We start from the raw sequence: 1,033,469 nt of genomic DNA, 5'->3' as shown, positions 1-1,033,469 counted from the left end.
TAAAACTCCTTCCCCAAATCCCCGCCCCAGCCCCGCCTCTTCCCCACCTCCTCCTCTGAGTGTGCCGCGTTCCCACTTCTCTCCCGGAGCATGCTAATGCTGCCAAACAGCTGTTTGGTGGTGGCCGGGCGGGAAATGCTGGGAGGTAGGTGGAGGAGCGGTGACGTGGCGTGCTCGGGGGCGGGGGAAGCGGGGGAGTTGGGGCAGGGGGGAAGGGGAGCTTGGCTGTCTGTGGGTGCAGACAGCCAAGCTGGAAAGCAGCCAAGCAGCTTTTTTAGAAAAGCTGGATGTGCACAAGTCCATGGGGCCAGATGCGTTGCATCCAAGAGTGCTGAAGGAATTGGCGGATGTGATTGCAGAGCCGTTGGCCACTAATTTTTCCCCCTGGGTGCTCCAGCTCTAGCACACACGGAGTCAGCGCCTATGCTACAAGGCAGCACAAATGGAGGGAGGAAACCCAATAAACGCATGGCAGTGGCTGCAAACATTCCCTGCAGAAACTGAACGTGATGATGAACCCATGCTATCCCACTGGCGCGCAGCATTCCCTCCACTTTCCAAAGTGCTGGGGGGTGCGTGTGTGTGTGTGAGAGAGAGAGAGATGCGCATTGCCCCTTTAAGTATGCTGACCCCACTCTAAGTACACTGCCTTTTTAAGTAGATCAAAAAGATGAGACAGCAGATGCTGCCAGCAAGATCCCTCCATCCTGAGCCCTGTTGTGTCCCCACCCCTGCTCTGTGGAGAGGGGTAGAGGAACAGGGGGGAGACACCCTGCAATCAGCACCCTTCTTCTCCCCTCCCCCCTGCACAGCAAGTAGGAGCCTCCCAGAAGCAGCACACGGCAGTGGGGGGAGGGACACCTGAACTGCCGGGCAATTGCTGGGCGGCTGGTGCACAGGGAATGCTGTGGGGAAGCTGATGGGGGGCTGCCGTCCCACCCTGGTTCCAAGCCCCCACCAGCTGCCTCCAATGGGCTGCTCTTCCTGCAAGCAGTGGACAAAGCAGGTGGCTGCCAAACAATGTTATGAGGGAGTGTGGTGGGGCAAGTGCCCCACACCCCCCCGTGAGAGGGGTCAAAGACAGGCCAGAGAGGCTGCACAAAGTGGCAGCCAATCAGGGAGGGCCTGTTAGAGAGCCAATCAGGGTTGGGCAAGAGGTGGCCAGTCAGGGCTGGGCTCAGCCCTATAGAAAGGCTGCCCATGAGCGGAGCGGTCAGCCTCCTGACCAAGGAGACCAGCACCTGGACGTGCAGTGCTGGGCAGACTCAGGAGAGCATAGGAGAGCTCCAGCCAGTTACCTGCCAGGCTGCGGGCTCTGACCAGAAGGGCCAAGAGGGTGCAAAGGGGTCAGAGGGGAAGTGACCCAGGGAGAGCGGACAGATGACAGGAGAGAAGGAGGGTAGGGAGGCTGTCGCTAGAGGGTCACTGGTTTGGAACCCAGAGTAGTGGGTGGGCCTGGGTCGTCCCCCCCCATATCTTCCACCTGGCTGTGGGAAGTGGCCATAACGGACTGCACCAGACCCCTGGGGTTAGACTTTGGGCTTAGACTTTGGGGTGTGGTTGGCCACTGCAGCACGGGTAAACCAGGAGACTGTTGTTAAATTCCCCCGGAAGGGGGTGAGCATGGACTAAGGGTCACCGCTGGAGGGCAGTGTCCTGAAGAGGACGCCGCCGAGCGGGGAGCAACATGGGTCCAGAGACCAACTGAGGGCAAGAAATGGACGGGATACCACCGGCAGAGGGCGCTCCACATGGACTGAGCTAATTCCCAGAGTCACCAGCGGGAGGTGCCATGGTGGTAAGTCCCAACCCCGTCACAGGGAGCATTGCACAAGTTTAAATGAGCATGTTCTCTAATAGATCAGCCACGAAACAACATTAACTGGGATGACCTTAAGTGAGGAGTTACTGTATCTGTATTAAATGCATAAATACAATATATATAAATAAATAAATATAAATGCATAAACATCCATTTTGCTGTCAGCACTCAAGTTGCCTGGTTAAGAACTCTCTCTCTCAAAAAAAAGAGGACAAGGTTAAATATGCAGCCTTAACTTTGTGCATGTGTGTTACAACACTGGGTCAGATCCTCAGCTGGTGTAGATGGGCCAGTTTGCACCAGCTGAGGACCTCTCTCATTGTGTTCCATTTGTAAAGACAGTAAGGATATGTTTATGATGCAACTGCTGCAGTTAGACTGTTGTAAGGTAGACATTTACTACAGCGATGGAAGAATTCTTCCATCAACCTACCTGCGTCTGCAGTGGGAGTTAGGTTGATCTATGTTGCACAGGGTATAAAATGTTTGACACCCCTGAGTAATGTAGGTAGGTCTACCTGAGTTTTAGCTGTAGCCTAGGCCTAAGAAACTTCCCCCACCAGCAGTCTTTCCTCTCCTGGGCCAGCGTCAGGCCCTTGCTTCCTTGGCCGTTGGAATTCTCATCAATGTCAAAACATGCATCAGTCTTTGCAGAAAAGTTAATATTTAATTAAATTCAAATGGTTTTTCTCTGTCATAAATGCTGTTTCCTGAGGCCAAAGTGTAGGTACGCTATATCGAATGGAGGATTCCTGTTCTGACAAAGCCCTGTTCCTTTGTCTTTCCTTCAACTCTTCTTTCCTGTTGGTGTGATGTCTGTCCTTCAAGTGGAAAAAATGACAGAATGGCCTTCCTAAGTTTTAAAAGTATTAGTGCTTAACGTTCATCCCATCCATGATGTGGCCTTTTAAGTTTTTGAAAGGTCTGATGTGTATATACAAGAACCTAGAGGCATTGGTAAAATATGTTGTAGATCTCAGCAGTTTCTGAGGAGAAGATTCAGTTGTGTCGCATGCTTTCTTTCTCTCACCAGAAGGGGTTTTCTATTTCCCAACTAGTCTGACAGAGAAGAGTGACACAGCTGCAACCATCTTGAGGTACCTGAGCTCTCTGTAGTTTGCCGCATGTATGTCTTTAGGGGCAGACCTTAACTTAGGTCCTACCTACTCTGTATGGACACTGAAAAATCCTAGGGCACTCTCACGAATGTATGAATGTACCGCAACTTGCTTGGTCAAATTTCCCCTTCCACCACTGATGTGTGGGCTGCCTCCCCATACCTCACAGGTTGCTGTATTTCAGTAACCGCTGTAGTTTGCTGAGCCCACTGGCATCCGTCAGGATGAAAGCTAATGTACTCAATGCTTTTTTTACCTCTGTCTTCACGAACAAGGTCAGCTTCCAGACTACTGCACTGGGCAGCACAGCATGGGGAGGAGGTGGCCAGCCCTCTGTGAACAAAGAAGTGATTCAGGACTATTTAGAAAAGCTGGACGTGCACAAGTCCATGGGGCCAGATGCACTGCATCCGAGAGTGCTAAAGGAATTGGTGGATGTGATTGCAGAGCCATTGGCCATTATCTTTGAAAACTCATGGCGATCAGGGGAAGTCCAGGAAGACTGGAAAAAGACCCGGAAAAATCATGGAGTAGGTCCTCAAGGAATCAATTCTGAAGCACTTAGAGGAGAGGAAAGTGATCAGGAACAGTCAGCATGGATTCACCAAGGGCAAGTAACGCTTGACTAATCTAATTGCCTTCTATGATGAGATACCTTGTTCTGTGGATGAAGGGAAAGCAGTGGACGTGATATTCCTTGACTTTAGCAAAGCTTTTGACACAGTCTCCCACAGTATTCTTGTCAGCAAGTTAAAGAAGTATAGGCTGGATGGATGCACTACAAGGTGGGTAGAAAGTTGGCTAGGTTGTCGGGCTCAATGGGTAGTGATCAATAGCTCCATGTCTAGTTGGCAGCCGGTATCCAGTGGAGTGCCCAAAGGGTCGGTCCTGGGGCCGGTTTTGTTCAATATTTTCATTAATGATCTGGAGGATGGTGTGGATTGCACCCTCAGCAAGTTTGCGGATGACACTAAACTGGAAGGAGTGGTAGATACGCTGGAGGGTAGGGATAGGATACAGAGGGACCTAGACAAATTGGAGGATTGGGCCAAAAGAAATCTGATGAGGTTCAACAAGGACAAGTGCAGAGTACTGCACTTAGGACGGAAGAATCCCATGCTCCGATACAGCCTAGGGACCGAATGGTTAGGCAGTAGTTCTGCAGAAAAGGACCTAGGGGTGACAGTGGACAAGAAGCTGGATATGAGTCAACAGTGTGCCGTTGTTGCCAAGAAGGCCAATGGCATTTTGGGGTGTATAAGTAGGGGCATTGCCAGCAAATCGAGGGACGTGATCGTTCCCCTCTATTCGACATTGGTGAGGCCTCATCTGGAGTACTGTGTCCAGTTTTGGGCCCCACACTACAAGAAGGATGTGGAAAAATTGGAGAGAGTCCAGCGAAGGCCAACAAAAATGATAAGGGGTCTGGAACACGTGACTTATGAGGAGAGGCTGAGGGAACTGGGATTGTTTAGTCTGCAGAAGAGAAGAATGAGGGGGGATTTGATAGCTGCTTTTAACTACCTGAAAGGTGGATCCAAAGAGGATGGATATAGACTATTCTCAGTGATAGCAGATGACAGGACAAGGAATAATGGTCTCAAGTTGCAGTGGGGGAGATTTAGGTTGGAGATTAGGAAAAACTTTTTCACTAGGAGGGTGGTGAAACACTGGAATGGGTTACCTAGGGAGGTGGTGGAATCCCCTTCCTTAGAAGTTTTTAAGGTCAGGCTTGACAAAGCCCTGCCTGGGATGATTTAGTTGGGGATTGGTCCTGCTCTGGGCAGGGGGTTGGACTAGATGACCTCCAGAGGTCCCTTCCAACCCTGATATTCTATGATTCTATGTTTCTAAGCTGCTGTATAAATGTAGGGTGTGAATTGTGTGTCTTTACAAGAAGTCTGCTGGCTTGAGATGACAAATGGGATAATCGTATAAAGCTAATGAAAAAGGTAGAATAAATACTACTTATTGATTTCTATGCTTCTAGATGACAAGCATTTGACCTTTTAGCTTTTCAACACACGGAAAGGGAAATATTTGACTTTTTTATTTTTAAACTACTATAAAAATATTTTCATAGCTTTAAAATAATAGTTATGCCTGGGAGTTCAACTCCTCTATCCGTTCAATAGCTGCCAGGAGATACCTTTCCCGCTGGTCACTATTGTTGAAGTGTATTATACAGCATATAGTATTTCATATTTCAATTAGGTGAAATAAGGACAGGTTGCAGCTAATGAAACCAGTACAAGACACCATCCTTATTAAGCAATTTCCTCTCAAGAGACTGTTCCTAATCCAAATTTACAATTTTACTTTTCCTTTATTATAAGACTACCTCAGTTAATCATTTTTGTCAATGCCTTGTGCAGCTGTGTAAGGCCGTGATCCTGCAAATGCTTACAAATGTGCAGTGTTGTTGTAGCCATGTTGGTCCCAGGATATTAGAGAGACAAGGTGGGTGAGGTAGTGTCTCTTCTTGGACCAACTTTTGTTGGTGAGAGACAAGTTTCCGAGCTTATACACAGCTCTTCTTCAGGCCTGGGAAACTAAGGCCAGGTCTACACTACAACTTACAACTGATACGATTGTGCTGCTGTAGCGCTTCTGGTGAAGATGCTCTAAGCCGGGGTGGGCAAACTACGGCCCATGGGCCGCATCCAGCCCGCGGGACCCTCCTGCTCAGCCCCTGAGCCCCTGGCTTGGGAGGCTCGCCTCCGGCCCCTCCCCTGCTGTTCCCCCTCCCCCGCAGCCTCAGCTCACTGCGTCGCCGGCGCAACGCCCTGGGCAGCGGGGCTGCGAGCTCCTGGGGCAGCGCAGCTGCAGAGCCCGGCCTGACCCGGTGCTCTGAGCTGCCCGGGGGCATGGCTGGCTCCAGCCGGGTGGTGCGGCTGTCGTGTCGCCAGCCACTGGTGCTCCAGGCAGTGCGGTGGGGGGGCGGTGAGGTTGGATAGAGGGCAGGGGAGTTTGGGGGGTGGTGGTCAGGGGGTAGGGGTGTGGATAGGGGTCGGGGCGGTCAGAGGGTGGGGAACGGGGGGGTTGAATGGGAGCAGGGGTCCCGGGGGGGCAGTCAAGAAGGAGGGGGGTTGGAGGGGATGGTCAGGGGACAGGGAGAAGGGGTGGTTGGATGGGGCAGGAGTCCTGTGGGGGAGTCATCAGGGGACAAGAAGCTGGGGGCGGGCCACGTCTGGCTGTTTGGGGAGGCACAGCCTCCCCTAACCGGCCCTCCATACAATTTCGGAAACCCGATGCAGCCCTCAGGCCAAAAAGTTTGCCCACCACTGCTCTACGCCGACGGGATAGAGCTCTCCCCTCGGCTAATAACTCGACCTCCGTGAGCAGCGGTAGCTATGTTGACAGGAGAAGCTCTCCCACCGACATAGCACTATCTACACCCGCACTTAGGTCAGTATAACTGTGTCGCTCAGGGATGTGGATTATTCACACGCCAAGAGACATAGTTATACCGAAGTAAATCGGTAGTGTAGACCAGGGCTAACTCAGTGTCACTGCTAAATACAAAGTTTGAACAGATGGTTTAGCTTAAGTAGTTAACATATATTTCAAGGGACCGTTCAGGTGAAGTGATCCGTTAACACCCAAAAATCATGCACTGAATAGAGACACTGAATTTATGGCTTATTACAATACTCTGTAACCGGCTAACAACCCCCTCCTCCGCCACAGCTAGTTTTCCCCCTCCTTCCCTCCCTATGACTGGAGGGGTGTTAACAGGCTGTTTCACTTTGAATGGTCCCTTGAAATATACATTTGTTTAGCAAAGTTCTCTTCAACCTTCAAGTGTATTTAGCAGGGACACTGAAAAATCTACTCCCCCGAGTGATGTCGTTATACCGACCTACCCTCCAGTGTAAACAGCACTATGTTGGCTGGAGAAGTTCTTCCACTGACATAGAGACCACCTCCTGGGGAGGTGGATTAACTCTACCAATTGGAGAGATCTCTCCCGTCGGCGTAGCGCATCTTCCTTCAAGCGCTACAGCTGCGCTGATGCAGTGTTTTAAGCGTAGACCCACCCTTTGTTTCCCAAATCAGAAGAAGAGCTCAAAACCATGTCTCTCACCACCAGAAGTTGGTCCAATAAAAGATATTAGCTCACCCACGTTGTCCCTCTAGCTTTACCTGGAGCAGTCACACTGAAGTCATGAGACTGCTCATGGTAGTAGAGTTAAACACATGTGCAAGTGTATGCAAGATTGGGGCCTAAAACAGGTGTTTCTGGATTATAGACAAGAAACGGTGCAATGGTAAAAAGTCAGTCTTGCACATGAGTTAATATGTTAAATGAAGAAGAATTCCATGTACTTTTATTTCACAGGGATGAAATTCTAAATGCATAATATTTCAGTGATCGTTGAACTGAAAAACTGCTCATTTTGCTTCTTTCTCTGCAGACCACCAGATGTCAGTATAAGAAAAAGGATAAGCAAAGGACCACAGAATCTCTGTGATTTATATAAATGAAAAAACAAAATAAAATTATCGTGTCATTCAAAGGAAAATATTTGTTATAGACTGAGGTTGTTTAAATAAATCCTTCTGATAAGCACCTTTCAGGAATAAAATGTTCATTCTCTGTTTGTTGGGGTGGGTTGAATCTGACTTCAGAAAATGGAGAACGATCTTCAAATCGGACTGCATCATGTTCTGCCTTCCATAACCCTCACCCCCAAACTACAAGTTGAAGATCACAATATAATTTTTAAATTCCATCTAAAGCAAGAAAAATCCAAATTAGTTTACCAAAAAGCTTTGAAAGAGTGGGAGTTTTCTGCATTTTTATGAAATCCTGTTAGAGTTTGTGTTTTATCTTGTGGAGCCAGGTATAACCATGCAGGTGTCGTAAGAAGGGTTTACAACTGTGAGGTATTGTGCACGCTCTGGAAGCCTGTGGGATTTGCAGTTGCTCAGCACCACAGTATGCCTATAAAAAGATCAACAGTATTTATTACAATAGATGATTCCTTTCATTTATTTAAATTGGGATTTGGATTGCATAGTAAATAGAACTGCTTATTTAAGACATTTACAAATCACTCTTCCATTTTGAAACAAGTTAAATCTTCCTTTTTTAACCAGCTAAACCACCTTAACTGAATTTAAAATAACCTTCCAGGACTATATGCAACGAGACAGAGCAGTTTCCCATTGCCTCTGGACTCCTGTAATCTATTGTAATTTAAGAAACAACTATAATGATTTTGCTGTTATTAGTCTAGTCTGTAATGGATACTTATCAGCATCTCAATCACCACACAGTTTGGGATGATCAGCATTTTCTGCTAGTGAGGTTAGTAGTTTAATTGTAGGCTGAGGTGATGGCAGTATGCTTGCTTCCCAGCTGATAACATGCCTTATTCTAGCCCAGGGGTGGGCAAACATTTTGGCCTGAGGGCCACATCAGGTTTCCAAAATTGTATGGAGGGCCAGTTAGGGGAGGCTGTCTCTCCCCAAACAGCCAGGCGTGGCCCGGCCCCCGCTTCTCACCCCCTGACGGCTCCCCAGGACTCCTGCCCCATCCACCACCGCCTGCTCCTTGTCCCCGGGCCTCCCACCCCTGGCTGCCCCATCCAACCCCCCTTCTCCTTCCTGACTGGCCCTCCCAGGACCCCTGCCCCTTCCACACCCTCTGACCACCCTGACCCCTATCCACACTCTGCTCCTGACCACCACCCCCAACTCCCCTGCCCTCTATCCAACACCCCCCCACCCCCAGCTCCCTGCCCCCTTACCGTGCTGTCTGGAGCACCAGTGGCTGGCGGCCCTACAGCTGCGTCACTCAGAGCACCGGATCAGGCTGCAGCTCTGCAACTGCGCTGCCTGGCCGCCCAGAGCATTGCGCCAGAGGCTCAGTGTGCTGAGGCTGCGGGGCAAGGGCTAGCCTCCTGGGCCAGGAGCTCAGGGGCCAGGCAGGAGGGTCCCGTGGGCCAGATGTGGCCCACAGACCATAGTTTGCCCACCTCTGTTCTAGCCTGTGCTGGCAGTCTTCTTACAAATTCAGGGATCGATCAAAGAACAGTGTGGAAAAGTACATTTATTGCCTCAGCGGAGGAAAGAGAGGCCAGAGGCCTTGGTCCACAAGGGGACTTAGGCATTGCAATGCTCAGCATTGTGGTGTCTAGAGAAAAACAGGATTCCTGTGACCCACAAAGCCAAGTTAGGCACCTAGGCTCCCTATGCAATGGATGGGGTGGGGCGGGAGAGGCGCCGTAGAACGCAATCCACAAAAGCCAGCCTGCTAGGTGGGAAGCTGCCTAAACTAGCCAATGGGAGATTCTGACAAATGGGGTGTGTCCTAAGCTCTGTCCCTCTCCTAGAGATAGGTTTCTAAGTCCAGGCTGTAGAGAGAAGCCTGTGTCTGTTCACAGTCCACGAATGGGAACCCACCACCTGCAATCAGGTGGCTTAGGTGCTGAAGTCCTTTCCTGCAGGAATGGGTGAGGCACCTGTCTCACTCCACACAAAGCAGCAGCAGGAGGTGCTAGGGGTGCCTAAGCCCCGGGGGTAGAGTACTTGCCTGAGATGTGGGAGGCCCATATTCAATTCCCCTTTCTGCTAGAGGGGGAGAAAGACTTTGCAAAGGGGTCTTCCACCTCTTCAGAGAGGCCTGTAACCCCTGGGCTATGGGACAGCCTATGTGGGGCTCCCTCTGTCTCTCCTGGTGAAGCTATTCCACTGTGGATAAATAGTAATGGGAACTGAACCCTAGGTGTCCCCTTCCCAGGTGCTTTCCCTGACTACCAGGCTACAGCATCATTCTCACTAATTTTCTCTGACCTAATGAATGACTATTGAAGTATTTCTCCACAGTGGAGCAAGCTGGCACCAAGGAAAGGAGTTTCCAGAATTTAACAGAAAACAAAACCAGAATGGATTTAAGGCCAAAAGGACCCTCTGTGCTGTGTCTTCCTGCATAACCTAGGCTGCAGAAGGAATTCTTCCCTCTTATGCAATTGAACATTATTGAGCCAAATAACTCATGATTAGGGCCCTACCAAATTCATGGTCCATTTCATAAGGGGTGGGGTCGCAAGGCTATTGTAGGGAGATTGTGGGATTGCCACCCTTACGTCAGTGCCGCTGCTGCCAGGGGCGCTGCCTTCAGAGCTGGGCAGCTGGAGAGCAGCCGCTGCTAGCCGGGTGCCAAGCTCTAAGACCAGCACCACCGCCAGCAGCAGCACAGAAGTAAGAGTTGCAGGGCCTGGGGCGGGGGGTGTTACTATATGTCCAGGTTTTCCAGCCAGCCTCCCTCAGGTTGGGGGCTGACAGCTGGAGCCGCAGCCTCTCTGTGTGGGAGACTGACACCTGAAGTCATAGGTGCCAACTCCATGGGTGCTCAGGGGCTGGAGCACCCATGGGGAAAAATAAGTGGGTGCTGTGCACCCACCGACAGCCAAGTTCCCCCACACCTCCTCCTCCCCTGAGCATGCCGTGTCCCTGCTCCTCCACCTACCTCCCAGTGCTTGCCGCTGCAAAACAGCTGTTTCACAGCATAACAAGCTCTGGGAGGGAGGGAGGAGGAGCGGAAACATGGCGCACTCAGGGGAGGAGGCGGGGCCGGGGCAGGGATTTGGGGAAGGAACTGAACAGGGGCAGGGAGGGAGTGGAGTTGGGGTGGGGACTTTGGGGCAGGGGTGGAATTGGGGGTGGGGCAGAGGGGAGTCAAGCACCCACTGGCGCCAGCAGAAGTTGGCGCCTATGGCTGAAGACTCAGCCTACCGCCCCAGTCAGGGGCTAACAGCTCAGGCTGCAGCCTCCTCATGCAGGTCAGGGGCTGTCCCATCCAGCAGCCAGAGAGCTTCCTGTAGTTGTGGGTGGTTGCCAGAGGTGGTTCTGGGCAGGACTAGCAGCTGAAGCCTGGACCATGGCAGGAGCCCCTGTCTTGGGTGCCCCCAGCCCTGCTCCTCCCCTACGATAGCCAGATTTCACGGTTCATGATGTATTTTTCACAGCCATGAATTTGCTAGGGCCCTACTCATAGTTGATCAGAGTTGAGGTTCTTCTTCGAGTGCTTGCTCATGTCCATTCAACTTAGAGGCGTGTGCTCACCACATGCACCAGTGCCAGAAGTTTTTCCCTCAGCAGTATCCGTCGGGGACTGGCTCCGGCACTCCTGGGAGTGACACGTACGTGCCACGGTATACAGGGCACTGCTGGTTCCTCACACCCTCAGTTCCTTCTTGCCGCCACTGACGGTGCTGGAACTGTTGCTGCTTTAGCTAGTGCTGTTGCAGCTCATTCGTGCAAACGAGTTATGGCTTGTGTTACAGTGTATATAATTTTCTGTTGGTGTTTATAAATCCCCTAGCTATAGTTAGAGACTTCATCGGTCCCCAACAGGACTTTGCCTCAGGATAGGGCATGCCCCAGTCCCCAGGCTTTAAGCCCTGCAATCACTGCAAGAGGCCTGTGGCTGTTAGTGATCCACACGACAGTTGTCTGCGCTGCTTGGGCGAGGGACACGTTAGTGAGAAGTGCAAAATTTGCCAGTCCTTCGAGACAAGGACTAAGAAGGAGCGCGATATTCATTTCAGAGCACTCCTTATGGAGTTGGCCCTCACCCTGGCACTGGAGCAACATGCCGACTCGGCACCGAGTACCGTGACCTCGGTACGCAGCACCCCACCAGTACCATCCATTGGCCGGCACTGGTCCCCATCCGTGGCTCCGACCAAGAAGCCCAAGAAGGTGGCGTGAGGCTGATCTCCAACCTCCCACAAGGGAAAGGATAAGACTGGGTGCAAGCAAGGTCCCACAACAGGCAACCCTTCAGCCACGTCAGGATCTCAGGCCCAAGCTCTGATGGAGTGATGTAGCTCAATCCACTCCATACCGGCTACCCAAGATAGCGACAGAGGCCTCCATCAGCTCCGGGTGCCGTCCATGCCAGAGGCCCTGCGGGAGGCACAGGAGATCATGTCCCTTCTGGTGCCACCCACACCAGCTCCCATGGTTCCCCAGGCGCAGGGTGAACCCATGTTCGGACCACTTAGGTCCCCACCTCAGCGGCACCATTCCCTGTCATGGGGAACGTCCTGCCAGCACTCGCCCTTCAGTAGCCATCGGGAAAGGCAGACACAGCGCAGGCCTATTCAGTCCCTGGACCTTAGGTATGGGCAGAGAGGCTCGAGGAGCAGCTCGCCGGCCACCGGGCACAGACCTTTGGAGGCTTGTGTCCCCCGGCAGGAATACTGGCCCTCACACCCTACTCCAGGGACCCGTTGAGGGATCGATGTTACCATTCCTTGGACCATTGCTGATCCCCGAGGAGGGCATCACCACATGCGGGAGCTTCCCAGCCCTGGACCCATTTCAACTCCCAATCCCTCTCCTCATCCCGGTATGTCTCGTCAAGCGTGATATGTACATCAGCGGCTCTAGGCCGTCATGGATCCGTCAAGCTCCACTGGTCAACAAGACCCCATTCCAGATCAGATTCCAGGCGCAGTGACTGGCACCGGTCAGGACAGAGCCACTGTTCTGCTCTCTCCTGGTCTCCTGGGAGCAACCACTCAGAATCCAGCCCTGGTTCAGAGCTAGGTTCCCTGATGGCGGGACAAGCTGTGGTACCAGCAATATTGTCTACATTGTCGGCACTGAAACCAGCCCCATGGCTTCAGACACAGTGGCCGGCGCTGTGGTACCCATAGAATCCATGGGGGTTCACCCAGCCCTCCCAGCCCACCCGCTCGGTGTCTGGAGCCTCGGAGAGACCAGCTGCCTCTCTCTCCTGTCCTCCTGTGGTGCAGAAAGCCTCAGGCGCAAGGACCCCACAGGTTGAAGAGGGAGCAGGGGAACAAGCCACTGGGCCACTAATGGTTGTGAAGGACCCTACAGCACCGGCATCTTCCTCGTCATTGCCAGGCAAGGCTATAATGTGGCTCCTTCCCCCAGTTCCTCTGGATGATGCTAAAGCACACCAGGAGTTACTGAAGACAGTCACTGCCAACCTGGGTCTTCAGGCGGAGGAGATAGAGGAGCCCTTGGACTCTCTCTTCGATGTCCTTTGCTCCACAGCACTGGCCAGGGTGGCTCTGCCCCTTCCTGATGGGGTCTCTAAGATCCCTAATGCCCTGTGGCAAACTCCCTCCTCCCTGCTGCCCATCTCCAAGAGGGCTGAGCGCAAAAGTACTTTGTGCCAGCCAAACGCCACGAGTACCTGTACACCCACCCTGCCCCCAACTCCCTAGTGGTAGAAGCTGTTAACCGCTACCTCTAAGAACAAGGACTCCAAGAGACTAGACTTGTTTGGGCGTAAGGTTTATTTGTTCTCTAGTCTCCAGTTGAGGGTGGCCAACCATCAAACCCTTCTGGGACGCTATGATTTTAACGTGTGCCAATCCATGGCCAAGTTTAAGGGCTCTCTTCCTGAGGCTTCCAGGAAGGAGTTCCAGGCTATTATGGAGGAGGGGACAACTGCGGCCAGGGCGATGCTTCAAGTGGAGTCGGATGCAGCAGACACTGCCACCCGAAGCAAGGCCTCAGCTGTCACCATGCGCCAGGCATCCTGACTGCTGCTCTCTGGCTTGTCCATGGAGGCTTCAGTGGGCAAGCCCCGTTTGCGGAACAGACAGACAATAAGCTCCATGGCCTAAAGGACTCCTGCACGATCCTGAAAATGCTGGGCCTGTATGTTCCTGGCCCTGCCCATGAGTGGTTTAAGACGCAGCAGCCTCAGGGCCAGGGGAGCCACCCTCGCCAGGAGCCTCCCCATAAGAAATCCAGAGGCTACAAGAGGTGTCCTAGCCAACAGCCCTTGCAGGCCTCTCAATTGACTCAACCCACAGTAAGCAAGCATGCAAGCTCTCATTTTGAGGGTATGCCCCACGTTGACCTACCCGACTGTTCCCAGGATCCTCCCTCCCCTATTCTTGCCAACCACTTTTGTCCTTTCCTCCCTTCGTGGGCACCTATTACATCGGACCAATGGGGCCTCAGTATGGTGGTGCGGGGCTACACCCATCAGTTACTTTCTACTCCTCCTTCCCACCCCCCTCCCTGTCCCTCTTCAGGGACCCTTCTCATGAGAGTCTGCTTGCGCAGGAGGTAGAGGGGTTACTGAAGCTAGGTGCAGTGGCGGTCTTTCCCTCAGAGTACAGGATGATTTAGTTGGGGATTAGGTCCTGCTTTGAGCAGGGGGTTGGACTAGATGACCTCCTGAGGTCCCTTCCAACCCTATGATAAGGGATTCTATTCCCACTACTCTTTAATCCTAAAGGCCAATGGCGATCTGCGACCTATCCTGGACCTGCGAGACCTGAACTGCTTCTTAGCGAAGCTGAAGTTCCGCATGGTCACCCTGGCCTCCATCATCCCCTCCCTGGATCCGGGAGACTGGTACACTGCCCTCGATCTGAAAGGTGCATACTTTCACATCATCATCTTCAAGGGACACAGACACTTCCTCCGGTTTATGGTAGGTCCCAACCACTATCAATTTGTAGTCCTCCTGTTTGGCCTAGCGACTATTTACCAAGTGCATGTTGGTGGTGGCTGCTTACCTCAGATGTTGGGGTGTCCAGATCTACCTGTACCTCAATGACTGGCTAGTCAAGGGCAGCTCCAGGTCCAAAGGGATGTTGCGAGGCTGTTAGCTACCTGCTGTTGCCTCTGCCTGTTGATAAATGACAAAAAATCAACATTAGTTCCAGTACAGAAGATAGAGTTCATTGAAGCGGCTCTTGGCTCTAGCTGCGCCAGGGTGTTCCTGCCGCTGGAGAGATTCAGGGCACTGACGCATACTAGGTCATATGGCGGCATGTACGTATGTGGTGTGTCATACCAGGCTCCAGATGCGACCCCTGCAGCAATGGCTGATGACGGTCTACTCCCAGTCCAGGGACCACCTGGAAAAGGTCATTACCATCCCTGTGACTGTACTTACCTCGCTGCAATGGTGGACCGACCCCGAGAAAGTCCTGGATGGAGTACCCTTTGTCAGCACTCCTCACTCAGTCGAGTTGATTTTGGACACCTCAGACCTCGGCTGGCGGAGCGCACCTCAGCACCCTCCAGACACAAGGTATGTGGTCTCCACAGGGGACGACGCTACACATAAATGTCAAAGAGCTAAGGGTGGTGTGCAGTCTTCCTACCTCACCTGTCGGGCAGAGTGGTCAGAGTCCTGACGGATGACACAGCCTCGATGTTCTACATTGACAGACAAGGGGGAGTGCGATCCTTGGCCCTCTGCAAAGAGGCACTCTGTTTCTGGGACTTCTGCTTCGGCCACGGAATGCATCTAGAAGCATATCACATTCCAGGTGCGAGGAACACACTAGGAGATCACCTCAGCAGGGACTTCTCCTCTCACCACGAGTGGGTGCTCCACCTGGAGATAGCCGGCATGATCTTCCAGACGTGGGGAACTCCCCAAGTGGATTTGTTCTCCACCAGGCAGAACAGGAGATGCCACAGGTTTCGATCCAGATGGGGTCTTGGCAAGGGCTCCCTCTCCGATGCCTTCCTCTTGCCGTGGGCGGGAAGCCTGATGTACGCATTCCCTCTGATTCCACTCATCAGCAAGGTCCTAGCGAAAATCAAGAGAGACAAGGCTCAAGTTCTCATGATCGCCCCAGCATGGCCTCGCCAGCACTGGTTCGGGATGCTGTCAAGCTTGTCAGTGATCCCTCCATGGCCCCTGCTGAACCGACCAGACCTGCTGCCACAGGATCACAGTCGACTCTTGCACCCCAATCTTGCATCCCTCCACCTCATGGCATGGATGTGTGGCTGAACCCTGAGGAATGGGCATGTTCGGAAGGGGTCCAGAAGGTCCTTCTCGAAAGTAGAAAGCCCTCGACTAGACAGACCTATCTGGCAAAGTGGACGAGGTTCTCCCGCTGGGTGGCTGAACGGGGCATCTCCCCTTCGCATTCTTCGGTGCAGTCGATCTTCGACTACCTGCTTCATTTGAGGAACTGGGCCCTGGCACACTCCTCTACCAGGGTGCATCTGGTGACCATTTCTGCCTTTCATCCGCCCATCCAGGGGCAGATGGTGTTCTCCCATGACATGACCGTCAGGTTCCTCAGAGGCCTCGAGAGACTTTTTCCTCAAGTTTGGTCCCCAGCCCCTCAGTGGGATCTCAACTTGGTTCTGTCCAGGCTCACGGGCCCACCCTTTGAGCCTTTGGACTCATGCTCCCTGTCTCACCTGTCATGGAAGGTAGCTTTCCTGGCGGCAGTGATGTTGGAGAGGCGAGTCTCCGAACTGTGACCCCTGACCTCAGTACATGGTCATCTATAAGGACAAGGTCCAGCTCTGGTCCCACCCGACCTTCCTTCCCAAAGTGGTTTCTATTTTCCACATGAGCCAAAACATCTTCCTTCCGGTCTTCTGCCCTAAACCCCATGAGACTCGGGAAGGGAGGTGCCTTCACGCTTTGGACATAAGAAGGGCCCTGGCTTTCTACTTAGATCAGACAAAGCCTTTCCATAAGTCAACTCTACAGCTGATAGGATGAAGGGCCTTTTGGTGTCCACACAGAAGATTTCTAATTGGATCACCTCTTGCATTCAGACCTGCTATGAGTTGGCAGGAGTCCCTCAGCTGCTGATCATCAGAGCCCACTTGACCAGAGCACAAGCACCTTTGGCAACCTTCCTGGCACCCTTCCCAATTCAGGACATCTGTCGAGCTGTGACGAGGTCCTCTGTGCACAATTTCATGGCCCACTACGCCATCACTCAGTAGGCCAGGGACAACGCTGGGTTCGGCAGAGCTGTGTTGCAATCTACACATCCGTGAACTCCTACCCTCTCCAAGGGGTACTGCTTGGGAGTCACCTAAGTTGAATGGACATGAGCAAGAACTCAAAGAAGAAAAGACAGTTACCTTTTCTATAACTGGTGTTCTTCAAGATGCGTTGCTCATGTCTATTCCACAAGCCCCCGTCCATCCCACTGTCAGAATTTCGGCAAGAAGGAACTGAGGTGGGGGAGTGGGGAACTGGCAGCGCTCTATATACCCCAGCATGTGCATGCCACTCCAGAGGGCGCCAGAGCCAGTCCCCTAAGGATACTGCTGAGGGAAAAACTTCCGGCACTGGTGCATGTGGCGAGCACACACACCTAAGTTGAATGGACATGAGGAACACATCTCGAAGAACACCAGTTACGGAAAAGGAAACTGTCTTTTCTCAAACTGGGGGTTGTGACCCCGCAAGGGATCGCAAGGTGGTTACATGGAGGTTGTGAGCTGTCAGCTGAAAGGGGCTGATAGCCCCAAGCCCCCTTTAAATTAATTAACCCGCTTGTTTTTAATTTATAAGGGGGGTCACACAAAGCGGCTTGCTGTGTGAAAGGGTCACCAATACAAAAAGTTTGAAAACCACTGATCTGGAGCATATTTTTTTAAGACAGATATTCAGTCTAAACTTGGCAGATTTCTGTGATTTCCACCCATACCTGGCAGCTCTTACACTTCTGTTTTCTGTAAGAGGTGCAAGGTGCTCTTCACCTCCTGCCAGGCTTCAGCCAACACCTGGTTCCATGGAGTGAGGGGGAGGTCTTTCTGGGTCAAGCCCCTGCCTGCCATGACCTGTATGGAGGTGCCACTAGCCTGACAGCTTTGCTCATGGAGTAGGAGAAATGACATTTTGGTTGCTCCTGCTGTGTGTGCACAAGGAGCAGAGAAGGGCTTCAGGTGGCCTCTTCACTCCAGCCCTATCTGCCCCCGCCCTCTGCTGGGGTAGCCAGCATCTATCACACTGTGTTAGTCACACAGTCAAGCTCTTCACCAATATTTTACTAACGTTCTCCTTGTTGTAGCTTATTTCATGCATTCAAGACAGTCAGTGCTGCTTTTCACAGGAAAATATTTGCCTGAGTTATATTTATTCCAAAGATTTTAATTTTACATGAGCAGGAGTTAGGTTTAAAGTGTATAAAACATTGGACCTGCTCTTAATCCAATTTCTAACAATGCATGCAACTATTCCAACATCAGGACTACTGTTTTCATAGACCGAATGCCAAAGTCTGCCTTCATTTACACCTGCCCAACCCTCAATGCTTCAGTGGGGTTGAATGGGTTTAACTGATTACAGATTTAGGCCCAACACCTTTCTGTGGCTGAGCTGTTTTGATTGTTATAAAATAAATCTGACCCAAAACATTTCTCATGTTTAAAAAGCAAATTTTATTTTTAAAAAAAGTGGCAGTGCACCAGCCAGACTATTCAGTCTCCCATTAGAAAGGCAGAAGTGCAGTTTTTCTTCATGTAGTGACTCCAGCACATAAATTAACCAAGATCCTCCAAGGCTTATACTTTTTCATGCACTCTGCGTCACGTTAGGAACATTAAAATATTAACCAGCTTTCATCCCAGAGCAATTTAACGGCTCTGTCTGTCCTGTTTTCTGGCTAGAATACACTCAGTCTTTTGAATCAGTGGTCAAGTTTCGAAACAGTCTTGTTATTCTGGCTTTCAGTCTAACTTCAGGCATCTAAACACCTTCATAATTTTTTTTAAAACCATTCTTAGCTCCTCTTTGGGGTTGTATTTTATAGATGTTCTGTGATTAGTCTCTAAGGTGCCACTATTACTCCTTTTCGTTCTGTGATATAAAATTATTCGAAAGAAAGACATATCCCATGCTCTCTAATCAGTCTTTTCCTTTATAATTTGGGGTGCTGCAATCCCTATACAGCAAACGCAGTATCTTGTGCTTCTTGATTACCTTGAATCTATCAGTCTCCTTCCCATGTTTATTTTATAAGGATGTGACCTAAATTGTTTAGATGCATTATTGTGTAGACACTGGTACACAGAAATTGGAAATATTAAGATTGGGTTTGGGGAAAATAAGGGAGAAAAGCGGTGACGAGGAAGCATGCCTTCTTCCTTCCCTGTGTATTTCAGCAGCAACACAGGGGTATTATGAAGGCCAGCCAGCAGAAATTCTCCTTCTTTTTCTCCCCTCCCCTTCCCCCTGGCTGTGACCTCCGCCTCAGGACCTGAGAGTCTTGGTGGTGGCAACAGCAGACAGCCTGTGGGAGAAAGGCAAGTGACATTAAATCACTGTCAGCTCTGACTACCATGCTAAGCTGCCAGTTCAGCATTCATTCGCTTCCCTTCACAGGCTCTGTGCTGCACTGCCCTGCAGCTGCTGAGGTTCTGGGTAAGCCAGGTGATAAGGAGTCCGCTCTGCTAGCCAAACTCTAACTCGTGCAGGAGCAAGAGTTAGCCAACTGTTGGTAATAGCGTAGCACTGACTGGGGCATGGGTGGGGAAGCATAGGATTGGAAGAGACAAAGGGGGGACAGTGCCCAGCATGCCCTCCTCTTTGTTTCAAGCTCTCAGTCTGAGTTAGTGATTTAGCTGTATCTGCTCAAATTTGGTGCATTTCTCTCATGCACTTCATTTAGGTTAGGTCTATTGAAAATATCCTTTTGAAAATATCCTGGTTTGGGTCACATGAAGCTGCAAGTCAGAAACACATTCCAGTCTGGCAAAATGATATGCCTGTGCATTTCTAGCTCTAAATCTCCTGTACCGTTTCCCCTCTTTCTTTACTGTGTCCCTGTCATCCAGTTCTAATTGGTACGACTCTTTGATCTTTATACAGCAAATATTTTTCAGACGGGTCTGCCAGAGAAATGTGAAATATTTGTGCTGTGAGAGACATAAGAGGCTGAGGGGGAGTATGTGTGTGTGTATCTGTGGAAATGGAGGTATGATGAAATAGCTACTAGTCGCATCTACCCACAGCTATACCTGCAATGTTTGGTGACCTGCCGCGATTTGGCATCATAGTTGGCGTTTTACTTTTACTGACTGTCAGGTATTTTAATGCTTGCACATCATTAAAGGATATTTCTTTTGTTCTGCTCCTCAGTCTGAAAGTTCAATTGGTAAGAAGCACTTTTCACTATTAATTAGCTGTGAATGGAATGTAAAATGAAAGCTTAATTAAAATTGGCATTTCTGAGCCTTTTGTGGGTGGCAGTCAAGTTGGTGACAGGTGACGTTAGTGGTGACACTGAGTGTGGAAACTCAGTGTGAAATGTATGATAATTAATAGGGAACTAGTTGATAACATGCATGACTGCAAGTCTGTATAGCGCCAAACTGTGGGGCGCGCCCAATTCAGGGGTGGGGGCAGGGGGCACCACCCAGCCCCCACCCTGCCCCCAGCTCTGCTCTGGCCCTGCCACCAGCCATGGTCCCGATCCCCAGCCTTGGAGTGGCTCCACACCCAGCCAGGGGCTTGGCTGCTGTCCCCCACCATGTCCCAGCTGCAACTCTGCCCCCCCACCCCCAGCCTTGGCCACTGGCCATGGCCCAGCTCACAGCCCCAGACCCTCCCCTCGCTGTGGCCCCAGTCTTGGCCCCCTTACCCGTGTCTGTGGCCCCCTCCCTCCCCCTGAGCCGCAGCCCTGTTTCTGGCCCCAGCTCGGGGGGATGGGGGGTCACAACCCTCAAAAGTTTGGGAAGCACTGCTGTATAGGCTGAGATCTAATTCTAGCTCTGCCACTGGCTCCTCTCTGATTTTAGGCATGTCATTTCACCTCAGTGCCTCATTTTCCATGACGTTATACCCAGTAAAATAAGTATAAAACCTACCTCACAGGGTCATTGTGAAGACTAACTGGGCTACAGTTTTCAAAGTGCTTTCCGCACTGATTTATTAAGTTCATACAAAAATTTTAATTGATGGGTCTTCCTCAGTACTGGTTTTGCAATCAGACTCACCTTTATTTACAAAGTGCACCCCTGCCCCACGGTAAACATTCATTAAAAGATCAAAGAGATTGCAGTGATTAGCTTAAAAAAGAAAATACCTTGGGGGGGGGGGGGAGAGTGTTTACAAATTAAGCAAATACTTTCCAAGCACAAATGTTAACAGAGGAAGCAGATGTAGCTTGCACCCTGCTCTGACCACTACCCACACTGTATGTGTCCAATTTACACCCTTTCTCAGGTTTGGTGTTGCTGGTAACACAAGTAACAGCAACAAAACATAGATTTTGGCCTCAGCTTCCTCCCCCTGCCTGGCTGTTCACAGTGGTTTCCCCACAGGCCTTTTGTTTCCCAGTCCCATTTCCCTCTACTTCCCTGAGAGACTCCAATCCCTCTGTGTTTTGGTTAGAGTTAATGAACTGCATCTGCTACTCCAGCTCAGCTGTAAATATCCTGCAGTTTCTTGCAGTGTTCTAGTACCTGAAGTCAAAGTGGCTCAGTGGAGTATTGCATTTATAGGAGGAATCTAGAAACTGTCACTGCTAGATAACATAGGACATCTAGGTAATGGTGTCAGAAGGCAGCAAAAAGCCATCTCTCTCTCTCTCTCTCTCTCTCTGTTAGGACTATGCAACAAGCACAGGATGAAATGCTGCTAGAATTTCTAAGAATAGCAGGGTTATGGAAGATTTAGAATATTTTAAGCACTGAATGAAGATACTTGATGTCTGAAAACTATCATTCCAACAATAATTATCATACAGCTCAGAAATTCGGTGGAAACTTCAAAACAGGATTTTGAACAGGAGTCTGGGCTCTGAATTCAGACAAATTTATGCAGCAATTTTTACAATGGCACATGAATTTTCAAAATTCATGTGTATTTACATTAAAGAAACAAGATGGATTGGACCAACTCCTGTTGGTGAGAGAGACAAGCTTTTGAGCCACGCAGAGGTCAGCATCAACGTGGCTACGATTACACTGCATATTACAATTTCGTTTCTTTACTTGAGTTGGGATTAAGATTAATTTTTTGATTCCTTCTTACTTTAGAAGAATATACACAATGAAGATAGAGGTAGCTATTGTGATGCTCAGGAAACAGTTTTCAAAACAACACATTGAATCTTTTATTTTTTAAAGCATCTTTCTTACAAGATGTTTGACAGAATTAAATAATACAGCTCCAAAGTTAAATAAGAAACAGCTGTGAATGTATGTATAAGATATTGGTGAGGGAGGGGAAAAATAGGGTTTCAGATGAGATTTGAAAAGAGATGGAGTCACAAAACAGAAAGGAAGGTTACTGTAGATGGTAGGAGCTGGAAATGAGAAGGCTATTACATCAAGAGAGGCCAGATACTGGGAAAGACTAAAGTGAGCAAGTGAAAAGAGAAAGCAACCAGAACCCGTGGTCACTTTGCTTCTACCAGCTCCTTTAAAACAACTGTATTTTGGAGTCAGGCAGTCAGGCAGTTCCTTTCTTCACTTCGATGCAACCCAAATGCCTTTCCCTTGGCACTTTTAGTTTTCATATGGAAGAGTCTTGCTTATATAACAGGGAAAGTTTAGTCATATGGGAGGATCCACTATAATACTGGTCTTTCAAATAAAAATATGGTGTGCCTTGATTATAACTACTGTCAAGTATCTAAATTGTTTGCCTTTGAACACTTCTTCAGGAGGCCTTTAAGAGCAGTTGGAAATGTTGTTACTAACTGATGAGCAAGTCTAAATACTGAGAATGTGAAACAAGTAACATTCTTAAAGGTAAACATAGAAACTTTTTGTCTAGAGGCTGCTGTTGGCAGGTGCCGATCCAGTAGCTTTTGTCTGACACTATCTGCACTATTGGACCTGATATAAAACACTTCCAGTGAAGTCTAAAATAGTGGCAATAAAACCTCTGAACATGAAACCGGTAGCACCACTTCAGCGCTAAACAAAACACTTCACTTTCAGCCCTGGTCTACACTATGAGTTTAGGTCGGATTTAGCGGTGTTAGATTGGTTTAGCCCTGCACCCGTCTACACTATGAAGCCATTTTTTCCGACTTTAAGGGCTCTTAAAACCGGTTTCTGTACTCCTCCCCGACGGGGGGATTAGCGCTGAAATCGACCTTGCTGGGTCCAATGTGGGGCAGTGTGGACACAATTCGACGGTATTGGCCTCCGGGAGCTATCCCAGAGTGCTCCATTGTGACCGCTCTGGACAGCACTCTCAACTCAGATGCACTGGCAGGCCCTCGATATAAGAGGCAAAATGCGACCTTGTAAAGAAAGCACACGTGCTATGTAATGTTAACAGCTTGGTTCACTGTGAAAGAGTCTAACCATTGTTCTCCAAAATGTCTCTTTTTAAAGACTAATCTCCCTTTTTTCCCTCCAACAGCTGCAAATGTTTCATCGTTCCACATATCATCTCCGTCCCAGAGGCTATCCAAGATTAGAAGCCCAAAAAACCACACTCGAGATGAAATGTTCTCTGAGCTCATGCAGGCCTCCCACGCTGAAAGGGCCCAGCACAATGTGTTGAAGGAGACAATGTCAGAGTCCAGGAAAGCACAAACTGAATGCGAGGAGAGGAGGGACGAGTGAGAGGACAGGAGGGATGAGCAAGAGGAGAGGTGGCGTCAGCGTGATGAGAGGAGGCAGGATGCAATGCTGAGGCTACTGGAGGATCAAACTGATATGTTCTGGCGTATGGTTGAGGTACAGAAAAGGCAGCAGGAGCACAGACCGCCACTGCAGCCCCTGTGTAATCAACCACCCTCCTCCCAAGTTCCATAGCCTCCTCACCCAGACACCCAAGAATGAGGTGGGGGGACCTCTGGGCACCCAACCACTCCACCCCAGAGGACTGCCCAAGCAGCAGAAGGCTGGCATTCAATAAGTTTTGAAGTGAAGTGTGGCCTTGTCCTTCCGTCCTCCACTCCTCCACCACCCCACCCCTCCCAGGCTACCTTGGCAGTTATCCCCCCATTTGTGTGACGAATTAATAAAGAATGCATCAATTTGAAACAACAATGACTTTATTGCCTCTGCAAGCAGTGATCGAAAGGGGGAGGGGAGGGCGGTTGACTTACAGGGAAGTAGAGTGAACCGAGGGGGCCGATTTTCATCAAGGAGAAACAAACAGAACTGTCACACCATAGCCTGGTCAGCCATGAAACTGGTTTTCAAAGTTTCTCTGATGCGCACCTCACCCTGCTGTGCTCTTCTAACCGCCCTGGTGTCTGGCTGTGCGTAACCAGCAGCCAGGCGATTTATCTCAACCTCCCACCCCGCCATAAATGTCTCCCCCTTACTCTCTCAGATATTGTGGAGTGCACAGCAAGCAGTAATAACAGTGGGAATTTTGGTTTCGCTGAGGTCTAACCGATTCAGTAAACTGCGCCAGCGCACCTTTAAACGTCCAAATGCACATTCTACCACCATTCTCCACTTGCTCAGCCTATAGTTGAACAGCTCCTGACTACTGTCCAGGCTGCCTGTGTATGGCTTCATGAGCCATGGCATTAAGGGGTAGGCTGGGTCCCCAAGGATACATATAGGCATTTCAACATCCCCAATGGTTATTTTCCAGACCGGAAAATAAGTCCCTTGCTTCAGCCGTTCCCACAGACCAGAGTTCCTAAAGATGCGAGTGTCATGAACCTTTCCCGGCCATCCCACACTGATGTTGGTGAAACGTTCCTTATGCTCCACCAGTGCTTGCAGCACCATTGAAAAATACTCCTTTCGTTTTACGTACTGGCTGCCTTGGTGGTCCGGTCTCATGATAGGGATATGCGTTCCATCTATCGCCCCACCATAGTTAGGGAATCCCATTGCAGCAAAGCCATCCACTATGACCTGCACATTTCCCAGAGTCACTACCCTTGATAGCAGCAGCTCAGTGATCACACTGGCTACTTGGATCACAGCAGTCCCCACAGTAGATTTGCCCACTCCAAATTGATTCCCGACTAACCGGTAGCTGTCTGTGTTGCAAACTTCCAGAGGGCTATCGCCACTCGCTTGTGAACTGTGAGGGCTGCTCTCATCTTGGTATTCTTGCACTTCAGGGCAGGGGAAAGCAAGTCACAAAGTTCCATGAAAGTGCCCTTACGCATGCGAAAGTTTCGCAGCCATTGGGAATTGCCCCAGACCCGCAACACTATGCAGTCCCACCAGTCTGTGCTTGTTTCCCGGGCCCAGAATCGGCATTTCATGTCATGAGCCTGCCTCATTGCCACCAGGATGGCCAAACTGCTGGGGCCCGTGCTTTGAGAGAAGTCTGTGTCCATGTCCTCATCACTCTTCTCACTGCGTCACCTACTCACCTGCTTTTGCAGGTTCTGGTTCTGCATATACTGCTGGATAATGCGTACGGTGTTTAGAATGGTCACAATTGCCGCAGTGATCTGAGCAGGCTCCATGCTTGCTGTGGTACGGTGTCAGCAGGAGAGTAGAGTGGCAGCAGAAGCGGCAGGTGGATGATGATGCTGACAGCAATATGGCGGCTGCACGGAAAAAGGCGCAAAACAATTGTGTGCTGTTGCTTTCATGGAGGGAGGGGGAGAAAGGGGTAGGCTGGTAGCAGACAGTGCAGTACGACTGCTATCTGTCATCGTCTCCTGGGTGCTCATGGTGCTGCTGGTTGGGAGAGCAGCCTTAGGCAGAATGGCCCCCTCAAGGATTGAGCTCACAACACTGGGTTTAGCAGGACCATGCTCAAACCACTGAGCTATCCCTCTGCCAATATTCCAGGCAGGACTGAATCTCCATTAGACAAAACTTAAAGAAGAGAATGACCTGAGTCACTCCCATTTATGTCCAGGGGCCCCTGAGAGACCTCACCGAGATCTGCCAGGAGCACCCATGTCTGCCCAGGTGCCCAGACCGATCTTACCGAGGCCGGCCAAGAGCACTCAGGAGATGACGAGGACAGCTACCAGTCATAATGCACCATCTGCTGCCACAAGGCAATGAGCTGCTGCTGTGTAGCAATGCAGTCCCACGTCTGTCAGCACCCAGGAGACGTACAGTGATGCTGAGCTGAGAGGGCTCCATGCTTGCCGTGGTATGGCATCTGCACGGGTAACCCAGGAAAAAAAGCGCAAAACAATTGTCTGCCTTTGCTTTCATGGAGGGAAGGAGGGAGTGGGAGCCTGATGACATGTACCCAGAACCACCCACGACAATGTTTTTTGCCCCATCAGGCATTGGGATCTCAACCCAATGGGCGGCAGAGACTGTGGGAACTGTGGGATAGCTACCCACAGTGCAACGCTCCGGTTGTTGACACTAGCCTCAGTACTGTGGACGCACTCAACCGACTTAATGGTCTGAATGGTCTTAAGTGGGGACACACACAATCGACTGTATAAAATCACTTTCTAAAAAATCTACTTCTATAAATTTGACCTAATTTCGTAGTGTAGACTCTGACCTAGTGGTCTTGACAAGATTATGTCCAAGTGTGGTAATTGCAGCTTATGTTGTTTCCTAAATAAAAGCGTTACTGAACACAGTTTTGCTCTGTGTGAATTTAAATAATTTCCTATGGAGTAGATGATGATGATTGCTGGATGACAGATTGATTTCCACTCTATGCTTAACCACAACTAAACCTTGGGGGACAAGGGTATTACTATTGTGCATTCCTACCTATAATATTCAGCAGCAAGTAATCAATCACAAACATGCACTCTGCGTCTATTTGCTTTGCTTCCAGAGGCTGGATGACTGGAACACCACGCTTTTTCAGGGCATAAAATTGCTTGTGCCATTACACATGACATTTGCTAGTTTCCTCTGGGTTCTCCTGAACTGCTTTCGATTTACTAGATGCTATTTAACATTTTAAAAATCTTGCTGCTCTGTTCTTTTTTCTGAAGCACTTAAATAACATTAGAAGCAATGTAAAATTGCACCAAGTTATGATCTAACCAGTGGTTTTACAGCCACCTAGGATAAAGCACGCATTTTTTCTACATGATTTTAGAAATGTGCATTATAAGCTTTTCTAGACAAGCTCACACAAATAGCTAAGCCCCTGTACACCATACCAGCTGTGGCTGCTGTTAACAAAAATAGCTGAAGTACCCCAGGAAGCTAGCCCCCGTAATTCATTGGCAGGGATCTGTGCTGGTGGTACTAAGTTGTTACTTAGTAGTGAAGGAATGAGAAGATTAATAGTTAAATTTTATTTGGGTCTCCAGTGAGATTTCATTTTCACAGCTAGTTTGGTTGACAGAAAATTTGATTCTTCAACTAGATCTAGCTAGACACATATTCCACGTAGGTGTGTGCTTATCTAGCATGCCGCTGCTGGAGACATTTGCCTAGCTGTACCCGTAGAGGCGTGGCGCTCATGGCTGTGGCCCCTCCCCTGGCTATATGAGGTGATGCTGCCTCCCCTGCTCCCCTAGTTTCTTCTGCCCGCCCATGGCTGGAGTCGGAGTTCTGTGTGGTTGTAACCTCACAAACTCACAAGCAGTCTTAGGGTATATAGTTAGTATTTAGTGTTAGGTTAGCTCTAGTAGTTTTGTCCCCTGGTGCTGCGCTCATCTGGGGGAGCGATCCCTAATAGTGTTCCTCACATGCGGTGCCTGCTATGTCTTGGCAAGATCAAAGAGCATTGTTCTGTCGGCAGATTGTTCAAGAAAAGGACTCGGGTGGCCCAAGACCTTTGCCTCACCAGCACCTGGTTGAACAAGCCATGTGGTCTGATCTGGTACCGAGGCCTGCATCAGGCCAATGATCACCCTTGGGCTCTGAGAGTATGGCTGCTTTACGCTCAGGAGCAGGTGCTTCTCTGAAGAAGCAGAGGAGCCTTTCTGCATTGACTGTGCCAAAAAAAGATCACATAAGACCAATTGAGACCACTCCAGGTCTCGGGGTGACTCTCCAGGAAGAGCCTGGACAGGCACGAAGCTGGTGCTCGCACTGTGTGGGTACTGCTGATCCTTCCCTGGTAACAAGTGGGATGGTCAGAAATGCTGCATCATTGACTATGGTTCCAGACTCTGGGCATCTGTGGAGTCCATTACCACTGAGAGAGCTGCTGGTATTGACTGTCCACAGCATTGGCGTACCAGGCAGCTGCAGACCACCTCTGCCTTTTGGTCCCAACTTCACTGTTGGTTCAGGACTTTTCCAGGCCTCTCTGATGGAGCGAGATGCTGAACCCTTGTGTCTGTCTGCACTGCGTCCCAGTGCTCCCCTTCCAGTAATTGGGGTGGGGCTGGTATCAGAATCAGTACATGTTTCCCTGGCAGCTTTCACCACCCCACAGCACCAATACAATCGGCGTGCCACTATTCACTTCGGGACTGACACCGCCTTTGCATTGATATTTTTGGTACCAATGGTACTGCCTCCATCTGAGGCACTGTTTTCTGCCTCGTTTTGGGTGATGGATCATCTATTTTCTCCCTTTGGTCTCACTCCATTCTTGTCAGCAGGGTCCCAAGACTCCTCTGCATCTGAATCAAGGTCATCATCCTCCCGCTTTGCCACCCAGTTCATCTCCCCATCTTCCCTCCCCGTCCGTTTTCAGGGACCCTTCTCATATGAGTCTGCTCATTGAGCAGCTTAGTTCCTCGCTGGCCCTGGGAGCAGTGAAGGAAGTTCCACTGGAACTCCATTGGGTTAAGCTTCTACTCCAGGCATTTCCTGATATCCAAATCCAAGGGTGGGATGAGACCCATCCTTGACCTTCACAGCCTCAAACATATCAGATATATGAGGGTCTCTTTGACTAGCCTCCCTGTGTTATTTCAGAACAACTGGTGCACTGCTCTGGACCTCCAGGATGCCTTCTTTGATGTAGCGATTCTGCTGAGCCCCAAGAAGTTCCTTTGCTTCATTGTAAGAGAACACCATTTTCTGTACATGGTGTTGCCATTCGGCCTCTCTTCCTCTCCCCAAATCTTCACCCTATGCTTGGTTGTTGTTACTGCATATGTCAGGAGACAGGGACTCAACATCTTCCTGTACCTCAATGACTGGTTACTGAGGGGCAGATCCAGTGAGGAAGTTCTCATCCCATCAGCACCACATTGCACTTGCTTGGCCTCATTTTGAACACCGTAAAATCAACCTTGGCTCACACTCAAAATATCAAGTTTCAGAGTAACAGCCCTGTTAGCCTGTATTCGCAAAAAGAAAAGGAGTACTTGTGGCACCTTAGAGACTAACCAATTTATTTGAGCATAAGCTTTCGTGAGCTCAAGTACTCCTTTTCTTTTTTCAAAATATCAAGTTCATTGTGGCCCTGTTAGATTGCATGAGGTCAAAAGCGTTCCTATTGAACAGCCACTTTCAGGCAATTCAACATCTCTGTCCCAGTCTGCAATCCCAGTCCTCCATGACAGACCAGGTGTGCCTGAGCCTCTTGGGCCACATGTCTGCTTGCATGCAGGTGGTCAAATTTGTGAGGCTACACCTCTGCCCCCTTCAAATGTGGCTCAAGACGGTCTATCACCCCACCCTTCATTCGGTGGTTGGGCTGGGTCATTTTCCTCACTAGTCCTCGACTCCTTGCAGTGGTAGATTTACCCACAGATTGTTTGTCTGGAAGTTCCCTTCATCAACCAAGTCAGCTGTTACCAACACTGCAGTGCTGGTTGTGTGTGGGGTGCACTTGGGCTTGCTGAAGGTACAGGAACTCTGGTCAGAGCCAGAGACCTTGCTCCATATCAATATGCTGGAGCTTTGGGACATCCACAATGCTTGCCATACGGTCCCAGAAGATATGAGACGCTCAGTGGTCCACATACTCACTGACAAGACCACTGTGAAGTACTGTGAGAACAAACAAAAGGGAGCACACTCTAGGTTGCTCTGCCTAGAGGTGATCAATCTGTGGCAATTTTGCACTGAGGAGGCAATTTTGCACTCCGTCCGGGGTGCTGGGTCGGGGTTGCACCACGTGGTTCAGCTCCGCTCTGGCTGGGGTGCTGGGTCAGGGCCACACCAGGCCAAGAGCACCCTGTCCATGGGCTCCCTCTGCTGGCAGGCTCTGATCAAGGCCTGCGCAGAGAACATGGATGCCATGCTGAAGAGCTTGCTGACAGCAACTCCCAGCACAAACTCCAGCACATCTTGGAGGTAAGCACAATGGGGAGGGGCAGCAGGAATTTTACCTTAATCCTGGAGAGGCCTGGAAATGAGAGACTGGATGATCCACATTTCCATTGTGTCCTGCTACCTGAGAGCCCATTGGGCCAGCCTTGGTGAGGGCAGTCAGTGCAGTGCAGTGTTGGGGCCCTTCCTCTTTCAGGGATGGAGGGAAGGTGCTGGTGCTCGATGACAGGGCTCTGCCTGGTTCTGTTGAGCACTAACTCCAAGCCCCAGGCCAGCTTGGGGAGTGAGAGCATTAGACCCAGGAGACGGTCCTCAGAGAAGAGCCCTGGTTCCTTCCTAGGAAGCTGCTGAGATTCACAAGGAGGGAATCACCCCTTCTCTCCCATGGACACAGATGACTGTAAGGAGCAGGGGGTTGTCCTTTGTCCAACAGAGACCTGTCCTAGGTCTCACCCACAAACCTGGGAGAGAGCTGGGAACTGAACTTGGTCCCACCCCAGCACTTCTCCAAGTACACTCTCTTCTCCCCCCGCCTACTTGGCTATTTTGCTATGGGTCTATGAACATGAAACAAACAGGAACTTCTTCATCTTTGAGGTTCTGCTCAGGACACCCAGAACCGTCAGCCACTGTTACCTTGCTGCCTCAGCAAGTGAGAGCTTTGCTGCTGCCAAGCTGTGTCAGCTGCCAGACACGCCAGCCTTTCTGCCTTGCCAGCAAACTCTTCAAGATTCTGCCAGACTGAAACTTGCCTTGCAGGTAACAAACAGTGAATCCCAGTTCCTCAGAGACATCACCCTGCAGTGTCCAGTCCCCTTACTGGACACTCAGAGAAATTATTAGGTTTGCTGCCTCTAAAGGGACAGGGCACACCTCAGCCTGTTAGGTAGGCTGGAGACTCACACTTCACTTGAACACACAGCACTGAGGTGGTTTAGGAAGCGTAGTAACAACAAACAGATTTAAGTGATACTAAGCAAGAGAAAGAGACAAGTTTGGTTACAAACAAAACAAAACACGCTTTGTAGTGACTAAAACTGATAACAAGTCACAATCTTTGCCTCAGGAGTTTTCAGACTAACATCAAGTTACCAGCATCTCCAGCCATCTGGGCCAAGAGACCCAATGTTCCTGCAATCAAAGGGTGTTGTTCCCTCTGTTCCATACGTGATGGAGAACTCAAATGTCTTTTGCTCCCCTTCTGTTACCCAAAGTCCATTGTTGGTGCTTCCAGAGCCAGGAAAGCTTCCTGGGGTGCAGACTCCGTCCCATGGTGTGCTCCCTAAGCTGCCACTTCTTAGCTTGGTTGCTTTGTTTACCTTCAATGTCAATGTACTTTTATTGCCTATGGCTTATAAAGCTTGACCCAGACAGATGAATCCACGTTCCTGTCTCTAAGCCAAACTTGTTTATCAATTCTGACCCCAAAACACAGTTTAAGAACCTATTTCCAGCATACGTACACAACTCATTATATCCCACCCGGACCTACATCACACAAGGATATTCTTGACCAGTGTGTTCTCAGCTTTCCTAACAGACTTTATTTGATGTTCCCATATGGTACAATAATTCTCTATTGAATCAGTTGATTTAATTGCTTAGTCTTTTGGTTTCAGACCCTCTGATCTCCCCCGGGGTACCTGTATCCTGATTGTCACATCTGTCTTCCAGGTTCTGTCCCAGCCTCTCGCACACATGTATCCTGCAGCCAGCCCAGCTCAGGGAGCAGTGGGGACAGGTGATCTTATTCTGTCAAACCAAGCAACATGGATCTCATTGAGGCTTAGATGGAAGATCCCGTGCATCTCCTGGAGGTAAGGACCGTTCACTTTTCTGGGCACTTGGGGCTTTTGCAACAAAGAGGGGGCTCCTGCTCCTGCTCCATAGCCTGGCTGGGAGCTTTCCGCATCCCTGGATCCCAGCCCTGTACAGAGACCTATTTGTCATCATGACATCATTATTTTATTCTTAGAGGATGTATCTGGGATTCTGGAGATGGTTTCCTGCAGGAGGTTTGAGTGGGGAGAGATCACTCACTGTCATAACTCACAGGTTTTAACCTGGGTCTGCTGGGTTCATAGGAGCAGCCCCACTCCAGCCCTCCACCTAGAAGTCTGCACACAACTGCTTACCTAGGACCTATGAAGTCCAGCCCCTCTTTGAGGCTCCACCCCTGAGGTTTATTGGCAGAATCCCAGAGCAGTTAATTGCCCCCAGGCCCTCCTTAAGCCAGCAGCACGGACAGGAAGCTGTCTGAACACCTGAGCTCCTCCCTCTTCTGGACCGGGTGCTACCTGTTCCTGCTCCCACTCCCCCGGCTTGATTTCCTGGCACCTGGACTCGGTGAGACTCGTGGGATCTCATTTGTGATTCTGATCACAAGTTTGTCTTTTGCTTCTGATCTTCCAGTATCCTGATCCAGCTGACTCTCCACTCCTGTCTTGTAAGTGTGGATTCTGGCTCTGAACCCCAGGTCTGGCTGCCCCTGACCTGGCCATGACACTGACTTTTGTACAATTTCTCCAATGCCCTTTTCTGCTCTCCAGCTCTGCTCCCTCCAGCAGGCTGATAGATTGTCCTTGGTGGGCCATGTCCTGGTGTGTGATGGAGCTGTGTGCCAGAGAGGGCCAGGAGCAGATGCACCACACATGGCCAGGAATGGGCTAAACAGCCTGTAATGCTAGATGACTACAGTCATGGCCACATACAGACACCCTGGACATACAGCACAACTCACTCCAACTTGAGCCATGACAGTGGTGACCCCTGCCAGCCCCTCTGAAGTGGGTCAGTATTATCCCTGTTTGCTGGGGCACAGGGATGGAAAGCAACTGGCTGCAAGGTCACCCACAACATCACTGACAGAGGCGGGACTGAAGCACGGTACTGATACCACTCCAACTCCAACCACAAGACCACACCCACTTCCAAAGCCAGAGAACCCAGGAGCCCTGACTCTGACAACCGGTCCTTAAATGACAAGAGCTAATTCCCTCCCTTTCAGGAAGCCATAGAAGGGACCGTGTGCTGAGTCCCCCTCTGCATTGCCACTGTCCGAGACCATTGCTAGTGGGTGCCAAGTGACTGCGCAGGGAACTCCTGGAGAGACTCCTGGGGCAGCCCAGTCGTGTTCCATTGTGACCCTCTGGGAGCCATGCAAAGAGAGCAGCATTGAAGAGACTCTCCTGCTCTAACAAAGGGTTTCTGTTCTCCTAGATTGTCAGCCAGTGAGGCCAGCTTGCAGAATGTGGAAGAGTCATTTGGTGATGGGGTGGAGGATTCACGATATAGGTGGCAGCAGCTGCAGTGTCTGGAGTCCCCATGGGCCAAGCCTCCACTCCTGACAGTCCAGGCTAATCTCCCACTGCTCTCAGTTCAGCTTTGGCTTTAGCTGCTGGGTCTGCATGGCCAGACAGGGGACTCAGGTATTTCCATCAGGCTGCTCAATGGCAAATGCAGCCATCCGAAGAAGTGAAGAATGGAAGCGAAATCTGGACCATCCGCTGAGCTGCTGCAATCAAGTGACCACATCTGGGGAGAGAAGGGGGAGAACTCGAAGGTGGCTGGTGGCAGTAGGGAGGAAAAGCAGTTTGGGAGCCAGGAGAATAGAAATAAATAGTTAATGATGAATACTGTGGGCTTTGTCTTGTGTGGTGAAGGGTTTACAATGGGTCTCTTTACTATCACACTAAACTTTAAAATAGCTGTGTATGAAAGGTAAGAGATCACTCTTGGAGCTTGAAGTCTCAGATTCTGTCGCTACTGCATCCTTCTTTGTTGGGTTGATCTCAACCCAACAAATACCTCAGGTGATAGCAGTAGCGAGCTCTTGTCCTCTATTTTTGGTCTAGCTGCCAGAAAAAGACACAGTACACGTGGCCAAGGAAATAGAGAGGCATGGGGGTCACTTGCAGAGTTGCCTGTTAATGCGGCTCTTGTGTGGGAGCACAACAGGGTACTCACAAAAAGAAAAGGAGTACTTGTGGCACCTTAGAGACTAACCAATTTATTTGAGCATAAGCTTTCGTGAGCTACAGCTCACTTCATCGGATGCATACTGTGGAAAGTGTAGAAGATCTTTTTATACACACAAAGCATGAAAAAATACCTCCTCCCACCCCACTCTCCTGCTGGTAATAGCTTATCTAAAGTGATCACTCTCCTTACAATGTGTATGATAATCAAGTTGGGCCATTTCCAGCACAAATCTACATACCACACAGACTATGCTGACAGCTTGTGCCACACGCTCTCAAAGAAACTGCGGAACCACCTGATCAACATCCTCTACAACAAACAGGGAAAGATTAAGAATGAGCTCTCAAAACTGGATACTCTCATAAAAAACCAACCTTCCACACAAACTTCCTCGTGGCTGGACTTTACTAAAACTAGACAGGCCATTTACAACACATACTTTGCTTCTCTACAAAAGAAAAAGGACACTAAACTTTCTGAACTACTACATGCCACAAGGGGCCACAGCAATGGTTCCCTCAACCCACCCAGCAATATTGTTAACCTATCCAACTATACTCTCAGCCCAGCAGAAGCAGCTGTCCTATCTTGGGGCCTCTCCTTCTGCCCCTCCACCCCCATGAACATGATACAGTTCTGTGGTGACCTAGAATCCTATTTTCGACATCTCCGACTCAAGGAATATTTCCAACACACCTCTGAACAACATACTAATCCACAGAGACCTCCCTACAAACACTACAAAAAGAAGGATTATAGGTGGACTCCTCCTGAAGGTCGAAACAGCAGACTGGACTTCTACATAGAGTGCTTCCGCCGACGTGCACGGGCTGAAATTGTGGAAAAACAGCATCACTTGCCCCATAACCTCAGCCGTGCGGAACACAATGCCATCCACAGCCTCAGAAACAACTCTGACATCATAATCGAAAAGGCTGACAAAGGAGGTGCTGTTGTCATCATGAATAGGTCAGAATATGAACAAGAGGCTGCTTGGCAGCTTTCCAACACCACTTTCTACAAGCCATTACCTCTGATCCCACTGAGAATTACCAAAAGAAACTACAGCATTTGCTCAAGAAACTCCCTGAAAAAGCACAAGATCAAATCCACACAGACACACCACTGGAACTCCAACCTGGGATATTCTATCTACTACCCAAGGTCCATAAACCTGGAAATCCTGGGCGCCCCATCATCTCAGGCATTGGCACCCTGACAGCAGGATTGTCTGGCTATGTAGACTCTCTCCTCAGGCCCTACGCTACCAGCACTCCTAGCTACCTTCGAGACACCACTGACTTCCTGAGGAAACTACAATCCATCGGTGATCTTCCTGATAACACGATCCTGGCCACTATGGATGTAGAAGCCCTCTACACCAACATTCCACACAAAGATGGACTACAAGCCGTCAAGAACACTATCCCCGATTAATGTCACGGCTAACCTGGTGGCTCAACTTTGTGACTTTGTCCTTACCCATAACTATTTTACATTTGGGGACAATGTATACCTTCAGATCAGCGGCACTGCTATGGGTACCCGCATGGCCCCATAGTATGCCAACATTTTTATGGCTGACTTAGAACAACTCTTCCTCAGCTCTCGTCCCCTAACGCTCCTACTCTACTTGCGCTATATTGATGACATCTTCATCATCTGGACCCATGGAAAAGAAGCCCTTGAGGAATTCCACCATGATTTCAACAATTTCTATCCCACCATCAACCTCAGCCTGGTCCAGTCCACACAAGAGATCCACTTCCTGGACACTACAGTGCTAATAAATGATGGTCACATACACGCCACCCTATACCGGAAACCTACTGACCACTATTCCTACCTACATGCCTCCAGCTTTCACCCTGACCATACCACACGATCCATCGTCTACAGCCAAGCTCTGCGATACAACCGTATTTGCTCCAACCCCTCAGACAGAGACAGACACCTACAAGATCTCTATTAAGCATTCCTACAACTACAATACCCACCTGCGGAAGTGAAGAAACAGATTGATAGATCCAGAAGAGTTCCCAGAAGTCACCTACTACAGGACAGGCCTAACAAAGAAAATAACAGAACGCCACTAGCCGTCACCTTCAGCCCCCAACTAAAACCCCTCCAATGCATTATTAAGGATCTACAACCTATCCTGAAGGATGACCCAACACTCTCACAAATCTTGGGAGACAGGCCAGTCCTTGCCTACAGACAGCCCCCCAACCTGAAGCAAATACTCACCAGCAACCACATACCACACAACAGAACCACTAATCCAGGAACCTATCCTTGCAACAAAGCCCGTTGCCAACTGTGCCCACATATCTATTCAGGGGACACCATCACAGGGCCTAATAACATCAGCCACACTATCAGAGGCTCGTTCACCTGCACATCCACCAATGTGATATATGCCATCATGTGCCAGCAATGCCCCTCTGCAATGTACATTGGTCAAACTGGACAGTCTCTACGTAAAAGAATAAATGGACACAAATCAGATGTCAAGAATTATAACATTCATAAACCAGTCGGAGAACACTTCAATCTCTCTGGTCACGCGATTACAGCCATGAAAGTTGCGATATTACAACAGAAAAACTTCAAATCCAGACTCCAGCGAGAGACTGTTGAATTGGAATTCATTTGCAAATTGGATACAATTAACTTAGGCTTGAATAGAGACTGGGAGTGGCTAAGTCATTATGCAAGGTAACCTATTTCCCCTTGTTTTTTCCTACCCCCTCCCAGACGTTCTTGTTAAACCCTGGATTTGTGCTGGAAATGGCTCACCTTGATTATCATACACATTGTAAGGAGAGTGGTCACTTTAGATAAGCTATTACCAGCAGGAGAGTGGGTTTGTGTGTGGGGGGGGGGGAAGGGGGGGGGCTTGAGAAATCCTGGATTTGTGCTGGAAATGATCCAACTTGATTATCATACACATTGTAAGGAGAGTGATCACTTTAGATAAGCTATTACCAGCAGGAGAGTGGGGTGGGAGGAGGTATTTTTTCATGCTTTGTGTGTATAAAAAGATCTTCTACACTTTCCACAGTATGCATCTGATGAAGTGAGCTGTAGCTCACGAAAGCTTATGCTCAAATAAATTGGTTATTCTCTAAGGTGCCACAAGTACTCCTTTTCTTTTTGCGAATACAGACTAACATGGCTGTTACTCTGAAACAGGGTACTGTGGGCTCAGGGGTGCCATTTCAGATTTTGGTAGGGGGATGGTGGCAATTTATTCAGGATTCCAGGGGCTACTTAGTCACCTGAAAACTCTAGTTTTTTGGCTGATAACTTAGCAATTAGCTGATAAGAGCACTGTATCTAATTCCTATATAAAAGAAAGAAAATTAAATATTAGATCCATTGAGCTCTAATACTAATGTGTTCTGACATCTTGTGACAAGTCACTGGTTAAAATTTTAATATATATTCTTACTTTGTTACTAACTCTGCGGAGAGAGAGACTCCATCAGGACTCCTGGGTTCTAGCCCAGCTCTGGGAGGGAAGTGGGGTCTAGTGGGTTACAGTGGGGAACACATACATCTGGGTTATATATAAGAACATCAGAATGACCATACTGGGTCAGACCAATGGTCCATCGAGCTCAGTACACTGTCTTCCGACAGTGGCAGGGGGACTGGACATGAGGACCTGGTTGTAATTGCAGCAGTGGTTAGTGAAGGGGCCTGGAAATAAGGACTGCTGGGTCCCATCCATGGCTCTCACACCTGGTGTGACCCTGAGCCGGTAGCTTCCCCTCCCCAGGTCCATTTCCCATCGGTAGGGTTGGGGTCCCGTCCCTTCAGCCCAGGGGGGTAGGAGGTTTCATGAAGGTGTGTAAAGTGCGGGGATGTCAGGAGCTGGGAGGCGCTGTCAGCCTTGCACTAGGGCAGTGTTCTGCACCCCCTGCTGCTGGCTGAGTTTCTCCGTCCCTTGGCAATAAGACAGACTCTTGTTTTCACAGCCAGTCGATTGCCCAGTGTCATCACCCTGCCTGCTGGCTGGGCAGGGTAACTCCTCAGGTCACCACCCTCTCCAGCCTGCCTTGGGCTTGGGGAGTGAGGTGACACTCCTCTGTATATACTGATAGCTCATTCTCCAAAGAAGAAAACTAGCTAGATAAATGCACTTTCTACATATACTACTTCTTTCTTGACTAACCGACGTATTGGAGCATAAGCTTTCGTGGGTGAATACTCACTTCGTCGGATGCATGTAGTGGAAATTTCCAGAGGAGGTATAAATATTCAAGCAAGAATTGCATATTTATACCTCCCTCTGGAAATTTCCACTATATGCATCCGACAAAGTGGGTATTCACCCACAAAAGCTTATGCTCCAATACGTCTGTTAGTCTATAAGGTGCCATAGGACTCTTTACCACTTTTACAGATCCAGACTAACACGGCTACCCCCTGATACTTCTTTCTTGTTAGTTAGACCCTTTGACCTACTTCCCCATCAGATACCTGACCTTTTGTCTTCTATGAATTAGATCACTTTTTCTAGCTAACTTAATACTCTCCCCCCTCTTATATTAGCATGGTAGGTATCAGTCTCTTCTGCTAGGTGAAACTCTTGACTGAGTGAGAACTAGATTATTGGGAAATGCTTTGAAAATGAAGAGTGCTTTGCCAGTGCTCGGGTTCATCAATACCTGGTTCTGTCTTTCATTATGCGTCTCTTTCTCAATAGTTTTATCAGTGTGTCTCATCACTAACAAACTAGCTAGTTAATTTTGTGTTCCTCACTGACCAGTTGGCTTTAGAATATATAAATTGCTGTATACATGGTCATACAAGTCATTATTAAGTGAGACCAGGGCCTTGAAATATGTTGGGGGAAAGCATCTGGACTCAAATATCCCTCAATTAACATGACTGAAAATTTGGGAAGAACTATTTAAACAAACTATTCAGCTTCCATTATCCAGTCAGCCTGTTTTGTACAATCCAGAATAGCATGGAGGCCATCACATCTAATTCAATCTGGCATTCAGCCTAGAATATAGACCTCTTGTGTACTCCCGTTTTTCTCACCTCCAAGTATATCTGGAAACTGCAGCTGAAACAAGTAGTTTCATCTGGCCCCACAACACCCTATTATCCAAGAGGTTGTTACGAAGAGGTGTTATAATTTATTTTTCTTTATACTATTCTATATCAGTACTATATATACATATATCCAACATCTGTTTTCTTCTCTTATTTGATGACCACATAAGAATGTGCTGTTAAAAATGTTGGCTTCTGTAGAAAATGAATATTTGAGACAGAAAGGCAGCTAAGACATTCTCACCCTTTATTTTCTGGACTCAAAAGATTTACTGCTGGGAACAGTGAAGCTAGTGATAACTACAGGAGACATCTGGATGTTTATTCCACAATAAGTTGTTTTTTAACATGCCTCTAGTAAGAACACAGGCACCAAGTGAGATCCAAAACCAGCACGAGACTTTCTTCTTTTAAAAGCAATTGATATTTACTGCAGTATTAGGAAGTGAGCTGATGCTCTGGAGATTGGTCAAGTTGCAGAGGGTTTGGTGTTCATTGGGGGAGCATCTTGTACCCTGGAAGAGGAAGGGTTTTTGGTTCTTCCAGGTGGCACAAGTCAGGATTCGTTGGAAGAGCTCAACATGCCATACATCACTGCCCTCTTTTGGGAGCTCCCCTCCTTTGGCCTGTGCTCCTGATGTGCACCATCCTACTTGCTGCTGTTTTCTGGCCTCTTCCTGAGGTTAGAAATCAGTGTGTGCGTGTGTCACAATGGAGACGGAAGGGGAAGGAAGAACCCAAATACAGGTGGCAGCAGAGAATACGTAGGTGCAGAGCATGTGATGCTTTTCTCATTCAGGTGGTGGGATATCTCCTTGAGCTGTGTGTGTTGTGGGGAAGGAGGCTAGAGGACGGCCGTGCAGTTGATAGGGGGCTCCGTTGGCTGAGGTGACTGAGGTAACAGGACTAGTTAGGAAAGCTGGGATCCTGTTGTTGGGATAGAAAAGGAGGAATGAAATTAGAGTTGAAATTATTTGGATCCCATCCCTCAGGAAATTGCCTGGGGACGAGTATTCACATCCTTAGGAACAAGATCGGGGCCTAAGCAATTTCCCTCCTAAACTTTAGAATCTGACAAGTCAATAACAAAATGCCACTTGCCTTCAGTGGTATAGAATCGACACTGATAAAACAATTTGAAAAGGGTCTATTCCTTCGAGAGGCTGCACACCCACAGTTCCTACTGAAGTTAACAAGAGTTGGGGCTAATCAAAACTTCTTAGGATCATAGCTAGCAAAATTACATTGCAGTATCATATTTATAGAACTCAAGAATCTATGCACTATAAACTGGACTGCACAATTACACTACTATAAATCATAATGCATAAAGAAAATATTAAGAAATGACCTAATTCTCCTCTCACCCTGACTTTAAAGTGGTGTAATCCGCTTGACTTCAATGGCGCTATTTCTGATTTGTATGGTTTGAAGTCAGACGAGAATCAGGCCCATAAACCTCAAATGGAATTTAACCATTAAAAATAATTAAAAATAGAAGAAGGAGAATACGCAAAGCAGCGTATAAAGACAAGACAATGAAAACTCTTGATGACTTTAACCACCGTTTTCAGCATGCTGCACAGCAACAACACAGCAGTGAATAAATGCTGACATTAATCACCCTACATCTATGCTTCACTAAAATAGCAAGAGTTTATAAAAAATGTATGAGCCCCAGAACAGCCTGTCAAAAATTCCTTATATGATCAATCAGTATAATCTTTATGTAATGTTTCTTATATTGGCTCATGAATATGGGCTTTATTTAACTGCAGATATAGGACTGTTTCCTATTTTACAGTATCTAATACTGCATTGCTCCTTTGTTCAGTATTTGGAAGGGATGGATTTTTCTACAGTGTGAAAACCAACCTATGGACTTATGCTAGAATTAATTTAACATAATATCAATAGAGCTGGTTGACAATTTTCTGACAGAAAGCTTTTATCAGAAAACAGGATTTGATTGAAAGCATTTGCATGTGAAAATGTCATTGTTTGATATTTTTCAAAAAGGCAAAGTTTGGGAAAACCTCTCAAATTTTAAAATGTTGGGGTTTTTTTCTTTCAGAAGTGTTTCATTTTGAAATTGTGAGTTTTTGCCAAAACTCTCATTGTTTGCTAAATGGAGTTGGGAAAGAATAAGAAAGTATGAGATGAGAAATCCTGTTAAGTATTGTTACTTGCATTCAGACTAGATTAAAAAATAAACTCACTGGCTATGTCAGCTCCTCCTTGAGCAAGGTTAGTCAAAAATACTTTTGCTGGATACAGAGAATAACTGACGGGTCATTTGCAAACGGTTTTTAACCCAGATAACACATTTTCCTACAATATAAAAACCAGCTGAGTGCTGCCAAAGGCTTCCTGGGCATTAGCAAATGCCTGTTACATGGCTTCATTACCACTTTAATGGCCCTTTAACAATTTCAGTGATCTGCTACTAGGTCTCTGGAAGGCTTTTTCACTTGTGTAAAGTTACTCAGGGATCCCCTCCCTGACTGCTGCTGGCTTGCTGCTCGCATTCTCTCACACACACGCCCCATGTCCCGGGTGCGGGGTGGTGGTGGTGAGGAGGAGGGATGCGGCTGGCAGCTGCGAGGACCTCTGAAGAGGGAGGGGGATTGAGAGGAGGGGAAGAGAGGAGGAAGACTCACCAGGCAGCACGCAGCAGCAGGCCGTGGGAGCCTCGGCGAAGGTCAGAGCAGGGAGGGGAAGAGGCGTCGGGTGGGTGGGTGAAGGGGGCACCATGGCCCAGATGTTGGGCTGCACGGACGGCTGTACTAGGGGGTACACAGCCTCCCCATGCCTATTATACTCGCCGTCCATGGCCTCAGATCATTTTCAGGGGCCATCTTGCCCTGTTTTCCACAATTGGACCAAGAGCACCATCAGAGGCTGGGTGCTGGATGTTGCTCACCAGGGGTACCTGATAGGGTTCCTCTCATTCCCTCCATGTCGTCCGCCCTATGGTGACCCTGGGGATCCTCCCCAATGCAATCTCCTCCAAGAGGAAGCGGACACCTCCTCCAGAAGGGTGCCATAGAACGCGTCCCACAGTGCTACCAGGGCCGTGGTTTCTACTCCCCTTATTTCCTTGTGCCGAAGAAGTGGGGTGGCTGCCACCCCATTCTGGATCTCTGGTTGCTGAACAAATTCACATACAAGTTCTGCTTCTGGATGGTCACACTCCCCCTCATCATCCCATCTCTCCCCTCAAGGAGTCTGGTTCACAGCTCTCGATATGAAGGATGCATTTTTTCATATAGACATCCAGCCTGCTCAGCGCAAATTCCTCCAGTTCACGGTGGGACACTCCCACTACCAGTTCCAGGTGCTCCCCTTTGGGATCGCCACCACTCCCTGTGTCTTCACAAAGGTCTTTGCGGTCGTTGCAGCCTACATGTGCAGTCTAGGCCACTCCCTATTCCCCTGCCTAGATAACTGGCTCATTGCACCATCTTGCGACTCTCTCCTCCCCACTACCCAGATCTCTGTGACCTCCTCCCCCGCCTGTGGATCTGCATCAATGACAACAAGTTGGTTCTCATCCCTGCCCACATACTCACCTTCATAGAGGCATGCCTGGACTCTCACGATGCAAGCGCATAGTGATTTGCCACCCTCACCTTGCTCATCAGGCAACTACATCGCCATCTGCGTACGCATATTCGGCAGTGCCTCTCCCTCCGTGGCCACGTGGCAGCCTGTGTCTTGGCCCCACGGTATGGCCTGGCTGCATATGCACTGCCTCCAGCTGTGGCTCCGGTCAGCCTACAGTCGGCCCTCGTGGGCAAGCGCCCTGCCTCTGTCATGACTTCCCTCACATCCAAGGTCCTGGCTGGCACCCCGTTCACTCCCACCACTTTGACCACAGACACCTCGCTCATGGGGTGGGATGCCCATTTGTAGGCCCACATTGCTCAGGGCCTCTGGTCTCCCAGAAAAGCACGGATGCAGATCAACATCCTGGAACTGCAGGATGCCCACCTTGCTTGCCAGGTGTTCCTGCCCCTTATCAGAGTCCGATACATCCAACTGCTCTCCGACAATACGATGGCAGTTTGTGTATATATAAACAAACAAGGCAGCACCAGGTCCCCTCCCTCTGCGAGGAGGCCATTCACCTCTGGAACTAGTGCCCTGAGTAACCATCCATGTTGTGAACCTCCTAGGCACCAGCAACTCCCTAATGAACACGCTCAGCCACTCCTTCTATGCCAATCACAAATGGGAGCTTTAGAACCCCATGTGCAGCTTGGTCTTTCGCCAGTGCGGCACTCCACATTGGAACCTTTTTGCGACTGCCTCAAAAACTCCCCCTCTTCTGCTCCAGAGGAGCCCTTGGGCCAGGCTCTCAGGGCAAAGCATTTCTCCTACCCTGGACCACCGAACTCCGCTATGCTTTCCCATGCATCCTGCTACTCCCACAAGTCATCCACCAGGTGCAGTGGGACCGAGCGACTATTATGCTCCTAGCCCCTTTTTGGCCCCACCAATACTGGTTCACCGACTTCCTTCACTTTTCCACCTGCCCCCCCAATCCGCCTCCCCCACTCCTGGATCTCCTCACACAAGCGCATGGTCATCTCCAGCACCCTAACCCAAGCCCATTTCACCTCATGGCCTGGTATCTGGATGGGACGCATGTGTAGACAGGGCATGCTCCACACCAGTGCATGACATCCTTACGAACAGCAGGCAACCGTCTACCAGGGCCTGCTACCGGACAAAATGGCGACACTTCACCACTTGGGCAAATCACCATCACTATCCCTTATCTCCATTCCTGCCCTCTTCAACTACTTTCTCCACCTTAGGTTCTCGAGCCTTGCCCATTCCTCTGTCTGCATCCATCTGGTGACCCTTAGTGCCTTCCTCTCTCCTGTAGATGGTTTCTCTGCCTTTAGTCACCAAACCATCATCCACTTCCTTCATGGCCTCCTCAAAGCCTTCCCATCAATACTGAAGCCTACCCTGTCTTGGACCTGAACCTCATCCTCTCTGCCCTCACAAAGCCACCGTTTGGGCCCCTTGTGATCTACTTTCTTGCCCACCTTTCTGTGAAGGTATTCTTCTTGTAGCCATCACCTTGGTGAGGTGGGTAAGCGAGTGGGTGGCTATGATAGCTGACCTGCCCTTTACTGTCTTCCACAACGACAAAGTCTCCCTGTGACTCCACCCTAAATTTCTCCCCAAGGTGGCCTCTCTGTTTCAATCTATCCACCTTCCAATTTTCTACCCCAGACTGCACATCTCTCCCAGGGCACACTATTGTGTTGTCTGTAAAGACTGACACTTACTTGCCCACCACATGGGGTTGGGATGCCTGGCAAGCCAGATGAACTGCCCTGAGCTCTCTGACATCGATGTGTAGCAAGAGCTCTTCTGGAGACTAGAGGCCTTGAGTTTTGAGGCATTTTTGGCTTTGGGGGTTGGACCTTGCTGACCCTGTCACTCCTGCTTGTTGGCTGCTGACACTACCAACAAACTTGTTGGTGGATGGGTATACGGGAATTAGAACCCTTAAGTTGGAACAAAGTACTTCATCTTTTTTGCTATCAGTTGAATGGACACTGAGGTCTGCCATAAGGCCTTGATGGGGTCCATTATAGCCTAATTTAAGGGCAGAGCTACTCTTGAGAGGCCTGATGCAGGTAAAATGTCCACAGGGGCTTGGGAGGACTCCTTATCTCCTCTACCTGCATCCCCAGGTTTTGGGCCATTCTTCTGAGGAGCTCCTGATGTGCCCTGTAATTGTCCTGGGAGGGTGCTGTGTCTTCTCCTGGGAAGTCGTCTGTAAGTAAAGCCTACAAACACAGGCAAAATGATTGTGGGACTTTGGGATTATTTCACCATTTAATCTGCAATACCAAATTTGAGAAGAATAGTGTGAAATGTTATCTAATTTTTTTCACTGTTAATGATAGTACAGAAAAAAGATAAGAAGAAACATATCCTACTCACTAGTGTAGGGGCCAATACTTACAGTTTAATGAGCCACCTGTTAACCCTTGAATAGCCTGATGACAAAACTTTTGATGAGCTAGTAAATCTGTTTTTAAAAACCAAACAGCCAGTGAAATGGCAGAATGATTTAAATGTAACTCTTGGTCAAGGAAAGCAGGGGAGACAAGGGGAATTTGTGGCAGAACTGAGGAAGCTCACTCATGATTGTGATTATTGTGTGACCCCTGACGCAAGTGCTGACAGATTAGTTGTGACATTAATGATGACAAAATGCAAGGAGATTACTCTCTGAACCACAAGTAGCATTTGAAACAGCTCTGAAATTGGCTCAGGCATGGAATCTGCAAATAAAATTGTACAGGATTTATGAATGCAAGACACAGGACCTGGGGAGATGGAAATAGCATACAGAAAACACAAAATTGCAAGGCAACTTGGGAAACACATCCAATCAGCTAGCAGAGATTCTTATCTTTGTGGTGGCAAACACAACTCAATGGACTTTAGATTGAAAAAATGAAATACATCATATTTGTGGGTTGACAAGACACAAAACTGAACCAGGAAAGCTGACACACAAAGCCATGATAAAAAGCAGCCTCATATCCATGGTACTTTTCATGTATTTTAGGAGGAAAGTAGTGAAAAAGAAGATGAGGTGGTAGATATTATCTATAGTATAACTGAAACAAATATTCCTAAAGTGTAGGTCTCATAGACTCATAGATATTAAGGTCAGAAGGGACAATTACGATTATCTAGTCTGACCTCCTGCACAATGCAGGTCACAGAATCTCACCCACCCGCTCCTGCAATAAACCTCTCACCTATGTCTGAGCTATTGAAGTCCTCAAATCATGGTTTAAAGACTTCAAGGTGCAGAGAATCCTCCAGCAAGTGACCCGTGCCCCATGCTACAGAGGAAGGGGAAAAACCCCAAGGGCCTCTTCCAATCTGCCCTGGAGGAAAATTCCTTCCTGACCCCAAATATGGTGATCAGCTGAACCCTGAGCATATGAACAAGATTCACCAGTCAGATACCCAGGAAAGAATTCTCTGTAGTAACTCAGATCCCACCCAATCTAACATCCCATCACAGGCCATTGGGCCTATTTACCATGAATAGTTAAAGATCAGTTAATTGCCAAAATCATGTTATCCCATCATACCATCTCCTCCATAAACTTATCGAGTTTAATCTTGAAGCCAGATAGGTCTTTTGCCCCCATTGCTTCCCTTGGAAGGCTATTCCAGAACTTCACTCCTCTGATGGTTAGAAACCTTCATCTAATTTCAAGTCTAAACTTCCTGATAGCCAGTTTATATCCATTTGTTCTTGTGTCCACATTGGTACTGAGCTTAAATAATTCCTTTCTCTCCCTGGTATTTATCCCTCTGATATATTTATAGAGAGCAATCATATCTCCCCTCAACCTTCTTTCGGTTAGGCTAAACAAGCCAAGCTCCTTGAGTCTCCTTTCAGAAGACAGGTTTTCCATTCCTCAGATCATCCTAGTAGCCCTTCTCTGTACCTGTTCAAGTTTGAATTCATCCTTCTTAAACATGGGAGACCAGAACTGCACAGAGTATTCCATATGAGGTCTCACCAGTGCCTTGTATAAACGGTACTAACACCTCCTTATCTCTACTGGAAATACCTCGCCTGATGCATCCCAATACCGCATTAGATTTTTTCACAGCGATATCACATTGGTGGCTCATAGTCATCCTGTGGTCAACCAGTACTCCAAGGTCCTTCTCCTCCTCTGTTACTTCTAATGGATGCGTCCCCAGTTTATAACTAAAATTCTTGTTATTAATCTCTAAATGCATGACCTTACACTTCTCACTATTAAATTTCATCCTATTACTCCAGTTTACAAGGTCATCCAGATCCTCCTGTATGATATCCCGGTCCTTCTCTGAATTGGCAATACCTCCCAGCTTTATATCATCCGCAAAATGTATTAGCACACTCCCACTTTTTGTGCCGAGGTCAGTAATAAAAAGATTAAATAAGATTGGTCCCAAAACCGATCCCTGAGGAACTCCACTGGTAACCTCCCTCCAGTCTGACAGTTCACCTTTCAGTATGACCCGCTGTAGTCTCCCTTTTAACCAATTCCTTTTCCACCTTTCAATTTTCAAATTGATCCCCATCTTTTCCAATTTAACAATTCCCCATGTGGCACGGTATCAAACGCCTTACTGAAATCTAGGTAAATTAGATCCACTGCGTTTCCTTTGTCTAAAAAATCTGTTACTTTCTCAAAGAAGGAGATCAGGTTGGTTTGGCACGATCTACCTTTTGTAAAACCATGTTGTATTTTGTCCCATTTACCATTGACCTCAATGTCCTTAACTACTTTCTCCTTCAAAATTTTTTCCAAGACTTTGCATACTACAGATGTCAAACTAACAGGCCTGTAGTTACTCGGATTGCTTTTTTTCCCTTTCTTAAAAATCGGAACTATGTTAGCAATTCTCCAATCATACGGTACAACCCCTGAGTTTACAGATTTATTAAAAATTCTTGGTAATGGGTCCCATTATATTGGGCTCCCTATCAATAAAAAAAATATACAATTTGAGCATGACACAGAATATAGAGTTACTATTATGAGCCAAGAAGTGTATGAGACCTTGTGGAAAGATAGTGAACCTCCTCCGTTGCACAAATGTAGGATTAAAATGAAAAACATACACTGAAGAAGCAGTAAAGACGGTGCTTCATTTGTAATGAAAGAGATGCCAAGGCTCGGCCCCAGCAAGGCCTGGCACAAACTAACTAAGCACTGGCTGGGTGGCCGGAGTGTGGCAGCTGCTGGCCAGACACTCAGCGCAGAAGGCAGCACAGCCGCCAGCAGCAGCGTAGAAGTCTGGGTGGCACGGTCTGGTATTACCACCCTTGTTTCTGCGCTGCAGCTGGTGAGAGCGCTACCTTCAGAGCTGGACGACTGCAGAGTGGCAGCTGTTGACCGGAAGCCCAGAGGTGCCAGGGCTATGAATTGCCAAGGCTAGAGTTGTCGGGGCTGAGCTCTGGCAAGCCCCAGCACAAATTAAGCACTGAGTCAAGATACTGGGAGCCACCGATGTGAAGGCTTGCCACCAGAGCCAAGTAAGACAGCTATTTTTGCTCGGGTTTGCAGGCACTGGTCCTGACTTGCTTGGTAGATGGTGATCGGTTGACCTTTCACTGGACTGGATAGGAAAAGGACATAACTTGAAATTGGAAGATAATCTAGAAATAATCTAGTTCTAGAAACTGTTTTAAATACCCATAGGGGAGTATTTAAAGATGAGCACTTTAAAAGGCACTCCTGCTAACATGTATGTAAACCCAAATGTCATGTCTTGTTATTTCAGACTCAGATCTGTACTCTTTGCCATGGAACAAATTTGAAATTGAGTTAAAAAGACTACAGGCAACTGGTATTATTGAACCTGTGAAGTTTCTGAATGGGCTGCACCAACAGTTCCAGTGCTGAAGCTGGATAACTTTGTATGCATATGTGGTTATTATAAGCTGACTGTAAATAGGATCACAATTAGAATAGTATTCAATTCCAAAAACTGAGGATCAGTTTGTAGTTTTAGCAGCAGGGCAATTGTTTGCAAATTTAGACATGAGCCACACCTACCAACAGATCATGCTGGAAGATGATTCCAAGCAATATGTCACTGTAAATACTCACAAAGGATTGCTTAAATATAATCAGTTACCTTTTGGTGTGTCCTCGGCCCCTGTTACTCTCCAAAGTACCACAGAGAGAGAGTAATTCAAAGAATTGCACATGTGGCAGTACCGTAGAACCTCAGAGTTACAAACACCTCGGGAATGGGGGTTGTTCATAACTCTGAAATATTCATAATGCTGAACAAAACATTGTGGTTGGTCTTTCAAAAGTTTACAACTGAACGCTGACTTAATTCAGCTTTGAAACTTTACTATGCAGAAGAAAAATGCTACTTTCTCTTTATTTTTTTTTAGTAGTTTACATTTAACACAGTACTGTACTGTATTAGCTTTTTATGGGGAGGGGGTTGGGGTGTTTCTGCTGCTGCCTGATGGCATACTTTCGGTTCCAAATGAGGTGTGTGGTTGACTGGTCAGTTCATAACTCTGGTGTTCGTAACTCTGAGATTCTACTGTATATCTGGATGATGTACTAATCACAGGTACCACTGACACAGAACATTTACAAAATTTAGCAGATGTGTTAAACAGGCTAAAGGAAGCAGGTTTGCGCCTAAAAAGGAATGTGTTCCTTCCTGGAGCATTAAGTGATATACTTGAGCTAAAAAGTGGATACTCAGTGAGGATGTGAGTGAGAGATAGAGTAAAAGCAATTGTGGATGCCCCAGCACTTAGGAATATTTCAGAGCTGAAGATTTACTTAGGCTTGCTTAATTACTACTGTAAAAGTTTTGCCAAACTTATCAATGTTTCTAATGACTCTGTATATGTTACTTTTAAAGGGGGTTAAATAGTACTGAAAAGCAGATCAGGAACAAATGCTGCAGGATTCTAAACTATTGCTAAAACTGCTGACAAAGAACTAATATTGACTTGTGATGGATCGCCTTATGCATTTGGAGCCGCTTTAGCTCACCAAATGGAAGATGAGTCAGAGAAACCAACTGGATTTCTATGCAAGACTCTGTCTTGTGCTGAACATAATTATTCACAGCTAGATTGAGAAGGATTAGCTTTGGGGTTCAGAAGTTTACATATATATATATATATATATATGTATAGGTTTACAATTTGTACTCATCATAAACCCCATATCTCATTGTTTAATGAGATGAAAGCCACGCCACAGATAACATCACCCAGGATCCAGAGATGGGCAGTGACATTAAGAGCCTGTGACTATTCCATTGTATACAAAGCTGGTAAGAAGTTGAGAAACAAGTGGGCTGCCTTTACTGGAGACACATGAAAAAGACAAAAGTGAACAGAGAGTATTATTAATGGCCTATCTCAATACATCTCTAGTGACAGGGTTCCCGGTAAAATCATGGACTGTAAAGATTTAGTACTCACAAAAGTTAGAGACCTTGTGCTAAGGGCATGGCCAAAGCTGGTCAGGAGCTCAGATGATGCAGTGAATTTAGTGTGTAAGATGGACGTATCCTATAGGAGCCTGACTCATGATTCCAAAACCAGGATGTGAAGTAATAATGGATGAACTCCATAAGACACACCCAGGTAACACTGAAGGAAAGGGTTAGCCTGGAGCTGCATGTGGTGGCAAAGATGGGTACTGATAATGAAAACAACCCTATTCTTCTTGTCAAGAAAGTCAAAAAGCTCCTACCGTGGCACCACTCCATCCCTGGTAGTGGCCAGATAAGCCTGGGAGGAGAGCACATATTGATTATGCTGGGCCATTTCTGGGGAAAATGTTTTTTACTACTTGTGGATGCACATTCCAAATGGGTAGACATCTACCCTGTGAATACAGCCGTTAGCGAAGCCAACATAGAAAAACTAAGGACCAATTTTAGAATCTGTGTTTTACCTGAAATGCTTGTATCAGATATCGGAAGTTCTTTTACTAGCATTGAGTTCCAAAGATTTATGACTCAAAACACCATTCAACCTGTTACATCAGCATCTTACCATCCATCATCAAATGGGTTATGTTTACTTCCTGCTTAATATAATTACTGTGTTGCGTATATTGTATATGTCTGTTATTTCCTGGGTGTCTCCAACTATCTCCCAAGTAAATGGGGGATTACCTTGTGCTTAGAATGTTCCTTCCACACTGGCCTGGCAACCCTACCAGGAAGGAGGAAGGGGTGTGTGTGTGTGTGTGTAGGCACTCATTTAAAGAGGGTATTAAAAGAAAACATGGAGTTACTATAGAAACAAAAGTTACCTGTTTAATTGTCAGGTAACACTGCAGTCAACCACATGCCTGTCCCCAGCAGCGAGGTTAATGGGAAGGAAATGAAGGTGAAGGATAGACCTTATGCATACATACTTACTGGGAAAAATACAGCAGAAACAATGGAAGCAAAAGCAACAACATGACAAACATGCTAAAGAATAACGAGGAGTCCTTGTGGCACTTAGTAACAGTAGGGGAAAATTAGTATGGGGAAATTAGTTTAAATGTGACATCAGGAATTATAACATTCAAAAACCAGTAGGAGAGCACTTCAATCTTCCTGGTCACTCAATAACAGACTTAAAAGTGGCAATTCTTCAACAAAAAAACTACAAAAACAGTCTCCAATGTGAAACTGCAGAACTGGAATTAATTTGCAAACTGGACACCATCAAATTAGGCCTGAATAAAGACTGGGAGTGGATGGGTCATTACAAAAACTAATTTCCCCATACTAATTTCCCCCTACTGTTACTCAGATCTTCTTGTCAACTGTTTGAAATGGGCCACCCTCATTATCACTACAAAAGTGATTTTTCCTCCCTTGGTATTCTACTGTTAATTGAATTGTCTCGTTAGTCTGATCCCCAACTTGGTAAGGCAACTCCCATCTTTTCTGGTACTATGTATATACACCTGCTACTGTATTGTCCACTCCATGCATCTGATGAAGTGGGTTCTAGCCCACGAAAGCTTACGCCCAAATAAAGTTGTTAGTCTGTAAGATGCCACAAGGACTCCTCATTGTTTTTGCTGATACAGACGAACACGGCTACCACTCTGAAACATGCTCAAGAATGTAGTTTTACTGTTGGCAAAGTTCAATACTAAAAACTCTGGTCCTGGTCTCAGTTGGATGCCAGCTGTCATCCAATATATTACAGGACCAGTCTCCTACACGGTAATTCTAGGGATAGCAGAGTTGTGCACCAACATATGGATCAGCTTAGAAAAGGGATTGCGGTAAACTCTGGAGATGTTAGTACGGCAAGAATGGAATTGCCTCTAGAAAACGCCCAGTTAGGTACCGCATTAGTTTCTGGAAGTCTGAAGGGGCATCAGCCTGCAACAAGATCAGCTGCTACAGACAGCCCTCATGGACAGACTGTGCAAGTCCCCATCACAGAGTGGCAGATTTGAACCAAAAGCTGATCCTGAAAATGCGGCAATGATCGTGGTATTACCGTTTTCATGGCTTGAATTGAGGCATTCTATACATGAGAAATGTCCATCTACATACTGGAAATATTATACAGTGTAATAGTGATTGAGTGCCTATTTCTTTATTATTATTTGCCATTTGAAATGCATTACTAATGATTATTTATTGGTTTTATAAGTAGTATAGTAAATACTTAAAAGGGGTAGGGGGAACACAATGTTATGAATGAGTCTTATGAACCAGCCCCTGCGGGGGTCCAGGGAGGGGAGATAGTTGAACAAGGAAATGTGTGCCTGTCTAATGTTGGTTGGTTTGTTGTCGGCAATTGCTGGAAGTGGGAGGCCTGGAGAACCACTGCAGACATATATATGCGTGTTGCCTGAATAAACCCTGTAAACAGGTAAAGAAGCTACCACACACAATTTTATGATACAACAGCTAGATTTCTTTCTTTTTGAACTTGATGATTTCCCTAATGTCCCAGTAAATTCCTAGTGGTTGATCTGAGAATGTCATAAATTTAAGTGTTAGAACATACTGCTCTTGTTTGTATAACTAGATGATGCTGGGAACAATGAACAACATTTCCCACTGTGCTGCATTTCGGTCTGATCAAAAGTGCCTGTCTCTCCAGTTCAATTGTATGTTTTGATTCTTAGACAAACAACTTGTTGGATTTTACACCCACAGAGAATAATAAATCAGAGACATCAGCTTCTGAAAAATGATACCTAAAGCTAAGACTCTCGGGCATTGTCTACTACAATATTCTGCATATCTAGATTAGAGTGTCAGCCTTTCCATTAAAAACCACAAGTTATGAGGGTTTGTAGCTGAACTGCAAAATTCCTCTAAACTTAAAAAACGAAAACTAAAAGGTGTCTGATGAGCAGGAAATGGTCTATATTATTTGCTATCTTGGAAAAACAAAACAAAAAAGGCCTCCCAGGATATTTCAGTTTAAAAAAAATATTTCTGTGCATATTCCTGTTTCAATAAACGTTTTCACAAAGTTGTGACTTGCTGCACATGGATTCATCCAATACTAACAAAAGTCTGATGGATGGCTTTGGAGTCTTAAAGCACCAGACTAAATGCCAAACTCAGAAGCTGCTTGACTAGAGGAACAGTGTTTCAAGTAGGGAAGCTTAAGTGTGATGGATGCTCAGGCTTTTAATGAAGTGGCCAGATTAAAATTTTAACATTGTGAAATTGGCTTTTGGGGTTGCCCAAGTACTCTGAGTTCAGTGGATGCTCTGTGTTAGGTGTGCTTCCACTTGATACTGACAATGGAACATTTGTTTTACCGAAATTAATTCTGTCTGATGCCATGTGCATTGGGTCTCCAGCCAGCCATGTGACTGCAGTTCATTTTCCATTAGAGAACCTGGATTTGTGCTGGAAATGGCCCACCTGATGATCACTTTAGATAAGCTATTACCAGCAGGACAGTGGGGTGGGAGGAGGTATTGTTTCATGGTCTCTGTGTGTATACAATGTCTTCTGCAGTTTCCACGGTATGCATCCAATGAAGTGAGCTGTAGCTCACGAAAGCTCATGCTCAAATAAATTGGTTAGTCTCTAAGGTGCCACAAGTACTCCTTTTCTTTTTTCTTTGGTGAAATAGTAATTCCCAGTCTTCTCACTATGGGCATAGCCAACCATAAATTAAGGATATTGTACCTGTAGCCAGAAAGTCTTGGAGGGCAGGGCATACTTAACTTGATCCCTTTCACCCCACTCTTTTCTGTGTCCATATTAGGGCTAACTGCCTTCTGAGAGCTTTTGAACTAAAAGTTGTAATCATGAGCCATAGAAATTCTCTGACCATAGTGAAATACCTGGCCTTTTGTCCATGCTATCTGGAGCATTTCTTTTCTCTTCCTTCAAAGTCAAACAATTTTTAATACAGTGGATCGCTGGATCGAGGCTGTTATCAAGTTTCTGGGTGAGTGCTTGTGAACTCTTTCTATGTGCAGAGATTTGTAAGGACAGTTTGTTTGTTTGTTCTTAAGCATAGTGTTTTTAAAACCCGGTGTGTGATTTTGCTCTTTTTCAGAAAGGCTATAAGTTCTGTTTTCTGGATCATCACATTTTTTTCATCGCTTCTTTTCTCTACAGATCAGGAATGTGATGGCTTTGACCGCAACTATACACTTATCCTCCCCTGCATATAGGTCTGCTTCTCCTATTCAGGGTTTAAAAGACATGACCAACTCTTTAAGACAAAAGATGATGTTTTTAGGAGATGTGACTGTGTCTTTAAGATAAGACACTGATCTTGTCTACACTGCCACTTTACAGCGCTGAAACTTTCTCGCTCAGGGTTGGAAAAAACAGTTTCTGCTCTGTAAAGTGGCAATGTAGACAGTGCTACAGTGCTGGGAGCCGGGCTCCCAGTGCTAGTAGCTACTCCCCTCGAGGGGGTGGGTTTTTTTACAGTGCTGGGAGAGCTCTCGTCCAGTGCTGGCGCTTACAGGTGTCAGCGCTTTAGCGTTAGAAGTGAAGACATACCCACTGTCGTTTTGATCACTGTCAGCTCCCTTGCTGGTTTTTGCTTGAAGAGAAGTATTGTCTAATGCAGGAGCTTTTTGGTTTGAAGGAGTACTGCTTGCTCAGGCAGAGACACTAAGTGCATTTCTGCAAAGTGAAGAGGCAGTTGCCAAGTTGTTTTTGCTGTTCCCTGCTTTCATCCATTTTCAGAGTTGCTGGAGAGACTGCTGTCAGCTCTGCCTGGCTGCTGCTCCTGCTGGATGACATATTATTTGATGAGCTACAGAGTCTGTTTTGGGGGCAAACTAAAGGATTTCTCAGGCTGAAGGAGCAGTTTTCACCTCCTTGCCAGGAAGAGCTTTTCTCCTGTACAGTCATGTTATAAGTAACAGGAACAGTAGGTCTCACAAGACAGGTGATAGTTTGGAAAGGCCCACTTTCCTTTTACAGAAGCTGTGCTGGGTTCCTCCGAGCAGTTCGTGTTCATTTAATCGTCTTAAACTAAAGCCAGGTCTATGCTAGTGAGCTGACAGTGGCACAGCTGTACCGATGCAGCTGCGCTGCTGTAAGATAGCTCAGGTAGTCGTTCTATGCCGATGGGAGAGACCCCTCCCGTCCACCTAGTAAGATCACCTCCATGGCAGTAGCTATGTCGGCAGGAGAAACTCTCACACCAGCATAGCACTGTGCACACTACCACTTGTGCCAGCAAAAGGCATGTCGCTTGGGGGCGGTGTTTTTGCACACCCCTGAGTGACATACATTTTGCTGGCATAAGTGGCAGTGTAAACATGGCCTAAGTAATATGTCAACTAATTTACCTGGCAAGGAGGAAAGACTCACTCCCCATCTTAGAACAGATGGTTCCTGTCTCCCCTGTGTGCTGTGATGCCTTTGCTACAATTTAAGTAAATGAAGGTCAAATACCAACATTATACCAGAGGCTACTTATTAGGAGGGACTAACGGGTCTAGCTCCCAACAGTAATGTCAGAAGGGCTGTAAATGCTGTGGAGTGTGGCTAAATGTGCTGCAGGGTGTGGTACCAACTACTGTCACTGAGGGTTTCCTAGCCTCCAGCACACAGACCGTGGGCCTTCTGAGGGAGGAGGCGCCTGCCTGGGACATACATGTTTCTGCAGCATTAATTCAGCTCAGCAGCCGACAGACACGTGCACAGTTCCTGCTCCTTGCACCCACAGTCTTTCCCTTCTGTTTCTCTAGATCCAACAACGATTAGTAGAGATTTTTGTCCTGAGGGTTAAGGGAGGGTGCTGAGCTTGGCGGGGGTGGGGGTGAGGAAGGAGAAGGACGTTTTCTGAGCCTGGGGATGGGCTTTCTGAGCGCTCTGTGGGGAGGGGAGGCTGATATTGGCTTTGGATGGGAAAGGCATCTAGAGCTCCAGAGTGGCTCTGAGCTGTGTATACAGGCTAAGTAGGAAGAGGCAGGGTTCTCAGCCTGGGGCTCAGGGCTTGTGCGTGTGTGCGTGGCGTGGCGGGGCAGAGGGGCAGTTTATGAGCAAGTGGGATTGATGGGTGCTCAGAGGCCTTGGGGAGGTTGAGGGAGAGGGGTTGGGTTTCGAACAGGAGAGAATGGTGTCAAATGGTGAATGAGGCTATAGGTGAACTGGTGATGTGTATGTTGGGGGGTGAGGAGGTTGGGCCTGGGGGGTGAACAGTGAAGGGCTAACAGGGATAATCAGTTTGCTCCTGGCCTGGCCTTCACTATATAGTGTCCCTGTCTTTCAGCCAGAAAAGGGGTGGGAGAAGGCAGCTCTTGTTCCTCCTGCTTCCTCTCCAACATGTCTTATTCCCACCAGTACAGTTCCAAGCGGCATCTTGCCTAGTTTCCCAGTTTGAAAATGTAATTTGCCAGAAGGTGCCGGGGTGCAGCAGGGTGTTACCTGCAGCCTCACTGCAGGGTGTATTTTGGGCACCGGCCACCACTGGCCGCAAGGAGGCCGTGTCACATTCTGGCAGTCACGCCATGTGAGTCCTGGACCTGGAAGCTGTTTGGGTGTGCTGAATCATTGCATGCCTAGCTCCCTGTCTCATCTCACAGCCCAGCCGGTGGTGCCCCCTTTGGGGACTCTATTGGGGACTGCCACCTTGCAGTATGGACTGTAGACTCAGCTGTGCCCCTTGCCTTTGAGTAAATTTGACTCAGTATTAGTTTCCTTACAGAATCACAAATGGGGAACTGGTGCTGGTGCAACACACTGGAATTGCTCCTTCATCCCTGTAGTGTCTTCCAGGCCACTATCCTGGGTCGCTTGTCCTGCGCGTGCCCTTCTGCTGCTTCCTATCTTTGCAATTATTGCTCCTGGGCTCTGCAGCTGCATGCCCATCCATTTCAAGACGAACTGACGCAGCTGAATGGCATACTTCAAATTTTACATCAGTAACAACTTCATCCTTTGTGGACACTGAGCTGCCAAGCCTCTTTCTGTCTAATCCATTAATCCTGTTTTTGGGGGGCAGCATTTCTCTGGGTTCTGCAAGTGGGACTGACTAGTTGTTAAGCTGTCAAAGCCGAGGCAATTGTGCTGCAACCCTTAGGCCCCTGTTAAGAGGGATCTTTTTCTTTTATCAATGTAGTCCTACCCCCTTCTGTTGCTCTCAAAGCTCTTAGTTTTCAAAGGAAGTCTATTGGTGCCACAGCAGAATTCTGATATTCTTAGGAGGCCATGTGCACTTTATATGATGGTAACGAAATAATAAATATGAGTATTTAGAATCTCAACAGATGGAAAAGGCAGTCAGTAAATGGAAGAAGCTGAACTGAACTGAACTGAGTTCAAATCACGACATTTAAACTAAAGAATGAATTTGTCAGTTTTCTCAGGTAGCGAGGGATTAAACAAGTCAGGGGTCGTCAGGTCTCAGTTACAGAATAAAAAAACTAAAGCCCCCATCCTGCAGTTCGATCCATGTGTGCAAGCCCCAACTCCTGCAGGAAATCCCACTGACGCTGATGAAGATTTGTAGAGGTTAAGTATGTGTGTGTGTGCGTGGGGGTGTCTGCCTACAGGACAAGAGCTACCTTGGTATAAAAAGCCTAATAGTCAAACACTTGCGGGAGGTGATTGATTGTTAGGACAAAATATGTTTTACTGTGATGAACAAATGCTACATAGAACGTTACATGGCACAAAATAATCACAGTTGATTCCCAAGCTGCTTTGATTATAAAATACTGGGAAATGGGGACACTATCTTTTAAATGTAAAAGTGAAGGGGTGTATGTGTGGGGGAAATCTCTTTCCCAACTTTGAGCATATTGTTGAGCATTTTGCAAGAAATGCCAGTTTTTTTATCGAATGTCTATGAACTCAGTGCCAAATTTGGAATGGTGTCCACTTTACTGGAACTATTTTATGCAGCAGCTGTGAATACATGTTAACAAACCTCAGTAAACTACAGCTCTATAGGTTTTCCTGCATCTCCCCTCTGGTAGGGTTACCTTACATCTGGGTTTTCCCAGCCATAGCCTCTTTTTCAAGCTTCCTTCCTCTGTCTGGGTGGATTCTTTAAATAACAGGAAATGACCGGGTGTTTTGTAGAGCAGACAAACTGGAGCTCAGAAAGAGTCCCGATTGCCCCGCCCCCCGCATCTGCAGCTGATTGGTCCATTCCGCCGCAAGCCACAGCTCCTATCCAGGCCCCAGCTCCCAGCCCAGGGAGGCGTTGACTGACGGCTGTCACTGAGTCCTGGCCTTGGCCAGCTGCCCTCCTATCATGACACTGCCCCCACCACCTCCAGTGAGTATCCCCACCACAGGTACCCCCTCCTACACCCACAACTGTTCCTCCCCCCCCACTCCTTCACCCTTCGGCAGTGTCCTCTATTTGGGAACCAGAAATATGGTAACCCCCCTGTCAGGTCAGTGTTTTTTTTTCCAGTAGTGAACGCAAAGACATAGGTTTCCCACATTCTGCTTCCTAATTAAATCTGGATTGTGCAGTAAATTTTTGTATGAGATTTGAAGTATTACCTGCCGGAGTTTCTCATAGCAGCAGTGCTTTGGCTGTATTCTACACGGAGTTCCCACTTAACCAGAATGCTTTACCCCTTTCTGTGCTCGTTCTTTTTTTACCATTTGGTCTATAGGACCCAAGTTCAATCAGAATGGTATTTGCTGGGAAACCTTTTTTTTTGCTGATCTCAGGCTCCTATCATCTTGGTTTATAAATCACTCAGTGCACTGGCTTGAAGAGTCTCCCCATTTCCATATAAATATGCTCTCTTGGTTACTCCCTGCCCCCCCAACCCCTGACCTGGCTTACTATGCTCCCTGAAAACACATGGGGTAGTCCAGCCAACAGAAGAACCCAATTTCGAACATGAACCCTATTGCCTGTGCAAGAGGGGGCAGAGAGGTTTAGCACATGCTTTCATGAAACCACGATAGTTTCTGCTTAAAACCAGCTTGTTCACTGAAGCAGAAATTGCCACAATTTTATTACATAGGTAGGTTTGCTTACCTTCTAGTTGTAGGAAAAGGTGAAGCAGGGCTGGGGCCTTGCGGGGAAGAGGTGAAGCCAGGGTGTGGGGAGGTTCCAGCGCTTCTACTGTAGTGTCTGGTTTTCAGAAATTAGGCAGTTGGCACCCCTAGTCACTTTGAAGAGGGAAAGGGCCAAGCTGAGGGATCCTGCTTCCAGGTTCCCAGAGGCCAATTCTCAGAGGGACCCTGCATGCCGGCCTGGGACTCACTAGCTCCCCACAGTCAGTCCTGCCCTTTCTGTGGCTGGCTCCAGACTGCTCCAAAATGGCTTTCCCCCCCTCCAGGGCTCCCAGGAGATGGCATCTCACTTAGTGTTAGTCAGGTTAGCTCTTCTTTCTAGGCTTTCCCTTGTCAGTCATTTGACTCTACCCGCTTCTTTCTCTCAGCCATGGCCCCTCTTCTGAGCAGGTGCCCTGCCAGCCTCCTTGGCTCTAACAGTGACTCTCCTCTCTCCTCCTTGGTTGCCTAGCAGACTCTGAGTCTGTCCTTGGTCCCCCTTCCTCCCAGGGACAGTGCTTCCCCTTGCGTTTCATGCATACCGAGCCCCAGGAACCCAGATAAACTCCTTGGGGGTCACAGAGGTAAATGTTTAGAACATTTGTTAAATTGGTGCCTCACAGTCTCTAGTCTCTTTGGTGGCTATTCCAAAGAAAGGTTTGTGAGAGGGGTATAGACAAGGTTCTAAAATTCATGCATAGTCATAACCAGGGCTAAAGCAAGCAGGTCTACTGCATCTTGGTACATATGCACTCAATCAGACTATTAGCGCGCATTTTTACTTTTCTGTGTTATTACAAAGATATAATTATAACAATATAAGTGTTGTGATCCCTCCTTCTCCACAGTTTGGTTTGCTGCTCCTTGCGAGATGGACTCATCAAGCTACACAAAGTTAGATTTTCTATATTTTATTCATAAAAACAGATTTGCAACAATTTTTTAAAAATTGATCTCATGCAGTATAAGGGTATACAAGAAATTTTTCATTTACATTTTCTTCTGGCAGTCCCAGTCTAGTTTAAAGCATTTGTGCACTAACATCATTGGAAAATGCCATTGGGGCACAGCCTCTTCATAAATTTACAGTACTGTTTTGCTGCAGTATAAAAGAACAGAAACATTAAATAGCTATATTCACTTGGTGGGTCTTGTTATGCTGCAGGAAATTAAAAAAATGTCATGGGAGAAACTACGGTATCATTGAGACAAAGAATGTACTGCATGGTTTAAACCTAATAAACGGCACACAGTCAGTATTCACAAAGTTACAGACACACACACACTCACCTCCATCAGGCCAATACTTTTGAGTTTTTCCTGCTATGTTGGATTAATATTTCTACAGCAATGTTTGTGTATACATTATGTACAGTTTTGTCCTTTTCTCTTTTACAAATTAACAGATTCCTTTTAAAATAAACCAGGCCCTGATTAAATCAATAAAGCAAGAGAATACTGTCAACACACATTGAGTGACAACATCAATGCTTAAACAGAGTAATGAATTCTATTTTACCTGTGTTATACTTACATGTTTTTGTTCTAAAAGCTACAGGTACCTCCATAATCTCTCTTACTGTATGTGCCAAGTGAAATATTTTGTGATGCTCCCATTGGAAGATTTATATTTATGCTTATTTTGGCTACGTGGTGAAGATTTTTGCTTGTTTGTCAAAGCTGCAATTAAGTCCCTCTGTTAATAAGCCTCTTCCACTGTGCAGCTACTGAAAGCAGCTCGTTAAAGTCATCGCTGATCTGGGAGTGTTTGTGGAATAGTCACTTCAGAATGTGTGAGGTGGGCAGGCATTGGTTAAAGACACCAAGTGCATTCTGGGGCACCACTGCTATTTTTAGCAAGACAATATTTTTATTTCGTTTAAGAAAATCACGGGTCTTAACAACTGACAAGGCCATGATACATCACATTGCCAATATACTGGAGGATAGACTGGAATCAGGCCTCCCTTACAGTTTGTGAGAATGTCGCTAAGATTGGTTCAGCTAGAACCTCTTACAACAACCTTAGAATAACTTTGCCTAGGGGAGTAGAGCTAAGGTATGAGCTCAAATATGAAATGCGATAAGCCCCGATCAACAGAGAGATTAAAATTCATGCTTTTTCCACACCTTTATTTATCATAGTCAAACCAAATATTCTATGGTCAAACTTGGTTTATACCACCTATTACCAGTTACAACTGTCACACATACAGGTACCAAGCAAAGGTAGTGTATATTATTGTCTATGTACTCTGCAGAAATTGCCTGCAGCCGCAAAGTGCTGTGCCCTGTTCCCCCCACCCACCCCGTCTACTAAATTAGTATGATTGTAATTATGTGTGGCATAATTCAAACAAACTGTGAAAATCAATCCATCCTGTGACATTAAGACTTTACTACCCATCCATCCTCAGCTTATTGAGTTAGCAGCCCGAGGACTTTTTCTGCCGGCTTTGTATATTACGGTTGGTTGTGTTTATTTTGAAAGAGAGGCAGAAACTCTGTCAAAATAAGTCCCTTATGGTCAGCATGGGAACCTGGCAATCACCACATCTAATCCCTGGAGAACTGTAAAGAGCTCTGACTTGGAACAGCAGCTCTGTAGGTGGTAATGCCTCAGGGCTGTTGCTACAACCTCTGCTTTTGCCCTATGTAGAGTTTTTAGTTACAGGGGGACCCTGCTATTAGCAACACAGAGTCTCAATCACACTTCAGGAATCATTTCTCAAAATCCCCCTTTCCCACTGAAAATCCTCTCTGAAATGAAAACAAGCAAGACTAACCAGTGCAGAATGCTTCCAACAATTTAACACAACTTTTGTAAAATGAAGTGTATCTATTTCAATAAATGTTATAGCGCTATCATTTTATTTTTCTTACATGGACAGCATATAGTTCCATGTTTTCAGCAGCCATGTAACAGTGACAGTTGAGTGGGTTTTTTTTTTTAATAGTCTCATTTTTTGCAAGATTCGTATTTCCCAGCCTCCTTCTTGCTAGTAGAAATTTGGGAAGAAATATTTTCAACGACTTCTTTGTGAAGAAATAAAAGATCCATGAATAAGGCTACAGATCAAACTCCAGGTATCTCTTGCTCTCGCCTTTCCACATGAGTTACACTGGTACTCCCATGATGATGGCCTTAGCACTAGTTCCTCCATGTGGTAAGAGCAAATAGTATGTTTATAGCAGAGTTCTACGTCTGATGTTCAGTCCAGTCACTGAGTACGTAAAAGCAGTTCAGGAAGCTCTGATCTCCCATTTCTACAGGCCAGAAACCATCACTCGAAAAGATGGCGGCACATGCCTGTGCCGAGGACTGGCACTGGGGCTTACACATGGACTGGCGCAGCTAGCGTCAACTCCGCCTATGGATGGCAGATAGGCATGGTGAAGAATGGGCAGTTGTAAAGACAATCGGCGTTGGATACTGCAGAGAGAGGGAAAAAGAGACGTTAGCAGAAGAGGAAAATTGAATAGATCAAATGCTTGATGTCTCTGCAGGTTTCTGTGAGAATGTTTTCTCTGACTTCTGCTATTATAGAGAGGGTTAATGCCAAGAACATTACATTTGCTGCTGTTGAGATATACCACGGCTGTTACCAACGTCCCTTTTGGGAGTTTTTTTTGACAGACTAGACTAGACAAGACAAGAGAATCTAATGGCTTGTTTCAAGTACACTGCAACTGTTTAAAATTCCCAGCTATTTTGAGATTAAACGTTAGACTGCTGATGTTTGGAAAAAACCTTTAGCTTGCAATGAGGATGAACTAGCTAACAGAGCACACTCACAGGCTGATTTACAACCATTCTGAGCGCTGGATAACTAGACAGAACAGAAACTGAATGAATGAGTTCCAATCTATGTGTATTTTTAGCTCAAACACATTAGAATTAAAGAAGTCAGTTTTGTAAATCCATCTAAAGCAAATAAGTGCGTATGGAGGTGTGGAAGGAACCCATGGGTAACTTTGCATCTTTTTGTAGAGTTTGTCTACCTTTGCAGTTTGGGTCCAATCCAGGGACAGGCTGAGCATCCCTCAAAGCCCAATGAAGTCAATGGGAGCTGTGGCGGCTCAGCCCTCATGAAAAAAAAATCACTTATGCCTAAATGTCTATTTGGAGCTTAACTTTAGGCACTCAGTTTTCCTAGTGGGCTGGTTTTCACATCACAAGATCCCACCATCATAAGTGCTAGTCTTAAGAGAGATGCGGAAGAGTGAGGACATGGAGTTTGAACTAATCTCTCCTCCCGGAAGGAGGAGGTCCTTCCAGAACAGAGTCGAGGCATACCAGCAGACTGCTTTGTGGAAACCTCTATTATCTCTGTGCATGGCTGGCGGATATAATAGGCAAGGGGAGGCGTTGCCTCCCCTAGCACAAAAGTCTCTGTCACCTGACTCCTGGGTGGTGGTGCCCCACTCCCACCTCTTTCCCAAGGCTCTCACTTGCTTGCTGCTGCTTCCTGGGGTGAATCTTCCTCCTCTCCTCTATCTCATCTCCTTCCACCCTTGGAGGGCCCGGCAGTTGCTGGCTGTGTCTCGCCTCACCCCCCCCCCCGCTCCCTGTGGGGCATGGGTGTGTGAATGCGGGCGGGGAGTCAGTGGCAGACAGAAGGCATGAGGAGGGGATCCCTGAGTAACTTTACACAAGTGAAAAAGCCTTCCAGAGACCTAGTAGCAGATCACTGAAACAGTTAAAGAGCAATTAAAGTGGTAATGAAGCCATGTAACGGGCATTTGTCAATGCCCAGGAAGCTTTTGGCCCCATCCAGCTGGCTTTTATATTGTAGGAAAATGTGTTATTGGGGTTAAAAACTGTTTCTGATTGAGGACCCTTCAGTTATTCTCTGTACCCAGAAGAAGTAACTGCTAACCTGGCTCAAGGAGGAGCTGACATAGCTAGTGAGTTTATTTTTTTGATCTAGTCGTTTTATTCAAACCCAATTTAAGTAAATGAGTCTGGCAGGGAATTCTGTGTAAGAAAGGTGATTAAACTACTGCCTTCATGCAGGCTGTCAATGACAAGCACTTTTTCAAAAGGAGAGATTGTGCTTCAGGTTGGTGCAGGTAGCCTGGCTTTTCATCTTTCTCTATACAGCATACACTGAATTCCCTACCACGCAGAGAAGAATCTATCTGGTAACTGAGCTATACCTGTTGCTTGTTCAGTTCCCTTGGGGAACGTTATTTGTGCTTTAAGGTGAAATGGGGAGAGAGTGTCACCGGGCGTGGGGGGGGGCAGCAGCAGGGTGAGGAGGTAAGCAGTGAACCAGCTGCAGAAGGGGGTCTAGTGGCAGATGGGGAAAGGGTCTGGTAGGGGGTGAGGAGGTGACCGGGGGGGGGCGGTCTCTGGGGGGTGAAGAGGTGAGTGGCGAGTCAGCTATGGGTGGGGGCGGGGCCTGGGGCAGAGCAGGGGTGGAGTTGTGGGCAGGGCTGTGGGCGGAAGAGGCAGGACAAGGAGCTCGCCTCCCCCAGGTGAAGTTTCAGCCACCTCCCATGTCTCTGCCTGTGCTCTTTCTGTACTGTGGATAAATTGAGGTCTTCAATTTCCAGGGCTGTCAATTTAGCACCTTTCACAAGAACCAGAATTTAATTAGGGGTTGTTTACATGGGAGATTTTCCCACTTATACTGGTATAATTATTCTGGTATTGCTAAACTGCTATAGTTATATTGGTATAAGTCCCATGTGGACATTCTTGGTCCAAACTAAGAGTGCTTTTTTTTTGTTTTAGCTTAAACCGATTGCAAAGCGACATAAACTAAACTGGAAAAAAGCACCGTTGTACCAGAATATGAGTGTCTACATGGGGGATTATAACAGTACAACTATAGCACTTCTCATTCGCGCCCTATAGCCTTCCCAAGTGGACAAGTCGTTAGAAAAAAATGTATGCCTGAATGCTTGCTTGTTGATGATCTTTCTTATTCTAATAGATCTGCATTTATTGTTTGTACATTATGCTCTCAAATGGAGATAGATTACTAGTCACCCATTGCTCTGCTCATGAACCAAAAATTAGTTACTATGGAGAACTTAAAATTGTTGGCTTTATTCAGATTCTGCATTACTATGCTGCAATACATCAGACAAACATAGGGGGTGTAAGTGATTGCAAACTGCAACATCATGGACAGATAGACTCAACTTTACATTTCAGGGCTCTGCTGATTTCCTTTAAATGTTTTAAATGTTTGGTGAAATACACACTAACACTGTTTATCATGCTACTGACGGCATTACATCTAGTGGATTAAATTAAATCCGCTTATTGTTACTTTGCTACTCTGTCACACTATTTTGGTGGTATCAATTGAATCATGCCCGTTTGCAGAGGTAGCGTGTTTGCTGCTTCTGCGTGCTGAATCCTTATTAGTTTGATGTTGTACTTTTTAGTTGTGTTTATGGTGCCAGGGTCAAACAGAGAATTGCCAAAGCTTATTTTCCCACCAGTGAAACTGCTTACTTTGACGATTACAAACTGTTCTTTAAAGAGCTATTTGAAGCTACTCCAAGAGAATTCAGTTGCATAATAGACTGAATGGGATTTTTCATCCATTTAAATGTCAGCCATGCCATAGTCAAAGCATGCTGACTACATCAAGGTTGGTTGCAGTGGGTGGCTATTTTGCTTTAACTGTACTTAAAATTTACTTTAACTCGAAAACTTTGTTTCCAGAGGGGTAGCCTCTGGTAAGAGGATTGGAATAAACATAACAGTTTATGCAAAAACTCTGTCTTAAAAAAATATCTAGCTCATAGTTTGCAAGGGCAGGGGGTAAAATGTCTAAAGAGAAGGTGAAAGTTTAACTTCTACAGTTAGTTAAGCTGTATGGAATTGTATTCAACATGCATTGCTTTTCCCTACCTACATCTTGTGGCCATAGCCTTAAATGATGACTGCTCATGAGGTGTCTCAAGATGGCTACATAAAAATTGAGATTCCAAAATTAGTGGACATTCTGAAAATGTATGGCTAACCAGGTATTGGTGTAGGAGAGTTTAGTATTTTATTATCTATAGATTATATTGCAAATCCCTGTCATTGCTAAAGATAGCCAAGATGGACGATAATGTAAGCTGCTTCAGGAGTACAATTCAAACTGAAGTCAACTGGAGTTTGGCAAACAGAGCAGCTACAGGTCAGGGCACTGTACCGGGCAGGAGTGATGGAAACACCCTAAAAGTGTGTGTGGGGGGCCCACAGGTGCCCAAACCGTGGCCCTGCCCCCTGTGCCACATCATCCCCCGAGGCCCTGCCCCCGCACTCCCGCTCCCACACCACCTCTTCCCCCCAAGACCCTGCCCCCCCCATCGTTGCTCTCTGCCCCCTCCCCTGTTGCTTGCCCTTATGGCCAGTAAAAAGTGGGAGGACATAGCTCTGGCCCCCCCAGCCTCCCTGTTCAGGCGCCCCTGGTACGGGGAATGGAACATCGATGGTTTTTCACTTCTGTATGGAAACAGATTGTTTAAATTGATCAGGAACAAGTGAAATCTTAGCACTAGTGTAGGTCCAATACTAGATAAGGATGGTAAAACTATCAATCATGATGTGGGGAAGGAAAAGCATCTATATAAAAATATTCCAGGATTCTTATTCTGTGTGTCACGCTGACGCCTAGAATGTCTGAGTCAGTGTGAACCAATGGAAACAGCTACAAGCATGGCTGAGATCTCTGTATGTTCATACTATCACCAGGTTGAATCACCAGTGGGTTTCACAGTCTGTTCCCATCCAATTTTTAAGTTCTCAGCTATTTTGACTTTAAGAATTATAGTACAGAGTAGAAAGAACAGGAGTACTTGTGGCACCTTAGAGACTAACAAATTTATTTGAGCATAAGCTTTCGTGACCTACAGCTCACTTCATCGGATGCATGCAGTGGAAAATACAGTGGGGAGATTTTATACACAGAGAACAAGAAACAATGAGTGTTACCATACACACTGTAACAAGAGTGATCAAGTAAGGTGAGCTATTACCAGCAGGAGAGCGGGGCGGGGGCGGGCGGGACCTTTTGTAGTGATAATCAAGGTGGGCTATTTCCAGCAGTTGACAAGAACGTGTGAGGAACAGTGTGTGTGTGTGTGTGGGGGGGGAATAAACATGGGGAAATAGTTTTACTTTGTGTAATGACCCATCCACTCCCAGTCTTTATTCAAGCCTAAGTTAATTGTATCCAGGTTGCAAATTAATTCCAATTCAGCAGTCTCTCGTTGGAGTCTGTTTTTGAGGTTTTTTTGTGGAAGAATTGCCACTTTTAGGTCTGGAATCGAGTGACCAAAGAGATTGAAGTGTTCTCTGACTGGTTTTTGAATGCTATAATTCTTGACGTCTGATTTGTGTCCATTTATTCTTTTAAGTAGAGACTGACCGGTTTGGCCAATGTACATGGCAGAGGGGCATTGCTGGCACATATCACATTGGTAGATGTGCAGGTGAACGAGCCTCTGATACTGTGGCTGATGTGATTAGGCCCTATGATGGTGTCCCCTGAATAGCTACAGTACGACATCTAACTGTGACATGCCAAGAGTCCACCAAACCATTGTGATATTGGAGGTAACTCAGCCAATCATTTCCCTTGCTCTACAGGTAATTTGCATGCAGCAGTCTCATAAGTTGTGTAAAGGAGACTGCACAGATGGGGGATTACGTGGCTGAACTGCCCCACCTGTGTGACCAGTTGCCACTGTTCTTCAAACCATGCATAAAACAGCACAACTCCTCCCCCCCCCAGCCGCCATAACCCCAAACTCCCACAACCCCTTACGGCAGCACACATCCCTCATTTGCCATCCACACCACACAACCCACACACACAATAACCCCAAATGCACATAGCATCTCACAGCATCACACAACCCTCATCAACTGCACAAATTAACACAAATCTCCCAGCACAAACCTTCCCTCGCTCCAACACAAATCAACACAACCAGCACACACATACTAATAACTCCAAACATCACTCTGAAGACTAGAATATTTAAGTCAATGTGAAGTGGTGGACAGAGCTACAAGCATGGTTTGGAGCTTTTTTTGTTTAGAGTAGCACCAGGTTCAAACATCACGAGGACTCATGGTATGTTAGCAACAGATTAAGTTCTTAGTCATTTGTGGCTTCTCCCATCCCCCATGACTTTATGAATTAAATTGGTGTGACAGCACTGATTTCAGTTACTACTTCAATAAATATTTCTGTTCTGTATTTGAAAGGACGAGGTATTCACATCTTACAGTGATGATGAAATACTTTTCCATCAGTAACTAGAGTGAGTGGGTGTTAATCAACAACTGTTACCCAGTCCAGCAGATTTTAAAATGTTTAACATGCACCCAAGATTATTAAAAGAACTGGATGAGGTGCTCTCTGAACCATTAATGTTGGTCCTTGGGACGCTGGGGAAGTTCCAGAGGACTGGGGGAAAATGCAAATGCTGTGCCAATATTTAAAAAGGGAATTAAAATGGGATGGACCCAGGTAACTACAGGCTGGTTAGCCTGATATCTCCTTTGGTAGGACTTATGGGGACAAACAACCTAAGTAGCTTTAAGATGGAACTTGGTACATTTATGAACAGGATTATATGACATGGTTACCTGTGACTGCAGGGGACTGGAGTCTGGCCTATGCCCTTCCAGTCCTATGTAAATGAACGACTAGTCAGATCAATGATCTAAAGCGGTGTTCATAGAGATAAGCTTTCCTCTAGAAACACTGACTTAACTCCTAGTAACTCATGAAAAATACAATTTGAATATTCTGATTGAAAGTGACCTAATCTAAACAGCACTCATGAGTTTGAAGTGGAAGAACTTTCTGCAGTGATCAGTTTCATACATGCCTACAACTTGTATTCAATTAATACCTTCAGTTAGTATTCAGCTTTATGATAAAGGGTCAGATTTTTAATTATTCAAATATATTGGTAATGCTGAGAGGCAATTTAAACTAAAACTCCTCTTTTTACATTGCAAAGCTTCAGAACTTGAAGAGCTGTAAGTGTTGTACGCTGATAATAAAAGGAAGTGAATTGATTTTTGGTTAGTACAGAAAGAATGAGTTGACATTTTCCAAAGTAAATGGTCACGCTGTCTCTTATATTTGCATGAAGAGGAAATAGTTCTCTGGAGTTAATTATTCTAGGCACACATTCCTGAGGTCTATTTGCTGAACTTTACTGGGTGCCGCTAAAGCTGTGAATTATTAAACTGCTTCACCAACAAGTGGTTCAGAGCAACCCTAACTATTTCAACCTTCAATTCCTTTTGACCAAATTACCGAGTGTTAACAACCTTAAAGACACATACTCCACAACTCACGCTGGAAAAGTGAGCATGGACACATTAGAAGTGCAATTCTATTTGTGGAGAGCACAAAGGTTAGGTAAGAAATGGTCTCTTCTTAAAAGGTAAATAAAAAATTGTAGATCCCTAATCCCAGAGGCTAAAAAGTGTCCTGGTTCTCCCTATAGGTACACATTCAGTGGTATGAAACCTAGTTAGCAAAACCTGTTTTACAAGTACAAATAAATAATAGCATCTCCCTAAAATAGGTGCAATATAGTGATACAGAATCACTAACACAAACATTTATTTAAAAATGAAAATAAAAGACCCTTCAGACAGCACAGTGCGTGAGTTTGGAAAGGGAAAACAGAGAGAAATTTTAGACCAGTTCCTTGCCTCCATTCTAGCTGCTGTAGTGCCCCAAAGCTTCTGGAAACCAGTGAATTTGCACAGGGAAATTCCCATATGGCAAAGAGCTCAAGGCTCTGTGCCACCCCATCTGTGCATTCCCCAGCATGTGGAAAAGGGATGTGGCTGGTCAGTGTGTGTTACACGTAGCCCTCTGTGTACGATCTGCAGAGGAGGTGTGTCTGCTACAGCTCAGCTTCAGAGCCTGCTCTTTAACTTAAGCTAGAGAGACTCCTTTTCACCTCTGGAGGTCTGTAGTATCAGCCATGGTGTTGGCTAACTCACAAGTGTAGCATGTGCCTTCACCTCTTGACACACATGGTTTGTAAGGTTTCAGAGTAGCAGCCGTGTTAGTCTGTATTCGCAAAAAGAAAAGGAGTACTTGTGGCACCTTAGAGACTAACCAATTAAGGTGACAGCAGCTGCAAGCAAAGGGTGGAGCTTGTTATATCTGTGCAAAGTGCATGTAGAATGCTACCATTTTGATTTAGAAGCACTTAATAAAGTGCTTTGTATAGGTATAAATGACTGTATAAAATGCAAGGCAATGAAGATTCAAGACCATTACCTTCGTGGAACCTCATTTTCCCCTCACCTATCGTTAGCCTGAAGGAAGGCTGCTGTATCCAACAAAATGGTGATTTCTTTTGTGCTTAATATGCATTAGGAGTGCTGGAGTATTTGTGTTTGGATATCTTTTCATGCTATAACTCTATCTTTAATATAACAGTACTGCGTTAATCGGTTGTGTATTAATCTATGCACACTACAGCATGTCTTGTAAATGGGGTTGAAATGGAAAAGGCACCTAATATCCATACATTAAGGGAGACTGCTCAATCTCACCAAACTGTGCATGCATCCTCTTTTAATGTGGGCCTTGCTTTTGTGAATTGACCAAATATTTTCTTGGTATATTTTTCCAACAACAAAATGCATTGGCAATTCAGTCCCTGTGGATTTTCCTGCATCAGGGCACTACAGGTATAGTAAAATCCATGTTTCTGTGGATTCAGTCACAGCTGGCATCATATAACATAAGTTACATAAAGTATTGCTATATGCACAGTCTGATCCACAAATCTCTCCAATAACTTTATACACCAATGCACGTGCACTTTTGACAACAGAAACTATATATGCTACGTCAAATCCTGTAGTGAGCCAGGCAAATGCCTGGCATAACTGTGGGGCACAGTGGTGTCTTGCTGCTACCTTTCTGTCCCCCTTAGCTCCCAATCTTGGGGGCTACTGGAGGCTGAACTGGGCTGCTCTAACTTATGCTGGTGGATAGAGGCTCCCAAGGAACCATTCTGATGGCCAGGTCCACTCCCTATCACATGGAAACCTCATCTGCTTTCTTAAGGAAATTTTGCATCTCCATTGCAGCAGTGCAAAGGGGATTTACAAAAGGGCAAGGATCTGCCCACCTGTCAAAGATCTGTGATCTCTGTAGAAATCTAGACCTAAATTCTATGACAGAGTCCCCTGGTTTCTGAATGACTCCAGCACGTCAGACTGGAAACTCTGCAGCAGCTTCAGGTAAATTTTTTTTTTAAAAAGGAGGCCGTTTAATTGCACGTTAAAACAAATATTACGATCAACTCAAAATCTGTTGTTTTATTTATGTTGATACTAGATTCAATTTATTTTATATTAAACATATTTTACTCTGCCCTTACAATTTTCAATATGATCCAGTTTTTTGTATAAGCAACATACAGCCTTAAGGGAGCCAATGTGGTCCAGTGCGCAGGGTACAGCAATGAGACCCGGGTTCTATCCCTGACTCTGCCACGAGGCTGCTGGGTGACCTTGGGCAAGTCACTTAACCTCTCTCTGCCTCTACCAGGCAGGTGGAGCTTGTCAGCTGTAGTAGGCAGTGCACCTAGGAGAAGGAAAACTCTGATTCCAAACCAAGAACATTAGGCCTGACCAGCCAGTTTGTATAAGGTATGCCAATGCTCTGTGGGTCTGCACTGCCAACCCTGGCTACTGGAACAAGGCAAAGAACCACACAACCTTTCTGTAAAAAGATGAAAGCTGGAGATTTGGGCAGCTAGGCAGAAGATTTTGGGGAATTCTGGCATTACACGAGGCATGGGCAATGGTTGAGGAATGCAGGATAGTCACATTAGGTGGATATTTCTGCTTAAGTCATCAGCAGTGAAATAGCTACCAATACTGAAATTTAAGCAGACATTATTAGGATTCAGTGTTAACAGTGGTTTGGGGTGAATGCAGTAGTTCACATCTTTTATAACTACTAGTTCGGCTGTCTGCATAATTGATGATAATGCTGCTAAAAATATTTTCTACAAAACTTTTTTCCATTGAAAAATGCCATTTCGTCGAAACGGAAATGTTTAGTGGAAAGGTAGTATTTGAGGGAAATTTAGTTGGGGGGAGCAGGAGTTGTGCGGATTAGTTACTGCTTATAAAGTGCTTTGAACATATGGAGTGTTCTGAAAAATCAGGCCCTAGGTGTCCCAAGTTGGGCACAATCACTGAGGCACCCCAAATTAGTGGAAAGTTCTGCAAATATTGACATTAAATGTGTAAGTGATTGACATTAAAGAGTATCAAAATCCATATGAACAATTGGCCTACATTAAGGTTGCACAGGCAAACTCAAAAACTGTTATTTTCTCATTTTTGTGTGCTTTAAATAATGTTTAACAATTTTTGTGTAATTTGTATATAGATCAACACGGTAAAACATGGCCAAAATTTAACTCTCCGGTTAAAAACATGTTCTCAGTGCCTCTCTGCATTTACCACTAGCCTGTTCTCAGCAATATGCTACTTACTGTTCTGGAGAGTTGATGTCTTCTATAGGATCTTTGCTTGTTCTGGAGGGCTCTGTTGTGCTCCACTGTGCTTGTGGATTTTGATCAAGGTGATTTTTCAAAACAGCTTTCTCACCATCTGGATGGGGGGAAAATGTTTAAATTATATTTACTATGATGAAATGAAAATGTATTTTTTAAACAATTTACTTTTAAAATGTTTGATATGTTCTTAGAGGCATGAAGTGACCCTTCCATGCTCTCCAGTCCAACAACATCTCTAATTTCACTGCAACTCTCAGTCTTTTTCTTCTTTCCCTCACCTCCATTGGTTGGTGTCTACCTCCAACTTCACCCTCTCTTCCACACTTGATTCCTTCAGTACTTTCTCCCTTTGTTATGTCTGACTCACCAATTCCAACACTGGCTTAATCCTCACACCTTTCTCTTTCATCCCCTGCTCTCAATGGCTCTGAGCATCTTTGGAGAAAATTAAGGACTATATTGACTTCCCTCAGTCTCTCGTCTTTCAGATCTGCCACAGGCCTTGACAAATACCGTGCTTACTTACTAATGTGCCAGTAACCAATAGAAACTCCATCTCCAGTTTCCATGCCCCTCCTCCAACACTTGCCAGATTCGGCAAAAAAAAGTTGACACAATCTGGCAATACCTTTCATTCTCTCAATCTTTTCCCTCCTTTCTATGCTTTTCCCAAGCCACCCAATTAATCACCTTTTTATTTCTTTTCCCTTTTATTGTTTTTGTGCATCTTTCCATGTAGCCCTTGATAGATGACACCTGGAAGAGACTGAGAGGGAACATGTTCCTCTCAATTTTGTTTACTGTCTTGTTGTCCATCTACATGCAGTTGCAGGAGGAATGTATTCTCACTCCTGGTCCCAGACTTTATTTCTTTCAATGTGATTTCACCACCATATTGCCCTACACTTAGACCTCCCTATTTTTACATGCAAAAAGCTGCCCTCTCCTCAGTTAAATCTTTCCTTAAAATATTCAGTGGTAATTCTCCAGTGGAATAAGTATGCAGCATTTCCAGGGCTGGATTAAGGCAATTTGGGGCAGTAGTCATAGCCTAATAAGTGGAACCCCAGTACTCCTACTCACCCTGACTCCCCTGAGGTCACTTACATAAGAAATTTTAAAAATATATAGGAGACTTATCTGTTTGGTATAATTTGGAATTAACGGGCCTTTGAAAGTATTAATGTGTAGCTGTTATCACATAGCACTTAGACCACATACTGCCCTTAGCAAAGATGGCCACTGACTCTTCACTTACTTCTTGCAGGCTGCCATCTTTGAGGGCAACATGGCTTCACACCCTTTGGAATCTTTGGGAGATAGTGGCCATCTTTGCTAAGGGCAGCATGCATCTAAGTCCCACTGAGAATAAGGGGAGATGACAGTCATTTTGAGACAGTTGTCTTAACAGTGGGGTTGTTTGTGACTTCAGTCCCATTGAGAACAATGCCATTTTGAAAGAGGACAGTTCTTGATGAATTTCTTTGAAGGAGATGATTTTATGTGCCAGCCACTGTTGAAGGAGAAATTTAGTCATGAAGAGCAATGGCAAAAAATTACCCTTAATCCTAAAAATTTCTTTAAAAAAAACCTACTTGTGCCAGATTTACTCAACAAAGAAGGAGAAAGGGGAAACTGGAATGTGTACATACATGTGTACTCAGGGACCGTGGAAGGAAGGAAATTTGGCATGTGTGTACATGAGAATGTGGAGGTCAGAAATTTGGGGTGTATGGACAGAGGAATGTGGCGGGCAGGCAGGATGGGGTCACTGGGGTGTAGACTCTAGCTGGTTTGTGCTGCTCTGACAATACAAAGGAGCTGTAAATGTAGATTAACAAGTTTGCTTGGGCTGTTTTGTGCTCCAGAACAGTGTAAAGGAGCCACAGCATACCAGTGAACCTGACCCAAAAATTTAAAATAAAATGTAAGGTTGATATATGTTTCTTCAAATCTTTAGAAATATCACATGGTTACATTCTCTTTCAGTTCCTCATTTACTGTTAATATATGAGAAGTTTAAAAATTGAAAAAGGAAATTCCCAGACAAAAAACTACATTAAGATGGAGTTCACGTTGAGAGTATACATCAGTAATTTAGGATAAAACATATTTATATTATAATTTAGGATGAAACATATTTATTTTATAAACCCAAGAAATTCAGTCAAGAATAAACTTGAAAGAATCCAAAAATCTGAACAGGCAAGAAATGCAAATAACTATGCCTGTAGTAGAGCCATAAGGAAAAAAATGTGACAAATTCTAATTTGTCTTTAATCTAATTTGGAAACACAAACACTGATATATATCAATCATAATTGCCAGGTCATTGTGTTGGGGGTTACGGGGCAGAAGTAAGCGTGTTTGAGTGCCTTTATTGTGGATTTTTATAATGGAATTGGTTTATATAAGTGGCCCGTGGTCTAAATCTCACTCTTATGGAAGTGTACCAGTTGCGTAAGGCCTTTTGGAATGGACAAAAGCATCCACACATTTCGTGACCTTTAAGACATAGTGTCAAATGGCCTAGCTCCACTGACTATCGCACAGCTACTTTAGTTCTACCAGCTGAGGATCTTTTGAATTAATTAGGTTTAAGATTAGCCTAAATAAAACAGATTTTTGCTGTGGCTTGCAGCTTCCTATGGAGTCTTTAAATCTATTTTTAGAAGATGGTGGTAGAAATTTAATTCCTTGGAAATCTGGAAATAAGGGACTGATCATTGCTATATGTATGAGACACTATTTTACTTTTAAGACTCATATTCACTGGGAGCAAGAACTTGTAGATTGGAACAACATTTGTGAAGGGACATTTAAAAAAATCCAGAGTACTGAAATTTTAAATTGACTAATTATAAAATTCACAGAAATTATCGGATCCAAACATTACTAACATGATTTTCCTTCAGCCACACCAACAGGCACTGGAAATGCAATTTGCAGGTGGAGTCTTTAAAACATCTACAATCAGACAGTGCAAATGTAAGGGAGCTTTGTGTCTATGCTTTCTGAACCTTACTGGATCTTCTTAGTCTCAAGATAACTTCAAGACCAGTGATTGCCCTATTAGTGTGGAAACTGAGAGATGATCAAAAACAAAAACAAAAATTGGGACTGAAAGGTTGTAATAGAATATGTATAAATCTATTAAAGGTATTTGTTTCTAATACCCTGGAAGCGTAATCAGTGTTCTCTAGAGCAGAATAGTTGATGCACTTTGCAATCATGCTAGTTAATGCAAAATGGCTGTATGCTGAATACCACAAAGTCACACAGAAAGATTATAATGACATGTGATGGACTATGATGATGAGTCTAAAAATATTATCTCTCTTCCTGAAAAATGAGTGGAGGTTGGATTAGAGTTCATGTCCAGTGTCATGTTTTAAAATGTACATGACAGAATGTCAGCCTGTTTCTCAATAGAGCTCTTAAAATTAACAGACAATGCCCATTCTTGCATTTTAGCTAACTGGCATACTTATGAAGAGAGACCTATGTGGCTAGATAGTCAAATGGACCAAATTCTGCTTAGTTATGCCAATGTAAATCCATTGTAATCCCAGAGTCAGTGAAGACACTCTTGGGATTAGACTGGTGTAGCAGAGCAGAATATGGCCCAGTGTATCTGTTCTCTCTACATTTATAGAGCTTCTGCATTACTAATGTGTTCCAAATCCTTTGTGACCATTCCCTCTTGGAAAGGGATATTTTAGTAGAATTGTATTTTCATGAGGGAACTGAACAAGGAGAGGTCAGTGTCACAGTTACATATCTAGCTGCTTCTGTCCTCTTTCTGGTCTCTGAGGCACCCCCCCAGGTGCCAGGCTACAAGCTTTTACTGCTTCTGGTGTGGAATTCCAAAATTCTCCCACTATCAGATGGGCCTGGTGTTAGAGTACCCTGTGGTTCTTCCTTTTGGGAGTCTGTGATCAACGGGGTATACATTGTTCAGACAGCCTTCTTAAAAACAAAGTATTGTTTATTTTAAACAATACAAACAAAGAATTTTAGACAAAATGCATTAAAAATAAACAGTCTACTGCATGTCTGTCTTATCATCCCCTGAGGACAGCTAGGCAGGCTCAACTCCTTCAGATGTCCCACTGTAGTGTGTCTTAGTCTGTTTTCCCTGAACAGCTGGATAGGAAGCAAAATCTTCAAAGCTAATAGTCCTGACATTGTCCCTTTTTACAATTCTCAAGTGTTTGCAAGGAGGTGGCTTATTCCTTATTCCATTCTGTCCCTTCCTGACTGTTTTTTAGACACACAGTCTCCTCTTGTGTTAAGCCAATACAGTCACACAGAGAACATCTCAACCAGGTCAATAGACAGTATTAATAAATCATTACAGAGCAGTTCCAAATCCATCAAGGTAGTTGTTTGCTACATATGAAAAGTGTGACTGATGCAAGCATAAAGGCAACACAGAAAAAGGCATGAAGGTGAAAATGGGAGAAGGACACAAAGGGTGATATTAGGGAGGAGGCTAGGACAGCGTGAAGGGAATGAGATGATGAGTAGAAATACACTAGAGAAAAGACAACAGCAGAGAAAAGCAGCAACAGAGCTGCAAAAAGCTTTACAAAGGCTGACCCTTGGTTTTTATGTATTATTTCTACTGCAGTAGGACCTAGCATATGGAAACCTCAATCAGAGGCCCTTTTGTGTTAGGTTCTGTAATACCTGTAAAAATATTCCCAAAGAGCTTATAATCAAGATTAATAATGAGACAAAACAGATGGTGAAACAAGGCAGTGGGTTGGGTGTCAGGGAAGGAAAATGGGGTAACAGTATTATGAGTGTTTTTGTGCAAACTAGCTATTCTCCACGTGTTATTCTGTAGTCATTACAGCACAAGCGAGTCTTAAGGAGTGATTTGAAGGAAAAATAGGATTAACATAGGAGAGGATGCAGAAGTGAGAAGAGTAGGGGAATGCTATGGTCCAAAGGGGTAGGAGCAAAGATTTTCAGTGCAGTATATTGGATGGACTGGTAGTGAACTTGGTGAGAAAGAAGGAGGAGGCTAGAGTAGAGGAGTTACTTTAGCTGTGGCAAGAAATGACCACACAACAGTTGCAGGAATGGAGAGGGAAGGACAAAATTTAGAGATGTTATAAAGAAAGAAATGATGGGATTTGATGGCCTGGATGTGAGGGGAGAAGAACAGAAAGGAGTCAAATCTGACACCAGTTTACATAAGAAGTTTAACATTTTGGACAGAGGCGAGGGTGGGGTAGGGAGCAAAGAGAGCTGAAGTGTGCTGTGTTTGCTGCGGCAGCTACTGTCATGTGGGTTCAGCTTTTATTTTCTATACATCACATTTTCATGTATATTGTTCTTGGCATTTGCATAAAAGCCTTGTGTGTCTATAAGCAGAGGCATTAGACAGGAATGCTTTTGTCTTTCAGAGATTAAAACAAGGTTTGATGCAGAGCTGATTAAGGTGACAGTGTAACACACCGATTTTACAATACAGACCAATTAAATTAAGAAACAAAATTACATTTGGCAAATCTTAGAAATTAGGGATTGAACAGACCTGTGGTTTATTCAGTCCACTCCTTTTTTAGAGCATTATTGTTACCTATACTACATTTTCTAGCTGATTGTCCAGTCTGGTTTTAAATGTCCCAGATGAGGTCCCACCATTTCCTGTGGGAAACTCTTCCACAATTGAACAGAGCTCAGTGCCAGGAAGATTTTTACTAGTGCTCATGGCTGACTGGTGCTCAAAATAAGTATTGGTACTGGGGAGAGCAATTACATACCTGGTCTCCTTCCCCTCAACCTCCCCCCCGCCAACAACCATTTTTTTGTCTCCCAAATTAGAAAAAAGAACAACTGAAATATCTGGGGGCTCTTCCCCTTCCACCAATACATAAATCCAGTCCCCTCCCTCAATAGCTCCTCTGCTGTGCCTCCCGCTGCTGTTTCCCTACCCCAGCTCCATTCACCAGGTTACAGGCTCCCCATTTCACCCTTCTTACTGATTCACAGACACCTATGCTCCCCCTTTCCTCCTCAGTTGCAGGCTGCTCCTAGAAGCCATTGATTTGCCAAGCTCCTCTCTCCTTCTGCCCCAGTTTCCCCCATTAGGTCGCTGGACTGCTCCTGATGTGGGGTGGAGCTCTGCACTCAGACTCTGGGACTACCTCAATTCTGCCTCAAAAACCAGTCAATGAAGTTATGGAGCGCTCAATTCTGTTCTGTACTTTAATGGTGGGAGGAGCACTCTTAGGAGTTGGAGACTCACCAGTCCCTTCCTTCCTGAACTGCCTTCGCTGGTACTGCACTGAGAATGCTACAATCTGCCAGCCCCTACTCCCAGTCCACCTCCCCCTTGCTCTTTCCAGGTTGCTGTAGGAGAGAAGGTAGTGATCAATGGCTCCATGTCTAGTTGGCAGCCGGTATCAAGCGGAGTGCCCCAAGGGTCGGTCCTGGGGCCAGTTTTGTTCAGTATCTTCATCAATGATCTGGAGGATAGTGTGGATTGCAGCCTCAGCAAGTCTGCAGATGATACTAAACTGGGAGGAGTGGTAGATAGGGTAGAGATAAGATACAGAGGGACCTAGACAAATGAGAGGATTGGGCCAAAGGAAATCTGATGAGGTTCAACAAGGACAAGTGCAGAGTCCTGCACTTAGGATGGAAGACTCCCATGCACTGCTACAGACTAGGGACTGAATGGCTAGGCAGCAATTCTGCAGAAAAGGACCTAAGGGTTACAGTGGACGAGAAGCTGGATATGAGTCAACAGTCTGGGACACTGATATTTAAAATTTGAATACCTTCAGCATGCTGTGGAAAAGATAATTGAGCACAAACAGAATATGAGATACATTGAAAATTATTCCAATAAACTGTTAGGAATAAGAGCGAGGTCAAATACTCTTTACCGAGGGAATCATATTTATTCAAGCCACATATTCAAGCATCCATTTGGCACAATTTAATGGCTCTTTTTTGCATGAACTATTGTTTGTGTTTTGCTATTTTTTTCTGGAGTGCCTGTCACTGGTGAAATATTCCATGTTCCTTTCGAACACATTATAAAAGTGCTTAATTCCACTCCCTGGGGTGAGTTCTTGTTGCTGATCTCAGCCCAGTAATTGCATGACTCCAGCAGCTATATATGCTTTTTTAGGACATTGGAAACTTTCCGGAGCCAGAAGTAGTAACTATGAGTACAGCCACAGTTGAAAATATGGATATTCTCTGACAGGAGGGCAAAAGGCTGCTCTGATCCAAGACAAAACTTAATATGTTCAAAAGCAAACTATTTTGACCTATTGCAACAATAGTACAACATTTTAATGACTGAAAGACCGTAACAAATATTTTCATTGAAGTGGCTTCTGTCTAGCTTAACCTGAGTTTGTGCCGCCGCAGAAATACGGTACCTGTGCCCATCTGTTTGTTAACATTTAAGGAATACATGCTGTCTTATCGTGACAGACTCAAGGAACATGGATAGGGCAATTTTTGGACCCTCATCTCTAAATAAGTCTAGCAGTCTGCTTCAGTCTCTGTTCATGGAGGTAGCCTGGTGCAGGGGTGTTTCCCTTTTGCTGTCCCAGACCTTTCTATCCCCCTTTGCTTCTCTGTACTCTCCCCTTTATAGCAGGCCTTGTTTCCCCTACTGGCTGCTGCAGCTGTGGGTGCCTGTCTCCATGCTCTGGCAGCTGTTTGGGAGTGTGGTCAAGCTGCTTGCTTGTAAACAGGAGAGGCTCTCCTCGCTTTTCTGTCTATGCTCAGTTTAGGGTTTGTAGACCCCATTACAGACCTACTAAATGTTCTCTTCTGGGCAGGCCTGTAGCTCCACAGATATCATAAAGTGGCCCTGGGATCTTTTAATGTGTGCAGAGATTCATCCATGTTGCCAGTGAACACCTTAATGCCGTCAAAAGGGAGGTCTTTATCGTATTCTGGACCTAATTTGGGAATCCAGGGAGCTGAAGCCTCATAAATATTGTTGTGGAAATAGAATGAGCGGCAGTATTAGCAAAGTTGAGAGAAGCCTGCAGAGCTGCCCTGGAGAGGAGTTGGCCTTCCGCAACAACTGCCTGGAACTACTCTCTGTTCTCTGCCAGCAGATGCTCAATAAACGACTTCAGCATAGTATAGTTAGTGTGGTTATACTTCACCATTAAGGCCTGGTAATTGGTGATTCTAAACTGTAAAGTAGCTGAAGAATAAGGTTTTCTACCAAGGCAGTTGAGACATTTCAGATTTTTATCATAGGCCATAGCTTTAGCGTGGTGCTGTCTTCCACATTTGTTAACTGCCTCGACCCCCAAGGAGAAAAATTCTGACTCCTGAGAAGCAACACAATATTTTTTGTTTGCCCTCTTGTACATGGGAGGAATTGAGGCTGATGTATGGCAGATGACATTTGCAGGATCATTTACTGGCAGGGCAATGTGGGCAGAGGAGGTAGTAGGGAGGCTGTCAAACAGCTTATGATGCAGTTCTTCCATCTCCTTGACAGGGATCTGTAAAGAATCTGTGACACTCCTGATGAGATCCTGAAACTGCTTAAAATGGTCAGCCAGGGATGGTGAGGTGGCATTGACAGCTTCATCTGGGGATAAAGAAGAGATGTTCACAGTTGAAAAAATCTGCTTGTCAACCCTGGCCTCCTGTTCCTCAAAAGTCTCTTCCTGAGGCTCTAGTCTCCTGGAAAGGGAGGATGAGGAGGGTTGTCTGTCTCTACGAAGGACAGAGCTTGAGCCCTAGAGAACTCATGGCAATAAGCCACCCAGGGGTTCCAGTATGGTCCATGGGTGGTGCATATGGCACGGGTGGCGGATTCCACAAGTGGTCACCCCAGTGGGATGGTAGCTGTGGACTCATGAGTGAGCTCAGACTCCTCAGGGATCTCAGGAAAATAGCCTTCATGGGGGTGGAGTGAAGAGCTTTGCACAGATATTTGGGAGGCTGAGGAAGAGTGTTCACCAGAATCCCCTTTCTCTGAGTCACTTGGTAATGGTGTGGCTGCAGAAGGAACTTGAGGTACAACCATTAACATTGGACGGGTGTATGGGGATCTGGAGCTCTTGGTACTGAGGAACTGTGAGATACCACCATCGGTACCTGGTAGGCATTTGGAGATCTGGAAGTTCTCGGTATCAGGAAAGATCAGAGCTGAGCAATAGTAAATCAGGAGTCTCCGACACTCTGAGATCTTGGGGAAATTGGAATTCTGGCCGTACCAAGATTGTTGTTGTACTGTGTCCATGGCTTAAGCTGAAGTAATGGTAGCTGAAGAAGTAGAGGGTAGCATAAGTTTTGAAAACTCCCAGGGAAATCCAGATGGAGTGCAAGCACTCTTTTTCTGTACTGCGGTAGAGCTATTCTTGCCACCGTAGTCTCTTGTCACTACCAATGGCCTCTCAGAGCCTGATACATTAGAGTGTCTAGGCTTGGTGGAGCTCTCTGTACCCGAGGAACCATCAGACTTGTGGATACCATGTTGGAGACCAATGGGATCTGGGGGAGCTAATGCCTTTGACTTCTTTGAGGTAGATTCTCTATCTAGAGAACTTGGGGCATGGTCTTTGGAATATTTACGAGAGGAATCTAGGGTCTTCCTCTCACATGTCCTTGAGGAGTGCATTGCTGAGATAGAAGAGGCAGCTGACTTACTCAGAAACCATCATATGAGGGGGCTCCTGACCTGGGCCAGAGGCTGGATGCAGCAAGATCTCCATTATAAGGAGTTGAAGTTTTATCTCCAGGTTGTTCTGGCTCTTGATTTTAACACCAGACAGAAGTTTCAATTTTGGGAAATATGAGAGATTCCCCAAAGCAATGAATGCAGCAGGAGTGTCTGTCGCTCCCCAGGATTCCCTCTTGACATGACAAGCAACACTTGAAGCCAGGAGAACATGCCTTGGAAAGGGTGAAAAACTCCCCGGGGGTGGAATTGGGGAACTATCTAAAAGCTATATATATTTTTTAGATATATTTTTATAAAAAAATCTGACGATAACTAAACTATTACTAAGTACTAACTACTGTAATACACTAAGTACAAAAGCTAAAAGAACACAGTTGAGGCAAAAAAATCAACTTGGACAACTAGCTGAGGCTCCGTCTCAAGCTTGAGCAGTTGAGAAGGAACTGAGGAAGGTTAGCTCGAGTAGTGCTATACAGCAATGGCATGGAGTATGAGGTGGAATAACACATGTGCACGGGCCAAATGGACATTGCTATGAAAAATCTCTGATCAAAGGCGCAGGGGGTACCAGAGCACCTAGAGTGGAGCACCCAGAGGGACACTACTCAAAGAAGAACAAATAACAAAAAAGGGAAGGAGGAGGATCCTGGGAACTACAGGCCAGTGAGCCTCACCTCAGTCCCCGGAAAAATCATGGAGCAGGTCCTCAAGGAATCAATCCTGAAGCACTTACACAAGAGGAAAGTGATCAGGAACAGCCAGCATGGATTCACCAAGGGAAGGTCATGCCTGACTAATCTAATTGCCTTCTATGATGAGATTACTGGTTCTGTGGATGAAGGGAAAGCAGTGGATGTATTGTTTCTTGACTTTAGCAAAGCTTTTGACACGGTCTCCCACAGTATTCTTGCAAGCAAGTTCAAGAAGTGTGGGCTGGATGAATGCACTATAAGGTGGGTAGAAAGTTGGCTAGATTGTCGGGCTCAACGGGTAGTGATCAATTGCTCCATGTCTAGTTGGCAGCCGGTATTAAGTGGAGTGCCCCAAGGGTTGGTCCCGGGGCCGGTTTTGTTCAATATCTTCATAAATGATCTGGAGGATGGTGTGGATTGCACTCTCAGCAAATTTGCGGATGATACTAAACTAGGAGGAGTGGTAGATACGCTGGAGGGCAGGGATAGGACACAGAGGGACCTAGACAAATTGGAGGATTGGGCCAAAAGAAATCTGATGAGGTTCAACAAGGATAAGTGCAGGGTCCTGCACTGAGGACAGAAGAACCCAATACACCGCTACAGACTAGGGACCGAATGGCTAGGCAGCAGTTCTGCAGAAAAGGACGTAGGGGTGACAGTGGATGAGAAGCTGGATATGAGTCAACAGTGTGCCCTTGTTGCCAAGAAGGCCAATGGCATTTTGGGATGTATAAGTAGGGGCATAGCCAGCAGATCGAGGGACGTGATCGTTCCCCTCTCTTCGACATTGGTGAGGCCTCATCTGGAGTACTGTGTCCAGTTTTGGGCCCCACACTACAAGAAGGATGTGGATAAATTGGAGAGAGTCCAGCGAAGGGCAACAAAAATGATTAGGGGTCTGGAACACATGACTTATGAGGAGAGGCTGAGGGAACTGGGATTGTTTAGTCTGCAGAAGAGAAGAATGAGGGGGAATTTGATAGCTGCTTTCAACTACCTGAGAGGTGGTTCCAAAGAGGATGGCTCTAGACTATTCTCAGTGGTAGAAGAGGACAGGACAAGGAGTAATGGTCTCAAGTTGTAGTGGGGGAGGTTTAGGTTGGATATTAGGAAAAACTTTTTCACTAGGAGGGTGGTGAAACACTGGAATGCGTTACCTAGGGAGGTGGTAGAATCTCCTTCCTTAGAAGTTTTTAAGGTCAGGCTTGACAAAGCCCTGGCTGGGATGATTTAATTGGGGATTGGTCCTGCTTTGAGCAGGGGGTTGGACTAGATGACCTCCTGAGGTCCCTTCCAACCCTGATATTCTATGATTCTATGAAATATTTAATAATGGTCTCTTCAATCTAGCAGAGAAAGCTATAACATGATCCAATGGCTGGAAATTGAAGCTAGACAAATTCATACCGGAAATAAGGCATACATTTTCAATGGTGAGAGTAGGGTTGTCAAGCAATTTAAAAAATTTGCCATTAATCGCGAGATTAAAAAAAATAATCATGATTAATCGCAGTTAATAATATATTATTAATAAAATATTATTCTAGAATAATAGAATACCATTTATTTAAATTTTTGGATGTTTTCTAGATTTTAAATATATTGATTACAATTACAACACAGAATACTCACTTTATATTATTTATATACAGTGCTCACTTTATATTATTTTTTATTACAAATATTTGCAATGGAATAAAGATTTACAAAAAAAAGAAATTCACCTCATACAAATACCATGCATCCGATGAAGTGAGCTGTCGCTCACGAAAGCTTATGCTCAAATAAATTTGTTAGTCTCTAAGGTGCCACAAGTCCTCCTTTTCTTTTTGCAAGTACCATGGTATAGTCTCTTTATCGTGAAAGTGCAATTTACAAATGTAGATTTTTTTTTACATAACTGCACTGAAAAATAAAACAATGTAAAACTTTAGAGCGGTGTATCTCAAACTTTTTGTGCTGGCGACCCCATTTAGACTTAAAAAAAATTGTGACCCCCCCACTAGAAAAAATTATGATCCCCTACCTTTAGCCCCCCTTGGGGTGTGGGGTTCTGGCCTTCAGCCCCCACGAATTAACACATTACTTGTGCTGTGAATTAATCCTTAATTGACAGCCCTAGTGCAAAGCGAAAGGCCATGGGGACTTATCAGTTGGAAGTGACAGAGAAGGAATAAGACCTGGGTATATTGATTGATGACTATGAGCTGCCAACGTGATGCAGCAGTGAAAAAGGTTAATTCGATCCTAGGATGCATCAGGCAAGGTATTTTCTGCAGAGATAGGGAAGCGTTATTACCACTTGTACTATTATAAAGTACTGGTGAGACCTCATCTGGAATATTGGATGCAATTCTGATCTCCTGTGTTTAACAAAGGTGACTTCAAACTGCAACAGGTTCAGAGAAGGGCTGCTAGGAGGATCGGAGGAATGGAGAAACTACCTTACAAGAGGAGACTTAAGGATCTTGGCTTGTTTTAGCCTAACAAAACAAAGGGTGAGGGGAGGTATGATCGCTTTCAATAAATACATCAGAGGGATAAGCATCAGGGAGAGAGAGGTGCTATTTAAGTTAAGGGCCAGGGGTAGTACAAGAACAAATGGATATAAACTGACCATCAACAAATTTAGGCTTGAAGTTAGATGAAAGTTTAAGTTCTGGCGCAGCCTTCCAAGGGGAGCAGTGTGGGAAAATAAACTAACTTGTTTCAAGACTGAGCTTTATAAGTAGGACTATCAAGAGATTAAAAAAATTAGTCGCGATTAATCATAGTTTTGATCACACTGCATAAAAAGACAGTTACCTGTAGCTTTTGCAAGGCTAAGTTCCAATACCATCGAAGTACTTCAAGTCTGTAGTACCACCTACACGCTAAACATGCTTTCGCCTCCAGTTCTTGTGCTACAGATAACCCACCGACAGCAAATGAATCCCGCGAGCCGTGACAGAGTAACCTTACAGAGTTTCAGGATCACTACAAGCTGATGGATCAAAGGAAGTGCAACAGCTTAACTAATGTTATTGCAAAGTGAATAGCTATGGACTGCAGACCACTCAACATTGTAAGTGACAGAGAACCAAGAGAGGTTATTCAAATTGCATTTTCCAATCAGTCACACCACCCGAGGAACCATTGCATCATGAATACATGACCTATATCACAATGAGAAGACTACAAAGTCAGAGCTCCTGAAAAATGCACTGCTTGCTTTGACTGGTGATCCTTGGACATCTTTGAGCAATCACAACTATCTTGGAGTCACAGCACATCTGATTGATGCTGCATGGACACTGCAGTCATTTGCTTTAGCAGTAATGCCTACTGAAGAGAGATATTATGCTGAAAAATGTGTAGAGCATTTCTTAGATGTTGCGAAAGAATGGAATATTCAAGAAAAGGTAACAATAATTAGTACTAACAGTGCAATCAAAACTGCCATTAACCACAATTACTTTTTTTAAATCACAATTAATTTGTTTTGAGTTAATCACTGAGTTAATTGCGATTAATAGACAGCCATAGGTGAGAGCAATTAACCACTGGAACAACTTAAACTGTGGTGGATTCTCCATCACTGACAATTTATATATCAAGAATGGATGTTTTTTGGAAGATACGCTCTAAGAATTATTTTGGGGAAGTTCTACAGTATGTGTTATATAGGAGATCAGACCAGATGATCATCATAGTCCCTTTTGACCTGGGAATCTATTAAGCAATTCTGTGATGTCTCACTGTGACATCCCAATGAACAGCAAGTAGTTTTTCTAATAATAATATATATTGTGACTCTGGCAGACCAGGTGCCAGCTCATGCCAAGGCATGTAGGCCTCAACTGAACACTAACAAATAAATAGCTGAAACCAGTCGGGCTCACCTGTGTGTAAATATTGTTAAAATAGATATTAGAGTTATAAGAATGTGTTTAGTTTTTAGACTTTATGAAATGCTTGTAGGATACTGCATGTATTAATCTCGCTTACAACATCTGTACTCCATGATATAAAGTGGTATTAAATGTTTGCCTTGTAATCCTCTGCATTTGTGGAAGTCACCAAACAGGAAAGAAGCATTAATTAATGTAAAATGCTGGTTTCCTACAGAAGGTGTTAGTTCCTGTCCATCAAGACGGTCCATTGAAACCAAATGAGCCATTGTGAAACATCAAAGACTTAGTAAATTGCATTCCTCCCCTTCTTCCCCTCAGGAAGAGGGGACATTGCATGAACTCATCCCATCACCCTGAACTCTGAAAAATCCCTCACAAGAAGAAACTGTATCTCTTTGCTGCTTGGATTTTGGGACAGAAAGATTTCTAAGCATAAGCAAGGGATCCCCAGCTGCCTAGCCTAGGTTAGCCCTAAAGGAGATATAGAACCTGAATATTACAGCAGCTTCTATCATCTTTGGAACCTAAAACTAACTCATTCATGAGTGGTGTGATACAGGAGGGCCAGGGAGCAGTGGTAGAGGGGAAATATATAAACCCTAGGCTAATTAAGGTGTGGTTCCCTGTAGACTAGGGAGGGTTGCTACAGGTTAATTGGAGCACCTGCAGTCAATTAAGGCCCTGTCAGGAACCTAATAAAAGCCCCTGCTTCAGGCAGACAGAAAAAAGGAGGAAGGAGAGAGGACTAGAGCTTGGAGGCATGCTGTGAGACTTGAAAGATCATAGAACTGCAGTAAGGGAGACTCTACCCCAGTGTCTAAGGACTGAAGGTACCCCACCCAAGGGGGAAGAGGGTAAGAACCTGCAGGAGTTGAGAGGGGCTGGGGGCTCAGAGTGAGGAGCAAACCCAGACCACTCTCCCGCTTCCCTCCTTTACCACCTTCCCAGGCCACTGGCCAAGAGAAGTACAGGACCCACCGTACTAACATTGGCTATTTTGTCAGTGTATATTTATCTGCTTTAACCTTGTAAATAACTCTCATTTTTTTTCTTAGTTAAATCTTTAGATTGTTTGTTTATTATAGGATTGGCTACAAGCATTGTCTTTGGTATAAGAACTAGAATGCAATTGACCTGGGGTAAGTGATCTGCCCTTTGGGATTGGGAGTAACCTGAATATCACTGTGATTTTTGGTGTCTGGGATCATCTATCACAAAGGTAAGCTTGCTTAGGTGGCAGAATAGATTGGAATACCCCCAGGCAATGACTCCTGACTCCTGTTTTAGTGCCTGAGGAGCTTATATTTGGTTAGTGAAATGTACGTATAGAACTCTCAGCCAGTTTGGGCTTTATGTTGTTTCCTGACAGCCTGCCCTGAAATTGGTACTCATGCTTTTGAGCCACTGGAGGACAGCTTGACATATATAACACTTAACTCTTACATAGAGATTTTCATTTGTAGATTTACAGTGAATAATATGTATCATTATTGTCATACTCCCTAGTCAGGCTGCCCCTTTTGAGACCCTTTTACAGACTCCTGAGTGCACCCCTCTTGAGTCGGAGCACTGTGCCTCTATTTCTCGTTGGGACGGGACCCTGTAACCCAACCACACACCTCCATGGGTGCCAGCTGTGTTGCCTACCAGCCCAACAGAGCTTGGGGCCCTCCTCCTGTGATCAGTAATAACATGCAATAACACAGAAGCAGATTCTCCAAAAGAAAGTATGATTTATTTTGTCCAATTGGTACATAAGAGTATGAAGAGACCTATATTATTTTACTTATGCCTGGCATTCTCCTATCCCCTTTGTGGACTTGACTTGGTGTCCCTGTGCTCTCTGGGCACCAAGTTACAGTTCACTTGCTGCAGACTGTAACTCCCCAGTCAGTGTGTGTCCGCCTTCCTACAGGCTGACTCTTACTGTCAGCTTCCAGCTGAGCAGACCACTCCCACTCATACCCCATTTTCTGCCAGGGGCATCTTTTTAACTCCTCAGGATATTTTGATCTCAGCCCTTGCCTTGGGAAGAGAATATCACTTCCTTGATTTTACTTTTACAGCTCCCTTTGATTTGATTATGCATTCAGGCAGGTAACAATACGAAACCGAACCGGGAAACAGGGTCACACATAAGATTAATAAGAATAATAAGCCATTTTCCTGACTTGTCACATCATTATCCCCATTTTAGTCACAAAGCAGATCAATGTCTGAGTCAGAAATAGAACTCAGGTGTCCTGACTATGACCCAAGTGGATCATGCTCCTTCTCAATAGTGGAACATCTTTAATGGCAGTAATTGTTTTGCCTGTATTTCTTTGGGGAGTGATGCAAAACACATGGTGAAAGCAACTGCGGGGTAGCTATAGTAGTAATGAAAATTCCTTTTTAGCACAGCCTATTTCTAGGTAAAAGGTTTCAAACACAAATGTCTCCAATCTGACATTTGGAAGCTCAAATCAGCACTTAGTATATAAGTAAATACATTTTTTTTGGCTTTTGGCCAAAAGCAAAATTTGGACACCCTAATAAGACCATCATGTTTGAAAACTGGGTTTCCCGCATTTAATACTGACAACATGGATGAGTAATGTCTTCTATTGGACCAGCTTCTGTTGGTGAGAGAGACAAGCTTTTGAGCTTACATGGAACTCTTCTTCAGGTCAGGTCATGTTTAATACTGACAGTTTGTCACAACATCCAAAATAAAACAAGTCTTTTTAATCATCCCTCTATGATGCTCTAATCCTGCTTGCAACATAGAAAATCCTTGATTCTGAACATCTTTTAAAATGTCTTTCTCTGATATTTTTCTGTATATGATATGCTCTTAGAGGGCACAATAGGAGAAGGCCATTTTATACAGAGAGGTAACTAAGCAGTGAACACAGTATAGCTTAGTATTTGATTCTGCATATTTGCGAAATGAAACCTTACAATTTAACACTCAATCCTGTAAAATGCTGAGCCCTCTGGAGCCAGTCCACTGGGCCAGACTACTTAACACCTTGCAGGACCAAGCCCTTAGCAGGCATCACTGATTCTTACCTTTGCTGTCTGTAAAGTTCCGTATACTGAGGATGTCATTAAGATCCTGATAGTGGTTCTGCTTAATGTATGTTGTCTTCTCAGGTGTGTCCTGGAGCTGCATAGTAACCTCTTCTAAATCTTTGTCCAGCTGTAAAACAAAAACACAGTACAAGAAATCTAATGAGTGGGAACTAGGGCTGTCAAGTGATTAAAAAAATAAAATAATCACGATTAATCACACAATTAAAAAAATCATGATTGTGCAATTAATCGCAGAGTTAAACAATAATAGAATACCATTTATTTAATTTTTTTTGGTGTTTTCTACATTTTCAAATATATTGATTTCAATTACAACACAAAATAAAAAGTGTACATTGCTCACGTTATATATTTTTGATTACCAATATTTGCACTGTAAAAACCAAAAAAGATAGCATTTTCATTTCACCTAATACAAGTACTGTAGTGCAATCTCTTTATCATGAAAGTTGAACTTACAAATGTAGAATTATGTACAAAAAAACTGCATTCAAAAATAAAACAATGTAAAACTTTAGAGCCTGCAAGTCTACTCAGTCCTATTTCTTGTTCAGCCAATCGCTCAGATAAACAGGCTTGTCTACATTTGCTGGAGATAATGCTGTCTGCTTCTTGTTCGCAATGTCACCTGAAAGTGATAACAGGTGTTTGCATAGCACTATTGTAGCTGGTTTTGCAAGATATTTACATGCCAGATGTGCTAAAGATTCATATGTCCCTTCATGCTTCAACCACCATTCCAAAGGTAGTCCAGGCTGATGACTGGTTCTGCTCGATAACAATCCAAAGCAGTGTGGACTGACGCATGTTCATTTTCATCATCTGAGTCAGATTTCGCCAGCAGAAGGTTGATTTTCTTTTTTGGTGATTTGGGTTCTGTAGTTTTCGCATCAGAGCGTTGCTCTTTGAAGACTTTTGAAAGCATGCTCAACACCTCATCCCTCTCAGATTTTAGAAGGCACTTCAGATTCTTAAATCTTGGGCCGACTGCTGTAGCTATCTTTAGAAATCTCACATGGTACCTTCTTTGCGTTTTGTCAAATCTGCAGTGAAAGTGTTCTTAAAATGAACATGTGCTGAGTCATCTGAGATTATTATAACATGAAATATATTATGTGAACGCCTGGTCTCACTTTCTGATGACATTGTAAATAAGAAGAGGGCACCATTATCTCCCTGTAAATGTAAACAAACTTGTTTGTCTTAGCGATTAGCTGAATGAGAAGTAGGACTTGTAGGCTCTAAAGTTTTGCATTGTTTTGTTTTTTAAGTGCAATTATGTAACAAAAAATCTACATTTGTAACTTACACTTTCATGATAAAGAGGTTGCATTATAGTACTTGTATGAGGTGAATTGAAAAATACTGTCTGTTTTGTTCAGTTTTACAATACAAATATTTGTAATAAAAAATAATGTAAAGCTAGCAGTGTACACTTTGTATTCTGTGTTGCAATTGAAATCAATATATTTGAAAATGTAGAAAAAACATCAAAAATATTTAATAAATTTCAATTGGTATTCTATTGTTTAACAGTGCGATTAAAAATGCAATTAATTGCAATTAAGTTTTTTAATAGTGATTAATTTTTGAGTTCATCACATGAGTTAACTGTTAATCAACAGCCCTAGTGGGAGCCATTAAAAACTCAAGTCACTGCTTCCAGTATCTGCAGTAAATGCATAGCTTTCATAATTAGAATAGCAGACAGCTTGGCATTGCAATTACTGCAGTGTGTCAAATAGTGAGTTTTAATAGAACGCCTATAGTACCTCCAAAAGTCATGCTAAAGGTACCAAAATGAGTTAAAGTGGAAAGCTGTTCAGATAGGACTCTAAATAGCCAATAATTATGGTTATTTGCTAGAGATAACATACACATGAAAAGAACAAGCTGCTGTGTCATTTAGTACTTTTCATTTTAGTTAAGCAAATTTTACTTCACATGACATTGTCGTCTTGCTGAATAAGAGAGTGAGTCCCTTGACACTGGCATGCCTTGTATGGAAACCTCTTAATTTCATTCACTGCATGTGCATTACAGATGTACTATAGGTGGCTACTACATTGATTTCTACAGCAAGCTGAACGCAGCCCTTTGTAGGAATTCTCAGTTATTTTTACATTTGACCTTGTCTGAGTCAGTGCAGCAGTAATGCACAAATATTCAGTCATTTAGCAGATTCAGTAATCAAATAATATATGAAATGTCAAAATATGTAAAGAGAAAGCATTTAAACAAGAGAATGATATTATCATGTTGTACAGCAGTTAAGACTAGGAGATCATAATGCTGCGTCTGGCTTTCATATTTATGGGAGGGATTCTCTGTGCTGCTCCTGACCCTGTATGCCACTGGGCCAGCGTATGAGACCCTAATGGCACCACAAGGAGCTCGGAGAGAATTCCCCAGTGTAGGGTCTATTCACAAGATGTGTGTTGGGGTGGAATGAGGCATGTTAGAAGAAGCTGAGTGATCTCCATAGTGTACATTGCTATACCAGTTATGGACACTGCAGGGTGCACAGCCCAGGCAGGAAATGCCAGAGCTTAGGTCAGCCCTGGCCTATTTTAAGTTGTGTTGGAAGCAACACTTGCCCATAACCAGCCAGAATCCTGAGAGTGCAAATGTGACCCTTTTCTCCCTGAGCTGCTTTTGTGTCCTGCGCCTCCTGGAGTCATGTCTCACACTCACCCTATGAAAACATTTTCTTATAATAATAACAAAGTAGCACGGACACAATTAACTCATTTGTTTAGTTTTGGCAATTAAAAAAGGAACTTATCCAAACTGTTGCATCATGGATGTGACTATAAAGTCAAGACTACAGGAAGCATTTCATTCTTTTAAATGAGACGATGGGTGAGATAATCTCTTATTGGACCAACTTCTGTTGGTGAAAGACAAGCTTTTGAGCTTACGCAGGATCTGAAGAAGAGCTCTGTGTATGCTCAAATGCTTGTCTCTTTCACAAAGAAGTTGGTTCAATAAAAGATATTACCTCACCCACCTTGCTTCTCTAATATCCTGGGACAAACTACATTTTTTTAAATGCTATCTTCACTCCCTTTTAACCTTCTCAGAGAAACTCCTTTTATGAGGATGTTTTTCTGTAATTCAGCTCAGAGGTGGCATTTTTGGAAGGTTTGAAGAAAATCAAGCTCATCATTTTGGAATGAGAGTTGAGAAAGTTCCATGCTTTCTGTGATTTAAAAATTATTTTCTAACTTTTTAGATCCTTCATAACTCAAACTGACCAACCTGCCAGTCAGCAGGTGGCCATTCAGTGGCTGTTTTTGGTTGACATTGCCCTTGGTACCAGCCTCCAGGCAAGGGGGAAAACATCCTGAACTCTTTGAAAGCATCCTTCAGACTGTAGGAAGAGAGAAGCAAAGACCTCTCCCCAGCAACATGCCTGGAAGATCAAGAGAGAACACTGGCCTGCTGCACTTGCACCATACAGGAATGTATAGAAACAAAGAATGACCTCCCCGAGGGCTAGACTGTGCTAGTAGGTACAGCCCTGAGTAGGGAGTAGAGGAGGGTCTGGATTGTGATTACTCAGGATACTTACAAGGACTCCTTGTACCACTCTCTTTATACAATTTTAGGGACAATCTGTCCCCAGAATTTGATCTGGTTCTAGAACTGAGACTGTAATAATGAATTAAGGTGTGCATTTAACTTTACATTGCTTCTTTAGAAATCTCAGATCCGGAACATGATGAAGGTAAGACGTAGAGGTAGTCACAGGCTTTAATAGAATGAGCCCTCAGTTCTTCTGACACTGGAACTCTTGATTGCTCTTAGCAGGTTTTGGTATCTAGTTTAATCCATATAGACAAAGTCTGAACACTCTTGGACCCCTCTGCAAATGCTATGAAGAACCAGTATGATTTCCAACACGGTTTGTTCCTATTCTGGTAATAGCTAAGTTCTTTTTACATCTAATTTACATAGTCTGGCCTCTCTAGATATACTCAAAGGCTCTGACTGGCAGACTCTGAGCTCGATGCTATAATTCAGATGGAATTCTGACACCATCTTGGGCAACAATTTTAGGATGAATATTTCTTTGTGGAAAAAATGTAACAGGAGAATTTCTTTCCCTCTCTCATTGACCTAACTGCATTAGGAGGGTTATGAATTGGTAGGTACAAATGCAATAACCCTTTTAAGAAAATGTTTTACACGAGGGTGAGTAAAACAGATGTCAATGTCACATGAGAGTGGTAAGCAGAAACTACCACCAGGTGTAATTTAATCATGCAGTAGACAAGCCAGTCTTCATTAAAAATGGCAAGAATTCTAAGATGAAAGGGACGGAGCAGGTGAGTGATGGGAGAAAGCAGAGTTGGGTGGCCAGGATAAGGAGGAACTGCCCTAGGCTGGGCAGGGAGTGGAGCACTGAGCAGGGGAGGTGTCAGTGAGTGACCAGGATGGTTCTGGGGGTGAGGGGCTCAGGGAGAGTTGTGGGCTATTAGATGAGTGGGAGGTGTTGGGGAGGGGTTCAGGGTGAGATATTGGGGATAAGTGGGGGAGATGGGGTGAGTTGTGGGGGCTGTGGGGGAATAGGGGATGTTGGGAAGTGTGGTCAGTGGGGCTGAGGGGTTGGAGTTGTGGTGAGTGGGGTATATATCAGGACTGCTGGGATGTGTGTAGGGCCTGTCACAACAAGCAAGGACTGGTGGAGGATTGTTGGGGCATACGTGGGGTGGAAGGAGAATTCTGGTGTCTGTGTGTGGGGTGGGACACTTTAGGAAGGAGGGGCCCTCCAATTACCATAGTGCACAGTCCCAAAATTCTTTAATCTGACCCTGCTCCTGGCCTTAAACTTCTGTGAATAATTTGTAGTACTAGCTGTGGAATTAGCTTAACTAACAAATGTAAAAGCCGTTTATTCTTCTAAATAAACATTGACACAGCGTTGAGAGATGGTGGTGAAAATGGTTCTGTAGGAAGGTGGGAAGAGAAGATGTGAGGGCAGCTGGCGCTGCACGCCTTTTATAACAGGGAGCAGAATGCCTGGAACTATCACCACTGACTAATTGCTTTAAAGTGGGTCAGGGACTCAGGAGGCTCAGTGGTTAATTCCTACAATGTGGATTTGCTAAGGCAACCAGATAGAGGAGAACCTTGGCTTTCCCTAGTGAGTGCACACTGTGCCATCTGGGTTGAATCAGGCTCCAGGATCAGCTGCAGAAGGGTGACAATGGGAGCAAGAAGAAAAGGAGGACTTGTGGCACCTTAGAGACTAACCAATGTATTTGAGCATAAGCTTTCGTGAGCTACAGCTCACTTCAATACCCTCTTGCTGAATGGGGAGGTAGGGCAGGATACCCACTGCCCTAAAAACCTTACCAAGGACCTTAGGTGGCAGCAGGTCCCCTTGCCAGCTCTCTGAAGACAAAGCTGCTGTGTTTCCCTTAACGTGTTTCCAAGTCAGAAGGGAGACCCACACTTGTTGAATTTTGATATTTGCATTCAGAGACTAGAACACCACACAAGTATTAGGCTATGCTAATAGGAATTTTACAGTATGGAAGTGGCAACCAGGATCAGAGTCACATTTTGCTAGGCACTGTACAGACACAGAGGCACAGAGAGGTGAAGTGACATGCCCAAGGTCATACAACATTTAAGCAGCAGAAATGGGAACAGAATCCAGATGTCCTGATCCACAGCATAGTATCCACTAGACCACCCTACCTCTGCTACCTCAAAATTGGGGTATTGGACCAACTCAGTAAAAGTGGAACTATTACTGGGATGCTGCAAGGGACAATAAAAAATGTCAATATACCATACCTACTCTGAGTCCCATGGTGGTCATGATATAAGGTTTGCACTTACAACTACATCTGTACAACTAGAGGTGTTCAGTCTGTCTACAGGTAGCATAGGAGTTAATGTACCTGTTGTGAATTCTCAGAAATGAGGGAAGTTGCACGTAAAGCTGATACAGGTGTCATCTGTGATATGAAGTGTCTCATCTATATTAGTTTATAAGTATGACAATACTTATGATTTTAATTTTTTCCCCACTTGTTAACCATCTTTCTTTAGAAACACAGGATAAAATTATGAGGTTTTAGTTGAAAAAAATGAGTAAGGTTAAGCTTTGTATGGCTTTACAGCTATGCAAATAAAGTATTTCATCCACAGGACAGATTTATCTGGTTTAGTGTATATAATAAGTGATACCTCTGTGATTTTCATTCTCAAGCGGTGGTTTTCTGACTGCAGTCCTTCTAGCCGAGATGTACTGGCTTGATTGACACTGGTGACTGATGTTGATGTTTTTGAGTCTTCTTTCTTTTGATTTTGAGTGAATTGGAAACGTCTGTTCTGAGTGGCCGCATCAGGATTTGTCCTCAGTGTGATTAACTGAAAGGTTTAAAAGCTGTGAGAAATTCTGCAGAGGATTTTATTTTTATATCAGTTTCTTCTGGGCCCCCAAATAAAAATAATAGAAGGTACACTTTACTTTCCACATGGAGTACAGTTTCTCTGACCATGCAGACTATTTGTCGAGCAATAACCACCTTGCAAGATGAATTGTTCTATTTTTTCCAATTATTGGGAAATGTTTCTTTAAGTTCCAGTTAAATATATTATTTTTAAACTTTACTGCATCATCCCTTGTTAGTTCTTTCATTAATATTTTCATCCTTCAAAGGGAAACATTCAACTTAAAAATCACACTTCTGTCTGAATTTCTTATACCCTATAGTTCCAAGGAATGGGGTGAGCAGAGAGAAGCCCCAGACAGAATGAGAGAGAGAGAGGGGTACCGACAAAGTGAGCACAAGGAATTTAGACAGGGTGGGAGTTTAGCAGCAGGGGAGGAGACTAGGCTCCTTAATTAGCCATTAGTAGACTAAAAAAATGAATAGCCATTCAAATAAATTAAATGCACCACATTTTTTATAAAAGATTAATCTCAAACCTAAAGATAAACCCTAGCAGCCAGTGACAGAGAACCCCACATTTTAAATACAAAGGTAGAAGGTCAGCAGCAGTTTAACAAGGGTGGGGGCTACCCAGTTTACTTCAGAGAGTGCAAACCTATGACTATTTACCAAGTGACATATGTATAAACCCACTTCAAGCCTCTCACGGCCCTCAAGCACAGTATAGCCTGTTAAGGACCAAGCTGATGAACCGGTGGGGCCTACACAGATAGCGAATTAGTTGAAGAGACAACATATAAAGACATGGTAGTGCTGTCCCACCTCAGAGCTGGCTCCCCTCATCCTGCAGTGCAGTTAGGGAAGTCGGTTTCATGAGCCAAAGGACTGGAGGGAAAAACGCCCCTCTTTGGGACCTCCACTTCCGATACAGGTGGAAGAGGCTGATTAGGCACTGAAGTGATCATTCCAGAAGATGGGGTTATAAATAAGAGATGTAGACAGGCTATGGTAATGGGCTACATTTGAAGACAGCAGGTTGTAATTAAGTTAAGCTATTAATGACTATTGTATCCAGCTTTTATAGTTATATTCCCAGACACAAAAACTGCATTAAGATGGAGTTAAAGTAGAGTCTGAGTAACTTTTTCATGAAGCAGAAAAAATATCACAAAGTTTGAAGTGAACTAAATTCAAATTGGAAATCTTACAGAAAGAGTAATTAATTATCAGAAGAGCTGACCAAGGAATGTGGTGAATTCTGCATCACTTAGGAGTCTTTAATTCAAGATTTGGATGTCTTGCTACAAAGATGTGTTCCACTTCATCCATATGTTAGATTAAATGCAAAAATCAGAAGGTGAAATCTATGGCCAGTGTTATACAAGATGCCAGACTAAAGTATCACAATGGTCCCTTCCAGTCATAAAATTTAACCAATCCTCTGTTGCTCTGTACAGTCATTTTCAGCCATCCAAAGTGGGTGTCAGATGCTACTGACTTAGAAAGATAGTTTTACATCAACTTTGTTCTCACTTTGCACTGGTGTAAAATATTAGGATGCATAAGAAATTGGATTAAAAATACCACAGAAAATGTTTTAGTACCATTATATCAATCAATCAATGCTATGCTGTCATACAGAATGCTATGCTCATTTCTGGTCACCCTATCTCAGAAAGGATATAGCAGAGGAGGGGTTCAGAAATGGGTGATAAAAATAAACAGGCATGGGAAAATTTCTATATGAAGAGAGATTAAAACTATTAGGACTCTTTACTTTAGAAAGGAGATGAGTAAGTGGGGACATGTTAAAGGTATACATGGCAAGAAAAAAGGGACTTTAAAGGCAGCAGATTTAAAACTTGTAATAGGAACAATTTTTGACCCAATTATATTTAACCTATGAAGCTCATTTCCGTGAGATATTAATGGGGCTAACAATGTAATATTAAGAATGATTGGACTTTTATATGGATAAGATGATCTTCCAAAGTTAGGTAGGCAACAATATATTGGATATGAATCTGCGTACTTTGGGGTATAAGGCAACCTATAGGTGAAGAAAAGTTAGGACTAAACTTCCCTCTGATCTAGTTATTCCATTATGAGCTTTCTTGCACTTTCTTCTGAAGCATCTAGTGCTGGCAACAAGTTACTTGACTAGATGGACTGCTGGACTAGTATGGCAATTGCTATGTCCTATATCCTGAGCTAAGATAGTTGAACTGAAAGAAAGTAAAGAGAAAATGGTTTTTCTTTGTTCAGTCGTTTACTTCGTGTATTTGACCATCATCTGTGTAGTCACTGTTTCTCCTGGGCAGTCAGTTACTGCCTTCCAGAAATCACTTACAGATATCAACATAATGACTTTTTAAAATAAGAATTATTTTTTCAAAAATAAATAAATTAAAAAGCCACTTTCAGGGAGACCATCTTTACCTGGTATGCCATAAAGCTGGAATTTTAAAAAGTCGTTAAAGTCACGTGATCGATGTCCCTTTAATTAATGCTCAGTTAAGAAAGGTTGTGATACCCCCATCTACAGGTGCCACAACTTGCCAATGCAGCATGCAGTATCAATACAGCCTCTCTAGTCATACAATTAACTAGCCTGTAATTATATTCTAGAACTGATTTGACTGATTTATTATTTATTTAATTTTAGGGTAGCACAAAAAGGCCACTACCAGGTTGGGCCCCATTTTGTTAGGCACAGTGCAAACACTGTAAATAATAGTCCTTGCCCCCAAAGAGCTTAGCATCTAAAAGACAAGACATAACAGGGGGCAGAGACAAACAAGTGGGCCAGGATGGAGGGAAGGGGAAGCAGGACAACAAACCTAAGACGGTATGCACAGTTTTTAGCCCTTCAGGAGCAGTGATGACAGCACTCTCCCTGACTAGCCACAATTGGGCTTCAGTATTCTGTATATATTATGGCAGAGAGTTCTGAGGAGGGATGTGAAAAAGGACAATTTGGTGGCTTTATGGATTTTCCCTGGGAGCTTGGCAATAAGATAATAGATTGATGGGGTGGGGTTGAGATTTTTTTATGCTCTGAGACATCAGTGCATGTTTGCATTGTGAGTGGAAGGAACCTGAGGAGAGTGAGAAGCTGAGGAGAAGGGGTGAGTCAGCCTAAGAGATGGGAAGGGATGGGAGGGCAGGGGCAGGTGGAGGGGTTAGAAGAAAGCAGGGAAGCTGTCTCAGCCTCTGTGATAGGGGAGAGGGAGGAGCATGTGACAGAGTGGTGTGATAGGGATGGTTTCGTCAGATTTTGTCAAGTTGTTTTCCTTTGAAGAAATCAAGAAGATTCTATGGGGAGATATGCATTCATATTCAATTTGTCATTCACCAGCACTCCTAAGTCTCTTGCTTAATGGCTGTGTTTATGAATAGACTCTCAATTTTATGGCTATGTTGTAAGTAATTCTTCTGTAGGATCCAGTATAAAAAAGTCAGATTATACAGCCTTAGAGACTGAATTACTCTAACCGCAGAACGCATAAAGTACTACTGGTAAGCTATATGTGACATTCCACCCATGTGTCTCAACCCTCACCTACAGGGACCACTTCTGGAGGAGAATTAGTAGTTCAGTTCCTGCTCCTATTTGTACTTGGTTTATCTGCTGAAAATGCCAATCACTGCCAGATGTGTTGGCAGTTTTGCGGTTTGGACACCTGTTCACTAAGAACTGTTTTTTCTTCTGGCTAGGAACAGATGCCACAAACTTACTTTACATAAGCCACTAAAGAATCATTGACATTTGGTTGTTATTAACCTTAGTTGGATTGGACCTGGTGCCCTAGAAAGGCTCCCATTTCTGAGGCATCCAGTCTCCAACTAACTCTATGAAAGTCCTCCAGGATACACATTTCATTTGTTTGTTTTACTTCAAAATATCAAGTAGATTTCCAAAACTTGAGGTCTTTACTAAGTCAAACTCCCATAGGAATCAATTTCCCTTTGACTCAGATTCTGTTGGACTCACCTTGACTAGCACCTCACTTCACAAGTACCCCACAAGTGAATGGGACTATTTGTGGAGTGACATAAGACTCTGGCTCTTTGTGAATACATTCTGATTCATTCCACCAGTGTGGAATATATTATATATAATAATAAATATACCAGAAGATCTCAAAGATAATAAAAGGCACTTAAATCTTGTGTTTCAGGGCACATCTACATGGGTCAGGAAAGAATTCCTCTCTCCTTCCATCATCAAACTGCACAGTTGGTGAGATGTGTTAGGCTTTTTTGGGAGGGCCCCCCCTTGGACACATCAGATATTGGCCACTAACGTAGGCAGCATCCCAGACTTGATGGACCAATAGTCTGTTTTTATATTATAAATCCTGTGTTCCTATGAGAGTCTATTATGTGGCAAAAAGAACAGGAGTACTTGTGGCACCTTAAAGACTAACAAATGTATTGGAGCATAAGCTTTCGTGGACTACAGCCCACTTCATCAGATGCATAGAATGGAACATATAGATAGATAGATACACTTTGTATGGCAACTTCCAACTTATCTGTATGTATATACGTATCTTCTTACTCTATGTTCCATTCTATGCATCTGATGAAGTGGGCTGTAGTCCCCGAAAGCTTATGCTCTAATACATTTGTTCTTTTTGCGGATACAGACTAACACGGCTGCTACTCTGAAACCTGTTATGTGGCAACCATTCCTGCTGTCTGAGTGCCTCACAGTCCTTAACATATTTATCCTCACAGTACCCCTGAGATGTAGACCAACACTCTTATGGCTGTTTTACCGACAAGGAGCTGAGGCATAGAGGGTATGTCTACACAGCTCGTGGCAGTGAGCCTCCCAGGCTGGGTCGACAGATTTGGGCTTGAAGGGCTCATGCTATTGCACTAAAAGTAGCTGTGTAGGTGTTGTGGCTCAGGCTCTGGGAGCCTAAGGAGAGCAGTGGACTCCACAGCCCAAGCTGCAGCCTGAGCTGGAACTTCAAAGCACTGTGTACACATCTGTTTAAAATGGCAGCACAAACCCCGTGAGGCTGAGTCTGTTGGCCCAAGCTGCTGTGGGCTGCGTAGACATATCCAGAGAGATCGAGTAACTTGCCTTAGGTCACATAGCATGTCTGAGGCTCAGCAGAAAATTGAACCCAGGTCTCCTAAGCCTCTGAATAGCACCCTTCCCCTCTTACATTTCTTAAAAGAAGGAACCAGAGACCTATTCAAATTACAGATGCAAATCATTATTTCCCACCGACTTAGTGAGATAGTGAAAGTGTATGCATTAGAAATGTATGTATTCAAGTTCTTGTACATTTTGCTTTATGCATTCATCTCTCTCCAAAATCTCACGGACGTTCACTCCCTCTCCCACTAGGGCTCAGAGATAATTTAATGCATAACAGATTGGCTTGATTTAGAAATCTCACATATTCCTCTTGCTTGTAGGAGAAATGAAATTAATATAGAATTACCATACAAACATCAAGTAACAATGTAAGTACTAGCATAAATGAATTCACTTACCTTAGGTACAAAAACAAGGCAGAGTGTAATGGTACTGCAGAATATAATGACTAAAGCAACAATGCAGAATTGAACATTGGGCTGGTCCCGAGTGAGGAATGAAACTGCAGCTCCAATAATACACATGATCCCCACGTTGTATACGCTCATCCCGATGTATTTGCTGTCATTCAAAGCAGGAATGCTGACATTTCGAGTCTCCCATGCTAAAAAACAACCAAATAACTGAAATGGCAAAAAGAAAAGGAAAAAAGGTCACTGTTATAACACAATACCACTAGTTTACATGAATCAAAAAAGTAGTTTTTATTACAAACTGTTATATATTTGGGTATGGTATTTCTCTATGAGCAGTTTATGGATTGTTGACAGATCAATACAGCATTAGGAACCAGAGATACGAATGTGCACAGCACACGATATCTAATTCAAAATACACTAACTCCTATCAGTAACTACAAAAATTAGATTTATACTGCTAATCCAACTCTCAAGAGATAAATGTGAAAACTATATTAGCAATCAGAAGAGATGGGACTGAACTTCCCCAAAGTTCAGGGTAGTTTGAATCTAGGCCCATCTTTAGCCATCAGTAAAGAAATATCATTACTGCTTTCATTCAAGGATTTCATTAAAACCCAAAGGCTGAAATTCTGCAGCCTTCCCCTGTTGCTAGTTAACGTAGCTAATCTGGTAGCTCAAGTAGTAGCAGTCTGTGCTGCAATCTCCTTGATGATGATGGGCTGTGGAGGGTGGAGGCTTACAGTTACAGTTCTGACCATGTAATTAAAAAGTGTCTTATAATGCATATGCATAAGGGGGCTGAATGAAGGTTGCAGAGAAAACCTTAATATGAAGATTGATTACCTGTATCCAGTTCTTCAAAATGGACTCTGAATATTCATACTCTTGAATATGTGCTGACTGGTGTCACTGAATGGTGCAATCTTCCACTAGCAGTGCCTAGTCAAACACTCGCATGCCCCTTTCTGCCCCTACCCTCAGCCACCGAGCATTATTCTGAGAACGAGGCTATCAAAAGGAGGGAGGCAGCGGTTACCACCTCAGTTCCTTCCACTACTAATGCTGAGCCAGTAGAAAACAGGACCCCACAAAACAGAGGGAGGGCAGGGCATGTGAATATGCTGAATCCATCTCAAAGAATCTCAGCTACTGGTAAGTAACGTTAATTTCTTCTTTGACTGTCCTCTGCATAGTCCCTCTCCTGGTATAGTTTAGTCCATAGTATGCATTTTAAATTTAATGGTGGGTATGCAGCCCTAACTAAACAAGGACTGAAGCACAGATTTGCCAACTGTGCATCTGACCATATATAACCAATAATGTTTAATGAATGTGTTTTGACTCCACATGGCTGCTGTACAGACTTCTAGTAGTAGAACATGTCTCCAACACTCCACTAGGGTGATGGCAGCATTGGTGGGGTGTGCTTACAGCAGAAGAGTGAGAGATTGTGATGCACTCTCATAACTTTCTATTATGCCCTGTCTGACCCATCTTGATTATGTTTGTGCTGATGCAAGATTTCCTATATAGTTACCAGCATACGAAACAAGCAATTTATGCAAAGACCTAAAGTCCTTGTTCCTATTGAAACAGAATGATAAAACTCTTTTTGCATCTAAACAATGCAGCTTTGATTTGCTTTTACTCAAATGAGGTCTGGGAAGAAACACTGGCAGACTAATGGACTGACTGACATGGAACTCAAGTGATTTTTTTTGGTATGAATCTAGGATATGGATGAAGGTCATAAATAGAGTGCCAGCCATTAAGGCATGAAGTTTACTAATCTTCCAACCTGATATTATTTCTATAATAAAAGCAGCCTTAATAGACAAAATAAGGAACATGAAGAAAAAGCCTCGAAGGATGGAGACATAAGCTGTGATTGTAAAGTCCAATGGTGCAATAGAACCTCTTACTGGGGGGTACAAATTTAGTAATCCTTTAAAAAACTTTTAACATCATCATGTGAAAATATTGCTTTGAATATGAGAAGTTGCTGTTGCAGCTACACATACTTTTAAATACTTTAAATATGTTTTAAATATAACAATTACTCTAATACAGTTTGAATAGGGGCTGACACAGGATTTATATCCCTATCAGATAGCCACGGCAAAAATCTTTTCCATTTTAACTTATAATAACTTGTCTCTTGAGAAACGTTGCTACTATGGACAGACATTTGGTAAAGAGATGGGATCCTGAGGAAAGGCCAAAAGGGGAGAACGCTGAACTGGAAATGGTCCTACCCTATGGCAAAATGAAGGTACTTCTGGTGTGATGGTCTTATTGAAATATGAAAAGAAGCTTCTTTGAGATGGAGAGCAGTAAAGCAATCTAGAGAAGACAGGGAAGGAATAATGGAAACTAGAGTCAACATTCTGAAATGCATCCATCAAAAACACTTGTTTAGTTTCCTTAGATCCAAGATGGGATGAAGTCCTCCATTTTTCTTTGGAAATGGGAAATAGCAGGAATAGAACCCTTGATTCCTGAAATTTATTGGAACCTCCTCTATTGCTCCCTTTGTTTACAGAGAATTGATTTCCTATCTTAACACAGTCATGAGAAGCGTACCCGAAAAAGGAGGGTGTGGGAAGTTGGTTTGGGGTGAGTGTGTTGAACTGGATGGAGAAACTGTTCTTTATAATGTAAGAACCCATCTTTCTGTGATGCTCTTTAGCCAGTTGCTCTAACATTGGCTTAAACAGTCTCCAATTGTAAGGGAAATAGAAGCCAAGAATGGTTTGCTGCCCTGAATACCACTCCAAACCTGCATCAGCAGGCAAAGAAATGGTTGTGGACAAAGTCTTCTGCTTCATTCTGGCTTTAAATAGTAATCTCTTATATGACTGAGACGTAGCAGTTATTGCTGCTGTTGGTAGTGATGTCTACCTTTGTTGAAATAAGAAGGTAGGTAGTTAGCTATTCAGATGTTTAGAGAGGAAGAAGAGATTAGCTTTCTTCCTAGAGAATCTAGTCTTTTCCCTTCTCTATTGCTAGGAGTAGAATGTACCTCCTGATCTTGATCTTTGCATTGTTGCCACCACTACTAGAGAATTTGGTGAAGGATGTCCATGAAAAAAAGAAAATTCTACATTTGGAATCTGGTAAAGCTTATCTATCTTGTTTGCAATTGGCTGTCAAGACAATGGGTATTCCATATTAATTTTGCCGGTTGCCATACTCTCTCCAACAGTGGCAGAGAAACTTTATTTGTAGAAGTATTTCCAGATATATCAAAAATGGGATGCACAGTTTCTTTTAGTGAAAATGAAGGTTATTTCAATGTAGAAACCATTCTGCTGATTAATTCCTGGGAATGAATGGCATCCTCTGAAGGAGAAGGAGTTGAGGCTACTCCCACATTTTTGTCTGGAGAGGATTCACCCACAGGTTCCTGGTCATGGGAAAGATGTCTGTAGAGAAACCTCTACCTTCTCCTCTTCATCATATAATTCATCATTAATTAGAGTAGGGGACTTGTATCCCATCACTGGATCCATTAGTGTAGGATCCAAATGTCTTGGATTGGAATGTGCTCAAGCGGATGTGTCCGATCCATATAACTTGGATCTGGATGTCACAGATGCAGAAAGACCTCACCAGATTGATGGTGAACAGAAGGCCTGGCCCTGGATGGAAGTTGATATGGAAGGTCTGGAGCTGACCAGTAAGGTCAAGGAATTCATGGAGGCACTTGCCAGTCCTGCCAATTTTGAAAGTTTGGTATCATGGCAGAACCAGGGGGATACCTGGGATTGTAGTAGTCTGTGTCCAATGGAGGTCTCTGAGATTGTGGTTCCGGATTATCCATTGGATCCAGTTGTTCGTCTGAATGTGGATCTGAGCCTAGATCTGACAACAAAATGATTTGGGTGGGGGGACTACTGAGAGCAGTATTCTTAACATGGACATTGGAGAAATCATCTGAGGAGAGTCCGAAGGTGTCTTGGGTGGTGGAGGTAACATCGTCAATGGGACATCTGATTTCTTTTTCTTGTGAGAGTGTGGGGATGGATTCCTGTCCAATCTTCTTTTCACTGTTGCTATCATAGAATCCACTGGAACTGATTAGTGTGGTTCTGCAGACACTTGTATGTCTGCTGCATTTGATTTGGTGAGTCTCCAGACAGGTGTTTAGTCTTTGCTTTTTTCTTCCTTGGAACCGAGGGCTCTGGCTCCATGGAAGTTTTTGGCATCAATTGTTTACCTTCCATGTCTGATTTCCTTGATACTGGTACCTTCTTTGGTATGGGGGGGAGGGGTGTGGTCAGATGACTTTGTTACCAAGTGTTCAGTTTCTTTAGAACTGGAGTTTGTTGCTGAGAAGGATGGCTTATGTTCAAAATTCTTCCTGGAAACAGAAGGGCTCAGAGCTCACCCAGGCCTCATGTTTTTATCTTCCAGAGCCTTAGGAACTAAAGATCTGGAGGTTCTTGCTGACAAGACTTCTTGTAGAAGGAAGGCTTGGAGTCTCTTCTGCTTCTCCTTTCTGGCTTGCAGTGTGAAAGTGCTGCAGATTGAACAACAGGAAGGAGAATATCCTTCTGCTAAGCACTTCAGGCAGCAAGCATGGGAGTCCACATCTAGGTAAACTGCCAGACACATCTCTTAAATCTATGCTTCCTGCTCTTCACATCCACCACAAGAACAACGGAAACTAATACTAACAATAAACATATATTATCTATAAAACAACCACCAAGGCACTGTAACTATCTGTCTAAAGAATCTTGATTTGTAGAAGGCTCATGACTGTGTTAGCAGTGGAAGGAAGTGAGGTGGTAACCACTGCTGTGCCCCCTTTTATAGTCACACCCTCAGAATGTGCTCAGAGGTTGAGGGTGGGTGCAAAGAGGAGGATACAAGTGATTGACTAAGCACTACTAGTAGAAGGCTGCACCATTCAATGGCACTGGTTGGTGCATATCCAAGAATGGGAATATTCAGAGGACACGCCAAGAAGAAACTGGCATTTCCTAACTTTTGAGTGCTTAACTTTGCATCCCTAATTATGTCCTTTTAACACTGTTCTTGTTTGTATTTAAAAATAGAATAATAAACACCTGCATGTTCATAATCAGAGAGAGTTGGTATTGTTACGATGACAATGTTCAATACCACTGTTACTACACGAATACAATTACAATATCGAGTTACTATATTAGTTCCAAGCCAGAATCCTGTAACTTTAATGAAGAGAGTTAGTGGACAGTACATGCTTTGCAACCTGTGACACGTCAGGATTTCTAACATCTCCTGCTACAATCATTACTAACTACATATTTAGAATTTTTATTGAAATATGAAAAGATTCCTTTCTAAAAAGCATTAGTCTGGGAATACAGCCAACAAACAAAAAATGATGCCAGCATTTACTACAAAGGCAGTTATAAAGAAATCAAAAACATCAATTATCTCTGAAAAATTGATTTGAATAGGGTTGTGGGAGTTGTGGTTTGACCCATCCTCACTTATAACTGAGCACAGCATGTAAAGCAGTTAAATATCCTCTAGCTCAATAGAAAAATACTTAATTTCTATGAAAACCAAAGAAAGGGAAAAGGTTTGGGTGCAAATGTTTCTTTCACAATTGTATGTTATAATTTGGGGAGTTTATTCCTACTTCTCATTGGCATTTATGACAAAATACTTCTCTCTGGGAGAAATCCTTTTTTTTAAAAGAACCACAACTAATTATGGCCAGGGCGGTATTGAAACGGGCAAAGCAAAGAGAGTTGCCTTTGGCCTCCTGAGAGGACAGTAATGGTTGTTGCAACGGTTCTTGTTTGCCAATAAAAGTGACTGTACTGAGTCCAGCAAAGAATCTACCGGGTTCTACACCCAGGCTACCGAACTGGTGATCTGGTGAGAACACATTGCTCTTCTTTTTTCCCATTTGCCCTCACCATGCTGCCTCCTTCCTTCCCAAGTGAAGAAGCCAAATTGGGGAAGGGTAGTAAAGACTGTGGGAAGCCTGCCACACTCTAAAATGCCATTTTTGAAGTTAAGATTGGGATCACGAGCTGCTAGTGAAAGATAAAGTCTGCAATTTACTGACAATTCCCATGAAAATTATGTGCCTAGCCACTTTTGAAAATCCCTCTTAATGCTTATCTGCATAGTTAGGCACCTAAATACCTTTAAAAATCTGCCCTCTTTGGTTCAATAGGTCCAGAGCTTGTTGATCTTCAGAACATGTTGCAAGGTCTACTTTGGATCTTCTCTGATGATGCGGGTGGGGTGTAAAAGGCTGGTTTTCCCTTCTTGGTTTGTGGGTTGGAACGTTCTGTAATTCCTCTTTTTGACATTATATTGATTTGGGCTATTATCTTTATCTGTGTTTTTAAATTATAGTGTCAGTGTACTTAGAGAAACTGTGACTGTACAAATTGGAAAATAAAATAAAAAAAACCTCTGAAGGAAATGGGGTTACAGCACTATACCTGAAAGGAGAATCTGGGCCATTAACAGAAATTCACTGCAAACTGCTGGAGGATAACAGGACTGTGAGCAATACACAACATGGATTTATAAGGTTTAACTGACAAACTTGATTTTTTTTTTTATAGAATTACAAAATTTGTGGATGACGGAGATCCAGTAGAGGCACTATAGCTTCAGTGTAGCAAAGCATTTAATGCTGCCTCTCAAACCTACACTTGCAAAATCATTTCCATTACCTTATCACAAGTACTGTCACACAGAGTCCAGTGTGTTGTGATAAATGTTAATGTACGGAATTGTAAAGGGCATCTGCTGGGGTACTGCAAGAACTAGTGTTAGGTACAGACTTATTTAACATAACATCTTATTTAACAGTGATCTTGAAGAGGAAGTAGAGAACTTCTGTCTTATCTGTCCGTTTCTTTTCCTTAAGAACAGAATGCCTGCAGAGCTATTATGTAGCCATGTTAGTCTCAGGATATAAGAGAGACAAGGCAGGTGAGATAATATCTTTTATTGGACCAAGTTGTGTTGGGGGAAGGGACAAGCTTTTGAGCTTTGCAGAGTTGTTCTTCAGGTCTGGAGAAGGTAACCAGAGTGTCTGAGCTAAACATGAGGTGGGACAGATTGTTAAGCATAAGGAGTTCCTACATGTTGTAGGAGACCTCTTAAACTGAAGTGGACAATTAAAGGTTGGCAGGTAGGGGTGTTCTTAACTGTTGTAATGAGCCATAAAATCAGTGTCGCTAATAAGTCCATGCAGATCTATTACCCTCTCACTGATTTGTTGGAGGGAGCTGAAACTGTTAATCACAGTGAGCCCTGGGCTGTGGGGCCTGCTGACCTACTTCCAGCAGCAAGAATTCTTCCATAGCCATTATATTTAATAATGTAATAACACTTATAATGAACATAGGTACTATGTGCACATAGGAATTTTTTTTCCTGAATGAATCCCTGAGTATGATCTGAACAATTCTTTGCTTAAATACCCGTTTGATTGTCCCACATGTTTCCTTTGAGAGGCATGTCTGCTTATCCTCTGCACAAGGGATATGAGTAGGAGTGAGGAAAAAATATAACAAAGGAAGGTCACAATGAGGATATCAGAAGCATAGAAAAACAGAAAAGCTGGCTACTATCCCGCCAAAAGTCAGGCCTGTCAATAATTGGAGGTCTGTGTTGTCACAGCTTTGGAAACTCTGCATATTAGACCAGGCTGCCGCTTTGCAGATTTCACTAGCTGTTTACAATTTGTATTGTAATAGACCCTGGAGGCCACTCTCAGGGATCAGGGCCCTATTGTGCTATTTAGAGACAGAGCAAAAAGTTGCTCTCTACCTCAAAGACCCTACGGCTCTTTTCCTTCGGCTGGGATGCTTGGTTAGTTTTTTCTTTCCTAAAATCAAGACACTGGGAGTTTTTGACCTGCGGACATTTCACAGTCTTAAGTCACTGTAAAAATGGAACTGTAGTATTCCACATTTATTGTCTCTTGGTGACTCAAAATTAAAAATTATTTTACAAATAACACCAAAGAACTGGTTGAAATTTTTTCACTATTTTTTTTTCAACAAAAATAGTGTTTTGAGCAAAACAAAAAAAATTGAAATTTATTTTGTTTGAAATTTTCATTCTTTGAAATAAAATATTTTTTGGAAAATCAAAAGGGTTTGTTTTCAGTTCTTCATTGAAAAAAGAACATTTTCATTGGAGAATTAGGAAAAAACAAATACAAAATTTCCTGTGAAAAACAATTTGCAGTTTTCAACCAGATCTATAAAAGATGGTTTTTCTAAATACCACCACCTCAAACTGTCATGAAATTGAAGGACAAGCTGTGTTCTTTCAGGCTTCACGTCATCACCAATAACAGATTCTGTAGTCAGAACTTTGTTAACTCTTCTGTTGCTGATGTCTGAGCCAGAAATGTATCCAGCTCACTCTCCCAGATTTGTGTTTATGTTCAGTTCTAAACCAAAGTATTGCTTAGTTCTTGCAGGCATGTAGCCAAATATGAGTTGGAATACACAATGTAGGTGAAATTCACCCATTGGGGGAGGCACGCACATAAAGCCCAAAACTCCCACTACTGTCTTGCATAGGGGGTGCTGGTAGAGCAGCTGCATAGGCCTGTGGACAGGAGGCTACATTAACCCTGAAAGTTATTTAAATAAAACTTCCCACTTCATACCCTAGACTTCCAGCCCGCATAGATTGTAACAGCTTTTCCTTCCTTGTTACTGTGCAGACTGGGTCTTTCATCCCTGGATCCTTACTGCTCTTCCCTAACAGCTTTATAACAACTGAACTAAACCTGTGGCAAGCAAACACCCTTTAGACAACCGCTACCTCCTACAACTTCACATTATTTCTAGTATGGTTTCCAAAGGTTAGATTACAAGATTTTTAAAGTGATCTTTAAAGCACTTCTGGCACACACATACTATCAGTTTAAAATGTTAACAAATATATAGTTTATTTTATTGTAATAGATTATATATTTTTGCTAAATGAAATTAATGCCACAATGGAAAACAAATATGTGAGACCCTATTACAACCTTCTGCAGCTTCCCAAACTTGTTTTGACAGTTTTCCTGTGGTTCAGGTTGTAGGGGATTTATCCTACAAATCCATATACCCTAATGTATTTTTTTCACATCCTAAAATACCACCATTTGTATACTATTAAAGAAATGTGTAGATCTGGTACCAGTTGATGTAAAAATCCCACAATCCATAAAAAGCAAAATAAAAAAAAAAGTTGTAAGGTGGAACATCCAGGATGGTGCTGTATTCACTGCATGCACAAGTTTAAATAGGGTAAAGGATAAATAAGCCGTTTTCCTCTTGTGGGTATTTTCTTTGGCTACCAAAGCACTGGGGAAATAAGGAAAGCAAATCCATTCAAAATCACAGGTATTAAGAAAGGTTAACTAGGACTCAGGTTGTTTACCTTATTCTTTTACAGTACAAATTGATTCCTCAATGTACAGGTTAATCAAAAGTATCCAGATTACTCATTTATGAATTAAGTTTGAAGAGTAAAAATGAATGGGCCAGATTCTGAACAGTACTGCAGGGGTAGGAAAGCAGGCCACATGTGCAAAAGCAGTGATAGAGAGCTGTGCAATGGGCATGTATATCAGACGCATTCTCAGCCAGTGCAGTCTGCACAGGGAAATTTATGTGGCTATTATCAGGGAGGCATGCTGGCTGTGAGAAAAATAGTGTGTATGGGGATACAGATCTTATATAAACTTTAAACCTTTTATTTCTAAAATGGGTTTCATCTGGATAGGTTTTAAAGTAACTTTTTTTCTATCAAGATATAGATTCCAGAAGACACGCTGTTGATTTACAGCATAATTCCAAAATAGACAGGTTACTGTAATCTCCAAGAATAAGCAGCACGGGTCATGAATTTATTGTTAATGTTGTTGATGACTGAATGTTGAGTGACTAGTTTTGTTGCTAGTGTTTTTCCAATCAGCTATTTTTAGAGGATTTTTGTGTCAAACTTTGACCTTTTCATCCAGATAAGACCATGGCAACTTTTACAAAAGTGGTATCATGCTTTGGATTTTTGATACTTTGCGGGTCACAGATCTCTTTGGTATGCAAAAATCTGAATATTTCTAAATTTGCTGATTTAAATGCAGTCTTCCAAACAGGGCTGTCCTTAGGATTTATGGGGCCCTACGCAGTATTATTAAACTGGCGCCCCTATGCCCAAGGGCAGCCTGGGGGGGGTAGGGAGGCAAAAGGCAGCAAAGGATACTGAGCCGCCCAGCCTGCCTCATTGCGGTGGAGAGTCAGTTCCCCGCAGAGAGCCCTGTACCCTCTCCCTCACACAGAATAGGTGGTGGCTTCGGCTCTGTGAATATGGACCCTGCCTAAGGAGACTGCAGCTAGCTGTGGGAGCCTGCAGGAAGGGTTAGAACAGGGATAAGAAGAGGCAGAAGGGTGGACATTAAGACCCAGGGGTGCCCCAAATTTTTGGGTGCCTTACGCAGCCGCATATGCTGCGTATGCCTAAGGACAGCCCTGCTTCCAAACTGATGCTAGATAAGCATGACCAAAGTACGAGTGGATTAAGTTGCATGGCTCCAACATAGCCCTCACACTTGATTTGTCCAAAGGCCCTAGTGAAAGGTGCCACAAGGCAGTGTAAACAATATTTGAAAGCCATACCAATCAAGGACAAGAAGCCTCACATTTTGGGTCAACTGGCCAATTGAGGGAAGACTAACATTCCAAAATTCCAAAGACTAATCACCTTGGGAAGAGGCAATCATGACAACCACAACCAGGCCACTCCAGTCTCTGAGCAATTTCTCTGTCCACCCAAAGGAGGCCTGCTAGTGAGAAGAGCTGTGCCAGCAGAACATCGCCATCTGGCTCTTTGACTGCAGTTCCTGCTCCTACCCTCTGACAGTCCAGAAGACTGTAAGAGCTGAAGAGTTTGCATCCCCCTGCCACCATTATCTAAAGGATGTTGTTTTTTTTCTATTTTGTTTTTATTTGGTCAGAGGCATCCCAGCCCCTTTGTTATCAGGGTGTGGAAGTGAAAATGTGGCTGTATGCGCACATTTGTGTGTGAGCATCCGTAAAGTCCAGATAGGAAAGGTACCAGAAGGAAAAGTTTCCCTAGGTTGCCTAATGAAATTATTCATAAGAGTGTGTTCTCTGTTCTATGTCTAAAATTCCTATGAGTCTTGAAGTTATCTTGTGTAAATTTTGCTATGAGAGTTTAATCTTTTTAATTAGGTATTAAAAGGTTTTATAATATCTGTTGGGGAGGAGGAAAAGGTTAGATATCAAACAGCAATTGAATTCTAAGGAGGAAGCTTTATATTTTGCTCTGAGGTTGTAGTTCAAATATTAGATAATAATTTGGTTTCAGTATTAAGATATATAATAGGACTGATTTTTTTTAGTCGTGATTAATTTTGAGTTAATCGCATGAGTTAACTGATTAATCAATCACAATTAATCAGTTTTAATTGCACTGTTAATACCAATTGAAATTTATTAAATATTTTGGATTTTTTCTACATTTTCATATATATTGGATTCTGTGTTGTAATTGAAATCAAAGTGTAAATTTATTTTTGATTACAAATATTTGTACTGTAAAAATGACACAAGAAATAGTATTTTTCAATTCCCCTCATACAAGTCCTGTAGTACAATCTCTTTGTTGTGAAAGTGCAATTTACAAATGTAGAGTTTTTTTGTTACATAACTGCACTCAAAAACAAAACAATGTAAAGCTTCAGAGTCTACAAGTCCACTCAGTCCTACTTCTTGTTCAGCTAATCGCGAAGACAAACAAGTTTGTTTCCATGGCACTTCTGTAGTTGGCGTTGCAAGGTATTTACGTGCCAGATATGCTAAACATTCGTATGCCCTTTCATACTTCAGCCACCATTCCAAAGGACATGCTTCCATGCTGATGATGCTCGTTAAAAAATAATGCATAAATTAAATTTGTGACTGAACTCCTTGGGGGAAAATTGTATGTGCCCTGCTCTGTTTTACCCACATTCTGCCATATATTTCATGTTATAGCAGTGTCGAATGATGACCCAGCACATGTTGTTCATTTTAAGAACACTTTCACTGCAGATTTCACAAAACGCAAAGAAGGTACCAATGTGAGATTTCTAAAGACAGCTATGGCACTCAACTCGAGGTTTAAGAATCTGAAGTGCCTTCCAAAATCTGAGAGGGATGAGGTGTGCAGCATGCTTTCAGACATCTTAAAAGAGCAACACTTCAATGCGGAAGCAACAGAACCCGAACCACCAAAAGAGAAAATCAACCTTGTGGCATCTGATTCAGATAATGAAAATGAACATGTGTTGGTCCAAACCACTTTGGATTCTTATCAAGCAGAACCGGTAATCGGCATGGACACACATCCCCTGGAATGGTGGTTGAAGCATGAATGGACATATGAATCTTTAGTGCATCTGGCATGTAAATGTCTTGTGATTCCGGCTACAACAGTGCCATGAAAATTCCTGTTCGCGCTGTCGAGTGACATTGCAATCAAGAACCGGGCAGTATTATCTCCTGCAAATGTAAACAAACATGTTTGTCTGAGCGATTGGCTTAACAGGAAGTAGGACTGAGTGGACTTGCAGGCTCAAAATTTTATATTGTTTTATTTTTGAATGTAATTATTTTGTAGATAATTCTACATTTGTAAGTTCAACTTTCATGATAGAGATTGCACTACAGTACTTGTATTAGGTGAATTGAAAACTACTGTTTGTTGTTTGTTTATAGTGCAAATACTTGTAATAAATTAATATTAAGTGAGCACTGTACACTTTGTATTCTGTTATAATTGAAATAAATATATTTGAACATGTAGAAAATATCCAAAAATATTTAAATAGTATTCTATTCTTTACCTGTGCAATTAATGGAGCAATTAATTTTTTTATCACACAATTAATCACAATTTTTTAATCACCCTAATTTAACCAACAAATAATTTTATTGACTTCAATAAAATTCTTTACGTGGGAATTCTAACCAACAGACAGGCACCCTCTAAGAATCTTTTCTTTGAATTTTTGAGGACTATTTTTTGTATTAATTTAATGATTTAACTAATTTGATTTAATTCCACTCCAATATTGAGACTAACTTGTTGATTTTGCTTTGATTTTATACAGTTGAGAGCTGTATTGCTTTATTCTTACTCTAGTTTAATTTTATTAATAGTAGCTTAGCTTTGGGGATACATTTTCTTGATTTTTATGTTTAGTGTTTTAAGTAAATGCTAAAAACAGATACTGAGTCACATTTTAGTAAACAACATGGGTCCAGAACCTTTGAGAACAAGAATGGATATCAAGTGGGTGACATAGAAGCTTGACTCTTAATTGGTGTTTGATTCTTACAACACATCCCCAAGATGAGATGTGATTATCATAAAAACGTTTGAAGTATTTACAGCAGCATTGCTTCAGCTATGCAAATGTTGCAAAAGGTTGCATCACTAGTGCATACAGACAGGATAAAGCTGCACCCTGTTAGACTTTGAAGTGAGTGCCAGAAGCATAGGACTCCCACATCGACACAAACAGGATAATTCAGGGTTCATAGAACTAAAAAACATCATATTTGACCCCCAACCAACAGATCATAAAAATGAAACAGGCCAAGGTCAGAAGACTTTCACATGATTACCAAAGCAACCTGATGACTGTTTAGTAAGAGAGAATCTTACTTTTTCAGCAGCAAAAATTTGTCTGTTAGAAAGACGTCAAAATAATAAAAGGTGCATATTTGGCCAATCGCTCTGAGCACAATGTACCTGAAGTAAGTGTAATTAGTAATGAAGAGTAGCATTTGCAATCCTCAACAAATTCAGTCACATATCCTTTTGAAAACCATCTGGTTGTAAGCAGAGGAACATAACAGTTGATATGTGCATATCCAGGCTGAGTGTTTGCTGGGTCTTTGAGGTCTATGTGACTGGCTGTTAGGCCCTTTGATTTGTGTGTTTGAGCCCTCCCTGTTAATAAAGGTGGTGACCATCTAGGCTAGGTCTACAAGCCAGCTGCACATTGAACCTTTGACTTGGGAAACAGGATCATGCTAATGGGGAATTCTGGAGGCAGTTGGTAGGAGGGAGTTTGAACACTGTACTTTCTCTCTTGGAGCACTGCTATATCAGTAATGATGATGACCAGTTATTATGGCCTGCAGGGGATGTGACATGTTTCCAAACTACCTGAACACAGAAGGGACTTCCTGTTATGAAATGCAAGCTGGTGCCTGTAGTGGAAGAAAAGATTTGTGGACCTGAAGTAAGAGCTATCAAGCCTGCATAGCATCAGAGATGAAGAGTTCTTGGCCAAACTGATTTGGGCAGCATCATTGCAGAGCCCACAGAGAAAGGACCTAGCAATAAAGGAACTAGAAAGCACAGAAATTAAAGAGAAGATTGGCAGCTTGTCACTAGAGGAAAAAAAGGAGGAATTTTACATGGCTTGAAGCAGAAGAATATGGACAATCTATGAGCCTCCAGATGGAAGATAACCAGCAGGAACGCTACCCAATCAATGTTGGTATTGAGCATGGCAGCTGAAGAGAATGCTTCGGAAGATTTTACAGGGGGATGGTACAGAGAACTTCAGGGGTGGGCAGGCATACCTGAAGATGGTTCCTCAGCCCAACTCACAAGGATGTAAGGTATGCACAAGAGCTCTCCAACTGTCCAAAGATAGCAAACTGTTTTCACTAAGACTCCATGTTGAGAATATTCTGCAAGGGAAATAAGAACAGCAGGATGCTGTGCTGTCTTCCTGGAGCTAAGACAAGATGGGACTGCAAAACTGCATGGGATTCTGATGGCATCGGGCAAAACTGCACTACTGATGACACAGATTTGCACCTGTCCAGCTGGTCTTTTCAGATATTTTCCTGTCTCATGAGCAAGGCAACACAATATTTTGGAAGCAAGCGACATGAAGAGAGTGATTGGCTTTGTGGAACATTAGGCCATCTTCTATGGTGAGAGGAAGCTGTGTGGCCTGGATGGCCCCTAACCTGCCACCCAGAAGACAGATACAGAGATATCTAGACTAAGCACATGGGTGTTAACCTAGGAACAAAAAGCGAGGTTGTTAAGCAGGTAAACACACTGCATAAGTACTGAGGCATTTAATTCACACAAGTGTTCATGAATATAATAAATCAAGGTGTCAAGAGATGTAAAGAGATTAAATTTTTAAGTTGCCTGTACATTGAGTAATAAATACAAGAAACTGGAAATGATCATTCATGAGAAGAAGTTTGACCTAGTTGGTATTACTGACACCTGTGGGAGGATTCATGTCATTGGAATGTTAAAATCACTGGATACACACTATTTAAGAAGGGCAGAGTGGACGGAATGGGAAGTTGGGGTGGCACTCTACATTGAAGATTCTGTTGTAGAGTTATTCACAGCTCAGAAGCACAGGATCTGCAATTCTTATGGATCAATTTACTAACTACTAAAGCATAAAAAGGAGTCCTAGTGGAGGCGTGTTTGTGAACAATAATTGAAAGCTGCTTGAGAACACTTTATTAACTGCCCCAAATTGTACAATCACATAATATGGCTACATTGGTTAAAAAGTGGTCCTGGTTCAGAGGGAATTTTAAACAACTATAAATAAATGAAATAAAGACAATATATGACAAATGGGGAAAAAAAGGGGGAAGTTAATAGCAATGATTATAAATGAGAAGTTATGAAATACAGAGTGTTGATAAGGGAAGCTAAGGATATCAGTAAAAATTCTATGGACAGCAGTGTTAAGGACAATACAAAAGAATCTTGAAAAATATATCAGGAACAAAAGGAATCCTAGCAATGGGACATTACCAAAGGGAGATGGTGCATTTGGCAGTAATGATGTAACACAGGGGTGGGGAACCTACGGATCACAGGCCAGATCTGGTCCGCTGCTTCCATGGTGGCCCATGGTGCTGGAGCCGTAAGCGCTGACTCAACGGGTTGCCAGAAGTCTGGTTGGTTCCGCACAGCCCCCAGAAATTGACCAGCATATCCCTGCGGCCCATAGGAGCAGGGGCGACCAGAGAAGCTCCGTGCTCTGCTCCCACCCCCAGTGCCACTCTGCAGCTCCCATTGGCCGGGAACCTGTGGGTACAAGCAACATGAACCTCACAGAGCCCCCTGGCCCCTCTGCCTGGGGGCAAGACATGGCGGCTGCTTCTTGGAGCAGTGCGGACCCTGGCAGGTGGAGAACCTGCCTTAGTCCGCTGTGCCACCAACCAGGAGCCACCTGAGGTAAGTGTCGCACGGCTGGAGTCTGCACCCTAAACCCCCTGCCCCAGGTCAGAATGCCCTCCTGCACCCTAACTCCCTCCCAGACCCTGCCCCTCCACCCCAACTCCTGGCACCAGCCTGCATCCTGAACCCCTAATTTCTGGCCCCACTCTGGAGCCTAGGGGAAGCCCCGAACCTCCACACCCTCCACGGGGCTGGAGCCACGAGCGCCAGTTCACCCTGCTGTGGGAGGAAGCCCTGAGCCTCTGTGCCTCTCTGCCCCTGTAGGGCCCACAACTGATTTTTTCTTTGGGTTAGTGGCCCCTGATAGAAAAAAGGTTCCCCACCCCGATGTAACAGGTCAAAACATTAAACAAATATTTCTTTGGAAAGAAGCCAGGTGAAATATTCACATTTTACATTAAAAATGAAATATTTTCTACTCCAACAGTGATTAAGGAGGATGTTAAAAATATCTACTAAAATCAACAAGTCCAGATAACTTGTGCCCAAAAGAGTTGACTCATGAGTTCTCTGGATTGCTGATGTTAGCTGTTAATACATATTGAAATAGTGGGGAAGATCCAAATGCTTATATAGAAAAATGCTTATGTAGTTCTATCATTGAAAAAAGGTAAGTGGCATGTTCTGAGTAATTATAGCTCTGTTAGCCTGCTGCTTTTCATGGGCAAAATAATGGAATGAGTGATACAGGAATCAGTCAATAAAAAAAAAACCAAAAAAAAAAAACCAAAAGGTGGGCATATAATTAATGCCAATCAGCATGGTTTTATGGGAAATAGGTTTTGTCATCCAAAGACATGTTGCAAGTTTGATCAATAAAATGCAACTGCATTTATATAATACTTGGATTTCTGTAAGGCATTTAACTTAGTACTGCATGATGCTGAGATACAAAAATCAGTAGAGCACATTGTGACCGGATAGACAAACCCCACGCTAGGCCTGAAGGGTTTAAAGAGCAATACTGGGCCTAGGTAGCCCTGCCCCTCCGGGCCTGCCACGTATGCGCTGGCCGGAGGAACAGTTTAAAAAGGAGCTCAGAAGCCCAGGTAAAATGTGGTGGACAGCAGGCTCAGACTGCAGGAGGGACAATTCTTCTCTGGGAATCCATGCAGAAGGCGGAGCCTGAGACAAACCAATGAACGGGTAAAGCCCATAGGCAGTGCCTTCTCCAGCCACCACCCCCTAGGAGAACAAGCAGGTCTGACAGGACTCTGCTCATGTGGACTTTTTTTTTTTTTTTAAATTATGTTACTGACTGTTTGGACTGTAGTAGCCACTCCCCAAACTGAAGAAGCACATAGATAGAAAGTAGCACAGTGTGGCAGATTTAGACACCCTGCAAGAAGGAACCTGTTGTTATTTCTCACAGGGCCCTAGGCTAGGACCTGGTGAAGAGGGAGGGCCTAGGTCCCTCTCCCAAGCCCCATTTAAGGGTAAAGGCCCAGATGCAGGATGAGACCAAGACACTTCTAGCCTAGGGGAAGGAAGCAGGCACCACACCCAACAGAGATAAATAGCTGGAGGACAGGTGTGTTAACCACTTGGACACCTGGCCCACCACACCTTTATCACACACACATGAAATAAATTACAGTCTAGTTGATAGATCTCAAAAAATGTAATTGAGAATGGAGAACAATCAGGAAAACGGTGGGGGGAGGAGGGAAGGGCACAAAGGGATCAGTTTTTGACCCAATGCTATTTCATATTTGTATCAATGATCTGAAAGAAAGAACAACATTATTGCTTGTAAAGTTAGCAGATGACACAAAGATTGATGGAGTTGTAATGAAGAGGACAGGTAACTATTACAGAGTGATCTGGGTCACATAGGAATGTGGGTATGATTAAAAACAGTGCTTTAATATGGCCAAATCAAAAAGGTACATCTAGGAGAGAAGACAGTGTGCCATGCTGTACTTTACAGGAGGATATTATATCTATATACCTATACCAAACAAGATCCTATGGGTGGCAGTCAAAGAGAAACAACTTCAAACTGGAAATAAGGGGCAAATTTTTAACAGTGAGGGTAATCAATTACTGGGACTTTAAGGGATGTGGTATATTCTCCATTACTTGAAATCTTTAAATCAAGGTGTCAAGGTTCCTCCCCCACTCTGAACTCTAGGGTACAGATGTGGGGACCTGCATGAAAACCTCCTAAACTTACTTTTACCAGCTTAGGTTAAAACTTCCCCAAGGTACAAATTAATTTTATTCTTTGTTCTTGGAATAACCACTGCCACCACCAAACTCTAACTGGGTTTACTGGGAAACGTAGTTTGGACACGTCTTTCCCCCCAAAATCCTCCCAACCCTTGCACCCCACTTCCTGGGAAAGGTTTGGTAAAAATCCTCACCAATTTGCATAGGTGACCACAGACTTGGATCTGAGAACAATGAAAAAGCATTCAGTTTTCTTACAAGAAGACTTTTAATAGAAATAGAAGTAAATAGGAGTAAAGGAATCGCCCCTGTAAAATCAGGATGGTAGGTACCTTACAGGGTAATTAGATTCAAAACATAGAGAATCCCTCTAGGCAAAACCTTAAGTTACAAAAAAGACACACAGACAGAAATAGTCATTCTATTCAGCACAATTCTTTTCTCAGCCATTTAAAGAAATCATAATCTAACGCATACCTAGCTAGGTTACTTACTAAAAGTTCTAAGACTCCATTCCTGTTCTATCCCCGGCAAAGCAGCATACCAACAGACACAGACCCTTTGTTTCTCTCCCTCCTCCCAGCTTTTGAAAGTATCTTGTCTCCTTATTGGTCATTTTGGTCAGGTGCCAGCGAGGTTACCTTTAGCTTCTTAACCCTTTACAGGTGAGAGGATTTTTCCTCTGGCCAGGAAGGATTTTAAAGGGGTTTACCCTTCCCTTTACATTTATGACACAAGGTTAGAGGTCTTCCTATAACCACAAGTTATTGGACTTCATGCAGGAATTACAGGGTCAAATTCTGTGGCCAGTTATGCAATGGGTCAGACTAGATGACCATAATAGAACACCAGACTGGGACTTACAAAACCTGAGATCTATTCCTAGCTCTGACGTCGTCCTTCTGGATGACCATGGCCAAAGTAATTTCACCAATGTTTTTCAGTTTCCCCATATGTAACATGGGGATAATATGGGGCAGCTTTGCCTGAATTCTAGGTACCAAGATACAGATCCTCACCAGTATTTAGCCAGCTAACTCTCATGGGCCTAATTCTTCAAGCCTACGCTGGTATGATTTTTCAGAGATGGTTGTGCATGCAATATATTGTGCTTATAATATATCAGTTTTTGAAACATGGCTCCACATAGATTTATGCCTGCTTTGTGTCCACTCATTCACTGCACTGTTTCTGTATTGCTAACATGGATTTTGTATTTGTTAAATGAACACTGCCCCAGATTAATTTTCTGTGTGACCACATTTGTTTGCCATGCTGCATATTTACATCACTGCTCTCTAAGACTGCTCTTGAGTATGGTATTCTGCCATCCCTTCGTAAATGTCTCAACCACAGAAGTTGAGTAGACTAATTCCTGATGTTGTGCCTTTCTGTGTTTGCCAGGTAACCTTCACTTCCACATCTAGCCTTGGATTCCTGGTGGTGATGATATGGTTCACTTTACATATAGCAAGGGATGGTAGATGCTGATAGATGGGTGTCCATTACACTTTCAGGTGTGACTTCTGATTTTGGGAACCTCAATTTTTGTATTCTCAGTTGAGACACCAGAGACACTTTAAATAATTTTTGCCCAAGTAAATGAATAAGCCACATCATATAGTGCCCCCTGCCCCAATATTTTATTGATGGGTACATAATCATGTCAGCTGCTTAAAGCTAGATCCACAATGGGGACTCAGACTCAGTGTTGCAATACCTAATGTTTAGGTGCCCTTTTGCCTAGGGAATGAACAGACCAGGCTCCGTGTACAATGGTGGGCCAAGTCGGGTGCCTAAGAATGGGATTTGCAAAAGCCATCGAGATGAGTGGGGAGCCTTCTAAGCTAGCCAGTAGGAAATGTTGAGGAGAAGGGAGGGGCTTAGGCACCACCTCCTCCTCATACTGTGTTTTATATAGGACCTGGTGAGATAGGTGGGAGAACACCTAGCTTGCGAAACCAGCTGGGGCTTAGACATGAGTTAGGATCGGGGCGTCAGGACTTGTGACTTTGTGCATGTCCACTAGCAGAAATAAAACCACTTAAGGGACTTTGAGAGAAGTAATGTAGGTAGTGTGGACTTTAGACTACAGAGTTAGGTGGCAGCTGAGTAGAAGTTTTGTGAATCTAAATTTTGGACTTGTGCACCTAAAGTGGCAGTTGGGTCCCTAAATTCCTTTTGTGTATCTATCCCTTAGCGAATTATGTGAAATAAATCTTTGTCTTCTTATAGATTGTTGAGTTTTGTATCTCAAACCCTTCCAATATTTTTCATAATGATATAATTGGCTTCTATTTTCTGTAACTACTGGAAAAGTATCCATCTTGCATACAGAAATATTAAACTTCTGTATGTGAGATGAAAAATGTAATTGCCTAAGGTGCTCAAACATCTGGCTATGCAAAAAACAAAACCAAAACCCATACAATAAGACAAAGGTGCAATGATGACAAAAGTAGCCTGATTAGTAAGAGCATCTTCCTTTTTCAGTGGCAGATGTGTGATGGTAAGGCATCAAAATAGTTAAAAGGTGTGTATTTGGCTAATGGCTATGGAACACAGTATACCTGAAGTAACTAATTAGTAAAGCAGAACAGCCTATGGAAACTTAAAAAAGTTAGTCACATATCCTTTTGAAAGCCATTTAATATGGCTGCCAGTAAATGAGGGACAACATGTGCCTGACCCAGAGCGTCTAATTGACCATAATAACGAGTAGCTAATGATACATATGCTCTAGTTTGCTTTTACTACTACAAATTACGACAGTAAGCACAGAAGGTTACACAATGTTCATCAGGCTTGATGCTATCTCAGAGTATGTCTCTACTGTAAGTGGAAGTGCAATTTCCAGGTTGGGTAGGTTTACACGCCTTAGTTCTGCTCGAGCTAGTGGGCTACAAATAGCAGTGCAGCTATCGCAGTCCAGGTGGCGGCTTTAGCGAGCCGCCCGGGTACTTAGCGGGGTCTCGGGCTAGGTTGTACATGCGTGGATTGCCTGCGCTGCCACCCACATTGTCACAGCCACGCTGCTATTGTTAGCGCGCTAGCTCGATCAAAGCTAGCAGGGGGGCTTCCGTCCCAGAGGGAAATTACACCTCCAGTTGCAGCTGAGACATACCCTAAGGCCTTGCTCCTGGAACAATTAACACACATACTTCTCTTTACACATAGTGAGTAGTCCCTTTGACGTGCATGGGACTATTCACACTGTGTAAAGCTAACCATCTGTGTAAATCTTTGCTGGATTGGGGCCTAAATCTGTGGAGACCTAAATGGTATTTGCATAATTTATCTGCAACAACCCAGAACATATATTTAAACCATATGCTACCGTTGAAGTTGTATGTGTTTGTAATTAAGTATAAAAGCAGATTGGCAATTTAGTGTTAGTTGCTTTAATTGTCTATCCCACAAGTTATTTGTGGATGAATGTATTCGTGGTGTTCAGTCGTCCACATGTAACACGTATGGACTTTTGCTCAGCGTCCAAGGTAGTGTTTGTGATAGGCAAGAAAAGATTTAGCTACATTCTCAGTAGCCAAATCATCAAGTTCATCCTAACCTGTAATTTTTAGTTTATGCTTCCGCTTCTTGTTGCCAAGAAGGCCAAGGGCATTTTGGGATGTATAAGTAGGGGCACTGCCAGCAGATCGAGGGACGTGATCGTCCCCCTCTATTCGACATTGGTGAGGCCTCATCTGGAGTACTGTGTCCAGTTTTGGGCCCCACACTACAAGAAGGATGTGGAAAAATTGGAAAACGTCCAGTGGAGGGCAACAAAAATGATTAGGGGACTGGAACACATGAGTTATGAGGAGAGGCTGAGGGAGCTGGGATTGTTTAGCCTGCAGAAGAGAAGAATGAGGGGGGATTTGATAGCTGCTTTCAACTACCTGAAAGGGGGTTCCAAAGAGGATGGATCTAGACTGTTCTCAGTGGTAGCAGATGACAGAACGAGGAGTAATGGTCTCAAGTTGCAGTGGGGGAGGTTTAGGTTGGATATTAGCAGTGGTGAGCTGGAGCTGGTTCGCACTGGTTCGCTAGAACCGGTTGCTAAATTTAGAAGCCCTTTTAGAATTGGTTGTTCCACGAGGGACAACCAGTTCTAAAAGGGCTTTAAATTTAACCGGCCAAAAGTGGCGCCTTAGGCGCCGACTCCATGGGTGCTCCAGCCCTGGACCACCCAAGGGGAAAATTTGGTGGGTGCAGAGCACCCACCGGCAGCTCCCCGCCCCATCCCCAGCCCTAGCTCACCTCTGCTCCGCCTCCTCCCCTGAAGGCGCCGCCCTGCCCTGCTTCTCCGCCCCCCCCAGGCTTCCCACGAATCAGCTGTTCATGCAGGAAGCTGGGGCAGGCTGAGAAGCAGGCCGCGGCTACCTGCTCAGGCCCAGGGAGGCGGAGGCGGAATGGAGGTGAGCTGGGGCGGGGGGCATGAGGAGGGCCTCCCACACTGCAGCAGGTAACCCCGGGGCAGGGGGGTGCAAGGGAACCACTCCTCGCCTCAGCTCACCTCCGCCACCCTCGGCCTGATTGTGAAGCCGCCACCTGCTTCTCAGCCCTCCCAGGCTTCCTGCCAAACAGCTGATTCACAGGAAGCGGGGCGGGGGTCGCGGAGAAGCAGAGCGGGGCGGTGTGTTCAACGGAGGAGGCGGAGCGGAGGTGAGGTGAGCTGGGCACAGGGTGGGGAGCAGCCGGTGGGTGCTCTGCACCCACCAAAATTTCCCTGTGGGTGCTCCAGCCCCGGAGCACCCAGGGAGTGGCCTAAGGCGCCACTTTTCATGTGATCAGTGGGGGAGCGGCCGCTCTCCCTGCTCCCCCCAGCTACGCTCCCCTGCCCCTAGAAGCCAGAGGGACCTGCCAGATGCTTCCTGGGAGCTGCCCCAGGTAAGCACTGCTGGGACTCCCCACCTCGCCCCCCGGCAGGTCCTGCTGGCTCTTAGGGGTGGGGTAGGCACCCACTACGAGACCCTTCTGCCCGGTTCTGGGGGCAGTCAGGGGACAGGGGAGGGGGGTGGATGGGGCATCAAGGAACGTGGGGGGGGGTTGGATGGGGCGGGAGTCCAGGGGGGTGGGGGTGGGCAACGACCCCCTTGTGGGGTGAGGAGGGAGATTTTGGCAGCTCATCACTGGATATTAGGAAAAATGTTTTCCACTAGGAGGGTGGTGAAGCACTGGAATGCATTACCTAGAGAGGTGGTGGAATCTCCTTCCTTAGAGGTTTTTAAGGTCAGGCTTGACAAAGCCCTGGCTGGGATGATTTAGTTGGGGATTGGTCCTGCTTTGAGCAGGGAATTGGGCTAGATGATCTCCTGAGGTCCCTTCCAACCCTGATATTCTATGATTCTTACATTATTTTTATTTAAATAGTAATGAATTTCTCACCGGGCTATGCAAAAACCTATATTAGGACAAAGGAGCAATGATCAAAGCAGCACGTACTATTTAGCTGAACTCAAATATGTAAGAGAGCATCTTCCTTACAAAGACACCATTAGAATCTAGAGCACAAAAAATAAATACTTTCATGTTGTCCTACATGTTACACTGATGGCCAAAACGTTTCAAAGAAAATGTTTAGTTGAAAAATGGTTTTATCCAAAATGAAATTTAACAAAACTTGTTGACTTTTTTTTTTAAAGTACCGTGTGAAAATTTTCTTGGAATTTTTTAAAATAAAATAGAAAACTGTATTGGAAATATTCTTGAATAATTATTTCTGCAATTTTTTTAAAAGAAAAATCAGTTAACTTTGAACACTTCAGAATTGTTCAGAATTTTAATTTTTGACCAGCTCTATTATAGATGAACCAGACAAAACACTTTTGACATATTAACTCTTATGAGCAGAATTACAGAGAAAAATGTAGCAAACACCAATGCCTATGAAAATGCAGAGTGAACATTTTACAATTTCATAAGCTGATTTTGGCACTTGAGGTTTGTCCAATGCTGTCCTTGCATACCAGTTATGCTCCATTTGACCTACCACACTATGAAACTGTTATTACAAAACTAAACATGCAAAAAGTGTAAAATCTGGTTACAATTCAAGAATGAGAGTTTCCTGCTAGCAGTGACAAATTGGGAAGACACAGTAGATATAACTGAAAATGATTAAAAAAAAAAAAAATCAAAGAAACCCATCATTCATTAAGACAAATGACGAACCAACCATCAAGGTGAGTGAGGTAATATCTTTTACTGGGCCAAGTGCTGTTCGTGAGAGAGACAAGCTTTTTAAGCTTACGCTTGTCTCTCTCACCAACAGAAATTGATCCAATAAAATGTTACCTCACTCACCTAACTCTCAAATATCCTGGGACTAACAGGACTACAACACTGTATGTATAAACCATCATGCAGCCTTTACATTGTACAGAATATATGTATTATGATAAAGTTAATGACTTGTCAGCAATTGAGTACTAAAGACATGAACTTAGTCCTCTTTCTAGTTACAGGTATGCACTGATTTTAAATGGGAATTGTCTGCATGTACCTGAAGGCAGAATGTGTCCCATATTTATTGACTGAAAAAAATACAGTGTGTGTCTCCTAAAATCCTTTCTAATTTTTCAGAAGTAATTTGCTTTCCCCCATTAGCTAGATCTTAGGTAGGTTTGGTTTAACAGAACGTTTACTAGTCACATAGAATTAGTCATTAGCATTATGAAATTCAGAAAGAACCAAAACAGTATTGGTAGAATTTTCAAGAAGTGCCTCAGTGATTTAGGAGTGACTTTCAATTGGATTGAGGCCCCTAAGGATATGTCTACACTGCAATTAGACACCTGTGGCTGGCCCATGCCAGCTGGCAGGCTCACAGGGCTCAGGCTGTGGGGCTGTTTAATTGTGGTGTAGAGGCTCCGGCTTTGGTTGCAGCAGAGCTCTGAGACCCTCCCATCTGACAGGGTACTAGAGCCCTGGCTCCACCCTGAGCCTGATTGTCTTCACTGCAATTAAACAGTTCCTTAGCCTGAGTTCCACAAGAGATTTAAAGACTATTCAGATTCTCACTCATATTCCCATTCTTTGATTGCCAAATTCTTTTGTTTGCATTATATCTATTAGGGTAAGCTTTAGTGTTGTATTTAATGCCATTGTTACTTAACATACTATCATATCTGCTTTAAAAAGATTTATTCAAGGATTTTTTAACTTACGTTTATCCATCAGGAAAGCAGTTTTTAACAAAAGAGGAGCAACTAGACAGCACTGCTATGTAAACCACGCAATACTTACCATGAGCAGCCCTTTGTAGGCATAGACAATGCCAAGCCAAATGGTCATGTGAGTGTTTTCACAGTGCTCTAAAATTGGACGAATGGAAATATCTCTGCCTGCAGGGTCCGGCTACAAAGGGAAGAAAAAGTAAAGAGTAAAATATTTGACATGTACTTATGCCTCAGAAGCCATTTCATTCTGTTCCCAGTAGGTTGGGGATACATGTATTTGTGTATAAAAGAAAAGCCAACTTTAGTAAGACTTTTGATGGTGTGGTTCCATAAGGCTGCAAAGGAGCTTAGTAAAGAATAGTAATTAGAGAATGGAAGGAGACAGGTGGATTCATGCTTACCCTGCTACAGCAAAATGGAAAGCAAGAAGGAATGTTTGTCATATGCTCAATAACTCCCTTTCTTTAATACTGTCAATCACATTAATCTGTTATAGTTTAAACAAATACATAACTACCATGAAAAAATATGCTGGAAGGCATTCTGTGTAACTGAAGGGAAAGGAAACAACTTGTATCTTTTTAATTTGGACAGCTAATTTGGTAAAAATAGTAAAAAAAAGCTAATGGATATAGCTCAAACATGCAGCCATGAAAATATATATAGTTAAAATCTCTCTTCACTTCACCCTATGTTTTTTGTCATTGATCAAGGGCAGACTATGCAATGAGACACACTGTGGTATGTTCCAGACTATTTTTTGTTTTGTTTTATTGCCCTGAGACAAACCAAGTGCTTGGATTATGCTATTGCGATTGCACTATAGAAACTGCAGCAAAAGCTCAGTATAGAATATAACTCATCCCAAAATTTCTGCAGCAAGCTCCCCTTGAGACCAAGTGAAACTCTCTGTACAAATCAATGCTGCTAGAACCCTCGTAGCTTCCACTCACCCTGAGAAAAGAGGCTAGTGCAGCAATGCCTGCCCTTTGTACCTGGACATAATACCTGTTCTTTTGCAAATTAGACTAGTGATTAACGGATTTGATGTGTTACTTTGATAGGAATGTTCTATTGTGCCACTCTATCCAAAGTTGTTGTGAACTCTTATCTTATTTTCCTTTTGAGAAGAACCTGAAATAGGGGCACAAATGTTCAAAGCAACTCACTATTTCCAGTTTAAACTGATGGTCCAGATCTTCAGCTGATGTGAATCACCATGTGCTTCACTTTATGCACATGTGCAGTACCAGTGGAAGTCACTACAGCCAGTTGCTTTTGTACCTGGCTATATATATAAAATCTTTGAGGCAGAAGAATATGGATTTATCAGAGCAAGGGAAAAAAATCAGATTTTCTTTGACTCAGATATAGAAGTGATTTTTTCATAGAAGGATTTCAGAGAAAAACTGACCGTTATTCTAGGGTTCAGTCTTGCTCCCACTAGTGTCACTGGTAATTTTGCCATAGATTTCAATAAGTGCAGAATCAAGCCCCTACTCCATTTCCCTCATCAGCCCTTCCATATGTAAAGCATGATTGCCCGGCTACCACTGACCTCAGAGGGCAACAAAGAATACAAAATAAAAGGAAAGAGGATTGTGGGGCAAGTTTCTCACAATCCATAGTTATTTCCTTGCATTCTTGGCAACAGAATGACAGTTACGTTCACTCCTTCCCAGTTATAACCCTGAATAGGATAATCTAATCCTAAAAATCTTTCAAATCAGAGAGGACCCAGAGAAGGATTTTACCTTTTTATAAGTAGTGTATGGCCCCACTCTGACGGCCTCTGCGCACCTGCAACTCCCATTACCATCAAAATGAGCTACAGGGTGCTCATCACCTCTCAGGGTAAGGCTGCCAGGTGGCAGAAAAATATATTACAATGCTACTAATGTGTGTTTGGGATCCTTAAAAATGTCTCCTTCTCCCTGATCAGGTCTCATAATACCAAAGTCTTTATGTACAATGTAATTTGACATTCTAAACTGAGGATAAAGCTTTCTGGATTTTCTATCATTTATGATTGAAATGGAAAAAAGTTCAGCTGAGAGTTGCTATCTTAAATTCAGTAGTGTCAACATTTTCACATGAACAAGACTGTCCTAAAGATACATTTTGTCTAAGTTTCTAAACTTTGTCTTAACTCATTACAAGGCCAAAGAGTTTTGTTTTGTTTTGTTTTTAATAAATACAGGACTGATCTCCCCTACATCTTTTAGTTCTAGCGTGCCATTAATTGCATCCTTTTTTGAGTTGTGAGATAATTATTTCAGTTCCATTCCAGATCTACCGTATTCCCAAAAATGTTTACTTTTCAGCAGTGGGGAGCTACACCAGTTTACACCCACTCAGGATCTTTGCTTATGTCTTTTCAGCTACGTCCATCCTCTGCCCACACCCATTCTCCTTTTTACCTCACATTCTTGGAGTGGGTTTGGGACGTGCACTCAATGAACACCTGATGCTTCACCATACTTGTGCCTGCACAGAAGCTCAGCCTTGTGCTGTTTTCTGAGCAGATAATGATTTACCGGGTCAAGGTGCTATCCAGTATTTTGACATGTATGCACAAAGAGTCACTGAAGGCCTGCCGTACTATGCAGCCATAGGCAGTGAAGAACAGAGTGAGCATTTCACTAAGGTATTTCTCTCCTAAAAGAATGTAGTTATGTTCAAATTAGGGCTGTCTATTAATTGCAGTTAACTCACATGATTAACTAAAAAAATTGCAATTAAAAATTGCAGTTTTAAATGATAATTTTTTATATTTATATATAATTTATTATAATTTTGATTTTAATTAACTGCAGTTAAACAATACCAACTGAAATTAATTTTGGATGTTTTTCTACATTTTTATATATTGTATTCTGTAACTGAAATCTAAGTGTATATTTTTTATTACAAATATTTGCACTGTAAAAATGAACAAAAGAAACAGTATTTTTCAATTCACCTCATACAAGTTCTGTAGTGCAATCTTTGTCATGAAAGTACAATTTATAAACGTAGATTGGTTTTTTTTGAGTGCAGTTATGTAACAAATAACTTCAGAGCCTACAATTCCACTCAGTCCTACTTCTTGTTCAGTCAATTGCTAAGACAAACAAGTTTGTTTACATTAATAGGAGATAATGCTGCCCTCTTCTTTTTTTACAATGTCACCAGAAAGTGAGAACAGGCACATTTGTAGCCGGCATTGCAAGGTATTTATGTGCCAGATATGCTAAACAATCGTATGGCCCTTCATGCTTTGGCCATAATTCCGGAGGACATGCTTCCATGCTGATGACGCTCATTACAAAAATAATGTGTACATTAAATTTGTGACTGAACTCCTTGGGTGAGAATTGTACGTGCCCTGCTCTGTTTTACCCACATTCTGCCATATATTTCATGTTATAACAGTCTCGGATGATGACCCAGCACATGTTGTTCATTTTAAGAACACTTTCACTCCAGATCTAACAAAACGCAAAGAAGGTACCAATGTGAGATTTCTAAAAATAGCTACAGCACTCGACCCAAGGTTTAGGTACCTGAAGTGTTTTCCAAAATCTGAGAGGGATGAGGTGTGGAGCATGCTTTCAGAAGTCTTAAAAGATGTGGAAACTACAGCACCTGAACCATCAAAAAAGAAAAATCAACATTCTGCTCATGGCATCTGACTCAGATGAAGAAAATGAACATGTGTCAGTCCGCACTGCTTTGGATTGTTATTGAGCAGAACCTGTCATCAGCATGGATGCATGTCCCATGGAATGGTGGTTGAAGTATGAAGGGACATGAATCTTTAGCACATCTGGTACGTAAATATCTTGCGACCCCGGCTACAGCAGTGCCACGTGAACACCTGTTCTCACTTTCAGGGGACATTGTAAACAAGAAGTGGGCAGCATTATCTCCTGCAAATGTAAACAAACTTGTTTGTCTTAGCGATTGGCTTAACAAGAAGTAGGACTGGGTGGACTTGCAAGCTCTAAAATTTTACATTGTTTTATTTCTGAATGCAGTGTTTTTGTAGATAATTCTACATTTGAGTGCGGAACTTTCATGATAAAGAGATTGCACTACAGTACTTGTATGAGGTGAATTGAAAAATACTATTTCTTTTGTTTTTTTACAGTGCAAATACTTTTAATCAAAAATAGTGAGCACCGTACACTTTTTATTCTGTGTTGTAATTGAAAATATATTTGAAAATGTAGAAAACATCCAAAAATATTTAAGATATTCTATTGTTTAACAGTATGATTAAGTGATTAATCAATTTTTTTAATCATATGATTTATTGCATTTTTTTAATCGCTTGACAGCCATAATTCAAATGTATTTGAAATGCAAGTTCTGTTCTGTTATTAGAGCTAGAGAGAATGCATGAGCTCAGTACTCAAAAGAGGGGGAAAAAAGGGCAAAAAATGATGGTATATAAAAAAGTACCAAAATATTTTAAAAATTCTACCAGAGTAGTAGATACTGTTCCCATTAAGGAAATGATGTACCAGAATTACATTAGGACGAGTCTGTAATGGACATTATGTACTCAGAAATAAATTTGGGCTTTTCTGGGATTCTGAGCTTGATTCTTCAAGAATAGGCAAAGCTCCCAATGAAAACAAGAAGGGCCCAATCCTGTGAGGTGTTTCAATGGGAGCAGAGGATACTCAACACCTTGCATGATCGGTCCCGATATCAGTACCAAAATTCGGAAAGCTTCTGTATTTGACAGCACTCTTTTAAACCAGGCTTCAGATCCATAAAGTCTTAATATTTTAATGACATTGTTGAATTCTCATAAATTATGAGTTGTGTGTGTTCCTAAACAGGTAGGAAGTATTTTGCTGTATGTGGATTTTTGTGTTTTATTTTTCAGTACAATGATATTTCTGCTTCACTGTTTCTATTTGTTTTTTGGTTAATGTATTCATTTTGCATGAATTTACTGATCCTGGCTAAGTGCTAGATAAATAAAATATGGTCTTTTCTGATGTCCAAACAAGGTTTTAAAAATCCATAATTATAACAGAATGCATCACTTCACTAATCCAACACCATTTGTGCACTTTGCTATTGTCAGAGAGCTTGGCTGTAGAGAAGATGACAGCTTAAAACCTACCAAGGATTGTATATGTACTGGAATTCTGCCCTTTCCTTTTATAGAAAGCAATTGAAATGGCCTTCAGATGTCATCAGCAAAAGCCTGAAGACCTCCTGTCTGTGATTAGGCTGAAGCTTTCCTACTTCCTTTGAAACCTAATAAGGTTTCTTATACTGCATCAGTTTTTGCAATGCTTTCAGCAGCTCAGCATAAACAGTTTATTCTGTTAACTTCACATTAGAATTGCACATCGTCCCCTATAAAATGCTTACTCTATTCTATGCCAAAACTGCTGAGTATAGAGAAGGGCTTTCCGACACCAATAAACAATTTATCTTTAAAATCATCATAACCCTCTTGGATGTATGCATTACTATTAATAGGGGAGCAGCAACAACCCCTATCTTTAGGATGCCTAACACTGCTCATTATAAACATCCTCCAGACTTTAGACCTCTATTGCCTGCAGTGTTTGCAGCAGGATTTTGAAATTTGGTGGGGCCCCTCCCTGAGGCAGAACAGGCACCAAATATGAGAGTCTGTAATGGACACTGTGCCAATCCAGGAGAGGCATATTTTGAACACTGTGGATTTTTCTTAGCTATGGCTAAAGAGGTTCACAACACTCAGAACCCAAAGTACATCCAAAATGACCAATGGGCAAAAAATTGGCAAAAGAGCTTAACACTAACTTTGCTACTTCTAACTACAGCAATAATAACTCCACATGGAAACTTACAAATATTTCCCAAAAGGGACCGATGGATGGCAGTGTTGGACACTCAGACTCTGGGGGTTTTTCACCTTCCTCTGCAGCATGGGGTTTGAAGGTGTTAACTAGTGTAAATGGTGGATTCTCTGTAACCTGAAGTCTTTAAATCATGATTTGAGGACTTCAGTAACTCAGCCAGAGGTTAGGCGTTTATTATAGGAGGGGGTGGTGAGGTTCTGTGGCCTCCAATGTGCAGGAGGTCAGACTAGAGGATCATGATGGTTCCTTCTGGCCTTGGAGTCCATGAAGCAGCATCACATAATGTCTGCAAAGTCAGTATTATCACACACTCCAATCTCCTCATGAGACTGAGATGGGGTGGTGCTTCCTTGCCCAACCTTAACTCCTCCCAGTCAATGAAGCCTGTAAGAGATGTCCCTGGAGTTGCAGTATGCCAGGGAGCCAATGCTCACTCCTGACATGATTGGACTTTAGAGCCACCACCTTATCCAGTGGGCTGGAAGGCAGCAGTCACTTTTCCATAGTTAATTTTCCCAGACGACTTTGTTTTTTCCTTCCGTTATACTGAACTTCAGCTTGCCAAGACATGAACTTTTGGCTTCCAAGTTATCTTGCTTCAATAGAGCCTTAAAAAATTAAGCTCTTTGGGAAACTGACAATTCAGTAGAACTCCCATACACTTCTCAATTTCCAAATCCTCATTGCTAGAAGTATCTTTAGATTCTAGCACACATATATGACAGTAATACTATAATGCTCAGCTAGCTGAGATCACCATGCAGTGATGTCTGTTAGAATGCCAGCATATATAGCTAAATTGATATTAATGCCACATTTTAGAACTATATAATTTTATTTTATATAAAATATATAAACCTCCTTCCTTAGAGGTTTTTAAGGTCAGGCTTGACAAAGCCCTGGCTGGGATGATTTAACTGGGAATTGGTCCTGCTTTGAGCAGGGGGTTGGACTAGATGACCTTCTGGGGTCCCTTCCAACCCTGATATTCTATGATTCTATGATTTTTATGTGAATTCTTGTAAGATATAGAAAAGTGTACTGTCTCATCACAACAACATTACTAAAGTAAAAAGGCACCTGCATCTTTCATGGATTTCAGGTAGCCTAATGTAGCTATTTAATATCAGAACTTGCTACGAAGACAGATGGGATAAAACAAACTGGGGTTATGATTAAAGGGGGAAAAAAAGAAAGAAAGAAAATGCCACGTCATAGATAACCACTGAAATTTCTACCACAATAAAAAGAGCACTGGTGATTCAGCCTCAGAGATGTTCACACATTATTATCTTTGAAATAAATCTGCTTTCTTGCTCTCCATCTGTCTCTATACAAATAATTCCATAAAATAGTAATCATACATACTGTAGTTTACTGGGATTTAGAGATGAGAAAATACTCTTAGATCTATTCATAGGCTCATCTATTGTGAATGCTCTCATATTTTTACTTGCAAATGGCATGAATTCATAATTTATCATTTTATCCAGTGTGGGTCGATTTGTGTATTTTAAATAAACTGATTTTTGAGAGCCACATGTTTCCCAGAGAGGAGTGACTTGTTTATTCCACAGCCTAATCCAGATAGCTCCATTTTAATTTTTATCTATTGATCTAATTGTTTTTAGCTAGATGACATTAACTTAAAAAAAAAAAAAAAGAATTGCAACCAAATATGGAATTACAAGCACTGAGAGAAAGGAATATTCTGGTATATTAATGTCAAGAGTTCTCTGAACACAATTAGTTTCCTTAATATATAAATGCACTTAAAGGTCCAGTCCTGATCCTGATGCAGTCAGTGGGAGTTTTGTTTTATATTATTTCCTTAAGGAACTCTAATACAGATAGGATTGCTGTCCAAGTATATTATCTTGGACTTCCCTTCTTGTCTTCCTTTGATCACAGAATCATAGAAGTGTAGGGATGGAAGGGACCTTGAGGTATCATGAAATCCAGCCCCTTTGCTGGGGCAGGGCCAAGTATTCCTAGACCATCCCAGACAGGTGTTTGTTTAACCTGCTCTTAAAAACCTCCGGCGATGGAGATTCCACAACCTCCCTTGGAAACCTATTCCAGAGCTTAAGTATTCTTACAGTTAGAAAGTTTTTCCAAATATCAAACTTAAATCTGCCTTGTTTTAGATTAAGCCCATTACTTCTTGTCCTACCTTCAGTGGACATGGAGAACAACAGATCACTGTCCTCTTTAGAAGAGCCCTGAACACATTTGATTACTTTTGTCAGGTCGCCTCTCAGTCTTTTCTGAAGATTAAACATGCCCCATTTTTTAACCTTTCCTGATAGATCAGATTTGATAAATCTTTTAACAGTTTTGTTGCTCTCCTCTGGACTCTCCAATTTGTTCATAGATTTCTTAGAGTATGGTACTGTTGCGGGGCGTTGACTCACTGCTGCGGCGCCTCCTGCTGGTTATCCAGGGAATTAGCTTTTTTCAGCCAGAAGCACCCTCTGCCAGTCGGTATCTCACTTGCCACTGGTCCCGTGCCCCTCCCAGACCCCAGTGCCCTTTTATCTTAGGGTTCTGCTCCCTGGCAGTACCCCCTCAGTCTGGGTCTCCCCTTGCCAGGGGAACTCCCAACCCACTATCCCTCCCTTGCCTCAGTGGCTACTGTCAGTCATCATCTAGCCCCCGCTCCCTGGGGCAGACTGTACCACTCATCATCGGCAAGAGGGTTGGACCACCTGCCTCTGTCTAGGTCTGGGCTGCTCCTCTGCAGCCTTAGTACCCTTTTGTGGGCCTTTACCTCAGCCTGAAGCTCTGCTAGGCTGGCACGCCCCAGCGCCCTCTACCCTTCCCCAGCACTGCTCTGCCCTAGGTACCCTCTTCAGCTTCCCAGGCAGCCAGCTCCTTCTCTCTCCATGTAGCTAGAGAAAGTGTCTCCCTCCTTCTAGCCCACTGCCCTTTTATAAGGACCCACTGGGCCCTAATTACACAGGCTACACCTGTGGCTGTTTTCCCAAACAGCCCAGCTTTTTCCCTCTCAGCCCTCTCCCAGGGCTCTTTTAAGCCCTTCAATGCATGACGGGGGTGGGGGAGGCACCACGCCACAGGCATCCAGAATTGGATACAGTACTCCAGCTGAGCAATCACCAATGCCAAGTAGAGTGTGACAATTACCTCACATATCTTGCACACGATAATACACCCCAGAATGATATTAGCCTTTTTTGCAACTGCATCATACTGTTGACTCATAGTCAATTTGAGATCCATTATAATCCCCAGATCCATTTCAAGCAGTGTTACCACCTAGCCAGATATTCCCCATTTTGTATTTGTGCATCTGATTTTGTCCTTCCTAAGTGTAGTTCTTTGCACTTGTCTTTATTGAATTTCATCTTGTGGATTTCTGACCAATTCTCCAATTTGTCAAGATCATTTTGAATTCTAGTCCTGTCCTGTCCTGATATATGTCTGAGGAATAGAGACTGAAACCTGCCTAAATATGTGCTTGCAGCCACTTGGACAAATACTACAAGATATAGTAGAGTGTCCTCAGCACTGGGACAGGAGTGATTACTTTGTGACGTGAGGCAAGAGGCCAGGATTTAAGGGCTATGGCTGTGCCATTGGTGAGACACAGTAATGTCAGGAGAGAATGGGGCCAGAAGCTTTGTTACTATGCAGCTCCTCTAGAACTCCATAAACTACTCATTTGGCTTCAGTAGCTGCTGTGGTGTTCTCCACAGACCTTCTATAAATCGGGTGAAGGATTCTTCCTCTCTCCCTATGAACCTGTCCTGAACCCAGCCTAGCTACTCAGGCTGGGTGCAAGGATTAGGATTTTCCCCTTACTGCTTAGCTGGGGTTCTGGAACAATTTTTATAGTGGGGCTGCTGAGAGCCATTGAACCAAACTGTAAACCCTGTATATAATGGAAACCACTTCAACCCAGGGGGTGCGGCAGCACCCCTAGTTCCAGCACCTATGTACCTTGGTAAAATGGAACCAGTGATAAAATTCTCCTAGAATTGAGGGAGGCTCAGCATTGCTGCTAGCTGGGAGACTCAATTTTCAGTCAGACAGAGAAGGCTATGGCTAGAGTGTACTAGGTGCTATGAAGCCTGCCCCAGACTTGCAAGAGTCGGTCTAGCTTGGGATTTTAGGTTAGGCAGAGGCCTGCTTCATCTTTGGAAGATTTAATTAGCCTGGGATTAACATTATGTTTGGAGTTTGGCTTTGATAGAGGCCTGTTCCAGCCTTGAAAGATTGAGTTTAGTGTGGCAGAGCCTAGAACCAGCCTGGAAAGATTTTGGTTCAACCTAGGCAAAGGCTAACTCTGTTTTTTGTTTGTTTGTTACATTAGTTGGGAGATATAGTGTTATGAAGTTGCTAGGAGAATGTTTTTGTAACTTATTTCAGTTCACTTCTCATTACATTGAGAAGACAAATAACCAGGGCTGCAATCTCAAGAAGAAAATATATAGAGACATTTTATTGTGTGTGTATATATACTCAAATATCAAAGTTATTTTAGATTTTACAGAATAGAAAGTTATTGAAAGAATAAGGGAAGGTTCATTTAATATAAAAACTTACAGAGCATAGAGGAAAGGACTCAATCCTTAGTCAGATGGGTAGTCTCATTGATTTCACTGAGATTGTTGACATGAGTAAGGACTGATGTTTTTTATGTTTATATAGTAAATTATATGCCTCCCCAGGAGATAAAAGTATGAAAGTTATGGAGATTTTTAGAGTCATAGAGTTTAAGGCCAAAAGGGACCACCAGGGCATCTAGTCTAGCCTCCTGTGTATCATAGGATCTCCACACTACCCAGTGCTCAGATTCTAAACCCAACAACTGACACTAGACCAAAGTTTTATAGCTCACAGGAGACTAGACTGTTATAGGAGGGATCAAGGTGCACCAGTGCCGAAGGTCCCTACAGTGGCAGGGAAATGATTTCTTATTCTTCTTTCTTCAATAAATAGATACTCAAGCAGCGTTGCCACTTCTGTGACATTATTGAGAGCAAACCAGGTAGCCATGAGAAAGTGTTCTTGTCTGAATTCAGTAAAGCTTTTATGCAACATTTCCCTTAAATAATTTATCTTCTTTCAGCAGCTGTCAAACCAGATTCCCTTTAACACAATTCTACCAAATACTTTTTCATGTTGCTGGTATAGAACAGAAAAGTGGTTAATTTGGTAACAGGTCAAAACAATAATCAGGTGCCCTTTTATATATTCCTTGGACCTGTTCTTTGTTATGTTACCATGCTCCATATGACTGAAATCCACATTTGCCTATGCAACAGTGTATGTTTAATGCATATATGGTACAAATGGGCAATTCTGAACCTACTGTTACCCTCTATGTTAGGTAACATAGTTCCTATATATTCTTAAATAGCTCTCTGTTCAAAATCTATTTATTTATACAATCATGCCTCAGTGACTTATAATAGTGAATGACCTGGGCAAGGCTATATGGCTTATTTTCAAATAAGAATTAATTTTGGAAACTAACATATCATACAGGGGATGATCCATATACCATTTTCTGTCACATTTTCATATATTTTATTTGGTGATTAAGTGTAGGTCTGTATCTGTATGCTTTTCCTCTGCATTTTAGGCCCATCTGGACTTTCAATTATTTAGATAGCCACAGGCCTTTCTTGCCCACGGAAATCTCTGTGTGGTATAGGGATGCGGGGAGTCCATTTGAAGCAATGTAGTCTCCCAAACTAGGTGTGTTTGATGTGTAGCACCACTACCCTCTGCCCTATTTATTCTTTCTCTGCTTTTAGACAGTTCTACATATTAGTGAGCTGAATTCTATTCCCAGCTCTCCTTGAAGTGACCTTGTGAAACCTCTGTTAGTTTATTTATAAAACTGCAGGAGTAGCAGGCCCAGGCAGCAGCAGAGATGAATATTTGACTTCTTCTAGAGTTGGGGTATGAGGCCTTGCTTAATAATGGTGGCTGTGAAGTGTATAGCAATCAGAAAAGACAAGAGTTGAACTCATATTCCCTGGCTCTTCCTGCTGTACACGTTCCCCTAGGCTACAGGGTATTTAGAAGGACTTGCTCTCTCTTGCATGTCTGTGGATCTTTGCCTGAGCTACAGTATGGGTGGGACAGGGAGCCTGATCGAGGCAAAATGTGGAACATACTATAAAATCTACTACACTTGAGAGGTCTGGTTTTAACAGTGCTTTCCAGGGTCTCTCACTTCAGAAAAATTCCGTTGGAAGGGAACAATATTGAATAACATTACTTCAGCCTGTGGCTTTTCATATACAATTTAGTATATTCACACATCCCACCTTCAGAGTAAAAAGTTTAAAAGGAACTCAGGGGCAGAGGAGTTGAAAAACAATGAAGACAAAGGAGTAACAAAATATAGACACTAGAAGTAAATTACAGAGGTGGAGTGGACAGCAGGAGGATGTCAGCCAGCCTGAGGCAAACCTATGGGTGCGGTAGCAGCTGTATTTCATGCATCAAAAAAAGATACATTTAGTGCAAAATAATAATTAAATAAAACCTGGAGTAGAGAGTACAGCACCTGATTTACCACAGGGTACTTATACAATAGTTCTCCTTGAATCACAGATAGTATAATAAGCAACACTATTCGTCACTGAATTTTTTAATATTTGTTTTATCCATGTCAAAAATTAACATTTTGCGACAAGAAAAAGTCTAGGACTTGCCTTTAATGGATGAAAGGTGGATTCAGATAATGTATAGTTGGATATTAGGCTCAATACATTTATCACTCATTCTTTGCTTATGCCCTGAAGGATGTGTCCTCTCACATGCCTGCTACATTACAAAAGATCTAATTTATGTAGATAAATTGTAGGTATAAAAGAATAAGATACTGTTGTAAGCCTGGTTTGTGACATTTATTTTTACAATACATACCAGTCATATAAGAAAGGTCAGGGAATATGATGCTTCCGAGGAAAAGGTTTTAAAATATATGCAATACCTTTTTAAGGGGACAGTGTCAACTTGAACATCACACTTCCCTGGGGAAATTTTCTGAAGGATACCTATTTATAATTGTCTAAAAATAATAATATATTTGGCTCAAAAACTTCATGAGCTGTTCCATATAATCAAATGATTCCCCTCTGCCCAGTTTTCCCATTTCATTTCTTTTTTAGGGGGTAGGCATGCCTTCTCTGATGTTGTTACAACATGCTTAAGTAACTTCCAAATGGGTGGGGGTGGGTGAGATCAATGGCTGTGTGCACAATGGAGCTCATCTACATTCCAGGGATTATTAACTGGCAGTGTTCTGTAGGCATCATAGCAGAAGTCTTAAGGAGGGACTTGAAAAAGGATAAGATAGTGAATTAACGGGATAGTTTAGCAGTTTGTGCTGGCAAGAAATTTGGCATAGGTTACAGCAATCAAGACTTAAGGAAGAAGTGGACTGACAAGGGACAAAAGATGGAAATGTTGGCTGAGTAAAAATGGGGATCATTGGTGCAATAAGCCAATAGATAAGGCAGGGGTGAGTCTAGCTATGCATTTTTGATGTGGTGGTGAAAAGGGATCCATCAACAGGGCTTAAAAAAGTGAGAAGACATTATTAAAGTAACAAGCAAGAAAGATGATTTTGATAGAGAGTACTGAATGAAATTGAGGGGAGCAAGGCTGGAGTTGCCAAGTCCAGAGGAGAAAACGTTACAGTAGCTGAGAGACAAGACAAAAGTCTGGATGAAAGATATGGCTCTGGTACAGGGAGGACACTCAGCAGATCAGAAGTGACTCGAGGGCTCTGGGAGTAAGGGTGAAGGAGTTGGGAGCGCAGGTGGTTCTCTTCAGTCCTTCCAGTCAAGGGCAGGGGCCCTTGGCAGAGACAGATGCATCCTGGAGGTGAATGCCTGGCTGCGAGGATGGTGTCACCAGGAGGGCTTCGGCTTCCTTGACCACAGGATGATGTTCCAGGAATAAGGACTGCTAAACAGAGATTGGGTCAACCTATTGAGGAAGGGGAAGAGCTTATTTGGCTACAGACTGGCTAACCTAGTGAGGAGAGCTTTAAACTAGGTTTGATGGGGGGCAGGTGACCAAAGCCCACATGTAAGTCAAAAACATGGAGACCTGGGAGAAGGTCAGAATCTGGGGGGAGCATGGGCTGTAAAAGGGATAAAGGAGAGACAAGACAGAACTGGGGGGGGGGGCGGGGAGGGAAATCAAATCAGTATCTTAGATGTCTGCGAGTAGTATGGGGAATAAGCAGGAAGAACTTGAAATGCTAGTAAATAAACACAACTATGACATAGTTGGCATCACGGAGACTTGGTGGCATAATACGCATGACTGGAATATTGGTATAGAAGGGTACAGCTTTTTTATGAAGGACAGGCACAGGAAAAAGAGAAGAGGTGTTGCCTTATATATTAAAATTGTATACACTTGGACTGAGATTGAGATAGAAATAAGAGACAGACTTGTTGAAAGTCTCTGGGTAAGGATAAAAGGGGTAAAAAACAAGGGAGATGTCATGGTAGGGGTCTACTACAGACCATCAAACCAGGAAGAAGAGGTGGATGAGGCTTTTTTTAAACAACTAACAAAATCATCCAAAGCACAGGACTTGGTGGTGATGGGGGACTTCAACTACCCAGACATCTGTTGGGAAAATAACACAGTAGGGCACAGATTATCCAACAAGTTTTTGGAATGTATTGGAGACAATTTTTTATTTCCGATGGTGGAGAAAGCTACTGGGGGAGGCTCTTCTAGATTTGATTTTAACAAATAGGGAGGAACTGGTTGAGAATTTGAAAGTGGAAGGCAACATGGGTGAAAGTGATCATGAAATAGTAGAGTTCATGATTCTAAAGAATGGTAGGAGGGAGAACAGCACAATAAAGACAATGGATTTCAAGAAGGCAGACTTTAGCAAACTCAGGGAGTTGGTAGGTAAAATCCCATGGGAAGCAAGTCTAAGGGGAAAAACAATTGAAGACAGTTGGCAGTTTTTCAAAGAGACATTGTTAAGGGCACAAGAGCAAACTATTCCACTGCGTAGGAAAGATAGGAAATATGGCAAGAGACCACCCTGGCTTAGCCAGGAGATCTTCCATGATCTAAAACTCAAAAAAGAGTCCTCCAAAAAGTGGAAACTTGCTCAAATTACAAAGGATGAATATAAACAAATAACACAAGTATGTAGGGACAAAATTAGAAAGGCCAAGGCACAAAATGAGATCAAACTAGCTAGGGACATAAAGGGTAAGAAGAAAACATTTCACAGATACATTAGAAGCAAGAAGACGACCAAGGACAGAGTAGGCCCATTACTCAATGAGGGGGGAAAGACAATAACAGGAAATGTGGAAATGGCAGAGGTGCTTAATGACTTCTTTGTTTCAATTTTCACCAAGAAGGTTGATGGCGATTGGACGTCTAACATAGTGAATGCCTGTGAAAATGAGGTAGGATCAGTCTAAAATAGGGAAAGAACAAGTCAAAAATTACTTAGACAAGTTAGATGTCTTCACATCACCAGGGCCTAATGAAATGCATCCTAGATACTCAAGGAGCTAACTGAGGAGATATCTGAGCCATTAGCAATTATATTCAAAAAGTCATGGAAGACGGGAGACATTCCAGAAGACTGGAAAAGGGCAAATGTAATGCTCATCTATCAAAAGGGAAATAAGGACAACCTGGGGAATTACAGACCAGTCAGCTTAACTTCTGTACCCAGAAAGACAATGGAGCAAATAATGAAGAAATCAATTTGCAAGCTAGAAGATAATGAGGTGATAAGCAACAGTCAGCATGAATTTGTCAAAAACAAATCATGTCAAACCAACCTGATAGCTTTCTTTGACAGGGTAACAAGCCTTGTGGATAGACGGGAAGCGGTAGATGTGGTATATCTTGACTTTAGTAAGTCTTTTGATACTGTCTCGCATGACCTTCTCATAAACAAACTAGGGAAATACAACCTAGATGGAGCTACTATAAGGTGGATTGGAAAATTGTTCCCAGAGAGTAGTTATCAGTGGTTCACGGTCATTCTTGAACGGCATAACAAGTGGGGTCCTGCAGGGATCGGTTCTGGGGCCAGTTCTGTTCAATATCTTCATCAGTGATTTAGATAATGACATAGAGAGAACACATGTAAAGTTTGCAGACGATACCAAGCTGGGAGGGGCTGCAAGTGTTTTGGAGTATAGGATTAAAATTCAAAATGATCTGGACAAACTGGAGAAATGGTCTGAAGTAAATAGGATGAAATTCAATAAGGACAAATGCAAAGTACTCCACTTAGGAAGGAACAATCAGTTGTACACATACAAAATGGGAAATGACTGCCTAGGAAGGAGTACTGTGGAAAGGGATCTGGGGGTCATAATGGATCACAAGCTAAATATGAGTCAACAGTGTAACACTGTTCCAAAAAAAAAAGCAAACGTCATTCTGGGATATATTATGAGTATTGTAAGCAAGACACGAGAAGTAATTCTTCTGATCTACTCCGCTCTGATTAGGCCTCAACTAGAGTATTGTGTCCAGTTCTAGGTGCCACATTTCAGGAAAGATGGGGACAAATTGGAGAAAGTCCAGAGAAGAGCAACAAAAATGATTAAAGGTCTAGAAAACATGATCTATGAGGGAAGATTGAAAAAATTGGGTTTGTTTAGTCTGGAGAAGAGAAGACTGAGAAGGGACATGATAACAGTTTTCAAGTACATAAAACTTGAAGGAGGGAGAAAAATTGTTCTTCTTAACCTCTGAGGACAGGACAAGAAGCAATATGCTTAAATTGCAGCAAGGGCAGTTTAGGTTGGACATTAGGAAAAACTTCCTAGCTGTCAGAGTGGTTAAGCACTGGAATAAATTGCTTAGGGAGATTGTGTAATCTCCATCATTGGGGATTTTTAAGAGCAGGTTGGATAAACACCTGTCAGGGATGGTCTAGATCAGCGGTGTCCAATACGTTTGCCACTAGTGACATGTGTCTAATAGGCTATTGAATTGTGGCTAATGCATGTGGCTTTTTAATAATGTGGCTAAAAAGAAAAATTCAAAACCACAAGTGTGGCTAGCATCAAATTTCTATTGGACACCGCTGGTCTAGATAATAGTTAGTCCTGCTTTGAGTGCAGGAACCGGACTAGATGACCTCTCGAGGTCCCTTCGAGTTCTATGATTCTATGATATGGCAGTCTGGACAAAGAAAAGGCCAAGTCTTCAAGATTCTAGGAGGGAAACATGGAAAGATTTGGTAACTGCCTGGATGTGAGGGTCTACAGACAAAAAAGTTGCCCAGATTCTCCAGATTGTTGTTTGAATTTTTCCTAATTGAATCTTATTCTATTATGTTCAGCTTATGATTCTTATCTTTCTAGGTATCTTGTATTGTTTCCCTGTCTTCATTTGTGTTCACACTATCTTTCAATTTAGTACTATTGGTAATTTTCATTACTTTGCAATTTAGTCCCTCTTCTAGAGTTTTAATAATGATATTTAGTAAGAACAGACCTAACACAGCTGGGTGGGCAACTCCACTGTACTCCTTTTCAACTCAATACTTTTCCTGTATAGAAACCATGACTGTGGTTTGATTTACAAATCTTTATGTTAGATTTTCAGGAACATTCATACGAGTGATTTCTGCTTGCAGAATGTTTGCAGAAAGCAAAAGTCTTGTTCAAATACATATTTGCATGATGGTTTGTGCCGTAAGTGTTCTCAAAGCCACTTTGAAATTTTTTGATTTCCTTTCTCCTGTTTATAAATGTTTAAGTCATTCAGATGGGAAGAGAAACAACACTTAAGTATGAAGCTTGTTTGTGCTGAGAACGCACTTTCTTGGACACTGTCCAAGGCAATGGAATTCATTCCTGCAGGAATTAAGAACAGCTTTAAACCTAGGGTTGCCAACTTTCTACTTGCACAAAACCGAACACCCTTGCCCTGCCCCGCCCCTCTTCTGAGACCCTGTCCGTGCCCTACCCCTTCTCAGAGTCCCCACCACTGCTCACTCCATCGCCCCTCCCTCTGTCACTTGCTCTCCCCACCCTGACTCACTCACTCAGTTTCACCAGGCTAGCTCAGGGGTCTGGGGTGCGGGAGGGGGTGAGGGCTCCAACAGAGGGTGTGGGCTCTGGGGTGGGGCCAGAAATGAGAAGTTCAGAGTGTGGGAGGGGGCTCCAGGCTGAGGCAATGGGTTGGGATGCAAGAGGGGATGAGGGCTCCAGCTGGTTGTGTGAAGCCAGGGATGAGGAGTTTGAGGTGCAGGAAGGGGCTCTCAGCTGCAGGGTGGAGCTGAGGGATTCAGAGTATGGGAGGGGGCTCTGGGCAGAGGCAGGGTATTGGGGTATGGGAGGAGGTGTGGGCTGTGGGGGCAGGTTCTGGGGTGGGTCCAGAAATGAGGGGTTCATGGTGTGGGAGGGGGTTGGGGTGTGGGGTTGTGGGAGGGCTCTGGCTGGGGGTGCAGAGTGTGGGGTGGAGCTGGGGCTCAGGAGCAGGAGTTTGGGGCCCAGGAGGGGGTCGGGGTGCAGATTCTAGGTGGCGCTTACCTTAAGCGGCTCTCGGAAGCAGCAGCATGTCCCCCCTCCAGCTCCTATGTGGGGGTGTGGCCAGGTGGCTCTGTGTGCTGCCGCTGCCCCATCCACAGGCACTGCCCCTGCAGCTCTCATTGGCCGCAGTTCCCAGCCAATTGGAACTCAGGGGGCGGTGCTTGGTGTGGGGGTAGTGGGGGGAGCTCCCTGGCTGCCCCTATGTGTAGGTGCTGGAGGGGGGATATGCCGCTGCTTCCTGGGAGCTGCACGGCACAGAGGCTACAGGGAGCCTGCCAGCCCCACTGTGCGGCGTTGCCAACTGGACAGTCAATGGCCTGGTCAGCATTGCTGACTGGAGCTGCCAGGATTCCTTTTCGACACGGTGTTCTAGTCAAAAACTGGACGCCTGATCACCCTATTCAAACCTCACTTCTATATGGTCCAAATGCAAAGCGCACTTCCTTTGACCTTGCCTTCACAAATAATAGTACATCAGGTGGGGTTTTTTTGGTCTTTTTAAAAATTATAAATCCCACACAATGTTCCTCACAGGGAGAAGAAACACATGTGACAATTAGTCACTTATTTATTTCTCTCTGAACAGTGCTCAGATACCACAGTGATGAAAAGATGGAAGAACCTGAATATGCTGTGAATTACATAACCTATTACTCTCCACGAATAATGTATTACAAATAGTGAATAACTCAAGTGATTATTTTGTCTACAATCCAGAGACTAGAATTTTTTTACATCAAATGTTCTTCTAACAATTTTGAACACACACACCCGCAAGAATCAATGTTTATGCATAATTTGTGAACAGAAGAGAGGGTTAAAATCACTCTTATTACTGTTTTCCAAATAAGTAAGTTATTTGCTTTTCTCCAGACTTCTGGTACTCTATAATTTTCAAACATTGCTCAAATGATTGTCAGTTGTAAACCATGTTCATGGTGCTATTACTAATCCCTTAAAGATGACTGTGATGCCCTTATGCATGCTGAGTAGCACGTTACTCCACAAAGAGTCCCACTGAAGTCAGTGGAGCTATCTGTGGAAAAAAACAATAAAGGGTTACCTGACATGAATAAAGATATTAGAATCCGGCCCTTAGGAAGCATACAGTCCACATCAGCCAATTTGTATGGTCCCAATTTGTATGGTCCCATTCACGTGTAATAGTACCTTACCCTGGCCATGTGAGTGAAGGTATCAATCACACTTTGGTCTTACATGCTTGTCTACACATACAGCACCGCAGTGGCTCAGCTGTGCCACTCCAGCATGTTGGGTGAGGACACTTTATATCAACAGGAGAGAGCTCTCCTGTCAGCATAATAAAACCACCTCCGCAAGAGAAGCTCTCCATCGACATAGGGCTGTCCACACTGGCGCTTATGTTGGTGTAATTTATATCACTCAGGGGAGTGCTTTATTCAGACATAGGCAGCTTTTGGCGACAAAACAGTGGAGGTGTACACACTGCAATGCCACTTTTGGCAACAAAACTTGCCCGTTTCAACGACAAAATAGAACCACCTTGATGAGAGGCATAAAGCTTTATGCGGTAAAGTTGAAGTGACAAAGTGTCAGTGTAGACTCTGCTCTGGACAACAAACAGCAAATCATTGATGTGGAATGCTCCTGCTCTCTCCCACTCTAGGAACACAGAGGCAGACAGGCAGAGGGAGGGTGTGTGTGTGTGTGTGTGTGTGTGTGACTGCTGTGCCAGGGAGGGAGGCAGGGACTGATGTTGGGGGTTCCCCTGCCTCAGCACTGGTTGCTTCCAGTGGCTGTCTGAATTTATGAGACAGCATGCGGACACACTCATGCCCCTCCCCGCCACACACACTATCCATCACATTCTATCCCACCTCCAGACATGCCAAACCCATGAAAAAAATGCAGAAATTGGGCTTGTTTTTGGCTTAATTGGCTTGTGGGTTGCTTGTTGGCTAGTTTTTGGCTTGTAGCTTGTTGCTTGTTTGGTTTGTAGCTTGTTGTAGTTTATTGCTTCTTTTTTTTGATTGGCTCCCAGCAAGCAGGGGCAAGGGCGGGAGAGAGTCAGGGGTGCACAGTGGGCCCACCACAGACCCAGACTGCACGCCAGGGGGAATCTAGTCACAGAGTGTTGGGGTTCTTAGGGATTGTCTTGTTTTGAAATGGGATTAGCTTGATTTTTGACTTACTGTGAAAGCCAGGGTGCTAATTTACCACATGAAAGTTGGCAACTGTGCCCACCTCCCTGCCCATGCACTTCAGTTGAAAAGCATTTATCTACTAGGATGCCCCTGGAACAATGGGATTGAGAAACCTGAATCATGTGATGCTGTACCTGTCCCATGACGCATTACACACCCTTCCCAAAACACCCTGAGGTCACTTGCACAGTGGCATAGCTACTCCATCAACACAAGAAGCATAGTGTGGACATGCAACAGTGGTTTAATTAAAGCGCTTTAATTAAAGTGGCATAACTTTTGGTGACTTTAAACTCTGCAGTGTAGACATAGCCATAGCCTAAATTTCCTATAAAGCCATTTTGGCTTCTTATGGTTCTTTGGATTCTTTGTTTTCAGAAGAATTATAGCCTTTTGTGCCTTAATTAGGGTTTGCCTTAATTATATTTAATTAAAGGGATTTAATTTAATTTATAATTTGATTTGAATTTGTAATTTGATGTACATAAATAGACTGCTTTTAATGACTGTACCAAGTACAGTATTCATTATTCAGTTTTGATTGAATCAAGTCAGTGAAGCTAAACACTTTCTGTATGAATGGATTTATGTACAAATCAAATCAAATTTGGGAATCAGCATCTCTTGTCACTGGCAAGAGTAGATTTCTCCAATATGATCATATCCTTGCTGACTATCAGGGCTGGCCTTACCATGAGGCGAACTGAGGCAGCCGCCTCAGGTGCCTGACTGTGGGGGGGCAGCACTAGGACCCAGAGTTTCAAAGTTTTGGCCCAAGTGAGGGAGCTCATTTGAGCTCCCTGCCTCAGGTACCAAAATGTTGTGGGCTGGCCCTGCTGACAATGCAAAATGCATCTGATTTTTTTAAAATTGGAAAATGTATTCCCTAATACACATGATATAGTTGAATTCCTATTCATGATACACTCTCATGTACCATCCTGTGATTTCTGCGCCTGTATGTGTCAAGTCCTGTGCCCTTCCTGTTTATCAAAATAGTCTCAAAAGGATTCAGTCATATTTCAACTTTCCTGCTAAATGCATTTGATCATGCCACTAGATAGACATAACAATGTAGCTTAAATATTACAGACTGAAATCAAATCCACCAGATGCTGCTTGCTGCTTCTGGATTGCTTGCTGTGCACCTTACTTGGTGGAGGGGTAAAATGGATACAGACATCATCAGGGGGTTGGACTAGATGACCTCCTGAGGTCCCTTCCAACCCTGATATTCCATGATTCTATGATCATGATACTTTCACTTTTATTTATAGACATTGTCATATCTATATGGCAATGTTTACCATAGTATCCTAGCATCTGCATGATTCTATGGTGATTTTGACTCTTATTATTGTGATATCATTTAAACTAAAAATAAGAAAAGATAGCAACGATAAATATCTTGTTTGGGGACATGACTGAGTGCTTCCCCATCAGCATACCATCTGCCAGCTGATAAGGTCCCATCTAAAATAAAAAAAAATACATTTAAACATAGTTGTGAAACATAACTGTGGTCAAACCCACGTTGTTATATGAATTACTCTTGCCCACCTAGACAGAAAAACATGTTATACCCATGTTAAAAACAGTGTTTTAATGTAGGTATCTACTCGGGTTAGCTGGACTTCTGTAACATGGCTATTCATTTTTTTCTGTACATACAGGCAAGAATAATTCATAGTACAACATGGTTTGGCCACAGTGGTCTTGTCTACACTATGAAAAGTGTTACCCATTTTTCAGCACTGTCACAGTTGTTCATTGTGTCATCTAACCTTGAGGATAGGAAAACTGCCTGTACCTGAAGTGAAATCCTGGCCCCACTGATGTCAATGGGATTTTGCCATTTACTTCAATAGAGCCAAGATTTCACCCATACTCTCTATTCAAGCTCACATCCTTACAATAGGTACAGCTGTATCTATGTTGAATAACGAGACACACCTAACTGTGTTACACTGCCATGATTAAATCCAACTATTTTTCTAGCATCAACCATAGAAAAGAGTAGATATACACAGATGCAGTGTTGGTAATGAAACCTATTTTATGAACCTGGGTCAGTATGTTCCATCTGGTGGTGTCCTAGGACCAGGAGTATGTGGCAAGTGTCACATGGGGGAGAGTCCATGACATTCAAAGTTACAGTAATTATTCTTGTAAACGTATCTGATTTTTAAAGTGTTTACTCTATGTTTGATTCATCTCTGTGATGCAGAGAAATGGAACTTGCCCTCCAGTTTTCATACTACCTCCCTGCCCCACATATTCCACCTGGGCAGACAGCTTAAAAATGCAGTTGTTCTCCACGGGAATGAAATGGGTGGAAGTTGCCTGGGGAGTGAGCTGATTCATACAGTAAATCAAGACCTCAAGGTTCATCAGATACTTTGCATTTACCAGCACCATATCGATATGTAATTTTTGTGTTGCCATTTCTTCTTTATGGCTTTTCTTTAAAAGAGAACATTTAGAATCTACAAATTGTGTATAGAAGAATCACAATGAGCCCCTTTCTATTTACTTCATAAAATGCTGAACTGTCATTTAACAACATGATTCCAAATCAGAAGAGTAAGGCTGTGTCTATACTACAGAGACTATAGTGCTAGTTATGTTGGCGTAGCTATGCTAGCATAATCTCGTAGTGTAGATACAGCCTCCACTGATGGAAAGGGTTTTTCCATCAGTGTAGGAATGTCCATCTCCTCAAACTCTGCTCTGCTGATGGAAGCATTCTTCCATTGATAGAGCTGCATGTACACTGGGGATTAGGTTGACATAGCCATGTCAGTCAGGAGTGTAGTTTTTTTTCCACACCCATGGCCGAGGTAGCTATGCTGACTGAACTTTTAAATGGTGTAGAGTGAACCCTAGTCTCACCAGCTTCCTAAAGCTGTCCTTTACATGTGCAAACATTCACAGGGCTTCTGTACAGTTCGGTCTCCAGACTAATTAAGTGCTCACTGTGGACAACACCTGTCGCTCAGCCAGTCATCTGTGTGTTTTCTCTGACTTAGCCCTCTCTCTAGAACCAGGTCAAGTCTAAACCTTGCAGATGCTTCCAGCATAACATCTCTAAGACCCAACCTTTCCATTCACACAGCTAAAACTCTCATTAGATCTTCATCATCCATCATCAATTACTGCAATCTCCACATATCTGGCCTTGACAAATCCCATCTTTCCACACTTATATCTATTCAGAATGCTGCTGCAAAGACCATTTTCATGCTCATAACTTCAACCACATCATCCCTCTGTTTGCATCTGTCCACTGACTCCACCTTCTTCACTGCATCAAACACAAACTACTTGTCTTTGCTTTTAAGGCCCTTCACAGCTTATCCCCACCCTACTTATCTCTGACACACTAGTGAGAGATCAAATCCTGCATCCACTCTGCCAGCCTTTTTCATCCACTTGTAACATTTTCAAATGAGTGTCTTTGCACTCTCTCCCTTATTTATGGGAGAAGCTCCCTGTAAACATCTGTAAAACCACCTCATTGTTCTCCTTCAAAGGCCACCTAAAAACTCTCCCTGCCATGATGCCTACAAAATCCCGACACTACTTTGGCAGCTGGTGGGCTGCGTCTGCTGCTTATCACAGCTACCAGTATTATGTCATTGTTTTCCTGTGTTCGCCCCATTGGTGATGTATTCACCTATTGTTCTATGTCTTGGATTGCCACTTACACATCTTTTGGTAAGGGACCATCTTTGGTATGTCTGTGTTGTATATAGCAAAATGGAGCCCTGAGTCGTGAGTAGGGACTCCACGTGCTACCATAATACAGATAGTTGATAAATAATAATAACAAAAATCTCAATGGCACTTCAGACTAGAATATCAGAGGCCACAATGTATCACTTTTTATTAAAATTAAAAGACTCCATCTTAGCCCATGTGATATTATCTCTTTACTTTTGGAGTAATGCATGTGCAAAGCACATATCTAACAAACCTTGATTCACAAAGAATTCTCTGTAAAAGGATTTATAAACAAAAAACCAATTCTTAAGTACAGATATGACTAAAAACAGTCCAGGTGGATGAGATAATGTCTTTTATTGGACCAACTTCTCTTGGTGAAAGTGACAAGCAATTGAGCTTCACAAACCCTTTTTTTTCAGGTCTGGGAAAGTCAAAAGCTCAAAAAAAAAATCCCAGTGTATTAATTACATACAATGCCAAGCCTGACTGAATGACTTTTGTTCTGATGGCATACAATGATACTGTCTGTTTTGGTAAAGAATTCTGTATAATTTCTAGACAAACAGGAAACTCATTAAGAGTATTTAGAAAATTGTTGTAAGTATTTGTTAAAGGTGGAAAAAGAAAAAGTTTTAAATCCCTTTTACAGTATCTTCTGTTTAGTCCTCAGGTATATTTCACAGCTTTTCACTCACACTATGTCCCTAGGTGCTGGTATTAGTGGGTATGTTGAACATTTATGCAATGCTTTACATGGCTACCTAATTTGCCATTCAATAGAGATGTTGCCATAGCAACTGCTAGATCTCATGATGCTTAACACTGTCTCCAGGATACCAAACACATTCTCAAAGCAATATACCAGACTGTGTTTAGCCACATTCATCCAACTTTCTACAATTCAGCGTTTTCCATTAAATTAATACATTGTCCCCCTGAAGGACGATTTTTAACAAATTGACTGATTCCAATGAAATCCTTTCCTCTGTAACTTCTCCTTCCATCCTAAACTGTACTAAAATAATGTTTGTATAAGGATGGCATGGTGAGGAGATGAAATTTGAGGAAGGAATTAAAATGCAGTTCCAGGGACAGCTGTGGAATTAGTGAGATCATACAATGTATGTGGCATCTGTTAGTGACATTTTTTGGGATCACTATTACCTGTAAATATTTGTGGCCTAGTGTAGCGGGGTGGTCACCCCACTTCTGCCTGGAGGGGTTAAAAGCAGCCCCGGGGGAGGGCTGTGGCTGGGGAAGGCTGAATGGAGAAGCAGTCTCAGCTGTGGCTATGCCCCAATCAGGGCCCAGCTGGCCCTTATAAGAGGGCAGTGGGCCACAAGCAGACAGTCTCTGTCTCTAGAGGGAGAAGGGCCTGGCTGCTGGGAAACTGAACAGAGTACCTGACGGGAGCAGAGCTAGGGAGCTTTCGTCCAGAAAAGCCCCAGGCTGCGGCCTTGTCAAAGACAAGAAAGGTGCAAGGGTGCAGCCCAGGGTATGCAGAGGCAGCCGGTCCAAACCCTCCTTGCCTGTGATGATTAGCTTATACAGACTGCAGTTGGCCCCAGTAAAGGGGGCTAGATGGTGACTGGCAGTAGCCGGTGAGGTGAGGTGGGGATAGTGGGTGGGGGTTCCCCTGGGTAGGGAGACCCAGAGAGCGGGTGTACTGCCAGGGGGCAGTGCCCGAGGACAAGGGGCACTGGGTCCGGGAGGGACACGGGGGCCAGCAGCAGCGAGGCACCAACCTGCAGAGGGCTCTTTGGGTCAAAAAGAGCTAATTCCCAGGATGACTGACAGGAGGTGCTGCAGGGGTGAGTCTTGCCCCGTTACACCTAGCCTCTGTGATCACTAAAGCGGAGAAAGGTCCTGTATAGTGAACAAGTAAATACTTCCCTCCCCTCCACCAAATCATTGCTATTTTATTTAACATTAGGTGGCTCTTGGTATGCAGAATTAATCTGATATCTACTGCAATAGATCTACAGACCCCACAGGGGACCTACTGAGACAAATTTATCATGCATGTCAGGAGTGATCTTCTAGAAGTAAAATGTACATGAAAGCAGAGTCTAAGTGGAACACAAGATTGTGAGAAGCCCTGTATGCAACCCAGTCTTGAAAAATACCATCAAGCTGGATAAAAGAGACTACATGATCAAATCTTAAAAAAAAACCAAAAAAAAAAAAACCCCAAACTTTTAAAAAGGGGCTTCAGAGTCTGAATATGAGGATACAGGGCACCAAGCCGTTGCAAGTCAATATTCTTCTCTTAAAATACTTGTTATTCTAGAGGCTTTGGCCATGTTCTGCTGTTTAAACAAAGAAAGAAAGAGAAAACCAACTAGGGTTAAAAACTGAAGGCAAGAGTGGGGAAAAAACACACACAGACAAAAGGAAAATAGGAAAGGGTTATGAAAGAAACAGCTCTCTGTTGCGCCCTGCCCCTCCTGTCTTGTCTGTATATTGTCTATTTAGGCTCCAGTGCCTAAATATGGGCCTAATTCTCCACTCCCTGGCATCTGGTATTGCAATTTCCAGCTGTGCAAAGTAAGTGCAAAGCACTAATCTTGGTGTAAGGGATAGAAAATCCAGTTTTGATGACATTTTACATCCAATTTACCCTGACTTTGCACAGGTGTAAGCCACTTCACAAGTTTCAAGCCAGTGAAGAATCAGGCTTGATTTGATTTTGTTAGGCAAGAATCTGTCTTCTTACCTGTCTGACTTACCATGCAAACTTAATGGTGCTCTATAAATAACAATAATAAATAATAGCTGGCTTTTCTGTCTTTGCTACTTGTACATCCCTTTCAGTCACATCAGTTTCACTCTGGGAAGCATAATGGGCAGCAGCATCAGAGGTGCTGTCGTGATCCTAACAGCCTCCATTGTAGTCATCCAATAAATCAGTTCATTTACCTTTAATGCAATTATCATCTTTAAATGAAGAGTGATGTTAACTTGCTGCATTAAGTTATAAGATCAACCAGTTCTCCTAATATGTTTACACTGCTCTAAAAAAGACAGGCCAGGTTCTGTTCTCAGTTACTCTGATTTTTCACTGGTGTAACTTCAGTAGTTACTATACTTTTACACAAGTGTGACTGAGAGTAGCATTTGGCCTGACAATGCAGCAGCCAGCTGTGTACTCACTTCATTTACTGACATAAAAGCATGTTCTAAGGCTATGGTATCTAGCACACACACACAAAAAAATCTTCAAAAAATAACCCCCACCCTCATGATTAATCAGTAGTGGAATCTGTGAAGAGTATTTCAGTGGCACTGTACATATGTTTAGTCAATTGAATAGAGAGATTTCTATAATAAACAAAACAAAATTTGAAGCCAATCCCTCTCATTTTCCTGTGCATTTCTCTGATCTGTGCCTGTATTTTAGATCGCAAAGCCCTTGTAGCAGGGACTATTTTTCTTTGTACCCTGTGCGGTACCATGCTCTTTGCTGGCACTAACCAAATAAGAAATAAACAAAAATCTACTGTAATGATAAGTATTAATTCTATATTTCTAATGTACTGTATGTCATGACCAGGATGTGGGCAGTCCGAGCTAGTGGTCAGAGCAGGAATCATGCCAGGTCTCATACCTGGACATCAGAGTCTGAGCTATACCAGAGGGTATCAGGAGGCAGGCAGCATCAGGCAGTAGGAGCAAATAGAACAAGGGAAGCTGTTCTACGCACTTGCATGGAGAGTTTCCTGTTTCTGTGCTTGGTTTAAATAGAAACAGGGCACCAATCAGGATCCCCTGAGTTCTGCCAATCAGATCCCAGCACTGGAGGCCTGTGTCAGATTTGAGCTTCTAATTCTAAGCCCTGCAACCTGAAGCAAATACTCACCAACAACCACATACCACACAACAGAACCACTAACCCAGGAACCTATCCTTGCAACAAAGCCCGTTGCCAACTGTGCCCACATATCTATTCGGGGGACACCATCAAAGGACCTAATAACATCAGCCACACTATCAGAGACTCGTTCACCTGCACATCCACCAATGTGATATGTGCCATCAAGTGCCAGCAATGCCCCTCTGCCATGTACATTGGTCAAACTGGACAGTCTCTACGTAAAAGAATAAATGGACAAAAATCAGATGTCAAGAATTATAACATTCATAAACCAGTCGGAGAACACTTCAATCTCTCTGGTCACGCAATCACAGACATGAAGGTCGCTATCTTACAACAAAAAAACTTCAAATCCAGACTCCAGCGAGAAACTGCTGAATTGGAATTCATTTGCAAATTGGATACTATTAATTTAGGCTTAAATAGAGACTGGTAGTGGCTAAGTCATTATGCAAGGTAGCCTATTTCCCCTTGTTTTTTCCTCCCCCCCGCCCCCAGACGTTCTGGTTAAACTTGGATTTAAATTTGGAGAGTGGTCAGTTTGGATGAGCTATTGCCAGCAGGAGAGTGAGTTTGTGTGTGTGTGTGTGTGTTTCCCCGGGGGGGGGAGAAAGCCTGGATTTGTGCTGGAAATGGCCCACCTTGATTACCATGCACATTGTAGGGAGAGTGGTCACTTTGGATGAACTATTACCAGCAGGAGAGTGAGTTTGTGTGTGTATGGGGGTGGGGTGAGAAAGCCTGGATTTGTGCTGGAAATGGCCCACCTTGATTATCATGCACATTGTAGGGAGAGTGGTCACTTTGGATAAGCTATTACCAGCAGGAGAGTGAGTTTGTGTGTGTGGTTTTTGGAGAGGGGTGAGGGGGTGAGAGAACCTGGATTTGTGCAGGAAATGGCCCACCTTGATTATCATACACATTGTGAAGAGAGTGGTCACTTTGGATGGGCTATTTCCAGCAGGAGAGTAAGTTTGTGGGGGGGGGGCGGAGGGTGAGAAAACCTGGATTTGTGCAGGAAATAGCCCACCTTGATTATCATACACATTGTGAAGAGAGTGGTCACTTTGGATGGGCTATTACCAGCAGGAGAGTGAGTTTAGGGGGGAGGGGGTAGAGGGTGAGAAAACCTGGATTTGTGCTGGAAATGGCCCAACTTGATGATCACTTTAGATAAGCTATTACCAGCAGGACAGTGGGGTGGGAGGAGGTATTGTTTCATGGTCTCTGTGTGTATATAATGTCTTCTGCAGTTTCCACGGTATGCATCCGATGAAGTGAGCTGTAGCTCACGAAAGCTCATGCTCAAATAAATTGGTTAGTCTCTAAGGTGTCACAAGTACTCCTTTTCTTTCTTCTAATTCTGGTAAGTCTTAACAGGTCACTAGGTGGCAGGCTGGAATTTACTGGCTCCAAAGTGTCCTGCAGATGAGGACTGGAGACCCCTGGTCAACGGGGTGCCCTCTGGGTGACATTAGACCTGGCTTTTCAGGGTGGTTCCTATGGAATGCAGGTGCCTATACCTATTCTACTGGCTCCTAGATGTGCTCCTCAGGACCAAACCCCTCCCAGTCAGTAAAATACCAGAGCCTGCCACATTTACATTTAGAGTCCAGGATCTTGTGAACCACATATTCCTTGTTGCCCGGAACTAGTGGAGGAGGTGGCAGGGGCCAGTGAGGGACAGAGTTTTCCGTTTAAGGTTTCAAAAGTGATGCATGAAACACCAGGTGAATCTTCAGAGAGCAGGGTAGTTGAGGTTCAAAAGTGACTGGATTAACATGACGCAGGATCCAAGGGCCAAGGAACAAAAAAAAACAAGCTTGTGAGCAGGTCTGTCTGTGTGGAGATGCTCTATGGAGAGCCATATCTTTTGTCCCACTGAGTAGTTGGGGCCTTTCTGGTTCATATCCATTTATAGTCTGCTCTGGCTTTTTCCAGGTGTCCCTTCACTTCTTCCTGGGTCTGATAAATATGCTGAACTAGGTCTGAAGCAGCCATTTTGGGAAAGGATGCAGGTAATTGGAGGTGGAATCAGAGTGATACCCATAGTAGGTAAAAGAGGGGCTTTGACCTGTAGACGCATGGGCTGCATTGATGTATGAATACACTGCATTAAGGGAGAAGTGAGGACCAATCCACCCTAGTGATGTTTGATGTAACGTCACAGATACTGCTTGAGGATTTGGTTGGCACTTTCTATTTGGCCATCAGACTTGGGATGCTAAATGGAGGAAAGACATGTGGGACCCCAAGCAAGCACAGGGCCTTGTTCCAGAACCAGGCTGAGGACTCAGACTCTTGACTGGAGGTGATGTGCTCCAGAGGGTCATGGAGGTAGACTACATGACTAATCCATAGCTGGGCTGTCTCTTCACTGAGGGGGAGGCCTATGCAGGGAATTTAGTGGGTCATTTTGGTAAAGTGATCCACTGCTGTCAAAACTCTTGTAGATTTGGTGGACTCCTGTAAGTCTATAAAAAATTCTGTCAGTAGTCACCCATGGTTGAGATGAGTTGTCCAAGGGCTGGAGGAGACCGTAGGGCTTGTGGCATGGTGTCTTGGTGTGAGCACAGACATCATAGAAGGCAATAAATTACTACTGTGAGATGCATCTGGGGCCACCAAAAAGAGTGGGAAATTAATTGTTGGGACTTAAAGTGCTCCAAGTGTCCTGCTAGGGGAAAGCTGTGGCATAGTTGCAGGAGCACCATGCTTGTGGATCCTGGGGGAACACATGCATTGGTCCCTTATGTATGTAATCCTTTCCCAGGAGCCTTGCAGTTGCTTGTTGATGATGGCTTATTCATCAGGTGGAATTCCTGAGGCAGAGTTAAAGGCAGAGTGTATCTATGAGTATATCCTGGTGAATATCTCTGATGAGAAAGTTACAGGATTTGAAAATGAGGTTGGTTCCTGGCTGAGGCTCGTGGGTTGGTACTGTATCTAAAGGACATGGTGTCAGTCTTGCCTTTTTTGTTTTCAGAGTGATATGTGAGAACAGAATCAAATTATGAGAAAAATAGGGCCCACCAAAACTGCCATTGGTCTAATGCTTTCACTTTATGTATATGACACATTACCCAGGATATAATCTGGACAGATTAACAGTTGTGTCATCTCAGTTCTCCAAACTGGGGTGCCTTTTACACTGCTTTGCTGTGAGAGCAACCACTCTTCCATAGGCGGTGGGTGAAACCCCGCTTTGGGGAGGCTAGACCCCGGCTCCACCCCTTCTGCCTGCACCCACCCTTGATGGCCTGAGCCCAGAGACCTCCTCCACCCAGAGGAGCCCCAAGTACCCACCCTTGGCCAGAGGAGCCCCAGTCTGGCCAGAGCGCCCGCCCGCCCGTCCCCCTGCCCCCCGGCTGGAGGAGCCTTGAGCCAGCCAGAGCCCCCCTCCACACCTGCCCGGAGGAGCTCTGGGCCAGCTGCAGACTCCAAGCCACCCCAAGGGAAAAGATTCTCACTCTCATCTGGAAGAAGCTTTTGATATGCCCCATGCAGGTTCCAGGGTGGCTGAGGATGTGGTATTTGCTACTCAGCTTCCTGGGTTAAATCACTAATCTCTCTGGAGTCCAGGGAGATTACTGATGAACCTGGAAAGCTGAATAGCACATCCCACCTCCTCAGCCACCCCAGAACCTCCATGGGGCATAATAAAGCAAAAACTTCCTCTGCAAACCCTGCAACCACGGGTTCAGCAGCAGTGCCAGTGCCAGGGGAGGCTGAGCCTCCCCTGGCCTATTATATCTGCTTCTCATGCACTCCGCGTTTGCTCGCACCCAACCTCCAGCATGAAAGATACTCCCAGTTATGGTATATGAATGTTGCAGCCAGGCACTGCAGAGCAACACCAGCAAACTCCCAGTCCCAGACTTTTCCCAGAAATGTACTTCTTGTACTGCCCAACTCTCTCCTGGACAATGCAAGCTCATATAAAGTCCACAATTGTATTAGTAGAAAATGACATACACAAATCCTGTTATCTCAAATAGTTTCTCAAACACTTCAAATCAAACACACTAGTTCAGATAAAAAAACAAATTTATTAATTACAAAAGAGAGATCTTAAGTTACTACAAGTAAAGAAAAGTAAATGACAACGAATGCCTAAGTTAACAAGCTAAGTGAATTCAAAGGAATGTCTCTCTTACCACGTTTCAGCAGTTCCTGGCTGAATTTCTTTCAGTCAGGAACCCTCCCCCAGTTCCTTTGTTCTTCAAGTGTTGTCAGTGCCATGGGTAGGGAGACAGGGAGAAATAATTTGGGGTGTCTACTCTCCCTTCTTATAGTTCCTTCTCTTCTTCGAGAATCATCTCTAGCTGAGGTTCAGGAGGCAGAAAGTCTGTGTGGATGAGAACCCCAAGCTGTTTCTTTGTCAAGATGTAGATTTGTTTTCACCCACATCTTCTTGCCTGACAAAGAATGGCTACTTAACCAGGTGATGGTCCATTTGATTTTGTTGATACCTGGCTGAGGCATCGGCTAGCATCTTGTCTCTGGGGAACTGGTTCTGACTGCTCCCCAGGCTTAGAACATGTCTTAGTAATATCATACAGTAGAATCTTATAACATTACATACAATGTTGCCATATATATTTTACCAGGACAATAATATTTAGCAAATTATGAGTTTTCTAATGATGCCTCACAAGGCATACTTTGTACAAAATTTATCATAGTCCTGTAAAAGGGGTAAACATAGTGGGACAGACTGTCACAGTAGGTACTCCAGATTTTTATGATCAGTGAAGATCTGAATTAGGTGGCGAGCTCCTTCCAGGTAGTGCTGCCATTCTACAAGGCAGTTTTTATTGTCATGGGGTCCTTATCCAGTATTTCAGAGTGTAGGTCTCTAGAGCTTCCTTAAGTAGTAAACAAACTGGTGTAATATTTTCTCAGGACCAAGTCATTGAGAGAGGACAGCCATGATCACTGGAACTGTCAGCTTCTATAAAGAAGGCTTGCATGACATCTGGATGAGTCAATAAGGGTGCAGTAGTGAAGGCAAGTTTCAGCAGATTGAATGCATGCTGGACTTGGGAGACCAATGGAATTGGGCATTCATCCAGAGGCGAGCGGTGAGGGGCTCAATTTGTTTTTTAAAAATTTGGGATGAATTGATGATAAAAATCAGTGAACTCCAGGAAGCTTTGCCGATCATGTACCATGAGGGGAATCAGCCAGTCTTGAATGGCTTGGACCTTGCATGGCTCCATCTGGAGCTCTTCTAGGGTTAAGATGAAGCCCAAGAACTCTGTGGAGGCCTGATTGAAAGCACACTTCTCGACCTTGGTGTAAAGGCCATGCTGCCATAAGCATTCCAAGACTTCAGACACAAGTGGTATTTTGTTCAGGGTACTCAGAGAAGACCAATATGTCATCAAGGTAAACTACTAAATTCTGGTTCAATATGTCTTGGAATACATTATTTATAAAATGTGGAAAGATGGCCAGGACTTTGGTCAGCCCGAAGGGCATTACAAGATATTCATAGTGGCTATATTGGGTTCAGAAAGTGGTCTTCCACTCATTCCCTCCCCTGATTCGTACAAGGTTGTACACCCCCAGAGGTCCAACTTAGTGAATATATGGACAGCCCGTAAATGATCCAGCAACTCAGGAAACAGGGGTAATAGGTAACAATTCCTGAAAGTTATCTGACTCAATGCATAGTCGACACAGAGTCAGAGACTGCCATCTTTCTTCTTGATGAAAAGAAGTGCACCAGCCAACAAAACTGCCAACTACTCTTAGGCCAGGTTTTACAGGGGGTATGCTTGGAGTGCTGTCAGATCAGGTTCTGACATGGCATAAATTCATCCTAATGGTATTTTTATTCCTGGCTGCAACTCCATTGGGCAGTCCCAGTCCCAGCATGAAAGCATGATTCCTCTTTTCAAAAACATTGGTGTAGTCTTGCTGTTGTAAGAGGAGTTCCAATGTAGCTTCAACAGAAGGTTCTGCCTGGATAGCCACCCCAACCTGAGCCTCGAGACATTGGGACAGGATCCACCAGTCCCAGACAGGGCTGGCAACAAAACAGCAATGGAAAACAGACTTCCTATAATTGCCACCAAACAAGTGGATTGTGGAGGCTCAGTAAGGAGATCCCAAGGATCAGAAGAAAGTGTGGAGAATGGATCACACCAATTTGTAACATATCTTGATTACCCTGAATCATAGCGTCCAAGGGAGTGGTTTCCTGTTACTGGACCAGAAGACAAAGGGGAACCATCTATAAGGTTGAGAGTGGCTTTGCGTTGCCGGGGAGTCTGCAGGATCCGGACTGCCACTGCCTTTATGAAGCAGTCAGCTACACCGAGTCAATGAGAGCCAGTAGGATGGGAGTTCACAGGAGCTTCCCAGGTATGTGCAACTGGACCAGCACCTGCAAATGGGGAGCCCTTGGGCAGAGTCCAGAGTGTGTTTCAGTTAAGACCAAGGCATAAGGGATCTCTTTTCCCTGATTTTTTTTTTGAGTTCATACAGGACAGACAGAAATGGAATGACCTGATTAATCGCAGTAGAAGCAGAGATGGTGCTGGCAGCAGCATTTCTTTTCTACAGTGGCAAGCCATCGACAGCCCCCGTCGACAGCTCGGTGGGAAGCAGTAATGAAGAGTTATGTACATGGATAGGAGAGATGCAAGACCCTTCTTTTTTCCTCCCTTAATTCCCATAACCAATTATCTATATTGATGGTGAGATCCATGAGGGCATCCAGACTCATGGGTGTCTCCACCCACGTGAACTTATCTTTAATTTCTTCTCTCAGGCCCACCGGAACTAATACAGTTCACACCTTGTTCCAATCTGTACTGGCCATGAGGTGGTGGAATTGCATGGTATAGGAGGCTACAGTGCCCTGCACCTCTCAGAGCTTTCTTAGGGCAACCTCCACCACTCAAGCATCAAATAGCACTGATCCAGCTTGGAGGAAGACCTCCCAGTTTGTCAGTACCAGGCTGTCACATTCCAAGAACGGGGAGGCCCAGTCTAATGCTTCCCCTGACAACAGGTTGATAACTAGGCTCACCTTTGAACCATCAGTAGTGTAGGGCTGTGCATGGATTGTGAAAAGCAGGTGGTACTGGTTTATGAAACCCTAGAATCACTGGTGACTACTATTAAACCATTCTGGCAGATGTGTTGGGGAACATGGTTCTGTGAGCCATATCTGGAGTGTGGTGTTTTTTGCATGCAATTGCCTGACTTGGTTCTGCAATAGCTGGTTCTCCAAGGTCAACTGCATGACCCAGGCCTGCAGAGTTTGGTAGCCCATGCAAACTGTCATGACTGGGACATGGCATGGGTGGTCTGATCTAGTCATCAGAGAGGAGTCAAGAACCAGGCTGGGTCAGTTACCAGGAGTTCAGAGTCTGAGGTATGCCAGAGGGCAAAACTAGAGTCAGGTGTCAGGGGGCAGGCAGGCCCGTCAGGTTGCCAGGAAATCAGGCAGTAGGAGCAGGTAGCACCAGGGAAGCAGTCTTAAGCAGGAGAAACCCACTTGCATGGACAACTTCCTCTGCTTGGTTTAAATAGAAGCAGGGAACCAATCAAGACCCCCAGAGTTCTGCCAAATAGAACCCAGGACTGGAGTCCTCTGTCAAAGTTGAGCTTCTAGTTCTGGCAACTGTTAGTAAGTCACTGGTTGACAAGTCAGAATTTACTGGCTCCTTGGAGACAGGGGTTTGAGACCTGCAATCCCTGACACTGTAACGGTTAGAAAACAATGATGAATGTATTTACAGTGAACACACTTTCTATCACTATCTCATCTCTCCTGTTTTTTCTCAACAAACACTCCTATCCCCTTCCCACTATCCACACTTCTCTTTCCAAGACATGAGTTCCCAGCACTTCCTTAGATAATAAGACAAGTCTCTCTCCAGAACTGTCTCCTGCTCTGTCATTCCCTCCCTGGTACCTGCCCCACCAGTTGTCATCCTGACACTTGTAGACACAGAGGGCTGGATCCAAAAAAGGATTTGGGTATTGTGACACTGAGCACTACAAGCCTAACTTTTAGGTGCTTAGAAAATCACAGGAACAACACTGAGATCCACAAAGCCTAAGTTAAGTGCATAGACTCCCTATACATGGGAGGAGATAGGCATCTTAGAATATGATCCACAAAAGACAGCACCTATGCTGGCCAATGGCAGAGGGCTGTGTGCTAAACCCCTCCCCTCTCATGGAGATAGGTGCCTAAGTCTGGAGCGCAGAGAGGAGCCTGTCTCTGCTTGTGACCCTCACTTGGGAAGCCCTCTCCTCGAGTCAGGTGGCTGAGGAGCCTAAAATGTTTCTTGTGAGAATGTGTTAGGCACCTGCCTCACTCTACACAAAATAGCCCAGTGATTAAAGCACTCACCTGGGATATAGGAGACCCAGGTTTAATTTCTTCATCTACTTGGGGAGGGAAGGATTTGAAAAGACATCTCCCCACCTCTTCTGAGAGTACTATAACCCCTGAGCTATGGGACAGTCTGATGCAGAGTTGCTTCTTCTTCTTCTTCTTCCCTGTTAAATCTGTTCCACTGTGGATAAATAATGAAAGAGTGATGGGAGCAGAGGACTGGACCCTGAGTCACCCACTCGGAGGTTGGTGCCCTAGCCACCAGGCTACAGAATCATTCTCTCTCTCTCTCTTTGGCCCAATGACTCTTTGGATTAAATAATGAAAGTGGAACAGCTTCAACAGGAGAGATGGAGGGAGCCCCACAACAGAATAACCCATAGCTCAGTGGTTAGAGCACTCTCCTGAGAGGTGGGAGACCCCTCTTCAAATCCTTTCTGCCCTGCAGGTAGAATGTGGGGGAACTGAACTGAAATCTACCACATTGCAGAAAAGTGCTCTCACCACTGGGCTAAAAGTTATAAGGTGGGCTGCAGTACCACCATCACTCCTCCTCTGGCCAGATTTTGAATGGGACCTGTCCAGTAGGCAGCCCAGCCTCTGAGCATACCTACTGGATTGGGTGCTGCAGGCAAGAAAAGCACAGGAAGGCCTCTCTTTCCTGGTTTGTGGATCACTCTGGGGCTTAGATGTCCAGGTGTCTAGAGTAAGGCAGGAACAGGCATGCCCAGAGGCAGAACTTTAGGAAACTTTTGGGAAACATCTGGGAAACTTTTACTTCAAAAATTTAGGAGCTAAGTGAGTTTAGGTGCCTATAGACTTAGATGGTAGCCAAATGGGAGTTTTGTGCATTGCAGTGGAATCTAAATTTGGGATTTAGGCACCTATATCTGGAGTTAGTTACCTAAGCGCTTTTGTGGATCTGAACGATAGTGCTGCCCATCCTAATCCTCCAAAATCAATGCTCAGCACAGTGGTTGAGCTGAGAAGAGAATTGTCAGGTGGCTCAGAACACATAACAAGAATGGGACATGCTGAGAACCAGCAATGATGACCTGGACATGTTGAGACTTGCGCTAAACAAGGTACCATTTCAGTACTACGTGGGACTAATTAAATTGGTATTCTTTAAGCATGAAAAGTTGAAAATCAAAATGAGATGCCTGTAGATGTAGATCAGCACGTAGACCAGAACTTAGTCCTAAAGTAACACACAGGAGTTGGTTCAAGAAGTAACTATAGTTGATCCATAAAGCAATAGAGACTGAAAAATAATTAAGAATGATATCAAGAGAGAAGGGAATGTGATAGAACCAAGAAATGTGATACAAAACTTAAGCATTTAAAAATATAATACATGAAAAGCTAGTCAAAATGACCAAAATCAAAATGGAAGAAATTAAAATCCTTACCGATGTCACTGAGACTATTTAAACAGCTATAACAGAGTAAAAGACGGCATGCTTATCCCTACACAATACAGAAGCAAGAAGGCAAGAAAAAAACCAGTATGGCCGGAAGGCAAGACTGGTGGGTTTGAATAACCCCTTGAGAGATCCTTCAGAAAAACAGAAATCCACCCAAGTAAAGCCAAGAAAAAGGGAGCACAAACTATGGCAGATCAAATATAAAAAGTTAGAGGTGAAGAGCTACTAGTTATAAAAAAAAAAGAGCAAACAATTCTTTAAATATATCAGATATAAGCAGCTTATGAGAGAACCAGTGTGTCCCCAGGACATAAAAGAGTGAAGAAAATAATTACATTGGGCAAGGAGCATCTTTTTTGTTCTGTGTTTGTACTGAGCTAAGCACAATGGGGTCCTGGTCCATGAGACTGGGACTTCTAGGTGCTACAGTAATATAAATAATAACAATTAAGGAAGATAAGAGCATTACAGATATACTAAGGCTCTAATTTACTATGTAACTTCAGTTTTATAGTACACAGGTATAAACTAGTTTAATGGACTGGAAAATCAGTGGGAAGCTGGAAATGACTCCTCTGAGTCCTTAGCACCATTTTTATATTAAAATAGTCAGTTAACTTGGGATTGCCTCAAATTATTACTGACCATCTACAAAACCCATTGACCATCTACAAAACCCGAAGGCTGATCCTGTATAATGGAGGATAGGTGTCAATTATGTTTTGAGAGGAGGTGTTTGCTGGACAACCCAAAAATGCAAAGGTGAGCTCCTTGCTCTCATGAATAACAGAAAATTTGTCCCTTAGTATTCTGGAATAGTTGTAGGGAAAGGAGAAAGGAAGTAGGTTGATTGGCTGGGGTTGGGAAGTGGCCATCAGGAAGGAAGGAGGGAAATTTTGATTTAGTGTTCTGTAATACCAATAAGCATTGGCTAGTAAGTGCCTCTAATCCTCTTCTAATTTTGTTCTAACATTTTATGATGTGTGTGGCACATCTGTCTTGCCAGCTGTTTTGCTTGCTTTAGGGAACTAAAACGAGCTGACAGCAGAACACAACTAGCTCAAAGTGTGTAAGAGAGAAAGTAGACATAAAATTAAATCTCTCATGTGCCACAGTATGTCTCCAATGACCAACAAAATAATAAAAATGCACTATGGTCATCATCGCTTTAAAATACAATCAAAGGTTGCATCTTCAAATAGTTTAATAAAATGGTCTAGTGAACAAATCACTCTTCCTAAACAGGAATGATTTTAGTATGGCTCCAATGCACCTGAAATGCTATATTCATACAAAAGCCACTTGGTTTGAATGATGTGACAATTTAAAGAAAAGAATATACCTATGCAAATGTACTCTATATTGTAGCTTTTGAAGCCTTTTGTTCAATCAACGGCCAGTCTCTTTAATGTGTTCCCACAGGATGAAGAAAGCTTCTATAACTAATCTTGACTTTAAATACTTAGTATTCTAATCTCCCTCATACGTGGGCAACACTGTTGATTAGAAGTAGGCTACATATGGTAGAATATGAAACTGCTCAATTATCTGTGTCATTGCTTCATTCCCAATCTGTGGGAGGGGAAGGAAGGGAAGCCCCGTGTGAAATGTTTTTTAAATAAGAATTTTATGAGGATGCCAAAAATTAATATGAAGACATTTTGTTGTTAATCTTCCTTGGTACAATGTAAGGAAAACAATTTTACAGTATTTCTTCTTTAATCCTCTTGGAAAGTAAAGAAATGGTATTTTAAAAAATTGTTTCTTTATAAAAATGAATATCTTTATCTAGTTACTGAAATAGCCTCTCTGCCCAGTCATTGTATCTGATCACATCAAAATGCATCTGTGATGTAAGAAATGATCATTCCCACTTTGAAACAAGGGAACTTACAAACAGAGAGATTAAGTGATTGTCCAAGGTCACACAGGAAGTCTGTGGCAGAGTGTGGAATTAAACTTATATTTCTTGAGTCCTTTTCCAGTGCCTTAACTACAAGACCATCCTTCCTCTTCACTACCCCAACTAACAATACCTCTGATTATGTTTTATAATAATGAACACAAGGCTCCATATGAACCTTGAACACATATATTGGACCCACTAACCTCTTATTCACAGTACAATTGGCAACTGTTTACCCAATATGTCCTGAGACCAGAGAAGTGGGAATTGAACTTGGCACTTCTCTTCTTAATTTATAAAGTATTTCTTTAAAGAAAGAACAAGAATTGCATAGTAGAGGTGCAGCAACTATATGCAAGCCGCCTTGACTTCCGCTTTGGAAGCAGCAGTTCCTTATTTACATGTAGAGCCATTTGTATGATAGCCAGTGAAATGTATCTCCTTTGATTTAAGTGGACTTTAAATAGGACATTGCAGAAATACTCTAGCCTTTTTGAATGCTGCTGCAGTTTTGAAATATTGCTCCACTTGCAGAAACAGGAAGGTGGAAATCTGTGTGAAGAAGTCACCTCTTTGTTTTGTGTAGCTGATGTGTCTGCATTGCATCATAGCAATCAAAGAATTGTCATCCTGGATCAGCCCAGCAGTCCATCTAGTCCAGTATTCTGTTTCCAAAAGTGACTAATATGTTTCACATTCAAAGGAATGTCGAAAATCCCTTTAATGGATTATAACATGTATGAAGGAAATTTCTTCCTACCCCAAGCAGTTAGTAGCTGGGTTGTTCCCTGAAGCATGATTAATTCCTATTATTTGTATACACTTATTTTTTTTCATTATTTCCATATCACTGTTATTTTTACTGTGCCTTGTATGAGAAAGGGTAAATACACATCATGTCACTCACCTTTACTGTGCCATTAATTGTTTTATATACCTCTTCCATGTCTACTCTTGTCTCTTCTCTAAACTAAATTGAAGACTTTCTATGTCTCATCATTTTTGTTGTCCTTCTTGGGATCTTTTTGATTTCTTGCCTATGCTTTGCTGAAACAGGGTTTCCAAACCTGTACATAGTATTCAGGCGGGGACATAAAAATTACGTTTATAACAGCATTGTAAAATTGCCAGCATTATTTTCTGTTCCTTTCTCAATAGAGTCGAACACATTTTTGAAAGCTGATGCAAATTGAGCAGATATTTTGACTGAACTATCCAAAATAACACCAAGGTTTTTCCTGAGTGGTTACAGTAAATTCAGAAGCCATTACTGTGTATGAGTATTTAAAATTACTGTTTCGAAGACTGACTGTCACATTGTGTTTTCCAATGCTTATCTTTGTTAAGTCTCTTTGAAGTTCCTCACACTAAGGAGGAACTAACTTAAATAAGTTTAACTAACTTTAGCCTTAACTAACCTAAATAAGTTTGTCAGCAAATTTTGCTATCAGATTATCTGAAAGGAGATATGAACAATTAATAAATATATTAAACAACATTGGTCTTCATACAGATCTTTGGGGCACTTCACCAACACACTAAGTTCATGCAGGCGTGTGGAACTAGGAGTGCTGGGGGTCCTACAGCACCCCCTGGCTTGAAGTGGTTTCCATCATCTACAGGGTTTACAGTTTTGTTCTACAGCTTTCAGCACCCCCACTCTAAAATTTGTTCCAATGCCACTGATTCCATGTTGAAAATTTACAATTTATTTTGAATTCACAGCAGTATGAAGTTATCATTTTCTGATCTGCAAGCTACAGTTAAACCATACTGATAAAACAGAAACATAAATCTTCCCCGGATCATTTGACCAGTATTCTTATTTACTTGCAATGTATTGTGATCTGTTTCAAGTGACGCTATCAGAAAAAAATTGTATCTCAGAGATATATGTGATCTTTATTCATGTTCTAAACTTCAACATAATCAATTATTCAAAATGGGTATAAGTTCATACTTTGCTGTGATATGCTTTTCTCCTTCTTGGGAAAGAAATATTTTGCCAATTTAAAAAATATGTATATAGCTATGTCAGGAAAAGGTGAAGTACAGGCATATTTTTGTTACGATTCTGGGATATCCTGAAAGGAAAGGAGTTTGTGTGACACATTTGATTGGTTCATGCTGTCATTTTTGTGTTTATCTGGTGCAATTTATTTTCCCTGTTCCTTAAAATGCCTAGAAGAAACCAAGCACTTACAGTATCCAAGATATTTTTTATTCCTTTTTGACCACTAGATGTCATGACTTACATTTTTGTGAATGTCCCCCATGTTTTTGAAAGAATTAAAGAAAGAATTAAAAGGTTCATGTACTTTTAGACTGCACTTAACAAAATGATGCCTGAAGAGGACATAAATCTTGACAAAAACAGTGCACGTCCGTGTTCTATTTCAATTTGATTGTACTCTTTGGTTGAACCATAGCTGTTAAATTAATGAAATAGGAAACAAAAGACCAAATTCAACCTTGGTATAAGCAGAGATTGAACTCACTTACAGTACTGAATTTGGCTCCAAAAATAGAAAAATAAAGACTTTATCAAGTCATCTGTTGAAATTAGTGTCACCATGAGGCATAAAAGAATACAGGAAAAGTATACATTCAGATTTTGTCTTCTCATTTAGAGGTAAATTACAGATGAGCTGTACTTTAAATATAATGATTAGAGCCAGAGGAATAATTGATTTTTTTGTTCAGCGAGCAAACCAAAAATTAAAAAAAAGTGAAAATATTTGGTTTGGATTTAAAAATGTTTGGAATTTCTCATCAAATCAGAAAAGGCTGATTCCAACAGGAAAGAGAGGGTCTCTCTTGTAGCATTTAGCCCAGTGATTAGGGCATGTAAGTGGTGGCCACAGCAAATCTCCATTTCATCCTTCTGTTTTAAAAAGAGTTTAGGATGACAGCTTGTCATAAATATAAAGGGAAGGACAAACACCTTTAAATCCCTCCTGGCCAGAGGAAAAACCCTTTCACCTGTAAAGGGTTAAGAAGCTAGGATAACCTCGCTGGCACCTGACCAAAATGACCAATGAGGAGACAAGATACTTTCAAAAGCTGGAGGGAGGGAGAAACAAAGAGTCTGTCTGTGTGATGCTTTTGCCGGGGACAGAATAGGAATGGAGTCTTAGAGCTTAGTAAGTAATCTAGCTAGATATGCATTAGATTATGATTTCTTTAAATGGCTGAGAAAATAAACTGTGCTGAATAGGATGGATATTCCTGTCTTTGTGTCTTTTTTGTAACTTAAGGTTTTGCCTAGAGGGATTCTCTATGTTTTGAATCTAATTACCCTGTAAGGTATTTACCATCCTGATTTTATAGAGGTGATTCTTTTTTACTGTTTCTTCTATTAAAATTCTTCTTGTAAGGACACTGAATGCTTTTTTCATTGTTCTTAAGATCCAAGGGTTTGGGTCTGTGGTCACCTATGCAAATTGGTGAGGATTTTTACCAAACCTTCCCCAGGAAGTGGGGTGCAAGGGTTGGGAGGATTTTGGGGGGAAAGATGTTTCCAAACAACGCTTTCTCAAAAATAAACCTGGTCAGACGTTTGGTAGTGGCAGTGGAAGTCCAAGGGCAAAAGGTAAAATAGTTTGTACCTTGGGGAAGTTTTAACCTAAGCTGGTAAAAGTAAGCTTAGGTGGTTTTCATGCAGGTCCCCACATCGATACCCTAGAGTTCAGAGTGGGGAAGGAACCTTGACACAGCTGTAGATAGAATTTAAGGGGATACAAAAAGGAAGAAGAAAAAGAAGCAGTTCCAAGTTTAACTGTAGGTCTTTCCTTGTCCTTAGTACTGTGTAAATTATTGGAGAAACAGCCCCCTCCTAACTTCCTGTAAGTAAAGAAAGCAAAATAAATAAACATCACTTTGAAACAAATCCCATTAGGGCTGCATGGGCGTAGGAGAGAGCAGTGCAGTGGCTCTGCACTGGAGCCTTTGCATAGGTCTTTGTAGAAGGCAGTGATATAGATGGGGCAGAGAAGTGGCTATGGGAGCTACATTAGTTGGATGCAAGGGGTCCAGCACCCCAAACAACTGAGGTGCTCTCATTGCTACTCCAGCCTTCTGTAAGATTCACTGCATTTCTGGGTGGCTGGATTTCACCTTTCCAGGCTGCATACTGAACTTCTGTGGCAGCTGAGGAATGATCAGACTGGGTTTTTTTTTGGTTTGTTTTGTTTCTTCCCTGAAGATTTTCATTCTGAGCTCGTCTAATAACTTTTGCTCAACTTGGAGCTTAAAACATGAATAAAATTTTAATATTCAAACAAGGAATAAGAGAATCTTCCAGAAACATGATATGAACCTTAAACAGGCTTAGCAAGAGTATAAACAGGGATTTTAAAGAAAATGGTACAAGCAGAGATGATATATTCCAGTATATATACCTGATATAACATTGAGAGTCCTCACAGCTTCTCAGCCCAGAACTTCTCTGCTAATACTCAGAGCTTTCCAGGGCTGGCTTTCAGTGCTTCCCAGAGCAAAATCCCATGACTAATTTGTATAGTCCCTCCCATGTGTATCCCATAGAAAGGAAACAAGCATCCTCCTCCTGTGTTAGCCTGTATATCTGGGATCGATTGCCTAACTTTTCCAATACAGCAAACCTCTCCTACGGTAAGATTCTTGGAGAACTCCCAAATCTCATTTTAGAGTATTAAACCTAATCCTCACTGTTCCAATACAACTTCTAATCTCTAGGCCCTCCTCAGATCAGTGCTGAATGTTTCAGTGTAAAATTGTAATTTTCAGAATATTTTTCAGTGGCAGTATGTGCAGTACATATTGCACTGGACTGTAATATCCCTTTATTTGTCTCTACTACACAGATACCCTCACTACAAGACCATGAAACATTACTCCAAACAAAACTGCCTTTTGTTGAATCATCTATGACTTCTGTGTATTGAAATGATGGTAGGTCAATTGAAATGGGACTCACAGATCTTCAGAGTATATGAATTAACAAAAGGGATTTTAGGGCTCGATTAAAAGTGGGTTCTTCCCTAGTTTTTTCTTTCAGGAGACTACAGATCAAATCTGGCCTAGCTCACACATGAATATTAATTTTATCATCTCAGTTTAGTGGGAATCCTGCTCTTGACAGATGGATCTGTGTTGTTGCATAGCTTGTAAAATCAACTAATATATTTGCACATTCATGGCCAGTAGCTGATTTTACAAAATACTCAATGAAGCCCTGCCATGACAACTAAGTCAGCTGAAAAGTACAAAACATTCCTACAGAAGATAACAAATTGCAATGAAGGTTTACTTCAAATAAATTCGTGCCACATTTGCATTCCTGCTGAAGGAATATTTCACTTTTCTGCAGTCCCCACTTTATCGGAGGACAGGATTGAAATAAAATGTGTGTCCAACATGCAGACTGAGCTACTTTAACTTAGCAACTGTAAGTTTTATCAATTTAACTCAATTTTTTGATGTGTTTGAAAATATTAAAATGGTTCAGAAAGGGGCCATAAGAGTGATTTGAGCTTTATTTAGCTTATCAAAGAGACGGTTAAGAGGTTACTAGATCATGGATTATAAATACCTATGCTGCAATAAGATTTCTGATAACAAAGGTCTCTTCACTCCAGAAGCAAAAAACATAATGAGATCCAACAGCTAGAAGGTGAAACTAGAAGTCAGATTGGATGTAAGTTACAAATTTTGAGCAGTAAGAGTAATTAGTTATTGGGAAAAATGACCAAGAGATGTGGTGGCTTTTACATCACTTGAAGTTTTAAAATCAAGATTGGATGTCTTTCTAAAAGATACACTGTAGCCAAACCAGTAGTTATTGGGCCAGGAATTACTAGGTGAAATTCTATGGCATTGTGTTATGCAGGAGATCAGACCACACACACACACACACTCTACTAATTTATTTTAAAAAGAAAAGAAAAATAGACAACTACCTGGCAATATAAAACAGTGAGGGGGGAAGATTAAACTGTGGAATGATTATTATCCTAAATGGCTGAGCTATGGAACAGTTTTTCTTAAAAAACAAAAAAACAAACAAAAAAAAACCCTCCCAAGTTCACCTCTGTCATAAACAATTCATTTATTTATTAAGTTGGAAAGCTTTAAAAAATTGTAAAGAAAAACTGAGAATAATAAACATAGACTGGCCATTGCTTCCTGGAAAGGGAATGTTTCCTATATATTTTCACACATTGCAGGAAAGTAGAAATTGTGAGAGAATGGTTATCTGCTTAGATTTGCAGAACCTCTTCTTTGAAATCGCACACACAATATCACTAAAGCAACTGATTAACTTTCTTGTTTTATATGTCAATGGGATTAGTAATACTTAACATAACATCTATTATTGTAATTATAGGCCTCTTTTCCTTTCTGGTTGTTAATGTGTGTGCAAAAATTAAATAAAACCGCACGCTTTGGAAAAAATCTCTGTAAACCACAAAATAATAAAAAGTATGAGAAATTTGAACATAATGAAGACTTTGCAAATAGAGATCTCAAGAAAAATACATCCTAGAATAACTGCAACAGCAGCCTTTTAAGCCTTGTGCACTAACATAAGCAAGCACGGCGCATAATGGCCACCAGATGGCTCCCAACATTGGAATGTTGTAAACTTGTAAAATTCCCTTTTTTCTAAGAACAAATGGCTTGTGCATAACCAGAGCTACTTGGATTTTCTCTGGATCTAAACACCCTCCTTCCCCGTGCACACAGCTACTGAGCAGACACGCAGCCAAGAAACCAGTTTGAAAGCCTCATGCATATATCTTTTCCTGTTCAGGTTTCAGAGTAACAGCCGTGTTAGTCTGTATTCGCAAAAAAGAAAAGGAGTACTTGTGGCACCTTAGAGACTAACCAATTTATTTGAGCATAAGCTTTCATGAGCTACAGCTCACTTCATCGGATGCATAACGTGGAAAGTGTAGAAGATCTTTTTATACACACAAAGCATGAAAAAATACCTCCCCCCACCCCACTCTCCTGCTGGTAATAGCTTATCTAAAGTGATCACTCTCCTTACAATGTGTATGATAATCAAGTTGGGCCATTTCCAGCACAAATCCAGGTTTTCTCAATCCCCCACCCCCACACAAACCCACTCTCCTGTTGGTAATAGCTTATCTAAAGTGACCACTCTCCTTACAATGTGTATGATAATCAAGGTGGACCATTTCCAGCACAAATCCAGGGTTTAACAAGAACGTCTGGGGGAGGGGGGTAGGAAAAAACAAGGGGAAATAGGTTACCTTGCATAATGACTCAGTCACTCCCAGTCTCTATTCAAGCCTAAGTTAATTGTATCCAATTTGCAAATGAATTCCAATTCAGCAGTCTCTCGCTGGAGTCTGGATTTGAAGTTTTTCTGTTGTAATATCGCAACTTTCATGTCTGTAATCGCGTGACCAGAGAGTTGAAGTGTTCTCCGACTGGTTTATGAATGTTATAATTCTTGACATCTGATTTGTGTCCATTTATTCTTTTACGTAGAGACTGTCCAGTTTGACCAATGTACATGGCAGAGGGGCATTGCTGGCACATGATGGCATATATCACATTGGTGGATGTGCAGGTGAACGAGCCTCTGATAGTGTGGCTGATGTTATTAGGCCCTGTGATGGTGTCCCCTGAATAGATATGTGGGCACAGTTGGCAACGGGCTTTGTTGCAAGGATAGGTTCCTGGGTTAGTGGTTCTGTTATGTGGTATGTGGTTGCTGGTGAGTATTTGCTTCAGGTTGGGGGGCTGTCTGTAGGCAAGGACTGGCCTGTCTCCCAGGATTTGTGAGAGTGTTGGGTCATCCTTCAGGATAGGTTGTAGATCCTTAATAATGCGTTGGAGGGGTTTTAGTTGGGGGCTGAAGGTGACGGCTAGTGGCGTTCTGTTATTTTCTTTGTTAGGCCTGTCCTGTAGTAGGTGACTTCTGGGAACTCTTCTGGCTCTATCAATCTGTTTCTTCACTTCCACAGGTGGGTACTGTAGTTGTAAGAATGCTTGATAGAGATCTTGTCGGTGTTTGTCTCTGTCTGAGGGGTTGGAGCAAATGCGGCTGTATCGCAGAGCTTGGCTGTAGACAATGGATCGTGTGGTGTGGGCAGGGTGAAAGCTGGAGGCATGTAGGTAGGAAAAGCGGTCAGTAGGTTTCCGGTATAGGGTGGTGTTTATGTGACCATCGTTTATTAGCACTGTAGTGTCCAAAGGAAGTGGATCTCTTGTGTGGACTGGACCTGGCTGAGGTTGATGGTGGGATTGAAATTGTTGAAATCATGGTGGAATTCCTCAAGTGCTTCTTTTCCGTGGGTCCAGATGATGAAGATGTCATCAATATAGCGCAAGTAGAGTAGGGGCGTTAGGGGACGAGAGCTGAGGAAGCGTTGTTCTAAGTTAGGCACTGCATTTAGCCGTATGGAGTGGAAATCTATCAACTGCATGAAAAAACTTGTACAGATACAGACAGACATCATCTTCCTTTCCAAATGCAAACAGATGGACATCGTACCAAAAGGACTGAAGGTAAAAAATCCATTACAATCTACATACCACACAGACTATGCTGACAGCTTGTACCACACGCTCTCAAAGAAACTGCGGAACCACCTGATCAACATCCTCTACAGCAAACAGGGAAAGATAAAGAATGAGCTCTCAAAAATGGATACTCTCATAAAAAAACAACCTTCCACACAAACTTCCTCCTAGCTGGACTTTACTAAAACTAGACAAGCCATTTACAACACACACTTTGCTTCTCTACAAAAGAAAAAGGACACTAAACTTTCTAAACTACTACATGCCACAAGGGGCCACAGCAATGGTTCCCTCAACCCACCCAGCAATATTGTTAACCTATCCAACTATACTCTTAGCTAAGCAGAAGCAGCTGTCCTGTCTCGCGGCCTCTCCTTCTGCCCCTCCACCCCCACGAACATGATACAGTTCTGTGGTGACCTAGAATCCTATTTTCGACGTCTCTGACTCAAGGAATATTTCCAACATACCTCTGAACAACACACTAATCCACAGAGACCTCCCGACCAACACTACAAAAAGAAGGATTCTAGGTGGACTCCTTCTGAAGGTTGAGACAGCAGACTGGACTTCTACATAGAGTGCTTCCGCCGACGTGCACGGGCTGAAATTGTGGAAAAGCAGCATCACTTGCCCCATAACCTCAGCCACGTGGAACACAATGCCATCCACAGCCTCAGAAACAACTCTGACATCATAATCAAAAAGGCTGACAAAGGAGGTGCTGTTGTCATCATGAATAGGTCAGAATATGAACAAGAGGCTGCTCGGCAGCTCTCCAACACCACTTTCTACAAGCCATTACCCGCTGATCCCACTGAGAGTTACCAAAAGAAACTACAGCATTTGCTCAAGAAACTCCCTGAAAAAGCACAAGATCAAATCTGCACAGACACACCCCTGGAACCCTGACCTGGGATATTCTATCTACTACCCAAGATCCATAAACCAGGAAATCCTGGGCGCCCTATCATCTCAGGCATTGGCACCCTGACAGCAGGATTGTCTGGCTATGTAGACTCCCTCCTCAGGCCCTACGCAACCAGCACTCCCAGCTACCTTCGAGACACCGCTGACTTCCTAAGGAAACTACAATCCATCGGTGATCTTCCTGATAACACCATCCTGGCCACTATGGATGTAGAAGCCCTCTACACCAACATTCCACACAAAGATGGACTACAAGCCGTCAGGAACAGTATCTCCGATAATGTCATGGCTAACCTGGTGGCTGAACTTTGTGACTTTGTCCTTACCCATAACTATTTTACATTTGGGGACAATGTATACCTTCAGATCAGCGGCACTGCTATGGGTACCCGCATGGCCGCACAGTATGCCAACATTTTTATGGCTGACTTAGAACAACGCTTCCTCAGCTCTCGTCCCCTAACGCCCCTACTCTACTTGCACTATATTGATGACATCTTCATCATCTGGACCCATGGAAAAGAAGCTCTTGAGGAATTCCACAATGAAGGGATGCATCAGGAGAGGTATTTCCAGTAGGGATAAGGAGGTTTTAGTACCGTTATATAAGGCACTGGTGAGACCTCACCTGGAATACTGTGTGCAGTTCTGGTCTCCCATGTTTAAGAAGGATGAATTCAAACTGGAACAGGTACAGAGAAGGGATACTAGGATGATCCGAGGAATGGAAAACTTGTCTTATGAAAGGAGACTCAGGGAGCTTGGCTTGTTTAGCCTAACTAAAAGAAGGTTGAGGGGAGATATGATTGCTCTCTATAAATATATCAGAGGGATAAATACCAGAGAGGGAGAGGAATTATTTAAACTCAGTACCAATGTGGACACAAGAACAAATGGATATAAACTGGCCACTAGGAAATTTAGATTAGAAATTAGACAAAGGTTTCTAACCATCAGAGGAGTGAAGTTTTGGAATAGCCTTCCGAGGGAAGTAGTGGGGGCAAAAGATCTATCTTGCTTTAAGATTAAACTCGATAAGTTTATGGAGGAGATGGTATGATGGGATAACATGGTTTTGGTAATTAAATATTCATGGTAAATAGGCCCAATGGACTGTGATGGGTTTTTAGATGGGGTAAGATCCAAGTTACCCAGGAAAGAATTTTCTGTAGTATCTGGCTGATGAATCTTGCCCATATGCTCAGGGTTTAGCTGATCGCCATATTTGGGGTCGGGAAGGAATTTTCCTCCAGGGCAGATTGGAAGGCCCTGGAGGTTTTTCGCCTTCCTCTGTAGCATGGGGCATGGGTCACTTGCTGGAGGATTCTCTGCTCCTTGAGGTCTTCAAACTACAATTTGAGGACTTCAATAGCACAGATATAGGTGTGAGGTCTTTTTTAGGAGTGGTGGGTGAAATTCTGTGGCCTGCATTGTGCAGGAGGTCAGACTAGATGATCATAATGGTCCCTTCTGACCTAAATAAATAAAATAAAAAATTTCAACAATTTCCAATTTCCATCCCAACCTCAGCCTGGTCCAGTCCACACAAGAGATCCACTTCCTTTGGACACTACAGTGCTAATAAACGATGGTCACATAAACACCACCCTATACCGGAAACCTACTGACCGCTATTCCTACCTACATGCCTCCAGCTTTGCCCACACCACACAATCCATTGTCTACAGCCAAGCTCTGCGATACAACCGCATTTGCTCCAACCCCTCAGACAGAGACAAACACCTACAAGATCTCTATCAAGCATTCTTACAACTACAATACTCACCTGCGGAAGTGAAGAAACAGATTGATAGAGCCAGAAGAGTTCCCAGAAGTCACCTACTACAGGACAGGCCTAACAAAGAAAATAACAGAACGCCACTAGCCGTCACCTTCAGCCCCCAACTAAAACCCCTCCAATGCATTATTAAGGATCTACAACCTATCCTGAAGGATGACCCAACACTCTCACAAATCCTGGGAGACAGGCCAGTCCTTGCCTACAGACAGCCCCGCAACCTGAAGCAAATACTCACCAGCAACCACATACCACACAACAGAACCACTAACCCAGGAACCTATCCTTGCAACAAAGCCCGTTGCCAACTGTGCCCACATATCTATTCAGGGGACACCATCACAGGGCCTAACAACATCAGCCACACTATCAGAGGCTCGTTCACCTGCACATCCACCAATGTGATATATGCCATCATGTGCCAGCAATGCCCCTCTGCCATGTACATTGGTCAAACTGGACAGTCTCTACGTAAAAGAATAAATGGACACAAATCAGATGTCAAGAATTATAACATTCATAAACCAGTCGGAGAACACTTCAACTCTCTGGTCACGCGATTACAGACATGAAAGTTGCGATATTACAACAGAAAAACTTCAAATCCAGACTCCAGCGAGAGACTGCTGAATTGGAATTCATTTGCAAATTGGATACAATTAACTTAAGCTTGAATAGAGACTGGGAGTGGCTAAGTCATTATGCAAGGTAACCTATTTCCCCTTGTTTTTTCCTACCCCTCCCCTCCAGACGTTCTTGTTAAACCCTGGATTTGTGCTGGAAATGGTCCACCTTGATTATCATACACATTGTAAGGAGAGTGGTCACTTTAGATAAGCTATTACCAACAGGAGAGTGGGTTTGTGTGGGGGTGGGGGGGTGGGGTGGGAGGGGGAGAGAAAACATGGATTTGCGCTGGAAATGGCCCAACTTGATTATCATACACATTGTAAGGAGAGTGATCACTTTAGATAAGCTATTACCAGCAGGAGAGTAGGGTGTGGGGAGGTATTTTTTCATGCTTTGTGTGTATAAAAAGATCTTCTACACTTTCCACGTTATGCATCCGATGAAGTGAGCTGTAGCTCATGAAAGCTTATGCTCAAATAAATTGGTTAGTCTCTAAGGTGCCACAAGTACTCCTTTTCTTTTTTCCTGTTCAGTTTGAGGTGGTTCTTTACAAAAGGCTCTATGACTGCTTCCCATTCTGAAGAGGAGTGCCCTGGTGTTTATTTAGCGCTCTGTTCCTCACTGAAATAAAACATGCTTGGGCAGTGGAAGGCTCTGTCTTCCCTGGCCGCAGCTGGGTTGGGGTTGCTCCAGCCACAGGAGGGAGGAGTTGGGGGGAGATGTGGGGCTCAGGGCTCTGGCCGTGGGGGTGGGACCTCGTGCGGAAGGGGCAGGGCCACGGGGCTGGTCTCCCCAAAGGGGAGGTCAACCCACCGCCAATGGAAACATATATCACAGGCTGCTGGGCAGTTCTCTGTAATAAAAGGGTTATGTGCCTGTGCACATGCAATGTTGCAAATAAATGAAACTGCCAGCAAATCACTGAGCTGTGTTTTTGTTTGCTGGTCGAAACAGTTACATTTCCCTTAATAGTCTTTCAGTCTTTCCCCATGGCTGCCTACATTGTTCCCTTGATTGATCCGCAGCAAAGACCCTCTTCCTTTGGTATGGAACGTCAGAAGTACCTCCAATATATTGTGCTTTCTGGGTTTTCTCTTTTTCTTTTTATACCTGGATAGCATTAGAAGACAAAGTTATCTTTCTGAAATAACCTTTCTGTACTGGATAAGAGTCTGAGGAGGACTCAGGGGAGGAAATTTCTCCATCCTCACTTGCAGCCGATCCTGCTTTTATTCAAGTCAATAGCAAAACTCCCACTAACTCCAGCGGGAACGATCAGGCTTCCTTGGCAAAAGAATCATTGGCACAGATGGGGCCCAGCGAGCTCCACCCCTCCTTTGTTAAACACTCCAGACCTAGAACTATGCAGAGGAGACCCGCTCCTGTGCACTAGGATCCATGCGGCATCTCCTTCTCTCTCCCCTCCTCCCCCCCGCCCCCCGCAACCATATGGAATCAAGGGAAATAACAGGGCAAGTAGAAACTCCTGCCTGTAGGAGAAGCTGCAGCAACAGCCAAAGCAGAGACCTACAGGCTTCTATGATGGCAGAGAATTTTCTACAGTTTTGACTGGACTTTTGTCAGCCCTGTGCTGATTGGCTGCTTGCTCCAACCTTCTCCCTCCCTCACAGTCTCTTTGCCTCAGCCTCACTCCATACCTGCCCCCTTTGCCCCTTTCTCCCCTGCCCTGTGCCCCTCGCCTCCCTTCCCTTCAGTGTGCCCTCTCCATTCCCTTTGCTTTCTGTTTAGTTTGCTCCCCCCACTACACCCCACGAAACATAAAAAACAAGAGCACAAACACAACATGCCATCACACTGTTCACTCTGCTTGTTTGTTAGATCTTTCCCCCACCCTGCATCTGTCTTTTTCATTTAGATTGTAAAGCCTTCAAGGCAGGGACCATCTACTACTCTGAGTTTGTACAGTGCCTAGCACAGTGCGCCCAATCCCAGTTGATCCTTAGAAACTACTGTGATAAATAATATTATTATTATTCCTTTAGGACTCTTGGAAAGCAGGGGTGCTGGGACTAGGGGTGCTAGGGGTGTGGTAGCACCCCCTGGCTTGAAGTGGTTTCCATCCTATATAGGGTTTACAGTTTTGTTCAATGGCTTTCAGCACCCCCACTATAAAACCTGTTCCAACACCACTGCTTGGAAGGATTCTTGGTTTCTGATTAGTTTGGTCTTTTTTTAATTGCTACACCCAGCTGCATTTCTGCCTGACATGTATACTCATTAAAGACTATGGCAGTTAAAGCTGTACCAGATTCCTCAAAACTTGTGCAGAAGGCTGTAGACAGCTCCTTGTCAATAAGCTTTGTGTTTGTGCTAACCTTTTTTCTCTAAAATTTCCCACCACTGCTACTTCTTGTATGGCTGCACTTGTGGGAGAAGTGAGGGAAACACGTGTAGAGAGCGCTCTAGGCAGCCCCTAGTGTTTTGAGCACAGTGTCATCTATCACAACTGAGAACTACGTAAAACAGTGTTTAAGATGCAGGTTCATCCATCTACACTTGCAAAAACACAAAGCTTACTGACAAAGAGCTGTGGTAAAACATTTTAGGGACGGAAATCCTAGTGTACACAAAGTCTGAAGTTCTCTGTGCTGACAAATGGAAAAAGTGTTTTGTTGCTTATTTAGGTAATAGGAGCAATCCCTTTCAGAACTATTGCCCTTTCAGAATGCACACCACTATAGCTATGACTTCAGGTCCAAATTACTTTTCCCCGGAAATGTCCACTTTTGCTATACAATATCATTTGGAGCAGTGTGTACTGGAAAAAAAGGCACAGAGACTTTTGTAGACCGCACAAATGATATCATACTGAAGTAGGATCTGCTCTCATTTACCTCTCGTCCAAATACAGAGCCAGATCCTCAGCTAAATGTCAATGTAAATGCTAAATGTAGCATAAATTGGCACAGCTCCACTGACTTCGGTGGTGCTAAATCGATTTACACCCGCTGAGCTGAGGACCAACCATTAGAAGCCTGGACGTCTGTTGAGTTAATGAAGATAAATGCTCATGTTTCAGCAACTTTGATTAGCTTCATCTTCTCCTTCCTCCAGGCTCATCTTACAAGAACAAACTCTTTCTTAAATCCCTAGTACTTCATTTTTTGTGTACTTCCGAGTGCTACTTCATTTCTGTTTCTTCTACCTGTTTCACAATAAATTAACTAGTGAATTTCTATTTTATTTTGGTTGAATAGTTTATTAACAGAATCTGAATCTATCAGCTTTCTTCTTTTATCCCTAAGGGAAGACAAATGCCACAAATGCTGTGTTTTAAAGTAATCATCACTGACTTTAATTATTGTGCACTTGACCTAGGGGAATGTGAGCCTGCCTGTGAGGAGGCTGACCTGTGTGGGTTCAGCTAGGAGTGTGTTGCTTTGTAATGTAGTCCCTATGTGCTGCTGTGCTCATGTGTTTTAGCAAGGATTCTTTTTAAGAGGTGGTTGCTGAAAAGCTCAAGCCTTGTTTGAGAATAAGAGCAATAGAAATAAATTTTTGTTGTTTTTTGTCTTAATCTTGCTTTTTCCTTTGTATTGATTCTTCATAATGCCCGCACTCTGACAATGAAAGAGCACTTCACAGTGTGGCATAGTTTCTTTGTTAGGTTATCACTTTCTCCTCTTGTATCTATCTTTTCAGGCCAGCTGCTTGCAACATGAAATGTTATTGCCAAAGAGAGTGATGAAGAAGAAGAGGTTTAATTTACTGAGAAACAAGTTATTTTTATGGAAGAAGGGATATTTACTGATATCACAGGATCATTGTAAAATAAATGGAAGTGCTTGAGAGCCTCAAATGAAGAGAAGGTTCCTTAACTAAATCCCCAGGCACAGCGACCTTCTAACACTTTGAACCCAAATTTTATAGCTGAGGACCATCTCTACTAAGAAGTAAACTATTCTCTATGTGCAAATTGTTTTTAATTATAATTTTATTAATAACAACCCACAAAATTCTAGTGTTTGAATAGGGAGTGTAACCTAGTTGTTAATTGGAGACCAGGAGCAGGGTCTGCTAGGTTCTACCCCTAAATCTCCCACCAGCTTGCTATGTTTTACTGGGCAAGTGATTGAGATTAGAATACCAGCCTTGGCTGTGTTGCACAAGAAAGAAGACACAGAAAGCCTCCTAAATAAGCAACATGACAGAGTTTTTCTTTACTATTCAAGGAAGTTAGAAGGGAGAACCTCACTGTGGCAACCATAAAGGAGTGTGGCCTGCTACCCAGGAGACAAAAGCAAATATTTTGTCAGCGTATAAGTACCTCCATAGAGAGAAAAATTCTGGGTATTAAGGGGCTCTTTAATGTAGTGGTAAAAAGCATAACAAGAATCAATGGCTGGAACCCAAAACCAGACAAATTCATACTGGAAATAAGGCACAAATTTTTAACAGTGAGGGTGATGAACCATTGAAACAAACTACCAAGGGAAATGGTGGATTCTCCATTTCTTGAAGTCTTCAGATCAAGACTGAATACTTTTCTGGAAGATGACAGGTTTCAGAGTAACAGCCATGTTAGTCTGTATTTGCAAAAAGAAAAGGAGTACTTGTGGCACCTTAGAGACTAACCAATTTATTTGAGCATCCGATGAAGTGAGCTGTAGCTCACGAAAGCTTATGCTCAAATAAATTGGTTAGTCGCTAAGATGCCACAAGTACTCCTTTTCTTTTTCTGGAAGATACGCTTTCATAGAACCATAGAATGGTAGGACTGGAAGGGACCTTGAGAGGTCTTCTAGTCCAGTCCTCTGCACTTAAGGCAGGACTAAGTATTATCTAGACCAGCCCTCACAAGTGTTTGTCTAACCTGCTCTTAAAAATCTCTAATGATGGAGATTCCACAACCTCCCTAGGCAATTTATTCCTGTGCTGACAGGAAGTTTTTCCTAATATCCAACCTAAACTGCCCTTTGCTATAATTTAAGCCCATTGCTTCTTGTCCTATCCTCAGAGGTTAAAGAGAACAATTTTTCTCCCTCCTCCTCGTAACAACCTTTTATGTACTTGAAAACTGTTATCATGTCCCCTCTCAGTCTTCTCTTCTCCAGACTAAACAAACCCATTTTTTTCAATCTTCCCTTATAGGTCATGTTTTCTAGACCTTTAATCATTTTTGTTGCTCTTCTGTGGACTTTCTCCAATTTGTCCACATCTTTGCTGAAATGTAGAGCCCAGAACTGGACACAATTCTCCAGTTGAGGCCTAATCAGTGTAGAGTGGAGGAATTACTTCTTGTGTCTTGCTTACAACACTCCTACTAATACATACCAGAATGGTGTTTTCTTTTTTTTCAACAGTGTTACACTATTGATTCATATTTAGCTTGTGATCCACTATACCCCCCAGATCCGTTTCTGCAGCACTCCTTCCTAGGCAGTCGTTTCCCATTTTGTATGTGTGCAACTCATTGTTCATTCCTAAGTGGAGGACTTTGCATTTGTCCTTATTGAATTTCATCCTATTTACTTCAGACCATTTCTCCAGTTTGTCCAAATCATTTTGAATTTTATTCCTATCCCACAAAGTACTTGCAACCCCTCCCAGCTTGGTATCATCCACAAACTTTATAAATGTACTCACTACGCCATTATCTAAATAATTGAAGATATTGAACAGAACCGGACCCAATCCCTGCGGGACCTCACTCGTTATGCCCTTCCACCTTGACTGTGAACCACTGATAACGACTCTCTGGGAATGTTTTTCCAACCAGCTATGCACCCACCTTATAGTAGCTGTATCTAGGTTGTATTTCCCTAGTTTATTTATAAGATGGTCATGCAAGACAGTATCAAAAGCCTTACTAAAGTCAAGATTTACCAGGGCTACTGCTTCTCTCTAATCCACAAGGCTTGTTACCCTGTCAAAGAAAGCTATCAGGTTGGTTTGACATGATAGTCAAACAAAAGTTACTGGGCTCAATGAAGGGGTGACATTTAAGGGCCTGTGATAAACAGGAGTTCAGACTAGATGAGCTAATTGTCCCTTCTGACCTTCAAGTCTATGAATCTATGCAGCACATATGTTCCAGATGGCAGCATACCCTAATTGGCAACACACTCTGTCAGCAGCAGGTGTGCTCCACCACACATACCCCAGCTCACTCCATGAAATCCTGGCTGGTAGGATTCATGGAACACAGAATTATCTCCCAGTGTTTTTGTTCCACCTTGCAGCACTGGCCAAGGCAAAATGTAGAATTTAATGTCTTTGTCCCTCAGGTTACATAATTATAAAATGGCTATAATACATACCTGACAGGTATTGAAGTTTAATGAATTAATGTTTTAAAATGCTTTTAAATCTTTGGATGAGAGGTGGTGTATAAGACCTAAGTACTATTATTGTTATGATTAACAAAGCAGTCTCCCCACTCTTCGTAACATATGTAATGGGGAGTTTCTGTGTGATCAACTGGGTAGCGCAGGAAGTTGAGGGAGGAAGGGAAATGGCAGACACCTTAACTGAGTGCTGCTGGACAACAAAAAATCATGAGAAACGCTTTTAAAAGATCTGAAGTTGTGAAATTCATGATCCTATTGTGAGAGCTGTAAGGTACTGACTAAAACCCACAACCTCAAAATCAGAAATCTTCCTATGTGAGATTTTTGATAGAGGCAGAGCTGTCTAGCCAGTGATTACAAGTTCTACATACTCTTCAAAGTCTCTCTTTTAAAGTAAGTTATCATTTCCTTACTCCATGAAAAGAAAAAGGGACGTGGAGTATGGAAGAAAGGAAGTGAAGTGAGGGATCAGGATGTGTGCCTTGATAGATTTGAAACACACACAGAGAAAAATATTTATATATATACACACATTACCAAAATAAAATATCATTGTAACGTAAGGTTAACAATTTAAATGCAAAAAAGTTAGGAAATGATGAAATGAGAGCATTAAAATTCTCCTAGTAGTAACATTAACTCTGCCACTTAGCACATATTTCAGGCTGCAGACTGAAATATACCTACCTAAATATATACAATGTGCAGTGTAGTTAATTTTGATACAATACTTTTTTCCATTTTCTGGCTTTAGTGCATTTAAAATTGTGACCTTAATGTATTAATATTCACTTTTCTTGTATATTTTCTTTTTAAAGAAAAACAAAACAAAAAACAAACCAACAAAATTACTGCTTAAGTAATAAATATAAGCAATTAAACAGCCCATGAAGGCTCAGAAGTTTGAAGTTCACAAATAACTTTGGATGGGGGTCATGTTCAGACCTTTGCTGTGGCTTTTTATTTTATTTATTTATTTATTTGCAAGGAGATCATTTTCTTCAGGGCTAAGTTAACAGGGTAGCAGCACACAGGTTCATACTGTGACAGCCAAATCATTCCAACAGAAAAGGACAGATTTTTTAAAAAATAAAAGCTTACAGTTTGCAGAAAATTATGCAGATAACTTAGAGATTCTAGAACAGCAGGAATGGCAGCTCTTGAATGCCTGTGATTTTATTCTATCCTCGAGGATGACAGGGATGTGGGGTTTTTTGTTTTTGGATTCTGTGTGTGTTTCAGTGAGACATTTGCAACATCCTTAATGCAAACTGTCCCAGCAGCAGCCTAACAGTAGATGTAGTCAGGTCAGGCACAAAGTATATGATAAAAAAAAAGGAGTACTTGTGGCACGTTAGAGACTAACCAATTTATTTGAGCATGAGCTTTCGTGAGCTACAGCTCACTTCATCGGATGCATACTGTGGAAACTGCAGAAGACATTATATATACACAGAGACCATGAAACAATACCTCCTTCCACCCCACTCTCCTGCTGGTAATAGCTTACCTAAAGTGAATTACCAGCAGGAGAGTGGGGTGGAAGGAGGTATTGTTTCATGGTCTCTGTGTATATATAATGTCTTCTGCAGTTTCCACAGTATGCATCCGATGAAGTGAGCTGTAGCTCACGAAAGCTCATGCTCAAATAAATTGGTTAGTCTCTAAGGTGCCACAAGTACTCCTTTTCTTTTTGCAAATACAGACTAACACGGCTGTTACTCTGAAAGTATATGATGTCATGTAAAGGTCAGGGCTTTGTTAGGCAACTAAATTCTTAGCAAATAACAACTAAGCAAAATTATAGGAAAAACTGAGTTACAGATGTGTATAAATTACTTTTAAAATCCCAAACAAGATACGTGGAATGGAATTCTACTAGAAGACAAGCTGAGCCAGGAAGTCAAACATTTGAAAGGAAGCTATTTAACATCATTAATGGACCACTTTCCCCTCCCACAAGAATTTTCTTCAGGATGTGAGAATGCAAATATTTATCCTTAGCATTTACTTTGTAAAAGAGGCACTCTACTCATTGCCTTGCTCAGGAAGCAGAAAAGAAGTGGAAACGGGCTGCATCTCACCAGCTATGGATTCCTTTGGTGCAAGGGAGTCCCGTAGCCACAGCAAAGGGAATGTGGTGGGGCGGGAGTGTGGCTAAAGTGTGCTGTGCTCAGGCTATCCCTAGCTTGCAAACTATCTCCTTGACACAGTCCATTAACCATTAAGGCTATGGCCAATGCAGAACCAGAAAGAGAATCAGGGAATTGAGCGGATCTCAGTCATGGCAGAGCATCTGGATTTATGTATTTTTCCACTCAGTAACAGGTGGAAAGATTTCCTCAAGCTTTCAAAAAGTAAAAATTCCTCTAATATAACTTTTGTGGTGAGAGGAAAAATGGAAAATTTTAGCCTGAATGGACACGTTTTCAGAAAATTATGAGCAAGGGAAAATAGTTTTATGATGGAGATTTGTATTTAATTTAATGTATAGACATAATACTGTACAATTTAACTACAAACATTGTATAATTTTAGTTTTAATATAGAGTAGACCTGGTTGGGAATTTTTTCATTTAAATGATTTTTTAACAGGAAAGCAGTTGTAACCCACACACCTCCTGTGTGTGATGCTCTGCCCCGGTAGTGGCACTGAGACCACTTAGAGATTAATGAGTCTGCTACAGCCTTAGCTAAGAGCCATGTGGCTTTTAGTTCATGCAGTAGAGGTTCATGTACTTAGCTCCAGAGGTCCCAGGTTCAATCCTGCCCCCTGACAACCAGCATCTGTCAGTGTTACACAGTATCTTCAAAATTATATGTTCCATGGGAAAATTTAGATTTTTCCCAGACACTTCAATTTTGGGGGAAAAACTGAAATTAAATACTTTGCTTCAAGTCTATTCAACCCAAACAGAAACATTTCAGTTTGTGAAACGGAACCCGCAAATTTAGTTTTGAGACTGTTCAACATTAAACCTCATCTGTCTAGAGTGCTGTAGTGCCTCATGGAAGTTGTAGTTCACGCAACTAAAGCCCCAATTGTCCCCGATAAATCAGGCTCCTTGGCCAGACTACATCTCCCACAATACACCACGGCCTCAATTCTGACAGCATTGAGCGGTGAATCATAGGGACCTCACATGCCTGTGGGTGCATCATGGGAGATGTAGTCTGGTCAGGGAACCTGATGCATTGGGGAAAATGAGATCAATCAGCATGTCCAGTGAGACATTGTGGCACCATTGGCAGATGCAATTTAATATCAAACTGACTCAAAAGTTTAACACACTGAAAAAGTTTCAATTCAGGGATGTCAAAATGTTTCATTTTGATTGAAAGTGTGGAAAGAAAACATTTCTGATATTTCCAAATTGAAAAATTTCAGAACCTTTCATAATGGGAAAAAATTTGATTTTTAACTTTTTTATTCTGATTTGGGATAAAAACAAACATTGAAATATCTGAATTTCCTGCATGATGGAAATTCCGCCTTTTGCTCATCCCTAACACAGGGGCATGGTAGTATATCTGCTAATAAGATTGTGTTCCAGTTGTCTACTTTATCTTCCCCTAAGACACAACACATAACCTGTGGGTAAGAATCAATTTTTGGGTGATTTTCAACTAATTCTTACATCATTTATAAGTTAAAAATAATTTAAATAAAGGAAGTTTAAGAAAATGTTCTCCAGTGTGACTCTTTTCCATAATCCTTTCGCTAATAATGAATAGCTGATCTGTTGTTAACATTTACAATATTTCGGAAAACTGACTGTCAGCTACCTTTGAACGTACATTTGAAAAAATTAGGTTGTAATTAAGCACAATTATTAGCAACTTTTTGTTTTTGTTTTTCCATTATATTCACAATTTTCACTTACTCAAAATGGCAGCTATTTCTCCTAATTTACAGTTGGACTGAAGCTGACCAGTGGGGTTGAAGCTGTTCATGCCCACTGTAAATCTTCTCACTCTGTGAATTAAACAAACTATTTAATTATTTTTTAAAGATGACACACAAAACAGGAATTCTATCATGTGCAATCATAAGAACCGCCTACAAGGATCTTCAGCAGCATTTGAACTCTGGACTTTAGGCGGTTGATCATGACAACAGAACACATTTCCCCATCTATGAAAGTGGTGCTTAAAAAGTGTTAATTGAAATGTTTTTAAATGTGTTCACAAACACACCACCTGTTTTTCTACTTTAGAATAGGCCTCTGTGGTAGAGCCATTAGAGCAGGAAGCAAAACACACAAATTCTCAGGGAGTTACACAATGATTTGCTAAACAGCAGTAGAATATTGGAAATCAGGACTTCTGTATTCTACCACTAGCTCTGGGAAGGGAGTGGCATCTGCCATGTAAGAGTCCTGGGTTCCTGCTCTACTAGAAATGACCAATACTACCTGTTGTTGTTTTTGGCGTCGTTGTAGCCAGATTGGTCCAAGGATATGAGGGGAACAAGGTAGATAACAATAAAAAAATCAGATTAAAAATAAGAAGATTTATTTTGTTATTTAAATTACAATAACGTTTTTTTAAAATAAAACTTTTTAAAAGTAAAATTTAATCTGAATTTAATACAAAATATGTTAAGGCCTAAACTACTTATAATCTCTGAAAACATTTAAATAAAAAAGAAATATGTTGAATCCATGACCCTCCATGAAAAACTTTGTGTCAAGGGCTGCTTTGCTATATAAAGAAAGAACAAGGGGGAAAATATCTAACTTTTCAGGTCATGCTTTTTAAAAATGGCACAATAGGTCATATACTGTATTAAGGTCTTGGTGTGGAGTGGGACTCAGGGGCTGTACTATTAGGTGCAAGAGAGTGTCAAAGTCATCACAGGCATTGGGACCGAGCTTCTGACTCCAGGATACATGGTCTCATCAGGATCATCCATGGAGACCATCTGAGTGGTCTCATACCCCTATTTTATAGCTTCTCCCTGCCTGAGCTGTGATTGGCTCAGCTCTCAAATTATAAATATTGATGACTGCACCCACCATGGAACTTACTCTCCAGATCATGAAAAAACACTGACCTGCCCAGTAACTACCAGCCCTTGATTTTGGATCATTCTGGGCACTTTCAGTAAATGGCTTTGCCCTGTCTCCACGTGTGGTACACAGAGATACAAACAAAAATCTATTCATTTCTCAGTTGCCTCCCTTTATTGCTAAACAAACAAGCACTGCTGTGCAAAGGCACATGGGTTACAGGAGCAGAAGTCTTGGACGGTTGTTAGTTCTTTTGTTTTTCTGGGGGTGGGTGCGGAGGGTAGGGGAGGTCTGTAACAAGGGAGAAGGAGCAGTGTGTGCAACAAGAAAAGAGCAACACTGATGTTAAAGCAGGATATTGTGAAAAAAGGGACCACATTTTTCAGAGTGCAGCCTCTAGTGTTGATTTCAATACATGGGAACTGCTGGAAAAAACCTGCCATGGCTGCAGATTGTAAAAAAGATCCTATTTGGGAATATTTTCAAGAAATTCTTATACCTGTGGGTAAAAAAGGAACACGTGCCAAATGTAAACGGTGCAACAAAAAGATGCAAGACCTGTTATCAGAATGAAACAACATTTAGAAAAATGCCCCTCAGAAGGCAATGACTTCAAAGATGATGACATAGACATGTTTGAACAATCAGGAGCGACTGGTTAGTAAACTTACTTTTGCACCATTCTTAAGGAATGCCTACCATGTCTTACTTTGCTGGTAAAGGATAAATTAGATTATTGTCATAAATTTGTGTTTTCGTGGATTACTTACTTATGAGTTTCAAAATGTTTGTGCTCGAAATACAACTGGTATGTTAATTTCAGAGTAGCAGCCATGTTAGTCTGTATTCGCAAAAAGAAAAGGAGTACTTGTGGCACCTCAGAGACTAACCAATTTATTTGAGCATAAGCTTTCGTGAGCTACAGCTCACTTCATCGGATTGCAATGCTCAAATAAATTGGTTAGTCTCTGAGGTGCCACAAGTACTCCTTTTCTTTTTGGTATGTTAATGTATCATGGGAGTACTTTTCAATTACATTGTTACTATTACTACTGTGTTTCTGAAATGATTTTTTTTTTGCTCAGTATAATCAAACATCCTAGGTGAAGATTTCTTGTTTAAAAGTAAAGTTTTAATAGACATTTATGAATTTTAACATTTTAAAATGTTTTTATCAAGCTGTTTTGTATATTACTACAGAAAAGGGTTTGAGGTTTAAGGGCTTAAGGATATATTTAGATCATCCTTGTGATTTATTAATTAGTTTTCCAATAAAACTGGGTTTACAATAAATAATATCACATAACCTGTGCTACAAACAGCTGTAGCAGGAAGACTGTTACTTTTTCAATCTCATTTTTTTAAAGCTGAGTAATACTCATTGAGTGAGAGTGACCTTTTTTTTTTTTTACCAGTTTGTTTCAGGATCCAGCTTAGACATAAGGGGGATTATGAACGACCATCTTCCGCAATGTCTACAATTTCAGAGTCATCTGCTGATACCACCACCTGTGCTGTAACTAAACATACATCAGCTGGTAAATTAGCCGTATAAGTAAAGATTTTTTTCACCATCCAGTAAATCTGTGGAGGAGTTCATAACCAGAACCAGCGAATTCCAGCAAGACTCCATAGATGAAAAGATTGCTCAGTTCATTTATGCAACAAATTCTCCCTTTTGTCTTGTTCAGAACAAATATTTAATTGACATAGTTCAATCCTTACAACTAGGCTACTCTCCACGTGACAGAGCAGACCGTGCTGGGAGGTTGCTGGATACAGTATACAAGAAAGAAATTGAACAGTGTGCAAAAAACATTGATGGTAAATTCATTAATCCGAGTCTTAATGGCTGGAGCAATGTACACAGTGTACACAATGATCCAGCAATGTATGCTTGTGTGACAATAGGAGATGTCTATTTTACAGAAACAATTGTTACATCAGGAAATGCCCATAGAGCAGAATACTTAAAAGATGTGGCAGTACTATTACAAACTGTGAACAAAAATTCAAATGTTAAGTAAGTAGCTTTGTCACAGACAATGCTGCAAATGTAGCAAAGATGAGAAGAAATCTAGAAGAAGATAACAAAGGGAACCTGAACCTTATATGGGTGCAGTACTCATTAGATGCATCTTTTAGTCAAAGACTTAAGTACAACTCCAGGAATAAAGGAAAATGTTGTTGAAATTGCAAAATAATTTCATAACAACCATTGTGCTTAAGCTTCATTGACAAGAGCAGGGGAATCCAAGCTAATTCGCCCCCAAGATGTGCAATGGAATTCTGTGGTTGACTGTTTTGAGCAATTTATTAAGAACTGACCTATTCTGATGAAAATTTGTGAAGAAAATCGTGACAAAATAGATGGAACTATCATAGCCAAAGTAGTCAACATCAGACTAAAGAGAAATGGAGAAGATCTGAATATACTGAAATCTATTTACCTAGCACTGTACCAACTGCAGAAAGTTTGCTGCTGTATTGCTGATGCTGCTGAAATTTGCAAAGAACTCAATAGATATTGAAGAAAGTAATACTCAACAATAAAGTAAAATGGCAGGTAGTAAAGAAGCAGATGGAGCAAGCATGTATTCTACCTCACTTTCTTGCCAAATATTCTCAACCCAAAGTATGAGAGTAGATGCCTAACTGCTGAAGATGCTGCTGCTATGGTATGGGCATTTGATAACCACCCATCCATCATGCCAACCACATAAATTTCAGGGCTGGAAGTGAACCATTCTAGCAGTACATGTTTGCTGATGATGTTTAAAGTCATACCACTGAACTGGTGAAAGTCACTAGCTAAGCACCTAGGACCAGAGTTTGTTGATGTGCTAAACCAGCTTTTGACAGCAAAAGCTTCTGTTGCGGGCGTAGAGAGAGAATATTTTCTTCATTTGCACTAATTCATTCAAAATTGAGAAAATGATTGGGAGTTGAAAAAGCAGGAAAACTGGTTCTTCTCTTCCAGTCTATGAATAAAAATGAGGAGAGCAGGGATGAGATCTACTAGTTTTAAAAGTCTGAAGGTCTGCTTAAGTAACTTACGAGACTTGTCTCATTTTCAAGGGACTTAGGTGAGTAGGAATTTAGGCTCCAGTCACTATAATTTAGGAATATTTGAAAATATTCCCAGGTTGACACAAAATAATCAGTTGATTACAGTTGATCCCTCTGTTCCTTTACTAAATCATATAGTTGTAAATATGAAACATGTTTTGATAAGAGAAGTTTATGTATCCAAAACATTTAAGGATGTTTTGTTTGATAAAAATAATTGTATATGCTGTTGTGTATTTAATTAAATTCCAGTTACCATCCTAACGGAGCATGACACAAATCAGAAGCAAAACGCTAATTATCTAGTAAATAAGCAATTTATAATTCCCCATGTTCTAACATATTAAAACTATACAACTAATAAGACTCAGAAAATATTCAGCTATATAATTGCTTAAATAAATGTATATAGTTATAGTGTACCCTTCCAGGTAGCAAAATGATGTACCAAATCTAGTGTAAAAGCTCTATTCAGTTATACAACAACATGTTTTAATTAGGGCTGTCAAGCGATTAAAAAAATAATCGCAACTAATCGTGCGAATAAAAAAATTAAGCAAGATTAATCGCTCGATTAATCGCACTGTTAAACAATAATAGAATACCATTTATTTAAATATTTTTGGATGTTTTCTACATTTTCAAGTATATTGATTCCAATTACAACACAGAATAAAAAGTGTACAGTGCTCACTTTATATTTATTTTTGATTACAGGTATTTGCATGGTAAAAAAAACAAAAGAAATAGTATTTTTCAATTCACCTAATACAAGTACTGTAGTGTAATCTCTTTATCATGAAAGATGAACTTACAAATGTAGAATTATGTACAAAAAAACTGCATTCAAATATAAAACAATGTAAAATTTTAGAGCCTGCAAGTCCACTCAGTCCTACTTCTTGTTCAACGAATCGCTAAGACAAACAAGTTTGTTTACATTTGCAGGAGACAATGCTGCCCGCTTCTTGCTTACAATGTCACCTGAAAGCGAGAACAGGCATTTGCATGGCACTGTTGTAGCCAGCGTCGCAAGATAATTACATGCGAGATGTGCTCAAGATTAATATGTCCTTTCATGCTTCAACCACCATTCCAGGGGACGTGTCCATGCTGATGACGGGTTCTCTTTGATAACAACCCATAGCAGTGCGGACCAACACATGTTCATTTTCATTATCTGAGTCAGATGCCACCAGCAGAAGGTTGATTTTCTTTTTTGGTGTTCTGTATTGGAGTGTTGGTCTTTTAAGACTTCTGAAAACATGCTCCACACCTCATCCCGCTCAGATTTTGGAAGGTACTTCAGATTTTTACACCTTGGGTCGAGTGCTGTAGCTATCTTTAGAAATCTCACATTGGTACCTTCTTTGCGTTTTGTCAAATCTGCAGAGAAAGTGTTCTTAATATGATGTGCTGGGTCATCCTCCAAGACTGCTATTACATGAAATATATGTCAGAATGCAAGTAAAACAGATCGGGGACATACAATACTGCCCCAAGGAGTTCAGTCACAAATTTAATTAACACACTATTTTTTTAACGAGCCTCTTCAGCATGGAAACATGTCCTCTGGAATGGCGGCTGAAGCATGATGGCGCATACGAATGTTTAGCATATCTGGCACATAAATACCTTGCAATGCCAGCTACAGAAGTACCATGCAAATGCCTTTTCTCACTTTCTGGTGACATTGTAAGCAAGAAGAGGGCAGCAGTATCTCCTGGAAATGTAAAATTGTTTGTCTTAGTGATTGGCTGAACAAGAAGTAGGACTAAGTGGACTTGTAGGCTCTGAAGTTTTACATTGTTTTATTTTTGAGTGCAGTTATGTAACAAAAAATCTGCATTTGTAAGTTGCACTTTCACAACAAAGAGAATGCACTACAGTACTTGTATGAGGTGAATTGAAAAATATTTCCTTTATCATTTTTACAAGTGCAAATATTTATAATGAAAAATAATATACACTTTGACTTCAATTACAACACAACATACAATATATCTGAAAGAAAAGAAAAGTATCCAAAATATTTAATAAATTTGAATTGGTATTCTACTGTTTAACAGTGCGATTAAAACTACGATTAATTGCGACTGATTTTTTTAATAGTGATTAATTTTTTTTGAGTGAATCGAGTAAGTTAATTGCGATTAATCGACACCCTAGTTTTAATGATTATATCAGCCACTAAGACTGCACCTTTCTTTAGAAAATAACTGAAGTACAAATGAAAAAGTTGATTAAAATCAATTATTTAAATCAAGGCTCTCCATTTGATGATTTTAATCATGATTTAAATAGCTGATTTAAATCCTATTGATTTAAATCAATCCACCCTGGAGAGAGACAAGGTACCTGAGGGTAATATCTTTTATTGAACCAACTTCCTATGATGGAAGGGACAAGCTTTTGATCTTCCTGAGGAAGAGATTCAAGAAGATCAACAGCTTGTCCCTTCCACCAATAGAAGTTGGTCTAATAAAAGATATTATCTCACCTATCTTGTCTCTTTTGTACTCATAGACTTTCAGGGCAGAAGGGACCATCATGAACATCTAGACCAGTGGTTCCCAAACTTGTTCTGCCGCTTGTGCAGGGAAAGCCCCTGCCAGGCCGGGCCAGTCCCTTGGTCCGCGCTGCTTCCAGCAGCTCCCATTGGCCTGGAGCAGCGAACTGTGGCTACTGGGAGCTGCGATCGACCAAACCTGCGGACGCGGCAGGTAAACAAACCGGCCCGACCCGCCAGGTGATTTCCCTGCACAAGCGGCGGAACAAATTTGGGAACCACTGATCTAGTCTGACCTCCTGCACACTGCAGGCCACAGAACCTTGCCCACCCACTCCTCTAATAGACCTCTAGCCTTTGTCTGAGTTTCTGAATTCCTCAAATCATGATTTAAAGGCTTCAAGTTACAGAGAATCCAACATTTCCACTAGTTTAAACCTGCATGTGACCTGTGCCCCATGCTGCAGAGGAAGGCAACCCCCCCACCCCCCGGCCCCGCCAATCTGACCTGAGGGAAAATTCCTTCGCAACCCCAAATATGGTGGTTAGTTGGACACTGAGCATTTCAGCCAGACCTAACAACCAGACACTAGGTGGCGGCACAGAAGAAATTTTTTGCGCACACGGCCTATTAAAAATTAGAGGGAGCATTGGTGGGAGGATGCCATACTTAACTAATATTATATTCTTTTACATTAAGTTGTTTGTGGGATTATACTAAATTTACACAAATATAGGCAAATATTTTCAAAAGTGTCAGCTACTTCTGGATGTCTCCATTTTTGTATGCCCAATTTAAGAAACCTAGGTATTAAGATGTGCACCGAAAAATGGATGTGCTCAAAATAAATGGACACTTTTGAAATCTTGAGCCACAGTACTTCAATCTGAGGATTTAAAATGCTGTAATAATGAAAATGATTAATTTCGATAAACCTCACAATGTCCTTGAGAGGTAGGATTTATAGTCAGGTTACCAACGTACAGCAAGGTTAAGTGACTTGCACTATTATCAAGCAAGGTCACTGAATTCAGTGAACCTTAAGCTTCATAGGAAACAGAATCCCTTTAGATGTTGGCAGTGCCATAATACAAATAACACATAATATTTAGTATCTGTATTTAGGTGGCTGGGTAATTCACAGAAAGTGCCTTGAACACAATATAAGCAAAGGTTAATCTCCTTCAAGAAATCCTGAATTCTGCTTCAGGATTCTATTCTGAGCCAAATATTTTTTATCAGGAGCCAAATACATCTGTGAGCACTGTGCAGAACAGCAGCTGCTAGTATTTTGATATATACATGCAAAATGGCTCTAGTCCAACATTATGTTAAAATATCAGCCAAAACTACTATACTTTGTATGATGATGAGCCGGTAGACTGTGACAGAGTGTAAATATCATTATTCCTCCTGTCTTAATCAAGGTACTCTCAATAACCAAGCTGAGAAGATGAACAGACATAGGTTTCCTAAAAGATCAGATCCTTTTTCATCACCCTGATAGTACTAATTAAGTGGAGGTTCCATCACCCAATCAGCTATATTAATTGAAAGAGGGCAAACAATTAAATCCTGTCCTATCTGACTTGTTTTAGAACCTTATAGGAGAGAAATGAAGTAAAAAAGATAGATCTAAATCTGTGTTTCTTAACCTTTTTGATACCAGGGACCAGCTTGCTGCCTTCCTAAACTGTCAGGGAGATCTCAGGGTCCAGCGCCAGTCCATGGACCAGTCATTGAAAAACACTGGTCTAAAAGATAAAGGTGCTCTGCAGAATTTTTCCTGTTAAAAAAAAAGCAGAATAACTCATACAGTGGAAACAACTGTAGATAAAATGCAATTACCCAATCTGGAATTTGACTTGGACTTTGGAGTTAACATTCATCCTATTGCAAATGGCAACAGCTTCATTTGAATTGTATCTGGATTTTACATTTCTTCTGAAAGTTGGCACCTCCAATAACACAGTTCTTTCAGCAACTTGCTAATGCACTGGTTCAATACCAATACACATTAAAGAGTACTTGTGGCACCTTAGAGACTAACCAATTTATTTGAGCATGAGCTTTCGTGAGCTACAGCTCACTTCATCGGATGCATACCACGGTATGCATACCACGGTATGCATCCGATGAAGTGAGCTGTAGCTCACGAAAGCTCATGCTCAAATAAATTGGTTAGTCTCTAAGGTGCCACAAGTACTCCTTTTCTTTTTGCGAATACAGACTAACACGGCTGTTACTCTGAAACCTGACATTAAAGAGTGCCTCTTACAAAACTATCAGCACCTTATCTCTAGAGCCCTGTGCAGATACAAATTTATATTTGCGGATGCTGACATCTGCAGATATAAATCGTTATCTGTGGAACCAGAGGGATTTCCCGGGAACCGCAGTGGTGAAAGGAGCAGAAGGTGGGGCTGCCGCGCCCAGGAGCCAGTGCCCCATGCTGGCACCCCCTCCGGTGTAGCTGTACTGCCCCCAGCCCCGCCCACTGGGGCAGGCACCAGGCTCAACAGCAGCTGTCCCATGTCACACTCTTGTGTTCAAGTGGCACGCATGCCCCTAGACAGGAGCTGCAGACAGCTGTGTGGAAGGGATGGGGGAAGGGCTGGGGGTGGGACTGCAAGCTGCACAGCTGCACTGGAGGAGCTGCTGGCATTGGGCCCCGGCTCCTGGGAGCGGTGGTCCCAGCTCCGGGGAGCAGTGGCCCCACGTTCTGCTCCTTTCACCTCTGTGGTTCCCAGGAGAGCCCTGCAGTTCTGCGGATACCAATTCATATCCACGGATATCCGCATCTGCAGATATCAATTTGTATCTGCGCAGGGCTCTACTTATCTCACAGCACTTGGATTTTCCTCGGAGATCTGTTAGACAAGTACTGACCAGGCCCAACTTCATTAGATTGTGAGATCTGACTGCTTCAAGTAGCACATTAAGCTGAGCTATTTTTAACTTGATTTCTGAAGAAAGCAGGCTGCATTCTTAATTCAGATATTAAATGGAAAATGAAAAATAAAAGTGTTCCAGCCAGCAGAGAAGCACTGCTAAAGCCTGGCAGCCAGGAATGGATTTCAAAGGTAAAACTGCTGCCTGCTGCCAGCCTCCAGGCTCCTGCTGATGCTGCTTCCAAATGATTAGCTTAAAATGTTGAATCAGGAAGTTAAAGGTGTCTGGCAGTCGGGGACACCACTTGGAAGCAATAAAAGGGATGGGAAAAAAATCTAGGGGCTGGGAAAAATCTACAGGCTAACTGACGGGTAAGCCTATATTATGCTGTTTAAATTATAATTCAAAATAGAGGAATTGGTCTTCGCATGTAGAAATAGTAGAAGAAATACTCTGAATTGAAAGAAAGTACACAGGGTAAATAAAAGTGCTGTAAGGATCTGTTTTTGGTTTAAAGCAATGAAATTCACATAACTATTAATTTCAAGTACTTATTGTAGTAAGCAATTTGTATTTTGTGATTTGTCAATATTTTTAAAAATAACCCAGAAGATTCCAACTGTAGTCAATGAGATTTTTCTATGAAAAAAGTCTCAATGACAACAATTTGCAATGCAATGGAGGTTTTCAAGAACAAACCGGATTACAAATCTTGTGCTCACTCTCAAGAACTTTCATATTTCTGCCCTTGCTTTCTCATTTGCTCATGTCACCCTCCCCACATCCCTTCTGCTATGACAATGATCTGAGACTCAAACCCACCTGTCTGCTTCTGCTATGTGTAAGGAACAGCACTGAAGAATGTACAAAGGCAGTTTGAATCCCCTACTGAACTAGTCCACAAGCCCCCTACTCTCTCCTCCTTTAAAATCCTCCTCAAGACCATCTTCTCCTGTGATGCCTACACAGAATTAGATAAACAGTAGCTTAGTAGAGGGCCTGCTGGAGATAGCTAATCATTAGCATTATTATTACTATTAAAACAAAACCCAAAAACACTGATTGTACATTTTATCCTTCATTTGTGACTTGTCATCTCAGACTGGGAGTTCTCTGGGAAGGGAGTGCTTTACATAAAAGACTCAATAAATCCAATTTCTATTTGAAATGTACTCAATGTCTGACACAGCTAAAGAAAGGTATGTAAGAAATATAGGATTTCCAAAAGACAAATACTTATATTTAACTCACAGCACAGTACTTTCCAGTACTCAAATGCTGTTTCCAATGGGCTTTTCAAATACTTTTGAGAAAAGATATACTAGAAAATCAGTGCTTTAACCTTGTCCTTGGAATAATCTTTTCATTTTCATCTATGATTGTAAGAACTGCCTATAGATATGAGGACACAATGGTAAATTGTTGTTTTCAAGCTCGTTTTATTGCAAACTTAGATTGTTAAACAGAAAATGAAAGTGTGTAAAATGCTGGTCTGCTTTGAAGACGTTCTACATGCAAACCAACCAAACAGCAACAAATCGAAAAAAAACCCCAATCAAATAAAGGATGCTTATAACTGAAATGATCCACTAACTAATGGACGCAATAAAAATGCTTTTTGTAGAAGTGCAGGAAAGGCAAGATAAACACTATAAATGAATCTTGTTTGTAGGGTCCCTATATATACGGCCATAAAATGCATTCCTTGAACATACAAATCTTTTACTGACCTTCAGGAGTTTTGCATATGCATGCTTTGAAATGCAGAGCTTCATCCTAACAAGATGCTTATAACTCCCAGCTCACATTCATGCTAATGGGAGGTGGCAGAGGGTCACCAACTCTTTGCAACTCAGCATCTTCCGAAATGAGGCTCAATTGGAAAAATCTGTTAATGTTACTTCTGATTCAATAATTAATCATACTGGATAAAGATGGAAAAGTTTACCTCCTTTCCAATGCAAGACTGTTCCCTACTGTATCCCTAGTATGCTAACGACTCTTTAGTACAGTTGAGTTTTGTTTCAGCCCAGTCACAAAATGTCAGTATAAGAGAGTGAAGGTTGATGTGTACTTCTGTGGAGTCCAGTTAACACATAAAAACATGGTATGTTTTCTTTACAAAAATTCTACAGCTTAACAAAATAAAATCAAACATTTCAAAATTAAGAAAGTTAACAGTTAAGTTATGCATCCAGTTCCTTACTACCATATACAAAGAAAGAAGAGAAAGAAAACCAGGGTTACTGGGCTTCCCCTAGCTGCACTCTAGTGCACAGGACCAAAATTTAACTGATTAAAATCTAATTTTAAAAGTTATTATATCAGCTTTGGAATTTAGCTCATCAAAAGCAACACAAGAGGTCACCCAGTCCATCTCTTTGTGGATGGTGTGAAGTCTGTAGGAAGTGAGCCCTGCTCCTCCAGATAGGAATTGCCATATCAGATTAGATCATTTGTCCATCTAGGATAATGGACGTACAGAAAGCATCTTCCTAATGTAACCAATTGATCACCATCCTCTTTATAACAGCCCTTAACATATTTTAACACAATTTTCAGGTCCTCCCTCAGTCTTCCTTTTTCAAGACTAAACATACCCAGTTTTTTTAACCTTTCCTTGTAGGTCAGGATTTCTAATCCTTTTATCATTTTTGTTGCTGTTCTCTGGATTCTCTCCAATTTATCCATATATTTTGTAAAATGTGGTGCCCAGAATTGGACACACTACTCCAGCTGAGGCCGCCTCAGTGCTGCGTAGAATGAGATAATTACCTCCTGTGTCTTACACACAACACTCCTGTTAATACACCCCAAAAGAATAGTAGCCTTTTTTGCAACTTCATCACACTGTTGACTCATATTCAATCTGTGATCCACTAGAACCGCCAGATTCCTCTCCCTATCACCTAGCCAGTTATTCCCCATTTTGTAGTTATGCATTTGATTTTTTCCTTCCTAAGTACTTTGCACTTGTCTTTATTGAACTTTATCTTGTTGATTTCAGATCAATTCCCTAATTTGTAAAGTCATTTTTAATTCTAACCCTGTCTTCCAAAGTGCTTGCAACCCCTCACAGCTTGGTGTCATCTACAAATGTAATAGTGTCCACTCCATTATCCAAGTCATTAATGAAAATATTGAACAGTACCAGGCCCAGAACTGACTCTTATGGGAACCCACTATATACACCCTCCCAGTCTGACAGAGAACTATTGTTAACTACTCTTTAAGTATGGTCTTTCAACCAGTTGTGCACCCACATTTTAGTAATTTAATCTAGACCACATTTCCCAAGGGTCCTTATGAGAATGTTATGCAGAACTGTGTCAGAAGCCTTACTTATATCAAGATACCTCACATCTACTGCTTCCCCCAGCCACTAGGACATTTGATTTGTCAAAGAAGTAAAATAGGTTGGTTCAGCATGATTTATTCTTGATCATCCATGCTACTATTCCTTATAACCCTATTATCCTCTAGATGCTTACAACATGATTGTTTAATAGTTTGTTCTGTGTCTTTCCAGGTATCAAAGTTCTATAATTCCCTGGATATTCTTTGTTCCCCTTTTTAAAGATAGGGACTATGTTTGCTCTTCTTCAGCTCTCTGGGATATCACCCATCCTCTAGGAATTCTCAGAGATGACTGCTAACAGTTCTCAGATTGCTTCAGCTAGTTCATTAAGTAACCTAGGACAAATTTCATCAGCCCCTGCCAACTTTAATACACCCCTCTTATGTAAATATTCTTTATCCTTTCCCTATTTTGGCTTGGGTTCCTTTCCCCTTGTTAATATTAATTGTACTGAGTACCTGGTCACCATTATCTTTTTAGTGAAGACTGAAACAAAACAGGCATTAAATATCTCAGGCTTCTTAATGTCATTAGTTATTAGCTCTCCTTCCCTGCTAAATAGAAGACCTACAGTTTCTCTTGCTCCTAATGTATTTAAAGAACCACTTCTTATTACCTTTTATGTCCCTTGCTAGAAGTAACGTATTCTGATTTTATCCCCACATACTTGTGCTATTTTTTTGTACTCCTCCTTAGCAATTTGTCTATGTTTCCTCTATTTGTAGGATTCCTTTTTTATTTTCAGGGTCATTAAATAGCTCCTGATGGAGCCATATTGGTTTCTTACTATTCTTCCTGTTTTTCCTTTGCACTGAGGTTATTGGCAGTTGTGTATGCAATATTTTCTCATCCAGAAACTACCAGGTCTCCTGAACTGCTTTATCTCTTCACATGGGAGCTCACCTACCAGTTGTTAAAGTCCATTGTCCTTGTTCTGCTGCTCTCACTCCTTTCTTTCCTTAGAATAATGAAATCTATCATTTCATGAGCACTTTCACCCAAACTGCCTTCCACCTTCAATTAGCAAACAATTCCTCCCTGTTGGTCAGAATCTAGTCTAAAATGGCTGTCCCCTGGGTTACTTCCTCCATTTTCTCAAATAAAAAGTTGTCCCCAATACATACCAAGAACTTTTTGGACTTAGATCACTAAATGTTTACATTATTCGTATAAACATGTAATCCTTTTTTAATCCTGCAAAAGTCTTGATCTCAAGAATATGTTCCACAGGCTAACTGTGCCTTGCATGAAAAGTATTTCTTCCTATTATTTGTAAATTTGCTGCCTTTCATTGAATGCCCTTTAGTTCTGGTATTATAAGAAAGGGTGAGTAGTTGTTCCCAATCAATCTTCTCTCTATGCTTGTACACTTCTTTGCCTGTATCATGTCCTCTAATTCAACTGCTTTCTAAAGTAAACAGCACTAATCTTTGCAAACTCCCTTCATATAGAATTTTTTCCAGGCTTCTAATTAGATAGTTGCCCATGTGGAACCTCCCTCTTCCTGCAAGATTTTTTTGAGATGGGATGCCCAGAGTGGAATTCAGTATTGCAGGTGAGGGTGTACTTGATTTATATGAGGCCATTATAATATTTTCAGTACTATTTTCCATCCTTCCAACATTTGTGAGACGAATTGGTACACTGCCTATGATGGCAAATTCTGCTGGTGACAGCAGGATAGGGAGCAGTGCCATATGCACAAGCTGTGGGTTGAAGGGAAGGAGGCAGTGATTTACAGGGAAGAGTCAGACTTCCTAATTTCATTTGAATGCATTAGCAGTTGGAAAGGGGAAAATCGGGAGCACTGTGGCAGCAATCCTTCCCCTCCATTTCCTTCAAGCAAATCAGAGACAGGGCAGGTGGTATTTTTTGTGCCTGGCACAACTCAAGCAAAGATGAACACTGACTCAGTTGGATGATCAGCAAAACTATTCTGATAAATGCAGAAAGTTTAGTTCCAAAAGCACTCTCAACTAAATTGCCTATAGTCTCTTAAGGTCACTGTGAGACATAGAATATCAGGGTTGGAAGGGACCTCAGGAGGCCATCTAGTCCAACCCCCTGCTCAAAGCATGACCAATCCCCAATTTTTTCCCCAGATCCCTAAATAGCCGCCTTAAGGATTGAACTCACAACCCTGGGTTTAGCAGGCCAATGCTCAAACCACTGAGCTATCCCTCCCCTATCCAGCTTATTTTGCATTTATTTTAAACAAATAATTAAAGAAAGAAAAGACGGTGACAGGAACAACAAAAAAAAAAAAAGTAAGATCCTTACTAAAATTCTCCCTTTGTCCAGGTGAAAATTTTGGCACAAATATTTACCATACAGGGTACAAATGTTACACCATGACTCTCATTAGAAAATCGTATTTTCAGATGCTCACAATAGGGAAAAACAGTGCATTTCAGCAGAATTTGATACTGTCAATTAAAAGGTTGTTGACTCACTTGCAGACCTCTGTGGAGTGAATTGATCTGTTCTTGACTAGCTCTGTTCCTATCTTTCTGAGATAACCCAAAGGGTAGTGGTGGGCAATTGCTCCTCTGCCCTACGACAGTTGCTTCTCTCTCCTCTGAGATAACACAGGGGGCTACACAGTCATTTCTCCTGTTGTACATGTATGTGAGGGTTATGGGCAGATGAATGAGGAGACCCAAGCTGAGATGCTTTCAGTTTGCTGATGATACCCATCTCTACAACTTCATCAAGTTTGACTGATTGGAAAAATTGAATGAACTATCCAACATTTAGATGAACTTGGTGCTTGGATGACAGGTAGCTGGCAAAGGCAGAGAAAGTATTGGTAGAATTTATATTAGCACATAATTGAAGGAGCATGACTGCCTTTTGTAATACACGTGCATAATCTGTGAGTATTGTTAGATACAGGGCTGCTTCTGATTGCCTAAGTCACTTCTGCACTCTATTGCTAAGAGCAATTTTTCACATCTGAGCTCAGTGAGAAGACTGTGATGCTTTCTCTCCAGTGCAGGTCATGCCACATTTAGACTGCTATAATGCACTCTCCAGGGAGTATATCTTGGGATCACATGGAGACTGCGTTGGTGCAAATGCCATGTTCCATTGAGATCTGCACTGGCTTCCAAAAAGCTTCTGGGTAGAATACAAGGTGTTAGTTTTAAACTTATAAAAACCTAAATGATTTAGAGTCTTATTACCAGAAGGACTGCCTCTCTCGCCATGCCATACTGCCACACAATTGAGATCACTGAGAAGGCTCCAGCCTAAGTGCTTCCAAATTGAATGACAGGGAGTTGGTATTTGCCATGAAGGGTCCTCAGCTTTAGATCTTGTTTTTCTCCTTTGTCCACCCAGCTGGCATTTGTTAACCTTCTGGGTATGCTGCAAAAACCAGTATTTTTCTCAGGTTTGTGGGAAGGAAGCAAGCCAAAAGCTGGAAGGGTAGGGGAATATTTATTTAGGTATGGTTTCAGAGTAACAGCCGTGTTAGTCTGTATTCGCAAAAAGAAAAGGAGGACTTGTGGCACCTTAGAGACTAACCAATTTATTTGAGCATGAGCTTTCGTGAGCTACAGCTCACTTCATCGGATGCTCACGAAAGCTTATGCTCAAATAAATTGGTTAGTCTCTAAGGTGCCACAAGTCCTCCTTTTCTATTTAGGTATGGGCCACCTTGTATATTGTATTATAAATTATAATTTATGTGATAGGTGCCCAGAGCATAGGATGGGCACCTATAAATATTTTTACAAATCTAATTAAATAAAGAAAGACAATGGGCCAAATCCATCTAGTCTATGGCATCCCGTCTCACCAGAGATGAAATTGATATCAGTAACCTGAAATCCAAACCCCACAGGTAGCCAGTGAGACCAAACAAATACGAAAATGGATTTTTCATTTAAAATACCTAAATTACCTCAATAGCAGCAACATATCCCCTGGCTTGTTTTGGTGCCTTTAAATCACAGAGTAGTGATAGAACAACAGATTAGCTGTCATAAGATGGTTGAAGTCAGTTCATTTTGAACTTCAGTGGCTGAGACTAGAAGCAAAAGTAATTACAAAATGATAGAAGGCCCTCTTAGCACACATGCACACAAACTTGTCTGTAATTGAAACCCTACAGACCTGGCAAGTTGGGAAAGCTCACATTAAATTCATTGTTCATTGCTCAACACTCAGGGGGACAGAAATGCCTGGAGCTACAACAATTAAGTGTTCAAAAGGCTTTTTTGTAACTGGAATGTAATGATTCAATTGCTATTGTAATCATTATTGTTAGTAGATAGGAATCCCTGCAAAGCGGACTGTCATGCAAGTGGCTCATTTTCAATACTGTTTGCATTCCTGTCAGAATGAAAGTGGGCTAATTCTCTTTGTCAGTCTTCTGGTTTTGCCTTCTTCAGTCAGATGCATCCCCCCTCTACAGCTATTATGTTCAGAACCAGAAAAGGGACTATGCTGATCATATGTTACTGCTCATCATTTTTCACAGACAACACAATCAGTGTGATTATGAAAAATATGCTATGCCCATGGAGGACAATATCATCTAGTAATATCTCTAATGCACTTGAAAATGTGTTTACCATGTGCTAATGATATCACTGAACAGATGCGCTATTTGTCATTCCAAAAGGAGCAGTAGACTTTCTTATATAGGGCATCAGTGAAGTTGTTTCTGTGTAGAAAAGGAGTGTCATCTGATTCTGGTTGGTCACCCCTATCATATACTGGGCCTCTCTCTCTCTCTCAATCTCTGTCTCGCTCTCAAAAAAAATAACAATTCTCAATCCTTCTGGGGCTTCCTAAATAAGTTATTATTAACTTACATATAGTGCTCATTGTTAGCATAAGGCAAAAATTTGCCAGGATGATTTGAGTCACTATGTTTAATTTTACCATTGTAAAATCACGCTGGGAAACACGTCTGTAGTGTTTTTCATCTGTAGGTCGCAAGCCAATTTAAAAAAGGTGAGTGAGCATTATTAACCTCATTTTAGAGACTGGAAAATCAGGGCACAGGAACATGTAGGCCAGGCGCAAAGAAGGAGGCTGCTGGCATGGAGAGGCTGCAGCCTCTTTCAAGAGTCAACACCTATGATAGGATTATGATGGAGAGGGGAAATTTTGAAAATAAGTTATACAAGTGACCCAGATCCATTTTATTAGCAGGTGAAAATCATTCATTAGTACCTGAGGGCATGAACAGCAAAGGGTATCTTCTGGATGCATATGCAATGACAACTTGGAGCAGTACACACACAGCCATTGCCAGAGGGGATGTCAGATGGGTGTTGGGTTTGCTTCAGAATAGTATTGCCCCTTGCTGAGGTGTATCCTCCTGCACCCCTTTTTCCACATTATACCACACCCTCTATTGCTTCTTTACACTCCTAGCATCCCACTCTTGGATACTGGGGCACTTTCTGTGGCTTAGTTCCCCTTCCCATCACTACTCTGCTCTGCTCCTGCTCTAGTTGCCTATCACCAAGGGTCTGTATGATACATACATTTGCAGTTTTGGTTTCTCCCACCATTTGCCATGAATGGCCCACTCCTACAAGAGGAATCGTACCTAAGCCGTGAGGGACCCTGGCTCTCCCCTGCCCTTCCCTGCTACATCCTCAGAGAAGAGGGCATGCCAAAGAGAATTGAGTATTCCCCCATCGAGCCTTTTTACCTCTAGCTATGGTGCCTGGGAGTGACAAGCGCTTTTTGTTGGTGGTGCTCAAGCAGGTTAGACCCAAAACACCGTCATTTAAAAAAAAAATAGCGCTGTTTGTTACCCTGGTTTCTATGTTACCTTTCAATGTTGTGTATTGTTACTAATCTAATGACTCCCTCCCTTGGTGGTCCCCTCTAAGTGCCACTCTGGGGCATGACCAGAGTCGTGTTTCATTGGCAGGCGAGGCCACGGAGCCCTGAATAGAGCCTCATGGCTTTGCCTCTTCTCCTTTTGCTTTAAATAGAGACCCACGGGCTGTATAATTTCTTGGAAGGAGGGCCGAGTGATGGAGGTTGGGGGCAGCGAGGCCAGTGGCTGTTGATAGAAGAAGGGGATGTAAAGTTACTTTGGGAAAGTTTCTGAAGGGGCATGTTTTGTGTCCTCACTGAGGTACCTGTTCCGTGTTCCCTACTCCAGTACTGTGAATGAATGGATCTGCTCTTCTGGTTGAGGCAGGACCATGTAGACAGACACAGTAATGAAAGGGTTTTCTGGGGTGGTGAGGGTGGCCTGCATGTGGGTTTATCTTTTAGTTTGTATAGGCAGCAATGGGTTTTGGGTTTTTTTTTAAATATTATTTTCCATATTGAACCCTGTGAGACCATTATGGGTATGACTGGCATTCTCCCTGCATGGCTGCTTGCGGGAATGGGGTTCACAGTGAGTCAATGGCAGATTCAAAATATAACTCAAGTCTCCTGACTCCCCCTTAGATGCATTACAACTAGAACATGCCACCTTCAATGTTGATAGTTAATCATCAGTGACTTTTTGAAGGGACTTGTCACTGCTCTTGAGTTGTATTGTGTTGTAATAGTCATTACATTCATTTAAGTGATCCAGCAAAACTGCTAGCCTGGGATTGCAAATTTCTAATTGTCCATAGTGACTAATATTTTTGAAGGGTGAATAAGATGTGCCTTTTTATCATCATCATACATACTAAAACTTGGGCAAGTAGATTTTCTGCCTGGGCTAGTAATTTTGTTATAATTTTGCATAGCTGTGCTGGAATTTTAAACTGTCCTCTTTAGGCCACTGTAAACTCAATGTCCTCAGACAGCTTTCATGCAGCTGGTTGTGCATTGCATACATCTGTTTGCAATATCACAGGAATTCTTAAATCCTAATTATGTCCATTTTTTTGGTAAAATAGCGCTCTGACTACTAAGCTGCCCCATTGCGATAATATAGGTGGGTCTTTGTATGCACCATTTTAAATGAGTTTACAACTTCTCAATGAATTTCTAAAGGTGTAAAACACTTAATTGGGGCTTTCTATCTCTGAACTCCAGAAAAATCTACTCATATGCAATCCTGGGCAGCCAAAATATTTTACAGGTGTCTAGCGCAATGCTGAAAGACCTCAAATCCAGAATTATTACATAGTAGATGGGTAATTTAGAACTGCATGCATCTGGATTGGAGCATGCTTATTTTTATTTCATTCTCTTGAAAGTCACCTGATGAGAAACCAAGGTTGTTATTTTAATAAGTTCTTAAATATAAAATCAATCCATCTCTGTGAAATAATGCATACTTTCAATCTGGTTTACCATAATGAAACCTGGGGTCCTAGTTTAAGAGCGTAGTGCTCCAACATGTCCCTATATATGGAGACTCAACTACTAGCAAGTTATAATGTGATATGTAGGAATATGAATAAACAAATCACCAACTGGACTTGTACAATTAAATAGTAATGTTAATCTCAAAGGAAAGCAGCTATATATCCTAATCTGACCCTGTAAATATTAGACAGTTCCAAATTGCCTACAATACATGATTTACAATGTTCTATTGAACCACTGGATGGCATCAACCTATAATGTAACCAGTTTCTGCTGCTTTTACTGTTTTAAAATCCTACTGTCAATGCTATTGCTTGCAAAAACTTTTATGCATATTACCAGATTTTTGGTTCTTTGGCTAAACTAAAATCTAGAAGGACACTGGCCATACAGTTGGAAAGCTTTAGCTCTGCTACACAACAATTTATAATATTTAGTACATTCTACAATTGACTAATACATTCAATGGATTTTTTCTAATAAAAGGATGTGTGTGTTTCAACGGTTAAAGTATGCATTTCTTTTAAAAAATATATCTCATTTTATGTCTAGAAATATCTGCTGGCATATTTAAATTAAAATGTAGTCAACCATCTTCTAAGTTTGCACTGAACAGACCATTTTCTTCTGAATTTAGGGTATTGTAGTATAGTTCTGGATAGTCATCCCAGCTAGTTGGTGAAAGGACTTCCCTTTTATCACACATCCTAATCCTGCACAGGATTACAGCTGGTCATGCAGTTAAACTGTCAATGAAAATCATGTGCTCAGTTCTGCCTTCAAGTATGTCTGTACAAATCTCATTTAAGCCAATGCAAACTGTGAATGCAAACCTGAAAGCAGAGTTGAGTGCTGGTTATACAGTTTGGTGTAACTGACTGGAGTAGCAGGACTGTTGTAAGTAAATACTGAAAGGCGTTGGCAGTGTGGTGAGGAAATACCGTCAAATCTGCACAGTGGATCTGTGAAAATTAGTACTCTTTATGCTATGTACATCCAAACAATCTCAGAAGAGATTAGATACTACAATGCAGAAAATACTAAATTGACTGATGATATAACTGCACCTAGCTGGAGCCGATCCTTCAGTTCTTTACGCTTTTTCCTCCCATATGCACTTGTCTATGTCAGCTTCCCTACAATACCCTTTGAGGATGAACTCTGCAGTCCTGGTGCCTGTCAATGCTTACTCCCTTGTGATGTTTCTGCCTCCCTTGAGGGCACAAATCAGCTTCTTTTATCTCTGGAGAATCCAGCAAAGAGCTTCCACTAACAGTCACCATAATCCATTTTTAGTTGTCTTAATTAAAATGAGATTTATTAGAAAGACAGAGAATCAAATTAAAACTTAAGCATACTACAAACATAGCTAGACTAATGCCACAATAAATGTAACTTTCTAGGCTAGACTCTTTAAGTCACCACCTATTAGATAAGAAAGAATGTAAAAGTATACATGTTTTTTAGAAAGTTAATATGCTTCTGTTCTGACAGCAATAAGATCAGTCTTTTAACCTCCATTTCCTATATTGTATCTCAGATCTGCAATTTCAGGGCAAAACGTAATACTTAGTAACATTGTGTTATGGGCCCAAACTTCTTTCCAGAGTGTCACAGAACCTCAAATACGGCCAAACCATTCCTACTATAGTTCCATTCAGGTCAATGGAGTTAGTCAAGGATGAATTTGGACCTTTACAAGGCTCTGAGAGACTCTGGAGAAAAGTTTGGGCTTATAAAGCAACGAACAGACAGAGCATGAGGAGTCTGGAGACCTTAATCTGCATGTTAGCAGCAGTGCTGTGAAGGTTGATAAGGGGGTCGGCAGAAGAAACTGGCTTTTCTGCCCCCTGAGGGCTCTGATTCATTAGAGAGCTGGGAGGAAATGTGAACATGGGTCATGGGTAAATGCCCCATTCAGGGAGGCTCACCCCTGCCCCGCCCCCGCCTGAGGCCCTGTTCCTATCCCACCTCCAGCCCCACCCCTGCCCTGCCCCCCCTCACCCGCTGGATCCAGAGTAGCCCTGAGACCCCACTGGGGCCCTGAACTGCCAGCCAGCCCGAGCCACCCCTAGCAGCTGGCTGGCCTGAGCTGAGACCCTACTGTCTTCGGGGGAGAGGCTGAGCGAAGACTGAGGCGGGGCCTCAGTGCAGAGTGTGGACAGGGCTACTGCCTGGGTTTGTGGAGGCTTAGACTCTCCTAACTTATTATATCCACCACCCATGACTGCCAGCCTGTGTTACACTCCCAGATGGTTTTCACACTGGGGTTTTATTAAAGTTAATATCCAAACAAAACAAAACAAAAACACCCCACAGGCAGCTTGCACAAGCTCCACACTAGCTCAGTCCCACCACACAACCACCAACCTCCTGGGACTACTTCATCCTTCCCCACTGTGTTCCCTTTGACCTCTTCAGCACAGCTCCAAACCCTTAAAAGGACAGAGCACAACTTAAACAGACATAGTGCAGATAAATCTAACCATGACATTCCCTTATCAGTGCTACATCAACTTCCCCTTGGAGGATGGAACTGCCACTGCAAAGGAAGAGCTCAGCCCTGCCCAAGTGGGGATGGGTAACTGGTAGGTGAGGAGTAAACAATTAGCTGGCCCAGGTACCACTGAAAAGAGACAGCTGAAGCTGGAAGAAGATTGCACAGGGTGGACTGCAGGTAAGATCATGTGTTCTGATTGCATGGCCACAGCCAGGGTTCATGATTGAATATAGGTCCATGGAGCAGGTTCAGTGCATGTCCACATGGAGGCCCCGAGTGGGCTAAGGGATAGAGGTCAAAGGAGCAGTCTGAACTAGACCCAACTGACAGCTGGTATAGAGCAGGTCTAGCTATCTAGGATTTAGCTTTCCTTGTCCTCCTTTCAGATCAGCTTCTGAAATTTCAAAAGAGCCTCTGAAGAAGAAGAATTTAAGTATTTTATACAACTGACATAATTTTGACCACATCATACTTCATAGACAACCAGAACAGTATACTTTTCTGTTAGATATTTACAATAGTAGGAGAGCCTTTGTTTTTCATGCAGTAGCTATTGTCTCCCATTTCCACTAACGTTGCCATCTAGCTCTGGAAATATTTCCTAATTTCCTCAAAACTTAGTATTTCAAATGCATCTCTCATCCTGCCTACACCTTAGTCAGCATGAAGAGGTCAAGGAGCATGGAATCTGGATGACATCTCAATTATCCCTGGTTGAAGACAGATCATTGTCCGCCTTGCCTCTGTGCCTTCAGAGAAGGGGCTCATAATTCTTAGATTTATCCTAACATTAATTCTGCTCTCTATTAAATATGAATTATTTATATATTTTATAGGTTTCAATCTGTCACATTGCCTAGCACTTTAATGTAAAATATTCCACTCTAATGCTTGCTGAACAAATCCAGCTAAATGCTAATACCATTCATTCATACCAACAAAAACTGAAAACAAATAAATAGCAACCCTTTCATCAAAAAATCCCATTTATGTGGTTTGTCATTTGTTATATGGTATTGTTTGTGCCCCCTGACTGGATAATTAAAACATTTCTAACAGGAGAACCAATGGTGAACAACAAATAACAGTTCCAAAAGAAATCTGCAGACAAATAACATGTACTAACCCTCAGAAGGCTTTTAGATTTGTGAACATTTCTGCTGGGTGTTACTAATGAACAAAAAATGATGCCACAAATCAAAGAAAAATGAACCCGTGCTTCTATTCAAGAAAATATTTGTGAAACAGTTCACTATCCAATCAATTCTGCCAGTAACTACTACATTGTTAAGAGCAGGGGTCTCAAACATGTGGTCTGCAGGGTTATTTCCTGCGGCCCGCCAAGCTCCCTGCGCCCCTGCTCCCCCTCCCCACAGTGTGCCATGTCCCCACTACTCTGCCTACCTCCAGGCGCTTAGCGCTTTCCAGGAGGGATGGGGGAGGAGCAGGGAGCCGTGTGCTCAGGGGAGGAGGCGGAGAAGAGGTGGGGCAGGGATTTGGGGAAGGGGTTGGAATAGGGGCAGGGAGGGGGCGGAGTTGGTGTGGGGACTTTGGGGAAGGGGTTGGAATGGGGGCGGGGAAGGGTCGGAAGAGGCGGGACAGGGGTGAGGCCTCATGGAAGGGATGGAGTGGGCGGAGGGTCAGGGGGGCGGAGGGTGTCAGTGATGCAGGCCCTTGGGCCAATGCACTAGTCCTCATGTGGCCCTCCTGGTGATTCGAGTTTAAGATTCCTGGTTAGGAGTATAACTGTTTTTAGAGCAGGGGTTCTCAAACATCACTGTACTGTGACACCCCCATCTGACGACAAAAATTACTACATGACCCCAGAAGGGGGGAGCAAAGTCTGATCCCTCCCTGTGACCCACCTCCCTGGGCGGGGGGGGGGGGGGCCAAAGCCAAAACCCAAGGGCTTCAAACTCGCCCAGGGCTGAAGCCGAAGCCCGAGCCCCGCTGCCCAGGGCTGAAGCCTGTGGGCTTTGGCCCTGGGTTGTGGGGCTCAGACTGCAGCTCCAGGCCTCAGAAAGTCTAATGCAAGGCCTGTGTTAAAACGGGGTTGTGACCCATTTTGGGGTCGCGACCCACAGTTTGAGAACTGCTGCTGTACAGCAATGCTAAATGCTTAAAACTGGAAATGGACCCAAAATTATAAAGGTGAGATCCAAAACTGCACTCTCCCAGAGTTTGCAGGGTACAGAGGAATTTGGTGCCATGGTTGTTGTTTGATTGTCTCTCTGTTTAAAATCCCAAAATGGGGGAGTTGGAATCGTTAGACTGGCAAATGGGGTTTGACATTAGAACTGGTTGCTTACTTTACAACAACTGTGGTTCTTCAAAATGTTTGCATGGATTCCTCATGTGCACAGGTTCAGAACTTTTTGGCTAACTGTGTCTGGGGCTGCACATGCTCCCTGAATGTCCTGGCACTCAAACCCGAGGGCATCTATGCCATGTAGTTACAACTGCTACTTAGTTCCTTCACAATCCTGAATCCTCAGAGCATAGGGGAACTCTGAATTAGAGAGGAAGGAGGTCAGGTCATACGGTCCACGTATACAAAGCAGCTTGAAGAAGCACAGTTTCTATAAAGTAAATAACCTGCTTTTCTTCGAGTATTGTTCATGTGGATGCCACTCATGGTGAGTAACAAGCAGTGTCCAGTCAGATTGTGGTGGGTCTGAGGAGTTCTCGCTAAAAAAAAAATTGCAGAATTGCTCTGCCAAACTTGGCATCAGTTCCAGGTGCCAGATCCAATGAATAAAATTTTGGGCCCTGGAATTATCCACATGTGCTACAAATGGATGGGGTGATATTCTTAAGTAATTTTTCTCTGTAAATAGTAACAAACATCTCTTATGACCTCTAAAATATGTAGCCTAGTTTCCCCTGGATTAGAATGGGGTTTGGGGAAAAAATGGAAGGTTAAAAGACCAGTTTAAATGAAAATGAGAAACCACTTGATAAAGGTATTTGGGTAAAAACTAAGTACTGGTCACTCCAACGAAGTACTGTATAGAGTACGGTTGCCCGTTTTGGTTGGACATATTCCTGGAGATTTAATCACGACATAATATTTAATTAAAAATTAATCTTTAATTCCTGGCGACTCCTGGCCAATCCTGGAGGGTGGCAACTCTAATACAGAGTGAGCCCACCATCAGAAGTTGAATTTTACGGGCTCTCCTAGCTGAGGTGATGAAAATGAAAAAGGCAGTCTTAACTGAGATTGGGAAGAGTGAACAGTTTACTCATATAGGTTTGAAGAGATGTCACATTGGGCTAGTTAAAACTACATTAACATATTAAGGGGGTTGTTGGATTAGTGGGTAAATATAGTTTAGGCCCTTGAGGAATTTGATAATTGCTGAGTGAGAGAATACTGTGGAGTTCTGGATGGGGATGATGACTGGCAAAAACAGCAGCCAAGTGGACTCGCTCTGAACTGACAGAGAGTCCTCTCTTTGCTATAGTGTAGAATTTTAGGAATAGGAACATAGTAGTTGCCATATTCAAATGCAAGATTCTATCTAGTTCAGTATCCTGTTTCTGACAAGCCAGTACGAGATTCTTTAGAGGCAGTTGGAAGAACTCTGCAGAAGGAAGATGTGGAACAATCTGCCTCCACATTAAGTCTTATCCAATCTCTAATAGCTAGAGATTGGCTTCAATCCTGGAGCATGAAGTTTAATATCCCTTCCAAAATTGATATTTGTTATGATAGCTCTGGATATTTTTGCTACCCATCTAAATGTCCAATTCCATTTTAAATCTTTTCTTTGCCTCAGTGCCTTTCTGTGGCAACAAGTTCCAGTCTAATTATACGTTGTGTGAAAAGGTATTTCTTTTTCTCAGTTGTCAATTTGCCATCGTTTAATTTAATTGCATCTCCCCACATTCTCGTGTTATAAGACAGAGAGAACAGAAATCCCAAATCTACCTTCTCTTTATCATTTGTTGTTTGATATACTTATCATACCCTCTCTTATTTATCTTCTTTTAAAGATAAAAAAATTCCATTCTTTTCAATCTCTCTTCCTGGGAGAGATTTCCCAAACCCGTGATCATTCTCGTCGCCCTTCTCTGAATCTCCTCTTATTCTGCAATATCCTTTTTGAGACACAGTGACCAGTCCTGTACACAATATTGCAGATGAGGTCAAACCATTGAGCTGTATAATTTACAATTTACACGTTATTTTCTATCCCATTTTTTATACAGCCTAATATCTTATTTAGTTTTGATTGCAGCTGCACATTGAGCAGAGGTTTGGGAGACAACCTAAAGTGCTACCCACCTCTGGAACAAAATTGGGCAAATAAGTCTTTTATTGGGGATGTCCCATCTGAAGACAGAGTCATTTAGAGCCCACATGTATTGTGGTGAGCATTCTCTGCTGCGGTATTCCACCAGCTGTTCACATCTGATAAGTGCAGTGTTATGGGTCTTATTTCATACTGAATATGCCAGATCCAAATTTGCGTCCTGCCTGTTGGTATGATACAAGTCAGTGGTGTCATCTGTCAGGATCTGGAGGGGAACCCCCTTTATTAGGGAAAGAAAGATATTGCAGGCAAGACAGATTATCCTGAGTTTCCATATATGAACATGAAGAGTAGACTCTTCAAAGTCCAAGTACCTCCTGTGTTCAGGGAATAGAGGCAGTCACCCACCCATCAGAGTGGAAACATCAATTAAGGGATGGGAAGTGTGACACTCCTTAGCATACCGTCTTTGGGTTTGCCATTCAGCTGATGATAGCACCAGGGGAGGGACAGTCCATATGGAGATTCTTTGTGGGTTAGATGTTTTTCTATGTGAAAGTCTGCACAGAAAGAGCTGAGAATCTAGACAGAGGGCGAAGGGGGCTAGTGTTACCATCCTGAATTTGAGGCATCTGACAAATCTGGCTATCTCAAGTCCAAGATTGGTCACATAATCTCTTTTCTCTTGAGAAAGAAATGGGAATAGAAATTAACCTTGAAAATTTTGGAGGTACTACTTCCATAGCTACCAGACAGAGGGAGAATATTTTCTCTCCTCAGGGCCTGAAATTGATTAGAATAACCTCTGACAACTATGCCTGGGATCCAGCAGTCCAAGGTGATTCCAGTCCAGGCCTGGAGAGAAGAGGGAATGGCACTGAAAAATGGTGGGAACAAGGGGCGGAGCTCTCTCATCAGGAACAGTCGAGAGCTCTTGCCAGTTCTGTGCACTTGCTGCTTTTTCTCAGGTGCAGATTGGACAGAGGAGGAGGATGAAGGTAAGCCTTTCTTGTGAGAGAATTTTGTCTTTTTCTTAGATTTTTTTTTGAGGGGGGATAGGCTGTTGGAAAGACTTGAGCTGCTGTATCTGATAAGACTCTAGGGTAGGAAGAGCTTCCTTTTAGCAGATAGTGTGTATAGCCCCTATGACTGGAGTGTTGCATTGGAGTCTTTCAGTGAACAAAAGGCTTCATTGGTTTTCACTGTGAAGCGGTCTGGACCTTCAAATGGTAGTCCTCAATCACTGACTGGCACTCTTTAGGGATGCCTGAAGATTGTAGCCATGAGGCATGGTGCATTGCCACTTCTCTGGCTATTCATCTAGTAGTTCTGCCTGAACATTAAGTGTTGGTTGAAGGGAGTAGTTTGCCATGAACTGCCCCTTTTTTATGATTTCCTTTAGCTCTGCTCTGGAGCCTGGAGGAAGTATGTCAAGGAAATTTGACATTTTGTCCCAAGTGAGGAAATCATACTTGAAGAGTAGGACCTGATAGTTAGCAATACTCATACGTAAAGTTGTAGAGGAATAGATTTTTCTTCCCAGTAAGTCCTAATGCAGACACTGCATTAGGAATAACAGCCTCATCAGCCGATGAAGAGAATAAATGGTGAGGGGCAGAAGGAGGGTTGAGATCTCGGTACTTCAAGGATGTGGTTAGTATGTGTATCACTACGGGTGGAATCAGTGCTGAAGACCCTGGTGTCAAGGCAGCTGGTGCAGATACTGAGGTTGCTGGAATCTCAGTAGGGCACTACTTTACTTTTCTGGTTCCAGAGTTTTGGTGCTGAGGGGAGGCACAGGATTTGACTCTTTTTCTTCTTTTTCTTCCTCCCTGGCTCAGAGAGGGAAGATCAGTGCCAGTCATACTTAAAGGAGCAGAGCTCCTTGCTATTCCTGGGATCTGAGGTGATGCCAGAAGGGGAAGCAGGGCTTAGTTGTAGCCACAGTGCTTGGTCCTGAAGACATGGAGCTGACTCCATCCCTGTACTGTAGATTTGGAATCAAAATTTTGCAATGACAAATCTGTATTTGTCATTGCACCTAAGAATTTAGGTGCTCTGGTGCCCGTCTGGACATGCCTTGAGGAACTCTGAGTTGGAAACTACTCCAAGGACAGTTCCAACCAGTGAAGCATGAGCTGGCTGTCCCTTTTGCATCAAGTCCTGTATGGAAAGTCTTGACAGACTCAACATTTACTGGAGAGATACACCTCTAAAACATAATAGGCAAGGAGTGTGACAATCTGGAAAACATGAGGCAACTGGAGATTTTGTTTGGCTGTGAGGTGGTAGAAAGAGTCCCAGTGCTGATCCAGTCAACTGACAAATCAAAGTTAGTTATAACCGCCAACTGGGCAGAACCACTTTTAAAACTCTAAAATCTAATCCTACACTATTTAGGGAACAGAAATTGAAAAAGAGAGGTAGAATTGTTTAAACTAAATCCACTATGGGGTAGCAGGGTGGACAGTAGTGAGTTCAAACTCTCTGTCCTGGAAACAGAGTGGCAGTTGGGTCACACAGCTTTGTGGGCCCTCGGGTAGGGGACACAAGGGCTCGTAGGGCACATGCGCAGAACCAACAGACACTGCTGGCCAAAAGGTTCTGAGCTTGTGCACACAAGGACAAGGCGTGGGACCCAAGTAGACAATACTTAAAGAGCAACTGGTATTTCAGAGATGTACTGGGAAATCAGATCAATTGGATACAGTGGTTTGTGGCCACAAACTGCAGCTGTGATAGCCTGAGACACAGGTAGAGAGACCTGATACATAAGAGAGCATTGCATGGTAGATATGACTATGAGGTGGAAGCTTGCTGTGGCACAAAGCGCAGAGGGGAACAGAGCTTTTACTGTGTCAGAACTTTCTGTGGGTTGGGGATTTGCCATTCCATGTCCTTAGTCTATCCATCTGATTTGGACACCAACTAATGAGTTATTCAACAAGGAAAGCTCTACTTAACCATAGCAGAACTTCTGACAGGCCTGAAAACCACTACTTTATTGCAGCAACTATATTTCCACCCAATCTGGACACAGCCTTACGGAGAAGGGCACGAGCCCCATATGTGACAATTGAATTGCTATTTCAAAGGCACTGTTAATGATAAATCAGAGTGTGGCTTTCACAGAAATTGAAGTCTAAGGAGGAAGTTGTAGGGCAATTAGAAACTCAATTACAGTAAGTCATCAGGACCAGATGGTACTTCATTCAAGGATTCAAAAGGAATAAACTGTTACAGAGTGTAGAAACTGATGAGGACATTTTATTTATTCTGAAATTCATTAAAAATTAGGCTCCCCAAACATTCCCTCAGTAAAATTTACAGTACAACACTGTTCCTTGACAGTTGTACACTCAGTGACTCCTGACCCATACTACAGCTCAATCTATTCCCCAAAAATCATCCTCTTCAAACAAAAGCCTGAGAAAAGGAATGACCTTGAAGTTCAGACTTGGGCTCTGGTAGGCAAAGCGAGCTTCAGAGCCACAGCTCTCCACTGAGAATGCTGTGCCCAAGAGATCAAATGCATTGACTGTTAGCAGAATTTCTCCAGCCCCACCACAATCTCAGAAAGCAAAATGGTTTGAAATTCAATAAGAGATAATATTGCATTTGTACTTTCCTAAAATGGATATGCTAGCATGGCAGTGGTCCATCTGGTTCAAACTGAATCAATCGTATCAGTGAACTAGATATAGAACTCCTGCTAGGAAGAAATATTTTATTCTGTTTCCAAGAAAAGGCAGCAGAGGTTCACCTGGCTGTCCAGCACTTAGTACAGACCTACTGGTGGGGACTTCATGTATGCTATGATGGAGAAAACTTTGGCTGCCAGCACAAATGTTAATACTTAAAAAAAAAAAAACAGACCCATGCAACTATTTGAGAAATGCGTACTGCCCCCCTCCAAATGTCTTCCCATATATTTTGTGTGTCACAGCTCATCTGTATACCTGGGTGATCTGTGAGGATGAAGTTTAGGACAAGGACATTTTAGCAGCCACTCTAGCAATGACTGAGGTCAAAAGAATCACTGTCCTACTGGGCCAGTAATGGAGTGGGTCACTGACTGCACAGAATTATCTCTTAGGACAATTTGCAACACTGACAGTTCATTAACCTCTGTGGGGGAGGAGGAGGGACCCCAGTGTTTCTACCTCATTACAGCACCTTGGAGAAAATAATGGTTTGACCGGATGACGCGTGATCCTTACAATCCAATACAGAATTTAAATTTAAAACAACATCTAAACTATGCCCCCTCTTCCCCCTCTCCCTCCCCCGTATGTGACAGAATAGTATTTGCTGACTACAAAATTCAGGGAATTTTGATTAGAAAATATTGAAAGAATACCACTGGCTAAAAATGGTAGTCTATAGAGTATGTGAAATATTGATATTGGTATTCAAGCTTCAAAACTGGTCATCTAACTATTCTAGTGGGTAGAATTCATAGAATTTTTACTTTGAAGGCATATATGTTTTCAGCCAGAATATACTGAAAGCGTTGAAGCTTCATGAATTCACAAATACTGAAGGTTAAATGAAACCCAAGGCCAAGTGTTTAGAAAATACTCACAATTCCTTCCCCCTCCCCCACTTTTCAACTACTCTATTGCAGCACCGGAAACTACTTTGCCTAATCTAATGCAATATGTATTTAACATACTGTTCATGAAGATAGCCTTAAAAACTTCAAGTGTTCGTAAACATAGTAAAGCTGCTTATGTAGGGCCTATTTAAGAAGATATTGGGAATTGCAGGAGTGAACCTCATTTTAGAACCAGAAAAACTCACTGAGAATCTAGTGAAGGGTAGGCTAGTAAATATTGAGACATATAATCTGAAGAGGTAAAATCAACATGAATTTGGTCTATTAAATAATATCAGCAAAACCACACCGGATGGTACAGATAATACACACTTACATTTTAAAAGCACTGTGCTAACATTACCTGAAACCACAGAACACCTGGGGGATAAGGAAGGAAAGGCATGTAAGTAATTATTCCCAACATACAGATGGGAAACTCAAGACTGACAAGTGATGTGGTTTGCTCAGGGCTGCACAGTGAACCAGAGTGAGAAATGGGATTTGGTCAGAGGAATCAGGGAGTTGTATCTGCTTATGCCAGTGCTGAATTTCATCCTCGCAGTCAGCCCTATGCTTAGTCTACAAAAAACATAACTCTAGATAGTGTACAGGTGTAAGGTTAAGCACACTGGCAAAAACAGCCTACTCTTCTCATACGCTAATGGGGTCTGAAATTGAGGAAGGAAACTTTGAGGAGGAAACTTTGGAGTATTTTTGGTTGTGCAACTGATTCCAAATACATGACATACCACAAGTCATACCTGTGTAACTAGTTTAAAAATGGCAACCCTTAACTGTAGAATAGGATGTCAAAAATAATAATACAGTATATGCCTGCTGTAGACAGATTTCAGAGGCATCTGGGATGGAAGTTCAGTTAGATAGAAAATGAGTATTTAAAAATGGAAGACAGACTATCTGTTGATGGACAAAACACATAAAGTGGGGCTGCTCCAAAGCCCATTGAAGTCAATGACAGTCTTTCCATTGACTTCAGTCAACTTTGGATCAGGCCCATTATGTGCTCTGTTCCATTTAACATCAGCCTCCTTGTTGCCCTTCATACAGGTTTGTCACTGAGGATGTGTAAATCGTCTCCTCTGCAGCTCATGTGGTCCGAAAAATTCCTCTTGTGTTTTGCTCCTTCGCTAACATAATTTTACCTCAATTCTGCTCTTTTGCTTCTGTTTATGAGCTTCTCTGTTAAAAGGGATGACCTGATATTTTGCTAGAAAATGAGGAGGGAGAACCTTTTCTTACACCAGAATACCCAAACTACAAACAACAGACGAGGAACACTAGCAAACTCTGATTCTAATCTGATTTTTCAGATCTGGTAGATGTTCAAAATGCATCTGTGTATTTGAGGACTGAAAAATCATAGCCCTTAACTGCAGAAAAGGTGGCTCATATTTAAAGATAGAACATCCTGAATATGGCTGGTGCATTTTTGAAAGGCAGGATTAATATTTAATAATATTTGGGTGGTGAAAATGCTGGAAGAACGTCTATGTACCTAAGGTGGAGGAGGGCAGTGTTACTGACTGACCAAATTTATACAACAGCAAGTTCTGGAAAATTTTGCTGTCAGTTGACTGAATGTTACAAATGAAACTGTAATAGCGTAATTGCAGTACCACAGATGTTGTCCTGGAGGTGCTGCCATTGGATGATTCCTGGGAACTTACAGAATGCTCTGCTACTCTGTCTGCCACGGCTGAAAAATGAGGCACTTCTCTGGATGCAGTAACTGCTAGACACATCACCATTTTTAAAAACAGACCTTGAATCTGTCCCTATTTTCATTCTCCTCCCTCTGGGTTTTCTTGTACTAGCTGCCAAGTTAGGATCCTTTGTGCATGATCATACAGGAGAGCAGGATACTTCCCCCTCTGCATCCACATTCTGTGCTTCAGTCATGGGAGGCGCTTAGATGTTTTGCTCTGTTCAGACTGAGAAGAACCACTTGAAAAATCTGGTACTGGCACCATTTTAGAATGTCAGGTTTCAGACTGTGGGGGTGCTCTGGGTCCTGGTGATGGTTTGATAGGAGTCATATGTTCACACATCTCCTGGACTAGCTATTGTGATTAGTTTTTCTATTGTTGGGCTTTCCTGATATTAATATGGCTTTGAACATATATATAAAGCAAAGGCCACAGAGTAGCTTTGTTTACTAAATCTTTACAGTCAATGTCATTTAACCTGAATTACTGTCATGGTCAGCTCACATCTGAGAGAGAGAGAGATTTTCTTGTATGGTGTTGCTAGGATGGGCTAGATTCAACCTTATGGCTGCAGAGCGGTGCAGTTTGCATACCTTTGTGTCAATAGGGGCAATTATACTGCAAAAAGAGGAGATGAATCCTAAAGGAGGGCAGGCAGTGGTACTGCTGCTTCCTCTCCCCAGGCTTCTGATATCTAGAGTATAGATCGGCACTGAATTAGCACACCTCTTCACTGGCCTAGCCCTGCCCACTCCCGGCCCGGCCTGGCCCTATCAACTTTTTGACTTGGCCAGACTGTTCTGAGAGGTGGTCAGTAGTGTTTTGTTTTACCACTCACATTGACACAGAAATTCAAACCTTCCATAAATATATATTACAGACAAGAAGTGTTTAAATCCATTAAAGTTGTCTTTAAACCTATTAAAGTTAAACTGAACATTCAGCAACTCAAATGCTCTTTGGTTCTAGAAGTGTGCAGGTTTGGCAGAGGAGGATGTTACCTTTCCTAAACGATTTCACCCATGCAATGAGCTATAATATCTACAAACACCACATTAAATAGCAGGGCACATTCTGCACTCGTTTACGTGGGCGCAGAAACGTTGTGCTCAGTGGGGCTGCAATAGTGCAAGTGAGAGTAGAATTTGAGCTACTGATGACATCAAAACGGCTGCTATAAAATAGGCTGTAAGTAAGTTTCTCCCTGATTTTGATTGTTCATATATGTCACTGGCTTGAAAAGTAACAATATTTATCTTCTTTTCTTTCAGGGGCACTAGGAAACAAACACAGCAATTATAATTATTTCTTCTTTTTTCCATAAGTTAAAAGAGTTAATTAGTTCACAGATGGTAGAATGGTGAAAGGGATGGATGTAGTCTGCTTGCCTAGAAAGCTGGATTTCAGAACATATGCAGTGAAATGAGACCGAAAACAGGCTGGCAAAAATAAATCTTAGTTCCCTCATAGACTTAAATAGACAAAAAGGTCAGGAAAAAAAGCTATGGCCTGCATATATCCAGATGTATACCAATTGCATCATTGGGAAGAGTTGTCATAATGGCCAACAACCAATTTCAGACAGAGGATGAGAGTAAATCTTCTGGTGAGAAAAATAGCCCCACATGATTTGTCTCTCTCTCTCATCCTCTCTAATCAGAATAGATCAGTCTAAACATGCTGTAGGGCTTGCTGATATCATTCTGCTTTATTGCTGATAATGAAGCAGGACACCATTTTTATATTGCACGTTCAAAGGATTTAAATCAAAATATTTTCATGGTTTCTCCACTTACTGTATATATGAATAAGTTATAAAATTATTAATGTGCAATATATTCCGTATGTGTTTTATTTGCATACATATCCTCATGATTTGACTCTATGTATTTTACACTTCTATAGTTCAGAAATCCATCTACAACAAAACACGATTTACAATTGGCATCATATTAATAAATAACCCTTATAATAAGAGCAGCTGTGGCCATGGCTTACACTGTGTTGTTGGCTGAATTCTGGATTTCTTATTCATTTTTTATAGTTGGGCAAACTCCTATTGAAATCAAATGAGTAAACACCTCAGAATTTGCTGAATTAAATCATCATAAAACAGTTAAAACATTAAGGTGTTTGCATCTGGCAAAGGTTCTAAACCCACAGAAGCATGATGTCACGTAGGCAAACTTGGCAGTTGCATGCATGCAACTTCATTGAAACCAATGAGACTTTACATGTTTCAATGACAGCACAATTTGCCTTAGTCCTTAACCTAGTCTGTTACACTTAGTTATTGTAAGAGTACCATAACAACTGCATAATTTTATATATCATGGCCATCTTTCTGATTTCAGATACACCCATGCAGCTCCATGAAGTCAATGGGCCTGACACTCTTTTCATACTAGCCTAAGGGAGGAGTACTTTCAGTGAAGTCAGTTGCATTACACTAGCTAGTACAATACTTAACATTGATGTGAAAGGAGAATCAGGTCCCATGTATATTGTAATACCTCCTAATGGCAACTTGAATTCTGTCTAGGTTTTTTGCTCTGTTCACTGCCATGTTATACGAGTACCTTAGCTAAAGGCAAACTACTGGCCTAAGTTCTGAATTCACTTTATTTAAATTAGGTCCTTAGGGTATGCGTATAAAGGAATTTAGGCATCTAATTGCTACTTTACTCACCTTAATCCAAAATTTAGATTCTCAAAACCCCTGCTCAGTTGCTTCCTGTAAGTGCCAAAATAATCTGTGCACCTAGGGGTATGTTTACATAGCACAAAAGCAAGCAAGCAAACAAACAAAACCCATGGCAGCAAATCTCAAAGCCTGAGTCTACAGACTCGGGCTTGTAGATCTCATGCTATGGCACTAAAAATAGCCATAGAGACATTCCCGCTTGGGTCTGAAAGCCAGAGAGAGGGGCGGGTTTCAGAACCTAAGCTCCAGATGAAGCCAGAGTGTCTACACAGCTATTTTTAGCACTGTAGCACAAACCTGAGTATGTTGACCCAGACTATGAGACTCTCTGTTGCGGATTGTTTTTATCATATAGATATAACCTAGGTTTCCACTGTTGGGTATGCACAAAGCTGCCCCAGTCCTGATGCCCAGCACCTAGCTCATGCCTAAGCCTGTTGGAATCCTCAAGTCTCCCAAGCGAGTTCGCTAACTGCTGGGCTACAGAGTCATTGCTAGCCCAATGTCAATAAAGTAGTGGATAAAGGAGAACAGGTGGACATAATTCATTTAAACTTCCAAAAAGCCTTTCACAAGGTCCCATACAAAAGACTACTATAAAAGCTATGTAGTCATGGAGTGAGAGGCAAAGTATTGTCATAGTTCAAAAGCTAGCCAGGAGATAGAAGGCAAAGAGTAGGATTAAATAGTCAGTTTTCATCATGGTTAATAACAGGGTGCCTCAAGATTCCATAATAGATCACGTGTTGTTTAATACATTCATTCGTGATCTGGAAAGGGCGGGGAATAGTGAGGCAGTAAAATTTGCAGATGACAAAGAATAATTTAGGTTAGTCAGGACCTGAGAAGACTGAGAAAGTTCCAAGAGACCTAAAGAAGCTAGAGCAACAGGCAACATGATGGCAAATGAAATTCATTGTGCAAGCAAAGTAATGTACATCTGAGGGAAAATTTAAACTATTCATGCACCAAATTGGGTTCTAAATTAACAGTATCAACCGAGGAAAGGGATCTAGGCACCAGTGTAGACAACTGGAGAAGACTTCTGCTCAATGAGCAGCTGTGATCAAAGAAGGTAACAAGAGATTTGGATGCATATGGAATGGGATGGAGAATATTATAATGCCTTTATACAACTCAATGGTGTGGCCTCATCTGGAATACTGTGTGCAGTATTGGTCACCCTATCTCAAAATGCATATTGTAGAATTAGAGGAGGTTCAGAGAAAGGAGACAAATAGGAGGCATGATAAAAGTATATAAAATACTGAACTGTATAAATAAGGTAGATTGGGAACTTTTGTTCTCTCTGTTTTATATCACAAGAACAAGAGAACATTAAATTAAATTAAAATGTGGCAAATTCACAATCGTTAAAAGGAAATGCTTTTTCAGACGTGATTAAACTGTTGAATTGATGGCATAGGAAGTTGTTGAGGCTAAGAACTTAACAAGATTTTAAAAAGGGAGTGGACATTTATACGGGTATTCAGTATCCAGAGTTATCATAACTAATGACAACAAAAATGTTGGAAAGGATACTAAACCTCGTACTTCAGCATTTACAACAATCTATTAGAGATCATGATGAGACCGCACTTTGGGGGCAGATTATCCCACATCTACCTAATGTGGGGTTTTTACAGCGTCCTCTGAAGCACCTACTAATGCCACTGTCAGATACAAGATAGTGGACTAGACGGACCTGAGGTCTACGCAGTATCGCAATTCCTATGCTCCTAGAATTAAAAAGAATCTCAATCTTCTTAAAAAATCCTGTTTTTTGAGAGCTTTAGAATTAAAAATTGTTTTAAATGCATTAGGGTTAATAATTAACATTGGACTAGCTTGTGGCAGTTTGCCACGTCCCTGCACTGAGGGCAGTGCAGAGCTGTACAACTGGAGCAGGTGGCCTTCTGCTTCAGAGCCACGCACAATGCCTCTTGGCAGGCCATAGCTACACTGAGGAGAGAGCAATCTGACACTCCTTTGAGGAGCGCAGCATAGGCTCTCTCCAGTCACTCCTCCCCTCCATACCTAGGGACCAACTGGGTAGCAGTCCTTGTGCTTCCACAAGCACAGGCACTACCTTTCTGGCCATCCCTGCGGACTATGAAAGGTGGGGTCAAAAGAGGGAAAGGGAAGGTTATTACACCCTACTCACTGAAGCTGCATGAGAGCTGACCATAATCTTGCCCACAGCGGGACTAAATTCACCACCTACATATGGAGGCACAATGCCTGTGATGACAGTGCAGTTGTGCCTACTTTTACCAGCAAAAAAATTGGCCATTTGAGTTTGCTGTTTAGTAAAACACTGGAAATGTAGGGTTTCACTGGCGAAAAGTATCAAGAATAAAACTGTCTTAGGTAACCATTGTTATCATGCTGTCACTCACATTCTCGTTTTCACATGTACCATGTTATGCTTTAATCAGGCCTGTTGGCAAAGAGAACTTGATTCTCAGGTAACACTGCAGTTCTCAAATGCATAATTTTCTAATTGCAGTATGAAGAACAGGTGGTGTAACAAAGAATTAGGACCAATAAAAGATTAAACAAAATATCTATTCATGTGACAATGAAAGAATTACAGAAAGCATAAACAAACGCTTGGGGCTGAATCCTGCTTATTTTTCTCATACAAGTAATCCCACTGATTTATAAGGGGAAATTATGTATCTGATAATTTTGTGTCTCATAGTTTCCTTTTCTCCTATCCTACCATATGGAAAGCAGGGACAGGTAGTATTATGATGCCATCAACTGGAAGCAGGGAGGTAAAAAACTGTGAGACCTTGCCCATAGATATATAATCCTCCCCCATCCTGAATCTCTTTAGAGATACTTCCAGTGCAACCGTGAAAGGCAAAAGCTGAATAAAAGATTGTGTCAAACTTAGGAGAGGACAATATATAGATATCACCAGCATATCACCAAGAGGAGACAAAGGTGATATATAAGATGCAAGAAGAGGAGGTTATGACAAAAAGAATGACCAGGTTTGTAATGTTCCTTTGTCATATGTCTTCCCTCCTCTCCCATGTAACTAGGGCCCTACCAAATTCATGGTCCATTTTGGTAAATTGCAAGATCATTAGAATTTTAAAAATCTTAACTTTCATGGTTTCAGATAATTTAAATCTGAAATTCCATGGTCCTGGGGGTCCTGACTCAAAAGAGGGCTGGTGGGAGGAGGGGCGCGGTCAGAAGGCTAGTGTAGTGGGGGACATGGTATTGCCACAATTACTTCTGTGCGGCTGCTGGCGGTGGTGCTGCCTTCAGAGCTGGGCCACCAGAGAGCAGCAGCTGCTGGCTGGGCGCCCGGCTCTGAAGCACTGTTCCCTCTAAGCGCTGTGCGTGTGTGCGCGCACACAGATCCTAAACCCCGCACACAGTGCGAAACATCGCGCACACAAAAATTTGCAAAGACGCACAACAATTTGCACAAAAGAAATTTTCTGCGTACACGGCCTGTCAAAAATTAGAGGGAACATTGCTCTGAAGGCAGAGCCACCCCCAGAAGCAGCGCAGAAGTAAGGGTGGCAATAGAATACCATGCCACCCTCTCTTCAGTGCTGCTGCTGGTGATAACACTTCCTCTAGAGCTGGGCTCCCAGCCAGCAGCCCCAGAGCTTCCTGCAGCCAGGGGAGGTTCCTGGAGGTGGGTCTGATCCGGCCCCAGGAGTGGCTTGCGCAGGGAAAGAGGAAGTCCCGTCCCTCCCCAGCCCAGCCGAGAATAGCAGCTAGGTAGGAGCCCCCAGCTGGGGTGCCCCCAGCCCTGCCCCTCCCTGGTTCCAGGCCCAGCACTTGGGGGCTAAAGGAGCCTTGGGCTGGCTCTGGGTGTGAAGGGAGGGTGACCATGGTGCTCCCCTGACCACAGCACCCTGGACAGTGGTCCACATCACCCACCTGTAAGACTGGCCCTCCCCCCCCCCGACCAAAACAGTGATAACCCCCCCACACACCAGGCCACCCTCACTTCTGTACTGCTTCTGGCGGTGGCGCTGCCTTCAGAGCTGGGTGCCTGGCCAGCAGCCGCCGCTCTCTGGCTGCCCAACTCTGAAGCCAGTGCAGAAGTCAGGGTGGCAATCTTGTGACTCCCCCCCCCCACCATAGCCATATTTCACCGGGGAGACCAGATTTCACGGTCCGTGACACATTTTTCATGGCCATGAATTTGGTAGAGCCCTATGTATAAGGTAAGAAATATCTTTGTTGCAAGACTCCTTGACACCAGAGGAGGCAAAGCATTGAATGAAGATAAAGGATCATTAAGGTAACGTGAATCCCTTCCAAAAATGATCAGCAATCAGGATCTTGGTAAAGACACTGGGAGGCAAAAGACAGACCAAAGTGTGGGGTAATAAGCTGATACCAGTTGTTGCCAACGGTGAAACAGAAAGCACCAGTGCTCTGGTAGAACTGGGATACATAAACAGACATCTTTCAGGTCTGTACCAGAGAGAGAGAAGCCCTAGAGCAGGAAAAAAAGGTCGGACCTGGTGGTTTTGATCCTGCACCTTCTCTTGTGCAGACACCTTTTCAATGTATGAAGCTTGAGAATGGGCTTGAAGCCTTCCATCTTTTTGTGCATAAGACAGTACTGAAAAGAGAAACTCTGTCTGGGTTTTTCAGGAGGAACAGGAAGAATAGCCCTGTTGCAGAGCAGATTCTGGATCTCTGAGAGAAGAGCCAGGGACCTATCCTTTTCCAAAGGCCAGGGAGTTAAACTGAACCAGGAGAGTCAGGGTCCTGAGCTGCACTCCATTGAGTACCCCTGAAAAATCACCTCCTTCACCCAGGTATCTGAGGAGGTGGTAGCCCACACTCTTGCAAACATCAGCAAGCCGCATCCCCCAGTGGAGGGGATAATATTCCTGGGCGGTAGCTTGATTTCAGTAGGGCTGCTTTGGGAAAACAGGGAAAGAGCAGGAAGAATCTAGTCCCATAGCTGCATTCCACCCCTTAAGCCAAATATATCTACGCCACTATGCCCACCCCTTATAATACAAACAATACAAACCTCATAAGCCCTATGCAGGGCCAAGCCCACCTGCTTATCTGTGGGAGAACTCATAGTCTCAGTGTGAAAGGTTGATTTAGAAGGTAGGACCAGAGCATCCACCCTCAGGAAAACAAAACTTTTGTCTGGTTCCTCAAGGGAAACAGGATGGTGTAAGAGTCCAGGGAGTGTCAGTTCATGTGACTCTATTCCTCAGAGATAACACATAGAATTATTAATAGCAAATGCACAAGTGGTACAATAAAGATGGAAAAAAGTTCAAAACACAATAAAGTAGAGAGATAAACCAGAGATGTAGAAGTAAAAAAAATTAAAATGTCAAATATGTCAGAAGGACTTAGGCCGGCATCATTCATTTTAGCCTTTCAGCAAATAGCTTGGGGGTCAGCAGTGTGAAGTCTGGAAAGTTATTCTGATAGACCAGCACCACATGAGCAGCCATTTAACAGATGTGCTGATTCTTCAACTGTACAGCAGGTACACACAGAGGGTTGATCCCGAGTCCCCAGGTGTGGTCCTTTGCCACACACCTGTGCATCTGAAATGGTGAGCTTGCACCAGAGATAGTGTGGCAGCTCAAAACCAGGCAGGCTCTCATCAGGCTGAATGATGAGGAAGGAACTTCATAAGAGGGAATGGCTAGAATGGTTGAGTGGAAGGGAAAAGCCACTTAGCCCCGCTCAGGACCCTTACTCGGGCAGGTAGCCTGTCCTGCCATCCATACCACTGTGGTGACACTGTTATTTTTAGCACTATAGGTTGATCAAATCTAGCACCCATACATTGACCTGAACTGGCAATTACACCTCCACTTGAAATGTAGATGTACCCACAGATGCAGCTCCCGTAAGTTGTGCTCCGGCACCCAGGGAATGTGGAGTCATGCTGTGTGGCCTGCTCTCCTAGACAGTGGAATAACAGTAGTTCTGTCATGTTTGAGGCCTTCCAGCGTGCTCCTAAACCTCAATCCAGCAAAACACTTAAGCATAAAGTAGCCCAACTGAGTTCAAGAGGACTAGTCACGTGCTGTAGATTAAGCATGTATTTAAGTGCTTTCTTGGGTTCTGCTCATAGTGGAAAACAGGATTTGCCCTTCCTTTAGTGACTTGAAATAGGGTAAGCTTTGCAGTGTGAAAATTTTTAGATGATATCAAGATAGTGGGGAACAGCAAATAATATCAAGACAGTAGAATAGATGATAGTGGGGGAAGATTACAAAATATTAAGATTTAGATGTTTAGGAATGACTTCTAGGGGACTACTCAATGCTAGATAATACAAAGTGATGACTGAACCTAACGACAGCGTCTTCTGTGGTTTGAATGCCTCGGAGCTATTTATAATTTCATGCTTATCACTCTTTGCCTTTAGTCAATAAATAATTCTCTCTGAATTAAAGACTCATTATAGGACTATTTTTTGCTGACAAAAAGAGGAGAGGTAGTGGTACAGGGAGGTAACAGATTTAACAGTTAATTGCATACAAAACCCCCTACATTAAAAGAATGTTATTTAGGTTGCAAAGTCAAGTGCTCAAAAGTTAGGAAATGCCAGATTTAGAGTTGCAACATTAATTCTTATGCCTTGTATGTTCACCGTGAATGAGGCAGGCGTCCTGCGGAAAAATAGTACAAAATCATGTAATTAAAGATGTATCATAATGAACATGAGGAAAGGGACTGAATTAAAATTGTGCAGGCAACAGTAAATTTGGCATTTCCTAACTTTTGCATGCTTGACTTTGTGACCTAAATAATGTTCTTTTAACATATTTTTTAAAATATAATTTCCTAGGTTTTTTAAAGAATAAAGATAAAAACAAATTATATTATACTATTATATTATGAGAATTTAGGTTGTTCTGAAGCAGTCAAGCAACATGAAGGTGTGGTGTAAGCAAGTTTCCTTCCCAACCTTCTCAGAAACAGAGTCCACCCACTGCATAGTGGAGAGTACCCCTCTACCATGGGTCTGACTTTATTAATGTAATGAACATTTAACAATGATAAATTCTTTAATATCTGTAAAGGCTTGAAGATGGAAAACACTACAGTCTAGGAACCCATGAGTTCTAATTCCAGGTCTTTCACCAAAAATGGGCGGTAGCAGTGGGCATGAAGATTTTAGATTCCTGGTAGCTCTGGGATGCAATACCACGCCACACTGCCCGATTATTGTGGGCAATGCCCAAATGACACAATCTAGGCTTAAATAATTAGTTTTACGATCTAATGTTTGTGTTTTTAACATGTGATTGATTTAAATTAACCATGAAATGGGATATTAATTACTGTTGTCATTTCATTTTAGACAGCCAAATCAATTTCAAAATGAACATCAATGAATGTTACTTAAAATGCATTTCAAAATCAAACACATGACATAAGCAAAAGCCTTTCAAAATAAGCAACATTCAAAGTCTGTCTTTGAAGAAGGTAGAAGAATAACTTTGGTTTGCAGCTTGGATCCTGTATGTCATGTCAGCATGTAAGGGGACTGTTGCCCCCTCACTAACATTCAGTGGGGATGTTTTAGTTTGCTAGCTCCCAGTACTAAAAAGGGGGAAGGGTCGATGGGGAATCAGGACCCTGAGACTGACAGCCCCCAGGAACAATGGGGAGAGGCCAATGCTCCAGGTCAGCCTGAATGACAGGGCAGGCAGGCTAATCAGGGAGTCAGGAGGCCAGGGAGGTCCCGTCCCCCGTGTGAGCTGGATTTGCCTGGGTCAGACAGAGTGAGGCCCAGCTAAGCAGAAAGCAGGGGCCCAAGCTGAGCTGGGCGCAGAGCTGGGCCAGATCCAGAGAGAGCAGACCCTGTCCTGGGAGCAGAGCTGCAGCCCCAAAGCCAGAGGCACAGCCCAGAGAGAGCAGACTTGCCCTGGGAGCAGAGCTGCAGCAACCAGAGCCAGAGGGGCCAGAAAAGCAGCCCAGGAAGCAGGTCAGTGCTGGGAGCAGAGTCACAGAAGCAGCCTGCAGAGCAGAGCTGTCCTGGGAGCAGAGCTGTAGCAACCAGAGCCAGAGGGGCCAAAGAAGCAACCCAGGGAGCTGGAGGCAGAGCAGCAGAGACAGAGTGGTGCAGCTGGGGCTGGAGCAGTCTGGAGTTGGGTGTGGTGAGCAGCTGGGGAGAGCGAGGGGGACCCTGGGCAGCAGGCCCAGCACAGGGAGACGCCTCAGCCAAGAGGCTCTGCAGGCCAGGCTTGGATCGTAACCCCGACAGGGCGGGGGCGACACTGGGAAGAAGGGTCCTACCACTTAGAGCCTGAGAGCGTGTGACCACCACCAGAGCAAGTGTCCACCCACAGCATCCCTGCAGCAAAGCCAGGGCCTGAGAAGGCGGCCTGGGACTTACAAGGAACAGACTGAACTGCCCTGGCATTCCAGAGACGCTGTTTGTGATGTTCCCTGCCACGGAGCGGGGTGATGTGTTTCCTTTAACCTTTCCCATTTTTCCTTATTCTTTTTAAAATTAATTGTTGATTAAATAACTTGCATTTGCTTTAACTTGTATGTAATGGTCAGTGGGTCAGAGAAGTGCCCAGTGCAGAGAGAGTACCCCAGAGTGGGGACACCCTAGCCCCTGTCCTAGGTGCCACAGCAGGGTTGGGGGGTTGAGCTCCCCAGGAATCCTGGGCCCTGCCTTGTTGGGGTTACGAGGACTCTGCCAGAGAGGAGAGTGGAAGGGGAGTCCTCAAGGGCAGGGAGGCCACTGGGTAAAGGAAGTGGGAGCGAGGACTCAGATCCTTTCGCTAGCCCACTTCACCAGGGTAGTGCAGAAGCGAGGAAAGTTCCCCACAATAGCTGGACTATTCCCCCGCTTACAAGTATAAGGAAAAGCCTTGTGGCAGGGAGGTTAACATGCATACAGTTCTTTAATTTTCCACTTAACTAGTGTTCTTGCAGTAGATATAGGCTACATGGAGAGAAATGGCAAGAAAAAGAGGGGCAATTCTAGGCAGGAATAGATTCCCTCAAGATTTTTTGAATATTTTCTTGTACCAGCACATGCACTTTCTTATCTGCATTTTGCAGCAGGCTAGCAGACACTAATGAGAGATTTCATGTTCATACCAATTACTTGAAATATTTAACATCCCTCTTAAGGTGCATTTACACTTCAAAGAAATGACTCACTACATGCATTCCACTGTACTGCAAAGGAAAAAAAATGTGTCCCCACTTGGTATTATTATAGAAATGTCTTGGAGTTCTAAAATGGTTAAGGTCCTATTGTCAATTTTATGTTAAATCCTTACTTTCACAGGTTTATATTTTGGTGTAAAACATTGTTTCCAGATTCTAACTTGCTATATAAGCAGGGCCCGGCACACTCTGCAGTGCTCCTTTCCACTGTAGCCAGCTTTGATCTCTCTCAGAGGGCCAAGGCACTTCTCATCCACACCCATAAATCTGACAGGTGCCTCTGAGGGGCAGCCACTCCCAGCAGCAGCATACAGAACTTTGGAAACTGCTACGATGGAAGTGAGCAGCCTCTTTTCCCATCAGCCAGTGCCTCTCTTACTGGTTATGGCTGTTCCTTACAATTAGAGCTAGTAAGACTTTTTCCCACTGACAAAATTTCCCACCAGGAATGGAGTTTCACAGAAAATGTTTTGTTGTTGTTGTTGTTGTTGTTGTTGGAAAGTGTCATCTTTGGGTACACTTTTTTGTATTTTTGACAGGTAATTTCCAAATGAAATGAAACAAAAATGGCTGTTTCTTTTAAATTCACATGGAATTTTTTGTTTCAACACAATACAGGAAAAGAAAGATGATGGGGTTGGAGGCACTTCTCTCCAATTCACGAAGGCATCAATGACTAATAGACACCCCAGATACTACAGTGACGAAGGCATATCAGAACAGTGATAGATGTCCTTCATTTCAACAGACATCTCATTTTAGTCCCCAAATTATTTACATTCCACACAAATTTGGTATCCTTTCCCTATTATTATTATTATTATTATTAATAAGAATATAGACATCAGAAATAAAGAACTGTGAAACTGAAGTAACAAAATGTAGACTCATTCTTTTGTGTAAATAACTTGCTAAGTTTTAGGTTTCCTGCATGGATAATATTCCCCTCCCCCCCCCCCCATTTTGTATCTTTATCACACATGGTGTCCCATGTTTGGGTCTTGTCAAGGTTGAGGGTTAAAAGGGAAAAAGACAAGAGGGAAAGGAGAAACAATTACTACATCATGTACGGCTTATCTAGCTGAATTGTTAATGCATGACAGGCTAGACTGTGAAGCTACATCACATTAACGTGCTGCATACCTACTGGCAATGTGGACTCTGCTACCGCGCACTGAACGTTTCCTTCTGAGCTTTGACTACTCCACTTTGAAACAGGAGTAGATTAAAGTGCACTAGGACACTTTTAGTGTGTGGCAGCATGGCCCACACAGACATGCATGGCTTGCTAGTGTGCTGTAGATTGACACCTCAGTTTGCTGTGTACTAACTGTTCATCTAGGCAAGCCCACAGAAAGAACATACTGAGGAAAAATGGATTGAAAAAGACAAAGGAAAAGATAAGATAAATAGTAATAGAAAAGAAATAGCATAAAGGAAGTGAAAAGAACAAATGGAAAGGCAGACAAAGCAATTTTTAAAAAGTTTGTACTTAATAGAAAATGTCATTGTTAAAATGGTACAACAAATAAACAAGGACAGGACAAAATGTGTTGTGGGGTGAGGGACAGAAATTTGCTCAAGGCCAGCTCTGGCTTGCTAGAATTCTCCCTATTTCCCCTCCACATTTTCCTGTGGTTACTTCTCTCTGGGGATATCGAAACTCCCATACACTCTTGTGGTTAGACTGAATATACTCTACTAGGTAGAGCACAACAAACACGGTATAAGATGTCTACAGCTACAGCTGAAATGACAGTATTTAAGAGGTCTCCCACTGCCAGGATATTGGGCCAAACCATAAAGATATATAGGATTAAAATGTGATACTGGTCATAGACCAACGTGCACAGTGTGGTAATGTTAACTGTTTTTATTAACAAAATTATTTTTCTAGGAATATTATTATTACTACTACTGCGGACAGAGTTGCTAGCGGGGTTTGTTGCAGGGATAGGTTCCTGGGTTAGTGTTTTTGTTGTGTGGTTGCTGGTGAGTATTTCCTTCAGGTTGGGGGACTGTCTGTAAGTGAGGACTGGCCTGTCTCCCAAGGTCTGTGAGAATGAGGGATCATCCTTCAGGACCTACATGCTCCAGCTTTCATGCAGACCACATCACACAATCCATTGTCTACAGCCAAGCTCTAAGATACAACTGCATTTGCTCCAATCCCTCAGACAGAGACAAACACCTACAGGATCTCTATCGAGTGTTCTTAAAACTACAATACCCCGCTGCTGAAGTGAAGAAACAGATTGACAGAGCCAGAAGGGTACCCAGAAGTCACCTACTACAGGACAGGCCCAACAAAGAAAGTAACAGAACGCCACTAGCCGTCACCTTCAGCCCCCAACTAAAACATCTCTAGCACATCATCAAGGATCTACAACCTATCCTGAAGGGTGATCCCTCACTCTCACAGACATTGGGAGACAGACCAGTCCTCGCTTACAGACAGAACCTATCCCTGCAACAAACCCTGTTGCCAAATCTGTCCACATATCTATTCAAGGGACACCATCATAGGACCTAACCACATCAGCCACACCATCAGGGGCTCGTTCACCTGCACATCTACTAATGTGATATATGCCATCATGTGCCAGCAATGCTCCTCTTCCACGTGCATTGGCTAAACCAGACAGTCTCTATGCAAAAGAATAAATGGACACAAATCAGATGTCAAGAATTATAACATTCAAAAACCAGTCGGAGAACGCTTCGACACTCAATAACAGACTTAAAAGTGGCAATTCCTCCACAAAAAAACTTCAAAACCAGACTCAACGAGAAACTGCAGAACTGGAATTAATTTGCAAACTGGACACCATCAAATTAGGCCTGAATAAAGACTGGGAGTGGATGGGTGACTACAAAAACTAATTTCCCCCTACTGTTACTCACACCTTCTTGTCAACTCTTTGAAATGGGCCACCCTGATTACATTGGCCTCATTACCACTACAAAGTGATTTTTCCTCCCTTGGTATTCTACTGTTGAGAATAGCCCACTTCCACTTTAATTGAATTGTCTCGTTAGCACTGACCCCCCACTTGGTCAGTCAACTCCCATCTTTTCATGTACTGTGTATTGTGACAGGGTCAGGCCAGATGGCTACAGGAGAGTGTTCGAAGAAAGATATATTAGTCCCAGAGTAAGCAGATCCCTTTAGCCTGGGTAAGGTAATAGGGGCAGTTTTTTTTTTTTTTTATGAGCTAGTCTTTAATTAGGTGACCATAGACTATTTTTTCCACAGGACCTCTTTTAACATATATATATTGTGACAGGGTCAGGCCAGATGGCTACAGGAGAGTGTTCGAAGAAAGATATATTAGTCCCAGAGTAAGCAGATCCCTTTAGCCTGGGTAAGGTAATAGGGGCAGTTTTTTTTTTTTTTTATGAGCTAGTCTTTAATTAGGTGACCATAGACTATTTTTTCCACAGGACCTCTTTTAACATATATATATTGTGACAGGGTCAGGCCAGATGGCTACAGGAGAGTGTTCGAAGAAAGATATATTAGTCCCAGAGTAAGCAGATCCCTTTAGCCTGGGTAAGGTAATAGGGGCAGTTTTGTTTTTTTTTTATGAGCTAGTCTTTAATTAGGTGACCATAGACTATTTTTTCCACAGGACCTCTTTTAACATATATATATTGTGACAGGGTCAGGCCAGATGGCTACAGGAGAGTGTTCGAAGAAAGATATATTAGTCCCAGAGTAAGCAGATCCCTTTAGCCTGGGTAAGGTAATAGGGGCAGTTTTTTTTTTTTTTTATGAGCTAGTCTTTAATTAGGTGACCATAGACTATTTTTTCCACAGGACCTCTTTTAACATATATATATTGTGACAGGGTCAGGCCAGATGGCTACAGGAGAGTGTTCGAAGAAAGATATATTAGTCCCAGAGTAAGCAGATCCCTTTAGCCTGGGTAAGGTAATAGGGGCAGTTTTTTTTTTTTTTATGAGCTAGTCTTTAATTAGGTGACCATAGACTATTTTTTCCACAGGACCTCTTTTAACATATATATATTGTGACAGGGTCAGGCCAGATGGCTACAGGAGAGTGTTCGAAGAAAGATATATTAGTCCCAGAGTAAGCAGATCCCTTTAGCCTGGGTAAGGTAATAGGGGCAGTTTTTTTTTTTTTTTATGAGCTAGTCTTTAATTAGGTGACCATAGACTATTTTTTCCACAGGACCTCTTTTAACATATATATATTGTGACAGGGTCAGGCCAGATGGCTACAGGAGAGTGTTCGAAGAAAGATATATTAGTCCCAGAGTAAGCAGATCCCTTTAGCCTGGGTAAGGTAATAGGGGCAGTTCCACAACAAGCAGGAACTTGCTGGAACCAATTAAGGCAGGCAGGCTAAGTAGGACACCTGGAACCAATTAAGAAGAAACTGCTAGAATCAATTAGGACAGGCTGGCTAATCAGCCTGAGTTTAAAAAGGAGCTCACTTCAGTTTGTGGTGTGTGTGCAAGGAGCTGGGAGCAAGAGGCACTAGGAGCGGAGAGTGAAAAGGTGCACTGCTGGAGGACTGAAGTGTACAAGCAGTATCAGACACCAGGAGAAAGGTCCTGTGGTGAGGATAAAGAAGGTTTTGGGAGGAGGCCATGGGGAAGTAGCCCAGGGAGTTGTAGCGGTCACGCAGCTGTTCCAGGAGGCACTCTAGACAGCTACAGTCCACAGGGCCCTGGGCTGGGACCCGGAGTAGAGGGCGGGCCCAGGTTCCCCCCCAAACCTCCCAGCTCCTGATCAGACACAGGAGGAGTTGACCTGGATTGTGGGGTCCACCAGAGGGGAAGATCTCTGGGCTGTTGCCCGACCCAGATGGTGGATCAGCATCAGAATTGTTCTCCTTCCTTTTCCCCATGCTGGTCAGTGATGAGGTTATCTGAGTAAAACAGCAGATTTGAGCCACAAAAGTGGCCAAACTGAGGGCTGCCATGAATCTGTGAGGCGAGCATATCTGCCAATAAGTGCAGGATCCACCAAGGTAGAGGAGAAACTTTGTCACAGTATATATAGCTGCCTACTGTATTTTACACTCCGTGCATCTGATGAAGTGTGTTTTAGCCCATGAAAGCTTATGCCAAAATAAATGTGTTAGTCTCTAAGGTGCCACAAGTACCCCTCATTGTTTTTGCTGATACAGACTAACAAGGCTACCACTCTGAAACCTTTATCCTATTTGTATACTTGTTGATATTTCTTTCTGAAAATCTGAGCATAGAGCTCAAACTTACTTATTAGAATAGCCACTATTGGCTGGATGTGCATAATTCCTATTAAACCTGTCTAAGACTAGCAACTACTGTAGTATTTGTAGCCAGCAAGAGGTGATCTGATCCATATAGAAAGCAACATATTAGTCAGACATTAAATGAACCCAGCATTGAAATACCATACAGAGCAGCACTCTCTCTGCATTGCACCAGTTGGCCACCTCCATCCTGCTGTTCTCAATCTATATAAATTGTTGTTGTTGTCATGTGTTGTTTCTCCCAAAGACATCTTACCCTCAGTACATAAACATTAGACAAATTTAGTTTCATGTCCTTTAAAGTCCTATTAGATCTATTTCTTCTAAGGAAGCTTCTTTATCTGTTAACTCAGATAGCATCTTGCTAGTAAACACATTTCAATGATCAAGTTCATTTGAGATTCTACTTCTTAGGCTTTTCTTATAAGTATGAAGTCTGGAATAGCTTTTCAGTGTTAAAATATTTGGAATTTTATTTTTTCATTCCAATTCTCAAAATTTTAATGCAATTAACCAACACAATCACACAGATGAAGTATACCTGTGTATGGAAGTTTTAGAAATGGTATCAGCTTTTAGGAACCAGTGGCTATTGTTCCATATTGTTAATGAGAATATTAAATTTTCATCTATGAAAATTAAAACTAGAATGGATATTCTTTGGAGAATTATATAATGCCTGACTCCTAAAAACATTTCCAGACTGATTAATATGATTATTCCTCTTTATGATGAGAGATTTAATATTCAAAATAACCCAAGCATATGTTCTTTATTCTAAAGCAGCCGGTTTCATTTTTAGTGAAACACATAATAGCAAATCAGAAGAGAATAGCATCTGTTATAATTGCCTTCATGGGATTCGTAGATCATATCTGGAAAACTGTCCCTTAAGGACACCTTCTAGTTGTTCGTGCAAATCAGGGTAATGATTAAACTAATTCTTCCATCAGGTAATGCTACTTAAGGTCAAAAAACACTTGAGCTTTTTGACTAGTCATTTCTGGATTAAACTAGCCATTAGTTGATATTTCTGCCTTATTTTGAGAGAGAGAGAGAGTTATTTTTAAATAATGAAATACAGCTTAGAGGATGTATGGGGCAATGTTTTAATTTGTATAAATACTGTGTGCTGCTACTACTACTACTGTATTGTGAATATGGCCTTGGTATTTTTCTCCAGGGGAGTAATGTAAACAAGTTTTGAAGAACACATGCTAGTATTCTGGTTCAAAACCTAAGAACAACATTTTCAAAATATTATTGAAATCTGTGCATGACTGTGCATATGCAAAAGGAGTCATTATGCACACAGTTTAAATGAATGACACTAGCATGGCGAAATCTGTTGCATGAATAAATGGGAAGACAAAGATAACTGGGCAGTCCAGGGCCATGGCCATGTATTTAAATTCATAAATTAATTTCCATGCTTAAAATGACAAAGAGATATGTATGAATCAAGGATAGCACCTTACAAAATAGGCTAGGTTCATGGACTAAAAACTGACCAAACGACAATAGGCAGATGGTGATGCTAAAGTGTAATATATCAAATTAGGGAGAGGTATCTACTTGGATCAATATTAGGATCAGTTTTACTTAAGAAGATTAAGGGTGAAATTCACCCTTTTTGCACAGGGCCAGCACCAGGCTTCTGCACAACATAAATCCCATTTCAATTCTCAAAACAGTGCCTAAATGGACTGCGTGTGATGCACAGGCCTTGGGCTGGCCCTGCTCTTAAAGGGTGAGTTTCATGTTCTATAAATACTAAGAATATCAGTTCCATAAACCAAACACTTGTAGACTAGGATTTTCAAATTGCCTAAGGAAGTTAGGCATTTGATCTGGGTAATTACTTCCCTTAGGACCTTTTTAAAATTCCATCCATAAGGAATATAGGCCATTCTTCAGGCCATGAGCCAACCATAAACTGCTATGTGTTAGGAAGAAACTTCCCTTATAGGCATGTTACTGCCTAATTTTTTAAATTGGGTTTTACACCTTCCTCTGAACCATCTGGTACTGTCTGAGACAGGAAACTGGGATGGATGAAATACTCCTATGTTCCTAATATCTTTATTATTTATCTGGAAGAAGAATTAAACCACACATTAATTAAATATGCAGATGACACATTGTGAGGTGTTTCTAATCTCAGAGAAGATGGAGAAGTAATTCAAAGAAATTTAGGATAGAAGTATGGGAAGGAAATGTGAGCTCACGTCAATATGACACTGGCAGACCAGGTACCAACTCATGGCAAAGTCCGAGGCCAATTCACTTGTGTATTAGTAAAGATGAAAGTGATTATGAAAATGTATTTGGTGTTTAAACTTCATAGAAAACTAATGGGATGTAAATGGTCTCAAGTTGCAGTGGGGGAGGTTTAAGTTGGATATTAGGAAAAACTTTTTCACTAGGAGGGTGGTGAAACACTGGAATGCGTTACGTAGGGAGGTGGTAGAATCTTCTTCCTTAGAAGTTTAAGGTCAGGTTTGACAAAGCCCTGGCTGGGATGATTTAATTGGGGATTGGTCCTGCTTTGAGCAGGGGGTTGGACTAGATGACCTCCTGAGGTCCCTTCCAACCCTGATATTCTATGACTCTATGCATTCTTTTCACTTATCCTGTTGTAATGTAGTGGCAAACATTTATTCTGTATATACCCCTGTAACAAAATAACCCATCAAAAGAAAAAGACGACTTATGCAATGCAAATGAAGATCTTTGAGAGGAAAACACTAATTTCAAAGCAAGCGGTCATTGTGTTGATGATCAGAGATCAAAGACTCTAAATGTGGTCCTCTCCCTCTGCTAATCAAAGAAAGAGCCCACTTCGGTGGTGATCCCGTGAGCTTGTTTTCTATAAGAAAAAGCTGTAAGTATAGATTCAGGGAAAGATTTTGCATCTCTGGACTGTTTGGATTCTAACAGGGCAGAAAAACTGAATGAGAAGACAGTGCCCTGAGAGACTTGTGGGAAACTGGCAGATTAATGCATCTCTACTACCATTTTGAATTACAGACTGTGACTCACTTGTACATATATTTTACCTACTTTAACCTCTCAGTATTTCTGCTTTCTTTTTCTTAGCTAATAAACCTTTAGTTAGGTTACTATAGAATTGGCTACCAGCGTTGTCTTTGGTGTGAGATCTAGGATGCAACTTGACCTGGGTGAGTGACTGGTCTCTTGGGACTAGGAATAACCTGGAATATTTGTGTGTAAGTGACCATTTATCACATAGTCCATAGCCTAGGTGGCAAGATAGACAGTGATGTCTAAGGGGACTTTCTGTGACTCCACTGTAAGACTAATATAATATTTGGAAGTCCACATTTAGTACTGGGTTGGTGAAATCTAATTATAGAACATAGTATCAGTTTGGGGTGCCTGACCTGCTTCTCAACAGTCTGCCTTGAAGTAGGCACTCATGATCATGAGCCACTCCAGACACCATGACAATCAGGACATTTGAAATATAGATATTAATAGGAAGGAGATACATAGGAAACCCATAATACTGAAAAAGAACTTGTGGAGAAAGTGAACAAACAACATAAGCATCCACAATGAAATACGGCGTAATCTCTACCATTCTGCAATTTAAAACAGTTTATTGAGAGGCATCCCTTCACAGGCCAGATATATAGTATAGCATCTCAACATAGTCCTCATGAGCTCACACTATATAGTTCTTGCATTTCAGTACCAGAAGGATATTGAAAAAATAGAAGGAATTCAGATAACAGCAAGAACAGTGATCAAGAGGTTGAAATGGCTTATAAATTTAAATTAGAAGGAAATAATAATAGCATTGTTACATGATGAATACATGTGGCTGTGATACACACCTACTAATATTTGAAAGGAATAAAACCAAGAAAGGAAATGAGTTGCTTAGATGAGGATAAGCAGTATAACTATAAAAGTTATGCAATGAATGTAAGTGAAGAAAAATTTAGGCAAGTACGAAAAGTTTCCTGAGAAGTGAGATCTGTTAGTCTCTGGAACAGGCTCGTAAGAGAATTGATTACTTGCGGCATTTTAAATGAGATTGGACAGATAATTTAAATAAAAAATAGAGTAAGAGACAATCTTGCTTTGCAAAGAGATTAAAATTTAAAACAAGCCAACAACCAATAAGTTCTAAACCAAAAGTACCAGAACTTGCAAGTTACAGTCCCCCATTCCACCACCTGTCAATCTGCATTGTTATTATTCACCCAAAGTACACTCCCTGAATGTACTTCCTCAGTCTGGGTGGAGAAAAATAAAACCAAAGTGTCTGAAGGCCTGCTCCTGGCTGCTTCTCTCCCTGCTGGGGTTGGGGGAAGGACCCCTCATGGAAGGGGGAAAGGTAGCCCCTATGTTAGGTTACTTGTTGGTGGCAGGCTCCAGAGTGCTGTTTTCCCTCACAGCAGAAACAATCTTTATAAGGGGATTTGGGTACTTTGTGTCAAGCTCTGCTCTAGGTGCTGGTGAAAGTGAAGATATTGGGAACAGTCAGATTTAGGTCATGGGAGCAAGCTTTGGAGCCTCTGTGGCACTCTTGTAGTAACAGCAGAATTTCAGAATGTTTAAGTAGGGAGAAGAAACATTTGCTAGTGAGAGAATTCTGGGTTCTTTGACTGATCTGCCATACATTGTCTCATTCCCTCCTATGGCAGAAGAAACTGAGGCCAAATGGTTCACCTATCTTAGTAACAGATTCCCTTGAATTGTAGACATTACTATTAATTTATATTATAGTAGCATCCAATATGTACTAGGTGTTGTACAAACAAATGGGAAGACACAATCCATGTCTCAAATAGCCCAACACACACAGAAGAAAAGGACTCAATATACAAGTAAAGTGATGAGTGGTGTTTGATATACACCCTGTTTTAGGATGTGTACCCACTACACTATGCATACATTACACACAAAATAAATGTTAAGAGAACATTATTAAGGTTGCAAAGTCAAGCACTCAAAAGTTAGGAAATGTCAGTATTAAGGTTGCATGAGTAACTTTAATACAGCCCCCTTGTGCATATGCATGATCCCATACCATTACATGATCACATTATTTATATATATAATTACATATACAATTTATATATAATTACATGATCACATACCATTTTTAATGGAGCCTCTTCCTCATTCAGTGCACTAGAAGGGTAATGTTCATTTAATGAGCAGCTATTCAATATTTTGTAATATCCTTATTGTTCAATGTCGGACCATAGACCTTATTTCCTGAACAATATTCAAACCCTGCTATGAAGACAGAAAAGTCTCTCAGGATATTACTAATACTATGAGACTTATTATTATGATATCCAAGTGTTTCACAAACATTAATTTATCATCACAAAACCCCTGTGCAGTGAGGGTGGCATTATCCCCATCTTACAGATGGGGAGCTGAGGCACAGAGAGATTAAGGTCAAAAGTATCCACTAATTTTGGATGCCCAATTGAGACATCGAGGACCAGATTTTTCAAAGTCTTTAGCATTATATTGCATTTCACATAGTCAAGCACAGCTCCCATTGACTTCAATTACAGCTGTGAACACTCAGCACTTCTGAAAATCAGGCCCCAGGGTCTCAAGTCAGGCACTCAGAAAATGAGGAACACACAATTATTGACTGGATTTGAAAATGTTTGATTTAAAGGATTTGACCAGCATCACATAGGACCTCTGTGAACATAAGAATGGCCATACAGGGTCAGACCAAAGGTCCATGCAGCCCAGTATCCTGTCTTCCAACAGTGGCCAATGCCAGGTGCCCCAGAGGAAGTGAACCTAACAGCTAATGAGCAAGTGATCTCTCTCCTGCCATCCATCTCCACCCTCGGACAAACAGAGGCTAGGGACATCATTCCTTACCCATCCTGGCTAATAGCCATTAATGGACTTAACCTCCATGAATTTATCCAGTTCTCTTTTAAACCCTGTTATAGTCCTAGCCTTCACAACCTCCTCAGGCAAGGAATTCCACAGGTTGACTGTGTGCTGTGTGAAGAACTACTTCCTTTTATTTGTTTTAAACCTGCTGCCCATTAATTTCATTTGGTGGCCCCTCATTCTTATATTATGGGAACAAGTAAAGAAACTTTTCCTTATTCACTTTCTCCACACCACTCATGATTTTATATACCTCTATCATATCCCCCCCTTAGTCTCCTCTTTTCCAAGCTGAAAAGTCCTAACCTCTTTAATCTCTCCTCATATGGGACCCCGGCCAAACCCCTAATCCTTTTAGTTGCCATTCTCTGAACCTTTTCTAATGCCAGTATATCCTTTTTGAGATGAGGGACCACATCCGTATGCAGTATTCAAGATGTGGGCGTTCCATGGATTTATATAAGGGCAATAAGATATTCTCCATCTTATTCTCTATCCCTTTTTTAATGATTCCTAACATCCTGTTCGCTTTTTTGACTGCTGCTGCACACTGCGTGGACGACTTCAGAGAACTATCCACAACGACACCAAGATCTTCCTCCTGATTAGTTGTAGCTAATTTAGCCCCCATCATATTGTATGTATAGTTGGGGTTATATTTTTCCAATGTGCATTACTTTACATTTATCCACATTAAATTTCATTTGACATTTTGTTGCCCAATCACTTAGTTTTGTGAGATCTTTTTGAAGTTCTTCACAGTCTGCTTTGGTCTTAACTATCTTGAGCAGTTTAGTATCATCTGCAAACTTTGCCACCTCACTGTTTACCCCTTTCTCCAGATCGTTTATGAATAAGTTGAATAGGATTGGTCCCAGGACTGACCCTTGGGGAACACCACTAGTTACCCCTCTACATTCTGAAAATTTACCATTTATTCCTACCCTTTGTTCCCTGTCTTTTAACCAGTTCTCAGTCCATGAAAGGATCTTCCCTCTTATCCCAGGACACCTTAATTTACGTAAGAGCCTTTGGTGAGGGACCTTGTCAAAGGCTTTCTGGAAATCTAAGTACACTATGTCTATTGGATCCCCCTTGTCCATATGTTTGTTAACCCCCTCAAAGAACTCTAATAGATTAGTAAGACATGATCTCTCTTTACAGAAACCATGCTGACTTTTGCGCAACAATTTATGTTCTTCTGTGTGTCTGACAATTTTATTCTTTACTATTGTTTCAACTAATTTGCCCGGTACTGACGTTAGACTTACCGGTCTGTAATTGCTGGGATCACCTCTAGAGCCCTTTTTAAATATTGGTGTTACATTAACTATCTTCCAGTCATTGGGTACAGAAGCTGATTTAAAGGACAGGTTACAAATCATAGTTAATAGTTCCGCAATTTCACATTTGAGTTCTTTCAGAACTCTTGGGTGAATGCCATCTGGTCCCGGTGACTTGTTGCTGTTAAGTTTATCAATTAATTACAAAACCTCCTCTAATGACACTTCAGTCTGTGACAATTCCTCAAATTTGTCACCTACAAAAGATGGCTCAGGTTTGGGAATCTCCCTAACATCTTCAGCCATGGAGACTGAAGCAAAGAATTTATTGAGTTTCTTCGCAATGACTTGGTCTTCTTTAAGTGCTCCTTTTGTATCTCGATCGTCCAGCGGCCCCACTGGTTGTTTAGCAGGCTTCCTGCTTCTGATGTACTTACAAAACATTTTGTTATTACCTTTTGAGTTTTTGGCTAGCTGCTGTTCAAACTCCTTTTTGGCTTTTCTTATTACATTTTTACACTTAATTTGGCAGTGTTTATGCTCTTTTCTATTTACCTCACTAGGATTTGACTTCCACTTTTTAAAAGATGCCTTTTTATGCCTCTTTTACATGGTCACTAAGCCACGGTGGCTCTTTTTTAATTCTTTTACTGTGTTTTTTAATTTGGGGTATACATTTAAGTTGGGCCTCTATTATGAGTCTTTGAAAAGTGTCCATGCAGCTTGCAGGGATTTCACTCTAGTCACTGTACCTTTTAATTTCTGTTTAACTAACCTCCTCATTTTTGTATGGTTCTCCTTTCTGAAATTAAATGCCAGTGTTGGGCTAACACTGTGGCAGACACAGGGATATTATCCAATTCTCCAGGGCAGCAGTTAATTGTTTTAACCATAAGACCCCCTTTCTCTTCCTGCAATCCCCTGCCTCATTCATTGTATGTTTTCCAGCACCTGCAAGGAACCTGGGAGGGACCCTACAGAATCTGCGGGTTCAAATCAAGTCTCTTGAGGACATCCACAGCTGGGATGGGTCATCAGTCCTTTGTTCAAAGCTTCAGTGTAGCAAAGTTCCTCTAGAGGTAAGAAGCAGGATTGAAGACAAGATGGAGGAGCTGCAGCAGCTTTTTATAGTCTCTTGCCATGTGGTTTCTTTCTTTCTTTCTTTGTTCCAAAGACAAGCTGTCCACCACATGGCCTGGAAAAACCTCAGAGTTCTGTCCATAGGCATGTCGCTGCATACCTTGCTGAGTCACAAGGCGTGTCTGCCTTCTCTCAGTGGGTCACTTGTATAGCTGATGGTCCTTAACAGGCCATCAAGCAGGCTAGGCAGAGCTTGTCTGGAGTTTTATCCAGAAGCATAGCATAAGTTTTTGGAATACAGACAGTGTAGAGCCAAGACTTATATCTTTAAATACAAAAATGATACATGCAAACAGATAGCATAATCCTAACCAGCAAACCATAACCTCCTCTTAGACACCTTATTTGACCCCCTTTATACAAGATTTGGTGCCACTACAGGACCGTGGTTGCAACAATGTTCTATATGGTCCCAGTTCAAGTCAATAACATCACACCTGCCTCACCTAATCACTCCACAAGGTAATTAGTATCTCAAAAGGGCTTCTTCCCAACAACTGACCATGAAGGGGGAAGCTTGCAAAGGGGGGCTGGAAATTCCCGGCAGTGAGAATTGCCTTCAAGAAAGATGCTCCCTCACTTTCAGATCTCCAAAGATGGTTCCTGTCTCCAGTTCTACCACCATTGGGATCTTACTGGTTGAAGGGAAGGGACTCAGCAGTCCATCAGACCATCCATCTTTGACAAGTCCACAAAGCTGTAGCAACTGACCACTAGCTGGACTGAGAGTTGTCTCTCTTTCAAGGTCAATTACAATTAGAGGTGGGAAAAAATTTTCAGACAAATAACTTATTCAACACAAAATATTTTGGTTGACCCAAAATGATTTGAGAACTTGACACAAATAGTTCTGGCCATTTACAGAACAGACTGAAAAAGAAAAGGAGGAAAAAGGTGGTGATGGTGGTGTGCTACTGTGACCCCTTCACCTCTCCTCCCCACCATCCCCTTCATACCGTTAGCCCAGGAGCTAGGGAACTCACTTGGGATGTGGGAGATCCAGGCTTAAATCTCTGCTCTGGAGCAGACCCAATCCAGATTTTTTGAATTAAAAAAAAAATTCAGTTTCAGTTTGACCCAAACAAAATTTTGTTTTCAAGTTTTCAGAACTGGTATCAAATCAAAAAAATAATTATACACCCTATTCTAATTACAGTGTGAAAGGAGTTATAAAGAATATGACCAGAGGGAACGAGACAGAGTTCACCAGGTCCTGGGATACAGATCCTAGAGGGTGGGATTAGGAAATGCTGCTTGGCAAATGAATGGGGACAGAATGGAAGAGAAAAGAAAGCTCCCTCTAGGAAAATATGAAGTCTCTTATATTCACAGTTACTAAGCCTAGTATATGTAGTTAGCTCAGCTTTTCAGAAGATAAGATGTTATGCAAAACCAACTTTTGTTTTAAAATGTTCTCTATTTTTAGGATTTTTTAATTAGACCATTTAATTAGACTGTAGTTTTGCAAAATTTCACACAGACCATCCCAAAGAGAGGAAACACACCTCAGAGGGGAGGTGTGGGATTTTCTCTCATAAGGTGTGGTGCAGTCAAGGCTGGGGGCAGGCATATTTATGGGAAATGCCCAAGGACCATGGAGAAGAACTGAATTACGGGGAGAAGGTAACAGTGTCACAATCTATCATGTCTTAAATGTGTCACTAGTCCAGAACTGGCACTAGTTCCACTATGGGTGGGAAGGACTGAGGACAGCAAATGGCAAAAATTCCATATTTGTGGGACAGCAAATTTTAAATGATCGTCTTTGTGAAGCTGCTCAGGGGGTTGGAATGTTAGAATTAATACAGGTAGAGCAGATTAATGGACAGAGTGCAGGTGAATGGTCAAAGTTTGGTTAATCTGCAGTTGATCACCTGGATATCAGCTCCAGAAATGTTGCATATTGTTCAGCACTGGCGGAACAGTCTTATCCTCACTGCTGAGGGAAGGGCTCTAACGAGAGGCAGAGCCTCAAGTGAATTATGATGCCCTCCAAGTCAGCAATGAGGATGAAATCACTGTTCTATTGCTCAGTGTCAATAACAATCTTTAAAACAGTGATTCTGAAAAAAAACCTGACAAGAATATTTGTGAAAAAAATCTGATTTACAGCACATCGGGAATAGGCTCCGTCTGCAGAAGCCATCTGTCTGTACACTTCATCGCTGTTTTCTATAGGAGACAGGCTGCCATCTGAAGGGTTTATTTCTGCTGTTTATTCTGTTCTTTCATTTATCTTGGGGTTCTCATTTGAAAATAAATGAAGTAGTTTGTATATTTCTTCATCACAAGAAGTCATTTTTGAAGGCTAAAACATGAATAAAAAAATGTAGGAAAGGGATTAAGTTTCGGTGAAAATACAGGCGCCGATGGAGTCAGATGACTGTGAATGATATCAACAGGCTTTACGCAAAACGCTTTAGGGACACCAAATCTAACGGGCAAGTTTGAATGCGCTAATATAATGAGTACATGTATTTGAAAAAACAAGCAAGTTGTTTGCTGTATTGTCAATATGTCTAACTGACCTTTGTATATGGCTCTTTTTACATTAAGGTTAGTGGTGTGTTGTTATGATCACATTCATAGAAACACATTTATATACTCTTGGATGTCTGTAAGTATGTGTGTCTATATAATGGAGTTCTACCAATGACTAATATAAACCACTATATTAAGACAAAGATGGATTAAAGGCAGATCCTTCAAAAAACAGACTTGGACCCAGTGCTAGGAGGGGATCCAGAGTCAGGTAAAAATGAAATCTGCAGAGTCCAGAAGGGCCCACTTTCCAATATATTCTGCAGCTGCTTCGCACCTTACAAACTGCAGCAATAAGTGAGCAGTAGCAAGGCTGACTACTGCCACATAGCTGACTGCAGCAGTGGCACTGATGTTTCTACCAGGGGAGAGTAGCATACTGCACTTCACTGCTGCAGATTCAGTAGGGCACTCCCCAGGCATATGCCCTTCCTACAAGGTGTGGCGTATGGTGCTTCCTGCCCTGCCTGCTTTCTCAGTGTGGGCATAAGAGAGAGAACCCTAATGGCCCAAACACAGAGTTCACTTCTGGAAGCCCCCACCCTGCAGGGCTCCTACCCCCTCTACAGAGGGGAGAAAGACAGGAATCCCATCCAAAAGGAGGAGAAAATGGAAGCTCCCTCCCCCTCATCTCTCTGCTATAAGGGACAAAGAAGTGTGAGGGTGAATGAGGAAGGGGGAGAGAAAGATCAGAAAGGAGGAAAGAGAGCAATCTAGGAAGAGGGAGACTAGACGAGTGAAGTCTACAGAACAGGCTACAGAAATTATGGGAATGTAGAGGGGAATTAGAAAGAATACGGTGAGTGAAAGAGAAAATGGGGAGGAAGAAAGGAAGGTGAAAGAGGAGCCTGGAAGGAGAGTCTACAAAGGAGAGAGAATTTTGACATAGGTAAGAGAGAAGGTGTGATAAATGAAGGGGGGGGGGGTTGGGGTAGCTCCCTTTTATGGACACCCATCCAGCCAGTTAGCTATAAAATTCCTCTTAGCAGCTGTTCTCTACTTGCTTTACCTGTAAAGGGTTAACAAGCCCACAGGTAAAAGGAAAGGAGTGGGCACCTGACCAAAAGAACCAATGGGAAGGCTAGAACTTTTTAAAATGGGGGAAAAAACACTTCCCTTGTCTGTGTTGTGGTTCTCTGGGAAAGAGGGGAACAGGGGGCAGTTATGTTGTGAGATGCTTTAAGCCAGATATGAAAAACCATTAGATCATACCTAAAGATTGCTTATCTAAAACTCCAGAAATGTAAGTAAATTAGGGAATGTCTAGGAAGACATAATTAGGGTTATTTCTTTTATTGGTTTGTGGACTTGTCACTGCTAACCCCAGATGCTTTTATTTTGCTTGTAACCTTTAAATTGAACCTTAAGAGAGCTATCTTTATGCTTAATTTTTGTAATTGTTTCTTTTAAGATCTAGCAAAAAGCCTAAGTTCCAAATGTATTTCCTTTCTTTTGGGGTTTAATAAAATTTACCTCTTAAAAGAACAGAATTGGATTTTTGTGTCCCTAAGAGGTTTGTGCATATGTTGTTTAATTAGCTGGTAGCAACAGCTGATTTCCTTTGTTTTCTTTCTCAGCTCTTTCCCAGAGCGGGCATGAAAGGGCTTGAGGGTACCCCACAGGAAGGAATTCTGAATTGAGCCTTCCTGGGTCCAAAGGGTGGCTTTTTTGCACTTGGGTGGTGGCAGCATCTAGCCATCCAAGGTCAGAGAGAAACTGTGACTTTGGAAGTTTAATACCAGCGTGGAGTGGCCAGTATTAATTTTTAGAATCCTTGCGGGCCCCCATCTTCTGCACTTCAAGTGCAAGAGTGGGAAATCAGCCTTGACAGAAGGAAATCAGAATAAAGAAAAAAATGCTGACTGAGGGAAAAATAGTGAGCTTGAGAGAGAGAAAAAATTACAAAAGAAAAAAGTGTTTTGAAGAGGAAGGAGAAATGAAGAATATTCTTAAAATAATAAATAAACAGATGGAAATGATGCAGAAAATGTTGATATAAAGATACATGTACAGAAAAAGAGAAAAATGAAGAAACAAAAAGAAAAGGGGAAGAAGAAATACATTGGATACAGAGGGGCTGACTTGACTTGAATGGGAATTGTCTCAGGCCAATTGTATTTCCCTTTAAAAAACTGGCTGCTAAAATATTATACAAAGTGTTCCTAGTTGTTTAATTTTGTAAGTCAGGAAACACCAGAGAATGTGGCTGTGCAGGAGGAATGGAGTTTGGAGGAGCTGGTTGTGGCTGCGAGATGTGCAGGGACACTGGGCTTCTGTGCCCCATAGGGAGAGACAGTGTTGGCAACTCATAAAATATATATATATATATAATTTGCTTTGCCAATGACATGATTGTGGTTGGGACTACAGCTCATTTGGCAATGGGTTGAGAAGCTCCAGCCCTCTAGAAAATTTGAGCCCTCTGACTGGGTGCCAGCTCCACTTGCCACCCTCTCCTGAATAACCCATCAGAGCTGTTGCAGCACAGCTCTCTCCCCAACTTCCCCTTCCCCTCGCCAGGGCAATCTGAAGCCATTCTCACAAGAGGGGGTGGGGGAAGAGGGAGCCAAAGAGCTCTGTAGGTTAGGGAAGCTCTGCTCCCTTCTTCTTCTGAGCAAAGGGGACAGGGCAGTTCCTTCCTCTTCCCCTTCCCGCCTTGCAGCACCTGGCCTGGCAAGGGGCAGAGGGGGTGTGAAAAGCCCCTGGAGCTGCCCCCCACCCTGGAATGGGGAGAAGGGAGCCTGCTGCAGCTCTCCCAGGCCTGGAAGAGGGGGATGAGAAACCTCCAGAGACAAAGGGAGGAAGAGGGCTGAACTGAGAGGCAATGAACTCATTATTGCCAATCCCAAGAGATTAAAAATCATCAGAATGGCCCCAAAATAATGTGATTAAGACAGATTATACTGTGGTTTTGAAGTCTGTCATTGATTTTTGAACTCTACCTGCCCAACCCCAGTGCTGTGTGTGTGTGACAATTAATGTTCCTCACTCTCCCAAATGTACTGGGTAAGGTGATTTCCACCCCGCTGCAGGAGCTCTCACTTCCACATCTGCCCATCCCCTACCCAGCAATTAATCCTGCTCCCTTTCTGTCATCAGTTCTGTCCTCACCCAGCCCTCCCATTGTTCCCCACCCAGCCGTCTCAGTCCCATTAGCCCCTTCCCAATAAGTTCAGTCCCCCCAACCCACTTGTCCCCATCCCCTTCAGTTCAGGCCCCCACAGCCTCCATCAGTACAGCCCGCCAGCCGCCACTTCATTAAGTTCACCCACTTGTCCCCACTCCCATCAGTTCAGTCACCCCAACTCCCACTCAGGTATCATCAGAAACAAAGCTCCTCACAGATCAGGACACACCAAGTAAAAGCAGTACCAAACCCTCCCACAACAATAGATGCAAAACCTGCAGTCATATCACCACTGCTATGATGATCAATACCTCCCACAGCCTTTTAAGATCCATTGGTCCTACACATGTCTATCTCATCCAGTGCATCAAGCGCTCCAACCGTAACTATGTGGGTGAAACTAGACAATCACTATGCTCTTGCATGAACTCACACAGAAAACAGGTTTCAGAGTAACAGCCGTGTTAGTCTGTATTCGCAAAAAGAAAAGGAGTACTTGTGGCACCTTAGAGACTAACCAATTTATTAGAGCATAAGCACGAGTTTCTACAAGCCATTACCCTCTGATCCCACTGAGAGTTACCAAAAGCAACTACAGCATTTGCTCAAGAAACTTCCTGAAAAAGCACAAGATCAAATCCGCACAGACACACCCCTGGAACCCCGACCTGGGATATTCTATCTACTACCCAAGATCCATAAACCTGGAAATCCTGGGCGCCCCATCATCTCAGGCATTGGCACCCTGACAGCAGGATTGTCTGGCTATGTAGACTCCCTCCTCAGGCCCTACGCTACCAGCACTCCCAGCTACCTTCGAGACACCACTGACTTCCTGAGGAAACTTCAATCCATCGGTGATCTTCCTGATAACACCATCCTGGCCACTATGGATGTAGAAGCCCTCTACACCAACATTCCACACAAAGATGGACTACAAGCCATCAGGAACACTATCCGCGATAATGTCACGGCTAAGCTGGTGGCTGAACTTTGTGACTTTGTCCTTACCCATAACTACTTCACATTTGGGGACAATGTATACCTTCAGATCAGCGGCACTGCTATGGGTACCCGCATGGCCCCACAGTATGCCAACATTTTTATGGCTGATTTAGAACAACGCTTCCTCAGCTCTCGTCCCCTAAAGCCCCTACTCTACTTGCGCTATATTGATGACATCTTCATCATCTGGACCCATGGAAAAGAAGCCCTTGAGGAATTCCACCATGATTTCAACAATTTCCATCCCACCACCAACCTCAGCCTGGTCCAGTCCACACAAGAGATCCACTTCCTGGACACTACAGTGCTAATAAACAATGGTCACATAAACACCACCCTATACCGGAAACCTACTGACCGCTATTCCTACCTGCATGCCTCCAGCTTTCACCCTGACCACACCACACGATCCATCGTCTACAGCCAAGCTCTGCGATACAACCGCATTTGCTCCAACCCCTCAGACAGAGACAAACACCTACAAGATCTCTGTCAAGCTTTCTTACAACTACAATACCCACCTGCAGAAGTAAAGAAACAGATTGATAGAGCCAGAAGAGTTCCCAGAAGTTACCTACTACAGGACAGGCCTAACAAAGAAAATAACAGAACGCCACTAGCCGTCACCTTTAGCCCCCAACTAAAACCCCTCCAACGCATTATTAAGGATCTACAACCTATCCTAAAGGATGACCCAACACTCTCACAAATCTTGGGAGACAGGCCAATCCTTGCCTACAGACAGCCCCGCAACTTGAAGCAAATACTCACCAACAACCACATACCACACAACAGAACCACTAACCCAGGAACTTATCCTTGCAACAAAGCCCGTTGCCAATTGTGCCCACATATCTATTCAGGGGACACCATCACAGGGCCTAATAACATCAGCCACACTATCAGAGGCTCGTTCACCTGCACATCCACCAATGTGATATATGCCATCATGTGCCAGCAATGCCCCTCTGCCATGTACATTGGTCAAACTGGACAGTCTCTACGTAAAAGAATAAATGGACACAAATCAGATGTCAAGAATTATAACATTCATAAACCAGTCGGAGAACACTTCAATCTCTCTGGTCACGCAATCACAGACATGAAGGTCGCTATCTTAAAACAAAAAAACTTCAAATCCAGACTCCAGCGAGAAACTGCTGAATTGGAATTCATTTGCAAATTGGATACTATTAATTTAGGCTTAAATAGAGACTTGGAGTGGCTAAGTCATTATGCAGGGTAGCCTGTTTCCTCTTGTTTTTTCCTACCCCCCCACCCCCCCGATGTTCTGGTTTAACTTGGATTTAAACTTGAAGAGTGGTCAGTTTGGATGAGCTATTACCAGCAGGAGAGTGAGTTTGTGTGTGTATGGGGGTGGGGGGTGTGTGAGAAAACCTGGATTTGTGCAGGAAATAGCCCAACTTGATTGTCATGCACATTGTGTAAAGAGTTGTCACTTTGGATGGGCTATCACCAGCAGGAGAGTGAATTTGTGTGGGGGGGTGGAGGGTGAGAAAACCTGGATTTGTGCTGGAAATGGCCCACCTGATGATCACTTTAGATAAGCTATTACCAGCAGGACAGTGGGGTGGGAGGAGGTATTGTTTCATATTCTCTGTGTATATATAAAGTCTGCTGCAGTTTCCACGATATGCATCTGATGAAGTGAGCTGTAGCTCACGAAAGCTTATGCTCAAATAAATTGGTTAGTCTCTAAGGTGCCACAAGTACTCCTTTTCTTTTTGCGAATCCTCTATGTGTAAGCTCCAAAATGATTAAAACTTGACTAAATCAACTTATCTTTCTAGTTAACAAGCCTGTTCTTTAAGGTGTTTTAGGGGAGTGGATGCTTCAGGGTGTTGCTAATGCACTACCAAGCTTTCACTTATAGGCCACCAGTTTGAAACCAGCCATCTATATGAGATGAATTTGATGGGTTGCGGTTCGATGCTACAGGCTCACCATCATGCTTTGCAATGTCTGGACTAGGGCCCAGGTATTTAGGCACCTAACTCCTATTAAAATCAAGCAGCTGGTGACCATCTTATCCTGAGAAACATTGTTATTATTCGCAAAAAGAAAAGGAGTACTTGTGGCACCTTAGAGACTAACCAATTTATTTGAGCATAAGCTTTTGTGAGCTACAGCTCACTTCAGTATGCATCCGATGAAGTGAGCTGTAGCTCACGAAAGCTCATGCTCAAATAAATTGGTTAGTCTCTAAGGTGCCACAAGTACTCCCTTTCTTTTTGCGAATACAGACTAACACGGCTGCTACTCTGAAAATTGTTATTATTGAATAACCTAAGTAAGTTTTTTCCTACCTAGTATAACTGCATCAGTAGCTATTATTCATGTAAATATCTGCTTAAAATCTCCTGAGGTGCTTTTTGCAGTGCTGTTGTAGCCATGTTGGTCCCAGGATATTAGAGAGACAAAGTGGGTGAGGTAATATCTTTTATTGGACCAGTTTCTGTTGGTGAGAGACAAACTTGATCTACCCAGAAAGCTGCACCAATTTAACTAAATATGTGTTTTTAAACTGATTTACTCAAGCCTGTGCAACTTTGTGTGCTGGCACTCTTAGATTAGTTTTAATTTGTCTTATAGCAATTTAGCTTGCCTAAGTAATCTTACAGGTGAAAACTAAACTTATATAACTAGTTTTAAATTTATGTAAGTGTGTCTACATGGGATCACTCCAGTTTAACTGAACAGATTTTTTAATTTATTTAAATTAAACCAATAGAGCTTCTCTTCTAGACAAGCTTAGAAGCACCAACCTTGCAAGTTGTTTGGCACCAGTGGGTCACCCGTTCCACGGGGAACAATTTGCAGGATTGGAGCCTAATGCTGTAAATATTACCCAGCCTTAAGTCTAGAGAAATTAGATGTTTGAACAGTTGGATTATGTGCTAGTGCTGGGGGGAAGGCAAGGAAGAGTTTGGGGAAATAATTTTATTTTGACTGAGTTTCATTTCTTCTACATATGCTCAGCTGAATTATTCCCAATAGACAATCTGTGGGATTTGTAAGTGAGAGTTCATAATAGATATACTGGAGCTGTTAAACTCTGTTTATACCAGCAATGGCCTATGTTTTGCCTGTTTGACTAACGATTTCAATGAACAGAAACTGTAGCTTCTCTCTTTGATGTGAATCTCTTTTTGATTAGAATATCATCAATTATTTAGATTGTTCCAAACCCTCACAACCCAATACTTTGAGCATAGCAGCATAAATAAAGCAGTTTGATGATCACTGTTTAAAATAGTTATGGTTTCAAAAAGCCAATATTGTCAAATGGTTGAAATCTGGGAAATCCTCAACAATTAGTCATTAGTATTTGTTAACATAAAAACAGGGACTTGTTTTGATAATAGTAGCCATATTATTTTTCTTCATTTATAAGTTATCTTGTACGTGTATGATCCTGCTGAATTAGTAAGAGTATCTGCTATAACCCAAGACTAATGATTGTTAGATGATTTTACCTGAGAAAAGACAGTATTTGCCTACATTCTCTTTAACTCCCTTCTTTTTACATACATTCTGAAAATTTAATAAATAATAATACATATTTTGCACTTCTAAAGCACCTTTCATCTGAAGAGCTCAGATCCTTTTAGAAACAGCTAAATAAGACTTCAAAACATGGTAAGTGGTTTTATACCCATTTTACTAGAGAACCTATAAGAAGGCAAACTGAGACAAAAGTTAAATGACTTGCTTAAGGTCCCACTTAGTCAGTGCCAGAGCTGAGCCTATCACCCAAGAGTTCTGACTCTTAGTCCTCTTTAACCACTAAACCCACACTTTCCTTTTAAGCAAGTAGTGTTGTCTTATGGATACAGGGACATTTCAGCAGCCATCATCCTAGCTACAAATCTCAGCTGAGTCCTCCACCCACGTAACATTTCTGCCAAGTCACTTGACTTCATTGTACTTTTGTCAAACTGGCTACTGTGCTTGTACTGAGTTACCCTGAGTAAGATCGCAACTACAGTGAAACCTCTTCTAAGTAATTTCTCGATGTTTAACAGTTAGTTTTCTAAGGGAGCAAAATTGTACTTAGCCCAGGTAGTAACCCAATAGTACTATCTCTTCAGATAGGTTCCTAATAAAATGGTCTTTTATGCAGGTTTCACTTCACTTCATTACTCTACCCTCAGCTAGCTTTTTCCATTCCTATTAGATTTTTTTGATTTGACTCAAAATATTATACTTCACTTGTGACCTAGATCATCCAATACAATGACTCAGCAATAGAAATCCTACAACATTATGGAATTGAATCTCAACACAAAAGGAAATTATAATTCATTCTAAGTGTATGAGTGATACTTCTACCCTGACAGTCCATTTGGTAATAACTTACTAACTTCAGCCTCATATGTAAAAAAGGCTGGCTATTATACTATCTTTGGTTTATCAATATAGATGTATCATTTTATTACTAAAATTTATTTTACACCTACAACGTATCACCAAGCTCCATTGTTCAGCAATAGGATTTGGGATTACTGGAGAAAGCTTTTTTCGAAAAGTGGGATTACTATAATTATTTATTTTCATTAAGCTTCTTTTCACATCAAATACAACATGCAGTTCATTCAAAATTCATCAGTGCACACACTTACAGTCATGAGCATACTCCTTCTGTTTTAAAATATTTGTACTGTCTTCCTGTAAAGTTTCACACAAATTTCAGACTTTCTCTGTGCATTCAAGGCTACAAATGGGTTTGGTCCATCTTTTCTCCCTCTCTCCTTCTCTGTTCATTCATTATGATCTGAATTGGCAGATCATTTGGTTTGTCCCAGTTAGTGTCCATGGGAGCTAGTATATTTTGTAGCTATATTTTATTCAACAACTGTGACTTTCCTTTGGTCTCAGTATTTAAGGCAAGGATGAAGCAACCTATGTACAGTGTAACTTTTAACTATTCCAAAGAACTGACCATTTCTTTGCCTTTAATTGTACCATTCATGTCCTAGGATATTTTTGTGGAGGATGCTATATGTAGCAATTTGTTATGGCAATGATTGAAGGTTTCAGAAATGTTGTTGTGGATCGGCATTGGAAGATGTATGAGGTGGACAGAAACTCCTGAAAAGGCCAGACCGAACATTCTGGCCTGATGCTCAGGAGAGATGATCAAGAGAAGATGTGGGGCCAACTACTGCTAAATTATTTTTCCAATCAGGGAACATGCCCAATAATAACCTAATCCTGTAGTTCTTTTTAGGGAAAAGATTTCCATGGAAGTTTTTCCTAAAAAGGAGTGTGGTGGGATCTGGACTAGGCATGCAACAAGATACATTCTGTTGGGAGACAGGTTTCAGAGTGGTAGCCATATTAGTCTATATCAGCAAAAACAACGAGGAGTCCTTGTGGCACCTTAGAGACTAACACATTTTTTGGGGCATAAGCTTTCGTGGGGTAAAACCCACTTCATCAGATGCATGGAGTGAAAAATACAATAAGCAGTATATATATATGATGCTTTTCATGTGCTGTAATATATATACTGCTTACTGTATTTTTCACTCCATGCATCTGATGAAGTAGGTTTTAGCCTACAAAAGCTTGTGCCCGAATAAATTTGTTAGTTTCTAAGGTGCCACAAGGACTCCTCGTTGTTTCTGTTGGGAGAGTTAATTGCACCTCTGGTGCACAGGGCTGACTCAAGACCTTCCACACCACTTAACCCTTGTCCAGGAGTTGGGCACTTGTGCATGCCCTGTGCTGTGGAAATGGTCTCTATACCACTTTATGCAGGGCTGATGTGAAAGGTCTTTTTTGGGGTAGGAGTGGGGTGATCCAGTGATGCATGTATATGCATCTACTTCCCTGTACAACTGACATGGGGAGGCTGCAGCTGCGATTCCAGGCCATGGGAAGCCACAGGGTGGCTTTGCAGCAGCCCAACATCCTGGTCCTGGAATGGGGGAGTGTATTTCACCTTCCTGCACTCCACCTTTATAGAGCCTAAATACTCATCATCTGTGTGGGTGGACTGAATTTCACCTGAAATGATTGGGCATGTGTTCAATATATGACATAACTATAAAAGCTATGAAATAGCTGTATGTGTGCACAAGAACCTTCCTTTTATCACTAGTAATGTTAGGTCAGACCTAGGGCAGATTTGTTTTAGTGATTCATAAATACAAGATAATCCATATTGAAAGGTACAATCCAAACTATTCATATGTGCTGAATTATGAATTAGTTTTAACCTGCCAGGGGAAAGACCTAGGCATCATGTGCAGTGGAGGTTAAAAAAGTGACTAGTGAAAAATGTGTGAGTTGCATTAAGAAAAAGATATATTAATATAGAAAAGATTATTGCTATTATAGAAATTTATGGTACATCCTCACCTCGAATATTGTGGCCTTTGTTATCTCATTTGAAAAAAAACACAAATAAAAATAGGTAAACTCCAGAGAAGAGCAATAAGCAATATTTTAGGCATCATGTGTAGAAAGAGAGGGGAAGACAGAAGGAATTTCATAAAAGCAGAAATTAAGGACTAAGTGCCAGATTCTAGAAGTGAGCTGTAGCTCACGAAAGCTTATGCTCAAATAAATTTGTTAGCCTCTAAGGTGCCACAAGTACTCCTTTTCTTTTTGCGAATACAGACTAACACGGCTGCTACTCTGAAATTTCTCATGTGAGTGTCAATCTGGAATAACTCCAGAAAGTTCAATTGCATCACACATATTGTCTAACACAGGTGTAAAAGTGGAGAATCTTTCCCCGTCATTTCAGTTACACCAGTGTAAATGCTCAACAACTCAACTGACTTCAAAGAGATGCTCCTGATTTATACCATTGTAGCTGAGATCAAAATCTGGCCCTGGGACTATATAGTTTTTAAGGAGAGAATAATATGCCATAGTAAATGTATTATGAGTGGCTAGATTTTCAAATGCTCAACACCCACACTCGGAGCTGGAATTGCAAAAGGGATCAGTACCCAGTAGCTCCCATTGCAACACTTACTGCCAGATGTTCAAAAGTGAGCTCTGTGTATAATTCCACTGTGGAACTCACTACCACTTGGTATTGAGGCAACTCAGATTAAAAAGTTTATAGTGGTGTATAGTTACAGGAAAAACAATCCCAACTCTTCATTCACCGGGCCATAAACTAATTGGTTGGAGTAAGGAAAGAAATTTCCCCTAGTGCATATTAATGCAGAATGGCCATGTGCTTTATGGTGGTTCTTATCCATTCTTTAGAGCATTTAGGACTGCCCACTGAAAGAGGCAGTATACTGACCTAGATAGACTATTTATATGTTTTGTTCATTATAAATCCTAAATTATCAAAGAAATATGCCAAAATCAGAGCACAATCTCCTCTATGCAGAGCTGTAGGACCATTTGCCTTGTTGGTAAATCGGAAACATGTAATAACCTAACACACTGTATAGTATTCGGTTTCCTAAATGGATAATTGAATTTAAAACTAGTAGTTTAACACTAGAAATAATGCTTGTATTTATTTGTATAAAAAAGAATTCAAATAATGGGAAAGAGGGGGATGGAGCTCTATTGTTGCTAGCTTCCTGCCCAATTAAATCTGAGAGTTTGGTGGGAGGGTTTTTAGTATTATTATGTGGGGTGGCGGGGATGGGTTTTTGTTTTACCTCTTCCTTGGACTTCTCTCTCTGTTTAAATGTTTTTGGTTTTGTTTCATAATCTTTCTTGTTACAGATCATTATGGTCATCTGATGGTTGTTAGAGTCTTTCTAGTTAAGGTATATTTTCCACAATAACCTTTTTCACAAGTGAAATCAGCCTTTGAATATTCTGGTCTCTGTTTTATGTGCTTGCTATTCTAATGTTGCTTACCCAGATTTTATTAAATGATTAAATTGTTTTTTCAGTATACTAGGGTCCCTGATTATATCAAAATGCTTTCACCAATTACTAGCCGAAAGCTGTTGCTTCTGCTACTGTGAGAGCTTTGGTTGCCATCCAAGCACTGTAGAGTTAGAGAATGATTGGACTGTTACTTACCAGCATATCAGAAAGTTTTGCTCCAAATAACAAATCATAATGCATAAGTGATTATTTCATCAAGCCACACATTCAGTTTAACATCCTCGCCTGTAAATAAAAAGGTGAATTTCCCAAGATTCTAGCTCTGTGCTGCTCAGAATTTCCTCTCTGATGCTAATTTTACTTTGGTTGCTATGGCACAATTGGCAGAGAAACAGGAAACAAAATAAAGTAAAGAAGCCTACAAGTAGTTCCTTGAGGGAGTGATGAGCTGAATAAGGTAAATGGATAATAAATCAAGCATGGATTTTTGCTGACTTCACTGAGGGGAGAAAAAGAATGACAGGCATGTAATAGAGAGAAAGAGAACACATAATTGTATCTGGGTTGATATTTCATAGCATTGTCTTTTTAATATTTTGTAGTCCTTCTCCAAAGTATCTTTATATAACATATTTAATGCTTTCAAAGTGAAATTCACATCTATGCATAGAGTCAATACAAAGCCTATCCATTACTTAAGTCCTGGTTTTGTGGTGGCCCTCTGCACAGAGATAAATTTCACATTCAATTTTTACTTAGGTTTTTAAAAAAAATCCAAAGTTTACAAGCAATCTTACTGGAGACCAGGAAGAAAAATAATATTAAAACTAAATATATTTTCAGCAGGATCAGAAAGTTATTGTAAAATTTACTGCATGTATTGGTTTATGTTTGGGGGGGAAGTGGGGAGGAATCAGTACTGGCAAGACATTTTGGCATTCTGAATGCTATACACTGCTTATACATACTGGTTATATATATCCTGTAGCCTACATTTAATAAAACAAATAATTCCTAGCACACTTTTATAGGTTTTTTTTTTTTTTGTAATTGCTCATTTAGCTCTTGTTCCAGCAAGCCATTCTGCACAAGCACAGGGGTCTGCTCACATGGAGTAACTCTCAGAAATGGCCATAATAATATGTTCCCAAAGGCTGAATTTCTGTTTTCCTGGACACATCAGTTCTTGCAATAACCTCTTTGGCAATAGGCTATGTTAAAAAATTCTACATGCCCAAAGGATGCTTCCTGTGTCTTTGTCATTCTTGTTGACCCTTGTCCAGCAAAAGGAATAGATATTTGCACACTGGATTCATTTGAGACAATGCACGTGAGAGAGTGGAGCACTTAGGATGCAGAAATACTTCCACTGAATGCATCCGATGAAGTGAGCTGTAGCTCACAAAAGCTTCTGCTCAAATAAATTTGTTAGTCTCTAAGGTGCCACAAGTACTCCTTTTCTTTTTGCGGATACAGACTAACACGGCTGCTACTCTGAAACCTCCCACGGGATAGAAACCCTAAGGTGATAAGTTGCTAGTCAATACCTATTGGGCAAAACTTTAATGAGAGGTTGTTTACTAGGAATCTTAACATTATGAAGAGAAATACCAGGAAATTGTCAGATACGCTGAAATCCTTTTAGTTTGATATTCCTTTTTCCTTAAATACACTTCCATTGAACAGAAGTCATTCCTGAGCACAAAATCTCAAAACATACTGCTAAATGCTCTTTTATATGAATGATCAAAATACAAATTATAGACCTCAAATGGGTCTTATCCTGGTACTATATGAAAGACCCAGGTAAACAAAATTAAGTGCATGGGAAATACAAGCGATCCTTCCAGCAAATCAGAGTGCAGTCATATTAGTGCAGCCCCTACACAGATGCTACTGTAGCCTTGGAGCTACAATATAGCTGTTGCCTGCTACATGACTAATTCATGTATTTTGGCCAAAGGAATTGAATAACTGCATAGCCATTAACTGTTCTCCTTCCCCATTGGTACTGCAGAATACATATCCAGAATGTGCAGGGGGTCACTGTTTTTTTAGGCAGCCATGGGCCAGAGGATTTTGACTGAATAAAGACCACAGAAACAGGCCCAATAATTTGCTTAAAGAGCAAGCTGCAAATACAGAACTAGGACGAGACAAGCAGTGTTTAAACAGTCGGCAAACCCATCTTTTGTTCTTCCTGCTTGTCACTGTAACATAATAGATGATTGTTATCAGGCTGTGCTCCCCACATCTGACACTAGAGAAAACAATCAAAGCCATTTAAAATAATTAAGACATTGTAAAACTAAAAACATTTAAAGCATCTTTGTTTTTGGCTGTAAGAATATGATTTTTTTTCTATCATTATAACAACATCCATGTCTAGGCCACTTAATTTTCAGATTATCCCTCACTTCACTATAGAGGACAAATATTTCCCTGCCACATCTTTTTACGGGTTTGATTTCGTGCAGGTGATCTGCTATCATACAGAAAAGTTTCTTTCTACTGGTTTTCACTTGCCTATTTCATTCTGTATGGTGGGAAGGAGGGGAAGGGTGTGTGTGTGTGTTTTATGTACTATATTTAGGGGTCCTATGACCAGTGTTCCCTCTAATTTTTCCTACCCATGTGAGGAATGTGTGACATATCACCTCTATAGTGGTGTACATAACAAAATTCATGTGGTGTGTGTGTGGGGGGGGCTCAGGGCTGGGGCAGAGGATTAGGGTATGGAGAGTGAGGGGTGGGGCTGGGCATAAGGGGTTTGGGGTACAGGCTGCCCCAGGACTGCAACAGGGAAATCAGACTCCCACCAGCTCTCTCTCCCTGCAGCAGCATCTGGGCTGGGGGGGAGGGGTGCCTCTCCCCAATGCGGGAGCTCTGGGGTTGGGGCCGTGGGAAGAGGCGCCTCTCCCACAGCCGCGGCAGGACCAGGCTGGGGTTGCGATAGGACCAGGGGAGGGGCGCCTGCCTCTTCCACGGCCATGGCAGGCCCAGACCAGGTTGGGTTGGGGCTGGGGAAGGGGCACATTTCCTCTGGCCATGGCAGGTCTGGGCCAGGCTGGGTTGGGTCAGGAGCTGGGGGAGGGCACCTCTCCCCGCCATAGCCGTGACCCCCTGCGCGGCACTTAATAGGCTGCTGCATGGCCATGTGGCTGCACAGCTTAGAAGGAACTTAGCCTACGACTATGTATATTACTCATGTGGGGTTTGGAGTTAACAGCAAGCAGGCCAAGTCAGGAAGCCCCATAGTCTGGGCTAGGACACTGTGTTGGGAGCCAGAAGTTAGTGAACAGGGACCAGGGGTAGCTGGAGTCCATTAGCCTTCCAGGAAATCATCCTGGAGCATACAGAAGGAGGAAGATACTGGTTGCTTGGAATGCCAAGCAGCAATGTTGAGAAATCAGAAAATGTATTTGTGCTTACCTGAAAATTTCCTTTCTTCAAGAAATAAAGTCCACAAATCCATTACAATGACTACTTCAGCCTGTTTGCAGCTTAGGGTAGACCAGGCCATTCAGTCACTGCCAGCAGGGGGATGCCCCTTCCCCTGACGTTCCCTCCAGTTCAGACAACTTCTACAACCAGGATAATTTAGTCCTACTTTCCTAAATTATCCTACAGCAGAGCCTGGAAAATTATCTCTAAAGAAACAAACGCAAACCTTTGGATGTTAATTTCCATCTCTATTCTGCATGATCCATTTATCTCCTGGTGCACTGTATCTGTGGGGCTTATTTCATGAATTGAGTAAATTTTGAGGTAAATGTAAGTAAATTTTCCTAGTTCTCATTGTGCTAAGGTCCACAGATTCATTGCAATAGGATTTTCATAACAATATTCTTCAAGGCTGGGAAGCAGGATTATCCTTTAAATATGGACATGGAAATGAGGTATTTTCAATATTCTCTGTGATGGGCTGGACCCCCTGGGATGTCACCTGGTATGTTGGGATGCCACTGAGTCAGACTATTCTGCCAGCCTGGGCCCCCTTTTACCTGGTCTTGGTGGGCTAGGCTTCCCAGCCTTTTCCAGCCAAGCACATAGGAAGGGCCACACCCAGCTTCACAGAGAGACAGAAATCCACTCCGGGAAGGTTCAGCTTGAGGGGCTTGCCACAGCACCCACGTGTCCAACCCCACTTGGAGTACAAACCCAAAATTATGTGAAATAAATTTATTAACTATAATAGGTGTATTTTAAATAGTTAAGGATGTAGCAGACAGAATAATGCAGATTACTAAGAAAATAAAACAGAGCACGCAAACTAAGCTTAATATACTAAAGAAACTGGTTACATGTAAGTTCTCACCTGAAATGTGGTTCTAAGAATCTTCTTCACAGGCCAGACACCAGGGCTGGCCTTACCATGAGGCGAACTGAGGTGGCCGCCTCAAGTGCCAGACAGTGGGGGCGTGCCACTAGGACGCAGAGTGTAGAAAATTGTCTGCTGCTGGTGCATATGTATTCTCTCTGCTCTAGATGCACCGAGATGGTGGAGTGCTGTGCTGGAGGAAGGAGGGCACAAGAGACATAATGGGCAGGCAGGAGAAAAGGTGAGAGGGAATAACAGAAAGCAGCAGGAGCTGCAGGGAAAGAGAGGAGGAGGAGCCTCTTATGTACCTCTCTAGCAACCCCAGGAGCCTGGACTGATTAACACCAGCTTTTCAGGGAGCTTCCTGTTTCCGCTGCTTCCCTGAACCCACTTGAGAACAGGCAGTCAATTGAAGTAGTAGGAGCCAGTTAGGCCCTTAAGATGCTGATATCTTCCCTCACTCAGGCCCTGCTACTGTTGGATCATATTAAAGAAGTTCTGTATTAAAATCACAAATGAGTTTGGTTCCCCAGAGTTTAAATTCCAGGGTATTACTAATTAAGAGGTCTCTTGGTTTTTGGTACTCTTTCTCTCCCTCTATGTGTGAAACTTGCAAGCTGCTAACTGTGTTAGTACATTCTAAGACAGAGTCTGTTCTCAAAGCAATTCACAGAGAGAGAGAGACTCAAAGCAATACTCTAACAACAGAAACAGCACCCAGAGACTCCCCACCCTTTTGTTGTATTAACAATTGTGATTAAAATAGAGATAGAGGATGTATGTGGATGGATGCTTGGTGTGGATAATAACTGAATGATCAGGGAGGTGCCAGCCTAAGAATCCAGTGTCCATCGGCTGAAGAAGGCGTCAAGTGGAAATAACCAGAGGACCGCCCCCCCCCCCCCGGAGGGCAGACTGGAATCCACCCAACAGCCTCAAGAATGGGAGAACCAAAGAACAAGATAACATCTTGGAGCCGTCAGGAATGTGCTATCTGCTGATTGATTCAGCAACAGCATGATGAAGCAATTCCCATAGACTGGCATAGGAAGAAATTCCTATAAAAATAGACTCTAAAAAGTGAGAACTTTGGGGTCTGATTCTGCAAACCAACTTCCAGGAGCATCAGATGAGCATCTGACAAGGCCCTGCTCCCTCCTCATGTCCAGGCCACCTGGCCAGTGGCTTGGCATGAGCAACTCTAAGGCTGGTAACTATGATAACAACCTTGCAGAACCTGTGTGTGTGTGTGTGTGTGTATGAATGAATGAATGAATGTGAGAATAAATTTGAGATTGAATGGAATGTTATAACTATAACTAACTGCTTACTATGATTCTTTCTGTATTCACAATAAATGTGGTATTTTGCCTTTTTCCCTTTAATAAGATCCTGCTGGTTTTTATTTTATTGGTACAACACTACCAGCCTGCTTATTTGTCCCCTTCAACTGAGTGTTGAGAGCCACTATAGCTGGCACAGAACAGCAGTCATGAGTGAAAGAAGAAAACACCCCTCTGGGGCAGCATTCAGAAAAAGCAAGCAAGCAAAGGAAGCTTTTCTATCTAAGCAGGAAGGCGCTCTCCTAAGATACATAGACACAAATGTTCACGGTGAGCCTTCTGGCCCCAGTGAGGATGTGAGTGGTGAGGAGATGCCTGATCTTCCAGTTAGTCAGAGTGGAGGTGACCTGGCAGCTACTGCAGCATTCATATCTCCATCTCAAATAGATGTAACCATGCACATTCCTGAAGAAAAGTGTGGTGGAGGCGAAAGAATCAGCTGCTGCTGAGTTTAGTTCCTTAAGTCTAGATGATCCAAGACTGTGGACCCACTTGAGCAGTAGCCTGAGGGATTTCCTTGTACTGCATGGGCCACAGCAAGTGAAAAACTTCATGTTCCCCAAAGACAACGAAAATAGACGTTTCCATCCAACACATTACTAGTGTGAAATCCCCAATGGTGACAAAGCGGAGAGGCCATGGATTATGTACTCAAAAACCCAGAATGCTGCATACTGGTTTTGTTGCAAACTCTTCCAGTCTAATGTTCCAGTCACATTGGGTTCTACAGGAACAGAGGAGTGGAAAAATTTGGCTAGAAATCTGGCATACCATGAGAAGGCAGCAAATCACCAGAGAGCATTCCATAGGTGGAAAGAGCTTGAGATGAGACTAAGCTTAGAGGCAACCATAGATGATCAGCATCAAGAGAAGATTGCATCAGAGTCTCTTTACTGGCAAAATGTTCTGAAAAGGCTCATTGCCATTGTGAGAGTGCTTGCTACCCAAAACCTAGCACTGTGTGGCACTTCAGATCAGCTGTATGTGCCAAACAATGGAAACTTCCTTAAAATTGTGGAGCTGATCGCTGAGTTTGATGCTGTACCCCAGGAGCATCTAAGAAGAGTCACCACCCAAGAAATGTACACACACCACTACCTTGGAAAAACAATTCAAAATGAGATCATACAGTTACTGTCAACAAAAGTCTATCAGAAGATTGTGGCAGATGTCAAGTCAGCAAGATATTACTCTGTTATTCTGGACTGCACACCTGACATCAGCCATACGGAATAAATGACTTTAATGGTATGTTTTGTTACAACAACAGAACCTAATGAAAATGTACCTGCAATGGTGACTGTCAGAGAGCATTTTCTAGAATTAATTGACATTGATGATACTACAGGAGCTGGTACGACAAATGTGCTTCTTAAAAAGCTGGAAGATACGAGAATTGCGATAGCTGACATGAGAGGTCAGGGCTACGATAATGGTGCCAACGTGAGAGGAAAGAACAGAGGAGTGCAGACACGGATCCGAGAGTTAAACCCTCAAGCTTTTTTTGTCCCAAGCAGTTCTCATTCTTGAACTTGGTGGTCAGTGATGCAGCATCAGCTTCTACTGAGGTTACTGAATGTTTTAATGTAATTCAAAGCACCTATGTATTTTTCTCTGCATCAACTCATCAATGGCAAATTTTGAAACAACATCTGGTAACATCCTCCCTGACACTGAAACCACTGAGTGCCACACGATGGAAAAGTCAAGTGGAGGCAATAAAGCCCATCAAACACCAAATTGGGAAGATAGATGATGCCATAGTTGCCATTATGGAGGATAATGCTCTGACAGGAACTGTTCGTGGGAGAACAGTGGCAGAGGGAAATGGAATCACTGGAAACTTACATAACTTCACATTTCTGTGTGGCTTAGTGTTGTGGGATGACCTCCTGTTTGAAATAAATGTTGTAAGCAAGAGACTCCAAGGTGTTGACCTTGATATATCTGGAGCAATGGAACAACTGGACAAAGCAAAGTCATACCTACAGTCTTACCAGTCAGATGAGGGATTTCAAAACGTTCTGAAGAGTGCACAGAAGTTGGCAGAGGAACTTCACACTGAAGCTATTTTCCTACCAATTCAAGAATACAAGAGTCACCGAAGAAGAAGATTACAAGGCCACGGGATAATCCCATAAGAGACCCCACACAACAATTCAAAGTTGAATTCTTTAACTGGGTGCTAGATTGTGCAATACAGTCAGTTGAAGAATGTTTCATGCAGCTCAAGGAACACAGCAGTATATTTGGGATGTTGTGTGATATTCCAAAACTCCTCACTATACCTGAAGAAGGCCTACACCAGCAATGCAGGGCACTGGAGACAGTATTGACACATAATGACATGCGTGATATTGATGCGAGTGATTTAGGTGATGAACTGAAAACCCCTTCAAGATATGTTTCAGCAGGATCAACTCCAAAGGCTGTTCTGGAATATATGTGCACAAATAAGATGACCACCCTCTTTGCAAATGCTTTTGTTGTTCTGCGCATACATCTAACACTTCCTGTAACAGTTGCCAATGGAGAACACAGCTTCTCCAACCTGAAGTTAATGAAAACACATCTACATTCCCCACAATGACACAGGAGAGGCTGGTTGGCCTTACAACCATCTCAAAAGAGCATGAGCTGACCCAGACTGTGGACATTCAGGAGGCAGTTCAAATCTTTGCAAACAAGAAGGCACGGAAAGCACCACTTTGATTATTCAAACAGATAAAAATGCCAGTGTTTACTATAAAAAGAAAAGGAGTACTTGTGGCACCTTAGAGACTAACCAATTTATTAGAGCATAAGCTTTCGTGAGCTACAGCTCACTTCATGAAAGCTTATGCTCTAATAAATTGGTTAGTCTCTAAGGTGCCACAAGTACTCCTTTTCTTTTTGCGAATACAGACTAACACGGCTGTTACTCTGAAACCAGTGTTTACTATGCAGACAAGAAAAGTTACATTTGCTGTTCAGGCATTTGAAAGTTAAGTGTTACTTAAAATTTTGGAAAAAGGCATTTTAAGTTATTAGTTCTCCTTTATTGGGGTAGGTAGCAGAGCAGTATCATGAGAGGAGTAGAACAGGAAGAAGGCAGAATTGAGACCTTTCAAAGTTTTGGCCCAAGAGAGGGGGCATGGGGGCGTCATTTGAACTCCCCGCCTCAGGTGTTGTGGGCCAGCCCTGCCAGACACCCTTCCAGCCTGGGTCCAGTTCTTCCCCCTCAGTTCAGTCTTAGTTGTTTCCAGCAGTCATCTTGGGTGAGGAAGCAGGGGAGAACTGACAACCTGGCAAACCTCACTCCCCACCCTTAAATAGGATTTGCATAAGGAAAGAGTCCTTTGTTTCCTCCCCCCCAGCTTCTCATGGAAAAGTACAGAATTCAAGATGGATTCCAGTATCCGGTGACATGGTCACATGCCTCTGTAGGGCCCCAGTAGCCATTCTTCACAGGCTGACCCACACATTCATAGGAAGACTAAGCTCTTTTACCATCCATTGTCTCTTGCTGATGGGCCATCAGCATTGTCAGGCTTTTTCATTATTGTCCCTGAAGTGATAGCAGGGGGCGTTACCCAAAGTAACATAGTTGAAATGCAGATACATAGTCAATATACCTAATTTCAGATACAGAAATTATACATGCAGACAAATAGGATAATCATATTCAGTAAATTATAACCTTTCCAATGATACCTTACAAGAGTTATCTTGCATGAAGCATATCTTAGTTATGTCATATTCTTACCACAAGCATATTTTCATAAAGAATATGGAGTATAATGTCACATTCTCCATCTTGCCCTGAACACTGAGGCCTGGAGAAGACTTCTGCCAGAAGATGGCATTTGCTAAAGCCTGAATGGCCAATATATAGAATGTTGGTGACTGTATGTATAGATGGCCATGTGGCTGCTTAGCATCTCAGCACAGAGGACATGACTTCTCTGCCCTGAGTGAGCCCTCCTAAGTACCGGACTTTGATGCATAACAGAAGGAAGAATATTTCTTGAATTTACTTTGGGATGGACTGCTATGACAACTGGGCTGAGGAAATATTTTTTATTGAACCAATAAAAGAGAGACAAGCTTTTGAGCTACACAGAGCTATTCAGGTCTGGGAAAAGTACTCAAGAGTGTCCCAGCTAAATACAAGATAGCACAGATAATTTAGCATAAGTAATTAGTACATACTCTATGGGCTCATTCAAGGTGAAGTGGCCCATTAACACTGCTGTAGTCTGAGGATAAAAAGGGGGGTTAGTGGGTTACAAATTGTTGTAATTAGCTGTGAATCCAATGTCTTTATTAAAACCATGATTTTCTGGCAGAGTTCTGAATTTAAGCTCCAGGCTCTGCTTTTGAAGGTGTTGTGCAGGCTTCCTTTGAGGACAAGGACTGAAAGGTCATATATGGAGTTATTGTTTTGTCAAAAGTGTTAGCCCATGAGTGATAGGGTGTTTTTGTCTTTTATCACTTTTCTGTGTGAAAAGAAAAGGAGGACTTGTGGCACCTTAGAGACTAACCAATTTATTTGAGCATAAGCTTTCGTGAGCTACAGCTCACTTCATCAGATGCATATCGTGGAAACTGCAGCAGACTTTATATATACAGAGAGAATATGAACCAATACCTCCTCCCACCCCACTGTCCTGCTGGTAATAGCTTATCTAAAGTGATCATCAGGTGGGCCATTTCCAGCACAAATCCAGGTTTTCTCACCCTCCACCCCCGCACACAAATTCACTCTCCTGCTGGTGATAGCCCATCCAAAGTGACAACTCTTTACACAATGTGCATGACAATCAAGTTGGGCTATTTCCTGCACAAATCCAGGTTTTCTCACATCCCCCCCACCCCCATACACACACAAACTCACTCTCCTGCTGGTAATAGCTCATCCAAACTGACCACTCTTCAAGTTTAAATCCAAGTTAAACCAGAACATCGGGGGGGTAGGGGGTAGGAAAAAACAAGAGGAAACAGGCTACCCTGCATAATGACTTAGCCACTCCAAGTCTCTATTTAAGCCTAAATTAATAGTATCCAATTTGCAAATGAATTCCAATTCAGCAGTTTCTCGCTGGAGTCTGGATTTGAAGTTTTTTTGTTTTAAGATAGCGACCTTCATGTCTGTGATTGCGTGACCAGAGAGATTGAAGTGTTCTCCGACTGGTTTATGAATGTTACAATTCTTGACATCTGATTTGTGTCCATTTATTCTTTTACGTAGAGACTGTCCAGTTTGACCAATGTACATGGCAGAGGGGCATTGCTGGCACATGATGGCATATATCACATTGGTGGATGTGCAGGTGAACGAGCCTCTGATAGTGTGGCTGATGCTATTAGGCCCTGTGATGGTGTCCCCTGAATAGATATGTGGGCACAATTGGCAACGGGCTTTGTTGCAAGGATAAGTTCCTGGGTTAGTGGTTCTGTTGTGTGGTATGTGGTTGTTGGTGAGTATTTGCTTCAGGTTGCGGGGCTGTCTGTAGGCAAGGACTGGCCTGTCTCCCAAGATTTGTGAGAGTGTTGGGTCATCCTTTAGGATAGGTTGTAGATCCTTAATAATGCGTTGGAGGGGTTTTAGTTGGGGGCTGAAGGTGACGGCTAGTGGCGTTCTGTTATTTTCTTTGTTAGGCCTGTCCTGTAGTAGGTAACTTCTGGGAACTCTTCTGGCTCTATCAATCTGTTTCTTTACTTCTGCAGGTGGGTATTGTAGTTGTAAGAAAGCTTGACAGAGATCTTGTAGGTGTTTGTCTCTGTCTGAGGGGTTGGAGCAAATGCGGTTGTATCGCAGAGCTTGGCTGTAGACGATGGATCGTGTGGTGTGGTCAGGGTGAAAGCTGGAGGCATGCAGGTAGGAATAGCGGTCAGTAGGTTTCCGGTATAGGGTGGTGTTTATGTGACCATTGTTTATTAGCACTGTAGTGTCCAGGAAGTGGATCTCTTGTGTGGACTGGACCAGGCTGAGGTTGGTGGTGGGATGGAAATTGTTGAAATCATGGTGGAATTCCTCAAGGGCTTCTTTTCCATGGGTCCAGATGATGAAGATGTCATCAATATAGCGCAAGTAGAGTAGGGGCTTTAGGGGACGAGAGCTGAGGAAGCGTTGTTCTAAGTCAGCCATAAAAATGTTGGCATACTGTGGGGCCATGCGGGTACCCATAGCAGTGCCGCTGATCTGAAGGTATACATTGTCCCCAAATGTGAAGTAGTTATGGGTAAGGACAAAGTCACAAAGTTCAGCCACCAGCTTAGCCGTGACATTATCGCGGATAGTGTTCTTGACGGCTTGTAGTCCATCTTTGTGTGGAATGTTGGTGTAGAGGGCTTCCACATCCATAGTGGCCAGGATGGTGTTATCAGGAAGATCACCGATGGATTGAAGTTTCCTCAGGAAGTCAGTGGTGTCTCGAAGGTAGCTGGGAGTGCTGGTAGCGTAGGGCCTGAGGAGGGAGTCTACACAGCCAGACAATCCTGCTGTCAGGGTGCCAATGCCTGAGATGATGGGGCGCCCAGGATTTCCAGGTTTATGGATCTTGGGTAGTAGATAGAATATCCCAGGTCGGGGTTCCAGGGGTGTGTCTGTGCGGATTTGATCTTGTGCTTTTTCAGGAAGTTTCTTGAGCAAATGCTGTAGTTGCTTTTGGTAACTCTCAGTGGGATCAGAGGGTAATGGCTTGTAGAAACTCGTGTTGGAGAGCTGCCGAGCAGCCTCTTGTTCATATTCCGACCTATTCATGATGACAACAGCACCTCCTTTGTCAGCCTTTTTGATTATGATGTCAGAGTTGTTTCTGAGGCTGTGGATGGCATTGCGTTCCGCATGGCTGAGGTTATGGGGCAAGTGATGCTGCTTTTCCACAATTTCAGCCCGTGCACGTCGGCGGAAGCACTCTATGTAGAAGTCCAGTCTGCTGTTTCGACCTTCAGGAGGAGGACCTTCGAAACAGATGTTCTGTTCTGGATGTTCTGGTTTAACTTGGATTTAAACTTGAAGAGTGGTCAGTTTGGATGAGCTATTACCAGCAGGAGAGTGAGTTTGTGTGTGTATGGGGGTGGGGGGGATGTGAGAAAACCTGGATTTGTGCAGGAAATAGCCCAACTTGATTGTCATGCACATTGTGTAAAGAGTTGTCACTTTGGATGGGCTATCACCAGCAGGAGAGTGAATTTGTGTGCGGGGGTGGAGGGTGAGAAAACCTGGATTTGTGCTGGAAATGGCCCACCTGATGATCACTTTAGATAAGCTATTACCAGCAGGACAGTGGGGTGGGAGGAGGTATTGTTTCATATTCTCTGTGTATATATAAAGTCTGCTGCAGTTTCCACGATATGCATCTGATGAAGTGAGCTGTAGCTCACGAAAACTTATGCTCAAATAAATTGGTTAGTCTCTAAGGTGCCACAAGTACTCCTTTTCTTTTTGCGAATACAGACTAACACGGCTGTTACTCTGAAACCTGACATAGAGGATTTTCCACCTTCTTGATGCAAAGACAGAATCTCCTACACACTGCTCTGAAACGAAACACACTCTTAAAAAATACCCTGTACTATTCTTAAAGGGTCGGCTCCTAGTAACAAAAATCTGAACACTAAAGTAGAACAGTAATACAAATACCAAAATAAATCCAAATATGCTTCTAAATGCAATGATTTATAAACATTCCAATGATTACTCCAAGGTTCTTAAACTCACATACGTCCCATTTCCCCCACCCATGGATTATTAATAAGGTTTGAATATGCAACCTTCAGAGTCACCGCATACATTTCATTATTTCACCTATACGTTACTCTCTATGGACCAGCCAATAAAGGAAGACACAACAGAGACTTCACTAGAGGGTCACTCAGCTCTTTCTGAGACAGCAGTTGAAAATTGGACATCAAGATTATTGGTTTCCATTACTGGGCCAGGAAACAGAGTGTTGTTAAGTGGCTACTGACAGTATAGCCAAGTGTTATATCACCCATCTGAATCATCGGCAGGTCTGAATCCAGAAGTTCTAGATGTAAAAGCATGAGTCACTACCATTTGTGCTAAAACATCTAGCCAGTAACAGACTCATAAATCCACGTATGTGGTCTAGCCACTATGGAGAGACAAAGAGCCATACTGAGTTAGTGTGGGATACACAAGCAACATTTGGCTTTTTTTCCTTCTTCCAAAAGGTGTTATGGCAAAGTGCATGAGAATTGGAGCTATTATGAGTTAGAGTTTAGTTCCAGCTCTCCTTGAAATGACCTTAGGCAATTTCTCAGTTATTTTATCTGTCAAATGGGTGAATGACCGATACTTCTTTTAAGGTAGCAGTCTGAGGGCTTGGTTAATTATAATAAGGGTTGTGAAAGATGCAGAAATATAAACAGTTATTGGAGGAGGGGGGGATTAGAACTCAATCTCAGTCTTGTAATTTCCCTTTAAATTACAGGGCAATGTATGTAGGGGACTTTTTTCTCCCTCTATTGCCTCCAAAACTGTGTGAAAGGAGGAGCTAATTGTGTTTTAATGAGAACTCCTGAAGTAGGTTCAAGATCGTTTTGCTTGCTATACATTCAAGAGAGTTGGAACTGCTGCCTATTGGAATCTGCAGCAATATAATCTATGGAATTCTCTGGATTTGTAAATAATTATAATGTACTAGTTGGGTCCCAGACACAAGAATGCTAGCAAGAAGCTAGAATTGATTTGCTGGCCCCAATCATATGATCCATATCTGGGTGACCTCACCCTTGGCAAATGGCAGGCGTTAGTTTCCACTGATTCTGGTGGGTATCATTAAACTGAAGACGCAACACTTTGGAGAATCATCATTTATTACTAGCAACTAAGCACTGTTATTTAAAGATGTTGTATGTATTTTCTGAAGCAGCCAGCATTGGCTGGTGTCAGGGATAGTATACTGTATTAGATGGAATGTGGGTCTATTCCAGCATGTCAGTTATGATGTTCTTAAATTAAATATTTATGAAATTATTTAAGTCCTCAGTAAGAAATCCTCATGTCCTTAATTATCTATACTGTGTCTCTGTATAAAATCAATGTAAAACATTCAGGAAGCTAAAATTTTCTAATTGTATCTTGCGTACTTCATAATTAAACAGTAAAAATAAATCAGCTACTTCTTGACAAAATTCTTCCAAAAAGTGGTGAATATGGAATATTTTAGTTCCTCAGGAGGAAAGATAGGGAGGCAGGGCTGGAATGGCTTTAACAACACAGATCTCATGTATCAAAAACTAAAACAAATCTCAGCCAAATGTATTTTTGAAAGTATTTACACAACACTTTCATAATTTAAATAATCTACTTCCGCAATTCAGTATTTCTGGTTTCTCCTACTACGTCTACAATGAGGTCTGATGGGCTGGCATATTATGAGGGTGAAAACCTTTATGACAACATGAACTTTCCTACATTAAATAAGGCTAACTATTTTAAGCAGACAAAAATGAAAGCTATTTTGAGATTCCCACCTGTGAATTAGTCTTTGCTGATATACGGAAAACTGACTTATCTAAGAGAGGCTTTACTTAACCATGCTTTTATTTCTCTGTAGTTAGTACAGTCTTTTACTTGAATAGTCAGCAATAAGCCACCTGCTCTTTCATTTCTTCAAAGTAGGTCAGCAGTCAGTCATCAATCTTTCATCTTCATTACGGCTAACTCCTAAAGCTTGAGGCAAAGGAACTGGTTTTAAAAAGATGCAGTGATAGCAGCGGCACTCTCTTCTCTGTGTTAGCCATTTGTGGCCGAAAGACTCCACAGTTCAGATAACGCTAGCTAGGCATTTCAGTGGGAAATGACGGGCATTCTATCACTTTGCATGGGCTGCTGAAAAGAACGTAGGCACAGTCCCTAAAGCATCATTTATTCAAGGTTTATAAACAAAAATGTTTTATATTTTTAATCTAGATTTTTAAAATAATAAATAAAAATGTTTCTTGGCCTCTCCTTAAAAACACTTTTGTCAGCGCACAGTGGGTCAGCTCCCCTGTTGTATAAAGAAGCTATGATGCCCACTGTATACACTGAATATTTTTGACTTTGGGCATCTAGTACTTTTTCAAGTATCTGTAGGAATCAGGAGCATAGGCTATGGCTCACTTATTTATTTTTAAATAGATATATTTTACTTTTAAAAGAGATGTATTTCAAATCCTGCCCTTTAGTGAGTTCTCTTTTCCCAGGAGTCACTATAGTGCTAAATAAACATGAGCTAACACTGGACCCATCTACCTACTACTAGAACAGTGGTTCTCAAACTTTTGCATTGGTGACCCCTTTCACACAGCAAGCTTCAGAGTGCAACCCCCCTTACAAATTAAAAAAAACATTTTTTAAAATATTTAGCACTATTATAAATGCTGGAGGTGAAGCGGGGTTTGGGGTAGAGGCTGACAGTTCACGACCCCCACATGTAATAACCTTGTGACCCCGAGGGGTCCTGACCCCCAGTTTCAGAACCACTGTACTAAAGAAACTTAAATGAACTTGCCTTATCACAGTATCCACAAGAAAACCACTCTTTGAAACAGGCTTGATGGTGCCTATAGAAAATCAAGTAACACAAAGTACTTGGGGAAAAAATTGCAGGCCAAGTGGTGCCAAAAGTGACTACTGAAAAATGTCTCTTAGTTACTTGCTCTGCAGCATTCAGACCTGCCATCAGAGTATGAAAAAGCACCCCCTTGATCCTACAGAAACATGAAAATGAGAAGAAATAGAAAGGAATTAAGTCAGTCTAAAAATGGCATTGAATATTCCCTTCTGTGTACGTGAAGAAGAAGAAGAAAAGTAGGTAGAACGGATGCAGTATGCCAGGAAATGGAGAGAGCAGTGGATTTGCAGCATGGTCTATATAGGGCCATGGAAGGCCTTCTGTAGGACAGCATGCTGAAGCAGGGAGAAGGAAGAACCAAATCTTCACTAGCGTAGGTGGTATACTTCTCATACACTAAGAGTAGAACTCTGGCAAATAGCACTACACTTAATGCCAGCACATGCAGCTTTAGCTTCCCTGCTGCAGTACTAACTTCCATAGAAGAGGGTCATTATTTGCAGCTGTGGTGGTGAAGCCAAAGATAGCATGGCTCAAGGGTCAGTAACAATGCTGGGGGAAAGCATGCAAATATGTTGCAAAGAGGGGAATCAACTGAGTTTGAAGTTGTATGTCCTGTGGGACTATGAGCTGAGTAGTCTCATCCCGTTCCAATTCTATAAGGTCACAAACTCTGACCTATTGAAAGGGTGATGAGACAGGGTAACAATGAAAACTTATTTGTATATTTGGAATACAAAGTCTTCGGAAGTCAAGGAAAGTGTGGGCCCCTTACTGAATGAGGGAGGCAACCTAGTGACAGAGGATGTGGAAAAAGCTAAATGTACTCAGTGCTTATTTTGCCTCTGTCTTCACAAACAAGGTCAGCTCCCAGACTACTGCACTAGGCAGCACAGCATGGGGAGGAGGTGACCAGCCCTCTGTGGAGAAAGAAGTGGTTCGGGACTATTTAGAAAAGCTGGACGAGCACAAGTCCATGGGCCCGGATGCGCTGCATCCGAGAGTGCTAAAGGAGTTGGCAGATGTGATTGCAGAGCCATTGGCCCTTATCTTTGAAAACTCATGGAGATCAGGGGAAGTCCCGGACGACTGGAAAAAGGCTAATGTAGTGCCCATCTTTAAAAAAGGGAAGGAAGAGGATCCTGGGAACTACAGGCCAGTCAGCCTCACCTAAGTCCCTGGAAAAATCATGGAGCAGGTCCTCAAGGAATCAATTCTGACGCACTTAGAGGAGAGGAAAGTGATCAGGAACAGTAAGCATGGATTCACCAAGGACAAGCCATGCCTGACTAATCTAATTGCCTTCTATGATGAGATAACTGGCTCTGTGGATGAAGGGAAAGTGGTGGACGTGTTGTTCCTTGACTTTAGCAAAGCTTTTGACACTGTCTCCCACAGTATTCTTGCCAGCAAGTTAAACAAGTATGGGCTGGATGAATGGACTATAAGGTGGATAGAAAGTTGGCTAGATTGTCGGGCTCAATGGGTAGTGATCAATGGCTCCATGTCTAGTTGGCAGCCGGTATCAAGTGGAGTGTCCTAAGGGTTGGTCCTCAGGCTGGTTTTGTTCAATATCTTCATAAATGATCTGGAGGATGGTGTGGATTGCACCCTCAGCAAGTTTGCAGATGACACTAAACTGGGAGGAGAGGTAGATACGCTGGAGGGTAGGGATAGGATACAGAGGGCCCTAGACAAATTAGAGGATTGGGCCAAAAGAAATCTGATGAGGTTCAACAAGGACAAATGCAGAGTCCTACACTTAGGACGGAAGAATCCCATGCACCGCTACAGACTAGGGACCAAATGGCTTGGCAGCAGTTCTGCAGAAAAGGACCTAGGGGTTACAGTGGACGAGAAGATGGATATGAGTCAACAGTGTGCCCTTTTTGCCAAGAAGGCCAATGGCATTTTGGGATTTATATGTAGGGACATTGCCAGCAGATCGAGGGATGTGATCGTTCCCCTCTATTCGACACTGGTGAGGCCTCATCTGGAGTACCATGTCCAGTTTTGGACCCCATACTACAAGAAGGATGTGGAAAAATTGGAAAGAGTCCAGCGGAGGGCAACAAAAATTATTAGGAGACTGGAACACATGATTTATGAGGGAACTGGGATTGTTTAGTCAGCGGAAGAGAAGAATGAGAGGGGATTTGATAGCTGCTTTCAACTACCTGAAAGCGGGTTCCAAAGAGGATGGATCTAGACTGTTCTCAGTGGTAGCTGATGACAGAACAAGGAGTAATGGTCTCAAGTTACAGTGAGGGAGGTTTAGGTTGGATATTAGGAAAAACTTTTTCACTAGGAGGGTGGTGAAACACTGGAATGGGTTACCTAGGGAGGTGGTGGAATCTCCTTCCTTAGATATTTTTAAGATCAGGCTTGACAAAGCCCTGGCTGGGATGATTTAGTTGGGGATCAGTCCTGCTTTGAGCAGGGGGTTGGACTAGATGCCCACCCCGATCTTCCTTCTGCAAGGAAGTGATCTTCCTGTGGGTTTGTTCATTCTGCTGTCCTTGGTTGGTACTCATCCTGAAGGTGTCTCTGCAGTGCTCTTAATAGGCTCTCTGTTTTTCCATACTAGTACACTTGACAGGAACAAACAACACTTTCACTCCCAAAGGACTTTACAAATTTTAAAGAATTGAGTTTTTTGACACACTTGAGAGATAAATAAGGGTCCGAAGGCAATGAAGAGACATACCTACAGCCAACAGAGCAAGAGCTGAAGAGAAAGCACCTCCAAGTAGGATAAACATGTGAGATCACCAGTGCTTAATTTGTAATGAAAGAGGTGCTGGGGCTCAAGCAATTTTTTTAAACTTTCATAACTGACATGGCAAGTCCAGATGTTCCGGGGCTCAGTTCTGGCAAGCATGGTAGCTAGAAATTCTTCTCTCTTCCATCTACCTCATGAAGTTAGGTGATAATGCACTGGTCTTACAGAGGATAGAAAATTCAGCTAGTACACCATTTCCTATTTATACACTAAGACTCTATGGGACAGGGTCTCTGCTTTACTTTTATTTGTACCACTCAGATGGCACAAAGGGGGCAAGGTGTAACAACATCTCCTTAGCTCAAGATTCTCCTGCCATGGGAATGTGTTCAGCAGGTAGATAGCTCCTAGGCCACTCACTTCACATCCCCAGGCATGCTCCAGCTATACTCATCTGGTAGGCAATCCCTGCTGTAATCTACACTGTAGCCAGTCAGAAAATCGGAGAGCCATTTCCAGTGTATTTTCTCTATTTCTTCCTGGAGAAGTGTACATAAAATAAAATTCAGAAAAAGTACAATGAAAAGGAAATAAAAAGACTCCCTTAATTGTAATTACAGTTACCGAGCCCAGCAGCAAAGCATCAGAATTTTTTAAGTATCAGAGACCAAAAGAACAGCAGAGTCTAACAAAATGATAATAATGGGGGTCTTCAACTATGTAAACTATGTATACAAACTGGTCATAGAGAAGCAATGAAAGTTTGGAGAAGCAATAGAAAAGCTTGTTCTAGCATGCAAGAGAAGAGGCTGTTCTCAATTTAGCCTTAAGTAATATGCATGAGTTGATTCAAGAAGCAGGAATGATACCAAAAACAGACACAATTCACACTAAAAATGTAAAAAGGAAGATTTTAATAAAATGAGGATGCTAGTCAAATAGGCCCCAAAGACAAAAGTAAGAGATGTAAAATCTATAGCTGTGTCATGAATGCTACTTACAGAAGCAATGGCATTTTCTCAGAAGCCTGGGTACTGCTGAACCAAGAAGGAACTAGGAAAGAAAGAAGTAATCGCCTAAGGCTAAATGGCAAAGTTCAAGAGATTATTTGAGCCAAACTGAAATCCCATAACCCTAACCATGGCGAAACTAATAAAAAGGTTATTTAAATTACAGCAGGCAATGTGTAAAAGGGAAATTGGGAGGACTAAAAGAGCAAATAGCTGAAGATATGAAACACAACAAGAAATTCTTTAAGTATATCATAAAAGAATCAGTGGATCAAGTGGATTACCTAAGCTAAAAGGAGAAATTGCTGAGAAACCAAATGATCACTTTGAAATCTTTACCACAGAGGATGTTGGGGAGATATCTCCCCCAGATCCACTCTTTTCTGGTAACAAAAATGAGGTACTATACAGCGATTAAGGTGTGAATAAGTAGTCCTGGAATAAACTTCCAAATTAAAAAGCAATACATCACTAGGGCCACATGTATCATCCAGGAGTTCTGAAGAAGCTAAAGAAAGAAATGGCTGAGCTACTTTCAAATATGTACAATCTCTCATGAAAAACAGCTACTAAGCAGAGAATCGAAGGGTTGGAAACGTGTGCTATATTTTAAAAAGGCTACAAGGGTGATCCAGGACTTACAGCAGTATGACTTCTATTTTGGATTTCTGTCCTATATAGATTCTTATACTGCATTCATCACCACAGTATCTGAGCACCTTCCAGTAGTGCATTAAGCAATGTGACTAACATCTGTCATGTCTTTATTCTCTCATCTTCTCCCAAGGTTTGTGAATCCTTCCTGACAGGAAGCAAGTAAGTGTGTAAGTGTGTGCAATGGAGTGGGTTTTTTTTTTTTTTAGTTTTATATAATAAACAAACACACTCCCCTATGTTTATGTTAGGGAAAATAAAGTCAAAGAAATAAGCCTTGCAGTTGCAATACGTGGAAGGCAGCGAGGTTTATGATGGTCTTCAGTTCCTGGGGGAGTTAATTCTGATCTCGGACCAGCCCTGAGAAACTTCTGTCTCCTGCACAGATGAGCTTTACTGTTATTATAGAGAGAGTTCCAACATGACAGAAGAGTAAAGTTGTCAACCAGGGTCTTCATCCCAGAGCTTTAGGTGATCTTCCAGATACCATGAACCCAGGCCATTGAGCACCTTGAAGAGAAGGACCAAAACCTTGAACACGATTCAGTATTCTATGGAAAGCCAGAGTGTGGAGGACAAGTATATGTTGCTGAGGAGATGCACTGTTCTGCAGCATTCTGCAGTAGCTGCAGTTTCCTAAGTGCTGAAGTCTTCATGCCCAGGTATACTGCATTGCTGTAGTCCAGCTGAAAGGTTACTGATGCCAGGAAGGGACTCAAAGAGCACGCCTAAACTAAGGACTGACTTGACCACAGACAACGCGTAACCGTTAATAGCGTGTGTGAGTGCGCGTGCGCGGGGGGGGGGAGAGGAGGGGTTTACAATGTAAAGGTTCTGGTGGTATGCAGTGCGGTTCAGGGCAGGGCATATAAACCCTGGCAGAAATCAGGGAGGGGAGCAGGGGAAGCTTCTGACCCTATATGCCTGCCCCCACGTGTTGCCTCTGGAACTGACAGAATGTGGATGTGCACCTTCAACCAAAGAGATGGCACCATGGCTACAAACTCTTCAGAACGGCTTCCTCTGACCACCAGCATAATCTGTCTTGCTGGTTCAACTTCAACCAGCTGCTGTTCATCAAAGAGCAGATTTCATCTAAGCAGAGGCTACCTTGGTGGTAGTGTTGTGGTCATATGAAGGGCTGAAGGTTAGGTAAAGCTGTGTGTTATCTGCATATTGTTTGTGTCTGAGTCCATGTCATCTAACCATTCACCTAGTGGCTGCATGTATATGTTGAATAGGACCAGAGAGAGAATTGTGGGACTTGACAAATGAGAGGTCTGGTAGGGGAGGTGAAGTTTCCCCATTACTATTCCTAGGGTGTGAACCTCCAGGAAGGACTCAAACTATTTAGTGCATTACTCTGGACCCATGCTACCTCTCTCTGGTGAGACTAGCAGTATCTTATGGTCAATGTGTTGAATGCTGCAGAAAGGTCAGGGAGGATGACAATGGATGTCTGTCCTCTATCCATCGACGGCAGGAGATGATCCGCCAGTGCTGCTAAAGCAGTTTTAGTTCCACGTCTTGGTTTGACTCGATTGTGCTGGGCCTCGGACTTTAGCTTCAATTAGGTAAGCTTGATATTGGCCCTTGGTTAGCTTCTCTATGAGCATGCTCAGGAATGGAAACTTTCCCAGACTTGAAGAAGAGCTCTGTGGAGCTTGAAAGCTTGTCTCTTTCACAAACAGAAGTTGGTCTAATAAAAGATATTACTTCACCCATCTTGTGTCTTTAAGTTTCATACTAGGCAGTAGTTGGCTAAAAGCATGTATTTAGGGTGGGTTTATTCAGAGTTGGTAAAACTATTGGGTGTTTGATAGTGGGAAGGGATGATTCCTTTCTAGAATGAGAAATTGGCTACTTTGGTCATCAGTGGCACCAGTTGCTCATGACTTTCTTTCACCTGTCAGGAAGGATTCACAAACCTTGGGTTGAGACGCCTTTATGGTGTCCAGAACTTCTTAGTAAATGAACGCACTGAAATCTGGGAATTCAGGTGAAATATTGGTTGGTGGGAATAGGTACAGTTGATCCAGGCTGTTTGGAGCTTTCCTGAATATGCACGATCATGTTGGGGAAGTAGGAGGATGGTTCTTCACAGTGCTTATGTGCTCGGTTCTGATGCAAGATGCCGACACTCAGGATTGATTAAGTGGTTTATCACTGTGGATAGCTTCTTGGGGCAGAATTTGGCAGCTTCAGTAGAGGCTGATAGGAAGGTTCTTTTACCCTGCAATATAGCCTGCCAATATAGAATGCCATTATACAGATCAAAGGTTTGCCCTCATCTAGGATACTGTGTCACCCCATCTCAAAAAGGATATTGAAAAATTTGAGAAGGTTCAGAGAAAGGTGACAAGAATGATTAGAAGCATGGGGGGAAATCTCATGTGAAAAGATATTTAAAAGATTGGGATTGTTTACCTTAGAAAGGAGACAAAAAAGAGGGAGCCACGGCAAAAGTGTGCTAAATAATGAATAGTACAGAGAAGGTTTGCTTGGGACCTTCTGTTTTTCTTGTGTCATAACACAAGAACAAGGGCACACTCAATGAAACTAAAAGGTAGCAAATTCAAAACTGATAAAAAGAAATACCTTTACACATAATGCCTTATTCACCTGTAGAATTCATTGCCACAGGACATCACGGAAGCCAACCAGACAGCAAGATTCAAAGATGCACTGGATATGTACAAGGATAACATTATAAGAGTTAATGCTTTAAAAAAAGAGTTTTGAAGGGATATAAAACCTCGTTTCAGGATTTAAGCCAATCTCTAATGATTAGAGATGGAATTTTCACAGTGAGCAGATTATCTCATAGCTATCCATGGCAGAGTAACTTGCAACTTCCTTGGAAGACATCTGGTGCTGGCCACTATTGGAGATTATGGGTCTGATGCAGTATAGCAGTTCCTATGATTTAGAAAGTAGAGTCAAGCAGCTGAAGTGAACAATGGAGCCAGAACCAAAAAAGGAATGCTCCTCAAAGCAATAAATACCAGCAAAACCCTCATTTTAACTGAGTAACTGAGAAAGGAGCCGTTCCTACTGCCATCTTGGAACGGACCCTGCCCTGTTTGTTTTTTTTATATTTGCCAATTTCATATCAGTTCCCATGGAAACAGAAACAGAACTAGCCACCAGCTGAGTCAATTTCAGCTGCTGGCTTCCAGATCTCATGTCTTCTGTTTCCCTGGAAACTGATGTCAAATCAGCAAAAATAAGGTAAAAAAGTTTCTTTTTAAAAACATATTCTCTCATTCAATACTTACTTTTACTTTGGGCCTGGTCCAGTTCCCACTGAAGCTAATGAGAGGTTTGCAACTGACTTTAATGGAAGAAGGCTTGGGCTCTTTATTTTCACCCTCCTTGGAAGGGCTGCCAGTAGCCAGCAGGCAGTAGCAGCTGAGAGTAAGAGTTCTCAGTTTCACCTGCTGGCTGGCTGACTGCCTGCTGAGATCTACAATGGCTGGTTTTGAAAGCAAGCTACAGATTTTAGAAGACATTTGGCTCCCACGGTCTGTAATATTTCAAATTGGAAGGAAAGAAATTAAATTTATTTAAAAAATAGCAGGGGAAACAGATGGGTGTAATGATATTTAGAGAACAAATTGACTAACAAGCCCTGACCTGTTGTAGGCTGAACACCCCCAGAATCTACTTCAGCCAATTACATGCTTCATTTCATAATGTACCTTTGAACTAGTTCTCTCTAATCCAGCTGTTAGCTGATTGAATAGCCCAACAAGCATAATTTAAAGTATATATATATATATAGACACACACACAGACACACAGAGAAAGAGAGAGAGAGAGAGATGAATGTGATCTGATTGTCTGAAGAACGTTTTGAATCTGCATAACCCTTTCCACCTGAACACACATATCAGAATTATAAAACTGCTTCACCAATTATTACCCTAAAATACTCTCATATTTTTCAATTTATTTTTTTCATCTGCATTAATCTGTGTCAGATTATTACTATTTCTTATGGCAGTTTGTGGTGGTGGTGGTGAAGGCCAGGTAGAAGGAATTTTTTTAATGAAATTATTCACAGATTTGAAACAGAGTAGCTCTCCACACATGCCTTCTGCCTTTTAATGAAGTCAGACTAGATGATCATAATGGCCCCCTTTAACTATCCCCTGCTGCTCCCCAAAGCTTTCAGGGCTCTCCAAAACTTGACCTATGCAAGTTCTGAAAAGCTCAAACTACTGCCACTTCAAAGGTGGCATTGTAAATGTACCTCCACACATAGGAAATAGTCATGGAAGTACAAGATCTAATTTTCTGCTGAAACATATATCCCCATGCATGCCAACTGCCATCAGTGAAACAGCAGGTGAACTCTGTGTATAATTTGATCCAAGATTTCTCATGCTCAACAAAATCTTGCTTTTTTGATCCAGCATGTGTTGCTACTTGCACACACTTTGGGCCAAATTCCGATCTCAGTTACTGACCAATATGATTTCAGTGGCACTGCAAACATTGTAAATGACTGCACAATTTGGCTCAAAGCGATTGCACAGATGTAACTAAAAGCTAGTCCTAAGACTGCAGCAATTACCATTAAAAAGTCAGTTTATTCACAGGTAATATATAATTGTTTCTGAGATACACATTACTTATTCCAAGCAGAGAGAAGCATCTGTTGTATTTTAGCTACCACTGTATGATAAACCAGATACTAATAATACCTGGCAATAAATATTTAATGGCATCCATCCTATATGTAGCAGAGTAGACATGCACGGTGAGGTGGCAGTGACCTGGAAGAGGGATTTAACAGCACTACCTTTTTTGTTACAGTGAACAGTTGGGGAAAAAAGATTAGTTATAAATAGAGTTGTTTCCAAAACTTTACAGACAGTGAATTAAAAGGTGAGGAACTGCTTACTGTAGTTGTAGCTTTATTGATCTGTAATACAAGAAATTGTTCTTTTATTTACTTGAATTGTGTCAATTGTTAATGGATACCAACATCAAATAATATTTCCTCTTGGAATAAACCATTTTCTGTAATTGGGCATGTGAGATTAGTCATCCACAAAAAATTTATAGATACTGAAAAGTGTGAACAGAAAAGAAAAGAAAAGAAAAGAAAAGAGAGAAATGAAAAAATGAACAATAGTTTAAAGCGACTGGTTGTATGTGTTTTTCAGTCATCCAGATTTATTACTTAGCACTTTAAATTGAGAAAGACAGGATATTCATGGATCAAAAGTGAGCGGGGAGCTCATGATCATAATATCACCTACTTTTCAAAAAGGCATATTGTAAGAAAAATAAATCAATAATTTCTGGTGTCTAAACAGATCCTGGAAACTATAATAAACCAAACAGGTATATTGGCCAAGCAGAGGTAGAAGAGCTACCATGCTAATTAGAAGTAGGATGAAAAGAGAAACCCTAGAAAGAAGTAAAGAAAACTGTAGATGTGGAGATTGGGATGGTGCAAAAGTATTTAAGGAATATAATAGTGAAAGTGGCATTTTTCTCATGAATTAAAATGTCCAATTTGATGATGCAACATTGTGTCCTAAACACATATTTGAATGCCCAGTCTCAACTACACACTGTTTTATAAGGTGCATACATGTTTCCACAAAATGGTGAAGAAACAAAGAATGTTCACTGGAGGTGAAAATGGTCACATATGGAATGAATCCAGACTAAGTCATTGTTGAATCTGTGTTGAAAATGAAGGAAGGCAAATGACCACCCTCATTTCAGGTCCACTAATAGACCATTATCTGTACGTCATTAATAACCCTGTACTACTGTCTTGAGCCACTGCCTTCCAGAATTGCATTCTTAGTCAAGTTCATCCACTGTGGTGGAGAAAGGTATAGAAAGTCTCTCTCCAGTATTCATTTTGTGAGCCACTAACTCAGGGATAGCCTTACATGAAGATATAGAATCAGCTGTTTGTACAAATTCTGTGTGTCAGATTCACTGAGATATTAGGAATAACAAAGATGAAAGCAGAGTCTGAATGAGCTTTCCCCTGACATCTATTGGTGAGCTGTGGAAAAAGACTTCAGGAGCTGATCTCGTTTGCATGGACACATCCACCCTGTGTAGGTACTCAGCATGATGGGATTGCTTGCCCAAATGATCACTTGTGGCTGGCGTTGGATCCCTAGTCTCCTCGTTATCAGGGCAGGAGTAATAAAGTGTTGTTATCCTTGTTGCATGAACCGAGGGCAGCAGAAACGTACCTGGCATACCCCCGATGGAAAGACTCACCCTCAACTGAACAGCACTCGCTAGGCAGGGGACATGGGTTCCAAAGCCCAATGAGTTGGGGAGGGGAGAGGAGAAAAGAAAAGAAAAGAAAAGAAAAGAAAAGAAAAGAAAAGAAAAGAGGTGAGGGACCTGGACCTGGACCTGGACCTGGACGTGCTTTTTAAGGGTCCTAGACACTGTTCGGCTCTTCTTCTCCTCTCCGTAGTATAATAAAAGAGCTAATTTAGGTTCAACTGAGAGTCTTGTTACCTGCTGCAGAGCTGAAATCACTGATACCTGGGTCTAAGTATTAGACCTACTTTGGGACAGTGTCTCTATTGCAAGAAGAAAAGGAGTACTTGTGGCATAATCTTTCGTGAGCTACAGCTCGCTTCATCGGATGCACCACTGAATGCATCCGATGAAGTGAGCTGTAGCTCACGAAAGATTATGCTCAAATAAATTTGTTAGTCTCTAAGGTGCCACAAGTCCTCCTTTTCTTTTTGCGAATACAGACTAACACGGCTGCTACTCTGAAACCTGTCTATTGCAAGAGACTTCCCAGTGTGCACCAGCAGTGACGTTCCCCCACTAACAGCTGAAATCACTGACAGCTGTGTTAAGTGGGGTGCCCTGAAGACATCATGGCAAGTGGCCAGCCAGGTCGCTGGTGGAGAGGGCCGGAGCAGAGCCCCACAGATAAGTGTGGCAATTGGTCGTTGGGGTGATGAGCGAGTGCTCAAGTGGTGTAGTGTGTAAGGTGCTTCCTTACACACACCCCCCACCAACAAGGTGGGAGGTGAACTCTGCGGATGAACCTCTGAACTCTGGGGTTGCACTAGCCCAGGACAGCAACCGTGAGTGGGGTACAGAGAAGGGACAGACACATTAAAAGGGCTTTTGGATTGCTGGACTTAAGAACTTGAGGGGAAAAGGACACTGCCCAACTTACTTGGGGGTGGGTCTTTTGCTCATGGTTTATGTTTACAAACCCTAGTTGCTGTGTTTTCTCAAATGAATGCTGAATTACTTTCCTCCTTTTATTAAAAAGGTTTTGCTACATTCAGGCTCTGTGCTTGCAAGAGGGGAAGTATTGCCTCTTAGAGGCACCCAGGGGTGGTATGTAATTGTCCCAGGTCACTGGGTGGGGTCTCAAGCCGGTTTTCTGTTGTATTGTTGAAAAGGAACCCCTAGATAATGAACCCGGCCGTTGTTGCTGCTGGCACCGCCTGGCAGCAAGGTTACAAACACATTCTGTGGAAGTGAGCAATATTAACACCTGGCTTACTGCCAGAGAACCTACTGAGGACATACTGTAAGGGATTTTCTATGCACAGAATTGCACCACTTTACCTAAGGGTACTGTTTTCAGCAGATTTGGTTAGTCAGGTGCAAAACCCAAGATAATTTTAGTTTAAACCAGGCTTATTTTGGTGTAGTGTAAGTCAATTATGAATAGGTTTAAACTAATGTGAAATTAGTCACTGTCAAACCAAAATAAGGCTATGTATACAGTGCACACCTCTTGTGGCAGAGTGTAGGGTACACGTAGCTATATATACAGCAGTAAAAAAACAGGCTGCATCCACCCTGTGGTGTGTAGCTACAGGTGTTAGTGAAAGGTGTTAGTGAAAGGTTAGTAAGGTGGGTAGAAAGCTGGCTAGATTGTCGGGCTCAACGGGTAGTGATCAATGGCTCCATGTCTAGTTGGCAGCCGGTATCAAGTGGAGTGCCCCAAGGGTCGGTCCTGGGGCCGGTTTTGTTCAATATCTTCATAAATGATCTGGAGGATGGTGTGGATTGCACTCTCCGCAAATTTGCGGATGATACTAAACTGGAAGGAGTGGTAGATACGCTGGAGGGGAGGGATAGGATACAGAAGGACCTAGACAAATTGGAGGATTGGGCCAAAAGAAATCTGATGAGGTTCAATAAGGATAAGTGCAGGGTCTTGCACTTAGGACGGAAGAACCCAATGCACAGCTACAGACTAGGGACCGAATGGCTAGGCAGCAGTTCTGCGGAAAAGGACCTAGGGGTGACAGTGGACGAGAAGCTGGATATGAGTCAGCAGTGTGCCCTTGTTGCCAAGAAGGCCAATGGCATTTTGGGATGTATAAGTAGGGGCATAGCGAGCAGATCGAGGGACGTGATCGTTCCCCTCTATTCGACATTGGTGAGGCCTCATCTGGAGTACTGTGTCCAGTTTTGGGCCCCACACTACAAGAAGGATGTGGATAAATTGGAGAGAGTCCAGCGAAGGGCAACAAAAATGATTAGGGGTCTAGAACACATGACTTATGAGGAGAGGCTGAGGGAGCTGGGATTGTTTAGCCTGCAGAAGAGAAGAATGAGGGGGGATTTGATAGCTGCTTTCAACTACCTGAAAGGGGGTTCCAAAGAGGATGGCTCTAGACTGTTCTCAATGGTAGCAGATGACAGAACGAGGAGTAATGGTCTCAAGTTGCAGTGGGGGAGGTTTAGATTGGATATTAGGAAAAACTTTTTCATTAAGAGGGTGGTGAAACACTGGAATGCGTTACCTAGGGAGGTGGTAGAATCTCCTTCCTTAGAGGTTTTTAAGGTCAGGCTTGACAAAGCCCTGGCTGGGATGATTTAACTAGGAATTGGTCCTGCTTCGAACAGGGGGTTGGACTAGATGACCTTCAGGGGTCCCTTCCAACCCTGATATTCTATGATTCTATGAAAGGATTTGGAAGTAGGGAGGTGACAGGGAAAGGTTCAGCAACTGGGAACTGATGGAGATTTTCTCTGCTACTGGAGCCTTTCCCTGGCCCAGTGACAGAGTGTCACTCCCCTGTCCCTTTGATCCTTCCTAAATAGGTTATAATAATTGATTTTAACATTCACGTATTGCAAAAGATCCCCACAGATTTCAATAATATACTAGGTCAAAAAATTCAGTTCCTCAGTTCAGTAGGAAAAAAAAGTTCAGTTGTTACCCAGGCTCCTAGCACTGACATGTAGGGAACCGAAGAATTTCTTCTCTTTATGTCCTTTGGCTACTTGATTAATTTTATTCTCAACATTTCAATTTTGTGCTGAATGGTAATATCTTCCCTATTTTTACCCTCGCCTTTTGCTAGTAGTTTAATGCCTAAATACTCTAGCCAGCCTGTCCCTGAGGAAATTGATTCCTTTTCTCCTAAGATGTAAGCCATGCAAACTATACAGGCCTATATCCCCACTAAAGATGGATTAGTGTTCCACAAAGCCAAAACCCTACACCCTATGTCATTTACCTAGCCAGCATAGTGCCACAAGAAATGGTGGAAATCTAAGCAACTGATTCAAGTCTAAGTTTTGCATAAGACAAGAGGACATGGAATCACCATTGCCTTTCATCATGTTCTTAATCTGGACATTGAGAATGGTAGATGAGTTGGAGGACATGATATTGGGTGATCTAGAGTTAAGCTCTTTAGTTTATGCAGATGACATAGTACAACTGGGAGACACACTTGAATTAATGATGATACTCCTTGCTACCCTGAAAAATTGGTGCAGTTGACATGGACTTACAGCAAATGCCATGAAGACAAAGCAGTTGCATCTTGGAAAAGGGACAATAGATAAAGTGTTGAAAACAGCAGCAGTGATTCACACAAGTAATATCTTGTGTGCTTAGGAAGCTTGGTCTGTGCCTATGGTTCCATCAAAGATGAGGTTAAAAGAAACATGCTTTAGCTACAATGCTGCACAGAAATTGATGAAATTATGGACTGTTAAAAATGTTTCACTTGATACCAAAGTGAAAATGTATCAAACCAGTGTACTATTGGCACTCCTCTATGGTCTGGAAGAAGCTGCATTAAATTAAACATCAGATGCCTGGAGGCAGTAGATATGACAGTTCTTCAGAAGACAGCAGATGTAAAGTAGGATTTTAAGAGAAATGAAGAAGTTAGGAGAGTAGGATGTGAAACCAGGGTATGGGATTGGCTGCAATCAAAAAGATTACGATGGGGATACTGTAGCAAACATACAGATGACAGCATGACAAAGAAAATAACGCAAAGGCAACTAAGGCCAGTCAGACCTAGAGACCAACCACTGATCAGATGGCATGACATTATACACAAGGACATGACTATGCTGGGCTTAATGGAGGAACAAACCCTAGACAGGAATGAATGGTGACACTCTAATGCTCCTCCTGTCTGTAAAGATGCTTTGAAATGAGAAAAAAGTTTGAAGATGAAAGAATAGGTGCTGTGGGTTCTTGCCAAGACTGAACTCAGTTTTAATTGGAACTACTTACACTGCCCTTCTCACCCTGCATATTCTGAACTCTGGTCAGACATTATCTATATGACTCCAGGACTTGGCCTTTTTACTCCAAATTGTAGTTCTAAAGCTGTCTTGAAACCCTAAATTCTTTTAAATATATATTGCACGTACGTGTGTGTGTGTATGTGTATATATATATATATATATATATATATATATGTAATGACTTACTGAACTATATTAACTATATACTTGAATTCTGAAGAAGGTCATTCTGTTTTGCAGAGGATACAGTTATTTCAAATTTGGTTTTGTTCGGATTTGGAATGAAAAAAAAATTCTCCGTGAAAGGGGATGAATCCCTGGCTTCAGGAAACTCTGTTAGTGGGCTGCCGCAGACCTGTGGATCCTGGAAGCCCTGGTACCCCTGATTTTGAAATCTCTACCTGGAAAGCTGGGAAACCAGGGGTCTCCTGTAGCCCACCAATTTGGTTGCTGAGGAGCTGGGAGAGTGAGCTGGCAGAAAATTGTCTAAATGGAACATTTTGATTTTGACAACTTGGCAAATGCTGATGAAAAGCTACGGTGTCAGAATTTTTATGACCAGCTCTAATAAGGACCCAAAAGACTTGTATGAAGTCAGCCCTAGAGAGGAAATCATCAAGTTTTTCATTCTGGATCATTACATCTTGAAAGTCTTAGACTGCTGAGAGGTAAAGACAGTTAGTAGGGATGGATCAATAAGTAGGACAAAAGAATAATATCTGTGTTTATTTAAAATTAACTAACATTTTCAGACCACTGCTTGGTGCACTTTCATGCTAACAGATACCCCTACATTTAAAAGAAGATAAAGCCTTTTTGTGACAGTTTTACAAAGTAAAAATGAGATGTAATGGTACAAAAACTTAAGCCTAAATCTAGGCGATCCCATAAAAAAAAAGGCAAAAGAGCTGAAAACCTAGAATTTTTAGGCTGAATTTTGTGTCTTTGTTCATACTTGTGTTTACACCTTCTTGACCACTTTGGGATAATGAGAATTATCATTGTTTCCTCCTTTATCTTCTGAATCACACTTTCTCAAAGTGAAATTGGGGCCTAAAGCACAAAGCATCCTTTTAGGCCACCAGTGAGCTAGTGTCAGTTTGCAATAGCCCTTGGCCTGCTTCTCTGGTGAAGAAGCGCTTTTCCTTTGTATTTAGAGTGGATAAAACCAGGTTCATTTGGGGGTGGGTTAACCTCCTGATATCAGGAAAACATTGATTTAAATTGTCTATTTACTGATGGCTTAGTCAGTCTGCCTTTGTGTTCACTGTGAATTACATTGATGGAGATTAGGTGAATTTCCCCCTCCCCCATGATCACATTTGCATCATTTTAACACTGAGACTTGTATTTCTTGAGCCCCGTTGTCTATTTATATATACCACAATCACTGTTACATAACTGAATCTCCTTTTTCAAGTTATCCTAGAAATCAAAGACCACCAACATAACACCCCTTACCTTTAGGGGAGGCTAATGTTCAGGATTCTGTCTCTGAACCACATGTTCCATGGGCACTGTAGGCCCTGTGTGTGTTACCCATACAGAAAGGCTAGCATCTGTGGTCAAGATTTTGGGGTCCAGACTGTAAAGGGATGCATGTAACATAAGATGGACTTCTTATTTCCACCAACAGAGAGTCTCAATAACTCAGATGTCTGAGGAAGTGAGCTGTAGCTCACGAAAGCTTATGCTCTAATAAATTGGTTAGTCTCTAAGGTGCCACAAGTACTCCTTTTCTTTTTGCGAATACAGACTAACACGGCTGTTACTCTGAAACCTGTCATTATACTAAGTTGTAGTTTTCCACAAGTAAGCCAGAGAAATTGTCAGTGACAGAGTCTGATGGCTATGTGCATATAATATTCTGTCAAGCCCACAGAAGGAAGTCTGGAGATATTGTAGTGACAGCAGAAGCTAAAATCTCCATAACCAGTTTATCTTCTTATTTAAACTACTCAGACTTTTGAGGTAAAGGAGAACTTGACTCCTGATATTTTTGTTACTGTGGAGAAGCATTAGAGCACTGAGCACCTTTCTTCTGGGGAAAAAAACTAGCCCTAGTTCTGGTAGTTACAAGATCTCCTTCAGGAGAATTTGATATTTCTCATCATCCATCAAGGCCAGAGAGAGAATAAAGAGAGGATGTGGTGGTGCCTGAAGTTCTAGAAAGTATCATATCACACAATCTTGGTTACCTACTTGTCAGAGGTCAACTGGAACCATGTATCTGAGAACTGGGATATTTTGGCCCCAGGCCTATTTCTGGGTGGAGTCAGGCATGATTCCTGTCCAATCAGTGGCTTGGACTGGAAAAGAGTAATCTGAATTGTCAGCCACCGCTATCAAGCTTTTCCCCAAGCAGGCTTTCACAGGAGAATTTTGAGGAAAGAGGATTTGTTTCGAGTAACTATCCACAGTCCAGAGTTTAAGCCACAGAGCTTGCTGTCATGAGCCTCATGGCCAGTCTCATGAAATCCATGTCTCTCTACCATGAAAACAGTAGGCAGATATTTTCTTTAGCACCAGAGTAAAATTATGATTCAGAGGATCTAGTCTAAATCATTGCATTTGGATATGGTGTCCCGGGTGAAAACTGTTACTGACAGAAAAGCTGTGAGCTCTGCTGACAAACTTTCAGTCCCCTCCTACAGGTGACCTCTGTTTTACTTTTTGCAAGGTCTCTGGGAAAGTTGGCATGGGAATGGTAAATTCTCACAGCCTTGAAAGTGAGATATTTGCCCTTGGAATTCACTCACTGATCCTCTCTTTTCTGCGATTGCAAAGGTGACCACCATCTTGCTCCCAATGGTGTCACATCTCTGAGAGAAAGCATTTCTCCTGCTTCTCTGGCTTGAGACTACCATGGTTCAAACTTAAGAGTTCCCCTTCCTCACAGAAGGAGCTAGAGCTAGTGGAAGAGGATGAGCCTTTGGAGTATTTCCTGGCTTTTTTCTTACATTATCTGCCCTTTGAGGATTTTTTGGTTCTCTTTTGTTCTGATCTGGAAACTGATCCATCATTATAGATGGTGTTTTCTGTGGGACTCAGCTCACAAAGGAAGGCTTTGACCCCTGGACCACCAGTTGTCATCCAATATGTAACTGGAGGTCAAATGCAGGGAAATATTCCGGAGGGAGCCCAAATGATTATTACTCTGTTTGCCTAATCACTGACTCTAGAATGAAAGTGGAAGGCCAGGGAGTCTGATGGACAAGACTAAGCTGTCTCTGGCATTTGCCAAATGAGAGGTGCAACCCACATGTCTCAGACTTGGAGAGGGCAGTGCTCTCTTTTCCATGAAAGCTGGCTCTCTCTTCTGTGGTTACCAGCTGAAGAAGAGAATCTCGTTCACTGGAAAGTCCAGAGGCTTGCCCTGGGTGTTTGGTCAGATAACCATTATTTAAGCCACAGCAATCTTTTAGTTATAGTTAATTCAACCATCACCTGAGCTGAGGTCTGGATAACATCACATACACAATTGGCCATGAAAGACACTACATATCCTAGGGAAAGTAATATAAAGGCCAGTTCCAAATACTCATCTTTGGCTCTTTCAATAGTACTGCTCTGCATACAAGGCTATTCATATGGCTGTTCTGATGATTTTAAGGCAAATTAAATGCACAATGGAGATCCTGATACTCTATGCTGCTCTGGATATGCCACATCTATCCAGGAATTTCTTTTAAAAAATGTCTTTCCCAGAGAAAGGGTAAAAGATTCTCAGTGTGTTAGAAATGGGATTACTATTAGGAAAATACCAGTCATGATCTTGCAAGTTGCTTTGATGACAGTGCTCTGACAACCCCCAGAGGCTTCATTTGAGCTACACAATATGAGGTCACCTTGAAGTGGGTTTGCTAGTTTTGCCTCCAAAAAGGGCAGGCGTTCTTTTTTTAAGCTTTGTTTAGAAGAGCCTCAATTTCTTGTAGGAGCTTGCACCACCTTTGTACATCCACAAGCTCTTTAGCTCTAGAATAAGGAACCTACAAACAGTTTACAGTATTATTTCTTATATTAATGCATATAATGAAATATATAGGATACGCAACGTGTGAGTTAATGTGGAAAAGAATGTTTAGACTTCCTGATCTCTAAGTGATTGATTTCACAGCCTTAAAATTACACTAACTCTAGCCACTTCTATTTAATATGAAAGCTCCATGGGGAACTAAAAATACTCAGCAGAATGACTGATAACAGATGCACTAAAAAAAAAAAATGAATTTCTGTATGACCGCCCAAAAGTCAGGTTCTCATTAATTATTTTCTATATAATCTACTTAAGTTATTACATTTTAGTATCTTAAAATATCGAACAAACATGGAGAGAACATACTAAAGAGCAACAGTAAGGTACCACAGTTAATCAATGTCAACGTTGGTCTGTAAACAATTAGGGATATGCCTCTGTGTATGAGTACACATCCATGACCCAAACACACATACACACCCCTATTTTTAAATATGCATTTTTCAAAAGGCTGGCCCACAAATGCTTTAGGAAATAGGAACAAATCATGGAAACAATAAGTGATCAAACAGAGTTTGATTAATTGAAGGTGATACAACAGAAGAACAGGATACTGGGTCAGACCAAGGTCCATCTAGCCCAGTATCCAGTCTTCTGACAGTGCCCAATGCCAAGTGCCCCAGAGGGAATGAACAGAACAGGTAATCAAATGATCCATCCCCTGTTGCCCATTCCCAGCTTTATGCTTGAAAAAAGTAATTATCGGTCAGTCACTTTTCTGATATTTTCCTGTACTCTGCTTCTTTCAGGCAAGAGAAAGAGTGAGAGAGGCTGCAGGTGTTCGTGCTCAAGAGCCACCACCTGCTTACGTTAACTGGGACTGAATTACACAGACCGGGTTGCAGATGATTTACTAATCTTTTCCCTAGAGGGAGGAAAACTCTCTAACATCACTAATGTCTGCGAGTTATTAGTCTGCACACCTAATCCGTTACTGCCTGCTATGCTAGGACATGAACTCAGCAGAGGTCAAAAGGCACAAATACCCACTGTAAGGACATCAGTTATTCTCATTTCATAATAAAGTATGTATTTATGTGATACAAAGACTTTGTACACATGGAACTGAATGATGTATGAAACCTTGGTAGTTACACCAGCACTTACAGGTGGACTGACTGACCCACACCAATACCCTTTTCTTTGGCTAAAGTGACATTTACTTATTCTGAGCCTACTTTCTGGGGGAGAAAATCCTACTAAAACTATATTTTGTGAAATAAGCAAGACAGTGAAAAGCTTGAGTACATGTTAATTGTTTGTGAGCATTTTTCAGTAAAGTTATGCTATACCACAAGGTGAAACTATTGCTGAATGGATATATGCATTTCCAGAAGTAGCCACTACAACATGGGCACTTTTCAAACACTTAATAAAGGGCGATCCCTATCCCCCAAAAGCTCACAATCTAAGGAAGACTCCACTGCAGAAAGCAATAAGTATTATTTATATTTCCTTTAGCACAGCATTTTCCAAACATTTGAAAGCCGAGACCTCTTTCAGAAATTATTAAACCAATTGGGACCCATTTCAGTTCCAGCTTGTATTGTTCAAAGGCCTACTCATGTTAGGATCTTAATTAAATTAAATGAAATTATATTTCAAAAACATGTCCCTAAATTTATACTTTATTAACTGATTTTTTATTTTATACACACACACACACACACACACACATATACACACTTGGATGTTAAGTATTGCTCAAATACAAGTTGTTATTTAAAACTGACCTAAACATTACTTTTCATTTTTACAATATTACTCAACAGTGACACTGACCTATTGTTTCAGGCTCTCTTCAAATTCAGGCAGATATCGCCACATCAGTTAATTTCAATCACACTTTCAAGTTCTTCTCCACAACCATAACAGCTGGAGACTAACTTTAAAAAAACAAACCTCAAAACACTGAACAATTTTGCACCCTCTGGCGTGTCTCTTGGAAGGCACATTTTGCTGTTTAGGAGACACTGCTATGACATATGTTTTGAAAATGTCTTTGCCTAAAAATACCCAAATCAAATAAATCATTCCCAAAATAATCCCAAATCCTTTTCCAAAAATGCTGGTGCAATATAGAAATCATGGAATAAAAGGTTATAGTATAGAACAGAATGACAGACTTTTTGAAGATACTAAGCAGCACTGGTGATAAAATTGTTTTTCCTCACTGATGACCATAAAAATCAAGTCTGGATTAATTGACATCTCCAGTCTCCATGATGGAAGTACGTAGTATGCCATGTGAAGGTACAGGGCTGATGTGCATATAGATAGGGTATTTCATTAACTTTGTGATCATTCCTTTTACTTTCAAAATGTTCTAATTCTAGGAACAATATCACAAAGTGGTATTATGCAGTTATCTCCAGACAATCACAAATCTTCAACATGACCTTTCCAGGAATGGCATCAAAATAGGAGCAATGAGCATGGGTGTGTGGCGGTGGTGGTCTTACAAGTCAGAAAAATAGAAATGGTAATATAATTCCTGAACATCTACAATAATAATGCAGTCGAAGCAATGACCTCGCCACAGATGTCTTGAATTGTTTACTGAAATTGACTAATGGATTCTGTAATCTATTATTTATTGCAAGAGTATCTGTTATAGATTCTTATTAGAGAACTCTCCTGTGTTTACAGCATTATTGCATCTAAAAATCTTTAAAAGTGACAGATGCAGCACCTTATTTAGAACGCAGCTAGGATTTCCTCTGTAGTTTCATTTTTACTTTAACAAAAACCCTCTACTTGGCCTGTTTTAATATATCATCATGTATCCTTACCTAGGCTCAATGAAAGCTACAGAAGCAGACATGGTACTATAGATATTGATACTTAGTCTTCGTGACATACCTCCATGTTGTACTTTTCCACAGTCCTTCTCAAGGGGTCCACAACCTGCCAGCAAATCAAGATGCAAAGATCAATCAGCAGCATCCCTCCAACTATCACCATCAGCTTCTGATCCTTAATGATCTGGAAGGACAAAGAGCAGAGGAGGGCATTCCCATGAGTCAGATTCCTGTGGAGCCTTCCTCACATGCAGTGAATAAACATGCACTGTTGCTAAACAGGCTTTTTAATAATATATAGAGAATTATTTCAGAAATAGCAGGTGCAAGAAAGGTTTCAGAGTAGCAGCTGTGTTAGTCTGTATCCGCAAAAAGAAAAGGACTTGTGGCACCTTATGCTCATATAAATTTGTTAGTCTAGGGTGAAAGAAAGATACTGTAGTTTTGTCTCCTGTTTAATGTCAGTGTCTAACGATTATATAAAACATCTCAAAAGGAGATTAGTGAGGACTGGTAAATATTTATTAACAAATTCAGAATTCTGGAAAAATCTAGAAGATTCAATCTCAAAGATCAATTGCTATGTATATGCATATAGAAGTCCATTAATTATTACAGCTCTCACCATAGCAAAAGCTAGAGATACATTTTCAATTTAAGTTTGTTTGAAATCCTGTTTTCTAGTAAGGGGAATATCTATTTCCTTTTTTTACAGAAAAAAGAGGTTTTTTGCACATGTAACTCAGAACAGTTACCTTTAATATTTTGCATATGCCCAGATTTCAATAGGGAATAGTTGCTTTACTAGTTAAAATAAATCCTACACTTACAGCCTTACAGGGGTAAAGAAATGATATATAGATGCTGCTATTACATAGAAAAACCTTCAACTTTAATGTTCTTTTAATGTAAAGTCAAACACTTCAAAGTTAAGAAATGCCACAATTAAGGTTGACTCTTAATTCAGCCCCTTTGTACATATGCATGCTGATAGTGTCTTTAATTATACAACCACAGAGCATTTTTTCTACAGGGCCCCCGTTTCAGTGTTCAATGCAAAGGCCACCAGAATGGGCAAAACAATGCCTTTTCCCCAAGTCTCATTCACGGAAATGGGTGAATTGTTTTAGTGATTTTTTTAAAACAAATTCAACTTGAGAGGGACACCTAGCATGGAAAATTTCAGCCCAAATGATTACATTTTGGCAAAGTCATAAGCAATTGAAACCACAGTCTTATAATGGGAAGAGTGAGGCAACCTACCAGCCCTGTCTCTATTTTATATTGAGTTTCTATAAAGTTGCAGGAAAGGGTACATATTGTATCACTTCATTTTTTTCTTCCATTTGAAAATTAAAAGCTTTCCCCTACTTACCCTTATAGCATATATTTTTAATTTTATTTAAACTATGTAAACTTTCAGATCGTGTCTGTAATCCCTTTCCATTGAAATTTTAGGCATAAAAAGATCTCTAAATCAGTTACTCCACAAGTTACTAATTAAAAAATGTGACAATTATAACTAAAAATATAAGTATGAATGAAACACATGAAAGTGCTTCCTGATTATTTAGTGTAAACTCTCCATTCTCAGAGAAGCTACTGCAATATTGTATGCCATTCTCTACTAAGCTGCTTCCCCAATTATTTAAACTATTTGGAGTAAAAATACTAAGTTCAGCAACCATTTTCTTCCTTACTAAAGTCCATATATCTAATAATGTCATAATTAAGGGCTAGAGTATGACCCTTGCTTCCCTGAGTAAGCCTGAGTAAGGCAGTAAGATAGTGTGGTTGGCACTGCAGGGTGGGGGTAGGGGTGAAAGCAGCTGCTGTCGCCGTGTTGCTACTCTCTCTTCTGCACAGCTGGGCAAGGAGTGGGTGGAAGAGAAGGGAAGTTGAATCAGGAAAAGAGCTAGCACTGCATACTTCCCCTGCAGACTAAAAAGGAAACAGGCACTCAACTGTGACTCTCAGTCCCAGTTTGGTTCCTGCTCTACTCTTGGCATAGCACAATTACACCCTGCCCTTTACTCATGACCAGCTGTAAGATTACACTCTAACCCAAAGGGATGTTGTGTCAGGGGGAAGTTTACCCTGTGTACAGGGACAGCCCAAAGCCTATGCATCACTTAAGTCCCACTTAAGGCCTCAAAGGAGGGCTTAGGTAAATAAGTAATGCTGTTCTTGTGCTGTCCCTGGGCACAAGGGTGAATTTCACATTGAGCTAATAGGGAGGGAAAAAATAGTCAGTAAGGGCTAGAGATACATAAAAGGACTTAAGTCCAATAGTTAGGCACCACTGAGATCCTCAAAACCCCTGGTCTGGTGTCACCTAATTCTGTAGGCACCTACACTTCCACTATTAAAGTTCCCTAGGTGCCAAAGTTTCTGCCAGTGAGCATGTGCACACACACCTCAGTTCAGGCACCTATCACACCCCTAACCCCCAGTGGGATCCTCCAACTAGGTGTTCCCTCACGCATCTCGCCTGTGGGGCATGATCCAGTAGGTTTTCTCTGAGCAAACCTAAACAGATGCAAAATGGCTAGGAGGAGGTGGTGATGGACCCCCCTCATAACTACCAGGTTCAATTAACCTGATATGGAGATCATATTTGAATTTGGGTACCCTACCTCTCATTGGAGTACCCTAACCACATGCAGAGTCACTCTAACACTCTTCCTGACCTAACACAAGAGACTGAGAGAACTCCTAGAATGCACCAAAGTCCAGGGGTTAGGGCACTCTCCTGCAAGTTGGAGACCCAAGTTTGAATCCTTCACATCAGGCGGAGGGGAAAATTGAACTTGGGTCTCTCACATGCCAGGTGGGTGCTCTAACCATTGGGATAAAAGTTAAGGGCAAAGCTATAGACAATTGAAACCAGGGTCTTATAATGGGAAGCGTTAAGCAACCTGCCAGCCCCACCTATAATGGTATTTTATATTGAGTTTCTATAAACTTGCGGGAAGAGGTGCATATTATTTCACTTCATTTTTTTCTTCCATTTGGAAATTAAAAGCTTTCCCCTACTTATCCTTATAGTATATATTTTTAATTGCATTCAAACTATGTAAACTTTCAGATATCAGGAATAAAATTATCAGTTGCTCCACAAGTTGTCACTTTTTAAAAACAGTAACTAGAAACTTCCTCCTCCTCAGTTATTGCTCAACAAAAAATGGCTTAGGCGCCTCACTCCAGGAGATGGTTCACAGCTGAGACTCCCAAGTGGCTATTGGGCCAGCAGGAGGCACTGGTCTTAGGTGCCTACATCCTGACTTGGGGTGAAGCTTAGGCCACACCCCTTCACCTTGGCATTTTCTCCAGGCTAACTTTTTAAAACAATTTTTATAACAGACAGGGCAAAAACTGCTACAACAGTCTCTTGGAGAAGAAAAATACAGTAACCGCAGTTCTTTAAGATGCGTCTCCCTATGGGTGCTTCTGCACTTATGCCCCCTGCACCTTCAATAGGAGATTTTCATAGACATGTCTCTTCAGCCTGTGCATGCATGTTACTTCACCTCATGCCCTATGTCATTGCTATATAGCACTGTGTGGGCTAACCATCCTCAGTTCCTTCTCTATTGTGAAACCTCATGACTGGAAACTCTGAAGAAGAGGGAAAGGGCGGGTACCCGTAGTAGAACACATCTCAAAGAACTGCAATTACTGCATAGAAGATGTGGTTACTCATACTTCGAGTAGTGTCCATATGGGTGCTTCACTCTAGGGGACTCCCAAGTAGTTCCCCTTTAAGAAGGTCGGGGCATTGGAGTCTACTGCAGTATGGAAGAAAGCATAGCTGAGCCAAACACACACTGTCGGAAGTAGAGTTATGAATTATTGCACAGTGCTCGGCAAATGTATGCAGAGAAACCCAAGTTGTAGCTTTACATATTTCAAATGATAGGAACGTTCTTAAGAAAAGGCTGTGGAGGTGGAAATATATCTCAGAGAGTGAGCACATGTGTCAGCAGGTGCTTTGAGATTACAAGATGGGCAGCAGTTGCTAATAGAGTCAGTTTTCCACCTAGAGAGCCTCTGTTTAGAGATTGGAGTTCCTTTTGTTCTTTCTGCAAATCAAGAAGAATCTGGAAATCTTCCTGAAAGGTTTAGTCTTATCAAGGTAGAAGGCCATGGCTCTGACATCAGCCATGCAGACCAAGGCCTCCCCCTTATCCTGGTGAGGATTATGGGCTGATTAATATGAAAATGAGAAGGTACTTTTGGCAAAAATATGGGGGGTGGTTGTAACAAAACCTTGTCTCTGAAAAATATTGGGAACAGTTAGTATGCCATAGGAGACCATATTTCCCCCACTTGTCAAGCCGATGAGATGGCAACCAGAAATGCCATTTTCATTGATAAAAGGAGGAGTGAGCAAGCAGCCACAGGTTCAAACTGTGGTCATGTAAGGGATTTGAGAACCAAGTTAAGGTCCCAAAAGCAGAGTAAGGCGTTTAACTGGTGGAAAAAGGTTGCCCAGGCCTTTAAGGAATCTTGTTGTCACTGGGTGGGCAAATACAGAGTAACCCTCTATTGGAAAAATGGAAGGCCATGATGGCAGCCAGATGAAAAAGCGAGCTCAGCGATAACCCCAGGGTCTGTAGTATAGAATATAGGATAGTATGTCTGGCAGCAATAAGGTTGTTGCAATGTGTTTGAGATTGCACCAATGGGCAAATAGTGATAATTTTAGTAATTAAGTGCAGCATGTAGACTGTTTTCTGTTGTGCAGTAACATCCTTTTTACTTGCTGTGAACAGGCCATTTCTATGCCCATGAGCCATCAATCAGGCATACTCTGGGGTGAAGGATTCTGAGATGGGGTAAAGAATCTTCCCATTCTCCTGAGAGAGCAGATAAGGGGCAGCACGAGGAGTGATCAGGGAGAACACTGCCAGCTATATCAGGTAAGGAAACCATGTTTGTCTGGGCCATATCAAAACAATCACAATAATTCTGGCCTTGTCTTTTCTTATTTTGAGTAGGACTTTGGATATCAGACGTCAGGGGGAATGCATACAGAAGACCCGGTGTCTATTAGAGGTGAAAGGCATTCCTAAGGGACTGGTGACACAGACCAGCTCTGGAGCAAAACTGAGGACATTTCCTGATTATTGTTGTGGCAAAAAGGTCTGAGGAGTGCCCCATTGCTGGAATACATAGGGAAGTATGGTGGAATCTATCTCCCACTTGTGGTCTTGACAGAAGTGCCTGTTGAGTCTATCCATGGTCATTTCTGGAAGGTAAGCTGCTGCGATAACAATCTGATTGCATATACTTCAATTCCAAAGCTTTATAGCTTCAGCACAGAAGGAAGGGTGATCTTGCTCCCCCTTGCCAGTTTATATAAAACATGCATGACATGTCTGTTATGACCTTTATGTTTTTGCCTCTGATCAGTGGCAGACACTGGAGACAGATGTATCCGAATGCTCTGAGTGCTGGGAGGTTGACGTGCAGAGTGGTTTCTTGGGGAATCCTCCTGCCCAGAGCTGTACAATAGGGAAACATCTGTTATTATGACAGTCATTGGGAGAGGGCAGGTGAAGGAGACTCCCTCACACACATTGTGAGTGTCTAACAACTGAGAGATTTCTTTACAAAAGTGGGTGTGGAAAGTAGTATGTTTAGACTGTCCACTCGGTGAAGAAATTGTCCTGAGCCACCCTTGAAGTTCTTTGCATGTGCAGTTGTGCATGCTCTATAAACGCAAGTGCTGGCAGTAGTTGGAGACAGTTCCTGACTGGGGTCCGAGGACTGATCTGCATCATACTGACTAAGTTGGATAGGGACTTCAATCTGTGCATTGGCAGGAAGGCTCCCACTACTGCTGAGTTGAGATGAGCCCCTATGAATGCCAGTTTTTGCTCAGGGGTCAAGGTGGACTTCTGAATGTTCAGTTGCAGGGCCAGTATGACCTTGTACATTACCTGGAAATGACTTCACAAGCAGTGTCCTTTCAGAAGCCAATCATCTAGGTAAGGGAATACCAAAATAGCATTCCTGTGGAGATGTGCCACTACTACCAACATGAAACTTTGAAAAGACCCTCAGGATGGATGATAGGCCAAAAAGTTACTACAATAAAGTGTAGGGATCGTTTGTGGAATGAGTGGATCGCAATGTGGAAATATGCATTCAAGGTCAAGGGCCGAGAACCAATCCCCTTGATCCAGTGACAAGATTATGGCTACAGGTGTCACCATTCTCAATTTTTGTGCCTTCACAAAGTAGTCTTATGGGATGGGTCCCCAACCACTTTTTGGGGAATCAGGAAATACCTGGAGTAAACCCCCTTCCTTCTGTACTGTGTGGGAACTGATTTGATAGCACTCAGGTGCAGGAGAGTCTATTTCCTGCCATAGCAGGTTCTTGTGGAAGAGGACCCGGAAGAGGGATGGAGAAGGGGAGTTGGTGGGTGGAACTGAACTGAAGTGGATGGAGTACCCTGTGGAAATGTTCTCCAAAACCCACTTGCCCATAGTGATGGATTCCCACACCTGCCAGAAGCAGTAAAGGCAGTTGCCAAAGGGAGGAAAGTGGTGAAATGTTGTAGCTGGTATGTAAGGGGATGGGAACTCAGGGCCTTGATCTTCTGATCAAAATTGATGTTTCAAGGTGGAAAGTTGTGAAGTTGAAGGCTGGGAGGTGGGTGGTTTTCTCCTCTGGAACCTCTACCTTTTACAGTGAAGTTCATATGGCCTCTGTAAGCTTGGGAACAGGGTGGGATGAAACCTCTGTGCTGTCTGGGACCTACTAAATTTTTCTCTTCTGGTGTGTAGATCCCCAAAGATCATAAAGTGGCCCTGGAATCTTAATATGTGCAGAGATTTGTCTGTGTTGTCAAACAACTTTATGCTGTCAAAAGGAAGGTCTTCTATAGTATTCTGGTCCTCCTTTGATATTCCAGAGAGCTGAAGCCAGGAGGCCATCCTCATAACTACGGTCATGGAAAAGTGAACAAGCAGCAGTATCAACAGAGTTGAGAGAATACTGCAGAGGTGCTCTGGAAAGAAGTTGGCCTTCTGCAACAATTGCCAGGAACTGCTCTCTGTGCTCTGCCAGCAGACGTTCAATAAAGGAGTTCAGCTTAGCATAGTTTGTGGTTATACTTTGCCATTAAGGCCTGGTAATTGGTGATTCTAAACTGTAAAGTGGCTGAAAATAAGATTTTCTACCACGGAGATGGAGACACTTACGAATTTTATCTTAGGGCATAGATTTAATGTGGCGCTGCCTTCCTCATTTATTAACTGCCTCAACCACCAAGGAGTTGAGAGATGGGTGAGAAAAATAAAAATTCTAACTCCTTAGAAGCAATGTAATATTTTTGGTTTGCCCTCTTGCACATGGGCGGAATTGAGGCTGATGTATGGCAGGATCCAGGAATGCCTCATTGACTGTCAGGGCAATGTGGACAGAGAAGGCAGTAGAGAGGATGTTGAGCAGTTTATGATGCAGCTCCTCAATCTGCTCGAGGGGGAAATGTAAAGAATCAACCACCCTTCTGATGAGATCCATGAAACGGCTTAAAATTATGAGCCAGGGATGGTGGTAGCAGGAGGTTCCTGGAAAGGGAAGGTGAGGATTGTTGCTGGTCTCTATGAAGGGCAGAGCTTGAGGCCCTAGAGAATTTATAGTGATAAGCTGCCCAGGTATGGCCAAGGGGCTGGTGCATATGACATAGGTGGTGGAATCCATGGGTGTTCACCCCAGTAGTGTGGTAGCTGTGGATGTTTATCACAGGTGACCTCAGGCAGCTCAGGGATCTCAGGAAAACAGCCTTCATGGAGCAGAGTGAAGAGCCTTGCACAGATATTTGGGAGACTGAGGCAGAGTGTTCATCAGAATCCTCCTCCTTTAAGTCACTCAGTAATGGTGGGACAGCAGAAGGAGCTTGCGGTACCACCATGGGTACTGGCTGGGTATCTGGGGAGCTGAATGCTCTCGGTAACAAGGAAGTGTGAAGTACTGCCATCGGTACTGGATGTCCAGAGATCTAGATGTTTTCAGTACCAAGAAGAGATTGGAGACAATCAAGAGTGATTCAGGAGTCTGACACTTGAAGGGAATTTGGGGAAATTGGAATTCTTGTGGTACCAAGAATGTTGTTAGTACCGTGTCCCTGGCTTGAGCTGAAGTAATGGTACCAAAGGAGTGGGTGATCCTGTGAGTTTTGAACTCTCTGGGGAGAAATCTGGATGGAGTCAGAGCTTTTTTTCAGTACCATGGTAGAGCTCTTCTTGCCACCACAGCCTGCTGTTGGTGCTGATGGCTTCTTGAAGCCCAATACCTTAGAGTCTCTAGGCTTGGCAGAGCTCTCAGCACCTGAGGAATCAGCAGCCTTATGGGTACCATGTTAGAGACTGATGGGATCCAAGGGAGCTAAAGATTTCAACTTCTTTGAGGTAGATTCTCCACATGGAGAACTTGAGGCATGGTCTTTGAAAGACTTATAAGTGGAATCTTAGGTCTTCTCAGATGCCCCCAAAGAATGCCACTCAGCTAGAAGAGGCAGATGACATACTCAGAGACCCTCATATGGGGAGCTCCTGACCTCAGACAGCAGCCGGATGCAGTGAACTCTCTATCATAAAGAGCAGACAGAGAAAACTTTGAATCTTTCTGGCTCTAGAGCTTAATGCCAGACAGAAGTTTCACTTCTGGGAAATTTGAGATTTCCCCAAAACAATGGATGCAACCAGAGTATGTGCTGCTCACCACTTGGACAACTCGCTAAGGCTCGGTCTCAAGCTGGGACGGTTGAGAAGGAACAGAGGACGGTCAGCCCACAGAGTGCTAAATAGCGATGGCATGGAGCACAAGGTGGAATAACATGCATGCATGGGCTGAATGGACACTGCTATGAAAAACCTCTGATTGAAGGCACAGGGGGTGCGAGAGCACCTAGAGAGGAGCATCCATAGGAACACTACTTGAAGATAATCAGGTTGCAATAGATATGTTGTCTTATCTAAATAGATGCATGTTTGCTCTGTGGTTTTGGTAATCTACATTTTAGTTTAGTTTTGGTTCCTATGATTTTCATTTTAGTTCTTGCTGCTCTGGCTAGCAGCTCTGTTGCTAAAGCAAGTTAAAGTGGTGACCATGGACCTTCTTTTAAGAAGAATTTCTTCAGGACAAGATTTCGATCAACCTTTGTCTGGGTAGGGGAGGAGAGGTGCATCACAAGAGCTGTCACTATGGGCAGATAATAGTGCCCCATGAGTCTTTCAAAGAGCAAATAGCTACAAAAGAGGCAAGGAGGAGGGAGGATCATGTAGCACTGAAGGAAGTAATCTGTCTCAGAAAGCATAATTTTTCCTGGGCTGCTTGGTGTTACACAGAGGGTTTATGCTCCATTCCTTCTGCTGACTGGCACAATCTTTCCCAGTACTCCCACCTGAGGATGTGGCTCCATTCTGCCTCTGACTTTGCACAGATAACACAATCTAGCTCTTAGCAAGGAAGCCATTTATCAGAATGCTAGCTCTTGAGATTAAGTAGAAAGCATTCACTTATTTTCTAAACATAAGGTCAAATCCACAGACACTGAACCCAATCAGATGACTTGCCAGCATCAAATTATAGCAAATTTCCTTTCTTCTTCATTGGGACAAAGACGATACAATTCAATTTTCTTCACAGATTTGGAGATTGCCTTACAGTAATAAATCTTGCATGATTGTATGTATCAATTGTATGATTACAGCCTGCATTCAATTTGCCAATATTTAGCATAATTTTTAATGTCTACTTTTAAAACAGAAATTGGTCAACAGGTTCAGTGGTCATCTGTGGTTTAGAACTCCTTTTATATCAATGGAAAGGATGTGGCAAGCTACCATATTAGCAGGCTATCCTATTCTGGAATTGCAGCAAAAATGATACCTAATAAAGGAATAATTTTTGTCTACAAGTTTTAAAGAATTTGACTAGAGAGCCATATGGTCTTGGGCTTTTTCCAAGCTTTAAACTGTTAATGGCCTTTTTAAGTCTCCACTTGACATACTGATTCTTCTAAACAGCATCTTCTGTTAGAATTGGCAGTTTCATTTTCTAAAAATGCTGTTTTATCGGCTCTGAAGGATTTTTATATTGTGATGTGTAGAAATCCAGAAAGGCAGACTTAATAGATCTAGGATCACTTATTGTATCTTTTTCAGTTTTTATTAGACAAAATTGCTTTCTCATGATCTCTCCTTCTTTGGAGATAAGCCAGTTTGTTGTGGTTTTCATAAATGGTTCTTTTAGGGCTTGTTTACATGAACAGTTAAGTCCACAGCAAGCTGGCATGTGAATCTACCCTTCACTAGCCTGCTGCACATTAAGTGTTCATGTGGATTCTGCTGCTGCACAAAAGAAGTTCACTAGTGTGCTTTGACTTAGTCCCATTTCAAAGTGGAGTAGGTCAAAGCACTCTAGGGAACTTTTGGTGCATGGCAGTGGGGTTCATATGAACAGTGCACAGCAAGCTAGGGTCAGGGTAGAGTTATACCCCAGCTTGCTGCCGACTAACTGTTCATGTAGACAAGCCCACACTTTGTTTTATTTGCTACTGTTTTTTTTACCCAATAGCATATTAAGTTCACTGATGGAATGTATACATTCCCTATATTTTTTTTGGCTTCCTGTACTCTTAGGAAGAGGTTCCCATCTGCATTTTTTATGGAAAGTAATTCTATGTATCCTTTTTTTCCTGTAAATTGTGTACCATACCAAGCCATCACCCTCAAATTACAAATCTGAATACTTCCTATAGAGGTAGCCTTACTCCAAAATCATCCAATTTTGTACATACAAGAATATTTGTAAAGTTTTGTGCCTATCTGTACATTCTATAATAAAGTATTGTTTAACATCCAATGCTTTCCTTTTCCTAACTTTTATTTGTACAATAGGTTACACAGACACATGGTTTGTGTGAAGTATACAGGCCCATATTTGATTTGGGCCTTTAAAAACTAATTTTTTCAATAGTAAATGAAAAGTAGTTTGATAGAAATGTAAAAGCAGTTTAAAGGTTAAAGAGCAGTAAGGTAAGCTATGAATTTATATCTAGGCTGCCCCCCCCCGCAAAGAAACTTCCTTAATTTCTTCTTTAGTAACAGTCATAAGTTAAGGAGCGCGTGTAAGAGAGAATGGCTGACAAGTTAGAACTGGCCCACTGTCCAGACAAGGAAACCATGTACAATCCTTTATTGGAATGGCAGACTATTACTGGAGGTTTGTCCCTCACTTTAGTACTCGGACTGCCTACATCACTGATCAATGTAACAGGTAAGCCAGACAAGATCAACAGGCCTTCTTGAAACTGAAGGAAGCCCTGTGCACATACCCAGTTCTGTTAAGTCCTGACTTTGACAAACCTTTTATAGTGTTCACAGATGGCTCTCACACAAGACTTGGGGCCGTGCTGACGCAAACTGAGGAATTAGGGGAGACACGACTCATAGTATACCTGAGTAAGGAACTGCTTCCCCAAGAGTTAAAAAATATACAACCATAGGGAAAGACCATTGAGATGCAAGTCCTCAGCAATCTAGTTTGTGTTTTGAGTGACATTTCACAGTGTACACAGACCACTCACCTGAATATATCAAATGAAGGGCCTAATGCCAAGTTGCTAAAATGGAGTGTGGTGCTCTAAGCTTAGGATATGGAAGTGATACATGTTAAAGGGAATGCCCATTTAGTTGCTGATGCTCTAACCAGGAAATTAATTGGTTTCCCTTGGAGGCAGGTCAGCATTCTAGTTACTTCCACTTCTTGAAGGGGGAGATTTGACAGATATGACAATAGCTTGCAATATCCTGGACAAACCTTATGCAATTAAGTGAAACTACTGTATTAAGTTTGAGTATCTGGGGAGTCCATTGTACTGAAAATGCAAAAATTTTATGTACTATTGTGGGATTGTATGGAACTTCTTTAGGAGGAAGGACGTTATTAATATAATCTCTGGAAGATACTAGGAAGTTCAAAGGACTTTTTGGGCAATATTTGTGAACTGGTTTTCCTAGGGAAATACAAATATTCCATCTCAAATCCATTCCTTTGAAACAGCACTTTGAGCGGAGACCCACTGTCTGGCTGATTACCTATTCCAGGTCTCTTCAAAGCACCAAAGCGGTTCAATGAGTGACTCATTATCATAGGTTGAGTCATGGGTTTCTCTCATTCTGAGCAAAGAGTGTGGTGAACTTGAAACCATGGGAAATCCCCTGCGTGGGATTCTGAAGGACTGCTCCTGTTGGAGGGGGTGATCTCTGTTAAGCTTATTAGCAGGTGTGTAGGTTCTTTTGTTTTTAATATATTTTCTCTGTAGTGCTATTACCTTAAGAATAAAATATGCTTACTTAGCTTACCTGTGGGACGTTACACTGTTAGGCTCCCAAGAGAAAGCAAGCAGGTCTGCTTAGGCACTCTACCTTTTTTTTCCTGGGAACAACACATAGAAGGCAGGGAACTGTTCAGCTGGGAGATATCCCTGTCAGAAGAAAGATGTGGGGCTGCATCCAAGAGAGGTGATGGCTGGGGAGCTAGAAGCCTGAGAGGGAAATGCAGGTGGAATTACCTTGAACTGAGACACAAGTTACTGATTATTTTTAATGAGTTGAAGTGTGTTCATTAGCCTAGAGGGAAGCCTCCTAATAGTCCTGCTTTTGAATTTTTGAAAGAGCATTTGTCTGCAGTTACCACAGCAAATCTTGCAAGATAATGGCCTTATTGTGATTTGCCATAATGACCAAAGGCCTAAAGACAGTCCATTGCAAAAGGATTGGGCCACATTAACCATATCAGGCATGCAGGGACCATCTAATTGGCCTTTGAAAAAACAAAGGTAGCCCACGAAGTGGAGTAATGGGGAAAATAACCTGCATAAAAGTTAAAACCAGGCTGAAGAGAACCGTTTTCTCTTGACATCACCATCATCTGAAGCTTGGCACCCCTTTCTTCCCTGGACTTGCCAGCCAGAGGGAGAAGAGGTAAAAGATTCAGGTCAATAGCTATGAAAGCCTGATCAATCTGAAACTAACTGAGAGATCCTGAATGTGTCACATTAAGCTACTTTATGAGCTCTGGCCACCTGTTCCATTGACTGGTTCCAGTTAACAGTCACATGAATCAAAGATCCCAAGAAACAAGGGAGAAGAGAGAATATGTCCTTGTTTTTATTTGGCATGAGGGGATGACTCAATGCTGCGGGGGGGGGGGGGGCGTGGGAGAAGAGAGAGAGTGCGTGCGTGCCCTCAATAGTTCCCCAGAAGTGAATATTAAATCCCTGATATGTTACCTAGTTAGAGATTCTCCTGGGTTAGAAAGGGGCATTGTTAAATCATACAAACTAGCAGCTTCTTGAATAATCACCTCTGTGTTAAATCCTGTAGAAAGATTACGTGTTGTTATCTGAAGAGGGAGGAAATAGAATAGGGAAACAATAGCATGTAACCTTAATGAGCATTAAGAAAGAAGAGTTAAGGGGAATTACAAAGACATAGTTCTAATAGCTGTACTTTCTTTAAATGAAGTACAGGATTATGTCCTGATCACAGGTTGTGGTCTTAGATCGAAGGCGAACTGGTTCCTTCTTGAATCTCCCATACAGGGTTAATAGAGTAACTCTTCCTTATGTCAACCTCATAATTTCATTTGACTGCCTGTGTATTCATTTGAAAAATGGAACCATCGATCCATTGATTTCATTTGTGATCTTGATTTGATCATTGTATTGTTTTATGTTTTATTAGTTTATGGAAGTTAGCTTGTCAGCAACATGCTTGATTAGTTTTATGTTTGCTTTCTCATTCTTTTAATAAAAGTATACTGACCTGATTTCTCTCTCAAAACTGCAACATGGGTCAAACTATCCTGAGGGCAAAAGTACTATAGTTAAGACATTGATGAACCACTTGGTTCTGCCCTTAATTAATATCTACATCCCTTGCATCTGACATAATCATATTGTTAATACCAACATTTTATGCATCTTCTTATGATTAGAATTGGTAGCAATGAATGTGATTAAGGTTGCCTTACACTTTCATTTTTTTCCCCTCCTACTGCATGCATCCGATGAAGTGAGCTGTAGCTCACGAAAGCTTATGCTCAAATAAATTTGTTAGTCTCCAAAGTGCCACAAGTACTCCTTTTCTTTTTACTTCCCATTATAAGCCCTCTGTTTTCAGTTCTGTATAATTTTGCCAAACTATCTATTGAGGCTGAGATTTCTCATGCTTGTTCTCTGCCTCATGCTGAATTGTTTTGCAAGATTTTTTTTAAATGGTTCAGCTGTGTCACAGACCAAAGTTGGGGAAAAAGCCACAGGTTTACTAATGTTAACATTTCCCCCCTTTTTTGCAGAGACTTAGAATCGCTATATTTTGGAGTAGGAACTTGACATTTGGCAGGAAGATAATTCTGTGGTCAGTGATTTGCCTTATGTCCTCATGAAAATCCATTCAGAGTTGGCTGAATTTTTAGCCTCTGAAAAATGCCATTTGTACATGATCAACAGAGCTTGTTAAAGGCTTGCTGATATCTATTTTCCCCCTCCCTTGCCCCCCACAGCCATAAAGAACAGCCCACCTACATTCTCAGATGTCAGCACATTCACTCCTCAAGAAATACTGGATACTCTGAAAGAGGCTGACTGAAGACCCGTAAATCTGATCCATGCCCTTCCTGGCAACTGGTACCACTCATGACCAAAATAGCCAGTGCCTCATTCAGGAAAGGAATCATGCAATAGTCTGACTAACACTGAAGCAAACTACCTAGGAGACATCAGTTTTAGCCAACTATTGTCCTGAATCAATCCTTCAGTTCCCAAGAAAGCTCACAGAAAAGCTAGCCAAAAGACAGGGAGGGATTCTCTCCGGTGCTATTATGCCACAAGGTCACCTGGTAAGATGACATGGACTCAAATGTCAGCAATATGCAGGTGACACAGGTCTATCGGTCCTTCAAAAAACACAGCCTAGTACTTGGACAAGATCAGCTCATAGGTGAAGAATCTAAGCAAGATGGAGATTATACTGGTGGGTAGAGGAAAGCACTTTGAGGCGTCTGCAGCAATTGTGCAGTCTCTGTTGGTTGACTCTACATACCCACACTCAGTCAATGCAGTCCTTAGTGTAGGAGTGCTCCTGGATTCTTCCCTGGTGCTAACCACTCGTATATCAGCATCTCTACATTTTCCCATTGACTAGGAGACTAACGCCCATCCTGACAGACCAATGACCTGCCCCATTATACACACTTTCATCATCTCCAGTATGGAAGGCAGCAATGCCACATACCTGAGCATGGAGCCATCAGTCCTTAGGAAACTTCAACTAGCACAGAAAATGGCAGTGCATCTCCTCAGTAACATGGGCTACCGCAAGCACATCGAACCTGTCCTCTGCTGTCTACCCTGGCTTCCCATAGAAATCAAGTCAAGTTCAAGATTTTGGTCTATATCTTAAAGATACTCAATGGCCTCAGCTAAAAACTAAAACTAAAACTCTGGTATGAAGACTGGTGAACTACACTTTTCCTCAGGCACAATAGAACGTTGTACAACAAAGATAAAGCTCACCGGTGTGGGACACAGAACTTTCTCAGAGGCCAGTCTGGGACTGAACTCCCCCAAAAATATAGGGCTATCACAACCTCACCATTCCACACAAAGGACAAGGCACATGTCTTCTCTCTTGTATTCTCTCATATAAACATGTAGCAGTGTGTAAACAAATAAACAAACCCCACCAACAACAACAACAAAAAATCTTACCAAATAAACCACTACACTGTACTTCAATTCTCCCCCAGAGAGGATGAGAGAAAGAACAAACATCACATGACAGATGTTAGTCATGCCATTGAATGCATTACTGGAAGGTGCTCAGATATTACGGTGATGCTGTAAGAACCTAGATAGAATGGACTAGAATAGAAAGCCCACAGAGCTTTCTACATGCCAACTGCACTGACCATGCTCCCAGGCCTCACAGAGCTTCCTGCTTGGAAGACTCAGAGCTAGTGTTCTATTCAGGAACCAGGCAAGTAGCCACCACTTCTTCACCGGTCTAAGTGACAGCGGGCAGGAGGACCCTGAGTTCTAGTCCCAGCTCACCCACTGACTACTGTTACTAATTCTCTGCACTTCATGAACCTTATTATTGAGGAAGAATTCATATTCACTCAATTTTATGGATGAGTAATTAAGAGGTGTACAAAGTTACTTCAAACAGAACTGGAAACAGAACCTAGATTTCTAATATCGTAGAGTCAAGTCTTATCGACATTGTCTTTCAAAATGACCATGCCATATCTATGTGATTGGTTACAGACAGCACAACCTTTTGACCATACTTCCCCTGCAGCCAGGAATAGAACCCAGGAAGACAGATTAACAGCATTCCTTTATCTAGCAAGTAGTTAAAGCCACTGGCAATGTGGGTAATACTCTTGCCCTAGGGGGTGGTCCATATAAAGGATAAAATATGTTTCTAGCTCCTTTATTAAGTTTGCAACTCAAAATAAGAGGGGGTTACTTACCTGTACAATAACTGATGTTCTTTGAGAGAACTTATATATATGCCACAGCTGGTGATTGCATGTTCAACGCATATGTCAGAACTTCCTAGTCAGCAGGATCTGCAAGGGTGCTACATGCGTCCTTCACTCCCTTTTCTGTTTCAGAAAGGGTAGAAAGAGCAGCATTGCCCCACTACACCCAGCTCCTTTTCCATGGTTTGTGGGACTGCAAAGTAGTGGGGAAGAAGGGTGGAATATGTATATGGGTTCACATCTCAAACATCAATTACCGCATAGGTAAGCAAAAACTGCAAATGACAAAGTTTGGAGGTATTCCCGGTACAGAGGACAACAGGAATATCATACAAGATTTGGAGGACCTTGAAAACTAGAGTAATAAAATGGGATTAAATTTAATAGTGCAAAGTGCAAGGTCATGCACTTAGGGACTAACAACAAAATGTTGCTATAAGCTGGGGATGTAGCATTTCAGAGGAGGAGAAATATATGGGTGTACTGGTGAATCACAGGATGACTGAGCTGCCAATGTGATACGGCCGTGAAAAAAGCTAATGCATGAGGTGAGGTATTTCCAGTAGAGACAGGGAAAAGTTAGTACCATTACACAAAGCACTGGTGAGACCTCATCTGGAATACTGTGTGCAATTCTGGATGCCCATATTTAAGAAAGATGAATTCAAACTGGAGCAGATATAGAGAAGAGCTACTAGGATAATCAGAGGAATGGAGAACCTGCCATATGAGAGGAGACTTAAGGAGATTAGCTTGTTTAGCCTAACAAAATGAAGGCTGCAAGGAAATATGATTGCTCTCTATAAATAGAGCAGAGGGATAAACACCAGGGAGGGAGAGGAGTTATTTAAGGACCAAGGCTGGCACAAGTACAAATGGATATAAACTAGTCATGAACAAATTTAAGCTTGAAATTAGAAGAAGCTTTCTAACCATCAGAGCACAGAAGTTCTGGAACAGCCTTCCAAGGGGAATAGGGGGTGGGGGCGGGCAGGGAGAACCTAACTTCTTTCAAGACTGAGCTTGATCCATTTATGGAGGGGATGGTATGATGAGATTACTGACAATAGCATGTGGCCCATCTGCTTTAGCAAATGCCTTCAATGGCCAGAGATGGGACACTAGATGGGGAAGCCTCCGCGTTAGCATAGAGAATTGTTTTCAAGGAGTGAGACTGGTGATCTCTAACTAAGTGATTGCCATATTTGGGGTTGGGATGGAATTTTCCCCCCAGGTCAGACTGGCAGAGACCCTGGGTTTATTTTTGGGTTGCCAAAAGGGGAGAGATTTCTAGGGCTGGGGGGAAAAAAAGTGATATGCTGTCCTTGGGCATGGAGTTAAATCTGCTGCCCTGTTGCAGAAAGGGAAGGGTGGTGTGAGGAACTGGTGACTCCTCCTGAGGGCTTCCTCTTTGAAACCCTTTGCCCCTTCCTAGAAGGCACGGGTGCTCTGTATTGATAGAAAAGGAGCTCCTGTGGTATGTCTAAGGCCTGAAATGCTGTCACTTGAAGGTTGGAGTGTAGACCCGCAAGGACCTGAGAATGGCCGTAAAGTGACCCCATGGCTGCTTAGATCTTGTGGAACAAGGAGCATCCTTCAAAAGAAGGACCTACCATTGTGGTTTGTAGCTCCTTAAGAATTCTTGACAAGAACAGCCACGAAGAGCGGTGCATTGTTACTGCTATTGCCATTGTTCTGGAGGCTGGGTCCATGGCATCCAATGCTTCCTGGAGGTATTGCTTAGCAACCAGCTGTTCTTCTGACATGACAGTCTAGAATTCACTCCTGAATTCCGGTGGGAACTTTCAGTTGAAGCACAGAACGACACACCGCTTGACATGGTTATACTTCACCAGGATTGATTGATATCATTTGGAGACTTGAGGTAGACGATGACTTCCTACCAAGCATGTCTATGCGCTCCTGCTCCTTATCTTTCGGTGTCAATATCTAAAGGTGTTGGTGCATTTTTTCATTCACCACCATCACTACCAGTGACCCCTAGCATCAGGAGTGAGGAGAACTGCTTGTCACCTGTAGCCAGTACCCAGTACCACCAATTGTTCCACTTTGAAGCCAGTGCTATGGAAGCAGGCATCTGCCACAGGTGATTCATTGGCTCCAGCAGCCCCTCATTTATAGGAATGACTACACAGACCAGAACCGATAAGTGTAATCTGCTGCACAAGGTACTCAGTGTATCCCCACACCTCTTCAGTCGGGATCTATGGGATTGCTGCTACCCATCTCATGAGATCCTAGAAGATTTTATGATTATACAGAGTGTCTGATGCCTTATCCAATGCCAGAGCCTTGTCTGGTGATGGGGAGGAGGTGTTTTCCAGTACTGGCTTTGGATGGTCCAGCTCTGGAGGCTGCTGCTACAGCTTGCTGAGTACAGGTGACCCCTCACCCTCAGGCACAGAGAAGCCAACATGTGTTTGGAGTGTATGGGGGAGGTCAGATGTTCTGCAGTGTCCACAGGGCCCACATGGCCACCCAGGTTAGTACGAGCAGTCCTGCTAAGGGTTAGTACCAAGCTTGTGTCTCGGCTGAGACTAGGTTTCTCTTCCCCATACAGGGGAAGATAAGATCACGAAGTATGGGATCTGGCTGGGGATAGGGGTAAGCTCCACTCCAAGTCTCTTCCAGGAGCAGGAATGCCCTCCCTGCTATCAGCAGGACAGATGTTATTGGCCCTCAGGGGTACCGTGGCAGCCCTGCAGGCAACATCAGGTCCAAGAACCTGGACAGCAGCATCAGCAGTATAAGACTTTCAGGTAAGTCTTTGGTCAAGAGATTCCATGTTTGAGCTCCTGAGGTGGGGGGATACTGGTCCCAAGATCGCTGTTGTGTGGAAGGGCTGAGCCATTAAAGCTGCCTGTACCACTGTTGATGCTGGCACTGCATAAGGAGGCAATGCTGGGGCTGGTACCAGCAGGTGTTCTGTCTCTCTTGGTACCGACAAAGTGAGTATGGCTCAGCAGGTGCTGGCAAAAACCTCAAAACCTGTGGCATATCCAGCTCCACACAGCTAATGCCAGCAGTGGTGCTCAGGGAACTTGTTCTAAGTTTTGATGCATCCTTGATGTCAAACAGCCTTGTAGTCTTATGCAACATAGAGTCTGAGCCTCGAGACAGTATTTTATGCCTCTCCTCACACAAGGACTTGCGCTCAGTGTCTGTCTGATCCTGCTGCTACAGTGCACCTCAAAAGGTTTTGAAAATACCACCAGCTTGGACTTTGATAACCTTTGGTCCCTGAAAGATCTGGAAGTCTGGAGCCATGGGTCTAAGTCCGGACGAATGGACTGCTCTAACAGGAAAGCCCTCAGGCAGGACTCCCTGGAGTGCTGGGTCCACTTAGATAATGACCTGCAGTGCTCATACCAGTGCAGAACACACCCCTTACAGAGGCAGAATAAGCAGCTTGTATGGCTCTTGTTGAGAGGCCTTATAGCCTCAGATGAAGGGCACTGCTTAAAATTTAGGAATTATGGTCCAGCACGTAAGCCCCTCTGGTACTGGGTCTGTAGGCAGAGAACTTCTGTCACCAATGACCTCAGGTCTGGTATGCTAACACTAGTCTAAGAGTCAACTGCTGACTTCATTGTATTGATAAAAAAGGGAGGCTGGAGGGAAAAGGAAGTAGGTGGCAGCTAGGAAAGGGGAATAGGTAGGGACTCACTCTATTGATTTTGTTGGACATGGTGCAATAAAACTTCACTTAGGCACCTGTATATCCAGGGCTAGAGCTCAGTAACAGTTAAAAGTTCAGAGGGAAACTAAAAAGATGACTGCTTTATTAACAGTTATTAATCATGACCAGACAGAATGGAGAAGCGGTAGTTCAGCTATAAAATATCTACACTCACATAACTCTTGCAAGTATATTAGAGTTACATCATTAAAATAACCTACTCATTGGTTGATCAGTGACCAAAGGCAGAACATTGTTGCTTAGCAACTTTTCCAAGCAGAATATTACAAATCAACCCTTTCACATGTGTCATGCATCATACAGTAGACAAGTAGTGTGACTATAGTGTGATATGCACACAGTTCCTTCTTTGGAAAGCTCACCGTCTCTCCAACACTGTAGGCCAAAATCATCCTTCAGATTAGCACACCTGCTTAGCCTAGGGCTAAACTGGGTCCTATGTGTGGAGGATTTTCTACAAGAAATGTGTAATTGTCATTGCCTGTGCTAAAAGGGATCCCAATCTTTGGAAAGAACACTTCAAAGGGCTTGAATGGGTTGGAAGAAATGTTCTGATTTTGTTTGAAATGACATTCAAATATCTAGTCTATATTTTCTTTAATGAACAATTCTGTAGCAAAGTATGATGCATCATTACTAAATAGCTGGGGACATCAATGCACTTGATTACATTTATGATCCTGTTCCAAGCTATTCAGAAATGAATTGTCTCATACTGTAGAGCAACGTGTTCTTTGTTCTGTCACCCATTATTCTCATAATGCATGGAGATTATGATTGTGGCACCATTTGTGGGCAGTTAAGACTCCAAAAGAAATGTCATTGTTTTCCACAGCTATGGAGGTTTAGTCTTATCAAATCACATCAGACTGAAACTTGTTTATACAAATTATCAGTTCAACTAAAATTGGGTATTTTTTTCCCAAAATCGGAAACTTCTAGGGAGTGAGATATTCTACTTAAATCAGGCTAGGCCCTCATAATGTTTGAAAAAGTGCCATATATGGAATATTTTTGCTCAAAATGCAATGTGGGTTATTAGCTTTGAAATAAAGGTCCCTTTCTAAGTTTGGTATTACCAAGCATGAAATACAAGAGGGTCTATCTAACTATGACAATACTTACTACATTCCAAGTGTCACCAAAGGGATTACAGCAAGGGTTTCACTTATTGATATCTGTAACTTTTATGTCAAGATTTTCAAAAATAGGAGTCTAAATTCATATTTAGGCAATTAAATAAGTGAACTGTTTTTTCAGAAGTGCTGAGTCTCTAGCAGCTCCCAGTCACCATCATTTGAGTTCTTGGGTGCTCAGCATTTTGGAAAAAATTACACCACTTACTTAAGGTCCTAAATATGGATTTAGGAGCCTCACTTTAGGCTGCTATTTTGGAGGCTTTGGACTGAATCTTTATTGATTTTTTTCCCCATGATATACATAAAGTACCTCTGTCTCTGCTCGGATCTTCTTGAAATATGCTCTATTCACATTTGAATAATCTCTAAAAACATGCCATGAAATTACACCTGAAAAATTCACCATGTATTGGATATACTATGGGCCATTTGGTCAAGATGCTAAACAGTCACAGTGAAAAAACAAATTTCAAACAGAAGGTTTGTCTTATTTCCTATTTTAAAGAATTTAGCAATAAGACTGAAAACATTAAAATTTTAAGTCTCCATATGTTGGTTCTTTAGAACAGATGGTCTCTAATATTGCATTTTAGTGGTGCGAATCTGATTAGCTAAAATAATAATCTGGGTCTTATTCTTTCTCCCCCAAGATTTATGAACTTTCAGATTTACTTAGTCAAACACAGAGACACCCCCTGGGAAATCCATTACAGTTTTTTACTGTAAGTACAAAAAGCTCTAGCTAAATTTGTATTACAAAAATGTTTTGAAAAGGTGTAAATATTTTAAAATTACCTACTGAACAAGTATCTTAATAGAAATTAGACATGGAGAGAACTAATTCGGTCATCTAGTCTAATATTATGCTAATGCAGAAAGGACCAGATTTACAAAGTTATGTAGGCACTTAAGATAGGTGCTTAGTGCAATTTACTGAACTGCCTGTTAATACATTATTAGTGCATTGTTCAATCTAGTTTTAGATAACTGAAATAATGAGACAGCTGTTGCATCATTTTAAGACTTGTATGGGAAAAGTGTGGAAAATTATAACCTTTCTATGGGTTTTTTAAACCAACCACAGTATTTAATAGAAATTATATCCCAGCTATAAACTCTATGGGATGGTTAAAAAAAATTGATAGAAAGGATATATTTCTCTAATAAATTCTACCAATGTAGAGAGATATATTTAGGATATTCTTAAGGGTCATACTGTTTGTGCTGGCACAGCAGAGCGGGGTTCAACAAGAATGGCTTCCTGGTTCTTTGCTTAGTCATAAGCACAGATAAGAGCAGTTTGTGGGCTGCTTTAACATGCATCAGCTGGCAATGCTCCCCAAAGGACAGTTTGCCATCTGAGGATAGCTTGAATGTTGTGTGTTCTGCCCGGGCCTCTTCCCTTCCCTGCTCCGCGCAAATATGCCCATTGAGCTGGTAACTGTGTGAGGGTGGCAGGGTCAAATTATGACACAGGTATGATAGGTTTGTGCCTAGGGCTTTGCCTACTGGAATCAAGTGTTTACATCATACTCGGAGCTTTCATTGAACAAAACAGTAAATTTCTGGATCTCATAGTTGTGAAAAGAAGTTTGAAAATGTGACCAGAGAGTACCTAAAACAGCACATGCCTGCAAATACTCTGGAATAATAGCTATGAACGGTGCCAATTCTAAAAGCCATTATTCTGGGGCATCCACCAACATCACAGAGTCCTCTGCTGTGGGGTACGGTTTAAGAAATTAAGGCAGTGGACCAGGCTCATCTATCCAAACAGATGCACACCCTAACTGATGGGGTAAGTACTGCAAGGACCTGTGCTGTCACCCTGCCTCTCTCGAGGGAGAAAAGTCCCATATTTTTTCTGAGGGGAGGGAAGGATAGTTCCTGCTCCATGGGAGGTGGAAGGGAAAGGTTTCCTGCCATTTTCTGCCCCTGCCTCTGAGAGAGGAGTGGGCCCTCCACCACTGCTATTCCAAATGTGATGCAGGATGAGGAGACATGGCTCAGCTGTTACTGAGAATGAGGTCAAGGAAAAACAGGTATTTTTAATAGTGGGTGTTTTTTACCCCAACCAGCTATTTGAAGAGCTCTAGCATTTCCAGGTTTTGTAGCAGGAAGTTGAAATATGACAGAATCAGAGGTACAGTTCTGGTTAGGGGAAAGATGCTGCAGCCATAGAGTTGTTGCAAGAGAAGGTCCCCATACTATTTTAACCTGGGCAAAATAATGTATTGTTGCACAGCTTTGTTATTAGAAGCAGCTGAACTCTTTTGGCTGAAATTTTCCAGATACATTCAGCCTGAGGTAGAGACCTGGCCTGTATAAATTCAAGCAGTGAAAGTTTGGCAAAGTTATAAGCAACTGAAAACAGACCTTATAATGAAAAGTGTTGGGTAACCTTAATAGGTAGTGCTGCCTGCCCACCTATAATGATTACAAGCTATTTGTTACAAAGGACCCCTGCCTCATTCAGTACACAGGATGGAAAATGAACGAGGCAAAGGGTTCTAAGAGATAAAAGGATGTTATCATGTGTTTAAAGCACTGGACTGGGACTCAGGAGAGCTGGTTTCTATCCTTGGCTCTGCCACAGATTTTCTACAGGATGCGGGCCAAAATGCTCAGTGGGGCCAAATTAAGACAAACTTGACTCTAGCATTTTCTAGCTTTTGAATGTTTGATTCACTTTACTTTCACATCTTTTTAATGTCCTTATATTCAACTTGAATAGAGTACTACTTTGCTATATTTCATAGTACTACACATAGCTTTACCAGCTTGGACCTCTGTAAATAATTCTTCTCGCTCCTTGATGTTTACAGCTTTTATCTACTTAGAAGTGATTTTCATATCCCTTCTCCCATCATCATTGGATTATACAATACAGGTTTAGTTTTTACTCTTTCCCCATATATGAGTGAGGACTTCAGGTTTGCAGTATGATCACAAATACACAGGGACTCTGATGTAGTGGCATTACAGAGTGGAATAATGATAGCAAAACAGCATAAATGCCAGTCTTTGAAGATAATACTTTTCGTTTCCACTGCCTTCATTCACGTTGCCTTTACCATGTAACATTTTGACATCAAGATAAAACAAGGCCAGCAGAAGTCTAGGATGGTGATGGTGAGCAATTAGATACTCAACAATATCAATAAAAGATGTACTATCATTTACACATAAAAAATCCCTACCCAGATGTCAGGTGCAAGTACAGATACCAATGGACAAAGCTAGGAAGTTTTGAATGAAGTTGAGTCAAGGATATCATAGCACCAGCAACACTGTGCTTCGAGTGTGGATGGCAACAAACTGTATTCTGGTCCAGAGATGGTGATCGCCAATGCTTCATTTTATTTGTCTGCCAATGGACAAAATTTTACTGGAACAGGACAAATACTGATTATGGAAACTAAGAAATTATTGTTTAAAATGTGTTAGCCTTCAGGCTCAATCCTCAGGGTGCCCGAGCTGTGTTTAATGCATCTGACGGGGGAGGGAGCAGAGGGGATATTCAGGACCCAGCGTATAATAGAGCAGCTTCACTACTGTTCTAATTTATGCCAGCAGGACTGGTTTCCTTTAGCAGTTCTGCCTGCTGAGGCTATGCTAGAACACACAATGACTTCCTGCCATTAGCAGGCCTCCTCCTACTCTTCACTACCAGCACATTCTCTGTCAGTGCAGAAAGGGGGCAACTTCCCCCTCCTCCCACTGGGCAGAATCCTCAGCTGCCGGGAGCAGAACAGAGGGGATTTACCAAGGCAGGATTGAGCCCCCATTAAAAGTGGTTTTCTGGTAAATATTAATTCTAGTCTACTTTCATTATCTCTAATGAGCTCTTTTAAAACTTTTCTCTACTGGCTTTGTCCTTTTTCATTTGACAAAAACTGATTCCCCTGTACTTCTGTGTTTCTAATGTAGCTGAAATTAATGTGATTCTTTTAAATTACTTCTTTTTAGCACTAGATTGATCAAAGATGTTAGCAGTGCTCTGGGAATACTGTATCATTTGACAGTTAATGGCTTGGCAGCAGGAGAAGCTCATTCTGGCTTTTGTTGGTCATTTTAAAAACAAGAACAATTGCAGCAAAGAAGTAGAGGATTAAGTAAAACAAACAAAATTGAATGTGGAGCATTGTTTAAACCAATTATAATATTACAAATCATATTCTCAGCCAAGTTTATAGTGTCTTCAAATATTTGTTTTTATCTCCACTGGACTTGAGTTGTACATTTTAAATGAAAAAACTTCTGTTTGAACAGAATCTTCACTCCAGTTTAAGCTTCTTCACCCAACCAACAAAAACAAGTATCCCCCCTGCCCCCAAAAAATACTTCTCTTAATGAAAACTAAAACATATCAATTCTTTAATTGAGACAATTACTGGATTACTATGACTGGGTACAGAGGATAGCTGAATGTTGTAGGCAGGGACAAATTCCACTAGCCTCACCAGCTACAGAGAGTTCAGCCACAGTGTGGAAGCTATTGTATTGCTCTAGCACTACATGAAAGTGGTGGGGGAAAACCAGACAGTCCTTTGGCAAAGCACCGCACTCCATCTCTGTCCCCTCTTCTCAGTCGTACATAGAGCCCTGTAGCTGGGCACGGACTCACCGGCGGCACCGCCTGCTAGTCATCTCAGGGAATTAGCATTCCAGCCTCTGGAGCGCCCTCTGTCAGCCAGTGTCTCGCCTTGCAGCTAGCTCCCATGTCCCTCCCAGGAGCCCAGTGCCCCTTTAACTGGGTGCTGCCCCCTGGCAGTACCCCCACAGTTCTGGGTCTCCCCCTCCCAAGGGAACCCCCCACCCACTATCCCCACCTCACCTCAGTCGTGAGCTCCTGCCAGTCACCAGCTAGCCCCTGCTCCCTGGGGCAGACTGCAGTATGAACCACTCATTACAGGCAAGGTTGGGTTTGGACCTGCTGCCTCTGCCTACCCGTGGCTGCCCCTGAAACCCCCGTACCTAATAGGCCTTCCCAGGCCAGAGCTCCCCAGGCCTTTCCACAACCCTGCTCCAAACTAGATCCTCTATTTAGGTCTCTGCAGCCAGGCCTCTCCCTCTCAGAGCAACAAACAGAGTGTTCTTCTGCACCTCGCTTCCCTGGCTTTTATAAGGCCTGCTGGGTCTGTTTGGGGCGTGGCCCCCAGCTGCAGCTGCTCTGCCAATCAGCCCAGCTTTTCCCCTGCCCCAGACCTCTCCCAGGGCTATTTTAAACCCCTCTGGGCCTGAGCAGGTGTCCACTCTGCTACAAGCTCCCACAGGGTAAAAAACCATCAGGAAGTGAAACCACACCAATCCTGCTGCAAGAGGATTATCTGAACCCATGGAGTTAGGTTAGGAATTGGGTGGGTCCCAGACAGCAGCCACATCAAGGGATGGGAGATTCCAAGGGCCACACCATCTATCTCAAGGCTCTGAAGAAGGGGACAGGGCTAGCATCTTTACCCTTCCCTGGCCTGAAGTGGGCAGGAGGTGTCAGAAAGCAGGCATGGAGCTGCAGAATAAGCAGGGAGCATCTGGTTCTCATCTGCTTCTCAGATCAAAGGAATGTCTTTAGCAAATCAGAAAGTGCCTTAGAATTTCATAAAAATGAAAGAATTTTAAAAATATAAGTTAAAATATGTTCTGCTGTTGAATGACGCCCCTACGGTTTAGCTATTGGTTGTTAGATTCAATGGCCAGAAGGGACCATTGTGTGCAAGCTGGTTTTGTCATACAATACGTGATGGTGGTACCCCACATAACTTCCAAACCAGCAGGACAAAAAGTGTCATTACTATAAGAGGTATATTTGAGTATACGAGTTCATATTCTATACAGTTTTTTAGAAGGAGAAAGAAATCTGTCAATATATAAACAGATCAAAAAGTTATTTATAGACTGCACCATATATATTAAAGGTAGAAATAAAATTATTAGGTAAACTTGTCCTCCTTACTAATGCAAAATGGTTCCTTTCATTATATTCTCTTTTCTGCTGTTTTATTCGGTCTTCCTTTAAATGAATCAAGTGATGAGTTCTAGAACTATGCAGAGCCTATTTCACAATCTAATAGATTTCACTGTTAATAATATTGTCCTGATATTCAGCCTAAATTATCCATGACGACTGACAAGGTAATGTACCTAAAAGCAACATTTTATTGAAGCTGGACATTTATGAATAGATAGACCCAGAACTATCCATGAAGTATTAAACAAAAAGGTATTCAAATCATTTAAAATTTTGTGCTCCTTGATTGATCTGTTCTAACATGGCATAACAACAACAAAAATGTTAAACCATTCTTCAGATATATCCGTTATTTGTCAAGTTAAAAATATTAGAGTTTCAATTTGTTTGGTTTGCTATAATGTGTATGACCTAGGCTTGGATAATTTATTTTAATTTATTTCCTGTCTGTAAACTAAACCTGATCGAAAATGGCAATAGTGTATTTTCTGTCAGTTCAGTGGTTACTGCTACTGTTACTCTATTTTGGGGACAACTCCCACTCTCAAATCTGAAGTAGAATTACAATGCCGGTCATTGTACTGTCCCTGCTGGAAAACATGTGGTACAAGAAAAGAACTTCATGTTTCTGAGTCATCTCTCCTGTCTTAAATAGAGCTTATCGATCTTGGTAAACCAAACATGGAAACCACAGTACAATTAAACATTTTGTGTTGACAACTAATTAGCTAATTTACATTTTCTTGTCAGTAAATAGTCCTCTTTTTAAGGATTATACTTCTCAAATACTGAAATGGAAAACCAAAATAAGAAAGGACAAGGGAAGGGAATTGAAGTGATTAATATTGTGAAACAGACATCATTTCAATTCACAGGGTAGGTAAATTATGTTGCAATCCAATGTTTTGACTGAGATGCCCTTCATATTTCCAGCATCTCTCAAGATAAAGCAGTTTATTGGGCAGCATTTAGGTATTTGAAGACATTATCCAACACCCACTACTGTGCTTTTATTAAAAAAAAAAACTTAAATGTTTAATGCACAATTGTCAATAAATGACTGGATTAACCAAGTTATTCACTTCAGGTCAGATCCTGCCAACCTTATGCTCTCTGAGCAGGGCCGGCTCTACAGTTTTTGCTGCCCCAAGCAGTGAAAAAAACTGCTGCCGCGGACAGCAAAAGGGAGAAGCTGCTGCCGATTTGCCGCCACGGCGGGCGGGACAGAGGGGCTGCTGCCGAATTGTTGCTGCCGCAGAAACACTGCCGCCCCAAGCACCTGCTTGGAACGCTGGTGCCTGAAGCCGGCCCTGTCCCTGAGTGGTGCCTTGCTGTGCAAATACTCCCACTAAAGCTGATGGGACTAGCTGAGGAAAAAGATACTAGTTAGTGGGTGAGTAAGGGCTGCAGAATGCAGCATTTAATAACTAACAGACAAGAGTCACTGAATGTCAGAGGTGAGGAGCCATTTGACTGTCTAAAGGCAAATGGCATGTCAGAGTGCAAAGTGAATTCTTAATGAAAGCCCAGTAGACTGAATTATTCATTCCTGTTAGAGACCTTTTGAAATGACATATTTTGGTGCAAATGATAAAATCTACAATATAAACACAATATTAGAAATAAAGATGATAAACCAAATTCTGTTTCCAGTTATACCAGCAGAACCTGGAGCAGTGGAATTCAGTGGGCAGAACATTTGTTCAGATGTTGAAGAAACATTGTTTTGTGCAGCAAGAGTTTGATTCTGGGAAAGTGGATACTTGGACTCAGCTAGAATAAGCGTGCACATTATGGTGGCCCTCTGCATGGAAGTGTTAAGGAGGGAAGGGGCTCTCATCCCAGCCAGTGCACCTATAATTTGGCTCTTAATTGTTTTTGTCATTCAAAATATTCTGCACTGAATAAAAATACATATAGACAACTCTGGTTAAGAACCAAAATATAAGAAGTAACAAAGTGTTTTTGGGGTTAAGGCACCAGACTGGATTTCAGGAGTTCTGGATTCAATTCCTGGCCAAGTCAACAGACTTCCTGTGTACCTAAGAGAAGTCACTTCATCTTTTTGTGCCTTGGTTTCCCCATCTGTAAAATGAAGATAACTGTCCCTCTGCCTATCTAGATTGCAAGCTCTTTGGAGTACAGTCAGACTCTTACTAGCTATGTGTACAATACGTAGAACAATTGGACCACCAGGTGCTCCTATAGTACAAATAATAAGGTATTGTTATTAACTCTTAAAATGCAGGTCTTTGAAAAGGGCATACAGAGGAAAATCTTTAAGGTGAACCTGTGCATTTTCCAGCATAACTTTCCCCTTTCTCAGGTTTATGTGGCTCTATTTTTTTCTTTGTTAGCAAAAATATTATAATTGCATTTATAGAATTGTGTATGGTTGCTGATTTTAGCTCGACAATCGCCAATAGTTTGTCAGCTTTGTTTTTTCATTCTGATTTCCATTCATACTTTCCCAACAAAATGAGTAACTTAATAGAGTCTCATAGACTGTAAGGCCAGAAGGGACCATCACGATCATCTAGTCTGACCTCCTGCACATTGCAGGCCACAGAACCTCACCACCCACTCCTGTAATCGACTCCTAACCTCTGGCTGAGTTACTGAAGTCCTCAAATGATGATTTAAAGACTTAAAGTTACAGAAAAGCCACCATTTACACAAGTTTAAACCTGCAAGTGACCCATGCCCCATGCTACAGAGGAAGTAAAAATACATCCCAGGTCTTTGACAGTCTGACCTGGGAGAAAATTCCTTCCCAGCCCCAGATAAGTCGGTCAGTTGGACTCTGAGCATGTGGACAACTCCCAGCAGCCAGACACATGGAAAAGAATTCTCTGTAGTACCTCAGAGCCCTCCCTAGCTAGTGTCCCTAGTCTTCTGTTTTTAAAGAAAACCATCTAACATTTTATATGTGTAAAGAAACCATATTAGAAAAAACAACAATATAGCAATCCAAACATGAGATACCACATACTAGATAAAGGTCTGAACTACTGTAATTCTAGCTTGGCTTTTCTATATCTACAAAATGTTTTGGATCAAAAAGATGGTTACAATATTACTTTTTCTAATCTGGCTCTAACCACTACTGTGGCTCAATTCTGATTGATCTTGGTCACTGCCTGCCTTTCCAATCAAGACTAGAAGAACAAAATCCTACAAGTACTCTATCTCGTCCCCTCCTAGCAAGCTATGAGAAACTTTTGTTTGCAACATTTATATTCCAGGTGATGCAAACTGACTTAATATGACCATAAGAATGGTCATACTGGGTCAGACCAAAGGTCCATCTAGCCCAATATCCTATCTTCCGATAGTGGCCAATGCCAGATGCTTCCAAGGGAATGAACAGAACAAGTAATCATCAAAGGATCCATCCCGTCATCCAGTCCCAACATCTGGCCGTCAGAGACTTAGGGACACCAGCGGATGATCTGCTCCCTGGAGATTTATGGATGCTGGAGGAACTTCATAAACTATAGGATATAAACCAGTGAGGAGCAGGGTTTCCCCAGCCTTTGCATTTTGTGAACCAGTTTGTAGATATATGTCCCTCTCTTGGACTCATGGATCCTTTCAAAGCCCACAGCTTGACTGTCAAAACAGTTCATTCCATTGAACACCATGGAGGGCTCTGTAGATCTATTTGAGAACCTCTGATATAGAGGCTATGAAGGGGATATATAAAAAGGGACACAAATGTTGACTATTCAGTGTATTTCAATATGATATTTTTCTGAAAGAGAGGACAGTGTTCCACAGCATCAGTGGAAGTATGGGTATTCAGGGGGTATAACAATAGCAGATAACAGCTTCATCATATCTGTGACAGGAACAGTTGTTTCCTCACCTTTTTCTTCATTTTTACATTTTTGAAAATTGCATGAACTCTCCAGGTTTTTGCAAACATTGCTCCAAATGCAGTTGTATAGCCCACTGTAAGAATCCATGTCCGGACCTAAGATATAATCAAAGACACAGCCTTTTAGTTTTTCACAGGTAATTTTAATGTCTTAAATTTCTCAAAATAGTCTAAAATACCTATTGTATCTAGAGATAGTAAAAAAGTTTAGCATTTTTTTGAAAATTTTAAATTATGTTTCTCAGGGTAATGGCACAGTTGTCTTCAATTTTTTACAGAATATTTTATTGGATTTTTTTAATTTTCAAAATTTCTAATTTGTTCCCTCCTTTCTTTCCTATTTTTCTTTTTCCCATTGCAATAAAATGAAGACTGAATTCTTTCTCCCCTCCACGTTTTCCTTTGCAGTTTTCCTGCTTTTCTACTCTAACTTTTCATAATGTCTTCAACTTTGGAAAAACTACAGAATAGCAAAAGGAGAAAGGAAAGTGTGACTCTGCTGGTCTGTAACTCTGCTTGAGGAAGAAACAAACAAGAGGGCTATCAAGGCCTGCATCTTTGGGAGAGCTATAGAAGCAGCCAATAGCTCAACAAGTTAGTAAATTTGATAGATAGTGTGGAACTAAAGGGTGAAGGACCTTTATGCCAAGGAAAGTGTGTTTGGTGCAGTGAAGGAGGGACACAAAGGAGAAGGAGATATGGTTGGAGCAACAACCAGAAAGATGATCCTAACAGCAACCTTTTGAATGGACTTAAGGGACCAATGTGGATAGCATCAAAGTTAGATAGGTGGAGATTACAGTAGTCAAGATGTGAGATAATGAGGGACGGAACAAGAGCCTGGGTAGTCTGGAAAAAACAGAAAAGATTTGATCTTAAAAAAATATCATATAGATAAAAGTTGGGAGACATGGACATGGCCTGAATGTATAGGTCTTAGAGAGAGAGGACCGAATCACAGATATCATCTAGATTGTGGCCTTGAGTGATTGAGAAGATAGTGGTCTTATAAACAGTAATGGGAAAATAGAGGAAAGAGGAAGCTTAGAACGAGAACCAGGATAGAACAATGCCTCAAAAGCAATGGAGGCAGAATTTTAAGTAGGAAGTCATCAATGACACCAAAGACCACTGAGAAGTCAAGGAGGATGTGGCTGGAGTACAGCCCTCTGAAAGCAGCTAACAAACAAATGTACTTAATGTTATTGTAGATAATGGCTTCCTACAGATTTCCATGGAGAAAGAATTACTGTACACATATGACAGGTTTCAGAGTAACAGCCGTGTTAGTCTGTATTCGCAAAAAGAAAAGGAGTACTTGTGGCACCTTAGAGACTAACCAATTTATTTGAGCATAAGCTTTCGTGAGCTACAGCTCACTTCATCAGATGCATACTGTGGAAAGTATAGAAGATCTTTTTATACACACAAAGCATGAAAAAATGGGTGTTTACCACTACAAAAGGTTTTCTCTCCCCCCACCCCACTCTCCTGCTGGTAATAGCTTATCTAAAGTGATCACTCTCCTTACAATGTGTATGATAATCAAGGTGGGCCATTTCCAGCACAAATCCAGGGTTTAACAAGAATGTCTGAGGGGGAGGGGTAGGAAAAAACAAGGGGAAATAGGTTACCTTGCATAATGACTTAGCCATTCCCAGTCTCTATTCAAGCCTAAGTTAATTGAATCCAATTTGCAAATGAATTCCAATTCAACAGTCTCTCGCTGGAGTCTGGTTTTGAAGTTTTTTTGTTGTAATATCACAACTTTCATGTCTGTAATTGTGTGACCAGAGAGATTGAAGTGTTCTCCGACTGGTTTATGAATGTTATAATTCTTGACATCTGATTTGTGTCCATTTATTCTTTGACGTAGAGACTGTCCAGTTTGACCAATGTACATGGCAGAGGGGCATTGCTGGCACATGATGGCATATATCACATTGGTGGATGTGCAGGTGAATGAGCCTCTGATAGTGTGGCTGATGTTATTAGGCCCTGTGATGGTGTCCCCTGAATAGATATGTGGGCACAGTTGGCAATGGGCTTTGTTGCAAGGATAGGTTCCTGTGTTAGTGGTTCTGTTGTGTGGTATGTGGTTGCTGGTGAGCATTTGCTTCAGGTTGGGAGGCTGTCTGTAGGCAAGGACTGGCCTGTCTCCCAAGATTTGTGAGAGTGAAGGAGACTGTGCTGACAGCTTGTGCCACACGCTCTCAAAGAAACTGCGGAACCACCTGATCAACATCCTCTACAGCAAACAGGGAAAGATAAAGAATGAGCTCTCAAAAATGGATACTCTCATAAAAAAACAACCTTCCACACAAACTTCCTCCTGGCTGGACTTTACTAAAACTAGACAAGCCATTTACAACACACACTTTGCTTCTCTACAAAAGAAAAAGGACACTAAACTTTCTAAACTACTACATGCCACAAGGGGCCACAGCAATGGTTCCCTCAACCCACCCAGCAATATTGTTAACCTATCCAACTATACTCTTAGCTAAGCAGAAGCAGCTGTCCTATCTCGCGGCCTCTCCTTCTGCCCCTCCACCCCCACGAACATGATACAGTTCTGTGATGACCTAGAATCCTATTTTCAACGTCTCCGACTCAAGGAATATTTCCAACACACCTCTGAACAACATACTAATCCACAGAGACCTCCCTACCAACACTACAAAAAGAAGGATTCTAGGTGGACTCCTCCTGAAGGTTGAGACAGCAGACTGGACTTCTACATAGAGTGCATCCGCGACGTGCACGGGCTGAAATTGTGGAAAAGCAGCATCACTTGCCCCACAACCTCAGCTGTGCAGAACACAATGCCATCCACAGCCTCAGAAACAACTCTGACATCATAATCAAAAAGGCTGACAAAGGAGGTGCTGTTGTCATCATGAATAGGTCGGAATATGAACAAGAGGCTTCTCAGCAGCTCTCCAACACTTTCTAGAAGCCATTACACTCTGATCCCACTGAGAGTTACCAAAAGAAACTACAGCATTTGCTCAAGAAACTCTCTGAAAAAGCACAAGATCAAATCTGCACAGACACACCCCTGGAACCCCGACCTGGGATATTCTATCTACTACCCAAGATCCATAAACCTGGAAATCCTGGACGCCCCATCATCTCAGGCATTGGCACCCTGACAGCAGGATTGTCTGGCTATGTAGACTCCCTCCTCAGGCCCTACGCTACCAGCACTCCCAGCTACCTTCGAGACACCACTGACTTCCTGAGGAAACTACAATCCATCGGTGATCTTCCTGATAACACCATCCTGGCCACTATGGATGTGGAAGCCCTCTACACCAACATTCCACACAAGGATGGACTACAAGCCGTCAAGAACACTATCCCTGATAATGTCACGGCTAACCTGGTGGTTGAACTTTGTGACTTTGTCCCTACCCATAACTATTTTACATTTGGGGACAATGTATACCTTCAAATCAGTGGCACTGCTATGGGTACCCGCATGGCCCCACAGTATGCTAACATTTTTATGGCTGACTTAGGGGATGAGAGCTGAGGAAGCGTTGTTCTAATGCCCCTACTCTACTTGCACTATATTGATGACATCTTCATCATCTGGACCCATGGAAAAGAAGCCCTTGAGGAATTCCACCATGATTTCAACAATTTCCATCCCACCATCAACCTCAGCCTGTTCCAGTCCACACAAGAGATCCACTTCCTGGACACTACAGTGCTAATAAACAATGGTCACATAAACACCACCCTATACTGGAAACCTACTGACCGCTATTCCTACCTACATGCCTCCAGCTTTCACCCTGACCACACCACACAATCCATTGTCTACAGCCAAGTTCTGCGATACAACCGCATTTGCTCCAACCCCTCAGACAGAGACAAACACCTACAAGATCTCTATTAAGCATTCTTACAACTACAATACCCACCTGTGGAAGTGAAGAAACAGATTGATAGAGCCAGAAGAGTTCCCAGAAGTCACCTACCACAGGACAGGCCTAACAAAGAAAATAAGAGAATGCCACTAGCCATCACCTTCAGCCCCCAACTAAAACCCCTCCAAGGCATTATTAAGGATCTACAACCTATCCTGAAGGATGACCCAACACTCTCACAAATCTTGGGAGACAGGCCAGTCCTTGCCTACAGACAGCCTCCCAACCTGAAGCAAATACTCACCAGCAACCACATACCACACAACAGAACCACTAACATAGGAACCTATCCTTGCAACAAAGCCCGTTGCCAACTGTGCCCACATATCTATTCAGGGGACACCATCACAGGGCCTAATAACATCAGCCACACTATCAGAGGCTCATTCACCTGCACATCCACCAATGTGATATATGCCATCATGTGCCAGCAATGCCCCTCTGCCATGTACATTGGTCAAACTGGACAGTCTCTACGTCAAAGAATAAATGGACACAAATCAGATGTCAAGAATTATAACATTCATAAACCAGTAGGAGAACACTTCAATCTCTCTGGTCACACAATTACAGACATGAAAGTTGTGATATTACAACAAAAAAACTTCAAAACCAGACTCCAGCGAGAGACTGTTGAATTGGAATTCATTTGCAAATTGGATTCAATTAACTTAGGCTTGAATAGAGACTGGGAATGGCTAAGTCATTATGCAAGGTAACCTATTTCCCCTTGTTTTTTCCTACCCCTCCCCCTCAGACATTCTTGTTAAACCCTGGATTTGTGCTGGAAATGGCCCACCTTGATTATCATACACATTGTAAGGAGAGTGATCACTTTAGATAAGCTATTACCAGCAGGAGAGTGGGGTGGGGGGAGAGAAAACCTTTTGTAGTGGTAAACACCCATTTTTTCATGCTTTGTGTGTATAAAAAGATCTTCTATACTTTCCACAGTATGCATCCGATGAAGTGAGCTGTAGCTCACAAAAGCTTATGCTCAAATAAATTGGTTAGTCTCTAAGGTGCCACAAGTACTCCTTTTCTCTTTGTACACATATGACCAGGCAGAGACCAAAATGTATAAGGTGAATGAGACATTGAGAGTAGAAATCATTGGAGAAAGGTATCCAGGATGGCAAAAAAAAAAAAAAATTAAAAAATCAAAGTTTACAAAGAATGTAAAATCTTTAGGTGTATCTTATAGATAGCAGTTTTGCTATTCACCTCAATATAGCAGAGTTAAGTCAACTCCAATTGGTTTCGAAAATCCACGTTATACCACAGTTTTTAGGCTACTGGTTTGTGATTTCTCTTCTAGTCAGCATGCAACGGGTTCTTTTCCTAAAATGTGTGTGTAGCGAGGTGGTGTGGCTCCCTGCTGCCCGAAGAGGGTCGAGCCCCTCCAGACACCACAGTGGGCAGAGCCAGGATGCTCTGAGCCCACCCCTCAGAGGGACAGGCAGCGACCCAGAAGTAGAAAGGCGGGCCCTCAGAGCTCACTAGAGAACCAGCCGCTGGGGAGGCCAGATGTAGCCAGCCTAGTCCACAACTCGGAAAACCCCACGGCCCCAGGTCCATGCCAAGACTGGCCAGACCTGCCCTGCGCCAGCTACCCAGGGGAGTGGCTGGACCTCCCACTGGTCCACTGCCCCGAGGAGCCCATGGTGCTGGACTCCCCCAGGGAACACCGCCGTGACCCAGGTACCGGAAGGAGGGGACTCAGGAAGTAGCCGGGGGCAGCCGACCCTCGTCTGGCTGTAACTCTGCCAGAACGCATGTCAGTGTGTTGCGGTCAGGATCCCCACTGACTCAGCAGCAGGTCGTTTGCTGCTGCTAGGGCCCCGGATTGGGACGCAGTGGAGTGGGTGGGCCTGCGTCCCTCCAGTCTCCCCCTCTTCCAGGTCCTTGGAGGCCTGGGCTAATTCACACATGCTGTGTTGCTCAGCCCCTGCCTGAGCTACTGACTATTTGGTGCCTCGCTATGACTCAGGGCCCAGGCCTACGGTGCTCATTCTAGTTAGCACAAGGGCTGCCGAGGGAGACTCCGGTGGCTGGACAAATTCCCCCAAAGTTAACTGTGTGTAGCGAGCCGGTGTGGCTCCCTACCGCCCCGGAGAGGGTTGAGCCCCGGCCTAGCCCCTTTACAGTGTGATAATTGTATGTGATGTTCAAATGTGTTAATAAATATTCAATACGTTTGAGTACACAATAGTGATATTTTGTCAGACAGATACTTGATATTTTAATATCTCTAGTAAAGCTCTTTTTTGTCCTTACTCAAGTAGCAGTTATCCTTGGGGATACTAATAAATTCAATTATGTTCATAATTCAGAAAAAAATGTTATTTTTACTATGCTCAGTACAAAAAGGTTATGATTTGGATTAATTTATATTATAATTATATAGCCTATTGGCTGTAGTGGAAACCCTCCTAGTTAAAAATAATTTTCTCAGAATGAGATCTCTGCAGCCAAGCATGTGAGGATGATTTTAAAATGAAAATAGGTTTTAATTTAAAAGAAATAACCTTCCATTTTTCTGCCATCATTCATAAAACACAGAGTAAAACAAGGTATTTACTGTACATTGAGTACAGTAACATCATGATCAGTTTCTATCTTATCTGATTTTTAGAGAAATGATCATCATTTGTGTTGGATCTAGATACAAAGCTAAAAGAACCTGACAAAACTAATAATGACTCATGATCCTATTTCTCAATTATTTTTGCTTAATATAGTTAAGATATTGCTTTGATTTATAGTGGAGAGGGTAGAAAGGTGCCATGACGTGAACAGTGAAATTGGTTCACCCAAGACAACAGTGTGCTAAATTCTGCCCTCTGCTAGCATACAGGACTCCCATCAAAGCCAGTACTTTTGTTTCTCCAGACTTGGAGAAAAATCACAATATAGAATTCTTTGAAAATAAGGAGTTTCCCTCGCTGACAATAACATTTCCATTTATTTGAGCTATTCTCTGGAAAAATACAGCAGTGTATAAGTGTTATTACTGTTGCAATCCCCCTCTAAAGCTGGATCCAGCTGGATACTAACACAGGTATTTAAACAGGTGAGCAATCCCATGGATTTCAGTAGGGTTACTCGGATGCCTGAAGTTAAGCACCTGTATAAGTGCTTTGTGGGACTGGTATCATTACAAGAAACATTAGAATGAATAGAAATGGTCACATTTATAGAAACATCTGTTCACCTTGGGTTTGATCCTGCTGCCACTGAAGTCAACAGCAAAACTCCATTAGATTCCAGTGGGAGGAGAAGAAAACGCAGGCCACAAACATTTGAGTATGTGCACTTACAGTTCAACATGATTTTTTTAAAAAAATCAAGCTCTTTTATGACATACCTAAGTCTTTCAATGCATTCCTTAGAGTCTGTGGTATCTGCACAGTACTGTCAAAAAGTGTGCAGGAATAATGTTAGAAAATTCAAAACTGCTGTTTCCACACAAATCAACTATTGTGCTCTCACTCTCTCTCACATACTGTAGACTTCCCTCTTGACCTTTGTAATAAACTTTAGGCCATTTTCAATTGCCCCAGTAATAATGTTAGATTATATACTAATTGTTCATGATTCTACAAGTGGCTTTAACATCTAGACATTCTGCTACTGAAGGAGAGGTAAAATGTACTAAATATTTCATTAATAAATTTGAATCGCAAATTACTGCCTTACATTCTCTGGTGACCCAATGTGTACTTGGTTCAGCATGTGGACCATCCATTTAGCTTTAAAACTTTTGTCCCTATAATTTGTTTGAAGGAAATTTGACTTATCAAGATAGAAGCTGAACCTACTCTCATTACAGTCAATTGGAGAACTCTCTCTGACTTTAACAGGAGCAAGATGAGGCTCTGAGCGAGCAGCACAGATTGTGGCGGTCATGGAAATGGTTACACAAAACACATAGATTAAAATTAAAATGTAGAAAAGAAAAACAAGAGAGCAAGCAAAACACAGGAAGGCTGGCTGAAAACCCCAGCTGTCATTTTTAAAAAGAAGCCTAAGAAAATTAGATGCCCAAATGCCATTGAAATGCAGTGGGAATTTGGTACATGTTATAGGGCCTCCCCAACTGCAGTGGCCTCCCATGGCATGACAGGCACAACTGCCTTCGTTTCCTTTTTCAGAGTTCCCAGTAACTCCATCAAGCCCTCTTGACACAATACTACCCTCCTTATAAAATATTGGGCAAGTTGTCCACAACTGAGTCCCAAGCACATATAATGTGTCATGCCACTGGAAACAGTGTTAAGCTCACTCAGCCCACAACACCCCACATATAACACACCAGCACCTTTGACCACAGCCAGAGTGTCTGGCTGTCCTCCCTTGTGCTTGTAGCAGTACAACCACCCCAGTTCTTCCTATTGGAGTATAAGCCTAGTCTTGCCAGCAGGAACCCCACCAGACTCTCTGCTGGGAAATCTTTTTACCAAAGGAGCATGCCTTACTCCCCCTAGCCATCTAATGGTTCTTCTATTTCCAGTTCTTCAGCCCTGGCTCTTTGGCCTGGAGACAGAAAACTTCTCTTACTGCTCTCCTGCCTTCAGCCTTCTCCCAAGTTCCAAACATATAGTCTCTAGAAGCTCTCCCCTATCCATGACTCCTACTCAGGCAGCTCTGATTCACCAAGTCTCTTCCAACTCACTAAGTCTCTCCCAGCTTCTGATAGCCCCCAATTGGAGCCCCACTCTCTTAATTGGCCAAATGTGCACATCTGTCCTGGCACAGGGGTACTTGACCTACTATTCACCTACCTATTCACAGGGGCCAGTCACTCTGACAGTGCCATACAGTCTTTGGCTCTACTGAAAATCCCCGTCAAAATAACTGAACTTGAGGGAAAGAAAATGAAGCACATATAAAAGCTGAAAGAATAAAGAAATAACTGGAAAGCATAAGAGGCGAGAGCATAAGAAATACAGTAACCAGACAGAGGTATGTGTGCTCTTACGTCCCAATGGTTTTGAATGTGGGACGGATTGTTCAGCAGGTAATGTCAAGAGTCAATAAAATGTACAACTGGTTCAGATGCTGCAGTACTTATATTTAATTTTTTTACCAGGCACATTTTCCAAATTTTAATAGCCTATATCTAGGTTTCTTTGTGCCAGAGTACATGATGACACATTAGATTTTGTAAAGAAAAATGTAAATTATATCATAGACATAGTTATCTTGTAAAGTATAGCACATTCGTTTCTCTCTGACTGGAGTATTTCACTCAAAAAAACTTCCTCATATGGAGGCTAGGTGACCTTTATTGTCCCCTGTAATAACTGAACTGAATCCAAGGAATACAGGGCCTGATTTTCAGAAGTGCTCGATGTGTCACTGGCAGACCTGGTGCCAGCTGTTGCCGACGCTGTAGGCGTTAGCCGAGTACTGACAAATTCATATCTGGAAACCAGACCAGCTCCCCTGTAGGTTAGTATTGTTCAAGAGAGGTGTTAAAGTTGTGTTTAGATGTGTTTAGTGTTTAGACTCTATGAAAGACTTACAAGTTGCTGCATGTATTAATCCTACTTGTAACATCTGGATCCCATGCTACAAAGGTAATATGCAAGTTTTGCTTATAATTGTAAAAAAGGCCTGCTCTAAACTTGTTCTCCCTGCCTATCAAGGAGGACTATCAAGACTAAGTGGACCATTGTGAAGCATCATGATAAAGTCTTCGCTAATTGCTCCTACACAGGCTACGTGCAGAAGGTCTTATCCCATCAGTTTGAAAAGAGAGCAGGTCTACTTTAGAGCAGCCCCAAAACTGCTGCAAACTATGCCAAGGCTGGTATAGAATGGCTAGATCAGACAGTCACAACTGGCTCCTTTACAGCCCCCTCCCCATTCATATGTTCCCAGATGATATTAATGGCGGTTGTGTATCTATTGCACAGGTTGAGGGACATACAGCTGCTCATTTTGAGGGAAGCTGGGATCAGACCCACCCTTAGGGACACATTAGCCTTCTCAGCCCACAATGAGCCCAGTACCAAGCTCACAGGGCATTGCTAAGCTTAACTAATTGTTTGTAAGGCACTTTGAAATATCCTCCAATTGAAGGTGGTACGAAAGTCCATATATTATTAGATTTAGTATTCTATCTTAATTATTTCCAATGTGCGCATTAGTTTAGTATCTAGGCACCACACACTTTCATGGCATTTCTGCTTTCCAAAACTCTCTTGACCATTTGATAGCTGTTTTCTCAATTATTTTTCCACTGGCTTGCATTTTTTCAGTTTGCATCACATTTGATTTCAGTCCATATTTCCAGCTTCTCTTGTGCTCAGATACCATAGTGACTGTAAGATTAAAAATAAAAGGTAGCCTCTTTGAAGTATTTCTCCTTATCCTCTGGAACACTTCCTAGTTGATTGTATCTGCAAATTTAACTGAAGTAGTGTTTTGCTATTTTCCAGATTATCATTAATAAAGATGCTATAAATCTATGCAGTACTGCCCTGGACACCTCCTCACAATTCAGTACTCAGTGCTATTTATGATTTCCCTTTGCTTAGCCTTCAGCTAATTTTCAGTCCATGCATATTGGACATTTATTGCAGGACATTTGGCCTGTTCTATTCTAGATAGGACATTAAATCACACCGCAGCTGACATTATGGAATGCAGTTTGCCACCTATTGTAAATACACAGAAATTGAGTACAGTATATAGTGAATGTACTTAATTAACTTTGCATACAAAAGAGGAAATAGCAAGATGGAAGCAGTAACTGAGTTTAGGAACACTGGCCCTAATTCATGAAAGCACTTGATCATATACTCATCGTAAACTCATGTATAATTGCATCCCTATTCAGCAAAGTAGTTGATCATACACTTTAAGTGCTTTGCTGAACTGGGGCTCTTGTTAATGTTCAGTTTTGAATTTCAACATAGCAAATGCAATATACCATATCCTCCTGTGACAAGCACATTGCAGAATAAAAATGGTATTGTAATGAATCCAAAAATTGCCTGAAAACATTCAGTGCTAGCAAAAGTTTATCGGGTATGATGTCATACCACGTCACACCCACCCACCTCCAAAAACAATTACAGGATTCTACATTTGCCACATATCTGTAAACAGAATAAATGAAGATGTAGGTTATGGGCAGGTGGTAGAAGAATTCAGCAAATCCATCAAGCACAGCACCCTCTGAAAACAATAAAATCTGTACTACAGAGAAACACTGCTCCTTAGGATTGCCCTAACCAGGAATAATTTGCACTAGGGAGCCAAATCACCTGAACTTTGTGAGCAGCTTTAGGAGCACACAAGGACCATCCCTACCTAACTGGCAAGGACTCCTCATCAATGCAAGAAGTTCAAAAGCTTCTGCTGTGTGCTTGTATATCCCAGCATACACCACTTTCCCATCTGCCCCAAGAAAAGAACTAGTGGTTAGGCTCTGTACAAGTTAATTTTTAGCCACATCTCTGCATTATAATGCTTTGAAATTGATTTTTTTTTAAGGAGAATACTACAGAATTAGTTTCTATACTAGTTTTTATGTAGTTTTTCACAAATTTCAGCACCTTCCATTGCATTATCCCCAAGTCACATCTTTTGGCTCCACAAAAGCTTGAAATGCTTTAAATGTCTGTTCTTTAGTTTCTTTTTTAAATAATCTATTCTTATATGGTATTCCACTTTTCTTTCAAGGTATTGTGGCATTTCCATAGAGAGTGCAAATATTTACACATTGTGATAATGTTGTATTTTCTTTTCTTTACACAAACGTAATATGAAGGAAGCACATGGACACAGTGGGGTGCAAAAAATGTTTACTGATTGCATATAACATGTGAGTCCTAGGTACAGATAGACACTGCTGGTCTGGCAGGGTTCTGGTGACTTCTGCAACACACACAGTTGGGTTTGCAAGGCTTACGCTATGGTGCTAAAAATAGCCATGTGGATGTTCCTGCTTAGGCTGGAGCTCCAGGTCTGAAACCTGAGGAGGAGGGTGGGTCTCGGGGCATCCCACAGGAGCCTAACTTAATCCCTGTGGTTTTCTCCAGCCTGCCTTCACCTGCCCCAGCCCAGAGAGTGGGAACTTGCTTTGCTCTGCTTTCTTGGGTCTCCTCTCTCACTGAGTTCTCTTCCCAATCTGTATGGGTCTCCTGGACTATTTCCCAGCTGGGAACACTAATTGTAACTGAGTCACCAAATCAGAATTACCTGGGGGTTGACTGCTAGGTCACAGGCCAGGATGAGCCTGACTCCCCTTAAAGGGCCTGGCAGTCTGTGACAATGGACCACCTGGCTGATCCAGTAGGGCAATTCCAATGTTTCTGCGTGGTTTTGGAAACCCCTAGAAACAGTCATGTTTTTGGGGAAATGGTAAGCTGATCTTTATATATCGTGAATATGTAAGAAAACAATAAAGCCAAACCCCAAGAAGGGGATAAATGCCTTTTATTTATGGTCTAGCTTGAAGATTTTTTCCTTCTCCTTTTATTATTCAGTGAAATAAGATATTTAAACTACTTAAATATTTTCTTTGGTAGTCTCTACAGATCTTTTTTCCATATGTAATACATCAGTTTTGCTTGTCATTTTGTCTTATAAATGAAAACTGTCTTTAGTTAAGATCGTGTATAACAGACACAGCAATATCTTTGAAAATTAAAAAAATTAAAGCTGCTAATGAGTCACCAGTGCAGTAAATTGCAACTAATTTCTTGCTGTGTTTAGAATAATAGTGTAAAGTCTGGCCAGGAATTTGAAAAACAGGAAGTAGAGCAATTACACAAGGATATTAGGCAACTGAAATATTTTAGCATTGAGGCACTGCTGGCAATTCCATTGTGCACATGAGAGTTGTGACTCCATTGTTAAAACTCAGTTCTGTTTTACAAAGAACACAGGGATTGAACCTCTTTGTTTTCTGTGGAAAAAATAGAGGATGTTCTCTCCAAATTTACAGCACTTTGAGTACTGAATATATTTTCTGAGATTTTACAAATAAATCCATTTAGTAGCTTACAATTAAATTAATTAAAAATATGCTCTTTAACAAATGTAGTATTCATTAATTCATCTTCACTGATTTTAAGGCTAGATTATGATGATCTAGTCTGACCTCCTGCACAACACAGGGCACAGAATTTTTACTCAATGACTCCTGCATCAAGCCTATAAATTAAGCCCACAGTTTTAACTTTACAGGTCAGTGATACCACAAGAGGAAAAAATATGAAAAAACTGAAAGTGTCTTGAAACAGTTTAATCTAATCTGGGACCGTGGATGCTAAAATGCCTTAATTATAATCAGATGATTATTGCATGGCGTCACTGTCACTACTGGCCACAATAAAGATTGTCTGTAGGACTGGACAAAGGATAGAAATTCCATTTCACAAAAGATTTTGAGATTTTGGCTTCATTTTGAATTGGAGAAAAAAAACCTGAATACTTTTAAGTTGTCTGCAATGGAAAATGCTGAAAAAAATTGTTTTGCAATCTACTGAAACATTGAGTTTCGACAACATTGAAATGTTTCACTATTGGTTTTTATTTTTTATTTTGCACTGGAATATACAATATAAAATTTTAAAAAATCAAATTGAAAAGTTGTTTCAAAGCCAAAAAATCGAACTATTTTGTTCCAAAAAGGTCAAAATAGGATGTTTTCACATTACTGGAACTTTTTTTTTTTCCCTTTTGAAACAAAATTTCAGTGAAATTAACTTGATTACTGAAGTATTTAAATTTCAGTCTCTGTTTTTCCAACAAGCAATAGTTGTCTGAATGCCTTAAATGTGCATTTTTTAACTTAACATGTTCACATATATTTTTAATGTAAACTTAACACTGAATTTTCTGGGTTTATAATGCTTGGTCTGGAGATAATTGCACCATCACTGTCATATTTTTTTAACCTTTAATCTTAAATTAAGGTTACATACTCTTATCCATAACTCCATTTTAACATCATTTTTTGCCTTGAAATTTTAAACTAAAGAGACTGATTCCACCTATTTTAACAGAGCTCCTGGTTTAAGGATATTAAGTTGCCAGCATTACACCATCAGAACAAACTCAGTAGATGATCAGTGCACTTTAGGGCAGGACTTGTTCAGAAACTTCTAAGAGGTGATAAGCCTTTCTGTGAATATTACATACACTAAACACCTTCCTAATACTCTGCAAATGTTCACTAACCAAAGAACAATGAAAAATAAAGTCACATAATATTTAATTTCTTCTATAGATTTATCTGGAAGCATCTTAATTCAAACATTAGATGTAATATTCTCAGGCACCGGTGGCTGAGTACAATCTTACGGTTTTGTTCAATGACAATGATTTTGTATAATTTAAGTATCATTTGTGTTATTTTTGGAAAGAATGTCCTTTATCCTTTCTTGTAAGTATGTTCCTCTTATCTCCTGCCCTATCTTCTTTGAAGAGTACAGCTTATTCCTGAAGAAAGGACATTTTCTGAATTTTGCTTGGGGTGCCTCTGTGTCTACAGGAAAACTGGAAAGATCATCTGCCCTCCCATGTTCTAAAGAGGATTAATATTGAATGTCATAAAGATATCTGACCAATATAAAATATCATCACAGCAGTATAGCAGCTGCAAAAGAAAGTACCTCAGTTTTGTTCCTTGTATTTTAAATAAAGGTTTATGGTCAATTGTTAAAATAATATTTCTACCGTATATGTCATGACAAGCTATAATCAAAATGTCGCACTGTAATCGTGGTTGCCATAAGTGTACATATGTTCTTACCTTATGCAACTCATTCTACCTGAGGCTGACAAAGTAACTTACTTGGAAACTCCATAATTTTGCAGCATGCAGTAGACCTCTTTCTTGGCAATACTGACCAATAAGCTCCATTGGTTCCCTGTTTAATTGTAGACTCAAGCCTGGTCTATACATGGACTTCCATCAGTTTAATTAAATTAGATTAGTTAATTGGTTACAAACCCCTGTGTGGATGATTTTATTTTGGTTTTAGAGTGGCTAACTTTGGCTTAACTAAAACCTGTTCCTACCTGACTATAAGTAAACCAAAATGAGTGTCCACATGGCCTTTTGCACTGGTTTAACTAGATCAATTTAAAATCACACCTTACTTAACTTGTGAAACTCTGCATAAAGACAAGTCCTCAGTTTAAAATCCTAGTCCTACTCTAAAGTGGACTAGCTATCTTAGAGATCATCTTTCCACTGAAGTCAATGGACTATCACTTGTGTAAAGTTAAACATGTGTGACAGTATTTGCTGGATTGGTGCCTGCAATAGTTTACAACCAAGCTTGAAAATAGTTCTAGAATACTTGCGTAAAATGAACTTCTTTTGGGTCTAGAGAGGACTGGAAGAAAATTCTGTAGTAGGCTACAATCAGGAAATGTATAATAATGTTTAATTGATGACAAAGAAAACATGTATGCTCAGAAAATCATAATAGACCACAGTTCTGATTAGATGCTGCTCTACACAGGCAGCTTTCAATAAATATATAATTTCGAAATTTAGAAGTGCAGTTACACTTAAGACTGGAACCATGGACCAAACCCTGAGAAGTTCTGAGCACCTGCAAGTTCCACTGGCTTCAACAGCAGATGCAGGTGCTCTGGACTGCTCAGAATTTGGATCCAGATTTGTGAAAATCCTGGCAAAAGAAGTAAAAGAATCAGTGTTAAAACGTACAGAATAATTCACGGAGAACATACATATGATGTGCTAAAAATTATCCCTTTTGCACAAAACATAAACCTGTTTGCAAGAGCTTCTTAAGCTAGAGAATTTGAAGTTACTTACTGTGCAAAGTGTCTCAAATGTCTTTTCAGAGACAAAGGATCCATCAAGGCCAAAAAGAAAAATAGAGGCATAGGAAAGCATCCCCCCAAGGATAATAAGGTTGTTCATGTAGGGACTGGACATCTTTATTAGCCTACAGACAGACGCAGACGGTGCATTAAATAGAAAAAGACAACAGTTAGATGACTCAAAGCATAATGAACAGTTTCCTATAAAATTAATTAAACAGATGGCCGACCCCACTTGTGGAATTCCACTGGAAATCTAGAAACATGCAAATTAATTGTGCTTTCAAAAAAGTCTGGGTAAGCATATTGATTGTTAAGGGTTTTGATCTTCTCTGCTAAAGCTACTCCCTAATTTACACATTGGTTAATTAGCTAGGGTTTATGCTAATAACACAGTGGAAAAGATTAATTTTTCAAACAGAATAAAAGGATTTGATCGAATGGATAGTTAACATCTTTCAATACAAAGCTGTTGTATAGTAACTTCAATTAAAACAAATAACATTTTAAAAATATGGTCTTCCCGATGTGATGTTCTCTTCATATGATTTTAGTGTCCACAAATGTGATACTTAAATATGAAAAAAAAGAAAAGGAAAAAGATAATGTACATTTCTTACTTCTGATTTCTGTTTTTGATGTTAAAGAACAAAAAAGCACTGGCCATGATCATTCCTAGGATAGTAAGTGCTGAAAGAATACTGTAGAGAGGCAAGGAGATCTTGCGCAGCTGTTCTTGTATAATCGTTTTGTCCTTTGGAGGCTCCAATCCTAAAATTTCAAGAATAAAAACTGGCTAAAGCCCACATAAAGACTGAATTCTTGTGAAAAAATATATCCCTTCTATTACCCCCAGAAGATCTAAAGACAGTGGGCCATATTCATCCCTGAGGTAAAGCCATTTACTTCAACGGAGATATACCAGATAGTGAAGAAAAGTTTGGACTTCTGAAATGATATAATACCCTGTTGGAAGGAGAAAGTCCCAATTCAAGAAAGCTTTAAGCATGTGCTTAAGTCCATCCTTATTCAGGAAAACAAATAAGCACTGCAACACACATGCTTAAATGCTTTTCTGAATTGGAGATGACGCAAGTAGTCACAGGCTAAGAATATTCTTTCCTAGTCTACTTTTATTTACAGCTAGTCAAACCCTAAAATCCTTATTAGGGTTCCAGTAAGTCCTTATTCAACTGAAATCACTAACAATTTGCCCAAGTTAAAACGAAGTGAGTACTTCAAAATTTGGCCCAATATTTTGTCATCAAGCAAGGATTGACCAAAGAGCAAAAACAGCAGCAAGCCGTTACAGCCCCTTTGTGCTACCTTATGTTTGGGGAAGAATATGACCTTAGGTGTGTTAACTCTACTGCAAACAAATTCAAATCTATGTTTTAGAACATACAATTGGGTTGTCAGTCAAAGTCATTACACCCAACCCCAGCCAGCTTCCATGCCATTTGGGGGCTACCTGGCTTAAGAAAAAGAGTAATTTTGAGACTGTAACAGTTCTCTATATTTCCACTTCAGCTGATATTCATCTGTGTGCAGAGGGATTGTGAAAGGCTCTCCACATTACTTAAGCCACACAGAAGGGGTTCGTGCCTGATTATCTCTTCACAATGGAAAAGGTTTCAATGTCAATTTCATAGAGGGCAGTGTGAAAGGTTAACTTGACTTTGCCTCCTGACTCAGACCTGGAAACCTAATCTGGACTCTGATCCTTGGTTTCAACCCTGGTCTGGACCTGACTATGAATTCCTCAGCTATTCTTAGCCTCAAGTTTGCCCCTGCTCTGTCCTTGTGGGGATTGTGATAGTAAGTTTCATTCTTGGATATGTTCCTGATACCTGGAGGTGAATTGGTAACAAGGTGGCATGGTTCCAACATGCAGCTTTGGTCACTAAAAAATTCTTCCTGCAAAAATGAAAATGGTTGATCCAGACCAAATATTGATGCCTGGCTCAGTGATGTGGCTGACCTTGCAGCTAATGGATGACTGGCATTCCACAGAAGGGGAATGCCCAAAAAATTCAAAGCAATTTGGGTTGACTTTTTAAAGCCCATTGATTAATGCAGCCCCTGAAGATAGATATGTTGCTTCACTTCATAGAATCATAGAATCATAGAATATCAGGGTTGGAAGGGACCCCAGAAGGTCATCTAGTCCAACCCCCTGCTCAAAGCAGGACCAATTCCCAGTTAAATCATCCCAGCCAGGGCTTTGTCAAGCCTGACCTTAAAAACCTCTAAGGAAGGAGATTCTACCACCTCCCTAGGTAACTCATTCCAGTGTTTCACCACCCTCTTAGTGAAAAAGTTTTTCCTAATATCCAATCTAAACCTCCCCCACTGCAACTTGCACTTGCTTCCTTCCCTTTATCTTAACCTTCCTTTAACCCTTTATCTTAACACTTCCTTCCCTTTATCTTAACCTTTTCTTTCTTTCTTTGTGTATTATGATGAATCCTGTATATTTGTATTTGAAAAAAAACAATAAAAATGTGAAAAAGCCCATTGCATGTAAATAAGGCTGTGTGTAAATAAGGCTGTGTGTCTGTCACGGAAGTCATGGATTTCGTGACTTTCCGTGACCATTGCAGTGGCCAGTGCTGCTGGCTCAGGGGCTGTCCAAACACTCAAGCAGCCACATGGTCAGCAGCAGTTTGGGTGTGGGAGGTGCCTGAGGGCTGAGTCGGGGGTTGGGATGCAGAGCGGTGCTTACCCAGGAAGTGGCCGGCGTGACCGTGCAACTCCTGACCTCCCATTGGCTGCAGTTCCCAGCTAACGGGAGGTGCGGAGCCGGAGCTCGAGGCGGAGGCAGCGCGCGGAGCCACCCTGGCCTTCCCTCCCTCTAGGAGCTGCAGGGACATGTGGAGCTGGGTAGGGAGCCTGAAAGCCCCGCCAACCCCCCTCCCCCGCACTAGCAGGGGTCCCAGGCCGCACACTGCCACCTCCCCCGGCCCACAGCACCAGCGGGGGTCCCAGGCCACCCCCCAGCACCCACGACACCCCCAGACCACTCCCACCCAGAGCACCTGCAGCCCCCTGGCCCAAGATTTAGCCAGGGGTATAGTAAAAGTCATGGACAGGTCACAGACCCTGAATTTGTGTTTACTGCCTGTGACCTGTCCATGATTTTTACTAAAAATACCCATGACTAAAACATAGCCTTACATATAAACACAATGTCAGGGACAATCCCTGCCCTACATACTTATCTAAATCTAAATAGTCAAGACAGAGGAAGGATGGGCAAAATGAATTTTAATACCCTTATTTTACAGATGGGGAAATGAGATTCAGATACACTGAGCTCCTTGTCTAATATCTAGGCTGACCAGATAGCAAGTATGAAAAATCGGGACAGGGAGTGCGGGGTAAAAGGAGCCTATATAAGAAAAAGCCCCAAATATTGGGACTGTCCCTATAAAATCGGGACATCTGGTCACCCTATCTAATATCACACCACAACTCCAAAACACAACCAAGAGTTGAACCCAACTTTCCTGAGTCCCAGTCACAAGACTATTCTTCCTCCCATAGGTCTTCATCTTTTAAAACAGTCTCAATGGTTGAAACCTGCCCACGCAGGGTGCAGCAAACTCTTAATCCTGTTTAGCCACAACTGAGTTTGTCAACTTTTGTGAAACGTGGTTGTTTTCATTTAGTAGATAGGGTTAGAGATGGATTAACACACTATTCTACCATAACCACACTTCTAACTGCTGACTTAAAAAAGAAGGGCATAAGGGGGGAGGGGGTTGAAACCCTCCCCCCCCCCAAAGACACAGTTGGCACATCCCATCAAATTTCTTACAGGATAAACCATCATTACTCCCTAAACCGTTTCAAGACAGTTTAAAAAAAACAAGCATGAAGCATACAGATATATTTCTATGATTTCATAAGAAAATTAACTTGGAAAAATATTTTAAAACACTGAATACATTTCCCAATGGGCCACCAGTATTGAGCTGATCAAGTGGTGTAGATATTATATGAGAGCTTTTATAGAAGCAGCTGGTTGGTCTTGTATCCTGTGATGCTATGCCTAACCCATCAGGGAGTGGATCCTGGGAGCACTCCCTTGGCAGAATCATCCTTGCACCAGTGCTGAGCCTGGCTCAGGAGCTGAAGGGGGGCGCAGCCCATGTCTCCCCTTTCCCAGGGCTTCTAGGATCCCACCTCAACTCAGGTGAGAACAGCCCTGAAGGTTACCCTAACTTGTGTCCTATGTGAAATGGCCCCAGTAGGCTGCTGCACCATTGTAGAATACCTGGGGCACAGTAATGATCAGTTCATGCTCTATCTCTTGCCAACTCACCCCTGGAACACACCTGTGCGGGCAACTGCTGCAAAGGTCTATGCCTGCTCTGCACTACCTCTGAGTACTACCTCTGAGACCCTATACTGGGGATATGCCCTGTAGGGGCCTTATGACTACTTTGCAGCCATTTTATACTAGCTGGGCTGGAGCAACACACCTGAGAATTCCCCCCTCAGACTGCAAATCTTTTGCAGAACTTTAATTCAGGAGTTATATATTTACCCGAAGGGCGATGTTCTTCACAAAACTAAGCAGGCAATAAGACAAAAATACAATAAAGAACATATCTGAATGAGAGAGGCTTACATTAAAGGACACCATCCTCAAAATCTACAGTAACTAAATGACTGCATAGAGCACATTGGGTATTTGTATCAGTATTAAACTGAAACAACCAATGGTCCTATAAGATTTATTTTTCACATTTGCAGAATGGAAATGCAATTTAATAGCTGTTAACTTTATGATTGTTTATACTGTATGCATTCTATACAAAAGCTTTGGGCCAGATCCTGTACTCCTGATTTTCTGAGACAGAAAGTAGCACCAGCTTCCCAAAAGCCATAAAGGGCCATTCCAGTAGCCAGGGATTGCACGGATATAGGGACACCTTGGCCACACAGCTTCTGCTGGGGTGCTGGGAAAAGAAGGGTGTGGCAGTTCTGTATCACCCAAGCAATCCCTCATGCTGGGGGAATCTTTAATGGATCCTTTAAAACGAGTTTAATGCTGCTTTGTGCTGCCAGACCAGCATAAAGAAATTTTAGCAGGGCCCGAGATCTGGCCCTTTATCTGTACCTATCAGGGGGTAGCCGTGTTAGTCTGTGTCCACAAAAACAACAAGGAGTCCAGTGGCACCTTAGTCTTTAAGGTGCCACCAGACTACTTGTTGTATCTGTACCTAGTTATACATGCACACAACTATTATCTGTGTGAAAAAAGAGACCCCTTATTCATTTCTGTAAGTTTACTGAAGACAATAAAATGACAACTGGCATCTTCATGAAGTTACAAAGACTAAGAGAAATGTAACCTCCTCTTTCTATACTCACACATCATGTTAGTGAGACTGATTGTTGGAGGTGACATAGGAATGAAATTAAAGCATTTTGGATTTGTGAACATGAAAGAGAAAACATATTCTGAAACCCACTGAAATAATGAAGAATATCCATTTTCACAGATCATTTATGATTAGCACAAGATGTCGAAATGAGAAATACTAACACAATATAATCATTCAGAATGTTGCTACTTTCTATTTAGAACTCTCCTTTTGTAGCTTTTAAGAGCTTGCGTGACATAATAAAATATCAAGCATGATAGACTGGCCCTAATCCCCTCATCATATGATTTTATAACCATTTTTTTCAGTAACAGAATAATAAAACGTGTCTGTATAAAGCATGAAGTCTGAACTATATAGCAATCCATATAACTGTTGTGCATTTTTTCCATTTCCTGTCCTACCTTGGAACCTGATGGTGTTGTTGATTATTTCCAGTGTATCAGCTACAGCATTATACTCTCCCACCTTCACTTCCTTTCTATCTGCAGAGAAACAAACAAGTAGGGTTGTTTATGTCAGTTCACATCTTCTCAATAATGTAACTGTTTTCCTTTCTTGTTGTTGCTATATTTATATTCAAGATACCACAGAAAATGATTCAAAGAAAATAAATACACATAAGGAGTATGAATTATTAAAGCAGAGTGCCAGATTTGATCTATATTCGTATAAAAAGAAACATTTTTGAACTTTTAGAGAAATACAAAGTTACATTGGACAATGTGTCTATTAAGTCATCATTCAATACTAATTTTCATAAGTAGCAAACTATTCTACTTTAGAATGAACATCTTTTCTAATCCCAGATTGGTAAAATTAAATACTGGTTTGGAGTCAAATTACCACCTTTACTCATGCTGAATAGTACCCTTCTGCTCAAGTAGTCCATTTAAACAAATAGGATTGCTTGTTGAATGAGGTATTTCTCAGAGGGAGTAAGGATGGCAGATTCACACCCTTGATGAGCAGAGTAGTTAAAAGAGCAACTGGGAATTTGATATCTGAATCTTATTGTGAATTAATAACTCATCAATACTCTTATTTGAAAACATAACCCATGAATTTATTGCCAAATTCTATAGGAGCTAGAATATTTGGGTCCCACCTTTCGATAGGTAACCTGGGTTTACACTTACATACACAGACCTCTTGTTTCTCACATAAATAATTTGATACAGTACCTTAATATCTCTGGCTATCTATTCTTCATATCATCCCTATTGCCACAGTATTTTGAACTTGTACCTTATATGGTGTATGTTTGTTTCAGTCTACTGTTAGTGTTTGACAGGAACTTTCTATTTGACATAAGCTTTCTTGCTATTAATAAACTTGTGCACTTCTCCACTTAAACTTACCATTTTACTCTCTTCCTTTTACTTTTTGATCATAAGCATTCAAACCATCAATATCTGAAATACAGAATTCTCAAATAGCCTTGAGGCAGAGTCTATGGTTTTAAAAATTCTTACTTTTCCCTATAACTTGTGGTTATCCATTTTCCTATTTTTTTAATATTAGACCTTATCATATAGTGGTCAGCATCACTCAGTTGAGATTCTAGGCTTGCCTTCTTTATTAACTCCTGCATCTGACTTAAGACTCAATCAAAAACTAACAAGATTCAAAGGTTTTCAAATCTTTATAGCAGGAAATGAATGACAAAATTAAGAGCATCAACGCAAGCAGCACATCATAGAATAGCAAGACTGATCTATTAACATCAAAGGTGCAAAAGGTGGCACAGAAACTAGGAGAATTTGAGTGGGTTGTTTCTACATTTTCCTACAGTCTGTAAGAACACAAGCAAAAATTATCCATGGTAAAAAACTTACCTCTGCACACTACTAAGAAAACAAATAAAACTATTAGAAACTAAAAGAAAATAATTAGCTGTACCACAAAAATTGTACCCTACACTGTTTTGAGCACTTGATCCCTGAGTTACTCAAACTAAATACTCATGTTGATCCTATACATGATTGACGAGGGTCACCCTTCTTCTCATGTCCTTGCACCAGAATCGTAGTTTTTACCCACGTTGGATACATGATATGTCCTGGTCTGTAGCCCTGGCAAGATTTTCCACGGTGCATAGCTTCTTCAGGAGCTGTTAGATCAACAGACGTTCCATAGTTTGTATTTCACTGCAGTCAAATGTACCTGGGTCATTTGAATAGTCGCACTTCTGCATGTTGACTTTTAACCTGCCAACTCTTGTGTGGTGGCAATTTAAACATCTTCAGGTCGAACAATCCTCCTTTGTGCCTGCTGGAAGGTGTTCAGCAATGTGAATGTGCAATTTGGTGTCCTCATCAAGTATTTCAAGCTATGTGCACCACATTTCCAGTCGTGTAGCCGTCGGTGATTTTTTACATGGTTTCCTTGCATGGGAGCTTTTCTGAGATTTCAGGCGGCTAATTGCTGTGGCATGGCAATGTAACAGCTGTCTGAAATCTTCGACCTGTCGTAATCGTTCTGTTTATGATACAATACTCCCTGAGCATGGTATTGCCTGGCGTTCCACACCGGGTGATTATTGTAAGAATATATTATCTCACTCAAGTCCATCAAGGCCACTGTAGCCTAGAGTGGGAAAGTGGCCTCTTTCCTCTGAAATTATTTAAGAGACACATTTTTCCCGGTAGCCAGTCCATTAGCCATATATTTACATTAAAAATAAATCATCCACTCCTCAACCTTCTATGGAAGAAGTGGCACAGGTACAGATGTTGGAAAAGGATTCCTTCCTGTATTGCAGCTGTGGATAGGAATGTTTGAAAGAGCTCTGATCATATAGAGCCATAGCTAGTTGTTTTTATTGTATTTATAGAGAGCAATCATATCCCTCTCAACCTTCATTTTGGTAGGCTAAACAAGCCAAGCTCTTCCAGTCTCCTCTTATAAGATAGGTCCTCTATACCCCTGATCATCCTTGTAGCTCTTCTCTGCACCTGTTCCAACTTAAATTAATATCCGTCTTGAACATGAGTGACCAGAATTGTTCACAGTATTTCAAATGAGGTCTTACTATTGCCTTGTACAATGGCATTAATACTTCTCTATCTCTACTGGAAATGTCTTGCCTAAAACATCCTAGGATTGCATTTGCTTTTTTCACACCTGTATCACACTAGTGGTTCATAGTCATCCTGTGATCGACCCACACACCCAGGTCTCTCTCTTCCTTTGTCAATTCCTACTGACAAGCCCCCAGCTTGTAGCAGAAATTTTCATTATTAGACTGTAAGTGCATGACGCTGTACTTTGTACTATTGAATTTCATCGCATTTCTGTTACTCCAGTCTTCATGATAAACCAGATCTTTCTGTATAATATCATGATCCTCCTCAGAATTGATAGAATCATAGAATCATAGAATATCAGGGTTGGAAGGGACCTCAGGAGATCATCTAGTCCAACCCCCTGCTCAAAGCAGGACTGATCCCCAACTAAATCATCCCAGCCAGGGCTTTGTCAAGCCTGACCTTAAAAACCTCTAAGGAAGGAGACTCCACCACCTTCCTAGGTAACCCATTCCAGTGCTTCACCACCCTACTAGTGAAAAAGTTTTTCCTACTTTCCAGCCTAAACCTCCCCCACTGCAACTTGAGACCATTACTCCTTGTTCTGTCATCTGCTACCACTGAGAATAATCTAGATCCATCCTCTTTGGAACCCCCTTTCAGGTAGTTGAAAGCAGCTAACAAATCCCCCCTCATTCTTCTCTTCTACAGACTGAACAATCCCAGTTCCCTCAGCCTCTCCTCATAAGTCATGTGTTCCAGTCCCCTAACTATTTTTGTTGCCCTCCACTTTTTCCTCATCCTTCTTGTAGTGTGGGGCCCAGTACTCCAGATGCAGCCTCACCAATGTCGAATAGAGGGGAACAATCACAACCCTCGATCTGCTGGCAATGCCCCTACTTATACAGCTCAAAATGCCGTTAGCCTTCTTAGCAACAACGGCACACTGTCGACTCATATCCAGCTTCTCGTTCATAGTAACCCCTACGTCCTTTTCTGCAGAACTGCTGCCTAGCCATTCAGTCCCTAGTCTGTAGCAGTGCATGGGAGTCTTCCATCCTAAGTGCAGGACTCTGCACTTATCCTTGTTGAACCTCATCAGATTTCTTTTGGCCCAATCCTCCAATTTGTCTAGGTCCCTCTGTATCCTATCCCTACCCTCCAGCGTATCTACCACTCCTCCCAGTTTAGTATCATCTGAAAACTTGCTGAGGGTGCAGTCCACGCCATCCTGCAGAGCATTAATGAAGATATTGAACAAAACCAGCCCCAGGACCTACCCTTGGGGCATTCCGCTTGATACCAGCTGCCAACTAGACATGGAGCCATTGATCACTACCCATTGAGCCCAATGATCTAGCCAGCTTTCTATCCACCTTATAGTCCATTCATCTAGCCCATACTTCTTTGACTTGCTGCAAGAATACTGTGGGAGACCGTATCAAAAGCTTTGCTAAAGTCAAGGAATAACATGTCCACTGCTTTCCCCTCATCCACAGAGGCAGTTATCTCGTCATAGAAGGCAATTACATTAGTCAGGCATGACTTGCCCATGATGAATCCATGCTGACTGTTCCTGATCACTTTCCTCTCCCCTAAGTGCTTCAGAATTGATTCCCTGGGGACCTGCTCCATGATTTTTCCAGGGATTGAGGTGAGACTGACTGGCCTGTAGTTCCCCAGATCCTCCTTCTGCCCTTTTTTAAAGATGGGCACTACATTAGCCTTTTTCCAGTCATCCGGGACCTCCCCCGATCGCCATGAATTTTCAAAGATAATGGCCAATGGCTCTGCAATCACATCCACCAACTCCTTTAGCACTCTCGGATGCAGCGCATCTGGCCCCATGGACTAGTGCTCGTCCAGCTTTTCTAAATAGTCCCAAAGCACTTCTTCCTCCATAGAGGGCTGGTCGCCTCCTCCCCATGCTCTGCTGCCCAGTGCAGTAGTCTGGGAGCTGACCTTGTTCGTGAGAACAGAGGCAAAAAAAGCATTGAGTTCATTAGCTTTTTCCACATCCTCTGTCACTAGGTTGCCTCCCTTATTCAGTAAGGGGCTCACACTTTCCTTGACTTTCTTCTTGTTGCTAACATACCTGAAGAAACCCTTCTTGTTACTCTTAACATCTCTTGCTAGCTGCAACTCCAAGTGTGATTTGGCCTTCCTGATTTCACTCCTGCATGCCTGAGCAATATTTTTATACTCCTCCCTGGTCATCTGTCCAATCTTCCACTTCTTGTAAGCTTCTTTTTTGTGTTTAAGATCAGCAAGGATTTCACTGTTAAGCCAAGCTGGTCACCTGCCATATTTACCATTCTTTCTACACATTCGGATGGTTTGTCCCTGTAACCTCAATAAGGATTCTTTAAAATACAACCAGCTCTCCTAGACTGCTTTCCCCCTCATGTTATTCTCCCAGTTTCTTATCCACTTCACAATTCTTGTACTAATCCCCATCTTTTCTAATGTAACTAATAATTTTCCATGTGTTATCGCATCAAACGCTTTACTAAAGTTCAAATATATTAGATCTACTGCACCTCCCTTAAATAAATATCAGTTATTTTCACAAAGAAGGAAAATAGGTTAGTCTGGCATGATCTACCTTGATAAACCCATATTGCACTACATAATGTTTTCTTCTATTAATTTAATTATTCTTTCCTTACCAATTTCTTCTAAAGCCTTGCATGTTATTGAGGTCAGAATAATAGGTCTGTAATTGCCTGGATCATTTTTTCCCCTTTTTAAATATAGGATGACGTTAGCTATTCTTCAGTCATATGGTATTACCCCAAAACAGATAGATTTATTAAAAATCCTTGCTACCGGACCAGCAGTCTCATGTGCCAGCTCTTTCAGTATTCTGGGATGGAAATTATCCCATCATCCCCAATTTTACCACATTAAGCTCTTTAAGTTTTATTCATCAGGAAACTGTTCCTGACCATGAGTGTGTGGAAGCATTTTTTAGTGGAGTTACTGGAAAGCCAGCTGAAGCAGTATGACAGCAAAGTCCCTTTCCACACCATAGAAATTGCCCTATTTTCAAATAATTTTTAAAGGGACGTCAAGATGTCATCCAGTCCAGGCTGACGTACTGAGGCAGGACCAAATAAACCTAGGCCATCCCTGACAGGTGTTCATCCACCTGGTCTTATAAACCTCCCTTGGAAGATTCCACAGCCTCCCTTGGAAGCCTAATCCAGATCTTAATTACCCTTAGAATTAGAAATGTTTTCCTTATATCTAACCTAAATTTCCCTTGCTGCAGATTAAGCTTATTACTTCTTATTCTACTTTCAGTGGACATGGAGAACTGATCACCACCCTCTTTATAACAGCCCTTAACCTATTTGAAAACTGTTAACAGGTTCCCCCCTCCCCCTCTGTTATTGTCTCTCAAGACTAAACATGTCAAATTTTTTTAATCCTTCCTCATAGATCAGGTTTTCTACACCTTTTATACTTTTTGTTTCTCTCCTCTGGACTCCCTCCAATTTGGCCTCATCTTTCCTAAAGCGTGGTGCCCAGAATTGGACAAAATACTCCAGCTGAGGCCTCACCAGTGCTGAGCAGACAGGACAATTATCTCCCATGTCTTACATGCAACACTCCTGTTAATACACCCAGAAGTTTTTGCAAATGCATCACATTGTTGACTCATGTTCAATGTGTGACTCATTACAATTATCAGGTCCTTTTCAGCAGTATGACCATCTAGCCAGTTATTCCCCATTTCATAGTTGTGTATTTGATTTTACCTTCCTAAGTGAAGTATTTTGTACTTGTCTTTATTGAATTTCATCTTGCTGATTTCAGACCCTTTCTGCAAATTGTCAAGGTCATTTTAAATTTATAATCCTGTCCTTCAAATTGCTTGTAACCCTTCCCAGCTTGGTGTCACCTGCAAATTTTATAAGCATACTCTCCACTCCATTATCCAAGTCATTAATGAAGCTATTCAATAGTACTGGACCCAGGACTGACCCCTGTGGTACCCCACTAGTTAGTCCCTCCCCGTTAGACAGCAAGCCCTTGATAACCAATTTTTGAGCACAGTCTTTCAACCAGGTGTGGACCCACCTTATAGAAATTTCATCTAGACTACATTTTCCTAGTTTGCTTATGAGAATGTCATGTGGGTCTGTGTCAAAAGACTTACTAAAATTGATACATTACACTTGATGCTCTCCCCTCCCCACCATCTGCTAGGCCAGTAACCTATCACAGATGAAAATTCACTGAACGTTTAAAAATTTAAAAATGTTATAAAATGGTTAAAAATAAAGAAAACAGAAACGTGACCAAAGCACAACATGGTAATTATCACTAGGACTGCTCATTTAAAATTAAGAAAGATTTAAATAATAAATAGGATTGTCTTTATTCATTATAATTCTAAAAACAAAAACCAGCTACTCATTATAACTTGTCATGAAAACCCCATTCTTGTCTTTCTTCACTATTCTTTATTTTACCGTGATTTCAAGGGATTAATGGGATTTATAGTACAGAACACATCTCTGCAGCGGGATGGATGCAGGTAACATGGCTGCAAAGATGGGATATCTGGGAATCCTGTGCACTGAAGGGAGGTTCTGTGCTGACTTTGAAGGGCCTTGTCCAGTAGGAACCACTAGGATGGACTGGAAAAAGGTTACTGAATCTTGACTTATCAGGATCCAGTGGTTGGGAATCTCCATGTAGAAGGTGCAGAGAGGCTAGGATAACAGTTACATAGAGGCTTCACTGTGGACTTCTGGCTCCTTGAAGATAAGAGTGTGAACTCCACCCTCAACACCCCCTTTCTGCCTTTACGCTGGGAGAACAAAGAAAAGATTTAGTGCCAGATCTGAATTTTAGGTGCTTGAGAAGACTTGCTAATATGACTGGACAGACATGTACAATTGCAAATATTTTGAGATATGCAGCCACCTGCTCCACATATCTATGGTCTGCTACTTGTCATCTCTGAAGCAATGTCACAGGCATATAGGCTAATAAAATCACATTCAGATATTGGAATCCTAATATCCTGTGATTTTAAATATCAACCTATTTAGCTCCCTCCCTTCTCAGAGATTTCTCACCTTTTCTCTCTTTTCCAGAGACCCTTCTCTTCCCAACATCCCCCAGGTTCTCCTTCCTGTTTACTTGGTGGTGTCTTTGGGGAGCATCTAGCTGGCCCTCTTGCCTTTCCTTTGAGGAACAGCTGGCTGGTCTAACTCCCGCCATCAGGCTCTTCAGGTTGGGGTGACAGAGGGGCTCTCTTTCTTCTAAATTATCTGGTGCACTACTTGCACTTGGGGGTGCGCTACTAGCTTGAGGCAACCCAGATTACATCAGACAGCTGACCAGGGACCTGGGTTATTTTTTAGTTTGTTTGCTGTCTTTGCTTAAAGCATTTTCCCAGTCTTGGGATGTCCTGAAGAGCCAGCACTCTCTTTGGGAACAGAGAACACATCATTTTAAATATTTATAGGCATGTTCTGGAGCAATTCCATAAAGTCTGAAGAGTTGTCCCATTCTTGGACACCTTTATGTCATCCACAAAGGTATCTGGGAACAGAGGCCCAAAAGGACTTAGATGTCTAGATGTCACTTTAGGTTCCTAAATCCAACATATAAGCTCCACTGAGATCCTCAAAAACCCTTCTCAGCTGCCGCCTAACTCTTTAGGCACCTAAAGTCCCTACATGCTTAAATTTCCACCATTAAAGTTCCCTAGGCACCTAAGTTTGTGTTGTTGGGCATGGGCACAGCTGCCTCAGCACGGGCACCTGGGCACCTATCTCAAACCTAAGCCCCCCTTTTCACCTTAGGACATTCTAGTCAAAACTGTAGAAAGTTCTCTGACTTTCTCTGCCCTGTGCTGATTTGGCTGTTGGCTCCAACCCTACTCTTCTCTTACAATTTCTTTGCCTTAGTGTCACTCCACACCTGTGCTTCTCAGCCTATTCCCCCCGATCCTGTCCCCTTTGCCCCTCCTTGCCTTTTCTTTCCATTTACCAATTTAGCTGATCCACTACTAAGTAAACTCCCCCAGCCCAAAGTGGAACAAACATGCTATTTGCTACCATCACATGGCTCACTCGGCTTGTTTGTCTGGCCCTAGCCTGTGTCTGTTGTGTCTATTTAGATTGTAAGTTCTTTGGGGCACAGACCATCCTCTACTTTATGTTTATACAGTGCATAGCACAAGTAGGCCCTATTCTTGGTTGACCCTTAAGCACGACTGTAATAATCTTGGCTATTAATAATAAATAATCCTCCTCCTTCTTCTCAAACTAGGTGCAATCCGGTAGGTGGTCTCAGAGCATACCTAAGCCTACCCAAAATGGCTGGAGTAAAAAGAAGTGGTGAGTCCCCTGCCCCATTGTAACTTTTAGCCCAGTCATCAGGGCACTTCATGCAGGATGTGAGAGCCCTAGGTTCAATTCCTCTCTCTGCTTGATGTGGAGAGATGCTCCTGGGGAATTCTGCACCAAAAAATCCAAAATTCTGCATATTTTATTTGTCAAAATAATTCAATATAATCATACCAGTTTCACTTATTTTAGTAATTGATTTAAACTACCATACAGGAAAAAAAAATCACAATAACTGTTCAGCATTTCCTAAACACATCAAAGTTAAGTTACAAATACTTGGTAACCAAGACCCTGCATTCCAGTTATAATCCTGGATTTTCACTTAAATTACATTACTTTTATTTTGGTGTTTGGTGTTCTGTAAAGTAGAATGTTGCTTTAAATTGCTCAGACTTTCAGACATGAAAGTCAAACATTTTTAAAATGGATAAGTAAAATAGATCCTGAGCTGTAATCTAACCCCAATGTGGCTCTCGGGCACAGGAAAAAAGCGAGACAGCAGACAGACCTTCCTAGCTGAGGAGTCCTGTCCTGTCATTTACAATAAGGCTCCTTTACACCATTCTGGCAAAGTAAAGGAGCCTTAATTGACTTAGAATGGGAACAGTTAACTAACAATGGGAACATTAGCAGCCGGCCTGCTTAGTTGTTACATTCCTGCTCTGCCTCAGGGACAGCGCCTGCTTCAGGCAGCCCTACGCCTCCCAGCGCGGGATGCAGCACCAGCGAGCGAGAGGGAGGGAAGGAGTCTCTCTCACTCCTTCACACGCAGACATGCGCCCAACCCCACCCCCTTAATGTCTCTCCACGGACGCCCGCCCAGCCTCCCTCCTTCCGCCCGCAATGATCTACTCTCTGCTGCCAGCTGCTCCCAGCAGACGTGGGGAAGGGGCATGTGTTCCCCACAGATTTCTTGGCTCCCCCATTTTTCTGCAGGGGAGCCAAGAAATCTGCAGAAGGTATGAATTCTGCACCCCTGTAGGGGTGCAGAATTCTTCCAGGAGTAGAGAGAGAATTTCAATTTTCCTCTCCCACTTCCTAAGAGAGGGCTATGGGGTATTCTGAGGAGGGCTCTCTTAGTCTCTCCTGTTGAAGCTGTTCTATTACATATAAATAATTAAATATGCATTGGTCCAGAGAGAGACTGATGTTCTAGCCTAGTGGTTAAAGGCACTCCCTTCACAGGTGAGAGACCCAAGTTCCAGTATCCCTGCTCTAGTGATTATTTATAAAAAGTTGAATGGTTTCAACCCCAGGAGAGGCTGAGGAAAAACCTGCCCCAGAATGCCCTATAGCCCAGTGGCTGGGACACTCGCTGTTGGATAGCTTAGGGGGCTCCCTAAAAAAGCATGTTGACTTTGTGGATCTCATTCTTTGGCATGTAATACTTCCCGTGGATTTTACGGGGAGCCAAGGCCCCTAACTCCCAGCTGTCAATTCCACTGAGTGGCTAAGTGCCTACAAGTTCAGTGTTACAATACTGAGAATTGCACTGCCTAAGTTCCAGAGTGAATCCAGCCTCAGGTGTTTCCATCAACTTGACACTGCTATTGCCTATATGGTACTTTGCTCAGCTCCATGCTGGCCTTGAGGCAATTCATTGGTGAAGCAAGGAGATTTCAGATAAATCATTTATTTGCATATAGAAAGGTTTGAGAAGCCATTTGACATGTCATACATCTGCATAAGAACATAAGAACAGCTACATTGGGTCAGAACAATGGTCCATCTAGCCCAGTACCCTGTCTTCTGACAGGTTTCAGAGTAGTAGCCGTGTTAGTCTGTATCCGCAAAAAGAAAAGGAGTACTTGTGGCACCTTAGAGACGAACAAATTTATTTAAGCATAAGCTTCTGTGAGCTACAGTTCACTTAGCTGTAGCTCACAAAAGCTTATGCTCAAATAAATTTGTTCGTCTCTAAGGTGCCACAAGTACTCCTTTTCTTTTTGTCTTCTGACAGTGGTCAATACCAAGTGCTTCAGAGGGAATGAACAGAACAAGTAATCATCAAGTGATCCATCCCCCGTCGCCCATAACCAGCTTCTAGCAAACAAAGGCTAGGGACACTTCAGAGCATGGTTTTGTATCCTTGCCCAACCAGGCTAATAGCCATTGATGGACCTATCCTCCATGAACTCATCTAGTTCTTTTCTGAACCCTGTTATAGTCTTGGCCTTCACAACGTCCTCTGGCAAAGAGTTCCACAGGTTGACTGTGCATTGTGTGAAGAAATACTTCCTTTTGTTTGTTTTAAACCTGCTGCCTATTAATTTCATTTGGTGACCCCTAGTTCTTGTGTTATGACAAGGAGTAAATAACACTTCCTTATTTACTTTCTCCATACCCGGTCATGATTTTATAGACCTCTACCATATCCTCCTTTAGTCGTCTCTTTTCCAAGCTTTAAAGTCCCGGTCTTATGAATCTCTCCTCATATGGAAGCCATTCCATACCCCTAATAATTTTTGTTGCCCTTTTCTGAACCTTTTCCAATTCCAATATATCTTTTTTGGGATGGGGCGACCAGATCTGCCTGCAGTATTCAAGATGTGGGTGTACCATGGATTTATATAGAGGCAATATTTTATTTTCGGTCTTACTATCTATACTTTTCCTCATGGGCGGAAGCTAATTCCCCCCTTTTGTGGAGGCTAGCCTGCCAGCTCTGCCCCTTCCACAATGATTCCAAGATCTCTTTCTTGAGTAGCAACAGCTAATTTAAACCCCATCGTTTTGTATGTATAATTAGGATTGTGTTTTCCAATGTGCACTATTTTGCATTTATAAACACTGAATTTCATCTGCCATTTTGTTGCCCAGTCACCCAGTTTTGTGAGATCCCTTGGTAACTGTTTACCCCTTTTTCCAGATCATTTATGAATATGTTGAATAGGATTGGTCCCAGTATAGACCTTTGTTTCCTATCTTTTAACCGGTTACCGATCCATGGGAGGACCTTCCCTCTTATCCCACGATAGTTTAATTTGCTTAAGAGACTTTGGCGTGGGTCCTTATGAAAGGCTTTCTGAAAGTCCAAGTACACTATATCTACTGGATCCCCTTTGTCCACATGCTTTTTGACCCCCCTCAAAGAATTCTAGTAGATTGGTGAAGCATAATATCGCTTTTCAAAAACCATGTTCACTTTTCCCCCAATAAATTGTGTTCATCTATGTGTCTTATAATTCTGTTCTTTACCATAGTTTCAATCAGTTTTCCCGGTACTGAAGTCAGGTGCATCAGCCTGTATTTGCCGGGATCACCAGTGGAGCCTTTTTTAAAAATTGGCATCACATTTGCTATCCTACAGTCATCTGGTACATAAGCTGATTTAAATGGTAGGTTACATACCACAGTTAGTAGTTTTGTAATTTCACATTTGAGTTCCTTCAGAACTCTTGGGTAAAGACCATCTGGTCATGGTGACTTATTACTGTTTAATTTATCAATTTGTTCCAAAACCTCCTCTAATGACACATCAATCTGGGGCAGTTCCTCAGATTTGTCACCAAAAAAGAATGGCTCAGGTATGAAAAGCTTTTTTGATTGCTGTACATTGAAAAGCCTGGAGCAAGATGTGCCCCAGAACACAGACACTGCCATAAAATCATTTGTCTGCAGCCATTGCATGCTGCAGTGAATGGGTTTAAGAAGGCAGCATGCTTTATCTCAAAATTATGGATAAGCAATTAGCCAATACACTAAGGAGAAGCTTCACTTGTAAAAGTCCCAAAGGAGTTTCAAGATGCTCATAGAGTTCTCTGCCATTAATGATGTTGCTATAACGATGCTAGGCTGCTATATTGCAATAAGTTTCTATTTTGCTATATCTAGAGTAACCTTTAGACATGTCTACTGCAATCAGACTGAGGTATCTCTGGGATTATTGTGGGATATAGTGCATTTTTCTCAATGCTGAAATTCACTTCATGACAGGCTTTTGCAGCTAGTATGCCTCTTGGTGCTCCTTACCGTATAAACAGGATACATTGCCACATCCTTGTATAATGTAAATTGGGATTTTTGCCATTGCATATAGCTGAGGTATATTGCTATATAACTGGTATGCTTGTGGTATAATTGGTATATTTTCCCTAACATGACATTGGCATGGAAATAGTTTATTAACTTAATGGTTAATTGAACTCCAACAGAATTCCAAAATCGATTTATCGAGTTAATTGACTGAATAAAAGGAGTATGTTATTCTCATCTCTACTTCTTGCAAATGAAAAATACCATGAAAACAGATTTCTTTCTTTTATCAGACTACTGTAGTTTACTTGACTCAGTTTACTCTACTCAGACCACTCTAGCCTCACCACAGGCTCTCAAGCAAAGTAAGCTGTCATGGGATAAGAGGGAAGGTCCTCTCATGGATCGGTAACTAGTTAAAAGATGGGAAACTAAGGGTAGGAATAAATGGTTAATTTTTCAGAATGGAGAGAAGTAAATAGTGGTGTGTCCCAGGGGTCTGGAGTGGGATCAATACTATTCAACATATTCATAAATGATCTGGAAAAAGAGGTAAACAGAGAGGTGGCAAAATTTGCAGATGATACAAAACTATTCAAGATAGTTAAGTCCAAAGCAGACTGCGAAAAGCTACAAAGGGATCTCACAAAACTGGGTGACTGGGCAAAAAAATGGCAGATGAACTTCAGTGTTGATAAACACAAAGTAATACATATTGGAAAACATAACCCCAACTACATATATAAAATGATGGGATCTGAATTAGCTGTTACCACTCACAAAATAAATCTTGGCATCATCATGAATAGTTCTCTGAAAACATCTGCTCAAAGTGCAGTGGCAGTCAAAAAAGCTAACGGAATGTTAGGAACCATTAGGGAAAGGTTAGATAATAAGACAGAAAATATCATATTGCCTCTCTAAAAATCCATGGTACACCCACATCTTGAATACTGCATGTGGATGTGGTTGCCTCATCTCAAAAAAGATGAGGAATTGGAAAAGGTTCAGAAAAGGGCAACAAAAATGATTAGGGGTATGGAATGGCTTCCATATGAGGACAGATAAATAAGATTGGGACTTTTCAGCTTGCAAAAGAGATGACTAAGGGTGGATATGATAGAGGACTATAAAATCATGACTGAGCATGTAGAAAGTAAATAAGGAAGTGTTTCAAATAAGGAAAGAACTAGATAAATTCATGGAGGATAGGTCCATCCATGACTATTAGCCAGGGTGGGCAGCAATGTTGTCCCTAGCCTCTGTTTGGCAGAAGCTGGGAGTGAGTGACCAGGGATGGATCACTTGATGATTACCTACTCTGTTTATTCCTTCTGAGGCACCCGGTATTGGCCACTGTCAGAAGACAGGATACTGGGCTAGATGAACCTTTGGTCTGATCTAGTATGGCCATTCTTATGTCATGTTCTTCTGTCCTTATAGATGATTTTACAATTAAATCACAAATTTAAATTTCTGGGAGTGCATCCATTGCTAAATCTTTCATTGATGTTTTATCATTCTCCACTATTATATGGCTCAGACTCAAGCAGATGTCATCCCTTCATTATTAGTTATCGGATTCAAGTCCTTTTGGTCTTGAAGGAGTTGACCAGATGAATATATTTAAAGGTGTATGCCTGGGGTTGACTGACCTAATGCGAAGTTTTTGCATGCTGTATAAGCAGTTTGTTTGATTATCTCCAGCTCAGATCTGTATTAACTTTTCTTCTTTAGAGTTTTCAGCTATGTTTCCTTTCTATGGGCAGATCAAAATCCAACCAATTTAATGTGGGTCTTATTAAACAGACTCTGATGCATTTATTAAGTTAAAAGCCATCCACTGAGAATCCAGTTATCAAGGATTGTCATTGTGGTGGCTGTTAGGTGTAGGGCATCATGCTGGATCTCTGCACAGGTGTAAATTTCATCCTTTGATCTCTCATCAACTCTTTACTAAATGGGCAGGATAACACTGTATTCATATGCCTTTTGCTATTGTAGTTCCTCACATTGTGAAATATGAAAAAAAAGAACCCTGCAAGAGTAAAAATAATGCAGGTGGAAGTCCAGCAGAAGACTGAGGGCTACCGAGATTGTTGCCCTGAATGCAGCATGTACTATTACCTGCTTTGTGAGCAACTGACATGTATGCATACAGTTCAAGAAGTTCATGGCCTTCAGAGACACACTGCAAGCTCTTGAGGCCAGAGTTACAGAACTGGAGGAGTTAAGGTAGACAGCGAGGTACATAGAGATGTCCCAAGTCCAGTCTGACAGTCTCTATGCTGTTAAGGAGGATGAAATTGTTCAGGAAGGAGAACATCAAGCTGGAGAAAAGGGAAACAATCTCCATAATTGGGAACCTCTTTCTGGATGACATCACGGTATCCTCTCACACTGAGGATGCCCTCCTGGGGAGGGAACCCCAGTTAACAGAAGGAGCCAGCTAATAGCAGGTGGATGATTCCATTATTAGAAATATAGATAGCTGCATTTGTGATGACTGGGAAAGCTGTATGGTAAATTGCCTGTTGGTTGTGAAGGTTGTGGACCTCTCGAGACATCTAGACAGGCTTATGTGCAGTGCTGGAGAGGGGCCGATGGTCATGGTATATGTAGGTACCAGTGACATAGGAAAAGGTAGGAGAAATTCCTGGAGGCCAAATTTAGACTACTAAGTAAGAGATTAAGGTCCTGAACCTCCCTGGGTAGCATTCTCTGAAATGCTTCCAGTTCTATACACAGTGCCAGCCAAACTGGCAGACAGGCAGGTCTCAATGAGTGGATAAAATGATGGTATAGGGAGGAGGGTTTGAGTTTTATTAGGAATTGGGGAAGTTTCTGGCAAAGCAGAAGCCTGTACAGGAAGGATGGGCTCCACCTAAACCAAAATGGAACCAGCCTGCTGGCATGTAAAATTAAAAAGGTTGTAGAGGTTTGTTTTTTCTTAAAACTAAGTACGGGAGGAGAGCTGACAGGTATGAAGGAGCACATGGTTCAGGCAGAGACATCCCTTAGGGATGAATTTATTAAAGGGGGAAACTCTATATCCTAGTAAAATGGATAGGAAAGAAGTTGGTAAAGTACAGTTGCTAAAGTACAGGTAGTCAAATATAAAAGAGTTCCATTTAAATGTAACACATGAAGGCAAGCAACTGAACATTGATAAAATGTACACGTGATTATATATAAATACTAGAAGTCTAAATACTTAGATGGGTGAATTAGAGTGTCTAGCATTGAATGAGTATATTTCTATAACAGACATCATGGAAAATTGGTGGAATGAGGATAATCAATGGGGCACAGTAATACCAGGATACAAAATGTATAGGAATGACAGAGTAGGTTGCTCTGGTGGAGAAGTGGCACTATATGTGAAAGCATAGAATCAAATAAAGTAAAAACCTTAAATGAATCAAACAGTACCATAGAATCTCTATAGATAGAAACTCCATGCTTGAACAATAAGAGTATAGCAGTAGGAATGTACTACTGATCACCTGACTGGCATGGTGTTGATGACTGTGAAGTGGCTGACTGGCATGACATGTGATGACATGGTGTCTGATGCTCAGAGGGATTAGAGAGCTATAAAAGCAGAAAACACAATAATAACGGGGAATTTCAACTATCCTCATATTCATTGGGTATTTGTCCCCTCAGGGGATGCAGAGATAAAATTTCTAGATACCATGAATAACTGCTTCTTGGAGCAGCGTGTCCTGGTACCCACAAGGAGAGAGGCAATTCTTGATTTAGTCCTAAGTGGAACACAAGATCTGGTTCAAGAGGTGAATATACCTGACCTTCTTGTTAATGGTGACCATAATGTAATTAAATTTAACACACCTGTGGGGGAAAAAATGGCAAAGAAACCCACAAGAGTAGCATTTAACTTCAAAAATGATGAAGCTAGTTAAATGGAAATTAAAAGGATCAGTCACAAGTGTTAAATCCCTGCAAACTGTATGGAGATTATTTTCAAACACCACAATAGAGGCTCAAACTAAATGTATACACCAAATAAAAAAGAACAGTAAGAGGGACAAAAAAAATGCCACCAAGGCTAAACAGCAAAGTAAAAAAGGCAGCTAGAAGTAAAAAAGCACCCGTGAAAAATTAGAAGTCAGATCCTAGTGAGGAAAATAGAAGGGAGTATAAACTCTGGCAAGTCAAATGTAAAAGTATAATTAGGCAGGCTAAAAAAGAATTTGAAGAGCAACTAGCAAAAGACACAAAGCTAACAGCTATTTTTTTTTAAGTACATCAGAAGCAGGAAGCCTGCCAGACAATCAGTGGGGTCACTGGATGGATCAAGGTGTTAAAGGAGCACTCAAGGAAGTCAAGGCCATTGCGGAGAAGCTAAAGGAATGCTTTATATCAATCTTCACTTCAGAGGATGTGAGGGAGATTCCCCCACCTGAGCCATTCTTTTTAGATAACAAATCTGAGGAACTGTCCAAGACGGAGGTGTCGATAAAAGAGGTTTTGGAACAAATTGATAAATTACACAATAATAAGTCACCAGAACCAGCTGGTAGTCACCCAAGATTTCTGAAGGAACTCAAATGTGAAATTGCAGAACTACTAACTGGTATGTAACCTATTGCTTGGATCAACCTCTGTACCAGATGACTAGAGGATAACTAATGTAACGTTGCTTTTTTTTAAAAGGGCCCCAAGGGCAATTCTGGCAATTACAGGCTAGTAAACCTAACTTCAGTATAAATTGTTTGAAACTACAGTAAAAAAAAAACCAGAATTATCAGACACATTGATGAACGTGATTTGTCGGGGAAGAAATATGTAAAGGGAGATCATGCCTCACCAATCTGTCAGAATTCTCTGAGGGAGTCAACAAGCTTGTGGACAAGGCATATCCAATCTATATACTGTACTTGGACTTCCAGAAAGCCTTTGACAAGGCCCTCACCAAAGATTCTTAAGCAAAGTAAGCTGTCATGGGATAAGAGGGGAGATCCTCTCAGGGATCAGTAACTGATAAAAGACAGGAAACAAAGGGTAGGAATAAATGGTCACTTTTCACAATGAAGAGAGGTAAATAGTGGGGTTCCCCACGGATCTGCACTCAGACCAGTGCTGTTCAACATTTTCATAAATGGTTTAGAAAAAGGGGTAAACTGTGAGGTGGAAAAATTTGCAGATAATACAAAACTACTCAAGACAGTTAAGTCCAAAGCAGATTGCGAAGAGTTACAAAGGGATCTCACAAAACTGGGTGACTGGGCAACAAAATGGCAGATGAAATTCAGTGTTTAGAAATGCAAAGTAATGCACATTGGAAAACATAATCCCAACTATACATACAAAATGATGGGGTTTAAATTAGCTGTTGCTACACAGGAAAGAAATCTTGGAGTCATCATGGATAGTTCTCTGAAAATATCTGCTCCATGTGGAGTGGCAGTCAAAAAAGCTAACAGAATGTTCAGAACTATTAGGAAAAGTTTAGATAATAACACAGAAAATATCATAATGCCACTGTATAAATGTTGGGTTTGCCCACAGCTTGAATAACACTAGCAGTTCTAACCAGACAGCCTCTACGTAAAAGAATAAATGGACACAGATCAGACATCAGGAATGGTACCATAAAAAAGCCAGTAGGAGAACACTTCAATCTCCCTGGACATTCTATAACAGATTTGAAAGTAGCTATACTACAACAAAAAAACTTCAAAAACGGACTTCAAAGAGAAACTGCAGAACTAAAATTCATTTGCAAATTTAACACCATTAATTTGGGCTTGAATAGGGACTGGGATTGGCTGGCTCACTACAAAAGCAACTTTCCCTCTCTTGGTACTGACACCTTCTCATCAATTATTGGGAGTGGACCAAATCCACCCTGATTGAATTGGTCTTGTGAGCACTGGTTCTCCACTTGTATGGTAACTCCCTTCTCTTCATGTGTCAGTATAATAATGCCTGCATCTGTAATTTTCACTCCCTGCATCTGAAGAAGTGGGTTTTTTCCCTACAAAAGCTTATGCCCAAATAGATCTGTTCGTCTTTAAGGTGCCACTGGACTCCTCATTGTTTCTGTGAATACAGACTAACACAGCTCCCCCATGATACCTCTCTGATACTAGCAGTTCTGGTCACCCATCTCAAAAACATATATTAGAATTGGAGAAGGTAAAGAGAAGGGCAACCAAAATAATTAGGGGTATAGAACAGCTTCCATATGAAGAGAGATTTAAAAAATTGGGACTGTTCATCCTACAAAAGAGATGAATAAGGGGAAATATGATAAAAGTCAATACAATCATGAATGGACTGGAGAAACTGAATAGGGAAATGTTATTTACCCATTCACATAACACAAGAACTAGGGGTCAGCCCATGAAATTAATAGGCAGCAAGTTAAAAACAAATATAAGGAAGTAGTTCTTCACACACACACACACAGTCAACCTTTTGAACTCATTGCCAGGGGATGTTGTGAAGGCCAAAAGTATAACAGGGTTCAAAAAAGAATTAGATAAGTTCATGGAGGACAGGTCTATCAATGGCTTTCAGCCAAGATGGTGAAGGGTACAACCACATGCTCCAGGTGTCCCTAAATCTCCAGCTGCCTGAAGCTTGGATAGGATGACTGCAGAGGGATCACTTGAAACTACCCTCTTGTATTTATTCCCTATGAAGCATATGGCACTGGCCCAGTATGGCTGTTCTTATAAGCTTATGCTTCTTTTTTATGGCCAAACTTGTAGCAGAATTTTCTTTGGCATTTAGTCCTGAAGATTATATGGCCAAATACTTGTCATAATTATTTTTCGAAATAATGACAGCAGAGACAAGTTAATAAAATAAGTAGTTTAGGATTTTATTTTCCTCAGTTTAATCTTTTTCTATCAGTCTTCCTTAATTTAACTTTCTGTTGAATATTTTACTTATGGAAGTGACAGTGCCAATTGCATAGATGAAGATGCATTGAGATTTGCACAGAAAGGAACGCTGAAATCCCTGTTGCATAGTTTAATGGCTGCATTTATTTTCCAGATTTGACACAATTCTTTATAGGACAATTGAATTTTCCATTTAGTTTTATAGTAAAACGTTATTAACTTTTGCAGAGGAAACGTTTAACAATGTTCCTTTAAAAATATATATCCTGTTTTCCTCCCCATTGGTTCCTCTAGCTCTCACAATCCCCACAAATTCCAGACTTCCCTCTCCCTCAAACATATGCATATTATGACGTTATCTTGAACATAATGAAACTTCTGAGCATTTAAATTAAACACTAAGTTATTCCTCTGATTCAGAATAATTTAACTGAGTTTTTCCTAGATTATCTGGAGTAACTGTCAAATTCTGTCAACTAGCTCCTTTGCTCAGCACAAAGTCCCTGCTGAGGCCAGCTTGCCAGCACTGGGTATGGGAAGGCTCTGAGGGAGCACAGAGGAGGGATAGGTAGGAGGAAATGTGTGAAGGGTTGAGGGAGAAAAGGGATTTGAATAATGAAGGTAAGTGGAGGCTGGAGTGGGGGGAAAAGGTGCTAGTGTGGGGGGAACCCCTGTGTAAGTAACTCTTACACTGGTGAGCACTTACTTACAGGAGTAGTCCCCCTGACTTCAGTAGGAATATTTGTGTAAGCAAGTGCTTACCAATGCAATAATTGCTCAGTCTAGTGCTTCGTATGCATCTCTGCCCCAGTGCTTTTGCCTGGTATGCCAGGGTAGCCAGGGCATGGGGTCATCCTGAATATGTCTATTGCAGAACTTAAGGCAACAGTGCCATGGGCAAATCTGGAAATACCAGTGTTTCAGCTCTGCTGCCTTAATGATCTGCAGCACAAAGCACCAGTGCTGTGGAAAGACAAGGGTTAGAGGGACAGAGCCAATAACTTAGTGGGGAGAGGAGAACTAGCGGATTAAGACATAGATTTGCCAGGGAGAAGGAAAACTGGGGATTTGTGGGTGGAGCAAGAAGTTTCACTGTATGGGTATGCTGCCCTCAGACTCCCACCATCCAGGATCCCACTTCCATGCTGTCCCCTTTGATGCCTCCATAAGCCATAAGGCCTTCACCCTTCCCAGCTGTAGTCCTGGTGTGATGGATTTGCACCCTTAACTCAAGGTTAACTAAGATTTGTGTGGGGAATGTTTTTATGCTTTCGAGTGGTATCATATCACATGGTATGTCTGTGTAGGAAAAATTGCCTCTTCTCAACTAATTGAATATACCTTGACAACAAATTACTGGCATTCAGTAAGGGACTGATTCTGATACCTTTAGTCACATTTAATAGCTCCTTATTCCATAACTGAATATAATTAAGAATCTTGTTGCTATTACAGGTTTGAGAATCTGGAATTAATGATTTTTACATTTGAATAAACGTTCAGCAGTAGAATGCTGACAATAAACTTGGTTACAGTAAAACTCTGCCGATACTAAAGGGGGGCAGAAGTCACACATGGTTTCAGAACATTGTAATGTGCTGTTATACAATTCTAGTTACAGTGGAATTATACTGAGATTATTTTTTATATGCCATCTCCAAAATTTTATCTTTTTCAGTCTTGCACAGCTATATAGGTTTCCAATAGAACCTCAGAGTTATGAACACCAGAGTAACGAACTGACCAGTCGACCACACACCTCATTTGGAACTGGAAGGCAGCAGCAGAGACCAAAAAAAAAAAAAAGAAGAAGAAAAGGCAAATACAATACAGTACTGTGTTAAATATAATCTACTAAAAAATAAAGCAAAAGCAGCATTTTTCTTCTGCATAGTAAAGTTTCAATGTTCAGTTGTAAACTTTTGAAAGACCAACCATAATATTTTGTCCAGAGTTACAAACATTTCAGTGTTATGAACAACCTCCATTCCCGAGGTGTTTGTAACTCTGAGGTTCTACTATACTCATTCTCATTTTTTATATCCAGCTGATTATAAAATCTCTACTGCACCTCACTTTCATTTAATGCATGATAGTGATATGCATGATGAAATGCACACTTCTGCTTTTCAAATTTGAATCAGGTTTTCAAAGATTCTCTGCCTTACATTATATATTTCCTTTCAGTGGAAATATAGGCCTCAATGCTGCAAACTCTCTTACATGCATGCTTGACTTTATGCACGTGAGTTAGACAGTTACACTCTGTAATTGATTTACACTCATTATAAAATCCTTCATTATTTAGAGCAATTGTAATTTAATAGTTGTAGCTTTCCGTAAGATAATTTTACTTTAAATGCACCTCTGTTTTTCTAGTTGTTCTGTCTCGTAAGAAGAAATAAAAAAATATATGCTATTCAAAATTAAAAGTATGTAGCTTACAGAGTCCCAGAAAAATGCTTGAAAAGTCTTTGGAAATAAAGGATAGGGGGTGTCATTTTAAAACATAACTATTCATAACATAAACCACAACATTCTCCTGTGCCATAGAACAGCATATATTGTTCCTAATTAATACGGGAAAGAGACTACAGCTTGTTCTTTTTTCTCCTTGCAGTTATGTTTAAATTAATAATTCACTAAAGAAACTGCCAGAAGCAGGAGTTAAAGCAAGCGGAGATTCACTGGAAAATGGCTGGAAAATAGAGTTTTTTGCATGGTGACCTTGTTTTTCAGCAGGTTCTAGTTGGAATAGCTCTCATTCCTAACAAATACAAAGCAACTTAGATCTTTCTTTTATAAGCAAAGGGTTTCCTGATTGAAGTTGCCTTTGAAAATATGCTCCTAGTTCCTTACAGTAGCTTTAGAACCATTAGAATGCATATATTTTAGTTAGTAGTTGTGAGAAGTAGTTGTTGTGGAACAAACAAAGCTGCCATCTCGTAAATATAAAGCTTTTCTTTAAAAGTCATATTGAATGTAGGAAACCAAACAGCAGTCATAACAGGAAAATCTTAAATCATTATATGTTAAATTCTGATTGTAGTGACTTTAACACTGATGAAAATGTTTGGGCACATTCTAACACTGATTCTCACTTGCTTACCCCCAAAAAGCGTCTTAAGTAGAAATTATTGTGGGGTGAAATATTATACCTGGGACTGGGTTATATGCCAAAAAAATCCAAATGCTCATTGTCACAACCTTACTCAATCCCCTCTGTTTGAACACCAGTTTGTTGTCAGTGTACCTAACCAGTGGATCCCACATGCTTCTAAGCAGAGTAGAGTCGGATCACTATTCCTAGCTCTGAGTTTCTAAAACACACTTTCAGGTTCAGACCTCATGTCTGCTCCCCTTCCTTGGGACATGGGACTCCACAGCCCCATGGCCTTAAGCTTTGAAATCGGTGCCTTCATCCCCCTGAGCTCCCAGTTTCTTATACATGCTTCCTCAGAGATCTACCTAGCCTGGGTGCTCTAATCTTCTTGATTAACCCCTTCCAGGACAAAGTGGCAGGCATGCAAAGAACACAGAGTTAGCAAAAAGAAAAGGAGTACTTGTGGCACATTAGAGACTAACAAATTTATTTGAGCATAAGCTTTCGTGAGCTACAGTTCAATTCATCGGATGCATTCAGTGGAAAATACAGTGGGGAGATTTATATACACAGAGAACATGAAACAATGGGTATTACCATACACACTGTAACCAGAGTGATCACTTAAGGTGAGCTATTACCAGCAGGGGATGGGGGGGGGGGGGGGGGCTTTTGTAGTGATAATCAAGGTGGGCCATTTCCAGCAGTTGACAAGAACGTCTGAGGAACAGTGGGGCCGGGGGTGGGGGGGGGGGAGCTGGTGAGTATTTGCTTCAGATTGGGGGGCTGTCTGTAAGCAAGGACTGGCCTGTCTCCCAAGATCTGTGAGAGTGATGGGTCGTCCTTCAGGATAGGTTGTAGACCTCCTACCCCCCACTGTTCCTCAGATGTTCTTTGTCAACTGCTGGAAATGGCCCACCTTGATTATCACTACAAAAGGTTCTGCGCCCCCCCCCCCCCGCTCGTAGTAGCTCACATTAAGTGATCACTCTGGTTACAGTGTGTATGGTAACACCCACTGTTTCATGTTCTCTATGTATATAAATCTCCCCACTGTATTTTCCACTGAATGCATCTGATGAAGTGAGCTGTAGCTCACGAAAGCTTATGCTCAAATAAATTTGTTAATCTCTCAGGCGCCACAAGTACTCCTTTTCTTTTTACTACTATGACTACTAGTAGTAGTATACAGTAAATGCTATAGGAATGGGAGAAACAAAACATTTTCAGCTAAGGTTTAAGAAGATGACATTTTTGAAGAGATGAGACACAGAGTGTAACAGGGGACCTGAGGAAGTAAGCAAGCAAGACTTGAACAAAAGGACTCTCTGTATATGAAACTCTGAGGGAGCCAGGGGAAGAACAAAGGAGAAGAAACCACTCACCCAGGGTATCTACATGACTGGCTCATGTCCAGCTGTTGCTAGATATGTAGGAAAATAGCAAATACATTCCCTTGCTTTCCTCCTATGCCTATTTTGACCCCTATGTGTGGAACTACCATCTAGGCCATGTCCCTGCACACCCACTTTTGCCCTTTACAAGTTCAGTTGTGAAGGGTCACCATAATTTTATCTGTAACATACATGGGGCTGTGGAGTCTCTCTGGGTCTTTACTTTTTAGGTGAAATCAAAAGGCAGAACCTTGACTATGTATGGCCCTGAGCCCCCAACATAAGATACCTCAGGGTCAGCTCTATGGGTAAGACTTCCATAAGAATGTTCAGTCTAATCTGAAATGAGTGTAACAATGTGATATAACAAACAGACAATAGGGTGGAGGGGGACTCAAGTGTAATAATAAAAATACGTGGCTACATAGGTCACCTTATATCTATGAAATATCAACTGTCTCTCAACTATTGGCTCATCCGAAAGAACAGGGAACTCTCTACACAGAAGCCTGGCTGGGGAAAGGGACTGGAGTTCCTCAGCCTGGACACATAGCCAAAGGGATTGGAGACTACATCTAAGGGGGAATGCTCTCTGGGAAGGGAGGTCAGACCTCCGCAACATACAAGAAGACCAGGATAAGGAGAAAGAAGGCAGGAAGGGTTGCCTAGCCTGAGGATGCTAACCAAACCAAGGGCTCATGAAAGGGTTAAGATCAGGCTAAGGGGGCTGTTGGTTATTTTTCAAAGATATATAACTCTCTTGTGCTTCCAAGAGTAAAAGTGACTGTGGTTAAGAAATTCCTTTGCTAATAGCAGGTAAGTATTATTGCAGTTTTACAGAAGAAAAAACTTGACACACACAGCAGCAGCTTTGAAAAGTATTTTGTTTAGGCACGTAAATGTGCTTTAAGGAACATAACTTTCACCTATGTTTTGGCCTAAAATGACTTACTGAAGGTCACAAAACAATCAGTAGCAGAGCTGGGAACAGAAACTTACTACAGTCTACAGTCATCTATCCTCAAGCCTTTGGCCTGGGACTCAGGCCATCAGTACTGCCCCTATGGAAGTGATATTGAAAGGCATACAGGAACAATAGAGAGATGAGTTCTGTTTATTTGGGCTGCCAAGAAAACAATTCTTAAACTCTTGAGACCCATTTGTTATCCAGACTCACTAACGGTCAGGAAATATATAATTTTCCTTATAGTATTTATTTTATGCTATTTTTTTCTCTCTCACTCATGCACTCTCTCTTGTCATGTGGGAATAAGCCAAGATGAAAATCTCAGATTTTCCATTTCCCTCTGTAGTCAGGCATGCTATACTCCTCTACTCTAAATACTAACCAATGCCCTCTTCTCTATATAAAGTGTTTAGGGATACAGTTTGTAAGAAAGCTGTCATACAAACTAGGTGCCAGCTTCTGTAAACAGTTATGTATGTGCAGTGTTATATTGGAAAAGAAAGGGCCTCCAGGGAGGTGAGAGAACCAGCTTCCAAGAGAGGTCTTGGCTGTGGAAGTTCATGTTATGAATACCCATTACTGCTGCCACTAGGGCTCTGGGAGACCGTGATGGTATTTTGTTCCTTCAGATAAGAGGGTTGCAAACACCACTGCTATTGTTTCATGTTGATATTCTCTGTAGGCCTAGCTGCCCCATTGGTTGACATGATGCATATGCTGCCCTCCTGGAAATTTGTTGCCTCTTATGTTTGGATTTAGTACAGTATTATGGCATTTCTTAGATCACGCCTCAGTGTATAATACCACAGCACACAAAAATCAAATTCAAGAGGCAACAGAAGGCATCCAGGGGCTGCTCCTCTGCCACCAGCATCCCCACCTCCTGAACATCCTGGCTTCAATTTTAACTAGCAGAGGGACTCCAACAGATGAATCTGTTGATCTAAGCTACTGGGCCGTAGGCTCTCTGCCAACCATGACTCACATCCTCAGAGCAATGGCATCTGTTTTCAAACCTGCTACTGCTTGCATGGGCTTCTAGAATCTCCAAACACTAGGGCCTCCTGGGATACTTCCCTGGAGATCAGTCCAAGCCTGTGTAAGGGAGTAATTTGACCATTGGACTTCTTACTATATGTTCCATTCTATGCATCCAATGAAGTGGGCTGTAGCCCACGAAAGCTTATGCTCTAATAAATTTGTTAGTCTCTAAGGTGCCACAAGTCCTCCTGTTCTTTTTACAAACATGAATAAAGATATTTAAGCACATACAGCAAAAATTTGCAGGATGGGGGTCTAATGTTGTACTGTTGTTGAACAACATCTCGTGTTCTTATGAGCTGCAGCTGGAAAATGGACTGGATCTCTATTGTTTTACACACAGTGCTTAATATCTGCTTAATATATAGGTTCCAAAGTGCATTTTACAACTGAGAAACAGCATATTGATTTGGGACTTTACCAGGAGGATTTTGGTTCAATGCAGTAAATGAAGAAAAACATTTTGACAGTTAGGAGTTAAATCCAGATTGTTATGGTGTCTTTAGACCTATATCAATATTAAAAATGATAAATACATTTTACAATGTATAAACTCAGAAATAATGTCTATACTAAAACTAACTTGATTTTTGAATATTTCAAGATTTCAGAGTAAACAAAACCAGCAGAGTTTTCAATTAAAGAGTTTACCAAATTATATGTGAGTGAATACAAGAGAATGGAAATGGCTTAATCAAACTGAGATTGCAGTATAATGCCACATATTACACACACGTATATTTTATAATATAATTACACCATGACCAATCCTTCAATATAATTTCTAATCCCATTACTACCTTAATTGAGTTGAATGTAGTTCAAATTAATAGCTGATCTTTTAGTGGTTACACATTTTAATTGTGATTATCAATTAACATTCTGTGATATACTGTGTTCTTCAGAAAATCAGGGATAAAATTTATAATCCCATACCGAGCTTCATTTTAAGATACTAAGGACTTGATTAAATGAGCTAGGAAATTAGGAGCAAGATTTAGAAGTATTCATGGAACATTCAAATCCTTCATTCATCTTTCATTAAAGTATGCAATAGGTGGATACTTTCGAGTGCTGAATGAAATGATATTTGTGTATGATTTATATATCAGTTTAATGCCTGATTCTGAGCTCTGTCCTTCAGAATGAAAGGCACTATATACATGTAAAATGATCATATTATTACTAGTCAGGAGTCTCAGGATTAAGTGTTTTAATTCTAATGGCTGATATTGTTTCTCCAAACTGGTGTCAGTGACAATGATACCTTGTCCTTGAGGCTCAGCCCTGCTCCCCACCCTTAGAATCATAGAATATCAGGGTTGGAAGAGACATCAGGAGGTCATCTAGTCCAACCCCCTTCTCAAAGCAGGACCAACCCCAACTATATCATGCCTGCAATCTATCTCTGGCTGCCTCCTGCCAATGGAGTGGCTGTGCTCCTCCACCGCTGCGCTGTGTGTGCAGCAAACTGAGAGGTGCTGCGACTCATCAGCACACTCACTCCGCAGCACACATAGCACAGTGAGATAGCAATGGCTGGCAAGAGTGGGGCGCACAGCCACTACTGTGCCAACTGCATGCAGGAAGAGGTGATCAGATACTACCTGACACAACCTGAGCCCAAGAAAATTGGTTGTTTTCAGACCCAACCAGAACCCAGTACTTGTAATCAGGTGTCATTGGGTTCTGGTTGGGTTGCAAGGCTCTAGTGCTTTATATTTGTATGAAACAGATTTCTGCACACACTGAGAGGAAGTATAATGGCTAAAATAGGAAACATCCAGAAATGAACACACTTACCATATTATGTGAATCTTTTGAATTTGTGAAACTGGACTGGAAATTTCATTAGATCAGTTTTTCTTGTGACATGTCACATACTTACTTACCAGGGGGTAGCCGTGTTAGTCTGTATCCACAAAAACAACAAGGAGTCCAGTGGCACCTTAAAGACTAACAGATTTATTTGAGCATAAGCTTTTGTGGGTAAAAACCCCACTTCTTCAGATGCGAAGTGGGGTTTTTACCCACAAAAGCTTATGCTCAAATAAATCTGTTAGTCTTTAAGGTGCCACTGGACTCCTTGTTATACTTACTTACTACTTCCTGTCATGCTAAATGCCATTAATAGTACAGCAGAATGAGCACAGAGTTGGAAGTCAAGGACTTCTGAATTCTCATCCTGACTCTGCCATAAATGCACATTCTTTGGCCTTCAGCACTTAACCTTTCTGCCTTTTTTCCCTCATCTTTAAAATGGAATAATAATGCATAGGGGAGATGCTATGAGGATTAATTATCAGTAAATTTTATATACAGTGCTAAGTTTTATTATTATGACCCTTCTGCATTTCGTCTGAGCAAGAATCAAGAATTGCAGACGTATATGAAAATGAAAAATTGGGGGGGGGGGAGGGGAGGATGAAAATGTATCCAGTCTCTCTTGCATGTCAAAAACGTTCAGTTTAACTTGTGGACGAAGGGTCGGGGATGCTCTTATACTAGCAAAACTAGTTTGTCACCTCTAATTATAATGAATACAGAACACTACAGTAATTCAAATCCTTCCTTTGCACTCTGGCTCTCTCTCTCACTGGCACTTTTCTCCCTCTCCTTTTTCTCCTCCCGTCTCCTTGTCTTCTCTTCCTTCCTGACAGCTACTGTGAAGAATAATTGTTTACCCAACATGACATTTTACTCCTCATTTGAACTGCAATTCTTAATCTCAGCACTATTGTCTTTAAACAAAGAAACTGTTGGAACTGTTTAAAAGTGGATAGAAATACATAAAGAAAGGCTCACTGACTCGTTATTTATAAGCTTGCAGTCGTGACTTCTCTGAGCTAGAAATGTGGGACATAGACTTAATTGTTGATTTGTGGTGAGGACAACTGATCTGGTCTATCAGAACAATAATGCATTGTAAATGAGGATAATGTTGATGTGCTACAAGCTTCTGCGAGATACCACAACAAGAAAATGTCTCTGTGGTTATTTTGTACTAAATTAGTTTCTATAACTCTTAGATTACATTACTGAGTTAATGTAAGGTATTTAAAATGGCATTTTTAGCTTTTGCAGTTCAGTGTATTTATTTTAGTAAACAGATTAAAAAGTAAGCAGCACAAAAGATTCTATGATTCTAAGGATGGGGAGCAGAGCTGAGCCTCAAGGACAAGGTATCATTGTCACTGACACAAGTTTGGAGAAACATTATCAGCCATTAGAATTAAAACACTTAATCCTGAGACTCCTGACTAGTAATAATATGATCATTTTACATGTATATAGTGCCTTTCATTCTGAAGGACAGAGCTCAGAATCAGGCATTAAACTGATATATAAATCATACACAAATATCATTTCATCCAGCACAAAAGCAGGACTGGTTAAAGCAGAGCTGTACAAACAACAGTTTTCATAGAACCCATACAAATTTAGAGTGGGTTCTTGGATTCTCCTAATGTTTGTGACTATCAGCTCAGGCTCCGTGCTGATACTGTTCAACCAGACTTCTCCCCAGTTACTTCTTCCCCAACCCTCTTAGGCATGGGCCCACCACCAGTCACAGAGAGGATTTAGCCCTCCCTAAATCCCTTCACTGGCTGATGATTTGGTTCTAAAAGAACTAAATACGTGTATCATGACCTAACAATGAATTAGGATACGCAAGAAAACAGTTAATAAGTACCTGAAGGGTGTAAATGCCAAGGAAGGAGAGGATTATTTAAAAATGAATTTAATCAGGAGCTGAGCTGGGTTAAGGCAATCCAAGGACCCAGGCATGTCCTGACAAGCCGAAGTTGGGCCTCCCCCTTTCTCAGTGCCATGGCTATGCTTCTGCATAGCAGCACTACCTCTCAGTGGGATGGAAATGGCTTGTGAATGATGAATTTTCAGCTACATTGGAAGTAGCTTTGAGTAAATGGATAATTTGGGTTAGTGGGATATCTGTATCACCGACAGCCACATAACCTCTGGCTCATCCATAAAAGCTTAACTGTTAAATTAATAGCGAGGTGCTGCATTCATTGTAGGAATAAAAATCTTTCCAAACTTTGGATGTATTCAAGTAGCATTCCTCTCTTATAGAAAAGGAGTACTTGTGGCACCTTAGAGACTAACCAATTTATTAGAGCATAAGCTTTCGTGAGCTACAGCTCACTTCCTCAGATGCCTCAGATACAGTGAGCTGTAGCTCACGAAAGCTTATGCTCTAATAAATTGGTTAGTCTCTAAGGTGCCACAAGTACTCCTTTTCTTTTTGCGAATACAGACTAACACGGCTGTTACTCTGATTCCTCTCTTATGTGGCTTCTCATGTATTTAGTTCTGTATCTGGTGTCTCTTACTGATCCTGCCCTTTGGCTCCTCCTCTGGCATTTTCCAAATCTCCTCTGAAATTGATGGTTAAATATTTTCATTGCTGCCAGCAGTGCTGATCTGGCTGAGATCCAGGTATGAAAAGCAATATATAAGTGCTAAAGATTGTTATTAGGAGCCAAGATTTTTAAAAATGGGTGCCTAATATAGGCGACTAAATCCTGAGTAAGTGGCATGATTTTCAAAAGTGCTAAGCATTTAGCTACTTCTATTGGATTATTATTGTGAGAGAGGGGGACAGCTGGCAAAGAGTGAGGGAATGGACTGCTGAGAAGCTGGCAGGAAAAGGGCCTGCACAGGACACAGTGGTCTGTTCCTGGGGGAAGCACCATGACGGGTTATATAAAGGTAAATAGGGGGTGGGGGAAGCAATGGACTTCTAAGGGAGGTTGTGCAATCCCCATCACTGGAGGTTTTTAACTCATACCAGTCAGGGATGGTCATACCAGGTTGAACTCATACCAGTCAGGGATGGTCTAGGTTTACTTAGCCCTGCCCCAGTGCAAGGTCCGGGACTTGTTGACCTCTCAAGGTCCTTTGCAGCTTAACATTTCCATGATTCTATATATTGTGCCAGGCTTGAAGAGTATCTTGGGGGAGAAGGAGAGTCCAAGTGTCAGGCTACCTGATAAAGGTCCAGCTAGTGGGGATGGAATGAGGAGCGAAGGAGCCTCTTGAAATACTGCCTAAGTAACCAGCTGATTTTACTCCAGGCCTGCATTTCGTCAATGACAATACATAGTAGCAAAGCAAAAAGAATAAATAATAATAAACATAGTATTTTTCTATTTATAAAATCATACATCACTGATGAGGCAAAGGACACAGTAGCTAACTACAGAGACCCCCCAGGGCCTTATGAAGCAGCTATGCAGATCTGTAATCTCTGTTCTTGATGAGATGAAATATTATTTTCAGGGCTTTTTCTATCACCAAATTCTTAATCCGCTCAAATCTGTAGAAGTTATCAGCATCTAAGCAACTGTTTAGAGTGCACCACCTTTCTGAAAGAGTTCAGAGACTTAGAGGCCCTACTTGATTGTGTCCAGTTCAAAGACAATAATTCACCAATTGCATAAAGAAGACATGCCAACACAATTTGTGGTTGCCTCATTAACTTGTCATGTTAACTGACGAGAGTTTCTAAATTTTGCAAAGGAAAATTAACAGCCACAGACTTGCAAACAGAAATAAAGAAAATATTAAATTATATTGAATTTATTCATAATATATAGAAGGCCACAGGGTTTATTCACATGTTTTCCTCCAAACATGAGGTCTGATTCACCCACATGATAAATTCACCCCTAAATTACTGCTGACTTCAATGAGTCTTCACAAAAGAACCTTTGATAGCTTTTATGGACACTGGCTGTATTCAGCTGAACACCTATATAAAATGTAGCATATGATCCAGCCTATATGTTCTATACTACTCTCAGTACCGAATGCTGCTTTTGTGAAACTTTATCCATCAATTCTGTGAAAGAAATGTAATAGCTCTTGTCATAAATATAAAGGGAAGGGTAAACCCCTTTGAAATCCTTCCTGGCCAGGGGAAAGCTCCTCTCACCTGTAAAGGGTTAAGAAGCTAAAGGTAACCTCCCTGGCACCTGACCAAAATGACCAATGAGGAGACAAGATACTTTCAAAAGCTGGGAGGAGGGAGAGAAACAAAGGGTCTGTGTGTCTGTCTATAGTCTGTCTATATGCTGGTCTTTGTCAGGGATAGACCAGGAATAGAGCCTTAGAACTTTTAGTAAGTAATCTAGCTAGGTATGTGTTAGATTAGGATTTCTTTAAATGGCTGAGAAAAGGATTGTGCTGAATAGAATAACTATTTCTGTCTGTATCTTTTTTGTAACTTAAGGTTTTGCCTAGAGGGGTTCTCTATGTTTTTGAATCTAATTACCCTGTAAGATATCTACCATCCTGATTTTACAGGGGGGATTTCTTTATTTCTATTTACTTCCATTTTTATTAAAAGTCTTCTTGTAAGAAAACTGAATGCTTTTTCATTGTTCTCAGATCCAAGGGTTTGGGTCTGTGGTCACCTATGCAAATTGGTGAGGCTTTTTATCCAACATTTCCCAGGAAAGGGGGGGTGCAAGTGTTGGGAGGATTGTTCATTGTTCTTAAGATCCAAGGGTCTGGGTCTGTAGTCACCTAGGCAAATTGGTGAGGCTTTTTACCAAACCTTGTCCAGGAAGTGGGGTGCAAGGCTTTGGGAAGTATTTTGGGGGGAAGGACGCGTCCAAACAGCTCTTCCCCAGTAACCAGTATTAATTTGGTGGTGGTAGCGGCCAGTCCAAAGACAACGGGTGGAATATTTTGTACCTTGGGGAAGTTTTGACCTAAGCTGGTAAAGATAAGCTTAGGAGGTTTTTCATGCAGGTCCCCACATCTGTACCCTAGAGGTTCAGAGTGGGGGAGGAACCTTGACAGCTCTGTTCTGAAGTAGCTCAATTTCCTGCCTCTCCTTTCTTAATAGAAGACTTTTCTTACACTCCCCACGCAGCTCTTTCTTTGAGTTAAAACACAAAAATTACCTGCTATCTGAAGCCCAATAACATGCTTCTTACTTCTCGAATTCTCACTTACTTCAAACTAATGTTAATAATTTATTCTATATCTTGACTTAGCACAAACGTAATTTAATAAGCCACAGAGAATTATGCAAGTAAATTAGTGAAAATCCCGTCTGAAGAATCTTGAATTTCTGTGCTTCTTGCAAGAAAGGTTTTTTTGGAGGGATCCATGTTTTATTAATTCAGTTCTACAGCAGAAAGCGCAGAAATCCTGTGAAGATCATGTTACATAGTATTACCACAACTCATTGCTGCTGAGAGCACATCATGCTTACATTATATTATTACAGAATTTATAGCATTCACTGATAAAAACTATACTTAAAGTTGAGAAGGCCATATTGGTTTAAGTCCATTCAATCATAACTTTCTCAAAATGTTTGGTTTTGGACTGAAGCTTCAAACTTTTCATAGAATATCAGGGTTGGAAGGGACCTCAGAAGATCATCTAGTCCGACCCGCTACTGAAAGCAGGACCAATCCTGAATTTTTGCCCCAGATCCCTAAATGGCCCACTCAAGGATTGAATGCATAACCCTGGATTTAGTAGGCCAATGCTCAAACCACTGAGCTATCCCTCCCTCCAACAAAGGAGAAAATCCATTATTGCATTGACTGGGAATCAAACCCAGGTCAACTGCTTGGAAGGCAGCTATGCTCACCACTATACCACCAATGCATTTTCATGTCAGCCAAAGCTTAAGTGACATCAGTTTAGCCATTTTTGAGTTAAGGAATTGTGAATGAAATACACATTTCTCTGCTTATTAAAAAAATCTTGCAACTTTATCTATCAAACAAAACACATAGTAGAATATAAAAGTTCGAGATGTTTGTATTCCACATTGAGGAATGAGATCCTTCCTAAACTGCGGTGGGGGCGGGGGAGGGGGAGGTGGTGTGAATCATTCTAAAAGTTAAAGCTTTACAATTATTTATTTGCACATGCACAGTATTAACTCAGTTCACGATTAAGTACTGATATAGTGTGTTTACTGTACATATGCTAAGACGACCATAGAGTGTCTGGCATACACAGCTGATTGGATTTTTCACTTTACCTCTTCAATACTGATACTTATGTAAGAGTGTGACAAAGCAAAATCTTCCTTGTCAACATGGAGAGCTCAGCATGCAGCATAAATATATCTTTCTTGTTTTCTTTTAAGCTATTAGATTAAAACAAATGCTAAAATGACTTTATGATTGAGAAATTAAAAGCCAGGATATTCAAAAGTTTGGATTCTTAGAGTATCATACAAAGGTGTCAGCCAAATTCTGCATTCAGTCATTTTGGAGTACATCCAGAGAACTTCATCTGAAGTCAATGGAGATTGAACACAGAGTTCTAAGGATGAGTACTGGGAGGAGTTTGCATCACCTGTACTGTAGTAACTCCAAAATAAAATAAGTTCTCCATAAAATCCCTTTTGGGTGATACTTCCTGCAGTGTCTACTCTCCACAGTAGTCTCCAGCTATAGCACCGATGGCCTCCCGGTAACACTGTGGGAATGTCAGCCATCCCAGGATGTCTAACCAGGTATCAAGCTTTGAGAATGTCAACCGAGTCTTACCAGGTATCAAGGTTTGTCTTTTAGTTAAAAAGTGGATGTAAATTGTGGGAAGCGTTACTGAAAGGAATGCTTTAAGAGACCAATCCTCTAATCCTGGTTTACTCCAGACTCCTTGGGTCTCTAAGATCATCTCGACTGAACACCAGTTGGCATATCCCCACTACTAACAATTTTTCCTTTCTGTTTTTTTCTCAGTTAGGATGTTTATTTTGGAAAGTTCCAGAACCTTATTTATTAGGATTACAGATATTTCTCCTTCAGCAGCAGAATAAATTTGTGATTGCTAAAGCAATAATGTAAAATATGGGTATGTGCTCTGAGTTGTTTAAACCTGAGTACAGTGACTTCTCAGACAGACTTCAAACATACAGTACAAGAGGCCAAATTGTTTCATTTACATGCTGTACAATTTCATTAACTTCAGCGAGGTTCCATGGGTTGTAACGCAAATCAGTATTTGGTCCAAAAACCTTCAAAAATTCCATGGCATATCTCTGGAAGAAGATATCCAAATGGTGAAAACTCTTTCCTCAGAGGACTTGGAAATGTTGAGGACCTTTTAGTTTTGCTTTTCGTTGTTGTTTGCTTTTGTACCTAAAATATACTGACTTTTTTAAAATGTGAGCTATAGTACATTCGACTGGATCTCAGGGGTGTGATAGTTTTCATCTCCTGAGGTGGGTGTAATTTGTTTTAGGAGAGAAAAATGAATGGTCAGAAACACAGGTATAATAAATTAGTCCCCTTTACTTACAAATTTACTATTCCTGCTAATATAGCTTTGAACAGTGTTATGAATTAATAAGAAAACCAACAACAGTATCCTCACTTGCACATGTTCTCAGAACAACAGGCCAGTTTCTGCTGTCAGTTATACTTGTATATCTCCAGCTGAGTACATGAGTAAAACTATGAGTAGAATTTAGCCCTGATTCTCTACCGTTATCAACTCAATGGTCTCCATTGTCTCTCTGTCAAATATCAGTGATTTAAACTAAGCTTGCTTTAGTGGAGTCTTCTTTATGTTTTAACTCTTGACTGAAAGACTCACCTATGGATGCAAAATGGAAGACAGTGTTCAAGCTGGACTTTAATTTTTTAAAATAATAACAAGAAAAGAAACAAGAATACACTTATAATATCCAAGCACGCCCTTTGAACATCAATATATATATATTATAGGAAGGCTTGTTAGCTTTACAGTAAGTATGGTGCAGGAATTTGTATTGCTATATCAGTATTTTAGGGTCCTGTGATGGGACAGCTGCCCCTCACTTGCAAAAAATAGGGGTTAAAAGCAGCCCTAGGGAGACTGCACCAGAAGTAGACAATCAGAGGAGGGCTGAGAGGAGCAGCCAATCAGGGCCAAGTAGACCCATATAAAAACGGGAGCTGCAAGGCAGAGGAGGGCAGTTCTCTGCTGGGAGTCCAGAAAGGACGGTCGGGGTGGGTGTGTGTGTGTGTGTGTGTGTGTGTGTGTGTGTGTGTGTGTGTGTGTGTGTGTGTGTGTGTGTGTGTGTGTGTGTGTGTGTGTGTGTGTGTGTGTTCCTGATGGGTTGAGAGAACCGCCAGCACCCTGGACAGTGCAGTGCTGCAAACAGAGGACCTGATACAAGGGTGGGGGTTGCAGATGGAGGCCCTGATATAAGGGTAAGGAGGGTTGCCAGAGACACTTGGGAAGTGGCTAGACTGTAAATGGCAGTTTGCTACTGAGGGGAGGTGGCTGAACAGCAGACAGCAGGTCCCCCTGAAATGGTGTGGGTGTGGTGGCGGGGGAAGGAGCTCAGAGTGGGGCATGGCTGGAGGGCTGTGTTGCTGAAGATGACACACTGGCTCTTAGAGAGATGTGGGCCCAAGAGTGGGAGTCATGGCAGCAATATATCACCCAAATGGGGTGCACTCAACCACAGAGCTAATTCTCAGGACAGGCTGAGGGCATCCCAGAGTGGTAAGTGAACCATGTTACAGGCCCTGATCCTCTTTTGTAGCTGAAAAGTACAACTGATTGGAAAAGCTTAAGCAAAACCATTTTCCATCACAGCATGCAGTTCAATCAAAATTGAAAAACTTCACATAATTATGTGAATTTCACTTAAATTTCATTTCAGGGAAAAAATGTGGTAAAGTTATGACAGTGTCAAAATGTTCCATTTCCATTTTTGGGGAACAAAACATTTCAATTTTTCCTTTCAAAATGACTTTGACTTTTTGTATTATATTATAATGTATTTTATTTAAAAAATTGAAACTGAACTGAAATACTTAAATTTTGTCCAAATGAAGCATTTCAATCAAATGGAAACTTTCAGAATTTTCTTTCACAGGGAAATTATATATTTTCAGGTTCATTCCTAATTGGAATGAAAACAAATCTTGAAACCTTCAGCAGAATGGAAATTCCATTCTCCATACAGCTTTGCTGAAGTGTGCATCCCAGGGATTCAAAGGTGGATTTAAGCCATCTTTTGCACACCACTGATGCTGGCCCAGCTGTGTACTGGGTCAGACCCTAGAGTAAATTAGTACACACTGTGGGATTTTCTGACTTGTGATGACAGTCAGTGGCCTTGAGCAGATGATATAGCAGCTGGAGATTGCTGGGGCATTTGGAAGCCCCAACCACACCTCTTTTTCCTCAGCTTTGACCTTATGCTGGCTGCATGAGGGATGGAGATGGCCTATGAACTCTTATGCTCTGTGCTATCAAAGGCTCCACCTAAATGTGGAGATCCTCCAGTTGAACCTCTGACTTTTAAACAACAGTTCAACCAGTGATTTAACTAATCAAATAAAATCTCAGTGAAAGAGACCAAATAAACTTGTTCTAGACAGTATAGTCCACTATTTTGCAAATTCAAGTCTAGTTCTGGCAATCCCACTGATTCTTGTTGTGGTTTTTTTTGTTTCACCATAGTACCTAGAAGCCCCAGCCATGATCAGGCCTGTTGTGCTAGATGCTACACAAATATATATTGAGCAACAGTTGCTTCCCCAGAGTTTATACTCTATGTAGATGAGACAGAGAAGGGGTGGGAGGAGAAATAGAGGACAAAAACATAAAGTGACATGCCTAATGTGACACTGAAGGTAAGTGGCAGAGTTGGGACTAGAAACCAGGCCTTGTGGGTGTTGGCCCAGCACCCTATTCACTGGAGCATGGTGCCTTTACTAACATTGAGATAAGTCTAGTGATGCTGTCCCAATGAGCTTTCAAATCCAGGGCAGTAGCTGTTTTAATGACTACATATTTTCCTTAGCAGTTCAGGCACTTTATTCTTGAATATATACTTTTTCTGTTCTGCTGTGCATTTTGTAGCCATCTTTTTAAAATGAGACTTTGTGCTCTTTACATGTTCTACACAGTTATCATGAACCACCAACCAGTCTTAATTTTCTAACAGAAGTTCACTGATGCATCAAGCAAAGAATAAAGCTTAATTGAGACATGTTTCGTGTAGTCTGTGCAGTTACTCTGTTTAGCTCTACTTTCTGTTTTAAACACCAGTGTTTATGTGCAGCTCTCTCAGAAGCTAAATACTGCACCATCATTTATCACTGGAACTGTCACCTGTGACTGATCCTGCTCATGTTGCAAAACTGACTGAGTTTCTTTGCAGTGGTTATGTCTTTACCTTTACATGTTTATGCATTATTCAAAGCAATAGGAGCTATAATGAAGGGGAGAGAGAATGAAATCTCAGTTAAAGATTTCTGGTAAACATAAAATATAAGCGGTTTTTGTTTTTGTTAGAGGGTCAAATTTCACCACTCTCAAGGTAGTAATTGGGATAACTGGCATGATTTGTGGCCAAATTGTGTGTAATCACAGCTATGCAATCTGTAATATCTAAAGTGCAAACACAGTTTCCAGGTCGTGGATTTGTTTTTATTTTATAACAGATCTTTGTTGTAAAACAATTATTATGAAAGGCTTCTCATTATTTTGTTACATTATGGCTCAAAACCTTGGTTGGTGTAACTCCATTTTCCTCTGACATTCCCTCCACCACACTCCCCCTTGTTCCCATGAAGCTCTGCAAGCCAGAGAATTGCAGCATGCATATTAGTTGAAGAATATTGAGGATTGAGTTACCTCTAATATGCAATGACACTCTTTAAGAATGACCTTGCATATTGCTCTGGCCTTGAGTACGATCATAATAATTAGATACGAGCAACTAACTGCTTAGTTAAAACCTAATTTTAAAAAAAGTTAGTGGTAGTGATGATACAGATTTTTGTGAATTTTCTAGTTCTCCAGTGAACTATGATACTTTTAGCGACAGGGGCTCCAAGAAGGTTATGGGCTCAACAAAAGCTTCAAGGGCTAACTTTGAATGATTTTTAACTCAAACAAATTAACAGTTGTAAATCTTCATAATCATGCTTTACTCAGATTGTGCTGTAAATTTGGGGCGGATAGTCATATTGTTTCATAAAGCTGAGTTTGCTTTACATGCAAATATTAACACAAACTTAACTGTGGAATTTGTTATGCTTCCATTACATACATAGAATATAATTTTGTTGTCCTGCTATACCTCTAGCTACTGGTAGCAGACTTCCAGGGTTTTTTAGGTCAGTTTCCATTTGGATCTGAAATTGGTGATACTGTGTCAGGTATTTTCTCAGCATAAATTGTTTATTTACAAAATGTAAGTAAGTCCTGTTCCTCTGGGCAAAGGTGGTACCAAATGGTACTCGGGCAACTCCTTCATGCAAACATATCTGGTAAGATACCATTGCCCTGTCCCCAGAAGCCACTGTCTTGCCTCTAATTCTATTCAGGCTCTCACCATTTAACACAACTTCTTTCTGTCCCAGGCCCTTGGTTTTACACCTGGGAAACACTCAGTCAAGGTGGCTGACTGAGACCTCCTGGGCTGACCTGGTGGGTCTGGGCACCTGCCCTCCCTTTTGTGCAACTACTCTGCAACACCGAGGAGCCTCAGAGCTTCATCTTCCAGACACAGGAGAGTGGTCTAACCCACATCATACCTTTAACTCTCTAGGTGCAGTTACCACAGAGGGTCTTCACTGTTTTTATAGGGAGATTCAGTCTAAATTTATAAATCAATTACTTCTAATGGGCAAGCCATACCAGTGTGTTATGGTTCATACTACTTACTATGACCAAACTGAAAAATGCAGGAATTTGAAATGTCTGAAACATTTGTTTATCATAGGTTCATTGTTTCACAGGCCAGTACTTTCATAGATTCATAGGCCAGAAAGGACCATTGTGATTCTTAAGTTTGACCCTTGCATAATACAGGCCATAGAATATCACCCAGTAATTTTTACATCAGCACATATTAATCTTTCGTTTGAAGTGGAGTGTTTTATTGGCATTCTGACACTATGGATTATGCTGCCACAGGATGTTGTCTTTTTTAAAAAAGACAGAAAATCATAAAGCACAAATGTCATTTCTACTAGTAATATTTAGCACTTATATAGCAGTTTTCATTTTCTCAGTATTTTACAAGCACACTAACTATTTGCACTTCTACAGCCTTTTCCATTTGGGGCACTCAAAACATATATCTAATTTTCACAACTTCTTAGTGAGGAAGGTACAACAATTGAAATATTTCCTATGATGCGCACTGCAAAAATCAGATTGAATAAGATTTTTTTATTTGAACTTAAGACATAAAAATCTTTGCAAGTGCAGTCATATGATGATTAAAATGAATCAGACAGCCTAATTTTTAAAACTGCACATACTAAATTATACAAGCATTTTGTATATATTGCACATGCTTTTGCATGTGCCTTGTCGTAAGCACACAAATTTCAACATGCATTCACAAACATGATTTGCAAATACATACGTACAGTATTTGTGTATATAAATCAGAATTTGTACTTTGTATACCTGAAAGCAGTGCTTGTTCAAAAGTGCCTTTTCTAGTATAACAAACCTTTTTATTAAAAAATGCTTCATAAAATCTTTGACTGTATGGTGTATGTATGCAATAAGTGTAATCCAGAGCCTCCCGAAATTAATGGAAAGACACCCTTTAATTTCACAAAAAGAAAAGGAGGACTTGTGGCACCTTAGATACTAACAAATTTAGCTTTTGTGAGCTACAGCCACAAGTCCTCCTTTTCTTTTTGCGGATACAAACTAACACGGCAGCTACTCTGAAACCTTTAATTTCAGTGGGCTTTGGATCTGTAACCAAAAGAACAAGAGAAATTAATACCTTTGGTGTGGTGACATTTAAAATATGTACAAAAGCAGGTCTTTCATATTATCAGTCAGGTTACAGGATTGATCCTACATGTCCTGAATGTCTTCAGCTCCCATTCAAATCAGTCTTTTGGGATCTGCTCAGCACTTCTCTGGATTAGGCTCATAGAGTAGAATGGTAAAACTCACTATTAAATAGCCTAATGACAATTTTCATGTACACTTCTGTAATTCATCATACCACAAGCTGTCACCAATTAAAACCAGCTTACTGGTTTTAAAACCTTGTGTACTCATTAAAATGAATGTCAGAGCTGTATTCTCAGATGGTTGACCCGCTTCTGACTCAATTTGACCCAATTTACTGTGATTCTTTCTTTTAGTACCATTGATAGTATATCCGCTGATAGATTTTTATCCATCTAACAGATCAGCTATTGATTTTTTTCAATGGAAGATTACTTTTCATACAATCACTTGTATTGAAAGAGATCTACTTCTTTGGTGCCTGGGGATGAAAGAGATACCCACTGTCTTGATAGGTGGGTAGCTAGCTAGCCAATTCTTAAATCCCTCCAGTGACAGGGACTGTACAATCTTCTTTGGCAGCTTGGTCTATTGCTTGACTATACTATATAGTTGTATAATTTATGCTGATACTTAGCATAAATATTTTACTTCTTGCTGTCCTTATATAATTGTAGACTGAGGCAAAAAATCCTGTCCTTGAGAGTAGGAGTTAAGCTGTGGTACAGGAAGAGAAACCTACCACAAGTATGGTCCAAGAGCCACCCCCCTTCAATTTCAGAACTGTGTGGGATACCCTCCTCATTTTTGGAGTGTCTCTGCTTCCCTATCAGCCTCCAATAACAGTAGTTCAGAAATATCAGATGAGAACGATCCCCACTACACAGTCATATCATCTAAAGCAGTTGCTCTCAACCTTTCCAGGCTACTGGACCCCTTTCAGGAGTCTGATTTGTCTTGCATACCACAAGTTTCACCTCACTTAAACTACTTGCTTACAAAAATCAGACATCAAAAATACAAAATGTTAAAGCACACTATTACTGAGGAATTGCTTGCTTCCTCATTTTTACCATTTATAATAAAATAAATCAATTGGAATATAAATATTGTACTTACATTTCAGTGACTATTATGTAGAACATTACAAACAAGTCATTGTCTGTATGAAATTTTAGTTTGTACTGACTTTGCTAGTGCTTTTTATGTAGCCTGTTGTAAAACTAGGCAAATATCTAGATGAGTTGATGTATCCCCTGGAAGACCTTTGCGTGCCCCCAGGGATACACATACTCTGGCTGAGAACCACTGATCTAAAACAAAGGGGTTACCTGAAGAAATGCTTTAACAAAAAGCACAGCTATTTGCCAGTTTTGCAGGGAGTGTGATTGTTTTTGACCCTTTTATGGATGTGGGAGAGGAGTCTTTGTGCCCTCCCCTGCCCAACATTGGGATAATTTAGCACCAAACTGGGTGTTTATGTTGGATTTACACTGAAGGGTGGATTTATTAAGTTAATTAAACATTCCATGAACATCAACTAAAGAACTGTACAGATATTTTCTGCCTGGCATCATTGCTAAAGAAAGTCAATGTCAATGGACATTGACTTTATTCAGCAATAATATTAATGGACCTGAAGAGTTAATTGAATTATCTATTTCTGTCCACTCCTATGAGAGCTGCTCCTTAGATATATCCCAAAAGATACAGGAAGAAGGAATTGGAATTACAGAGATAAAACTCATCTACTTAATTTCTGCTTATTTCCTCCCCTCCTTTTTTCCACATTAGTCTGTCTGTTTCTATCTTAGTCCCAAAAATTATTGTAAACGGTTTGACTAAAGGAGGGTAATGCTAATTAAATTATGAAACCTAGCAAATTTGTGTTTCTCTCTTTCTGCACAGACTCAGGGTGAAATCTTGGCCCCATTGGACTCAGTGGTAAAATGAGGCCAAGATTTTACTCTCCAGGTTTTATCATAACAAGCAGCTGACTAAAAGCAACTATGTGACCAAATTTTTTTTATTTAGTTGAAACTAAAACACAAGACAACAGTGTTAGAGGATACCTAACTAGCTAAGTTAATTAAAGATGCATTTGCTGATTTCAGATGTTCATAACTTCAAAACTACTGATCTAGATTTCTTCAAACCTCACTTGTTCTGAAGACCATAGTAGGATTTAAAAAAACACAAATCTGAGAACTGTATGTGCTGTAGCTCTCTGCATGCAAGAATGGGTATGAAATTCCAATTTATGCATTCTATATCATATAATTTGACAAGGAATATATAATGCTATAAAAGGGGCCATGATGTAAGCACAGGAGGGCAGAATTAATGTGGAGTTCTTAACTTTAACCCTATTTTAATGACTTTTGAGTGCTTGAAGGTTGCATTAACACCAGCTTTCGGCATGAATATAAAATATAATGTAACTATGAGCAAAAAGGAAGATGGGTTTACAAAGACCACCTGACGAATGATTGTGATTGCTTTTTTAGTGACAATTACAAACCAAGGGATGAAAGGAAGGCAGTAGATGGAATATAGCTGGATTTTAGTAAAGCAGTTGACACAATGTCTCACTATCTTACTCTGCAAATTCATTCAAATTGGCTTGGCTTGGGGGGGAGGGATAGCTCAGTAGTTTGTGCAGGGTTGTGAGTTCAATCCTTGAGGGGGGCCATTTAGGGATTTGGGACAAAAATTAGGGATTGGTCCTGCTTTGAGCAGGGGATTGGACTAGTTGTCTTCCTGAGGTCCCTTCCAACCCTGATATTCTATGATAAACAATACCACATGGATTGAAAGCTGTCTGAATAACTAAATCAAAGATAATGATGCAATGAGCAATATCAAGTTGTAGGGTGCCACAAAGAATCAGTTTTAAATCTGTTTTTTTAAATAAACTTCTGTCATAAATATAAAGGGAAGGGTAAACCCCTTTAAAATCCCTCCTGGCCAGAGGAAAACTCCTCTCACTTGTAAAGGGTTAAGAAGCTAAAGGTAACCTCGCTGGCACCTGACCAAAATGACCAATGAGGAGACAAGATACTTTCAAAAGCTGGGAGGAGGGAGAGAAACAAAGGGTCTGTGTGTCTGTCTATATGCTGCTTTTGTCAGGGATAGACCAGGAATGGAGTATTAGAACTTTTAGTAAGTAATCTAGCTAGGTATGTGTTAGATTATGATTTCTTTAAATGGCTGAGAAAAGAATAGAATAACTGAATAGAATGATGTGCTGAATAGAATAACTATTTCTGTCTGTGTATCTTTTTTGTAACTTAAGGTTTTGCCTAGAGGGATTCTCTGTTTTGAATCTAATTAACCCGTAAGGTATCTACCATCTTGATTTTACAGAGGGGATTTCTTTACTTCTATTTACTCCTATTTCTATTAAAAGTCTTCTTGTAAGAAAACTGAATGCTTTTTCATTGTTCTCAGATCCAAGGGTCTGGGTCTGTAGTCACCTAGGCAAATTGGTGAGGCTTTTTACCAAACCTTGTCCAGGAAGTGGGGTGCAAGGTTTTGGGAAGTATTTTGGGGGGAAAGACACTTCCAAACAGCTCTTCCCCAGTAACCAGTATTTGTTTGGTGGTAGCGGCCAATCCAAGGACAAAGGGTGGAATATTTTGTACCTTGGGGAAGTTTTTGGTAAAGATAAGCTTAGGAGGTTTTCATGCAGGTCCCCATACCTGTACCCTAGCGTTCAGAGTGGAGGAGGAACCTTGACAACTTCATTACTATCCTGGCAGAGGGGATAAAATAACAGATGCCACTGAAGACTAGATTGTGTTTGTAATGTGTAGTGTGGATATGCCTTTCCTCAGGAGGAGCATTGAGAAGTTTGTGATTTAGGCAGGCACAATCTCTCCAAGTGCAGCTCTGTGCCCAGCAAGGGTGCACACTTGGGACAAGCCATTAGTATGGAAGAGACTCCTTCGGTTGGTTAGCTGGCTCCACTCGTGGCTGGTGGTAGAATGTTCATGAGTCAACATAGATAAACTCAAGACAATACAGTATATCTAGAAAAAAAAATTAAAATCTAATAGGCCAAAAAGAGTACCCTGCCTTTTTCCAGTGTGCTGGGAAAACTGTCTCCTCTTCTTGTGATGTCTAAATGCGGCTGAGATATTCTGAAAGCAAGAGCTGCAGATGCAGACAGTCTGTCTCTGGGAGTGTTGAATGAGAGAAATGTGCTGTATAGAGCACCCATGCCTACTTTGAAAGGAGACGGATGCACTTCTGCCAGTATCTGACAGACACTAGCAAGTGCACATGGGGGCCCCCATTCTTTCCAAGTTATTCTTCCAATATAACTATCTATGCCCTCATGGATGTGAAGTGCTGCCAGGCACACTAGTGGAACTGTGCTGCATTGGTGCTTTGTGGGTGGCAGGAAGGAGTTTTCTCAGCCCTCTTCCCACATCCAAGCAGGACCACCAAAATTTTGCTTGCTGTAAGGGCCCCAGGCCAGTTCTCATGGATAAATTCAATCTTGCAGACCATTTCAGATATATAGTCCAGCTGGACACTTATACTCCCGGACAAAATTCTATGAGATAGCGTTGGGGAACTTCTAGCCTCACAGGGCTGCCCCCCAGACTAAATCCTTCCCGTAAGTGATTATATAGCTTGAAAAATCATACCGTAATTCTGGTAACAAGATCCCCCTAGCAGATCATAATGTCCAAGGGAAGGAGAAAATTGGAAAACAGTAATGCCTAGAGACACATGTTGGCACATTGCAGCCACAAGGCCCACGTGGGCTGCCCAATTTTGGCTAGTTCAGCCCCACAGAAGAGCCAGGAGTTTGGGTTTGCTCCGTTCTAAGCCATCTAATTTTGGGGGGTAGGGGGGTGGAATTTTCAAAAGCATTTAACTGACTTAAGGGAAGAAGCCTCATTGACTCACATAGGCTCTTTTGCAAATTCTACACTATTGTTTTCTATAGGACTTTCCCCATACACATTGTAGACAGCTGACAGGTAATTCAAAGAAGTAAAACCCAGGTAACATAATAGACAGACACAATAGATATAGAAAAATTCTGAAGGTGTTTGAAGAATTATTATTAATACAGCAATAGTGTCCAGTGGTCCCCAGTCGGGATTGGGGCCCTATTTTGGTAGGTGCTGCACAAACGCATGTAGTCATGGTAGTGCCTTCAAAAGTTTATGACCTAATGTAACATGAGGTGTAATAAGTGTGTGTGACAGCAGTAGGAGGGTGAGGAGAAAGGAGACAGTGATAAGACCACATGATTACATAGGATATCTGTACAAATCATATATAATATATATATTTAAAATCATAATTTAAAAAATTCTGTAAAAACCTTAATTGCTCATACTCCTTTGACATTTGCCTCCAAGTTAAAATAAGTGATTCTGGGGTTGCTACTCTTATTTTTATTTCGTATTTGTTTCTTTTCCCCCCTTCCATTTATAACCAACCCTCTACCTAGCACTATTCATTCTTTACAAAAAATCAATATCTATCTTTAAATCACCTTAACAATTCACACGAATTGGAGCTCCTCTGTCTTTTTGCAGAGTGCCCGCTCCATTGCGGGGAGGGCACACACCAGGATTCTCCCTGCTGCTGTCCAAGAGCTGGGAGAGGGGCCATGTGGTGTCAAGTGCAAGAGAACAAGGATGAGCTGAGACCTTATATACTATGTTTCAACATGCATGAATTTCAATAGTTGAAGACTTGATTTTCTTGTGGAACTAGACATTATACATTGCACAATTATACATCTTTAACAACTATAGCAGTTGTTACTATGATAATGCTCCAGCATATAATATCTATAATTTACAAACTGTGGGTGGAGTGAAAGTCACTCCATAATTAAGGCTGCAAATGAATTTGCATTGGCAGGTAATTTTGGCCTCCCTTTATAATATTTACCTCAAAATTGCCAGATTACATCTGGGGGCTAGGTAAAATATTTTTTACAAAATATTTCTACAAAACTGGAGGTGATTTGGACAATGTGTTCCAGAATTATAACACTCTAAAAATAGGTGTTTAACAGTTCCAAAGGTCTACTTTCCTCGTAAAACAAATAATTAGAAGACCAGAGTGATAAAAGCTACTTTACTAACTATCTGAAATTTTGTGCCCAAAATAGAAATGTAGTTGATTAAACTTTGATTTCAGGAGCTATTAAATACGATTAAGAAAGGTATGGTTGCCAGGGAATGTGAGCTATCACATGGCCAGCAGAATATTATACTCACAAACGGAGACTGGATGTTATGCACAAATGCTGAATTTTGCAGGACACTAATAGAGCACTACGTATACATGGGCTCACAGCCTTGCAAATAAGGCCTAATCCAAAATCCACTGAATTCAATGGGAATCTTTCCAAAGACTTCAATGGACTTTGGACCAGGCCCATAGTTTGGGGAGCACAGGCCAGTCATTGCTATCACAAAACCCTCCCAACAGGCTTAGAGCAATTTGAGCCTTGATCAGCTTCCTGAGAGTTAAATGTTCTTATTTCGCAGCACCACAGGCCCATTACAACTATGCACCAATACAATCTTTGTTCTGCAAGTTATAATCCTCACTTGGGTTGGCACTCAAATGCATTATGAACTAACCCTAACACATTGGTTTCCACAAGCCACACAGTGGTCAGCTGCATTCATTGAACCTGCACAACAAACCAATAGTGGTTCAACTATTTATGGTAATCCACAGTTAGGTCATCAGGGATTTGATGTATCTGCAACCTTAATGGACCTCGACATTTTTTTGTTTGTGGGTATCCTGCCAGTTTCAAAGCTTCTAGTGTATTCTTGATCCCGCCTAGAAACTCAGAAAAATTAAGTACAGTTAATGCATTTTGATACACTTATAGCAGTTTGTAATTCATACTTTGTGGGCTTTTTATTTCCTTTGACATTTGCATGGCAAAGCATGAAATGATAAATCAGTGAACAACTTCCTCCTTACAGTCAGACCCCATGCCATTTGCCAATAAATCCCAATGTTTGCCTGCTGTCATATCACACTGTTAAAACCATGCTCCAAATGTCACATTAGCAAAGTCAGGTTAAAATCACTTTGTATTATAACATTTTTTACACTGACCTTTTGAAGGGCCAGAATGACAGGAAAGGCTTAGTGTCTAGTGCTCTGTGCAGGGAGCCTCTATTTATTCTTATGAAGAAAAGAAGCACAGGCCTCATGTTCAGGAGCCTATTAGAATGATCAATATTTGAATGAGACATTGTCCCAACAGAGCTAGTTCACTTAGGGCCTGATCATGCAAGCAAAGGTTGCAGAAGCAGCCCCTGAAGCTAATGGAGTTACTCGCCTGAATAAGGACTCCTGAATTTGGTCTTTCATGTGGCTAACGCTTCCAGTTCTTTTAAAAATATGCCGATAAAATAGGCTGCATTGTATGTGCTCCGTAATCTCCTCCCTTTGGCCATCTCAGGTTTCCACTTTAACAAGCTACATGGCAGACTACATGACTGTTTCACCAGGCTTACTGACCTTTTTAAATAGCAAGGACTTTTGTTAATAAATAGGCAGCTATTATACTCTGATTTACAATTGCTGTTTCATGCAAACCACTCAGGTGCCTTGGTGATAGGTGGCAAAATATAGTTCTAAGGGACAGATTACCCAGTCTTCCCTGTGTAAGAGGTGGTGTGCGGCCATGCTGTCTCAAGAGCACCCTAGGGAAGGTTACAATTCCCTTTCTGCTCCCAGAGATGGCAGTCAACTACTAATCCATAGTAGTAGCAGATTTCTACCTTCATGTCCCATGCTGGCTGGTGCACTGGGGGAGCAATTAAGGCCCCACCTATTTCCCCCTGTTTTCACTGGAGATGCAGGGAGGCTGTTCTGGTGTTGTAGGAAGGATTTATAACCCAGCACAGTTGTGCATATCCAGCCCCAATCTGCCCCAATATAAAGACATTAACATTATAAATCACATATGCTCCTAAATCCAGGCTTATCCAGACAAAACTATGCAACGCCCTTTGAGTCAACTAAGACCTGGAGGACTCAGGTGTCATGGATTTGCAGAAAGTTTACCTATCCAGGAGAAGGCTAACTCACTGCACAAAGAGGTAATAGCTTGCCCACCCTCCAAAAAAAACTGAACCCCAAAACAACAAACCTTTGTGCCAGGAGTTTTGTCTCTGTGTACTTCCTGTGACCTGCTATTCCTATGTCTGACCCTATCTCTGACAGCTGTAATACAATAAATGCAATATTTATTTGGTGCATTCTTCTTTTTGGCAATAATTTTAACAGTAAATGTGCTATTAAGTCATCTTTGGTCAAATCAGTTCTCTGGAGATAGAGATACTAAACTTGTATCACTTAAAAAAAATTCCCTTGTATTAAGACTGACAATATTGTAAACAAACATCTTTCCTAATCAGCTCTAAAAACAGCCCACGTACTGTGTGAAGTCCAAACTCCTCTCCTGCAATTTGGCTTTATTAATCAATAGTCAACAAATCAGTTAAAGAGTTTAAGTTTTCTCCTCAGATTTCCTTCAGACACTTAGAGCCCTTCTGCCTGAGAGAGTCAGTCCTAACTCCTCCCACCAACCCCAGTCCAAGTGGGGTAAGGAATCCTCTGTTACTGAGTCAGTAAACCCATTTAATTGTTCCCCCTTTAAGATTAACACTTGTGACTAGGGTGAGGTGTTTCAGGTAACACTGCCAGCCTGTTACATTACACTGCTTAAGATAATTGCAAGTCATACATTGACATCTAGGAGAATTACTTAAGGCTAAAAAAACAGCAGCTTAATTTGAGAAACAAAACTTTTTTTTTCTTGCTTCTAACATGGTTAGTTATTACATATGCTCATTTTCCACCAAACATGTTTACAGACTCAATCTTCTGTAACTTCTGTACAAGACTTTAGTGGTGATGTACTCAAACAGATTGTTTTTATGGGAACTAAAATGTCATCTTAGTGAATTAGGTGCCAATACGCTACTGACTGTGTGGTTAGCTCTGGTTTGAAGTGAAAATTGCATTTTACAATGACAGAACAAATGCAAACTGTGACATGGTGGCAAAAATAAGGAGCGGTAAAACTGGAGAGCAATTGAGTCTGCTCATGTACTTTATAAGTAATCCATCCCTACAATAACAGTATCTTTGCTGCTAAACTGGAAACAGTGCACTGAAGCAGTGCATCCGATGAAGTGGGTTTTATCCCACAAAAGCTTATGCCCAAATAAATGTTAGTTTTTTAAGGTGCCACAAGTACTCCTTGTCGTTTTTACTGATACACAGCTACCACTCTGAAACCTGTCACCATAAATGAAAAGTGTTTCCAGAATTCCAGGATTAGTACCCGCATGGATCCTTACAGTACAAAACAGCATTTTAGTGAACCGTCTTAGATTTCTTGAGCAGTGAACAATACATCTTTACCACATTTGTCTTCAGTTTTACCATCAGTCCTTTTGCCTGTAATAGGCCTCCCTCTTACAACACAGAGGTACTGAAACACCACCCTCATTGTGTGTTCCTGTATGCTTGTAGTGTCAGCTATTATCCCACAACTGACTAGGACGATAAAGGAAAGAAATGTTATCGATCACCTCCTTGTAAGACTCCATTCCGTTAGGTCTTCAGAGTGGTTCTCTAACAGTATGTCTATACTGCAGCTGGGAGCACAGGCTGGCTGCCTGAGTACAAACCATCAATACCCCCCTAACTACATACTTGGATGGTAGCCCCAACCACCACCCATGCCACCACTGGCGTCACTATTTTTCTGCATGGTAGCCAAGCCGAATTAGTGCGTATCTATCTTCCCAGGCTGAGAAGCATGTTCCCATCCTAACCCCTCCTTAGCATCTCCGCTCCTAACTATACAAAGAGGTTTACATGCTAGCATTTTTTATTGAGCTGTCCTCTACGTTTACTGGGTCAAAGTGCTGTATCTCCAAAAAATAAATCCACAGTCCTCCAGTGAACTAGAAAGTTTCTCTCTGTAAAACTACTTCTCCCCTTCTTTTCTTAAACGAGTTTCAGTTATTTTTAGTTTATTTTAACTAAAAATTAAGCCTCGCATCATTACAATAGATTATCTTAATATTTAACTACATCAAACAAGTATATATCTTTCCATGACCATATAACTGGAGAAATAATATACTTGTCATGAGCATTTTTTTACCCACCCTCATAATTTTACTAGTGACAGTTTCTTCCATACCACATTACTAAATATAGGCCAAATGCTCCCATCCTAAATTCTAAAGGCATGGAATTGCCATGGCACTGTTCATGGAAGGAGCAGGTTAGGGAGAGACAGAGTAGAGAGATTCTGTAGCCCTTGTGCTTTCCTTTACACTGCCTCTCTCCTAACAACAAAAAGAAACCAAACAAATAGGGACTGAGTTGTATCTCGCTGTTGTGTGAAAATATGGCAGCATTATGGCACCATGTAAGAGGAAGCATCCCTTAAAATAACTAATTCTGAAATAGGGAAAATTTTGAGTGAAAGTATAGAAAATGTGCATCCACTATTTCTCAAACAGGCAGTTTCCAAGTCACACAGACAAAGTTCTTTTCAGATGTTTCTTGTACATTTGATTAGTGGGGAAAATAAATTGTTAATTATTTGGAACTGAATACTTACCAATCTTGTTGGACAGTAGCTTTTGTGGAATTCCTATTAATCATTTTCCATGTTTCCTTAATTATTGCCTTTAACTTTACTTGATTTCTTTGCCTTTGTATTTAAAAAAATCCTTTAGTAAAGTATATAATTTCAGTGCAAAAGGGTGAAATTGGTTTCTATAAAGCTTAGCACCTTAGAATTTACGGTGAACAAAAAAGTGAGTCTTGAAAAGGTAGCTAGGAATGTTTTTTAGAGTCTGCCTTAGATACTGTAAATCAGCAATTTCTTTCATGCCTGTGCTTGCTACATTAGGGATTTATGCACAACCCAAACAATCCTAAATTCACATAGGTTTTCTTCCTCTATAAAAATTCTCACATGCACATAAACAGGTCTCCCCTACTTTGCACACAGGTAGCTCCCCTCCTGCTCCTTACACACCCCTCTCATCCCATTCCTCCGAGTTACTGTATATTGCTTAGTACCACTGAGTAATTCCTCTCTGTCATCGGGGTTTATATCCTTAAAATGCCTCATGTTAAAATTTGGTCATAACTTTGTCAAATGATCCATTTTTAATCCTACTAATCTTTCTACATAAAGAAATTCTGATGGATTCCTAAGCATTTTTGGCGCTCATCTCTGCATTTCCTTCATTTTGTCAGGTTTTTTAACTGCTTAGTGCTCATATCTGAATACAATAGTCCATGTGTGCATAAAGAATTATCAATAAATACACCAATACATAATTCCAGTGGAGCAGATTACAACAGGAACAACAGACTGAGAGAAGAATATTGTTGCTAGCAGATACAGCGTATAGTAAACTTACGTTTAAATGATGTACATTTCTTAAAAGAAAATCTTGGTGGATTTGAAAACAAAGCCACCAAGTTGATAGCTTCCAGAAGGTAGTGAAGGGGGCATATATAATATATCCAATTTCTTTGTGCTATTAACTGTGATGTGGACAAAAGCAAATCAGTTAACTCCTAAACCATATGTAAACAGTTTACCTCAAGGAATTGTAGGTGTATCCCCATGTCAAGCAAATTTCAAAGGCTGTCTAGAGGTGACAAAAGCATTGGAATTAAAAGTGGTCACATATTAAAGAAATTTGCCAAAATTGGTATTATTGAAACATGATAGAATGAGTCACATAATTTGAATATTAAAATCAGAGGATACACCCTATTTAGGAAGGAAAGCCTGGTCTGCATAGAGTAACTGACATTTCAGAAAAGCAGGCCCTGTTCTAAATTAGTTTTCAACCTTTTTTTCGTTTGCGGACCTCTAAAAATTTTAGAATGGAGGTGCCTTTGGAAATTTTAGAAATAGTCTGCTGACCCCCAGAGATCTGTAGACCATAGCTTGAAAATCACTGTTCTAAATGATAAACAGAAAGATGGGGTGTTACTGAAGGTTTTGTACACCCACCAAACTAGACTGGAGATTAGAATGAACAGCTCCCTAAACATTTGTCTATAATATGGAGAAAGGAAAAATTGTTATCAAAAGGGATTTCAATCTGGGGGATATATGCTGGAGGTCACATGCTACCACTAATAACACTTAGAATTTCTAAAAGGTATAGATTTCCTAACACAAAGTATTACACTTGGGCTAATTCTATATAGGACCTTATTCTTACAAATACAGATGAATTATTTGCTAAACTAAAAATTATTTGCCTAGGTGCCAGTGATCACAAACTAATTACATGTTTAACCAGAATGGAGTTCTGATAAATTGCACATGTCACACACAAACTACATTAAAATAACTTTATCAAGGCTGCAATGTCAAGTACTGAAAGCTGGGAAATGACAGAAATAAGGTGGCCTCTACAACTTTATTTCAGCCCTCTTGCGCATATGCACATAATCTTTTTTTCCCACAGGAATCCTACCTCATTCAGTGCACAGTATGGATGATCCTTAATTAATGAACAGCTATTCAATATTTTATTTTAACCTCATTGTTAAATGCCTTATTTACTTCACACTATTCAAACTGTTTTTAAGACCATTTTTAATTTCCTCATAGGCTTTTGTATGGTGTTCATAACTATGGTATCTGAGTGCTTCACAAATATTAATTAATATCTTCACATGACTACTACAAATATATAACTAGGCAAGATGTTGTCTTAAGACCAGAATATGCCCATTAAGGGTGATGTCTTACAGGTTTCACTATATTCAAATGGCTATGGACCTGTTCTTAGTGACCGTAGAGCCTGTATCATATGATTCTGAAGTCTGAAATAGAATTGTTGAATGATAACAGCAGGTACACCATAGATTCAACTATGCTGGTAAAGTTACAGTGGAGATCGACTTGGCTAAGTGGCAGCTCAGAGGATCAAAAATATTTTACGTTCCTGATTTTAGAAGCGCTAATAGCTTAGTGACTGTGGTAGCTATGCCTGTCACTGATCAAAGTGGAGCTTAAGGGCAAGAACAAAGCAATAGGAACCTGCCTGCACTGAGAAAATGAAGTATGTTTAGGAAATGTGTTAGCTAAACAAATGTTAATTAACATGTTTTTAAATACAACTTACCACCTATGTGTAGACATAGACAATGAAGAGTGAACATATTTTTAAACATCCCCGGTTTTGTCTTCCACAGGTGCTTGTGCTGTTTTAAAACATTAATTACCATGTGTTAACACATTTACTAAACACACCTCCTTTCCTCGGGGTAGGTAAGGCTGATGAAAAAACTGCACAGCAAGAGGACTGTAAAGAGACACAATTTGTTTGATATACACTCTATATGTTCATGAGAAGGAAAAAATTAATTATACATTAAATACTGGATACCTAGAAAAACATTTCTCACTTATTTAAGGTTAGCTGGCATCATTTATTGTGACCCTTGTACAGATATGAAGGTCAGGCATAATTAGAGCCCAATATGTGCCTAATTTAAAATAAAGCTCTCCTAAAAATGTTTTTTTGTATAGTCCCTAAACAGATATCCCAAGCTCTCCCATCTGCTGGTGACTTGTGAGAGCAGCCCAGGCCTCCCTCATGGAAACAACAGGGGACAGGGAACAGGAATCAGCCAGGCTATAACCAGCCAGAAAGTCAGGGGAGAAGCACCAGAAGTTCTTTGAGCAATTCTGCTATGGTAGAGGTGGGATAAAGTACCCCAAACCCTCAGAACCCAGGAGTGATGGGGGAAGCACAGAAATCCATAACTCTCATCCCCCTGTAGATACCAGCAGCTGGGATGGGTGGAGGGAACAGACACCTCCTCTTCCTCAGAGGAAACCAGTTGGTCTGGGGGATAATCACATCCCACCCAGAAGAGTCAAGGCAATGAGATCAGAGCATCTGATTTCATTGTCAGTGTACACTACCTGCATATGGTCTAATCCCCATATAGATTTCTGCATGTGGTACAAGAACAGCCCCATCACCTAGTACTCATAGGCTTTGTCTACATTGGAACTTTATCAGCAAAACTTTTGTTGTTCAGGGGTGTTGTTAAACACACACGAACAACAAAAGTTTTACTGATGAAAAGCGCTGACATGAACAGTTGCTTTGTCAGCAGGAGCGCTCTCCTGCCAACAAAGCTGCTGCTGCTCATTGGGGATGGAAATTTTTTGTCACCAGGAGAGCTCTCTCCTGCCAACAAACAGCAGCTACTCTGCGCCTTTTAGCAGCATGGTTGTAGAGGCACAGCTGTATCGCTAAAAGGTGCATAGTATAGACAAAGCCATAGGGGAAAGGAATTAGGGCCTTGCACCTGAGGTGGAATCTTGTTTCCTCCGTTATAGAATCCTAATGTCGCAATTATCAGAACTGTTGAATGTAATGGGCCACTTGATTAACAGTCTGTCTCCTCAAAACACCTGTAGTAAATGTCTCCAGCTCTGAGGAATTCTCTTTCTACATCATGGAGATGACCAGTTGGATTTGTAGAAATTTTATGGGATGCACAGCAGCAATACCAGTCCAGGAGGAAACAGGTGTCCTGTCTTGACTCTACTTAATCTAGTTTCACAGTCCTGGGATTCAAATGTGCATGCAATTAACAGTGAGATAGATCCTCCCCTTTTTGGCTAGTTGAATCCAGAGAGATTGTTTGGGCCTTTTAGGGTATGTCTAGAGTGCAACAAAACACCCACCACTGGCCCAGGTCAGCCGAGTTTGGCTCGGGATCCTATAGCCCAGGTACATTGAAATTTTAGAGTCTCATGAACTTGAATTCGATCACACAGCATGGGAAGACAGATACACACTAATTCTGATGACAGACTCCAGCTGCAGGTGTTTTATTGCAGTGTAGCCATACTCTTAGTGATCAAAGTCATGAATCCCTTTCTGTGGGAGGCCAAGATGCTGGAAACTTATCAACAAGCCTTGTTCTGATCCTTGCTTAACCTTTACAGTAACCTTCAATATCAAACTCAAGGTATTTACATGACTATGGGACCAAGCTGAGGTAGATGGAGTCATTTAAGTGGCTCTACTCTTTGTTCTCATAGACAGGTTTCAGAGTAGGTGCCACAAGTATTCCTTTTCTTTTTTGTTCTCATAGAGATCACATATGGCCAATGGCTCATTCTCCTCAAAGGCACTCAGCTGTGGAATCCCACAAGGCTCTGCTCTTGCCTGTAGGAGATGTGGCCTACAATTTCAACAATATTCTGATAACATTCAGTTTTACATCTCCTTTTCAACCTACCTTAGCACGGCAGTTTCCCTGCTTGTCTGGTGCCTGGCAGAAACAGGAAGCTGCATGAAAGTAAGATGGCTGAGGCTTCATCTAGATAAGATAGTACTAACGCTGGTGGACAGAAGACTAGCAGATATCTTCTCCCACAGTCTGCTGTGTCAAAGTGATCTGCAACTTCTAAGTGTTATTGCAAGCTTGACTGCTCCTTGACATCCACGTAGCAGTAGTTGCCAGGAATACCATTTTCATCTCTGGCTGGCCAGAAGTCTTCAACCATTCACCTCAGCTGCAGACCTGACCAAGGCAATCCCTCCTTAGTCACCCTGAGGCTGAACTATTGCAATATTGCATTAACTGGGACTAACTTCAAATGCCACTCGGAAATTCAAGCTAGAGCAACATGCTTTCCAATAGTATATATTTTGGTATATAATGGACAACATGAAGCAGCTGTGTAATATGCTCTTGTTGGCCTACCCTATTGGAAAGTAGGCCAACGAGCATATTACACAGGTGTGACAGGATCCCCCCCTGGGGGTGCAGCCAGGGACTGGAATGCAGCCTGGGACTGTGCCCCCTGAACTCTCCCCAGCCTGGGCTGTCTCTCACAATGCCTTGCTAGTGACCAGCAGCAACCCCTCCAGGAGCTGTGATAACTCAGCACAACTGCATGTAGAGCCACACACCCAGCTAGATTGCATGAATGCTCCCAGAGCCACTCATAAATCACAGGAGGCACCAGCCAAATCCCTCCATTTCCCAGCACCGTGCCCCAGGAATATACTGTCTTGCCCCGCTCAAGATGGGCAGTGCAAATGTATTAATTGGTTCACCACCTCAACAATGGGAAGTGGACAAATGGCAACCTTTGCCAACCTGAGCAGATTTGCCCCACACTTCATACAAACTCACTAGTAAAGATAAAAAATTAAACAAATTTATTGACTATAAAAGGCACATTTTAAGTGATAAGCAAAAAGTGGCTACCAAAGTGGCTACCAAAAAAAATATAAGCATGCAATCTAAACTCTCAGCCCTATTAGACGGGGCAACATCTACATTAAGCAGTTTTTCTCACCCCACTGGATATTGCAGACCTTAATATACAGGTTTGGCCCAGGTTTAAGGAACAATCTCCTCTGTTGGGGTCTTGTTGTCTTATCAGTGTCTTAGTTGCTTGTTGTCTTCCCAGTATGTGTCCACTCTGTCTGTTTTATACCCTCGGTCCATATGCTTGGGGAGCACAAGTCCAGGCATGTCTGGGGGGCATTGCTGAGTCTCTCCAAGCAAGGTTGAGCAATTCCCCTGGTGTGGCCTCATGCAGGTGAGTCATTGCATTGTAGCTCCCTTGCTGGACAATGGCTATTGTTTGGTTGTTTGACACCCCGCCCGGGTGTTGGTTACTTTCCTTGCTGTTGCCTCTGGGGAGCTAATATCTGGCTGAGTCCACAACTTACAGCATATTTTAGTGACCACCATACAACACAATTCTCATAATTTCATATGCATTAATGATACACATATATGGATAGAGAAATGACTTTCAGCAGACCATAACCTTTCCCCTGATGATACCTTACAAGGCATGCTTTATATGTAAGATCACAATTATATGAAAATGAGGAATATGGGGGTTACAGTACACAACCCCAAGGTATAGAATGTCACAACAGGTACTTCATATTGTCCATTATATACCAAATTTCTGGATGAGAATTCAAGATGTTTTCCACGATCTGCAAAAGCACTACATTTGAGTCCCAGCTATGGCTGACTACACCTCCTTCTTTTTTCACTGCAGCAGCTAAGGTTGGAGGGAATTGGCAGAAGACCAAACAAGCTGCAGCTGAAGATGGAGATGACTCCAGGATGAGTTTGGGAAAAATAATACTACTTTGATTAAATTCAAAATTAAACCAGTTTAACTATTGTTCATTGTTACAAGTCAGAGATGGGCTGTGGTTAGTCCCTGAAACCACCTTGCTCATACTTAGCCCCTCTCTTTCCTCAGGGTGACGTGATTAGCTTTGCACCCAGTGGTCAAACAGTTTTGTAGGCTGATTTATTGAAAAAACATTAAATTGACCCTAAGGAGATCTGGAGACTGTCTCCTAATTACCAAATGTTAAGGCAGTTTGTAAAATAAGCGTTCCTTTCTCCAGAAAAATGTCTCCTCTCCCCAGTTGGCTTCACTTCTTAGGCCTGGAAAGGCAGTTCTCTCTGACATTGGAAAACTCTTTACCTTAGATGGACAGTCCTCCTTCTCATTGTCTACCTCCTTCCCTTCATATTCTGCTATCTTCCTCCTTACTATAGGTGGAGGGCATATTCTGGCAAATATTAATGGGGAACAAAGAATTTCAGTCTCTGACTCTAGTGCAGACCAATAATCACTTCCTCCCTTGGTCCAGTGTGGGGTTTATATACTACATCACAGAACTATCTGGATAAATAGCCCTTAGGTTTAAACACAAGGGAGTTGAGAGAAGAGCAATGTTGGTCAAGGACCCTCACTTCTGGAATTTGATCCCATAGGAAATCCATTTGAGCCCCAAAGATGAGGGTAAGATGTATCTCTTTGCTGAGGCTTTGCAATAACAGCACACTTGCTTCTGCTGCTATTTTATATCTTCTGGATGCTATTCATGATCTTATGTCTCCTCAGAATGAAGAGCTGGTTGCTGGAAAAGGGTTGTGTGATACGTGCTCCCCATTCTTGTGGTGATGAGTATTTTTTAATCTGATATAGAATATACCTAGATACCACTGTGACAAGTGCCGTATAAATATTTTATAAGTTATAATAGTAATTTTAACTTGTATGCTTTCATAGATTTTAACGCCAGAAGGAACCATTAGGATCATCTAGCCTGATAACACAGGCCATAGAATTTCACACAGTAATTCTTGCATCAAGTCCACAACTTCTGGTTCAGCCATTTACAAAAGTAGTACAGCCTCTCTATTCTTTCTTATTTCTCTTTATATACATCAGGGATCACATTTATCCCCCTTAGCCACTGCATTGCACTAGGAACTTATGTTCAGTTTATCTACCAGGCCCCCTAAGACCCTTTAAGAGTTACTGCATCTTGGAAGCATAGCCTATATTCTTGGTTCCTAGATGTATTACCTTGGATTTGCTATTCTAAAACATATGTTGTCTGAATGTGTTCCTGTGATGCAGTGACTCCCATCACCTGCTAAAAGCAGAAAAAAATTCCAGTCATGCTCTGCCCCTTATGGTGATAACTAATTACCTCCTAGAGGAGTAGGGGTGGAGCTAGCTAAGGACTCATTAGGCACTTGGACCTTATGGGGAGATGAGTAAACTCTCCCAAGATGAGAAGATTGGAGTAGGAGAGTTCTATCTCTCTAGGAAGAGTCTAGAGAAGACAGGACTCTCTTACAGAGAGAAATATAGGGAGATGGTGGAAACCCAAAGATAGGGTAGGAGGACACACAAGGAGCATCACAGGGCTTCCCCACAGGAGCCTGAACTAGAGCTGACAAGAAGCAGAGAGATCCCTAAGGAAGCTGTCAAGAGTTCCTAGGGCAAGGAGGCAGTGAGGGAAAACCTGCAAAGACCAGAAGCAACAGAGGAAGAACTCTGCAGCAGCAGGTTAGGTTCCTGGGGGGAGACTTTGAGGTAGGGTTATTGAAAGCATTTCAGTGGAGTCCAAGAGAGGCGGAAGATGAATTAGTCCACTAGAAAAAAGAGAAGCCAGAGGCTGAGAAACAGATGGAGGCTGTACTAAGCAAAGGTTGTGGAAAAGCCGTATAAGGGGGCACAGAAGTAGGGAGCAGCCTTGGGGAAACAGCAGCATGTCTGAAGCTTCACATCTAGCTACTTAATACAGGGGTGTGAGTTGTTTTGTGAATTTTCAGTTGGACTTTCGGGATACCCCTGAAGGGATTTAAGCATGTATGTGACTTGGTAGATGACCCACAATAGGCATGGGAGCTGAGAATAATGGCAATATCATGCACTGATGCAAGAGAGTGCTATAACAGTAAGTGTGCCCCCAACAGTCCCATATATCAAGTGACCCAGATCACTGGGTATAAGTGACCTGCCCTTACCGCTCCACAAGTCTTTGTGTCTTCTACAAACTACACCTGCAAACACTGTGTATTTTCTCCCAGGTCAGTAATAAAAAGCAGAGGCCAAGAAACAATCCATGTGGCATCTCATAAAAGTGTACCAATTAACTGATGATTCCACTCTAACTATGTTTTGTGATCTATAAGTTAGCTAACTACTAATCCATTAATATGTGCTATATTGAGTTTGTATGGTGCTAATTTTAATACGAATGTTCTGTGGTACCGAGTCCAATGCCCTACAGAAGTTCAAGTATATAACATCAAAATTGAATTTATCAACCAAATTTCAGAGTAACAGCTGTGTTAGTCTGTATTCGCAAAAAGAAAAGGAGTACTTGTGGCACCTTAGAGACTAACCAATTTATTTGAGCATGAGCTTTCGTGAGCTACAGCTGTAGCTCACGAAAGCTCATGCTCAAATAAATTGGTTAGTCTCTAAGGTGCCACAAGTACTCCTTTTCTTCTTTCAACCAAATTTGTAATCCCACTTTAAAAAAATATTCAGTTAGATCAATTTTCCATACAGTCATGGTGATTGGCATTAATTACATTCACAAAATTTAATTCTCTAATGATTGAGTCTCAGTGGATCAATTTTATTTTGCCCAGGATCTGTGTCAAGTTAACAGGTGTATAATTACCCAGGATAACCCATTTACCATTTTTAAACACTGACACTAAAATTAACCTCCTTTTGGTCCTCTGGAACTTCCCTAGTATTCCAAGATCTGTTTAAAAATTAGTATCAATGTTTCAGAGAGCTTCTTTACCAACTTTTTAATATCTTTAGTAGAAGATATCTAATCCTGTAGATTTGTATTGATATTACGCTGTAATTAGCGTATAATAAAGAGAAACAAATATGTTTGCTGCTGATTTTGGGGTCATTTATAGCAAGCTAGCCAGCCTCTTCTCAGTTAAAATAACACATTTTTTCTTTATTTAAATTCTCTACACTGCCTCCTGCACTCCATTTGCAAAGTTACTAAGGAAGAGATACAAGCAATTGAGAATTGAATATAAATGTGTTAAATAAATAGCATTTGCATTTAATTTAATCTAGCCTTTTTTTCCTAAAGCAGTAAACAAACTGCATATCTACATGGGCTTATGTTACAGTGAAATGAGGTGTGCTACAAAATTGGTTAATGACCACCCAAGGACGTAGATTTGAATGATCTCTGAGACAGAAATCTAGTGCTTGCCAAGAATTGTAAAATGGTCACCTTTGACTCCTGGGTCCTGACTGGCTACAGAGAATTTGAATACAGAGCATCTGAGTATACTACAGAACTGTTGCATATTAAATATATTTATGGTGAAAAAGGAAGGAAATTGCTTAAGTTTACCTTTAAAAATCCACAAAAAGAACAGGAGTACTTATGGCACCTTAGAGACTAACACATTTATTAGAGCATAAGCTTTCATGGGCTACAGCCCACTTCATTGTATGCATAGAATGGAACATATATGAGATGTTCCATTCTATGCATCCGATAAAGTGGGCTGTAGCCCATGAAAGCTTATGCTCTAATAAACATTAGTCTCTAAGGTACCACAAGTACTCCTGTTATTTTTGCAGATACCAACTAACACGGCTGCTACTCTGAAACCTTTAAAAATCCAGGAATTCTTAAGATAAAACAGTTTTATTAAAATAAATAAATCTCCAGAACTTCTTCAGAACTGGTTTAGACAAGCTGGTGAAATACCCGTTTCCTTCTCCTTGGACTTCATACTCTTAAGGTTTCCATACGGAGAGGATCCTTCACATATCCTTCTTTTCTGCATGCTGTTGGGGCTCAGCTGCCTCCAAGCATAATTCATACAGAACCCTCCAAGCTTCTGATGATTAACCAACTCTAATCAAAATCCATTGGTGCTTCTTTCATATTTATTTTTCTCTTGACTGTCAACCCAGAAATCAAGAGGGAAAAAAATCGGCATTTCTTTATCATTAATGTTGAGGAAAAAACTTTGTCATGTCACTGGGGGGTGATCCTTGTTGGCAGGTTTTAACATGGTGGAAATGTTTTAACATGGTGGAAACAGTGTCAGTCCAAAGTGTGATGGCATGACCAGTCTGAAAAAATGGTTGCCCTGATGCAAAGGTGCTAATGGTTATTATGGGTAACAGACCCATTCAAAGGTAGAAATGAGAATTAATGCCTATATTGCATAGACCTACTGCTTGAAGGACAAACTGTGATAAATATAAAGGAAAGGGTAACCACCTTTAAATCCCTCCTGACCAGAGGCAAAACCCTTTCACCTGTAAAGGGTTAAGAAGCTAGGATAACCTCACTAGCACCTGACCAAAATGACCAATGAGGAGACAAAGCTGGAAGAGGGGGGACAAAGGGTCTGTCTGTCTGTGTGATGGTTTTGCTGGGAACAGATCAGAACTCCTGTAAAAAGTTAGCAAGTAATCTAGCTAGAAATGCGTTGGATTTCCTTTTGTTATATGGCTGGTAAAATAGGCTGTGCTGAATGGAATGTATATTTTTGTAACTTAAGGTTTTGCCTAGAGGGATTCTCTATTTTGAATCTGATTACCCTGTAAGGTATTTACCATCTTGATTTTACAGAGGGGATTCTTTTACTTTTTCTTTAATTAAAATTCTTCTTTTAAAAACTTGATTGCTTTTTCATTGTTCTTAAGATCCAAGGGTTTGGGTCTGTGTTCACCTGTACAAATTGGTGAGGATTTTTATTAAGCCTTCCCCAGGAAAGTGGGTGTAGGGCTTGGGGGGATATCTTGGGGGAAAGACGTTTCCAAGTAGGCTCTTTCCCTGTTCTTTGTTTAACACGCTTTGGTAGTGGTGGCAGCATAGGGTTCAAGGAGAAGGCAAAGTTTGTACCTTGAGGAAGTTTTTAACCTAAGCTGGTAAGAATAAGCTTAGGGGGTCTTTCATGCAGGTCCCAACATCTGTACCCTAGAGTTCAGAGTGGGGAAGGACCTTTGACAAGCCTTTGCCACTTTGACCAGCAGAATTACATTTGGAATAGTCTGCTAAATGTGAGACTGTCACTCTTTCCTAAGCATTACTTGAAAGGGATTTGCCAGATATCATCTCACCACGAACCTCAGAAAACCATCTTATGCAGTCATGGCCAACCTGAGCCTCAATCTCACTATAAACTAGGTGTATCAGAATATTCATTGCACTATATACCATAGATCAAAAGTATGACCTGTTATTTATACATAGACAGTGTTGCAGCTAGCTCTACTATGATGATATAGTTCCATATCATAGCTAGTTCCCTTACACAGCTTTGCACTCATGGGGTGGGGAGGAGGGAGTGAGGGTGGGGCTAGCTTTGCAGCCCCTATGCTACTGAGATGCTTCTCCCCATGAGGCCTTCAGCTTGAAAGGAGACAGCAGAATTGGCCAGTCACATTGGGGAATATGCTGCACTCCATGAAGGGTATCGTGTCAGAAAATGAGATGTGGAGGATCAGATCTGGTGGTTGGAGCAGTCGCAGTTGAGTGGTCAGTGTGGTAGCAGCCCGGCCAAGAGCTAGAACCAAAGATCAGCAGTGGAATCAACAGCAGGTTCTCAAAAAAGCAAGAGTAGGGCTGGAAGCTAGAGCAGGAGCAGGGCTGGAAACAAGACTAGAGTGGGAGCAAGGCAGGGTTGGAAACAAGGCTAAGGAGTGGGTCACCCCTATGAGGCAAGGGAGGGGTCCAAGCCATGAAGTGACATTAGACAGACTCAGTTGCTGTTTCACCTGTGAGACGTATATACCTGTTTGGAGAGTCATCAGACCAGCTCCTGGCTTGGGGATTGGCTGGAGCCCAGCACTGCAATGACTCATTGCCTCACATATAGCAGCATGTATGCCTGTACGCTGAGGGCTAGATTCACAAAGGAACTTGGGTATGATGATGAGCAGCGTTGTTGTGCATAACTTTTAGGTGCCTAGAAAATCACTTGAGTTCAGTGCCTAGGCTCCCTGAACAATGAATGTGGAGAACAGCAATCACAAAAGCCAGGCTGCTAAACAATGCTTTGGCTAAAATAGACAATGGGAGATGCCAAGCTGACAGGTGTGTACTAACTAAGTCCCACTCCTCTCAGAGACAGGCACCTAACTCTGCTTGGATTCTCAGCTTCAAATCCCTTCTTGCAGTTAAGTGTAACACCGACAGACCTTGGTCGGTGGCAGGCGGGATCAAACCGGGGACCTCTGGAGGTTAAAGCATGAGCCTCTACCACATGAGCTAAAAGGCATCTCACTGTTAGCTAAGGCTGTACAGCAGATTCATTTTATCTTTTTTTCTCTAAGTGGTCTCGGTGCCACTAGATGGGACAGAACACCACACCCAGAAGGTGTGTGGGTTACATAAGCACCTGTGCTGTTTTAGCAAGAAGCAGCTGTGGGGTGGATAAGGAGCCGGAGAATGACTAGGTTCCTCATAACTTTTAGCTCATCATTCAGGGATGTGGGAGACACCCTGGTCAAATCCCTCTGCCACCGGAGGAAAATAAGGAATTTGAGCTGAGAATTTAACACCTCTCAGGTGAGTGTCCTAACCACAGAGTTAGGGATAATTTTGATATGTAGCTCCCTCAGTCTCTCCTGGTGAAGCTGTTTCACTGTGGATAAATAACGAAGGAATCACTGGGCCAGAGAGAAACGGAGCAAGGATGAGAATTACACTGTAGCCTGGTGATTGTGCCATAGGATGTGGGAGAGCCAGGATCCCTGCTCCAATGACTTTGTTTTTTTTATTATCCACAATGAAACAGCTTCAACAGGAGAGAGCAAGGAAGCAACATACAAGGCTATCTCATAGCCCAGTGCTTAGGGCACTCACTTAAGAAGTTGCAGGTCCCACTTCAAACCCCCTTTTCCCTCTCAGGTGCGGGCGGGGGGCTCCTATATCCCAGGTGAGTATCCTAACCCTTGGGCTAGAAATTAGAAGGACCTCCTCAGGCTGTTTTTTTGTGAATTCAACTATAGGGGCCTGCTCTGGTAAATGAGGTGTAAACACACTTACTGGATTGGGTTCTGCAGGTAAGTTTGGCAGAGGAATGCCTATGTTCCCCTGGTTTGTGCACTGCTCTTGGGCTTTGGTGTCCAGAGCCCTGTCATGGGGCTGCAGTTTGCATGCTCAGAGGCAGGAATGTAGGTGTCTAGGGAACTTTTGGAATCCCTTGGAACAATTTACCTAGGGTCGTGGTGGATTCTCTATCACTGACAAATTTTAAATCAAGTTTGGATTTTTTTAAAAAGACATGCTTTAGCAATTATTTTGGGGAAGTTCTATGCCCCGTGTTATACAGGAACTCAAACTAGATGATCATAATGGTCCCTTCTGGCCTTGGAATCTATAACAAAAAGCTTTTATGCAAAAATTCAGGGGCTGAAGCTGAGCTATTGTAGGTGCCTACAGGGGCAGCTAAGTGGGGTTTTTGTGAATCCTAGTGGGACCTGATTCTAGGATTTAGGTGCCTAAAGTGGCAGCTAGGTGCCCAAGTTCTTTTGTGAATCTGTCCCAGAGAATCTCCAACAAGTGTTCTGCCTCCCTAGGGGAGATTGTCTCCTGAAGTGGCCTCCCAGTGCAGGGCTGTAGCTAAATCTCACTGGTTAGCCTGTAGAGAATGCCAGCACTGAGTTAAGAGCTGAGATACAAGGTGAGTGAGATAATATCTTTTACTTGGCCAACTTCTGTTGGTGAGAGAGACAAATGATGAAAGTTGGTCCAATACAAATTATTACCTCATTCAGCTTGTCTCTCTAATATCCTAGAACCAACACAGCTATAACAAACTGCACTAAAAAAACTGGTGAGAACAACTGTTCCATCTTTCTAAGTTCTAAACCTGTCTTATTTTTCAGACAGGACTGCATTTAACACTCAGTATTTCTGCTCTTTAGCATAGCTTTTCAATAGCTCTTTGCTTGTTTTAAATCTCTGGTTGATAATATTAGATGCTTAGTGCAAGCAGAGTATAACAATACAATTTTTCTCAAAGAGAGAAGTCCATTATTTCTGGGCACCTTGTTACTTCATATTTCTTGTAGTTTGTTTTCAAATGGTTGTATGTCTTCAGGCTACTCTGAGGCAAATACAACTCTGAGTCACACAAGTTTGCAGTATCAGACATGATCATAGTGTAAATTAAAGGCAATAAACATCTGTAGCCTACCTTGAAACTGTGTAAATTTGATGGTTCCCATTCTCTCTCCATTTCTGAACACAACTTGACCCTAAATAAAGTAAATAAAATACCTTAAGTTTTTATAAATTTATAATTGATTTGAACTCAAACTACAATTCATTCCAGTTCACAGTTAAAACATCTAATATGGACTTTTATTACTCAAAGATCAAACAGCTGGTATTCAAATAAATCAATAACTAGCCCTTATATAGAACTTTTCATCCATAGATCTCAAAGTGCTTTACAAAGGAGGTCAGTATCATTACCCCCATTTTACAGCTTGGGAAACTGAGACACAGGGAAGTTAAGATCATCTGGCAAAGCAGTGGCAGAGCTGGGAATTTTAAACTCAGGTCTCTTCATTCCCAGACTAGTGCTCTTAAGGATAATTTTAGGGGCTTGAGGACCATGTGTTCAGAGTATTAAGGGTGCAATTCTGCTACCCTTACTCATCTTGGGCAATGACTTAATACATGATCAGTTCTGCTGAGATCAGTGGAACTACTTCTATAGTAAGATATTACTTTAATGTGAGTCACTGTTGTAGAATTGGACCCTAACTGACAAAGGACCTGCACTAGGTAACTCTGGCTGCCAGAGATACCACCATAGAAGTTTACTTACTGTATTGATTTGGACTACAGACTACCTAGCTCTCATGACAGTGCATAGTGGATGTGGGGGAAGGGAGTAAGGACCTTCCCCTGCTCTGCCCACCTTGCCTTGCACAGCATGTATAGAGAAGTAATCTAACCCTTGTGATTGCCATTAAACACTGTGGGAGCCTAATTATCTTCTCATATCAGTGCAAATCAGCACTTACTCCTTTTGAAGTCTGGGGACTCCCACCAATGTAATACAAGTGTAAAAGAGAGGAGAATCAGTCTGTGTGTCTTTGAATGTAAGAGAGACACACATAAGCTGTTGGTCCATCAAATCCAGTAATCTGATTCTGGAAGTGGCCTATGACAGATGCTTCAAAGAAAAATGAATATCCCCACAGTACACCAGGACATTTGTGGAACTGTTTGTGAGGAATTCATTCCCAACATCCTGTAGTTGACTTGGTCATAAGAAAACGCATGGAAAATTGAGGTTTTATATCCATTGTATCATTGTTTTTTATCTAGGCTTACAGTAAGTGTTATCAAATCATATGCAAGTATCTGGTATTTTAAAATATTCTATTAAATTTATCTCATGAACTTTGAGGCAACAAATTTAACATGCTGACTATATGCTTCATAAACAAGTATCTCTTTTTATTAGTTTAATACGTCTGCATCCCTTTGCTCTATTCCATAAAACAAGAGCAAGAAGGAGCATCTAACAGAGGCCTTATGACCTTCATTAGTTAGAGTTTATAAATTAAGACACTCCTTTCTCTTCTGTCCATGCTAAATTATTCCAGTCTTCATAGCCTCTTTACACTTGTAAGTCCCGCCATGTTTCACTTCAGCTATTTTCACTTTCAGGTACAGATAGCCTCCTGAATGAGCTGTTGGCCACCATTCCAGTGTGTGATCAGGAAAGAGGCTCTGCAACAACTGCACGTCCAGCATTGTCTTTCCTTCTCTCCAGGGACTAAGCACAGTCTCATTCAAGATCTGTTGTATCCAGCTGTCACCATGCTACCCTAAACACCTGGACTAAAATTTCTAAAGAGTTTTTCAGCCACATCAAATATACAGTTCCCACCAATGTGGGTCTGAAAATAAAGATAGTTGAGATGGAGATGCAGAATGAAGTTAACAATTAACATATGCCTAGGCCTAGGAGGTACAGTGGTTTAATCATTTGCCCGGCCTACACCACTGTAGATCTAGGTGTAAAACCTGACTTAAGTCACAAATAGAATGAGTTTGGTAGCTCAAGATCTAGAGGCACTGGCAGGGTTGTTGTTGTTTGTTTATCTTGCACCCAAAAGTATGCCAGATGTCTCAGACTACAGAGAAGACGTGTTCGCTGCCTGGAAGAGCTTAAAATAAAAGTACCCTTACTCAAGTCCAGTAATACCTTACTGTGTGAATAGTCCAATTGACCTCAATCGGACTATTTGCAGACTAATCAATTTAAGTAAGGGTGTTAGAATTGGGCCCTAAATAGCCAAGCCAGATAAAGGATGTGGGAAGCCATACCAACAAAGGCATCATCAGAGCCATGAGCCTTAACTCCCTTTGTAAGGCTAGACAGAACTGCAGACCCTGCACTCATGGAAGGGAAGCACAGTGATTGCTTCCTAACTACTCCTCCGGGCATGAAAGATGCTCTAAAAGGACTGGGGAGATGTGCAGGGCCAGCCTTAGGGGTGGGTGAGCAGTGCAGTTGCCTTGGGGTGCTGTCTTCTGGGGGTGCCACACCACTCAGTCACTGGCTTTGGGTCTCTTTTTTGTTTTTGCTTAGCTGGCTCGTGAGAGCAGAGTGGAAATCAAAAATATTCTCTGCCCTGGGTCGCCAAAACAGTGAAACACCTAGGGTTGGCCCTGGAGATGTTTTTGCTGCACTCCTTAAAAGAGAGTAGGGGCATGTGTGCTCCTGCTGCAGATCAGAGAGCTCTGCAAAGTATTCTATCTCTCTGTGAGAATACTGTAGCTTTGGATTGCCCTCAGAAGCACAGTGGAGCACTGAGGCACAATCAAGACCAAGCTGTTTGAGGTTATGTTAGGTGTGTATCTTGCTAGTTCCAATGTATGCAGTGTTGTTGTAGCCATGTTGGTCCCAGGATATTAGAGACACAAGGTGAGTGAGGTAATATCTTTTATTGGATCCACTTCTGTTGGTGAGAGACAACAGCTTATACAGAGCTCTGCTTATGAGCTTATACAGAGTCTGCTTCATGTCTGGGAAACCTACTCCGAGTGTCACAGCTAAATACAAGATGGAACAGATTGTTTAGCATAATTAGTTAACGCATTTCAAGGGACCATTCAAGGTGTAGTGGCCTTTAACACCCCACCAGTCATAGAAGAGAGAGGAAGTGAGGTGGAGAAAAGAAAGCTGGGGGTGGGGGCATTGTTAGTGGGTTATAAGATTGTTTGTAATGAGCCATAAATCCAGTGTCTCTAACAATCATGGACTGGGTAGTGTCTAGTAAAATTGTGAACTTAAGCTCCCAGGCTCATCTTCTGAAAGCGTTGTGCAGGTTTCCTTTGTGGATGAGCACTGATAGGTCAGGTATAGAGCCATAGGTGCTGACTCTGTGGGTGCTCTGGGGCTGAATCACCCATGGGGAAAAATGGTGGATGCTGAGCACCCACCATCAGCCCCCTATTAGCTCCCCCCACCCCCTCAGTGCCGGCAGGCCCTATGGATCAGTGCATCCCCCTCCCTCACAGCTGTTTCGCAGTGTGCAGGAGTTTGGGAGGGAGGAACGAGGATGCGGCGCACTGAGGAGGGGGCGGAACTGGGTGGGAAGAGGCAGGGCAGAGGTGGAGTGGGGGCAGGAAGAGGTGGGGTGGAGCCTGGAGGGGGGACAGAGCCTGGGGCAGAGCTGGGGGTTGAGCACCCCATGGCACTTTGGAAAGTTGGTGCCTGTGTATAGAGCGATCACTTTGTGATATGGTGTTTTTGTCTTTTATCATTTTCTTGTGTGAGTTCATTTGAGAGCGTAGTGATTGTCTGGTTTCACCCACATAGTTGCTATTGGGGCATTTAGTGCCCTGGATGAAGTATATCCTGTGTTTTGATAGGCATGTGTAGGACTTATGGATTCTGAAAGGTGTGTGGTGGCGGGGTACTGATCATTATAGCAGTGGAGATAGGTCTGCAGGTTTTGCATCTGTTGTTCCAGCAGAGTCTGATGCCACTTTGAGTTGGTGTGTCCTGGTCTGTGGGGAGCTTGTTTCTGATGCTGAGCTTGCTCTGGCCCTGGAGCATCCATGGGGAAAAAAACGGTGAGTGCTTAGCACCCACCAGCAGCCCCCATCAGCACCTCCCACTTCCCATACTTGTCACAAAATGCAGAAACCCCTCACATAACTTTTGTAAACAGTTTCTATCGTTACTTCAACAGTTTAATAAAAAAAGACTGTACTAAAAAAAAAAATCATCTCAGAATCCTGTTATTTCAGCTCAATTTTCAGACTTTACTTATGCTAAGAAGAATTTTTAATCTTTAGAAATTTCAGCATGCTGTCATGAGCAGCATGGATGGAATTTCCCTTTGAGTGGCATCATATGTAGGAAGGGTATCATACAAGTCTCTCTCAACTAACTGTTTTCAATAGAACTAAAATCTTCTGTGGATTAATCCAAACCCACATTAATTCTTAAATTCCAATGTTCGTGTTGGGGGACACATGGAACAGATGTACTTATCCAAAATCTTCATGGTGACTGCATTTTTGAGGAGGCTGCTGAGCATCAGGTAATCTTCCTGAGTCTGTCTGAATTAGCCTTTGCTTCAGTAAGTATCTGGATAAGAACATCTGAACGGTGGCTATTTAAGCATAAATACTCTTTTTCTAAACAATCCATTCCCCCTTTTGATGACCCCCTTCTTGCCAATATGGCTGTGGAAACATAGTTGGAGCTGGCAGAAATCCATATTCTATTAATGGAAGAATGCAAAAATAAACCTCCACATTTATGGCTTATAAATTGTTTCAAACTGATATAGACAAATGATGCTATCCTTCTGGTGTAATGCTAATGAAAATTCTAAAAAAACCACAGGATCATAGGAATTGCCATACTGTATTGCCCAAGGTTGATTCATCTGTGGACTTTGTCACTGGCCAGCAGCACACGTTTTACAGGAAGGCCCCTTAGTAGGCAGTGCGGGATAACCTGCCCCCATGCATCTGGCCCCATCATCTGTCTCTAACAGTCAGAGATTGGCTTAAACCCTGAAGCGTGAGGTTTAATAGGACTTCCAACATCTTTGTTGCCATTAATGATAACAACTCTGGATATTTGGGGAGGTAGTGTGGTCTAGTGGATAGAGCATTGATCTCCTATTCAGGAGATCTCTTCTTCTCTCTGCCACTGGCCTTCTGGGTACCCTTGGGCAAGTCTCTTCACCTCTCTATATTTCCATTTTCCCATCTGTAGAATGGGAATAAATGATACTGACCTATTTTTTTATAAAATGCTTCGAGATCAAGTGATGGAAAGCACAATATGGTATTCTTACCATATTAGCCATATAGATATGCAATCCCTTGTTGAGTCTTGTTAAATTATTGCCCTCAATGATTTCATGTGGCAGTGAGTTCCACAGTCTAATTATGCATTGTGAGTAAAAAGTAGTTCCTTTTGTCAGTTTTACATTTGCCACCTCTTAATTTAATTGAATGTCCCCTTGTTCTTCTCACATGAGAGAGGGAGAACAAAATTCTAAGTTATTATATGAGCTCATATTATTCACAGATAATTGATTTCTTGTGGTAGTTTGTCTTTAAATATTGTCAGAAGCTCTGAGTTAATGCAGTTTTCCAAATTCTACAAAAAATAGCTTGCGTATCTTTACTCATTAATTTATTTTGGGGGGAGAAGGGAGGTCATTGTCTCCCCCAAACTGCAAGCCTCAGGAACACACGTCCCTGTTGGCTTGACTGGAGCTGCCCCACAAATAAAGAAGTCAAACTGCGCCTAGGCCTTTACTATTCTTTGTAATATCAGCAATATTTTGACAAATCCATAAGATGAGAGCATTTACACTACTCATCTGCTGATTAAAGGAAAAGCCATCCTCACTTATATACTATGAAATTATCCACTGGTATGGATCAGCTCTGATTCATCTGACTATACATAAACTTGCAGATAAATTATGTATTAGAAATAACATCTGTACATTTTTAAAGCTTTTATTTTGAATTCTCCATTAAGAATTGCTGAATTGTTATAATTTAAGCAATATATAAAGAAATTGCCAAATTTATTCAATGTATGTTTTCTCCCGCATTTTATCAGGGTAGCATGATTTTTATTATGTGTATATTCAAAATACAGTATTTTACCTGCAATAAGGCATGCTGGATAATGCAAAAATAGTAATAATGATATCAAATGTTATTAAATGGAAAACTTTTGCTGAATATTTTATCAGCTCTAATATTTGATTAAATTATTGTTACAAACTCATGAGTTTAGTTTGAGAAACTTATTATACATAGATACATAAAGCAAAAAACTCCATCAGAGAAATGTAACCTTCCTACCCACCCTATAAGTAAACCCATCCACACAAATGTTAGGAAACAGGAAAATCAAAAGTGGAAATGCTATAACCAACAACAGAAATGCTATCACTGTTCCAGGATTACATACTGACTGCCCTGGTCTCAGGCAGGTTTATCATCTTTCTTTCTGTCTTTCTCTCTTTCAAGAGGACATGCATACATGCATGCATGCATACCTACATACTGAGTCATTAATATTTAATTTTTACATATATTGTAACTTAAAGCAGTAACAGGAAATCATAGTAAAGTAGCTAGTGGGGGAAAAAAATCTACTAACTCAAACTTTGGCTATTTTATCTAAACATGAGAGAGAATCCCACTTTTTGGTTTAACAAAAAGGTAATAATCTAAAAAATGTATTAATACCTTTATTTCATAAACTGAGAAATGGAATTTATAAATAAGCTTATCAATGTTTAATGCCTATGATTTATGTGAATAAAGTATTGATTTTTGCTGTTATTATACAAGAGATGACATTTGTAGATGACAGATTACTTACAATGATTTCTTTCAGAGTAACAGCCGTGTTAGTCTGTATTCGCCAAAAGAAAAGGAGTACTTGTGGCACCTTAGAGACTAACCAATTTATTTGAGCATAAGTTTTTGTGAGCTACAGCTCACTTCATCGGATGCATACTGTGGAAACTGCAGAAGACATTATATACACAGAGACCATGAAACATTGTAGGGAGAGTGGTCACTTTGAATGAGCTATTACATGCAGGAGAGTGAGTTTGTGTGTGTGGTTTTTGGAAGGGGGGGTGGAGGGTGAGAAAACCTGGATTTGTGCTGGAAATGGCCCACCTTGATTATCATACACATTGTAAAGAGAGTGGTCACTTTGGATGGGCTATTACCAGCAGGAGAGTGGGATGGGAGGAGGTATTGTTTCATGGTCTCTGTGTATATAATGTCTTCTGTAGTTTCCACAGTATGCATCCGATGAAGTGAGCTGTAGCTCACGAAAGCTTATGCTCAAATAAATTGGTTAGTCTCTAAGGTGCCACAAGTACTCCTTTTCTTTTTACAATGATTTAACACGTATGTTCTTTGGCCCCAATCAACTCATTACTTTTTTGAGGTCAAGGTAGTAAATCTCAAGATTTATCAAGAGGATTGTCTTCCATACATTCCAGACTCATAAATTACTAACAATATTTTTCTTTGTCTAAGTGAATGGAATGTTTAAATAATGGATATGTCTAATGCATGCATTAGGCCCTGAGCTTTCAATAGCATATGCCAGTGCAGACCCATACAAATGCAAAGAGACCCATAAAAGTCAATAGGGAAACACTTGGGTTTAAGGCCCCTTTGTAAGATCTAGAACTTGTTCAATATACGTACCACCTATGACTAGTTATATCAACAAATGGTACTCTGTAGAATCTCAAGACAAATAACTAAATAAATGTAATATTTAGATACATTAGTAGCAGTCTTTGGTGGTTTGATATGTCATCAGTTGTACAGACAGATTTTTAAATAAGTATTGCCATGTTGAGAACCAAGACTCATGCAGTTACCCATGTTTTTAGTCAAAGCCAAGTTATTGGACTCAAGCTAGGGTGTGAATTTAAAGCACAATACCTATTCCATCATCATTCCCTGTGAATACTCTCATTCCCCCTAAAATATAACTTTTTGCAGTTTAGCTTACTCAAGCTACCAAAGTAGATTAAGCTAAACAGCACAATAGCAAATCATTCCAGGCTTTTTCCTCAGGTAGACAAGCCCTTAGACTTTGTAACACATTTGATGTGGTATATTCTGACTAAAGAATTAATACTTTATCAAATCAAAGCAGCACATATTAAATGTTTTTAAAACTGGTCAACTGATAAGAAACAGTCATTGTGAATGGGGAATCATCCTCCAGTTCGGGTGAGTCCTTGTGGGCCTCACTAGGATCTGATCTTGGCCCAATACAATGCAGTATCTTTTATCAATGATCTGGATGTAAATTTTCTGTATCTGCTGATTCTTTTTTCAATGTCCAGCTTTAATTAAAACAAAAGCTTTCAACATTTCCAAATTGAAATTTTTTCAGAATTTCCATTCCACAAAATGATTCAGAATTTCATCCTATTGTCCCAATTTGGGACAAAAATAAATGTTGAAATTTTGGAAATTTCAGTAGGATGGAAATACTACATTTCACTCAGATACAGTGGCTAACATCAGTGGGTCACACGCACAGCAGGCAAACTACAGTATATAGAGATGTCATTTGCACAGGGTCTGCCTGGCAGCTTGTGACACTGCTGATGGGGAAAGGGGTGCCTGAACAAATGTGGGGAGGCCTGTTCTGGTGTCCACTAACAGAACACAGGGTGAGGAAGGCTGAGAAGGTGATGGGAGTGCTACATGTTGTCTCACAAGTGGTGGTGGGGTTACTATTGTTGGGTAGTAGTAGTTACCGAAGTTGCTGTATAATCAGCTACGACCTGCTGTCATCTCACTATGAAGGATCAATGTCTGCTTTTGCATCCTGTTCCTTCTAGTCTGGCCTAAATGTGACCCATCCAGTTGCTAGCCAGTACATAGGTTAGGTGTAGTATACAGCATGATAACACGTATTATACTCATGGTCGTAATTGGTATATTAACTGTATGTTCGGTAATTATGCTAAATTGAATTATGCTCACTCTTGTTCTTCTACTATAAGTATCCCACAATACCTTGTAAGAGTACAACTCAGCATTTGGCGGCCGCAGATAGGGAAACTGTTAAAAACGAGATGCAGAAGTATTCTACTTAGGTACGGGGGTATGTTCTTTGCTCAACTAGTTTGGAATTCTGGGTTCAAAAACAATAGGTAACATGGTACCAGGAAAACAAATTGAAACTGGTGGGTGGAATCTTAAATGATGTTTAGAGGGTTTGGATGGTTTAAAAAAAAACATTATAAATAAAAGTAGTTTTGGGGAGGGTGATGGGTCGCGGGGAGGGAGAACACCTCTATGTAGGTGCAGTGAACACACTGTGAGACCTGCTTCCCATCTTTTCCATACTGTACTCCTTTTGTCTTTAGAGAGTAAGTCAGATGAGCTTGGTTATTTGGTTTCAAACATTTTTAATATTGGGTAATCAACCAATTGGCTGTACAATTAAGCAATACAGTTTTCTTTCAGTAATGTCAACATATCCATGAAATCATTTTGCAGAATCTTCCTGGAAGACTTCCTCAGTGTTCTTAAATCCAAGTAACGCTCCCTTCATTTTCCCTGTGACTCTGTAAACTCCTCAAGATAAGTCTCTTCCTCACCACTTACTCTAGTATTGCTCAGTGTGAGAGGGTGTCATGGTAGTCTAACTGTCTGACCTTGAAAAGAACCCTTGTGCTGAAAAAATCAGCATCAGTCACAATGGTGACAGATTTGCCAGTGGATGCATCTTTCAAATGCAGGATTTAAGACAAGTCTGAAGAGATGAACACTCATCCCTTCTGTACCAACTGAGCAGCAGCTTTACACTGTGGTGGGCTAAGCAGATTGACATTAGTATCTAAGCAACAAGCATGTATAGATCAGTGCACGCAAATTCTGGACAACTGTTCTGGGAGGGCTAATTAACTGAAACTCTGGAGGAAATAAGCCTTCCACATTGTGTGGCAGGCAACACTGGTTACAGCTAGTGGCAAACTCAGCCTTCCTTACTCTGCGTGCCTATGCTAGTGTCGGATAACTGTAGTATGTGGGAAAAGATAATACTCGTTAGCACTAGCATCAGACATGGTAAGGATGTCAAGATCTCCTATCCCTCTGTTACTGACCATAGCGACATGCTGGAGGATTGCCAAATTCTGAGGAGTTAATTCTGGTGCAGCTGCCCTTTAGCTTTCAGTCCCCTGTTTTGCCAGACACTCACAACATTTCTATTTGCCTAGATTGTCATGTTATCCCATTCTTTCTCCATATATTATGCTCTTTGCTTGAATCTCCAACAACAATTGTGTAAAATGTCAGTCCACATAGAGACAGAGCCAGACTGGAACAAATAATTTGTCCGCTGAGTCAGTTATACTGTCACCAACAATGGACAACACCAGATAGTTCAAATGAGGTGTGAGAAAATTGGTAGCTGGAGGATAACTTATTTCCAGAAAAACTTTTCTCCCAACCTTCAAGAGCTAGAGGTTGGCTTATACCCTGAAGCATGAGGTTTTCTATCCTGTCCAAATCTTTAATTTCCACTATTGAGTCTTACAACACTGGAGGTTCTAGTTCTCTTATGTACTTTTTGGAATCCTGCTTAGCTCTTGGCCTCATTGGTATATCATGACAATGGGTTCCACTGGCTAAATGTGCACTGTGTGAAAAATTTATTTCCTTTAATTGGTTTTAAATTTTCTACCTTTCAATTTTTTAAAATGTCCCCTTGTTCTTGCATTATGGGACAGGGAGAATAGAAGTTGTCCATTTATCTTCTCTACACCCTTTATTTTGTTTACTTTTATCATGCTCCCTCTTACTCATCTCCTTTCTAAGATAGAGTCCCAGTCATACAATCATAGATATGTAGGGCTAGATGGGACTTCGAGAGTTCTTCTAGTACACTCCCCCATGCTGAAGTAGGAGCAAGTATATCTAAACTATCCCTGACAGGTGTTTTGGAGGTTTTAAAGAATGGATTTGATAATGACGGGGATTCCATAGCCTCCATAAGTAACCTGTTCCAGTGCTTAACTATCCATATTTGAAAAGTCCTCCCTTACATCTAACCTGAATTTCCCTGTGTCAAGGTTCCTCCCCCACTCTGAACTCTAGGGTACAGATGTGGAACCTGCATGAAAAACCTCCTAAGCTTATCTTTACCAGCTTAGGTCAAAACTTCCCCAAGGTACAAAATATTACACCCGTTATCCTTGGACTGGCCGCTACCACCACCAAACTAATACTGGTTACTGGGGAAGAGCTGTTTGGACGCGTCCTTCTCCCCAAAATACTTCCCAAAACCTTGCACCCCACTTCCTGGACAAGGTTTGGTAAAAAGCCTCACCAATTTGCCTAGGTGACTACAGACCCAGACCCTTGGATCTTAAGAACAATGAACAATCCTCCCAACACTTGCACCCCCCCTTTCCTGGGAAATGTTGGATAAAAAGCCTCACCAATTTGCATAGGTGACCACAGACCCAAACCCTTGGATCTGAGAACAATGAAAAAGCATTCAGTGTTTTACAAGAAGACTTTTAATAAAAATAGAAGTAAATAGAAATAAAGAAATTCCCCCTGTAAAATCAGGATGGTAGATATCTTACAGGGTAATTAGATTAAAAAAACATAGAGAACCCCTCTAGGCAAAACCTTAAGTTACAAAAAGGATACACAGACAGAAATAGTTATTCTATTCAGCACAATTCTTTTCTCAGCCATTTAAAGAAATCATAATCTAACACATACCTAACTAGATTACTTACTAAAAGTTCTAAGGCTCCATTCCTGGTCTATCTCTGGCAGAAACCAGCATACAGACAGACACAGACCCTTTGTTTCTCTCCCTCCTCCCAGCTTTTGAAAGTATCTTGTCTCCTCATTGGTCATTTTGGTCAGGTGCCAGCGAGGTTGCCTTTAGCTTCTTAACCCTTTACAGGTGAGAGGAGCTTTCCCCTGGCCAGGAGGAATTTCAAAGGGGTTTACCCTTCCCTTTATATTTATGACACCCTGGCTGCAACCTAAAGGTATGTCTATTCTTGTGGCAATGTGTACAGTACAGACATTGCGCACGCAGCTAGCATGGGTATAAACAGCAGTCCTGACACAGCTCTGGTGAGTAGAGTACACTACATGCTTGAACCGTAGGGTATTTACGCTACACGGCTCGCTACGCACCCACACAGTGTCTTCCATGTCTACATTGCTATTTTTAGCAGTGTAGTGTCCCAGAGCCTTTCCCCATTGTAGTGAAAGACTGGCAGCAGGGAAAGGTTCTGGCAGCAGGGAGGTACCGGGGAAAGGCTCCAGGAGCTCCCCTCTGCTCGGAGCATTTCCCTGCTGCCTCCCCCCATGACAAAGCCTTTCACTACTGCGTATACCAACACACTGTCTTTTCAGTCTCTTCATATGAGTTTTTCCAGACAATCATCTCCAATAATTCTGGTCACCCATTTCTGAACCCCTTCTAATTCTCCTGAATTCTTTTTCAGATATAGTAACCATAAATGACCATGGTAGTCCTAGGGAGGGTGCTGCATTGATTTATATAACGACACCATAATATTTTCAACGTAGTCTGCATTTCATTCCATGTCATTGCTAACATTTTGCTGTATTTGGGATTTTTTGACTCCAGTATATGTTAAGCAGAAGACCTTATTCATCTGTTACAGCAGAACAATTGTTCATAAGGTCTTTCCCCAGAAAAATATTGTATGCTGGTACAATTTTATCTACCTCAGCATCTGAGAAATTACCCTCCCCCCGCCTTTTTTTCTTTTTTTTGAGGGATGGGTGTGGAGGAGTTATTTCTGCTTTGTCTCCGCTCTGCCCTTTGTCATTAATTTGCCCTTGCATAAAACCAGCACTGTTGCCAGCACCAGATAAAGCCAAACTGAGCCACTCTAGGACTGCTGGGATAACTATTCAATGATCCACATACCTTTGTAAACAGCTCTGCAGCAAGGAGGCAGTGCTATCGTTTTATTCTAGAGCATGGCAAGCAAAAATACTATTAGCAAACTCCTGAGCACTGCTACACACAGCAGCAAGTCTGAGACTGAATTATTCCTACAAGAAATAATTATTGCAGCCATGAACAAAGAGCTGAGAGTCTCAGCTGGTGGAAGTGGGGAAGGGGGGGGGGGGAGTTAAATTTAAGAAACCAAAAATAATGGCATTACATTTGTCAGTCATTAGTGGTGAAGAATGAAAGGAAACCCAACACCACTCCCCCTCCTCACTTCTTACTGTAATGTGATTCTTGTGCATCCCAGCATGCATTCAGCTGATCTTACTATAAGAAAAATTCAGAGTCTCCAATAACTGCCATTCCTTAGATTTATCCAGTAAAAGAACCCTACCGCTGTGTGAGCCATCTCTTCTGGTGCTTATGTGAACATGTGACGTCTTTAGTGCTTTCCTTTTTCTGTTACCGTGGACAGTCACTGATATTGTTAATAGTTTTGCTCATTTATGAGTAAGTAAATAAAAAAGATGCATCTTTGACTAGAACTTTTAAAAAATAAATTAAAAGCAACGTGACAGGCACTGTAATAATCACCCCTAAAATGTGGTGCAATTGCTGAGTGCTGGGCACTGATACTGAGGGACAGCACAGTCACACTCCTCCTGAGCTGTCTTTTGGATCATTTGAAGAGTTCAAATCCTTGCTAATTCTTCTTTTAATCTTGGCTCCATCTCTTCTAGACACATACATATTGATATAACCAGCCTAATAAGATGTCTTTTTGGAGTGGTGATAGAGGAAGCCTGCCTCTGTCTTTGCTGAATCTGAAATTCTGTATGCTCCTCCATAGCAGCATTGTTTTGGAATAGAATCAAGACATTTTCAGCAGATGTCAGAGTAAATCTGCACTGCTGGGTGGAGTTCATAATTGTCCTGTTGGGGATCAGTTCCCCACTTGTTTCAGTTTTGATCTGTGTGCCTGTATAGAGTTTGGATATTTCAGCATTTCCTTACCTCATCGCTCCCCCTTTTCCTTTCTACATGCTTGTTAATGACTCAGGAGAGCAACTTACCATGTTGCCTTTGCAAGTTTTGTGCCTGAGGGTGCTGTATGTTTAAGGACACAGGTTCAACATTAAAGATCTGAAGTTATTTCTTACATGTTTTACTTATTCTGTATCAATATTTGCAGAAAAAATGCCACGGTAGGCTATGTGCATTGCATTCCACATTTACATTTCTCCTGCAGATGATCTGAGAAATTATAATATATGATTGGGCAGCCATTGCACACTCCACTTGTCCAGCAGAAGTTCCTAACACAGTTGATGAGTCTGATAGACTACTCCATTTCATCAGTTGTTTCTCCTGTTCATCCTGCATAAGTTCTTGGTGAGCAGTGTGTGTCCAAAGCAGCATATTCATTGGGCATAGCATTTTTTGGATAGTGTATACAAGTCTGTCTAGGCAGCAGAATGCTTGGAGGAAATATGAACTATTCTTTCACTTCATGGGTACCTATGGCTGCACTTCATACTACCATATTTGTAGTCAGTGAAGGTGGCTGAATTAAAACCGCATCAGTATGGAGGGAGTGGAGGGTGAGGGGGGGACAACTGGCAGGGCATTGTTCATTAGGGCCCTCAGCCTTTGGAATTCACTTCAGAATTCACTGGGAATTCTCCAGATCCATAACAAGGCAAGTTTTTATCACTTGGGGCATGTTGCACGGCCCACATTTTCTCCCTTCTTCACCAGTAGAAGGTGAGTGGATCAGGCTGGTCGTGGTGATGTCGGACTCTAACAATTGGGCATGAGGTCAATTAATTTATTTTATGTTACTGAATTATTTGATCTGGGGAAACTGATGGGTCTGATTATCTTAGTGCATTTTAAAAGATTGTCAAATACAGACAGAGCATTACATGGGCACTGGTATTATTGTCTGTAAAAATCCAAATGAAGAAATGAATACCAGTTTGAGAGAGATTCTCTATTCTTAAAATGCAAAATACTACTGGAATTGGCAATAACTATAAAAATAGAAGAAATTTTCTAAGTTACCACTATATAAGCTCAAAGATTTATTATTAGCCAGATTTTTTAGATTGGGTACTTAAGGCAGAGAGGGTCAGTAACTCGGGTGGGAGGTAGCCTAATGTATTAGACAGAGCCCACAGACTTGGAGTGTTATCATTTTTTTTACTAATATTTAGTGTAAACACAGTCTGAACGGTAGATGGATGCCTGGCAAACTTAGCTATGTCATGAACATTCATATCTTGTCAATTGCCCTTTGAGTGAGCTGGGGCACTAATAATTCAGCCAAACAATTCATTCCTTCAATGTAATAATCAAGTGACCTTTCCATCCCCTACGTTTAACGTTCAAGCCCTATGTTTTTATTTAGTGACACAAAAGGAAAAATGAAATATGTAAAAATAAACACATAGCAAAACTCAAAAAAACTGTTTCAAAGGGGTCTTAAAAATTCCTTGATGACAACAACATACTTACCTAAAACAGCATTCACCAGACCTAAGAACTTTAAAAGGGAAACAAGCAGCTAAGACTATTATAAATCTTATGCTGCCCACATAAACACATTCCTATGAAGTATAAAGAAAATATATAGTTTGTCATAAGGCAAAACTTATCTCTAACCCAAAATAAATATGGTTCTTTTCACCCATTTTTTATATTTGATAAAAATAATGTTTATATGCGCAGTTTAAGGATGTAATGGCTTTTAAATTCTTAGGTTTATAACTGTTAGGTATGCACACTCTTGTTGTTTAGCCAGCTTGACGGGTTTTTAAACCAAGCTTCTTGCTTCTGGAATAAAGGAATCAAATTTCTTTGTTCTAAGTATTAAGTAAGATAAATTCATGATTCTATTACAAAATTTGAAACTAAAAAGTGTAATCCCTGGGAAACATTTATTCATGTTTCTGTGATTCCTCAGATTAGATATAATACCTGGAAAAAAACTATCTATCTATAATCTGTCTAGGCAGCTTCTTTTCAAAACTCCCACAGTGGCGCAATGAATTTTCAAACCTCACTGCCTGTCCAGCTTCCTCGCGGAGCTAAAATTTATAATTTCATTTACAAATTGCCAAAATCTTGATGTATAGTGATTTGAAACAAGAAAGAGATATAGTGATTACAAAGCCAGAAAGTCTTAATTTTTTGAATTCATGCCAATATTCAACACTAAAATTTATTGTGGCTGCCTGACATTTTCCATTATGTATGTGAACTATGGCAAACAAAACTGCTGCATTTTATTTAATAACACAGATATTTATGGTCAAATAATAGGCATGCATGTTCATGAACTGGATCCTACAAACCTTACTCATGCAAGTCCTCCCACTGAAATCAATGGGACTACTCTCCTGAGTAATATTTGAAGGATTATATCCTGTGTGTGTTATGCAGACCAAACTTATTTTGTTTAGCAAGATGATCTACACAGAAAAAAGAAAATAGAGATGATCTTTTGAGCTACTGTATTTTTGTTTTTTCCTAGAAAACACTCAAACACTTCAGGTTCTATAAAAACATCTTGAGTTTAACTTCAGGTGGACTGTGTCTAGCTTGCACTGTTCTAATTATAGTGTTCATGTATCAGATTCTTAGTTTCTTACAGAAGGACCACATCAAGGTTGACAGCAATAATAATGAAACACTTTGAAGAAAGGCAAGTAACAGATTCCATTATTTTCCGCAGGGTATCTTTGGTGTCCTAGCCTTTCCTTATCTTAATCAACACCATTCATATTAAATAAAATGAAATTCAATTTGTAGATACGTTTGTAAGTTATTTGATAAGCTGCAGTATTCTGTACATCAGCAACCTCTTTATTCACTAATGCCCTTAAATCAAATGCTTTTATTTGTATAGCAGTCATCAAAGCCAATCAGCAATTAGATTTTTCAGTATAACTAATAAGATGCCTTTTATTTGCTTTATCGGTCTCAAGTGAAAGTGCTGTTAGAAACAAAAGTATTTTCTTCTCCGTCACCAATATTCCATGAATATTTATGGTCTTCATTATGCAGCAGTGATCTGACAATGTTAAATTCCAGATAGAATGAGGATACCAGACTTTCAAAGTGATTCTGTTTTTTCCTTCAGCCACTCGCAAAAGGAATTCATAATTGCAAAACATCTGATACAAATAATTGCATCTCATTTAGAACACATTATATCTCCATTTTCTAAACTGGCCAAAGGAATCACTTGTTCCCCGCTAAAGAATGTCTTCAAAAACACTAATAAAGTGAATTTGTCTGTTTAACATTTTAACAAGTTATTTTGTGCGCAATATTAAAGCTGACTAATCAAAATGTATTGAATTAAGTGGACAAAAAGAAATAATGCAATAATGAAAACCTTATTAGCATATACATGATCTTATTTTCACAGGTGGAGAATAAACATTTAGGGAAGATATCTTTAGATCAGAGATCGTTCTTCAAAAGCCAATACACTAAGTGAACTACCCTGAGAGTCCCAGCACTAGGGTTCCTAGCAACAGAAACAACAATTATCTGGTGAACTGTAGATACTGCTCCTTACCCCGTGGACTGCTGCACAACCTTTACAAACTGTCTCTAGGATGGGAGATCTTGGAAAATGATTGAAGAGTTCATGGGATGGGAGGCATTTCAGTTAAGTTCTGGGTATGGCTAGCAATGTTGTTATAAGTAGGAATTTTGGCAGTTTTAACCCTTTCCATTTTTAACCCTTTGTTGATGTGTACTGATATGCATGGAGGGAAGGGCTCTGTCTTTGAGTCTGTCTTCTTCCTCAATAGATTTCCTCCCCATGCCATGTAGGTCACCAGCCTGGCATCAGGGTCAAGAGTGGCTAAATGAACAGCATAGGTAAGACATTTATTGATGTGGATGTGGATGTGACTTTTTGTGACTCTTGGTACAAGTAGTTGTGGAGAGAGGAGTACCCCCTGTACACACTTACAGTAGCTCCTGAGGGTTGATCTGAGAACTGAAACTATCTCAAGTGTTCTTTGACTCATGCTGAGAGTGGACATACTCTGAACTCAACATGAGATGTGGTCCTCAAACTCTTGCCATGGTCAGATCATTAGCTCCTTCATGCTAAAGTCAAGGATGATTCTTGATGATATTCACTGGTTTGCCCACAGAGAGTGATGGACTCACGAGACTTCCAGAATTCTCTGGGTAAAAAAGATGGACCAGTTCAATAGACTTACAAAACACCAAGATTACATTTTGTCCATGAAGAAAGTGATAAAATTGTTCCTGGATGTAACTCTCCGTATGTATCATCCCCACAGATCATCATGGTACTTTGATAGAGGAAATGATTGCGGGAAGATACTGGAGTGAACCTGGTCTGTATTTGATCAATTGCAGTACAGTGAATATCCGAGACCTTTTGCTGTGGCTGTGGTAGCATAAATAAGACACGTTTCTGTTCTGCCACAGCATTCCTGAAATCTCGTACAGTAAAACCATTCTAAATGGTGGATATTGTACAGAGTACATCTATTACTTGTTACTTGGGGTCACAATTTGGAGGTTATGTTAGATTCTTAGAATTCTTGGATTCTAAAAGCCAGATTGTGAAACCCTTACTCATCTCGGATCTCTTGCTCATGTGAGCAGTCCCAGTGAAGACAATAGGCAAAATAATCTAGGTCTCAGTGAGTAGCTGGGAACAAGAATGCTTTTTATCTATGCTTAGTGAGACAAATGAAACCTCAGATTTGGGTGCGGAGCTCACTACAATTATCTTTAACTTGAAGTTGACAAAGACATAATGAAGGCTACATGGGGCTACACCTTAAGATCATTTAATAACTTAAGTTAGGGCAGAATCCAACTGCCATCTTATTATAGAGTGCTTCACTCCTCTCACACATTACACAAGTACTCTGTACTGTCTACCTGAGGACCTGAGAAACTGATTCTTTCCTTGTTGTGATGCCACTGTAGTTGCAATCAGAACCAGTACCTAAGATCAAGTTTAAATGGGAAGGGGCAGGTGTCAAGCCATTGTATATAAGGCATCCTCAACTCATGATCCTCACTTCTGACTTTGGTCCATCAGAACCCAGATCTGTTGAACTTCTAAGCACAAAATAGGCTCATTTTTTCTCTTGGCCTAACCCTCAACCAAAACCTGAGAGTTTGTGTTGGAAGGATGATGGAAGGTTTTCACTGGTTGGGTGATTTATATATTTAGAGTTTGGATTGGTGAGCACATTCCCATTTTGAATTTCATCCATGCTCTGGAAAACTTAAATACTTTCAGGAGTGTCCAGAAATGTTTGAAATAAAAATAAATAAACAAATACTTGGAAGCTACAAGTGCTGCTCAGTGTTCATTTGGTAGTTAAGGCATATAGCACAACTTATACCTGTGGCTTGTGTATTGTAATGGCCTCTTATTTGCTTTTGGGTGCAATCCATTGTGTTGATTTTAATCTACTCAACCTTATGTAGTTTGGATCCTGGCTGCCTAAATGGCAGACTCTCTCCCAGTGTATCAACTTCTGCAGCCTGATAGAAACTGAAGTTGAGAGCAGTCACATCTGGAGTACGATCATCCTTATGGTCTAACAGCGCCCAAGTGTAGAGACTCTTAAAGCTTGGAGAAAACCGCATTTGTTTACCCTATTTTTATTTTGTTTACTCAGGCCTTTTGCCCAAGGTTAGTTGGTTAGAAATAAGGGCATGCATACATTGGGGCACTCCGGAAAATTAATTCAAATGATTTTTTAAAGTAGATTAGTTAAACCTCATTAAACCTATGTGAACACTCTTACTCAAAATTAATTCTTTTGGGAAGAGCATACATACAGGGATTTAAAGCGTTTTAACTAATTCACTTTAAATGTACACCTTTAGTTCAGTCAGATTAACTTTCTTGTGTGTCCCTGTGAAATAACTCATAAATCACTCTTTATATATAGATAAAGATAATCTAATAGTATATATAGTGTATATACTATTAGATTCCAGGAGAAATTTGTAAATGCCTTGTATTTTAGTCTGCTACTATGCCCAAAGGTTTTGTAATGTGATTTCAATGAGAAAGAGATACTTAGGAAGTGGTAATATGAAAACAAAGCTTAAGGTGAATAGGGATAAAAAAAACAGATGAGATATATGGCAGCAGAAATACTCAAGGGGCCAAATTCTGCCCTTAGTTACATGTAAATGTGGAGTAACTCCATCAAAGTTAATAAAACTACACTGGTGTAACAGAGCAGAATTTGGTTCAATATGATATGAAATTGTGTAAACAGAAGCATTGTGTCATAGATATAGAGGTGGTGGCCCATCCCTGTATAGTACTGGTGGGACTGCACCTCGAGTACAACACACACTTCTGTTTATCTTGAGACCAAACATATGTTAAATTAGGAGAGAATTCAAAGAGGGCTGGAAGGATTCCTTTATAAAGAGGAAGAAAAAAATCCCTAAACAGATACAGCCTGGCTAACTGGCAACCTACACTGTAGATCCATCTTCAGACTCCTGAAGGGTGTAAATACAATGCAGAAGGCTGAATTATTAGTATGACTAGAAGTAAGGACCACTTCACCTTAGTATTTTTTAATTGTGAGATCTGCTAGATCAGTGGTTCTTAACCAGTGGTACGCAGACGTCTTCCAGGGGGTACTCAACTCATCTAGATTAGTCTTTAACCTGAGGATTGCAGCCCCCTGGGGGTTCATGGGACAGGTTTAGGAGGATCACAAGGGTAGGGCCCATTTTAGGGGGTGGCAAGCATATTCCTTTTAGTCAGATTACACAGTACAGTATATCTCTGTAAGTGTTAGGAAAAACTGGGATCCACTGACCATCATGAATGGTCAATAATTAAAATGTGATGTGTCTTGAATGGCAGTTGATCACCATTGTTGAACATCTTTAGGACACGTTTTGTAATGTTACTGTAAATTTGCATGAGGCTTTTATGAATCCTTAGTGTATTGTCTCTTCACTGTTACTTCATTAACATAATTATGCATAACAAACTTCATAATACAAATTGAAAAATATGAATTATTTAGCAAACTGTAATAGCTCCTGTAAAACAACATTGTAGGATTACCTTGAATGTAATGCTAACACTTTGGGCCTGTTTCTCCACTCCATGACACCTGTTTTAGTTGCCTGTCTATCCACTGCAGCCCTCTCATATGTACTGAATTTTTCAGGATATTTCACATTTTGTCAAATTAGGGTGCAGTAGAACAGAATGGGCAAAGGTGCAGTGTTTTGTGCACAGGGAGACTCCATCGACATCCATCTGGCATTCTAGGGGAAGTGCATTCAGCTAGGACACCATGCATGCAAATCTCACCTCTGTTGGCTGCTGATTATGTTTCATGCACTACATAGTGCTTGGGTATAAGCTTTCATGGGCTAAAACCCACTTCATCAGATGCATGCAGTGGAAAATACAGTAGGAAGATACACACACACACACACAAAACACGAAAAAATGGGGGTTGCCATACCAACTCTAATGAGACTAATCAATTAAGGTGGGCTATTATTAGCAGGAGGAAAAAAAATTTGTAGTGATAATCAGGATGGCCCATTTCAAACAGTGGACAAGAAGGTGTGAGTAACAGTAGGGGAAAAATTAGCATGGGGAAATAGTTTTTAGTTTGTGTAATGACTCATCCACTCTCAGTCTTTATTCAAGCCTAATTCAACGGGGTCCAGTTTGCAAATTAATTCCAGTTCTGCAGTTTCTCATTGGAGTCTGTTTTTGAAGTTTTTTTGTTGAATTGCAACTTTTAGGTCTGTAATTGAGTGTCCAGGGAGGTTGAAGTGTTCTCCGACTAGTTTTTGAATGTTATAGTTCTTGACATCTGATTTGTGTCCATTTATTATTTTGTGTAGAGATCGTCTGGTTTGGCCAACGTACATGGCAGAGGGGCACATGATGGCATATATCACATTGGTAGATGTGCCTGTGAACGAACCTCTGATAGTGTGATTGATGTGATTGGGCCCTATGATGGTGTCCCTTGAATAGATATGTGGACACAGTTGGCAACGGGCTTTTTTGCAAGGATAGGTTCCTGGGTTAGTGTTTTTGTTGTGTGGTGTGTGGTTGCTGGTGAGTATTTGCTTCAGGTTGGGGGGCTGTCTGTAAGCGAGGACTGGCCTGTCTCCCAAGATCTGTGAGAGTGAGGAATTGTCCTTCAGGATAGGTTGTAGATCCTTGATGATGCGCTGGAGAGGTTTTAGTTGGCATTCTTTTCAGAGTAACAGCCGTGTTAGTCTGTATTCGCAAAAAGAAAAGGAGGACTTGTGGCACCTTAGAGACTAACCAATTTATTAGAGCATAAGCTTTCGTGAGCTACAGCTCACTTCCTCAGATGCATATCGTGGAAACTGCAGCAGGCTTTATATATACACAGAGAATATGAAACAATACCTATTCCCACCCCACTGTCCTGCTGGTAATAGCTTATCTAAAGTGATTTCCAGCACAAATCCAGGTTTTCTCACCCTCCACCCCCCACACAAATTCACTCTCCTGCTGGTGATAGCCCATCCAAAGTGACAACTCTTTACACAATGTGCATGACAATCAAGCTGGGCTATTTCCTGCATAAATCCAGGTTCTCACATCCCCCCCACCCCCATACACACACAAACTCACTCTCCTGCTGGTAATAGCTCATCCAAACTGACCACTCTTCAAGTTAAAATCCAAGTTAAACCAGAACATCTGGGTGGGGGGGTAGGAAAAAACAAGAGGAAACAGGCTACCTTGCATAATGACTTAGCCACTCCAAGTCTCTATTTAAGCCTAAATTAATAGTATCCAATTTGCAAATGAATTCCAATTCAGCAGTTTCTCGCTGGAGTCTGGATTTGAAGTTTTTTTGTTTTAAGATAGCGACCTTCATGTCTGTGATCGCGTGACCAGAGAGATTGAAGTGTTCTCCGACTGGTTTATGAATGTTATAATTCTTGACATCTGATTTGTGTCCATTTATTCTTTTACGTAGAGACTGTCCAGTTTGACCAATGTACATGGCAGAGGGGCATTGCTGGCACATGATGGCATATATCACATTGGTGGATGTGCAGGTGAACGAGCCTCTGATAGTGTGGCTGATGTTATTAGGTCGCTATCTTAAAACAAAAAAACTTCAAATCCAGACTCCAGCGAGAAACTGCTGAATTGGAATTCATTTGCAAATTGGATACTATTAATTTAGGCTTAAATAGAGACTTGGAGTGGCTAAGTCATTATGCAAGGTAGCCTGTTTCCTCTTGTTTTTTCCTACCCCCCCCCCCCCCAGATGTTCTGGTTTAACTTGGATTTTAACTTGAAGAGTGGTCAGTTTGGATGAGCTATTACCAGCAGGAGAGTGAGTTTGTGTGTGTATGGGGGTGGGGGGGATGTGAGAACCTGGATTTATGCAGGAAATAGCCCAGCTTGATTGTCATGCACATTGTGTAAAGAGCTGTCACTTTGGATGGGCTATCACCAGCAGGAGAGTGAATTTGTGGGGGGGGGGTGGAGGGTGAGAAAACCTGGATTTGTGCTGGAAATCACTTTAGATAAGCTATTACCAGCAGGACAGTGGGGTGGGAATAGGTATTGTTTCATATTCTCTGTGTATATATAAAGCCTGCTGCAGTTTCCACGATATGCATCTGAGGAAGTGAGCTGTAGCTCACGAAAGCTTATGCTCTAATAAATTGGTTAGTCTCTAAGGTGCCACAAGTCCTCCTTTTCAGTTGGCATTCTGTTACTTTCTTTGTTGGGGCTGTCCTGTAGTAGGTGACTTCTGGATACTCTTCTGGCTCTGTCAATCTGTTTCTTCACTTCAGCAGGTGGGTATTGTAGTTTTAAGAACGCTTGATAGAGATCTTGTAGGTGTTTGCCTCTGTCTGAGAGATTGGAGCAAATGCGGTTGTATCTTAGAGCTTGGCTGTAGACAATGGATAGTGTGATGTGGTTTGGATGAAAACTGGAGGCATGTAGATAAGTATAGCAGTCAGTAGGTTTCTGGTATAGGGTGATGTTTATGTGACCATTGCTTATCAGCACTGTAGTGTCCAGGAAGTGGATCTCTTGTGTGGACTGGTCCAGGCTGAGGTTGATGGTGGGATGGAAATTGTTGAAATCCTGGTGGAATTCCTCAAGGGCTTCTTTTCCATGGGTCCAGATGATGAAGATGTCATCAATGTAGCACAAGTAGAGTAGGGGCGTTAGGGGATGAGAGCTGAGGAAGCATTTTTCCAAGTCAGCCATAAAAATGTTGGCATACTGTGGGGCTATGTGGGTACCCATAGCAGTGCCGCTGACTTGAAGGTATACATTGTCCCCAAATGTGAAATAGTTGTGGGTGAAGACAAAGTCACAAAGTTCAGCCACCAGGTTTGCCGTGACATTATCAGGGGTAATGTTCCTGACGGCTTGTAGTGGAATGTTTCATGTTCTCTGTGTGTGTGTGTATATACATGTGTATGTGTATATATATATCTTCCTACTGTATTTTCCACTGCATGCATCTGATGAAGTGGGTTTTAGCCCATGAAAGCTTATGCCCAAATAAATTTGTTAGTCTCTAAGGTGCCACAAGTACTCCTCGTTCTTTTTGCTGATACAGACTAACATGGCTACCATTCTGAAACCTGTTCATAGTGCTTATTACTGACCAGGACTTATTACTGACAAGGACCTCAAAAGCCAGTAAATTATTAACTTATTTGTAAAATGACAAGGTGCTAACAGAGCTGTTGTACAAGGTTACTTCAAGAGGAGTTAAGAATAGAACCCCGATCTCTGAGTAGATTCAGTTTCCCATTCAGCTACTGTATATTGCCTTGTAGAAAAAGTGTGCCAAATATGTGTGTTCTGGTTCTCCTATTTCTAACTTCATCACATTCCCTGCCCAGAGACAAGGACAAGAATCTACAGTTCCTTATATCCAACATTCTACTGCTGTCTAGAAAATAGTTATGTTACCCTTCTGCACCATGTGTGCTAAGTTCCCCATTAACAGCTGGACCACAAAGGATCAAAAATACTCAAGTTCAAGTGTGGCTGGAGATTTCAAAGTCTGGGGCTCAAACCCTTTTAATGACCCTTGTAGCAGTACTTTATGGGTGGATGTGATGGAATCTGCTTTTCCTTTTTTTTTTTTTTTAAAAAAAAACTGTCTTATTTAATTCATGTGAGGAAAGCCTCTTTTAAAAGGGTAGGGTAGCAGTTATATTCAGCTTCCCGATTTATAATTTGGTGCAAATTCCTGGATATCTTCCAGCTGTGTAAGGTGACTGCTTGTATCACAAAAGGAGGAGGGAAGTAAGGGAGAAGAGGGAAGAAGATGGCCTAAATAAGTAAGTTATGGACACTTACATTTCATTTTAGAGAAGAAAGAGGCAGTCTACCATTTAGGGCCCAGTCCTTCACCATTAATCAGTGGGAATTTTGCTGTCTTTCAATTAGTCACCATTACTGACAGTCTTCCAAATATGATTGTCTACCTATTTTACTCTTCTCAGTATTATGAGTTTTCTTGCTTCTATGAGTTATCAAATAATAGTGGCGGTTTAGTACATGTGTAATTGCCCTTCATAATGACTAGCTGCTGTGGAATGATGGCTGCTAGAGTAGAGCTAGGGTTAAAAAAAACTGCAAAATTTTCTCAAAAAAAAAAGTGGAGATTCAAGCCAACTGTAACACTCTGAGAATAGATGTCAATTTGGAAAGTTGTTCTGGTAAAAAAAAAAAAAAATCAGCAATATGAAAATGAACCATTTCAACATTTCTGACTTGAGCCCAGGTGTTTCCTGGCCCAGGTGCATGGCTAATCACCAGATCATAGAATCACTCACTCTCTGCTCTGGCCAAATATAGATTTAATTAGGTATACAAAGTGGAACAGCGTTAGTAGGAGAGACTGATAGAGACCCATCAGAGAATAACAAAATAGTCTGGTAGACTACACTCATCCAGGAGGAGGGACACTCTGGTTCCAGTCCCTAGGTCTCCTACACTTCAAATGAGAGCCCTAGCTACTGGTTATAAGGGGGGGCACCAGCTCCACCTTCTCCTCTATTTTGTGAATAGCACTTAAGTCTCCTTGTGAATCTAGCCCTTTGTTCCCAAATTTCCTGTTTTAATAAAAAAGGTTAAAAAGGTTTGAACATGTTTAACATGGCTTTAACCTGTTGAACAATCCAAAACAAAATTATGACTTTTCAATTGGCTGGAAACTCAAAGAGATTTCAGTTTTGGGTAGGCCTGAAACCATTTTTTCTTCTTTTTTTGTGGGGGAGGGGAGGAGTGAACTGCCAGCTAATAAAAAAATCAATTACTTACACAGCTCTAATCCCAACAAGTATCCTGTAAGCTTTAATGAAGACCTAATCCAAACCATCTTTACTACCTTGTAGTGTAGGTGAGTCTGCAGGCAGCAATATTAGAAGGTGGGAGAAAGAATAGAAACCAAGAGAAATAAAAAATTGACAGATTCAAAATAAATTCAAATGCATTAGAACGTTATTTTAAAATATATTTTGTAAATTCTAGAAAAAATACTACATTATACATGCTATTATGGCACTTTAATTTTCTTGCATTTCACTAAAATGCTTCCAGGATCCCAGAACCCTATTTGCAACTAGAGCACCTCTCCGAGGAAGAAAACTAGTTCATCACAGAAATCATGTCTGCCAAAAGAGAGGAGCAGTGATGTATGAAAATATAATCCACTGAACATCAGACCTGACAACCTCAGTGCATCTCCAGGCTAAGCCAGCTAACAGCAGCGTTTTTAATATTACAGGTAGATTTACACTCAGTGAAACATTTCATTTTAACATATAGAATATTGTTGTCTAGAACTCTCTCAGAGATTAACAACACTGGAGAGTACATTACTAACTGAAGCCAAAATATCTGAAGATTTTCTGCATGAGCAGAGAACTAAGATACACAATTAGATGAGGTTTTAGCTAGCAAAAAAAAAAAAAGGACAGTACAACAGGGATTTACATATATTGTCCATGGGATCAGTTTTGCCCTCAGACACAGGCATGAAAATCTCCTACACTGTAAATTGATAAATACTTTGCATTCATGACACCAAATACATTTTATGATTGATTTTATTTTGCTTATTTGTATTTATAGAGCACCCAATTCAATGCTGTACGTGATATAAAAAACAAACCAACCGTAATTCAGTAAAATAGGTCAGAACTCCTTATACTCCTTGTCATGCCAATAAAGTTATTGAAATTGAAAACTGTTTACTCAAACAGTTATGATTTGAACATAGTCAAAAGTCAGTTATCTGCATTGACTGTCCTCTAAGCTCTGTATACTACCTGCCTCAAAACTAAATAGATGTTGAGCTGTTATTTAGAGAAGTATAGTAGCAGCTCTTCACAGAAAAAATAAGTAGCTATTCTTTAAGGATTTACAGTAACAGGTCTCTAAAAAGTGATTTATGAATAGTCCATTTATCCTTTTCACCATTTACAACACTGTCTTGTGTCCCCTTGAAGCCTCCTTCTGTATTTTTCTTTTGTATCATTCTTCTGAATACAAATTTCATGTACAGTATTTCAGAATATTGTGGTGCCCAGTTAAGAAGTCCACCACTGTGCTCCTTCAAAAGAGTATGCAAACTGTGGACAATTTCAAAAATAGATTGCTCTGTATTTTTTGTGATTTACAAAATCTACATTTGAAGTTGCAACCTTTTATAGGCATGAGTAGTACTTTAACCACTTTAACTCAACCACATTGCAGTCTCTCAAATGTATTTGACATCTGAGGCATTTCATTCTGTACAGTACAGTATAGTATCTACAGGCATTCTCCAAACGTGCTTGATCAAGCTTTTGTGTCTAATCATTCATCACTAACTACAGCACTAAATCTGATAAGCATTCTTACTGATATTCTGAAAATCATTTCACAAATGATTTTTTTTATTTCTATGTGAGGATTTTAGGAGTAACATTTTATCTTACATTCACAACTTATTTATTAAAGCATTTTACTAACATAAGGTCTACTTCTAGTTCAGTGAAGTCACTGGGAGATTTTCCATTGAATATAATGGGGGCAGGATAAGATTTGTAATATTAACTGTAGGGCCAAAAAAGTGATAATATAATACCTAATAAAATAAATTAATCACAATAACAATACAATATTTTACATCAATATAGCACTTTTCATCCCAGAAAAATCTTAATGAAAAGCAAATGAATAAGTACCTTATCCAACTGAAATCACAAAGAGAATTTTAGGTATACCGAATATAATTACCAGAATTGGAATAAACCTAAGGCAGGTTTATTCTATTCTATCTAACATCTATTCTAGTGAAAAGTTAAATAGAACCGTAATACCCTTAAGACCTCAGCACGCCAGTTGTATATCTCTTCTGAGTATGGCATCTCTAAAATAATAGTGGCTGCATGGGTCAGATCATATGCCATAAAGGGAAACTTCCACATGCAGATTTGAAACCAGCTGCATGGACAGAGCCTAACATGCTTTTGCAGTACTCTCTTCTATACCCACTTCTCTGCAGGGTCTGGGGTCCAGATCAGAGTTGGATCTCTGTGGGAGAAGAGGGCAGGACAGGCGTGGGGTCAGGTCAGCCAATAGTGTTCCTGCAACCACCTGTGGAACTTATCTGGAAAATATAAAACAGGCTGGGGTTGTATTACCTTTCCTTTGGGTCACCCCCAAACCTAGAAGGCATCCCTGGAAAAATGTCTTCATTGCAATTACAAATGCAAATGGTACAACAGAGGGTGGAAATACAATGATCCTAAAATTGCCACATAGTTTTTCCATTGAATTATACCAAGAGCAATAGTAACTTTACTCGCGAAAAGTCTAGTTACTACTAAAGGACCATACTTTACCATTTACTTTGTGCCACTTTCATACTGATCAGCAGTAAATCCACTATGAATCATTGGTAGCACATAATTATAACTCTTCCACATAAGGTCTTTAAAGCCAGGAATGTCTCTTACACTATGCACAATAGGGCCCGATATTGATTGTGGCCCCTGGATGCTACCCTAATACAAATAATAATTTAGCTCTTTCAACAGAATGATTTTTGACACACCTGACATGGTCTGGAACACCCTTGATATAGTAACTAAGATTATGGCCATCTTCCCCTAAACACTGCACCTGCTTCTGAACCCATGCATTTTCCTGGTGATCTGTTTGCCCAGGACAAGAATACGCAACAACAACAAATAGTTCTAAGAAAGCCATGGTCAGGGAGAAAATCTTCAGGTACCTAACACTCTCTTGGCTGTATCCTGCCTACCTAGTCTGCTCTTAGGTAGAACTATGTGAACAGATGATTTCAGTTCACTGGCTGTTCTGAAAAATTTAAAAATAAATTCAGGTCCAACCCCAAATCAAAATTTTCGGCAAATCAAAAAGTCAGATGATTTTTTTTTGTCAACAAAGTTTCATTTTGATTTTGAACATTTTGACTGAAAGCACAACCTACACATTATTGTAATAATCTTTGTGCAAAATATGCTTTGTGAGGTATAATTTAAAAACAATAACACACTAATCAATAATATTATTGTGCAATGTATGTACAAATGTGTATTAAGAGTTATGAACATAAGCTGAAATTGTGACTAAAACCTGTTTATCAGACAAGTCTGGGAAGGAGATAAACTGGTTTCTCAAAGACAAAAGACAAGCTGATGCCCCTAGCCAGGTGTCCTCAAAGCGGATTGACAAATCAAATGGTTAAGAGGCCATTCTTTGACAATGAAGAGGGGCAGGAACAGATTGGTCTGCATTTTAGCAAACAAAAACATGGAATCACTGTCACCATTAAACCCTCTGTCTCCATCCTCACAGCTAGAATGAACTTTATCTAGGGGTAACCCTCAGGAAAATGCATTTCAAAGGGTGACTAGACTATAAAAGTGAGGGGCAAAATCACTCCAGGTTACCTCTCTTTACCTAAGACAACAAGGGAACCAGCCGTTTGACTTTGAGGGAGATCCTGACCTGCACATTTGGATATCCCTGTTGTTGGGAACATGTGGTACGGATTTTACTTTGAACTAAGTCTAGCTTGTTAAGTTTTAGCTACTAGAAAGTATTTTATATTTATTTTTCTTGTAATCGTTTCTGACTTTAATACCTGATACTTGTACTGACTTAAAATCTTTCTCTTTGTAGTTAAATAAACTTGTTTAAATTTTTAATCTAAACCAATTCAGTGTTGTGTTTAAACTGAACAGTTTAGTAACTCCAATTAAAGTAGCAAATTTTTGAAAAATTGTTGAATATTGACCCTTTACAGGGGCAACAGATCTTTAATATCTGAACTGCCCAGAAGTGGGCTGGACAGTTCAGAAACACTTGCGGGGGAGGGGGTGGGGGGTGGAGGTGGGAGGGTAAATTCAGGACTGGGAGTGTAATGGGGCCACCCTGTAAGTAGTAACCAAGGCTGAAGCCAAACTGTGATTCGAGTGCTGCTGACAGGCTGCTGGGATCTGAGCTGCTGGGCCAGGGCTGTAGCTATAGACAGACACCCGGTATGACCTGCATGCGGTAGGCTGGTTGTGAGCAGCCCAGCTTGGGAGCTATAACAGCAAGGCATTGTAAGGCACCCAGGGCTATGAGGCCAGCGGTGACACAACTTCTCACTGGTCTGGATTTAACTTTTGTTTTTTTAATAAATGCAAAGGAAACAAAGGGTTAGATTCACAGGGGGACTCAGGTGCCATTCACAAAACTGACGGGGTTGCTCCCTTTATATCCAGCAGCACAGGGGCTAGGGCACTCAGCTGGCACGTGAGAGACCCAGAGACTGGAATCTGGGTATCCCTGGTCACGGGTGAGTTCCCTAACCTCATGGGACTGTAGAGTCAACCACTATCAAGGTTTTGTAGGCTGAGAAGGGAATATGGTGCTAACTGCAACATTCATTCAAATTCATCAATGTGAAACATACCACCAATGCAGGAGATTTATAAGAAGACACTTCTTAGAAGTGTAACAATTTCCTTCAACCATGTCTCCTCCATGTGGACTGTATTTCATACAGATGCAGTTGCAATTCAGGGTATTTCTGTGAATTAAGGTGATGATGGTTCCAGGTTCTTGTTGTGTACATCTCAAACTAACAGGAATTTACTGCAGAGGCAAACACTGCACCTTGGACCATGGAACCAAGACCTGATATGAAACCATAACCTCTGAGGTAGAATGAAGATCCAGTTAAGGAATGACTGTGTGAGAGTGTACTATTCCACCGGCTCTGCTGTTCAGAGGTCAGAGCTTTCTGTGACTATGGCCACAGTTGGTCTCAGAGAGAGTTGGGTTCCACCATAATTTTTTCATGCTCATATGCTTTCTCAACTTCTAGGAGTCTCAGCCGAACCAGTTCTGCTGCAGCAGTTGGATCCTTGGGTGCTTGGTCATGGCTTATGAGCAAAGCTCTCAGTTCCTGATCTGGGATTTTCTTCTTAAAGGATAACCCCTCTTCCAAGCATAAATGCTCAAGGTCTTTTCTGTCAAGACCCGCATATGACGGTGATTCACCCATTGTGATTAATCTCTCAATATCAAATTTAAGCTTTTAATACTGTTGGGATATGATTTTTAAACCCAACTGATCTGTGGCATTTGAATCCTACCAACTACACCAATTGTCATGCTGTCTGGAGTGGTTTAGGACAATGAGTGCCTACCTCAGGGCAGACTGTCAGAAAACAATGGCAGACAACCCAAACTGGTGGTATATTTCTTAATTAGATTTCACCGAGCCAGTAATGAATGTGAACTCCTGGATCACTATACCAGTCTTACTATGGAGTCACAGACAGTCCTCTTAGCCTTTTCAGTCTATCTTGTCATCCAGACAAACTGAACTTTGTGATAAAAAGTTACTTAAATCTAAAATCATACCACATCAAGTTTGTACTAATCCCAAGAGATCAGTCCCTTGCACAAAATCAATTGGTACTCCAGATCTTACACCAAAGACAATGCTGGCAGCCAATTCTGTAGTAAACTAACTAAAGGTTTATTAGCTGAGAACAAAGAATGGAAGTTATTGGGAGGTTAAAGCAGGTGAAATATAACAACTGATAAATCACAATTTGTAACTCCAAATTGTGGCTATGATGTAACAAACTGCCAGTTTCCCAAAAGTCTTTCAGGGCTACCCAGAATGACTCTGAGGATTCCCGTCTTCTTGTTTAGTCATTCTACCATGTTAGAGTCCAAACAGTCCAGAGATACAGGATCTCTCTTTTAATCCCTATTTATATCTTATCACAGAAGACAAGCTGACAGTCTCTCTAACCACATGGGCTTTTCTTTTGATGACAGAGAGTGAGGAATGTATTTAGACTTTTGACCTCCTACAATATACATAATAGCCTCTTGCTTTGAAATTAGCATCTTCTGTTAAAGTCTTTCATTAGCATTTCACAAGATTTCTTTGATGAGTGATTTAACTGCAAGGGTATATACCATGTAAATGTTTGCTATAACATTATGACAGGAATAGATAAGCGAAAACAATACAAGTAAGTTTCCATTAGTTTTATGAAGTTCGAACACCCAAAATAATTATCCATTTACAATCTCTTTGATCTAATAGACAAGTGAACAGACCTGAATACGCTCTAACATGACTTGCTCAGCCAGTATCAAGGCCTCCTTGAGGGAAAAGAGGCTGCCTGCTTCACTTAAAACATGTATGTTCTGTACTCAAGAAATCATTTGATGCTGACAATCCTTGACAACTTCACCCTGCATCAAATCTTCCATTTTGGGGTACAATTATGGAAAAGTTTGCAGTGAGACAACTCTCATGGTATCTAGTGCTCTCAGATACAACTTGGGTATTGAAGAGATATATTTGTGCCAGATTATAATTTAGAGAGGCTCCCTCATAAGGGACAGTATTATGTATATAGGTATTTTGAAATATGCCCTGGAAGCAGGGATGCAGAACACAGTGTAACTGTGTACAACAGTTCACCACAGAAAGATTTATTCCTTTCTCATTCACTGGTTTGTTGTTTTAATGAACCCCAAGATTATTACATGGTGTCAGAATTGCTGAATGAGAAGGAGACTGCAGTCATTGTGATGTTAAATCCTGTATTTGAAACTGAAAGTAGAGGAAAGGGGAGCATGTGGAGTAGCAATCAGAGAAGAACAAAGGCTTTTGTGTGTATTTAATGAGCACAATAATAGCTAGACTAGCTTAAGAAGGAAAGAAAGCCAAACATGCATCTGTTGCAACCACCACCCAGTTGGCAATTGACACGCAATGTTGCAGAGAACTGGAAACAATTCTGACAGAGATTTGAATTGTATTTAGCAGCCATATGGGCAGAGGAGAAAAATTGTAAAGTGAAATTGTCAATCTTTTTGCATATTGTTTGGGGGGAAGCATTGGATATCTATAACAATTTTAAATTTGAAGAAGATGAAAGCATGAAGTTAAGTAAAATACTGACTAAATTAGAGGAACATTGCATGCCAAAAAGGAATAAGACCTTTGAGAAAGACACATTTTTACATGCATGCAAAAAACTGATGACACCAGAGAGCAATATGTCACAGAATTAAGGAGACGCCATAAATCCTGTGACTTTGGTGAGTTGAAAGAGGCTCTGGTTAGAGACAGAATAATTTGTGGTATTAAAGACAATGTGTAAAGAGAGAGACTGCTCCGTGAAGGAGATTTAGCTTTAGAAATAGCTCTCCAGATATGCAAGGCAGCAGAAACTGTGAAAGCACAAGTCACACAGCTGAAGTCACCAGAAGGGGTTATTCACATACTAAATACAAAAAAAGGTCTAGTCTAAAAGTGGAACCACTTGCTACGAAAAGCACTTCCAGGGGGAGACTGAGTTCAGACAGTCATGTGGAAGACATGGATCACAACATGGCCCCAACCAGTGTTTTGCCTTTGGGAAATTCTGTCATAAATGTGGGAAAAATAATCAGTTTGCAAAATGCTGCAGATCCCACATGGAGAAAAGTCAAGTACATTCAGTTCAAGACAACCTGGTTGAGGAGTTTTATACAGACATGTTGGGATCAAGCAAGCCTGATAAGAGGGACTGGATAATGCCTGAGAAAGTGGATGAAACAATTATTCCCCTCAAACAGGACACAGGAGATCAGGTTACTATTTTCTCTGAACAAGATTATGACAGCCCGAAAATAAAACCAAAACTGGGACCAACAAAAGTAAAAGTAACTGAGTATTCTGGAACAAATGTAAACAGTGAAGGGGAGGTGCATTGCTAGCATCAACTATAAAAACAGACTCCTGTTTGTTGGAATGCCAAAGAAGGTGAGATACATGTAGGCCTGGCCACCTGTGAGAAAAACTCAATTAGGTAAGACAGGTGATCTCACTACAAGATCATACTGAGCCTGGCTATGAGGTACTCATTTGGGAATATCATGATCTGTTTCAAGGGCTGAGTTGCTTGCAGAATGAATGTACAATCCAGATAAACAAACAGGTCCCTCCATTTTCCACCCACGTAAAAATATGCCATTTGCACTCCGGGATAAACTCAAGACTGAGCTTGCAAGGATGGAAGTAATACAAAAAATTTAGGAGCCAACAGACTAGCTGAGCTCCTTAGTCATTTGGAGAAAAATAACAGACAACTACAAATATGCTTAGATCAGAGAAACCTCAACAAGGCTATAGAAAGAGAACATTTCAAACTGCCAACCAGAGAAGACATGATGGCTCAATGTGCAAATGCTCAATATTTCAGTAAATTGGATACATCCTCAGAATTTTGGCAGCTAAAATTATCTGAAGAAAGCTCAAAACTATGCTTATTTAATCCTCCATTTGGAAGATACAGACTCTTACACCTACACTTCGGCATAGCTCCATCACCAGAAGTGTACCACAAACCATACATATGATCTATTAATATATTAGTGGTGTTGACACTTCATCTGAGGCTCAACTAAAAAGGAGCATGATTGGAGACTTCAGGAAGACCTGGATATGACTAGAGTTGCAAACTTGAAACTAAATAGGGAAGGCATATTTACACTACAAGCTTAAATAGACCTATGTTAGGTCAACTTACGGCCACCACTGTAATTACTGTGGTGGTTCATGTCCACACTGCCCTCCTTCTGTCAGTGGTGTGCATCCTGACCAGGAGCACTTCCATTGACTTAAGATGGGCAGCGTGGGAGGCTGAGAGCCTGGGCTCTCAGCTCCTTGCAGCTCCCCACCAGGAGCCTAGCTACCCCTGGGCTCCTAGCTCTGCACTCCCCACTCGGCTCCCCAATGGGAACAAGGCAGCTGCCCAGGCTCTCACCTCCCTGTTCCCTGCTGGGAGATTGGCTCCTTACTCACTGCTGGGAGTGGAGCAGCTGTCTGGGTTCCCAGCAGGGAGCATGGAGCCAGGTGAGTACAGCCCAGTTCAGAGCAGGGAGCTGGGACCCCAGGAGCAGCCCGACTCTGAGCGGGGAGCCTGGGCAGCAGCGCAGGTGGGACCGGAGAGCCAGGGGAAGCCTGGCTCTGAGCAGGGTGCCCAGGCAGTGGGCAGCAGCTCGGCTGGGAGGACCCAGTGCCATGAAACTGACAAAAATGACAGCCAACAGCCAATGTAAGTAATGTAGTGTCTACATAGACATTACATCACCCTAACTGCACACACTGCTGATATGTATCTCCGCCACCATTTTGGTTCTGGTGCACTGAAGACCATGGGTTCCTAACCATACCATTTCCCAACATTTTTGAACGTTCAATCTTGTGGACATTGCGTAGGTGCTTCCAGACGTCAGCTGTACGGATGAACCCCTTGTCACACTCCGGACACTTGTGTGGTCTGTCACTAGAATGAATGAGCTTGTGCATTCGCAAGTTCGCAGCACGGAAGAACTCTTTGCCACAGATGGGGCATCGGTATGAATGCTCTGTCAGGTGGATCTGTTTGTGTTCCTGTAATTCAAGTGGAAGTGCAGATATTATGTCGGTGTAGTAAGGCACTTACATTGGTGGTAGCAAGGCTGTAGTAGGTACATAGTTAGGTCGACATAAGCTGCCTTATGTTGACCTAATTGGGTAGTGTAGATCAGGGTGGAGAAATGTGTTTTAGGGGTTACAGAACTGACTTTTGTTCCAGCTGGTATTTCCAGTGAAGGTGTAAAACCTGACAAGAGGAAGGTTTCAGTCACTGAAATGACACCAAATCCCCAGTCAAAGAAAGATGTCTTACGGTTCCTGGGAATGGCTAACTATCTTGGAAAATCCATACCTAATCTATCTACAAAAGTAATGGCTTTGAGGAAACTCCTAGGAAATAAAAATGAGTGGTGTTGGGGTGCAGAACAGGAGGAGTCATGGGAAGGTTTGAACCAACTGATACAACAGCTAGTATTGAAGTTCTAGGCACCAGACAGGCCTATTAAAATTTCAGCAAATATCATGGGGTTAGGTGCGGTGATTTCACAAAAACATGATGATTGTTGGCAAGCAGAAGCATATGCATCAGATTCAATGACTGATGCAGAAACCAGATATGCAAAGATTGAGAAGGAGCTATTAGGAATATGGGTTGCCTATGAGAGATTCAATCCATATATTTATGGCCTGACAGTGCATGTTGAAACGGACCACAAGACTGATAGCAAAGTGCTAAATGACTGTACCTTAAGGATTTAAAGCATGATGACAAAGTATGATTTGGTTGTAACCTACACACCCAGTAAATTCATATTTACTACAGATGCACTTTACAGAATCGTGACTCCCACTGTGAAACCAGAGAAGACCTTAGAGATAGAGATGCAAGCCTATGTAGATCTGATTGGAAAGTCAATTCTTGTAGCTAGCAAGAAACTGCAACAAATAAGAGGGGGAACGGAGAAAGATGAATCATTGGGGATCCTTAAAGAAGTGGTAATTAAAGGTTGGCCTGAAGAAATAAGCAGTTACTGTCCAAGTATAAGACACTATTGGAACTTCAGACATGAACTTACTGTGATAGATGGGGTGATTTTCAGGGGCAGCAATGTTGCAATACTAATGAGCCTCAGAAAAGAAATGCTACAGGAGATCCATGAGGGTCATTTAGGAATTGAGAAGAGCAAACAGCATGTACAAGAGGTGATGTATCAGCTGCAGATTAATCATGACATTACTAAGACAGTAGGAAACTACTTTTCATGCTTGAAATACAAGCCTTGCCAACAGGCAGATCTGCTGAGACCTCACCCAGTTCCACAAAGGCTATTTGAGAAGGTCAGCACTGGTTTACTTACCTGGAAATCAAATGATTATTTAATAGTCACAGATTATTTTTCTCTGTATCCTGAAATCTGCACACTGCACAGTACTAATAGTAAGTCAGTGATAGATAGCATGAAGGGAATCTTTTCCAAACACAGAATTTCAGATGAAAGTCAATCACAATAATGAGAAGCAATTTTCCAGTGCAGATTTCAGGCAATTTGCCAAAAAATGGTATTTCATCACAAACATCAAACATCTCCTTCTCAATTGAGCCAGCAGGAGCTGTCAATTGTATTACTCAGGGTGTAGGGGAGACTGGGGCATGGATAATGGCTAGTTGACTAAAACTCAATCCAGATAAGTCAAAGGTGTTCGCTTGGCTGGGAGGAGCAATTGTTAGTGTTAGCATGGGTAATTTCTGCTCCATTGATCTAGGTGTGCGCACATCCATCTTTTGTTGACTTCATTTGCAATTTAATCCCTGGTCTACACTATGGGGTTATGTTGAATTTAGCCACGTTAGCTCGACTTAAAAATGACTGCGTCCCCACAAGCAACCCCATTCTGTCGACCTAAAGGGATCTTAAAATCAACTTCTGTACTCCCCCGATGAGGGGAGTAGTGCTAAAATCGACCTTGCTGGGTCAAATTTGGAGTAGTGTGGACACAATTCAACAGTATTGGCCTCCGGAAGCTATCCCACAGTACTCCATTGTGACCGCTCAGGACAGCACTTTGAACTCCAATGCACTAGCAGGTACACAGGAAAAGCCCTGAGAACTTTTGAATTTCATTTCCTGTTTGGTCTGCGTGGCGAACTCAGCAGCACTCAGCAGCACAGGTGACCATGCAGTCCCCCCAGAATCGCAAATGAGCTCCAGCATGGACCAAAAGGGAGACATTGGATCTGACTACTGTATGGGGAGAAGCATCTGTGCAGACCAAACTCTGATCAAAAAGAAGAAATGCTAATATATATGCCAAAAACGCACAAGGCATGGTGGACAGAGGCTACAACAGGGACACAAAGCAGGGCCACGTGAAAGTTAAGGAGCTCAGGCAAGCCTACCAAAAGACAAAGGAAGCAAACGGTCGCTCTGGGTCAGAGCCCCATACATGCCGCTTCTATGATCAGCTGCATGGCATTCAAGGGGGGGACCCTACCACTATCCCACCACTGTCTGTGGACACCTGCAAGGAGGGAGTCTCACGCAACAGGGAGGAGGATTTTGTGGATGAGGAAGAAGAGGAGGAGGAGAATGTGCAGCAGGCAAGCAGTGAATCCGTTCTCCCCGGCAGCCAGGATCTTTTCATCACCCTGGAGCCAATACCCTCCCTAGGCATGATCCCTGACCCTGAAGCCAGAGAAGGCACCTCTGATGAGTGCACATTTGTAACTACAGTACAGGGTTTAAAAGCAATTCTGTTTAATGTTTGATTTGCCCTGAAAAATTGGGATGCATTCGCAGCCAGTACAGCTACTGGAAAAGTCTGTTCACATGCCTGGGGATGGAGCGGGAATTCTCCAGGGACATCTCCATGAAGTTCTCCTGGAGGTACCCTGAAAGCCTTTGCAGAGGGTTTCTGGGGAGGGCTGCCTTATTTTGTTCTCCACGGTAGCACACTTTACCACGCCAAGCCAGTAGCAAGTATTCTGGAATCATTGCAGCACAAAGCATGGCAGCGAATGGTCCTGGGTTTTGGTCGCATTCAAGCAACATTCAGTCTATATCTTTCTGCGTTAGCCTCAGTAGAGTGATATCATTCATGGTCACCTGGTTGAAATACAGGAAATTTTGTAAGGGAACAGTAAAAGGACCCTGTTCATCCTGGGCTGTTTGCACTTGGCTAAAAGGGATCACCCCGGAGAATAGCCACGTGGCAGGGGGTAGGGTGTGTATGAAGGGATCATCCCGGAGAATAGCCACATAGCAGGGGGAGGGGAGAAGGGATCATCCCAGAGAATAGCCACGTGGAGGGGGGGAGGTGAGTGGGGAGGTGTGTGCTGCACATCCATCTGAAAACCGCAGCCCCTCCTTTTAAATGTGAAACCCAACCCATTGTTTGCTACGGGAAAGGATGGCACTGCAGTTTAAAAACTTTCCCACATGTTATGAAGGCGTAAGAAGCCAACCCCACGTACCAAAAGGCTTACCATGGCTGCCTGGAAACCAAATTCTGTTGCCCAGCCGTGTGTGTGTGATGTATCACCATACCTGCAGGTGCTCAATAGAAAAGGCAAAATGTGACCTTGTACCTAAAGCACATGTGCTGTCTGCTGTGAATTGCTTGATTCACCGTGAAAGAGTCTTCCTTTTGTTCTCAGAAATGTATCATCTTAAATTTTACTCTCCCTTTTTATCTCCCCCCAGGTGCAAATGTTTCTATGCTCCCCCTATCATCTCCGTCCCTGAGGTTATTGCAGATTAGAAAGCGAAAAAAAATCACTCATGATGACATGTTTGCCAGGCTCATGCAGTCCTCCTTCACTGATAGGGCACAGCTTAATGCATGGAGGCATTCAGTGGCAGAGGCCAGGAAAGAATTAAGTGAGCGCAAAGAGCGAAGGCAGGACGCGATGCTGAGGCTAATGGGGGAGCAAACAGACATGATGAAGCACCTGTTGGAGCTGCAGGAAAGCCAACAAGAGCACAGACCACCGCTGCACCCACTGTATAACCACATGCCCCCCTCCCCAAGGTGGGAAGAAGAACGCCGGGGGGAGGCTCCGGGCACCCAACCACTCCACTCCAGAGGATGGCCCAAGCAACAGAAGGCTGTCATTCAAACAGTTTGATTGGTAAACAATGTGGTCTTGTCCTTCCCTCCTCCCCCACCCCACCCAGGCTACCTTGTCCGTTATCTCTCTCTTTTTTTAAATTAATAAAGAAAGAATGTATGGTTTCAAAACAATAGTTACTTTATTTCGAAGGGGGGAGGGTGGTTAGCTTACAGGGAATTAAAATCAACAAAGGGAGCAAGCTTGCATCAAGGAGAAACACATACAACTGTCACACTGTAGCCTGGCCAGTCATGAAACTGTTTTCAAAGCCTCTCTGATGCACAGCGTGCCTAGCTGTGCTCTTCTAATTGCCCTGGTGTCTGACTGCTCAAAATCGGACACCAGGTGATTTGCCTCAACTTCCCACCCTGCCATAAACATCTCCCCCTTACTCTCACAGATATTATGGAGCACACCGCAAGCAGCAATAACAATGGGAATGTTGGTTGCGCTGAGGTCTGACCTAGTCAGAAAACAGCACCAGCGAGCTTTTAAACTTCCGAAGGTACATTCTACCACCATTCTGCACTTGCTCAGCCTATAGTTGAACTGCTCCTTACTACTGTCCAGGCTGCCTGTGTCCAGCTTCATGAACCATGGGAGACAGGGGTAGGCTGGGTCCCCAAGGATAACTATTGGCGTTTCAACATCCCCAATGGTAATTTTCTGGTCTGGGCAGTAAGTCCCTTCTTGCAGCTGCTCGAACGGCCCAGAGTTCCTAAATATGCAAGCGTCATGCACCTTTCCTGGCCATCCCACGTTGATGTTGGTGAAACGTCCCTTGTGATCCACCAGTGCTTGCAGCACCATTGAGAAGTACCCCTTGTGATTTATGTACTGGTTGGCAACGTGGTCCAGTGCCAAGTTGGGGATATGCGTTCCATCTATCACCCACCACAGTTAGGGAACCCTATTGCAGCAAAGCCATCCACTATGACCTGCACATTTTCCAGGCTCACTACCCTTGACAACAGAAAGTCAATGATTGCATTGGCTACTTGGATCACAGCAACCCCCACAGTAGACTTACCCACTCCAAATTGATTCCCAGCTGACCGGTAGCAGTCAGGCATTGCAAGCTTCCACACGGCTATCACCACTCGCTTCTCAACTATCTGGGCAGCTCTCATCTTGGTATTCCTGTGCTTCAGGATGGGGGAAAGCAACTCACAGAGTTCCAGGAAAGTGGCCTTACGCATGCGAAAGTTTTGCAGCCACTGTGAATCATCCCATACCTGCAACGCTATGCAGTCCCACCAGTCTGTGCTTGTTTGCCTGGCTCAGAATTGGCATTCCACTGTATCAACCAGCCCCACTGCCACCATGATGTCCCAATTGCCACAGCCCAGGCTTTCAGGAACATCTGTGTCCATGTCCTCATCAAAATCCTCCTTGTGCTGGCATCTCTTAGCCCAGTTCTGCATATACTCCAGGGTAATGAGCGAGGTGTTTACAATGCTCACAACAGCAGCGGTGATGGTGAGCTGAGCGGGTTCCATGCTTGCGGTGGTATGGTGTCTGCACGGGTAACCCAGGAAAACAGGTACAAAACAATTGTCTGCCGTTGCTTTCACGGAGGGAGGAGCGACTGACGACATGTACCCAAAACCACCTACAACAATGTTTTTGCTCCATCAGGCATTGGGTACTTAACCCAGAATTTCAATGGCAGCAGAGACTGCGGGGAACTGTAGCTACCCACAGTGCACCGCTCTGTAAGTTGATGCTAGTCATGGTAGTGAGGGCGCACTCCGCTGACTTAATGCACTTTGTGGGGACATACACAATCAATTGTATAAAACTGATTTCTAAAAATCGACTTCTATAAAATGGACCTAATTTTGTAGTGTAGACATACCCTAAAATCTGGTTGGACTCCCAGCTGCTACTAGAAGATCAGGTAGCAGCCACCAACAAATCTGCTTTTTCCATCTACTAATGACTAAGGGGTGCATCTGTTTCTTTCAGATGTGGACCTTGCAACTACCATCTGTGCCTTTGTCGCCCTGAATTTAACTACTGCAATATGGTATACATGGAGCTCGATCTTAAATTCAGAATTCAGTGGCCTGTTTCTTTTTGTGAGCATAATCAAACCTATGTTCTACAAGCTGTACTGGCTGCCTACTGGTATCTGGATTGATTTTAAGACAGTCTTTTATTTATTTTATTACAAACATTTCTAGCCTATGTGGCTGTGAAGAAAAGCTCCAGAATATGAGCTGAGCGTGAAGCAATGTAATGGCCTTGCCAGTGGGTGTGCTTACACTTGTAAATTTGTTACCATTTTTAGGGAAGGGTGGAGCTGCACCAGTAATAGCAATAGTGTAAGCTCTAGCATAGCAAATTACTGTCCCACCCCATCACTCCCAGTGGGGCACCTGTGTGAGCTGGTGCATTGTGGGAGGCAAAGCAAAGGTTCCACTCACCTGTTTGGAGAGGGAAGATAAGTAGCAGACCCACAGCACATTTTTTCTGCCTCGTACTGAGGTTTAGGAAGGCCACACTGGGACTGTGCAGGGATGTAAGGAGTCTTTCACACAGTCTAGCCCAAGATATTTTTCTTCGTGATTGCATTATGTGAAAGGTACTATTATAATAGTGAGAACCGGTTTCAAAAAGTCAAAGCTATTAAAAGTCATATTGACTCCACTGTGGTTTAGACAGATACTGAACAAATTTGTAGTGCTACAAAATTGTAAAGAAAGTAACCACCACCAACTATTGGTCACTGGCCAATAGAGGAACATCAATTTAATGAATCCAGATTAACCAAAAGTTTATCTAGAAAACAAATAACAAACTAGAAAGAAGAGTTTTAAAATACCCATGAGGATAGGGCATTTCAACGGCAGGTAACTGTAAAAGGGTTAGTGAGATTGAGTCAAATTCTATGTCCTTCACTTCGCATTCAATGTCCTGGGCCCAGCATCTCTAGATGATTACCTAAAGCTGCAGAATGAAGACAGTGGTTGACAACTCTGCTCTTCAGGCACAAGGAACTTTCTACTACATGGGTAAGCTTGACAGTGCAGAAGACAGAGCTTTCTCAGGGGCTGGTCCAAGACTGTGAAACACACTCGCACAGGAAGCAAAGACCATAATAAACCACACCACCTTCAGCTTCAAGTGCAAGAAGCACTTCTTTGATTGGGTATTCTCTAGTAAATACCTAGTAGCATGTAAATGAAAAAAATAAAAATACCCTATCAAACCAAAACACTCCCATTCACAGACAGTTCTCCCCCTGGGGAGAGGGTGAGTGAAAGAGAGAACAAGTCACAAGTGGTAGATGTTAGTCATGTCACTAAATATACTAACAGAAGGCATTCAGAGACTATGATGATGAGGAGCAGTATAATAATTTATAAAGAAAAGAATGATATTACAAATGAGTGATATTTTCCTCTGGAAAATTGTTTTCTTGTGTTCTTGGGCAGCACTATGAACTGAAGAATAGCAGCTTTCTGAAAGGAGAATCTCTTCAAGGACATTAACTGATATTTCTTTAAGAAAATTGTCCTGGCAGTTTAATTGTATTAAAGCCATTGTTATCTATCTTCCTATGAAATTCCATACAGAAATATGTTGAGAGAAAATTAAGGTCATAGTGGTAAGCATTCACAAATTAAAAAAAAAAACCAAACACATGTCACCTGAACTCTGCTCCCTTGTGTGTTTGCACTGTGATACACTATTCAATTAAACTTTTACATACTACTTTAGAAATAAAACAATAGCAAAAGAAATTCTATAACTTTATATATAGTTGTAGGGTTTATTCATTCTTTTTACATTGCATTTCACTGTTGTTTTAGTCCAAAATATCTTTAGTGATATTGACTCAGTTCCTGAGGTCCTGCAGGACCCAAGGAGAGGGAAGATATGGCTTAAACCCACCTTTTCACTTTCCCTATCCTGGGGCAGATTCAGGGCTGCACAGACAAACATCAGCTGCAACACAACCTATAGGCCATTCACCAGCCCAGGACAGCTAAAGTGAATGAGAAGAGAAGAGAAGAGAAGAGAAGAGAAGAGAAGAGAAGAGAAGAGAAGAGAAGAGAAGAGTGAGGGGGGATTTGATAGCAGCCTTCAACTACCTGAAGGGGGGTCCCAAAGAGGATGGAGCCTGGCTGTTCTCAGTGGTGGCAGATGACAGAACAAGGAGCAATGGTCTCAATTTGCAGTGGGGAAGGTCTAGGTTGGATATTAGGAAACACTATTTCACTAGGAGGGTGATGAAGCACTGGAATGGATTACCTAGGGTGCTGGTGGGAGCTCCATCCTTAAAGGTTTTTAAGGCCCGCTTTGACAAAGCCTTGGCTGGGATGATTTAGTTGGTGTTGGTCCTGCTTTGAGCAGGGGTTTGAACTAGATGACCTCCTGAGGTCTCTTCCAACCCTAATCTTCTATGATTCTATGAATGATGCTATAGCTGCCCCTGCCCCCTCCGCCCCAAGTGTTCTCACTAAGAGAAAGGGAATCGCCAGTTATCCTGTTAGCAGCAGCAGCGGCTAAGGATCCGGCCTACAATCTCTATATTCCAGTTATCTTTTCTCTAAGGTCTGATTTGTAATAACTTAGCCTGTAGCTATGTACAACCAAAAATGTTCTGCTAGCAGCAGAGCCTTACTTAAATGCAATTTAGGGGCTGAGATATTTCAGTACAAAGCTAACTTAACTGTGAACTTAAATGGTGTCTATATGCCAGCACATAGTCACTGCTTCTCTACATCCTCTACTTAACTTGTAACATTCCGTACAAATACAGTTTACTGCTTTTAATTTAAGTGACTTTCATGGATTGTGTGTGCCATACCCATCGTAGTACAGCACTGCAAACTGTACATGTGTCTCTAAGGTCATAGAAAAACTGTACATTATACAAACATCTGTATTATGGAAATGCCATTTGTTGTTCCATAGGTAATACTGAGCTGCATTTTGCACTTAAAGCAGGGTTTCATTCACTTGGTCACATATGAAAATACAGTGCATCTTTCCCTCAAAATTATGGCACCTACTATTTGAGTATAGAATGGGGTTTCTCAGAATTTACCAGTACATTTGTTAATTAGTTTAAGTTAAAATTAACTTTAAAAATGGGATCTTTAAGATTTTTAACTGTTGGTATCAGACCATTTCTTTGTCCTCTATTATCTCAATAACACAAAAACACAGATGTTTCAAACTTCCCAGATAATTAAAACTCAAGAAAATCTTGCTTATTTACTACATTTGAAGATATTGGGTTTTTAAAAATATTTAATAATATCTTGTTATGAAGAACATCAAAAATTTCTCCTTCAGCAGGGGCTGACAAATAACATTCAACTATATAGAATTCCATGTTCAACTGCCTTCTTTCAAGAGGGCTGCATCACCCATTGTTCCTAATGGGACTGAAGTCATACCTTACCCACAGTCGGGTGGGCATTTTGAGAAAACATGTATTCCCCCATTGTTGTCAAGGGCATGCATGACAGTCGCAATCTGTTTTTAACAAAGAGTTGCTGGCTTCATCCTCACTGGAAAGAGCGGAAGATGGTGGCACAGTGAATGGGTATTAAATGAAACTAGCACTGAAATTAGGGCCCCACCAAATTCACTGTCTATTTTTTTCAATTTCACGGTCATAGGATTTAAAAAATAATAAATGTCATGATTTCAGCTATTTAAATCTAAAATTTCATGGTGTTGTAACTGTAGAGGTCCTGACCCAAAAAAGGAGGGGTGGGGTGGGGAGGGGTCACAAGGTTATTGTAGGGAGCGTTGTGGTACTGCTACCCTTACTTCTGGGCTGCTGTTGGCGGTGGCACTGCCTTTAGAGCTGGCGAGTGGCATCTCCTGGGTTTGTGCTCAGCTCTGAAGGAAGGATGGCATGGTATGGTATTGCCACCCTTCTGCGCTGCTGCATGCAGAGCTGGGCTCCCAGTCAGCAGCCACCACTCTCCAGGCACCTAGCTCTGAAGGCAGCAGCACAGAAGTAAGGGTGGCATGGTATGGTATTGCCACCCTTACTTCTGCACTGCTGCTGGCAGGGCACTACCTTCAGAGCTGGATGCCTGGCCATCAGTTGCTGCTCTCTGGCCACCCAGCTCTGAAGGCAGCGCAGAAGTGAGGGTGGCAAGACTACAACCCCCCTAAAATAACCTTGTGACTCCCTGTAACTCCCTTTTGGGTCAGGACCCTCAATTTGAGAAAAGGTGGTCAGTCTCCCCTGTGAAATCTGTATATTATAGGGTAAAAGCACACAAAACAACAGATTTCACAGTCTGTGATGCGTTTTTCATGGCCGTGAATTTGGTAGGGCCCTAATTATAACCATATGGTTATTTCATAGCATCACTATAGGGCAAAGTCATGATTGTGTGCGTGTCCTAATTATACATTTCCAAACCTTAAGATGTTTAGACTTCTTTTTAGTTTAATCTTTACTTTTATTTTCCAGGGTCAATAATGTTTGGTTGGGGGGTAATTGTAACATCCCTAAATTAACATTAACACCTAGTTTTCGCCTGGGAATATTACATGAGAAATTAAGAACAGCATCCCTCCCTCATCACTTATGTTACTTATGTTACAAGGTCCCCAGAGACTCCTTGCCCCCCTTCAATAACTTTGCCTTCTCCTCAGTTCATCTGGATCTTTAGTACAACTGTACGACTACATTAGTGATGCATGGATGTACAGTGAAGCTGTCCACAGCAGTGCACTTTGCAAATTTACCAAAAAAACCCCCTCAAAATCACCAAAACCTGCATAATGAGCACCATATGTTCAAATGCCAATTTTCATATGCCCCAAATTAAAAATCTAATTAAATTAAATGGACCAAATCAAAATCAAATTTACCAGAACACTCAAAAGTACTTCTCACTAAGAGTTAGTTTTATACAACTAGCCATTTTCACTGTTGTCAAAAAAAATGCCAAACAATTTTTTTAACAACTTATTTTAACGATTGTTGTAGCATGTAAAAAACTGAACCCCTTTTGTACAAAACTTTCCAATAAATCAAACAACATTTAGACAGAGAACACACCTCAAAAATTTCAGGCCAAAAGGGAAAATCTGGGAAAGATATGAGTGACTGAAAACGGGCTCAGAATAGAATTGTTCATACAACCTTACCTGTAGTGGTTGCTGTCACTCATAAAATAATACTTACTAGACAGCATCATCAGCTTAAGTTCTTCACATCACCTCAGACCTAATTACTTCCATCTGCTGCTGTGGTAGGGTGTTATGTATTTTGTAATTCTACAGATGAATAATACTGTATATTTCAAGATGCTGTGGAATTCAGCATTTGTCTCACACCATTTGTGATTTTGCTGCATCAGGCAGCAGAAATTTTGGTTTTGGATAGCATCATGGGATCTGGAGCCTGGAAATAAACAGGGTTGCCAGGAGAGCCTAGTCAAAACCTATCTTCAGAAATAATCAGTGTTGAAGTAATCAGTGAATTTTATGTCAACAAGTATTTTCAGTTACAAACCCCAGTTGTGTGAGTTTGTGAGCAGGCTGGAGAGAGGGGGGAGTAAAGGCTATTTCATGGCAATGGTTTAAATTAATGATGGTACAGAATTTAGGAGCTAATATGGTGGAATTAGGTACCATTGTGCTGCAGAATAGTCAGCACCTTGCTCTCTGCCTGACATAAAAAAAGAAACGCCAGATCTCTCATTTTCTCGCCTCTCAACTATAATTCTTTGTCAACTTGCATTACAGTAAATAAAATAAAGACGTGCCCACCAGAAATAAACACTCACATCTTTGCAGGATGAGTAGGATTATAATCAAGATAATTACAATATTTAGGATTGCACAGTGCCCTCCCTGCTACTGTCCATAAGTGTTCCAGACATGGATTAAGGACAGAACATGGCCAGAGTGAGAACATTTACAGTATCACATAAACCAGATAAATAAACAAAAGAGTAAGAAACATTAGAAACATTTTTTAAAATGAACAAGTCAGAACTGTCATATGAAAAGATACTTATCCCCTACAGTGTCGGCATTAATTCCACCATTTGGATAGTCTGGCTTCTTCATGGAACCAAGACAGACACTCTCCAAGCTGCCAAAATTAATTCTCAGCCTGGCAGGTTAAGTCACTATGTATTTCAAGTCTACATTCATTCTTCTTCTAAACATGTTAATGGAATACAATATACAGACACAAAATTAGACTAAAATTAGCCACATTCCACATTTAGTAAACTTATAACTGTGCACTCCACATTTAAATGGCTGAATAGACAGTAGATAGCTATCATATTGGGTGTTTCAGAAATGACCTTTCCACTGATACAATGTGTCATAATAAATTGTAGAGGGAGTTCAAATTCTCTTCCTTCAATACATATTAAGAACACAATTGACCCATGTAACCCTATTAACTGTAGTAGGGTTGCATGGATATATATAAGAACACACATTGCCCTAATCTCTCTGTTTTCAGGTATAATTCCTTAATGGAGGCTTATCTTGATTATTTAAAATATCTTGCATATAGAGAGATCCAAATCAGTTTGCTCAAAAAACAACCTTTGAGAATTCTATTTCATACCTCCCATCCAATGGAGTGAAACTGGATGTGCACCTCAGCTCCGAGTTGATGGAAGCCTGACAGAAAACAACCAAAATCTTAAATTCACTGATTATATTTTGGGTTCTTAATTTTGATTCTTTAAGTAGCTTAGTAACATCTCTTTTTTGATGCTCTCCTCCAATTCTTCAAGCCAAATTCATGGTCTAGAATAAATTCTTGTGATTCAGTATATGAATTGTCACTTAAACTGATTTTGCTGCTACTCCTTCTTCCCCCACCATTACACATGATACCTGCCACAATTTATTTAGTTTGGCTTCCCTTACTGTCCCTGTGCTGTTCTTTTGATGGTATTTGGCTGGAAAGGACACAAGTGAAAGAGGCAGAGGTGACATAGGACTGGCTCATTGACTCCTTGAGCTTTGTCTATGATAGTGTATCTCTGCACTTTCCCAGTGTAAGGCTGTGCCTTAAATGCACGATTGAACACTAAATTGTTAATATTAAATAGATCTCAATTTAGAGTTTTTAGACAAGAAAGGGATAGCTGAAAGTGGCTAGAGGGTGGCCAACTGCTTCCTGAAGTGGATGAGCTCCTGGAAATAGGAGCATTGCAAAACTGCGACTTTTCCCTTCCAGCCTGATCACCTTGGAGCTGCAAACTCCCACTGGGCCTGAAACAGAAGTTGTGTCCTTTCCTTCTCACACTACATCACCAGTAATAAAGATTTTTCAGGATTATATTACTCTCTTAGTTACATCTGTGTCTCTCAATTAGGCCTCAGTAATAATTTAAGTGCATAATTCAAAGACACTGGAGATTCAATGGTCATCTGGGCTGGATGGGAAAGTGGGCATTATACCCTTTGGCTGTTTTTTCAGCTAGATAAATTCAAACTGGATATAAGGCACAAATTGTAACAGTAAATCTAATTAAGCAATAGAAGAGCTTATCAAGTGATATGGGTAGATTCTTCATCATTTAAATCAAGACAATATATTTCTAAAAAGTATACACTAGTTAATTCAGAAGCTGTAGGTCTTGATTCAGGAATTACTATGTAAAATTCTACGGCCTATGTAATACAAGAGGTCAGATTAGATGATCATAATGGTCCCTTTAGGCCTGGAAAAAAAATCTATGAATTTACTAGAAAAAAGGTTATTTGCAGCACTGTTATATCCATGTCTGTCTCAGGATATGAGAGAGACAGGGCAGGTGAAGCAATATCTTTTAATGGACCGACTTATGTTGGTGAGAGATACAAGCTTTTAAGCTGCACAGAACTCTTCTCTAGGTCTCCAGAGACCTAGAGAAGAGTTCTGTGTGAGCTCAAAAGCTTGTATCTCTCACCCACAGAAGTCGGTCCATTAAAAAATATTATTTCACCCCTGCTGTCTCTCTTAGAAAAAAGTTAATTATTCAGCCATGGATTATTTTATTTTCAGGGAACGGTAGCGGTATTACTGCAGTCTTTTAATCTTTATAAATTAACTGAAAACCATTTAGAATATTTTAAACACACTACTCTGCTGTTTTTCTTCCTTTTACTTGGTGTTTGAACTGTTAATACTACCTGTTTTGGGGGGCTGAGAAAGGCAGATCTTATTAGTTAATTGGCAGGATGCTTTCAATCTCTGATTATACTTCTTGCTACATTTTGCTTGACATTAATATTTCTACATTTTCAGGTTTTTTTCTTTTAATGAGGTTATGAATGGTGCACTATGCATTTTGGTTTGTTTAGTTCTGAACATACTTGTACCCATGAAATTCTACGTTCCATTGTTTTATGAAGTGTAAATTGGATTGTCAGCCTCAATTATAGAATCATAGAATCATAAACAATTAGGGTTGGAAGAGACCTTAGGAGGTTATCTAGTCCAACACCCTGCTCAAAGCATGACCAACACCAACTAAATCATCCCAGCCAGGGCTTTGTCAAGCCGGGCCTTAAAAACCTCTAAAGATGGAGATTCCACCACTTCCCTAGGTAGCCCATTCCAGTGCTTCATCCTCCTCCTAGTGAAATAGTGTTTCCTAATATCCAACCTAGACCTCCCCCACTGCAAATTGAGACCATTACTCCTTGTTCTGTCACCTGCCACCACTGAAAACAGCTGAGCTCCATTCTCTTTGGGACCTCCCTTCAGGAAGTTGAAGGCTGCTATCAAATCCCCCCTCACTCTTCTCTTCTGCAGACTAAACAAGCCAACTTCGCTCAGCCTCTACTCATAAGTCATGTGCCCCAGCCCCCTGATCATTTTTGTTTCCCTTTGCTGGACTCTCTCCAATTTGTCCACATCCTTTCTGTAGTCAGGGGCTCAAAACTGGACACAATACTCCAGATGTGGCCTCACCAGTGTGGAATGGAGGGGAATGATCACTTTCCTCGATCTCTTGGCAATGCTCCTACTAATGCAGCCCAGTATGCCGTTAGCCTTATTGGCAACAAGGGCACACTGCTGACTCATATCCATTTTATCATCCACTGTAATCCCAGGTCCATTTCTGCAGAACTGCTGCCTAGCCCTTCGGTCCCTAGTCTGTAGCAGTGCATGGGATTCTTCAGTCCTAAGTGCAGGACTCTGCACTTGTCCTTGTTGAACCTCATCAGATTTCTTTTGGCCCAATCCTCCAATTTGTCTAGGTCACTCTGGACCTTATTCCTACCCTCCAGCATGTCTACCTCTCCCCACATCTGAGTGTCATCCGTGAACTTGCTGAAGGTGCAATCTATCCCATCATCCAGATCATTAATAAAGATGTTGAACAAAACCGGCCCCACAACTGACCCCTGGGGCACTCTGCTTGATACTGGCTGCCAACTAAACATTGAGCTGTTGATCACTACCCATTGAGCCCGACAATCTAGCCAGCTTTCTATCCACCTTTTTGTCCATTCATCCAATCCATACTTTTTTAACTTGCTGGCAAGAATACTGTGGGAGACTATATCAAAAGCTTTGCTAAAGTCAAGTTATATCATGTCCACCGCTTTCCCGATATCCACAGAATCAGTTATCTCATCATATAAGGCAATCAGGTTGGTCAGGCATGACTTGCTCTTGGTGAATCTATGTTGACTGTTCCTGATCACCTTCCTCTCCTCCAAGTGCTTCAAAATGGTTTCCTTGAGGACCTGCTTCATGATTTTTCCAGGGACTGAAGTGAGGCTGACCGGTCTGTAGTCCCCTGGGTTCTCCTTTTTTCTTTTTTTAAAGATGGGCACTATATTTGCCTTTTTCCAATTGTCCAGGACCTCCCCTGATCACCATGAGTTTTCAAAGATAATGGCCAATAGCTCTACAATCACATCAGCCAATTCTCTCAGCACCCTCGGATGCATTAGATCTGGACCCATGGACTTGTGCATGTCCAGCTTTTCTAAATAGTCCTTAACCTGTTCTTTCACCACTGAGGGCTACTCGCCTCCTCCCCATCCTGTGTTGCCCAGGACAGCAGTGTGGGAGCTGACCTTGTCTGTGAAGACCGAGGCAAAAAAAGCATTGAGTACTTCAGCTTTTTCCACATCATCTGCCACTAGGTTGCCTCCCCCACTCAGTAACGGTCCCACACGTTCCCTGACCTTTTTCTTGTTGCTATCATACCTGTAGAAACCCTTCTTGTTAGCCTTCATATCCCTTGCTAGCTGCAACGCCAGTTTTGTTTTGGCCTTCCTGATTACATCCTTGCATGCTTGAGCAATAATTTTATACTCCTCCCTAGATATCTGACCAAGTTTCTACTTCTTGTAAGTTTCCTTTTTGTGTTTAAGCTCACCGAAGATTTCATTGTTAAAGCAAGCTGGTCACCTGCAATATTTGCTATTCTTTCTGCACATCGGGATGGTTTGTTCCTGCACCCTCAATAAGGCTTCTTTAAAATACAGCCTGGACTCCTTTCACCTTCATATTAGCCTCCCAGGGAATCCTGCCCATCAGTTCCCTAAGGGAGTCAAAGTCTGTTTTTCTGAAATCCAGGGTTTGTATTTTGCTACTCTCCTTTCTTCCTTTTGTGAGGATCCTGAACTCAACCATCTCATGGTCACTGCTGCCCAGGTTGCCACCCACTTCTACTTCCCCTACCAATTCTTCCCTGTTTGTAAGCAGCAGATCAAGAGGAGAACGGCCCTTGGTTGGTTCCTCCAGTAGCTGCACCAGGAAGTTGTCCCAACACGCTCCAAAAACTTCCTGGATTGTCTGTGCACTGCTCTCCCAGCAGATGTCAGGGTGATTGAAGTCCCGCATTAGAACCAGGGCCTGTGTTCTGGAAATGTCAGTTAATTGTCCGAAGAAAGCCTCATCTATCTCATCCTCCTGGTCTGGTGGTCTATAGCACATGCCCACCATGACATCACCCTTGTTGCTCTCGCTTCTAAACAGGTTTTTCTCCAGTTTCATACTGGAGCTCTGAGCAATCATACTGCTCTCTTACATACAGTGCAACTCACTCACCTTTCCTCTCTCGCTTGTCCTTGCTGAACAGTTTATACCCATCCATGACAGTGCTCCAGTCATGTGAGCTACCCCACCAAATCTCTTTTACTCCAGTCACATCATTTGCTCAGTTTTCTTTTCTACCACCACTGATCCATTGTGTGTATGCTCAGTGCCCATCTTTTCATAAAGGAAAACAGTTATTTGGTTGTATTAATAAATCTTGTGTCTTCTCGTATACACATGACATTTCAATTTTTCCATTGAAGTTGGTTTACAAATAAGTATCTTTTTACAGGTATCTCAAATAATTGTGTAATTGTACAGATTCCTTTAAAGAATCCATCATGTTTCTCAGTAGTGAGCCTCTTGCCAAGAAAGCAGAAAACTGAAATTCAGATGCTTCAGTTTTCAAAGGACAGTTTCCTTAGAGATCATTTGGTCTTGCTTCAGAAATGGTCTCTGCATCAACAGTGTCACACTCCTAGAATCACATTATTAAATAGCTGGGGATGAATGCCCACCCATATAACGTACATTCACATTATGCATTCCCATATGGACTTCAACCTCGATGTCTTTTCAAATATGGGTTTTCTAATCATCTTGCGATATGGTATTTTCCATCATCTACATATACAGCTGAATTCACTTCTGAGGAAGACCAACACAAATAAAATGGCATTGGAAATAGCAAGCAGAAACTGGGAATGCGAAGTCTTTTCAGCCTGTGCTGAGCAAAAAGAATTTTATCTGTACTGCATATACACATGGTTTGGAAGTGCACAGAACTGTCCAATGCCCTGAATTGTGTTATTCATAAAATTAATACACTGAAGGGATGTGTAAAATTCGCATTGTGAGTTTGTATATCAGTGACTTCAGATTAGATTTGCTCAGTTTACAAACTCTTCTCAAATGGGCCAATCCCTGCAACCTCAGCCTGAGTTCTGAAAGTCAGGCTGGGTCCTTTGTTCTTAAGTATAAGCATAAGTAACACAGATTCTGCAGGGCCATATTAAGCACTCATTTAAATCTGTGAAATGCTTGCGTCTTCAAAGTATGCACTTACATTATCACTGAGTACTGAAGGACACAGTTGTAACTGAGGGCATCACTTTCCCCAGAAAATCTTTTTTTACTGGTGATGTTGGGTGAGAAGGAAAGGGCCCAGCTTACGTTTCAGACCAAGGAGGAGTTTGCAGAGATGGCAATTAGAAAAAGCATTTTTTTACTTGTACATTTAGCATATTTATTATGGAAATTATTGAGCCATAAACATTGGGCCTGATCATGACAACTGTATCGTCACTTTCAGAGTAGAATTGCACTTATGGCCTCCAGAGGCAAATAAGGATTATAGCTATTTCAGTCAGCAGCTCAGTCTAACAATACAACCAGGACAAAGCTATTTGAAACTACTCAAGCACAAGATGAAGTCTTCTACAGCAGGGTATTGAATGACACTGACACAAAGTATACAAGCATTACACCTTCAGAATAGTCATTGGCAGATCATTGATCCTGAGGGCAGGACTTTGTTACCAAACAGTTTCTCAAAGCTAGGTGATCCTCTAGGGTTTCCACCCATCCTGGTTTTACCTGGACACTCCATTTTTTTGCTTCTGTGTCCAAGTGCCATAGGGTTGCCATGTGCCCAGTTTTCAACTGGAAAGTCCGGTTGAAAGTCCTGGCAACCCTAAGTGGCACCCGAACAAAATGTTCAGTTACTGTGTGGTGGGGAGAGGCGCTGGAGCATTAATCCACACCAGGCCCAGCTCAGCCAGGGTTGCCTCCTACATGCAGGCAGGCTCCTTGAGACTTGAGAGGAGTGAGACATGGGGTCAGGCCTTTGGGGAAGAGGCAGGGCAGGGGCAGGGCCTTGGGGTCTAGTTACCAGCAATTAGAAAGGTGGTAACCCAACCCTCTGGTTATCACCTACACCACAAGTAGTACCATTTCAGTGGCATCTAGAGAATGTTTCAAACACGTATGACCTATAATAGCAGATCAAGAGGGAAGCAGAAGAGACTGCCCCATTTCCTGCTCACCACCAATACATGAAGTCATGGAAACTGCATTTGGAATTGCAGGAAAGCAAGAAAGATCACACTGCAGCCTCCACATCCTCAAATATCTCCCAGTTTATTGGAAAAGATGCCAGAGCCCCAAAAACTCTGCTATAGCCCTGAAGTAGGGTCCTGCTCCAACACTGCTCCTTCATTTGCCAACTGCATCTATAGGCTGCAATGTGCAGCACTAACAGGTCCCTGGCTGAGCATTGCTTAGTAAATATAATATACTGCTTGGCGTTGCTATTGAACACTGTCAAAAACTGAGTACAGCTGATCAGGAACTGGAATTTTTGTTCCATGGAAATCCTGACATTAAAAAAAAATTAAATCAGAACAAAAAAATCAAAAATTTCCCACAAAAGAAAAATTTAGAAAAATTCCAATTCAGGATCATCAAAAACGTTTTGTTTCAGCAGTATCAAAATGTTTCCTTTAGACATTTGTAGCAAAATATTAATACAATTTATATTAATATACATTATATTTGTCTAAAATGTTAATTTTATTATACAAATTTAAATGCATTCATATGATAGTCAAAATGGAACAGTACAAGTTTTTCCCCTCAGAAACTTTTGTCAATATCAATATATTCCCATACAACTTTTTAATTTTGACTAAACTGAATTTTTGGGTGGAATAGTGTTCAGTTGGGGAAAAAAAATTGACCATTTCTAACATTGGGTATCTTTCTCAGTAAAATAAATATTCATGTGCTACCCTGTGAAGCCATTTGTGTATTGCTTAGGCTGAAATATAACCTTCCAGTCTTCTATAGGCATAATTATACTTTCTAAAAAACATGTATGTAACCTCTGTGATACAGGAAAGCCAGAGAGCAGTAGTAGAGTGCTAGAGGGGAAATATATAAGCCCAAGGCTAATTAAAGTGTGGTTCCCTGTAGACTAGGGAGGGTGGCTACAGGTTAATTGGAGCACCTGCAGTCAATTAAGGCCCTGTCAGGAACCTAATAAAACCCCCCTGCTTCAGTCAGGGGGAAGGAGAGAGAGGACTGAAGTTTGGAGGTGTACTGTGAGACTTGAAATATCAGAGCACCAAAGTAAGGGAGACCCTGACTTAACAGGAGAGGGAGACTCCCTTCTCCAGTGTCTAAGGACTAAAGGTACCCCACCTAAGGGGGAAGAGGGTAAGATTGAGAGGGGCTGGTGCTCCGAGTAAGGAGCAAACCCAGACCCCTCCCCTGCTACCCTCTTCTACCACCTTCCTGGGCCACTAGTGGGGACCTCAGTGGCCCAAGAGCAGGGGCAAGGAGTGGCATCTAAGCCTCCCTGCCAAGAAAAGCACAGGACCCACCATACTAACATTGGCCATCTTGTCACACCTCTCATTCACTAGAAGGCTGTTCATTTAATGCACATAAAATATGACTCAGCCCACTGAGAATTACAGCTGCTTTATAGAAGGCATTCATAATTATCAGGTTTCCAGTGTTATATTTTGGACCAATTATATGCTATTTTCAGCATGTGTGAGAGTACAGTTAGCAATTTTATTTAAATTCCCTTGGATATAAATAATTTTTGCTCCAGTAGAATTCATCCAGTGCAACTTCCATGGATATGCAAAAGAAATGCTGTTGGGATGGCATGTTCTTAACCATCATGCAGTTTCCATTGCCTTGTATTTTGTTCTCCATTGCATTAGGGCCCCCAAAATTGCTCCTAATAATAAGGATCTATATAGATTTCCATACAGATCCCCTAACTGCTATTAACTCAATTTCATGATATTTCCTGTACTCCTTGCAGTAGGAAACCTTATTCAGTTGAGAACTGATCTTTCCTTTCTCTGCAAAGGATTGAAAAGCTACCTCACCACAAAATCTGTCCAGCGGTTTATTGCATCTCTACTGCTACATTGGTGAAGACAGTCTTAAATTCTCTCTGCAATGTCTTTAGAGGACTAATGTGTACAAAATAAAATTGTCCCAATCTCCACATAGTAGTCTCAATAAATTATTGCCATCAGCAAGATCTAATGATTCCTGGTATTTCATATATAACATATTAAATAATAACCACAGAATGTTATAGTATAAGTAGTATGATCAATGCCCAAACATACAGCTAATCTATATATATATATATGCCTGACTTTGGCCAAGAAATGCCACCAGGGGCTGATGACTGATAAGAGGTAAATTTTAGACTGTATAAGAACACATGGAAATTTTGCAGCCCAAAAGTCAATAGTCAGGGTCCGTTTTTGAATAGGTCTTCAGGATTAAGTGATAAAGTTTGGGATAAACTATTCAATTTTTCAAGGAGTTAGGCAAGTGTGCTTCTCTAAAGAAGATATTTGCCAGTTTCATTTAGTAGTAGGAATAGATGTTCTTCTTTGGCATTAACCTGCTACTACATCTGTTTCACAGGCTGAGACTTCAATATTGTTTAGGGCTTCTTGAGCTGTGGTAAGTAATTGGGCAAATTAACTCAGGTGTGGTAGAGTGGATTATATGATTTGGTCAGGAATGAAGTTTTTTCTTTCTTTTTGTTCCATAGGTATTTGGCTAAACTTATCAGCAAAGTACACTGACAACTCTTCCCAGCAACTGATATCTGGGTCCGTTGTCTGGGCTATGCAGGTTCACTTAATACACCAGTTCACTAAGCAGAATGGTTCTGCTGGCCATGATTCTGCTGTCTTGATTTAAGATAAATAGAAGGCTCTTATTGTGTCAATTATTGTACATAGACTCCTGTACATGAAGCTCAAGTTGGTGGCTGTGCTGGAGGAAGAGATTCTTGGATAGGAGGGGTAAATTGAGACCCTACTAAGAATTAGAGACGCTAAGGAGTTCCCAGACAACCAGGTTTGGGAAACACCAGTATCCCAGGTTCAAGGAAGAATGGAGCCAACAATAAAAGAATCATGAGAAGAAATTAGAAAGGAAGCTTGGCAGTTCATAACCACCAGACACAAGAGGTCACGGTGGCATTCTACACAGCTGGAGACAGATGAGAATAGGCAGACTGTGGCCATCAGAGAAAAGAGAAGCAGGAAGAATTCACACAGCTAGAAGTTTCAAATAGATACCAGGTCCTCAACATGGAAACTATGGAAGATCTCCCGCAAGATCCAGCAGGTCCAAGGGAATTGAGAGATTACAGGACCCGTCTAGATGGCAGCTTGGCCCAACCTGTAAGAAAATCAGGCTTACCTGCAAAGAGTTCTCCAACCATCCCAGGAAGACAGACAGTCCCTGTTGGAGATTCAGTACTCAGAAGAACATCCTACAAGGGACAGGCAGACTGCAGAATGGTGTGCTGCCTTTCCAGAGCCAAGACATGAGATGTCACTCTAAGATTGGACAGGCTTCTGAAGTAGACAGGTGAGGATCCATTGGTGATGGTTCATACCAACACAAATGACACAGCATTGCAGGATATCTCACAGATAGTAGCTGACTTCAGGGAACTCTGAAGTGTGCTGAAGAAGAAGAATGTCCAAGTCATCTTCTCTGAGATCCTTCCTGTCCCTCAAGCAAAAAGACAGAAGATTCTGGAGTGAATTGCTGGCTAGGTAAGTGATGTAGAGTGGAGGGCTTGGTATTGTGGAACATTGTTCCACCTTCTATGTGGAGTGGGGGCTGTATAGTTTGGATGGCTTCCATTCAGTAGAAGAGGGACCAATCTCCTCAGGGACAGGCTGGCTAGAGTAGTCAGAAGGGGGTTAAACTAATAGCAAAAAGGGAGTGTGAAGAGAGGGAAAATGAGTATTCAATTAGCACAACATTGAGATTTGAGAAAAAAATTAGTCAAGGATCCAGAGGAAGAAATTCTTGGATTGCCTAGACACCAATCCTAGGAGCCTGGGTAATAAACAAGAGGAACTGAAATTGCTCATTTAAGAATGTAAATTGAATTTAGTTGGTATTGCTGAAACCTGGTGGGATGATTTGCATGACTGGAATGTTAAAATCAATGGTAACCTATTTAGGAAGGATTGGTGGGCAAAAGGGGAGGGTAGTGGCACTTTATGTCAAAAGTGGCATTACCTGTTTCTGAGTCATTGATTACTCAGAAGGCAATGATTCTAAATGCTTATGGATCCTAACATATACAGCTCAAAATGGGGTATTAATTGGTGTCTGCCACAGACCACTAAACACCACTAGGGAACAGGATGAGTGCTTCCTTACACTTCTACAATGTGTAGGAAAAAAGCTGGTGATCATGGGTGATGCATCCTGGAGGTCTCATGCTGCCACTACTAAAACATTCTTGGAATTTCTAAACATCATAGATGACAATTTCCTAACTCAAAAATAGTTGCAACCAACAAGGGAGAATTTTATATTAGACCTTGTCCCAACAGATAAAGAGGAACTGATCACAGAACTAAAAATAGATGGTAGCTTAGGTACAAGTGATCATTACTTGAACACATTTATAATGTGCAAGCAGAATAAAATCAAGACCAGTAATGTATAGATGTGGTACTGTAATAGGGCCAATTTCACAAAGCTGAAAACAATTATGAGCTAAATCAGCTGGAAGGAAGAATTTAATTAGAAAGTGTGAATGATCATTTGGAATCAGTTAAGAACACCTTAGCAGAAGCCCCAAAAGCCACAGTCCCACAATTGAGGAAGAAGGCTGTAGCGGTTAAAAAAAACTGACTTGGTTCAGAGGGAAATGAAGGCAGCTGTAAAAAATAAAATAAAATATATAACTAATGGAAGAAAGAGAAAATTGATAGTAATGAATTATAGGAAATTGATCTGGGAAGCCAACAGACACCAGGAGAATTCTATGGCCAGCGGAGTTAAGGACAATGAAGCATTTTAAAAAATATATATTTAGGAAAAAAAAGAATCCCGACACTGGTATTAGTCCATTACAAGATGGAAATGGTAGAATTATCAATAATAATGTATAAAAGGCAGATGTGTTCAATAAATATTTCCATTCTGTATTTAGGAAAAAAACCAGATGATACAGCCTCATCATATGGTTACAATACTATTTCCATGCTAGTACTATCTCTGGAAAATGTTAAGCTGAACCCACGAAAGGTGGACATTTTTAAGTCAGCAGGTCCAGTTAGCTTGCATCCAAGCATTTTAAAAGGCCTGGCTGAGGAGATCACTGGACTGTTCATGCTGATTTTCAATAAATCTTAGAGCACTGAGGAAACTCCAGAAGAAAACTAATATTGTGCTATTTTTTTTAAAGAGTAGACAGAATGACCGAGGTAATTATAGGCCTGTCAGCCTGACGTCTATCTCAAGCAAGATAATGGAGTGGCTGATATGGGACTTGATTGATCAAGAACTAAAGGAGGGTAATGTAATGCAAATAAACATGGCTTTGAGGAAAATAGATCCTGTCAACTAACTTGATATCTGTTTTAAAAATATTTTTTTAAAATGAGATTACAGTGTTGACGTAATGTATTGTACTTCTGTAGGGCATCTGACACGATATTATACGACATTTTGCTTAAACTCGGACGATATCAAATTAAGATGGCACACATTAAACAGATTAAAAACTGATTAACTGGTTGACTGATAGGTCTCAAATTGTAACTGTAAACAGGGAATCCTAATTGTTTCCAAGTGGGGCCCTGCAGAGGGTCTTGGCCCTATGCTATTTAACATTTTTATTAATGACCTGGAAAAAAACAATTATCACTTATAACATTTTCAGATGACACAAAAATTGGGGAGTGGTAAATAATGAAGAAGACTGGTCATGGATTCAGAGAGAGCTGGGTTGCTTGGTAAACTGGGGTCAAGCAGACAATACGAGTTTTAATAAGGCTAAATGTATACTTCTAGGAAGAAAGAAAGTAGGCCGTACTTAGAGGATGAGGGGCTCTATCCTGGGAAACAATGACTCTGAAAAAGATTTGAGCATCATGGTGGATAATCAGCTGACATGAGCTCCCAGCATGATGATGTGGCAAAAACAGCTAATACGATCCTGGGATGCATAAACAGGGAAATTTTGAGTAGGAGAGGTTATTTTACCTCTATTTGGCATTGGTGTGACCTCTGCTGAAATAATCTGTCCAGTTCTGTGGCCCACAGTTCAAGAAGGATGTTGATACATTGGGGAGGATTCATAGAAGAAACACGAGAACAATCAAAGGATTAGAAAACTTGCCTTATAGTAAATAATTCAAGGAGTTCAGTCTATTTATCCTGAAAAAGAGAAGGTTAATAGGTGACTTGATTACAGTCTGTAGGTACCTACATGGGGAACAAATAAGTAACAATGGGCTCTTCAATCTATCATTGAAAGGTATAACACAATCCAATGGCTAGAAGTTTAAGCTATATAAATTCTGGCTGGAGATAAGCGTACATTTTTAATGGAGAGAGTAGTTTATAATTGGAATAATTTACCAAGCATTGTGGTGGATTCTCCATCACTGCCAATTTTTAAATAAAGAATGGATGTTTTTCTAAAAGAATGGTCTAGGAATTATTTGGGGCAAGTTCTGTGGCCTGTGTTATACAGGATGTCAGATTAGATGATCATAATGATCCCTTCTGGCATTAAAATCTAGGGATTTATTAATCCAGATGTCATAGGGCAATCCCACCTGCTGCCCTCAGATGGCAGGCCGCAGCATAACAATCACTGCTGCCTCAGTTTTCCCTTTTGGAATCCCCATAACTCCATGCGAGTTTATCTTCTGGTCCATCAACAGGATGCATTACCAGAACATAGTTCAAAATAGTCCATAACAAAAATCTCACACATGTAGTCCATTGTTTACTGCAGTGCAAGCTGTCATTAAAATTCAAGACATATTGTCCCTTAATGCTCCACATATCTCACACACACCAGTGCTTTCAACTGCATCGGGACTCTGTCAGTCCTCTCCTCTCCTTGTATGAGGACTGCTACCCCAACCCTTCCAGCTGAAGTGTAATGCCACTCATCCCAGCAAGAAACTTCACAGCCTCTCTGCTGGGAGCATCCCTGCCAAGGGAGCATCCCTCTCTTCCCCAGCCCACTCATGTTTTCTCTGGATCCAGGTGTCTGGCCCTGAAGATATCAGCTGGTAAGCTCCACCACTGCTCCCCTGCCTCCAGACCTCTCCAGCCCTTGGCTCTGGCTCTCTGGTTTAGAGCCAGGGGACAGCTCTCCCTGCTGCTGCTCCTCCTGCGTTCAGCCCTCTGTCTCGCTGTCCTGTTGACACTAGCCAGCAAACCTCTCTTGCTGCTCTCCTGCCTTCTCCGAGGAACCACTGGTTCTGCTTCTTTCTGGGACTCCTCCAATCCCCTGGTCTCTATCACCTCTAATTTACCATCCCTTCCTGACTGAACCAATCTGCTCTGACTCACTCAGACTCCCTGTCACTCTAGTCTCCACTGATTACTTACTGGCTCTATCTGTATCTCACTGAAGTGTCTCCCCAGAGATTCTCCCGAGTCCTTCATAGCTCCCAATAACTTGGTCCGTCTCTTTCTCCTACTGAGACTCTACATAGAGTCTCCCTGGTCCTTTATAGCTCACAGGTGCTGTCCTGCCCTCTTAACTGGCCACACAGGAGCACCTGTTCTGGCACAGGGGACCTGGACTGGCTTCATTTACAGGGGCCAGCTATCCTGACACAACAGGACAGTTACAATGTCAAAGAAATTGGAAGAGAAATATCTACTTGGGAAATATAGGAAAACAGTGCTAAAGCTCTTTCAAGAGAATAAAGTATATCTCTAATTTACATAGAAACATAATAGCTCCCTGTTATAAACATACAGCTAAGGGTAGCCTAGAATTCCTCCTTACCTGTAAGGGGTTAAGAAGCTCAGATAACCAGGTTAGCACCTGACCAACAGGACCAATGGGGAAAGAAGATACTTTCAAATCTTGCGGGGGGGGGGGGGGAGGTGGTTTTTTTGTGCTCTTTGTTTGTGTGTATGTTCTCTCTTGGGACTGAGAGGGGCCAGACAAAAATCCATCTTCTCCAACCCATCCTAATCCAAGTCTCCAATACTGCAACCAGAATAAGTAAACCAGGCAAGGCGGATTAATTTCTTTTGTTTTGCTTGTGAATTTTCCCTGTGCTAAAAGGGAGGTTTATTCCTGTTTTCTGTAACTTGAATTTTCCCTGTGCTAAGAGGGAGGTTTATTCCTGTTTTCTGTAACTTTAAGGTTTTGCCCAGAGGGAAATCCTCTGTGTTTTGAATCTAAATACCCTGTAAAGTATTACCATCCTGATTTTACAGAGGTGATTCTTTTACGTTTTCTTTAGATAAAATCCTTCTTTTAAGAACCTGACTGATTTTTCCATTGTTCCAAAACCCAGGGGTTTGGGTCTTTGATCATTTTGTAACCAATTGGTTAGGATATTATTCTCAAGCCTCCCCAGGAAAGGGGGTGTAAGGGCTTGGGGGGGATTGCTGGGGGAAGAGGAACTCCAAGTGGTCCTTTTCCCTGGTTCTTTGTCAAATTACTTGGTGGTGGCAGCATTACTTAAACCCAAGGTGCAAGGGAAAATTTGTGCCTGGGGAGTTTTTAACCTAAGCTGGTAGAAATAAGCTTAGGGGGTCTTTCATGCAGGTCCCCATGTCTGTACCCTAGAGTTCAGAGTGGGGAGGGAACCCTGACATGGTGGCAGAGTGGTGGGGTAATTTTTGAACCAAAAGCACAGCAGGATTTTAAAAGGACAAATTTTTCTTTCCTTTTGGCTGCTTGGAAACAGGTTTTTGCTGAGAGCAGTTAGAGGGTTTTTTTTCTCTGCCTGAAGGCAGAGGGGTCAAGTTACAGTAGCAAAGGAATTCACAAGCTGGGTTGTTTTTTTAATTTCTAACTCTCAGGTAGAGCTAGGTTAAACACTGAAAGGCTAGGATGACAAAGTGGCGTCCAAAAAAACCTGGATTTAGCCAAACTGAGAGCACAAGAGAAAGAAAAGGAACATAAGAAACTGATCAAATTAAAACAACTCGAAAAAAAAGCTGCTAAAAGAAAACACCAAAAATCTGCCCACAAGAGAGCTGTGAAGGCAAAGAAAGCTGCCCACAAAAAAGCAGCTATGGAGGACCAGAAGCATGAACTGGCTGTTATGAAGTTAAAAAGACAAAATCTTTCAGCTGCTGGCTCCACTTCCCCAAAAATCCACAAATGGGAGCAACTATGTCCACAGTATGATAAATCCAGTGATATTGCTGAATATTTCCTCACCTTTAAAAGATTATGCACACTCCATGCAATTCCTAATGATCACAAAATGACCACATTGGTAGCAAAATTGACTGGCAGAGCTCTGGACATATTCAATAATATGCCCATTAGAATAATGTGTCAGATTCGAGGTCTTGTTCCTTATCTACAAGACACTCAATAGTCTTCCTCCAGGACACCTGAAGGTGAAAGATGAGAACTGCATTTGACAGCTCTGCTCTTCTAGCAAAATGGAACTGTCCACTGCAAAGGTAAGGCTTGTCTGTGGAGGTGACAAAGTTTTTGCAGGGGCCAGGAAAAGATTTTGGTATGAAAATGAAAAACCATCGTAGACCCCACCATCTTCTGTTCCAAGTGTAGTGTGCACTTCTTCAATCATTTTTATTTTTTGCTATGTAAACACACATCATTGTTCATACCATATATTGTATTAAAATAATTCCCTACATAATTTTCCCCTGGGGAGAGGAAGAAAGAACAAGCAGATGTTAGTCATGTTGCTTAATGCATTACTGGAGGACATTCAGATACTACAGAGATCAACACTACATAAGAGCCTGAGTAGAACAGAGTAGTCTCCTTACATAGAAAAGATGTAAACTCTCAGGTATCAATTTTCCACTCAGCTCAGACAGAGTGGGAAAGTTGGACTGTAGAGAGCCAGTAGCAGCTCCCTACTCCAAAACTGCCAAGCCCCAGTGCAAGTTAGCAATGCAAAGGTTTATCATTACAAAATTTACTAGTAGACATTCATACTGTTATGTCCTCATATTACTACTTTACATTTGCAGAAGGAACACAGGCTTTTCAAATACCAAATGCAATCCTTTGTTCCATGTAGCATGGCATTCTTGTCATACCTGATGCTTCATTAGAAGATTAACTTCACTGCCTTTGTATGGGACACATGTGTAGTGTATATGAATTGGGTAGCATCCCTTTAAATACTTTGTGAGCCTCTGATGGCGCTCACTGTCCTGTGTTTCAAAAATCCCCAGTACCCTGCCAGAGCAGCAATGTATATACCTAACTCAGTCTCACATTTTGTATATTAGTTAGAAAACACATTTTTTTTTACCCTACTATGCCCATGTAGTTCTTTTATATTATGATTGTTGTGTAAAGAACAAAAGACACAACTACAGAGAAGTCCTCAGCAGGCACAGAACTACCATTGCTAAGTCCTTCATCCCCCTCCCCCCCCACTCCCCTGCCAGCCTCCTCCAAAATGCAGGCCAACTCTGGATCAGAGCTGGCTGGAAAACAACAATTCTGTTTAGTGAAAAAGTTTGAGATTTCAGAATTTGTTTTCATTCTGCATCAGAACAAAATTGAGACCTTTCAAAAAATGTTCACAAAACCCTTAAGAGAAGAATAGCATGGTAAGGCAAGGTAAGGGCATGAAGTTGGGAAATGAAAGACACAGGTTTACATCTGTTCTCCGAATCAGACAGAGTAGGAACCTGAAGCTGCGTGTCCCATCTCCAAGGTGAGACTAGTGCCCTCACCACCAGGCTAAAGAGTCAGTCTCTTTGTCTCTCAGAATATTTATTTATACAAAGTGAAATAGCTGCAAGAGGTGGGATTCCCTCAATCTCTCCTGAGGGAGCTGTTCTGCTATGTATAAATAAACACATATTCATTGGGCTAGACAGAGAAAGAGAGAGTCTATAGCTTGGTGGTTAGGGCACTCAGTTGGGTCACCCACATCCCAGGTGAGTGCCCTAACCCCTGGGTATTGGCTATTCTGGGGTCAGCAGGGATCTCTCTCACACACACACCCACACCACACAAGAAACCTTCCTGAAGAAACAGCAATTTTTCAAGGGGGGCCCCCAGGAGGTATCAAAAGTTTTTCAACCAGCTTTAGAAATGATAGAGAGGAGGAGTGGCCAAAGTATGCTATGCTGTGGCTTTGCTCAGCAGGTGAATGGTGCTTTGGGGGCCATGAACAGCTGACTCAGCTTAGAGGAGCCCCTAGACATACTCTAACCTATGCTTGGGCTGAGCCAGGCAGAGATGAAGAGAGTTGTAACTATTTCCCTGATGGTCTCCCACTTTGCATCACCAAGTATAAATTCAATGAAGCAGAGAATCTGCCCCAAAGATCCACAAACTGCTAACAGGGTCTTCTTCTTCCAATGTATTGAGAACCAGATCACCTGTGGGAAGGACATGTTAAACTCAGAGTTTATATTTCAGAGAGGAAACAAGCATCATAGTTCTTGGTTTTGCTCTTTTTGCAAGACCCCTTCTACCATGTCCCTCTTTCACTGTCACTCATGACCTAAGGCTATGTCTACACTGCGGACCTTACAGTGGCCCAGCTGTACCAATGCAGCTGCATTGCTGTAAGGTCTCCTGTGTAGCTGCTCTGTGTAAACCACCCCCAATGAGCAGCAGTAGCTATGTTGGCAGGAGAATGTCTTCAACTGACATAGCGCTGTCCACATCACCGCTTTTGTAGGTGAAACTTTACGTCAGTCAGGGGTGTCTTTTTCACACCACTGACCGACAAAAGCCTAACATTGGTCAGTTAGTATAATGGGATATCATTAGCACTCTATTTAATAGATAGATCAAGTTATTTTCTTCCATTTCAAGATCTAGAATCCCACGATTACTGCTATATTGGAATCTTTTTCTATGGCAGTTTGATATACTACTGATAAAAACCTGGATTAAACAAAAATGTACATTTTATATGTAACAAAAGATAACATTAAGGTTGTTGATCAAAATATCAGACTAAAAAGTACCTTGGCCTCTAACTGATAGTTTTAGTTGGTATTGCCTTAGGGAATAGGTGCTGTTTTGATAAAAATAATAACTTAATTATACTATACAAATTGCCCTGACCAAGGTACTCATCACATTGAACAATAATTTAACATATTACAAAAACATTAGAAAACAACAATATTAATCATAGGGGCATAAGACATAATTAATACAAAAATCACATCAATACTCAACCTGGCTGATGATGAAACATTGTCCCTTTCCCCTCTCAAAGAAACGTAGTTCATAGATGAGTTTTCACTTTCTCATGTCTCCTCTGAGAATAGTTTAAAAATTAAAATGTCATGCTTCTTCATCTCAGATTAAATACTTTCCCTTCACAGCCAAGACTGTGGTAATAAAATCTATCGTTTTTACCATGATGGGCTGTCAAGATTAAACGAGAGGTGGACATAGAAAAGAGGGAAAGAAAAAACAAAGGACCTGATATTTGCTTTGTGATCTAACCCTTAGTAAGGAGCACTGCCCTAGGAGCATCCCAGGAGGGAAAATGCAACTCAGGGAACCACAGTCTCATTCCAGGTCACCTTGCTGCTCTGGAGAGGTGCAGGGTGACCAGGTGAAACAGGGCTACATTGCAGGATCCCTGACACGACAGCGTAGCTATGCCACCAGGTGTTTTGGGGGGAGATAGAGCTCCACCCACTCAAAGGGGAGAGCTATTGAGTATCAGTTATGCAGAGTTGAAGTCTACTCCCTTGTGCTGGTGACAGGATGGGTCCTGATCTGCTCCTGAGGTATTGAGAAAATGCTCAGTTACGAGAACTTTTATATTTGTGTCATAGGCTCATAGAATTGAGACATCTCTGTGCATCGCACATGTTGATCTGTCTCTCTGACATATCCTCCCAGATGTCTTTACCATCACCATCATGATTGCACCCCAACACCTGGCTGTTGCCTTGGACTCTCACTTCACTTCTGGACTCAGTATTGCCAACCCCAAGCATTCAAAAATTATGCCTGGCCTCCAAAATATCATGAGATTGACTTAAAATCATGAGATTTTAACATATAATAAATGTTGGGTTCTTTGCATTCATTTTCTGGCTTTTGAGCTTTTTAGTGATCATGTTTACAAGTTTTTCTCTATGAGTGCTAGAAACGTACCTACATTTTAAACAAAAATTGAGATAATTTAAAATTATAACTGGGTTCAAAAAAGGATTGGATAAGTTTATGGAGGATAGATCAATCAATGGCTATTGGCCAAGCTGGTCCAGAAAAGCAACCCCATATTCTGGGTGTTCCTGAGCCTCTGACAGCCAGATGCTGGGTCTGGACGATAAAATCACAAGAGTCAACAACAATGTGTGCCACACATCTAAGTCATGTCCACATCTTGCTGTTTTTTTCCGTTGTAACAACTCTGAGATCTGGCCTTTTCTATCAACTAAAATTCCCATCTAGGCTCTCGTGATTTCTTGTCTAGGCTCCTGCAATATTCTCTTCTCTGGTCTCCCTGACCCACATTGTCTATTAAAAATACAGCTGCTATGATCACCTTCCCGTACCAATTAAATCAACTTCCTCTTTGGATGCCTTGAATTCACCACATTAAATTCAAGCTTCTTGTCCTCATCTTTAAGGATGGTCCCTAGTCTGCCCCTCTCTATTTATTTCCCCCGTAAGTGCTCTTGTGCCATCTTCCTTGCTAACTCTTGTGCTTGAAGCACTTCCCCAAACTAATCCATGAAGCCATTACCCTCTTCTGCTTTAAATCCGTCATGCAACCGAACAGAGCCAGAGCTCCCACAACACTTTTGCAGGGGAGGGACAGGAAGTGAGACAACATGACCCCACAACCACCTCCCAATGGCAACACGTGGCCCCAGGAGCCTTTCATCTTTCAGGGAGTGAAACAGCAGCTTCCCCAACTCTGGGCTAAGTTGGGGAAGAGAGATCTAGGCTCTCCTCCAGATACCCCCTGGAAGCAGTACTTGTACCTTGTGGTCAATCGCTTTGCTGGATTAGCAGCTTTCTCCTACTATCACTTACCATTCCTAGTTCTACAGCTTAAGTGATAATAATCTGTGTTCCAATACAAGAGGTGCAGCATTCAAACCCTGCTAGTGATAGTTACAGTTGAATATCAAAGAATTTTTTTTTTAAAGTAAGGAATTATGTACAAAAACCTTTGTTAAAAAGCACTATTTACATTTCAAAATCAAATTCTGGAAAGTTAAGAAATCCAGTTTACAGTTTTCTGTACAACATTCATTCAGTCCTTTTCTGCACATGTATTATGATACAATCTTTAATTAAATTATCACAAATTTTTTTCCATCAGACCCCTGCCTCACTCAGTGAACAAGAATGCGTAAGCGTCAGAATTAAATTTGCATTTAAAATTGTAAATTGTATCATATCCTAACATGAGTGTTTTTCTTTTATACTGCAGCCTAAACAATATTCCTTTAACAGTTTTATTGTAATATAAGTATTTCCAAAATGGTAATGCTACAATACTTAATGATGATATTAAATAAAACCAGTCCTGCCACTGACTGCTGGTGTGGGCAACTAGACACTTCCCCCAACACCATTTTTTGCCATATGTAATTACCCTTTGTTTACTTTACTTCAACATGTTTTGAATTCAAGTGACAGGTTAATATTTAATGTGATCAAAATGAACTTGTGCCCAGACTGTGACAGGTTGTTACGCAGTTTTCCAGGTAACCAGGGACCAGCCAAGGAGCCTTCCCAGCTTCTATGTGCTCTATTCAAAGCCACATGAAACTTGAAGTCCCTGTGTTCAGATAAGAGCAGGGACTGCTACCTCCATGCCACACCAGCAACCCATATTGTCCTAAAAGTCCCCATTCCATATCTACTCACTTAGCGTTCCAGGTGCTAATCAGCAAGCATGCTGCTTGCCCAGGCATGTGTAGTGGCAGGCTCTCTCCCCATGCATGTTGCGGAGCTCTGGAAGGCATTCATCCTGAATCAGAGTATCTCCCAGAGATCCCCCTGGACAGCTCTGTATCAACTCTAAATGGAGCTGTACTTTTAATGTACATCCGACAGTTTGCAAGACACGCTATTAAATGACTTCTCAAAATGTAAAGTCCATATTCTGATCTGATTTACACTCCTAAAAGCCTGAAGCCACTTCAATGAAATCAAAAGAGTTACTACAGATTTAAAGGGGAATAACTGAGAACAGAATTTGGCTGTAGATATATTGGGCTAGATCCTTGGTCCCACCAAAGATGCTTTTGTGCTGCTCCAATAATGTAAAGCAGCCTTAAAACTGGTTGAAATGGCTAGCTGGGGAAACTCCTGGGTGGTGAAGGATTGGTGTAGCTAGCACCACACCACTGTCTCCTGCCCCTTACCCCCACTTCTCAGCTACCCAGTGTAAAGCATGTAGTGGGGAAAAGAAAGTGTTACAAGAACATCCCAGAATTTCATCAATCTCTAGCTGCTAAAATGGCCACCTAGGGTCTATTGCAGCATGTACAGTTTACACACCCTTCAGGACACTCTGAGTTGTTCCTCAAGACTATATTGGTGCCTAGCAGCCCAAGGATCAAGGAGCCATGAGGTGGAATCAACTAACATCAAATGGCTAGTACTGAGCATTTTGCTTGTTATACTCACTAATTCTGTAATTCTAAAATAAATATATAATGTTTGTGTGGGACTGATTTTACAGATTAATGCTTTTGTTATCCTCTAGAAATTTAGGAATCTTTCTCTTAATAGTTGTTTCATTATTTTATAAGACAAGACATGAAAGTTAGCTTTTGGTAGTAACACTGCGCACAGACGCAGAGATGCAACTCAAGTTGAGTACTTCTCTTGCTGCTTTCCCATTTCCCCCACCAAGATCGACACTACATGTTCTTTTCTCCAATCTTCCACAAGCTCCCTGGTTTTCATTAGGTTTCCAATATGGTCAATAGATCAGTTAAGTCCATAAGCTACAAACTACTCAGTGCCAGAGTACCACTACTCACAAGTGAAGCAGCTTGCTGGACTTGGGCCTAAGTTCTTTGCTACTTCCCTTAATACCTCATGATGCATATCCTAACATACTGATGTGTATATGTTTGAATTTTCCAAAACATTGACGTATCTGCTCTTTATCAACACCTATTTCACCTTTGACTAGGAAGGGAAACAGAGGTATCATATATGAATCACACTCTGTACCACTCTAAGACACAACACCATATTTTCTATCAGAAGAAATTGGCACAAAACCAGAAGCACTTAAATGCTTATCTAGTTACATATCAAACATAGATAATGCATCATGGATCAGATTCTCAGTGCCAGATGCTTCATCTTTCTTTGGAGCAGTCCTCCTGGGGCCAGAGTGCTAACTCTACAGCCTGTATCTGACAGCAATGCAGCACAATGCTGCTACAGTGCACCAGGAGCCCAATTCAGCTAAGCACATTGCTTCCGTGCTCTGCTGAAGTTGTACAAAGAAGATCTGGCCCATGCACCATTCAGCAAGTAAGGAGAACAGAAACCTCCCAAAACACAGGAATTGCATATACACACCTCCCTTTATTTTTCAAACTATTTAAAAAATATAATCTGAATACTTTAGATACTGACTTAAAAATATAGTGAATAAGAGCAGGTTGGGCCTTACCGTTACACCAAAGAAGTTGGTTTCATTCATAGCATCCAGAAATATTTTGCCAAGTTTGTGGTTTGTGTAGTTAAAATCCTCGATTTTTTGGTGTTTGTTTGTAGTGTTGAGATATTTCATTGCCCGCTGCAGTGTTTTGGCAATCACCCATATTCCATCGTAGGCATAACCATGAAATTTACTGGACTGTCCATCTCCCCGTTTGTCATTATACTCCTTTTCATACTGCTGTGGAGTCTGTGGAGAAGGAAATAAAACTTCATGACATAGCTCAGGACTTCACAGAATCTTCATTACAAGTGTCCCACTGATATAGAAAAGATTTTTAAAGCAAGGGCTAGGAAAGAGTTAAAATCCCATGAGATCATGCATTCTTATTAATTTCAAGAGTGATGGTGGGAGATGGAGGAAAAGAGCCTGGAAAGAGATGAATATGTATTTCACAGACTGTATATGTAAGAAGCGCCCATTTTAAGTAATTTTACTTTCATCCATCAGTCTTCCATTCCAATGCATCCAGCATCTTGGGTTGCAAACTGGTGAGCCATAGAATTACCAAAGGGGAAGATTTTTCCAGATCTCTGTCACAGAGGTTTGGGTTTGCCCTGAAGTGAGGTTTTAAAACCTTATAATTTTTTCCTATGTAAGTGATTTTTTTAAAAAAATCACAAACTTGTCTAGGTTTTGTTGTTGTTATTGTTTTGTTTCAGAATCTTGCTAAGCTCTTGACCTCAGTAATGGCTTGTTGCAATGAGTTCCAGAATGGTAGCATTTTGCACTCAATCTGCACAGGTGTGAATGACTATATGAGGGCAAAGCAGTGGAGAATCAGGCCCATTTTTTCATGGGCTGGGACTTTATGCATTATATTTTATACAGGAACAAATACACACAACACATTCTAAGTGTTAAAAAGAACATCTCAAAAAGACAAAGAACCTTCAGAAATCATACACGTGGTTATGTGATAAGCTGGCATGCTGCATATTTATCTATCTAAAATCTGGAGCACATCCAATCCTGTGAGTCACAGAGAGCTAGTGAGGTTAACAATTTGCAGGATCAGGCTTTACCGAGTATAAATAATGTATACAGCTAAGGAAGTAGATAGCAAAAAAAGGTTTCTAATGATCTGTCTGCCCTGCATAGTATCTAGTATTGTGGATTGTAATTTGGGGATTTTGTATAAGGCTTGTGCATTACTGCCTTAAGGGCATGTATGTGTAACTGACTGCAGGGAAAATCCAAGAACAAAGACAACAGGGAAAGGGGTTTTATCTGTATATCACCCTGCAGAAGAGAAGAAATGATATCTTATGTGTTTTAAAATAGCATACTGGAGGGGGAGGATAATCATATTAGCTGCTATACAAGTACAAATAAGTAAATAATAAGGATGATAATTAAAAAGAAATGAACTGACATTGTTTGATCAGAATGTTAATGTACTTAACATTTTTCCAGTAAGCATTGATGTCAAAAAGTGACTCATGGAAAAACATGAGCACCTCTGATTAAAAAATTGTTTGGAAATCCCTCGTCAATTGCAATGGCAGCCTTAGTTCTAGGTCTAATAATAGGTTCTTCCTAGGGCACCCCATTGTAAGGGGCACCAAAAACATAGGATCTGGTTGCTCTCTGCGCCTTGCAGTTGCCTGTAGTAATAATGCTGTGCTCTACGCTCGGCATTGCCCTCTGAGGAAGGCTACTCCATAGCAGCACTTCTCTTCTGAGGCAAGCTACCTGCCTCTTAGCTGTGCTAGCAGCAGCAGCAGCGATTTCCACCTCATTTGGGCCCCTAGAAAATCTTTGGCCAGAAGATGGGGAGCGGGGAGGTGGAAATGAAATGAGTCATGGAAGAGGTAGAGAGAGACCTGGGAAAGGGGCAGGAAAGTGAGAGGATAACGTAGGAGGAAGTGGACCAGACAGGGAAATCTAAATGTGGGAGGAGGGAAGCAGAGAGATGGACATAAATTGGTGACAAAGGAGACTGGGAATAGTAGGTGAAACTTGGGGAAACCTAGGGAAGGATGTGGAGCACCCAGAGATTGGTTCTAGGAGCCCTCCCTGTGCTTCCTAGACATTCATCCCCAACATTGTGGGGCTGGAGGGGTGGGCCTGCTCCAAAGTTCCCAGCGCTGTTTAGAGTCTTTTCCAAGGGAAATGAAGCAGCAGGCCCTTAGGAAAGGTCTGCAAGATGATGAGGAAAGGGCTGGGGGCTTGAGGGAAAAGAGACAGTGTTTAGGGATCCACTCATAGACAGAGGGAGATAAAATGAGGGCAGGAGGAGAAAAGAGAATGAGGGTTACATAAAAACATGGCAGAAATAGAGGATTGTTGTGGAGACTCTGGTGGGAGAGATGAGGGACTGCTTAATGCTTGCTGTACTATGACTATTTCTGTTGGTAGTTATTAGTCCCTCTCTTTCCTGATCACCAAATTCACCCAAAGACACAAAATATTTAAAAAGCTACCCTACAATGTCTCTTTCTGTAATTATCAAATTTTTAAAATTTAACAGGTGAAGTAATATGTACATTAGGGGAATATTTTTGAATGTTAAAAAGTAGTTGAAAGAAAGATACTAACCCGTCCTGATATGGTCTTTATCACTTTTGAACTGAGAGGTTCAAAATCTACTCCAATGTAACCTTCCATGGCAGTAAGAAGGTTTTTGCTGAGACAGTGTGAAGAATTAATCCAAGATTCCCACCATGAACTTTCATACCACCCAGGAATGATCCACTGATATTTACTGCCATACATCTCCTCATCATAAGCCTACAATAATAATAAAAAAAAAATCAGTAGACAATGAGTAGTTTACTGGTCAAAACACTTACAACAAACATCAGAAATAAAAGGTCTCCTGTTTAAGTTTTTACATAACGAATTTACTGCATAATTAAAGAATGCAAAAATATTTTAAATAACTTATTTTTTAACAGGACAGATTTCTTTTTTGTTTCCAAATTTATGTACATGAGGACAGAATTTTACAAAATAATAAGTCAAAAGCTGTTCAAAACCAGTTTAATTAGAAGAACAAAAAAGTACTTGGTATCTAAAGGGGGGAGGGTAAACAAGATTGAGGGAAGTAGAGCAATCCCATAAGAAATCCTCTATAAGGTGGCTTTCAACCTCAGTCTGAGAAGAGTGGAAATAGATGAGTATGTGTGCATATGCACAAACATGCATTGTTAGTGTGAAACAGCACATTAAACACCATCATTATATTATTTTTCTTTAGGTAAAGCACACTTGATTTCAATTAATGACATAGTATCAGAGCAGAATGTAACCTTCTGCTGCAACATTGACATTAAAGTCTTATCAACTGATAAAGAATCATCCAAAATTGAAACAAAAAGTAGGGAAAGAATATAACCAGAAAATCATCAGCCTGTAACCCAGAAGACAAAAATTCACAATGTTTCAAATGTTCATGTTGTGATCTGATAAAATAAGTAGAAGAGAAACATTAAGAGAAATATTAAAGAGAAATATTTGTTTTTTGAGAAGCATGAAGCAATGGTAAAGTTTGTGGCATAGCAAACAAATTTTGCAGAATTTCTCTTTTAAATAATAAACTATTTAATATTGAAATCTACTTTTCAAAACATTGAGCACAGCCCATTAAACCCACAGAGACAGGAAGTCTTACTTTAACTACACAAAACACACAGAACAGAGGTATCCACAATACTTTATTTTTCAGACATATATGGTAACATGCATGAAAATGTGTTCTCCATGCAGAAGAGGAATTTATTAGGGATGATAAAGGAATCCTGAACTTTTGTATTGTGAAGGAAAGTCTCTTTTATCTAGCATAAAATCTGCAAATCTTTCCTGAAGGTCCTCTCTCCTTGTCGCTGCTGGATGTCTTCCTGTAGACATTTCAGTTTCTTTCAAATAGTAATTTTCATGTTTCTTTGCTTCTTCACAAATATGTGGGATATTAGAGATGCAAGGCATGTAATGGAGCTAAAACAGATGCCCAAGTCTTTTAGAAGTATATGATAGAACCCTAAAACCCTTAAATGTAACAGATTTTCATAAAATCTGAAAAAGGAAGAGCTTCTTACAAATATTCATTTTTTCATCTGCATCAGCCTTATAGAGAACAGACTAGGAGCAGAAGAGAGAATTAGCCAGGATATGAATATGAGACATGCTGCTTACTCAGAATACAATCCTTATGAAAAATATTCCTAAGAGGATCTGAGGAAGGCCCTGGGGATACTTGAAGATGAGATGGAAATGTTAAAGCAAGAAATAGAAACATGGACAACTCCCAAATGAGGTTAATGACCAGGTGTAGGAGGAATGTTAGAGTTGGGTTTTATGCCTGCCTGGACTATTACACTGCATCCAACTCTCACAAATTTACAGCGAGCAAGGCAATTTTGTTTGCCCCAGCTGCAGGAACTCAGTTGAGATCAAGTTACACAAATTATGTATATAATGTGCTGCTTGATGGAGTGGAGGGCCTTCAGCTTCTCCAAGAACGCCAAAATACCGATTAATTACCTGAGTGTGCCCCACAGCTATATCTTAATTAAATTGTGCACCTCCACAGTCCCACATCAATTCCATGCTTACCCAGCCCCACTGCAATTAATTTTGTGCCCCCAGCCCAACAGAAATTCTGCCCCTCCACCACACATATGCACCTTGCTCCACTGCACACCTCTGCTCCTCCTACAGCTGAAGAGGTTCATCGTCCTCTCCCCAAACCTGTGACAGAGGCAGCTCCAAGAGCTCTTGACCGCAGCCCTCCAAGACGTGGAGAAGGGCAGATCTAGGGGGTTTTCTTCCATCAGTACACTAGAGTAGCACTTAACAGAGTGCACTGGTCAGATAAAGTAGGTTTACTGCTGCTTTGCATCACCAGTGCAATACAAAGCAGCCAATGCGTAATCATGAATCTTCCTATCTGGCCAGCTCTCTGGGCTGACCAAGTTCCCAGTTGGCCAGCTCCCAGGCTACTCACCTAGTGGGGAAGTTGGTGGGCTCCTGGGCAACTGGCTAGGAGGCAGAGACACAGCATGAAAATTTTGAAAAATTCTGTTTTTCAGTTCTTCCAAATCAGAATTTTTCAAAAATGTTGATTCTGTGAAAAATTTCACTTGTGGAATGATTTTTTTTTTTGAAATATAAAATTTTCCATGGGATGGAAATGCTGGTTTCTACACAGCTCTACTCTTGACACATATTCCAGTCAGGCTCCCTCACACTGCAGACTCATTTTAACCAACAGAATCATTGTATACAAATTGGCTATAGAAGAAGGGGAATGACTGGTTGAGTTCACTCTGATATTGTAATGGCCATTGAACTGGCCCTGTCTAGAGTCTATATAACAATTTTGCCTCATAACAATTAGATACAATAGTTTTTAATGTCTTGGCATAATTACTAATTTCTTCCAATATAGCAGTGGTTCCCAACTTATTCCGCCGCTTGTGCAGGGAAAGCCCCTGCCGGGCCGGGCTGGTTTGTTTACCTGCCGCGTCTGCAGGTTCGGCCGATCGCGGCTCCCAGTGGCCACGGTTCGCTGCTCCAGGCCAATGTGAGCTGCTGGAAGCGGCAGCCAGTATGTCCCTTTGCCTGCGCCGCTTCCAGCAGCTTCCATTGGCCTGGAGCAGCGAACCCCGGCCACTGGGAGCTGCGATTGGCTGAACCTGCAGATGTGGCAGGTAAACAAACCGGCCTGGCCCGCCAGGGGCTTTCCCTGCACAAGTGGTGGAACAAGTTTGAGAACCACTGCAATATAGGGTATGCATAACTTTTGGATTAATTTTAACTATAGGGAAAGTTTGAAGAGTTGGTTATTCCATTATTAGGATCATTGGGACACAGGAATGACAGACACAGATATTAAATTTCTTAAAAGGACCAGCTTTTAATTAATTTTAACTCAAACCTATTAGGAGATTTACTTGTAAATTCTCAGAAAATGTATTAGATAGTCATAGAGCAAGCGTGGCATGTTTGGGGAGAAAATGTTATATTTTTCTTACATTACAAACAGCTTGAATCTATGGTCTAAATGCAAAATGGAACCTCAACTTTAACTACGGAAATATAATGTGTGTTTTGAAGTTTACCTTGTTTTCTCTTGTTTGTGTAATGTGTTTAAAAATTAGTCAAAACAATGAAAATATAAATCCATAAAACGCATAAAGTTAAGGTCACATTTGCACTGATAATCCTGTATCCATCTTCATCCATCCAATGAAAGTGTGTTCCAGATATAACAAAAAAAAACCCTTACTTTTCATGAGGGGGAGCATTGTTAAATTGCTGCCAGGGGTTCTGGAACTAGGGGTTCTGGGGTTTACACTTTTCTTCAATGGTTTTCAGTATCCCCACTATACAAAATGTTCGAATGCCACTAGTTGCTGCATGATAAAACTGTCATCTGATTTACCTTTGTTCGCTTGGATTTGTTGCCTCAGATAATGGGGCTGTAATGGGGTCTACAAATCTCATAGTGAACATAGACAGAAGGGGAAGGAGATTCTCTCCTGTTTATAGGCTAGCAGCTTGACCACACCCCCATATAGCTGCCAGAGCTGCCAGTCATGGAGGCAGGTACCCACAGCTGCAGCCAAGAGAGGAAACAAGGCCTGCTATAAAGAAGAGAACAGACAAAGACAGGGAAGCACAAGGGTCTAGGAGAGTAAACAGGCAACACCCCTGCACCACGCTGCCTCTGTGAACACAGCCAAGAGGCTAAAACAGACTGCTAGACTTAATTAGAGATGAGGGTCCAAGAATTGCCCTGACTGTGGGCAAATTAAGGAGGGCCAGTCAGACCACTCAAAAGACCATACCAGAAGCTAGTGACATGGACAACTATATCAAATACCACTAGGACTTTGTCTGAAAGCCTCATTTTGCATACTGCCTTATTTCAGTTGTCCTTGATGGTTTAACCAAGGCAGAATGAGAATATACTGCACGGTCCACAAACAACATTCACTTTAATGGCTCCTTTACAACAACCATACAGCACACTATGAAAACAGCAGAAGAAACTGAGACACCATGGAAAAATGAAAGGGAAATGCAAGCCAACAAGAGACTGCCTGTTACCAGTCACAGAGTGTACTGCTTTCAGAAAAACAGATTTGAGGACTGGGGAGTGTAAAAGCAATAATGAACTGAATCACCTCATCCGGACTAAGCAAACTTAAAACAACCTCAAAAGGTAATTAAAATACATATAGGGACCAATAAGTGACTTTGGAGCCTAAGTCCCATTGACTTCCCATAAAATGTAGGTGTTTAAGTGCTTACATAACTTTTGAAAGTGGACTTAGGTATATAGGCCTTGCTGAGCCCTGGGCATAACTAAGACTATGATCCAGAGTCGGCCTTTGCAGAATAGTAACACACTAGGTATCAGCTAACCATGTAAGCACATTCCTGACTGGAGAGGATGGTACAAAAATACACAAACCTCTCAAGTGACTACATAAACACATTAATACGAGATGGTACAAGAACACCCTGACCCCTCCTAAAGATAAGGATGGAATGACAGGATAATGGATGAGGAGGTTTTGTTCAAACTAGCAGGTACAAGGTGCAAGGGTGGTAACTAATAACATCTGGAGTGTAATATGTAATTTGTTTGTATCAACGTATAAATGGAGAAGTCATAGGAAGGGTATCTTTGTATTGGCATAGGGCAGTGGTTCTCAACCAGGGGTACATGTACCCCTGGTGGTACGCAGAGGTCTTCCAGGGTGTACATCAACTCATCTAGATATTTGCCTAGTTTTACAACAGGCTACATAAAAAGCACTAGAAAATTCAGTACAAACTAAAATTTCATACAATGACTTGTTTATACTGCTCTATATACTATACATTGAAATGTAATACAATATTTATATTCCAATTGATTTATTTTATAATTAGATGGTAAATATGAGAAAAGTAAACAATTTTTCAGTAATAGTGTGCTGTGACAGTTTTGTATTTTTATGTCTGATTTTGTAAACAAGTAGTTTTTAAGTGAGGTGAAACTTAAGGACACGCAAGAGAAATCAGACTCCTGAAAGGGGTACAGTAGTCTGGAAACGTTGAGAGCCACTGGCCTAGGGGACACCATCTTGTTATGTTGACTGAGCCTCTACCTTGTCACAGGCATACATGGGTTAGCGTCCCTATGACCTGTTGGACAGAGTGCTAGTACCTTGCTTTGCTGACAACAAAATTGGCCAAGTGCCTTCACCACTAAACTGAGCCTATGGTCTTTCTTTATGAATAACACTGAGGTCTGCTGAATCAACACACTCTCTGCTAGTGCAGAGTGCAACAACGCACTCTCTGCTAGCGCAGCCAACGTTTGAGCTCCAAGAACAACAGGTCTAGCAGCAGTAACAACTTTGCAGCACTAGCAACGCTCCACAGCGCCAGCCAGAAGGTGTTGTGGAAACGTTTACACATACTGCATTGCGGAGGCATTTTAGTATGTATGCTACTCTAGTAAAAACATTTTCCATTAAAAGTCAATGCTGTTGGATAGCCCCAAAAGGAAAAGTGAAAGAGAAAATGGGAAAATAAAAGAAGAGATTAAGGACTGGATTCTACTGCCAATGGAGTCAATACAAAACTCACATTGATTTAAAAAGGAGCAAATCAAGTCCTGGGAATTTGTGGTTTTGTATCAAGAGTGCCACATAAATCTTGCTCTGATTATTTAATAGAAGTTTATATAAAGGGCCACTTAAAGACTGTGAACTGAAATTGGTGCAATGTATACCTTTTTATGTTCTCCTCAGCAGACAGGGCCTGATGCAAAGTTCAATGAAGTCACTGTGGAAATTCTGGCTTCACTGGGGGTTGAATCAGCCCTTTAATTTGTTTAAATGTTTTCCAGGATGGTAGCCAATGTTCAGGTGACTTCTGTTCCAATCTTGGGGTGGTGTAGAGTAGGACTAATGTGCTTTGTACCCGTACACAGACAATTATGCAGATCCTGAGGTTGCCTTTTGGTATATTTCTGGCTTATCCACCAAGCATTCAAGTTATAACTTCCAGTATGAAAATCTGTCCTAATACAATAGCAGCTTACTTTTATAATCCCAAATTACATCACTGGAAGAGATCAGTACTACCCTCTAGTGCACCTACCTGAAGGTACACCTAGGAAATCAAATATCTGGCAGCATACCTTTATTTTGCTAATTACATAATTGCACTCCCAGTCAAAATACCTCAGCATAAGTTGTTGGAGAACTTGAATCAAGAATATATTTCATGATTAACAATGACCCTACATGACATATTGACACTCATTTTTATATAAATGATCCACTCAGAACTGCCCCCTTCTGTCACCCTAAATATGTCACAGCCGAGTCATGGGCAGCCAGACCTAGTAGTCAGAGCCAGAGTCTGCAGTCATGAGACAGGAGCCTTCTAGACCAGCATCTTCTAGACCCAGAATTTCCAGTTTGGGGAAAATTTAAATAAATAACTGGATTCATTCCAATTCAGAACAAAATCAATTTTCAAAACGGCAAAATTGCCAGCAAACCATAAATCCCACATTCTGGCCAGCTCTAGTGATCAAACTGGTTTTTGCTCAACAGTCCATCCCCCTTGCTGAGTGCCTATGTGCTTTAAGTCCTATACACCCCTTCAGTCCATTGTCTTTCCCTCTAGCTATGCCTTCCTGACCTAAAGTCAGTAGAAGAATTTAAACAAAACAAAAGCAAAACTCATGGTACTAACATGATTTTTGTAGCCATCGCATTGTTCACTCTGCCTATTTGTTCTATCCATTTCCCCCCACCCTGTCTCTGTCCTGTCTATTTAGATTCTAAGCTCCTCAGAGCAGGGACTGTCTCTTATTCTGTTTGTACAGTAACTAGTGCTATGTGGCCCTGTTCTTGGCTAGCCCTTGGGCACTACTGTAATAACCATGATACATAAATAAACGAGTATTAACCCAAAAACCTTTATCTGTTATCAATAACTATTTACTAGTTATTAAACATCAGCCATGATACTGAACTTATTTACTGATAAGTCAGTATGTGATGAACATCTAATGAGCTAGGGACTTGACATTCTATACCCCAACTCGTAGAGCTACTATGTTCTATGCCACAGTATGCTCACTGCAGCAGTGAACAGAGAAAACATCCTTATGTTTAGGAAAGCAGGTAATTCATGTGTAGAATTGATTGCTTGTGTTTCTGTATCCTTGGATGCGACTATTTGTCCACTATTGAAAGCTGTTAGGAAACTAGTCTGTGTTTTGAGAACAGAACAATCACAGATACAACACATACATCCTTCCACAGATCTCATAATTCTTTTTTAAATGTGGCTATATATTTTCTCTCTCTTGGTGTAAAGCCCTCTGTTGCAGCTGCAAATGCCCCTCCCTTTACCTCACCTACAGGGATGGGGGTGAGAGGGATTTTAGAGAGGTACAGGCAGGGAACATGGCTGAACTCCTCTCCACTGTGCCTCCATTAGCCTAGGAACCCTAAGGACAGATACATAAGTTAGAGCAGTCCCTAGGCTACTCCAACTTATGTCAGTGCTGAGGTCAGGAAACCATTACCAGCTCCCAAATGCCCTCCCTTGAGCCAAGCAGACACAAAACAGGGGAGATTCTAAACATCTCTCTGTGATTTAAATGCTAGAACAAAGTGCCTTGCATGTAAAGACAGTTTGAAGTTACTGTGGATTATGTTGAAGAACATGTAGGGAGTAGTAGGGTAGGCCACAGAGGACAGTCCCATAACACACAAATGAACAGGGAAAGAATAGTATTTGTGATGGTTTTTTTTTTTCATTCCTAGTTTAAGAAAAGCACACATTTTTCTCTGATGTGGAATATGGGCAACACAGAGCACTGCAGGGAGTGTCTCACAGATAATGCTACCACCTGTATAATCAGAGATGAGAAGAGAGAAAGATGAAACCTTTTTCATTGACATTAGGAAGCAAACAGACTTTTCTTCTGCTTCCCTAAAAAGTATCATGATACATCCCTGTCTTACCACTATTGCAACAGTGACAGCTGCTGAGTAAGAGTCAAAATATTTCCAAGTGACATATAGCAATCTAATTTTGAACTTTAGGTTTTTATTCCTTTTGCTGTGATGTATACGTTTCTGTTTCTCTATGCAAACACTGCAAGACTGCCTTGGGAGGAAAAAACAATTTTTGCTTTTTTATAAAAAGAGTCTAAAGTCAGATTTTGCCATTTTTGTTTTGCCTGCATTTTTTATTTGCAGCATTCACGTAGGACCAACTCTGATTCACTTAGATTTCTTTAGATTAATTCAATATGAATACAAATTTTGGGCCCTTAAAATTTAGTTTATTCATTTCAATCAGATACTAATAAAGGTCCAAATACTGTTCCCTGTAATTTCAACAGGATCATGTGTGTATGCTCTGAATATGGATATAAAGTGTAAATTTGGGGTAAATGATTTAATTACATGATGATTTTGTACGAGTCTTTAATTTATACATACTTCTCTTAATTTCGGAAATCTTTGATTTTACATATTAATACTTGGTTTTGTTATGAATGTGTCATACAACTACAATATTTAGAAGAAGAGATTGTTTTGACTCTTCAGTTTTAATTATATGAATAGCACCATTTTGAGAAGTAAATGTAATGAGGATAGCTTCTGTAGTTAGTAATACTGGAATTCTCTCTTATTTTTGGCCACAGATTTCTTATTCTTTGGAAAAGGGGGGGGGGGGAACCCAACAGCAAAAAACATACTCTGGCACCGCAGAAGAATTCCTGGATCATGGCCAGATACAGCAAGCCCTTAGTCTTTTTAGTAAAAATACCCATTTCAATGGTATTATTCACATGAATAAGGGCTACTTGCTTAGGCCCCAATTCAGGAAAGCACTTGAGTAGATACTTAACTATAAATATGGCCCTACCAAATTCACGGCCGTGAAAAATGCATCACAAACTGTGAAATCTGGTCTCCCTTGTGAAAACTTTTGTGTACTTTTATCCAATACTATACAGATTTCACGGGGGAGACCAGTGTTTCTCAAACTGGGGCTCCCAACCCAAAAGGGGGTTGTGGAGACTTCACAAAGTTATTGAAGTGGGGGTCACGGTATTGCCACCTTTACTTCTGCACTGCCTTCAGATCTTGGTGGCAGGACAGCAGCAGCTGCTCTGAAGGCAATGCCCCGCCAGTAGCAGCACAGAAGTAGGGGTGGCACCTTAAAGACTAACAGATTTATTTGGGCATAAGCTTTCATGGGTAAAACACCACTTCTTCAGATGCATGGAGTGAAAATTACAGATGCAGGCATTATATAATGACACATGAAGGGGAGGGAGTTACCGCACAAGTGGAGAACCAGTGCTGACAGGGCCAATTTGATCAGGGTGGATGTAGTCCACTCCCAGTAACGGATGAGGAAGTGTCAATTCCAGGAGAGGCAAAGCTGCTTTTGTAATGAGCCAGCCACTCCCAGCCCCTATTTTAAAGAATCCTTATTGAGGTTACAGGAACAAAACACCCCGATGTGTAGAAAGAATAGTAAATATGGCAGGCGACTAGCATGGCTTAACAGTGAAATCCTTGCTGATCTTAAACATAAAAAAGAAGCCTACAAGAAGTGGAAGATTGGACAGATGACCAGGGAGAAGTATAAAAATATTGCTCAGGCATGCAGGAGTGAAATCAGAAAGGCCAAATCACACCTGAAGTTGCAACTAGCAAGAGATGTTAAGAGTAACAAGAAGGGTTTCTTCAGGTATGTTAGCAACAAGAAGAAAGTCAAGGAAAGTGTGGACCCCTTACTGAATGAGGGAGGCAACCTAGTGACAGAGGATGTGGAAAAAGCTAATGTACTCAATGCTTTTTTTTGCCTCTGTCTTCATGAACAAGGTCAGCTCCCAGACTGCTGCACTGGGCAGCACAGCATGGGGAGGAGGCGACCAACCCACTGTGGAGAAAGAAGTGCTTCGGGACTATTTAGAAAAGCTGGACAAGCACTAGTCCATGGGGCCGGATGCGCTGCATCCGAGAGTACTAAAGGAGTTGGCAGATGTGATTGCAGAGCCATTGGCCATTACCTTTGAAAACTCATGGTGACCGAGGGAGGTCCCGGATGACTGGAAAAAGGCTAATGTAGTGCCCATCTTTTAAAAAGGGCAGAAGGAGGATCTGGGGAACTACACACCAGTCAGCCTCACCTCACTCCCAGGAAAAATCATGGAGCAGGTCCTCAAGGAATCAATTCTGAAGCACTTAGAGGAGAAGAAAGTGAGCGGTAACAGTCAGCATGGATTCACCAAGGGCATGTCATGACTGACTAATCTAATTGCCTTCTATGATGAGATAACTGGCTCTGTGGATGAGGGGAAAGCAGTGGACACGTAATTCCTTGACTTTAGTAAAGCTTTCGATACGGTCTCCCACAGTATGCTTGCCAGCAAGTTAAAAAAGAATGGATTGGATGAATGGACAATAAGGAGGACAGAAAGCTGGCTAGATAGTTGGGCTCAATAGGTAGTGATCAACAGCTCGATGTCTAGTTGGCAGCCAGTATCAAGCAGAGTGCCCCAGGGGTCAGTCGTGGGGCCGGTTTTGTTCAACATCTTTATTAATGATCTGGATGATGGGATAGATTGCACCTTCAGCAAGTTCACAGATGACACTAAGATGTGGGGAGAAATAGACACGCTGGAGGGTAGAAATAAGGTCCAGCATGAGGATTGGGGCCAAAAGAAATCTGATGAGGTTCAACAAGGACAAGTGCAGAGTCCTGCACTTAGGATGGAAGAATCCCATGCACCGCCACAGACTAGGGACTGAGTTCTGCAGAAAAGGACCTAGGGGTTACAATGGACGAGAAGCTGTTGGAGTCAACTGTGTGCCTTTGTTGCCAAGAAGGCTAATGGCATTTTGGGCTGTATAAGTAGGGTCATTGCCAGCAGATCGAGGGACGTGATCATTCCCCTCTGTTCGACATTGGTGAGGCCTCATCCGGAGTACTGTGTCCGGTTTTGGGCCCCACACTACAGGAGTGATGTGGAAAATTGGAAAGCATCCAGAAGAGGACAACAAAGATGATTAGGGGACTGGAACACATGACTTATGAGGAGAGGTTGAGGGAACTGGGATTATTTAGTCTGCAGAAGAGAAGAATGAAGGGGGATTTAATAGCTGCTTTCAGCTACCTGAAAGGGGGTTCCAAAGAGGATGGATCTAGACTATTCTCAGTGATAGCAGATGACAGAACAAGGAGTAATGGCCTCAAATTGCAGTGGGGGAGATTTAGGTTGGATATTAGGAAAAACTTTTTCACAAGGAGGCTGATGAAGCACTGGAATGCATTACCTAGGGAGGTGGTGGAATCTCCTTCCTTTGAGGTTTTTAAGGTCAGGCTTGACGAAGCCTTGGCTGGGATGATTTAGTTGGGAATTGGTCCTGCTTTGAGCAGGGGGTTGGACAAGATGACCTCCTGAGGTCCCTTACAACCCTGATATTCTATGATTCTATGATTCTATTCAAGCCCAAATTAATGGTGTTAAATTTACAAATGAATTTTAGTTCTGCTGTTTCTCTTTGAAGTCTGTTTCTGACGTTTTTTTGTTCAAGTATAGCTACTTTTAAATCTGTTATATAATGTCCAGGAAGATTGATGTGTTCTCCTACTGGCTTTTGTATGTTACCATTCCTGATGTCCAATTTGTGTCCATTTATTCTTTTACGTAGGGACTGTCCGGTTTGGCCAATGTACATGGCAGAGGGGCATTGCTGGCACATGATGGTATATATAACATTAGTAGACGTGCAGGTGAATGAGCCTCTGATGGTGTGGCTGATGTGGTTGGGTCCTCTGATGGTGTCGCTAGAGTAGGTATGGGGACAGAGTAGGAAATGAGGTTTGCTACAGGGATTAGTTCCTGGGTTAGTGTTTCTGTGGTGTGGTGTGTAGTTGCTCGTGAGTATTTGCTTCATGTTGGGGAGCCGTCTGTTAGCGAGGACTGGCCTGCCTCCCAAGGTCTGTGAGAGTGCGGGATTGTTTTCCAGGATAGGTTGATAATGTGCTGGAGAGGTTTTAGCTGGGGCTGTACATGATGGCCAGTGATGTTCTGTTATTTTCCTTGTTGGGCCTGTCCTGTAGTAGGTGATTTCTAAGTACCCATACCACTCTGTCAATCTGTTTCCTCACTTCCCCAGGTGGTATTGTAGTTTTAAGAATGCTTGATAGAGATCTTGTAGGTGTTTGTCTCTGTTTGAGGGATTGGATCAATACCATACTATGCCACCCTTATTTCTGTGCTGCTGCCTTCAGAGCTGGGTGGCCGGAGAGTGGTGGCTGCTGGCTGAGGGCCCAGCTCTAAAGGCAACAGCACAGAAGTAAGGGTGGAAATACCATATCATGCCATCCTTATTTCTGCATTGCTGCTGGCGGCAGCTCTGCCTTCAGAGCTGGGCTTCTGGCCAGGAGCCGCCACTCTCTGGCCACCCAGCTCTGAAGGCAGTGCTGCCACCAGCAGCAGTGCAGAATACTGCAACCCCCTTACAATAACTTTGTGACCCTCCCACAACCCCGTTTTGGGTCAGGACCCCTACACCATGAAATTTCAGATTTAAAATATCTGAATTGTGAATAGGTGAATTTTTATTGGACTTCTGTGCTAGTCATGGATTATCCATAATGAATACCATGTTCAAACACAAGGTTACTTGTAAATGTACTTGGTACCAGAACATCTTGGGCTGAAGATCGATGATCAGCTTTAAAGTCGTCTTGTCAGACCTAAAGCCATATGTTCTGAACACTCCGGTGAAGAGAGGGGCAGAGCTGGCAACTGATCACCACTTGGTGGTGAGTTGGATCTGATGCATGAGATGCTGACCGGATAGACACAGGAGGCCCGTATGATCAGTGCACATTAGCTAGGAATGCCTCATGGAGGACCCTGTGCAGAAAGACTTCAATTCCCTTCTCCGGAAGAACTTCTCCTGCATTCTGGGTGAGGTCTTGGACATTGAGTCTGAGTGGACTGTTGAGGCAGCCACGAAAAGCTGTGACCTGAAGGCAGTTAGTATCTGTCATGGTGGCACCCTACGACCCACTGGTGGACTCCAGTGGTGAGGGAAGCTGTCAAGTCAAAGAAGGAAGCCTTCCGAGAAATGCTCATGAAATGGACTCCTGATACAGTTGAGAGGTACTGGCCTCAGCCCCTGGCGGTTGTTGAAGCCCAGGCTTGGGAGGAATTTGGAGAGACCATGAAGAATGACTTCCAGATGGCCTCAAAGGTGTTCTGGCAAACCATTCATTACCTTAGGAGGGATCAGCAAGATGTTGCCCAGGCTGTACTCAGCAAGGGTGGTGAAACACTGACCTTGACTAAGAAGATCATAGAGAAGTGGAAGGAGCACTTTGAGGAACAAATCAACCCAATGTACACACCCCCCTTTCAGGAGGCAGCACCGGAAACCTCCAGTGAGATCGGATCTATTTCTGATGCTGAGGTCGATACGGCAGTAAAGTGCCTTCGTAGTGGTAATGCAGCAGAGGTGGGCGAGATTTGCCCCGGAGATGTTGAAAGCACTGGACAATGCTGGGGGGTCATGGTTAATGTGCCTCTTCAGTGTTGCATGGAAGACAGGTGCAGTATCTCTGGCCTGGTAAACCGAGATGGTGGTCCCACTCTTTAAGAAAGGAGACCAGAGAATGTGTTCCAACTATGGGGGGGGGATCACACTCCTCAGCCTCCCCAGCAAAACCTATGCCAGGGTGCTGGAAAGGAGGTTGCACCCATAAGTTGAACCTCAAATTCAAGAGGAACAATGAGGATTCCTTCCTGGCAGTGGAACAATGAACCAGCTCTTTGTTCTCTCACAGATACTCAAGGGCTCATGGGAGTTTGCTAATCTGGTCTACCTTTGCTTTGTAGACCTAGAGAAGGCATATGACCGTGTTCCCCGAGATGTCTTGAGGGAAGTACTGTGGGACTATGAGGTGCCTGTATCACTTTTTCATGCTATTTGGTCCCTCTATTTTTGGAGTGAGAGTTGCATTCACATTCTTGGCATTAAGTTGAGTTCGTTCAAGATGGACATAGGACTCTGCCAAGGATGCGTCTTGTCCACACTCCTGTTCATGGTTTTCATGGACATCAGTGCATCTGGTACAGGGACTCGGAGGTGACATCTATGCTGTTTGCAGATTATGTTGCCCTTGCTTCTTCAGACTGTGATCTCTGGTGCACACTCGAACATTTAGCTGCGGAGTGTGAAGTGGCTGGGATGAGAATTGGCAGTTTGGAGGTCATGGTCCTCTTCGAGAAGAAAGTGGACTGCTCTCTGCAGGTGAGGGGGGAGCAACTGCCCTAAGTGGATGAGTTCAAGTATCTAGGGATCTTGTTCATGAGTGATGGCAAGTGGGAGTGTGAGATCAATCAGTGGATTTGGTGTGGTGGTGGCAGTGATGCGGGCGCTGTACTGATCCGTGATGGTGAAGTGGGAGCTGAGTTCTTAGACGAAGCTCTTGGTTTACAGGTCACACTATGTCCCCATCCTCACTTACGGTCATGAACTTTGGGTAATGACCAAAAGGATGAGATTGCGGGTACAAGTGGCGGAAATGAGGTTTCTCCACAGGGTGGCTGGGCTTGCTCTTTGAGACAGGGTGAGGAATTTGGCTATTTGGGAGAGCATTGGAGTACAGCGGCTACTCCTCCAGATCGAGAGGTGCCAGCTGAGGTGGGTTGGGCATCTGATAAGGATGCCCCCTGGGAGGCCTCCATTGGAACTATACTGGGCACATCCCACTGGGAGGAGGCCCTCAGGCTGACCCAGGACATGCTGGAGGGATTATATCTCCCGACTGGCCTGGGAACAATGGGGAATCCCCCAGGAGGAACTGGAACCTGTTGCGGAGGACAAGGAGGTCTGGTCCTCCCTACTCTCCATGCTGCCATGACCCTCACTAGGAAAAGCGGCATAAAGGAAAAGGAAATAGGAAATATCTGAAATCGTTAAATTTATTATTTTTAAAATCCTATGGCCGTGAAATTGACCAAAATGCACCATGAATTTGGTAGGGCCCTAACTATAAACCCATACTTGAGTCCCACTGAAATCAAGTGCTTACATGTTTTTCTGAATAGGGATGGATTTAAACATGTGCTGAAGAGCTTCCTGGAACTGAGGCCTTATAGGTTTGCAGAGTGGCCCACAGAATAGCAATTCGAGTTTTCAGATGTACGTTTATTGAAAGGTAATTCATTCTTTCCCCAAATATGCAATTAAACATCTTTACTTACACAACAGAACACTTTTGCTGCCATTTGCTCATCAAACTGGCCAAGGATTATCCGAACATCATTACCCTGTGGACAAAATAACGTATCTAAGTTTAATGCAGTCACAGGCCTGGAATAAACTATATTCAAAATTATTTCTTCTTCTAAGCGCCCAATTTTGCCACACTTACTCAGACTGAGGAATATTGTATTTTTGAGTAGGCCCTTTGAAATCACTGTGACAACTTGCAGAGTAAGGTAGAACATAACAGGTAAGATCCTCAGCTGCGGGTAAAAGCCATTTTGGAGCTATGCTAATTTACACCAGCTGAAGATCTCGCTCATTATGAATAAAGGTGGCAGAACTACATTTCAAACAAATAATTGAGAAATAACAATATTGAGAAGAGAATAGTAACTTATTTTGTATAGCTACATATTACTATTCAATAATACTAAGAAATAGCACAGATCAAAAGGATGATTTGCTTTGTCTTAATTTTGCACTTAAAAAGCAATTGCAAATATCTACGGATATATATTTTACAGTACACAGTCAATGATTTCACCTTATCAGTCAACATAGACAATGGACGCTTGTAAATGAGAACACACATTCACCAACTTTGATAGCTCCTAGAGGTTTTATTCATATTGCTACTCTTTCCATAGACGGTAGAACACATCAGTGCCGGGGGCGGGGCGGAGGGTTCTTTGGGAATCCACAACTGAAGTAAATAGTCAATGAAGGCCATTTTGCCTTCATGCCCAGAATATGTTAATGAAATTTTCAGATGACTTCAGAAACTGTAGCTAACTTTCTGTTCACGTGTGAAAAAATAGTACAGATAAACATTAAACACAGAGCAGTCCATTACAACTCTCTGTAACTTAATACTGCAATTATTTTCACAACAGATGGATGTGATCAGACAGGGTTTGAACAACTTGCTTTTTTTTTTATGGGTAGTACAAAATGGTTTGTTAGCTTGCTAGTGCCACTTTTTTTTGTGAAACAAAATATCAATTTGAGTTTAAATGGTGGAAATTATTTAGCTTTTTATAGATTTTATAGATAATATATCTCATCAAGAGGTATGGTCTGTAAAGAACTATTTTACTCTTAAAATTATCTGAAGCTAAATAGTTTTTAACATTTGCAAGTTTTACAGTACATGATTTTCTTTGGATGTTCTTAACCTGTGCAGTTTCACTAAGCTTATTTATTTTGTTTACTTAGTCACACAGTAATAAACTACTGTATCTGAAACAGATACATTTAAAATCTAAATCCAATTAGCTCACATAAAACCAAGAAAAATAAGTTATTTTTATTAAAAGGAGTCTTATTCATATGAGCCCAAAAATGTTTGTTAAAGACAAAAGGGAAAAAATATATATGACAATGAAACAAACACACACCTCAATCAAGTTCTGTACTTTAAAAAATTATAAAACTATCCTGATTGTTTTGAGACCCTTAACTGAATTGTCAGACTTCTGTGCACATAAAATCTCAGCTTAAACATTATAGTATCTAAAAACTAAACTGAACTAAAATAAAATCAATAAAAAAATTTGCTGAAAACAAAAAATGAAACAAACAAAACCTGTTAAAGTTGAAATTTGAGACCCATAAAAATACAGTAATTACATTATAGTTCCCACAGCAACAAAAACACATCTTTAAAATGTGTTTTCCTGTTGTTTCATAAAACAGAAAGTATTTGAGTCACTATCCTTTATATATATATATATATCACCTTTGGACTGAGAACAATCATAGGAAATTTCAGCCCAAAATATTAAGTTGTTAGTCACTGAGAAGACAAGTTTGAGAATCTTATTCTTTACTGTAGTGACTCTATAATTATTTTATTGCAAAATATTATGCAAATTGCAATACACATTATGTCCTCTTCAGTAATACCCTTGTCCTTTTTAAATATCCTCGTTGCCTACAGGGGTTCTCATTATACTGATATCACTGTGTAATTAGTTTGGCAAACAACATATAGCCTGAAATCTTTCTACTTTGAACACGAGTGTGTGTTCTATGTTTGCTGTTTTTGCAAGGAAAGAAACAAACATTCAAGAAATTCCTTTATTAAATGTTTACGAAATGAGGCCAGATTGTTAAAATAGCTCAGCACCCAACCACTGTAATCTAGGCACCTAAAAAAAGTGACATGATTTTTCAAAAGAGCACAGCTCCCATTTAGGAATCCAGTGTGGTGTCTAGAGGTGAGGCCAGCTGTCTCTTCTCCTGCCTCCCTCCAGAGTTAGGGAAGTTCCTGTTTCATGTCGTGCTCTCAGAGAGGGTTGGGGAATAAGCTACTGGGGCTATGTGTTATCTCTGTGGGATGATTGTGGGGTTATGTTCTCTCACTTCCTACCACTCCCTTGAACAACTGTTGTGGGAGCTTTGGTTCCATATGGTTGCCTAAGGGATTTAAAGCAGAAGAGGCTTTATGAGGAAGGTGTTGCTAACATAAGAGACAGCAAAGAAGAAGGCACAAAAGCACTTGCAGGAGAAGTGGAGAAATGGATGGTACCACCAGCAAACCAGAATCAGGGACAGAAGCTACTGAACATACAAGAGTAGATAAATAGAGAGGGGCAGGGCTAGGGAGGATGTCTAAGGACAAGAAGCATGAATTTAATTTAAGTTCTGAGCACTCACAGCTGCCAAGTCAATTAGAGCTGTGCTTTGAAAATACTGAAGTGCTTTAAAATACTAAGTACTCTGAAAAATCAGGCCAAAAGGGGGCACCTAACATTAGTAGACAATTTTGGTATTAATCTCTCTGTCCCTCAGTTCCCCAGTTGTAAAAGGAGAATAATAATACCATCTGTTCTCACAGGGGTGTTGTGCATTAGTGTTTCTCTCTCATTAGTGTTTGGGAAGCACTCAGATGCCATGATGACAGCAGAAATGTCCAGGAGGAAATTAATAATTTTGTATACAGTGCAAGTTCGGATGGTAGTTAATAAGATCTAGGGACACACATTGAATGAGGAAAATAAAAAGAAATATTAAATAATTGCCTGTTCATAAATGAGTCAGGAATCCTGTGAGGGAAAAATAGGATGTTATCATGTCATTAAAGACTGTATCATAAGGAGGCCGAATTAAAGTTGCATGGGTAACCTTAATTCCAGCATTTCCTAACTTTGAAGGGCTTGACTTTGCGACCTGAATATTCTTTTAATGTAGGATTTTTGGATGTAATCTACATAGAGGAAAAAAGAGGACAGAAAGAGAGACAGACAGATCTTTTGGTGCTGTACAGCCAATTCACACTGCACAGCCTCCATAATCTTGCTGTAAAATAAGAACACAAGAACTTAAGAACGGCCATACTGGGTCAGACCAAAGGTCCATCTAGCCCAGTATCCTGTCTTCTGACAGTGGCCAATGCCAGATGCCCCAGAGGGAATGAACAGAACAGGTAATCATCAAGTGATCCATCCCTTGTCACCCATTCTCAGTTTCTGGCAAACAGAGGCTAGGCACACCATTCCTGCTCATCCTGGCTAATAGCCATTGATGGACTTATCCTCCATGAACTTATCTAGTTCTTCTAGTTCTTTAACAATCTGAAGAAGGATCACCCCAGAGTAAGGATGACCATCCAGTGGGATAGAGCCAATGCAGGGCTCTTATGTCACACACTTTGCCTGTTGCTGGTGTGGCAGGGAAAAAGGGGCATAGCTGTAGAAAAGGGGATGTGGCATTTCTGTTCCCCCGTGGCCATTACGGCCTGCAGCAGAAACACTGGAGTGCAAATGTGAGCTGTAAACCTCTGCCTTGCACTCTGCCATTTTGACATAGCCAAAGATCTGGTCCAAGATTAATTACCTCCCAGTGCTCAAAGGCAATTACTGCATGTAAAAAATACTGATGCAATAAAAATAATATAATGCCCACATAATGTTTATATGGCTGATTTCCCAGAACGGCAATCTTAATTTTTGCCTTGGGTTCTAGCCTTAAGGATAATCCCCTTAATCTTCCCTTTACCCCGCACCGCTCTCACAGCCCCTCCTTTTGGACTCAAAGATTAAGACAGAACTAACTTCAGAGCCAGAAAATTCTGCTCTAAATCAACCAGAGGAATCATCAATGTGTGACACGAGGCATTTGATCCCTGCAAAGGATGAACATAACATACTAATTTAACAGTAGTCCCCATTCCTGAAGAAATGGATGACTGGGCCCACAAATTAGAACAATACATATCTCTATTATTCAGGAACTAGGCTCACCCAGAATACTGTATTTTTTAATGCTTTCAACCTTAATTATGTATAAATCTCCAGAGAAAATGCGACTTTCATGAGTAAACTGGCGGTTGCCCAGCTTTGCAAACTTGCTTTATATTACTGTTACCCCAGCAACATAGCTTGTGAATCATTTATTAACCATTGTGAGAAACACATTTTCAAATCAAGCCAAGGCAATCACTCTCCTTTTCATTTACTGAGGCAGTTAACTGAAATATCAAATCAGGAGATGGGAAAATCCCCATGTCACAGTGCTATAGAAAACAGAGGGCCAAATCCAGTGGTGATGTCAAAAGCAGTGTGAGATACATGAGAGTAAAGTCAAGTTCATCAATTTGGTGTTCCCTGGGAACTGCCATTCTTTCTATCTCTATCCCTTCCCTACCTACATAGGATAAGTAGGTGCCCTACCCACATTCTTCATTCATGCTCTTCCACTTTAATCCACTCATTGTGCCCTGCTGCTGGCTGACCTTGCTTGAGCAAGTCACTTCACCTCTCTGTGCTTCTGTTTCCCCATCTGAAATATGGGGAAAATGAAACTGACCTCTTTCGTAAAGCATTTTGAGATGTCTAGATGAAAAGTGCTGTGTAAGAGGTAGGTTATTATTTTTGTTATAGGCAGGGCTAGTAGTAAATCCTGTTATTAAGATTGCCTCACATTTTAGGCCCTGTTTTCAGTTGCCAGACTTTAATCATTTGGGCCAGGTGTCTATGGTAGGTATTATTAATATTGTTGTTGTTGTTTTGGAAGGCGAGGAAAGGAGGAGGGAATTTCAGCCAAAACTATTGAGATGTTTCTGAGGAAGAGGATAGGGAAAACCTGCAGTCAGGCTTGGCTGTTGAGGGGCCCTCAACAACTGCAGCTTTGATCCCTGCCATCTTGGAGGTGGTAGACAGTCTGTTTCCTACAGCTGAGTATTTTTAAACTCAGCCAAAACAAAGGCTCAGGGATAGTAACATCTGCTAGTAGGAAAAAGCATTAGGCTAGAACCCATGGATTCTAAGGATAAAGACACCAATCACCTGGGATAATCAATGTGCAAGGTTTATTCCTTGGCTACACTCAAAGTAAAAACTGCCAGCTATCAACCACTGTTGGCAATGTGATTTCCTTGCATAGACCTCACTATTGCCCTGGCACTAGTGGTCTTTCAGGGGGTTGATACAAAATTTATAGCACTACCCATGGGATCTAGAACAACTCTTGCTGATTTCCAACAGGCAGGAATATTCCATCTTCCTTTGAGAACAGCTCACTGTTACACTGAGCTAAAAAGCAGCCTACTTGACAGGACAGCCTTCACATACTTTCATATACTGATCTGTGGTCTAATTGAATACATCCTTGGTTTGTGTGGGGAGAGACATCTATCAAATAACATTATATTCTGCACTCTCTCCTTTTTATAGCACCAAAGATTTTCACCAAATGGTTTGCTGTGATAACTATTTTTCTCAGAGGTCAGATCATCTATGCCTGTATTTAAACTCTGGCCGTCAGTACAGTGTGCATATTGTTGCTATCCTAGGAACTTTGTGTAAACAAGGAATGGTTTATTTTCATCCCCACACAAGAGGGGGAGTCACTGGAGTCCTCAAAACTGCAAGACTTTCCTGCCAAAGGACTCATTCAGCTGGGTGATACCTGTTATCAGGCTACATGTGAAACTTCTGTGGGATTGCTTTTAGATATACCACCATCATCTGAACACTAGGAACACCTAAAACATTATGGTAATAATAATGGTATGGCCCAAATATTCCTGAATGTGATAGATGACAGATTTCTTCACAAAATAGTCACTGAACCAACAAGAGGTAATGTCATTTTAGATTTAGTACTGGTAAGTATTGAGGAAGAAATGGTTGTAGAGGATAACCTTGATTTGAGTTAATTCAGTTTAAACTAAATGGAAGGATAAGTAAAACAAGTCCTGCAACTTGGGGTCTTGATTTCAAAAGGGCAAACTTAAAAAAAATAAGGAAATTAGTTAGGGAAGTTGACTGGTTTAAAGAACTTCAGGATCTGAATGTGGAGGAGGCTTGCAATTACTTTAAATCAAAATTGCAGAACTATCTGAAACCTGCATCCTAAGCGAGTGGAAAAAATTCTTAGGGAAGGGTTGCAGACCAAAATGAATGAACAAGCATCTCAAAGAGGTTATTAAGGGAAGCAGAAAGCATATGCAGAATTGAAGATGTGATGGATCAGCAAGGAAATCTACCTTTTTAGAGGTCAGAAAGTGTAGGGGAAAAGTGAGAACCAAGCACAGTTGAACCTGACAAAGGAATTTAAAACCAATTGTAATTGATTCTATAGCCATATAAATAAAAAGAAAACAGGAAAGAAGAAGTGGGACCGCTAAACACTGAGGACAGGGTAGAGATTAAAGATAATCTAGATATAGCCCAACACTTCAATTTTTAATAAGAGTGAAGAGGAGCTTGTGGGCAGTGGCAGGGTGGCTAATGGGAACGAGGATATGGAAATAGAAATGACCACATCTGAGGTAGAAGCCATACTCAAACAGCTTATTGGAACCAAATCAGGGGGCCAGGATAATCTCCATCCAAGAATGTTAAAGGAACTGGCACATGACATTGTAAACCTAATAGCAAGGATTTTTAAAGAATATGTAAACTTGGGGGTCATGCCCTATGATCGGAGAAATGCAAATATATGTTTAAGAAAGGGGGGAAAAAGGTGATCTGTGGCTGCTGAGCAACTCCGGGGTCCCTCTGTCGCCGCTGCTGGTGACTGGGAGCTGAAGTTGGGCACTGGCTGCTTCTGGCCGCTGAGCCACTGCAGGGGGGACCCCTGCCAGCGGCGGCAGCTGGTCAGCTCAGGGGTCACCACCGATGGTGGCAGCTGGTCAGTCACTGGAGGCTGGGCTGCTGCAGGGCCCCCGCTCCTGGCCACAGCTGGTCAGCTGCTGGGGCGCCCAATGTCATGAAGGTCACTGGAAGTCATGGATTCCATGATTTCCACAACACAAAATCTTAGCCTTATTTATAATATCTGTGTTACATATCGCAATGTAATATTTGAACATTTCTCTTGCTTGCTTTAACCTTGAAAATAACACTAATTTCCTTTTCCTGTTTAATAAATCTTCACATAGTTTACTACAGTATTCGCTACATGTGTTGTGTTTGGTGTAAGGCCAAAGCATACTTGACTTGGGGTAAGTGATTGGTACTTCGGGTTTAGCAGTAACCTGAATATTGCCAAAAGAAAAGGAGTACTTGTGGCACCTTAGAGACTAACCAATTTATTAGAGCATAAGCTTTCGTGAGCTACAGCTCACTTCATCAGATGCATATCGTGGCCATGATTCTTGGTGTAAGGGGCCATCTATCACAAAGATATGCTCAGCTGGGAAGCAAGACAAACCAGAGTACCCCATGGGGACTGTCTGTGACTCTGTGTTAAGACTGTCAAAGTGCCTATGTAGTTTGAACTTGGTGCAGTTGGTTGGTGAAAACTAAGTTTACAACTCACAACCAATTTGCGATTTGTGCCTTGGTATTTTACAGTCCACCCTGAGATTGGTACTCGTGCTCTTGTGTCACCATTGGAAGCTTCACAGGAGTAAACAAGAGGGTCTTCCTTTGCTTTAAACTTGGACTATTTATTATACTTGGAACAGGTAAAACTGTCTTTGTGTTCTGTCAGGGTGCGTTTGGTTGCAAATTTTCATCCTCTGATGCACAGGATGACAGTCTTTGCTTACCTTGCAGTTGCAAAGTTTTTAAAATAATTGCTCTAGGGCTGCTTGGGTAGTTGCTGTGCTGTGATAGCAATGGAAAAAAAAGAGACTGGATTCTCCATTGCAATGCATGGAGTGTGCTATGGTTACTATAACAGGGCAGGTTCTGTGGACACAGGGAATATTCCTTTGGTGAGTAAATCTCCTCTGCCCTGGGATTATAATCTTGACTCCATGAAACTGACTGTGCCTCTGGACAAAAACTGATCAGATTGCTTTCTGCTCTATATCTCTGTGAAGATGATATTCATTACAGTCAGAACTTCAGCCCTGATGGTAAGTGAGATACAGGACTATGGCTAATCCTCCCAACACCATATTCAATACAATAAAATGTGGTCATAAGAACATAAGAATGGCCATACAGGTTCAGACCAATGGTGCATTTAGCCCAGTATCTTGTCTTCCAACAGTGGCAGAGCCAGATACTTCAGAAGGAATGAACAGAACAGGGCAATTATTGAGTGATCCATCCTCTGTCATCCAATCTCAGCATCTGGCAGTCAGAGGCTTAGGGACACCTAGAGCATGGGGTGGCATCACTGACCACCTTGGCTAATAGCCATTGATGGACCTATTGTCCCTGAAGTTATCAAATTATTTTTTGAACCCAGTTATACTTTTGACCTTCACAACATCCCCAGCAACGAGTTCCACAGGTTGACTGTGCGTTGTGTGAAGAAGTAATTCCTTCTGTTTGTTTTAAACAGCCTCCCTATTAATTTCATTGGGTGACCCCTGGTTTTTGTGTTGTATGAAGGGATAGATAACACGTCCCTATTCGCTTTCTCCACACCAGTCATGATTTTATACACCTCTATCGTACCCCCTCTTTTTGTCACCTCTTTTGTCACCTCTTTTCTAAACTGAACAGTCCCGGCCTTTTTAGTCTCTCCTCATATGGAAGCTGTTCCGTACCCCTGATAATTTTTTCCCCTTCTCTGTCCCTTTTCTAGTTTTGCTATATCTTTTTTGAGATGGGGCAACCACAACTACACACAGTATTCAAGGTGTGGGTGTACCATGGCTTTATATAGTGGCATTATATTTTCTGTCGTATTATCTATCCCTTTCCTAATAGTTTCTGACATTCTGTTCACGTTTTTGACTGCCTCAACACATTGAGCAGGTGCTTTCAGAGAGTATCCACAATGACTCCAAGATCTCCTTCATGAGTGGTAACAGCTAATTTAGATCCCATCATTTTATATGTATAGTTGGGATTATGTTTTCCAATGTGCATTACTTTGCATTTATCAACATTGAATTTCATCTGCCATGCTGTTGCCCAGTCACCCAGTTTTGAGAGATCCTTTTGTAGCTCTTCCCAATCTGCCTGGGACTTAACCATCTTGAGTAGTTTTGTATCATCTGCAAATTTTGCCACCTCACTGTTTTCCCCTTTTCCCAGATCATTTATGAATATGTTAAATAGGAGTGGGCCCAGTACAGAACCCTGGGGGGCACCACTATTTACCCAGAGGTGCAAGTAAGCTGGTTCGGCAGGGCTGCTGATGCGGGGGGAGGGGGGGCAGCTGCCCCAGGGCCTGGCAATTTAAAAGGGCCAGGGACTCCCAGCAGTGGCCGCAGCTACCCTGGGCCTGGGGGAGTCTGGCCTTAGCCCCGCCCCTTCTGCCTGAAGCCCTGCCCCTTCTGGGGATTCAGAGCCACCCCCCCTGACCTTGCCCAGGACCCTGGCCGCCCTGCGTAAAAGTAAGTTATTTAAGTTACTTTCACGCCTGTATTTACCTCCCTCTATTCTGAAAACTGACCATTTATTCCTACCCTTTGTTTCCTATCTTTTAACCAGTTACTGATGCATGAGAAGACCTTCCCTCTTATTCCAAGACCGCTTACTTTGCTTAAGAGCCTTTGGCAAGGGACCTCATCAAAGGCTTTCTGAAAGTCCCAAATATACTATATGCACTGGATCATCGTTGTTCAAGTGTTTGTTGCAGGGGCACCATTTAAGGAGGGTAAGGAGGGGCTCTTACCCTCTCCTCGAGTTTCATACCAGAGGTCTGCTCACAGCACATGCCATAGCCCCAGACAGAGCTCTTAACTACACCATAGCTTGAGTGTGATATGTGATGAGTTCTGTGCTGCTCCCAGCTTCCGAGCTTGGGGCAGGGAGTTTGTTTATAGAGGAAAGCAGGGTGATTAAGATAGCAAAAGGCTTGTCATTAAATTAAATTAAGGATTGTTAGATGGTCCTGAAAGCATTGCCAGGCACTCTAGTGAACAGATACAAAACAAAGGATAGGAATAAATGGTCAGTTTTCAGAATGGAGAGGGGTAAATAGTGGTGTCTCCTAGGGGTCTGTACTGGGACTAGTGCTATTCAGCATATTCATAAATGATCTGGAAAGAGGGATAAAGAATGAGGTGGCAAAATTTGCAGACAATACAAGACTACTCAAGGTAATTAAGTCCAAAGCTGACTGCAAAGAGTTACAAAAGGGATCTCACAGAACTGGGTGACTGGGCAACAAAATGGCAGATGAAATTCAATGTTGATAAATGCAGAGTAATGCACATGGCAAAATATAATCCCAACTATACATACAAAACGATGGGATCTAAATTAGCTGCTACCTGTCAAGAAAGAGATTTTGGAGTCATTGTGGATAGTTCTTTGAAAACAACGGCAATATATATATATATATATTGCCTCTATATTAATCCATGGTACACAAACATATTGAATATTGTGTGCAGATCTGGTTACCCCATCTCAAAAAAAGATATATTGGATTTGGAAAAGGTACAGAGAACAGCAACAGAAATGATTATGGATATGGAACAGCTTCTGTATGAGGAGAGATTAAAAAGACTAGGACTTTTCAGCTTGGAAAAGAGATGACTAAGTGGGGGAACATGATAGAGGTTTAAAAAGTAATGAATGGTGTAGAAAAATTGAATAGGGAAATGTTATTTACTCCTCCACATAACACAAGAACTAGGGGTCACCCAATGAAATTAATAGGCAGCAAGCAGATTTAAAACAAACCAAAGGTCTTTTTTCCCACAGTCAACCTGTGGAACTCTTTGCCAGGGGATATTGTGAAGGCCAAAACTATAACATGGTTCAAAAAAAAAAACTTGGTCAGTTCATGGAGGATAGGTCCATCAATGGCTATTAGCCAAGATGGGCACGGATGGAACACCATGTTCTGTGAATCCCTAGTCCACTGTCTGCCAGAAACTGCGAGTGGGTGATGGAGGATGGATCACCTGATGATTGTCTGTTCTGTTAATTTCCTCTGAAGCATCTGGTATTGGCCACTGTTGGAAGACAGGATAGTGGGCTAGATGGACCATCGGTGTTACCCAGTATAGCCATTCTGATGTTCTTATATATAACCCAGATGTATTCGTCCCCCACTGTAACACACTAGACCCCCTGCACCTCCCAGAGCTGAGATAGAACCCAGGAGTCCTCACAGGGTCTCTCTCTCTCTCTCTCTGCAGAGTTAATAACAAAGTAAGAATATACATTAAAATTTGAAACCTAACCAGTGTCCCTTAAGTGACTTGCCACAAGATGTCAGAACATGTTATTATTAGAGCTGAGTGGGTCTAATATTTATTTAATTTTCTTTCTTTTATATAGGAATTGGATACAATGCTCCTGTCAGCTAATTACTAAGTTATGTGCCAAAAAACTAGAGTTTTCAAGTGCCTAAATAGCTCCTGGAATCACAGCTAAGGTTGACCTCCCTACCAAAATCTGAAATAGTGCCCCTGGTTTGTTGACCCCCTCAAAGAATTCTAATAGATTGGTGAGGCATGATTTCCCTTTACAAAAGCCATGATGACTCTTTCCCAGCAAATCACGTTCATCTATGTGTTTGATAATTCCATCCTTTACTGTAGTTTCAACCGATTTGCCTGGTACTGAAGTTAGGCTTTACGAGCCAGTAATTACCATCATTGCCTCTGGAGCCTTTTTTAAAAAATTGGCATTACTTTAGCTATCCTCCAGTCATCTAGTACAGAGGCTGATTTAAGTGATAGGTTACATAACACAGTTAGTAGTTCTGCAGTTTCATGTTTGAGTTCCTTCAGAAATCTTGGGTGACTACCAGCTGGTTTTGGTGACTTATTATTGTGTAATTTATCAATTTGTTCCAAAACCTCCTTTATCGACACCTCAGTCTGGGACAGTTTCTCAGATTTGTCATCTAAAAAGAATGGCTCAGGTGGAGGAATCTCCCTCACATCCTCTGGAGTGAAGATCGATATAAAGAATTAATTTAGCTTCTCCGCAATGGTCTTGTGTTCCTTGCTGTTAGTGTTGTGTCTTTTGCTAGTTGCTCTTCAAATTCTGTTTTAGCCTGCCTAATTATACTTTTACATTTCACTTGCCAGAGTTTATTCTCCTTTCTATTTTCCTCTTGAGGATTTGACTTCCAATTTTTAAAGGATGCCTTTTTGCCTCGAACAATCTCTTACTTTGTTGTTTAGCCACCAGAGCTGGTGATAGGCATAAGCAGACTAAGCAATTGCTTAGGACCCTGAGCAGCTCAAGGGGCCCCCTTATTAATTATTAGTATGTGTTGTGTGCAGGGGTGGGGGAAAATACTTCTGCTTAGTGCCTCCAACGGGCTAGCAATGGTACTGTTAGCCATGGTGGCATTTTTTGGTCCTCTCACTATTTTTTTGTATTTGGGGTATACATTTCATTTGAGCCTCTAGGGTGTTTTTAAAAAGCTGTTTTTAAAAAGTTTCCATGGAGCTTGCTGGCATTTCACTCTTGTAACTGTTCCTTTTAATTTCTGTTTAACTAGCTTCCTCATTTTTGTATAGTTCTCCTTTCTGAAGTGAAATGCTTCTCTGGTGGGCTTCTTTGGTATTTTCCCCCTGCATGAGGATGTTCAATTTAATTACATTATGTCACTATTACTGAGCAGTTCAGCTATATTCTCCTCTTGGACCAGATCCTGTGTGCCAGTTAGGTCTAAATCAAGAATTGCCTCTCCCCTTGTGGGTTCCAGGACTAGCTGCTCCAAGCCATTAATGGTGTCTAGAAATTTTATCTCTGTATTCCATCCTGAGAGGACGTGTTGCCAGTCAATAAGGGGATAATTGAAATCCCCCATTATTGTTGAGTTTTCTATTTTTATAGCCTCTCTAATCTCCCAGAGCATTTCATAATCACCATCACTATCCTGGTCAGGTGGTCAGTAGCATACTCCTACCACTATACTCTTATTATTCAAGAATGGAATTTCTATCCATAGAGATTATATAGTACAGTTTGATTCATTTAAGATTTTTACTATATTTAACTCTATACTTTCATTCACATATAGTGCCATTCCCCCACCAGCCTGACCTACCTCTGTCATTCCTATATATTTTATACCCTGGTATTACCATGTCCCATTGATTATTCTTATTCCACCAAGTTTCTTTCATGCCTATTATATCAATATCCTTATTTAATACCAGGCACTCAAGTTCATCCATCTTAGTATTTAGACTTACTGTATTTGTATACAAGCAATTATAAAATTTGTCAGCACGTAGTTGTCTACCTTCCTGTGTTGTAATTGAATGGGACTTTCCTTTGACTGTGTCTTTTCAGCTCCTACCTGTACTTTATCAATGTCTATCCTTTCCTCTTTACTAGGATATAGAGAATTCCTGTTAGTAGATCCTCCACAAAGGGATAGCACTGTTCAAACCATGTGCTTCTCTGCACCTGTTGACTTTCCCCCAGCTCTTAGTTTAAAAAATCATCTATGACATTTTTAATGTTACATACCAGTTCCGTTCCATTCTGTTTTAGTTTAGGTGGAGCCCATCCTTCCTGTATAGGCTCCTCCTTTTCCAAAAGGTTCCCCAGTTCCTAATAAATCTAAAACCCTCCTCCCTACACCATCGTCTCATCCACACATTGAAACCTTGCAGTTCTGCCTGTCTACCTGGCCCTGCATGTGGAACTGGAAGCATTTCAGAGAATAATATGATGGAGGTCCTGGACTTTAATCTCTTAGCTAGTAGCCTAAGTTTGGCCTCCCATCTGAATCTTCATCCTACACCCTGTTTAAAGAGGTGTCAGATTTCCATCTCTTTCAGAACACTTGCTTGTCTGTATTTCCACAAACCTCATTCACATCTACTGAAGTAGGCACCATATTTTAGATTACCACAATGTCTCTGCATGAGACAAACCTATCCACAAGTTTTCCAGACCTTTGAAACCTATGAGGCTAAAATTAGGAGTCAGTCCATCACAGCTGTACAGTTGTCAGAATGAATCAGACTGTTGCATGATTGTTGTGAATTTGCAGGTGTTCAGCCACCTGGAGATGTCAAAGTGCTCTCAATTAAGCCTGATATAGTTTCCATGGCAAGCTTTCACACTGTCTTCTTCTTAGAATGCTGAATGGTTCTATTTAATCTCTAGATGTGACTTCAGTAACACTTTTGCTCAGTGACTCAGGAGAGCAAGAGGTGCAGTCACTTCTAATACACTCTGGACAAAGCATATAGAATTAATGCTCATTTTGGAAGTTCTTCTGACCTTATTCACCTAGAACTCCTCAGCCTAGCTTCCTGAGGGCTGTACCAGGGGTGCTGGAACAATTTTTATAGTGGGGGTGTTGATGATGGAAACCATTTGTTTGGTGTTTGTTATTACTACTTCAAGAAAGAACTATGTCAGCCCCCCTAGTTACAGTACCACCGGGTTGTACTGCTCACTAAACAGGTGGACATATGCAAAGGAGAACTGATGACGAAGAAGAAGAAAGTTACTTACCAATAACTGAGTTATTTGAGATGAGCATCTGCATATTCACACACCCTGCCCACCTTCCACACTTTTTTGGAGTCTTAAGTTAAGACTTCCCAAATTAGTGAAGTGAAATGAAAGGTGGTTGGGGCCATCCTCACTTTTATACCCTTGGAGGTCTCAGGCAGAGAGGGGAGGTAGGATGGACAAGCAGTTCCAACAGATGCTGCTGAACAGAAGATTTCAGTGGCTCCCAGCACAGGCACCTTGATTACATAAGCAGGAATATGCAGGGGCTCACCTTAAACAACTCCAGTTACCAGTACACAATCTGCATTTTTCTTGTCTCCAATTGCTGAAGGCTGCTAGGTTCCACTCAGGATCTGTGGTTCAGTCCAGGGATTGCTGTAGAGCTGCCTTGATAGACATAGTCTTCTTTGATTTCATGTATAAATCCTTCAGTCAGCTCCTGAGGTTTACCTTAGAGTAGCAGACCCTGAAATCCAGCTCGTTGATCTAATCCCAGCCATTTATTTTTGAAGCCTGCTCAAAATAGCTGATCCAATCAGCCACTAGGCTTTAAGGCCTTTAACAACATTGTAGTAATGGTGCCCCATGCATAAATTGTAGTTTTTATAATGCCTTTTACATGATTGATTGTCAGTTTTGGAAAGCAATCACAGATAGAGGGCAAGAGCCTGGAAGGAGTGGATTTCAGTAGGAATTGAGGATGATCAGTGCCTTGTGGGATCATAGCAAAACAGTGGCATAGCTGGAATTTATAACTCAGGATCTCCTGACTTGCAGGTCTTTGTGAAGACCACTAGACTGTTGCCATGTACTAGGCAAACAGGAACAAAACACTGTCCAGCACTACTTTAAGCTGCCGTTTTTTTCAGCACTAAGGCCAAACTAGGTTTCTGATCTTGGCAGATGAGATAAATCTTATGTATTCCTTAGACACTATGATACAGAAGATATTTCTTTTAGGTTCTCTTCCATTTGCTGGAAGCTGTCCATTAATTAATAAAATGGAAACTGCGGATATAAGCTGGTGAAGACAAGCTGTTCTACTATGTAAGATAGCTCTCTACTAACTTGATCGAATTGCCTCAGGGTATTCCCATGACTTTGTGCTAGTCTCTGTTCCATCTGTAACATCAATCCCTGGATTTCATACGCAGATTGCATAGCAAGCAATGCCTCCTTCTCCTTAAGTGGTGTAACCAGATTCCCGAACATGTTAAAAAATAGAGTACCAACAAATTTTGATCTAGAATAACCTTTTGTTTAGTGTGTTTCAGAAGTTCAGTTGCTCTTATTGACTGACTAAATCTGTAGGCCTTTTTACAATGATGTTGATTGGTCCAGAAGGACCTAGAAATCAGCCAGCTCTCTACAACTAGGGATTCCTCTACTATGGCAGAGCCACAAATTGGCTCGTATGCCTTCCACCCCATCAGCATTTGGCAATGGGAATGTGGTAGAGGCAAGAATGTGCATGGCTGAAGAACTATTGCATTCTAGTAATCCTGCGCTTATGGACAGCTTGTCAGAAACTGGTATGCTTTACAGGACTGTGCAGGCTTGTCTAAAATATGCTAGAATCAGGGCCTCCATTGAACCTACCCCACAATTAGGGGAGCCACAGGCAGATCTCTTGCTGCTTCCCTTTTTAGCTGTATCAAGGGGAAACTAGGAGCAGCTGAGAATGTAAGCCATGTATGTGTACATACTATAGCTACCATTCATTATGACACATATAATGTGAGCTACAAAGTGCATAAAAGTCATCTTGCAGATTTTTGACATACATCCACTTATTTGGCATGTTATTTACGTTGGCCAGAATGGTTTTGGTTCTATGTTCACCCTCTTCTAATGCAATGTATTTTTGCTGTTGCTGTCTGTAGTAATCTGGAGAAGACATAATTTATTCACAACTAAATGAAAGTCAGTGAGCTGTTAGTGACAGATATGTATTCCATGCACTAGTAGTAGTCTAGATATCAGTAGAAAAGTAGACTATTCCCACTTCAGCAGCCTATACTTGTCATGAAAATATAGTCTTCACATTCTAAAAAATGCTAGGAATTACTATTCAACTACACATTGTTCCACAAGGGATACCATATTTTAGTTATATATAATTCACAATTCCGTGAAATCCTATTTACTGAAATGCACAGAAAAGTGTACCTCAAAATTCAGAACACTGGCAATTCAATCAAATGAATGACTGGGCTGAAAAGCCCTTTTAGACTCTGATACGGCAAATGATTATGTACATGCTTTTTTGAGTTATGTGGGTTTATTCCTGTGTGTAAATTTAAGCATGTGTATAAGTGTTTGCAAGATGGAGGGGTCTTAGTGTCCCAAGACTCGACTAGAAATATAAAAATGGTAATTATAACTAAAAATGCATTTGAATTTGACACTGTCATTGAAGTGCTCTGGACACTTTACAAAAAATAAGTAAAGCCAAAGTCATATCATTAAGACAACAAAACTATCAAAAATGCAATACCCGAGCTAATAAATAATCTCTTCTAAATCCTATTCATTAACATATAAAACATAAAACTTGAAACAATAAAACTAAAATAGAAATAAAACATTACTGAGCTTTGCCTAAATGCCAGAAGTATGTTGTGCTGTGGTGTACTCTATCTTTAGGGGGAGACCATTCCAGATGTAAGCATTTGACAGAAAAGGAACCACTTCTCTGTCACAGAGTGAGCTGGTCCTTTAAGAAATCTGGGGCTCAACTGCAGCTGTACCAGACTAAGCCCACCTCTATAGGTGGAGGAAATGAGATAAGTCATGTGATGGTGAGCATGTGTTTAAACAACATCTAATGGGGTGAGGGGATAAGAGCAACCTGCAGGGACTGTGACAGACCCAGACCAGTGGGGTACAGGAGTCTGGTCCTATTGGGAATCCAGGACGTGGGCGGGCAGAGCTCGTCCACTACAAAAGGATCCCCCCACAGCCTAAGGGGGAGATCCACAGGGCCTGGAGAACCAACTAATTACGGGGGACAACTAATGAAAAACAGGGACGGGAGTGCGGTCAAAGGGTCAAACGAAGGGAACCGGACGGGGACACCGAGCAGAGAACCCCGGACAGCGCCCACCGCTCCTCAAAGGCGTCAAGGGAGTCGGTGGACGCCGCCCAGAGGAACTCCGCTCGGAGACGTGAACGGACAGAGGATCAGAAATAGGCCCCGCAGTCGCAGGAGACTCCATCGGCCAACCTCCTCACCCTGGTTTTATAGATGGCCGCTTTAGCCAGGGCCAGGAGGAGGTTGACCAGGAGGTCCTGCGACTTAGTGGGGCCACGGACAGGGAGTGCGTAGATGAGAAGGTGAGGAGAAAAGTGCAACCAAAACCGTAACAAAAGATTGGTGAGGAGCCGGAATAGGGGCTGCAACCTGGCGCACTCCAGATAGACGTGCGCCAGGGTTTCCCTCACGCCGCAAAAGGGGCAGGTGTCCGGAATCGGGGTGAACCGCGCCAAATACACGCCCGTGCTCACGGCCCCGTGAAGGAGCCGCCAACTGATATCCCCGGCGGGCCTCGGCACTAAGGTGGAATAGAGGCTGGCCCACCGGGGCTCCTCACCCTCTAGAGGTGGCAGAAGGTCCCGCCACTTTGTGTCAGGGCGGGACGCGAGGGTGAGGACATGAAGGGTGTGGAGCACGAGCGTGTAGAGATGTCGTTTTGGCGCGGTCTGGAACCGGACCGGCTGCAGGTCCTATTGGGATCCAGGAAGTGGGCGGGCGGAGCTCGTCCACTACGAAAGGAGCCCCCCCCCCAGCCTAAGGGGGAGATCCACAGGGCCTGGAGAGCCAACTAATTACGGGGGACAACTAATGAAAAACAGGGACGGGAGTGCGGTCAAAGGGTCAAACGAAGGGAACCGGACGGGGACACCGAGCAGAGAACCCCGGACAGCGCCCACCGCTCCTCAAAGGCGTCAAGGGAGTCGGTGGACGCCGCCCAGAGGAACTCCGCTCGGAGACGTGAAAGGACAGAGGATCAGAAATAGGCCCCGCAGTCGCAGGAGACTCCATCGGCCAACCTCCTCACCCTGGTTTTATAGATGGCCGCTTTAGCCAGGGCCAGGAGGAGGTTGACCAGGAGGTCCCGCGACTTAGTGGGGCCACGGACAGGGAGTGCGTAGATGAGAAGGTGAGGAGAAAAGTGCAACCAAAACCGTAACAAAAGATTGGTGAGGAGCCGGAATAGGGGCTGCAACCTGGCGCACTCCAGATAGACGTGCGCCAGGGTTTCCCTCACGCCGCAAAAGGGGCAGGTGTCCGGAATCGGGGTGAACCGCGCCAAATACACGCCCGTGCTCACGGCCCCGTGAAGGAGCCGCCAACTGATATCCCCGGCGGGCCTCGGCACTAAGGTGGAATAGAGGCTGGCCCACCGGGGCTCCTCACCCTCTAGAGGTGGCAGAAGGTCCCGCCACTTTGTGTCAGGGCGGGACGCGAGGGTGAGGACATGAAGGGTGTGGAGCACGAGCGTGTAGAGATGTCGTTTTGGCGCGGTCTGGAACCGGACCGGCTGCAGGTGGAAGGCAAATATACTGGCCACCGGATGAATAGTTTTCTGTTCCCTGAGTGACCAGGGTCTGCGCTAGAGCTATCAGGAACCTGCTAGAACCAATTAAGACAGGCAAGCTAATTAAGACACCTGGAGCCAATTAAGAACTTACTAGAATCAATTATGGCAGGCAAGCTAATCAGGACAGCTGGTTTAAAAAGGACCTCCCATCAGTTAGTGGGAGGGGTGTGCAAGGAGTGAGAAGGCATGCTGCTGGATGACTGAAGAGTACAAGCGTGATCAGGCTTCAGGCGAAAGATCCTGCAGTGATGATAAAGAAGGTGCTGGGGGGAGGCCATGGGGAAGTACCCCAGGGAGTTGTAGCTGTCACACAGCTGATACAGGGAATATTGTAGACAGCTGCTATCCACAGGGTCCTGGGCTGGAACCCGGTGTAGAGGGTGGGCCTGGGTTCTCCCCATCCCCCCAACTCCTTATTGGACACAGGAGGAGTTGATCTGGTCTGTGAGAAACACAAGAAGGGAAGGTCTAATTTGGAAAGGGATCTGGCGTGTCCCTGACTTACGAGGTGGGACAGAGAGACTGTGGGGATTGGTCTCCGTTTCCCCCATGCTGGCCAGTGATGAGGTTAGCTGAGTGAACGGCAGGTTTGAGCCTCTAGCAGAAGTGGCCAACTTCTGAGGGCTGCCATGAACCTCTGAGGCAAGCAAATCTGCCAAAAAGCGCAGGACCCACCAAGGAAGAGGAGGAACTTTGTCACAGGACCTAAATAGAGAAGGACTCTAGGGTAAAATTGGAACGAACGAGGACTCCACTCCTGGGAATCAGTGCTCTGTGAAGAGCTAGAGGTCTGGCTGTGTAAGAGACCCTGGAAAGGAGGCACAGGACAGCTGTGGTTTTGGGGGTAGGAAAAAAATTTAAAATCTCACAGACTCCTCTCTCTCAAACTCAACTGCTGTCTCCTAAACAACAGCTCGCAAATGAGCTATTTTAAGATGCCAACTCACAGGCAATTCATATAACATAACAAAACTTGCTGGTGTTTCAAGGAATCCATAGATCACATTGTATTTCTGTAAACCTTAATAAGTATTTTATCTTCCTCTGCATATCCCATAATTGTAAATTTAAATGATGTTCTGTCAGAGCATACATTAACGTGTCTGTTACAAAGAAAGAGGTTTTCACTTTCTATTCTGATTGCCATTACAGACATTTGGATAGTAACTGTGTGCCAATTTACCTATACTACAATTACACCTCATTGAAGAAAAGATTTCTATTTTCAGAAGTCAATGCTTAAGTTGCACACACAAAATATATGCATGCACCAGAAGTGCATGAAAACCTTATATTCCCCACATGCAGACTAGATGATTGCCTTGACAAGCACCCATTTATTCAAGTAGATGTAAACATGGGTTCTGTGTACTTAACAGGCGAATATCTGTAATTAGCATGTAAAGTCCTGACCCTCTAAAATTCTTCCGGTTCTCCCAGAAGGGAGATCTCAATGTTATTCAGTGGAATTCACCATGGAAGGCAGGATATCTTCTGCAACACAGGAGGGATTCTGAAGGGCCAGTACTGGGGGCCCCTATTTTTGAACTTTTTACTTTTTCATCATTTTTTTGCAATGTGAACAAGAGAAGCAGAAATAGGAGGAGGAAGGACAGAAGGTGAAATAAGGACAGATGTGGATTCTGTTGTTAACATGTATTAAAGAGCTGCTTAATCATTTTGATCTGCCAGTTAATAAATGACATACGTATAGTATCCACAGCAAACACATTGACTAATATACTTCTCATCCCAACTTTACAATTCATATTAGTGGAGGACCTGTCTCTTAGTTGAAAATGCTATGGGAATCACTTCCTTGGAATACATGTGTCCATTCTAAGAGTAGATTAGTTAGTGAGAGAGCAAAACAAAGCATAGGTTGATAAAGTGAGGAAGGCCTCATTTGGTCATAAGCAGCTGGAGATAATCAGGTGTTAGGACCCTATGGAGATGCAGAGTTCTTCTGCTGATTTTCTAAGGGTATATCTACACTGCAGTTAAAAACCCATGGCTGGCCCATGTGTAAGAGGGTGGGGACCTCCTCCTAGGTCCCACTGTCCATTCTGAGGCAACCACCCACAGATAAAGCTCCAGCTCCTCCTCTTCCCTTCCCCTTGCAAGGAAGGAAGATCTGGCTGGAACAAGACAGCCACTGGATATTCAGCTTTATGGGCTTAGTCTCTCAAAGTCTATTGCCCCTTCAGTGGGTTTAACTTCTACCCCAATTCCTTTGGTGTATAGCTTTGCTGTCAATCAGGGTGACTTCAGGAGTGGTACATCTCTTGGCTGTCTCCTCCTTGGCTGGCCTACCTCTGTTACCAGCAGTCTCTGGGTGGAGCAGCCTTCTTCCCGTTCACCTCCCTTCCTGTGGTAAGTTTCCTCTTTTAAGCTGCTGCTCCTCCAGGGTGAACAAGACTTGCAAGTGTTCCTCATTGGAACGCAGAAGAGTTCATTAGTCTCTTCCATACCAGTGTGAGGGCATGTCCCTTCACATACCCCACCCCTTAAGATGGGAAGGCCATTCAGGTTGGGTTGTCTCCATTCCTGATCTCTCATGAAAAGAAATTGGCATGGTCCTTTCCCGCCCCGGGTTGTACTCGGTAACTACTTGTAGTGCAAGATACCATCTTATCTGGGGGTTCGTATCCCCCATGGTCTGGATCCAGTGTAAGGGTGTGTGATCGGTGATAGGCGAGAAGGGGCTACACAAAAGGTAATACCTGAGGGTGTCTATTTGATAGTTAATGCCTCCTGTTCAATAACTGAGTATGAGTTTTGCTTAGGGAATACCTACCTACTTAGGTATACGACCAAGCGTTGCTCTCCTCTAAATTTTTGTGAGAGGACAGCGCTGAGACTGACATCCGAGGCATCTATGTGTAGTGTGAATTCCCAAGAAATCAGAGCAGAATGGCACAGGTGCCAGACATAGCTGTGTTTTCAGTTTCTGAATGCTTCCTCACGCTTTCCATCCCAATAGATCTTCTTAGGGTTGTTGACTTCTATGAGATTTATAAGGGGGGGCCTTGACTGAAGTGAAGCTGTGGATAAACCTCCGGTAATATCCTGACAGTTCAAGAAAAAGTCTCACTTGCTTCTTCATCGGGGGGATGGGGCACACGGGAGGGCCTGCATCTTGTTGACCACCAGCTTCATAAAGCTATCTCCTACAGAGTACCCCAAATAAGTTACTTTATCCACAGCCAACTTACATTTCTCCAGGTTGGCCTTAAGTGCTGCCACCTGTAGGGCTTTTAACACCACCCTTAAATGCTGCAGGTGGTCCTCCCAGGTGGGACTGTAGATGATGATGTCATCAGTGTAGGCTGGTGTGTATTGATGATGGGGGTTGAGGAGCGTATTCATAAGCCATTGGAAGGTAGTGGCAGCCCCCTGGAGGCCAAAAGACATGGTCTTAAATTGGAAGTGCCCAAAATGGGTGGAGAAAGCAGTTTTCTCTTGCGAGGAAGGGGATAAGGGGATCTGCCAATAACCTTTTTCAGATCGACTGTGCTTAAGTGCTTCATCAGTCCCAGCTGTTCTAGTAACTCGTCCACCCTTGTCATTGGGTAGAGGTCAATTTTGTGATGACATTGACTTTTCTGAAGTCAATGGAAAACCGAACCGTACCATCTGGTTTGGGAATAAGAACTGTGGGCTCCTCCATTCACTTTTGGATTCCATAATCACCCCCATCTCCAGTATTGCTCATACTGCCTCTCGGACCATATCCCACATCCTTTGTGGCAATGGTCTCGGGTTCTCTCAGACTGCCTGATTTAGGGTAGTCTCCAGATGATGTCGGACCAACCACATTCTCCCTGAGCAGTTGGAAAACACCACTGCAAAGTCCCCAGTTAGTTGGAGGAGTTGTTTCCTTTGTGCAGAGGAGAGTCCTTCCCCGCCCCAGTATGGTTGCTGGAGCTCTGCTGCTGGGGAACTGGGACCCCAATTCTGGTTCTGCTGGAAAAGGAGTTATCAGCAGGGCCTCCCGCACCATCCAAGGTTTGAGAAAGTTCACATGTTAGACTTCAGTTTCCTTTCTCTTCCTGGGTAGCCTTATCTCATAGTCCACAGGCCCTACCTGCCTGACACCACTTTGAAGAGATCCTGCCATCGGGTGAAGGCAGTAGTAGAAGAACACGGTCACTTGGCTGAACAGTCTGTAGTCATGTCCCTTTATCATAATTTTGTTCCTGGGTGTGTTGGGCCTTCCTCAAATTCTCCCTAACGAACACTCCTATGTTTTTGAGTTGCTCCCTTAAACTGTAAGATATATTGAGTCATGCTTAAGAACCTGACATCTTGTTCTTTCCACCTTTCTCGTAGCAAGTCCAGGATGCCCTGCGGTTGGTGACCAAAGAGAAACTCAAATGAAGAGAACCCTGTAGAGGCTTGTGGGACCTCCCTTATAGCAAATAGGAATAGTGGAAATAGCCAGTCCCACTGCTTGGGGTTGTCACGGACAAAGCGCTTCAACATCCCCTTCAGCGTCTTATTAAACCGCTCTAATAGACTGTCGGTCTGTGGGTGCTACACTGAGGTCTTTAGGGACTTGACCTTCAAAAGGAAGCATAATTCCCATGTCAGTTGGGAAGCGAAGTTATTACCTTGGTCTGTTAATATTTTGCAGGGAAATCCTATGCATGAGAAGAGCTTCAAGAGCTCTGGAGCTATAGCTGTCACTTTCAGGGAGCAAAGAGGAACAGCCTATGGATACCTGGTTGCATAGTCAATAATCACTCGCATGTACTGGTGCCCCACTGCAATCTTTTCTAGGTGTCCCACCATGTCCACCCCATCCTTTCAAATGGAGTGTCACAGGGTGTGGCTTCTCTCCCCCTTATCCCTGAAGAAGCTGCATGGACTCCTGTGGTTGTGCCTTCACCTTTTCCTTTTATTTTAAGTTCTCTCCACCATTTCTACAACAAATCCCATTCAGCAGTCTATTTACAGCACCAACAGTGCCTTTTGGCCCTCTCCCCAGAACCTGAGGGGAACAGAGATCTCCACCCCTTGAGGCCTCCATGTAACTGGGCTCAACTAGCATGGTCCCCTCTCCCTCCTCCTTGGGACTTCCTTCCTGCCTCTTTATCAGCCTTGGGCTGATGGGCTAATTGGCTTCTTATTCCATCCAACCAGCCAGCCTGATTGTCTGATTACTTCCATCAGCTTTCTCAAGGGGAACTAATTAAAATCTGAGTGATCAAAGTGCAGGCTCACCTGTTCACACCCTGTACTTTGTCACAGGGGGTCTCAATCAAGCACAGAGGGACCAAGGGCACTGGCTAGTTGACACTCTGGGCAGGAGGAACTGTTCTCTCACTTCATGGTGTACGCCTGACCAACAGAATCAGGCTAATAACTGAGCCAATGTCTTTTCTCTCCCCAGGTGTCCCACACCTGGGATATCATGCACCAGCTGCAATATAGCCCAGCAGTATTGGCATGGTATCAGCAGCTGGGCCATCACCACTGCCACTTGCTGATTCTTCTCAATTCGGTACAAGCACTCCTCCCTGAGTTCAAAGTGCAAGTACCATTTGCCTCCCTGAGACTCTGTTACTTCTCCATCTATGGGGGCCAGTTGCTCAGATGCATAGCTTAACAAAGGGTCATTCTTCTCTCCTAGCATGAAATTCCCTCCCCATAGGAGGGCTTCCAGGTCCTGACAGTCTGCCTCTTCTTCCTCTGTGTGGATCTGCGGTGGGTTGAATGGGATGTCCTTCCCTGGAGTGGTTGGCTTTCTCAAGGCTTACCAAGCTCTCGGGAGTTGGTGTCACCACTTGGCCCCTGTTCTCACTTGTGGCCTGAGCCTGAATATTAATGACTCACCAAAAAAAAGGCCAGTCCCAGCCTATGATCACAAGGTAGGCCAACTTTTCTGTGTGGGCTCCCACCCTCAGTTGTAACCTCTGGCTGGGATAGGTCTTGACATCACTATGGATAAACTGAAGGTAGAATGTGGTCTTGGGAGTGGTGTCATTTCCCACCATGGAGGGCTGGACCACTATCTGGCTGCAGCCGGAGTCCAAGAGTCCTTGAACCAGGTTCCCGTGGACCATCACCAGTGCCATCAACATGGGGGAGGGGTCATACCCAGGTTTCTGACATCCAGCCCTAGGTGTGCTCATATTCCATCAGTGGGCCTCCCTCTTTATGTGCCCTGTCTCCCCACAAGAATAGCATGTTAATGGGCTGGGGCTGATGGCCTCTGCCTTCGGTTGGGGGAAACCTGTCTGTGGGCTGCTGGCCAGACCTTGGACTGTGAGCCCCACTTCAGTTGTCTGGGGTGCCTGGTGGTCTCAGTGGTGGTGTTGCATTGATGCTCAGCATCCTTGTCCCCCTAGGGCTGCCTTGGGTCTGAGGAATGGCTGACCCCCTCGAAGAGACTGCTATTGATTTGGCTCACCCCCCGCCACCCCGGTGTCCCTTGCCCTGCTGATGACTGGGGTGATTCTGCCTTTAATGACCCTTCAGCTTCTACATAATCCTCCATTAACTTGACTGCTTCTCATAGCATCCCAGGGCAATGCCATAGTACCCACTCCCTGCCTCGGCCACTTGAGTTCTTTCAGTCATTATGGTTGTGACGTGTCATTCCATATTCTTTATGAAAATATGTTTATGATATGAATATGGCATAACTGAGATGTACTTTATGCAAGATGGCTCATGTGAGAGATCATTGGAAAGGTTATGATTTACTGAATTTGATTATCCAATTTGTATGCCTGTATCATTTCTGTATCTGAAGTTAGGAATATTGACTATGTATCTGGATTTCAGCTATGATACTTTGGGTGATGCCCACTACTAATACTTCAGGTACAAGAATAGAAAAGCCAGACAGGGTGGATGGCCCATCAGCGAGGACAATGGACTGTGAAAAGATTGGCCTTCCTGCGGATGCTCCATACTACCGCTGACTCATGGACACTGTGATCCTACAGAGTCAGGTGGTCTTGTCACCTGATACTAAAACATTACCTGGGACTTCTTGTAACTTTCCACTGTAAGTGAATGGGGGGGGAGGGGTGTCACGTTTGGAAAACAGAGGACTCCCACCTTATGTAAATCCTATTTAAGGGTGGGGAGGAAGGCAAACAGGACTCCTCCTCTCCATGGCCTGTCTGCCCAAGAAGAAAGACTGCAAAAGGAAAGTCAAGGGGGCAGTCCAGTCTAAGATGGGGTCCAGTTTGAAAAGGAATATAACTGGAACTCTAAACCACAGAAACTTTGAAAACTGCCTGCAACAGTATCTAGGGTGAGAAATACTATTTGTAACCAATTTCTTTAGTGAAACTAGCTTAGTTTGCATGTTTGATTTAATTTGCTTAGTAATCTGCCTTCTTCTGTTTATTATCCCTTTTACCACTTAAAATCTGCCTTTCATAGTTTTGTTTATCATTGAACACAGTTTCTGGAATTTCTAACTGGGGGGGCACGAAGTGTGCACACCCCTCTCCACATTGAGGGAAGGGGCGAATTTCATAATATATCTTTGGGTCTGCACTCCAAGGGAGGTGGACATCTGAGTGCTAGAGCAAGTCCTCGAAGCTGAGTCTTCCCAGAGCTGATCTGCAGCTGGGTGTGGCCCTGCCTGTGTGTGTGTGTTAGAGGAGGTTTTAAGAGCCTGGCTCATCAAGACAGGTTAAAGGGGGGCCATGCTGGCAGAACAGGTAGACTTAGTGGTAACATTGAGGGTCATCCCCAATGGGGTACCTCTTGGCCCTAAATCATTGGTGGTGGGTCTCTTCCAAAGTATCCAAATAGGTCAAGATAGTGGACTTTTCACTTGCTTGTAATCCCTTGCCTGCTCTGTGTCCAGATTATGGTAGGCAGCCTGTGCCTGACCCATCAGGTATGGGGTTAGGATAAGAGCCCATTGTTCTGGGAGTGACTGGGGTGTCAGTGCTGCCCTCTCAAATGTGACTAAAAAGGCTTTAGGGTCATCTTCCGATCCCATCTTGGTGAGCTTCACTGGTACAGGCAGATGGACCCCTTAAGTGGAATCATGACCCCACTCCATTCCTCCCTGCAGGCATAGGGCCAGTACTATCTGCTGTAGTATTTCCTTTTGGAACTCCTGCAGCTGGATCGTCATAATCAGGATACTTCTACGCAAAGTGAGGCAGCCCATAGCAGCAAGTCTCAGTGCCCAGGTTAACAGCATAAAGCACATGGGACTTGCACTCCTGTACTAAAAGTAGCTGCACAGATGTTGGGGCTGGGGCTGGAACTCAGGCTCTGAAGCCAGGCTTGAAGGCGTGCTGTGTAGACAGACCCACAGTGTTAGGTACTAGAACCCTGTCTAGAAATACAGACCTATTTTGACAACGGTCCCTAGCCAGTCATCTTAGCTCCAAAAAAGGAATTTAAAAGGGGCTGGACTCTATCCAAGGGAGATGAAATTCAAGACAAAGACATAGAAAGCTATCTTGGAGATCCATAGGAACAGCTAAATTCAAGAGGAAGCTTAGCACTTCGTGATTTATGTTTTGTTGCTAAGAATAAAGGAAAACCCCTGAAAAAAGATAAGGTTTGGATGCTGACCCTGCATGTGCATGTGCTGTGTGTTCAAACTTGGCCTGTTCACGTGCACTAGAGAGCACATTATTTTATGTGTTTAAATCTACAATCATGGTGGATTTCATAAACAGCAATGTGCACAACACCTGCAGTGCTTTACGTAAGTTTTTTTTTTTTTTAAATCACAAACTTAATTCTGATCTCATGGTTTGTCTACATGGAGACATCTAGGGAAATTAATCCGAATTAACTAAAAGTGAGAATTTGAAGTGGATTAGTTTAACCACATTAAAATGAATTAAACTAACCCTAATTAAGACCACTTAAATTCCGACTAACAGCATCCACGAGGGAGTTTATGCAGTTTAACTAATCCAAGCATCAAAGCACTAGTAAAATAGTTGTTAGGACCTTTTGGATCCACCTGGAAGCAGACAGAACCAGAAATCTTCTGACAGTCTAATTCTATGAGATTTTAAATACAGATAAACCATATTCATCAGTAAATATATGTGTAATTAAATATTGTTTGTTAATGGGATAAAAACAAGATGTCAAGAGAACACTGACATTGTATAGTTATGCACTCAAAAGTCAAGAAATGACAAAGTTAGGGTTGCAAAAAAAAAACCCAGAAAACCTCTCCCCCCTCATGCCTACCTTACAGTAAAGCCTTTAATTATATGATCTTTGGCTATTTGCTGTTTAAGGGCTTGATCCTGCACCAATTAAATCAATGGGGGTTCTTCAACAGACTTAAATGGGAGTGGGACTGAGGACCTCTTAGTCCTCCCTTTTCTATTGGCTTCAGCAGGCCTCATTCCTGCAAAGACTTGCATACATACTTAACTTTAAGCACATGAATAGTCTTGTTGAGTTTGTTGGGACTACTTATATGCTAAAAAGGATGTGTTTAAGTGTTTGCAAGACTGGACCCTAGGCCTGGGTTTCCATTTCCTGAAGCATATGTGTTTGGCATGAATTACAGCTTAATCCTTGCTATTTAACAGTAGCAGATAAGTGTAAGCGGCGGAGAGGAGGGAATAGCTCCTTGCAGTCCTTGTTCTTGGTTATTTGTGTTTTCTATGACTATTTTCGCAAAAAGAAAAAGAGTACTTGTGGCACCTTAGAGACTAACCAATTTATTTGAGCATAAGCTTTCGTGAGCTACAGAGCTGTAGCTCACGAAAGCTTATGCTCAAATAAATTGGTTAGTCTCTAAGGTGCCACAAGTACTCCTTTTCTTTCTATGACTATGGTATTGTTAGGTTTCAGAGTAGCAGCCGTGTTAGTCTGTATTCGCAAAAAGAAAAGGAGTACTTGTGGCACCTTAGAGACTAACCAATTTATTTGAGCATAAGCTTTCGTGAGCTACAGCTCACTTCATCGGATGCATAAAAGTGGAAAATGCAGTGAGGATGTTTTTATACACACAGACCATGAAAAAATGGGTGTTTATCACTTCAAAAGGTTTTCTCCCCCCACCCCACTCTCCTGCTGGTAATAGCTTATCTAAAGTGATCACTCTCCTTACAATGTGTATGATAATCAAGGAGGGCCATTTCCAGCACAAATCCAGGGTTTAACAAGAATGTCTGAGGAACAGGGGGGGAAAGGGGATAGGAAAAAACAAGGGGAAATAGGTTACCTTGCTTAATGACTTAGCCACTTCCAGTCTCTATTCAAGCCTAAGTTAATTGTATCCAATTTGCAAATGAATTCCTATTCAGCAGTCTCTTGCTGGAGTCTGGTTTTGAAGCTTTTCTGTTGTAATATCACAACTTTCATGTCTGTAATCGCATGACCAGAGAGATTGAAGTGTTCTCCGACTGGTTTATGAATGTTATAATTCTTGACATCTGATTTGTGTCCATTTATTCTTTGACGTAGAGACTGTCCAGTTTGACCAATGTACATGGCAGAGGGGCATTGCTTGCACATGATGGCATATATCACATTGGTAGATGTGCACGTGAACGAGCCTCTGATAGTGTGGCTGATGTTATTAGGCCCTGTGATGGTGTCCCCTGAATAGATATGTGGGCACAGTGAAAAAATGGGTGTTTATCATTGTTGGCTCTGCATTTATGTGATTGTCTTTTAATTTTGTAACAAAATGTAAAGGGAAGTAAAAACAAGCAAAACAGTTTCTATTACATATTCATGGTAATACTCTGCTGGCTTTTAATTATTTATTGACACTCAGTTACCCTGTATCTAAGAAATCATTGTAATAAAATAAATCAGAATGATAAATAATTTCAATATCAAATTTATCTTTGAATAATTTGCCTTCTAGGAAACAGAAAAGATAATTACTAACAAAGAACTCAATCCAAAACCAACTGAAATCAATAGAAACATTTAGACTATATTCACTGAATGATTTGGACATAGTCCTTTTAAAATAAACCACTATTGGGTACAGGTATGTATACCTCATCTAGATTTAGGTTCCCAGTGTAAATATTTAGTATTAAAGGATATATTTGCATGGTTTAATAGGCAGCAACTTCTATAAGCCTACTTACTTATTTCTGTGTTTAAATTAGGCACAACATGAACATTAAGTATGTAACAGACTTCACTGACTGGGAGCATGACTGGGCCTCAAAATGCCACTTGTTAGTACTCTTAGGTCTTTTGGCAAATATAACTTTTAAATGAATCCTGCTTTATCAGTTTTCTTGAAGGAAAAAAATTTAAATAAACCAATCAAATGTGATGACAGATGCGTTGCTGATACCTTTTCATTCTTCTTCCTGATTACTCGGTCTATATTACAGCGATTGCACATACCTTGAGCTTTTTGACATTGGTGCAGGGATCATTGGAGAAACTCTCAGTATCTGAAATCTCGATGTCTTCACCATACAGAACACCGGTCAGATCATTCCTCACCTGTCACAGAATGAGAAAAAGGTAAAAGGAATAAAGGAACCCCCAGAGGAGGAAGCAGATGGACACTCTTGAATCACCATAAGAAGATTCAAACACATAAAGGATGATATATGTACCAATTTTCTTTTTCCCTCTAGAATGAGACTGACATAGTTCAGAGCAACTGCACCTGTATTTCCTTCATCATAGTCCAGCAAGGGCACCCACTCTCAGGCCTCTAGATTCCCTGCCATCACCTGTATTGGCAGACACCTGTGCCTCTTTCCCTCCTGAATGGGGCTTGTCCATACTGCACAGATCCCAGCCTACACGGTGAATTCCCCGGCAAGACAGACTTTCTAAACAGGACTGCTTTATCTTCTCCTCAAAGACTATAAACCATGTCATTGCCACAATGAAGGTAGCACACAGCTCTTTCTAAGCAAGCACATTTATTCTTAAGGTGAAAGCATTGCACAGAAAACATATCAGAAACAATACAAGAACCTATACTTACACTAAAAACTTACCAGAGATCACCTCAACCCCAGGAAGGGCTCTGGCAGGAGATCAGTCCTTCAAACCCCACCAAGAGGTTTTTCTGTGATCACAAGTTCCAAAGAGCTTTCATTCAGAACAAGCATCCCCATGAATTTGTGAGCCACTCCATTCTCTAGTTTGGGCCTTGGATCTTGTCCTCTTATAACAGGTGATCATCAGACAATGGGTTTCTCCTCAGAATGTAGCTACAAAGGTTGGTTCGGAAGGTGAGAAGTTCCCATCCCCTCCTCTCAAGTATTTCCTGGGAAACCCAGTCAACTAAAAGTTCGTTCTTATCTGGGCATTGTTTAAAAGAGTCTTTTGAAGCTCAGAAAACTTCCCAGCATTTACATTAGCCTTGTCTCCTCCCTAGTGACATTTCATACAACCCCACAATAATCCATAAAAATTTGCATTTTAATAGAGTGAACTCCTAAAATGCTGAAACATAATTCAATAAGGTTTAACTTAATTCAGTGAGGTTTGTCCACGCTATTACAGGAAATTGCCATATCTGTCACAGTGACCAAAGGACTGTTCCTTCACCATGACTATCTATCTGTCTGTCTGTCTATGCACTGCAGATCCATAGCTTTATTTTGAGCAATAAAATGATCATGGTCAACTTCCTACTTTGCATAACGATAGCTGACTGATTATTAACAGCAGTGAAATTCAACAAGAATTCATAGGGCTACATCGTCTCCTGCAGCCAAAGATTCACTTGATGCCAGAGAGTGGTGAGTGGCAGTAACATCAGCGAACCAGTTATGGCTCCTTGACTCTAAGAGTTGGTCTACACTAGCCTCAGCCCCAGCATGAGTTAAAGCACCCTAATTTATGCTAGTGGAGGATAGGCATAGCATACTGGAGTTCTGCAGGGCACGAAAGGGACCGGGTGTCCTGCAGTATACCTCCTATGCTAGGAGAGAAGATGAAGTGGTTAGCACAGAAGCTGGGTCTACCAGCTTTACACCTACCAGTTGAGAGTTCTCTGATCAGGAGAACTCTCTGCTGTCCAGTTATGGACAGATTCTGGCCCCTTTGTGCTGCTTAAGCAGTGCAAAGGGTCTGGATCACAACTGAGAATCTGACCCATAACATTTAGGATTCTTTTCTACCAAAATAACTACTCTGAGAGTGCTTGTTTTTGTTTTTTCACCTCTTGCCAGCCCATTGCAAAGAATGGTGCTTCAAGTTACAATTTATGGAACACACTGAAGAATCTAGCTGGACATAATATGATTGCAGTCTGAAGTAAATTGTGACTCACCCATGATTTTACTTTAATAAAACTGTGATAAAATCATTGCCCTGATGATTGTCTGTCTTCATTCACTTGCAACAATGTGTCAGAAATAGTAGGAACAATTCATTGTTATAAGTGACAAATCTTATACGCATGGTCACCTATCAGAAGTCTCTCACACTCAAGCTGTGACAGATCAGAAATAAATGTATATTGTACCTCACTTAACAGTGTTACAGATCTGTATCTTATATTAGCATTTTCTGCATACTTATTACAGTTAATTAAAATGTTTAATTTCCTTTTTAATTAACTTCACTTCTTGAAAAGAAAAGCAGACAACAAACTGTGAACAAACAAAAAACTGGGTCTAAAAAGAGCTGGCAACACATTCTGGTTAGTGGGAATTAGTAACAACCCTTCGGCAGTAGACTTCTTCTCCCTGGGCATTAAATCCACCATAAAACCTATTTTATTAGAAGATGTTTTAGCAGCCCAGAAGGAAGATCCACCTCTTATTAACATTTTTACATTATAAGTTCTTGGGGTTGAAGCCTAATAAAAGAGCAAAACCAGGAGGATGTGGTAAGAAATCAGCCCTCATGGTTGAACGGCATTGCTTCCATTTAGGTAAAGATGGAATACTTTATTGAAAAGTCAAGAAAAAACAAAAACAAAACTACTGGCATCACCTGAAAAATGCAAGAATATCAAGAATAGATGGAACATCTAGGAGCAGAACAAATACTGAATTTTGTGAGAGATCATTTATATTGACCATAAATGAAAAGGGATATTAAACATCATGTCACCAAAGACTGAATGAATGTAAAGCAAAACAAATCTCACTAACCTAACTAATGTAGTCAGACAGAACCAGCTGAACTAGTATTAGTTGAGTTCTTGCATCTGGAAACAAGCAAAAAGAGAGCAGTAATACTGTCATAGTGGGTCACTTTGCTACGTTTGTCTACGTTTATCCTACCACTACCAAATCAAGCAAGACTGTGGCAGACAAGATCTTTGTTGACTTTGTTTAAGCATTTATAACATCTTTGATGGTCTCGTCAGTGTATTTAGTTATATATCTTTTCATATCAAGTGACATTCTGGTCAAAGCATTTATCTGCATGTTAGCGTTTTCCAGACAATATGTAACTCTGGAGTTCAAGTTAGCTAATTTTGCAACCCATTGGTCTGCTGTAGTATTGAATCTTGAAGAGATAAAAACATTGGTTTACAGGTTATTACTATAAACCTTCAGTAGTCACAAAATATGTTGGTTTCCGACTGTTTCATAGCTAGAAGCTCCAGGTTCTGTGAGTGAAGGTGATAATTCTTCTTGGCTGTAATGTTCTTGACACATATCCAATGACTCATAGTTTATTTTCTTGATATTGGTATAGGACTGCAGCTATGTCCTTATTGGAAGCATCCACAGGAGTCAAAGGGTAAGGTAAAATCAGGGTATGCTATTATTGATTGCTGTACCAGGCAGCCAATCAGCTGGTTTAAAATATTTAATGTTGCTCAGTCCATTTAATCAGATATTGGAGGGTATTTGTCCAGACACCTTTCCTTTTCCTTTTTGTCTTCTTCTGCTTATGTGTACACTTTTCAGGGTGCTTTTTGTCAGATCCCAATGGAACAGACAAAAAGTCATACACTGGGTTTGTTCTAGAAATGTCTTGAATATACCTCTGATAGTAGGTACAAAACCACAGATGCTTAGGAAGTTCCCCTATGGTACAGCATGTACAACTACTTTGTCCATTGAATCCATCTTATAACTTTCAGTGTACACCAGCATTCCCATATAATGTACCTTACTCTTAAAGAGGTTAGATTTAGAAGCCTTCAGCTTCATTCCATGGTTTTGTAACCATTGTGCTCTGTACATTTTTCCTGTTTTTCAAATGTGCCACTGGAGACAAGGATATTCTTCAGATACGAAATACGCGCCTCACCCCTTGTCATAAATATAAAGGGAAGGGTAAACACCTTTAAAATCCCCCCTGGCCAGAGGAAAAATCCTTTCACCTGTAAAGGGTTAAGAAGCTAGAATAACCTCGCTGGCACCTGACCAAAATGACCAATGAGGAGACAAGATACTTTCAAAATCTTGAGGGAAGAAGGAAGATCCTGGGAACTACAGGCCAGTCAGCCTCACCTCAGTCCCTGGAAAAATCATGGAGCAGGTCCTCAAAGAATCAATCCTGAAGCACTTGCATGAGAGGAAAGTGATCAGGAACAGCCAGCATGGATTCACCAAGGGAAGGTCATGCCTGACTAATCTAATCGCCTTTTATGATGAGATTACTGGTTCTGTGGATGAAGGGAAAGCAGTGGATGTATTGTTTCTTGACTTTAGCAAAGCTTTTGACACGGTCTCCCACAGTATTCTTGTCACCAAGTTAAGGAAGTATGGGCTGGATGAATGCACTATAAGGTGAGTAGAAAGCTGGCTAGATTGTCGGGCTCAACGGGTAGTGATCAATGGCTCCATGTCTAGTTGGCAGCCGGTACCAAGTGGAGTGCCCCAAGGGTCGGTCCTGGGGCCAGTTTTATTCAATATCTTCATAAATGATCCGGAGGATGGTGTGGATTGCACTCTCAGCAAATTTGCGGATGATACTAAACTGGGAGGAGTGGTAGATACGCTGGAGGGGAGGGATAGGATACAGAAGGACCTAGACCAATTGGAAGATTGGGCCAAAAGGAATCTGATGAGGTTCAATAAGGATAAGTGCAGGGTCCTGCACTTAGGACGGAAGAACCCAATGCACAGCTACAGACTAGGGACCGAATGGCTAGGCAGCAGTTCTGCGGAAAAGGACCTAGGGGTGACAGTGGACGAGAAGCTGGATATGAGTCAGCAGTGTGCCCTTGTTGCCAAGAAGGCCAATGGCATTTTGGGATGTATAAGTAGGGGCATAGTGAGCAGATCGAGGGACGTGATCGTTCCCCTCTATTCGACATTGGTGAGGCCTCATCTGGAGTACTGTGTCCAGTTTTGGGCCCCACACTTCAAGAAGGATGTGGATAAATTGGAGAGAGTCCAGCGAAGGGCAACAAAAATGATTAGGGGACTGGAACACATGAGTTATGAGGAGAGGCTGAGGGAGCTGGGATTGTTTAGCCTGCAGAAGAGAAGAATGAGGGGGGATTTGATAGCTGCTTTCAACTACCTGAAAGAGGGTTCCAAAGAGGATGGCTCTAGACTGTTCTCAATGGTAGCAGATGACAGAACGAGGAGTAATGGTCTCAAGTTGCAGTGGGGGAGGTTTAGATTGGATATTAGGAAAAACTTTTTCACTAAGAGGGTGGTGAAACACTGGAATGAGTTACCTAGGGAGGTGGTAGAATCTCCTTCCTTAGAGGTTTTTAAGGTCAGGCTTGACAAAGCCCTGGCTGGGATGATTTAACTGGGAATTGGTCCTGCTTTGAGCAGGGGGTTGGACTAGATGACCTTCTGGGGTCCCTTCCAACCCTGATATTCTATGATTCTATGATTCTATGAAAAGCTGGGAGGAGGGAGAAAAAACAAAGGGTCTGTGTCTGTCTGTGTGATGCTGTTGCCGGGGACAGAACAGGAATGGAGTCTTAGAACTTGGTAAGTAATCTAACTAGATATGTGTTAGATTATGATTTCTTTAAATGGTTGAGAAAATAAGCTGTGCTGAATAGAATGGATATTCCTGTCTGTGTGTCTTTTTGTAACTTAAGGTTTTGCCTAGCGGGATTCTCTATGCTTTGAATCTAATTACCCTGTAAGGTATTTACCATCCTGATTTTACAGAGGTGATTCTTTTTATTGTTACTTCTATTAAAATTCTTCTTTTCAAGAACTGAATGCTTTTTTCATTGTTCTTAAGATCCAAGGGTTTGGGTCTGTGGTCACCTATGCAAATTGATGAGGATTTTTACCAAACCTTCCCCAGGAAGTGGGGTGCAAGGGTTGGGAGGACTTTGCGGGGGAAGACGTTTCCAAACGGGCTCTTTCCTAATAAAATAAACCCGGATAAAACGTTTGGTGGTGGCAGTGGAAGTCCAAGGGCAAAGGGTAAAATAGTTTGTACCTTGGGGAAGTTTTAACCTAAGCTGGTAAAAGTAAACTTAGGAGGTTTTCATGCAGGTCCCCACATCTGTACCCTAGAGTTCAGAGTGGGGAAGGAACCTTGACAGTCCTAATCTTGGTAAGGTTCTCTTTCCTACACCTCTGGAAGTCAGCAGATAGTTTTGTTAAGCCAACCAGAATGCTACCAGTTCATACAGAGTTTAAGGTCTAATGAAGGCTGTGAGGTAATAACTTTGTTTAGCCATGTGATGGAGTGTTTTCCCCACACCAGAAAGGAAGGGGTTAAAATCAGACCTGGGGAGGCAGTGCAGGGAGCAGCCAGTCAGAGAGAGAGTGCAAAGAGCAGCCAATCAGGGCCCAATGGTCTCACATAAAAGGGAGCTGCAGGGCAGAGCAGGGTCAGTTGCTGCAGGAAGCCCAAGGAGAGAGGACTGTGTTCCTAGCAGGCTGAAGGTAGCACCTTGGACAGAGTGGTTGCTGGCAGGGATGAGAGGAGTAAGAGGGAGCTCCTGGCTGGCTGCTGGGATGTGCTGGCTGGAGGCCCTGATAGGAGGATGAAGAATATGCTGAGGACACAGGGAAGTGGCCCAGGGAATTGAAGCAGCTCTGGTGGAGATGTTAAGAAGAGGCAGGAGGAGGCTGCTATTGACAGGGTTCCTGGGTTGCAACCTGGAGTAGTGGGCAGGCCCAGGTTCCCCCCAGTCACCACTGGGGAAGTGGTTGGACTATAGAACTGGCAGATACTCCCTCCCCAGAAGGGGCAAACACAGATGGTGACAAGGCCAGAGGGCAGAGTCATGAAGAGGACACTGTGGTTCCTGGACTGAAGTAAGTCTGCAGGAGGAGAAGGCAATGGGAGAGGCACCATCAGGAGAGTGTGTGCGGGCTGAAAGAGCTAATCCCCGAGACAGCCAGCAGGAGGTGCTGCTTGCTTTTGTGAGTGAACTCCATCACAAGCTGTGAACTATTATTGATATGTGTCCCCTTGATCTAAGAGAGAAACAGGATTTACCTCCAAGCTCCTTTAGAATATTTTGGATTAGGGTGGGGTTGTGTACATCATATGTTTTTCTGCTCAACTCTGTAATCTATGCAAAGTCTTAAACTACCTTCTCTTTTCTGTATACATACCAATGGTGGGGAATAGAATGAATTTAATTTTTTTAGGAGATTTTGCAGGTATTCCTTTATCTTGTGACGTAGTGGATGTGGCACCCAGATAAAAGTCTTCTGAATGGTTTGCTAGCTGCATAACTGGATATGTATCTCTAGATCAGGGATCTGTTCCTTGTTTCTATCACCTCTGGAAAAAAACTTTGGATTTTTTCAGCATTTGTTGAGCAACTTGCCTCTGTGCCTCCGATAAATGACTCAGAATAACTACTAGTTCAAACGAATCTTGATCATCACCTCTGCTTAGAGGCTGTTCTTTCTTTGTTGGCTTAGCCCATGAACTTTGGTACTACCATCTCTTTCTTGTAACGCTGCTTCCACCTACAAAGGTCTTATCTGCTGAACGTCCAATACAATTTCAGATTTGGTCTGCTGTACGATTTCCAGCACAGTTCATCCCTTCAAAATAATATGTTTTGATGGATGACTGACAGGGATATTTATACAGCAAGATAATCCTCTGGGTATTTTGAATAATGTCTCTTTGATATCCAAGTTCTTAAGCCCGGAGGAGCAGCATCTTGGCTCAAGCACTGCTGTTAAACTTTCAATATCAAGACCTGCATAGGCCCAACATATTACATTAGTGGTTTTCCCTTTGGGGATAACTGCATCCCATTTTCATACTTCAAGCATGCACAAATCATCTGATTAGTTATTTCTGATGAAGTTCAAAAGAACCTTCACTTTTGTCATTCCAACATGAGGAAATGTACACTCCACGTTGTTATGAGGACTAGGTACTGGTTCCCCACTGGATTAATTGTGTCAGTGGTGTTTGACTGTCTCCTCAGCAACACTGTAGCCTATTATCTAAATTTCTAATTCATGTGGACTGACCAGTATAGGAAGAATTAAGATATTATCTCTTCAGTTAACTGAAACGGGACTTCAGTTCATCTTTTGTAATGAATTTGAGTCCTGTTAGCAACTTTAAATTCAAGACCAACTTCTATTTTCAATAACCAAAGCTTTTAATAAGCTTTTTAAAATGTGTCTCAGAGAGATGATTCGCCAATCATTGACCTGAGACCATCACACCTGCGGTCATATGTCCCATAAAGCTTGTTTTTATTTTATTCTTTCCAACAAAGATAGCTATTATGGCATGCTGCTTGGGTGGCAGATGACAAATACATGTTGGTCCTATTGAATGAAACACAGTGCTCTCATTTTTGTCTCTGCATTTTTGTGACATTCCTGCATGATATGGAGGTTCTGTATAATCCCAATCCATATATGCAACAATTGCATGACTTGTTCCTGGAGGGGAATGCTGTCTTTGCAACTTGTGAAGTTCCACTGGTCATACCTGGTCCCCTGTCCCATTTCCCTGTTGTTTGGTTTTTGGCAGGCTTATCAGTTTTCCCCGTGAAGTATCTCATGAGGATCAGTCCTGGGCCTCTTCCACTGATTACTGCTTTCATGACCTCTGCCTCACTGCATCCTTTTCTAATCCTACTTTCAATTTGATGAGCCAAACAGCTAAAGTTTAACCTGTCCTTTTTGTGAGGACTTTCAATCTCACCTGTTATTTTAAAGTCTTTATTCAAAACTAGTTCTCTTTTATGGGGTCTGGTTGACATGTTTTTTCACTGGGCTTTGACTTTTAATTTCCTTCATCCTTTTTTGAAGTGGTAATTGAAGTAACATTAGTTTTTTTAGCATACTTTTTCTGAATTCTGTATAGAGATAATTTAGTCTCTTTACTTGTTTGAATTGGCTTCTTTTTTGATGTACTGGTGAGATGTACAATATGATCTTTTAGCTCTAGCAACATAGATGTTACCTGGTCTTCTGACTCTTCCTGTTCATCACTAATTAAGTGATTCTTTGTATACTTGATTAAAGAAAATTTGCTTTGGGCTACAGTTTTTCTGGGGTGCACCATGGTGATGCCCAGACAATCATAGAGCTCTCTTGATCATCCTTTAACTGATATAAAATTCCTTCCACCTTCATGAGAAGATTCTTTAACTTTCTTCTACTAGCCATAGTGCTTGCAAAGAATAAAATTTTCCCTTGCTAATACTACTCAGCTTTCTGAACTTATGTACTGGTGGCATTCAGCATGCCCTGTGGTCATTCACTTCTATCTCATATTGCCCTTCCTCTCTCATTTAACACAACTTCTGTAATGGGTTAATCTTTTGAGTGGTAAAATCATCACAGCTCAGTTTCTCCTTGCTGGCTCACCAAATGTTACACCAGGGCAATGTTAAAATATGCATTTTTGTTACAACTTGTGTGATAATCCAAAAACATGGTTTCTGTAGCCCAAGGCTGCAGTGTTTCTAGGAAGCCCAAACCACTGCCGTGAACACAGCCTGCTTATCAGAACTTCATGCTACTGACCTCTCAGCAGAGTATAAACCTTAAAGAGTCTGAGCAGGGAACAAAAGAACTCCAGCATTCCAACCAGATATATGTAAAACACACACTTAATACTACAACAATAGCCCACACTTATATGAGCATGTACATCAGTAGACCTTTTTACTCACAAGATCACTTTTTGAATTTAAATGCAACCCAGGATCTACCCCAGCCCTTCCCCCAAACCCCACCCCGCTCACTTCATCCCCCTCCCTCCGTCGCTCGCTCTCCCCCACCCTCACTCACTTTCACCAGGCTGGGGCAGGGGGTTGGGGTTTGGGAGGGGATGTGGGCTGTGGGATGGGGCTAAGCCTGGGACAGAGGGAATTTGGGTGCAGGAGGGGGCTCCGTGCAGAGTGTTGGGGTGCAGTAGGGGATATGGGGTGCTGGCTCCAGGAGGGGTATCAGGGATGGGGAAGGGGTTTGGGGTGCTGACTCTGGGAGGGGGCTCAGGGCTGGGGGTTCAGGTGCGGGCTCCCGCCAGGGGGCACTTATCTCGGGTGGTTCCCAGGCGCTGGTGCGGCGGGGCTAAGGCAGGCTCCTTATGTTTTGTTCGGGGTTAAACAAAATGTTTCATTTGACCTGAAACTACATTTTTTTCACTTTTTAATTTTGCCAAAAAAAAATTGCAAAATTTTCACTTTGGATTCACCAAAATGATTTTTTTTTTTCAAATTTTTAGTTCAGCTACTGAACCAGAAAATTCGTTATTCTCCCAGCTCTAAAGACGAACACCACAGCCAGCCTCCCCTCCAAACTCAGCAGCAATAGCCTCCTTAGCCACCACCACCTTGTACAGAGAGTTAAAACCTGGGCAAACTCTTTCCTTTAATTTTTGTTTCTGTACCATTTAGGCAGCTTATTTTGTTTTCTCTCTCCCTGCTTATGTGGCGATGGCCCCCTTCCTCTTTGTTTCAATGGAGTCTGGGCCTCCTTGCTGTAGTTGCTCTGTTTTTAGCCTGCAGCCGTTTCTCTGCAGATTACACTTTTGTTTACATTTTATTTTCTAGCCCTGCCTGCTTTACACTCTCTCTCTCTTTCACTCTGAGACTTTTCCTGCCCTCACAGCCCTTCTTGGAGCTTTGGCTGCTCCGTCTCCCCCTGGAATGCCTGGTCTGGGAGTTACTGCAGTTCCTGAGGGTGAGGAAGTCAAGCCCTCAATTCTCACTGCACAGAAATCTAACTTCATCCTGCTGTTTCCCTAGCTTTAAAGCAGATTATTTTTCTCTTGGTGCTCCTGTGAAGATGTCCTCCTCTTTTTCTATTTTAAGGGAATCTGTGTCTCCTTACTGAAACTGCTCTTCTTTTGGCTTGCAGGCCAGTTCTCTACAAAGCTACCCACTTAATTATGGGGCAGTGATAGATGGACCATAGTTGAGCTGAATTTTGCATCTTCTCAAAATCCCACAAGTAGTCAGATCAACTTGAGAATTGGTATGCTAGTTCAGAGACTGGGGTGCACATTTGAGTTTATTTGGTCAAGAGGTTCATAGAATCATAGAATATTAGGGTTGGAAAGGACCACAGGAGGTCATCTAGTCCAACCCCCTGCTCAAAAGCAGGACCCATCCCCAATTAAATCATCCCAGCCAGGGCTTTGTCAAGCCTGACCTTAAAGACTTCTAAGGAAGGAGATTCCACCACCTCCCTAGGCAATGCATTCCAGTGTTTCACCACCCTCCTAGTGAAAAAGTTTTTCCTAATATCCAACCTAAACCTCCCCCACTGCAACTTGAGGGAGGTTCATGAGATACAGTCCCACTCCTTCAAATGATCCGTTTTTAAGATGTCCATATTCTTATGCTTGTGCAGAAATAATGACTGTCTGAATGTTTCTGCTGAGATGTAGAGCCCAGCAACAAAAACAAGCTCTGAAACCTAATTAGTATAAAATGTTCAGCTGTATTTGTTGTTCTTGTATTTACCAGTATTGCTGAGAAGCTTCCCTACTGGAGAGGAGGGAGGGGCAGATGTGGGGTAAATATCTTTTGCAGCAGAAGGTGCAGTGAGTAGTAACCTGAAGGAACATGAGTTCAAGTCTCCTCTTCCACTGACTGCTGTTAGTATCTCTGTATACCTCACAACCATCATAATTAAGTCCCCATATTTTTATCTTAGGGGGAGGCAATTATCATTCTCCCATTTTGCAGATAAGATACTTGAAAGGTTGCACAAGGTCACTACTGGCGGAGCTAATATAAAAACTCAAAGCACAGAACTGTCTTTTTGTTCTGTTTGTGCAGTGCCTAGCACAATGGGGCTCTGGCATGACTCAGGCTCCTAGGTGTTACAATAATGTAAAAAACCTGCCTTTTGAAATCTATATCAAATCTGTGTGCTTGGGTAACCTCCTCAGGAAAGCAGTCACTACAGCCATACATTCTGTGAACACCCCCGGAGGTGCAGATAGGCTGAATGGGAGTACCATGAATTGGTAGCGTGAGTCATTCACTACGAATATGAGGAATCTTCTGTGTCCTTGGTATATTGATACATGGTATACTGATACATGAAAAATAACTTAAATTGAGAGCGGAGTACCAGTCTCTGGGAACCAGAGAAGGACCAATGGATGCCAAGGTGACCAGGTGGAACTTTATCTTTTTAAGGTAATTGTTGAGTTAATGCAGGTCTAAAATAGGTCTCAGACCTCCCTTGGCTTTTGAGATTAGAAAATAACAGGAGTAGAACCCCTTCCCTCTTAAATTCAGCAGAACGTCTTCCACGGCTTTCACTCGAAGGAGAGATTGAACATCCTGGATCAGAAGTTCTTCGTGAGAGGGGTCCCTGAAGAGCAATGGAGAGGAAGGGTGGAAAGGAGGGGTAGAAATAAACTGGCGGGTGTATCACACTTTAACAGTGCTCAGCACCCCACGGTCAAAGCTCTGAGGAAGTGGGAAAGGCAGTTCACAAATAAAGGAGAAACAAAGACTCGGATCATAGGACCTGATATGGCGTCCTTGAGTGTCCCATCAATATGCCTGCTTAGAACCCCCTGGATGTTTAGGTGGGGCAGGTGTTGAAGTCAAGGTAGAAGGGGGTGGTGGTCTGCACCTGTAACCCCTATTTCTCTTCCTTTTCTGGTCCTGACGGGCATTTGGGGCAGTTACTAAAGGGGCTGTTAAGGCTTGTAGTACTTCCTTGAGGGAGCTGAGGTGTACAACCCAAGGGTCTTGAGGGTCACTCTCGAGTCTTTTAGTCCATGAAGCTTTGTGTCTGTCTGCTCCAAAAAGAGCAAAGCTCCTTCAAAAGGCAGGTCCTGAACAGTCTGTTGGACCTCCTGAGGGAGCCCAGAGGACTGTAGCCATGAACTCCTCCTGTGCATTGCCACTGCTGAAACCCTGGACCTGACAGCCAAGCCACCACATCCAGAGCATCTTGTAAAAAAGCCCTCACCACTGATTTTCCCTCATCCACCAGTGAGAAGAACTCTTGCCTGGCCTCTTGTGGGAGCAAGCCTTTGAATTTTTGCATGGAGTCCCAAATCTTAAAATCATACCTGCCCGGCAGCACCTGTTGGTTTGCAATTCTGAGTTGTAGTCCCCTGGTAGAGTAAATTTTCCTACCAAAAGGGATCTCAGGGGAGAATGGGTGTAAAGGAACTCATAATCTAGAGTGAGAACATAATATTTCCGTTCAGCCCATTTTGAAGTGGAAGGAAGGGATGCAAGGGTCTGCCACAGAATTTTAACTGGGTTCATAATGGCCTCATTGAGAGACAGCATCACTTTTGAAGGACCCACAGTGGCTAAAATGTCAACCAGACTATGGGAGGACTTTTTCACTACCTCCATCTGTACATCCACATTTAAGGCTACTCTTTTTAACAACTCTTGGTATGCCTTGTAGACATCCAGAGGAGGTGACATTCTCCCTCCTGAGACTGCCTCATTAGGGGAGGAGGAAGAGGAGGCCAGCACAGGCTGTGGCTACTCTTCCTCCCTTTCTGCATCAGCAGGACCCCACTGTGCTGGCTCTTGGAATTTGGTACTGGACTTGGTACTGGAGTCCAGACTGGATGCCGCCTGGTGGGAAGGTACCACATGTCTTTCCGAGGCCATCGAACAAGAGCGCCTGGAAACTGGAGGAAACCCCCCAGATTCCAAAAGGGCCACAGGACTAGTGTAGGTCCCCACGGACCTCTTGGCCAACCATTTAATGGTATTCCTGTCTCTGGACCCATGGAAAGGTGGAAGTGCCTGGAGGAACAGCGAGAGTAGCTTCTAGGATGGAAAGAGTAAGACCCAATCTCTGATTCCAAAGAGGACAAGTCTCTCTGCGGTGATCATGGGGGTGCTGTTCCTAACGGTTCTGGAGATTGATGACATGGTGGAGAGGTCCGCACCGTAGCAAGCACTGCATGTTTCCCTTTTGACAGTACCAAAGGGCATGGTATTGAACACTGAAAGGACGCTGGTACAGTCGGAGGAGCACTCCTTACTGACGTCGAGGCACTCGGTATGAGTCTGATGGCCTGGCTCAGATGGAGGTGTCAGTGCTGCCAGCATGAGCAGGAACGTCAGCCTGGCCTCCTGATCCTTCTTCACGTCAGGCTTACGGTCCTTGCAGATCTGGCAACGGTCCCCCATATGAACTTTCCCCAGGCACTTCAAGCAGCTTGAGTGTGGGTTCCTCAGGGGCACAGCCTTGTTGCAGGAGGCGCAGGGCTTGAAGCCAGAAGCCTGGTGACTGAGGCATCCCTACGCACCGGGTTGGGACAAAACCCTAATAAGTACGATAACTAACTTACTAAATTTGACTAAAAATAACTATGTACAATAAACAGAGAAAGTCCACTGAGAACTTGTGAATGCAAGGAGGGCAGTTCCAACAGCCATTCCAGGCAGTAAGAGGGAACTGAGGGCTTTGGGCTCAGCTGGGTGCTTTATACTGGTGCAAACAGCATGCGATAGCAGAGGGTGCTCGAGCTGCCCTGATGGGTACCACTGAGGGAAAAATTGCCAGTCACTGTTTGCAGGACATGCTCACACTTTGAGTGATTTCACATGTATATTCCACTCTAAGACACACTCTGGAACCCCAACATTCAGCTGCTTTCTAGAAATGGATTTCAAAGTGCATTAGTTCTGGAAAAACAGAGCTTTGGTAGGGCTCTGATGCCCTGATGGTCAAACCCTGCTGCTGACACATGGGATGCAGGAAAAGGATTTTGGTTTCATGTGATGAAAAGGTAGCTATACATTTGTTTAAAACCAAATTTTGCATCCTCTCTAAGTACTACTAGTAAAAAAAAAAAAAAAGCAGATCAACACGAACATTGGTTGACTGGAAAAAAGTTCCACAAAGTGAATACCGGAAGAGCCAAAATAAAGCATAAAATCTTGTCCCAAACACATAGCAGAACCAAGTCTTATTAACTGCCTTTCAGAACACTTAGACTAAATTAGTGCATTAGAGTATGCTGTCTGTATGGGGCTTTTCCTGCATGCTCAACTCTAAAGCAGTGGGTGACATACAAATTAATTTGCCTAGCAAATACTTGCACATTATGAAGTTTCTGTGTCATGAATGAGGAAGGGAGCTGAAAGAAGGAAAGTATGGTCCTGGGGTTAAGATAATAGACAAAGACCCAGAAGAACTTGGTTTTTATCCCTGGCTCTGCCAGACATCCTTTGTCACTTCCCACAAGTAATTTAAACCATAATTTTTGGAGGTGGCCTTAATCTCTGGGTCTTGATTCCCCCTCTATAAAATGGGGATAATACTGCTTCCCCACTTAACAGAGGTGTTGAGTGTAAATTCCATAATATTTGGGAAGCAAAAACCAAAACCTGGAGCTGTGAAGGGAGAAATGGTAAGATATTGTGGGGGCAGAATGTTCAGTGATGGGAGAGGTGTGGAAGAGCTAGAGCTGTGTTGGGGGGTCAGGTAATAGTGGGAGCACAGAAACAGGGCCTTTGGGTAGGGATAAGTATAGGGCCGCTGCATCTCTGCTCTGTAGGGTTGGGCAAGCAGGGGCCAGAGTGACCAAGGGGCTGTGGAAAAAGCAAGCTGGGGTAAGGGCCAGGTCTGGCCTTCTCCAGTCTAGTGATCTCTAGGTGGAAGGGTGTCCTTGTGGTTATGGTACTGGACAAAAACACAGCAGATCAGGCCACAGTTGTCAGTCTTCCACAGACTTCCTCTCTGATCTCTGTGCCTCAGGTCCTTATTTGTAAACTGTGGATATTGTGAGGACAAATCGATTGATTTTTTTTTTGAGGTGCACAGATTCTACAGATTTGGGGGGGAGGGATAGCTCAGTGGTTTGAGCATTGGCCTGCTAAACCCAGGGTTATGAGTTCAATCCTTGAGGGGGCCATTTAGGGATCTGGGGCAAAAAATGGGGATTGGTCCTGCTTTGAGCAGGGGGTTGGACTAGATGACCTCCTGAGGTCCCTTCCAACCCTTGTATTCTTTGATTCTATTGATGTATTCATGTGTGTAGCCACTCACCAATGTGAGTAAGGGAGTCACTGTCTGATCCAGGGTACAGTGATACCTCTCCTTTATCAGCCTGATTTGATCCCTTTTTCTTCAGGAAAGAGTCTCTCTTCTTTTCCGATGAAAACACATAAATATAAGGAGTGTAAATCCTGGGTTCACCTGCCAATGTATTTTGACTAATAGTTCAGCATTCAGTAACAAGTAAAAGTGTACAGTTTGCTCAACACCCTATCCTAAATTTCCTAGCTATAAACTAAAAACACAACTTCTAGATTAATAATACCACTTAGCTTTTAACAAATATTTCCATTTGTGTGTGTGTGTGTGTACTAAAGTTCTATATACATACTGGAGGATAAATCCTTTGTTGTTCAGGGAAATTTCTAATCCCACCAGATGTTGATCATAAGAGACTCCTAATGAATGAGAACTGGTCAGAGCAGATGGTTTATACAACCAAATATTTTACAGAGATTTCCTGCTGCAGAGATTTATATTGCATTTTTTTTAACTTTTGTTCTATTAGATTTCCAGGGTAAACATAAAGACAAGGAAATAAACATAAAAAATTATCAAACTTGAATAAAAGAAATAAATTGTAAAAACTGCTTTGGTACATGAGAAAATATGCATCATGGGGTATTGTGAGGGAGGGATTACAGCTTCTGGGATTATTAAAGATAGAAGAACCTCAGCACACAGGTTGCTTTAAAGTTAAAACTGTAGCAATCAAATGCAATTATCCGTATTTCCATTCCAGTAAACCGAATACATTACTCACTCATATTTATAGGCTCAAGTGAATTAAACGCAACTGATTTTTAAAAACTACTGGAAAAAAGATTGTTTAGTACTGCATGTATTAGCCATTTTCTTCACTTTGATTCCCACTGCTTCTCCTCCCCCAGAGACTCCCAGCTTCTCCCAGGGGCCTCCCCATTTCTTACAGACCTTATCTCAGGGCCTCCCACAGGATCCTAACTATCTCTCTGTAGGTTCTCTCCAGCAGGAGACACTTGCCCCAAGCTTAGTTCTCTCTCCCTGTGTAGTCCTTTCTGAACCTTTCACAGCTGGGATCACTAGTTGTAATTAGGTCACCAGATCAGGATCAACTGGGGATAACTGCTAAATCACAGGTGAGACTCAGCCTGATTCCCCTTCAAGGGCCAGCCAGCCTGTGATATGAAGATTTTAATGTGTGTGTGGGTTTTGGAGGAGTGGGGGGTTATCTTACATATGTGTGTTTGAAGACCAGGAAATTGAAATCTAGTTAGTTTCAAACAAGAGTTTAAAATAATTCCAGGGAATGTGCTTGTCACCCTTGGCAATTGTTGTGGTTTTATAATCACAGTTTCCTGTTTTTCACATGCTTTTTCTTCCCTCCTTGCTATGTGGAAGAACCACAAAAACAGCGGGATGAATACAATTACACAAAAGGCCCCAATCCTTCAAAGACTTACACATGCTTAACTTTACGCACATGAGTTTTTCCACTGAATATAATTCATGCATGTAAGTCTTTAAGTATCTTGACAGAATTTTATCCCTGCTCCTACAAAGTAAACATACTGAAAAAATGGAGAATTTTTTTCTCTAATCTGTTTTGGCGAAAATAATCCAAGGTGTTACTTGTAAGAGAACCAGGAGGTACTGTACATAGCTAGAAGCAGAAGATGGTCATTCTGTGACCACCAGAAAAAAAAAAAAACAAGAAAAATTCTTCTGATCTACTCGTACCCACTTGCTATCAAGTACCTAGCATGGCAGCTGCCGGGAATGTCAGGGTTGAATGAAAATGCAATTGGAGGAAAGGAACACGCTGAGGATGGATGTTCAACCTAATCCACAAGGATGTCAAATATGCCCAACAGAAGGTCTCTTACTGTCCAAAGAAAACAGTCTATCCTCGCTGGGGAGTGGATGCTAAGAAGAGTTGACAGACTATTCTGTAAGGAACAAAAAAGATAGCAGAATGGTGTGCTTGTCTTCCTGGTGTGGAGATATGTCACTGCAAGACTGGATGGGATCCTGAAGAGGGCAGGCAAGGATTCACTCCATATAATACATATCAACATGAACATCAGTGCTTTGGCTGATACCTCACAGATCATTGAAGATTTCAAGAACTTTAAAGAAAAGCTGAAAAGGAGGAAAATACAAGTAGTGATCTCTAGTATTCTTGTCTCATGAGCAAGAGAAGACAGAAGATACTAGAGGTGAACTATTGCCTAGGTAAGTGGTATAAAGTGGAAGGCTTTGGTTTCATGGAAGTTTGGGCCATCTTTTAATGGGAGAGGAGACTGTATGGTCTGGACAACCTCCATCTCATTAGAAGGGGAACCAATATTCTGGATGATAGACTTGTGAGTTTAGTCAGGAGAGCATTAAACTAGCAACAAAAGAGGAAGGGAAAGAGAGTAAACACAATCACAATAAACAGACATAACTCAGACATCTGTTGTCATAAATGTAAAAGAACAAGGTGTCAATGGATATATATGTGCAATGTGCTAGCTAAGAAAGCAAATGTGATCCTTGGATGTATCAACTGGCGAATATCAAACAGAAGTAGGGAGGCATTATTGTCTCCTGTATACAATGAGACCATTGCATCATTGAAACTATTAGTGGACTACTGTGTCCGGTTCTGGTGTCCATACTTCAAAAAGGATGTTGACAAATTGGAAAAGGTTCAGAAAAGAGCTACAAGAATATTACAAGTTTGGAAAAGCTGCCTTACAGGGAGATACTGAGGAAGAGCAATCTATTTAGTTTATCCAAGAGAAGGATAAGAGGTGACTTGATCATGGTCTGTAAGTTCCTACAAAGGTTCAAAAGTCATTGAAAGTCATTAGGACTTGTGTTCTTAAGTCATTTTCGTGTTTTTGAAAATCCTACCCATTATCTCCTCTTTGCCTACTTTTATGTCAGATATCGTTACTATCTACTTTGAAATTAAACACGAAAAGAATTAAGTGACAAATAAGGGAAGAATTTCTGGGTTTGTAAATATGAGAACATGATTGAGAAGAAGACTGTTATTCCCTGGTGCATTCGGGGTGATATCTCAAAATGGAGTACCTGGTGGTAGAGCAACAGTAACACTCATTGAAGCCTTTTGGATAATGCAGGCCCTCTAACTCAACAAGATCTTCCTTAGAAAAGGGAAGAGAAGTAGGTTACTTGCTCCACCCTTCCCCACCCTACACAAACACTGAAGGAGAAAGTGTAGTCTTTTGGCCTGTGAAGGAGGTTACAGCAAAACGCAGCTTAGGTTTGTCAAACTGGGCAAACCTTTTAGTAAACCTGGGCTAAGCATTAGGTTCCAGAATTGTTTCACCTGATATTCAGTTTCATTACTTAGTTATAATTATACTAAAGATTTGATATATATGGGTTTTAAATTATTCAGAGAAGGGATTCTATATTGTTCCATGAATAACAATAGAAACATAATGACAATTACTCAGAAAAATAATTTATCCATGAGACACAAAGGAACACATTGCAAAGAGGGTGAGGACTTTTGCAATATTCAGAGATATTGGTCGTTAATGAAGAAAAATATGATTACAAATATATGAGTGGGAAACCTGTTATGCATTGCTGAACTACTCACTTAGGGTTTGATCTACAGTGCACATGGTGTATCCAAAGCTTTTGTGCTTGAGCAGCTTCCGAGGGACCCAACTAATGGTAGATTGATTAGGGGGAAGGGAGGCTACTTTCCCACAAGCTCTGGGAATTTCTATATTTGGGAGGTCTTGTGCTGAAAACTCCTCAGGGGTCAGGTCTTCTCCTGTGTGCATGGTTATTAGGAAACTTTGTGAAGAAAACTGGGCTGTCTGTCCCCCTCCAGCAGAAGGGTCATGCAGGCAATAAAGATTTCAACTCTACTCGACTACTTTGCATAAGTGCAACATGGAACTTTATCAATTTCACTGGTTTACATTGGTGTAAATATAAGGAATTTGTTTTAAAAATCTGTATTTTGTCTTGTTTAATTCTGATAAAATTTCATAAAACATATGTGTCCCTATCTTTATTCCATGATGTGTCTCAGAATAAAATCACATACTCTAGTGGGAAAATACACTTGGATGGGATCCAAAATATCAGCTCAACTGTTTTTATATATATGTATATATAGGGATGATCTCCTTCCATGAACTTTGCAGCCGCATCAGTGAGGAAATATTCATTTACAGAGATTTGTGGTGACTGAACACCACATCCACACCAGCTATAAATTCCTGAAAAGACTGTCTGGGCCTCAGGTTGTTATTTTCTCAGTAAACCTCTGTTACTCATATCAGTCCTTCCACAGGAAAAGCAACATGTCACACTATGTACATCAAAAGAAGACACTCTCCTCAAAATTTTATTTAATCAGGAGAAAAGAAAGAAAGAAATTCCTGTTTGAAAAATTTACCTATTTTCTGGGGAGTAACAGAATGTGAAATGAAATACAAAATAAGTAGCAACAGTGACTGATTCCTCTGTATCTAAAGATTCAAAACATAAAACATAACTGTCCCTACGTACGTATTAATTATCTATTTAAAGATACAAGGATAGTAGGAAATAAGCAATATGATCTACAAGTGTATCAACTGATTTAGAAAGCAGGAAAAACTTCTTGTGGGACTGTAGCAAGAACATCAATTGACATCTGGAACACCAGAGACAAAGTCCAGCCTCAGCACATGAGACCAGGCTGCATTAAGGCAATCTGTGGTTTTTGGAGCACCCCCCACCTTTTTATGGTGGAGGAGAGGATCATTAGTACCCATCCAACCCCTGAAAAACTAATAACAAAGTTAAATGTAACAACAATTCTAATGAAGACAATACATGTCTGTAATTCCACCACCCAGTCACTTCAGACAGGAGCACAAAACAATCACTCTCTCTCTTTCTCTGTGACACTCTGCATGGTGATAGTTTAATCAGTGGGAAATAATAAAATCACTCCATGCTCATGTCACAGTAAATCATGTGAGGCAATACCCTCCACCACTAGTGCCCACTTCTGCCACGGGATCTCCATCTCAAATGAGCTTGAGGAGTGCTGTCAGAGTACCAGCCAGTGCAAATTCAGGAACATCAGGGTGTTCCTACTACGACTGCCACCTTTCTAATTCCTGGTCACCAGACCCCCGAGGCCCTACCCCCTTCCCCACATCTTCCCCCAGGCCCCACCCACTTATCTGCCTCTTCCCCCAAGGCCCGGCCCCCATTTCTAGCTCCTTTGCCCCCGACCACCCCATCACTCACTGGATTGTCTCAAGGACCCAGTCTGCAGGTAGAAGGTGGCCCCAAATGAGCAGGGGCTTGTGCAGGTTAATGACCCGCACCTCCCCCTGCCTTGCAGTAACCAGACTTTTGATTTGGGTACCATTTAGGGTTGCCAGATCCCCGAAAACCAGGCACCTGTCAACACTAAATGGCACTCGGACACAGAAGCCAAAAAACAGACTGTCTGGGTAAAAAATGGACAGGTGGCAACCCTAATTCCCACAAACCTAGTTGACTGGGGCTCCCCGTGTAAAGTCAGCCAGAAGACAGCCCCCTCACATGTTATGAATCATCCGTAACAAAGAAAGGGGTTGCCCTGAAAAAGATCCCTCTTAAAGGCACCATTAACTGCAAGCCAAAAAGCCCCCAGACTCATCCTTGCCCTACCATGTTTGAGAATTAACAGAGTTTGGCCCAAGTTAATTAAATAAAAGGCCCAATCAAAATACTTCAGCAGGAGCAGGATCATGCTTAGATGTGGAATTACAATTACCATTCTTAACATATTCATTATTGTTAAATAATTTCTCACAACTAAAATCTTCAGATAAGTGGTCATTGTGGTTGCATGCAGTAACAGATTTATTATCTGGTTATTTAAGATTGATTTACAGACATTGCTGAAGTTGATTTCTAAGAGCACCTGGTAGAAAGAATTAATGTTAAAGAGGCTGTTAAATTATTCATAGTTTTGTCATAAGTTAATTTGCTATATTTATGAAAGAATACACATAAAAGAAGTGTCTAATTCAGGTCTTCATTGAAGTGTGGGAGAGGGGAAAATGTATTTCAAGTTGTTAGGTATTGTCTTATTCTGTTTGTATTGTGCAATGTTTAAATACCTGTTTGTAACTTTGTTTAATGTATTACTAGTGATAGAGTTTGTATTAAGTTTGAAAACCTTTAATAGACATGTGTGTTAATTATAATGGAATGTTCTGTTCTACTCCTTGCAAAAAGCAGTAAAAGACAGTGTCTGTACTGTCTGAATATTAAGGGCCCGATCCTGCATGAAGCTGAATCCTTCTGGGAGTGAAGGGACTCAGTACCTCCCAGGATTACTTTACAGGATTCTGCCCTAAGTGCTTAAAACTAAAATGAATCTTAAATGTATATATAGCAAACCCGCTTCCCACTCCCCAAACACTGTTTTTTCTACCTCCCTAATGTCTGGTTTCACACTGTCAAACTGTTTATTAAGGCATGTTGCTGTACTGTAACATAGGAAAGTGAAGTTGGCTATTAACACTTTTGATAGAAGCCTAATGGTTTAATTGCAACAGACTCAGGGGACTGCACTAACATTTATGAAAACCTCTGTGTATCCAGGAGACAGTGATTAGAAGCTGAAAACTATGAATACAAATCTCTGTGGGAAATTGGAGAAATTAAGTGTTTATTTTATAGAAAAATTAAGTGATATTTTGATGAAGGGGCAGATTACAGAACACACACCTGAGAGCATTCAAAAGTAATCTAAAATTCTTAATATATCAGCCCTCCTCCCAGATCACAGTCCAAACTTCTTAGATTTCCCAACCCCAGATGGTTCATCATTACTAAACTTTACAAATTTAGCAATATTGTCCAGTGACTATACATCCTGATTTATGTATACTGCTTGCTCTTTTTAATTTAAACTTTGAAGACAGCTCAATAACACTGAAACTGTCATTGATTTACTTTCCACGTGGCTATATATGCTGTTCCAAGTGGTTTTGTTTTGACCAGCTGTATAGAAATGAGTGTTTCAAAAACTGCATCAATAAATATTGAAGTCTGTTTTCTTCTTCCGGTGGAATGGAAGAAGAGAAATGACCTGCCTGTGTCCCTGAGATGCACTTTTCTATAACATGCTGTGATAAATGAAGGGGTGGGGAATGACTCCCTTTTATGAACACCCAGCCAGCCAGTAGCTATAAAATCCCCCTTAGTAGCTGTTCTCTAATTGTTCTACCTGTAAAGGGTTAAAAAGTTTCCCTGGTATGCACAGGTAAAAGGAAGTGAATGGGCACCTGGCTAAAAGAGCCAATGGGAAGGCTAGAACTTTTTAAAAGTGAAAAAAAGATTTCCCTTTTGTCTGTCTGTTGTTGTTCTCTCGGGGAGAGGCGGACAGGGCAGAGCTATGCTGTAAGAAGCTTGTGCCAGCTATGAAAAATCATCAGTATCATACCTAGAAACTACTCATTTAAAACCCCAGATATGTAAGTAGATCAGGAAACATCTAGAAAGACGCAATTAGGTTTATCCCTCTTATTTCATTATGGCTTGTGGATTCCTCTGTGCTAATCCTGGGTGGTTTTGTTTTGCTTGTAACCTTTAAGCCTGACCTCAAGAAAGCTATTCTTGGTGCTTAATTCTTGTAGTTGCTCTTTTAAAATCTAGCAACAGCCTGAGTTCCCAGATGTATTTTCTTTCTCTTTTTTATTAATTAAATTTACCTTTTTTAAAGAACAGAATTGGATTTTTATTAAACGATTAAATGAAAAACTCACCCCCCAGAAGTGGCTCCTTTCCCACCAGACTGGGCCCAGCTCCCCACTCTGGGCATTGTGACATAGTGCAGAGTCACAGCTCTGCTCAGGTTTGGCCCGGCCACCCCGCCATCATGACAGGGGAGGAGGAAGACGGGGGCAGTTTGGCCAAATTTGAGTGGGAGGCATCATGACTGTTACATAGGGTCACAGTGCTGCTTGACTCAGACATTCCTCTATCATGTCAGGGAGACAACCTGGGATGCTGGGTGTCAATGCCACACACTTAGATTTGGCCCAGCTGCCCCTCCATCATCATGATGGGGGCGGCTGAGCCAAACCTGATGAGTGCTGCAACCTGTGAGTCAAGTCACAACTCTCAGAGCAAGGAATCGGACTCAGCCCTGTAGGACCGGAGCCACCCATGTGGAGTGAGTGCAGGGCAAGTTCACTCTGCAACCTCCACTCACTGGTGGCAGGACCCATCTCACACACACCGAGAGTGGACCCGATGTGCCTGCCTGACTCTAACTTTGTATCCTGGCAGTGTAAGGGGAACCAGAAATCAATTAGGGACAAGGATTCATGAGATTATAACTCACTTCTGCAGAGCCTGGGATGGTTGACATCCCACATTGCCCCCAGCAGGGCATGCAGAGCCATAGCCAGGTGTAAGGGAACTCTTGCCCCCTTACTAACATTCAGTGGGAGTGTTTTAGTTTGCTAGCTCCCAGTACTAAAAAGGGGGAAGGGTCGATGGGGAATCAGCCCCCTGAGACTGACAGCCCCCAGGAACAATGGGGAGAGGCCAATGCTCCAGGTCAGCCTAAATGACAGGCAGGCAGGCTAATCAGGGAGTCAGGAGGCCAGGGAGGTCCCATCCCCCCTGTGAGCTGGATTTGCCTGGGTCAGACAGAGTGGGGCCCAGCTAAGGAGAAAGCAGGGGCCCGAGCTAAGTTGGGGAGCAGAGCTGGGCCAGATCCAGAGAGAGCAGACCCTGTCCTGGGAGCAGAGCTGCAGCCCTAAAGCCAGAGGCACAGCCCAGAGAGAGCAGACTTGCCCTGGTAAGAAAGCTGCAGCAACCAGAGCCAGAGGGGCCAGAAAAGCAGCCCAGGAAGTAGGTCAGTGCTGGGAGCAGAGTCACAGAAGGAGCCTGCAGAGCAGAGCTGTCCTGGGAGCAGAGCTGTAGCAACCAGAGCCAGAGGGGCCAAAGAAGCAGCCCAGGGAGCTGGAGGCAGAGCAGCAGAGACAGAGTGGTGCAGCTGGGGCTGGAGCAGTCTGGTGCTGGGTGTGGTGAGCAGCTGGGGAGAGCGATAGGGTCCCTGGGCAGCAGGCCCAGCATAGGGAGACGCCTCAGCCAAGAGGCTCTGCAGGCCAGGCTTGGATCGTAACCCCGACAGGGCGGGGGCGACACTGGGAAGAAGGGTCCTACCACTTAGAGCCTGAGAGCGTGTGGCCACCACCAGAGCAAGTGTCCACCCACAGCATCCCTGCAGCACAGCCAGGGCCTGAGAAGAAGGCCTGGGACTTACAAGGAACAGACTGTGAACTGCCCGCACATTCCAGAGACACTCAAATCATGATTTAAAGACTTCAAGTTACAGAGAATGTACCATTTATGTAGTTTTAACCTGTATGTGCCCTGTGCCTCAGGTTGCAGAGAAAGCCAAAAAAATCCCAGGGTCCCTGCCAATTTGACCTGTGGGAAAATTCCTTCATGCCTCAAAAATGGTGGTCAGTTGGACCCTGAGCATTTGGGCAAGACCTACTAGCCAGACACCTGTGAAAGAACTTTTTATAGTAACTTAGACTCCTCCCACTCTTTTGCTGGCCTGAGCTGAAGGGTGGAGCTTAGTCCTGGAGCATCCCACAACACCTCTGTATTCCATAGGTGGGGCCATTAACCCGTTAGCAATGAATTTAGAGAGAAGCTGCTACTAGGAAGATTGAGAAATGTCTTAATTGATAATTTTCTCCCTTCTTTTCTTGGGCTACACACAATGTCCTGGCATCACTGTATCATTTGTACAATCCCCAAATGCTCATCATGGGCAAGAGGTGAGGTGCATAGCCTGCAGTGTCCAATAATACTATAACTATCAATGAAATCTTTGTCCCACAATCTTTTCTGGGTGGAGAAGGCCTGTGGGGAGTTTCTGAGATCAAATGCCAATGAAGACTATTAAAGATGGAAAGCTTTGGTATAGCGTAAGCTCAAGTAAACATTATTTTATTGATAATATGATCAACTGTCAACCTGTGTGGAAGCTTCTCTCTATAACTAAGAGTTTTTGATGAGACAATTCTCACAGTACCTAAACACCAAATACTTCCATGACTCTTTTCAATTTGGGTACCCACCAAGGGATGATACAGAGACTGCTCCTGCTGCACTGGAAATCTTCTTCCCAGAGCGGAGGTATTGTTGTACTACAGTAGACCTCAGTGGGAGTTCCCTGACATTTTTAGTGGTTTTGTTCCTATCTCAGTGTGTTGATGACATGCAGATATAGTTTTCATCTTTTCCCATCCAGATAGTATAGTTGAGCACCTTTCTGGAGGAGACTGGCTCACTGAGGTTCAAGCCAGATTAAAAGAAAGGTGATGCACTAGGGGAAAGCAATCAGAAGATATAGGAAAAATACCTCTCTCTCTGTCTGTCACTTTTTCTGTGTGTAAAATGTGTTCAGGGCCTGAAACAGCTTATTTCATTTGCATTTGTCTAGTATTAGTCTAGACCTCTTCTTTCTGAGGCAGACCTTGCTATCACAATCATTTCTTTGTTACCTCAAGCCTAGGTTTTTGTACTGTACTATATTAGGGGCTGCACCTTAACTCTGTTTGGAAATAAAACTAGTATAGAATGTGACATCCCTCTTATTATGAGTACCCCACTGAAAGCATGTTACACCATTGCTTCATAATCTGCACTGACTTCATGTGGGTTTCCAGGACGAGTTTAAGGTGTTGGCATTGAACTGGAAAGCTTTAAATGGCCTTGAACCTGCCTATGTGAGATAATGCATCTCTTGTGGTGCCATACTGGTAGACCATGGTAGAAATCAGTGAAGCCCCTTGAGCTGGAGCCCCTCTTGGTATAAAAGAGAAGGGGCTGCTGGCAGGATGTTCCTTGTGAAGGTCTCTTTCGTCTGAAATCTGATGAATCTCAATGAGCTCTACAAGACTAATTTTTAAGGGAGCTTTTGGTGAAGAGATATTGACTGAGGTGTAATGTTTAGGGTGGGCTGGGAATTTTATCTGTACTGCAAGATTTATTTATTTACTTGTTATGTTTTGTGGAGCTGCTGATGATTTTTTGTTTAAATTGATTGTATTTTAAATTAACTTCAAGGAGCGTTCAGAGTATGAGATGGGCATCATTTTGCTCTCTCTTTATCTCAATGAATAAATAAAGTACAGGATTTAAGTGGTTGCAAGTTAGGGCTCTGAGGGAAAAAAAGAAGCATGAAGTGGGAATCATGAGCTGAACGTATGCAGAGAGAAGGCAATTGTGAATTTACTTAAACAGAAGCACAGATGGTGTTATAGTAAACGTCAAGTGCATCTCTCTCCCCGCACTTAAAAGATCTAAAAGAGCAAACTTGGTCTGAGGTGAGGTATATATCATCCCAGACAGTGCCTCTTCATATCAGTGACATGGACCACAGCATGCATCACCTTGAAGAGGCCATCTGAACCAGGAATATTAACAAATGCCAGATGTTTGTTCACTACTTCCCCGTAGTGGGCATGTGAGAAATATGGCCAGATTTGCAGTGAAGGAACAGTCCACCTCTCAGATAGTACATAGGGGGATGCTTTGGTGAGAAAGGTGGTCTGTTACATATGTTAGTTTGGAGAACGTCCTTAAATACCCCCTTCATGCTTATTTCTAGTCACTTTTTTGATCTTTTCCTAAAAGGCCTAAAAACTAATTAACATACTGTCAGGTACTTCTTGGTTTGGGCGCCTTCTGATCTTTGTACCACAGTAGATGAAAAGCAACAATGTTTACTAAATGTTATTGAGAATAAGATACCTTAGGAGTTTCCCTCCAAAATGTTATAACAGTTTCTGGAGTTACCCATTGTAAGAATGAACACGATTGTATGTGAGCATGTGACTAGTAAGCTTCACGCTGATAGAGAAATAATTCAGCAATAACTTTGTTGTAACTGTCAACTGGTAGCCAGGTGTTAAAATTAGAATAACCCATTAGTGGAGACACTTCTTTAGTGGGGGGAGGGAGGGATGGCAAAACATTTGGGTGTACCCAAATTTTCCTTTACATAACCACAGCTGAGACTCAAAATGCTTCTCTTGTGATCTGCAGACAGCAGGTTTACCGGGGAGATTCTTATAGCCAAACTAGTAGCTGTTTCACCTGGTATAGCCTGGGCAATAGCAGTGCAAATGCCTGTAAGGGACTGGGTCATAGGTGGTCTGGGCTAGCAGTCACAGCAGAGCTGAGATCTGCCTACCAGGGACAGTAGTTGCTGAGCAGGAGTTAAAGGAATCGAAGGAGCCAGGTCCTGTAAAAAGCAACAATCCGGGTCAGATTCATGTTTGAGTTAGACAGGACAACAAGCAAAGCCTGGCATTGCAGCATGCCAAAGTCTGTGTGGTTGCCAAGACAACTTCTTGGGGAAACTCAGGCTAAACAGGGCGCTTGGCCAATCAAAGGGACACAGAGTAACATCACTCTGGGTCTCTCTCGGGTGGTACTTCCTACTGCACCTATTCCCCATAATACTCCCTGGTTGTGCCTCTGAATGGCCTCCTGGTGGTAATGTGGTTGTTGCAGGTTCTGCAGAGCCAGGTTCTAGTCCCCAGATCCTTACAATAGCCTACTGCCCCACCACTGTGCTTCAAGTTTGAACTGGAAAGCTATTCTCTGCTGAATTAGAGGGTAGTTTAGCTTGCATCCTGCCCAGTCTCAGTCCTTTTTGATAGGTCAGTCAACAAAAGTACCAATTTGTGCCAGATCGTGGTGCGGGTCATTGTGATACTGTTGTACTGGAAAATGACTGGGATCACCAACTCATGTCACATAGATAACTGGACACCCAAGAGATGGTAAAACCTTTTGGTCACTATCAGCCTGGCTTAGCTTTGAATTGGCAGCACAGAAATGAAAGGTTTCCTGTAACATGTTACCAGTTAATGACTACCCTAGCACATACAGGGACAGTGACATCTAACGTTGATTTCTGAGTTGAGCATTGCATAATGAACAATGTTGGGAAAATGGAAGGAAGTGGATCTAGACGATAAGTTAAACTATTAGAATTGGTGAGAATATTTTTGGAAATTTCCTCATTGCACACAAGGCCATAAGTCTTCTGGCCTAGACAGAGACTACATTTCTAATGTAAAAACAATACGATTTTTTTTCCAAAATAAAAACCTTTTGGGTATAGCTGGGTGGAGAAAGGTAATTGAGGATTTTGATATTTTGAAATTTGGTTTTGTTTCTATTTGGAATGAAAATAAAAAATTTCTTAAGTTCTCCATGACAGGAAATGGTGCCCCAGTTCCAAGGCAGTCTGCCTGGTGGGCTGTCGCAGAGCTGCAAATCCTGGAATCCCTGGGGTTGCCAGCTCTGAGACGGTCTGCCTAGTGAGCTGCCTCAGAGCCACAGAACATGAAAGCACTGTCGACAACTCCAAATTAGTCCATCTGTCAGGCAGGTGAGCTTGCAGAAAACTAGGCAGAACTTGGTCATAATCAAATAGTCTCCATAACTAATAATAACGAGGAGTCCTTGTGGCACTTTAGAGACTAACAAATTTATCTGGGCATAAGCTTTCGTGGGCTAAAACTCACTTCCGTGAAATGTTTTAATTTCAGTTAATTGGCAAATTGCCACACAAAAAAGGTTACTCGGAATTTTTCTGACCACCTCTACCTTCTGACTGTCCTTATATGTAATAAAGAAACAAAAAAGTGCATAAGCCCAATTTGTTTTCTTTGCAGATCACCATCAATAGTAAGAATAAAATTGGTTACATTCAGAGAGCACTAGTTTGTGTTCTAGAAACTTCAGCTGATACGGTACTTGTAATGATTTTTGTATCTACTTTATACATAAACTTTGCACCGAGGGCAATTTTTTTTCTACAGACTACATTGTTCTTGTTGCAGCAACACTAGCATGTCTAATATGTATACGTACAGTCTGCCTTACCCAACATTTTTGAGGATGCTATAGACGTAATATTTGCAGTTCCATTAAATTGAAGATTGTGTTATATCTAGAATGCAGGATCACATATTCTTATGACCATATTCGGATCACAGTACAGTGATTTGATTGTTCATTTTTTACATTTAATTTGTGTTAAGTTTCATACTGATTTAAAAATTCTTTTAACTACTTTTTAGGTCCTTATGGGAGTAGCTCTAGCATACTGACAGGCCTTCTTTTTTCCTATATTCCCAGCTATTCATTACTGTGATTTCCAAGCCTACTAAGCACCCATATTTACTACAGTATACCACCCAACTACCGTTTGTCTGTTCATCCACATGTTGCTTCTTGTTATAATCTACATTATGGGCTCCATGAGCCACAGACAGTCTTTGTTTTACTCAATTGTACAGTGGCTAGCATAGTGGGGCCCCAAAATCCCTGACTGGGTCTTCTAGGTGCTATTGCAGTACAAAAAATAAATATTAATAGTAGTATATTCCAAGTTACCAGGATATTTAGTTTGAATATTACCTTGAGAAAGTGGGAGTAATGGCTTTTTCCTCTCTATGACCATCTGTGGAATACGTTTCCTGATACTATCTATATGCCCAGCTGGTATTAGTAATGAAAAGTAGGAAAAAAACCCAAATATTTGCTGCTTCATTTAGCTGTTAAGAACTGAGGTTTTATATTGTCACTTTGTTCAGTGCTCTGAGATATTTCCAATAAGGGCACTTTGTAAGTTCAGTTTTGTTGTCACTGATGTTGTAAAAATGCTCAAATGGCCATTCAGGCATATTCAAGCTACCCAGGATATTATTCAGTGCAATAACTACTAAGAAACAGTCATTTCAGAATACAATCTTCATGAATATTCACACACCCTCCTGTGGTATGCATTTGGATAAAACCGGTTTTCTGTGTCTTATTGAAAGGCTCCTGTCCTGAAGGTCTGATGTCATTAAGAACCATTAAAAGTAAAAAAAGTAAAAACATTTTGTGATGTGGTTAAGAAAGAATTCCTCCTGTGAAAATATTTATAACCTGTTAGTATCCCTACTCTTAAAGACAGTATTCGCTTAGAGAATCTGTGCCCATTTGACTATCAGATTATACGGTATTTGTGATGGGAGAGCATTGGCTTTCTGAGATTTAAGGGGAAACATACCTCAATGTAAAGCCCCTGCTCCAAGATGGTTCCTGGAAATAAAACCCACTATTCCTGTAATTACTGCAGAAACATATCAAGGACACACGGAGGTTAAGAACTTGAGTTTGCTTATGCAGTTGCCCTTCTTACCTTGACAATTAACCTACCAGGAGGTATATAATCTCTTTGCTCTAAAGTTTGCACTCCTAGAGAGGTAATAATCCAAGGGAGAGGGGAAGATGGCAACCAGTGCAAATGTGGAGAAAAAATACACCCTAAGAACTATAATTCCTAATGAGTAAACGTTCCTCCACCTTCATGAACTGCACCTGCATTACCACTTGTGGGAGTTTAACAAGCAGTACAACACCCAGATAAGTGAGCTGAGGAGTTCTCACTGAACATAGATTACAAGATTGCCCTCTGAAAGCAAGTATTAGGGCATGTCTCTACTGTCCCACAGTTTGGACTAAGGGGGTGTGAATAGCAGAGCATACCAAAGTAACTCCCTCGTGTGGATGCTGTGGGTGTGAACTTAAAGATCCCAAGTTTGCACTACACAAACTCAGGCTGTTTAAGTTCATGCCTGCAGTGCCCACATGGAGGAGTTACAGCACAGCACTTTGGTGCACACTGCTATTCACATCTCCTACAAACTCCAGGGCTGTGTCGACATGCTCTTAGATCTAGATGTCAAATTGAGAGAGCGGTTCTATGTAAATTTATGTGCCTAAAAATTCATTGACCTAGGCAGCCACATATGAGACCTACACATACCCCTGGCCCTGGGACCATAAACTTCCTGATGTTATTATTCAACTTTCAGAGGGTAAAGATTTAAGAGGATCACTGAAAAAGGTTGGTAATGGCATGGAGTGGGATTGGATAATGTGTCCAACCTGAATAATATCTAAAATACAATTATCATGGATAGTTCCACCCATTGCCTCGAGGAAATGGATAAAAAAGGAAACTAGACAAATTAAAAACTGGATCAAAATTTCTAGACAACATGTCAAATCCATGAGTCATTGTATAATCACCAACAAAACCACTGTTATGTTAATTATAAATCTTTTTTTATGTAGTCATATGTTCTTCCATGAGGTGTCATGAGGTAAAATGGAGACTGTGGCTTTCAGGAAAGCTTAAGCAATTATCTTCCACTTCTCCACATCTAGTGTTGGGTCTGAGAATGAGGCCGCTGAGAGGATTCTAAGTGAGAAAGAGAAATGCTATTAGTGGGGTGGGGGTGGGTTCGGACCTACTTTTGAACTTGGTGTGTGTTAGAATGGGTGAGCTGCAATCATTGCTGCCTATGTTATGGAGTGTGTGGAGAAGTAAATTGTAGGTTAAACTAAAGGGGATTTTCTGTTGTAACCTATATTTTGAATATAAAATCTTTTATAATAGAACCATGTGCAGTCCTGCCAGCTCTTTGTCATGAGTAACACAATTTTGGTATCTGCAGCAAGTCTCATGGGGCAGCTGCTATTGTTGTGTAAAAAAGGGTGGTGCAGAAACTAGGGCTGTCAATTAATCACAGTTAACTCATGCTATTAACTCAAAAATTAATCGCTATTAAAAAATGAATGACAATTAATCGCAGTTTTAATCACACTGTTAAACAATAGAATACCAATTGAAATGTATTAAATATTTCTGGATGTTTTTCTACATTTTCAAATATATTGATTTCTATTGCAACATAGAATACCAAGTGTACAGTGCTCACTTTATATTATTTTTTATTACAAATATTGGCACTGTAAAAATGATAAACGAAAGAAATAGTATTTTTCAATTCACCTCATACAAGTACTGTAGTGCAATCTCTTTATCGTGAAAGTGCACCTTACAAATGTAGATTTTTTTGTGATATAACTGTAATCAAAAACAAAACATGTAAAACTTTAGAGCCTACATGTCAACTTAGTCCTACTTCTTGTTCAACGAATCGCTAAGAGAAACAAGTTTGTTTACATTTATAGGAGATAATGCTGCCGGCTTCTTATTTACAATGTCACCTGAAAGTGAGAACAGGCGTTCGCATGGCATTTTTGTAGCTGGCATTGCAAGATATTTACATGCCAGATATGCTAAACATTCATACGCCCCTTCGGCCAGCATTCCAGAGGAGATGCTTCCATGCTGATGACTCTAGTTTAAAAAATAATGCGTTAGTTAAATTTTGGCTGAACTCCTTTGGGGAGAATAGTATGTCTCCTGCTCTGCTTTACCCACATTCTACCATGTATTTCATGTTATAGCAGTCTCGGATGATGACCCAGCACATGTTGTTCGTTTTAAGAACACTTTCCCTGTAGATTTCACAAAACCCAAAGAAGGTACCAATGTGAAATTTCTAAAGACAGCTACAGCACTCGACTCGAGGTTTAAGAATCTGAAGTGCCTTCCAAAATCTGAGAGGGATGAGGTGTGGAGCATGAAAAGAGCAACACTCCGATGTGGAAACTACCGCACCTGAACCATCAAAAAGAAAATCAACCTTCTGCTGGTGGCATCTGACTCAGATGGTGAAAGTGAACAAGCATCAGGCTGCACTGCTTTGGATCGTTATCGAGCAGAATCCATCATCAGTATGGATGCATGTCCTCTGGAATGGTGGTTGAAGATGAAGGGACTTATGAATCTTTAGCGCATCTGGCACGTAAATATCTTGCAATGCCAGCTACAACAGTGACATGCGAACATCTGTTCTCACTTTCAGGTGACATTGTAAACAAGAAGCGGGCAGCATTATCTCCTGCAAATGTAAAAAAAACTTGTTTGTCTGAGCGATTGGCTGAACAAGAAGTAGGACTGAGTTGACTTGTAGGCTCTAAAGTTTTACATTGTTTTATTTTTGAATGCAGTAATTTTTTGTACATAATTCTATATTTGTAAGTTCAACTGTCATGATAAAGAGGTTGCATTACAGTACTTGTATTAAGTGAATTGAAAAATACTATTTCTTTCATTTATCATTTTTACAGCACAAATATTGGTTATCAAAAATAAATATAAAGTGATCACTGTACACTGTATTTTGTATTGTAATTGAAATTAATCTATTTGAAAATGTGGAAAACATCAAAAAATATTTAAATAAATGGTATTCAAATATTGTTGAACAGTGCGATTAATCGCATGATTAATCACGATTAATTTTTTTAACAGTGCGATTAATTGCGATTAATTTTTTTAATCGCTTGACAGGCCTAGCAGAAACCAAAGTTATCCGCCATTCTGGAAGGTGGGATTCTGGAATGCAGGGACCTATATCAAGATATATCAGTTAGCCAGTTTTTAATCTATTTAGTATATGCTGTACTGGTTTGTATGATGATTTTTTTTTACCCATAATGTCTTGTAGTATTAAGTCAAACAACTTTCAGTATTTTAAGTACATTATGTCAACACAGTTGTGTTTATTGCCAAACTTGTGATCCAGTCAAAACACAGTATACGTTTAATTTGACAAAACTATTTTTTCATAAAACCCATGTTGATTAGTATTAACTAATTAAGGACAGAGCCCCAGGAACGAGGAAGACTTATTTGCTATCTGCAATACAGTGTATATTTTTGGAATGGGAAATACAGGCTCCATGAGAGCATTTAACCAAGTGTTGTACTGTTCTATTCTAAATTAGATGTTTAGGCCAGGCCATTATTTCTCAGCTATCCCTAGGCTTAAAAAAATAGGCAACACATTAGCAACGTTCAGTATTCAGAAACAGAGTTTTTAAAGCTACATCTCAATGGCATGTCTGCTATTTCATACTTTATTTACTTTAGCACACTCAGATGAATACAATACAGTGCTGACAATCTACTGCACTTGAGTTTCTCAGTTTGGTTCGTAAACTTCCTCCATGAAGACTTCAGTTTCTGTTAAAGCTATATTCTGATTTCCTGTAAAAAGTCCTTTTCGAAGAGGAATTTCCCCATGGTCCGCTACAGTAAAAATGATGCAAACATGTTGTTGAACTTCTCTACTATTTCCCCATCTCCCTTAATTCCCATTGTCTTCACCATTAATGGTTGAGAGGGCCTACAATCACATTCAGCCACATGTATTTGTTTTTTTGTTTGCATCCTAGACCTGTTCTTCATACCATCTTTTTTCTTTTTAAATTGAAATAATGCCTTATGTCAGGTTCTTTATAAATTAATATCATTCAAAAATGGCAGAATGATTATGTTGAAAGTGAGCATATTGTCTTAGGTTTCACAGAGTGGTAGCCGTGTTAGTCTGTATCAACAAAAAGAACGAGGAGTACTTGTGGCACCTTAAGAGACTAACACATTTATTTGGGCATAAGCTTTCGTGGGCTAAAACCCACAAGCTTATGCCCAAATAAATTTGTTAGTCTCTAAGGTGCCACAAGTACTCCTCGTTCTTTATATTGTCTTAAATGGCATTTGTAGCCTGCTCAGGAGGTACCTATTCTGGTATCCTGTTGTGGACCTACACTGAGCATCTCAGAAGGAGAGGTTTGAACCAGGCTAAGGTCCAGTAATCATAGTGGGTCTTTCAGTCCCTGTGCTGTGGACAACAAGGCAATAAAAAGACACTGATTGTTATATTTTTGCTTTATTGGTTCCATTATATTTCTCCACACACGAATCCTGTTCTTCAGTTCATGTTGATTAATAAAAGGTGCTTGGTTTAAATTAATTAATTTAATTCTAAGATTTATTTAAAGGATGAGGCTGCTCAGAGAATTCAGAGTGAGAAAGAGCTGGGACCTCTGTGTGTTACCCTAATACAAATTATAATGATCAGACTGCATAGCTGTACTGGTTGCATCTGGCAACAAACTTAAGTGTCATCTACTCCAAAACTACTTGAGTTTGTCCTTGAATACATGGCCTAGAATAGGGTTAGATGGGACCAATATTGGGGTGCAGATTACCCCTCAGCACCACAGCCTCCTTGATTGTGTAGAGTGCCTCTCTGCCATGGTTCTGGCATGATTCATAGGGTGATCAGGTGTCCGGTTTTTGACCAAAACACCTGGTTGAAAAGAAATCTTGATGTCTCCCATCAACACTGCTGACCGGGCCATTGATTGTCCGGTTGGCGACACCACGCAGCAGGGCTGGCAGGCTCCCTGCTAGCCTCCGTGCAGCATGGTTCCTGGGAAGCAGCTGGCATGTCCCCCCTCCAGCTCCTATGCATAGGGGCAGCCAGGGGCTCTTCACACTGCTCCTGCCCCACCGCTGCCTTCGCAGCTCCCATTGCCCAGGAACCGCGGCCAATAGAAGCTGCGGAGGTGGTGCCTGCGGATACGAGCTGGAGGGGGGACACGCCGCTGCTTCCGAGAGCTGCTTGAGGTAAGCACCGCCTGGAGCCTGCACCCCTGACTCCCACCTGGGCCGCAACCCCCTGCCCCACACCTGATCCGCTCCCATCCTCCGAACCCCTTGATCCTTGCCTGCAGCACCCTCCTGCACCCCAAACTCCTCATCCCCAGCCCTACCCCAGAGCCCGCATTCTCTGCTGGAGCCCTAACTCCTCCTGCCCCAGCCCTGATCCCCTCCCGCCTTCTGAACCCCTCAGTCCCAGCCCAGAGTACTCTCCTGCATCCCCAAAATATCCCTAGCCCGATCCCAGAGCCTGCACCCCAACCCGGAGCCCTCATCCCCCAACTGCACCTCGGTCCCCTGCCACAGCTCTGATCCCCCTGCTGCCCTCTGAACCCCGCAGTCTCAGCCAGGGGCACCGTCCTAAACCCCAAACCCCTCATCTCCAGCCCCACCCCAGAGTCTGCACCCATTCCCAGCCCCCCAAGCCAGCCTGGTGAAAATGAATGAGTGAGTGAGGGTGGGGAGAGCAAGCAACAGAGGGAGAGGGGCTGGAGTGAGTGGGGACTGGGCCTCGGAAGAGGGGCAGGGCAAGAGGCAGGGCAAGGGTGTTCAGTTTTTTGCACATAGGAAGTTGGCAACCCTAATGTTTCACCAAGATTAATTGTGCTCAGGGAGTTTGACAACTAGGCAGATGACTTTTCTGGATTAGTTGAAAATTCCATGGTTACCATGAGAACTACCCCAGGTGAAGATTACACTTTTGTTATGGACTGACAATTAACTCCTTCAGTTTAAGGTCAGAGTGCACTTTTCCCCTGAGCCCAGTGGACCAGTTTTAACTGTCTATTCTGGGAAATCCACAGAAACAATGTGCTTCCAGAAGAGAAATTTGTTTCTTGATGATTTTATTCCCCCAAATATCTAGGCCCACCATTAAGGCATGGTGGTCTAGTGCATAGGGCACTGGAATATAATGCAGGAGACTTCTGTTCTTTTTCTAGTTCTGACAATGACTCACTGTGTAATCTTGAGCAAGTACCTCTGTCTCTTTGTTCTCCTTTCCATGCTTTGTCTTCTCTAGAATGTAAGCTCTTCAGGACACGTACTGTCTCTCACTACATGTCTCTACACTGTCAAACACAATGTGGTCCTAACCATGATTGAAGCCTCTAGCCACTGCTCTAAAATAATTCTAGTCTAGTCTGCTGTGCAATATCAGAAAGAGGTCAAGATCTGTTGGTTGTGAGTAAGAAGTTTGATTTCCATTGCTGAGAAAACCACCAGCTGGAATACTGCCATGGGTGGAGCACATTCTAGAACTTTAACACTATTAAAGGTGACCTACAAATTGGAAAAAAATGGAATTGTGCCCTTTTTAGAAAACAAAAAAGTACAAAGAGTTTTTTTTTAAAGTGAGGTTAGTGAGATTTGCTTGTTTTTTTCTACAGAAATTCAGGTCCTGTCTGGGTTAGAAAACCCTTGGATATCTGGAGAACAGTAAAATGGGGACTTCATAAAAGTTAAAAGAATTAAATCTTAGCAATCAGAGAGTAATAGATTTTTAGTCAGACTGTTTAAATTTGAAATCCAACTAAACTATGTCAGTTCAAACATGCATTTAGATTTATATGAACTGAGAGGGATAGAATGGTAAGCCTGGTTACCTGCAGAAGAAAAACCAACCAGTAATGAGTTGTTTTTCATATTCAGGCTTGCCCTTCAATAACATGTTATTTACAGCAATAAAACTCTGAGAAGGGCTCCCATAACCACGCACAAAAAGAAGTCTGATTGCGTTAAGAATAATGAGATACCACAGTGTGCTGCTTCCCTAAGCCAAAAGTGGAATTTGCCAGTATTTCTACATCTCATTTGCAGTATATTGAGAACGGTTGTATAGATGGCCACATAGACACCTTTAAGATTTCTTTGTACGATACAATGGATTTTTCAAGTTTGGTGTGCAGACCTGCAGAGTTAAAACCTTTGTTTATAGATCTCTTTTATATACAATATTTTAGCCAACTACTAATTTGAAATTTTTACCCCAAAATCTTCAAAGCACCTGTCTTTCCAATGTATTGATGTATCTGAAGAAACAGATAGGCTTTAGGTGCCTAGGAGATTTTGAAAATCCCAAGAGACCGCTATCTGCTTCTTTAGGTACCTAAGGTGCCTAAATTACTTAGGCACTTCTAAAAAATGAATCCCTGATGCTTTGTTGGACTGCCAGTAACCCTAACAGGGCTGTGACTCTCCTGTATTGGTTTGTACTGCTTGCTTTGTTGACTTCCTATACGGGCCAATTTTGTTTTCTCTTGGGTATGGGCAGTGATGAGCTGCCAAAATCTTAACAACCGGTTCCCCATAAAAAGTTCTGATTTAAGGGATGTGCCCCAGTATCTATTTTTTGTACCAACAGGGTTACCATACATCCATATTTTCCCGGGAGGAATTTTTAAAATGTAAAAATTCCTCCCGGACAGGATTTAAGAACCAAAAAGAATGACCTGTCTGGGAAAATATGGATGTATGTTAACCTTGCCTAAAGTTCTTTTTTAAAAAGATGGGCCTGAACTAGAAATGAGCTCCGTTTCATATGTGTGGGTCCCCGCCACTCCCTGGGGGTGTGCTAGGGTGACCAGATGTCCTGATTTTATAGGGACAGTCCCGATTTTGGGGTCTTTTTCTTATATAGGCTCCTATTACCCCCCACCCCCGGTCCAGATTTTTCACACTTGCTGTCTGGTCACCCTAGGGTGTGCACATGTGTGGGTCCCAGCTGCACCCTGTCCCCTCATTGAAGCAGGTGTGAAGGGTTACTGCCCTGGGAACTGCAGGGCACCAGTGGACGTGGGGCCAGCTGCAGACAGGGGCGTGGGGCAGGGCTAGCTGGAGGCAGGGAGTGCAGGGCTGGCTGCGGGCAGGGCAGGGAGTGCGGAGCTGGCTGGAGACAGGAGGGTGCGGGGTTGGCTGGAGGCAAGGGGGTGTGGGGCTGGCTGGAGACAGGGCAGGGGCTGACTGCAGGTAGGGGCTGACTGCAGGCAGGGCAGGGGGATGCAGGGCTGGGTGGAGACAGGCTGGCTGCAGGCAGGGCAGGGTGTGCGGGGGTGGCTGGAGACAGGGGCTGGCTGACGGCAGGGGGTGCGTGCTGCAGGGGTTGGCTGGATACAGGGCAGGGGGTGCGGCAGGGGCTGGCTGCAGGCGGGGGTGCAGGGCTGGCTGAAGACAGGGCAGGGGGTGCGTGCGGCAGGGGCTGGCTGCGGGCAGGGCAAGGGGTGTGGAGGTGGCTGGAGACAGGGGCTGGCTGCAGGCAGGGGGTGCGGGGGTGGCTGGAGGCAGGGCAGGGGGTGGCTGGAGGCAGGGGTTGGCTGCAGGCAGGGAGTGCGGGGGTGGCTGGAGGCAGGGCAGGGGGTGCAGCATGGGCTGGCTGCGGGCAGGGGGTGCAGGCGTGGCTGGAGGCAGGGCAGGGGGTGGCTGGAGACGGGGGCTGGCTGCAGACAGGGGGTGCGGGGGTGGCTGGAGGCAGGGGCTGGCTGCGGGCAGGGTGGTGGGTACTTACGGGGAGAGCAGCAGGATGCAGCCCAGGCCCAGCAGAGCAGCCGGGGACCCACCAGGCATCATCGGGAGCTCCAGGGCCAGGGGAGCCGTAGCAGCAACAGGGCTCGTGCCCAGGGCCAGGCGGCAGCCCACATGGCTCCCGCAGCGCAGCGCCCCCGGCAGCTGGAGGAGGAATTACATCACTTCCCGGCCGAAGCCCATCAAAGCCTCAGCATCCCCTGCAGGGAAGCGGGTTAACAACTGGTTCTAAAACTGCTTCAAAATTTAACAACCGGTTTGCGCGAACCAATGCGAACCGGCTCCAGCTCACCCACGGGGTGTGGGTGTACTAAGTTAGAGCAAAGACACCACTGACAGTGTTACCAAATAATCCCTGTGTACCATAGGGACTCAGAATGTGGCTTGTTAAGAACCTCCATCACAAAGTAGAGTTTCCATAATACTACCCTGTGGGGTTTTTTTGTTTTAAGTTTTAATTACTGAGCCTGGGAATTACTCAAATGAGATTTGTTCACCTCTATTATATATGAAATTGCCAAAGCATCTTTGCAAAGAATGTTTGCTTTTGATGAACTAAGTGCTCATCTATTTTGTAAATAATTGAGAACCTGAAATTTTGGCTCATGTGGGCATGATTACCTTAGACTGGCACCTAAATCAAATTTATTCTAAATCCTAGAATACTCTAAAACATTCCTGTCTAATTCACTTTCTAGGAATAACATTTCCAATCTAGTTTATTTGAGCATAAGCTTTTGTGAGCTACAGCTCACTTCATTGGATGCAGCCGATGAAGTGAGCTGTAGCACACGAAAGCTTATGCTCAAATAAATGTGTTAGTCTCTAAGGTGCCACAAGTACTCCTTTTCTTTTTGCGGATACAGACTAACACGGCTGCTACTCCGAAACATTTCCAATCTAATTCAGGGAGGCCTAATTTTCCTGGTTTTGGATATATGTTGAAATAGTACATCCTTCCGTGGCAGAAGATGAATAGGTAGATATGATGATTGTTCCAGCAGGTCTAAAATCTAGGACCAGGGTATAATCACTAGTATCACTGATGTATTCTCCTGTCTCATGTGTCTTGGGCTTCTAGATACTAGCAGAAAAATAATAAAGTCATACAGATGTCCAGTTGTCCAGGGTTAAAACAGTACATCTTTTCCCCCTTGATTACTGTGTTTGGAGAAGAAACAGTGTCTTGCTATTCTGTTTGGTTTTAAAGAGCTCCCCCATCAGCATTCCAATTTTCCATGTCAGTTAATGGATTACAGACTAAAGGAAACCCAATTCTCCATGGTTCCCCAATTGGCTGCTCAACAAGTCTTACTCTGTATTGAGCTTGTCTTTGATATTATTATGATTTTTATTTGTATTACCATAACCTAGGAGCCCTATTCATGGACCAGGACCTCATTGTGCTAGACACACACAAACAGAAGACAGTACCGGCTCCAAAGAGCTTACCGTCTAAATATTATAAGAGACAGATTGAATACAGACAGAAAGATGAGGGAGTACGAGGAAACAATAAGTACTATATTGGTAACCATGGCAGGCAGTCCTATCAGCACACCACTAGTTTAACCTCTGTCAAATTTACTATAGGCAAAGGAGAGTTTTAAGGAGGGATTTGAAGGAGGATAATGAGGTAGGTGTTTATAGGTAGCTTCTCACAAGTGAGAGGGGCAGCATGGGAGACAGTATGAAGGCGCTTGTTTGAAAATTTAACAAGTGGACAATGGAGGCTGACATGATCTGCAGGGGGCCTGCCTGCGGATGGTCAAGTCAGTAAAATGTCTCATGGCCCACAATCAGATTACCCTGTTGGGCCGCCTGCGGCCCACAGGCTGCAGGTTGCCCATCACTGACATAGAGGATAACAGCCAACTCCTGCTACCACATGATCCTTTAGCTCAAGCTGTAGAGATCTATAGCGTGGAACTAAATGTTTTCCATTCCAATCCTGCTGGTACCCCATAGAAATTTAAGTATGTTTCTACATGACCGAATTTCTGGAGGGGGAAGAAGGAAATCCCCAGATTTCTTTAAGAAACCTAGGAAATTATATATAAAATCAATTTTAAATGTTACAGTTAGAAAGTCAAACATTGGAAGATTATGAACTACTAGAATTCAGGTTGCTAGCAAATCCAAAATTTGTCTCCGTTATGTGTATGCATGATAGTACAATCTAATTATATGACCATATACCACTTGTTCCAGAGCAGCCCTGGCTCATTCAGTGCACCGAATGGACAGTAAATGAGGCAGAGGCTTGTAAGATGAAAAATATTCTCTTGTCTTTAAAGCACTTCTGGTTAAGGTCCAGGAGTGGTGACTCACCCTGGCTCAGCCATAGTTGTCTTCTGATACTGGATAAGTCCAACAATGCATACATCCAAAGTGAACAAAGGCCATATTTCTGGCACTTCCTAACTTTTCAATACCTGACTTTGTAAACTTAAACATACAGAAAACCCTGTTACAAATGTTATCATGTCCTCCTCCATCGCCTTAGAGCTTCATAACAGTATCTTTGTTTGAATTTCACATTGCCATTGTGTGTAAAAGTATCATTTCTCTGTGCTTTCCACCATGGTACCAGCTATTTTCTTAGATACCTTGATTCAGATTGCCTGCAGACTTGGCATCATTCACCCTTACCCCAGAACTTCCTTTCATTCTCTTCACACATTTCTTGTGTCTGCCATCACAACCTCAACAACATTACCAATACACACCACTGCCTCCATTCTCTGAATGCTGAAACATTCATCCATGCCTTCATCACCTCTTGTTTTGACTATTGCAGTTCTCTTCCCTATGGCCTCTCCAAATCCCAACTCTCACAGCTTCAACATTTGCAGAAGGTTGCTGGCTACTGTCTCACAAATACAAAGCATCTCACCAGCATGGGTGCAAGAGCCTTCTCCTCTGCATCTCTTGCAATCTTGATCCCTACCTCATCAATTCATCAATTTTGGCTGGTGAGCAGCCAACTGCTAAGAGGTATAAAATGAGATGGTGGTTCTTCCTTTGACCCACATAAGTAGCGAGTATTAGACCCCCTACTGGGCGATATTAAGAGAATTCTGCTGTCTCAGTGTGACCAGTGTTGCTTGTTAATTCCACTCTGCCTCTCAGCTCAGGGACCTGTGATCTATGATGGAGAGAAACTTTAGGAACAGTCAACCTTGGGCAGAAAGCTCACTTTAAAAAAATGCGTTCAGAATAAAACCAAACCAAAGAAAGGGGTTACACAGAACTAAATACTGTGTATGTAGATTCTTTTCAGATCAGTAGGGGAGATCGATTACTATCCCAGGTGTTTCTGCCCATGTAAAATCGGCTACTGATAGTGGCCTTCATATTTAAGTTGCCTAACATTTTTCATTTCCATTGTAACTGCAGTGAGGTGGAGTGGCCTCCCTCTGACATAGAGAGGGAGGAACCACTCCACACCACTACAATAACTTTTTCTTTGAGAAGCTCTAACACCTCTATTGTTTGCAGCAGACTGTTGATATCCAGTGGGGATGGGAATTCCCGCAGCCTAGGGAAGCACCTTTGCTTTGTCCCATTACATTCTGTTGAGCTTTTGCTGAGATATAACTGTTTAAAAACTACTATTTCCTTTCTCTTGCTTATAATCCACAAGAAAATTTTGCAGCAAGCAAAAATAACTGAAACACAAATATTCTAAGGTCATGCCAAAACAGCAGCAATCACTCTACTGGCAATACTTGGGAGCTGCCAGAGCTCTGGGGACACCTCATGGGCTATAACTCCCAACTCCCTGAGGTCAGAAGAAGAGAGTGTACCAGAGCAAGCCCGGTGAGGGCTTCCCTCTGACTAAATCCCCAGCCCTAGCTGCCCTTCCCCTATTGCTAGCTAATTCAGTCCTTTAGCTCAAGTGGTAGCCATCTGTATTACAGTGCTAAAGATTCAGGGTTCAAACACTGCTGTTAGCACATGATGGGGGTTGTTGCATGTAAGAGAATTTATTTTTACCCTTCTCTTAAAAAAAATCTACAAAACACATTTTTTTTAAAACCATCATTGAGGCTTCAAAGTCAAGTACTCAAAAGTTAGGAAATCTCACATATATAGTTGTCCTTGCAACTTTAATTCGGCCCCCTTGTGCGCATATATTACAATACAGTCTCTAATTACATCATCACATACTTCCTTCTTTTCCCCCTCCCCCATTCCTCGCAGGACTCATACCTCATTCAATGAACAGGATGAATATCCAGGGACACAATGAAGGGTGAATGGCAAGCCATAAATCCAATCATTTCCTAATTTTCCAGTGCTTGACTTTGCAACCTAAATAATTATTTGTTAATGTGGGTTTTGTATCTACATTAATTTGAGTATCCAAACTTTTGCACCCAGAGATTTGTGGATAATCTTTGGAGAAGTTTGTTTTCATAAATCCAATGACATACCAAAATTTACAAAGTGTAAACTGAATGACCTGGGTAACTGTAAGCTGGTTAGCCTGATATTGATCCCAGGAAAAAAAAATTAACTGCTGATATAGGACTTTATCATTAAAGCCATAGGAATGTAATACAATTAATAGCAATACACATGGTTTCATGGAAGATAAGTCTTCTCAAATATACTTAATGTTATTCATTGGCAGGATGAAAATTTTAGTTGATAAAAGTTAAGTGAAGTTTTCATGTAATATACTTAGTATACTGTGTAAGACATTTGACTAGGTACCAAAGAGTTGTTGTGGCCGTGGTGGGTATTTGGTCTGGGTTTTTTGGTAGATCAATCACTGTACAGCACATGTTAACTGTCTTAAAATCTGGCTATTGGATAGATCTCAAAACATAGTTAGTGGGCAAATATCAACTAAAAGGAGCTTTTCTATTGGGGGCCCTGCAGAGATTCGGTTCTCAGCCCAATGCTATTCGATGTTTTTAATGAATGATGTGGAAGAAAATATAAAAGCATTTCTGATAAAGTTTGCATATGACACACAGATTGGTGGGGCAGTAGATAACAATGAGGACAGGAGCAATCTGGACCACTTGGAAAATTGGGTACAAACAAACAAACAATCTCAGTTTTAATGCAGCCATATGCACAATCATCTAAGAATAAAGAATGTAAATCTTACTTACAGGATAAGGGACTGTATTTTGGAAAACAGTGATTCAGAAAGGTGTTCAGAAGTATTGTGGATAATCAACTGAACATGAGGACTCAGTGCAAATGTCTCAAAAAAGGGCTAATAATTCTTGGATTTATTAACAGGGGAACATTGAGAAGGAGTAAGGAGATTACAACCAAAATATATAGCATTGGAAGAACACTACTGGAATACTGTGCTGGATTCTCTGGTTTACTACGTGACTAAAGCAGCTGGAGGCTTTTCCGTGGAAAACTCCTATGAATCAAGCCCACTGGGTCTAATTCTGGTTTCCATGCTAAAAAGGATACTGAAAAAATTGTAGGATATAGAGAAAAGCCACAGCAATGACTTGTAGTCTGGAAAATACACCTTACATCTAAAAGTAGCTTGAAGAAGAGTTATGGGGGGATTTAATCATGGTTTATAAATACCTACACAGGGAGATGACTTGTTAGATCACAGTTCTTTAATCTAACAGACAAAGATATAACCAGATATGATTAAAGGGGATTCAGTGGATATAGTGTACTTAGATTTTCAGAAAGCCTTTGACAAGATCCCTCACCAAAGGCTCTTATGCAAAATAAGCTGCCATGGGATAAGAGGGAAGGTGCTCTCATGGATTGGTAACTGGTTAAAAGATAGGAAACAAAGGGTAGGTATAAATAGTCAGTTTTCAGAATGGAGAAAGGTAAATAGTGGTGTCCCCCAGGGGTCTGTTCTGGGACCAGTCCTATTCAACATATTCATAAATGATCTGGGAAAAGGGGTAAACAGTGAGGCGGCAAAATTTGCAGATGATACAAAATTACTAAAGATAGTTAAGACCCAGGCAGACTGCAAAGGGCTACAAAAGGATCTCTCAAAACTAGGTGACTGGGTAACAAAATGGCAGATGAAATTTAATGTTGATAAATGCAAAGTAATGCACATTGGAAAACATAATCCCAACTATACATATAAAATGATGGGGTCTAAATTAGCTGTTACCACTCAAGAAAGAGATCTTGGAGTCACTGTGGATAGTTCTCTGAAAACATCCACTCAATGTGCAGCGGCAGTCAAAAAAGCGAACAGAATGCTGGGAATCATTAAGAAAGGGATAGATAATAGGACAGAAAATATCATGTTGCCTCTATATAAATCCATGGTACACCCACATCTTGAATACTGTGTGCAGATGTGGTCACCCCATCTCAAAAAAGATATATTGGAATTGGAAAAGGTTCACAAAAGGGCAACAAAAATGGTTAGGGGTTTGGAACGGCTTCCGTATGAGGAGAGATTAATAAGACTGGGACTTTTCAGCTTGGAAAAGAAATAGCTAAGGGGAGATATGATTGATATCTATAAATTCATGACTGGTGTAGAGAAAGTAGATAAGGAAGTGTTGTTTACTACTTCTCATAACACAAGAACTAGGGGTCACCAAATGAACTTAATAGGCAGCAGGTTTAAAACAAATAAAAGGAAGCATTTCTTCACACAACGCACAGTCAACCTGTGGAACTCATTGCGAGAGGATGTTGTGAAGGCCAAGACCATAACAAGGTTAAAAAAAGAACTAGATACATTCATGGAAGATAGGTCCACTAAGGGCTATTAGCCAGGATGGGCAGGAATGGTGTCCCTAGCCTCTGGTTGCCAGAAGCTGGTAATGAGTGACCGGGGATGGATCACTTGATGATTACCTGTTCTGTTCATTCCTTCTGGGGCACCTGGCACTCGCCACTGTTGGAAGACAGGATACTGGGCTAGATGGACTTTTGGTCTGACCCAGTAGGACCATTCTTATGTTCTTATGGAAGTTGAAGCCAAAGTTTGAACTGGAAATAAGAAATTTTTTAGCCATTAGAACAAATAACCAAGGGATGTGGTAAATTCCCCATCACTTGGAGACATCAAGTCAAAATTAGATGTCTTTTTAAAACACATGCTGTAGTTGAACTAGAAGCTATTGGTCTAGATGCAGAAATTAATGGATGAAATTTTCTGGCCTCTGCCCTGTGCTATTCAGGAGGTCAGACTAGATGATCATAATGGTCCTTTCTGACCTAAAGTCTAAATATATTCAGAAAAAATCCAGTGACATCTATGTCCCAACTCCCATAACTTTTTCCTTAAAATACCCTGGAATAGACCTATCTTATGATCTTGGAATTATGGTGCATTTTCCATAGTTAAGGCTACAGCTGAGCTTCCCTTATTCCAATTCCCCTCTTGCCTCCTTGTGCTTCAGTTCCCGTGTGAATAAAATGGGGTACAATGATATTTTCTGTTGACTCCTGAACTGACTGTGACCATGCATCATACCTCATTAGTGATTTCATGCTTGCTAAAGGCAGAATGACATTATAGACCGTAAGACTGACAGGGTGTATTGGTTATTATTTGGAACATGCATGGGGGGGTGCAAATAGGTAAACATAAATAAATTGCTTATTATGCTTGCTATGATTAAAGGTCTGTGGTATTAGTATGAGGCTTTGTGGGAGTAGTTATGCTGAACACTGGGAGTTAGCTAAGTAGTGTAGACCTAAGGAGATAACCCCAGGACAGATATTTTGCACACTCATTCTGAGACACTATCTAGCAAATAAACATAAAAGGTAACTGCTTGATCACAGCACTTGTGGCTAAGTCCCCAGTGCTTAATTTGTAACAAAAGAGGTGCCAAGGCTCATGCAACTGGTTGCCAGGGCTCAAATAACTTTGCACATTCATAACTGATGCAGCAAGCCCAAGAGGTGCCAGGGTTATGAACTGCCAAACCTAGAGGTGCCGGGGCTCACCCTGCTAAGTTCTGGCCTAAATTAAGCACTGTAAGACCCTGACCCAGCCCTGAGGTTCTGGGCTATAACTGAGGAGCACTTCTCCTGTCCCAGCCTCACCCAGCTCTGCCACAGAGAACCAGCAGGCAAGCGATCTTAACTGGTCGGCTGGTTCCTGATTGAATATTGTCTCCTTCTGGCCCTTCTAGGCCTCTAGAGGACCAGGTCTTTTTGGTAGCCCAGCCTGAACGGCGTTTTTTTAAGCCATTGCCTCCAGCAGGGGGCAGAAAATGCCTGATACACTCTGTCTGCAGTGTTCTTGAACCCAGATTGGTTCCAGAATATTAGGGAGAATGTGGGCAAGGTAATCATTTATTGGACCAACTTCTGAAGTTGGGCTAATAAAAGATAGTACCTCATACACTTTGTCTCTCTGATAGACCCTATCGTTTTGTTTGTTTTTACAGAGATATTGGTCAACAGTAGGCAGGAGGGCTGCCAAGGAAAGGTTTCAGCCAGAGCTAAATTTAAAATACTTCCCATTAAAGTATTATGCGGAGAAACCACACACAAGCCTCAGAGAACTCAAAGGGCATAAAAATAAACCCTGGGTAAAGTTCCTTGCTGATTGGCCGTCCACTTTTAGAAAAACACAGGAATTTACACGCGATTTAAGGCCCAATTTTGCACAACTATTTAGTCATTACCAGGTGCCTCCATAATTGAGTCATTTAGTGTTGGTAAAGAATGGGTTTCTCTGAACTAACAAAACAAAAGTATGAACAGGTATCCCCACGTTCTGTTTTCAATTTAAGATTCAACTCCAAAAAAACAAAACCAGCACTGGCTCTGTGTGTGTGTGTGTGTGTGTGTGTTACAAAGTGGTGGAAAGAGGTAATCCCAAAAGGGGTTACTGTATTAGAGAACAGGGAGATAGGAAGTCACTAGTTTTCAAGTGAGAGGGCAAACATTCTCAAACCCAATCCCTCTCCTTTCAGAAAATCAGTCCCACCTTAGCCTCCTCACTATTTACCCGGGACTGAGATGACTGCATTTGTCTGTTTATTCCCTTGTGACAGGCATTTGTCCTGAAGTGTTGGGAGAACAAAACCAAACAAAATAAAAAATCAAGGGTGATGGAATTCACTGGAGGAAACTAGCTAACAAAGACTTCTATTTTTCCATTATACTATGCAGGACAAAAAAGGCCAAAATGGTTTGGAGGCTAGCTTCCGGACTGATCAAGGAAGAGTGACAAGGATAACACAGATCACTCTTCTGATCCACCAGTACCAGAGCAAACACTTTTTTGGAACTCATTAGACCTGACAGAGGTGGAAAGATGAGACTTCGCTAAGCTGCAGGCAAATTAGTGTTCGTTTGATACCACATCAGGGCATCATACAAACTAAAATTAACCAAACAAAATGAGAGTGAAGGAAACGATGGGAAAACAACAGAATGGTTGTAAGCTATACAGTGTAATAAATATCAAAAACACATCTTAATTGAAAGTAGTTTGTGTCCACTCTTTCTTAAATGAAGTTGCTGTTGAGATTCTGAGTGCTTAACACTTTATTGTAAAGTTGTAGATTTATACACTTTTTTGTTCTAGACGTTTTATTAAAGTCCTTCATTTATTCCTAGAACAGATACTGCACCAGATTCTCAATCAGAGTTTTCCTTTTGCATCATTGGGGCAGTGCAAACTGCTCAGAATCTATCTGTGAAGGGCATGATGGATTGATTTAAATCAAAGTGATTTAAATCACAGATTTTAATTATGATTTAAATCAGCAAGCAGGAAACCTTGATTTAAATAATTTGAATCTTCTTTTGCATTTATAATTCTAAGTTATCTTTCTAAAGAAAGGTTCATTCTCATTGGTTCATTTAACCAATAAAACATGTTGATTTGCAACTAAATATAGCCTTTATACTAAATTTGGTACTTCTTTTTGCTACTCAGAAGGATATATCTATACACCATTTATTAAGCAATTATATATGTGACGGGTTGGATCACAGAAATCCCCTTGGGACTGCCACCCGATGTGCCAAGACTACTTCTGCTCCTGCTTTCCTGCCCTGTCAGCTTAGGACTTCAGTGCCTTGCCTGGTTTGAGCCAGACCCGCTAGCCTGCTGCAAACCCAGACCCAGGTCTGAACCACATCCCCTAAGAGCTGTACGCTTAACTGAAAGCAGCTTACAGAAGTGTTCCTCTCTTGAACACTCAGATGTCCAACTCCCAATGGGGTCCAAACCCTAAATAAATCAATTTTACCCTTTATAAAGTTTATACAGGGTAAACTCATAAATTGTTCACCCTCTATAACACTGATAGAGAGGTATGCACAGGTTTTCCCCCCGCCCTGGTATTAATGCATACTCCGGGTTAATTAATAAGTAAAACGTGATTTTATTAAATACAGAAAGTAGGATTTAAGTGGTTCCAAGTAGTAACAGACAGAACAAAGTGAATTACCAAGGAAAATAAAATAAAACGTGCAAGTCTAAGTCTAGTACAGTAATAAAAACTGAATACAGATAAAATCTCACCCTTCGAGATGTTTCAATAAGTTTCTTTCACAGACCAGACACCCTTCTTGTCTGGGCACAATCCTTTCCCCTAGTACAGCCCTTGTTCCAGCTCAAGTGGTAGCTCGGGGATTTCTCATGATGGCTGCCTCCACTTTGTTCTGTTCCACCCACTTAGATATCTTTTGCATAAGGCAGGAATCCTTTGCCCCTCTCTGGATTCCCACCCCCTCCTTCTCAATGGAAAGCATCAGGTTAAAGATGGATTCCAGTTCAGGTGACATGATTCATTACCCACTTGCCAGCACACACGTATACAGGAAGACTTACAAGTGAAACAGAGCCATCTACAGGCAATTGTCCTGGTTAAAGGGAACCATCAAGATTCCAAACCACCATTAATGGCTCACACTTTGCATAATTACAATAGGCCCTCAGAGTTATATTTTATATTTCTAGTTTCAGATACAAGAGTGATACATTTATACAAATAGGATGACCACACTCAGTAGATTATAAGCTTTGTAATGATACCTTACAAGACACCTTCTGTATGAAGCATATTCCAGTTACATTATATTCACACTCATTAACATATTTTTATAAAATCATATAGAGTGCGTCACAATATAGCTCAAAAAAATTCAGATTCTTAATTCTTACATTTTGTTTTGTTAGAAATAATGCATTTCTTATTTATTAGATGACCATGTTTGACTCATGATTTATCTTGAACTGCATTTGAATGGGAACAGTAATTCAATTACAAATAATAAAAAAACTGGTTTTGTGTATTAGCAAAATAAAACTACCTCAAATGTGCGTGATACATAAGAAAAATGTATCAAAACATGTTTTGCATTCAAAACTGATTTATTTCACAAAGCAGTATTAGCTTTTGTAGTTAGTAAACTGATGGATAATTTTTGGTCACCATGGGCCAGATTTTCAGAGCATTTAAGCATCTAAAGATGCAGGTAAGTGCCTTGTGGGATTTTCAAAGGGCCTAAACAGGTTAGGTGCCTAAGTCCTATTGAAATTAGTAGGAGCTGAAATCAATGGGAGTTAGTTCCATCCTGCACACTCAGCTCATCTTTCATTTGAAAATATAGTTCTGCTACCACCAGCACTTGGCTTTTGTCTCCTGGACACCCTGCTAATATCACTCTCTTGACTGTGTGTAGTTCAATGTCCTTTTCTGTAGCCTCTGATTTCCATCAGCTTTGCTGTTGAAATTGGATGACAGTGCAGCATATTAATGGATTCAGTTTCCTGATCCCCTTCCCTCAACTCACTGATGCTGGAGATATATGCCCTGCTCAGGGTGTCAGCTAACACCGATAATCGTCCTGGACAATGTCTAATCTCTATCTAGTAGTGCTAAAGGCACATCAACGTGTGCCGCTCTCTGGAGCACTAAGAAGGGTCTACGATGACTGTCTGATTGCACTATCACTGGGTGGCCGCAGGTGTGCTGATGGAATCGCTCTATACCACAGCCAGAAGCTGTGTTTCTATTTAGGCATAGCCTTGTTCTGTCTCTGACAGGGCTCTGCTAGCATAAGTGATTGGCTGCTCCTGCAAAAGAGATACACCCAGTCCCTTCTGTGACGCAATGTCTGTGGCTGTCTGGTAGTACTTTGAGACTGGGGCACCCATTATAATTTATTTCAGCAGATCAAATGCTTCCTGTCTGGGACCTGTCCAGTCCAACTCAACATCTGGCCTTGTGACATGACATAGGGGTTCTGCTACTGAAGCAAGGTGTAGGTAGAACTTGGACATAAAATGTATCATTCCTATGAAGCATCCACTGGATCTGGCATGTCTCTGACTGCTTTGATCTTGGTGGGATCTGCTTTCAATCTCTCTGCTGTGAGCAGATGGTCAAAGTAAGTCACCTCAATCTGTTTGAGTCAAAAAATTTTGGATTGAGTTCTTGTCCCTGCATTGCTGTAGAAAAGCTTGTCATTTTCTGTCATGGTCTTGTCCACCTTTCTCTCATTGCTGCCTTCACCTATAATGAGGATGCTATCTGCAATTATTCCCTTCTCTCTTCCCCCAACCCCCAGGCAGTCCTTCCAGTGCTTTATGTGAAGCTTCTCTGGAACGACTCAGTTGCTTGGCTTATGCCCAACAGCATGTGCAGCCATCTATAATGACTAAATGGAGTTGCAAAGGTTATCAGCCTGCTGGACTCTTAATCTAGGTTTATGCACCAAAACTCGCTCCTCACACCAGACTGCAAGGATTCTGGCTTTGGAAAGTTCTGGCAATATGCCATCAATGGTGGGCTGTAGACAGTGGCATCTTTACAATGTCCAGATCAGTGGCTTTGGATCTATGCAGATGTGTAATTTGTCTGATGGCTTCTCTACCACCACCATGCTGCTTACCCAGACTGTACAGGCTTCTGCATGTGCTACAACTACACTTGGCAGAATTCAATATTTTTTAAAATTTCAGTGGAAAAATCAATTTTGGTTTTTAATTATTTTTTTTCCTAAATTTTTATCTGTTTTTATTTACGTTTCTGCAGAGTATCAGCAGCCTGGATGAGCTCCCAATCGTGGGGGCAGGCCATCTTGCTGCTTAATGGCTCCTGCTGGGGAGCTCCTCCTCCTCCTTCTTGCAGTCCTGGCTGAGGGTTTTTGCCCCACCAGCCCTCCCTCCTGCACCTTGCATCTGCAGGGATCAGGTGTCAGCTGCCCTGTGGCTGTGCAGGGAGCCCTCTGCAGTTCTCCACTGTCACAGGAATGAGTGAGAAAGTTCTCGTGGGGCAGAGACCTCTGGCACTCCCAGCTGGTGAGTGAGAGAGCAGGTCCATGACAATGAAACCCAGCCCCAGCAGGTGCAAGGTTGTGGAAGGGGAGAGGCTGCACTTACGCCAATTATTGATTTTTTCCCCCATCAATTTCAGCATGTCAGGTGAAATCACTTTTCCCAACCTTCATCAATTAAAGTCAAATCCTCCAAAGCCAAGCCTAGCTAGGATACTCCTGCTCTGCAGATGTTCCAGTTCCTTGCATACTAGATTTACACAGTGCCACTGCAATTTTCCTTCATGATAAGCACACAGGTCCCACTGTGGAATCTACTACCAGTTGCTGCTTTCCTTTGAGGTACCCGCTGCCTTTGAAAACATCCCCATATGTTTTTAAAATTCTTTCCATTGTCCCCTTCTTCTTCAACTACAGCTATAAAGTTTTGATGCTGCATCATGATCAGATCTATGGCTTTTATGACGGTATTCCCTAAGAAGGGTCTGCAGTCCTTACTATCCACCATCACAAACTTCAGTTGGAACCATCTGTTATTTTTGGGGTTAATTACTATGAGGTTACATTTTCCTATGGACTGCATTATGCTCCCATAGTACATTATTAGGTGGTGCCTGCTCTTTGCAATGGGCATGTTTGAATCCAAATCACCCTGAAAAAAATCTCACAGCAGAAGACCTTACTAGCCAGCTGAAATCATACATCATACATTAATATTGTGGCATGCACGGAGGTTGTAATTGTCCCTTGTTGCTTTCCTGACAGCATGAACCTATACTTTCAGACTCAAAGAGAGAGTCATGATATCATTGCTGCTGTCTGATGTGCCATCCCCTCTTGTACAACTCTGACTAAATCTTTGAGATTTTCCTCTGCTCTCACACACACTACTAAAATGGTTCCATTTGCCATGTTCCTTGCACTGCTGTCCTAGTTATGAGCATTTCTCCTTTACCTGCTGTCACAAATCTGTTCAAGTCACATCGCCCCTTATAGGCTATGTGGGAAGTGTGTGCAGATGAGTCCAATTATTCCTCAATTCAGCAGATATTGCTGTGTGTTGTTCTAGTGGGCTGGCTCTCAACCCTCCTGCCAAGGCCTCTCGACTGTCTGGTCCCCTCTCAGGATCCCAGGTCAAACCACAAAACCGCTCGCAGTCAGCAAACAGGGTTAAACAAAAAAAGGTAAGGAAAAATCTGTAAGCAGCACCCTCTAAAATATGGGCCTCTCTTACTTCAGAAGGGCCTTGGGATAATCCATGCCTGCTTCTGAATCCACTGGTGCTCCAGTGGAAGTCTCAATCCTTTTTCCTATTCAACTCGGGAGTTCTGCAGCCTCCTTCTGTGAGGGCAGGGACTCTTGAGACCAGATGTCCTCTCTTCGGGGCTGGAGAAACTCAATCTGTTCCCTTCCCAAGGTTGCCCCACAGCTGAGTGGAGTTCCCTCTTTTTAACTCCTCCTCCAGTCCTGGCATGATTGGCAGGTGTGGCAGGTCAGGGCCATTTCAGCCTAAAGCAGCTTCTTAACCCTCTTCATGCTAGTGCGGGGTTTATATACCCCATCACACCTGGTCATGCTGTCTCCCACGGTAAAGGAATCTTACTCTGAGTATGGAACCTGGCCACCTGCTCTGCTTTGCTGTTGTCTACATGTACACTACATGTACTTCTGAGGGTGTTGTGCCCCCAAGGGCTTTCATCCTTTCTCTTGAATCTTTTGCCGCATTCTGCATGTCTTAGCATCTGTCTAACGAGAGATTGCCTACTAGGGTTGCCAACCCTCCACTAATTCTATTGTTGTCACTAGAATAACAGTCCTTCCAGGAATCATGGGCCCACTGACTCCAGCTCCACTGATTATGAAACCTGCAGTGCCTAAGTGCCTTTGTGAATCTAGCCCTATGGGCCAATGTGCATCTTTAGGTGCCAAAATACCTTTAAAAATTCTGGCACTTTGGTGATTTTGAACATTTTATCCTCTGTGCCAAAGCCAAGTCCACACACAGACTGCCAATATTGAGATCAGAGGCCTCTAGAATGGTCTCACCACAATCTTCTTTCTTTTGGATGTGAATACTCTTATTATATTCCATGTCTCGGTCTCTTCACGACTAGACTACTGCAATGCACTCTACACCTCAAATCCAGTTAGAAACTGAAGCTGGCGGGAGAATGCAGCTTTTCACTTGCAAAGAAGGGTATCTCATCATGAGCACATAAAACTAGTGCCCTACAATCTTTGCAGGTAAAATGAGGAGAAATGCCAGATACATCACTCTAAAGGCACTGGCAGGAGAGAGTGAAGAAAAAACAGACTGGTTTCTCCACTCCCTGCTTAAGCTACAAGGGTTTGTAGGGGCTATACGGAGAAACTGTGGCTTTTGGGAGGCATATGCAGGGCATGGAATTCTTATTGGGAACTGGTTCTATGGAGGGGCTGAGGCCTTGCAATGACTGTCATGGATAGGGACTGCCACCTGGGGGATGTCTGTGGAGGGGACTATGGATTACAGGAAGTTTCTGTGTGGAACAGACGATTTGGTGAGAGGACTGAGGCTGAAGGGGGAATATCTTGGGAAGGCTGAGGTTCTTCGGAGGGGAGACTGAAGATTGAGAAATTCTTCTGGCAGAGACTAGAGTTATCTGGAGGCCTAAAGCCTTCTGCATGTAAGAAACTGTCTCTTGTGGCATGTATGGTGGGACTGCAGTTCTTGGAAGGGATCCAGAGGACACAAAGTTTAGTGAGAGTGTGTTGGGCAGTCATAGGAAAGGACAGAGGACAAAAGGGGAGGGCAGAGACTAGAGAACTGCAGGAACAAAATGGAACCAGAGGCATATGTGGTGAGTAAAGCTGGGAGAATAACAGATTTTTCGGTTCATGATAGTGTTAAAAAGGTGAAAAATATTTGTTTGGGGTCAAATGAAACATTTTGTTCCAACACAATTGAAATGAAATGTTTAGATTTTGACCATTTAAAAACATTTTTATTTAAAAATAAAATTAAAGAAAATCTAAAAGAAACTAAAAGTAATTTGAAACCAAAAAAATCAAAATATTTAATTTACAGAATGTAAAAACAAAACATTTAAAATTTTTCAGAATTTTTTTTTTCAAAATTAACATTTTGATTAAACTGAAATTCTTGAAATGATTGGGTGACACTGACACAAAACATTTTGGGGTTGCCGAGTCTGCTTTTTCACCAAAAAAGATTCGGATGAAACATGCAATTCATTGTTAGTGATGAGTTGAGGGGACAGAGAAGCAAAAATGTGAAAGGCTGGGGGAAAGGTGTGAAAGGGGTGAACGAGTGATATGCTTTTTTTAGGGAAAAGGGATGGGAGAGAGGCTTTCAGAGAGGAGGGAGAATGATGCTTTTTGTGGCAGAGGAAAAAGCAAAGGATGGGATACTTTTGGAGAAAAGGAAGAGTAAGGATTTGTGTGGGAGAGGAAGAGAATGAGGTGACAGCATGGAGAGAGGAAAGGAAAGTGAGACAAAATTGAAACTGGACAGTTTCTGATAAAAGGAGAGTCATGAGAGAGTAAAGTTTTGGGGGAGATGGGGTTCAGGAAGGGGAAGAGAGAGAGAGTAGAAGGCTTTCTGAGGTGAGGAGTTTAAGATGACCCCACAAAGCAAAAAAAAAGTGTTTGTATAAGAAGGCCTGAAGAATGAGTTTTCGTTACTTGCCCCGCCAATTTTGTGGTGTGTTGTTTTAACCATTTAATACCCATGGTTATAGTTTGCAGTATTCTACATTTTAAGGCTACAGTTTTTGCCCTAGCCTTATAGATTGCATTCCATGTTCCTTTCCCACTATATTTTTAAAATTCATATGGACCTTTTTTGCTAGCAACCCAGCAAGTCCATACTGTATTACACTCTGTGGGGATTTGCAGAGCGGGGCTAAGGGGATTCCTTAGCTTGTGGTTTTCTGTCATGTTAGATTGTGATTCCTACATAGGACAGCTCACTTACTTACCAGATCAGTAGTCGGGGGTCACCAGTGTTATTAGATGTTCGGCTGTGTGTGTGTGTGTGTTCTCCCTGGGTGCTGCCCCAGCTCTGCGCAGACAGCTGGCACAGCAGACCTCGAGCAACCCACCCAACAACCATAAGATCCATTAAGGTACAAAGGCACCAGGCCAGGTTTATCATTGACAAAGCATGCTAATAGCACCTGCCAGACTCTACAAGGATACTAAGACATGTATGCCCATGACAATGGATGCAGCTCAGTGAATGGTGGAATTTGTCATTCCCCCCTCAGCTGGCCAAAGATACTTCCTTTTGAAATAACTCTTTATACCCTGATACAAACAAGTTACATACTGCCCTTCTGACATAGTTAGTTACTGCCCCCTGACATGGCTAGTTATCACCCATCACCTTGAACATGTTGGTTTGATCAAAACATCTCTATTACGTACTGTCACCCTGACCTTATCTTTTAGGAGGGGTCAGTGTGTTTCTGTTATTTTGGGGAAATGTTTTTGTACCGTCCTTGATATGGGGATGTTCTGGTACCACTCTTCTGAAATGTGTTTGCTTGAGTGCTCTGTGTCTAGCCCTTTTTAGGAATGTGTGTTTCTGCAATATCAGACCTGCTCTTGAGCCAGGTTCTGTGAACTTGCAAGCAGGCAGAGCCTAATGTTTGCTCACAGCCTGACTCTTGCTAACTTTGCTTTATATTAGCAAGGCTTGCCCACTACTTTAGCTCAGGCCTCATACCAGGCCTCTACTACAAGGGCTTATATTTCAGGCTCTCTTCCTACTACAACATACACATAAAAAAGAAACAAAAGGCAGCACAGGGCCTTCTCCCCGCCCCTTTTCAATGCTATCTTTGGAAGTGTGTCTTTGGGAGAGGCGATGCAATAGGTGGGGGAAAGCAAGTATGGGTCTTGTTTGGGGAGATAGTGGAAAACGGAATTAAAGGTCTGGCAATTTTTTGGTGAAAATTTTCCCAATAAAATGAACAGTTTTTGTTTCAAGAAAAAAGGCAAAAAGTAAAAAAAGTAAGAGAGAATTTTACTTTCATTTTTAACTTTTAAAAAATCCTCTTTTTTTGGATACTTTTCTGGTGTGAATTTTTTTTTCTGACTTTCTCTTACTTTTATTTGGGGAGGTGAATAAAAACTAACAGAAAGTGAAGCTTTTTTCCAAAACTTTCATTTTGAATTTTTTTATTGAAACGAATAAACAAAAATTATTATTATTAATATTTTTGCAAAAAAGTTCAACCAGCCTTACAAAGTGCTTTTCTGGAGAATTGGAACTATTAACACACATAGAAAAAGGGGATTTGAAAGGTTTTGGAGGAAGAATGAATGGAAAAGAGAAGGGAACAGAAAATGGGAGTGAGAAATACAAACGAGAAAAACAGACAGGAGATATATGGAACTGAGGAGTTAAAAAATGTAAAAGATGTTATGATAATGGTTGATGATCGATAGTCACCTTCGGTGTTTCTTAATTATTTTCTTTCTTTCTCCCTCCACCCCTTTCTACACTGTTCTCTGCCTCTCCTCCACTACATTCTGCCTATCTTTCTACTCATACTTCTGCCCTCCTGCTGGAGAAGGGGTGAGGACTCCTATCAGGATGCAGTTCTGGATGCTGTTTGGGGCCTCTATCAAGTATATGAGCTTTGTGTCAATTGGTGTCTGATAAATTTGAAGCTCTCTAGACCCCTCTAACTGCTGGAAAGGAGAAGTAGCATTTTCTCTCTGTACTTCCCCTCTTATCCCAGAGTCTCTTGGCCTCTGTGACCTGGTGGATTAAAGAATTTTGGGGCCCTGTCTACTATGAAAATTAGGGGGGCCCCCACCTTCCTTAAAGTAGACAGAGGTGAGAAGAAGCCCAGCAGCCTAGGGCCCCAAACCTGCCTCAGTTCTAAGTGCTCATCTTAGAGTACTCTTAGTACTCAGCTTTCAGTTCTAAGTATTCTGAAGCCACAAAGGTGTATATATAGGTAAATTGGAGGAAATGCAGGAAAATCCAGCAAAAACAATTAGAGTCGTGGGGGGATTGGTGTGTGATATATACACTGGTATCTAGTAGCCTACTCCAAAACCATATTCAGATGCACTCCTAATCTTATTTCTTCACCACTTCTCCAATACTCGTGGCTGCCCACACTGAGATAATATAGCTGTCATTTCCTGTCATCTGGCATTTTCATGGACATTCCTGAGAAGAAACAGATTTACAACCTGTGTGTATCAGAGTTTTACACAGAGATTGTAAGTTTAAGATATACTTTGACTAAATATTCTATTCACTTTAAAAAAAATCCAGCGGTTTATTTAAATAAACTGGAATTACACAAGAAGCATCAGAATTACTTGGTGTGCCTCCAGAGGAAAGATGTTCCAAATGGACATAATAGACATTTCTGGGTTTTTCTATATACTATAATTTTATTATTTGTATGAAATTGGAACAAAAGGGGGAAGCTCCATGTTAAACTGTAAGATAAAAGGGTTAAGTTTTAATGGTCCCAAGGAATCATGGCTCAGTGTGTTATACATAAGCCACTTGGATGCAAGTGAGGTGTTGACAGGATCTTTCACTACCTCAAGTTTAATATAGTGTTTGGCAATTAAATTGGCCATCTGCACACAGAAGGGTGACACTTAACTCTCAAGAAGAATGAACATTTATTTAATTCAGTTATGTATAACATTCCTTTTGCATATGATCTCAGCAGAGGAAAAGGGAGAAACAGCATGTGTACACTAGGAAAAAAGGGTGGTTTTGTCATGTGCTACCTAATACATATTAAAATCCTAGCATAGAAAAGGCAGATGTGGAGGGTGACAGTTTATCTGAACCAGATAATGTGTTAAAACCAACATTTTCCTTGCCTACACTAGGATTTTAACATGTGTTAGCTAGCACTTTTTTTCATAATGATGACAAGAGCAGAGAGAGAGAAAGACAGGGCAGAGGGTTAACTCACTCCAGGATCATAAGAAGTGAAGTATAAATAAGGGGAGTGAAAATAAGAGGGTGCAACTAGTTCTATCTCCTCATTCCCCTAGACCACAGCTTCTCAAGCATACACTTAGCACAAAAGCAGGTTTGGACACTAGATTTGCAAGTGCGCAAACTGATGCTAGAGGCTTAAATGTAGGAACAGGCTGAGCCTAGATTTGGCCTGTGTACTAGCTAAACCAATAACCAAACATATGTAAGGGGACTGTTGCCTCCTTACTAACATTCAGTGGGGTGTTTTAGTTGCTAGCTCCCAGTGCTAAAAAGGGGGAAGGGTCGATGGGGAATCAGCCCCCTGAGACTGACAGCCCCCAGGAACAATGGGGAGAGGCCAATGCTCCAGGTCAGCCTGAATGACAGGGCAGGCAGGCTAATCAGGGAGTCAGGAGGCCAGGGAGGTCCCGTCCCCCGTGTGAGCTGGATTTGCCTGGGTCAGACAGCGTGGGGCCCAATAAGGAGAAAGCAGGGGCCTGAGCTAAACTGGGGAGCAGAGCTGGGCCAGATCCAGAGAGAGCAGACTTGCCCTGGGAGGAGAGCTGCAGCAGCAACCAGAGCCAGAGGGGCCAGAAAAGCAGCCCAGGAAGCAGGTCAGTGCTGGGAGCAGAGTCACAGAAGCAGCCTGCAGAGCAGACCTGTCCTGGGAGCAGAGCTATAGCAACCGGAGGCAGAGGGGCCAAAGAAGCAACCCAGGGAGCTGGAGGCAGAGCAGCAGAGACAGAGTGGTGCAGCTGGGGCTGGAGCAGTCTGGAGTTGGGTGTGGTGAGCAGCTGGGGAGAGCGAGGGGGACCCTGGGCAGCAGGCCCAGCACAGGGAGACGCCTCAGCCAATGGGCTCTGCAGGCCAGGCTTGGATCGTAACCCCGACAGGGCGGGGGCGACACTGGGAAGAAGGGTCCTACCACTTAGAGTCTGAGAGCGTGTGACCACCACCAGAGCAAGTGTCCAACCCACAGCATCCCTGCAGCAAAGCCAGGGCCTGAGAAGGCGGCCTGGGACTTACAAGGAACAGACTGTGAACTGCCCTGGCATTCCAGAGACGCTGTTTGTGATGTTCCCTGCCACAGAGTGGGGTGGATGTGTTTCCTTTAACCTTTCCCATTTTTCCTTATTCTTTTTAAAATTAATTGTTGATTAAATAACTTGCATTTGCTTTAACTTGTATGTAATGGTCAGTGGGTCAGAGAAGTGCCCAGTGCAGAGAGAGTACCCCAGAGTGGGGACACCCTAGCCCCTGTCCTAGGTGACCACAGCATGGTTGGGGGTCGAGCCCCCCAGGAATCCTGGGCCCAGCCTTGTTGGAGTTACGAGGACTCTGCCAGAGAGGAGAGTGGAAGGGAAGTCCTCAAGGGCAGGGAGGCCACTGGGTAAAGGAAGTGGGAGCGAGGACTCAGATCCTTTCGCTAGCCCACTTCACCGGGGTAGTGCAGAAGCCAGGAAAGTTCCCCACAATAGCGGGACTATTGCCCCGCTTACATAATGATAAAATTCCTTGAAAAGTATATATATTTTACAAATCAAAAGATGCAAAGGAGGATGTAATTAGAACTCTAAGGCATTTTTTATTGCAAAAAGGTGTAGTTTGTAGTACAAGAGAGCTATACTGATGTAAAATTCTAGGTAGTCTTTACCTCATGTAGCTAGTTAAGAGGTAAACCCCGGGTGATTTTATCTTGAAGTACAAATACACCTTTCTTGCAGTGAAGAAATAGCCTAAAATCTTGAAAGGTAGAACACTAGACGTTGGGTAGAGCCCCGTGCAGGACTATTCTTTAATCCCACTATTATGGCAGTGGGTTCTGCAGGAGCTGTGGGATCCACATTGAAAAGATTAGTTAAGGTTTCCAAACACTGATGGCTTGTCTACATAAAGTTTTTCTTTTTTGCAAGAGTGTTGTTACAACAGAGTACAAATCCCCAGCAGAGATATGCTGCACCTGTGCAAAGTAGAATAACTTGAACCGGTCTGAGCCTCACTTTACCACAGTGCATCACATCTATACTGTATCAGCATAGTTATGCAAATACCAAAATCCCTAACAGAAGCAGGCTTTAAGTGCAGTAAATGCCATCTGGCAATAAAGACCAATGAGATTTAAACAATGGATGCATTTTTTCCCATTAATGATGGAAGTAGGTCCCTTAGCATTAAACATTAGAAACCACCTTCTTATACTAATAGTTAAGCAGCTCTTACCTCAGAGAATCTTTGTACATCCTGGGTTAGAGTTCCCACCCTCTTCCACTGATAATATTTGAGTAACTTCAAAATCGCAGGATTCACTGCATTATCAGATGGTACTGTCCGGAAGAAATAAGGATATTTTTTCTTATCAGCCAGCTCTGGGGTTGTTGCTGCAAATGAAAGCTGAAAAACAAAGAAATGGAAATCTCAATGAGTGAAATCAAATTGCTGGCCCCATAAGAAGCTTACCCTACTCAATGCAACGTAAAGTACATGAGGTGATGAATTATGGACATTTGGAGAGTTTTTGACTATCTTACGTTAAAGAAATAACAAACCTATTTGAAATCTTGCTACAGTCTTTTACTTTTCAGAAATAAACCTTTTCAACCTTATCTACCTTTTAAACAACAACACCATATATCCTATTAAACTTCACAACATCTGCTACAAATTTAAGTACATGATTCATTAAAGTTTTGAGAGGGTAGCACTACAAAATTCCCTGGTTCAGATTAATCCCACCCATATTAAAAACCAGGGGCAAGAAGCTTTTGGGGAGAAAATCTCTGAAGAATCCCCTGTGGAAATCCCTCCAACTTCCCTCCACAAGAAAGGGTCCAGAGTCCACTGCCAATCCTGGACACCACTTTGTGGCTTCAGTGGAAGATGTGGGTGTGCAGAACATTTAAAAATAAAGCCATTTACTTGTCTCTATGTGAATTCAGGTGTCTAAAGCCATGGAGGAAATCAAAAGGCAGCCAAGATAAGCACTCAGAAGTCCCTGACTCTGATTCTCCAAGTGTGTTAGTTAGACAATGGTTCTCTCTGGACTGTTGTATTAGGACAGGGACAGATTGTCCCTGACTCTTGCACAACTTTTAAAATTAGGCCTCTTGGGTGCCTAAATGTGGAGTTAGATGACTAACACCCAGTACACATGTCCGGAAACGATGACTACCTCTCTGACTAAGTTTCTCCTCTGTAAATTGGAGCTGATACAGACTCACATTTCAGTGGGGTTTTTGAGCAGTAATGAGTAAATGTTTTTTAAAGTGCTTTGAAAACTAAGGCACTGGCTCAGAGCAATTCTAACTGACAGTGCTGAAAATGGCAGTTTTGGAGTCTACATTTCCAACGTTGTCAACACCAATCATAATACTGTAGGACTGGAAGGGACCTCGAGAGTCTTCTAGTCCAGTCCCCTGATCTCATGGCAGGACTAAATATTATCTAGACCATCCCTGACAGGTGTTTGTCTAACCTCTTCTTAAAAATCTGCAATGATGGAGACTCCACAACCTTCCTAGGCAATTTATTCCAGTGCTTAACCACCCTGACAGTTAGGAAATTTTTCCTAATGTTCAGCCTAAACCACCCTTGCTGCAATTTAAGCCTATTGCTTCTTGTTCTATCCCTCAGAGATTAAAGAGAACAATTTTTCTCCCTCCTCCTTGTAACAACCCTTTATGTACTTGAAAACCGTTGTCATGTCCCCTCTCAGTCTTCTCTTCTCCAGACTAAACAAGCCCAATTTTTTCAATCTTCCCTCAGAGACCATGTTTTCTAGACCTTTAATCATTTTTGTTGCTGTTCTCTGGACTCTCTCCAATTTGTCCACATCCTTCCTGAAATGTGTTACCCAGAACTGGACACAACACTCCAGTTGAGGCCTAATCGGAGTGGAGTATAGCGGAAGAATTACTTCTCATGTCTTGCTTACAGCACTTCTGCTAATACATCCCAGAATGATGTTTGCTTTTTTTGGAACAGTGTTACACTGTTGACTCATATTTAGCTTGAGGTCCGCTATGGCCCCCAGATCCCTTTCCGCAGTACTCCTTCCTAGGCAGTCATTTCCCATTTTGTACGTGTGCAACTGATTGTTCCTTCCTAAGTGGAGTACTTTGCATTTGTCTTTATTGAATTTCATCCTATTTTCTTCTGATAATTTCTGCAGCTTGGCCAGATCATTTTGAATTTTAATTCTATCCTCCAAAGCACTTGCAACCCCTCCCAGGTTGGTATCATCTGCAAACTTTAGAAGTGTACTCTAAATGCAGTTAAACTTCTGTTCAAAACAGTGGGAAATTTAAAATAAAAATGTCCACATATCAGCATGTCAGAAGTGAGAGGAGACAAGTTCAAAGAAGCCTTCCAATTACTTCAGACCTGTACAGGCCAGCTCCTTACCATCTGAGCACTGAAGCAGCCCATTGATCCACCAACTCTCATCAGGGATGACAGGGGTAAAAAAAAGAGGAGGAGGAGGAGAAGGAAAGAAATGAAAGGTGACCTTCCTGACTGTATTTTACTTCAAGAGTGACACATTATATACCCATCTTAAGAACTGAAGAGGCATCCTAGATTAAGAAGGCCTCTCAGCTTCCTCTTGCACCTATAAAAGGTTCGGGTTATTCCTCATACAGAGACTTCCTTTACCCTCTGCAGGGTTGTCTAAATGCCCCTTGCCTCCCAGCCATTCATATTTGTGTGCTACATTTGTGGACATCCAATTGGGTGCCTTATGCATCAATACCTATGATGCCCTCATTTCTTTTTCTCAGTCCTCCTCTACCTTTCACTGTACCTCCCCAATCCTCCTCCTGCATCACCATTTCCCTGGATTCTAATTACTCTCCTCCTTCCCTGGGACTCCTTAGTGCCCCTAACGTCCTTTCTGTCTCTCCCACAAGTTACATTCTATCTGCTTTTCTTCTGCTCAACTTTCAACCTAATATTCCAACTTTCTCTTTCTTCTTTTCCTTCCTCACTTAAGGGGTTTTTCCTCTGTCCCCTTGATGTCTCTATCTACCCTCAAACCAATCCCGAGCCACTTACTGCACATTGACACTGTTGTGGGGGCAGCACACTCAGGTACACATTTAAGGATGCCAGTTTCTATCTCCATGCATCTGGAAACAGCAGAACTGAGAAAGTCAAAAGAACCCTGCTGAATTGTCAGATGTACAAAACTACTGGTGCTGAAAGGCAGCAGTTTCCTGAATGACTTTCAGACAATCCATATGCAGCTGCTTAGGAAGTAGCCTATGTGGTACCTGTGTTTGCCCCGGGCCTTCCCACCTACTTCCTGAAAATGCCCCCATTTCTGACATCCATGGGATACTTGTGGTTATTTTCTGCGACAAGTTTAATACTCCAAATCTTCTGCCAAGAACATGCCTCTCAGGCTGCTGCCACCCATGCATAGCTTTTGAATCTCTTTATTGTAACAATTTGATAAAAATTGGTGCTCTCCATATCATATAACAAAGGGGAACATATGGCTCACAGTGATTTATTTGCAGAAGAATACATAAAAAATTCACTGTTCTTATGCCAGAAGGATTTTTGGTTGATGCTGAAAAAAGCAACGGAAGTTGTCTAATGAGAGCATAATAAAACTGATCTTTCAGGCTCAGCAGAAGAGTGATAGAGCACAGGTGCAGTATATAAATGTATCCAAGCGCACTATTAAGTATATTTGCATTTTTTTGACCATGCATTCTTTAAATTCGTTCAAGAAACATTATATTGATATTCAAAAAAGAGATGGGTCTAAACCAAAACATCAGTTCTAAATACTCCTGCATGTTGACAAAGGTTGGATGTAGCTTGGAAGAGATAGGAGCCTGATCCTAAACTCAGGAAAATAATGGTGCATTGGTTTGAATTTGGTCATATTTGGGAGATTTTTTTCACAAACAGAAGGGCTACAAACTATTTAAAAAAAAACCCCCAAGGTTAATGTTTGCAGAAGTGGTTGGTTTACCCTCCATGGCTCACCAAGGAAAGTTTCCTGCTGCTCACTGGCCAGCAGCTGATTGGATTTTTCAAGCCCTACACTACTATCCATTTAACACTGCACTGCACAATATTCTAATTAAAGCAAAGCTTCACTTACCAGAATTTATGAGCAAAGTACATTTTATGATCACGTATCCTTGATTTTCTTTCATGGCATTGATTGGCTTACTTGTTAATTCATAAAATTTTATATTCTGCCACGTGTCTGCAAGTAATAATTCAGAGAGCAAAGAAAGGAAAGCCTGTGAAAAGAAGTGTCCAGCTTCTCTGTTTTGCCGAGTAAAGTTGAACTCTCTTTAAGGTACTGTACAAAAGAGTGCTATAGCTGTAAACGAAGACCTCTACATCAAGTTGAGAGAGAAAAGCTCTTCAAGTAAACAGTCCAGCACGAAAAGGCAGCTGACAGCTATGCTGTACAAAGCCTGGTGACTGGAAAAGACTTAATTTGGAAATTAATGCAATATAAAAAACTAACTTTGGATCAAAGAAAATAATATGGTGGTTGTTTCAGAAATAAAAGTTGTTGAGATTTTACAGCAACACAAATGAGGAGAGGAGCTGAGGCAGGTTTCATAGTCAGTGAGATGTGCTTGCCTAGAAGGAGTAGGGTACAAAGAAGCTTGGACCTGTCATGTTTCTTGCATCAGTAGGATTTTGCCCCCCGGCTGATAGTGGTGCTGTGTTGCAGCCTCAGAGGCAGTGTGGTGCGGTGCTGATGGGTCTCCTCTCCCTGCCCATTGAGAACAGGAGCAGAGGAGGCACTCAACCTGCTACTGCTGCTGGCTGGTAGGGGTGATGCTGCCTCTGAGGGGCTGCTTGCACACTGCCTGTAGGAAAGTGGGGATGCCGATGAGTCAGATCTGGTTCTGGGCGTGCCTTGTGGTGGCATGCCAAGGAGCTGGCTCTGGAGGTGCCATAGGGGAGGGGGCGGTGGTGGCCCGGGGAAAGGCACTGCCACTGCCAGGCCTGTTCTACTGTGCAGCCTGTGTCCCACAGGAGCCTGGTCTCTGCCACCGGAGTTGATACTATTCAGTAAAATTTTGGGAAACATTTGGTATGGATTTTAGACCTCACCCCTCCTGGTTGAGAACCCAAGTGGTTGCTGCTCACCTGGGCTGTGGGAGACTGTGTTCAAGTCCACGCCCCAACCTCAGCAGAGCAGGGAGGTGAGAACAGGTTTCCCACCTCCCAGGTGACTGCCTAACCATTTGGCTATTGGCTATCATGGGGAGTGCGGATCCCTCTCTGATTTATCACAAGAAAGGACTGGCCTGGCTTAAGGGCCTAACACCAGGATAGGGCTTATGGCTAAGAATCCTGTGTGAAGATCGGTGCCTTTCTCTGGTCTGTCAGTCAAGTGCCTATGGCCCAATCAGGTTAGATACCTAAGTCCCTTTGTGGCGCTGGGCCCTGAGTCTCACTCTTTTCCTCAGCATTTCACTCTTCTTAGTTTAGGCAGCTCCCCACTTAGCTTGCTGGCTTCTGAGAATCCATTTTTGCCTACCTCTCTCCATAGGATGCCTGGGAAGCTTGAGTGCCTAATTTGGGTCTGTCAGTTTCACTTGGCAGCAGAGCACCTGGGAGTTAGACATTGCAACAGCTTTTCACTAATGCAACTTCCTTTGTTTGGAAGCTATGCGAGGACCTGGTTCCAATGAGCAGCTGAACAGTTGTGCTTCATTGCTAATAATAAGGGGGTAAAACTGAGGCAAGTTTTAAGAGTTTCATCTTGCTCCAGGAACTGGAAGTGAGTAACAAACAGAAGTTCCAGACTGAATTCAAAGAGGAAGAAGAACAGACAGGATCCAACAAGTCAAGAAACATCATGTGAAGTAAAAAAATTAAATAAAAAAAGAAAGGGTGAAGCAGAATGGATTCTGAAGGATCTGGAGCACTCCAGTGTGGAAGAAATACAAAGTTACAATTTGTGAACCTTCTGTGAATAAATAGTGTTAATCCAATGTTATTCCACTGAAGGCAGTGGTGTCACTAGGGACTTACATTGTGTAAGCAACAGCAGAATTTTACCCACTGAGAGAAACCAGGGAAGTAAAATCAATCGTAACAAAGTGAGAGAGTATGAGAACATGACAGATTGAGACTACAGTTGGGATGGATATACATGTGGATGCAGTTAGAGTTGGTGGATTTTTTGGCCTCAAAGTTTGATCAAAAGATTGAAGTGTTCAGCAGAAAGCATACATTTCTATCAAAAAATTGTTTAAAACCCAATTTTCTGTCAAAAAACTGTTTTGATGGAAAAATTTCAACCCTAGATACAATAAGATGAAAGAATGTAGCAACAAGGAAGAGTAGAAAAGAAAAATGTGCACTGGCATGAGGGTGGGATGGGAGCAAAAACTAGCAGTGTGACACTAACCTTTAGAAAAAAGAATAAAAAAAAAAAGGAACTTAATCCTAAAGATCCTGAAGTCAAAACTAAGGAACTTAAAATGCTTACATTAAAATGCAGCATTAACTTGAACATACCATAAGAGTCATATCCTTCAACAAAACAGGAAGCACATAGGCAATGGGGCAAAGTATGGTTAAACAGGAAGCTCCAGAGTTTATTTGAACCAAAGAGATATCTTTTGTCAAACCCTCAAAAGTTAGAAAATGACAGAAGTGAGGTTTCCTGTGCATTATGATACAGTCTTTAATTACATGGTCACATATTATTTTGTCCACAGGAACCCTGCCCCATTCAGTGCACAGGATAAACCTGGATCCTGAATCAGGGTTCTAGAGGGAAGAAGTCTTGTCTGCAGAACCTATGTCTCATTTGTTGCAGAAGTTGGAAGATGTGTTGTGAAGGAGGCAGGGGACTGCAGGAAGAGAAAGGAGGGTCTCATGGTTAAGGAAGTTAAATAATGCCCTGGAGAACCAGATTCTATCCTTGTCGGTACCACAGAGATCCTGTACGATGCTAGTCAAGTCACTTAAACCAAACATTTCACAGGTGGTCACTAACGGTGTTTCTCATTTTCTGGCAGCCTGACTTGAGACTCTGAGGTCTGATTTGCAGAAGTCTTGAATACTCACAGCTGCACCTGAAGTCAATGGCAGCACCTAATGTCAATGGTGCTGCCTCTCCGGGACTGCCTGCACACTGCCTGTAGGAACCTGTAAAGTGTTATATAATGCTAAGTCATTACTCTGATAAAAGAAGTCCCAGCCGTCACCAGCTGGGCATCAAAATTTAACAAATCCTCCTGATTGTAACCTTTCGATGCCTGCAAAATGAAGATAAAACCACCCCCTCACCTCATTAGGGTTTTTTGAAAATAAATTAATTTTTGAAACACTCAGATACTCTACTGATGAGCAGTATAGAAAAGCCATTGGGAAAATTAATAATTCTGTCTTTAGAGCAAGGTTTGTATAGTCTGCAATAAATAACGCCTCGGGCCACACGTTGAACAATTAGGATAAAACAACTGGTCCTTTGATCTAAGTGTCTGTTCTACTTACGTACAGCAGCAAACAAAATGTTATGGTTGTGTGGAAGGCACTGAAGAGTTAATATTGTGGGTCACACTAGATCTGAATACGGTGCTGACTGCTCTCTGTGGTGTTTAGTAATCACTCAAGCCAAGAAGTCTGACAGAGGTCTGCTTCACTTAGAACTCCAACACTGGATGTTCAGGATTGCATAACACGAGACTCTGCATAAGACAACAATCAGTCCCCACACTTTACTGTATCACTTCCAAGTTACCACTAATAAAGCACTTCTCTCTCTTGCAACTGCTCCTGCCGGCCCACAAGAAAATATGGTGTCCCAACTGTATGGATCTTGCCTCCAGCAGGAGGAGAAAACAAAGGAAAAGTGTAAAAACATCCAGAATAGGTGAAACTCCTCTAGAGTGGGTGGGGGTTTCTTTTCCTTCACCCTCAACACTGGAGTGGCTTCCCAAAATATGCCTGCTCCACATATTTGGAGACCAAGCTGTCCCTCACCAAATGGAGCAGCTCTGAGTGACTGCACTTCTCCAGGAGGCAAAGGAATGGGCAACATTATCCAATCAGATGGGATTGCTCTATAGACTGGGGTTTTCCCTGCAGACCATTTGAAAACCCCTTGTCTGAAGAAAATCTGTAGAGTTGACAGGTATTTTTTTTAACTCCCATTTACTTCCCCTTCAGCCTGGGGCTTTACCTCTGACATCAGTGCTTGTTAACAAGAGTGAGAAGTACTAAATAAATTCCCTCACAGTAATTACCCTTTCCCGTGGCCAGAAAAAGGAATATGGATAGGTAGAAAAAAAGGTTTGAGGTACATTTTGTTGAGGAACATAATGTTTTTTATGAACATGCAAAATGTAATAAATGCTTCTAAGAACCAGGTGAAATTTCAGAAAGCTTCCGAACAGATGTTCATAGACTGGCAAAGCATTGTACAAGCAGAACACTCTCAGAAGAAACAGTAAAGGAGAGAACTGTGGAAGACAATCACTTCTGGAAATGTCTACTTTTAGAACCTGACCTTGCTAAAATGATTACACGAGTATGTCAGCATGAAATATAAGAAAGCAGCAACATCTATCCCAGGAAAATGTCAAAGGGAACCCGAAGAAGCAAATTTAGATGTTAAAAGGTTCCACATAAAAGCCCAAAAAGAAATGCACAGCAGATCACTGGTGCCACTGTGACAAAAGACTTATAGGACTCGATAAATATAAGAAAATAAAATAAATGTGTTTCCAGGATTAATAAAACTGCTGTTCTTTCTGCCAGCTGTAAGTGCTCTTGTTATACTGAAACAAGTCAAATTAATTATGGAAACTCAACCATATTTCACGAAAATTATTCAGAGCTTTTTCATGGGACTAGGTAAAATCCAGGGATGGAACAAAATAAAGCTGAAGGTCTCAGCATGTAAAAATGACCTCTCACCTATGAAGTGAGTTCAGGTACCTTAACTGTGAAAGCAAAAGAAGAGCAACTTTCAAGATTTTGAAATATGCTGTTGTTCCACATTGGAATGAAAATAAAACCTTTCTTATGTTTTTGTGAAAACTGAATAGTGTCAGGGGAGAGAGGTTTTGTATATCTGTGCCTGACACACCCCATAACTTCATGGTTAGGTTATTGGGCTGAGACGTAGGAGACCCAGAGCATGGCTATCTGGGGAATTCAGTGAGAAACAGCTAGGTGCAACTTTAAAGTGCAACAATTATTCCATTTTGGAAGTGGATTAAGCTAAAGTGAAAATTAACCTAAACTACAAGAAGGCTGTCTAGAGCAGAATATCAGTGTTCACATGAGGAGCTATTCTGGGTTCCCCCTTCTGCGCATGTGGGTAAGCCCCAATTTAAGTCCCTGCTCTACCTGATTCAGACCAGAGTTTTTCTACCCTCATTAGGTAGGGTAAGCACTTGAATGTGAGTCCCCCCGTCATAGGCCAGTACCCATGCCACCCAGCCTGTCTCACTCACTGATCCAAAGACTTCCTGCTGAAAGTTGCATGGAAACAGCTACATATCTGCAAAATGTTTCAATTTCAATGAAACAGCATAATGTAGCTGCAATGAAATTTCAACAGAAATGTTCTGACCAACTCCACTTACTACAGATTGTTCCTGGCTTACTGACAAAAGCTGTCAGCATTCCATTAGCACGGCTCGTTCAGCACCGCTCATCCAGCTAACACATGTTAAAACTACAGCTTGCTGTGCCTTGCTGTGTTAGCTCACACATTTAAAAGAAAAAAAGCACACAGCATTTTTCTTAGTGTGGACAAGCCCCTTCTGACTGATGAGGGCTAGAAAGAAATGTCCCCCAATGGGCAGGTTGTTTCATAATTGTGCACTACAGGATTTCTTGCACTTCCTTTGTTACTGGCCATTGTCAGAGGCAGGATGCTAAACGAGATAAATGTGACCCAGGGACCCTTTGGGGTCAATCGGCAGATGGGCTCATGGAATTGTATAGGGATCCCTTGGGTCTGTTATATGCATAATAGTTCACTGAAGATTCTATGGAGTGCCAGTAGCCTACTGGTCATTCTAATGATTGTGAAATGTGTGTACGGATGATAATTAAGGAATTATGTATTTATACTGAAAATTATGTTCTTAAGGTCTTGGCATTAAGGCAGCTCAACGGGAGATGATGTACCTCGGAAATGTTCCTTTCAGGCAGGGGGTGGCAGACACCTATCTCCCCATCTGGCCATTTGGGTGTTATGTATTGCATGCCTCACAATGTATGTCAATTTGCATACTGAGCCAGGTGCCACTCCAGAGACTACAAAATCTACAGAAAGGAGCAAACAGCAGGAAGGTGTCCTGATTATGAATAAAGACAAAAAAGATTTTTCTCGTATATCTTGGAGTAAGAAGGGACCCGCTAAATCTTTCATGAAGCAGGCAAATAGACACCCTACTTGTGTCATGAAAGAAGGGTCATAGCCATCATGGCTGTACAGCGCTGCAAGGATTTTGGATGAACAATACTCTACTGGACATGAGACTATCTTGTTAATTAAGTCTATGCTTTAGAATGCATATTATGATTTACTGTATATGTAACCATTGGTTTCCAGGACTTCTACTTCTTACTACTTGAATTTCATAGAATCGTAGAATAACAGAGTGGGAAGAGACCTCTGGAGGCCATCTAGTCCAATCCCCTGCCCAGAGCAGGACCAATTCCAACTAAATCATCCCAGCCAGGGCTTTGTCAAGCCTAACCTTAAAAACTTCTAAGGAAGGGGATTTCACCACCTCCCTAGGTAACGCATTCCAGTGTTTCACCAACCTCCTAGTGAAAACGTTTTTCCTAATATCCAACCTAAACCTCCCCCACTGCAATTTGAGACCATTACTCCTTGTCCTGTCATCTGCTATCGTTGAGAATAGTCTAGATCCATCCTCTTTAGATCCACCTTTCAGGTAGTTAAAAGCAGCTATCAAATCCCCCCTCATTCTTCTCTTCCGTAGACTAAACAATCCCAGTTCCCTCAGCCTCTCCTCATAACTCATGTGTCCCAGTCCCCTAATCATTTTTGTTGCCCTTCGCTGGACTCTCTCCAATTTCTCCACATCCTTCTTGTAGTATGGGGCCCAAAACTGGACACAGTACTCCAGATGAGGCCTCACCAATGTCGAATAGAGGGGAACGATCACGTCCCTCGATCTGCTGGCAATGCCCTTACATATACATCCCAAAATGCCATTGGCCTTCTTGGTAACAAGGGCACACTGTTGACTCATATCCAGCTTCTCGTCCACTGTCACCCCTAGGTCCTTCTCTGCAGAACTGCTGCCTAGCCATTCGGTCCCTAGTCTGTAGCGGTGCATTGGATCCTTCCGTCCTAAGTGCAGGACTCTGCACTTGTCCTTGTTGAACCTCATCAGATTTCTTTTGGCCCAATCCTTCAATTTGTATAGGTCCCTCTGTATCCTATCCCTACCCTCCAGCGTATCTACCTCTCCTCCCAGTTTAGTGTCATCAGCAAACTTGCTGAGGGTGCAATCCACACCATCCTCCAGATCATTAATGAAGATATTGAACAAAACCGGCCCCAGGACCGACCCTTGGGGCAATCCGCTAGATACCGGCTGCCAACTAGACATGGAGCCATTGATCACTATCCGTTGAGCCCAACAATCTAGCCAACTTTCTTCCCACCTTGTAGTGCATCCATCCAGCCCATACTTCTTTAACTTGCTGACAAGAATACTGTGGGAGACCGTGTCAAAAGCTTTGCTAAAGTCGAAGAATAACACGTCCACTGCTTTCCCTTCATCCACAGAACCAGTTATCTCATCATAGAAAGCAATTAGATTAGTCAGGCATGACTTTCCCTTGGTGAGTCCATGCTGACTGTTCCTGATCACTTTCCTCTCGTCTAAGTGCTTCAGAATTGATTCCTTGAGGGATGATTTTTCCGCGGACTGAGGTGAGGTTGACCGTCCTGTAGTTCCCAGGATCACCCTTCTTCCCTTTTTTAAAGATGGGCACTACATTGGTCTTTTTCCAATTTTCCTGGTCTTCCCCCGATCGCCATGAGTTTTCAAAGAGAACGGCCAATGGCTCTGCAATCACATTCGCCAATTCCTTTAGCGCTCTCGGATGCAACGCATCCGGCCCCATGGACTTGTGCACGTCCAATTTTTCTAAATAGTCCCGAACTACTTCTTCCTTCACAGAGGGCTGGCCACCTCCTCCCCATGCTGTACTGCCCAGTGCGGTAGTCTGGGAGCTGACCTTGTTCGTGAAGACAGAGGCAAAAAAAGCATTGAGTACGTTAGCTTTTTCCACATCCTCTGTCACTAGGTTGCCTCCCTCATTTAGTAAGGGGCCCACACTTTCCTTGGCTTTCTTCCTCTTGCCAACATACCTGAAGAAACCCTTCTTGTTACTCTTAACATCCCTCGCTAGCTGCAACTCCAAGTGTGATTTAGCCTTCCTGAGTCCATTCCTACATGCCCGAGCAATATTTATATACTCATCCCTGGTCATTTGTCCAATCTTCCACTTCTTGTAAGCCTCTTTTTTGTGTTTAAGATCAGCAAGGATTTCACTGTTAAGCCAAGCTGGTCACCTGCCATATTTACTATTTTTTCTACACATCGGGATGGTTTGTCCCTGTAACCTCAATAAGGATTCTTTAAAATACAGCCAGCTCTCCTGGACTCCTTTCCCCCTCATGTTATTCTCCCAGGGGATCTTGCCCATCAGTTCCCTGAGGGAGTCAAAGTCTGCTTTTCTGAAGTCCAGGGTCCGTATTCTACTGCTTTCCTTTCTTCCTTGTGTCAGGATCCTGAACTCGACCATCTCATACTCACTGCCTCCCAGGTTCCCATCCACTTTTGCTTCCCCTACTAATTCTTCCCGGTTTGTGAGCAGCAGGTCAAGAAGAGCTCCACCCCTAGTTGGTTCCTCCAGCACTTGCACCAGGAAATTGTCCCCTATGGTTTGTTAAATAAACTAACACATGATATCACTATAAACATATGTAAGTGCTGTGTGTCAAGCAGAGTGGTGATCTGAGGTGGAACTGGTAAACTGGGTGTAATCTGTGAATACGGCGAGTGTCCAGTGGACCAAGGGCTGGGAACTCCAGGGAGATGTTTGGAGGGCTTGAGGGTTGAGGTGCACCAATGGCTAACCTGCAGAGTGACTGCAGGGCCTAAATAGGCCGAGAGGGGAGTGTATGCATTGCATGTGGCTGTTGGAGGTGGGGAGCTGATGCACACCAGACACAGATAAGGCTTCCTCATGCTAAAGGCAGGTGGTTGCAAGGTGTCTTACAACCCTGTGTACCCTGGGAAGCATCACAATAAACCACTAGTCCAAACCAGTATGAGACTCCCTATGCTCTCGTGTTCTTGTGGAGCATATGTCCTAATTAGAACCCCCCCTGGCCTCATGCCCTCTGCCCTCTAGCAGTCTTCAGAGCCCCCTCCCACCCCAGCCTCCTGCCCCGTGCCTCTGAGAGGTCCCTGGAGTCCCCCTGCCCTCGTGCCCCCTGTTCCTGAGCAGCACCGGGAACCCACCCTGGCTTTCTGGCCTCCCCACCCCATGTCCTTCAGAGCCAGTCCCCGGAGCCCTCTTCAGTCCTTAGGAGTGGACTTCACCCAGCTCTTCCAGGCTCATCATTCACTACAGTTACACCTAGGGAATCTGGGGCCAGACTGGAGTAAAAACCCTCAAATCCCTGCACTGGGACAAAATTACACTTTGCCATAGTTGGTATTGAAGCTAGCAAGCTCCAAAGAACCTCTGCAGCCTCTAGAAGTGCATTGATGATATTGAGAGCTACTCTCCCAGGAGCAGATGGCTGCAGGATAGCCACTGACTTATGGGTGTTCTCCTGCTTGGACTCTGCCTGAATGCCCAGGGAAGCAGCCATGCACTCTAAAAGGTCCTAATAGGCCTTGAAATCCTCTGGTATTGGAGGAGAGGAAGAGCCAAGCACTGCTAAATCGTCCGGGGAAGAAGAAGAGACAGTTAACTACGCCAAGGCTGGCTTTTTTTTTCCAGGACTGGTGAAGGTGAAAGGAGCAGCTCCATGGACTCTGCACAGTGAAGGCTCACTAGATCCACAGTTCCCACCACCAATCTGTCCCGTAACATTGCCTTAGAGTGAGCTGAGGAATGCAACCTCTGTGACCAAGGAGCGTCCCACAGATTCCATGGAGGCCACTGATAAGGATAGGGCATCTGTGGCCAGTAGGTGTTGGGCCATGAGTCCCCGTCCCAACTGTGGGATGAATGCCAATCCTGGTGCCCGGAGTGCTCCATAAACAGTCCTTGATGTGGGTCAGGCAATAGAGAGTGGAAGGAGGAAGATTCCCACCTCGATGTGGAGGAACTTGGGGATTCCAGCAATAAAGGTGGAGTCAGCGCTGAAGGAGCGAGTAACTGGTGTGACTCAGACATCGCCCAGAATGAGGCAGAGACAGGCGCTGATGATGAAAGTGGTACCGCTGGCACTGAGTACATTGGCTCTGGAAGCAGCGTCGACCCTGAAGTCAGTGGCAGTACCAAAGCAGCTGATGGTGCCAAAGTGGAGGGCAGTGAGAGCCTCCATAGTAACATCATTGGTGCTGAATGGAATGGTGCCAAGAAGTTTCCCAGTGCCAAGGAGGTCCCTTGCACTGAGCCCAATACCAGCCCAGTTTCCACAGACTATGGAAAGGGAACATTGGGGTGCAGTGCCAACAGCTCCAAGGCTTCAGCTGCCCATCCTGCCAATGGGACTATAAACAACACAGCGCTGGCAAAGTCATGGTTCAAGGGAGACACTGAGATAGAAAGACAGATAGGTCTGTAGCTGCGACATGGAAATAGTTGGTGCCAGCATTGCCCTCATCACCATCGGACTCAATGGGTACCCCAGGGCCACAATTGGAGTCAACTGTACAGGGTCCCTATTCTGTACCAGGAAGCAGTTAGAGGCACTTGCAGTATCCTGTGGCCCAGCACTAACGCTGTGCCAGTCCATGCTCTTTCTGGGCTAGTCCTCACAAGACCTGGAGTGGTCTCAATTAGTCTTATGCAATCTTTTCCTTGGCGCACTCAACAAGCTAAGGCTCCTCTATCTCTTCAGAGAGGTGTCTGCTCCAGAGTGTGAAGCAACAACACTCTTGGAACCCGAGGGCGACCTCTGATCCAATGAGCGCCTTGGTGCCAAAGCAGGCCACATGGCCTGTTCAAACAAGTGCTGCTTTAGGTAAAGGTACCTAGCCACCTGTGTCTGTTTCATGAACGATCGACACACTGAATACCACTCCTTGATATGGGCCTCCCCCAAGCACAGCAAGCAGTGCTTCTGGAGAACCCTCCCCCACATGATGGATGATGGTTAAACTCCAGTGAGGGCATCACAGGGGAATACTTAACTAACAACAACTAACACTAATCTAACTGGTTTCAGAGTAGCAGCCGTGTTAGTCTGCATTCACAAAAAGAAAAGGAGTACTTGTGGCACCTTAGAGACTAACCAATTTATTTGAGCATAAGCTTTCGTGAGCTATAGCTCACTTCATCGGATGCATTCAGTGGAAAATACGGTGAGGAGATTTATATACACACAGAACATGAAAAAATGGGTGTTATCATACACACTGTTAGGAGAGTGATCACTTAAGATGAGCTATTACCAGCAGCAGAGCGGGGGGTTGGAGGGAAGAAAACCTTTTGTAGTGATAATCAAGGTGGGCCATTTCCAGCAGTTAACAGGAACGTCTGAGGAACAGTGTGTGTGGGGGGGGGCACGGGGGTGGGAGGGGCGGGAAATAAACATGGGGAAATAGTTTTACTTTGTGTAATGACACATCCACTCCCAGTCTCTATTCAAGCCTAAGTTAATTGTATCCAGTTTGTAAATTAATTCCAATTCAGCAGTCTCTCATTGGAGTCTGTTTTTAAGTCTTTTTGTTGTAATATTGCGACCTTTAGGTCTGAAATCGAGTGACCAGAGAGACTGAAGTGTTCTCCGACTGGTTTATGAATGTTATAATTCTTGACATCTGATTTGTGTCCATTTATTCTTTGACGTAGAGACTGTCCAGTTTGACCAATGTACATGGAAGAGGGGCATTGCTGGCACATGATGGCATATATCACATTGGTAGATGTGCAGGTGAACGAGCCTCTGATGGTGTGGCTGATGTGATTAGGCCCTATGATGGTGTCCCCTGAATAGATATGTGGACACTGTTGGCAACGGGCTTTGTTGCAAGGATAGGTTCCTGGGTTAGTGGTTCTGTTGTGTGGTGTGTGCTTGCTGGTGAGTATTTGCTTCAGGTTGGGGGGCTGTCTGTAGGCAAGGACTGGCCTGTCTCCCAAGATCTGTGGGAGTGATGGGTCGTCCTTCAGGATAGGTTGTAGATCCTTGATGATGTGCTGGAGAGGTTTTAGTTGGGGGCTGAAGGTGATGGCTAGTGGCGTTCTGTTATTATCTTTGTAAGGAAACTAAACTATCTAAACTACTACATGCCACAAGAGTCCACAGCAATGGTTCCCTTAACCCACCCAGCAATATTGTCAATCTATCCAACTATACTCTTAGCCCAGCAGAAGAATCTGTCCTATCTTGGGGCCTCTCCTTCTGCCCCTCCACCCCTACGAACATGATACAGTCCTGTGGTGACCTAGAATCCTATTTTCGATGTCTCCGACTCAAGGAATATTTCCAACACACCTCTGGACAACATACTAATCCACAGAGACCTTCCTACCAACACTACAAAAAGAAGGATTTAGGTGGACTCCTCCTGAAGGTCGAAACAACAGACTGGACTTCTACATAGAGTGCTTCCGCCAACATGCACGGGCTGAAATTGTGGAAAAGCAGCATCACTTGCCCCATAACCTCAGCCGTGTAGAACACAATGCCATCCACAGCCTCAGAAACAACTTTGACATCATAATCAAAAAGGCTGACAAAGGAGGTGCTGTTGTCATCATGAATAGGTCGGAATATGAACAAGAGGTTGCAAGGCAGCTCTCCAATACGACTTTCTACAAGCCATTACCCTCTGATCCCACTGGGGGTTACCAAAAGAAACTACAGCATTTGCTCAAGAAACTCCCTGAAAAAACACAAGAACAAATCTGCACAGACACACCCCTGGAACCCCGACCTGAGGTATTCTATCTGCTACCCAAGATCCATAAACCTGGAAATCCTGGATGCCCCGTAATCTCAGGCATTGGCACCCTGACAGCAGGATTGTCTGGCTATGTAAACTCCCTCCTCAGGACCTACGCTACCAGCACTCCCAGCTATCTTCGAGACACCACTGACTTCCTGAGGAAACTACAATCCATCGGTGATCTTCCTGAAAACACCATCCTGGCCACTATGGCTGTAGAAGCCCTCTACACCAACATTCCACACAAAGATGGACTACAAGCTTACAGGAACAGTATCCCCGATAATGTCACGGCAAACATGGTGGCTGAACTTTGTGACTTTGTCCTCACCCATAACTATTTCACATTTGGGGACAATGTATACAAATGTATTCAAATCAGCAGCACTGCTATGGGTACCCGCATGGCCCCACAGTATGCCAACATTTTTTTGGCTGACTTAGAACAACGCTTCCTCAGCTCTCGTCCCCTAACGCCCCTACTCTACTTGTGCTACACTGATGACATCATCATCTGGACCCATGGAAAAGAAGCCCTTGAGGAATTCCACCATGATTTCAACAATTTCCATCCCACCGTCAACCTCAGCCTGGACCAGTCCACACAAGAGATCCACTGTCTGGGCACTACGGTGCTAATAAGCGATGGTCTATCGTCTACAGCCAAGCTCTACGATACAACCGCATTTGCTCCAACCCCTCAGACAGAGACAAACACCTACAAGATATCCATCAAGCATTCTTACAACTACAATACCCACCTGCTGAACTTAAGAAACAAATTGACAGAGCCAGAAGAGTACCTAGAAGTCACCTGCTACACGACAGGGCCAACAGAGATAATAACAGAACACCACTAGCCATCACCTTCAGCCCCCAACTAAAACCTCTCCAACACATAATCAAGGATCTACAACCTATCCTGAAGGACGACCCACCACTCTTACAAATCTTGGGAGACAGGTCAGTCCTTGCCTACAGACAGCCCCCCAACCTGAAGCAAATACTCACCAGCAAGCACACACCACACAACAGAACCACTAACCCAGGAACCTATCCTTGCAACAAAGCCCGTTGCCAACTGTGTCCACATATCTATTTAGGGGACACCATCATAGGGCCTAATCACATCAGCCACACTATCAGAGGCTCGTTCACCTGCACATCTACCAATGTGATGTATGCAGCAATGCCCCTCTTCCATGTACATTGGTCAAACTGGACAGTCTCTGCGTAAAAGAATAAATGGACACAAATCAGATGTCAAGAATTATAACATTCATAAACCAGTCGGAGAACACTTCAGTCTCTCTGGTCACTCGATTACAGACCTAAAGGTCGCAATATTACAACAAAAAGACTTAAAAACAGACTCCAATGAGAGACTGCTGAATTGGAATTAATTTGCAAACTGGATACAGTTAACTTAGGCTTGAATAGAGACTGGGAGTGGATGTGTCATTACACAAAGTAAAACTATTTCCCCATGTTTATTTCCCACCCCTCCCACCCCCTACCCCTCCACACACACACACACTGTTCCTCAGATGTTCCTGTTAACTGCTGGAAATGGCCCACCTTGATTATCACTACAAAAGGTTTTCTTCCCTTCAACCCCCCGCTCTGCTGCTGGTAATAGCTCATCTTAAGTGATCACTCTCCTTACAGTGTGTATGATAACACCCATTTTTTCATGTTCTGTGTGTATATAAATCTCCTCACTGTATTTTCCACTGAATGCATCTGATGAAGTGAGCTGTAGCTCATGAAAGCTTATGCTCAAATAAATTGGTTAGTCTGTAAGGTGCCACTAGTACTCCTTTTCTTTTTACTAATCTAACTATCACTAAGGATACTATTAACTATATACAACTAGAAAAAAGACACTAAACTAGTGAGAGGTTCTGAGGTTAAGACTACACAGAGTTCCGACTCCAGCTACAGGCAGTAAAGAAGGAACTAAGGCTGGTTGGGATGGTGCTGCCATATATAGCCAGGGGAGGGGCTATGGATAAGAGGCATGAGTGCCGCCCCTCTACGGGTACTGCTAGGTAAAATTATCTGACTCCAGTGTGCAGGGCGCTCGAACACCCAAGTGGAATACATAGCTGCATCTACTAAAAAAAATATATATATCCTTTTCTGAATGATTATTGAGAATGGATGGTCAGAGGTGATTTTATGTGTGCTGAGCTGGCCTGATATAAAGCAACAGGCTACTTGTGGGCAATTAAATACAATATTTACCCAGGAATTAAAAAATAAAGGTATACAAATTTGGGGAAGGAAAAGTACTATACCAATGCCTAAAAGCAAGGTTTGTCTAGGTTAAATTGCCACTAAAAACCTTCAGCAGATATACCAGTGACTATCATCATTACAAACATTTCTGCTATGAAATTGTGATGCAGCAGAAATACCCAGAACTAGCACAACTTGATTTTGCTTTCATCTGTGTTGGAGACTGTAGCATTAACAAAATACACAAGCAAGAAAACTACACTTATTTTATACTCCTATTAAAATAACAAGTAACAGTTATGGATCAGACAGGTACATTCAGAAGATCCAAAACAAAGTTATTTATCAAGTGTCAAAATATTGTAAGTAAACTATATGGTTTATAATTTACAGATTTGAAGTGGTATAGAAAATCTCATCCAGCAAAAAAAAATTATAAAATGGGAAATAACCTTACATCTTAAAAATACAAACTCTCTAATGTGATTGACAAGGCAGAATACAGCTTATGCTGTTTCTCACTGTGTCATTTTCCCCCAGGACAGTAGCTAATTGTTGCCTGAGTAACTCTCAGTGTGTTTTTCTCAGTATGCATGCCTGGAAGGTCATTTCAGAGGTTACTATTAAACGAATAAGTGTTCCTTTATGTCTGTATTTTATTTTAAGTACAATATTTGCCCCTGGTCTTTGAATGCATGTTGGGTAGAAAGCATTAACTTGCATTGACATTCTTTACACCATTTAAGATTATGTACACTTCAATTAGATCTCTCAACCATTGTTTCCAGTTGTTGCCATCATCCTGCTTCCTAAGGGCTGATATATGCTGACTCCAGACCCTGTTACCTTTTTAATTTGTCACTAAATTCACAATACTGTTCACCCTGATCATGTCTGTACCCTAAACATTCCCTGTCCGTCTGCTGATCTGGCCAATAGTTTTGAGCAGGTATGCATCATATTTTCTAAAATTTGAAACTGAATTTAGGTTAAACATTGAATTGGAACACTGTTTTCATATGTAATAACATAACTGTAGTTTGTTGTGTTATGTACAGTGTGTGTATTAGTCCTTACTCCTTGGTGCTGATAAAGGAAAGTGCTTCAGCATATGCTTAACTTTAAGCACATAAGAGTTACATTGACTTGAAAGGAATTACTCACATGCTTAAAATTAAGAACATGTATAAGAGGTTATTATGGCCAATTACTTTTGCAAGGTTATTTTCAAACACAATCTTTTCCAGTTCAATCCCATGTGTAACTTTTCTCTAAAGTGGTTACCAGCTGAAATCACTTGCCCTTTCTCCATCTTCCTCCTTGTCTGACCCAAAAGCTTTTATGAACTGTCCTTTATTTTTATACTATAATTCTTACTGAAATATTCTCTCCAAGTTTTTAACTTACATCTTCCAAACCTAGAGTATGGACAATAGAGATTTCATTACAATACTGTTTCATCTTTTGTACTGACAGTTTATGCACTTCAGCCATTATCTTGGTTTCTACCACTCAGAGCAGTTGGTCCATCTGCTGTCTGATCAGAGGTATGACCAAAAAAAAAAGGCACTGGTGTCCCAACTGCCTGTCAACATTTTACTTATGCCTGAGCATATTATGTATGCCCAATATTGTGGAAATTGGAGTGAAGTGTGGATATGTCTGTTATGCCCCAAAGACTGCTCACATTTTTGCTTCCATTTCTGTTGGCACAAATGCCATAAATCAATGGAGGGATACCCCCTTAAATGGTTGTAAAAACAATGACGAGTCCTTGTGGCACCTTAAAGACTAACACATTTATTTGGGCATTAGCTTTTGTGGGTTAAAACCCACTTCATCAGATTCCTGGAGTGAAAAATACAGTAAGCAGTATATGTATTACAGCATATGAAAAGATGGGAGTTGCCTTACCAAGCTGGGGGTCAGTACTAATGAGGCCAATTCAATCAAGCTGGACGTTGCCCATTCCCAACAGTTGACAAGAAGGTCTGAATATCAACAGAAGGAAAATTACTTTTTGTAGTGACCCACCTACTCCCAGTCTTTATTCAGGCCTAATTTGAAGGTGTCCAGTTTGCAAATTATCCAGTTTGCAAATTAATTCCAGTTCTGCAGTTTCTCATTGAAGTCTGTTTTTGAAGTTTTTTGTTGAAGAATTGGCACTTTTAAGTATGTTATTCAGTGTCCAGGGAGACTAAAGTGCTCTCCTATTGGTTTTTGAATGTTACAATTCTTGATGTCTGATTTGTGTCCATTTATTCTTTTGCGTAGAAACTGTCCGATTTGGCCAATGTACATGGCAGAGGGGCACTGCTGGCACATGATGGCATATATCACATTGGTAGATGTGCAGGTGAACGAGCCCCTGATGGTGTAGCTGATGTGGTTAGATCCCATGATGGTGTCCCTTGAATAGATATGCAGACAGAGTTGGCAACGGAGTTTGTTGCAGGGATTGTTTCCTGGGTTAGTGTTTTTGTTGTGTGGTCTGTAGTTGCTAGTGAGTATTTGCTTCAGGTTGGGGGGCTGTCTGTAGGCAAGGACTGGCCTGTCTCCCAAGATCTGTGAGAGTGAGGGATTGTCCTTCAGCATAGGTTGTAGATCCTTGATGAAGCGTTGGAGAGGTTTTAGTTTGGGGCTGGAGGTGATGGCTAGTGGCGTTCTGTTACTTTCTTTGTTGGGGCTGTCCTGTAGTAGGTGACTTCTAGGTACTCTTCTGGTTCTGTCAGTCTGTTTCTTCACTTCACCAGGTGGGTATTGTAGTTTTAAGAACGCTCGATAGAGATCCTGTAGGTGTTTGTCTCTGTCTGAGGGATTGGAGCAAATGCGGTTGTATCTTAGAGCTTGGCTGTAGACAATGGATCATGTGATGTGGTTTGGATGAAAACTGGAGGCATGTAGGTAAGTATAGCGGTCAATAGGTTTCCGATATTGGGTGATGTTTATGTGACCATCACTTATTTGCACTGTAATATCGAGGAAGTGGGTCTCTTGTGTGGACTGGCCCAGACTGAGGTTGATGGTGGGGTGGACATTGTTGAAATCCTGGTGGAATTCCTCAAGAGCTTCCTTCCTATGGGTCTAGATGATGAAGATGTCATCAAATGGTTGTATGTGTCAAATTACAATGTATGATTACAGTGGTGTCACCATCAAACTCCTAGTTGTTATGCTCATTGGATCTGTATGACAAATATTATGGATCTGTATGACAAATATAATGTGATTAATGAGAGTCATTGTCTGTTTGATAATCAGAAGTTTATTCAATGAGATCCTTTGAAATTACATTATTTAGTGTACTGACTAAAAGAGAAAATAGAATGGGCTATTTTATTTATACAAAGTGCTGCTGGTAAAAGGAGCATACATCTTAAAATTTGTGACTCCTGATTTATCTGGCCACTTGGTGAGAGAAGAGGAGGTAAATCATGAACAGGTTGGACTGGCTCTGTAACTCAATATATTAACAGTAACAATATTGTAAAGAAATGAGTCTGGAACTCTTAATTTGGTGAGATTTCTTTGCTTAAAATACCTTTTTGGCAAGTTTTATTTTGCTTAAGCTCATGTTGAAGCTCTCGCAGGATTCACAAACTCGGCATTTTCCCACCTATCTTGCCTTTGGGGCTCAATCTGGTCAGTGTGTGTGTTCAGAGCACACCTAACCCACACAAAGGGCAGGGAAAGGGCAGAGGTGATGGTCCCCTGCCCCACAAACATGCACACTTTATACTCAGTAGCCAAGAGGACTGACCAAAAATGTGGGAGACCCTGGGTTCAAATCTCCCCCTTCTCTCTTTTCATACCTTTCCCATCAATATTTGTTATTAATGTTATTGTGACATCTTTGGAATTTTCACGTACTTTCTACAGTTGAGCTCACAATTAGAGTAAATTTACCAGACCACACTTACAGTTTGGTTGCTATGTGCAATGCCATAATCCAGCTAACCACTCAGCTATGCCAGTTTTATGGTTGCTTTGCTTCATGAGTTTTGTGCAAAGCAGCCGGATTGTACCAGCAAGTCTGGCCCATGGTGTTTAAGATATTTAGAGTCCATAACCAAAACAACAGAGTTTGTGGCTGTACCAGCACCAATATATACCACTTTGAAGATATCAGTCAACCACAGTAGGTATAAGACTAATACCTATCAGAGACATCTACCAGACAGAAAGTACACATCATGGAGTTGACACTAGTGTTACACAGGGGCATAGTTAAGGTCATCTGAGTCACCTTAATTGTGAATATTTATTTCATACTTTTCAAGATTTTTATTTAAATTTTAGTACAGTAGAGCTCCAACTGTTATTTTACATAATTTTAAAGTTTCCTATTATATGATATTTTTTCCCTTCAATTCTGTAGCCAGCAGTCCAGGGTAGCCTCAGAGAGCACTCAGGTTACGACCATATACTTTGACGCTTTTTGTTGTGCAGTTCAATTTCCAGGTTGTGTTAACACACCTCCATGTAGCCTTAAGGAGAGAAGACTTGATACAACATAGAAGCTCTCCAAAGATGGGCACGGGTAATAGAATGAAAAGGAGATATGCTGCAAGTAAGTGCTCAAAATTCACAGAATTTGGCATCCCAGATGATTCGCTTTGCCCAGTCCTAACGTATCTAAAATAAAGGCAAGGGGCTACATCTCCAACCCCCTTCTGGCTGTTTTAGGCTTCTTTGCCAGTACAAAGCAGCCAGAAATCCTACAGATGTGGCATACTGAGCATCCTTTGGTTGGCCTAGAGGTGGTGTAGGTGCCACAGTTGAGGAATAGAGGCTATTGACAGTATACTGTGACACTCAGCTAACCCCAACTTCCATAATGGTCCCTTTGGTTTTTGGCAGCTGGACATAATTTAGAACAGCCCAGAGGCAGCTAGGTAAAGAGGCAGAGGAGTATAGAGGCAGGTAAAAAGCTACGTAGCCATTTTCACTGGAGGATAACTCAAGGTATATGTGGGAGGAGTACTGGAGGTGCCAGGATCTACAAAACAAATAATTCTTTCCTCTGCCCCTCATTACCCTGCTTGGGTCCACGAAAAGGAGTACTAGGTGATATTGCACCCTCCATATCCATTTTGGCCAGAAGAGGGTGAAGTGGTGGGTCATTTAAACTCTACACATACCTGTACTTTTATTTTTGCTGTAACTCTAATGTCTTGATCTTTTTAACGTACATTTTCAGGACACAATTAGTTAGTCCAAAATGTTGAACAGCCAATTTGGTCTTAATAAAATTATAATTGCCTAATTACTCATGAACAGTATTTTTCCACGTTCACAAAGAGTACATATCAATTTGGATATTGTGACAGCTTTCTGTAATTACTTATTGTATTTACCATCTGAGTACGTATAAGCTGTAAATATATATGGGCTACATTTTCAATGCCTAGGTCTTGCACTTAGTGCCCCAACAAATTCCCACATTTGCATATGCTTTTAGCTTAATTGTGTCCATAAATAACCATCTGCACATGCAATTACCTAATTTGTATGTATAGATACAGCCTGTGGTGAGCATATCATTTGTGCACGTTTTTGAAGTTACATCTTCTGGGAATCATATACTGTATATCTTTTTAGATGATAGTTTGAAAAAAAATCTCTGAACCAACTCTTATTCTCTGTTACTAAGTCAGGAGTGGGCAAACTTTTTGGTCCAAGGGCCACATGTGGGTGGGGAAATTGCTTGCAGGGCCATGAATGTAGGGCTGGGGTAGGGGGTTGGGGTGCGGGAGGGAGTGCAGGGTGTGTGGGGGGGTGCGGTGTGCAGGAAGGGCTAGGGCAAGGGGTGGGGGACAGGAGGAGTGCAGGGTGTACCAGGGGGCTCAGGGAAGGGGGTTAGGGTGCAGGAGGGGGTTCAGGGCAGTGGTGCAGGGAGGCGTGCAGAGTGCAGGAGGGGGCTCAGGGCAGGGGGTTGGGTTGCAGAAGGGGTGTAGGTGAGGCAGGGGGCTCAGGGCAGGGGGTTGGGCTGCAGGTGCGGGGGTGGCAAATCCATGGGCCCGATCCAAAGCCCTGAAGGGCTGGATCCAGCTTGCGGGCCAAAGTTTGCCCACTCCTGTACTAAGTAATACATACTTATACAATACACTGTGACATCTCCAAAGAAGAAAGCAGTCTATCAATTAATTGCTTATCTTTTTAATGTCCTGAATATGTATTTAAATTATATGTTTGCCATTTTCTAGAAGGGATTAAGAGAAAGTTACACCTAAAAAAACCCCAGTAAAGGTCACTTGTAAATATATTAAAATAATCAGACTTTATGCTAAAAATACAGAGTAATACATATCCTTAATTCATTCTGTTCTGCTTCTTGACTGAAAGAATAGGGCACAGAGCAATTCATTATCACATCAAACTCTGGCCCCATAAAAACAAGTTTCTGGATGAGTATCAGAGTAGCAGCCGTGTTAGTCTGTATCCGCAAAAAGAAAAGGAGTACTTGTGGCACCTTAGAGACTAACCAATTTATTTGAGCATAAGCTTTCATGAGCTACAGCTCACTTCATCAGATGCATGCAGTGGAAAATACAGTAGGATGATTTTATATACACAGAAAACATGAAACAATGGGTGTTACCATACACACTGTAATGAGAGTGATCAGGTAAGGTGAGCCATTACCAGCAGGAGAGAAAAAAGAAAAACTTTTTGTATTGATAATCACGGTTGCCATTTCCAGCAGTTGACAAGAACATGTGAGGAACACTAGAGGGGGAAAATAAACATGAGGAAATAGTTTTACTTTGTGTAATGACACATCCACTCCCAGTCTTTATTCAAGCCTAAGTTAATTGTATCCAGTTTGCAAATTAATTCAATTCAGCAGTCTCTCATTGGAGTCTGTTTTTGAAGTTTTTTTGTTGAAGAATTGCCACTTTTAGGTCTGTAATTGAGTGACCAGAGAGATTGAAGTGTTCTCCAACTGGTTTTTGAATGTTATAATTCCTGACGTCTGATTTGTGTCCATTTATTCTTTTACGTAGAGACTGCCCAGTTTGGCCAATGTACATGGCAGAGGGGCATTGCTGGCACATATCACATTGGTAGATGTGCAGGTGAACGAGCCTCTGATGGTGTGGCTGATGTGATTAGGCCCTATGTTGGTGTCCCCTGAATAGATATGTGGACACAGTTGGCAACGGGCTTTGTTGTAAGGATAGGTTCCTGGGTTAGTGGTTCTGTTGTGTGGTGTGTGCTTGCTGGTGAGTATTTGCTTCAGGTTGGGGGGCTGTCTGTAGGCAAGGATTGGCCTGTCTCCCAAGATCTGTGAGAGTGATGGGTCGTCCTTCAGGTTTTAGTTGGGGGCTGAAGGTGATGGCTAGTGGCGTTCTGTTATTTTCTTTGTTGGGCCTGTCCTGTAGTAGGTAACTTTTGGGTACTCTTCTGGCTCTGTCAATCTGTTTCTTCACTTCAGCAGGCGGGTATGTAGTTGTAAGAATGCTTGTTAGAGATCTTAATCTCCAAAGAGAGTGGGCAGGTTTATCTTCCAAAACTTCATTAGCTTTTGCAATTACTTTATTGTATTTGCATGCTCAAACAGCCAATTAGATGTTGTTATTTAGGTAGCTATTCATTTTGGGTTTTCTTTAATGGAAAAGTACCTGACTCACACACAATTTTAGTACATGTCCACACAAATACAGTCACATTTTTTTTTTTTTTTGAAAACTGGGAGCCCGATGTGTTAGGAGGAACTAACATCCCAATAGATAAGCACAATAACTTTCAATTTCAGCTGAAATGATCAATGATGGAATTGGTCGTCATTTGAGTTATCTTGGTTAGGCTTCAGGGTTGACACTCTAGTGAGATGAGTGGGACAAATTCACACTGCTTTCAAAACTATTGTTTCAGGTTCTCCAGAGACAGGGCTGCCAAAGGGGTGAAGGTTTGTATCTTGTTTAAATGAGGAACAAAAGTCAAGGGATGAAGTTCTGTACTGGATATTTCCTGGGACACTAAATGTTAGCCTGATTTCATGCTGAGCGTGGTATAAACGCCTAGACCAGTGGAGCCCAAACTTTTCCTCTTGCGCCCCCATTACCAGTAATGGAATCTGTCCATGTCCCCCCTCCATTACTGCACAGCCAAGGCTTCCTCAGCAGAGGAGCTTGGGCTGAAGGTGGAGCTGGGGGTGGGAGAGGAGTGGGGGATACAGGTGGAACAGGCCTGGTGGGGGAGAGGGAATGAGGGCAAAGCTGAGATGGGGGCAAAGCAGGGGGCAGAGTGGAGCCGCAGCTGGGGGTAGAGTGGAACTGTGTGGCATCCCTCCCACTGTTCATGCCCCTGAACATTCGTCCGGGCTCTCTGGGGGTGGGGGTGCCCCACAGTTTGTGGACCACTGGCGTAAACAGAAGACAGGAGGGTGGTTTATCTGACCCATATGTGTTCTTACTTGTTTTTTATGAGGAGGATGGATGGGTACTGATCTGAGTGTTTCTTGTATGTTGTTGCTCATCATCCTCTAGGACAGTGTACACTGTTTTGGGAGTTCTGTAGCTATTACTGGTAAGAAAGATGTGGGAGGATGGGTGTTGTTTTGAGGCTGGGGTCTGTAACAGTATATGGATTAATCAGTTGTTGTTTAGTGCAATCCAGAGTTAGTACTAAAAATTTCTGCATTTTTGCATGGTTTCAAGCTTAACTCTTTAATAACAACAACACCTGATATTACATATTTTGGGTCACATTCTCTGGCCTGTGCTATCCCCTTTACACTGCCAGAAATAGGCCACATCTCCCTGAGGATACAGAGTTGACAGCCAACTCCTCCATTCCGCCCTGCAGTTCCCAGCATAGGGGCATGCTAGGGCTGGGAAAAGGCCATAGCTGGAACCTGCTGCACTCTTGTCGGTTCATCCCATACTCCTCAGGCGACCTTAATCTATGCTGAGGTGCAGGCCAATACAGAACTGGTGCCAGAATCAGAATATTGTAAGTAACTCCCTTACAGGCTTATATTCCACAGCATCAAACTAGTGGAAACTAGAGGCAAATGTGAGTCCAGACCTTTCTTTATTTACTTTAAAGTACAGGAGAAATTGTAAGTTACAAAAGTTGTGTTAAGCCTTTTGTTACAGGATGGAAAATATTAGCTGTGTTACAACCAAAAATTCCTCAAGTTAAGGAGGAATTTATCTCAGTAAATTGGATTTTTCCAAAAACCAACCACAGACATTCTCACACAAAAGAGAAGATGTCATGAATCATGTATTTCAGGGTTTACAGCTGTTACATACATTGCTAGAAAGCCATTAATGCTTGCAGACAAGTCCTTTGGTTCAGGGCTCAGGGATGTTACAGCTCTGTCAGTCAGCAGACCATGCTCCTAACTGACATTAATCACAGACTTTGGGGTTCACAGATGTTATAAACTGTGATAGCAAGTTGATGGAGCTGGTAACAATTTATTCCACTTAGAAACAAATGCTGGCATATGTGCATTGCTTATCATTACCAAGGATCCTTTTGCCAATGGTTCTGTTGTTTACAGTCATCTGGAAGTCAAGGAGGGATTCATGACACTTAGTAACCCGAAGCTATCTGTGGTGCCTAACAACAGAGAGTACCTTTGACTATGATAACAGTGCGTGCAAACATTGCTGATATGCTGGTAAGATTTATAATAATAGTCAGGTGCCTGATAATTCCTGCAGCTGTTAAAACATTAGTCAATGCTTAGAAACACTGCCTCTATATCAATTATGTTTATAAAGTCTGATAAGTGACACTTCTAATGTCTGAAGACATTAGAGAACATGATGAAATGAGCTGTAGCTCACGAAAGCTTATGCTCAAATAAATTTGTTAGTCTCTAAGGTGCCACAAGTACTCCTTTTCTTTTTGCGAATACAGACTAACACGGCTGCTACTCTGAAACCTGTCACTAAAGAATTGGTCTCTGATTGACTTTGTAATCATTTAGTGTAAACCCAAATAAATAAAACTATTTATATGCACAAACTCTCTTTAAGATTCTGCTAATAAGATGACTGTATTTTGAAAATTGTTGATTAAATTGTTTGAATTATGAGTTAACAAATATTTTTGAACCTTTAAAAAAAGTGAAACACTGTGAAGTTGCAGAGTAGCAACCGTGTTAGTCTGTATCCGCAAAAAGAAAAGGAATACTTGTGGCACCTTAGAGACTAACCAATTTATTTGAGCATAAGCTTTCGTGAGCTACAGCTCACTTCATCGGATGCATGTAATATAATATCTCATTGAAAGGTGACACAGGCCCAGAAAGAGTTAATTAACTCACAGACTGACATGACCCATGGCGGAACTTTAAAGACTTGTTAGGAAGATAAGTAAATGAATAGAGCTTCGAAATGCAAGCCTGCATTCTTAGAGACAGAAGGGTAGATGTTTGCTCAGGTCTTGTGATGGAAGCAAACAAGTCTTGTCTATTATTATGGCTTTGATTCAAAGATCAAAAAAGGAGTATTAACATTTAGAAAGACACTTGAGCGAAATGGTATTATTGCCTATATGTCTCTTTTGAAGGTTGTGGTAGCCTATATCTGAACTGTTTAATGGATAAATTACCCTATGCTAATTGCCATGATGTTTGGGAGATGGAAAATTAAGCCTATTGTTTTCTCAGGTCAAGAGGCTGCTCGAAATGTATAAAAACCCTGGGACAGGATCCTTCTTCATCTCAGATCTGCTTTGGGTTTCAAGAAGGGGAAACCCTAATCCATAAGAATTGAGATCCCTAGTCGCTGACTGAAGTCACCCTGAAGATGGACATTGGACTATAACCTGTGGACTATTTCTAAAAGGATTTCTAAAAGGACTTTTGACAACTACAAACTCATCTCTGCTATGTATCTGAACCTCACGTCTGTATGTATATTGATCTTTTAACCAACTCTCCATCTCTTTTCTTTTTTAATAAATTTTAGTTTAGTTAACAAGAATTGACTATAAGTGTGGATTGGGGGTAAGATCTAAGTTATAATAGGACCTGGGTATGTGGCTGATCCTTTGGGATTGGAGGCCTGAGGCTTGGCACTTTAAGGGAACTGCATTATTTGGACTTCTGAGTAACCAGTGAGGTAATATACAAGCTGTTTTGTGCTGGCTTGGTAAATCTAAGTATTAGAATATCCACCAGCTTTTGGGGTTTGTCTGCCCTGTTTTGTTTGCAGTTCACCCTGATTGAGTACCCTCAGCTGGCTCCCACGGGCAGCATCGTTACACACCGCTAATTTTCTAATACCTAAAGTTAATAAAACAATGTCAGATTTGTTCCAAACTTTCAAAAACGAAATTCTGCCTTGAGAGTACTCATGGGAAATAAGTCTTAAACCTTTTTATTGTTAAAGTAAAGAAGATAGGGTGGGGTGAAGCTCAAAATCAGACTTATAATGAAAACAGAGTAACTACCGTAATTATAAAAAAAACCGAGGAGTACTTGTGGCACCTTAGAGACTAACACATTTATTTGGGCATACATCCGATGAAGTGGGTTTTAGCCCATGAAAGCTTATGCCCAAATAAATGTGTTAGTCTCTAAGGTGCCACAAGTACTCCTCGTTTTTTTTGCTGATACAGACTAACATGGCTACCACTCTGAATCCTAAATATGGAGCCCCTAATGTGGATCTGTAACTTACCATCTTTGTCCTCAAAGAGTAAGTACTGTAATATTGGGATAGGATACACTGTATTTTTCATACATAACAAAAAGGGTGAATCCCTGCTTTAAATGCAAAACTCAGCCTTAACTATGGCTGGTCGAAAATTGAATAGTTTTCTCTCAAAAAAGCGGTTTAGTCATGATTAAAATGTTGCAGGTGCAGATCTTGCTACCATGATCCATGCCTTTGCAGCAATCCAATAATGAGGTGACAATGTTCTGTACACAAGATCAACCCAAAAACTTAAGCTGGAGTTCTGTACTGATCTGTACTGGCTGCCTATGGGTTTATATATTGAATTTAAAGTGTTGGTTTTGGTCTTTAAGCCCTCAGTGAACTGGGACCTTCCTACCAGAAAATCCTCCTCTTCCCCCAATTCATGCTGCCATTATTGTGATCAACAACCGATTGCTGGATCCTCATTGATTTGAAACGGGGTGGGATTAGGAGGCTGGCAGTAGTGTTTGTTGTGAGAGGCCTTCAACTCCAGAACAAGCTCCTCTCCAGGTTCAAAACAGTACAAGTCTATTGACCTTCAGGGCAGGAAGTAAGATTTGTTGGGTGAAGGGTAGTTTTGTGTTCTGTGAGCTGTTTGTTTTTGTAACTTATGCCAGGGGCACCCAGAGCCATGGATAGGTGTCCCCTTCTTATTTTTATGTAAATCTAAATAAATAATAAATACTATATCCTAGTTTTGTCAATACTTGCTTTACAATTATGCTAAGAAAGCTACTTTGACTAGGTCTGACAAAACAAAACAAAAGCCAACCCCGCCCCCCAAGTGGTTATACTTTCCCCAAGTCATCCAAATGTTCAGGTTTAATTGCAATACTCAAATTTAAGTCTGACTCTTAATGGCTTCCTTGTATATTTCAATAGTGGTCAGTGAAGATAGCAGAAATTATGAGCAAAAAATTAAGGACTTTAATGCTAATAAATTACAATACCCAATTAGAGGACCCAGTTATTTGATTATTTTTTTTGTCGGACCAAATCAAATGGTCTATGTGTAAAATACAAGAGTTACTCTCGTGAAGGAAAGAACAGCACAAGCCTTAGGCTACAATCTGTTAGCATTCTGTATACATCCCACTGAAGCGAAAGGCAAGATATGCCCCAAGTTTTTCAAATTGCCTTTTAAGTGCAACTAAGAAGCAATCAGTAGCTTAATAACAGCAGATTCAGCTGCTATTGTAGTTGTAAAATAAAAGGCTGAGAAGGAAGGAAGATGGCTAATGATCCTATTTTTAAATACCAGAGGGGTACTTAAATAATACAGAGATAGGGAACACAAAGGCAATGCAAAATAGGAATAGGAATAATACTAATCAGAGAAGCGAGTGGTGCTATATTTAAAGATAATAGTACCCACACCTGATACATGTATTACAGGAAAATAATGTTAGAATAACTTAAGCTGTTCTGAGGTTATCTGAAATATCTTGCAGTCAGTAATGTTATCACAATCTAGTTTTATAGGTAACATAAATCTTAAAACTACATTTTAAATTAGCTTTTACAGCAGAGGTTTCGTGTTCTCTGAACCAAAGGGCCATGTGTGAATTACTGAGATCCCTACCATTGGAGGAAATATAACCAAGCCTGCTACTAAGACTCTTCTAAAAAAGGAACATGTGATTACTCTTATTTTAGATGCTATTTGGGGGATCTGGACAAAAACTGACTGTAGTTTCAGAAGCAGATTAGCCTCACCCATAACTATTTCACTCATGCCATCATGTGCCAGCAATGCCCCTCTTCCATGTACATTGGTCAAACGGGACAGAATAAATGGACACAAATCAGATGTCAAGAATTATAACATTCAGAAACCACTCGGAGAACACTTCAGTCTCCCTGGTCACTCGATTACAGACCTAAAAGTCGCAATATTACAACAAAGAGACTTCAAAAACAGACTCCAATGAGAGACTGCTGAATTGGAATTAATTTTCAAACTGGACACCATTAAATTAGGCTTGAATAAAGACTGGGAGTGGATGTGTCATTACACAAAGTAAAACTATTTTCCCATGTTTATTTTCCCCCCTACTGTTCCTCACACTTCCTTGGCAACTGCTGGAAATGGCCCACCTTGATTATCACTACAAAAGTTTTTTTTTTCCTCTCCTGCTGGTAATAGCTCACCTTATCTGATCATTCTCATTCTAGTATGTATGAAAACACCCATTGTCTCATGTTCTCTGTGTATACATATATATCTTCCTACTGTATTTTCCACTGCATGCATCTGATGAAGTGGGTTTTAGCCCATGAAAGCTTATGCTCAAATAAATTTGTTAGTCTCTAAGGTGACACAAGTACTCCTGTTCTTTTTGCGGATACAGACTAACATGGCTGCTACTCTGAAACCTATCATGTCAATGTGCTCCTTCTCATTGGGTTAATGGGATGTGACACTGGAACTGAGGAAATGCCACTGAATCATCTCAGATTACAGCTCAAAAGGACACTCAGTAAGAGAACTATGTTTTGAAGGCAGATCAAAATCTCAGCATGGCTTCTGCAAAATGCTTCCTTTGAACCAAAACACCTGGAGTGAAGACTGATTGGTATTGAAAGACTGGACATTTAGCAGGACCCAGAGAGAGCAACATCAGAAATCTTGCCTATAGTAAGCATAATTAGCTTTCAATCCAGCAAAGGAGTCTGGTGGTCATACTGGCAAAAAAAAAAAAAACCAACCTCACCACTGTTTACAGTATTGCCAACTTTAAGCATTCAGAAATCATGACTACACTTCCCTCCAAAATATGAAGATTTATAAAAACATATTCGGGGTTCCTTTTGCTTTCCTTCCATTTTTTAGAATTTAGGGTTCATATTTGTAAGTTGTTCTCTTCAACCATAAGAGCTAGAAACTTAATTTTTGTAATGAAAGACTTAATTTTTGTAATGAAAATAATTGTATGACTCCTGTAGCTGGGTCATTAAACATAAAATTTGTGCATCTCTTCTTTGACTCTGTCACCACACCCTATATCATCATCACTCAGCAGATGAGTGCTTGCCACTATAAATAGGGCAGTTTCCACCTTTGAGAGCTATTTCAAGCTATCTGTATAGCCCACACACATTTGAAGTAGTGCTCTGTCCCCCTCTAGCGGTAAATGCACCACATATAGAGGTTAAAGAGGTTGTTACTAGATTATCTTTTCAGCTCAGGCACAGAGGCTTATGCTCTAAGATCCTGAGGGCCCAGGTTTGATTCCTCACAATGTACTCAGAGGCTGATATAACAAAGGGTGGTTGTGGCAAGGAAGCGTGGCCTCCCTCATAGGCGGACGCAGAGGGAACATCACAAGCTGTCTGGTGCGCGGAGCCAGGAGAACCACGCCCTGCATGCCAGAAGCAAAAGGGCAGGACAGGAAGGGGAAGTATAAAAGGCCAGTCCAGCAGCTCAGTTGGGAGGGAGCTACTGAGAGAGATGCATCTTCCCTGCTGCTGGAGCAGGATGCCAAGGAGAACAGCGACTGCCCTGAAGGGCCTGAACAAGCCTCCAGAAAGCCCTGCAACTACTGACGCTGAGGAGCTGCTTCCACTACCCTTGGCCATGTATCCTGGGGAGACTGAAAATGACCTCTGATCGCAGGTACCCCAAGGGCGAGAGTAGGAAGAAGCCCAGGGAAACTAAACAACAGTCTGGTTAAGAGCTAGCCTGGTGTGGTCAGTGTCACATGTAGCTGAATAAAATGGTGGAGACAGTAGTTAGCTCTGCTTGGTAGAGGTTTGTGACAAAGCTTTGATTATGCAGTGTTGTTGTAGCTGTGTTGGTCCCAAGGAACTGGAGAGACAAGGTGTGTGATAATAATATCTTTATTGGACAAACTTCTGTTGGAGAGAGACACAAGATCTTGAGCTACGGAGAGCTCTTCTTCAGGTCTGGGAAATGTATTTAGAGTGTCACAGCAAAAAAAAAGGTGGAACACAATGTTTAACATAAGTAGTTAACACATTTCAAGGGACCATTTAAGGTGAAGTGGCCTGTTAACACCTCTCCACTCATAATGGGGAAGGGAAGAGAGGGGGAAAGGCAGCTAGGTGGGTTGTTATTGGGGTACAAATTGTTGTAATAAGCCATAAATCCAGTATCTCCATTCAGGCTATGATTGTTAGTGTCCAGCAAAGTTATGAATTTAAGTTCCCAGGCTCATCTTCTGAAAGTGTTGTGCAGGTTTCCTTTGAGGATGAGGACTGATAGGTCAGGTATAGAGTGATCATTTTGTGAAAAGTGTTCACCCACAGGTGATAGGGCATTTTTGTCTTTATCATTTGTGAGTTCGTTCGAGAGCATAGTGATTGTCTGGTTTCACCCACATAGTGCACTGGATGAGGTACAACACATGTTGTGATAGGCATATGTAGGAGCCATGGATCTTGAAAGTTGTGTTGTGGGGGGTGTTGATCATTATAGAAGTGGAGGTATGTCTGCAGATTTTGCTTCTGTTGTTCTGGCAGGGTTTGGTGTTGCTTTGAGTTGGTGTGTCCTAGTCTGTGGGGAGCTTGCTTCTGATGCTGAGCTTGCAGAGGTGTGGGGAGGGAGGATTTGTTTGAAGGCCGGAACAGGGGATTCAGAAAAGATTTCTTTCAGGATGGGGTCCCATTGAGTATGGGTTGTGGTACGGGTTCCCGTGTGGGGTGGTGGGTGACAACTAGAGGTGTGCAGTTGGAGGGGATTTTATTTCTGTACTGAAGCAGGTTCTCTCGGGGTATTTGGGTGGCCTGTTGCATGATGCGAGCTATGATTGTAATAGGACGAGATTATGTTTTCCATCCTCATGGGTGAGGGAAGGGAAGACGTGCGTGTATACCTTCAGACTGCAGTTGCATCATTTCTATACAAAATTGTCTAAGTTCTGTCAGGTGCAGGGCATAGAGTATGTATTACAAAGGATATTGTCAGCAATGAAGTGGCATATGAGAGGATTGTTATGGTTAAGTGACAGTATGGGTTAAGATGGTATCCTGTGAATAAGTATAAGGGAATTGTAAAAGATTGTGAAGTGGGTTATTAAATTGTATATGGTATTCTTTCAGGGGAGTTGGTTAAGGTTATGCCTCCATTTATGGTGGCATGTAAAGTATATACACTACACACATGCCTGCCATAGGTATAAATAGCAGCGTAGATAGTGAGACACTGCTTAGGTGACTGGAGTAGAGACAAACCATAACCTCAGGGTACATACCCTACCTGGGCTCTCTAAACACCCATGCAGTCCCTCCCACATCTGCACTGATATTTTTAGTCCAAAGGTTTGGACTAGAAACCTCATCAGGCGGGTGCTCAGTGGCCGTGGTGTTGGCACATTTGCTCAGACAACCCAGGCAAGCATAAAGTGATTGCTCAGAAGCCCTCTCATTTTTTTTTCTTTACTGCTGCATATGCACTGTAGTCCTTTCAGACTACACAGCTACACAAGCAAAGAAGTGAACATATTTTTACCCCCCAAAGTTTATCAGGGTGCCACACACTAGCTTTGATAAAGCTCAACAAATTGAGACTATTTTGGCATTGCATCACATCAACAGTTTGAGCTCTAGCTCTGGTTTGTTTGTTTGAACAACCAACCAACTTTTTGAAAAATTGCTATTTTTTCCAGGGCTTATATCTCCACAACCACTAGCTCAAATGACCCCAAGTTTGTGTCACTGACCAAACCCTGCACCCTCCTGACTAATTTCAAAAGAAATCTGATTAAGCCCATCAGTTTTAGAGAATTTTAAAAGGTCAACCTTTAAATAGAAGTTGTGACATAATCTTAACTATAGTTGCACTGCTGAACCACTATACAACTAATACAATCTTAGATTTTAAGATGTATGGTATAAAGATGAACTGAAACCCCCTCATTAACAAGACTGGTCATCATATGATTTTGATTTGCTTAATCTCCTCTGTATCTTCCACACAGATTTTACAATTTTTATATGGTCTTGCTCAGGTTCAGTGAACTGGTTGATCTTGCAGGGAAAGTTTGGCTGTTATACAAGTGTTTTATCTCAAACTAAACATCAAACTACTCTTAGGTCTGAAAGCTTGGTAAAGTTTTTTAAAGATTGTTGTACCAGTCAGCCAAAAATATAAGCGCTGAAACACTGAAAGAAATTCTATTTTCCATGACTAATGGATCCAGTGGCCAGCCCTAACATTCAGGCAGAAAGTGAAGGGTGATTGCTATTCCAACTATAAACTGTGTTCCAGCCCCCACTCCAACCCCTACTTAATGCTAGACATTAACTCTAGTTACCTGTCTTTGTGTATGTGAGGAGAAAACTTCTTACTGTCTTTATTAATGTGTAATGGTTAAATTAAAATAAACTATGTAAAGACAATTGTAACTGCCGGATAAAACTGGACAATACACTAAGTGAATACTTAAGTTTTGTCAAATGACTGCATTCTGTAATTGATGCTGTATGAAAGTTTAAGAATATTTTCCATTGTCCTCCTTGCTCTTTTTACAATTCCTTTTCCACTTTATACATTTCTTGTACTTAAATATTTGAATTTTTCCTTTTTCAAAATAAGAAATTATACGCAAATAACTTGCCAAATGTTAAGTTTTGAGATTTAAATGACACCAATGTCAGGAAACAGAGTTTATAGTTGCCACTATGACCTTAGTTCTTTCATTTATGTGTGTAGGAAGAATTATAGAATCTTTTGGCTTCTGTGAATTTTTTTCTTCAAATCTGGAGTTCCACACTGGGTACATACAGGGGCTAGAATATTTATGTGGTAGCTTTAATTTGTCTATAAACATTTATTGCCTTTCCCAGGCATTCAACAACTGAACTCTTCAGTATCTATTTTTTCTTCCTGTGTAATTGAATATTTCAAGCTACTTGTCAAAGAATAGCCTTTTTAGCCATTGATAAAACATATACAAAGAATCATGCTGTGTGCACGCTGAACATAAGAGGCTTAGACACTAAGCCACATCATCGTAAAAACACTGGCTGAAAAACCGTTGTGATACACAATGTCACAAAGTTATTCCGATGGCAGACTGATATTATATGATTAATTAGAGGCACTTTTGTATTTTAGCAAGGCAAGGGCATCTCTCTTAGGCTATGTCTGTACTATGGATCTTACAGCAGCACTGCTGTATCGCTACAGCTGTGCTGCTTTAAGGTCTCCCATGCAGCTGCTCTTTGCCAACAGGAGAGAGCTCTCCCATTGGTATAATTAAACCAACCCTCAACAAGCGGTGTTAGCTGTCCACACCAGCACTTTTTCCGGTAGAACTTATGCCTGTCAGCGGGTTTTTTTCACACCCCTGAGCAACAAAAATGTTACCAGCAAAAGTGGTAACGTAGAAAAAGCCTTAGTTTGGTCAGCAGCAGATCGGCAAAGTAATGTGTTTGTAGATTTAAAAATAAATTGAAAAAAGACCGTCTGTATACCCCATTTGGAGCAGCATACGAGGACAGTGCTGTGAGCAGATGCTAACTTTTCAGTTCAAGGGTCCCTAATGACTAATAAACGATTTTTTCCTTTTTAAGTGAACATAAATAATAGAGATATTGAAAAAGAAATTGTATGTCAAAGTTCTGCGGAGGCTTTTTTGTTGGTGTTTTTTTGGTTAGCTTCAGTTTTCCTGCCCTAGTTTCTTTTTAATCAAAGAAACAAGAAATATTCGTATCAATATTTTAGTAATGCTTTTATGTAGTCACAGCAAGCCTTCTCAGGTTTTTTCATCAAAACAACCAAGTTTCTGCTTATTTACAGAAGAAATTACCTTACATAACTGGGCATACACAATAAGTTTCCGAAAATACTACAAAGTGTTTTTTCTTTAAATTTTATTTTAGTGTAAGGGAAATTTCAAATGATTTGGAATTAACATGCATAGTTTACTCTATGTACCTGCAGCTAGAGGTTGGCATTTGCTACATTACAGTATCTGTAATATCCCACTGAGTTGCCATAAGGGCTGCATAGGATTTAATGTCAACCGAGGCCAAGAGTAAATGGAACAAAGATTTCAATGAAAAACTGCAAAAATAAAAAACAAAATGATTCAAGAATCAACTGTTGTGTTACAGTTTTATAATTGCCAGCAGTAGGGCTGCCTTTCTACAAAGTTACTTTTTTTTTTTTTTTTTACAAATTCATTCACACTAAAATTAGCAAACAAAATCTGTTTAGTGGCAGTGAAGCTGAGGCACGACACACTCAGTTCCACCCAAAACCTTATTTCCATTCTTTTCAGAGAAAAAACTTTTGCATTCCTTTCTCCCTTCATACTGCCTATAGAGCCATCAATTAGAGCAAGCTGAAATGTTTCAGATTAAACTTTTTTTCCCCCAAATATAAATAAATAAAAATGCAGATTCATGTCAAACTTAGCTGCAATTGACACATTCATGAAAAGTATTTTGGTAAAAAAAATTGGGAAGTGTCAAAATGAACTGTTTCATCATCATATGTTTTCATTTTGAGGGGGCTAGGTTCATAAGGGGACTCGGACACCATTCACAAAATGGAGGAGGTGGTGGTGTCAGTGCCCCTTATACCAAATAGCCCACTGGTTAGGCACTCACCTGAGATATGGGAGACCCAGGCTTAACCCTTTAGAGCAGATATTTGAACTCAGCTCTCCTATAGCCTGGATGAGGGCCCTAACTACCTGGCTACTGGGTATTCTAGGATGAGATTGTTTCCATCTCTCCTACAGAAGCTGTTCTACTCTGTATCCAGTTATTAAAAATTCAAAGGGAGAAAAAGAACCTAAGAGGAACATGGATTTTATAGCCTAATGGTTAGGGCAGTCACTTAGAATAAAGGAGATGCTGATTCAAGACCCTCTGACTAAATGGTAATTTAAATCTGGTTCTTGCAGGTGGTTGCCCTAATTGCAGGGCAAAACGGGTAGTACCACTATCCTCTTTGTGGTTTGGTGAATCTAGCCTTTCATTTCATTTTTTTAAAATAAAAAAAAAGGGTAAAGATGCCCAAAATCAAAACAAAGCATTTCATTTCAGGTGGAACAAAACCTTTTGTTTGAGCCAAAATCTATTTCTGACTTTTTGATTCACCAAAAATTCTGAAAAACTTCAGCATTGGTTTGACCCAAAACAATTTTTCTTTGATTTTTTTTTTTGGAACTGCAGAGAACTTAAAAATAAGTTAAAAATAATAATTCTTTAAAATAAATATTAAAATGATCAAAATTATATAAAAAAACTAATTCTGTAAAGTCTAGAAATACCTTAATTTAAATTATATCAGCAAATCCGCTTATCTGATTGTCACACATTTAATGCATTTGGGAAGTTATTCTGCCTTAACACTCTGAGATCAGTTAAGATCTTGTGTACGAGTGCAAGTTGGATGCAGTTGATGTATATATTGCTCTTTGGTATTTATTAGTGATGGAAGTCCAAGCCTTAAGAGTGTGCTATCAATAGCTACTGCAGCAGCATAATAAATGCCTGAAAAAAATATTTGTATATAGTTGGCACACTTAGGGACCAATAACGAAAATACTTGGAAATTTGCTTGACCATTTTATGTGTTCAAAAGGACGACATGAGTGCTTATGGGCTTTCCTGGATCGTGTCAGAATGCTCAGCCCTTTGCATGACCGTACTCTAAATGGATAACGGGTTTCTCTTGCTGGGGTGAGAGGGCAGCAGGGAAGGAAATCATTAAGATAAGAATCCCTTGATGAAGAAAGGTTTCAGAGTAGCAGCCGTGTTAGTCTGTATTCGCAAAAAGAAAAGGAGTACTTGTGGCACCTTAGAGACTAACAAATTTAGATGATGTCTGTCTGTATTTGTATGAAGTTTTTTTCATGAAGTTGTTAGTCTCTAAGGTGCCACAAGTACTCCTTTTCTTTTTGATGAAGAAAGTATCTATGGGCCAGTCAGGCAGGCTGATTGTAGGTAAGTGTGGGCAATTTGTGGCATTGAATACAGCCTTTTCTCTCTGTGTTTTATTAAGGACAGTGCCTTGATTTATGGAATGTGGGAGATGGGGGGACTGAAATGGTTTGATCATAGGTGTGAAAGGCCCTTGGGGAAAGAAGAAGACGATCTTTAATTCCTCTGCTACTTCCAGGGCTATGGGACTGATAGAATCAGAATGTTACCTGAGACTATGGGAGTTTGCTGGCTGATATCCCTCTTCCTCTTGTCACAGTGGCAGTGTGACTACAGTGGGAGGAAATACAGTGTTTATCGTGGAGTGTTAGGGGATGCTTTTGTGAGGAATAACACCTTAAATGCTGAAGAAACTACACTAAACTACCACCACAAACTAACTGGTATCTTTTGGGTTTTGGTAGGGGATTCAAGAGCAATAGATCTGTCCCTTGCCACAGGAGCTTGATTCCTTTATCCTGTGGTAGTTGGCTGGCAAAAACAAGGCTACAACAAGGAATTTGTACAGAGACATGTAAACCAAGAAAAAGATGCTTTACTCAGTTCCATTTGTTTCTCCACTTATGTTTGAGGAGGCCGTGTTAAGGATCCTGGCCTTCAGTTCTTGAAGATGATTAATAGTATCAGTGGTGACTAAATCAATTATCCATGATTTAATAAAAGATAAGACTCCTTGACTTTGTGTATTATCAAAGTCTGGTTGGAGAATATTACCAGGCCAGTTCTGGCACAGTTATCACAAATTAGCTATTAGTGTATCATGAACCAAGGGTAAGATCATTGTGAAGGCATATCAAGCCCAAAGCATAGAACATCTGCCTTCCTAAAGTTGGGTCTAATGGTGTTCCTCTAGTATGCAAGTCCCTGGACAGGATTAAGATAGACATCGTTTTTAAATTAGAGCAGAACAAAATTTGAAATTTCCATCCCAGAGGACATTCCAACATTTGTTTTTGTCACAAATGTCTCATTGTGGACAAAACTGATCAGTTTAGGGGTGAACTGTCTGCTTTTGTGGTGGCAGAGCAAAGTCTTGAGGGAATAGGAGGCTTATTTTCTCTGCCACAGTTCCAGCCCACCGAGGATGATGGACGAACTTCATTACACAACCTGTGTTTCTGTTCTATGTCCTTCCTGGCTGAAGACGAGTGGGAAAGTACTGGATCCTCTCAGAGTGGAAATCCAGTGCTTCTTAGAGTGTGCGCCGCCTACTGCTCTGAAGAAAACATCAGTGAGGCCTTTGCTCAGAAGCCATTATTTTGATATTGCCAACTAAAATCACTTTTTGAAAATAGGACCTAGATGGATCTGAAAATATTACTGGGAATGAAATGATGAGATGGTCTAATCTCCTCCCATAAAGGAAGAAGATCAGGTATCCATACTGTTAATATTAGGTCTCTGCATTTTATTCAATTGATCATAAGGTGTTGACTCACTTACAGGCAAGAACATTCCTGCTCTTTAGTTGCTTCATTCTTTAATCTCATCTCCACGGGTATTTGAGAAATTGTTTCTCTTCCCAAAGAACTCAAGTGTGGAACTAGACGATTGAAATGTACTCTACACAGGGTTACTTCATTAGAAAAATTTGGAGACTGAAGCTGATCCAGAATGCAACAGCTTGCTTATTGATACTAGTGCTCTCGGATCTACACTGTCTCCAGCTGGAATTTAAGTTGTTGGATACAACCTGTAAATCAAATGCCTATGTGAGACCACCTCTTCCTGTGACATATGTAGCCAGCACTTGAGCTGAATCTCTTGCTTATTAAGGAGGGGGAAGTTGGCAAGGTGCTTTCTATGAAGGACTATGGAATTTGCTTCTCCCCCTTTGTCCAAAATAGTCCAAATCTGGTAAGTCTCCAGGCACAAATGTCAAAGCCACTATTCAGTAGGGTTTTTAGAGAAGGGTGAGAAATACAGCCCCAGAATGTGAGGTGTAAGGGATTTTTTTCTCATGGATGGATGGATGGCTTAGCAGAGTGGAGTTATTTCTGTTTGAATTTGAGGGGAGGGGTGTTAAATGCTGCTGGGGGTATTTTGTAGTTGTAAGATTCTAAAGCTCATGTAGAGGCATCTTTTTACTAGTATCTAAACAACAAAAAATAAATAATGACATGTTAAGTCATAGGAAGGGTGTCTAGTGCATTGTTGCATGGATATGTCTATGTCAAGTCTGATTAAACATCTTCAGTAATGTTGGAAGAAGGAAGAAAGTAAACCTTAATAAAACTTGAAGATGACCTTAGGGTGCTACGCAGCTGCCCCCTTGGACCACTTCCTACCCCAGTCTCCTTTAGCTTCACAAAGTAAATCAAAATATCTTCAAAAATATCTTCAATCAAGTCTCTGACCTGCACACTCTTTTGCAGGTTTGAGCAGGTCTGCATCATCAGGTCTCAGGCAATGAGCTCCTGGGCAGCACTTCCCACTCAAAGCAGCCACCTGCTCCCTTCCACTGCCTGTCTGCCTCTAAGCTGCTCTGCTTCCTTTTTTAAGCCCTGCCTTTAGCTCGTGCAGGCTTTGGAGGTATGTCTGGGTGGGATCACGTGGGCCCAGAGCTGTTCCTTTAACCCTTTGTACACCGCAACACAGAGGACTTTCAGCTTTCTATTGGATGGTTCATAGAATCATAGAATATCAGGGTTGGAAGGGACCCCAGAAGGTCATCTAGTCCAACCCCCTGCTCGAAGCAGGACCAATTCCCAGTTAAATCATCCCAGCCAGGGCTTTGTCAAGCCTGACCTTAAAAACCTCTAAGGAAGGAGATTCTACCACCTCCCTAGGTAACGCATTCCAGTGTTTCACCACCCTCTTAGTGAAAAAGTTTTTCCTAATATCCAATCTAAACCTCCCCCACTGCAACTTGAGACCATTACTCCTCGTTCTGTCATCTGCTACCATTGAGAACAGTTTAGAGCCATCCTCTTTGGAACCCCCTTTCAGGTAGTTGAAAGCAGCTATCAAATCCCCCCTCATTCTTCTCTTCTGCAGGCTAAACAATCCCAGCTCCCTCAGCCTCTCCTCATAACTCATGTGTTCCAGACCCCTAATCATTTTTGTTGCCCTTCGCTGGACTCTCTCCAATTTATCCACATCCTTCTTGAAGTGTGGGGCCCAAAACTGGACACAGTACTCCAGATGAGGCCTCACCAATGTCGAATAGAGGGGAACGATCGCGTCCCTCGATCTGCTCGCTATGCCCCTACTTATACAAGTTCAGTGTTTACATTTAAATTAAATGCACTAATTTCACAGCATATTCACCTTTTGGTACTTCCTTAAATAGGATATGGAAGCTGAACCCTCATGGAAAATGTATTAAACCAAATTAATGGATAATATTTTAAATTGCTTACCCTTTCCACACTCCCCCCGCCAAAAAAATCATCATTTGGGACAGCTCTATAATATGTGAGGTACATGATGCTTAATTCACACGACCAGCAGTTTCCACTGAAGTTTGGCTGAAGAGACACTTTTTTAAAAAAAAAAAAAAGTCAAATGTTCTGAAGTGGAAATAATTGGCCAAATTCATTGCTAGTGTAAGTGGATGAAATGTCACTGAAGTCAGTGGAGCTGCACCTTCTTATACTAGTGGTAAATTTGACCCAGTATTTTCATAGTGCTTTGAACATGAATGATGATGGCATTTAAGTACCAGTTATTACTACGTAATAGCAAGAGCAACATGCCACAGCCATGAGATGGAACAAATATTGCTCTGATACTCCATAGCAAATCACTACAAAAATCTGATGTGCACTGTTTTATTTTGGTAATCCTCTTGGAGCCTAATCTCTGCATATATCAAGGAATATTTTTAGAAAGATAAGCAGAGCATACAGGAGTCAATTGAGGTTCACATTAATTATTTTCTTCTATTACTCTGATGCCACCCAAGTACTTCATAACATTTCATGCAATCATGTTTCAATTAGTCTTTGTTATTCCCTTGACACCCTAAAATGAATATTTTCTAGATTTCTAGACCCATTAGAATGAGTATTTATCAATAAGAACAGAAATCTTTTTTTATAAATATAAATACCGGTAATTGCCCTTTTCCTATGACTTCTTTATTTTTGCCATACTGGAAGCTATAGCAGAGTGCCATTGCAAGCTAGTGAAAAATATTACTGTGACAGTCTGTACCCCATGTTCATCTTTTTTTATAAGACTATAATACATTTTGTACAAAGTAGGCCTTGTGAGGTATCCTTTGAAAACTCATAATCTGCTGAACATTATGATCTTGGCATAATATATGCATCAACCTTGTACATAAAATTATAATTTTCTACTGTATAACATTGCTGTAATGTGTTCCAGAGTTAGAAAGGCGGGTTCAAACCAGTTTTTCAGAGACAAATACCCACAGATGCCCCAGACACCGTACCAAAGTCAAGTGAGCTATCAGTTAAGTGACCATTTTCTGATGGGGAAGGTGTGAATAAGAAATTTATATTTCATCAAAAGGACAGTTCAAACCTCATGTGCAGAAGAAGCTGTTTGTCACCATGACTCAGCAAGAATGTTTCTAGCACAAGGAATTCAGTTATAAAGAGGGGAGAAAAACATTTGATCTCACTCTCCTCCTTCATCTCAGCTCATGAGATCAACAACTCTTAAAGAACTGAACTTGGGAGGCAGGAGGAAGGTTCCTGGCCAGTACAGACTGCTATAAGCTTATGGTGAGAAAAAACTTAAGCTTGTTAAGTTAGGCATTTAGCTTGTATTTTATCTTTTTATTTCGTTTATAACCAATCCTGATTTTTCTGCCTCATTACTTGTCATCGCTTAAAATCTCTTTTCTTTCTGTAGTTAATAAACTTGTTTTACTGTTTAATCTAACCAGTGTGTTTGAATTAAAATGTGCGGGAAATGTAATTTGGGGTAACAAAGCTGGTGCATATCATTTTCCACTGATGAAATGATGGACTTTGTATGAGCTTGCGCTATTTAGTAAGGTGCAGGGCAATACAAGATGCACATTTCTGGGGGAAAGTCTGCGACTAGGGAATCTGCTGGCGTTCTTCTGCCATGTAATTCATGGGTGGCTAGTTAGCAGCATTTAATACCGTGCAGGTGGGAGCAAGTTACATGCTGAAGGCACTGTGGATCACTTGTCTAATAATGTGAAAAAAAAGGAGTACTTGTGGCACCTTAGAGACTAACAAATTTATTAGAGCATAAGCTTTCGCGAGCTACAGCTTACTTCATTGGATGAAGTGAGCTGTAGTTCACGAAAGCTTATGCTCCAATAAATTTGTTAGTCTCTAAGGTGCCACAAGTATTCCTTTTCTTTTTACAGATACAGACTAACACGGCTGCTACTCTGAAACCTAATAATGTGAGTAACACTTATGTTGAGGTAGCACATAAAAGGAACAATCAGGTTAGCCCCCAGTTGTAACTCAGTCCCTGCTGCAAGGAGCTTACAGTTTAAAAATACAAGACATAACAAATGGTGGAAACAAAGAAGTGGGCTGGGGCTTGTGTGTGGGTGCAGGGCAGAATAACAAATCTAATGCAATGTGAACAATACTTAGCCATTGAATAGCAGAGATAACATCTCTCTACCTGTCTAGCCTTTATCAGGCTGTATACATTATGGCTGAGATGAGTTTTGAGGAGTGACTTGACAGAGGAAAATGTGGTAGCTTTACTGATTTTGACTGGGAGCTTCTCTCATTTGTGAAGGGCAGCAGGGGAGAAAGCTCAAAGGTGCATGTTGAGAAGTGGAGACTCAAGCAATCAAGGATGGCATCATTGGTGGAGTGAAGGCAAGAGCTGACTTTAGGATAAGATTATAGGTCTGAGTGGAGTCTATCCTGATGGGGGCAAAGGGTCATGTAAGCCCAGCATTTCTAGAAATACAGGCCCTGATGTTTGGCCAAGAGGAGGAGGTTTCTGAAGACTTTGCTGAGAGCTGTTTCACTGGAGTGGAGAGCTGGGGGGCCAGAAGCCAGACTGAGGGGGTATGGAATGATACTAGAGGTGAGGAATTTAAGACAGCGCTTATAGATACCTCATTTGCAAAGAGTGAAGATGCACAAGTGGAACTTTAAACCCTGCAGACTGCTCTGTCCATGTGGATGAGTTGCTTCCAGACTAACTCCCCATGTTCCCTGTTCCACTGGTGTTCTGTCAATAACTGTCCCTCAAGGGAACATGGGCCTTCTGACTCCAGTTCCACTGCTCACAATACAATAGACAGCATGTGCAATGAAGTGAATGAGAGAATGGAGATGGGGCAATGATTTGAAGAAGCAGAGGTGGGGTAAAAGCTGGGGATTTTAACGGTGGGAGAGACCAGTGCATATCTGCATTGTGAGCAGAAGGAACCAGAGAAGAGTGAGGGCAGAGGTGAGGGAGGTCAAGAGACCAGTTGGATGGGGTTGTTAGGGCAGGGAGAGGTGTTTGAGAAGAAAAGTGGAGAAATTGTTTGTGACAAGGGAGAAGGAACAGAGAATGATACAATGGTGTAGGGAGGAGTGGGGGATAATGAGAGAATGGAGGGAGTTGACGGGGGAAGTCAGTGTTGAATTTTGTTGATTGGGTTTTCTCTTTGAAGGTGGCAAAATCCTACATAGAAAGGGAGGATGAGATAGGAGGGAAGGTGGTCTCAGACTGAAAAAAAAAAAGTGACCAGATGGCTGGGATTGTGATCTGTGTGAGTCAGAGTGGGAAAGTACTGCTGCTTGACCAGAAAGATGATAGAGATGAAGCAGAAAGTGAATTTATGGTGGAGGAAGTCAATATGGTCATAGGACTTCCAGTAGGGATGGGCATCCCGGTGCTTAGAGCATGCTGTTGGAATATGGATGACACAGGTTCAAGTTCCTTCTATGCCTGAATCAGCACTGGGACTTGAACCTGGGTCTCCAATGTCCTCACTAGGTGCCTTAATCAACTGGCTATTCAGGAGTGGGTCTGCCTCACTCTTGTTTTGAATCAGAAATTCCATTCTGGACCTGAAGGTCTTCTCAACACGCATACATTCCTGTGAAGTCTGTTTCAAGAAATCAACATTTTCTGTTGAAAAAACAGTTTTGTGAGAAAAGCTTGGACCAGCTCTAGTTCCAGGTTTCTGAGAGCCAGGAACTGGAGGGAACAAGACTGAATAGACTGTGGATGGCTGATCTTTTTAAAGATGGAGTGGGTGCTCCAGAGACAGTAAGAGAAGGAGAGTGCGTATGAGGTTAGGAAGAGTGGCATGAGCATGGTCAGGTGACAGAGACTGTGGTGGGAGAAAGAGTCAGGGTTAGAATAGCTTTCACTAGAGGCAAGGAGAAGATGTGTGCATGCGGGAAGAGTGAGATCAAGCTGGAAATGGGAAGAGGAGTAGATAAAGTTAATAGGAACTGTGGAGAGGAGAGAGGAAAGGGAATGTAGGGTAAAAGGTGAATATTGATATTATTGACTTTGCACGAGACTGAGGCTCAGGTAGTATAGAATGTTGCTGTCATACAGAAGAAGGACCCTTTACATAAGTGTGAAGACAAAGCACAAGCAGCATATTACAGAATGGTCCAGATACAAATAATAAAAGGTACAGACAAAGCAACTATGACTGAACTCTCCCCACGCATTGTTTCTATGATGACATTTTAAAAAATGGACTGGTAATCTTGATTCAGTTTCCAATGCTTCATTTAGCTAATCTCATCTACAAATTTTTCTTTAACCATTTCTGCTCAAGGGAAGCTAATGTCTGAGTGTCCACAAACCTGACCTTTTCTTTGGACATAGTCTGTGCTGCAATTATCCATGCCTGTGTCAACTCAAGATTAGCTACCCTTTCAGATCATTTGGAAATTTAAGGGCTTGTCTTCACTACAGAGCTAAATCGCAACATCGATTTAGCAGGTCTAGTGAAGACAGGCTCAATCAATGGGAGAGCGGTCTCCCACCAATTTCTGTACTCCACCTCAATGAGAAGCGGAAGCAATGTCGGCGGGAGAGCATCTCCTGTCGACATAGCATAGTGTGGATCCCGCAGTAAGTAGATCTAAGCTACGTCGATTTGAGTTACGCTACTAACATAACTCAAATTGCACAGCTTATATCGACCAGTGGTGTTAGTGTAGACCTGGCCTGAGATTGGTTCAGAATGGAGTTGCTCACTTACTAAGAGCAGCATTTCATGCAGAGAGCACATTACACCATTGTTATAAGAGGAACTCAGGTCTTGGTTGTAGCTCTATAAATCCCTAAATGGTATGGGTCCTCGCCACCTGAAAAGCTCTGAGTGACATATTGGCAGTTACAATCAGCAGAGAGGCTGAATTAACACTAAAATGGAGTGGACTGCTGAAAAGGTAATTTCTGTGAGGAATTTTATATGCTGGACTTCCCATTTTGTTTATCCAAAGTCCAGGTTAGGTAACTTTTTGTGCATGCTTCAGATTCATCTTTTTCCAAAAGGTCTTCTGGGAGAGTTGAGTTGAGAAGCTTGAAGTGGCTGTTGTGGAGTATTTATGCTGGGGTCTTAGTTGGTGAATATAGTAGCCACCTCGTTGTTACATAATCTAGACTGTAAAGCAGTCTTGGTGGTAATGGTTGGTTGGTAAGGATACTTATTCTTTAGGTTGCATTAATATTTGCACAGGTGCCTAGACCATGGATAGTTCCTTTTAGTAGATAAACTCTAAAACCTTTTAATACAAAGCAGCTTGATATACAAGCTACAGAGAAGCTTGATAACAAACTATCCATTTTTTTGAAAAACTGTTCTTGAAATATTTACCCACCCATATCCAATCCATATAAAGAGGAACCCAGGCAGGCCATAGAAGGTAAGTTAGTCTATTATTTTACTTTTAGGCCCTGATCCTGTAGTCTTTGCACAACCTAAGACTTCCACGGACTGAATTAGCTTCTCAGCTCACAGATATCTTCACCCATAATCAAGTGGGAGAATAAACTGAAATGCATTATCATTTAAGTCTTCAAACACTTAATATAACATTGTTTTGAGCTGCATGAAACCTTGTGGGTTGATTTAAAACCCCACTGATATTGGTAGGTGTTAATTTACCCTTCAGTTAACATACTGTAAGCACCTAAGACAAAAGGCATCCATAAATCCACCCAGAAGCTTTTGACTGAGTACTGTTTTGGGTATTGGTCTGTGTATGTGGAAAGAATCATCTCACAGGAACTGAGGTCAGATGAAATTAGATGGGATGAGAGAGACAGCCTTCAGGAGCAGCTACAGCATCATCATGTGGCTGACCCTGGAAGAAACTTGAGGAGAGATTTTTGGGCCAAGGCTGCAGTCTGAAATGAGTGTTCTTGTTTCTAGAAGCAAAAGCAAATGAGTGTTCTTGATGCTAAAATCATATATCACTGCTATATGAGTCCTTCTGCGTTTACACACAGGACTTTGTATGTTTTTTGATACAATTTTGTTTATTTACAAAGAAATGCCTGACTACCACCAATTTCTAGTCCCAGCTGGAACACCCACAGGCCCCCAAACTTTGACTAGCTGCTTGGATCAAGGAGGATTGATGTCAGGAGTGGGATCCAGTTTCCAAGGAGAGAGATTGTGAGTTAATATTCCTGTTGAATCAAGATGCAACGAATAATGAAAATACTTGCAGAAATAAAAATGGCCAGTGGGATTTAAAACAAGATATGAAACAGACTTCACAAAAGGGTTTAAAACAAAACAAGGTCTAAAACAAGACCTGGAGGTTTCCCAGAAAGGGGTCAGATAGGACTTTCAGGCTAAAATGAGACCCCTCTTGGAACAGCAACTACAACATACCTGGACAGATTGGGAAACTCAGCTGTAGCACATAAGCACATACAGGCTGAAATGGTAAAATGGATTGATGAGGTGACCAGCAATCTGACTGCAACAGACCAGATGTTTTTCCACACACTGGCTAAAGCTTGCTTTGTCTACGCTAACCTGGAACTTGCCAACTGAGTGGACAAGTAGCAAGGATTTATATAGAGATAAATGCTCATCAACAAAAGGAAATCAAAAAGTCCCTGGCCACAGTGGAATGCAGTCAATCAACTGAAATAGGAATTGAGCCAGCCTGAGCACCTGAGTCAGACTGGACATTTAGAACACTTTTCTGCTCTGTTTGTAACTCAGAGGCTCAGAGAGAAGAGGTTGGGTTGACCCACAAAAGCCCACAATCTGAGGGAGAATCTTCCTGGGAGGTTTATTTGGCTCAATTCCACATTATAGCTCACATGGATGGCTGAGAGGAGGGACAAAAAGGAGAGCTACTAGCAGCCAACTTGGATAGCCCAGCACTGATGGTGCTGCAAAATTTACCCACAGAAAAGAGATTGAGTTACCCAGACCTGATACAAGCTCTTGACATGTGGTTTGGAGCTGGCCAGGGCACAGCTAAGAAGAAACCCCACCTGAACTGGCAGAGGACATGTGGAGACTTATGTTCTTGCATACCCATATACCACCAAGGCATTCTAGCATAGACTGGCAATGGACCACTTTACATATGATCAGCTGAACTTGGACTTGCAGATCCAGATCAGCAAAAGGAGGCCAAAGACACTATGAAGAGCTGTGCAATTTGCCATGGAACTTGAATCGTGCAGCAGTATACTAGAAAGCTACAGCGGCCACTAGTGGGAAAATAGAAACTGATCTCCCTGACCCCTGTAAGTACAGCTGTGTCTAATATGTATGATGCAAGAAAGGATTCTATTCTGGTGCATGACCTTATTGAACACTGAGAAAAACTAATCAATTTTATTTGTAAAACAAGGGGAATCGGCAATAATGCAAAAAAATAAAGGAAACAGTTCAGTTAAATGCTGGAACTGTGACAAAAAAGCCTCCCCCCACCAAAAAGACCCTTATAAATTTAAGGCAAGCAAAGACAGACTGTTGCAGGTGACTACTGAAAGTTTCTCTCCCAGTTCAAGAAATGGGGGACACACCAAGCTGAAGGGACAAAGCTTGGTGGAGGTACAAAGAACAGCCCTACAGTTTTTGTTTACATCTGGGCAGTTAAACAACAATGGGAGTATGGCTAATAACTGTATAATCAATGCTGTGAAAGAACTTTTTGGCCCTCCAGCCAGGTCACTATGATTCTCTCTTTCTAGGGTATCAAAGTCTTCCAGGACAAACTGTCCCAGGCAGCCCACTCTCCACTACCTGATCTGTGCCACTTCCTCAGTGGTTGGTAGGGAAACTCAGACCCATGCGCTACATCAGATTCCAGCTCAGGGACCCTCTGATCAGCAGCCAAGGTCTGCACTATCATACACCTTGCTGCTTTTCCCCTGAGTGTTTCCGATGTTTCTGGCTCCCTTTTCTCTGGGTTTGCAAGCCCAAACTCCCTCCTCCCAGGGAAGTAACTGTAGATGACATTCCTTAATCCCAAACACAACTCCCTGCACCCACAGAGTGGCTACAGACTACTTCCCTGCAGCTCCTTTCTGCTTTCAGCTCCTGGTCTTAATACAGGCCCCTCCTGTGCCTATCCAGCTGAGCCTCACCTTTAATTAGTCCTTGATCCCTGGCTCCTCCTCCAGGTGCAGCCAGGGCAGTTAACTGGTGCACCTAGCCATCTTAACCCCTTCAGACCTTGTGTGGGGTAGACACCTCCCATCACATACTCAAACTAAAAAAAGGTTGCTAGATCGCATTGTGAACATTTCCACTAGAGTAGGTGCACTGCCTAATCTTGTCAATATTACCTGATTGGTAGAGCTATTTGATGTAACAAGTTTTTTCCTTTATAACACTCAGTTTAAATATGAACTGACAAATTTGTTTCAAACCTTAAATATTACTACATATTCAAAAGCTACCCTCCCCCAAATCTTTCAGTAACCAGGCTTAATGTGAATTAGATTAGACAGCATAATAGTTCTATCAGAGAATAAGATTTTTTTTTTTAAAGGCTAACTTTTCAATGTGTATTGCCATTATATTCATGAGAGGTCTGAACCCACTAACAATTAAATTAAAATAAAGGCAAAGGATCCAAAATAAGGAATTAAGAAAATTACCTTTCAAATCCATCTCTTCTATGATTCATTGATTGACTGATTCGTTTTGCTACTATTCAGACAGATGCTCATTTACAGATCTTATAAGGGCTGGTTCAAAAGGTTGCATTAGTTTAGCATTTTACTCTATTAAATTTATCCAATACTTCCAACACTTTATTCCTTTGTAGTAGTTCTTTTAGTAATTATAGCATTCACTTTAAAGTGAGTCTAATATATCTGTTTCCATAATGTTGAACAGTTTAAGAAAAATGAATTTGCACCCAAAGTTCCTTGTTGATTTATTATATTCATTTGCATATTCCTGCTTTTGTCTAATTCATCTATTTTTCCTCTAATATTTTGATCAAGATCCCACATTCTTAGATACAGTTATAGACAGGCAGTTCCAGAAATCACTGATGACCTCTAACCATGGTAACTGATACTAACTAAACATAAGATTTTTCCTTACCAGGGACTACACTCTTGGAATAGTTTTTGAACAAAATACTATAGAGAATTCATTTTAGTACTAGGGAGAAAGAAAAACATATGAACTGCCTTGCCAGGGCAGACCAGTAGTCTGTCTAACCTGGCATGCCTTTCTCTGAAAGTGGCCAGCATCAGATGCTTCAGAGGAAGGCGTACAAAATAGAGCTGGGCAAAAAAATTTGGATGAACAGTTTATTTGCTGAAAACATGCAGTTTCAGGTTGACCAAAACTAATCACAAATTTGACACAAAGTCAACAAATTTTTGGCCAGGTTCCAAAGGGAACTTAGGCACCATGCACAAACTAAACAGAGGAGGTGGTCGTGGGAATGGTTAGGACACTCCTCTGGGATGCAGAAGATTCAAGTCCCAGTCCCTGCTCAAATACAGATTTAGTTATACAAAGTGGAACAGCTTCAGACAGGAGAGTGAGAGCGATCCACCCCAGAATATTCAACAGTGTGGTGGTTAGGGCACTTATCTGGGGGAAGAGGCGGCTCTAAGTTCCTCATTCAGAGCAGAGACGCGTGAAGTTAGATCTCCCCCATGCTAGATGAATGCTGTAACCATTTGAAAATAGTGTGGTACTCCCACCACCTCTTCAGACCTAGCCCTTCATTTTCTTTGCTTTCATTAAACAAAGAATAAAAATGCCTGCAAATGAAAAAAGTCTTTCAATCAACCCAAATGAATTTCCCCCTCTACTTTTACGGTTTGCTGAAAATTTAAAAAAAACGGAGGTTTCAGTTTGGCCTGAACTGATTTTTTGGGGGGCGGGAGGGGAAGGGGAGGAAGGTGGTGGAGGGGCTGCAGGGGAATTGCCAGTAAACCAAATAAGCAGTTATTTGCCCAGCCCTAGTAGGCAAATCCCCTAATGGACAATTATTAAATTACTAGTCTCTAGGGAATTTTCTTCCAAATCCCCATCAGTTAGTGATGACCCTATGCCCTGAAGCATAAGGGTTTATATCCCTTCTACGTTTATTATTTCTCTAAAGCAAGTGTGAATGTCCTTATCTTCTATATAAATATCTAATCCTCTTCCAAACCCTGCTAAGCAGCTCATGTCAGTGATATTTTGTGGCAATAAGTTCCACACTCTGAATACACATTGTGTGTAAAAATAAATATATATATTTTATCAGTTTTATAACTATTATCTTTCACCTTTTTTTGATGTCCTTTTGTTCTTGCATTATCAAAAATGGAAAAAAAGAGAGTCGAGTCTACTTTTTCCATGCACCATTCTCTTTTATGGTGACACCCAACCAACCCAAATGTTTAGTTTGCATTGTCCATTAAAAGTCTTAGTGATACATTACTAGCATAAGGTGTCCAAACTTCAAATAGGATGTTGAAAATTTGTATAGGGTTCAGAAAAGAGCTACAAGAATGCATTGAGCTCTGAAAACCTTATCTTACAGCGGGTCTTAAAAAGCTTATCAAAGACATGGCTTAAGAGGTGAATTGATCATGGTTTATAAGTAGCTAGATGGGGAGGTGTTTATTATATGAGAGGGCTCATTTATCTCGCAGACAAAGGCAAAATAAGATCCAGTGGAAGGAGTACAAAGCTAGATTAGTTTAGACTAGAAATAAGGCACAAATTTTTAACAGTGAGGGTAATTGGCCATTACAACAATTTAACAGGATGTTGTGCATTGCCTGTCATTGGAAGTTTTAAGTCCAGATTAATGTCTCTCGAAATATATGTACCAAATATATATTCCAGAATTTATGGGTTTAATGCTGGAATTATTGGATGCAATTATATGTCTTGTATTACACAGGAAGTCAGACTAGATGATCATAATGGTCTCTATTGAATTTCTATCAATAATAAAGTTAAAGTTAAGCTAATTAAACCCTGCTTTAAACAATCTTCTCCTGTTTCAACAAGGCTGACATACTCAAAATTTCCAGTTGGTTCTCATACTATACTTAACCACAGTTTGAAATCTAAGCAATTTTAAATCCCTTTTTTGAAATAGCCCTTGTGATTCAATGTTTGGTTCTTGGCCCTACATTATTTAACATTTTTATCAATAACCTGAAAGAAAACAAAATCCATCATTGATAAATGTCACAGATGACACAAAGGTTGGGGGAGTGATAAATAATGAAGAAGACAGGTCACTGATACAGAGCAATTTAGATTGATTAGTAGCTGAGCACAAGCAAACAATATGCATTTTAATATGGGTAAATGTAAATGCATACATCTAGGAACAAAAAATGTCAACCATACTTACAGGAGGGGGGATTCTTCCCTAGGAAGCACTGATGCTGAAAAATAATGGAGAGTGGTGGACAATCAGCTGAACATGAGCTACCATAGCAATGCTCTGGGATTTTTTTGGTCAATGTTATCCTTGGCTGCATAAATAGGCAGATCTTGAGGAAGGGCAGAGGTTATTTTACCTCTGTATTTGCACTGGTGAAACTGCTGCCGGAATACTGTGTCCAGTTCTAGTGCCCACAATTCAAGAAGTATGTTGATAAATTAGAGAGGGTTCAGAGAAGAGACACGAGAATGATGAAAGAATTAGAAAACATACCCTTACATTGATTGAGTGCCTTGAATCTATGTATTTAGAGAAAATTAAGGCAGTAACTTGAATAAAGTCTGTAAGTACCTACACGAGGAACAAATATTAGATAATGGGCTCTTCAGTCTAGCAGTCTATAGAAAGCTATTACACAATCCAATGGCTGGAAGTTGAAGCTAGCAAACTCAGATTGGAAATAACGTGTAAAATTTTAAAAGTGAGGGCAATTACCCTTGGAACAATTTACCAAGGATCATGGTGCATTCTCCATCACTGGGACTTTTAAAATCAGGATTGGATATAATTTAAAGGAAGATATTCTCTAGTTCAAAAGTAATTTTTTAGGGCAAGATGTGTTATACAGGAAGTCAGACAAGATGACCACAATGGTCCCTTCTGGCCTTGGAATCTATGACTCTAACTCACCAGTGGAGCCTGATCCTATAGGCATGTTCTGAGCAAGAGACACAGCATGTGTCCCTAGACTAGTCAATAGCCCACTGGTCAGGTCATTTAGCTGGGACATAGGAAACCAAGGTTTGAATGTGCACTCTGCCTGATTAGGAGCAGGGACTGGAACCTGCCTCTCCCTACACTGCAGGTGAATGCTATAGCCAATAGCCCAGTGGTTTTGAGGGGGAAGGGTTATCTCTCTGTCTACGTGGTAAAGGGAAAATCTGGCTTAGCTGCCTAACACTACAAGAGGATTCCTGGCTGCAATTCCCATGGGTAGATATGTGTCTAAGGCCCAGATCAATGAGAGTCAGGTGCTTAAATGCCTTTTTGAATCTAGGTCCTAAGCTCTGCCCCTTTCCTCTGAATTTCACTTCTGGCTACCTTACAAGTAGTATAAGGGCCTTACTGTCAATCAAACCCTAATCCCGCCCCTTGACCCCTGCCCCCTTGCACCGGAAGTCCCGCCCCATGAGGGTATTACTTCCGGGGTCAAGGCTGCCACATGACCGGAAGCAAGGTGTATCATGTGACCCCTTGAACAACTCCTCCCACTTCCCTCTACCAATCAGGAGGGGTTTCACTCCTCTAGGGCTGCCCCGAGAGGAGATTTGACCAATCAGGGCAAGTTCCGAGGAGGGGTGTCCTCTCCGGAAGTGGGTCGTGTGACCCCTCTAACAACTCCACCCACCACTCTCTACCAATCAGGATGGGTTTCGCCCCTGTAGGAGCGCCCAGAGAGGAGATTTGACCAATCAGGGCGAGTTCCAGGGCAGATTGACCTGTCCGGAAATGATGCGTGTGACCCCTCTTAGAACTCCTCCCACCAACTTCTACCAATCAGGCTGCCCTGAGAGCAGATTTGACCAAAATAGGGCAGGTTCTGAGATGGGGTGTACCGCCCAGAAGAGGGGCATGTGACCCCTCTGCCAATCACCCCATAAGTCCCAGAGTCGGGCAGAAGAGGCCATCTTTTACCAAGAGCGCGTGTTTTAGAAATTGTGGAAACTCCTTCACCACCTGCGTGAGAACTTCGGACTTTGTTTTAGCCCCAAGGGTCTTCGACAAACCGCGGAGAAAGCGCTACATCAGCGAGAGTTCTGAGGAGGAGGAGGGAGCGACTGGGGAGCCCTTTGGCCCAGCCATTAATGGATACGCCGGAACCCGAACCCCAGCTGCTTGTGAGGCACTGCGATGAGCGTGATGGCCTCTTGTTGTCCATCCCCCTGGAGGAGGAAGGCAATCACAGCTCGGGGGAGTCACTCGTGGAAAAGATGAACGGAAAAGACAATGCTCAGGTAAATGAACGTTTAAGAAGTGACAGTCGAGGGTTGGTGGTGTAATGGGGCTAGGAACCAGGGATTGTGTAAATTAAAAACCAAGCAGTGGGGTGATTACACTGTTTCTTTTATGAAAAAAAAATCTCTTGACAGCTCGATGATGCCTTTCTAGAGGACCCGGAGACCCTGGACAGCATTGCATCAAGCAGCGAAGATGAACCGGGCCCACCTTGTTTTTGCTCAACACTGATACAAAATGTTTAAGAGGACTCCGAGGATGACGACTATGAGGAGTTTAGGAGGAGACTTGGCATGGAACTGACTGAGCCAGTGCCACGTCGTGAACTTAAAAAAGTCATGCGGACTATTGTACGTGTTGCTGTTTATGCTGTTCTTAATCACTGTCTTAGGGAAAAGCTTTTTGAAGATCATGAGGGCTGTGTCATAGATGCACCAGGCCAGTGGCACCATGACTGCGTGACTTGGACTTCAGTGGATATAAACTACAAGCTCCAGGGCCTGTGTGCTGAGCTGTGTTTGGAAAGCTTATTAAACACTGTTATTGCCATAGGTTATGCTATGCAATGTTTGTGCCTAACCCAAGAACATTTAGCGCAAGGGGTGACCTTGATAAATGCTGTACAATTCAGTGGAGACCCTGACCATGTTTTAAAGAAAATGACCAAACTGGAAGAGGCCTGCTTAGAGCGTTATATTGACCGTCTGGTCCGCACAAAAAGATACAGAATCCCGTTTAAGAAAAAGGCTATTTGTAAGAAATCTAAAAGGATTAAGTTAGAAAATGGTGAGGGGCCAAATGTGATATGAAACTTGGTAGCTGTAAATTAAAAAAAAAATCTATTGAAAAGGGCTTTGTGACTATCTGTATTTCTGTTAAAAGGTCTCTGGCCCTTAAGGGAGCTTAAAGTTTTTTTTCTCTTTTTTTAATGGAGGGTCTTGGTTTGTTTTCAAGGAGCTGTATGTCTTTTAAATAAAAAAAAATTGTTTGTGAGAACCTAGCTCTTGTGTCTTTTGTGTAAGAGAGACCCATTTACAGCAAAAAAGCTGAAATGTATGTTGTGGGAGGGGGAAAAATATCCTACAAATGTGTTTACAATAAAACAAACAGGGATGGTTCAGACATGTGGTTGAGTACAATAGAGCTGACTTATTCTGTTGAACTGAATGGGTTTAACCACCCCCTCACTGAATAGCCAGGGTGACTGTGATTACTCACCCTTGTTGCCATACGGTTAAATTTGATGGGGGTGCACCCATAGTAAGGGAGGTGGGTGGGTGAGGATGGTGAGTTCTGATTAATATGAAATGAAATAAAACCTCAGGAGTTCGCAGATGCTATTGGACAGTTTAAATATAACCGCTGGAGTTGGCAGAACTCTATTGGACAGTTGAAATATGACGCCAGGAGTTGGTGGAATGCTATAGGCCAGTTTAAATCTGACCCCGGAGTTGGTTGAAGACTATGGGGCACTTTTTCTAGAAAGCACCCCCACCCCACCAAACTTTAAGCATGAAAGAAACATGTTTAAAAAAAAAAAACAAGCCCCAAGACATTCATTAATATCTGCAAAGGGTCCCTCACTTGAAATGGTTACTGTAAGAAGGCCCTACAGGGGGAAAAAAATGTATTTGAACTTAAAAAAGAAAAAAAGTAAAGAAAAGCACCCCAACTGTGCAGAAAACTTATTCCTCCCTCCCCCTCTGCCACGGTTCACAAAAGGGAATGCTAGGGAGGGGTGATCCGATCAGCCTGCTAACTATTTTTGAAACAAAAGAGTTAGGATGGTAGAAAAACCTCAGGTAGCTTGGAGACTGTCTCTTTCAACAGAAACTCTCTTGAATTGCTGCTGGACTGCAAGAGGAGGTATGCTCCCTGTTTTTAACTCTGAAAATATATATATTATATAATGCTATTCTTTGGCCATGCTGTCTTAGTAAATAATGGAGCCTATCTTTATTGCAGTGTGATCTGTTTAGCATGGAGCCAGTAACTTTAAGTTGCAGTTCATCACCAGGCCAAGGTAAAAACCATTTTTAACTGTAGTTGTGCTTAATAACTTCAGGTATTACACAGTTTGAATAGGGATTTGTGGGCTAATACTAACTTACATTTTGGCTTGTTTTTTAACCCAAAGGCCCCAAGCACACATGGCTGGGGCGGGGCGGCGGACAGAACAACCAGGGGGTCTTTTTAAAAGCATGTGGGTTTATTGAAAAAGTATTTTGTGGCAGACAGTGTTTTAAACTGCTGTTGTGTGTGTTTGTGTGTAAAACATAGGTGGTTTTTAAAAAGTATATGTCTGCAAACTCATGGTAATGGTGTGTTTCCAATTAACAGGGTTTTTACTTTGCAAAATGAGATATATTTTTTAAAAAATATTTGTGGGGGTTGTTTTTAAAGTGGTAGAAATAAACTCAAAACCTGTGTTTGTTGTACAGCCTGAAATGGATTATTTTGTTTTAAAGCTATGACTTTTTAAACAGAAAAAACAATATTTTTTTAAATATTTTAAAGTTTACTAGACAGTTTCATGTGTTTTATTAGAATGTTGTTTGCTTTACAGTACCGTCAAAACATGAGGGGGTAAAAATGCTCAAAAGAAAAAGGAAAGAGACAACTGAAAAGAAAAATTCACCAGTATCAGTGACGGATGGATGGATGAAGCCGGGTAAATATATTTTGCTTATTAGTCTGGTTAATTTATGAGGTTTTGTATTTTAAGTAAATACATAAGTGTGGGTGAGAAAGCTGGCAAAGTTACCTTTTTGTAAAATGTTTTTTTTTCCCCTGCCCCAATCAGGCATGTGCAGCCCTTCTAACAAGGCTGTAGTGGGAGCTACAAGGACACCTCCCCAAGAACCACCAAAGAACCAGGAATCTGCTTTGAGACCTTTAACAACGCAAAACAGCACAAGAGTGCAGATGAAGCATCAGGGCAGTCCAAACCCCATATACGTCAAACCCAAGGACAAAACAAAAGACTCTGGTAAAAAACATCCATGCAAACACAACTCCAGTTCTTCAGTGGCCACCGCCACACCAAGCCCTGAGAAAACTGTGAGTGAAAACACACACATTCACAAACCTGGAGCAGGTGCTCTAGGGGTTGTGAATAAAAAACCAAGGATTGAAAACTCTTGCGATGCCAAGATATTGCAACCGTGCAAACACAACTCCAGTTCCTCAGCGGCCACCGCCACACCAAGCCCTGAGAAAACTGTGAGCAAAAACACCCGCATTCACAAACCCAGAGCACGCACTCCAGGGGCTCTGAATGTGCGCAAAAACACACACATTCACAAACCCGGAGCAGGCGCTCTAGGGGTTGTGAATAAAAAACCAAGGACTGACAAGCCATTCTCCCAAAACCATAAGCTTGTCACAGATCCCCCATATTCTAGTATTTGGGAAGAGTTTGATGCTTCATTCAGAAAAAAAGATTTGGAAAAAAATGACGCTTTGTTCAGAAAACTGATGGACGCTGAATCCTCAGGGGACCTAAAAGAAAGGAGGGCTGGAAAGGGTGGCTCTGATCAGATGTGACTAGGTGTGGAAAGGGGCACCCTCAAGGGTGCACATCAGCTGATGTGTAAACAAAAGGGCGGACAGCACTTGGGGGATAAACAGATAGCTGCCAAAAAGTTCCAGGCCAGGGTCGCTGTAAAAACTTTAAAAGGGGCTAAAGAGGTAATGAGAAAAAAAAAACCAAAAAGAGATGCCCCCTACCGGAGGCTCTCAAACTGGCATGTCTGAAAATGTGGAGGTGAAATCAGACTCTGGTTTAGAAAATTCCCCAGAGGGCTCTCTAGATGGGGTCCCATCTACTCCCAATGACCTTCGCGGAGGCGCCTCAGAGTCTGACTCTCAATTAGTATCTGATGTAGAAGATGCCACTGATGGTTCCATAGAGGAACCCCTGAAAATGCTGAGGTATATATGGAGAGAGTGAGAAGTTGGCAACGTGAATTACCTAGATTTGGGGGGTCGGTGTATTGTGAGGAGTTTCGTTTTGTCAATCTTAGCAAATAAATTCAGCTCAACAGGTTGTTGAAGCCATACACAGAGGGATACAACTAGTTCTTGATGACATTAATGGTAGGGTAGGCCCTGATGATTATGTATAGTTATGTTTAGAGAGCCATCATGTAACTAACCCTTTGTTTTCGGTCAGAAGAACTAGGGATGAGCTGTCTGCTGAGGATTTCTTAAACCAGACCTCAAAGCTACTACAGAGCAATAGAGAATTGCATGTCGATGGGACATTGCGCCTCGTTATGCTCAGTGACGTAGCAAAGTTTGAACAGCATTTAGGAGTTAACATTCAGGCAGTGCTGTATGCGGTGAAAAGTGGCTGGTTTTTTTTTAAAATGGGGGGCCCAGTGTACCCTAAGACTTATTTCATCCTGTTGCTCGATGAGCATTACTATGGGGTTCTGGATGTGAAAAAGTTGTTCGGAGCAAAAAATTATTGTGAATTTTGCCACACAGTGTACAGTCACGATCACTCTTGCAGGTATCATTGCCTCCTCTGCTTGAGTGCAACATGCTCAGACAGCATGGGGGTGCAGCTGAGGTGTCCTAGCTGTAGACTCTATTGTCGGTCCAAAGAGTGTTTAGACAGACATGTCAACTATGCATCAAAAAACCAAGTTGAATACCTGTCTAAAACTTTGTGTGATAAGTGTCAGTCGTACGTGGACAAGCGGCACAGGTGTAAAGGGAGGCAGTGTTAGCAGTGTCAGGGCTTGATCGTTGGAGATATAGACAGTCACCTCTGTTTTATGGACAGCCTTAGAAAGCCCGAATCCTCAGAAAAGTATATTTTTTATGATTTTGAATGCACGCAGGAGACTGGGTTGCACACTCTCAATTATATTTTTGCGATGTCCCTAAAGCCAGAAAAATCCTGGGAATTTAAGGGTGACGAGTGTCTTTCTATGTTTGTTAAGACCTTTATTGGCAAAGAGTTCTGGGACTATACTTTCCTAGCGCACAATTCCAAATGTTATGATGTGTACTTCAGCGTTAGACAGTTACTGAAGGAAAAGATGTGCATAGAACTGATCACTCAGGGTAGTAAATTTAATGTGTGTGGACGTTAAGGCCCTGGGCATTTGTTTTATAGACTCTTTAAACTTCTTGCCCATGAAGCTTAGCAAGCTCCCGCAGGCGATGAGGTTTGAAGGTCACAAAGGGTATTTTCCACATTTTTTTAACACTTTAGAAAATCAAAATTATGTGGGGCCTATGCCTGGTGTGGAGCACTATGGTGTAGAAAGCATCATGCCCAGGGAAAAAGCAGAGTTTCTCGACTGGTATCAAGACCACAGCTCTGAGACTTTTGACCTGCAGAAAGAGCTTGCGTATTACTGTCAGCAGGATGTAAAAATTTTGACACAGGCTTGTATCCTGTACAGAAAAGAAATTATGAAAATGACAGAGAAGGGCGATATAGTAGAGAGAGAACCTGGTAAATTCACCAAGATAAAACTGTGTATAGATCCATTCCGGTACATAACGCTGGCATCTGTCTGCATGGCTATGTACAGGTTTATGTTTTTGGAACCTAACACGGTAGCTCTTCTGCCTCCAGACAACTATCACAGGCAGAAAAAGAGATATTCAACCCCATCTATTCAGTGGCTGTTGTATACCTCTCAAAAAGAAAATATACAAATATGGCTTTATAGGGTGGGGAACTACAGGTAGGCCCCTACTTTTTAGACGGTTATGCCAATGTTGATGGGGTACACACAGCCTTTGAGTTTAATGGGTGTTTTTTTCACGGTTGTGTCACCTGTCATTGTGAAAAAGCACAAAACCCTGTCATGGATCTTGATGGGTACAACTTTTGGATTTCTTTATTACAAGACGTAGCTCAAGACCGACTATCTAAAACGACTTGGTTTTGTAGTGAGGACTCTTTGGGAGCACGAGTGGGAGGTGATGAAAGAAACAGACAGGGAGCTTGCAAGCTTTTTAAACCGAGCCCAGTTACCCCAGCCTCTCATGCCTAGGGATGCTCTTTTTGGGGGGAGAACCAACGCTATTCGTCTATATTATAAACCTAACCCCAGCGAAGAAATCCACTATTATGATTTTACCAGCCTGTACCCTTTTCTAAACAAAACCAAAGACTATCCTATAGGACACCCCGATATAGTTTATGACAAATTTGGACCCCTTGCAAATTATTTTGGAATTGCAAAAGTTAAAGTGTACCCCCCACGAGGCCTCTTTTTCCCATTGTTACCTGTCAGAGTGGGTGGCAAGCTAATGTTCCCACTATGCCAAACCTGTGCGGAAACCGAGCAGCGGGAGACGTGCACCCATACTGACGAGGAGAGAGCCATCCTGGGGACTTGGTGCATGGTGGAAGTGAACGCGGCCATAGCGAAGGGGTACGTGGTGGCTAAAATCTATGAAATCTGGCATTTTAATGAAAAATCTGATGAACTCTTTTCATAGTACATAAAATTACACCTCTGCCAGAAACAAGAGGCTTCAGGGTATCCCAGCTGGTGCACGGACGAAGAAAAACAAAATAAGTACGTTAACGGTTTCTACCAGAAAGAACGTGTGCGTTTACGCCAACATGAGATCAGGCTAAACCCCACTAAATGCCAAATTGCTAAACTGTTTTTAAATTCTCTGTGGGGTAAATTTGGCCAAAGAACCAACCTACCCAATACCAGCATTGTGAGAGACCCTGACGAACTCTTTCAGTACCTGTTTTCCCCCAACTACGAGGTTTCATCCTGTGAGTTTATCGACGACGAAACAGCGTGCGTATCTTGGAAGCGCGCAAAAGACCGTTATTCTGTCTCTGGCAATACCAGTGTTTTCATAGCCTGTTTCACCATCGCTTATGCCCTCTTAGAACTATACAGCCTCCTAGACGGGTTGCAAGAGCGGTGCCTGTACCACAACACTGACTCGGTGATATTTGTGAAAAGGGAGGGGGCCTGGAATCCCCCTCTGGGGGATTATTTAGGGGACCTCACGAGCGAGATCCTGCCGGATCAACACATCACCGAGTTTGTGTCAGCAGGCCCAAAAACATACGGGTATAAGCTGTCGGGAGGAAAGGCCTGTATGAAGGTCAAAGGTATTACCCTGAACGTAGCAAACTGTGAAAAGATCAACTTCCAGTTTGAAAGATCTAGTCCTGGACCATTGCACGGGCCCCTCAAAAAAGAGAGAGGTGCAGCAGCCCTCTATTGTAAGAAACAAAAATCAGTGGCAAATGGAGACAAAAACCCTTAAAAAAACACAGAAAGTCGTTTACAAAAAGAGGGTCCTAGGAGAAGGGTTTAAAACCCTGCCCTCGGCTTTTGAAAAATGGATACGAGGTGGAAACACCCCTTTTCTGCAATTCTCACGGAGCCTAGCAACTGCAGGAAAAGTTACTTTATAAAAAATGTATTGGATAATGCCAAACAAACATTGTCTGTTACTCCTGAGAATATTGTGTGGTGTTACAGTTGTTGGCAACCTCTGTATAAAGAACTGCTCTGTAAATAGCCCTTTATCAATTTTGTGGAGGGGCTGCCTGATGTTTTTGACTATGACAATTTGTTTCCTACCAATAAAGTAAACATGATTATCGTAGATGATCTGATGAACTCTGCTTGTGAAAGCGATGAAATTGAGAAAGCCTTTACCAAGTACGTGCATCACAGGAACCTGAGTATTATGTATATAGTTCAGAACGTATTTTGCCAGGGAAAAAAGAGTCGCACTATTAACCTAAACACAAAGTACATGGTTCTGTTCAAAAACCCGAGGGATAGATTACAAATTGCTACACTCGCTCGGCAAATGTACCCTGGCAAAGCTCAATTCTTTCTAGAAGCTTTTGAGGATGCTACCAAAAGGCCTTATGGCTACCTGGTGGTGGATTTAAATGCTTCCACACCAGAAGCTTATAGACTAAGAACTGGTCTTTTCCCTCCAGACTGGCCGGCAGTTTATACTTTAAAAAGAACAACACCCAGGTATAAAAAGAGATGAATTATTGGCAGGCCCCTTTTTAACAGCCGGGGCTGCTGACTGAAAACATGTCTAGCTGTGTGAAGAGAAACCTGGGTCTTTTAAAATTACTTAGCAAATCGTCCCCGCAGCAAAGGAGGGCTATACTGTGCTCGGCCTCTCACAATCTAGTAGCGGCCATCTCAGAAATAGCGCTCAATACCTTAAAAGGAAACGTACCTTTAACACAGAATCAAGTGCATGTGCTGAAAAAGAAACACACACTATTAAAAACTTTATGTAATAAAAGGGTTTTACTTAAAAGAAAGAAGCATCTGGTGAAGCAGTCTGGGGGGTTTATCGGACCACTGTTAAGTTTTGCTATCCCTCTGATAACGGGGCTTTTAACGAATCAATAATGGAGTATGCAGAAAAAATGTATCTGGTGCCCAGCCGCCAGTTGGAGCAATTAAGGGCTCCCCCTCCAGCAGAGGAAAATATCAGAATGACCGCAACTCGCTTACTGGATGCTGAAATGAAGTCTGTTCTTCAAAGAACTGACTTAGGTGAATATGAAAAGGCTAAACTTTACAGCGCCATGCTTCAAAGGTACCTAACGTACATGAAGCAAAGCAATGTGGATAAAGGAAAAATAAGTCAGTTTCTACCAGAACAGGAACAGAGTGTCACTGCCAAACCCTCAGAAACACCAAAGACCTCAGACTCTGTTGCTCAGGAGGTGTTGGATAACGTGAATAAGCGTTATAAGAAAAATGCATTAGTATTGCTAAATAAGCTGGGCCAGGATAAAAATATCTCTTCATTGAACGATAAAGGGTCTTTTGTGTACAAAGGCTCTGTGGTTAATGGTTCTAACGTGATCGACTTAGTCAGGGCTGTCACCCAGACGCGCTCTGTTCCTAGCAGACATGTACTTAACGGATGGGATGTGTTTATGAATGCCATGGCGGAACTGAACATACCTTCATCCATCATGGTCAACGCGGCCAACAAAGATCTTTTGGAATGCCTCAAGGCCTTGACCGCCGACACCGAGGTGGATCAAGAAACCGTGACCCCTTTTTTGCCATCTAAAAAGGGAAAATTGGCTAAAAGAGCCGAATGGCTCAGTGTGTGATCTTTTTCACGTTCTAATTTTTTTTTTAAACTGGTAATGTTTTGCTTTAAATAAAACATTTCTGAATTGTGTTTTATGTGTTTTTTAAAAACCCCGCCAAACATCAATTGTCTTTAAACCCCTCACCTGGGGTGCTTTATTGGGTAACATGACTATGAAAATCGTTGCAAGATACACATATCTGGGCTTGCTGAAACATGTTTTGAGCAAGGCTAGGCATGTCCAAGAATTTAAATTTATTTTTTACAAAATTCATCACCATCCGGTCGTTTTGCACTAAGTCATTAGAATACAATTTTAAAATCCGGTCAAAAGATAAACTCTTGCTACGATGGTGTAAGAAAAAAACACAGTGATAGCCGCAGGCGACGGAGCTGGGATCTTGTAATTGTCTGTTGTGAAACACAATGTCTGTGGCATTTTTGGTTAAAAATTTCATAATGCTTTTAGGAAACAACACACTGTTTGGGGGGTGCCCATATTAGTCAAAAACTCTCCAAGGTTACGCTTCACCAGATACAAGGCAAGCCAGTGTTCACCCGGTTGGTTGTGTGGATGTGTGTTGACCACCGAACCTAGGGGTCTCTGAGACAGCTTGCCGGCAGGGAGCCAATCGCAGGGAAACACATATAAGAAATTCTTTTTTGTGTAAGGGTCCGTTGATAAGACACATGAGAGCTGCACGGTGTCCATGTTCACATGTTGTCAAACAAAACATTTCTCCTCTGATTTATCTTTATGACGTGTCAAAAACCCCATACATGATCATATTGATGGTAACGGTTAAAGCCTTCCCAAAACATATTTCTGCTCTCACGTTCCTGGTTTTAATCAGGGAATAGTGATCGGCGCATTCCTGGTCGGAGGACAGGTCAAAGGCAAACAAGGTGTAACCCAGTGCAAACTCCTCACGGTCGATTAACAGAGAACAATCTTTCATGTGTTTACCAGCCGTCTGTACCAGATTCATGTATTCTCTCATACAGCGTCCTGCCTCGAAGTCTGGTTGCAGAGGCTTGGTCAGTATCTGTTCACCATCCACATACACAGGCACAAAATTAATACCGTAATGCTTAAAATGAAAGGGATTTTTAGTGTAACTTCCGCTAAAGGCATCATTATCCACAAACCCTAGGACAAGCATTTTGGGTAACTGTCCAAAAACAGGTTCTCCTGGTTACTGACCCTGCTGCCCGCAGGGATGCTAAACACTTTCATTCCCACATGGTCCACAGGGTATTTAGCATTAGTGGTAAGCAGGGCCTCAGCATGCCCCAGAGGAACGCTCGGGGCCACCCGTACTTTCTTCACAAAAAGGGATGCTGATAGAATGCACAGTTTAAAGCCTTTGGTTCCACTGCCCATTAAACAGAAAGCATCTCTACTGTGCGTCAGTTTAATTTTCACATTCACTCTGTTCAACAATAGTTTTTCTTGAAAAAACAGGTCACTGTGTAGATGACCCAGAAGCTCTACTGTTCTGCTTTGGGCAGTCAGCTTTGCACGCCTCACAAACCCTAGATTCTTGCCATCCAACTCCGTTTCTTCCTGTTGTCCTGCAATGTCTTTGTAAAAGAGGCCAGTGGAAAATTGTGTGACAAGGGTGTCATCACTGCAATTGAGCACCGATTCTATAAAGGCCCTGTAAGGGTAACAGTTGTTGCTTTGGCTTATTTGTTGCTTTGGTTTACAAGGCGGTCTCCCAGCATGACATCCAGCTGACTAAAAATAGAGGCCACTGGGTAATTCACCAGGCCCACCTCGGCGTCTGCAGTGACTTCAGTTCCGTCTCCTTTTACAATCTTGCAACACAGGTACAACAGTGTGCTGTTTAAATCCATATAATCTACGCCATTCCCTGCTATAAAAAAGTCAATGGGGGCAGACTCCGTAACGGCCGACAGAGGTGGCACCTCGATGTAGATGCTTTTCTCAATGCTGATCTGCGTAGGGGCTATTTGGAACAAGTCTAGTTCGGATTTGTTGCACTCTTCAGACACGCAGTGAACAAAAGCCATGTTGATTAAAATATATCTCTTTTATCAGGCGGAGAGCGTCTCCTCTTTTGCCCCAGCTTCCTCTTGGACTTTTGTTTATGGCCGACCCTGCAGGTCAAAGCCCTTCTTTTAAAGGGTTTCGGGGGACCTGTGCATCGCGGGTATGATGCATTTCTCTTTTTCTTCTTCCTCCTTTTAATGTACATCAGCCCCAATCCTTCCTGTGAAGCTGTATTCCCCACCTTCTCCAGAACAGCGCAGGAGACATGACCTACCACGTCTTTAGCTATGTTTTGACCTGCAGTTTTTACGTGGGGTTTAATAATCTCTAGCCCCCTCCTCAAAAGTGGTATGGCTTTTCGAAAGAGGCTACGGAATATTTCACCCACGCCCGCCCCATACATCACAGGGGCCCCATGATATCCAGGAAGGGCATATCCCGCCTGGGCTTTGTAATAGTTCCTGTAGATGTTGGGGTCGCTGTAATTTTTTAGGATCGCCATAATAGTGTTTTGCTTTTTAGAAAACTCGCTCTCTCCGGGGACGCAGGTGTAGCTTGATGATCACCTTGCCAAAGCGGAATGAGACGCTTCTGTTCTGATCTGTCTTTATTTCAATGGTAATGGTGTCGATGTGGTGTTTACTGATAGGGACGTAATGAGGTTTATCATAGGTGATGGTGACAAACTCGTTCCTTCCTTGGACGGGGACACAACATAACAGGGGAACAGAAAAGTCCCCCACAAACTGGTGTTCTACAATATCTGTGTACAGATACAAGGAATTAAAACCCCCTGTAATGTCTGCTGAGAAAGAGAATTTTTGGACGCTGCATTTGGGGCCCAAGCCCAGAATGTTAGCTAGCTCCCCACTGGTAGAAAACATATAAGTAAAAGCGGAGGATTTATGTCTAATTTTTCTACCCATAGGGTTGTAGTTCATGACCATCTCAGGCGGTCCGGGGTGACGAGCCACGGTACTGTTCATATGATCCAGTAATTTGGGTATGAACGAGTAATAACCTCGTCGTAGGATGAAACTCCACACCATATCTCCAAAGGTGATTTCAAAAGGGGTGTCTTCGTTGATAGTGTTCCAGCTGTGCGGGTATTGTATTTCCACTAACCCCACATCTCAGGCACCCGGGAGATCCAAGGGCTTAATTAGCCATATTGTAAAGTTTGAGCTGGTGTTTTTGGGGAAAACTGCAGAGCTGGCGTTGCTGGGCAAATGTAAAACCCACCATTGCTCATTTTCTCTGTCTTTGTAGGAGGAATAACTTTTGTTTGTTTTTGTTGTTTGTTGTTTGTGTCTAAATGTCACAGAGTTAAGAAGCTTTCACCCAACTGTTAAACTTATCAGGCCACTCCAACCATTTCACCAGTAGTTGCTTTTTTCTGCCTTTTCCTTTCTCCACAAGAACTTTTTCAATCCTGTAAATCCTGTCTCGTTTGGGGTTTACTTTTTGTAATTCTTCAGGGTAAAAAGATCCAGTAACTGTCTCACCCTCGTAATCTTTTAATCGGTATACAGGTCTCTGACCCCTGGTTAAGGCTTCATCCACTATGAATATCTCATCAGTAAATGTCTGTTCATAACCTTTTTCAAAAGCTCCTTTGGTTTTAGATAGTCTCACGTGGTCACCTTTTCTAAAAGGGGCAACAACCGGTTTTATTTTAAAACCATCTCCATAAACCGTTTTCCATACCTTCAGAGAATTTGAAGGGTTAACATCAGCGGGTCTGATACGTATAGTTCTGTGAAAGCTCTGGTTGTAACTCTTTATAAAGTCAGGTGACACATCGATGTAGCGAAAGGTGTTATGGGCTGTAAAATATCTCCACATCCTAGTTTTTAAAGTTCTGTTAAATCACTCCACAACCCCTGCTTTGACTTCATTATTAGTAACAAAATGGTGAATGCCATGCCGCTTTAACAATCTGCTAAAGGGTTTGTTTAAAAATTCTTTCCCCCGATTGGTTTGTAATTTTTGAGGCACATGCACTTCGCTAAAAATAGCTTTAAAGGGCTTGGATACCTCACCACTCGTCTTGTCTCTTAGGCCTAAGGCCCAGGCATATTTGGATAGAATGTCTACCAGTGTTAAGATGTAATTAAAATTGCTGTTGTGTTTGGAGAACGCATGCATATCTACCAAATCTGCCTGCCATTATGCATCCACATCTGAAACAATGGTCTTGTTTCTTTTAAAACGTATTTGAGCCGGTTTGTGTAAAGTGTAAGTATCCTGGTCTGAAAGCCAAGCTGTTACCTGTATTCTATTTAAAGTTTTACTATGCTTTTTGGCCACTTGAAAAAGAGGGTTCACCTCGCCAAAGCTCCCAACTTCCCTGGGGGTATAATATATTTTCTTTAACAGAGCCGTCTCTGGAGACATGACTGTTACTGGCACCATCTTTTACTAACACAAGTATGGGTGGGGACGACATTCATATTAACACATTTAAATAAGTTTTATTAATCACCTGGTTTAACACAACCTTTTATAACCGCCTGTAAAAATGGACGCCATGACTCCTAACATGAGGGAGTCTGTGCTGGTTCATACTTCCATTTTGTCCTTTTCCTCTTGAGATCTGTGTCTCAGACATGAGCAAAAACAGCTGATGCATGATACATTTATTCCCACAGGGCTACCGATCTGTAAGTTCTCAAAGGCATCATCGAGCTGTCGAGAGATTTTTTCAGAAAAGAAACAGTGTAAGCACCCCACTGCTTGGTTTTTGATTTACACAATCCCTGGTTCCTAACCCCATTACACACACCCCACCCCTGACTCTCACTTCTTAAACATTTATTTACCTGAGCCACGTCTTTTCCGTTCACCTTGTCCGCCAGTAACTCCCCCAAGCCATGATCACCTTCCACCTCTAGGGGGGTGGACAACAAGAGGCCATCACACTCATCGCGATGCCTCACAAGCAGCTGGGTTTCGGGGTCGGTTTCCACCGTATCCACCAACGTTGAGCCAAAGGTCCTCCTCGGAACTCTCAGTGATATAGCGCTTTCTCCACACAAGTCCAAAGGTGCTCAGGGCTCCAAAGTTCTCACAGGAGTGGTGAAGGAGTCCATGTTTCCACGATTTCTAAAACACGTGCTCTTCATAAAAGATGGCCTCTTCTGCCCGACGCTGGGACTTATGGGGTGATGGTGCTGCGCTCTGATTGGCAGAGGGCTCACACGCCCCCCTTCTGGGCGGTTCACCCCATCCCAGAACCTGCCCTATTTTGGTCAAATCTGCTATCGGGGTAGCCTGATTGGTAGAGGATGGTGGGAGGAGTTGTTAGAGGGGTCACACGAATCATTTCCGGATGGGTCACCCTGCCCCAGAACTCGCCCTGATTGGTCAAATCACCTCTTGGGGCCAGTCCTATCGGGACAAAACCTATCCTGATTGGTAGAGGGTGGGGGGAGGAGTTGTTAGAGGGATCAAACGACCCACTTCCGGAGAGGACAGACCACCCCAGAACTCGCCCTGATTGGTCAAATCTCCTCTCTGGGTGGTCCTACAGGGGTGAACCCCTTCCTAATTGGTAGAGGGTTGGGGGAGGAGTTGTTAGAGGGGTCACACAATCCACTTCCGGAGAGGACAGCCCTCCCCGGAACTTGCCCTGATTGGTCAAATCTCCTCTTGGGGCAGTCCTAGAGGGGTGAAACCCTTCCTAATTGGTAGAGTGGGAGGGGTCACATGACACACCTTGCTTCCGGTCATGTGGCAGCCTTGACCCCGGAAGTAATACCCCCATGGGGCGGGACTTCCGGTGAAGGGGGGCAGGGGTCAAGGGATGGGGCTTAAGGTGTCAAGGGGCTGGGTTAGGGTTTGATTGACAGTAGGGCCCTTATACTACTCTTACATGGCTTCCCACTCATCTTACTGGCTTCTCAGAAACGCCTCCTTGTGTGCTTAATTCTCTCCATACAATGCAACTAACTGGACAACTAACTTGGGGCTGGGAATTCCACCAAATAGCAGGGCACCTAGGAGTTAGGTATTGCAACATCTAAGTATTTTTGTGAATCTAGCCAAGTGCCCTTTGTGGCCACTTGCATTCCTTTTACAAAACTGTTATACAGGCCTAAATAACTCCCTTTGAGCCACCCAAACTGGTAAGTTTTGTTATACAGGATCTTGAGAAATCTGTCCTTGATATTCTTAAATTAGGCTGTTTTTGCAACAGCTATTTCAATTATATTGATTTAAGTTTGCTCTTTAATTGCTTAGTATTACACTGACACTTATATCTCCTTATAATTGACTGTGGGAAAATAGGAAGTCTGCACCTCACAGCTGTGCAATGATTAGTTAAGAAAATGCACTAATTACACTTGAAACACCTTTTGCTTTCTCAGTTGTTATTAACATTCATATTTAATGTTACACATGGCTTTCAGATGCTGTCTTCAGAGGTGAAACTGCAAATGTGAAAACAGCTGTGAGAGTAGCTGCCTTTTATATTACAATGTTTCAGAAATGGGTTGTCATGTTAGTGGTTTTTTGTTTTTGTTTTTCAACATTACTCTGATTTTTTTGCTACCTATCCCAATGACAAATTAGAGTTAGAAAATACATGCGAGCCGCTGGTTGATTTAACTTTATATTTCAAATAAAACAGTATATGCTGCATATAAAATAGTTGTATATTGATTAAGCAGACTTTGACTCCCTTAGGGAACTGATGGGCAGGATCCCCTGGGAGGCTAATATGAGGGGGAAAGGAATCCCGGGGAGCTGGCTGTATTTTAAAGAAGCCTTATTGAGGGAGCAGGAACAAACCATCCCAATGTGCAGAAAGAATAGCAAATATGGCAGACGACCAGTGTGGCTTAACAGAGCAATCTTCGGTGATCTTAAACACAAAAAGGAAGCTTACAAGAAGTGGAAACTTGGACAGATGACTAGGGAGGAATATAAAAATATTGCTCGAGCATGCAGGGGTGTAATCAGGAAGGCCAAAGCACAATTGGAGTTGCAGCTAGGGTGACCAGATGTCCTGATTTTATAGGGACAGTTCCAATTTTCGGGTGTTTTTCTTATATAGGGCTCCTATTACACCCCACCCCCATCCCGATTTTTCACATTTGCTGTCTGGGCACCTGAGTTGCAGCTAGCAAGGAATGTGAAAGGTAACATAAAGGGTTTCTACAGGTATGTTAGCAACAAGAAGGTCAAGGAAAGTGTGGGACATTTACTGAATGGGGGAGGCAACCTAGTGATAGATGATGTGGAAAAAGCTGAAATACTCAATGCCGTTTTTGCCTCAGTCTTCACAGACAAGGTCAGCTACCACAATGCTGTCCTGGGCAACACAGTATGGGGAGGAGGTGAGCAGCCCTCAGTAGTAAAAGAACAGGTTAAGGACTATTTACAAAAGCTGGATATGCACAAGTCCATGGTGTCGGATCTAATGCACCCGAGGGTGCTGAGGGAGTTGGCTGATGTGATGGCAGAGGCATTGGCCATTATCTTTGAAAACTTGTGGAAATCGGGGGAGGTCCTGGACAATTGGAAAAAGGCAAATATAGTGCCCATCTTTAAAAAAGGGAAGAAGGAGAATCCGGGAAACTACAGACTGGTCAGCCTCACCACAATCCCTGGAAAAATCATGGAGCAGGTCTGCAAGGAATCCATTTTGAAGCACTTGGAGGAGAGGAAGGTGATCAGGAACAGTCCGCATGGATTCACCAAGGGCAAGTCATGCCTGACCAACCTGATTGCTTTCTATGATGAGATAACTGGTTCTGTAAATATGGGAAAAGCAGGTGGATGTGATATACCTTGACTTTAGCAAAGCTTTTCATATGGTCTCCCACAGTATTCTTGCCAGCAAGTTAAAGAGGTATGGATTGGATGAATGGACTATACGGTGATAGAAAGCTGGCTGGATTATCAGGCTCAGCAGGTAGTGATCAATGGCTCGATATCTAGTTCGCAGCCGGTATCAAGCAGAGTGCCCCAGGGATCAGTCATGGGGCCAGTTTTGTTCAACATCTTCATTAGTGTTCTGGATGATGGGATGGATTGCACTCTCAGCAAGTTTGCAGATGACACTAAGCTGGAGGGAGGTAGACATGCTGGAGGGTGGGGATAGGGTCCAGAGTGACTGAGACAAATTGGAGGATTGGGCCAAAAGAAATCTGATGAGGTTCAACAAGGACAAGTGCAGAGTCCTGCACTTAGGACAAAAGAATCCCATGCACTGCTACAGGCTGGGGACCGACTGGCTAAGCGGCAGTTCTGCAGAAAAGGAGCTGGAGATTACAGTGGACGAGAAGCTGGATATAAGTCAATAGTGTGCCCTTGTTGCCAACAAGACTAAAGGCATATTGGGCTCCATTATTAGGAACATTTCCAGCAGATCGAGAGAAGTGGTTATTGACCTCTATTCAGCACGGGTGAGGCCACATTGGGAGTATTGCATCCAGTTTTGGGGGCCCCACTACAGAAAGGATGTGAACAAATTGGAGAGAGTCCAGCAGAGGGCAACAAAAATGATTAGGGGGCTGGGGCACAGGACTTACGAGGAGAGGCTGAGAGAGCTGGGCTTGTTCAGTCTGCAGAAGAGAAGAGTGAGGGGGGATTTGATAGCAGCCTTCAACTACCTAAAGGGGGGTTCCAACTACCTAAAGGGGGGTTCCAAAGAGGATGGAGCTTGGCTGTTCTCGGTGGTGGTAGATGACAAAACAAGGAGCAGTGGTCTCAAGTTACACAAGGGGAGGTCTAGCTTGGATATTAGGAAAAACTATTTCACTAGGAGGGTGGTGAAGCACTGGAATGGGTTACCTAGGGAGGTGGTGGAACCTCCATCCTTAGAGGATTTAAGGCCCAGCTTGACAAAGCCCTGGCTGGGATGATTTAGTTGGGGTTGGTCCTGCTTTGAGCAGTGGGTTGGACTAGATGACCAACCAACCTGAGCATTCTTCCAACCCTAATATTCTTCTAAGTCATAAACTTCAAAGTCTTCATCTATCTTTACAGTTTGTGTAGAATATGATGATTTGGAGAAAATTATCACTGTTGATTTCTATTGTCCTTGCTTAGGTAGATGATAAAGTATGTTGTCCTTGTATAACTCTCTCAGAGTTGGCATCTAAGCTCATGAGAAACAATAGTACTCAGATACAATTTAGTCTGAATAAGTAAATTGTGCACCTGAGTTGAGGAGGTGACAAATAGTTGATTGTGCATAAACTTTCCTTTCATCGCCACTCAGATTTTAAGGTCAGAAGGGACCATCATAATCATTTACTCAGACCTCCTGCATACTGCAGGCTGAAGAACCTCACCCACTCCTGCAAAGTGGCTGTGTCAACCATATTTCTAGGATCCCCATTGGTAGTTTCAAACCACAAACACACAGCTGATCTGTCAAACAGAGCGACTTTCCAGATTCATCATCTCTGGCCCCATCTGAGTACAATAATAGAATGCCAGAGCGGAAAAGAAATCCCTCTGTGCTCCTCCCCAGCTCCAATCTGAAAACTTGCACTTGAGCCCCAGCTCACAATTTTCATACAATGTAGAGAATTACAAACAAGTCTGTGGGGGTTGCAGTATTTTAAATATAAGCTTCCCTTGAAAACAGCCCATATACCTTGCAGTTGTTGTTGAACACGATGGCCAGAACACATTATTTTATATTGAAATTTAAGTTGTCAGTAAACCATTGTAGAGTGTGGGGAAATGTCATATTTTTCCTTCAGGCTGGATGTTGTGTGCAATATTGCTTCAGGGTTTGTTAGCCTACTTTCATGTTTTACTTTCAGTTAAGGATCACGTATAGAAACTTCCAATTTAGCATCTTAAATTATTGCAAGACTTGAAAATGTCCTCTCACCTGCTAAGTAAAGAAGTTGGGGAGGGAGAGAAGTCTAATGGATAGGGAAATGAGGGGGAAGTGAACAACCATTAAGTGCTAAGTCTCGTAGCATTCTTTCAAATATCATTAAGACTAGAGCCCTGCAACCCAACCTGAAGGGACTCTGTCATGACAAGCACATGCGCAGTCAGACGTAGTGGGCAAAGCAGGAGTCAGTATGAGTCATGCGCTGCAGAAAGAGTGTACCAAGGAGTCACAGCATCTCTCAAAACACAGCACAGCAGAGGGGAAGCAGACAGCAGGAGTAGGGCATGCAGCTAACATCCTACCAACCCCATGGGCAGAAGGGAGTGGCGCTGACTCAGGTGCAGGGGGGTAAAGGTCAGGTTGGAAAAACAACTCAGTCCTTTTGGGTTCCGGTCAGGTGGGCTGGAGTCTGGTTCAGGCCTAGAAATTAGGCCTAAGCAGCCCTCTAATTAAGACTCTCCTTCCCTTTATTTCTCACGTCCACAATAAGTGGCTTGGTACCTATTATGTACCTATATATAGCACTTACATTGCACTTTACGATGTTCAAAGTACTAAACATTTACAACGTTATTGACAGCTGTGTGAAGTATAACAGGCATATCAACCCCATTTTATAGATATAGAAATGGCGGCAGGGAGGTGGAATGACATGCTCAAAGGTTGGACAGTGAGGCAATGGCGGACAGTGGCACTGGAACACTTTTTGTTGTAGTGGGGGTGCTGAAAGCCAGCTAAGGAAACTGTAAAGCAGTAGTCCCCAAACTTTTTACCGGCAGCCAGGACCTTGGGCACTTCCTGCATCACTATGATGGCAGAGCCAGGATCAGAACTTCTGAGCTACTCATATCTAACTGTGTGGCTCATTGGCCAGGCTACTTCTTAATTATGTTATGAGAAAATTTTGTGAGCAGTGTGGTAATGTCATATCTATGTTCCACGCAGGACTTGAGTGTAACGTCACAAAAAGGCCCAGACTATCTTAAAGTGGCTTTTTACGATGTCTGCTGGCTAAATAAGAGATTTTATTTCATCCACTTAAGGAAATCCCATATTACAACGTAAATCAATTCTTATGTGGACAACTTTTTAATAAATTTTGATTTTTTTTGCTCAACTCTAATCTACCATAGTTACAGTTAATAGATATTAAACAGAACTTCAGGAAACTCAGTGAACCTGATTAAAGCACAGAATAATATTGAAGCTCATCAGTTATCTGTGCAGAAGTATTAAAGCCCAATTTATCAAAAGTGTCTCAATCAATAAGGAGTAAAAAAAGGTCGATCTCTAAATGCACATATGCAAAGATCAATTCTTCAGCTGTGTATTTATACAGCTGATCATTTCAAATGTGCAGAATTCATTAAATGTAAACATTTTTACAGTGCTTGTGGGAGCCTTCCTGTCTGCCATTCCCCTGGAATAAAAACAAGTTAGATTACAGGCTTCATTAGCAAACATCCACTGTACATACTTAGCAAACATTACAAGCCAAATGAATGGAATACAATAATTTGTCATACAAGATAGACATCAATATACCTGGCATAATATGAAAAATGTAAAATACAGCCTCTTAATACAGAACAAACAATGCTGAAGGAAGGAAGTTTCCAGAATGTAGCGATGCACTTAGCTTACAACCACAACACAACCACAAGGTTACCAAATTTAATTTTAAGAGCACTTTGTAACATGGAACTACTTTTTCATTTATTGTCCCATTGAAGTCAATTGGAGTCTTTCCATGTACTTAAATGGACTTTGTATCAGGCCTATAGACAATAAATAGATAGATTTATGACTTTATACCCTTTCCAGAAGATTTAAGTTACACCATTAATGCTTTACAGAATTTCAAATGAGGGGAAAATATTGAAAAATGTTACTGTCAAATGACAAAAAAGAGTAAGCAATTTACAAATAGTTTAAGTGTTAGCATTTCCTCTACTGTGAAAGATGCTCTCAACATTCAATATTCAAGTTAATGTTTTCTGTTTTTATTTTTGTAATGTCAATGTTTAATAGCCTCAAAATATCTCTCTCTTACCTCTGCAGACAAATTAGTATGAAGCAGCTCCTCAGTAGGGAAAGATGTAACCCAATTCCCAGTCTAAACCCTGTATTTCATACCCTCCAACTAAAAAATCCACTAAAATGGTCTCTCAAGCTGAGCATTGGCAAGGTACCTCTTAGCGAGAGAGACATTTTTTTTCTACCAAGCTTCATGCATAGCAAATAGTGTTCCGGAGTTATAGTCCCCTCAAAATCCAGTGGAAGATCAATCTGAAAATTCTTAATTCTTTTACTTACTCATACCTCAAACATAAAAGGAACTGAGATGAAACAAACATCGAGATATTCCTCAGTGCCAGCCTTAGCCCATTTCATCCTTTTTAGAAACAAGAACAGGAGAAGACATTTTGGGATTAGTTTCTGGAACACCATCCTGGAATATCAGTTCCCACAGGCCATTTTCAAATCAGTACACTAAGAAAACTACTAGCACTCATTGCTTCTTAGCTGAGTGTAGCATGATAAGTGGAACTGAAGAAAGTGGGTTCAGGGATACAAGCTAAATCCATTTTGCTAGGTCTCCAAACTCTAGAGTACCAGCATATAACACTGGCCACTCAGCATACTTAATAAAGATCTTTCCTACAACTTTACCTACCAGCCACTTCATTTATTGCTAATACAGTATTGCCAGGTGTTCAAGAATCATAGGTCAGGCCCCCAAAAGCATCGTTGGTCACAAATAATGAGATTCATTTTTTTTAAATGGGTTCTTTCTATTGACCTTCTGATTTTTTAGCCTTTATGGTTTCACTTGCTTCATGTTTCCAAATTCTCATGAAGGCTCTGCCTGATTTGGAGCAGGGACCAGAACTCAGTTCTCCTACAGCCCAGCTGAGTGCCCTAATCACCAACCTATTTTAGGGGAGATCTCTCTCTTGCCCCGCCCCGACCCTCATCCCGACCCTCGCCCCTCCAAATTCCATTCTGTCCCTGAGACACCTTTACCAGTGAAAGTTTTGTTAAACTTATTAGTCTCACAAAAAGTTTCAGTTCCATCAAACCAGCATTTTCTAATGAAAAGATGCTTCACTTAAAAATTAGTGACTAACATTATTGATGAATCCTCCAGGCCCCCTGTTATGCGAGGTGAAATGGAAGGGAAACACTTATATCTAAAGTGAACATGGCAAAATTAATCACTCTTCCCTTCATGCTTTGGCCTAGGTAAGAAAGCACCGGACTGGGTACCACAATTTTTTCTCCCTGTGCTGCTGCTGAAGTGGTGTAACTACTTGCTGTCCCTTATACAAGGCAGATTTTAACTGCACAATCTAGCCCTTGGAGAGAATTTACCATAGAATTGTTAAAATGAAACAGACTTGAAATAAAGCTTAACTGATCCATTTCTTGGCAGGTTGACTTACCATTATTGGCATTGTCACCTATTGGCTCAAATTTTAAACTAAATCATATATACCTGACAAAAGAAAAGGATAGTTTATGCTGTTTTTCACACAAATATTGCCATGATAAATAGGCTGCGCACTAGAAGAATAAGACAAAATAATTTTCACAAGAACTAACTATAGCCACTTCATTTCAAACTAAATTTTTGATACTGTTCTCATTCCTCAGTGATTTTCTTTGTGGTTTTGATCAGTTACCATGTCATTTTTAAATTTTGTTTGATAACTTCAAGGCAGTATCTAGTGGCTTAGGGAATTTTGCATGGGTGGTGTTATTCTGATATAGATTTACTAATACCACTACCTTGTACAGATGCCTTCCATTGGTGAGACTTACCTTGTTTTCAGAAACCTCTAATGTAGACAAGCCCTCAGTCCCAAAAAAGCAAAGGCTTTGTTTTCCTATTTGACCTGGAAACTTTCAGGACCCACGAGAACTATTTGATTTTAATCTGTCAGAACGGCTTGTTTGATAGAATGGCTTGTATTTCCTTTCAAAGTTTGGCCAGACTGAGGTCTGGAAGGATCACTACTTCCTCTTCATTAGCTTCAAAGTCTCCTTCTCCAACCCCTCGCTAGCTGGAATCAGAATCATCTCCTTGTAATCTGCATTCATTACAACCTCTGTCATAGTGGTTTCAGTTGTTTCTTTCCTCTTTGCTAGGTAAACAGCAACATCTTTAATCATAAATAGGATTATTTTGACTGCCAAATCTAATTCAATTGAATTTTTTTGCACTGTTTCTTTAGTTCAGTGAATCTGTGTATCTTAACTACACAGTAATCCTTTTCTTTATCTCCATTTTTATGATTCAATACAACTCTTAAACCACCTGTATTTGTACTAAATTCCACTAATTTTCTATTTAGTGTTGTTGTGCTTATGGTCACTAAAGGCTAATTACTTTGGTAAAATATTCTATTATTCCGTATTAGTGCTTATTGCTAATTGATATTCTGAACTTTCCTTATATTAATTTTAGGCCACTTTTTGTACCAAAACTGGGCATGGAAAAACTCTTATTTTTTTATTCTTTACAGGTTCTTACAGATAGGTATCAGATGATATTATTCCTAAATCAGTTTTTTCACTAGGCTGCACAATAGTAGTCTTTTATAAACAGTTCATAGTTTTTTTTAAGTGACTATAATTTTTATTTCAGATCCTCTCTAATTCAGATTTATTTTACAGTACAGAGACCAAAATATTATTGTTTTTGCCAAATGGTCAATAAAATATTTAACCCTTCATATAAAATCATAGTGGATTAAAGAAAAGTTATTTTGAAAACAAAACAAAAAACAAAGAGTAAACACTTGCAAAATAAAATAATTAGTTCAAAATCCAACCAGTGTAAAAATAAGATAGGACTGTATAATTTAGGTATTAAAAAGAGCTCTTGATTTGCATCAACTACAAGTCTAGCAACTCACTGACATCAAAAGCTCCATTTCTATTTTTACACACATCAAGTCACTTGACAGAGTAAAGAGACTAAAACTAGTGTAGTGTCCATGAATGATTTAATAAGATGAGAAGATGCCTATTGCATCAGGCTTCTGCCATCAATATTTATACTCCATTGCAGACAGATGTGACAAAGAGTTCCTCATAAATGAACTCTTAAAAACAGAAGAGATAAAAGACAGTGCTGTCAACAGTTTACAAATATTTTAGGACCTGTATAGTCTACAGCTATGGCATTGTGAGGAAATAGTACATTTATGGGATATTGGTTTTTAAATATGTGTTTTCAATATAGGATAAGATACATTAATAAACTGGACAAAACACAAAAGAATACCTGTAGCGAAGGGAACAATCGTAGACTGGCCAGCGGGATGTTTTAAATAACAAAACAGCTGTTCCTCCCCAATTCCCAATCTCTATTAAATTAATTCCCTGAATGGTTAAGAATAAGAAAGAGACTGGGGTATGTACTTAAAAAACAAATTGGAATAACATTTTTCTTTTCAAGAAACCCTATAAATTACAGAAGAGAGAAGAAAAGGAGTACTTGTGGCACCTTAGAGACTAACCAATTTATTTGAGCATGAGCTTTCGTGAGCTACAGCTCACTTCATTGGATGAAGGCCTGTTTCTCATACAAGCCAGGACGCTGAATAGTGAAGAATAGAACTGGGCAACATTTTTTCAATTTACATTCTGTTTTGCTGAAGAATGCAGATTAATGTTGACCAAAACATTTTGCAAATTTGTGTCAAATTTGCCAAATTGCTTCAGTTGGGAAAAATAATCTGAAAAAAACAAATGTTTTGATTTTTTTTAATCTAAATGACTTTTTGTTTTGAAATTTACTTGTTTCATTTTTAAAAAAATTTAAAGGATAAAAAACTCAAAAATTAAATTAAACATTTTGTTATGAGTTGAATTAAATGCTTCATTTGACCTGAAATTAATTTTTTTTGTTTGACTAGTGAGTGAACAATCAACTATTCACACAACTTTAGTCACGTATCCAACGCCCAGCCCCCAGGAGGGCTACAGAGACTCATGTGAACTGTGCTCTTCGGTTTTTCAATATTCAGTGCTCACGCGCCTATTAATTCCATTTAAAAAAAAGAGAGAAAATTGAGGACACATTGGTACAGTTTGCTGTTTCCTCTTACTAGGTAAGTCAGACATTTATCTTAGCTATGCTGTAAACTTTATATCAACTTCTCTTCTAGCTCATTTTGTTAATTTTTGCTCTTATATATTGGGTAATGGAAAATGCCCTTTGTTTTCTGTTTGTATGTGAAATACTGGTATTTTGTTGCATTGCAAACCATATGAAGGTAACGGGCATAAAATTTTCATGCAGTGAATCTGTGCATGTCACACATCTGAGAGCTGAATTTAGGTCAACATTTTCAAAATGTGGTTGCCTAAAGCTAGGTACCTAAATCCACTTTAGGATAGGAAATTTAAAATGTTGGCTTTTAGTCTTAGGTTGTACATGTGTTAGCTTCTGACCAGAGAACAGGAGCAGTTACAAATATTTTGAATTATTGCTTCAGTGTTTTGAAATTACTTTTTAAATGTAAACTTTAAGAAATTCTGTGATGAATTATATCATTGAAAATACATGCACCACAAAGTCCCATTAGTACTGAGAAATAACAGACAAACTGAACTTGACCAGATGGTGAAATTAGATGTTATGGAGTGCATACACACAACAACTAACTGGATTAACAATTTGGTCACTGGATCTATACAAACCCTTAACTTATTTGATTTAACAAAAGGATTTGAGTAAAACCATCAAAGCTGAGAACTATCCCTTGAGAATGGATGAGGCCTCCATTTGGCTGTCTCCTTGTGATGTGGTATACAAACCCCACACTGAGCAGCAAGGGGTTAAGGAGCTGCTAAGGGCTCAGCCAGCCCCATCCCACCACACCTGCAAGAGATGCATAGACAGGAGGAGGAGTTAAAAGTGAGCAGAACAGCTCACTTGTGGGCAGATGAGGAAGAGAACAAACCTTTAACTTTCTGCTCCTCAGGAAAGGGCTGAGGGAACACAGGATCTCTCCCTCAGCAACTACCTGAAGGCCCCTCCTTGACACAAGGGAGGACCTGCTTCTGTTATACCCAGAGAAAGAGGCATTTCCCCCTCATGCCTACGAACCCAGTTTATTTGTGTTGATTCCCTGTGTTTTTTTTATGGACTACCCCCAAAGGGGAGAGACTTGGAACTGACTTGGCTGGAGGGACAATAGTGGGTTGGTAGGAAGTTACTCAGGGAGTGCAACCTTGAGATGCCCCTAGGTGTCAGACCCTTTGGTAGCCCTCCCAGGGCTCTGGGACAGAGCCTCGTGGAGTGGGAGGACCTGGGCTCCCCTACCAAAACCCCAGTATGCCTGTTGAAGGGCCTAAACCCTGACCACTAGGTAATGATCCCCATGAGCACAGTCCATCACACTCCTTTAATTAGACTGTAAACTCTTCAGGGCAGGGACTGTCTCTGACTAATCTAATCGCCTTCTATGATGAGATTACTGGTTTTGTGGATGAAGGGAAAGCAGTGGATGTATTGTTTCTTGACTTTAGCAAAGCTTTTGACACGGTCTCCCACAGTATTCTTGTCAGCAAGTTAAAGAAGTATGGGCTGGATGAATGCACTATAAGGTGGGTAGAAAGTTGGCTAGATTGTCGGGCTCAATGGGTAGTGATCAATGGCTCCATATCTATTTAGCAGCCGGTGTCAAGTGAAGTGCCCCAGGGGTTGGTCCTGGGGCCGGTTTTGTTCAATATCTTCATAAATGATCTGGAGGATGGTGTGGATTGCACTTTCAGCAAATTTGCGGATGACACTAAACTAGGAGGAGTGGTAGATACGCTGGAGGGCAGGGATAGGATACAGAGGGACCTAGACAAATTGGAGGATTGGGCCAAAAGAAATCTGATGAGGTTCAATAAGGATAAGTGCACTTAGGATGGAAGAACCCAATGCACCGCTACAGACTAGGGACCGAATGGCTGGGCAGCAGTTCTGCAGAAAAGGACCAAGGGGTGACAATGGACGAGAAGCTGGATATGAGTCAGCAGTGTGCCCTTGTTGCCAAGAAGGCCAATGGCATTTTGGGATGTATAAGTAGGGGCATAGCGAGCAGATCGAGGGACGTGATCGTCCCCCTCTATTCGACATTGGTGAGGCCTCATCTGGAGTACTGTGTCTAGTTTTCGGCCCCACACTACAAGAAGGATGTGGATAAATTGGAGAGAGTCCAGCGAAGGGCAACAAAAATGATTAGGTGTCTGGAACACAAGACTTATGAGGAGAGGCTGAGGGAACCGGGATTGTTTAGTCTGCAGAAGAGAAGAATGAGGGGGGGTTTGATAGCTGCTTTCAACTACCTGAGAGGTGGTTCCAGAGAGGATGGTTCTAGACTATTCTCAGTGGTAGAAGAGGACAGGACAAGGAGTAATGGTCTCAAGTTGCAGTGGGGGAGGTTTAGGTTGGATATTAGGAAAAACTTTTTCACTAGGAGGGTGGTGAAACACTGGAATGCGTTACTTAGGGAGGTGGTAGAATCTCCTTCCTTAGAAGTTTTTAAGGTCAGGCTTGACAAAGCCCTGGCTGGGATGATTTAATTGGGGATTGGTCCTGCTTTGAGCAGGGGGTTGGACTAGATGACCTCCTGAGGTCCCTTCCAACCCTGATATTCTATGATTCTATGATTCTTACAATGTGTTTGTACAGTGCCTAACACAATGGAGCTCTGATTTCAGGTGGGACCTCTAGATGCCATTGTAATGTAAATAATAATTGTATATGCTTAAGTGTTTGCTACCTCAGGGCCAGAGTGCTCAGCACCTTGCAGGCTTTCAGCCTAAAATGAACAAAACATATTCAGAGATGATGCAGTGTTTGGCAATTTATCAAAGCAAAGCAAAGAACCTTAAATTTTCCAGAAACAGATTTCTTATTAGGTTAAATGAGAGTAGCAAGCTATGCAGGATGCCGCCTCAGTGAGAATGAATTTTGAAAGGACACCAAAAAAGCAGAAGCAATTCTAAAAATGGAAAGACCCCAGCACAAAGGGATTCTTACAGAGATTCACAGACATGTTAACACAGATAAGCAAATTCATCCTTAATTTGTCACAATTCAGTGCTCCACAAAGAATGCTCCTTGTGGACAGTGCAGAATGGCACGGGATGATTGGCAAAAGAAACACTTTTGGGAATTAAAATACATTGTCCCGGGTTTCTGTGTATTGAATTATTCTGAGATTAGCAAAGAACCTAATATCTTGCCTTTTTTCAAGATGATTATCCAATGACATACTTTGCAAAGCTGTGACTAGAACTCAACCATAGTATTCTCAGACCAAAAAAGAAATATTGGCAACTTTAGGGGGGATTTGATAACTGCTTTCAACTACCTGAAAGGGGGTTCCAAAGAGGATAGAACTAGACTGTTCTCAGTGGTACCAGATGACAGAACAAGTTGGTCTCAAGTTGCACTGGGGGAGGTTTAGGTTGGATATTAGAAAAAAAACTTTTTCACTAGGAGGGTGGTGAAGCACTGGAATGGGTTACCTAGGGAGGTGGTGGAATCTCCTTCCTTAGAAGTTTTTAAGGTCAGGCTTGACAAAACCCTGGCTGGGATGATTTAGTTGGGGATTAGGTCCTGCTTTGAGCAGGGGGTTGGACTAAATGACCTCCTGAGGTGTCTTCCAACCCTGATATTCTATGATTCTATGGTCATAAAATGGTTGAAATAGAAAAATCATTAGTCATCAGAAGACATTGGGCAAAGCACTGCCTAGACTTCAGAAAATAGCATGAAATTGCAAAAAATACTAATTAAATGTGACATACAGGCTCAGTAAAGAGCTTCTTATAGTGAACGTACTTTCCAGGACACCTATCAATCGTGAAAGCAAGGAGCTGTGTGAAGCAAAGTCTGAAGTAACTGACCCAAAATGACCCAACAGTTTACAACAGTGAGTAATTCTAAATGGCTGTCCAGCAGAAAAAACCCAGTCATGTCCAAGTACAAAACCCTCTTGGAACTACAAAGATGAAATTGCTATATATACATGGGATTCTGTACAAGGGATGTCATGTCATAATACAATACAGCATGAAGTCAGAAATGCTAAAGACAATCTTCAGGGCCCAACTGGGTGTAGAAAAGTGTAAGAACAGAGCCCAAAATAAATGCTCCCATCACAGATAGCATATTGAAGTTTAAAATCTACAATCAATATAGGAAAGAAAATGCAAAGGAACCATGGACACCATATATAGCATTGATACAATATCACAATGCATTTCATAATTCTTTGTTAGGATACCTAGTTCAGAGACTAATTGGAGGAAGATTAAAAACAGTGGTGCCAATATCTAACTAGTTTCTTGAACCTAACAAGTTCACCCTGAAGTAATTGCTTAGGAGCTGTATGCCAGAAAAATAGAACAGAAAAAGTACCATAAGAATACCACATATTGCTGTGAAGCTCTGGGGGTTCACCCAGACCAGTAAGGGGTTGTGTCACAACCTGCCCTATAACCCTGGGTGCTTTTGTGCTGTGCTGCTTTGGCTCAGAGCCCTGACACCAGCAGCCTACTCACAGCACAATGGCCTCACCCTGACTTCCACCAGCCTGGTTACTCCTTGCAGGGTGACACCAACAGCCCTTCGAGTCCTGAGCCTTCCCAAAACCATGTCCCCTGCAGTCTCCAGACCCTCTCACTGGACCTTCACAGAAGACATCAAGTTCGTTGCCTCCAAAAGACAGCACATTCAGCAGCTTGTTAGTTTGGCTGAAGAGTCACACTTGAGTTTAATACACAGCACTGAGATGGCTTTGTAATAAAATAAGAATAAGTTTATTAACAAAAAAAATAGGTTTAAGTGCTTTAAAATAAGGGTGAAAGAGATAGGCAAGGTTACAAATAAAACAAACAAAACACACTTTCTAGTGACTAAAATTTGATTCTAGAAAGGTACAATCTTTGCCTAAGCAGCTTCCTTACTTACATCAAGTTAGCAGCAGCCCTACCCTCCAGACTAGGGGATCCAACTTTCATAGGCTCGAAGGGTGCTATATCTTAATATCTGCTCAGTGATGGATCCCAAAATGGCTTTTTGCCTCTGCTTATATCTTCCCAACATTCGTTGACCCTGTTTCAAAAGGCAAGAAGGCTTCGTGGGGGTACAGCTTTTGTCCGCCATCAAGAATAAGTGATCATTTTCCCCCACTTGCTCACCCAATGCTTTGTTTACCTTGCATGTAAATATCCTTTCGATTGTCTTAGGTTGCACCATGCTTAAGTTATGTTGGAGACACAGTCAAGCCTGCAAAACAACTTTCCTTTGTCTAGGACACTGCCTGCCAAACACATCTGAGGAACGTATTTCCAGCCTACACATATAATTCTTTATACATTGCCCATATGTACATCACACAATAATATTAATGACCAGCATGTTACCGGTTTGCATATAATACCTTACATGACACCTTTTAGATACAGATTACAACAGTGAGTTGGGACAATGAGTGTGCCATGCCTGATCAGAGTTACGGTGTTCCCTCTGACAATTGACATTGAGAGGCTCTCCTCAGTCAGAACCTCCCATTGCAAGTGGGAGAGAATACATGTCAAACAAAATGGTTGGCAACCTGCCAAAGGAGCAAACTGCACTAGTATAGTATGTCATACCTAGCCCTGAGGTTCAGCTCTATAGGAGGAACAAAGTACATCTAAACAAAACCAAATTAATACACTGACTGTGATTCTTGAGGACTTCCAGAATGCTACAACAGTACTCTTATGCTGACAGGGGTAACACATGCCCTCCTGTTCAAAACCTCAAAAAAAGGTTTTTTTGAGGGGAAAAAACCTCAAACGCACACCAGCAACAGATACAAGGTCTAGGTGGAGCATTCATTTCAGCAATTAAACAGGCCACTATAGAAGGAAATCTTCTGAGAACAAGAAGAGGCCATGTGATCAGAAAGTCATTTAGGTTGAGAGACTAATTGACAGATTAGATTGTGGTTATTTGGGGCTGATAGTGAGGCTTATTTTCATTTGATTTAAAAACAAAAACAGTTAAAGGGAAGATGTAACAGCCACAGGAGGCTGTGGATACTGACCCCTGTTCTGGGACAGCAGAATTGACCTTCATTACCCAGACTAAGATTATGTAACATGGGCCAGGAAATAAAAACTAACTTCCTTACCAGCACTCCTGTAATATAACTTTTTATTAAAATTCTCAAATAAAATGTATCTTTTAAGACCATAAAATGGCACACTAAGCTATCCTCCACCATTCTGATATAACCTCCTTCAGAAACATAGGAATCTGGTTCTTCAAACTTTAATAATCGAAGAAAAGGAACCTAATCAAAATAACATTCTGATGGCCACATTTCAGCCCCTTCTTCCAGTTCTGGGCTCAACGTCACTTTGATTTGGGCAGTCACATTGGCTAAATAAGGAAAGACATTAAGCTTCACTTAATCATTTTTTTTTATTTTTCTCTGTTTGTCATTTCACCGTGGTGTTGGTAGTCAGTTGGTTGCTAGGTTTTCCACTAAGACTATGGAAGTCATGTTATCAGCCTGTAATCTCTTAAATGCCTTCAAAACCACCTTCCTTTGCTTATGTAAATTCAGTGCCTTTCTGTACCGGTTCTTATTGTATAATATGTGTGTTATGATTTGATCAATGTCTTCCTTTTAATCAGTGAAAAATTCAACATATGGTAGTTGGATTCTAATGTAGAAAGACTCTCACAGGGAGTTCCCCTGGGTGTTACTCAAAAACTGGGCATGAATCCTTAATGCGTCATGAGGCTGATCACAGCTATGGAAGAATTTTTGAACTTTCACAGTATAGGGGTGATGGTTGTTACTATTCTTCAGCAAGATTTAAATATTATGTAAACTTTTTGAGATCGGAAGCTTAGGATGATTAAGCCTGTGAAACTCCTAATATCTTTCATATAAAACTTTCATTCCTTGAGCAAAAATCAAAGGTCCTTGTCATGCAAAAATGCAGATAGTATGGCAGCTTCATTAATATGGACACAATGGGCCTGTGACGCAGTGAAACCCCATCCTGGGATAGAAAGGATTAAGAGCCAGTTACTTACATCTGTTGTACCTGTGCTAAGTAACTAAGTAATGAGTTACTTCTTAATGAGAGGGATAGGACTAAGGCATCAGGTGATAACTTAATGGACACCTAGGCATCATAAAAAGGGAGAGAGCTCAGTATGAGGGAGAAATCAAAGGGAACAGAGGGACTCATGTGAAGGGCCTTGAGCCCATAGGAGAACAGACAGCTCAGGAAAACTCAGCCTCATGGACCAGAGCTCAATGCAGGAGCTGAGGGGAAGACGCTGGAGTTGCTGATAAAGGAGATTTAAGACAGAGCCCAGAGGAAGGGCTGATCTGTTGTGAGAGTTTCGAAATTAGTCTGAGGTTTTGTTGCCCCAGAAGGGATCTGACTTAGAGGCTTCTCAGCCGGAAACCTGAATTGTGCACAGAGACAGATGGCTTACAGTGGGTGCATGCTGGAGATGTGAAGACCCCTGTGACATCACACCCACACGCTGGCAGAACTGTGGAGTTGAGCACAAGGGTAGCTATAAAGGTGTTCCCACCTGTAACTGCCACCAAGGAGTTTTTCTGACAGTCTGGTGTTACAGGAGTACAGTGATGCTTTGGCCAAGATCTTTTCCCTTTTGCATGCCATGAATGTGCTCTCTGTACTAGTTCTCCATTATTTGAAGATTCCCCTTAGATTAGGGGAATCCTCCAGTAATTCCAGTTTTCCAGGTACACTGTTCTAGTGATGCAAAGTAAGGGCAACCACAGATGTGATGTTCTGTTCAGAACCTTCTTATAAGTCAGAAAACGTTCTGTCTAAGAAGTTCTGGGTGTATGGATACAACGTGGACAAATTAAGGCTGGCTACTTTGGTGGAGACAATGGGTCTAGGCAGTATGGAATGTTCAACTGATTTTTGAGGGGCAGCGATTTTTTTCTCCCACACCCTCTGTCTCCTCATAACCAAAGCCATAGGAGAGGGGATTCATCTTTAACTTCTAACCCCTGTTAGCTAATGTCGGTTAGTTAACCCAAGTTCAGAATACAGTTTTTATTTGCAGTGAAGACCTGCCCAAAAAGACTGAAAAACAAAGTACGCTAAAAGTATAGTTGGTAAATACAGGCCCTATTATTCCCTTCATTTTAAATTCACTGGCAATTGAAGGGACTGGACAATACTACATCTATATACTGACCCATGGACCAGAATTAAAGTTAGAATTTGGACCTCTCCACAGAATGATAGAAGGGCAGAAAAGGCATGATAAAGATTTATCTTTCAGTCTGAAAGACTTCTCCAGAGGGGCCTAAGCAATCAAAAACAAATACTGATAATCCCATCCAAAAGCAACTGAATAAAGCTTACCCTATCAGTTGCCATCCTGAAAGCAATGAGAAGACATGCACTATAGATTAGAAAACAGTAATTAATACTTATATTGTGAAAACAGTACTTAGATTTAAATAACTCCTTGGGGCTGAGACTACCTTTTTCTTCATTGTACAGTGCAGAGCACAATGGGGTCCTGATCGTTATGGTAATATAAATAAATGCTAATTATGCTGTTGTCAATATAAAAATGAATTTAGAAATCACAACATAATCCAATATATAGCTAATTCCACAGACAACTGTTCAGTGCATAATAAAAAGGGACCAAGCTAAGTAATAAATCAACCAGCTATCTATAGTTAAGTATTTCAGAATGATTAAGTAGCAATCATTCTTCAATTATGCTGTGTTTTATGAGGTTCATATTGGGTTTGCCATGTTTTAAATCCCTATATCCTCACTCACTGAGTGATGGGCACTATATAAGAACAGAAAAGTGACAAGGATGATCCAGAAATGAAAATTAAGAAGTATTTCTGAAAGCAAATGCTAACTGTGATGGGGTGGACTGGCCCCGCACTGGAGCGGAAGGGGTTAAGGTAGCGCTCTTAGTAGCAGAAGCCATGCCCCCCACAACCCTGCTGGGCATGCTCCAACTGTTGCTGTAGTATAAAATAAAGCAGCATAGCTCAGTCTGGGCTGACTGCCAAGTAAGAGGGATGCTTAGTAGAGGCTCCAGCCCAGGAGCCGTTACAGCCCTTACCTATGGGAGCTGAAGAGCCTGAGACCCAGATAAGAGTCCTGCCACCATCAGAACTCCAGGGAGCATCCTGTGTTGAGGAGCCTGGAGGTCCTGATACCCTATGGACTGCTGTTGCAGGAAAGCCAGTAGAAAGTGAGCCGGTGAGGGAGTGGTACCTTCCACCCTCATGAGGTCAGCGTGTTTCACTGGGATTCCCTGCTAACCCAACGGCGGACTGCTCTGCTGCTGTTAGGGCCCTGGGTCGGGGCCCAGTGGAGTTGAGTGGGCCTGGGTCCCCCACGCCACCCCCATGGTGATGGCCCCCAAAGTACTGGCCAATTGGCCACGCTACCCTGCATTTGAGGGTGGTTATATTGACTCTGGTCATTGGGCCGCGCTCCCCTACAGAGACAGGGAGCCCTATTGATTCTGGTCATTGGGTTACGCAACCCTGAGTCTCGGCCTAACCCTCTTGGCTTCACCGCGGGGCTATCACGCCCTTGCCCCACCCCAGGGTGATGGGGTGTACTGGTCCCATGACACTAACCATATATTTACAAGAAGTGAGGATAAATCAAACATTCCTTGCCTGAGTTTCAGTTAAAAATATTCCTGACTTGAAAGTTTTGCAGCTTATCAGAATGAATAACAGCAAAGGCAGAGGCTCATCCTGTGCATAAGAAAAGTGTCGACTGTCCAAGAGATATCAGCTTTTGATATACGAAATGGAAACTTTACATCTGAAATATGAAACAATAGCACTCACAGCAAATCGGTCTTTAGAATAGGCTACATGTCCTATCAGGAACAGCCTATCTGACAAAAATGATAAAATGTGCATTACTGAGGGGAAAATTGGTTTTCTATCAGCAAAGGGGGAAAATAATGAAATAGATTATAGAAATGAGATTTTTAAATAAAAAAGGAAAAGCATTTAATTTTGTTAACATCTCAGTAGAAAATATAGAGGTTTCTCTAGCAATACAGTGTATCTTTGCTTGATATTTTTTAGAAAACTAATAGGTTTAAATTTGCCTAAGCCAAAGGCTATCAGCATCACTTTATCTCCATGAAAATAACCCTTTTGTACTTTTATTTTTATAATAGCACAATTTTATTTAAAGGAGCTCAGTTATTTAAATCCAAGTCTTCTTCATAGGTAACCTTTATGCTCACTTTATCTTTAAAAAAATGCACTAAACCTACTAGGCACATAGAGTGAGCTCTTTCAGAACAGGCTGAGCACTTTTAAAGTAAAAGGTAATCACAAGCATAATATTTTACTTTCCTGAATTCACTGTAAAGGAAACACTATATGATTTAAACTGCCAAATATAATTTCCTTTTTTGATTAGGATCGTCTCATAAATAGGTTCTTATGTATTTAGGGCTCAGTCCTACCTGCTTTAAGTCAATGAGAGTTTTGCCATTCAGTTCCAAGGGAGCTGAATAAGACCCTTATGAGGCAACACTGAAGGGAGGAAAATGAATTCAAATAATAAATATTTCAAGCTACTCTCTGAGAAAGATGTTTAAGAAGTACGAGCCACAGAGCTATATCTCTATACAGTACCTCCAGAAAGGCAGAGTAGATTAATAATCCATAAGAAACTCATTGCAGTCAATTGTTGCAATAAAGAAACAATGAAAGGTTTTTAAAATATCCTACAGATGTATGTGCAATTTCCTGAAAAGCTTTTTTTAGTGAATCCTTTGATGAAATGGTAATTTACAGTAAAATGTCACTCAAATACACTCTACCTAATCATCAAAATGGCTTTTTGGTTACATATTTTATTCCTCAAGACCCATTCTAAAAATCAACAAAGCAAATAAGCAATATACATGTTTAAATATATGTTGCTTTGTTCTCCTCAAAAAAAGCAAATACACAGAACCTCCCAGAATGAAGGGTAAAACAGGTGAGGAAGATAATGAATATCTTTGGGAAATCCATGCTACAGGACATTAAACCTGCAGTGCTAGATATATAAAAACAAAACTCTTAAGTTTCAAGTTTTGGGGGGAGAATTTTCTTGGGGGGAGGCTTAAAGAAGAAAGTGAGTATCTATTAGCAGGACACTTGAATCTGATTTTGTTTAATTAAATAATTAAAAACTAAATTCAAAACAAAGACATGCACAAACATGAAACAATAATTTAATCAGTTATAAACTTTATTTGGGTTTGTTTAAATTTATTTGCTTACAGCTGATACAGCAATTAGCTTGCAGAAGATGATCAAGAACAATAAAACAGCTTAATTATGTAAACCAATGTCAAATTCCAGAATTCTGCACTTACGGCTACAAGAATAACTCACTGAGCAGAGCCTTTAGTTTTGATCTTTTCTTGTACATTTCCGAGGAAACTGCATTTACCTCCTTTTACTCAGTTTTATTTTTGTTAACAGACAGATACTGATGAAAGGGATGCTGTTTTTCTGTGAATCTCCAGTCAGAAATTTTTTTTTACTGTTCAGTGATACTACTATACAGGGCCGGCTCTAGGCATCAGCAAAACAAGCAGGTGCTTGGGGCGACACATTTCCAGGGGTGGCATTCCGGCATGTACCAGCCCTAGAAATGTGCCCCAGCTCACCCCCGCTCCGCCTCTGCCTGCTCCCCTGAGCTTGCCACCACGGCTCCGCTTCTCCCCCCCTCCCTCCCAGGCTTCGCGCGGCAAGCTTGGGAGGGAGGAGAAGCCAAGCAGCGGCGTGGGCCGGGGAGGTGGCGGTGGTGGAGCGGAGGTGAGCTGGGGAGGAGAGCGGTTCCTCTACACCCCCCCCATTACTTCCTATGCTCCCCCCAACCCTCGCTTACCTCCGCTCTGCCTGCTCCCCTGAACACACTGCCTCTCCCTCGCCTGAGAGGGAGGGGGGAGAAGCGGAGCGGCGGCGTGTTCAGGGGAGCAGGCAGAGCGGGGGTGAGCTAGGGCAGGAGGTTGCGGGGGGGGGAGCCACAGGAAGCAATGGGGGGGGGAAATGCGGCACGCTTGGGGGAGGAGGCGGGGCCAGGGATTTGGGGCGGAGCTGGGGGCAGTGGGGGGCACGAAAAAAAAGCAGGGGCAGCCAAATTTTTTTTGCTTGGGGTGGCAAAAATCCTAGAGCTGGCCCTGCTACTATAGTAATTATTCCTCTATGTACTGAACAGTTTGTGTGGGACACTGACACAAAGAAAGAAACATTTGGAAAATAAATAATTCACTACTGTGAAGCACTCAACTATCAACAATTTGACAACCTGACCTAGATGGTTAATTTTCTTCTTCATGTAAATAATATAGCTGTGTGTGAGAGAAGTATAGTGGATAATCATTTAGATTTTTTTAAAAAAAACTTCATTAACTGAAAGCACAAGGAATAATGCGGTCTCCCACCCTGCAAGAGTTGCTGCACTTACAGGGAGAAAAAGAACCTGTTTTATGCCGAAGTGCCATGTTTACCCATGAGTTCACTCTAGCAGATAAATGTTAAAGCACATATTACTAAATATTCATAGAGTTGGAGGCCAGAAGAAACCATTATAATCATTTACTCTATCATCTATGCATCTGTCCTCCTGCAGACTATAGAAGTTCACTCACTAATTCCTGTGTCAAGCCCAATAACTTGTGGTTGTACTAGACCAGTCTCAGTTCCTAGATGTATAAACTTTAATTTGGCCATATAAAAAAGGGAAAAAAACCCAACACATTATTTGTGTCCAGTTTACTAAGCAATCTAGATGGTTCCAACTAAGGCCTTGTCTACACGAGCACTTATGTCAGCAAAACTTTTGTCGCTTACGGGTGTGAAAAGAAAAACCAGACCCCTGAGTGACATAAGTTTTACCAGCATAAGCGTTTGTGTGCATAGCGCTATGCTGGCGGGAGACACTCTCCCACCGACACAGCTACTGCAACTTACTGCGCTGGTTTTATTATGTCAATGGGAGAGCTCTCTCCTGTCAGCATAGAGTGGCTGCATGAGCACTTTTACAGCAGTGCAGCTGTAAGCTTGTAAATTTAGACATGACCTAAGTGAGCCATCTACACCCGTAGTCCAAGACCAAGGCATAGTTACAATACATTTCTGTAGTGTGTCACTGTGGTTGGCTGCTTTAGGCCTCAATTCAACAAAGCACAGAAGCACGTGCATGTACTGTATATGCTTAAGTGCTGTGCTGAACCAGGGCTTTAATAGATTAATTTTTTTTCATTATATTGAAAGCTAAAAACCTAAGATAACAGCAGCCACCACAGCAGCCAGCTGCTAAGCCTTGACTTACAGAAAGCCATGTGGTATCCATCTGTAAGCAGTGATGAGTGCACAAACTCCTGTTCTGGGCTGTTTTCAGTCTGGTTTCTTGCCTAAATCTCCGTTACTCTCTCCCACTCTAGCCATGATCTCAATGTAAGGGGACTGTTGCCCCCTTACTAACATTTAGTGGGGGTGTTCTAGTTGCTAGCTCCCAGTACTAAGAAGGGTGGATGGGGAATCAGGACCCTGAGACTGACAGCCCCCAGGAACAATGGGCAGAGGCCAATGCTCCAGGTCAGCCTGAATGACAGGGTGGGCAGGCTAATCAGGGAGTCAGGAGGCCAGGGAGGTCCTGTCCCCCCTGTGAGCTGGAATTGTCTGGGTCAGACAGAGTGGGGCCGAGCTAAGGAGAAAGCAGGGGCCCAAGCTGAGCTGGGGCGCAGAGCTGTGCCAGATCCAGAGAGAGCAGACCCTGTCCTGGGAGCAGAGCTGCAGCCCCAAAGCCAGAGGCACAGCCCAGAGAGAGCAGACTTGCCCTGAGAGCAGAGCTGCAGCAACCAGAGCCAGAGGGGCCAGAAAAGCAGCCCAGGAAGCAGGTCAGTGCTGGGAGCAGAGTCACAGAAGCAGCCTGCAGAGCAGAGCTGTCCTGGGAGCAGAGCTGTAGCAACCAGAGGCAGAGGGGCCAAAGAAGCAGCCCAGGGAGCTGGAGGCAGAGCAACACCAGCAGTGCTGAGACCGAGTGGTGGAGCTGGGCTGGAGCAGTCCAGAGCTGGGTGCGGTGAGCAGCTGGGGAGAGCGAGGGGGACCCTGGGCAGCAGGCCCAGCACAGGGAGACGCCTCAGCCAAGGGGCTCTGCAGGCCAGGCTTGGATCGTAACCCCGACAGGGCGGGGGCGACACTGGGAAGAAGGGTCCTACCACTTAGAGCCTGAGAGCGTGTGGCCACCACCAGAGCAAGTGTCCAACCCACAGCATCCCTGCAGCACAGCCAGGGCCTGAGAAGGCGGCCTGGGACTTACAAGGAACAGACTGTGAACTGCCCTGGCATTCCAGAGACGCTGTTTGTGATGTTCCCTGCCACAGAGTGGGGTGGATGTGTTTCCTTTAACCTTTCCCATTTTTCCTTATTCTTTTTTAAATTAATTGTTGATTAAATAACTTGCATTTGCTTTAACTTGTATGTAACGGTCAGAGAAGTGCCCAGTGCAGAGAGAGTACCCCAGAGTGGGGACACCCTAGCCCCTGTCCTAGGTGACCACAGCAGGGTTGGGGGTCGAGCCCCCCAGGAATCCTGGGCCCAGCCATGTTGGGGTTATGAGGACTCTGCCAGAGAGGAGAGTGGAAGGGGAGTCCTCAAGGGCAGGGAGACCACTGGGTAAAGGAAGTGGGAGCGAGGACTCCACTCCTTTTGCTAGCCCACTTCACCAGGGTAGTGCAGAAGCCAGGAAAGTTCCCCACAATAGCGGGACTATGCCCCCGCTTACATAATGGCAGACAGCTACATAGAGGGACAGAGTACCTCTCTTTCTTTGTCCCGTTCATCCTCCAGGAACTGTGAAGGAGTTCATTTCAAAGCAGTACTTTGTTTTTATTTTGGTAATTATTTTAAAAGGAGTATGACATTGGAGATTTCACAACTGACATACATTGGGCTAAGATTTTCTTTTCCCCCTGAGAGCACCAGATTCACAGTCTATAAGTACCTATTTGAAAAGAAGATTTCTGATGGAAGGGGTCCCTTTTATCCAGTATACAAGGGCATAACAATATCCAATGGCTGCAAATTGAAGCTTAGTAAATTCAGACTGGAAATGGAGTTCAAATTTAATGGTAATTAATCAATCATTGCAATAACTGACCTAGGGATATGGCGGATTCACTATGAATTGAAATCTTTCAATCAAAATTGGACATCTTTTTAAAAGATATGCTCCTTCACAACCAGAAGTTATTGGGCTTGGTGCAGGAATTCCTGAGGGAAATAGTTTGGTCTGTGTTAGACAACACATCAGACCAGACAATCATAATGGTCGCTTCTGGTATTAAAATCTAAGCCCTAGTCTACATTACAAATTTATGTCAGTATAACTGTGTCGCTCAGGAGTGTGGACAATCCATGATATGGGTATGTGTAACCCATATTAGGCACATGGGTTACACATACGCTTAGAAGACTCAGTCCTCTCCCAGGGCAGCCACCCTTCCTCATGCTTCCAGGTGTAGTCAGGGCCAATCAGAGGGGGGGGGGGGTCAGGAAGGCCATTTGGCCTGGGCCTCAAGCTCAAAGAGGGCCTCAAATTTAGACACTTGTTAATTTTTTGGCATTTGATAAGTTTTGCCATTTGTTTTTATGTGCTTCCCTATTGTACCAAAATGTGACACACTCTCAGTTTAGAGCTGCAGATTTAAGCAAGTAAGAGATGTGATTTGGTAAAAGACACAATTTTTTTGTTAACTGATCTAGATTGTCATATTAAAGAGTTAAAAATGTTCATAAATATTAATAAAAATATATCTGTTCTGAGGGCACAAGATTAGACCATGTGTCATCATTTTTTATTTTTATTATGGCTAGGGGCCTCAAAAGCTGGAAGTGGCCCGGGCCTCTCTGGACCTCTGAGAGGGCCTGGGTGTAGATGGCATGGAGCAGCGAATAAAAGAATCATTCTTAATAAGTGTTACACATGACATTCACTTGATCCCTGCTGCCTCTGCTCCCGCTTTTCCAGACCAAACAACAAACAGGACTACATAAATATCTATTTGGTGGGAGTTCTGGACTGTAATTTGTTTGCTCACTAAAAAAATATAAAGGAGGTTCTGATCATAGTAGTGAGGGAGGGGGAAGTGGAGAGGACCATCAAGAGGGGGAAGAGTTCTGAACATGGATATTAGTAATCTGAGACTGGAGATGGATGGAGAGAAATTATAATGGCAGCTCTCCATTGGCAAGATTTAGGAGATGGTAAATAGAATCCACCTTTGCATAGCCACCAGAGGCCCACTTTCGTCTGTATTTACAGTTGAATTTTGATCATGAAGTGAGCACACACAAGTTTAGGCAGGCAGCTTCCTTCCAAAAGCTTAGAAATAAGATGATTAAAAATAAAGTGTAGGCTTGTTAGATTTTTTTAATCTCATGATTTTTTGTAGGCTGAATTATGATTGTTGAATGTCTGAGATTGGTAATACTGAACTAGTGGTAAAGTGCACGTCATAGTGTTTTGAGCAGAGTTTCACAGCTGCTCCTTTTTCTCTCATCTTCATTCCCCTCCCACCCCCCAGAATAAAATATCCCTTGAAATCTGTTTGTACTGATGATACTAAACTGCTCAAGATAGTTAAGACCAAAGCAGACTGTGAAGAACTTCAAAAAGATCTCACAAAACTAAGTGTTTGGGCAACAAAATGGCAAATGAAATTTAATGTGGATCAATGTAATGCACATTGGAAAAAATAACCCCAACTACACATACAATATGATGGGAGCTAATTTAGCTACAACTAATCAGGAGGAAGATCTTGGAGTCGTTGTGGATAGTTCCCTGAAGACGTCCACGCAGTGTGCAGCGGCAGTCAAAAAAGCAAACGGGATGTTAGGAATCATTAAATAAGGGACAGAGAATAAGAGGGAGAATATCTTATTGCCCTTATATAAATCTATGGTATGCCCACATCTTGAATACTGCATACAGATGTGGTCCCCTCATCTCAAAATAGATATACTGGCATTGGAAAAGGTTCAGAGATGGGCAACTAAAATGATTAGGGGTTTGGCCTGGGTCCCATATGAGGAGAGATTAAAGAGGTTAGGACTTTTCAGCTTGGAAAAGAGGAGACTAAGGGGGGATATGATAGAGGTATATAAAATCATGAGTGGTGTGGAGAAAGTGAATAAGGAAAAGTTCTTTACTTGTTCCCATAATATAAGAACTAGGGGCCACCAAATGAAATTAATGGGCAGCAGGTTTAAAACAAATAAAAGGAAGTTCTTCTTCACTCAGCACACCGTCAACCTGTGGAATTCCTTGCCTGAGGAGGTTGTGAAGGCTAGGATTATAACAGGGTTTAAAAGAGATCTGGATAAATTAATGGAGGTTAAGTCCATCAATGGCTATTAACCAGGATGGGTAAGGAATGGTGTCCCTAGCCTCTGTTTGTCCGAGGGTGGAGATGGATGGCAGGAGAGAGATCACTTGATCATTACCTGTTAGGTTCACTCCCTCTGGGGCACCTGGCATTGGCCACTGTCGGTAGACAGGATACTGGGCTGGATGGACCTTTGATCTGACCCAGTGTGGCCATTCTTACGTTCTTATGAACTCACTAAACTCCTCATGTATAAGGGCTACTAAACATCCATTATATTGAAATCTCTACTGAGCTAACTTGTGGCCTGTGGCGACAAGGCTCTACAGCTCATTAGCAATGAGCTGAGGTCCTCTAAAAGCACTACAATACATGTTTGAGAATGAGGCTTGTTCTCTGGAAAGGTAAGTTTATTAAATCAAATTCTGACTTTTTTGACGCTTACAAAGGCAACGCATTTCCACTCTCTGAATATGCAGGCAAGAACTCCAACACACTACTTTCAGTTAAAACACATTCTACAATAAAGTGACCCATCCAGTTCTTGAAGGGGTTTGTTAACACAAACACTAGAAGTGCAACAAAAAAACATAACACAACATCCAAATTCACGTCTAAATATTATTTTTGGTACATAAAATAATCCCAGCAACTATTCCAGGGTCTTTTTATTTTACAAATATTATATTTCTTTCCCCTAGTTCAGCTGCAGAGCTGGAACCCACAATCTTGAGAGCCATAGCATAGACAGGAGTTATTGTGGGGGAGGGGGATCAGAATTATGAGTGTCAAGCATGTTGTCTTCTATATGGGCCAGCTCATGGATGAAGACACATCACACACATTGCTAGGAGATTACACAACTATTTGTGAGACAGCAGTGTAATAATAGATATCAGAGTTCCTCATATCTATTCCTGGCACAGGGAGCAGAGTGTTGGCTAGGGATTACAAGACCAAGGCATAGTTACAATACAACCTAGCCAAGTGTAATATCACCCCTGTAGGGATTATCTGAAGTGGCAGAACACAGAACCTCTGGATGTAAGAGCATGACTCCTTAACTAGAGAATCAGGTCTGTTATCATGGTGATAGTAGTAAAGTCATAAAACTCTTTATATGCTCTCACCACTAGAAAGTGACAGAGCCACATCAAATTTGTGTGGGTCACACAAACATCTGTCATGTTCCTTCTGAAATGCACTGTGGCTCAGTGGAGAAGAGTTGAGCTCTATTATGAGCTCTGCTTGATGTGACCTTCCACAAGATCTGAGTTGTCCTTTCTGTAAAATGATTGAATAATGGCTACTTCCCCAAAAGTAACAGTTAAATGTCTTGGTTCATAATAAGGTGTGTGAAGACCATAAAAATGTTAACTGCAGTCACTGGAAGAACTGAAGCTAGAATTCATGGTCTCCTGGTTGCACTTTAATACATTTTCTCCAAGAGTATAGGGATTTCTCTCTCTCTTGTCCCCTATCCTCAATCCAAAATAATATGAAGGCAGGAGATTATCTTACTTTCACATGAGCTCCTACAGCACAAACCAAAATTACATTGCTTATGACAAATTCATGGGAGTTTGCAACACAGCCAACTTTAAGGATTTGTCATCCACATGAATGATGAAGTCACTGAGCACTATTAGCATTGGCACCTCCAAAACTACTGAATTTTAATGATTGAGAAACAGGATAGTTAGAAAAGGGACAGGGAACTTGCCAATTAAAATGGCATCTTTTTTAAGGCACGTTCATAGCTGAACTTCCTCTGCAGAGGTATTGCTGTAAGTTAATTTCCAGGCTTATTTCCACGAAGAATGCAAAGGATGTTTCTGTCACTTTGCAGCTAAGCTATCTGTGTCTCTGATCCACACCTTTCTTTATGTTTCACAGCAAAGGATTACAAAGTGAAAAATATCAATAAGCAGGTATATTTTACTTTGTGGCATGAACAGAGTAGAATGATACAGTTAAGGCAAAGGAGAAAACCTGGAGGGCAACAAACTGCAGGAGAAAGCTTTCAACCAGAGCCAAATGCATTATGCAGTATGGTGTACAGGAGTGTCAGCTAGAATTCTGATTTAACTGAGTAGCAACTAATGCCACAAAATAATACTTATATTGAAATTATTTGAAATGTTGAAATATCATACCTAGCGAATGACCCAAATGGTTTAGAAGTCTTGAACACTGGAAACAAGCACTACCCTTGGATCTCCCACCTTTCACTTTCTTCTAATCCAAATAATATAAAATAATAATGTAATAACTAGACATTAATACTCCCCCTTCCTTATTACTGGGTCAATCATTCTCCTTTTCTCAGTAGAGTCAGGGTCTTCAGATCAGAATCTGTCCATCTAAACAAGTCTACAGGTTGGTGGTTTAAATAAAATTAAACAAGAGACTAGTTGCGGTTGGTCCTGCTTTGAGCGGGGGTTGGACTAGATGACCTCCTAAGGTCCCTTCCAACCCTGATCTTCTATGATTCTGTTAAAAGAGGAGAACAAACTGCTCAATGGTTTCTTTTGTTTAAAAAATAAAATAAACTCTTGACAGAGCCATTGAAATATCTAGAGATTGGCTCAAACCAGAACACTGGATCCAAACGGTAGAGATGAGGTACGTGGGTCAAAATCTGAATCTATGTTTCTATTTGGACTTTGCAGACTGGCTCAATCTCTGCTTTTCATATGCACTCTTGATTTCTAAATGGTTACAACAAAGATATTCTTCATGTTCTATTTCCAAAGTACAAGGTTTGTTGGATACTTTTTAATCCACTTCCCTCTTCAAAGTGTGTGTTTGGAGACTTCTTCCACTTACACACACACACACACATCAGATCCAGGTTTGATATTGTGGTATTTGGGTAAATATTTCTTGTTCTCTAAAATAAATAGTTATATCACAGCTAGTGAGTCTTTCAAGAATGATTTGTCAGTTCCATTTTCAATTTTAGGAAGCAAATCCACATAATTTAATCCATCTCCTTGATATATAGTGTACTCTCACATTAATGTGAATATAAACAGTTAGCACCACACTTGTACAATACTTCCTAACATCAGTGCTGTGCAGTAATATATATAAAGTCTATAATAGTTATACTATTTATTCCATTAAGCCTATTAAATAGTGCACATGATATGCTGCATATTGGATAACATACAGTTTAATTGGCTTTACAGAATAGCTTAGGGAGGACATTGACTCAATTCATGACAATGAATACTTTCACTTCCTATGACGTTGAGACTTGAAAATGAAACATTGGAATGTGTGATGGCTTAGTATAGTATTGAAACTTCAAGCTACTGTAGACTCATAAAAAAAAGGAATGATACCAAAACTTAGAAAATCAATTCTCTCTGATTTGAGTCATGGCTGGAAATTAAGATAGCACAGAGATAACTACATTTAGTTAAGAATACAAGCCTGGAAATAATGTGGTAGAAAAATAGTCAAATTATGATTCAAGTTAAGGGCTACACAAACATGAGGCTATCCTGTCTTGAGGAAGGCCATATGCTGCTTTGGGCTGGGAAAGAAGACTCCTGTGCTGGGTCTGTGCTCAAGACAGAGTAGCTTGAGCCACATGGAATTAATGTAAAATAAGTGCTTGCCCCCAAAGTAACCCAAGGAGCATCCCAACCCTTTCTTACCCCTCCGTATGGCACTGTGGATTATTTTTGTGCACAATGATGTATAAGATCAGTTCTATCATTGCCTACAAATTCAGACTGAACATATTCCAAAGCGTGACATCTGCTTTGTAATGGGGAACTAAAGACAAGGTTTGGGATGACAGCAATGGAGTGGAGAAAGCACTTAGCAGTATGGCCTCAGTTCCCAAAATCAGATTAGTGAAAGATGGGTAGAACTGTGACTGAATCAGTGGTCATAATTGTTGGAACACTATTCTCATACAAAAATATCCATAAAGTATATTGGAATTCCCCATGTGGAGTCACCAGGAACTAGACTGGCCATGTATGTATTGGAAGGAAATTTAAATCAACTCTTTAGGGTATGAGAGCATAGAGAGGAACTGACATAAGGCATGGCCATAACTTATGTGTGGCGAAAATCAAACTGAAGAAAAACAAAATTGCAAAAACCACCAAGAAAACTGACAACAAACGGCTAATAAGCAAGATCTTACAGCAGCAATATCAAATTGAACTGAAGAACAGATTTCAGGCACAATAAGACTTAGATCCACCACAAAAGTCAATATTTACATGCCATGCTCCTTTCTGCATGACAGTATCATAGATGTCACAATAACTGTAGTTGGTTTCCTGACAAGCAAATCTATAGTCTGGATAAATGAGGATAAGTGGATCTGTGTCAAAGAAAGGAAACAACCCAAAGCAAACATTACACCTCCAGAAAAAAGAAACAGCAAAAAATCTGTATGAAACAAGGATAAAGCAGTAAAAAGCAGTTTGAGAACAGAGAAGGGAAATGCATAAGGACATAAGAATGGCCAAAATGGGTCAGACCAAAGGTCCATCTAGCCCAGTATCCTGTCTTCCGACAGTGGCCAATGCCACGTGCCCCAAGAGGGAATGAACAGAACAGGTAATCAAGTGATCCATCCCCTGTCACCCATTCCCAACTTCCGGCAAACAGAGGCTAGGGCATGGATAAGATTGCCAAAGAAGTTGAAGCATCTCCTGAAAGAGATGATAGTAAAATACTTTATCATCTCAGTAAGTTCCTAACTGAGAAATTTACACCAGCCAGAGGGCCTGTCAAGGAAAGTCTTTGATAACAAAACAAGAATAAAGAGCGCAATGGGCAGAGAACTCTCAAGAGGTGGTACGCAGACCAACACCAGAAGAAACTGACTTTGATGAAGAAATTAAATGACTAGAGCTGAGCAAGTGTTTTTGGATTAAACTTTTTTCGGGGGGGGGGGGAAAGAGGAGAATGAAAAATGCAGATTTGGGTCAACCAAAAACACTTTGTGAATTTGTGTAGAATTTGCTGAATTGTTCTGGTTGAAAAAAAATCAAGATGATTTTCTGTTTTAAATTTTACTTTAATTTTATTTTTAAAAGGGTTTAAAACCTCCCCAAATGAAATAAAACATTTTGTTCAACCCAAAACAATTTTTCCAACTTTTTCACTTTTCTGAAAAATTAGAATGTTTTTCTAATGTGGTCAATCCAAAATGATATATTTCTTATTTAGTTTGGCTAGGAAACCAAAAAATTAGTGATTCTCACCGTTCTAAACTAGATATAGTAACATCTGACATCACAAACTAAGATATGAAAGGCATGATAACAGAGTTAAAATCTGGAATAGCTACAGCTGAAGACCAAGTCACAGGGGAAATGTTAAAAGCTTGTGATGATGGGACCACCGATAAAGTCACTGAACTTTCAATAAAGTATGGGACAAGAAAATACTTCCATAACAATGGGAAAATGACATACTCAAAATACCAAATAACAGTGACCTAAGCAGCTGCAACAACTGGCAAGATATTATACTCCTTTTAATGATAGGCAAAGTCTTCCACAGTATTTTAAACAAAATAAAGGAAGCAGATAAGGCCAAGATAAGGGAAGAGCAGGCTGCATTTCAACTTGGAAGATCATATGTCAACAAGATTTTTCACCCTAAGAATAATCATTGAAGAGCATCAAATGGCAAAGAGCACTTATCATAAACTTCACATATTTCATTAAAGTATTTGTCAGCTTCATTGTGGTTCGCTCTGGAACATCTTGAAATATTATAGATGCCAATAACAATAATTAACATCAGCCAAGCTTTAAATCAAGGTGCAATCTCTCACTTCTCCTTTTTGGCATGGCCATTGACTTAATCACGAGAAAAAGTGTAGACTGATACAACACAGGAATCTCACAGTTTAGCCACAGTATACTTGAATAGCTAGGTTTTGCTGAGAATATAACTCTCCTGTGTGACAGCTCAACCAACATGCAAGCAGAGACTGTCCAGCATTGCAAAAGATGGGTTTAATAATTTGTTAATTAAAAAGCGAGTCTAATGAGAATACCAGCAGCTCCCAACTCAAGCATTACATTAATATAGGTAAAGGAATACAAAAGGTGAGTCAATATACATATCTTGGCAGTAATGGGTAAGATCTTAGGGATATCCAGAAGGAAATTATGTAACAAACTGGCATTTAACATCTTAAACAAGATTTGGTGATCAAAACCAATCTACATTTAAGACCAAATTATGAATTTTCAACTCAAATGTTATTTCCACCTTAATATAAGGGTGCTGATGATGGCAATCCTCTAAAAGCAGACAGACAGCCATCTAAATGCATTTAAAAGAAAATGCCTCAGGAAAATACTAGAAATTAATTTCTAATTTGTAACAGAATTAATTTATAATTAATACTGAAATTAATCACAGAGATCAACAACTCCTTATCTCCAAAGTTATCGAGAAAAGAAGATGGAAATATCTGGTAGATGTGCTAAGAATGAAGCCAGAGCATCTGTGATAGTAGACACGCCTTGGGCAGCAGGAGGAACGTGAAAAGGGGCTACCCAAAATAATCCCAAACAGAACACAGGGAAAACATATGTGATTTAACAACACAAAAGACTTGGTAAGAGCATCCCAGAATAGACAGGGATGGTGAACCCTTTATTGTGCCCCAAGTGATGTTTGACAGCAGGAGAAGGATTCAGAACCTCATGCAAATCAATATGATTGCACAGTGTTTAAGTCAGGGCAGTATTTGGTCCTCAGTAATTTAATCATACCTTTAAATCGGCCCATAATCTCAAATGTAGTCCAAGTAACTGGCCAAACCTGTGGAGATGTTTGGGGCCAAGGGTCTGTCACAGCTCAGGGCAAATGCACCTGTATTTCCCCACAGTGATCCAACAAGGACACCCACTCTCAGGCTTCCAGCTACTCAGGTTCCCTCCTGACCAGAGTAGCTCTAGGCTGCACTGCCTTCACTGTTTCAGAGTAACAGCCGTGTTAGTCTGTATTCGCAAAAAGAAAAGGAGTACTTGTGGCACCTTAGAGACTAACCAATTTATTTGAGCATGAGCTTTCGTGAGCTACAGCTCACTTCATCGGATGCATACCGTGGAAACTGCAGCAGACATTATATACACACAGAGATCATGAAACAATACCTCCTCCCACCCCACTGTCCTGCTGGTAATAGCTTATCTAAAGTGATCATCAAGTTGGGCCATTTCCAGCACAAATCCAGGTTTTCTCACCCTCCACCCCCCCACACACAAACTCACTCTCCTGCTGGTAATAGCCCATCCAAAGTGACAACTCTCTTCACAATGTGCATGATAATCAAGGTGGGCCATTTCCTGCACAAATCCAGGTTCTCTCACCCCCTCACCCCCCTCCAAAAACCACACACACAAATTCACTATCCTGCTGGTAATAGCTCATCCAAAGTGACCACTCTCCCTACAATGTGCATGATAATCAAGGTGGGCCATTTCCAGCACAAATCCAGGTTTTCTCACCCCCCAACCCCCATACACACACAAACTCACTATGTTATTCCTAGCAGAGACAAGATGCCCAAGCACACCTGACTGCTTTCTCTTCAGAGACAATTAACAGTGTGACTTCCCACAGTTATAGAGACCATAGATCTTTCTATGCAAGCCTATTTTATTCTTAAGGCAAAAGCACTGCAGGGAAAACATTAAAAGCAACAGAAGAACCTACACACATGCTAATAAGCTTACCAGAGACACCCCAACACTAACATGTACTCTGGCAGGTGAATTCTTCAAAACCACACAAAGGGGTCTCTTCTGTGGTTATAAGTTCATAACAGCCTCAGATCAGAACTAACACAAGTCTTATGGGGCCTCAGTAGGCTCAGTACTTCCAACCCATCTCTAAGGATTGGGGCCCTCCATGGACTGGGGTCCTGTGTGTTTGCTGGATAAGGAAGAGGGCCCTGAGGCAGTGTAAAACCAGGCTATTTACCTAAAATATCCTGTTGGTTCCCAGAGAATTCACTTTGAACTAGTATATGTGAATCCCTCCTTTGAAAAGGCTGATCACAGAGGAGTTACATTAGTATCTCCCCATTAGAGAAAGTACATACAGTGTCACAATAACACATACCCAATTGCATTTGTAATATGATAGATCCCAAAGATATTAAACCTAGTTCAATAAAGTTTGACTTAATTAGTAACTTTATGTTACTTCCATCAGGTTTGTCCAGTTTATTGCAAAATATTGTCAGTCTCTCACAGAAGCTACTTCCACCATATTGTGGAGGGCAATGTTCCCCAAAGTGTAAGGTATGCCCATAAGGGGAGGCACAGAGGACAAAGCCAGAACCCTCAATTGTTCTCCAGAGTCTCAGCTTTCTTCACCTGAGCAGGCATGGGAGAAAAGTTATTTTGTACCTTTTTCACAAACCACACTGTGAAAGGGCATGTACAATAGCCTTTTCTCTTTAGCTTTGGGACTTTACACAACTTCCCAGCATCTTTCTCCTTAGCTAAATAGAAATTTATGCTGGATTTTAGTTTCTAAACTAAATTCAGACCTATTCAACACCCTAGTAATAATATCTTCTTTTCTAGATAACTTCTCTCTGTAAATAGTGGGAAGAGTAGATCTGGAATTTGTGGAGATAATGTATCAAGCTGAATATGATGGGTGTTCAAATTTGCACAGGATGCTTGGCAGGATGGATTAATTAACACATTTGTTATCAGCCAAATATCGTCAGTGCACAGCAGAAGGTAAAACAGCTGTTCTTTCAACAGTAGATGCACTGCCTGCGGAGTTCTCTAGGTCGTTTAAGTTGATGTCTTACAAATCTTAGAAGTTCCAGAGGACTGGGAAAAGGCTAATGTTGTACCAGTATTTAAAAAGGGTAAAGGAGATGACCAGGATAACCTGTCAGCCTGATATCAATCCTGGGCAAAATCACAGGAAGGCCAATATGGGATGTAATCACGTAAAAGATGACAGTATAATTAATAGCAATCATTGTGGTTTTACAGAAGATTTTGTCAAACAAACTTGATATTGTTTTTTGATGAAAGCACAAGTTTGGCTGACAAGAATGTAGGTCACACTTACAGAATGGGGAACTATATTTTGGAAAGCAGAGACTCTGAAAGGGATTTAGGGGTGATGGTAGATAGCCAACTGAACATGAGCTCCCAGTGTGATGTTGAGTCTTACAGGGCAAACACAATCCTTGGATGCTTAATCGGGAGAATATAGAGTAGAAGAAAGGAAAGGCTATTGCCTCTATATACATTAGTGAGACCATTATGTCAATACCATGTAAAGTCTGGTTTCCACACAGTCATGAACAGTGTCTCATAGTGCCCCCTGGTGGGAAAACTCAATGTTGTGGTGCTCAGCCTCTGTTTTCTCCTCCTCAGGCTCTTAAATAATGGCTTCACAAACTCCCTTTTACAACACCATTGTTTGTGCTCACATATTAAAAACAAACAAATCTTCATAGTCCACACCTGACAATGCCCAATAGACTAGAAATTATAAACAGAATCTTTGGCCACCACCAAAGCTCCTCTTCCCTGCTGACCTTCAGCAATGGTCTCACCATGTCATAGAATATCAGGGTTGGAAGGGACCTCAGGACTTCATCTACTCCAACCCCCTGCTCAAAGCAGGACCAATCCCCAACTAAATCATGTCCTTACAAAACATAAGAAAATATACATTTGGCACCCTCCCTGGGCACCCCTTCTGCATATAATTTGCGTCTGCTTCTCTGCTCTGCAGAGCTCTTTCTTGCTTGTTCACCTGAACACCACCTCCCAGGGCTTTCTTCCTGGAGGCCCTTTTTCCCCAGCAGGTTCCCACAGTCTCCATACCCAGGACCTCTCTGCTGCTCCTGCTTCCCCCTCCTTAATGAAAGGCTGGGTCTTTATAGGGCATACTTGTCCCCTCCTCATCTACATCTGACTAATGGCCTCTGGCCCTTAAAGGGGCAGACCATGCTGCTACACACACTTAAAAAAGGAAATTGAAAAAATGAAAATAGCTGAGAAAAGTGCAAGAAGAATGATGTAAGGTCTGGAAATCTGTCTTACAGAGAGTCTAAACAAGCTTAATCTAATGTTGTTTGTTGCAGAGTTTTTGTAGCCGTATTGATCCCAGGATGTGAGAGAAACAAGGTGGGTGAGGTGATATCTTTTATTGGACCAATTTCTGTTGGAGGAAGAAACAAGCTTTCAAGCTTCACAGAGCTCTTCTTCAGGTCTGGAAAAGGTAACCAGAGTGTCACTGCTAAATACAAGGTGGGACAGATTTTTAAGCATAAGAGGTTAAGATGTTGCAAGAAACCACTTAAAATGAAGTGGGCAGTTATCACCTCTGCAGTCATAGTACAAAGGAGAGTTAGTAAATTACAGATTGTAGTAATAAGCCATGTCTCTGTTCAGTCCGTGATTTTTAGTGTCCAGCAGAGTTATGAATTTAAGTTCCAATTCTTCTTTTGAAGTTGTTGTGCAGGTTTCCTTTGAGGATTAAGACTGAGAGGACAGATTTGAATTAATTGTTTTGTGGAAAGTGTTCACCAACAGGTGATGTGGTGTTTTTGTCTTTTATCACTTTTCTGTGTGCATTCATTCAAGAGTGCAGTGATTGGTTTCACCCAGATAATTATTGCTGGAGCATTTGATGCACTGGATGAGGTATGACATGTTGTGATAGGCTTGTGTAAAACCCAGGATCTTGAAAGGTGTGTTATGGGAGTATTGATCATCATAGCAGTGGAGGTATTTCTGCAGGTTTTGTATCTGTTGTTCTGGCAGGGTCTGGTGCCATTTTGAATTGGTGCGTCCGAGTTTGTGGGGAGGTTGTTTCTGATAATGACATTGTAAAGTTGGAGGGGTTGTTTGAAGGCCAGAAAAGAGGGGTTGGGAAAAATTTCTTTAAGGATTTGGTACCCATCAAGTATGGGTTCTAATTGTTTGACGATATCCCATATGGGTTCTGGTGTGGGGTAACAGATAATAACCTGGGGTGTGCGGTCAGTGGAGGGTTTTTTTTCTGTATTGAAGGTTCCCTCAGGGTATTTAGGTGATCTGTTTCATAATACAATCTATTTTTGTGATGGAGTGTCTTTGTTTGGTGAAAGCAGTTTTAAGTGTGTTAACATGTGTCCAGGACTTTCTCCTCAGAGCATGTTTTGTGGTATCCGGAGTATATTCTATCACTTTTCACAAAGCAATCACTCTCTATCTGACTTATCTGTCCTTGTCCTCAAAGAAAACTTGCACAACACCTTCAAAAGACATGCATGGGAATTTAAATTCACAAGTCTGCTAGACACCAAAAATCATGGTCTAAACAGAGACACTGGTTTTACAACTCATTAAAACAACTGGTAACTTATTAACCTTCATTTATCCCATTACTGCAGAGATATTAATTTTCCATTTAATTTTAAGTGGTTTCTTGCAACATCTTAACCTCTTATGCTTAACAATCTGCCCCATGTTCAAATTTGCACAGGATGCTTGGCAGGATGGATTAATTAACACATTTGTTATCAACTCATTAAGACATTTGTCCCACCTTGTATTTAGCTGTGACACTCTGGTTACCTTTTCCAGACTTGAAGAAGAGCTCTGGGGAGCTCCAAAGTTTGTCTCTTCTACCAGCAGAAATTGTTCCAATGAAAGATATCACATCATCCATCTTATCAAGTTTAATCTATTTAGTTTATCCAAGGGAAGTTTAACAGGTGACTTGGTCATAGGTAGTCTGTGTACAGCAAAACTGGCTCCTCCCTTGCTGCCCACAGTAGCAGTGTGAAGGCAACCATGCCAAGACTGCTCTGTGTGTGTGGGAAAACTGCACTCTGCCCACAAGCGCCCCAGTGAAAAACTCAGCAAGGGGGATGGAGCAGGGAACATAGACCTTTCCCTTTGCCTTTGGCTTTCTTAGCCTCCTTCTCTCTCTCTGAGGGACACCAGCCACTGCAAATGCCTCCGGAGGAGACAACAGAACTGAGGGGGAAAACCCACAAAAGGCAAATAAAGCCCTGAGACCTGACTGAAATTAAACAAATTATTGAGCCAAATTCTTAGAAATTGGAACTAAGATGTTGGAATCTTCATCATCAAGTTTTGAAATTAGGTTCAAAGAGCATATAAAAATGGAAAGGTGATATTGTGTTCGGCATTCTGGAAATCTTCATATTGTGTATTTTTAGAAAATATACAAGTACCGAGGTATGTCACTAATGCTTTGCCATACGCCAAGTTGAAGATGCACACCACATGATAGAGTCCACTTAAGTCAGCGAAAAATGTGTTAATTATTTTGGTCACGTTCCTGATACTGTTTTAATCGTGACCATGATAAATGAAAAACTGCGTCCATTAATATGTTGGCATGTAATTTGCTAGACTGAGTAATGTGAAAAATAACCCCAGTAATGTGTGACTGTAGCCCAAAGTTTAAATCTTACATTCTCAGCTTCTCAGAGGATCTGAATGGAAACAAAAGGATTTATTTGGTAATACGCTTATAAGTAGCCTTTGAGCTGAACTGAAGCTTTTTTTATTCTTCTGTCATTAAGTTGCAGAAGATCATTTGCTGGTATCTGGACCTCCATTCAGTCCCCATATTGATCAAAGACTAAATAGAAAGGAATGAATGTTTTGGACAAATGAGTTAATTAAGGATTCTTCTATAGGGTATGTTTTCTGTTTTTGATTATACAGATCACAGATTCAGCATTAGTGTTTGATAGTTTTGACCCAATTTATGACGGTATCGTGCTTTATTTTAAGAAGTGATTGAAATAAGCCTCTTTACTCCGTTTATAATGAATTGGACTTGCTGACATTAGATCAAAGACAAAAGCTGTATTGGTGATGCTAGCTTATTGTTTGTTTCAACAACATAGATACAAGTTGGTTGAGATGAAATGGAATAGATAATCATACGTAAATAAAATGAAAACTGGATAGAAGCCAGTCTTCAACTGATAGGAAGTCAGATTAAGCCAGCTCATCTTGTTAAACTAAATTAGTTTTCTACATATGAGCAGAAGATGGAAGGAAAGTAAAGCTCCCTTCGGCTAAATGTTTCACTTCATACTCTGGGTAGGATGTATAATGTTTACTGTACTTCATCCTGGAGTCTTGGGATAACATTATTCTATCTAATTTAAGCACAGTTGTCCTAGAATAAATATTATTCTAGCTAATTTAAACATAATGGTCTGATTCTCCCTGATATTAATGCTTGTGTATTTGTAGTTTATACAGGAGTAATGCAGTGGTGAATCAGGGTCTGTGCTTTTATTGTTGAAAAAAGACCTTTCAACTTTTTTCATCAATGCATATATTCCAAGGCCAGAAAAGACAATGTAATTGTCTAGACTGAATGCCTCTATAAACACAGACTGTAGAACTTCCCCAAAGTAATTCCTAGCCCATATCTTTTGGAAAAAAATCCAGTCTTGAGTTAAAAATTATTAGTGATGGAGAATCCACCACAACCCTTGGTAAATTGTTCCAATGGTTAATTACTCTCACTTTAAGCTTCAATTTCCAGCCATTGGATTGTGTTATACTTTTGTCTGCTAGATAACGTTGTCTTATACCCTAATTTTACTGTTCTTTGGAATGTTCTTCACTTTACTGTATTGTATGTATTGATTTTATTGTGTATGATCATCTCTCTAAACTTAAGAATTTTAAGGGTGGGTATCCAATTAATAACTTTTCAGGTCTAAGAGTTTGATCATGCTAGTTGCTACCCTAAATTAATGGGAGTTGCCTATGTAACTGTAGAAATACATTAGTCTTTTTCAAGTTCCAGACACAATAATGATATTGTAATTAGAACAACTGGAGTATAGTCAGGAATAGAAATTGCCCTACACATCTAAGGGTCAGTTGGTCTTATACCATACCCTGATGTACTGAGCTTGATTTTCCTCTCAATTACACTGGCTTTACAGTGGTATAACTCCAATGACTGCAAGTGAGTTATTCATGATGTAAGTAAATAATGTTGGGCAGAGCTCCTGAAGGGAACAAGTAAGACGCTGGGGTAACAGAGAGAAACGAAGTCACGTTTTAGCTCCTCCAATGCTCAGAACACTGGGGACCAAAACAGCTCTGACACCGTTTGGAGAAGACAAGGGATTGACTAGAATATTCAGCACTCTGACTCTCCTTGATCACACCCACTTCTCTTCCTCCTACACCCCTATACAGCAGGGGCAGATTTCATAGGGCCCTATAAGAAGAGAAACCTCAGCTGTTTGTACTGGGAAAGTTGTCAGTTGTTTTGTGCAGCCTCTGATGTACAAAGCAGCTGGAACCAGAGTTATCTTTCCAAATAACCTGATGCCACATTTATTTGTTTAAACCATGGTTGACAAATTGTTTCGCAAAATAATAATTTTGAACAAAAGTTATTCTGACAAACTTATTTTTACCAAAAATCTGAGTTCTTTGCAAAATTAAATTCAAACATAACAGTAAAATCAGTATTATGTTCAGTGTCTAATAATTACTATTTTGCAGGCAAGCTTTCACATAGATCAATATATATTGACTACAGTGGCTTGCACTATGGGGATTCTGCATATCACAGTCCTAAATTTAGGGTCCAAAAATAAGAATGAAATGGTCCATTTCAAGGTGGTTCCTAAAGTCATTGAGAAGACATAAATCATGGTCTTGGCATAAATCATGGCAAAGTCTACAGTGGAAAGAAAAGGTTGCAATCATATATAAATGAAAAAGCTGTCCAGTGTAGAGAAGAATTGCCCAACATTACCCTCTTAAACCTCTCAGAGAGATAAGAATGAAGGCACTTAGGTATATCTTTAACACTTCATGACTAATGTATCAAAGGCAAATAATAGATCTCATACTACTAATAGGAATATTTTCTCTTCATTCATCATTAGAAGATCAGAGCCACAAGAGCAGTTTCTGTGCCATATCCAAGTCATTACCTAGAAATTGACAAAGACTAAGAAAATCTCAGGCATCCAAACACTGTAAGTTGGATGACTGCAAACCTTTTCAAACATCGTGAGCCCAAAGGAAAATAAAGACTCATGACCTTTACCAGTCAGGAAGAACATGTGTCCAGAGGACAGATTGCATGATGAAGTTCACCCGACCACTTAGAGAGCATCACTGGCTGAAACTCAAATAGAGATAATGTAGCATTTGTCTCCTCTAGACAACACACTGTTTCCACAGATGCAGAAAGCTTAGTCTGAATCTGGGTGATTTTCTCCACAAGATAACCAGCAATATGCTTGTAACAGGAGGTATTCAAATCAGACCATTCACCAACCAATACAGGACCAGAAATAAATCTACTGATCAAGATTTGGCAGATGCTATGGTAGAGGCAAAAAACCTCTTTCGTCTGCACAGCTACAGCATATGAGTGATTAAATAGCTTTAAGACATATTCAGTCACTCATCCTGACACTTTATCTACCAGGGCTCTAGCAGTCTTCCCTCCCATTTCAGTTGTTGCAGGCCATCTTTAAACCCACATGAGTTGTGAGGCAGAAGCGCAGGAAGTTGTCATCTTTTTAAGTGGTCAGGAATGAGCACACTTGAATTTTCAGTCATGCAAAAATTCAAGTCCTTTTAAATAATGGATAAAATGCAACTGATAAAATATAACATAATATTTTCCAATGTATTTTTATTGTTGTTTACCTCTCAATTTATCTATGAAATATATGCCTTTTGCAGTGTGTTCTACCAAGATTTGGCTGCATTTTGGTGGTGGGTGAAATTATTATTATATAGTTTGTAATTCTGCAGCCTATTTTGAGATTTGTAAAAGGTACTATCTAAAATGGATATGTCACTGGATGTTTCCGGGGATAATTTTTAAAAAGAGAGAGAGAGAAAGATCATGGGTACGGGAAGGAGAAGAGCCAGCAAGTAAGGGGAAAAGAAGAACAGTAAGAAAGAAAAGGACATAAAGGGGCAGAGGGAGGGAGAATCATAGAATCGTAGGACTGGAAGGGACCTCAAGCATCTGAACTCAAGGCAGGACCACGCATTATCTGGACCAGGGGTGGGCAAACTTTTTGGCCTGAGGGCCACATAGGGGTTCCAAAACTGTATGGAGGGCTGGGTAGGGAAGGCGGTGCCTCCCCAAACAGCCTGGCCCCTGCCCCCTATGCGCCCCCTCCCACTTCCCGCCCCGTGACTGCCCCCCTCGCAACTCCTGACCCATCCAACCTCCCCCCACAACCCCGGCTCCTTGTCCCCTGACTGCCCCCTCCGAGAACCCTCGCCCCTAACTGCCTCTCCTGGACCCCACCTCCTATCCAACCCCTCTTTCCCCCCTGCTCCTTGTCTCCTCACTGCCCCGACTCCTATTCATACCACCACCCTGACAGGCCCCCTGGGACTCCCACGCCTATCCAACCCCCCATTCCCCATCCCCTGACCGTCCCCCTCAGAACGTCCGCCCCATCCAACTGCCCCCTGCTCCCCGTCCCCTGACTTCCCCCCACTCCCGACCCCCTTACTATGCTGCTCAGAGCAGCAGGACTAGCAGCCGTGCCGCATGGCTGGAGCCAGACATGCTGCCACGCTGCCTGGCAGGAGCTCGCAGCCCCGCTGCCCAGAGCACTGTGAGGGAGGAGGGACAGCAGAAGAGTGGCCGGGGGCTAGCCTCCCAGCCAGGAGCTCAAGGGTCAGGCAGGATGGTCCCGTGGGCCGGATGTGGCCCGTGGGCCGTAGTTTGCCCACCTCTGATCTAGACTGTCCCTGATAGGTATTTGTCTCATTTGCTTTTAAAAATCTCTAGAGACAGAGATTTCACAACCTCTCTAGGCAATTTATTCCAGTGCTTAGCCACCCCGACAGTTAGGAAGTTTTTCCTAATGTCCAGCCTAAACCATCCTTGCTGCAATTGAAGCCCATTGCTTTTGGTCCTATCCTCAAAGGTTAAAGAGAGCAATTTGACCTAGTTTCCACTTTTTGTAGGATCTTATTTCAGTTCCAGATCATTGGAGATCTCCTGGTTAAGCCAGAGTGGTCTCTTGCCATACTTCCTATCTTTCCTAGGCAGTGGGATTGTTTGCTCTTGTGCCCTTAATGTTTCTTTGAAAAACTGCCAACTCTCTTGGAACTGTTTTTCCCCTTAGAATTGCTTCCCAAGGGATCTTACCTACCATCTCTCTGACTTTGCTAAAGTCTGCCTTCTTGAGAAGAAAAAATGCAACAACAATTTCAAAACGGTGTGAAAAATATGACCTAAAATAAGAAAGTAAGAGTGGAGTGAAGAAGTCAGGATGTGGAAAGAATTAATAATAAATTCACGGAAGGCAGAGTACAATCCATTTTCTTAAAATTCATTATTTAGAAAGTTCATTAATAATGCTGCAACTCAATAAATAATAAACATTGTATGACTATTTTATTCCCTTATATTTCATGGGTGTGGGTGATTTGGGGGATGTTTTGGCGGGAGGGGAAGAGAGGGACAGCTTTGGAAGCATGGTGGCAGAAATATTTTTCACTTGGTCTAGAAAGCTTTGGGGAAAATATCAAGCTGAGAGTAGGAAAGCTATCCCTATCTTTGATAACAAATGGAAGGATGTTTAAGCAACTACTCTGCTCCTCTGCTCTCTATTTTCTTCTTCTCTACTCCAACCGCTGCTTCAGGAGTGTCCTGCACTAAAGCATCTCTTTTATGGAGAAAAGCCATCACTTCAGCCAGCCAGAGGGGGTCAGTGTAAAACAAATCAGTACGTACTGTGGCCTAAATATGCTGCCTCTGTGGCTTTCACAGGAAAAGACTGATGGGGGTTAGGGAGCCAAATTCAGATTCTTTTCCTTGCAGTGTAATGCCAGGTCTGCCTACTGCCAGTAGTTATATGTATAGAAATTGTTTTCCCTCCTCTTCCTCTTCTTGGCTTCATCTAAATTACTACTACTACATCATCCACATTACTTTCTATGATTCTGTATTAGTGTCCATTGTCACACCTTTAAGTGAAACCGCTGACATTTTTGGGGATGGTAGTTTTGAGTCTTCAGTGATGCTGTATGCAATTCATTTAATAGAATATCAGGGTTGGAAGGGACCTCAGGAGGTCATCTAGTCCAACCCTGTGCTCAAAGCAGGACCCCAATTTTTGCCCCAGATCCCTAAATGGCCCCCTCAAGGACTGAGCTCAGAACCCTGGGTTTAGCAGCCAATGCTCAAACCACTGAGCTAGCCCTCCCCCACAAGATCTGTATAATTGTTGCTGCTGAAGTTAAGTTTTAAATCAAGGATACTGGTTAAACAAATTGCAACCTTGTGAACAGAAGGATTTGCGTTTATCCACCCATCAGACTTATTCACCAATAATACCCACTGTATGGCAGTACAGTCTAGCAAACATTATTACTTTTTTGCAAACCATATCTAAAGTTGTATTCATTACTTCCGCACCACCCATTATACTTCATGAAATCCCCACCCAACCCTGCTCTCATTTATGTTCTTTCATCATTTAGTCATTGGGAATGCCACATTTTCCACTGCTATGCCCTCTTCCCCCAGGATACCCTGCTATTTTCATCATCATACAAGCTACCTAAGCTTAGAAGAACACAACTCCATCCAAGGTATAGTGGAGGAATAAAAATAAAATCTTTGCTTCACAACCATACCTTCTGGGGGGTTCTATGAAAGATCCTTCGTAAAAAGTATCAGAAAATCCTTTGCAAAGAGTCACTCTTAAAATACAGAGAAAATGAAACTGTTTAGGGGACATTTAAAGAGAAACTGAATGACTTGTGGGGAGGGATAAAATTCTAGACAAATACTGGTAGGACAACTCAAGTGAAAAAACAACTTGCAACTCTGAAGAGTTACAGGGAAGGAACAGAGTGCATTTAGTTGGTGTAAAGTTTGCCCTTGAATCTTCATAGTGCTGCCTCACGCTGAGTAATATGAAGCTAAGTCTCCCTTCTCTGCACCTTCACCCCCACTATGTCCCCGTCACTACCTTAATTCTGCCCCTTGTGTCTCCATCCTGTGCACTGAATTAGGTAAAGTTCCTGTGTAAAAAAAATTACTTACAGAACTTAAGTAATTGTTATACATTTATAACATGCAATTTTTATACACTTGCCCTGGGATAGTATGAAAGGCATATTTTATCGATCACTATTCAGTCATTTATCCACTTCCAAACCAAACTTAAAAATGACCTCTTTGAGCTTCTCCCATCATTGCTAGCTTATTGGTTACACACTGGTCATATACGCAGTATGTAGAACTCAGAAGCCTTCCTACAACCAGTTCCAAATCATTCACATTTGAGGGATAAGCCAGGGAGGATCCCAAATGACATCCCCAGGTTGGTTGGCTAGTTTGCATAGTCCACTGTAAATATGGAGATTCTGAGCCAGAAGACAAGGATTTCCTCATTAGGCCTTGGGGCCATGAGGCATCTCATGCTGCTCTTTACTGGTCTTATCTGGATGACTGTTTTAAAGATCAGTATTAATAAATCCTATGATTCCTCAGGGGAGGGAAAATTCCCATGAAGTGGGACCTTTGAGAATGACAGAGAAGGGAACAGCTGGGCATAGATGTGATGTATGGGCCAAATACTGAGGTCCTTATTTAGTTTTTACTAAAAAAGTATTAATTTCAATTTCTTTTGAAGTCAGTGTGAGTTTGCTTGAATAATGACTAGGAAAAAAACTGAGTGAAGACATCAGGATATGTTGATTCAAAGCCTGCTGAAGTCAAAGGGAGTCTTTCTATTCACTTTATTGGGCTTTTTAGATCAGGCACTGGATTAGCACACCAGGTTGCTTGAATGATCTCTGTATTCCATTAATCTCACAATTCAGGCATATATCCCATAAAATGTAAATAACTATCTGCCAAGGCAAATCAAGTAAACAAAATACTTTTAATTTTTAATCACAAATGTTCTGAACAGCTTTAATATATTTTTGAAGCCTCAACATACCAATCCCTGAAAGTGTTAAATTAAAGTTTTAAATTAGTATTTGAAATGATTGTCCTTTTTATATATAACCTCATTGATCTTCAAAGTTATTGTATAGTTATTCACATTTAACATTTTGCAAAGCACTAATCAAAACTTTTAACAGGTATTAATTTTCCAAAAATTTCTTTAAAGAATTTGAAGATAGTCAGTAGTCAAATATATTATATGTCATGACTTACCTGAACTAAATTCCATCCTTTTAGGGATTCAGCAATGATAGAAGTGACTGTTGCACATACTCCACCAAAAACCATCAGATGATTAGGTCCATATTTTATTGCATCATAGAAGGCTTTGAGTCCTTTTGCATTGTCACACTGGAAAAAAAGAATTATTTCTTGAATAGAAATCTCTGACAAAATGGACCATCACAGATAACAATACTGACTTAGCAACAAACTATTGAACAGACAAAATATTCAGACATTGAATTGACTGGGTTTGATTTCTTAGTACCCAAACTTGCAAAGTGCCGTGCACCCTGAGCTTTGGACTTCCTGAACACAAGGATTCTCAATGTACCCAGCCTCTGTACTGGAGGCAAAAGCTTATAGGAAGAAGTTTCATGCATCATTTAACTCCCTTGTGCCCACTCTGCCAGAGTTTCGACAGCTAAAATATTAGCCATTAACATCTGTGATGGAGAACGAAGCAGCAGTGACAAAGAACAAGTACTGATGTTTAAAAATGATAATAGAATCATTTTGCTACTCATAGCTAGATTTTCTCTAGTATCTTAATACTTGACATGACAGATTTGCCAAAGAATATATTTTATGCACTGGCATCTGTTGTGAAAGTTACATCCATGTCAAAGCATGCAAATAACATTGTTTTGTATTAAAAAATATAAATCCTCTATATTTTATGCATATATATGTATAATATATAATAAAACAATAATTTTAAGTAACAGGGACACAATTGGTCAAAACATCAAGAAAGTGTAATTTTAAAATCCTATGACTATAAACAATTGGATTACTTCCTTCTTTTAAATTATAAAGAGCTCTACTGTAGTTTGAGAGTAAGCTCAAAAAATGAAGTCTGAAGAACAATTCTAGTCGAAGTTGCAAGGGATGTGACTATCAGACTTATGCTGGAACAGCCTCAACTTCTCTATAATATCTCATATAGTAGCAGCTTGATATTTCATGTTGTAGAAGAATGTTAGTAGAACATATGCCTGAAATCAAGAATTCTGCTTCCAGACATTAATAGGAGCAGATACAGATTAGATTTCTGTCAGGCTATATGGTGGCTAATGGGGCCAACAGATTCTTTTTTCTAGTTCTCCCCTTTTTTTCCTAGGAAGTCCTCTTTAAATATAATCCTTACAAAACCATGGTACAACAGCCTCCAATATTTAATTATAACAATTCATTTGTTCACATGTATTCATATATTGTTGATATAACATTTACTATCATCCTATTTTAAATAGAGTATTGTGTTGCTCTTTGTTAAAAGAAAACAGATTTCTACTAAGATGTTTGCAAGCATATATTAATCTTCTTACAGATTTCATATTTTAAAAGAAAAATATGGTTCTATTTCCATTTGGGGCAGAATTATTCTTCTTACTTTTATCAAAGGATACAATTTTGCACTTAATGCATTTTTATTGCATGATACAGTACAAACGGACTCTTCTCTCTCCCCATTATGTCAGATGTTTTCCATAAAACTTGTTCAGGTTGGCACAGACTTATCAATTTGATGGACTGCTGATAAACTCAAACAATGTAGGAATTAACTATGCGATTACTGGATTGAGGAATGTCTCCAAATTGAAGTAGCAGTTTATCCTGAGCAGAACTTCAATGACACTCTACAACTAGGTCAAGTTCTAAAATAGTTCAACGTACTCTACTCTTGGCATGAAAGATTTATACCTCACCAGTCCAGATTGTAGGTCCAATTATCCATTTCCCATGATACCAACTTCAAGTTATTTGATGCAACTGCTGATTTTTGTGGATATTTAGTGGTATTTGGTATTTCACAGAATAACGGTGTTTATGGAAAGTGCGAACCAGAATGTGGAAGAAGGAGAAAAGTCAATTTTAAATAAATACTTGGGAGGTGTGGCCAATAAAATATAGTACATATAAAAGGAACAGAGGAACAAAAAAACCTTACTCCACAAATGTAAGATCTACAGGCATGTTTAAAAATAAAATCTTCAAAGTACCATGACTCATGCTGACGTTCACCACTCAGTTACCTCACATTTTCTTGCATCTTATCTCTCATCCTTTCCTTAAATATTGACTATCTACAGCCTGATCCTGCTAATGAATCTGCCCGCATAGAGCCTCAGTAAAATGGATGGGACTCCACTCAGATTTGAGGGTCCAAGTGGGGAGATCCTTTAGAAGGTTCAGGAGTTTATATTGTAAGTTCTTCATGGCAGGAACCGTGTTTTATTTATTCTATACTTTTATATTAAAAAAAAACAAAAATAAACCTACCCAAAAGATCTAGGCATCCTGATAATTCAATTATCAATATAATATTCCCAGCAGCATTAAAAAACAAACATTCACAGAGGACCAACTTTACTTGAGCACTTAGCCAAAAAACTACAAAAGGCTCCTTCTCACCCAGTCCTCTCCCAGAACCCTATCAAATGGATGGCTCTTTCAGAATTTCTAGAGGTTCCCCAAATATGGGATATTTTGGATCAAGATGGTAGTGGCACTGGTGAGTCCTGGAACTCCCATGTGAACTCCCAGCAACTCCATCTCTGAAAGGAGATTTAATTTGAGCATCTCCAGTGTCCACACCTGGGGCAATATGTCACAGGGAGAGAAGTGTACTCTCCCAGTAGTCACTTCCCAGGTTATTTAATGCTTTCCAAGTCATAACCAACAACTTAAACCGCATTTGGAGACCGATATGCATCCAGTGCAGATCCCAGAGTACTAATGGTACATACACCCAGCGAGATGCCCAGCCAATAAGTGAATTGGTGCTTTCTGCACCATTTCAGTTGCCCTGATTATAATAAGTGGTCCAATGTAGAGCACATTACAATAATCTATTCATGAGCTGCCAACAGTTTGGATACTAGTAGCAAGATCCACATATGACAAAGGAGGCTGCAAACTCCAGGCTAGATACAGACAGCAGAAAACTGACTAGTTTACTTCTGTGTTATGATCATCCAACAACAGCTGGAGGGACAGAATCACATCTAAATTACAAAGCCCAGTGACAGAAGCACTTCCTCAATTAAAGGAACTGATGTTATTTCTTCTATCTCCCCTAGTTACCTCACCCAACCACTCATCACCATCTCAGTACTGCTAGTTTGAGCTTGAGCCAGCTCCATACTGCAACTAGACATTGAATGAGGCATTGAATGAGACTATGTGAGTTATATGATAGACACAAAGCTGGGTGTCATCAGCATACTAAAAACACTAGACTCCATGTCCCCCCCCCTCGTAACAGCCCCATATACACATCACACAGGAGAGGTGACAGAATGATGCCCCTGGCACTTGAGAGCTCTATGGAAAGAAGAACAGCTACCAGTGAGATCTCTTCAAGAGAAAAGAACAAAGCCAAGAAAAAGCAGGTCTGTCCACTCCTGCCAGGTCCTGTAGACAAGTCAACATCACTTTGTGATCAAAGGCAGGGGACAGACTAATAATACCTGCAAGAACACATAATTCTCATCTATTGCCTGATCATCAACCAACACAACCAATGTAGTTTCAAAGTCAAAGCCAGGTCTACATCCAGTAAGACAAGAGTTAAGGAAATCAGAGGCATTTAGATATTGTGACAGTAGTCTCACCACAGTCTTACTCCGGAAGGGAAGGTGTTATACCAAGCAACAACAGGCCCAATTTTTACTGCTTATAAAGTATCTAAGATGCCCTTATTAATAATAAATTATGCAACATTATCAGATTAAAATTCACACTGATGAATTTCAGAGGTACTGATCATCTGAAGCTCCCTTTCTAATCAGTCTTAAATGACAGTGCTTGGCACCTCTGAAATCAAGCCTCATACATTTTACAAAATAAATAAATAGAATAAAATAATCTTGCATTGTTAATAACTATGGATTATACAAATGGAAAGAAGTTCTAAAACTTAAATGTTTTTTCCACCATTTTTACTTTTTGTTATCTTTTTTTCCTTCTCACTCTGTACAGGTGATGAAAACAGAAGTCAATATCACCTTTGTTTACAGTTTGTTTCTAATCAGTTTCACTTTCTGGTTATAACACATTAGCATCCAGAACTAGAGTCCACTCAGCATGTTAGATAAAGTTTCCACTTTCTTCTCACAGAAGGACAGAATAACTTGTGTCCTGGAAACTTTTTTGTTTAACATTTCTTATTTCAGTTTCCCTAATGGGGTGCTCAGCCATAACCACACCTCAGTCTGATTAATTTCCCACTGCTACTAGATTAAACAAAGAGTAAAAGTGACACCATCCCGCCCCCATCTGCATCTGACTGGGATCCTTCCTCCTGGATCTGAAGATTGCTATCATGATTCATCACTTTTGTCACTTCTTGTCTGAAGTCCAGATTTTTAGAGGTATTTAGAGTTATTTGACTTAGCATTGCTAAACCCATTGACTCTCAGTGATATTTAAGCTCCTAAACACTCAAGTCACTTTTGAAAATGGAACCGAGGCATCTCAGTCTCTTAGAGGATGATATTTACAGGTGTTTATGCACCTAAAGATGTAGCTAGGCACCTAGTGGGGTGCCTAGCTCCCATAGAAATCAAATAACTATGAAGAGCCTCTTGCCACCTCCCCCAATAAAACAAAATAATTTTAAAAAATTGTTTCAGGTTGAACCAAAAAACATTTTCTGGATTTGCTGGCAACTAAAAAAAATTGAACAATTTTGTTTCGGGTCATATCTAGACTCCTCCTTTCCAAGTGAGTGACCTAATCACCAGGCTATTGTCTAGTCTAGGGTGGGTCTCTCTCAATCAATCCTCTTGAATTTATGCTCCAATTAATATGTAATTACTTACACAAAATGGAACAGCTTTGACAGAAGAAACTGAGAGAGACCCACCACAGAGTACCCTTTTGCCTAGTGGTTACGTCACTCACCTAAAAGCAGCAAGTCACATGTTCTAGTCCCTGGGTTTCCTATGTCACAAGTGAGAGCCCTTACCACTGGGCTACTGGGTGTTGGGCACCACCACCTCAGTTTTTTAACTGGTCCCTATAACCCCTTGTTAATCTAGTCCAAACAAATCAAAATGTTGCCTTTTGATAATGTCAATCATTTGTACAGAAATTATTTCTTTTTGCTTTGATCAAGAAGAAATTCACCAAAATTGACATGAATTTGTGAAATGTTGACATAAGGCCATAAAATAAGAATGGACGTAGTGGGTCTGACCAGCTGTCCATCTAAGCCAGCGTCCTGTCTTCCGACAATTGCTTCAGAGGGAATGAACTTAATGGCAATTTACTGAATGATCCATCTCCTGTCTTCCAGTCCCAGCTTCTGTCAGTCAGAGGTTTTGAAACACCCAGAGCATGAGGTTACATCCCTGACCATCACTGATGGATCTATCCTCCATTAACTTATCTTATTATTTTCTGAACCCACTCATACTTTTGATCTTAACAACAACCCCTGTCAATGAGTTCTACAGGTTGACTGTGCACTATGTGAACAAGTATTTCCTTATGTTTGTTTTAAACCTGCTGCCTATTAATTTCACTGGGCGACCCCGGCTTCTTGTGTTATGTGAAGGGATAAATAATTCTTCCTTATTCACTTTCTCCACACCATTTGTGGTTTTATCGACCTCTATCATACCCCCTCTTAGCCATCACTTTTCTATGTGAACAGTCCCAATCTTTTTAATCTCTCCTCATATGGAAGCTGTTCCATACCCTTAATCATTTTTGTTGCTCTTCTCTATATTTTTTTCCAATTCTAATATATCGTTTTGATATGGAGCAACCAGAATTGCATGCAGTATTCAAGGTGTGGACATACCATGGATATATATAATGACATTATGATATTTTCTGTCTTATTATCTATCCCTTTCCTAATGATATCTTAGATTCTCTGAGGTTAATTTTTACAATTGCTGCACACTGAGCAGATGTTTTCAGAGAACTATACATGATGACTCCACAATGATCTCTTTCTTGAGTGGTAACAGCTAACTTAGATCTTATTCTTTTGTATGTATAGTTGGGATTATGTTTTGCAATATGCATTACTTCGCATTTATCAACACTGAATTTCATCTGCCATTTTCTTGCCTAGTCACCCAGTTTTATGTGTTGCCTTTGTAATTCGGGAACATAGTCTGCTTTGGACTTAACTATCTTAAATAATTTTGTATTGTCTACAAACTTTGCCACCTCATTGTTTGCCCCTTTTTCCAGATCACTTTTCAATATCTTGAACAGCTCTGGTTCCACTAGAGATCCTTAGGGGACCCCAATATTTACCTCTCTCCATAATGAAAAGTGATCATTAATTCCTACCCTTTGTTTCCTATCTTTTAATCAGTTACTGATCCATCAAAGGACTTTCCCTCTTATCCCATAACTCCTTACTTTGTTTAAGAGCCTTTAGTGAGGGACATTGTCAAAGGCTTTCTGAAAGTCCAAGTATATTACCTCCACTGGATCACCCCTCTCCATGTTTGCTGACACCCTCAAAGAATTCTACTATACTGGTGAGGCATGATTTCCCAAAAGCTGTGTTGACTTTTCTCCAACCTATTGTGTTCATCTAAGTGTCTGATCATTCTATTCTTTACTATAGTTTTAACCTACGTGCCTGATACTAAACTTAGACTAACTGCCTGCAATTGCCACTGGCGCCTTTTTTGAAAATCGGCATTACATTAGCTCTCTGCCAGTCATCTGGTACTGAAGCTGATTTAAGCGATAGGTTACTTACCAAAATTAGTAGTTCTGCAATTTCATATCTGTGTTTTGTCAAAACTCTTGGGTGAATACCAGCTGGTCCTGGAGATTTAGTAATGTCAAATTTATCAATTTGTTCAAAAACAAATCTAATGACACCTCAATATGAGACAGTTCCTCATATTTGTCATCTAAAAAGAATGGCTCAGGTGTGGGAATCTCCCTCACATCCTCTGCAGTGATGATTGATGCAAAAGAATTCATTTAGCTTCTCAGCAATGGCCTTGTGTTCCTTGAGTGCTCCTTTAGCACCATAATCGTTCAGTGGCCCCACTGACTGTTTGGCAGGTTTCCTGCTTCTGATGTACTTTAAAACTTTTTTGCTATTAGTTTTTGTCTTTTGCTAGTTGCTCTGCCTAATTACATTTGTATACTTAATTTTCCAGAGTTTATATTATTTTCTATTTTGCTCAGTAGAATTTGACTTCCATTTTTTTACAGTATGGCTTTTTAGCTCTAACTACCTCTTTTACTTTGTTTTTTACACATGGTAGCATTTTTTTGGTCCTCGTATTGTTTCGTTTTCATTTTTAATTTGGGTGGACATATAGTTTGAGCCTCTATTATGGTGTTTTTAAAGTTTCCATGCAGTTTGCAGGCATTTCACTCTTGCACTCATTTCACTCCTTTTAATTTCCATTTAACTAGCCTCTGCATTTTTGTGTAGTTCTCCTTTTTGAAGTAAATGCTAGCATGGTGGGTTTCTTCGGTATTTCCCCCTGCATGAGGATGTTCAATTTAGTTACTTTATGGTTGCTATTACCAAGCAGTTAAGCTATATTCATCTCTTGGACAAGATCTTGTGTGCCACTTAGGACTAAATCAAGAATCGCCATTCCCCTTGTGGATTCCAGGACTAGATGCTCCAAGAAGCAGTCATTAATGATGTCTAGAAATTTTACTTCTGCATTCCATCCTGAGGTGACATGTTGCTAGTCAATATGGGGATAACTGAAATCCCCCATTATTATTGGGTTTTCTGTTTTTGTGACCTCTCAAATCTCCCAGAGCATTTCACAATCACCATCACTGTCCTGGTCAGGTGGTCAGTATTATATCCCTACTGATTTACTCTTATTATTCAAGCATGGAATTTCCATCTGTAGATAGTCTATGGTGCTGCTTGATTCATTAAGATTTTTACTGTATTTGATTCTATGTTTCCTTTCAAATATACTGCCCCCTCCACTACCACCAGTGCAACCTAACTCTGTCATTCCTATATATTTTGTACTCTGGCATTACTGTGTCCCATTGGTTGTTACTGTTCCACCAAGGTCCTGCAATACCTATTATATCAATAGCCTTATTTAGTACCAGGCATTCAAGTTCTTCCAAGTATTTACACTTCTTGCATTTGAATACAAGAACTTATAAAATTTGTCAATATTTAGTTGTCTGTCTGCATGGGATGTAATTGAATGGGACTTGTTTTCATTTGACTGTTTCTCTTCAGTTCCCACCTGTACTTTATTAGCTTTTATCCTTGTCTCTTTACTAGGGTATATTTATTACCTCCTCCCCTAAGGGATATGTCTGTCCAAACCGTGTGCTCCTCTGCACCTGTTGGCTTTTCCCAAGTCCTTAGTTCAAAAACTCCTCTATGACTTCTTTAATTTTACATGCCAGCAACCTGGTTTCATTTTGATGTAGTGGAGTCCATCCTTCCTGTATAGGCTCCTGCTTTCCCAAAAGGTTCTCCAGTTCCTAATAAACCTAAATCCCTCCTCTGAACACCATTGTCTCATCCAGGCATTGAGACCCTACAGTTTTGCCTGTCTAACTGGCCTTTCACATGGAACTGAGAACATTTTAGAGAATGCTACCATGGAGGTCCTGGACTCTAATCTCTTACCTAGCATTCTAAATTTGGCCTCCAGGACACTTCTCCTACTTTCCCCATGTCATTGGTACCTACATGATACAACCACTTGCTCCTTCCCAGCCCTGCATATAAGACTGTCTAGATGTCTCAAATGTCTTCAGCCTTCACACCCAGCAGGCAGTTCTCCATACTGTTCTCCCAGTCATCACAAACTCAACTATCTATATGTCTAATAATTGCACCCCTCATTACTATTACCTGTCTCTTCCTAATAACTGGGGTTCCCTCCTCCAGAGCAGTATCCTCAGTGCAGGACTATACCATGACATCATCCGAAAGGAGGGTCCTAACAATGGGATCATTTCCCTCTGCTACAGGTTGATGTTCTCCTTTCTGAAGACTTTTGTCCTCCTGAATAGCACAGAGGCTGTCAGACTGGGGGTGGGATTGCTCTACCATATCCTGGAAAGTCTCATTTATGTAAAGTATGTAAAGTCTCATTTATGTAAAGTCTCTCTATCACCCTTAGCTCCTCCAGTTTAGCCACTCTAGTCTCAAGAGCCCATACTCAGTCTCTGATGGCCATGAGCTGCTTGCACTGAATACACACATATGCCCACAAGGCAGGTAATCCTACATGCTGCATTTAGTGCAATAAATTGGATATCCCCCCACCCTGCTGCTGGATATCTGCCTGCATTATTGTTACTCTTGTAGGGTTTGTTTGTTTGTTTTGGTGGTGGTGGTAGTGGTGGTTTTTGTTCAGGGTTTTTTAAATTGGCCTAAGTCTAGGAAATGTTTGTTATGTGTATCTGGCTCGCATGCTCCCTCTCTAAGCTCCCTCCCAAAACTGACATTGTGGCTGACATTGTTTTGATCTTTTCCCCAGATAGTTTAGCTGCCCATGCTATTTGGAGGCATTACTCCAGAGTTAGATTGATTTCTCTCAGTAATCATGCCTTTAGATTTAAACCATATGTCCCACAAAAAATCCTATCTCTGATTAAGGAATATTTTATATTTTTAAAATTACATGTGGATGCCAGAGTTCTCAGCTCAGTAACACTAGTATCTATTCTCTCTTCTGCTTCTTGATTTTAGGTAAAAAAAAAAAATCTCACTACTGTCTTACTCTCCTTGGGGTCGCACTACTCAGACACTTTTTATCGGATGTTCAAATATTTCAGGTATTATCCATGGCAAAGTGTCTCACTCTCTTCTCGTCTCTTTTCCTCAAATTAAATAGAAAACCACTTTAAATTAATTTTCTCATCTTTATCCGCCGGTCAGCTCTATATACAGCCTAATTTCTTTCTTCTAATTCCATGACTGTGCAAGGTTTTTTGGTTTTGTTTTATTGGTCTGGTATTCCAACTTTACTCATGGCCTGAGTACCTCCATAAGATGTGTTTCATCTGTTTATAGGTGCTGCTTTTTCTTCATGCTAGTCACGCCCTCCTCTTTTTTACACATCTCAGACTGACCACTGCCACCATGAGAGGACTCCATTCTTATTAAACTAAAAATAGGCTTTTTATTAAAAGAACTATTTATGGAGCTGTTCTAATTGCAGATTAACGTTCCTAGCCATCTGCACAAAGATGGACTTCCTGGTATCGCCTCCAAATTCTTCCAGGTTGCTACACTGTTCACTAGACCTCATGAAGAATAGGTCTATTTATGTGACAAGGTTGAATTTTTAAAAGAGGAAAATATTTCAGAACCAAAAACCCTCTCAGAGCTATTTAAAAAACAAAGAAAACATTTCATTTTTTCATAGCCCTATTACTGAAAATAGAGTGCCTGAATTTCACAGCGTCCAGCTGAGTACAAGGTACATATTAACCATTATGCTTATGCTAAAATAAATAGAGCATTTCTACCATGAAATTGTTAGAAATAATTTATTTCTAATAAAACATTGAATTAGTCATTATTATTCAATAAGATAATGATAATATCTGTGGTATTCTTTACTAGTAATAAAGGCTTTTGAGATTCCTCCCGCACATCAATTGTGCTTTGGCATTTAATCAGCATCAAAAGGCATTGTTTCACACACTTGAACACCGTGATCACCTTCATTTAAATAAAATGATGCAGGTGAGGTACTGGTTTGTTGCTTCTTTCATTCTCAGAGAAAGTGATAGAATGTAGTAGACTTGCAGGGTATTGGATTATTATGACTCAAGTACAAATTGAGGTGCGAAGGAAAATAATTTTGGCAGGTTCAACTCAATCACTAGTGTCAGCTTGGTACGTGGCTCTTCTAGTGCTTTCATATTTCTTTTCATGCTCTTCAGTCTCATTGTTTATGCTTAATTTCCATAAATAACACCTCCTTTCAAATAGCATAACCGATCTTGTCATGTTGCATGAACCCCTACAGACTACATGAAATCTATCTTTCTTCATTCCTGTATTGATACCATTTTAGAATATTAGCCAAAAAGCCACAAAAAGAAGTTTCAAATTCAGCTGAGAGGTTTTCATATTTTAGCTCATTTAATATGCTGCTTTTTCTTTTCTTCATCTAGAGTGAGATTGCTATATAGGAGGTGACAAAGTGGGTACGGTAATGTATTTTATTGGACCAACTTCTGTTGGTGAGAGAGACAAGCTACAACTACACTGCATAAATAGGAGGTGATACATTTAAACTTTAATCTTTAAATTTTCAAAAATAATATATGCATAATCAAAATTATTGTTCCCTAATGCAGAATTACTTTAAAGTATTTAATTTTTTTATTCTTGAACTTTATGAGTGAATTACTTTGTGGAACTGTATTTTTAAAGGTTTATTATAACAATTATTCTTTAATTTTTATTTTATTTTCATTTTCGTTTTTATTCTGTTATTGATTAGTAAATGTTTGTTTCTCTCTGCACAAGATGGTGATCAATTGTTGAGAACTGTGACCAGTACCTGAGGGTCACTAAATTCAATAAGGATGTATATTAGTATGTTAAATGCATGCCCTTAATGATGCTTTGGAATGATGCATATTTTATACACCTAAGCTATATTGTTGTACTATCTGATTCATTAATGTTCTCCACATTCAGTTTTAATAAAAGAAGTAATATCTTCCAGATAATTTTGTAGTTGAGGCAGGCCAGAAATGTCATTGCTGAATTCTAATGACCACTATTTCAATCTTACTTCTTTTAGTACATTTAAAATTGAGATGCACAGACTGACACCCATCTGAGTACATGCTCAAGACAGCTGTTCAGTAAATAAAAGGAAGGAGTGAATTAAGATGAATGTAAAAAACAGAAAATCTAAATTAATAAATAACAACAATCAGGCAACAGTTGTAGACTGAAAAAGGTAAAAGTGTACTGTCTTGTAACATTCCTGGGATGATTGACTACAGTATATGTCACAGGGTGGCTGGTCCCCCATATGTGACTAATCAGCTGCCTCCCAACTGAGACTGTGAGGTCAGGGATCAGGTGACAGCTTGAAGATCACGTGGTCCTCATAAAAACTAGCAAGAGCTCTGAGGTTTGGCACAGCTGCAGGGAGCAAAAAAGCTCTATGGAAGTCAGTGGAAAGAGCCCATGCTAGATTCACAAAGGGATTTAGGTGCCCAAATCCAAAATTTAGAAACCCTCTTCAAAACTGTTGCCTAACCCTATAGATGCTTAAATTCGCTAGGTGCCTATGTTTTCACTGGTAAAGTCCCCTCAGCATCAAAATTTTGGCTGGCGGGTATGGACACAGCTAACAATTTCTGATGCTGCTGAGCTGCTTGGCACTTAACTCACATCTAAGCCCAATGGGATCCTCAAATGAGTTGGTCCCTTGCCTATCTTACCTGCAGGGCCTGATCAGAGTGTGTGTTTGATGGTGCTGGCAGCAGCAGCTTTTCCCCTTATAAGTTTTTACCCCAGTAGTTAGAGCATTTACCCAGTTTGTTGGAGAACTGGGTTCAATCCCCACTTTGATTTGGAGCAGGGACTTGAATACAAGTCTTCTGTATTCCAGGAGAGCAGCCTAGCCACTAGGCAATGGGGTGTTACAAGGCAGGTCTTTCCCAATCTCTCCAGTTGCAGCTATTCCACTGTATAAATAATTATTCACTGGAGTAGGGGTGTGTGATGCTGGTAGACCTGGTGCCAGCTCTTGCCAAAGGCTGTAGGAGTAAGCTGAGCACTGACTATTTCAAAGCGGAAAACAGACCAGCTCACCTGTACGTTAATATTGTTCAAGATAAGTGTTAGACTTGTAAAGAAGTGCTTAGTGTTTAGACTCTATATAAAATGCTTATAAGTTGATGAATGTGTAACACCAACAGACCCCAGTGGGCAGGATCAAACTGGGGACTTCTGAAGCTTAGTGCATTAGTCTCTACCGCATGAGTTAAAAGCCAACGGGCTGTTAGCTAAGGCTGTAGAGCAGACTCATTTAATGCTCTCTCTTTAAGTGGTTTCTGTGACATTAGATGGGACAGAACACCACACCCAGAAGGTGTGTGGGTTACAAAACATTAATCTTACTTGTAATGTCTGTATCCCATGCTATAAAGTAATATGTAAGTTTTGCTTTAGAAAACTGTAAAAATGCCTGCTCTGAACTTGTGAGCCCAGGCAGGAAAAGTGATTCCCCTGCCCATCAAGAAGGCCTGTCAAATCTAAGTGGGCCATAGTGAGATATCACAATAGAAAGACTGGGCTAATGGCTCTCTCACACCCATGCAGATGCTACCTGCAAGGAAGTTCATCCTATCAAAGTGAATTCTAGAAGAAGGAAATAAAGCTAACTGACATGAAAATTCTTCATCTCTTTGCTGAATGAACTCCCACAGTGCTGGAGCTAGGAAAGGAAAGCAGAAATCCTCAGGATCAACCTGGGTTAGCCCTAAAATATGTTCAATGCTGTTAGATTACTACATCTCTGTCACCTTTGGAGCCAAAGACTGTAACTCATTTGTGTGCATACGTTGCCTGCTTTTAACCTGTGAATAACTCTCTCGTTTTTTTCCCTAGTTAATAATCTTTAGTTAGTTTGCTATAGGATTGGCTACCAGCTTTGTCTTTGGTGTGAGATCTGAGGTCTAAATTGACCTGGGGTAAGTGAATGGTCTCTTGGGACTGGGAGCAACCTGAATTTTTCATGATCTTTAGTGTAAGTGTCACTAAGTCCAGCTTGTGTGGGTGGCAAGATAGACTGGAGTGCCCAAGCGGACTGTCGGTGACTCTATGGTAGGACTGTTATAGTGCTTCACAAATTCACATTTGTTACTGGTGAAATCTACTTATAGAACATACCACCAGTGTGGGGTGTCTCCCTGCTTCTTAACAGTCTGCTCTGAGACTGCGGCAGAGTCCTGTGGCACCTTATAGACGAACAGCCGTATTGGAACATACGCTTTCATGGGTGAATACCCACTTCATCGGCAATATGTCTGTTCGTCTATAAGGTGCCACAGGACTCTTTGCTGCTTTTACAGATACAGACTAACACAGCTCCCCCTCTGATGCTCTGAGACTGGCACTCATGGTCTTGAACCACTCCAGAGAGTGTGATGGGGACTTGAGCGTGTTACTCTCATGTTAGGGAAGGCCCCTAGCTACTGGGATACAGTCTCCCCTCAACCCCTACTGACTAAGTATTTTATAAAAAGCAGAACATCTTCATCAGGAGACACTGGGAAAACCATGCCCCAAAAGATCCCACAGCTCAGTGGTTAGGGCACTCATGTAGGATGAAGGAGACCTGTGCTCAAGTCTCTGCTCCACCTCCAGCAGGATGGGGCTTGAACCCAGGTCTCCCAGGTGACAGCTTTAACCACTGGGCTAAAAGTTATATGGGGGCATCACCACCACCTCCTCTGGCTGTTTTTCACAAGAAAGGGTTGAGCTGACTTAGGTGCCTAACTCCAGGAAAGAGTTCATGGCTGTGAATCCCAAGTGAAGAAAGGTGCCTCTCTCTGGCATGGAGTTAGGAGCCTAACTCCCTTTCAGCAATGGGGCTTAGGCTATACTCCTCTATTCACCATTTCTTATTGGCTAGCTTAGGCAACCCTGCTCAGTGTGTTGGCTTTTGTGGATTCCTTTCTTAGGCACCTAACTCTCCCCATGCATTGTAGAAAGAGCCTGGGTGCCAAACCTGGGGCTGTGTATGGCGATGGGAGATGCTACCCCTTGGGGAGGCTAACCCCTGCACAGCCTCTTCTAGTCGAGGCCTCGCCTCTTCCAGATGAGGCTCTGCTCCCACTCGCTGCTCTCAGCCCTCTTCCCCCCATGGCCCCAGGGCGGAGGAGGCGGAGGCTGAGATCTTGGCCCCTTCCCTCTATGGTCCTGGCCGGGGCGGGGATGGTGGGGTGGCTGACAGCTCGATTGGGGCCATACAGGTGGGGGGCTGAGAGCTTGGCTCCATCCAGGGTCAAACTTTCTGCCCTCGCTGGAGCTCTTAGCCCGGGCCCCTTTCCCTGTGGCCCTGTCCTGTTCCTCCCATGGCCCCAGCCCCATGCTGCCCCTTCTCCCCCTGGCCCTGCCCCAATTCCACCTGTTCCCTCGGAGGGCCCGCCCCCTGCTCTCTCCTTTGGCCCCCATCCTCGCTGCTGCCCTGAGACCAGAAAAGTTTTGTGGCAGGGAGCGAGAGCTCTTCCAGCCCCAGGGTCATGGCAGGGGGAGATTTTTCCAAAGGGCCCCAGGCAGTAATCCACCACTCCCACCCCCTGCTCCCCATCAGTGTGAGATTTGGGGAGGCTTAGCCTCCCCTAGCCTCCATTATGCACTGCCCTAAACTAATATCCTAAAGCATTATTAAAGGGTCTTCTAAGTACAGATGAAATGATATTGGAGCAGGGGGAAATCTTAATGCAGTCAAAAAACCAACCAAAAACTGTAATTTACAATGCAATCCAAGAAGTCAAGAAATTTTGTCATGGACTTCTCCCCCCTTCTCCATCACACATTAAATTTTTAAAATAAAATCCCTCTAGGATGTAAAACAGTTGAGCTCTGACCATAATGAATTAAACTTTACTAAGGTAATATATTTAAAGAATAATATGTGATGATTTGATGATGCTGCCACTTAGGTTAGCCTCTAAGAGGCAAATTTAAGTTCTGCATGTATTTTTTAATTTAGTTTAAGTTAATTCATACTACCAGCCTATGACAGTACAAGACACCTAGGACTGGAAAATCTTATAGTACATGACAGCGTACATAAATGTTAGATACTTCCATCACCAGCTAGTCACATACAGCAATACAGGAAACAGAACTTGTCACTCTTGTTTACAAGATTGTAGGTCCACCTGGAACAGTAAAGGAGCAGTTCATTTATCTTACCCTATAAACTCGTGATTACTGATTCTTTGGCTGGGCGCACCACCTGGAAATGAAACCTGGGCACCTCTCCACATCCTCCTGTATCCTCTTATGTTGTACACAGCACAGATGCCTCCTTCCTCTTTTTGTCCTTGTCTTTCACCTCTTATTCCCTCTCTTCCCCTCCTTCTTTTTTGTCAATTTTTTGCTCTAGGACCCTACTTCAGAACCAATTGTGGTGATGCGTACTGTTCCCTTAAATCTGTATCAGGGAGTCAGGCAGGGTGGGTTAGGGAAAGTTTCTAGGCAGAAGCTCTGCAGTTAAATAGAACAGGAGACCAAGTGGTTTTGGGGCTAGCGCTATTGTACTTATGCTACTGAAGTTATTTATTCAGTGTTACATTATTTTTGTGGTAGTGAATCCGCTGCTCTTTTGTCTTCTTCACTGAAGGTGATAGGCCAGCAGGAAGGACAGTTGATTGATGAGGTGGGTAGAATGCCTTGGAGCCAAAAGAAGAGTTGAGCATTTCATAGAATCATAGAATATCAGGGTTGGAAGGGACCCCAGAAGGTCATCTAGTCCAACCCCCTGCTCGAAGCAGGACCAATTCCCAGTTAAATCATCCCAGCCAGGGCTTTGTCAAGCCTGACCTTAAAAACCTCTAAGGAAGGAGATTCTACCACCTCCCTAGGTAACGCATTCCAGTGTTTCACCACCCTCTTAGTGAAAAAGTTTTTCCTAATATCCAATCTAAACCTCCCCCACTGCAACTTGAGACCATTACTCCTTGTTCTGTCATCTGCTACCATTGAGAACAGTTTAGAGCCATCCTCTTTGGAACCCCCTTTCAGGTAGTTGAAAGCAGCTATCAAATTCCCCCTCATTCTTCTCTTCTGCAGGCTAAACAATCCCAGCTCCCTCAGCCTCTCCTCATAACTCATGTGTTCCAGACCCCTAATCATTTTTGTTGCCCTTCGCTGGACTCTCTCCAATTTATCCACATCCTTCTTGAAGTGTGGGGCCCAAAACTGGACACAGTACTCCAGATGAGGCCTCACCAATGTCGAATAGAGGGGAACGATCACGTCCCTCGATCTGCTCGCTATGCCCCTACTTATACATCCCAAAATGCCATTGGCCTTCTTGGCAACAAGGGCACACTGCTGACTCATATCCAGCTTCTCGTCCACTGTCACCCCTAGCTCCTTTTCCACAGAACTGCTGCCTAGCCATTCGGTCCCTAGTCTGTGGCTGTGCATTGGGTTCTTCCGTCCTAAGTGCAGGACCCTGCACTTATCCTTATTGAACCTCATCAGATTTCTTTTGGCCCAATCCTCCAATTTGTCTAGGTCCTTCTGTATCCTATCCCTCCCCTCCAGCGTATCTACCACTCCTCCCAGTTTAGTATCATCCGCAAATTTGCTGAGAGTGCAATCCACACCATCCTCCAGATCATTTATGAAGATATTGAACAAAACCGGCCCCAGGACCGACCCTTGGGGCACTCCACTTGATACCGGCTGCCAACTAGACATGGAGCCATTGATCACTAATTTGGAGGTCATTGTCAAAGAGCACTGTTATTAGGACATATTTACTGGGTGTGGCAAAGTGACTCACCATCTGGTGTGCCACCTGGTGGATAGGAGTGATTTTGCATACTTTCATCACCTGTAATCCTGCCAACCTGGTCCACTGGTGGTCCCTGTTTGCCTTGTGACTTGGCCTTCCAGCCAAGTCACCTTTGGTCTTGCCCCTTTTGGGGTAAACCAGATTGCTTTAACCAAGCCCTAAGTGGAATGGATCCATAAATGCCTGAATTATACAAAACTTAATGGGCCTGACCAGATCTTTATTTGTGCCAGGGCTTGCCAGTGTTGAGCCCCAGGACCTCTAGGCTTGGCAGTTCGTAGCCCCGGCACCTCTGGGATTGTCATGGCAGTTATGAAAGTAAAAAAATTTGCTTGAGCCCCAGCACCTAATTGCTTGAGCCCTGCTCCTCTTTCATTACAAAGTAAGCACTGGGCCTGACTCTCTACTGCCCTGGACCTTATGTAGTCATTTACACAAAATGGGTATAAAGTGCTCCCACTGGTGTGAATGAGGAGAGTATTCTGATATAACAGTATTTTATATCCATTTTGTACAAATTTAAATTAACTACACAAACTGCATGACAGCTATTTGAACAAAAAAAGAGACAAGCAGAGGTATGTATTAATTAATCACAGAACACACAGCTCAGTTTTCTTCGGAGGGCATGAGTGTGTGCCTTGGATGCTCTATTATACTTCAGCCCAAATGTCAGTGCATGAATTGGAAAAAAAGTGATATGTTGCCCACAAAAAAAACATGCTCTTTTCCTTTTTAAAAACTCAATTTACAAATCATTTTTCAACAGGAATCAGAAGTGAGTTATAACAAACACCTATAGATCCAAATGTGAGCACTGCCCATGGCAAATTTAAAACACAAGTACAGCAATAAAGACCCCTACCTAGCTAATCAGAAAATGGTATTAAAAATCTGTGCCCACAACCATTACATTATTTTATACATGTTATTTTAACTGCCTGTGTGTATTTACTGAAACTACTTAACAAAGTGTGTTCAAATCTATAAAACACACTAAGAACGGATTAAAAGATAAAGTTAACTAAGTAAGCATGTCATAACAGAAAACTGATGAATCTAGGAAGGTTGTACAACAGAAATAATTTATTCAGAGAGTAATAATTTCTAAAGCCTGTATTTGAGGGTTGTGTGGGTTTTTACTTATTAATGTTTAACTGTCAATGGTCCATATTAAATTTTAAAGTTCTGTTCATTTATATTATACCCCAAAGTAGGGGTTAACTTTCAGCCATCAAAGTGTTAGTGCTCATCTCCTCTTCAAAATCTAACCCTTTAAAGGAGACTGGATTCATTTTTGATTCTTTCTTGGTTCATGCTCCCACCAAATATAAAACATGCAACTATATCCAAATCATCCCTTTGTTCCTCCAGCACTATTGCCTCAATTACTTCCATCTGCAACTCTTTCTCATGCTTTATATGCAGCCCAGCCTCAAATAGTCTGTATCAAGAAGCATGCTCATCAGATTTTAAGGGGCTGGCATGCCACAGTGACTAAGTTAAGCCTTCATATACAATTTATGAAAGTTCAGTACCCTGAGCTTGTTTAAAAGCAACAGAATTGATGACAACTGATTTAACGAACTCTGGACATTATGGGCATGATTTTAATTTTTTTAAATCTGACCTCTGTAGGTGGTTGGGATGGGGTAGACAAACCCCACACTAGCCAGGAAAAAGTTAATCAGCTGTTGTGGGCTCAATAAGCCCCACCCTACTGCCCCTGCAATGGATGTAAGACTCGGAGGGAGGAGTTAAAAGAGGTTATTTGGGAGGTAGAGCACACCCCCAACCCTCACTCTATGAGAGAAGCCTGGCTGGGGCTAGGACAGGGGTGGGCAAACTTTAGAATGGTTCCTATTAAAATTAATTTATTTTATGAACACTTGAAAGTCTTCATTCTTGAAACTTTAAGGAAAACACTTATGGTTGAGAAAGCATTTTCAAAAGATATTAATTACTTCTAATGTATGTTTCCACTTAAACATAAAAGTCTATATTTATTCCTTAAATTTTGGGCTGGATCCACAAAGGCCGTGATTTAGGCACGTAAGGCCACCATTTAGGAGACACTGACATTCTTAAAATGAGCGCTCAGTTGCTGCCTGACCCTGTAGACACCTAAAGTCCATAGATACCTAAGCTTCTGCCAGTCAGCATTCGGGTTACCAACTTTCTCATTGCAGAAAACTAAGCACATTTGCCCGGCCCCTGTCCTGCCCATTCCCTGAGGCCCCGCCTCTGCTCTGCCCTTTCTCTGAGGTCCCACCCCACTCACTTCATACCCCCTCCGTCCCTTGCTCGCTCTCCCCCAGCCTCGCTCACTCGCTCATTTTCACCAGGCTGGGGCAGAAGGTTGGGGTACCAGAGGGGGTTAGGACTCTGGCTGGGGGTGTGGGTTCTGGGGTGGGGCCAGGGATGAGGGGATTAGGGTGCAGGAGGGGGCTCCGGGCTGGGGCCAAGGGATTTGGAGTGTGAGGCAGGAGGTTAAGGTGCTGAAAGGGGTGAGGGCTTCAGCTGGGGGTGCGGGCTCCGGGCTGGGCTGAGGGGTTTGGAGTGTGGGAGGGGGCTCAGGGCTCGGGCAAGGGGTTGGGGTGCAGGAGGAGGTGTGGGGTGTGGGCTCCAGGTGGCGCTTATTTCAGGCAGCTCTCAGAATCAGCAGCATGCCCCCTCTCCAGCTCCTAGGCAGAGTTGCAGCCAGGCAGCTCCACGCACTGCCACATCCACAGGCGCCGCCCCTTCAGCTCCCATTGGCCGTGATTCCCAACCAATAGGAGCTGGGGAGCCAGCCTTTGGGGTGGGGCAGTGCATGGAACTTCCTGGCTTCCCCTGAGCCTAGGAGCCAGAGGGGGGACATGCCACAGCTTCTGGGAGCTGCACAAAGCCAGCGATGGCACGGAGCCTGCCTTAGCCCCGCTGCACCACCGACCAGACTTTTAGCGTCCCACTCAGTGGTGCTGACCAGTGCCGCCAGGACCCCTTTTCAACCGGGCGTTCTGGTCAAAAAACGGATGCCTGGCAACCGTAGTCAGCATGTGCAATGCCACCTAAGTCCTGATGCAGTCCCAAACATAACAAATGGCTTGAAGCCCTCGCTCACAGCTAACCTCCAGCACAATTCTCAAACTTGGTGTTCCCCCATCTATCTTGCCTGCAGGGTCTGATACACAAGACATGCCTATAGGATGCCTAATATGCACCAAAGACAGCCAGGGCAAGCAGGTCAGGAGTGCTTGTGGCTGGCTGGCTGTGTCCCCAGAATACCTAGTTGTTCTGTGGTTCACTGGGACATCAGCAGGGATGTCAGAGTCAGGTTCAAGTCCCTACACAAATTAATATTTTTTATTAATTTTTATACAAAGTGAAACAGTTCCAACAGGAGATTGAAAGATTCCTTCTCCTCCACTGAATACCCAATAGCCTGGTGAGCAGGCCACTTACATGCAAGAGCTGGGTTCAAGCCCATACTCCAAATTAGTCAGACCACTTACTGGGAGATGGATTCATACATTCCATGTGAGTGCTCTAACAACTGAAATATTGGCTATAATGGAGTGGGTCTGGTTGTAGGATTTTATTTTGTTTTCTTTTTTGCAAGAAAGTACTGACTTGGCTTAAGTGCCTAACTCCAGGAAAGGATGTATGGCTAAGAATCATGAGCAGCAATACATGCCTCCCTTCAGCCCATTCATTAGGGGCCTTAGTGTCTGAGGTCAATGGGAGTTAGGCACCTAAATCACTTTGTGGAGCTAACTCTGTATCTAAATACAAAGATCTAATGTTATAACTTCCTGATACATACTGGTATGTGAACAGTGAAATATTTTATATACCACTATGGAATCATTAGATGCTATAACTGGTTACTAACGTAAGAAGCCATTTGAGCATAAAAATATTAACTGGGGAAATTAGTTAGTTATTTGGCTATGCTTAAGCAACTCCTTACTGAACTCAAAGACAAGAGTCACCTCTCCAAGATTAGTAAGATAATAGGACAATAACATCTTTGATTACTTAGGTTTAAGACGGTTAAATTAATCTTAAAGTCTAAACAGACTATTTTGAGAGGTGAACAAATTTTATATAGCAAATAAGAATATGTGGACTCATTTGAAACAGAATTTCAACTCCTGTTAAACTCTAATGGAAATAAAGAGATTTCTCAGAAAGTGGACTGAATACAAGAGTTATAACTCTAACTTTAGAGATGTTCTAAAAGTTTACACCAAAAGTAGAAAGGCAATTATAATCATTCTGCATTAGCAGAAAACATCTTCAGTTTATGAATATGCAGCCAAGACAATCACATGAAGGTTCTGAATCAGTGAAAGGATGACAGTGGCTAGTGTCTGAATCTAGAAAACCCCTGAAAGAGGTGTGCCTTCCTCCTTCCATGAGATTATGGAAAGAGGAGGGAATCAATCTCTCTAAATTTAAAGAGGTAATGGCAACACACTCATTACAACCCATGCCCGTGCTTGCCTGTTCAAGCTGACACCTTGAGAAGCAAACAGAAGCTGCAACACACAGCCAAGAAGAAGAAAGAAGACACACTACAGAATTAAGCAGCAACGTATAGCCCTGCACTGAGTCTCCAATCTGACGACACCACCAAGACTTAGTAACATTCACAGATACTATGGCCAGAAGGGAACATTATGATCATCTAGTCTGAGCTCTGGTATAACACAGGCCGCAGAACCCCCCCCCCAAAATAATTCCTAGAGCATAGTGTTAGGATATAGATATTCAGGCCTGTCTGCAAAGGCCTGTACTCTAAGAATTTAGGTGTATTCTTATCACTTGGCTAGTGATAGAGGTATAAAAGAAAGAATCAAGATCACTGTCTGCTGGTGTAAGGGCCTTCTCTTACTGTGACAGTCTGAGGCCCTGTTCTTAGGCTAAGGCCTTTGGCTAAGCAGCAGAGGCAGCCATAAGCTGGGAAGCGAACGGTCACATCCTCACATTCCAAACTAGTCACATTGAAATAAGGTGCTATTGGGCTGTTAGGCACTATCAGGACAGGATTGTATTCCTATCACCTCCAGAGAAAGGGAAGTGCCTAGAAAATGTAAAAGGAAACTTAGTTTGATAGCATCCTGTCTGGCAAGAACTCACTTATCAATAGCTGGGATGTGAAATCCTCACTTCTGTATTGTTTTGTCATTATAGTTCCCACTTTGCTGTTGTTTGTCTGTATAATCTCTGTCTGGTTCTGTGATTGTTCCTGTCTGCTGTATAATTAATTTTGCTGGGTGTAAACTAATTGAGGTGGTGGGATATAATTGGTTACATAATCATGTTACAATATGTTAGGATTGGTTAGTTAAAATTCAGGAAAATGATTGGTTAAGGTATAGCTAAGCAGAACTCAAGTTTTACTATATAATCTGTAGTCAATGAGGAAGTGACGGGGCGTGGGTGGGCGTGGGCATGGCATGGGCATGGGGGTGTGTGAGATGGGAACAGGGAATGGGGGTAAGAAAATTGGAATCATGTTTTGCTAAAGGGGGAGATGGGAACAGGGAATGGGGGTAAGAAAATTGGAATCATGTTTTGCTAAAGGGGGAAATGGGAACAGGGAATGGGAGTAAGGAAGTTGGAATCATGTTTGGCTAAGGGCAGGAATGGGAACAGGGACACAGGTGTAAGGCTTTGTGGTGTCAGAGCTGGGAAGGAGGATACTAAGGAAGGAAACTGGAATCATGCTTGCTGGAAGTTCACCCCAATAAACATCGAATTGTTTGCACCTTTGGACTTCGGGTATTGTTGCTCTCTGTTCATGCGAGAAGGACCAGGGAAGTAAGTGGGTGAAGGAATAAGCCTCCTAACACATAGCTTTGAGAAAAACATTCCATATTGATTTGAAAATGGTCAGTGATAGAGAATCCATCATGATCCCATAGTAAATTGTTCCAGTGGTTAATTCCTTTCACCATTAAAAATTTGTTTCATTTTCTGTCTGAATTTGTCTAGCTTCAACTTCCATCCACTGAATCGTTTTATACCTTTGTCTGATAGACTGAAGAGTCCATTATTAAATATTTGCTCCCCATGTAGATACTCATAGACTGTAACCAAGTCACTCCTTAACATTCTGTTTGTTAAATTACATAGACTGAGCTCCTTAATTCTATCACTATAAGGCATGTTTTCTAATCTTCTCATCATTCTTGTGGCTCTTTTCTGAACCTTCTCCAATTTATCAACGTCCTCCTTGAATTGTGGACACCAGAACTGGACACAGCATTCCAGCAGAGGTCACACCAGTGCCAAACACAGAGGTAAAATAACCTCTCTACTCCTACTTGAGATTGCCCTGTTTATGGATTTCAAGATCACATTAACTCTTTTGGCCACAGAATAATACTGGGAGCTGATGTTCAGCTGATTATACATCATGACCCCAAATCTTTTTTAAGAGTCACTGCTTCCCAGGATAGAGTCCCCCACCCTCGAAGTATGGTGTACATTCTTTGTTCCTAGATGTGTAGCTTTACATTTAGCCATATTAAAACACGTTTTGTTTTCTTGCACCCAGTTCACCAAGTGATCCAGATCGCTTCGAATCTGTGACCTGTTCTCTTCATTATTTACCACTCCCCCATTTTTGTGTCATCTGCAAACTTTATCAGTGATGATTTTATGTTTTCTTTCACATCATTGATAAAAATGTTAAATAGCATAGGGTCAAAAATTGATTACTGTGGGACCCCATTGGAAACACACCTGCTCGATGACAATTCCCCATTTACAGTTACATTTTGAGACCTGTCAGTTAGCCAGTTTTTAATCCCTTTAATATGTCCCATGTTATTTTTACATAATTCTAGTTTTTTAATCAAAATATTGTGCAGTACCAAGTCAAATGCCTTACAGAAGTATAAGTATATTACATCAACACTATCACCTTTATTGACCAAACTTGTAATCCTATAACAAAAAAGATAAAGTTAGTTTGACAGGATCTATTTTCCATAAATCCTTGTTGATCTGCATTAATTACATTTCCCTCCTTTAGTTCTTTATTCATTAAGTCCTATATTAGCTGCTCCATTATCTTGTCTGGGATTGATGTCAGGCTGATAGGTCTATAATTACTCAGGTCATCCCATTTATCCTTTTTAAAACTTGGCACAATATTAGCCTTCTTCCAGCCTTCTGTAACTTCCCAAGTGCTCCAAGACTTGTTGCACATTAATGGTACAGTAAGCTCATCAGCCAGCTCTTTTATAGTTCTTCGTTGCATGTTAACTGGACCTGCTGATTTTACAATGTCTAACTTTAAAAGCTTCTTTTTAAAATCTTCCAGAGATACTAGGGGAATGGAAAGACTATTTTCACTATATGATGAGACTGTATCATTTGTTTTTCTCCAAATAAAGAAGAAATATTTCTTGGCCACCTCTAACTTTTCTGCATTGTTATTGATAATTCTACCATTTCCATCTAGTAATGAACCAATATCATTATCAGGATTCTTTTTTTCCTAATGCATTAAAAAACTCCTTCTTATTGTCCTTAACTCTGCTGACTGTAGATTTCTTCTTGTGTCTCTTGGCTTCCCCTATCAATTTTCTACAATTCCAAACTTCTATATACTCATTATCAACTTCCCCTTCCTTCAATTTGTTATAACCTTTAAGCTGCCATTCATTTTTATTTCTGAGATCAGTACCTCTTTTTCTAATATAGAATTTGCCTGTGTTGGCTGCAACACTTTTTGAGTTAAGAACTGTAATCTATTATGTTCAGAAATTCCAAGGATGTTTTAGTTCTGGCAGCTGGAGACCTCCAGCATACATCACTAAAATTGAAGTCCCCCAAGATCATGCAGCTTTTTTCCTACATCACTGGTGAGATGGAGTTTGCAAAAGAACTGCCAATGGATTAGATTTATTTTTTTTCTCTTAATGATTAAATGGGATCTTAAAATGCTTAGTAATTTAAGGTATTAACTTCTCCTGACAAGTACAAGATTGTTTAAATAACAGCTATCTTGGTAAACAAAGATAAATAGTGGGATTGTATTTAGATTTAGGATTTTTTAATATTCATAAATTGCTTGCTTCAAGACCATTCCTTACATGGCTTCTTTTAAGTAATTTAATTAAGCTTTCTTCAGATTAACAGGACTTAGTTGAGATTACTCACGTTTTCCCATTTATATACTGTCTAGGTTGTCCAAGGTCAATCAAACAGGATTCTCCTACCCTTAAATGAAATTCCTTTGCCCATTTATAAACAGTTTTAGTTATCTGTGATGCTAGTGATGATATTACTACTGATTCTGGAAATAATATACTTTGGTCTTAACTTAACTAGAGAATAGCATCCCAACCAGGGAAGACCCACTCTTAAAGTATAATCTGTTGAAAGCTCTCCACAGAGAGACATATGGAAGAGATTGTAACTGAAATTTATTGTTTATTTTTTGTTTGGTTCCCCCACTCTTTTTTTATTAAAAGGTCATAGTTAATAATGGTGACTACTTTGTTTGTAATGGTTGTGTGTCCTGTGGCATGGAAAGGACCCGAATGCAACTTAAAAAGTGGGAGTCACATCCCTGAATTGACAGTAAGAAGAGCAATTATTAAACCTTGGTCTACCATTTCTTGTTTTGCTGCACTACAAATTTTTAGTAACTTGGGGGATACCATTACTTGGGACTCCAACTTAAAACACCCCTTCCTACCCCACACATCCATTTCTATGTCCGCAAATAAATAGGGATGCAACTGTTGGTTGGTATAAATGAAGGCATGTAGATGTCTAAGCACCTCATCTGCATGTACAATAAGTTAATTAGATGTCTACATTTTCTCATTTGTGACTGTAAATAACTGCACCTGAAAACCTGTACATGCACTTATTTGCCAGTACAAACTGTGAGCACAAACTATTTAAAAAAAAAAGGGTCCTATTTTCTTTATGTAGTATATCAACACTATAGTAACTGTCAAATTTCAGCTTTAAATGAAAATAGTTGTTGGGTTCTTTTACAGTACTTGCTGTTCTGAACCAAAGTTGTTGATTTTTTTAACTCAAAGAGAACCTCCACGTGTGATATAAATTATGCTCAGAACAGCTGATCAATCAAACTATTGCATCAGGAGTAAGATTAAGAAATATCTGAATTTGCACTTATGGAAAGACTATTGTCTTTTACAATGTGTATGTACATCAACTGGCACTCAACAGGGATCCCAATCCTGATGGGGACTTTTGGGCACTACTTGTATATAAATAAAAATAATCTTAACACTTTTTCTTTGGGAATCTAATATGCAATCACCATTTATTTATTGATGATGACGTTAGTTCCTAGATGCTATGTTATCTAGTGTACTTTACAAATGGCCATTTTCAGCTCCACCAACTAAACAAATTGTTGGAGTCTGAATGACATGAAATCATTGCAGTACATTGTAAAGCAATTAAGGAACATGTACACTTTAAATATCTGCATTTCATTATACTTCTTAAATAATAAGTACAAGCAGATAAAAAAAGGCAAACACTACCCATGTTAGGTCCTTTTAATTTGTCTAGTCCATCCCTTTTTCAAAAGAAGTGGATGAGAAAATGGTCAGCGAGTCCCTAGGTAGGTCATAACACCTGGATTGATATACTCTCCTGACTGTAATGCAGATCCATTGATCTAGCTAATACAGTGTGGAATCCCTTGCTATATTTATTTTGACATTGAACTAAGCACTGTGACCCTGACCTTGGCTGTTTGCGCCAATCTGCTAGTGCAAAGTGGACCTACAGCCAATGGAGACTGCCACAAAATAAGGGACTCAATGCAGGAGGATCCTCAAGTGGCATACAGCAGCCATAAAGGCTTTTATGCCATATCTCTTCCCTGTGGGTAGCATACAGTGTGTGGCCTGGGGAAAAGAGGGCTCAATACACAATGGGGCCTTAGATTCAGTGTTGCAGCACCTAATTTGTAAGTGGCCCGCAGTCCAGTGGAAACCACAGCCCTGAGTTAGGTACCCAGGCTCACTATAAAATGCATGGGGAGAATAAGTCCCTAAGATTGGGATTCACAAAAACCAGCATGCTAAGCAGAGTGCTGCCTAAGCTAGCCAGTAGGAAATACTGAGAAGAGGGGCGTGGCCTAAGCACCATCCTGCCAACAGAATGAGGTGCTTCCCTCTGCTTGGGATCTACAGGTGTGAATCTTCTCCTCAATGAAGCCAAGTCTGTTCTTTATTGCAAAGAGAAGGACTGGCACTCCTTTTTACCCAATAACCCACTGGTAAGAGAACTCACCCAGGATTTTGCACAGCGAGATTCAAACCCATCCTCTGCCTGAAGCAGAGGAGGGATTTGAACTCAGGTCCTCTACTGCCAAGGAGAGTGTTTACAACCAATGAGCTGAGGGGAGGTTCTCTGAATTACAGCTTCTGAGGCTGTTCCATTTTTTATAAAATAATTAAATAATCATTAGAACAGGGATTTGAACCCAGGTCTCCTCCCTGCCATGTGAATGCCATAACCATCATCTCATAACTCTTTTTGGCCCAATGACTACTTAATTATTTTATTAAAAGGTGGACCCTCTTCAACAGCAGAGTTTCAAAAAGCCTCACTGCAGAGACCTGGGTTCAGATCACATCAAACAGAGGAGGGATTTAAACTTGAGTCTCTCACATCCAGGACACTACTCTGCTAAAAATTGCAGTGTAGAGGAGGGAAAGTACAGTTTGGGCATGTAGAGAGCTATGTAGGGTATACACCCTCAGGTTCTGGCATGTCTTTATTCTGCTCACCTAAGCAGTGCCTCACTATTTACATTGCTATTTATACCCATTCTGGGAGGGCATGCAGTGTCTGTATTCTACATGCTGCCATAAGCGTCGACAAAGCCAAAGAGATCACTACTTCTTATCTCAGGTTTAGAGTAGCAGCCGTGTTAGTCTGTATCCGCAAAAAGAACAGGAGTACTTGTGGCACCTTAGAGACTAACAAATTGATTAGAGCATAAGCTTTCGTGGGCTACAGCCCACTTCATCGGATGCATAGAATGGAGCATATAGTAAGAAGATCTATATATATATACATACATAGAAGGTGGAAGTTGCCATACAAACTGTAAGAGGCTAATTAATTAAGATGAGCTATTATCAGCAGGAGAAAAAAACTTTTGTAGTGATAATCAAGACGGCCCGTTTAGACAGTTGACAAGAAGGTGTGAGGATACTTAACATGTGGAAATAGATTCAATATGTGTAATGACCCAGCCACTCCCAGTCTCAATTCAAACCCAAGTTAATGGTATCTAGTTTGCATATTAATTCATATTAATTATCTCAGTTCTCCCACTGACTGGTGTTAATAATTTTGTGCGCTTGACATTCTTTATTTTGGAGCAATGCCTCACGCAGATATTTTAGGCGGCAGACAAGTATCATTTCCCAATTTTACATACAGGATAATGAAGAGGATGCATATAATCACTTCTGTCAGAACTAGGAATAGAACCTAGGTGCAATATTTTGTGCTGTTTGTCTCAGGAGCTGCAGCACAGAGGGCACAGGCTAGGGAGGGGAGCAACAATGGCATTAAGCCATCTTTATGTTTTCCAGAATGTGGGCTGCTCTGGACACCCCCCTCCAGCCTGTTCACACCTTCTCACTCCCTTTGGCTGTGCAGGCAGCAGTATAGGAGTCTTTTCACCAGTTTTACAATGCCTACACTGGGAGAATTACCCAGAGAATTACCAGGGAGCTGCTCTGCTCCCTTTAAAACACATGGACTCCACTAGAGCAACATAAAGGGGCTAAAGCAGGGGCTAGAATCTAGCCCTGAGTCTCTAATAAGGTAGACTCAAGTTTCATTTACTTGTCACAGACAGTATATAGATTTGGCACATCCTTAGACCCAGTATAGCTATCTGTAACCACTAGGCCACATTCACCTTCAGACCCAGGAATACAATCAAGTTTCTGTGATTCCCATCAGGTGTTTACTGTTTAAGAAATAGCTGTGTAACCTACTGACAAAGTGTATTTCTTATTCCCTTTGAGTTGCTGTTGCACATGGAGTTTAACAGTCTACTACTGCTAACAGTTACTTGTTTAGCTCAAGTACTAGAGTTCTGTGGGTTTAAAAACTGACCCCTCCTAAAAGATAAGGTCAGGATAACAGTACGTAATAGAGATGTGTTTTGATCGAACCAACATGTAAAAGGAGATGGGTGATAACTAGCCACGTCAGGGGGCAGTAACTAACTATGTCAAAGGGACAATACTAACTTGTTTGTATCGGGCTATAAAGCTGTACCTCAGAGGGAGTATCTTTGTCTGATCTAGGAAGGAATGGAAAGTCCCGTCGTTCACTGAGCTGGTCCATTGTTACAGGCATACTTGTATTGGTGGTCTGGTAGAAACTGCGGGATACTAGTACCGTGCTTCATTGACAATAAACCTGGCTGGGTGCCTTCATCCCTTAACATATCTTGTCATCATTGGGCAGTTCGCTCGAGGTCTGCTGTGCCAGCTGTCTGCACAGCGCTGGGGCTGCACACAGAGGGAACACACACACACACACAGCCAAACATCTATCAACATATAACCACACCTAACTGTAGGATCACCTGGCACCACTAATGATCCAACCATGCTATTAAAGTAAGAAGGAGGCAAAGGAAATTTGTCTGAGCAACAAGGTGATTTCTTGTTCCTGCTGCACTGGGATTTCCTGCTTGTGCCTGCTTCCTGTTCCCAACCCCATTTCTGATTCCTGCTTGGCTTCTGCCTCACCCCGGCCTTCGCACCTGTTGACATTGTGCTCTGGCTCTAGGATTGCCAACTTTCTACTCGCACAAAACCAAACACCTTTGCCCCGCCCCCTGCCCCACCTCTCTTCCAAGGCCCTGCCCCTGCCCCACCCCTTCTCTGAGACCCACCCCCGCTCACTCCATCCCCCCTCCCTCTGTTGCTCACTCACCCCACCCTGGGGTGCGTGAGGGGGTGAGGGCTCTGGCTGGGAGTGCAGGTTCTGGGGTGGGGTCAAGGATGAGGGTTTTGGGTGCATGAGGGGGCTCCAGGCTGGGCAGTGGAGCTGAGGGATTGGGAGTATGGGAGGGGGCTCCAGGCTCAGGGAGGGGGTTGGGGTGTGGGAGGGGATACGAGCTCAGGGCTGGGGCTGCGGGTTCCAGGCTGGGCGTAGAAATTAGGGGTTTGGGATGTGGGAGGGGGCTCTGGGCTGGGATGGAGGAGGTTGGAGGGCAGAAAGGAGATAAGGGCTGGGGCAGGGGGTTGGGGTGCAGGAGGTGTGAGGGCTCCGGCTGGCGGTTCAGACTCCGGGTGAGACTGGGGATGAGGGGTTTCAGGTGCAGGAGGGTGCTCCAGGCTGGGATGGAGGGGGTTGGAGGGCAAAAAGGAGATCAGGGCTGGGGCAGGGGGTTGGAACATGGTGGGGGGGTGAGGGCTCTGTCTGGGGGGGTGGACTCTATGGTGGGGCTGGGGATGAGGGGTTTGGGGTGCAGGAGGGTGCTCTGGGCTGGGATCGAGGGGTTCAGAGGGCGGGAGGGGGATCAGAGCTGGGGCAGGGGGCTGGGGTGCAGGAGGGGTTCAGAGGTACAGGCTGCAGGCAGTGCTTACCTCAAGAAGCTCCCAGAAGCAGTGGCATGTCCCTCCTCTGGTTCCTATGTGGGGGTGCAGCCAGGCGGCTCTGTGCGCTGCCCTGTCTGCAGACACCATCCCCGCAGATCCCATTGGCCGCAGTACCCAGCCAGTGGGAGCTGCAGAGCTGGCGCCTGGGGCGGGGGCAGCATGCGGTGCCCCCTGGCTGCCCCTATGCCTAGGAGCCAGAGGAGGACATGCCGCTGCTTCCAGAAGCCACGCGGAGCCGAGCAGGGAGCCTGCCTTAGTTCTGCTGCGCCACCGACTGTACTTTGAATGGCCCAGTCAGCAATGCTGACTGGAACCACCAGTGTCCCTTTCCGACCAGATGTTCTGGTCAAAAAATGGACACCTGGCAACCCTATATGGATCCATGCTTGATCCTTGCCTCTCCTCCACTTCCTTACCTTATGCCTCACTTCCAACCATGCTCTGACCCAGGTCTCTGACTTCTGACTCTGGCTTGACCCTTGGCTCTGGAATTTGGTATCTGACCCTGGTTCTGACTCTGGCTTGACCCCTGGCTTGGGTGCTGACTTTGGCTTCATTCCCCAACCTGGGCACCTGCTCTGCCCACTAGACCTGACTCTGCTCTGACTACTAGGCCAGACGGCCTACATCCCAGCCCATAACAGTTTTCTCATGCTTTCTCACATATTCATCTGCCTGTGTTTCCCAGTACTGAGGAGTTAATTGAAGTTTCATTCTGAATTAACTGCTGGGGGGAGACAATACGCTACAAGAAATTAAAGGGTATCTGTTTTCCCTCCGATAATTTGGAGAGTAGGTACAGTGGACCATATTAAGACCTAGTGTAAGAGGATACAACTTCCAATTACACCTTGTTATGCCAGGTCTAAATTTGGTGCACATTGACCACAAGCATCAAAATCAACCAGTAAATTAATATTTTCCCCCTCAAAATGATGGAGAAGAACACAATAATGTATGTCATGAAGAGGGATTTATAATCCTAGAAGCAAACAAAGGGGCTCAGGAAATCATTGTATGTCATACAACCATGAAATGAGTGTAAAGACTGTGCCTTGTGGGATAATCATATTTAATGTTACTCAGTCGACCACAAAGTCACATAAACAACAATTAAATCAGTGAGTAGGATGAAGAACCAACTGCTGGCATCCAGATAGCAGACACAGCATGTTAGAACATTCAGACAGACAGCCCTAGTTGCGCAGATCATGTTTTGAATTATTACTATTCTATGTTACAGCACTTAGCTACTTATGTTAGACTCTTTAGAAATGCATACTATAAGAAGAGCAGTTACAATGCCTATATTTAGATTGCTTAACACCTTCCATTAAAAAAATTCTGGCTTTTTTTTTTAACATTAACATCTCCATGCGTTGCAGTAGACTTCTAAATATGACACAGTACGGGAGGCACATTTTTGCTGTCGCCATGAAAATTATTTAGATTGGGCTGCATTAGGAGCTGAGAAAAAATCACCATGTCCCACGACTGATTTGCTCTAGAGTTTGCCAGAGGCTGACTCTTAATGAGTCATTGATGAGAGAGAGACTGGAATCCTATCAACATACCATAAGGTAAATTTATGAAAAAACAAATGTCTTTAAAAGCAGTTTGATATATTATGTCAAATTATTTTCATTAGATCAGGTTTTTTCATGATTACAACATTCTTTTAATGTTTTATATCCCTAAGTTACTGATGTACTCTCAACTTTAACTCTATCTTAATGTAATTTTCTGCCTGGGAATATATATAGGGTGTGTAGACAGACAGACAGACCCACTACATAGACCAGGGATCAGCAACCTTTGGCATGCAGCCCGACAGGGTAAGCCCCCTGGCCGGACCAGTTTGTTTACCTGCTGCATCCGCAGGTTCGGCCGATCACAGCTCCCACTGGCCGCAGTTCACCGCTCCAGGCCAATGGGGGCTGTGGGAAGTGGCATGGGCTGAGGGATGTGCTGGCTGCTGCTTCCCGCAGCCTCCGTTGGCCTGGAGCGGCGAACCGTGGCCAGTGGGACCTGTGATAGGCCGAACCTGCAGAAGCTGCAGGTAAACAAACTGGCCCGGTCACATGCATCCAATGAAGTGAGCTGTAGCTCACGAAAGCTTATGCTCAAATAAATTTGTTAATCTCTAAGGTGCCACAAGTACTCCTTTTCTTTTTGCAGATACGGACTAACAAAGCTGCTACTCTGAAACTACAGAGTAACAGTGTACTTCAGAATTCACAGTGACACCCTGCAGTGGTGTTGATTACAATAGTTTGAATAGGTTTGTAACATGTATTCCTAACTGCAGAGGTAGTTAACTGTAACCCCCTCGGCTTTAGAGAGTATGGCCCCTTTAAATCTTTGTCCTGAGGCAAAGACAATGCTGATTGTTCCAGGAAGAGGAAGTGCCAATGGCATGGAGTCAGGGAGAGTGACAGGCCCTATGTGTATGCAGCTCCAGACAAGAGCCTGCAGCAAGAAGGCAACCATATAGTGAAGCAGCCGAGAACCTACCCAAACCACGGGAGGGACAGAGTGGCCGACAAGGAACGCCCCAGAACAGGAGCCAGGAGGAGCACCGTGCCAGGGAGGAATCACCCAAGAAGGAAAAACCAGAGCTGAACCCGGTATCACCATAACCCAGAGCTGTATGGGGCCATAAGTACTGGAGCTTGTGACCTTGCATTGGGAATAAGTAGCGAGTTAAGAAGGAAGGTTGTCGCTTTATGTGGGTTTGCAGAGAGTGACAGAAGAGGGCATCAGAGGGTTTGTTGGAGAAATTTGATCGGTGCTGAAGACGGCCAGGCCAATTCGAAGATTCACCACTGGACTGGAACTCTGCCCCTCATTCCAGAACTCTGAATGTAGACGCATTGCTCGATGTCTGCCCTTTCATACTGTGGTACCACTGGGGCCTTGTGTTGGATGTAATCCTGTTCTACTGCTCCCCTTATGTTCCCCCCTGTTGTTTTTCTCCATTTCCTATATTCCATTGTGTGTGTCTGTTTACTCGGGGTGGGTGGGGGTTAGAACAAGTGCCCTTGGAGGTGGAAGGAGGTTTCCCTGCTGCGTTCCTTCACATACACTTTTCTTGGCTAGAACTGCCTGCAGAGCAGACTCCATCTTGGCCACAAGGGTGCTAAAAATACATAAGCACTAGGTACCTAGGAAGGTTCTGGAATTTCTGTCACTGGAGGTTTTAAAGAACATGTTAGACAAACACCTGTCAGGGATGGTCTAGATAACACTTAGTCCTGACTCAGTGCTGGGGACTGGATTAGATGGCCTATTGAGTGTCCTACCTTTCTATGATTCCGTGTAATAGTTAAACTTTGTCTCCCTCAGAGGCTATACAGTTGGAGGCTGGCTTTACACACAGAAAGATGCAATGAAAAAAGTGGCAGGTTTCAGAGTAGCAGCCGTGTTAATCTGTATTCGCAAAAAGAAAAGGAGTACTTGTGGCACCTTAGAGACTAACCAATTTATTTGAGCATGAGCTTTCGTGAGCTACAGCTCACTTCATCGGATGCATACCGTGCTGTAGCTCACAAAAGCTCATGCTCAGATAAATTGGTTAGTCTCTAAGGTGCCACAAGTACTCCTTTTCTTTTTAATGAAAAAAGTCGGTACCTTTTTCATAGATGCATAGATTGCAAGGCCAGGAGGCACCATTGTGATCATCTAGGCTTGCCTCTTGTATAACACAAGCCATAGAACTTCCCCAAAATAATTCCTAGAGCATATCATTTAGAAAAGCATCCACTCTTGATTTAAAAATTTTCAGTGACTGAGAATCCACCATGACCAGGAGTGGATTTACCATGAAACAGTGATGGAGGGGCCGAAAATGCAGAACAAATCTCATCTGACAACCTGCCCCCGAGTCCCGTCCGGCGGCGCAGCAGGGCTCAGGCAGGCAGGCTACCTGCATGCTGTGGCCGGTGGCCCCACGCTGCTCCCAGAAGCGGACGGCTGCTGGCACGTCTCCACGTGCCCCTGGTGGGGGGGGAGGTGGCGCCACACACTGCCCCCTCCCCGGGCAGCGCACAGAGACTTGCTGCCCCCTCCCCACAAGGGGCGCGCAGAGACATGCCAGCAGCAGGGCTAAGGCAGCTCCCTGCCAGCTCTACCGCCCTCCTTCCACACTGACACGCTCCCAGAGGCAGCCGGCATGTCCCTGTGGCCCCTGGGGCTGTGTGTGTCTCCGCACACTGCCCCCGGCCCGAGCACCGACGCAGCAGCATGCGGAGACCCCCTGACCCCCCACCCCCGGGAGCTGCTGCTGTGGGGGGTGTTCTTTGGGAGCTGCGACACCTGAGGTAAGCGCTGCCCCCCTGCCCCCCTCCCGTATCCCAACTCCCTACCCCAGGTTAAAGCCGGCACCCCACACCCAAAACTCCTCCCAGAGCCTGCACCCCTCACCCCCTCCCACACCCCAACTCCCTGCCCCAGCCCAGAGCCAGCACCCAAACTCCCTCAGATGTTCCTGTTAACTGCTGGAAATGGCCCACCTTGATTATCACTACAAAAGGTTTTCTTCCCCCCAACCCCCCGCTCTGCTGCTGGTAATAGCTCATCTTACGTGATCACTCTCCTTGCAGTGTGTATGATAACACCCATTTTTTCATGTTCTGTGTGTATATAAATCTCCTCACTGTATTTTCCACTGAATGCATCCGATGAAGTGAGCTGTAGCTCACGAAAGCTTATGCTCCAATAAATTGGTTAGCCTCTAAGGTGCCACAAGTACTCCTTTTCTTTTTGCGAATACAGACTAACATGGCTGTTACTCTGACATCTAAAAAGCATTCAGAACCTTCAACAAAATGCTCAGCGAGAAATCGGAGAAGACCTTAGCCCATAATCTGAACCCCAAAGTATTTGGTGCCAAAGATTCTTTTTGGAATGTCATCCAGGTGTTTCACCCCTTCCTTAAGATGAATTTTGCAGCAGACTATGCCAGAATGTTTCAACCATTTTCCACTAAAGATGAAATTTCAAATCTCAAAGGGGAATTTACTGCTTACACAAATTTGCCTAATCCTGACAATGTGAAACTGGATGTGCTGGCTTTTTGGAACAGTCATCAAGACACACTTCCCAACTTCAGCAAAATGTCATGTTGAGCTTTGAGTGTACCCCCTGGACCTGTTGATGCACACTTTCAGAGTTGAACTACCTCCAAGACAGCAAGAGGCTCAACAAGAGTGAGGATACTTTCAAGAAAATGATGCGTGCATATGCAAACCAGGATTTCTGGGAAAAGTACTAGCTCTGAGAGAGACAAAATATACCTTTGTACATTAAAAAAAAGTTTCAGTTATACTGTAGTAAAATGTGTATACTATGAAAGATATTATGTGTATGTTTGGGGGGGGTCCCCAAATTTTTTCCTAATTTTTAATTTTTAACCTGATTTCATTACAGTTTTAATATCTGGAAAATAAAAACTGAAAAATTCCTGGATATTTTTTTCTTTACAAATAAAAACTGAAAACACTGAACACTACTTAAGCCCCTGCAGGAGTCAGAAACTAGGCATTCTGCCAGTGGTTAGAGCATCAGCCAGGATGTAGGAGACCCTACATTTGAATCCACACATTGCCTGATATGGAGCAGGGACTTGAAGTTCTGTCTTCTACCTGCCAGGACAGTGCCCTAATCACTGGGCTATAGGTTATTCTGGGGCAGGGCTCAAATCTCTCCTACTGCAAGTGTTCCATTGTGTAAAAATAACAAAATATTCATGGAGCCAAAGACAGTGTGAGAGTGACTCTATAGTCCACTGGTTAGGGCACGCAGGTGGGAGACCCAGATTCCAGTCACCATGCTCCAGTGATTAATTATTTATATGAAGTGGTACAGCTCCAATGGGAGAGACAGCGAGAAACTTACCTCATAGACCAGTGGTTAGGACAATTTCCTGGAAGGGGGCAGACTTAACTTCAGGTGCCTGCTCCACGTCACACATTGTGGCAATGTGAACCTGGTCTAGGTTGCCCACATCCTGAGTGAATGCTCTAACCACTGCGGTAAAGATTATAAGAGATCTCCTTCTTGTTTTTTGAGAGAACATGCATTTAGGTACCAACTCCAGGAGAGGGTTCATGGTTGTGAATTCTAAATGGAGGGAGGCACCTCCCTCTGTCCTGGAGTTAGGCACCTAACTTCCCTTGAGGGGCAAGGCTTAGGCCTCCCATCTCCTCAGCATATCCTATTGGCTAGATCCCTACCCAACATGCTGCCTTTTGTGAATCCCATTTTTAAGTGCCCAACTCTTCCCATGCATTGTATAGGGAACCTGAGCACCTAACTCAGGGCTGTAAATTCCACAAGGCAGCAGGGCACCTAAACGTTAGATGTTGCAACACTAAGCAGTCCAGCAAAGTGCTGAAGTCAATAGGAGGTACTCATAACTTTGCAGAATTAGTCCTGAAGCAGTACTGGATTGTACTCAATTGCCATTGGACTGTATTCAATTTCCCTTTTGCATTCACCTTTCAAGATGGTCTTGCTATTTGGTCATTACTTACCCCTCCTTATCTAGAGAAAGGAAACAAAATTTGAGGCTGTGCATTTAGTAGGGTTTAGACCAAAGTCAAACTCTGGCACAGAGTGATTTGCCAAGCTCTATAGAGAAATAAAGGTCCTTTTCATTGAAACTTCATAGAATCAACACCAAATGTCACACATATATGCATATTTGTGACAACCCTTATTTCTCTCGAAATAAGACTTATTTGTAATAACTGATGGACACAAAGTCATTCTAATTCTGTCTTCAGATGTAGAGAGACATCCCTGAACTGATTACACTAGGGCAGTGTAGGGCGTGGCTACACTGGAAACCTCAAAGCGCTGTCAAGGGAGTGCTCCCGCAGCAGCGCTTTGAAGTGCGAGTGTGGTCGTGCGTGATAATCCACCTCCACGAGGGGATTGGCTCCAAGTGCTCCCAGTGTGCTTGGAGCCTGTTTACACTAGCGCTTTAAAGCTCTCTGACTTGCTGCACTCACAGGGGTGATTTTTCACCCCCCCCGAGCCAGGAAGTTAGAGCACTATAAAATGTAAGTGTAGCCAAGCCCTAAGGAAGGTTTTCTTTGCACCCATGACGGCTGGGAACTTGCTTTTCCTTTTAAAATGACAGTGTGGACTTGGCAAGCTGGTCAATCTTAATAGGTCCTGCAGGCCACATAAATACATAAATCAATCTAAATTTGGCCCGTGGGTCATAAATTTGGTATTAATAGAAGTTCTGGCTATTTGCAGGTAGGGAAACAACCCTGGGGGCCATAGCTGGACCAGCCCTGTGATGCTCAATTATAGAGGGAGCAAAGAAGGAATTAGATGTGTTAAAGCACCTTTCCACTGAAAAATTATCCTAACCATTGATATTAATATTTAAACTAAAATTAGGTCCAGCTGTCACTGTTTTATTAATGCTTCACTTTATAATACAAGATAAAGTAATGAATTTATTTTTTTAAAATTTCAGAATTTATTTTTTTAAACTCTTCAAGACAGGAACTGTGTCTATATGCATTCAAACAGGTCCTAGCACAATGGGACCACAATCCTGAGTGGCACAGTAGCTCTCCAATATAAATAAATAATAATAGGCTCAACTGATTCTTAATTCAGTTTTCTGCTGGTGTAACTGAGAGAAGAATTTGCTGTACTGATGGATATAGCATTCAGGAGAGTCCTGTCATCTGAGAGCAACACCCCAATGCAGCAAGCAAAATAATGCTAACAAAAGTTTCATGAAATGCTCATTGTACTGCTTAGGGGGATATAGTGTATGTGTCTGTTTTTAAACAGTTGAAATTTCTCCACTCTCATAGTCTTTTGGCCCAGAGGCTTTGTACTGCTGAGAAATGTCATGTGCTTGCCACTGACATTGGTGAATTATTAAAAAATAGTTTAGTAAAGTATATCAAACAGCTAGGTTTATTATGAGGGTTAGGGATTTTCTGGAGGTGAAATACTATTCACACTAGTGGTTAGGCTGCCATTAGTAGATATAGTGGTATAATAAAAATCAAGATTAAGGGTGAAATTCAATGGGCCAGATTCTCAGCTAATAAAGTTGGTGTAGCTCCATTGACTTCAGTGGGCCTATGCCAAGTTACACTAATTGAGATTTTGGCCCAATGATGTTAGTGGTGAAGCAGGGTTGTATTTGTCTCTGGGAATTCAATATTTGATAAGAATTGTTTCTTACTAATATCACAAAATAGCCAGAGAATCTGAGTGAGCCATTATATGGATTTAAAAGGAAAATTCTCAGGGAAGAAGTTTCCCCCCAAGAATCTTCTTAAAAAATATACAAAGAAATATAGTCCATGCACAAGTCTCTAAGGTGAAAGAAACCAGACTATTTCTTAATACCCCTGCAGTATGCATAAACACTAGCATAACCATTGGCCAACTCTTAGAATTTAACTGTTTCTATACAACACCTCACCTTCTTTCTGCTGCCTTGTGTAAATCCCTTGGTGCCTGTACTTGCATGGTATAGTGAGGGCTTAAAAATTTACATATTTATAAATATTGTCTTATTAGAGGTGGAAATGGCAGTGATACCCACAATTAAGGTTGCCTAATTCTTGGCATTACAAACCCTTGTTTTTAGTGGCTTATAAACTGTGCCAATTTCCACGCTGTCTTGCCCTAACAGGCTGAATATTTTGTAAAGTTTTATTAAAAACCGTTCAAATATTTCTAAAATGGGGACAAGTGAAGAATAGGTAATTTTGCCAATGTTAAAAAAAATGGCCAGTTGTTTCTTTGAAGAGCTGTAGCATCTCAATGCTTTTGAGCAGGGGCCTAAAAACTGGCAGGAGTACGCTAGTGGGCTTAGAGAGGTGCTTTTCACTGTTCCTGTGAAAATCTAGCCAGACTGGGCCAAGTTATTAGCCTCTGAAAATCACCATTTGACAAGCTGAGCTGAGTGTGTTAGAGGCTTCCTCCTACAGTCGCCAAACATACCATCTAGTCTTCACAGTTGTAAAGAAACCTTGAAAATATGCAAACTGAGTCCACAGAAAGCTTGCAGTAAGAGATGTCTGCGATGTATGAACTGCCACATTAATCTTTATAGGGTATGTCTATTCAAAGACACAATGGGTCTTACTTGCTCCAGTGAGCCCTACTGTTGTAAAGGGGACTATTCAATGCAACAAAATTAAGTCTATTTACAGGACTGCAGGCTTGGAAGTTGCTGCTTCATCTAATTGCACCACAACAGAGAGTGTGGGGGTGTAAACATGTAGGTGTGTGTGGCCCTCCCTCTCTGTCAATCTCCGAGGGAGGATATGCCTTTTGGCTGTCACACCCCTGGAATATCAGTTTTAGCCAAGAGGGAAGTTACCAGTCTCGGGGATCAATCCCTCCGGCAGGGTTGAGCAGTGAGTAGTCCAGGGGCCCAAGCCCTCAAGCAGAGGTGAGCACCCAATGCAGTGTAGGAGGCTCAGGCAAGGGGTGAGCACCCAACACAGTCTAGGAGGCTCAGGCAGACGGTAGATTCCCACAGGCCTCCTGGCTGAAGGTGGGGTGGCTGCCATCCCGGGGTGGGATGGCAGAGGCAAAGGGGACACAGGCCCACCCGACTCCATTGCAACCCAGCCCAGGGCCCTACAGTGGCAGAGAGGTCTGCCACTGGGTCAGCAGGGATCCAGCTGCAACATGCTGAACCGGATTCAGACAGCAACCCAGCCGGACCGCAGCTGACTGTCCCTGGGCCACTTCCTACCCTTCCCTCAGGGTGTAACTGGATCTCTGGGTTGTCCTCCATCTCTCCTGGGTGCACTGCTAGTGGTAATCCCAGCCACTCCTCAGCATCAGGCACGTCTGGTAGCTCAGGCAGTTCGGATGAATCCTTGGGGCAGCAGAAGTCCTCAGCAGGTTCAGGCCCCAGCAGCAGGGTGAAAGCATCTGCCTCCCTCAGTGGCTTCCCCCAAGCTGAGCTACAGTCTGCCTTTTTTTACTTCCGGTTCCTATCCCGCCCCTCTGCTTCCAGCATGGTAGGCGTGGGGGCAGAGGACATCTAGCCCTCCCTCACTGTCAATCTCCAAGGGAGGCCACACCTCCCTGCTATGGGGAGACTCCTACTGACAAAACAAGAAATAAGGGTAGAGTAGAGTATAATACTCTGGGTAACCCAATTTATCCTATCATGGCCACTTTACTATATCTGCAAACCCAGACACTGTATAGCAGGAGGAGAAGAATGCAGTAGGCCTAGTTTACCACCCAAGCACATACACTATACCTACTGGTGTAAAGTGCTGAAGGGCCCTCCTGACTCTTCCCTCCACCACTATTTCTCCAGCGGGAAGAATGGACCCTACTGCTGTCCCATGGGTGAGGGAGGGAGGACCAGCTGCTACCCCTGCTGATCTTGGAGTGAAGGCCACCCCTTCCACTATCACTTCAAGAAGGGGTTTGGGTGGGAGTCATAGCATGAAGGCAGGACTCCAAGCACATAGCCAGTGGGAGGCTCCTTATGTCACAGTGTGACCAGAGCCCCAGATTACATTAATTTTGAGTCTCAAGCAAATATAGGATTGTGGCACGTATTCCAGTTATGTCACACATGAGGTTTTAGCAGTACCTTGTGGTCTATTGTACTGAAATATGTAGAGATATCCAACAGTATGGATATGGAGATATTACCCGTATCAGGCCATGAGAGGTGATCTTTTAGTGTTGCCAAGGTTGCCGCTGTGCTGTTTCCTGGCATTAAGCCTGATCATGAGGCAGGGTGCCCCAGATATCACATACTATAGCTTGGTAATGGCTACTTCCTTGATAATTTTGCTCAGATAGGGGAAATTGGAGATGAGCCGGGGCGGGGGTGGGGGGAGGGAAAGGAGCGAAGTCTCCTACCTGCCACATTCATTAAAATTTTGTCACCCAGCTGGTAGTGCTGCTCCAGCCTCAGAGGCAGAGAGGTGCTGAGCTGTTGGGTCTCTTCCTCCTGCCCACAGAGAATGTCAGTGGTAGAGGAGCTTGGACTGCTACTGCTGCCAGCTGACAGAGGCTGCATTGCCTCTCCAGGGCTCCTTGCACACTGCGTGTGGGGGAGGGGGAATGCCCAGGAACTGGCTCTGGGGCTGCCATGGGGAGGGGGTATGCCAAAGAGCTGGTTCTGAGGAGGGAACAATGAGCTGTGGTACTGCGTTGTTCCAAGTGAATGAATACTTTTCAGAAAGACTATTTTAAGGAGCATATGAGGCGATGATACGCTGATCTCGAAGAGCCTCAGAATTTTCAGATTCTATAAGACAAATCCTCAGTTTGCCAATCCATTTGCAGCAGCTAAAGCTGCAGCCAGTGAGAAAAGACAGAAGTTAAGTCAAGCTTTTGAACATATTGAAAGCAGCAATGTCACGTCCAGATCAGACCTCTTAGGAGGCCCTTTTGCCTGTGGATACACCAACTCTTTGTGGATTTTCAACAGATATTACAATGGAAATAGATACAACATTTGTGTAAGCAGGTTAGTAAATTTCATAGCCTTTCATAAAGACAAATTATTAATATGAAATTATAAATATTCAAAATTCTTACTGTCTATAAAAATGAAAAGCTAATAGCTTAATCAATATTGAAAAAGTGTTGCAAGATTTTCATCTTTTTCAGGTGCTTCTGATACCAACACCCACTGTGAATCTGAGATGATGCTGTTAATTCAGGATGGCAGTGATACCAAGTTTCTGGTTGACAATATTCTATCTGTTAAAAGTAATCAGGCTAATAACAATACTGAAGTATTCCCTGAGGAATTCAACAAGGCGCCACTTTCCATCTTCACTCTGCTTGCATTCCTTCCTTTAAAAGAGATCTTGAAAGCTTGTGAACATATTTTCATTGCTGTGAAAGAAGCAAGCGGTTTGGAGCCTAGATCTGTATCTTATGAAATACTCGATATCTCCAAAGAGACTAGTAACAAAGGGCCTATGTTTCTTAACAGCACAAAGAAACTCACATCATAGATCACATCAACTAGTGAAATTTCCCTTTTGTTGCCTCACAAGTTTAGAGTTGAACATGATCCTGGCAGGCAGCCTAGAAATTAATCTGAGAAGCAGAAGAGATACTTACAAAGTTTAGGGTCAGCCCTCACTTCAAAACTACTCTCAGACCCACAGATTTCAAAGAGGTTTTACAAGTCTGTGAAGAGTTGGTCTGATGAGTATCCCCACCTCTAGTATAGCTAAGCAAAAGATGTTGCATTTTGTTTTGTGTCAGGTTTCAGAGTAGCAGCCGTGTTAGTCTGTATTCGCAAAAAGAAAAGGAGTACTTGTGGCACCTTAGAGACTAACCAATTTATTTGAGCATGAGCTTTCGTGAGCTACAGCTCACTTCATCGGATCCATACCGTGGAAACTGCAGCAGACTTTATATATACACAGAGAATATGAAACAATACCTCCTCCCACCCCACTGTCCCGGTATTGTTTCATATTCTCTGTGTATACATAAAGTCTGCTGCAGTTTCCACGGTATGCATCCGATGAAGTGAGCTGTAGCTCACGAAAGCTCATGCTCAAATAAATTGGTTAGTCTCTAAGGTGCCACAAGTACTCCTTTTCTTTTTGTTTTGTGTGTTCACTGTTTCCTCTCAAGCAGTGTAGAACAAATGCCAGTGATGCCTGAGATCATGGGATGGGATGAAAAGCCAGGAAAAAGACAATCCTGGACATTTGGCAAAACATTTTAACAGTGAATCACCCAAGGCAGTGCTTATGGACCACCTAAACTTCATGAATGTCAATTCTTCTGTTAAGATGCTGTTGAATCACCAAGACATGAACCTTCTGATATCAAGAGAAGTTGAGGCTGAGAAAAAATGTAAAATAATACTGATATTCCTCAACATAACAAAAGTACTAGCTTGACAACAGCTTGCTTTTTGGTGTTCCAAAGTTGAGATGGAAGGGAATTTTCATCATACAGCCAAACTGATCTCCAAGTATAATCTTGATCTCAGGACATGGCTGGAAAATCGTCATGGACACATTCATTTAGTGACATATATAAGCTGACGTCCCAAAATGAATTAATCAGGTTCTTGCATATGGTGCCAAGAACACAATTTGTGAAGACTTGAACAAAATCCAAGTTCCTTGGCATTTTTGATGACACAACACATGATGTCAGCCATCAGAAAGGTTAGTTGTGGGATGTGAGATACAACGGTGAAGGCATTGAAAAAGAAAGATGATATCCATTGTTGACGCATAGTCAAAGAAAGGTAAAAACTTAGCAGATGAAATTGTAAAATGTATCTATGTCTTAAGACTGGATGTAAACAAAATTGCCTTTCCATCATATGATTTTGTATGCAACATGTCCAGACAGTTTGAAGGAATGCAAACTCATGTGAGCTCAATGATAGGTTGGGGGACTCCATATTTCTGATGCTTGGGCAATCAAGAAAATAATATAATAGAGCATGTGTGCGAAGCTAACATCATAGTAAGGAATATGTTTGGGACTTTACAAAGCTTTTAAGTTCTTTACCAGAGGAACAATGGATTATGTCCTTTATACAGAGGCACTGGAAATGGTAGAGGAGAAGCTTCATGTTAAAAGACAGGTTTCAGAGTAACTGCCGTGTTAGTCTGTATTCGCAAAAAGAAAAGGAGTACTTGTGGCACCTTAGAGACTAACCAATTTATTTGAGCATAAGCTTTCGTGAGCTACAGCTCACTTCATCGGATGCATACTGTGGAAAGTGTAGAAGATCTTTTATACACACAAAGCATGAAAAAATACCTCCCCCGACCCCACTCTCCTGCTGGCAATAGCTTATCTAAAGTGATCACTCTCCTTACAATGTGAATGATAATCAAGTTGGGCCATTTCCAGCCCAAATCCAGGTTTTCTCAGATGCACCCCCCCACACACACACACACACAAACCCACTCTCCTGCTGGTAATAGCTTATCTAAAGTGACCTACTGACCACTATTCCTACCTACATGCCTCCAGCTTTCACCCTGACCACACCACATGATCCATCGTCTACAGCCAAGCTCTGCGATACAACCGCATTTGCTCCAACCCCTCAGGCAGAGACAAACACCTACAAGATCTCTATCAAGCATTCTTACAACTACAATACCCACCTGCAGAAGTGAAGAAACAGATTGATAGAGCCAGAAGAGTTCCCAGAAGTCACCTACTACAGGACAGGCCTAACAAAGAAAATAACAGAACGCCATTAGCTGTCACCTTCAGCCCCCAACTAAAACCCCTCCAACGCATTATTAAGGATCTACAACCTATCCTGAAGGATGACCCAACACTCTCACAAATCCTGGGAGACAGGCCAGTCCTTGCCTACAGACAGCCCCCCAACCTGAAGCAAATACTCACCAGCAACCACATACCACACAACAGAACCACTAATCCAGAAATCTATCCTTGCAACAAAGCCCATTGCCAACTGTGCCCACATATCTATTCAGGGGACACCATCACAGGGCCTAATAACATCAGCCACACTATCAGAGGCTCATTCACCTGCACATCCACCAATGTGATATATGCCATCATGTGCCAGCAATGCCCCTCTGCCATGTACATTGGTCAAACTGGACAGTCTCTACGTAAAAGAATAAATGGACACAAATCAGATGTCAAGAATTATAACATTCATAAACCAGTCGGAGAACACTTCAATCTCTGTGGTCACGCGATACAGACATGAAAGTTACAATTCTTCAACAAAAAAACTTCAAATCCAGACGCCAGCGAGAAACTGTTGAATTGGAATTCATTTGCAAATTGGATACAATTAACTTAGGCTTGAATAGAGACTGGGAGTGACTAAGTCATTATGCAAGGTAACCTATTTCCCCTTGTTTTTTCCTAACCCCCCCCCCCCACCAGACGTTCCTGTTAAACCCTGGATTTGTGCTGGAAATGGCCCACCTTGATTATAATACACATTGTAAGGAGAGTGGTCACTTTAGATAAGCTATTACCAGCAGGAGAGTGGGTTTGTGGGGGGGGGGAGAAAACCTGGATTTGGGCTGGAAATGGCCCAACTTGATTATCATTCACATTGTAAGGAGAGTGATCACTTTAGATAAGCTATTGCCAGCAGGAGAGTGGGGTGGGGGGAGGTATTTTTTCATGCTTTGTGTGTATAAAAGATCTTCTACACTTTCCACAGTATGCCTCCGATGAAGTGAGCTGTAGCTCACGAAAGCTTATGCTCAAATAAATTGGTTAGTCTCTAAGGTGCCACAAGTACTCCTTTTCTTCATGTTAAAAGACTTTCAGAAACTTGCTGCTGTGCTAGGAAAGAATCAGTGCAAGCCCACTAGAGCATTCTACCAGATGTGGTCAAGCTTCTCAGTGATATTCCTCAAGATTCACAGCTTAATTCAGAAATGAGAGCTAAAGCTGGAAGCCTCTTTGCTTCCATTCATTGTTTCCATTTTATTTTCACTCTGAGTTTCACGAGTTTGCTTGAAAAATCAAATGCTTTAATCATATCTTTGCAAGCTGAAGACTTGGACACTGTTACATCTTCTCAACTGATATGCCACATTGCAGTATCTGAACCAGATGACTGATGCAGATATCGATTCCCAAATTAAGGCAGCAGTGTTATTGGAAAATAAAATATTTGATTATTTGCAAGATGACAGTTCTGAGGGATATAATTCTGAGCAAGAGTACAAAATGAGCTATAGATCAAGACAGACCCTCCTTGGTTTCAAGACTACCAATACACTTGTGACACAGCCATCATTTGAAGAGTTCTACAGATCCAAAGTCCAGAAAATGCTCACACTTATGATGCAGGAGATGGATCTGGCTTATAAGGAGATGAAAGAAAAGCTCATTCTGGTTATCACACGCCTGAAAGACCTTGGCACAACAAAATGTGAATGTTTTAATCAGGCATTTCCTGTTTGCAAAGTGCAAGCTGAACAGTTGGTGATAGAATGATATTGTTCAAAGCTGATCTCAAGAAGTATTTTGGTACAAGTTTAGATATTAGTTTTGATTAATTAATCAGGCTTTTATCTGCAGTCAAAAAGGGGTTCCCAAAATTGCAGACTGTCTTTAAATTGGCAAAAACAATCCCCGTAACTTCAAAAGAAGAATGAGTCTTTAGCAAGATGAAACTGATCAGACCAGTGCTGAGATCTACCATGGGTGATTACCAGTTGGATATTTTGTGCCTTCTTGCTTGTGAAATGGACATAGTTGACTCCCTGGACACTGAGACAATAACTGAAAAGTGGAGCACAGTGAAATTGTGGGAAAATTCCCTTGATTAGCAGTTTGTTAGTCAAGACATTTAAAGTAATTATTATTTGCTTGTTTTGTCACTTCTGCATAGGCTGCAGAATTAATTAGCTCGCAAGTCGGTATTACTTGATAAAATTTCAGGCAACATTTGGTAATTTTTTTAGACTTCACTACTATCCCCCAACCATTTGAGACCTCAGGTGGCACCCATGGAGATGAGACAGTACTTTGAAATGTCTTCTAGGTCAAATTACAGCTTCTTGAAGACTAGACTGTTACAGTTTCCAATTTGGTTGGCAGGTTCACTTCTCAGAAGAAGACACCGATCATTTCCAGTAGTAGTAGGCATATCTGGTCTTTGCTGGCTTTCACCTTCCAGGAAGTGCATGGTGGTGGTTCTCATATCTTTCAGTGATTTTTAAGCTTTGACAAAAATGGTAGAGGCAGGCTGAGAAGTGGAATGGATCGGAAAGGGTTGGGTAACATGATCTGGTCAGGAATATAATTTCTGTCAGTTTCATTCATAACCAATTGATCTCACTAGCACAGAGGTGGGCAAACTATGGCCCACGGGCCTCATCCACGTCCTGCCAGTGGGGATGGGGTCCAGGCTGTTTGGGGAGGCACAGCCTTCCCTACCCAGCCCTCCATACAGTTTCAGAACCCTGATGTGGCCCTCAGGCCAAAAAGTTTGCCCACCCCTGCACTAGCAGATTATTATGACAGCTCTCTCTATAGCTAGCAGTACTTGGGTCCAATGCCTGGATTATGCAATCTGATTTACTAAACTGAATAGCTCTGAGGGCCATAACTGTGTTGCATTAGTAACAGAGGAGCAGAAACCTCTGTTTGCCTTTTGTATTCTGCTGGTGTAGTTATGTCAGAGTTTGTGTTTGTTGGTGAATGGTTCAGATCATTTTTATGTCATTGGCTATTAATCTACTACATGCTTTGTCAGCCAGAGTTCATCTGTGAACCATGGTGACCTTCTCAGTTGATGTTGGGAGAGTGGGGGCTTGGGGACAAGATGTCAATGATAGTACATATCAAGTGATGTATCAGTGTCTTGGCCTTGTAGTTAAGCAGCCTGCTCTCCTGGTGCAAATTCAAAACCTAGATTGTTGAAGAGTGTCCTGAGTGAACCAGCTTTGATTCATAGTTTCCATGGTATCTTTTATGTTAAGCATTGGAAGACAGAGAGGATACTGCAGCTACCTGGCAGTCCCTGCAGTGGTATTTGAATTGCATAAGTGATAGAAATTATCAAATTCTGAAATTCAATTTTTCTTGTCATCCAGTGAACATATAAATTAGCATATCTTGGATAGGAGCCTCAACTTGGCAGGACACAGTACTAAAATATCCATTTTCTCATGCACAAAAGATTCTGATTTGTGCTAGAGATTTATATCTGTTCTAGATAACAGGGCTCAAATAAGCGGACAGAAAAATTCTTTTTTCTGTGATAGTGGACTTCTGGCTGATCTTGAGCCAGACTCAGTAATCTACAGCACTCACCTTTAAAAACTTATCAGCTACCTTAGAGAACAGAATAATTTTTTACCTCACTATTTTCAATATTTTAGGCAACCCCATATAATGCAGGAAATGTAGCTACAACTACAAATACCAAGATAACCATATCTTTTTCTCTAAGGCAAAACTGGAAAGGGATCATTGTATCTCTGTTCTGGACAACACAAAAAATCATACAAAATGTGATTCCCATATTTCCAACCACAGTATTTCTCTTGTTTGTTAGCACCTCTCCACCTAAATAGTCATAAAAAGAGGCCTCATTAGGCATTGTGGCTAAATGGTGCTTATAAATTTAGTTGCATCTGGTGCTTTTATACTGTTGAGAAACTAAGACTATAGCATAGTCTACACTTAAAAGTTTTGCTGATTTAGCTATGTTGCTCTGGGGTGTGATTTGCCACCCACCCTGACCCACATAGCTACAGCAAACGCCTTATACTAGCAAAAAAGTCCTTTCAATGATACATCTTCTCCCTTAACCAGGTAGTACACTTCTCCACAAAGTCCTAGGGGAGTTCACACCTGAGGTGTTTTTGAAGCTGTCTACTCTGCAGACTCAGAGAGTCTTCACTACATTGACTACACTCAGCTAACAGTTGAAAGGTTCCTTGAAAACCTGCTGGCTAGATACTCACTTTCACTTTTTAAATGACACTTTGCACTCTAAGAGACAAGTTGGGTGATGTGATATCTCTCATTGGACCTACTTCTGTTGGTGAGAGAGGTAAACTCAAAAGCTTGTCTCTCTCACCAACAGAAGGTTCAAGAAAAGATATGACTTCACCTGCCTTGTCTCTCTAATATCCTGGGACTGACACAGCTACAACATTGCACACAACAAGTTTAGACTCAGGACAAGCTAAGTATGTCCTGAGGGCTGCCTCCATACACTCCTGTATACTTTCTAAATAAATCAGAAACCAAAAATTCTGATGCACAAACATTTTTGAGACGTTGGAATTTGTTTTTGTTCCACATCATAATGAGACTTTTTGAAATTTATCATGAGAGACCTTCCCCTCCATTTCCCCCTACTTACCAATAGCACACTGTGAGGGCACTCTGCTGGGATTGAGGAAACAGAAGTTCAAGTCCTTGTTCCAAATCAGCCAGAGTAGGGACCTGAACCTACATCTCTTTCTCTCTTGGAGCTGAGAAACCTTCCTGCCCAAGGCTTTATTGACCCAATACATTTCTGCAAACAACTGCAGTTTTGACAAAACCACGTTTTCTGTCCAAAAATGTTTAATTGAGAAACTCTCAGCCAGCTCTCAAATTCGATTTGCACAGTAAGCTCCCAAGAGCACTTCATGAGTTTTTGGCTCTTCTCCCTTCACTGACCTTTTCCCCCACGCTTCTTCCATGCCCCTTTCTTTCATTGATAAAAATGGGTCTCCCTTTTGCATTTTTAGGCATAATTTAAACTCTTGCATATAATCCTGCTATTAAGAATGTTTAAGTATAACATGTAACCTCTGTTTGCTCCCTTCATCCTCAGCCCAGGGGAAAAATTTACATAGAGCCCAAGGAAATGTGTGTGTGTGTGTAATTAAGCAAGCATGAGTGTGTGTGTAAGCAACAGTCCCATCATTCCAAGACAAGGAGAGCTTCTCGTACCATAGCCCTGACATGAACAGATAGAGTGAAATGGAAGTATGAAGAAGGAGAGGGAAGACTGAAATACCATTTTTCAATATTTACAATGCTAAAATACCAAATAAAATATAAAACTGATGCTCTAATAAATTTGATTTTTACACATGCTCATCTTATTGAACACACCTTAGCCAAACAGAAAATACAACACAGTAATCAGTGTTTAGTTTCTGTAAATCTACATTCATATTTTTAATATTAAAAATTTAGGTGAGACAATTCATTTGCAGTTATTTTTTGTACTACAGAATTCCATTTGGAATATTAAAGCCAAAAGTCTCAAAAGACCCCACTAATTTTTGAGTGTGTTGATGCCAAACCTGGAGACACTTGGGTCAGGTTTTAAGACGAGCTCAGCAACTATTTTGACACCTAAATGAAGAGGCCAGATTTCCCAACACTGCTCAGTACTATTGTTCTTCATGGGAGCTGTGGGTTGCCAACCACATTTGAACATCTGCCCTCCACATTTGGGTGCCTAAGTGGGAGCTGAGCTCTTTTGTTTGCTGAATACTTTAAAAGCCTGGGCCCTGATGTCTTAGGTTGGGAGCTCAAAAACAGAGATACTCAAAAATAGAGGGCTTCTTTGAAAATGTTATGCTTTAATGCTTCAAAGTCCTATTTCTTCTAATCACATTATTGGTTATTTTGCATTTCTACATAAGCTGTCAAGAGTTACAGAAATTTTAGACAATGCTCTGCACATTACCAGAAGGAAATAAGGTTAATCTCCTCTTAAATATTATACCACTGAACCAAGCACTGAAGTTGCACATGTAATATTTCCAAATAGGTACAATTTCTTTTATGCCAAAGCTAGAATGCTGAACAGCTGGGATCTGGAGCAATCACTTTACTCCATAAGGTAAGAGTAGGCTCATTACAACATATGCTGAATCTAGTAAGTAGGCATTCTAAACCTGGTTAAACACGATTAGATATGATTTTTCTTTTCAGATTCAAGCAGAAATTAAAATGACACATACTGTCTTTGAAAGAAGACACTGCCCAACCAAGCCATGTTTAAAACTGGTTAAGCTGGAACTGAGTTCCCAAATCATAGTGTAAATGGGGAATTAATTGAATGGGTAGTCAGATATAAAATCTTTACAGCTCCCTCACCATGATCCTTTTAAAATTCCAAAACTACAGTTGGTGCTAGGGGGAAGGAACTTCCCACAAATTATTAGAACAGTCAAAGAGAACACCGAGTGAAATCTGTGGCCTGTGTTATTCAGGAATTCAGACCAGATAGCCTTAAAATATATAAACTTTTGAGATTTATATCTTTCGAGATGGCACCAAACAGTGATGTAGTAACACCAGTAGTTTCAGTACGATACCTACAAGTCTCTGATCAATCCTACGATTAGAGAGAAGAAAACTGTCCGAGGTTGTTCTGTTGACAATAGAAACTTGCCAGTTAAATGTAACAATATTACAGAAGATAATGGGCTATATTTTGCTCATTTTACTTGTGTAGTTCGATCCACCTCAATGAGATTATTTTCATGAGTCAGCCTTTGGGCACATTTTTGCAATACATGATTGATTTCCTTTTCATTACTTTCATACAGTTCACAGGCACAGACTGTGGAATCAGGGAGCTACAGGTTTGATAGCAACTTCCTTTCCCCCAATAAAGAATTCTCAATTTAAAATGCTTTGCTCTTGGACCAGCCAACGCCTACCCCGAATGAAAGAGTTCTGGAACTTTGCTACCACTGCAAAGAGATGCATTTTTTGTTCCCTTGAATACCAGAACATCCTGCCTATCAGTCAACAAAGACATGCTTAAGTGATTTGTATAATTAAATTTGAAACATGTGAAATCAAGTACAAATATAACACCTTTTAACAAAAGCCACATATGGTTTAGGCAATGCAGTATGGCCTCATGTTTTAGCCTAATAGTGCTCTGTAGGGGCAGAGAAGCCCCAAAAGAAGTGCAAATTTATCTCCCTGCAGTAAATGATTTAGGCTGGTAATCATTTCATCAGTGATTCATACAAAATTAATTCACTATACACTGTATCTTTAAGAAGACAAAAAGAGGATCAGAATGATAGTAAGGTCCTTGGAATCAAATAGAATTATAGCATTCTCTGGCCATTTATCAATTCAGGTATATCATTTTGGGCCTTTTTCTTTAAAAAAATAAATAAAATAATACGTTCTCTTGGGGAAGAGACATGATGTAGTTTAAGCAGAAAACTCCACTGTATACTCACAGTCATTTCTGCCATGACTACTGTTACCCAACTTTATTAGCATTTTTTTCACTGAGAAATTGTTGACATTTTTCTTGCGAAGATCATATACATGAGGTATACATGAATGGAGTTACCAGAGATTTCATTTTTCACCTGTTACAATTGTCATCGAAATGTTTCCATTAAATGTAAACAATACATGAAAATAATCACTGTCCAATCAATATATTGAAAAACGTATAGTTCCCTTGTTTTGTGCGCCAATAACATTCTACATCTGGAGAATGTCTGATAAACAGAATTGGGGTCGTATTATCAACCACAGAATGTTAGATAATAGAGGTTGAAAAGATCTACCATATCCTATAGTTGGAATCAAATGAAATAAAAATCTTAAATGAATCCACATGTTCTACAGAATTTCTATGGATAGTAATTCCATGCTCTAATAAGAATATAACAGAAGGGATCTATTATCGACCACCTAACCAGGACAGTGATAGTGATGATGAAATGCTAAGGGAGATTAGAGAGGCTATCAAAATAAAAAACTCAATAATAGTGGGGGATTTCAATTATCCCCATATTGACTGGATGCATGTCACCTCAGGATGAAATGCAGAGAAAATTTCTCAATACTTTAATGACAGGCTTCAGAGTAGTAGCCATGTTAGTCTGTATCCGCAAAAAGAAAAGGAGTACTTGTGGCACCTTAGAGACTAACCATGCATCCGATGAAGTGAGCTGTAGCTCGCAAAAGTTTATACTCAAATAAATTTGGTAGTCTCTAAGGTGCCACAAGTACTCCTTTTCTTTTTGTCAATAGTTTAAATGACTGCTTCTTGGAGCAGCTGGTACAGGAACCCACAAGGGGAGAGGCAACTTTCGATCTAGTCCTGAGTGGAGCACAGGATCTGGTCCAAGAGGTAACTATAACAGGACCGCTTGGTAATAGTGACCATAATATAATGACATTTAACATTCCTGCGGTGGGAAGAACACCTCAACAGCCCAACACTGTGGCATTTAATTTCAGAAAGGGGAACTATGCAAAAATGAGGAGGTTAGTTAAACAGAAATTAAAAGGTACAGTGACTAGAGTGAAATCCCTGCAAGCTGCGTGGACACTTTTCAAAGACACCATAATAGAGGCTCAACTTAAATGTACACCCCAAATTAAAAAACACAGTAAAAGAACTAAAAAAGAGCCACCGTGGCTTAATAACCATGTAAAAGAAGCAGTGAGAGATAAAAAGGCATCTTTTAAAAAGTAGAAGTCAAATCCTAGTGAGCTAAATAGAAAGGAGCTTAAACACTGCCAAATTAAATGTAAAAATGTAATAAGAAAAGCCAAAAAGGAGTTTGAAGAACAGCTAGCCAAAAACTCAAAAGGTAATAACAAAATGTTTTTTAAGTACACCAGAAGCAGGAAGCCTGCTAAACAACTAGTGGGGCCCCTGGACGATCGACATACAAAAGGAGCACTTAAAGATGTTAAAGTCATTGCAGAGAAACTAAATGAATTCTTTGCTTCAGTCTTCACGGCTGAGGATGTTAGGGAGATTCCCAAACCTGAGCTGTCTTTTGTAGGTGACAAATCTGAGGAATTGTCACAGATTGAAGTGTCATTAGAGGAGGTTTTGTAATTAATTGATAAACTTAACAGTAACAAGTCACCGGGACCAGATGGCATTCACCCAAGAGTTCTGAAAGAACTCAAATGTGAAATTGCGGAACTATTAACTATGATTTGTAACCTGTCCTTTAAATCAGCTTCTGTACCCAATGACTGGAAGATAGTTAATGTAACACCAATATTTAAAAAGGGCTCTAGAGGTGATCCTGGCAATTACAGACTGGTAAGTCTAATGTCAGTACCGGGCAAATTAGTTGAAACAATAGTAAAGAATAAAATTGTCAGACACACAGAAGAACATAAATCGTTGCGCAAAAGTCAACATGGTTTCTGTAAAGGGAGATCATGTCTTACTAATCTATTAGAGTTCTTTGAGAGGGTTAACAAACATGTGGACAAGGGGGATCCAGTGGACATAGTGTACTTAGATTTCCAGAAAGCCTTTGACAAGGTCCCTCACCAAAGGTTCTTACGTAAATTAAGTTGTCATGGGATAAGAGGGAAGATCCTTTCACAGATTGAGAACTGGTTAAAAGACAGGGAACAAAGGGTAGGAATAAATGGTAAATTTTCAGAATGGAGAGGGGTAACTAGTGGTGTTCCCCAAGGGTCAGTCCTATTCAACTTATTCATAAATGATCTGGAGAAAGGTGTAAACAGTGAGGTGGCAAAGTTTGCAGATGATACTAAACTGCTCAAGATAGTAAAGACCAAAGCAGACTGTGAACTTCAAAAAGATCTCACAAAACTAAGTGTTTGGGCAACAAAATGGCAAATGAAATTTAATGTGGATAAATGTAAAGTAATGCACATTGGAAAAAATAACCCCAACTATACATACAATATGATGGGGGCTAATTTAGCAACAACTAATCAGGAGGAAGATCTTGGAGTCGTTGTGGATAGTTCTCTGAAGACGTCCACGCAGTGTGCAGCGGCAGTCAAAAAAGCAAATGGGATGTTAGGAATCATTAAATAAGGGACAGAGAATAAGAGGGAGACTATCTTATTGCCCTTATATAAATCTATGGTACGCTCACATCTTGAATACTGCGTACAGATGTGGTCCCCTCATCTCAAAAAAGATATACTGGCATTGGAAAAGGTTCAGAGAAGGGCAACTAAAATGATTAGGGGTTTGGAATGGGTTCCATATGAGGAGAGATTAAAGAGGTTAGGACTTTTCAGCTTGGAAAAGAGGAGACTAAGGGGGGATATGATAGAGGTATATAAAATCATGAGTGGTGTGGAGAAAGTGAATAAGGAAAAGTTCTTTACTTGTTCCCATAATATAAGAACTAGGGGCCACCAAATGAAATTAATGGGCAGCAGGTTTAAAACAAATAAAAGGAAGTTCTTCACTCAGCACTCATTCAACCTGTGGAATTCCTTGCCTGAGGAGGTTGTGAAGGCTAGGACTATAACAGGGTTTAAAAGAGATCTGGATAAATTCATGGAGGTTAAGTCCATTAATGGCTATTAGCCAGGATGGGTAAGGAATGGTGTCCCTAGCCTCTGATTGTCAAAGGGGGGAGACGGATGGTAGGAGAGAGATCACTTGATCATTACCTGTTAGGTTCACTCCCTCTGGGGCACCTGGCATTGGCCACTGTCGGTAGACAGGATACTGGGCTGGATGGACCTTTGATCTGACCCAGTGTGGCCATTCTTATGTTCTTATAGTTCATCCCCTTGGCTATGAAAGATTGTTCCTTAAGTAGAAAGTGCTTTGTGCAGTTTAGTTTTAAATTATTCAAGTGTTGGGGCTTCCAGAACTTCTCTAGGAACATTTTTCTTGTGTCTATTAAATGTTAATGTTAAAACAAATTTCTGAAATATCAGTTTCAATGGCACAGTTTCATTCTATTTAACCAAGTGGAACATTTTTCTCCCTCATATGTGGTGGCCTGATATTGTTTAATATATTGATTTATTATATTTATCAATTATCTGGAAAAGGAGGCATACAGTGAGGTGCCAGAAGGCTGTTAGGTCTCCTAGATACTTTCACAGAGGCCCCACTTCAGCAAAGCAATTAAGCACAGGTGGAGAATCTCTCCTACTTCACTGAGGAATGTTCCACAAAATCCTGCACACTAAAATGTCTGAATAGAAAGAAGCCTCCTTGTTGGTAGGTTATTTCATAATTGCCTATTATATGAATTCTAGAACTTACGGCTGAAGCACCTACTAGTATAAGAGACAGGGTCCAGGCCAGACACACAACTGATCTAATCCTAAAATCACTTATGCATGTGAGTGGTTGTACAGTAAAGTTACTTTATGCATGTAGTTTTAAAGAAAAGTTATGCATGTGCGTAAGTGTTTGCAGAATCAGGCCCATATACTGATTTAAATTCAGTATTATCTGGTGCACAAATATTAACTTTTTATTCCTGGAGCAATTAATTCTTCTGAAATTGCTTTTGCCAGCCTAGAGAGAGAATGTGGGTGGGGTAATATCTTTTATTGGACCAACTTGTGTTGATGAAACAGACAAGCTTTCAAGCTCTTCTCCAGGTCTTCTTGTCTCTTTCAAAAACAGAAGTTGGTCCAATAAATTATATTACCTCACCTACCTTGTCTCTCTAATATCCTGGGACCAACATAGCTACAACTTTGCCAACCTAGACAGTTAAGCAAAAATATAACTGCAGTTAAAACATAGTCTAGGGAATTCACATTTTGAAAAAAAAAACATTAAAAAATCAAAAACAGGCTATCATTTAAATATATAGTTCTTTACTTTAACCCCTTGTTTTGTTTCTGTTAAAAATCAAACACAGGAAACTGAACACAAAAATGCACATTATGGTAATGTTACGGTTATGAAATAAGCACGCAGAAGTAAGAAATTTCAGAAGTTAAGATTACTACAAAGACAACACAGCCACGGTGCACTTGTAAAAATCAAATGATGTTAAATAAATTCAGCCTTGATAAAAACACCTGCAGCTCCATCAACATATTAGTTCTGCATGATGTATTTTTAGTAAGATAATTTGGATCAACCAGTTTTCATATTCAGTTTTTCTAAGTACTGCCCTGAGGGGGCGTGAATCAGTGTTCACATTACACTCCCCGTCAGTACCCATCCCAGGCCCGGGAAGCTAATGATCCAACCAGGGGACCAAATTTGGTGATGAATCCTGGTTACATGCCACCTGAGGCATGTTGCACATATGCTAAGACGAAGTGTACTACCCTACACTGTCATCTTTTTATCAACAGTTATCCTGACTAGTTGATTATACCTCTTTTCCTTATTCTTCTTGAAGACACATTTCAAAAAGTAGTTCATCTATTTTAAAGTCACTGTAGATTATGAACACGTCTTCATTTACTAATGGGGTCTAACTTTCTTTGTAGTACTATCTGTCCCCTACCCCACCGCTATGTGTTTAGTAAAGCTTTTCACACTTCTCTTAACTGCTTTGGGTTCCATTAACACACTCTGCTTTTGTGCTGGGCTGAAAATGAAACCTAGAAAGGGTCAATCAACCCTCAGATGTTCCTAGGTGAGTGTCCTACCCTCAAGATCACTAATGAGCCTGTGACAGTGGCCTTGATTCTCCACTGCATTATGAGTTACTCTGGGGTAAAACTAGTGTAACAGAATCAATAGCCAGGTCCAGTTTGTTTTAATGGTATAACATACAATATCTTTGTTGCAGCATTTGAGGTATCATTAACCCAAATGAACTGAACTCTGAAACTGGGAGAAGATCCCTGTCTTGCTCTCTCCTGTTCAGCTAGTTGAATGACTCTCTCAATATATCAATTGTTTTTCTAATTTGATTCCAACACCTTTACAGTACTCTCTCTTCAAAACACGTTGCCAATATCTTATCCTTGCAAGTGCTAGCAAACTTGATATGTCCTTTTTACATCTAATCAGTGTAAACAAACTGTCTCGTGTCCTGCCAGTGGATTACCCTGATGGGCCACGTGCGGAAGGTTGCCGATCCCTGACCTATGATAAAGGCGCTGTAAGGCAAATTAGGCCCTCAAAAAAACACCTGGCCAACCCTATTGCCTTGAATGTGGTTGTCCTGGTGTAACTGATTTGAACTTTGTAAACAATTCTGTTCCTGAAGCATAAGGAGGAATCAAAATTAGATCTCTCTTAGCTATGTGAGTATTCCCTGGTTAGCAGAATTTACCAAAAAAACAAACAAACAAAAAACTTTTGTCTTATAGAATTTCCTAGCCTTCTTCCATTCTTCCTCCCATTGCAACATACTTATTCGGAGAGACAGTGTCTTGCCCATGACTGCCGAAAGCCTACGGGGTGAGGTGGGAGGACAAAGGAGGACATACATTCACAACTTGTGAGTGAGCAGCTTGCCCTCAGTGGCTTTTAAAACATCAATGGTAATGCAACAGCCCAGTATATTGATTGTATTAACAAAGCCCATTTATGGACAGAAAGTACCAGTACAATGGCAATTATGGATGACACTCTACTGGCACCAGAGTTGAAGTTAAGCAACAGTTTCAGAATAAAGCCAGTTTTTCCAAGGTGCTCTAAAATTTATAAGAAAATTTTTGACAAAATCATTTTATTTCGATTTTGACTTTTTTTTATTTTTGTATATTATAATACAAAATTTTAAAACATCAAAACAAAAACATTTCAAATTGAAATATCTAAACATTTAATTTCAAAAATGTTCAAATTGGACATTTTGACATTGTCAGAATTGTTTTTTCAGTTCTCTTCTGAAACAAAATTCTGGTGAAATCAACCATATTTTATGAAGTGCTTTGATTTATATGGAATATGTTTTGTCAAAGCTCTAATATTCACAATTCAGAAACTTCACCAGTGTGGCACTAAGGTTGCTTAGCAGTGCATGGTAAGCATTGACAAACTCTGCATTTACTATTTTTCTACTGATTGTGGAGACTTTTTGTTGGGTATATTTCCTGCTTCTTGGAGGATTTCTGTTTTCAACTACCAACTTGTGCATTCTGGAAGGACATGCAGCACTGCTAAGCAACCTTACCTCAGCATCAATGAAGTTTTGGATAATGAATATGTCTTGGTCTTACCATCAACCTTTGCTCAAACAAACATCACTTTACACAGAGACCCTGTCCAATCTCAAACTTCTGTTTTAATTAAGGTGATCAAAAAGATGCACCCTCCTTTCCTCCTATTTCTTTGTCCTTCTATTATTTTCTAGTTCATCAATGTCCCATGACTCAGTCATTGACTCTCTCCACTATGCAGCTTTAACTCCTTTGCCTCTTTCCTTTCATAAAGTCCTCCCATTCAAAATCTAATCTTGGCTTACCCCTACCACTCACTTCCCGCACTCCTGCTTTTGCACTGTTGAACATCTCTGATGCAAGTGCTTCAGCCAAGCAGACTTCTCCTGTAAATTCCCTCTCTCCTACAATTCTGCCCCCTCCTCGTCAAGCAGCACTACTTCAGAAATTCCCATCCAAACATACACCTGCAACCCATTCTACTGTTTTACTATCTTTGACTCCCTCTTTGAACCCTCTTCTACTCCCTTTGTCTCCCTCACCGCTCTGGGTCTCGTTGACTTTTAATGATGGAAAATTTGGCAAGTCCCAATAAGACCCTCCCTCTGTCACCCTCCTCCTCCTCTCCCCCATGCCAGCCAACTACCCCAATCACCAACACCAAGGTTTTTAGTTTGGACTCTTCTAAATCCTCCAGTAATCCCATCCCATTCTACTTTGTGATATCACTTGCCCTTACTCTCATCCTCTCCTTAGCTTTCTTCTGGTTCCTTCCCCTCCCAATACAAGCTTTGGTTTCTCCCCTACCATAAAAAACCCAACCCCCCTTGCATCTCCAGCTAACTCCCTTCTCTCGTTTATTTCTAAGCTCACGGAACATATTTTAAAAACTGCTGGCCAGCCACAACAACACATTGAGGTGATGTTAGTGAAGTGGCACAAGCATTAATAACTAAGGCACTGTAAAAAGAAAAGGAGTACTTGTGGCACATTAGAGACTAACAAATTTATCTGAGCATAAGCTTTCGTGAGCTACAGCTCACTTCATCGGATGCATTCAGTGGAAAATACAGTGGGGAGATTTATATACACAGAGAACATGAAACAATGGGTGTTATCATACACACTGTAAGGAGAGTGATCACTTAAGATGAGCTAATGCCAGCAGGAGAGCGAGGGGGGGTGGGGGAGAGAAAACCTTTTGTCGTGATAATCAAGGTGGGCCATTTCCAGCAGTTGACAAGAACATCTAAGGAACAGTGTGTGGGGGGGAATAAACATGTTCTCTATGTATATAAATCTCCCCACTGTATTTTCCACTGAGTGCATCTGATGAAGTGAGCTGTAGCTCACGAAAGCTTATGCTCAAATAAATTTGTTAGTCTCTAAGGTGCCACAAGTACTCCTTTTCTTTTTGCGAATACAGACTAACACTGCTGCTACTCTGAAACCTAAGGCACTGTACTACACGGTTATAATGTTACATAAGAAAAAAGGAAATAGGATATGAAAGACTTATTCATGCTACAGAAATGCTCCTGGATGCAGCTGAAATTAAGAAATAGTGATAAGTGATTTTTTTAAAGGACTATATACTAGTGTTACCTATATTAATTCTACAAATTTAGCTCATTTATTGTTCATCTAAAATGGTTCACTCCTAATATTTTTTTTCTATTAAGAAATAACACTGAGAGGAGTTTATATTGGACCTCCAACTGAAACTGATCAGAGATTGTTCTATCTCCTTTTATATCCATAATAATAATAAATAAACTCCATTTTAAAAGCTTCATGGTATAATACATTAATTTATTTTACAGGTACTAACTGTATGTTGTTACAATGATATAATCATTAATCAGCTGAAGAGTCCCCCTGTGAGACCCTTCTGGGATTCCTAAGTACAGGTACCTCACACTAAATTTTTTATTTTTATATTAAAAAGCCAACACTCCTAGAGCCATGTAACTCTCAAGAGCCACCATATCTCAGAGTACACATTAATGTTCTGGAAATGTGTAGGCCATTATGCCAGCATGGACACTAGTAGTCCAAAAAAACCAGCTTTTTCAAAGTATCTGCTATGGTAGCTTCCACATTAGGATGTTTAGCCAAAACAGAAACTAAAATAGAAATTCTAAAATGCAAAAAGTTATTTTAGAACAATATTAATGTTGCAAGGGATTTTGCTTAAATTGAAAAAAAAATCAAGTAGCAACCAATTATAGAAATATCAGCATAAAGGGTGAATGTTGCAGAAGATTATGAGTATGTCAAAATAGGGTCATAATGCACAGAGAAACTGTTTTATAACCCTAGCCTTTGTGGGTAATAGCAGGCTTCTGCTATAATAAATAGTTTCACTTGAAATAATTAAAAAGTAAATACCAGTTTTCCTTTTATATCTCTCTTTGGTAAATAAATGCAAATTAACATGAATCATTTGGCACGCTCTAATCACACATGGATGGCATCACAATTTTAGCATTATTTTTGAAGCAAGATTCACTTAAAATCTTCTATTCCAGCCACAGAGATACTAGCATTTTCTATATCCATTACAATCTTATCAATGTATTCAGCTTTCTCAAACAAGTGCCCCATTTCTAGGTTGCTAATTTTTGTCAGGATGTTATGTAATGCAAGTTCTATAGCAGTTATTGTAATAGCACTACACAATAGTGTAGGACTATAAATACATGGATGAAGAACAGATCCAGCTTTTATATGGATGTTGATCAACTGATCCAGCTTTTATATTCTATGAACAATTTAGAAATGTCAGAGCTAGTCCCTCAACTTCTGTTAAAAAAATCTTTTCCCCATCTATAATTATTTTCATGCTATGGAAACCTACGTCTGCTTCAGAATTCAGCAGCAGTGTACAACAGAAAATAGTGTGAATGCTACTTTAAATAGGAACCTTCCACTCTGTGTATATTCAGAAACATATTGGAGTCATATCATTACTGACCAAAATAACATTCTTACTACTTTTTACTCATGTTATCCTTGAATCATGATACACAGCCAGAAAAAAAAAACAAAAAAACAAAAAAACACCTTGACTTTGATGTACCAGGTAGATTTTTCAGGGGTAGCAATCAGAAAAAATAAAATAAACCAAAACCACTCAGCTTTTTAATTTATAAACTGTGGAAATCAATACAATACAAACATGGAAACCAAGAAGACCTCAAGATAAAGCAATGCATCAATGTCTGGCCTTAGCCAGACTTAAAACAAGGATTCGTGGTAGGGAGGCTAAGGACAAATAAAGACAAGGCCTGTTACATGCAGGGGTGTTGAAGGTATGGGAGTCACTGTGTGCTACACAACTAGAGAGCGTAGAGAAAATGGAGAACTCACGATGACAGTCCATAGCAGCTACCACTGGCTGGCTGACCCAAGTCCTTCAAGAACTGGAGCAAGTCCTGCTCTGCCAGTGACCCTTGTAAAGTGGTTGGTGCACTAGGAACAATCATTGTTTTACACTCAAACTCTGCATTATGTAATGTGCAGACAACAGACTTTTTCCTGACTGTCACAGGACTCTGTGCCTCTGACTCAGGGATCCTTAGCTGGGTTAAGTGTAAATGCAATGATGTGTCCTTTTCAGAAGGGGCAATGTGGTTAATCTGCTACGGGTGATTCTGCTGGTGGTCTTTTCCTCCTGCTCAGGGGGGCAAATAAGTGGCCACCAGCAGGAGATTCCATGGCAGTGAGGGGGATGGTAGAGGAGAATGAGTCACAGAGGGAAGGTGTCTGGGGCCCTAAGAAACATGGGGATTAAAGGCAACTGGGAATGAGCATTGAGAATCAACAGGTGTCAGGGCCCTTGGCAGCTGAAGTGCCTACAGCACTTGCCTTACTGGTGTATAGATGACACACTACCATGGACAGTATCAAGACAAGGACTGTCATGACAGCGCTCCAGGACCCCATGAGGGGACAGTGTTTATTGTATTTTGAATACAAGAAACTATTGTTTTATATTGTTTTCCACTGAATATTGTTTTAATTCTTTGTAAAGTCATGGGGTTGTTCAGAGGGTCACCTCCACATATATGACTTGCCTGACAGGAGATGCCCCCATCAATGGACAGCTATGGAATGGAAAGATATTGTGAAGCAGACAGAACTACACAGACACAGAGACTGTTCTCTCAAGCTACACTAACCCACTTGCTTTTTGGACACTACATGGATTCAGTGGTGTCTGGCACAAAGCAATCTCTCTTTGTAGTGAGATAAGCTATTTTATACACTATGGCACTCTCTGAGCACTCCACTTCCTCCACCTGTTACCTAGGGAACTGTATGATGGCATGGTCACCATGGACAGGCTTGAGAGAGGTTTGCATTGCCATAGATGGCACTCTTTGCACTATTCTTCATTTATGTTCCTCACATCATTGGCATCTTTGGGAGTCCCTCACATTTACTGACAGGTTATGTTCAGTAAAGTGCACTTTCTAACTTACCAGTCTGTCTACATTTACAGTTCTTACACTGCATGAGTGGTGATTACACACACGTTGTTGTATTGATGGGATGAAAGTCAGTACTTTGGTCACTCAAATGTGACAAGGTTCCTTGTCTCCTTTTCAGTGTGGGCACCACCATGGAATCTGTGAAGACTTACCTCATCCACATGCCTTTGTTTATTAGCATATGTGCAATACTTATTAGCATATGCTAATGAGATCTGTGCATGGAGCATTGAATTTGGAAAAGGTCAGATAGGCACTCTGCATCCTTGAACACACACCATAATGCATGTTCATGCCTCAGACACGAGGTGCTTGACAGAGCTTGCCATGGGGATGATTGTGGGTATTGTTCTAGCTGTGGGTAAGATAACCCCAAGAGGAGACAACAGAAAAAAGGCAATGTCCAAGGTTGACATTGATGCATCATCGATGTTGGAGTGGCCAATCAAGGATTTACTGTTTGATGAAAGGGTCAGCAGAATGGCTGATATCCTCAGGTAAATTCTGTGGTCTGGGATGCCAATCGAGCACATGCTGTTGGGGGATCTTTCAGGCAGCTAGAGAATATGAACAAGTGGGTCCCACTGGAACACAGATTTAAGCGCCTCTTGGAGGAGCACATATATAGACATTGTTAGTGTTTCTGCTGGATGTGGGACTCACTGGAGCATCTGATGTCCTTGGAGTCCAGATTAGCATATATTTTGCTGATGACAATCTTGCAAAATCTCCTGCTGCTTGCTGTTCTCCATATTAGGCCACTCCTATACTGTCTTTACATAACTAGCAACTCACTCTCAGGATGCAGCATAAAGTCTATTTGCATCACTGCCCTGCTTTGCTCCTGTTGCTTATTACCAGTGTCTGTAGAGCTTATCTGCTTTTGTTAATCCATTTGGTTTCTCTCATGGTCTGCCAGAAGTAGTCGAGTCATGGGCAAGGAGATGCACTGTTCAGTGCATGCTTCACCCTCAGGGCATCATGGTGAGGAGCAAAGCAGAGCCACCAATGCCTCTGCCTGAATGTCTCTGGCAGTCATGATGAGCTTTCAAAAATAAGACGTATTATTGGCCCCCTTTTACTTTTTAAGTATAAAATATGCTAATCTGTTTATTACCACTGTTTCTGTTTTCCATGTCAGTGATTAGTATTGCTGCTAACTACTGTTTCTCTTCTTTTGTATCTCCCTCTCACTGCCATCTTTGGCAGTAATATGGATCCACTTCCACCTGGAAGATATTGCAATAAATCCTTCTTGATGTCAAAAGATGCTGCATGCACTCCCTGATAACCCTGTTCTGTGCTCTCCATTTCAGAATAGAAGGAGAGGAGAAGCTCAGAATAGATGGAGCAACTACTACAGCTGACTCCAACCCACATGGGCAGCCTTCAGAAGTGCATATATTCTCCTGGGTGTGCAGGTGCTCAGTATGTTATTTAGACACCCAGGTTTGAAAATGTTGGTCCAAAAACTTAGGATTCTGATCTTATTCTTCAAAGGGAGGAAGAAAGTGCCGCTGTGAATAATTACGACGTAGTGTGCCTGTCCTAAAACCCTAAATGGCCTATTTTGTTTTATTTTGCTTACGGTGCATTTCTATTCAAGCTTTGATGCCTTCAACTGAAGCACTAGATGATCATGATTCCTTCTGACCTTAAAATCCATTAGCCTTGGTCCCCTCACATCTATTCAAAATGCAGCCCCTCTCCAATGCGTCATCCACAAGCTTCTTGATGGTCTATACCACATCGACCCACCATACCTTTCAAAACTGGTTCTACTGAGAAATAGATCACTTTTCACTCTGCATATAGTGCCAGCCTCAATTCCCTTTATACCCACGGGCACCTTCGGGAAATGTAAGACGACATTCACCAAATCACCCTTTATCCTCTTTTAAAACCTTCCCTAAAAACCTTTGATATGATGCCTACAAATCACTAGTGCCTACATCTAGTTAAACTGGTGACCATCTATGAATATTTATACCCTGTTATGACTAATTTATGCAATCACACATCTCTGTCCTTTACTTTGTAATTCCCTACCTTCCCAAATTTGTTTATTCATCTGTGGCATACTGTGAAATCTTACATTGTGAGCCCTCTGGAAGCAGTACAGTTAGGCCCTAATCCCTGTTTATAGTCTTTAGGTACTACCACACTAGAAATAATAAATAAGAATTTGACCACATAATAATGGTATCATAGGGCCTTATGTTTGCCTCTTGGCTCAGTTTACAAGTAAAAAGTTCATTATCCTAGCCTGCAAATTCAATCTGAAACCAGAATCTCATGCATCACCACCTATGACAGGGGTTGGCAACCTTTGGCACATGGCCCATCAGGGTAATCCACTGGTTAGTCACGAGAAATTTTGTTTACATTGACCCTCCGCAGGCATGGCCCCCCCACAGCTCCTTGTGGCCAACCGCTTTCCGCAGCTCCCATTGGCCAGGAACGGCTAACCGCGGCCACTGGGAGCTGTGGGGGCCATGACTGTGGATGATCAGTGTAAACAAACTGTCTCACCTCCCGCCAGTGGATTACCCTGACAGGCCACGTGCCGAAGGTTGCCAACCCCTGACTTATGATAAAGGTGCTATAAGGCAAATTAGGCCCTCACAAACACCTGGCCAACCCTATTGTCTTGCATGTATTTGTCCTGGTGTAACTGATTTGAACTTTGTAAGCAATTCTGTTCCTGGAGCATAAGGAGGAATGAAAATTAGATCTCTCTCAGCTATGTGGGTATTCCCTGACTAGCAGAGTTTACCAAAAAAACAAACAAACAAAAAACTTTTGTTCACTATATTAGGCTGATGTGACTGAATATACAGAGAAAAGATCTGTTGATTTAAAAGGTGGCATTCCTACAATTTTTTCAGAGAAAAATATGGTTACTCTTTATCACAGATAACAAAAGACAAAAAAAACCCAACAACACTCTGTATGTTTATTACTCCTAGCTAAAGTCAGACCTTTGTTAAGATATGCTAGAACATAGGAATGGAAGTGACATTCTAGATCATCATATCCAAACCCCTGCTATTGCAGGGAATCCTTTTCTTCTTGTGGCTTGATAATTATGCCAATTTTCGGGTATAGCTTCATGAACATAAATTCTCAATGTAGGTAAAAATAATGTAATTTTTAAAAGTTATTTTTTTCACAATGGGCATTCAGAAAGGCAGATCTCTATGTATACTAATTAATTGCAACAATAACGTTTTCTCTTTTCTCTTTATCTTACATGCTGCTTAGCTTTACATACACGGCACATGCCTGTATTTTTAGTCGCCCATAAATTGTTGCAGTTTATAAACAAAAATTAATTTGGGAGAAATTTTAAAACAAAGGAAGAGCTCCTCTTAGAAGGTGAAGGGGGAGAATAAAATACTGCTTTAGAGTGCCTCAGTTCTACCTTTTTGTATTTTGGGCCCCAATTAAGGAAACCATCCCTATTCAGGACAACACTTAAGCACATATTTACGTCCCATTGAAGTCAACAGGGCTTAGGTACATGCTTAAATTTCACAGATTTTAAGGTTAGAAGAGACCACTATGATCATGTAGTCTGATTCCTGCATTACAAAGGCCACAGAACTACATTCAGTTATTCCTGCATCAAGGTAATAAATTGTGGTTTAGATGGAGTGTATACTTTAGAGAGGCATTCAGTCCTGAAGAAAGACTTTAAGTGACTGAGAACCCACCATGTCTATAAGTAAGTTGTCCCAGTGGTCAATCACCCTCAGTGTTAAATGTGCACCTTATTTCTAGTCTGAATTTTTGTCAGGCTTAATTTCCAGCCACTGGATCTTTTTATACTTTGTCTGCTAGATTAAAGAGCTTCTGCTATCAAAAATAATTTCCCATTGTAGGTACTTCTACACTGTTATCAAGTCACCTTTTATCCTTCTCTTGCATACACTAAATAAACTGAGCTTCTTTAGTCTCTCAATCTAAGATATGTGTTACAGACCATGAACCATTCTTGTAGTTTTTTTCTCAGCATTTTTTTCCACTTTGACACCAGCACTGGACACAATATCCCAGTAATGGTCTTGTTAATGCTGAATACAGCGGCACAGGATGCAGCAGCACCGCTGGCTCGAAGTTCAGGGGTGCTGTGCACCTTCCTGGCTCCCCACTCTGGGCATTGCAACTTGGCACAAGGGCGTCGCAGCATCATTCAGGTTTGGCCCATCCGACACTCTATAGATGGAGGGATAGCCAGGCTGCGACCAGACAACTGGATGCTGGATACCATCCAAAATGAGATTATTGAAACCTTCATTCATGTCTTTCAGTGAAAGAGAGTTTCACAAGCTCTAGACAGTCCATTCTTGGGACTGATTGAAGATGGTACAACCTATGTAAGTACATACGAGCAGTTTTCATGGAACCTTCAGTTTATGGGGGGAAAAGCTTGAAGTACAAAATCATTTTCTGGGATTTTACAGTACATCTGACACTTCTGCAGAAACTTTACTTATGTGCATTAAAGAGATATTTTTGTGACTAAATTTGCCTCTCAAACGTCTACAGGGTTATTGCTTTGAAGGTGCAAGTAATGTGGCCTGTAGGTTCTCAGGTGTGTAAGCTTGACTTAATGGTATATGCTCCAATTCACTGTTTGTTCACTGAAGTAACTATTCACTGGCTCTTGTTCTGCAAGATATGGACTGGGAAGTATGTCTTGTGGCAGACACATTAAACTTTGTTCAGGACATTCCAGTTATTATTTGAGAATCTACCAAGCATGTCTGTAACTGTCTTTGGCTGTGGGGAAGCAGTGTGCGATATTTTAAGTCTGTGCCTTATTAGATCGTACATTCATATAGTGGCAATCTCCGCATTTGTTCTGCTTACTCCTGGATATGCTCTTAATACTTCAGCATGATAGCACTCCCTCAGTCTCTCCTGTTGAAGGTGTTCCACTATGAATAAATAATGAAAGAATCATGAGAGAGAGAGAGAGAGAGAGAGAGAGAATGAGGACTCTATAGCCTGATGGTTACAGCACTCACATGGGGGATCCAGTTCCCCGGCTCCAATGATTTTTTAAATTATTTACCCACAGTGGAACAGCATCAGTGGGAGACACTGAAGGAAGTCCCGCTCTAAATATCCCATAGCCCAGTAGCTAGGGCCCTCACCAGAAAGGTGGCAAAGCTGTGTTCAAATCCCTTCTCCCTTTCAGGCTAAAGGCAGATTTGAACTGGGAGTCTCCCACATCTCAGGTGAGTACACTACTAGGCTAAAAAGTAATGAGGGAGTATTTCCCCCATCCCCAACCATTTTATGTGAGCTCACCTATAGGAACTCAATCCAGTAGGCAAGATCTGAGCATGTGTACCAGATCGGGTCCCACAGGTAGGTTGGCAGCCAAACACCTATCTTCTCCTGGTTCGTGAATCAGGGGCTCAAGTATCCAGAAGTCTGGGGTGGGGCTGCAGTGCGAATATTCAGAGGCAGAAATGGTTGGGGAACATTTACTGCAAAAATATAGGCACTGAGCAAGTTGAGGCACCTAAACGGATTCGGGGGAGGCTGAGCAGGGGTTTTGTGAATCTCAGTGGGGCCTGATTCTGAGATTGAGGTGCCTAAGGCAGTAGTTAGGCATCTCTGTCCTTCTGTCACTCCAGCCCCACTATTTATTTTTAATCAGTGTCATGCAGTGCTTCATCAAATGCCTTACAGAAGTCTAAATATGTATTTGCCAACACAGATAGCTTTGTCAACTCAACATTTAATGTCCTCCAAAAATGATAAAAGTTTATTTTAGAAGACTTATTTTCAAAAAAATGATGTTGATTAGCATTAATTGTTCTTTAATACTTTTACTGATTGCCTCCTTGTCAGCCTTTCCAAGATTTTTGCCCTGAATTAATATGAGGCTGGCCGGCCTAAAGTCACCTGCGTCATCCTAATTTGCCTTTTTAAATATTAGCACATTTTTTCCAGCAGTTGATGGCCAGTCAGCCAATTGTTTTAAAACTCTTGGGAGTAAGTTAGGCAGTCCTGCAGATTTATAGATATTTAACAACCTCTCTAGTTATTGACAGAATAGAAAAGGAATTCATTTGCCATGTCATGCAACTTCTTTCCAGATACAGAACACAAATATTCACTGAACACTCCATTCTACTTTGTAATGGACAATTTTAGCAACACACTAAGACCACTGCTAGGATTTCTTTTATTACTGATATATATATTTAAAATTCCTTCATACTGTCCATAACGCAGCAGCGTAGTTTTTCATTGATACCCTTTAGCTTCCCTAATCAATTGTTTGCTTTTCATAACAACTAATTCATAGTCATTTCTCTCAACTTCCCCCTTTTCCATTTGTTTTATGTAAATAATTATTTTAATTTCCACTTTCACTTTCCTTATTAACCAAGTTTTCTAACTTCTAAAACTTTCTTTTCTGATTCTGGAATTGTGGTAATTTTTATACATAGTTTTTTTAAACAACTCCCAATTATCATTCACACTGTTAAGTTTACAATTTGCTCACAATTGCTTTATGCTATAGCCCAGGGGTTGGCAACCTATGGCACACGTGCCAAAGACGGCACACGAGCCAATTTTTAATGGCACACTGCTGTCTGCCGGGGACGGCAGACAGCAGTGTGCCATTAAAAATCCTGCCCAGCCCGGCCCGCTCTTCTCCGCCCCCTGCCCATTGCAATCTCCTTGCTGGGTTCCTGCCCCTGCTCCGCTCCCTCCATGCGGACAATCAGCTGACGGCTCTTGCTACAGAGCAGGAGAGGGAAAAGCAGAGCCGTAGCGCGCTCGCACTCTCTGCTCTGGGGACCTTGGGGAAGGGGTTGGAATCGGCATATCCCCTCCAGCCCCCTGCCGTGAGCAGCTCAAGACACCCCCAGCCCTCTGGCCTGACCTCTGCACCCCCCACACACCTCAGCCCCGTGCCCTGACCCCTGATCCCCCCCACAACCCCAGCCCTCACTCCGGCACCCTCCCACACATACCCAGCCCACCCCCATCCCCCTGCCCTGACTCCTGCACCTCCTCACACACCCCAGCCCTCTGCCCTGACCCCTGCACCCCCCTCACACACACCCAGCCCTCTGCCCTCACCCCTGCACCCCCTACACACCCCAGCCCCATGCCCTGACCCCTGCATCCCCCCCACAACCCCATGCCCTGACTCTTGCACCCCCCCACATCCCCACCCCACCCTGAGCACCAAACGGGAGCTCCTGCACACACACACACCCACATTTCCACCTGCACCCCTTGCACCAAATGGGAGCTGCCCAGGTAAGTGCTCCACACCCAAACCTCCTGAGCCCCCTCCCTCATTCTAGCTCTTGGCCAGACCCTTCACCCCAAACCCCAGCTTGCTCCTTCACCCCCAGCCCTGTACTCTCCCACCCTCATCTCAGTGCAGAGAGAGGAAAAGAATGGCTAGAACCAGGGAGAAGGAAGGTGCCCAATCTATGTGGACAGGGCCGGGACCCCAAACCAGCAGCAGGGCTGAGCGGGGCTGGTAGCCGGGACCCTGGCTGGCAGGAGCCGGCGGATGGACCCCCAGACTGGCAGCAAGCTGAGTGGCAGCGGGCTGAGTCGCTTCCGGCCACTGGCCCCGCTCAGCCCACTGCCAGTCTGGGGTTCTGGCTGCCGGCCCCTTTCCAGCCGGGGTCCCGGCCGCAGGCCCCACTCAGCCCGCTGCCGGCCTAGGTGAACAGAACCCCAGGCGGGCAGCGGGCTGAGCAGGCTGGCGGTGTAAGATTAGCATTTTAATTTAATTTTAAATGAAGCTTCTTAAACATTTTGAAAACCTTGTTTACATACAACAATAGTTTAGTTATATAATATATAGACTTATAGAGAGAGACCTTCTAAAAAACGTTAAAATGTATTATTGGCACTCAAAACCTTAAATTAAAGTGAATAAATGAAGACTCAGCACACCACTTCTAAAAGGTTGCAGACCCCTGCTATAGCCCTTAGAGATTCCAGCCAGTGGATGTGCATTGCATGTTTAAGGAGCTCTGTCTATTTCACTTATCTAGAGGTAAAGAGATAACTTGGTCATAGTTTATAAGGGGAAAGTAACCAATTATTGAGGACTCTTTAATCTACCAGCCAAAGGTATAATGAGATCCAGTGGCTGGAAGTTGAAACTAGACAGAGGCTGTGTCTCACTGCAAAGTTTGGTCAACTTTTGTCAGCTTACAGCCGCTTGAGTGTGTGCACACTGAACTGCATGCATTGGTGATGCATGTCCTCACCAGGAGTGATTGCATCAACAGAAGAAGCAGTGCACCTTGGGTATCCCAGTTTGACCTGCACCACCATCTGACGCAATGCCTTGTGGATATATTCACAGTACTTTGTGGGATACCAGCAATTTTCCCAGGGATTTCTGGAGACTACAGGTCAGGTTCCCACAGTGCCACTTTCTCCATCCCATAATGCCTTTTCCATCCCATAATTTTTGCCCCGCTTTTAATATTCCTACCATTTCACATACAGCTTTTTTGTCTCCACCATTTCTCTGGCAGAAGCATAGACCTTGCAGAGCTCAGCACAATTCTCATGTTCATTGCTAATACAAGATGCACGACTCTTCTGTATCTGAAGAATTTCAGTGACTAAGGCTACAATTTAGTCATGAATATTTTTAGTAAAAGTCGTGGACAGGTCACGGGTAATAAACAAAAATTCACGGCCCGTGACCTGTCCATGACTTATACTAAAAATACCTGTGATTAAATCTTGTGGGAGAGGGCGCTGGGGACTGCTGCTTGCATGGCATCCGGGGGTCTACTGCTGGGGGGAGTCACCTGTGGCCAGTGGCACCAGCTGTCAGGGGCCACGGACCATGGCTGCTCTGGCTGGCTGCCCGGGGACCACTGCCAGGGCCAGCGGACCGCAGCTGCTTCAGCCAACCAGCTGGGGACCACTGCCCGGGGCCACAGACTGCAGCTGCTCCGGACGGATGGCTGGGAACTGCTGCTGGGGGCCGTGGACCACAACTGCTATGGCCAGCTGCCTGGGGATTGCTGCTGGGGCCAGTGGACCGCAGCTGCTCCGGTTGCCCCAGGACCACTGCCAGGGGCCGCCGGAGCAGCGGCTGCTGTGGCTATCCCTGAGGCCACTCCAGCAGTGGCTGGTGTGGATGTCCCAGGGACCACTTGAGCAACTGGCCCCAGAGCCAGCTACTTGGGTGGCCCGGGGTCAGCCACACCAGCCCCTGCAGAAGTCACAGGGGTCATGGAAAGTCATGGAATCCATGACTTCCACAAGCTCCGTGAAAGACATGGAGCCCTTTCAATGATTACTGCTACAACTGGTGTTGCGGTGATGAAGATGAGACGCCCAAGCATGAGGGATGGATGATTGAACCAACAAATTAAAATATTAAGTTGTTGCTGGCATTCATGAAGCAACTCCACATGGTGGATAAGCACTCCTGGACCAAAGAAACAAGCACTGAGTGGTGGGATCACATTATAATGCAGATTTGGGGTGACGAGCAGTGGATGCAAAACTTTTGGATGCAAAAGCTACATTCCTGGATCTGAGTGCCAAGCCTGCCCCAGTCCTCCAGCACAGGGACACCAGAAGGAGGTCTCCACTGACAGTGGAAAAGTGAGTGCCATCACACTGTGGAAGCTTGCAGTACCGGATTGCTATTGGTCAGTCAGCAATAAACAGAGAGCTGGAAAATCCACAGTGGGGGCTGTCATCATCCAAGTGTGCATGGCCGTTAGGTGTTGCTTTCTGCACAAGAGTATGACTCTCAGCAATGCGCAGGAAATACTAAACGGATTTGCAGCAATGGGGTTCCCAAACTTCAGTGGTTTGGTAGACAGAACACATATCCTATTCTGGCACTACCCCACCTTGCTAGTGAATGTGTAAACCAAAAAGGGGGCTTTTCCATGGTTGTGCAAGTGCTCGTGGGTGACCAGCGATGTGTCACTGATATCAATATGGGCTTGTCAGGGAAGGTGCATGAAGTTCACATTTTTAAGAATACAGGACTTCCAAAAGCAACAAGCAGGGACATTTTCCCCTGACCAGCGCATTCATGTTGGTGATGTTAAAATACCAATTGTGATTCCGGGGGGCCCAGTCTAACCCTTGTTCCCCATACTCGTTAAACTGTACACTCGCTACCTCAACAGAACTAAGGAAAGATTCAACTACCAGCTGACAAGCTGCAGAATGATTGGTGAATGTGTACTTAGTGGACTCAAAAACTTGCTTGCAATGTTTAATGACTAGATTGGTCCTCAGCAAGGCAAACCTTCCCATTGCTATTACTGCATTTTGTGTATTACGTAAGAGTTGTAAAACAAAGGGGGAAAGGCTACCAGCAGTGTGGAAGGGTCAGGTGCCACCAGCTCTCTGCTGAATTTGAACAGCCAGACAAAAGGGGTATTATAAGAGTCAACCATAGAGCTATAAGGCTGAGGGAGGCCTTAAAAGATCATTTTAATAGCCAGTAGTGTTGTGTGATGCTTTTGTGCACCTATGTGATTTCATGTATTTACACATTACATATGGTTGGGGTATTGACTCCCATTATTAACTGGGCATGCCCATAGTTTAGTACATGCCATGTCTTTTTTTGCACATTAATAAAAATATACTCTAGTTTTGAAACACTGAAGCTTTATTGTGTGTAACTGAATAAACAACAAACCTGAAGTGTAAATAACTGATTTAAAAACATGTTAGCAGCACACTCAAGGGGTGACCCATACTTAAAAAACAAGTAAAACAAACATATGCATATACTGTATACACACACACACACACACACGTTTCATTCAGGGTTAAAACAAATAGTCACTGTGCTTGCTGGCTGATCCTGTAGCTATCACAGGTCAGGGTAGATGTAGTTCTCCTTGTTTTCCCCTGACATGGAGCGGTAGGGGAAGTGGTCATGCCATGCTGCCACATGTTATGCTGGGGGCATAGGGAGCAGAGACCATGGAATTTTACATGGATTGGAAAGGCTGCTGTGTCAGGTGTCTTTGGGCATTTAGCTCAATGACGTTCTGCACCACCTGCGTTTGTTACCCAAGCAAAGCCATAATGTGCTAGTGCATTTCCCACTGCACCTCTGAGTCCCTTTCCCCTTCTTCCAGCACGCAATCTCTCCATTCCTGGTCCTTCACCATGCTCTCAGTCATATGGCCCCTCCAACAAACTGTGTTTGTAGTCAGCAGCAGTGGACTGCACAATCTCATAGTACATATCCTGCTTGGTCTGCTTCTTCCTTTGCCTGATTCAGGTCAGGCATTCAGCAAGTGTTGTGGGGGACATCTTAAAAGGCTGCTGATAAAAACAGACAGATACACCATTAAATTTACAGTTGGAGTGGAAAGGTAAAGATAAATCTCCAAAATCCCTTAATTATTCCCTAAAAGACTTTTGGTAGAAAATAAAAATTGTCACTATAGCTTTGGCACAGCTTATTACAGAACCACTTTGCAGCTCAAGTCATAATCAGTGCTGAGTAGCATGGTGTGGAATGGTTACATTGGGTGATTAGATGCTAGACAACCCTGGATATGGGTATAGGGAAAGTGCAGTGGATATTGTAAATAGTTTCACAGGCAGTGGTAATTTTGGCTGATATTTCACTCATGAGGGTGACAAAGGCCCAGAGAATGCAGCTGCTACTGGAGTCCCAAAGTTGCCCTGGTCTAAATGCTGCTAGCCTATTTACTGCAATGGTGCCAGTGGAAGTCATCGCAGAAGGGCGTGGGAATATCTCCTATCCTGGGAGAAGAAACAAGACCGCCATCGCTGTTATGCTTGGGAGGGGATTGCACAGTATCTCCATGAAAGTTTCACCAAGATTGTTCAAGAGGATAAAGGGGATATGCCCATCTGAGAATTTTACCCCTCCCGCCTAGCCCAACGAGCCAAAGAAAGGAAAAGCGAACTCCACCGCTACCTCTTTCTTCTAGCACAGGTCAGTGATCTGTTGTGGATTGTGTAATTCAGACTGCTATACTAATCTGTTTGAAGTCATATCCTAACATGTAGTACTTGACAGAACTGACAACTATATGTGCATTCTAAAGCAGTAATTTGTATTCTATTCTCAGTGCAGTCCTAAAAGTAAAAATGAGGAATCCAAAGTTGATTCCTTCTTTCTGTAAACAGGCAGATGGGATGGGTGCCATTTTTAAATAGGGAAGAAGGGCAAGGGAGGGAAGGGAAGTTCCAGGTATCAAACAGGCAAACAAATATGCTTAAGTAATAATAATTACCTGAACTCCCTTCTCCTTCATCACTAGGCTCATCTGTGCTCGCCTGATAAGACTGGCTTGATTTCACCAAAATTTTGAAGAGCTCCTGGCTTGCTGCATGGTTTGTGTCCCACTCTGTATCCCCCCACATTCTCTTCCTCCTTGCTGTGCACAGCAGTGGTTTCTGCACCTGACTCTCACGAAGTATCCAGTCACATTCAGGGCATGGTAGTAGACTCCCCGCCATGTATAGCATGCCCAGATTTCTTGTTGTCCTCCCTCACCTTCTGATATGCCTGCCAAAGTTCTTTGGCTTTCACCCAGCATTGCTGCTCATCCTTGTTGTGGCCCAGGCTTAGCATCCCCTGTGCAATCTGCATGTAGATATCTATATTCCTTTTGTTGCTCCTTACTTTGGCTTGCACGGCCTCTTCTCCCCACAGGACAAGGGGATCCAGGACTTCAGTCCTGCTCCAGGGAGGAGTACAAGGTCTAGGTGTAACTGTCTGCGTTGAGCTGGAATGGTTGGATGCTTACAAGGGTGGGCAACCAGGAAAAGACAGTTTAAAAAATCACGCTGGAACTTGTAACTGGGGCAGGCTTCTGGTACCTGTGACTCCTGGGCAATGGAATTCAAATTTGTGACTGTCGCCAGGACATGGGCATTGTGGGACAGCTCCTGGAGGGCTGGCAGGGTCGACAGAGGTGACAGTGTCCGCACTAGCACTGCATCGACAGAAGTAGGTTGACTTTGGTTCCATTTTCAGAGGTCATATTATTGTGCTGATGTAATGGGGTATGCCAATGGGAGACACATTTAGGGGTGGACACATGCAAAACAAAGTCAAAACAAGTCGATAAAACAGTATAGTATAGACAAAGCCAAAGTCAGACTGGAAACAAGGTACCCATTTTTTTTAAACTGTGAGGAGAACTGATCACCAGACTAGTTTAATTACGGATGTGATAGATTCTCCAATACTAACAGTTTCAGACAAGATTGGATGTCCCATTCTAAGAGATATGCTCTAGTTCAACAAGAATTTCTGGCTGAAATTCTATGGCCTGTGTTATGCAGATCAGATTATAGAAGATCAAAATGATTTCTTCTGGCCTTAATAGTCTATGCATAGTTATAGATCCATGACCTGTCCTAAATCTCCTATGTACGCTGTCTGACTTGAAACTGACAGAAACAGAGTAGGCAGGGTATGTGGAGGTCCCTAGCAGGTCTCCTCATCTGTGCTGTAAAACCTAAGCGGTTTGAATGGTCTTGCTCACATCTGCCAACACAATGGTTTAATTTCAACCTTCAAAATTGCTGATACCTAATTGGAAATATACCAGAAAATATCACCTCATGTCCAACATTTCTAGCCTCAGGATTGTCCATCTAATCCTTTCTACATATGCTGGGTAATATTCTACTGCCCTCCCTCAGTATTGTATGTTTGGTTACACTCCTCTTTGTGTGTAAGTTCTGGGCTTTTTCAGTAGGTACTGTATGGTATATCTATTGCAAACATGGAAATACTCAGAAGAATAAGTTTTTTTGGCAGAAGACGTAAATCTATAATGCCCTACATGCAATACATGACAATTGGAATAGTTGGAGTTAAATGTTGATGTTCTGTGACTTCATTTTCATATTACAAATTACAGAACAGGAATTTCAAAACATCAGCTAAAGCCAAGATTGTTTTCAGTACAAAATATTCCTGCCACTCAGTAAACCTTCTGCTCTAATGCAAAAACACAGTCAGAATAGTTTTGTTTTACAAAACTTCATAGGTAGTCATAACTGAATAAAATTAACCTGAAGCAATGCAGTTACATATTGCCACTGTAAAATTCTTTTACCATATCCGGTCTCCACCTACAGGAGAATGTAAATAAAAGTAGGGCGCAGATGCAGCCACTATTTGTGGATTTGCCACATACCAAATAGTTGCTCTTTATGTGATGGCAATCAGTATCTAGATTCAAGAGAAACAGAACCAAACAGAAACAGAGCCATTACATTTGGGAAGGTTGGAAGAGTCAGAGTCCAGTGTGACCGAACAGGCAGGGACTCACACAGAGATCAAAGCAAGAAGGTTGCAAGGCTGTAGCAGGAGGAAATGGATGGAGGACTATCACTGAGTCAGGCGGATGGCAGGACAACAAGGACAGTGGTCATTCATAGGAAAGCCATAGAAGGAGTGAACAGATGGGACACTCCAAAAGAATTGAGGTAGACTACACTGGGAGACTGGCACCAGGGGCACAATGTATGTGACTATAGCTGCCACCACTTTATGTATTTGGTGTTTAATGTACTATAACAGACCTGTATCTCATTTCATAACTGACTGTGCTTATCTCCGAACCTACAATTAAGTCTGAAAACCAAAAGAGAGCAGAAGTAAAGTATACCCTAATAATGGAAAGACTACAAGTCCAACAAGGCACTTTAAAATATATCTCTGAATATCTCTGAAAATCAAGTCATATTTAGGTGCTTAACTTTGGATACCAAATTTGAATATTTTGGTGCAAACAGTAGCTGCTGCAGTTATTTATTGCAATGCAAATTACATGGCTAGCAATAATTGGCCTCTGGATCTCATGTCCAGTGGAGCACTGAGGAATTACTGTGACATTGTGTCTTTCAGTAAGCAAATGCCATATTTGCTGTGTATTTCTGGGCCTAACAAATTTGCACACCACAGTACTGTCCTGACTCACCATTTTCTTTCACCTTGTGCAGTCACTTATGCAAAGTGGGTGCAAAATGCTATCAAATTAGGATGTAAGTATTTTATACTCACTATGAACAGATGTGAATGACTATATGATACACGTTGCATCCACATACCCTAGACGACTGTGTTATGCTACCTACACTGATTCAGTGCCCTAGAGGGTGAGGCAAAGAACAGGCAACGTGTGTGAAACTGGTGGGTTTGTGTTGGGAGCAGGAGAAGGAGCTCTACACATGCCTTGCAGCCAGAGAGAATCACTTGGGATCCTAGAGACTCTTTCCCTTGGCTAGGGAGAAGTGGATGGTGAAGGGGCTCAGGACCCCTTTACTCCCCAGAAGCAGGGGAAAAGGGTACTCCAAAATGCTCTCCCAATGGCTTGGAAATCTCAGGAGAGTAGCAGCTGAACACCACAGGAAGTTTAGAGGCCTGAACTCCCCTGTTCATTTTAACGCGGTGTGCTCATCTTCTGCCACCAGTTCACTCAGCGCGGAGTGCCTGTAGTATGCAGAGAGCCTGTGTATTCTTCACAGCTCCTTCCAGGCCCACATTGAGTGTTGTCTTTTGTTAACTCATTCCCTGGCCTCAGCATTGTGTGCCTGTGCTGTGCACCAAACATTTTCAGCTCCCCAGCCTTGTTTCAGCGCAGTGTGCATCTAGATAGCACTGTGCTTGCGCTGCATGACTAGCTTTATACATTGTAAACACAAGTCATTTGGTGAAGGAGGAACCCTTGGACCAAGTAAACTCAAATTTCTGCCTCAGACTCTAACCCAGCCTCTCTGCTGACCTGCCAGTTTTCAAGTGAACCTAATTATTCCTCTTAGTTTTAGGAGACTTTGGAAGTTTGCCTTTTAATAGAAGTGCTGTTGCAGCCTGTCAGCAGCTGCTGCTAGCCCTGTGCTGGCAGGAAATTCTTGTAGCAACCTTACACAGCACTCTGTGAATCCAAAGAGAAAGATTATCATGCCAAATATTGCATTGTGGAGCTCCAAGTTTGCCCTAACTTTGCCTAGGTCCATCTACTTGTATATCAATTTTCAGGCTGCTCTAACTGTGCATGAAGTTTTTTGAGCACTTTCAGAAGTCTCCTTTAGAGAGACACCTAGATGTCAACTAAAATCTGGTGCAGCTCCCTTCCCTCATAATGCAGGGATATGCCTTAATCTTTGATCTCTTAAAATTACAAGATGAAGGAGGAAGATCAGGGATAAAAAAATTTCAAAAGCACCGAAGTGCCCTAAATGTCTAAATCTCCTTTGAAATTGGGACAACATTCCCAAGATACTTAAGCAAGTTTGAAAATTTTACCCAGATCTTTATATAAGGGCAATTTAATTTTTCTGTAATGAAGGAAAAAAGTATCAGAGGGGTAGCCGTGTTAGTCTGTGTCCACAAAACCAATGAGGAGTCCAGTGGCACCTTAAGGACTAACAGATTTATTTGGGCATAAAACCCACTTTTACCCACGAAAGCTTATGCCCAAATAAATCTGTTAGTCTTGAAGGTGCCACCGGACTCCTCGAAGGAAAAAAGGGTGAATGTGTTCACAACTAGTCCTTTAAAATATGCAGGATTCAGAAGCCAGATGTGAGAGAAAGTTTTGAAGAGCAAGTTGAAGATATTCTATGAAAAATACAAAAAAAACCCATCTGGAATTAATCATAATGAGCCAGTTCCTGAAGGCAAAATAGTATGAAGTACAAATGCAGATTTGCTTGAGCAAAAGTTGAGCAGGACTTTCAGGGTTCAATTGCTATCTTTAACAATTTCTATCTAGGTTGAATTATCAAGTTAGTTATTAAGATCATGTGCCCATCTACATTGAAATTAAACTATACTTTTATAGTTGTAGCTGTAGAGAGTGCTAACAAAAACCAAAAGTGAAAACACCCCAACCATATTGGGCAGAAATTGCTCTTTGATCTTTCACGCCACATACCATGTCACGAAAACACACATACAGTGACAATTAGAGAGAAAGTGGAAGCAGCAATCCACTGAAAACATCACATTTTTTGTTTTCTCAACTAAATTTATTCTTTCCTATGCAATATCTAAAAAAAGAAAGTGAATAGGAATTTCTCCTCTGTCACATCCAGCTATTTTAAGCTTTTGTATAGAGGTCATCATCATAGAATCTAAGATACAATACTTTTCTACAACAAATGACAAAGCTTGAGTCTCCTCACTTCCACAGGTGTATTTCCACTGAATCTAATATAGGTACAAAGTGCCAGACTGTGACAGTGTCAACTGACTGCATCCATATTTTCCCTTACACAGTCTAACACACCTCACTGTTAAAAGTTTCCCCTGAAATTCAGTCTAAATTTTCCTTTACTCAATTTAATCCAATTATTGAATTAAAACTGGATTACAGGTTTGCATAAACTATTGTGTTGATGCACCAAGATCTTTACTCAGTGATTTAAAAATCCTGTCTAAATTCCAATTTGAGTAATTATATTTCTACCTACTAGCCCCACTCTCCCTGCACTAATATAAATCAAATGCAGTATTATGATCAATTGGTGAAATTATTTGGGACCATTTGGCTGGACGGCGCCAGATCGTGCCTAACCCTAACGCATCCAGACAAGGAGATTAGAGCCCTCCCAGACCTCTGTACTTGCCTTGGACAGAAGGGGGCAATGCAGGGACTGCCCACCTGGTACAGTACTCCCCTTTTCTCCTTAGCACAGAGCTGGAACAGTGGCAACAGCCTTAGCTCCCTCATGCATTTGTCAACAGAGCTGTGCCAAGATGGGGGATTGGGAGGGAAGTAATCTGTACCTGATAATGGATTGTTGTAGATTATTTCCCCATAAGAACTGTACAGAAATCAGCTACACAGCCACTCTCTCAGGGCTCTTCCTGGGGTGGCACAGCTAAACATTACCGATTACTCAAAATTATAGCGTTGACTTAACCTACTCCTCCATAAATGTCTGCTAGCACCCCTTGCTGTCTCTTGGTATTGCTGCTTCCCAAGTATCCTCTGTTCTGAACAGTCAGACTAGCTACAGAGATTATTTTTCACCACATGTATTAGTGTCCGTTGTTTCAAGGTGAATGCTCATTTGTTATTTCCTACTTAGGTCCCTTTATATCTCGGTCCTCACAGCAGCCTCGTGTAGACTGGACAGTGAGTCCAAGAATAAAGTTTGCAGACACTTTTTTGGTTTCTAGTTGAAATTCTGGTTTGCAATGTGAACTAGTTAATACAGATTTGGTAGAGAAAATTCTGAACTGTCACTACATACTGGCCAGCCACCCTCACTCTTTTGTCCCTTAGCTATGTCACTTGGATATGCATTCTGGTCCCACATGTTCTATTCAGGGGGCCAGATCACACCTGCCACTACAGAGGGGAGAGGAGGATCAGGATGAATCTATTACTTTTGCAAGGGACTCTCTACAGCAGTGGTTCTCAAACTCCATTGCACCATGATCCCCTTCTGACAACAAAAATTACTACATGACCCCAGGAGGGGGGACCGAAGACTATGTCCACTTGAGCCCCACCACCCCGGGTAGGAGGGCTAAAGCTGAAGCCCAAGGGCTTCTACCCTGGGTGGGGGACATGCAACCTTAGGGTTTGGCTTCAGCCCTGGGCAGTGGGGCTTGGCCTTCAGACTTGCTGGGACTGAGGGCCAACACCAGCCACGGCAACCCCATTAAAATGGGGTTGCAACCCACTTTGGAGTCCCAATCCACAGTTTGAGAACCCCTGCTCTACAGGAACAGTAAAGGAGAGAGGATAATGTTTGCCCCAGCCCATCCTGTCTCCTTTTCTCATGGAGACTTCAGACCCATGGGGAGCATTCTGCAGGGTCCATAGGAAAAGGATGGTGCTACAGAGATAGGTATGTCCCATTTTGCACAGAATTTGATAACAACATCCATGGAGAAACCCATCTGCAAGGAAAGTCAAGGGGGTACAATCCTCCCCAGACTTCTGCATACTCTAGGACTATGAATTTCAGAGTGCTCTGATCTGCTCCTTACAGAATATATAAAATGGTAAAGAATCATAGAATCATAGAATATCAGGGTTGGAAGGGACCCCAGAAGGTCATCTAGTCCAACCCCCTGCTCAAAGCAGGACCAATTCCCAGTTAAATCATCCCAGCCAGGGCTTTGTCAAGCCTGACCTTAAAAACCTCTAAGGAAGGAGATTCTACCACCTCCCTAGGTAAACAATGAGCAGGGAGGCTGCCAGACATACCATTCTATCATTAACAAGCTAGAAGGAACAAGCATGTTTGGAAGCTTCTCTTAACCCCCTGCACTCTGTCCATTTCAAGTTCAGAAGAGTGCCTTGGAAGACTCTGAATATTTTAATGGTTGCAATAGGTGCTTGTTCCCCAGTTAGCAAAGGAAAAATACTGCAAATGCAGCCATTCATTTGAATATAAGAGAGTATTCCTTTGAGGATGTTTGTTATGATCAGCAGAGACAACTAAAAATATAGTGCATTATTTCCTGTCTGCATATGGCTTTAATTATTTTATTTGGAATACTAAGGAATTTTACATGCTAGCTGGAAACAATCGAAGAATCTCACACAATATATCAGATTAATCATACAGAAAAATCTTCAGCTTTTGTTTTCGTTTTATTTTCCTTCTTTCTTTGCTCACATAAGTGGTTGAATGAGTTTTAAAGTCCTTCAATAAAGCTGTCAATAGCTAATTTTGGCACATTTTCTAGATACTCGTAAACCAAAACTATAAAAAAACTCCTGATACTAGTTTGTATTATATGCCCCCTACATGCATAAAGGTATGCCTGCAAGATACTTCCATTTCAAAGACAGGCTAACAAATAGTTTTCTAGTGCATTCCTTCTATTGCTAGCCTGAACTAATGATGTTGACTGTCACTCAATAACAAACTATTAATATGTATTGATTTACTGAGTATCACATTCTGGTGAGCAATCCAGACCAGTGAGGGGTTGCGTCACAACCTGCCCTGTAACTCTGGGTGCCTCACAATGCTTTGCTGCTGTAGGTTCCAACCCGAGCCACTCACAACCAGCCTATCAGCATGCAAGTAACACCCTGAGTGTCTCTGCAGAGCTACAGCCCTGGTCCAGCATGTGTGACCCCAGCAGCCTGCCAGCATCACTCCAGTCACACTCTGGCTTCCACCACCCTTAGTTACAACTTGCAGGGTGACCCGAACACACTCCCAGTCCCAAGTTTTCCCAAAAATGTATGTTCCGCAATGTCCAGCCCCATCCTGGGCAGTTCAGATATTAGCGGTACATTGCCCCTGTGTGGCATCAATATTCACCAGTTTGCAACTTTAACTAATTTGTTTTGGCAAAGGCAGGAAAAAATTGTTTTGAGTTGAACAAAATGTTTTGTTCACCCTGAAACAATTTTTTTTCAGATTTTCCTGGTGAAATGTTTTGGTTTTGAGGTATTTTACACCTTTTAAATTTTTTAAAAATAAAAGTGAAGTAAATTTTGAAATGAAAAGTTGTTTTGAATCAAAAAATCAAAATGTTTCATTTCAAAAATGCTGGGATGAAACATTTTGACTTTTTGGATATGTTTTTTAAACCAAAACAATTTGGTAAATTTAGCAAAAAACTGAAATGTTTTGGTTGACCCAAATCTGCATTTTTTTTCTTCTAGTGAAGAAAAGTTTTGGCTGAAAAATTTTGCCCACATCTAGTGAACATATTACATCCTGCCCACATTACAGCCAGTCTAATGTTAATAAAGCATATGCAGCTGTCAAGAAACTACTAAAAAGGCAAACTGGAATCAGCGATTCAATGAACTGTACTGGAGAAATCTACCAACAAAAGACACAGTTAACAGTCCAGTGTAGCACCATGTCATACCTCACACAGAGTACAGCAAATACAAATTTTAAACGCACAGTAATGGAAAAGGTGATAGAAAAAATTAAACACTGGCAAAAGCATGCCAAATACTACTATGACAGAGGTACTAAAGAATTCCCTGAACTTCAGATATGACAGCCAGTCAGAGTACAACCAACATCTAATGTCTAGAGTAGGGGATCTTGGAACAACATTTTTGGTGGCCTCAGAGTGCAGCCAACAACTCTTGCTGGTGGCTGCTCTCACACTTTTCCCTAAAATACTTAATTAGTTTTAGGAAAAACAAATAAATATGCACATTTACACATCCAAATCATTGTAATTTATTTATTGCTAGCTAGCAAGTCTGCTGTGAAAAGTGATACTTGTATGTTTGTTAATATCACTTTTCACAGCAGACTTACTAGCTAGCAGTAAACAAACATACAAGATTTACTCAGCCCCTGCAAGCCTAGGGACAAATTAAGCCCTGGATGGGGGGTCGGGTAGGCAGCAGGGGCCGGGGCGATGGAACTGTGGGGGCTGAGGGAGGCAGTGGGGGGGCCAAAGCCTGAAGCCCTGTGGCTGGGGGATGGGGACAGAGCCCGACGCCGCATGGTCAGAGCCTGGTGCCCTCTGCCATGCAGCAGGAGCCAGAAGATCAGCAGCCAGAGCTTTCCGCCCCACCACCCCAGGGGTGAAGCCCAAAGCATGAGCCCCAACACCCCTGGGAAGGTGCAGAACTCACCAGCTGCCTGCTCCTCCAGCATTGTGCCCAGCTGTCTCCAGAGAGGGGGCAGGTCCCAACCCCTGCTTGCAGCACCAGCAGCCAACACTAAGAAGGTGCATCACAGCTCAGGAGGCTGTGGCTGCAAGAAAAACCCCTGGTGGCAGCATGTGGCCACGATGGCTGCATTTGAGAAATGCTAGTCTAGAGCCAGGCACAAAACAGTTTTTTTATCCAATGAAGATTTCTGAGAATTTGAAATTTTTACCTGTCTCAAAACAGGGTAAAAAGTTGAAATCTAAAAAACATTCTCAAACCAAAACTCTGATTTTGGGGGGGTCAATCAAAATGTTGCATTTTTATAATTTTGAATTGTTTCATTTAGATTTTAACATTTTTTAACCTTTTTCAGTCAATTTAGCTTAAATTTCAAAGTGAAAATTCATTTTGAATTGGAAAACTGGAATTTTTTGTTTCAAAAATGTCAAAATGAGACATTGTTGCAGGGACAGTTTGTCAGTTTGACCGTGCGCTTGATTGTTTGAAAAGTGTGAATTGGGAGTGCTTTGTTCTAGGTGAGCCTTGAGTGGGCCTGACTGTTATAAAAAGACAGTCAGCTGCGAACCAGCTGAATGGTGAACAGAGGGAGTTTGCCTGGGAGTTTGCCTGGGGAGAGCCCACTGAAGCTTTCATCTTGCAGGCTTCTCTGAGTAGTTACTACAACACCTGAGGTAGCTCTTAGAAGGAAGGTAATAGGGATGGTGAACGTTCAGCTGTTGTTACCTGCACAGGATGTGCCATGTTGTCTTTCTTCCACAGGACAGAAGCGACTTTGTACAAAATGCAAGCTGGTCTCCATATTGGAAGAGAAGGTTCGAGATCTGGAGAAACAAGTATCGACCCTGAGTTGCATAAGAGAAACTGAAGATTTCCTGGACAGACATCAGGATATGCTTCTATGGGCACAACATTCTGAAGATTCAGAGCAGGCTGCGCAGCAGGGACAGAGGGACGGTGAAGAAATCTGGCAACGTGACCTCCAGAAGAAGAAAGGGGAGCGTCCATGTACCAGCAATGCAGATACAGGTAAGCAACCATTTTCATGTTCTCTCCACAGGTACTAATGCAGAGAGTGGACTAGATGATACATCTGAGGGAAGAGAGCAGAAGGAGACTCCGCCGATTGGAAGGCGTAAGATGCACTGTCCTAGGGATGGGAGTTCCACAACCACCGCTCCCAAGAGAAGGAGGCAGGTGGTGGTGGTCGGGGATTCCCTCCTCAGGGGGACTGAATCATCTATCTACTGCCCCGACTGGGAAAACCGAGAAGTCTGCTGCTTGCCAGGAGCTAGGATTCACGATGTGACGGAGAGACTGCCGAGACTCATCAAGCCCTCGGATCGCTACCCCTTCCTGCTTCTCCATGTGGGCACCAATGATACTGCCAAGAATGATCTTGCGCAGATCACTGCAGACTATGTGGCTCTGGGAAGAAGGATAAAGGAGTTTGAGGCACAAGTGGTGTTCTCGTCCATCCTCCCTGTGGAAGGAAAAGGCCTGGGTAGAGACCGTCGAATTGTGGAAGTCAACGAATGGCTACACAGGTGGTGTCGGAGAGAAGGCTGTGGATTCTTTGACCATGGGATGGTGTTCCAAGAAGGAGGAGTGCTAGGCAGAGACGGAGGGAAGAGCTAACGAAGAGAGGGAAGAGCATCTTCGCAAGCAGGCTGCCTAGTGAGGAGGGCTTTAAACTAGGTTCACTGGGGGAAGGAGACCAAAGCCCTGAGGTAAGTGGGGGAAGTTTGGGGGGAAGTGGGATACCGGGAGGAAGCATGAGCAGGAGAGCGCAAAAGGGGAAGGCTCCTGCGTCATACTGAGAAAGCAGGACGATCAGCGAGTTATCTTAAGTGCCTATACACAAATGCAAGAAGTCTGGGAAACGAGCAGGGAGAACTGGAAGTCCTGGCACAGTCAAGGAATTATTATGTGATTGGAATAACAGAGACTTGGTGGGATACTCACATGACTGGAGTACTGTCATGGATGGATATGAACTGTTCAGGAAGGACAGGCAGGGCAGAAAAGGTGGGGGAGTTGCATTGCATGTAAGAGAGCAGTATGATTGCTCAGAGCTCCAGTATGAAACTGCAGAAAAACCTGAGAATCTCTGGATTCAGTTTAGAAGAGTGAGCAACAAGGGTGATCTCATGGTGGGAGTCTGCTATAGACCATCGGACCAGGGGGATGAGGTGGACGAGGCTTTCTTCCGGCAACTAATGGAAGTTACTAGATCGCAGGCCCCAGTTTTCATGGGAGACTTCAATCACCCTGATAAATGCTGGGAGAGCAATACAGCGGTGCACAGACAATCCAGGAAGTTTTTGGGAAGTGTAGGGGACAATTTCCTGGTGCAAACGCTGGCGGAACCAACTAGGGGAAGAGCTCTTCTTGACCTGCTGCTCACAAATTGGGAAGAATTAGTAGGGGGAGCAAAAATGGATGGGAACCTGGGAGGCAGTAACCATGAGATGGTTGAGTTCAGGATCCTGACACAAGGAAGAAAGCAGAGCTGCAGAATACGGACCCTGGACTTCAGAAAAGCAGACTTTGACTCCCTCAGGGAACTGATGGGCAGGATGTCCTGGAAGAATAACATGAGGGAGAAAGGAGTCCAGGAGAGCTGGCTGTATTTTAAAGAATCCTTATTGAGGTTACAGGAACAAACCATCCCAATATGTAGAAAGAATAGTAAATATGGCAGGCGACCAGCTTAGCTTAACAGTGAAATCCTTGCTGATCTTAAACACAAAAAAAGAAGCCTACAAGAAGTGCAAGATTGAACAAATGACCAGGGAGGAGTATAAAAATATTGCTCAGGCATGCAGGAGTGAAATCAGGAAAGCCAAATCACACTTGGAGTTACAGCTAGCAAGAGATGTTAAGAGTAACAAGAAGGGTTTCTTCAGGTATGTTAGCAACAAGAAGAAAGTCAAGGAAAGTGTGGGCCCCTTACTGAATCAGGAAGGCAACTTAGTGACAGAGGATGTGGAAAAAGCTAATGTACTCAATGCTTTTTTTTGCGTCTGTCTTCACGAACAAGGTCAGCTACCAGACTACTGCACTGGGCAGCACAGCATGGGGAGGAGGTGACCAGCCCAACGTGGAGAAAGAAATGCTTCGGGACTATTTAGAAAAGCTGGATGAGTACAAGTCTATGGGGTCAGATGCGCTGCATCCGAGTGCTAAAGGAGTTCGTGGATGTGATTGCAGAGCCATTGGCCATTATCTTTGAAAACTCATGGCGATCGGGGGAGGTCCCGGATGACTGGAAAAAGGCTAATGTAGTGCCCATCTTTAAAAATGGGAAGAAGGAGGATCCGGGGAACTACAGGTCAGTCAGTCTCACCTCAGTCCCTGGAAAAATCATGGAGCAGGTCCTCAAGGAATCAATTCTGAAGCACTTAGAGGAGAGGAAAGTGATCAGGAACAGTCAGCAAGGATTCACCAAGGGCAAGTCATGCCTGACTAATCTAATTGTCTTCTATGATGAGATAACTCGCTCTGTGGATGAGGGCAAAGCAGTGGATGTGTTATTCCTTGACTTTAGCAAAGCTTTTGATACGGTCTCCCACAGTATTCTTGCCAGCAAATTAAAGTAGGATGGGTTGGATGAATGGACTATAAGGTGGATAGAAAGTTGGCTAGATCACTGGGCTCAAAGGATAGTGATCAATGGCTCCATGTCTAGTTGGCAGCCGGTATCAAGTGGAGTGCCCCAAGGGTTGGTCCTGGGGCCCGTTTTGTTCAATATCTTCATTAATGATCTGGAGGATGGCGTGGACTGCACCCTCAGCAAGTGTGCAGATGACACTAAACTGGGAGGAGTGTTAGGTACGCTGGAGGGTAGGGATAGAATACAGAGGGACCTAGACAAATGAGAGGATTGGGCCAAAAGAAATCTGATGCGGTTCAACAAGGACAAGTGCAGAGTCCTGCACTTAGGATGGAAGAATCCCATGCACCACTACAGACTAGGGACCGAATGGCTAGGCAGCAGTTCTGCAGAAAAGGACCTGGGGTTATAGTGGACAAGAAGCTGGATATGAGTCAACAGTGTGCCCTTGTTGCCAAGAAGGCTAACGGCATTTTGGAGCATTGCCAGCAGATCGAGGGATGTGATCATTCCCCTCTATTCGACATTGGTGAGGCCTCATCTGGAGTACAATGTCCAGTTTTGGGCCCTACACTACGAGAAGGATGTGGAAAAATTGGAAAGCGTCCAGCGGAGGGCAACAAAAATTATTAGGGGACTGGAACACATGACTTATGAAGAGAGGCTGAGGGAATTGGGATTGTTTAGTCTGCAGAAGAGAAGAATGAGGGGGGATTTGACAGCTGCTTTCAACTACCTGAAAGGGGGTTCCAAAGAGGATGGATCTAGACTGTTCTCAGTGGTAGCAGATGACAGAACAAGGAGTAATGGTCTCAAGTTGCAGTGGGGGAGATTTAGGTTGGATATTAGGAAAAACTTTTTCACTAGGAGGGTGGTGAAGCACTGGAATGCATTACCTAGGGAGGTGGTGGAATCTCCTTCCTTAGAGGTTTTTAAGGTCAGGCTTGACAAAGCCCTGGCTGGGATGATTTAGTTGGGGATTGATCCTGCTTCGAGCAGGGGGTTGGACTAGATAACCTCCTGAGCTCCCTTCCAACCCTGATATTCTATGATTCTATGATTTCAGTAATTTTGAAACTTTTCTTTGATATTTTTTGAATCTGGAAATTCATTGACCCTGATCTGGTTTTTTGAATAGTTTTGGTTTTGACAACCTAGCAATTTTTTACCAAACCCCCTTCACCCCACCAATCCCTCCCCCCACAATTTGGTGAAAAATTTCTGACCAGCTCTACTAATGACACAGACAAGGGATGGTGGGGCCAGTGTATGCAACAGTAGCACTAAAGACACAGTAACAGTACAAAAGCATTGCGACAACTTCCATTTCCTAAGAATAATCAAGGAACAATCATTCTCAAATGAAGATCCAAATGACTCCTACCACACAGTTTCTCATACCAACATGCAGGTTCGATAAAGCTATTGTTGTTAAGTACTGCAAAGAGCCTCCTGAGTGCAGCTTTCACAGACAACAAAGAGCTGAATGTTTCCATGGCACCTGACCAGGACAAGGTAGAACAGGGTCTACATTAACTTCAATTGGTTTGAATTCGAGCCAGCCAGCAATGATTTAATCCAGAGAAGAGAGATAACAATGGGCAGGGAAAGTAGCCAGAAAAGTTGAATTTATGTGCACTCTCCAATTGAGGGAGCATGACCACAGTTTGTAAAATAGGCATGTAGCCTGGGGTTCTTAGATTTTATGTTGTTCCTACATGGCTAGGTAATAAGCATGCTTGGTCATGGCCATTTCCCCCCACCCTCCATTTGCATCAGCCAAGAAGTGTGGAACCTTTCCAATACTGACCTTGTAACAGTTATCAGTGCCTGTCATCTCAAGATTATATTGCTGTAATGCATTGTATTGGGCTTCACCTATAGGGCTAAACCATTTCAGAAGCTGAAGCTAATAGGCCATAGCATTCTGAGCTAAGTAGAGTTGCATATTGGGAGCACAGTGAACAGTGATTCAAGATCACACTGGCTTCCTGCTGGGTGGGTTTCAAGTTGTTTTTAACTTATGAACCTCTTGATGGCTTGGCACCTGCTAAACACACAGTCTGGTGACTTACTGCCAGTTAAGCAGAGGTAATAGAGCTGGACCCCCTTTTGATATAAGTTTCACAAAGTTCTTTTACTGATTTAACTATGCTGGTTCAGAAACTGATATAGTTAAATCAATGTAGTCCCCGGTAGGAAGAGGAGGTTACTCACCTGTGCAGCAACTGACGTTCTTCAAGATGAGTGTCCCTATGGGTGTTCCAGTCCAGGTGTTGGTGTGCCCCTACGCCTTCGCTCAGAGACTTCTACAGCAGTATCCTCACAGGTCACGCACGTGCCGTGCCTGCCTCGCATACCCGCTGTGTCTCAACAGTGTGCGTGCACAGCCGGGCTCCTCAGTTCCTTCTTTACAGTGGAGCCCGCTCCAACTCGAAAGTAGAGGGGAGGAGGGCGGGTAGTGGAGCACCCACAGGGTCACTCATCTTGAAGAACGTCAGTTACTGCACAGGGTGAGTAACCTCCTTTTCTTAGAGAGAGAGATGTCCCTGTGGGTGTTCCACTCCAGAGACTAAAAAGCCAGGGCAGGCCTCACCATGAGGTGAACTGAGGCGACAATCTCAGGTGCCAGACTGTGGGGGGGGGCACCACTAGGCCCCAGAGTGTAGAAAATTGTGTCTGCTGCTGGTGCATATGTATTCTCTCTGCTCTAGATGCACAGAGATGGTGGCGTGCTGTGCTGGAGGAAGGAAGGCATAGGCGACATAACTGGCAGGCAGGAGAAAAGGTGAGAGGGAATAACAGAAAGCAGCAGGAGCTGCAGGGAGAGAGAGGAGGAGGAGCCTCTTACGTACCTCTCTAGCACCCCCAGGAGCCTGGACTGATTAACACCAGCTTCTCAAGGAGCTTCCTGTTTCCTGCTGCTTCCCTGAACCCACTTGAGGAGAACAGGTAGTCAACTAAAGTAGTAGGAGCCATACAACTCCATTTGCTCCAAACCCTCAGACAGAAACAAACACCTACAAGATCTCTATCAAGTGTTCTTACAACTACAATACCCACCTGCTGAAGTGAAGAAACAGATTGACAGAGCCAGAAGAGTACCCAGAAGTCACCTACTACAGGACAGGCCCAACAAAGAAAGTAACAAAACGCCACTAGCCGTCACCTTCAGCCCCCAACTAAAACCTCTCCAGCGCATCATCAAGGATCTACAACCTATCCGGAAGGACGACCCATCACTCTCACAGATCTTGAGAGTCAGGCCAGTCCTTGCTTACAGACAGCCCCCCAACCTGAAGGAAATACTCACCAGCAAGCACACACCACACAACAAAACCACTAACCCAGGAACCTAGCCTTGCAACAAAGACCATTGCCACCTGTGTCCACATATCTATTCAGAGGACACCATCATAGGGCCTAATCACATCAGCCACACTATAAGAGGCTCGTTCACCTGCATATCTACCAATGTGATATATGTCATCATGTGCCAACAATGTCCTTCTGTCATGTATATTGGCCAAACTGGACAGTCTCTACGCAAAAGAATAAATGGACACAAATCAGACGTCAAGAATTATAACATTCAAAAACCAGTCGGAGAACACTTCAACCTACCTGATCACTTGATTACAGAGCTAAAAGTCACAATATTACAACAAAAAAACTTCAAAAACAGACACCAACGAGAGACTGCTGAATTGGAATTAATTTGCAAATGGAACACCATTAAATTGGACTTGAATAAAGACTGGGAGTGGATGGGTCATTACACAAAGTAAAACTATTTCCCTATGTTTATTTTTCCCCCCTACTGTTCCTCACACGTTCTTGTCAACTGCTGGAAATGGCCCATCTTGATTATCACCACAAAAGGTTTTTTTTCTCTCCTGCTGGTAATAGCTCACCTTAACTGATCACTCTCCTTATAGTTATTGTATGATAACAACCATTGTTTCATGTTCTCTGTGTATATAGATATAGATATATCTTCCTACTGTATTTTCCACTGCATACATCCAATGAAGTGGATTTTAACCCACAAACGCTTATGCTCAAATAAATTTGTTAGTCTGTAAGGTGCCACAAGTACTCCTGTTCTTTTTTTAGGCCCTTAAGATGCTGATATCTTCCCTCACTCAGGCCCTGCTTATTTGTCCCCTTCAATTGAGTGTTGAGAGCCACTATAGCTGGCACAGAACAGCAGTCATGAGTCAAAGAAGAAAATGCCCCTCTGTGGCAGCATTCAGGAAAAGAAAGAAAAAGCAAAGGAAGCTTTTCTATCCAAGCAGGAAGGAGCTCTCCTGAAATACATAGACAAATGTTCATGGTGAGCCTTCCGGCCCCAGTGAGGATGTAAGTGGTGAAGAGATGCCTGATCTTCCAGTTAGTCAGAGTGCACGTGACCTGGCAGCTACTGCAGCACCCATATCTCCATCTCAAATGGATGTAAGCATGCACATTCCTGAAGAAAAGTGTAGATCAGAGAAGAGTGTGGTGGAGGTGCAAGAAACAGCTGCTTCTGAGTTTAGTTCCTTAAGTCTAGATGATCCAGGACTGTGGACCCACTTCAGCAGTAGCCTGAGGGACTTCCTTGTACTGCGTGGGCCACAGCAAATGAAAAACTTCATCTTCCCCAAAGACAAAGAAAATAGAAGTTTCCATCCAACGCATTACTGGCGTGAAATCCCCAATGGTGACAAAGTGGAGAGGCCATGGCTTATGTATTCAAAAACCCAGAACACTGCATACTGGTTTTGTTGCAAACTCTTCCAGTTTGATGTTCCTGTCACATTGGGTTCTACAGGAACAAAGAACTGGAAAAATACGGCTAGAAATCTGGCATGCCATGAGAAGGCAGCAAATCACCAGAGAGCATTCCATAGGTGGAAAGAGCTTGAGATGAGACTAAGCTTAAAGGCCACCATAGATGATCAGCATAAAGAGAAGATTGCATCAGAGTGTCTTTACTGGCAAAATCATAGAATCATAGAATCATAGAATCATAGAATATCAGGGTTGGAAGGGACCCCAGAAGGTCATCTAGTCCAACCCCCTGCTCGAAGCAGGACCAATTCCCAGTTAAATCATCCCAGCCAGGGCTTTGTCAAGCCTGACCTTAAAAACCTCTAAGGAAGGAGATTCTACCACCTCCCTAGGTAACGCATTCCAGTATTTCACCACCCTCTTAGTGAAAAAGTTTTTCCTAATATCCAATCTAAACCTCCCCCACTGCAACTTGAGACCATTACTCCTCGTTCTGTCATCTGCTACCATTGAGAACAGTTTAGAGCCATCCTCTTTGGAACCCCCTTTCAGGTAGTTGAAAGCAGCTATCAAATCCCCCCTCATTCTTCTCTTCTGCAGGCTAAACAATCCCAGCTCCCTCAGCCTCTCCTCATAAGTCATGTGTTCTAGACCCCTAATCATTTTTGTTGCCCTTCGCTGGACTCTCTCCAATTTATCCACATCCTTCTTGAAGTGTGGGGCCCAAAACTGGACACAGTACTCCAGATGAGGCCTCACCAATGTCGAATAGAGGGGAACGATCATGTCCCTCGATCTGCTCGCTATGCCCCTACTTATACATCCCAAAATGCCATTGGCCTTCTTGGCAACAAGGGCACACTGCTGACTCATATCCAGCTTCTCGTCCACTGTCACCCCTAGCTCCTTTTCCGCAGAACTGCTGCCTAGCCATTCGGTCCCTAGTCTGTAGCTGTGCATTGGGTTCTTCCGTCCTAAGTGCAGGACTCTGCACTTATCCTTATTGAACCTCATCAGATTTCTTTTGGCCCAATCCTCCAATTTGTCTAGGTCCTTCTGTATCCTATCCCTCCCCTCCAGCGTATCTACCACTCCTCCCAGTTTAGTATCATCCGCAAATTTGCTGAGAGTGCAATCCACACCATCCTCCAGATCATTTATGAAGATATTGAACAAAATGTTCTGAAAAGGCTCATTACCATTGTGAGAATGCTTGTGACTCAAAACCTAGCACTGTGTGGTACTTCAGATCAGCTGTATTTGCCAAACAATGGAAACTTCCTTAAAATTGTGGAGCTGATGGCTGAGTTTGATGCTGAACTCCAGGAACATCTAAGAAGAGTCACCACCCAAGAAATGTACACACACCACTACCTTGGAAAAACAATTCAAAATGAGATCATACCGTTACTGTCAACAAAAGTCAAACAGAAGATTGTGGCAGATCTCAAGTCAGCAAGATATTACTCTGTTATTCTGGACTGCACACCTGACATCAGCCATACGGAACAAATGACTTTAATGGTACGTTTTGTTACAACAACAGAACCTAATGAAAATGTCCCTGCAATGGTGACTGTCAGAGAGCATTTTCAAGAATTGACATTGATGATACTACAGGAGCTGGTCTGACAAATGTGCTTCTTAAAAAGCTGGAAGATATAGGAATTGCGATAGCTGACATGAGAGGTCAGGGCTACAATAATGGTGCCAATGTGAGAGGAAAGAACAGAGGAGTGCAGACACAGATTCGAGAGTTAAATCCTCAAGCTTTTTTTGTCCCATGCAGTTCTCATTCATTGAACTTGGCGGTCAGTGATGCAACATCAGCTTCTAGTGAGGCTGCTGAATTTTTTAATGTAATTCAAAGCATCTATGTATTTTTCTCTGCATCAACTCATTGATGGCAAATTTTGAAGCAACATCTGGGAACATCCTCCCTGACGCTGAAACCACTGAGTGCCACACGATGGGAAAGTCGAGTGGAGGCAATAAAGCCTATCAAACACCAAATTCGTAAAATAGATGATGCCATAGTTGCCATTATGGAGGATAATGCTATGACAGGAACTGTTCATGGGAGAACAGTGGCAGAGGGAAATGGAATCACTGGAAACACACATAACTTCAAATATCTGTGTGGCTTAGTGTTGTGGCATGACATCCTGTTTGAAATAAATGTTGTAAGCAAGAGACTCCAAGGTGTTGACCTTGATATATCTGGAGCAATGGAACAACTGGACAAAGCAAAGTCACACTGACAGTCTTACCGGTCAGATGAGGGATTTCAAAACATTCTGAAGAGTGCACAGAAGTTGGCAGAGGAACTTCACACTGAAGCTATTTTCCCACCCATTCAAGAATACAAGAGTCACCGAAGAAGAAGACATTTTGACTGAGGCACGGGATAATCCCATAAGGGACCCCACACAACAATTCAAAGTTGAATTCTTTCACTGGATGCTAGATTGTGAAATACAGTCAGTTGAAGAATGTTTCATGCAGCTCAAGGAACACAGGAGTATATTTGGGATGTTGTATGATATTCCAAAACTCCTCACTATACCTGAAGAAGACATACATCAGCAATGCAGGGCACTGGAGACAGAAGAAGACCTACATCAGCAATGCAGGGCACTAGAGAGGCACATGATGACAAGGTTTTTCGCCTTCCTCTGTAGCATGGGGCACGGGTCACTTGCTGGAGGATTCTCTGCTCCTTGAGGTCTTCAAACTACAATTTGAGGACTTCAATAGCACAGATATAGGTGTGAGGTCTTTTTTAGGAGTGGTGGGTGAAATTCTGTGGCCTGCATTGTGCAGGAGGTCAGACTAGATGATCATAATGGTCCCTTCTGGCCTAAATATCTATGAATCTATGAATCTATGAATCTATGACATGCGCGATATTGATGCGAGTGATTCAGGTGATGAACTGAAAGCCCTTTCAAGATACATTTCAGCAGGATCAACTCCAAAGGCTGTTCTGGAATATATGTGCAGAAATAAAATGACCATCCTCTTTCCAAATGCTTTTGTTGCTCTGCACATACACCTCTACCCTGAAATAATGCGGTCCTCGGGAGACAAAAAATCTCACTGCATTATAGGTGAGACCATGTTATATAGAACTTGGTTTGCCACCCCGTTCCTTGTTCCCCCTCCAGAGATCCCCCCATCCTTAATCACCCCAAGGACACCACCCCTTACCCAAGCCCCTGTCCCCTGACTGCTCCAACCCCTATCCACACACCCCGACCCCAGACAGGCAGTGGCAGGAAGCGGAGCAATGCAGCCCCAGCCTACTCCACTCTGCCAGCTCCCAGCTGCGGCGCTCCACTTCCTGCCGCCAGTGAGTGCAGGGAGGTTGGGGAAAGGACGCCCTTTGCACTCACCGGCGGTAGGAAATGGAGTGACGTGGCCCGAGCCCGCTCCGCTTTCCTTGCCCCAGCCCCAACTGTGTCATTGGGGGGGAGGGTTGGGGAAAGGTCCCGCACTCACCTACAGCGGGAAGCAGAGCGCCGTGGCTGGAAGCTGGCGGAGTAGAGCGGGCTGGAGCCGGGCTGCTCCACTTCCGCCGCTGAGTGCAGGGAGATCCCTTCCCCCAAGTCCCCTCCTCCGAGCGACATGGCTGGGGATGAGGGAAGCGGAGCGGGCTGCTCCCGGCCCCCCGCTAATCCCCCAGGCCACTCTGTGCCCCTCCCACAGCTCCTGCCTCCCAGACCCTGGTGGGGGAGCCCCTGACCGCTCCCGAGGCCCTCTGCCCCTTATTCAACCCCTCAGCCCTCACCCGGCACCCTTAACACGCTGCTCAGAGCAGTGTGTCGGAGATTTACCGCGTTGTATGCGAACCCGCATTATATCGGGTTGCATTATATCAGAGTAGAGGTATACTTCTAACACTTCCTGTAACAGTTGCCAGTGGAGAACACAGCTTCTCCAAGCTGAAGTTAATAAAAATACATCTATGCTCCACAATGACACAGGAGAGGCTGGTCGGCCTTGCAACCATCTCAACAGAGCATGAGCTGGCCCAGACTGTGGACCTCCAGGAAGCAGTTCAAACCTTTGCAACCAAGAAGGCACGGAAAGCACCACTTTGATTATTCAAACAGATAAAAATGCCAGTGTTTACTATGCAGACAAGAAAAGTTACATTTGCTGTTCAGGTGTTTGAAAGTTAAGTGTTACTTAAAACTTTTGAACAAGGCATTTAAGTTGTTAGTTCTCCTTTATTGGGGTAGGTAGCAGAGCAGTACCAGGAGAGGAGTAGAACAGGAAGAAGGCAGAATTGAGACCTTTCAAAGTTTTGGCCCAAGTGAGTGGACATGGGGGCGTCATTTGAGCTCCCCGCTTCAGGTGCCAAAATGTTGTGGGCCGGCCCTGACTTACACTTTCCAGAACTCCCTCATCTTTTCTCTGGAGGCCTTGTCAGGTTCCAGTCCTTCAAACCCTTCAGCAGGGTTTGCCCTCTTGGTTAAAGCTTCATGCCAGTTTGTTGGATCAAAATTCCACACAGACAGCCAGTCAGATCTGGCTGACTCTTTATAGCACAAGTTATTTCTTTGTCTTCTGGGTTTCTTGAACATTTTCTCAATCAGTATATGCAATCTGATGGGGTGATACTTTTCTGGAGTTGCTTACCAATCCCAGGCTCTTCAGTAATTACCCCAGAATTATTTAGTTCCTGGACAGAGCTCAGTAATCCTCCTCAACAAGCCAACATACAATCCGTGGCTCAGAGAGATACAGATAACATTTATAAAGTGGATACAATAATCTCAAGATGTGTCTGTATCCATCATATTTGTCACAAGGACTCATTTTGTATTTTCTGCTGTGTATCAGATAATACGTTGATTTATTCCACCTCTGTTGAACTCTATTGTATTCTATCAGATTTAACATGAGCAGAATTTTGCAATATTTGAGATGTATAGTATATGAAAAGTCAGTAATAGTACAAAATTAGTCAGTTTTTAAAATATCACTTTCCTGTTGTCTTACTGTATCAGAAGTATCCATGCATTTTCATTCAGCACAGGCTGAATACTATTATTTGGTTGAATAGTGAACAAAGGCAGTGTATCTAATTAGTGGGATAACACTGTCGCTGCAGCAGGGAGACTTGGGATGGCTGTAAAAATCAGTCTGGAGTGTGAAGTTTGGGTACCAACACAAGTGTTTGTGAGTTAAGTGCCTAGGCTAACACAACAATAGTAACAATACTGCCTTGGAGCATCTAATCACAAACTGACAACAAAAAATATATGGACTATTACATACTTATCTACTAGTCAGAAATTAACTGTAGTACAGTCACTTGTCAGGTGTAGTTTAAAAACCCCCTTCTCTTTTCCAGGTCATTTTCCATGAGAGAAAATCTTCTCAATTACCTAATTACCTTTCCTGCCACAACAGGAACTCTGCTACATCAGAACTCTTGACTCTTTTGAGTATGTATCCCAATCCCTATAGTATCCAACTAATAAGATTTTGATGGAAAATGGAGGGTCCTCTGCTACATCATCTATAATACAACTGATCAAATTTATAAATTATAGCCAAATCCTGAAGCTGCTTTCTCAGGCCCTGATCGTGCAAATGATCTTGAAGATAATCTTTTCTAGTTTTCTAACATTGCAGCGGTGTAAGTGAGACTAGAACTGAACCCGCTGTATTTAACAAAGGTTTTAAATGTGACTATGCAAAGAATGAAAAATGTGCCAGTATTGTGTGATCATATAATTAAAGACTATATCATAATGCATACACACAAGGGGGCTGAACTAAGATTGCACAGATAACCTTACTTCTGGCATTTTCTAACTTTTGAGTGCTTTTCTTTGGAACCTTAATAACATTATTTTAACACAGATTTCTGTGTGTAATTTTCTAGGTTTTTAAAAAAGCAAACGGAACCCCCCCAGAAAATCCATCATGTGGCATCACACTGACACCCACGTGGGTCACCAGCAGGGTTGGAACCTTTAAATCCACCACACAGACTTCTTCTGCCTGAGCTAATGGAGTAACTTATAGCAATAGTAGGTTGTCATCATTAATGTGGACCAGCACCAGAGGGGACAGAGACAAACACTTTGCTAGTGGGCATCACAGATATATGGTGACAACAGAGGAATGGTGAGACACCAAGGAGTCTTGGGTTCCAATCCAGGCTCCCACAGGGAGTGTGCTCTAGTGGGCACAATCTCTTTTTGCTCATTCTCCCAAAGCCTGACCCCTTCTGAACACCTGTCCCTTTCCCATCTCCTTCTCACCCCTGGTTCCTAGTCCCAAATTCCATACTCCACACCCAGCCAACCCCAGTCTCCACTCCTTAGTCTTTTCATCCCAATCCTAGTCTCCTTGCCCAACAAAACCTAGTCTCACTCCTAGGGTCCCCATCCTAGTCTCAGTGTACCCTACTCCCCAGCTCCTTGTCCAGCCATTTCCAGTTCCCCCCTTCTCACTTCCTAGTTCCTTGCCCCAGACAGTCCCAGATCCCCCTCTCTTCAGTCCTTGTCCAGTCTCTCTCCCTCCCCCACTCTAGTCTCTAGTACCCCCGATCCATGTTCCCCAGCCTCAGTATATGCCATTTGTTAAGTGTCCTCCCAAACTTATTGTCTCAATCTCTTTGCCCAGTCAGTCCTAATTCTTCCCTTGCACCCTCATCATAAGAACATAAGAATGGCCCTACTGGGTCAGACCAAAGGTCCATCTAGCCCAGTATCCTGTCTTTCGACAGTGGTCAGTACCAGGTGCCCCAGAGGGAATGAACAGAACAGGTAATCATCAAGTGATCCATCCCCTGTCGCTCATTCACAGCTCCTGGCAAACAGAGGCTAGGGACACCAATCTCCCTTCCCCATTCATCTCTCTTCCCCCATCCCACAGGCTCCTAGTCTCAGTCTCCTTGTCCAGATAGTTCTGAACTCCATCCAGGCTCCTTGTCCAATCTCAGTCTTCTGCCACCCCCTTACCCTAATCTTTCCCCATCCACATTTCCCTCCTTAACTCCCAGTGCCAGACTCCTTGCCCGAACACTTTCAGTCCAGTTGCACACACACACACACCATCTCCCTGGCTCTGTGTCCCAATCTATTTCTCCTTATTCCATGTAGGTCTGGCTCTTATCCTGTCTGCATTTGAATCAGATAGCTTCCTCCTCCATGTTGTCTGGGCCTAAGAGGGGTCACTGAGGGCACTGAAGAAACAGGCTCCCTGCTCTTAGTTCAGATGACTGTACCCAGCATAGCCCACAACAGCCCAAAGCTGCACTTGCCAGGAAAGTCCTGATCAACCCCAGGTGGAAGCATGCCCAGTGTGGGCAGAATCTTTAGGGAATTCAGCTGCTAAAATCTAGAAAGTCTCTACTAAGCATGGGTGAATTACAATTTTTCAAAGGCTTCGAACTTGGCCAAATTTAGTGAATTTTCACAGGTTTGGCAAAAGGCACACACCTGACACAAAGGCTACCTCTCTGCCAAATTTCAGTTTCAAAGATAAGGCTGCCAGAATTTATTAACATGGACAAAACAATGTATTTTTCCCTAGCCTTCTTCTCAGAACTGAAGGAAATATTTTGGCTGAAATTTTTTTTTTAAAAAAGGGAAACTTGAGACAGGCACCCACCATGAGCACTGAAATTTCAGTTTGGCAAAGTTATAAACAATGGAAAACAGGGTCTCATAAAGGGAAGAAGAAAAGGAGGACTTGTGGCACCTTAGAGACTAACCAATTTATTAGAGCATAAGCTTTCGTGAGCTACAGCTCACTTCCTCAGATGCATATCGTGGAAACTGCAGCAATCTGTACAAGTTTTTTGTAGCTCACGAAAGCTTATGCTCTAATAAATTGGTTAGTCTCTAAGGTGCCACAAGTACTCCTTTTCTTTTTGCGAATACAGACTAACACGGCTGTTACTCTGAAACCTGTCATTATGCAAGGCACTGCATTTAGCCGTATGGAGTGGAAATCTATCAACTGCATGAAAAAACTTGTACAGATTGCTGCAGTTTCCACGGTATGCATCTGAGGAAGTGAGCTGTAGCTCACGAAAGCTTATGCTCTAATAAATTGGTTAGTCTCTAAGGTGCCACAAGTACTCCTTTTCTTTTTGCGAATACAGACTAACACGGCTGTTACTCTGAAACCTGTCATAAAGGGAAGAGTTAGGCAACCAAAACAATAGGCAGTGCTACCACCCATAAAGTGAGCAGGACTTGGCTCAAATACTGAATAATGATATTTCAATCAATATAAGTTTTAAGATTCCATCAAACAAGGGAATGCTATATTTAAAACCAAAGCTTCAGCCAGTGGGTTAATGCAGAATATTCACAACGCCCATAATGGGAAGCATAATGCAGCTCAAAACAACTACTTTGTTTGCCAATTGCATTTGGCTGTTGTTTGTGTCTTTTATCTGAGGACAAGTGCAACAACCACATGCAGAGTTAGATTTCTACTCTCAAAGTACTTTCAAAATGCTTCTATTTCTTTTGTATTTTTCTGATACCCTTTTTTTATTTTGAAGTCAATATTACTAATGCTGTGAGGGTGCTTACGGATAACCAACACGAGATAACATTGACTAAAAATTTAAACACATCTGTAGCAGATAATTGTATTGCATGTCTTGAAATTCAGACTGCATGCAAGTCAGCAGCAGAATGAATACACAAAACTTTAATTTGTTCTAACCTCAATTTTGGGGTTTTTTTAACACAAAACACATGCTGCCCTCCTGTGGTTCCTTTCTACATAATGCCCCCTGGACCAACACTAGGTTCTGAATTCTGTATTCTTGATATGGTGTCCATTGAAACTCTGACCTCAGATATGCTTTTGCACAATTCCTCTGCTTCTCTGCTCTCTCTTTCACCTCTCTTCACTCATGCCCAGAACTTTCATGATCTTTCCCATTTAGTCACAGTATATGTTGCAGATATCAATTACAATTTCTAAAGGTCAGAAATTTATATGTTTTGTGTGGTTGTATCCAGTTACCTTCACACAGTAAAAGAATTACAGTGAAAGGCCAACCTTTTGCTATATTTTAAAGTCATCCTGTGTTCCTCCCATGCCCATCCTTACTGTGAGAAGACTCTACAGCTCCACTGCTAACATCAATGGCTGATCCGCCTTGGCAACTTCCTTGGTGTCAGACATCATACTTTGTATGCAAATGAAAAAGGAAAATGGTCTGAATTTTGACAATTCTTCCCTCCTTTCCACCAATGGGTCGGGCTGCTGAATCCTCTCCAAAAGGAGCAATACAGCTTCAATCCTGGGGTGAGCAAATTGGAAAAAGAAAGCAGTAAAACAAAAAGTGAAAGATGAATAAAAACAGAGGATGTGTCTACACAGTAAAGAAAAACCAGCAGCTGGCCCGTGCCAGTCTGCTTGGGCTCACAGGGCTGTTTCATTGCTGTGTAGACTTCCAGGCTCAAGCAGAGTCCTAGAGTCGGGCTCCAGGATGAGACCAGATGTCTACATAGCAATGAAACAGCCCTGCAGCCCAAGCTCCACGAGCCCAAGTCCAGCCGTGAGTTTTTCTTTGCTATGTAGACATACCCAGAGATGGAAAAGAGACTGACAAGGATGAATGTAGAGTATGCACATGGCTAGTCTGTGCCACTGTGTGCTTCCTGCCACTTTTTTCCCTGTCCTTTCCCCCTGGTTCTTTCTAATTCTTTGTTACATCCACTTATTCTGTTTTGTCTTAAAATTTTCAGTTTTTGGTTTTTCAATTAAAAGTCAAAAATTTCTACTGAAAAAGCTCCACTTTCCAAACAGCTTACTCTAGACGTAATACATGCAGAATGATGTTCCCTGCCTTCTAACACATACAAAAGCAGATTCCCATCACTCCAGTCTTCAGAATCTCCACTGACACACACTTCATTTCACTAAACACTTCAAAACTGCTGTCCGTCGGTTTCCTGCATCTTACCTCACAGGCTTTGTCCATCCTCTCTAATCCCCCCACTCATCTACCTTTGGCTTCTTGTCTGTCCCTTCATACAATGTTGCCACCATTAGTGCAAGAGCATTATCTCCTTTAGCTCCTGCCGTTAGAAGGTGATGTGAAGAGCTGCTCAAAGGAAGTCATTTGCATTGGACAACAAGAAGTATTATTGGTCCTACAAAACCCAGGAATTATGTTACATATTCTCGAGTACCATCTACTGGCAAATTGTCAATTAATGACAGAGAGAACGAGAGTGCACACTTTCTTCCTATAATAGAAATTGATAATTTCAATGAACTATATAGTTTTTAGAGTAGCAGCCATGTTAGTCTGTATTCGCAAAAAGAACAGGAGTACTTGTGGCACCTTAGAGACTAACAAATTTATTTGAGCATAAGCATATAGTTTTTGAAATTACTAGGCAACTTTACATCTCTTCTGTTTCATGTAGTTTTATTTTGAGTCCCTTCCTTCACAAACAGTTTGCTCTCAAGAGATTTATCTGTGGCTAGATTTTCTCACATCACCTTTGTCAACTCCTGATGGTTACCAGTAAGAAAACTCCCCATATAGTAACTGCCACTCCCCCCTCCATTGGTATCCATGTGAGGGGACATACTTGGGTCATAGCTTGAGGACAATTGCTACTTTATTGTTCTTAGGAAATGATAGTTGTGGGAGGTAGAGCTGTCCTTGTATTTCTATCATGTATGACCTTGGTGGTATCCTTGCATATATATATGTCCCTGCCCTATGTCTCTTATCTCTGTCCCTAGGTGCTGGTCAGTGCCTCTGGTCACCAACAAGGAATTAGAGCAGTAAAAACTATTTTACTTCTCACAACATGTTAAAAGAAGATGTGAAGAACTGGTAGGGAAAGCCATCTGCAGTACAAAACAAGAAGTTATATTTGTCCTAAAAAAACTCAGGAGCTATGCTACATAATCTTGAGTCCCATCTACTGGCATTCTATGTATCAACTATTTATATATATCTACATATATGTAACAACTTTACCAAACCTACAAACTTATGAACAATTACACATTTTATACTAGTAGACTGTGCTCGTTATATTAACTATCTATCTACATACAGAATACACATAAAGCAGAGCTCTCACTATCTCTCCTTATAATGCAATTAAATTATTTTAATAAGCCATAAAATTTTGAAATTACTAGGCAATTTTGCTACTCTTGCACTTCATGTGGCTTTATTATGTGTTTCTTATTTCTGATAATATTCATTAAAAGGAGACTTCTTTGCTGATAGATATTCTCCCATTCCTTTATCACTTGATCACCTGTAAGAGAATATTTTTTCAGTCGTCACCATTTTCACATTAAGCTTCTGTGTCTGTAGTTGCATGTTATGACTCATTTGGATCTGCACTTAAGGCAGTTCCTTGGTACCATTAGGAACCAATTGTGCTACTCTTTGCATAAATATCCACTTCCTGTCCTCCATCTCTTATCTTTGTCATTAGATGCCGGTTGTATTCTTACTAATTGTCTTATCTGAACTTCTATTAACTCTTTATTACTTATAGTAGCATTTGACTTGCTGTTGCTCCTGATTACTTTGTTCTGTCACTTTTACAAGTACTGCTGGCTTTAAAGTTTATTTGCTGTAAGCAGAAGAATCTGTGTGACATGAGCTATACTGGACTGCTGGTGTTGTCTACTATTGGTGTTTTTCTCCAATCTAGTAATGCTTTCTTTGGTCCTTTAATATTCTGGAATGTCCTTTTTTTTAAGTTTCTTGACAGGTACTTCTGCTTTGCCATTACACTGTGCAGAAGACATGATATGTTTAAATTCTGCAGGTGCTATAAATTGTGTAAACTGCCGACAGGCAAGCCAAGGTCCATTATGTGTAATAACAGACTTGAATTCGATGGTGCACAAACTGAGATTTGTAACATTCAGTGATAGAGGATTCTGGTGTTGTGCATAAGGGATATATTTCTGAATAATCAATCATTAAAAAGTATTCTCAATTTCCCATTGTACAGACATCCATGCCTCGCTTGCTCCATCGTTGATTGGGTATTTCATGCAACATGAGTGGCTCCCTTTGTTAATTTGCTATGAGTTTATTGCAAATACTGCACTGACGTGAAGTCTTTGAAATAACTTTGAAATAACTTTGAAATAATGATTAGGCCACTAGAGCAGGGGTTCTCAACCTTTTTCTTTCTGAGGCTACCCCCAAGCATGCTATAAAAACTCCATAGCCCAGCTGTGCCACTATAACTGGTTTTCTGAATATAAAAGCCAGGTCTGGTATTAGGGGGTAGCAAGCTGGGCAATTGCCTGGGGCCCCATTCCACAGGGGCCCCCACAAAGCTACATTACTCGGGCTTCAGCTTTAGCCCCAGGTGGCAGGGCTCAGGGCCCCAAACGTCAGCCCCATGCCATAGAGCTTTGGCTTTCTGTCCTGGACCCCAGCGAGTCTAATGCTGGCCCTGCTTGGTGGACCCCCTTAAGTCTGCTCACGGTCCCGCAGCTGGCCCTGGACCTCTGGTTCAGAGCCACTGAACTAGAGAATATCTTAGGTCATGTATAGATATGCTTCAGAATCCATGTGGCTAGAGCGTACACAGGCTAGTATTTGAGGTCATGTGTCTTTCTTTAGGTGTTATGACTCTACTGCTTTCCAGAGAACACCATTTTGGATTGTCAGTTCTCTGTATAGTATCTCCAGTATGTACAAATACTGAGTGGCATCACTTCCTTCCTGATGACTGTTTTGAGTGCTTGAAGTACAGTGTCTGTTCTGAGTATGTCTCTACAGCTGCAGAAACTATTTACATATCACACAAAGAAATTCTGCTCAACTGATATGTTCAAGTTCCTGATGAAACTTGTCTTCTAGATTTATGCTGAAGATTTTATGATCAAGGGTCTTGGTAGTCACTGTCTTTTGTTGCATCTCTGCTTTGAAGGAGAAGTCTGAAATAAACATCAGATGCCCCTTTTTGTATTGTATATCCAAACAATAATTTTAATTTTCATTATCATTCCTGAAGATACCTTGAAGCTGATACAAAGATTTACTGAAGATTGATTCCAAAGGTTTATGTTCTACATGGACATGGTCATGTCCTACATAATACTGGTCAAATGGTGCATGCAAAAACAAGAGCTAGGCATTCTTTCTTCCAGTAAGCATAGCTTTACTCTGAGATAGTGTCCCAGAACTACTAGCTGACTATTTTATTACAACACTTGATCTCAGTCTACAGTCACTGAAATCACATTAAATGGCTACAGCTATAAGTTGCTTCGCAAAATAATATTTCAAGAATGGATGGTTATTCACTATCTTTTGGATCTGTTTGAAAGCATCATGCAGCTGAGAGTCTCAGCATCCTCAAGCATCTGTACTGGCCAATCTCCTAAAAGGTTCACCAAGTGGGGAGAGATCAGGCAGGAGCACATAATTAACAATCCCTAAAAAAGTACTGTACATCTTGCACATTTTTCCAATGGGGCATGTCAAAAATTCCTCAAACCTTTATATGGTCTAGGTTTTAATCCTCTGCTGTTAAAAAGTGTCCAAGATGTATGTATGTATATCTCTATATATCCAGGTCCCAGAACAGTCCCATATATATTCAATTTAAGAACATACGAGTCTAATAGGTGATACTGGCGGTAGAATGTCTGTGCCTAATTGGGTAAAGAATGTGAAGGAGGCCAAACAGCAAAAATTAAGATGTTTGTACAGTAATGCGAGGAGCCTAGGTAACAAAATGGAGGAACTAGAGCTACTGGTGCAGGAAGTTAAACCAGATATTATAGGGATAACAGAAACATGGTGGAATAGTCGTCATGACTGGGCTACGGGTATTGAAGGGTATGTGCTGTTTAGGAAAGACAGAAATAAAGGCAAAGGTGGTGGAGTAGCATTGTATATCAATGATGAGGTAGACTGTAAAGAAATAAGAAGTGATGGAATGGATAAGACAAAGTCTGTCTGGGCAAAAATCATATTGGGGAAGAAAGCTACTAGAGCCTCCCCTGGGATAGTGCTTGGGGTGTGCTATAGACCGCTGGAACCCGATCTGTATATAGATAGAAACCTCTTTAATGTTTTTAATGAAGTAAATACTAATGGGAATTGTGTGATCATGGGAGACTTTAACTTCCCAGATATAGACTGGAGGACAAGTGCTTGTAATAATAATAGGGCTCAGATTTTCCTGGATGCCATAGCTGATGGATTCCTTCACCAAGTAGTTGCTGAACCAACAAGAGGGGATGCCATTTTAGATTTAGTTTTGGTGAGTAGTGAGGACCTCATAGAAGAAATGGTTGTAGGGGATAACCTTGGTTCGAGCGATCATGAGCTAATTCAGTTCAGATTAAATGGAAGGATAAACAAAAATATATCTGTGACTAGGGTTTTTGATTTCAAAAGAGCTAACTTTAAAAAATTAAGGAAATTAGTTAGGGAAGTGGATTGGACTGAAGAACTTGTGGATCTAAAGGCGGAGAAGAACTGGAATTACTTCAAGTCAAAGTTGCAGAAACTATCAGAATCCTGCATCCCAAGAAACGGGAAAAAATTCATAGGGAGGAGTTGTAGACCAAGCTGGATGAGTAAGCATCTAGGAGAAGTGATTAAGAAAAAACAGAAAGCCTGCAAGGAGTGGAAGATGGGAGGGATTAGCAAGGAAAGCTACCTTATTGAGGTCAGAACATGTAGGGATAAAGTGAGAAAGGCCAAAAGCCATGTAGAGTTGGAGCTTGCAAAGAGAATTAAAACCTATAGTAAAAGGTTCGATAACCATATAAATAAGAAGAAAACAAAGAAAGAAGAAGTGGGACCGCTAAACACTGAGGATGGAGTAGAGGTTAAGAATAATCTAGGCATGGCCCAATATCTAAACAAATACTTTGCCTCAGTCTTTAACGAGGCTAATGAGGAGCTTAGGGATAATGGTAGGACAACAGATGGGAATGAGAATATGGAGGTAGATATTACCACATCCAAGGTAGAAGCCAAACTTGAACAGCTTAATGGGACTAAATCAGGGGGCCCAGATAATCTTCATCCAAGAATATTAAAGGAACTGGCACATGAAATTGCAAGCCCATTAGCAAAAAAATTTAATGAATCTGTAAACTCAGGGGTTGTACCTTATGACTGGAGAATTGCTAACATAGTTCCTATTTTTAAGAAAGGGGAAAAAAATGATCTGGGTAACTACAGGCCTGTTAGTTTGACATCTTTAGTATGCAAAGTCTTGGAAAAAAATTTGAAGGAGAAAGTAGTTAAGGATATTGAGGTCAATGGTAATTGAAACAAAATACAACATGGTTTTACAAAAGGTAGATCGTGTTACGCCAACCTGATCTCCTCCTTTGAGAAGGTAACAGATTTTTTAGACAAAGGACACACAGTGGATCTAATTTACCTTGATTTCAGTAAGGCATTTGATACGGTTCCACATGGGCAATTATTAGCTAAATTGGAAAAGATGGGGATCAATATTAGACAAAGGTTTCTAACCATCCGAGGAGTGAAGTTCTGGAACCGCCTTCCAAGGGAAGCAGTGGGGGCAAAAGACATATCTGGTTTCAAGCCTAAGCTTGATAAGTTTATGGAAGGGATAATATGATGGGATAGCCTAATTTTGGCAATTCATTGATCTTCAACTATTAGCAGTAGATATGCCCAATGGCCTGATGGGATGTTAGATGGGGTGGGATCTGAGTTACTACAGAGAATTCTTTCCTGGGTGTCTGGCTGGTGAGTCTTGCCCACATGCTCAAGGTCTAGCTGATCGCCATATTTGGGGTTGGGAAGGAATTTTCCTCCAGCGCATATTGGCAGAGGCCCTTGGGGGTTTTTCGCCTTCCTCTGCAGTGTGGGGCACAGGTCACTTGTTGGAGGATTCTCTGCACCTTGAAGACTTTAAACCACGATTTGAGGACTTCCATAGCTCAGACATAGGTTAGGGGTTTGTTACAGGAGTGGGTGGGTGAGATTCTGTGGCCTGTGTTGTGCAAGAGGTCAGACTAGACAATCATAATGGTCCTTTCTGACCTTAAAGTCTATGATTCTATGAATCACTTGAGATGCCTTATTGTTCATTGTACTACGATATTACAATCACAATAATCTTTCATATCTTGGAAAACACCTCCACAGTCAAACAGTAAGATATCATTAGCCTCCCCCCAAATCCTTCTAGAATATCATGTTGCTGTCACTGGCACTGTTCTGGCACCTGAAAAATGCCAAATGTCATTGATAGCCATGTACCACTGCTTTTGGACACCTAAAACTGAAAATACTTTTGCCTTTGTGATTCTGAGTAGTATCTCTTTAGTTTTTAGTAAGGGATCATGGGAGCGTTTTAGAGCTTCATTCAGTAGTGAGAAGTCTCTCTCTATATATATATATATGTGTGTGTGTTTGCCTGTTTTTAATTACAATTGACATATTGCCAATCCAGTCTGTTGGATGTATGATTTTCTTTTAAGTCTTCCATCTCCACAAGATTATTAATATTTTTTAGTTCATTTTACAAAGAAACTGCTTCTTTGTGTGGTGGTGGTCGTGATAGTGATTTCACCTCAGGGTTGATTTCCAAGTGATATTCTCTAGGAAATCATCCAAGCTCTCTGGCTAATCTATATAGGTTTCTCCACCCATCTGGCTGACGGAGTCTATGGCCTTGGAATTTTACATAGACACTAACTGGATGTGACCTAGGTTGGAGAACAAAGGAATCAGATGACCTCCTGGCCCGGGAAAGGGACAAAGCCCAGAGGAGGAGGGGCTGGAGAGAGTTTCAGTTTGGGGCTGGCTGGGGACATGTAGTGAAGTGCAGACGTGGTTGTCTGGCTCACTGCCCCCCAAAATGGACCCAGCTGAGGGGTCCTGTTCTCTGCACCTATAAGCTCTGTTTTAGATCGTGTTCCTGTTGTCTAATAAACCTTCTGTTTTACTGGCTGGCTGAGAGTCACGTCTGAGTGCGAAGCTGGGGTGCAGGACCCTCTGGCTTCCCCAGGAGCCCACCTGGGTGGACTCACTGTGGGAAGTGCACGGAGGAGCAGAGGATGCTGAATGCTCCGAGGTCAGACCCAATAAGGTGGAAGTTGTGTGAGAACTGTCTATAGCTTTACATATCAGTACGTCACCAATTACTTGCAGCCCTCATTCAATTTTTAACTCATTTCTTCTAAAAGCAGAATCATTGGTGCCATTTCAATTATTTCAAAATCTAGTTTGCGGAACTTGCCCATCTATGAACATTTTAATGTGCAGTATCTCAGGGAGTACATTAAAGGGCTATTGTGGAATTTTAGCCTGGAGTTGCTTTCCAACATCTTGGATTATTTATTTTATATAATTTTGCAATAATAATTAAACTCATTATGTTGCAGATAGAGCCACTGTTAATTTGACATTTGAATGTCTGAGATGGTTGCCCTGGTGATGCTTGAAGTTTTAGTTGTGTAAACCACTTTTTCTCTTTGCTTTTCACAGCCCTAACCCAATGTGTGGTGATAAAGACAAACTCATCTGCGGAATTGTCACTCCCCACTTGGCATACATTATATGGCCATTTCTGCATCTATTTGCATGGTTTTGCTATGTAATTTATTTTATGGCACTAAGCATTCTGACATTGTCCCCTTGATATTTGCCTTGTTTATTCTTCCACAGTCTACATAAGGGTTTTATACCGCCACCCAACACCATGGTACCTGAGCACCTTTTATGTATAATAAACTAGCAATAGGAAGGTCCCTGGTGAGCTTCATGTATTTTCTCTTCTTTCAGTATATAGAAACCTCTTTGTTTCCAGTTTGTGTGTACTCTATTTTTAAAGGAGAAAGACGAAGTGAGGGGGTTAAGTGTTGTGCATGTCATTCCTGATGTGGTGAACAGGCTTTATCAAAGTGGAAGGTTTTGCAGCATTTCCTAAAGATGTTCAGACTCTGGATTTGACACATTTCCTTAGAAACTTTGTTCTATAGCCTCATCCTCTAAACTAAACATCCTTTGAGCCCATCTCTCATGAGCTTTGGGCTTAGTGCCATGCTTTGGCACAGAGAAGCACAATTACCTAAGTTTAGAATGGAATCTTTCATGCAGTTTAGGCTTGATCCGTTCATTGTTTAGATTAGAAGATAAGGATCAAGGCCTTCAACTGGTATTGGAAGCTGACTGTGAGCCAATGGAGGGACTGGAGCATGGACTTGATGTGTTCACAATGGAATAAACCATGGAGGAAGAGGACAGCCACATATCGTACCAGCTGGATCCTGTGCATCATTTTCCCAGTCAGCTTCAGATACAATGAATTATTCTGTCTTGATGTGACAAATGTTTGGATCATTGTGGCCAGGTCCTCCTCCAGCATGAATGGGCAAGGTTCCTGTCAAGTTGGAGGTGAATTAAGACATTTTTATACACTTGTAACCCTTCTGCCCGTCAGAGTTGGCAGCAACAAGGGCTGGGTTCAGTATCTAGGGGTTCCACTCCAATAACACAATGCAAAACTGGCTTGAGCCCCCACCCTGTGACCTGGGACAAATATATACCACCCCTGCTGGGCGCCTCTAAGAAGCAATACTTCCCCTCTCGCAAGCACAGAGTCTGAGTGTAGCAAAAGCTTTTTAATTACAGAGAGAAACAATGTGACATTATGTTGGGGAAACACCACCAACAAGATTCATAACACAACCCATGAGCAAAACCCATCCCAAGCAAATTGGGCTGTGTTCTTTCCCTTTGGTTCTTGAGTCCAGCAACCCAAAAGTCACCCAAAGTCCCCAAAGTCCAACAACCCAAAAGTCTCTGTCCCTGGTCAGTGCAGCCCCAGAGTTCGAAAGTTTATCTGCAGAGTTTTACCTCCCAACCTGGGTGGAAATGGGAGGATTAAGGGGCACCTTACATGGTCCAAGGCCATTTGCCCCACCTCTCCGCTCCGCTCCACTCTACCAGCTGTCCCATGAGCCGCTCCAGACATCCCGTGAACTGCTCTGCAATATATCTTCAAGCCCCCCCACCACTTAACACAACACTCAGTGATTTCAGCTCTTAGTAATTTTAGCTCTGTCATGATTTCAGCTTGTAGTAGGGGAGCCTCAGTGCTGGTGCACCATTAGCCCAAAGTGAATTCAGCGCAGCAGCCTGTAACTAGACTCCTAATAAAAAGAAAAGGAGTACTTGTGGCACCTTAGAGACTAACCAATTTATTTGAGCATATGCTTTCGTGAGCTACAGCTCAGCATCCGATGAAGTGAGCTGTAGCTCACGAAAGCTTATGCTCAAATAAATTGGTTAGTCTCTAAGGTGCCACAAGTACTCCTTTTCTTTTTGCGAATACAGACTAACACGGCTGCTACTCTAGACTCCTAATGGAATCAATATTAGCTCTGATATTCCACAGTGGAGAGCAGCAGCAGCAAGTAGAGCCCTCACCCGGGACCCATACCACCAGGCATTAATACCTATCCCCAGTCTCTCTCAATTCACTGAGTTTTGGAACCCATGTCCCTTGCCTAGCGAGTGCTACTTAGTAGATGGTGAGTCCCTCCATCATAACAAAAGGCCAGGTACAGTTCCACTGCATAGGAGTGCCTATGCAAATAAGATCAGCCCCTGAAGTTCTTTTCCACAACTCACCACCAGATGTCAGGGTGGAGCTCATCCTGACTGCTTACACACTGACACTATCTGGTTATCCAAATTTAGTGAGGAGTCAAACAGGACACCAAGGCTTTGTACCATTTTAACAAATAGGGTCTATATGCTGTCAGTGGAAGAGGGAACAGCATCCTGAGTAGTTCTTTAATCCATTTTCCCCTTCTGATCAGCATTTTAGTCTTGTTTCATTTGAGTTTGCATCAGCTACACATCATTCAAGTGTAGGCAATCTAACATTTTAGTAATGGTGGCATTCCCTCAGCGAAGAATGGAAATATATAGTTCGGTGTCATCAACATGTTATTGGAGTTGACAATGCATTACTTGCTTGCCTTTCTGAGACCATCAGTCCTGTTTTTCATTTTAGTCTGTGCATCTATTTTGTGTGTGAGGTACATCACATTATTATTTCTATTACAATAGTGTCTACAGGTATCAGTCAGGGATTAGGGCCTTACTGAGTGTACAGACACATATATGGTGGGCCAATAGAAGAGTTTCTGAGCAGCAGCTAGCTCGGATAGTTGTGTGTTTGGTCTGTGTGTTGTGTCTCTGTGACTGAGCATTCTGGACCTTTAATCAGGCTGGGTGTTTGAATTCTCGGCATGTTTGATACCTTCCTCTTAACGAGGGGGTGGCACAAATTAGCTAGGCTATGTAGCTACTGAACTTCTGAGAGGGTGAACAGAGCAAGCTAGAGTTCCTGAGGGAGGTTGTTGTGGTGAGTATAAATGATACTTTTCTACATCAGTAACATTGGAGACTAGCACTACAGCACTTATCGTGACCTGCAGAGAATATGTCACATTTTATTTCCTGTCTGAAGACAAAATTCCTATGTATGAACTAGAGGTTAGTCAGCCCATCACATGTCCAGTAATTAATACCCAAAGCAGACAACCCACAACAGTGTGGCTTCCTGTGCAGTGATACATACTGCATATGCCTTGAACATACTTCACTATATTTGTCTTTAAATATTAATCCATGATAGACCCTAATGTAGAATATTTAGCATGAATGAAAAAGCAGCATTGTCTTATTTTTCAAAAACAATACTAGAAGTTAAAATGACTTTTCATGAAAGCCCTTCCAAAAAGCCTAAAATATTAACTTGCTGTCACATTTACTTACTATGGATTCTAGGCAGTCATTCATTATTCTTAGAAGTTTTTAAGGCTCAGCTTGCCAAAGCCCTGGCTGAGATGATTTAGTTGGGGGTGGTCCTGCTTTGAGCAGGGGTTGGACAAGATGACCTCCTGAGGTCTCTTCCAACCCTAATCTTCTATGATTATATGATTTGAAGATAGAATGTTGGTGAACTAGAGAACTGATGTGTCCTTGTGGTATTGCTGACAGTGTTATTGAAGGTTTCAGAGTAGCAGCCGTGTTAGTCTGTATTCGCAAAAAGAAAAGGAGTACTTGTGGCACCTTAGAGACTAACAAATTTATTTGAGCATGAGCTTTCGTGAGCTACAGCTCACTTCATCGGATGCATTCAGTGGAAAATACAGTGGGGAGAGTTATATACATAGAGAACATGAAACAATGGGTGTTACCTTACACACTGTAACAAGAGTGATCACTTAAGTTGAGCTATTACCAGCAGGAGAGCGGGCGGGGGACCTTTTGTAGTGATAATCAAGGTAGGCCATTTCCAGCAGTTGACAAGAATGTCTGAGGAACAGTGGGGGGGTGAGGGGATGGAATAAATAGGGGGAAATAGTTTTACTTTGTGTAATGACCCATCCATTCCCAGTCTTTATTCAAACCTAAGCTAATTGTATCCAGTTTGCAAATTAATTCCAATTCAGCAGTCTCTCGTTGGAATCTGTTTTTGAAGGTTTTTTGTTGAAGAATTGCAACTTTTAGGTCTGTAATTGAGTGACCAAAGAGATTGAAGTGTTCTCCAACTGGTTTTTGAATGTTATAATTCTTGACCTCTGATTTGTGTCCATTTATTCTTTTGTGTAGAGACTGTCTGGTTTGGCCAATGTACATGGCAGAGGGGCATTGCTGGCACATGATGGCATATATCACATTGGTAGATGTGCAAGTGAACGAGCCTCTGATAGTGTGGCTGATGTGATTAGACCCTATGATGGTGTCCCCTGAATAGATATGTGGACACATTTGGCAATGGGCTTTGTTGCAAGGATAGGGTCCTGGGTTAGTGGTTTTGTTGTGTGGTGGGTGCTTGCTGGTGAGTATTTGCTTCAGGTTGGGGGGCTGTCTGTAAGCAAAGACTGGCCTGTCTCCCAAGATCTGGGAGAGTGATGGGTCGTCATTCAGGATAGGTTGTAGATCCTTGATGATGTGTTGGAGAGGTTTTAGTTGGGGGCTGAAGGTGATGGCTAGTGGCGTTCTGTTATTTTCTTTGTTGGGCCTGTCCTGTAGTAGGTGACTTCTGGGTACTCTTCTGGCTCTGTCAATCTGTTATTGAAGAACAACTTCCTGGTGCAACTACTGGAGGAATCAATCAGAGGCCATTCTCCTCTTGACCTGCTGCTTACAAACAGGGAAGAATTGGTAGGGGAATTAGAAGTGGGTGGCAACCTGGGCAGCAGTGACCATGAGATGGTTGAGTTCAGGATCCTCACAAAAGGAAGAAAGGAGAATAGCAAAATACGGACCCTGGACTTTAGAAAAGCAGACTTTGACCCCCTTAGGGAACTGGTGGGCAGGATCACCTGGAAGCCTAATATGAGGGGGAAAGGAGTCCAGGAAAGCTGGCTGTATTTTAAAGAAGCCTTATTGAGGGTGCAGGAACAAACCATCCCAATGTGCATGAAGAATAGCAAATATGACAGACAACCAGCTTGGCTTAACAGTGAAATCTTCCGTGATCTTAAACACAAAAAGGAAGCTTACAAGAAGTGGAAACTTGGTCAGATGACTAGGGAGGAGTATAAAAATATTGCTTGAGCATGCAGGGGTGTAATTAGGAAGGCCAAAACACAATTGGAGTTGCAGTTAGCAAGGGATGTGAAGGGTAACAAGAAGGGTTTCTACAGGTATGTTAGCGACAAGAAAAAGTTCAGGGGGAGGCAACCTAGTGACAGATGATGTGGAAAAAGCTGAAGTACTCAATGCTTTTTTTGCCTCGGTCTTCACAGACAAGGTCAGCTCCCACACTGCTGTCCTGGGCATGCACAGTCCATGGGTCCAGATCTAACGCATCCAAGGGTCCTGAGAAAATTGGCTGATGTGATTGCAGAGACATTGGCCATTATCTTTGAAAACTCGTGGCGATCGGGGGAGGACCCAGATGATTGGAAAGAGGCAAATATAGTGCCCATCTTTAAAAAAAGGAAAGAAGGAGAACCTGGGAACTACTCTATCCATCATACTTTTTTATCATACTTTTTTAACTTGTTGGCAAGAATGCTGTGGGAGACCATATCAAAAGCTTTGCTAAATCAAGATATATCACATCTACTGCTTTCCCCATATCCACAGAGCCAATTATCTCATCATAGAAGGCAATCAGGTTGGTCAGGCATGACTTGCCCTTGGTGAATCCACATTAACTGTTCCTGATCACCTTCCTCTTCTCCAAGTGCTTTAAAATGGTTTTCTTGAGGACCTACTCCATGATTTTTCCAGGGACTGAGGTGAGGTGTTTCAGCACTACAACTTTTAAAAAAGTTAAAATAACTGAATAAGGGAAATAAATATGTATTCATTCTCCTGCTACTCAGAAAAGGCTGAACTGCTTGTGTTTAGCTTTTCCACATCTACTCATCTTTAAGCAGCCTGGAAAATTTCAGCCAAAAAGGCGAACTTTTTGAGAGAGTAAGAATGACTGAAAACCGGGTCTTATAATGGAAATACTTCAATAATTATATCTAATCAACTATGATAATCCAAGTTCCAGTCCATAAAATGATCTTGTTTCCATTATCTGATTATACTAAATCAGATCAACTCCAAGTTTCCTTTCAAAAGAGGGGTCCACAGTTAAAGTTGTGTGACATCGTTTTCATTAAAAACCCTGATTTTTATCTCGATCTAACTCAGAGAAAAGGTACTTTTTATTTAAATTCTCATGTATACACATAGGAAAAAAGGAGAATTCTTCTGGGAGTGTTTGAGGTTAATGAGATAAAAGGAACAGTGACACAGGCTGAATCATGACTAACCCATTTCCAGCAGCAGCTGGGCTTTTCTCAGGAATCTACTGTGGTGGAGAGTTTCCGCTTATTTTATGAGATCTACCAATATCACCACTTAGTAGTATGAGACAGGTCAAATCCACAAGCATAGGCTGAACTGATGCCTGACATGACAGGCATTTTTTTCTTTACAGGTCATTCCTAGTCTTTCTAGATCCATCACCATTGTACTGTAGGAAATGGTCATTGAGGAAGTTGTACTGCATTGACTGTTTCAGGGTAGAAGAAAGACATGGTGCAAGAGAACTACTATTAGGATGAAGCTGATCCTGAGCATATCAAAATGCTTGAAAACTCTGCTATTTGTCAGTAGTGAAAGTCGAATGGAAGCATCCTTCAGTACTGACTGGGTCACAACCGTGGGCATAGAAGCAACCAAATTCAGGGCTTTTTTCGGCTAATTTTGGCCAGTACTGGATCTATAACTGAGCCGTGATGGCTTCTATAGTGTTGATGGTGAAGTCATGGAAAGTTTTGAAGCCATATTGCAGATCAGGTGTCCCATTAGGAAGGACTCTCACATGCAGAAGCTATCAAGGTAGCAACATGCAAGAAAAAAACGTGTAGTTCTACATGTAACTGCTCGTGCATTTGCAAATGTGTGCTGGGGAGATGGGTGAGCTGCAAGAGTAGTGTGTGTGTACACATACAGTCCTTTGCAATCTCTTTTCACAATTTCAGCCTATTTTTATGTAGAGACCTCAGAGTTTGAGAAATGACTTCAATGAAAGCAGAATTCCTTCCATCAAAGCAACCTCTTTATCCACCTTCACTGCACCTTATTTATTGTAAAATATACTAATTAAAGTTGTTAACTAACTTCAGTTACTTCAGCTTCAGAATACTGCACTGAGACCATTAACCTTCTGCATTATACTATGTGAGCACTTCATTTTTAAAATAAAGTGGCTGCACTTCCAATACTATATGGGACATACAATTGCAGGTGAGAGATGCAGTGTTTCTTTTCATGAATGTCAAATCTCATGAGTAACAGACAATATGAAAGTTTTGTACAAGCAAAAGAAACAACCATTCTGAATTAAGTATACATCTTATTCTATGAGTATATTTATTAAAAACATCAGTGTAAACTTTACTAATATATGCATAATCATTCTAACACAAGTAACACTTTGAAGGACAAAGAAAAATGCATTCTTTTGTGTAACAGAAGATTTGAAGTAACTCTTAAATTGTGAAATATTGATCTCAACATAATTGGGTTATTTCCAGGCTAGTCTGCTTTACAATTGTAATATAGATTTGAAAAATAATGCTGTAAATTATCCTAGCTCTATCATCCTATAAATAATGAAGCAAGTCATTACATATGGCAACTGTGCAATATTCTATAAAGAGAGGAGAAAACTCAATTAATTGTCAGGGTTCTGAAATATATTCATGTAACTGAACCTTTTGACGAAGTAATTTTGGAGCAACTGAAACTAGTGCTGCCCTTCTTCGAACGACAGTGTCTTGTTCCAAGACCAGCATTGCCCCTCAGACAAGCACTAGCAGATGTCTTCCCAAGTTGGCTTCCCAATGGAGGAGAAAGCAGTGAAATGGAGTCTGTGTGTGTGTGTATCTAAGTGTAACTTATTTCATTTACACACATACACTAGTCCTGAAACAAGATTCAGGGAATCCATTATTTCAGTGGCAAAGAGTCCTGTGGCACCTTATAGATTAACCGATGTACTGGAGCTTAAGCTTTCATGGGTGAATACCCACTTCGTCGGATGCATGTAGTGAAATTTCCAGAGGCAGGTATAAATATGCAAGCAAAAATCAGGCTAGGGATAATGACGTTAGTTCAATCAGGGAGGATGAGGTCCTCTTCTAGCAGTTGAGGTTTGAACACCAAGGGAGGAGAAACTGCTTTTGTAGTTGGCTAGCCATTCACAGACTTTGTTTAATCCTGAGCTGATGGTGTCAAATTTGCAAATGAACTGAAGCTCAGCAGTTTCTCTTTGAAGTCTGGTCCTGAATTTTCTTTTGCTGCAGGATGGCTACCTTTAAATCTGCTATTGTGTGTCCAGATAGGTTGAAGTGTTCTCCTACAGGTTTTTGTATATTGCCATTCCTAATATCTGATTTGTGTCCATTTATCCTTTTACATAGGGACTGTCCAGTTTGGCCGATGTACATAGCACAGGGGCATTGCTGGCACATGATGGCATATATTACATTGGTGGACATGCAGGTGAATGAACCGCTGATGGTGCGGCTCATCTGGTTAGGTCTTGTGATGGTCTCGCTGGTGTAGATATGTGGGCAGAGTTGGCATCGAGGTTTATTGCATGGATTGGTTCCTGAGTTAGAGTTACTATGATGCGGTGTGTAGTTACTGGTGAGAATATGCTTCAGGTTGGCAGGTTGTCTGTGGGTGAGGACTGGCATGCCTCCCAAGGCCAGTGAAAGTGAGGGATCATTGTCCAGGATGGGTTGTAGATCACTGATGATGCGTTGGAGAGGTTTTAGCTGAGGACTGTATGTGATGGCCAGTGGAGTTCTGTTGGTTTCTTTCTTGGTCTTGTCTTGCAGCAGGAGGCTTCTGGGTACATGTCTGGCTCTGTTGATCTGTTTCCTTATTTCCTCGTGTGGGTATTGTAGTTTTGAGAATGCTTGGTGAAGATCTTGTAGGTGTTGGTCTCTGTCTGAGAGGTTGGAGTGAATGCGGCTGTACCTCAGCGCTTGGCTGTAGACAATGGATCGTGTGGTGTGTCCGGGATGGAAGCTGGAGGCATGAAGGTAGGCATAGCGGTCGGTGGGTTTTCGGTATAGGGTGGTGTTAACGTGACTGTCACTTATTTGCACCGTGGTGTCTAGGAAGTGGACCTCCCATGTAGATTGGTCCAGGCTGAGGTTGATGGTGGGGTGGAAGCTATTGAAATCGTGGTGTTTCAGGAAACTCAGCCCAACACCAAATTCCTATTTGCAAGAGAGCATCTCTACCTCAAGAATGAATTGAAAAACCAAAGCATAGACAAACTCTCCTGAAGGACTCCCTCTACCCAGAACATTATACAACTAAAAGTGAACAAATATATAAGACTAAACTTGTTCACAGGCCAAGAAACAAAACTTGGAAGATTATGTGTAACAGCACCACCTAAGAGACTGGTCTTAAAGAGGAGACCTTAGTCAGGGTTTTGGGACAGCACCCTGGTAGAATTCCAGAAACCTTCTCTTCTCAGCGGTTAGGTGAGATGTGTAGCAGGCTTCTCATCAAGACATTGCTATCGGAACTCATTGGGACACCCTAAGCCTTATCTTTCAGGAAGTTCTTATAAAAGTAAATCTAGACAGTTGTACTCTGTTGCTTAGACCAACAATAGAGCCTAAACCCAAAATTTTAGAAAACAGAAGCCTCAAGTTAGACTCCTAAAGCTACAGTAAGTAGAATGATAATCAAAAGTGCTGAATACACAACTGTTTCCAGGGAGGACAATGGACATGGATTTAGGAACCTAATTTTAGGCTTCTATTCTTGCCACTCTTGGACTAAATCTGTGACCTTCAGCATACCTTATAAATAGTCCTTTGTTTAAGGTTGTAGATATATAATATAGCCCAAAGAAGAGCCCAACCGTATTATGCTAGCTTTGCTGTTGCAAATTAATTTCCATCATAAAGTGACCAGTCAACTACGTATAGAGTAGTTGGACCAATAAAAAAGGAAGTTTGGCTCCCTACTCATTCATTTATGAAGAGACCTAAAGAAATGAATTTATTCTGCACAGTCTATGGCTAGCAAATAAGGCATTTAATGTCAATTCTATTGCCATGTATGCAGGATGTTTGTGATGCACATATGTGTACACAGATTTGATGTAAATCTTTTTCCTGTGAAGGATAAATGAAGAATTTAAGAATATCATCCCAAGAGTTGCACAGGCAGTTTGTGTTATAAATCTTGTAATGTGACAATATATATTCATGCCGCTAGCAGCCAGAAAAATCTGCTTTGGATGTTGTGTGCTTTAAAAAAATGTATCAGAATTGCTGCAGTTCTTTATTTATTCAAGTGCAGTCTTTGAGGACCAGCATGCCATGACATCTAATCCTCTTACTTTTATTCAGTATTCTCTTTGCACAAACACACCATTATGTTGAAGAAACCGGAAAAATATGTCTTTGTCATCTTAATAAATAAGATGCTTTCAGGAAATAAGGTTATGCATAAAATTCTGCTATATTACAAAAGAGTTAAATTGGACGCTACTGATAAGAGAACTTTAAAAAAATTCTTAAGTTAATATGAATTTTAAAATCTGCATCTTAAAAAGGTTTCCAAGGGAAAAATAAAATCGTTATGATGAGCAAATCCTATAGAATCGTTGTATAACTTCCTACCAAGGATCATCACTCTTTCAGTAAGAGGCACATAATGTGTTTTGGAACATCAGGTTTCCTATTGCACTTAAAGTGGTTATAATTTAATTATATAAAAAAATATCTTAATCATCCAAAAAATTCCATGGCACTTTACATTTCTCATCACCCTAGAGAACTAATTTAAACTTAAATATTTTAAGCCATCCATTTTGTCAGTAAAAGAGAACATGTACTCTAATAGACTGTGCAATCACATAATTATGCACTAATCCACTAACCTACTATGAAATTCTTACCAAAGGCTCAGTTGTTGCTCATTTTTAAAATCAGTATCGTAATTTTTTTATTGTTGTTGCATAATTTATAGCCTTGAGAATAGAGCATACAATGTAATGAATAAGCAAGGTTTCATTATCTTACAGTCTGCCAGGACCATTCTTTCTTCACAAAAAACTTTGATCTAAGTAATAACTTATTTTAACTTCTACTTTATAAATGAGATGTCCCTTCTCTGATATTCATAAGAACTAAGGTACTGTTAAGTATGGAAGATGAGAGGAATGGTAGAGGTGGATTGAAACATACCCCAGATCCAAGTATCCCTGAGTGTTTAGACTTGGGGTCAGATCCTCTTATCCTTGAGATGAAGCAAGCAGACAGTAGGAAACTACTGAGTAACTGTAGCAGGGAGGGGATGGCATATACTCAGAGCAATCTTGACTCCCATCAAAGCTACTTCTGGGACTGCAAGGGAAGTTGGGAAGGTAATACACAATGTCCCTTCCCTGTAGAAACAGGGCTGATTTTAAACACTTCAATAAAAATAAAAGAGCCACATGACACAACATAGGGAACACTTTTCAGTTCTCAAACATATTTTCTTCTTAAAGATCCTTGAGGACCCCAGTTTGGACACCACTGACAGAGGATAATTGTCAAGTTCTCTGCAGGAAGAATTTGCACTAGCGCACAATTTGGCTCAAAAGCCTACCACTGCTACCTGCTGGTAGAATTGCTCGGTTGCTCAGTCTGTACTTTTCATGCTGAGTCCCCGGTTCTATCCCCACTAAAGACAGAAATGTGCAAGTGGTGGGCCTAAGACCTCATGTGGCATCCATCATTCTTCTCCAGCCATGTGTGTCTGGAGGAGAGAAGAACTCCACAGAAGGCCAGCTCAGGGCCACAGACTCAAGTAAGCAGATGATGCAGCAAAAAGCAATTTCAGCAGCAGACACTGTCAGATGTGATCATCAGATTTTTATAATTCTATAGTTTTTGGCCTACAGTCTTTTCCCTCTGATGACTAGCTAATTGCTGGAGAGCCCTCCCATTTTTTCTACTTCAGTTTTATCCTGTTGTACCTCTGCAGTCCAACTGGGAAGCAGGGAGTCCTCCCTCTAGTGACATTAAGCTCCTGTTTTGAGCCCTACTGGGATGAGAATTACTGGCCTTCGAATATGCATAAAGGTCTTGGTCCAGAACTCAATTTTGCCTATCCCGGGCCTCAGAGAGGTGTTTTGTCCACATTTTGAGGATGAGCATGGAAATGCTTCTCTAGGACTTTTGTTAAAATAGAAGACAATTACTTGATGTATCTCAGAGATTTGGAATATGTTAAGTCACCACAGGAAGATGGATTACTGATAACACTATTATATCTTGGTGGGCAAACAACAGATAATGCATTCAAAAGTGCGTGATAAATTAGTTTGTCATGTGCTTCTGCAGTTTCACATATCACATGGCTCTAACCTCCACATAAGTTGCATTCATCATGCACGTTGGACTGCTTCACTTGTGTTCAGCGCACTAATCCATCTCACTGGGACTACTTCTAACATCCCAAAACTGAACAGCTTCAAAACAGCACACATCTATTTGGGGAAAGGCAGGCAACTTAATAAACATAGCAGTTGCTAACACTTTCCATTATTTAAAAAAATCTTATTTTTCAAGAGCTTAATGCCTCCATGATTTATTGGAGGTCTTACAAATTTGACCAGGAGATAGTCCTTGGGTCTTTGGCCTCCTGTAAATCCAACCTCATGTAAATCCATGCACTACAGAATGTTACCACTTCCCATCTATGTTTCAAACAGCAACGCTTGTTTTGGGCTTGCTGCCAAAACACCTCACTCTTCCATTAGCACTGCATATGCATTGTGCTCACATCTCACTTCATCAATTCACACACAGAGCAGAACTTACTGATGGGAGACAGACACTTTTCCTCCTCCTCTTCCTCCTGTTGTTGCTTCTGCTCCTCTCTCCCCCTATCAAAATACCTTTTGGCATTACACTGAGAACCAGAGCCCAGATCCTCAAAGATATAGGCACTTGGGCACTTAACTCCAATGGGAGTTCAGTGCCTACATGCCTTTGAGGATTGGAGCCTAGGAGATCATGAGTTCTAGAGCCACTTCTTCTAGGCCTGGCGCTAGCATTTCTGTGCTATTCACTATCCTTATTGATCAAGGCAGAGGCACCAACTTCCTGAGTTCCATGCGGGTGCTCGCCTCCTGCTCCATCCCAGACGCCACCACCACTCCACTCCTTCCCCCAAACCCGCATTCTGCTTCTTCCCACCCCCGCTCCACCTCTTCCCTGCCTCTTCCTGCCCCTCTTCATCCCAGCACCTCCTGCACGCTGCTGAACAGCTGATCACCAGCAGGCAGGAAGCGCTGGGGGCAGGGGAGTAGCTGATCAGCGGGGCCCGATTTTTTTTTCCGTGGGTGCTTCAGCCCTGGAGCACCCATGAAGACAGCACCTATGAATCAAGGTTTCACAAGAACGCAGACCCCCAGTATTTCAGTTGGTGGGATATGCAGTATAGCAACCTTAACTCCAAGTTAACAAGATTGTCTGTGGGAGTATTTCCCAGTTTTTGAATAAGGAAGTAACAACACTGATCTGTCTTCATAGAGCATTCGGATGGAGGCTAACAGTACTGATACGTATTTTCCACTTATGGCCCCTGTGCAGCCCTCATGTCTCCCATGCTACTCCCCTATCCCCACACACAATCCTGTTTCCCCTTCTGGTTTCTTTTAGAGCAATATTCCTCCTTCATGATTCCATTAAAACCCTACTCCTCCATACCCAGAATACCCCAGGCACCTCCTCCCACACAGTTCTTCTCTACCCTGACCTCTCCCACCAGCTCACTCCAGAGCTCATTCCTCCTCTACCCCTCTTCCTTGTCATGGCTCTGTCTTCCCTACCACCTTCAGTTTTTAAATATTGATCTGTTTCCACGTGGGTTTGTAATCAATATCAGCGTTTTCAGACCCTGCTACATCTCCATTTCCATTCCCCTGCCTCCTGAGGGACAGCAGCCAGTCAGAGCTGCTCTATGTGCAGAGTGACAGCCTGGTCCCTCAATACAAGGAGAGGTAGAGCTACCATCCCCAGCCTCCCAGTTGTATAAGCAAGTTGCTGGGAGGCAGTCACTCAGTACTGTGGTCTCCCAGCCAGCTGGACAGCAGCTGCTCCCAGCTAGCTCAGCAATTCCTGCTGTTCCCAGACATACCCTGGCTCTAGCTCTCCTTCGCACCCCCCTGCAGGCCAGGAAGGGCAGCAAAGGCAGGCCAGGGAGGGCTGGCTCTTTCCCTACCTCCTCAGAACTCTAGTAGCGGCTAGTGAGGTCCAGGTCATGGGGATGAAGATCCCAATATCCCCACCCCAAACCCCTGACGTAGGCGGCTGCAGCCCAGTTTCCACCTGGTCCCCTGTGCCCCGACCCTATGAGCTGCTGTCCATCCCCCCCAGCAAGCTTTCCTCTGTCCTGAGCCCAGGCCACAGCAGTCCCAAGTCTTAGCACCTCCATTACTATAGACATCTTTGGTTTTCAGGGATTTGTCTGTTGTCCCTCCCCCATCATCAGGGTGACTGCCACGAGCAACCACTTCCACCCCAATTCAGAGGTACAAGGGGTTCTTCAGGAGAAGGGACACCCCCCGCCGTCCCTGCCAGTAGGCAAACATCTCTACTGTCTCCCACCTTGCCTGGACTTGACTAGCCAGAGCTCTCCCCAGTGGGGAGAGTGGGGAGGGGGTTTCCTTCACTGGCAGGACCAGCTGGGAAGTGGCGGGATGGGAGTTCTGCCTGCTACACATACTGAGAGACCAGACTTTCTGGCATGTGTAGAGTTCTGATCGGTTGCCCTTCCCCAGCTAGCAGGAGAATGAGAAGGTGGGGGAGAAGCAGCCATTCAGGTAAGAGTTTTGCTGTAGACTAGAGATTTTCCCCACAGTCCCTATGAGGGTCTGAAAGTGTACGGTCTATGGAAAAAATCCACAGAGAAGGTAGTTTTAGGAATGGGTAGAGGTGCATGTGAAATGAGTGGATGTGAGGTGCAGGTATGGGTGTACAGAATGAATGGCTATATGTATTCAAAATGGGGTGTGTGCATGCAGAATGAGTGAGTGGGTAAGTGTAGAACAGGGGTTCCCAAACTTGGTTTATGGCTTGTTCAAGGTAAGCCCCTCACAGGCCATGAGATGCTTTGTTTACCTGAGTGTCCACAGATACGGCCACTTGCAGCTCCCAGTGGCCACGGTTTGCTGTTCCTAGCCAATGGGAGCTATGGGAAGCTGCGTGGACCAGGCCGCTGCTTCCTGCAGCTCCCATTGGCCAGGAACGCCAAACCGTGGCCACTGGGAGCTGCAAGCAGCCATACCTGCGGACACTCAGGTCAACAAAGCATCTCGCGGCCTGCCAGGGGCTTACCCTGAACAAGCTGTGAACCAAGTTTTGGAACCCCCAGTGTAGAATGATCTAGGATAGGTGCAGAAAGTATGAGAGGAAAGATTGGGAGTAGAGTGAAAGTGGTTTGGATGAATGAGAATTACAAGGTTACTACTGAGTGCATTTCATAGGTGTAAGTCAGACAAATGAACAATGTGCCAGTGTTTGGAAATTCTTGCAACTTTGTTTAGTTAGTATCTATGGAGGAGATTTTGGCAGGTACACATGTGTGAAGTTGCAGACTTAGAGCCCAGGACTCTGGACAGACTGGTTTTGAAGAGAAGGAGATGATCTCTCAGTGTATGACTGCACAAAGAGGTAATTTATGAGACTGTGAATAGACTAACACCTGTTAGGCCCTTGGACAGCAGGAAAGGTTAGCCTACATACTCTACTGTAGGAGAAAAGGAGGATATGCAGTGATGGCAAGGAGATGACAAGCTAAGTTTGGCTTCCTGGAACATGTATGCAATTTATCTGTTGTGTCTTTTCTGTAGCTTAATCTGAGTATGTCTTATCTAGTTTTGCCTTTATCGAGTATAAGTCTAAGTATGTTAAGACAACCACTTACTCTTTTTTAAATCCTCTGTTTAATAAGCCTTGTTTTATTAAGAGAACTGCTGCATATGTGTAAATTTCATTCAGTCCTGTCTTGGAAGAGAAAAGCACTCAGGTAACCTTGCTGAAAGGGGCCTACAGGGAAGAGTTCTGAAACCTAGACACCCCACTCTCTTCTCAGTCTAAAGGATATGGACAGTAGAGTCCATTCCCAGCAAAGCATTGCAGAAGGCCCAAAAAGGTAACACACCATGGGGAACTTCTCCTGTTTGGAAGCACAGTGAAGAAGAGGTAGTCTATTATGACAGACAGCCTTTCTGGAACACAGTAAACATAAAGCAAGTTAAAAAAATTGATAATAGGGATACAATTGAAAAGAGAGAATTTTGTTGGTCAGATTGTTGCTATCATTGGTCTGCCTCTCAAATCCATGAAGCCCTGTCAAATTAAAACACTGGTGGCAGTGAACACTACATTCTGTATAAACTCTGACTACTTTTATTTCAAAGTATTAAATATGTTTTGATTTCAACTGATGCAGAGCTTTATATTCTATATTATGCTATTCTGATAGACTCCTGTAGCATTAATAGAAACACCGGTTGGGAGTAAGAAAATTGGTGCTTGTTTCTGGCTGTAACAAAAGCTTCCTGTTTGACTTTAGGCAAGGCATTTAAATTGTTTCCTCATCTGTAAAATTAGGGTCATAATACCTACCTGCTTCACAGGGGGAGATAATATTAATAAATTCTGTTTGTAAAGTGTTTTCAGGTAGTTGGATGGAAAGCACCACAGAAATTCAGATAAATGATTATTCAGTTCTGCTGCACTAGTTAATACTGTTGTGTAATTATACTCAACTGATTAATCTTTAAAAAAAATAGCACTGAATCAGATGGCATAAAGTTCTTTTCCATCTCTAATTTCTGTGATACCAAGTCTGACACCCTACCACCTTCTGTCCAACTTCTGCCTCCCAACTAGGTTGTATGGAGCGATGGTCCCACGATTCATAAGTGAGGGCCACATACAGACATCAGGGGTTGTTTAAATCTTCTGTTTTGAGAATACTGTGTACAAGAATGCCATGCTCCTTCATTTTGGTATGGGCAGATGAAGTAAGTTAGAGCTTGTCACTTATAGACTAGCAACCAGTGTTTCCAGTAATGTTTTTTGGAGTAGCCTACATAGAAGATTGTTACAGCTGGAGTGTGTGGGATCATTCAAATAGCTAAAAGATTTTCTGGTATCACTGATATATTGTGCACAATGGATGATAAATGTGGGTAATTAAGAAGCAAGATGAAAGATAACAGTGTGAAGGAAAAGATGGCAAGAATTAGATATGGAAGATGATATAAGATATAAAAGCTCAGTAAAGAATGAGTGCAGGCACTCACAAATGGAAGTTATAGAAATCTAAGAATGTAAATTATACACTGAAATAGTACTTCTATTTCTCTATTTTTTTTTACTTCCCGCAAATTAGTTTGTCAGTGTCTCTGAAGTCCACACTGTTAATATTAAAAAAATTCAGTCTCCCAACTCCACAAAAATCTTCTAATAGGGAGGCAGTGTGGAGAGGAGAGTTCCAACTGTGGAAATTCCAACCTTTTCCCATGGGTGCTGCACAGCTTTACTATGTAGGCTCTCTCTATGTGCCACTGTGCAGGAGCTTGGGAAGTTAGGAATGAGTTGTGACAGGTGTATTTGTGACTGCATGGATCCAGTAGCCCAAATCCACTATGGCATGGGAGAGCAGAAGCTGCTAAGTGGTGTTTGTGATCCAGTGGGTGAAGATTCTATCCTCCTTTAGCTCCTGCAGAGAACCCTCGTGCAAAGCCCAAATGCTACAAAGATCAGTTCTATGACACTGTTCCATTTTGGCTATCCTGTCCCCAACCTCCGCCCCCTTCTTTTCTTCCACTTTCCTGGGCTATAGTGGGCATTATTAAAAACTCAACAGCTACCACACCAGCTAACTGTAATATCCTCATACAGTTTGAATAAGAGATTCAAGTTATACTGCAGTCACTGCAAGGTGCCAAATATGTGGGCCCCCAATGAACTTTTGCTAACCACATGCAAACTACTCACTTTGTTTCTCTAATTAGCTAGCAATGTCTTATCTAATTTAGCTTTTGAAAACGTATAATTCCAGATACGTTAAGCAGTTTGTTTTAATCCAATTTGATCTATCTTTAAAATAAGTCTTGTTTTAGTAAGGTTACTGTTGTATGGAGCATTTCCTATAGCGGTATCCCAAGAGAGGAGAACCCCATAATATCTGAGGTACTAAAGGGTAAAACATTTCTGGAACGTACATGCCTCGCCCACTCACTTAGCCTCTATTAAGTGAGAAAGGCCAAAGGTGTCCTCTCTCAGGAAACTGTGTTGCTATTAGGCTGTGGTGGGTGAACACCACAGGTGAAGATGAAGGCTCAAGCAAGAGACTAGCACTGAAGGTGATGTTTGTCACACTGAGGCTTTGGAATGATCAGATGTAATGGTAGCTCTGGTACAGTGCATTTAGTTTTATTTAAAAATTTGCTCCGGTGTAGTCTACTTTTGATGAAGATCCCATAAGGACAATATACATACAGTCCTGCTGGAGCATATTTCTACTGAGTACAAATCACAGGAAGGAGAAGACAGTCTAAAAACAGCAGAAACCCCTGAGCTGTAGAAATTTCAGTTCATTCACAAGGATCCTTAAGGTAAGGTATTGTTTAGTTTCTTTCAAAAAAAGAAAACAATTTGGGTGACTATTTCATTGTAACAAGATTTATGTCAGTAGTTTGGGGTTGCAACTTCAGAAGTCTGCCTCTTAGTATTAGCTCTAGGCATTATGGTGATATGTACACTATTCCTTTAAATATGTAACAGCATATGTATGTTTTTAAAATATGAACATTTCCCATATCTCAGTAGATCTAAAGGGGACTAAAGTAGTAAGGAGGGACAGGAATATTCTTTTCCCAGCAGACAGTATAGTTTCCAACTTAACTGGTGTAACAATACTCTAGTCACTGGGTACAGGTAGATGCCGTGAGTGCAGGGGACTGGACTAGATGACTTGAGGTCTCTTCCAGTCCTACAATTCTATGATTCTGGCAAACTCTGCTCTATCCTGACAGGTCCTGGTCTAGGAGTGGGACAATTGCAAGATTCCACCCTAAGCCAAGTAAGGGCAAGAAGCCTAACACCTGAGGGGGTGCACTCAGAGACCAGAAAGGGCACAAAGGTCCTGTTACCTCATAATTCTGAAAATAAACACACTTACATTCACTCCAGGAAGTTATTTAGTTGTATGTGACACTTTGTCTAGAACCTGGCACAAGATGCATCAAGGCTAGGATCCAGAAATTATTCTGACATTGATACCCACATCAACAGTATTCAGGTACCGGGTCATCTTGTGTGTATGTAGCCTCCCCTTAAGGTGATGCTCAAGCTTCCTCACTGATGCTTGCTACTTGAAGTGACTTCTCCACTCTCCTCACATGGATTGGGTCCCAAGTTCTTTTCCTGACTCCTGGTGCCCCCACCCAAGGGGAGCACTCACTGTCTGACACAACAGGTACCATCGCTTGGGAAAATGAATAATGCTACTAACATGCAAGGAGTTTAAAACCCAATTTACAAGAAACAAAGTACATCAACACAAACCCCAGCCAAGGAATGATACACCCCCACCTCTCAACACTCAACCTCTTCCCAACCTCAACTCTCCACTGAGCACCTTCTCAGGCAGATGGTATGCATAGGATGAGTCCAGAAACAAGTGCTGCAATACTGTGAACATTGGCCAGCTTAAACAAAATGGGACCCCTTACTGTGTCTTCACCCCTAGGTGATTCAGGGCCATCTCCTGACTCCTACTAGGCTCGCTGATCTGGAGTCCTGTGGAGATCTCAGCAGCTAGTCTTGGGTCAGGTCCCTGCAGGGCTGGGACTGCCTGACCCATGAAACTTTCCCACAGCAGTTCAAAGACTCCGTTTCTGAGGAGTGGGAGTTAATCAAAGACTCCCTGAGCTGCTCTGTTTCATTCTCTCTTGGAGTTCCCATCCAAAACTCAAAGCTCAAAATGGAAACTAACACTAGTCTTTGTTAGGCTGTCCGCTCCCACAGAAGGGCTGAGTAGCCCTGGCTTCTCATCGGCTCAGCAAACTGCTTATCCAGATTATCCCATGCAGAAGCCTCCCTACTGGACTCAGCAGGAGTTTCTAGTTCATTGTGTTCCCGGCATGGTTAGAGTGAGGGTGGGAACTTGTGTCAGAGTGCTTTCGTAGCCATTACAGCTATAGTCCCCATTGGTAAAAACCATTAGGGGCTCATTCTGACACTGTAAAAGCTAGAAAACTTCAAGTGGGTGATTATGTGTGGGAAAAGTTACAAGCCACTGTAGCTCAGGATGAGACATAGCAATCCATAGAGTCAGAGTTTAAGGCAAGAAGAGGCCACCAGATCATCTACTCTGGCCTCTTCAACTATGTCAGATAAAAAAGAAAGACCAAGGACGGTGTGAGTCTGTTGCTTAATGGAGGTGGTGAGCTGTTAACGGAAGATGATAGGAAGGCAGAGCTGCTCAGTGCCTACTTTTTTTCTCACAAAAAATAACATGTGACTGGATGACTGGCGAAGTTACCATAGACAATAAAGGGATAGGGATGCGGATTGGGGAAAGTAAAGAACACGTCAGAGATCTTATGACCAATTTGAATACATTCAAATCAGCAGGGCCTCATGCTAGTCACCTGAGGGTACTGAAGGAATTAACTGAAGAAATCTCGGCACCACTGGCCATATTTGCAAACTGATGGATGACAGGAGAGGTCATGGAAAACTGGAGAAGGGCTAATGTAGTGCCCATATTTAAAAAGGGGGGAAGAAGGAGCTGGGAAACTATAGACCAGTCAGCCTGATTAGGTACCTGTGAAGCTTCTAGAGCAATGTATAAAATATTCAATTTGTGAACGCCAGGAGGATGAAGGAGTGAATCATAGCTGCTAGCATGGATTTACCATGAACAAATTATGCCAAATCAGCTTGATTTCCTTCTTTGATAGGGTAACTGGTTTGGTGGGTAGGGGAAATGCAATGGACATAATATATATGGACTTCAGCAGGGCCCACATGACATTCTGATAAGTAAGTTGGAGAAATGCTGGCTCGGCAGAACTACCATTACGTGGATACATAATTGGCTAAACAACTGCAAACAAAGAGTAACTATTAATGGAATGATGTTGGATTGGAGAGAGGTCTCAAGTGGGGTTCCACTGGGATCTGTTCTGGGTCCAGTGTTGTTTAACATCTTTATTAATGACCTGGATGTAGGTATAGAGAGCATACTGATAAAGTTTGCAGATGACACAAAAGCTAAGGGGGATAACCAATAGTTTGGAGGATAGAACTAAAATTCAGAGGCTCTTGATAAATTGGAGAACTGGACTATAGACAACAAAATGAAATTCAACAAAGACAAATGTAAGGTGCTACACTTAGGGGGAAACAAATGCACAAATACAGAATGGGGAAAAACTGGCTTGGCAGCAGCACTACTGAGAAGGATCGGGGAGTTGTGGTGTGTTAATATATAGACCTGTTTATTAGCCTGAGATAGAATTTTGGGTTTGACTTTTGACACTCTTATATCCTAATATATGTGAACAAAGAACAAAGACACTGTGTCTTGTATTTCCCACAACCATATGGGGCTTTTAGTACAATGAGAAAAGATAAGGAATAGACCTAAAGTGTTTCTGGGTATAGTGGGAATGTAACATATAAGCGTAAACTTGAAGATTAGCCCTGCCTCAACTCCTCTCTAGAGATATGGTCAAGCAACCAGTCAGGAGGGATGACAGGGATGTGGGGGGAACAGTATAAGAAACACTAAAAGCAAAAGAAAAGCCTGGCTTTGGCTAGTATACAACTTCACTCCTTACCTCTCCCATGGGGTAGAAAAGAGTTGGTACCAAAGCCCCCAGACCCAAGACCCTCCAAAATGGAATATGACCATAAGTTATAAAGGACCAAGGGCATGCACTACAGGTATAATTATGCCTGCTAAGGGAGGGGAACAAGCACACTGGGGAAAAAGGCTCTACCAGCATGCAGAGCTATGGATATGTTTGCTTGAGTTAACCCCAATAAACATTTTATTGCGTGCACTTCGGACTTCTGGTCTTCTGCTTTCTGTCTGTGCGACAAGAACCAGGGGAGGGGTGAAGGGAAAGCCCCTAACATGGTGGATCACAACCTCAGCATGAGTCAGCAATGTGAAGCTGGAGCAAAAAAATCAAATGCAATTTTGGGTTGCCTTAACAGAGGCATAGCATGCAAGTCACAGGAGGTGATAGTACTGCTCTACTCGGTGCTGGGTAGGCCTCAGCTGGAGTACTGTGCCAATTTTGATCACCAATATATAGAAAGAATGTGGAGAAACTGGAGAAGATCCAGAGCTGAGGGACAAAGATGATCAAAGTGATGGAGTGCAAACCATATGAGCAAAGGCTGAAGGAACTGGGTATGATTAGCTTGGAAAAGAGATTAAGGGGAGACATGATAATGGTCTTCAAATACTTGACAGGTTGCCTGCGGTGGGGTGGTCTATGCCCAGAGGCCCCCTACTGGAGGGCACAGGGTCCTGCACACCCATCCCAAGAAAGGAGCAGTGAATCTAAGTCCTCCGAGTGGCCCAGAGAGACTGTGCAGGAGGCAGCAAATCAGAGAGGCTGCAAGAAGCAGCCAATCAGGGCCCAGGAGGGCCATATAAAAAGAAGCTGCAGCACCACAGACAGGTAGGTCTTTGTTGGAGCTGCAGGTGGTATTCCTGGCTGGCCAAAGGGAGCTGCAGCACCACAGACAGCTCAGTACTGGCAGGGGCTTGGGGAGAGAGGAAGAGCTCCTGGCTGGCTGCTGGGCTTGAACATGGAAGAACCTGAAGTAAGGGTGAAGCATGAGTAAAGGCTGGAGCTGTGGGGAAGTGGCTCAGGGAATTGAAAGCAGTTTAGTTAAAGAGACATCGTGGCATGTGGCTGCTATTGTTAGGGTCCCTGAGCTGGGACCTGCATTAGTGGGTGGACCTGAATTCCTGCCCCCTGCATAGACCACTAGGGAAATAGCCTACAATTGGATGGCAATAAATCCCCAGAAGGGCTCAGAGAGGACAAAGCCATTGCCTCCAAGGAGTCCTGGGTGTGTGGCCTGATACTAGGGCTGGGATTGTTTAAAGGCTGCAGGCAAACCTGACCAGAAGGGGATGCTTATAAGAGGTGGGTGCCATGCTATTACACTACCATAAAAAAATGGAGAAGAGTTGTTATCTCTTGCAACAGAGGACAGGAGAAGAGGCAATGGGTTCAAACTACAGCATAGCAGATTTAGATTAAATCTCAGGAAAAACTTCCTAACTGTAAGAACAGTAGGGCAATGGAACAGACTGCCTTGGGAGGTTGTGGAAGCTCCTTCACAGGAGGTTTTCAAAAGAAGGCTGACCCTGCACAGGTGGGAGACAGGGAGGCCTTGGACTGGCCCCACAGGTGTCCTGTTTTCCCTTTGGGAAAATCTGGTCACCCTACTTCTAACCCTATGATTCTAAGTTGCAGGCAACCAATGCCACCCAGCACCTGCACACTAACCCCAACAACTAAAGTTAGGCCAAAATGTTAATAGTCTACTCCCCTGTGACTGTATGTGCCTTTGATTTAGTGCCTGTGACTCAGGGCTTAGACATCCCTCTGGCATCATGGAGAGTTTTAACCCCAAAGAATCAGCAGCTGAATCAACTGATTTTTATAGCACAGCATTGTATACAAATGTTGAGTAAAATCTTATGAAAGCTTGAAGTATTCTGAACTTTGTCATGAGATATATACAGGCTATGGTTATGAATGTATGTATATAGAGAACTGTGCTCAAAAGTTTCTGTTCCACCTCATAGCAGGTCTGTGAGTAAACACACAGAGAGAGGCACCTCCTAAGCCAGCTGTTTTCACAAAACTGGCCACATCTAACAATCCATTGCACAACTCCAGGAAAAGACAAAGATGGTCCATTAGAGTTAATGGCAAGACATTGAGACTACTGGGGATTTCCACAATTGGAATATCTATAGTGATAGTAGGGGGGAAAACGGGAAAACCGGCCTTTTCAAATGGCAGGGATTTGAAGTGAAAGGCATCCAAAAACTTAGGGACAGTATCTAGGCTGAAAGCTGTCCATAAATGCTGGATCCTCTGTAGCTGGGGGTATGCAATGAAGCTGTTCAGAGGCAATAGATAACTTGCATTAGAAAATGGATTTTTATCTAAATCTGAGTATAAAGCCTGAGTTTGCATCTGTTTATTTTCTATAAAACTTGTATACATTTGCTCTCATTTTATCTTTGAATCTGTACTTTTTCTATTAGCTAAATCTTATTTATTTTTACCCCAGACAGGTTGCTGTTGTGGGGAGACTCAAGGATCTCAGAGCCCAGGCTCCTGCCCAAGTGGCAATGTCTACACTGCTAATTTTAGCCCCATTGTATGAGCCCAAGTCAGTTGACCTGGACTCTGATACTTGCTGCCACAGGTTTTTTGGGGGATGCAGTATAGATATGCACACGGGAGCACCAAAGGGCATCATGACAAAATAGGTCCTTCAAGAGATGCTTAACCTAAAGGTAACACCATTCAGCTGGACCAGGTAGATTATATTGTTGGAGTGGCAGAAACTGGTCCTCTGATATCAAGTGAGACCCAAATTATTTCTTTATCCATCCACTCTCTCCACATTATCTGATTATTGTGGATTTCCCACAATCAATTGCCCCACAGTACAGCATCAGTGTATGAGAAGGGATTCAAATCTTTGATTAATTCCTAGAGGATGGAAGCAGATATTGCTTTCCTTTCCCCTTCCCTGCCCCCCTTGTGGGTTTTTTCTGTTCTCCAATATTTTTGAAAAATAAATTAAGAAATTATTAGATGGCTGTACATTAGAAGATCTCATTATTGCTTTGCTATACCACAGGGCAACACCAATGGAAAACTGCAAGTCACCTACGGACCTTCTGCTTAGATCTCAGATCAGTACAAAACTTTCTGCACTTAAAAGTTGTTTCATTTAGAGTTCTGGAGGAAAGAGCCAGTTTGCCAGCTTTGAATTCCATACTTTTTGGATACTATATGATTTCAAGCATACTGTTTCTAGCTACCACTACCTAAAAGGTAACATGGTTCCAATTGCGCAGAGGTCCAGAACAGAGACCCCCCCCCCCCAAGGTCCTGAGGTGCATTATCTAAAATCTGATAACATTTGGAATCTATTTTTACCAGTTTTAAGATAATTTGCTTTGATGTAGCTTCATTTTGTTTAGTCACCTCCAGATATTTGTGCTGTGAGTGACTGGGGTTCAGGGGAGGGGGTGATAAGAGGATGTAGTCAGGGGAATTACTTTATACTGTAATGTATTTTCTGGGATTTGGGCTTTTGTATTATTGTCCCTTAGCCTTAACTGGTTTTGACAAAGTGTTTTTGTTTGAACTGCACTAGGGAAGAAAATATTGCCATCTGGGTACACTCTATTCCAATTCCATTCCACAGCCTGGACCAGAGTTGTTCTTGTATGCTGTATTTGGCCAGATTAAGTGTGAATTTTCCCAAGAAAGTCACTATTCCTAAAACTCTTTATAAGTTCCTTATTTGTTTGGATAGGCCACCGGGGTTCTCAAAATGTGGGGTCTCCAGGGCTGGCTTAAACTTGCTGGGGCCTAGGGCCAAAGCTGAAGCCTCACCACCCAGGGATGAAACCAAAGCCCTGGGGCTTCAGCTTTGGCCCCTCACCAGGGGTGGTGAGGCTCAGGTGGACTCAGGCTTCCATCCCCACTCCTGGGGTTGTGTAGTAATTTTTTTTGTCACAAGGGTGGCGTGGTGCAATGAAGTTTGAGACCCCCTGGGCTAGGGCATTCATAGGACAGTTTATTTTTTGCAGGATCTGGCCTCACCTCATTTTCTGAGGGAATTTCCCTAATTAGCACTTTCCTTTCAATTTTAGGCCATTGTCCCTTGTAATGTACAGAGCCCATACAAGCCTGTTCTCAAATTCTTGTTCTATATTTAGCTTGTACCTGATACCATCAGGAGATGCTGATTAGCTCTGGAATATTTTGGCTGCTGCAAAAACACCAAAAGGCAGGCATTTTCAACACTGCCTACAAAGGCATGTGAAAAATTTTGAACTCAGGTAAAGGGTATTTGTCAAAACTCATTTGATTTATCCAAAATGGTGGAAGAGATCTGTCATCTGCCATTTCCCCAGGATTTCACAACTGTTGAGTATGCAATAGTGGTCTCACTTTATCCTGGCATTCCATCTTTGGGGTATAAACACAAGTTCATAGTTTCACTTTTTTTCATTCCCACAACAGTCAGGAAGAACACCCATTTTTCTATAAAGTCTACTAAGATGAAGTGTTTCTGCAGTTTGTCCCTGAAATCCTCAGGAAAATCCCTGGCTGCATGTATGTATTGTTTTTAAGGTTATTTTATGGGTTACTGGTTAACTAATCCTTTTATACAAGTCTGTATCTGAGTCAGTTCTTCTATACATTAATAAGAAAATTGTGTATTAATCCCAATTGCTGGCTTGGTTCAAGGCCTAAAATAGTTCTTCAGTAACCTGTAAGAGTTGCAAAGGAATTACATCTGTTAGTTGTGTCCAGGTCAAACAGTGTCTTCCTACCACTGAAACAGTATATTTTCAGGAGACTTGTTTTGTTCATCATGGAGGTCTGTTTGCCAGGTTTCATCATAGAAGTGCAGGTAACACTGATTACCACACCCATGTCTACCTTTATGTAATTTGCATGCCATTGGTGTTTGTCTGCTAGCAATTGTTGATGTATACAATGAATGCATGATGCCTCTTCACTGTACTTATGTATTTATGGTTCTCTTGCTTGCATTGGCTGGCACAATACCTATACCTATGGTAGACTCTACTTCTGCCTAAATGCTGGACAGTATCTATATCCATGTTCAGTCTTGTACCTGAAAGTCTTGATGGTATAGGAACAAGTTTTGGTGCCCATCCTTGTGTTCTTTCCTTTGTTTCCCTTTCCTACAAATGTTTCATGTCCTGCTGTGAGAAGTTTTTTGACTTACTTAAAACCTACAATTGGAAGTTGTAGGTGGCGTGTGAACTCTCTCAACAGTTGTGAGTGGCGTGTGAACCACTGGCTGGGGAAGGCTAGCTCCCAGCCACACCTCCACCCCACTCCCCGCCCCGGTGGCCACTGGTCCCTGCCCCAGGCTGGCTGTTTGGAGAGGCTGTCCTCTCCCATCTGCCGCCCAACCTTTCAGCAAACACTCCAGCAGTTGAGTGCTGGAAGCTCCTAAATATCTCCAGGGGCCTTTGCATCAGCTACGGTTAGTAATAAGAACATTCCTAGCAAAACTCATTGCCCATCTATTGCAGTTGTACACAGCACAAAAATACTTCCATGACTTCTCCATACTGCTCCTAAACCTTAATTCCAGTGATTATTTCAAGGTCTTCATGTTTATTGGCTGCTCTCAAATTCATCCACTACTGGTATCATAGTATCTTGGTGATCATGGGTCAGGCCCCCCAAAATTGTAACACTGGCTTAAATTATAAGATTAAGGTTTTTTAATTTGTTTTCTAGTTAGAGCCTTTAGGTTTCATGTTTTAAAACTTCTCTTCAACTACAAGGGCTAGAAACTTTACATGAGAATCTCAGCTTTCATTTTAATCTCCTGATGCCAGGATGTGGGGCTCTAAGATAGAAACCAAATATCATAAATTATCCTCATGATAAAGTTGAGAGTTGGCAACATTGGCATGTTTTCTTTTCAAAGCAAGAAGACCTTATATTCATCAAATCACCTGTTTTATTCTTACTTTGGTTTACATGGTGCTAAGTGTATACAATGCCTGCTCTTAGCTGTAGCCTGGGGCACTCTAGTCTGAGCAAGCGCAGACCTTTACATTCCAATAGGATGGGATAACTGATCTTTTCAGGCACATCCCAATACCCTATATAATAAAAGATACACCACATTGGCTACCTGAAGGTAAATATGGAGCTCATTATCCTACATTTCTGGTTTTAGAAACACTTAGGAATCTTATCCATCCAGCATAATTTTCTTTGTGGACTTTTCTTTTATTGCCTAGAAATCAGGCATCACTTGAGTTCTTTTTAAGGATAGTAAATCCAAATCTATTGAAAGATTTCCATACCAGGTGCAGGAGATATCAGTTCTATCATGCACATTATATTAACTGTTTCTGCTAAAACAATCAAATGTAGGTATTCTGTAAGTTGTTACAAGCAAGGCTGAATAAGATCGATTCTAAGAGGCTCTTTTCAAATTAAGGTGGTGAGGTCTAAGAAAGAGTTGAATATAAACTATTACTTAGACAAGGTTGAACACTTGCTTACAAGGCATATTTTCACTAAGTCAAATAGAACACTAGAGGCTAAATATTTACTTTGTACATATGACAGTAAAAAACTTGGTGGGTAACGTTCAACCGACAGGGATGACAAAGTATACTCCATCTCATGTGACAATCACTTTTGGCAGCCTTGTTATATTTTTAGTACGGCCAACCCCAGACATTCAAGTCGCGCCCCCAAAATGAGGAGACTGATTTAATAACTCTAATTTAAAGATTTTTTTTCTTTGCTTTTTGAACCTTTAGAGGGCACTCAGGTCACATCTTCAAAATTTTCTCTGCAACGATGAAGGCTAAAAGCTTACTTTAAAAATAAAAGCAAGACGCTCACACAACTACCTGTCTTGATGCACTGGTTCTTTGAGTAAGAGATCAACCACCACAAGGCTTGCTATAAAATTGTAAAAGTTGGCAACTCTGTATTCCTACCTTCAGCTGAGCTGCAGGACAGGAGCCCACTAGCCCCTAGTAATCCCGGCATCCACTGCTCCTTACCAGGCCCCTAACCTTAAGAAGCCCCAACACCCACTTCCCCCCTGCACCCTACACATCATCTAACACCTGTCAGTACCAGCAACCCCAGCTACCCTGCTCCCCACCCCCAGACATCCTCTAGCATTCTTACAAGTACCCAGCTTTATGTTGCTCCCCAATCTACCTTTGCACTCCCAGACCTTAACACCGGAAGGGATTATCATGATCATCATCTAACCTGTACATTGCGGGCCACAGAACCTCCCCCACCCACTCTTGTAACAGGCCCATAGCAAACCCCGCCCTGAGCCACAGGTGAACAATAAACTTACGTTAATGGGTATATGCGAGTCATACAGATCAAAACAGACACAGCAGCTATGCCCTGGGCTGCGGCTCAGTACAAGGCCTATGCACCATTTAAGCCATTGAAACTGGACATAGCTCTTTTGAGCTGGCCTTCTGCACAAGGGTGAATTTCATATAGTGTCATTAGGGTCTCAGTACTGAAGAGGGGATTTCAGGGGGTACCTAACATTTCAACTATATATATATATATATATATATATATATATATATATATATATGAATCTGAAAAACACTTCCATTGTATGGAAGTACAGAGCTACAGGAAAAGCTTGGGTACAGACTGTACAGAGCAGCCTAATGAAAAGGGCAATACTACGTACAAAAATGAGTCCATTCCAATCTGTTTACTATAGACTAAATGCTAATTTCAGTTACAGCCATACAGTTATCTTGATATTATACATTGTGACCCAACAACAGCTACACTTGTTCTTAACCATCAGTATCATCACTGCCATTCCCAGCTGTATAAATCGTATGTCAGGCCCCAAAAATCATGACATGAGTTGCGGGTTCTTTGCCTGCTGGTTTGAGCCTGTATGGTACACGGGGATCATGTTTTCAAGCTTTTCTCTGAAATCATGAGAACTAGAGACTTGCTTTTTTAAATAAAACTGAGATACTCATGTAATCACTTGTCTTCAGGAGGTAGGACTTTAAATAAAAACATCAATTATAAGATCTGGCTATACTGCAGTACATGCAAAGTTTCAAAACTGACTTCTACATTTAACAGGAAGTCAAAATGAAGACCATTTTGAGAAATTGACTTGGTTAAAGAAACAGTCACCTTAATAAAAGATATTTTTTCTTGAAATTTAAAACCACTGTTCTTAAAACAGATTTTTTTTGAATGTTTGAAACCCAAACAATAAAACCAAGGTTTTAAAAAATAATGTCTAAAGTTAGGCTACTACGTCCATATTTAGGTATTCTTTGTCCATAACTCTGGGAACCTGAATATGAAATTTATTCTAATAAAATTAAATTGATTCTTTGATTTTTATTGTTCCTCTTGAAAAAAATCCAAAAAAGGAAGCAAACAAGTGTTAAATGAAATGGATTTATAACATTAGTTGGGGTTGGTCCTGCTTTGAGGAGGGGGTTGGACTAGATGACCTCCTGAGGTCTTCTCCAACCCTAATCTTCTATGATTCTATTATTCTTTCCTTTTTAATAATCTAAGAAGGTTATTAGGAAAACAGGTAAAACACTTGTTTCTAACATGTGATTTCTAAGATGACAGAAGCCCCTTAATATTGCATTTCCTTTTATAAATTATAAAGCTAGTGTTGGGCAGTTTATCGTTACCACTGAAGTTATGATTACAACAAAATCATTGTAATTTAGTTCTCGAGCACCTAAAACTTACAAAATAAAATAAAAGCAAATCACAACAGCTGTGAATACAAACCTGTGCAAAGTCAGAATTTCCCAGGAGCACAAAAACTGCTACTATTTGTATAGTTTTCTGAACATGAGTCTCTTGCTGCACATTTATGAGCCAGGATTGCCAGTTATTAACTGGAAGTTCATTAGTTTGAACTCTATCAACAGTTATGCACCAGGGTATAATATCATGCCAACACTTCAAAAAAAAATGTTATTTTAGTAGTTAACACAAAGTGACTAATCTTGCAGCCTTTACTCACCTTGGGTAATATACAGAAAAACCAGTTCAAACAAAGTAACTGACCTGCCCACTAAATTGCTATTCATCTTAAGGGCTGCAGAAATTATACTGATGGCGTCCCAAAACTTCAGTCAGGTCATCTAACTTTCCTGCCCTTCTGGCTCTGGGAGTCCCTGCTACCTAGCTCCACGGAACAGTGTGGGGAAAATGCCTTGTAATTCAATTACCTGCCTGTAGATGAGCACTCCCCTTCATGCCTGGGCACGGCATAGCAGGTTCTCATCTTGCATCCCCTACAGACAGCTGCTCTGGAACTTTTTTCATCATGACTCAGCCGTCCAGCCAGGCAACATTTACTGCTAACCCCTTTGGGTAAACAAAGTCCAATAAACTGAACTCAAACATAAAACGTTTTACCCCTACTCAGGTTTACTCCTCCACAGACTCTTTATCCCTTCCTGGGCTCTGCAGGGTTCTCCTCCCACTCTGGTGTGGGGTGACTCCTCCCAGGGTGTTATCCCTAGAGGCCCAGTTCCAAACTGAATAGTGCTTCACCCTCTTGTTTCAGGGTGTTTCTGCACCCCCTTTTTCAGTGGACCAGAAAGGGAACACAGACCCTTCTTCTCTGGATTCCAGTCCAGGGCCACTATAGGAAGCAGCCATGGTCTGTTCCCTCAGATTCTTCACTGCATCCCTTTCTTCTTACCTTGACCTTCTTTCAGACATTTTTCCACAGCCCTTCCCTGGACTTGTACATTTGCATCTCTACAGGCATGTCCTCTGCTCTCCAGCAGAGAGAGAGAAGAACCCAGAGTTCTGCCCCATTCTTCCTGCAATCTCCTCCTTATCCTTTCAGTTCCTCCTCTAGATGCTCTTCATCTTTAATTGGGCCTGGTCCACCCTCCAGGTGCAACAAGGTGTACTAACTGCTCTGTCTCCAATAAATTCTCTCTTTACCTGTATGAGTTACCTATCCCATCACATTGTTACTTCTGGGGAAAGTTAGAGGCTGGTCCACCAGGGTAGGAGAGAAAGAATACACGAGATATCTCAGAAATGTCAGGTACCCAGCTGTATCATGCTCCATACTCTTCATTTCCTGACCCTCATGTCCTGCCCCAACACCAAGTGGCAGGACCTCCTTCACAGAGCTGTGAGCTCCCGTGGGCCAGTCTGTGTTCTACCCTGGTCCCCCAGCCCACTGGGGATATTGGTTGGGGGCTCCTTCACAGAGCCGTGAGCACTTGGCACAGTTCACCCTCCTCCTTGACACTTGCAGTGTAAGGGAGACCTTGGCACATCTACCTCAAGTATGCCAGGTTGCAGCCCCTTTTCCAGCTCTTCCAGAACCTTCTCCTCAGGTCCTGGCTGCTCTCCCCCCCTCCTAATGTTCACACACCCCATCTATGGCCCCAGAAAATCGCGAGACCTCCTCATCAACCTTCTCCTGGCGCTGACCAAGATGGCCATCCACCATACTAGGAGGAGGATGCTGGACAGGGAGGTGCTCTGTGAGTGTGGGGTTTATTTCTGTTTCTCTCTTAGGTCATGTCTCCTGGCAGAGTTCCTCTGGGCCATGTCCACTGGCTCCCTGGATGCCTTTGAGGAGCAGTGGGGGCTGTCTGGGGTTCTCTGCTTGGTGTCCCCCTCTGACTCCTTGATTTTGACCCTGTAACACTCACTCCCATCCCTATTTTATAAATTGTTGTGCCCCACATTCACTTGGATCCTGGGTCCAGTGGCTCCTCCCCTTAGGCTTGAGCCAGAAACTCAATAGGTACCCAGCTGTGACAAAATAGTGAATTCCATTTCAAAAAGGCTAAATTCTGTGATAAGTTGACAAAATGCCAGATTGTACAGCCACAGAACTGCAGAGTGCACAGGACCATTACTGGTCACACCCTTCAGACATAGGCGCAGTTAGATTGCTATATTTGGGTGGCAGCACGCACGCATGTGCGCACTGAAGCCAATTCCACTGGCTCTCTCCCGCTGTCTGGAGTGGTACCTGGGCTGCCAGTGGGGCGGGGCAAGGCAAAGTGCAGGCTTAATGGGGGAGCCTCAGCTTCTGCTGCTGCCGCCAAGGGGACATCACATGCTGGGGTCCTCCTCCCCCACCCCATTCTGCTATCCCCTTCTCTTCCCCATTCTATCCCCCTTCTCCTCTCCACTGCTTCTTGCTCCATCTCCTCCCCCTTCCTCTCCCCACCCCATCTCCTTTCCTCTCCCCACTGTCCCTTGCCCCTATCCCCCTGCCTCCAGTCTTCCATCCCTCTCTCCAATTCCCCCATCCCCTTTTCTTCCCCCTTCCCTATCCCAAACGCTTTCCTTCCCCAGTGCCTCTTCCCCCACCCCACCCACCTTCCCCCATATCCCCTGACCCCCTTGCCTTGCTCTGCTCACTCCACCCCATGGACACTCACTATTGTACAGGAAACAGAATGGTGGCCATGCAGAGCACCCAGCACACACAGAAGTAGAAAACGACCAGCACTAGGACCCAGGAGGCGGTGTCCAGCTGCAAAGGCAGAAAGCTGAAGCATACACCCTCCCTCAACCTGCAGGAGAGAAGCTGCTTCATTACACCCTCTCCACTCCCCACCCAGGCCTGGCTTTCGGGGAGAGGGGTGAGCAAGCTGGAAACGTGTGGGCGGGGGAGGCGCAGCGTGCAAATGACAAAGCTCCCCAGCAGGCTGAGCAGAGCAAGCCCTGGGCAGCTCAGCACTCACAGAAATGGGGGAGGGGCAGTGGCACATGACCCCATGTGCCCTTCCCAAACCAAGCCTCAGTTTAGGGGGCAATGCCCCCCCGCAATTACTCCCATGCCTTCAGACCTATTGTTCCAAGCACTCTGCAGACCTAGTATGACATCAATTTATGCTCCATTCTTGTTTTCAGCAACCATAAAACCTAAAAGCTTAATTTTACATAAAATAAGAGCCAAGATTCTACAGCACGGTTTTGTAGTAGGAAGCAAGTTCTGTGTCCAAGGAATATATGGAGACCCGGTCATGTTATTTCATTGGATCAGTTTGCATTTCTGTAGGCCTCCAGCCAGGAGAAAAGGACACAGCACTAGGAGAGGAGGGTAAGGGAAGGTGGAAGAATAGATGCAGTGCCTTGGGAGAAACATCCTGGCACCACACAGATGGCGGGGGAGAGGCGGAAAAACAGGACCTGGAGACCAATCCTGTCTTTTCTGAGGTGAACAGGCAACACCTTTTATGCCAAGTTCCTAAACTGGAGCCAGTTTATTTTTAGAATTTTAAAATTACAATTAAAAATGTCAAATATCACATTTTTGAAATTCAACAGAAGAAATTATGAGGGAGAGGAGAAGTGTCCTTGTTTGTATGTGTTTGTTTTTCCAGCTCTGCACCTAACTATACCCAGGAGGATATTTGACTAGTTCTAAGTGCACACGCACCATTTATAACAGTCATCCTAAATCTGGGGAGGACTGCCCTGGCACAAGACCCTAGCAGCTTATAGATCTGACTAAAGGCATTGTGTAGGATGGCAGACCCAGTACCAGCCTGGGAAAACAATTAGCCACACCCAGCTCACCTTCTAACCCTTACCTCTGGGCTCTGTTTATTCTCCAGCACACATACACACGCACAAAATGTGGCTCGATAACATAAAATACTAGGCCTTTTCCCAATCTAGACTGTAGGGTCCTCTGGCCTCCAACAGCTTAATAGTCAGGACTTTACCCAGGCTAGGGGATAGTCCATAGGGCCTACTACTTGTAGTCTTCTGCTGTAATAGCAGGAAAGTATCCTCTCAGACACCTCCTGGTCCTGTTGGGTTCTCATATACCTTAGTGGTAATCCGATTGTGATGGGATGTTCACCCCACACTGGAGTGGAAGGGATTAATGGAGGCCTCATGGGCCTGCCACACCCTATCCCAGAAAGGAGCAGTGGAGGAGAGTCCTCTAAGCAGCCTAGGGACACTGTGCAGGAAGCAGCCAACTGGGGCCAGGGGACTGTACGGACCGGCCAATCAGAGCCCAGCACGCTCACATAAAAGGGGCTGTAGGGCAGGGTGGGCAGGTGTGTTGTGTTGCTCCAGGGAGCCCAAGAAGAGAGGACTGTGTGCCTAGCAGGCTGCAGAAAGGTAGCACCTTGGACAGAGCAGTTGCTTGCAAGGAGCAGGATGGAACTCCTGGCTAGCTGCTGGGACTTGTGGGCTGGAGGCCCTGGGAAGAGTGCGAAGAAGGTGCTGAAGCCATGGGGAAGTGGCCCAGAGAACTGAAGCAGCACTGGTGGGGAAGTTAAGGAAGGGCAGCAGGAGGTTGCTACCTACAGAGTCCCTGGACTGGGACCTGAAGTACTGGATGGACCCTGGTCTCCACCACCCTCACTCACCCCTGGGGAAATGGTTGGCCTATTGATGAAGATACCGAACCCCCGCAGAAGGAGGCAACATGGATGGTGACACGGCCAGAGGGCCAAGTCATGATGCTTTAGTACTTGGACTGAGGTGGGTCTGCAGGCATAAAGGATGATAAGAGAGGCACCATCAGAAGAGGGTGCACCACGTGGCAGGGCTAATCCCCATGACAGGCAGCAGGAGGCACCACTGTGGTGAGTGGATCCTGTGACACAGACCCAATCACTTGCTGCTGTCCAGATGAGTCCTATGATGTCCAGCACCTGTCTGCCAGGCTCCTCTCCAAATAAGAGGCTGCCCTGTTACACATGACCTCAGTCTGTGCCAGGGCCCCCGCACTTTTACTCAGGTTGACAAAAATTGTGGTGGAGAATCCCCATTAGCAGTGTGTCAGCTGCACATGAAGAGACTGTACAAGGTCTCTGGAGGCTCTCCTTTGTGCTCCCCTTTGCTGTGCCCTATAGTTCATAGCATAGGGAAATACTCATACAAAATTTTGCAAGCGGGAGTCTCTACATTAATGGCCACCCACACAGGCCTCTTGTATCATCTAAGGATGGTGTTTCATCCATTTGGTGTCAGGCATCCTTTAATAGGGCCAGACATATGGTTCATCTGTGCCTGATTTTGAAGATCCCTCCATTCCCTCTGGATCCCCTCCTAGCAATATATGACCGTCTCCACACCATTAACTTTCTGTGGGCCCATAGCAGCCTTGATGCTGGTGGGGATGGTTTTTGAGGTTTCTTTATAAGGATATCATATTTAGGTAATATCTCCATATTAAGGACTCTGATCTATCTATTGGAGAATGTATTTGGACAATTGGTACTCTCCTCTTCTTCTGAGCCTCTTTGAGAGCTCACGAGAAGCTACTTTTCCCTGTGAAGTCCCTGTCTCTTACTAGGGCTGGTATCCATGAAGGTATCCTTGAAGGGTATCCATAAAGCACAGTGCTTTAAAGAAATTACAAAATTATCAAGTATACCAAAACAGAAATGAACATAGGAATTTCTATATCAGATCAGACCTAAGGTCTATCTAGTCCGGTATCTGTCTCTGGGAGTGGCCAATACCAAATGCTTCAGAGGAAAATGCAAGAAATCCCAAAGGGGCAATATCGAATAAACTGCCATAAGATTTTTCCTAAGATCCCCAGTAAGAGATTTGTTTATATCTTGAAGCATAAAGTGTTCTCTCCCTGCCAAATGTTTTATAAAATCCTGTCTAATGTAACTTTGTATGTTCTTATTCTCATCTTTTTGTGAGTCCTGCTGAATGCTTGGGCCCAGATTTTTACAGGTATTCAGGAGTTTCTCCATTCGGCATGGCAAGGCCTCCTGCACCCCAAACCCCTCATTTCTGGGCCCACCCCGAAGCCCACACCCCCAGATGGAGCCCTCATCCCCTCCTGCACACCATCCCCCTGAGCCAGCCCAGTGATAATGAGTGAGTGAGTTAGGGTGGGGAGAGAGAGTGACAGAGGGAAGGGGGATGGAGTGAGCAGGGGCGGGGCCTTGGAGAAGGGGCAGGGTGTTGGCGGGGCTTTGAAGGAGGGGGCAGGGCAGGGGATGGGGCATGGGTGTTCAGTTTTGTGCAAGTAGAAAGTTGACAACCCTAAACAAATCTAGAAGAGACTGGAGTACTTGTGGCACCTTAGAGTGCCACAAGTACTCCTTTTCTTTTTGCGAATACAGACTAACATGGCTGTTACTCTGAAACCTAGAAGAGACTATAATAGCTGATAGGGAACAGCAAATCAGGCACAATTTGCAGTGTGATATGGCAACAAATGACACATTTTAAGGTATACATGCAGAAGCATCACATCATGGAGCAGACAGGTAGTAATCCCTCTCTATATATTTCTGGTGCAACTGCATTTCTAGCATTGTGTTCAGTGCTCAGAAACTAGGTCGATGGGCACCTATTTAAAAATATAATTGGTTAAAATTAAGAGAGAAGAAATATAGGATGACTATCAAGAAACTCCCTCTCGTTGAAATAAAATGATAACAGCAGTTATAGAAATGCCTAAATTAGACAAACCATGCAACATGGGAAATGATGGATTACGCTCCTTCAGTTCTCAGTTGAGGCATGTCAAATTAGACAGGGCAATGCCTAGAAAATTTACTAAAGGGAATAATCTTGCAGAGGTTGAAAGGTGAATTAGATGACCTTAATGGTCTGTTCTGTCCACTATCTGTGACTGAACAAGACTTCAGGAGCGGTGAAACCAGAGGTCAGAAACCAGTATTGCTTGTTGATATGCTATTACATTGCCCCATGTGTTGCCCCGTACTATTACATTACCCCTTTGATGTGCTGCCTGTTTAGCTATGTGTAAGGCCCTGCCCCTGCGTATGGTTCATTTTAACTGTAGAGGACAAAGTACGCTTTTGTACTTGCACTACTACAATAGAACATTTACATGCCATCATTATGCAATCATGAAAATCTTTGATACAATATTCAACAAATACATTTTAAAACATTTTCAGTAATATTTTTAATTTCAGAATCAAACAGCAGCTTTTCTGTTGCAGAATCTTCACAATATGTTAACTGCATACTGTATTATTAGAGTCCACCTTCAACACACATATAACAATTTTTTGTTGTCAAGGAGATGGATTACGATTTTCTTTCCTGGTAAAAAACTCATACTGAGCTAGACGCTATCAGAATATTCAAACAAACTATAATAGTTCAACCCCTTTACAACTGTATAAATATAACCTGTATGTCCATACTGTTCACCCAGGAATTTACAAAAGAGTTGGAAGAAATATATTCTGAACACCAACAGTTCATGGACATATCTAAGAGTTTCCATGGGCACTCTTCCATTCCACTACATTTTTTTTAACATCAATAACTCCCTCACTATGTCATATTTTCATCTGTATCGTTTTTCAGATCTCAGCATATTGGTAGAAGTCACAGGGCCAAGTACCCTTTGGAAACATGCTGCTGAGGCTTCTAGGTGAGTCAGAGATCAAATGGGAAAAAATAAAGTAGAGGTATACTGCCATGCTCTGTTCAGAGAACCATAAGAAGGATTTGAGTCATGGAAAACCTACTTTACAGCGAGAGACTAAACTTTAGTCTATCAAAGAGAAAGTTAAGTGGTGATTTGATCACAGGTCTACAATTAGCTGCATGGAGAGAAGATATCAGGTATTAGAAGGATCTTTAATCTAGCAGATAAAGGCAAGATGCAGTGACTGGAAAATGAAGTTCAACTGGAAATAGGAAGCACATTTTTAACAATCAGAATAATTAATCATTGGAACAACTTTGTAAGGTATGTGGCCAATTCTCCATTACTTCAACTTTTTAAATCAGAATTGCATGTCTTTCTAAAAGATATGCTGTCGTTCAACCGGAAGCTGATGGGCTAGATGCAGGAATAACTGGGTAAAATCTATAGCTCTGTGTTATATAGGAGGTCAGACTACATTATTTTAGAGGTTCCCTTCCTTTGCCTCTTGTTTTTTGTTTGTCTGTCTTTGCAGGAGCAGCCATTGTGTTTACTAGATGCATGGGCTGCACAAGGAAGCTCTCCAGCATTCCATCAGTTTCCCTCTTGTAGCCTTTCCATGTACAAAGCACTTCTGCAATTTAGAGTCAGTTTCTCTCTCTGTCAACCTCTTAACACATGAATCAGAGTGCCCAATGATAAATGCTTGGGATTATGCGATCTTGAAAGCTCTTCTATACTAGAGCACTGTTTCCACTGCTGCTGGTGTCAGGCCAAATTTAAGAATAATGGGCAATTGACCCATATATTTTATCAGTCAGATTATTTGATTTTGATTTTCATAATGGCAAAATAATGGTTTTCCCATAGAAAATTTTGATTTGGCAGAATCTGTATTTTCCAGCAGAAAATCATTTCAAAGAAAAATTCTCAGCCAGCCCTACTCAGCAACCCCTTTGAGCATGCAGACATTGAAGAGATTAACAGCTACTTGCTTTTCTTTGCTCACACTCAATTCCATTATTCAGGAAATGGGTGAGGAGCACACAGCAGGATACACTACCATAGTGCTGCTGCTTAGTAGAGTCTTTCTTCTCCCCTCCATTTAATTATTGCTATCTTCTTTGATAATTTTTAAAGTAAAAATCTGAGTATGCATGTGAACTTCAGAACGCTGTGTTAAATATCAGCTCTTAAAACAGAAGGTTTGCTCTCAGGCCAAAGCTTCCCAAAGAAGTTCCTGCAGAATGTAAACCAAAAATAACTAACATTCACAACACACATGCTCATAACGCTGCCAACATCAGGACTTGAATTGGCAGTACATATGTGCTCTGCAGGTTCAATCACCACAATACATCACTTTGATCCACCCATATATTCAGACATCAGGTTATCTGCCAACACAGAGCACCAGTCCTGCCGCACATGCACAAATGTCCTTCTGGTTTGTCACCTGGGCTTGATTTACAGGGTACATCCAACTTTTTTCCTAAATAACTTCTAAAATATTGCTTTCCCAAGGGTCAGTGGACATTGCCGAGATCAAACCTTAGCAGATTATATCAGTTTGGGAGGATTAAAGCCATAGTTTGAGCCTTAGGCGGTTAAAAAAAAAGTTACAAGAATCATAAAATTAATGTCACAGGTTTTTATGCTCTGATAGTGTCCTGCTTCAGACTTGTTGGGCATTGTACAAACAGAAAAGAGACAATCCCTGCCCTGAGGGGCCTGCATTGCAGGACACAAATAGATGAAGGGTCGAGTAATCAAATTAATTTGGACCAGCTTTGTTAAGGGTATTATATTTTTTTAAAATTAGGGGGTTAGAGATAGGAAGAAAGGGAGCAGAAAAAAAAGAAAGAAACAGAAGAGCAACAGTTCAGCTTGTCACCTGTCTAACCATGATTATCAGGCAGGGTTTTGTGGGAATCATTGCAGAGGTAAGTCTTAAGGAGAGATTTGAAGGAGGACAAGGTAATGACTTTGGATTTTTTTCAGGGAGCTTTTCTCATTTATAAAAATGGCAGAGAAAGCATGAAGGTGTTTAAGGGAGAGGCTGACTGGTAGGTATTAAAGACGGTGAATCCTGGCAGAGTGATGTTGGGGGTCAACATCATGAGAGGTTATAAGGTCAGCTAGTTACGGTGGGACTAAGGTATAAAAGGCTTTGAGGTAAAGACAAGAGGCTTGTATTTGATGCTCAGGTGAAAGGGGACCCGGGGGGAAAGACAATCGGAAAATGATGTGAGTGAGTAGCCAACATTATTTTAGCAGCGACATTTTGAATAGACTTGTGAGGATCAAGGTTGCAATAGTCAATGTCAGACCAGAGGAGGTTACAATAGTCAAAACGTGAAATGATTAGAGCTTGGATGAGTGCTTTGGCAGTGCCCAGAGGAAAGGCGGGAATTTACAGTTACTGTGTAAGAAAAAAGGGTTGAGATTTAGAAATGGCCTGAATGTGGGTACAGTAAGGGTTTGAACTTTGAGCTTTGTGTACTTACCAGCTCAAGGAAATGTACCCGCACTAGCTCTAATCGTGCTAGCATGGTAAAAATAGAGTGTAGCCGCATGCGTGCAAGCGGTAGGAGGGGCTAGCTGCCCCAAATACAATCCCATCTGAGTCACTAACTACGACTACCCTCTCCTGTTGCTCACGCCATGGCACCCGTCTCTACTTTTAGCACGCTAGCTCAATGAGAGCTAGTACAGGTATGTCTCTTTGAGCTGGGAATCACATCCCCAGCTGAAAGCATAGGCATAGCCTAAGAGGGCCAAATCAAAGCTGACATCCAGGTTACAGGCCTGAGTGACTGAGACAGTGGTGGTGTTCTCCACAGTGATGCAGAAATGGGGGCAGGGGAGCACTGGGGGGAAGCTCAACAGTTCAGTTTTGGCCATGCTGAGTTAACATAATGAATCCACAAAGATGTCAGAAAGACAGGCCAAGATACTAGATTGGAGGAAGGGAGTTAGGCACCTAGAGAGAAGTAGATTTGGGAGGCTTGAGAGACATCAGCATAAGATAAGCACACCTACAGAGAGAGTGTACTGGGAGAAGAGCAGGAGCAGGACGGGAACTTACCTGCTTGCACAGTGGCTTCTATGGTTGGGAGCCAGGATAAGAGCCTAAGAGTGAGAAGGAAGAAAGCGGAGCTGGGGACCCTGACTGAACAGGGCTTCTGGAGAATCTGCAAGCAGTCGGAAAATTGGGCAGAGATGTGCTTTTGTTCCTTTTCTTTACCAAAAGGGAAGATGTTGTGTCAGAATCACTTGATGTCGACCAAGAATATTACTTGTTGGCACACATTGTCACAAAATAAAATAGTTATAATAGATAATGCAAAGGATTTAATAATGAAAGCTAATTCAGTTTTGAATAACTGCCTATGCAGTACATTTGACATGCTTTATTTATTATACAAAACCTGAACTGTCCACATTTTTTATTTATTGAGATCACTGAAACTTATAAAGACATTCAAGCCAGCTGCCGCACATACTGAATTTCAAAATAGGTGTATTTAAGAAATTTTGTGTAAAAATAAGTGGCTGATCAAAAAATCTAGAAAAGACATTTTAGCCTAAGAAGAACACTATGACTCAATTTTGGGTGAAAACTAATAGTATCTAAACTACTTGAGAGTGTGTAGTATTGCTATAAGTGCATAGCACAATACGGCCTTAACTAGGGAGCTGTGACCTGCACCTCCATAGTAAGACTGAATGGACATATCTGAAACCCTGGCAAAACTATGTACTATAAGTGGTCAGCCAAGTTCACAAGTTGACCCCATCTAGAAATATGGACTTGTTCCTACAAGTGCCGATCAGGGAAGAGCCTGAAGCAGGTGACACTGGCATGGTGGAGAAGCTTTGATGGTGGCTACTGTCGAAAAAAATGGCTAAGCAGCACCAACGTGCATGCCAGTATGAGACAATGCACTGACCCAATATCTGGGATTCCTCATAATCAATGATATATAGTGCAACAAATTCAAAAAAACAAACAGACATACTGTGGGATGAGAGCTGGTCCTGCCTGGGATCAAAATAAGGGGGCCGGAAAGAAAAGGGATCTGAGGCGAGACAAGAACAAGCTAGAAAAAAGGAGTTTGAAAAGGACAAAAACTTTCCATGCACAGTGGTCTTTGTTTTCTTTGTCATTTGATCTCCTGCAGAAAACAAATAGACCTGAATTCTAACATTTTCTTTACCCAAAAGAAACTCATCTAAAAACGGTATTCGTTTTCAAGGACTCCATTGTTTTGCCAGTGCATTTTCTCAGCTGAAGGCTGTTATACTTAAGGAAAATGATCTTGCCTTGTACAGCAAAACCAGGTTCTGCATTTTTTTCTATCACTTCTTTAGAGTGGAAGCTAAAGAACAATGCAAGACTTGTCTGGGAATGACAGCAGAATGAAAACATCACGGGTAGTATTTATTGTAGAAGTTGACAATTTTGCACTAGTCACAAATCACAACAATGTAAATTGCTCCAAGAGTAACAGCACTCACCATAGGCTTGGATTCATTCAAACAGAAAAATGAACAGCAGTACTAGAACCTTATCAGTTGCATTAATTGAAGATAATCTTTCCCAGAATCTGATTATAGTTTCCGCCGTCCATTTTCATTCTCAAATTATAGGGCTGGCAATTCATAAAGCTTCCACTATTAAAAAGCATCTAAGGGGAGTATCCCATAGGAAAAACTTTTGCGAGAAGACAAGAGTAGAACTGTGTGGAGAAGGGAAACTCCATTTCATGGAGGCTTTTCAAGATTCTGACATTCAATTTCGTTCCTATTAGGGACAAAACATGAAAGTCTTGAAATTCTCTGCAAAAGAAAATCCGCCCCCCTCCCCCCCCCAATTTTAATGTTGACAAAATTGAAACATTTTGTTTTGGCTTCAACTTTTTCAACTGTGATTTCTCAGAGTGCAGCTCTTATCTCACAGATCATTGGTGGATCATCAAAGCAGACTTCCTCTCTATCAAGACATAGGTGGTCCATTAGAGCACAGCACCTCTCTTCTACGCATTCCCTCCCTCAGATCCATGCCCAGTTCAATCCCCACTTCTCCTCCATCCCCTTACACACAGCCCAAATTTCCCTGTGCCCCCACAGTCCCATATAACCACCATACCCCCCTAAAGCTCCACATATCACGCATGGGTTCCTACAACCCCATGCCTTCTCAATCTACCATGCTCTTCCCAAACCAACACCCTCATCTTCCTCATGTTCCTTCACAATGCAACCCCACTCCTCAAGATGCTCAAAGAAACCTACCAATGTGGGGTCAAGGGGGTTGTGGGCTACAGTGAGCACTCTGACATGAGGAGACTTGCCACAAATACATCTCAATGTGGGGGAAGGGAAGGGCCAAGGAACATGTCTTCATTCCACAGGAGTGCCCAGGCAGGGCACATGCAGGGTGCTGCCAGAAGCAGAGGGGGCCAATGGGGAGGGCCTGTTCAGGAGCAGCTCAGATTTGCAGGGGGAGCTGGGAGGTGGAAAGGAAGCATTAACACTGTCCTGCCTTTTCCACCCTCCTAATATTCTGTGGTTCATCAATCCCAGTGCGGCAAACTAGAGCATTTTCACTGGGTGGAGAAAGGATGAAAGCACCAGTGCTTTGCCCCAACTTCTTCTGCTTCGTCACTGTGCTGCTCCTGTGTAGCCCTTACCCAAAGTTGGAGGTAATTGCTAAGCTGACATATCTGCTCCTAGCCACCCCCACCCAGTCATCAGGTCTACACTGGAGATGCTTGAGGCCATGCTTTAGCTTGAAGCTAAAGAAGGGGAACTAACACTGGGGGAAGACGTCACACAAGGGGAGGAGGAACCAAATCAGGAAAAAAGACATTGGACATCACTGTGGACAGTTCAATGGAAATCTTGGCTTAATGTGCAGCAACAGTCCAAAAAGCAAAAATAAAAAAACAAAAACCCCAACCCTGTAGATTCTAAAATGAGGGAGCAAATAAAGGGAGACACAGCAAAGATAGAGCTGAAGAAACAGAATAATATCAGTGAGTGAAGGAAAACATCTTGGGCTTCCCCACAAGACATACATGTAATAAAATCTTTGTGTTCTAAGAAAACTAGCTAGAACTCCCTTACCATATCTCCTTACTCAGGGCAATGGTTGCATACACTGTGTGCATCCACAGCTCTCCCATCTTCTGCTGCACTGAAGAGTGAAATTTTGGAATAAAACTGAAGTTGGATGCGCCTTCCGTGGCAGTACAGAGCATTAGCCAACAGGCAATGAGGCCGGCCCCATAGTCCTACTTTTTTAAAATGTGTAATACATAAAAAGAACAATTGCCAATAATCACAGCAGAGAAAGATTTTCTGTAATGTTCGTTACAGAACAGAGCATTTTTTCTTTGGTATTTCTAGTTAGACAGTTCTAATAATGGGGACAGTAATATGGCAGTTTGGGAAGGCTAAAATTAGCATTTGACAAGTACTTTGTGGTTCACAATGTAAATGTCTATGGCATAATTCAGTTCTTCTAAAAGGTAAAGTCTGATATTCTGCTCATCTCAATTGCTGGAAGGTGTGAACTGACTTTCCAAATTCATGGTCTTTTAGTAACTTTCAGAGGGTACTAATTCACGTAAGTCCCCAAAGCATCTTGTCAAAGCTTTTTACAGTGCAAAGATAATAATACTTCTAACTATACTTTATGTGTTTTGGAACATAGGCTTTCTGAATCACAAGACCCTTTTGTTTTCTGTACTTTTCTGGGCAGATGGATTCATACAGCTTTTCAAAAGAAGTCAAAAATGCAATTTTATTTATGCAGATGGAGCTGCAAATTCTATCCTAAGAGTTGCACATAGGAAAATCCAACAATTTGCAGTTTCTAATTTATGAAATTCCACTCTAATTAATAAATAAGAATTACATGATAAAGTCAATACCAATTGTCTAATTTGTTTAAGTTGCTTTTAAGTAGAAATCCCTGTACACCTGTCCTCCTTCATGAAAAGGAAGCCAATGTTAAATAATTTAAACAAGCTTGATGTAACAGTTCAGTTTCCTGAAGTTTAAGCCTCAAGCAGAAAAGCTTTCTTATTTAGGTAGTATAAGAAGAAGAGGACTTTAGAAATTTTCACTGTGGAAATAATTTGCTTATCAGTGTCATTTTATGTGACGGTTTCATTGTGCCTTCTTAAAAGGTATAAGCATACAAAATTATGCATTAGACAAGCTCTGTTACACACAGATAGCATTCCTTTAGATTCTTGATGTCATGCCTTTATTACAAAGCAAACTGTTTTTTACTAAAGAACAGATCAATAAGAAGACCTAATCCAGACCAGGGCATCTTGGTTTGCTTCTGAGGCCGTGTAAATGGGTTAAGTTGAGCTATCTAGCTGCATTTTGTGTTTTGGGTCAGGCTTAACTGAACACAAACCCCAGCTGGGGAAGGAGCTGGGTGGTTACTCTGAATGGAGCATGTCCAGAGCGGAAGAGGGGTGCACGCAGGAAGAAACTCTGCAGTCACCCTCTGGAGTGAGAGTGTAGAGGGACCAGGAAGGTCAAGGAGGAAGACTCAAATGAGAGGGAGGAGAGTAGAAAAATATCCTCTCCCTGGGAAGCAACCCGAGCAAGGCTATTCCCAGGGTGAGCTGAAGTCTGATGGGAGGTGGGAACCCTGAGGAGCTGCGGCCTGCCTGAAGCCGCGAGTGAGGGCAGGAGTCTGCCAGTTCTTGGACAGTGGGGCTGTGGGAGGCACAGGAGTCTGGGAAGAAGTGTGGGGAAAAGACTATAGCAGTTGAGGCACACCTGTGAGGAAGAAGCAACCTACTGAACCCAGCTGGGCTGAGAGTTTGTGTGTGTGTGGTTCTAGCAGATTTTGGTGAAGGACTCTGTGGTTCCAAAAGGGGCTGGACTCTATCATGTGGTCTAGTTGGAGGGCCAGGACACTCCTACAGCTGGATTAGGCCAAAGCATTGTGGAGGAAACTGAGACATTAGTGCTGCAATGCCACATCCAGCCAGGAGGTTGTGTGTTAGGGCAGCAACTTGCCACAGACAGAGCATGTATGCATAATGATGGACTATACAATCCCTATACAATCAAAAGAAAAAGTGGTACCTTGGAATGGCATAGGAACTACCCAACAATAACACTGAGTATACCATATGTTTAAACCACCCTCCCAGTTGTACCATATAAATGTCTGCTGCCAATATCTCTGCTAACCAAAGCATAACACAAGACGCAAGATGATTGAGTTCACAGTCTATGTCCAAAGAATAATAGTTTTTAACTCCCATCATGGAAGCCTAGATGAGAACAAAGTAGGAACTTGAGGAGCCGAAATAATGTCTCCCTTCCACCAGTAGAATATAATGATTTGGGGCCAGGCATGTAAGAATCTATCTACCAACTAACTCTGAAAGCTTCAGAGAAGGTTTGTGGGAGAACCTGCAAAAGCTACTAATGTAGAAGAAAGCCTCCAGAGACACTCACACGTTTGACAGTCTGATTACATCTGCCATCCTCTCAGTTAAAATCTCAAGAGACATTTTGCCCCAAAATACCCCTTTGGTCTAGAGAAAGATGTGCTGGGCTGGGAACCAAGAAATAATGGGTTGTGGTCTCACCTCTTCTGATGAAGTCTGTGAATTGTGCAGCTCACAGTACTAATGACTGATCAAGGTCTGACATCTCCACCCCAGGAGAGAGGTAGCTGAGTAACTGACAGGTTGCACAAGGTTTCTCCAGGCAGAGCTGGGAACAGAGCCCAGAACACTAATATGACACAGTCAATTCTCATTCACTCAATCATACTGTCTTTCAGACTGTACCAAATCTATGTGCCTAGCTATCATGTGGATAACCACTGCTCTAATCACTAGACCATACTCTACTCACAGAGACAGGAATAGAAACCAGAAATCCTGATGCCCCACACCCCACTGCTGCCTCACAAATAATTATGTAACTCACTGTGTTTTATGTCCTCCTCTAGAGATTAATTCACCTAGAGAACAGCAGCCTAACTGTGTTACCAGTTGCTCCTTTCACTCAAATAGTAGAGGTCTATGCTGTGGATCTGGAGTTACCCAATTCAAAACCTGCTGACCATCCATGTGGGAAAAAATAGCATGCATTCATGAAATTAGAGACTAACATAGTGCAAACACAAGGAATGACAATTAAGTTTGCCCTATATGAGAAGTGTGTGGTGGCTTTCCGTTCCACTCCCACATCACAAACTCATGACCACACTTTGGCAGACTCATTAGAGAGGCCAAGAATTTCCATGACCATAGAGGCTGAACTGTGCCTGTTATTCCTAGAGGAAGTTCCTCCCCTCCAGATTAGAGTTGAAGCCTGCTGATGAGGCAGTGTGTATGGAAAGCTTACCTCCCTGCTGCCCTACAGGTACACAGAGGACTTCACTTACCAGGGCTCTTATGCCATTGCCTGTCACCAGCACTGAATTCACATACTTAATTCAGACATCAGCTTAAAGAATTCTATCCTCATCCTGTTACTCTAATATTCTAAAATATATTAGTTTATCAAGGTCACATTCTGCCAATTTCATTTCCAGTTAAGGTTGAGGAAAATGAATAACTAGAACACAGTTAAATAAATTTGCCCTGTTTAATTTTAGCAATGGAAATTTTTGTGTACAGAATTGATAAAGTTCTGTTACTATTTAAACACATAGCCAAAATATAAGGCAATTTTTTAGTATAAGGACTCATGTTAGTTTTAAATTAAGCACTTGAAAATTACACTACAGTGCTGGTGAATCAAATAGACAGTTGCTGTTACATGAGAAATTCTTTCAATAATAATCTTTTGGAACCTTGACAAAGGATAACAGAATACCTTTCATCACAAGTACACAATGATCATTACTGGTATGACATGCTCTGCCTATCTATCTATCTATCTATATATGGAAAGCTATAAATAAGCAAATATTTGTTTGATTTGATATTTGGTAGACTTCTCAGAAAATAAACAATATATTGAGGGGTAAAAATGTACTTTAAGATGTTTCTATTACATTTTCAGCCTATAACTGGTAGGTTAGAAAATATTAAATCAGTTATGTCCCAATTTGGAAAGTGATTGCATGTTAGTGGACTGTTGCACCGCTTGCACTGTTGAACTGGTGCTAAACTGACTTAATGGGGGTTCCACATAGGCACAGCAATTCACCTCCATGCAGTCATTTTCAGGCTCAGGGCCTTAGTGTTAACTTCAGAACTTTTCAGCACTTCTTTCATTGCTAGGTTCTGGTTTGACTAATATGAAGAATTTTTCTTCTACTGACAGGTTTCAGAGTAGCAGCCATGTTAGTCTGTATCTGCAAAAAGAACAGGAGTACTTGTGGCACCTTAGAGACTAACAAATTTATTTGAGCATAAGGTTTCGTGCGCTACAGCCCACTTCATCGGATGCATGCAGTGGAAAATACAGTAGGACGATTTTATATGCACAGAGAACATGAAACAATGGGTGTTACCATGCACACTATAATGAGAACTCTCATTATAGTGTGCATGGTAACACCCATTGTTTCATGTTCTCTGTGCATATAAAATCGTCCTACTGTATTTTCCACTGCATGCATCCGATGAAGTGGGCTGTAGCCCACGGAAGCTTATGCTCAAATAAATGTGTTAGTCTCTAAGGTGCCACAAGTACTCCTGTTTTTTTTCTACTATTATTGTTTCACTGTGTAAGCTGATATGTGTGGACAGAAACAGAAGCTGACAGATAGAAAATATTTGATTGATCAATTAACTTTTTTTATTTGTATGTAATGCTGTGTACCTTACATAGTACAATAACTTGACATATAGACCAAGATCCTCAGCTATAGCCCAGGATCACACAACATAGTTCAGGTGACCTTTGCACTCCCCCAGTCCTGGGCTGACTGCGTGAGGGGCAGTCCTCCGTCTGGACTACCAGCATAAATCAGAAGAGCCCAAGAATTACTCTTAGATCAGCTGAGTGCCAACAAACCCCAGAAGCAGTACAGCACCTGGGGATCAGTAAGCAATACAGAAACTGTATCAGCCTCCCTTTTCCAGCTATCCTCTCCCCCTTTGCTGGCAGCAGGAAGAGAGGGAGAAGAAATGGGGGTGTAAGAGATTCTGCACTATCTCTGTTCCATGGAAGGAATCCCTTTACACTAGGTAGGATGATCCTCCTGTGGCTGGCTACACGAGCTGTAGAGCTAGAATCATTTGGCAGGGTGGTGCAAAATGGCCACACAGCACCACAGAACGTGGGTCTTAGAGTTAGGTAGAGCTGATCAGATGATGACAATTCTGTTTTGCAACAACATTAGAAATTTGGTTTCTTGCTACATTGGAATGAAACCAAAACCTTTTGAACATTTTTGCAAAAATGGAATTGTGTCAACATGTTCATTTTCAGATTGAAAGTAGAGCTTTTTGATTCAGGAAAGGGATATGTGTGGCTAGGGCACTGATGTGGGCGATTCGATTTCAAGTCCCTGTTTCCCTGATTTGGAGCAGAGTTTTTCATCCCATATTACTCTGCATCAGGCAGAGCAGAAATTTGAACCTGATCTCCCACCACAGTGCCCTAAACCACCAGGCTACAGAGTGTGAGAGAGCCTTTCTTTCATTTGATTAAAAATGCTCTCTCTTGAATTGGAATGTAATATTTAACTGCCAATGTAAATCAGTGCTTTAATTTCACTTTTGTCTGCTTAGTCGGATCTCTCCCATGCCACCTTCATGATCTTGCAAATGAGAGAGGAGATTCAAATATTTGGGATGAATAAAATTTTGAAGTATTACAACTACAAGTGTCCCTTCAAATGTCTTTACATCTAACTCCTCAGAACCTCCAGCTCTTGTACATCCCTCCACCTCTGGTCATTTGGTCTAGCAAGCTGCCTTTACCCAACAAGGCCTCATGCACTGACTGCCTCCCCTTGTGACAGACACACAGCACATCCTCCTCTTCTTCCTTCTCTAACAATGACTTTCCCTATGGTAACACACAGGCAACAGAGAGTTGATCTGTGGAGCTACCTCCAGAGGAAGCAGGGAAAAAAAGCACAGAGATACACAGATAGTCCAGAGAAAAAGAATTATTCAGCAAGGCTCAGTGATTGATATGGGGAGGGAACACCCTCCAAGTACCATAGCAAATAGGAGAAGTACTGCCGCCAAGTTGCCTCCAGAGTACTGAGTGCAGCACTGGATGTACGACTTCCCCCAACTCACTGATGTAATGCTGCTAGCTCCTGGGAGGAGAGGCAGAGCCTCAAGCCTCCATCCAACAGGCCAAGCTCAGGCAGAGAGCCAAATGATAGTGGAGAAAAGAAAATCAAAACAAAACACAACAAACACATTTATCAAGGACCGAAGCTGCCTTGCTATGAGGGGAGAATTCCCAACACATGGGCAACTGAAAATGCAGTGGAGAGCTTAAAAGTGTGTGATCACATACTATTTAACATAAAAGCCTGTAAACATTACCACATCCATTTCATTTACCTGAGTATCCTTTACTGTTACCTGAAGTTCATAGTTCTTCAAAATCCATGAATGCCTGTATAAATGTTCCAAGGCTAAATGAATAGCAGGTAACACTCCTGCTGTTAGATTTCTCTGGCCTGTTATGCAACTGACCGGTAAAAGCCCAAGAATAGATAGGCGAGTACGATCCCGTTCTTCAGAACATCTGATTATTAGCAGCATGTAAATTACCAGAATCTCCCTCCTCCATCTCCAGAAAACCATCTTTCCTAGTGTCTCTCTCTGTCTTCCTGTCTCCCTTTGGAGCATTCATCCCTAGAGAGAACAGGTCTCAGCTTCTCTCTCTGCCAGACATTTTGCAGCTTTCTTTTGCCTTGGTCAGTTATGTCCCTCTGAGAAAGGAGCTAATTGTTATTAAAGGATAAAGAGCTCTCCAAGGCTGGCTTTTCCAATTTGGATAGTAATCCTGCTCACAGCAGTGCTGTGAATCAATATTTCACAAGAATAATCTCTAGGCAAATTGCTCTGCCAAGTCTAATTTTAAACATGTGTCATTTTAGACATTTCTTTAGCAGAAATAATCATCCAAAGTTGACAAATCTATAAACAAATAAGTATAGTCATTCTTTTAAAATCTGATATTCTATTAGTTGATCAAAATCCTAGTATATTGAAATATTATTTTCAGTGCCTCTTCATGCTCTTACGTATGCAATATTGCTTCAGTTTGTTTTATTTTGTATTATTTAGCTGTCAATCGTTGTTTCAAATTACATTATATGAACCAAACAGAGAATACGTAGTGTTGTACGTTGATAATATCTTATATGCTTCCAGAAAGGAATAAAATAGCTCAATCACAGTTGCACACCTTGGACCTAACTCTATTCTCCCTGCAAACAAAACTTCTATTAAAGTCAATGGGAATTTTGCATGTACAAGGAATGCAGGTTTGACCTTCTCTCCTATAGTGATGATTGCTTTGGATAATATCTTAGATATCTAATTAATTTTACCTCAGTATTTGCAGTAGTCTTAAGGAACACCCATAATAAGTATAAAGAAGTTATAAACCCTGAGGTAATCATACCTATTTATCTAAAGAAAAACTTGGCAGATTTTCAGGGCAATCACAATAATTATAAATAGATCTGTGAGGAAAAGACTTTTGCCATCCTGCAAAATTTTTTGGAGATTGCAAAAAAAAAATCCCTTTCCAAGTTGAGACAAAAAAATCTAAATCTTGAAAATGTGCATGAACCAAAAATAAAAAAAAATTAAAAATTCAGGTTGGCTCAATCAAAATGTTTTATTTGGATAACTTCAAAAACATTTAATTTTTATTTCAACCATTTTTAATTGTTAAAAAATTACTATAATTAGATGCAATTTCTGAACAAAAAGTAATTTTGCATGGAAAAACAGAATTTTTCATTTTGAAAATGTTGAGACAAAACATTTTGACAATTTCAGAATTTTTTCAAGAAATCTCTCTAAATCAACCCTTTCCCACAAAAAGTTTTGGTTTGAATGAACTGGCATTTTCTGACCAAAAAAACCCAAAAACAAAACATTCATCAAAAAATTCCCAGCCATCTCTTATTGTAAACTTCCTAATTTTTGGTAATTGCATTCTGTACATTGGATGACCCAATGTACAGAATATATGATTTAAATAAAATTATGTTAAAACTTCTAAATATCTCAGCTGGAAGTGATAAAGGGCTAGATAGCATTTTAACAGCTATCCCTGAGTAAAGGGGTAAGGCATACCTGCACTGACCCAGGAGGAGCCCAGGGAAGGAACTGTGTTTCAGTCTACTGCTGGAGCTGACCAGTAGCCAGTTACTTCACACTGACCCTTGTACCAACTCTCTTGTCCTGGTTAGTGTCTGGTTTTTGACAGGAACACCCAGTTGAAAAGGGATCCTGGCAGCTCTGGTCAGCACAGCTGACAGGGCCATTGACTATCTGGTTGGTGGTGCCATGCAGTGGGACTAGCAGGCTCCCTGCTAGCCTCTGCACCACGTGGCTCAGGAAGCAGTCAGCACGTCCCCGCTCCGCCTCCTACATGTAGGGGCAGCCAGGAGGCTCCGCGCGCTGCCCTCGCCCCAAGCACCACCCCTTGTGGGCGTGGTGCCTGCAGACAGGGCAGTGCGCAGAGCTGTCTGGCCGCTCCTCCCTGTAGGAGCTGAAGGGGGGACATGCCGGCTGCTTCTGGGAGCTTTTTGAGGTAAGCGCCGCCTGGAGCCTGCACTCCTGAGCGCCCGCCCTGTGCCCCAACCCCCTGCCCTAGCCCTGATCCCCTCCCATCCTCTGAACCTCTCAATCCCAGCCCAGAGCACCCTCCTGCACCCCAAACCCCTCATCCCATCCCCACCCTGGAGCCCACACCCCCAGCCAGAGCCCTCACACTCCCCCCACACCACAACTCTCTGCCCCAGCCTAGAGCCCCCTCCAGCACTCCAAACCCCTCAGCCCCCAGCCCAGAGCCTCCTCCTGCACCCCACATCTCTCATCCCTGGCCCCACTCCAGAGCCCGCACCTCCAGCCAGAGCCCTTACCCCTTCCCACACCCCAGCCCCCTGAGCCAGCCTGGTGAAAATAAGCGAGTGAGTGAGGGTGGAAAGAACAAGCGATGGGGAGGGTAGGGGGGTGGATGAAGTGAGCAGGGGTGGGGGCCTCAAAGGAGGGCCGGGGCATGGGTGGGGCCTCAGAGTAGAAAGTTGCGAGTAGAAAGTTGGCAGCCCTAGTCCTGGCCTGTGCTGGGAAGAGCAGAGCCCACCTATTTTTTATTCCTCTCTCCCCTCCCCCAGGCTCAAGCACAGGGTGAATGGAGAATGCTGAGTGCTCAGCCCCCGCTCTTCCCCACCAGGCTTGTCTACAGCCCTGATGCAGTGAGGCAGTATTGCGGAGCATGCAGGGCAGGGAGAAGAAGGGATTTACTCCTGTTTATGTCCTTGCCAGACTGCATAGAGCTAGGCCCAAATCCAGCACAAAATTATTGGAACCCCCTCACTGAGTAATTTAGAGCATTATCTGGTCAGAACACTACAGAGTATGCAAGGATAGATCAATTCTGCATTAGCAGGGGAATAGATATAATGATGCAATCAGTATTTTCCAGCTCTTAAACCTATATCAGGCCTCTGATACAAGGGCTTATGTCTCAGGCTCTCTTCCTACTACACCACTATTGGCAGAAAGAGGGACAAAATGATTCACCAGTATGACCTCTTGTTTTCTGCAACATATCAGACCTGATTTCAGAAGAACCAGCTCATTAGCACTAAATTTTGCAGAAAACTGAATATTCCTGCACTGCCACAGTAGCATTCGAACAGCTACATTGCAACTCATGTTATGCTCCTGTGCAAGAAAGTAAGAATGTGTAAGAGCACACACACACACACACACATCCATCTGTACATAGGCTACTCAGATCTTAGGTCCAAGTATTTTGGAGTAAACGAAGCTACTGGCTGACCAGAATAACTGCAACAATGTGAAATAGGTAGCAATTTACTACCAGCATAAGCCAGTAGTAAAAACTACTACCCCCATAAGTAAAGGGAAAGCAACAGAGAAATTGTGACTCATCTGTGTATCTGACTCACAATGCCTCTCAAGGCTACTTCTCATTTGGTGCACTGTATGCACCACAACTTGTTCAGGCTATACCTAAACTCACACTCTTGTCCTAGTGATGTGGTATGATGCCTGGTAAACAAGGAAGATAATGCTGGAATTTGAGCTGTGAGGAAGTCTGTGCCTGTGGGCTTAGTTGTTTGCTTTAATAAACACTTTCTGTTTAAGAAAGAAATATACAATGACATGGAGGCACCTTGTTCCCAAACATTTAGGGCTTAAAGAGAAGTGCTGCTGTTTTGACTTCAGCACACAACACTTGAAATTTGTAGCAGATGATGTGTCTGTTTAATAGCCCAGTGTCAATCTTGTGTTGTACCTATGTATTACAACCTATAGCTTTGTTGAACTGGGAGAACAAATCATGATTCTTTACAATTATTTTTTTCAAATCTTTGTTGCTCTTCATTAAAAAATATATCAATGCTCAGAAATCCTTTTCAGAAAATGGTTTTCAGCAGTGGATTCTGGTACTGAAAACTGTTTCAGCAAGTGTAACTGAGACTTCCACCAAGTAGCACTGTATTGAAACAAATCCAATAAACACTCTGGGAGGTCACCTTCACTTGCCCCTTTTTTCTTAAAGAGAAGTTCTGCTCTGATAAGTGCCTATAAAAATAGAATCATGGAATTCCCATATTTACTGTCTCTCCATTACTCTACATCACATTTGATCATTTTGCAAGAAAAAGGTGATGGTGTATTCCCCCCAACCCCAGCCCTGCAAACTATGTTCTTTCCATCTCATTCATCATCACCATGAATGAAGATTCTACAATTGGATCTTAGTTAACATTCTGTTGATGATGCATTAGTCAGAAAAGAATTAATCTCTGCAGTTGCTAAAAGGAATAAAAGGTAGCAACATTTCTGTTTTCACTGAAGTAAGCATATATGACTGAATATGCAGTTGGGGAAAATATGGGGATTCAGAGGTATCATGGTCACATAGCCACCTTTCTGGCCATAATTTAACTTAAATTATTTTTCTTTTCCAGAATTGACTGGTTATACTGGTTTTATTTTGACATAGTTGTCAACTTCCATAAAATCTGTTTCCTGCCAGGAAGAGTTAGCCACCTAACCAGAATTTACTTTCCTGTTTCAGATCTTCAAAGATTTTTCCTGCTAAAATTAATCCTATTTTCTGTATATCAAAACAGATGTCCACAACTTTTCACTTTGCTGAATTAACTAGCCATAGGTGCCATTCATGTAGTTGAACACATAGATTTGCCCATCAGGAGAAGGGAAATTTGCTCATACTACATAAAACACCTGTAAAGCATATGTTTTACCTTAGTCACATCTCTCAAGAGAATTTTCTCAACTGAATTTGCTATACACACAGAATTTTTTTCCACAGTCATGAGCAACTCTCAAATCCAAATCCAACAAATGATTCACTGTATGTGCATCCTAAATCTACTTCTCAAATTTTAAAGTTAAATTTGTTAATTTTTTGAATTGTGCTAATTTTCAAAGAAATTTAAACTAAAGACCAATTAGGCTATTCAGTTTTGAACCAATATTCCTCAAATTTTTTAGCTGTTTTGAGCAAACAATTTACTTATTTTTCTTTAGTGATAATCAATAAATTGTTGTTGAAGCTAATTTCCAGCCTTAAGGAAGAATGGACGACCATGTTAGTCACTGTTAGCATTTCTTGTGTGTGATGTCACATGCACACATGTATTCCTCTTTTCCTACTTCAGTCTCAGAACAGGATCATTTTCAGAAAAGGGATGGATAAAGCACTTACAGAAAGACCTTCTGTGAGGGGTTTTGGGGAGGTTTTTTTGGTCATTTGTTGTTGTTTGGTGCATTCCAAAGGCAAAGGGAGATACGTTTATTGTTCCCTTGTATTTATAGCATTTTAAATTGAGTTCCGGACTCCTTCATCTGTATTTCTGAGACATGGTCCAGTTTAGAAGTTATTAGTTCATGTTAAAGTTTGACTATATACTTAAACTGCAGCTATGTGTCATTTCATGCCTCCCACACAATAGTTTCTCCCCTCTTGAGGACAGTCCATTAACATTTAGAGGCATGTTCCTATCCCACACTGATGCACTGCCTTTTTTCAAAGCAGATTATCATTAAAACTGGGAGAAATGTTTTGGAAAATAATTTATTTGCCAAAAATTGCAGTTTTCGATCAATTGAAATTGTTTGGGAATTTGGGTCAAAGTCAGCAAAAAGTTTCATCTGAAAAAATGGGGGGAAAAATCCAAAAAAGTCAAAATGTTTCAATATTTTTCTAAATAAAACATTTGGACTTTTCACTTCCACAAGACATTTCATTTAGTAATTTAGCTAGATTTAACCAAAATAAAAATACCTAAAAAAGGTTAAAAAAACCCCACACAAAACCAAAATGAAACATTCCATTTTGGATCAAATTAAATGAGTCTTTCAAACTGAAACAATGTTTTGTTTCTTTCAGTGAGAAAAAACAAAAGAGTGTTCATTTGGGTTGATCTGAAATTATTTGTTTTTCCGGTTTGGCCACTAAACCGAAAAATCAGTTATTCACTCTGCTCTGATTATCATTCACCCCCTTTGTATCTCTGAGTTCCATGTTTAATTGCTTGTTTTAATCAGGGTATGGCATACTCACAGGTTCTTTGAAGCCCTTATTATCTATTTGACTCTAATATGATTTATTTTTGATGGTAACTCCGATTGTCACACCAAGATACATCTTCCTCCCATGACAGGAGAGGAGACACTACCAAGATTAAGCCACTCCTGCACAGCTCTGTTCTGTGTGTGCCTCAGCTTTTCAGGAGCCAGCTGTTCAACTGAGAAGCAGCTGACAGCTGGTGTAATGCTCCTCTAAGGATTTACTTTCCACACTACTACCCAGAGCAATTTGGCCTGCTTGTAGTCCAGAGAGCTTCATCTGAAGAAAGCAGAAGAATCTGTTTTTGCTGCACACACAGCTTCTGTTGCCTCCTAACAGGTGGCACAAGGGTCTATCTCATCTCCTCCCTGCTGAGCAACAGGATTGAAGTAGAAAGGTGATATTACCATTGTAAATGGCATTAGTGAGACCATTACTAACATAGTGTATCCAGTTCTGGTATCCACACTTTGAAAAGGGTGTTGACAAACTAGAAAGGCTTCCAAAAAGATCTACAAGAATGATTCAAGGTCTGGAAAACCTGCCATAGAATGAGACACTAAGTAAACTCAATCTATTTCATTTATCCTGTGTTACGCAGAAGGTCAAACTCGATGCCCCTTCTGGTTCTAAAATCTATGAATGATTGGCCATAGACTTTTTCATCTCTAGGATGCAATCAGTGGAGTAGAGCGGGATCAAAGTGAAAGCTGCAGAAAACATGATTGCAAGTCACCAGTGGCCTGTGGTTTGTATACTGAGTAATAAGGCTCTAGGGACATAGGACTCTTACAAAACAATATTTTTGCTACAGTCATAAAAGTCACTTCTATCAGCATAGGCTATGGAAATAATTACCTAATAATACTATGCCTAAAACGTATATGTTAATTATGAAATTAAAGTATGCCTGATCTATAAAGATCCCTGCATCTAGTATCTTGTGAAAGTAAAATAATGTGCAATAGTTTCAAAGGACTTTTTATTTGAAGGACTTTGATTTAGAAAGATACTATACTGATTTAGTTAAGTCAAGCAATTTAAAAATTTAAGGTAAGAAACTGTGAATGCATTTGTTCTTAATTATAAATTGCATTTCTGTCTGCTGCTCATAGTGCCATCTTGCTCCTAAATAACTTTACTGACTTTTACAAATGTTGATTACCCAGCAGCTCCCACTGATGTCAAGAGGAGGTGTATATTACTTAGCACTTTTGAAAATCTGACCATTTATTTAGCAGCCTAAGGAACTGTCTACACAAGAAAGATTCTCTGGAATAAGGCACAGTAGAGTGTGAATGCAAAGTGCAATAGCCATTCTGGAATAACTCCCTCTTTTTCTGGTTTATTTTAAGAGACTTCCAAAGTGGAATAAACTAAATCAGAAAAAGGCAGAATAACAATGTCCACATGGCAGCTTTTCTAGAATAGCTATTGTGGAATAGTTCATTCTGCAATAGCTATTCTGGTCAATTTCCCCATGTACACAAACCCTAAATCATGTAACAAGTCAGACTGAAGTGACTAAACTAGATGTTTGGACCTGTATCAGTCCCTATCCTGCATGTTTTGCTACATTCCATAGGTCCTTTCTGTCTCTTGCTAACTCCCTGATTTCTACTGGTATTTCTGTTGGTAAAGCAGTAAAATGCAGCATCTCAGTGGTGGAGAAGGAATGTATGATAGTGGTTGTTAAAGCGCAGGACTGGGAGTCAGGCATTTTGAATATTATCCCTGGATGTGCTATTGACTTGCTGTGTGATTTGGGGTAAGTACTTATCCTATGTGGGTCAGCCTTGGCCCTCCCTCCCCTGCCTCTGGACCATGCAATTGATTCTCATTTAAAATTCTCTGGATGGGGAAGAGAAAGAGAGAGAGTTGGGCCCTCTGCCTTCTGTAAGTAACAATACCCACACTTCCCCAGACTCACAGAGCTCTTGTGAGATTGAAATCATTAGTGTTTCTAAAGCACTGTATGATCCTATGAGGAAGGCCATATATGAGTGCAGAGTAGTAATATTATTGTGTGTATTTAATACATTTTCCACTGGTAACATTGAAAGTACATGTGAGTAAATATACCTGAAACTGATAATGTTTGAAAAATATACAAATTACTTCCATGTTGTGTAACTTGAGTTTTAATCTGTCAAAGAGTCACATTTCATATAGAGTTGAAATTGTAAAGAAAAATATCTACTGAGTATTAGCTCTTTATTAGGCAAACACTAAATTGTCTGCTAGGGCAGGTACAGTAAACAGTGGAAAGGAAGTTAATTAACATCCCAAAAGCAGCCTTTTACTACATTTCCCTGAGGGAGAAGGATGCAACCTGGTTTCAAAGAGGCTTATTGTGTATACCTTCCTTTACAGGAATTTTGTAGATCAGTGAAACTGTAGAGGAAACTGGAACCTGCCTTGTGTAACCAACACAGGAACTATAATGGGAAATGATTTGGGAGAAAACAGAAAAGAGTCAGGCCAATATCCCCTGGCTAAAGATACTGGAGGGATACCATTTTGTGAGGGAAATGGTATGATAAGTAAAGCTATGATATTAAAAAGGTGCTGCAGGGCAATGATGAATTAGGCTCACAGTATCTGGTGCTTTAGCCAACCTGGTAAAAATGCAGGGGACTGCCGCAAGCAGTGAGTCTATTAATTAACAACAATCCACATGGTTTCATAAAAAATAGGTCTTCTCAAGTAAACCTGATATCACAAGTCTGGATAAATGTGCTGATATAATATACTTGGGCTTTTGTAAAACATTCTATCTAGTACTACATGGCATTCTGACTGAAAAACTGGCACTATTCAAGATCAATATGGCACACTTTAAATTGATTAAAAGTAAATAATTGATATATTGGAAATGTTAACGGTGACTCTACAATGCGTGGGGGTATTTCTAGTGCGGTCCTGGTTCTTGGCCCAACACTATTCAATATTTTTATCAATAATCTTTAAGAAAATACAAAATTGTTGCTGATAAAAGTGACAGATGATGCAAAGATTGGTGAAGTGGTAAATAAGGACATGGATATAGCTCACTAATACAGAGTGATATGGATTGCTTGTCAACTCAGCACAATCAACAATATGTTTTAATACAGCCAAATGCAAGGTAGGGTGACCGTACGCCTGTTTTGACCGAGACAGTCCCTTTTTTAAGCCCTGTCCTGGCCATCTCGACTTTTTTGACAAAAGTGGGCATTTATCCTGTTTGCTCTTCCCAACTTGATCAGTTGGCAAGAGCAAATGGGACAAATGCCCACTTCTGTCCAAAAAAAAGGTGATGTGCGGCGGAATGTGGATGGGGGTTGAGCGGCAACGCCAGCCCTGTGCAGTGGGGAGGCAGGGCTCAAGTGGGGGGCAGGCACGGCTCAGGTGAGAAGCGACATCAGCCCTGCACGGCGAGTGGGGGGCAGGGCTCCGGCAAGTGGCTTGGACCAGCCCCACACGGGGGATGGGGAGTTCTCAGGGTAGCCCCACACGGCGTCCCAAAGAATGGAGGCCAAATTTACATGATGGAGGGACTGTCTTCTGGAAAGCAGAGATTCTGAAAAGGAGTTGGGGTATCATGGTAGATAACTGGCTTAACATGAGCTTTCAATTTGATGCTGTGTCTAAAAGATGTAACATGATACTTAGGTGGAATGAGGTAACTACATCCCAGCTAGATGGGAGGGAGTTCTAGGGAGATCTCAGTATGGAAAAATTGACAAACATTGATCTACCACATAAAGTCACTATAAGATACAGTGGCTAGAAGCTAAAGCCAGCGAAGTTCAAAATGGAAATAAAATAAAAATTCTTAACAGTGGTGATAATTAATCAGTGGTCTCGTTCAGCAGTTCTCCAAGGGTCCAGTCCGAGGTCCCTTGAGGATCCACGAGGGTATTCCAGGGGGTCCGCGAGTCATGTCTGGGGCCGCCGGCCCCTCTGGTCAACTCCTCCCCCTCCCTCCCAGTGCTTCCTGCATGTTGCAGAACAGCGGTTCAGCAGCAGGCAGGAGGCGCTGGGAGGGAGGAGGAGGAGCGGGGACGGGGCGCACTTGGGGAAGGGGGCAGAAAGAGGCAGGGAAGAGGAGGGGCAGGAGAGAAGTGCAGGTGGAAAGAGGTGGGGTGGGGCCTTGAGGGAAGGGGTGGAGTGGGGGCAGGACACCCCTGGGGAAAATTGGAAGCCAGCTTGGGGAACCGCAAAAAGTTTTAAATCAAAATGGGGGTTCTCGGGTTGCTAAAGTTTGAGAACCGCTGGTGTAGTTCACACTTAGGGCTAGGTGCAGGAATCTCTGAGTAAAATGTATGTCCTGTGTTGTGCACGAGATCTGGTTAGATAATCAAAATAATACCTTCTGACCTTAAAATCTATTAATAAGTTAGGAATGGTACAGAGTCTTTGCAGAAGAATCTAAAATTTCTAGTACCAGCCTGACAACAATTTTAACAGTCTATGTGATCTAACCCTGACATCATAAGATTTTTATTAAAATTACATTTGGCTGGGGGAGAGGACATTACCTTCAAATTTTGTTAGATTTCATTTCTAGCATTTGGTAATAGTTCTTTACCAATTAGTAATCAAACCTGACAGATGGGAAAGCTTAAAAACAACCCAAAACTAATATCTTAAAGTCAAAATGACAGATATTCACATGCCCGAAGCCTCTCCCTATCAACCCCAGATTTGGGATTGTGGATTAGCGCTTATTACATCACTTGAAGGTGGAGGCCAAGTCTCCCACAGGACCCAATTCTGCATTCCACTGTGGTCCCTTTGCATTACTCTAGTGGTTCCAAGGGGCTGCAAACCCAGCAGATCTTACCAACTGGAAATTCCCTTTGCATGGAAGGAGTCTCTGGGTGGCAAAGAGGCTCTGTAACATCCCCCTTGCAGACAACATAGGGGAAATGGCAAGGAGCACAGAAATATGACTGAAGCTATATTCCAGACATCCCAGATTGCCAGAAGAGCCCTTTGGAACACAGGCAGAGGGGCATAAATAAGAGCAACCCTGAGGCTGCTCTAACTTACTCCAGGAGCCAATCTAGTGCTCTGCCAGACCCAGAACTGAGGAACCGCAAAGGTGATGCAAACATCAACCTCACCTCAAGTTATGTGCAGCTTTGCTGGGTCCAAGAATCAGGCCCACAGCATATCTGGCTTCTTAGATTTTCAGAATATTTTACTATTTTGTAGGATTACTAGTACATGAAAGGTTTCAGAGTAGCAGCCGTGTTAGTCTGTATCTGCAAAAAGAAAAGCAGTACTTTGTTAGTCTCTAGGGTGCCACAAGTACTCTTAGTACATGAAAGGTATTCATTGCACGTAGCAGTAAATTCCAAAAACTCAAAAAATTCAGATTTTGCCCTCTCATTCTGTTGTTCTGGCACTGCCGGGTTAAGGTAAGCTTGACACACAGCTCCAGGAATGTGGTCTTCCACATTCTGAAGTTCGGGAGCCACTGCTGGTCATTCCAGGTTTCACAAAGATCCAGTCCCATAATGAAGTGCTTATTGGGTGGCCCCAAACATGCCACTCTGCTGAGTGCAGCTGCTCCACGAATAAATTCAACAGGAATGGCTGAGTGGCATCAAAGGATGGGTTCTCCTCTGGCAACTCCCTCCACCTGCAGATTCCTCTAGTCAGCACTTCAGAAACAGTGCTGCAGCTTCTCCATAGTAATAAAGAGGAGTTCTGCAGTTCAGAATTGCATTGGCACCAACTGAATTCCAACAAATGATGGATGCTTTCAGAATTCCCTCAAATGCCAATAGAAATTCCGTAATATGCCCTAAAAATTGGCCACAATGCAGTGATCTTGGAAGTAATGCAAGGGACTCTGGAATACCTTCTCAAACTCTCCATCATGCTGAAATCATTGGTGGTGCTGTGTGGTTACAAGTCTTGAAATGTGATGCTGTTTGTGTCTATTCAGTTAAATCAATTTAAGTTGTATCAGTGCAACTTCTGCAGGCAGACAAGCCCTAGGAGATTTAATAAAATATTTCCATTGCAGCTCCCCACCCTACCCTTTTTATAGCGAATATTCTGTTATCCACAGGATTTCACCCCATTTTTTTTGTTCACACATGGAGGAATTCTGCTTTTGTTTATCAAGCCCAGAAATAGCAATTCCTCCCCCCTTCATCATTATTTGAAGCTCCTTTCTTGATGTATTCATAGGATAGAATAACTTTATACTACAGAAGAAGTCAAGCCTGCGATGTCACCTTACATAGAATGATGAGCCCTGAGGCTCATATGAAATCTAACAGGCATGTGCCAGAGAATGTTATGCTGTCTGTGTGCATGTTGGCAGAGAAACTTAGGGATGCACCTTCTGTAAGTCAGGGATTTATACCTAAATAAGGAGTGCTGCCCATCTCTCTCCTTTCCTCTCCCTCACCTGAACACCAGTGGAAAAGCAAGTAGAAAATTAGAGCAGCCAATTAACTATTAAGTGATCTTATGTTTGGAAAATCCTGAGGGAGAAAGACAGAGAGAGACATCCCAGAGGTAGTGTGGTAGCTAGGAGAAGCCTTAGCATTATGTCTCTATTGGAGTGACATCAAAAGATAGCCGAACAGGCCACAGACTACTTTTCAAAATCAAAGTATATTTATTATTACTGCTAAGCGCCAAAAATGTGCTCTAATTTTTGCCAAAATAACACTGCTATTCACAATTATTCATGCACATTGCAACTTAAGTGTAACTGTAGTTTAATATATAGGACTCTGCAGTAAATACCTATATCAGAAAGTGTAAACTGCTATTTAACATTTACAATGTAATGGTTGTGCTCTCCTAGGTGTGATGTGTACCCAATAACACCCCATCTTTAGTGCTGAGTGTAATCTATGTTAGTATGAGGACATAGAAAAAATGCTTGTCAATTTCACCTTCAGCTCACATCTCCTTTCTTGTCCTTAGGCTTCTCCCTTGTATTCTCCTGACTGCAGCCCTTTATGAAACATGATGGGAGAGAACACTTTTGTCTGTCCCCTTTTGATTGAGACTCCTGAATGGAGATAAGGATCCAGACACCTTTTCCTTTTTAACTACCTCTCTTTTGAGGTTAAAAGGATTTGCTCTGTTTGGACTGGCCTGTGACAAGTTACCAAAACCAATCTATGACTGATATAGGCTTCTTAAAATTAAACAATGTATTGAAAATAGAAAGAAAATTTTAATAAAACAGAAAGATATTTGCAGAAAATATCTAGATTTTAATTGTTCATAAAATAGTTTAGATAAGGTACTCTCTGCTTAGTTACAGAATAAGAGAGGGAAAATGCATTATATTCTTAGAAATTCAGCTATTCTCTTAGATACTCTTGGACCAACAGCATGAGACATTCTCCTTTCTGTGTTGCAATGATCTGCCTGCTGTGCCAAGAGCTGTTTTCCAAATCTTTGATTGGTGATTCAATTCATGTTAAAGAACACTACCATAACAGGGTGAGTTACATCAGAAGTTCTACAAAGTACTGGTAGATTAAGTGTAGTATCTGGAGAAAGTGAAATTATCTCAGACCTCTGTACAATGTTATTGTTCCCTCTTTCTGATAATAATCCCCCCTAGTTCTGAAACAATCCCCCACCTTCTTGGCTCCAAATCCTGTTTTAAGTAATTTTGACCTTCAAAAGACAAGATGATTGAATTCTGACTTGTACATCCATTATTTTTGGCTATAGGTGTTGAGGCTTCATAAACTTGCAGTCTGTCTGTGCCATTTTGTGTACTGGGGTTCCAAGAGACAGAAAGTATATTCCTCATTAAGGGGCTATGTTCAAAAGCACAAAGGGCAGGTAGGCACCCAACTCCCATTGAAAAATCAGTGGAAGTTGGGTGCCTGACTCCCATCTGTGACTTTGAAAAATCTCTCCCTATAATCCCTCTTACCAACTTTCACTTGCTATGGAACAAATATTAGTGACATACCACATTCTCTGTCACACTGCTCAGTTCCTTTATGTTAGGGTTGTTTATTTCCTACAAAATTAAGTTCTACTCTAGTACCTGAATGAATGTATAACCAAAGGGAGAAAAAAAGAAGAAATACACCTTAGTTATTGGTCCAATACTGAGACTTGTCAAGTTTCCTCAACTCCTAAAACCAGATCCAAAGCCCTTTAAAGTCAGTAGACTTTGGATCAGTAGACAGGCTCCTAGAGAGCAGAAGATACTCAGTAGCTCGCTTTACTTGGCCCTACATTTCTAAAACAACATAAACAACAAAATCTAGCATGGTCAAGAAGGGTCTTATTCAAAGTGTATTGAAAACTCAATGAGAGTTTGGTCACTGACTTAATCCTCAATCCTACAAATACTTACACTTGTACTTAATGTTATTCACATGAGCAGTTGTAGTAGTACTCATGTGCATAAAGTTAAACACATGCATAAGTGTTTGCAGAATTGGAACATTAAATTGGAGCAGGATCAGGCTTTTGATTTCCCTTGAAACAAACCTTTGCATTTTCATAAATTTGCTTGATCACATTTTCCTGAGAAAATATAGTACACAGCCCCATCTAGCCTGTGCCCCACTTCGGCAAAGGACTTACGCATGTGCTTACCTTTGACATATTTAAGTGCTTTGCTTAAGAGGAGTGGGGTTAATCATATGCCTAAAGTTATAACATGAAACTACTCACTGCTTTCCTGAACTGTGGCCTAATTGAGAAAGTGCCTGGCAATGACTTGAATATAAATAATTGGATTTACAGTAAACGTATTTTTATATATTACAGAAATCACAAGCAGTAAATTAACAATACTCATTTAACTTGCCAGAAAAATATCTCAATATATAAATGCTTTAAACTGTATAAGTCAATCCAACTTGAATTAATTTAATTATTTTTCATGGGCTTTTCATTACAACTTTGTAAAAAAATACAATATATTTCCATACTTAAACAAAGTTGTCTCAAGGGGGATTTTGTAAAAAAAACAATAAAAAATGTTTAAGATTCCAAAGCATTACCATATGTAGACTTCAATATTATAAATGCACTTATAGTATATCTCAATATATTAAAAAATCAGATTCTTTCACTTGCTATCAAGCCCTGAATTCAATGTTCTGTTTCCCCTTTAGGAGATGATGATGGCTCTGTATCTGTAAGAATGCAACTGTAATGTCCTAAAAGAGATGCACACTCCCTGGTCAGTGATTATGTCATGAATGGAATGTAGGTCTCCTGCTCTAACCAACAGGCCACATATTTTTGTCAATCTCAGCAGCTGGGCAAGGACTGAGTGGGCCTGGTAATTTAACTACACTATTACCCACGTTTTGTCCACATTAGAGTTAAGACAGCAGCTGAGTAGTATCAAGAAGCCTGCATTGGCATAACTAAAATTTAGAGGATAGACCGACAACTTTTTTTCAGGTGCTGTCATTCTGGTACCTTTCACAAGTGCTAAGTTATTTAATTGTTACTGTTAAGCATACAGTACTGTTCAAAATATGCTAAGCATTTTCTAAGCACGGAAAAGACAATTTATATTTTAATAAAATGAAAATAATGTTAACCTGTTCACATGGTACATGTGTCAATTTATTACATTCCCAATTAATTCTATAGATAACCTCATTCTATCTTCACTAATTGAAGGACCTAAGAAAAGTGTATCAATTAAAACAAGCACAGCCATTCTCAAAATCAAATCTGCACTTTTTTTACACTGTAGCCATTAGAGGATTGTATATGAACTCTCCTATACATTAAGATGAATTAACATCCTATGATCATTGAGGGCTAGCTGATATCCAGTATTTCCCCCGGCCATTGCTATTAACAATCAAGGGGAATTCAAAGCTAGATACCAGGTTTATGACAGGACCCTATTTCTTAATTTCTCTGGAGCGTTAAATAGTAAAAGTGGAGTTTTTTAACAAGACTGTTATTTAACCCATTGAGAAATAGAACTGGTTTTCTAAATACTTTCAGTGTTAGCTTTCTAGTTCAGAAAGAAAATTCTGTGCTAATAAATAACATACATATACTAGACAAATGTTTTGAGGTTTAATTAAAAGTGTAGCTGCTTATTGACTATTATTGGATCCTTATATGTAAAGGGGAAATCTTGTCCAAGTTTGCCTATTTTCTTTTCTTTACACATTTTTTGTAATAATCCCATCTTTAGGAGTTATCAGTTTAAATAGGATATGTAGAGAAGAATGAATTAGTAAAATTGTGAGTATTTCTGACAAATATTGTGCTTATATAAAATCAGGTATTGTCATTCAGAAAAAAACCCATAATCCCTTTCATTATCATTTCACAGTTCACTGGCATTCATTTTCTAAGGACAACTAATGACTACCTTTGGCTCATCATGTCTGTATTCTATTTCAACATACTGCATTAATACAAAAAAATGCTGCCTTAGAATGTTTGCTTAGCATTTGTGTCTTCAATTATATGCATTTCCCCTTGAAGAGATTTGAAAAATTACTATGCTAAAGATAATATAGTTTTATGTAAATAAAAAGCAGGAGCTACAGAATAAGAGATTCCCTAAATAGACATATTACAATGAAAGCAGCCTCTCCTTGATGATCTCGGTTTATTTCCATCAGATTTTGGGGACAGAGTAGGAGAAAAGAAAGGTTTTTCTTAAAACAGATTAGGACAGGGAAGATGTTCAATAGTCAATTGCTTTACCAGGTTTGTCTTGGAAATGGATATCAGACACTAGAATTACACAAGAAATGACTGCCATCTTCAGGAAAGGTTCAACATTGAATCAGCATTTATTCGCTGCAAACACACGTTTATTAAAGTTGTGACGAAAAGCAAGTGTAATTCAGCAAAAAATACTTTTCCAAACCCCATATCCCTCCATACAATTAAAGAGAATGAGAAATTCCTGTACCAAATCTCAGGTTTCAGAGTAGCAGCCGTGTTAGTCTGTATCCGCAAAAAGAAAGGGAGGACTTGTGGCACCTTAGAGACTAACAAATTTATCTGAGCATACGCTACATGCTCAAATAAATTTGTTAGTCTCTAAGGTGCCACAAGTCCTCCTTTTCTTTGTACCAGATCTGACATCGTTTCCGGCCCAATGCCCTCCTCCAGCCTCAAAGAAACAGATCTGAAACATAGGGCTTTACAGGAATTATATGTGGCATACACACAACACGGAGAAACTGCAAATTTAACTCTTTGTGAACATCCGCTGCTTTGATTTCACAACACTGTATTCATGCTGTCACCTCTGAAATTCGCCTGCATTCCTTAACGGGGGTATGTGTGTGTGAGAGAGCGCGCACCACACGCAATTGATACCACTACATAACCTATTAATCGTAACAAATGGGGTAGTGAGGACAAGGAGACATAGATCTCTACATCAAACAGGGTAATGCTTACGCTGAATAAATCTGCGAGAACTAGAAGACGAAGATGTATTCACATCCTTACTTTGCATTCACCCTCCAAACACACCTCTGGAAGGACGTCCCTGCCTGCTCAGGCCATGGAAGCTAAAGCTGAAATGTGACAAAACCCACAAGCTCCTTTTCCCACCTCCTCACAGAGCTTCCTTCAGCTACATCAATTGCCACTCAAATCCAAATGCTGCATTTTATAAATCCGGATCGCAGGGCAGGCTCATTGGGGGAGGGGGGGGAGGAGAAAAGAAAGAAAGAAGGTCATTGACGTGCATCTGTTGCTTAATAAATCGAAACCGCGCTGGGAAAGAGAGACAGCCTGCGGTTCTTAACGTAGAAATCATCAACTAAACCCATCCTTCTACAAGCTTATGTCAAGAAGAAGGGAAGCAAACCCAAGCTACCAGACAACCTAGCAACCTAGACACCTGCCCGGCCCAGCTCCCACCTAGTCACCGTGCCCCCTGTCTTCCCCAACAAGCCAGCAGAGGTGGTATCGGCCGCATTCTGCTCTCAGCGACACCGCTACAAAATGCGGAGCAAGCCCATTGATGCCCGCTGAGCTAGTCCGGCCGTGCCCCGGTGTCACTGAGAGCACAATATGGCCCGTCCGCCCCGCTGCCTGCTTCTCCACCACTGCACCCTGGGCTATCTCGCCGGAGTCTGGCTCCATGGCAAAACACCATTTGCAGCCCTCAACATCTGTCGGGTGTTTGCACTCCATGTTGACACACAAGGCTGACGCCCGGAGCAGAGCTCGCGGGTCAGGCCAAGTGGGGAGAGCAATCAGCTGCGCATCAACCTGTCCGGATGCCCCAAGGTCCGGGGCTCTGGGAGGTGTGGGGGAGGGGGAATGCCCTTCCCGCTCCCAGCGCCTGCCGCATCCCCCGGACTTCCCGGGGCACCTCCCCTGCACACCCCAGGCAGGCGCGGGGGAGGGGGCAGCGGGCTGGCACTGAGAGGCTGCCGCCGGAGAACAGCATCCCTACCTCGGTGTCATAGAGCCGGAGGTCCAGCGAGTAGGGGTTGAGCAGGGACTCGTTGCGGATCTGATCCATGGCCAGCTGCACGGCGGGCAGCACGCCCCGGCCGATCTTGCTCTTCTGGTCCTCCTCCGACTGGCTGAGCGGCATCAAGCCCATGATGGAGATCGGCGTGGTGGCGTTGGGGGCCAGCCCGGCCGCCCCCCGGGAGTGTCCCCGCGCCCAGCCCAAGCACAGGAGCAGCAGCAGCATGGCAGGGCAGGCGGCGGCCGCGGCCGCGCGGGGTCTCTTCGGGGAGGGCGGCATGCTGCGGGCGGCGGCGGGGGCACGGGCTCCCTCACGCCGGGCGCATCGCTGGGTGGCCGCTTCCCCCGGCCAGGCAAAGGGCGGCGGGGATGGGCGCGGGCGACGCCGGGGTCTGCTGCCCGCTCTGCACCGGCACCCCCGGCAATAATCCTCCTGGCAATGGCGCCTCCTCCTCCCCAGGTCCGCCCGCCGCAGCCGGCCGCGGCAAGGCGCGGAGAGAGCCCCCCAGCCCGCAGCGGCCGGAGAGGACCTGCCTCCCCTTGCACTCAGCGCCGCAGCCGGCCCGCGCAGCCCCGCTCCGGCGCGCGGGGGGCGGCAGCCTCCATCGCGGAGCCGAGGCGCGGCGAAAGGGAAGGCTGCGGAGAGAAGCCCCCTCCGGCGGCCGGGCGGCGGAGCAGGGACGCGGTGCCGCGGCTGTGCCTGCGGGGTCTGGGGGAGACGCTAGTGCCGCATTCCCCTGAAGCCGCCGGCAGCCGCTCGCCCCCCCGCGGCCCGCGCCCCGCGGCTCGCCGGACGGGAGAGGCGGGAAGGGACAGTCTCCCGCTTTCCTCCGGGAATCCCAGCCAGGCGGCCCCGCCGCTGCATCCACGCCGCCGCCGCCCGCCGCCGCTGCTTGGGATTGTTGTCACCGGGCTTCTTCCCGCCGCACGGAATCGCTGCCGAGGAGGAGACAGCGGCGTCAGGAGATGCGGGTTTGGGCACCTCCACCAGCCTATAGGAGAGAGAGCGAGCGAGTGCTTGGGGGCGGGGGGCTCGCTCCTGGCAGCTGCACTCAGTGCCTGTGAATCCGAGATGTCTCCAGGTAGAAGGCTGCGCTGCGACCATAGAGGGACATCTGGAAACGCGGGGGTGTTCGGTGTGTCGAGGCTTTTCCATGGAAGGGCTCCATTTTCAGTCCGACTTTTGGATTAGAAGGAGATCTGTGGAAGCACAAACAGGTCATTACATGCCATGACTGGTATGTTGTCTGCCTGGGTGATTAGTACAGCTCCGCATATATTAGCCCCCTCCACGGAAAAATGTTTGTAATCAGCTGGCAAGAACTACCCTTCCCATTGCCCCATTCTAGGATCAAAACACTCTCCACACCCTTACAGTCACTATGCAAGCCCATCCCACCCCATACACCCCTCCCCACACATACTGAGCACACACTAGCCCACAAATCCACAGACACACTAAGCACACAGCCTCAAACACACCCCACCTCGCGGACTTCCCTCCATCCCACACAAATATGCAACCAGCCCCCTGCCTAACACCTGGAGTGCCCGCCCACGCGATACTCCGGGCCATATGTATTCTGCCCCTGTAGAATTTGGTATTTTTCAAGAGGCCATGGAATTCACCATTTTTCTGTAGCCTGGTGCCCTACAAATTCCCTTTTGTCTCCCTGCTTGCAGCTGCCACTAAATAAATGAATGTTTCAGCAGAATTTAGCGTTGTCTCCGTGGAGTTTAGAGGTTGTTGCCATAGAATTTGGCCCCATTGTGCCTCAGAGAATATGGGCCCTGTACATACTGTAGGCATTCATTCAAACCATGCAAACACTCTCCAGCCCACACTCACCTCCACATATCTCCCACCTGCACACATACTGCACACTTGATCGGGCCTGTACACACTATCTCATACCACTCTCACACAGGCACATTTTCCCCTGTGGAACAGAGGGACACTGTACACAGTCTCCTCCCCTGACTATATATTGCAAAGTCCCTCAACAGGGAGGCTTTAACTCAAACCACAAAGAGAGTCCAGGCAGCAATGTAGGTCTGTCTTTGTTTCTTTAGCACTGGAGGTTAACCACACAGGGAGTGATCAGAGAACACTGAGCTATGTACAACGAAATGCTTCAGACTCCTCCCTTTTTATAAATACTAATTCTTTTCCTAAAATCACCAGGGATCTCATTACAGGTTCCACATCTTTTCTCTTAAGCAAGATGTTAGCATTGGCCAATAAATCTTACTTATATCACATATGTACTGGTGCTATTGTTGTGATAAATTCGAATAACAGGAAATTACATTGATAGATCAATAATTTTAAAGCCAGAAGGGAGCCTTATAATCATCTAGCCTGACCTCCTGCATAACACAGGCCGTATAATTTTGCCCAGTAATTCCTGCATCCAGCCTATAACTTCTGGTTGAGAAACAGTATATCTTTTCAGAGTGGTAGCTGTGTCAGTCTGTATCAGCAGAAAGAATGAGGAGTACTTTTGGCACAAGTATATCTTTTAGAAAGATATCTGATCTTAATCTGAAGACTTCAAATAATGGAGATTCCATCCCATCTCTTGGAAAGTTGTTCCAATGGTTTACTACTCTGTTAAAAATGTGCATCTTATTTTCAGTTAGAATTTGTCTAGCTTCAGTTTCCAGTCACTGCCTTTGTCTGCTAAATAAAGGAGCTCTTGCTGACAGAAATCTTCTCCATCTAGATACTTGATCACATCATTATGCACTTTGTAACCTGTCTGATAAACAAAATTGATTGAGCTTCTTGAGAATGTCACTGTAAGGCAGGTTTTTCTGACTTTGAATCATTCTTGGAGGCCTTTTTCTGGACCCCTTGTGATGCTTCTTAGAGGTACCCAGGGTTGTGAGGCACCTCGCTATTACCTGCCCTTAGCACGAGGAAGCCTTGTCTATGCCTGCTGTGGGTGAGCTTCCCAACTGTACCAACCACAGACAATACAAACACTCCTCTCTAGGCCTCACAGGCCCAGCTGTCAGTGTAGAGGTTAGCAAGAAGCACGCTCCAAACCTCAAGCCCTCCGAGTGTCTCCCTCAAGTGTCCAGCCCCTGGCCCTGTGGACACTCTCAGTATTCAGTCTGCTGCTGCCAAAGAAGCAGCACATCCCAGTTTACCAGTTTCACCTCATATCACCACCACTGTTCCCTCTAAGCTGTGCGCGTGTGCGTGTGCACACAGATCCTAAACCCTGCACACAAGGTGAAACACCACGAACACAAAATTTTGCACAGAAGCACAAAAATTTGCACAGAAGACATTTTTTGTGCATATGGCCTGTCAAAAATTAGAGGGAACCTTGATCACCACTCCACTTAATTCACAGCACTTACATTTGTTTGTAGTGAAATCAAATATACATTTATTTAACAAAGCATTGAGATTCAAAGTAGTAGCAAGAAGTAAGTTTGAAACAAATGGCTAGATCGGGGTCAGCAACCTTCGGCACGCAGCCCATCAGGGTAATCCGCTGGCGGGCTGCGAGACATTTTGTTTACATTGACCGTCAGAAGGCACGGCTGCCTGCAGCTCCCAGTGGCCACGGTTCACCATTCCCGGCCAATGGGAGCTGTGAGACGCAGCGCAGGCCTCAGGGACTTGCTGGCCGCTGCTTCCTGCAGCTCCCAGTGTCTGGGAACAATGAACCACGGCCACTGGGAGCTGCGGGGGGACGTGCCTGCGGATGGTCAACATAAACAAAATGTCTCGCAACCCGCCAGCGGATTACCCTGATGGGCCACATGCCGAAGGTTGCCAACCCCTGGGCTAGATACAAAATAAAATCATGACGTATTCTAGAGCCTGGATGTAATTCACAAAATAGTCTCATGTCCCTTAGAGTATTGTTCACTCAAAATCCTTGCAGTGCTTTATAGTCAGGCTGGCTGTGACCATTCTTGCAAGAGGCAAGTATATTGTCAGTTTGCCTCAGTGTGTCCCTTTGCACTCCAAGATATGTCAGACCAATCCTTTCTCTTTATTCATAAACAGGACACCCTCCTGATGTTTGTTTCACCCTGTAGATTTCCTCTCTTGTGGATTTCACTCTCTCTCAAGTTACACCTGGCTCAGTATGAAAATAGGCATGCATTGTGAGGCATACAATATACATTAGATATATGACCAGACAGGGGGATACCTTCTGCTTGAGAGGACCATTTCTGAGATACATCACCTCTTGCTGAACTGCCTCAAATCCAAGACCTTAAGAGCATAATTTTCAGTTTATTTAACAAATACACCAGTGGATTACTGGCTTTCAGTAAAAACCCCATATGCCACCCTTTGGTGAACTATTATGCAGCTATGACAGATCCAGATGGCACCAATGGGTCCCCGAGTCAAACCTTTCCAGTTCTTCAACATCCTTTTAGAAGTGTTGGCACCAGAACTGGATATTCCAGTGCTGTTTACAGAGGTAATACCACCTCCTACTCCTAATTAATATTCCCCTCTGTACTTCAAGAATAGTCTTAGCCCTCTTAGCCACAGTATTGCCTGGGATCTCATGACCACTAGATTATCCACCATGACTCCCAAATCCTATTCAGAGTCACTGCTTTCCAGAATGCAATTCCCTGTCCTGTAAGTGTGACCTATACTCTTTGAGTTGGATGAAAAAAAGATGTTAGGTGTTGTGACACTGAGCGTCACAAGGCCTAACGTGTAGATGCCTAGAAGTTGCGATTCACAAAGCCTGAGTTAGGCACCTAGGCTCCTTATACAATGAATGGTGACAAATATGCACCTCAGACTGTGATTCAAAAAACCCAGTGCTCTAGGCAGGGAACTGCCTAAACTAGCCATTCGGTGATGTTGACCAGAGGGGATGTATGCTAAGCCCCGTTCCTCTTGCTGAGCTAGGCAATAAGTCCAGGCTGTGGGGAGGCATCAATCTCTGCTTGGGTTTCTCAGCTGTGAATGCTCTCCTGGAGTTAGGCACCTACAACATTTTAGCAAAAAGCTAAGTAGGGGAGGTGCCCACCTTAGAGCTCAGTGTTTCAAGCACTCACCTGGGATTTGGTAAACCAAGGTTCACTTTCCCCCCACCCTGCCTTCTTTGCCAAAGTGGGAGAAAGAATTTGAATAGAAATCTCCCAACTGTCAGGAAAGTGAGCACACCCCTGAGCTATGGGATATTCTGATAAGTGGCTTTCTTAGCCTCTCCTGTTGAAGCTGTTCCATTGTGGATGCATAATGAAAGAGTGGTTAGAGTAGGGGGACTAAACCTGGGGTCTCCCACATCCCAGGTAGGTGTCCTAGCCACTGGACTACAGAGTCATCCTCAGTGCACAAGCAACCTTAATCTTGGCATTTCCTAACATTTGAGTGTTTTACTTTGAAATCTTAAATATGTTCTTTTTTGAAATGTTGGGCTAGGTTTACATAAACCCCAGAGGAAAAGGAGATGCTGTTGACCCCTTAGTCCCAAAAGCCTGGCACCAAGAGCATTCACCTGGGATGTGGGAGACCAGATTCAAACCCCCCACTTTAGAGCAGGGATTTGAATCTGGGTCTCCTACATCCCAGGAAAATTCCCTAATATCCAGGTATTCTGGGATAGGTCTTTTTCAGTCTCTGCTGTTGAGCTGTTCCGCTTTGGATGAAATAATAAATATTCATTGGGCCACAGAGAAAGAATCAGAGAATATTAGGGTTGGAAGAGACCTCAGGAGGTCATCTAGTCCAATCCCCTGCTCAGTGACTCTAAAACCTGATGACTAAGGCATTTACCTAGGACAGGGGACTCCAGGCTTCCAGTCCCTTCTCTAAGTGAACAGTTAATCAGTTATTCAAAGTGGAACAGCTTCAATAGGAGAGACCCCAGGAGGGCCTGATGGTGAGGGCACTCATCTAGCATGTGCGAAACCTGACTTCGAGTGTCTGCTATATTGCTGATTTCACTTCCTTTCTTAACCAGGATGTTTTTTTAACCAAAGTAGCCTTCTTTTATGATTGTAGAATTGTATTTTTGGACTTCTAGTAAAATAGTCTTACACAATTATTTTCAAAAAGAACGAGGAGTACTTGTGGCACCTTAGAGGCTAACAAATTTATTTGAGCATAAGCTTTCATGGGCTAAAACCCACTTCATCGGATGCATGCAGTGGAGAATACAGTAGGAAGATATATATATATATACACATACACACACACAGAGAACATGAAACAATGGGTGTTCCTATACACACTATTATGAGAGTGGTCAATTAAGGTAAGCTATTATTAGCAGGAAAAAAAACCCTTTTGTAGTGATAATCAGGATGGCCCATTTCCAACAGTTGACAAGAAGGTGAGAGTAACAGTAGGGGGGTGGGAAATAAGCATGGGGAAATAGTTTTACTTTGTGTAATGACCCATCTACTCCCAGTCTTTATTCAAGCGGGCTTTGTTGCAAGGATAGGTTCCTGGGTTTAGTGTTTTTGTTGTGTGGTGTGTGGTTGCTGGTGAGTATTTGCTTCAGGTTAGAGGGCTGTCTGTAAGCAAGGACTGGCCTGTCTCCCAAAATCTGTGAGAATCAGGGATCGTCCTTCAGGATAGGTTGTAGATCCTTGATTTGTGCTGGAGAGGTTTTAGCTGGGGGCTGAAGGTGACAGCTAGTGGCGTTCTGTTACTTTCTTTGTTGGGCCTGTCCTGTAGTAGGTGACTTCTGGGTACTCTTCTGGCTCTGAAAATCTGTTTCTTCACTTCAGCAGGTGGGTATTGTAGTTGTAAGAACGCTTGATAGAGATCTTGTAGGTGTTTGTCTTTGTCTGAGGGGTTGGAGCAAGTGCGGTTGTATCTTAGAGCTTGGCTGTTGACAATGGATCATGTGGTGTGGTCTGGATGAAAGCTGGAGGCATGTAGGTAAGTATAGTGGTCAGTAGGTTTCCGGTATAGGGTGGTGTTTATGTGACCATCGCTTATTAGCACTGTAGTGTCCAGGAAGTGGATCTCTTGTGTGGACGGTCCAGGCCCGCTGCCAACTCTGTCCACATATCTATTCAAAAAACACCATCATAGGACCGAATCACATCAGCCACACTATCAGAGGCTCGTTCACCTGCACATCTACCAGTGTGATACATGCCATCATGTACCAGCAATGCCCCTCTGCCACGTACATTGGCCAAACCGGACAGTCTCTACGTAAAAGAATAAATGGACACAAATCAGACGTCAAGAATTATAACATTCAAAAACCAGTCGGAGAACACTTCAATCTCTCTGGTCACTTGATTACAGACCTAAAAGTCGCAATATTACAACAAAAAAACTTCAGAAACAGACTCCAACGAGAGACTGTTGAATTGGAATTAATTTGCAAATGGGACACCATTAAATTAGGCTTGAATAAAGACTGGGAGTGGGTGGGTCATTAAACAAAGTAAAACTATTTCCCCGTGCTTATTTCCCACCCCCCGCTACTGTTACTCTCACCTTCTTGTCAACGGTTGGAAATGGGCCATCCTGATTATCACTACAAAAGGTTTTTTTCTCCTGCTGATAATAGCTCACCTTAATTGACCACTCTCATTATAGTGTGTATGGGAACACCCATTTTTTCATGTTCTTGGTGTGTGTGTATGTATATATATCTTCCTACTGTATTCTCCACTGCATGCATCCGATGAAGTGGGTTTTAGCCCATGAAAGCTTATGCCCAAATAAATTTGTTAGTCTCTAAGGTGCCACAAGTACTCCTCGTTCTTTTTGCTGATTCAGACTAACATGGCTACCACTCTGAAACCTGTCACAATTATTTTTATTTTTCTGTTTAATTTTCCCCTCTCAATCAGTTTGGTCATAATTGTTTTAGCCTTGGGAAAATGCTCATTTTAAATATATATAATTGCTAGGGTATATTCTGTGTGCACATAATAAATGTAATCAGGTCATAATCAGTTACACAAAACCATCAATTTATAGTTCAGTGATCAATTCATATATATCTATGAGAAATGAGTTCTAATATAGAATTACCTTAAATTGAATTAATAGTTTTTTTGCTAGAAAATTATCATCTATTATTTTATTAGAAACTACAAGAATGTTTTACTAGTAGCAGGATGAGACCTGCAGCATATGTCCCCCAGAATGTAATTCCCCAGAATAACACAGGTCTTCTTTCTACACATTACTGGTTGATGCTTAAGGAGGTGCTTAGGCTCATCTGTTTTCTTATTTGGTGGTCAACAACAGGTCTATACCAGTACCTCCTTCTTATGCTTTCTTAGTTAGCATATTGATTCATAAGCACAGCAGGTCCTATGCTTCTGAGTTGTCAATAAGTCTAAAATTGGTAATGGCATCTTTGATGTAGAATGCCACCCCCCACCCCTGCTGCCTGCTCTTTCCTTCCTAAAGAGGGTATATCCAGTGATTTTAGCATTCTAGTCATGTGAATCCTCCCACCAGGATTCAAAGTAATAACAATTTTGCCAAATATCTGATAAATTATTTCCAATTTCTCTCATTTGTTACCTAGTCTTCTGGCACTGGTATACAGGCAGTTAAAGAATTTATTCTCTTTACATTTCTTGACACCTTTATTACATTCATGATATCTTGAGTGTGAATTATATGTCTGAGCATACAATGGGAGATGGCTCAATACTCTGCAAAACGAAATAGTCCTATGTTACACAACTTACCAAGACAATGATTCACCTCCAGTACCTTCTGCTGTCTGTTCTTGCTTTGTGAAATATGAAGTATCTCTCAGAAGATAACCTGTACTTTCTTCTCCTTCAGCTCCCTTTTGAAATCCCTGAGGTTTTTAATAATCTGTGAAGTGTCAGTGGAGCCATGTAATTCATGCCAGTATGTACCATACTATTGTATTCATAAATGTGTGCATACAACTGCATGCTCCTAACTTTAAAAATCTCTCCTTAGACGTCTTGATAAGTGTATCTTTATTTCTTCACACCCTTCCAAACTGTGTGTATTACAACAAAATAAATCAAATTAAACTACAAAAAATCTCCAATTTAAAAGTTTTTAGAGCATCCAAATACAATAAAATAAAATTAAAAGGTGCATACTTCCATTTGAATTACCAAGCTAATAGCATCAGTTGTTTTTAAGCACGATTGCACAAAACAATAAAATAAGAATTACATAATAAAATAAAGGAACACAATTCCATCAGTCTTTGTTAGGAAACCAACATATATTTCCCCTTCTTCAGAAATATTTACTCAATATATATAAAAACAACAGTAAAAACCAACAGTTTACACAATCTTTGTGTTAGCACAGCAAGGGGGAGACATTGCTTCCAATTTATTGCTGACCTATATAGGTACAACAAACCCTTTTGTAGTCCCAGTGCTCTCATAGAAAATTCAACATTCCTCCACCATGGAGGGTCGCTCAGGGTGCTTGTGTGGAGACAGTAGTCATTTCTCGTGTTTTGTTTTTAATAATGGGATTATTTCCCATTTTTTGATGTACAGAGAGTCCAGCCAGCCCGTGCCCCAGTGTATCCAAGGCCCACAACTCTATAATGGGTTAGCTTCTGTTCAGGGAAAACAGAGGAAAGAGAAATAGAAAAATATAGAATAAAATAAATTGGTCAATGACTTCAAGAATGTAGGATAAGGAGACTCAGGATCCATAGGTATATCCTTGTCTTGAGCAATTAACCCTTACCTGCTTATGGATTTCTAATTAGTAGCTCCCAGAGAAGGGAACCCACCTGCCTAACAGTCAGCTACTCCCCAGCTTCATCACCTTAAGTGGAAGTGGTAAAGACAGGTGCTGTCTTCTGCCTCTTTTTAAATGGCACTACTCTGTTAGAAGCTTTTCATTATCTATACCAGTGGTTTTCAACATGTGATCCGCAGACCTCTGGGGGTCCACAAACTATGGCAAGGTGTCCGCAAAAAGTAGTTATTACCATAGAACAGTGGTTTTCAACCTGGAGGCCGCAGACTATGGCTAAGATATCCAAAGGGATCTGCACCTTCATTCAAAAATTTTTAGGAGTTGAAAAATGAAATAAGGTTGAAAACCACTGGTTGCAATAAACAAATCCTTTGAAAGGTGACTTTCTCCCTTTTTCTCACCCAAGAGTACATTTTTCCACTCATGGATAAAAGCAACCAGAAAAAATTCAGGGTCTTCTGGGGTGTGTGTGTGAGTAAACCACCTTACCTCATTATAGAGATGCTTTTCTTCATTATGTGTACAGAGAGAACAGAGACTGTAATTAAAGCAGAGGCTGGCCTATCCATTCTAAAACCTCTATTTTCACTGGATTGTAAATGTTCCTCAAAGCTGAGCTGAAAATTGTCATGCCCTATATCAATCCAAGGCATTTCCCCCCTGAAAACATGAGGAAAATCTGTTCTGCCATTTCTGAGTTCAGGCAGGTAGAAGGAGACACTTTTTCTACTTTAGAAAAGTATGCTGTCTTTCGCACTCAACTCAGAAATGGATGAATTCTAAAACATAAAGGAAGATGTACTAATAATTCAAAACGAACTATCTTCAAATTTTAAAACCATTATTAATGTTTGAAAGTAACATTCTGGCATACACTACTTTTTAAGTTATAATTTTTCTGATGTACTTGATGTAGGGATATGTACTAATATAAAGAATTAGTGTAGAGATTGTCCATAATTTTGGTAGTCTCTCCATTTCCACATCTAATTATGGTTTACTTCCCACACAATGGGTCCAGTCCTGAAATATTTTGTTGCTAGTATGCTACTGACTACCATGCATAGTCTCATAGAACTCATTTGGACAACTCATATTTGTAAGCATTACATCCAGTAGTAATGACTTACCAGATCAATGTCCGAACGAAAATCAGTTTGTAGTCATTTTAGTTTGTTATGATTAGGTATTGTTATTCTGTGGATTCTGACAATATTCCCTCTACTACTACCCGAAGTTAACTTGGGAGGCATACAGAAACTATATTGATACAAAGTTAAGGTTATCATACTGAAGTTCATTTGCCAACATTACCAATATATAAGATTTTTATTGCTTCAACTGTGCAGCTTTATGGACTACATACATTGTACTGTACATGGAATATAATCAAGTTAACATGCTATGGAAACCTTAATTTTTTATATACTGATTTCTGGGCTTCACTTTTCAATCTTAATGTTACAGTAATGTAGTTTTTTCATTAACTCTTCTGCAGCCTCCCAGCACCTGGGAACCCTCCTTTAAGAGTTCTGGAGGCAACTATCAAAACAAAAGTGTCTCCAGTTGAAAAGTGCTTCCTAAGTTATTAGGCTTAGGGGGTCCCAGAGCCAAAATGCAGATACAGAACCTCCACGTGATGGCACTGGCTTTGTGTAGATTTCCTGTGAGCTCTGGGTGAAGGGCAGTCCCACTGAGGTCAAAAGCTGCCCTCAGTTTAGTGGGTCTTCTTAAAATGGCTGCTGTCTCTCATTTTACTCAATGGGGCTGATGCCACAGGCTGTCCTTAGCAAATCTAGGATCTGCCTTCCACTGTTCCTAAAGTGAGTGAAACTCAGCTGCCCATAGCAAAGATGCTGGCCCCTATGCTGTCATGAGTCAGAGGAGAACACTGGGAGGAGACGAGGAATTGTGATGGTAGTTATCTTTGCTAAGGCAACCTGCAACCTCAGTAGCAGTGACAACAATGTGAGATGGTGGCCATTTTGAAAGAGGGCAACTTTTCATAAGTTTATTTGAAGAAGACCAGTATTCTTCTGTGGAAAGATGAACTTGAGTTTTAAAGAATTTTTAAAAATCCGTAATCTTATTTCCCACCCCCAAAATATCCTTTGTACCATATCTGCACTTTGGACTAAATAATGAAAGAATCGTTGGGCCAGAAAGAAAGCTTCATAATGACTCAGTAGCCTGTGGTTTAGTGCATGGCCCTGGGATGTGGGAGACACAGGATCCAATTCTCCTGCTTCAGTCACTTCTTTATTTATTGTCCACAGTGGAACAGCTTTAGCAGGAGAGACCGAGGGAGCCCTTCATACCAGAATATGCCGTAGCTCAGTAGCTAGGGCACTTGAGTGAGAGGTGGAAAGACTCTGTTCAGATCCCTTCTTTCACTTTCAGGCAAAGGGAGGGCTTGAACTAGGAGGTCTCTCACATCCCAGGTGAGTATCCTAATCCATGGGCTAAAAGGTGCAGGAGAACCTCCCCATCAGCTTCTTGCTAAAACAGCAAAGGTTTGCAGCTGAGATGCCTGAGAAGAAATAGGTGTCTCCCTGTAGCCTGCATTTATGCCCATCTTTAAGAGAGGGATTGGACATAGCACAAACTTCTCAATTTGGCGTCTCATCTTGGCTAGCTTAGATGAGGAGTGGTCTAGGGTGTTGACTTTTACAAATCTCAATTAGAGCAAAACTTCTCTTTAATGCAGACTCTAGCAGGAAGTAAGATTGCAACAAATACTGGAGCCGAATACCCTAGAGATGTGATGTTCCAGGTAAGGTGTGCAGGCTTTGAATGATTAAACTGATGGAGCTCAGTTTAGTAAGGGTCTGTCTGCATAGGTAAGGACTTAATTGAGGGTTAGCTACTTCTGCATAAGGCATCATTAAGACTTCTGTTGCAGGATATGTTTAGCAGCAAAAGGAAACTTAGTGGTAGGGAAAATCAGGAAAAACTGTATGTATTTGAGAAATGCAGCTTTGAGAAATTCTCCTCCTGGTTTACCCTTGCAAGCCTAGATCATGGCTACATGCATAGAGCCTAGAGCAAGACTTTTTAGGAGTGGAGGTAAAGGACCTAGCAGAACAAAGAACCGCTCTGGTTGTGTTATGATAATCCCTTAAAGAAAAGCTCTAATTTTGTTATCCATTAGGTCTTTGAGGGAAGTGGCAATCACAGAAGACATAGTCTTATTGACCCAGTAAAGGGAATTAGAACCTACCTTAGAGCCAAATTTATTCTTCTGCTTTTCCTTAGGATTTTATGCAGATTAATATAGGCCTGCGAGTAAATATCCATTCTTCTACTGAGCAATGTGCAGTCACTGCCTCTTCCAAAAAAATTAAACAGCAGGAAAGAATATCTTTCTTGTTTTGTGTGTTCTTAAGGGAAGCCTTAGAAAAGGAAAAATAACACAGAGATTTCCCTTCTTGAACTGCCAGCTCCCTGTTCACTTTCAGGATAATGTTATCAATATATCCAGAGTTGCAAGTTCTAAGTCCTTCTCACAAGCTACATGGCAGAAGAAGAAAAGAGGTCACTCCAACCCAGGAGGAAACAGGACACCTTGTGGTGTGTGTGTGTCAGTTTATTTGTTTTATTCTGTTTGAAGAGGTTGTCTTGGTCCCTTTGAAAGTTTTTTTAAAGGAATCCCTTCAAAGGTTAACCTTATGACTGTGACACAGGCTTGTTCTGTAAGTTCCCCAGTGTGGCAGGCAGAGCTGAGACAGCAATCTCCCTCCAAGTATTTACCATAGAGTTGTTAAGGAACAGTCCAGAGACTGTACTGTGACTATGAAAGCAGCCTCTCATGGAAACATGAGCCCCCAGGGGGACTAGAATTCTCTGATGAGGCCAAACAGACACAGAAGTTAACAGAAGCTAGTGTGGCATAGCCAGATTCAGGATGATTGGAACGAAGGCCAGGGATGGACAGTGTTGAGGTCAAATAAGCAACATTTTATTCAGGATCATAAAGGTCTCATGACTGACAAGCATCCCATGAAAGAAGGTCCCAGGGTGGCTGGAGTAATCTGTGGCATGACCCGGGTGATATCCATATGTGAGAGGATAAGGGTAAAATGTTAAATGGCCCTGCCATAGTACACATAGAATCATAGAATATCAGGGTTGGAAGGGACCCCAGAAGGTCATCTAGTCCAACCCCCTGCTCAAAGCAGGACCAATTCCCAGTTAAATCATCCCAGCCAGGGCTTTGTCAAGCCTGACCTTAAAAACCTCTAAGGAAGGAGATTCTACCACCTCCCTAGGTAATGCATTCCAGTGTTTCACCACCCTCTTAGTGAAAAAGTTTTTCCTAATATCCAATCTAAACCTCCCCCACTGCAACTTGAGACCATTACTCCTCGTTCTGTCATCTGCTACCATTGAGAACAGTCTAGAGCCATCCTCTTTGGAACCCCCTTTCAGGTAGTTGAAAGCAGCTATCAAATCCCCCCTCATTCTTCTCTTCTGCAGGCTAAACAATCCCAGCTCCCTCAGCCTCTCCTCATAACTCATGTGTTCTAGTCCCCTAATCATTTTTGTTGCCCTTCGCTGGACTCTCTCCAATTTATCCACATCCTTCTTGAAGTGTGGGGCCCAAAACTGGACACAGTACTCCAGATGAGGCCTCACCAATGTCGAATAGAGGGGAACGATCACGTCCCTCGATCTGCTCGCTATGCCCCTACTTATACATCCCAAAATGCCATTGGCCTTCTTGGCAACAAGGGCACACTGCTGACTCATATCCAGCTTCTCGTTCACTGTCACCCCTAGGTCCTTTTCCGCAGAACTGCTGCCTAGCCATTCGGTCCCTAGTCTGTAGCTGTGCATTGGGTTCTTCCATCCTAAGTGCAGGACCCTGCACTTATCCTTATTGAACCTCATCAGATTTCTTTTGGCCCAATCCTCCAATTTGTCTAGGTCTTTCTGTATCCTATCCCTCCCCTCCAGCGTATCTACCACTCCTCCCAGTTTAGTATCATCCGCAAATTTGCTGAGAGTGCAATCCACACCATCCTCCAGATCATTTATGAAGATATTGAACAAAACCGGCCCCAGGACCGACCCTTGGGGTACTCCACTTGATACCGGCTGCCAACTAGACATGGAGCCATTGATCACTACCCGTTGAGCCCGACAATCTAGCCAGCTTTCTACCCACCTTGTAGTGCATTCATCCAGCCCATACTTCCTTAACTTGCTGACAAGAATACTGTGGGAGACCGTGTCAAAAGCTTTGCTAAAGTCAAGAAACAATACATCCACTGCTTTCCCTTCATCCACAGAACCAGTAATCTCATCATAAAAGGTGATTAGATTAGTCAGGCATGACCTTCCCTTGGTGAATCCATGCTGGCTGTTCCTGATCACTTTCCTCTCATGCAAGTGCTTCAGGATTGATTCTTGCTTCAGGATTGACACATGCAGGCTGTGGTGTGCTTATCAATACATGGACAGCTTCTATTTAAACAACTATATATTTATATATTACAAAGCACAGCAACGAGAAGTTGCTCTAAGCTTCAGCCAGCCAAAGCCTGGTCTGATCCCAGCTATCCAGAACCCTGTGTTTCAAAATGGGGGATAACCTTTGATTTCTGTAGGCATACCTTACTTCCTTACACGACAGCTACTGCACACATAGAGTGGATCCCCTTCGGCCATGATTTGGCCACATGCCCCACAAGGCCCCACCTTGCTCCCTGGCTGGCGTTAGTCTTGGTTGTAGCTCCACCCTCCCCTTGACACATCAATCCGTTCTCCACCAATGAGGTGAAGCCAAGAGTTCTCAACCCATCCCACTTAGGACTGAAGTCCACTGAAGGACTGATTCCCAGCCAGCCATGATCTCCCTCAAAGGGAACAGAATCTTACCATTTGGTTAAAGGCATACTCTGTCCAGGCAGATGCTGGATTGTGTACTGATCCTATAGCCAGGCACATTACTAGGCTACTGGGGTAAGAGAGGGAGAAGAGAAGCAGCAGGGGGCCTGGCACACACAAACCCTAGAGTCACCAGCTGAAAATCCCCATCAGAGAGAAGACTGCTATGCCATAGCTATAGAAGTACCAAACTGGTTCTGTGAGAGTGCCCCGACTTCTAAGTAAAGAGCCTGCAGTGCCTCAAATTTTTATCTCATGGTTGCTTCTGTGGTGAATTTATATATAGTTACCTCGTCGTTTCCTCAAACCAGAGGATGCACTGTGTGAATAAACAGAAGTTTTATGCAATTTTATGTTACTGGAAACCTAAACCTCACTGCTTTTCTTAACAGATGGTTCAGATGAGGCAGCAGGATTTCTCCCTGTACAATTCTGTTGTGAAGTCTGTTTTTCCTTCATCTTTGCATATCACCACCTACAGGTGAAATCCTAAAGTCCTGACTCCCAGGTGCTACTAGCCAGTGAACAAAAGTGCTAATGAGTTTGAGCCTCTATTTAGTCCCTTCACAACTACTGCAATGCTACCTCACACTTTTATTTTATTGTGTCTTCCTCTCTTTCTCTCTCACGCACACAAACACAGTCAGTTCCTTTATTTGTTCCTGTACTATATATACTGGACTGAAGCCACTACCCTATTTCTTTGTAGATTTTTAGGTATCAAAGGACAAATTCAATAGTAAGCCTAATGGCAATGTAAGTGGGTAAGGAAACAGTTGTAAATGGTTAGTGATAAAGTAGTGTAATTTACACTAATTTGGGATCCAGCAGGTGACTAAAACTAGTGCAATTTGTATACAAACAGGGAGAGCAAGGAGAGAGGTTATAAGAAAAAAAGAACTAACAAGAGTGTAAGATAGAACAGTTGTCTTTTCCTATGAGCTTAAATGTTGGAAGGATCAGGGCCAAAGATCAGAGGAAATTGTAAGAGAAAAGTATTGAGACCGCAAGAAGGAATTACTTACAAAAGAGTTTCTAAACTATTAATTCACAAATTATTTTATTAGATCCAATATCAGTTTCATCAACCAAATCCACAGAGGCAGAATTGTAAAGGTGCTTATAAAAACATTAGTTTTGCTACAATCTTGGAAGAACCTACATACATATCCTCTAAAGGCACAGAGTCCCCAACAATCATAAAATAAGTATGCAAATATGACATGAGTTCACCAGGATTCAGAAAAGGTATGGATGTTTATATGGATAACAAGAACATCCATGATTACAAAAGTAAGGATAAAAGAATAAATGTAAGTATTTTGGAAGAGATATAAACACTCATGCTTTAGCACATAAGTGGACCTCTGACAGAGATAAGGAAGAAACTTGCTTTATGGGCTGAAGCATCTGTTCCTTACCACTGTCAAAGACAAACTACTGGACTATGATAACTTGTCTGATTTAATATGGCAATTCCTATGCACTAAGCAGACAACGTCTTGTATAGATGCTAATTAAATATCCAGACTTTCAGCAGGAATGTACATGATGAATTGAACAGCTTGTTATTCATAATCAAAATTCTTAGAAAACAATTACAATCACGAAGACAAATGTTTAGATTAGCATCAATTACAAAAATTATCACTTAAATGTACTACAAAATAATTTGTTTTAATGATTTTTGTAGAAAAGGAGTGCATTAACAGTATCAATGAACTGAAGTTATCCATTTTTAAATGTATTTGCTTAATAACTGAACTTTGAATTAAAGCTTTAGTGTGAGTAATTATTACTATGAGTCTGATCTTGAACGATTTGTGCATGCAGAACTTCCATTTAAAGTACATAGCACACACTTCTAAAATTGGGCCCCATATGAATTTAATTTTTCCCACTAAGTCATTTTTAATATTGGTGCTTTATTTCTTAGACTAGTAAAAGATCAGTAATTAATCACTAATTTTACTCCAAAGATAACCTTAAGCAGTTTTATTAGGAATCTGTCAAGTACCATGAACATTTAAAATGTTATGACATTCAGTCAAATATGTGCCATCTGGAGTGTTTGTGCAAAATTATTAGGACCTAGTCTGGCTTGAGATGTAGACGTGCAACTCCACGTTGATTTCAATGAGATCTCTGCTCAACTTTCACATCTCAGGGCAGAATTTGACCTAAATTTACATTTTTGGAATTTAAAAGAAGAATCCTTAACTAATATCTGTTCAAAAGCCACCACTGTAGAATGTTTTAGAAAAATAAACATTTTAAAGTTACTGGCAGGTAGCATTAGTGCAATTACTTTCACTTCCTTACTTGCACACAGTAGGTTAAAAAAATATAGTCACATGTGGAAAAGCATAAAACATTTTAGAAACAGTATAGCTGCCAAGTAAAGAGAACAGTGGAAGAGGAGATTTCTGCAGCACAGTTTATTCACAGTGCCCGTTCAATAGAGTTCAACCCTTAATGTCTTTTAGTGCTCCAGAAAACAAGGTTTATAACTTGTAAACAAGTTACAACTCTTTTCATACAAAAATAGATCAGCTATGTAATTTTTCCAGAGATTTCCTAGCTCTGACTAGAAAGTTAACATTTTCATATTCAGCCATACAGTTGATGACATCTGGATCAACTTCTTTCTTTGAAGAACCATTTTTGGTATTCTGAATTGCTACATGGTCGCAATAATGGTGCTGGATTTCCATTGTAAGAGTTAGACTCGGCTTGTAGGCACTTCTGGGTTTGTACATGGAACAAAGTACCATCCTACAAAAGATGATGGAAAATTATGATTTACAGCACAGTCGTAAAATTAGAGTTATTAATTAAATTTTACCATATTTTAAATGTAACAGGAAACATCTATATCTAAACTTATACTTTTCCTTAAGAGCACTGCATTGAATCCAAGGAGCCTGATGCCAAGGTCAAAAACTGTGTCTTTTGGGTTTACATGAATGTTGCTTTGCAGCACTGGGGCCCAAGAACCTCAATTCCTTTCTTACTGGCACAAGCTGTGGATAAAGGAATCTATGGGTTTCTGCCTCGTATGACCTTGTTTGACAAAAATCCTTAGCTTTTTGCTTATTTTGTAAATAGTTTTTATTTCTGTTGGTAGTTTTAGGAATTCTGTATAATTTTTAAGGTAATTTACTCATCTTGTTTAGGTGGCCATACTTCTAGTTGTACCTCTATTCCAGGTGTGTCTCTTGCCCAGAATCTTTGAGAAGTTAGATGCCTATTTTGCTCCAGGGTAATGCAAGCCTTGGATGGATGCAAGGTCTGCCAGCTCTTCATACACAGAGTCCCCAAGGAACTTCAAGCTGACGCTTAAGGCCTTCTGATTACAGGAGTCTCGAGTTCATCCAAGCGAACCTCAACTCCATCAGCAATGCCTGCCAAGAAATTAGGTTCCTAGGAAGCTACATATCCAACTGTGGAGAAATCAAAGTCCCCTTTCCCAGTCCAGGAGGAGGTTCCAGGACCCAGCTGTTTCCAGGTTATTCCACAACCTCTCTTAGCTCCAAAAGGCAACAAATACCTCAGATGCTGGTGCAGATGCACTGGTTCTGAGGGGAAAACAGGTTTTTGCTGGCACTCTGCTTCTTTGCCACCAGTAGTGGATTACTTGTTACATTTTAAAAATCAAGGATTCTGACATCCCTCAGTGTCAACAAATCTGCAATGTTGGCCTATCCCCCTCCTGTTGAAGGCTTTTCCATCTTCAGCCCATGGAATCCAGGTTCCTGAAAGGGTTGACCAATATCTACTAGTTTAAGTCCCAGTGCCAACACAGGACTTAAACTTCATTCGGATCAGGCTGCTGGGAAGGCCATTTGAACTTTTGTATGAGTGTTCACTGTGCCACTTATCTATAATGGCCTTTCTAGTGGCCATTATTTCAGAACACAAAGTGAGTGAATTGCATGCTTTGATGGCTTGACCCACCACTTACTGTTTTACAAAAACAAAGCAGTACTAAAAGATTATCCTAAGTTCCTCCCAAAGGTGGTGTCAGAGTTCCTCTATGATGTTAGCTTGAGCAGACAGGATTTACAGTACTTATGCCACTCTTCTGCCCATCTTCTGTCTGGGTTGCACTGCTTGCTAGTCTCTCATGAGCATATGAAGAAAGAGAAGTTACTTACGAGTTACTGTGTATCTTTAAGGGGTGCTTCTGCATATTCATACTCTCTATCTCCCCCCTCCCTCAGAATTCTTACACATCTCTGGATTCTGGGGTTCAGAAGAAAAGAACTGAGACTTACACTTACTTCCCTTATCTAGCTTTAAGTCCCCAAACATCTGATGCCTTGAAGCGATGCTTGTACATGGAAGACTGCAGAGCAGGCACCTTCAATCTCATGAGTGTGAACATGCAGAGGCATTCCTCAAAGAACCATAATTACTGGTAAATTCCCCCTTTCTAAGGTATGCTAGTTCAATTAAAAGAATGGACCAAATCCTGCACTATGATCACATGCACAACTACCATGGATTTCCATGGTAGTTATGTGTAATTTGAAGGCCGAGTTTGTCTTAAAGAAACTTATTTCAAAAGCTGTGAATTTAGGTTTAGATGAGCATGGTAAAAGAGCCCAAAGAGATTACTGACCCCTAGACACAACTCCATGTACCCCAAAGAACACATTAAAATGTTCACCATTCCCCATAGGTGTCTTGAAAGTTGGCCAAGATATATACAACCAAATCCTACAGATAAACACGTTGGGACATTACACCACTGAGTTAGTGAAATTGGGCCTGTTTTCAGTTGTTAGACATCCACTTGTTTGGATATGCTGGAATCTGGGCAAACTTTCTTCATTAGCTATGACCTAACTAAAACAGGGAGATTTGAAAGTGAGAATATTTACTGCCTATAAAATTGGAGTTCTCCTAATAATCGGTCGAAAGATGCCTCTTTTGTTTCCTATATTACAGATCACACTATTTTGAAAATAAAAAAGCAAATTTATAGTGCACACTTATCAGATATCATTACAGCATATATTATACAACTTAAAATACATGCCCCTTAAACAGATATCTTTAGAAAGGGAATTAAAGAAAAAAAATCTATATAATTGTTCCCATTACTACCTAGTTTCCTCTTACAAACAGCCTGATCCTGCAAGCCTGTGTTTGGCGCTCCCACTGACTTCAGTAAGAGTTTCTGCAAGCAGATTGGGTTCTTGGTGGAATTTTTCATACATATAATGAACAAGGTCTCACAGAGGGCTTGTCTACACAGTGGGGTAATGCACACAAACATGCTGAACACTGATTTGCTCTGTATAGACCCTGCTGGTGGGCATTAAAGGTTCCCTACTGCACTTTAATGTAGGACCGTTTCAACGGCAGTAAATTACCTTGGCAGGCACCAACTGCATCTACACAGAGCACTTAATGAACAACATGCTAGTGCGCTTTAGAAATCACTGTCATGTAAATGTGTGTTACCCCACCATGTAGGCAAGCCCAGGGATGAACTATTAACAGTTGTCTATTGCAAAATGCAAAAATTTTCTGATTTGGAAATAATTCTGGTAAAACATTGCCATCTTGTATAAATTTTAGCACAAGAAAAATGTAATTATCATTGACAGCATAAAATTTGTGGGCCAAATCACAGGTCCTTTTTTAGTTTTTATTCATTATTTACTTAGGACCTGATTTAAAATCCAGCAGCGTCCATTGAAAACTTCCCACTGACTTCAATGAGTTTTGGATCAGGCCTCATGTCTTTAAATCAGGCAATTACCATCGGTTTCAATACGTGTCACAATATTAACGGTATTATTATACATTATTACCAACATCTAGAGTATACATGTCAGAACATAATACTGAACCTAATAACATCCACACACAAAACCATTATGTTGTCTAATGGCTAAAGTTTCTCACGATGAACAACCAACATCACAAACATAAATATCTAGGGAAACAACATTTAAGTTCTGTTGAAAAACAATACAGCTACTTCACAGCTGCTTATGAAATGCATCATGTTTAGCCAACATATGTAACAAACATCATAAACAAAAATGCAACAAACAACCAATTCTGCTCCTGTAGTGACTGCAGCCTCATCTCTTCTTCATTCTGTTCCTTTCATTTTTCTAGAGAATGATTCTTCAAACTCTGATTCACATCATTAAGGATTCCCATAATTATGCCTCTACATGGCAAAATGCATTCCCCCCCCTTTATATAAGCTTTTCCTAAATGCATTTTAATGACAGGCTATGACCTCTGTTATCAATCTCTGATAAATTAGTGCAATTTTACAGTTTCATATCAATTCTATCCTCCAATTTTACCTCTGTCCTACCTTTTCCCCTAAAAGAGTGTAAGAACTTTCCATTCTACAGCTGGAGATTCTCAGTTTTGGATGCACAAAACATCACATGGGGGCATATGACAAATGGCAGTGTTCTAATTCCTCTCCTAACCTGCTCAAAAAGGCTTGTGCATGCTGCACTGGAGAATGGAAGAAACAATGTAAACCACATTTTCCATCAGCTGACTGCAGACCCCACAAAAGAGTCTGAGCTCCTATTTTAAATGCAAAAAAGAACCCAACCTTAATTATAGCATCATTGCTGCCCTGTCACACTACATTATTCAGTTGAGTAATTTTTTCAGTAACAATTCCCAGTACAAATGTATTATTATCAGTATTTGCGGTAGGAGGTCACCTGAAGCTCAAAAAGGGAAGTTAGGTAGGAACAGAGGTGAAAGTAAGCCGGTACGCCCCGGTATGGCGTACTGGCAAGAGCCGGTGCACCGTACTGGGTCAGCCCGGCTTCCCCAGGTGGCAATTTAAAGGGCCTGGGGCTCCCAGCAGCGGTTGGAGCCCCAGTCCCTTTAAATTTCCTCCAGAGCCCCGCTGCTGGAGCCCTGGGGTAGTGGCTGCGGGGCTCCGATGGCTATTTAAAGGGCCCAGGGCTCCCCTGCTTCTACCGCCCTGGCCCTTTAAATAGCTGCCAGAGCCCTGGTGTCGCTACTCCAGGGCTCCGGGGGCTATTTAAAGGACCGGGGCAGTAGAAGCAGGGGAGCTGCAGGCCCTTTAAATAGCCTCCAGAGCCCTGGGGTAGCGAGGGCTCCGGGGGCTATTTAAAGGGCCAGGGCTCCAGCTGCCTCTGCCGCCCCAGTCCTTTAAATAGCCGCTGGAGCCCTGCCGCTTCCCCAGGGCTCTGGCAGCTAATTAAAGGATGGGGGCAGTAGCAGAGCCTTGGGCTGCTGCTGCTACCCTGGTGGGGGAAGGAGGGGGGGCACTTATCTTACAGGGTGGGCTGGGGCTGGCTCTGACCCCCTCAGCCCCGCCCCTTCCACCCTAGGCATCGCCCCTTCCAGGGGCCAGAACTGGCCCCAGCATGCCGGTAAGTCACTCGACCTACTTTCACCCCTGGGTAGGAAGGGACAGATTCAAAGAAAGCCTTGAAGGTGGTGACTGGTAGCTTAAATGTAATGCAACAGAAGATGGGAAGCTAGGGTAGGGATTCAAAGGGAATGATGTGATGAAGTCAACAGCCATGGGAGAGGATTTTATTGGCTCAAAATCAATACATTAGTTTTAAAAATAAATGCTTCTGAATGCACTGAACTTGGAAGTATTTCAAATCACATTTTTTTCAAATCTTGCTTTTTCTGAAGTGTCTGGGACCCATTAAATATGTGTTATCTTAGGATAGGTCTACACTGCACACTCCTTATGGCAGCACATAGAGTACATACACTAGACAAACCTCTAGCATGGGTATAAATAGCAGTGTAGACATTAAGGCATTGCTTAGATAAGTAAAAACACCTGAACCCTGTGGGTATGTACCCAACACAGCTCTCTATATGGCCAAGCAGTCCCTTCCCCATCTACATTACGATTTTTAGCAATGTAGTGTCCCGGTGGGAGTCTTTTCCCGCTGCACGGAAAGGCTCTGGCAGTGGGGATAGCAGCACATCAAAATGTGCCCTCCTCTGGGCTGAAAGTGAAAAGTGGGGTGGTGGCACCATTTTGATGGACTCCCAATACTTGTCAAAAACTCCATACATTACACTACCAGAGGTGAAGATGGTGAACAGGCACATTTTGATGCAGGGCACATTTTGATGTGATGTGATGGGGAAGGCAGCAGGGACTGTATGGGGAGGGTGCTGAGGGCTTGGGTGAAGAAGGAGGTTCTGGGGCATTGTAGATCGGGGGGTGGGGGAGCAGGATAATCAAGGGTGAGCTATGGGGTATGTGTGACGGCTGGGGTAGCAGGTATGCTTCCTGGACAGCAGGATGTGGGAGGTATATATTGGTGGATAAAAGGATTGTGGGGTTAACAGGGACCATGGGGTGGCAGGGCAGCCTTGGGATACCCAGAAGTTGGAGGAAGTAGGTATGGCAGCAGGAGATGCTGTCGATATGGGCAAAGAGAGGGTAATACAAGTGTTGTATAGGGGGATGTATGTATTTGAATGTAAGGGGAAGGGGATTTTGGACAGGGGAGGGCAGAGAAGAATGGTGGGCAAGTGAGTGGGCAGGGATAGTGGGGACTTCAATGAGTGAGGCATAAGGTCTATGGAGGCAGCAGGAAATTGGCAAGGAAGTCTTGGGACACAGAAAGATAGGGACAGAACGGCAGGAACAGCAACAGGCAGCGGTGTGGGTGGAGGCAGAGGCATTTCTGTGGTGGGCGATGGGGTTGGGAGACAGTGGTATGGTGAAAGGAAGACGGGGAGACAAGAGGTGTGTGGAGACAAGCTGCTGTGTGTGTGGGGGAATAGGAGCAAAGAGACTATGTGGGGGATAGATGAGTGAGGGTCAGGTGGAACAAGCACCTGAAATACTCTCCCAGAACTGGTGCGTCACAATGCCAACATAACACAGTTGGAGGTACTAAGACAGGAGTGCCAGAGGTGCCGAGTGACCCTGCAATCAGGCACCATCAGCACAGAGGGACTGGGCTCATCCCACAGCCCGTTTTCCCAAGACTCTTTCCCCCACACATATCATCACTCACCCTGCTCCCTCCCCCATGGCCACACCAAGACTCTTCAGCCAAAAATGGGCCATTTAAGAATTTTTTTCTGAGTCTCACTTGTTTTGTATTCAGATAGTAAGAAAATTATGAATTTTTGTGATTTGAAAATGGACTCGCTTCCAGATGCTAGCACCACATAAGAGGTAGGCTACTTTTACAAACAATTAATAACATAATTTTGGATTGATAGAAAATTCATCAGAATGGTTTCTATCTAAGAGCTCTGGACGTAATGCCCCAATCCATATACTGGGTTTGTGCTGCTTGCATGATGACCAGAAACAACAAAGTTAAAAAACTGACACGCTTACCTCTCTGAAAACAAATTTCTGATTTTCAGGAATATTTTGAACACTGTCTTGACACAAGTACATTGTCAAATAGTCAGTCTCGGAATCAACTGCTGCACAGGCTTCAGGCTGCCGGGTGTTGTAACGTATTTCATTATGAGATGTATATTCGAAAAACTGCCAACCCCAGAGAGGAAACAAAGGATATTAATTTTACATGTGCAAACAAAAAGCATTTTATTAGAAAAAAGGATGCAGTAAAGGTAACAATTTCCATCTATCAATGTGCTAAAAAGGTCACTTAGAATTGTCTGTTCATTTAGAGTTGGAGAGAAATTCTGTTGAGAGTTTTCATTCCAGGAGTCTTTACTACTAGTACTTACTTTACTTTCTATGGGAAATCAATCCTGCAGCAGTATTATCACCACATATTGTTTCTGGTTGCACCCACAATGTGCTAAATGCTGTACAAACATGAAGGAAAGCAGAGTTCCCTACACTGAAAAAGTTACAAATCTTACAGGTTGATTTAAAAATTTGATTGTAATGCAATAGTTTTTAACCCATATCATCACTACAGTGGGATGGAGACTAGTTTATAGGTTGAGATTAGGCCTCCATAATTTTAGTGTCACAAATAATGCCATTTTTAATTAAAGAGTTGGTTGCTCATTGAAACATTAAAATGTTCAGTTTGATCAAAAACTTGTTTCCAATTACTGTTTACAGTATGCAAGATGAAGTACATTTCACTACGTCAATTTTCAGGATGATATTCTAAGCAAAATTAGGTACAGTTTCTTTTAAACATAAATAGGATTTTAAGGAAGTTGTGTGGCATTGGTTATTGTGTGATATTCTACAATCCAGTTTTGATTGCATTCCTGAGCAACTCACTTCTTGTGCCAATAAGGCTGAAAACACTGTAATGGTAATAATTGGGGTAATAGAAATTTGCTAGGAATTCTAAAAAAAAAACAAACTTTTTTCCTGCTTTTCCTGGAGCTACAGTGATGTTTATCATGGATTTTTGCCAAAATGTGGACTTCATCAAAGGGGACTGGGGAAGTTTAAATAATTATTTGTATTTAGCATGCTTGTAAATCATCTTGAGCACTATTGTGCATGGATATGAGGGATGTTTAAATTGTTTTAGGGGGACTAAGTTATACTTACTATGGTAAGATAAGAGACTTATCCACCCCAGAAAATATCATACACATTGTTATCAGTGCAGCTGCCCCAGTGTTAAAAACAGTTTAACTGACAGCACAGAAGAGAAAACCATTTACAAAACAGTTTTAGGAAGTATGACTGAGGCTTTATGGAAGCAAACATACCCGAAACAATTGAAAACAGCACCCAGTGTTAATATGTATAAAATATTCTAGTATAGAAAGATCAGGGAAAGTAATTTAAAAATACTTTTAAAAAGTCACAGAAGAGAACTGCTGGAGGACCACATTTTATCAATCACATAAACTTCCAGAAGCCACATTGCAAGAGCCTAACACTTTGTAACTGACAACTAGAACTTGCCGGAAAATGAAATTTCTGTTCTCTGGGAAATGCTGACTAAAAAAAAAAAGAATTGGAACAAAATGTCGAATTTTCTTATGGAATGAAAACTTTTTATTTGAAATAATAGAAACATTTCATTTTGATAATGCTGAAACATTATAATATAAAATATTAAATATATAATTTTAAAATTAATGTAAACAAGATGAACTGAAACAATAATATTGAAACAAAACATTTTGACATTATTGAAATGAGAAAGTAGAAACTACATTTTGACTCACCCTCCCATAACATTTTGTTGAAATTGATATGTTTTCCAACTAAATGTCTGCATTTTTATAAAACTGCATTTTCTGATGCTAAACTGTTCCACTGAAAAATTTTCAGCCAGCTCTACTTGCAACATGGTTTACACCACTTTTTAAAGAAGGTACCAATCATCTCAAATATATGAATAATGGAAATATCAATAGTCATGATTAGCACACCACACATGCCCATGCAGCAGAGTCAAGTTATATTTCTTGATTTTATTTTTTATTCCCTCATGTTGAGGACACTGAACCCCAGGAGATCAATTTGAACCTGGAAACAAAGGCAGATTTTGAGCTATAAGAGTACCCAGAAAGACTTTGGGTTTTAAGGTATGCTGTGTGGCCTCTAATCACACACAACGAGGGGTGGTAGGTTTGTCACCAAGAGCATATGGCTCCCACTGACAAAGCACTGTCCACACTGGTGCTTTCTGTCCCTGAAACTTTTGTCATTCAGGGAGGTGTTTTTTCACACCCTGAGTGACAGACGTTTTAGTGACAAAAGTGCCAGTGTAGACAAAGCCTTAATCAGCTATTGCTGGGAAAGGAAGAGTGGTGAGGAAACTATCTAGAACAAAGACTGTAGCTTAAGTTAGGTCTTGGCCATTAGAAAGCGTATTTTTACTTTTGTTTGTTTGTAACCATTTCATCCTTTATTCCTTCTACTTGGTACCACCTACCCTGTGTCCTTCTGTTAAGAAACTTGTTTTATTTTTTACTGTAAACCAACACAGTGCTATGTTTCAAGGGAGGGGTGTGTTTACCCCAGTTAAGCTGATAAACTGTAATGCACTGACTCTTTAAAAGAGAAATTAACTTAATATCTTCCATGAATGCACAGTGGTAGGGGCTGTGCATTGCAGAGAGACGTCTCTGAGGAGCTCAGGGGCTGGAGTTCACTGATTGTTCAGGCACAGTTTGGGCTGGCAGAGCCTTGAGGAGTTTGCTGGTGAAGAAGACAGACCAGCGGGGAAAGGAGCTGACACACAATCTAATCTCCAGCAAAGTTCACTCTTGCTGAGGCAGAGGTAACACAGTGGCTCACAGCTCTGGGTGCCCCCAACAGCATGTTACAGGAATGAAGGAGGGTTGTGCAAGTTAGGAGATTAGGCAAGGGAAATACATGAGGTATTTTAGTTTGGGTGATGGGGGCAAAGAAGGAAAGGCTTTCTCTAGGATGTGGCAGGGCTCATTAGCTTGGTTAGATAATAAAGTTGGGGATGATGTGTGTGTGTGTGAGATGTGGACTGCTGGTCCCTAACTTATATCTTTCCCTACTTCTTTCTCATAGACTTCCAGCCTCCACTCCTCCATTATTGAAACATTCAGCAAACACTCCCTATCAGTGTGGAACTACTGGGGTGGCTGATGTCCATACTATCCTCCTTCTGTCAGTGGTGTGCACCCTCACCAGGAGTACTTCCATGAGCTGAGAGCCACGGCTCTCAGCTCCCTGCCAGGAGCCCAGCAGTCCCCTTGGCTGTCGGCTCCTAGTCGGGAGTGGGGGTCAGCCACCCGGGCTTCTCAACTCCCTGAGCGGGGAGCCTCTGGTCAGCAGCCCAGCTGGGAGTGGGGAGCCGGGCCCTAGCTACCTGGCTTTCTTGTCAATTTCATGGCTTCTGGAGCCGTGAAACTGACAAGACAGCCAACAGAGGATGTAAGTAACACATCTGTCTACACCCACACTGCATCACCCCAACTACACTGACATAAGCAATATGCCTCTTGTGGAGGTGGAGTTATGATGTCAGTGTAGTAGGGCACTTACATTGGTGGGATACGGCAGTTGTGTGTACACTGACATAATTAGGTCGACATAAGCTGCCTTATGTTCCCTTCTCAGGGACCTGCTCACAAAACCAGAAGGCTTTTACATTCCACCCTTCCACTCCCCATTTGTCTAAAACTGATCAGTTGTGAAACAGTAATGTCCAGCTGAGCCTAATCAGTGCTATCTCTCACCACTGGTTCTTAACCATACTGAGAAAGGCACTGGACTCTTGAGGGTTCGAACCCAAAGGCCAGCTACAACCCGTCACTGTGACAAAACTTCCCAGACTGGAAGTGGTGTTCAGCGTGCTTTCAGACTTGCATCCAAGCAGATTTGGCTCCTACAACTCCAAATAATAATGGATCAGCTACTGCAGTCAACACTGGCCTCACTTCCTTTCCCCAGTGAATCCAAATATCTTCCTTCTATACCCCACTCAGACTGATGCCACCCTCCTTATAACTTTTAGCCCAGTGGTTAGGGTAATTACCTGGGATGTGGGAGATCTGGGTTCAATTTCCCCTCCTGCCTGCGTGGAAAAGAGAGTTGAACTTGGAACTCCCATGCTGCAGAAGAGTGTCCTAGACACAGGTCTATGGGATATTCTGGAGAGGACTCCTAACCTCCTATGTTAATGCTGTTCCATATTATTTTTATAAATAATTAAGTAGTCATTGGAGCAAGGACTTGAACTTGGGAGTCCCACCCCCTTGTGCACCATTAACAAATTCTGGTGACCTCTTCTGTGAGTGCCCCCATGTTTTGGAGCAGGGAGTTGAAATTTGGCAGGGCGTGGCCTGTCTGTTGGGGATGTGCCTTTTACAGTTCCAGTTGACTACATAGGAAGACTGGGAGCCAGCAGGGGGCATTATATTGTGATACCTTCACAACAGAATGAGAGTTAATTTTCTTTTATTTCTAATCAAGAAAAAGAATAATTGCAAAATGTCATCCTGTCACAATAACCTTTTAAAAGCATGAAAATAATAGTTCTCTCTATTGGTTTTGCCCTTTTACACTGGCATTTTTTTTTCTATTGGAACAAAGCTGAAATTAATATGTTTTTGTTGAAAAACTTTCATTAGAATATGAAAATATACTAAAAAGGAACAGAAACCCCTGACTATAAAATTACTGGATGAGTGCCTTTTGGAGTTCATGCATTCCTATGGATGTGATTATCTCTGATGTCAATCCATGGAAGTAGTCACTTCTTCCTAACAAGAAACTAGCTGACTAAATTATCTGTTTATCTATTTCATTAATCATCTCACTGAACTACTCTTTTGAGACAGTGTGTTGCAGAAGGAGATTGAGTTGTGGAACAAGAAAAGGGATGACATTCAATGTGCTTAAAATCTAAGATGTGCCTAACCTCACCCAAATCCCTTGGCTTTATGATGTATGACTACACCCCCACCCTTCATCTGTCTTTATATTCAGGGCAGGGACTGTTTCCTGTCTTTAGAAAGTACCCACACATTTTGGCCTCTGCTGCAGCCTAAACAACCAATACTATTAAATACTAATACTGATAATATAGCTACTTGTAATAAATCTTACTGCCACATGATAAATCATAGCAGGAACAACTCTGTTCTCAATTAAATTCAATGGAAGTTTGGGATGCCACCCCCCCCCAAAAAAAGAAGGTAAAATGAATTCTGTATTGAAAGTTTCCCCTTGAAAATAGGTTTGCTCATACCCCTTTATATTTTAATTTTCTTCATAGTCAGACAGTTTCCAGAAGTTTACAAAGGTTACTGGTAAACTGCATGACCTTCCTCAACTCTGGTGCTCCTCTGAAACTATTTATCCTTCTTGGAATAACGTGTCCCTGTTCACCTCCCCAAACCCAGCCACCTGCTCAAGTTTTCTAGTCCCTCCTGCCATACATTTACATTCCTCTACTTTTCAATCACACACCTAGATATTTTACCACCCCTTCCACAATGGGCACACCGTACCTCCTCAGTCCTGGAAGGAACCAGAAAACATACCAGGATGGCTGATACACCAATATATCAGAAAGAGTGCTGGCATGTGGAGACACCAATCAGTCCTCATTAAGCTATGCGAAACCCCAGCATTAAAAGACTACTTACTCAAATATCTTAAGTTATTACAGTCCTGGAACCCTGCAACACTTTCAGAAAGTTAAGGTCTCATGACTGTATGTAGACAGACTAAAACTGTACACAAAACTAAAGCAATTTTTGTACTTGGTATTTCAAACTATGAGATGTATGGTGAGGCTAACAGGCTTCAAACCTAGAAAGCAAAAACCAAAGCTGAGAAAGGATCAGGTTCTCAGGGAGTTTAGAAGAAACACCTTTACCCAGGAGGGCAATTAATATGTATATATTAAAGTTAGACAAGTGTTCAGATGAGAACACATTTTAAAAGGTACAACTGCTTGACAGATGAGGGGAGACTTAGATGGGTCAACATGGCCTAGTTATCTTCCAAATGTAACTTAGAACTGTGAAAACCTGACTTCAGTTTTCTGTTGGACACAAGAAAGTTAACAGAATCTCATGGAGGAACCAAAAAGAAGAATGGTGCTGGCTAAGATCACATTGCAGTGGCCACATGTCCCCTCAGAAATACTGTGGAGCATTTTTACTTTGTATCCTACATCCTAAGACAGTTAATCATAACATTCGTCATAACTAAAGTAAAAAACAAATCTTACCTGATTTTGTCCCATACCATGGCATGGATATAATATGATTCTGTGCCCTGTTACTTCATGTTCATTTGGAGGGTTATAATCAAAGCAGTAATTTGCCATTCCTCTGTTTTGCAGCTAAATAAGACAAAAGAACATATTAAAGCATCAGCCTGAAGTAGATACATTTGTGTCACTTCATACCCCATGTTGTATTATAGGCTTCCCATTCGCAGCTCTGAACCCTGGTAGAGCTGGTTTCACTGAATCAGGGCCTGGCAACAATAGACCTGATAGAGGTGACTTGGTAAAACTGAACCTGATAATAGTGGACCAGAGTAGACGTCGTGCAGCTGGCTTTGCTGAACCAGAACCTGGCAGCAGCAGACCTGGTGGCAGCAACTTTGACAGACTGGATTGGAGCAGACCTGCTATTGCGGACTTGATTGGACTGGGCCATGCCTGGCAGAAGTGTATGGGAGGCACTCACTTGGATTGCCACATAATCTAACTGGATTCCTGAGTCAGATTTAGGTAAGTGGGGACTGTGTCCCCTTTGCCCCCAGCAAACTAGCCAATTAACCACTGAGCCCGGGAAGTCTGCCATACCTCCATAGTTTTTTTTTCTCTCTTTTTGGTCATTTCATTTTTTTTTGGTTCTTTAAATAGAGATTTATTTCATTTTTCAAAAAAAAAAAAAAAAAGGACTCTCACGTGCTTACAGAGTGGAGAAAAACCCTGTGAAGACAACTAGTATTTAGGATTTAAGTTCCTAAAATCTGCATGTGGATACAATTTCAATGGCGACTTGAACCAATGTTTTATTTATTTTTAAAGAGATGACTAATCATCGTGTTGAACCCGGCCTTTCTTACTGCTATTGACACTTGCAGAAAGATTACATTATGTGTTTTTTTAATTAAAAAATATTCCACAGGCAAATCAATAAGGACTTCCAATTAATAAAAATATCAAGTTACTTGAAAACTAGTTGAACCAGGGCATAATAATAATTTTAAAATGTATACGTTTTGCACAGTCACATATTTCCCACTGAAACGAATGTTGAAACAAAACAACGTCTGTAAATAAACATTAAAGCTAAATGCCTTTTACCTGAATCCTACTATGTCGCATATAAAAGAATAAAACATGCAGGTTTAGTGTCCCTAATGACTACTGAAGGTGTAATATTGCTTCTTCTCAAGTACTAGGTGATAATTATATCCATAGTTTCCGGTGCAGAGAATGAATAGACATGAATAAATTAGGACAAATCAAAGTAAAACAAGTGAAAGGGTATTCCACAAATATTTTTCTTTACTTTTGTTTTCCTCCACTTTTACCTACTACCAATTTCCTCTTTCCACTTTTTTTGTATCCATTTGCACTGTAATACTTTTAGCCTCAAGAACACTCCTTGCACACCCTTCTCCAGATGTTTCTCACCATTCTGGTGAGTGCATTAACACCATTAACCAACATGCGACTAAACAATAAGTGTGATTTTGAATTATGATAGATCTCTAGATGAGCAGCTGTAAACCTTGCAGTTTAGTGGTGCTTTCCAGAGCTAAAGGAAGTCTCCCTGGCTTCCTTTTTATTGTAGAGTGGCTTGGTTTGAAGGCAGTTGCATTAGAACCTATTCTATCTCTTTTGTAAATTATTATAGTTTGACCAAGAGAAATTTTGATTTACATTTAACACTAGTAAAGGGCTACATACAAAAATAGAAAAGTAAAATTGAGCAAAGCTTGAAACAACTATAAAAATTACAACCCTCCCACCAACACTTGCACCCAATACTTATAATATCTGATATGAAGGAATATCAGATTGAAGTTATGCTGAATTATAAATGATGATAATTTTCTTACATAAACTAAAACAATAAATGGGTTTCTCTTGCCCTCAATAACTGACTTCAGAGTTGGAGGTGCTACTCAGAAATCTAATTGTGTTGCCACACTGGCCATTTATTCCAATGGGAAGATCAACTGAGTCAAATATTCACCGCAGCTGTCACTCCCCAGATGACCGCTCCAAGCAAAGACGTCACCAAGACTGCATCAGACCAGCATAAATATTCTCCTGCCTATACTCCATTAAACATCACAATGATTATCTCCCAATTTAAGTTAGCCATGTGTATTCTACAATATTATTGACTTTTAGGCACAACACTATTTTGTGTCTGTGTGCATAAGTTAATTACAAACCAAATTACTGCACATACATACAACTCTTTCTTTGTATGCTGTAGACAAAGTAGACATAAAGGAGAGGAAAATTTAAACAGGGTTCTGAAACTGCAAACTCAAAAGAAAAAAACACTGTATAAAAGATGCCTAATTATCTCAAATTTCAATTCAGAACAACTTTTTATGTAGTATTTATGCTTCATCGTTGTGTCATCTCATCTTTGTGTCCCCTGCACACATACTTTTGTTGTGCAGACAAACTTCTAACATATAGTGCTAGTACCTAAGCCTGACTATAACTGGATCTCTTATTTTGTGAACTCAGGAATTTTCTAATGTCATTTTACAGCCATAAAGTAGGCCTTTTAGAGATCTAAGAACCTGATATATGGGTACAACCAGGTGCTAAGCACCTAAATGATGCAAGGTGCACCTGCAGATATTTGCACCCATAAACTGCAGACACAAAAATAAAGGTTTAAAAACCATTTATGCATGAATTCACCAGTCTCTTGTTCCAAGGCTGGAACAGATGAGAGAGGGTTTGTGAAAACACTATCTTCTCCCATTAACTGAAGAAGACAGTTTGCTTTGTGCTGACAAAAATAGTACCATAATAATATCCATTCATTCATGTAATCTCTCGTAATATTTTTTTCCAACAAATATCAAACAAGCTTGAATCATGCAAGAAGAGTTAAAGTAAGAGTATAAACAGAAACTTAGTATGGGATTTTAAATTTGTCTGTGACTTACCTTAATATTTTAGTAGAATGCTGCATTAAAGAAAATAAAAACAAGAAAATATTTGTTCTCCTTATGAAGTGTTTAGTTCAGCTCATAAAAGTTGTCAATAATTCTGTCCATGCAGGATTTCTGATTCTTTCTTTGCCTACATAATTTTTTGTCTTCCATGCTGTGTATTCTGTAACCACAGTCAGTCACCATTCCCTTTGGAGGTTGGGGATAGGTAATAAACTGCAATTGTTAAAATATTCTGAAATATTAGGGACCATTTCTGACAGGAAGACAGGACAGAATTTTCAAAAAGTGCTCAACATTGGCTCATTGTCACTTGGAGAGGAGTTAGACTTCTGACACCTATTGCTTTTGAAAATCTCCCTCCGAAAATCATAGGCTAACTGTGTTTGTGCCCTTCGACTTCCACAAAGCCTAACAGATTTCAAAGAAGTAGGGATGGAGAGCAGGGTTTCTTGTCTGGATCTGTATTAACAACCTATAACCTGTTTGTTGCCTTTTGATATTATCACTACAGATCCCCACAGTGATAAAAGAAGTGATAAACACCAAGGAGGTAGGACAGACGCAGCTGTCTTACCTAAAGAATGACTGGAAGTCTGCTTTCCTGAACTGGACATCGGACCTCAAGGTGACATCAACAGTAATGCTGGGCTAAGGTATGGACTGAGCACCACGCATCGGCTCTGCAAATCTCTACAATAGTGATTTTCTGAAGGCATACCTGTGACACAGAGACCCCTGGGCAAAGGGTCCCCTGTTCTTTGCAAACATCTCTCACCTTAGATCTGACAAACTAACTACACCAAACACATATTACAGGATATTTATCCATAAAGGGCAACATGTGAAGTATCTACAGAAAGCTTGTAACTTGTCAAGATTCATTATCATTGAGAGAGTTGTGTATGGGTAATATTTAAGAAATAATGTATTTATACTGAAAGTATGTTTTATGGACTTGGAGTAAAAATTAGTCACCATTAGTCAATATGTCTCAGTGATGGCCCACTCCAGCAAGAGGGAGTTGTCACCCCTGCCTAGTCAGCTGGTGAGGTAAGGCAAGGTTCTGTTGTCTACCCTTGCCATATCCCAGAGCAAGCAATGAAAACCATCTAAGACAACAGCAAACACTGAAACCATTTGGACACAAAAAGGGACATTATAGCAGGCAGGAGATCACCCTGGCTATGAAGAAAGACAAAAGACTGTTTCAGTATAACAGAATGTAGAGAAATGCACTCTGGGTCCATTCACTGAGGAAACCCCTTAAGGAGTGGGGGGTTTTAATGAACGTTTGTATTCTGGTTCTTGTGAAACCAGACGGCTCTGCAAACAAATGAATTTTGTGGTGAAATCAATAGTTACCTTTCCTATCTAACAAATAGGCTAAGTGTAGATCAGTATTCCCTTTAATTTTGTATGTCCATGTGCAGAATGAGTTTTGTTATGTGCACCAATATGGAGGTGATGTGAGGTGGGGGTGGAGCCGAGGGGTTCGGAGTGTGGGAGGGAGTTCAGGGCTGGGACAGAGGATTGGGGTGTGAGGGTGTGAGGGCTCTGGCTGGGGTGCAGGCTGTCCCGGGGGCTGCAGCGGGGAGAGAGGACTCCCCCCAGCCCTCTCTCGTCGCAGCAGCTCGGGGCCGGGTGAGAGGTGCCTCTCTCCAGCCACGGCAGCTCCAGCGGGCCTGGACCGGGCCGAGGGAGGGGCTCCTCTCCCTGGCAGCTCTGGAGGCGCTGGGCCGGGCCAGGGGACCTGTGCATCCCTAAAGAGCCTGCTGCATGGCTGCGCAGCTGACAGGAAACTTAGGTGTAGACCCATATCACATTGTATGATTTTGTTTTGTGTTGTGCCCAGTTGTTTCCATCACTTTCTCCCACTTCCATTTAAATCGGGGTGGGCAAACTTTTTGTCCCAAGGGCCACATCTGGGTGGGAAAATTGTATGTAGGGCTGGGGCAGGGAGTTGGGGTGCAGGAGGGGTTGCGGGGTGTGGGAGCGGGTATGTTGTGCAGGAAGGGGCTCGGAGCAAAGGGCTTGGGTGCGGGGTGCTGGAGGGGGCTCAGGACAGGGCGTTGGGGTGCAATACGGGTTCAGGCCCTGGCCCGGAGCTCCGGGGTGGCAGTGGGGCTAAGGCAGGCTCCCTGACTGTCCTGGCCCTGCCCCGCTTCCGGAAGTGGCCAGCATGTCTGGCAGTAGCTCCTGGGGGTGGGGTGGGGCAGGCGGCTCCGCCATGCTCTGCCCTTGCCTGTGGGTACCACCCCTGAAGCTCCCATTGGCCATGGTTCCCCATTCCCAGTCAATGGGAGCTTCGAGGGGTGGTGCCTGCAGGTGAGGGCAGCACACAGAGCCCTCTGTCCCCTCCCCCGCACCCAGAGGCCGCAGGGACGTGGTGCCGACCACTTCTGGGAGCGGGGCGGGGAGCTGGCTTTAGCCCTGCTGCACCATGGGGCTGGCAATCCTGTGGGCTGGATTGAAAGCCGACGAGCTGGATCCAGCACGTGGGCTGTAGTTTGCCTTCCCCTGAGTTAGATCTTTATCTTTTCTTAAATAAACCTACTTTTGTTTTATAAGTGCTCACAAGCGATGTGACTTCCAGGAGTGGTGATGTAAAGTAAAAAAGGTAAAATGGGGTATCCTGCACCTTTGGGTGCAGAAAGGATGTTGAATTTATGTGAGTAGCCAGTTTCAGGGGCTGGATAGCACAAGGGAATGATTCAAAAGGACTTGGAGATTGGGGTGCACTTATTGTTAACTTGCAAAGCAAAGTCAGGGCTGGCATAGCCCTGGGAAGAGTTCTTGAGCGGCTGAAAGGCTGATGGTGTCAGGTAGCTAACACCCAGCTACCACAAGAAAGGCTCCCTCTTGCTGGAGGCAAGGGGTAACAAGTAACTCTCAGTCTGGGTGCCTCGAGAACAATCACAGTACCTTAGAAGCAGACTTGGGGCTTGTAAAAGGCACCCTGAGACCTTCAAGGACTTGTGTGCTTGCTAACTCATATTCAAAAATATTACATATCTTAATTCACTTATCTCCACGTTGGGAGAGGATCTCATTCTATAAGCCTGTCACCACAAACTACGAATTATCTGGATGATTTACAAAATCACTTAGTTACTATCTTGACAGAACAAACTCTTAGTGTGTACGATGTGTTCCCTGACTTCTCCTAACAAGGAATACGGTTTGAGGAGGAAAACCTGACAAATTTAAATTCTCTGGATTACTACTGTAGATAGAACTTTGAGCAAAATCCTGAAGATCATATAATCAAAGTCACGCTAAAGAAAGCCTGACATTGGCTGGAAATCTTGTTGAACTTAATTTTGAAAACTGACCTTTCGTGGATTTGATTTAGACTGTTTTGAATTTGCCCAAGATTGCCTTGCTTTTGAGTTAAGATTGTTTGGGATGATATACCCAACTGGAACGCTCTGGAAGAACTGCTACATACAGTCTGTAAATTTTCCATGAATTACAGTATAAAACCCAGATTAACCTGGGAAAAGAGAAACTAGTGCTTTTCTTCATTTTTGTCAGGTTTCTTTTATTTAGTATGGTTTGATTTCTTTGTCTTGTTTTATTTTCCATTCCAAGTTAAAAAGTTTTGGTTTTCAACCAGGAAGCCTAGCCAATCATAGGTTTGGTTTTGCCTGCTCATCTGATGCTTTTTATACCAGTTACTGTCATTGGGGGATGTGAGGGAAGAGACTTAATCCATTAACAGGACCTAGCCTCCGTTCCGGTCTTTCTGGATGGACCAGGAACTAGGCTTACTACAGAAAGAATTATGACTTTCGTCTCAAACTGAAAATAACTACTATCAACCTATCCTTAAAAGAACGCTCCTAGTCTCCCCTCCCCCTTTCCTTTTCCTATCTTCTATTTTATATGTGTGCACACATTTGTTTGCAGAAACTGTCCTTACAAAGCAGTCAGTTTTTTGTCAGTAAACAGAGAAAACTTTGCTTGTAAATAAATTGAGAAAGCTTTGGTTGTAAGATCACTAGCATTTACCTCATGTAAGAAACATGATTAAAAAACAAAGCTCATTTTTGTATCTTGCAGTTTTTCCTGCATGCTTAGTTTAACAGCATGGGAAGGTTACCATCGCATACATTTATTGAGAAATTATGCCTGAGATCATTAAAAAGAACCCTAAAACACAGCATTTACTGGAGTCAGGCACATAGCAACCGTTCGCAATAATTAATACCATTTTTGTTAGCAGCTGAATTTCTTCATTCGTTAGTTCCATCAGAATTTTACTGAATGCAATCTCATAAAAATTTCCTTTTCAAATTGCCTATTATGTTTTTGGTTATATTTTTTTCTCTGATTTTGTTTCACCTTCACCTTTTAATGAGAGAGACTGGCACATCTTCTGTCATGTAGATCAATGCAAACAAATTATTTGGCTTCTTTGCAAGCTCTTTAACCTTTGACTGATCCTTTCACTTGTTTCTAATCTAGCAGAACAAGATTTTCTTCTTCTGAAATATTTAAAGAATTTATTATCTTTGTATATGTGGTTATTTGTTCTTTAACATTTTTATCATCAGTCTACAGTCTTGATCCTGCAGAACTCTGAAGTCAATGGGAGTTTTGTATGAAAGAGGATATTAGCAATAGAGATAGTACAGACTCTCAAAGTGAGGTTCTGTTTTGAAAAGGGACTGGAATTGCAGGATTTAACAGTTACTGTCTCAATGCTTTTGATCAACTGTGCTCATTTTACCAGGAAAAAAGCTATTTTTTTCCAGTTCTGCAACTCAAACCTGTGCTCCTCAGTAGTTCTGCATGAGTCTGGAAGAAATGGATGAGACTGCTTTGGACTGGCTGTATTCTTTCCTTGTTCAGAGGTCCCAAAGGATTGTATTGGACAATTGCTGATCAACTCCAAGTGCTCTTTCATATGGAGTACTGTAAAGTTCCAACATATCACCTCTTTTGTTCAGTATGTAATGGGTCTGTATGACACTGTATCACACAGGAACACCGTGCACCCCCATGTTCATCCTTATAATATGATTGTGTTGTATCCAATGCAAAGTTTGTCATGTCGGTTGTCTTCGGAAGGCTCATGATGCACTGAGCATTATTGTTATAGTAATGTTATAGGTTGTAATTTCATGTATATAGTTATGAGGCTGAAAATGTATCCTTATGTCTTAAAACAAGACCAGGCAAAACTCTCCAGGAACAGAGGGGCAGTTCACAGCTCATCAGGGCATGTATGGGACAAACCCTGCCCAGCCTCACAGGAACAAAGGAGGCTGGCCTAGGCAGCAACAAAGGATCTGTTGGAATCTCGAGTGAGTCACCCCCCTTCCTTTGGTCAGTTTGGGACTACAATGAGGTAATGCTCACCCGACTCTGAAGGGGAGGGCATAGACAAGAGGGAAGAAAGAACATGATAAAAGGGAGAGACATTTGCCATGCTCTTCCTCTCTCTCCCACCTCCATCTACAGACATCACCACCAAGCGACTGAAGCGCTGATCAAAGGGGAGAGCCTGGCTGAAAGGCAACCAGCCAGCCTGTGGTGAAAAGCGTCTAAGTTTATAAGGGCACTGAAAGTGTAAAGATCAGTTTTGAATGCGTTTTGCTTTTATTTCATTTGTCCAAATCTGACTTGTTGTGGTTTGACTTATAATCACGTAAAATCTATCTTTTGTAGCTAATAAATTAGTTTATTCTACCTGAATCAGTGCGTTTGGTTTGAAGTGTGTCAGACTCCCCTTGGGATAACAAGCCTGGTGCATATCAATTTGTTTGTTAAATTGACGAACTCATATAAGCTCGCAGCGTCCAGTGGGCATAACTGGACACTGCAAAATGGAGATTCCTAGGGTTGTGGCTGGGACCGGAGATATTCGGTTGAACAACCCAAGCAGCGGCTGGCCAAAAGTGCTCATTCACGTAGCTGGGAGCAGCTTACATGCCAGAGGCTGTGCGTGAACATCCTGGGAGTGGGGGTTCTCACAGCAGAGCAGGGTAAGGCTGGCTCCCAGAGCTGAGGATTGGAGTGGCCTAGCAGATCACCGGTCCAGATAACACCAGGGGAATGTCACAGTCTGTTAGGGGAGTGAATGAGGAGACTTGGGCTATGGTGTTTTCAGTACACTGACAACACACAGCTTTATTTCTCCACTGAGAAAAATCCAGTAGAGGCAGTTAAGTGACTAATCCAGCACTTGGCAGTATTAAAGCATGTTAGGTCAGTCTGGCTCAGTCAGGACAAGACTTAGGTGATGTTGGTTGCCTGAAAATTAAAAACCAGCAGTGTCAGAACTTGCTCTAGGAAGGGCCCGAGATTATAAACTTGGGGTAACCACAGCTACACTTAGAAGACCAGGTGACATTTAGGATCATTTACTTGTCCATGCCTGGCCAGAAGGGTACAGCCTTATCTTTCAGATTTTTTGCAGTGTAGATGTACCCCTGAGTGTCTTAAACAGCACATGACACCTGTGCTCAAGTGTTAGTATGTCAAAACTAACATAACATAAACTAAGAAAACTAACATAAAGTCCCAAAGGGTCTGGGACCAGATATCTGAAGGATGACTACCGCCCACCGCTCCCCATGACAGAGCACTACAGTTGTGATCACTAGAGGTGCTCATGCTTGACATAACAGAGAGGGGACAGCTGGCTGAGTATTCTCCATAAGGCCCCCAGGGCTCTGGAATATCTTCCTAAAACTGGCCCCAAACAGTTCAGATTTGTCAGCTTTAATGGCATGCTTTGGAGCCCTTTTGAGGGAAGTTCAGAAATTGAGCTGCTATTTGGTGTACTGGATTATTAGTATTTTTTACATTAAGGATTGCTGCTTGGTAGAAGGAGTGATACTAACTGAGGTGTGTATTACTGATAATCAACAAAATGCTCAGCTGATTGGTGTGGGTGCTTTTTATTGCTACAAATAAAAATAAAATTCTAAAAAAAATCATTAATAGAAAAAGAAGAGTTTTATTTCTTGACTATTAGTCTAATCTGTTATGTGTTCATATACGTTTAAAAGCACTTTATTCCTGTTTTCAAGTTCAAAACTAAAAACATAGCCCCAAGCCCCAACAAATGCTTTTTTTCCTTATCTGTAATCTTTTAAGAAATGTTGAAAGCCATACTCAATATCCCCATTGGCCCACATAAGACTTAATTTTGAGCTGCAATTTATGGCAGGTTTTGGTCTTAACCATACTATTTTACTTTATATTAAATTTCTAATACCCCCAAATTTTAGTGTCTACCAAGTCTAATTAAATTCTACCAAAATCAATGTTTTCTGGAATAATAATATCAGGTACATCTTTATCTTCCATATTTAACTCATAAAAGAGAGGAGAGAGTGACTTAGGGAGACACTTTCCAGAGACCAGTGAAGCATGTTGCTTACCATTCCAAAGAAGCCAGCTCTGTCTTCAGGTACATGAAGTTCAGGGTAAATATTCTCCAAGAACCATTTAAAGTCTTTACATTTGAGCTTCTCTCGAAGCAGCCTCCTTTCTGTCACATCTCCATAGGGCTCCTACAATAAAATAAAATACAATAGAAGAATAAGAACAGGTGCTTTCTGTTAGATTAGCAATATAGACTATTAGGAAACTGATCCTGCAGTGCTTTCCCAGGGAAAAAAAAACTCCCATTGCTGGGCCCTGGATTTGGTTTCATTATTATTAAATTTATTAATATTTTAACAACAACAGTTCTTTCAAACACAGTGCAAATTGAATTCTTTTTTAAAAAAATCTGTTTAAAGTGAGAACATATTAGCAAATTCACAGTTAAGGCTCTTTGACTGGATATTTGAATGTCTTGATAACAGTGCATGAATTTAAGTTAAGAGTGCTAAATTATTCTCACCATCCATTTGCAAAATCCTCTCTAAAGACATCATTAAACTTAAATGTGTTTAAAAGTTTGGAAAGTCTCAGTTAAGGTTGCCTTTGAATGTATATTTTGTGAATTAGTAAATTGAATAAAAGAAAACTAAGTTTAAAAATGGAACCTTAAATCTGCTAAAGAAAGCACCACTCAAACTTTTCACTTGCTACAGATTCAAATAGAGCGCACATCATTTCTTCAAATCTGTCTTCAAAATCCACTTCCTTCCGTAGTCCAAGGGTTCTCAATCTGTGGTCACAAACTCATTTGCAATCCCCAGGTTTCCCAGAGGCCACCTTCCTTTTCCTCTGCCCCTTTCTTATCCTTTCATTAAAACAAAAGTAAGTTTCTATCCTCTCGTTACATCATTTCCACAAATAAGACAGAGTCTGGGAGGCTTATGAAATTACTTTGTCCTCTGTAGACAAAAGGCAAGGGCCCTACGCACATCCAAGGACTACCACATCATCTCTTGCCTATTCATGCATGAAATACAGTTAAGTGGATACTTGATTGATGTGAAAGTAAGACACTACCTTAAGAATAAATACTGGGTGAAGTCTCATGAATATTTTATCCTTCTGGAAAACTGTATGGTGAGAGGTGTCAGCCAGGAACCCTCCTAACTCCCCTATTCTTAAAACTAGAACTGTTACCTTTATGGAAAGGTGTATCAAAAAGCAAGATGCCAGAGGCTCAAATACTGCCCTTGTCTGAGTTGATAAAACCAGGTTCAAGATTTGGCTGGTACAAGATTTGGAGGGAAGACCCTAACTAAGCCTTTCAGGAAGCGAGATGGGGTAAAAACTTCCTTTTCATGAGGCACAAACCTGGCTTATCTCTGCCTACTACGCTCAGTGGCAGCTGATAATACCAGAGTGTTGGGAGGCCGATATGAGAATAGTTAGTCCGTGCCTTTTTTAGATATGAAATACCTCTTTTCAGCCTGCTTGGATACTGGTGGAACCATCTGCCAAAGTGTCCTGGTGGGTTCAAGGATAGCCTTGTTAATAGGAAGCTCAACTCTTCTTGAACTCGAGCTACATACGATGTTCTGCAGTCTGTGCAGGGCTTCCTGGATTTCTTCCAGGGAAATCTGTGGTGTCTCTGCCACCCTTTTAAGCAAGTTCTGGAAAGCCTTAGGATCATCAGGATATGGCTGGAGTCACCATCTCTTCAGAGAAGAGCAGCAGCCAGTGGGGGTGGGGTGGAGGCCTTGGAGCTTGACAGAGTCAAACTCAAGGGGCTGCTCCTACCTTCTTCAGGCCAACATACAGGTCCTCACAATCAGAAGTTTTCCCTGGTCTCAAGGACCTCTCCATGAGGTATCTTTGGAGCAGGAACTTCCTCAGCTGTTTTGTCCTTCTTGGAGATGACTTGCAGATACTTCACCTGGATGAGACATGAGTTTCCTCCAGGCAGTACAGACTGGCATCGTGGTAGTCTGTGATCAGGAAGGGTTTGTGGCAGTTGATAAAGTTTTTGAAGCCAGGAATTCTTCCTTGGGGGACTCTCCCCACTACTGTCAAAGAACGGGGGTATGGTGGGGAAATACAGGAATCCCTCTCCGACCCAGAGGAGGATCCCAAATCTTAAGGGACAGAACCCCAAATATCCATCCTAACTATACTAAATAGCTAAACTATTACAAATTATTTACAGGAAAAAGTTGAAGAAGCCAGTGTGAACACTGCAGCTCCATCTGAAACCACAAGTGGTAAGAAGGAACTAAAATGGCAGCTGTCTGGCAGCCCCCTTTATTTATAACTTCGGTGCAGAGCACAAGAAGAGCAGGGGCATATACCAGACCAGATAGACTCTGCTAGGAAAATTTCTGCAGTCCTTGATGCATGGCGCAAATGTGTAAACCTGAAGTGCACTACACCTAGGGACCAGCACTTGAAGAACCACCACTGCATTCCAAGCCATTCTGACACATCGTTCAATTCACTGGGAAGCCGAGGTGCCTAAGCAGACTGGGAAAAAAAATCAAACAAACAAGCACAAAAAGCAAACAGGATGTACTTGATAAGGTTGTAAAAGTTGAGAACTTTATTAAAAGGTAAGTCCACAAATGCACATCTCTTCACTATTTTCTGAGAAGAAATAGGCACTCTACATTGGCAGCTCCTCCCTCTTCCATACTCAGGTTTGTTGGTTTCATGTGGAAAAGTTCTGAACCACTTGTCTGAGATCTGATAAGATGCAAGGATTTTACTTGCTGCATGTGACTTTTCCCTTGCTGAATACTTCACTGATTAGCAATGGCTTACTCTGAATACTTTCCTCCCTGGTCAGATCACAATATGAGTTGTCATCCTAGAGTCTGAGACTCCCAGGAAGGTAGCAAACAGGTGTCAGGGGTCACAACCACCCTCTCGTCCCCACTGCTAAATGGGAGGAAGACCTGAGATACAGACAGACTGACTCTAACAGATAGAACAATGTGATGTTAATACCGGTGGAGCCATAGCACTATCCATAGTTAAGATTCTCCCAAAGATTTAGTTTCAGTGGAAGTGTTCAACTTTCACCAAAACTGTTTTGATTAAGATAACTTTAAAATGCCAATAGTATTTTGTGAAGTGTTTGAATTTTCATGTTCAAGTTGAAAAAAACATGGCTAATATGAGCTTAGATGTATCTGTTCCCAAATTCCAAATGGCTAGCACGTGTAGATGGGGACAGCGAGGGTGCCCCATCACCCAATGCCCCCTTTCTCTCCTAAGCAAGGCCCACTATTTCCTATTGCATGACTATGTCCTCCACTGGGTTTATGATCTCAGTATTGATTCCTTGGAGATCCCCCTTTCCTCAGGAATGCTTCTGTACCCCATTACCACAGAGAGCCCTGCCACGCAGGGAGGCTGTCAAACTACCAAGGGCGGGCAGAGTAAGGAATATACTGTATCAGGACCCAGGAGCCCTGTGTTGCATCACATTGTTATGGGAACCACAATTCAGGCAGCACAATTTTTGGAAAAACAAAAAGCAAACCCCACAGCCTAAACACACTGAGCTACAGCAACTCAACTAAAAAAAAAAAAAATCTAGGCTACTAACAGAAAAACTTTATTTAATGACAGTTAAAGATTCAGCACAACATCCCGCAGCTACCCAGCACCTTAAAATTATGGAATTAAAAAATAAAGGGAAAGTTCCCCAGCATTTATTGCCACCTTCCCATCATGCATGATGCCATCAATAACATTCCCACACTCTGGACGGCATTCAATTCCATCTCCAACAGATACGGAAAAACAATGCACATCCCTGTTTCATCAAACTTGTGTTCTGACTCAAAACTTTAATGGATAACTTCTGTAATGTTAAAGTAGAACAACACTACGCATATGTGGATTGTGATAATCAGATGTGCCAATATCGTGAAACAAGAGAGCATGGGGTTGAAGTTAATGTTTTTTTTTGTTTTAATACAGTACAATAAATATGGAGAATGGAATGGAGTTTGGCCATTACTGGCATTAATATCTCTACTCTTATGAAAAGTGTAGTGAGGTCTTCGACCACAAGCAGTCAAGGATATCCAAGTTATGTCTCTTCTGAAAGAGGGTACCTTTGCCAAAACTGCCCCATCCTCAAAGGTGACATGTACACTAGGAGCCCTTTACCAGTATAGGAATACTAGTATAGTGTATCAGCAAAGTGCTCCAGCTCTAGATGTAGTTATACCAGCAAAACTGTGTTTTTACTGATATAGGTGATTCCACCCACCCTATGAATGAAAAACATCTATTCCAGTAAAGCACTTTTATGCCAGTATAACTGAGTCTACGTAGGGACTTTTGCCAGGACAGCGGTGTCAGTCAGGGATCACATCTCTTCACACCCCTGACCTAGCGGCATAGCTATGTTGAAGTCTGTAGCATAGACATTGCCTGAAACCGTATATGTGCACTGGTTAAGTTTCAGCTAAAACAGAAGAGTGTTAACTAGTGAATCAACACTACCACATCCTGCAGCACGTATGGTATATATATTCCTTGTATGTCTCCCATTCAATTACTGACCCAGTCTAGCCATGCTTAGCCTGTGAAATCTAACGGGACACAGGACTGAATATGCTGTGTTGACAGGTTCAGCAAATATGTCTACTGTGTGCTTCAAGCTGTCATGTCAGCTTATCCATATAAGTACAGGTTTGAAGTGTTCTGTACTTTTTCGTGAGCTATATGTAAGTGGCTGATTTTTTTTTTAAATCCCATTACTCCATTACAGATTAAATTCCAATCCCTCCAGCAATCGGATCAATTCGTGGAGATTCTGCTTCCTATAATTTATAACAATCTGTTTCCACTTCACGATAAATTTTTAAAATAAAGGTCTATATGAGATGGTCGGGTCTCGTGGCTAAAGCATGGGATTTGCAGATGGAAGTAGAGTCCTGTACAGGACTAGTGTAGAGCCCTACAGCTGAACCAGGATCCTGAGGTTCCTGTAGGACCTGCTGCCGTAATAGTGGGAACAGCACAGGAGCGGAGTTAAAAATAATCCTACATAGGGCTCTAGATGGAAGATTTGAGTTCTACTTCAAGCTCTGCCACAAGACCACACTATTTCAGTATTATAATTTTAGGTAGCACAGTAGCATAAACCACTGAAAACCATTGAAAGCCACTGAAAACCAAGCAAAAGTATTGCTCCCTGTGGTTAAGATTGCCTAACTCTTTCCTATTATAAGGCCCTGTTTTCAGTGGTTTATAACTTTGCCAAACATTAACCATACAGGTTGTAATTCTCCATGACAGGTGTCTGTTTCATGTTGAAAATTTTAGGAAAGTATCAGGTAAAAATGATTCAGTCACTTCCAAGAGAGAGATAAGGGGAAAATGTTGTTTTCCCATATTAAAAAAATTCTTACAACCATTTCATTGAGAAGCTCTAGTGACATGTTGTTGAGCTAAAGCATCTTGTTTAGAAAGTAGGGCTGTCAAGCAATTAAAAAAATTAATCGTGATTAGTCATGCAATTAATTGTACTGTTAAACAATAATAGAATACCATTTATTTAAATATTTTTGGATGTTTTCTACATTTTCAAATATATTGATTTCAGTTACAACACAGAATATAAAGTGTACAGTGCTCACTTCATATTTATTTTTGATTACAAGTATTTACACTGTAGAAAAACAAAAGAAATAGTATTTTTCAATTCATCTAATACAAGTACTGTAGTACAATCTCTTTATCATGAAAATTGAACTTACAAACGTAGAATTATGTACAAAAAACCTGCATTCAAAAATAAAACATGTAAAACTTTAGAGCCTGCAAGTCCACTCAGTCCTACTTCTTGTTCAGCTAATCATTCAGACAAACAAGTTTGTTTACATTTGCAGGAGATAATGCTGCCCACTTCTTGTTTACAATGTCACCTGAGAGTGAGAAAAGGTGTTCTTGTGGCACTGTTGTAGTAAGATATTTACATGCCAAATGTGTTAAAGATTCACATGTCCCTTCATGCTTCAACCACCATTCCAGAAGACATGTGTCCATGCTGATGATGGGTTCTTCTCAATAACAATCCAAAGCAGTGCGGACCAACGCATGTTCATTTTCATCATCTGAGTCAGATGCCACCAGCAGAAGGTTGATTTTCTTTTCTGGTGGTTTGGGTTCTGTAGTTTCTGCATCGGAGTGTTGCTCTTTTAAGACTTCTGAAAGCAAGCTCCACACCTCGTCCCTCTCAGATTTTGGAAGGCACTTCAGATTCTTAAATCTTGGTTCCAGTGCTGTAGCTACCTTTAGAAATCTCAAATTGATACCTTCTTTGCGTTTTGTCAAATCTGCATGAAAGTGTTCTTAAAATGAACAACATGTGCTGGGCCATCATCCAAGATTGCTATAACAGGAATGTGGGTAAAACAGAGCAGGGAACATACAATACTGCCCCAAGGAGTTCAGTCAGAAATTTAATTAATGCTTATTTTTTTAATGAGCGTCCTCAGCATGGAAGCGTGTCCTCTGGAATGGTGGCCGAAGCATGAAGGGGAATACGAATGTTTAGCATATCTGGCACATAAATACGTTGCAATGCCAGCTACAAAAATGCCATGCAAATGCCTGTTCTCACTTTCTGGTGACATTGTAAATAAGAAGAGAGCAGCATTATCCCCCTTAAATGTAAACTAACTTGTTTGTCTTAGCGATTGACTGAACAAGAAATAGGATTGAGTGGACTTGTAGGCGCTGAAGTTTTACATTGTTTTGTTTTTGAGTGCAGTAATATAACAAAAAAAAATGTACATTTGTAAGTTGCACTTTCACAACAAAGAGATTGCACTACAGTACCTGTATGAGGTGAATTGAAAAATACTATTTATTTTATCATTATTACAGTGCAAATATTTGTAAGCAAAAATAATATATACTGCTTTCAATCACAACACAGAATACAATATATATGAAAATGTAGAAAAACATGCAAAATATTTAATAAATTTCAATTGGTATTCTATTATTTAACAGTGCAATTAAAACTGTGATTAATCATGATTAATTTTTTTACCACAATTAATTATTTTGAGTTAATCGCGTGAGTTAACGGCGATTAATCGACAGCCCTATTAGAAAGACATCTAAATTAATCTCCTTCCCCCTATTCCTGCAATATTAGATATCTTCAGTTTATGTAGACACTTATAGTGATAATATAACCTTCTCTTTGACAAGCAAAATAAATTGGACTCCTTAAATCTTTCATTGTAAAGAATATTTTTCAGACCCTGAATCATTTCTCTATCAACTCTCTCATCCCTCTCCAATTTTTCCATCACCTTGTTTTAAAAAAAAGTGCGGCCATCAGAAATGGACACAATATTCATGCAATAGTCTTACTAGTCTTACTATGCAGAGGTGACACAATCTCTCTAATCCTACTTCATATTCTCGTTTATACATCCAAGGAGCATGTTAACTCTTTTTGCCATAGCATCACTCTCGAAGCTCACTACAATGATCTTTCAGAATTACTGCTGTCCAGGATAGATACCAGCCTATAAGGATATCCTAGAGTATGACCTCTCATTTGGCTGTATCAAAATGCCCTGTGCCCAGCTTATCAGGTGATCAGATCATTCTATATCAATGACCTGTCCTCATTATTAACCCTCCTGCCAATCTCTGTGTTACCTGCTAACTTTTAGCACCAATGATTTTATACTTTTTTCCATATTATTCCTACAAATAAGTTTTGGAAAAAAAACCCCAATCCCTGGAACCCCCACCAGCAACAATTTCTCTCATTTATAATTCTCCATTAACAATTATGTTTTCAGATCTGTATTTTAATCAAATTAATTTGCAACATATTAATTTTGTATCATTAATATTTTAAAATCAGAACGTTGTACATCCCTATACCAAACTTATAAACAACAAATCTATTATGTCAACAGCTACTTTTAGAGAGAAAAGTGGGTAAGATAATATCTTTTAGTGGACCAGCTTCTGTTGGTGAGCGAGACAGTGCTGAGTAGCTCGAAAGCTTGTCTCTCTCACCAACAGAAGTCAGTCCAATAAAAGATATTATCTCACCCACCTTGTCTCTCTAATATCCTGGGACCAACACAGCTACAAAAACACTGTATAGAACAGCTACCTTTATCAGCCAGACTTGTAATCTTGTTGAAGAACATTGCCAAGTTGGTTAGATAAGACCTAACTTCCATTAAACTAGTTGGAAGCATTAATTGTATTTCTATCCTGTACTGACAGAGTCCTGTATCAGCTGTTGCATTATTCCAATATGCATCAATGTCAAGCTAACCAGCCTGTCATTACCTGGGTCATGCAGCTTACCCTTTTTAAATACAGGCACAACTATTGCTTTCTTCCAGTCCTCTGGAGTTTCCCCAGTTTTCCAAGAGATATTAAAAATTAACCCTGTCGATAATGTTCATTTTTATGTCAGTGAAAGACATTAATTTGCAAAAAACCTGAATTTAGCTACTAAAAATAAACAAAAAACAAAACCACCATAAATAATTTTTCTGTTAAATTGAAAAGAAATACAAGTTTAGTTCTAAACGCAATAGATGTCAAACTCACCATACGTGCATGTGGATTTCGGTGGTAATAAAGCTCTTTGTATTCATCCATCCAAACTTCTGCTGCACGTACACTGTTAGCCAGGGCCTTGGCGCGTGAGTAGGGAGCTTGTTTGGGGAAAACGTGACCTACATGAGAACATGGGTGGATCTCAAGACTTCCTCCGCACTGCCAGATCTAAACAAAGAATGTACGTTATACGTTGTCAATCTGAAACCACGTAAACAGTAGGATAGGCAGAATAATAATACTTTACAATACTTCATATTTATAGCACTTTTCCCAAAATCTCAAATGTACCTTATAAACTATAAATATCATAATCTCAGGAGGGAGGCAAATATGATCCTCAATTTACAGGTAAATAAACAAAGGTGTCAAAGCACGTCAGTGGGAGAATCAGTAAGATAACGATGGAGTCAGGGACACCATGGTACTTTCACTGGAGTTCTGGTTGGCAAAGATGAGATACTACAGATGTTTAAAGCATGATCACATGTGCTATGCTGAGCTGCACTGGGCAACTCGGGCTTCCTTCCTCCTCTCTGGGGTTCAGATAATCCAGCTCTCTCCCAGGGTGTAAGTAATATATACAATAGGGAAGTGCCTACGGCCCTAGCTCTTAAACATGTGAACCTACACTTTCATTTAAATATATTTCTAGCCCTCCTGGTTGTGAAGAAGTGATGTCTGCCAGAGTCTGCAGACAGCCTTCAGCAGAGGGAGAAGCAGCATCTGCTAGAAGCAGGGAGGAAGCCACCTGTTCTGACAGTGGCCAAGATGAACAGCTGGTGTGGCCTATCTCCAGGAAAAACTAACAGATCTAAGGTTAGAGTGCTAGAGATTAACATCAAAACAACCTTTGGAAAAGACCTAAAACCATTTAGCCAAAGTCATGCTAAGGTCTACACAGCATGCAGGAACCTTGTCTAAACTTTGTTTCAACAACTGGAATCTTATGGATATGTTTTTCTTGTTTATGAGCTGAGACTGTTTAAGTTAGAAGAGCTCCTGGGAAAATTCAATTCAAAATGCTGTGAACCATCTAGCATTATTCCATAGAGCAAGTATAAAATCCAGAGTGAAGGGTCTCTGCTCAACTTGGTTGGTCTTTGTCTTTGCTTCTGCCGGTATTTTACTATCTTATTCTAAACTTTTATTTTTTGTCCCAATTAATTAGTATGAACCCTTTAGAACTTCAGGCCATGATGCTTCCTGATTTTTCCTAGGTCCACTGGCAGTCCTAAATTTGATTTTGCTGGTTCCTGCCATTAGGATGGGGGAGGGGGAGATTCTGTGGGACTGCACTTCCAATCCAGCCTTCCTAACCTGACCTCAGATGGACCAGAGACTCTGCCCCCACAAAAAAAGAGCCACAACTTCAACCTGAAGCTGATGGCAATTACACCCCACATGCTATCAGAACAGAAAATTGGACCCAAGACCGTTAAAAAACACCCAAAGATGTAGTGCTGGCTGTGGTGTGCAAAGTAAAATCAAAATAATCTTTTAACTGTATTTTGGTGGCCTGTATGGGGAGAAGATGAAACTCTGCATCTACCGCTAGAGCAGATCAAGCCTCACCTGCTATTCATGGGGAGAACTTGTATGGCATGCTGAGCGCTGCAGGATTGGTTTCCCATTGGTAGGGCTCAGCTGCCCCGGGCTCTGCTCTCATCCACTTTCTGGCTCCACAGGTCAGGTGTTTGGATTCTTCAAAGTGGCACCCACTCATGGAACCAAGAATCATAGAACTGGAAGGGACCTCGAGAGGTCATCTAGTCCAGTCCCCTACACTCAAGGCAGGACTAAGTATTATCTAGACCATTCCTGACAGGTGTTTGTCTAACCTGCTCTTAAAAATCCCCAATGATGGCGATTTCACAACCTCCCTAGGCAATTTATTCCAGTGCTTAACCACTCTGACAGTTACGAAGATTTTCCTAATGTCCAACCTAAATCACGCTTGCTGCAATTTAAGCTCATTGCTTCTTGTCCTATCCTCAGAGGTTAAGAGGAACAATTTTTCTCCTTCCTCCTTGTAACAACCTTTTATATACTTCAAAACTGTTATCATGTCCCCTCTCAGTCTTCTCTTCTCCAGACTAAACAAACCCAATTTTTTCAATCTTCCCTAATAGGTCATGTTTTCTAGACCTTTAATCATTTTTGTTGCTCTTCTCTGGACTTTCTCCAATTTGTCCACATCTTTCCTGCAGTGTGGTGCCCAGAACTGGACACAATACTCCAGATGAGGCCTAATCAGTGTGGAGTAGAGCAGAAGAATTACTTCTCGTCTCTTGCTTACAATACTCCCGCTAATACATCCCAGAATGATGTTTGCTTTATTTGCAACAGTGTTACACTGTTGACTCATATTTAGCTTGTAATCCACTATGACCCCCACATCCCTTTCCACAGTACTCCTTCCTAGGCAGTCATTTCCCATTTTGTATTTGTGCAACTGATTGTTCCTTCCTAAGTGGAGTACTTTGCATTTGTCCTTATTGAATTCATCCTATTTACTTCAGACCATTTCTCCAGTTTGTCCAGATCATTTTGAATTGTAATCCTATCCTCCAAAGCACTTGCAACCCCTCCCGGCTTGGTATCGTCCACAAACTTTTAAAGTGTACTCTCTATGCCATTATCTAAATCATTGATGAAGATATTGAACAGAACTGAACCCAGAACCTATCCCTGTGGGACCCCACTCATTATGCCCTTCCAACATGACTGTGAACCACTGATAACTATTCTCTGGGAACGATTTTCCAACCAGTTATGCACCCACCTTATGGTAGCTCCATCTAGGTTGTATTTCCCTAGTTTGTTTATGAGAAGGTCATGTGAGACAGTATCGAAAGCCTTACTAAAGTCAAGATATACCACATCTACCACTTACCCCCATCCACCAGGCTTGTTACACTGTCAAAGAAAGCTATCAGGTTGGTTTGACACAATTTGTTCTTGACAAATCCATGCTGACTGTTTCTTATCACCTTATTATCCTCTAGCTGATTGCAAATTGATTGCTTAATTATTTGCTCCATTATCTTTCCGCGTACAGAAAAGCTGACTGGTCTGTAATTCCCTGGGTTATCCTTATTTCCCTCTTTATAGATGGGCACTATATTTGCCCTTTTCCAGTCTTCTGGGAGGTTTCCAGTCTTCCATGACTTTTCAAAGATAATTGCTAATGGCTCAGATATCTTGTCAGTCAGCTCCTTGAGTATTCTAGGATGCATTTCATCAGGCCCTGGTGATTTGAAGACATCTAACCTGTCTAAGTAATTTTTGACTTGTTCTTTCCCTATTTTAGACTCTAATCCTACCTCATTTTTACTGGCATTCACAATCTACTGTTTTCAGTAGATTGAGCAGATCTTCATCATTATAGTCCGTCTCTTGGGGAAATTTTGGCCAAGCTCTTAGCATCACTTCCCATGTAAGGAACAAAACTTTTCCACTCTGGCCACACACTCATTTCCCTAGTCTGAGCAGTCCCTTTCTGGCTGCAGCTCTCTCACTTAGAAATGCTCTTGGCTGGCTTTCACTGAGGCTAATGAGCCCAAGCCATCTCTGAGCTGTGTTTGTTAACTCTTGCCTCCCCAGCCTGCAGTTCTAAAGCTTTTGCACTTTGGTGCACTTTATACTGTCCCCTGAGTGCTCTTGTTAATGGTGACTTCAGAAATATTCAGAACTGGAGACCCACTGCATTACTGAATGCCAATCATAAGACACTGGCTACAAATTTTGGTATCGTGGTTGGGAAGTACTGCTGAAAAAATTACTGCATGCTTCTGAATTCAGTGTTGTGCAGAGGTACCATGTGGCAGACATTCTTTGCAGCCTCATAAAGGTTTCTGAGTAGCAGCCGTGTTAGTCTGTATCCGCAAAAAGAAAAGGAGTACTTGTGGCACCTTAGAGACTAACAAATTTATTTGAACATAAGCTTTCGTGAGCTATGCTCAAATAAATGTGTTAGTCTCTAAGGTGCCACAAGTACTCCTTTTCTTTTTTATAAAGGTTTCTGAAGTTAGTCAGAGGGGAGGACAGGAAAGTTCTGTCAGTGCACTGGAACAAGTTAAGGCTTTCAATAACGGTTAACCTGGACTATCTGTAGATGCCTTTTGCAAAATATATTTCAGTGAGCCAATTTATTGTTTTGTTTTAGTTATTATGCAAGCAGGTAACCCTCTTTGAATGAAGAGCAGGAGGAAGCTATTAGGATATGCTCAAAGGTGAGGTAGGGTTGTCCTGTGAGCTCCGTTATATCAAATATATTTTTAATCCACTGTTATAAGCGGTATAAGGGGACATAGTGGTTGGGAAAGTAGCAGGGAAGCAATGAAAATATTTGTTCATTTGGATGAGAATATGGTTCTGGTAGGCACTAGAGAGGAGAGCAGGCCCATTTTTACACAGTTGACCTGTATTCAGCAGTAGCAGGAGCTAGTCCAGGAAAATGGACTAGAGTACAGCAATCTCTTGGGGATTAAGAAAGAGAAATCAGACACTGAAAGACCCACCCAGCCCCTCCCAGCATTGCTGATACCCTAGAGGTCCCTTTCAGTCAGGCTTCCCCAGCAGTACTAACTTAGCAGAAAAAGATAACTGCTTTGTCAGCACCAGACTGTGAAGTAGAACAACTGGAGCCTGATAACTGGGGAACAGGATGCAATTGTTCAAAAAGCACTTGCTACCCATTTGTAATTATTTAACTTCTGTGCATCCATCATCTGAGAAAACAATTCACAAGAATGATTTAGTCTTTCATTCATTCTGGAATTACAAATACAATTTAGTGAAAAGAAACATTACTCATGCAGTTCTAGAAGGAGAATTAGGGATAGCGTGTCCTCAGATTTTAATTCTATTTGTTTTTGTTCTTCATTTTCCACAGGGTTAATAGAGTAATAGAGAAGGCATGGCTGGTGTTCTTTTAAGCATAATTGGGAAGGTTCTAAGGCTCAGTATATGTCAACTGGTGAGTAAAAGGGAGAAAGATGCCTAAAAATTTGCACTGTAAAGGCACACCATATCAGGGCTTGTCTGCACAGCCCCATGGTGCGGGCTATGGGGGTGTGAGTTCCAGCGCATAGTAAAGAGTTGTTTTGTAACTGTCCTGTGTAGACCCGCCCTAGCACAAACTAAAGGGTTAGTCAGCATTAACACAGTCCAGTTTAGTGCACACTGCAACTCACACCCCTGTATTCGGCAGCATGTGGCTGTGCACACAAGCCATTAGGCTCCCTCATGTATTGAGGGCTTTAAAACTATATTTAAAGGTGGCAAATGCCAGTAACTACATTTCAGGAAGCTTATACTCTAATAAATTTGTTAGTCTCTAAGGTGCCACAAGTACTCCTGTTCTTTATTTCAGGAAGTGGGGCTTTCAGTTTTGGAAAGCTCAGTATAAGAATATCCTATGGGGGATATTATGTGGAAAAACATCTTCCTGTTATAAGTTGTCTTCCGAACTACCTTACCAGGAACACTGAATTTTATTTAGGAAGTTTTAACAGGTTTACAAATCATCATTATGTAAACAATAGAGACAAAATTATAATCATTACAACACTGAGCTTTCGTTTAGAGAAACGTTCTACATAATACAAGCTGTCAGATCTCTCTATTTAACCAGGGGTTACCATATTCCAGAGTGAGTCTGTTTATACTACACAGGACATATTGTTTCTGGTGATTTTATCAAACTGGGTGAAACTTCTGATTACACATATTTATCAAACCAGGCTTTCCCATCAAAAATAATATTAAAAATATTGGATAGGTGTGATAGGTATCTCTTTTTTTTTTTTTTTGCAGGACAATGTACTTTCTCTCACTATTGAACAAATAGCCAAATATCTAAGTATTTATTTGTTCTCTGTCTATTTTTCTGGATACGTAACTGGTGAATTAATTTTCGGTAACAATAAACTCCCATCTTTTTGAACTATTTCTCTAGTTTTGCTCTATTTTCCTTTTTCCTATATGTTGTTTTCCCTAAAGTTGGAAAAGACCTTCCCTTATGCCACTCTCACAGACCCATATCACTACTGAAAAATGACAAATATTTTAGCAAAAATACTAGCCAGTCAACTGGAGTCCGTTGCCTCCATTTATATAAACCCAGATCAAACTGCATTCATTAAGGACAGACAAATGTTGGACAATATTTGGAGAGTACTTGGAATCAGCCATAATTCCAGATTAAAAAAAAACATATTTAATTTTTTATCACTTGACGCAAAGAAAGCTTTTGCACTGAAAATTCTCATCAAATTTGCTGTCCAATTTCACTCCAAAGTCTTTTGGCTTAACTGTTTAAGTTTCATCTTCTCCCCCATGGAGTAAATATTTTGAAATATTATTCTCTGTATGTTATTACTTTTACTGTACTCTCTATGTCCAATATTGTTTTTAATCAGAGTCTGTTTGACATTTTTTCAACAAGTATATTTATATTAGAAATTAGGTTTCAGAGTAGCAGCCGTGTTAGTCTCTAAGGTGCCACAATTCCTCCTTTTCTTTTTATTAGAAACTTAAACATTCTTGTTCCACTATTTCACTAAGGAAAGTAGTATTTGTTATCATTTGTGTTTTGACCAAACTTTTTAATAGACAGGCACCTGGGTACTGTGGGATACATGTTTAACTGTGATAAGTTGACAACAAATGAAACAAAGTGGCCTCTAAAGGTTCAGTCCTGCAACTGCCTACCTCTATGTATTAATGTGTACCACTAAAATATTATACAATAAGATTACAAGCAATGGACCCTAAACTCTATTGAATCAAACAAAGTACATAGGAGAGTGGAACTTCCTTCTGTCCTTCTCTGAGGAAGTCCCATTCCATTGGATCCTAAATGCCATTCCCCACTCCTCAAAAGATGGCAAAGTCTCTCCTCAAAATCACTGAGAAAAGTATTCCATCATAACAGCTTTTAAAATGACAGAAATCCCCTCTACAGTTGTAATTTTAAATGTCCCTAAAAAGAAACCCTAAAGTTACTAAGTAGTACCATTCAATTCTATCTTCTTCATTAAGGCATAATTGTACAAAATCGGTCACCCTTTTAAAGAGATTACACTTACATTACACTGCCAGATTTTTATTTCTTTAATACTGAAGACATATTTTGATCTCTATATAAACTGAGATACAAAATGAACAACTGTAAAAACTAAGTAAAGAATTCAGCATAAAAAAAACCCAGATACTAAATGGTAAATGTGGTATTAATGGGTAGAACTGGAGAAAGTTCTCCTTTCCCACCAAACCACATCCATCCAGCAGAACATAAGAGTACTTAATACATAATGTATAGCTAATGTAGAGCTGTGCGCATTGATTTTTTGGTTTGTAGGCACTTTCAAAACATTTTAAAAGACATATTTTGGTTAAACAAAATGCTACATTTGACTTGAACTGTAATTTTTGATTTTTATGATTTTTTAAATAAAAAGGAAGGAAATTATTAAAAAAACAAAAAGTCATTTTGAATAAAAAAAAATCAGATCAAAACAAACCACTTCAACTTTCAAGAATTTTGTTTGCTTTTTCCCTTGACATGTACAATTCAGTGAAACTGACATGAATTTAAAAAATATTTTGGTATTGCCAAATGTGCATTTTTTGCCAAAAAAAGTTTCAGCTGAAAAATTTCACTATAATATGGTATGTATGTGTCCGTCTGTCTGTTCTAGTTCTGGTTAGCACAAGGCTTTCAGTTAGAAAGCACTGGAATTTTCCACTAAAAATACTAGAATGACAGACGTTTTTCTTCACTTTGACCATATGTAAAAAAATCATCTATACAGTAAACATTTTTCATTAAAAATGGATTTTTATATTATGAGGGAAACTATCAAATATATTAAACAAAGGAGAGGGGAAAATCACTTTCTGGCTAATCTGTTTGTTGTTGTCTCTTCTCCCATTTTTCATTAGTGGATTAAGGGATAGGCAATGTTATGATGCCACCTATTGGGAAGCAGAGAGGCAAAGCATTCTGAAACTTTGTCCTGGATGATATACGCCTCATCTAGACTCTTCCCTCCAGTGGGAGAAACAAGACAAGCAGTACACTAGATAAATAATAAAACAAGCTCACAGTGGCATACCACACAGCAAGATGGAAGGTGGAATTCAGGAGAGGAGAAAATGAGACTATGATAAAATTACCTATAAGTAATTTTACCTTCTCAAATCTCTCTCTTTTCTCCCATCCTATGACAGTGCATTAAGGGACAGAAAGTGAATATAGCAAGTACTAAACACCAGGAGGTGAGTTTACTTTTTAGTGCCACTAGCAAGACTTGTTGCCAAAGGAGGCTTTCAGAGAGCGGAGAGGTCCAGTTGATAATGACATGTAAAAGGAGTAAGGAGATAACAGGTCACTTGTCTTATACACCTTGAAAACTTATGCCTCAGTGCTCACTGATTATGAAGTGGAGATTCCTCTAGCCAAATTGCATCTGTCAAGCTCTGCACAAGACTTATCAACACGATCTGCCAGCAGATCAAGGTACGTTGCCAGCAGATCAAGGGACGTGATCATTCCCCTCTATTCAACATTGCTGAGGCCTCATCTGGAGTACTGTGTCCAGTTTTGGGCCCTGAACTACAAGAAGGATGTGGAAAAATTGGAAAGAGTCCAATGGAGAGCAACAAAAATGATTAGGGGGCTGGAGCACATGACTTATGAGGAGAGGCTGAGGGAACTGGGATTGTTTAGTCTGCAGAAGAGAAGAATGGGGGGGGGATTTGATAGCTGCTTTCAACTATCTGAAAGTGGGTTTCAAAGTGGATGGATCCAGAATGTTCTCAGTGGTACCAGATGACAGAACAAGGAGCAATGGTCTCAAGTTGCAGTGGGGGAGGTTTAGGTTGGATATTAGGAAAAACTTTTTCACCAGAAGGGTGGTGAAGCACTGGAATGGGTTACCTAGGGAGGTGCTGGAATCATCTTCCTTTAGAGTTTTTTAAGGTCAGGCTTGACAAAGCCCTGTCTGGGATGATTTAGTTGTGGATTGATCCTGCTTTGAGGAGGGGGTTGGACTAGATGACCTCCTGAGGTCCCTTTCAACCCTGATATTCTATGATTCTACGCTCACAATGCAGCTTCGGTCCCGTCTAGCAATGTTGTCTTTAGCTGGACCCTTGTCCTTGGTGCAACTCCCAAAACCAAAGAAATACTTTCTTCAGTTTAGAAAATTAAAGCACGAGAAAAGAGACAGACAGACAGACATGTTCTCAAGTCTTAACATCCAACACAGGCAGATTTTCTTGACCTAGGAGATATATTCGGTTTGGACCAAGATGAGAAGAACAATGGGTTTGTTCAGGTGGAAATCACTTTTCACCATGGGCATGAATTCTAGAGAACGCTGAAAAAACTCTTTCCAAAACCAGTTGGAGATACGGAGGAGAGATGATGGGCACTCAATTCACTCACTCGTCTGGCTGAAGGTACTGCAATAAGGACAGCCCCCTGAAAGGAAAGAAATCAAAGGAATCTTCCCTAAGGCTTGACTGGGGTCCCCCATCAGAATGTGCAAAATGAGGGTCAAGTCCTACGGGTGAATCACTTGATGAAAATCTTAACTGTTCTTTGAGTTCCTTTTTGAATCCCAACAGAAAGAAGTCCATGACATTCTGCCATGAGCAAAACAGAGGAGTAATGCTTAGGGTGCCACATCAAGCCACAAATATCTTCCATATACAAAAGTACAAAAGGCAGAGAATTTTCTGCTGCTCATCAGTCTGTCAACTCAGTGGAGAAACCTTCTTTAAGGAAATTGATCTGCTGAACTCATACACAGCCAGCCTGAAACAATGTAAAATACCAATCCCCAAGATGATCTTGGGACCAGCTATGGGAGGACTCATTTCTAGATTTTCAGGCCTGAAAACCTAGGAGCAGCCACAGAAACAGCAAAATCAAAATTGCTTTATCTGCCTGATCTTCCTCAGCACTTTGAGCAGCAGGGAAAGCAGAGTAAAGCAGCATCCCTGTTCCCTGGCTCCAACTCCATGTGACGTATCACAAAAGAGGGCAGGGATCCAAGCTTGCAGCCCTGCTTCATGTCTTTACCTTTCTCTGCCTCTATAGAGCCATGAGTTCCAGAACTGGAGGTCTCCTTCTGCTCCCAATTCTGATAAATCCTTCTCTGAGAGGTATTTCTTCTGTCCCCAGCTGCCTTCTGTGCCCCACCCTGGGAGATCCCCCTTCTGCTTCTGTTCTTTCAGGTCCTGCCGGAATTTCTGCTGCTCTAGATTCAGCCTGTTGGAGACTGTGGTGGGCAGATTCCTGCACTCCAGTCAGGAAGATGTTAAAGACATTCTTTGGACACAATCAGCCTCAACCTGGTGCATCTGTGAGGCCTGTTGCACCTGGAGAGCAGTGGGTCCTTAAAAGGGAGGATCCAAGCCCAGTCCAGGGTGGCAATCTGAGATGAGCAGAGCTAGAACACAGGGCTCCCAGACTCCACAGAGCAGGGGCTGTTTATCAGGGAAGATGCTGAAGAGTAGAGGGACCATTTTTGTTTTGTTTTCCTTTTTAGGAACTTCAGGGTCCTTTGGACACATGGGATTAGGAGTCCAGGCCCCCTTCGCAGAGACTACTTATATTTTGCCTTGCAGGAAACCACAGGGTGAGCCTAGACCATTTTATGGGGTGCAGGGCTATTTTTGTTTGAACTGCTTTATGCCTCCCCAGAATAGGACGTCCTCCCTGAGACAAACAGCCAGAGGACCACACCTCAAACTCCAAACTGGCTCTACAGAGATACCAATATCCAGGAAAGGATATCTTGGGATAAGAGAGGAACCCAACCTCATTCAAAAGGGGCTCTGTCATAAATATAAAGGGAAGGGTAAACCCCTTTGAAATCCCTCCTGGCCAGGGGAAAGCTCCTCTCACCTGTAAAGGGTTAAGAAGCTAAAGGTAACCTCGCTGGCACCTGACCAAAATGACCAATGAGGAGACAAGATACTTTCAAAAGCTGGGAGGAGGGAGAGAAACAAAGGGTTTGTGTGTCTGTCTGTATGCTGCGCTTGCCAGGGACAGAACAGGAATGGAGTCTTAGAACTTTTAGTAAGTAATCTAGCTAGGTATGTGTTAGATTATGATTTCTTTAAATGGCTGAGAAAAGAATTGTGCTGAATAGAATAACTATTTCTGTCTGTGTATCTTTTTTGTAACTTAAGGTTTTGCCTAGAGGGGTTCTCTATGTTTTTGAATCTAATTACCCTGTAAGATATATACCATCCTGATTTTACAGGGGGGATTTCTTTATTTCTATTTACTTCTATTTTTTATTAAAAGTCTTCTTGTAAAACACTGAATGCTTTTCCATTGTTCTCAGATCCAAGGGTTTGGGTTTGTGGTCACCTATGCAAATTGGTGAGGCTTTTTATCCAACATTTCCCAGGAAAGGGGGGGTGCAAGTGTTGGGAGGATTGTTCATTGTTCTTAAGATCCAAGGGTCTGGGTCTGTAGTCACCTAGGCAAATTGGTGAGGCTTTTTACCAAACCTTGTCCAGGAAGTGGGGTGCAAGGTTTTGGAAAGTATTTTGGGGGGAAGGACGCGTCCAAACAGCTCTTCCCCAGTAACCAGTATTAGTTTGGTGGTGGTAGCGGCCATTCCAAGGATAACGGGGGTAATATTTTGTACCTTGGGGAAGTTTTGACCTAAGCTGGTAAAGATAAGCTTAGGAGGGTTTTCATGCAGGTCCCCACATCTGTACCCTAGAGTTCAGAGTGGGGGAGGAACCATGACATGGTGGCACAGTGGTGGGATTAACCTGAAATCATTTTGAGATCCAGTTGAGATTTTTTGAACTAGAAATACAGATTTTAAAAAGGAATTTTTAGGAAGTCCAGAAGGCAGCTTTGAAACTGAAAGCAGCTTGGTTTCTCTCTGCTTTGTGGCCAAGCAGAGACAAAAGGGGATTATCTTGTGAATTGCAGGTTTTCTTGCCTGGAGGCAGGGTACTTAACTCCTGCAGGGAAATTCACAGTCTTCCAACCCAGAGGTTTTTTTTTTTTTCTTTTCTTCCTAAAAGTAAATAGGGGGTGTGTGCTCTACCCATTTGCCTGGAGACAAAAGTGGCAGGGTTTTTTTTTAGGATTTTGATTTTTTTTTTTGTTTGTTTTACAAGGAGCACAGGTTTGAAAAGAAATTTTTTTCTTCTTTGGGCTGGGTAAGCAGGTTTCCAAGTAGTTGGAGGTTTTTTGCTTTAATTTGGGCCCAGAGCAGAGACAAGGGAATTGTCTTTTTCTGTAGGCTGACAATCACTATCAGAGAATAGGTATTCTATTCCAGCACAGCAAAATTTTACAGCCAAGTTTTGTTTGTTTATTTCTAAACCTCGGGTGTAAAGTTAGTTAAAAACAGAGAGGTTAGAATGGCCAAATCCTCAGCTCGACTACAGCTGGAATTAGCCAAATTTCAGGCTGAGGAAAAACAAAGGGAACATGAAAGACAGATAGAACTCATGCGGCTGAAGGAGGAGGAGAAGGAAAAAGAGAGGAAGCATGTGGAGGAGATGGAGAGGATAAAGGCCCAGCAGAATATACCAACAAACCCTAGCAATCCTTCTCCAGGTACCACTTCCCATCCCAGAAAGTTCCCCACCTACAAGGCAGGTGATGATACTGAGGCCTTCTTAGAAAACTTCGAAAGGGCCTGCCTTGGGTACAACATCTCTACTGACCAATACATGGTAGAGCTGAGGCCGCAGCTCAGTGGACCCTTAGCTGAGGTGGCAGCTGAAATGCCTAAAGAACACATGAACAAGTATGAACTGTTTAAATCCAAGGCGAGAGTCAGAATGGGGATAACACCCGAGCAGTCTCGTCGGAGGTTCAGAGCCCTAAGGTGGAAACCAGACATGTCATTTACCCGACATGCCTACCACATTGTAAAACATTGGGATGCCTGGATATCAGGAGCAAGTGTTGAATCTCCAGTAAATTTGCCCTTCCTAATGCAAATGGAACAATTCTTAGAGGGTGTTCCTGAGGAAATAGAAAGATACATCCTAGATGGGAAACCCAAAACTGTAATTGAGGCAGGAGAGATTGGAGCCAGATGGGTGGAGGTGGCAGAGAAGAAGAAAACTGGTCGCAGTTGGAGCGGAGACCAGAAGGGACCACCCCAGACCACACCCTATTACCGGGGGCCGCCCAAAGCCCCACCTACCTCCCAAAGAACCCTCCAGACCCCTTATCGTCCCACCACCCCATTCTCCAGCAACCCTCCTCGCCCCAGTGACCCGTCAGCTGGACGATGTTTTAAGTGTAACGAGCTGGGGCATGTAAAGGCCAACTGCCCCAAGAACCCCAACAGATTACAGTTCATTGCACCGGAATCACACCAGAGGTCCACAGGCCCAGATACCTCCCAGATACCCTTGGAGCGGAGGGAAACTGTGAGTGTGGGTGGGAAGAAGGTCACCGCGTGGAGGGACACCGGAGCACAAGTGTCAGCTATCCATGCTTCCTTAGTGGACCCCAATTTAATCAACCCAGAGATCCAAGTGACGATTCAACCCTTCAAGTCCAACTCTTTCAATTTGCCTACAGCCAAGTTGCCTGTCCAGTACAAGGGCTGGTCAGGAATGTGGACTTTTGCAGTCTATGATGATTATCCCATCCCCATGCTGTTGGGGGAAGACTTGGCCAATCATGTGAAGCAGGCCAAGAGGGTGGGAATGGTCACCCGCAACCAGGCTAAACAAGCCGTGAGGCCTAGCTCTGTTCCGGAAACTTCTATCAGGACCCAGTCAGAGGTGATGGACCTGGACCCCAGGCCAATGTCTGCAACAGCAGTAGTGGATCCAGTCCCAGAGACCCAGACGGAACCAGTCCCAGAACCGGAACCAGCCGAACAACCAACACCAGACCCCGTGTCAGCACTGAATCCAGTACTTGCAACCTCAACACCAGAGGGCCCCACCGAACCTGAACTGGCAGCAGCCGATAACCCTACACAAGAGGCTCAGCCGGAGCCTGAATCCCAACATAGTACACCAGCGGAGAGCGGTTCACAGTCAACAGAAACAGCTCCATCCCCTATATCGCTTCCAGAGGGACCAAGCCTAGGTCCACAATCCCATGAGGAACTGATGTCTCCAGCATCAAGGGAACAGTTCCAGACCGAACAGGAAGCAGATGAAAGCCTCCAGAGAGCTTGGACGGCGGCACGGAGCAACCCACCGCCTCTCAGCTCTTCTAATCGATCCAGGTTTGTTGTAGAAAGAGGACTTTTATACAAGGAAACTCTTTCTGGGGGACACCAGGAAGACGGGCATCCTCAGAGACAGTTGGTAGTTCCAACTAAATACCGGGCCAAGCTCTTGAGCTTAGCCCATGATCACCCTAGTGGCCATGCTGGGGTGAACAGGACCAAAGACCATTTGGGGGGGTCATTCCACTGGGAGGGAATGGGCAAGGATGTTTCTACCTATGTCCAGTCTTGTGAGGTGTGCCAAAGAGTGGGAAAACCCCAAGACCAGGTCAAAGCTCCTCTCCAGCCACTCCCCATCATTGAAGTTCCATTTCAGCGAGTAGCTGTGGATATTCTGGGTCCTTTTCCGAAAAAGACACCCAGAGGAAAGCAGTACATACTGACTTTCATGGATTTTGCCACCCGATGGCCAGAAGCAGTAGCTCTAAGCAACACCAGGGCTAAAAGTGTGTGCCAGGCACTAGCAGACATTTTTGCCAGGGTAGGTTGGCCCTCCGACATCCTCACAGATGCAGGGACTAGTTTCCTGGCAGGAACTATGAAAAACCTTTGGGAAGCTCATGGGGTAAATCACTTGGTTGCCACTCCTTACCATCATCAAACAAATGGCATGGTGGAGAAGTTTAATGGAACTTTGGGGGCCATGATACGTAAATTCGTAAATGAGCACTCCAATGATTGGGACCTAGTATTGCAGCAGTTGCTCTTTGCCTACAGAGCTGTACCACATCCCAGTTTAGGGTTTTCCCCATTTGAACTTGTATATGGCCGTGAGGTTAAGGGGCCATTGCAGTTGGTGAAGCAGCAATGGGAGGGATTTACACCTTCTCCAGGAACTAACATTCTGGACTTTGTAACCAACCTACAAAACACCCTCCGAACCTCTTTAGCCCTTGCTAGAGAAAACTTACAGGATGCTCAAAAAGAGCAAAAAGCCTGGTATGATAAACATGCCAGAGAGCGTTCCTTCAAAGTAGGAGACCAGGTCATGGTCTTAAAGGCGCTCCAGGCCCATAAAATGGAAGCATCGTGGGAAGGGCCATTCGTGGTCCAGGAGCGCCTGGGAGCTGTTAATTATCTCATAGCATTCCCCACCTCCAACCGAAAGCCTAAGGTGTATCATATTAATTCTCTAAAGCCCTTTTATTCCAGAGAATTAAAGGTTTGTCAGTTTACAGCCCAGGGAGGAGACGACGCTGAGTGGCCTGAAGGTGTCTACTACGAAGGGAAATGTGCTGGTGGTGTGGAAGAGGTGAACCTCTCCATGACCCTTGGGCGTATGCAGCGACAGCAGATCCAGGAGCTGTGCACTAGCTACGCGCCAACGTTCTCAGCCACTCCAGGACTGACTGAACAGGCATACCACTCCATTGACACAGGTAATGCTCACCCAATTAGGGTCCAACCTTACCGGGTGTCTCCTCAAGCTAAAACTGCTATAGAACGGGAGATCCAGGATATGTTACAGATGGGTGTAATCCGCCCCTCTGAAAGTGCATGGGCATCTCCAGTGGTTCTAGTTCCCAAACCAGATGGGGAAATACGTTTTTGCGTGGACTACCGTAAGCTAAATGCTGTAACTCGCCCAGACAACTATCCCATGCCACGCACAGATGAACTATTAGAGAAACTGGGAAGGGCCCAGTTCATCTCTACCTTGGACTTAACCAAGGGGTACTGGCAGGTACCGCTAGATGAATCTGCCAAGGAAAGGTCAGCCTTCATCACACATCTCGGGCTGTATGAATTTAATGTACTCCCTTTCGGGCTGCAAAATGCACCCGCCACTTTCCAAAGACTTGTAGATGGTCTCCTAGCGGGATTAGGAGAATATGCAGTCGCCTACCTTGACGATGTGGCCATATTTTCGGATTCCTGGGCAGACCACCTGGAACATCTACAAAAAGTCCTTGAGCGCATAAGGGAGGCAGGACTAACTGTTAAGGCTAAGAAGTGTCAAATAGGCCTAAACAGAGTGACTTACCTTGGACACCAGGTGGGTCAAGGAACTATCAGCCCCCTACAGGCCAAAGTGGATGCTATCCAAAAGTGGCCTGTCCCAAAGTCAAAGAAACAGGTTCAATCCTTCTTAGGCTTGGCCGGTTATTACAGACGATTTGTACCGCACTACAGCCAAATCGCTGCCCCACTGACAGACCTAACCAAAAAGAAACAGCCAAATGCTGTTCAGTGGACCGGAAAGTGTCAGAAGGCCTTTAACAAGCTTAAAGCGACACTCATGTCTGACCCTGTACTAAGGGCCCCAGACTTTGACAAACCGTTCCTAGTAACCACAGATGCATCCGAGCGTGGTGTGGGAGCAGTTTTAATGCAGAAAGGACCTGATCAAGAATTCCACCCTGTAGTGTTTCTCAGCAAAAAACTGTCTGAGAGGGAAAGCAACTGGTCAGTCACTGAAAAAGAATGTTATGCCATTGTCTACGCTCTGGAAAAGCTACGCCCATATGTTTGGGGACGGCGTTTCCACCTGCAAACCGACCATGCTGCACTAAAGTGGCTTCACACCGTCAAAGAAACTAACAAAAAACTTCTTCGGTGGAGTTTAGCTCTCCAAGATTTTGATTTCGACATCCAACACATCTCAGGAGCTTCTAACAAAGTGGCTGATGCACTCTCCCGTGAAAGTTTCCCAGAATCAACTGGTTAAAATCGTCCTTGAGATGTGGAAAATATTGTTAGTCTTTATGTACTTGGTAGTATATTTAGAGATGCATGTGTCTTATTAACTCTGTTTTCCTAGAGCTCCAGGAAGAAATCCCAGCCAGTGTTTCACCCTAGCTGAGATTTGGGGGGCGTGTCATAAATATAAAGGGAAGGGTAAACCCCTTTGAAATCCCTCCTGGCCAGGGGAAAGCTCCTCTCACCTGTAAAGGGTTAAGAAGCTAAAGGTAACCTCGCTGGCACCTGACCAAAATGACCAATGAGGAGACAAGATACTTTCAAAAGCTGGGAGGAGGGAGAGAAACAAAGGGTTTGTGTGTCTGTCTGTATGCTGCGCTTGCCAGGGACAGAACAGGAATGGAGTCTTAGAACTTTTAGTAAGTAATCTAGCTAGGTATGTGTTAGATTATGATTTCTTTAAATGGCTGAGAAAAGAATTGTGCTGAATAGAATAACTATTTCTGTCTGTGTATCTTTTTTGTAACTTAAGGTTTTGCCTAGAGGGGTTCTCTATGTTTTTGAATCTAATTACCCTGTAAGATATATACCATCCTGATTTTACAGGGGGGATTTCTTTATTTCTATTTACTTCTATTTTTTATTAAAAGTCTTCTTGTAAAACACTGAATGCTTTTCCATTGTTCTCAGATCCAAGGGTTTGGGTTTGTGGTCACCTATGCAAATTGGTGAGGCTTTTTATCCAACATTTCCCAGGAAAGGGGGGGTGCAAGTGTTGGGAGGATTGTTCATTGTTCTTAAGATCCAAGGGTCTGGGTCTGTAGTCACCTAGGCAAATTGGTGAGGCTTTTTACCAAACCTTGTCCAGGAAGTGGGGTGCAAGGTTTTGGAAAGTATTTTGGGGGGAAGGACGCGTCCAAACAGCTCTTCCCCAGTAACCAGTATTAGTTTGGTGGTGGTAGCGGCCATTCCAAGGATAACGGGGGTAATATTTTGTACCTTGGGGAAGTTTTGACCTAAGCTGGTAAAGATAAGCTTAGGAGGGTTTTCATGCAGGTCCCCACATCTGTACCCTAGAGTTCAGAGTGGGGGAGGAACCTTGACAGGCTCCCTCGAGGTACAACCTAGCAAAGGGCCCTCTGGTGTTTCCCTGCCTTCATGCAATTCTAACCATCCAGCTAGACAACTCTTGTATTCCCCATGTGAAAAATGCAATTTCTGCCTGCAGGTGACACCTTCCTCACTCCATCTTTATGCAGAGGAAGGAGTTGTGACATCAGACAATGGCTGGCCCTGACTGAGAAGGTGGGGTACTTGGCCTCAGGGTTTGGAAGATTGCCTTCCATCCTCTCAGTCCAATTTGAAACAAAGCCATCAGACTTCTGTCCTTTTCTTTTTAACCCCCTTCTTCATTTTTATCCTGTCTTCTTGGTCCCTGCACTACAGAATCAGGCAGGAGAGAGCAGTAGTGAAGATTACTTTTTTCCAAAGTTAGGAGGAAAAGCAAACTGTAGAAAGACACTCCAGGCTTCAGGAGACTAATGGAACTCTCTGCCTCCTTGCTTCAGTAGATGTCACCATAAAACTGTCTATTACTTAAATCCATTGTCACAGGGTAAGAGGGGGAAAAAATGAGAAATTTTGTACTTGATCCTTTTTCTTTCTCTTAGCAGCATCTCTCTGAATTCATTACGAATGGGTAAATGCCCCCACCAGCTATGGAATTTGGAGGTGATCCAATATTGTTGCTACTGGATGCTTCAGGACTAAGCTCCACCCTCAAACTTGGCCAGGAGAAGAGTTCTTCCACAGTTGTAGAAACACTCCAGCCTTACCTTAGTGGTTTGGCAACTTGGTATAATGTATTAAATTAACCTTAACACAATATATGTCTAAGCCTCCCTTTAGAGAAAATTTTCAATTTATATTCTGTTCATTTACCAGACTACCAGGTTGGGTTGAATTCGGAGAGAAGGTGCTGACAGACATAAAATAAACTTATCAGGTATGAAAATTCTCATTTGGCTGCACAGCTTCTCTCCTCGTTCATTACTCAGGGAATGTAGTGATCAGTAAATACCAGATGTAGGAGGGAAAGGATAAGCAGAGTTTAATCATTATTGTACAGTAACAGGCAGGAATGGAAGTTCTCCCCATATAAAGCAAGAGTAGTATAAACTAAGAAATTATGTGGGAACCAACCCAGTAGCCCCTTCTTACCAAAGGATGCCTCTGCAGAGGAATGGAAACTTACTTTGCAAATCTTCCACAGAGGAGACTCAGACACTTTTCCCTCCGTGCCTAAAGGGACTGCAGTGAATTGTTTCCCAGATGCGTAGCATGCCAACTGGTGCAGAATTTTTACGTCTTGCCTGCAGCAACCTGGAGGCCGTCGGCCTTGGCATTTTGGACAGAATGAGATGAACAGGGTGCAGTTGGCATATGTACTCCATATGCTTGAAATATATCTTTAGAGCTCTAGTCCATTTATGCCACAACCTTCCAGGTGTTAGAACACAGTGATGGGAGAACTGTTTCCCAAGAATTGTGAAAAAGAGGAACTTACTTTGAAGAGAAAGATTTCTGGAGCTATAAGGATAACCCCTTCCTCAAGGCAGTGTGGTTCTTGTAGGGATGTGGGAACAAATTCTCAAACTTGCCTTTCAGAGGTAATGGGCACCAGAAAGACCAACCACAAGCTTGTCTAATTTGTCACTATGATTAAACTTGGCATCTGATACCCAAATGGAAGATCTGATGTGCCTGGCTATAAAATGTCACTATAGCTGGTACTCATGTTTCTACAGTGCCTGGTTACAGGACGCACACCAACCCGCCTGGAAAAACACTAGTGTAGCTGAGATCACCAGAGCTTTGAGATTATTATAATACTTGTATTACAATAAGCTATGAGAGGTTAGGGCCCCATTAGGCTGGGTATTAAACAAACACAGCTGCAGCTGCTGCCCCCAAAGAGCTTTGTTTCCCCTCACACTAGAAATGTTATTTTGACCAGATCAAGGAGTGAAATATCCTGGTTGAGTTCTGTCTGGATACCAAACTGTATGAGAGGTTAGCCACAGAATCATAGAAATATAAAGTTGGAAGGACCTCAAGAGGTTGTCAAGTCCAGCCCCCTGCCCTGAGGCAGGACCATGTAAACTTAGACCATCTCTAACAGGTGTTTGCCCAATCTGTTCTTAAAAGCCTCCAGTAACGGGGATTCCATACCCCTGCCTTGGAAGCCTACTCCAGAATTTCCAAGGGAGAATGGAGGATCCATGCTGACCTACACTTCTCTTCTGATACCCAGGCTGTTAGCTCTAAGTGTTCACAGTCTGAATGAAGGAATCTCTGCTTCAAGAGCTCTTATGTTTTCCGCAGGTACAATGTGGAGTCCTTGACTCTCTAGCAAGTGCAAAGTTCCTTCTGGGCCTTTGGACTAGGAGGAGGACCACAACTCTCCCTTTTCCTCTTTTCGTATCCTTTATGTACACTGTCTTGAAAAGCAGCAGATTCTTCTTTACCCAGGAATTATTTCCATTGGCATGGCATGTTTACTTTACATGTTTCAGAAAGGATATCAACACTCATGCCCAATCATAAGCCAATCTCAACCAGGAAGTAGGAGGAGACTTCCTCTGCAACTATCATAATTGCTCAATATATGGTTTCTTGCACCTTCTACTGATGCAGCTGGTACTAGTCACTGTCACAGACAGAACCTGATCCATATGTTTGTGGGTTTTTCTTCTTTTTGTTTTTAAAGATACACCCTGATAGAGGTGTTGAAATAAACTAAAAGGACATATACTGTGAGATTTTGGAAATTTGTTTTCCAAGTATGCTTGCTGCCACAGAGAATATGCAAAGGTCTAGAGTGAAAGTTGGGCTGGCTTTCAGCATGTTGTATGTACTTACCTTACCTCCCCACAAAGAGGCATTCAGCTGTGATCTGAGAATGACTCCTAATTTTACGTTGCATCAAGTGCATGATTCTATGTCCTCAGAAATAATTTTTGCAGGTGCATTTTGAGAAATTCCCTCAGGGGCCAAAGCGGATGCATGGCACTAGGAATCCCAACCATTGGAGATAATTGGCTACTGAGGATCCTCAGGAAATGTTTGATGTGATGAAATTTTGGATCTTTGCACATCTTTATCATTGTGGTAAAATTACAGCCAGAGCCATGTCTGTTTTGAGCCCTGGATGAGCAATTCTCTGCATTGTGATCAAAAGCTCCTCTGGATTTTGAAGAACTGGTGGCTATGAATCCTTTCCAGCAGCTGTTCATTTCAGAATGGGTCTTTTTCTCTTGACAGAGTACTGATTGGCATGTTGTCCGTGCATGGGTATAGGTGCATAACATGCAGCCTGTGCCTTGCTGTGACTACAACCAGCCACTTAAAGCTCTAGGTTATGAGGGTGGATCAGAAGGAAGAAACTTCCTGTACAGGAAATGTGAATGCTTGTACGCAAATGCTCTTTGTCTTTCCATAATGAGGATTTTGGTGGTTGGAAGACAGTTTTTCTAGGTTGCTTTGTAAGCTTCACTGCTCCAGATTTTTCTCTCTGTGAGGGTAATAGTCCCTTCTTGGATACCACTGGTGTTTGTAGCCAACAATAGATTGCTATGCTGGCTTCGACAGTGAGGGCTGAGGCCTCTTTGCAAGCCCAGCTACTAGTTTCTCTGATTTTCCCCTAATGGCTCCTCACCTGCAAGTTTGCACAAGATATCCATTTAGGATGAACAATGGCTATTTGTGGGTATAACATGGCTTCCTTGCAACCGCCAAGTTAGAACCATTGCTTGTCACAAATCACATCTTAACCAAGACAGAACCCAAGATGTCCCAATCCAAGCAAGGATCATTCCTTCAGACAATGAGTCACTTATTTGCCGCACAGTAGGCTTTCCTTACTAAATATATGAAAAACCTTTGGTTTGAAAGGCTATTGCTGAGGCTTTGAAATTGCTGTGCTGTGTGCCATCACTACTGTAGTTAGTCTATGAGGTCTTTTGGAAGAAAGTCCCCTTCAGATGGTGTGATTATGTCTTTCACTGGTACAGCTACTGCCGCACCTTTAGACTCCCAAAATGTATGAAATTTCTTTGTTTATGTACAAATGTGTTAGTTTAACATTTGGTTTAATCAGATGTCCCCATTTGGATCTTATGATGTCCTCAAAGGAGGCATCAATGGGAAACCATGTATCTAATAAAGCTTGAAAGGGAAGATGTTTTATTAGTATTAATGAGTTACTTGAAAGACACTGGTGTACTGTGCTGGAAAATTCCAGTAGGTGTTTGTTTTTTTGTGATGCATATGTGGTATTTCTTCTCCTGACTGTTTACAGGAGGACGGTAGTACAATGTTCACCCTGGCCTGGGGACCACATAACAGAGGAGGGTACTGATACACATACCTCAGTTGTGAAAATGTCTGTGGGAGCTGAAAGGCTGTCTGCCTGCTCCCCCAGGGTGGTTAGCACCCCGGTAAGTGCTGTAGGAGCAACCTAGTACCACTCAGGGCTTTCTTCAGTCAGTCAGGATCATCTGATCATGAGAAGGGAATTCTCACTTGCCTCCCTGTAATCCCATGAAGGTGCAGCTTTGTGGGGAGTGGAATTGGCAAGTGCCTCTGGTCTGGGCACAGACTGCCTGCTGCTCATAAGGCCTGTGTGCAGAGCCAGCCTTGAAGCAGGGGAGAGGTGGAGAAAGGGAGGCCCCTGTCCCTGGCAGAGCGAGGGCTGGCTGATGATCACAAGGCACAAATCCCATTCCACTGCTGCCTGACTCTTAGCCCGTCCCCAGCAGAGTGAGGGTCCCTGGGCTGGGAGCCAGCCAGGCACAATTCCCAGTAGGCTGCAGCCTGAAGCAGGGCTGTACAGTGGGGACAGGCTTCTTCACATGCCCAGACGTGCTGCAAGGGGGTGGGGAGCAGTGAGCATGGTACAGAGCCTTGTGAGATGGCATCTGCGTAAGAGAAAAGCCCCAGCAAACACACTCTCAGTGGGAGAAGGTAAAGGAGAAGGGGTTAAACTCCTGATTATCACTGCAACAATATTTATTATTGCCTTGCGAAGGACACATTTGCTTTTGCCTTTTGGGAATCTCCAGGGTTTGCAGCACTTACCCTGAGTGTCATGAAACTCCCCCAATTCGTAGTGGGAGGAAGGGGAGCTGGGTAGGAGCCCTGCTACTTTCCCCAAGGAGCGGAGGACCCTCTTCAGTATCTGGATCAGGGTTTTTCCACCTCCAGCCCAGCTCTTTTGTAGGACTTGCCCACTAAGCTGGCCAGATAGCTTTCTCTTTGTCCTTAGGTTCTTTTCCCAAAGCTCAGAAACCCCAAGTGGGCTTTTGTGCTTTGAAGTCATGACTTCACAGAGCAGGGTGGGGACCTAGCATGCCAGTCTGACTCCGAGCCCCTGGCCCTGGGAACAGGCAGGGCATATTTCACCCCTGGCAGAGCCTGTAAGTGCTCCCTCACATTAAATTTAAGCCAGGTGTTTGCAGGACAGCTCAGCCATGCCTGAGTGGGGCCAGAGGAGGCTGGCAGGAGGGTGCTGCAGTGACACATCCAGGTGGTTGAAACCTAATCTAGGGGTGGAGGAAACCGAAGAGGAAGACTAAGTCACCACTGCACAAAAATGAATAAAAATAAAAAGGTTTTCAAAGAAAATAGGAGAAACTGCACCACCAACTTGTTCCATCACCAGAAGCAGAATATCTGGTGGCCTAAACTGAAGGGTGGAGCTTAGTTCTGGAGGCTCCAGCAACAATAATGGACCACCTCCAGATTCCACAGGCGGCGGGCATTAACCCATGAGTAATCAATTCTGAGACAAGCTGTGCAACAAAAAAGAGTGATTTACCACAGAGATATCAATATTGCCAGAAGTCTTTTCTGGTGATGAGCAAAAACAATAAAATCCCAAGTACCCAGTTCTGAAGCCCACACAAGCTGATAATGTGACCCTAAGTTGGACTACAAGTTAACAATGCACCTCTAGCAAGAGGAGGACCACACGGGCTAAAGCATGAACAGCCAGTGCTCACTTGGAAAACTGCAGCAGTACCAGTAATCACAGAAAAAGTAGAGGACAAGAAGCCCCTTTGCCATCAAAATGTGTTGGCCTGTATCTCCTCCCTCCTTCTGTACCAAGAACCCTTCCCACTCTAGCATAGCCACCTACCTTGATTATTCTCCGAATGCTATCCCTGGAGAGACTAGCCAGACCCACTCACCCGTGAGATGCTACTACTTCATGCATGGCAGTTCTCCCATCTCTGAACTGCACAACCATCACCTGTTGCACAGTACACTGCTTTGTGGGTGCTCTTTAAGAGAGCCCTCTTGGTAGTGACCCCAATTTATTGCGATGGAGGTATGTAGATCATCCCTTTTCACCATCTTCGCAAGGGGTTTGCTGTTGATGCCCCCAGTCTATTCCTAAAGTCAAACTGGGTAAAGCTTTGAAGGAGCACGGTCTGGCCTCTGCTCTATCAATAGCTGCTGTATCTTTCTCTCCTCCCACCTTCCCTCTCACTCCAACCACTATAGAAGTTCCAGGTATGGGTCAATATAGCTATAAACTTCTCTCTTTCCTCCCATCCTCTCTCCTTACTTCACAGTCCACCAAAGGCAAATTTCAAAGATGGCCATCATCCCACTTCTCAAAATTTCACACTGACTTTCTCAATAAAAGTACATTTCTGCACATTTTGCTTCCAAAATGACCACTGTGGGGGTAAGTATAATTTCTGGAGCATAAGAATGATGTAAACAAACTCTTGGAAATCTCTGTGCAAATACTGCCATGTTTACAGAGCTCTATGTTAAGCCTACCTCCCTGTGCAGAAGATGTAAAGAAGCAAGTGTAAGATAAAGCCAGTTTTTACCTTCCAACAAAATTGCTGATTGTTTCACTTACCCTAAATGAGAATTCAAGGTTTTCTCCTCCCCATACTTCCATTCCTGTGTCATAAGAGCCAAGATAGTCAAAATATTTCTTGCTGACAGCAAACAATCCACCAGCCATGGTTGGAGACCTATGCAAGAGAAAAATCATTCTGCATTGGGTGTGGGGAAGGGGGAGGAATCTACACATACATCTACTATTTTCTTAATTGTTCTCTAGTTACAAAGCAACAATAGACAACACATCAGGTAAGTATCCTAGTGATATAATACTTAAGCATTAAGAATGGACTTGCAAAAAAAATTCTGGGAAAGTAAATATAACATTAAGATAAAGCAAGGTATATTTTAGTGTCACCACAGGACACAGTTGCTTTGTAATGAATGAAAATACATGCCTCTTGCCTTCAACAAAATAAGGGCTTAATCTTGCTCCCACTTAAGTCAACGACAAAACTCTCAGACTTCAATGGATTAAGCCCCTAAAGTGGGTATAACCCTTGAAAGGATATGCTCTCAAGTGTTTTTTTTAAATTTGTTGACAGTGCCTAACTAATGTAACTGGAGAGGCCAAAATGTGACATAAATAGCCATTTTGACAGATTCTGAGTCAAGAAGTCTGCCAAGGAAATCTAAGTCTGTTGTTTCCAGTGGAGCAATGCTATCTACATAGAATGTATATAATTTTGTCTATAAATTGTTTTCAGCTGTGGGAAGAGTTGGCCCTTTTAAAGCAGCAAATACATATATTGCTGTCAGGACTATATTCTTCTTGCACATAACAAATTTAATTAGGTTGTGATCACTACACCTAGGCTACTACTACATTTTTAGCGTAGTGATCAATTCACATTAATAAGTCAAAATGAGGTCAAACAGGCAACCCATTGCAGCAGCACGTTCTCTGCCCTGTAGCTGCATGCTGTTCCGGTGGAGCAAGGTGAGGCAGAAAAGACAGAAGAACCTCCACCAGCAGCCAACTCTCCTGCCTCACTCCAGCACTTGTCCCCCCACAAACAGAAGCCAGTTCCCCCACCCAACACTATTGCTTCCTCAGCTAACTATATACCCTTATCCAAGTTCCATAATCCCCAGAGCCTTGTATTATCTCTTAGCAGCAGCCCCATAAGCCCAAACATTTCCTACTCAGTACCCCAAAACTACCCATTTTTTACCACGATAAAAAATAATCTTACAAACTTTTGTGGCCAAAGGATCTTGTGACTTAGTGAGCTGTGGAATACGTATGTTTAAACTATTTTTGGGGGTTGTGAACCAAAATATGTTGAGAAGTACTGCACTACTGTCTTAGTTTCTCCGTCTTTAAAAAATAATGGTCTCATCTCTCAGAGGAGATAAATTCTTTAATGTTTGTGAGGCACTCAGATATTCTGGTGACAAGAGCCCTAAAAAGCCTAGGAAGAAATGAATAATTCTGTATTTGATGAAGGCTTTGGAGGATAGGTTGTAAATAAAGGCAGGGGCCTCTAATTAAATGCTGAGGATACAAATACTGTTCCTGGAGCATAGTATCCACTGCTGAACTGGAGACGCCTCCAAGGTGGAGGGCAGCAGCCACCCAGCAACACGCAGGATGTTATACAACTGCAGGGATCAGTGGCCATTTAGTACAATCACACTGGGCAAACCCTATCTCTTCCAAAAAATGCATCATGAGCTCAAATTGAAGATATGTTTGTTGTATGGGATGTTTGTTTAAAGTCTTATCTAAAACTTCCACACAGAATTCTGTGGGCCAGATCCTCAGCTGGTGTAAAACACTGTAGCTAACTGAAGTTTGTGGAGCTATGCTAGTTTACATCAACTGAGGATCTGGTCCAATTTAGCTTGAGAATAAAGGGAGAACCATCACTATCTAGATTTGAACCTGTAGATACAGCCTGATCTTGCAGAATTACTTCTTTCCATATGAGCTGACGTAGCCTTCCTCAAGAAAAGCCTTCTCCAGTAGCTCCATGTTCGTTGGCCTATGCTAACCACATACAATTAATCATTTATTTCTGCCAACACTCCCCAGCTTTACTTAATAGATTATCGTAACCTCTTCCTCTTACATCTTCCGTTGCCTGTGATACATTTCATACATAGTGTCATTACTCCTCACTGCTTTTGCTGTCTCCTCCTAAGGACAGTATCCTTCCCATTTTAGCTTCTCATTTAGGACCCATTATTACAACCCTTATGTATACCTATGTGAGTATGTCCCATTTACTTAAATGAGACTACTTGATGGAGTAAGGACTCACTAATGAATAGTTGCACTCATCAGCCCGTAGGCCCTGATTCTGCCACCATCATTCATGTGGAGTCGTAGCTACTCTGAGTAAACCCACCAGTGTTAATAGGCAAGGCCTAAAAAATGTATACGAAACCTACTAGCCCAAGGACCAAGACTGCTTGTCAGGCCATAATACACCAGTGCCCTAAGCAGCATGCACCCTCTTGCTCTGTCTCCTCCAGAGCTGTGTCTCTGAAAACACAGAAAGACATCACTGCATTGGTTTACATGTTTCATATTGGGATTTTTTTTTAATTTTATTTTAAATATCATCAAAAGCTGAGATTCTGAACAAACTGATGACACTCACACAGGAAATATTCCTACTCACTCTTGATTAATGGATTTTTCCAGCTCTCTTAATAGGACAATAAGCTGCTAATATATGAATTAGGCTGCCTGTTTCAGTACTATCAAACCTTATGATTTCATTTTAACTATTGCCTCTTGCCTGTTTGCCAAGCTTCTTATTTGTGTGCATAAATCGTCACTTGCTATTCTCTCCAAGTCTCCTTTCCTTATCTTTTTCAAGTGTTCTTCTGGTATTCCATTAGATTTAGCATTAAACCTATTTTATATGGCAAGAAAGGCTTCCTGAGTAAAAGCATTCATGACAATTTACATAGCAAAGGTAATGCAGATTTCTTTTTTAAAAGCAAAATTTTGCCAAAAGCATGGTGACTGGAACTACATTAAAAAAAGAAAGAACAATTTTTTTAAAACTCTATATTTTCAGTTTCAGTGTTGAATGCTAAGTGCTCAGTTATACAAATTATTTTATTTACCTTCAGCTGAAGTTAAAATTTGTAAATTTTATAAAATTTGACATTTAAAATGAAGATACATCAAAATAATATTCACCTGATTACATCAGTTTTGGATCTTCTTTTTTTTTGCTCCCTCTCTGGGATAACATGCCAAGTGAAGACCAGTCTCCAGTCAAACCCTCCAATCTGTGGTTCCCCAGCATTTCCCAAGTACTCGAATGTATTCCATTCAATCACATCAATCACAGGACACACAACTGCTGACTCATCTTCCCCAATTCTAAATTATTTTAGAAAGAAAAAAAGTTATTTTTGTTGATACTAGCAGAAACTAGAAATGGCAGGTATAAAGAAAGGGTTTATTAATACAAAAGTAAAGTTTTTACTCCCATTTTACATATATTGGGATACAAGTAATGAACAGTTACTTACCGTAGGTGTGGTTCTTTGAGATATTGTAGTCAGTGTGGATCCCACTGTAGGTGCACCTGTGCCTCATGCACACAAGACCAGAGGTTTTTTTGTTAACCGTGTCCATCGGGGCTGCACTTGGGCCCTGTGTCTCCTAGTGCTTCTATATATAGTGCCCTACCAAATTCACGGTCCATTATGGTCAATCTCATGGCCAGAGGATTTGAAAACTGGTAAATTTCACACAGTGTTGTAACTGTGGGGGTCCCAACCCAAAAGGGGATTGTGCGGGGTCACAAACCTGTTGTGGGAGGGGGTCCACAGGATTGCCACCCTCACTTCTGTGCTGCCTTCAGAGCTGGACTCCTGCTTCCGGCAGCTGCAGGAGGTTTCCGGAGGTGGGTCTGAGCTCCCCACGCCCAAGAGCGGCTGTGCAGCGTATGGACAAGTCCTGTTCCTCCCCTGCCCAACTGGAGCTAGGAGCCCCCTGGCTGGGGCACTCCTTGAAGCAGCGCAGCAGGGGAATCAGATTTCATGGGAAAGGGCTTATTTCATGGTCCATGATGCGTTTATCATGGCTGTGAAACTGGTAGGGCCCTATGTATATGAGAGCATAAAAGGCAGGGTGGCTCCCTCAGTTCCCTCACAACCCAAAGCCCGTGTCACCGAAGATTCCTAAAAGCAGGAATGGAGGGTGTTCTGTGTGACCCACACAGACTACAACATCACAAGAAAAATAGTTACTGTAGGGTACCTGTTGCTTCCTTGAATATGTGCCAGTGGGCACAATCCCTCTGTAGGTGACAGACAAGCTGTATCCTCCCTGAATTGTGGAAGTGAGGGATTTCCGCTGTATCTGTCAACAAGTGACTGAAGCACTACTCTCCTGAATTTGGCATCCAACCTGGCTGCCATGTCAAGCGCAGAATGTCTACCAAAAGTTAGTGGCTTGCTTCACTTAGCTGCTTTGCAGACCTCAGAGATGGTACAAAGGGCTGGCATTTGGGGTACAGCAAGCAGGGCAATTGCCTAGGACCGCACACCACAGGGGGCCCCATGCAGTGGGGCTTGGGCTTCAGAAACGTTGCAGAAATCCAATGTGTGAGCAGATAAAGAAGGCAGGGTAGGAGCCCAGTGCTTAGCTTCTGCCCTGGGCTCCAGCGAGTCTAACACCATTCACATCCCTGAAGGAGAGTGCCTTGATGTTCAGTGAGAGAGCCTGACCATTATAGCAGATTTTTATTCTCTGAGGTGAGACAGCTTGGTCTGTCGATGTGTCCCATTTCTTCAGGCCAGGGTCAAATCTAAAGGGTGCATCACTGGAGCTGGGGTTGGTGCTGAAGGAGTTGCTGCATTGTAGGTTGCTGCTTCTCCCCAGGCCTTGATACCCTGCATGGCTTGGTGGATTCCTCTCCGGAGACTTAGCAGTGTTTGTCCTTATGGGAGGACACTGCACTCCTTCTTGAGCTTCTGCCTCCATGTTTGGAGTGGCCCTCTCAGGACCTGACTTCAGCTGCTACTGAGACCTGCTGGATCTTTCCTCAGCATCATCTTCTCCATGCTAGTCTTAGGCATCACCTGCTTGCTCAGTGTGGTGCTGGATCATGCTGGCTTGTCCACCAGCAGGATTCCAGAGCTCATTTCCTTAGGGTCTGAGGAGACCTTCATGGACTGTGCCAGCAGATGGTGATTAAGCCTTGTGTTTCGTGACTTACGCATTCTAGCAGAGGAAGACAAGCACACCAAGCATCTTCTCTGAATGTGCAATTCCCCCAGGCAAATAGAGACACCTACTGTGCCCATCCTTCAGAGGGATTAGTCCATCGCTGGATGCACAGGGTTTGAAGCCTGAAGATTTTGAGTCTGCCATGAGAAGGAGCTCTGTACAAAGATGTATGTATGGGAGGCAGAGTCTGAATAATAGACTTGAGTCCTAATGGGTTGCATCAGTTCATGGTGGTCCAATACAGTAGATCAGAAGTGGCTCCAAAAACTTTAGAAAGTTTTGAAGTTTAGCCTGAGTGAAGAACTAGCAGGCAGAACAGAGGGATGAAGCCACCCAGCCCTTTATATGGACACATAGAATCATAGAATCATAGAATATCAGGGTTGGAAGGGACCCCAGAAGGTCACCTAGTCCAACCCCCTGCTCAAAGCAGGACCAATTCCCAGCTCATATGGGAGTATGAGGAAGCACAGGATGCATGCACAGCCCTGATGGACACTGCTTATCAAAACAGCTCTGTTTTCATGTACATGATGAGAGGCATGTGCACTTACAGTGGGATCCACACATAACTTGAAGAAACACTGAACATTTTTCCATCCAATCATAGAAATATTTTGCTGTATATTTAAAAAAAAAAAAGGTACCTGTCACACAGGTGTAATTACAAAGGAAAGCACATAAACAAACAAACAAACAAAAAATAAAAAAAATCTGCTTTTTCTGCAAACTAAGACTGAACCAGATCACCCAAAGTATATTCAGTACACAAGTAAGAAACAGTTAATTTATGTTCCATCCTCAACAAAAGGGATCCAGATTCTGAGATCACCCGAATAGGCTGATTTGTATAGAGCTGTATGGAAGGCAATTCACTACATTTTCAGTAAAGAAAATCAGACTATTCATCCAAAGTCCTTCCTAAGACTGCCACCTTCTGGCCTACCTAAACTACTTACAGAATACCTCTTCCTAGGTCAGGTTATTTCTTCAATCGCTTGGTATTAAAATCCTGATTCTTTTAATCACCTTTTCTTGCTGTTTCCCATTTAATCTGGTACAATTAATCTAATATATCTGGAATTTACCATACATGGTCCTGTCCCAGAGGTTAAATTTAGGGGAAACAAATCAGACAGGTTGTTTGTAACGGGTCAATTAAAAAAAATATCAGTGAGTTTGTGGGAAGCCGTCAAACATGCCTAAGGAATTTAGGAGCTTGTTTCCATTGAAAATCAATGTGATGCATGCTCCCACACCCCTTCGGGTAAGGCAATTTTGGAAATATCACTTGTGTTTTTTGTAAAGTTGTACTTTTTGGCCCCTTCTTCAAAGTCCACTGTACTCAATGGGAGTCTTTCTAGTGACTTTAAATGGGTGAGGATCATGTCCTTTAGCCTCAGCAAGAGCTGGTGCCTTTGGGAAGGGTTAAATATAGTCTCCTATCTTCAATACAACCTTCGTAAAGTCTGTTGCAGGCATTGTAAATATTTGCAAGTGTAGCTCTGGCATTAGAAGGGGTCTGGATGTGGCTTTGAGAGCAGAAAGAAGAAAAAAGGTATGGCATTGTTTACAGACCCTGAGAGAAGCTAACCTCTGCTGTGGGCACATCTATGGCTCCATTCGCATTAGGAAAAATGTATTAAAAAAGGTAGATTGTGTAGTATATGGATGCAGCTGCAATAGTATTACAAATGGTTTAATGTAATGTAGATGCGGTATTCCATGATTTGTTCTGTTAAATGAAGGCTTGGATTCTGCATCATTCTGTGATGGAAGTGGCATATGTGTCAAATGACAGCTGTAAATCAAAGCATCACTGAGTATACAGGACTCAAATCATCATGGGTACACACAACCTTAATTCAGTCCCTTTGGAAACTCTTCTGCATAGTGCCTGACCCAGCCCTTTTTATTCCATATGTATATGGAAAGATAGATTGCTTGAAAACTAGGAAGGCAAGGTCTTCTTTGCCCTTATTTCCAACTCGCTTATGTGTATCTTGCACTGAGATTAGTGAACCTCTGTCTAGAACTGAATATCTCTAGAACTGTTCCTTGGTCCCTTACCAGGCTGACAATGTGGTCACCAACAGAGCTGTGAAAATAAATTATTTTTTGATTCATTGGCAGGTCCAAACAATTGGAAAAAAAATTATTTGAGGTTGGACACTTCTAGACTTTTCTATTAATAGCAAAGGGTTAGATTCACAAGGCAACTTCAATGCCAGTAGCATTCACAGAATGGAGGAGGAGAAGTCACAGTGGTAGTGCTCCCTCCTATATTTCATAGCCTAGTGGTTAGGGCACTCACCTGGGATGTGGGAGACCCAGGTTTGATTCCCTGATCTGGAGCAGGGACTTGAGCCCAGTCTGTCCCTCCCAGGTGAATGCCCTAATCCTTGGTCTATAGCAATGGTGGGCAACCTGCGGCCTGTCAGGGTAATCCATTGGCGGGCCGCCAGACAATTTGTTTACATTTGCACAGTCGCCTGCAGCTCCCAGTGACTGAGGTTCGCTATTCCTGGCCAATGGGAGCTGAGGGAAGCAGCGCGGGACACAGGGGCATGCTGGCTGCCGCTTCCCACAGCTCCCATTGGCTGGGAGTGGTGAACTGCAGCCACTGGGAGCTGCGGGTGGCCATGCAAATGTAAACAAACTGTCTGTTGGCCCGCCAGTGGATTATCCTGATAGGCCATGTGCGGCCTGAGGGCCCCAGGTTGCCCACCACTGCTCTATAGTGTGCAAGAGGTAACACCACTGCCAGCTCCTCCAATTTGTGAATGCAAGTCCCCTTGTAAATCTACCCTGAAAGGCTGAAACTGTTCACTGTGAAAACATTGAAACTCACCATTTTGACATTTCTGAATTTTATCCCCTTTTTTCCCCAACAGAAATAAGCTGCCAAAATTGACACAAATTTGCAATATGTTTGGCCAACCCGAATATGCATTTTTCAGTGAAAAAAGCTGTGGCCAAAAAACGTTACCCAGTTCTAATCACAAACACCAAATTAGGTGAAAAGTTTGGGGTTCCACATAAAACGTTGTTCCCTCTTCCTGGCAACAATCCTTCATTCCTTTAGGAAGAAGGAAATTGGATCTTCGCACCTCTAATTCCACTAAGCTATTAATCTGTTCTTGAGTGAAACAAAATTTGCTGTTAAATAAATTGAATATTTACCATTCTCTTGCACTTCAAATAGCAAATACTTGAATTCTCTCAGAAATCACATTGTGGCAACTATTGGTTAACGATGATATTTTCAATACCTCTACAAAACACAGGAATTTAACAGATGACTCTTTTTTCTCAAGTTTATAATAAAAAAACACGCACATTTGGTATAACTTTACCTTTCCAGTAATGGTTCAAGCCACCCTTCATGACACTCACAGTGGCAATCAAGAAATGTCAAAACATCTCCTTTCGCAAGAGAAGCTCCCAGAAGTCGAGCTCGAACCAGTCCCTCTCTTTTATTTGCGCGAATAAGACGTACCTTGCGTAAACCAGCCACATAGTTTTCCAAAGGTTTCTTTAAATGGTCTGTTACAAAGAAGTTGAACAGATCATTGTAAAATTATTGTACATAGTAGGTTATAAAAATAGTATTTAAAGCACTGTTGTAATACACTGATAACAGTGCTGTGCGATTTGGCCTGTAGCCCTTCTCCCAATCCTGGCATGTCCCCTATACCTGGACAGGGCAAGGGAACCGGCGATATAAAACTAGGGTGCACAAAAATCATGATATCTTGTTAAAAATAAATTTTATTTAAATTACATGTTGCTAGTTCTTAGCTTTCTTCCTTTCTAACAGCCTTTAATTGCTAACTTGGATGATTTATGCTTGTTTCTTTAAATTAGTTTTCTAATTGTTAGCAGCATTTTCAATTTTATATAGATTTTTTTACTAAGAAGTTTCACACTTAAAATGGCCATTTATGCTTTAAAAAATAAGTTATGGGCCCAATACAGTAACATCCTTATTGTGAGACCACCACAAACTCCAATACAAAATTGATAAACAAATAGCCCATATTACATTTGCAACCAACACCTTCCAACATATTGAACTTCCACAAGTCAAGAAAACTGAAATGCTTTGCCTGTGCTGTTCTCCTTCATTAGGGTTTGCAGTCTGAAGTCAGGATGTTTGCTCTTAAATCACACAGTGCTTTTGAAAATACCACTTTTTAGGAGCCTAATCCTATTTTGAACATTTTGGCCTGTGTGTACAAAAAATTCACAATAACTTTGTTCATGTATTGAAAGTTTAAACAGCTTTTCTTTATTAACTCTGAAACAATTTTCTTTTGAAGTGACAAAGATTTTATGCCACTAATAGTAATGTTTTTTAATAAAATACAATTTAGATCCTGATGCTGCGAAGTTAGCACTTGCTTAACTTATGGACAAGCTGTCCGACTGAAATCAAGGGGGAATACTCACGTGAGTACCTATTGAAGCGTTTGGAGGGTGAGGGCCTTAATTTTCAATATTTTTGGTTTTTACAAAGCCTCAACTTGATCTAAAATCAATTATTTAAAACCAACCAGCCAACCAAAACCACCAAATGATTGAAATTATTATTTAAAATTGTTCCATCTTGTGTTAGAGCAGCTGTACCAGTTTTACACCAGTCAAAGATTTCTCTATGTCTTGGGAAAGGCTCAGCTGCAAGTTTGAGGGAGCTGGTTGCACTGCTCCCATGGTGCAAAGGGGACTTTGACAGGACCAAAGATCCTGACCCCAATTGACCCCAATTGAAAGGTGTACGTGTGTAGTTGGTATATACCATTTTTTGAAAAATGCACTCTTTTCAAGTGTGGTTCTACTCTGAAGAGTGCCTATTTAAAAAAAGGTACCCAACATATCTACTCCAGGTGAGACTGAGTTCTTCAGGTCACAGACTACGTCTTTTTATGGAGTATACATTTTGCCTAGCACAATAAGGCCCCAATAATCTGGGGGATGTCCAGGCACTATTGTAAAGAAATGCTCAGAGAATATACATCTCATTTGCACCTAAAAGTTTATGTTGAGAGAATTCTGAGACAACGTAAATTCATTTTAAGTAGCCTTATAAGAGCAAGGCGAAAACATTTATTTGGAGAGGCAAGAAAAGATATTATTTTAGAAAAGAAGGAGGGTGTGCACTAAAAAATCTTTACTCTGCAATGCTGAGGGTTGGAAATGTCTTTACAACTATAACCTTCAGGTGTAAATTAAATGTGCCCAGGGGCTGCTGTTTTTGCCATGTAAAAGAGGAGCTCTGTATAAAACACTAAAGCAGGCACAGACCAGAACTCAATGTAGAAAACACTCAGAATTACCCGGGGTGATCCTGAGCTGCTGAGCACTCTGAGTGACTTGCTTCTGATAGCAGGTTTTTGAACTGCGAAAACAAAATTCATGTGGTATACAGCGGAGCTCTCCAATTGTTCATGGGGTTGTGTTGGGAGGTCTTGATCAAGAAGCTGAAAGTCGTTTCAGGCAGACTAATCTGCATAAAAATCCAGGCTCCCTCCCTGATGTTCATTTGGAATGAGTTGAAAGATGCAATCCACTGCAATATCAAGATTATCAGTTGAAACTGTAAAAATGCAATTACACTTTTATTCCAGTGTTTGTGTGCAATATGCCTGACTAGGTACAATGCCTGTGTGTCATCAGGACACTATAACCAGTAAATGGTTACTGCTCCATACATATTCAAAGTGGACTTTCTGGGTTTTTCAGAGAGATGACAAACAAAAATCAGAGCAGGCATTTTGGAAAACCCCACTAAAAAGGCATAATTCCTGTACACACTCTTAGCAGTCCCTTAAATAATTTTAGCTGCTGAAAATGCGATCTGGAAGTGAATGGACTTGGAGATATGCTTTTCTTTTAAAAAAAAGTACAATAGCAGAATCGTCCCATTTGCATGTATAATAGTACAATATTTCAGTAATCAGTCTTCTATCTGTAAACATTTTGGTGAAAGTTTAGGAAGGGGCTGAAAAGCAGACCAATTTATCTGTGAAAAGGAGACTGTCCTAAAAAAGAATATTAGGTTTGTATTGATTTAATCATTTTGCTCCAACAGTGAGATAGGCTTAATTTTAAATCTCCACCCCTCTGCCCCGTCCCTTTCCCCCTCTGCTCCTGTTGCCATGTCCTGTCTCTGTCCCTCTCACACAGCTCCTGTTCCTGTCCCCCTCTTTGCCTCTCCTTTACATTTGAATCAGTTAGCTTCTTCCTCCTCCTCTTCCACATTGCCTGGCTGCTGGGGAGCCCACTGAGAGTCCAGAAAAGAGTCTCCTGGCTCTCACTTCTACTGCCTGGCCACATGACAGCTAGGAGGATCAATTGCAGGAGAATTCTTGCTCAGGCTCTGCATCCCTGGGATGGAGTATGCTCAAATGCTCCATGAGAATGGACTATCACAGTCAGTTCAGCAATTAGGAGCAGGGGTTCTGGAACAATTTTTATATTGCGGTGCTAAGAGCCATTGAACCAAACTGTAAACCATGTGTATAATGGAAATCACTTCAAGCCAGCACCCCCAGTACCCCTAGTTCCAGCACCTATGATTAGGAGCTGTGCGGTGACTGATCATGCAGGGAACCATTCCCTGAAGTACATATTTATATTTTCCAATCTTTATGTTGCATTAGTGTGGTCATTTAAGATATTTACAGTATTTTTATTACACATTCAAAAATAAATACCAGTAAGTTGTGGACAATAGCTTACTATATTGCATATGTTGAAACATAAAATGTATATTTCAAAATATATACATTTAAAGTAGTTTTTTAAAAGTTGTTTTAAGATACACAAACTGTGATAGATATCCTTTTTTATTAAGTACATCACAATTAAAAAAATCGTTGAGTAATACTTCTGAATCTAGATGCGCTAATATAATAGAAAAATATTCAGAAATAAGTTGTGGCAGAAAAGAGCAGAACTTTGTAGAAACTGAAAAGACCAGTGGCTTAAATGCATCACTCATTTGTGTATAAAATTTTACATCCATTCTACAATCCTTCACTGTACGCCATATCAATTAACAGTGCAGGGAAATGAAGTAGAGGTTTTAAAAAAGGGAAAAGTAAGAATTTCGAACAAGTTATGTTAGTAGAAGAATGTTCTTGATAATTAATTTTTCAGAATTTTCCATACTTCCCCCCTCATGTGGACTTTGGACAGAAGTATTGCCATCCACTATCTTCCTTGTACTCTACAAATATAACCCTTACTTTTAATAAACTATTCCACAGGAGTATGAAAAATATACCTAATTCTTCCACATACATTCGAAGTGATATTTTAGAATGAAAGAACTGTAAACATGCATTATATATATATTAGCAATATCTCTCAAAATCCTGAAAGCTTTTAAAAGATAAGTAGCAATTAAAAAAAAAAGATATCCCCGATCAGTAAGCCATTTCTTTCATATAACAATATTTGCAAATAGCCAGAGTATAAGGATCTTACATTATGAGTGGCAAACAAAACTACACCAAATATTTTTATGACACATATTTCTAGCTGCTATCTATCTTACCTGGGTCCCCACTACTGTAGCATGTGAGTGCCTCACAATCTTCAATGTCTTTATCCTCATAACTACTTTGTGAGGTACAGATGGGGAACTGAGGCCTACAGAGATTAAAGGGACTTGCCCACAGTCACATAGGAAGCCTGCAGTGGACCAGGGAATTGAATCCAGATCTCTGAAGTCTCAAATTAGCACTATAGACATTAGACTGTTCCTCCTCTCAACTTGCTGAACAAGACACTGAATTTGACAGCCCACCAGCATGGCAAAGTAAAATCGATTTCAAGCTACAGCATGGCTAAACAGAACAACTGCAAAATGTTAGTGAGCCGTTACCATATTAGTATACTTTCTTCTCCTGCAGACTTTTACTTCACCCACCTTGTATGTCTGAGAAGAGTACAGTTATTTATACAATGAAATACCTACCTTTGTCACTATAATCATCCACCAGGATAACTTCTTCCAGCAGAATATCTGGGGATGTCTCAAGAACACTATGAACTGTTCGCAGAAGTGTTGACCAAGCCTCATTATAAAAAGCTATTACAACTGAGGTTTTTGGCAGGTTATGATAATCGTATTTCTTCTCTTTGCACCTGTAAATAAGGGGACCCAAATTAGTAAAAGTGTGAAATTATCTGTAAATTTTCAGAAAACAGTTTTAAAATGAAGACTGCATATAGTGCTTACTAATTTTTTTTTTAGCAAGAACACATCAAAGATATAAAGGAACAATGAGGGAGGTCATGTAATGTGCTTAGTGAGGTAGCTATTATTCAGGGGGAGTGTAACTTCTTCAGTTTTACATTTATATTTCGAAAATATCCAAACATCTAAAAAGACATGGGAAGATGTCTCTGGCTCATTCACATGCAATCTTTGTCCCATCAGAAGACGACTTCACATTAAAGAAGAATGCTTCAATGGGGAAAATGCTGGAGCCTCCAGCTCACCACAGGAAGACACACCCAATGAGGAAACTGCAGCAACTAAGATCTGCTATTATTTTTCACCTAAGTTACTGATAACTTAATTTTTCTCCTGGAGGCTAACTTTGCAAAGCTAGAAAACAAAGTGGAAGTTCTCAACAGCAAAATTGCTACTACAGAAAAAGCCAAAATATATTTAAAGAAAATTCAGTACCAGACAAAGACAATGGAATTTGTGCAACCAAGTGCCATAATTCTCAGAAGACCATAAAAATGCTGGAACATGATACTAAAAACCTCAAGACCAGAGAAAGGCATAAAACTACACACATAATTGGCTTTGCAGAAGGAGAACAAATTCACAATCCTGCTAAATATTTTGAAAAATGGCCATCAGGCACCAAAAATATTAGTATTTCTTGATTAAAAAGTTCACACAGAATTCCTGGGCTGATCTACAACAATAGACCCAAGACTAGAGTTGTACAATTCCAGACATACGGTGATCAATAAGGTTTTTACAGCTTTGCGATCAGAGAGTAAGATCAAGGAATCTGAGAACAGAATTTATATTTTTCAGCTTTTTTACTTGCAATATGGAGATAGAGGGCAGAATATACCATGCCCCTGCCTGGCAACAGTTCCATGTCAAATAGATTGAATTTGCTGTGTGTCATAAATATAAAGGGAAGGGTAAACCCCTTTGAAATCCCTCCTGGCCAGGGGAAAGCTCCTCTCACCTGTAAAGGGTTAAGAAGCTAAAGGTAACCTCGCTGGCACCTGACCAAAATGACCAATGAGGAGACAAGATACTTTCAAAAGCTGGGAGGAGGGAGAGAAACAAAGGGTCTGTGTCTGTCCTTATGCTGTGCTTGCCAGGGACAGAACAGGAATGGAGTCTTAGAACTTTTAGTAAGTAATCTAGCTAGGTATGTGTTAGATTATGATTTCTTTAAATGGCTGAGAAAAGAATTGTGCTGAATAGAATAACTATTTCTGTCTGTGTATCTTTTTTGTAACTTAAGGTTTTGCCTAGAGGGGTTCTCTATGTTTTTGAATCTAATTACCCTGTAAGATATCTACCATCCTGATTTTACAGGGGGGATTTCTTCATTTCTATTTACTTCTATTTTTTATTAAAAGTCTTCGTGTAAAAAACTGAATGCTTTTTCATTGTTCTCAGATCCAAGGGTTTGGGTCTGTGGTCACCTATGCAAATTGGTGAGGCTTTTTATCCAACATTTCCCAGGAAAGGGGGGGTGCAAGTGTTGGGAGGATTGTTCATTGTTCTTAAGATCCAAGGGTCTGGGTCTGTAGTCACCTAGGCAAATTGGTGAGGCTTTTTACCAAACCTTGTCCAGGAAGTGGGGTGCAAGGTTTTGGGAAGTATTTTGGGGGGAAGGACGCGTCCAAACAGCTCTTCCCCAGTAACCAGTATTAGTTTGGTCGTGGTAGCGGCCAGTCCAAGGACAACGGGGGTAATATTTTGTACCTTGGGGAAGTTTTGACCTAAGCTGGTAAAGATAAGCTTAGGAGGGTTTTTCATGCAGGTCCCCACATCTGTACCCTAGAGTTCAGAGTGGGGGAGGAACCTTGACACTGTGGCTTACCCATCCTCAAAAATGATTAACTACAAAAATGCTATTTTTCTACACCAATAGAAGCACTGTCTCAAGAAACTTCCAAATCTACCAGATGACTAGACTGCAAATTTAAGACCCTCCTAGCCCTTTAGAATGGAATGTATACCATAAGTATAAATGTTGATGTTTGCGCCTTCTACTATTTAACCATAAAAACATGAATAGAAAATACAACATATATAGAATCATAGGATTAGAAGGGATCACATGGGTCATCTAGTCTAACCCCCAGAGAACTTCTCTAATTTAAAAGCTAGCAGTTATACCTCACCTTTTTGCATTTCCTGACTTGTATATTTAACTATACTACCACAACATTACATCCCCTCTCTCTCTCTCTCTCTCTCTCTCTCTCTTTTTTTTTTTTTTCTATTTAACTCTGTTAAATAGGTTTTTAGTTTGAACCATTTCACCTACCCCTGGGGTATTCAACACAACACAACACATTTATGAGAAAGAGAAGGCAGGTGAGGCAATATCTTTTATTGCACCAACTTCTGTTGGTGAGAATGACAAGCTTTTGAGCTTACACAGAGCTCTTCTTCAGGTCTGTGAAATGTACTCAGAGTGTCACAGATAAATATAAGATGAAACAGATTGCTTAGCATAAGGAATTAACACACATTTCCAGATGAGGTGGCCCCCTCTCTAGTCATAGGGGGAGGAAAGGGGGGGAAACGCTGGGGGGATGGGTTAAGTGGGTTATAGAGTGTTGTAATAAGCCATAAATCCAGTGTCTCTGCTCATTCCATGATTTTTAGAAGAAGAATTTCTTCAGGGGCAAAGGGCTCACTGGTATCATGTAATGAGTTTCAGCTGGCCTGACCAGTTCAGTGTACCCCAATTTACTGATGTCTTAATCTGTATATAATACGTGGCATGTAAGAAATCATTGGAAAACTAATAACTCACTGATCATTAATATTCTTGTGTGAGGTATGTTGGCAAACAAGCCTGCCCTAGACAAAGGAATATGCTTATTTTTCTGACTAGCCTGGTCATCAGGCAGAGAGAATGAAGGTCCATTTACATATGAGATAAAAAAACCGTATCAGCTAACAAGTGGGGAAGGATACAGCATGGGGTCTACACCTCAGCTGGGAAGAGAAACTTTATCTGGGCTATAAAGACAGGGGGTCTGAACCTCAAGTGATAAGCAACTGAATCAACTGATTGTACAGTACTACTGTATTATAAACATATGATGAGTAAAGTGTTTTATAAAAGCCTATGACACACTGGTGATTAATATAATTGTGAATCGTATGTATTAATGCTAAATAAGGAATGATGGATACTAATTAATAGTGTGCTTTACAGTTTGTGACCAAAGAAAGGGAGAGACAGGTCTCTCCCAGACAGGAGGGAACATCACAGCTCTCTACCCGTCTCCAGTGAAATTAAGCAAGTTGTGACCAAAACCAATGGATGCCCAATTTACATTCCAATAAGCAGCAGGCTGCAAAGATCACAGGAAGCGAAGAATAGCATGATGTCATCCTGCCTCTCGAAACAAGGTAATTGAACTTTGAGAGATATAAGGAACAGAGGCAGAAAGCCATTTTGGCATTTATCACTACACAGACACAAGGGGCCAGAGTTCTTGCAAAGCAGAGAAAGAAGGGTCCTTCAACCAGTTGGGGGAGAGGGGTTGAACTCTCTGTGAACTGAGGTGAGAAACCTGCTTAGGCTAAGACTTTTCACCTAAGAAGCCAAGGGAAGCCAGCATCTTGTACTTCTGTAGAAGGTCCTGACTGAGGGAAAGTCAGCCACGGCTGGGAAGAAGAATAATTGGAGAGAGGACCATCTTCAGCCTGTACCTTGCTAGATTAAGGGTTAGGCTTTTAGATGTCTGTTTGCACTTTTATTTGTTTGTAACCCTTTCTAATTTTATTCTTTTTACTTGGCATCACTTAACCTAGGTCCTATTATTAATAAATTTGTTTTATCTTTTACTATAAAAAAACTCCGTGCTGTGCTTGAAGGGAACCAGTTTACCCCAGTTAAATTAATAAGCTCTAATGTGGTTTGTCTCTTTAACCAAACCAACCTTACTATTTCTCTGAGTGGTCCAGGAGGTGACTGGACACTTCAGGGCAGATGGTTTTGGGAAACGTCAGGACTTGCAGTGTGCTGGGAGTCACCCTGCAAGAGTAACCAAGGCTAACGGAAGCCAGGATGGGGCTCTTGTGCTGTAGGCAGGCTGCTGGAGTGAGAGTTGCTGATCCAGGGCTGTACAGCACACAGACACTCAAGGCGTGACCTGGATGCATGTCTGCTGGCATCCTGGTGTGTGAGCCACCGCAACAGGGCATTTGAGGCACCTAGAGTTACAGGGCAGGCAGTGCCACAATCCCTCACTGGTCTGAACTGCACCCCAGAACGTGACACCTATTCTGATACTTCTGCATCCCTTCCTTTCTGAAATTCTCTCAATTTTTAAATGACATTTTACTTCAGAGCTTTGGATATCCTCTGCAATTCATACACCATTCAGTTTTACATCACACTCCCTGTAAAACCACCATCCCCTTCCCTCGCTCCTTCAAGCATCCTTCTCACAAGACAGTACTTTAGGAGGAATGTGACTCATCAGAAAAGGAACCACATCCCTCAAGTAGAGAAGGTGGTACAGGCACAAGCATGTTATGCATGGTCCTAGCATGGCTCTGAGAAGGCTACACACATTCATCACAGCTTTTATGTTCAAGTTTATGACCATGGGAATCATCATCATCTTTTCTCTCTCCTAATAAGATTGGTTTGTGGTTCTCAGTCCCAAATACGTCTATTTCCTCATAGCCATCAGAAACACATTACAAATATCTGAGGTTATGTGTGGAAAAGAAGCACTATCACTATGGAGTGCTACTTTTCAGTCTATCTATGGCACTGAAAGGATACGCCAAATTAAGAACATAAGAATGGCTATATTGACTCAGACCAATGGTCTATCTAGCTGAATATCCTTTCTTTCAACAGTGATTGATTACAGACCCAGAGGGAATGAATAGAACAGACCCAGCTTCTGGCAGTCAGAGGCTTAGGGACTCCCAGAGCATGGGATTGTGTCTCTGACCATCTTGGCTACTAGCTAATGAACTTGAACTTATCTAATTCTTTTTTGAACCCAGTTATACTTTTGGCCTTCACAACATTCCCTGGCAATGAGTTACAGAGGTTGACTATGCATTGTGTGAATAAGTACTTCCTTATGTTTGTTCTAAACGTTTTGCCTAATCAATTCTTTGGGTTATCCCTGGTTCTTGTGTTATGTGAAGGGATAAATAACACTGTGTTATTCATTTCCACACCATTCAGATTTTATAGACCTCTACATATCTCCTTTTAATCATCTCTTTTCTAAACTGAACAGTCCCAGTCTTTTTAATCTCTCTCCACCTGGAAGCTATTCCATACCCTCAATCATTTTGTTACCCTTATCTGTATTTTTTCCAATTCTAATATATCTTTTGGGGCAAACAGAACTGCATGCAGTATTCAAGATGAGGGTGTACCATAGATTTATATAATGGCATTATAATATTTTCTATCTTATTATCTGTCCCTTTCCTAATAGTTTCTAACATGCTGTTGTTAGCTTTTTGACTGCTGGTACACATTGAGCAGATATTTTCAGAGAAATATCCAAGATGACTCACAATGATCCCACCCCTCCACTGTAAAAACTAGCCATTTATTCCTACCCTTTGTTTCCTATCTTTTAACTAGTTACTGATCCATGAGAGGACTTTCCATCTTATCCTATGACTGCTTACTTTGCTTAAGAGCCTTTGGTGAGGGACTTTGTCAAAGGCTTCCTGAAAGTCCAATTACACTATATATCCATTGGATCACCCTTGTCCACATTTGTTGACCCCCTCAAAGAATTCTAATAGATTGGTGAAGCATGAATTCCCTTTACAAAAGCCATGTTGACTCTTCCCCAACATATTTTGTTAATTTGTGTGTATGAGAATTCTGTTCTTTACTATAGTTTCAACCAGTTTGTCTGATACTGAAGTTAGGCATGTAATTGCCAGGATCGCCTATGGAGACATTCAAAATAAATCGGTGTTACGCTAGCTATCCTCCAGTCATCTGGTACAGGGACTGATTTAAGAGATTGGTTACACACCACAGTTATCAGAGTAACAGCCGTATTAGTCTGTATTCGCAAAAAGAAAAGGAGTACTTGTGGCACCTTAGAGACTAACCAATTTATTTGAGCATGAGCTTTCGTGAGCTACAGCTCACTTCATCGGATGCATGCCGTGGAAACTGCAGCAGACTTTATTTATACACAGAGAATATGAAAAAATACCTCCTCCCACCCCACTGTCCTGCTGGTAATAGCTTATCTAAAGTGATCATCAGGTGGGCCATTTCCAGCACAAATCCAGGTTTTCTCACCCTCCACCCCCCCACACAAATTCACTCTCCTGCTGGTGATAGCCCATCCAAAGTGACAACTCTTTACACAATGTGCATGATAATAAAGTTGGGCCATTTCCTGCACAAATCCAGGTTCTCTCACCCCCTCACCCCCCTCCCAAAAACCACACACACAAACTCACTATCCTGCTGGTAATAGCTCATCCAAAGTGACCATTCTCCCTACAATGTGCATAATTAAGGTGGGCCATTTCCAGCACAAATCCAGGTTTTCTCACATCCCCCCCACCCCCATACACACACAAACTCACTCTCCTGCTGGTAATAGCTCATCCAAACTGACCACTCTCCAAGTTTAAATCCAAGTTAAACCAGAACATCTGGGGGGGGGGGAGGAAAAAACAAGAGGAAATAGGCTACCTTGCATAATGACTTAGCCACTCCCAGTCTCTATTTAAACCTAAATTAATAGTATCCAATTTGCAAATGAATTCCAATTCAGCAGTTTCTCGCTGGAGTCTGGATTTGAAGTTTTTTTGTTTTAAGATAGCGACCTTCATGTCTGTGATTGCGTGACCAGAGAGATTGAAGTGTTCTCCGACTGGTTTATGAATGTTATAATTCTTGACATCTGATTTGTGTCCATTTATTCTTTTACGTAGAGACTGTCCAGTTTGACCAATGTACATGGCAGAGGGGCATTGCTGGCACATGATGGCATATATCACATTGGTGGATGTGCAGGTATACGAGCCTCTGATAGTGTGGCTGATGTTATTAGGCCCTGTGACCACAATTAGTAGTTCTGCAATTTCATATTTGAGTTCCTTCAGAACTCTTGGGTGAATACCAGCTGAGCCTGGTGACTTATTACTGTTTAATTTATCAATTTGTTCCAAAATTACCTCTACCGACACCTTAATCTGGGATAGTTCCTCAGATTTGTCATCTAAAAAGAATGACTCAAATGTGAGAATCTCCCTCATGTCCTCTGCAGTGAAGACCAATGCAAAGAATTTATACTGCTTCTCTACAACAGCACTGTCTTCCTTGAGTGCTCCTTTAGCACCTCGATCATCCAGTGGCCCCATTGTTTGTCTGGCAGGCTTCCTGCTTCCGATGTACTTTAAAAAGTTTTTGCTGTTAGTTTTTGTGTTTTTTGTTATTTGCTCTTCAGATTCTTTTTTGGCCTGCCTAATTGTCCTATCACACTTGACATGAGTTCTAGTTGTGGTAGGTGCACAGCTGAGACATCAGGGGATTCATCTACCTTCTCCTACCTAGACCACCAGATCATATGAGGAAGATCCAGCCAGGCACAAACAGAAAGACATGGACGTGGATTTTCAGACTCTGGTATGCAAATAAACTGGGGAAAATCTATCCTTGTTCCCTGTCCCTGATATGTTGCATAGGCGCAGTTCTGGATTCAGTGTTAGGAAGAATCTTTCTGCCAGGTCACATATCTAAACATACTACAAGCCCTGTCTACCTTAAAGACTAAACCACATCAGACAACAATTTTCTCTCACACTGATGGAACTTCATTCACATACATAACATCATATACTCAGTCACATGTAAGGGTCTGTATAACACTGAACATCCCCAAACTACACCCTCCTATATGGACAGTTTGGACTTTCTTCTCTTCAGTTCAACAAAAACCCTAACACAGCTCCGTTGGTGGGAATGCAGGGACTGCATGCTAAAAGGAATTTATTGCAGTCCACTAGTTCCCTTTGCCATTGTTTTCATTCTTCCATCTGGATTGGGAAACACACTTAAAAGAACTAGAAGATCAAGGTCTCAGTAACAAGCAAGAAGATACATATAAATATTCTAGATCTTAGAGCCATTCACTGGGCCCTGAAGTTATTTCAGCCACTGAAAGACACTGCCACATCAAAGAACTAATTAAACAATCAGAGCAGAGCTCATTGTTGAACATCTTGCAACGAAGCTGTGGTTCTTTGGAATTGATATGAGGCCCACAATATACTCAATGTCTCTGCAGCTTAGAAACATGCAGACAGCTTATATCAGCAGAAAAAGACTCGAGACCCCCAAGAATGTTTCTTGAAGTTGTTGTTGGTGAAGTCTCATCAAGAAGATAGGCATTTCCAAACATATACCTCTTTGCCTCAGATCAAATGTGAAGAGCCTCCTTACAATCCTCAGGTCGGCAAGGACAAAACAGGAGACAGACATTCTTCTTGGGCTGGAGCAAAAACCTGCAATACACCTTTTCTCCAGTTCCTCTAATCCTTCTGATAATTCAAAATATTCATTGTGACAGAAAAAAATACTCTTGGCTGTCATTCCTCCAGCATGACCAAAGCAGCACTGATACTCACCTTCTAGAGCTGTCTTACGAATATCCTGACTATCTGCCTATGTCTGAGGATCCCTCGTCCCAGAAGGACTGTTGGGTTCTCTACCCCAATCCTGAGTCTCTGTATCTGAAAAGCAAAGATTCTAGGCATTTGACTTTCACAGACCGAAACTGGTTCTCTCAAGTTCAAGCAATTCTGCTACCGACTTGGGAACCTTCAACTCTGAACTTCTTCACCCAAAACTGGAAGAGATTTTCAACATGGGCCAAGAAGAAAGGCTACCAAGTGATTAGTCTCCTCCATCTTAGACTGTTACAGCTAAAGAAACTAGGACTGTCTCTGCTACCTATCCAGATCCATTTCATTGCTATATCACAAGCTAATACAGAGAGTTAATGTATACTCCTATTGAATAGTTCAAAATTCCTGAAGGACCCCACCACACCTTTCCTTCTCTGAAAGAATTGCCACTTTTTAGGACTTTAATTTGGTGCTAACAAAGTTGATAGAAGCACCACTCATTTCCCCTAGGAGAATGCTGTTTCACACCTCTCATCTGAAACATCATCTTAACAGCTATCACTTCAGCCGAAACTACAAGCCCTGATGGCTGACCTGCCTTACACTAATGTTCGTAAGGACAAAGTGATTCTTAGAGCACACTTAAACTTTATTCCTAAGGTGATCACAGATTTCTACATGCATGTCACACTCTGCTCCTGACTTACCACCCCAAGATCACACCCTCATTTGGGAGGCCCATCTATACACTCTAGACGTGAGGAGGGTTCTACTTTTATCTGGAAAGAACAAAGCTGTTTGTGAAGTCCACTAGACTCTATAGTTTTTGGAGAAAACAGCAAAGGAGATGCAATATCTACCCAGAACCATCAGAAAACGGAGAAGATCATGTATGGAAACTTGTTACAACGTAGTTTAAGTTCCCATACCTGCAAGGATTAGTGTTCACTCAAGTAGGACTACAGCTCTTTCCATAGTCTGTCTGAAGCCTTGTCAACTTGACAGAGCAAACTGCAAAGGCCTAACTACATTGATTGTAATTACACTGATACAAACGCCTAATGTAGATATATTGCATAGATGTAAAATGAGGCTTACAGTAGTACAGTTTATTTCAGTGTGTTACTATATTAAGCAATCCATGTAGGGGTAACTACATGAATTAAATGGGTATTCCATTCTATATGGATTCTTATACCATGCTCATCACTGTGGTATCTGAGAGCCTTCCAGTAGTGCATTAAGCAACATCACTACACATCTGTCGTGGCATTTGTTCTCTCATCTGCTCCCTGGGGAGGGACATGTGTGCAATGGTATCTTGTTTTGGTAAGTTGTGGGTTTGATTGTTTTTTTTAACAGTACATGTTGCTTTGTTTTTATGTTAGAGAAGGCAAAAATCAAAGTAACGCACCTCACACTTGGAGGAGATGGTGGTGAAGTTTGTGATGTTCCTTAGTTTCTCAGAAAGTTCTATCCACAATGGTGGACCAGTTCCCAAGGAGGTCTGTTCCCTACACAAAACACTGCAGAGTTTATTTATTTTCATTTATTTATTTTATTGCAGAATTACACTGTGACAAAGGACAGTAATTGTCAACCACAGTCTGCATCCCAGAGCTTCAGGCAGTCTTTTAAATATCCAGGACCCAGGCCATGGACTGAGACCTTAAACTTGATTCAATATTCTATGGGAGAGTTAAGGGCAGGTTTGATGTACTCATGGTAGACTGTATGGCTGAGGAGATGTACTTCAGAATTCTGTACCAGCTGTAATTTTGTAAGTGCCAAAGACTTCATGCCTAGGTATAATGCATTGCTGTAGTCCAGCTGAGAACTGAAGGTGCAAATAACTGATGCCAGGTCCTCATCTGCCAGGATGGGATGAAGTCTCCTCAGATGATCAAATAAGAATTGTTGATGCTAAGTTCTCATAGCAGCATCTGTGAGTAATGCATTTCTTTCTAGGAGCTGGCTAAGGGTAAATATATGGTCGATCGTGCCGAAATTTCTTTGAAACCCTGCCTGTTCTCTTTGCTGTTGTTCATCCAGACTCTGAGAGTGTCGGTTCGTTATCACCTTTGTAAAGAGCTTGTAGATGTGAGAGAGCAGGCATATAGGGCAGTAATTCTTAAGATTTTCTCAATCGCCCTTCTTGTGCAGCAAGATGGTATTCGACTCCTTCCAGCTTGATGGTATTTTTCCTTGTTCAAGATATCGACTAAATCTTAAAGAGAGGGCCTTCCAAAGTTTTTTTGCCTCCTGCAGAAATCATTTCTGACATAATTCCATCTTAGCCTGGAGCTTTTCCCTTCTTCATCTGGTGCAGTGCGCTTCGGACTTCGCTGATGATTATTGGGGGGATGCATTCTTCTGACTCTTGGAGCGTTGGGAGAGGGACATTGATTCTTGATTTGAACAATTCTGTATAGAAGCCCTTGCAGACGTCCTCAATCCCTGCTCTGTCAATTACTGTCTCTCCATCCTTGTTCTTCAATGCTGTTACACTCAATCTATACTGTGTCAATCCCTGCTTGCATGTCCTGAGGCTCTTGTGTGATTCAGCTGTTTTGAGGAGCTTTTCTTTCCGGAAGTTCTCAAAGTCGTCCTTCAGTTTTTTTAATATAACATGTAATTACACTGTGGAACTCATTGCTATAAGATGCAATTGAGGACAAAAACACAGCAATATTCAATATGGGATTGAATATTTAAGAACAAGATAAGTTAAAGAACAGGATAACAAGAATATCCACAGTTATAACAGTTAATGCTAACAAATTTTGGAAGAAGTATTAAACTTCACGTTTCAGGACTGAAATTGGTCCCTAACTACTAGAAAGCGAGAGCTTTCTTGCATATTCCTCTGAAGCATATAGTGCTGGCTCCTTTCAGAAACAGGATATGGAATTGAATACAGCATGGTGTGATCCACTACATGAATTCGTATGCAAATACCAACAATGCAGTCCTTTAGTACAAGCAATGATATTTTTCTTCAAGATGAATAATAGTCCCCTTCCATCCCAAGAGTACATTAAGAAAAAGTATTGCTACTTAATGGTGATGCAGGACTTTGTGGATATTGTGGGAGGTTCATTTCATCCTAATCCATTTTGTATAATGTTTGTGAAAAGCAAGGTGAAGTTTTCAATGAACAGTGCTGAAGCTACTGAACCGGCCTCAGCCTACACACTATTGGACAGACAAGCAGTTGCAGCTAGGGCTGCATGAATTGTCTGGTAAGTACGTGGCACAGATTAGAAGTATTCTGTACACACACTTCCAAAACTGGGGATTGAAAATTGTATACAGAACAGTTCTTCTCCTGTTCTTCCATTGTAGTCATAGGTTTTTCCAGTGTTAGGCAGATAATAGGGCCCAGTCTGTGGCTCTGGTGAGGTCTTTCATGGTGTATCACTCCTCCAGAAGCCAGCAGACCAACAGAAGTTCCTTCATCTGTGTTTCACCGCAGTCACATGTGTCTGGGTCACTGGAATAGCCCCACTTCCCCATATGGACCTTTGACCTGAAAACTCTTGTTCAGAGGCAATTTAAACATCTCCAGGTTGATCAATCCTCTTCTGTGTCTGCAGGAAGCAATTCGGCAATGCCAATGTGCATTGTGAGGTCCACATCGAGTAATTCTAGCCGTTCGCATCACATTTCCAGCTGGGCAGCCGTCAGTAATTTTTTTGTAAGCGTTTCCATTGCAGCGAGGAACCTTTTCTACAATTTCAGGCATCTCACTGCCAGCATGCAGCCATCCAACAGATGTCTGGTATCTTTGGCTTGTTATAATCGTTGCATTTTGCTTTTGACCAATCTACTGATATCTGGTGGATCAATTCCAGCAAGCACATAAAGGTTGTTCACATTTGTTGGGTTTAACACTCTGTGATATAGCAGCACCCCGCATTCAGAACATGATCAGACTTTTTTACATGAGACGATCTTTCCCACACTGGATACGCATATTAGGCCACTGGACAGCAAAGTGTAAGTGCAGTGGCTCTTAGTGTTGCTGGGTTGACTCCCCATTTTGAATTTGCAAGCTTTTTGAGTATGCTATTCTGCGGCTAACTTTGCCTTTTATCTTCTCCATGCATGCATTGAAGAAGAGAACATGGTCTAGTGTCACTCTAAGTTAGACAGGATTCCAGCAGTGGGGAAGTGATACCCCATTCCAGATGATGTTGAGTTGTCTATTGGCCTCACAGTTACGAAGAGAAGAAGACACTCACTTGTATTTTGTCTGGACTGGCATGCAATTGGTTCTTGGTATAATAAACTGAAAGCCTAGACAGCACTGATGTTAGCATAGCTTCAATCTAGGCAAAATCCTAGGTTTGGGCACTGATATGTAGGTCATCAGCTTTGATAAAATTTCTTGTGCTGAGACGGATTGGGTAGTCATTCGTGTAGATGTTGAAAAGTATTGGCGAGAGTATGCTCCCTTGTGCTAGGCCGTTTTTCTGGTGCTGCCATTGGCTCCGCTTCTTGCATAGTTCAACATAAAAACATCAGTTCTCTAATAGAGATTATATCCGCTATATGAGGTGATGATCTTTCATCATGTTGTATATTTTAGTGAGGAGCCATTGGTGAGTCATTATGTCATATGCTGCTGATAGGTCAACAAACAAAACATCTACTACCATACCTTTTTCAAAACCATCTTCGATGCATTGAGTGATATTCAGCACATGACCAGTGCATTACTTGCCTGGGTGGAATCCAGCTTGCTCTAGGATCAGGTGCTTTTCAATGAATGGTGATAGGCAATTTAAGATGAGATGCTGTAGCAGGGTGGTCATCCTGCTCCAGCTCTGAAGGGGTTAAAGCAGCCCTGGAGAGGGCTGCAGCTGGGGAAAAGGGAGTTAGAACAGCCAAGCTAAGCTGATTGGAGTAGCAGCCACAGCTGTGGCCAGCTCAAACAGGGCCACAGTTGGCCCTTATAAGAGGGCTGTGGGCCAGAAGTAAAAGAGTCTCACTCTAGCTCTGGAGTAGGAAGGGCTAGTTGTCTGAGAGTGAGGTACCTTAAGTGGAGTAGTGCTGGGGAGCTCCAGCCTGGTAAACTCACAGGCTGCAGGCTTTGAGGAAGGCCTACAGAGGTACTGGGGCTGCAGAGGGGCAGCCTGGGAATACGCAAAGGCAACAGGTCCTACCTTCTTGCTTGTGATGAGTGGTCATGACAGACTGCAGTCTGCCCCAGTGAGTGGGGGCTAGATGATGACTGGCAGTAACCACTGAGGCAAGGTGGATTTAGAGGGTTGAGGGTTCCCCAGGGAGGGAAGACCCAGAGTGTGGGGATACTGCTGGCACAGAACCCCAGGGTAAAGGGCACTGGAGTCTGGGAGGGACACAGGGCCAGCGGCAGGCGAGACACTGGCCTGCAGAGGGTACTCTAGAGCTGGAAAGAGCTAATTCACAGATGACCAGTAGGAGGCGCCACACCAGTGAGTTGTCGCTTTGCTACAGATGCTCATATAATTTGTAGAGGTGGCATAGTATTGATATAGGCCCGAAGTTCTTTGGCTGTGTTATGTCCTTCATCGATCATACAGAGCAGTAACATGACTCTTCACATCCTATAATGCACCTAGTTCTTATGTTATTAAAATGTCTCTTTATTAATCATGAATAGAGAAAACAATGTGAGGAAGGTTGTGGAGGGTTATGCTGTAATTAATATATTCTGTTTTCAGGTGGCTGGATTGTAACTATGGAACTAAATTGTATTTTTTGGGGAAGTGAACTGATGCTGTAAGATCAGTATCCTAGAAATATGTGGATCATTTGCTTAAAAAAAAAAACTTTAATACATACAATCAAGCTTACATGCCCCTTTAAGTATAGAAGCAGTGCAAATATTAATATTCATATACCAATGCAACTTTAAGGTAAGCTATTTCTTTTTCATCCACTTGCTGAGAAGTGGAATCTCTAGGGAAAAGTTATGATTGTGAGAGAACAGAAGGATAGAGGTAGTCCAAATGGACTGTTGTCCAGACTAAGGGTGTAGTACTGCTCAGGCAGAGCAGAGACCAGATGTTGGGCTAGAGCAACAGTCTATTTCTCTTACCCTTTCAAATATTCATTTACCTCACTGTACTCTCTCCTTTCTTATATATGCCTGAATCATTTTCTTGTCTACCTGTAGTAATGTGTCCATGCCAAAGTCTTTCTACAGTCTTGTCCAGATTTTTAATGGTGACCCTCACTTTATGTTCCTCAGACCAATATATTCTGCCTGAATTCCTACTCACATTTCTCGGCATTTACATGAATAGCGTTTTTGTTTTGTTGTTTTCTTTCCTGAACTGACTTACGTTAAACTGGTGCAAACCCCTGAATACACGTTTTTTAAAAAAAAGTATCTTATTTCAGTTTAACTTCAGTCAATTAGGAACTGGTTTAAAGGTAAACCTAAATAAGCCACCCAAACTGAAAGCATCAACACAGGGGTTTGCACTGGTTTAACTAAACAGATTTAAAAATCACAGCTGGTGCAACTTTCTCATGTAGATGAGTTGTGAAATAAAGGAGGAAGCATGGGGAATGAATGAATAAAGAGGTAATAAAAATGGGGGTTGGGAGAGACGAAAAGGGGGTCAGAGTGGAGAGACTATATTCACAGGGCTGAATTCTCCAGTGATGTATGTGCATTGTCTCAGTAGAGCTGAGCCAGTTTACAACAGCAGAGAATTCGGACCATGAGTTTTATACTTGAGCAGTCCACATAGAGGAATATATTTAAAATTAATATGAGTAGCCTGACCCCTTTGAGCAGAGGTTCCCACATATAGATGGCTCCCTGCCAACACTGCTCCAGCAAAGGTCTCTGTGTGAGAATTGCTCCCTTGCTTCTGCCCCTCAGAGTTCTGCTGGAATGGTGGTGGGGGTGGGAGGCCAATACTTACAGAGCCTACAGCTTGAGTGGTATAAGGGATGCTACTGCTTCTCTGAGGTGGTGATGACAGAAACTCCCGCCCTCTAGAACAGAGTCCTTTGCTCAGGTGAATGCAGGCTGAGTCCTCCCTTCTCCTGACTAGAAGCCAGTCTGCCTGAAGACAAAGTGGTGGCCTAGGCAGGAAAGAGGCCCAAAGAATACTGTTTCGCACTCTAATGTGAGTGTACCCTGCCACTATCATCCCAAGTAGGAACAAGACTGCTGCATGTGGGGAGCATACCTTTCAACCAGCTAAGGGTCAAATTTGGGACACAATGTGTGATAAAGATCCACAATGAGGAACACAAAAAAACATTCAAACACACCAAGGAATTCTTTCATTTAGTGCAAATAACTTTCTATAACCTCAGCTACATTACTTTTATTTCTAATGTAAATAATTTTGAACAAGAATAATGGGACACTGTGTGAAAAGTAGATAACTTGAGATTAAAAATGAGTGAACTCCTTTTAAAGGCAAGATGTGTAAGGGTGTGTAGAGGCCCTCAATTGCCTTACTTCAGCCCAATTGCCCCTCCGCCTCCTGCAACATGCTATAAAAACTCCATGGCCTTGTGTGGGGGAGAGGCCACGGAGCTTCAGCCGCTGGGCTGGGATGGGGGGAGCTTTGGAGCTTTAGCCCTGTGGGGCGCCCGGGCTTCTGCCCCATTGGGCTCTGGGCTTCGGTCGCTGGGTGGGGGCGGTTCTTGGGCATGGGCATAGTTTGACTTTTATTTTGGGGCAGCAGGGCCCAGCAGAGCTCAAACCAAAGGGAGGGGGGAGGCTCAGCTCAAAGTTTGAAAACAGCTCAGGTGCAGGCAGGGGTAGCTAGGGGCTGGGTGCTAGGAGGAACCCCTGCTGCTCCCTGAGGGCTCTGCTGGCCCTGGAGCCAGGTCCCCATGCCCAGGCAGCTTTTACCAGCTGTGCAGCACTCAAAGAGGGGTGGGAGCTGAGCAGCAGCCACAGCCCTTGGCACCACAGCAGGAAAGGAGGCAGGAGCACCACAGTTGTACACTGGATGGCACCAGTCAGAGCAGCAGCCACCTCACACTGCCAAGCTCCGGCTTCCTGTCTCTGACCTGGGCAGGGCCTTGGTGGGGGGAGAAGAGGAGGTGGTGCAGGGAGCGTGGAGCTGCCCCCCAGGACTGCCCTGCTCTGATTAAGATTGATGTTCTCCTCCCCCAACTCCACCCATGGGTTCCGAGCTTTTGCCCCATGGGGGACCAGGGCTCACAGACCCCCTGAAACCAGCTTGTGGCCGCCCCAGAGGGCTGCAAACCCCCAGTTGAGAACTTCTGTTTTAGACAAAACATCCAACCTTGATTTTAAAAATTGCCAGGGATACAGAATCCACCACAATCCTGGGTCTAATATTACCCTCACTACTAAAAATTTACATATTAATTCTAGTCTGAATCTGTGTAGCTTTGGGTTATGTTACCCTTCTCTGCTACACTGAAGTGCCCCTTGTTAAATATTTCTCTGCTAGACTGAAGAGCCCATGCAGGAATTTATAGACCAGAGGTGGGCAAACTATGGCCTGTGGGCCACATCCGCCCCCCGGGACCCTCTTGCCCGGCTTCTGACTCGGGAGGCTCGCCTCCGGCCCCTCCCCTGCTGTTTTCCCTCCCTCCCCCGCAGCCTCAGCTCACTGCACCGCCAGCACAACGCTCTGGGCAGTAGGGCTGCAAGCTCCTGGGCGCTGCAGAGCCGTGGCCTGACCCGGTGCTCTGTGCTGCGCGGCTGCCTGTCCTGGTGAAGCAGCATCACCAGTGCTCCAGGCAACGCAGTCAGGGAGCAGGGGGGATTGGATAGAGGGCAGCGGAGTTCAGGGGGTGGTCAGGGCCCAGGGGTGTGGATAGGGGTTGGGGTGGGCAGAGGGGAAGGAACAGGGGGGTTGAATGGGGGCAAGGGTCGGGGGGGGACAGGGACAGTCAGGAAGGAGAGGAGGGGTTGGATGGGGCAGCAGGGGGCTGTTAGGGGCAGGAGGTCTGGAGACAGTCAGTGGACAGAAAGCGGGGGGGTTAGATGGAGCAGGGGTCCCCGGGGGGCCATCAGGGAACGGGGGGTTGGATGGAGCAGGAGTTTGGGGAGGGGGGTGGCTGTTAGGCTGAGAAGCAGGGCAGGGGTCAGATAAGGGGTGGGGGCCAGGCCATGCCTGGCTGCTAGGGGAGGCACAGCCTCCCCTAACCGGCCCTCCATACAATTTCAGAAACCCGATGCAGCCCTCAGGCCAAAAAGTTTGCCCGCCCCTGTTACAGACTGTAGTCAAGACACCCCTTAACCTTCTTTTTGTTAAATTAAATAGATTGAGCTCCTTGAGTCTATCACCATATGGCATATTTTCTAATCCTTTAATCATTCCTGTGGCTCTTCTCTCAACCCTCTCCAATTTATCAGCATCCTTCTTGAACTGTGGACACCAGAACTGAACACAATATTCCAGCAGCAGTTGCACCAGTGCCAAAAACAGAAGTAAGATATTCTCTCTGCTCCCACTCAAGATTACCTGATTATGCATCTAAGGATCACAATGGCCCTTTTGGCCACAACACTGCACTGGGAGCTCACTTTCTGCTGATAATAATCTATTTACCCCCAATCTTTTTCAGAATCCTGGCTTTCCAGCACGGAGCTCCCTGACCTCGAAGTATGGCCTACATTCTTTGTTTATATACTTTTTGCATTTATCAGTATTCAAACATGTATTTGCTTGTGCCCAGTTTACCAAGCAATCCAGATCACTCTGTATCAATGACCAGTCTCCATTATTTACCACTTCACCAATTTGTATGTTACCTGCAAACTTAATCAGTGATCTTATGTATAATTCCAGGTAAATGATAAAACCATTAAATAGTATAGGCCAAGAACCAATCCCTGTGGGACCGCACTAAAAACAAATACACTTGATGCTGATTTCTCATTTACAATTACATTGAGACCTATCGGCTAGCCAATTTTTAATCCATTTAATGTGTACTATGTTCATTTCATAACATTTTTATTAAAAAAAATAGAATGATATGTGGTACCAAGGAAAACTCCTTACAGAAGTTTAAATATATTACATCAACACTATTATCTTTATCAGTTAAACTCAATCTCATCAAGAAAAGATATCAAGTTAGTTTCCAAAAAACCATGTTGATTGGCATTAATTACATTATCTATCTTTAATAACTGAGTCCCACATCAACCTCTCCATTATCTTGCACGGAATCAAAGTCAGGCTGACAGACCTATAATTGCCCGTGTCATCCCATTTACTTTTTTTAAATATTGCACAACTTTAGGTTTTTCTCCAGAAGTTCCAAGGCTTATTGAAATCAACATTAACAGTCCAGCCAGCTATTTTAAAACTCTTGGATAAAAGTTACCTGGACTTGCTGCGTTAAAAATGTGCTGACTTTGAGTAGTTTTTGTTTAACATCCTCCAGAGAGCCTATTAGTATGGAAAAAGTATCATTTTAATATGATGAGACTATATCATATATTTCTCCCCAAATACAGAACAGAAATATTTATTGAAGGCTTCTCACTTTTCTGCATTATTGATAATTCTATCATTTCCAGCTAGTATTGGATGACTACCATTGTTAAGATTCATTTTGTTCCTAATATACTTTAAAAAATCCTTACTGTCCTTAACTTTGCAGGCCACAGATTTCTCTTTGTGTTTCTTTGCTTCCCTTTTAATTTTTCTACAATTCCCAGGTTCTGATTTATATTTACTACTATACACTTCCCCTTTCTTCTATTTGCTATTCTATTCTATTTACTATTTTCCCTGCCCCCTTCCCATGCCACTCAGAGCAGCAGGCGCTCGCTGCCCGGCTGGAGCCAGCCACGCCACTACACTGCCCAACAGGAGCGGAGGGCCAGAGTGCTGGCTGCGAGGTGAGCTGAGACTCTGGGGGAGGGGGAACAGTGGGGGTGGGGCTGGGGGCTCCCAGGCCAATGGGAGTTGCGGGAAGTGGTGGCCTGGCCTGCAAACTGCAGCCACTGGGAGCTGAAAGCGGCTGTACCTGCGTACACTCAGGTAAACGAAGCGTCTGGCAGCCCACCAGGAGCTTACCCTGAACAAGCCGTGAACCAAGTATGGGAACCCCTGGTCCAGAGTGACCTAGACAAATTGGAGGATTGGGCCAAAAGAAATCTGAGGTTCAACAAGGACAAGTGCAGAGTCCTGCACTTAGGACGGAAGAATCCTATGCACTGATATAGGTTGGGGACTGACTGGTTAAGCAGCAGTTCTGCAAAAAAGGACCTGGGGATTACAGTGGATGAGAATCTGGATATGAGTCAACAGTGTGCCCTTGTTGCCAAGAAGGCTAATGGCATTTTTGGCTGTATTAATAGAAGCATTGCCTGCAGATCAAGGGGATTGATTATTCCCCTCTATTTGGCACTGGTGAGGTCATATCTGGAGTACTGCACACAGTTTTAGGCTTCCCCACTACAGAAAGGATGTGGACAAATTGGAGAGAGTCCAGCGGAGGGCAACGAAAGTGATCAGGGGGCACATGACTTAGGAGGAGAGGCTGAGGGAACTGGGCTTGTTGAGTCAGCAGAAGAGTGAGGGGGGGATTTGATAGCAGCCTTCAACTACTGGAAGGGGGGTTCCAAAGAGGATGGATCTAGACTGTTCTCAGTGGTAGCAGATGACAGAACGAGGCATAATGGTCTCAGGTTGCAGTCGGGGAGGTCTAGGTTGGATATTAAGAAACATTATTTCACTAGGAGGGTGGTGAAGCACTGGAACGTGTTACCTAGGGAGGTGATGGGATCTCTATCCTTAGAGGTTTTTAAGGCCCAGCTTGCCAAAACCCTGGCTGGGGTGATTTAGTTGGGGTTGGTCCTGCTTTGAGCAGGGGGTTGGACTAGATGACCTCCTGAGGTCTCTTCCAACCCCAATCTTCTATGATTCTAGAAGTCTGATGTGTTGGCTGTACATCTTTTAAACCACGAAAGGGCAGGTCATGCCCAGTTCAGTCAGTCACCAAGGGCGAATGAGGCGACTAAACAGTCCGCGGGGCCAAGATCCCCGGCAGGCCCAGGGAGCTCAGCGGCGCTCCTGCAGGATCTCGGGGCGCGGAGCCGCAGTGGCTGGCTGCGGCGCCTGGGAGCCTGCGCGTGCGGAGCGCGGCCGCGCCCAGGCAGAGGGAACCCGCCCCCTGAGGGCGGCGGGGAAGCAGGAGGCACCTGGGGCGGGGAGCGAGCGCCGGGCAGGGCGCAGCGCGGGCGCTGGGTACTCACAGCGGGTTCCAGCGCTCGGGCAGGCGGCGGTGCAGGGAGATGCGGTCGCTCAGGTAGATGTTGATCTGGTGATGCCGGATACTCTCCTCCTGGAGGTTCTTCTCGGCCGGGCTCCGCTCCAGCCGCACAGCCCGGCCCAACTCGCCCAGCGCCCCAGGCTCCAGGGGCGGCTTCTCGTACACGGGTCTCCGCAGGCGCTCGGGGTCTCCGGGCAGTGGCGGCTGGGGGGCTCCGCGGGCAGGACGCGCAGCATCGCTCTCCGGGGGGACGCGCCGCCACACCAGGAAACCCAGTGTCGCCAGCAGCCCCAGGGCCAGCAGCGCCCCCGCTCCCCGGGGCGCCCGGCCCCGCCTGCCCCACCACTTGCCGCGGCCGGCCAGCCCCAGCATGACCGCGCTGGGGGCGCTCCTGCCCGCGGGCGGCCTGGGAACTTCGCAAAGTTTCACAAACCTGAGAGCAACACAACTACCCGAGAGCGGGCGCTAAAGCTCCCCCTCCAGGAAACCCGGCCGGATCCTCCGCCAGCGGCTCCTCCCTTCTCCCCGCCCCACTGCCAGCAAGACCTGGAGGGCAGAACCGGACGGAGCAGCCAAGGGAAGCCTCAGCCCAGCAAAAGAAACCCAGCCCCCGCAGCCTCAGAGCTCCTCCTGAACGCTTTCAAAGCGGAGCTGAGTGTTGCTGCCCTGCTCAGCTTGTACCGACTGCTCCAGAGGTCCTAGCCATGCTCCTGCACCCAGGGCTGAAGAAGCCTTCTCTCCCCAAACACAAACAAATCACTGCTCATTGACAGGAAAGCCTCCCCAGAGTGTAAATGTCAGGCGGGAAGAAGCTCAACGCCTGAAGCATCTGCCCTTGATAGAGTTTCATAGTAACAGGAAGAGCTCCTAACAATACTAATCCTCAAAACCGCATTGCACTCAGTGATGCATAGTTTTATTGTGAGCTCCATGGTATTTGGTGTTTTTCCTAGCACTTGGAGTCATGGGATTAAGAACCTCTTTATTTCCAACACTTCTGATTGCAGAGAAAACCTGGAAAGCGTGACCCAAGTGGACCCTAAATGTAAGGGGACTGTTGGCCCCTTACTAAAATTCAGTGGGGCAGGGAGTGGGTGGTCGGCTAGCTCCCAGTACCAGAAGCAAGGGGAAGGGTCAATGGGAAATCGGGACTCTGAGACTGACAGTCCCCAGGAACAATGGGGAAAGGCCAATGATTGACAGGGCAGGCAGGTTAATCAGGGAGGCAGGAGGCCAGGGGGGTTCTGTCCTCTATGTTGAGCTGGAATTGCCTGGGTCAGACAGAGTGGGGTTGAGCTAAGGAGAGAGCAGGGGCCCGAGCTGAGCTGGGGAGGAAAGCCTTGCCAGCCAGAGGGGCCAGAAAAGCAGCCCAGGAAGCAGGTCAGTGCTGGGAGCAGAGTCACAGAAGCAGCCCAGAGAGCAGATCTGCACTGGGAGGAGGACTGTAGCGACGAGAGCCAGAGGGGCCAGAGAAGTAGCCCAGGGAGCTGGAGGCAGAAAAGCAGCAGCCGTGCTGAGGCAGAGTGGTGGAGCTGGGGCTAGGGCTGGAGCAGTCCGGAGCTGGGTGCGGTGAGCAGCTGGGAGAGCGAGGGGGACCCTGGGCAGCGGGCCCAGCGCAGGGAGACTCCCTCAGCCAAGAGGCCTTGCAGGCCAGACTTGGAGGGGCCCAATGGGGTGGGGGTGACGCTAGGATGAAGGGTCCTGTCACCTAAAGCCTGAGGGCATGTGGCCACCCCCAGAGCAAGTGTCCAACCTGCAGCATCCCTGCAGCACTGCCAGGGCCTGAGAAGGAGGTCTGTGTCTTGTGAGGAACAGACTGAACTTCTCTTACATTCCACAGACTGCTAGTTGTGATGTCCCTGTGCCACTGGGCGAGGTTACGTGTTTTCCTTTAACCTTTCCCATTTTTTCCTTTTTTTTAAAAAAATTGATTGCTGTTTAATCAATTGTATTTTCTTTTAACTGTATGTAATGATCAGTGGGTCAGGGAAGCATCCAGTGCAGAGAGAGTACCCCGGAGTGGGGACACCCTAGCCCCTGCCCTAAGTGACCACGACAAGGTTGAGGGGTTGAGCCCCTCAGGAATCCTGGGCCCAGCCTTGTTGGGGTTACGAGGACTCTGCCACACAGGAGAGTGGCGGGGAGCCCTTGAGGTCAGGCAGGCTTCTGGGTAAAGGAAGTGGGAGCGAGGACTCAGATCCTTTTGCTAGCCCATTTCACCTGGGTATTGTTTCCCACAATAGCGGGACCATTCCCCCGCTTACATAATGGCTCAAAGCAAAAGAAAAAAATCATTCTATGGCACAATAGGGCCAAATTTCACAAGATCCCCTAAAATTTCACAACAATGCTAATCATTTGTATCCATGAAAAACCCTAAGGCTATGTCTATACTTAAACTGCTACAATGGCATAACTAACATGTCAGTGTAGCCACTCACTAGTTAATCCACTTTCCTGAGAGGCAGTAGGCCTTCCATTAACCTAGTGCTGTTTAAACCAGGGGTTAGGTCAGTTTTACTACGTTGCTCAGAGGTGTGCATTTCTCACACCCCTGAGTGACATAGCTGGGCCAATTTAGCTTTTTAGTGTAGACCTGACTTTAATTCTCCTCCCTTTCACCCCCAGACAGCACTGGATGAAGGCATAGACAGTGTAGGCCTGTGCCTAGGGTCCCAGCTCCTGAAGTCATGTGATTACATCAGTATCTTAGCTTTCATTGTAAAACATTTTTCTAACTCTCATGGGTGCAAAGGAAAGCTTAAAAATGTGACTATGATATCTGCCTGTGTCTGTGAACAGCCTAGAACAACAGCGCTGATGTGTGGAACACCCCCATGTGCAAGGGCAGAGTGTTAATTGCAAGATTCCCTGCTCAAGAGGTGGGGGACTTGCCAAGACCACCCCAGCAGAGGACTCTGTAAAAGAAGAGCTCTAGAGGCTTTGCCCACCCACTCAGACACATGCTGACTACTGGGACAAGTGGCACTGGGAGGCCCCTGCTGCCGTTACTGGCAAAAGAAGGGGACTCCGTTACACTGTCCCTGACTCTCTGGGAGTGGAAAAGGACACTCTGCCACTGTCACTCCAAGTGGGGGCAGAGCCATGGCGTAAGAATGGATACACCAGAGCTCTTCCCTCACCCATCACTCCCCATGTTTCTTTAGAGTGCCTTAAAGCCTTGCTATCCCCAAACGCACAAAATGTGGCCAATAGCTGAAAATATTTGACATAACATTTACCATGCAGCAATATTATTTCTGAGTAGAGGTTTTCTCTGTAGGTTCTCTAGGATCCATAGGCCTTGGCAGTCCAGGTGGCCTGGCTCAGAATCTCATTGCTCCAAGTTAAAGTGAGGGAGAGAGCTTGCAACCAGTTTCAGCAGCTCATCTTTTGGGTTCCCCTGGCTTCAATTGCTGCATTGTACTATAGCTAGCCCAGCTTACCAACCTGCACTTCTGGCTCTCTGTGATCCCTTGTTGCTGCTGGACTCCAGCTCTGGCTCCCCCAGCTCTCTGCTTCCCTTACTTGCAGAGTGCTGCAGTTTCCTTAGCAGTGTTAAGACAGTATATCTTTGCAAATACATGACATGGGCAGCAGTCAGATATGCTGATCTGTTAATAAAAAAGAATATGAGATCACTGTTATGGTTTTGCATTAGCGTGCAAGTTTGATGAAGTTAGGATACATATTGTTTTTTGGTATCTGTTGGAAATGTAAGTGAAAACCTTATGGAGCGTTGGAGTAAGTTCTCTACAGTGTTGTAGGCAGCACGAAGGTGGAAAGGAATGTACAAATCTTTCCCCTTATTTCTATTCTTTTAAGGTTTTGCGTGAATGGGGTGTGTTCTGATGCAACCTTCCCTGTCACTAAATGTTAGCAAACGAAAACCATTACAATAAAATCAGTTTCATTGGAAAATGGTATGTGGGATGACTGTATTGAAGGGACCATCAAAGCCCTATTATAATGAAAAAACAGCTTTGAGGAAACTCCTGTGCAAATATAGGTGACTCGAATACTAAATTCAAGATAACAATTTGATAGATTTGTCTAGGACTATGACTCCTTGTTCAAAGTGGGATGATTTTGGATATCACAGGGTTATAGTAGCTGACAAATTTATATCAGGAGCCCAAAGACTTTGATATATTCTGTATGCAATGATAGAAGCTATGAGCCAGGAATGGAATAAGATGTTAAGTGATGGAATTAATGAAGAAGTGCAAAAAAGGACAACAGGTGCCAAAAGGTAAATTGAAAAAAATAGATTGTGTAGATATAAGAAGTAAATAAAGTTATAGGTATAGAGCACCTGTGCCCTATGCCTAATAATAATAGTATGCTCCAGGCCACATAAGGCTCAAAAAATTACATTAAATTATATGCTAGGAAAGGTTTGTGGCAAATAGTCTTCCCTGAATCCATTCAGATCTCAGGGATGCCTTATTCTGCAGTTAAATTCTATAGGTCCTTTAATGTCCTGGGTATTATGCAGGAGGTCAGACTAGAAGATGTAATGGTCCCTTCTGCCTTAAATTCATAAATTGTTACTCACCATTGCTATTACACATTGTGTAAAGTTCCCCTTTGATTTTTCAGTGCTCCTGAGACTTATTAAAAGGCAATGGATTCAGTACTGTATAATTTATCTGGAATGGTGGGTATGAATTAGAACTGGTTGGAAATTTTCCATCTCCACTTAGTTTATTCAGAAATGCAAATTCACTGGAGTAAAATGCTTCAACTAATCTATTGCAGATTTGACAAAATTTTTGCCAAAACATAGGCAGGCTTCCACTGGAAGCTTGATCTTGTTCCAAGGTTAACAGTACTGCTGAAGGGAACCTGCAGGCTGATAGACTCTCCAGTTGCTAGGTTTCCCTTCTATCCAACCTGGGGATGAACTGTGGTTGTATAGATAAGGAGGCTGTTGTCTGTAGAATCCCTGCCTCGTTTGTTGCAGAATTGAGATGTGTGTACTATTTGTGTGTAGTGGGACAGGCAGGTCTATGCCTGACCAAAGCCAGAGGCTCACCCCTCAGCTGAGAGGGAGGAGTCATTGGACCCAGGCCACAAGCCAGTACTGGGGACAATAAATGAAATAAACAGGGACAGGAGAATTAGTGGGTGCTTAGCACCCATCGGCAACCACGCTCCCCTCCCTTCCCCCAACGCCTCCCATCCAAAAATCTGCCAAATTCTTGGGGAAGGCACACACCCAGTTGGATTTTAGGGCATTGTTTATTAGGTGGCCATCTTGGTCTGCATAAGAACAAGGTGACCTCCATGTTGTGACAGTTTCTTGTTCCCCTAATCTGGGCAAAAGGCGTGAAAGTGAAAAGAGCGTGAATCAGTTGTTGCTAAGTAACTGGTTTCTATATAAACAAATGAAGGGCAGGGTCAAGGGCTCTTGAGCGCTGGAATCTTTGGTGCTCAGGTGTCCAAAAGCTCTCTCTCTGTGGGGTGGTACACCTTTCACATTGGTTACTAGTCTGCAGTAGCCACTCACTGAATGAAGTTGTCATCTTGGGGTTTATTAGTTATTTTCCTTTGGGAAGCAGACGTGCACTCTCAGACTAGATCCAGTTAGTCAGATCTGACATTCACCCATAGATGACGCAAAGAGGGATAGGGTGGGTCTGAGATAGGGTTACTTACCTGGCTTCGGCACCTGTGATCTACCGTTGGAGATCGCAGCAGACTGGATTCTGCAGCCTCGCCACCATCAGTACCTGAAGGAGGTAGAAAAACATCTTTGCTTTATTGAGTGTGTGTGTGTGTGCATGTGTATGCTTATATTCCAAATTTCCAGTGTCCTTAATCCATTTCCCTCCCCTTCCTTCCTTCTCCTTTGGTAAATAAAGTGTTGTTGTGAGTTCATATCCATGTGGTGGTTTCTTTTTTTCCAGCTCCGATAGATGGGCTTAAGGGGGGATCCAGCTGGAGGTATACTGTAAGGCTCCACAAAGTCTTCTGGTCAGATAGGCTCCCTAAAAATCCTTACAACGGGAGATTGTGAACTGTGCCAGGTACACTCCTGTGCTTACAGCTCCATGGAGGAGCTGCCAACTAATATCCCCAATAGGCTGTGGAACACCAGAGTGGAGTAGAGACTGGCCCACCAGGGTTCCCCACCCTCCTCAGTTGGGGCAGGACATGAAGGCCAGGAAGTGGATGATATGAAGTACCAGCTTGTACAGATGTTTTCTGGGCGTGGCTCAGAGACAGACTGGCTGGATGTCATTCAGCTGACTCAGGTGGCATGTTGGGGGAGGCTTGCAGGATGGAGCTCATTGATGAGTTTTAGGGGGCCAGGTTTAAGGGATGGGCAGGGAGCACCCTCCCAGATGACCTGATCTCCAATTCTGGTGACACCAGCCAGGATCATCCTCTGATGCACCAAAGTGGACTCCCTCACCTGCACACAAAAGTGAGGGTTGTGTGGCAGAGCTTCTGTGAGAAGATTGTCCCCCTCAGTGGCTACAGATTTAGTTACTGAAACTAGCTTCCAGGTCCTAAGGACATCCTGGTAAAAGACTGGCGGCTCAGAAAAGTCTTGAGGGTGACTTCTTGGGTTATGACAAAAGTGCCGCCAGTCATATTGGAGGCATCAGAGGGAGAAGCACACCAGTATGCTCCATGCCGGACTACTTGCAATGTAAAGGAGTCTCTGCAGGGCCTAAAGGTGGAAGGTGTGGACCTGGCTGCAGATGCATAACACGTGATATGCCTTTTGCCCTCCCCCTGTTTTTCTCCAAGGTGTAGAAGAAACAAGACCCACAATCAATCCTCCAAAGGAGCTAGATGCAGAATTGAACGAAAAGCAGCCCTGGCCCAATGGTCATCAAGGGCCTGGAGCTCTTCCTGCTTCTCCTGACACGCTGCAGAGAGATGGATCCCTGGGGTGAACGGACAGGTGCTTCTCCAGCTCCAAAACCTCTCAGCCCCAGGTGTCACTGCAGAAGAGCTGAGCAAGTGCCTTCTCCACATCCTATACCCACTGTGCCAAAGGAAAGGTATGCCTCTGTCTCTGCCAGGCCAGCCAGAACTCCCGGAAGGACGCTGCAAAGTCCATGCCCTCCAACAGGCTGTTACTGAAATGCCAGTAGGCCAGCCCCAGCTGCTCAGGTGTCAGCACCACCATCAGGTGGTGGTCCGAGAATGGGATCAGTCTGAGGCTGGAGAAGTAGGCCTGCAAGTTGTTAAATGAAGAGACATAAATGCATTCCAACTGTGAGTGGCATGACTCAGCGTCCTCAGACATAAGTGCTTTTCACTGCAGTATGTAGCTATATGTACGATACATGCTGCCACCAGTGGCATGTAGTGTAGCCATAGGCTCCAGCTGAGTGGGTGAGATGAAATGGTGACCTAAAATTGTGGATCAGCAGTTTAGAGAAAACACTACAGCCCATATCTTCTTACTAACCCTCCCAACAGCCCCCTTTTGTAAAAATTGATGAAGAGAATAAAACAAAACCCTATGCAATTTCACAAGCAAGCTCCCTCACAGAGCAGGAACAGTTTCTCACCATTACCTTTTGAGAATGCTTCACAAGGAAGAAATGGAGCTACTCTAAGACGCATGAGCCCCTCTGTGACTCACAGTTGAGTCATCATCTCATAATCAACAGGCAACTGATCATCATCCATTGTCAGAAATAGAGTATCTGCCAATGCAACCAACAGGGTCCCTGATCTGTACCCAGATCAGTATCTCATTTTACAAAGGCCTAGATTTGATACTAGATACTGTGAGAGTTGTCTTGCCACAACACTTTCAATAATCATAACCAAAAATGGAAGATGGAACATGGTGATAATTGGTTAGAATGTCAATGTGAAATGAAGATTTCTTGAGCAAGCTGCACAGATGCCTCTTTAAGTGAAGCAGACTATCTCCTCTCCTGCAAAGAGGCATTAACCATCTCTACTAACAGTGGGTCCAGCACTTCCCCACAGGCCAGACAGGAATGATATGGATCCCAATCACAAGTTATTGTATAAAGTTCTCTCAACTTCCCCAAAGTGAGACACTGGCCATAACTCAAGCAGAGAAGATTGGCATTTGTCCCCTAGAGAATTTGCCCTACTCCCATGGAGGCATACAGCCATGACTACCTTTGAGTAATTTTATCTGCAAAGTAAGAATAAAATTCCTGACAACAGGATGTACTCACCTCAATAGCCAAGCAGAGGAAACCTGGATTAAACGTGTTGCCCACCATTTAAAAAAAAAAAAAAAAGATTAACTCACTCTTTGCAGTTGTCTTCTTTGTTTACTGCAGAGACACAGCAAAAGACATTAAAAATCTTTATAATCAATTGGACAATTTAGGTCTGAGACTTCTACTGTGGTTCTAACTGTCTTTGCTCTCAATTTATTTGTCACAGTTAATCTGTAATCCAAGGTGACCTATGAAATTAAACTAGAAAGATGCCATTTAGAGGCCCCTCAGGAGAGGTGATCGTCTATCTTAAATAGAACGTCATGACAAGTGTCTAATTTACAACTTTCTCACCTTCAATTCCAATCCCAAAACTAAATCCGAAGTGTGCATGAGGACTGAGATAATCCCATGGTTACTATAGTGACCATGAAATCCTGGGCTGTTTCAGAAGTCATGCTTAACCTGGGCATTGAAGGCACTCTAGTGTCACTATAGGTTGAAGAATATCTGGGTTTGCTGTGTCTCTGGGTGACTGCTTAGATAGAGTTGGCTGAATTCAAGAAGGGATAGCATTTTGGACAGAACGAACAGGCAGAATTTTAAGGGTGTTGGACTAGGATGAAATTGGTCAGATTGGGATAACTGTACTGAAGAAGATGGACTGAAGAGGTTACTGTATGGGGGTAAGTGTGGAAGGAAGAGTCTTGGATGGAGGTAACTGTACCAGGGAAAGGAGAAACTTAATTGGGCAGTAGTTGGATTGGATTGGAGAAGAGGCTGGGGTGGGCTATGATACTGAAATGGGAGAAATAAGGTGAATGAGTTTAGCTATTGGGGTGGAAGTGAGAATAGGGTTGTGACCAGGATCCCAGGAGAGCCAACTGAGGTCACTCAGTTAGGGTGAACTGCAAAGAATGGGGCAGACAATCCACATAAAGCTGGTGGATATTCCAATACCTAGATTTACCAAGACAGCATAAAACAGTTTCTGTTATATCTCACTGGTTACTCAGAATCCATCAACACAGTTCCCTTAAAGTAACCCAGCCTCAGGCCTCCACCCGATACCCAATTCAAGAATGATGAAGATTACTGACAATCTTATTTCATCATATAAAAAAGAAAAGGTTTTACCAATCCAAAAGGATCAGACACATTACCTCCCAGGTTAATGAATATTCCAGATCTTACCCAAATACATGCTTACAGCCAATTCTTATTAACTAAACTAAAATTTATTAAAAAAGAAAAGAGAGAGTGTTGGTTAAAAGATCAATATACATACAGACATGAGTTCATTTCTTGAGGTCCAGATTCATAGCAGAGATGGTGAGCTTTGTAGCTGTAAAGAGTTCTTTTAGAAATAGTCCAAAGATTATAGTCCAATGTTTATATTTCAGGGTGGTCCAGTCAGAACTGGGATCTCAATCTTGGACCTCAAACTTTTCCCCGATGAAACTTATGCAGATCTGAAATAAAAAGGATTGGGACCCAAACATCTTTTATACAGTTCAGGCCTTCTTTGACAGGTTGGAGTCCCTCAGGGAACAATAGGCCCTCATTTCCTAAGCATTGTTAATTATTTACACAGATTAACATAAGGCAATTGCCTGTTTTTCCACCATTCACAAATGATTTGCTATACACTTTAAAGAGAGATGAATACAGCGATTTCCTATGTTTACAGTTCTTTTGATCTCTGAATAAACAGAATACAGCATAGACAGGGATTGTTTGATTACATTGTTAACCTTTACCAAAATATATGTGTAAATATACAAAAACACAAACATTATCTCCCCATATGTTTTTAAGGGTTGAATTTGAGTCATTCATCCTGCAGGATGCTTAACCTTTTCTGGTCATGCGTCACAAGAGTGTATCAGGTAATTATAGGTACTGACGAGCATGGATTTTGAGGTAACGGGCTTGGGTTAGAGAGGGAAGCAGCAGCATGGGGGATATATATAGTGGGGTGGAGGGAAGTTGTTTGATTGTGGGATTACTGTATTTGGGTGAGTACTGAGGTGGGGACAAGGGGCTGTAGCGGGACAAGGACTCCACAGATGTAGGAAGACAAGGTTATGTTGTGGGAATGGAAGTAATAAGTGGGGTGGGAAAGGAACAGTAATGAAGCTCTAGTGTGGTGGTGACTGTAATGGCTGAGGGAGGGCCTGTAATGTGGGGATGAGAGTACAGAGTTGGAGGAAGAGGCTGTAATATGTCTGTACTGGGTGACAGGAAGAGACTGTGCCATATGCAGAGTCAGATTAACCCATTACTGGACCCTATGCAAACATAAATTTTGGGCCCCTGCCTTCTACTGTGACTAACAACAAACAGCCAATAAATGGAAAGAAGGGGGAAAAATACCCGCCCATGATGTTCCCTCCCATGTGCCACTGCAGTAAATTCCCATCCAGCCTGTTCACTTACTGCTGTTGTAAAAGGAAGTTGTTTCTTTACCTAGTCCCTCCTGTCTCCTTGGCTCTGTTGGGAATGGCACAATGAATCTCAAGCATATGTGAGGACTATCCCTGCCCACTCACGCACAGATGCAGATTTGTGCATGAACTAAAAGAACTTCACTCAAGTGAGTGACATTGGGACCTGGCACATGGGGTTGTAACACCACTCAAGTTTGGTCTGGCTACCCCTCCATCATGATGGAGGAATAGCCAGGCCTAATTTTGAGTGAGTGGTGTTGCATTCACAATGCCTCTCAAATTTGGCCCAGCTGCCCCTAAAGTCATGACGAGGGATAGCAAAGGCAAATTTGAGTGGTGATGTGACCCCATGCATGAAGTCACAACGCCACTCATTCAAGTGAATTAAATTATTTGAGTTTGCGTACAAGTCTGCATCGATAAACAAAAAACCACAATTTGCCCCCTTCACTACAGTCTGGGACCGAGGCATGTGCATAGTTTGCCTATGCATTAATGCAGCCTTCACTCTATGAGTGACTTGGGTGGGGAAAAAGGGTTACAGTGGGAGGGTGGTAGGTGGTGTAGATCAGGGGTGGGCAAACTTTTTGGCCCAAGGTCCACATCTGGGTATGGAAATTGCATGGTGGGCCATAAATGCTCACAGTTCCCGGCCAATGGGAGCCACGGGGGTGGTGCTTGGGGCAAGGGCAGCGTGCCCTGACTGCCCCTCTGTGTAGGAGCCAGAGGCAGGACGTGCCGCTGCTTCCGGGAGCTGCACAGAGCCACAGCATTCATTGGTAGATCAGGGCAAACCCTGGACCCTGCTCCCCGTCACGAGCTCGAGGGCCAGATTAAAATGTCTGAAGGGCTGGATGCAGCACCCAGGCAGTAGTTTGCCCACCCCTGGTGTAGAATGTGGGGGTGGTTGTATTGGTTTGTGGGAAGAATAACTGATTGAATGAAGGAAAGGGACTGTAATTTGGGGGTGGATGTACTGTATGGAGGAAAATGTCTGTAGTCAGATGGTGAGTGCAGTGAGCTGTGGTGTGGGGGTGAAATGGGGGGAAGAGATAGTAATTTGAGGTGAATGTCCTGTGTTTGGGGGGGGGGAGGGATAACTCAGTGGTTTGAGCATTGGCCTGCTAAACCCAGGGTTGTGAGTTCAATCCTTGAGGGGGCCATTTAGGGATCTGGGGCAAAAATTGGGGATTGGTCCTGCTCTGAGTAGGGGGTTGGACTAGATGACCTCCTGAGGTCCCTTCCAACCCTGATATTCTATGATTCTATGAGACAGTAATGTAGAGGTGACAATAATGGGCTGGCGGAGGGCAGGCGGGGGGGGGGGGCTATGGAGATGACTCTCACATAGGAAAATATGATGTAGACAAGTGTGGGAAGAGGCTGTGTGTGAGTGGCTGCACTAGGTTGGGGGAAGGGGTGGTTGTGTGTATGTGTGCCCTGGGTTGGAGGAAGGGGCAGTAGACTGTGCGTGTGAGTGTGGGATGCACTGGGTTGGGGGAAGGGGCAAAAGTGTGTGTGTATGCACTGGGTTGAAGGAAGGGGGAGTGTGTGTGTGTGTGGGGGGGGCATGAGTGAATTCACGGGGTTGGGAGGCAATGGGGAGGCTGTCTGCACCAGGGTGGATTTGATTTAAATCATGATTTAAATCACTAGTCAGGAAGACTTGATTGAATAGTGGATTTCTACATAAAAGTGCATACTTGTTGGTTGTTATAATCTTAATACATATTCTTCACAACTCAGAGATAGATGTAGGTTTCATTTTTAGAAGGTACACACTATACATTTTTAAAGTGATTTATTTTGAAAACTGTTCAGATTAGTTTTACAGCTATATCAGAAAATGAATGATTGTTTGGTTATTTCATTTACCAAAAGTAATTGAAGCAGATAGTTCACCTCCCAATGACTTCATAAACATCTCCAATTCAACAGGTTAATCATTAATATTTGGAGGATTTTCTTGCCATGCTGTCTTAGGAGGAGAACACCACCAGACGGACATTTAAATTGTTTTATTTAACTAAAACAACGACGTTATGTATTGTGGATTTTTTTCTTCAACAGCAAACATAATATTTTAACAAAACAAGCATATGATTTTTGAATTTAGTTAAACATTCAAGTTTTTTAAAATCAGGTTTGGTTTTGTTAACATTGTTTTTAACTAAAATAGTTAAATGAAATATTAAAAAAAAATAATTATTGAGTATGTCAGCCAGGTCAACATGAGAAACTTAAAATATTCGCTTCTGCACCTAATGCCGTTGTCTTCACCTTCATTTTCCTGGTGTTGTTCATAATCTGGAAAAGAAAAACAAGCTTTCCTGCTTTTTGAGGTCCCAAACAATTTCTCAATTTGGAATGAATTAATCCAAAGGAAGAAAATATTCTTTGTACACGGGCAGAAGAAGCTACTGCTGTTGAAAGTGAGATTATCACTTCAACAGTCTCTGAATCCAAGTGCTTAAGTGACTTCCAGTGACTTCCTCTATTTCACTGGTGTGACTTTCTTTAAAACATCATCAGCAAACATCTATTTCTTGAATGGTTCACCTTTAGCTCTGAAGTTTATTATAGTTGCCATTATGGAGGGATGATTGCTGGATATCCATGTCATAGCCGACTCCTCTTCTTCAGCAGATAAGGTTTGACCCTTGTACTAAGTGTTCAGAATATTTGCAAGAAAATGTGCTTGTCCCATTCGTTTTTTTAATGCTTGTCATTTAACTGTCATTGCATATTTCTCTTTTTAAAATCTCACTCAGTTCCTTCTAAATTTCAACAGCTTCAGCAATAAAACAGCTATTTCCCTGCATTTTGTTCAAGGCTACAGAATATATCTCTTAAGACCAATGTTGAGAATTTTGGCTGTGATGGTGCCATCTATTTTTTCACGATTTTGTTCATAAACTGTCATCAGATTAGGCCAGTTCTTGCTATAGTGCTCAAAACCGTCCACTACTGAGTTCCATCGTACGTCTTGTGGGAGAGTTAGCTTGGTTCCTCCCACTTTTTTCAGAGCAGCTGCTGCAAAGTGGTTGTTACAGAAGTATTTTGCAATTTCAACATTAGCCTTTATTTCTGGAACACTGAAATCTTTGGCTAGGAGGTTTCAGAGTAGCAGCCATGTTAGTCTGTATTTGCAAAAAGAAAAGGAGTACTTGTGGCACCTTAGAGACTAACAAATGTATGTGAGCATAAGCTTTTGTGAGCTACAACTCACTTCATCGGATGTGCACTGCACATGAGCACTGCAACCGTACGTTATTCGCTTGGGACTCTCTTCACTCTCTTCTAAATAATTTCTTCTCATCTTGGATACATTTGCACCGTTGTCTGTGACCAAGCTGAGTACTAGACATTTTAAATTTTTTTCACAGTTTGTTATAGCTTTTACTGCTGCAACTTGTAAGTATTCTGCTGTGTGTGCATTTCCTGATGTATCAATTGTTTCGGTAAGGAAAAAGAAAAGGAGTACTAGTGGCACCTTAGAGACTAACCAATTTATTTGAGCATAAGCTTTCATGAGCTACAGCTCACTTCATCGGATGCATTCAGTGGAAAATACAGTGAGGAGATTTATATACACACAGAACATGAAAAAATGGGTGTTATACACACTGTGAGGAGAGTGATCACTTAAGATGAGCTATTACCAGCAGGAGAGCCGGGGGGATGGAGGGGGAGAAAACCTTTTGTAGTGATAATCAAGGTGGGCCATTTCCAGCAGTTAAAAGGAATGTCCGAGGAGCAGTGGGGGGAAATAAACATGGGGAAATAGTTTTACTTTGTGTAATGACACATCCACTCCCAGTCTCTATTCAAGCCTAAGTTAATTGTATCCAGTTTGCAAATTAATTCCAATTCAGCTGTCTCTCGTTGGAGTCTGTTTTTGAAGTCTTTTTGTTTTAATATTGCGACCTTAAGGTCTGAGATCGAGTGACCAGAGAGATTGAAGTGTTCTCCAACTGGTTTATGAATGTTATAATTCTTGACATCTGATTCGTGTCCATTTATTCTTCGACGTAGAGACTGTCCAGTTTGACCAATATACATGGCAGAGGGGCATTGCTGGCACATGATGGCATATATCACATTGGTAGATGTGTAGGTGAACGAGCCTCTGATAGTGTGGCTTATGTGATTAGGCCCTATGATGGTGTCCCCTGAATAGATATGTGGACACAGTTGGCAACGGGCTTTGTTGCAAGGATAGGTTCCTGGGTTAGTGGTTCTGTTGTGTGGTGTGTGCTTGCTGGTGAGTATTTGCTTCAGGTTGGGGGGCTGTCTGTAGGCAAGAACTGGCCTGTCTCCCAAGATTTGTGAGAGTGTTGGGTCGTCCTTCAGGATAGGTTGTAGATCTTTGATGATGCGTTGGAGAGGTTTTAGTTGGTGGCTGAAGGTGATGGCTAGTGGCGTTCTGTTATTATCTTTGTTGGGCCTGTCCTGTAGTAGGTGACTTCTGGGAACTCTTCTGGCTCTGTCAATCTGTTTCTTCACTTCAGCAGGTGGGTATTGTAGTTGTAAGAATGCTTGATAGAGATCTTGTCGGTGTTTGTCTCTGTCTGAGGGGTTGGAGCAAATGCAGTTGTATCGTAGAGCTTGGCTGTAGACGATGGATCGTGTGGTGTGGTCTGGGTGAAAGCTGGAGGCATGTAGGTAGGAATAGCGGTCAGTAGGTTTCCGGTATAGGGTGGTGTTTATGTCACCATCGCTTATTAGCACCATAGTGTCCAGGAAGTGGATCTCTTATGTGGACTGGTCCATGCTGAGGTTGATGTTGGGATGGAAATTGTTGAAATCATGGTGGAATTCCTCAAGGGCTTCTTTTCCATGGGTCCAGATGATGAAGATGTCATCAGTGTAGCGCAAGTAGAGTAGGGGCATTAGGGGACGAGAGCTGAGGAAGCGTTGTTCTAAGTCAGCCAGAAAAATGTTGGCATACTGTGGGGCCATGCAGGTACCCATAGCAGTGCCGCTGATTTGAAGGTATACATTGTCCCCAAATGTGAAATAGTTATGCGTGAGGACAAAGTCACAAAGTTCAGCCACCAGGTTTGCCGTGACATTATCGGGGATACTGTTCCTAATGGCTTGTAGTCCATCTTTGTGTGGAATGTTGGTGTAGAGGGCTTCTACAGCCATAGTGGCCAGGATGGTGTTTTCAGGAAGATCACCAATGGATTGTAGTTTCCTCAGGAAGTCAGTAGTGTCTTGAAGATAGCTGGGAGTGCTGGTAGCGTAGGGCCTGAGGAGGAGATTGTCTACATAGCCAGACAATCCTGCTTTCAGGGTGTCAATGTCTGAGATGATGGGGCGTCCAGGATTTCCAGGTTTATGGATCTTGGGTAGCAGATAGAATGTCCCAGGTCGGGGTTCCAGGGGTGTGTCTGTGCGGATTTGTTCTTGTGCTTTTTCAGGGAGTTTCTTGAGCAAATGCTGTAGTTTCTTTTGGTAACCCTCAGTGGGATCAGAGGGTAATGGCTTGTAGAAAGTGGTGTTGGAGAGCTGCCGAGCAGCCTCTTGTTCGTATTCCGACCTATTCATGATGACAACAGCACCTCCTTTGTCAGCCTTTTTGACTATGATGTCAGAGTTGTTTCGGAGGCTGTGGATGGCATTGTGTTCTGCACGGCTGAGGTTATGGGGCAAGTGATGCTGCTTTTCCACAATTTCAGCCCATGCACATCAGCAGAAGCACACTATGTAGAAGGCCAGTCTGTTGTTTCGACCTTCAGGAGGAGTCCACCTAGAATCGTTCTTTTCGTAGTGTTGGTAGGAAGGTCTTTGTGGATTAGTATGTTATTCAGAGGTGTGTTGGAAATATTCCTTGAGTCGGAGACGTCGAAAATAGGATTCTAGGTCACCACAGAACTGTATCATGTTCGTAGGGGTGGAGGGGCAGAAGGAGAGGCCCCGAGATAGGACAGATTCTTCTGCTGGGCTAAGAGTATAGTTGGATAGATTGACAATATTGCTGGGTGGGTTAAGGGAACCATTGCTGTGGCCTCTTGTGGCATGTAGTAGTTTAGATAATTTAGTGTCCTTTTTCTTTTGTAGAGAAGCAAAGTGTGTCTTGTAAATGGCTTGTCTAGTTTTTGTAAAGTCCAGCCACGAGGAAGTTTGTGTGGAAGGTTGTTTTTTTATGACAGTATCCAGTTTTGAGAGCTCATTCTTAATCTTTCCCTGTTTGCTGTAGAGGATGTTGATCAGGTGGTTCTGCAGTTTCTTTGAGAACGTGTGGCACAAGCTGTCAGCATAGTCTGTATGATATGTAGATTGTAATGGATTTTTTATCTTCAGTCCTTTTGGTACTATGTCCATCTGTTTGCATTTGGAAAGGAAGATGATGTCTGTCTGTATCTGTATGAGTTCTTTCATGAAGTTGATAGATTTCCACTCCATACTCCACTGCTAAATGCAGTGCCTTGCATAATGACAGGTTTCAGAGTAGCAGCCGTGTTAGTCTGTATTCGCAAAAAGAAAAGGAGTACTAGTGGCACCTTAGAGAAACTATTTCCCCATGTTTATTTCCCCCACCCCCACCCCCCACTGCTCCTCGAACGTTCCTGTTAACTGCTGGAAATGGCCCACCTTGATTATCACTACAAAAGGTTTTCTCCCCGCCCCCCGCTCTCCTGCTGGTAATAGCTCATCTTTAAGTGATCACTCTCCTTACAGTGTGTATGATAACACCCATTTTTTCATGTTCTGTGTGTATATAAATCTCCTCACTGTATTTTCCACTGAATGCATCCGATGAAGTGAGCTTTAGCTCACGAAAGCTTGTACTCAAATAAATTGGTTAGTCTCTAAGGTGCCACTAGTACTCCTTTTCTTTTTGTGAATACAGACTAACACGGCTGCTACTCTGAGTTCTGTAAGGAAGACATTCCCTTCTTCTGTTGTCACACAAGCACATATGTCATAAATATAAAGGGAAGGGTAAACCCCTTTAAAATCCCTCCTGGCAAGAGGAAAACTCCTCTCACCTGTAAAGGGTTAAGAAGCTAAAGGTAACCTTGCTGGCACCTGACCAAAATGACCAATGAGGAGACAAGATACTTTCAAAAGCTGGGAGGAGGGAGAGAAACAAAGGGTCTGTGGGTCTCTCTTTATGCTGTCTTCGCCAGGGATAGACCAGGAATGGAGTCTTAGAACTTTTAGAAAGTAATCTAGCTAGGTACGTGTTAGATTATGATTTCTTTAAATGGCTGAGAAAAGAATTGTGCTGAATAGAATAACTATTTCTGTCTGTGTATCTTTTTTGTAACTTAAGTTTTTGCCTAGAGGGATTCTCTGTGTTTTGAATCTAATTACCCTGTAAGGTATCTACTATCCTGATTTTACAGAGGGGATTTCTTTACTTCTATTTACTCCTATTTCTGTTAAAAGTCTTCTTGTAAGAAAACTGAATGCTTTTTCATTGTTCTCAGATCCAAGGGTTTGGGTCTGTGGTCACCTATGCAAATTGGTGAGGCTTTTTATCCAACATTTCCCAGGAAAGGGGGGCGGGGTGCAAGTGTTGGGAGGATTGTTCATTGTTCTTAAGATCCAAGGGTCTGGGTCTGTAGTCACCTAGGCAAATTAGTGAGGCTTTTTACCAAACCTTGTCCAGGAAGTGGGGTGCAAGGTTTTGGGAAGTATTTGGGGGGAAAGACGTTTCCAAACAGCTCTTCCACAGTAACCAGTATTTGTTTGGTGGTGGTAGCGGCCAATCCCAGGACAAAGGGTGGAATATTTTGTACCTTGGGGAACTTTTTGACCTAAGCTGGTAAAGATAAGCTTAGGAGGTTTTCATGCAGGTCCCCACATCTGTACCCTAGCGTTCAGAGTGGGGGAGGAACCTTGACAACATACAACAGGATCATTGTGGACATTGTTCCACCCATCAAGACTCAGGTTAACAATTTCACCCTCTAGACCTTTTTTATTTTTTTTGGACACTGCTCAATTTCTCTTTCATACACTTTATCCAGCAATTTGCCTGTGACATCTGCTCTGTTGGGTGGACTGTATCCTGGTCTTAATGACTGAACCACGTTAATGAAGTGTGGGTTCTCAATCATATGGAAAGGAGAGTTGTTTGAATAAACAAACCGGGCAATTTTTTCATCAATTACCTCTTTTTGTAATCTGCTGGTTCTTATCACAAACTTATCTATGGTTGTTTCTGGATGATGGAGATTTTTTTTTCTTTTTGCTACAGGTGATATACTGTGGCTATGTGACATACATGATGTGACTGAAACACTATCATTGGCAGATAACTCTGAAACTATAGAAAATGATGGTAATCTTGAAGGTGGATAGTCTTCAGAATCCTGTATGTTGAGGATGGATTCTCCTAAACAAAATAAGTCAATGCATTTATTTAATTATTATTACCATATTGCTCATTTAGTATTACTCATTGCATTCACTGACAGTACTACGTTAAAGGTGAAATTGTAAAAGGGAGATCTGCCTATTTCGGCTATTTTTTTAATCATAACTGCATCTAAAATGTACCATAGAGTAACAATTATATTTTTTACACAGAAATAAGAATTCAAGAATAGTCCAGAAGGAAGAAGGCAGTCGTTAAGAAAGAAGTATGAAATAAAAAAAGTTTACCAACCTGAAGATCCTGCATGTTTGGACATGTTCCTTTCATCATCTTCAACGCAGCTTCCTCCTGAGAAGGAACACTTCTCATGATGTTATGTTTCAGAGTAGCAGCCGTGTTAGTCTGTATCTGCAAAAAGAAAAGGAGGACTTGTGGCATCTTAGAGACGAACAAATTTATTTGAGCATAAGCTTTCGTGAGCTACAGCTCACTTCATCGGATGATGCTGTTTCATTCAGGCAACCAGGCCTTGCATTTCTTTGTTGCACTGTTTGCATTTTGCACGCATGCCTGTCTTACCCACAGGTAAAGGAACTTCATTAAAATATTCCCAAACTGGGTCTCTTTTACGGCCTGCTGCCATTATAGGTTTTCCCTTCTAATGAGAGAATGGTACAGTAGATCTCAAATCAATGAAGGCTACTCTCAGAAAGACCTCAAGACTTCTGGAATATGCTGCTCAAACAGTTTCACTTTTGTTTCTAGTGCCTGTCCCTCCCGTCTCACATTTATCTCCAGACTTCTTCTCCTTGTCCAGATCTATTTCATCCCCAACAATCCTTCTATTCATTGAACTTTTTGGAACTTTGCACTTTTAGAGAGAGGTAAGGGATTGACTC

At 42.2% G+C, this 1,033,469-nt stretch overlaps 2 protein-coding genes across 5 annotated transcripts; both read right to left on the bottom strand.

Annotated features, from left to right (window-relative positions):
• Positions 1-59,742: 59,742 nt before the first annotated feature.
• On the bottom strand, positions 59,743-904,724 carry GABBR2 (gamma-aminobutyric acid type B receptor subunit 2). Of its 2 annotated transcripts, XM_084618280.1 has the most exons (19): positions 904,341-904,724; positions 723,356-723,493; positions 603,164-603,334; positions 540,793-540,894; positions 510,044-510,109; positions 494,314-494,505; positions 491,725-491,961; positions 420,136-420,196; positions 353,405-353,485; positions 348,225-348,375; positions 347,597-347,729; positions 331,835-331,942; positions 300,628-300,750; positions 127,367-127,477; positions 101,639-101,863; positions 95,913-96,095; positions 89,685-89,814; positions 72,331-72,448; positions 59,743-62,245 (listed from the first exon to the last, which is right to left on the bottom strand). In XM_084618280.1, exons 1-19 carry the CDS (start codon positions 904,638-904,640, stop codon positions 62,080-62,082), a joined length of 2,796 nt encoding a protein of 931 aa, XP_084474406.1. In that variant the 5' UTR covers positions 904,641-904,724; the 3' UTR covers positions 59,743-62,079. The 2 variants fall into 2 exon arrangements, with proteins under 2 accessions (XP_084474406.1, XP_084474407.1); XM_084618281.1 differs by lacking the exon at positions 331,835-331,942.
• Positions 904,725-921,013: 16,289 nt separating this feature from the next.
• Positions 921,014-1,021,820, bottom strand: GALNT12 (polypeptide N-acetylgalactosaminyltransferase 12). 3 transcript variants are annotated; one of them, XM_084621205.1, is made up of 12 exons: positions 1,021,798-1,021,820; positions 1,019,276-1,019,349; positions 1,013,598-1,017,228; positions 992,489-992,658; positions 987,861-988,050; positions 982,462-982,647; positions 979,315-979,432; positions 954,475-954,651; positions 945,915-946,046; positions 935,579-935,692; positions 929,296-929,451; positions 921,014-922,715 (listed from the first exon to the last, which is right to left on the bottom strand). In XM_084621205.1, exons 3-12 carry the CDS (start codon positions 1,013,984-1,013,986, stop codon positions 922,578-922,580), a joined length of 1,770 nt encoding a protein of 589 aa, XP_084477331.1. In that variant the 5' UTR covers positions 1,013,987-1,017,228; positions 1,019,276-1,019,349; positions 1,021,798-1,021,820; the 3' UTR covers positions 921,014-922,577. The 3 variants fall into 3 exon arrangements, with proteins under 3 accessions (XP_084477331.1, XP_084477330.1, XP_084477329.1); XM_084621204.1 differs by having other exon boundaries at positions 1,013,598-1,019,349; XM_084621203.1 differs by lacking the exon at positions 1,021,798-1,021,820 and having other exon boundaries at positions 1,013,598-1,019,457.
• Between the last annotated feature and the right edge of the window lie 11,649 nt (positions 1,021,821-1,033,469).

Source organism: Lepidochelys olivacea, assembly GCF_965140295.1.
Source record: "Lepidochelys olivacea isolate rLepOli2 genome assembly, chromosome: 2".
In the NCBI taxonomy this organism is placed as follows: Eukaryota; Metazoa; Chordata; order Testudines; family Cheloniidae; genus Lepidochelys; species Lepidochelys olivacea.
Note: the sequence above shows the minus strand (reverse complement) of the source record. Positions and strands in the feature narration are given on the sequence as shown.

Excerpts from the sequence above, each read along its gene's own strand:
- GABBR2 (XM_084618280.1), bottom strand. The coding sequence starts at position 904,640 with ATGCCGCCCTCCCCGAAGAGACCCCGCGCGGCCGCGGCCGCCGCCTGC. Across the intron at positions 300,751-331,834 it reads ATGTAAAAATGAAGAAAAAG|ATCATTAAGGATCAGAAGCT; the intron begins GTGAGGAAACAA and ends TTGTCCTTCCAG. Across the intron at positions 89,815-95,912 it reads TGAGAATGAAAATCACAGAG|CTGGACAAAGATTTAGAAGA; the intron begins GTATCACTTATT and ends TTTGTTTTACAG.
- GALNT12 (XM_084621204.1), bottom strand. The coding sequence starts at position 1,013,986 with ATGCTGGGGCTGGCCGGCCGCGGCAAGTGGTGGGGCAGGCGGGGCCGG. Across the intron at positions 954,652-979,314 it reads ACCTTGAATTCTCATTTAGG|ATCTGGCAGTGCGGAGGAAG; the intron begins GTAAGTGAAACA and ends TTCTTTGTTTAG. Across the intron at positions 922,716-929,295 it reads AGAAATTTGTTTTCAGAGAG|GATGGTACTTTGTTCCATGT; the intron begins GTAAGCGTGTCA and ends CATCTTTTGTAG.